Source organism: Thalassophryne amazonica, chromosome 3 (assembly GCF_902500255.1).
Source record: "Thalassophryne amazonica chromosome 3, fThaAma1.1, whole genome shotgun sequence".
Taxonomy (NCBI): domain Eukaryota; kingdom Metazoa; phylum Chordata; class Actinopteri; order Batrachoidiformes; family Batrachoididae; genus Thalassophryne; species Thalassophryne amazonica.
In genome coordinates this window covers 47,053,694-48,207,126 of record NC_047105.1, presented here as the reverse complement: position 1 = coordinate 48,207,126, position 1,153,433 = coordinate 47,053,694, and the positions used below count along the sequence as shown (strand labels likewise).

The following is a 1,153,433-nucleotide window of genomic DNA, read 5'->3' as shown; positions in this document are numbered from 1 at the left end:
CCAGTACCTGCACTGGCCACACAGCTACACAACATGATGGAACCACCTCCAAATTTTACATTAGGCAACAAGCGTTTTTCTTGGAATGCTGTTCTTTTTCAGCCATGCATATCGCTACTATGTCCAAATAACTCAATTTTAGTTTAATCAGTCCACAGCACCTTATTCTAAGATGAAGCTGGCTTGTCCAAATCTGCTTTAGCATACCTCAAGTGACTCTGTTTGTGGCGTGTACGCAGAAAAGGCTTCCTCTGCATTACAGCATCTCCTTGTGTAAAGTGCGCTGTATAGTTGAACAATGCACAGAGACACTGTCTGCAGCAAGATCATGTTGTAGGTCTTTGGAGCAGGTCTGTGGGTTGACTATGACTGTTCTCACCCTCCTTCGCTTCATCTTATCTGAGATTTTTCTTGGCCTGTCACTTCCGGCCTTACCTAGTACTGTGCATGCGGTCTTCCATTTCCTCACTATGTTCCTCACAGTGAAAATTGACAGCTGAAATCTCTGAGATAGCTTTTTGTATCATTCCCAACCATGATGTTGAACAATATTTGTTTTCAGGTCATTTGAGAGTTGTTTAGAGGCTCCCATGTTGCCACTCATTAGAAGAAGTGCAAAGAGGAGAAAAATTTGCAAATGGCCACTTTAAATACCCTTTCTCATGATTGGATTCACCTGTGTAAGGAGGTCAAGCTTACCAAACCAATTTTGTATTCCAATAATTAGTGCTAAATTTATTCAAATCAATAAAATGATTTATTTATACACCTGCCTAATTTTGTTTAAATAATTATTGCAGACTTTCTGTAAATACTAGAAACTTCATGTCACTTCTCAGATATCAGTGTGTCTGCTATATGATATATTTAACTGAAATTTCTGATCCAGACAACCAGTGATTTATAAATGAATATCATGGAAATTATCAGGGGTGCCCAAACTTTTACATACAAATGTAAGTTCAAACAACTTAATTCATTCAGGTTTTACCAATTGTAATGCTTTTTTTAGTTGGTTCAACTGTTCTCTTTTCCAGCATGGCTGTAAAAGTGATGATTTGTAATAATAATCCTTAAGTTTGCGTTGTCCAATTACATTGTATAAAAAATGTAATTCCTCAATGGTTATCATGATATTTTTGTTAAAAATCTTGAATTAAAGCTGAAAGTCTGCACTACAAGCACATCTTGATTGTTTCACTTTAGTGCCATTGTGGTGGTGTACAAAGGCAAAAATACAAAAACGGTCTCACTGTTGAAGTAATTATAGACTTATCTGTATATTCAAAGGTGTTTCTCTTTTACTGAAATAACCATAAACTCAGTGCAGTCAAGTAGCAGAACAGACTCCAGCTGAGTCAAAACCTCTGACTTCAGCTCCACATTACAGAGTTTATTGAAGTTTTTACTTATTGTTGTACCTGGGATGGATTGTATTAACAGATTTTCCATTTTTCCTTGTCCCAGTGTATTTCAGCGTGGACATTGTCTACATCATTACGGTTTAGTTACATCAGAACTGTTCCTGATGGAAGCGTATATGGAGTGCCTCTGGAAGAAATCATTATCAAGTTATTGTAAAACTAACATCGTTATGTCTGCCAACCAGAAGCGCTTAACAGCAGGAAGCCGTGCTCTCAATAACCACTCTCCCACTGTTCCTCATTGCAGATTAATGAACTCAGTGCCAAACAGCATTTCATTTCACTTTGCCTCCAGTAAATGGATATTCATCGTAAATTGATAAACAAATGAGCTGGTCTCACCTCATTGCTTACGATGACATGTTACATGGCAGAGGTAATTGTTTTACCGGAATGACACTATTTTCAGTGTTAGAAAATGGTAATAGTAAGTAAGGTTTTGCTATGCATGAAAATTCAGTAAGGTATATCTTCTATTATACATTCCAAATCTAAGGTGGAGCTCTAGTAGTGTATACTAAAGTATATCTAATATCTAAAAAAAAAAGAAGAGTAGAGCCATTTAGTAAACACTTGCCATGTTCGCTGATTATACGAGGTCTGTTAGAAAAGTAGCCGACCTTTTTATTTTTTCAAAAACCATATGGATTTGAATCACGTGTGATTGCATCAGCCAAGCTTGAACCTTCGTGCGCATGCGTGAGTTTTTTCATGCCTGTCAGTTGCGTCATTCGCCTGTGAGCAGGCTTTGTGTGAGCACTGGTCCGCCCCTCTCGTCGTTTTTTTATTGCGAATAAATGAACGATTTGGAGCTTTGCTGCATCAATTTTTTTCCAGAAACTGTGAGAGACCTCCAGGTGGACACTGTTCGGAAAATTAATATGGCTTTCAGGGATGATTTTATGGGGATTACACAGATTAAGGAGTGATCTAGACGGTTTAAAGACCGCCCACAACTGCTGAGAGCGCGCCGCGCTCCGAGCACCGATCGACAGGCTCAAACCCCGCAGCAACAACCAGATCATTTCCAACGTGAAGGCTTTGTTGATCCGGGACGTCATCTGACTTTCACAAAAAGGCAGATGGCGTGGACATCAGCACTTTTTCGGCACATTCCACTGTTACAGGAGTTTTTTTCATGGAAAGAAAAGCGGAGGGACGCGCCACGGAACCGTTCATGACGCGGCACAAAACCACCTCCGTGTTGGTCTCACAGGATGGCTTTCAGGTGGATTTCAGACGGCTGTCGGTTGCTTTTCAGTCGTGTGATTATCCGAGAAATTGAGCATGAGCTGGACATGCCCCAACATGTCCTGTGAGGCTTCATCATGGCGTTGCTTTGCGCCATGCAGCTCCACCATGACGCGCGGAACTCCTCCGCACGTCTGTCTCAGTGTGCCAAAAAAGTGCTGATGTCCACGTCTTTTCACAATTCCTGTGCTAGTCAGATGACATACCGGATCAAGACAGCGTCCAGTTTAGAAATGAACGGCACATTTCACTGTTACAGGAGTTTTTGTCATGGAAAGAGGAGCGGAATTCCGCGCATCGTGGTGGAGCCGCATGGCGCAAAGCAACGCCAGCTCCTCCTGGCATATCAATACATACCATTGCCAAAAGGATTGCTGTGGCTCTCAGCACAGTCTCAAGAGCATAGAGGAGATTCCAGGAGACAGACAGTTACTCTAGGAGAACTGGAAAGGGCCGTAGAAGGTTCTTAACCCATTAGCAGTACTGGTACTCCTTTGTGCAAGGAGGAACAGGATGCACAGTGTGTCCACATGCAAAGTTTGGTAATGATCAGGAGTCCTCAACAGAAGTTGTCAACATCACAAACAAGTTTACGATATAACAAGAGCAATCAGAGATTTATGATGTCCACCAAGGGTTGACGAGGACTCAAAAGATATGTGATTCACATCATGACACGGACTTTACCTGGATCCGGATTCCACAACACAATGCAATAATTGCATATTGATCCAGAATGGTCCGACTGATCAAGATGTTGAAATCTGATATTTAATCCACAAGCTGAAACAAAATATGTGTTCCTGATCAAGGTTTTACATTGTGATGTCATATCCGTAAAGAAATTTTGACATCATCCTTAAAAGTGTGCAAGGTAAAATCCTGATCCAGAATCCGGATCGGGATCCAGATCACCCCCAAAATTTAAAGAGTCTTCCAAGGCCTTCCAACACCAATGTGTGGAGAAAATTTGGTAAAAATTCTCAAAATCCGACAAAGTGAGGCGAACAAATTGAAATCCTGATCCAGAATCAAGATCTGGATCACCTCCAAAATTTAGTGGGGTCTTCCATGGCCTAATAACTATTTTTGGTACAAATTTGGTGAAAATCCGTGAAGTAGTTTTGACATAATCCATAAAAGCCTATATAAAGTGAAATCTTGATCCAGAATGCACATTTGGATCCAGATCACCTCCAAAATTCAGTGGAATCTTCCATGGCGTAATATCTATGTTTGGTACAAATTTGGTGAAAATCCGTGAAGTAGTTTTGACATAATCCTTAAAAGCCTATATAAAGTGAAATCCTGATCCAGAATCCAGATCTGGATCACCTCCAAAATTCAGTGAACTCTTCCTTGGCTGAATATCTATCTGTAGTGAAATTTCTTATCAAAATCTGTGCAGTAGTTTTGACATAATCTTTAAAAGCCTATATAAAGTGAAATCCTGATCCAGAATCCAGATCTGGATCACCTCCAAAATTCAGTGAACTCTTCCTTGGTCGAATATCTATCTGTAGTGAAATTTGTTTATCAAAATCTGTGCAGTAGTTTTGACATAATCTTTAAAAGCCTATATAAAGTGAAATCCTGATCCAGAATCCAGATCTGGATCACCTCCAAAATTCAGTAAACTCTTCCTTGGCCTATTATCTATCTGTAGTGAAAATATTTATCAAAATCTGTGCATGACATAATCTTTAAAAGCCTATATAAAGTGAAATCCTGATCCAGAATCCAGATCTGGATCACCTCCAAAATTCAGTGAACTCTTCCTTGGCCTATTATCTATCTGTAGTGAAAATATTTATCAAAATCTGTGCATGACATAATCTTTAAAAGCCTATATAAAGTGAAATCCTGATCCAGAATCCAGATCTGGATCACCTCCAAAATTCAGTGAACTCTTCCATGGCCTAATAACTATCTGTAGTGAAAGTTTTTGTCAAAATCTGTGCAGTAGTTTTGACATAATCCTGCTAACAGACAGACAGACAAATAAATAAATGCAGATGATTTTATTACATCCTTGGGGGAATTAAAAGTAAAAATACTTTGTAGCCTTGATATTTGACCTTTTGATCCCCAAACAAACAGGGTTCTTGGAGTCAGGTTAAATGATATACAAACAAAAGTTGTCATCCTCATAAACAATTTTTAGGATTAAAAAAATCAGTATGTTTTGAAGGTAAATAGACTTAAAAATGTTTTAGCAAACAAACCATTTTCCAAAAAAAAAAAAAAAAGAAAAAAAGAAATTGAGGGGCGGGCAGGGATGGATGGATGGATGATGATGGTTGGCCAAAGCATCGTTCTAACAAGACATTCCATCAGGAAAGTGTACTTTCCCTTCAGGCTTTGCATATTTTTGAGAGTGACAGCATGCACAGTGTGTGCAGAAGTTCAGTTCATCATCCAATCTAAGATCTGTCCTCATCAACAAAATGATGTATGTTACAGTATTTGAGAAATCCTTGATTTTTGTATATGTGGCTCATGATAAGTGTTCTGCACACAGGCACAAAGCAAAGTGCAGAATGAAAACAATAAGAGCTGTTAATTGCAGCACGAGATCAGCACCGATATCTCACTCGCTGTACCTCAGACTGTCAGCAGTCATATTATTTCTACACAGTGTATTTGGGGTGTTAATTGAAAAATCAAACAAAAATCCACTTTTTTAAAATCTGGTTTGTAGAACCAGATTTTATGCTGATAAATGTTTGCCAATGTGATGTAAACACAACATTCTTTATGCTTTTATACAAATACCCATTTTCAAATTTAACATTATTTCTACAGTATTGACGTTAACATATACTTTGCACATAATATGTGAACTTCTCTAAGTGGCTGGACTTTTTTTCAAAACCACGATTATTCATGCAGCTTCAGTGATATTTCTCCCCATTCTCACATTTAGGTCATTTGAGGATCCGGGGGCTTTGCAGTCTATAGAAACTCTTTGAAATGAAGGAAATGGCTTATGTCAGCTTGCAATTATCCCAAATTCGAATCATGTTTTGTAGATTAGGAAGGATGTGTTTCCTTTGTGAGTGAAGCGCTGTTGGCTGGTGAACATTTTAGTCACACAGAACTTAAGAAACCTCAAAATAAATCTCATCAAATTTGCCATCTTAATCTGTCAGCTGCACTTTTGGGCATAAACAGAAATTTTCATCTTTATGGAGATCCAGCCACGCTTGGTTTTCTTTAAAGCTACAGTGTGTAAGATTTGGTGTCATCTAGTGGTGAAGTTGCAGATTCACGACTTTGTTTCATTTCAAGTTTTTGCTTCTTTAGCCACAAGGATTCATGCTGCCTTTTCTTCTCTTGTGATAAGCAATAAGTATGATCTCCCATTTCAAATCAAATCAATTTTATTTATATAGCGCCAAATCACAACAAACAGTTGCCCCAAGGCGCTTTATATTGTAAGGCAAAGCCATACAATAATTACGTAAAAACCCCAACGGTCAAAACGACCCCCTGTGAGCAAGCACTTGGCGACAGTGGGAAGGAAAAACTCCCTTTTAACAGGAAGAAACCTCCAGCAGAACCAGGCTCAGGGAGGGGCAGTCTTCTGCTGGGACTGGTTGGGGCTGAGGGAGAGAACCAGGAAAAAGACATGCTGTGGAGGGGAGCAGAGATCAATCACTAATGATTAAATGCAGAGTGGTGCATACAGAGCAAAAAGAGAAAGAAACACTCAGTGCAGTCTACGTCTATAGCAGCATAACTAAGGGATGGTTCAGGGTCACCTGATCCAGCCCTAACTATAAGCTTTAGCAAAAAGGAAAGTTTTAAGCCTAATCTTAAAAGTAGAGAGGGTGTCTGTCTCCCTGATCCGAATTGGGAGCTCGTTCCAGAGGAGAGGAGCCTGAAAGCTGAAGGCTCTGCCTCCCATTCTACTCTTACAAACCCTAGGAACAACAAGTAAGCCTGCAGTCTGAGAGCGAAGCGCTCTATTGGGGTGATATGGTACTATGAGGTCCCTAAGATAAGATGGGACCTGATTATTCAAAACCTTATAAGTAAGAAGAAGAATTTTAAATTCTATTCTAGAATTAACAGGAAGCCAATGAAGAGAAGCCAATATGGGTGAAATATGCTCTCTCCTTCTAGTCCCTGTCAGTACTCTAGCTGCAGCATTTTGAATTAACTGAAGGCTTTTCAGGGAACTTTTAGGACAACCTGATAATAATGAATTACAATAGTCCAGCCTAGAGGAAATAAATGCATGAATTAGTTTTTCAGCATCACTCTGAGACAAGACCTTTCTAATTTTAGAGATATTGCGCAAATGCAAAAAAGCAGTCCTACATATTTGTTTAATATGCGCATTGAATGACATATCCTGATCAAAAATGACTCCAAGATTTCTCACAGTATTACTAGAGGTCAGGGTAATGCCATCCAGAGTAAGGATCTGGTTAGACACCATGTTCCTAAGATTTGTGGGGCCAAGTACAATAACTTCAGTTTTATCTGAGTTTAAAAGCAGGAAATTAGAGGTCATCCATGTCTTTATGTCTGTAAGACAATCCTGCAGTTTAGCTAATTGGTGTGTGTCCTCTGGCTTCATGCATAGATAAAGCTGGGTATCATCTGTGTAACAATGAAAATTTAAGCAATGCTGTCTAATAATACTGCCTAAGGGAAGCATGTATAAAGTGAATAAAATTGGTCCTAGCACAGAACCTTGTGGAACTCCATAATTAACCTTAGTCTGTGAAGAAGATTCCCCATTTACATGAACAAATTGTAATCTATTAGATAAATATGATTTAAACCACCGCAGCGCAGTGCCTGTAATACCTATGGCATGCTCTAATCTCTGTAATAAAATTTTATGGTCAACAGTATCAAAAGCAGCACTGAGGTCTAACAGAACAAGCACAGAGATGAGTCCACTGTCTGAGGCCATAAGAAGATCATTTGTAACCTTCACTAATGCTGTTTCTGTACTATGATGAATTCTAAACCCTGACTGAAACTCTTCAAATAGACCATTCCTATGCAGATGATCAGTTAGCTGTTTTACAACTACCCTTTCAAGAATTTTTGAGAGAAAAGGAAGGTTGGAGATTGGCCTATAATTAGCTAAGATAGCTGGGTCAAGTGATGGCTTTTTAAGTAATGGTTTAATTACTGCCACCTTAAAAGCCTGTGGTACATAGCCAACTAATAAAGATAGATTGATCATATTTAAGATCGAACAATTAATTAATGGTAGGGCTTCCTTGAGCAGCCTGGTAGGAATGGGGTCTAATAGACATGTTGATGGTTTGGAGGAAGTAACTAATGAAAATAACTCAGACAGAACAATCGGAGAGAAAGAGTTTAACCAAATACCGGCATCACTGAAAGCAGCCAAAGAGAACGATATGTCTTTGGGATGGTTATGAATAATTTTTTGTTTAATAGTTAAAATTTTATTAGCAAAGAAAGTCATGAAGTCATTACTAGTTAAAGTTAAAGGAATACTCGGCTCAATAGAGCTGTGATTCTTTGTCAGCCTTGCTACAGTGCTGAAAAGAAACCTGGGGTTGTTCCTATTTTCTTCAATTAGTGATGAGTAGTAAGATGTCCTAGCTTTACGGAGGGCTTTTTTTTTTATAGAGCAATAAACTCTTTTTCCAGGCTAAGTGAAGATCTTCTAAATTAGTGAGACGCCATTTCCTCTCCAACTTACGGGTTATCTGCTTTAAGCTGCGAGTTTGTGAGTTATACCACGGAGTCAGGCACTTGTGATTTAAGGCTCTCTTTTTCAGAGGAGCTACAGCATCCAAAGTTGTCCTCAATGAGGATATAAAACTATTGATGAGATAATCTATCTCACTCACAGAGTTTAGGTAGCTACTCTGCCCTGTGTTGGTATATGGCATTGGAGAACATAAAGAAGGAATCATATCCTTAAACCTAGTTACAGCGCTTTCTGAAAGACTTCTACTGTAATGGAACTTATTCCCCACTGCTGGGTAGTCCATCAGAGTAAATGTAAATGTTATTAAGAAATGATCAGACAGAAGGGGGTTTTCAGGGAATACTGTTAAGTCTTCAGTTTCCATACCATAAGTCAGAACAAGATCTAAGGTATGATTAAAGTGAACAGAACCATCGATTCTATGATGGTTCTGTGGTTGGGGTGTGGATGGAGTTTCATCAGTTGACTTCCTGTTCCGGAGCACAGCGGTGTTCTGCTGTATCTGTTAGCTGTTTGAACTGAGCTGTTTGAGTTCTTTGAATTAACAGTCTTTTTCAAGACTTTTTTACTTTTTTTTACTTTTTCACCGTGCTCCAACGCCTAAGGAAGACCTCTAACGGTCGAAGCATCGCGACGGAGCTCTTTTATCAGCTGGCCTTCATCAGCGTTGGCAGGCTAACTAGCTTGCTAACGCTTTCGTTTTTATTTTTGTTTTATTTTTTAGCACTGTTGTCGTGCTGCTCCACAGCTTGCCTAGTGGATTTTTATTTTATTTTAGCACTGTTGTCGTGTGTTACCTGTGCTGCTCCACAGCCTGTCCAGTGGATTTTATTTTATTTTTTAGCACTGTTGTCGTGCGTTACCTGTGCTGCTCCACAGCCTGTTCAGTGGATTTTTATTTTATTTTTTAGCACTGTTGTCGTGTGTTACCTGTGCTGCTCCACAGCCTGTTCAGTGGATTTTTATTTTATTTTAGCGCTGTTGTCGTGCGTTGCCTGTACTGCTCCACAGCCTGTCCAGTGGATTTTTATTTTATTTTTAGCACTGTTGTCGTGCGTTACCTGTGCTGCTCCACAGCCTGTTCAGTGGATTTTTATTTTATTTTTTACCACTGTTGTCGTGCGTTACCTGTGCTGTTCCACAGCCTATCCAGTGGATTTTTATTTTATTTTTTACCACTGTTGTGTGTTACCTGTGCTGCTCCACAGCCTGTCCAGTGGATTTTTATTTTATTTTTTGGCACTGTTGTTGTGTGTTACCTGCGCTGCTCCACAGCCTGTTCAGTGGATTTTTGTTTTGTTTTTTGGCACTGTTGTCGTGCGTTACCTGTGCTGCTCCACAGCCTGTCCAGTGGATTTTTATTTTATTTTTTGGCACTGTGTTCGTGCGTTACCTGTGCTGCTCCACAGCCTGTCCAGTGGATTTTGATTTGATTTTATTTTTTTTTTAGCACTGTTGTCGTGTGTTACCTGTGCTGCTCCACAGCCTGTCTAGTGGATTTTTATTTTATTTTTACCACTGTTGTCGTGTGTTACCTGTGCTGCTCCACAGCCTGTCCAGTGGATTTTTATTTAGCGCTGTTGTCGTGCGTTACCTGTGCTGCTCCACAGCCTGTCTAGTGGATTTTTATTTTGTTTTAGCACTGTTGTCGTGCGTTGCCTGTGCTGCTCCACAGCCTGTCCAGTGGATTTTTATTTTTATTTTATTTTTTAGCACTGTTGTCGTGCGTTACCTGTGCTGCTCCACAGCCTGTCTAGTGGATTTTTATTTTGTTTTAGCACTGTTGTCGTGCGTTGCCTGTGCTGCTCCACAGCCTGTCCTGTGGATTTTTATTTTTATTTTATTTTATTTTTTAGCACTGTTGTTGTGCGTTACCTGTGCTGCTCCACAGCCTGTCTAGTGGATTTTTATTTTATTTTAGCACTGTTGTCGTGCGTTACCTGTGCTGTGTCTAGTGTCGGATTCCCTGTTTTGGGAATCCGCTAGCTTAGCGTAGCTACTAGCTCTTAGCCGTTTTAGCATGGCGGCTTCTCCTGTCTCTCCCGTACTTTTCTGCTCTGGGTGTGAAATGTTTAGTTATTCCTCGGCCTCTTTTAGCAGTAACGGTACTTGTATAAGTGCAGCTTATTCGTAGCTTTGGAGGCCAGGCTGGGGCGAATTGGAGGCTCGGCTCCGCACCGTGGAAAATTCTACAGCTAGCCAGGCCCCTGTAGTCGGTGCGGACCAAGGTAGCTTAGCCGCCGTTAGTTCCCCCCTGGCAGACCCCGTGCAGGTCGGGAAGGCAGGCTGACTGGGTGACTGTGAGGAGGAAGCGTAGCCCTAAACAGAAGCCCCGTGTACAACCGTCAACCCGTTCACATCTCTAACCGTTTTTCCCCACTCGACGATACACTCGCCGAGGATCAAACTCTGGTTATTGGCGACTCTGTTTTGAGAAATGTGAAGTTAGCGACACCAGCAACCATTGTCAATTGTCTTCCGGGGGCCAGAGCAGGCGACATCGAAGGACATTGAAATTGCTGGCTAAGGCTAAGCGTAAATTTGGTAAGATTGTAATTCACGTCGGCAGTAATGACACTCGGTTACGCCAATCGGAGGTCACTAAAATTAACATTGAATCGGTGTGTAACTTTGCAAAAACAATGTCGGACTCTGTTGTTTTCCTCTGGGCCCCTCCCCAATCAGACCGGGAGTGACATGTTTAGGCCGCATGTTCTCCTTGAATTGCTGGCTGTCTGAGTGGTGTCCAAAAAATGAGGTGGGCTTCATTGATATTGGCAAAGCTTCTGGGGAAAACCTGGTCTTGTTAGGAGAGACGGCATCCATCCCACTTTAGAGGGAGCAGCTCTCATTTCTAGAAATCTGGCCAATTTTTTGGGATCCTCCAAACTGTGACTGTCTAGCGTTGGGACCAGGAGGCAGAGCTGTGGTCTTATACACCTCTCTGCAGCTTCTCTCCCCCTGCCCTCCCCCTATTACCCCATCCCCGTAGAGACGGTGCCTGCTCCCAGACCACCAATAACTAGCAAAAATCTATTTAAGCATAAAAATTCAAAAAGAAAAAATAATATAGCACTTTCAATTGCACCACAGACTAAAACAGTTAAATGTGGTCTATTAAACATTAGGTCTCTTTCTTCTAAGTCCCTGTTGGTAAATGATATAATAATTGATCAACGTATTGATTTATTCTGCCTAACAGAAACTTGGTTACAGCAGGATGAATATGTTAGTTTAAATGAGTCAACACCCCCGAGTCACACTAACTGTCAGAATGCTCGTAGCACGGGCCAGGGCGGAGGATTAGCAGCAATCTTCCATTCCAGCTTATTAATTAATCAAAAACCTAGACAGAGCTTTAATTAATTTGAAAGCTTGTCTCTTAGTCTTGTCCATCCAAATTGGAAGTCCCAAAAACCAGTTTTATTTGTTATTATCTATCGTCCACCTGGTCGTTACTGTGAGTTTCTCTGTGAATTTTCAGACCTTTTGTCTGACTTAGTGCTTAGCTCAGATAAGATAATTATAGTGGGCGATTTTAACATCCACACAGATGCTGAGAATGACAGCCTCAACACTGCATTTAATCTATTATTAGACTCTATCGGCTTTGCTCAAAAAGTAAATGAGTCCACCCACCACTTTAATCATATTTTAGATCTTGTTCTGACTTATGGTATGGAAATAGAAGACTTAACAGTATTCCCTGAAAACTCCCTTTTGTCTGATCATTTTTAATAACATTTACATTTACCCTGATGGACTACCCTGCAGTGGGGAATAAGTTTCGTTACACTAGAAGTCTTTCAGAAAGCGCTGTAACTAGGTTTAAGGATATGATTCCTTCTTTATGTTCTCTAATGTCATATACCAACACAGAGCAGAGTAGCTACCTAAACTCTGTAAGGGAGTTAGAGTATCTTGTCAATAGTTTTACATCCTCATTGAAGACAACTTTGGATGCTGTAGCTCCTCTGAAAAAGAGAGCTTTAAATCAGAAGTGTCTGACTCCGTGGTATAACTCACAAACTCGTAGCTTAAAGCTGATAACCCGTAAGTTGGAGAGGAAATGGCGTCTCACTAATTTAGAAGATCTTCACTTAGCCTGGAAAAAAGAGTTTGTTGCTCTATAAGAAAGCCCTTCGTGAAGCTAGGACATCTTTCTACTCATCACTAATTGAAGAAAATAAGAACAACCCCAGGTTTCTTTTCAGCACTGTAGCCAGGCTGACAAAGAGTCAGAGCTCTATTGAGCTGAGTATTCCATTAACTTTAACTAGTAATGACTTCATGACTTTCTTTGCTAACAAAATTTTGACTATTAGAGAAAAAATTACTCATAACCATCCCAAAGATGTATCGTTATCTTTGGCTGCTTTCATTGATGCCGGTATTTGGTTAGACTCTTTCTCTCCGATTGTTCTGTCTGAGTTATTTTCATTAGTTACTTCATCCAAACCATCAACATGCTTATTACACCCCATTCCTGCCAGGCTGCTCAAGGAAGTCCTACCATTATTTAATGCTTCAATCTTAAATATGATCAATCTATCTTTGTTAGTTGGTTATGTACCACAGGCCTTAAGGTGGCAGTAATTAAACCATTACTTAAAAAGCCATCACTTGACCCAGCTATCTTAGCTAATTATAGGCCAATCTCCAACCTTCCTTTTCTCTCAAAGATTCTTGAGAGGGTAGTTGTAAAACAGCTAACTGATCACCTGCAGAGGAATGGTCTATTTGAAGAGTTTCAGTCAGGTTTTAGAATTCATCATAGTACAGAAACAGCATTAGTGAAGGTTACAAATGATCTTCTTATGGCTTCGGACAGTGGACTTATCTCTGTGCTTGTTCTGTTGGACCTCAGTGCTGCTTTTGATACTGTTGACCATAAAATTTTATTACAGAGATTAGAGCATGTCATAGGTATTAAAGGCATTGCGCTGCGGTGGTTTGAATCATATTTGTCTAATAGATTACAGTTTGTTCATGTAAATGGGGAATCTTCTTCACAGACTAAAGTTAATTATGGAGTTCCACAAGGTTCTGTGCTAGGACCAATTTTATTCACTTTATACATGCTTCCCTTGGGCAGTATTATTAGACGGTATTGCTTAAATTTTCATTGTTACGCAGATGATACCCAGCTTTATCTATCCATGAAGCCAGAGGATACGCACCAATTAGCTAAACTGCAGGATTGTCTTACAGACATAAAGACATGGATGACCTCTAATTTCCTGCTTTTAAACTCAGATAAAACTGAAGTTATTGTACTTGGCCCCACAAATCTTAGAAGCATGGTGTCTAACCAGATCGTACTCTGGATGGCATTTCCCTGATCTCTAGTAATACTGTGAGAAATCTTGGAGTTATTTTTGATCAGGATATGTCATTCAAAGCGCATATTAAACAAATATGTAGGACTGCCTTTTTGCATTTACGCAATATCTCTAAAATCAGAAAGGTCTTGTCTCAGAGTGATGCTGAAAAACTAATTCATGCATTTATTTCCTCTAGGCTGGACTATTGTAATTCATTATATCAGGTTGTCCTAAAGTTCCCTAAAAAGCCTTCAGTTGGTTCAGAATGCTGCAGCTAGAGTACTGACGGGGACTAGCAGGAGAGAGCATATCTCACCCGTGTTGGCCTCCCTTCATTGGCTTCCTGTTAATGCTAGAATAGAATTTAAAATTCTTCTTCTTACTTATAAGGTTTTGAATAATCAGGTCCCATCTTATCTTAGGGACCTCGTAGTACCATATTACCCCATTAGAGCGCTTCGCTCTCAGACTGCGGGCTTACTTGTAGTTCCTAGGGTTTGTAAGAGTAGAATGGGAGGCAGAGCCTTCAGCTTTCAGGCTCCTCTCCTGTGGAACCAGCTCCCAATTCAGATCAGGGAGACAGATACCCTCTCTGCTTTTAAGAATAGGCTTAAAACTTTCCTTTTCGCTAAGGCTTATAGTTAGGGCTGGATCGGGTGACCCTGGACCATCCCTTGGTTATGTTGCTTTAGACATAGACTGTGTTTCATAATTATTGTATGGCCTTGCCTTGCAATGTGGAGCGCCTTGGGGCAACTGTTTGTGATTTGGCGCTATACAAGAAAAAAGTTGATTGATTGATTGATAAAGTGGTGGGTCGACTCATTTACATTTTGAGCAAAGCCAATCGAGTCTAACAATAGATTAAATGCAGTGTTGAGACTGTCATTCTCAGCATCTGTGTGGATGTTAAAATCGCCCACTATAATTATCTTATCTGAGCTAAGCACTAAGTCAGACAAAAGGTCCGAAAATTCACAGAGAAACTCACAGTAACGACAAGGTGGACGATAGATAACAACAAATAAAACTGGTTTTTGGGACTTCCAGTTTGGATGGACAAGACTAAGAGTCAAGCTTTCAAATGAATTAAAGCTCTGTCTGGGTTTTTGATTAATTAATAAGCTGGAGTGGAAGATTGCTGCTAATCCTCCGCCTCGGCCCGTGCTACGAGTGTTCTGGCAGTTAGTGTGACTCGGGGGTGTTGACTCATTTAAACTAACATATTCATCCTGCTGTAACCAGGTTTCTGTAAGGCAGAATAAATCAATATGTTGATCAATTATTATATAATTTACCAACAGGGACTTAGAAGAGAGAGACCTAATGTTTAATAGACCACATTTAACTGTTTTAGTCTGTGGTGCAGTTGAAGGTGCTATATTATTTTTTCTTTTTGAATTTTTATGCTTAAATATATTTTTGCTGGTTATTGGTGGTCTGGGAGCAGGCACCGTATCTACGGGGATGGGGTAATGAGGGGATGGCAGGGGGAGAGAAGCTGCAGAGAGGTGTGTAAGACTACAACTCTGCTTCACAAAAACATGTTATCCTGCACTCTTAACCAGTGGAGCAACCACTGTTCCCTCTTCTTTTTTCTTTCATCTTATTCCCTGTTAGAGGGACACATAATTCCTTGCATGCACTGCAAAATTCCGGTCTCAGATGACGTTAACGTAGCTAGGAACAGATGCCAGGTATCTCAGTGGGAAATTTTACAGTGACCAAATCCTTACAAGTGAGGGAGAGTTTTGAAATTTTGAATTTTTTTTTTCTTAAATTTCTAACTTGAAATGGTAACATCTGGTTCCCTTTCATATGAAAAATTAATTGAAGTGTAACATGGAATATAGTCAGTTTTCAGTGTCATGTTAAATTAATCCCAACATGCAGCCAAGGCAAATTATACAGTGAAAATGATAAAAGGGGTGGGTGTTTATAAGTTTTTGCTTCTGCCTATACCCTTTCGGCCGCACAAACTGGGAAATTGAGTTTTTTCGTTTTTTGATTCATTAGGTTTTTTTTTTTTGTTAAAAATGTGTGTGTGCCGAATAAATTAATTAATTAATTCAAAACAGACTTTGAATTTATACAAAATTTTGCAGCGGCACATTGTATTTTTCCAACACTGATACATGCACACTACTGTCTCAACAAACTGCTTCTTCACTATCTTTTCAAAACGGCCAATTTATACCATTCTGAGTGCAATGTGTGGACTTTTTGTCTTTCTCATGATGAAGTAAAAAAATACAAGTTATTTGTGTACGTATATTTAAAGTTCAGCTGACATGATTTTTTTTTTTTTTGTCACTGATTCACATTATTTTGTAGTAGTAGTGTTCTGTTGAGAAATAGTTATTTATATATTTAATGTACCAATCATCAGTTTGGAGACAGAATATTAACTTAGTTTTGTGTCCCAGAGCGTTTTCAGCCGCCATCACTAAGCCCAGAGCTTCCTGCACTGGGGTTACACTGGACTTAGGCACTGGAAGGATGCTGGTATTGTGTCAGATTCAGCACCCTGTTAATCCCCAAAACTTGAATCAGCTGAAAAGCGTGAATTGTAAAACGTGAATACTGCAAAAATTTCTTGTGAAATGTGAACACAGGTCGTGCAAAACATAAGTCGCAAAATGTGGATTTCTTCACGATTTGGTGAATGCGCTTCGCACCATTGGCTTCTCAGCTTTTATGGTGCGAAGCGCATTCACCATGTGTGGGATTATGACTAAATAGTGTGATTTGAAATGCCAGTCTCACAGATTTTTGTGATTCAGCAGCACGAAATATACATTAATCTACTGGTTCGTCATATTGTCACAAAAAGTGCACAATTTTTGTCATGGGAGCACGAATTCATTAAAATTCATTCCCGTGATGGCTGCACGTAATTAAAAGTGCAGCGGCGGGGGTGGAGCAGGGGCTGGTTATGGCAAGGAGTAGGGTTAGGTTATGGTTAGGGTTGGAAAAAAAAAACAAGGTCAAAAAGAAAAAAAAAAACGTGAGACTGGGCTGTTATATTCTCGTTGAACTTCATTAAATTCATTCAGAAAAGTTTGTTGACATCCAAGAATCAGCTTGCCATTTGTTTCTTTTTCATTTTGTTTTTTCCAGCAGCCCGTCTGCTCTGTCCAAGCCTGATCCTATCAGATTGCAGAAGCTGCGCAGAGTCTGTCGGAAGACCGGGGGGCGTGTTTGTTTCTCCAGCTAACACTGGAGTTGGGTCAGGAAGGGCATCCAGTGTAAAAACCTGTGCCAGCATCCAGTGCTGACCTGTACTGGATCTGCTGTGGATGACTCTGAACAAACAGGGACAACTGAAAGACAAACAGCATTGTTTTTTTTTCCCAAGTACTGCTCTTTTGACAATTAAATTTTATGTTAAAACATTAACATTCACAACAGTTAACACAGCCGTCAGTGAGATCAAAATTATTACAATCGCGCATTGAATTATGAGTCCTTGATAGACCAAATAGCCGCACTACAAATGTAAAGGGGAGTAAGTATGTCCTTTTCCGACTACTGTAGCAACATGGTAATTGCACCATGGCAGCCTCCTGAGGGTGTCCACTCACTTCCATGTGGATTTGAGGGATTGACTGTACGTTTATGAAAATACATGGATTCATTGTTGCAGGAATTATAGTATACTAATAAACATACGATTATGAATGCTATATTCTGTTTTTGCTATTAACTATCACTAAATCCTAACATAAATAAAGAGGATCTCCCCCCCCCCCCCTTTTTCTGTGAGTTTTGGCAATTTGACAAGACTTCCTGGCCTTATTGTATTTGTGTTTGCAGCAACAGTGGGGATAAAAGTGGTGGAATTTGGAGAATTGCCTCGATTGAGGCCTTGCTGTCAGTATGAACACCCTGCACTTTTGCAAGTTCTCCCACTTAGAAATCATGGAGGGGTCTGAAAATTTCATCTTAGGTGCATGTCCACTGTGAGAGACATAATCTAAAAAAAAAAAAATCCGGAAATCACAATGTATGAATTTTTAGTTTTCACCAGGTTTTCACACACTGCAGCAGGGATTTTGGTCCACTCCTCCATACAGATCTTCTCCAAATCTTTCAGGTTTGGAGTTTCAGCTCCCTCCAAAGATTTTCTATTGAGTTCAGGTCTGGAGACTGACCAGGCCACTCCAGGACCTTGAAATGCTTCTTACGGAGCCCCTCCTTAGTTGCTCTGGCTGTGTGTTTGGGGTCATTGTCATGCTGGAAGACCCAGCTATGACCCATCTTCAATGCTCTTACTGAGGGAAGGATGTTGTTTGCCAAAATCTCACAATACATGACCCCATCCATCCTCCCTTTAATACGGTGCAGTCGTCCTTTCCCCTTTGCAGAAGAGCACCCCCAGAGTATGATGTTTCCACCCCCATGCTTCACGGTTGGGATGGTTTTCTTGGGGTTGTTCTCATCCTCTAAACATGGTAAGTGGAGTTGGTTCCAAAAAGCTCTATTCTGGTCTCATCTGACGACATGACCTTCTCCCATGCCTCCTCTGGATCATCCAGATGGTCACTGGTGAACTTCAAATGGGCCTGGACATGTGCTGGCTTGAGCAGGGGGACCTTGCTGCCCTGCAGGATTTTAAACTATGACAGCATCATGTTTTACTAATGTAATCTTTGTGACTGTGCCAGCTCTCTTCAGGTCATTGAAAAATTGAAAAATTAACAGGTCTGTGTGAGCCAGAATTCTTGCTGGTTGGTAGGTGTTCAAATACTTATTTGCAGCAGTAACATACAAATAAATTATTATAAATCATACATTGTGATTTCCAGATTTCTTTTTTTTAGATTATGTCTCTCACAGTGGACATGCACCTAAGATGAAAATTTCAGACCCCTCCATGATTTCTAAGTGGGGGAACTTGCAACATTGCAGGGTGTTCAAATACTTATTTTCCTCACTGTATATATTAATAGCGAAGTGTACGTGTGTGTGTGTGTGTGTGTTTATTTATTTTTATTTATTTATTTATATTTATATAGCACCAAATCACAACAAACAGTTGCCCCAAGGTGCTTTATATTGCAAGGCAAGGCCATACAATAATTACGTAAAAACCCCAACGGTCAAAACGACCCCCTGTGAGCAAGCAGTTGGCGACAGTGGGAAGGAAAAACTCCCTTTTAACAGGAAGAAACCTCCAGCAGACCCAGGCTCAGGGAGGGGCAGTCTTCTGCTGGGACTGGTTGGGGCTGAGGGAGAGAACCAAGAAAAAGACATGCTGTGGAGGGGAGCAGAGATCAATCACTAATGATTAAATGCAGAGTGGTGCATACAGAGCAAAAAGAGAAAGAAACACTCAGTGCATCATGGGAACCCCCCAGCAGTCTAAGTCTATAGCAGCATAACTAAGGGATGGTTCAGGGTCACCTGATCCAGCCCTAACTATAAGCTTTAGTAAAAAGGAAAGTTTTAAGCCTAATCTTAAAAGTAGAGAGGGTGTCTGTCTCCCTGATCTGAATTGGGAGCTGGTTCCAGAGGAGAGGAGCCTGAAAGCTGAAGGCTCTGCCTCCCATTCTACTCTTACAAACCCTAGGAACTACAAGTAAGCCTGCAGTCTGAGAGCGAAGCGCTCTATTGGGGTGATATGGTACTATGAGGTCCGTAAGATAAGATGGGACCTGATTATTCAAAACCTTATAAGTAAGAAGAAGAATTTTAAATTCTATTCTAGAATTAACAGGAAGCCAATGAAGAGAGGCCAATATGGGTGAGATATGCTCTCTCCTTCTAGTCCCCGTTAGTACTCTAGCTGCAGCATTTTGAATTAACTGAAGGCTTTTCAGGGAACTTTTAGGACAACCTGATAATAATGAATTTCAATAGTCCAGCCTAGAGGAAATAAATGCATGAATTAGTTTTTCAGCATCACACTGAGACAAGACATTTATAATTTGTGTGTTTGTAACTTCGATCATGGAGAAAGTGGGGAGAGCTGACATTTGCCGTTTGGTATGCTTATATATTTTGGGTCAAGGATGAATGCCGCAAAAATGGAAAGTTGATAGTACTAATATTTTTGGAGAAATTAGGGATATTAAGTAACATCAATGGATGCTAATATCACCATGAATCAGTCCCTGGTAACCAGACAAACTCTGAACAAAAGAAATATCTCAACCTTGCCAGCTGTAAAACATGACTTCAACTAAATGTGCCAAATAATACAATTATTTATAAAACTTTCTCATTTTAATTTCCTGCACTTTCAGTTAAAATCATTATAGAAACTTTGCATAATTTATTACCACCCTTGAAAAATGTCAGCAACCTATTTTATAAACACAACCCAATCTCGCACCTGTGGATCCCCACGGGCAACATGGTAGCTGAGTTTAAAATAAGAAAGGTCCCTATTTTTGTTGAACTGGTGCCACATATCTTGAGAAAAGGAAGCAGATGAAGTAAACAGAGAGGAAAGTAGAGGGCTGATGTGCGTGAGGGTCAGCAGAATTACAGCTTTGTGAAATGGTAACATTTTTGTAGCTAATTTGCATTTGCGGTTCATATGTAGAATAGATGATGCAGCAGCTGTGAGGTCACAGGTCATTATAAGTGTTATAACAAACTGGATTTGTCTGTGAGAGTCCAGCACAGCCAGTTGTAGTGAATCTGAAGGTACGTTTTTGTAAATGTCTGTGCTCATAGTGCAGGGAAGGTGCTGGTGTAGGTGTTGTGGTGCCTTTGCAAACGGAATTTTTGGAAAGTGTGCTGCACCTCGTAAAGTCACTGTCTGGCTTGCAGTCTCAAAAGAGACACCATGTGGCATTATGGTAGGTTAAGTATTTATGTTAAAGGTTTAAGCTCTTTCACACATGCACTGCAACTCTAAATTCATCTCAACATTGTACAGAGGATGTGTATGCGAAAACACAAATATCTGAATCAGTTGGACTTATTAAGATGACTTTAACCTGCTGTCTCCCTAGTATGTGTAATGTCCAAGCGAGGCCATGTGTGCATCACACAGGTCATTGTCTGGAAGATTCACACCGAGTAAGAAGGTGTGTAGATGTTTTTTCTGTTGTGCAACTTTAACAAAACTGGAAGAATACACACATTTGAGTGTGAAATTGAAAGATCTGAAAGATTAGGGAATGTTTGCCAATGCCAAAATTGTCAGGTTTATTCAAAGAATGACAAGAATGATTTCTGCAGTGTTATTTTTGCATTGTGTTCTACCTAGTACATGCTGTGTAGAGGAACATGAAATGTCCAAACAAACAGACCAAATTGCAGTGCATCATGAACCCTAATAACCAACATGAAGTCCCCAACCATAACCCCAAAATCTAACTCAAACTCTCTAAACATAACCTCTAACCCTAACCCCAACCCCATAGCCCCAAGATTAACCCTATAATCCTGACACTAATCTAAACCCCCTTACGGTGGCGCAACTCAGGGTTGCTGCGTGACCTTGACCCACTTGCCTCAATTCGGATAACGGACTTCTTCAAATTTAGTGCACATAAACAATGTCAAATGTGTATGTGCTGTTCTTAATTCTGATGTGTGCCATTATTACGGTAAACATGTAATAACTGTGGACCAATTGCTGTCTGAGGTAACTGGAGTGTAAACATAATTTCTCCACTGTGAGATCAATAAAGTATATCTCATCTCATCTTACCCTCAGCTCACCCGGTCACACGGCACTTAACAAAGGGTAACGAAGCCCAAACGAAACAAGAAATCTGGACTTTTGATGACTTTAGTTGGCATCATTTCACCTTCATGCAGCTTTGTACCTGTAGCTGGCACCTCGTCAGGATTTTTAAACTGTTGAAAATTTTGAAGGAATGCCGCCGAAATCCTCAATTTGTCTGTATTTTATTTTGCTGTAGTTCTTGATGTTTTTTTTTTTTATCATTTGCTTAAGCCCCTTTCACACCGGGGGTGCTCCCAGTTGCGCCGTGCGTCATTATGACGATGCCACGTGGAAGCAACTCAGTGCCGACACGATGCAGTTCGGCGCCACAACAGCGCGAGGGGCGCTAAGGAGGAAGCAAGTCGGGCGCCGAAAAATTAAACCTGTTTAATTTTTTTGGCATCCTGTGCTCGACGCAGAAAGGAAGTGGTTCCAGCGCAAGTTGGGGCAAAGAGACGTTAGGCGTGACTTGGAAGTCAGTTTATGATTCCTGCTGTGTTCCATTGTTCCCGCAGTATAAATCACGCAGGATTGTTTTTTATACCGTGTACTCAATGCAGTAAAAACTACACGCTGAAAAAAAAAGACCACAGAAAAAAAAAATGCTGATTACAGCTCAGCTCCTTCTCCGTGTGGAGCTGTCTGGTGAAGCGAGGCACTGTGAGGCAGCAGCAGCTTCTTCTCTCACAAATGTGTTTAAATAAAATCCATAAAAGTCCTGCTCACAGACTGATATATCCAGTAAAAAGTCCGGACATCTCTAGTCCACTCATGGACGTTCGTTCACGCGCGCACATGTGAACAATTAAAAGAAAAAAAAAAGTCTGGCTGCAGGCATTAGTTCCTTGTTCTCTGCTCAAACTCTCACATCACAGTTAAAAAAGGACAAAAAAGGACATAAGTCCTGAGACAGGACATGTCAACATCAGTAGAACTCCAGACATCTCCACATTTGCTTGACTTCGTTCGAACAGCTGAATGTTATCACACAGTGCAGAAGCGGGTTTGTAGGGATGGGTATTGATAAGATTTTATCGATATCGATGCCATTATCGATTCTGCTTATCAATCTGATTCCTTATCGATTTCCTTATCGATACCTCTTGTGAATTTTCTGTGTACTAAAAGTCGGCTTTACAGGTTTTCTATGTCAACAACATTTTATTGAGTCTTAAAGTACGAGGTCTATTAGAAAAGTATCCGACATTATTTTTTTCAAAAACCATATGGATTTGAATCACGTGTGATTACATCAGACATGCTTGAACCCTCGTGGGCATGCGAGAGTTTTTTCACGCCTGTTGGTTACGTCATTTGCCTGTGGGCAGTCTTTGAGTGAGGAGTCGCCCACCCTCTCGTCGATTTTTTCATTGTTTAGGAATGGCTCAGAGACTGCTGCTTTGTCAACTGAGTGGACACCATTCGATAAATTCAGCTGGTTTTCGGTAAAAATTTTAACGGCTGATGAGAGATTTTGGTCTGGTAGTGTCGCCGTAAGGATGGCCCACGGCGCCTGATGGCGATCTGCGCTTCAAGGCGGCAGCGTCTCGCCGTTTCAAGTTGAAAACTTCCACATTTCAGGCTCTGTTGACCCAGTAAGTCGTCAGAGAACAGAGAACTTTCAGAAGAAGTCGGCATGAGGAGTTTATTCGGACATTCCATTGTTAGCGGACATTTTGTAATGAAAGAACGTGCGGGCAGAGTCGCATGTCGGGCCAGACCCGACCGCGGGGGGTCGCAACAGGAAAAACACCTCCGTTGGAAACCTTAAAGGGCAAGTTGGAACATCCCCAAGCTGTTAAACAATTTCTCAGTTACTCACTTGTTGAAAGCCATCAAAAGCCGCCTGAATTTTACAAATGGTTTTCAACACGGAGGTGTTTTTCCTGTCGCGGCACACACAGATTTGCCGACGTCTTTCATTAAAAAATGTCCTTAAACAGTGGAATGTCCGCATAAATTCCTCATGCCGGCCTCTTCTGAATCTTCTCTGTTCTCTCACGACGTCCTGGGTGAATTAAGCCTTAAATTAGGATGTTTTCAGGTCAAAACAGGCCGATGACGGCGCCTGGAAGTGCTGCATGACGTCCCGCTCCGTGGGAAGTCCTTACACCGACAGAAACACCCCATAATCTCTCATCAGCCGTTAAACTTTTCACCGAAAACCAGCTTAATTTCTTGAATAGTGTCCACTCAGATATTCCTCACAGGTCCAGAAAAAATTTTGATAAAGCAACGCACGCCGTCTCGAGCAGCGTGTGAAACAAAGGAATTCAGCCGAGAGGGCGGGACCACATCTCACTCAAGGCCTGCCCACAGGGAAATGACGTCACCGACACGCGTGAAAAAACTCACGCATGCGCACGAGGGTTCAAGCATGATTGGTGTAATCGCACGTCATTCAAATCCATATAGTTAAAAAAAATAAAAGGGTCGGTTTATTATCTAATAGACCTCGTAAATAAATATGAAATTGTTCACTGTATCCTTGATCTCTGGACATAAATAGAAATAAACAAAATCTGTAGTTTTTGTAAAAAGCATTTCCTTTCAGACATTTTTGTTGGGAGAGGGTCGTAACACGGACCCGCAACAGGGGGCGCAAATGAACGGACAATGGATAAGACAAAGAGTAACAATTTAATGTTGTGAAACGCACAACTGAATACAGACACAGATAATGCCAATTGTACACAAGGTGACGTGCGGGCAGGCTCGAAGATAGGAGACCTCTGGCGATCGGAGAGCCGGGACCCACACAGCTTCCACCACCAACGGCCTGAAGAACACCGGAGCCGCCAAGTCCTGAGTCCCCAGGTGGTCACCGTCTTCTGTTGCAGACCCTGGTACTGCTGGCAGAAGATGACAAAAACAGTTATGATGAGTGTGTATCCACACACCCAGTAATCCTTTTTCTACAGGTCTTCAAGGAGGGAAAACCTCCACCTCCAAACAACTACGTGCAGGTCCTGATACTACTTATCCGTGAGGAGAGAAGTACGTCGTCTCCTGTTGGATCTGCAATCCCAGCCTCCAGCTGAGGAAAGGTCCAGGAACGCCTGCAAGGCAATCAAAAACTCACTGTGCGATCGGCACCAAAACTGCAGAGAGGTTTACCTTCAACGGTAGGTGATTTCTCGGCGAGGAGGTGGAGTAATGATCCGGCTTTTGTAGAGCTGCAGGTGATTGGTGACAGCTGGTGTAAATGAGTGACAGCTGTCACTCTCTGTCTTGGCGCCCTCTCATGCTTGAAGCCCGCACTCCAAGCAGGGCGCCGACTGGTGGTGGTGGGCCAGCAGTACCTCCTCTTCAGCAGCCCACACAACAATTTTGGCATGAATGTCTCTCCATACCTCTGAGCTGAGCTCAGCCGGCTGCTGCACATTAGCGCAGGATGTCTCAATTTGGGAGGAAAAAAAAACGTTGTGATCGATTGCAGTTTGTTTATATTCCAACATTTGGAAAGAGGTGTCATTTGATTTAAACAGCGTTTCACTTTGAAGTTATTAATTCTGACTGGACTCTATCGTTCTAACTTGACTCGGCAGAGAGCCGCGCAGCGTTTGGAGCTGTGTGAACAGAACGGAGGACGATTCTCGTTTCTTTTGAGACAAGACAGGGGTCCCAGTTAATGACTTTTAATCCTCACAAAAGTGACTCAAGATTGACATATTCAGGGATGAAAGTGGTGAAAAGCAAAAAAAAAGCTGAATTACCCCCCAACACCACCCGCACGGAAATGTTTGAATTCTAGAAGCTCTGAATTGCAATCTGGGACTATTCCAGACAAACTGCAGTGAGTGCAGCATCCATTTTGGTGAGAAAACACAACTTTCCTTATTCAAATTCATTCCAGTAGTATTCTGCTCTTACTAGGATGCAGCAGTTTTCTAGCTTGGCAGATAGTTCTGGAGGAAATCACTGAAGAAATGAACACATTGAAAATATGGTTTGACTGAAACAGATTTTCATTAAACTTAAATAAAACAGGGATGAAGTGGAGGTGTAAGAGTCACTAGGTGTTCACAGGAAAGTTATTTATTTCTATATTCATTTATTTACGAGGGCTGTCCATAAAGTATAGGTCCTTTTTATTTTTTTCAAAAACTATATGGATTTCATTCATATGTTTTTACGTCAGACATGCATGAACCCTCGTGCGTATGCGTGAGTTTTTCCACGCCTGTCGGTGACGTCATTCACCTGTGAACACTCCTTGTGGGAGGAGTCGTCCAGCCCCTCGTCAGAATTCCTTTGTCTGAGAAGTTGCTGAGAGACTGGCGCTTTGTTTGATCAAAATTTTTTCTAAACCTGTGAGACACATCGAAGTGGACACGGTTCGGAAAAATTAAGCTGGTTTTCAGTGAAAATTTTAACAGCTGATGAGAGATTTTGAGGTGATACTGTCGCTTTAAGGACTTCCCACGGTGCGAGACGTCGCGCAGCGCTCTCAGGCGCCGTCATCAGCCTGTTTCAAGCTGAAATCCTCCACATTTCAGGCTCTATTGTTCCAGGACGTCGTGAGAGAACAGAGAAGTTTCAGAAGAAGTCGGTTTCAGCATTTTATCCGGATATTCCACTGTTAAAGGAGATTTTTTTAATGAAAGACATGCGGACGGGTCCGCGCGTCGGGACGCAGCCGGCGCGGTGCGGCGGCACAGGAAAAACACCTCCGTGTTGATAACCATTTGTAAAATCCAGGCGGCTTTTGATGGCTTTCAGTGGAGTGAGTATATGAGAAATTGTTTAACAGCTGGACCTGTTCCAACTTGTCCTTAAGGCTTCCAACAGATGTGTTTTTCCTGTGGCGGAGCGTCGCGGCGGCTGCGAGCTGACGCGCGGACCCGTCCGCACGTCTTTCATTAAAAAAAATCTCCTTTAACAGTGGAATATCCGGATAAAATGCTGAAACCGACTTCTTCTGAAACTTCTCTGTTCTCTCACGACGTCCTGGATCAATAGAGCCTGAAATGTGGAGGATTTCAGCTTGAAACAGGCTGACGATGGCGCCTGAGAGCGCTGCGCGACGTCTCGCACTGTGGGAAGTCCTTAAAGCGACAGTATCACCTCAAAATCTCTCATCAGCCGTTAAAATTTTCACTGAAAACCAGGTTAATTTTTCGAACCATGTCCACTTCGATGTGTCTCACAGGTTTAGAAAAAATTTTGATCAAACAAAGCGCCAGTCTCTCAGCAACTTCTCAGACAAAGGAATTCCGACGAGGGGCTGGACGACTCCTCCCACAAGGAGTGCTCACAGGCGAATGACGTCACCGACAGGTGTGGAAAAACTCACGCATGCGCACGAGGGTTCAAGCATGTCTGACGTAAAAACATATGAATGAAATCCATATAGCTTTTGAAAAAAATTAAAAGGACCTATACTTTATGGACAGACCTCGTATGTTCATTGTTAGTTGGTTCTATATTTTCTGTTGTGTTTTTAATCAGGTTCTTTTTGTCTCTTTCTCTAAAATTGTATTGTGTTGTAGCATTATTAGTTATTATTACTATTATTGTTGTTGCTATTCTTATTATTAATATATAAACAAAAATTAACCTATAAACAAATTAATATGAACAAAAATACATTTAAAAAAATATTATAATTTGTAATACATTTGACTCTTTTATGACAACAAATGCTGAACCATTAATTATTATACAGAAAACACAAATGTGCTGAGATGCGAAGAGCTTAATGCTAACATTGTTAGCATTAAGCATTGTAACATTCAATGTTAACATTGAAAATGCCATAGACATGCTAATGCATTAGCATCTGTCCTATTTTTAAGTTATAAAATACATCTATCAACTGTTTCAGAAAACCATAACAGGTTGGTTTAACATAAAAAAGGTAACTATTACTCACAAACATATGCTCTTTGGGGTTTTAGCGGGGAAAAATTAAGATAAAGTGAAATAATTTCAATTCAGTTTCAATTTATTTCCTTTATATAGCGCCAAATCACAACAGAGTTGCCTCAAGGCGCTTCACACAGGTAAGGTCTAACCATACCAACCCCCAGAGCAACAGTGGTAAGGAAAAACTCCTTCTGAGGAAGAAACCTCAAGCAGACCAGACTCAAAGGGGTGACCCTCTGGTTGGGCCATGCTACAAACATAAATTACAGAAATAATTCACAGAATAATTCACGGACAAATATACAAGAATTGCTGTTGGTGCACAGGACAGGAGGATCGCCAACACAAACACAACTCTCATCTCTGGATGGAGCTGCACCTTAAACAGAGAAAAAAAACAGAATCAGGCATCAGAAAGACAAGAAATACAGTATAATTTGCCAGCATTAATCAAGAAAAACAGAAGAAATACTAAGGTGATCGCCGGTCACTAGCCCTAAGCTTCACTATAAAAGACCCAGAATTTAGGTGAAGTTGAGGCCCACTTCAATTACTAATAACATGAATTAAAAGAGTAAAAAGCGTAAAACAAAACTGCACCAGTATGCTAGCCATATGAAAGGGAAAATAAGTGCGTCTTAAGTCTGGACTTGAAAGTCTCCACAGAATCTGATTGTTTTATTAATGCAGGGAGATCATTCCACAGAACAGGGGCACGATAAGAGAAAGCTCTGTGACCCGCAGACGTCTTATTCACCTTAGGGACACAAAGTAGTCCTGCGCCCTGAGAACGTAAAACCCAGGCCGGTACGTAAGGTTTAATTAGGTCAGCTAGGTAGGGAGGTGCCAGTCCATGAATAATTTTATAGGTTAGTAGCAGAACCTTAAAATCTGATCTCACTGGGACAGGAAGCCAGTGAAGAGACACCAGAATGGGTGTAATGTGGTCAAACTTTCTGCTTCGTGTCAAAAGTCTGGCTGCAGAAATAAAACAAAGAACCACGAAGCAGTGGGTCGGATCAATGCTTCATTGCTTCAAGCTTCAAAGAAGAGCCATGCTGCAGAAACGATTGATTACAGACCCTGCAGGGGTTCTGTAATCAACGTAGAGACATGCTCATTTTCCCGACAAACACCCCAAAAACAATGGCCGCTCTGAAAGACCGTTAAGGGAATCATTAAGCAAAAAGACTATTGATGTCGGTGGATCGATTAATTTCTTAACGATACCCGAAAAGAACCGGTTCTCGATACCCAACCCACCGGGTTGGGAGCACTTTTGTGGAGCAGCCGCAGCTCCTCCGCAGCGGAGCTGGAGTGTGGTGTGGGGCTTCTGCCGCTGCGTGTGATGTGGTGAGTGCTGCTGCGATCATGCTGTGGTGCTGGCCAGCCAGGAAGAATTTGTCGGCCTCCTCCGCCAGCGCATGGCAGTCCATGATTTCTCGCACATGAGGAGAGAGTTGCAGCACAAAAAGTCCGGCCGGAGCTGCAGCATTCTGTCCATGAACTCTGAAGGGCTTGCTGTCCTCCAGACTGTGCAGAGAGAAAAGCCTGCTGGCACTTTCAGCATCTCACAGTTCAAAGGTTTTGAGGAAGTGATCCTTGATCACTGTGTATTTGTTAGCAGTGGAAGGGCTTTGCAGGAATGCGATCAGCCTCGTTTGTTTCCATGGAGTTGCTGATGGCCAACACGATCATTGATGGCTGTGTATTTGTTAGCAGCAGGGGGCTTTGAAGGAGCGCAATCAGCCTCGTTTGTTTCCGTGGCGCTGAGAGCCGACATGATGTAATAATATTTCCTGTCATCTGGGGTGATCTGTCAGAGCGAACTGCGCCTCTGTTTTTGGAAACCAGGTGGGAGTTTACAGAAGCGGGACTTTGAGCATCAAGTGTGGAAAAAACTTCCAGCAGCAGCGGGCATTTGCATGTGAACAGCTTTGATCCACAGAGGTGTGACATATGAAAACAGAAAACCCAGTGTGATCAGCTGTGTGGTTAGTGTGGTGGTGTTTTGTTTTTTGTAAAAAACGAGGCATCTTATGAATGTTGAGCAAGCGTTTCAGTTTTTTTTTTAATTGGCGCAAGACGGGGTGCGCAGCGTCAGAGTCTGAACCAGAGAGTGAAGATTCTGATGATTGTTATAGACGAGGAACCAGAGCAGGTGGAACCACCGACGTGCGCACAGATCTCCACAGTGGGTTGGATCACGCTCTTCTGTTTGCATCTGAGCTCCATCCCAGCTCCAAGTCCTGGAACACAGAGATGCAGATACACACTGCTCCAGCAGTAGCTCCAGGCGTGTTTTTTTTTAAAGTGTGGAGAGCAGCGTTAGCTTCGGTTTTGTTTTGTTCCTCTTTCGTCCCTTTTGCACTCTTCATTCACAAGCTATTCGGTGATAAAGCTTGTTCGTCCACCTTTTCTCAACGATTTGTGACTTTTTTTACTTTTTCCCTTTGTTGAGGAAGAGTCGTATACCATGTGACCGAGCTATAACATAAGCTCCAAGTCCTAACTCTAACATCCTAAACCCCAACTCTGACCCTGTAACTAACCCCATAATCCTAACCCTTCTTGCTTACACTGAACAGTCTGACTTACCTGTTTCTCTTTCGTTGATGCAAAGTGACTTACTGGTCTTTCATTCATTTCACTTACCCTCAGATTCATAAGTAGATGGACAGTGACACACGTTTTCAAATTTTGCCTCCATAAATCATCACAATGAAGTAGAAATAACAGTCAAGATGAGCTTGAAATGTTGTTTAGTTTTCATTCAAGGAGTTGAACAAAATTTTGACTTAACCACAGAGGAATTATGACTATTTGTATACATAGTGCCTCTATTTTCAGAGACCAGAAGTAAATGAAAAGAGAAACAGTAAAAAATGGTAAGTGTTCACCTCTCTATTCATCATGTGAATGTTTTTTTTTCTGCAGATCTGCCAACATGAGAAGAAGAATGCATGCTGGTGCACACAGCTCTAACATAAAGTCATTATGGATCTACAGTTGCCTAAAGCGATCCAGCGCTGTGCTTTTCTCCTCCAACCACTCAGAACATTCAGTAACTTGATGAAAGGGGGCCATGGATTAATTTCCCCCCTTTACAGGTGCCTGCTGCACAAAGCTATGAAATGCACCAAATGCTAAAGACTGTATGATTTTTGGACACCCCTTGCCTTCAGGAAAAACAGCTCTTGCAGTGTGATAGTGACAGTTTGTAAAAACATAATGAAATCAATAGTCGGTTAAAGCTTCTGCTTTCTTAAATTTATCGGCTCATATTGTACACTTGATTGGCAGGCTGGCGTTGACCAAGTTTGTAGTGAATGATGGATGCTAAAGTAATCTCGCTGTCAGGTTTGTAAGACATGACTTATTTCTGGACCTGTCAATTTAAATGGAAAAGAGATGATGCTTGCCAAACACATTATCCGTTAGGAGATGCAAGAGCTCTCTGTCTCTCTCCTATGGACCCTGTGGACGTGTGTGAGCGAACTAGTTGATATGGAAGACACCCACAGTTCCCTGCCTGTCTCTGCTACTGGCATGTCACCATTCTGTTGAGTCTGTGGAAACCACTCTACTCCACTCTTTCTTGAGTTGGAGGATGAGGTGGTGGTCCTGTCAGCTTATGCATTAGCCTGTCAATGCCATCTCACCCACTGCAGGGTGCGGACATTACTGTTATGTTCCTGGCTTAGATATCAGCAAGCTGCCAACAAGCGTTGCTCCGTTGCTTTTCTTTATAAGGTTAGCAAGAATGATTGGTTATTGACACAGGACCTTCCTCTTCAGGTTCCATGTAGAAAATTGGCACCCCCTTTTTTTGGTCCCTTTCCTGTTTCCAAAGTACTTAGTTCCACTGTGATTCATCTGGCACTGCCACACACCTACTGTATACACTCCACCACTCACCTTTTATGTGTGAAACTGGTAAAGTCTAGCTCTGTGTCACCTCATGATGTTTCCATGCTCATGCCCAGATTATGGAGGAAGCCCCAACCTTCAAGGTCAAGTGTCTCCATAGGGCTTAGAGTCATCAATTCCTTGTTGAGTGGGAGGGATATTGGCATGAGGAATGCATTTGGGAATCTGCTTGTGACATTCTTGACCCTTCCTTGATTTGTGACTTTTAATGTTCACATTGGGGTGTTCTTGAAAGTTGAGTGAGGTTCCTTGGGGGATACTGTCATGGTTCACATTCTGATTGCACTTCTGGTGTTTTCATTTGATTTTCTTACACCCCTGTCCAAGGGCGTAGGTTTGGTCTCAGCTTTGGTAGGGACAATACCACCCCCCTGCCCACCACCACCACCCCCTAACCCACTCATACCATTAGACGCACAAGTACAGCATAATACATAACATATGACGACATAATGCTGAATAATTTAACACTTTATTTACATTATTAAGTGTGTAGGCAGACAAAGAAATAGCTTAAATAACAAACCCAAAATCACGAATCTATTCTATAGGCCTACACCTGAGAGAACAAGACAACAAAAAAAATACTTGTGGAGCTAACAAAAAAAAAAAAGTTTTTGCAACCAAGATGTATAATCTATTCTCTTCATCAATAATGCAGTTGTAGGTATCTGGCAACCTAGTTTGCCAACAAAAAAAAAAGGGCTTTACAATGATATATAGGGTGTATTACGGTAAACGTAAGCCTGTGATGTCATAACGCAGAGGAAAAACACGGAAGTTTCACACTAGTGCGCCGCTGATTCTCATTACCGTAAGTTCTCAAGTAAGCCCTCACGCTGAAAAATTTCAACACTGACAGCAAGCCAAGAACCCGTGCTTTCCAACAGTATGCTATATGTTGCATATATTACGGTAAAGTGCGTTCGGTGACTTTTGAAACGAGGGAAAAGTATGAAAAAGAGCGCAAAAGTGACAGAAAAGTACAGACAGCAAACATAAATGTAGTAATTTTTGAGGAAAAGGCAGGGTGTTAGTGTCATTTGTGAAGGTGTGCGTGCGTGTTTGTGTGGGTGTGCAGTTTATTTTAAGTGTGGCGCACAGCATTGTTCGCAAGCCCCCGCCCTTCTTGTTTTTCTGCACCGGAGCAGTGTTGCCAGATATGAAATATGAAACTATCGTACCAAAACCTCAAAATTATCGTATTTTGGGAGAAATTATCGTACACAAACAAAACGCATACAACGTAGCTATTTTAGCGTTTTTTTGTTTTTTAATTTACAAAGAATTTTATGTCACATTTTTAAACAGTAATTATAGTAATGGGGAAACTATGGCACAAAAAGAATGCAAATGCACAAGCAAATGCACTACCAGACTAGAAAGATTTTTTTTTTCTGTGAAGGGACACAAACGTGTTAATTACCAGACTAGAAAGAGTCGAATTCAACCTCGAGGTCGCTGTCGTCATCCGATGCCATGGCCACTTGTGCAGATTTTGTTGAACACAGAAAAAAATGTTGACACCTCCATAAGGAACTTTAACTTTTTTTTATTCTTCTTGTATATCTCTTTGCTGTTGTGTTTTGTTCGTTTGTTATTGCATTTGTTGAAATAAAGTTTCGAAAAAAAAAGAAGATGTTGGTTGGGGAATCTTCCTGTCACGGTAAAGATTGGATGGGAACTCATTACTTTGTATGGAGAGGGGGCGGGCTTTCAAATGACTGTCCCGGTCGCCCAAAGCCAGCATTTGATGCCGCCTGAGTGCAACACCTGCAAAATGATTCTTGGGTGTCAGAGAGAGATGCGTGTTTGGGCAACCAACTGAAATTATCGTACATATTGGATTTTTTCCCATTATTGATCGTACATTTATTGATCGTACATTTATTGATCGTACATCGTACAGAGGGCAAAACTATCGTACAAATACGATAATTATCATACATCTGGCAACACTGCACCGGAGCCACCCATCCTCTGCGCTCTGGGACCTCCCACTTTACAAATTAAGCACTGCCTGCCACGAGATGCGCTTTGTTTCCGTCCATGTGAGAAGAACGTGAGCTAATGAAATTGCAACATGGGTAACCCTGTCACTCTGGCACGTCAAAAACACAAAACGTGACGACTAAAATTATAGTATCGAGTTCGCAAAAAAATAGTGAATGATTTTGTTATATAAAAAAAATTCTAAATATTGGTAGGGACTATTTTGCCATCCCAAAATATTGGTTGTGACTTGTCTCTATGGTCCATATGCAAACCTACGCCCCTGCCCCTGTCACCCCTTGATGATTTAGCCATCGTATGCTGAGCGTATTAAAAATGCTGGCATACGCTGGCATATGTCTAATGAGTGATGGTAAGTTTCTTATAAGTTAAGAGCACGTTGAAGCACTCTGATATATGTCATAATATGATGAGTACGTCGAAAAACTTTGGGCATGCACAGTATTTTTGACGTATGTCAGCATATGTCTCATATGTCCTACATATGCGGACCATAAGTTGTAGGTACGTTGTGCGAATGTTGGCGTGTTTCTTGTAAGTTACTCATAAGTCAAAATACGTCCATTGATGCTGTTCATTAATTGGCTGAATAACTGAAAGCTGCAGTCCTTATGCAAACAGTTCAGACTGTTACAAATATTAAAACCATTCACACAATGAGCAAATATAAAGTCTTAATCTTAGCTGTTGCGTTGTTTCAGTCAGATTCATCATCACAGCCTGATGAAAACTTATCCATATAAAGCGTCCTCCTGCCTGTTTGATCGACCATGCCTTAGCCTGGTGTTTTTTGTACTACTGTGTTTTTTTGGACTGCCTACTCGTGTACAGACCACTGCTAACCTCCTCAGTAAAGCCTTTTAAAAACCAGAGCTGCTTGTTCGAGCCTTGCATTTGTGTCCAACCATTCCTGACCAACCTGCCTGATAGCATTTGTTATAGCATTCTTATAGCATTTGTTTCTTTTGTGTTTCTTTCACTTTAGTTCCTGATCATGGGCATGCAGGTTTATGCTTCACATATATGCTCATTTCCTGGCTTATTGAGTCACGCACTGTTTTACTACACTCAGCCCATCACTCCATTTTCCATATTTGACCTTTTCTTGTTTTCTCGTGTTTTCTGAATTTTGCCTGCCATCATCAGACACTCTTACATGGTATATTTGCTAACTGTGTTTTGACTCTGCTTCTTTGATTGCCTCTGCTCATTCCTACATGGACACTTTTACACAGTGGACTGCCCTTGTTGTGTGCCTATTTTACTGGATTAATCACTTGATGTCAGTCCTCAGGAACTGTGCTCCTGTGGAGTGATCTTTTGCAGTTAATTATTTTACCAGCAATATTAATAAAAACTTTTATCTACTGGTGTTGTTCTCTGCACTGGGGTCTCCAGTTGTGCAGTTTCCTTCACAGATCCAAATATGGCTTATAGCAGAAGCGTTTTAATGTACAGTAACAGAACTGTGGTACTTTCAGGATTTTTGATGTCTGATGAAGGGCGAGGCCCAAAACGTCACCTTTGGTGCTCATTAAAGCTCGTTTGGGAGCTAACTGGCTGTGCGGATCTCTTTTTCGTTTTTTGTACTTTCAGGATTTTTAACATAAAACCACATTTAACTACAAAAAGTAGATTAAAAACACATTTCACACAATATGCTTACTTTAAGGTCTGGAAAGGGTCTATTTGTGTTTGGGTTTTTACCCTTTGTAGCCACATTTGCAAAACTATAGAAACATATAGACAGAAACCTACACAAGAATGTTAACATAAAAAAGCACAGGAAAGCAGATGTTTCATTGAGGTCTTCATGTGATCACACTGCAGGAAAATTGATTTTGTGATGACTGCTCTTTTTCATAGCATTAAAAATCAAGTGGGAGAGAAGCAAAAATGTATTTTTTAGCTCTCTCAGTTTGTGACTTATTTTCTGAATTTGCTGTGTGAAGTCTGAGAGCAAAAGTGAAATTGTGAATGCCAGCTACTGATTTTGTCCAAATATAGGCGTTTAATAGAGGGTGCATGCTGTTAATAATAAATACACTGATGGTAAAGAAGAGGAAATGAGGGGAAAGAACATACAGAATGCTGGTCACATGCACAAACCCCCCTTATTTCAGAGGTAGTTATCAGCAATCACAGTGAGGACTCCTGCAGAGAGGGCTGAGGTGGAGTGCAGACGCTGCTGAACCTATTTCACTTTGCATTCATCAAGGCTCATCTCAATGCAAAGATGTACATAATGCCTGCCGGGTTTAAAAAAAATGCAATGAGAAGGAGCCTTTCAGTAAAATAAAAACAACAACAAAAAGACCAAACTAGAACAGCCCTTGGAGTCCACATACATGGTTCTCCCATCAGGGGGCCCAGGACTCTCCACATGAAATTCTGCCTGAAGAGGCGGTAGGCTGAACCACGAGCATAGCCAGTGCATGCATATCAGAATTCCAATTTCAATAAAATGTCTAATTTCATCACAAATAATATATATACAGTAGATCATAAATAACTCACATGATTGTGTCCATTTTTTCATCCTTTTCTCATTCATTAAATGTATTTCATGTAATTTAATTTAATTTCAGGTGGGCGTTTAACCACCTTTCCTCAAAAAGGGGGCTGATGCTTGGCCCTGGGCCTTCCGATGGACAAATACAGTAATTCCATCACTACTTGAAGTTCTCTAACAGGTACCCATTTATTTATTTATTTTTGCCTGATTGATTTATTTATTAAGCTTTTAATGTTGAAAAAATATGGATCCACTGAAATTCATCTTTGTATATCTGTAAATATTAGTGAATTATTCCCCACTTTTGTCATCATTGCGTTTTCCAACATTTTTGTGAACAGATGTTTTAAAACAAATCAGGCATACAGCGAGTAAAATAAGTGTTGAACACAGATTCTGGCCCATTGTTCCACACAAACAGTCTTCAAATCTTGAAGGTTCTGTGGACCTCTTCCATGAACTCTGATCTTTAGTTCTTTGCATAGATTTTCTATTGAATTCAAGTCAGGTGATTGGCTGGGCCATTCTGCCAGATTTGTTTTCATTCTCTGAAACCAGATGAGTTTCCTTTGCTGTGTGTTTGGGATCATTGTCTTGCTGAACTGTCCACCCTCATTTCATCATCATCACCATCATCATCCTGGTAGATGGTAGCAGATTTTTATCAAGAATGCCTCAGTACATTTTCCCATTCATCCTTCCTTCAATTGTATGAAGTTTGCCGGTGTGGTCTGCTGAAAAACAGCCCACTCCATGATGTTCCCACCTCCCAACTTCACTGTTGGTATGGTGTTTTGGGGCTGATGTGCAGTACCATTTGACCTCCAAACATGGTGTGTATGGCACATGTATGGCATCCAATGAGTTCAATTTTGACCTCATGTGACCAGACTATATCTCCCACATTATTCTTGTGTCACACCTTGTTAACGGCCCCTTCACAGATAGTGCAAAGTTTGGATGAAAACGGCAACACAGCACGAAACAATTCAAAATTAGTGCACCACAAAACATCACGCCAATGGGCAGGCGTGCACGAACCCAGTGCGAGAGTTCACGTCTTTCGGGCAGGAACACACAGTGCCAGCTGCGGCACATCGCACCGCTTATGTGGAGGAAATCTAAAAAACCTGTGGGATACACATTGCGCCGCTCATGTGAGAAAAAAAAAAAAAATCACACGACCCACTGCAGGTGAACTCGTGCCTTCCAAAATCTCTGGTTGCCAGTCAGAGACTTTACCACTGAGCTACGGAGCTGTTCTTTGAAAGCTGCAGGAATCTGCCTCATATCAGGAAGGACATGGAAGCATTACAAAAAAAATTAAAATCACACACCATATAAAAACACCGCATTTATCAAGTGAGTAAGATGAAAGATGAAAATTTCAGACCCCTCCATGATTTCTAAGTGGGAGAACTTGCAAAATCGCAGGGTGTTCAAATACTTATTTTCATCACTGTATGTCCACTTGATAACAGCAAACAGACACATGCACATCACAGTGGGGAGTTGTTTGTCCATGTCCATCCAAACACAGTACGTGGTGTCCACCAGGAATGCCCAGATCCACAGATTTCCACAGCCGCTTCAGTGGGAGGACACACCTTCAATCAATCAATCAATCAATTTTTTATATAGCGCCAAATCACAACAAACAGTTGCCCCAAGGCCATACCATAAGTCAGAACAAGATCTAAGATATGATTAAAGTGGTGGGTGGACTCATTTACATTTTGAGCAAAGCCAATAGAGTCTAACAGTAGATTAAATGCAGTGTTGAGGCTGTCATTCTCAGCATCTGTGTGGATGTTAAAATCGCCCACTATAATTATCTTATCTGAGCTAAGCACTAAGTCAGACAAAAGGTCTGAAAATTCACAGAGAAACTCACAGTAACGACCAGGTGGACGATAGATAATAACAAATAAAACTGGTTTTTGGGACTTCCAATTTGGATGGACAAGACTAAGAGTCAAGCTTTCAAATGAATTAAAGCTCTGTCTGGGTTTTTGATTAATTAATAAGCTGGAATGGAAGATTGCTGCTAATCCTCCGCCTCGGCCCATGCTACGAGCATTCTGGCAGTTAGTGTGACTCGGGGGTGTTGACTCATTTAAACTAACATATTCATCCTGCTGTAACCAGGTTTCTGTAAGGCAGAATAAATCAATATGTTGATCAATTATTATATCATTTACCAACAGGGACTTACCTGACACCTGCTGTCAGTTCAGTGCACAGACCAAAGCGACACTCGTGTGGGACTTAGACAAATTTCTCTGCAAGTAGGAAGGTGACTGTCTGCAGTCTGTTAACGTGTCAAGAGTGTGCCATGCGAGCGGTGTTAGATGTTTGTACGTGTCACCTGGAATTTGGCCGGCACCTGCTGTGAGAGGGTGCGATGGGTTCACACAGCGCACACTTTGTCTTTCAGGCGCTTGTGTGCACAAATAGTTGTAGCAACAGGTGTACGAGGTGTTGGCGGCAGGGATGACATTGCAGTTTGCACACGATTCCTGCATCATGCGCACTAAGTGTACACTTCGTCCGAATGAGACACCTTTTATTGGCCATCAGTTGGGATTGAACCTATTGATATTAATTTGCACTGAAAAGGGGCAGGATTGTTTTCTAATTACTGATAGATTTCAGCTGGTGTCTTGGCTTTCCATGCCTTTTTCCACCTCCCTTTCTTCATGTGTTCAGTACTTTGTCCCTGTGTCGTTTCACATAACTTAATTTCTGTACTTATTTGTTTTGATTTCTTTATATGTGTGCATTACTTGGGTTGCTACTGACATCTGCTGAAAATTTCATGTCAGTAGCACTTTTAGAAATATATTTACTGAGAAAAATGGTGACGTGTTAAATGCTTATTTTACCCATTGTATGTCGTGGGCTAATAGCTAAGAACAGGTTAGATTTGGTGCAGATCCAGCTAACAAAAGTCACCCAGAAATATATTGATTGATCGATCAGTCTGTCTGATGGTCGGTCGGTCGGGCCGTCCGTCTGTGTGTGTGTGTCAGGATGTATGTATAAATGTAATTGCATACGCTGAGATATTATTGCATATTGGCATCAAATGTCATTGGAGTTTTAACTTCATTCTTTAACTGTCTTTGCAGATCAGTATTAATTTGAATCAAAACCTTTTATATATTCAGTTTAAAGATCCCTTTTTTCCCTGTGTATTTGGAAGTGGTGATGTAATAATCATGAACCAAGAAATGAAACATTTTGTGACCTTTTTCATCCATGATACAAAAATTAGACTCAAGTTAATATATAATAAAATGTTTCCATAAATAATGCGGTTGGAATTTAGTTGAACTTGACACTGCAGGCCGTGCAGTTCATCTCTGTGTGAGAGATAAGCTATAGGTCATCATCTCAGTGTGCACTTCCTCACTTACTGTGACGTTCCTCTTAAAAACATGATTTAAAATCAAAATCCTCCTTCCTTGTCATGGAACATCTAACAGTATCTCCATTGCCTGCGGCTCAGTTCTTTCTGTGTCGCTCTCTCTCTCTCTCGACTTGCCTTCTCTTTCTGTTTTCCTCTCTTCTCTCCATCGCCATGTCTGAGATAAATGAGAGATATTTAACTGTATGATGTGAGAACATAATGTCTCCTGCTCAGTACAATTCAATTTTATTTATATTCAATTTTATTTATATAGCGCCAAATCACAACAAACAGTTGCCCCAAGGCACTTTATATTGTAAGGCAAGGCCATACAATAATTACGTAAAAACCCCAAAGGTCAAAACGACCCCCTGTGAGCAAGCACTTGGCGACAGTGGGAAGGAAAAACTCCCTTTTAACAGGAAGAAACCTCCAGCAGAACCAGGCTCAGGGAGGGGCAGTCTTCTGCTGGGACTGGTTGGGGCTGAGGGAGAGAACCAGGAAAAAGACATGCTGTGGAGGGGAGCAGAGATCAATCACTAATGATTAAATGCAGAGTGGTGCATACAGAGCAAAAAGAGAAAGAAACACTCAGTGCATTATGGGAACCCCCCAGCAGTCTAAGTCTATAGCAGCATAACTAAGGGATGGTTCAGGGTCACCTGATCCAGCCCTAACTATAAGCTTTAGCAAAAAGGAAAGTTTTAAGCCTAATCTTAAACGTAGAGAGAGTGTCTGTCTCCCTGATCCGAATTGGGAGCTGGTTCCACAGGAGAGGAGCCTGAAAGCTGAAGGCTCTGCCTCCCATTCTACTCTTACAAACCCTAGGAACTACAAGTAAGCCTGCAGTCTGAGAGCGAAGCGCTCTATTGGGGTGATATGGTACTATGAGGTCCCTAAGATAAGAAGGGACCTGATTATTCAAAACCTTATAAGTAAGAAGAAGAATTTTAAATTCTATTCTAGAATTAACAGGAAGCCAATGAAGAGAGGCCAATATGGGTGAGATATGCTCTCTCCTTCTCGTCCCCGTCAGTACTCTAGCTGCAGCATTTTGAATTAACTGAAGGCTTTTCAGGGAACTTTTAGGACAACCTGATAATAATGAATTACAATAGTCCAGCCTAGAGGAAATAAATGCATGAATTAGTTTTTTAGCATCACTCTGAGACAAGACCTTTCTAATTTTAGAGATATTGCGTAAATGCAAAAAAGCAGTCTTACATATTTGTTTAATATGCGCTTTGAATGACATATCCTGATCAAAAATGACTCCAAGATTTCTCACAGTATTACTAGAGGTCAGGGGTAATGCCATCCAGAGTAAGGATCTGGTTAGACACCATGTTTCTAAGATTTGTGGGGCCAAGTACAATAACTTCAGTTTTATCTGAGTTTAAAAGCAGGAAATTAGAGGTCATCCATGTCCTTATGTCTGTAAGACAATCCTGCAGTTTAGCTAATTGGTGTGTGTCCTCTGGCTTCACGGATAGATAAAGCTGGGTATCATCTGCGTAACAATGAAAATTTAAGCAATGCCGTCTAATAATACTGCCTAAGGGAAGCATGTATAAAGTGAATAAAATTGGTCCTAGCACAGAACCTTGTGGAACTCCATAATTAACCTTAGTCTGTGAAGAAGATTCCCCATTTACATGAACAAATTGTAATCTATTAGATAAATATGATTCAAACCACCACAGCGCAGTGCCTTTAATACCTATGGCATGCTCTAATCTCTGTAATAAAATTTTATGGTCAACAGTATCAAAAGCAGCACTGAGGTCTAACAGAACAAGCACAGAGATGAGTCCACTGTCTGAGGCCATAAGAAGATCATTTGTAACCTTCACTAATGCCGTTTCTGTACTATGATGAATTCTAAATCCTGACTGAATCTCTTCAAATAGACCATTCCTCTGCAGATGATCAGTTAGCTGTTTTACAACTACCCTTTCAAGAATTTTTGAGAGAAAAGGAAGGTTGGAGATTGGCCTATAATTAGCTAAGATAGCTGGGTCAAGTGATGGCTTTTTAAGTAATGGTTTAATTACTGCCACCTTAAAAGCCTGTGGTACATAGCCAAGATAGAATGAGCATATTTAAGATCGAAGCATTAAATAATGGTAGGGCTTCCTTGAGCAGCCTGGTAGGAATGGGGTCCAATAGACATGTTGATGGTTTGGATGAAGTAACTAATGAAAATAACTCAGACAGAACAATCTGAGAGAAAGAGTCTAACCAAATACCGGCATCACTGAAAGCAGCCAAAGATAACGATACGTCTTTGGGATGGTTATGAGTAATTTTTTCTCTAATAGTTAAAATTTTATTAGCAAAGAAAGTCATGAAGTCATTACTAGTTAAAGTTAAAGGAATACTCGGCTCAATAGAGCTCTGACTCTTTGTCAGCCTGGCTACAGTGCTGAAAAGAAACCTGAGGTTGTTCTTATTTTCTTCAATTAGTGATGAGTAGTAAGATGTCCTAGCTTTATGGAGGGCTTTTTTATAGAGCAACAGACTCTTTTTCCAGGCTAAGTGAAGATCTTCTAAATTAGGTGAGACGCCATTTCCTCTCCAACTTACGGGTTATCTGCTTTAAGCTGCGAGTTTGTGAGTTATACCACGGAGTCAGGCACTTCTGATTTAAAGCTCTCTTGTTCAGAGGAGCTACAGCATCCAAAGTTGTCTTCAGTGAGGATGTAAAACTATTGACGAGATACTCTATCTCACTTACAGAGTTTAGGTAGCTACTCTGCACTGTGTTGGTATATGGCATTAGGGAACATAAAGAAGGAAACATATCCTTAAACCTAGTTACAGCGCTTTCTGAAAGACTTCTAGTGTAATGAAACTTATTCCCCACTGCTGGGTAGTCCATCAGAGTAAATGTAAATGTTATTAAGAAATGATCAGACAGAAGGGAGTTTTCAGGGAATACTGTTAAGTCTTCAATTTCCATACCATAAGTCAGAACAAGATCTAAGATATGATTAAAGTGGTGGGTGGACTCATTTACATTTTGAGCAAAGCCAATTGAGTCTAATAATAGATTAAATGCAGTGTTGAGGCTGTCATTCTCAGCATCTGTGTGGATGTTAAAATCGCCCACTATAATTATCTTATCTGAGCTAAGCACTAAGTCAGACAAAAGTTCTGAAAATTCACAGAGAAACTCACAGTAACGACCAGAAGGACGATAGATAACAACAAATAAAACTGGTTTTTGGGACTTCCAATTTGGATGGACAAGACTAAGAGTCAAGCTTTCAAATGAATTAAAGCTCTGTTCTGGGTTTTTGATTAATTAATAAGCTGGAATGGAAGATTGCTGCTAATCCTCCGCCTCAGCCCGTGCTACGAGCGTTCTGGCAGTTAGTGTGACTCAGGGGTGTTGACCTCATTTAAACTAACATATTCATTCCTGCCTGTAACCAGGTTTCTGTAAGGCAGAATAAATCAATATGTTGATCAATTATTATATAATTTACTAACAGGGGACTTAGAAGAGAGAGACCTAATGTTTAATAGACCACATTTAACTGTTTTAGTCTGTGGTGCAGTTGAAGGTGCTATATTATTTTTTCTGTTTTGAATTTTTATGCTTAAATAGATTTTTTGATGGTTATTGGTGGTCTGGGAGCAGGCACCGTCTCTACAGGGATGGGGTAATGAGGGGATGGCAGGGGGGAGAGAAGCTGCAGGAGAGGTGTGTAAGACTACAACTCTGCTTCCTGGTCCCACCCTGGATAGTCACGGTTTGGAGGATTTAAGAAAATTGGCCAGATTTCTAGAAATGAGAGCTGCTCCATCCAAATGGGATGGATGCCGTCTCTCCTAACAAGACCAGGTTTTCCCCAGCAGAAGCTTTGCCAATTATTATGAAGCCCACCTCATTTTTTGGACACCACTCAGACAGCCAGCAATTCAAGGAGAACATGCGGCTAAACATGTCACTCCCGGTCCGATTGGGGAGGGGCCCAGAGAAAACTACAGAGTCCGACATTGTTTTTGCAAAGTTACACACCGATTCAATATTAATTTTAGTGACCTCCGATTGGCGTAACTGGGTGTCATTACTGCCGACATGAATTACAATCTTACCAAATTTACGCTTAGCCTTAGCCATCAGTTTCAAATTTCCTTCAATGTCGCCTGCTCTGGCCCCCAGAAGACAACTGACTATGGTTGCTGGTGTCGCTAACTTCACATTTCTCAAAACAGAGTCGCCAATAACCAGAGTTTGATCCTCGGTGGGTGTGTCGCCGAGTGGGGAAAAACGGTTAGAAATGTGAACAGGTTGGCGGTGTACACCCAGAGCAGAAAAGTGCGGGAGAGACAGGAGAAGCCGCCATGCTAAACCGGCTAAGAGCTAGTAGCTGCGCTAAGCTAGCGGATTCCTAAAACACGCAAAGTGAATAACGTGTAAATAATTTAGAGGTGATTCAGCAGAGGGAGTGCTTTAGTTAAGGCACGTGAAGATTACACTGTGAAACAAATCGTTATCTAGTTAACTAGATCAATCTAACTGCGCAGATTAAACAGCTAACAGATACACCAAAACAGCAAAACACCGCTGTGCTCCGGAACAGGAAGTGATACTATACCGCAGTGAGAGCCAACCACCAGTAGAGCACCAACACAAAGTACATTTGTCTGAACCACCTTGCTTTTGCTTGGGGTAATTGGGCTTTTATTGTCTTGCAGTGCTGCCTGGATATATTCCTGCTGATAAAAAGGAAAGGATGTCAGTGGGAGAGGAGAGGTGTGTGTCATGTGGAAATGAAAATAATTTGTTGCTTCATGTGTGTGATGCCCTGTGTGATTAATGGTGCCATTAGCAGATGCACATGTTCCACTTTGAATTATGATCCACACAAACCTTTAGTGTAATTTTTTTTTAATATAATGTACTGAAGATGTCTCAGGATGTCAAAAGTTATATTTCTTTATTCATTCAGTTCTAAGGTTGAGACCTGGGCATCAGGCATGAACATGGTCTACATAATGTAGGCCTTAAAGTACTGACAAAGATGGAAAAAAAGGTTGTAAATTGTCAAAATGAACAGTTCTATCACTGCCTGAATTAATGTTTCAACCCATTTAGATGATTGTGACCTCACGTTTGGTTTTCTGTTATCCCTACATCATAAAGCTACGGTCACATTAGCTACAAGTGTCATCTTTATAAATCTCATTGGAAAGGCACCAAACAAAAGTTGTAGCATCATCACCTTGCCCAATGCAGATTCGAGATTCATCACTGAATATGACTTTCATCCAGTCATCCACAGTCCACAATTGCTTTTCCTTAGCCCATTGTAACCTTGTTTTTTTTCTGTTTAGGTGTTAATGATGCCTTTCGTTTAGCTTTTCTGTATGTAAATCCCATTTCCTTTAGGCGGTTTCTTACAGTTCGGTCACAGACGTTGACTCCACTTTCCTCCCATTCGTTCCTCATTTGTTTTGTTGTACATTTTTCGATTTTTGAGACATATTGCTTTAAGTTTTCTTCTTGACGCTTTGATGTCTTCCTTGGTCTACCAGTATGTTTGCCTTTAACAACCTTCCCATGTTGTTTGTATTTGGTCCAGAGTTTAGACACAGCTTACTGTGAACAACCAACATCTTTTGCAACATTGCGTGATGATTTACTCTCTTTTAAGAGTTTGATAATCCTCTCCTTTGTTTCAATTGACATCTCTCGTGTTGGAGCCATGATTCATGTCAGTCCACTTGGTGCAATAGCTCTCCAAGGTGTGTTCACTCCTTTTTAGATGCAGACTAACAAGCAGATCTGATATGATGCAGGTGTTAGTTTTGGGGATGAAAATTTACAGGGTGATTCCATAATTTTTTCCTCAGAATTGAGTGAGTCCATATTTTTTTCCGTTACTGACTGCCACAATCTTTTTTTCTTGATTTCTTATAGTGTTTCTTAAAGCCAGAAAGTTGCCATTTGAAATGACTTTAGTTTTGTGTCATGTCTGTGATCTGCTTTTTTCTACAAAATTAAACAACTGAATGAACATCCTCCAAGGCCGGTGATTCCATAATTTTTTGCCAGGGGTTGTATAATCCCAATTCCAATGAAGTTGGGATGTTGTGTAAAATGTAAATAAAAACACAATACAATGATTTGCAAATCTTCTTCAACCTATATTAAATTGAATACACCACAAAGATAAGATATTTAATGTTCAAACTGATAAACTTTTTTGTTTTTGTGCAAATATTTGCTCATTTTGAAATGGATGCCTGCAACATGTTTCAAAAAAAGCTGCGACAGTGGTATGTTTACCACTGTGTTACATCACCTTTCCTTCTAACAACACTCAATAAGCGTTTGGTCACTGAGGACACTAATTGTTGAAGCTTTGTTGGTGGAATTCTTTCCCATTCTTGCTTGATGTATGACTTCAGTTGTTCAACAGTCTGGGGTCTCCATTGTATTTTGCGCTTCATAATGCACATTTTCAATGGGCGACAGGTCTGGACTGCAGGCAGGCCAGTCTAGTACCCGCACGCTGTTGTAACACGTGCAGAATGTGGCTTGGGATTGTATTGCTGAAATAAGCAGGGACTTCCCTGAAAAAGACGTTGCTTGGATGGCAGCATGTGTTGCTCCAAAACCTGGATGTACCTTTCAGCATTGATGGTGCCATCACAGACGTGTAAGTTGCCCATGCCATGGGCACTAACACACCCCCATACCATCACAGATGCTGGCTTTTGAACTTTGCGCTGGTAACAATCTGGATGGTCTTTTTCCTCTTTTGTCCGGAGGACATGACGTCCATGATTTCCAAAACAATTTGAAATGTGGACTCATCAGACCACAGCACACTTTTCCACTTTGCGTCTGTCCATTTCAAATGAGCTCGGGCCCAGAGAAGGCGGTGGCGTTTCTGGATGTTGTTGATGTATGGCTTTTGCTTTGCATGGTAGAGTTTTAACTTGCACTTGTAGATGCAGTGACAACCTGTGTTAACTGACAATGGTTTTCTGAAGTGTTCCTGAGCCCATGCGGTAAGATCGTGTACACAATGATGTCAGTTTTTAATGCAGTGCCGCGTGAGGGATCGAAGGTCACGGGCATTCAATGTTGGTTTTCAGCCTTGCTGCTTAGGGTAGAAAGTTCTCTGGATTCTCTGAAACTTCTGATTATACAGTATTATGGGCTGTACATGATGGAATCCCTAAATTCCTTGCAATTGAACATTGAGAAACATTGTTCTTAATCTGTTGGACTGTTTTTTTCATGCAGTTGTTCACAAAGTGGTGATCCTCGCCCCATCTTTGCTTGTGAACGGCTGAAATGTTTGGGGATGCTCCTTTTATACCCAATCACGGCACACAATTAGGGTCCTCAGTTCCCACATGCTTATTGAGTGTTGTTAGAAGGAAAGGTGATGTAACACAGCGGTAAACATACCACTGTCCCAGCTTTTGTGAAATGTGTTGCAGGCATCCATTTCAAAATAAGCAAATATTTGCACAAAAACAGTAAAGTTTATCAGTTTGAACATTAAATATCTTGTCTTTGTGGTGTATTCAATTGAATATAGGTTGAAGAGGATTTGCAAATCATTGTATTCTGTTTTTACTTACGTTTTACACAACGTGCCAACTTCATTGGAATTGGGGTTATATATATATATATATATATATATATATATACACACATACACACAAGGTCTGTTAGAAAAGTATCTGACCTTTTTATTTTTTTCAAAAACCTGATTAATTTGAATCACACGTGCTTGCATGAGCAAACCTTGAACCTTCGTGCGCATGCGTGATTTTTTTCACGCCTGTCGGTTGCGTCATTTGCTTGTAAGTAGCCTTTGTGTGAGGATTGGTGTAGTCTCTCATCGTTTTTTCTTTGCAAGGAAATGACGGAACAACTGGAGCAGCGCGACTGCATCAGATTTTGTCAGAAACTGGGCGACAGCCAGGTGGAAACCATTTGGATTATTCAGACGGCTTTTGGTGACGATGCTATGGGCATCACACAGATTAAGGAGCGGTACAACCGGTTTAAAGACGTCTGCACAACGGTGGAGAGCGAGCCACGCTCCGGTCGGCCATCAACATGCTGAAATGACTGGATCATTCCAAAGTGAATGCTGTGATGATGTGGGACCATCGTGTGACTATCCGAGAAATTGCAGAAGAGGTGGACATCAGCACTTTTTCGGCACATTCCACTGTGACAGAAGATTTTGCCATGAAAAGAGTTGCAGCGAAATTCATCGGCACGAAGCTGATGGCGGAACAAAAGCGCCTTCGTGTTGAAGCCTCACCGGACATGTTGTGACATGCTCACCTCTTCCGCAATTTCTCGGATAGTCACACGACTGAAAAGCCACCGAAAGCCGTCTGAATAATCTGAATGGTTTCCACCTGGCTGTTGCCCAGTTTCTGGCAAAATTTGATGCAGTCGCGCTGCTCCAGTTGTTCCGCCATTTCCTTGCAAAGAGAGACTACACCCATCTTCACACAAAGGCTGTTTACAAGCAAATGACGCAACTGACAGGCCTGAAAAAAATCACGCATGCGCACGAAGGTTCAAGCTTGGCTGATGCAATCACACGTGATTCAAATCCATATGGTTTTTGAAAAAAATAAAAAGGTCGGATACTTTTCTCACAGACCATATATATATATATATATATATATATATATATATATATATATATATATATATATATATATATTCAAAATTAAAACAAGACAGTATTTTCTGTGTCAGTATACAGTGTGAGACCCTCTGCTAATGTTCACTGTGATGCAGGAAGTAAATATTTAGACATGTAATGTAACCCAATGTGGATTTGAGCTGTAAAGCGTCTCTTTGTGTCTGGAGCTCGTCACCTTCCCAAGACTCCCGCTCATTCACATGGTAAACCGGCAGAACCATCTCTTAATTCATCAGGAGGCATTAAGAGTCCAGTCCAGCTCTCAGCACTCCAGCCTGACTAACTGTTTCCCACTACTTTCTACAAATGAAGAAAAAGAAAGCATTTACCATGAGAAAAGAGACAGAGGAGAGAGTTAGAGAGCTGGAAGTGGCACACTTAATCTGTAATCTGTCTTTGCCATTTTTCTTTGTTCCATATTCTTTTCAATTTTTTGGGTGAACGGAGTGGGGGGTGGGGGGTTAATTCCCAGTGTCTTTTCTATGTTCTGCTCCCGCCAGTATAGCTGCAGCTTAAAACCATAATTAAAAAGCATTGACAAAAATGTTTCAGCTTTTCTCAGTCACAATTGTGAACAAGTTTACTGACCATCTCTCTCTCTCTCTCTCTCTCTCTCTCTATATATATATAAATAAATTAATTGTTGGGGTGGTTTTTCCCGATTTTTCAAAAACTGATAGGAAATTGACTTCAATTTTAGATGCTGTATTGAAAAGATGCCTTCACTAAACACATAATTTCTACTTCAGCTTGCAGACTGACCACACAGCGCTCTGCCTGCCTTTTCCGCCTGCTCTCCAGCACCGCACCCAGATGGGCGGGCCGTTTCCCTCGCCGTGGATCATTAAAGTTATGTGATTAGTTGAAAGATGTTGTATGTGTAAAAAAAAAGTAAAACTGTGTTTTGTCTGTATAGCGTGGTAGCAACAGAACAATATGCATTATGACGCTCCAGAGGATATATGAAGTTATTATTATTATTATTATTATTATTATTCACCGGGCCCCGGGGGTCCTGGGGCCCAGCTATCAGGGGCCAACCAAAAATCCACGGTGCTTCGGTTTTGCTTCATCTAGGCAGGATTCTGACTTAGAGGCGTTCAGTCATAATCCCACAGATGGTAGCTTTGCACCATTGGCTCCTCAGCCAAGCACATACACCAAATGTCTGAATCTGCGGTTCCTCTTGTACTGAGCAGGATTATTATAGAAACAACACAAGAAAGGGTTAAATTAACCTGTCTCACAACATTCTTTCTCCTTTTAATGGAGACCTGGTTAAAACCAGGTGAAAATAATGTCTTTTCTGAGCTCCTCCCCCTCAGCTGTTCATTCTTCACTTCCCAGGTTGAGGCTGTGGTCTGGCCGCTGTTTTCAAGGAGAACTTTAAATGCTAATTATTATCTCCTAATGATTACCCCACTTTTGAACTACAGCTGTTTGTGATGGAGTATGTCTGCCCTGTGCTTTGTGCTGTTGTTTATCATCCAACGAAATTTAATAAGGATTTTATTCAGGAGTTTTCTGAGCTTTTGGCAGATTTTATCCCAAAATATGACAATATATGTATGGCATATTTGTTGTCCTTATAATCAGCTGGCTGATGATTTTAAAAGCCTTTTAAACTCTTTTGGTCTAACACAAGTTGTGGATGGACCAACACAATCTTGGACACGCTTTGGACCTTGTTATCTCTCATGGGCTCTCAGTTTTTTAAGGACATATCAGACATTGCTATTTCAGATCACTTTTCTGTTATTTTTTGTTCCTACATCGAGCCACCGTTTGGTCACCTCCTTGACAGTGGGGGAATTTTCTGCTGTCTTCATGGACTCAGTTTTATGCTATGAATGGACTGGTTTCTCTAATACTCCCAGAAAACATCCTCTCTTCTTTCCACTCTGCATACACAATAATTCTGTACTCTGTTGCACCATTGATGCACTGCAAATCCAGTAAATCAAGGTCCGACCCCTGGTTAAATGCCATGACCTGTGCCCTCAGGCAGTACTGCAGACAGGCGGAGAAAAGGTGGAAGAAGGACAAACTACAGGTGTCTCTGGGTATTCTGAGGGACAGTTTAACTGACTATCAGAAGGCTGTGAAGGACGCAAAAGCGCAATATCTGTCTCATAATATGCATATGTCGCGGACATGAACGAGCGAAGCTCGTCAGCATCTCACCATGTCATTTAGGTTCTTCAGACTTTATTTTGAGTAAATGCATCAGGGGAGCATTAGCATGGCAAAACCTTTCAGCTTCTGGGGGGTTGGCTCCGCCCAAGAGACCCCCTGCCTTTTTAAGCATTTTCCTTATTTTGCCTTTCAGCTTCTGGAGGGGCTCAGCCCCCCATACTCTCCACCTTTTAAAGCATTTTTCTTTTTTTGGTTTTCAGCTGACCCCCCCAATTACACCCCTCTTAAGCATTTTTTTTTTAAAGTAGATGTAAATTAATATTCAAAGTTTTCAGCTAGCTGACAGTAGGTCTGTACAATAAGGCCAAATTCTCGTATCTCAAAACTGTCATATAAATTGTCATGTAAATGTCACTTATATACATGCTGTCCATGTATATAAGTGACATCTTATAGAAGGGCATCTAAGTAGGGCGTCTGGCCAGTTTACTTGGATGTTCTGAGGTCAAAATATAAATTATGTGGTAATCATGCTTTTGTGGTAGCTGGCCCCAAACTGTGGAACAAGCTACAACCCCTGGCAATAATTATGGAATCACCGGCCTCGGAGGATGTTCATTCAGTTGTTTAATTTTGTAGAAAAAAAGCAGATCACAGACATGACACAAAACTAAAGTCATTTCAAATGGCAACTTTCTGGCTTTAAGAAACACTATAAGAAATCAAGAAAAAAGATTGTGGCAGTCAGTAACGGTTACTTTTTTAGAGCAAGCAGAGGAAAACAATATGGAATCACTCAATTCTGAGGAAAGAATTATGGAATCACCCTGTAAATTTTCATCCCCAAAACTAACACCTGCATCATATCAGATCTGCTCATTGACACTGACCCTATGCCATGACATTGACCCTATGTGTCTTTTTGCAAGGAATGTTTTTGCAGTTTTTGCTCTATGGCAAGATGCATTATCATCTTGAAAAATGATGTCATCATCCCCAAACATCCTTTCAATTGTCCAAAATATCAACATAAACTTGTGCATTTATTGATGATGTAATGACGGTTGTGCTCACATCAGGTTCCGTTACCTTCTTTTGATATTCACAGCGTCGATATCACGGCACAAAGGCCCCGCCATTTGAAGCTAGCTGCTACCTCATGGGTAGCTATGTGGTGGTTCTTTGTGAGGAATCCCAGTCGACGAGCGTCCAGTGTTAGTCTCCTCTTCTGCTCTCAGTGGTCTCTTAATCACAGTATAGAGACTGAACAAGCAAATTAACTTGTGGAACACAAACCTTTATTTGCTAAAACAGAACGGAGTTGAGTGCTGTAACTCAGCAAAGTCTTCTTCTTCTGCTCTGTTAAACAGCGGGTTTTAACCCAACTCGGTGCACTACTGCCACCAACTGGTGCGTGAGCAGCACTGCAAGCAACTGTGAAGCAGCAAGCATATTGTTAACAAAATAATTTAATAGTAAATAGATCTATGTACACAAACTACTTTAAATAAAATGAATTCATTTGAATTGTATCCTCTGATAATGTTGGTCAAACATGTTTTAAAATAAAGCACTATAGTGTTTCAGACGTTCCGACCCAATTATTACAGTAGTTTTGTGAGACAGCATTTCTCTGAGCTGATAAACCTGCTCTGGCTTTACCTTTAACCATGAAGGAACCAAACACTTATGCTAGAAATTTGTTAACTTAATTGGCAATACTTGAATGTATAATGTGATTACAGGAAATTATACACAGTGATCACTGATGCTTATTTATTTATTTATTTTTATTTATTTTTTTTTACCAGAATGAGTATGTTGCATTTTACATACAGAAATGATTGTATCCAGGTCTTACAATTATATTGTGTACAATGTACATGTTTTACCCTGGATAATTATATCATGCCTCACTGCAAACATGAATTAAGCAGCTGATATTAAAGGAATCAGAAAGCAAGAAATATGTTGTAACAATTATGTGGTAACAATTCCCACCAAACACTGTTCGACTGTGACATGAAGTCATCCTCAAATGAGGCCTGAGTGAAACACTAAACCCTGGACAAATGTTCATTCTGGAAATGTGAAATCGAGTTGATTTCTGCCACTGTAACGTGTGTGACTGCTATATTCATCTCATGTTCAGCATGTTTGTTTAAAAACATGTTTGAACTGCAAGTTGTGAAGTGACCAGTAAAAAATATTATTTGTCTGTGAGCTGTTTTATTTAAATGTCAATGCTTCCTGCTCACGCATATTGAAAACATTATTTTGTAAATCAATTTTTAATAACTTTAATGTATTTTTCCTTATTTACAAAAATGCTAAAGATAGCCTTTTTTTTAAATTTGGCAAAATGTATGTAACTCAGGTCTGTGGGACGTCTGGATAATAAGATGCAATTGCAATCTGTTTCCATAAAAAAACATATTTTGGTAGCTGACAATCACCGTCTGTAGTGATGTAAATTATTTTGCAAAAATTAATATTCCAATTAACAGAGTGCATGTTTATGCAAGCTGCACCAAGACATGTTTCGGAGTTTGCTCTCTCAGTTTATTACAGTAATCTTGAAATTATACAGTATATTCAGTAGGCCTGAATAAATCATAAATCGACAAATTCTTGGTTATGGTAGAGTGCTTAAATTATTCCCTATTGTTCATTCTACCTATGTTTGCATGCATAATTTAAATGGAGTCCAACATTAACTTTCTGTATGCCGTAAATGATAGTTAATGTTTTCCTATAATGTGACATTTTACATATATATATATATATATATATATATATACACACACATACACACTTTTATTTACACATACAACATGAACATTATGTAATGTTGAACATTAAGCATACATTCTATGAACATTTGATTGATTTTGCAAATGTTTCCTTACATGTTTGTTTGCTTCCATGCAAACATTAGACAAACATCACAAACATTATATGAACGTTTGCAAACTTGCTGAATGGTAAATGAACATTCTATGAACGTTCAGTTGATGTTCGCAAATTTTTGCCTCCATGCAAACATTAGACAAACATCACAAACATTACATGAACGTTCACAAACTTGCTGAACAGTAAACAAACATTCTATGAACATTTGTTTGATGTAAGCAAATGTTTGCTTCTGGGTGGGTTGTTAAAAGTGAAATCTGCCAGAAAATGGCTGATGTCCAGCTCTTGTGATAACCAGCGAAATTGCTCACGATGGTCCCAGCTCCACAGAGCCATCCGTTTAGAAATGATGTGGTGTTTTCTGCCTCTCGATGGCGACTCAGAGCGCGGCGCGCCGTGCGCCATTGTGGGGCGTCCTTAAAGCTGTAGTAACACTCCTTATTCTCTGTGAAGCCCGTAAAATTTTTACCGAAAGCCAGATAAATTTTTCGAATGGTTTCCAGCTGCTTGTCTCTAACAGTTTCTGAAAAAATTCTGATGGAAAAAAAGGCCAAATCATTCCGCCATTTAATGACAATGAAAATCCGACAAGGGGGCTGGACCACTCCTCCCACAAGGCGTGCTCACAGGCGAATGACGCAACCGACAGGCGTGGAAAAACTCACGCATGTGCACGAAGGTACAAGCTTGGCTGACGTAAAAACATATGAATCAAATCCATATAGTTTTCGAAAAAAATAAAAAGGTCGGATACTTTTCTCACAGACCTCGTATATATATGTGTGTGTGTGTGTGTGTGTGTGTGTGTGTGTGTGCGTGTGTGTGTGTGTGTGTGTGTGTGTGTGTGTGTGTGTGTGTGTGTGTGCGTGTAAGCCTACCTTGGCAGAAAATACTGTATATAAAGACAATGTAATCTGAAAAAAGAAATAAAATGGAGTAGAATGATGTAATCTTGTATTCTGTTTGGTAAGGTCACTCTCAAGTCATGAATCAGCAAGTCCAAAGTCAAGTCTCAAGTCATAATGACCACCAATTGTTTGCAAGCTGACTTGACACTTGGCTTGGGACTTGCATATTGATGACTTAAGAGTGACTTGACATTGACTTAGTCCCACCTCTGGTTGAGTTCATATGAAAATACAATGAAATGCAGAATCCTTTTTATCCTATTGATATATAGCCTAGTCAATGCTAAGGGTGTCAAAATTCAACCCCTCGCCCTCATCAGGGTAACGGATTAAATAGATAGATAGCCAGTTGGGGTGAAATATGGGGGGGCTTGTGTGCCCCATGGCTCCTACAGTAACCATGAAGGTCCAACAGAAATCCTGAACATGAGACTGCTAACGGGGCTCTGATCAAACACGATGCTATCAATGGCGGATCAGGTGGAGGGGGTGATGGATTATTAACCAGTGGCTGCAAGGCATATGCAGGCTGCAGCTCATCAGATTCCCGATTTTCTGGGATTTCCCAGCCATCTGACCAGGTGAAGGATCTGTCAATGACAATGTGTTTGTCTGTGTGAAACATCTTCCCACGTTAAACAAACCCATGCACAGGTGTCTTTGGCTTGACCCTAGACATACAGTGGCTTGCAAAAGTATTCAGCCCCTTGGTATTTCACACTTTTTAATTTGTTTATGGCATTTCAAATACAAAAAGTAAATCAGGCTTCTCAATATAAACATTTCTAAAATGATCTTCCTTAGACTCAAAGTCAAAGCAAATCTCTACAACTTGATATCAGTTAATTAAAAATATAAAAGGCAAGATCATGGGTTGCATAAGTAATCAGCCCATTTGGTATAATACCTGTAAATAATCAGTTTAATTGCCAGTTTTCTTCAGACAAGTCAGTGGATGGATACATGAACATTTCCAAGTCACTGAATATGTCCTGGACTTTATTTACCTCACTTATGAAGAAATACAAACGTTATGGCACTCTATGATAAATCTGTGTAAAGGAGACAGTTCTCAAAAACTGAGTGACTGTGCAAGAAGGAGAAGAGTGAGGAAAGCAACGAAGACACCCAGACAACCCCGAAGAAGTTACAGGCTTCTCTGCCTGTGATTGGACAAATTGTGCACAGTGCATATTTTACATTTTGTATCCCCAGTTATACAGCTTTGTGACGAAGTGGTATAGAGGAGGATTTTATTAAAATGAAGACCTGAAAAGTTCCACTACAATTTGCCAGAAGGTACATCTGAGATACAAGCCTGGTAAGACCAGGCACCTAAGTGGCTCTACTCTACTCTTCTACTCTCCTATTTTACTCTTCCTTTTTAGATATTTAGATGTACCTTTGTATACTGGCATAGTTCCACCTTAGAATTGGAATATAATATATAAGATATACCTTACTGAATTTTCATGTATCCATCCCCTGACTTGTCTGAAGAAAACTGGCAATTAAACTGATTATTTACAGGTATTACACCAAAGGGGCTGATTACTTATGCAGCTTATCACCTTGGCTTTTATATTTTGAATTAATTTATATCAAGTTGTAGAGATTTACTTTCAGTTTGAGTCTAATTTTAAAAAATGTTATATTGAGAATTTGAAATGGCATAAACAAATTAAAATGCGTAAAATACCAAGGGGCTGAATACTTTTGCAAGCCACTGTAGATTGTCTACAGTATCCACCATCCCATCCAGGAATCAGCCAAGAGACCAGACATGATTTTTTTTTCAGAACTCCACATATTAACATACTTTATACTAATTCAGTAAAAAATATATTAATATGGCAATATGATATACAGTTCATTATACACTGCTCAAACCAAAAGTGTAAAACTTTGCTTGACCTCCAGAAAGATCCAGCTTTGCAAGAGGACAAGACTTGACTCCAGCACAGTAAAGCAGCTATACAAAATGAAACTTACAAACTGACAAATCAGTGGTGGATCAACAAGGCTGCTGAACTCCAAGACATTTCTGGCAGAAATGACAGCAGAGGCATTTTCACTGCCACCAAATCAATCGATGGCCCCTCTGCCCAAGGACAAGCACCTCCTTGAAGCAAAGATGGCCTCAGCCTGCTGAAGACCAAAGATGACATCAGTGCACGATGGAAAGAACACTTTGAAGACCTCTGAACAGAAACCCAATTACTGAGGAGAGGAAATACTCAGCCATTTACGAAGACAAGACATCGTTGAAGAACTCAGCCAAACTCCAGCTTTTGAAGAAACTCCTGTTGCCCTTAAAGACATGGAAAACAACAAAGCACCCAGCAAACTCTACATTGCCGTTGAGGTCTTTAACGAAGGAGGTCTATTTCTCCAATGCCAATTGCACCAATTCATCATCAAAATCTGGACTCAAGAAGAAATACCCACAGACCTGAAAGACTCAATGATTGTCATCATCTACCAGAGGTGGGATTAAGTCACCATCAAGTCACTTTCAAGTCAAGAATCAGCGAGTCCCAAGTCAAGTCTCAAGTCATAATGACCACCAATTGTTTGCAAGCTGACTTGATACTTGATTTGGGACTTGCTGATGGATGACTTGAAGATGACTTGACAGTGACTTACTCCCACCTCTGCCATCTACAGGCAGAAATGAGACAAGCCTGACTGTGGAAACCATTGCAGAATCTCCTTGCTGTTTACGGCAGGAAAGCTTCACAACCGTCTGAACCCACTAGAAGAAAACATCCTACCTGAGGAAGAGGAAAAACAGACATAATCTTCACTGTCCCCCATTGCAAGAAAAGTGTCAAGAGCAACACCAACCATTGTACCTCTCCTTCACTAACTTGACAAAGGTGTTCAACAGCATGTCACTCCCACTTCTGTGTAAACTGAAGCCTTCAATGTTCAATCAGGAGTAAAGCAGGGCTGTGTCATTGCCCCTACGCTCTTCATCATCTTCGTGACAACAATCCTGCACCTGATCAAGGACAAGGTGCCTCCATTAATTGACATCATGTTCAGAATGGATGGAAAGCTCTCCAACCTGAGCCAACTGAGAGCTTAAAGGAAAATCACCACCACTTCGCTCCTGGACTTCCAGAATTCTGATGACAGCAGCTTATCATCCTTTATGGAAGTGGGGCTTCAGAAAGCCCTTAAAACCTTTGATGAAGCCAACAGCAAGCTTGGCCTTCACATCATCCTGAAGAAGACAGAGATCCTGTATCAGCCTCCAGTCACCATGGTCACTCCAATACTTCTTGTCGTGAAACTGCACAGACAGGTCCTGGAGAACATGACCTACTTTCCATATCCAAGCAGCCATGTGTCATCAGATGCTGACATCAATGACAAGAGCCAACACTGACTCAAATGTACAGGAACTGCCATCGGCCAGCTTCGCACCCATGTTTTCAACAACAGAGACCTTCGACATGAGATGAAAATACTCGTCTACAAAGTTGATGTCATGCCAAATCTGTTGTGCAGATCTGAGACCTGGCCTGCCTGCTGCCATCAGCTAAAGACCCTTGAGCAATTCCACCAACTCTGCCTGAGGAGCATCCTCCACATTTGGTGGGAAGACTACCATACAACATCAGCATCCTGGCTGAAGCCAAGGTCCAGAGCATCAAGTGTGTCATCATCAACAATCAGCTTCCATGGGTGGGTCACATCATTCCTGCAGCAAACACATGCAGCATCTGTCAGAAACAGTGTGCATTAAGACTGGGCTTGTTCAGTCATTGCCACATCTACCATCCTGTCCTGGAATCGATCAAAAGACAGTCTTCCTCGCTACCGAGGGATTGCCATGATGGTGACATGGTTCCCTCCGGATGTTCTCAAATAGTCTACCAGACAAATAATCACAATGACCTCTGCTCCAATTCTGGCTGCTTTTCCCTTCTCCTCCCATTCAAATAGATTCAAAGACACCTGATTTCCATCATAAATGCCCACAAAAAGTAAAATTATTGCTGACGTCACATTTTCCTGATGGTGACGATGGAGGGGAGCCTTGGAGAACACGTCTGCAAACACTAGGTGACTGCAGGAGACGTTCTCCTGACATTCAACACCACATTCAGTGATGACATCATGCTAATATTCAACTGCCTCTCAAAGCATCCACCTAATTACAGCTGATTTATCTCAGCACGCCCCTCTGCAATGTTAAATTGAAGCTTGAAGCACAGACAAGTGCTTGTTCTGCTCTGGTAGCTCAGGTTATGGGGAGAGATAAGAGGTGAGAGAACAAACAGCAGGATGGGGTTTGTGCCTGCACTCACTCAGCCATCTAGTTTGGATTTGCATAGTAACTATTCTTTCTAAGTGGGTGGAAAGAACCCTCAGCCACAATTTACTCCTGAATTCTGCCTGCTAATGGATATCAGGATAAAGTGTCCATTGGTAATGAAGTTTTCTCACTTTCGTTTTGTGTGAGAGACTTGTTTGAGACTTTTCATGAATTCCAGTATTTTTTTGGAATACATAGATTTTTTTTTTATAAACCTTGCATTTTAATGATTGAAGACAAACACACAATACATCTGGCTTTTCAGGGCATAGTATTTTTTAACATGCATGAAGACAGGTCCTAAAATGAACAAATTCACTGATTAATTTTATTTATTTATTTTTAGTTTGCTTTGAAAATGTGGTCAAATAAGATTCTAAGCTGTGCACTAGTTGTTATTTCAATATCCTCTAGATTTCAAGGGGCAGGTTCTTCTTCATATTCATATAATTGTGAGAGACCTCTAAGAGTTTTTTTGTTTAACCACCTCTGCATTATATGTAGGCTTCTGTTCACCTCAATACTTCAACATGTTTGCATCAGATTTATTATCAAAATAATTAAACTATGCCTAAAACTTTTGCATCTAAACTCTTGAACTCTGTACTAAAAATGCCCTTAGGTAACCTTAACCTAATGTGCTGGGCAGCTACAGTTGCATTAATAACTGCATTGTCTCTGCCTTACGATACTCCTTTCCTCCCTGGCAGAAACTGCGATAACATTCGTTCTTCAGCAAGAGTTTTCATGGGAAAAGCTGAAAACAGTTTAAATTGCTGGCAAATGTATTCATGTGTATGTGTGTGCTTGCTGTGCAACCCCACCCTGGATGGGTGAACAAAAGAACACTTTCAGAACTGCTTTTCGCACACACGTATTCAAAATCCTGCTGTATCGATTTTGATTTTGCTTGTGTCTTCGAGGCCTCGAATTAAAAGCCGATTATTTTGACAATCTGTCAATTCTCTGACTTTATTTCCACAAACAGCTTCAGACAGCTTGGTCTAAAAACCCTTTTCAACTCAACACACCACACATAGTTAATTGAGGAGCCCCCCCAGAAAAACCTCCCCAAAATTATATATGACTTCATATTTGACTTGTTTGTGATTTTATCATGAAGTCGCGCATACATATTGATCACAAATATTTGCTGATCAATATGAGCTTTGATCAAATGAGGTACATTGGCAGTCAAGACATTATGGAAAGCATGTGTGTGGTGTTTTTTTTGGCTATATTTTGTTTGACCTTGACTTTATATCTTTGACCATTCTCTTCCAAAAGTTAGACATCTGGAGACTACAGTCCCTAATATTCTCACCAAGTTTTGTGAAAATCTGTTCAGCCATTTTTGTCTTGTTATTTTGTACACACACACACGCACACACACACACACACACACACACACACACACACACACACACACACACACACACACACACACACACACACACACACACACACACACACACACACACACACACACATGAGCGATTACAATACCCTGCTGATGCAAAAAACATTAATACAAAAAATCCCATATGTATCAATTCCACATCATAACTTAAATTGAGAAAATTTGCAAACAGATAACATTAACACAGCCTACACCACATGCAACAGTTTAATTTGATAAGGAATCCATTGCATTTTCACACAACATATGCAAAAACACAGACATGTTCAAAATAGCCAGAGCACAATGGAAGCACACAAGAAAACTTGCCCGGAGGACTTCGACTGACATACGGTCTAGGCATAGCTCTTGGGCTGTGTTGCCACATCCACCAAACCATGGAACTACCCCGTGTACTGGATGGCAACCACAGAGGCAGACAACCTGTCCATCTTCACCTCTTGAAAGTAATCATCTTTCTGCCACATTCTCCTGCAAAAATACTGGCATCACCAAACACCTCAGTATGGTATATTCAATGCATTGTAAATAAAATGTCATAATTTTATTAATAATTTATAAAATTGAAATTTAATACAAAACTATTATTTGCCTGATCATAAAGATTCCAAAAAGGTATAGTTTGGACTATCTGTGACTGAATTCTATGGAGTTATGGGATAAAAGAGGCAAGAATGGTGACAAAGGTCAGTTTCAGTTTGTACAGGGATCAAAAGTTAAAGTTGCTCCAATTTTGGTAAAAAGTAATGCAAATTATTGGTTGAGCTAATAGGATTGATAGATGTGATAGTTTTGACAGTGTTGAATCCTTGGTCTCCAGAGTAAAAGTCAAACAAGGTTAATGTCCATTGGATTGTATGACAAGTGACCTATGTCACCCTGTAACATGATAACTAAGTATGATACATGGTCCAAATTATTTCTTTTAAAAACCCTGTTAACTCAACTAATACCAAAATGGCCACAATGGTTGTGTCTTTATTGTGTTTTTAAGTTTTTAATTCAGTTTTCTCTGTTTTTATTATGTTATGTTATGTTATTCACCCTCATTTAACTCGGGCGAATATCTGTCATTTTGGGCGACTGGGCGTGAACGTCGGGCCTCTGAAAGTGCATACTACCATCCAAAAGCATGTTATTGTATTAGTATTGTCTCCGGTACACTTGCAAATACTAACAAACTGATTTTGTTTTAACACCACAGTCGCTTTTGTTAGTATCAAAGGTGACTACAGACCCAAACAATAAGTCAGCAGTTCTGTTTTTGTGCACCCTACCCACTGCTGGAAGCTCCTGTTTATTATATAGCTTCCTACAACAAAGCAGTTAGAGCAGCAAAGCTCAACTCTTTACTCAATAACAGCATTGCTGTGAGGCAGAGGTCTTAGACAATAAAACAGTGCTGACTTATGGTTTGGTTTATAAATAAAATTAATACTAATAGAATAACTCCATTAATGTCAGTTCTCTCATTTGTACAAAGTTAAAATATAACTAATTTAATGGTGAATAATGCACTAATTCTGAAGGTTTGTAACAAACACCGACAGATGGCAAAGGATTATGGATAAAATGTACCTCCACTAACACTGATTGGTTGACTCATTCATTCTATGTAAACCAACACGTTAATGTGAGGTGTGTCGTGTGTTGGTGTTTACAGATAAATGTGCCTTTGTAAAATATGCCATTTTTTTTATTTGTAAAAAAAAGGCATTTTCAAAAAAAAAAATCCAAGTTGTAATTAGATAACCGTCTGATATAACCGGTGTCAAAATAAATAGAACACTGCCAACTACTGGATGCTCAGTACTAGGTCACTAACACTACTGGCCAATAGATGGCAGTAGAGACCGTGAAAACTTGCCAAAACAAAATTCCATATAATCCGTGTCTGCTACGTTTAAGATGCCTGGAATTTAATAAACGCAAACTGAATTTCAGACATCTTATATATATTACTCTTGAACAAAGATGACAGCCAGTGTTTGCATAAGCAGGACTCTAAGAGCAAATAGGAATCGACTGCAATGATTCCAATTGAAAATAATGGAGGAGCAATCGGAGCTTCTTCTGGCATTTTTACATAAAACAAACACAATAGCAACATCTATAAACCCAGAGAATATATTCAGAAGAATTTTAGGCACAATATACAAAGAGTTTAATGCTGTTGCCTGTGTGGAGCCTGATCAGAGTATCTCAAATGCATTTCTTCTGTCGTTAATGTACTGAAGTACCCATAATGCACCTGGGCACAGTATGTCCACACTAAAACCTTCAAAATTAGTGCATTACTTTAAAACTAAAACATATGTCTGATATTTTCACTTTATAAAACTTCAGACGTGATGTTAATTTAAATAATTTGTTCAAAATTAGTTTGGTTAAAATTTTAACCATAAGTTAAAACTGTATGCCTCTGGATGACTTGGGTGATATTGCCAGCACATCAGTATGGGGTCAAAACAAAATAAGTCTTTTTTGTGACAAGTTCTCCTTTGCCTGCAGAGGAGAGTGCAGTTTTTTCTAGAACCAGCCCTTCTGTGTTTACGGAGGATAGAACTGTGCATGTACTATATAACATTTAACAGGTAGGTACTTAACTGATTTTAGATTTTATAGATGTTTGTAACTATTTAGCTTTGTTTATCACGTCTGCAAAAATACGTTAGCAGTCTAAAAATTATCAGACCAAAGTTATCTGAAAAGATAATCTGATAATGAAAACATTGATTCATTCATTCATTCATCTCCTACCACTTAGTCCAATTAAGGGTTGCAAGGGGGCTGGAGCCTATCCCAGCAGCAATAGAGCGCGAGGCGGGGTACACCCAGGACAGGACGCCAGTCTGTCGCAGGGCCACAAACAGACAACCAAACACAGACACACCCACACACACCTACGGACAATTTAAAGACTCCAATCCACCTAACCCGCATGTCTTTGGATGTGGGAGGAAACCGGAGCACCCGGAGGAAACCCACGCAAACACGGGGAGAACATGCAAACTCCACGCCACGCCACGGGAATTGAACCCACGACCTTCTCGCTGTGAGGCAACAGTGCTAACCACTAAGCCACCGTGCCGCCCTAATGAAAACATTATCTTTGATAATTAACAGTTAGCGGATTAGCGGAACTGTGCCCATCACTGTATACACACACACACACACATACAGTGGCAGTCCTAGAGTGATTTACTCCCCGGGTGAACCCCCCCCCCCCCCGCGCACACTAACGTGGACACCACCTCCGCCCCACCACCCATGAAAACACTAACTTCGTCCAGAACACCCACAATCCCACAAATTAACTCACAACAGCTATTTTCAAGAACAAATTTCCAGTTTTAATGACTACTGCAATAACAAACACAAAGAAATTGGCACAGTTTAATGTGTCATCATCCATGGACTTATCTGCAATGATCATCTCAAAAGTTTGCAGGAGGGCATCATAATTGTTTGCCCCAGTGCTTACTATCCGTGATGTGAAATTCCATCGAGTAGGAGCATTTCTGGGCAACCTTGAGCAGCCTGCAGACTCAAGAAAAGACATCCTCTTTGTGGATTTTGAGAAAAAAGTCGCAAACCCAGAGAGTGATGCAAAATATATTCTGCACTCAGATAAGCATTTAGCCCCCTGAGACAGAACCAGATTCAGTCTGTGTGCATAGCAATGCACAAACATTGCACTGGGGGCTGTTGCTTTAACTTTGGCCTACAAACCATTGAGAGCTGAAGTCATGACAGCAGCCATGGCTTCTTCGTAAGGAAGACTATCAAATGGCTTCGCCAAAATCCGATCCACAACATTCAAATTGTCTGCCATTATGTGCAGCTTGCTACCTAGCTAGCTCACTAGCTGAGACTGGCGCGAGGCTAGTGTGAAGTTTGTCCACCTGTGAGTGCTTTGTGATGGTGAAGGAGCTCAGCAGCACCCGCTGCTCAGTAGGGACAGAAACTGCGATAGAAGTCAGAAAGAGTGATAGAAGTCAGTCTCCAAACACAAGCAGCTACAAAAAAAAAACACCAGAAATAGAAGCTCGATTTGTCGCTAGTCGTTTTTAACAAAGAAAATGCCGCTAAGAGGATTAGGAAAGTTTCCGGTTCAACTCAGAAAAGAATGAAAATGCTCCCACGGATGTTTACACCAAAAGATCGCTGATTCGCTCATTTTGCTGTCAATCAAAAAGGGATTCAGCCTCAGACAGATCATCCAATCATCATGCAGAAGCTGAGCGTCCGGGCCGGCCGAGGCCAGCCCACTGCCCCATAGACCCCCAGACACGCTGAGCGTCCGATGGGCGGGACAAAGCCCAGTATTTATCCAATGACTCGTCTCGTTTCGCTGCAGTCTTTGCTTCGCTATCGTTTATACCACTGTGAAGCTGCGGGAATGAGTGAGAGGAAAGCCGCCATGGGACGGGAAGGTGGGGGCGCCGCTCTGCCGTAACGTAATGTACCCACAACCCCCCCCCCCCCCGCCCCCGTCAGGACAACCCCCCCACCCCATTTTTTTTTTGACCGTTGTTTTTTCCGCACGGTCGTGCCACCCCCCTCGCAATGCCGCCCTGGGCGGCTGCCCGGTCAGCCCGCCTCCAGGACCGCCCCTGCACACATATATATATACAAGGTCTATTAGAAAAGAAACTGACCTTTTTATTTTTTATAAAAATATTTGGATTTGAATCACGTGCGATTACATCAGCCAACCTTGAACCCTTGTGCGCATGCGTGAGCTTTTACACGCCTGTCGGTTACGTCATTCGCCTGTGGGCAGGCTTTGAGTGAGGAGTGGTCCACCCCCCTCGTCAGAATTCCTTTGTCTGACTTCTTCCTGAGAGACTGGTGCTTTGCTTGATCAAAATTTTTTCAGAACCTGTGAGGCACATCGAAGTGGACACCATTCGAGAAATTCAGCTGGTTTTCGGTGAAAATTTTAACGGCTGATGAGAGATTATGGAGTGTTACTGTCGCCTTAAGGACTTCCCACGGAGTGGGACGTCGCGCCGCGCTCGGAGGCGCCGACGTCAGCCTGTTTCGAGCTGAAAACCTCCAAATTTAAGCCTCTGTTGACCCAGGACGTCGTGAGAGAACAGAGAGCTTTCAGAAGAGGTCGGGATCAGCAGTTTATCCGGACATTCCACTGTTAAAGGAGATTTTGTAATGAAAGACATGCGGACAGATTTGCGCGTTTGGCAGGCAGCCGGCGCGGCGCGCCGCCACAGGAAAAACACCTCCGTGTTGATAACCATTTGTAAAAACCAGGCGGCTTTTGATGGCTTTCAGTTGAGTGAGTATCTGAGAAACTGTTTAACAGTTGGACATGTTCCAACTTGTCCTTAAGGCTTCCAACGGAGGTGCTTTTCCTGTGGTGGCGCGACGTCCCGCACAAGGGTTCAAGGTTGGCTAATGTAATCGCTCGTGATTCAAATCCAAATATTTTTATTTATATTTTATTTTTTTTTTCTAATAGACCTCGTATATATATTTACAATGGCTTGCAAAAGTATTCAGCCCTTGGTATTTCACGCATTTTAATTTGTTTATGCCATTTCAAATACAAAGAGTAAATCAAGCTTCTCTCTCTCTCTCTCTCTCTCTCTCTCTCTCTCTCTCTCTCTCTCTCTCTCTCTCTCTATATATATATATATATATATATATACACTCAACAAAAATATAAACGCAACACTTTTGGTTTTGCTCCCATTTTGTATGAGATGAACTCAAAGATCTAAATCTTTTTCCACATACACAATATCACCATTTCCCTCAAATATTGTTCACAAACCAGTCTAAATCTGTGATAGTGAGCACTTCTCCTTTGCTGAGATAATCCATCCAATAAAAGGCCACTCTGAAAGGTGCAGTTTTGTTTTATTGGGGGGGGATACCAGTCAGTATCTGGTGTGACCACCATTTGCCTCATGCAGTGCAACACATCTTTGCATAGAGTTGATCAGGTTGTCAATTGTGGCCTGTGGAATGTTGGTCCACTCCTCTTCAATGGCTGTGCGAAGTTGCTGGATATTGGCAGGAACTGGTACACGCTGTCGTATACGCCGGTCCAGAGCATCCCAAACATGCTCAATGGGTGACATGTCCGGTGAGCATGCCGGCCATGCAAGAACTGGGACATTTTCAGCTTCCAAGAATTGTGTACAGATCCTTGCAACATGGGGCCGTGCATTATCCTGCTACAACATGAGGTGATGTTCTTGGATGTATGGCACAACAATGGGCCTCAGGATCTCGTCACGGTATCTCTGTGTATTCAAAATGCCATCAATAAAATGCACCTGTGTTCTTCGTCCATAACAGACGCCTGCCCATACCATAACCGCACCGCCACCATGGGCCACTCGATCCACAACATTGACATCAGAAAACCGCTCACCCACACGATGCCACACATGCTGTCTGCCATCTGCCCTGAACAGTGTGAACCGGGATTCATCCGTGAAGAGAACACCTCTCCAACGTGCCAAACGCCAGCAAATGTGAGCATTTGCCCACTCAAGTCGGTGACGACGACGAACTGGAGTCAGGTCGAGACCCCGATGAGGACGACGAGCATGCAGATGAGCTTCCCTGACACGGTTTCTGACAGTTTGTGCAGAAATTCTTTGGCTATGCAAACCGAATGTTTCAGCAGCTGTCCGAGTGGCTGGTCTCAGATGATCTTGGAGGTGAACATGCTGGATGTGGAGGTCCTGGGCTGGTGTGGTTACACGTGGTCTGCGGTTGTGAGGCTGGTTGGATGTACTGCCAAATTCTCTGAAACGCCTTTGGAGACGGCTTATGGTAGAGAAAACATTCAATACATGAGCAACAGCTCTGGTTGGCATTCCTGCTGTCAGCATGCCAATTGCACGCTCCCTCAAATCTTGCGACATCTGTGGCATTGTGCTGTGTGATAAAACTGCACCTTTCAGAGTGACCTTTTATTGTGGGCAGTCTAAGGCACACCTGTGCACTAATCATGGTGTCTAATCAGCATCTTAATATGGCACACCTGTGAGGTGGGATGGATTATCTCAGCAAAGGAGAAGTGCTCACTATCACAGATTTAGACTGGTTTGTGAACAATATTTGAGGGAAATGGTGATATTTTGTATATGGAAAAAGTTTTAGATCTTTGAATTCATCTCATACAAAATGGGAGCAAAACCAAAAGTGTTGCGTTTATATTTTTGCTGAGTGTATATATATATATATATATAATAAATCTAAAATTTTCTTCCTTAAACTGAAGGTACATCTGAGATGCAAGCCTAGATTTGATGTTTTGGTGAAAGAAAATCCTCCTCTATACCACTTCATCTTGAAGCTGCATAACTGGTCACGCACAATGCAAAACTTGCACAATTTCTTCAATGACAGTCATAGAAGCCTGTAGCTTCTTCTGGGTTGTCTGGGTGTCTTGGTGGCTTTCCTCACTCTTCTTGCACATTCACTCAGTTTTTAAGAACTGTCTGCTCCACACAGACCTACCATAGAGTGCCATACTGTTTGTATTTCTTCATAACTGATGTAAATAAAGTTCAAGACATATTCAGTGACTTGGAAATTTTCAGGTATCCATCCCCTGACTTGTCTGAAGAAAACTAACAGAAAGAAAATTATTGAATTTTTTTCATATTGAGAAGCTTGATTTACTCTTTGTATTTGAAATGGCATAAACAAATTAAAATGCGTGAAATGCCAAGGGGCTGAATACTTTTGCAAGCCACACCACTATATATATATATATATATATATATATATATACGAGGTCTATTAGAAAAGTATCCGACCTTATTATTTTTTTAAAAAACCATATGGATTTGAATCATGTGTGATTGCGTCAGACAAGCTTGAACCCTCGTGCGCATGCGTGAGTTTTTCATGCCTGTCGGTTGCGTCATTCGCCTGTGAGCAGGCTTTGAGTGAGGTGTGGTCCACCCCTCTCAGCGGATTTTTATTGCGAATAAATGTCTGAACGATTTGGAGCTTTGCTGCATCAATTTTTTTCCAGAAACTGTGAGAGACCTCCAGGTGGACACCGTTCGAAAAATTAATATGGCTTTCAGGGACGGTTTTATGGGGATTAAACAGATTACGGAGTGTTACTGCCGCTTTAAGGACTGCCCACAACTCCTGAGAACACGGCACGCTCCCAGCCCCCATCGACAGGCTCACACCCCGCTGAAACAACCAGATCATTTCCAACGTGAAGGCTTTGTTGATCCGGGACCTCCTCTGACTTTCACAAAAAGGCAGAAGATGTGGACATCAGCACTTTTTCGGCACATTCCACTGTTACAGGAGTTTTTTTCATGGAAAGAAAAGCGGAGGGACGTGCCACGGAGCCGTTCATTACGCGGGACAAAACCACCGCAGTGTTGGTCTCACAGGACGGCTTTCAGGTGGATTTCAGATGGATTCCGGTTGCTTTCCAGTCGTGTGAATATTCGATTGTGATTGTGCATGAGCTGGACATGCCCGAACATGTCCCGTGAGGCTTCATCACGGCGTTGCTTTGCGCCGAGCAGCTGCACCGCGACGCGCGGTGACCAACACCGAGGTGGTTTTGTCCCGCGTAATGAACGGAGCCGTGGCGCGTCCCTCCACTTTTCTTTCCATGAAAAAATCTTCTGTAAAGGTGGAATGTGCCGGAAAAAGTGCTGATGTCCACATCTTTCATCCCGCTACATATATATATATATATATATATATATATATATAGAGAGAGAGAGAGAGAGAGAGAGAGAGAGAGAGAGAGAGAGAGAGAGAGAGAGAGTAGACCAGGGGTGGCCAAGTTCAGTCCTCGAGAGCCACATTCCTGACACTCTTACTTGTCTCCCTGCTCCAACACACCTGAATCCAATGAAAGACTCATTAATGAGCCTTCGAGGACCGAACTTGGCCACCCCTGGAGTAGACTGTCCATAAGGGCAAGGGACACAACTGTAAGATGATTTTTCACTGTCAGCTCATCTCATTTTCACCAAAAGTTAAATTTCTCAAATGAATAAACAGTTAAGACCTTGCGTACATTTTGTGTCCATCTAGCGGGCGATGTGAGCATTTTTAGGGCTTCTGTTACATTTTGTACTTGAAATCCAAAATTCTGTAAAAAAAAAAGGCATTCAGAAATCTCAGAAATGCATGATTTTTTATTTTTTTTTGGCAGGCAGTGCTTTGACCAACACAGTATTAATGTAGAAAAATCCCAGTTTTGAGAATTTTACAGTTCTTGAGTGTTCGGGCGTGTAACGTTTTGGCGTACAGATGAATGGAAGGACAGCAGCTTCTCTTGACAAAGCTCAGCTTGCAGTTGTGAATATACTGGTTGATTTATTTGTTAAATTAATTGTTGAAATCCTAACATCGCAAATTTCTGGAGGGACTGAATTGTGTGTGTGATGCAATTGCATAATTATTTTTCTGCCTGTGTTATCTACCTTAGTATGTAGCTGCCTGTGAACTAAAACTGATTAGCTTCTATAGGAACACAATATATGTGTGGCTGCATACAGTATATTTTGCAGTGTTAAGTAAACAGTATGGCAAGCGCATATGGTCCCATATTTTAAAATTTCTCGTGAAAAACATCAGTTAAATTACCCTTCAGGGTCACTGCACACATATTTCAATCATCCATATGATGGTGTGTATTTTTCTGGGAGGCTGAGATGGAAACTTCCACAAATACACGTGACTTATTTGTTCCTACAAGGTGACGACTTCTGGCTGAATCTCACAGAGTAGTTTTTATGCTCATGGAACTGGACAATTTGTCCCTCTCATTGTGCTTTTTCCTTCCTTCCTGATTGCAGAACAGACACACTGTACTTCCAGTGTACTTCCAGCCTCGTTGCATGTCGTGCAGCTTCTACTATTCAGAAAATGGTGTCAAGTACACGTTTTCCTTGAGAGAGCTGAGCCCATCAGCTACACTGAGTTATGGAGTATCAGGGCTGATGAGGTGAGTGTTCTCAACAACATGTTGTGAAAGTGTTGGAACACGGACCCACAACAGGGGGCGCAATGAACGGACAATGGAGAAAGTAAATAACAAGTTTTACTGTCGTGAAAGTGCACAACCAATACAACAATTGACAATTTGGGTTTACACCGAATTCCACTGGTGTCGTGTGGGCAGGCTCGAAGGTAGGAGACGTCCGTCCAAGTCGAGCCGGAACCACCCAGATTTCCCCTGCCACCGAACCCTGGAAATACTGGAACCGCCAAGTCCCGAATTCCCAGGTGGCCACTGCCTCCGCTCGTCGGATCCGGTACTGCTGGCAAGAGAACAAACACACAGGTGTGGATGCGGCTGCACCCAGTACACAGAGAGGGAAGAAGCTGACTCCACCTCACGTCAATACTGCAGAAAGGTGAGTGCTTATCTTTTAGTAGTCAGCTGTTCTGCAAAACTCAGAGAGACAATATGATGTAGCAGAGAATCGTTACCTCTAACGTAAGGCGATATCTCGGCACTGAGGTGGAGACGCCGTCCTCCTGATATACCTCTGTGCTGAGTGGAACAGCTGTGTCTGGTGATGGGTGACAGCTGTCACCCAGGCTACTCCCATAAGGCGGCAGCGCCCTCTGGTGCCTGGAGCCCGCACTCCAGGCAGGGCGCCCTCTGGTGGTGGTGGGCCAGCAGTACCTCCTCTTCAGCGGCCCACACAACACAACAAAGGGAACACTAATTAAACCTGCTTCCATGATAAGGCTTCAGAATGAAGGAAGATTAGCTGTTTCTGTTCATCATCATATTTTATCACCAAATGTACTTTCGTGAAAAAAGTTAGTTCTCACACTGCGAGATGGGCACTAAAATGTACAGGGGTACATATGGAGAGCTGTGAAATAAAAACACAAGAGAAGAGATAGAAGGTTATTTTGGATAATTAATTAGGTTGGGTGCGTCCACCACAAAATGTAATGCTGTCCATCCTTGGCCAGGCCCGTCTTTTTCTACACATTTTAAACAATAGTGCTTCAGTTTTACTTGAAGGGTGATCTTGATTCACTCAGTCAGTGACAGATTAGTATAATTTGTGCTTGTCAGAAATTGGGTGATACAGCAACAACAACAGCAACAACCAAAACAACAGCACCAGCAACAATAGCAAGGCTTCAGCTGGTTCAGCTAGATGTAAAAGGTGGAATCGGTGGACTTTCAGAATCAGAATAGAATTTATTGCCACGTAAGTTTGCACATACAAGGAATTTGATCTGGTGTTATTGGTGCATAAACAAGAGCGAGAAAAAAAAACCCAGTTCTGTAAGAAATGAAAGCGTCAGATGTGCAATACTATATTCACTGTTAAATAAATATCAGCTTGGGACTCCGACGAGGGCGGTCGCATCTCCTCCACTCTCCCTTATCTCTCTGCTTTAACCTTCAAGTCCCTACTTTACCAGACTGTGAATTCCTCAAATGATATTGTATACTGGATCTATTGGACTACTATTGGATTAACCATGGAATTGATCAGCTGGTCTCTGAACGCTATTGACACCATTTTTTCTACAAGAAGGTCAGGACCGGGGGATCCTACCTGCCCAGATGGAGTGCATCCTGCGGGCTATGTTCTCAACTCCTGGAGTTCCTGGCGTGTGGTATGCTTGGCGCCTTTCTCCATTGAGGACGTCGAGGATTTATTCATTTTTGGTCTTATGGTAGCAGGGCTGGTACTTTTTGGCTTATGTGCTGCCCTGATCTACCGGAAAATTGGCAAGACGGTGGCATCAAGAATCACGGCCCCTCGCTTGTCTGTCATGATTAATGAAGTTGGCAAGGCAGTGTATTCTCAGACTGCGATGACTCTTGAACTCAGACGCAAATTAGATGACATCTTAGAGCAGATGCATGCCTTGCAGTTGAAGTTGAAAATTTCAGAGGCCGGTGAATATTCTTAATTCATAATTGGGAATATTCTTAATTCATAATTGGGATTTGGTTGTTCAAGTGGAACTGTTAAAAGTGTTTTTCACTGCTCAAACCATAACATTACAGGCTTATCAAGCCTGAAGGTCAAATTGCCCCACTGTTTTCCCTCCAGAGGAATTTCTTCAGCCTGGGGATCATTTGGCTGTTTCTTATCTCAACTCACAAAGACAATAAACTGCTTTTCACAGGACTGAAGCATGCTCCATTGCTCCACTGTGGTGAAACAACGCAAACAATGCTGTGATCTTTGAAAAATCAGTGAAAGGTAGCAGAGGGTTAACGCACACCCTGCATGCTCTTCACACCACACATAAATGCACAAGAAATTTGAAAGCTGTTTCGAATGGTGTTTTTGACAATGTACAGGCGTGCACATAACTGGTGTTTTATTGCTAGTGACTGCAGTAGGCCAAGGGGATGTAACACCTAGCTTTTTTGTTTTGTTTTATAGCATTACCTCCAGTAATAATAGATAATTTCACTTTATTACTCAGTCTGGAAATATCATACAGATGTTCATAGTTCTGTTTTATTTTTACGTTTTTACTCATCCACAGGCGACACACTAGTGTACTATTATAGCTTTATTAGACTGTATTTGCCCACTTTAGAAGTAAGAAATTGTCTGTTCACTTTTTCTCACAGTTGCAGCTTCAACTTTGAAACATGCACAGGCACTTTCTCCTTCATGCTGGTTGAAAAATTTCACACAGCAAACTCACTGTATTTGCTATCACATTCCACCCCCAAAATTACTTAACCAACAATAATTTTATGATATGATACAGATATGCAGGTATTTTACAATCATTCGATTTCAGCATAAAGTCAATTTATTCAGTTTTATGAAAAATTAAAAGGGACTGCACCTTTAAGAAGCAGACTCCAAAAAAAAAAAAAAAAAAAAAAAAAAATCAAACAAAAACAGTCTTATCAGTGGTAGTGTCAGTGTACCCATTATGCAAATTCACCAACAAAAACGACTTTTGTGATGACTTTTCTGCCTCGACTCAGTGGGAGGGAAAGATGACCTTTTCCAGTATGTGTGTGTATGTGTGTGTGTGTATGTGCATACATACATATGTATATATAGACATAAAAAATTACATTATTTAAAATATTTACTTATATTGTAATTTAGACACAAATTCTAAATGTGTGATTTAATGTACGAGGTCTGTCAATAAAGTATAGGTCCTTTTTATTTTTTCAAAAACTATATGGATTTCATTCATATGTTTTTATGTCAGACATGCTTGAACCCTCGTGCGCATGCGTGAGTTTTTCCACGCCTGTCGGTGACGTCATTCGCCTGTGAGCACTCCTTGTGGGAGGAGTCGTCCAGCCCCTCGTCGGAATTCCTTTGTCTGAGAAGTTGCTGACAGACTGGCGCTTTGTTTGATCAAATTTTTTCTAAACCTGTGAGACACATCAAAGTGGACACGGTTCGAAAAATTAAGCTGGTTTTCAGTGAAAATTTTAACGGCTGATGAGAGATTTTGAGGTGATACTGTCGCTTTAAGGACTTCTCACGGTGCGAGACGTCGCGCAGCGCTCCCAGGCGCCGTCGTCAGCCTGTTTCAAGCTGAAAACCTCCACATTTCAGGCTCTATTGATCCAGGACGTCGTGAGAGAACAGAGAAGTTTCAGAAGAAGTCGGTTTCAGCATTTTATCTGGATATTCCACTGTTAAAGGAGATTTTTTTAATGAAAGATGTGCGGATGGGTCCGCGCGTCGGACGCAGCCGGCGTGGTGTGGAGGCACAGGAAAAACACCTCCGTGTTGATAACCATTTGTAAAATCCAGGCGGCTTTTGATGGCTTTCAGTGGGGTGAGTATATGAGAAATTGTTTAACAGCTGGACATGTTCCAACTTGTCCTTAAGGCTTCCAGTGGAGGTGTTTTTCCAGTGGCGGAGCGTCACAGCGGCTGCGAGCGCCTCACAGGTTTAGAAAAAATTTTGATGAAACAAAGCGCCAGTCTCTCAGCAACTTCTCAGACAAAGGAATTCCGACGAGGGGCTGGACGACTCCTCCCACAAGGAGTGCTCACAGGCGAATGACGTCACCGACAGGCGTGGAAAAACTCACGCATGCGCACGAGGGTTCAAGCATGTCTGACGTAAAAACATATGAATGAAATCCATATAGTTTTTGAAAAAAATAAAAAGGACCTATACTTTATTGACAGCCCTCGTATACACTGCATATTTTGCATGCCATGTCTGAAACTACTTTCTGTTTCATTTCATTCTGAGATAGTTTGGTGGTAATTGGAATCCACCAATTGTAGGTTATGTGCTGTTGCAGCTGGGGAGGGTTCATTGGCAGTCAACCAGCGTGCATATCTGTGTGTTCCCAGGGTGAAGAAGAAGTCAGTAGGTCAAAGAGCCTTTTCGTATCGTGCAGTCACCCTGTGGAACAGTCTTCCTGCGACCATGAGGCAGTCAGAGTCCGTGGACATTTTTAAATCAAGACTGAAAACCTATTTTTATTCTCTTTCTTATGAATAGTTTTTATTTTTTATCTGTTTTGTTCTTTTACTTCTGTTTTTATTTATGTATTTGACATTTTTTCATTAATTTTAAATTATTTATTAAATTTTATGTTGAATTGTTTTATGTAAGGCACCTTGAGACAGGTTTTGCTGTGATTTGGTGCATTATAAGCTAATTAAATTAAATTCATTAAATTAAATCTGTATATGTGTGTGAGGTCACTGCTACACATGTGCAGGTGAAGTAGTGACCTCACTCTTTTTGTCAGAAGCTATCAGACGACGTTACACTGAACATTTCATATAGTGTTGAAATCTAATGCTTGAGCATTATAGAAAGGACAGCAAAAATTTCACTCAACAACACAGAGATCAATGTCTGAACAAAAGTGGCTAATAATAATTTTTGTCTTTTCCTTTTTTTATATCATTATGCACTATATGATACAGAAACTTGACTATATGTTGTGTGTGTGTGTGTGTGATACTTATAAATCTATTTATCTGATCTTAACACCAAATTTGGTGTGCTGATGGCTTGGGTCACTTAGTGCAGAAGATAACTGAAACAATCCTTCACTTGGTGATACAAGCATCAGATTTGGCATGAATGTTCTTCAGAAATCAGTGTTTGAGAAAAAAAGTGCTGGCCACTTGAAAATCCAATATGGCGGCCAGGTATGGGTCAATGAAGAACAGCACAGGGGTCAAAATTTAAAAATGGTCCAATCATATTGAAAGCTATACCACATTATGTGTCTGGTCAGAAAGATTCCAAAACGGTATAATTTGGACTATCTATGACTGCATGTTATGGAGTTATGGGGTAAAAACAGCAAGAATGGTAACAAAGGTCAATTTCAGTTTGTACAGGAGTCAAAAGTTAAAGCTGCCCCAATTTTGGTAAAAGGCAGTGCAAATTATTGGTTGAACTAATAGGATTAATAAATGGAATAGTTTTGACTGTGTTGAAAGCTTGATTTGGAAAGTACATGTCAAACAATGTCGATATCCATTGGATTCTATGGCATGTGACATATGTTACCCTGTAACGTGACAACTGAGCATGACACATGGTGCAAACTGTTCCTTTTTAAAACCCAATTAACTCAACCAATAATTTGCATCACATTTAACAAAAATTGGAGCAATTTTAACTTTTGACCCCTGTACAAACTGAAGCTGACCTTTGCCACCATTCTTGCTGTTTTTACCCCATAACTCCATAACATTCAGTCATAGATAGTCCAAACTATATCATTTCGGAATATTTATGATCAGACAAATAATGTGTTATACTTTTCAATATGACTGGAGCATTTTTAAATTTTGACACCTGTGTAATTCTTCAGGGGCAGCACGGTGTCTTAGTGGTTAGCACTGTTGCCTCACAGCGAGAAGGTCGTGGGTTCAATTCCCGTGGCCTTTCTGTGTGGAGTTTGCATGTTCTCCCTGTGTGTGCGTGGGTTTCCTCCGGGTGCTCCGGTTTCCTCCCACATCCAAAGACATGCGGGTTAGGTGGATTGGAATCTTTAAATTGTCCGTAGTGTGTGTGTTTGGGTGTGTCTGTGTTTGTTTGTCTGTTTGTGGCCCTGCGACGGACTGGCGTCCTGTCCTGGGTGTGCCCCGCCTCACGCTCTATAGCTGCTGGGATAGGCTCCAGCTTGATTGGACTGAGCGGTAGAAGATGAACGAAATTCTTCATTGACCCCTACATGGCCGCCACATTGGATTTTCAAGTGGCCAGCACTTTTTTCTCAAACACTGATTTATGAAGAACATTCATGCCAAATCTGATGCGTGTATCACCAAGTGAAAAATTCTGGCCAAAAATCATGCTTATCTGCTCCACTAATTGGACATATACAGTGCATCCAGAAAGTATTCACAGTCCTTCACTTTTTCCATATTTTATGTTACAGCTCCATCAGGTTGGATGGGGGGCGCCAGTGCATAGCCATTTTCAGATCTCTCCAGAGATGTTCAATCCAGTGCAGGTCTGGGCTCTGGCTGGACCACTCAAGGACATTCACAGAGTTGTCCTAAAGCCACTCCTTTGATATCTTGGCTGTGTGCTTAGGGTCATTGTCCTGCTGCAAGATGAACTGTCACCCCAGTCTGAGGTCAAGAGTGCTCTGGAGCAGGTTTTCATCCAGGATGTCTCTGTACTTTGCTGCATTCATCTTTCCCTCAATCCTGACTAGTCTCCCAGTTCCTGCAGCTGAAAAATATCCCCACAGCATGATTCTGCCACCACCATGCTTCACTGGTTTCCTGGTTTCCTCCACACGACACCTGGCATTCATGCTAAAAAGTTCAATCTTTGTCTCATCAGACCAGAGAATTTTGTTTGTCATGGTCTGAGAGTCCTTCAGGTGCCTTTTGTCAAACTCCAGGCAGGCTGCCATATGCCTTTTACTAAGTAGTGGCTTCTGTCTGACCACTCTACTATACAGGCCTGATTGGTGAATTATTGCAGAGATGGTTGTCCTTCTGGAAGGTTCTCCTCTCTCCACAGAGTAATGCTGGAGCTCTGACAGAGTGACCATCAGGTTCTTGGTCACATCCCTGACTAAGGGCCTTCTCCCCTGATTGATCAATTTAGACAGGCAGAGTCCTGGGAAGAGTCCTGGTGGGTCCAGTGATTGAGGTACTGTGCTCATTGGGACCTTCAAAGCAGCAGAAATGTTTCTGTACCCTTCCCCAGATTTATACCTCGAGACAATCCTGTCTTGGAGGTCTACAGACAATTCGTTTGACTTCATTCTTGGTTTGTGCTCTGACAAGCACTGTCAACTGTGGGACCTTATATGTAGACAGGTGTGTGCCTTTCCAAATCATGTCCAATCGACTGAATTTACCCCAAGTGAACTTCAATTACACTGTAGAAACATCTCAAGGATGATCAGTGGAAACAGGATGCACCTGAGCTCAATTTTGAGCTACATGGCAAAGGCTGTGAATAGACTGGGTGGTGGCTTTCATGACAGTTGGCTTGAGTGTGGCTATTAAAAATTATGACGAGCTTATTGCTTGTTATGACTAGCTTAATATCACTACCCATGGAGTGTTAGGGTTGGTCTTGATTAGAATGAACATCAGCTAAGCTGTATGACACTAACATAAATGAAATGGCACAAAAATTTCACTCAATGCAAATACTGGAGCACAGACATCTTAGATCGGTGGTGTCCAAACTATTCCAGAAAGGGCCGAGAGGGTGCAGGTTTTCTTTGCAGCCACTCACTCCAGCAGGTGATTTCACTGATGAACTCATCTCACCTGCTCAAAGGGATGTTAATCAGTGAAATCACCTGCTGGAGTGAGTGGCTGCAAAGAAAACCTGCACCCTCTCGGCCCTTTCTGGAATAGTTTGGACACCACTGTCTTAGATGAACTCTTAGAACAAGTAGCCACACAACAAGCTATATTTTTACAGATATTTTTCATAAAATGCTCAGAAGAGACAGACACAGTCAGTCCACAGTCACTTCCAGCAGTCCCTGTGACCGGTACAGCCTGCAGTTGGAGTTGGCACCTGTCACTCAAAGTAACCATACCCCTAATTATACATAACTTTATGGCTTAGAATCTCTTAAACTGTTATTTTAAACAATCACCCCCATACAGTTATCATGGAGGGGGAAAGTAATGATTGAGACCAAAACTGTTTTCTGTACCAGGCTGTAAACATGTTTATTTCTTCCCTAACGTTGTACTTTTTAACATGGGCTTCTATGGGAATGTGCTCATTTTTGGAGCCAGCATTGAGCCGCCAGTGAATGAAATGCATCTTTTTCCATTTCTGGGTAGGCTTGATTTTTGACAGATTGGGGCGTAGTTGATGTATATCACAAATGTCTACATATTCTCATGCCATGGTGTTTATGCCTGGGTACACTGCTTAATTATGATTCATTCTCAGTTGTTTATACATGCAGATGACCCAGTGGACAAATAAATTATTTTTGATCTGTGTTGAGGAGGGATTCACGACCTCCCTAACGCAAACTCAGTTTTGAGCTTTAACATTCTCAGCTTTTTATAAATGGCATTTCAAGACCACTGTCAGGAGTTCTATAATTTAAAACATCTAACAATTGCACCTTTCCAATGATCTGCAGTAGTGCTGTATTTTTGCCAACTTGTAAAAAATACTCTTTCATTTGTGGGTTTAAGATTCTGCCACAAAAAGGACCACATATTATAAAGACAGCTGACATAAGGCAGACATTATAATCTATAGATCTTTATTTTTCCAGATAACATTTGTTGCAACCATGCTTTTCATATAACATCTAAACACATTATATCTTTTTCTTTTTTACATAGAATATTTTACATTAGGCCCATGAAACAGCTAAAAATATACAAAACAATATTCTCTGACTAGACATTTCTAATACATTATTATTATCAACAATATAATCTTATTACTATATTCCTGTTATTGTAATTATAATTTTACAATGGATAAAGATATGTGCTTTAGTTTCTGAGATAATATTATTGCAGAAAACAGCAAATGATATCACTTTTTAACATTTAGACAAAAAAACTGACATTCACAGATATATTTATTCTGCGTGCGTGTGTGTGTGTGTGTCTGTGTGTGTCTGCTGCTACATTGTTCAAGAGAGAAATCTTCATTATAGTAACTTTGTTCAAAATTCACTGAAACTCTTGTCATTGCACATTTTAATTCAAAGTACGTATTAAAACGAGAACTGGTTCAACCTGAATCTTGCTCCTTCTTTTCACTAATACAGTTAAACTATCAAAATGTGCATTTTTATGTTGCCTAACAAAATTGACATGTAATGGTCAGTGTTCTTTTGCCATATGTAAAGGAATAGGTTTTTTTGTCCTGTTGCACTGAACGAGGAGTTAACAGCACATTTGAGGACTACCGCCAAATGAGCCAAACATCTTAAATCTACACCTGCAACAGAAATGCAGAACAGTTTTGATGAAAATGTCCAAGTGAAAGCCATTATTCTTTGATTGCAATGAACAAAATAGTTCCAGTGTACAAAAAAATCCAACAATTCAGCTTTAGAGTGTATTGTGTTGTAAGGGATGTATAATCTGTTTATGTGTTTACATGTTATTATTACATTGTACATTAAAACAAATTGACTAAAACAAAAAAAGATTGTTCCAGTCTATGGTGGGACTACCCGAGATAATTTGGTCCCTTACACTTTTGTGTCTAATAAGCGGGTTGCTAAATAGATGCTCATGTTAACAGTCCCAGTCGGATTCATGATTACTGTCAAAGAAATTTGTCACTCAGTCAGCATGCATTGTAGCTTTGCAGTACAAAACTCTTACTTTTCACTTAAAATACATCAGGAAATGTTTAAAAAAGTAAATTTGCAGTCATACTTAACTACTGGGAAAAATACACAGTGTAACGATTGTTAAAAGAACTCTATCTAAAAGGTGCCAGAGGTTTTCCAAATCCAAGTTGTGGTTTTAGGTGGGCAATATTTACTAGGGTTGGGACAACTAATGAAAATCAGTAGTCAAATAGTCAGGTACCATTAAATCGTCGACTAGTCAGAGACTAAATTTGACATTGAATGAATTAAGCCAATTTTTAATCTTCACGGTGAAACTCAAATATGACATTTATTTTAGCAAATATAAGCACAAAATCACAAATAGCAAAAACAGCATTAGCATGAAGACAATACCTGCATTCATTTACTATAGACATAGACTAATTCACCTGCCAAGGTTCACACACTTTCTTCACTGAGTGAAGGGAGCGGTGGCAGCTCCAGCAGGTCTGTTCTTTTAAAGGTTAAATGAACTTAACAAATGGCTTTCGACCAGTTGACTAATAAAAAAATAGTTGACTCATCGGATGTTAGCTAGCCGTAATCGACTATTATGGCTAGTGGTCCCATCCCTTATATTTACTACCCTGTGAAAGTGAGACAAGAGGACATAAGTATAAGTGCACCTTTCAAACATGAGTATGGTTTTGGTTGTTCTTACTCTCATAGAAAACATCCTAAAAATGACTACAAAAAAGATTTGGATGACATACAAATTGTTCTTTAGAGAGAAAAAACACATATTGTAACAGTCTCTTGCTATGTGTTCTGTGTAAGATATTTTTTTTCTATTGTCACAGGATTCAATCTTGTCTAATAAATTAAGACATGTTAAGTTCTGTACCATTTCTTGTGCTTTTCTAATGTAGCACCAGACGTGCGTGGTAAACATTTCAGGCTACAGCATTCTACACGAAGGTGATAGTCTCTAATTTTACTTCATAAATACAAGTTGAATTGGCCTTACCTGATGCACATTCCCATACTGGTCAAAAGTGAATTTTCTCATGAGGAACTTTTGACATTCTACACTGCATTCAGACTGTGAACGTTCTCAGTCATTACGTAGGAGATACCTAGAAATGTGCCATATAGCAACAGGACTTCTTGTTGGGCTTTTGAACCTTTCACCATTCGTGGCAGTATCTTCTTCAGTTTTACAAAGTAAGATTGTGTGTTATCTTCTGTGTATACCCTTGGGGGGGCAAATGCCCTGCTGTAGGAAAAACAAGGTTAGTCTATTGAACAAAAGTGATCATTCTAATCATTTGTCTTGAAAGATGTTTAAGTTAACTTGTCTCCAGTAGATCATTGGGTTTGCTCTCATCAATGGATATTTAAAGCATTGTTAATCTCCTTGAGAACTAATGGAAAGACCACACTGTAAATGACAGAAAAATGGTGTGTCAGACCTCCTCCCTGCTTGAGTGAAGGTTTCACACAGATGGATTTAAAAAAAAAAGATGGCTTTGGATATTGTTCAGTCCTGTCAAGCAAACGGTGCTGTGTGTTTCTTGTCCTTTAAAACAGAGATAAACTGCCCAGTCCTGATTTGAGGTGATGCCCCTTCTATGCTGGGTCATATATTTATGTATTCATGATTTAGTGAATTTTCTGAGGACTCCTCACAACAATATTCTTCTTCTTGTGATATAGAGTTTGTTAACTGGGGTGGGTGAGAATCTGTTTTAATGTGTTAATGGCTACATTGTACAAGAGTCAACTGAAAAATTCTGCCTTTAAAGTGATTATTTCACTAACAAGCAAGATATCAAAGTGAAACTGATATGACAATACCCCTTTGATTGACTATTGCTACACCAAATGTTTTCCCCTGTGACTTCACGTATGCGCAGAATGGCCTACGATACATGTGCACAATAATCAGTTAAAAAAAATGGTGATGTACACGGGCGTGCAATTGAAAGTGCTGTTGTTGAATTCTGCATGGTGGCAGAGGGTTGCGCATCCATTGATGTGCATCGACAAAGGAGTGTTGTCTATGGCAATGCCTGTGTGGATGCCAGTACAGTCAAGAGGTGGACAAAGAGTTTGAAGGGAGACAATCCAGTCATGAGATCCCGTAACAACCACGGATGCACAGATCAAGTGTAGGTGTGATTTCATAGTCCTCACAGGTTTTTTGGAATGCAGTAACACTGTCTACTACAACAGCCATGTGGACACTTGCGCACCCACTTTAAGATGGTTCGTCCTGGAAAAGATGCAGTTCTTTAGCACTGCAATGCCCCCCCCCCCACACACACACGAGTATACAAACACAGATGTACTGCAGCCTCATATCTCATATCTTACCACACTCTCCATATAATCCAGATCTTGCATCCTCCAACTTTTTCTTTTTCTGAAGCTGAAACAACACCCGAAGGGATGCATTACTGTAGTGATGCACATGTGCAAGCAGCTGTGCATCACTGGTGTCGAGAGAAGACACCGATCCCTTCACTGATGGGATGCAAAAACTTGTCTGTAAATAAAATAAATATAATACTGTATTTGTTGTCTTTCTGATGCCTGATTCTGTTTTTTTTCTCTCTGAGGTCCAGCTCCATCCAGAGATGGGTGTGGTGTCTGGTTCTGAAACCTTCTAATTTGTGTCGGTAGCATGGCCCAAGCAGAGGGTCACCACTTTGAGTCTGGTCTGCTTGAGGTTTCTTCCTCAGATGGAGTTTTTCCTTACCACTGTTGCCTGTGTGCTTGCTCTGGGGATTGGTAAGGTTAGACCTTACTTGTTTGAAGCGCCTTGAGGCAACTTTGTTGTGATTTGGCACTATATAAATTAAATAAATTGAATTGAATTAAATTGTCCGTCATTGGCATAAGTGTGTGGAAAGACTAGGTGACTACGTGGAAAAATAATGACACTACCTGATAGCATTGATTTTCAAAACTGTTGGGGGTGGGGTTCCAGAGTTCTTCAGGGGGGCGCGAGGGATGGGTATCATGAACTGGTTCTTTTCGAAAATCTTTAAGAAATGATTCGATCCACCGACAATAGCCTTTTTGCTTAATGAGTCCCTTATCGGTCCTTCAGAGCAGCCATTGTTTTTGAGGGTGTTATTTCTGGAAAATGATCATTTCTTTACATTGAATACAGACCATGCAGCGGGTCTGTAATCAACCGCTTCTGTAATGGCTCCACTTTGAAGCTTGAAACAATGAAGCAGTGCTCAGATCCTCTGCTTTGTTGGTTCATTGCTTCGCTGCTTTTCAGAAGCGACAATTCCGCTTCTTAACCCCTCTCAAAGTCATTAATCAATCAATCATCTGTCAATTGTGTGTCACTTTTGTGCGGATTAAAGTCACTACCCATCCCTTGTGTAACCCCCTGAAGAACTCTGGTGCTTCCCAGGGGGAGTGCGCCTCACAGTTTGAAAACCACTGTTCTAGAAGGTGTTAATGATTGGACAAACAGGGAAGCCCATTGCAGACATATATATATATATATATATATACACACACACACACACACACACACACACACACACACACACACACACACACACACACACACACACACACACACACACACACACACACACACACACACACACACACACACACACACACACAAGGCTTTTTTGTTTTCTAACCTCCTCTTGACTGTGGTTATGCCACCAGTGGTGACTATGCTGGTATGTAACATAAAAGGATAAGATGGTCTCATCCGTATTCAAATACAACTTCCTGACCTTTGCGTTTTGGGAAGTCCACATACACGCATAGGGTGGTACAGGCATTAAACATATGGTCCAACACAGAAAGGGGTTGCCCTTTCTCTGTTGACCAAGGATAACCCTTGGTCAACAGTCTGCAATTTACCTCCATCTAAAAGACAAACGACACTTTTGAAAATAATAAGGTGCACATTTTGGACAGAGAAGATAGATGGTTAGAAAAAGGTGTAAAAAAGTCATCTATGTCAAAAGACTGCATTTTAAATTGCAGAAAGTTGGCGTCTCCAACCTGCCCTCACTTGGGGCGAAGGTCGGAGACACCAACTTTCTGCAATCAAAAATGCAGTCTTTTGACATGGATGACTTCTTTTACAATCTATTCAAACCATCTGTCCTCAACTTAACCTCAGTTCACCCTCAACTGGGTTGAAGGTCTAAGACCCTTTCATCCCTCCCTCACATGATTAAGCATAATTCACACATCTGTCAAGGTGTAGACACCCAATGATCTTCTGGAGACAACCAAATGACTCTTAAAAGCAACTGTTATATTGATGTTTTTGTTGAGGTTTTTTTTTTTTTTACAGCACAGGCTGTAAAATGCAGGTTTGATGCACCTTGGCATCAAATGTTCACATGGTGAATTTAAAGAATTACTCCAAGATATCAAGTTCTTCCAGAGTTATATCAAGTTGCACTGGGCCTGCTCAGGCTGTCCTGAGCTGAGAGTTGGTGACTGTAAGCTGACTGTGTGTTCATTCAGCTCTGGAAAAAAAAAAGACTTTACCTAGGAGGAGAACTCTGTGCCAAGTGCTACCAAGCGAGAACTGCTTGGGCAAATCAGTCGAGATGCACCGAGCATGTAACTTTACCAGTTTCAGTGTGAAATGGTTCCAAAACTCAGCCAGGTGTGAGAGCTGCTTAAGGGTACTATATATTACGGATACCACACAGTCTTATTTTTTTTAACACTGAAGAACTGAACTCAGTGAGTGAGGAAAAGTGCTTAAGACCAACAAGAAATCCAGCTGCTGTAGAGTAAATTCATAGATATGCTGCATTCATTTAATATTTTACTGTACAAGTAAAGTGTACGTAAGCGGTATTTCTGTACAATAATGATAGTTTAGTTGATTAATTGCTATATTTAAAGTAGCACACAACTACTGAATCACTGCGGGCCTCCAATTTTAAATTATATATTCAATATACAGCAATTTTCTAAATCTCTTTTCCTCTTTCAAAAAGTCTAACTTTTTTGCATAATCAAAGTCATAAAATCACAACAACTTTGCTGGGTAGTTTGTTTTGTTCTCAAACATTTTATAACTCTATAATATACAAATAAACAGAAAAAAATAACTGTAATCAGGTTGGTCACGTGTGTCCCCAGGAGGTAGGTGAATAATAGCAGACATAGAAGTCTGGTGGTCGTTCCCAACCTCGATTACGATTCTGAAGGTGTAGAAAGCCAGCCTGGCAGTCAAGACAGACCAGTTGGCAGATGGTTCTAAATGTAAGCTTCCTCATTGGCAGGATTTGGATTCTGGTTTTCTTTCTGCTGCTCCGGGCCATTTTCCTGCGCCTTCACCAGTACCACAGGTTTGATCATCATCCTCAGACGCTGAGCAGGAGAGCAATAAAGAGACGCATTAACAACTCCGACAAACAGCACTTCACATTAAACAATTTCAATATCAGTGGTGGGCACTGTTCAGCTAATCCAATAACCGATCATTATCAAAGCTAATGTTTTGGCTAGCAGATTAGCTTTTCAGATAACTGTTAAAACCATCATTGGACCAATTACACTATGTAACAAATTTTTATTTTTGTTTTGTTCCTGGGTACACTGTGTGTTTTCCTAACCTGTTATGCCTTAAATAAATAGAAAATAGCTGTTATTCCACAGAAACTTTGCTTCTGTGATCAGGACAATGATATTTTGATATTTGATATTTGATATTAATGATAATGATATTTTCTGTTTTCAAGAATATTCTCGATTCGCCTTCACTACTACTGAGTAGTCTTCTAGAATATTCTTTAACTGCTAGAACTGTCCAGAATTTTCTAGAAGTTTCCAGAATTATCTAGAAATTTCAAGAAACTTTTAGAACTTTCTAGAACGTAAAAAAAAAAATAATAATAATCAAAGTTTGTGCTGAATGTAGTCATTTTTCCATAGACTTTAGACATAAGCAGTTGAAGTATAACACTTAGAAGCCAGGAACAAAAATTGTGTTACATAGTGTTATCTTCCGATAAATTTAGTTCTGATAACTTTCAGTCCAATAACATTTTTAATGGTCAAAAACGTTTGTGAACCCTAAAATCAAACATTTTAATCCCTATCATATGTAGATCAGTGGTTTTTGGCCATGGAAATATAGACCTGTAATGGACGTGCGCGCCTCAATCTATTAGTGTCGCTCAGGACAGGATGGCGCCATTACTAAGGGTGGAGATGTGCTTACCATCAATAATAAACTGACTGCTTTTTCTGCACTAGCGTCGGTATTTCTTAACGGATTTTAATAAATGTAGGCTTGTTTTAAAACCATTTGAAAGCTCTTTCCAATGAACCTATGTATGTGTGAGTGAACAAAAAAAAACTTTTATGTAAAATGCAGAAATTTGGGGAAATTATGACAAACTGTGCTGCTTTTCTCACTCTATTGTCACTATTTGTTAACAGATTTTAATAAAAGTTGGCTTGTTTTAAAGCCCTTTAATTGCTCTTTCTAATGAACCCATACATGCCTGGGTAGAAAAAAATATCTTATGTAAAGTATGGAAATTTGGGGAAAATACGCCATTCTGTTCATTTGCTGTGATGTTTTTTTTTTTTCCTGTCATCATAATTCTTGATGGATTTTTTATGAATGAGGCCTTGTAAGTTGTATTCAAGCTGATTAAAAGCTCTACATGCCTGGATAAAAAATCCTTATGTATTAAAATATAAATCTGAAGTATGCCTTGCCATTGTGATCATTTACTTTGTTGCTTTTTTCCACTGTAATATTAGTGCTAGTCTTTTAATGACAACATATATATGATTTTTACTAATATTTTATTACAAGTCGATATAAAGCCATTCAGAATTTATGACTTTTGACCCCCAGGATGACAGGAGAGCTTAGAACCGTGACAGAAGTCCAGGACCGCAGCCCTTGCTTCTGGTGGGACGTAGAGCCTATTCTTCGGCCCGGTTCCAGGGTCCGGGTTTCGTGCCAGGGCCTCCCGGACCGTCTTCTCCACGTCCCAGGTGAGGGTGGCCACGATAGTGGACTCCGGGATGATGGGATCCGGGGGATCCGACGACTCCGTTCTGACTTCGTCTTCATGTACCCGGGACAAAGCATCCGATCTTTGATTTTTGGTCCCGGGACGGTAGGTGATCCGGAAGTCAAAACGGCCGAAGAACAGTGACCAGCGGGCTTGCCTGGGATTCAGCCGCTTGGCGGTCCTGATATACTCCAGGTTCCGGTGGTCAGTGAAAACCGTGAATGGCACGGACGTTCCCTCCAACAGATGTCTCCACTCCACAAGAGCCAATTTCACCGCAAGGAGTTCTCGATTGCCGACGTCATAGTTCCGTTCGGCCGGGGTCAACCTGCAGGAAAAATAGGCACACGGGTGAAGGATCTTATCGGTCTTCCCGCTCTGGGACAGCACGGCTCCTATCCCTGAGTCCGAGGCGTCCACTTCAACCACTAACTGGCGACTAGGATCGGGCTGCACCAGAACGGGTGCAACTCCTTGAACGCGGCATCGCAACGATCCGACCAGGTGAAGGGAACTCTTGGCGAGGTCAGGGCTGTCAGGGGGCTAACTACCTGACTGTAGCCCTTAATGAACCTCCTATAGAAATTAGCAAAGCCTAGGAACTGTTGCAGCTTCCTACGGCTTGTGGGTTGGGGCCAGTCTCTCACCGCCGCAACCTTGGCCAGATCAGGAGCGACGGAGTTGGGGGAGATGATGAACCCCAGGAAGGACAATGAGGTGCGGTGAAACTCACACTTCTCGCCCTTAACAAACAGCCGGTTCTCCAATAACCGCTGCAGGACCTGACGTACATGTCGAACATGGGTCTCAGGATCCGGAGAAAAGATGAGTATGTCGTCAAGATATACGAAGACGAATCGGTGCAGGAAGTCCCGCAAGACATCATTAACCAATGCTTGGAACGTCGCGGGAGCGTTTGTAAGACCGAACGGCATGACCAGGTACTCAAAATGACCTAACGGGGTGTTAAATGCCGTCTTCCACTCGTCTCCCTTCCGGATCCGAACCAGGTGATACGCATTCCTAAGATCAAGCTTGGTGAATATCTTAGCTCCATGCAGGGGCGTGAACACCGAATCCAACAAGGGTAAGGGGTATCGGTTACGAACCGTGATTTCGTTCAGCCCCCTGTAATCGATGCATGGACGTAATCCGCCATCCTTTTTCCCCACAAAAAAGAAACCCGCACCCATCGGGGAGGTGGAATTCCGGATCAACCCGGCAGCCAAAGAGTCCCGGATGTAGGTCTCCATTGATTCGCGTTCAGGTCGTGAGAGGTTGTACAGCCTACTGGACGGGAACTCAACACCTGGAACCAAATCAATGGCACAATCATACGGGCGGTGCGGGGGAAGGGTGAGCGCCAGATCCTTGCTAAACACCTCCGCAAGGTCATGGTACTGCATCGGAACCGTCCCTAGATTGGGCGGGGCTCTGACCTCCTCCCTGGCCTGGGAACCGGGAGGAACCGAGGAACCTAAACATACCCGATGGCAGGTCTCGCTCCACTGAACCACTACCCCGGACGGCCAATCGATCCGGGGATTGTGTTTTAACATCCAAGGGAACCCTAAAATCACACGGGAGGTGGCCGGAGTCACAAAAAACTCGACCTCCTCCCGGTGATTCCCCGACACCACCAGAGTTACTGGTGGTGTCTTGTGAGTGATTGGAGGGAGTAGGGAGCCATCTAGCGCCCGTACCTGCACAGGCGAGGTAAGCGCCACCAGAGGGAACCCTATCTCCCTGGCCCATTTGCTGTCTAGCAAATTCCCTTCTGAGCCCGTGTCCACCAGTGCTGGGGCCTTCAGGGTTAAATCCTCATACAGGATGGTAACTGGGAGTCGTGTGGCGATGTGGGTGTGTCCCACGTGAATGTCTCGGCCCACCCCTAGCCCAGTTTCTAGGGGCGGGCGTTGGTGTTTAACCGCTCGGGGCAGTCTCTTAATTGATGCTCAATCGAGCCACAAACAAAACACGCCCCGTGGGCCAGCCTCCTTTGTGTAACCGGTGCCCTAAATGTTGCCCTACTCGTGTCCATCGCTTCGTCAGCAGGGGGGGCTGTAACCGCACGGAGCGCAGGGGCCGTGGAGCGTAGGGAGGGCGGAACGCGGTCAGAACCGGAAGGGAGAGGGACGACGCGTGCCCGGCCACGCCCTTCGTCTCGTTCCCGACGGCGCTCTTCTAACCGATTGTCTAATCGTATGACAAGATCGATGAGCCCATCTAAATCCCGCGGTTCGTCCTTAGCCACCAGGTGCTCCTTGAGGACCAACGACAGTCCGTTTACAAAGGCGGCGTGGAGGGCAGTGCTATTCCAGTTGGACCTCGCAGCCGCGATGCGGAAGTCGACTGCATAGGCAGCTGCGCTCTGGCGCCCCTGTCTCATTGACAGCAGCACGGCTGAAGCGATTTCTCCTCTATTAGGGTGATCGAACACTGTTCTGAACTCCCTCACAAACCCATCATATGTCTGAAGGAGCCGTGAATTTTGCTCCCAGAGCGCTGTAGCCCAAGCGCGTGCCTCACCACGAAGCAGATTTATCACATAAGCTACTTTGCTAGCGTCGGTCGCGTACATGACGGGACGCTGTGCGAAGACGAGCAAACACTGCATAAGGAAATCCGCGCACGTCTCCACACAGCCTCCGTACGGCTCTGGGGGGGCTTATGTATGCTTCAGGGGAAGGTGGGAGGGGTCGTTGAACGACCAGTGGAACGTCACTGTTACGCACAGGGTCGATGGGAGGGAGAGCCGCAGCGGCGCCCGGAGGGCGCGCTTCCACCTGCGCGGCGAGAGCCTCCACCCTGCGGTTCAGGAGGACGTTCTGCTCGGTCATCAAATCCAACCGAGTCGTGAAAGCGGTGAGGATCCGCTGCAACTCACCGATCACCCCTCCTGCGGACGCCTGTGCGCCCTGTTCTTCCATTGGCCGTTCAACAGCCAGTTGACGCCCCTCGGGATCCATGACGCTGGCCGAGATATCCTGTTGGGAAAGTGTAAGTACACGGACCCACAACAGGGGGCGCAAATGAACGGACAATGAAGAAAGTCAAATAACAAAGCTTTACTGTTGTGAACACGCACAACAAACACAACAAATTACAATTTCGGTCACAAGTCGAATTCCAACGGTGTCGTGTGGGCAGGCTCGACGATAGGAGACGTCTGTCCAAGTCGAACCGGAACCACCCGATTTCCTCCGCCACCGAACCCCGGGAATACTGGAGCCGCCAAGTCCCGAACTCCCAGGTGGTCACTGCCTCCGCTCGTCGGATCCGGTACTGCTGGCGAGGAACAGAAACAGTCAGATGTGGGTGCGGCTGCACCCAACAACACGTGGGGTGGAAAACACCACCTCCACCTCTAATCAGACACAACACTGTAATGTGGGAATAAGAGTACTTATCCAAATACATCCTTCTCAGTCTTCAGTTGTTTTATACACAAGCAACAAGGTATTACTCCGTATGGCTGGCTGAGTTCGTTACCTCCTTGGTAGAGCGATATCTCTGCAATGAGGTGGAGATGCCGTCCAGCTGATATACCCCTCCGCTGATGGATGTCAGCTGTCTCAGTTGATAGGTGACGGCTGTCATCTTGGCTGCTCCTGTGAGGCGGCAGCGCCCTCTGGTGCCTGGAGCCCGCACTCCAGGCAGGGCGCCCTCTGGTGGTGGTGGGCCAGCAGTACCTCCTCTTCAGCGGCCCACACAACACTCAGTCAGGGTAAAAAGTACCTCCTCCAACCACATTGTTAAAAATTAAATGCCGCCTGTGACCACCATGTAAATATCATATTAATCAACACAGCATTGTATATATATATATATACATAAATATATGTAAACATTTTTGTTTCCGTATTTGTATGCATGTGAACGCAGCTTAATGAAAAGAACTTATGGCGTTGAGTTATAGTCTCAGTATATCAATATTAAATTGTGACATAACGACTTTAAAATATACATTTGTTTTACATAATTACATTAAGGCTATTGTACAGTTCATTTTAGTATTTGAGAATTTGTTTTTGTAGTTGGTGCAGTTGATGGTGAAGCACTGGCTGCCTTTTTTCCCCTCATTTTGCATCTGTTTTGGCTCAAGGTGCTCTCTCCACCCTTAGTAATGGCCACCGTGCGGCATGCCGCTAGTCACGTGACGTCCATTCCAGTCTCTATTTCCATGTTTTTGGCAGTCTGGCTGTCACTTGCTGATGACATCATCATTAAGCACAAAACGTGATTAGTCGGCCGACGCAGGGAGCATTGTGGGTAATGTAGTTCAGCTTCACTTTGGACGTTACAGTGTTATCGCCTGCTCGACACAAAAACAAAACAGACTAATTTTAACATTATTTCATTTTATTTCTTTGTGGCACGGGATAATTTCATCACCAAGAGGAGCTCTCACTTTTCTTCACCGTTTAGATAAGCAGATCGCTTTATATGGATTATTTCTTCAGATAAATCCCACTGAAACTAACAGGTAAGAATTTATATTTACTGTGTGTGTCTTTTACTCTGCCAATCAATGCATTAATGGACGTATTTCAGTTGTTTAAGCTGTAGGGTTCAAAGTGTGTGAAAAAAGCAGCAGTTTTTTAGTTTGTAAATGTGTATCTAATACCGAGATAAACTGTGACTTCTAATCCTGTATTTTACTGCTTTTGAAAGATGATGACAGTGTTTAGGGGTTTTATTTATTTTTTATTTATTTATTATTTTTTCATGTGCTCTTTGTGATTGCGATCCTTGAATTTACCCAGCAGCCACTGCGGTGATTAAAGTGAAACTGGTTTATCAGAAGCCAACAGTGTAATCTGATGTGGCCACATCCAAATCAGATAGATAGATAATTTTTTTTAGCAGTTTATCGGTTTAGCATCATAAAAGATAACTTTTTAGTTATCGGATTAATGGTTTTCAAAGCTAAATTTTGGTTAGCTGTGCCCACCACTACACATAATTACATAGAAAAACTAATATGTAATTATTAGGTACCAAACAGCTGCAAATGCTGCAATCAAACCCAGACGTTCATAAAATACACCAGCTAAACAGCTACAAATACAGTCCTAAGGTATAAGCAATTATATAAACATTCATGCATTTGTGCAATATGATCTGTATATTTGTGACATAACTTTAGATACTTGTGATGGAAAATTAAAGCAAAAAAGTCACACCTTTGTGACATGAACAAATTTACTATATATATATATATATATATATATATATATATATATATATATATATATATATATATATATATATATATATATATATAAACAACAAAAATGCCACCAACAGCACCAGCAACAACAAAAACAGAATCTGACCAAATTTGAGAGGTTAAAAAAAGTCCTTCAAATGGCATCAAATAAAATAGTGGTTCATAATCTCTGTAAATCAACAGCATTCCTAACCGCTTGTTAAGTTGCGAGGTCACACAAGAACACACGCGATACATGATCATATAGATGATGATATAGAAGCAGCTTGATTTAATAATTTTCATGGAAATATTAAAAATGCAGTTTTTTGGGGGGTGGTTGTATGTATGTGTATTAAGTAGCGGGGCTTTGAGTTTTGTGCTTAAAAGCTCATTAACCCAAAACAATGGTTAAAAAAAACACAGCCAGAGATCTCTTAAGCATGTACAAATATATGCGTGAAAATGTTTGATTCATGTTAAGAGAGCGGGAGAGAGTAAGTGAGGCTGGACTGGAACACACACACACACACACACACACACACACACACACACACACACACACACACACACACACACACACACACACACACACACACACACACACACACACACACACACACACACACACACACACACGGGGCTGAACATGTTTTCTTCAGCATGGAAACAACAGAATAAAAGTTGTGCTGACATTGTAGATCTTCTCTTATAGTCAGAACATAATGCATTTTCACTCTTTGTATTCAAACAAACTATAGTGAACATATTAGCAAATCACTAACAAATCAATGGGAAACAAAGCATGCAAGTCTGTTTGTACCGCGAAGTGTTGCATTTTATCACACTTAACATGAATATTGCATTTTTCCATCTGATGCAGATGCTCAAAGTGCTTTTATAATGGTGCCTAACATTCTCTCTCACACACACACACACACACACACACACACACACACACACACACACACACACACACACACACACACACACACACACACACACACACACACACACACACACACACACACACACACACACACACAACAATGTTCTGCAAGGTGCTCAACTGCAAACTGAGAACGCTTTAGGGAGGTGCCTGTCTCACAAGGAATTGAGCCCATTGCTCTAATGTCCAAGGCCACCACGTTTACAGAATATACCACCCACAGTACTTAAATGAGGATCTATGAGTGAAAACTCACAGTCAGTTGGGCATGTACTACATGAATGACTTCTTTGTAGGTGGTCTCATTGGCCTCCCAGGTGGCTGACAAGTGGCATGCCTCACCCGTTCCTGTCTTTGAAGTGGTTGAAGAGTGGTACACCTCATCTTTTTCTGTGTTCAAGGTGGTTAAGGAGAAAGAGTGGTGCACCTCCTCCATTCCTGTTCCACGACGTGACCCAAAGATATTAGTGTCATCGGTTACTCCATCTCATAGCTCTGAGGCAGATGATCAACAGCACATCCCACCTTGAAGATAGGTAGATAGGTACTGCAGACTTGGATGAAGTGAACCACTTGTCTACCATCTTGGAGACCGACACAATGCACTGCTGTTTGGCCACCTCAAAGACAGATACAAGAGCAGGTGGGATGTGCTATTTGTTAGTCATCGTGGAGACAGGACCAAAGGCTACAGCATCCTCTCGAGTAGTCTCTGTGGCTGCAGCATCTTCAGTAGGAAACCCTGGAGTGGACTCTACAGGTGAAGCAGTGGACTCTGTGGTCGACTCTGGAGAACAGAAAACTCTGGAGAAGCAGCAGAGAACTTAGTGGTGAGCTCTGTAACTTCAGCAGCACCCTGGGGAACTGACTGGGAGTAGAGCAGCAAGCAGTGGGACACTGGAAAATGCAGGATGAGAACAGTGGTGTCCTGTGAGGACTGTATTGTCGGTGGCTGCAACTGAGCCTTGGTATGTAAAACTGAATGAGACCTGGAAAATTCTCCAACTGGAATTGGAGAACAGAAGAATGCTCTGACTGTGACTGGAGAATTGAAGCATGCAGTGGCTGTGGTAGAGAAGAGGTGCACTGCTTCTTATCCATCCTGGAATCAAGAACATCAGGAACCAGTGAGATGCACCCTGTGCCAGCACCCAAAAACACAGGAACAGATGAGATGCACTGCTTGTCAGTGATCTCAGAGATGGGAGCAGGTGGGAGATGGGAGCATCACTTTGAGCTGACTCTGGTGTAGTTGCACATGCTTGAGCAGACACTCTGGGAGGACAGTCTCCAGGTAAAGAACTGCAGCACACCACATGGACTGAGACTGTGGCCGCTGAAGTAAAGCAGGATGTTGTTCAGCTGATGGAGCCACTGATGGACTCAGTAGCAGAGATGGGGTCACTGCTGATTGCTGTGGCAGTGGTGATGATCAGAAAACTAAACGCATTAGTGAGAGGATGGGTGCTGATGGCAGCAGCGCTAATCAGAACGCTAACCACCTTAGCAATAAGTGAGCTGCTGGAAGGCACTGCACCTAGGACCAAAGATCAAAGAACTGTAGAGCACTGCTTGTGGCTGGACTTCAGCGGAGTGCTGCACTGTCAAACAAAGAACATTCTGTCACTCTGTGCTTCACTGAACCAAAGTCCAGATGATTTGTTCCAGTACCACGTTTCATTTTGAAGTTTCTGTATTACAAGTTATCATACTAACATCTCTGTAAGATGTCTTGTAAATCATCTCAGAGGTATTATCTGGTTACAAAATTTTTTAATTAAGCATTTATTTATCACTAACTTTTACAAAATAAAACACTTTGTGTGTTTGTGTATACTTTTAAGATGACAATCTCTCAGGTTTTCAGACAGGTGCCATGATGTCACTGCAGTGTTTTTCAGACAAACACAAGGAGAGGATTATTTCTACTGATTTGTCACTTAAAATCTATCACAATAGAGCCAAAAAACAAACAAACAAACAAAAACAAACAACAACAACAAAAACATCTGTGATAGCAGATTGGACAGACGCTTGGTTATGGTTGAATATGTTTTACTGAGGTACATTATAAGCTCGTCCTCATTAAGTGCTTATTACTGTCATAGAAGCAGGTCATGAGTAGTGCTCCCCCCTCCCCTCGACTGAAAACAACACCACTGGGAAGAAAGCATAGATGGGTGCTCAATCAGTCTCCATATGCACACAGGGAAAATTTTAAATAATAATAATGAAAAACATTCTAACTATAAAATAAATCCTGAGGCGGTTGGTCTGATGGGAGGTGTGGTGGATGCTGCTGCTGAATGGCGCTACAGCCATATTGTGCAACAGCACCACAGCATAAAAAAAATCTTGCACGATGGACCACTATTCCAGGATTGGCCCACGTTATATTAGCCCACCTTTGGTGAGCCAATATACAGTAGAGTATCAGCATTGATGTAAAATAATGATCTCCAGGGAATGCTCTAGTAAGGGATGACAATTAAGAATAAGTACAGTAAGATGACATCAGAGGGAGCCAGAACCCAGAGAGAGAGAGAGAGAGAGAGAGAGAGAGAGAGAGAGAGAGAGAGAGAGAGAGAGAGAGAGAGAGCTGCCCCCTCAGCCAGCTGGTTTGGGGAGTCTCTGCACAAACACGAGCAGAGCCACCAAACACAAACCCTATTAGAATAAACCAAATGATAAGAAAACAAAAAGAAAACTATGTGATGCTTTGCAAAAAAATCACCCAAAACCAGAGTAAATTGGAATGCTATTTGGCCCTTAATAGACAGCACTCTGTGGCAGAATACCTGAGCACTGTGACCAACCCAAATCTCAGGAAATCCTTGACCATGTACAGACTCAGGGAGCACAGCCACACTGTGGAGAAAGTCCACCACAGACAGACCTGGCTCCCCAGAAAAGACAGACTGAGCACCCACTGTTCACAACACGAGATGGAGACCGAGCTGCACTTCCTAACCACCTGCCAGCTGTACCAAGACATCAGAGACACATACTTCCCACAGATCACAAACACCCAGAAAGACTTTGAGAGCATGACCATCGAAAAACTTCTGTATCAGTTGTGTGAAGTACAATGTGCAAACACAGCAGCAAGGTTTGTGAGGTGCTGCAACATGAAAAGAAGGCACAATGGACATAAACCACTGTAAACCCAAAACAGGAGATTAAACTGCTATGTCACTTTGTCCATGTATAAAATAACACATTTTATAGGGTCGTATGCTATTACACTGAAAGTACAATTTCTACTATTATTTCAATCCCACATTTCCTGTTTACACATTTACTTACTGTCGAATATTGTTAACTGTATGTACATCTTCTTAATTTTTATTTTTATATTTTGCTCTATATAATACCTGCTTTGACAGTGTAAATGTATGTTTCATATGCCAATAAACTGCCATTGAAATTGAAATTTGAGAGGGAGAGAGAGAGAGAGAGAGAAAGAGAGAGAGGGGAGCCCGGAAGCCACAGAACAATAAAATACAGAAATAATCAGCGATAAGGGAGAGTAACGCCAAAGACAGAATAATGTGGAGAAGACCAGAAACAGAGTAATGTGGAGATTAGACCTAAACACCAACATCTGTTGTAAATTAAATGTTTGCCTCTCAGTGTTTTTGGTGAAGCCTTAAAATGGCTGTTAAATTAATTAAATTAATTTGAATACATACACATTATTCGTTGCGTATGATTATGTCATGACAACACTTCTGTTAGTTGTCTGCTTCCAGCTTCAGCTTCTCTTGCTCCATTTCTACTTTCTTCCACATCACTGATTTCATCACCGAAAGGAAAATACTGTGAGAAGATTAGGAGCTGGAACATTAATACAGCCGTCTAACCCTGTCCGCTCACTGTGAGAGGAGCAGCAATACAATATACTGTATAGCAGAACCACTGAAGTAAAACATAATTCAAAACTTCTCTGCTCCCCTCCACAGCATGTCTTTTTCCTGGTTCTCTCCCTCAGCCCCAACCAGTCCCAGCAGAAGACTGCCCCTCCCTGAGCCTGGTTCTGCTGGAGGTTTCTTCCTGTTAAAAGGGAGTTTTTCCTTCCCACTGTCGCCAAGTGCTTGCTCACAGGGGGTCATTTTGACCTTTGGGGTTTTTACGTAATTATTGTATGGCCTTGCCTTACAATATAAAGCGCCTTGGGGCAACTGTTTGTTGTGATTTGGCGCTATATAAATAAAATTGAATTGAATTGAATTGGTGAAACATCCAAATTTTCTAAACTTGAAACAGTCTTGAGCGCCTGTCTGCTGCCCAGTGAGCATCAATATGGAACATTTGTGAGAGTCAGCATCCGCCCTAGTTGCAGAGCACTAATCAGTCGGCTGATTGCTACAATTAGACAATCAGCCATCAGCTGGTACTGTAAGATCGGACACCTGTACATCGCCTCTGTTGCAATTACAGCCCAATTTTTTCTGTCAGATTTATTCCGTCACAGCTTGCTGCAACTCTAAAGTGTTTCTGTTTCTAATGTACCAGTGGGATTATTATGCACCTCATTGAGCATGACTGCAAAAAAAAAAGGCCTTTGTTGAAAGGGGATCTGGAAAAGGCCTTATCTCTCTTTGATTAAGATCAGTTAAAAACAAAAACCACCTTATTAATCTGCTGCATACAATTCCAAGTAATTTACTGAGAATTAAGTGTAAATTTAGAAGTCAGTGCCTGGGAAAGCACAACAGCTTTTAACATTGCTGTAAAGAGCTCATTCTAAACCTTATTTTACTAATGTAATCCTTTCATCACTGTTTATACGCCAGTTTTCAAATTCTTCATGCAGTCACTCTTTACAAAGCACAATCATAGCACAATCAATTTCTGTAGTACAGCAACCAACTCAGACTGAGCTAAACAGAGCTTTTTAACACCCATTCTACTAAATTATATTTAGCTTCAGTGCGGGTTGTGAATATAAATGAAAGTGAATCAAATCTCGCATCCTTTAGTGTGTTCTGACAAACTGAAATGGAACCACAAGATTTCCTACATAGTCATCATTCAGCAGTCAAAAGCTACATTTACGTAAACTCCATTTATGCACATATATCTATTTGTGAATGTCAAACGGTGGCACAGATATTAGGAAAAATATTCACAAAATGGCATTGCAGACCGTCTTGAAAATTAAAAAAAAAAAATTAATTACATAAATAAGCCTCAAACATGGCTGTTAGTTAAGGTTAGGTAAAGCAAATTAAGTTTTAGCTAGCATAAGATATTTAATCTATAACTTAAGGCAAAAGTTAGAACCTAGCTAACATCAGTATTCATCTGTAGACACAACATTTGAATTCAGAACCTCTGAAGTTAAGAAAGCAAAGTGTATTAAACAGGTCAGCTAGCAAGTTAGCCAGTGTTAACTTGCTAGCAAGTTAATACTTGCTAGCAAGTTAGCTAGCAAGTGTTCAGAAGCAGGACGGACTCCGCTGAAGGAACAGATCCAATGAGTCGCTCAATGACCCCCCTGCCCCCGGTGGTACAACCCATATTCCAATGAAGTTGGGACGTTGTGTAAAATGTAAATAAAAACAGAATACAGTGATTTGCAAATCCTCTTCAACCTATATTCAATTGAATACACCACAAAGACAAGATATTTAATGTTCAAACTGATAGACTTTTTTTGTTTTTGTGTCATTATTTGCTCATTTTGAAATGGATGCCTGCAACACATTTCAAAAAAGCTGGGACAGCAGCAAAAAAGACTGGGAAAGTTGATGAATGCCCAAAGAACACCTGTTTGGAACATTCTACAAGTGAACAGGTTAACTGGAAACAGGTGAGTGTCATGATCGGGTGTAAAAGGGGCATCTCCAAAAGGCTCAGCCATTCACAAGCAAAGATGGGGCAAGGATCACCACTTTGTGAACAACTGCGTGAAAAAATAGTTTAAGAACAATGTTTCTCAATGTTCAATTGCAAGGAATTTAGGGATTCCATCATCTACACTCCATAATATAATCAGAAGATTTAGAGAATCTGGAGAACTTTGTACACGCAAGCGGCAAGGCCGAAAACCAACATTGAATGCCTGTGACCTTCACCGCCTTCTCTGGGTCCGAGCTCATTTGAAATGGACAGATGCAAAGTGGAAAAGTGTGCTGTGGTCTGATGAGTCCACATTTCAAATTGTTTTTGGAAATCATAGACGTCATGTCCTCCAGACAAAAGAGGAAAAAGACCATCCAGGCTGTTAATAGCACAAAGTTCAAAAGCCAGCATCTGTGATGGCACCATCAATGCTGAAAGGTACATCCAGGTTTTGGAGCAACACATGCTGCCATCCAAGCAACGTCTTTTTCAGGGACGTCCCTGCTTATTTCAGCAAGACAATGTCAAGCCACATTCGATACATGTTACAACAGTGTGGCTTCGTAGTAAACAAGTGCGGGTACTAGATTGGCCTGCCTGCAGTCCAGACCTGTGGCCCATTGAAAATTTATGGCACATTATGAAGCGCAAAATACAACAGTGGAGACCCCGGACTGTTGAACAAGTGAAATCGTACATCAAAGCAAGAATGGAAAGAATTCCATCTACAAAGCTTCATCAATTAGTGTCCTCAGTTCCCAAATGCTTATTGAGTGTTGTTAGAACAAAAGGTGACGTAACACAGTGGTAAACATACCACTGTCCCAGCTTTTTTGAAACGTGCTGCTGGCATCCATTTCAAAATGAGCAAATATTTCAATTTCAATTCATTTTTAATTATATAGCGCCACATCACAATAGAGTTGCCTCAAGGCACTTCACACAAGTAAGGTCTAACCATACTAACCCCCAGAGCAACAGTGGTAAGGAAAAAACTCCCTCTGAGGAAGAAACCTCAAGCAGACCAGGCTCAAAGGGGTGACCCTCTGCTTGGGCCATGCTACAGACACAAATTACAGAACAATTTACAAAACAATTCACAAAATAAATATACAGGAAATGCTGTTGGTGTACAGGACAGGAGGGTCTCCAGCACAAATACCACACCCATCTCTGGATGGAGCTGCACTTTAAACAGAGTGAAAAAACAGAATCAGGCATCAGAAAAACAAGAAATACAGTATAATTTATCAGCATTAAACAACAAGAAAAACAGGAAATACTAAGGTGATCGCCGGCCACTAGCCCTAAGCTTCACTAAAAGACCCAGAATTTAGGTAAAGTTGAGGCCGTGGCCCGCTCCATTTCCTAATAAAATGAATGAAAAGAGTAAAAAGCGTAGAACTATACTATGCCAGTATGCTAACCATACGAAAGGGAAAATAAGTGTGTCTTAAGTCTGGACTTGAAAGTCTCCACAGAATCTGACTGTTTTATTGGCACAGGGAGATCATTCCACAGAACAGGGGCATGGTAAGAGAAAGCTCTATGACCTGCAGACTTCTTATTCACCCTAGGGACACAAAGTAGCCCTGCACCCTGAGAACGCAAAGCCCGGGCTGGTACGTAAGGGTTAATTAGGTCAGCTAGGTAGGGAGGTGACAGTCCGTGAACAATTTTATAGACGAGTAGCAGAACCTTCAAATCTGATCTCACTGGGACAAGAAGCCAGTGAAGGGATGCCAAAATGGGTGTAATGTGGTCAAACTTTCTGCTTCATGTCAGAAGTCTGGCAGCAGCATTTTGAACCAATTGGAGAGCCCTATTGCGGTAAACCAGAAATTAAAATACTGCAGTAGTCCAATCTAGAAGAGATAAACACATGGATCAGGGTCTCAGCATCAGCCATAGACAGGATGGAACGAATCTTTGCTATATTTCGCAGGTGGAAGAAAGCAGTCCTCGTAATATTTCTAATGTGGAGGTCAAAGGACAATGTAGGATCAAAAATTACCCCAAGGTTCCTCACTCTGTCCGTGTGATGTATGACACACGAGCCCAGGCTAAGAGTTAACTGGTCAAATTGATACCCTTGTCTCACTGGACCAAGAACCATCATTTCAGGCTTATCAGAGTTTAAAAGTAGAAGTTTCTAGACATCCAGCTTCTTACAGATGCAAGGCAATCTTCTAAGGATTTTATGTGTATGAGATTACCAGCAGTTACTGGCATGTACAGTATAACTGAGTATGAATGAATGAATGAATGAATGAATGAATGAATGAATGAAAACTGTTTATTTCGAACATTTGATACAACAACAATTACAAGCTAGATCAGTAAAGACAACAACAAAAAAGTTCCTACTGTGTACCCAACATGTCCGAAAAGGGGTAGGGTGAAGCATCAGCTTATTTATCCCTACCCCTTCTTCCCCACAACCAGTAATACCCTTTGCCACATATACACATAAATTCCTACACACCTAAACCGATATCAATATATATATATATACATATATATACACACACATACATATACACATCAACATACACATATATACACATATACATATATACACATATATATACACAAACATAAATATACACCTACACATACCTACTTACATACAAAATACTATATATTTACAAGCCGAAGCAAACAACAAAAACACCCTAACCCTCATTACCCTTCCTCCTCCCTATACCCAGAAAAAACCATATTTTTGTACCGCTGTTTGAACTGGTTCATGCTTGGACATTGCTTGAGCCCCACTCCCAATCTGTTCCACATCCTCACCCCACAGACAGAAATACAGAAACCTTTTAATGTTGTTCGTGCCCACTGATGCTTTAAATTAAATTTCCCCCTCAGACTGTAATCCCCTGATCTGTTAAAAACATATTTTTAATATTTGCTGGAAGTAAATTGTTTATTGCTTTATACACAATTTGTACTGTTTGAAAATGAACCAAGTCTGTGAATTTTAAGAATTTGGATTGTAAAATAGTGGATTTGTATGATCTCTATAGCCAGTATTATGAATAATTCTTATAGCTCTTTTCTGCATTACTGATAGTGATTGTGTTGTACCTTTATAAGTATTACCCCATACCTCTGCACAGTACTGTAAATATGGTAAAACCAGTGAGCAGTAAAGAATGCGGAGTGAGTTGTGGTCCAGAATATGTTTCGCTTTGTTTAGAACTGAAATGCTTCTTGACAGTTTACTTTGTATATGTTTTATATGAGTCTTCCAGTTTATCTTATCATCTATTATCACCCCAGAAACTTATTTTCATGTACCCTTTCAATATCTACCCCCTCGACTTGTAACTGAACCTGTATATCTGTATTACAATAGCCAAATAACATGTATTTTGTTTTACTTAAGTTTAATGATAATTTATTTCTGTCAAACCATATTTTCAATTTTCCCATTTCTATACTGATCCTCCTCAGTAACTCCTGCAAATCCCCCCCTGAACAAAAAATGCTTGTGTCATCTGCAAATAATACTAATTTTAATATTTTGGAAACATTGACAATATCATTTATATAAATTAGAAACAGTTTTGGACCCAATACTGACCCCTGTGGGACGCCACAAGCATTGTCCAAGCATGATGATGTATATTCCCCCAACTTCACAAACTGTTTTCTGTTACTTAAGTAGCTTCTCACCCAGTGCAACACCAACCCCCTAATCCCATACTGTTCAAGTTTATTGATTAATATGTCATGATTAATTGTATCAAAAGCCTTTTTAAGATCTATAAATATTCCAACTGAATGTAATTTGTGGTCTATGGCGTTTGTAATCTCCTCAACTGATTCTATTAATGCAAGTGATGTTGAACTATGTGCTCTGAATCCATATTGACTATCAGTAAGTAATTTATGTTTATTTATGAATTTGTCTAATCTATTATTGAATAACTTTTCTAATAATTTGGAAAATTGTGGAAGCAAAGAAACAGGTCTATAATTTGTGAAGTGGTGTCTATCCCCAGTCTTATACAGCGGCACAACCTTAGCTATTTTCATTTGATTGGGAAATTTACCGGTTTGAAATGATAAGTTACAGATGTATGTTAATGGTTCTACAATCCATTCAATGACCTGTTTTACCACCACCATATCAATTTCATTTAAATCGGTAGATGTTTTATATTTACAATTATTCACAATGTCTATAATTTCATTTCCATCCACTGCTGTGAGGAACATTGAACAGGGATTTCTTTCTATGAGATTATTATCCAAATCCTCAGGTTGGGAATCGGGAATTTTTTCTGCCAAGCTTGGTCCAATATTTACAAAAAAATTATTAAAACCGTTGACTACCTCATCCTTATTTTCCTTCTTGACATTATTATCAATGAAATACTGAGGGTAACTCTGTTTTTTATTACCATTTTTGATAATGCTATTTAATATATCCCATATTCCTTTAATATTGTTTTTGTTATTATATAATATGTTACTATAATATTCCTTCCTACATACCCGTATAATATTAGTTAATCTATTTTTGTATTTCTTATATCTATTTTCTGCCTCTTTAGTCTTTAGTTTTATGAATTCTCTATACAGTGTATTTTTCTTATTACATGCATTTCGTAACCCTTTCGTCATCCATGGTCGAGCTTGGATTTTTTGTTTTCTGTAGTCTTGTTTAATTGGACAATTTTTATCATATAATGATGTAAATATTTGTAAAAAAGTTTCATATGCACTATCAACATCACTTTCACTGTATACCTTTTCCCAGTTTTGCTCCTGTAAATCCTTCTTTAGTGTGTTCATGTTTTCCTCTGTCCGCACTCGCCTGTATTTTATTTTCTCCTCTGGCTGATTCCGCCGATGGTTTCTATTATAAACGATGAAAACTGGTAGATGATCACTAATGTCATTGATTAATAATCCACTCACAGTGTTATTCTCAATATCATTGCTGAATATATTATCAATTAAGGTGGCACTATGGGATGTAATTCTGCTTGGCCTGGTGATTTTTGGATATAACTCATACTGTACATTATACTGATAAATTCATCTGTTATTTTATGCTTATTTGGATTGAGCAGATCAATATTTAAGTCACCACAAATGAACACAGTTTTTTGATTAGTTTTTGAGAACATTTTTCCCATACGGTCAGTGAATGTTTCAATACTAGATCCTGGTGCTCTATATATACAGCTGACCAATATCGTCAATAAAGTATCGTCAGCACATCAGTGAAAGGTAATCCCAAAGTGCCGCAATATGTGCCCAAGGGATATTTGCACAAAAACAATAGTCTTTCAGTTTGAACATTAAATATCTTGTCTTTTGGTGTGTTCAAGTGAATATAGGTTGAAGAGGACTTGCAAATCATTGTATTTTGTTTTTATTTACATTTTACACAATGTCCCAACTTGCCTGCATGGACTCTCATTAATTGTTGTTGTGTTGTGTTCTGTATTGTAAACCTTTTTGGTAGCATGTCTAAGCAGTGGGTCACCCCTCTAAATCTGGCCTGCTTGAGGTTTCTTCCTCAAATCATCAGAGGGAGGTTTTCCTTGCCACTGTCGCCTGTGTGCTTGCTCCAGGTATTGGTAAGGTTAGACCAGTGGTGGGCACAGTTCCGCTAATCATTGAAGATAATGTTTTCATTGTCAGACTAGCTTTTCAGATAACTTTGAAAACCATCATCAAACCAATTATCAGTTTTGGTCTGATAATTTTTAGCCTGTTAACACTTTTGCAGACAGCTGTTTGTACTAGATGCACAGTTCCATCCTCTACAAACAGAGGAGAGCTGGTTCTAGAAGAAACTGCTCTATTCTCTGCAAGCAAAAGAGAACTGGCCATAGAAAAGAAAAAAAGCTCATTTCTTTTGACCCCATACTAATATGCTGGCAAAAGCACCCAAGTCATCCAGAGGCATACAGTTTTAACTTATGGTTAAAAATTTAACCAAAGTAATTTCAGACAAGTTATTTAAAATAAAGTCGAAAACGGCTCTAACTGCATCCTGAATCACAGAGGAGGCTGCAGCCAGAGCCATTTGCGTGTGCCTGACTACCTGCAGAAAGCATTTTGAGCCATCTAAAAATGTAATGATTTGTCATGTTTACATTGTAATGGCTTGATAAAACAGTTGCATGTTCTTTCCTTCTTGTCTGCAGCTGTTAAAGTATTTATTTTTCTGTTTATAACAGATTTAACTTCTTGTTACAATCCTCCAGACGAGCTGCGCTCTGATGCGATCCGCTGACGTCACCACTCGCTCTGTTCACTTTTTCTTTACTCCACTTGATGAGCTGCACATTGTGTTGGAGATTAGATCACGCCACATAGCACGACATTTGTGCGTGAAAGATTTTTTGAACATTTCGAAATTCTCTATGCACAACAGCATGCACTGGCGCCCCTCTCACGTCCTGTCTGCACCCGTTAAAGACGGGTTTACTCTCCAGCACGAGACAGTTCGTGCTAGTGCGTGATTCAAAGGCATGCTCGTGTCAGTGGGCCAAATCAGACACAACAGGGTTATTCCCTAATAAATTAAAATTGAATTAAACTGAATTGAAATTCTTTTGTTTGCATCACACACTGGATCACAGACTTAAATGAGCTATTGTAATGATGAGATTGAGGCGGTCCAAGTCTTAATTGTTGCGGTCAGATGGCCCCCAGTAACCCCTGTAAGTTGAACCTTGTGTTGCGACCTCATTATGATCTGACATTTCACACTCACACGTTCACAAAAAAAAGGCTTCAAATGTGTGTCTCAATCACTCAGCTGTGCAGGTGCTTTTAATCATATGTTAGCATTTACAAAGACTCATGGATGCAACACCGACCGCTGTTCAAACTCACTCCTCCTTCCTGTGCTTAGCTTTTGGTATTGTTAACTTTCCAATCACAGTATGTTTTAGTCACTCTGTGGGATTATGTCTCCCAGCAGAACCCTTTTTGATGCCTGGATTCATTCAGAATCCTCTCACAGAGCAGAGCTATTTTAACAAAACAAATATCATCATTTACTATAAATGGTCGATTGGGTAATGTGTCAGTGACTGAAGTTAAAGATCAAACATTTAATGTGCAGCCATCTTGCTAATTAACATCCAAGATAACACTGAGTGGATGAACTCAGAGCTAACAGTCTGCACTAGCAGATCATAAAAAAACCCACTCACACTCCACACAAAAAGAAACTGAGCTTTAGTCAAACCACAACCTTTACAGATTAAACACAGTATTAAACACATTTTTGATTATCATCCCCACCAAACCAAACAGAGAATATATAAATGCACTGTCTCTGCATCGTTGTGCCCATGATAACTTGAAGAAAATGTTTTGGATTTTTACCAAATTTGAACTGGGCATGTCAGACAAATGTATCTAGGATGAGTTTAAATTTGAGCATGATCTAATTTCAGCAAAGCCCTAAAATGGCAGTTGTATTTATGGGATATCAATAAAACAAAGTTGCTTTATTGATTGATCTGGCCAATTAAACCTAACTATCATCTAATGGCTTTATCCTCATTATGCACTGTTTTAATTTTCCAAGTTACAAGATCATAGTAGTTATTTTTTGGAGATAGTGGATACAAGTGTCTGCTGGAATGGACGCACCGTGTTGCTCCGTTACCTACCTACTCATCTACATTATTGGTGCTTTTTAACAGGTCTATATAGGAAGATGTGTGAATTCTAGTCTGTACACATTGTTGGTCAAAGGCATTTTTAACCTCTAAAAGTGATTTTTGGATGTATTTCTGGAAGGTCTATGACATTTCTGGGCTGAGTGAGTACTGTTATCTCTTTGTAAACATGGGGAGGGTCATCACTTTCACAGGGCATAGCCAGAATGAAACGGTAAACAAGGGACAGAAAAGATTAGTGCACAGAGGGAGTATTACTTCATTCTCTGCACAGGACTCCAGTAAGTCACCACAGAATATTTACATGGAAAAGAGTTGTTTGCTGCTGTACTAATGTTGAAAATGCCACTCCTGGTACATTTAATATTAAAAAAAGAAATACTGATGTGGCACCTTAGGTTTTCAATTTATGCTAAAAATAGCTTTGAGTACATTTGTCCCAAGCCCCTGGCATACCTGTACTAAATGCTGGAAACATACAGTGATCCTACTTTCTATATGTGCATTACATTGCACATATTACTTGCTTCATAACAAACACAGTAATAGAGGTGAAAACGTGTTCATATTTTTAACTAATAGAATGAATCCACTTTGATCCTACCTCTTTGTACGTGCCCTTCAGTGTGAGGAACATGTAGCCCATGTAGCCAGGGATGAGGGTCATGGAGGACAAGGCCATGAACCAGCCGACCCCCTGACCCCAGGCGGGGAACACGTAATCACCCATGGTGAGAGGAACCATTTGCACAGCACTAAACAAGAACACTCCCTGGAAGACACAAACAAGTGATCTTAGAATCATCATCATCGTGCTCTCCATCGCTGCCCCAACTCCATTTCTATCTTAGGGCCCCTTCACACATTGTACGAATGTGGCTGAATTGCACACGACGCAGGAATTGTATGTAATACGTGTAAAATCGGAGCTGCCTCCAGTACCTTGTACACCTGTTGCTACAACTATTTGCGCACACCTCCTGCGGTAGGTGTCGGCCAAATTCCAGCTGACACACACGAACATCTAACACCACTCGCTTGGCATTTTGAAAATGTGTGGTCATTCGCGCAGTTAGCATGAAAACAGTCAGCAGACAGTCACTTTCAAGTTGGCAGTGAAATTTATCTCAGTGACCCCGTGACTGTGAAGTTGTGTGCATGTGTTTCGCCTGTTCCCCCCCCAAAACATGGCGTGTGTGGTTCGCCCCCCCCCCCCCCCCCCGCAGATGAGGCACCTCTCATCTGATAACAGTGTGACACCTTGGTGTGGGCACTGAATGGACAGGGGGTGTGGTTGGCTGCCAACAGCAGCAGCTGTTGACAACTCTGGTGCTGGACTTCACAGCTGCAGAACACGTGCCATGTTGACGAACATACGCGTGTGTGTGCTTGCTGTCCTCATATGGAAATACATGGCTTTTGCGATGGGCTGGAGACAGTGCACATTGACAGGCTGTCCCAGCTGAAACAGACCGTCAGTTCATGTGCACACACAGCAGGCGATTTGAATGTCACTTCTGTCTGACAGGACACGCAGGTCAGGCCGGATATGCATGTCCTGTGAGCAGCACTCTGCAGGACTATATGACAAGCCAACAGTGCGACAAATACGCCACTTTCAGTCACGTATCAGCAGAAATACACTGTAACAAACGTCGTTTGGTCAATTATCACAGCGCTTTTTTCTCTTTTGAAAAAAAATACATTTATGTCCTTGTTGATTTTAGTCATTTCGTGCTCCTGTTATAAGACAGTGATTATAGTGCAGTGGTAAAGTTTCTGTCTGGTAATCAGAGCTTTTATAAATTGCAAGTTCGAATCCCATGAGTGACATTTATTTTTTATTTAACCAGCATTATTTAACAGCAGGGTTCTGTATTGTGTCCCCTTTTATTTATTAATTATATCAACCCAGTGATATGTACTAACTATACAGCTGGTTTTAATTTTCTTTTTCTCCACATCAGCGGCATGATGTGGTGCAACACGTCACAGCTGCTTGCACTGTGTTCCCACTGCGACAGTGTCGTGCACGTTCATGCACAACACCGTTGCGTGCACGAAACCGTTGCAGCGTGATCATTCACGGCTGCCTGTTGGCTCACTGTTTTCGTGGTGTGCTCATACGAGCTGTTCTGTCGTGATTCGCCCTGATTTGTACTTATTCATACTATGTGTGAAGGGGCCCTTAACTATGTCCCCATTGCTAGGTGTCCTGGATGTGTGTCTTTTCCTGGAGTTATTGTAGATCAGGGGTCTTCAACTCGAGTCCTAGAGGGCTAATGTCCTGCAACCTTTAGATGTGTCACTGTTTCAACACACCTGATTCAATTAATGAGGTAATTAGCGGCACTCTGGATAACTTGACTGCACACTGACGAGGTAATTCAGCCATTTGATTCAGGTGTGTTGGACCAGGGACACATCTAAAAGGTGCAGAACACTGGGCCTTGAGGACTCGAGTTGAAGACCCCTGTTGTTGATTCTCGATGTTCTCCCCTTAATGTAGCCTTCTATCCTGCTGAACAAGCATCTCGTTGATGGTGTTGCCCATGCTCATTATGTATTATTGCACTGACACACATAAAGGTAGCCGGTTTTGATTCCAATATGGCCACCATCTTAGCTTCTGACATTTCTAATACTCCCAACCTCTATTTGACTGTTGGAATTTCTCATGTCTTAATACTTTCAATTTATTTTTTCACCTTACTAGATCAATGATAAGTAAAAATAAGTGAAATGGCAGCCATTTTGGATGCCATGGACATTCAGTATGTGATTCTACACATCTGGAGCTATCCTGAAAATTTCAACTTGGACTGCAGATTTTGTGGAATTACTTATGGAAATTTTTCAATCCCACTGTCACTCACTGATTCAAATAATCCTGTTCTTGCCCCCTTAGTAACAGGGTATATATCATAAAATTCCAGAACAAACTGTTTCAAGACTAAATTGCTCTTACTACTTGTGTTCATACAGTGAGGAAAATAAGTATTTGAACACCCTGTAATTTTGCAAGTTCTCCCACTTAGAAATCATGGAGGGGTCTGAAATTTTCATCTTCGGTGCATGTCCACTGTGAGAGACATAATCTAAAAAAAAAAAAAAAATCCGGAAATCACAATGTATGATTTTTTAAAATAATTTATTTGTATGTTACTGCTGCAAATAAGTATTTGATCACCGACCAACCAGCAAGAATTCTGGCTCTCACAGACCTGTTAATTTTTCTTTAAGAAGCCCTCTTACTCTGCACTCTTTACCTGTATTAATTGCACCTGTTTAAACTTGCTACTTGTATAAAAGACACCTGTTCACTACCGCGTGCTGGGTAATCGGGAGAGTCGGGAGTTTTCCCGGTGGGCTGGTCCAACCTGGGGCTGTTGTGAGGGGGGGTTAATATATGCATACATATATGACCACCAATGTTAGGCTACACAGCAAGACACTTGGGCTGCTGTATCTTAAAGAGAAGACATTAAGTGTTATGAATGTTTTACAATCATGAAAATTCCTGAATTTTTACAATTCATGAAAATTTAGTTTCCAAAGCCTAAGGTAGGGACATACCATTACACGTTTAACACCCCTATGCATTCATTACAGTTAGTTCAGTCCAATCAAGCCCTGTGCACCCAGATGGGACTTGTGCTACCTGTGAATGAAAAGATGGACAGAAAAAAAAGCCAGGTGGAGCTGAAAAAGCTAGATTAAGAAAAAGAAAAGCTTTGGAGGAAGATGCTGCCAAGTGTGCAAAGCTCACAGATATTTTTTTCAAGAAGACAGAGCGAAGAGGGAAATGATAAATAGGGCATAACAGGCTACATGCCTGTTGATGCCAGGATGTCAGCCTCATCAACATTTGTAGTCCAGTACCACCTCTTCCAGCTACTTACAGCCTTCACTGACTTGGCTGGGCATACACTGTACGATATTTTCAATCGTTGTACTTGGCTCCAGCTCAAACTGTGCGACAAAACCGCAGGGTTTAAAAGTTCAGCGCGCACGATTCATGGTCTCACACTGTACGGCCCGATGCTCTGATGCGATCTGACTGCTCACATTGTACATTCAAAAACCACATGTCGGGGTCGCGTTTTTTTTAAATAAAAATTTATTTCATGCCTATCAGTGCGCACAGTGAGTGAAATCAGGTGGGGGAGACTGAACGTATATGCGCGCGCGCACACACAGCAGACAGCAACATGATTCACGAGAGGACGGTAAAAAAGAAAACATAAACATTCATAACAGGTGTTGCTACTTACACTGTTGTATAAATAAACTATATTTCATATGGAGTCGTACAGCTGCGCAAGGTGTAGCAACGTATTCCCTCATCCGTCGTAAATCCTGTTGTTGTCTACTGTGTGTGTGTGTGTGTGTGTGCGCGAGCACATATACGTTCAGTCTCCCACCACCTGATCCCACTCATTGTGTGCGCTGATAGGCATGAACTTTAATATGATATTAGGTTATTGCGAGGGAACGCAAAAAACAAAACAAAACAAAACACAAGACTTTACATGAGATCACTGTTTGCTCTCTCCGGTGTTTGCACATGCACAGTGCGCGAGGTATTCAGCGCGTAGACGCTTGTAGCGCTGCTTCAACAGCGTGGAACCCTCACAAGTCACGACGGCCGACCAAAATATCAAACAGGTTTGATTTTCATTCGACCATATGATTCCCCATCGGGAGGTGGCCGTGAGATGTTAAACGCAGCTCGTTACTCCATGTAGACTGCATGACGCAGGACGCACGATTAAGCTGAAACTCGACGCGATCCAAAAAATTCTCGCGAGTGAAAAATCGGCTGAAAAAGGGCCAAAAATCGCACAGTGTAAGCCCGCCTTAAGGTCGTGTACTGGTGAGTTAACAATACCGATCTTGTGTTAACTAACTAACTTTTACTTTCTATTATAAGACACCCAATTTTCACAGTCAGTCGGCACATAAATGCTGGATTTAAATGCCACAGCAGAACTCTTATTATCTCTGCGCTGGCGGTTTGTGGGCCGGTTGGATATGAAACTCCCGAGCTGAAAAATGTTCCCAGCATGCCCCTGCCTGTTCACACACTCAATCAATCAGACTCCAACCTGTCCACCATAGCAAGACCAAAGAGCTGTCTAAGGACACCAGGGACAAAACTGGAGACCTGCACAAGGCTGGGATGGACTACAGGACAACAGGCAAGCAGCTTGGTAGAAAACAACAACTGTTATGATTATTTATTAGAAAGTGGAAGAAACACAAGATGACTGTCAATCTTCCTAGGTCTGGGATTCCATGCAAGATCTCACTTTGTGGGGTAAGGATGATTCTGAGAAAGCTCAGAACTACACAGGAGGACCTGGTCAATGACCTGAAGAGAGCTGGGACCACAGTCACAAAGATTACATTAGTAACACATGATGCTGTCATGGTTTAAAATCCTGCAGGGCAGCAAGGGCCCCCTGCTCAAGCCAGCACATGTCCAGGCCTGTTTGAAGTTCACTAGTGACCATCTGGATGATCCAGAGGAGGCATGGGAGAAGGTCATGTGGTCAGATGAGACCAGAATAGAGCTTCTTGGAATCAACTCCACTTACCATGTTTGGAGGATGAGAACAACCCCAAGAAAACCATCCCAACCATGAAGCATGGGGGTGGAAACATCATACTCTGGGGGTGCTCTTCTGCAAAGGGGACAGGACGACTGCACCGTATTGAAGGGAGAATGGATGGGGTCATGTATTCAAATCAAATCAAATCAATTTTATTTATATAGCGCCAAATCACAACAAACAGTTGCCCCAAGGTGCTATATTGTAAGGCAAAAGCCATACAATAAACCAATACAATAATAATAGTATTGCGAGATTTTGGCAAACAACCTCCTTCCCTCAGAAAGAACATTGAAGATGGGTCATGGCTGGGTCTTCCAGCATGACAATGACCCCAAACACACAGCCAGGCCAACTAAGGAGGGGCTCCGTAAGAAGCATTTCAAGGTCCTGGAGTGGCCTGGCCAGTCTCCAGACCTGAACTCAATAGAAAATCTTTTGAGCGAGCTGAAACTCCAAACCTGAAAGATTTGGAGAAGATGTATGGAGGAGTGGACCAAAATCCCTGCTGCAGTGTGTGTAAACCTGGTGAAAAACTACAGGAAACGTTTGACCTCTGTAATTGCAAAGGCTACTGTACCAAATATTAACATTGATTTTCACAGGTGTTCCAATACTTATTTGCAGCAGTAACATACAAATAAATTATTAAAAAATCATACATTGTGATTTCTGTATTTTTTTTTTTTTTTTAGATTATGTCTCTCACAGTGGACATGCACCTAAGATGAAAATTTCAGACCCCTCCATGATTTCTAAGTGGGAGAACTTGCAAAACTGCAGGGTGTTCAAATACTTATTTTCCTCACTGTAGATGCACAGGCATAGACTTGTGGGACCTTGTTGTTTAAGTAAGCTTTTTATAAACAATTTTGTGCTTTATGGCTACTTTATCATATACATGGGATGACCAAAACTAAATAAATAAAGTACTTACGGCCACAACGAGTGGAGTGAAGATAACCCAGCAGGCTTTCCACCACAAGCAGGGTCGATAACCAACCATTTCTTCAATGTTGTCATAAAATTTGTTCACGCCTAAAATCCAAAACAGACAATGACACATGATGCAAAATGCATTCAAACCAGAGTACAGTTTCTATCCTTATAGTCTCAGATATATGTTGTGGCCAGCCTTTTGTCTGCCTTTCTCCCCCTCCCTTCTGTCTCCTTTTGTGTGATGGTTGTCTGTTTTCCCTCCAGGTGATGTGCTGCAGAGCCGAGGAACACCTGCCGCTCATCAGCTACTCACACTTGCTGCTCATCAGGAGCAGGTTACTTAAACCCTAGCTTTGAGCTCAGTCACTGCCAGATTCTACAGCATGATTCCACAGCCAGATTCTACGCTGACATTGATTCTCTATGATCATTACGTCATCATTCCTGTCGCTTCCAATCTCTCTGATGTCTGAGCTTCCCACAGCTCATCTCAAGGTAACCTGGCTACCTCTAATTTCTGTATTAGAACTCGTTGATCTTTTGGTGTTTCCAGATGCCTTCCTGCGTGGCTTCCATGCTACACTGCTCCTGGCTCCCATGCCACTACCAAGCACTACATCACTTTGGAACTCAGCTGCTCACAGCCTCAGAGCGCACTGCTCTGCCTCCTTCAGCCAAGTTCCTGCATGACTCTGAGTTTGTGAGCTCCTGCTCTCACCCTGCTCCTGTTTGTGACTGTGTATGACCAAGAACTGTTTCCAAGAACTATATTCAATACCTATTTCCAAGAACTGTTTCCAAGAACTATATGGACTCTGATGCTGAACTATTAAGAACTTTCCAAGTCATTTCTGAAGCCAAGTCCTGCTTAATTGGAACTGCATCGTAAGACATGCAGTTCTTCATCCTTGGCTCTGTGCATCCCACCTGGCTCCGGCTCCAGCCAGATATACTCCAGGATTTCTGTTCATTTCTCCAACTTACAAGACTGGCTCAGGACCCTGCACCTCCCTAATTTCCACCACTACCTGTGGACTGACTCGCAGGTATCCCCAGCACAGCAATATTGTTTATTTATTGTAAATAAATCTCTTTTCATTCACAACCAAGTTCTCTTCCTTGCTCCCAGCATTTGAGTCCATCAGCTGAAATGGTTCAGTCCTATCCGGCCCTCTAACCACAAGAATATATCCAATGTGATTTTAGAGAGCTACTTCTGTCCATATTTAGTAAGCAGTAATTTGATGAGATGCAGATAAAAACAGATCTGAAAAAAGTATTTCTTCAGAAATACTATAGTTCACATGTAATCATTTCTGCATTTCAGACAGACTGTGTCCTCCATTACAGTAGATCCCTACATGTGTTTAGACCTGAAGACTGAAAATAATTTCTTCTGGTTAGTCAAAGGATCCATAGAATGAACTATGAGAAGATTACTGAGACATCATTTGGCTCACCGTAGACCCATGAAATAGAGATGCACTCAAAGAAGACCAAGAAGAGCAGCGACATCCCACTTGCAGAGTAGTAGTCAAATAGTTTGAACACATAGAGTCCACCCTGTCCGAGGAGAGGAAGGAGAAGAACAGACAGATGAAACAGTGGGTGGCAGGACATTCTGAGATGTATTACAGCAGCCCAGCACAATCTGAATGTAGTGAATATTGCAAAAAGTACCTCATTCAACCTGATTTGTTCAAATATTTGTTGAAAGCTAATGTTTTTAAACTTCATTTAGATTGTACAATACTTCGTATTTTTTTTCTTGAAAGGGCTTACTCAATAATTTATTATTATCATTAATTCATTCATTCTGCTTATTCCAGTTGAGGGTCAAGCGGGAAGTGGACCCTATCCTAGTCGTCACTGGGCAAGAGACAGGCCACACTCTGGATGGGCCCCCAGTCTATTGTACTTCTGACACATACAGATGAGGACAAAATTACTGGCTCCACTATGAAATTTAATGTTTTCTTCAAAAATTTCCCCAAGTGTTTTTTATTTTTTTAAAGAGCAAGGAATTTTCAACACAGCATTTCTATACTTCCTAGTTTTATTTTTGCATGCTTACCTTATTAATATGGGGAGAACATGCAAATGGCATGGAAAATGACCAGAGGAAGCAAACCCAGGACATTAAGCCACCGTGCCACCTATTGTTATTATTATTATTATTATTATTATTATTATTATTATTATTATTATTATTATTATTATTATTATTATTATTATGGTGCATCTGGAACTTATTCTCAGCACTTTTTCCACATTTTATGTTACAGCTTTATTCCAAAATGGACCAAATTCATTTTCTCCCTCAAAATTCTACACACAACACCCCATAATGACAACATGATTTTTTTTTTTTTGCAAATTTATTAAAAATAAAAAAAACTAAGAAATCATATGTCCATAACTATTCACAGTCTTTGCTCAATACTTTGTTGATGCATCTTTGGCAGCAATTACAGCATCAAGTCTTCTTGAATATGATGCCTCAAGCTTGGTGCATCTATCTTTGGGCAGGTTTGTCCATTCCTCTTTGCAGCACCTCTCAAGTTCCATCAAGTTGGATGGGGAGCGTCAGTGCACAGCCACTTTCAGATCTCTCCAGATATGTTCAATCGGATTTAGGTCTGGGCTCTGGTTGGGCCACTCAAGGACATTCACAGAGTTGTCCTGAAGGTACTCCTTTGATATCTTGGTTGTGTGCTTAGGGTCGTTGTTCTGTTGACAGATGAAGGGTCATTGTCCTGCTGACAGATAAACCCTCACCCCAGTCTGAGGTCAAAAGCGCTCTGGAGCAGGTTTTCATCCAGGATGTCTCTGTACATCGCTGGATTAATCTTTCCCTCAATCCTGACTAGTCTTGTAATTCCTGTCACTGAAAAACATCCCCACAGCATGATGCTGCCACCACCATGCTTCACTGTAGGGATGGTGCCTGGTTTCCTCTAAACATGACACCTGGCATTCACACCAAAGAGTTCAATCTTTGTCTCATCAGACTAGAGAATTTTGTTTCTCATGGTCTGAGAGTCCTTAAGGTGCCTTTTGGCAAACTGCAGGTGCGTGAATACTTTAGGGCCCCTTCACATATAGTGCGAATTTGATCAATTTGCGCATAAAGTGCGCATGAAGCAGGAATTGTGTGCAAAAGATGTAAAATTGCAGCTGCCTCGTACACTTGCTACAACTATTTGAGGACACCAGCGGCTGAAAGACAGAGTGTGCACTGTGCGAACCCATTGATCCCTCCCGCGGCAGGTGTCAGCCAAATTCCAGGTGACACACATGAACATCTAACACTGCTCATTTGGCACTTGTGAAAGTGTGTGGCCATTCTCACTATTAACACGACAACAGTCAGCAGACAATCATTGTCGAGCTGGCAGTGAAATTTGGCTAAGTGCCCCACAACTGTGAAGTTGCACGTGGCATACCAAAGTGTCGGCTCCCCCCACAACAGATGTGTGTGTGTGTTTCACTGCCCCGTACCAAATGCCATTTGGTCATTTATCACAGCGCTTTTTAATTTATTTTTAGAAAATACGTTTAACTGGTTGTTGGTTTTAGCCATTTCACGCTCCTGTTACAACACAGTGATTGTAGTGCAGTTTCCATGTGGTAATCAGAGTGTGCAGGTTCAAATCCTGTGAGTGGCTATTTTTTTTTTATTTAACCAAGGTTATTTAGCCGCGGGGTTCTGTATTGCGTCGTTCTGTATTGCGTCCCCTTTTATGCATTATTTATATCAACCCAGTGATATTCACTAATTATATAGCTGATTTTTATTTTATTTTCCTTCACATCAGTGGTGCGATGTGGTGCACTTCGTCCCATGGAACACAGTGTGAGCAACTGCAGCAGCTTGCACTGTGTTCCTGCTCTAAAGACACAGTTGCATGCACGAACCTTCTCACTGGCATCATGCAAGCTTGCCCGTCGGCGCGATGTTTAGTGGTGCGCTCATACGAGCTCTACCGCTGTGAGTCGCCCTGAGTTGTACGTATTCACACTAGTATGTGTGAAGAGGCCCTTTTGGATGCACTGTAATTATGAAAAAGTGTTTCAACTCTCATTCAATAATCAGGACTTCTCATACCACAGACAGGAATGTGGAATGGCAGCGAGAGTGTTGTGTGGGCCGCTGAAGAGGAGGTACTGCTGGCCCACTACCACCAGAGGGCGCCCTGCTTGGAGTGCGGGCTCCAAGCACGAGAGGGCGCCAGACCCAGAGGAAGTGACAGCTGTCACTCATCACTCCAGCTGTCACTCATCTACACCACTATATAAGCCGGACTGCAACTCCACCTCCCCGCCGAGAAATCGACTACCAGTACCAAGGTAATTTCTCTGCTGACTAATACGTTGTGTCCTAATCTGAACTTCTGTTGCAGCCGTTTTCCTGAAGTGTTGCCTTGTCTGGAGGATTGGCGTTTGGTGTGACAGTGACGGCTTCACCTCACACCCCATCCCAGATAAGTGGTTGACCAGGAGCTGCACGAGTGTGTGTGATTTGGAGGTGGAGGTGCTCCCTGATCGATTTGGTTATACGCTTAGACAACCGTTTAAGCGAGCATCGTCGGGAGCAGGCCGGGAGGCGTGACCGGGCACGAGCCGTCCCTCCCCCTTCCGGTTCCGACAAGGTGACGTCGTCCCCACGCTTCACTGCCAGAGAGCTCCGTGTGGCTACAGCTCCCCCTGCTGAGGATGCTAGGGACATGAGCAGGGCCAAATTAAAATCAAAAATCAGACAAAGGAGGCTGGCCCGCGGGGAGTGTTTTGTCTGCGGCTCTTGCGAGCACATGCAGAAGGACTGCCCTAAAACGGTCAAACTACAACGCCTGTCCTTAGAAACTCGGCTAAGGGTGGGTCATAACACGCACGCGGGAAAACCCCGCAAATCTGCACGAATCCCAGTAACAATCCTTTGTGGGGATTTAACCCTTCATGCCCCAGCACTGATAGACACGGGGTCTGAAGGGAATCTGCTGGACAGCAGATGGGTAAAGGAAGTAGGGCTCCCTCTGGTGGCTCTGCCGGCACCATTGCAGGTGCGAGCACTAGATGGCACCCTGCTTCCATTAATCACACATCAGACACAACCAGTGACTTTGGTTGTGTCTGGGAATCACAGGGAGGAGATAGTGTTCCATGTAACACCTTCTACCTCCCGAGTGATTTTGGGCTTTCCATGGATGGTGAAGCACAATCCCCGGATTGATTGGCCGTCTGGGGTTGTGACGCAGTGGAGCGAAACCTGCCACCGGGAGTGCATAGGATCCTCAGTTCCTCCCGGCACTACGGCTAATGAGGAGGTCAAAGTCCCCCCCAATCTATCGGCGGTGCCAAAGGAGTACCACGATCTTGCTGACATTTTCAGCAAAGATCTGGCACTCACTCTTCCCCCGCACCGACCGTATGATTGTGCCATCGATTTGGTCCCGGGCGCTGAGTACCCGTCCAGTAGGTTGTACAACCTCTCACGTCCGGAACGCGAATCAATGGAGACCTACATCCGGGACTCCTTAGCTGCCGGGCTGATCCGAAACTCCACCTCCCCGATGGGTGCTGGTTTCTTTTTTGTGGGCAAGAAAGACGGCGGACTCCGTCCATGCATTGATTACAGAGGGCTGAACGAGATCACGGTTCGCAACCGATACCCGTTACCTCTGTTGGATTCAGTGTTCACGCCCCTGCATGGAGCCCAAATTTTCACTAAATTGGATCTTAGAAACGCGTACCACCTGGTTCGGATCCGGAAGGGAGACGAATGGAAGACGGCATTCAACACCCCGTTAGGTCATTTTGAGTACCTGGTCATGCCGTTCGGCCTCACTAACGCCCCCGCGACGTTCCAAGCTTTGGCAAATGACGTCTTGCGGGACTTCCTGCATCGGTTCGTCTTCGTATATCTGGACGATATACTCATCTTTTCCCCGGACCCTGAGACCCATGTCCAGCATGTACGTCAGGTCCTACAGCGGTTGTTGGAGAACCGGCTGTTTGTGAAGGGCGAGAAGTGCGAGTTCCACCGCACTTCTTTGTCCTTCCTGGGGTTCATCATCTCCTCCAACTCCGTCACCCCTGATCCGGCTAAGGTTGCGGCGGTGAGAGATTGGCCCCAACCAACAAGCCGCAGGAAACTACAGCAGTTCCTCGGCTTTGCAAATTTCTACAGGAGGTTCATTAAAGGTTACAGTCAGGTAGTTAGCCCCCTGACTGCCCTGACCTCCACCAAGGTCCCCTTCGCCTGGTCGGATCGGTGCGAAGCCGCGTTCCAGGAGTTGAAACGCCGGTTCTCGACTGCACCAGTTCTGGTGCAGCCTGATCCTGATCGCCAGTACATAGTAGAAGTGGACGCCTCTGACTCAGGGATAGGAGCCGTGCTGTCCCAGAGCGTGGAGGCTGATAAAGTCCTCCATCCTTGTGCCTTTTATTCCCGCAGGTTGACCCCAGCTGAACGGAACTATGACGTCGGCAATCGGGAACTTCTCGCGGTGAAGGAGGCTCTTGAACAGTGGAGACACCTGCTGGAGGGGGCATCGTTGCCCTTCACGGTTTTCACAGACCATCGGAACCTGGAGTACATCCGGACCGCCAAGCGGCTGAACCCCAGGCAAGCCCGCTGGTCTCTGTTCTTCGGACGCTTTGACTTCCAGATCACGTATCGCCCCGGGACCAAGAACCAAAAACCAGATGCATTGTCCCGGGTGCACGAAAGAAGAAGCCAAAGCGGGGCTGTCGAACCCCACCGAGACCATCATCCCCGAGTCCACTGTCGTGGCCACCCTCACCTGGGACGTGGAGGAGACCGTCCGGGAGGCCCTGACAAGGAGCCCGGACCCGGGGACTGGCCCCAAGAACAGACTGTACGTCCCACCAGAGGCAAGAGCTGCCGTATTGGACTTCTGTCACGGGTCCAAGCTCTCCTGTCATCCCGGAGTGCGTAGGACCATGGCAGTAGTCCAGCAGCGCTTCTGGTGGGCGTCCCTGGAAACCGACGTCCGGGACTACGTCCAGGCCTGTACAATCTGCGCCAGGGGCAAGGCAGACCATCGGAGGACGACGGGACTCCTCCAACCCCTGCCAGTGCCTCATCGCCCCTGGTCTCACATCGGCCTGGACTTCATCACGGGCCTCCCGCCGTCCCAGGGCAACACCGTTATTCTCACGATAGTGGACCGGTTCTCCAAGGTGGCCCACTTCGTGGCCCTCCCGAAGCTCCCGACAGCCCAGGAGACGGCAGACCTCCTGGTCCACCACGTCATGCGGCTGCATGGGATACCATCGGACATTGTATCAGATCGTGGTCCCCAGTTCTCTTCGCAGGTGTGAAAGAGTTTCTGTAAGGAGCTGGGGGCCACCGTGAGTCTCTCGTCCGGGTACCACCCCCAGACCAACGGCCAGGCAGAGTGGGCTAACCATGAGTTGGAACAGGCCCTTCGCTGCGTCACCTCCACACACCCGGCGGCCTGGAGTCACCATCTGGCCTGGATCGAGTATGCCCATAACAGCCAAGTCTCGTCTGCTACCGGCCTCTCCCCTTTTGAGGCATGTTTGGAGTTCCAGCCCCCATTGTTCCCGCTGGTGGAGGGAGAGGTCGGTGTGCCCTCGGTCCAGGCCCACCTCAGAAGGTGCCGCCGGGTGTGGCGGACCGCCCACTCTGCCCTGTTAAAGGCCCGGACGAGGGCCAAGACCCATGCGGACCACCGACGTTCCCCGGCCCCCACATACCAGCCCGGGCAGGAGGTGTGGCTGTCAACAAAGGACATCCCCCTCTGTGTGGACTCACCCAAATTAAAGGACAGATACATCGGACCATTCCCCATCCTCAAGATCATCAACCCGGCCGCAGTGAAGCTCCGACTCCCGGCTTCACTGCGGATCCACCCTGCCTTCCACGTGTCCCGTATCAAGCCACACCACACCTCGCCCCTCTGTGCACCTGGACCTACGCCGCCTCCTGCCCGGCTCATCGACGGGGAACCTGCTTGGACGGTCCGCAGGCTCCTGGACGTCCGTCGTAAGGCCCGGGGGTTCCAATATCTGGTGGACTGGGAGGGGTATGGACCTGAGGAATGCTCCTGGGTGAAGAGGAGCTTCATCCTGGACCCGGCCCTCCTGGCCGATTTCTACAGACGACACCCAGACAAGCCAGGTCGGGCGCCAGGAGGCGCCCGTTGAGGGGGGGGTCCTGTTGTGTGGGCCGCTGAAGAGGAGGTACTGCTGGCCCACTACCACCAGAGGGCGCCCTGCTTGGAGTGCGGGCTCCAAGCACGAGAGGGCGCCAGACCCAGAGGAAGTGACAGCTGTCACTCATCACTCCAGCTGTCACTCATCTACACCACTATATAAGCCGGACTGCAACTCCACCTCCCCGCCGAGAAATCGACTACCAGTACCAAGGTAATTTCTCTGCTGACTAATACGTTGTGTCCTAATCTGAACTTCTGTTGCAGCCGTTTTCCTGAAGTGTTGCCTTGTCTGGAGGATTGGCGTTTGGTGTGACAGTGACGGCTTCACCTCACACCCCATCCCAGATAAGTGGTTGACCAGGAGCTGCACGAGTGTGTGTGATTTGGAGGTGGAGGTGCTCCCTCCTAACGGTGTCTGGACTGTGAATTACTGAGTGTGCGGACTCACACTCACACATCTTATCTCTGCTTTCTGCCAGCAGTACCAGGGTCGACAGCCGAAGACAGAGGCCACCTGGGGACTCGGGACTTGGCGGCTCTGGTGTTCTTCAGACCGTTGGTGGTGGAAGCCGTGTGGGACGCGGCTTCTCTCTCGTCGGGCGTCTTCTATCTTCGAGCCTGCCCACACGTCACCTGGTGTTTATTGACTGTGAAAATTACGACACGTTTCGTTGTGTATTATCACAACATTAAATTGTTACCTTTTGGCTTACTCATTGTCCGTTCATTTGCGCCCCCTGTTGTGGGTCCGTGCTACGACACCTTCCCAACAGAGAGTCAATAATATGGGATCAAAAACAATGTAACCAGAGCACAAAATCAGCAGACAAAACAGAAATCACAAACATCAGCAAAAGTCAGCAACATGGAGTCAGTAAACACTTTAACAAGAAGCATTAGAAAGCAGGGTGGAGCCTCATACAATCTGGCCACTAGGAGACATTCTGATGCAATTTACAAAGGACATGGAGCAATTAAATCTGGATGTGTGTGGACCCACGATCACTGAGGTCAACAATTAACATCAGAAATGTCAGAATAACAGCACTACAGATCAGGGGTGTAGCACTAAATTCTGGGCCCTAGGTACTAGCCATATTGAAGACCAGGGGCATAGCACCAAATTCTGGGCCCGAGGTACTAGCCATATTGAAGACCCCCACCCCCACTGTTATGTTCTTTTTTATTAACGCAAACACCAAATTTCTAATGCGTAGTCAAACCAGGTCTAAATCATGTACACCTTAGATCACACCTGGGAGTCAGAACCCTTTTTAAAGTTGGGGGAGCAATATTGAGTTGGGGGGTCTGGGCGACCAAATTGCACCATTTTCTAGAAAAATGGTGCAATTTGGCAATTTTAGCTAGCTCTCAAGCTCACCTCTCTTTTCAAAGAATTTGATTAGCAGCTGCTTACCCTCATTTAGTTTTCTTTCCGTCCTTTTTCCCTCTTTTTTTGAAATCCGGACCTTGATTTTTTAGAAAAGACATATTTTATTTCAGCCTAAACACTAGGGCTGCAACTAATGATTATTTTACTAATCAGTTCATTGGTCGATTATTTTTTCGAGTAATCGTTTTGTTTTGTTTTTTTACTTACATGTGAGTTTTGCCATTATTTCTTTAAGTGAGTTATTATTAAAAGGCCTTTGTCACACAACATCAAAGTTTGACCTTGTAACAAAGTTATGTTATATTCTTGTCAAAAACATACCTGGAGTAGTGTTTTGTTTTATTTTGCACATATACAACACTGACACACCACAAAGAGATTTCCATCAGGTTTAGATGCTTACAGCAACTGACAACATATTACAGCAAGAGTCCACGAAAGTATTTTAAAGGCCTAATGAAAGTGTAATATGTTATATTTAATAAGATATTTTCATGAAAAAAGACACAAATGTGCACTTTACTGCATTTTATTTTTTTCTTGTGTGAAAACACAGCTTAGATGTGGTTTGACCAAAACAAACTGTCATTAAACTTAATAAAACAGAGATGAAGTGAAGGTTTAAGAGTCACTAGGTGTTCACAGGAAACAGTTATTTCTATATTTATTTATGTTCATTGTTAGGTGGTTTAATCTTTTCTGTTTTGTTTTATCAGATTCTTTTTGTCTGTTTCTCTAAAGCTGTATTGTGGCATTATTAGTTATTATTACTATTATTGTTGTTGTTTCTATTGTTATTAATGATATAAAAATAAATTAATAAAATATTACAATTTGTAATACATTTGACTCTTTTACGACAACAAACACTGAGCCATGAATTATTATACAGAAAACAAATGTGCTGACAGCTGCAACAGCTTAATGCTAACTTCAACATTGAAAACGCCATAGACATGCTAACGAGTTAGCATCGATCCCGTTTTTAAGTTATAAAATACATCTATCAACTGTTTCAGAAGACCATAACAAGTCAGATTAACATAAGAAGGTAAATGTTACTCACAGACATATGCTCTTTGGGGTTTTAGTGGGGAAAAATTAAGATTAAGCGAAATAAAACACTGAATCAACAAAGCACCCGATCGAAGCACTGCTTTGATCTGCGAATCACTGCTTTGATTGGTTCAAGGTTCAAAGCAAAGCCGCGCTGCAGAAACGGTTGATTTATATGGAGGAAAATAAACATTTGTGGTAAAACAAAGTTATTTAACAACTAATTGATGACTAAATTAGTTGACAACTATTTTAATAATCGATTAATTGTTTCAGCACTACTAAACACCTCCTCTTTCTGTGGAGGAGGGGTGGAGTGTCGCCTGTGCGCCCGGACTAAACCATTGTACAACTGTGCAGGGGTGGGAAGGGCCCTCAGAGATCTTTCAATATTATTGTTAGAGCAGAATTATGTTTTTCAACATTTATACATTCATTCTAATTACATTATTTTACAAAATGAATTGTATGGACATTAATAACATGCAACACAAAAATGTATTTAATGCCAGTTTTTTGTGAGCCCCCTCCATGCTCTGGGCCCTGGGTACATAGTATCCTTTACCCCCTCAGTCCGACGCCCCTGCTTAAGACCCCCCCCCCCCCCCGACACACACACACACACACACACACACACACTGTTATGTTCTTTTTTATTAATGCAAACACCAAATTTCTAATGCGTAGTCAAACCAGGTCTAAATCATGTATACCTTAGATCACACCTGGGAGTCAGAACCCTTTTTAAAGTTGGTGGAGCAATATTGAGTTGGTGGGTCTGGGGGACTAAATTGCACCATTTTCTAGAAAAATGGTGCAATTTGGTGCATTCCCGTCTGTTAAAATGCACAGGAATACACCAAATTGCACCATTTTTTGTAGAAAATGGTGCAATTTGGTCCCCCAGACCTCCCAACTCAATATAGCTAGCTTTCAAGCTCACCTCTCTTTTCAAAGAATTTGGTTAGCAGCTGCTTTCCCTCATTTAGTTTTCTTTCACTGTCCTTTTTTTTCTTCTTTTTTGAAATCCGGACTTTAATTTTTTTTAGGAAAGACATTTTATTTCAGCCTAAACACTAGGGCTGCAATTAACGATTATTTTAGTAATCAATTCATCGGTCGATTGTTTTTTCAATTAATTGTTTTGGGGTTTCTTTTTTATACTTACATGTGAGTTTTGCCATTATTTCTTTAAGTGAGTTAATATTAAAAGGCCTTTATCACACAACATCAACATTGGAGCTTGTAACAAAGTTATGATGTTATATTCTCGTCAAAAACATACCTGGAGTAGTGTTTTGTTTTATTTTGCACATATACATCGGTGACACACCACAAAGCGTTTTCCATCAGGTTTCACCCGATTATGAGCATTTTTAGATGCCTACAGCAACTCTCTCAACCACAGCCAACATACTATTACAGCAAGAGTCCACGAAAGTATTTTAAAGGCCTGACTAAAGTGTAATATGTGATCTTTAAAAACATTTTCATGAAAAAAGACACAAATGTGCAGTTTATTTTTTCTTGTGTAAAAACACAGCTTAGATATGTTTTGACCAAACCAAATTGTCATTCAACTTAAATAAAACAGGGATGAAGTGGAGGTTTAAGAGTCAACAGGTGTTCACAGGAAACATTTATTTATTTATGTTCATTGTTAGTTGGATTTATCTTTTCTGTTGTGTTTAATCAGGCTCTTTTGTTTCTTTCTCTAAAATTGTATTGTAGCATTAGTAAGTCCCTTCGGCTGCTCCCTTGTTTTGTACTCGGGTCGCCATAGCAAATCCAAGGTGGATCTGCATGTTGAATTGGCACAAATTTTACGCCAGATGCCCTTCCTGACACAACTCCACATTACATGGAGAAATGTGGTAGGGGTGGGATTTGAACCGGGAACCTTCCGCACTGAAACCAAGTGCATTATCCACTTGGCCACCACCCCTACTATTACTGGTTATTATTATTATTATTATTATTACTATTATTGTTGTTGCTATTATTACTAATATATATAAAAAAAATTACAATTTGTAATACATTTGACTCGTTTACGACAACAAATGCTGAGCCATGAATTATTATACAGAAAACAAAAGCACACAAATGTGCTGACAGCTGCAACAGCTTAATGCTAACTTTAACATTGAAAACGCCATAGACATGCTAACGCGTTAGCATTGGTCTCGTTTTTAAGTTATAAAATACATCTATCAACTGTTTCAGAAGACCATAACAGGTCAGATTAACATAAAAAGGTAAATATTACTCACAGACGTATGCTTTTTGGAGTTTTAGTGGGGAAAAATTAAGATAAAGCAAAATAAAACAATGAATCAACAAAGCACTGCTTCAATCTGCGAATTATTGGTTCAAGGTTCAAAGCAAAGCCGCGCTGCAGAAACAGTTGATTTATATGGAAGAAATGAAACATTTGCGGTCAAGCAAAGTTATTTGACAACTAATCGATGACTAAATTAGTTGACAACTATTTTAATAATCGATTAAATCGATTAGTTGTTTCAGCACTACTAAACACCTCCTGTTTCTGTGAGATCCCACGTTTGGGGTGTGTGTGTGGGGGGGGGGCAGAGTGCCGCCTGTGCACCTGGACTAAACCATTGTACAACTGTGCAGGGGTGGGGGCCCTAAAAGATCTTTCAATATTATTGTTAGAGCAGAATTATGTTTTGCAACATTTATACATTCATTCAAATTGTATTGTTTTACAACATGAATTGTATGGACATTAATAACATGCAACACAAAATTATATTTAATGCCAGTTTTTTTGTGCCCCCCCATGCTCTTGGCCCTGGGGATTTACCTCCTTTACCTCCCCCCAGTCCGATGCCCCTGCTACACGGTCACATCCACCACACTACAGAACCACCGTGAGTCCTGGGTGGTTGGCATCCACTCTTCCATCCCCACCTTTCTAAAATAACTATTTACCTGCTGCAACCAGGTGAAATGTGGACATCGTCTTGGCTTTCTCCAACTTTCTCTGGGGTTATCAACACTGAGGTACCTATGTGCCAGATCATGCTCAAAGACACGTATTCACATGACCACAATGTTGTAGCTGGCACTCCCTCACAATGCAAGTAATACTCCTCATCTGTGAGTCCCTAAGTAACTGCTCCTTTGGCACACAATCATTCCAGTGGCACTCAAGGATCATCCGAAGAGGTTTTGCTGAGTAAAATTTACTGTGCTGGGATAACATTTGATAACAGTCTAAAAAGAGTAAAAAAAAACTCTATTGTAGAGTGAAATCAGCTCTACCGGTGTCACTGACTGAATGCCCCCCCTCCACTGCTCATGCGTCATTTCGGAGCTCAGACCCTCTGTGGATGGACTGTCTTCACCCAAAGCAATCAAATGGATTAATAGAATTACTAACCATCAGATGACAAGGTAAAACCTCTTAAATCATTTTAAAGTCAGTTTTAAACAGAAACGAGGCCGTTTTAAGCAGGAACAAGGCGATAATCTGTGACGCTCTGAAATGACAGACGGTCAGTGAACGCAATAGCTAGCCGCCATGTAGCTGTGGTGCTGTGATTGCTTTCTCCACCTTTTCTGATTAAATAATGCTGAATTTATGCGGAAATGATTGTTGTACAAAAGCTTCCGATATCTGTCGCTGAGACAGATGATGATGGAGCGCAGTTTTAAGCAGAAATAAGGTGTTAATTGGTGAACCGCGGCTGATGACGCATGTGCAGTGAAGGTAGGGCTGATCGAGTTGTAGGGCGGACCATTCGGTCTGCGACACCGTCTAGTCAAAGCTAGTGGTTCTACTCCAATAAGAGTTAATTTTACTCTATGTTGAGTTGATTTAGCCCTGTAGTTGAGAATATTTAACTCTGTTTAGACTGGGCTCAAATGTTATCCCAGCAAAGTAAATTTTACTCAGCAAAATTTCCTGTGTAAGTCCCCACCTTAGGTCATTGGATAGCATCTAAATACCACAACCACACAGGCCCTCAAGACTTGGACTCTATTTTCCTGCAAGGATACTGGCATCAACATACACCTCTGTTCAGTGACCTCATGTTACCATAAGCTCTCCCCTGGCAACTCACAATCTCAAAGGCCAAGGACCCAGAATATTATTGTCACAACTGAGATAAGTCAGTGTCCCAACAAGTGAAACACTTTCACAGCATACAGATGGTCAAATGTCTGATGGCTGAGCCCAGAAAGTCATTGAAATTCTGCATCATATTCTTGATCCAGGAGAGTTGCAAACCCAGACACTCCAATTGCTCACTCAGGTTGTCGGGTGCTTCAAACAGGATATCCACTGATTTTGCAAAGATCACAGCATCACCCACAAAGTCAAGGCCAATAAACCTTTCCTCATCAACAAAGGCATTTAAACCACTGGTTTCCACAACCCTACCCAAGTCACAGTCCATGTAACCAATGAACAGTGTAGAAGCCAGAATAATATAGGTAGAAAAAAATTAAACCCTCATGATTTTACAGAATATTATGAGTAGAAAGGCTAGAAATTTAAATGTTTACAGCTTTGTCCTCTTCAAACACTTCCAGTAGGCCAAAGACACATTGGTAAGAAAAATTACTCCATCACGACCCCAACAAGATGAAATTTTGCATTTTAATGACCCCATAATTCTAATTTGATGGTAATGTTCCTGACAGATTTTCATTAATTTCTTGTGTTTAAATAGAAACACTGCCCTGGAGGTGCTACTGGAAGAAAGGTCAGGAGTTAGTGGACCCAGTAAGATGCATCCTTAGTAGAATGCCAAATGTAAATGTTGTAGAAATATGGCATTTAGAGAGAACTTGTCATAGAATTAAATTTTGCATGAAATATGATGATGTTGATTCTTTTGGCTGCCTGTGAGCAAGCTTTGAGTGAGGAGTGGTCCACCCCTCTCGTCGTTTTTTTTTCATTGTTTAGGAATTCTGAAAAAATTTTGATCAAGCAAAGCGGCAGTCTCTGAGCCATTCCTAAACAATGAAAAAAACGACGACAGGGGTGGACCACTCCTCACTCAAAGCCTGCTCACAGGCGAATGACACAACCGACAGGCGTGAAAAAACTCACGCATGCGCATGAAGTTTCAAGCTTGGCTGACGCAATCACACGTGATTCAAATCCATATGGTTTTTGAAAAAAATAATAAGGTTGGATACTTTTCTAATAAACCCCGTATAAGTGGTATATCACAAAATTACGGCTAATATAGATACAGGTTGGGGACTGGTAGTCTTGATCGTATGTTGACACTGTTCACGTTATGTTGATTTATTTGTTTTAATTGTTTATATTATGTTTGTGTTCTGTCAATTAGATATCCCATTCTATTTGCCATTAACAATGATCATTATGATCACGGAGACCTGCCTACTTAATTTTGTACTTTCCTGTTTTACGTGGTTGGATTGATAATAAAGAATCCTTGACGTTTTTATCCGGTAAGGATAAAATAAATTTACCTGTGTGATGTTGGACAATCCAATTATGTAGGAAACGAGGCAGACGACTGCAATGAAGATCTCTCGTCGCTTCTGGAGAACCCGAGGGAATTCGTCAACCAGTGCAGTGATGAAGCCTTCCACAGTACAGAACTGCAGAGATCAAAGTCGAATAGAAAATAAGCCACTGCAAAAATTATCTGGCGTTTATTTGGTTTAGGGTGTAGTCTATTTTGATTTTTCACCAAATTAACGGAATTTACTTTGTCTTAAAGTCTATCTATTATAAAGTACCTTTATTTCTGTGGTATATCACAAAATTCCAACTAATTTTATTCCGAAGTTTGCTCCATGACATCTTGCAAATGCTATGAAAGAGGAAGTGTTCATGCTGCATTCAGTAGAACTGTGATCTCTGAATTTCTGTCTTAGAATTACCAAAAATACACAGAGTCTAATAATACAATGATTTAAAAAAAAAAAAAAATTAACTCCTTACTTTCTCATTTTGGGAAACAAAAATGTTGGTACTGTTGCTAATATTATTAACTGGTAAAGTAGACTTGTGTGAGTATTGTACTATCTGTCCATCAGATATCCAGCAAAGCTATTGTGTGAAACATGTCCTGATTTATTTAAAGAAGATTTTTCTCAGCCTGATCTCTGGTGTCTTATATTGACCAGCTGTGTCAGTCACTTTCTTTCTACTTCAATTTATGATTACAGTTGAAGGGCTGGGACATTTCTGCTCCATTGGCAGCACTGTAATGCCATTCAACAGTTGAAAACCCCCGACGTCATTCATGACATCATCACAGGACATCTTGTTATGGTGTCTAGTTGTTGCATTTTGACCCACCTGGGTCAAAATCCTAAAATGATTCCAGGCCAATTGAATTTTGATCATATTGACAATACAACCCCTGGCAAAAATTATGGAATCACCGGCCTCAGAGGATGTTCATTCAGTTGTTTAATTTTGTAGGAAAAAAGCAGATCACAGACATGACACAAAACTAAAGTCATTTCAAATGGCAACTTTCTGGCTTTAAGAAACACTATAAGAAATCAAGAAAAAAAAGATTGTGGCAGTCAGTAACGGTTACTTTTTTAGACCAAGCAGAGGAAAAAAATATGGAATCACTCAATTCTGAGGAAAAAATTATGGAATCACCCTGTAAATTTTCATCCCCCAAATTAACAACAACCTTTGTTTATTCTGCAGAAAAGAGCTTTAAGGGTGATTAGCAACAGTGGTTTTAGAGATCCATCTAATCCATTGTTCATTAAGTACAGGGTACTTAAATTTCGTGATTTGGTCGATTTGAAAATATTACAATGTACCAAGCTAATAAAAATGCTTTACCAACAAACATTCAAAATATGTTTGAGAAAAGAGTAAGTAGTTATAAACTGAAAGGACTAGAAGTCTTTAGAAAACCAAGATACAGAACCAAAGTAAAAGAACGGAGTATTGCAGTAAATGGTGTAAAATTATGGAACAATCTCAACAAAGAAATTAAAGAATTAAGGTCGCTTAAATTATTTAAAAAACATATTAAACTAGATGTATTAAGTAAGTATGAAACTATAAAATAAGTTAGTGGGCTGTAAGGAAGTAAAAAAAAAAAAATGTAATTTGTTAATAATGTATGAAATGTTTTAAGTTTAAAAATGTAACCTGTCAGAGATGTAATCTATTTAATAATGGTCATAATTATGAAATAAGTCAGTGGTATGTGACAAGTTAAAGAAATACAATCTGTTAAATAATGTTGAAAAATGACGCTGGATATTGAAAGATTGTATTGTAAAAAGGGGCAGAAAATATAAGACTTGTTCTTCTCTCTGCTCCTTTTCATTCTGGTAATAGAGATGCTTTATTTCTGCTTTTCTGTTTTTTTTTTTCTTTTAAATGAATGAATGAATGAAACACCTGCATCAAATCAGATCTGCTCATTGACATTGACCCTATGCCATGACATTGACCCTATGTGTCTTTTTGCAAGGAATGTTTTTGCAGTTTTTGCTCTATGGCAAGATGCATTATCATCTTGAAAAATGATTTCATCCTCCCCAAACATCCTTTCAATTGTCCAAAATATCAACATAAACTTGTGCATTTATTGATGATGTAATGACAGCCATCTCCCCAGTGCCTTTACCTGACATGCAGCCCCATATCATCAATGACTGTGGAAATTTACATGTTCAGGCAGTCATCTTTATAAATCTCATTGGAAAGGCACCAAACAAAAGTTCCAGCATCATCACCTTGCCCAATGCAGATTCGAGATTCATCACTGAATATGACTTTCATCCAGTCATCCACAGTCCAAGATTGCGTTTCCTTAGCCCATTGTAACCTTGTTTTTTTCTGTTTAGGTGTTAATGATGCCTTTTGTTTAGCTTTTCTGTATGTAAATCCCATTTCCTTTAGGCGGTTTCTTACAGTTCGGTCACAGACGTTGACTCCAGTTTCCTCCCATTCGTTCCTCATTTGTTTTGTTGTACATTTTTCGATTTTTGAAACATATTGCTTTAAGTTTTCTGTCTTGACGCTTTGATGTCTTCCTTGGTCTACCAGTATGTTTGCCTTTAACAACCTTCCCATGTTGTTTGTATTTGGTCCAGAGTTTAGACACAGCTGACTGTGAACAACCAACATCTTTTGCAACATTGCGTGATGATTTACCCTCTTTTAAGAGTTTGATAATCCTCTCCTTTGTTTCAATTGACATCTCAATTGAGAGATGACTGATGAAATTGGGAGTTTCATCAGTTGACTTCCTGTTCCGGAGTACAGCGGTGTTCTGCTGTATCTGTTAGCTGTTTGAACTGAGCTGTTTGAGTTCTTTGAATTAACAGTCTTTTTCAAGACTTTTTTACTTTTTTACTTTTTTTTTACTTTTTCACCGTGCTCCAACGCCTAAGGAAGACCTCTAACGGTCAAAGCATCGCGACGGAGCTCTTTTATCAGCTGGCCTTCATCAGCGTTGGCAGGCTAACTAGCTTGCTAACGCTTTCGTTTTTATTTTTGTTTTATTTTTTAGCACTGTTGTCGTGCTGCTCCACAGCTTGCCTAGTGGATTTTTATTTTATTTTAGCACTGTTGTCGTGTGTTACCTGTGCTGCTCCACAGCCTGTCCAGTGGATTTTTATTTTATTTTTTAGCACTGTTGTCGTGCGTTACCTGTGCTGCTCCACAGCCTGTTCAGTGGATTTTTATTTTATTTTTTAGCAATGTTGTCGTGTGTTACCTGTGCTGCTCCACAGCCTGTTCAGTGGATTTTTATTTTATTTTTTAGCGCTGTTGTCGTGTGTTACCTGTGCTGCTCCACAGCCTGTTCAGTGGATTTTTATTTTATTTTTTAGCACTGTTGTCATGTGTTACCTGTGCTGCTCCACAGCCTGTTCAGTGGATTTTTATTTTATTTTTTAGCACTGTTGTCATGTGTTACCTGTGCTGCTCCACAGCCTGTTCAGTGGATTTTTATTTTATTTTAGCGCTGTTGTCGTGCGTTACCTGTGCTGCTCCACAGCCTGTTCAGTGGATTTTTATTTTATTTTAGCGCTGTTGTCGTGCGTTGCCTGTGCTGCTCCACAGCCTGTCCAGTGGATTTTTATTTTATTTTTAGCACTGTTGTCGTGCGTTACCTGTGCTGCTCCACAGCCTGTTCAGTGGATTTTTATTTTATTTTTTAGCACTGTTGTCGTGCGTTACCTGTGCTGTTCCACAGCCTGTCCAGTGGATTTTTATTTTATTTTTAGCACTGTTGTCGTGCGTTACCTGTGCTGCTCCACAGCCTGTTCAGTGGATTTTTATTTTATTTTTAGCACTGTTGTCGTGCGTTACCTGTGCTGCTCCACAGCCTGTCCAGTGGATTTTTATTTTATTTTTAGCACTGTTGTCGTGCGTTACCTGTGCTGCTCCACAGCCTGTTCAGTGGATTTTTATTTTATTTTTTAGCACTGTTGTCGTGCGTTACCTGTGCTGTTCCACAGCCTGTCCAGTGGATTTTTATTTTATTTTTTGGCACTGTTGTCGTGTGTTACCTGCGCTGCTCCACAGCCTGTTCAGTGGATTTTTGTTTTGTTTTTTGGCACTGTTGTCGTGCGTTACCTGTGCTGCTCCACAGCCTGTTCAGTGGATTTTTATTTTATTTTTTAGCACTGTTGTCGTGTGTTACCTGCGCTGCTCCACAGCCTGTTCAGTGGATTTTTATTTTATTTTTTGGCACTGTTGTCGTGCGTTACCTGTGCTGCTCCACAGCCTGTTCAGTGGATTTTTATTTTATTTTTTGGCACTGTTGTCGTGTGTTACCTGTGCTGCTCCACAGCCTGTCCAGTGGATTTTGATTTTTATTTTATTTTATTTATTTTTTTTAGCACTGTTGTCGTGTGTTACCTGTGCTGCTCCACAGCCTGTCTAGTGGATTTTTATTTTATTTTTTACCACTGTTGTCGTGTGTTACCTGTGCTGCTCCACAGCCTGTCCAGTGGATTTTTGTTTGACGCTGTTGTCGTGCGTTACCTGTGCTGCTCTACAGCCTGTCTAGTGGATTTTTATTTTGTTTTAGCACTGTTGTCGTGCGTTGCCTGTGCTGCTCCACAGCCTGTCCAGTGGATTTTTATTTTTATTTTATTTTTTAGCACTGTTGTCGTGCGTTACCTGTGCTGCTCCACAGCCTGTTCAGTGGATTTTTATTTTATTTTTTAGCACTGTTGTCGTGTGTTACCTGTGCTGCTCCACAGCCTGTCAGTGGATTTTATTTTATTTTTTAGCACTGTTGTCGTGTGTTACCTGTGCTGCTCCACAGCCTGTTCCAGTGGATTTTATTTTATTTTTTAGCACTGTTGTCGTGTGTTACCTGTGCTGCTCCACAGCCTGTTCAGTGGATTTTATTTTATTTTTTAGCACTGTTGTCGTGTGTTACCTGTGCTGCTCCACAGCCTGTTCAGTGGATTTTTATTTTATTTTTTAGCACTGTTGTCGTGTGTTACCTGTGCTGCTCCACAGCCTGTTCAGTGGATTTTTATTTTATTTTTTAGCACTGTTGTCGTGTGTTACCTGTGCTGCTCCACAGCCTGTTCAGTGGATTTTTTATTTTATTTTTTAGCACTGTTGTCGTGTGTTACCTGTGCTGCTCCACAGCCTGTTCAGTGGATTTTTATTTTATTTTTTAGCACTGTTGTCATGTGTTACCTGTGCTGCTCCACAGCCTGTTCAGTGGATTTTTATTTTATTTTTTAGCACTGTTGTCATGTGTTACCTGTGCTGCTCCACAGCCTGTCCAGTGGATTTTGATTTTTATTTTATTATTTTTTTTTTTTTAGCACTGTTGTCGTGTGTTACCTGTGCTGCTCCACAGCCTGTCTAGTGGATTTTTATTTTATTTTTTACCACTGTTGTCGTGTGTTACCTGTGCTGCTCCACAGCCTGTCTAGTGGATTTTTATTTTGTTTTAGCACTGTTGTCGTGCGTTACCTGTGCTGCTCCACAGCCTGTCTAGTGGATTTTTATTTTGTTTTAGCATTGTTGTCGTGCGTTACCTGTGCTGCTCCACAGCCTGTCCAGTGGATTTTTATTTTATTTTTAGCACTGTTGTCGTGTGTTACCTGTGCTGCTCCACAGCCTGTCTAGTGGATTTTTATTTTATTTTTAGCACTTGTTGTCGTGCGTTACCTGTGCTGCTCCACAGCCTGTTCAGTGGATTTTTATTTTATTTTTTAGCACTGTTGTCGTGTGTTACCTGTGCTGCTCCACAGCCTGTTCAGTGGATTTTTATTTTATTTTTTAGCACTGTTGTCATGTGTTACCTGTGCTGCTCCACAGCCTGTCCAGTGGATTTTTATTTTTATTTTATTTTTTAGCACTGTTGTCGTGCGTTACCTGTGCTGCTCCACAGCCTGTCTAGTGGATTTTTATTTTGTTTTAGCATTGTTGTCGTGCGTTACCTGTGCTGCTCCACAGCCTGTTCAGTGGATTTTTATTTTATTTTTTAGCACTGTTGTCATGTGTTACCTGTGCTGCTCCACAGCCTGTTCAGTGGATTTTTATTTTATTTTTTAGCACTGTTGTCATGTGTTACCTGTGCTGCTCCACAGCCTGTTCAGTGGATTTTTATTTTATTTTTTAGCACTGTTGTCATGTGTTACCTGTGCTGCTCCACAGCCTGTCCAGTGGATTTTGATTTTTATTTTATTATTTTTTTTTTTTTTTAGCACTGTTGTCGTGTGTTACCTGTGCTGCTCCACAGCCTGTCTAGTGGATTTTTATTTTATTTTTTACCACTGTTGTCGTGTGTTACCTGTGCTGCTCCACAGCCTGTCTAGTGGATTTTTATTTTATTTTTTACCACTGTTGTCGTGTGTTACCTGTGCTGCTCCACAGCCTGTCCAGTGGATTTTTATTTTATTTTATTTTTTAGCACTGTTGTTGTGCGTTACCTGTGCTGCTCCACAGCCTGTCTAGTGGATTTTTATTTGTTTTAGCATTGTTGTCGTGCGTTACCTGTGCTGCTCCACAGCCTGTTCAGTGGATTTTTATTTTATTTTTTAGCACTGTTGTCGTGTGTTACCTGTGCTGCTCCACAGCCTGTTCAGTGGATTTTTATTTTGTTTTAGCACTGTTGTCGTGCGTTACCTGTGCTGCTCCACAGCCTGTCTAGTGGATTTTTATTTTGTTTTAGCATTGTTGTCGTGCGTTACCTGTGCTGCTCCACAGCCTGTTCAGTGGATTTTTATTTTATTTTTTAGCACTGTTGTCGTGTGTTACCTGTGCTGCTCCACAGCCTGTTCAGTGGATTTTTATTTTATTTTTTAGCACTGTTGTCATGTGTTACCTGTGCTGCTCCACAGCCTGTCCAGTGGATTTTTATTTTTATTTTATTTTTTAGCACTGTTGTCGTGCGTTACCTGTGCTGCTCCACAGCCTGTCTAGTGGATTTTTATTTTGTTTTAGCATTGTTGTCGTGCGTTACCTGTGCTGCTCCACAGCCTGTTCAGTGGATTTTTATTTTATTTTTTAGCACTGTTGTCATGTGTTACCTGTGCTGCTCCACAGCCTGTTCAGTGGATTTTTATTTTATTTTTTAGCACTGTTGTCATGTGTTACCTGTGCTGCTCCACAGCCTGTTCAGTGGATTTTTATTTTATTTTTTAGCACTGTTGTCATGTGTTACCTGTGCTGCTCCACAGCCTGTCCAGTGGATTTTGATTTTTATTTATTATTTTTTTTTTTTTTAGCACTGTTGTCGTGTGTTACCTGTGCTGCTCCACAGCCTGTCTAGTGGATTTTTATTTTATTTTTTACCACTGTTGTCGTGTGTTACCTGTGCTGCTCCACAGCCTGTCTAGTGGATTTTTATTTATTTTTTACCACTGTTGTCGTGTGTTACCTGTGCTGCTCCACAGCCTGTCCAGTGGATTTTTATTTTTATTTTATTTTTAGCACTGTTGTTGTGCGTTACCTGTGCTGCTCCACAGCCTGTCTAGTGGATTTTTATTTTGTTTTAGCATTGTTGTCGTGCGTTACCTGTGCTGCTCCACAGCCTGTTCAGTGGATTTTTATTTTATTTTTAGCACTGTTGTCATGTGTTACCTGTGCTGCTCCACAGCCTGTTCAGTGGATTTTTATTTTATTTTTTAGCACTGTTGTCATGTGTTACCTGTGCTGCTCCACAGCCTGTTCAGTGGATTTTTATTTTTTTTTTAGCACTGTTGTCATGTGTTACCTGTGCTGCTCCACAGCCTGTCCAGTGGATTTTGATTTTTATTTTATTATTATTTTTTTTTTTTAGCACTGTTGTCGTGTGTTACCTGTGCTGCTCCACAGCCTGTTCAGTGGATTTTTATTTTATTTTTTGGCACTGTTGTCGTGTGTTACCTACGCTGCTCCACAGCCTGTTCAGTGGATTTTTATTTTATTTTTTGGCACTGTTGTCGTGTGTTACCTGTGCTGCTCCACAGCCTGTTCAGTGGATTTTTATTTTATTTTTTAGCACTGTTGTCATGTGTTACCTGTGCTGCTCCACAGCCTGTTCAGTGGATTTTTATTTTATTTTTTAGCACTGTTGTCATGTGTTACCTGTGCTGCTCCACAGCCTGTCCAGTGGATTTTGATTTTTATTTTATTATTTTTTTTTTTTTTAGCACTGTTGTCGTGTGTTACCTGTGCTGCTCCACAGCCTGTTCAGTGGATTTTTATTTTATTTTTTGGCACTGTTGTCGTGTGTTACCTACGCTGCTCCACAGCCTGTTCAGTGGATTTTTATTTTATTTTTTGGCACTGTTGTCGTGTGTTACCTGTGCTGCTCCACAGCCTGTCTAGTGGATTTTTATTTTATTTTTTACCACTGTTGTCGTGTGTTACCTGTGCTGCTCCACAGCCTGTCCAGTGGATTTTTGTTTGGCGCTGTTGTCGTGCGTTACCTGTGCTGCTCCACAGCCTGTCTAGTGGATTTTTATTTTGTTTTAGCACTGTTGTCGTGCGTTGCCTGTGCTGCTCCACAGCCTGTTCAGTGGATTTTTATTTTATTTTTTAGCACTGTTGTCGTGTGTTACCTGTGCTGCTCCACAGCCTGTTCAGTGGATTTTTATTTTATTTTTTAGCACTGTTGTCGTGTGTTACCTGTGCTGCTCCACAGCCTGTTCAGTGGATTTTTATTTTATTTTAGCGCTGTTGTCGTGCGTTGCCTGTGCTGCTCCACAGCCTGTCCAGTGGATTTTTATTTTATTTTTAGCACTGTTGTCGTGCGTTACCTGTGCTGCTCCACAGCCTGTTCAGTGGATTTTTATTTTATTTTTTAGCACTGTTGTCGTGTGTTACCTGTGCTGCTCCACAGCCTGTTCAGTGGATTTTTATTTTATTTTTTAGCACTGTTGTCGTGTGTTACCTGTGCTGCTCCACAGCCTGTCCAGTGGATTTTGATTTTGATTTTATTTTATTTTTTTTTTTTAGCACTGTTGTCGTGTGTTACCTGTGCTGCTCCACAGCCTGTTCAGTGGATTTTTATTTTATTTTTTGGCACTGTTGTCGTGTGTTACCTGCGCTGCTCCACAGCCTGTTCAGTGGATTTTTATTTTATTTTTTGGCACTGTTGTCGTGTGTTACCTGTGCTGCTCCACAGCCTGTCCAGTGGATTTTGATTTTTATTTTATTTATTTATTTTTTTTTAGCACTGTTGTCGTGTGTTACCTGTGCTGCTCCACAGCCTGTCTAGTGGATTTTTATTTTATTTTTTACCACTGTTGTCGTGTGTTACCTGTGCTGCTCCACAGCCTGTCCAGTGGATTTTTGTTTGGCGCTGTTGTCGTGCGTTACCTGTGCTGCTCCACAGCCTGTCTAGTGGATTTTTATTTTGTTTTAGCACTGTTGTCGTGCGTTGCCTGTGCTGCTCCACAGCCTGTCCAGTGGATTTTTATTTTTATTTTATTTTTTAGCACTGTTGTCGTGCGTTACCTGTGCTGCTCCACAGCCTGTTCAGTGGATTTTTATTTTATTTTTAGCACTGTTGTCGTGTGTTACCTGTGCTGCTCCACAGCCTGTTCAGTGGATTTTTATTTTATTTTTTAGCACTGTTGTCGTGTGTTACCTGTGCTGCTCCACAGCCTGTCCAGTGGATTTTGATTTTGATTTTATTTTATTTATTTTTTTTAGCACTGTTGTCGTGTGTTACCTGTGCTGCTCCACAGCCTGTTCAGTGGATTTTTATTTTATTTTTTGGCACTGTTGTCGTGTGTTACCTGCGCTGCTCCACAGCCTGTTCAGTGGATTTTTATTTTATTTTTTGGCACTGTTGTCGTGTGTTACCTGTGCTGCTCCACAGCCTGTCCAGTGGATTTTGATTTTTATTTTATTTATTTATTTTTTTTTAGCACTGTTGTCGTGTGTTACCTGTGCTGCTCCACAGCCTGTCTAGTGGATTTTTATTTTATTTTTTACCACTGTTGTCGTGTGTTACCTGTGCTGCTCCACAGCCTGTCCAGTGGATTTTTGTTTGGCGCTGTTGTCGTGCGTTACCTGTGCTGCTCCACAGCCTGTCTAGTGGATTTTTATTTTGTTTTAGCACTGTTGTCGTGCGTTGCCTGTGCTGCTCCACAGCCTGTCCAGTGGATTTTTATTTTTATTTTATTTTTTAGCACTGTTGTTGTGCGTTACCTGTGCTGCTCCACAGCCTGTCTAGTGGATTTTTATTTTGTTTTAGCACTGTTGTCGTGCGTTGCCTGTGCTGCTCCACAGCCTGTCCAGTGGATTTTTATTTTTATTTTATTTTTTAGCACTGTTGTTGTGCGTTACCTGTGCTGCTCCACAGCCTGTCTAGTGGATTTTTATTTTGTTTTAGCATTGTTGTCGTGCGTTACCTGTGCTGCTCCACAGCCTGTTCAGTGGATTTTTATTTTATTTTTTAGCACTGTTGTCGTGTGTTACCTGTGCTGCTCCACAGCCTGTTCAGTGGATTTTTATTTTATTTTTAGCACTGTTGTCATGTGTTACCTGTGCTGCTCCACAGCCTGTTCAGTGGATTTTTATTTTATTTTTTAGCACTGTTGTCGTGTGTTACCTGTGCTGCTCCACAGCCTGTTCAGTGGATTTTTATTTTATTTTTTAGCACTGTTGTCGTGTGTTACCTGTGCTGCTCCACAGCCTGTTCAGTGGATTTTTATTTTATTTTAGCGCTGTTGTCATGTCGTTACCTGTGCTGCTCCACAGCCTGTTCAGTGGATTTTTATTTATTTTTAGCACTGTTGTCGTGCTGTTACCTGTGCTGCTCCACAGCCTGTTCAGTGGATTTTATTTTATTTTTTAGCACTGTTGTTGTGCGTTACCTGTGCTGCTCCACAGCCTGTCCAGTGGATTTTTATTTTTATTTTAGCACTGTTGTCGTGCGTTGCCTGTGCTGCTCCACAGCCTGTCCAGTGGATTTTATTTTGTTTTAGCACTGTTGTTGGCGTTACCTGTGCTGCTCCACAGCCTGTCAGTGGATTTTTATTATAGCACTGTTGTCGTGCGTTACCTGTGCTGCTCCACAGCCTGTCCAGTGGATTTTTGATTTAGCACTGTTGTTGTGCGTTAGCCTGTGCTGCTCCACAGCCTGTCCAGTGGATTTTTATTTTGTTTTAGCACTGTTGTCGTGCGTTACCTGTGCTGCTCCACAGCCTGTCCAGTGGATTTTGATTTAGCACTGTTGTTGTGCGTTACCTGTGCTGCTCCACAGCCTGTCCAGTGGATTTTTATTTTGTTTTAGCACTGTTGTCGTGCGTTGCCTGTGCTGCTCCACAGCCTGTCTAGTGGATTTTTATTTTTATTTTTTAGCACTGTTGTCGTGCGTTACCTGTGCTGCTCCACAGCCTGTCTAGTGGATTTTTATTTTGTTTTAGCACTGTTGTCGTGCGTTGCCTGTGCTGCTCCACAGCCTGTCCTGTGGATTTTTATTTTTATTTTATTTTTTAGCACTGTTGTTGTGCGTTACCTGTGCTGCTCCACAGCCTGTCTAGTGGATTTTTATTTTTATTTTGGCGCTGTTGTCGTGCGTTACCTGTGCTGCTCCACAGCCTGTCTAGTGTCGGATTCCCTGTTTGGGAATCCGCTAGCTTAGCGTAGCTACTAGCTCTTAGCCGTTTTAGCATGGCGGCTTCTCCTGTCTCTCCCGTACTTTTCTGCTCTGGGTGTGAAATGTTTAGTTATTCCTCGGCCTCTTTTAGCAGTAACGGTACTTGTAATAAGTGCAGCTTATTCGTAGCTTTGGAGGCCAGGCTGGGCGAATTGGAGGCTCGGCTCCGCACCATGGAAAATTCTACAGCTAGCCAGGCCCCTGTAGTCGGTGCGGACCAAGGTAGCTTAGCCGCCGTTAGTTCCCCCCTGGCAGACCCCGTGCAGTCGGGAAGGCAGGCTGATTGGGTGACTGTGAGGAGGAAGCGTAGCCCTAAACAGAAGCCCCGTGTACACCGTCAACCCGTTCACATCTCTAACCGTTTTTCCCCACTCGACGATACACTCGCCGAGGATCCAACTCTGGTTATTGGCGACTCTGTTTTGAGAAATGTGAAGTTAGCGACACCAGCAACCATTGTCAATTGTCTTCCGGGGGCCAGAGCAGGCGACATCGAAGGACATTTGAAATTGCTGGCTAAGGCTAAGCGTAAATTTGGTAAGATTGTAATTCACGTCGGCAGTAATGACACTCGGTTACGCCAATCGGAGGTCACTAAAATTAACATTGAATCGATGTGTAACTTTGCAAAAACAATGTCGGACTCTGTTGTTTTCTCTGGGCCCCTCCCCAATCAGACCGGGAGTGACATGTTTAGCCGCATGTTCTCCTTGAATTGCTGGCTGTCTGAGTGGTGTCCAAAAAATGAGGTGGGCTTCATTGATAATTGGCAAAGCTTAAGGGGAAAACCTGGTCTTGTTAGGAGAGACGGCATCCATCCCACTTTAGAGGGAGCAGCTCTCATTTCTAGAAATCTGGCCAATTTTTTAGGATCCTCCAAACTGTGACTGTCTAGCGTTGGGACCAGGAGGCAGAGCTGTGGTCTTATACACCTCTCTGCAGCTTCTCTCCCCCTGCCATCCCCCTATTACCCCATCCCCGTAGAGATGGTGCCTGCTCCCAGACCACCAATAACCAGCAAAAATCTATTTAAGCATAAAAATTCAAAAAGAAAAAATAATATAGCACCTTCAATTGCACCACAGACTAAAACAGTTAAATGTGGTCTATTAAACATTAGGTCTCTTTCTTCTAAGTCCCTGTTGGTAAATGATATAATAATTGATCAACGTATTGATTTATTCTGCCTAACAGAAACTTGGTTACAGCAGGATGAATATGTTAGTTTAAATGAGTCAACACCCCCGAGTCACACTAACTGTCAGAATGCTCGTAGCATGGGCCGGGGCGGAGGATTAGCAGCAATCTTCCATTCCAGCTTATTAATTAATCAAAAACCTAGACAGAGCTTTAATTCATTTGAAAGCTTGTCTCTTAGTCTTGTCCATCCAAATTGGAAGTCCCAAAAACCAGTTTTATTTGTTATTATCTATCGTCCACCTGGTCGTTACTGTGAGTTTCTCTGTGAATTTTCAGACCTTTTGTCTGACTTAGTGCTTAGCTCAGATAAGATAATTATAGTGGGCGATTTTAACATCCACACAGATGCTGAGAATGACAGCCTCAACACTGCATTTAATCTATTATTAGACTCTATCGGCTTTGCTCAAAAAGTAAATGAGTCCACCCACCACTTTAATCATATTTTAGATCTTGTTCTGACTTATGGTATGGAAATAGAAGACTTAACAGTATTCCCTGAAAACTCCCTTTTGTCTGATCATTTTTTAATAACATTTACATTTACCCTGATGGACTACCCTGCAGTGGGGAATAAGTTTCATTACACTAGAAGTCTTTCAGAAAGCGCTGTAACTAGGTTTAAGGATATGATTCCTTCTTTATGTTCTCTAATGTCATATACCAACACAGAGCAGAGTAGCTACCTAAACTCTGTAAGGGAGTTAGAGTATCTTGTCAATAGTTTTACATCCTCATTGAAGACAACTTTGGATGCTGTAGCTCCTCTGAAAAAGAGAGCTTTAAATCAGAAGTGTCTGACTCCGTGGTATAACTCACAAACTCGTAGCTTAAAGCTGATAACCCGTAAGTTGGAGAGGAAATGGCGTCTCACTAATTTAGAAGATCTTCACTTAGCCTGGAAAAAGAGTTTGTTGCTCTATAAGAAAGCCCTTCGTGAAGCTAGGACATCTTTCTACTCATCACTAATTGAAGAAAATAAGAACAACCCCAGGTTTCTTTTCAGCACTGTAGCCAGGCTGACAAAGAGTCAGAGCTCTATTGAGCTGAGTATTCCATTAACTTTAACTAGTAATGACTTCATGACTTTCTTTGCTAACAAAATTTTGACTATTAGAGAAAAAATTACTCATAACCATCCCAAAGATGTATCGTTATCTTTGGCTGCTTTCAGTGATGCCGGTATTTGGTTAGACTCTTTCTCTCCGATTGTTCTGTCTGAGTTATTTTCATTAGTTACTTCATCCAAACCATCAACATGCTTATTAGACCCCATTCCTGCCAGGCTGCTCAAGGAAGTCCTACCATTATTTAATGCTTCAATCTTAAATATGATCAATCTATCTTTGTTAGTTGGTTATGTACCACAGGCCTTTAAGGTGGCAGTAATTAAACCATTACTTAAAAAGCCATCACTTGACCCAGCTATCTTAGCTAATTATAGGCCAATCTCCAACCTTCCTTTTCTCTCAAAGATTCTTGAGAGGGTAGTTGTAAAACAGCTAACTGATCACCTGCAGAGGAATGGTCTATTTGAAGAGTTTCAGTCAGGTTTTAGAATTCATCATAGTACAGAAACAGCATTAGTGAAGGTTACAAATGATCTTCTTATGGCTTCGGACAGTGGACTTATCTCTGTGCTTGTTCTGTTGGACCTCAGTGCTGCTTTTGATACTGTTGACCATAAAATTTTATTACAGAGATTAGAGCATGTCATAGGTATTAAAGGCATTGCGCTGCGGTGGTTTGAATCATATTTGTCTAATAGATTACAGTTTGTTCATGTAAATGGGGAATCTTCTTCACAGACTAAAGTTAATTATGGAGTTCCACAAGGTTCTGTGCTAGGACCAATTTTATTCACTTTATACATGCTTCCCTTGGGCAGTATTATTAGACGGTATTGCTTAAATTTTCATTGTTACGCAGATGATACCCAGCTTTATCTATCCATGAAGCCAGAGGATACGCACCAATTAGCTAAACTGCAGGATTGTCTTACAGACATAAAGACATGGATGACCTCTAATTTCCTGCTTTTAAACTCAGATAAAACTGAAGTTATTGTACTTGGCCCCAGAAATCTTAGAAGCATGGTGTCTAACCAGATCGTTACTCTGGATGGCATTTCCCTGATCTCTAGTAATACTGTGAGAAATCTTGGAGTTATTTTTGATCAGGATATGTCATTCAAAGCGCATATTAAACAAATATGTAGGACTGCCTTTTTGCATTTACGCAATATCTCTAAAATCAGAAAGGTCTTGTCTCAGAGTGATGCTGAAAAACTAATTCATGCATTTATTTCCTCTAGGCTGGACTATTGTAATTCATTATTATCAGGTTGTCCTAAAAGTTCCCTAAAAAGCCTTCAGTTGGTTCAGAATGCTGCAGCTAGAGTACTGACGGGGACTAGCAGGAGAGAGCATATCTCACCCGTGTTGGCCTCCCTTCATTGGCTTCCTGTTAATGCTAGAATAGAATTTAAAATTCTTCTTCTTACTTATAAGGTTTTGAATAATCAGGTCCCATCTTATCTTAGGGACCTCGTAGTACCATATTACCCCATTAGAGTGCTTCGCTCTCAGACTGCGGGCTTACTTGTAGTTCCTAGGGTTTGTAAGAGTAGAATGGGAGGCAGAGCCTTCAGCTTTCAGGCTCCTCTCCTGTGGAACCAGCTCCCAATTCAGATCAGGGAGACAGATACCCTCTCTACTTTTAAGATTAGGCTTAAAACTTTCCTTTTCGCTAAGGCTTATAGTTAGGGCTGGATCGGGTGACCCTGGACCATCCCTTGGTTATGTTGCTTTAGACGTAGACTGTGTTTCATAATTATTGTACGGCCTTGCCTTGCAATGTGGAGCGCCTTGGGGCAACTGTTTGTTGTGATTTGGCGCTATACAAGAAAAAAGTTGATTGATTGATTGATCTCTCGTGTTGGAGCCATGATTCATGTCAGTCCACTTGGTGCAACAGCTCTCCAAGGTGTGTTCACTCCTTTTTAGATGCAGACTAACGAGCAGATCTGATATGATGCAGGTGTTAGTTTTGGGGATGAAAATTTACAGGGTGATTCCATAATTTTTTCCTCAGAATTGAGTGATTCCATATGTTTTTCCTCTGCTTGGTCTAAAAAAGTAACCGTTACTGACTGCCACAATCTTTTTTTCTTGATTTCTTATAGTGTTTCTTAAAGCCAGAAAGTTGCCATTTGAAATGACTTTAGTTTTGTGTCATGTCTGTGATCTGCTTTTTTTCTACAAAATTAAACAACTGAATGAACATCCTCCGAGGCCGGTGATTCCATAATTTTTGTCAGGGGTTGTATAAGATTGTGAATCCTTTTTCCGAGGCCATCAAATATGGCCATCGGGTATTGCGAAGGCCTTTCGTCCACCCATCCGTCCGTCCGTCCCTCTGTCCATCTGTCTGTGCTCAGCATAAGTCCAGTCCTATTACTGCCAGACTCTTGAAATTCACAGGGAACATTCTAGGGGCACAGCTTGGACAAGTTCAAAGAAAGCTAACCTTGATATATTTTAAGAGTTTAAAAAGTCCTATTCTGTTTCAATCTCATCCGTTTCATGTTTGAGTGACGCGGGCGACAGCCAATCAGAGTAGAGCTGCACCATGACGTTGGCCGCTGGTCTCCTCACAACTGCTTTGTTTTGTGTGTTTATATACATGTTTCTCATATGTTATGTAAAGGCTAGCGAGAAATAAACACTTCTAAAACTGAAAACACTGTTTTTGGAACCTAACAACACCTTTGAACTTATTTATAAGACATTTTGCGGAGGTTAGCATGGTGATGTCACTTCCTGGTGTAGCTACTTGCTAACAACTACGTTTCTGGTATATTATGCAAATGTTACTGATAAATAAACACTTCTACGACTAAACGCTGTTTTTGTAACTTGATAACACTTCGACAGTCATTTACAAGACATTTTGCGGATGTTAGCTTGCACGCTAATTTTCGCTATCTCAAAGCTAACTTCTTATGGAATTCAATTTGTCTCATTAATACCTGCAAATGCACAGAGGGTGATCTACAAATATTCCTTGATTTGCACAACATAAACAAATGATGATTTGATTTCAACATGTACAAACTGTATGTAAGACAATAGGATCTGAATAATTAAATAAACAATTGCAAATTATAAAGAACACAGTGCTCATACAGCCGAGGGTATTTTAGCATTGTGTAATATTTTGAATTCCAAATAACAAAATTATGATCTGCAGGAGAAAATCCATGTTGTGATGTACAATCAAAAGGGACTATACCTTTAACTTCAGAATTATACAATGTAGAAAACATAAACTGAGGTTGACTATTTGTTTTTACAGGAATATCACACTGTATTAAAGTTTCATCCTGCTTTACAAATGTCAGAAATGTACTTTTTAAATTCTTAACTAACATGCTGTATTTCTTGGCAACAGTAATTATTGCCTGTCCACCTAATTTTGGTTTTGATGTGTTTTACCTGGCTGTCAATCCCCAGCATCAGCAACATGGAGAAGAAGAGTATAGCCCAGAGGGGAGAGATGGGTAGTTGGGTGACCGCCTCGGGATAAGCCAGAAATGCCAGGCCAGGTCCTGACACGAGACAGCACACAATAAAACATGCTTCTCATTAATGAAAATGAAAGGTACGGCCATGCTGAACACTGCAAACATCTGTATCTTTTCTGAGAATAATTTGGTGTTAGAAAAGTTTCTTGCAATGAAGCAATTTATAGTTTGAATCATGAATTACATTTGAAGCATTTACCTGAAATCGTTAAATGATTCCAATTTTTACAAATTACATAAGATGTTTTTGTGGTACTGTCTTCCCTTTATGACACACACAAACAAGTAAATGAATTTAAAAAAAATCTTGATTCCAGTGAGTCCTAATTTCTGCAGGTTTGCGAGACTCTCACAATACCTATTGCCGCTGTTGAGATTTTGGGATTGATTGCAATTACCTGAGGCTGCCACGTCGGCGATGGGCCTCTTTGTTACATGTGCCATGAATCCCACGATGGAGAAGATGACAAAACCAGCAAACATGCTGGTAAAGGAGTTGATGCAGCAGACAATGATAGAATCTCTGCGGGGGGAGATACAACAGAAGGCAGCCATTGTCATGCCTGTATCAGTCCCTTATCAACCCGTCACACATTTCACACATTGTCGAAACGGATTTGGGGGGGAGGGCACCGAAAGCCATTTTGTTTGCTCCAGCAGCTGAATACATTTATATTGACCTGCTCGTTGGAAAATGGCAGAAAGCAGTTTCACTGCAGAAGATTTGCAGTAGCTTCCCATAAATAACTGCTTTTTACCCTGAAGTGTTATTCGCTGGAGCAAAGGAAATGTTTGTGAGTCAAAGCGGCTCCTGATTTTTTTTTCTTTGTGCTGCTAGTTTGGGGCAGTATTTTCTGATGAATTTGTAGTAATTGTGCAAATATTAATTTAATTAATTTAAATTAATTAGTTTATATCGCACCAAATCACAGCACAGCTGCCTCAAGGCACGTCACACAAGTAAAGTTAACCTTACCAACCCCTAGCACAAGCACACAGGTGACAGTGGTGATATTGAGGAAGAAACCTCAAGCAGACCAGAATCAAAAGGGTGACCATCTGCTTATAAGCCATTCTACCAAAATGATTTACAATACAGAGCATAACACAACAACAATTGACGAGAGTCCATTCAGGCATCCAGTCCACTGTCGGGGGGTGGGGGGTAGGGTGGGGTGGTCCTCGAGCCACTTGTTGGATCTGTTCCTACAGCAGAGTCCTTCCCGCATCTGCCACAGAAATCATCCAATCCAGACATATGTATTTTAAAGTGAATTTGAAATCCCTGCTGCATTCATGCTGCTAATTAACATGTATAATATGTAATGGACAGAACCAACAACAGTAATTATTATTAGTAGTTATATGAAATCACATCAATTTCCCTTCTGACAGGACAGAAAGATAAATTTGGAAAATTATGGAAAACTTACAGGCACAACAGTAGAAACACAACACACAGTTCTCATTAAATGACAAATGGGATTGAGACAAAATTCTTTTTATCTGTTTTTAATCATGCTAGCACAGCAAACATGATAATAATAATAAATTAAACTTGGATTATATGAGTAATGTGAAGGCAATCCCAGTGCAGTGCATAAACAATAGCTTATGTGTCATATAGAAAATGGGTGCTATAGGACAATTAGCCTGAAAGTGGTGACAGTGGTGAGGAGGTGAGACTGAAATCAGGATTTTGAAGTATAACTGTGAATTTTCTGGTGGAGTTATGGTGGAGGTAGCAGTGGGAGCAAGAGTGGGGGGTGGGGTAGAGCCCCATCAAGCCTCACCTTAGTTCCGCCTATGTATGCGAGTGTCAAACAGAGGCCAAAAGCAAGATTTAGAATGTCACCCAGCTGGGGCCTCAAACAGTCCATAATTAGAAAGCATCTTATGCAAATACAACAACATAATAATAGGGAAGTGGAAAAAAAACACTTTCAATAAAAAAGCATAAATTAATGACTTCAGTGATACATAAACACATGTATTAGTCCAGTGGTTCTTAATCCTGGACCTAAAGTGCTGCACTTTTTTGATTTGTCCCTGCTCTAATTGCACATGATCAGGTAGATCAGGGATATATAGAAAATGTCACTACTGTAGGTTCCAAGGACCAAGATTGAGAACCCCTGGCTAAACAAAGGACTCATCTGAATTGTATCCAAATCCATAAATCCTCTCTACTAAGAAAGTCATCATTAACTGCGATTTATTGTTTATCACCTACCGGTACACATTGTTGTGGAAGGGATTGTAGCTGCCCAGAGCAATCAGAGAACCTAATCCCAGTCCGTAGGAAAAGAAGATCTGAGTGGCAGCGTCCAACCACACCTGACATATGCAGATCAGAAAGTTCATTTAAACATTTACAGCAGTGAAGCTGGTGCTGAACAAAACTGATTCTTGTTACAGTAAAAGGACAAGGATTTATAACCGTCATTGTTATGTTAATTTGTCAAGGCATTAGCACAATTACTAAAAAAAATAAAAAAAAAATACAATAATTTTCATGAGACTTTGTGAAAAAGGCTTTTATTGGAACCCATCATGCTTGTAGGCAGATCTCAATAAAGAGAAGAAAAAGTAAGTTCTACATATAGGCCCTGAGGCCCATTGAAAGTCAACACCTCTACTGGACAGGCTACTTCCCCAGTCAAGGTTGGAACCCATCTACAGCTGGGTGAACTGGGACAATGCAGATTAAATGTCTTGTCCAAGGACACAGACAGGCAGTTTAAACCAGGAATCAAACCCAGATCTACATATTTCTATCCCACTGAGCTATCTGCTTGATAAAGCTGCTGAGTTAAACAGTGTGTTAAGTAGGCATTAAAATAATTGATCTCCGTTATGTTACTTTTATTTTAAGTTGTTTTCTGGAGGTCCTGATCTTTGCACCTCTGGCTGTCTGCCAGAGCATGATCGTGGTCATGCTGTCAAGATCACCACTACGTCCCTATTTCCAATTATTACAGCTGCTTTGGTTGACTGTGAACTAAACTAATTTCCCTGCCCTTAAGTCATCTCCCAGTCTCTAATCTCCACCACCACACAGACTGTATACACACACACACACAGAAGAAAAACAAAGAGCACCAAGTGGCGATTGACTGTACCTCAGACTCCTTAAGTTTATTAAAGTCCGGTGTGATGTAGAAGAGGATCCCATCAAAGGCACCGGGAAGAGTGATGCCGCGGCAAAACAGGATGAAGAGCATAAAGTAAGGGTATGTGGCCGAGAAGTACACCACCTGTGGGATGTACAGATTGTGAGCCAAAGGAACCTTTCGAACCCCATATAGTCCACAGTCTTTAACAGGGTCCTCATGTGATTCTTGCACACTAACAGGCCTTATACAGAATGCAAAATGACTCCGTGATTCACCCAGTCATGAATAGTGTTATGGTGCAGCAGTGCCTTGCCCACAGCACAGTACTCTGACCTAGTCAGCTGCACTCCAGAGGCAGAATGACCTCAGCATGTTGGGTTCAGCACTCTCCCAGTGCACTATTTCCTTCCTTTATCAGAAGTTTTTTTTTCACTGCACGATCAGAGTCAGTTCAGATCACTTGAAAGCACAGCGCTAAGGGCTTGTTTTCTTGGGAGAGGGGGGGTGAAGGCGTGTTGCACCCATACTGTGTAAGACATACTGTAGATACAGTTATTCATTCAGCTTGAAACAAAGATGTGCAAAGTGAAAATAAAAGTTAAGAAATATGGAAACTGTGTCAAAAACAAGAAAGCTGACAATCATCATCGATCAAGTGACAAGTCTGGGCTTTTTCCTCAATATTTCTTATCTTTATTCTTACTTTGCCTGTCCAGCTGACCCCCTTCCAGATGCAGAAGTAGACGAGCACCCATGCAATTGCGAGTGTAATCGCCAGTGGGATTCGAACCTCCCCGGGCTTTTCCAGACCATCCGTCATCTGGTGCACGTTACGTCTACAGGCAAAGAAGAATTATGGTGTTAGTACTCCGCACAAATGGATCCTTAATCTCCTACATGCAGCAGGCATGCGCACACGTGTCTGGATATGAACAAAATCTTCTCTTTTTCATTTTAACCCCCCTCAACCTCCCAAAAGCCTTTTTATGGTTTAACAGTCAGGGGAAGTCCCGCCTGCATGCACACATGCAAGCGATCACATTGTGTCGGTGCTTTTGTGCTTTTCGGGATTAGTCTGATGCAATGTGCATGCAGGAATTTCCCTTCTGGTGGCGTATTCGGCTCATCAGCTCCAAAAACAGTCATATCCTGATTTTTATATTATGGGTGCTTTGATGACCTTTGTGTGCTGTTAAATCTTCTGAGACCATGAGAGCTGCAATCAACACGCTCTTATGTTCAGCTTACTCCCAAAACTCCACCACAGCGCTGGTGAGGTCGCTGGTGTGGGTGATGCTGTAGTTGGTGTAGCAGTTGGGCGTGTTCCAGGGGTTACCACATGTCTGCCATGGCAGCTCCTGAAAATGTAAAGAAAAAGAAAAATCACACAGACCGCTCTTTTTACTCAAACCATCGTCCCACTGCCGGATCCCACGGCTGTCGAGCAGCCAAGTCCGAGATACTCATTGGGGACAATAAGATTTCATGCTTTTCTCAGACGAGTGAATGCCTCACAGTCAACTGCATTTATCAATACCTTTTGTTAGACACTAATTATGTGGGAAAGGAAGTAATAAATGCCATACTCTGTTAATGGTTGCCTAACCTGGAAAAGGATCTACATATCTGCCACATAAAATAGAAGAACAACTAAAAATCAATTACTGGCAGGAATAAAAGCATTTTAAACTTTTTTTTTTAATCCTTGTTACTAAACTATGAAAATGAGTGCTGTTTGTGACTAACAAATTTTCAAAAGTTATTGAACATCCAGGACATATGGTTAACATTCTGGAGGGGCAGCGTGGATATTAATATGATTATACTCACAGTAGTGAAGGAGTTGTACAGATAGTAAAGAGCCCAGCAAATGATAACAATGTAATAGATATTGAGCCAGAAGGAAAGCATAGCTGCAGCCATGCCCACACCTGAAACAGCCAGATGTTAAAAAAAGACATTTAATTAATGACATGGCTGCAAAGGAAAAGAATATCATTTATGCTTGACATGGTCAGCAAAAAGTGAAGCATTAAAGTCTCAGTCTCAAACATTTCTGAGTTGATTTAATCTATTAAAGTGTTTTAACATTCCCATTGTTAAACCGTGCATGGTATTTTAAATATTCCTCAGTGTTAGTCATGTAAGTTTGGATTCAGTGTGATTTAACTCACTCTAGGACGGTGCTGTTGCCTCCTAACCAAAAGCCTTTGAGTTCAAACCCAACCTGGCACGTTTGTCTGTTGTGTTTCTTAAACTACACTCAAACAGTGTTAAAATATTCTCTATAATTTTAAAAATACAGTTTCAAATATCAGCAAGTGAAAACCATAGAGAGGTTAATATTGCCTCACTCGAAAAAGTGTAACTTGAACAACACATCAGGTGACAATTATATAAATTCAGGAATAATATTAATTTTCACAATATTAACAGTATTTTATAAATACCACTGAGAATAAAAATCATCATAAATCACATTTTACCTTTGAACATAGGGGCCAGTTTCCACACTCCAAGCCCACCGATAGATGTATACTGACCGAGCGCCGTCTCCAGAAAGAACAGGGGCATGCCGGCAAATATGAGCGTCAAAAAATAGGGAATCAAGAAGGCCCCTGAATAAGAAGTGAGAGGTAAACGAGTGTAAGTAAAGATAAACCATAAAGTATTCGCATAACATAATCCATTAAGATACTGGTGTTGGTTCACGGCAAGCTGCGCCACAGATCTCTGCGCGCAATTACGCACAGCTGTTGCTAATTATAATTAACATTTTTTAAGCCTCCGTAGGATAATTTGCAGTTTTTTTTTGTGCGTCGTGATCTTTGCATTCCTCTTAAGTGCTTTAATCAAAAAGAAAGTTGCCAAGAATTCCTGATTACCTCCTCCGTTTTTTCCACATAAATAAGGAAATCTCCAGACATTTCCAAGTCCGATTGCGTATCCAACACAAGAGAGAAGAAAGTCAAATTTCCCAACCCACGTTTCTCTCTCGGGAAGATCCTGTTTCGTTTTCTGCACTTTAACCACCAAGGTTTTGGGTTTGTCGTTTGGCGTGATGCTGATGGCGGCGGGCGCGTCATTGACGGTCTCCGTTAAGACGTGTCCGTCCGATGCTTTGGTGCCGTTGGTGGCCATGGTCACTGCGGGTGTCGGATTGTCCTGACCAGTGGAGAAGGGCGGATTTCAGCACCGGTTCAGGCAGAAAGCGCGGTTTCGCCGTCCTTTACGTACAGCTCCCAGGTGACAACCGAGAAAAGACGTGCGGTGGAGGTGATGGAGCAGAAACAGACGCAACTCACCGGCGGCGAGCGACACTAAAAACACAAATATGAAAAAACGTCAAATTAATTAACACCTTTAGCTTGAATTTTCTATATAAAATAAAAGTGAATCTGCAAATGTATCTATCCCTCTCTGCTAATTTGAAAGACTGCATTCATTTTAATTTTTTTTAATTAACTGGTAAAAAAAAATTAAAAATAAATTTGATGCACATGGTTTCATTTTGTATGAGATATGCTTGTAAGAACAAACGGAAAAAATACGCAAACTCAGACAAATCAAAGCTTTTCCTCCAGTTAGACGTTTTAAATGTCTCGAGTGAATAAATGTTTGTAGAAATTTACAGGCTTGATTTATTAAGCATTAAAGTCAACGACCCAGTTCTCACCGCTCAACAACAGAAGAGCAATTAAACGGCACTTAGGAGAGAGACGGGACCAAGTGTCCAAGGAATCACCTAAAAAAATAAATCACTGCACTTTAGAGCTGGAATAAACATTTCATCAAGTACTTTTATAACAGTCTGAGGCAGTTTTATAACAATTACAAATTATATATATATATATATATATATATATATATATATGTATATATATATATATATATATATATATATATAATGTATAATATATATATAATGTGTGTGTGTGTGTGTGTGTGTGTCTGTGTGTGTCTACAGCATAAAGAAAGTCTAATTTGTTTAAAACTAGATCCGAAGAGGTTATGATAAAAAAAAAATGTATCTTTATTTATTTCTTCTCACAAAATGAGCGTCATAGATGAACGCATGAAGTATGAAGCGCGCTCCGTGTGCGTAAATGTGATCGGACCTACCGACTGCATATATTTCTGAACAAATTCATTTATAATAATTCAGATATAAAGAAAATGAATTTAAATGAAAAGTGAGCCGTGCGCATTAATGAATGTAGCCAAAAACAGTAACACTGAAATTAGCACAAAACAACTCTATAATAATAAAGTAATCTACTTACACGATAGTCCTGATCCTGGCCAGATTTGAGTTCCTCAGGGGCACATCAGGCTTTTATTTTTACGTTCCTTCCTGTCACGTTTATGCTACAAAAAGAAAGTGGAAATTTTTGGACTCGATCTTTAGATCTTGAGGAGGGAAGACGGAGGACACGTGCGCGTGTGAGAGCGGGGCGCTGTCCTTAAAGGAGTGGTGCTGAAAGAAAGGAAGGGAGACAAGACGGGGAAAGGAATGGAACATGGAGCGCAGGATCCTCAATGTCAGCTCAAAGTCGACCCTCCCCAACTCCAACATTTCCACCAGCCAGACGGCACCAGCTTCCAGACAGGACCATCCTCTTGTCTCAAGGTTTTATATCCTATATACTCATCAAGGGCTCTTTTTAAAAACTTCAGCAACTACTCTCTCTCTCTCTCTCTCTCTCTCTCTCTCTCTCTCTCTCTCTCTCTCTCTCTCTCTCTCTCTCTCTCTCTCTCTCTCTTTCTCTCTCTCTGTGCCTGATGCATTGGGGCCATAGGCACTTAAAATGGGGCTTTTGATCAATTAAAAGAAAAACAAACTTGGAATGTCCAAAGTTCATCAAAAAAAATTGGCGTCCATAAATCTGGGTATTTTACAATCAATTTATAATACAGGTTTAGGTTTATGGGTAAAATACGCCAAGAAAACCACAATGGTGATCCTGTAGGATGTTTGAAAGGTGGAGAAATTTTTCCAGTTGAAGCTGAATCCTTGAGTGTGAGTAAAAAGTAAGCCCCTTCGGCTGCTCCCTTGTTTTCACTCAAGACACAGTGAATCCAACCAAGGTGGATCTGCATGTTGAATTGGCACAAGTTTTATGCTGGATGCCCTTCCTGACTCAACTCCACATTACATGGAGAAATGTGACAGGGATGGGGGTTGAACCAGGAATCTTGTGCTCTGAAACCAAGTGCACTAACCACTTGTCCACCACCCCTACTCCTTTGTTATATAAGACATAACATAAAAAAAAAAAAATCACGAATGACTGTTGGCATTCATATATGAGTATTTTACAAGTGATTTACAATGTAGGTGTTGTAGGTTAGGAAAATCACAATGGTGATCATGTAGGATGTTTGGAAGTTTGACTATTAAAAAAATGAAGACTAAATCCATTACACAATGAGATACACATAAGTCTCCTAAACAGATAAATCACTCCTGATAGTTCATTTACATTTGGAACACCAGTTAGACATGATTTGATTCAGTTCAGTTTATTTATATGACCCAAATTACAGCAGTATCGCCCCAGTGTGCTTCACACAGATAAGGTCTAACATTGCTAACCCCCCCTGAGCAGTACATAGGTGGCAGTGGTAAGGAACAACTGTTTCTGGTGTTTTTCAGGAAGAAACCTCAAGCAGACCAGACTCAGAGGGGTGACCCACTGTTTAGGCCATTCTAACAATAGCAAAGAGCATAAAACAAAGTAGTTGTACAAATTACCAAAATGCAGAACAGATGCAAATGCAAAACAGCATGCAAAACACTGTCCAGAACAGCTCTGATTCTAAAAAGTTCCTATTTTAAGTCAATGTGAAGTGTAGCTCAGCAGTATCATTCAAGCCAGCTGTCTTGGGCAGGTGAGTTGTTGTCTAGTGGTCCAACAGATGGTGATCAATCAAAATTCAGGTCACATGTCAGTTTTTAATGACAGCAGCTCAGACAGCGAGACAGAGAACAGAATCAGTTGCTTTGACCCAACAGTACCCAAAGCACTAGTTCTTGGCAGTAAACCAACAGAGAAGCACAGAGGGTACTAATGTGGTCACTGGCAGCTCACCCTTTGCTTTACTAATAGACCCAGAATTTAGCTATAATGAGGCTGAGACCTGCTCCATTGTTAATAACAGAGTTTTAAAGGAGAGGAAACATGTGAAACTTGGTTGAAGCCCAATGTACACTTGCCTTTGAATGAAATCTGTCTGCAACAGGAGTACAGCGATATTCATGTTGCTCACTATCAATAGCATGGAGAATGAGTTGATTTAATTTATTAATGTGTCTTCATCTTAATGATCAAAAATGGACACTAAATTTGACTTATATGAACATAAGTCTTCTACCCCTCCTGTGCTGTCTTGAGCAGTTATGGTAAATGGACTGCATATGTGTCACACTCTTCCCATCTGATGCATACGCTCAAGAGGTATAAAACAATGCCTCACATTTCTCCTATTCACACACAAACAGTACCTTTGTCAGGGTACTGCCATGTGGCATGTTTCTCTGCACATGATCCAGCATGTAGGTACCTCCATGTTGAGGACCCCAGCAGCTGGAGAAGGCCAAGAAGATGGCCATGATTTACCTCCTCGTGGCAGATGGATGGTTCCTTTTGAGACGTGGGGATGGAATGGATATTCTGCGGTGTCGTGGATGTGATAATGTGTAGCACCAGCTCATGCTCCCACACCTCACCTTATCTGGATAAGCTGTGTCCTGTGTCTCATGCATGAGTCCATCCAAACCTTTTAACCCATGTATTTTCCCATCCAGTGGATAACATTGTAGTAGTAATAATAATAATAATAATAATACGAAACAAATAAAAACCCAACAACCCATAAATCATCATCCAAAAGGATATTTGGACCCATCAGCTCATGAGTAGAAACAGACATCTTTAAAAAAAAATCCCTCTTAATTTTATGTAATTTATTTTAATAGAGGTCTAACAGATTGACACTGAAGACGTGAAGGTAATTTTTTGTACACACACCAACCCTTTAGGTCTGATAGAGACATTCTGGTGTCACATTCACCTGTCATGGTTTTCATATATGTTATAGACAAAAAAAAGAAAAAAGAAAAAAGAAGAAAGAACAGAAATTTTGTGCACATCTGGATTAGCATCTGGATTCCTACAGCAAAACATTCATTTGGACATGGGAAATGTTACAGAATTTGCTTTATTATGAAAAACAGGGCAACAAACATGCAATAGTGTTGTTGATTTAAAGGCACATTACTTATTACATTACTGCATTACTGAATGAATGAAACAATCATCACCTCATGGAGATGGAGGAGTGGGAGTTCAAGCCAGAATAAAGCATTTTTCAGATTGTTAGAATGATTTTCTATGTGTATTTTTTCTTAATATTGCTTATTCATGAAATACTTTCTGTAATATAAATATATGTTGAATGCAAACTACTGTGAAAGCCAAAGTTAAATTCATATAATAAAAGTTTGCGGTTTGTGGTAGCTTCAGTGAAGCTTTCTAGTGGTTTATTGGTTTATTATCATAGTTAACTTTACAGTTAGAAATTAGTTGTTGAAGCTAATTTTTAAGTGGGCTGTGCCCACCATGAATAGTAAACAGACTGTCAGTAAGTGTTGTAATGTACTATCTAATACAGCCACTACAAAGTAGCAGATAGTGACTGTGCAAACTCCCAAAATACGATAAATACGATAAGAGAGTCACAGCCAATAAAGAGAGTCCTGGTGTTTGAGATAAACTGAAAACTCTGCTCATAATCTTCTTAGTCCCCTGTCTTCCAAAATGACATACCCTTGAGGAACGTCTCAAATGAACAGTCTTCTTGAAGATGTGAACTCCCACATCGAAATAAATCACCCAGCGATGGTCCTGCTGGGTGATTAAACTAAACAATGTTTTAGTCATGAAAACAAGCAGAGATTAAATACCTTTATATATATATATATATATATATATATATATATATATATATATATATATATATATATATATATATATATATATACATATATATATACATATATATATATATATATATATATATACATATATATATATATATATATATATATATATATACATATATATATATATATACATATATATATATATATATATATATATATAGAGAGAGAGAGAGATATTTAATATCTATCTACCAACCATGGAAGAGCTTGGAAAAGCCATTGACTGCCTTGCTAGTGGGAAGGCCCCAGGGAGTGACAGGATCCCATCAGAAGTCTCAAAGAATGGAAAACCTGCGCTGCTAAAACACCTGCACAATCTTTTATGCCTCTGCTGGGAACAGGGATACATTCCCCAGGACATGCAAGATGTGAGCATTGTCACCTTGTATAAGAACAAAGGAGACAGAAGTGACTGCAATAATTATTGAGGCATCTCCCTTTTTAGCACTGTTGGGAAGGCCTTTGCCTGTGATGCCTTAGCGTGTCAACAGACCTTGCCCTCGCGTGTTTACCCAGAGTCCCAGTGTGGCTTTTGGCTGAGAGGTTGTTGGGTATTTTCGCCTCCAAACATTCTTAAAACCTTGATAAGACAAACAGAGTCAAGAAACACCAGTGAGACAGAATGTCAATTTTAGCTCGCGAGGAGTGCAGACAGTCCGTACACGTAGTACCACTGAGAGCACTGTGGACTGCTACACGCTCACTCTTTTTATTAGGAGAAGCTCTACCCACATTGAGAAACTTGTCCTAAGGGTGGGGGGAAACATCGCAAGACAAGTTTCTTCCCGTAAAACAAAACATCTTATGGCATGTATACTAATGATTGCAGCTGCGTGGAGAGACTTTTGTTTAATCTTATCATTGGAGGTCAGCACATCCTGTTCTTGCAGGCTCGTCTGTTGTACTTATCATCTGTTCTTCATCTGCTTGGAATGTTCCTGTACTGCACAGCACAAGGTCATAAATTTACAACAGTCAAAAACAACCTCCAACTCTTCACTCCCAGTTCAGACTGACCCCAGCATGCTAAAGCAAAGTTGAATAACAAGTACATTCTCAGGGCTACTTTAAGACAGGTGTAAAACAGCACAATAACATTTTATCAGAACAAAGACAAAGGTACAAATGTTTAACAGTGATAAACATATATACAAAATCTTTAACATTTCCCTCCTATTTATCGCCTGTTAAACATATAGTAGTTATCACCTAGCTTAGCACTTCTTTTGCGAGATTTTCACTAAGAGGTTCATCATGGTATGTTCTACAGGCTTACACCCCAGAGGTTATGTCATCGTCTTCATCATCATCGTTGTCTGGGTCATCATACTTAGTTTGGTCAGGGAAAAGATCATGAACTCCTTGCTCCCAGTCATCATTGTGGTCATCTTCATCCTCGTCATTGTCCTCGGCTTCAGATCCAAGGAGAGGGTATGTAGCTGAAGTGGGCATTCCTGGCCCTATTGCTGTTGTGATCATTCGATTAATAAGTCCACGTACACACGGAATACAACAACATCCACACAATGTCAGAATCGCAGCAAACACTGCTATAGACACTAATAGTGAAGAAATCAAAGACCTCCATTTTCCCATCCCTTCCAGCCACCAATCCCAGCCTTCAGTGTTTACTCCACTGTGCTCTTTCATCTTCCTGTTCAACGTCCTCAGACCGTCGATGGCTTGAGTGAGGCTGCCATCTGCAGCTGTATTGTTGGGAATGAATGTGCAGCATTGTTCTCCGAACATGGCACAAACACCTCCTTTTTCTGCCAACAACATATCCAGAGCAATACGGTTCTGGAAGGCCATAAGGGACGTGGCTTCTAACTGTGAATGGACAGCCTTAAATCCTTCCTCAGTCCAATTTCCTAATTTCTGTACATTGTAGTGGATGTAGTTTATTCTGTCCACGTTCTTATTAATTGAACACCACCAACAGATGGAGGATTCGAATCCAGCTGCTATCTGATCAGCCAGTTTATACTCGTCAGGCACTCCTCTGGGGACTCCTATCGCATCAATATATGTTGGATCTCCCACTCCTTTCCAATCTCTTTTTACTCTATGTCTGGTTATGCCTTTCTGCCAGTCTTCAGGAATGAGAGAGGCTGTATATGTCATAACTTCTTCAGGTGTCATGGGTATGGCTTTAACTGGTAACAATAATGATATAAATGCACAATAACCTGACACATTTCTTGGCAGTCTGTCAAAAATTCTGTTATCACCACACCACCACCATACATCACTCCTACTGACAGGTTTGAATGTGGAATTACTATGGACCACATCCTTACACCAGGCAGTGTGGTTTAAGCTACCCAAAGTCTTACTTGTCCCTGTCAAGTTTACACATGTATGGTTAGCATGCCCAACTTTGCTTGAAAATAAAGGTTTAATCTTAGTCAATTTGGTCAATGGATAGATCTTGTCCCACTTAGAACAATTGTTGTTTGCTGCAATGTATGTCTGTGTCATTACAGTCAACAGACAGTCTTTGGGTAATGCTGCCGGTATTACCTGTAATATAGGTCTGGGTCCCATACATACAACACAGTCCTTCTTTGTAGCTAGTCCTGCTTGTTCTGCCATTAAAAGCCAATTGTTATTTTGTCCACTAATTCCTGTAGTTACTAGGAACCAGTCATCTGTTTTCATGTATTTTGTACTTCTTATGGATGCACCCTTTGTCCTGCTGAGATCAGTCATAACTGGTTGCTTTAACGTCTTGTTAGCTGTAGCCGTGATATTATCTTCACACAATATCAGGGAGAAGTAGGGGTCAGACCCTGTTTTGTGGACCCACAACAAAAACAACCAACATTCTGAATCCGGTGTTCCTGGTGGGATTATGGATTTGTTTTTTGTATCCACTACAATCAGCAAGCTATCCTTTGTTTGATACATTTTAAGAAATCGGCTTTGGTACTTAGCCCACTCGGTTTGTGCCCAACTAGGCGTCCATCTGTCATACCTATCTGCCACCAAGGTCTCCCATCTCTTATCCTGTTGATCATTTGTCATATACCAATCATAGCCACTATACCATGATCCCTGTTGGTCATCCTGTGTCCGTGTCAAGGATGTAAAAGGGACTTTGATTACTACTGAAGCATTTCGGGGAAAGCAGGCCTGTACACCAAATTGATATGCTCTTTGTTTACTACATCAATGCCCTACAGGTATAAGTGGATTGGGGTCTTTGTCCTCTCTTTTTGGCCTATTTAGTTTGTTGATGTGTCCCTTATTATCGTGTCCTGTGCTTATGGCTTTTAATAATAAGCCCAATCCGAAAAAGAAAAGTAGCATGATAAGGACTGTCCATGGGGTCCAGGAACCCTCGTTCTTTTTGTTTTTTACTTTCGCCATTTCTACACACTACAGCACACCTATGTTCAGAACAGTGGTTTCTTAATGTCTTCTGCTAGCTTTCGTGTCTAACCTGGATCTTAACACCAAGCTCACACACTATTACTAGTCTTATCCTACTGTTCTTACTGTTTGTCTGTGTCTGCAGAAATGACTTTCTTACAGTGAGTTAAATGAATCCATGTACTTCTTTCCCCAATTTTCAAAGCTGTGGGTGTTGTGAGTAGTACTTGATGGGGCCCTTCCCACTTAGGTGAATGCCAGTGTTTTCTCTTGATGCTTCTTATCAACACCCAGTCTCCAGGTACCACTTTAGGGTCATCCTGTGGAGAAATGGGATCATCAGTGTTTGAAACTCTCCCTCGTTGTCTTTCTAACATCTTCCTCATGTAATCTGCCAAATTGGCTTCCTCAGGTACATCCCAAATTTGCCCATAATATGGTAGTCGATATTTTCTTCCAAACAATGTTTCATAAGGTGTCAAACCCGTGGTACAAGTTATGTTTATGTACATCTTCACCAAATCTATACAATGTGTCCATGGTCTACCTGTTTCTTCCATTGTCTTTCTAAGTCTGTTTTTTACTGTCCCATTCATCCTTTCCACTAATCCGGCACTTTGTGGATGATAAGCACAGTGATTTTTGAGATTAATCTGTAGCGCTTCTCCTACATATTGCACTATTGTATTAACAAAGTGCGCTCCATTATCTGAATAGACTGTTTCTGGTATTCCAAATCGTGGAATGATGTCTTTGCACAATGCTTTAGCCACTGTAAGTGCATCTGCATGTTTTGTGGGGAACAATTCTACCCATTTTGAGAAGGCATCAATTATGACTAAACAAAATTCCTTCCCTTCATGTTTACTCAACTGTATATAATCCATATGAATCACTTGAAAGGGATATTGTGGTGTTGGAAATTTGCCTCTTTGGGGTCTCAACTTGCCTTGTGAGTTGTGTTTTGCACATGTCATGCATGCTCTACAATGCTGTTTTGCATATGCATCAAACCCATAAAGACAAAAAATAGATTGTAATTGCGATAACATACCCCCTGATGAGACATGCGTCATGCCATGGCTCATGATAGCTGCCCATTTAAACATATTTTTTGGCAATATGGGTTTCTTTTGTGGTCATAAGTACAAATCATTTGCGAATGTAGCTCCTTTGTTTAACCACATTTGTTTTTCCTTTTCAGGTGCCTGTTGTTGCATGTCAGCAAGCAGTGTGTGACCTAAATGCAAATCTGGAGTGGTTTCCTGTACAACAAAAATAGAAGAAGCTGCTGCTGCCTTTGCGGTTTTGTCAGCGAAATCATTTCCTTGTGAGACTACATCAGCGCCTTTGGTGTGAGCCGCACATTTGCATATAGCAATGTTCTGTGGTAACTGCACAGCTTTCAGTAGTGCTGTTAAAAGAGTGGCATGAGTCACCGGTTTTCCAGATGACGTCACCATCCCACGCTCTTCCCACAATTTTGCAAACACATGCACTGTGCTGAAAGCGTACTGGCTGTCCGTATAGATTGTCACAGCTTTTCCTTTAAATAAATGACAAGCTGCAGTTAAAGCAACTAATTCAGCTGCTTGCGCTGAGAACGACGATGGCAATGAAGTAGAATCCAATACTTCTGAATTTGTGACAACAGCATATCCAGATTGTGTTTGTCCATAAGCATTTTTAGTGGAGGAACCATCCACATACACAATTGTACTGTGTGGGATGGGCGTATCCAGTAGATCAGCGCGAGCCTTCATACAAACTGTTGCTACATCGAGACAATTGTGCGGTTCACCATCCTCAGGTAAAGGTATCAATGTCGACGGATTCAATGTTGTACACCGTTCTACAGTAAGATGTGGTTGTGATAATAGTAACGACATACACGAAAGATGTCTTGCTGGAGATAAGAAGGTCATGCTTGTTTGCAACAGAAGTGCTGAAACTGCATGTGGAACTTTCAATGTCAGCTGATGGAATAGAACAACATTACTGCTACTTTGAACAGCCATGGAGGCTGCAATAACAGCTCGCACACATGGTGGTAGAGCACTTGCCACTGCATCCAGTTTAGATGAGTAGTAGGCGACTGGCCTTAATTTTGAACCATATGCTTGTACCAAAACACTAGTCATGAACTTATTCTTACAATCTACTGTTTGAATGAATGGTTTACTATAATCCGGTAGTGCCAAAACTGTGGATGACACTAATGTTTGTTTCACTTTCACAAAAGCTTCTTCAGCATCTTTGTTCCATTCCAACACGGTTGACATTGAAATATCATCTTTGTGTATCAAATCAGAAAGTGGACTAGTCAGTTCTGCATAGCAAGGGATCCATGCCCTGCAGTAATTAGTCAGTCCAAGAAATGACATCATCTGTTTTTTGGTTTGTGGTTTTGGAGCATGTAAAATCGCTTCCTTCCTGTCAGACAGGATAGTACGCCCTGTGGCTGATAATTCATGTCCTAAATATTTTACTTTATCCCTACACAACTGAACTTTGTTTTTACTCACTTTGTGGCCATTATCAAATAAGAAACACAATAATGCTACTGTGTCAGTTATGCAGTTTTCTCGTGTGTCAGAAGCAATCAAAATGTCATCAACATACACTAATAGTTGGCTATCTGCCGGTGGAACGAAATTGGCTAAACATGCTGACATGACTTGAGAATAAATAGTTGGACTCTCTGCATAACCCTGCGGTAATCTGGTAAATGTATATCGTTGTCCTTTAAAGGTAAAAGCAAACCAGAACTGACTATCTGGGTCCACTGGTACAGAGAAAAATGCATTACTGATATCTGTTACAGAGAAACAACTAGAATTTGGTCTTAATGAATTTAACAGTGTGTGCGGATCTGGAACACATGGAGCTCTTTTTACTACAGCAGCATTTACAGCTTGGAGATCCTGTATCATTCTCCATCCTACTGAGGGCGGAGCCTTTTTTACAGGAAATATGGGTGTGTTACATGGTGAATCTGGACATGGCACTATTACTCCTGCTGCTAACAAATCCTCTATTACTGGTCTGATTCCTTCAATTGCATCAGGTTTCAACGGATACTGTCTTACACATGGTCTGTATTCTGTTTTTGGTCTTATAACTACAGGTTGTGCATATTTAACCAGTCCTACGTCTGAAGGACCTGTTGTCCACAATCCTGATGGTACTGAAGAAAGAAGATCATCTTCTTCAGGACTCAACTGAAACACTCAGGACTGCGAAGTGGACACATCAATATGTGTTCCTGCCTTCAATAACAGAGACACATTAACTGGAATTTTGTACAATTTTGTTGAAGGGCTGTACTCAGTGTGTGGTCCCACTTTGCCCCAATCAGTTACTGATAGTGCTGTCATGGTCATTACACCTAAATCTTGCCACTCAGCCAAATATGGTTTACAAAGTGACACATGTAGTGACATGCCTGTGAGTCTTAATTTCAATATATCTTCAGTGGCACCTGTCACGGTTATGACAGCTGTTGAATTGCCATCATGAATCAAATCTGTCATTGTCAGCTTCACAGGTGAAATGTCTTTCAGTTTGTTTTCATAGTCACCATCAGGACCTGGAGTGTCTTTGTGCCACATTGTGACATGCAGGTCAGGTGGCGACATCTTTTGTTCAGGATGTTTCAGTAGGGCTGTCGCTTGCAAGACGACATCTTTACCCCATCCTGCAGCATCTTCTTCAGAAATGTCAAATGTATAGTAATAGTGGAATGTGGGGTCATCGCTTTCTTCTCTCACCATGTTAACACCTCCTGTGCGCTTAACAACTAATTTCCCTTGTTCCACAATTATGGACAAGCCCAATGCAGTCAATCCGTCTCGTCCCAGAAGACTTACGGGACACTGTGGCATGTTCAGCAATGGCATTGTACACGTCATTCCAAATGGATCTTCCAAGGTTATGGGTTTAGTAATAGGGACGTCTGATGTTTGTCCATTTGCAGAGCGAACCCTAAAGGTTTCGTTGCTTAATTTATGGGCAGGTATGTTGTCATTGCATGTGGTTCTACATGCTCCTGTGTCACAAAAAAATACCACTGGTCGTCCATTTACTAACAAAGTCACTTCCGGTTTTGGTACTGGATTTCCCAGTAAGGCACATAAATCCATGTCGCACTCAGACTCGCTGTCTGAAGCGGTGTCATGGATTATAGAATCTAGTCATTGTGGATACTGTGGTTGTGGAGGATTATTCCGTTGTGGAACTCTTCCTGCTGCTCCATCAGCAGGTGGATTCGGACAATTTCTAGACATATGTCCCTCTCTTCCACAGTTCCAACAAATCAGGGGACCACGTGGTGGCCCTCCCTGTCTGTGCTGCTGTCGTGGTTGCCATGGTCCTTGACGTTGTGGCTGTCCACCTTGTCTGTTTTGCCATGGCTTTTGGGGGCGTTTCCACTGCTTCTGCTGTCTTAAGTTACCCTGTTGGTAATATATTTCATCATCTCCTTGTGCTACATACACTCCTTTGTCACTGTTTCCTGTCTTCTTCTGCTTTAAGACTTCTTCTGCATGACAACAGTGGGTGTGTGTTTCTTCCAATGTGCCTGTTGGCAGTCCAATCCAATGTTTCTGTATCCAAGCTTTTATATCCTTGTTGGAGTGCTGGATCAGTGCGTTTTTCAATTGTTGTTCATACACTGGTGTTCCTGGCAATATGCCACTATGGACCCTAAATACACTCTAAAATCTGCATTTAAACTCTGTCCATGGCTCTCCTTCTTTCTGAGTTGTCCTGGTAATTTCAGTATAATTTATTTTTGGTCCTAACACACCTTTTGCCCGTGTAATCATAGCTTCCACTCGTGTTTGCAAGACTGGATCATCATGTGGCACCGGTACGCCATCCTGGTCTACAGGATTCCAATCTCCGCGTACCTGACTCCATTTAGGGCCACATGCTTTCATCCATACTTGTTGGACTTCAACGCCACTGAGGTGGTAAGAATTTCTTATATTTTCTATGTCTTGCATAAATCCTTCAATATCGACATGTGGTGATGGTATCATGTCGACTGCTGCTTTGATATCATCAGCATTCCATGTTCGATATACGAGCATGGTTGGTCGATGTCCTGCTGTTCCTGCACGAGGATTTGGTACTTCTATCAAAGGATAGGCACCTTCCCGGTCACTATGTTCCTCCATGGGAGGAGCTGTAGGCACTTTTGTTTGACTGCGTGTTTGTGGCTTTTCTTGTTTTTCGTTTTTTACTTTAGGTCGCACTGCCATATCATACTGCGGTGGCGGCACATCATCATCCTCCGGTAGAGGAGGGTACAAATGCGTTGTTGCCGACGGTCCAGCCGCCGGTGGTTTCTGAGGTTGTTCAGGTTCTTTATGTTGAATTATTACATCTTCCTCTGCCTTACCTACCCCTTTCTTTTTCCTAGCTTTCTCTAATCTTCGTTTCTCTGCTCCTTTCTGTCTGTTCTCTGCTTCTTCCTCCCAAAATGCCACTAAATCTGCCCCTATTTTCTGCTTCTTTTTCTCATCACCTTTATGTTCCTGTTCTAACTCCTTCTTCAGTTTCTGAATACTGGTCAGGTTCAGTCGTCCGTCAAAGTCATGTTTATTTATCCAGGTCTCCAATTTCTTTGTTGCTTTTGGATTTTTTGCTTCCATAAATTTCCAGTCGTCAGTTGATAAATTTTCTTTCTTTTTAGACGTCTTTCCCCCCATTTTTATTATTCCTTGTTATAATTTGGACTTCAGACGGGGGCACACCTAGGGTGTTCTAAATCTGAAGTTTTCACTGTCTTTGGACGTGACACTTAACAGTCCGTCGTGTGGTTGATTCCTTTCACCTCCCCGTAGGAAGCGGAATCACTTGCCTCTGCTTCCACACACGGTTGTCACTTACTTTGTCCAAAGAATTACACTTTCACACTTTTATTCCCTACCGGTACACGTATATAAACAGAGGAGTCCGCACCCTCCTTCGGAATTTAACTACGTGCGTTCCTCGCCATCGTAGAGGAGTCCGACCTCCTCGCAGACTTTAACTGTGTTTCATTAACAGACGATTCTACGCCATCGCTTGCGGAATTTAACTGTTTATGTGATCTGATCACCACTCACGCAGTACTGTTACAAAGAAATTCTACTCACTGACTCGACCTCCTGTCTGTCTTCTTCGGGAAAATCTCGTCAACCAGATGATGCCAACGGCAGTCGACAATTGCAGACACGATCAATCGATTGGACCTTGGCCAAGGATTTTCGTCTGGACTTGACGACCTCCGCCGGACACCTCCGGTGTTGTTGAGATCCCGGACGTAGCCCCCAGTCAATGTTGGGTATTTTCGCCTCCAAACATTCTTAAAACCTTGATAAGACAAACAGAGTCAAGAAACACCAGTGAGACAGAATGTCAATTTTAGCTCGCGAGGAGTGCAGACAGTCCGTACACGTAGTACCACTGAGAGCAGTGTGGACTGCTACACGCTCACTCTTTTTATTAGGAGAAGCTCTACCCACATTGAGAAACTTGTCCTAAGGGTGGGGGGAAACATCGCAAGACAAGTTTCTTCCCGTAAAACAAAACATCTTATGGCACGTATACTAATGATTGCAGCTGCGTGGAGAAACTTTTGTTTAATTTTATCATTGGAGGTCAGCACATCCTGTTCTTGCAGGCTCGTCTGTTGTACTTATCATCTGTTCTTCATCTGCTTGGAATGTTCCTGTACTGCACAGCACAAGGTCATAAATTTACAACAGTCAAAAACAACCTCCAACTCTTCACTCCCAGTTCAGACTGACCCCAGCATGCTAAAGCAAAGTTGAATAACAAGTACATTCTCAGGGCTACTTTAAGACAGGTGTAAAACAGCACAATAACATTTTATCAGAACAAAGACAAAGGTACAAATGTTTAACAGTGATAAACATATATACAAAATCTTTAACAGAGGTCAACCGTGGATATGAGCTTTTCAATATTCCAGCTGCAGGAGACATGTCAAGAGCAGCAAATGCCATGCTACATCGCCTTCATCGACCTTTGGTCAGTCGAAGCGGGCTCTTCGGGCTCCTGCAAAAGATCGGCTGTACCCCAAAACTGCGGAATTGTCTTCTCCATTCTCCTTCAGTATGCCTTGAAGGATTGCAGCCAGGGAGTGTACATTCACAGCAGGGCCAATGGCAAGCTCTTCAACATCACCAGACTTCACATCAAGACGAAGATTGTGGAGGTACTCATCCGTGAGATGCTCTTTGCCAATGATGCAGATTTGACATCACATTCCGAAGACGGTCTGCAGCAGCTTGTTAATCACTTCTTGCACGCTTACAAGGACTGTGGACTGACCATCAGCCTGAAGAAGACAAATGTCATGGCACAGGGCACAGTTGCTCCCCTAACATAGACATTGATGGGTACAGGCTGGAAGTCGTGGAGCACTTTACATACCTTGGGTCAACCATCTCTAACTCACTCTCCATTGAGGCAGAGATGAACAGTAGGATTGTGAAGGCAGCAGCAGTTATGGCAAGACTAAGCTACAAAGTCTGGAACAACTCCAGCCTCACTGAGAAGACAAAACTGCACGTCTACCAGACCTGCATGCTCAGCACACTCCTCTACGGTAGCGAGGCATGGACTGCCTATGCCAGACATGTGAAAAGATCAACAGCTACCATCTGAGGTGCCTTAGATGAATTCTACACATTGGATGGCAGGACAAGATGCCCAACACAGAGGTCTTGTAACGCGCCAACATGACCAGCATGTTCACCATTCTTGGCAAAAGGCACCTTTGTTGGCTTGGCCACATCAGGAGAATGGATCTGGGTTGCATTCCTAAAGATCTACTGTATGGTGAGCTGGCAGAGGCCACTCGTTTAGCTGGTTGACCATGCCTGTGCTTGAAGGATGACTGCAAGAAGGATATGAAAATGTTCATCATCAATGTCAACACGTGGGAACACCGTGCAGATGACCATGCAGACTCGTGCCTTACTGTCAGAACAGGTGCACAGAGGGCTGAGCAGAAGAGAAACCAAGGCCTTGCTGAGCAACGAGCTAGGAAGAAGGAGTGACAGTGGCAGCCTCAGCAGGCATGACAGTACACATGCAACAAATACAGCAGAGATTGCCTTTGTGCTTACTCTAGGGGTTGGTAAGGTTAGACCTTACTTGTGTGAAGTGCCTTGAGACAGCTTTGTTGTGATTTGGTGCAATAAAAATGAAAAAATGAAATAAATTGAAACTGAATTGAAAAAGTGTATAAAAAACAATATATCAGTACCCACTGATATATCAGTCTCCACTGTGAGATCAATAAAGTAAAGTATATTGTTATATTGTTATAAAGTAAGTAAAGTTATATTGGACTCGGCTACGCCTCGTCCAATATAACTTTTCTTCATCCAATATTTCTCTATGTTGGACTCCATCCATTATATATACACATACATATATATATATGACCTCTGATGATGTGCCTGGAATCTGGAGCAACTCTTCCAATTTGGGACCACTTTGACCTTTACCTTCCACATCTGCTCCAGTTGTTCCTTCAGCCCTTGGTACTTCTCTATTTTCTCTTACTCCTTTCTGATGTTGCTGTCAGCTGGGATTGCCACAACTGTGGTTTTCTATCTGTTGTCAGCCACCACATGTATGGTTGGCTGGCCAGCAGGTACTTGTCTGTCTGGAACTTGAAGGCCCACTGGTCCTTAGTCCTGTCATTCTCAACCACCTTTGGTGGCATCTTTGCTTGTCTGGGTATTTTGAAATTTCAAGATTTGGTTGATTATTTTATGATACAGATCATGTACAAAGTTAAAAATTATCTTTTGCCTCTACACGTTCAGGATTTCTTTAAAATTAGGGAGTCCAGTTATCATTTGCGAGGAACATTGAGATTTGAAAGAAGATTCGATCTACTGTTAAAAGTCATTGTATTTCTGTAAAAGGTGTGAGAATATGGAATAATTGTGCTGATAGTATTAAGGTTTAAGGTTTTGCTGGTAGATGTCCTGTATGCCCCCATACTACCTTCTGACAACTCCACCCCCTCAGCGCAGATCACCTTACCTCTCTTTGTCCCCATTCAGCCACACTTATCCAATCCGAATGTCATCCTGATATCCTCACTGTAGATCCTGGTGAGGTGGATCAGTGAGTCAATGTGTCGCTCAGTCTTGGCATAGAGCTTGACATCCTCCATGTACAGGAAGTGGCTGATGGTTACTCCATGTGATGAATAGGCTGAGGGGGTTGACGCCTATGCAGAACAACAGTGGGGACAGTGCATTGCCTTGGTGTATTCCGCACTTGATGGTGACTTGTGCGATTGATTTGTTGTTGACTTCCAGTGACGTCTTCCACAGTCCCATTGAGTTCCTAATGAATGTTATCAGTGCACTGTCAGCCTTGTTTAGTGCCAAGCACTTTAGTATCCATGTGTGAGATACTGAGTCATAGGCTTTCCTATAATCAATCCAGGTTGTGCTGAAGTTGGTCTGCCAGTCCTAGTGTACTGCTTGGTTAACCAGTAGCTAGTGCCTCTACGCTCTGCTATTTGTTTCCAATGCCCTTCTGAGCTGTACTCATGGGTTGGATCCTCTTGCTTGCCTCTACTGGTGGTTGGCTCTCACTGCGGTATTGTATCACTTCCTGTTCCGGAGCACAGCGGTGTTTTTCTGTATCTGTTAGCTGTTTAATCTGCGCAGTTAGATTGATCTAGTTATCTAGATTACGATTTGTTTCCCAGTGTAATCTTTACGTGCCTTAACTAAAGCACTCCTTCTGCTGAATCACCTCTAAATTATTTACACGTTATTCACTTTGCGTGTTTTTAGGAATCCGCTAGCTTAGCGTAGCTACTAGCTCTTAGCCAATTTAGCATGGCGGCTTCTCCTGTCTCTCCCGCACTTTTCTGCTCTGGGTGTGAAATGTTTAGTTATTCCTCGGCCTCCTTTAGCAGTAACGGTACTTGTAATAAGTGTAGCTTATTCGTAGCTTTGGAGGCCAGGCTGGGCGAATTGGAGACTCGGCTCTGCACCGTGGAAAATTCTACAGCTAGCCAGGCCCCTGTAGTCGGTGCGGACCAAGGTAGCTTAGCCGCCGTTAGTTCCCCCCTGGCAGATCCCGAGCAGCCGGGAAAGCAGGCTGACTGGGTGACTGTGAGGAGGAAGCGCAGCCCTAAACAGAAGCCCCGTGTACACCGCCAACCCGTTCACATCTCTAACCGTTTTTCCCCACTCGATGACACACCCGCCGAGGATCAAACTCTGGTTATTGGCGACTCTGTTTTGAGAAATGTGAAGTTAGCGACACCAGCAACCATAGTCAATTGTCTTCCGGGGGCCAGAGCAGGCGACATTGAAGGAAATTTGAAACTGCTGGCTAAGGCTAAGCGTAAATTTGGTAAGATTGTAATTCACGTCGGCAGTAATGACACCCGGTTACGCCAATCGGAGGTCACTAAAATTAACATTAAATCGGTGTGTAACTTTGCAAAAACAATGTCGGACTCTGTAGTTTTCTCTGGGCCCCTCCCCAATCGGACCGGGAGTGACATGTTTAGCCGCATGTTCTCCTTGAATTGCTGGCTGTCTGAGTGGTGTCCAAAAAATGAGGTGGGCTTCATAGATAATTGGCAAAGCTTCTGGGGAAAACCTGGTCTTGTTAGGAGAGACGGGATCCATCCCACTTTGGATGGAGCAGCTCTCATTTCTAGAAATCTGGCCAATTTTCTTAAATCCTCCAAACCGTGACTATCCAGGGTTGGGACCAGGAAGCAGAGTTGTAGTCTTACACACCTCTCTGCAGCTTCTCTCCCCCTGCCATCCCCTCATTACCCCATCCCCGTAGAGACGGTGCCTGCTCCCAGACTACCAATAACCAGCAAAAATCTATTTAAGCATAAAAATTCAAAAAGAAAAATAATATAGCACCTTCAACTGCACCACAGACTAAAACAGTTAAATGTGGTCTATTAAACATTAGGTCTCTCTCTTCTAAGTCCCTGTTGGTAAATGATATAATAATTGATCAACATATTGATTTATTCTGCCTAACAGAAACCTGGTTACAGCAGGATGAATATGTTAGTTTAAATGAGTCAACACCCCCGAGTCACACTAACTGTCAGAATGCTCATAGCACGGGCCGGGGCGGAGGATTAGCAGCAATCTTCCATTCCAGCTTATTAATTAATCAAAAACCCAGACAGAGCTTTAATTCATTTGAAAGCTTGTCTCTTAGTCTTGTCCATCCAAATTGGAAGTCCCAAAAACCAGTTTTATTTGTTATTATCTATCGTCCACCTGGTCGTTACTGTGAGTTTCTCTGTGAATTTTCAGACCTTTTGTCTGACTTAGTGCTTAGCTCAGATAAGATCATTATAGTGGGCGATTTTAACATCCACACAGATGCTGAGAATGACAGTCTCAACACTGCATTTAATCTATTATTAGACTCTATTGGCTTTGCTCAAAAAGTAAATGAGTCCACCCACCACTTTAATCATATCTTAGATCTTGTTCTGACTTATGGTATGGAAATAGAAGACTTAACAGTATTCCCTGAAAACTCCCTTCTGTCTGATCATTTCTTAATAACATTTACATTTACTCTGATGGACTACCCAGCAGTAGGGAATAAGTTTCATTACACTAGAAGTCTTTCAGAAAGCGCTGTAACTAGGTTTAAGGATATGATTCCTTCTTTATGTTCTCTAATGCCATATACCAACACAGTGCAGAGTAGCTACCTAAACTCTGTAAGGGAGATAGAGTATCTCGTCAATAGTTTTACATCCTCATTGAAGACAACTTTGGATGCTGTAGCTCCTCTGAAAAAGAGAGCTTTAAATCAGAAGTGTCTGACTCCGTGGTATAACTCGCAAACTCGTAGCTTAAAGCAGATAACCCGTAAGTTGGAGAGGAAATGACGTCTCACTAATTTAGAAGATCTTCACTTAGCCTGGAAAAAGAGTCTGTTGCTCTATAAAAAAAAGCCCTCCGTAAAGCTAGGACATCTTTCTACTCATCACTAATTGAAGAAAATAAGAACAACCCCAGGTTTCTTTTCAGCACTGTAGCCAGGCTGACAAAGAGTCAGAGCTCTATTGAGCTGAGTATTCCATTAACTTTAACTAGTAATGACTTCATGACTTTCTTTGCTAACAAAATTTTAACTATTAGAGAAAAAATTACTCATAACCATCCCAAAGACGTATCGTTATCTTTGGCTGCTTTCAGTGATGCCGGTATTTGGTTAGACTCTTTCTCTCCGATTGTTCTGTCTGAGTTATTTTCATTAGTTACTTCATCCAAACCATCAACATGTTTATTAGACCCCATTCCTACCAGGCTGCTCAAGGAAGCCCTACCATTATTTAATGCTTCGATCTTAAATATGATCAATCTATCTTTGTTAGTTGGCTATGTACCACAGGCTTTTAAGGTGGCAGTAATTAAACCATTACTTAAAAAGCCATCACTTGACCCAGCTATCTTAGCTACACTCAACAAAAATATAAACGCAACACTTTTGGTTTTGCTCCCATTTTGTATGAGATGAACTCAAAGATCTAAAACTTTTTCCACATACACAATATCACCATTTCCCTCAAATATTGTTCACAGACCAGTCTAAATCTGTGATACTGAGCACTTCTCCTTTGCTGAGATAATCCATCTCACCTCACAGGTGTGCCATACCAAGATGCTGATTAGACACCATGATTAGTGCACAGGTGTGCCTTAGATGCCCACAATAAAAGGCCACTCTGAAAGGTGCAGTTTTATCACACAGCACAATGCCAGAGATGTCGCAAGATTTGAGGGAGCGTGCAATTGGCATGCTGACAGCAGGAATGTCAACCAGAGCTGTTGCTCGTGTATTGAATGTTCATTTCTCTACCATAAGCCGTCTCCAAAGTCGTTTCAGAGAATTTGGCAGTACATCCAACCAGCCTCACAACTGCAGACCACGTGTAACCACACCAGCCCAGGACCTCCACATCCAGCATGTTCACCTCCAAGATCGTCTGAGACCAGCCACTCCGACAGCTGCTGGAACAATCGCTTTGCATAACCAAAGACTTTTTGCACAAACTGTCAGAAACCGTCTCAGGGAAGCTCATCTGCATGCTCGTCGTCCTCATTGGGGTCTCGACCTGACTCCAGTTCGGCGTCGTAACCGACTTGAGTGGGCAAATGCTCACATTCGCTGGCGTTCGGCACGTTGGAGAGGTGTTCTCTTCTCGGATGATGCGAAGGAGATGTGTCGCACTGCATGAGGCAAATGGTGGTCACACCAGATACTGACTGGTATCCCCCCCCCCCAATAAAACAAAACTACACCTTTCAGAGTGGCCTTTTATTGTGGGCAGTCTAAGGCACACCTGTGCACTAATCATGGTGTCTACTCAGCATCCTGATATGGCACACCTGTGAGGTGGGATGGATTATCTCAGCAAAGGAGAAGTGCTCACTATCACAGATTTCGACTGGTTTGTGAACAATATTTGAGGGAAATGGTGATATTGTGTATGTGGAAAAAGTTTTAGATGTTTGAGTTCATCTCATACAAAATGGGAGCAAAACCAAAAGTGTTGCGTTTATATTTTTGTTGAGTATAATTATAGGCCAATCTCCAACCTTCCTTTTCTCTCAAAAATTCTTGAAAGGGTAGTTGTAAAACAGCTAACTGATCATCTGCAGAGGAATGGTCTATTTGAAGAGTTTCAGTCAGGTTTTAGAATTCATCATAGTACAGAAACAGCATTAGTGAAGGTTACAAATGATCTTCTTATGGCCTCGGACAGTGGACTCATCTCTGTGCTTGTTCTGTTAGACCTCAGTGCTGCTTTTGATACTGTTGACCATAAAATTTTATTACAGAGATTAGAGCATGCCATAGGTATTAAAGGCACTGCGCTGCGGTGGTTTGAATCATATTTGTCTAATAGATTACAATTTGTTCATATAAATGGGGAATCTTCTTCACAGACTAAAGTTAATTATGGAGTTCCACAAGGTTCTGTGCTAGGACCAATTTTATTCACTTTATACATGCTTCCCTTAGGCAGTATTATTAGACGGTATTGCTTAAACTTTCATTGTTACGCAGATGATACCCAGCTTTATCTATCCATGAAGCCAGAGGACACACACCAATTAGCTAAACTGCAGGATTGTCTTACAGACATAAAGACATGGATGACCTCTAATTTCCTGCTTTTAAACTCAGATAAAACTGAAGTTATTGTACTTGGCCCCACAAATCTTAGAAACATGGTGTCTAACCAGATCCTTACTCTGGATGGCATTACCCTGACCTCTAGTAATACTGTGAGAAATCTTGGAGTCATTTTTGATCAGGATATGTCATTCAAAGCGCATATTAAACAAATATGTAGGACTGCTTTTTTGCATTTACGCAATATCTCTAAAATCAGAAAGGTCTTGTCTCAGAGTGATGCTGAAAAACTAATTCATGCATTTATTTCCTCTAGGCTGGACTATTGTAATTCATTATTATCAGGTTGTCCTAAAAGTTCCCTAAAAAGCCTTCAGTTAATTCAAAATGCTGCAGCTAGAGTACTGACGGGGACTAGAAGGAGAGAGCATATCTCACCCATATTGGCCTCTCTTCATTGGCTTCCTGTTAATTCTAGAATAGAATTTAAAATTCTTCTTCTTACTTATAAGGTTTTGAATAATCAGGTCCCATCTTATCTTAGGGACCTCATAGTACCATATCACCCCAATAGAGCGCTTCGCTCTCAGACTGCAGGCTTATTTGTAGTTCCTAGGGTTTGTAAGAGTAGAATGGGAGGCAGAGCCTTCAGCTTTCAGGCTCCTCTCCTGTGGAACCAGCTCCCAATTCAGATCAGGGAGACAGACACCCTCTCTACTTTTAAGATTAGGCTTAAAACTTTCCTTTTTGCTAAAGCTTATAGTTAGGGCTGGATCAGGTGACCCTGAACCATCCCTTAGTTATGCTGCTATAGACGTAGACTGCTGGGGGGTTCCCATGATGCACTGTTTCTTTCTCTTTTTGCTCTGTATGCACCACTCTGCATTTAATCATTAGTGATCGATCTCTGCTCCCCTCCACAGCATGTCTTTTTCCTGGTTCTCTCCCTCAGCCCCAACCAGTCCCAGCAGAAGACTGCCCCTCCCTGAGCCTGGTTCTGCTGGAGGTTTCTTCCTGTTAAAAGGGAGTTTTTCCTTCCCACTGTAGCCAAGTGCTTGCTCACAGGGGGTCATTTTGACCGTTGGGGTTTTACATAATTATTGTATGGCCTTGCCTTACAATATAAAGCGCCTTGGGGCAACTGTTTGTTGTGATTTGGCACTATATAAAAAAATTGATTGATTGAATTGATTGATTGACTCATGTGCCTACTCACCGTGGTTGCTATGATGCCTGATAGGAGCTTCCCTGTTGTGGAGAGGAAGGTAATTGGCTGGTCGTTTGAGTGTGTTGTACTATTATGGGGTCCTTCACGATCAGGACTGTCCTGCCTCGAGTTAGCCAGTCTGAGTGAGTACCTGCTGTTTGTAGCCCACCCATTTGTGCTGCCAGGTGCACATGGAGCACTGTTAGCTTCTTCAGCCAGTAGGTGTGGATCATATCAGGCCCTGGTGCTTTCCAGGTCTTCATCCCTGAGACTTGCTTTTGGATGTCTGCCTTTGTGATGTTGACTGGTTTTTGTTCTGGGAGGTGGCTGTGGTGTGCTCTTTGGTCCACCAGCCATTTGGCATTGGTGTTGTGTGATGCCTCTTTCTCCCAGATATTTTTCCAGTAATGCTCTGTCTCAGTTCTGGACGGGTCTGTTCTTGCATTACTGTTTTTCCCTTTCAGCTAGGGGTACACCCTGGATGGGCCATTAGAAAACAGGCCATTTACTTTCTTGGCCTCTGCTTCTCTGGTGTACCTTTTCAGCAGAGTAGCTAGAGTTGTGAGCCTTTGTTTGGCAGTTTCCAGGTATTTGGGCATTATCTACTTCCTTAACACTACTCTCTCCTGCAGGCTCTGCTCCTTATGTTAACAGTGCTCAGTACCATGCTGCTGTAGCCTCTGGATCTCCAGTATTGATAGTAGCTTCCTTATATTGATGCTAGAAAACTGAGCTACCAGGTGCTTCTTGGTCAGTGTGGAGGCTGGTCTTCTGTTCATTCAGTTCCCACAAGTGTTGCCAACCCAGTCTCACAATTTTTTTCATGCTCCCGTCACGAAATGATTCAAATTTTCATGACAGAGTTTACTTTAACTTACTATTACTAAAACTACCCCTCCCCCTAAAACAAATCTTAACCATAACCTAACCATACTCCTTTCCCTAACCCTAACCATAACCATAACCCCCCCCCCCCCCCCCCCCCCCCCACAGACTCCCCCATCACTTTTAATTTTGTGCAGCCACCATGGAATGTAGTAGAATAAATTTGTGGTCCTATTACGAAAAGTTTGCACTTTTCGTGACAATATCACAAACCAATAGATTAATGTATATTTTGTGATGCTGAATTACGATACGACATGCTGTGAGATATGGTAGTGCATTGCATGTAACCTCTCTCATTGGGTCTGCTGTCACAGTAGCATTACATCAGTTCCATGTTGTCGGTCCTTGTCCATGTACACCTTGTTCCAGTAGCCCATTTCCCATCAGTATTTCCTGGCTCTTCAACAACTCATGCGGGCCTTGTCAACTCGGGTGACGTCCGAGCCGGTGTCGCAGACCGAACGGCCCCCTCTAAAAATTGGTCCGCCCTGCCTTCACTGCGTATGCGTCATTTGGGACCACAGCAGTGCGTCTGAGACAGACTCTCTAGACCCAAAGCGATCAAAGGGATTAATGGGATTATTAACCATCAGATGACAAGGTAAAACCTCTTAAATCATTCTAAAGTCAGTTTTAAGCAGAAACAAGGCCGTTTTAAGAAGACGTGGCGATAATTGGTGAGTCATTACTGACGCTCTGAAATGACATAGGTGCCGCAGCAACTGCTGTGCACTCTAATCAGTCCGCTGTTGTTTATGATGAAATAATGCTGAATTTATGTGGAAATGATTGTTGTACAAAAGCTTCAGATAGCTGTCGCTGAGATAGTATCAGGCGTGGCACGAACTGCATGGACACAACTGCAAACTCACTCAACTGATGGAGTTCAAAAAGAGGTTTAATGAGCACAACAAGCAGGGGATTGGTACATGTGTGGTCCAGTAGGAAGGCAGAGGTAGCAGACTGATGTGAGGCTGAGGCGTAGTTCAATAAGCAGGTGCAGGTCAAAATACACAGTGTTAAGGCTATCAGAGGCAAGACAAACTCGAGGCCAAAAACAGGGAAAGTCAAAATACCGGCAGGCAAAACAGGACAAAATGAAGCACGGTGACATGAAAGTGACACAAAGTAACACGAAACCAACAATCTGGCAGTGAGCTGTAGGACCATGAGGGGTTACATAGGGAGCAGGTTAATCAAGGTGTAATGAGCTGCAGGTATGTGGAAGGCTCTGGAAGGGGGCATGTCCGGGGAAGACAAAGGTAAGGCCAAGAGAGTTTGGTGAGACAAAAGCAAAGCAAACTGGGGCAAGATAACTAAGTGACAGAAAAACCAACGGTGCAAAACGTGACGTGCTTGACGAACAATAATTAACATGAACAAAACAAAAGGCAAAAAACTAGGAAATAACATGACTAATCTAAAAAGTGGGATACGAAGATCAATGATTGTAATCAACACTAGAACAGAACTGATACTGATTAAAGTATAAAAGTAAATATAATAACCGATAATGAGATGGCAACATTAACTATAACTACACCAAAAATAAATAAACAGAACGACAAAACCCGAGACTACAGAATAACAAAATAACTGACAAACAGAGAATGCAATGAATAACAAACAGAACATAATCAGATAAGAAACACTGAAGATAAATAATAACCAAAGCCTGTGATTAAAGCATAATACAATAAATGTGATAAACAGAACTAAACTAAGACTAAAGTAACTTAAGGGACCAAGAGTGAAAGAATACAATAAACTGCAGAACTGCACCAATGGCAAAATGAGATACACAGAAGATAAATGAAACAAAACCAATAATAAACTGAGCATGACCAGGAAGACATGACTTGAATAAAACACTGAAGGATCAGAGCACGGAAGTGGAGAAGAGTCCAGAACTATAACAACTGGCCCTAAAGGGCTGGATCATGACATATAGATGATGACTGGAGTGCAGTTTTAAGCAGAAATGAGGTGATAATTGTCGAAATGCTGCTCAGATCTGAAAGGACCCATGTGCAGTGAAGCAAGGGTGGACCAATTTGTAGGGGGACCATTCGGTCTGCGACACTGGTATGGCTTTATGTATTTGTCTCTCGCTCATGATTTTGAGGTTGGCTGGGGAGTAGCAAGGGGGATCGAGCCTGAGTACCCTTATTGGATGCGTGTCCTCTCTCTCTCTCTCTCTCTCTCTCTCTCTCTCTCTCTCTCTCTATATATATATATATATATATATATGCAGTGACATGACAGCATGAAAATGATGAAAACCTGATAAATATTCATAAGCAAATGAAATGTGTGATACCTTTTAATACCTAGTGGTGTGGTGACATGTTTTGTTTTATGTGCCTTTTTAACTCTATTGTGTGCTTATTTTATTTTTGTGTACTTTTGATCTTTGATTTTGCTGTAAAGCATTTTGGACACCATCTAGGTGCTGTAAAGGTACTGTATATACAAATAAATGTTGATTGATTGAATTTCAATTTAAATAATAATTGGTATGAAAATTTGATTTTATTTTTGTGTAATTTTTTTGGTATATAAGTTGCACCAGAGTATACGAGGTCTGTTAGAAAAGTATCGGACCTTTTTATTTTTTTCAAAAACCATATGCATTTGAATCACGTGTGATTGCATCAGCCAAGCTTGAACCTTCGTGCGCATGCATGAGTTTTTTCACGCCTGTCGGTTGCGTCATTCGCCTGTGAGCAGGCTTTGTGTGAGCAGTGGTCCACCCCTCTCGTCGGATTTTTATTGCGAATAAATGTCTGAACGATTTGGAGCTTTGCTGCATCAATTTTTTCTAGAAACTGTGAGAGACCTCCAGGTGGACACCATTCGGAAAATTCAGATGGCTTTCAGGGACGATTTTATAGGGATTACACAGATTAAGGTGTGCTCCAGCCGGTTTAAAGACCGCCCACAGCTGCTGAGAGCGCGCCGCGCTCCGAGCGCTGATCGACGGGCTCAAACCCCGCTAAAACAACCAGATCATTTCCAACATGAAGGCTTTGTTGATCCGGGACGTCGTCTGACTTACACAAAAAAGGCAGAAGGCGTGGACATTAGCAGTTTTTTGGCACATTCCACTGTTACAGGAGTTTTTTTCATGGAAAGAGAAGCGGAGGGATGCGCCACCGTGCCGCTCATGGCGCGGCACAAAACCACCTCCATGTTGGTCTCACAGGACGGTTTTCAGATGGCTTTCAGACGGCTTCCGGTGGCTTTTCAGTCGTGTGACTATCCGAGAAACTGTGCATGAGCTGGACATGTCACAACATGTCCTGTGAGGCTTCATCATGGCGTTGCTTTGCACCATGCAGCTCCGTCGCGACGTGCGGAATTCCTCCACACGTCTGTCTCAATGTGCCGAAAAAGTGCTGATGTCCACGTCTTCCGCAATTCATGTGCTAGTCAGACGACGTCCCGGATCAAAACAGCATCCAGTTTAGAAATGAACGGCACATTCCACTGTTACAGGAGTTTTTTTCATGGAAAGAGGAGCAGAGGAATTCCGCGCATCACGGTGGACCCGCATGGCGCAAAGCAACGCCGTGATGAAGCCTCACAGGACATGTTGTGGCATGTCCAGCTCATGCACAATTTCTCGGATGGTCACACGACTGAAAAGCCACCGGAAGCCGTCTGAAAGCCATCTGAAAACCGTCCTGTGAGACCAACACGGAGGTGGTTTTGTGCCGCGCCATGAGCGGCACGGTGGCGCATCCCTCCGCTTCTCTTTCCATGAAAAAAACTCTTGTAACAGTGGAATGTGCCGAAAAAGTGCTGATGTCCACGCCTTCTGCCTTTTTTGTGTAAGTCAGATGACGTCCCGGATCAACAAAGCCTTCACGTTGGAAATGATCTGGTTGTTTTAGTGGGGTCTGAGCCTGTCGATCGGGGCTCAGAGTGCGGCGCGCTCTCAGCACCTGTGGGTGGTCTTTAAACCAGCTGCAGCACTCCTTAATCTATGTAATCCCCATAAAATCGTCCCTGAAAGCCATCTGAATTTTCCAAATGGTGTCCACCTGGAGGTCTCTCACAGTTTCTGGAAAAAATTGATTCAGCAAAGCTCCAAATCGTTCAGACATTTATTCGCAATAAAAATCTGACAAGAGGGGTGGACCAGTGCTCACACAAAGCCTGCTCACAGGCGAATGACGCAACCGACAGGCGTGAAAAAACTCACGCATGCGCATGAAGGTTCAAGCTTGGCTGATGCAATCACACGTGATTCAAATCCATATGGTTTTTGAAAAAAATAAAAAGGTCAGATACTTTTGTAACAGATGTAAGTTGCAGGACCTCAAAAAACTGTTTTAGGAAAATGCAACTTAAAGTAGTATTTGTATTTTACAATCATTTTAATATCGTATGACCATTTGCCAATGTGTTTGTGTGGTATTCATTTATAAATAAATTATTATTCTTTTTTTTTATGGAATAAATAAATATAGCTCACATATTCACATTTGTTGGAAGTGATTTTGTGCTGATATGCCACTAAAAAAGGGGGTGGGGGGGAGAGGCATCAAACGCGACTTTTATGATAACTCTGGGATGCCTAAAACCTTTGCACAGTATTGCATATAAACATCTGCATCAGGTTTTGACAGATGAATGACTAATGTGAGAGCTGTGGCTACTTTTTGAAGTTAGTATGTCTGTTTCTGTCTGATTGTGCCCTTCTAGAATTTCTGTCTCCTGTCCTATTTGGTTTTTCCTGTGCATTTTCCCTGTTTCTTCCTTCATCTGCACTAATCCTCCTTTTTTATGTAATTTATTTATTGGTCAGCTGTCTTGCAGGCTCTGTAACGTTGATACAGCGCTGCACACGACTGCAAGCAAACCAAAGAATGTCCAGATGGTGAGCCAATGAGGGGTCAGCAAACCTTCTAATGATACCAAACAAAAAAATTTGCATTTCAAATCCCAGCTGGCTGATTGGCCTGCAGGGTTGTGGTGCCTCAGATGTGCAAAAAGTCTCCAGTTGGCCTGCAGCTCTTTCACACGGGGTTGATTTCAAAATGCCACCATGACGAGGGCTGGCGGTGTGGTGCTCGTGGCCCCGGCTCCACCTGATGTGAGCATGTGTGCAGCGAAGCTTGTAATTACAGAGGGAGGTGGTAGTAACATGGAGCAGAGTACAGGTGGCCCGCTGTCAGCTCCACTGACACAGGCTACAAATGCGATGCTTCCAAACTACATGCTGTAACAGATCATGTCTCATGTGAGAAACATCAGCGGTGTGGCTGCTGGTGGTGACGGCCATAATGATGATGTGTATTTTGTTATTTTATTCTAGTATTCAATATGATTGTGACACTCAAAATTTGGAATAATTTACTTCTGAAATCTATGTAATTACCTGCACCAAGGAGGTTATGTGATCACGAGTGTTGGTTTGTTTGTTAGTAGGTTTACATATGTGCGCAAACTTTGGTGGACATCAGAGTGTAATATCAACATTTTGACCTTAGACCTCAATGACCAAACCCTTTAATGGTAATTTTAGAGCTGACCTTCATTTACATGCCACATTTGGTGGAAACTAGACAAAGGTAATAAAAGTAACCAAAAGGATCAAACAGACCAAAAACAGACAAACATTGCTCAAATTATAGTATGATTATTGTTATTTTTTCCCAGAAGAACTGTAATTGTCATGTTCTGGTAAGCACAGCCTTTTCAGTAAGATCATGGAAGAATGGAGAGACTTTTCTTTCTTCTTTAATTATAGAACAGCTGAGTGGATCCTTGTCATTTAATTGGTGCTTTCCTAGTATGTCACATGACATGGATTATTCGTCCCAGTGCAATTTGGTTCCATTTAGAGTGCAAATTTGGTTCCATATGTTTGGTACCATTGCACTCTGAAGACACACACGCACACACACACGCACACACACACACACACACACACACACACACACACACACACACACACACACACACACACACACACACACACACACACACACACACACACACACACACACCAACCCAGTCTCATGGCAAGTCGTGATTCAGCAGCACGAAATATACATTAATCTACTGGTTCGTGATACTGTGACGAAAAGTGCCTCATTTTTGTCATGGCAGCACGAATTCATTGTAATTCATTCCGTGATGGCTGCACAAAATTAAAAGTGATGCGGGGGGTCGGGGGGGTTATGGTTAGGGTGGGGGGGTAGGAGTAGGGTTAGGAATAGTGAGTTAAAAAAAGAACACCATCACGAAAATTTGACTCATTTCGTGATGGGCGCACAAAAAAAAAAAAAAAAAATGTGAGACTGGGCTACAGACACAACCACACACACAACATGCACACATGAAACAAATCCACTGCGCTGTTTGCAGGCTGTTAGCAGGAAGTTAGAATGAAAAGCTGGACTAATTTCTGACGTGATTTTTTTTTTTTTGCTGCACTGAGGATGTACACAGTCTTTTTTTTTCTGTAGTACACGCACGCACAATCGCCGACCCGATTGTGAGTGCGTGTGCACACATGTGGGACAACGACACAAGTGAGACAACAATTTCATTGAGCTAACTGACGGTGCTAATTCTTGTAACACACACACAGACACACACACAGACACACACACACACACACACACACACACACACACACACACACACACACACACACACACACACACACACACACACACACACACACAAAATCCACTCCACTGTAAGCTGTCTGGATGCATGAAGGGCTGGAACATACCATTCAATGAGGCAAAGCCGAGTTGAATGGTACGTTCCAGCGTTCACCTCATGAAATATTCGTGCCACTGAACTCATAAACATTCATTATTTGCATACAAGAAAAACAGAAAAGGTATATTTTAACCCTCTTTAGTGTCTTATACACCACAGTAATCAATCTTCAAAGGAAGAAGCAGTCAAATTTAGCCCATGATTGGAATCACATGCCTTTCCAACACAAAAGTGAGATGAAACTTGATCTGCAATCTTTTCAAAATCATGTACATGAAACAAACAAATAAACAAGCAAACAGGCAAATAATGTGGTGTAGTTTTCTATATGATTGGAGTATCTTTTAATTGAGACCAGGGGTGGACAACTTATTCCAGAAAGGGCCAAGCGGGTGCAGGTTTTCTTTGTAGCCACTGACTCCACCAGGTGATTACAAATAAACAAGCAAATAAAACCTCAACAACAACAAGACAACTTATAAATGCAGAGCAGAAGACATAAACCCATTAAAAATTGTATATCAAGAACCTCTCATAAAATCACTTAAGTGGGACACATTTAATTTGCCACAGATAAGGATCAGACCATAAAAAACTGAAGGACATTAACATCAAAGTAGTTTTTACGTGTAACAGAAATCATTAGAATTCTTCTAGAAATGCAATTGTTAGAACTAGGGATGGGTATTTGGAACTGGTTCTTTTCAGGTATGATTAAGAAATGATTTAATCCACCGACATCAATAGCCTTTTTGCTTAACATTTCCCTTATCGGTCCTTCAGAACAGCCGTTGTTTTAGGGGGTGTTTGTCAGGAAAATGATCATTTCTCTACGTTGATTACAGACCCTGCAGTGGGTCTGTAATCAACCGTTTCTGCAGCGCGCTCTTCTTTGAACCTTGAATCAATGAAGCAGTGCTTCAATCTGCTGCTTCGTTGGTTCTTTGTTTTATTTCGCTTTATCTTATTTTTTCCCCACTAAAACCCTAAAGAGCATATGTCTGTGAGTAATATTTACCTTTTTTATGTTAAACCGAGCTGTTATGGTCTTCTGAAACAGTTGATAGATGTATTTTATAACTTAAAACAGGACCGATGCTAATGTGTTAGGATGTCTATAGCATTTTCAATGTTAAAGTTAGCATTAAGCTTTCACATCTCAGCACATTTGTGTGCATTTGTTTTCTGTATAATAATTAATGGCTCAGCGTTTGTTATTGTAAAAGAGTCAAATGTATCACAAATTGTAATATTTAAAAAAAAAGTTTTATTTATATATTAATATGAGCGAAGCGTCAAGCAGCAGTGCAAAGCTCACTCATGGTACAGGGCATCCTAAACAGGAAGTGCTAATTTTCAAATCCACAGTAAAACAGGAAATGTTCAAATGTCAAACACTTCCTGGATAGACAGACGAGATCCCATGGAATCTGACGGGAACTCAGTGGCAAGCTCACACAAACAGGAAGTGCCAACTTATCAGTCACAGTGAAACAGGAAATGTTCAAATGTCAAACATTTCCTGGCATGGATGGAGCAAGAGCGGAGACCGGGGTTTCTCTGGAGTCTCCTGAAATCTGATTGGACACAGATGATTGACATGTCACGGCACCACACGTCTGGTTGAAAGAGCTGCATTTTCAAATCAGTGAGTCACATTGACTGCTAGGTTCCTCCTGTCCAGTAGTTTGTGCTGTGTACTACAAAAAGTTCAAATCCATCTTAGTAGAAGAAGAAAAATGTTTGCTCCAGATTTGAACTATGTACTTCTAATCACACCAAACTTATATTGGTGAGTAAACGACCGTATTTTATGTCAGAAATGAGGTCCAGGTTGTTAAAAGCAGCATTTCTCCTTTAATCTGGTTGGCTTATTGTTGTTGGCTTATTAGTGCAGCAGATAACTGAAACAATCCTTCAAATGGTGATACAAGCATCAAATTCAGCACAAATACAGCTGGAGCAAAATTAATGGCGCAGCTTTAACTTTTGACCCCTGTACAAACTGAAACTGACCTTTGTCACCATTCTTGCTGCTTTTACCTCATAACTCCATAACATTCAGTCACAAATTGTCCAAACTATACCTTTTTTTGGGCTCTTTCTGATCAGGCAAATAATGTGGTGTAGTTTTCTATATGACTGGAGCATCTTTTAATTTAGACCAGGGGTGGGTAACGTGTTCCAGAAAGGGCCAAGAGGGTGCAGGTTTTCTTTGCAGCCACTGATTCCACCAGGTGATTTCACTGATTAACTAATGTCATCTGCTCAAGATGACATATTAATCAGTGAAATCACCTGGTGGAATCAGTGGCTGCAAAGAAAACCTGCACCCTCTTGGCCCTTTCTGGAACAAGTTGCCTACCCCTGATTTTGACCCCTGTGTAATTCTTCAGTTGACCCCTACCTGGCTGCCTATTGAAAAGCAGCCAATTAGCTTTTTAAAAGAGTTGATGTCTATGGATTATTTGTGCCAAAATTGATCTTTGTATCACCATTTGCAGGATTCCACTCTAAATATTCTCTTATCTGCTGCACTATATATGAGATGTAAGATGCTGCTCCTCAGTGTTTCTCAATTGCCCTCAAAATTATTGGAACACTTGGTATTTCACACATTTTAATTTGTTTATTCCATTTCAAACACATTTTTTTTCTAAAATTATCTTCTGTAACTCAAACTGAAAGCAAATCTCTCCAACTTGATAATCCAGCTTCCTGATGAAGTGGTGTAGAGAAGGATTTTCTTAAAAAGAAGACCTGAAAGTTCAGCTACAGTTTGACAGAAAGTACATTTGAGATGAAAGCCTAGATTTGATGTTTTGGTGAGAGAAAATTTTGTATTTCTTCATAACTGATGTAAATAAAGTCCAAGACATATTCAGTGACTTGTAAATGTTCATGTTTCCATCCCCTGACTTGTTTAAAGAAAACTGGCAATAAAAGTGATTATTATGTACAGGTTTTATCAAGTTTTAAAGATTTGCTTTCAGTTTGAGTTTGGAAGATAATTTTAGAAATTTTAATTCTTTATTTTTTGTATTTCTTGTATTTAAAATGACAAACAAATCAAAATGTGTGAAATTCCAAGTGTTCCAATACTTTTATTGGGCACAGTATCCTAACCTTATGATGAGTGCAAAATGAGTGTGGTATTATTACTGTTTTGTTTAAGAATGTTTAATTTTCACTTTTGCTGCACTTTGTGTCAAATCATAGTCATATTGTATATTATATTGATATGAAAATTCAGTAAGGTATATCTTCTATTATACATTCCAAATCTAAGGAGGAACTCTACTAGTGTTTACTAAGGTACACATAAATATCTTTTAAAAAAGCATGTATATAAGTGACATTTACATGACAATATTGAGATACGATAATTGGCCATATTGTACAGCCCTACTGTCAACTAGCTGAAAACTTAATTTACATCTACATTAAAACAATGCTTAAAGTGGCAGGGGGTTAAGAGGGCTGTAATTGGGGGGTCAGCTGAAAAGCAAAAAGAAAAATGCTTAAAAAGGTGGAGAGTATGGAGGGCTGAGCCCCTCCAGAGACTGAAAGGCAAAATAAGGAAAATGCTTAAAAAGGTGGGGGGTCTGGGGGCGGAGCACCCCCCCGAAGCTGAAAGGTTTTTGCCATGCTAATGCTCCCCTGAAGCATTTACTTAAAATAAAGTCTGAAGAACCTAAATGACATGGTGAGATGCTGACGAGCTTCACTCGTTCATGTCTGCAACATATGCATATTAGTAATAATATCAACAACAATAATAATAATAACAACTAATAATGCTACAATACAATTTTAGAGAAAGAGACAAAAAGAACCTGATAAAACAAAACACAACAGAAAATATAAAACCAGCTAACAATGAACATAAAGAAACGAGAATCGTCCTCCGTTCTGTTCAAACAACTCCAAACGCTGCGCGGCTCTCTGACAAGTCAAGTTAGAACAATAGAGTTCAGTCAGAATTTATAACTTCAAAGCGAAACGCCGTTTAAATCAATTGACACCTCCTTCCAAATGTTGTAATACAAACAAACTGCAATCAATCAAAACATTTTTTTCCTCCCAAAATGAGTTGTCCTGTGCTGACATGCAGCAGCCAGCTGAGCTCAGCTCAGAGGTATGGAGAGACATTCATGCCAAAATGTCTGAAAGGAAATGCTTTTGACAAAAACTACAGATTTTGTTTATTTTTATTTATGTCCAGAGATCAAGGATACAGTGACCAATTTCATATTTATTTACTTTAAGACTCAATAAAATGTTGTTGACATAGAAAACCTGTAAAGCCTACTTTTAGTACACAGAAAATTCACAAGAGGTATCGATAAGGGAATCGATAATGGCATCGATATCGATGAAATCTTATCAATACCCATCCCTAGTTAGAACTCTCCACCAGTACCAAAAAATGCACTACCCTAACAACAACAACAACAACAACAACAACAATCAAAGCATTTCCTGGCACCGCCCCTTTTTCCAGATTAATCAGAAAGCTGAATATGAAATGAGCAAACAACAACTGAACTAACTGAACTAGCTAAATCTGAAACAAACAGTCAGACTTGTCAAATTCAAAACAAACTGCTTAGTGACTACAAAACTAAAATGTGGCTCACTATAATGTGTTGACCACTTTCATCAAACTGTAACCAGCCACATGAATCTGGCTGAGGTCAAAATGTGAAGAGCAGATACTGGTGTCAAAGTGACTTATGCCATTAAAACGATGAGGTAGAATATGATATTTTGTAATTTTGAGGTGATCAAAACATTCCTGTTATATGTACCAATCAATACAACATGTAATTTATTATTGCAAAAAATCCTATACATCTTTACTCCACTGTTGTAATATTGACTCTGGAATTAGAAACTTATGAAAACATGCATTTATGTAAGTGAATGACAAAAATAAAGCAGTATTAGAGAGACAAACAGTGTGGAAGGCCTCAAGCTTTTCCATGTCTCTTAATTCCGTAAAGCATCACTTGTGTTCGGGTGGTGCAGAGAGGGGAGGGATTGTTGTCAGGACCAGTTATGTGTAACACTACAGGCCCTCAGAATGTGTTCGGGCCTTCATTGGTAAGTCAGTCAGGTAGGACGCTGCGTTTCCATAAGAGCTTGGCCTAACATTTCCGCTTGCTGTGAAAAGACGGAGAAATAGTGATGTCTGTTGCCGGGTGATTCACAAAAAGGACCCAGGGTGCATTTCCAAAAGAAAGGAATGGTGGAAAACACAGCAACAAATTAAAACAAATAGTGGCTTTTCTCCCTGCATCCCTCGTCTTCTCACAGCAAGGAAGGAATGTAAAGTCAGTAAAGGAGAATATAGCGTGAGAGCAAAGTCACCATGTTCGTGCCAACAACAATTTTAGACTGCAGCATCTTTAAGAACAGCAATAGCAACAACATAAATGTAAAGATGCAAAGAAAACCAAATCTGTTTCCTCAGATTTCAGCTGTGTTGGGAAAAAATAATGGATGCCTAATCTGTTACTGCATTTTTGTGAAACTTGGATGCCATCCAGTAACTCAAGGTGGTGACTAGATGTCTTTGGTACTCAGGTTCTTTAGAGGATCCTTGGGTACTGTTGTAGTAACTTTGTGTTAAATGTTTCTTGGGGAGATTCAGATGCAAAGTATCACTTGCATGGTGATGAAACATCCATCACAATATTTTAGACATGTGGAGCATTTCTCTGGGAATCATCCAGCATGCATGTTCCTCAGTGTTGAGGAAACCAACAGCTGGAGAAGGTCATGGGGATGCCTGTGTTTCACCCAGTTGCAGCTGATTGATGGTAACTTTTGAATGGTGGGGGCGGACCAGTTTGTCATAGCAAGACTGGTTACTCCTGGGCACAGAACATCATTGGTGTCTGGTAAAAGCTGATTTTATTCTGCACAGTAACAACTGGAACAGTCAGAATAAGCAGCGGAGGATGTCCGTGCCACAGTGTTGTCTGGGTGGAAGTAGGCAATGAATGTAGTCGAGGACACAGCCAAGTATTTGGTACACAGAATGTCATGTGGGGTGGTTTTGTTTGATCATTATGTTCATGCTATGTCTGGTTATTATGTTCTGGTGGTGGTTTGCTTTGTGTTTTGTTAACTGCACTCTCTTGCCGGGTGGTTGGGATTTGGGTGTCTTGTTCCCCTTGTTTGCCACACCCTTTTCCTGGTTGTTCCTCCACACCTGTTCCTCATTTTCCCTTATCACTCTGGTTATTTAAGCCCTGTGTTCACATCCATGCCTCACCAGTTCGTTGTTCCATTGTGTCATTGTTCCATCCTTTTGTACCCAGCTCTTGATCTTGTCTGTTTTTGCTTAGCTGTGTTTTTGAACCCTTGCCTGTTTTTGACCTCGCTTTCGTCTCATGTTTTGGAAACTGTTGTTGATCTTGGCTTTCCTTCCTGTGTACCAACCTTGGCTTGAATTCCCAGTAAAATGTTTTTTATTTACAACACTCCAGAGAGAGTCTTATAGTTTTGTCCAACTTTTTTGGGTCCAGGTCCATGACACAGGAAGTCAGTCCATCCTGCAAACATGTCCATGGGGGAAGCAGCAAATGAGTAAGCCAGTGAAACAAGCAGAGGGTCAAAATACAACTAGCAATCATATCTTTTCCTGATACTGAGCAGGTGTGAGAAAATTAGTTTTTTTTTTTTTTTATCATTATGGGGCTACGAGAAACGTCAGAAAAGTGTACATCTTTTATTTTTTGTGTGGTTATAAGTGCTTCGAATATATCGTGTTTCATGTTTGTATTTTAACGAGACTGTTATTGCTAAAGCTTTGTGTGATAATGTAACACTGAGAGGAATTTAATTAGAGAATGTAAGTGAATTAATTAGAGAATGGGAATGACTTTCACTTAAGAGCATGAAGAATAAATAAATCAAATCAAATCAATTTTATTTATATAGCGCCAAATCACAACAAACAGTTGCCCCAAGGCGCTTTATATTGTAAGGCAAAGCCATACAATAATTACGGAAAAACCCCAATGGTCAAAACGACCCCCTGTGAGCAAGCAACAGTGGGAAGGAAAAACTCCCTTTTAACAGGAAGAAAACTCCAGCAGAACCAGGCTCAGGGAGGGGCAGTCTTCTGCTGGGACTGGTTGGGGCTGAGGGAGAGAACCAGGAAAAAGTCATGCTGTGGAGGGGAGCAGAGATCAATCACTAATGATTAAATGCAGAGTGGTGCATACAGAGTAAAAAGAGAAAGAAATACTCAGTGCATCATGGGAACCCCCCAGCAGTCTAAGTCTATAGCAGCATAACTAAGGGATGGTTCAGGGTTACCTGATCCAGCCCTAACTATAAGCTTTAGCAAAAAGGAAAGTTTTAAGCCTAATCTTAAAAGTAGAGAGGGTGTCTGTCTCCCTGATCGGAATTGGGAGCTGGTTCCAGAGGAGAGGAGCCTGAACGCTGAAGGCTCTGCCTCCCATTCTACTCTTACAAACCCTAGGAACTACAAGTAAGCCTGCAGTCTGAGAGCGAAGCGCTCTATTGGGGGGATATGGTACTATGAGGTCCCTAAGATAAGATGGGACCTGATTATTCAAAACCTTATAAGTAAGAAGAATAATTTTAAATTCTATTCTAGAATTAACAGGAAGCCAATGAAGAGAAGCCAATATGGGTGAGATATGCTCTCTCCTTCTAGTCCCTGTTAGCACTCTAGCTGCAGCATTTTGAAATAACTGAAGGCTTTTCAGGGAACTTTTAGGACAACCTGATAATAATGAATTACAATAGTCCAGCCTAGAGGAAGTAAATGCATGAATTAGTTTTTCAGCATCACTCTGAGACAAGACCTTTCTAATTTTAGAGATATTGCGCAAATACAAAAAAGCAGTCCTACATATTTGTTTAATATGCGCATTGAATGACATATCCTGATCAAAAATGACTCCAAGATTTCTCATGGTATTACTAGAGGTCAGGGTAATGCCAGGGTAATGTAGACACCATGTTTCTAAGATTTGTGGGGCCAAGTACAATAACTTCAGTTTTATCTGAGTTTAAAAGCAGGAAATTAGAGGTCATCCATGTCTTTATGCCTGTAAGACAATCCTGCAGTTTAGCTAATTGGTGTGTGTCCTCTGGCTTCATGGATAGATAAAGCTGGGTATCATCTGCGTAACAATGAAAATGTAAGCAATGCTGTCTAATAATACTGCCTAAGGGAAGCATGTGTAAAGTGAATAAAACTGGTCCTAGCACAGAACCTTGTGGAACTCCATAATTAACCTTAGTCTGTGAAGAAGATTCCCCATTTACATGAACAAATTGTAATCTATTAGATAAATATGATTCAAACCACCGCAGCGCAGTGCCTTTAATACCTATGGCATGCTCTAATCTCTGTAATAAAATTTTATGGTCAACAGTATCAAAAGCAGCACTGAGGTCTAACAGAACAAGCACAGAGATGAGTCCACCATCTGAGGCCATAAGAAGATCATTTGTAACCTTCACTAATGCTGTTTCTGTACTATGATGAATTCTAAACCCTGACTGAAACTCTTCAAATAGATCATTCCTCTGCAGATGATCAGTTAGCTGTTTTACAACTACCCTTTCAAGAATTTTTGAGAGAAAAGGAAGGTTGGAGATTGGCCTATAATTAGCTAAGATAGCTGGGTCAAGTGATGGCTTTTTAAGTAATGGTTTAATTACTGCCACCTTAAAAGCCTGTGGTACATAGCTAACTAATAAAGATAGATTGATCATATTTAAGATCGAAGCATTAATTAATGGTAGGGCTTCCTTGAGCAGCCTGGTAGGAATGGGGTCTAATAGACATGTTGATGGTTTGGAGGAAGTAACTAATGAAAATAACTCAGATAGACCAATCGCAGAGAAAGAGTCTAACCAAATACCGGCATCACTGAAAGCAGCCAAAGAGAACGATATGTCTTTGGGATGGTTATGAGTAATTTTTTCTCTAATAGATAAAATTTTATTAGCAAAGAAAGTCATGAAGTCATTACTAGTTAAAGTTAAAGGAATACTCGGCTCAATAGAGCTCTGACTCTTTGTCAGCCTGGCTACAGTGCTGAAAAGAAACCTGGGATTGTTCTTATTTTCCTCAATTAGTGATGAGTAGTAAGATGTCCTAGCTTTACGGAGGGCTTTTTTATAGAGCAACAGACTCTTTTTCCAGGCTAAGTGAAGATCTTCTAAATTAGTGAGACGCCATTTCCTCTCCAACTTACGGGTTATCTGCTTTAAGCTGCGAGGTTGTGAGTTATACCACGGAGTCAGGCACTTCTGATTTAAGGCTCTCTTTTTCAGAGGAGCTACAGCATCCAAAGTTGTCCTCAATGAGGATATAAAACTATTGATGAGATAATCTATCTCACTCACAGAGTTTAGGTAGCTACTCTGCCCTGTGTTGGTATATGGCATTGGAGAACATAAAGAAGGAATCATATCCTTAAACCTAGTTACAGCGCTTTCTGTAAGACTTCTACTGTAATGAAACTTATTCCCCACTGCTGGGTAGTCCATCAGAGTAAATGTAAATGTTATTAAGAAATGATCAGACAGAAGGGGGTTTTCAGGGAATACTGTTAAGTCTTCAATTTCCATACCATAAGTCAGAACAAGATCTAAGGTATGATTAAAGTGGTGGGTGGACTCATTTACATTTTGAGCAAAGCCAATCAAGTCTAACAATAGATTAAATGCAGTGTTGAGGCTGTCATTCTCAGCATCTGTGTGGATGTTAAAATCGCCCACTATAATTATCTTATCTGAGCTAAGCACTAAGTCAGACAAAAGGTCCGAAAATTCACAGAGAAACTCACAGTAACGACCAGGAGGACGATAGATAACAACAAATAAAACTGGTTTTTGGGACTTCCAATTTGGATGGACAAGACTAAGAGACAAGCTTTCAAATGAATTAAAGCTCTGTCTGGGTTTTTGATTAATTAATAAGCTGGAGTGGAAGATTGCTGCTAACCCTCCGCCTCAGCCCGTGCTATGAGCATTCTGGCAGTTAGTGTGACTCGGGGGTGTTGACTCATTTAAACTAACATATTCATCCTGCTGTAACCAGGTTTCTGTAAGGTAGAATAAATCAATATGTTGATCAATTATTATATCATTTACTAACAGGGACTTAGAAGAGAGAGATCTAATGTTTAATAGACCACATTTAACTGTTTTAGTCTGTGGTGCAGTTGAAGGTGCTATATTATTTTTTTTCTTTTTGAATTTTTATGCTTAAATAGATTTTTGCTGGTTATTGGTGGTCTGGGAGCAGGCACCGTCTCTACGGGGATGGGGTAATGAGGGGATGGCAGGGGGAGAGAAGCTGCAGAGAGGTATGTAAGACTACAACTCTGCTTCCTGGTCCCAACCCTGGATAGTCACGGTTTGGAGGATGTAAGAAAATTGGCCAGATTTCTAGAAATGAGAGCTGCTCCATCCAAAGTGGGATGGATGCCATCTCTCCTAACAAGACCAGGTTTTCCCCAGAAGCTTTGCCAATTATCTATGAAGCCCACCTCATTTTTTGGACACCACTCAGACAGCCAGCAATTCAAGGAGAACATGCGGCTAAACATGTCACTCCCGGTCCGATTGGGGAGGGGCCCAGAGAAAACTACAGAGTCCGACATTGTTTTTGCAAAGTTACACATCGATTCAATATTAATTTTAGTGACCTCCGATTGGCGTAACTGGGTGTCATTACTGCTGACATGAATTACAATCTTACCAAATTTACGCTTAGCCTTAGCCAGCAGTTTCAAATTTCCTTCAATGTTGCCTGCTCTGGCCCCCGGAAGACAACTGACTATGGTTGCTGGTGTCGCTAACTTCACATTTCTCAAAACAGAGTCGCCAATAACCAGAGTTTGTTCCTCGGCGGGTGTGTCGCCGAGTGGGGAAAATCGGTTAGAGATGTGAACGGGTTGGCGGTGTACACGGGGCTTCTGTTTAGGACTACGCTTTCTCCTCACAGTCACCTAGTCGGCCTGCTTTCCCGGCTGCTCGGGATCTGCTGGAGGGGAACTAACGGCGGCTAAGCTACCTTGGTCCGCACTGACTACAGGGGCCTGGCTAGCTGTAGGATTTTCCAAGGTGCGGAGCCAAGTCTCCAATTACCCCAGCCTGGCCTCCAAAGCTACGAATAAGCTACACTTACTACAAGTACCATTACTGCTAAAGGAGGCTGAGGAATAACTAAACATTTCACACCCAGAGCAGAAAAGTGCGGGAGAGACAGGAGAAGCTGCCATGCTAAACTGGCTAAGAGCTAGTAGCTGCGCTAAGCTAGCGGATTGCTAAAAACACACAAAGTGAATAATGTGTAAATAATTTAGAGGTGATTCAGCAGAGGGAGTGCTTTAGTTAAGGCACGTGAAGATTACACTGTGAAACAAATAGTTATCTAGTTAACTAGATCAATCTAATTGCGCAGATTAAACAGCTAACAGATACAGCAAAATACCGCTGTGCTCTGGAACAGGAAGTGATACAATACCGCAGTGAGAGCCAACCACCAGAATTTCTCCGCACGTCTGTCTCAATGTGCCGAAAATGTGCTGATGTCCACGTCTTTCTGTGGTAGTCAGACGATGTCCCGGATCAACACAGCGTTCAGTTTGGAAATGAACGGCACATTCCACTGTTACAGGAGTTTTTGTCATGGAAAGAGGAGCGGAGGAATTCGCGCGTCGGGATGAAGCCGCATGGCGCAAAGCAACGCTGTGATGAAGCCTCACAGGACATTTTCTGGCATGTCCAGCTCATCCACAATTTCTCGGATAGTCACACGACTGAAAAGCCACCAAAAGCCGTCTGAAAGCCATCTGAAAGCCGTCCTGTGAGACCAACACGGAGTTGCTTTTGTCCCGCGTCATGAGCGGCTCGGTGGCGCATCCCTCCACTTCTCTTTCCATGACAAAAACTCCTGTAACAGTGGAATGTGCCGAAAAAGTGCTGATGTCCACGTCTTCTGCCATTTCTGTGGAAGTCAGATGACGTCCCGGATCAACAAAGCCTTCACTTTGGAAATGATCTGGTTGTTTCAGCCTGTCAATCGGCGCTCGGAGTGCGCCGCGCTCTCAGCCGCTGTGAGCGGTCTTTAAACCGGCTGGATCACTCCTTAATCTGTGTAATCTCCATAAAATCGTCCCTGAAAGCCATCTGAATTTTCCGAATGGTGTCCACCTGGAGGTCTCTCACAGTTTCTGGAAAAATTTGATGCAGCAAAGCTCCAAATCGTTCAGACATTTTATTCGCAATAAAAATCCGACGAGAGGGGTGGACCACTGCTCACACAAAGCCTGCTCACAGGCAAATGACGCAACTGACAGGCGTGAAAAAACTCACGCATGCGCACGAAGGTTCAAGCTTGGCTGATGCAATCACACGTGATTCAAATCCATATGGTTTTTGCAAAAAATAAAAGGTCGGATGGTTTTCTAACAGACCTCGTAAGACAACTTTTGAGGAGATGATACACTTTTTTTATATGATTGGAGAAGAGCAGCGCTTCTGGAAGTGACTGAACACTCCGGCTGCCTCTAGCCATCCCGCTATGCAACCGGCCGGTACCCACCCAACATCCTGTCCATCCACAGATGAGCTATATGGACCAAATTCACTGTGTTTATTTATTTATGTATTTATTTTTCTGAGGAAAGAATCGGAAATTAATTTTAATGCTCCTGGTCAGCATACACGCCATGTAAATGCGTAGTCTGGACACATTCTGTCCGGTCATGAATGATCTGTACAAACCAGATTTATTGTTTGTTTATTTATTTATTATTCCAAGGACAGAAATGGATTTAAGTTTAATGCTCCTGGTTGGCGCACACCTGCTGGGCACACAGTGCATGCTGTGCTGGACGGATGATGTCAGCACTCTGGCGTCATTGCTTTATTTTATTTTTATTGAAGCACTTCCAAAAGATCACGTGCCTGTGCGTCCTGTTCTACCAGAGCAGAGTTGTGCCATCTAATGGAACTCAGTTTTATGCGTGGTTCAACTGTGAATGTCCAGTCCAGTTGTACAGGCAAGATTTAAGCATTGTGCCTGGCCACAAACTGGATTTTGTCTTTTTATTTATTTATTTTTCTGAGGACCACAGTCTAATGCTGCCAACCAGGGCTGGGACTGAGGATTTCACCTGTGTGGAGAATTGGACGAGGCAATCCAAATTTATTGTTTTATTTTCATTGTCTGTGAGGATGTTAATGGAACTTGAGAGATACAGCTCAGTGGACATCATTCTGCATGTCTGTCAGTGGTTGTTCCTGCTTAAAATATGGGGAATTTTCACAGCCTCTTTCACTTAATAGCTATGTAAAAGTTCACATTGGTCCTGAGAACTGTGTGCGCAAACGTGTGGTCGATTCATCTGCTGAAGTGGCAGCGAACATTCCTGAGAGTGCCGCGTGGTATTCACGTGCAAATCCTTGTGCCTTCAAAGACCGCGCCAGTGCTGCTCGACCTTTGCGTGTCTACTGTACGCCGTGTCAGTGGCTCTCATGCGGTATGTGTGTGGACTGCTCGAGTTTTTTACCGTATTGTCACTGCAACTCCAGACAGCATTCAGTGGACAGACGCCACACGCGCACGTGTCAGGAAGACCAACTCAGTGAGATTCTACATGAGAAAGTTATCATTTTTTGCATGTTTTCACACGATGTTGCATCTTCACTTCCTCTCCACAGGCGTGCGTCATGGAGATAGGTAGCCTGTGGACCGACGTGACCTCAGAATTAAAGAAGACATAGTAGGACTGAGAGGAAAGGCTGACATCAGAGTGAAAGACTGGCTAGAAGATTATACGAGACAGTCAGAGTCTGACTTCTGGGGCAGAGGAGTGCGCACAGTGCAGGAGACGGAAAGTGCTAAAACAGACAACCACAGGCTTAAGAGCTGGTGTGCTGCCCAGCACTGCTGCCATTCATATAAGCTTCACTAAGTTTTATTACATCCTGAAAACCAGTTCTCATACCAGGTTTCTTCTGGTTAATTTGGATTTGGTTGGCACCATAAAATGTATTGGGCTGTGTTGCTGTGAGCTCGTATTTGCAAGAAAAAAGTGGTATTATGACGAGTAACCCTATGTACAGTCAGGAAAATCTGATACTACAGAATTAGTCTGAGTAATACTCTGAAGTAAACTTAATTAGTTTTCCTTTTTCCACCTTCTGCACGAGATTAATACATAAATATTCTTACAGCTCGATGGCTTTCTGCACACTAATTGCTTCAAATTTTGTGTTGTTCTAAGGACTTTGAGCAATTTGGGTGCAGTGTCTTGCAAAAGAACACTTTTCAACACAGATCAGGAACAGTACGGAACAGAAGCACTGGATGACAGCTACAGTTATATCAAAAGTATTAAAGAAAAACTAATATAATAATAATAATGATATTGTAATAACAAGTACAACATATTTTTATTAACAGAAACTGAATTAATGACTGAATTAATGACATTAATGGTTTAAAAAAAGCAAGAATTGGATGCTCAAGTTTGAATTTATTTTGGATCTTTTCTCATCCACACAGGATCAAAATGATACATACACCCTCACTGATATTTGGTTAAATGCCCCTGAGTAAGCTGCAGCTTGACTAGATGCTTTTGGTAGCCATCAGCAAGCTTCTGGCCTAATTCTGGATGGATATTTCCTTCTTGGCAGAACTGGTAGAGTTCTTTTAAATTGGTTGGTTTACTGGCACGGACACATCTTTTAGGCATACTCCACAAATTTTCAATAGGGTTAAGGTTGAGGTTTTGGGAAGACCATTCCACAAGCTTAATGTTAGTCTGCTTTATCCAACCCTCAGCCAGTTTTGATGTGTAGATCATTGTCCTGTTGGAACACCCACTTGTGACCAAGTTTGACCTGTATAGCTCTTGATTTGAAGTGCCATTTATGCATTTGGAGGTAGTCCTCCATTATTCCATCTATCCAACAGTACCACTGACAACAAAACAGCCCCACAGCATGATGCTACCACTACCATGCTTGACAGTTTTTCATGTTCTTAAGCTTGAAAGCCTTACTTTTACTCCTCCAAACATTTCTCCTTTAGTTGTGACCAAATTGCTCAGTCTTTGTGCTGTCTGACCATAAAACTTTTCTCCAGAGGCATTTGGCTTGTTCATGTGGGCAGCTGCACATTCTAGTCTTGCTTGAACATGTCGATTTTGGAGCAGGGGCTTCTTTCTTGGTTGGCACCCTCTCAGTCCATGGTGATGTAAAACTCGCTTCACTGTGGAAAGTGTTGCTGGTGTTCCAGCTGTTTACAGTTCATGGAAGGTCTGAACCTTGGTGATTCCTGGGTTGTTGCTGAACACACTAACCAATTTCCTTACATTTGAGGGTGATAGTTTTTCCAGATTTAGGCAAAGTGGTGACACATTTTGTACAGTTGTTTGAACTGGTGATTTTGGAATCTGCAGATGCTTAGAAATGGCTCCTAAAGACTTTCCTAACTTGTGTAAATTCTCCTTCTTAGATCTTCACTGAGTTCCTTGGACTTTCCCATTGTTCTGAGTTTTGGTCAATTTTGTGAGTCAAACATGTCCTTAATTTTTATGCTGGCGAGGAGAAACTACCAAATGTAGCCAATTATGATCACTAACGCAGAGTTAATAGGCCTTGATGTTGTCATTAAAAGACACTGTCGTACCTTCAGCACCACTTATTAAAAGATTTAAGAGAAGGTAAATAGACACACACACACACACACACACACACACACACACACACACACACACACACACACACACACACACACACACACACACACACACACACACACACACATATATATATACACTCAACAAAAATATAAACGCAACACTTTTGGTTTTGCTCCCATTTTGTATGAGATGAACTCAAAGATCTAAAACTTTTTCCACATACACAATATCACCATTTCCCTCAAATATTGTTCACAAACCAGTCTAAATCTGTGATAGTGAGCACTTCTCCTTTGCTGAGATAATCCATCCCACCTCACAGGTGTGCCATATCAAGATGCTGATTAGACACCATGATTAGTGCACAGGTGTGCCTTAGACTGTCCACAATAAAAGGTCACTCTGAAAGGTGCAGTTTTATCACACAGCACAATGCCACAGATGTCGCAAGATTTGAGGGAGCGTGCAATTGGCATGCTGACAGCAGGAATGTCAACCAGAGCTGTTGCTCGTGTATTGAATGTTCATTTCTCTACCATAAGCCGTCTCCAAAGGCGTTTCAGAGAATTTGGCAGTACATCCAACCAGCCTCACAACCGCAGACCACGTGTAACCACACCAGCCCAGGACCTCCACATCCAGCATGTTCACCTCCAAGATTGTCTAAGACCAGCCACTCGGACAGCTGCTGAAACAATCGGTTTGCATTACCAAAGAATTTCTGCACAAACTGTCAGAAACCGTCTCAGGGAAGCTCATCTGCATGCTCGTCGTCCTCATCGGGGTCTCGACCTGACTCCAGTTCGTCGTCGTAACCGACTTGAGTGGGCAAATGCTCACATTCGCTGGCATTTGGCACATTGGAGAGGTGTTCTCTTCATGGATGAATTCCGGTTCACACTGTCCAGGGCAGATGGCAGACAGCGTGTGTGGCGTCGTGTGGGTGAGCGGTTTTCTGATGTCAATGTTGTGGATCGAGTGGCCCATGGTGGCGGTGGGTTTATGGTATGGGCAGGCGTCTGTTATGGATGAAGAACACAGGTGCATTTTATTGATGGCATTTTGAATGCACAGAGATACCGTGACGAGATCCTGAGGCCCATTGTTGTGCCATACATCCAAGAACATCACCTCATGTTGCAGCAGGATAATGCACGGGCCCATGTTGCAAGGATCTGTACACAATTCTTGGAAGCTGAAAATGTCCCAGTTCTTGCATGGCCGGCATACTCACCGGACATGTCACCCATTAAGCATGTTTGGGATGCTCTGTACCGGCGTATACGACAGCGTGTACCAGTTCCTGCCAATATCCAGCTGCTTCGCAAAGGCATTGAAGAGGAGTGGACCAACATTCCACAGGCCACAATTGACAACCTGATCAACTCTATGCAAAGGAGATGTGTTGCACTGCATGAGGCAAATGGTGGTCACACCAGATACTGACTGGTATCCCCCCCAATAAAACAAAACTGCACCTTTCAGAGTGGCCTTTTATTGTGGGCAGTCTAAGGCACACCTGTGCACTAATCATGGTGTCTAATCAGCATCTTGGTATGGCACACCTGTGAGATGGGATGGATTATCTCAGCAAAGGAGAAGTGCTCACTATCACAGATTTAGACTGGTTTGTGAACAATATTTGAGGGAAATGGTGATATTGTGTATGTGGAAAAAGTTTTAGATCCTTGAGTTCATCTCATACAAAATGGGAGCAAAACCAAAAGTGTTGCGTTTATATATATATATATATATATATATATATATATATATATATATATATATATACTGTATAGCTCTGGCACACCTGTCCACTCCCAAACAACAAGCAACAAGCAGAATACCATCAGTGGCCTCAAGCGGATCAACAGCACAGCTCTCCCAGGCAAGTTGAAACTCTTGTCCTTTCAGTTTGGGCTGCTGACCTGCCTCATGTGGCCATTTCAATCTATGAGGTCACCCTATCCCATGCCAGTTGGCTAAAGTGATTGGTGAATGCGCAGATAAGGAAATATCTAGGACTACCCAGGTGCATCAACAGCATAGGTCTGTCTGGCAACAGAGCCCTCTCCCTGCCAATCTCAAGCCTGGTGGAGGAGTACAAATGCTCTAAAGCAAGGCTTGAAATGACCCTCACAGAATCCTTCTTCTCAGAGCTGCTGCTCCCACTTTAGCCACAGGGAGAAAGTGGAATCCAGGTGCAGCAGTGGCACAGGCAAAGTCCGCTATAAGACATCGAGATATAGTGCTCCAACTCCAACATGGCAGAGGGGACCTAGGTTTGGGAGCAACAACAACCACATAGCAGAAGGCTGTTACAGCTGAACCCCGGCAACTGATGGTTGATGAGGTGCGACACCAGGAGGAAGCAGACAGGTGTGCCAGAACTATGTCCCAAGCCAAGGAAGACTGTTGGATGTGGTGGAATGGTGTTGAGAAGAGGAAGATCACTTGGAGTGAGCTGTGGAACATGGAGTCTAATATGCTGAGCTTTACCATCAGAGCCACATATGACGTCCTGCCCTCTCCAACCAATCTACATTAAGGATTTTTGTCTGTCTCCAGTGTCGTGCCCCAGCAACCCTGAAAGGCATCCTGGTGGGATGTGACACAAACCTTATCCAAGGCAGATACACCTGGTGCCACAACCAAGTGCTGAAGTGCTTGGCTGCTGCACTGGAGAGCAATGGGTAACCCGTCATTGCCATGCCCCTAGAAGCCCAGAGTATCTGCCGGCAACCAACATCTGTCATCCGAGAAGGGGAAAAAACTGCCAACCAACCAGTTGCCTCCAGACACATGTCCACTGAATGCAGCCCGGGATTGGGCTGCATTCAGTGGACCTACGCGTAAATCAGAGGTTCACATTTCCATCTGAAATTGCAGTGACCAACCTGCGTCCAGACCTAGTCCCTGGTCCAAATCCTTCGACGTGTCTTTGTGAAGCTGACAGTCCCGTGGGAGGCCATCGATGTGCGCAGCTGATGATGTGTCGTATTGGAGGCACCAGGCGGACATCCCTTGATCCAACCCAATTGAGAGGAAATCCCCATTAACAGCGTTGTAACAATTATCAAGGGATTCTAACATCTAGTCCTAGTAACAAAACAAGGCTAAAAGGTAGTGGTAAAATTGAGGGTAAATCACCATCAACAGCATTGTACTGATTCATCAAGTGATTTTAACATCTAGTCCTAGTAAGAATACTAATATATATGAACCTGTATGTATAAGTTTGACCGTGTCTGAGTGAGAGGAGATCCAGCATAAATTCAAACTTGTGCACCCAATTCTTGTTTTTTTTTAAGGTTTAATGACATGTGCCGTGCAATCATTACAACCTGGCAAAAGAACCACTCAAAGACATCATTAAAAGACCAAAATTACCATTACATTCATGCTAATGATGAGTGTATGGAAACGTCCGACCACAACTGTATGTGTGAGTGAGAATGTAAATGAGCTTTGCTCAGTTGTACCCCGCATCTCATGCAGTGACTGCTGGGATAGGCTCCAGGCCACCCCATTACCCTTAAGTGGAATATATATATATATATATATATATATATATATATACTTGCAGAATCCACTGTGTTCACTCTGAAAAGGCTTGTGCACCGTACCATATGTACTGATTATGATTGTGTTTGGTGTGTGTCGAATGTGTGTTTGTGAGGAACTTTACAGTTTTATTGCTGATGGGAAATGAAGGAGAGCAGGTGTCAGCAATCTCTCCATGCTTGCATACTTACCGTCTATTCACCCAGTCCGTTGCTATGGTAACCGGTGAATGGGTCGCCACATGGATGATTGGTGCCAATGGACGCCCACCCAGCAAAATAATACTAAATTAAGATCAAGCAAAGCCCTTTAAAGGAATAAATTGACACATCATTTAAAACTGCTCCAATCCTCCATCCTTCTCTTTGCTGAGACGTCAGGCCACCAGCTGAGACATCAGCATTAGAGCCTCATTTCAACACCAGAATGGCACAGTGGGCTTCCAGAAATGGTGGTCAGATTTGGGAGCACAAAATTAAAAAAGAAAAAAAAAATGATTTTGTCATGCATAAACAATCAAAAAATAACAATCATGTAGTTTTGGTTTACAATTTAAAGGGATTGTTATTATTATTTTTCATTTCTAAAAGAGAAAAGGGGGACTTAATTTAATGTTTTTGGGATATTTTAAAATAATTCTAAAAGTAAATGGAACTTTTATTTATTTTTCATTTATTCTAGTGTGGTTTGTGGTTAGTATTTTAGTGTAAGATACAGTGCATCCGGAAAGTATTCACAGTGCTTCACTTTTTTCCACGTTTTGTTATGTTGCAGTCTTATTCCAAAATTGAGTAAATTAATTTTTTCCCTCAAAAATTTCTCCGCACAACACCCTATAATGAAAAAAGTGTTATTGACATTTTTGCAAATTTATTAAAAATAAAAAACTAAGAAATTACATAAGTATTCACACCTTTTGCTGAATACTTTGTTGATACCATTTTCAGATCTCTCCAGAGATGTTCAATTGGATTCAGGTCTGGGCTCTGGCTGAGCCACTCAAGGACATTCACAGAGTTGTCTTGAAGCCACTCCTTTGATATCTTGGCTGTGTACTTAGGGTCATTGTCCTGCTGAAAGATGAACCATCACCCAGTTTGAGGTCAAGAGCGCTCTGGAACAGGTTTTCATCCAGGATGTCTCTGTACATTTCTGCATTCATCTTTCCCTCAATCCTGACTAGTCTCCCAGTTCCTGCCACTGAAAAACATCCCCAGAGCATGATGCTGCCACCATCATGCTTCACTGTAGGGATGGTGCCTAGTTTCCTCCAAATATGATGCCTGGCATTCACACCAAAGAGTTCAATCTTTGTCTCATAAGAACAGAGAATTTATTTTGCTTCTCATGATCTGAGAATCCTTCAGGTGTCTTTTGGTAAACTCCAGGTGGTCTGCCATGAGCCTTTTACTTAGGAGTGGCTTCTGTCTGACCATTCTACTATATAGGCCTGATTGGTGGATTGCTTCAGAGATGGTTGACCTGCTCGAAGGTTTTCCTCTCTCCACAGAGGAATACTGGAGCTCTGACAGAGTGACCATCAGGTTCTTGGTCACCTCCCTGACTAAGGCCCTTCTCCCCGATCACTCAGTTTCAATGGGTGGCCAGCTCTAGGAAGAGTCCTGGTGGATTTGAACTTCATCCATTTATGGATGATGGAGGCCACTGTGCTCATTGGGACCTTCAACACAGTATAAATGTTTCTGTAACCTTCCACAGATTTGTGCCTCAAGACAATCCTATCTCTGAGTTCTACAGCCAATTCCTTTGTCTTCATGCTTGGTTTGTGCTCTGACATGCAGTGTCAACTATAGACAGGTGTGTGCCTTTACAGTTCATGTCCAATCAATGGAATTTAACTCAGGTGGACTCCAGGGAAGCTGTGGAAACATCTCAAGGATGAGTGGAAACAGGATGCACCTGAGCTCAATTTTGAGCTTCATGGCAAAGGCTGTGAATACCTATGTATATGTAATTTCTTGGGTTTGTTTTATTTTTAATAAATTTGCAAAAATAAAAAAAAAATAAAAAAACTTTTTCACATTGTCATTATGGGGTATTGTGTAGAATTTTAAGGAAAAATGAATTTCATCCTTGTTGGAACAAGGATGTAACATAACAAAATGTGGAAAAAGTGAAGTGCTGTGAATACTTTCTGAATGCACAGTGACAGTTTATGAATTAAGTGGCACATACATTTCTTTAAAGGTGCATATTATGCAGAAAAATCATTGTTTTTCATAACTGATTAAATAATTGATCAACATTTTTCACAATTTTCTGCCATTTTATGGTACTAAGAAATAACTGATGAATCAGCCTGTGTTTTCCAGAGTCCACAATGACACCTTTCAATGTCTTGTTTTGTCCACATCTTAGCGATATTTAAATGAATGCCAGATAGGAGTAATAAAAAGTGATAAAATAAAGCATAAAGTATTTACTTTTAAGAAGCTGAAATCACAGACTTTGGATATTTAAAAAGACAATTAATGGATTATGAAATTAGTTGGAGTCTATTAATATTTGATTAGTCCATTAAGTGCTGCAGCTTATAGTATAATGCCTGAATAGATCCTTGTCATTTGATTGGTAGTTTTTATGTAATGTGATGTTGATCATTCGTCCCATTTGAATGAATGAATAAGTTTATTCAGCACGCACATGAACAAAATACCAACATAAAAAAACTTTTACTAACATAACAAATCAAAAAACAAAAGAAAATACAATAACTCAAACGATTTCCCAAATTGGGTGCATCCGAAATGGCAAGGGCTGAAGCAAAAGCTTATAAACACCCACCCTGTACACCAGTTACTATACACAGTTAAATACACTCAAAACGAGATAACAATCAGAAAATAATGTAACTGAACAGAACAGAACAATCAAATATATGATGTGCAAGTAAACAAAAAAGAAAAGAGAACCACAAAAACAATTAACCTAACATACTATAGTGAGAAATTGCAGTTTTTATAGAGCCTTTTAACACCTACCAATGACCCACATGATTTAATATTATCAGCACAATTATTCCATATTCTAACACCTTTTACAGAAATACAATGACTTTTAACAGTACGAGGTCTGTTAGAAAAGTATCGTACCTTTTTATTTTTTTCAAAAACTATATGGATTTGATTCATATGTTTTTACGTCAGCCAAGCTTGAACCTTCGTGCGCATGCGTGAGTTTTTCCACGCCTGTCGGTTGCGTCATTCGCCTGTGGGCAGGCTTTGAGTGAGCACTGCTCCACCCCTCTCGTCGTCGTTTCATTGCGAGGAAATGGCGGAATGATTTGGGCTTTTTTTCCATCAGAATTTTTTCAGAAACTGTTAGAGACAGGCAGCTGGAAACCATTCGAAAAATTTATCTGGCTTTCAGTGAAAATTTTACGGGCTTCACAGAGAATAAGGAGTGTTACTACCGCTTTAAGGATGACCCACAATGGCGCACGGCGCGCCACGCTCCGAGCTGCCATCGAGAGGCAGAAACCACCACATCATTTCTAAACGGATGGCTGTGTGGAGCCGGGACCGTTGTGTGCAATTTCTCTGGTTATCACAAGAGCTGGACATCAGCCATTTTCCGGCAGATTTCACGTTTAACAAGAGATTTTGTCATGGAAAGCCGCGTGGAGGCTTCGCGCGTCACGACCGATTCGCTGATGAAGCGAGACAAAGGAACACCTCCGTTTCGGAGTGTTAGAGGACAAGTTGGGACATGCCCAGCTCTCCACAATTTCTCTTATACTCACTCGACTAGTAAGCACTGAAAGCCGAGATAGGCATGTCCCAACTTGTCCTCTGACACTCCGAAACGACGTAACTATTTTCCTCTTGTTAATAATTTCATTTAATATCTTCCAGTTGCCAATAATGTTGGCTTTATTTTTAACCAATAAGTCGCAATAATATTGCTTCTTACATAATCGCATGATATTCGTTAATTTATTTTTATATATCTTATATTTACTTTCAGCCTCCTTAGTTCTAAATCTTATAAACTGCTTATACAAAATATTTTTCTTTTTGCATGCATTCTGGAGTCCCTTTGTAACCCAAGGCTTGTCAGTTTTTTGAGCATTTTTACTTAATGGCACCAAGGGACAATATCTATCGTACAAATTCGAAACAATGGTGACAAAAGATTCATATTTTTCAGATTTGTCTGTGTCATCACTGTAAATATCACACCAATCCTGCTGCATTAAGGCCCTTTTAAAATTTTCAAGGGTAACTTCAGTTAATTTTCGTTTGATATGTACAGAGTCTTTCTGGTCATATCCATCAACTAAGAGCTGAAAAGCTGCAAAAACTAGCATATGATTGCTGACATCATTAATGAGTATTCCACCTGTTATATTCCCTGCAGTAGTATTTGTCAGTATATTATCAATAAGTGTTGATGTGGTCGTAGTTATCCTGGTTGGGTGTGTGACTACTGGAAACAATCCCATACAAAAACAGAGTTTATAAATTCAGTTATTTGTACCTGACCACACGGATTTAAAAAATCCACATTAAAGTCTCCACAGACAAACAAAAACTTATTTTTCACTGTACTGTACATTTCTGTCAATTTATCCACAAAAGTATCTATATTAGATTCTGGAGCTCTGTAAACACAACTTATAATGATATTTTTTTTATTTTTTACATTTAATTTCCACAGTGACACATTCCATAATATTTTTCAAGGAAAACAACATATTTTGTATAATTTCACATTGATAATTTGAAGATATATAAAGCGCCACCCCTCCACCACGTTTATGCATCCTGTTTATAGCAAAAAATCATATCCCTCAAGCTGCACGGCATCAACTAACTCCTCTCTCAACCAAGTTTCAGTACTTGCAATAACTGAAAAATGTTTATTAGACATTCTTAAACAGTCCTGTATTTTTGAGAAATTTGCAAGAAGACTTCTACTGTTAAAATGTATGATGGAGAAAGTTCCATTTGTAATAGGATAATCCTTCAATTGTTCTTCAGTAAAGTAGCTACACTGATGACTAATATTTTCAAGAAAAAATCAATCAGGATCAATATTATTTTCAAAATCATGAAGTCCGTGTTCAGCATCTTCAAAAATTCTTAAATTATGCGCATGAGCAGGATTTTCATCATCAGATGAAGAAAAACAATCTGTAGGATAAGACATTGATTTTATATGAGGATGTCACCATATATATATATATATATATATATATATATATATATATATATATATATATATATATATATATATATATATATATATATAAAAGTTGTAATCCACAAACCAAACTTGCAGCTAAATGAAAACTGACTGTTTGATATAAACCAGTACCTAATACAGGTTTTCTCAAAAGCTGACTCATAACAGAGTGAAATCAGACAAAAACAAAAACCAAAGACCCTCCAAATAAGTGATAAACCAGTTAAGCCATTTTCCTCCTTGAGGAGGAGTCACTTAAGATTATCCAGATCTGAAAGCTCTCGTATCGTTAGGACGAATTCTGGCTTGTCTTGTAATTTCTTCATTTTTCTTCGTCAAATGTTCATTTACGTACACCTCTGTTCCTCTCAACTTTTTTGTCTGCCTTAATAAATCATTCTTAAAACCCGTATTTGCAAACTGGACAATAATAACCGGTTTTGACTTCCTGTCTTTTCTTGAGACAGAATGGCAGTCTGCAATGTCAGTATTATTAATGAGGATGTCCTTGGAGGAAAAAAACTGAATCACTTGTTGCTCCAGTGACTGAGTTTCTTCCTGTGTGTCCTCTATGTCACCGGCACTGCTGCCCACAGCCGCTGCCCTGGCATATGTCCGATGCTTAATGTTTAGTCCAGACACAATTACCTCATCCATCCTCGTGTGTTGCTCTAGTTCATCAACACGGTTTTCCAGTGCTCTAATTTTATTGTCTTTCTCCTTTACAATTCTTTTAAGATCTCGAACCTCCTTCAATAACCCAAGCAACTCAGTCTGTTTTTTCACCACACCACTGAGTTCTTCCGACATGAAATTTAATGAAAGCTTGATCTCATCCAAGTCTTCGCTGCTAAGGGCTTTTTTTTGGCATGTTTGGAGAAAAAGAAGTTTTACCTTGTAGACAACAAATACAACTTCCACCTGCGGGAGGCCCATATGTGATGTAAAGATCAGGCCTGGTGGTCACTGTCCCGCGCCTCCGGTGCTCATCAGCTCCGCTGCTGCCGCTGGAAAGCTCCGCCGTCAAGGCTCGTCAGCTCCGACGTCGAAACCCGTCAGCTCAAACGCTGCTGCCGGAAAAACTCAGCCGTCGGCACTCCAGCAGTTTGCAATTTTGGTTGTATTTATTGTGCAATTTGGGTCTATACATTGTGTACCATTGCACACGGTGCCCACCGCATGCTCACACTAGCAGCAACGGTGCTTAGCTTAAAAACAAACATGGTGGGGTGTGTTTTTGTGACATGACGAACAAGCTTATTGATGGTGCTCATTCTTATCATACAAAAAATCCATCTGGAGGCATTTGCAGTTTTTGCTGGGACATAACTAGCTGAAGTAGAAACACTTTTGGGTGAAGATAAAATTTCTGTTGTGATTTTTTTGTTGGACTGAGCACAGCAGATGGCAGTCTGTACACGAGTAAGTCAATGCATGGCATCAGGTATGATTACATTGTCAGGATTGTTTCTGAACTGTCTGTTTTTGCAAGCTGACTGAGAACAACTTTGTGTTGTATGGCTGGGGGGCCTGGCTGCCTTTTTGTTTCTGTCTTTTGTTTTTCCTTCCAGGTGGCTTGCATTTGGGACTGAGTGGCTGTGTTGCTGAGGTTATCAGGACCTCACCCTGATCACCTGCGGCTCGTCAGGACTCACAGCTGTGGTGCATCTATATGGATTGGAACATGGTGGCATTTAAGACTGGAGTGTACAGTGTGTATTTGCCAGAGACTCGACCTTGTGACCAGACGGGTGAGATCGTCATCTCGGGAGCCATCTCATCATCAGTGGATGCAGAGAACGTCCAAGGTTTGATGCACGGTCTGTGAAAGAGGAGGGGGTGAGGTCTCACGCTCGTCAGCACACTTCCTGAGGTACGTTAGATTTTGTGACTAACATTTATACAGTCAGTAAATGTGGTGTCCCTCACACCTTTTTATATTGAGCTGTATGTTAGTCATGTATCGGCTTCCACTGCAGTGGAGTTTTGTGAACTGGATGTTCCATGCCTGCAGGTTGGGAAGCTGATTAGTAATCAAGCCAGGAAGTGTTTGCTGTTTGTACACCTTTAAGTGTTCTCTCTGTGTGTAGAGTGTGGACTCACATAATGGTTCCTTCTTTCACAGACTCGGTTTGTTGCGGCCACCTGGGGGGTGTCGGCGGGGTCCTTGGGTCCGAACAGCTTCTGGCTCCGGACCGTTAGCGCTGCTGGGAGCGCACCACGCCAGACCGCACTTTCTTTTGTTATTTTTTGTATCACTGTTATGTATTAAATTCAGTTAGCCTTTGTACCGTGCTCTACTTATTTCATACTGGGTCCTTCAAACGCTGGTCGGTTCTCCGAGCTGCGTCCGACACATAACACTTTGGATTAGATTGGATTGCTATTTAAAGTTCATGTTGGACTGTTTGGAGCCTCTTGGCCTCAAACGACTAGTGACGCATATCAAAATGTAACTCCTTTTTCTCTTGTTTATAAATTAATAAAATATCAAATGACAAGGATCTATTTCAGGTGTTATATAAAACAAATAATGTTTTTTCAATCGTGCTTTATAAAGACTATTAGCTTTGTTGAATGGAACATTCCATCTTTCACCTCATGAAACATTCTTATCAATGCACTCATAAACAGTAATTAGATGTATATTTAGTGCACAGACAAAATTAACAGTACACCTGTAAAACAGAAACAATATGACCTTTAAAATTCTTTATTTTGTTGTGCTACCTTGGTGTGGGCTCCTGCTCTGCTTTGTTTGCTCCCCACCCCCCCCCCCCTTTTTCCCCAGGCACTGTACAATGTAGCCGATTACATCGCACCTGTCAGCAATCATCCTCACCTATATTTAAGCCTTCCACTTCACTCTCACACACCTTTGGTAACCTGACCTCACTATCTCCCATTATAGTTGTACCTTACTTGTTTATGACTCTGCGTTATCTATTATTTTTGACTTGCCTTGTGCTCCCTTTTTTCTGCATTCCTGACTCCCATCAGCTGAGTTGCGGCCGCCTGGTTCTGGTTTTCCGAAATACAATGCACTCTGGTCAAGTCTGTGTCTCCATGTGTAGAGGCTTGAAATAGTTAAGCATATGTTAATTTGTCTGAATAAAAACAGACACCCCTACAATTTTCATTTTACTTAAGAGTTTATTTTTGGATAATAAGTAATAACTGAATTGGTTCCATTGTAATCTCTTGTGAGTTAAGTGTAATCCCTACACTGTCCTGTAGATGGGGCATGGCTCGCACTGACAGAGAATAGCTGAGGCACCACAGAGGAAGAACAATCCTCACAGTGAAGCAGATGCAGCTAAACGAATGTTCTCTCTCTATTCTCATTTATCACAGGTTGGTAAACACTAATTCACGGAGTGAATGTATATTTTCTGAGACTTTAGGTGCTGAGGATAACACTGTCTAGTGTGAGTCCAAGAGAAACGTAGTTTGTGCAAGTTTTTTCGAGTTCTATTGTAAACATGTTTGAAGCTAACCTGCTAAGCTAATGGCAGTGTAAGGGAAATGCAACGTGGATAGAAATGTATCCAAACCAATTCTGGTACAAGGGACCACTTGAGTACAATATTTTACTATATTCATGAAACGTTTTTCATGCAACTTGCAAATTACTGGACCTTATTCACATTTGTGAATATTAAGGGTTTCTTACCACGTTCCAGGAGTGCAGTTGTAAACCTGTATTAGATACATGGGTTTTGAGGTGGAATACATATTAAACATAGTTAGTTCATAAGAATGTTCAAATAATTTTAGTTAAAAACATTAGCGTTAAATAGAGATAAGTTGTTGGGAAAGGGTCGTAACACGGACCCGCAACAGGGGGCGCAAATGAACGGACAATGGATAAGACAAAGAGTAACAATTTAATGTTGTGAAACGCACAACTAAATACAGACACAGATAATGCCAATTGTACACAAGGTGACGTGTGGGCAGGCTCGAAGATAGGAGACCTCTGGCGATCGGAGAGCCGGGACCCACACAGCTTCCACCACCAACGGCCTGAGGAACACCGGAGCCGCCAAGTCCTGAGTCCCCAGGTGGTCACCGTCTTCTGTTGCAGACCCTGGTACTGCTGGCAGAAGATGACAAAACAGTTATGGTGAGTGTGTATCCACACACCCAGTAATCCTTCTTCTACAGGTCTTCGCAGAGGGAAAACCTCCACCTCCGATACAGAATCACCCGTGCAGCTCCTGACAGTTGCTCCTTGGATGGAGTGAGAGGCGAAGACGTCGCAGACTCTCACTGCACGCCAATCCAATTACAGACTTCAGGAATACGGCTGCACACAGAACAATAATTAGTCTTCAGAAAGTATGAAATGCAGAGAATTACCTTCGACGGTAGTTCTTGGCGAGGAGGTGGAGTAATGATCCGGCTTTTGTAGAGATGGTGGTGATTGGTGACAGCTGGTGTAAACGAGTGACAGCTGTCACTCTCTGTCTCGGCGCCCTCTCATGCTTGAAGCCCGCACTCCAAGCAGGGCGCCGACTGGTGGTGGTGGGCCAGCAGTACCTCCTCTTCAGCGGCCCACACAACAGGACCCCCCCCTCAACGGGCGCCTCCTGGCGCCCGACCAGGCTTGTCCGGGTGTCGGCGGTAGAAATCGGCCAGGAGGGCCGGGTCCAGGATGAAGCTCCTCTTCACCCAGGAGCGTTCTTCGGGTCCGTACCCCTCCCAGTCCACCAGATATTGAAAACCCCGGCCCTTCCGACGGACGTCCAGGAGCCGACGAACAGTCCATGCCGGCTCCCCGTCGATGATATCGGCAGGAGGTGGTACGGGTCCAGGAGTGCAGAGTGGTGAGGCGTGGTATGGTTTTATCCTTGAGACATGAAACACTGGGTGAATCCGCAGTGAAGCTGGGAGTTTCAGCTTCACTGCGGCCGGACTGAGGATCTTGAGTATTGAGAATGGTCCAATGAACCGGTCTTTGAGCTTTTGCGATTCAACCTGCAGTGGGATGTCCTTGGTTGATAACCACACCTCCTGCCCAGGCTGGTATGCAGGGGTCGGGGAACGCCGGCGATCTGCATGGGCCTTAGCCCTCGTCCGGGCCTGCAACAGGGCAGAACGGGCAGTCCGCCACACCCGGCGGCACCTCCACAGGTGGGCCTGGACCGAGGGGACCCCGACCTCTCCCTCCACAAGTGGAAACAATGGGGGCTGATACCCCAAGCACGCCTCGAAAGGGGAGAGGCCGGTAGCAGATGAGACCTGGCTATTGTGGGTGTACTGGATCCAGGCCAGATGGTCACTCCAAGCCGCCGGATGCGCGGAGGTTACGCAGCGGAGAGCCTGTTCCAACTCCTGGTTCGCCCGCTCTGCCTGGCCGTTCGTCTGTGGGTGATACCCAGACGAGAGACTAACGGTGGCCCCCAGTTCCTTACAAAAACTCCTCCAGACCTGCGAGGAGAACTGGGGACCACGATCCGAAACAATGTCCGATGGTATCCCATGCAAACGCACAACGTGGTGGACCAGGAGGTCTGCTGTCTCCTGGGCCGTCAGGAGCTTCGGGAGGGCCACGAAGTGGGCCGCCTTGGAGAACCGGTCCACTATCGTGAGGATGACGGTGTTACCCTGGGACGGCGGGAGGCCCGTGACGAAGTCCAGGCCGATGTGAGACCAGGGGCGATGAGGCACAGGCAGGGGCTGGAGGAGGCCCCTGATCTTGTGATGATCCGCCTTGCCCCTAGCACAGGTGGTGCAGGCCTGGACATAGTCCCGGACGTCGGCTTCCAGTGACGCCCACCAGAAGCGCTGCTGGACTACTGCCACGGTCCTACGCACTCCGGGATGACAGGAGAGCTTGCATCCGTGGCAGAAGTCCAAGACGGCAGCTCTGGCCTCTGGTGGGACGTAAAGTCTGTTCTTAGGACCGTTCCCCGGGTCCGGGTTCCTGGTCAGGGCCTCCCGGACGGTCTTCTCCACGTCCCATGTGAGGGTGGCCACGACAGTGGACTCGGGAACGATGGTCTCGATGGGGTCTGACAACTCGGCCTTGGCTTCCTCTTCGTGCACCCGGGACAGTGCGTCGGATTGTTGGTTCCTAGTCCCGGGGTGGTAGGTGATCCGGAAGTCAAAGCGTCCGAAGAACAGGGACCAGCGGGCTTGCCTGGGGTTCAGCCGCTTGGCGGTCCGGATGTACTCCAGGTTCCGATGGTCCGTGAAAACCGTGAAAGTCACCGTAGCTCCCTCCAACAGGTGTCTCCACTCTTCAAGAGCCTCCTTAACCGCGAGGAGTTCCCGATTGCCCACGTCATAGTTGCGTTCAGCGGGGGTTAACCTGCGGGAAAAGTAGGCACATGGATGGAGAACCTTGTTGGACTCCCTGCTCTGTGACAGAACGGCTCCTATCCCTGAGTCAGAGGTGTCCACCTACACTATGAACTGGCGAGTAGGATCAGGCTGCACCAGAACTGCTGCAGACGAAAACCGGCGTTTCAACTCCCTAAACGCGGCTTCGCACCGATCCGACCAAGTGAAGGGGACTTAGTGGAGGTCAGGGCAGTCAGGGGGCTAACAACCTGACTGTAACCTTTAATGAACCTCCGGTAGAAATTTGCAAAGCCGAGGAACTGTTGCAGCTTCCTACGGCTTGTTGGTTGGGGCCAATCTCTCACCGCCGCAACCTTGGCCGGATCCGGGGCGACGGAGTTGGAGGAGAAGATGAACCCCAGGAAGGACAAAGAAGTGCGGTGGAACTCACACTTCTCGCCCTTCACAAACAACCGGTTTTCTAGTAACCGCTGCAGGACCTGACGTACATGCTGGACATGAGACTCAGGGTCCGGAGAAAAGATGAGTATATCATCCAGATATACGAAGACAAACTGGTGCAGGAAGTCCCACAAGACGTCATTAACCAATGCTTGGAACGTCGCGGGGGCATTAGTGAGGCCGAACGGCATGACCAGGTACTCAAAATGACCTAACGGGGTGTTAAATGCCGTCTTCCATTCGTCTCCCTTCCGGATCCGAACCAGGTGGTACGCATTCCTAAGATCAAGTTTGGTGAACATTTTGGCTCCATGCAGGGGCGTGAACACCGAATCTAACAGGGGCAACGGGTATCGATTGCGAACCGTAATCTCGTTCAGCCCTCTGTAGTCAATGCATGGACGGAGTCCGCCGTCTTTTTTACCCACAAAAAAGAAACCCGCACCCATCGGGGAGGTGGAGTTCCGAATCAACCCGGCGGCTAAGGAGTCCCGGATGTAGGTCTCCATCGATTCGCGTTCCGGACGTGAGAGGTTGTACAATCTACTGGACGGGTACTCAGTGCCCGGAATCAAATCGATGGCACAATCGTACGGTCGGTGCGGGGGAAGAGTGAGTGCCAGATCTTTGCTGAAGACGTCAGCAAGATCGTGGTACACCTCGGGCACCGCCATCAGATTGGGGGGGACTATGACCTCCTCTTTAGCTGTAATTCCGGGTGGAACCGAGGATCCAAGACACTCCCGGTGGCAGGTTTCGCTCCACTGCGTCACCACCCCAGACGGCCAATCAATCCGGGGATTGTGCTTCACCATCCATGGAAATCCCAGAATCACTCGGGAGGTAGAAGGTGTCACAAAAAACACAATCTCCTCCCTGTGATTCCCAGACACAACCAAGGTTACTGGCTGTGTCTGATGTGTAATTAATGGGAGTAGAGTGCCATCTAGTGCTCGTACCTTCAATGGTGAAGGCAGGGCCACCAGAGGAAGCCCTACTTCCCTGGCCCATCTGCTGTCCAGCAGATTCCCTTCTGACCCTGTGTCTACCAGTGCTGGGGCATGAAGGGTTAAATCCCCACTCAGGATTGTTACTGGGATTCGTGCTGATTTATGGGTTTTCCCTGTGTACATATTATGGCCCACCCTTAACCCAGTTCCTAAGGATGGGCGTTGGAGTTTGATCGTTTGGGGCAGTCTTTTAACATGTGCTCACAAGAGCCACAGAAAAAACACTCCCCGCGGGCCAGCCTCCTTTGTCTGATATTTAATTTTAATTTGGCCCTGCTCGTGTCCATAGCTTCGTCAGCAGGGGGAGCTGTTGCCACACGGAGCCCTCTGGCAGTGGAACGTGGGGAAGACGACACCCTTTCGGACCCGGAGGAGAGAGGGACGGCTTGTGCCTGACCACGCCCCCCGGCCTGCTCCTGACGGTGTTCATTCAACCGGTTGTCTAAACGTATAACCAAACTGACAAGCCCATCGAAGTCTTGCGGTTCGTCCTTAGCCAGTAAATGCTCCTTCAGAACTGGAGACAGTCTGTTTATGAAGGCGGCGCGGAGCGCAACATTATTCCAGCCGGACCTCGCAGCCGCGATGCGGAAGTCAACTGCATAATCAGCTGCGCTTCGGCGCCCCTGTCTCATTGACAGCAGCACGCTCGAGGCGGTCTCGCCTCTGTTGGGATGATCAAACACCTGTTTTAATTCCCGTACAAACCCAGCGTATGACGTCAGGAGCCACGAATTCTGTTCCCAAAGCGCCGTAGCCCAAGCGCGTGCCTCACCTCGAAGCAAATTAATCACATAAGCCATCCGGCTGGCATCTGATGCGTACATAACTGGACGGTGTGAAAAAACGAGCGAACACTGCATTAAGAAGTCTGCGCACGTTTCGACACAGCCTCCGTATGGTTCTGGAGGACTTATGTAAGCTTCAGGGAACGGTGGGGGGGTTTGTTGAACGGCCAGTGGAACGTCTATCTGTGGCCCAGAGCCAGCAGGAGGAGTCACTGCAGCAGCGCTCGAGTCGCGCGCTTCCACTCTGGCGGTGAGAGCCTCCACCCTCCGATTGAGGACTGCATTCTGCTCGGTTACCAGATTTAACTGAGCGGTGAAAGTGGTAAGGATTTGCTGCAGATCACTTACCACGCCTCCTGCTGACGCCTGCGCTCCTTGTTCTCCCATTGGATGTTCAAGCTGTGGTTGACGCCCCTCGGGATCCATGACGAATGGCCGAGAAATCCTGTTGGGAAAGGGTCGTAACACGGACGCGCAACAGGGGGCAGGGGGGGCAAATGAACGGACAATGGATAAGACAAAGAGTAACAATTTAATGTTGTGAAACGCACAACTAAATACAGACACAGATAATGCCAATTGTACACAAGGTGACGTGCGGGCAGGCTCGAAGATAGGAGACCTCTGGCGATCGGAGAGCCGGGACCCACACAGCTTCCACCACCAACGGCCTGAAGAACACCGGAGCCGCCAAGTCCTGAGTCCCCAGGTGGTCACCGTCTTCTGTTGCAGACCCTGGTACTGCTGGCAGAAGATGACAAAACAGTTATGGTGAGTGTGTATCCACACACCCAGTAATCCTTCTTCTACAGGTCTTCGCGGAGGGTAAACCTCCACCTCTGATACAGAATCACCCGTGCAGCTCCTGACAGTTGCTCCTTGGATGGAGTGAGAGGCGAAGACGTCTCAGACTCTCACTGCACGCCAATCCAATTACAGACTTCAGGAATACGGCTGCACACAGAACAATAATTAGTCTTCAGAAAGTATGAAATGCAGAGAATTACCTTCGACGGTAGTTGATTTCTCGGCGAGGAGGTGGAGTAATGATCCGGCTTTTGTAGAGATGGTGGTGATTGGTGACAGCTGGTGTAAACGAGTGACAGCTGTCACTCTCTGTCTCGGTGCCCTCTAATGCTTGAAGCCCGCACTCCAAGCAGGGCGCCGACTGGTGGTGGTGGGCCAGCAGTACCTCCTCTTCAGCGGCCCACACAACATAAGTAGTGTGATTCATTTGACTGAAGGTAATAATTAAAAAGGTTAAAAAGCAGAAATAGGTTTAATACATTTTTTTAATGTGTTTTAAAACCAATGTACATATTTCATTGTATTTTTGAAGAATTGTAAAATTTGTAAAAATCAGATAGTGAATTGTGACTAGCTTACTAAGCTATGGCCACGTGGACTTTCGTGACTTGTTAAGGCCATTTTGTTCTTATTTGGATTACTGTTGTTGAATGTAAAAAACAGGAAGAACAATCCTCACGGTGAAGTCAATGCAGCTAAACGAATGTTCTCTCTCTATTCTCATTTATCACAGTTAACATAGGCAAGCTGGTTACTTCATGCACATACACATGCCCTCTGAACCCCAGAGGAGCAACACATGCTCCAGGGTCTCCTCCAAGATCTCCTGCAGTATACATTCAGCAGTTGTTAAATAAATGTTTTCACCACACCTCCCTAAATTAACTACAAAAATGAACAAAGGGTGCTTTCCTGCTTTAAAATTTGATGAGTGGGCTACAATTGCTTAATTAGAGTTTGTGAAGTGTATTTTTTTCATCAAAGCACAGACTGTTAAACATTTTAATGGTGGTTTTTGAGTTTCTTTCCCAATCACATTGAAAATCTGAACCCGCTGTGAAAACTAAATCTGCCCATGTCCCCATTCACATCGGTTTGTTGGTAAATTCCACGTGAGAAGTTTTTAGTTTTATTTTTCCTATTAATCATTCACATTTAGTGTTCTGTGATGCACTAATGTGCATCCCTGTGCAAGCACGTGCCCTTTGAAATGTCACAAATGTATTGCACTGGAGTTTGTAGCAGGCTAACCTTGGGTCAGGTGTTTTATTGAAGCACATTTTTGGGGACTGGGTGGTGGTGGTCATGATGGATAGCTGGTGTTTGGGTATTAAAAATATGACCAGCTAAAAGTGTGCATGCCATAAACAAAAAAATTAAAGAACACAATTTTTTCACTTGACAGAAATACTGCAGCACAAACATCTTAGATGATTCCCTAGGACAACTAATTACACAGCAAGTCACATTATAACTTAACTAGCAGCTATAGGTAGCATTCTTGGTGCTACTTGAGGTCTGAGCTCCACTCAGTGGCAGTTGGTTTGGATATTTATCTAATAGATTACAATTTGTTCATGTAAATGGGGAATCTTCTTCACAGACTAAGGTTAATTATGGAGTTCCACAAGGTTCTGTGCTAGGACCAATTTTATTCACTTTATACATGCTTCCCTTAGGCAGTATTATTAGACGGCATTGCTTAAATTTTCATTGTTACGCAGATGATACCCAGCTTTATCTATCCATGAAGCCAGAGGACACACACCAATTAGCTAAACTGCAGGATTGTCTTACAGACATAAAGACATGGATGACCTCTAATTTCCTGCTTTTAAACTCAGATAAAACTGAAGTTATTGTACTTGGCCCCACAAATCTTAGAAACATGGTGACTAACCAGATCCTTACTCTGGATGGCATTACCCTGACCTCTAGTAATACTGTGAGAAATCTTGGAGTCATTTTTGATCAGGATATGTCATTCAAAGCGCATATTAAACAAATATGTAGGACTGCTTTTTTGCATTTACGCAATATCTCTAAAATTAGAAAGGTCTTGTCTCAGAGTGATGCTGAAAAACTAATTCATGCATTTATTTCCTCTAGGCTGGACTATTGTAATTCATTATTATCAGGTTGTCCTAAAAGTTCCCTGAAAAGCCTTCAGTTAATTCAAATGCTGCAGCTAGAGTACTAACGGGGACTAGAAGGAGAGAGCATATCCACCCATATTGGCCTCTCTTCATTGGCTTCCTGTTAATTCTAGAATAGAATTTAAAATTCTTCTTCTTACTTATAAGGTTTTGAATAATCAGGTCCCATCTTATCTTAGGGACCTCATAGTACCATATCACCCCAATAGAGCGCTTCGCTCTCAGACTGCAGGCTTACTTGTAGTTCCTAGGGTTTGTAAGAGTAGAATGGGAGGCAGAGCCTTCAGCTTTCAGGCTCCTCTCCTGTGGAACCAGCTCCCAATTCGGATCAGGGAGACAGACACCCTCTCTACTTTTAAGATTAGGCTTAAAACTTTCCTTTTTGCTAAAGCTTATAGTTAGGGCTGGATCAGGTGACCCTGAACCATCCCTTAGTTATGCTGCTATAGACTTAGACTGCTGGGGGGTTCCCATGCTGCACTGAGTGTTTCTTTCTCTTTTTGCTCTGTATGCACCACTCTGCATTTAATCATTAGTGACTGATCTCTGCTCCCCTCCACAGCATGTCTTTTTCCTGGTTCTTTCCCTCAGCCCCAACCAGTCCCAGCAGAAGACTGCCCCTCACTGAGCCTGGTTCTGCTGGAGGTTTCTTCCTGTAAAAAGGGAGTTTTTCCTTCCCACTGTCACCAAGTGCTTGCTCACAGGGGGTCGTTTTGACTGTTGGGGTTTTTACGTAATTATTGTATGGCCTTGCCTTACAATATAAAGCGCCTTGGGGCAACTGTTTGTTGTGATTTGGCGCTATATAAATTGATTGACTATTGACTATTGACAGACTACCTGTAGTTCAGTGATCACACCACTAATTATGGATACCTATATAGTTTAAAAAGTCTTAAACTAATGAGTCGTGAAAAAAAAAAAAGAAATTCACCTCACAACATTCAAATTATCTATAGAGAATAAAATTGTTATTAATTCATTTATTGATTTTGTACCAGGCTGTAAATGTGTGCATTACACCTCTATAGTTGAACATTTCAACATGGGCTTCTATGGGAACCTGCTCAGTTTTGGCCCCAGCTTCAAGCAGATGTACATGGAACTTTGTTGCCTTCTTCCGGGTAGCTTCATTTTTGATGGCCCGAGGTTGGGCCTTGGTGAAAGCCATTACTGCATTAGGTGGACACAATGAAGGTTGCATTGCACTGTGCACTTCTTTGCACCCAGTGGGAGATGGGGCCCATAGAATTTAAATCAATTCAAATATTTGATTCTGACATTTTGAAATTTTCAGTTTTCCTGTGTAAATCATTTTGTGAGCCTGACTTTATATTAAATATACTAAAAAAACTGACTGCAGGGGTGGTGGCCAAGTGGTTAATGCGCATGGTTTCAGTTCAGAAGGTTCCGGGTTCAAATCCCACCCCTGCCACATTTTCTCAATGTAATGTGGAGTTGCGTCAGGAAGGGCATCCAGCGTAAAACTTGTGCCAATTCAACAAGTAGATCCACCTTGAATTTGCTGTGGCGACCCCAAGTGCAAACAAGGGAGCAGCCGAAGGGACTTACGTACTTACTTACTAAAAAACTGACCCATTGGATTGGATTTCCATCTAATATTCGTAGTCCCTGTTGTGAAAGTGTAGTGACACGGACCCACAACAGGGGGCGCAAATGAACGGTCAATAGATGAGCCAAAAAGTAACAATTTAATGTTGTGAAATGTGCACAACGAATATACAGACAATCTCAGAATATGATTACAGTCAAATTACAAAGGTGACGTGTGGGCAGGCTCGAGGATAGAAGACGTCTGTCCTGAGAAGGGCCGGAACCACACGATTTCTGCCACCACCAAACCTGGTGAATACTGGAGCCGCCAAGTCCCGAATTCCCAGGTGATCACCGTCCCCGACTGTCGGATCTGGTACTGCTGGCGAGAACAAAGACAGTCAAGTGTGGGTGTGTGTACACCCAGTAACAACAACGGTGGGAATGCCACCTCCACCTCTCACTCAATATGTGATGAGTACCGCAGTGATTCCTCAGGGGAAAAGAGTGCCGTACCTGCACTCACTCAGCTTCCACAGATAGAGGAACCGGTACTCCTGCAAACACTCACAATATACAGATATATTGTAACACAAAACGGCTGAGGATATTACCTTCAATGAAGTACGATATCTCGGTGATGAAGTGGAGATGACGTCTGGGTTTTATGGAGTGAGGTGATGAAGAATGAGTGACAGCTGTCAGGAAGTAATGAGTAACAGCTGTCACTCCCGGCTGTGTCCATGGCGGCAGCGCCCTCTCGTGCCTGAAGCCCGCACTTCAGGCAGGGCGTCCTCTGGTGGTAGGCCAGCAGTACCTCCTCTTCTGGCGGCCCACACAACAGTCCCAACTAAATGAAGTTAAATGATCTTGCATGGATGCAGTTTGGGGCTACATATATTTATTAGATGGAAATCCTGCTCATAATTGAACTGAGTTCATCCAATGAGTCATTTTTTGAGTGTATAATTCAGAATATACTGAATGGTGTCAGAGATCCAGATATACACCAAAATGTAAGCAGGGCTTCCTGTTGATTATATTTATCATTTTCAGTATATTTTGTGAAGGACGGTTGAAAACCATTTTGACAATCATGCTAACAGATAGAAAAAGAGACATGATGTTAAAAATGTTGGTCAGTGTGGTGTATGACATCTGGTTGCTTTGTCCATCATCAAGAAATGTCTTTGAAGATCAAATGTAAAAATTGTTCTGAAAGAACATATAGTGGGGTAAAAAAGTATCTAGTCAGTCCCTGACTGTGCAAGGTCTCCTACTTAGAAAGATGAGAGAGGTCTGTAATTTTCATCATAGGTACACTTCAACTAAGAGAGACAAAATGAGAAATAAAAAATCCAGGAAATCACATTGTAGGATTTTTTTACAAATTTAATTTTAAATTATGGTGGAAAATAAGTATTTGATCAATAACAAAAGTTCAACTCAATACTTTGTAACATAATCTTTGTTGGCAATGACAGAGGTCAAACGTTTCCTGTAAGTCTTCACCAGGTTTGCACACAGCTGGTATTTTGGCCCATTCCTCCATGCAGATCTCCTCTAGAGCAGTGATGTTTTGGGGCTGTCGCTGGGCAACACGGACTTTCAACTCCCTCGACAAATGTTCTATGGGGTTGAGGTCTGTAGACTGGCTTGGCCACTCCAGGACCTTGAAATACATTTTTACAGAACCACTCCTTTGTTGCCTGAGCAGTGTGTTTGGTATCATTGTCATGCTGGAAAGCCCAGCCATGTTGCATCTTCAATGCTCTCACTGAAGGAAGGAGGTTTTGGCTTAAAATCTCATGATACGTGGCCCCGTTCATTCTTCCCTTAAAACAGATCAGTCGTCCTGTCCCCTTTGCAGAAAAACAGCCCCAAAGAATGATGTTTCCACCCCCATGCTTCACAGTAGGTATGGTGTTCCTGGGATGCAACTCAGCATTCTTCTTCCTCCAAACATGACAAATTGAGTTTTTACCAAAATGTTCTATTTTGGTTTCATCTGACCACATGATATTCTCCCAATCCTCTTCTGGATCATCCATATGCTCTCTGGCAAACTTCAGACGGGCCTGGACATGTATTGGCTTAAGCAGGGGGACACGCCTGGCACTGCAGGATTTGAGTCCCTCTCTGCATAGTGTGCAGCCTTTGTTACTTTGGCCCCAGCTCTCTGCAGGTCATTCATCAGGTCCCTCCGTGTAGTTCTGGGATTTTTGTTCACCGTTCTCATGATCATTTTGACCCCATGGGATGACATCTTGCGTGGAGCCCCAGATCAAGGGAGATTATCAATAGTCTTGTATTCATTTCAAGGGCATGTCCTCTTCAGCACAAGGCAATATGACCTTCAAGTATTTTGACATATCCAAATTGATCCATGATTAAGGATGGGTATTGATAAGATTTTATTGATATCGATGCCATTATCGATTCTGGTTATCGATCCGATTCCTTATCGATTCCCTTATCGATACCTCGTGAATTTTGGACTAAAAGTAGGCTTTACAGGTTTTCTATGTATTTCATTGAGTCTTAAAGTAAATAAATATGAAAATGGTCACTGTATCCTTGATCTCTGGACACAAATAAAAATAAACAAAACGGTCTTTTGCTTTGAAGTTATTAATTCCGACTGGATTCTATCGTTCTAACTTGACTCGTCAGAGAGCCGCGCAACGTTTGGAGCTGTGTGAACAAAACGGAGGACGATTCTCGTTTCTTTCTCGCAACAAGACAGGAGTCCCAGTTAGTAACTTTAGTCCGCACAAAAGTGACTCACGATTGACATATTCAGGGATGAAAGTGGTGAAAAACAAAATTACCCCCCAACACCTCCCACATGAAAATGTTTCAATTCTAGAAGCTCTGAAATGCAATCTGGGACTATTCCAGACGATAAACTGGAGTGAGTGCAGCATCCATTTAGGTGAGAAAAAAAAAAACTTTCCTTATTCAAATTCATTCCAGTAGTATTCTGCTCTTACTAGGATGCAGCAGTTTTCTAGTTTGGCAGATAGTTCTGGAGGAAATCACTGAAGAAATTAACACATTGAAAATATGGTTTGACCGAAACAAACTGTCATTAAACTTAAATAAGACAGGGATGAAATGGAGGTGTGAGAGTCACTAGGTGTTCACAGGAAACACTTATTTATTTCTGTATTTATTTATGTTCATTGTTAGTTGCTTTTATATCTTCTGTTGTTTCTATTCAGGTTCTTTTTGTCTCTTTCTCTAAAATTGTATCTAATAATCATTAGATTATTAATATATAAACAAAAATAAATTTAAGAAATTTACAATTTGAAAACAAATGCACCCGAACGTTATGACAGCTGCAACTGCTTAATGCTAACTTTTAACATTGAAAAAGTCCATAGACATGCTAACGCGTTAGCGTCGCTCCTGTTTTTAAGTTATAAAATACATCTATCAACTGTTTCAGAAGACCATAACAGGTCGGTTTAACATAGAAAAGGTAAATAATACTCACAGACGTATGCTCTTTAGGGTTTTAGCGGGGGAAAATTAAGCGAAAGAAAGAAAGAATAAACAAAGCAATAGATCGAAGCATTGCTTCAATCAGCGAACCACTGCTTCGATTGGTTCAAGGTTCAAAGCAAAGCCGTGCTGCAGAAAAGTTGAGTACGGACCAGCTGCAGGGTCTGTAGTCAATGTAGAGAAATTATCATTTTCCTGACAAACACACCAACAACGGCCACTCTGAAGGACCGATAACAGAATCGTTAAGCACAAAACTTATTGATGTCGGTGGATCGAATCATTTCTTAATGATACCCGAAAGGAACCGGTTCTCGATACCCATCCCTATCCATGATACCTGGTATGCGATATATAGGCCCAACACCATAGTAGGAGAAAAATGCCCATATCATGATGCTTGCACCACCATGCTTCACTGTCTTCACTGTGAACTGTGGCTTGAATTCAAAGTTTGGGGGTTGTCTCACAAACTCTCTGTGGCCCTTGGACCCAAAAAGAACAATTTTACTCTCATCAGTTCACAAAATATTCCTCCATTTCTCTTTAGGCCAGTTGATGTGTTCTTTGGCAAATTGTAACCTCTTCTGCACGTTTTATTTAACAGAGGGACTTTGCGGGGGATTCTTGCAAATAAATTAGCTTCACACAGGTGTCTTCTAACTGTCACAGCAGTTACAGGTAACTCCAGACTGTCTTTGATCATCCTGGAGCTGATCAATGGGTGAGCCTTTGCCATTCTGGTTATTCTTCTATCCATTTTGATGGTTGTTTTCCATTTTCTTCCACGCGTCTCTGTTTTTTTTTTGTCCATTTTAAAGCATTGGAGAGATGAACAGCCTATAATTTTTTGCACTTGCATATAGGTTTTCCCCTCTCCAATCAACTTTTTAATCAAACTACGCTGTTCTTCTGAACAATGTCTTGAACGTCCCATTTTCCTCAGGCTTTCAAAGAGAAAAGCATGTTCAACAGGTGCTGGCTTCATCCTTAAATAGGGGACACCTGATTCACACCAATTGACGAACTCACTGACTGAATGCCACACTACTATTATTGTGAACACCCCCTTTTCTACTTTTTTTACTAATAGCCCAATTTCATAGCCTTAAGAGTGTGCATATCATGAATGCTTGGTCTTGTTGGATTTGTGAGAATCTACTGAATCTACTGGTACCTTGTTTCCCATGTAACAATAAGAAATATACTCAAAACCTCGATTAATCTTTTTAGTCACATCGCACTACTATTATTCTGAACACTACTGGAGGTAGCCCTCTTGCATCATTTAGTGTCAGTTGGTGACACACGTTTTGTAATTTTTATTTTTAAATATAGCTGCCTGATAGCTCTCTGGCAGTGCATGGAACTATCTAGTTCAGTTCCGCGTCATCAGGTAATATTCATGTATGTTTTGGTTATGGTTTATGGGTATAGTTGGGGTTAGGGTTAGTATTTACCCAACTCATCACATATGGATGTTTTGTCAAACTGAGCCATTTGCATCAAAATATGACAGCTTGGGTGTGAGACTTTATTGGTGCAGAAGCTGTAGATTTGTTCCTTTCTGTGTTTAGGGAAATTAAATGGAAAATTGCCTCCATTATTAACATTTAAAACAGAACACATTGAAGGAATACACTTGGAAGAAGAGAACAATGAAGCTAAATGGAAATTAAGTTTTATGTTATCAGTGATTTAACATCTCTGTGATCAAAGACTGTGCCTGATGGTGAAGATAAAATTGATGCGAATAACTGGTGAGACATGCCTTTCTTTGAACATTGTCTTTCCGACCTATTTTAAGATACAAGAAGGATGTGAATAGTGAAAACCATTAACATTTTCAGAGCCATTGCCAGCCACAGAATATACTTGTAACTCTGTGTGAAACTTGAAATTCGAGAACCACTCACAAATGTAATCTAGTGTGCAGGTTGATGATGACATACACAACATGCAAGACTTGCACTATGTAACATGCAGAAACAACCGTAGCACGCACATAGCATAGCTTTAGCACAAATTTAGAGTTACTGGTAAATCTCCCATTGATGTACGACAATGTTACTGACTCCATAAAAATGCAAAACACCCCCAAAGTATGTTAAACCTCTTGATAGGAAAAAAAAATATTAAGTTTTTTTGATTTTTTTTTTTTTTTTTTGGAACATCTTGAAAATACTGCCACTTTTAAAACAAGACCAATATTTTGGTTCGTTATGGACACCATCAAAGAGCCTCTGTATGTATATATATATAAACGCAACACTTTTGGTTTTGCTCCCATTTTGTATGAGATGAACTCAAAGATCTAAAACTTTTTCCACATACACAATATCACCATTTCCCTCAAATATTGTTCACAAACCAGTCTAAATCTGTGATAGTGAGCACTTGTCCTTTGCTGAGATAATCCATCCCACCTCACAGGTGTGCCATATCAAGATGCTGATTAGACACCATGATTAGTGCACAGGTGTGCCTTAGACTGCCCACAATAAAAGGCCACTTTGAAAGGTGCAGTTTTGTTTTATTGGGGGGGGGGGGATACCAGTCAGTATCTGGTGTGACCACCATTTGCCTCATGCAGTGCAACACATCTCCTTCGCATCATCCGTGAAGAGAACACCTCTCCAACGTGCCAAACGCCAGTGAATGTGAGCATTTGCCCACTCAAGTCGGTTTCGATGACGAACTGGAGTCAGGTCGAGACCCCAATGAGGACGACGAGCATGCAGATGAGCTTCCCTGAGACGGTTTCTGACAGTTTGTGCAGAAATTCTTTGGTTATGCAAACCGATTGTTTCAGTAGCTGTCCGAGTGGCTGGTCTCAGACGATCTTGGAGGTGAACATGCTGGATGTGGAGGTCCTGGGCTGGTGTGGTTACACGTGGTCTGCGGTTGTGAGGCTGGTTGGATGTACTGCCAAATTCTCTGAAACGCCTTTGGAGACAGCTTATGGTAGAGAAATGAACATTCAAGACACGAGCAACAGCTCTGGTTGACATTCCTGCTGTCAGCATGCCAATTGCACGCTCCCTCAAATCTTGCGACATCTGTGGCATTGTGCTGTGTGATAAAACTGCACCTTTCAGAGTGGCCTTTTATTGTGGGCAGTCTAAGGCACACCTGTGCACTAATCATGGTGTCTAATCAGCATCTTGATATGGCACACCTGTGAGGTGAGATGGATTATCTCAGCAAAGGAGAAGTGCTCACTATCACAGATTTAGACTGGTTTGTGAACAATATTTGAGATAAATGGTGATATTGTATATGTGGAAAAAGTTTTAGATCTTTGAGCTCATCTCATACAAAATGGGAGCAAAATCAAAAGTGTTGCGTTTATATTTTTGTTGAGTATATAATCATAACTTTATTGATATGAATTATTAAGATCCTATTGTCTTGTTTACAGTTTCTACATGTTCAGTCAAGCCCCTCTAGTTTGTCATGTGATAATTTCACAAGGACCAGAATGGAAATAAGTGTTCATGTTTTATTGTGTCACCTGTCATCTGTGACCTCCATATCAGGGATGTTACTAGGACTGCTTTTTTCCATCTGCGAAATATAGCGAGGATCCACCCCATGCTGTCTATGGCTGATGCTGAGACCCTGATTCATGCTTTTGTTTTTTCTAGACTAGATTATTGTAATGTTCTATTTTTAGGGTTACCACAGTCCAGCATCAGGGATCTTCAGCTGGTTCAGAATGCTGCTGCCAGACTTCTGACACATAGCAGAAGGTCTGAACATATCACACCCATTTTGGCATCTTTGCACTGGCTCCTTATAAAGTTGTTCATGGACTGGCGCCATCTTATCTCGCTGATCTGGTGGAACTTTACATGCAGGATGCGGGACCTCTCTGTGTTCCCAGGGTGAAGAAGAAGTTAGCGGGTCAAAGAGCCTTTTCGTATCGTGCACCCACCCCGTAGAACAGTCTTCCTGTGACCGTGAGGCAGTCGGAGTCTGTGGACATTTTTAAGTCAAGATTGAAAACCTATTTTTATTCTCTTTCTTATGAATAGTTTTTATTTTTTTTATCTGTTTTATTCTTTTACTTCTGTTTTTAACTATGTATTTGAATTTTTTTATTCATTTTTAATTAATTTAAATTTTATGGTGAGTTGTTTCATGTAAGGTGCCTTGAGACGGCTTTGGAATTCAATTAAATTTTCAATTTATTTTCATTTATATAGCGCCAAATCACAACAGAGTTGCCTCAAAGCGCTTCACACAGGTAAGGTCTAACCTTACCAACCCCCAGAGCAACAGTGGTAAGGAAAAAACTCCCTCTGAGGAAGAAACCTCAAGTAGAGCAGACTCAAAGGGGTGACCCTCTGCTTGGGCCATGCTACAAACGTAAATTACAGAACAATTCACAGAACAGTTCACGGACGAATATACAAGAAATGCTATTGGCACACAGGACAGGAGGATCGCAAACACGAATACAACTCCCATCTCTGGATGGAGCTGCACCTTAAACAGAGAGAGAAAAACAAAAAAAACAGAATCAGGCATCAGAAAAACAAAAAAAATACTGTATAATTGGCCAGCATTAAACAACAAGAAAACAGAAGAAATACTAAGGTGATCGCCTGCCACTAGCCCTAAACTTCACTAAAAGACCCAGAATTTAGGTAAAGTTGAGGCCGCAGCCCGCTCCAATTACTAATAAATGAATTAAAAGAGTAAAAAGCGTAAAACAAAACTGTACCAGTATGCTAGCCATATGAAAGGGAAAATAAGTGCGTCTTAAGTCTGGACTTGAAAATCTCCACAGAATCTGACTGTTTTATTGACGCAGGGAGATCATTCCACAGAACAGGGGCATGATAAGAGAAAGCTCTGTGACCCGCAGACTTCTTATTCACCTTAGGGACACAAAGTAGTCCTGCACCCTGAGAACGTAAAGCCCGGGCTGGTACGTAAGGTTTAATTAGGTCAGCTAGGTAGGGAGGTGCCAGTCCATGAATAATTTTATAGGTTAGTAGCATACAGGAGATTTCCCATATCCTGGTCCTTCTGGGGGACAGATGCAGAGACAGAACGAGAGAGATGGACAAGCTGATTCCTATATACACTGACAAGCATTTACCTATACCCCTGTAAATGCTTGTCAGTGTATATAGGTACCCCTGTCCTCCAGAGGGACCAGGATATGGGAAATCTGCTGTATCTTAACATATTTTCATTGTTTCTGAGTTTTACTTTTCATGCATGTGTGAGGCACAATGAGGAGGTTCTGTCTACCAGCTGGGAAGAAGACCGGGCTGGTACGTAAGGTTTAATTAGGTCAGCTAGGTAGGGAGATGCCAGTCCATGAATAATTTTATAGGTTAGTAGCAGAACCTTAAAATCTGATCTCACTGGGACAGGAAGCCAGTGAAGGGATGCCAAAATGGGTGTAATGTGGTCGAACTTTCTGCTTCGTGTCAAAAGTCTGACTGCAGCATTTTGAACCAATTGGAGACCCCTAATGCTAGACTGCGGTAAACCAGAAAATAGAACATTGCAGTAGTCCAATCTAGAAGAGATAAATGCATGGATCAGGGTCTTGGCATCAGCCATAGACAGGATGGGACGAATCTTCACTATATTTCGCAGGTGGAAGAAAGCAGTCCTAGTAATATTTCTAATGTGGAGGCCAAAGGACAACGAAGGATCAAAAATTACCCCAAGGTTTCTCACTTTGTCAGTGTGATATATGACACACGAGCTGTGGCTGAGTGTTAACTGGTCAAATTGTTGCTGATGTCTCACTGGACCAAGAACCATCATTTCAGTCTTATCAGAGTTTAAAAGTAGGAAGTTTCTAGACATCCAACTTCTCACTGCTGCAAGGCAATCTTCTAAGGATTTTATGTGAACGAGATTACCAGCAGTTATCGGCATGTATAACTGAGTATCATCTGCACAGCAGTGAAAGGTAATCCCAAAATGCCGCAATATGTGCCCAAGAGGTGCTATATAAAGGGAGAAAAGCAGGGGGCCTAAGAAAGACCCCTGTGGAACCCCAAATTTCATGTCACTAAGGTTAGAGGTAGTGTTACTGTACAAAACACAGTGAGAACGACTGGTCAAGTATGACGTCAGCCATGCAAGGGCACTCCCAGTAATCCCAAAATGATTTTCCAGCCTATCGAGTAGAATATGATGATCCACTGTATCAAATGCAGCACTGAGATCTAACAGCAACAGAACTGATTGCTGTGATTTGGCGCATTATAAGCTATTTAAATTGAATTGAATTAAATTGTGTATCAATGATATATTCACCTCTGTATGTTTATATTGATGTTACAAAACAAACTCAGTCAATCTGTCGTAAAAAACATTTTATTTATGTTTTAACTGCATCTGCAGAAGGGCATGCTTGTGCGCATATATGAGCTTTTGAAAAGAGCAGACGTTACCTTTGACCGCATGCGATGTGCGTGCACGCTGACATCTGTGAGATGTCTTGTAAAACACTCCAGAGGTGTTATCAGGTTACAAATGAGCATTTTCAGTTTTAGAAGTATGTATTTCTCGCTAGCTTTTACATTCTACATGAGAAACATATTATATTTACACAGAAACGCAATGGTTTGGGAGCGGATTCCCCCATGCTGAATTAGAAGCCAGAGAGAGACCAGCCAGTGACATCACAGTGCTTCTCTACTCTGATTGGCTCTCACCCCCTACCCCCGCCCACCAAAAAGAGTTACATGATTCATACCATAAAAATAGGAAACAGAATGTGACTCAAGCTCATAGCTCAAGGTTAGTCAGCTTTGAACTTCTCCAAGGTCTGTGTCCCAAATTCCCTTTGAATTTAAAGACCCTGGCAATAAAAGGACTGGATGTATACTGAGCAGAGACAGGATCAACAGATGAACGAACAGACAGGTGGATGCAAAGTCTTTGCAATACCCGACGGCCATATTTTGATGGACTCGGGTAAAAATGGGTTTTAGGTCGAGTCCATCTTCCCACAAGACAAGAAACTGTATTGCACCAGTTTTATATAACTATCGTTTCCGTATTCTTACATTTCAAAGCAACTTATTTCAAAAGTATACTGCACTATCATCTACAGCCACAAGATGGAACTGTGTACACACATGACTACCTGCTCCTGTGCACTGATCTGATTGAGGTGCTGTCTGAGCCACATCCTGTAGCAGAAGGTGGCAGTAAAGTACCATTAAGCTGAATCCAGAAGAAGAAGAAGATTATGATGAAGATCTGAATGTGCTTCATGGGACACCTGCAGCAGTTACACTAAGATAAGGCTAAATGGGGAGGTGATGGTCTAGTGGTTAAAGCGTTGGGCTTGAGACCATAGGATCCTCGGTTCAAATTCCAGCCTGACCGGAAAATCACTAAGGGCCCTTGGGCAAGGTCCTTATCTCCTAGTTGCTCCCGGTGTGTAGTGAGCACCTTGTATGGCAGCACCCTCACATCAGAGTGAATGTGAGGCATTATTGCAGATGGAAAAGCACTATATAAATGCAATCCATTTAAATATATAAATAATCAGTCATTTTAAAAAGTTTATTTATATTTACTGAGGTAAACATGGACTAGTTTACCTTGACACTGAAACAGTCTGTGCATCCTAACACTTCAAATGATGTTTTCATCTTTTCAATGGCAGCAAGACGTAGTTTACGCTATTCTCTGTGCCTCATAGTGGCTTCACATTTATAAATATAATGACATCTTGAGTGCGCGATTTCGGTCTGAAATCCATGAGGGACAGTTTCTAGTTGCTGCACAATGGAGCAGCACAAAAACCACCTGTATGAACCAGTTTGCTTTTTTCCAGAGCAGTAATTTTGGGTGAATCACTCAAAAAACATGCACCTCCTGCGCCTTGCTGTCGTCTTTACCAGAAACTGTTGCGTGCCAAAACCTGTAATACACAATAAGAAAACTGTGGTGCATTCATGGAAATGGCAAGCCACTGGATTTTAACTGGGCATTCATAGGTGTGTTTGCTTCTGCTTGCTAACCCAGTGTTTGTCTTATAATTGTTCTGCTTGTTTCAGCTGCTCCCGTTAGGGATAACCACAGCAGGTCAATCATTTCCATCTCACCCTGTCCTTTGTAACTTCCTCTGTCACACCAACCACCTGCATGTCCTCCCTCACCACATCCATAAACCTCCTCTTTGGGGTTGTGATGGTGTAGTGGTTAAGCGTTGGGCTTGAGTTCAGAGGATCCTCTGTTCAAATCCCAGCCTGACCGGAAAATCACTAAGGCAACATCTTTAATCCCCAAGTTTCTGCCAGTGTGTAGTGAGCACCTTGCACAGCAGCACCCTGTCATCGGTGTGTGAGTGTGTTTGTGTGAATGGATGAATGTGAGGCATAATTGTAAAGCGCTTTGAGTGTCTGATGCAGATGGAAAAGCGCTATATAAATGCAGTCCATTTACCACTTGGTCGCCCTCTTCTCCTCCTGCCTGGTGGCTCCATCCTCATCATCCTTCACCCTCTATATCCTGGGTCCCTCCTCTGCATGGCCAAACCATCTCAGTCTTGTCTCGCTGACTTTGTCTCCAAACCGTCCCACCTGAGCTGTCCCTCTGATATGTTCATTCCTTGTCCTATCCACTCTCTTCACTCCCAAAGAGAGTCACAACATCTTTAGCTCTGACACCTCCAGCTCTGCCTCCTGTCTTTTTGTAAGTGCCGCCGTCTCTAAGCCGTACAATATAACTGGTCTCACTACTGTCTTGTGGACTTTCCCCTTCACTCTTGCAGATATTCTTCTGTCACAAATCACTCTTGCCACCTTACTCTGCCCTGCCTACACTCTCCACCTCCACCTTGAATAATGCTGTCATTCCTACTGTGCATCTCACCGCTGTCACACTATCCTTGTACATATCCTGCACTACCCTCACATACTTCTCTGGCACTCCAGACTTCCTCATACAATATCCCAACTCTTCTTTTGGCACCCTGTCATAAGCTTTCTTTAAATCCACAAACACACAATGTAACTCCTTCTGGCCTTCTCAATACCCTTGTTCTTAAAAATAGGAACCAGCACACTTTGTCTCCACTCCTCAGGCATCCTCTCACTTTCCAAGATTTTATTAAACAATGTGGTTAGAAACTCCACTACAATTTCTCCTAGACATTTCCATGGCTCCACTGGAATGTCATCTGGACCATCTGCCTTTCCACTCTTCATCCTCTTCATAGCTGCCCTCACTTCATCCTTACTAATCTCTTGCAATTCCTGATTTACTTTCTCTACATCATCCAGCCTTTTCTCTCTCTCATTTTCTTCATTCAGCTCCTCAAAATATCCCCTCCACCTTCTCAACACACTCTCCTCGCTTGTCAGCACATTACCATCTGCATCTTTTACCATCCTAACCTGTTGCACATACTTTCCAGCTCTGTCCATTTGTCTGGCCAATTGGTATGAGTCCTTTTCTCCTTCCTTACTGTTCAACTTCTTGAACAGCTAGCAATATGCCTTTTCCTTAGCTTTTGCCACTTCTCTTTTCACCTTACATCACATCTACTTGTACTCCTGTGTACTTTCTTCATCTCTCCGGCTCACACCATGTTTCAAAATTAAATGTGACTTACATACAGATTCAACTTAAACATTTTTTCCCTCTTTATTTTGCATTTTTTGACAGATATGACTAAACCTCCAGTGTGAAATATAGCCCTGAAAATGCAATAGAATGTAAAGTTGATTGCAAAGTTTGTTATTGTCATGAAATCCATTCCTTTCCTATGCAGCTCCTCTTGATGATAAGCCTGGATTTTTTTTTTTGTTTGTTTTGTTTTTTTTGTTTTTCATTTAAATACACTGTTATTGTGAACAGATATGTTGTGACATGACTCTCTGGATAGTTGTTTGTTTTGCTGACTTCTGATGCAAAGTGACACTGACAAGAGAAATGGTACCAAAGGGTCTTTTGTGGCAGAGGCCCCCACCAAAGCAGAACACACGTAGGGAGGCTAACCTTGCCTGAAGAGCCTAAAATTTTATAAAGGAGTTTTTAGATACAGTATAATTTGGTTTGACATGCTCTGAAGTTGAGCGTTGCTTTTTAACCTAGACTTAAACTACTGATACCTAATTTTACAAAACTTGTTATCTACACATACATTTACATACGATATAAACAAATGTTTTATATGGCTGCACATACAAGCTGCCACTGGCTTTGCAGATTTGCATTGATTTCACTTCCCAGTAAGGATTGAGACACTGACATAAATTGTAAATGTAAAGAGCTAATTGTGTTCAACTTTTTAAGGCAACACAGTCAAAAGTGTGGAACAGGTAGCTGAGTGGATAAGGAACTGGCATGGCAATATGAAAACCTGTGTTTAAATCCTGCTCATGTTACCTGTCTGTGTCCTTGGACAAGACATTTAGTTTACATTGTCTCAGTCAATCCAGCTGTAAATGGGTACCAGCCTTGGATGGGGAAGTAACCTCCATCTAACTGGCATCCTATCCAGGGAGGCCCAGACTCTCATACACTTGAAGCTATGGAATACAAAGATAAGCACCAATGGGTCTCAGGGCCTGTAGAGAACAGAATAGAATAGAACAGAATAGTTGTTTATTAATTGTTATTGTATAACTGGACATACAACAAAATTAGAGAAAGCATCTCCTATCCCATACAAAAATAAGACACTTCTAGAATAAAATAAGAAAAAATGAATAAAATTATATATATATATATATATATATATATATATATATATATATATATGGCCAGCACGGTGGCTTAGTGGTTAGCACTGTTGCCTCACAGCGAGAAGGTCGTGGGTTCAGTTCCCGTGGCCTTTCTGTATGGAGTTTGCATGTTCTCCCCGTGTTTGTGTGGGTTTCCTCCGGGTACTCCGGTTTCCTCCCACATCCAAAGACATGCGGGTTAGGTGGATTGGAATCTTTTTCAAAGAAATTGTCCTTGGGTGTGTGTGTGTTTGTTTGTCTGTTTGTGGCCCTGCGACAGACTGGCGTCCTGTCCTGGGTGTACCCCGCCTCGCGCCCTATGACTGCTGGGATAGGCTCTAGCCCCCTGCGACCGTTGATTGGACTAAGCGGTAGAAGATGAATGAAATGAATGAATATATATATCATTGAAACATGATTGTTTTTGGAACCCGTGGGGTCACATGCCTTATGTGTTTCATCTCTGTGCTTTGTGTGTGTGTGTTTCTGTGCCTTATGTGTGGATGTGTGTGTGTCTCTGCCCTATGCATGGGTGCGTGTGTTTGTATGTGTGTGTTTCTGTGGTTCTTCTCCTTGCATTATGTACGTGTGGGTTTGTACCCGTTGTTGTCACTCTTTCGTGTGTATGTGATCCGTCTGTGTCAGTATGGTCCTGACGTTCCCCAGTTCTCAAGTTCATCGTGTCTTGTATTCCTGCTTATATAGTGTCATCATGTGTTAGTTTTTTGTGTTTTGCACTCCATCCCCCATTTAGTTTTCATGTGTCTGATTTACGTGTTCTCAGATTGACTTTTTGATTACTGTTTAGTTTGTGTGGCAGTTTTGGTTTTTGATTATCTTCTTATTTATTTTTGAGTCTTCTTGTCAGATTTGCCATGGTGACACTTTCACTTTAGTACTACAGTTGTTTTTGTATTTTATTACTTGGTGTGTATTTTGGTTATATGTCTTTAGTTATGTTTTATGTTCCAGTTACCTGCAGATATCTTAGTCTTCTGCCCTCTTGTGTTACTTTAGTTTTCATGTGTTCCTGTCCACTCTGATTACTGCACCTGTTGTCCATTAGTCTGTTTATTTAAGCCTCACCGTCCTCACTATAAGTTGCTGGTTGTGTATTGCTGTTTCCTTGTCAGAGCTTTTGGAAGTCTTTTCTGCAGTTTGTCCTCCACTGTCTGATCTCATGCGGTTTGATTTTTCCTTTCGTACATCCAGTTTAATCACCACCCTGTATTTTTGGTTTGGACTATTTAGTATTTTCCTGTTGTGCTCATCACATGTTCAGATTGTTGTTTCACCTTTTTGATTGCTAAACACTGTGATTTTTGCTGCATTTCTTATGTTGTCCCTACCTGCATACTGGGGATTCATTTCTAATTCAGCTCAGATCTTAACAAACATGTGAACATCAGGATGTGTCGACCAATGTGATGTGCTTCAGGTGTGCGCACTGAACTAGATAATGTGATCTGGATACAGATGGTGACCTGGTTTTTCACTGTGGGACATGGCAGACAACCTTTACATCACCAGAGCATCTACTGCTGTGGTTGTCCTGTGTTCCATAAACTACTGCAAGATCCTACCTTGACTGTGGTAAAGTGTGGGTTCGACCATGGATTTCCTGACTTATGGATCACATCAGACATTTATAAATGACTTAGGGCCACATTGGAAAAGCTTCAAAAACTTCATAAAGTCATAATCTGCCTCCTTACTATTAATAAGATGAGTTTTGCACAAAATACACACACATGCACACTTGAGTTGTTTGGTGCATGCATTTGCACAAGTAATGATGAAATTATTATTTTTTTGTAAATGCCATAAATCATCAACAATATATTGCGTAGTTGTGATACTTACAACATAGGTGTCCCACAAAACTATAGGAGCTGATTACATGTTAAAGTTGTTTGGTATATATTTTATATTAATGATGATGAAGTGTTTTTTGTAACCATGACAAGTCAACAACAATACACTGTCGACACTTGTTACCCACTGAGGAGTTTGTACCCACTGGGGAGTAAAAAATGAGCTGGAGCCATTGGCGAAGTCTGTCTTCCCAGCAGGAGGACGTTTACAAATGTTCTTGACCCAACAGGACAATACAGCAAAGACATATGTCAGATTCGTGTCATCCTGCAGCATGACTACAGTGGGATGAGGTTTAGGTTTGGGGGAAAGATGTATCTTGATTCCTTTGTAAGCAAGCCAAGGGTCAGAAGATTACATATAGTGAGACACCAGATCACAGATTTCTCTAGCAAATGCTTCCCAGACCATGTGCTACAGATTGTTTTATTGTTATCGGTAGTCCACCTCGTTTCCCACAGAGCCAATGACTCTGAGGTTTGAGGTAAAGCAAGACTAAAATATTTTTTGACAATACAGAGAATAAGAGGAGGATTTTCAGGAGTAACAGCTAGTTGATAATTCACAACAGTCAGGCGCTGCTGCTGGCTGAACCACTGCACGTCTACATCACTGAAAGGTCACCATGAGCAGTACTGACAGCTCTGCCTACGAGGCTCTGACTGGCATGCTTTACTCATAACAAGGGGCGGTAGGAAATTTAAAAATTATAGCAAAGGCAGAAAGCAAGAGTAAGAAGATCTATAGGTGAATAAGTGGAACAAGAGAGGCTTGAAACGAAAGAAACAGACTGAAAAACATGTCTACGGCAGTGAAAGAATGGAAAAAGGAGAAAGCAGATGGAACAGAGGGGACATTAATATGGAGAACTTGCTTGAACACAGATGATTGCGTAATAATGAATCATCAGTCCTGAGGTAATGGCATTTAGACGCACAAAGAGTTGGTCTTTCTGATAGCTGCATTAGAACATTAAAATATACGAGGTCTATTAGAAAAGTATCCGACCTTATTATTTTTTTCAAAAACCATATGGATTTGAATCACGTGTGATTACATCAGACATGCTTGAACCCTCGTGGGCATGCGAGAGTTTTTTCACGCCTGTCGGTTACATCATTCGCCTGTGGGCAGTCTTTGAGTGAGGGTCGCCTACCCTCTCGTCGATTTTTTTTCATTGTTTAGGAATGGCTCAGAGACTGCTGCTTTGTTTGATCAAAATTTTTTCAAAACTGTAAGGCACAACTGAGTGGACACCATTCGATAAATTCAGCTGGTTTTCGGTAAAAATTTTAACGGCTGATGAGAGATTTTGGTCTGGTAGTGTCGCCGTAAGGACGGCCCACGGTGCCTGACAGCGATCTGCGCTCCGAGGTGGCAGCGTCTCGCCGTTTCAAGTTGAAAACTTCCACATTTCAGGCTCTGTTGACCCAGGAAGTCGTCAGAGAACAGAGAACTTTCAGAAGAAGTCGGCATGAGGAGTTTATTCGGACATTCCATTGTTAACGGACATTTTGTAATGAAAGAACGTGCGGGCAGAGTCGCATGTCGGGCCGGAGCCGACCGCGGGGGGTCGCGACAGGAAAAACACCTCCGTTGGAAACCTTAACGGGCAAGTTGGAACATGCCCAAGCTGTTAAACAATTTCTCAGTTACTCACTTGTTGAAAGCCATCAAAAGCCGCCTGAATTTTACATATGGTTTTCAACACGGAGGTGTTTTTCCTGTCGCGGCGCACACAGATTCGTCGAGTCATCACGGAAACGACTCGAATTTGCGCGCACGTCTTTCATTACAAAATGTCCTTAAACAGTGGAATGTCCGCATAAAGTCCTCATGCCGGCCTCTTCTGAATCTTCTGTTCTCTCACAACGTCCTGGGTGAATTAAGCCTTAAATTAGGATGTTTTCAGGTCAAAACAGGTCGACGACGGCGCCTGGAAGCGCTGCGCGACGTCCCGCTCCGTGGGAAGTCCTTACAGTGACAGAAACACCCCATAATCTCTCATCAGCCGTTAAACTTTTCACCGAAAACCATCTTAATTTCTCGAATAGTGTCCACTCGGATAATCCTCACAGGTCCAGAAAAAATTTTGATAAAGCAACGCGCGCCGTCTCGAGCAGCGTGTGAAACAAAGGAATTCAGCCGAGAGGGCAGGACCACATCTCACTCAAGGCCTGCCCACAGGGAAATGATGTCACAGACACGCGTGAAAAAACTCACGCATGCGCACAAGGGTTCAAGCATGATTGGTGTAATCGCACGTCATTCAAATCCATATAGTTTTTTTAAAAATAAAAAGGTAGGATACTTTGCTGATAGACCTCGTACACTGACACAAGTTTTGCTGACATTAATGCACTTCTGAATTTACCATCCTGTTTGATAGTCAAGTTAGTATGGAAACAGTAAGGCTACTTAAGTCATAATTTGCCATACTATGCTCCCCAAGCCATTTAACTTTTACCACTACCATCTGACAGGTGGAAATCACTACCCTGTTTCCTGAAATCTACATCGAAATGTTTCCTTTTGCCTCTTCATTCAATTCAATGATATAGCAATATCATTTTAGCCAGTTTGCGTTATGACATCTCAAACACCTAACTGAAATAAAATTCAGAATTCTGGCTTATCTCTGTTGGTTTGGTAGTAACGGTTGGATAAATTACTCCAGCAGAGTTACTGGATGCTCTGTTTGAGCTACTCTTGTAGTTAGGAGATACTTAAAGATTATTTCTTGACAATATAAAAAGTGCCTATTCATAAGGTACAACCCCAATTTCAGTGAAGTTGGAACGTTGTGTAAAATGTAAATTAAAAACAGAATACAATGATTTGCAAATCCTCTTCAACCTATATTCAATTGAATACACCACAAAGACAAGATATTTAATGTTCATGTTGGGAAAGTGTAATGACACGGACCCACAACAGGGGGCGTAAATGAACGGACAATAGATGAGCCAAAATACAACACTTTACTGTTGTGAAATGTGCACAACGAGAATACAGACACACATAGAATTTGGGTTACAGTCAAGATATACAAGGTGACGTGTGGGCAGGCTCGAGGATAGAAGACATCCGTCCAGAGAGGAGCCGGCACCCACATGATTTCCACCGCCACCGAACCCGGAGAATACTGGAGCCGCCAAGTCCCGAGTCCCCAGGTGATCACCGTCTCTGGCTGTCGGATCTGGTACTGCTGGCAGGAAGCAGAAACAATCAAGAGTGGGTGTGAGCACACACCCAGCAAACAGTCAGCAAAACAGCAGTCTTTCTCCAGGTGGAAAAAAACGCCTCCACCTCCAACACAGTAGTGCAGAGCCTGAGAGCTACTTATCCGTTTTGGCATGAGGGGTGAAGAACGTCACTCCTACACGGACCACAAAACTCAGCACCAGCTGAAAGCAGTCACGAGGATCTCCTGCAAACACTCAGAAAAAGATCACGTGCGTACGGCACAGTTAAACGGCTGAGAGTTTACCTTCTTGGCTAGAAGATATCTCAGCAGGGAGGTGGAGTTGCTGTCCGGCTTTTATGATGATGTGGTGATGAGTGACAGCTGTCAGGTGGTGATGAGAGACAGCTGTCACTCCCGGCTGCTCCCGTAAGGCGGCTGCGCCCTCTCATGCCTGAAGCCCGCACTTCAGGCAGGGCGCCCTCGGGCCAGCAGTACCTCCTCTGCAGCGGCCCACACAACAGTTCAAACTGATAAAGTTTATTGTTTTGTGCAAACATTTGCTCATTTTGAAATGGATGCCTGCAACACATTTCAAAAACGTTGGGACAGTGGCAACAAAAGACTGGGAAAGCTGATGAATGCTCAAAGAACACCTGTTTGGAAACAGGTGAGTGTCATGATTGGGTAGAAAAGGAGCACCCCCAAAAGGCTCAGCAGTTCACAAGCAAAGATGGGGTGAGGATCACCATTTGTGAACAACTGTGTGAAAAAAATAGTCCAACAGTTTAAGAACAATGTTTCTCAAAGTTCACAATTGCAAGGAATTTAGGGATTCCATCATCTACAGTCCATAATATAATCAGAAGATTCAGATAATCTGGAGAACTTTCTACATGTAAGCGGCAAAGCCGAAAACCAACATTGAATGCCCGTGACCGTCGATCCCTCAGGTGGCACTGTATTAAAAACTGACATCATTGTGTAAAAGAGCTTAACGTGTGGGCTCAGGAGCACTTCAGAAAACCATGGTCAGTTAACATAGTTCGTCGCTACATCTACAAGTGCAAGTTAAAACTCTACCTTGCAAAGTGAAAGCAATACATTAACAACATCCAGAAATGCCGCCACCTTCTCTGGGCCTGAGCTCATTTGAAATGGTCAGACATAAAGTGGAAAAGTGTGCTATGGCCTGATGAGTCCACATTTCAAATTGTTTTTGGAAATCATGGACGTCGTGTCCTCCGGAAAAAAGAGGAAAAAGACCATCCAGATTGTTACCAGCACAAACTTCAAAAGCCAGCATCTGTGATGGTATGGGGGTGTGTTAGTGCCCATGGCATGGGCAACTTACACATCTGTGATGGCACCATCAATGCTGAAAGGTACATCCAGGTTTTGGAGCAACACATGCTGCCATCCAAGCGACGTCTTTTTCAGGGACATCCCTGCTTATTTCAGCAAGACAATGCCAAGCCACATTCTGCACGTGTTACAACAGCGTGGCTTTATAGTTAAAGAGTGCGGGTACTAGACTGGCCTGCCTGCAGTCCAGACCTGTCACCCATTGAAAATGTGTGGTGCATTATGAAGCACAAAATACGACAACAGAGACCCCGGACTGTTGAACAACTGAAGTCGTACATCAAGCAAAAATAGGAAAGAATTCCACCTACAAAGCTTCAATTAGTGTCCTCAGTTCCCAAACGCTTATGGAGTGTTGTTAGAAGGAAAGGTGATGTAACACAGTGATAAACATACCACTGTCTCAGCTTTTTTGAAATGTGTTGCAGGCATTCATTTCAAAATGAGCAAATATTTGCACAAAAACAATAAAGTTTATCAGTTTGAACATTAAATATCTTGTCTTTGTGGTGTATTCAATTGAATATAGGTTGAAGAGGATTTGCAAATCGTTGTATTCTGTTTTTGTTTACATTTTACACAATGTCTCAACTCCATTGGAATTGGGGTTGTAAATCACGTTAATACTTAAAGAAGTTAAAAAAAAAAAGATTCTGACCGGCGGACATGACCAACATTTTAAAATGGTCAGAATACTTCTTTGAGCAAAAATTGAAAGTAATAATAGAATAGTCACATTCACTACATCAGTATGTCACATAATATATGAAGGGACCAACGTTTACAGAAAGTTTTTGTACTTCTGTATCTGAGGTGGACCATTATTTATGCCACACATTATATCGGCCTGGAAGCATTGACTGACACGTCTTCAAATGCTAACTGCTACTAATACATTTAAGAAAATACTGTGGTTAATGTTGTCACATACAGTAATACTACCTACTGTTTATGTCGCTGTAAATGCTTTTTGCAAAAAGACACTGGTGGTGGTGGGGGGGGCTTTTTATTTTTAGGTTAAAAGACATGTTCTTTATGAAAATCTTTATTGTTACACATGGCAGTTTGGACTTATTACAAATTAGGATCTATGTATTGCTATGTTCCTTTTTAATATTATCCTTTTCTTTGAGTTAATCTATTACCGTTAACACTTTTGGTACATTATAGACAAAATTGGTTGTGACTAATCACTCCCCCTGGATTTATTGGCACTGTGACATCATATGTATATGTTACTTACTATACAATCGTTCTGTCAACTCTGATTGTAATGTTACATATTGTGAACAATGTGTATAACCCAGTTGTGAAAATGAAAAATGGTACTAGTACTGCTTGTCATGCTGGCGTAAAGAAAATTACATTCATTCATTCATTCATTCATCTTCTACCACTTAGTCTATTTAAGGGTCGCGGGGGGCTGGAGCCTATCCCAGCAGCCATAGAGCACAAGGCGGGGTACACCCAGGACAGGACGCCAGTCTGTCACAGGGCCACAAGCAAACAAACTCACACACACACCTATGGACAATTTAAAGATTCCAATCCACCTAACCCGCATGTCTTTGGATGTGGGAGGAAACCCACGCAAACACGGGGACAACATGCAAACTCCACACAGAAAGGCCACGGGAATTGAACCCAGGACATTTTCGCTGTGAGGCAACAGTGCTAACCACTAAGCCACTGTGCTGCCAAGAAAATTACATTTCCATTAAGCAGAACCATTTTATCAGTTTTATTTTTAAGAAATGGAATGGCACAGCATCTAAAAACCCTGAACTAGTATCTTGCTGTGAGTTTAAATCAGCTGAGAAAAGCTTTTGGTGAAATGACATGTCCGCTGTTTGAATAAGCGCTGACATAAATACATTAATTTCTGTTCCATTAGTGAGCCAGTAATGGAGCGCGCTGCAGAGAAGCATATGGGAAAGTCAAGGCCCATAAAATCCTTTGAGAATTTTTTTTTTTTTCAACTTCATTCCCTGCTTTCTAGCAGTTGGCAATTCACCTGTTTGGTCCAATACCACCATCGTCTGAGATGGGAGTCTAGTTCAGTGCAGTGATACTTTTGATTTCTTGCTACACCTGAGTTATCGCTGACGGAGTGGATGTTCAGCAACGAGAGTGACAAAAGTGAAGCAGATAGAGAAAATTGCTTTATGCATTTCTTATCATGATGGAGTGAGAATAAAATAGAATTGAATAGAATAGAAATTTTATTGTCATTGCACACATATATACTCGTATATACATACAACGAAACTTGTCCTCTGCATTTAACCCATCCTAATTACCGTCAGACACAATCCAACCACTAGGAGCAGTGGGCAGCCACAATCCCGAGCCCGGTGACCAACTCCAGATGTAGACGCTGCCTTGGTCAGGGGCAGAGAAAGGAGCAGACCCTAAATAAGCATGTTTTTGAATGTGCATACTGCAGCATACTTGTACAGTTTTGTTTTACGCTTTTTACTCTTTTAATTCATGTTATTAGTAATTGTAGCGGGCCGCGGCCTCAACTTCACCTAAATTCTGGGTCTTTTAGTGAAGCTTAGGGTTAGCGGCCAGCGATCACCTTAGTATTTCTTCTGTTTTTCTTGTTGATTAATGCTGGCAAATTATACAGTATTTTTTGTCTTTCTGATGCCTGATTCTGTTTTTTCTCTGTTTAAGGTGCAGCTCCATCCAAAGATGGGAGTTGTGTTTGTGTTGGCGACCCTCCTGTGCACCAACAGCAATTCTTGTTTCCATAATTTATGTTTGTAGCATGGCCCAAGCAGAGGGTCACCCCTTTGAGTTTGGTCTGCTTGAGGTTTCTTCCTCAGAGGGAGTTTTTCCTTACCACTGTTGCTCTGAGGGTTGGTAAGGTTAGACCTTACCTGTGTGAAGCACCTTGAAGCAACTCTGTTGTGATTTGGCGCTATATAAAGGAAAATAAATTGAAAAAAAAAATGTGGGAGGAAACCGGAGTGCCCGGAGGAAACCCACACAGACACGGGGAGAACATGCAAACTCCACACAGAAAGGCCGTGAATCGATCCCATGACCTTCTTGCTGTGAGGCACCAGTGCTAACCACTAATCCACCGTGACACCCATCATCATCACCATGAGTCATCACTGACCTCTTAAAGTTAAGCTTTTAACTGACAAACCTTTCTAAAACTATTTTTGCATTAAATAAACATATTTAACTGTCATGACACTTGGACAGTGGAATGGCTAATCTTTAAACATTTGGTTTGGATCTCAAGGGACTGCACAGCAATTAACCTCAGAATATGAGTGGTCATGGGGATACATCTAAAGTAGCATAGGCAGTATTCAGTACTGTATATATAGTATAAGGAATAACTGGCAACAAAGTGAAGAATATCACAAATGATCTGACTGACCTGAATCATTCTTTGCTGTAAGCAAAATACAGTTGACTCAAGTCGACACATGCATAAAGATGCTTGAAAGCATATATTATTACCTGCCATCTGACTGGTTGAGTCAGACTTCAAACTACTGCCATCTGTTTCCCAAGCCTGGCTCAAATTGGACTGTTTATGACATCTTCACATGGTTCCCAAGGTTCTCAAGATGTTTGAGTCTGTATCAACCACACTTGCTCCGGCTGGACTGTTTGCGACATCCTCAGGTGGTTCTCAGCTTTCACTGGATATTTCGACCCCTACAACTACTCCACCCTTCAGTTGGTGGGTCCACAGTCGTGATCAGTCACTTTGTGTCACAGAATGATTAGATGGTTTCCAGTCTTTGTCCCCTCTATGATGCCAAAGCCAACAGCTGCTCGTCTCTAGTTTCCTGTTCTGGTGTGCAATGTGTACAGTTTCCACACTGACTGTGCAGGAAATTCACGACACCTTATGTCCGGAAACAAAAATGGTTCCGTCCCTTTGTTTACATGACTCTGTCAGTTCCAAATACTTGGTGCTTTTCCTCTGATGTGGTTCTTCACATGCTTCCTCCCATGGCACAGTCAACTCTATGACGACTATTGATATATGATATAATACAATAACTTCCATGCTCATGTTCCAAGATGTCTTAAATTAAACAAATACAAGGGTCAGCTGAAAAGTTTTGCCTCTAATTCGATTATTTCAATAGCCAGCAAGATATCGAAGTGAAACTGGTGAAGTATAGGTGTGTGTCAATGGTTCAGAGAAGACAGCCGATTTCTTCACCAATGGGATACAAAAACGTTGTTGGCATAATGTATGGAAAGAAACGGTGGCTAGGTTGAAAAATAATGGCACCTGCCTCATAGAGAACATGCCAAACTTTAACAAGATATAAGTATCTTGTTTGTTATTGAAATAATCCTGTAGGAGACAGAACTTTTCCACCACACATACAGAAACTCTGAATAGTAATGTGGTTTTGGAAGCCAAAGGTTATAAAATAACATTTTACTATATTGTATTGCAATGAATGGATTAGCACCTCATATATAAAAGCAGAATATGGATGTGATGGCCTTAGGACTGAATTAGGCTGCTCTGTTATTCCCTGTGTTATTTCCATGCAGTGGCTCATGACAGTAAAGCAAATAATCCACTCATTTTCACAAAGCACATCATTATATGTTAATAGTCTCTGTGTTGACACATCATTAAGAAAAGGGAATTTGGGTGATGTGCTATACAGCAGATTGCAGTTTGCAGATTGCGAGACTCAGAGTGAAAATGAGAAAGTTAGAGACCTTTACATCTTACATCATTCTGTTGGAGCATGTATATAAATGACTGTCTTTCATTAGTCTGATTTGATGATGATAGGTGAGTTGTGATACGGCAGATTTCATTGACTTACAAGAAGAAGAGTGAGAGAAATAGGAGACAAGCTGAGAAAGTCAGACAAAGAAAGAGGTCTGATGAAGAGATTGAAAGAGAAAATAAGAGGAAGCAACAGAAGCGCAGGGTAAGAGATTGAAAGACAGATTGAGAAAGATCAACAGATTTTGTCAAGTTAAAGTTGACATATTCCTCCAGCATTGATACCGTCAGTTAAGTCATCCAGACATTTCCACAGTCAACTGCATATAGACCTGAGGCATCTTTGGCCAACTGCCTTTGGAATTTATTATCTGAAGTCAAAATTATTAGTCTTACATTGGAGTCAGAAATGGTTCCAAGGCTTTGGCATGTACCCTGTAAAATGCAGTGAATGAGTCAATCCCCTCAAGTTTAATATGATGAGAGAGAAAAAAAACGCAATGTAATGCTCATCTTGTAAGTCCCCAAACTAAAATAAGATAATATTACGGAGCCCGCCAAAGGACATGGTGGTTATTTATTTATTTATTTATTTATTTGGCCCAGAATGCAATAATATTGCAAAGGAACGCAAAAGTATTGCGAGAGAACGCAATAATCTGGGCCAAAAAAATTATCCACCATGTCCCTAGGCAGGCTCCGTATAATATGAATAAACTGATTAAATATTTGTTCATTTTGATGAGATAGATAGAAAAAACAAATCTGCTTCACTTATTTATTGTTCCATATCTTGTCTGCCAACAGGTAGACAAGATATGTTATAGTGCTTTGAGCACAGTTGGAAACCCCAGAGCAGAGAAGTGAAAGCAGAGAGTGAAAGCTGAACAGGCTTTAGCTCCTGTTGTCACTAAGCACAGAATACATCAAAAGTCCATTCACAACAAATGCCTCCAGCAGGAAACACACAGATTAAAGCAGGTGTCAAGATATACCAGGAAGTCAGTCCACTGTACAGCAATGTCCTTGAGGGAAAAGGCAATCAGGATAACCGATAAAGCAGGCAGAGGGTCAGAATACAGGAAGCAATACCATACAGAGAATCCAGGAGACAGTAGGATAAACTCAAGGAACACAGGGTGCCAGTGTGGGTCGGCAGCAGTTCAACAAACAAAATGAATGAATAAAATAGCACACGCATAGACGCGAGATAATCTGGCATGGTAGTGTAGTGAAGGAATAGTGCAGGGGCGGCCAAGTTCGGTCCTCGAGAGCCACCTTCCTGACACTCTTAGTTGTCTCCCTGCTCCAACACACCTGAATCCAATGAAAGTCTCATTAAAAGTCTGCTAACAAGTCTTTCATTGGATTCAGGTGTGTTGGAGCAAGGAGACAACTAAGAGTGTCAGGAAGGTGGCTGTCGAGGACCGGACTTGGCCACCCCTGGAATAGTGTATCAAGCAATGAATGAGGATACAGTAAAATCACCAGTGTTAAATTAACACTGGCAGTGTTAATTTAATACTGTCAGTGTTAATTTTTAAAATCACCAGTGTTAAATTAATGGCAGTAGCAACACAATGAATTTTACCATCTTGTGGAACAGTTGTTTGTTAATTTACAGAAAACTGCATTCAAATTCATAAAGAGGAACTTAATCATGCAGCAAGACAATGAGCCATAACACATTCCCAGCTCAACACAGGACTTCATTGAGGAGGATAAAGTGGAAGATACTGGACTGCTGAAGCATGCCTTTCACCTGCTGAAGACTGAAGGGACAACCCCCAAAACTACCAGTAACTGAAAGAAGCTGCCATAAAAGCCTAGAAAAGCAGCAAAAAAAGAAACCAACAATTTGATGATGTCAATAGAGTCACTGCAAACTAGATATATGGAACCAAATGTTATTAAGTTTATCTGTTCCAACATTTGTGCTTTCCCAAAAATTGGGTGGTCTGTTGTACAAACAAATGGACATTCTTTTGTTTAACACATCTAGATACCAGGAATTACAATTCATATTTTGAGCTTAAGCATGAATGTATTCAATGTATAGCAAAAACAATTGGCTTTCTTATTCCAATACGTTTAGAGGGGACTGTATGTGTCAGTCAATACTTTCTGTGTTTTACTGATTTATCAACTGCCCTTGTGACTGTACTTCTGTCTGAGTATGGTATTACTCCAGTCAGTGGTTCTGTCCTGTAGGGAATCTCCAGTATAAAAACAATAAATGTTTAATATTGTGTAAGAATATTTGCATAAGTTGAATGGAACATTTAATCTTCCAATGAATGAAAATATTCTTTCTATTATGTGATTTGAAAACATTCATTATTTGTTTTATATGACACGCTAATCGATTTTAGTCAAGGAAAAGTCCATGAGCTATATACTTGTATAGCTTACTGGTATTATGGACTCATTTTTACGAAAAGGTAGTGAAGTTGTTCAGTGGAGCAAAACCTATGGAACCAAAATGAACAGTAAATGGAACAAACTGCATGAAAGATGTATACATTTTGCAACAGACGTTTTGCTTTATACAGTAGGATAAACAAGTAAGTTGCCCGTAAGGGTAAGGGACACAACTATAAGTTGATTTTAGGCTGTCAGCCCATCATATTCTCACCAAAAGTTATCTTTTCAAATTAATAAACAGTCAAGACCTTGAAACACATTTGAGCAGCATTTGTTGTCATCTAGCAGGCAATGTGTGCATTTCAGGGCTTGTGGAACATTTCCTACTTGAAACCCAAAATTCAGGGGAAAAAAACACATTCATAAACTGCAGAAGTGCATGATTTTTTTTCACTTCCCAGTTTTAATGCATAAAAATTTTGTTTTACTGTTCTTGAGTTTTAGGACGTGGAAGGTTTTGTCGTATGGACGGACGGAATGTCGGACAGAAAGACAACATCTTGTGACAATCACAACTTATACATTTGAGAATGCCATGTGACATACAATCCTCCAATCAAATGAGAAGGATCTATCTAGCTGTTACATAATAGTCTACATTGAGTATTGAGTCATACTGAGAATGAAATGGCAAAATAAAAAAAAAAGTCAGTTCTCCATGTAACGGTTTGAGTTAGAGTGAAAAACTAGTCTAATGGTCTACACTGACCATCAGTTTATGTGGGTGGAAGAGAGAGAGAGACTCCATTTCCCTGAAATACTTCATCTCCCCTCCTTGTGACGTTCACACACTGCCACGGATTTAACGTGTCGCTTTGCATTGCAATCCTTCTGGAAGTGGAGATAAGAATATTCAAACAGAAATATTTCTGCACAATGTTTCTGGCATAAACCACACAAAGGCCTTAAAGGTCAAATTCTGCCATTAATCTCAAACACCCTGTGATCTACAAGGAGGTTATAGGTCACAAACAGCAAGCAGAGGTTCCTACAGTTAAACATTTGAATAAAAAATTCAACGCACTTCAGTTTAAGTTATTTATATTGCACCATATCACAGCAAAGTCACCCCATGGTGAATTACATGGTCAAGGTCTAACCTTATACCAACCCCTCTGAGCGGCAAGGTCTAACCTTACCAACTCCCCTGAGCGGCAAGGTCTGACCTTACCAACCCCCCTGACCGGCAAGGTCTGACCTTACCAACCCCCCTGAGCGGCAAGGTCTGACCTGACCAACCCCCCTGAGCGGCAAGGTCTGACCTTACCAACACCCCATGAGCGGCAAGGTCTGACCTTACCAACCCCCCTGAGTGGCAAGGTCTGACCTTACCAACCCCCTTGAGTGGCAAGGTCTAACCTTACCAACCCCCGCGAGTGGCAAGGTCTAACCTTACCAACCCCCGCGAGTGGCAGGGGCTAACCTTATCAACCACCTTGAGCAAGCACACAATTGACAGTGGTAAGGAAAAACGTCCTCTGGTGTGTGTGTCTGTTTTTTTTTTTCTTCTTTTTTTGAGGTAGAAACCTCAAGCAGACCTGAGTCAGAGGGGTGACCCAATGCTAGTCCATTCTAATAAAAACAGAGTGCCTAAAACAAAGTTTAAAGTGAACAGAGTGCAGACAACATAGTCAGTTTTCATGCAAAATAAAGTCTATATCAGATCTGGTTTCAAAAGTCCCATTTTCTTGGCTCAATGTTGGGAGTTGTATTTCAGCATTTTCCCATTGGCACCAGCAGGGTGCAGGTCAGTCCCCGTTCAGTGGTTCAGAATGCAGCAACAGACTTCCCTGTCCCAGTTTCTGCAGTAGCACCTTGGACAGAGAGAAAGAGACCAGAATCACTTGGCCGGAACTAACAGCACCTTAGGCATTAGTTCACCAGCAGTGACTCAACAGAGAAATACAGAGTTTACTAAAGTGGTCACTGGCAACTAATCCTATGCTTCACTAACACACCCAGAATTTAGATATAGTAAGTCTGATGCAATTTAAAAGGAGGGGAGACATGGAGTCCGAGTGGACCATGTTCTCCACCTCCATTGTCGATGCGGCCACCTGCAGCTGTGGTCGCAAGGTCTCTGGTACCTGTCGCAGCGGCAATCCCCAAACTCAGTGGTGGACACTGGAAGTAAGGGATGCCGTCAAGCTGAAGAAGGAGTCCTACTTGTCTTTGTTGGTAGGTGGGACCCCGGAGGCAGCTGACAGGTACCGGCAGGTCAAGTGTGCTGCAGCCTGTGCGGTCGCAGAGGCAAGAACTGTGGTCTGGGAGGAGTTCGGAGAGGCCATGGAGGAGGATTATCAGTTGGCCTCGAAGAAATTCTGGCAAACCGTCCGATGCCTCAGGAGGCAGAAGCAGCTCTCCGCCAACACTGTCTATAGTGCGGGTGGGGAGCTGTTGACCCTGACTGGGGATGTTGTTGGGCGGTGGAAGGAATACTTTGAGGATCTCCTCAGTCCCATCGTCACATCTTCCGAAGAGGAAGCAGAGACTGGGGACTCAGAGGCGGACTCGTCCATCACCCAGGCCGAAGTCACCGAGGTGGTCAGAAACCTCCTTGGTGGCAAGGCTCCTGGGGTGGACGAAATCCGTCCTGAGTACCTTAAGTCTCTGGATGTTGTGGGACTGTCCTGGTTGACACGTCTCTGCAACATCGCGTGGCAGTCGGGGACAGTACCCCTGGATTGGCAGACCGGGGTGGTGGTCCCTCTGTTTAAGAAGGGGGACCGGCGGGTGTGTTCCAACTACAGGGGGATCACACTCCTCAGCCTCCCCGGTAAGGTCTATTCCAGGGTGCTGGAGAGGAGAATTCGACCGATAGTTGAACCTTGGATTCAGGAGGAGCAGTGTAGTTTTCGTCCTGGTTGCGGCACACTGGACCAGCTCTACACCCTCCATTGAGTGCTCGAAGGTTCATGGGAGTTCGCCCAACCAGTCCACATGTGCTTTGTGGATCTGGAGAAGGCGTTTGACCGTGTCCCTCGAGGCACCCTGTGGGGGGTGCTCAGGGAGTATGGGGTTTGGGGTCCTTTGCTAAGGGCTATCCATTCCCTGTATGACCACAGCAGGAGCTTGGTTTGCATTGCCGGTAGTAAGTCAAACCTGTTTCCAATGCACGGTGGCCTCTGCCAGGGCTGCCATTTGTCACCGGTTCTGTTCATTACCTTTATGGACAGAATTTCTAGGTGCAGCCAGGGTGTAGAGGGGGTCCGGTTTGGGAACCACAGAATCTCATCTCTGCTGTTTGCGGATGATGTGGTCCTGTTGGCTTCGTCAAAACCAGGGCCTTCAGCGTGCACTGGTGTGGTTTGCAGCCGAGTGTGAAGCGTGCGGGATGAAGATCAGCACCTCCAAATCCGAGGCCATGGTTCTCAACCGGAAAAAGGTGCCTTGCCTTCTTCAGGTCGGTGGGGTGTCCTTGCCTCAGGTGGAGGAGTTTAAGTATCTCGGGGCCTTTTTCACGAGCGAGGGACGGATGGAGCGTGAGATCGACAGACGGATCGGTGCAGCATCCGCAGTGATGCGGTTGCTGTATCGGACAATTGTGGTGAAGAGAGAGCTGAGTAGGGGGTCAAAGCTCTCGATTTACCGATCGATCTACGTTCCAACCCTCACCTATGGTCATGAGATTTGGCTCATGACCGAAAGAACGAGATCGCGAGTACAAACGGCCGAGATAAGTTTCCTCTGCAGGGTGGCTGGGCGCTCCCTTAGAGATAGGGTGAGGAGCTTGGTCACTCAGGAGGAGCTCGGAGTTGAGCCGCTGCTTCTCCATGTCGAAAGGAGCCAGCTGAGGTGGCTCAGGCATGTTTTCTGGATGCCCCCTGGACGCCTCACTGGAGAGGTGTTCCGGGAACGTCCCATCATGAGGAGGCCCCGGGGAAGACCCAGGACACGCTGGAGGGACTACATCTCGGCTGGCTTGGGAACACCTCGGGGTTCCCCTGAAGGAGCTGGGGGAGGTGTGTGTGGATCGGGAGGTCTGGGTGGCTTTGCTTGAGCTGCTGCCCCCGCGACCTGACTCCGGATGAAGCGGAAGTAATTGGATGGATGGATGGATGGAAAATTGTTCATTAATACACAAGTATGCTTGCCATATAATAGGAAAACAGATTACACTTTAAAAAATGAACCACTGTCTCAACAAGAAAAACTGATGAACAAAAAGTGGACAATTTGCATAGATTTTTAAAAGTTATTTCAACTTAACTAAAGTTAGTTCAGCTTAACTAGAGAAGTCTTGTGACATTAACTCAGTTGAAAGTTGAAATAACAACGTTGTACTAACTTTGAAAAATGTATGCCACATCAATTTTTCTCATTGAGACAACAGTTCCTTTTTTAGAGTGTCGTCTTTAGTCTAAACTTGAATTATTCCAGAGAATCAGACTGTTTTATCTCCACAGGCAAACTGTTCCAGAGAACAGGAGCATCGTCAGAGAAAGCTTTGTGGCCTGCTGACTTCTTTTTAACCAGAGGGAAACATAATAATCCTGCGTCCTGAGAATACAGAACACTGGCCGATAGGTATGACTTTATTTGGTCAGCCAGATAGGGAAGTGTTAGTCTATAAGAGACTTTGTAACTTAGTAACAAAACCTTAAGACCAGACTTTGCAGGGATGGGAAGCCAGTGAAGAGAAGTCAAAATTAGGGTGATGTGCACAAATGTTCTGTTCATAATCAAAGCTCTAGCAGCAGCATGAACCAGTTGGACACCTCTAATGCTAGACTGCAGTAAGCCAGAAAATAGGTTGTTGCAATAATCCAATCTAGAAGAGACAAAGACATGGATCAGAGTCTCTGCATCAGCCACAGACAGGATATGACAAACCCTCACTATATTACTGAGGTGGAAGAAAGCATTCCAACTGAGTATTCTAATGTATAGGTCAAAGGTCCGTGTTGTATCGAAGATCACCCCAAGGTTTTTCACACGAGTCTGATGTTAGCATTAGCTGGTCAAACTGCTGCCTGTGTTTTGTAGGACCAAGGACCATCATCTCAGTCTTGTCTGAATTTAAAAGCACAAAGTTGCCAAAACAGACCCTTGTGGAACCCCATATTTCATAGGAACACAATTTGAAGTGACGTTATTGGACACGACACACTGAAAACAACAAGTCGACCACGCAAGGACATTACCAGCAATCACAAAGTGGCTCTCAAGCCTATCCAGTACTATACAATGACCCACAGAATCAAACGCAGCACTGAGATCTCACAATAGTAGCACCGTAGTGAAGTCAAAGTCGATTGCAAGCAGAAGGTCATTCACCACTTGAGTAAGTGCTGCTTCTGCGGAATGGTGAAAATTGATGAAATACACATGTGGGTCTCCCATGTGTCACCTGGCACTGTAGCTGAAATTTCATAGTCTTTTTTCAGAAAATCCTTCTCTGTCCACTCCACAGTTTTGTTGTATAAATGTTGTTGCAATACAGAAATTGCAGTATGCACAAGTTCTCCCATCAAAGCAACAGCAACAAAAAGGGGTCATACAACGGGGGAGGGGGCATTTGCACAGACATGAGGGGGTGGCACGGTGGGGGGGTTCAGCCTTACACAATTGGTGGTCTCCAAGGAAAAAAGGTTGGGAAACACTGCTCCAGCAAGGCTTTGGCGCGCTACACAGTTTGTGTTCCATCTAAGCAATGTCCCATTGAACATCAATATCAACATTAGCTGTCAGTAAAATTGGTGTCATGCTGAATGGTAACTTGACTGCTAACACAAAGTGTACAAATGGGAAGAGAGTAACGCCTAATCTGTGAAGATGAGTTGGCAGGTGGGAAGGTGTTAGCAGATATAGTTTTGCACGTGTGCACGAATGACACCTGCGCTGCAGAAAATGTGCTTTCCCGAGGTCAGTGATGAATCAACAAAAATTACACAGCTGCCAAAACGTGTTTCTGCAGAGCCTCCCAACAGAGGCCGAGCCAGCGGGCAATTGCAATTACTGTCAATGACATAAACAGGGATATACACACAGAACAAACAATCAAAGGTTGTCACACACAAGCATAAGATGATGTGAAATGTGTATTTATCATAGATACAAGTCATTCCTGTTTCTACGGGTGATTTTGACACATCAAGCATTAGCCATTTGGCAACCATTATACTCACACAGCAAAAGGCGAAAGCAGAAACACAACAGCTGTTATAAAGCTTTAACTTGGAAATACTTTGAGACTAAAACACAAGTATCACATTTTAGCTTTGCTGTCATCTTAGCTGCTCTATCACATTAGGGTGTTAGCCTGTCAATTGCATTAGTGCCACTAACATGTTAGAAGCCAGAAAAATCCACTAACATATCGTACCAAAGGCTAAAAATGATCATATTTGGAGGAAAATTATTGTACATCAGTCAACTGCACAAAATACAGTTATTTTCTTACACAAGCGATTTTTGACAAGACCTGTAAATAACCACAATAACTGGGCCTACCTTAGTAAGAAAGTTCAAACTCCAAGTTGCTGTCATCCGCTGCAAAAGCCGCTGCTGCTGTGTTGCCAGATGATGATGAGGTAATCCTTTCACGGTACAGATTAGACACCGCCATGGAGCGCAATATAGTTTTCCTTGGTTTGAAAGCAAGACACTCACCCGCATGCTTCAGACACTCTGATGTATGCACGAGTCCATTTCTCTCAAAGTAACAGTCCCCAATAGAGCATTATTATTATTATTATTATTATTATTATTATTATTAGTAGTAGTAGTAGTAGTAGTAATTTCTTTGACTTCAAGCCTTTATACAACATTATAACTTGGCCAATTCCTTGGGCCTAGGGTTACAATGAGACAGACGTCTGTTTGATGGATAATGCCTTTCGGATATGAGATGTTCCAAGTGTGATCTTCTATAGTTTTTCTATTTGAATGTTACCTGCAATCTGTTGGGTATATTTCTCCATCTCGTTCTTTAAAAGTGCTAGGGCTCCTATCACTGCTAGTATTGTTGTGGCTTTCACATTTTTTTAATTTTGATTTTAAAGTGATTATATTTTGACAGTTTTCAGTTCCCTTTACTGAGGTGTTTCTTTCAGTCATGTCAGTAAGTTAGTTTTTTCTCTTTTTGATCTTGATCACATTGTAGCCTGCTGGCAGGGGCGTAGCACCAAATTCTGGGCCCTAGGTACTAGCTATATTGAAGACCCCCACCCCCGTTATGTTCTTTTTTTATTAACGCAAACACCAAATTTCTAATGCGTAGTCAAACCAGGTCTAAATCATGTATACCTCAGATCACACCTGGGAGTCAGAACCCTTTTTAAAGTTGGGGGAGCAATATTGAGTTGGCGGGTCTGGGGGACCAAAGTGCACCATTTTCTAGAAAAATGATGCAATTTGGTGCATTCCCGTCTGTTAAAATGCACAGGAATGCACCAAATCACACCATTCCCATCTGTTAAAATGCACAGGAATGCACCAAATCACACCATTCCCATCTGTTAAAATGCACAGGAATGCATTTCCCCCAGACCCCCCAACTCAGTATAGCTAGCTTTCACCTCTCTTTTCAAATAATTTGGTTAGCAGCTGCTTTCCCTCATTTAGTTTTCTTTCCCTGTCCTTTTTTCTCTTCTTTTTAGAAATCCAGACTTTGATTTTTTTTTTTTTTAGGAAAGACATATTTTATTTCAGCCTAAACACTAGGGCTGCATCTAATGATTATTTTACTAATCAGTTCATCGGTCGATTATTTTTTCGATTAATCTTTTTGTTTGGTTTTTTTTGTTTGTTTGTTTTTTACTTACATGTGAGTTTTGCCATTATTTCTTTAAGTGAGTTATTATTAAAAGGCCTTTGTCACACAACATCAACGTTTGACCTTGTAACAAAGTTATGTTATATTGTCGTCAAAAACATACCTGGAGTAGTGTTTTGTTTTATTTTGCACATACATACATCACCGACACACCACAAAGAGATTTCTATCAGGTTTAGATGCCTACAGCAACGATCTCAACCACTGACAACATATTACAGCAAGAGTCCACGAAAGTATTTTAAAGGCCTGACGAAAGTGTAATATGTTATATTTAATGATATTTTCATGAAAAAAGACACAAATGTGCAGTTTACTGCATTCTATTTTTTTTCTTGTGTGAAAACACAGCTTAGATGTGGTTTGACCGAAACAAATTGTCATTAAACTTAATAAAACAGGGATGAAGTGAAGGTTTAAGAGTCACTAGGTGTTCACAGGAAACAGTTATTTCTATATTTATTTATGTTCATTGTTAGTTGGTTTAATCTTTTCTGTTTTGTTTTATCAGATTCTTTTTGTCCATTTCTCTAAAACTTTATTGTGGCATTATTAGTTATTATTACTATTATTGTTGTTATTTCTGTTATTATTATTGATATATAAATAAAAATAAATGAATAAAATATTACAATTTGTAATACATTTGACTCTTTTACGACAACAAACGCTGAGCCATGAATTATTATACAGAAAACAAATGTGCTGACAGCTGCAACAGCTTAATGCTAACTTCAGCATTGAAAACGTCATAGACATGCTAACACGTTAGTATCGGTCCCATTTTTAAGTTATAAAATACATCTATGAACTGTTTTAGAAGACCATAACAGGTCAGATTAACATAAAAAGGTAAATGTTACTCACAGACATATGCACTTTGGGGTTTTAGTGGGAAAAAATTAAGATTAAGCGAAATAAAACAAAGCACCAGATCGAAGCACTGCTTCGATCTGCGAATCACTGCTTCGATTGGTTCAAGGTTCAAAGCAAAGCCGCGCTGCAGAAACGGTTGATTTATATGGAAGAAACAAAACATTTGCGGTAAAACAAAGTTATTTAACAACTAACTAATGACTAAATTAGTTGACAACTATTTTAATAATCGATTAAATCGATTAGTTGTTTCAGCACGAGTAAACACCTCTTTCTGTCAGATCCCGTTTGGGATGTGTGTGTGTGTGTGTGTGTGTGTGTGTGTGTGTGTGTGTGTGTGTGTGTGTGTGTGTGTGTGTGTGTGTGCCTGTGCTAAACCATTGTACAACTGTGCAGGGGTGGGAAGGGCCATCAGAGATCTTTCAGTATTATTGTTAGAGCAGAATTATGTTTTGCAACATTTATACATTCATCCTAATTATATTCTTATACAACATGAATTGTACGGACATTAATAACATGCAACACAAAAATGTATTTAATGCCAGTTTTTTGTGGGCCCCCCCATGCTCTGGGCCCTGGGTACATAGTACCCTTTACCCCCCCAGTCCGATGCCCCTGCCTGTTGGCCTTTATCTAATGATGTCTGTATCAGCATGTCCAACAGCATTGTGATGTCATCTTCTTCTGCTACTGTTTGGAGCTCATGCTCGTGCCATTTTTCTTTCTTCTTATTATTAGTGAATTCTTTGCAGATATTCTAGTGCAAGTATGTGGCAGCCTGTTTTTCTAAGCTATTGATGACATAATAGTTATTTCCCATTATCATTAAATATGTTGCCAGTTAGGACAATATGGTAAGTGTGACACAGAGAGAGACACTCACTCACTCACTCATCTTCAACTGCCTACTCCAGTTAAGGGTCGCGGGGGGCTGGAGCCTATCCCAGCAGTCATAGGACGTGAGGCAGTGTACACCCTGGACAGGATGCCAGTCTGTCACAGGGTCACATATAGACAAACAAACACACCCACACCTACAGAAAATTTAAAGTTTCCAATCCTCCTAACCTGCCTCTCTCTGGATGTGGGAGGAAGCCGGAGCACCCGGAGAGAACACACGCAAACACGGGAAGAACATGCAAACTCCACACAGACAGGCCACACATGGGAATCGAACCAGTGGTGTAGTCTACGTGGAACGCAGGTAGATGCCGTCTACTAGTGATGGGATGAACAACACTGGTGCGTCAACACTGTGCCAAGCACACAAGAGTGAAACCCTGTATCAGTGCGTGTATCGCTTTAAGAAAAAATCACGTGACCGATACAGGAACTGTGTCGTTCGACTGCGTTGTGCCAAATTGTGTTTATAAGGAAACAAACTGTATCGACGTTGCGGATTTGTTGGATGGAGTTTTGCTGGTGGATTTTTGCTTGCCCTCACCTTGCTCCACTGACTTCATGGATCGTTCAAAGACGTATCCCCAGTCTGGAATAATTTTGATCTTTTGACGCCAAATAAGATAAATCTTTTTCTCCTTTCAGCATTGTTTACTGTTATTTTTCCAATTAGATATGTTTGTACTCCTTTACAATACTGGAAGAATAACCAGAAAACATATCCACACCTTTATCAACTCGCACTGAAATGTTTATGCTCACCATCTCCATCTGTACCCTGTGAAAGAGTTTTTTCTAAGGCAGGGGAACTGGTGTGTAAGAGGAGAAATCGCCTTGGAGCAAAGACACTTCAGAAACATTTGTTCCTCAATAAAAATGCATAAATGAATCTACTTTCAGTCTTTTATTTCATATGCTTTAACACTTAAGTTATCAAATTTCCATACACAAGTTACAAATTTTAACTCTGAATTTTATTACAGACAAATTTGCTATACAACCCCTGGCAATAATTATGGAATCACCGGCCTCGGAGGATGTTTATTCCGTTGTTTAATTTTGTAGAAAAAAAGCAGATCACAGACATGACACAAAACTAAAGTCATTTCAAATGGGAACTTCCTGGCTTTAAGAAACACTATAAGAAATCAGGAAAAATAATTGTGGCAGTCAGTAACGGTTACTTTTTTAGACCAAGCAGAGGGGAAAAAAAATGGACTCACTCAATTCTGAGGAATAAATTATAAATCACCCTGTAAATTTTCATCCCCAAAACTAACACCTGCATCAAATCAGATCTGCTCGTTAGTCTGCATCTAAAAAGGAGTGATCACACCTTGGAGAGCTGTTGCACCAAGTGGACTGACATGAATCATGGCTTCAACACGAGAGATGTCAATTGAGACAAAGGAGAGGATTATCAAACTCTTAAAAGAGAGTAAATCATCACGCAATGTTGCAAAAGATGTTGGTTGTTCACAGTCAGCTGTGTCTAAGCTCTGGACCAAATACAAACAACATGGGAAGGTTGTTAAAGGCAAACATACTGGTAGACCAAGGAAGACATCAAAGCATCAAGACAGAAAACTTAAAGCAATATGTCTCAAAAATCGAAAATGCACAACAAAACAAATGAGGAACGAATGGGAGGAAACTGGAGTCAACATCTGTGACCGAACTGTAAGAAACCGCCTAAAGGAAATGGGATTTACATACAGAAAAGCTAAACGAAAGCCATCATTAACCCCTAAACAGAAAAAAACAAGGTTACAATGGGCTAAGGAAAAGTAATCGTGGACTGTGGATGACTGGATGAAAGTCATATTCAGTGATGAATCTCGAATCTGCATTGGGCAAGGTGATGATGCTGGAACTTTTGTTTGGTGCCGTTCCAATGAGATTTATAAAGATGACTGCCTGAAGAGAACATGTAAATTTCCACAGTCATTGATGATATGGGGCTGCATGTCAGGTAAAGGCACTGGGGAGATGGCTGTCATTACATCATCAATAAATGCACAAGTTTATGTTGATATTTTGGACACTTTTCTTATCCCATCAATTGCAAGGATGTTTGGGGATGATGAAATCATTTTTCAAGATGATAATGCATCTTGCCATAGAGCAAAAACTGTGAAAACATTCCTTGCAAAAAGACACATAGGGTCAATGTCATGGCCTGCAAATAGTCCGGATCTTAATTAATTGAAAATCTTTGGTGGAAGTTGAAGAAAATGGTCCATGACAAGGCTCCAACCTGCAAAGCTGATCTGGCAACAGCAATCAGAGAAAGTTGGAGCCAGATTGATGAAGAGTACTGTTTGTCACTCATTAAGTCCATGCCTCAGAGACTGCAAGCTGTTATAAAAGCCAGAGGTGGTGCAGCAAAATACTAGTGATGTGTTGGAGCGTTCTTTTGTTTTTCATGATTCCATAATTTTTTCCTCAGAATTGAGTGATTCCATATTTTTTTTCCCTCTGCTTGGTCTAAAAAAGTAACCGTTACTGACTGCCACAAGTTTTTTTTCCTGATTTCTTATAGTGTTTCTTAAAGCCAGAAAGTTGCCATTTGAAATGACTTTAGTTTTGTGTCATGTCTGTGATCTGCTTTTTTCTACAAAATTAAACAACTGAATGAACATCCTCCGAGGCCAGTGATTCCATAATTTTTGCCAGGGGTTGTATTTTACAAACCAACTCAGTTTAGCATTTACACAAACAAGGTTTTAAGCAAATTTTAAACTCTTCTCATGAACAGCTTAACTCGACACACAAATTGAGCACATGAAATTACGCAATGATGAGATCATATTTTAAATAGAGGACTGGCGATTAACTATTTCACAGGCTGACGTTGCATTTGCAGCACGTTAGCTTTTCCATCTTATTTTCATTTTATTTACGTGCAATGATTTTATAACTACTGCAGGGGTCACTAATGAGCGACCAACACAGTGTCAATACAGTGCCGCCACAGTTTGTGTAGTGGGTCAATACACTCCTTGAGGTATCATCATCCCATCACTACCGTCTACTCACCTAAAAAGACCTGGAATTGTTGTCTACCCACTTCAAATTGTCCCAGGGAACGTGACGGTGTAAATAAAATGAGCGCTTATTGACTGTAATTGTATTTTCTCCCTTTAAAAGGCAGCCATCAGGCGTCTATCACTGCAGAGTGCACCGTATGTCCCACCCCCTGTTCGCTCTGCTAGATAAGAGTTTTAATTGGCTCATAGATAGATGGGGGCGGGGCTACCAGCTAATCAGCGCGAAAGCCGCACACAAGAAGCAAGAATGCTGGAGAAAGTATCAATGGTGATTTTTACCCGAAAAAATGAACAGAAAACAGACCTCGGTTTTAGTTTTTTTTCGAAAACATCCACCTGCTGCTTCAGGGCCGATTGATGAAGTTTGCACCCTGAGTGGAGGAGATAAACCTGGCGCTGTCTGCATTGCTGGTAAGTGGGCTAGCCTACAACAGCTAGTTTTTTTATTTGTTCACTAAGCTAATGGGCCTTTCATGGGCCTTTTTCACACTGAATGCGTCAGATATTGGTCTAAAAAGCATTATTTTCAATGAGACGCGTTGCGTTTTAGATGCGTCAGATGCGTCGCGTCAAAAGCCGAGCTAAACCAACGCATCTGACGGGAGCGTGCATTGCCGCTTGTCAGCAGGCTGACGGAGTCAAAGTTCAATCCAATCCAACTTCCGACCTGCTGAGCTGTGACGTACCTTTGCGTTGTCCAATAGGAACGACGCGTCGGGCCAAAACATGGAAGACGGGTGGCAGAAACCACTGATCTGTACAAAATGGATCCGTGGAAACCACTGATCTGTGCAAAACATACGTGTCACAGGACTGCTCATTTGTGGAGCAGTTTTCTGAAGAAAAATCCTTCGAAATGTTTTTTTGTTGTTATTACCTCAGAATTTCTGATTACTGTTAAAAAAAAGTTTAGAACACTTGTAATTAAAATAGCTAAATAAATCAAATAGTTCTTTAGAAACCTTTCATCTGTAAATTAAAACCACCTGTTATTTCAGATTAATGTCTTGTTTAACATAAGGAACCTCAGACATTTATCTTTAGACAAAATAACATGGAAATTTGTACATTTTTTAAGTCTGGTAGATTATTTATATCTCATTTCAACCAGAAAACAGGCACTAAATAAATACAAATGTTTATTATAAATGCAACAGGAAATAATTTAACAATGACTGCAGTGTAATTGACTTTGAATGACTTTGATTTCATGGACATTTTTAATGATCCATTCATTTATTGTTAAAATATAAAATGAAACAGCTTTTTTAAAAATAATAAAATAGTTGCTGTTTAAATAGCCTTTTATTTAGAAGCAGGTGATGTTCTGCTGGATTCTCTGGACCAGATGAAGGTCTCTTCTGCAGCTTTGAACTCTGGTGGTTTTGCTGAAAAGCAGAGATGTTTTCTTTCAGCTGGACTTCGTGGTGTTCAGCTCATCAATGGAAGTTTGGTTGTCTGAACAGCAAATGTTCCTGATTGGGACAAATAAAAATATTTCTTTAAATATAAAGAAATACTAAACAGTTTATATATAAAAAAAAAAGGGGAAAAAAATGATGGAAAAAATGCCCGTAAAAATAAGTTATTTACAGTTGAGCTTTTGTGGTGTCTGAAAAAAGCTGTAGCTTTATTTGGTAAAAAATAAAAAGAGTGAAGTGTTCACTCAGATCAACTGTGCTAAAAGGCTATGCTAACGTTAGCTGATCATTAAACCTTCAAAGCAGTTCAGTAAATGTCACATTTTATTTTTACATTATTCTCACCTTGATAAAGCTGCAGAACTAAACTCCGTTGGGCAAACTGGGACTTCGCATATATCCAAAAAGTGGGAGATTTCGGACTGAGTGGGTCTGCTCCATCACCCCGGCTGCCTGCCTCGGTCTGCCCAGTGATGATGCCTGAAGGCCGTCTTCTCCGTGCTGGTTGGCCCGCTGTCGCAGTTCGATCGATATCCCACCAAGTCGTCGGCCCTCCCTCAGTCGGCGGTCACTCCGAGGGAGTGGAAAAAAAAAGCTTCTCCCAGCAGGGTGATGGGAGAATCGTTCTACTGTTGTTTTTTAAAGCTTTTTTTGTGGTTCAGGTGACGCAAATTCAAGATGGTGATCGCTGAACTTTTTCAGATTGTGGAAACAGCCAGAGTGTGATGTGGCAATCTCCGCCCCCCACTTTTTTTTTTTTTTGCTGCTTCCAAAGCGACGCGTCTGATCCGTCGGATGCGTTTTCCGACGGATCCGATGGATTCCCATGCGTTGACGGATTGGCCTGACGGATTCAGTGTGAAAGACCCATTACACTGAGTACGTCAGACGCGTCAAAAAACGGTCTAAAAAGCATTATTTTCAATGAGACACGTTGCTTTTTAGATGCGTCAGAAGCGTCGCGTCAAAAGCCGAGCTAAACTGATGCTTCTGACGGGAGCGCGCATTGTTGCTTGTCGGCAGGCTGATGCGTCAAAGTTCAATCCAATCCAACTTTCGATGCTCTGAGCCGTGACGTACCTTTGCGTTGTCCAATAGGAACGACACGTTGGGCCAAAACACGGAAGACTGGTGGTAGAAACATGGAAATATAGACTGGAATGGACGTCACGTGACTAGCGGCGTGCCGCACGGCGGCCATTACTAAGGGTGGAGAGAGCACTATGAGCCAGTTAAGAAATGAAGGAGAAAAAGGCAGCCTGTGCTTCACCATCAACTGCACCAACTACAAAAACAAATTCTCGAATACTAAAATGAACTTAATGTAAATGGCTTTATCTCTACTTGTAATAAAATGCTAGTAAAAATCATATATATATGTTGTTGTCATTAAAAGACTAACAGTAATATGAAAAAGCAGCAAGGTAAATGACCACAATGGCAAGGCATACATCAGATTTATATTTTAATACATAAGGATTTTTTATCCAAGCTTTTAATCAGCTTGAATACAGCTTACAAGGCTTCATTCATAAAAATCCATTAAGAATTATGACGATGGGAAAAAAACACAGTAAATCCCCCAAATTTCCACACTTTACATAAAACATTTTTTTGTACCCAGGCAGGTATGGGTTCATTAGAAAGAGCAATTAAATGGCTTTAAAACAAGCCTACTTTTATTCAAATCTGTTAACAAATAGCGAGAATAGAGAGAAAAGCAGCACAGTTTGTCATAATTTCCCCAAATTTCTGTATTTTACATGAGATTTTACAACAAGATTTTTTTTACTCACACATGCATAGGTTCATTGGAAAGAGCTTTCAAAGGGCTTTAAAGCAAGCCTACATTTATTCAAATCCGTTAAGAACTAGCGATGCTAGTGCAAAAAAGCGGTCAGTTTATTATTGATGATCGGCACATCTCCACGCTTAGTAATGGAGCCACCCTGTCCTGAGTGATGCTAATAGATTGAGGTGTGCATGTCCATTACAGGTCTATATTTACATGGGCAGAAACCACTGATCTGTACAAAACAAACGTGTCTCATTTATGAGCAGTTTTCTGCAGAAAAATCCTGGGAAATGTTTTTTTTGTTGTTGTTTGTTACCTCAGAATTTCTGATTACTGTTAAAAAAAAGTTTAGAACACTTGTAATTAAAATAGCTAAATAAATCAATAAATGGTTCTTTAGAAACCATCTGTAAATTAAAATCACCTGTTATTTCAGATTAGATAATTTCTTGTTTAACATAAGGAATCTCGGACATTTATGTCTAGACAAAATAACATGGAAATTTGTACATTTTTTTGTCTGGTAGGCAGGCTCGACGATAGGCGATAGGAGACGCCCGTCTGGAAACGAACCGGAACCACATGATTTCCACCGCCACCTGAACCCGAGGAATACTGGAGCCGCCAAGTCCCGGAGTCCCCAGGTGGCCACCTTCCCGGCGTGTCGGATCTGGTACTGCTGGCAGAAAGCAAAAGACAGTCAAAGGGTGGGTGTGTGAACACCCAGTAACACTGGTGGGAATGCCACCTCCACCTCTCACTCAGCGCGTTGCAGCGGTCTCAGCTGAAAAGGAGCGCCGTCTTGCACAGCCTCCTCAAAAACGACCGGTTCTCCTGCAAACACTCACAATAAACAGATTTACAAAAGGCTGAGGATATTACCTCCAGATGAAGATGATATCTCGGCAGTTTGGTGGAGGTGTCTTCCTGCTTTTATACCAGATGTGTTGATTAGTGACAGCTGTCACGGATGATGGGTGACAGCTGTCACCACGGCTTGTTCCTGAGGTGGCAGCGCCCTCTCGTGCCTGAAGCCCGCACTTCAGGCAGGGCGCCTTCTGGTGGTGGGCCAGCAGTACCTCCTCTTCTGGCAGCCCACACAACAGGACCCCCCCCTCAACGGGCGCCTCCTGGTGCCCGACCAGGCTTGTCCGGGTGGCGACGATAGAAATCGGCCAGGAGGGCCGGGTCCAGGATGAAGCTCCTCTTCACCCAGGAGCGTTCTTCGGGTCCATACCCCTCCCAGTCCACCAAATACTGGAAACCCCGGCCCATTCGACGGACGTCCAAAAGCCGGCGAACTGTCCAAGCCGGCTCCCCGTCGATAATACGGGCAGGAGGCGGCGCCGGACCGGGTGCACAGAGGGGTGAGGTGTGATGCGGTTTTACCCTGGAGACATGACAGACCGGATGGATCCGCAGTGAGGCCGGGAGTTGGAGCCTCACTGCGGTAGGACTGAGGACCTTGAGGATGGGGAAGGGTCCAATGAAGCGGTCCTTCAATTTGGGGGACTTGACCTGGAGAGGAATGTCCTTGGTGGAAAGCCACACCTCCTGCCCGGGCTGGTAAGTAGAGGCCGGGGACCGTCGACGGTCTGCATGGGCTTTAGCCCTCGTCCGGGCCCTCAACAAGGCCGAACGGGTGGTGCGCCACACCCGACGGCATCTCCGCAGGTGGGCCTGGACCGAGGGCACACCGACCTCTCCCTCCACCACAGGAAACAAAGGGGGCTGGTACCCCAGACACACCTCGAATGGGGAGAGGCCGGTGGCAGAGGACACCTGGCTGTTATGAGCGTACTCGATCCAGGCCAGATGTTCACTCCAAGCCGTCGGGTGTGCGGAGGTCGTGCACCTGAGGGCCTGCTCCAACTCCTGGTTGGCCCGTTCTACCTGTCCGTTAGTCTGCGGGTGATACCCAGACGAGAGGCTTACAGTGGCCCCCAGTTCCCGGCAGAAACTTCTCCACACCAGCGAGGAGAACTGGGGATCGCGATCCGAAACGATGTCTGTTGGTATCCCATGCAGCCGGACAACATGGTGGACGAGGAGATCCGCCGTCTCCTGGGCCGACGGGAGCTTCGGGAGGGCCACGAAGTGGGCCGCCTTGGAGAAACGGTCCACTATCGTGAGGATGGTGGTGTGCCCCCAGGACGGCGGGAGGCCCGTGACAAAATCCAGACCGATGTGGGACCAGGGGCGGTGAGGCACAGGAAGTGGCTGTAGAAGTCCCTGTGCCTTCTGGTGGTCAGCCTTGCCCCTGGTGCAGGTGGTGCAGGCCTGGATGTAAGCCCGGACATCAGTCTCCAGGGACGCCCACCAGAAGCGCTGCCGGACCACTGCCACGGTCCTACGCACCCCTGGGTGGCAGGAGAGTTTGGACCCGTGACAGAAGTCCAGGACGGCAGCCCTGGCCTCTGGTGGGATGTATAATCTGTTCGTCGGTCCTGTTCCAGGATCCGGGCTCCGTGCCAGGGCCTCCCGGACGGTCTTCTCCACGTCCCAGGTCAGAGCAGCCACGATAGTGGACTCCGGGAGAATGGGTTCCGGTGGATCCGACAGCTCGGTCTTGACTTCCTGTTCATGCACCCGGGACAGGGCATCCGATCTTTGGTTTTTGGTCCCGGGGCGGTAGGTGATCCGGAAGTCAAAATGGCCGAAAAACAGTGACCAGCGGGCTTGCCTGGGGTTCAGTCGCTTGGTGGTCCTGATATACTCCAGGTTCCGGTGGTCAGTGAAAACCGTGAAAGGCACTGACGCTCCCTCCAGCAGGTGTCTCCACTCCTCAAGGGCCTCTTTCACCGCAAGGAGCTCTCGATTGCCCACGTCATAGTTCCGCTCTGCTGGGGTCAACCTGCGGGAAAAATAGGCACACGGGTGAAGAACCTTATCGGTTTCTCCGCTCTGGGATAGCACGGCTCCTATCCCCGAGTCAGAGGCGTCCACTTCAACCACGAACTGGCGACCAGGATCGGGCTGCACCAAGACCGGTGCAGTCGAGAACCGGCGTTTCAACTCCCTAAACGCGGCTTCGCACCGATCCGACCAGGTGAAGGGAACTTTTGGTGAGGTCAGGGCCGTCAGGGGCTAACAACCTGACTATACCCCTTAATGAACCTCCTGTAGAAATTTGCGAAGCCGAGGAACTGTTGCAGCTTCCTACGGCTTGTCGGTTGGGGCCAGTCTCTCACCGCTGCGACCTTGGCCGGATCCGGGGCGACGGAGTTGGAGGAGATGATAAACCCCAGGAAGGACAAAGAAATGCGGTGAAACTCACACTTCTCGCCCTTCACAAACAACCGGTTCTCCAACAACCGCTGCAGGACCTGACGTACATGCCGCACATGGGTCTCAGGGTCCGGAGAAAAAATGAGTATATCATCCAGATATACGAAGACGAATCGGTGCAGGAAGTCCCGCAAGACGTCATTAACCAAAGCTTGGAACGTCGCGGGGGCGTTAGTGAGGCCGAACGGCATGACCAGGTACTCAAAATGACCTAACGGGGTGTTAAATGCCGTCTTGCATTCGTCTCCCTTCCGGATCCGAACTAGGTGGTATGCGTTCCTAAGATCCAACTTTGTGAAGATTTTGGCTCCATGCAGGGGGGTGAACACTGAATCCAACAAAGGCAACGGGTATCGGTTGCGAACCGTGATCTCGTTCAGCCCCCGATAATCAATGCATGGACGAAGACCGCCATCTTTTTTTCCCACGAAAAAGAAACCCGCTCCCATCGGAGAGGTGGAGTTACGGATCAGCCCGGCAGCTAAGGAGTCCCGGATGTAGGTCTCCATCGATTCACGCTCAGGTCTGGAGAGGTTGTACAGCCTGCTGGACGGGAACTCCACGCCTGGCAACAAATCGATGGCACAATCATATGGACGGTGCGGGGGAAGAGTGAGTGCCCGATCCTTGCTAAAAACGTCAGCAAGATCGTGGTACTCAACCGGCACCGCCGACAGATTGGGGGGTACTTGGACCTGCTCCTTCGCCTGGGAACCGGGAGGAACCGAGGATCCCAAACACCTCCGATGGCAGGTTTCGCTCCACTGTACCACCACCCCGGACGGCCAATCAATCCGGGGATTGTGTTTCAACATCCAGGGGAACCCCAGAATCACACGGGAGGTAGAAGGAGTCACAAAAAACTCAATCTCCTCCCTATGATTCCCTGACACTACCAGAGTTACTGGTGGTGTCTTGTGTGTGAGTAAAGGGAGTAGGGTGCCATCTAGTGCTCGCACCTGCAATGGTGTAGGTAGCGCCACCAGAGGGAGCCCTACCTCCCCGGCCCATCTGCTGTCCAACAGATTCCCTTCTGACCCTGTGTCTACCAGTGCTGGGGCCTGAAGGGTTAAATCCCCACTAAGGATTGTAACTGGGAGTCGTGCGGCAATATGTGTGTGTCCCACGTGAAGTTTTTGGCCCACCCTAAGCCCAGTCTCTAGGGGCGGGCGTTGGTGTTTAACCGTTCGGGGCAATCGCTCAATTGATGCTCCATTGAGCCACAAACAAAACACGCCCCGCGTGGAAACCTCCTCTGTCTATTAGGTGGTCTAAATGTGGCCCTGCTCGTGTCCATAGCTTCGTCAGCAGGGGGAGCTGTCGCCCCACGGGACGTAGAGGCCAAGGAGCGTGGGAAGGGCGGACCCTTCTCGGACCCGGAAGGAAGAGGGACGGCGCGCGCCCGGCCACGTCCTTCATCTCGTTCCCGACGGCGTTCCTCCAACCGATTGTTTAACCGTATAACGAGATCAATAAGCCCATCTAATTCCCGCGGTTCATCCTTGGCCACTAGGTGCTCCTTTAGGACTGACGACAGTCCGTTTACAAAGGCGGCGCGGAGCGCAGCGTTATTCCAGCCGGACCTCGCAGCCGCGATGCGGAAGTCGACTGCATAAGCGGCTGCGCTCCGGCGTCCCTGTCTCATCGACAGCAGCACAGTTGAAGCGGTCTCTCCCCTGTTAGGGTGATCAAACACAGTTCTGAACTCCCTCACAAACCCAGTGTACGTGTGAAGGAGCCGTGAATTTTGCTCCCAAAGCGCTGTAGCCCAAGCGCGTGCCTCTCCCCGAAGCAGAGTGATCACATAAGCTATTTTGCTTGCGTCTGACGCGTACATGACAGGACGTTGTGCGAAGACGAGCGAACACTGCATAAGAAAGTCCGCGCACGTCTCCACACAACCTCCGTACGGCTCAGGAGGGCTTATGTATGCTTCAAGGGATGGTGGGAGGGGTTGTTGGACCACCACTGGAACATTAATATCTAGCACAGGATCGACAGGAGGAGGAGCTGCAGCAGCGCCCTGAGCGCTCGCCGCCACTTGCGCGGAGAGAGCCTCCACCCTGCGGTTCAGGAGGATGTTTTGCTCGGCTATTTGATCCATTCGAGCCGTAAAGGCGGTGAGAATATGCTGTAGCTCACCAATCACGCCTCCTGCAGATGCCTGCGCTCCCTGCTCTCCCATTGGTTGTTCAACAACCTGGTGACGCCCCTCGGAGTCCATGACGCTGGCCGAGATATCCAGTTGGGAAAGTGTAGTGACACGGACCCACAACAGGGGGCGTAAATGAACGGACAATGGAAGGAGTCAAATTATAACACTTTACTGGTGTGAATGTCACAACCAAACACAGCAGAATCAGAATGTGCAACAGTCAATTAATAAAAGGTGTCGTGTGGGCAGGCTCAACGATAGGAGACGCCCGTCTGGAAACAAACCGGAACCACACGATTTCCACCGCCACCTGAACCCGAGGAATACTGGAGCCGCCAAGTCCCGGAGTCCCCAGGTGGCCACCTTCCCGGCGTGTCGGATCTGGTACTGCTGGCAGAAAGCAAAAGACAGTCAAAGGGTGGGTGTGTGAACACCCAGTAACACTGGTGGGAATGCCACCTCCACCTCTCACTCAGCGCGTTGCAGCGGTCTCAGCTGAAATGGAGCGCCGTCTTGCACAGCCTCCTCAAAAACGACCGGTTCTCCTGCAAACACTCACAATAAACAGATTTACAAAAGGCTGAGGATATTACCTCCAGATGAAGATGATATCTCGGCAGTTTGGTGGAGGTGTCTTCCTGCTTTTATACCAGATGTGTTGATTAGTGACAGCTGTCACGGATGATGGGTGACAGCTGTCACCACGGCTTGTTCCTGAGGCGGCAGCGCCCTCTCGTGCCTGAAGCCCGTACTTCAGGCAGGGCGCCTTCTGGTGGTGGGCCAGCAGTACCTCCTCTTCTGGCAGCCCACACAACACAGGAAATAATTTAACAATGACTGCAGTGATTGTAAAGTAGGATTTCTGTGACATAAACCTCATGATGAATTTTTTTAATGGTCATTTCAACTTGTAATTTCGCCAAAATATGTAATTGCCTTTAATGTTGTTATCAGGACAGAGTCATTTCTAAAATATGAATTTGAGCACAATAAGTGCAGAGCTTCTACTTGTGCAAATGTCTTTTGACTTTGATTCGAGGACATTTTTAATGATCCGTTCATTTATTGTTAAAATATAAAATGAAACAGCTTTTTAAAAAAAATAATAGTTTTGCCCGTAATCTACAGATGTCTCTTGAGCTTGAGTCCCGTTGGCTGTTGGATAGTGAAGTTTTAAAAATGACTGGAATTGGTAAGTGGCATACTCTCCAGTAGTTGCATGGTTGTCTTAGATAGTTGGTTGTCTTCATACTATACTTTTGTGCCACTGATTTGGCCTACAATGTTTTTGTCATGGGTTGAAAAGGTTTCTGCAAAGTAAAGCATCTACCATATTTTCATTGTATGTGAATTTTCTGGGAGCTAGCTTCTGTCCCGGCTTCTGTCCTTCAGTCTAGCTGCTGTTTTAATGGAACTTAACGTATACTAATACTAGCTTGTTTATACTGGGTAGGTTTCCTTATGGACCACAAAGCCTATAGGTTCCAGTCCCCCGTCTGGACCTGATGATGGACTGTCAACTTTAACAGAGATTGTGGTAGGAGGCGTAAGGCTCTGCAGCCAGTGCATGCTCATGTAGACCGGTGTGTTCTGTTTTGTTTTTGTTTATGCATCTAAACTGTACACAAACAACGTGGGGCCATGCGGATTATATGAAGGGTGAATCTTGCAGCTGCTGAATTTGACAGTACAGGCTCATATCTGATACTAAATAGAGGGAGGAAAAGTGAACTCTTACAATATATTTAGTTGGGAGGCAATAATCTGCTCCTTATTATTGTTAAGAGAACTTTTCTTTCTTAATAACAAGGAGTCACAGCCACTTTTTTTTTGAGTGACTGTGACTTAAAGTTGTCTTATTTACTGTTAAACAATACACAGTAGCTTGCATATGATACTTTTGGCTGGATTTAAACATTGTTTATTCCTGGTTTATGACCTGATTAAATTTCTTTGTTAAATTAGGTTTTCAGATGCCAAAAAAATAAATGTATTTGATCTTTGTATTTTTTTAATCACTCTTTTAGATTTGCTGTTGTATACTGTATTTTGCAATTGGTGCAAATTACTTACTCACATTCTGACACATTTCTCACATTTATAGTGGCAAATATAGCATATAAAGGATCAGATGGAAAGTATTTGTTGTTGTGGTGTTAAAAATGTTAATAACCGGAGGCGCATAGGCACGGGGTTGATGACGGGCAAAAAACACAGTCTACCCACTTCAAAAATGTAGACTACACCACTGAATCGAACCCATACCCTTCTTGATATGAGGCAGCAGTGCTAACCACTAAGCCACCATGCTGCCAGAGAGAGACAGTGGTTACTGATTTACATATAACATTTGACATCCTCTGTCCTTCAGTTTTCTCACTCGCTCTCACACACATACAGACACACACACACACACATTAATCCCGTGTCATACAAAATAAATATTGACAAGAAGGTCAAAGTTTGTCATGTGGTGTAATAGCTCTTCACTGACATTTTATGTCTGCGGAAATGAATGTCATTTAAATAGGACTTGGGAAAAAAAACTGTTCAAGGCATCCACCATGATGTCATTTTAATTGAAGGAAAACACTGGCTTCAAAACACAGTCCCTATAAAATGAAGACTTGCTCCTCAGTTCATCATGAGTTTCATCTCTTTATTAAACTGTAAACCAACACAACTCTCCTATATCAATAAATTCAATACTTTGTGTTTTCTAAAGTGACCAAAGACAACTGCCCCCCCTACACACCCTCTTTGGAGTCTATACCTTAACCCATTGCAGGTAATTGTTATGCGAAAGATCTTTTACCATGATCAGATTTGTCTCCTTATATTGTGCGTTGGTCTGGAGACTGAAGAACAAGGCAAAATCCATGATTTTGTCATCTGTAGATTGAAGAACATCATGGACACATGGTGTCTAATAAAGTCTTCAGATGAAGACTTATGGATTACTGTATTTTCAGGACTATAAATCACACTCATTCATCACTCATCTTCAACTACTTACCTGAGATCGGGTCGCTGGGGCAACAGCTCCAGCAAGGGACCCCAGACTTCCCTTTCCTGTGCCACATTGACCACCTCTGACTGTGGGATCCCAAGGTGTTGCCAGGCCAATGTGGAGATATAATCTCTCCACCTAGTCCTGGGTCTTTCCCGGGGTCTCCTCCCAGGTGGACGTGCCTGGAAGTATAAGTCATGTTTTAAAATTTATTTTACTGGTCTTGCACCTTTTAAAGTTCAAAGCAACTTATATATTAGAAAATATTGCATTGTCTACACATCTGACAGTCAGCTCCTGTACACTGATCAGAAAGAGGTACTGCAATTCACACTCCAAAGCAGAAGGTGGCATTAATGCACCATTAAAACTGATCACCAACTGAAGAAGAAGTAGAAGACAATAATGAAGAACAACAACAAGATGAACATGATGATCTGAATGAGAAGGATGTATTGGGAGTTACAGAATGAGTAAAATGAATAAATCATGCTCTCAGAATAAAATAAATAAAAATAAAAAGGAACATAACCTTCATACTATGTGGAATGAAAGGTTGTGGAACAGCCAGAACAGCAACGAAGAGGAAAGCTAGGTTAAGGTAAGGCTACCTATTTTGTTTTATAGAGAAATATAGATATATAGAGAAGTCTGAACATGTTTAATTACATTTTAAAGAGGTCAAAATTCAATTTAATTTATTTCTTTCATTTATATAGCGCCAAATCACAATAAAGCTGCCTCAAAGTGCTTTGTTGTGTTTTTTTGTCTACAATATATGTGGCCCTACGCCAGACAGGCATTCCGTCCAGGGTGTACCCTACCTCACACACTATGACTCCTGGGATAGGCTCCAGCCCCCTGCAACCTGATCTTGTATAAGCGGCTGAAGATGAGTTTGTGTGTCTGTGTGTGTTTTTATATTTATGTACAGAATGTTGCATGCATGATTGTACGCATAACCATGACGTTGTTATAACTCAGTAACAGCTTATACTGCGCACAGTGCTGAGCAGTGACACAGCAAGGGAGACTACACATTCAGGAAGATATTTCTAGGACCCTAGGTTTGACTTATAGGATGTTGCAGTTTCAGGACCAGATTTTCAAGACTACATTTCCAGAATCCTAGCTTTTACTTTTTTGTACCAGCAGCTGCAGTTTCCTGTCTGCTGTTTCATGACCTCATTTCGAGGATGCTGCAGTTTCTGTACCACATTTTATGGACCACAATTCTCAGACCCACAGATACTGAATATTTAACACAAACAGTGATTAACACGTACTGTTTACCTTAATCTTCTGTGTGAAAACAACACAAATTCTGATATTTCTGCCTGGTGATCTCATAGAAAGCACAGTGAACGATGCCCTTTTAACCTTGATGTTCCTCTTTCTCGCCACACACAGAAACCATTTTCTGTTGCCTACTTTCATTACACACCAGATTACTCTGTCTGTACATCATGCCTGCTCCCCTTCTCCATTTCCTTTTCCTATTCCACTCTTTCCTCTTACTGTTTCTTTTTTAATGAAGACGTGTGTGGGTCTGAGACGTCAGATGTTTTCTCAGTGGAGAGGCATGCAGTGTGCAAAAGCTGAGCTCAGAGTGCTGCAAACCTAGTTTCTTGAAGAAGGCTTGAGAGCAGATATGATGCTTTTCATGTGCAGAGAGCCTGAAAACTATTTATTTCATAACAATGGATACTCACGTCTGAATGTGTCAAACACAAAAGCATACATACATACATACATGCATTTTCAAACAAGGAATCATAGAAACATGCAGAACAATGCTGCCATCATGGTAGTTTGAAATTTGCTGCCCCCTGCTGAAAATGAACAACTAACTCCTGCAGAGAACCGAAAGTGAAAAAAAAAAAAAAACTGATTAAATTTAGTGTGAAAGCAGAACCCTGTGGTCATATCTGTGGCCAGATTTCGCCATGTAACTGAATGGAAAATTCTGCTGTAGTGAAACAAAAAATAAATAAATAAAGCCAGTTCAAAACAACAACATTTAAGACATAATGAGCAAAGTTTAATTGAGCAAAGGCATGTCTGAACAGGCCTTAATATATGATTTAAAATGCTCAACCTGTCCACTTGTGAGTAAATAAAATACTACTTAGAATTAATACAGACAGTATTATAATATTACCATGAAATTGTGAAATAATTAAAGTTATATTTTTGAATTTTATTGTTATTTTTATTACCTTCATGATTGTCAATTCACCTGTGTGCTGTGAATGCAATTAAATTATATAAATGTGTTCTTTTTGGTTGCTAAAGTGGTACGTATTTAAAGAGCAACTCAGGATATGTTACTAATGGTGCTTTTGTAAATGCATATATTTGCCCGTAGCTCAGACTGTTGTTGAGACTATTAGCTAACTTTAACAAAAAAATTTGGGGGAATTTGCATTTGACGGTTTGAATTTGACTTAATTTTTTCTGGTGGTTGATGTAATGAAAGGGATCTGGAGACAGACTCATAAGATCTTTAAAGTGACACCAAGACAAGTATATGTTGTCTTGGTGATGAATTATACCTTAAGTGTACTTTTTTGGCTGACTGATTCTGTTTTCTATTGCTGATATTTGTATGGTGGACGCGGGATGGACGCTGCTGTAGAAACAGATAAAACGAGTGGCTCGATGACCCCCCCGACGGTGGACTGGACGCCTGCATGGACTTTCATCAATTGCTGTTGTTGTGTTCTGCATTGTAAACCTTTTTCGTAGAATGGCCTAAGCAGAAGGTCACCCCTTTGAGTCTGGTCTGCTTGAGGTTTTTTCCTCAATATCATCAGAGGGAGTTTTTCCTTACCACTGTTGCCTGTGTGCTTGCTCTAGGGGTTATTAAGGTTAGACCTTACTTGTGTGAAGCATGCTGAGGTAGCCTTGTTGTGATTTGGTGCTATATAAACTAAATAAATTGAATTGAAATTGAAAATCTTTTGAGATATGGACATTTAAAATTATGAGGGTGCGCTAATTACCTAAAAATTTGTTAGCGTGTGTCTCACTAATTAAGAGGACATGAGCAAAAATCTGAGAGGTTTGGGAGTCATGAATCCTAATTATCCTGCAAAGATTGAAATATTCTTCATTGATTTGACACACTGGCTAACAAGAAGAAGAATAATAGCCTTTAAGTTCATGTTCTAATTCACTTATATTCTCTTTCATAGCTTTTAGATTTGAGGTGTAAATTTTGACTTCGCTGTACCTTCCAGGGTCCCTTATTCGGAAATGTTCGGTATACACATGCACTACCCAAGTCACGGTGAGTGACCCAACACCCGCCCTCCTGGGGTCCCAAAATTGGTGTCAAGACTGACACTTCAGCCACTGTAAATCCATTCATCAGTTTGAAATCACATGAGGGTGAAGAATGGTGTTGTGCTTCTGTGTTACTCCCACAAGGATGTGGCACGGTGCACCTCAGTGCACGCTCCTCAGTCTGATCTGATGAGAAGTGACAAGTCATTTCTTGCAGGTCTGCAGCCCTGTTTTGTCAGTATAAAGAATGTCTCACCTCATCCATTCACCTCCTCTGTTCTGTGAGACTGTCTGTCCTCTCCAAACACTGTTTCTATGGAGATAGATGTGCAGGCAAGTGTATTATCGACAGAGCATTTTTATGTGTCACATCTCTGACAGCAATGATCCGGCTGTGGCTTCATCAATCCAGATTCATGAAGTGAGAAGTAAATATCTTTGAAATAAGTAGGAACAATGAATATTAACTCTGAATATTAATGATAATGGGGGGTGAGTTTTTAGACTGCAGAAGTAATGTAGATGGCACAGATACACATTTCTGTACCATCCAGCAGGTGGCAGCACATCTTTTTCATGCGGACTCGAACAATAATCGAAATATAATTGCTTCATAGGTTTCAGAGTACTTCAGAGCAGTGTTTCAAGTGAGCCATCACTAATGTGCAATACCGAAAAAACATTTTGGTAACGTTCCCAGCCACATATTCTATCCATTCTTTATTACAGTTTTGCTTTCTTGTTCCATTTTGAGTAGTACATGTACAGATTGGACTGACAGGTTGTTCTTTGCACGATGGGGCTTTATTTGTTTACCAGGTATGTAGAGCTGGCAGAACTGAGTGAGCTGACTTTATTTATGGTTTAATGCTTAAGTTAGTAATATTTTTGAGTTTTATCATCTTATTTATAATACACTGAACGGTCTGTCAGTAAATGTCCCCCAGGCGGAAACCTCTTTTTGTGATGTTAGTGCTTGTGTCCTTGCTCTGATGCCCTTCAACATCTTCAGCATGATGCACCAGCGGGCCACAGTAGATCTAGATGAAGAAGATGGTATCTACAGTAGTGTTCAGAATAATAGTAGTGCTATGTGACTAAAAAGATTAATCCAGGTTTTGAGTATATTTCTTATTGTTTAACTTGGAAACAAGGTACCAGTAGATTCAGTAGATTCTCACAAATCCAACAAGACTAAGCATTCATGATATGCACACTCTTAAGGCTATGAAATTGGGCTATTAGTAAAAAAAAAGTAGAAAAGGGGGTGTTCACAATAATAGTAGCATCTGCTGTTGACGCTACAAACTCAAAACTATTATGTTCAAACTGCTTTTTTAGCAATCCTGTGAATCTAAACTAGTATTTAGGTGTATAACCACAGTTTTGCATGATTTCTTCACATCTGCGAGGCATTAATTTTGTTGGTTTGGAACCAAGAGTTTGCTCATTTACTAGTGTGCTTGGGGTCATTGTCTTGTTGAAACACCCATTTCAAGGGCATGTCCTCTTCAGCATAAGGCAACATGACCTCTTCAAGTATTTTGACATATCCAAACTGATCCATGATACCTGGTATGCGATATATAGGCCCAACACCATAGTAGAAGAAACATGCCCATATCATGATGCTTGCACCACCATGCTTCACTGTCTTCACTGTGAACTGTGGCTTGAATTCAGAGTTTGGGGGTCATCTCACAAACTGTCTGCGGCACTTGGACCCAAAAAGAACAATTTTACTCTCATCAGTCCACAAAATATTCCTCCATTTCTCTTTAGGCCAGTTGATGTGTTCTTTGGCAAATTGTAACCTCTTCTGCACATGTCTTTTATTTAACAGAGGGACTTTGGGGGGATTCTTGCAAATAAATTAGCTTCACACAGGTGTCTTCTAACTGTCACAACACTTACAGGTAACTCCAGACTGTCTTTGATCATCCTGGAGCTGATCAGTGGGTGAGCCTTTGCCATTCTGGTTATTCTTCTATCCATTTTGATGGTTGTTTTCTGTTTTCTTCCATGTCTCTGTTTTTTTTTTTTTTTTTTTTTGTCCATTTTAAAGCATTGGAGATCATTGTAGATGAACAGCCTATAATTTTTTGCACCTGCGTATAGGTTTTCCCCTCTCCAATCAACTTTTTAATCAAACTACGCTGTTCTTCTGAACAATGTCTTGAACGTCCCATTTTCCTCAGGCTTTCAAAGAGAAAAGCATGTTCATCAGGTGCTGGCTCCATCCTTACATATTTGACACCTGATTCACACCTGTTTGTTCCACGAAATTGACGAACTTACTGACTGAATGCCACACTACTATTATTGTGAACACCCCCTTTTCTACTTTTTTTTTAACTAATAACATAATTTCATAGCCTTAAGAGTGTGCATATCATGAATGCTTGGTCTTGTTGGATTTGTGAGAATCTACTGAATCTACTGGTACCTTATTTCCCATGTAACAATAAGAAATATACTCAAAACCTGGATTAATCTTTTTAGTCACATAGCACAATTATTCTGAACAGTACTGTACATATGCTGCCGCACTGTTTTTAGCCTTTTCAACATGAGGTGACTGCAGGCCCACATGAAGAGCTTGGAGCAACTTATTGCTGTTGATGCTGCCTTAGTGGTCCACACACAGACTGTCCTGCAGTGTGTAAGGGCCCCTTCACACATACACTCAACAAAAATATAAACGCAACACTTTTGGTTTTGCTCCCATTTTGTATGAGATGAACTCAAAGATCTAAAACTTTTTCCACATACACAATATCATCATTTCCCTCAAATATTGTTCACAAACCAGTCTAAATCTGTGATAGTGAGCACTTCTCCTTTGCTGAGATAATCCATCCCACCTCACAGGTGTGCCATATCAAGATGCTGATTAGACACCATGATTAGTGCACAGGTGTGCCTTAGACTGCCCACAATAAAAGGCCACTCTGAAAGGTGCAGTTTTATTACACAGCACAATGCCACAGATGTCGCAAGAATTGAGGGAGTGTGCAATTGGCATGCTGACAGCAGGAATGTCAACCAGAGCTGTTGCTTGTGTATTGAAGTTCATTTTCTCTACCATAAGCCGTCTCCAAAGGCATTTCAGAGAATTTGGCAGTACATCCAACCAGCCTCATAACCACAGACCACGTGTAACCACACCAGCCCAGGACCTCCACATCCAGCATGTTCACCTCCAAGATCGTCTGAGACCAGTCACTCGGACAGCTGCTGAAACAATCGGTTTGCATTACCAAAGAATTTCTGCACAAACTGTCAGAAACCGTCTCAGGGAAGCTCATCTGCATGCTCGTCATCCTCATCGGGGTCTCGACCTGACTCCAGTTCGTCGTCGTAACCGACTTGAGTGGGCAAATGCTCACATTTGTTGGCGATGGCACGTTGGAGAGGTGTTCTCTTCACAGATGAATCCCGGTTCACACTGTTCAGGGCAGATGGCAGACAGCGTGTGTGGTGTCGTGTGGGTGAGCGGTTTTCTGATGTCAATGTTGTGGATCGAGTGGCCCATGGTGGCGGTGGGGTTATGGTATGGGCAGGCGTCTGTTATGGACGAAGAACACAGGTGCATTTTACTGATGGCATTTTGAATGCACAGAGATACCGTGACGAGATCCTGAGGCTCATTGTTGTGCCATACATCCAAGAACATCACCTCTTGTTGCAGCAGGTTAATGCATGGCCCCATGTTGCAAGGATCTGTATCACAATTCTTGGAAGCTGAAAATGTCCCAGTTCTTGCATGGCCGGCATACTCACCGGACATGTCACCCATTGAGCATGTTTGGGATGCTCTGGACTGGCGTATACGACAGCGTGTACCAGTTCCTGCCAGTATCCAGCAACTTCGCACAGCCATTGAAGAGGAGTGGACCAACATTCCACAGGCCACAATTGACAACCTGATCAACTCAATGCGAAGGAGATGTGTGGCACTGCATGAGGCAAATGGTGGTCACACCAGATACTGACTGGTATCCCCCCCCAATAAAACAAAACTGCACCTTTCAGAGTGGCCTTTTATTGTGGACAGTCTAAGGCACACCTGTGCACTAATCATGGTGTCTAATCAGCATCTTGGTATGGCACACCTGTGAGGTGGGATGGGTTATCTCAGCAAAGGAGAAGTGCTCACTATCACAGATTTTAGACTGGTTTGTGAACAATATTTGAGGGAAATGGTGATATTGTGTATGTGGAAAAAGTTTTAGATCTTTGAGTTCATCTCATACAAAATGGGAGCAAAACCAAAAGTGTTGCGTTTATATTTTTGTTGAGTGTAGTACGATTAAGTACAAATCTGGGCAACTCACAGCGGAACAATTCGTATGAGTGAACCATGAAAACATCGAGCCGACGGGCAGGCGTGCATGATCCCGGTGCGATGGTGTCATGCATGCGACGATGTCGTGCGAGCAGCTGGGACGAGGTGCACCTCATTGAGCCACTTATGTGGAGGAAAATAAAATAAAAACAGCTGTATAATTAGTGAATATCACTGGGCTGATACAAATAATACATAAAAGGGTACACTATACGGAATCCTGCAGTTAAATTACCCTGGTTAAAAAAAATAAAAAAATACCACTCACATGATTCGAACCTGTAAGCTCTGATTACCAGACAGAAACTTTACTACTGCACTACCATCACTGGTCTGTAATTGGAGCATAAAAATGCCTGAAATCAACAAGGACATGAAGGAGGTGTGCTGTGTGCGGCCGCTGCAGCCTGGCGCAAAGGCGAAAGATGTTTTATGTATTTCCATGTGAGGACAGCAGGCAGAGACATGTGCCTCACAGAGGAATGTTGTAAGTTCATGTCCTTCCAAACATGGAACGTGTTCTCAAGCTTGGACATCCAGGAGCAGAGATCTTTACAGCCACAGCTGTGTGCGGGCATGGCCCTCCTTGTCTGTTCAGAGCCCAGACCAACGTGTCACTCTGTGTTATATGGTCATTCATTTTCGTTATTTGTTATGTAATTGCGTATGTAGGTATTGTCATCATTATTTCTATAACTGTCCTGGTGGTGGTTTCTGTGTTTGTAATGTGTGCACTGAGCCATCATCCAGTTGTCATGCATTCATGCATGACAACTGCATTCATACATTTATTCCTCTAGGCTGGACTATTGTAATTCATTATTATCAGGTTGTCCTAAAAGTTCCCTGAAAAGCCTTCAGTTAATTCAAAATGCTGCAGCTAGGAGTACTAACAGGGACTAGAAGGAGAGAGCGTATTTCACCCATATTGGCCTCTCTTCATTGGCTTCCTGTTAATTCTAGAATAGAATTTAAAATTCTTCTTCTTACTTATAAGGTTTTGAATAATCAGGTCCCATTTTATCTTAGGGACCTCATAGTACCATATCACCCCAATAGAGCGCTTCCCTCTCAGACTGCAGGCTTACTTGTAGTTCCTAGGGTTTGTAAGAGTAGAATGGGAGGCAGAGCCTTCAGCTTTCAGGCTCCTCTCCTGTGGAACCAGCTCCCAATTCAGATCAGGGAGACAGACACCCTCTCTACTTTTAAGATTAGGCTTAAAACTTTCCTTTTTGCTAAAGCTTATAGTTAGGGCTGGATCAGGTGACCCTGAACCATTCCTTAGTTATGCTGCTATAGACTTAGACTGCTGGGGGTTCCCATGATGCACTGAGTGTTTCTTTCTCTTTTTGCTCTGTATGCACACAATCTGCATTAACATTAGTGATTGATCTCTGCTCCCCTCCACAGCATGTCTTTTTTCCTGGTTCTCTCCCTCAGCCCCAACCAGTCCCAGCAGAGGACTGCCCCTCCCTGAGCCTGGTTCTGCTGGAGGTTTCTCTTCCGTTTAAAAGGGAGTTTTTCCTTCCCACTGTCGCCAAGTGCTTGCTCACAGGGGGTCGTTTTGACCGTTGGGGTTTTTACGTAATTATTGTATGGCCTTGCCTTACAATATAAAGCGCCTTGGGGCAACTGTTTGTTGTGATTTGGCGCTATATAAATAAAATTGATTTGATTTGATTTGTCAGTGTGCTGTGATCAACTGACAGGCCCCTCCCCGTGCTGTGTGTGATCAGACCTCGCTATCCATCCCCCATGTGATCAGATCTGTACATACATATCAGCATTTTATGCAGGTGTCCCCCCCGGCATGCCAGATGTGTTGGGGGAGCACGACATGCGCACACATGTGAGATGCATGCACCACATGTGTGTGGCTTTTTGCAATTCCACATTCGTGGTGGCACTTAGACAAATTTCCCATCCAGCTCCACAGTGATCATCTGCTGACTGTTTTCATGATGATAGTATGAATGGCCACACATTTTCTAAGTGCCAAATGGGCAGTCAGCTGGAATTTGGTCGACACCTGCCATGAGAGGAATCGAATGGGCTCTCACAGAGCACAATCTGTCTTTCAGCTGCTGGTGTGCGCAAATAGTTCTAGCAACAGGTGTACGAGACGTTGGAAGCACCTATGATTTTGCATGTGTCGCATATGATTCCTGCTTCATGCACACTGCATGTGCAATTCGACCAAATTTGCACTATGTATGAAGGGCCCTTAACATCAATCAATCAATCAATCAATTTTTTTTTATATAGCGCCAAATCACAACAAACAGTTGCCCCCAAGGCGCTTTATATTGTAAGGCAAGGCCATACAATAATGATGTAAACCCCAACGGTCAAAACGACACCCCCTGTGAGCAAGCACTTGGCTACAGTGGGAAGGAAAAACTCCCTTTTAACAGGAAGAAACCTCCAGCAGAACCAGGCTCAGGGAGGGGCAGTCCTCTGCTGGGACTGGTTGGGGCTGAGGGAGAGAACCAGGAAAAAGACATGCTGTGGAGGGGAGCAGAGATCGATCCCTACTGATTAAATGCAGAGTGGTGCATACAGAGCAAAAAGAGAAAGAAACAGTGCATCATGGGAACCCCCCAGCAGTCTACGTCTATAGCAGCATAACTAAGGGATGGTTCAGGGTCACCTGATCCAGCCCTAACTATAAGCTTTAGCAAAAAAGGAAAGTTTTAAGCCTATCTTAAAAGTAGAGAGGGTGTCTGTCTCCCTGATCTGAATTGGGAGCTGGTTCCACAGGAGAGGAGCCTGAAAGCTGAAGGCTCTGCCTCCCATTCTACTCTTACAAACCCTAGGAACTACAAGTAAGCCTGCAGTCTGAGAGCGAAGCGCTCTATTGGGGTGATATGGTACTACGAGGTCCCTAAGATAAGATGGGACCTGATTATTCCAAACCTTATAAGTAAGAAGAAGAATTTTAAATTCTATTCTAGAATTAACAGGAAGCCAATGAAGAGAGGCCAATATGGGTGAGATATGCTCTCCCTTCTAGTCCCCGTCAGCACTCTAGCTGCAGCATTTTGAATTAACTGAAGGCTTTTTTAGGGAACTTTTAGGACAACCCTGATAATAATGAATTACAATAGTCCAGCCTAGAGGAAATAAATGCATGAATTAGTTTTCAGCATCACTCTAAGACTAAGACCTTTCTGATTTTAGAGATATTGCGTAAATGCAAAAAAGCAGTCCTACATATTTGTTAATATGCGCTTTGAATGACATATCCTGATCAAAACTGACTCCAAGATTTCTCACAGTATTACTAGAGGGTCAGGGTACTGCCATCCACAGTAAGGATCTGGTTAGACACCATGTTTCTAAGATTTGTGGGGCCAAGTACAATAACTTCAGTTTTATCGAGTTTTAAAAGCAGGGAAATTAGAGGTCATCCATGTCTTTATGTCTGTAAGACAATCCTGCAGTTTAGCTAATTGGTGTGTGTCGTCTGGCTTCATGGATAGATAAAGCTGGGTATCATCTGCGTAACAATGAAATTTAAGCAATACCGTCTAATAATACTGCCTAAGGGAAGCATATATAAAGTGATACAATTGGTCCTAGCACAGAACCTTGTGGAACTCCATAATTAACTTTAGTCTGTGAAGAAGATTCCCCATTTACATGAACAAATTGTAATCTATTAGACAAATATGATTCAACCACCGCAGCGCAGTGCCTTTAATACCTATGGCATGCTCTAATCTCTGTAATAAAATTTATGGTCAACAGTATCAAAAGCAGCACTGAGGTCTAACAGAACAAGCACAGAGATGAGTCCACTGTCCGAGGCCATAAGAAGATCATTTGTAACCTTCACTAATGCTGTTTCTGTACTATGATGAATTCTAAAACCTGACTGCAACTCTTCAAATAGACCATTCCTCTGCAGATGATCAGTTAGCTGTTTTCCAACTACCCTTTCAAGAATTTTTGAGAGAAAAGGAAGGTTGGAGATTGGCCTATAATTAGCTAAGATAGCTGGGTCAAGTGATGGCTTTTTAAGTAATGGTTTAATTACTGCCACTTAAAAGCCTGTGGTACATAGCCAACTACAAAGATAGATTGATCATATTTAAGATCGAAGGCAATTAAATAATGGTAGGGCTTCCTTGAGCAGCCTGGTAGGAATGGGGTCTAATAAACATGTTGATGGTTTGGATGAAGTAACTAATGAAAATAACTCAGACAGAACAATCGGGAGAAAGAGTCTAACCAAATACCGGCCATCACTGAAAGCAGCCAAAGATAACGATACGTCTTTGGGGATGGTTATGAGTAATTTTTTCTCTAATAGTTAAAATTTGTTAGCAAAAGAAAGTCATGAACTCATTACTAGTTAAAGTAATGGAATACTCAGCTCATAGAGCTCTGACTCTTTGTCAGCCTGGCTACAGTGCTGAAAAGAAACCTGGGGTTGTTCTTATTTTCTTCAATTAGTGATGAGTAGAAAGATGTGCCCTAGATTTACGGAGGGCTTTTTTTATAGAGCAACAGACTCTTTTCCAGGCTAAGTGAAGATCTTCTAAATTAGTGAGACGCCATTTCCTCTCCAACTTACGGGTTATCTGCTTTAAGCTACGAGTTTGAGAGTTATACCATGGAGTCAGACACTTCTGATTTAAAGCTCTCTTTTTCAGAGGAGCTACAGCATCCAAAGCTGTATTCAATGAGGATGTAAAACTATTGACGAGATACTCTATCTCCCTTACAGAGTTTAGGTAGCTACTCTGCACTGTGTTGTTATATGGCATTAGAGAACATAAAGAAGGAATCATATCCTTAACCTAGTTACAGCGCTTTCTGAAAGACTTCTAGTGTAATGAACTTATTCCCTACTGCTGGGTAGTCCATCAGAGTAAATGTAAATGTTATTAAAAATGATCAGACAGAAGGGAGTTTCAGGGAATACTGTTAAGTCTTCTATTTCCATACCATAAGTCAGAACAAGATCTAAGATATGATTAAAGTGGTGGGTGGACTCATTTACTTTTTGAGCAAAGCCAATAGAGTCTAATAATAGATTAAATGCAGTGTTGAGGCTGTCATTCTCAGCATCTGTGTGGATGTTAAAATCGCCCACTATAATTATCTTATCTGAGCTAAGCACTAAGTCAGACAAAAGGTCTGAAAATTCACAGAGAAACTCACAGTAACGACCAGGTGGACGATAGATATAACAAATAAACTGGTTTTTGGGACTTCCAATTTGGATGGACAAGACTAAGAGACAAGCTTTCAAATGAATTAAAGCTCTGTCTGGGTTTTTGATTAATTATAAGCTGGAATGGAAGATTGCTGCTAATCCTCCGCCCCGGCCCGTGCTACGAGCATTCTGACAGTTAGTGTGACTCGGGGGTGTTGACTCATTTAAACTAACATATTCATCCTGCTGTAACCAGGTTTCTGTTAGGCAGAATAAATCAATATGTTGATCAATTATTATATCATTTACCAACAGGGACTTAGAAGAGAGAGACCTAATGTTTAATAGACCACATTTAACTGTTTTAGTCTGTGGTGCAGTTGAAGGTGCTATATATTTTTTCTTTTGAATTTTTATGCTTAAATAGATTTTTGCTGGTTATTGGTAGTCTGGGAGCAGGCACCGTCTCTACGGGGATGGGGTAATGAGGGGATGGCAGGGGGAGAGAAGCTGCAGAGAGGTGTGTAAGACTACAACTCTGCTTCCTGGTCCCAACCCTGGATAGTCACGGGTCAAAGCATCTTGCTTTGCAGATGTAGCTCAGCTCTTTGGTCTCAAAATCAGCCTGAAGAAGACAGATGGAGGTTCTCCACCAGCCTGCACCCAGGAACAGTACCTTCCTCACCACATCACAATTGCTGAGACAGAACTGAAACCAGTCCAGAAATTCACCTGCCTGGGATGCACAATCTGCTGTGATTATAAGACTTAGACTCTTAGAAGCGCTTCCACCAGTGCTGCCTTCACACAGTCCTCAAGATCCACTGGAGAGACTTCATCACTAACATTAAAGTTCTCAAACAGGCGGAGGTCACCAGAACTGAGGCCGTGCCCCTCACAGCCTGTCACATCACCAGTGGTCAGCCGTACCTGCTGACTGAGACGCCTGATGACCCACTGTTCATCACTCTGTCTCCTCCTTTTATACCTCCCACAGAGTTTCCCTTGAGGAGAAGCGAAGCAGGAGGAAGAACTGTACCACAGCACAAGCTGCTGTGACCGAGTCTACTTGTCCTGCATCAGCCTCAGCAGTCATATAAGCAAGCCTGCGTTAATTTTCAAATTTTCAAAATTCATGATATTTTCAGAGTAGTGTCTGTTGGGTGACAGTACAGTGGCACAAGCAGTATGTGTGCTTCTCTCCCAAGTAAAGCATCCCAGGTGTTGTGAAAGTGTAGTGACACAGACCCACAACAGGGGGCGCAAATGAACGGACAATAGAAGGAGTCAAATTTGAACTCTTTACTGTTGTGAATGCCACAACCACACACAGCAAATTATAGAATGATACTAAGTCAATGGATAAAGGTGTCGTGTGGGCAGGCTCCATGATAGGAGACGTCCATCTAAAGAAGAACCGGAACCACACAATTTCCTCCGCCACCGAACCCGAAGGATACTGGAGCCGCCAGGTCCCGGTCCCCAGGTGGCCACCGTCTCCGCGTGTCGGATCTGGTACTGCTGGCGAAGAGCAAAGACAGTCAAGTGTGGGTGTGTGTACACCCAGTAACAACAACGGTGGGAATCCCACCTCCACCTCAAATCACACACTCGTGCAGCTCCTGTTTCAGCACTTATCTGGAAAGAGTGAGAGGCGAAGACGTCGGCACTCTCACAAACCACCAATCAGCGGACAAGGCTCCACAGGAAAGCGGCTGCAAAAAGAGTTCAGACTAAGATACAGTTTAGTTTATGGCTGAGAATATTATCTCCTTAGAAGAACGATATCTCGGTGACGTGGTGGAGGTGTCATCCTGCTTTTATCTGGGGTGAAGTGCAGATGATCGGTGACAGCTGTCATAGCTGATGAGTGACAGCTGTCACCTCGGCTGTTCCTGTGAGGCGGCAGCGCCCTCTCGTGCCTGAAGCCCGCACTTCAGGCAGGGCGCCCTCTGGTGGTGGGCCAGCAGTACCTCCTCTTCTGGCGGCCCACACAACACCAGGTTTGAGGTCCATACACCTGGAGTTGTGTTACAGAAACCAGATCAACATGTGGATCCCATACCAATCTTCCTGCGGTGGCCCTCAGCAAAATAGGAGCAAGCACAACAAAATCTCATAAAATGGGATTCATCCATCCATCCATCATCCATTTTCTTCCACTTCATCTGAGGTCGGGTTGCGGGGGCAGCAGCTCAAGCAAAGCCGCCAGTGTACAATAAATACCTACTTTTAAATTCTACAGAAATAATTCATTTAAAAAACAGCATTATAATATTAATTTAGCAATAAATAATAAATAAATAAAAATAAAAAACACCAACAACAACCAAAAAAAAATGAAATTTATTGTAAATTACAACAGCTTATGCTGTAAAATTTCTATCTTGTTCTGTGAAGGTACTTACATAATTTTACTGTATTTTTTACCCATATATTCTGGCAACCACAACAGCTGTTGGTTTTTTAACCCTTAAAAACAATGTTTTTTGTGTTTTTACAGGGTACCTGTTGTTGAATTGATGCAAGTCTTTCCTGCATTTGCTTGTATTCTTTTAATTTGGATGTCTTTTGGGCTCTTTCAGCCATGATAGCTATGGAGTATTGCATAGGCAATTTTGTTTTGCATAGGTAAAACAAATCTTTTTGATTGAGATGGTTCACCATAAACTAATCAGATCATCCTCAAAATGTGTTCTTAATTGATGATGGTGACCTTGTTTCCATATAACTTTTTTCTGACTAGGAAAGCACTGAGCGAGAACCCAGAAATGCTGCAACCCAGCTGTTTCAGCGTGGGATTTGTTAATATGACTTCCTTATAATGTACGCCGATTAAAAACCATTCACCCTCAGCAGGAACAGAGAGTCTGTCTAGTTTTTTTTGTCTCTATTGTGATATATTTTGATTGACAAATCAACTGGCTGTAGACAGAAACAATAAAAATAAACCTCTTCTCCTGGTTGCCTGAAAAGGCACTGCAGTGACATCACAGCATCTTTTTGAAAAGTTAAGGGATTTTCAACTTAAAAGTGCTTGGAGCAGCTGCACAGAAAAAAAGGAAAAGAAAGAAAACTCACATTGTCTGAAAAAAGGTGGTGGTGCAAGAAAAAATTGGTATATGGACATGAGCCCTTACCAGATATCATTTCTGGTTTTTGACTTAGTGTTTGCACATTCTAGCTGGTACGGTTCTTTGAATGTGTTTCAGGCCTGAAAAGCAGGAATGAATGTATGTTAATAAATGAAATGATGTTGACCACAAAAAAATTAATATTTGAGTTCATATTGTCTGCACTGAAACAGAAGTTAAAGAAATGTGAGAATCAGTTTTGAATTTGTTTTTCTATAATATGCGCTTTTCATCCGATCTGATTTGGGGTTGTACTCTAAATCATGGCCTGAGTATGTTTCTTTTTATCTCTCTCTCTGTTTAAAGGTATTTGAAGGTAAACTGATGTGGAATGATCACTCACTGAAGACCCCAAACTATTTTGTTTGTGAACTCTTCGATGTAACTTTTCACATATTTGTATTTTTTTTAAATTGGCCCAGTCCAATGTGATCCAGCTGTGGGAGGAAAAACAAAAAACAAAAACAAATAGAAAAAAAAAGAAAAAATCACAAATCACATTTGAATAAATCTAATCTCTTCCAGATTTGACAAGTCTTGGTACAGAGAGTTTTGCTGTGGACCCAGTCTAACATGGTCCAGATATGAAGGGGAAAAAACAGCAGAGAAATTGGGGAATAACACCCTTGTGTCTGATGATTTACAGATGTTAATGCTGGATTTTACAATCGCAAATTGAGTTTTACGGCTGTTGCCCCCCCGCTGCCCCCAACACAGCTGGCGTGTGGGTGGAGGGGCACACTTGCATAAAATGCTTATATGTATGTACCGATCTGATCACATGGGGGCTGGACAGCGAGGTCTGATCACACACAGCACGGGGAGGGGCCTGTCAGCTGATCACAGCACACTGACAGTTGGATGATGGCTCAGTGCACACACTACAGACACCGAAACCACCGCCAGGACAGTTATACAAATAATTACAACAATACCTACATACACAATTATATAACAGACAACGAAAATTAATTACCACATAACACAGACTGAGATGTTGGTCTGGGATGGGGGTGGCGTGTCCACTCACAGCCGCAGCTGTAAAGATCTCTGCTGCTGGACGTCCCAGCTTGAGACCACTTTCTGTGTTTGGAAGGACATGAATTTACAACATTCCTCCGTGAAGCGCGCGTCTCTGTCTGCTGTCCTCATGTGAAAACATCTTTTGCCTTTACACCGGGCGGCAGCGGTCACACACAGCGCACCTCGCCCATGTCTTTGTTGATTTCAGGCATTTTTCTGCACTGATTACAGGCCAGTGATGGTAGTGCAGTGGTAAAGTTTCTATGTGGTAATCAGAGTTTACAGGTTTGAATACTGTGAGTGACTTTTTTTTTTTAAGCAGGGTTATTTGAGGTGGGCTTCATAGATAATTGGCAAAGCTTCTGGGGAAAACCTGGTCTTGTTAGGAGAGACGGCATCCATCCCAATTTGGATGGAGCAGCTCTCATTTCTAGAAATCTGGCCAGTTTTCTTAAATCCTCCAAACCGTGACTATCCAGGGTTGGGACCAGGAAGCAGAGTTGTAGTCTTACACACCTCTCTGCAGCTTCTCTCCCCCTGCCATCCCCTCATTACCCCATCCCCGTAGAGACGGTGCCTGCTCCAAGACCCCCAATAACCAGCAAAAATTTATTTAAGCATAAAAATTCAAAAAGAAAAAATAATATAGCACCTTCAACTGCACCACAGACTAAAACAGTTAAATGTGGTCTATTAAACATTAGGTCTCTCTCTTCTAAGTCCCTGTTAGTAAATGATATAATAATTGATCAACATATTGTTTATTCTGCCTTACAGAAACCTGGTTACAGCAGGATGAATATGTTAGTTTAAATGAGTCAACACCCCCGAGTCACACTAACTGCCAGAAACGCTCGTAGCACGGCCGAGGCGGAGATTAGCAGCAATCTTCCATTCCAGCTTATTAATTAATCAAAAACCCAGACAGAGCTATTAATTCATTTGAAAGCTTGACTCTTAGTCTAGTCCATCCAAATTGGAAGTCCCAAAAAACAGTTTTATTTGTTGTTATCTATCATCCTCCTGGTCGTTACTGTGAGTTTCTCTGTGAATTTTCAGACCTTTTGTCTGACTTAGTGCTTAGCGCAGATAAGATAATTATAGTGGGCGATTTTAACATCCACACAGATGCTGAGAATGACAGCCTCAACACTGCATTTAATCTATTATTAGACCAATTGGCTTTGCTCAAAATGTAAATGAGTCCACCCACCACTTTAATCATATCTTAGATCTTGTTCTGACTTATGGTATGGAAATGGAAGACTTAACAGTATTCCCTGAAAACTCCCTTCTGTCTGATCATTTCTTAATAACATTTACATTTACTCTGATGGACTACCCAGCAGTGGGGAATAAGTTTCATTACACTAGAAGTCTTTCAGAAAGCGCTGTAACTAGGTTTAAGGATATGATTCCTTCTTTATGTTCTCTAATGCCATATACCAACACAGTGCAGAGTAGCTACCTAAACTCTGTAAGTGAGATAGAGTATCTCATCAATAGTTTTACATCCTCATTGAAGACAACTTTGGATGCTGTAGCTCCTCTGAAAAAGAGAGCTTTAAATCAGAAGTGCCTGACTCCGTGGTATAACTCACAAACTCGCAGCTTAAAGCAGATAACCCGTAAGTTGGAGAGGAAATGGCGTCTCACTAATTTAGAAGATCTTCACTTAGCCTGCAAAAAGAGTCTGTTGCTCTATAAAAAAGCCCTCCGTAAAGCTAGGACATCTTACTACTCATCACTAATTGAAGAAAATAAGAACAACCCCAGGTTTCTTTTCAGCACTGTAGCCAGGCTGACAAAGAGTCAGATCTCTATTGAGCCGAGTATTCCTTTAACTTTAACTAGTAATGACTTCATGACTTTCTTTGCTAATAAAATTTTAACTATTAGAGAAAAAATTACTCATAACCATCCCAAAGACGTATCGTTATCTTTGGCTGCTTTCAGTGATGCCGGTATTTGGTTAGACTCTTTCTCTCAGATTGTTCGGTCTGAGTTATTTTCATTAGTTACTTCATCCAAACCATCAACATGTCTATTAGATCCCATTCCTACCAGGCTGCTCAAGGAAGCCCTACCATTATTTAATGCTTCGATCTTAAATATGATCAATCTATCTTTATTAGTTGGCTATGTACCACAGGCTTTTAAGGTGGCAGTAATTAAACCATTACTTAAAAAGCCATCACTTGACCCAGCTACCTTAGCTAATTATAGGCCAATCTCCAACCTTCCTTTTCTCTCAAAAATTCTTGAAAGGGTAGTTGTAAAACAGCTAACTGATCATCTGCAGAGGAATGGTCTATTTGAGGAGTTTCAGTCAGGTTTTAGAATTCATCATGGTACAGAAACAGCATTAGTGAAGGTTACAAATGATCTTCTTATTGCCTCAGACAGTGGACTCATCTCTGTGCTTGTTCTGTTAGACCTCAGTGCTGCTTTTGATACTGTTGACCATAAAATTTTATTACAGAGATTAGAGCATGCCATAGGTATTAAAGGCACTGCGCTGCGGTGGTTTGAATCATATTTATCTAATAGATTACAATTTGTTCATGTAAATGGGGAATCTTCTTCACAGACTAAGGTTAATTATGGAGTTCCACAAAGTTCTGTGCTAGGACCAATTTTATTCACTTTATACATGCTTCCCTTAGGCAGTATTATTAGATGGCATTGCTTAAATTTTCATCGTTACGCAGATGATACCCAGCTTTATCTATCCATGAAGCCAGAGGACACACACCAATTAGCTAAACTGCAGGATTGTCTTACAGACATAAAGACATGGATGACCTCTAATTTCCTGCTTTTAAACTCAGATAAAACTGAAGTTATTGTACTTGGCCCCACAAATCTTAGAAACATGGTGTCTAACCAGATCCTTACTCTGGATGGCATTACCCTGACCTCTAGTAATACTGTGAGAAATCTTGGAGTCATTTTTGATCAGGATATGGCATTCAAAGCGCATATTAAACAAATATGTAGGACTGCTTTTTTGCATTTACGCAATATCTCTAAAATTAGAAAGGTCTCGTCTCAGAGTGATGCTGAAAAACTAATTCATGCATTTATTTCCTCTAGGCTGGATTATTGTAATTCATTATTATCAGGTTGTCCTAAAAGTTCCCTGAAAAGCCTTCAGTTAATTCAAAATGCTGCAACTAGAGTACTAACGGGGACTAGAAGGAGAGAGCATATCTCACCCATATTGGCCTCTCTTCATTGGCTTCCTGTTAATTCTAGAATAGAATTTAAAATTCTTCTTCTTACTTATAAGGTTTTGAATAATCAGGTACCATCTTATCTTAGGGACCTCATAGTACCATATCACCCCAGTAGAGCGCTTCGCTCTCAGACTGCAGGCTACTTGTAGTTCCTAGGGTTTGTAAGAGTAGAATGGGAGGCAGAGCCTTCAGCTTTCAGGCTCCTCTCCTGTGGAACCAGCTCCCAATTCGGATCAGGGAGACAGACACCCTCTCTACTTTTAAGATTAGGCTTAAAACTTTCCTCTTGCTAAAGCTTATAGTTAGGGCTGGATCAGGTGACCCTGAACCATCCCTTAGTTATGCTGCTATAGACTTAGACTGCTGGGGGGTTCCCATGATGCACTGAGTGTTTCTTTCTCTTTTTGCTCTGTATGCACCACTCTGCATTTAATCATTAGTGATTGATCTCTGCTCCCCTCCACAGCATGTCTTTTTCCTGGTTCTCTCTCTCAGCCCCAACCAGTCCCAGCAGAAGACTGTCCCTCCCTGGGCCTGGTTCTGCTGGAGGTTTCTTCCTGTTAAAAGGGAGTTTTCCTTCCCACTGTCGCCAAGTGCTTGCTCACAGGGGTCGTTTGACCGGTGGGGTTTTTACGTGGTTGTTGTGTGGCCTTGCCTTACAATGTAAAGCGCCTTGGGGCAACTGTTTGTTGTGATTTGGCGCTATATAAATAAAATTGATTGATTGATTGATTGATTTAACCGCGGGGCTGTTTTTTATTTTATTGTTCTCCACATCAGCAGCGTGATGTGGTACAGCTGCTCACACTGTGTTCCTCCTCGAAAGACACTGTCACATGCATGACCCGTCGCACTGGGATCGTGCACGCCTGTCCGTCGGCGCGATGTTTTCGTGGTTCACTCATACGAGCTGTTTCGCAATGAGTCGCCCTGAGTTGTACTTATTCGTACTATGTGTGAAGGGGCCCTAAGGGAAAAATGTAGAATTAATGTCTCCACACTGGATTTTCCCTGAACTTTCCCCTTAAGTGCTGACTCAGAACCTAACTTCAGTTTCAGGTTTCACTGTGGAGTGGAACAGCAGATCGTCTTAAAAAGCCATGAAATTTCACCTACTGCTTGCTGAAAGGTACATGTCAGTTTCAAGCATAGAGTTGGTTCATATTTGTGTCTTAAAATCCCTTCCTTTGCCACCACCACCACCATCCCGGCCACAAAGATAGGTCCTTCGGTCACAAATAATAAATGAATCTTTGTGTTACAGTCACTTGACTCTCTTTTCATTGATTGTGAACTTTGTGACATGGGAGGTGTAAGTAACATTTGCTGCATTTATTCCTGATCAAGATGGCCGATAGTTTAAAATTCTGGTCAGGATTTTAAGGATGTTGTTTAAAATACGATGGCGCACACAAGCGCTCATGGCGCCACAGAAAAACACCTCCGTGTTGATAACCATTCGTAAGATTCAGGCGGTTTTCGATGGCTTTCAGTCGAGTGAGTATCCGAGAAAATTGTTTAACAGCTGGGCATGTTCAAACTTGTCCTGTGAGACTTCCAACGGAGGTGTTTTGCTGTGGCGCCGCGCCATGAGCGGCTGGGTGCCGACGCACGAATCCGTCCGCACGTCCTTCATTACAAAATCTCCTTTAACAGTGGAATGTCCGGATAAACTGCTGATCCCGACCTCTTCTGAAACTTCTCTGCTCTCTCACGACGTCCTGGGTCAACAGAGGCTTAAATTTGGAAGTTTTCAGCTCGAAACAGGCTGACGACAGCGTCTCGGGGCGCGGCGCGCAGTGGGCTGTCCTTAAAGTGATAGTAACACTCCTTAATCTCTCATCAGCCGTTAAAATTTTCACCGAAAACCGTCTGAATTTCTCGAATGGTGTCCACTTGGATGTGCCTTACAGTTTCTGAAAAAAATTTGATCAAGCAAAGTGCCAGTCTCTCAGGAAGTTCTCAGACAAAGGAATTCCGACGGGAGGGGTGGACCAGTGCTCACTCAAAGCCTGCCCACAGGCGAATGACGCAACCGACAGGCGTGAAAAAACTCACACATGCGCACAAGGGTTCAAGCTTGTCTGATGTAATCACACGTGATTCAAATCCATATAGTTTTTGAAAAAAATAATAAGGTCGGATACTTTTCTAATAGACCTCGTATGTTAAGAAATGAATGTGATGGAACCAATGTTGGAAAATAGTAATATATTTCTTAAACAATGAAAATGTTTTCAGATGCCAACATTAAAACAATACAGACATAAAATACATGTGTCTCACAGTGATTAAGAACCTTTTGAATGTACAGAAAATCAGCAAGATTCCTGAACATTCACTGACTGTGTCATGAAGAAAACAAACAGTTTGGTCCTGTGTGGTAAATCTGTCTGGAGGACAAGCCGATTTTAAAAAAGCCTTCTTTGGATGTGATTGGAGAAACTGGACATCATGCAGCTTTCATCCGTTGTGTCACCAGTGACGCTTCAGAGCGGCAAAGGGAGGGATTTTAATACATAAACATGAACCAAATCTATAGATACTTATGTACATGGGATTTCTTAGTTTTTTTTTTTAATTTTTAATAAATTAGCAAAAAATAAATAAAAAAAATTCATGTTGTCATTATGGGGTGTTGTGAGTAGAATTTTGAGGGAGAATTTTTTTTTCTCCATTTTGGATTTAGGCTGTAACACAACAAAATGTGGAAAACGTAAAGCGCTGTGAAGACTTTCCGGATGCACTGTGTGGCTATTTTGCCAATGTGTCATACGTTTAAGAACTACAGCTACCAGCACTCTTCTTTGATGCTACAGAGTTAGCCACACCCATCTTTGTCCATCCCCTGTTGATGATGATGACTTTGCTTCTCTTAATGCTGTCTGGCGTTTACTGAGACAAATTTACCAGATGTTCATACCACTCTTACCATCTCTTTTATGGTCTTACTCCAGTGGGTTATGTCTGTAGTTTCATACAGTTGAATATTATAGTCTTTGGTCACCTGATATCCAAGTTGTCCACTGATATTTCTTTGGAGGACTTCCACAACTTGCTATAGTTGTTTCGTTATGGTCCATAACTTATCATTACACAGAAAGACACAGTCTATGTGACTTCTAAAGAATTTCATCCATACATCTGTAGACACTTTCTTGAAGATCTGTTCTAGTCGTTTATATACGTGGCTGTGGCTCAGATCTTTACACTCATTGGCATCAATTTCTGTATCTGGCACGGTTCCTAGCCATTTCTTCTCCTCTTTTGACTAAATTGTTCTGACATTCTGAAGACTCTTTTCTATGCATGTGGCTGGTGCTTCTTAGTCCCTTCTTCGTTGTGTCATTTGTTATTGATGCTAATTGCCTGCATATAATCTACCCTGAGATAGAACAGCTGCTCCAAGGAATTGGTTCAAGATGACCCTAAGGTTACCATGAACCATCAACATGAAGTCATATATCAACTTTGACCTTGGGTGACCTTCAAAGTTCAAATGCAAGGTCAGAAATTATGGAAACACTGCAAGAAAATGAAATAATTTGCATAACTTGGTGTCAAACATAAGAGGTCATTCTTGCATCTCTTTCCAAGTGCCCCTTCTAGTTTTTTTTGTTTACACCATTAACCCAGGCTCAAATTTCTGCATACAGACTGCAAACGTACGTGAATCTATGAGCAGAATCACTGTGCACGCCTCAGGTCTGGTATCTAACACACGAGATACCAGATACTTGAAATATTCTGGTATTATAAATAATGCCAGAGACCCCCTTAAACCTGCCCCCCCCCCCCCCCCCACACACACACACACACACACTCCCACAAAGTACAGATTTATCATCACTGCACTGAAAGGTACTGTACATCTGCATGCCTTTGCCCCATTCCACTGTTATATTTATTTGAGAGTGAACATAGTTTTGCCTATTTGTCTCCTTTACTTCTTACAGAAGTTTTTTCCTTTTTTATTTATTGTTGTTTATGCACCAATGACACCAGATCAAATTCCTTGTATGTGAGAACTTACTTGGCAATAAATTTGATTCTTCTGATTCTGAGCACACGATGAACACAAACACAAAATAAAAAAAAGATATGTCTTTTATTTCTCAAAACATTAGAGCAACTGAATGCTGCACATTCTGAAATTGAAAATAATTCAGATTACAGTCAGAGGACTTTTCAAATACAACAATTTAGATAAAAAAGAAACATCAAATACAGTGCCTATAAAAAGTACTCAGCCACTTTCACTTATACAGATTTTTTATGTCAAATTTTTTTTATAAAAAATATTAATCTCCTTATACAAATGTGTCTGTGTGTGTACACAGTAAAACCACTTTTAAATTCATGCAGCTTTAGATGAGTCAGGGTATGACACAACATTTAAAAGTTGTTAAAAGTGATCATTAAGAAATCCCACAGAGTGATAAGTGTGAATACAGCAGGTCATCCTCATTTACAGAGTGGCCGTGGATCAAGGAGACAAGTGAGGGAAGCCACCAACTCTACAGGAGTTACATGCTGGGGGCTGATTACTTTTTTGGGCACTGTATGTTATGTACTCCATGTTTGATGTGTCAAAAGATTTATTTTATACAATTAAATGCGCTCTTATCACCTGGAATGTCTCTTCTACACATTTAGGTCCTGCCTTTAACAAAAATAATGAAAAAAAAAAAAAAACAGATGCCAATCATACACTCAACAAAAATATAAACGCAACACTTTTGGTTTTGCTCCCATTTTGTATGAGATTAACTCAACGATCTAAAACTTTTTCCACATACACAATATCACCATTTCCCTCAAATACTGTGCACAAACCAGTCTAAATCTGTGATAGTGAGCACTTCTCCTTTGCTGAGATAATCCATCCCACCTCACAGGTGTGCCATATCAAGATGCTGATTAGACACCATGATTAGTGCACAGGTGTGCCTTAGACTGCCCACAATAAAAGGCCACTCTGAAAGGTGCAGTTTTATCACACAGCACAATGCCACAGATGTCGCAAGATTTGAGGGAACGTGCAATTGGCATGCTGACAGCAGGAATGTCAACCGGAACTGTTGCGCGTGTATTGAATGTTCATTTCTCTACCATAAGCCGTCTCCAAAGGCGTTTCAGAGAATTTGGCAGTACATCCAACCAGCCTCACAACCGCAGACCATGTGTAACCACACCAGCCCAGGACCTCCACATCCAGCATGTTCACCTCCAAGATCGTCTGAGACCAGCCACTCGGACAGCTGCTGGAACAATCGGTTTGCATAACCAAAGAATTTCTGCACAAACTGTCAGAAACTGTCTCAGGGAAGCTCATCTGCATGCTCGTCGTCCTCATCGGGGTCTCGACCTGACTCCAGTTCGTCGTCGTAACCGATTTGAGTGGGCAAATGCTCACATTCGCTGCTGTTTGGCACTTTGGAGAGGTGTTCTCTTCACGGATGATGCGAAGGAGATGTGTTGCACTGCATGAGGCAAATGGTGGTCACACCAGATACTGACTGGTATCCCCCCCCAATAAAACAAAACTGCACCTTTCAGAGTGGCCTTTTATTGTGGGCAGTCTAAGGCACACCTGTGCACTAATCATGGTGTCTAATCAGCATCTTGATATGGCACACCTGTGAGGTGGGATGGATTATCTCAGCAAAGGAGAAGTGCTCACTATCACAGATTTAGACTGGTTTGTGCACAGTATTTGAGGGAAATGGTGATATTGTGTATGTGGAAAAAGTTTTAGATCGTTGAGTTAATCTCATACAAAATGGGAGCAAAACCAAAAGTGTTGCGTTTATATTTTTGTTGAGTATACATTTACCATACAATTTCATCAATTTACAGTGGCTTGCAAAAGCATTCAGCCCCTTGGTATTTCATCCATTTTAATTTGTTTATGCCATTTCAAACACAAAAAGCAAATGAGGCTTTTTAAGATAAAAATTTCTAAAATTATCATCCTTAAACTCAAAGCAAATCTCTACAATGTGATATAAATTAATTAAAAATCTAAAGGCCAAGATGATGGGTTGCCTAAGCAATGGCCCCCTTTGGTATAATACCTGTATATAACCAGTTTCATTGCTAGTTTTCTGTAAACAAGTCAGCGGATGGATACATGAACATTTCAAAGTCAGTGAATATGTCTTGAACCACCAAGACATCCAAAAGACGTTTTAGGCTTCTGTGGCTGTGATTGGAGAAATTGTGAATAGTGCATGTTTTTCATTTTGTATCCCTAGTTATACAACTTCATGATGAAGTGGCACAGAGGAGGATTGTATTAAAAAGAAGACCTGAAAAATTCAGCTACAATTTGTCAGAAGGTACATCTGACATGTTTTGGTGAAAGAAAATCCTCCTCTGTACCACTTCATCATGAAGCTGTGTAACTGGGGATACAAAATGCAAAACGTACAATGCACAATTTCTCCAGTCACAGCCACAGAAGCCTCTAACGTCTTCTCGGTTGTCTGGGTGTCTTGGTGGCTTCCCTCACTCTTCTTCTTGCACAGTCACTCAATTTTTGAGAACTGTCTGCTCCACACAGATTTACCATAGAGTGCCATACTGTTTGTATTTCTTCATAACTGATGTAAATAAAGTTCAAGACATAGTCAGTGACTTGGAAATGTTCATGTATCCATCCCCTGAATTGTCTGAAGAAAACTGCCAATAAAATTAATAATTTACAGGTATTATACCAAAGGGGCTGATTACTTATGCAACCCATCATCTTGGCTTTTATATTTTTAATTAATTTATATCAAATTGTATAGATTTGCTTTCAATTTGAGTCTAAGGAAGATAATTTTAGAATTTTTTTATACTGAGAAGCCCGATTTACTTTTTGTATTTGAAATGTCATAAACAAATTAAAATGCGTGAAATATCAAGGGGCTGAATACTTTTGCAAGCCACCGTACATTAAAAATGTCCCATTTTAAGATCATTCTTCTACACTTCATTAACATTTTCTTTTTTAAACACAGCCAGATTAAATTCTCAGTGTTTCAACAGTCCGTTACTTTCCAAAAGTATGAAAGCACTTAACATTCAAGTGTATTAAAATAGAAGCAGTTTAGGTAACAAGATGACAATAACTTTTTTTTCAGAGGTGAAAATCTAAAAACAAAACAAAAAAAAAAATAATGCCATCCATGTTACGCCCTGGATTAGGTGAAATGCAGAGAAAATAGTGAGATTGAAAAGGTTAAAACAAATCCACAATCAGTCAACGAAGTGGCTGTCCATATGTACCTGTAATGAGAACACAAAATTCTGTCTGTAAGTAGCGGTTAACTATCCCACAGTGTTTGGGTTATTATCACAAAGTCATTTGGAAGCTTGAGATACTGTGGCATAAGTGGTCGGGCATCAGACATCTGATCCAAAGGCCATGGGCTCAAGTACTAGTCATGTTTTGACACAACGCATGTTACACATTTTCTTCCACCCCCCCAATTTCAAGTCTAAAATGCATAAATGACAATCTTCATAACCATCAATAATTAAAAATATTTTGGAACCAGAGAGTGTTTGAGATCATCTGTTTAAAATTACAGTGCCCTCCAAACATACCAATGCACCCATTCGTCTACATTTTTGCCATCCAAGCCCAATGCTGTTGTCAGTGCAGGAAATATAATGTTAAAAGTAAGGGTCATGATATAAAGGTCACAGGCATTATCAAATCATGATCACAGCATATCTTTTTCCTGCAGCTTTATTATGCATTTTCAATTTTTTTGTAAATGTCACCAGTAGGGTTGTGCATTTCTGCTCAGTTTGTTCTCTGGCTTTCTGTTTGCTCTTTATCCATTTCAACACACACTCTATTTCTCACTGCCTGATTCAGTTTCCCTTCCTTCCTGCTTTTCTGTCCCTGTCATAATCATTTGGCAGCTCCTGCGTCCTGCCTCGGGTGCTTATCAGCAGTACAGGATATCATTTGCATCACATTAAAGCCAAAAACAACACACACAAACACACAAAGCTCTCATTCCGGTGTGTGTTGTTGCAGCTGTGTCAGCGCAGGACGTTTGACATGATGCGATTGAAACGACACCTTTAATTACGGTGGAACTACAAATAATCTGTCATATTTCAGGTAATATAGTGTCAGTTCCTGAGCGGATCAGTTTTCCATAAAGATGAATGAAACATGAATGTGTATGCTGGATGGTGCGAGATTGTGTATGAAAGTGTATTTGTCATGCAAACTCTATATCAAATGAACAGAATAAGGATCTAGGTTGCTGTGATCTTAAAGCAAACCTGACTTTTGGTGATGATGATGTGTATGTTGTTTCTTTGTTTGATCCTGAAGCATCACAGCAGAAGATGGTGCATGAGTCAGCTAATCTCTTATCCTGTCTTTCCCTTTCCCTGTCACTGCAGGCCAAACGCTTTCATCTTTTTTCATCTGTTTAACTCCATCTGCAGCTGTCTCTTCATCACTTAGAGTTTTTCTGTACTAGACTGTCTGAGACTCATGTAAATGGATTATTTTATATATTTATGAAGTACAAACTAACACACTGGCTGTTACTACGATCTATGCTTAACTGTGTATCTAATATATTATTAAAATATTAATCATAACAATAACACATAAAATAAAGCAATGACCATGTAGTTTAGAATCTCCAAAGTTTGCATCTCAAAAACACAATTTCACACAATCCATCGGTGGTGGGCACAGTTCCGATAATCAGATAATTATCGAAGATAAAGTTTTCATTATTGGATTCTCTTTTCAGATAACTTAGAAAACCATTATTGGACTAATTATCTTGCGATAAATTTTTGTCCAATAAGTTTTAGACTGTTACGTAGTAAACAAAGGTGAACAGGTGTGTAGTTCTGCCCTCTGCAAACAGAGGAAAGCTGCTTCTAGAAGAAACCACTCTATCCTCTGCAGATAAAGAAGAACTGTTCACAAAAAAACCCCTCATTTCTTTTAACCCCATACTGATACATGGCCAATATCACCCAGGTCATCCAGAGGCATACATTTTTAAGTTATGGTTCAAATTTTAACCAAACTTATTTCGGACAATTTATTTAAATTAACGTCACGTCTGAAGTTTTATAAAGTGAAAATATCAGATATATGTTTTAGTTTTAAAGTAATGCGCTAATTTTTTAAGGTTTTAGTGTGGACATGCTGTGTCCAGGTGCATTATGTGTGATAGGGTAATCTCAGTACGTTCATGACATGAGAAATGCATTTGATCAGGCTCCACGGACAACAGCATTAAACTCTAGTGCCTAAAACTCTTGTGAATATATTGTCTGGGTTTATAGATGTTGTTATTGTGTTTCTGTTTATTAAATTCCACGCATCTTAAATGTAGCAAGTAGCAACACAGATTATCTGGAATTTTGTTTTGGCAAGTTTTCAAGGTCTCTACTGCCATCTGGTGGTTGGCTCTCACTGCGGTATTGTATCACTTCCTGTTCCGGAGCACAGCGGTGTTTTTCTGTATCTGTTAGATGTTTAATCTGCGCAGTTAGATTGATCTAGTTATCTAGATTACGATTTGTTTCACAGTGTAATCGTCACGTGCCTTAACTAAAGCACTCCTTCTGCTGAATCACCTCTAAATTATTTACACATTATTCACTTTGCGTGTTTTTAGGAATCCGCTAGCTTAGCGCAGCTACTACCTCTTAGCCGATTTAGCATGGCGGCTTCTCCTGTCTCTCCCGCACTTTTCTGCTCTGGGTGTGAAATGTTTAGTTATTCCTCGGCCTCCTTTAGCAGTAACGGTACTTGTAATAAGTGTAGCTTATTCATAGCTTTGGAGGCCAGGCTGGGCGAATTGGAGACTCGGCTCCGCACCGTGGAAAATTCTACAGCTAACCAGGCCCCTGTAGTCGGTGCGGACCAAGGTAGCTTAGCCGCCGTTAGTTCCCCTCTGGCAGATCCCGAGCAGCCGGGAAAGCAGGCCGACTGGGTGACTGTGAGGAGGAAGCGTAGTCCTAAACAGAAGCCCCGTGTACACCGCCAACCCGTTCACATCTCTAACCGTTTTTCCCCACTCGGTAACTCCCCACACAGCAACCATAGTCAATTGTCTTCCGGGGCCAGAGCAGGCGACATTGAAGGAAATTTGAAACTGCTGGCTAAGGCTAAGCGTAAATTTGGTAAGATTGTAATTCACGTCGGCAGTAATGACACCCGGTTACGCCAATCGGAGGTCACTAAAATTAACATTAAATCGGTGTGTAACTTTGCAAAAACAATATCGGACTCTGTAGTTTTCTCTGGGCCCCTCCCCAATCAGACCGGGAGTGACATGTTTAGCCGCATGTTCTCCTTGAATTGCTGGCTGTCTGAGTGGTGTCCAAAAAATGAGGTGGGCTTCATAGATAATTGGCAAAGCTTCTGGGCAAAACCTGGTCTTGTTAGGAGAGACGGCATCCATCCCACTTTGGATGGAGCAGCTCTCATTTCTAGAAATCTGGCCAATTTTCTTAAATCCTCCAAACCGTGACTATCCAGGGTTGGGACCAGGAAGCAGAGTTGTAGTCTTACACACCTCTCTGCAGCTTCTCTCCCCCTGCCATCCCCTCATTACCCCATCCCCGTAGAGACGGTGCCTGCTCCCAGACTACCAATAACCAGCAAAAATCTATTTAAGCATAAAAATTCAAAAAGAAAAATAATATAGCACCTTCAACTGCACCACAGACTAAAACAGTTAAATGTGGTCTATTAAACATTAGGTCTCTCTCTTCTAAGTCCCTGTTGGTAAATGATATAATAATTGATCAACATATTGATTTATTCTGCCTTACAGAAACCTGGTTACAGCAGGATGAATATCAATCAATCAATCAATTTTTTTTTTATATAGCGCCAAATCACAACAAACAGTTGCCCCAAGGCGCTTTATATTGTAAGGCAAGGCCATACAATAATGATGTAAAACCCCAACGGTCAAAACGACCCCCTGTGAGCAAGCACTTGGCTACAGTGGGAAGGAAAAACTCCCTTTTAACAGGAAGAAACCTCCAGCAGAACCAGGCTCAGGGAGGGGCAGTCTTCTGCTGGGACTGGTTGGGGCTGAGGGAGAGAACCAGGAAAAAGACATGCTGTGGAGGGGAGCAGAGATCGATCACTAATGATTAAATGCAGAGTGGTGCATACAGAGCAAAAAGAGAAAGAAACAGTGCATCATGGGAACCCCCCAGCAGTCTACGTCTATAGCAGCATAACTAAGGGATGGTTCAGGGTCACCTGATCCAGCCCTAACTATAAGCTTTAGCAAAAAGGAAAGTTTTAAGCCTAATCTTAAAAGTAGAGAGGGTGTCTGTCTCCCTGATCTGAATTGGGAGCTGGTTCCACAGGAGAGGAGCCTGAAAGCTGAAGGCTCTGCCTCCCATTCTACTCTTCCAAACCCTAGGAACTACAAGTAAGCCTGCAGTCTGAGAGCGAAGCGCTCTATTGGGGTGATATGGTACTACGAGGTCCCTAAGATAAGATGGGACCTGATTATTCAAAACCTTATAAGTAAGAAGAAGAATTTTAAATTCTATTCTAGAATTAACAGGAAGCCAATGAAGAGAGGCCAATATGGGTGAGATATGCTCTCTCCTTCTAGTCCCCGTCAGCACTCTAGCTGCAGCATTTTGAATTAACTGAAGGCTTTTTAGGGAACTTTTAGGACAACCTGATAATAATGAATTACAATAGTCCAGCCTAGAGGAAATAAATGCATGAATTAGTTTTTCAGCATCACTCTGAGACAAGACCTTTCTGATTTTAGAGATATTGCGTAAATGCAAAAAAGCAGTCCTACATATTTGTTTAATATGCGCTTTGAATGACATATCCTGATCAAAAATGACTCCAAGATTTCTCACAGTATTACTAGAGGTCAGGGTAATGCCATCCAGAGTAAGGATCTGGTTAGACACCATGTTTCTAAGATTTGTGGGGCCAAGAACAATAACTTCAGTTTTATCTGAGTTTAAAAGCAGGAAATTAGAGGTCAACCATGTCTTTATGTCTGTAAGACAATCCTGCAGTTTAGCTAATTGGTGTGTGTCCTCTGGCTTCATGGATAGATAAAGCTGGGTATCATCTGCGTAACAATGAAAATTTAAGCAATACCGTCTAATAATACTGCCTAAGGGAAGCATATATAAAGTGAATAAAATTGGTCCTAGCACAGAACCTTGTGGAACTCCATAATTAACTTTAGTCTGTGAAGAAGATTCCCCATTTACATGAACAAATTGTAATCTATTAGACAAATATGATTCAAACCACCGCAGCGCAGTGCCTTTAATACCTATGGCATGCTCTAATCTCTGTAATAAAATTTTATGGTCAACAGTATCAAAAGCAGCACTGAGGTCTAACAGAACAAGCACAGAGATGAGTCCACTGTCCGAGGCCATAAGAAGATCATTTGTAACCTTCACTAATGCTGTTTCTGTACTATGATGAATTCTAAAACCTGACTGAAACTCTTCAAATAGACCATTCCTCTGCAGATGATCAGTTAGCTGTTTTACAACTACCCTTTCAAGAATTTTTGAGAGAAAAGGAAGGTTGGAGATTGGCCTATAATTAGCTAAGATAGCTGGGTCAAGTGATGGCTTTTTAAGTAATGGTTTAATTACTGCCACCTTAAAAGCCTGTGGTACATAGCCAACTAACAAAGATAGATTGATCATATTTAAGATCGAAGCATTAAATAATGGTAGGGCTTCCTTGAGCAGCCTGGTAGGAATGGGGTCTAATAAACATGTTGATGGTTTGGATGAAGTAACTAATGAAAATAACTCAGACAGAACAATCGGAGAGAAAGAGTCTAACCAAATACCGGCATCACTGAAAGCAGCCAAAGATAACGATACGTCTTTGGGATGGTTATGAGTAATTTTTTCTCTAATAGTTAAAATTTTGTTAGCAAAGAAAGTCATGAACTCATTACTAGTTAAAGATAATGGAATACTCAGCTCAATAGAGCTCTGACTCTTTGTCAGCCTGGCTACAGTGCTGAAAAGAAACCTGGGGTTGTTCTTATTTTCTTCAATTAGTGATGAGTAGAAAGATGTCCTAGCTTTACGGAGGGCTTTTTTATAGAGCAACAGACTCTTTTTCCAGGCTAAGTGAAGATCTTCTAAATTAGTGAGACGCCATTTCCTCTCCAACTTACGGGTTATCTGCTTTAAGCTACGAGTTTGAGAGTTATACCATGGAGTCAGACACTTCTGATTTAAAGCTCTCTTTTTCAGAGGAGCTACAGCATCCAAAGTTGTCTTCAATGAGGATGTAAAACTATTGACGAGATACTCTATCTCCCTTACAGAGTTTAGGTAGCTACTCTGCACTGTGTTGTTATATGGCATTAGAGAACATAAAGAAGGAATCATATCCTTAAACCTAGTTACAGCGCTTTCTGAAAGACTTCTAGTGTAATGAAACTTATTCCCTACTGCTGGGTAGTCCATCAGAGTAAATGTAAATGTTATTAAAAAATGATCAGACAGAAGGGAGTTTTCAGGGAATACTGTTAAGTCTTCTATTTCCATACCATAAGTCAGAACAAGATCTAAGATATGATTAAAGTGGTGGGTGGACTCATTTACTTTTTGAGCAAAGCCAATAGAGTCTAATAATAGATTAAATGCAGTGTTGAGGCTGTCATTCTCAGCATCTGTGTGGATGTTAAAATCGCCCACTATAATTATCTTATCTGAGCTAAGCACTAAGTCAGACAAAAGGACTGAAAATTCACAGAGAAACTCACAGTAACGACCAGGTGGACGATAGATAATAACAAATAAAACTGGTTTTTGGGACTTCCAATTTGGATGGACAAGACTAAGAGACAAGCTTTCAAATGAATTAAAGCTCTGTCTGGGTTTTTGATTAATTAATAAGCTGGAATGGAAGATTGCTGCTAATCCACCGCCCCGGCCCGTGCTACGAGCATTCTGACAGTTAGTGTGACTCGGGGTGTTGACTCATTTAAACTAACATATTCATCCTGCTGTAACCAGGTTTCTGTTAGGCAGAATAAATCAATATGTTGATCAATTATTATATCATTTACCAACAGGGACTTAGAAGAGAGAGACCTAATGTTTAATAGACCACATTTAACTGTTTTAGTCTGTGGTGCAGTAGAAGGTGCTATATTATTTTTTCTTTTAGAATTTTTATGCTTAAATAGATTTTTGCTGGTTATTGGTAGTCTGGGAGCAGGCACCGTCTCTACGGGGATGGGGTAATGAGGGGATGGCAGGGGGAGAGAAGCTGCAGAGAGGTGTGTAAGACTACAACTCTGCTTCCTGGTCCCAACCCTGGATAGTCACGGTTTGGAGGATTTAAGAAAATTAGCCAGATTTCTAGAAATGAGAGCTGCTCCATCCAAAGTGGGATGGATGCCGTCTCTCCTAACAAGACCAGGTTTTCCCCAGAAGCTTTGCCAATTATCTATGAAGCCCACCTCATTTTTTGGACACCACTCAGACAGCCAGCAATTCAAGGAGAACATGCGGCTAAACATGTCACTCCCGGTCTGATTGGGGAGGGGCCCAGAGAAAACTACAGAGTCCGACATTGTTTTTGCAAAGTTACACACCGATTTAATGTTAATTTTAGTGACCTCCGATTGGCGTAACCGGGTGTCATTACTGCCGACGTGAATTACAATCTTACCAAATTTACGCTTAGCCTTAACCAGCAGTTTCAAATTTCCTTCAATGTCGCCTGCTCTGGCCCCCGGAAGACAATTGACTATGGTTGCTGGTGTCGCTAACTTCACATTTCTCAAAACAGAGTCGCCAATAACCAGAGTTTGATCCTCGGCGGGTGTGTCGTCGAGTGGGGAAAAACGGTTAGAAATGTGAACGGGTTGGCGGTGTACACGGGGCTTCTGTTTAGGGCTACGCTTCCTCCTCACAGTCACCCAGTCAGCCTGCTTTCCCGGCTGCTCGGGATCTGCCAGAGGGGAACTAACGGCGGCTAAGCTACCTTGGTCCGCACCGACTACAGGGGCCTGGCTAGCTGTAGAATTTTCCACGGTGCGGAGCCGAGTCTCCAATTCGCCCAGCCTGGCCTCCAAAGCTACGAATAAGCTACACTTATTACAAGTACCATTACTGCTAAAGGAGGCCGAGGAATAACTAAACATTTCACACCCAGAGCAGAAAAGTGCGGGAGAGACAGGAGAAGCCGCCATGCTAAATCGGCTAAGAGCTAGTAGCTACGCTAAGCTAGCGGATTCCTAAAAACACGCAAAGTGAATAATGTGTAAATAATTTAGAGGTGATTCAGCAGAATGAGTGCTTTAGTTAAGGCACGTAAAGATTACACTGGGAAACAAATCGTAATCTAGATAACTAGATCAATCTAACTGCGCAGATTAAACAGCTAACAGATACAGAAAAACACCGCTGTGCTCCGGAACAGGAAGTGATACAATACCGCAGTGAGAGCCAACCACCAGTAGAGGCCAGTAGAGGAATATGTTAGTTTAAATGAGTCAACACCCCCGAGTCACACTAACTGTCAGAATGCTCGTAGCACGGGCCGTGGCGGAGGATTAGCAGCAATCTTCCATTCCAGCTTATTAATTAATCAAAAACCCAGACAGAGCTTTAATTCATTTGAAAGCTTGACTCTTAGTCTTGTCCATCCAAATTGGAAGTCCCAAAAACCAGTTTTATTTGTTATTATCTATCGTCCACCTGGTCGTTACTGTGAGTTTCTCTGTGAATTTTCAGACCTTTTGTCTGACTTAGTGCTTAGCTCAGATAAGATAATTATAGTGGGCGATTTTAACATCCACACAGATGCTGAGAATGACAGCCTCAACACTGCATTTAATCTATTATTAGACTCTATTGGCTTTGCTCAAAAAGTAAATGAGTCCACCCACCACTTTAATCATATCTTAGATCTTGTTCTGACTTATGGTATGGAAATAGAAGACTTAACAGTATTCCCTGAAAACTCCCTTCTGTCTGATCATTTCTTAATAACATTTACATTTACTCTGATGGACTACCCAGCAGTGGGGAATAAGTTTCATTACACTAGAAGTCTTTCAGAAAGCGCTGTAACTAGGTTTAAGGATATGATTCCTTCTTTATCTTCTCTAATGCCATATACCAACACAGTGCAGAGTAGCTACCTAAACTCTGTAAGTGAGATAGAGTATCTCGTCAATAGTTTTACATCCTCATTGAAGACAACTTTGGATGCTGTAGCTCCTCTAAAAAAGAGAGCTTTAAATCAGAAGTGCCTGACTCCGTGGTATAACTCACAAACTCGTAGCTTAAAGCAGATAACCCGTAAGTTGGAGAGGAAATGGCGTCTCACTAATTTAGAAGATCTTCACTTAGCCTGGAAAAAGAGTCTGTTGCTCTATAAAAAAGCCCTCCGTAAAGCTAGGACATCTTTCTACTCATCACTAATTGAAGAAAATAAGAACAACCCCGGTTTCTTTCAGTACTGTAGCCAGGCTGACAAAGAGTCAGAGCTCTATTGAGCTGAGTATTCCATTAACTTTAACTAGTAATGACTTCATGACTTTCTTTGCTAACAAAATTTTAACTATTAGAGAAAAAATTACTCATAACCATCCCAAAGACGTATCGTTATCTTTGGCTGCTTTCAGTGATGCCGGTATTTGGTTAGACTCTTTCTCTCCGATTGTTCTGTCTGAGTTATTTTCATTAGTTACTTCATCCAAACCATCAACATGTTTATTAGACCCCATTCCTACCAGGCTGCTCAAGGAAGCCCTACCATTATTTAATGCTTCGATCTTAAATATGATCAATCTATCTTTGTTAGTTGGCTATGTACCACAGGCTTTTAAGGTGGCAGTAATTAAACCATTACTTAAAAAGCCATCACTTGACCCAGCTATCTTAGCTAATTATAGGCCAATCTCCAACCTTCCTTTTCTCTCAAAAATTCTTGAAAGGGTAGTTGTAAAACAGCTAACTGATCATCTGCAGAGGAATGGTCTATTTGAAGAGTTTCAGTCAGGTTTTAGAATTCATCATAGTACAGAAACAGCATTAGTGAAGGTTACAAATGATCTTCTTATGGCCTCGGACAGTGGACTCATCTCTGTGCTTGTTCTGTTAGACCTCAGTGCTGCTTTTGATACTGTTGACCATAAAATTTTATTACAGAGATTAGAGCATGCCATAGGTATTAAAGGCACTGCGCTGCGGTGGTTTGAATCATATTTGTCTAATAGATTACAATTTGTTCATGTAAATGGGGAATCTTCTTCACAGACTAAAGTTAATTATGGAGTTCCACAAGGTTCTGTGCTAGGACCAATTTTATTCACTTTATACATGCTTCCCTTAGGCAGTATTATTAGACGGTATTGCTTAAATTTTCATTGTTACGCAGATGATACCCAGCTTTATCTATCCATGACGCCAGAGGACACACACCAATTAGCTAAACTGCAGGATTGTCTTACAGACATAAAGACATGGATGACCTCTAATTTCCTGCTTTTAAACTCAGATAAAACTGAAGTTATTGTACTTGGCCCCACAAATCTTAGAAACATGGTGTCTAACCAGATCCTTACTGTGGATGGCATTACCCTGACCTCTAGTAATACTGTGAGAAATCTTGGAGTCATTTTTGATCAGGATATGTCATTCAAAGCGCATATTAAACAAATATGTAGGACTGCTTTTTTGCATTTACGCAATATCTCTAAAATCAGAAAGGTCTTGTCTCAGAGTGATGCTGAAAAACTAATTCATGCATTTATTTCCTCTAGGCTGGACTATTGTAATTCATTATTATCAGGTTGTCCTAAAAGTTCCCTAAAAAGCCTTCAGTTAATTCAAAATGCTGCAGCTAGAGTACTAACGGGGACTAGAAGGAGAGAGCATATCTCACCCATATTGGCCTCTCTTCATTGGCTTCCTGTTAATTCTAGAATATAATTTAAAATTCTTCTTCTTACTTATAAGGTTTTGAATAATCAGGTCCCATCTTATCTTAGGGACCTCGTAGTACCATATCACCCCAATAGAGCGCTTCGCTCTCAGACTGCAGGCTTACTTGTAGTTCCTAGGGTTTGTAAGAGTAGAATGGGAGGCAGAGCCTTCAGCTTTCAGGCTCCTCTCCTGTGGAACCAGCTCCCAATTCAGATCAGGGAGACAGACACCCTCTCTACTTTTAAGATTAGGCTTAAAACTTTCCTTTTTGCTAAAGCTTATAGTTAGGGCTGGATCAGGTGACCCTGAACCATCCCTTAGTTATGCTGCTATAGACGTAGACTGCTGGGGGGTTCCCACGATGCACTGTTTCTTTCTCTTTTTGCTCTGTATGCACCACTCTGCATTTAATCATTAGTGATCAATCTCTGCTCCCCTCCACAGCATGTCTTTTTCCTGGTTCTCTCCCTCAGCCCCAACCAGTCCCAGCAGAAGACTGCCCCTCCCTGAGCCTGGTTCTGCTGGAGGTTTCTTCCTGTTAAAAGGGAGTTTTTCCTTCCCACTGTAGCCAAGTGCTTGCTCACAGGGGGTCGTTTTGACCGTTGGGGTTTTACATAATTATTGTATGGCCTTGCCTTACAATATAAAGCACCTTGGGGCAACTGTTTGTTGTGATTTGGCGCTATATAAAAAAATTGATTGATTGATTGATTGAGTTACTTCATCCAAACCATCAACATGTTTATTAGACCCCATTCCTACCAGGCTGCTCAAGGAAGCCCTATCATTATTTAATGCTTCGATCTTAAATATGATCAATCTATCTTTGTTAGTTGGCTATGTACCACAGGCTTTTAAGGTGGCAGTAATTAAACCATTACTTAAAAAGCTAACTGATCATCTGCAGAGGAATGGTCTATTTGAAGAGTTTCAGTCAGGTTTTAGAATTCATCATAGTACAGAAACAGCATTAGTGAAGGTTACAAATGATCCTCTTATGGCCTCAGACAGTGGACTCATCTCTGTGCTTGTTCTGTTAGACCTCAGTGCTGCTTTTGATACTGTTGACCATAAAATTTTATTACAGAGATTAGAGCATGCCATAGGTATTAAAGGCACTGCGCTGTGGTGGTTTGAATCATATTTATCTAATAGATTACAATTTGTTCATGTAAATGGGGAATCTTCTTCACAGACTAAGGTTAATTATGGAGTTCCACAAGGTTCTGTGCTAGGACCAATTTTATTCACTTTATACATGCTTCCCTTAGGCAGTATTATTAGACGGCATTGCTTAAATTTTCATTGTTACGCAGATGATACCCAGCTTTATCTATCCATGAAGCCAGAGGACACACACCAATTAGCTAAACTGCAGGATTGTCTTACAGACATAAAGACATGGATGACCTCTAATTTCCTGCTTTTAAACTCAGATAAAACTGAAGTTATTGTACTTGGCCCCACAAATCTTAGAAACATGGTGTCTAACCAGATCCTTACTCTGGATGGCATTACCCTGACCTCTAGTAATACTGTGAGAAATCTTGGAGTCATTTTTGATCAGGATATGTCATTCAATGTGCATATTAAATAAATATGTAGGACTACTTTTTTGCATTTATGCAATATCTCTAAAATTAGAAAGGTCTTGTCTCAGAGTGATGCTGAAAAACTAATTCATGCATTTATTTCCTCTAGGCTGGACTATTGTAATTCATCATTATCAGGTTGTCCTAAAAGTTCCCTGAAAAGCCTTCAGTTAATTCAAAATGCTGCAGCTAGAGTACTAACGGGGACTAGAAGGAGAGAGCATATCTCACCCATATTGGCCTCTCTTCATTGGCTTCCTGTTAATTCTAGAATAGAATTTAAAATTCTTCTTCTTACTTATAAGGTTTTGAATAATCAGGTCCCATCTTATCTTAGGGACCTCATAGTACCATATCACCCCAATAGAGCGCTTCGCTCTCAGACTGCAAGCTTACTTGTAGTTCCTAGGGTTTGTAAGAGTAGAATGGGAGGCAGAGCCTTCAGCTTTCAGGCTCCTCTCCTGTGGAACCAGCTCCCAATTTGGATCAGGGAGACATACACCCTCTCTACTTTTAAGATTAGGCTTAAAACTTTCCTTTTTGCTAAAGCTTATGGTTAGGGCTGGATCAGGTGACCCTGAACCATCCCTTAGTTATGCTGCTATAGACTTAGACTGCTGGGGGGTTCCCATGATGCACTGAGTGTTTCTTTCTCTTTTTGCTCTGTATGCACCACTCTGCATTTAATCATTAGTGATTGATCTCTGCTCCCCTCCACAGCATGTCTTTTTCCTGGTTCTCTCCCTCAGCCCCAACCAGTCCCAGCAGAAGACTGCCCCTCCCTGAGCCTGGTTCTGCTGGAGGTTTCTTCCTGTTAAAAGGGAGTTTTTCCTTCCCACTTTCGCCAAGTGCTTGCTCACAGGGGGTCGTTTTGACTGTTGGGGTTTTTACGTAATTATTGTATGGCCTTGCCTTACAATATAAAGCGCCTTGGGGCAACTGTTTGTTGTGATTTGGCGCTATATAAATAAAATTGATTGATTGATTGATTGATCTACAAGTTCAAGTTAAAACTCTACCATGCAACGTGAAAGCCATACATCAGCAACATCCAGAAACGCCGCCGCCTTCTCTGGGCCTGAGCTCATTTGAAATGGACAGACACACAGTAGAAAAGTATGCTGTGGTCTGATGAGTCTACATTTTAAATTGTTTTTGGAAATCATGGACATTGTGTCTTCCGGACAAAAGAGGTAAAAGACCATCCAGATTGCTACCAGCGGAAAATTCAAAAGCCAGCATCTGTGATGGTATGGGGGTGTGTTAGTGCCCATGACATGGGCAACTTACACATCTGTGATGGCATCATCATTGCTGAAAGGTACATCCAGGTTTTGGAGCAACGCATGCTGCCATCCAAGCAACGTCTTTTTCAGGGACGTCCCTGTTTATTTCAGCAAGACAGCGCCAAGCCACATTCTGCATGTGTTACAACAGCGTGGTTTCGTAGTAAAAGAGTGCGGGTAGTAGACTGGCCTGCCTGCAGTTTAGACCTGTCACCCATTGAAAATGGGCGCAAAATACGGCAACGGAGACCCCGGACTGTTGAACAACTGAAGTCGTACATCAAGCAAGAATGGGAAAGAATTCCACCTACAAATCTTCAGCAGTTAGTGTCCTCAGTTTCCAAACACTTATTGAGTGTTGTTTGAAGGAAAGGTGATATAACACAGTGGTAAACATACCACTGTCCCAGCTTATTGAAACATATTGCAGGCATCCATTTCAAAATGAGCAAATATTTGCACAAAAACAATAAAGTTTTGACAGTTTGAACATTAAATATCTTGTCTTTGTGGTTCATTCAATTGAATATAGGTTGAAGAGGATTTGCAAATTATTGTATTCTGTTATTAATCACATTTTACACAACGTCCCAACTTCATTGGAATTGTACTTATGTTTTAGAATCTGAAAGGCATTCAAGGCAAGAAATTGACAATGGGAGACTAGCTTTGTTTAAAGTCATCCATGCACCTGGAAGGTGTAACATATCATGATGCTGATTAAACAGCATGATTTTTGCACAGATGTGCCTTGGACTGGTCACAATAAAAGCTCATTCTAAAGTGTGCAGTTGATCTTGAAAAAAAGACCTTTATGAGGTGTAGAAGATGTGGCAGTCCTGGGCTGGTTGTGGTTCCATTGGAAACAACATCAGAAGCTTCTTAGGAAATGAACAATTATTTGACATCCACCAGCTCTGGTGCACATTCCAGAAGTCAGTGTTACAAAATGCACAATCCATCAAAAGTAGTGACATTTACATCATTATGCTGTGTGATAAAACTGCACATTTTACAGCAGGCAGTACACATGTGCAGTAATTATACTGTTTAATCTGTTATCATGGTATGCTACACCTGCCAGATGGATGGATGATGTTGGCAAAGGTGAACAGAAATGCCCGTTATCTTTTTCTTGCCACACGATTGATTGCACATAGCTGAGCAGTGAGGTTCAATAAAAGAAGACTGGACTCTCCAATTACTTTTTCTTCATATTTATTTTTAAAAATGAGTAAGCAGACAGTTTATGTGTCTTGTGAATACCAAAATGTGTGTCCAACAGTACAGAACAGTAAAACATCTTTCATTATATTTCTATAATAAGATATTTTTTCTTTTGAATGGTACGTATATCAAAAGTCAGAGAGTGTACTCTTTTTATGAGTGATTTTTTTTAACGATTTTAAAATTCATCTCAACAAACAGACCACAGATTTTAGAACAAGATGTAAAAATATACAACAGCGTCAGTGTTAAAACAGCAGGCTAGAATTTCCAATGCACACAATGACAACTTGCAAAAAGAATCGGCGAGGAGGCGTCACAAAGCAAGCACACCAGAGGACCCCAAACCCGCGACTGAGAGGACGCAGTGGATTGCAAAATAACTTCCTCGATTTCCCTCAGTGACTACTCAAATGCGCACTTCTTCAACTCATCAAACCTCATATCTTGTATGTCTCCTCCTCAAGAGGTGGAGGAAATTTTAATTTCGTAGCCTCAGATCTTTTCCACTGATTGCATTTTCATTAGCAAACAAGACCAAGGAATTATAGGAACGTGAGAAAGGAGGATACAGCAAGGAAGGAGCGGGTAGAATGAGCGAAGTGCTCGGACGAGGCTGTGATGAAGTGAGAGTGATCTGAGCAATGAGACCGGCTCATTGTCTTGTCTCATATTTTGGATGGACAGCAGAGACAGGATGTGGTGCTTTCACCCTTACAGACAGCAGGAAAGTAAAGTGTGTTACAGCAGGTCGACAGAAAGGTCTCACAATCAGTAATAAACGCTGCGATGAAGTGCACTGAGTGGAAACACACTTTCATATTTCATACACGCGAAAGAGCCATTTTTCAGGTCTAATGACTGGCAGGAGACGAGACACAGAAAGGAGAAGGAAGCACTGCAGGAGGAAACAGGAGGGTACGAGCAGAGAGAAATAAGGAGCCCGGGTTAACAGGGGAGATGGGTTTTGAAACGTTCATCTGATGGGCCTCCGTCTCGATCGTGGAAAATAAAACTGCAGTGGTGAAAGCGCGTCTGTCTGTCACTCTGCGTTAGGCTCAGCATAATTACTGTCAAAAGACAGACGTCCACGTCCTATAGGAGGGCAGCTAGAGCAGAGTGTGTTCGACTCAGCCTGCGAGTCACTCATAGCTATTTGTAGCCAAAATGTCACTGTTAAACCCAAAGACGTGTAATTAACAGGGCTTCAAACCGCTTCAACACTCGGAGGGGGAAAAGCGTTTGATTATATAATGAGGAATGAAACATGTAATTTAGTCTGGTTTCTATAAAATAAAATATAACACAATGCTAAAATACCATCTGCCGTATGAGCATAAAAATAGGAAACAGAATGTGACCTTTTGACCTCTTAAAATAGGTCAAGGTTAGCCATCTTTGAACTTGGCAGTAATAGGACTGGATTTAGCACAGACAGACGAACACAGAGCCTTTGCAATACCAGATGGCTATTTGGCCTCATTTACCAGCAGAAGGTAATCACAGTAAAATGTGGCGTTGTCTCCGTTACTGTGCTGTGTACCTTATAAATGTTGGTCCTTAGAAGAAAACAACTTCAGAAATGCTTCTTGGACAAGCTAACATGTAAAGAGAAATAATGTTGGAAATAGTTAGCTAGCTTCACTTAGGCTAAACAGTGTGCCAAGTATAGCCTAGCTTCTTAAGGGCAGCATCGGCGATAGACTTTTTGTCTTTAGGCTACATCTGGTTGCTTGGAATTCGGCCAACCGCATATAGGTAGTTATGTACCGCCATAGGGGGCGCACTACTAAATTGCCTGAATTTTACAAGGTTTGCAGGCAAACGCATTCAAGCTCCGCCTCCTTTGTAGCCCGCGGGGTAAAAAAAAGCTTGCAGTAACATATTGAAACACACTGTGTTTGCTTATTTTTTCATTTAAGACGACAGATTATGGTTATTTTAATTCAAGTTAGCATCATGGTTTATTTCTATGATGCTACCCTGATGCGAAGAAGAAAAACACCATATCCATGGATCATCAGTTGGATAAAGTTCCCAAAAGACAGCAAAAGTTGCTGTGCCATAAGGCTGACCAAGAACACGCCACCACACAAGCTTTCAATCAGCCTGGAGTAAACACCACCACACAGCTGGAGGCCGCTGCACACCTCTGGATCACACAGGAGACTCTGGGGTGCTCTTTGCTGGTTCAGAGCCCATGCCAGAGGCACACATACAGGCACAAACAGAGCTGGTCCCTGCCACACTCAAGGAGCCAGTTATTGCTCATAACGTTCTCATTTTACTATAACCATTGCTGAGCTTGTTTGCTTTTTGTGTTTGTATGTCAGAAATAAATAAGATTGTTTTGAATGATTCATTCATTCATTTTCAGCTGCTTATACGGGTCCGGGTCACTGTGGCAGCAGAGCAACCAGCTCACCCCACACTTCCCTATTTTCTGCTATATCCTGTAACTCTTCCGGGAGGATCTCAAGGCTGGCTTGGCTTCTCCCAAGCCAGCTGGAAAATTTAATCTCTCCAGCGTACCCTGGGTCTTCCCCAGGGCCTCCTCCCGGTTTTGACGTGCCTGGAAGACCTTCCTAGGGGGACGACCAGGAGGCATTCTCACCAGGTACCTGAACCACTTCAGCTCCCTTCTTTTGATGTGAAGAAGTAGAGGCTCTACCTCAAGCTTCTCACTCTGTCCACAAGTGTAAGCTCAGAAACCAGATGGAGGAATCTCATTTCCACTGATTTGATCCACGATCCTATTCTTTCAGTCATTACCCAAAGTCCAGGAAAAATACGTAAGGACAGGAGCATAAATCAACTGATAAATTGAGAGCCTTATTCCTCCTGCCTGCTGTAAAATGTGCAGTTTTATCACACAGCATAATGATGTAAATGTCACTACTTTTGATGGATTGTGCATTTTGGAACACTGACTTCTGGAATGTGCACCAGAGCTGGTGGATGTCAAATAATTGTTCATTTCCTCCTTATTCACCACGATGGGCTTCAGTAAATCATCAGACGCTGCCCCAACCCATCTATCAAGCTCATGCTCCACCTTACCTACAATCGTGAAAAAGACCCAAAGATACTTAAACTCCTCCAACTGGGGCAATAACTATTATTTATTTCAAGAATTTTTTGTCAGCATATTCCTGAAATTATCACACTCCTCCATGATGACAGATGTTGAGCTAACGCATGAGGAAGTAAATAAACACTAAAAATAATTTAGAAATAAAGCACATTAGCCAGGCGCAACTAAGCGAAAATTCTAATGCTACAGGAAGTGTTTGTGCCAGGATGTTGATGATGCAATGTATTTTTTCCAATATGCAGTTGACTGAATTAATACAGCAAATCTTAGACAAATCCTTATAGGGATTCATTACGTTTGAATATCATATACATGTCTGAATGGCAGCGGGAAATTTACCAGCAGCAGGTGATTAAAATAAAATGTGGTGTGGTCTCCCTGCTTCCAACCAGAAGAGGTAAATGTTGTGAAATGTACCTTATGAATGTTGCTGTTAGAAATAAACTTAATCAGTGTTTGATGGTCAGGTTAACATGTAAAAAGAAATAATGTTGCTAGCTCCCCTTAGTCTGTCCCAGCTTGCTGCCTGTGGCATTAGAAATGGCTTTTTTTCCAATGGGGTCAGAGCCACGTTGGAAATTGGCACAAGTTTTACTTCAGAAGCCCTTCCTGATGCAACTCCAGTCCTCTAAGCTGAACCGTGCTCAGAGCAACATGGCTGTGGTGACATTAGCAATACACTGTGAAGTAAAATATAGTATATATGAAAAGTTGTGTTTATTATGTCCTAAACATACGTATTATTGTGTCACACACCTTTACATGAAATATTAACTGATATTTCATTTGGTTCTAACTGCTTCAGAAATGATCACTTTAATGTGGAACCCAAAACCAGATGTGTTAAAACGCTGATTTTTGAGCACAAGTAGACTGGGGTGAAAATAAATTCTGATTTGAAGCCCTTGTAATTACGCATTTATGGGCTTTAATATTTACAGTGAGTAAACATCAGAACTGAGTTGATTTGCCAGTCAGTAATATCTGCAAACATCCAGTGCAGAGACTTCAGAATGAGAGGTACAAAGGACCCAATTAATTCAAACACAACTCCCCAGTATGTAAATGTTATCTAGATACATCAGATATGTAGATTCTGTTTATGCTGACTGACAGCAACATTAAATTCAAGAAAATACAATTCACAAGGTGTAAAAATCTTGCGATCACAGCTGTTTTGGAACACGTAGAATGCATGAATTCTGTTGCTTAGCTGTTTAGTTTTATTTGCTGGGAAATACTTTGCCCTCCTATAGTCTTAGTACTAATGCATACTGCATTATCAATGATTAACACAAGAAAAAAAAAGAAGTACAGTCCCCTAACTGTGAAATCACAGATAGTCACATTTGGTAGCTAGTACCAAATAGACAGGCACAGTACTTTGCCCATAAATGTACAGTGTGAGCCTTTTCCGTCACAACACAAAGGCACAAACACTCAGTGTGACCAGTACTGACAAAGTACCAGGACAAGTTGTTTTTTTTTTTTGCTTTTTTAAACACATACATCATCAACCAAATTTGGAAAAAAGTTAGAAAAAGAAAGAAATATCAGCTTTAGTTGCTAACAGAAAACAAGAAATGGGTTAAAATTTGTGCAAAACAGAAGCAGACTACATCAATATGTAATAGTTTCCCCCTTTTTCTTTTACATAAAAAAAAAACAAAAAGAAAAAAAAATAACACTCCAAGTCATTTCTTTCATTTCCTGTTCATGTAGTGGCGGAACAACGAGGCTGTTGTTCGCCATAGTTTCATTGTATTGTTGTACTGACTGTGAAGACGACGATCGGCTCGGCTGGTTAGAAATGCGTCTCCTTCTCTGAGATGGTGGAAATTTTCCCATCAATCGTAGGTTTAGCATCATTGGCAGCGTAAGGACTGAGCCCAGCATTTTTTCCTCTCATTTTCAGATCAGGGCTGGGAGTTGTCAACTTCTTCATTCTCTGCAGATGGAGGTGGGAGGTTGTTATTATTTCTTCTTTTACTATGATATTTCTCAAAACCAGTAGTTAAATCATGCACATATGGTTGTCAGAGAATAAGACTCTCACAAAGTGATAGATCGTTTGTGTATACAGTAGTGTTCAGAATAATAGTAGTGCGATGTGACTAAAAAGATTAATCGAGGTTTTGAGTATATTTCTTATTGTTACATGGGAAACAAGGTACCAGTAGATTCTCACAAATCCAACAAGACCAAGCATTCATGATATGCACACTCTTAAGGCTATGAAATTGGGCTATTAGTAAAAAAAAAAAAGTAGAACAGAGGGTGTTCACAGTAATAGTAGCATCTGCTGTTGACGCTGCAAACTCAAAACTATTATGTTCAAACTGCTTTTTTAGCAATCCTGTGAATCACTAAACTAGTATTTAGTTGTATAACCACAGTTTTTCATGATTTCTTCACATCTGAAGTCCAGAGTCCAGAAGATCATGGGTTCAAATCCCCACCTGACTGGAAAATCACTAAGGGCCCTTGGGCAAGGCCTTTAATCCCCTATTGCTCCCGGTGTGTAGTGAGCATCTTGTAAGCGCTATATAAATGCAGTCCATTTACCATCTGCGAGGCATTAATTTGGTTGGTTTGGAACCAAGATTTTGCTCGTTTATTAGTGTGCTTGGGGTCATGGTCTTGTTGAAACACCCATTTCAAGGGCATGTCCTCTTCAGCATAAGGCAACATGACCTCTTCAAGTATTTTGACATATCCAAACTAATCCATGATATCTGGTATGCGATATATAGGCCCAACACCATAGTAGGAGAAACATGCCCATATCATGATGCTTGCACCACCATGCTTCACTGTCTTCACTGTGAACTGTGGCTTGAATTCAGAGTTGGGGGTCGTCTCACAAACTGTCTGCGGCCCTTGGACCCAAAAAGAACAATTCACTCTCATCAGTCCACAGAATATTCCTCTATTTCTCTTTAGGCCAGTTGATGTGTTCTTTGGCAAATTGTAACCTCTTCTACACGTCTTTTATTTAACAGAGGGACTTTGCGGGGGATTCTTGCAAATAAATTAGCTTCACACAGGTGTCTTCTAACTGTCACAGCACTTACAGGTAACTCAAGACTGTCTTTGATCATCCTGGAGCTGATCAATGGGTGAGCCTTTGCCATTCTGGTTATTCTTCTATCCATTTTAATGGTTGTTTCCATTTTCTTCCATGCGTCTCTGGTTTTTTTGTCCATTTTAAAGCATTGGAGAGATGAACAACCTATAATTTTTTGCACTTGCATATACGTTTTCCCCTCTCCATTCAACTTTTTAATCAACTACGCTGTTCTGCTGAACAATGTCTTGAACGTCCCATTTCCTCAGGCTTTCAAAGAGAGAAGCATGTTCAACAGGTGCTGGCTTCATCCTTACGTAGGGGACACCTGATTCACACCTGTTTGTTCCACAAAATTGACAAACTCACTGACTGAATGCCACACTACTATTATTGTGAACACCCCCTTTTCTACTTTTTTTTTACTAATAGCCCAATTTCATAGCCTTAATAGTGTGCATATCATGAATGCTTGGTCTTGATGTGTTTGTGAGAATCTACTGAATCTACTGGTACCTTGTTTCCCATGTAACAATAAGAAATATACTTAAAACCTGGATTAATCTTTTTAGTCACATAGCACTACTATATTCTGACACTACTGTACATCGAGTATCAAATAAGAACAATTGAGAGGTTTTAGAAATACCAAACACAGATTGTAGAACTACGAACAATAGCTCAGTAGTACCACACCTAAAAAAACAAAACAAACAAACAACCCATGACATATACGCGTATACTTCAACATATCTACATAAATCAATTTACATCAATTCACACATATTGGTAGAAATTACTTTGGAAGTGTCCTTTAAAAAAACAACTTTATAGGACTTTAAGAAATAGAAGGCATACTTCTCAATGGTAACTATTGAAATTAATAAAGAAGAAAAATCTAATTACAATTGGTAAGAAGGAAGATTGTGAAATGATGATATTTGCTATTTGAATAAGTTGAACATGAGCATTTTTGCAATAAGCATACATTAATTGACAGTTAATGCATTAATAAACCTTTGCTTTCAGTTAACAGTTAACTAATGTGGTTAGAGATGATGTAGTAATGATGTATATCATCTCTTTCATTTGCCAACATTTTGCCCATAAATGTACAGCATAACCAGTGCGGATGGTTCCTGGTTCACATTTCTCCATGTAATGTGGAGTTGCGTCAGGAAGGGCATCCGGTGTAAACTTGTGCCAATTCAACATGCAGATCCATCTCGGATCATTATTGCTCATTACTGCATTAATTAATGTACCCTTATTAGATCATGGGCCGTGTAATCAATATGTCTTTGGATTTTTGAGACCATGACCTACATCTGTTGGCAAATGAAAACATGTGGTACCCCAAACAACATACTTTTCTCATAAATGTGAATTGGAGCATTAGTGAGAACCTACAACAGAATTTATATTGTTTTGTATCATGTATCACCATGACCAGCACGTTATATTAATTTGTGACATTGGTCATGTGACCTGCATAGCAACACAGTCTGGTCTCCATTTTTTCGTGAGTGAAAACACAGCAAACTTCTCTGCGTGTTTTGTAGCTGTTCAAGTGATATTGGAGCCATGTCGTTGGCTGCACAGCCAAAATATAAAATTAAGGCCTAAACAACTAACATTTTTCTGCTGAGCACAAAGTAACATTGCTCTTAATACAGTAACTCCAATCATATTTAACTGGTTAGACACTCACTATAAAACAAACGTAGTGTAGCGCAAATTTGATCAGTACAAGTCAGATTTCAAGCCTCATTCAGACTTGCCAAATCAATAGCCGGTTCTCTAATCAAAAGCAGCAGGTCCACAATTTATTCATCAACCTCCGTCAAAGACATTTAAAGATGTCAATCGTGACTCAGCTTTCTGCTGATTAAAGTCGCTAAACGGGACTTTTGCAAGAAATGAGAATTGTCTGCCGTTTCATACCGGACAGTTTTTATTCATTCCTCATTAACATGCCTTTTTCCACCAGGTTTCGCAGGCTTGTAGGCTGAAGTTACAGTCCCTCTTTGAATTCGTTTCTGAGTCGGTAAAGCGTGAGTGAGCATGTCTTGTGTTAGCCACCATCGTTGGGTATTGGAGGTTACCATTATTATTACTATTATTATTACTGAAATCTGCAGACGGCAACACAACTCCTTGCAATTTCGAAAGTCTTTCCTTTTTGGAACGTATGCTAAAATCATACACTTGCACTTTGCAGGGGAAGATACACAGAAAATACAGTTTTTCTTCATCCAAAGATGACTCATCCTGTTCAGAGTAGGCAGCATGTTATTGTTGTGAAAGTGTCGTGACACGGACCCACAACAGGGGGCGTTAATGAACGGACAATGGATAAGCCAAAAGTAACAATTTAATGTTGTGAATCGCACAACGACGTACAGACAATAACAATATGGTGGACTGTCAATTATACACAAAGTGACGTGTAGGCAGGCTCGCGATAGAAGACGCCTGGCGAGAGAAGAGCCGGATCCCACACAGCTTCCACCACCAACGGAGCTGAAGAACACCGGAGCCGCCAAGCCCTGCGCCCCAGGTGGCCGCTGTCTTCAGCAGTCAGACCCGGTACTGCTGGCAGAGACAGTCCTGATGAGTGTGAGTTCGCACACTCAGTAATCCCACAGTCTGTATACAGTTAGGAGGGGAAAACCTCCACCTCCAATCACACTCGTGCAGCTCCTGTCTAACCACTTATCTGGTTGGGGTGTGAAGCAAAGCCGTCGCTGATCACACCAAACGCCAATCCCACAGATAAGGCAACACCCACAGGAAAACGGCTGCAAAGAAAATCAGACTATTAGTCAGTGTTAAGTACAGCAGAGAATATCACCTGAATGGTAGCTGATGTTCTCGGTGAGGAGGTGGAGTTGCAGTCCGGCCTCCTATGGTGATGGTGATGAGATGAATGAGTGACAGCTGGTGCTGATGATGAGTGACAGCTGTCACTCCCAGTGGCTCCGGCGCCCTCTCGGGCTTGAAGCCCGCACTCCAAGCAGGGCGCCATCTGGTGGTGGTGGGCCAGCAGTACCTCCTCTTCAGGCGGCCCACACAACAGGACCCCCCCCTCAACGGGGCCTCCTGGCGCCCGACCAGGCTTGTCCAGGTGCCGGGCGTAGAAATTGGCCAGGAGGGCCGGGTCCAGGATGAAGCTCCTCTTCACCCAGGAGCGTTCTTCGGGTCCATATCCTTCCCAGTCCATCAAATACTGGAACCCCCGGCCCTTTCGACGAACGTCCAGGAGTCGGCGCACAGTCCAAGCCGGCTCCCCGTCGATGATCCGGGCAGGCGGCGGCGCCGGTCCAGGGGCACAGAGGGGAGAGGTGTGGCAGGGTTTGAGTCTGGAGACGTGGAATACTGGATGTATCCGCAGTGAAGCTGGCAGCTTCAGCATCACTGCGGCTGGACTGAGGACCTCCACGATGGTGAAGGGTCCTATAAATCTGTCCTTAAGCTTCTGGGATTCCGTTTGTAGAGGTATGTCCTTTGTGGATAACCAGACCGCCTGCCCGGGCTGGTATGCAGGGGCCGGGGAACGCCGGCGGTCTGCATGGGCCTTAGCCCTTGTCCGGGCTCTGAGCTGAGCAGGGCAGAGTGGGCGGTACGCCACACCCGACGGCACTTCCTCAGATGGGCCTGGACCGAGGGCACCCCGACCTCTCCCTCCACTAGCGGAAACAATGGGAGCTGGTACCCCAAACACACCTCAAACGGGGAGAGGCCGGTGGCAGATGAAACTTGGCTATTATGAGCGTACTCGATCCAGGCCAGATGGTTACTCCAGGCCGTCGGGTGCGCGGACGTCACGCAGCGGAGGGCCTGCTCCAATTCCTGGTTCTTCCGCTCTGCCTGCCCGTTCGTCTGGGGGGGTACCCAGACGAGAGACTTACGGTGGCCCCCAGTTCCCTGCAGAAACTCCTCCAGACCTGGGGAGGAGAACTGAGGACCACGATCCCAGACAATGTCCGATGGAATCCCATGCAGACGCATGACATGGTGGACCAGGAGGTCTGCAGTCTCCTGGGCCGTCGGGAGCTTCGGGAGGGCCACGAAGTGGGCCGCCTTGGAGAACCGGTCCACTATCGTGAGGATGGCAGTCATGCCCTGGGACGGCGGGAGGCCCGTGACAAAGTCCAGGCCGATGTGAGACCAGGGGCGATGAGGCACGGGCAGAGGCTGGAGGAGGCCTTGGGCCTTGTGGTGGTCGGCTTTGCCCCTGGCACAGGTGGTGCAGGCCTGGACATACTCCCGGACGTCGGCTTCCATAGACGCCCACCAGAAGCGCTGCCGGACCACTGCCACGGTCCTTCGCACCCCTGGATGACAGGAGAGCTTGGAACCGTGACAGAAGTCAAGGACCGCAGCCCTGGCCTCTGGTGGGACATACAATTTGTTCTTCGGACCTGTCCCCGGGTCCGGGCTCCGTGTCAGGGCCTCCCGGACGGTCTTCTCCACGTCCCAGGTAAGGGTGGCCACGACAGTGGACTCGGGGATGATGGTTTCAGGGGGGTCTGACAGCTCGGTCTTGACCTCCTCTTCATGCACCCGGGACAGGGCGTCAGATCGTTGGTTTTTTGTCCCGGGGCGGTAGGTGATCCGGAAGTCAAAACGCCCGAAGAACAGCGACCAGCGGGCTTGCCTGGGGTACAGACGCCTGGCGGTCCGAATGTACTCCAGGTTCCGATGGTCCATGAAAACCGTAAATGGTACCGATGCTCCCTCCAACAGATGTCTCTACTCCTCAAGAGCCTCCTTCACCGCAAGAAGTTCCCGATTGCCGACGTCATAGTTCCTTTCAGCCGGGGTCAACCTGCGGGAAAAGTAGGCACATGGATGGAGAACCTTGTCGGACTCCCCGCTCTGGGATAGCACGGCTCCTATCCCTGAGTCAGAGGCGTCCACTTCAACTACGAACTGGCGATTAGGATCGGGCTGCACCAGAACTGGTGCAGTCGAGAACCGGCGTTTCAACTCCCTAAACGCGGCTTCGCACCGATCCGACCAGGTGAAGGGGACTTTTGTGGAGGTCAGGGCTGTCAGGGGCTAACTACCTGACTGTAGCCCTGATGAACCTCCGGTAGAAATTTGCAAAACCGAGGAACTGTTGCAGTTTCCTACGGTTTGTTGGTTGGGGCCAATCTCTCACCGCCGCAACCTTGGCCGGATCAGGGGCGACGGAGTTGGAGGAGATTATGAACCCCAGGAAGGACAAAGAAGTGCGGTGGAACTCGCACTCTCGCCCTTCACAAACAGCCGGTTCTCCAAAACCGCTGTAGGATGACGTACATGCTTGACATGGGTCTCAGGATCCGGAGAAAAGATGAGTATATCGTCTAGATATACGAAGACAAACCGATGCAGGAAGTCCCGCAAGACGTCATTAACCAACGCTTGGAACGTCGCGGGCGCATTGGTGAGGCCGAACGGCATGACCAGGTACTCAAAGTGACCTAATGGGATGTTAAATGCCGTCTTCCACTCGTCTCCCTCCCGGATCTGAACCAGGTGATAAGCATTCCTAAGGTCCAATTTCGTGAATATTTGGGCTCCATGCAGGGGCGTGAACACTGAATCCAACAGGGGTAACGGGTATCGGTTGCGAACCGTGATCTCGTTCAGCCCTCTGTAATCAATGCATGGACGGAGTCCGCCGTCCTTCTTGCCCACAAAAAAGAAACCAGCACCCATCGGGGAGGTGGAGTTCTGGATCAACCCGGCAGTTAACGAGTCCCGGATGTAGGTCTCCATTGATTCGCGTTCCGGACATGAGAGGTTGTACAGCCTGCTGGACGGGTACTCAGCGCCCGGTATCAAATCAATGGCACAATCGTACGGACGGTGTGGGGGCAGCGTGAGTGCCAGATCCTTGCTGAAGACGTCAGCAAGGTCATGGTACTCGGCTGGCACCGCCGCCAGATTGGGGGGGACTAAAACCTCCTCCTTAGCTGTCACACTGGGTGGAACCGAGGATCCTAAACACTCCCGGTGGCAGGTTTCGCTCCACTGAACCAGAACCCCAGACGGCCAATCAATCCGGGGACTGTGCTTCAACACCCATGGAAAACCCAAAATCACTCGGGAGGTAGAAGGTGTTACATAAAACAATCTCCTCCCTGTGATTCCCAGACACCACCAATGTCACTGGCTGTGTCTGGTGTGTGATTAGTGGAAGAAGGGTGCCATCTAGTGCCCGCACCGACAATGGTGACGGTAAGGCCACTAGAGGGAGCCCAACCTCCTTTGCCCATCTGCTATCCAGCAGATTCCCCTCCAACCCCGTGTCCACCAGTGCTGGGTGTGTGAAGGGTTAGATCCCCGCTCAGGATCGTGACTGGGATTCGTGCAGATCTTCGGGGTTTCCCCGCGTGGGTGTTGTGACCCACCATTAGCCCAGTCTCTAAGGACGAGTGCTGCTGTTTTGACCGTTTGGGGCATTCTCTCTGTGTGTGCTCAGTTGAGCTGCAGAGAAAACACTCTCCACGGATCAGCCTCCTTTGTCTCTGATCTGATCGCTTTTTGGCCCTGCTCGTTTCCATAGCAACGTCAGCAGGGGAGCTGTTGTCACGTGGAGAGCCCTGGCAGTGGAGCATGGGGAAGTCGGCTCCCTTTCCGACCCGGGAGGAAGAGGGACGGCTTGTGCCTGACCACGCCCTTCGTCTCGCTCCCGTCGGTGTTCTGTTAATCGGTTGTCTAACCGTATAACCAGGTCGATAAGCCCATCTAAATCCCGCGGCTCGTCCTTCGTCACCAGGTGCTCCTTAAGGACCAGAGACAGTCCGTTTACAAAGGCGGCGCGGAGCGCAACAGCATTCCAGCCGGCTCGCGCTGCCGCAATGCGGAAGTCAACTGCATACTTCGCTGCGCTCCGACGCCCCTGCCGTATCGAGCAGCACGCTTGAAGCACGGTCTCGCCTCTATGAGGTGGTCGTGTTCTGTTAGACCTCAGTGCTGCTTTTGATACTGTTGACCATAAAATTTTATTACAGAGATTAGAGCATGCCATAGGTATTAAAGGCACTGCGCTGTGGTTTGAATCATATTTATCTAATAGATTACAATTTGTTCATGTAAATGGGGAATCTTCTTCACAGACTAAGGTTAATTATGGAGTTCCACAAGGTTCTGTGCTAGGACCAATTTTATTCACTTTATACATGCTTCCCTTAGGCAGTATTATTAGACGGCATTGCTTAAATTTTCATTGTTACGCAGATGATACCCAGCTTTATCTATCCATGAAGCCAGAGGACACACACCAATTAGCTAAACTGCAGGATTGTCTTACAGACATAAAGACATGGATGACCTCTAATTTCCTGCTTTTAAACTCAGATAAAACTGAAGTTATTGTACTTGGCCCCACAAATCTTAGAAACATGGTGTCTAACCAGATCCTTACTCTGGATGGCATTACCCTGACCTCTAGTAATACTGTGAGAAATCTTGGAGTCATTTTTGATCAGGATATGTCATTCAATGTGCATATTAAATAAATATGTAGGACTACTTTTTTGCATTTATGCAATATCTCTAAAATTAGAAAGGTCTTGTCTCAGAGTGATGCTGAAAAACTAATTCATGCATTTATTTCCTCTAGGCTGGACTATTGTAATTCATATTATCAGGTTGTCCTAAAAGTTCCCTGAAAAGCCTTCAGTTAATTCAAAATGCTGCAGCTAGAGTACTAACGGGGACTAGAAGGAGAGAGCATATCTCACCCATATTGGCCTCTCTTCATTGGCTTCCTGTTAATTCTAGAATAGAATTTAAAATTCTTCTTCTTACTTATAAGGTTTTGAATAATCAGGTCCCATCTTATCTTAGGGACCTCATAGTACCATATCACCCCAATAGAGCGCTTCGCTCTCAGACTGCAAGCTTACTTGTAGTTCCTAGGGTTTGTAAGAGTAGAATGGGAGGCAGAGCCTTCAGCTTTCAGGCTCCTCTCCTGTGGAACCAGCTCCCAATTGGATCAGGGAGACATACACCCTCTCTACTTTTAAGATTAGGCTTAAAACTTTTTGCTAAAGCTTATGGTTAGGGCTGGATCAGGTGACCCTGAACCATCCCTTAGTTATGCTGCTATAGACTTAGACTGCTGGGGGGTTCCCATGATGCACTGAGTGTTTCTTTCTCTTTTTGCTCTGTATGCACCACTCTGCATTTAATCATTAGTGATTGATCTCTGCTCCCCTCCACAGCATGTCTTTTTCCTGGTTCTCTCCCTCAGCCCCAACCAGTCCCAGCAGAAGACTGCCCCTCCCTGAGCCTGGTTCTGCTGGAGGTTTCTTCCTGTTAAAAGGGAGTTTTTCCTTCCCACTTTCGCCAAGTGCTTGCTCACAGGGGGTCGTTTTGACTGTTGGGGTTTTTACGTAATTATTGTATGGCCTTGCCTTACAATATAAAGCGCCTTGGGGCAACTGTTTGTTGTGATTTGGCGCTATATAAATAAAATTGATTGATTGATTGATTGATCTACAAGTTCAAGTTAAAACTCTACCATGCAACGTGAAAGCCATACATCAGCAACATCCAGAAACGCCGCCGCCTTCTCTGGGCCTGAGCTCATTTGAAATGGACAGACACACAGTAGAAAAGTATGCTGTGGTCTGATGAGTCTACATTTTAAATTGTTTTTGGAAATCATGGACATTGTGTCTTCCGGACAAAAGAGGTAAAAGACCATCCAGATTGCTACCAGCGGAAAATTCAAAAGCCAGCATCTGTGATGGTATGGGGGTGTGTTAGTGCCCATGACATGGGCAACTTACACATCTGTGATGGCATCATCATTGCTGAAAGGTACATCCAGGTTTTGGAGCAACGCATGCTGCCATCCAAGCAACGTCTTTTTCAGGGACGTCCCTGTTTATTTCAGCAAGACAGCGCCAAGCCACATTCTGCATGTGTTACAACAGCGTGGTTTCGTAGTAAAAGAGTGCGGGTAGTAGACTGGCCTGCCTGCAGTTTAGACCTGTCACCCATTGAAAATGGGCGCAAAATACGGCAACGGAGACCCCGGACTGTTGAACAACTGAAGTCGTACATCAAGCAAGAATGGGAAAGAATTCCACCTACAAATCTTCAGCAGTTAGTGTCCTCAGTTTCCAAACACTTATTGAGTGTTGTTTGAAGGAAAGGTGATATAACACAGTGGTAAACATACCACTGTCCCAGCTTATTGAAACATATTGCAGGCATCCATTTCAAAATGAGCAAATATTTGCACAAAAACAATAAAGTTTTGACAGTTTGAACATTAAATATCTTGTCTTTGTGGTTCATTCAATTGAATATAGGTTGAAGAGGATTTGCAAATTATTGTATTCTGTTATTAATCACATTTTACACAACGTCCCAACTTCATTGGAATTGTACTTATGTTTTAGAATCTGAAAGGCATTCAAGGCAAGAAATTGACAATGGGAGACTAGCTTTGTTTAAAGTCATCCATGCACCTGGAAGGTGTAACATATCATGATGCTGATTAAACAGCATGATTTTTGCACAGATGTGCCTTGGACTGGTCACATAAAAGCTCATTCTAAAGTGTGCAGTTGATCTTGAAAAAAGACCTTTATGAGGTGTAGAAGATGTGGCAGTCCTGGGCTGGTTGTGGTTCCATTGGAAACAACATCAGAAGCTTCTTAGGAAATGAACAATTATTTGACATCCACCAGCTCTGGTGCACATTCCAGAAGTCAGTGTTCCAAAATGCACAATCCATCAAAAGTAGTGACATTTACATCATTATGCTGTGTGATAAAACTGCACATTTTACAGCAGGCAGTACACATGTGCAGTAATTATACTGTTTAATCTGTTATCATGGTATGCTACACCTGCCAGATGGATGGGATGTTGGCAAAGGTGAACAGAAATGCCCGTTATCTTTTTCTTGCCACACGATTGATTGCACATAGCTGAGCAGTGAGGTTCAAAAAGAAGACTGGACTCTCCAATTACTTTTTCTTCATATTTATTTTTAAAAATGAGTAAGCAGACAGTTTATGTGTCTTGTGAATACCAAAATGTGTGTCCAACAGTACAGAACAGTAAAACATCTTTCATTATATTTCTATAATAAGATATTTTTTCTTTTGAATGGTACGTATATCAAAAGTCAGAGAGTGTACTCTTTTTATGAGTGATTTTTTTTAACGATTTTAAAATTCATCTCAACAAACAGACCACAGATTTTAGAACAAGATGTAAAAATATACAACAGCGTCAGTGTTAAAACAGCAGGCTAGAATTTCCAATGCACACAATGACAACTTGCAAAAAGAATCGGCGAGGAGGCGTCACAAAGCAAGCACACCAGAGGACCCCAAACCCGGACTGAGAGGACGCAGTGGATTGCAAAATAACTTCCTCGCCCTCAGTGACTACTCAAATGCGCACTTCTTCAACTCATCAAACCTCATATCTTGTATGTCTCCTCCTCAAGAGGTGGAGGAAATTTTAATTTCGTAGCCTCAGATCTTTTCCACTGATTGCATTTTCATTAGCAAACAAGACCAAGGAATTATAGGAACGTGAGAAAGGAGGATACAGCAAGGAAGGAGCGGGTAGAATGAGCGAAGTGCTCGGACGAGGCTGTGATGAAGTGAGAGTGATCTGAGCAATGAGACCGGCTCATTGTCTTGTCTCATATTTTGGATGGACAGCAGAGACAGGATGTGGTGCTTTCACCCTTACAGACAGCAGGAAAGTAAAGTGTGTTACAGCAGGTCGACAGAAAGGTCTCACAATCAGTAATAAACGCTGCGATGAAGTGCACTGAGTGGAAACACACTTTCATATTTCATACACGCGAAAGAGCCATTTTTCAGGTCTAATGACTGGCAGGAGACGAGACACAGAAAGGAGAAGGAAGCACTGCAGGAGGAAACAGGAGGGTACGAGCAGAGAGAAATAAGGAGCCCGGGTTAACAGGGGAGATGGGTTTTGAAACGTTCATCTGATGGGCCTCCGTCTCGATCGTGGAAAATAAAACTGCAGTGGTGAAAGCGCGTCTGTCTGTCACTCTGCGTTAGGCTCAGCATAATTACTGTCAAAAGACAGACGTCCACGTCCTATAGGAGGGCAGCTAGAGCAGAGTGTGTTCGACTCAGCCTGCGAGTCACTCATAGCTATTTGTAGCCAAAATGTCACTGTTAAACCCAAAGACGTGTAATTAACAGGGCTTCAACCGCTTCAACACTCGGAGGGGGAAAAGCGTTTGTTATATAATGAGGAATGAACATGTAATTTAGTCTGGTTTCTATAAAATAAAATATAACACAATGCTAAAAACCATCTGCCGTATGAGCATAAAAATAGGAAACAGAATGTGACCTTTTGACCTCTTAAAATAGGTCAAGGTTAGCCATCTTTGAACTTGGCAGTAATAGGACTGGATTTAGCACAGACAGACGAACACAGAGCCTTTGCAATACCAGATGGCTATTTGGCCTCATTTACCAGCAGAAGGTAATCACAGTAAAATGTGGCGTTGTCTCCGTTACTGTGCTGTGTACCTTATAAATGTTGGTCCTTAGAAGAAAACAACTTCAGAAATGCTTCTTGGACAAGCTAACATGTAAAGAGAAATAATGTTGGAAATAGTTAGCTAGCTTCACTTAGGCTAAACAGTGTGCCCAGTATAGCCTAGCTTCTTAAGGGCAGCATCGGCGATAGACTTTTTGTCTTTAGGCTACATCTGGTTGCTTGGAATTCGGCCAACCGCATATAGGTAGTTATGTACCGCCATAGGGGGCGCACTACTAAATTGCCTGAATTTTACAAGGTTTGCAGGCAAACGCATTCAAGCTCCGCCTCCTTTGTAGCCCGCGGGTAAAAAAAAGCTTGCAGTAACATATGAAACACACTGTGTTTGCTTATTTTTTCATTTAAGACGACAGATTATGGTTATTTTAAATTCAAGTTAGCATCATGGTTTATTTCTATGATGCTACCCTGATGCGAAGAAGAAAAACACCATATCCATGGATCATCAGTTGGATAAAGTTCCCAAAAGACAGCAAAAGTTGCTGTGCCATAAGGCTGACCAAGAACACGCCACCACAAGCTTTCAATCAGCCTGGAGTAAACACCACCACACAGCTGGAGGCCGCTGCACACCTCTGGATCACACAGGAGACTCTGGGGTGCTCTTTGCTGGTTCAGAGCCCATGCCAGAGGCACACATACAGGCACAAACAGAGCTGGTCCCTGCCACACTCAAGGAGCCAGTTATTGCTCATAACGTTCTCATTTTACTATAACCATTGCTGAGCTTGTTTGCTTTTTGTTTGTATGTCAGAAATAAATAAGATTGTTTTGAATGATTCATTCATTCATTTTCAGCTGCTTATACGGGTCCGGGTCACTGTGGCAGCAGAGCAACCAGCTCACCCCACACTTCCCTATTTTCTGCTATATCCTGTAACTCTTCCGGGAGGATCTCAAGGCTGGCTTGGCTTCTCCCAAGCCAGCTGGAAAATTTAATCTCTCCAGCGTACCCTGGGTCTTCCCCAGGGCCTCCTCCCGGTTTTGACGTGCCTGGAAGACCTTCCTAGGGGGACGACCAGGAGGCATTCTCACCAGGTACCTGAACCACTTCAGCTCCCTTCTTTTGATGTGAAGAAGTAGAGGCTCTACCTCAAGCTTCTCACTCTGTCCACAAGTGTAAGCTCAGAAACCAGATGGAGGAATCTCATTTCCACTGATTTGATCCACGATCCTATTCTTTCAGTCATTACCCAAAGTCCAGGAAAAATACGTAAGGACAGGAGCATAAATCAACTGATAAATTGAGAGCCTTATTCCTCCTGCCTGCTGTAAAATGTGCAGTTTTATCACACAGCATAATGATGTAAATGTCACTACTTTTGATGGATTGTGCATTTTGGAACACTGACTTCTGGAATGTGCACCAGAGCTGGTGGATGTCAAATAATTGTTCATTTCCTCCTTATTCACCACGATGGGCTTCAGTAAATCATCAGACGCTGCCCCAACCCATCTATCAAGCTCATGCTCCACCTTACCTACAATCGTGAAAAAGACCCAAAGATACGTAAACTCCTCCAACTGGGGCAATAACTATTATTATTTCAAGAATTTTTTGTCAGCATATTCCTGAAATTATCACACTCCTCCATGATGACAGATGTTGAGCTAACGCATGAGGAAGTAAATAAACACTAAAAATAATTTAGAAATAAAGCACATTAGCCAGGCGCAACTAAGCGAAAATTCTAATGCTACAGGAAGTGTTTGTGCCAGGATGTTGATGATGCAATGTATTTTTTTCCAATATGCAGTGACCTGAATTAATACAGCAAATCTTAGGACAAATCCTTATAGGGATTCATTACGTTTGAATATTCATATACATGTCTGAATGGCAGCGGGGAAATTACCAGCAGCAGGTGATTAAAATAAAATGTGGTGTGGTCTCCCTGCTTCCAACAAGAAGAGGTAAATGTGTGTGAAATGTGACCTTATGAATGTTGCTGTTAGAAAATAAACTTAATCCGTGTTTGATGGTCAGGTTAACATGTAAAAAGAAATAATTTTGCTAGCTCCCCTTAGTCTGTCCCAGCTTGCTGCCTGTGGCATTAGAAATGGCTTTTTTTTTCCAATGGGGTCAGAGCCACGTTGGAAATTGCACAAGTTTTTACTTCAGAAAGCCCTTCCTGATGCAACTCCAGTCCTCTAAGCTGAACCGTGCTCAGAGCAACATGGCTGTGGTGACATTAGCAATACACTGTGAAGTAAAATATAGTATATATGCGAAAAGTTGTGTTTATTATGTTCCTAAACATACGTATTATTGTGTCACACACCTTGACATGAAATCTTAACTGATATTCATTTGGGTTCTACTGCTTCAGAAATGATCACTTTAATGTGGAACCCAAAACCAGATGTGTTAAAACGCTGATTTTGAGCACAAGTAGACTGGGGTGAAAATAAATTCTGATTTGAAGCCCTTGTAATTACGCATTTATGGGCTTTAATATTACAGTGAGTAACATCAGAACTGAGTTGATTTGACCAGTCAGTAATATCTGCAAACATCCAGTGCAGAGACTTCAGAATGGAGAGTACAAGGACCCAATTATTCAAACACAACTCCCCATTATGTAAATGTTATCTAGATACATCAGATATGTAGATTCTGTTTATGCTGAACTGACAGCAACATTAAATTCAAGAAAATACATTCACAAGGTGTAAAATCTTGCGATCACAGCTAGTGTTTTGGAACACGTAGAATGCATGAATTCTGTTGCTTAGCTGTTTAGTTTTATTTGCTGGGAAATACTTTGCCCTCCTATAGTCTTAGTACTAATGCATACTGCATTATCAATGATTAACACAAGAAAAAAAAAGAAGTACAGTCCCCTAACTGTGAAATCACAGATAGTCACATTTGGTAGCTAGTACCAAATAGACAGGCACAGTACTTTGCCCATAAATGTACAGTGTGAGCCTTTTCCGTCACAACACAAAGGCACAAACACTCAGTGTGACCAGTACTGACAAAGTACCAGGACAAGTTGTTTTTTTTTTTTGCTTTTTAAACACATACATCATCAACCAAATTTGGAAAAAAGTTAGAAAAAAAGAAATATCAGCTTTAGTTGCTAACAGAAAACAAGAAATGGGTTAAAATTTGTGCAAAACAGAAGCAGACTACATCAATATGTAATAGTTTCCCCCTTTTTCTTTTACATAAAAAAAAAAAAAAGAAAAAAAATAACACTCCAAGTCATTTCTTTCATTTCCTGTTCATGTAGTGGCGGAACAACGAGGCTGTTGTTCGCCATAGTTTCATTGTATTGTTGTACTGACTGTGAAGACGACGATCGGCTCGGCTGGTTAGAAATGCGTCTCCTTCTCTGAGATGGTGGAAATTTTCCCATCAATCGTAGGTTTAGCATCATTGGCAGCGTAAGGACTGAGCCCAGCATTTTTTCCTCTCATTTTCAGATCAGGGCTGGGAGTTGTCAACTTCTTCATTCTCTGCAGATGGAGGTGGGAGGTTGTTATTATTTCTTCTTTTACTATGATATTTCTCAAAACCAGTAGTTAAATCATGCACATATGGTTGTCAGAGAATAAGACTCTCACAAAGTGATAGATCGTTTGTGTATACAGTAGTGTTCAGAATAATATAGTGCGATGTGACTAAAAAGATTAATCGAGGTTTTGAGTATATTTCTTATTGTTACATGGGAAACAAGGTACCAGTAGATTCTCACAAATCCAACAAGACCAAGCATTCATGATATGCACACTCTTAAGGCTATGAAATTGGGCTATTAGTAAAAAAAAAAAGTAGAACAGAGGGTGTTCACAGTAATAGTAGCATCTGCTGTTGACGCTGCAAACTCAAAACTATTATGTTCAAACTGCTTTTTTAGCAATCCTGTGAATCACTAAACTAGTATTTAGTTGTATAACCACAGTTTTTCATGATTTCTTCACATCTGAAGTCCAGAGTCCAGAAGATCATGGGTTCAAATCCCCACCTGACTGGAAAATCACTAAGGGCCCTTGGGCAAGGCCTTTAATCCCCTATTGCTCCCGGTGTGTAGTGAGCATCTTGTAAGCGCTATATAAATGCAGTCCATTTACCATCTGCGAGGCATTAATTTGGTTGGTTTGGAACCAAGATTTTGCTCGTTTATTAGTGTGCTTGGGGTCATGGTCTTGTTGAAACACCCATTTCAAGGGCATGTCCTCTTCAGCATAAGGCAACATGACCTCTTCAAGTATTTTGACATATCCAAACTAATCCATGATATCTGGTATGCGATATATAGGCCCAACACCATAGTAGGAGAAACATGCCCATATCATGATGCTTGCACCACCATGCTTCACTGTCTTCACTGTGAACTGTGGCTTGAATTCAGAGTTTGGGGGTCGTCTCACAAACTGTCTGCGGCCCTTGGACCCAAAAAGAACAATTTCACTCTCATCAGTCCACAGAATATTCCTCTATTTCTCTTTAGGCCAGTTGATGTGTTCTTTGGCAAATTGTAACCTCTTCTACACGTCTTTTATTTAACAGAGGGACTTTGCGGGGGATTCTTGCAAATAAATTAGCTTCACACAGGTGTCTTCTAACTGTCACAGCACTTACAGGTAACTCAAGACTGTCTTTGATCATCCTGGAGCTGATCAATGGGTGAGCCTTTGCCATTCTGGTTATTCTTCTATCCATTTTAATGGTTGTTTCCATTTTCTTCCATGCGTCTCTGGTTTTTTTGTCCATTTTAAAGCATTGGAGAGATGAACAACCTATAATTTTTTGCACTTGCATATACGTTTTCCCCTCTCCATTCAACTTTTTAATCAAACTACGCTGTTCTGCTGAACAATGTCTTGAACGTCCCATTTTCCTCAGGCTTTCAAAGAGAGAAGCATGTTCAACAGGTGCTGGCTTCATCCTTACGTAGGGGACACCTGATTCACACCTGTTTGTTCCACAAAATTGACAAACTCACTGACTGAATGCCACACTACTATTATTGTGAACACCCCCTTTTCTACTTTTTTTACTAATAGCCCAATTTCATAGCCTTAATAGTGTGCATATCATGAATGCTTGGTCTGTGTTTGTGAGAATCTACTGAATCTACTGGTACCTTGTTTCCCATGTAACAATAAGAAATATACTTAAAACCTGGATTAATCTTTTTAGTCACATAGCACTACTATTATTCTGAACACTACTGTACATCGAGTATCAAATAAGAACAATTGAGAGGTTTTAGAAATACCAAACACAGATTGTAGAACTACGAACAATAGCTCAAGTAGTACCACACCTAAAAAAACAAAACAAACAAACAAACCCATGACATATACGCGTATACTTCAACATATCTACATAAATCAATTTACATCAATTCACACATATTGGTAGAAATTACTTTGGAAGTGTCCTTTAAAAAAACAACTTTAATAGGACTTTAAGAAATAGAAGGCATACTTCTCAATGGTAAATATTGAAATTAATAAAGAAGAAAAATCTAATTACAATTTGGTAAGAAGGAAGATTGTGAAATGATGATATTTGCTATTTGAATAAGTTGAACATGAGCATTTTTGCAATAAGCATACATTAATTGACAGTTAATGCATTAATAAACCTTTGCTTTCAGTTAACAGTTAACTAATGTGGTTAGAGATGATGTAGTAATGATGTATATCATCTCTTTCATTTGCCAACATTTTGCCCATAAATGTACAGCATAAACCAGTGCGGATGGTTCCTGGTTCACATTTCTCCATGTAATGTGGAGTTGCGTCAGGAAGGGCATCCGGTGTAAAACTTGTGCCAATTCAACATGCAGATCCATCTCGGATCATTATTGCTCATTACTGCATTAATTAATGTACCCTTATTAGATCATGGGCCGTGTAATCAATATGTCTTTGGATTTTTGAGACCATGACCTACATCTGTTGGAAATGAAAACATGTGGTACCCCAAACAACATACTTTTCTCATAAATGTGAATTGGAGCATTAGTGAGAACCTACAACAGAATTTATATTGTTTTGTATCATGTATCACCATGACCAGCACGTTATATTAATTTGTGACATTGGTCATGTGACCTGCATAGCAACACAGTCTGGTCTCCATTTTTTCGTGAGTGAAAACACAGCAAACTTCTCTGCGTGTTTTGTAGCTGTTCAAGTGATATCGGAGCCATGTCGTTGGCTGCACAGCCAAAATATAAAATTAAGGCCTAAAACAACTAACATTTTTCTGCTGAGCACAAAGTAACATTGCTCTTAATACAGTAACTCCAATCATATTTAACTGGTTAGACACTCACTATAAAACAAACGTAGTGTAGCGCAAATTTGATCAGTACAAGTCAGATTTCAAGCCTTCATTCAGACTTGCCAAATCAATAGCCGGTTCTCTAATCAAAAGCAGCAGGTCCACAATTTATTCATCAACCTCCGTCAAAGACATTTAAAGATGTCAATCGTGACTCAGCTTTCTGCTGATTAAAGTCGCTAAACGGGACTTTTGCAAGAAATGAGAATTGTCTGCCGTTTCATACCGGACAGTTTTTATTCATTCCTCATTAACATGCCTTTTTCCACCAGGTTTCGCAGGCTTGTAGGCTGAAGTTACAGTCCCTCTTTGAATCTGTTCTGAGTCGGTAAAGCGTGAGTAGCATGTCTTGTGTTAGCCACCATCGTTGGGTATTGGAGGTTTACCATTATTATTACTATTATTATTACTGAAATCTGCAGACGGCAACACAACTCCTTGCAATTTCGAAAGTCTTCCTTTTTGGAACGTATGCTAAAAATCATACACTTGCACTTTTGCAGGGGAAGATACACAGAAAATACAGTTTTTCTTCATCCAAAGATGACTCATCCTGTTCAGAGTAGGCAGCATGTTATTGTTGTGAAAGTGTCGTGACACGGACCCACAACAGGGGGCGTTAATGAACGGACAATGGATAAGCCAAAAGTAACAATTTAATGTTGTGAATCGCACAACGACGTACAGACAATAACAATATGGTGGACTGTCAATTATACACAAAGTGACGTGTAGGCAGGCTCGACGATAGAAGACGCCTGGCGAGAGAAGAGCCGGATCCCACACAGCTTCCACCACCAACGGAGCTGAAGAACACCGGAGCCGCCAAGCCCTGCGCCCCAGGTGGCCGCTGTCTTCAGCAGTCAGACCCGGTACTGCTGGCAGAGACAGTCCTGATGAGTGTGAGTTCGCACACTCAGTAATCCCACAGTCTGTATACAGTTAGGAGGGAAAACCTCCACCTCCAATCACACACTCGTGCAGCTCCTGTCTAACCACTTATCTGGTGTGAAGCAAAGCCGTCGCTGATCACACCAAACGCCAATCCCACAGATAAGGCAACACCCACAGGAAAACGGCTGCAAAGAAAATCAGACTATTAGTCAGTGTTAAGTACAGCAGAGAATATCACCTGAATGGTAGCTGATTTCTCGGTGAGGAGGTGGAGTTGCAGTCCGGCCTCTATGGTGATGGTGATGAGATGAATGAGTGACAGCTGGTGCTGATGATGAGTGACAGCTGTCACTCCCAGTGGCTCCGGCGCCCTCTCGGGCTTGAAGCCCGCACTCCAAGCAGGGCGCCATCTGGTGGTGGTGGGCCAGCAGTACCTCCTCTTCAGCGGCCCACACAACAGGACCCCCCCCCCTCAACGGGGGCCTCCTGGCGCCCGACCAGGCTTGTCCAGGTGCCGGGCGTAGAAATTGGCCAGGAGGGCCGGGTCCAGGATGAGACGCGCCTCTTCACCCAGGAGCGTTCTTCGGTCGCATATCCTTCCCAGTCCAACCAAATACTGGAACCACCGTCCCTTTCCGCACGAACGTGCCAGGAGTCGGCGCACAAGTCCAAGCCTGCTCCCCGTCGATGATGCCGGGCAGAGGCGGCGGCCGCCGGTCAGGGGCACAGAGGGGAGAGGTGTGGCAGGGTTGTGAGTCTGGAGACGTGGAATACTGGATGTAATCCGCAGTGAAGCTGGCAGCTTCAGCATCACTGGCCGGTCTGGACTGACGGAACCGTCCACGATGGTGAAGGTCCTATAAATCTTGTCCTTAAGCTTCTGGGGATTCCGTTTGTAGAGAGGTATGTCCTTTGTGGATAACCAGACCGCCTGCCCGGCTGGTATGCAGGGGCCGGGGAACGCCGTCGTGTCCGGCATGGGCCTTAGCCCTGGTCCGGGCTTCGGAGCGAGGCAGGGCAGAGTGGCGGTACGCCACCCCGGACGGCACTCTCCTCAGATGGGCCTGGACCGAGGGCACCCCGACCTCTCCCTCCACTAGCGGAAAACAAGGGAGCTGGTACCCCAAACCACCTCAAACGGGGAGAGGCCGGTGGCAGATGAAACTTGGCTATTAGAGTACTCGATCCAGGCCAGATGGTTACTCCAGGCCGTCGGGTGGGCGCGGACGTCACGCAGCGGAGGGCCTGCTCCAATTCCTGGTTCTTCCGCTCTGCCTGCCCGTTCGTCTGGGGGTGGTACCAGACGAGAGGAGACTTACGGTGGCCCCCAGTTCCCTGCAGAAACTCCTCCAGACCTGGGAGGAGAACTGAGGACCACGATCCCAGACAATGTCCGATGGAATCCCATGCGACCATGACATGGTGGACCAGGAGGTCTGCAGTCTCCGGGCCGTCGGAGCTTCGGGAGGGCCACGAAGTGGGCCGCCTTGGAGAACCGGTCCACTATCGTGAGGATGGCAGTCATGCCCTGGGACGGCGGGAGGCCCGTGACAAAGTCCAGGCCGATGTGAGACCAGGGTCGAGTGAGGCACTGGGCGAAGAGGCATGTAGGGGAGGCCTTGGGCCTTGTGGTGGTCGGACTTGCCCCGGGCACAGGTGGTGGCAGGCCTGGAGCATACTCCCGACTTCCGGCTTCCATATACTCCCACCATGAACCGCGGCTCGGACCACTGGCCACGGTCCTTCGCACCCCTGGAATGACAGGAGAGCTTGGAACCGTGACAGAATCAAGGACCGCAGGCCCTGGCCTCCGGTGGGACAATACAATTTGTTCTTTCGGACCTGTCCCCGGTCCGGGCCTCCGTGTCAGGGCCTCCCGGACGGTCTTCGCCCACGTCCAGGTAAGGGTGAGCCACGACAGTGGACTCTGGATGATGGTTTCAGCAGGGGGTCTGACAGCTCGGTCTTGACCTCCTCTTCATGCACCCGGGACAGGGCGTCAGATCGTTGGTTTTTGTCCCAGGGCGGTAGGTGATCCGGAAGTCAAAACGCCCGAAGAACAGCGACCAGCGGGCTTGCCTGGGGGACAGACGCCTGGCGGTCCGAATGTACTCCAGGTTCCGATGGTCCATGAAAACCGTAAATGGTACCGATGCTCCCTCCAACAGATGTCTCTACTCCTCAAGAGCCTCCTTCACCGCAAGAAGTTCCCGATTGCCGACGTCATAGTTCCTTTCAGCCGGGGTCAACCTGCGGGAAAAGTAGGCACATGGATGGAGAACCTTGTCGGACTCCCCGCTCTGGGATAGCACGGCTCCTATCCCTGAGTCAGAGGCGTCCACTTCAACTACGAACTGGCGATTAGGATCGGGCTGCACCAGAACTGGTGCAGTCGAGAACCGGCGTTTCAACTCCCTAAACGCGGCTTCGCACCGATCCGACCAGGTGAAGGGGACTTTTGTGGAGGTCAGGGCTGTCAGGGGGCTAACTACCTGACTGTAGCCCTTGATGAACCTCCGGTAGAAATTTGCAAAAACCGAGGAACTGTTGCAGTTTCCTACGGTTTGTTGGTTGGGGCCAATCTCTCAACCGCCGCAACATTGGCCGGATACAGGGCGACGGAGTTGGAGGAGATTATGAACCCCAGGAAGGACAAAGAAGTGCGGTGGAACTCGCACTTCTCGCCCTTCACAAACAGCCGGTTCTCCAACAACCGCTGTAGGACCTGACGTACATGCTTGACATGGGTCTCAGGATCCGGAGAAAAGATGAGTATATCGTCTAGATATACGAAGACAAACCGATGCAGGAAGTCCCGCAAGACGTCATTAACCAACGCTTGGAAACGTCGCGGCGCATTGGTGAGGCCGAACGGCATGACCAGGTACTCAAAGTGACCTAATGGGATGTTAAATGCCGCTTCCCTCGTCTCCCTCCCGGATCTGAACCAGGTGATAAGCATTCCTAAGGTCCAATTTCGTGAATATTTGGGCTCCATGCAGGGGCGTGAACACTGAATCCAACAGGGGTAACGGGTATCGGTTGCGAACCGGGATCTCGTTCAGCCCTCTGTAATCAATGCATGGACGGAGTCCGCCGTCCTTCTTGCCCACAAAAAAGAAACCAGCACCCACCGGGGAGGTGGAGTTCTGGATCAACCCGGCAGTTAACGAGTCCCGGATGTAGGTCTCCATTGATTCGCGTTCCGGACGTGAGAGGTTGTACAGCCTGCTGGACGGGTACTCAGCGCCCGGTATCAAATCAATGGCACAATCGTACGGACGGTGTGGGGGCAGCGTGAGTGCCAGATCCTTGCTGAAGACGTCAGCAAGGTCATGGTACTCGGCTGGCACCGCCGCCAGATTGGGGGGGACTAAAACCTCCTCCTTAGCTGTCACACTGGGTGGAACCGAGGATCCTAAACACTCCCGGTGGCAGGTTTCGCTCCACTGAACCAGAACCCCAGACGGCCAATCAATCCGGGGACTGTGCTTCAACACCCATGGAAAACCCAAAATCACTCGGGAGGTAGAAGGTGTTACATAAAACACAATCTCCTCCCTGTGATTCCCAGACACCACCAATGTCACTGGCTGTGTCTGGTGTGTGATTAGTGGAAGAAGGGTGCCATCTAGTGCCCGCACCGACAATGGTGACGGTAAGGCCACTAGAGGGAGCCCAACCTCCTTTGCCCATCTGCTATCCAGCAGATTCCCCTCCAACCCCGTGTCCACCAGTGCTGGGGTGTGAAGGGTTAGATCCCCGCTCAGGATCGTGACTGGGATTCGTGCAGATCTTCGGGGTTTCCCCGCGTGGGTGTTGTGACCCACCATTAGCCCAGTCTCTAAGGACGAGTGCTGCTGTTTTGACCGTTTGGGGCATTCTCTCTGTGTGTGCTCAGTTGAGCTGCAGAGAAAACACTCTCCACGGATCAGCCTCCTTTGTCTCTGATCTGATCGCTTTTTGGCCCTGCTCGTTTCCATAGCAACGTCAGCAGGGGAGCTGTTGTCACGTGGAGAGCCCTGGCAGTGGAGCATGGGGAAGTCGGCTCCCTTTCCGACCCGGGAGGAAGAGGGACGGCTTGTGCCTGACCACGCCTTCGTCTCGCTCCCCGTCGGTGTTCTGTTAATCGTGTGTCTAACCGTATAACCAGGTCGATAAGCCCATCTAAATCCCGCGGCTCGTCCTTCGTCACCAGGTGCTCCTTAAGGACCAGAGACAGTCCGTTTACAAAGGCGGCGCGGAGCGCAACAGCATTCCAGCCGGCTCGCGCTGCCGCAATGCGGAAGTCAACTGCATACTTCGCTGCGCTCCGACGCCCCTGCCGTATCGACAGCAGCACGCTTGAAGCGGTCTCGCCTCTATGAGGGTGGTCGAACACCTGTCGGAACTCCCTCACAAACTCAGTGTAAACCGTTAGGAGCCGTGAATTCTGCTCCCAGAGCGCCGTAGCCCAGGCGCGTGCCTCTCCTCGAAGCAAATTTATAACGTAAGCCACCCGGCTAGCGTCTGACGCGTACATGACGGGACGCTGTGAAAAGACGAGCGAGCACTGCATCAAGAAGTCCGCGCACGTCTCCACACAGCCTCCGTACGGCTCCGGAGGGCTTATGTATGCTTCAGGGGAAGGTGGGGGGGTTCATTGAACGACCAGCGGAATGTCTGTCACTGGCACACGGTCAGCAGGAGGAGGTGCTGCAGCAGCGCCCTGAGCATGCGCTTCCACCTGGGCGGTGAGAGCCTCCATCCTACGATTGAGAACAATGCTCTGCTCGGTAACTAAGTCCAACCGAGCGGTAAAGGCGGTTAAGATGTGCTGCAGCTCACCTAGCACGCCTCCTGCTGGCACCTGTGCACCTCGCTCTTCCATTGGCTGTTCAGCTCCTGTCTAACCACTTATCTGGTTGGGGTGTGAAGCGAAGCCGTCGCTGATCACACCAAACGCCAATCCCACAGATAAGGCAACACCCACAGGAAAATGGCTGCAAAGAAGATCAGACTATTAGTCAGTGTTAAGTACAGCAGAGAATATCACCTGAATGGTAGCTGATTTCTCGGCGAGGAGGTGGAGTTGCAGTCCGGCCTTTATGGTGATGGTGATGAGATGAATGAGTGACAGCTGGTGCTGATGATGAGTGACAGCTGTCACTCCCAGTGGCTCCGGCGCCCTCTCGTGCTTGAAGCCCGCACTCCAAGCAGGGCGCCATCTGGTGGTGGTGGGCCAGCAGTACCTCCTCTTCAGTGGCCCACACAACAGTTATCATGTTGTCATGACATACCACCGACTCACTGTCATTGGCCAATTGCTTGTGTTCGAGGCTGAGGGGGTATATTTAAGATGTAAACAATGAATTAAAAATCAAAATTACTCATTAATGTACACAGATATTGCATGTGAAAAGTAACTGAACATTTCCTGTAATATTCTCTGCCAAATATGCAAAAATCATGCCCACCCTTTTTATACGTCACACAAAGTCACGAAGGGGTGGATGTCTATATTGTAAAGTGTTACCAAAGGCGGTAACCACAATTGTTTTGTTTTTTTTTTACTTTTATATTTTTTTAAACTTTCACTTTTTGTTTACTTCAATTTTGTATTCATAGACAACTTAATTAGGTTTGATTATCTATTCAGTGTGTTATTAGGATTTTATTTAACATGTGCCCTTCTGACATTGACAACCTCAGAGCAGACATGACCTAATACATCATTGGTGCCCCCTCAGACCCCACGTTGGGAAACAAGGCTGTAACTAACCTCCATTTGTCTTGTCATTTTGGACTTGCCTTGGTACTTGGACACTGTGTCATCTGACTTTAGTCTGTTTATTCGAGCTTTGTACACTGACCCAAGCAGATGGTCACCCCTTTGAGTCTGGTCTGCTTGAGGTTTCTTCCTCAGAGGGAGTTTTTCCTTACCACTGTTGCTCTGAGGGTTGGTAAGGTTAGACCTTACCTGTGTGAAGCGCTTTGAGGCAACTCTTGTGATTTGGTGCTATATAAATGAAAATAAATTGAAATTGAAATTGAAAATTGCTCCCAACCAGCTGTCTGTATTCTTCCGAACACCTGTACTCACAAAAGTGTGAGTTTTATGTCTGCCCGAGAGTCAGTTTTGGTTCTCCCCAGCTATCTGTTGTGACTCAAATTGGGATGTGGAGTGTTTCTACCTCAGAGAAGGTGCCAGGAGTCTTCCAGATCATCCAGATAACTCCCAAAGGAATGCAGACCATCGAGGACATAGCCATGAACCAGCCGATAGCATAACCCCAGTCAGGGTAGATGTAGACATTGTTGTACTTCAGTGGTTTATATTTAATAAGGAAAAACAAGAAAATTCCCTGTGGAGAAAAGGAAAAGAAAAGATTTTTTTTTTAAATTTATTCATTCATTTATTTGTAATTTTGTAGTTTTGAACTTTTTGCCAATTTTGTAATTTTGCCTGTGTACACACCACAGTGGCATTGAATTGGAATAAGATATGCTTTTAGTGGAGAATTTCAACTTTAATTATGGGAGTTTAAAAAATCACATTAACAATTTAAGAATTATAGCCATTTTTAACAACAGTCTCTCCATTTTCAAAGACCGTAAGTATTGTCTGATTTACAAAGAAGACTGGGGGGTCTGACTCCTGAATTAAGACTCTGAAGTCCTAACAAGAGGCAAAAATAAAAGTTTATGTATATCCCTTTATACCTGCATTAGTAAATATAACAACGTTAGCCACATTCATGCTTAGAAGAATCTTGTGAAATGAGTGGACTGTTCCATGTCTATACTGGTCTCTCTTGTGTGCAGTGATTCGTGACAACAGTTTGTGACACACCCCTAATGAAATCTATGTCACACTCATTTATACATAACGTATGTGTATGTAGCCATGATGACCATTTACCATTCATTTCTGTGGATGCCTCTGTGATGACTGACATCATGCAAAGTTCCTCCTTCCATTTTTTTTTCCGTTCCGGAATTTGTCTCAAATGCATAAAAAATAAAATAAAAAAATTCAACTTCTGCCGTAGATTTCACAGAGACTGGGTGCACTGTACGCCAGGAAGCTTGCTTTGAGAAACTGACAAAGCTTTGGAAAGCTAACAAGCTTACTCATCCAGTTTAACGGTCTCATTAACATATGATCACTGTCCTCAAAATCACTGTTGATTAATGATCTAATTATTGATCATCAATTAGATATGAGGTCTGTTAGAAAAGTATCCAACCTTTTTATTTTTTGCAAAAACTATATGGATTTGAATCATGTGCTCTTGCATCAGCCAAGCTTGAACCTTCGTGCGCATGCTTGAGTTTTTTCACGCCTGTTGGTTACATCATTCGCCTGTGGGCAGGCTTTCAGTGAGCACTGGTCCTCCCCCCTCGTTGGATTTTCATTGTCAGGAAAATGTCTGAACGATTGGAGCTTTGCTGCATCAAATGTTTTCAGAAACTGTGAGAGACAGCCAGGTGGAAACCATTCGGAAAATTCAGATGGCTTTCGGTGAAGATTCTATGGGCGTCAAACGGATTAAGGAGCATTACAACCGGATTAAAGACGGCCCACAGCAGCGGAGGGTGCGCCGCGCTCCGAGCGGCCATCGACAGGCTGAAATGACCAGATCATTTCCAAAGTGAAGGCTGTGTTGATCCGGGACGTCGTGTGACCCAGAGAAATTGCGGAAGAGGTGGGCATAGCCATTTTTAGGCACATTCCATTGTTAAAGGAGATTTTGTAATGAAAGACGTGCGGTGGAATTCGCGCATTGGGACGAAGCCTGTCGATGGCCGCTCGGAGCGCAGTGCGCCCTCCGCCGCTGTGGGCCGTCTTTAATCCGGTTGTAATACCCCTTAATCCTTGTGACGCCCATAGAATCTTCATCGAAGGCCATCTGAATTTTCCAAATAGTTTCCACCTGGCTGTCTCTCACAGTTTCTGAAAAAATTTGATGCAGCGCTGCTCCAATTATTCAGACATTTTCCTGACAATGAGAATCCGACGAAGGGGGAGGAGCAGTGCTCACTCAAAGCCTGTCCACAGGCGAATGACGCAACCGACAGGCGTGAAAAAACTCACGCATGCGCATGAAGGTTCAAGCTTGGCTGATGCAAGCGCACATGATTCAAATCCATATTGTTTTTTGCAAAAAATAAAAAGGTCCGTTACTTTTCAAACAGACCTCGTATGATTGGGTTATGTGAAACCTGGCTCTCCTCCCCTTAAATGAGGCCTGCCCACCAGCATATACATTTAGTCATGTCCCTCGTGGTGTGAAGCAAGGTGGGGGTGTTGCTCTTATTTTTAAATCTAGGTTTAGCTTATTAGCTTTTGGGGGTCACAAATATAACTCGTTTGAGCATCTGATTCTCCGCTCCGCTCAGGATATTATACATTGCCAAGGTCAGAAGTATAAAAATCAGCTGTATTACTTTGTCACTGTATATAGGCCTCCTGGTCCATATTCTGAATTCTTAGATGAATTTGGTGCGTTCATCTCTAACTTGTCAACTAGTGCAGATAACATTCTGATCATTGGTGACTTTAACGTTCATATAAACAAGCCTGGAACAACAAGCTTATGCAACAAGCGATGCATCAACTCCTCAACTAAGACTGAACTCGAAGCTAGACTGCCTGACGTCTTAGCTTCACGTTTGGCAAATACCCAATCAGTAGACAGTCTTGTGGATAGTTTAAACTCAGTGCTCAAAACTACACTCGACATGACTGCACCATTTGTGTTAAAACTGCGCTCCCCCAAATCACAGTCACCTTGGTTCAATGATTACCTGCGTGACCTCAAGCATAAGGCAAGAGGTCTAGAACAGAAATGACATTGTTCAAAATTAGAAGTATTCCACCTTGCATTGCATGATGCTATCTTAGAATATAAGCATGCATTACTGGCTACAAAGCGGACCTATTACTCTGATTTGATCAACAAAAACAAGTATAACTCAAAGTTCTTGTTCAACATGGTGGCAACACTTATTCATGGACAACCACCTTTAGTTCCCTCTCCTTTTACAGCACAAGATTTCCTGGATTACTTTGAGAAGGAAATAGAAGACATTAGGTTAAACATATCCCAGCATACCTTAACCCAGCCATTACACCCTGTTATAGATGTGGGCGCCATTACTGAGGTGTTACCTAGATTTACAGAATTTGATAGATTCCTTCCCACTGTCGCCAAGTGCTTGCTCATAGGGGGTCGTTTTGACTGTTGGGGTTTTTCTGTAATTATTGTATGGCTTTTGCCTTACAATATAAAGCACCTTGGGGCAACTGTTTATTGTGATTTGGTGCTATATAAATAAAATTGATTTGATTTGATTTGATAGTATCTCACTTGGCATGCTGACGAAACTCGTAACGTCAACAAAAAGCACAACCTGCTTATTTGATCCTATACCAAAAAAACTGTTTAAGGACCTGTGGCCCACTCTTGGGCTGACTGTGCTGGAAATGATTAATCTTTCTTTAACTTCTGGATCTGTTCCTAAATGTTTCAAATCTGCAGTGATTAAACCATTACCTAAGAAAACTAATCTTGACCCGAGTGTATTGAAAAACTATCGGCCGATATGAAATCTATCATTTGCTCAAAAAGCTGGAAAAAGTGGTGTCACGGCAGCTCGTGGACTGTCTTACTGAGAATAATCTCTTTGAGCCACTGCAGTCTGCTTTAAGAAAATATCATTCCACAGAGACGGCTCTCACTAAAGTGGTGAATGATCTTCTGCTTACAATGGATTCGGACACCACTACGGTTCTGGTGCTGTTCGATCTCAGTGCTGCATTTGATACCGTGGATCATCATATTCTACTTGATAGGCTGGAAAATCATTTTGGGAATGCCCTTGCATGGCTGACGTCATACTTGACCAGTCGTTTTCACTGTGTTTTGTACAGTAACACTAACTATAACCTTAGTAACATGAAATTTGGGGTTCCACAGGGGTCCATCTTAGGCCCCCTGCTTTTCTCCCTTTATATAGCACCTCTTGGGCACATATTACGCTGTTTTGGGATTACCTTTCACTGCTATACTGATGATACTCAGTTATACATGCTGATAACTGCTGGTAATCTCGTTCACACAAAATCTTTAGGAGATTGCCTTGCATCAGTGAGAAGTTGGATGTCTAGGAACTTCCTACTTTTAAACTCTGATAAGACTGAAATGATGGTTCTTGGTCCAGTGAGACATCAGCATCAATTTGCCTAGCTAGCGCTTAGTCTAGGTTTGTGTGTCATACATCATATGGACAATGTGAGGAACCTTGGGGTAATTTTTGATCCTACATTGTCCTTTGACTTCCACATTAGAAAATTACGAGGACTGCTTTCTTCCCCCTGTGAAATATAGGGAAGATTCATCCCATCCTGTCTATAGCTGATGCTGAAACTCTGATCCATGCGTTTATCTCTTCTAGATTGGACTACTGCAATGTTCTACTTTCTGGTTTAGCAGAACATTTGACCACATTACACCCATTTTGGCATCCCTTCACTGTCTTCCTGTCTCAGTGAGATCAGATTTTAAGGTTCTGCTACTAGTCTATAAAATTGTTCACGGACTGGCACCTCCCCGCTTACCTGACCTAATTAAACCTTATGCACCGGCCCGGGCTTTGCGTTCTCAGGCTGCAGGACTACTTTGTGTCCCTAGGGTCAATAAGAAGTCTGCAGGTCATAGAGCTTTCTCTTATACCCCTGTTCTGTGGAATGATCTCCCTGCATCAGTAAAAGTCAGATTCTTTGGAGACTTTCAAGTCCAGACTTAAGACGCACTTATTTTCCCTTTTGTATGGCTAGCATACTGGTATAGTTTTGTTTTATGCTTTTTACTCTTTTAATTCATTTTATTAGTAAACGGAGCGTGCTGCGGCCTCAACTTTACCTAAATTCTTGGTCTTTTAGTGAAACTTAGGGCTAGTGGCCGGCGATCACCTTAGTATTTCTTCTATTTTTCTTGTTGATTAATGCTGACAAATTATACTGTATTTCTTGTCTTTCTGATGCCTGATTCTGTTTTTTTTTTTCTCTCTTTTTAAGGTGCAGCTCCATCCAGAGATGGGAGTTGTATTTGTGCTGAATACCCTCCTGTCCTGTGCACCAACAGCATTTCCTGTATATTCGTTTTGTGAATTGTTCTGTAATTTATGTCTGCAGCATGGCCCAAGCAGAGGGTCACCCCTTTGAGTCTGGTCTGCTTGAGGTTTCTTCCCCAGAGGGAGTTTTTTCTTACCACTGTTGCTCTGGGGGTTAGTAACGTTAGACCTTACTAGTGTGAAGCGCCTTGAGGCAACTGTGTTGTCATTTGGCACTATATAAATGAAAATAAATTGAAATTGAAATTGAGTTTAGGGATGGATCATTATTCTGAAGCTCCATTGGTCTGAAGGTCCATTGATCCAAAGGTCCCTAAAGAAGGCCGGTCAGCTAATTAGCTAGCAGGTTAACAGCATGCAGCAACAGCAGTGCTATGGAAAATATGCTCAAAACAGCAGCAACATCTTTCCATTCTCTTATCTTCCTCAGGATTAGAAACTTTCTCCATGGCACAGTCTTGTTCAGCTTCTGGCTTGGCAATGTGGAAATCCTAAAGCTCCAAGCGGCTGCCTGCATGCTCCTCCGCTGCTGAGGGGCTTCTCAGTTGTGCATTACGCCATCTCCACATCCAGCCTGATGGGCCATCAGACCAATCAGCCTTCGGACCAATGCAGTAGTGGCTGGCCAATAGAGGGCGCTCGGGTGCTGCCCTCCCAGATGTGGAGGGGAAAAATAATAAAATATATATTTTTAAAAAGTATTATCATTGTCAGTTTTACTTAATAGTATATGTGCCTACATGTAATCTGAAATATTAAAACAACATTTCCACCAACTGACTCTCATTCAACAGTCCATTTCCACTGACAGAATGTATCATTTCTCTTCATGGGCGATCACTCAAAGTTCAGCGAAATGACCAATTGTGTATGGTTGCTAAGGAAAAATAATATTTGGCCAATCAGCATCACCAAATTTAATGGCTTAGATCACCCCTGGATTTATCAAAGTGCTGCTGTTTTTGGTGGAAACAAAAACCCCACCCACATTTGGGTTATTTATTTATTTAATTATGTATTTTTGTCTCCGTGTGTTTTGCTGGAGTAAGTTGAAGAACTTTGGGACAGTTTTTGGGAGGAGAGGAGGGAACCTGGGATAAAGGATCGACCACAAACTGCCACACACTGGTTGTGCTCACGTAGGTGGCTCGGAGTTTGGTAGGTGGAAAAGAAGCAGCACGATGCCAACTAAAACCAGCTCCCAGCCTCACTTCTTACAAATGGAGCCAAGTCTGTTTCTGACGCGGCTGCCTGAAGTGTTGCGGTTCTGTGGTTCGGTTACGATGCTGCTCCTCCTGACCGTTATGTCCTCTGTGGTTTCCAGCTCTGGATTCTCCTGTCCAATAGGAATGGTGCGCCGGGCCAAAACATGGAAGACTAGTGGCAGAAACCACTGACCTGTACAAAACAGGAGCAGTTTTCTGAAGAAAAATCCTTGGAAATGTTTTTTGTCGTTGTTGTTTGTTACCTCAAAATTTCTGATTACTGTTTAAAAAAGTTTAGAACACTTGTAATTAAAATAGCTAAATCAATAAATGGTTCTTTAGAAACCTTTCATCTGTAAATTAAAACCACCTGTTATTTCAGATTAGATAATTTCTTGTTTAACATAAGGAACCTTGGACATTTATTTTTAGACAAATAAAATAACATCGAAATTTGTAATTTTTTTTAAAGTCTGGGAGATTATTACTTGATTGTTCAAGCTACCTCAAGGAGAAGTGCACTGTTTAAGTGATTAATAATAAAATAAGGTGATTAAAATGAAAATATTAGATATATAGCATTTGTTCATTGTTCATTCAGTTTTTTAAAATATCGGATCGGGACTCGGTATCAGCAGATACTCAAAATCAGATGACTTGGAATCAGATTTGGGCCAAAAAAACCTGATCGGGACATCCCTAATTTACACCTAATGAGGATCAGTCCACAGAAGTGAAATATTCTTTGGAGTATTCCACAGTCTAAAACGAATAATTTGCTCAGTTAAAAAAACTAAACTAGCAATTTGCATGTTTTTTTTGGATGTGTGTACTCACTGAGTACACACAAGACGCTTATAGTCAGACTAACTCACGTTTAGCAAAGCATTTAATTAAGTGGTTTTGTATACTTAATTTGCTTTGACCTCTACACTGTTAATTAATTTTAACCCATTTAATCCAATCCCATTTTTAAACCTATTTCACTGAAGTCTGAATAAATTACACGTTGTAATTTGAGTTTACAGTCAAACTTTAAAACTATTGTCAACATATGTCCAACTGTTTTAATTTTGCCTCTCTCTCTCTCTCTCTCTCTCTCTCTCTCTCTCTCTCTCTCTCTCTCTCTCTCTCACACACACACACACACACACACACACCACCTCTTTTACTCCCTCTCTTTTTTGGAAGGTGGTGTGAACATTGTCATATGTACATAATGTTCTTTTGTTAATTGAGGGGTTTTTTTCCCATATTTTTGAAATAGTTTAAATTTGCTGATATTTTCTGTTCTGTTAAGGGAGGTGTTGTTGTGAACCCCAGGGTCTGTTTGGCTGACGATAATGGCAGTGCAGTACAGTTTGGTGTACTATGTGTGTAATTGGTGTCAAATGGTGAAATGTTCCTTGCTCAAGAACTTGAGTGTTGTATTGTATTTGATACTGTTCCTTTCCAAAGTATAAATGAGGCCTAATATAGCTGTAAATGGTTAACTTTATCTGTGAAACTGCTGATATCGAGAAGGACATGAAATGATTATTGTGGAATTGTAGGAATTTTCCGACTGTTCATTTGAATGCCTGTACTGGACTAGGCAGGGAAATCTATTGGCACAGCAGCCCCACCACAATTTTTTTTCACCAGCCGCCACTGGACCAATGAGCCTTCAAAATATTGAATAGTCACCATTTAGTTAGGTTTTTTGTAAGTTGATGTTCAAAGGGCAGTTGGAGAAATGAAAATAGTTTATCGACTTCAACAAATATTAGTTATTTTTGTGTAAGAGGTGATTTGCAGTTTCTTCTATTTTTTCTCTTCAGCATTCCATGTGTGTATATACCACACAACACAACTGGATGATGAAAAAGACAAAAAAAAAACAGCCTCTCCTGACTGATGTGGATTCTGCAAAGAAAAGCATTTCTTTGCGTTGACCACTAGATATTAGCTATTCAACTTGTTTAATAAGAATGACTGTGTCAGACTGTTACAAAGGCTCCAATATTTATATTTGCTGTATTAAGCCCTGGTCCCACCGAATAATGAAGGATGAATAATAAGCTATGTAGCATGTTTTTTTTTCGGTACAAGTCCAGTTATTCAACATCCATGGGAGAATACTGGCTTTTAGAGGCTCGTAGAGGCAGAATATTCAGCTAACAAGGCTCATCTCTGAGCGTGGCGCTAATTTCAAGAAGTTCGAAAAAGCATGGGGCAGTTTGTGTACAAGGTGCTACGAGGACACACGAGGAGTTTAGAGGCATGTTTGTCATGAGGACGAGGCTGTTAAAAGCCCATTATCACTATCCGAGCACCTGCAGCTACGAGGACAGGACAGTCTATTTTGGACAGGCTAGGTTGGCTTAATCCCACCTGCTTTGTGCGTCAGACGCTGTATATGAAATAATTATTTTGTGGCATATTAAGCATTTTCTGTCAGAGCTTGGCAGTTGAAAACACCTCTAATTGCTTCTGGAATCACAGAAGACATTTGGAGCTTTTTTCCTCTTTCTCTGTCTCGTGCGCTGAGGTGGAAACATATTTCGAACAGCCCACAAGGTAATTATTTGTAATGTTTTGTATTGTAATAGCTTGGTAAAACAGTTGCATGTTCATTCCTTCTTCATAAGCTGCTGTAAAAGTATGCTTATGATAGATTTAACGTCTTGCTGTAATGGATTAGATGAGGCGTGCTCTGTGCGCGCTGACGCAATAACTCGCACTCAAGACAAGCATCATGGTCCCACCGAATAATAAGCCATGAATAATGAGCTGACACACCCATTATTATACATGGGTGTGTCAGCCATTATTCAGAGAATGATCCACGTTTTAAGCAATCATGTATCTGCTACTAAGGCGCCTCTGTGTGCCTCTCTGTACCTCAAATGTGCCAGGTATCAGCCTCTAGTGAGCCACAACTGACCTGTCATTTGAGCCTTATCCAGCCTCGAATGGCTTGTGTCGCCGCATATGATCCAGGTCAAGCCACATATGATCCATGTAGCGCCATGTAACGCAACGTTGGTGCACGTTTAGGCATGGGTTTGGCCCAAACCTCCAGTCCTCCCACACTTGGTCCCTTTAAAGTGTGGGTTTTCAATTCAAATCAAAAATCAATTTTATGAATTTGTGTAGTGCCAATTCACGACAAAGTCACTTCAAGGTGCTTCACACAACACAATTCAGAAACAGAACAAAATGAATTAAAAGATTAAAAACATAATAACAGAGTAAAAACACAAAAGAGTAAAAAGTATTTAAAAACACATAATATGCTAACAATAAGACAAGGAAAACAGTTGCATCTTGAGTCTAGACTTTAAAGTCTCCACAGAATCTGGCTGTCTTATTTGCACAAGAAGATCATTCCACAGAGCAGGTGCACAATAAGAGAAAACTCTGTGACCTGCAGACTTTTATTTACCCTAGGAACACAAAGAAGTCCTACACCCTGCAAACTCAAGGTAGTCCAGTAAATAAAGCTGAAAAAAAAGGCCTAGGTTCAACAAAATTGTTACCAAAGGTTTTTCAACTGCTTAAGGTAGGAAATAGGCTCTACTAGCCAGGATAAAAAAAATCTGCCATGATCTGGGTGGTGCTAATACCTTAAATTCACGAAAATCCAAGATGGCCACCATGGTTGTGAAAAGTGCCATAATTTCCTTGTTATTAAAGCTAGAAAGGCAAATAAGGTGTCTAAACCTATGTTTTTGATGTCAAGGAAGTCATTTCTGTTAATAAATTGACACTGCTTCTTATATATCTGGAGATAATAGTACATAGTACTTTTCTTACCCAAAACATTAATTGAAATTGGGAAACAATTACAAATAAAATTACCTAGAATTTACTGAACTATAAAATTTGTCAACCCTAAATGTATAGCACAAGGTGAAGAGTCAACTGTGTATATTAGTTCTCTCAAAGTATGATCAATCAATCAATCAATTTTTTTTTTATATAGCGCCAAATCACAACAAACAGTTGCCCCAAGGCGCTTTATATTGTAAGGCAAGGCCATACAATAATGATGTAAAACCCCAACGGTCAAAACGACCCCCTGTGAGCAAGCACTTGGCTACAGTGGGAAGGAAAAACTCCCTTTTAACAGGAAGAAACCTCCAGCAGAACCAGGCTCAGGGAGGGGCAGTCTTCTGCTGGGACTGGTTGGGGCTGAGGGAGAGAACCAGGAAAAAGATATGCTGTGGAGGGGAGCAGAGATCGATCACTAATGATTAAATGCAGAGTGGTGCATACAGAGCAAAAAGAGAAAGAAACAGTGCATCATGGGAACCCCCCAGCAGTCTACGTCTATAGCAGCATAACTAAGGGATGGTTCAGGGTCACCTGATCCAGCCCTAACTATAAGCTTTAGCAAAAAGGAAAGTTTTAAGCCTAATCTTAAAAGTAGAGAGGGTGTCTGTCTCCCTGATCTGAATTGGGAGCTGGTTCCACAGGAGAGGAGCCTGAAAGCTGAAGGCTCTGCCTCCCATTCTACTCTTACAAACCCTAGGAACTACAAGTAAGCCTGCAGTCTGAGAGCGAAGCGCTCTATTGGGGTGATATGGTACTACGAGGTCCCTAAGATAAGATGGGACCTGATTATTCAAAACCTTATAAGTAAGAAGAAGAATTTTAAATTCTATTCTAGAATTAACAGGAAGCCAATGAAGAGAGGCCAATATGGGTGAGATATGCTCTCTCCTTCTAGTCCCCGTCAGCACTCTAGCTGCAGCATTTTGAATTAACTGAAGGCTTTTTAGGGAACTTTTAGGACAACCTGATAATAATGAATTACAATAGTCCAGCCTAGAGGAAATAAATGCATGAATTAGTTTTCAGCATCACTCTGAGACAAGACCTTTCTGATTTAGAGATATTGCGTAAATGCAAAAAAGCAGTCCTACATATTTGTTTAATATGCGCTTTGAATGACATATCCTGATCAAAAATGACTCCAAGATTTCTCACAGTATTACTAGAGGTCAGGGTAATGCCATCCAGAGTAAGGATCTGGTTAGACACCATGTTTCTAAGATTTGTGGGCCAAGTACAATAACTTCAGTTTTATCTGAGTTTAAAAGCAGGAAATTAGAGGTCATCCATGTCTTTATGTCTGTAAGACAATCCTGCAGTTTAGCTAATTGGTGTGTGTCCTCTGGCTTCATGGATAGATAAAGCTGGGTATCATCTGCGTAACAATGAAAATTTAAGCAATACCGTCTAATAATACTGCCTAAGGGAAGCATATATAAAGTGAATAAAATTGGTCCTAGCACAGAACCTTGTGGAACTCCATAATTAACTTTAGTCTGTGAAGAAGATTCCCCATTTACATGAACAAATTGTAATCTATTAGACAAATATGATTCAAACCACCGCAGCGCAGTGCCTTTAATACCTATGGCATGCTCTAATCTCTGTAATAAAATTTTATGGTCAACAGTATCAAAAGCAGCACTGAGGTCTAACAGAACAAGCACAGAGATGAGTCCACTGTCCGAGGCCATAAGAAGATCATTTGTAACCTTCACTAATGCTGTTTCTGTACTATGATGAATTCTAAAACCTGACTGAAACTCTTCAAATAGACCATTCCTCTGCAGATGATCAGTTAGCTGTTTTACAACTACCCTTTCAAGAATTTTTGAGAGAAAAGGAAGGTTGGAGATTGGCCTATAATTAGCTAAGATAGCTGGGTCAAGTGATGGCTTTTTAAGTAATGGTTTAATTACTGCCACCTTAAAAGCCTGTGGTACATAGCCAACTAACAAAGATAGATTGATCATATTTAAGATCGAAGCATTAAATAATGGTAGGGCTTCCTTGAGCAGCCTGGTAGGAATGGGGTCTAATAAACATGTTGATGGTTTGGATGAAGTAACTAATGAAATAACTCAGACAGAACAATCGGAGAGAAAGAGTCTAACCAAATACCGGCATCACTGAAAGCAGCCAAAGATAACGATACGTCTTTAGGATGGTTATGAGTAATTTTTTCTCTAATAGTTAAAATTTTGTTAGCAAAGAAAGTCATGAACTCATTACTAGTTAAAGATAATGGAATACTCAGCTCAATAGAGCTCTGACTCTTTGTCAGCCTGGCTACAGTGCTGAAAAGAAACCTGGGGTTGTTCTTATTTTCTTCAATTAGTGATGAGTAGAAAGATGTCCTAGCTTTACGGAGGGCTTTTTTATAGAGCAACAGACTCTTTTTCCAGGCTAAGTGAAGATCTTCTAAATTAGTGAGACGCCATTTCCTCTCCAACTTACGGGTTATCTGCTTTAAGCTACGAGTTGAGAGTTATACCATGGAGTCAGACACTTCTGATTTAAAGCTCTCTTTTTCAGAGGAGCTACAGCATCCAAAGTTGTCTTCAATGAGGATGTAAAACTATTGACGAAATACTCTATCTCCCTTACAGAGTTTAGGTAGCTACTCTGCACTGTGTTGGTATATGGCATTAGAGAACATAAAGAAGGAATCATATCCTTAAACCTAGTTACAGCGCTTTCTGAAGACTTCTAGTGTAATGAAACTTATTCCCTACTGCTGGGTAGTCCATCAGAGTAAATGTAAATGTTATTAAAAAATGATCAGACAGAAGGGAGTTTTCAGGGAATACTGTTAAGTCTTCTATTTCCATACCATAAGTCAGAACAAGATCTAAGATATGATTAAAGTGGTGGGTGGACTCATTTACTTTTTGAGCAAAGCCAATAGAGTCTAATAATAGATTAAATACAGTGTTGAGGCTGTCATTCTCAGCATCTGTGTGGATGTTAAAATCGCCCACTATAATTATCTTATCTGAGCTAAGCACTAAGTCAGACAAAAGGTCTGAAAATTCACAGAGAAACTCACAGTAACGACCAGGTGGACGATAGATAATAACAAATAAAACTGGTTTTTGGGACTTCCAATTTGGATGGACAAGACTAAGAGACAAGCTTTCAAATGAATTAAAGCTCTGTCTGGGTTTTTGATTAATTAATAAGCTGGAATGGAAGATTGCTGCTAATCCACCGCCCCGGCCCGTGCTACGAGCATTCTGACAGTTAGTGTGACTCGGGGGTGTTGACTCATTTAAACTAACATATTCATCCTGCTGTAACCAGGTTTCTGTTAGGCAGAATAAATCAATATGTTGATCAATTATTATATCATTTACCAACAGGGACTTAGAAGAGAGAGACCTAATGTTTAATAGACCACATTTAACTGTTTTAGTCTGTGGTGCAGTTGAAGGTGCTATATTATTTTTTCTTTTTGAATTTTTATGCTTAAATAGATTTTTGCTGGTTATTGGTAGTCTGGGAGCAGGCACCGTCTCTACGGGGATGGGGCTTGATAACACCAAGCTTTTGAGACACAATGGATCATGACTCAACTAGCCCTGATCCAGTGTCCAACTAGTATTGAAACCCAACACTCAACTGGAACCCAAAGCTGTAAGTTACCTTTCATAGTTGCTGTATTGTTAAAAGCACATGGTTACTGAGTCACAGTAAGTCTAATTCTGTTACAGAGTAACTGTAATTCTGTTTTACTTAATTTTTTCTGTGACAAATTAGCAGTCACTGTTAAAGTATCATATGTTTTAAGGGGACTTAAATGTTCTAGTACTTCTTTATCATATAGCCATTTAAGTCTCAATACATCCAAAGTCAGTAAGCAATATCTGTAATCGATTGCAGGTAACATCAGTGCGGAGGGGGGTCACTGAAGTAGGTGTTGCAAGCATGGCTTGTGTTATCTGTGAACAGCTGATAGATCTTTCTTCCAGCGACTATGTCAAGTTAACTGATAAAGGATGTGCTGGAATCAACAAGGCCAATCATGAGAGAAACTTGGACGTTCCTGATATTGTTTTCTCTGAACATCATGACCACCTGGTGCATAAGTTTTACAGAAAGATACACACAAACCCAAAAGCTATCAAAACTGCTGAAAAGTGCTGACATTCACAATCACCTGTTACAAGAGTGAATCTCAGATCTCAAGAAGGTGCCTTTGATTTCAAAACACATTGTCTGTTCTGTGGGGTCTTTGTCGAACAGTCTCTTGCCAAGAAAAAAACAAACAAGCCTAGTTACCAGTATAGTCATGTGATGACTCTTGGTTTTCAACAAAATATATTGACTCAATGTCAAAGTAGGCAAGATGACTGGGCTACCAAGGTACAATCCCGCCTGTCGGCTGTGAACGACCTGCCTGCAGAGGTAGCCATCTACAACCATGCATGCAAGGCCATGTTCATGACAGACAAAGACCTCCCTTGTTTGTCATCACAAGAGGAGGATGCATCTTCAAACAAAAGAAGAAAACTTCCAAGATCTTTGACTAAGGCCACTGCTCTGCAGTATGCATTTGATTATCTGGAGGAGAATGATGATGAGACAATAACACTTTATGAGCTACATAAACACGATTGCAAGTAGTGGTCTAGATTAAGAAGATGTGTATAGCCAGGCACAATTGAAATGAGAACTGAAGCAACATTACGGTTCAAGGGTAACAATAACAACAGTAAGGCATCTTGCAAATATTGTTACTCTCACATCAAATGTGAAAACAATTATTCAAGAGGCACATGACAGAGCTCGTGAGCTGGATGAACTCTCTAGCATGAATAGGCTAATCGAAAGTGTCGGCAAATACATCAGAACAGAGATCAAGTCCATGGAGCATCATGACAACAAGTACCCTACCACAGCGGAGATGGGCTCTGAAGATGGAAATCTGGCATACCTGCCCCATTCCTTGCGGTTGCTCCTTGGCAGTATAATCAAGAGCAAGAATGCCAAGTTACACATGGCTTCAATAGGCCAATCTATTATGCAGTCAACATGTCCTCGCTCATTTCTTCCACCACTCCAAGTTGGTCTGAGCATGACCCTGGAACACAAGTACAGGCACAGGGACCTGGTGGATATGATCAACAAGCTTGGCTTCTGTTCTTCATACTCAGAAGCCAACAAATATCGCACCAATGCTGCAGCAATCCAAGGAGTTGATTTGCCAGAAGAAGTGTCAAGGTCCTTCCTGCAGTACCAGGCCGACAATGTAGATATGCCTCTCGGACCTTGGATGGCCACGGGTCAGTTCATGTCTTGGGACAAATGGCGACATTCACTCCAGCTATCAAGACTATCAGACAGATCCCAAGACTCTAGGTGGACATGGAAGTCATCAGACGCCTGTCCAAAGTCAGCTTGGTGGAACAGAAGGATCCCAAGACAGTTCTGTCCAAAATTGTCTACCAAAGTATTCAGGTCTTCCAGCAGGATATGTGGAATACCAACCTGGATATTATGTGGGCAGTTGCCTTCCACCTCCCACAACCACCACCCATGTGGTCAGGCTACATGCAGATGCTTCATCACAATCTGCCACATCCTGGAAGAAGCTCAGACATATTTCTACCTATGATAGACCTGACACCATCAGACCCCACCTGTGTACGGTCCACACTGGAGTATGTAGCTGACCATGCCAGTCGCTACAACACTACTCCAGTGATCACCTTCAATCAGCAGTTGTTTTGGATAGCTAATATTCTCATAGAGGCCCAGCCAAGAGACAGTCCCTTGCATGACATCATACTCATCCTGGGTGGATTCCACACAGAGATGAGCTTCCTTGGATTCATAGGCATTCTGATGGCGGGTTCTGGCCTGAAGGAGGTGATGTCTCAAGTGTATGCTGAGGGCAGTGTGGAGCATATGCTGTCTGGGAAGGCAGTGTCATGTGCTGTGAGGGCTCATCTGCTGGTGGACTCTGCTCTGAACACCATTGCTACTGCACAGATGCTTAGTGTCCCAGTACCATGTGTCTTCAGAGAAGAGGAATCATGCTGTGATGATCCTGTACAAGGTAGTTTTTCCAGTTAAGTTCTTTGTACATGATTTTAGTACTCCCCATTGTTTCACTGTATTATGTGTTTTATGTTTTTATCTTCAGCAGATATTTTTGTGAACTGTGTTCCTGGTTATTTTTTTTAGAGAATCCTGTTGAGGCAGTTGAATCAGACATGGCTGTAGAGGTGCATGATGATGTGCCAGCCACAATGGATGAGCAAGAAGATGAAGATGATGATGATGAGTGTGCAGATAGTCTCTGTATGTACATATGTACTTTAATGAATATAAGTCATGGATAATCATGTACAAATTTAATTGACAGTGAGCCATTCTTATGTTAAGTATATATAGTGCTCCTGGTGGTGGCATAATATGTGGTGGTGGTGTTATCGTTCAGCCTCTGAAAACAGTGTAGACGTTTTGACAAAAGTAGCTCACCTTGTCAAACAAGTGTCAGAAAGCAGCGTCACTCTGGAAGAAGCTCTGACGTCTGATTCCATATCACAGCTCAAGGCAGCTTCTGCAGTGGACACCGCACAGCCAAGCTGTGGTTCATGTACATGACACTAGTTGCTATCCTCCGTTCATTCATCAGGGCAGGTCGCACAGGAAACTGGTCATTGTACCTGCAAGCGCTGCATCAAATGTTACCATACCTGGCTGCTTCAGGGCATCACAACTACACCAAGTCCCTAGTTCTGTACTTGTACAAGATGGAGAAGCTCCAGGAGACCCATCCCAAAGTATACAGCAAGTTCATCAATGGCTTTTTTGTCCTGAGAAAAACTGACAAGTATTGGGCAGGGATATACAGTGACCTATACATTGAGCAAGTCCTGATGAGGAACGTCAAAGCAGTTTGTGGTCTGACAAGAGGCCGAGGTTTTGAAGAGTCTACTAGTCTGATATGGTTGCTGCCTACCCCTGCATATGCAGAAGTCAACAAAGTCATGAATGAGATTACTGGTCTTCTTGACACCAAGGAAGCAGAGGTCCACAAGGACACGTCTGCATCTAGGATGGCTAGAGATACCAAGGATGTACAGACTATTCTTTACTACTTCTCAGAACGGAAGCCCTTCTCACACGATTCAAGGGAACTACGAAGTCTGTCATCTGGAGTTATCGCTGACAAGTCTGTGAATGTCGACAATGCAGTCAGTTGGTCAGGCTATATTGCAATCTATGCAGGGCAAATCTGTTGCAGAATATAAGTTTTGCAAGAGGGATCAAGTCACCACACTTGCCTCCTCTACTTACATCACTGTTGAAGGTGAACGATTGGAGATAGACCCCAAACAGTTGTTCCAACACCTTGTTGTGGCTGGTACGGGGACTGTTGACACCCAAACCTTATTCACATATGAGTTGTCATCTTATCCTGTAGCATTGTTTGACAAGAATCTACTGATGCATACGAGGTCTATCCATAAAGTATCGTACCTTTTTATTTTTTTCAAAAACTATATGGATGTCATTCATATGTTTTTACGTTAGACATGCTTGAACCCTCGTGCACATGCGTGAGTTTTTCCACGCCTGTCGGTGACGTCATTCGCCTGTGAGCACGCCTTGTGGAAGGAGTGGTCCCGCCCCCTCGTTGGATGTCCAGGTCTTGTGATAACCAGAGAAACAGCACACGACGGTCTCGTATCCACAGAGCCATCAGCTTAAAAATGATCCAGTGGTTTGTGCCGCATCGTCACAGCTCGCAGCGCGGCGCACCAACCGTGCTTAAAGGGGTCCTTAAAGCTGTAGTTAAAGTCCTTATTCTCTGTGAAGCCCATAAAATTTTCACTGAAAGCCACATAAATTTTTCAAATGGTTTCTAGGTGCCAGTCTCTAACAGCTTCTGAAAAAAGTCTGATGGAAAAAAAGTCCTTTTCATTCCGCCATTTCCAGACAATGAAAATCCGATGAGGGGGCGGGACCACTCCTTCCACAAGGCGTGCTCACAGGCGAATGACGTCACCGACAGGCGTGGAAAAACTCACGCATGCGCACAAGGGTTCAAGCATGTCTGACGTAAAAACATATGAATGAAATCCATATAGTTTTTAAAAAAAATAAAAAGGACCGTTAATTTATGGACAGACCACGTATGCCTGACAAGGCAAGTCTCCTGACAGGCCTCGTAAAGAAGATGCCATCTTGTGTAGTGAGTCGCTGTCCAGATGATTTGGTGTATGTCCTTGATGGTGGTGCACTCTTGCAACGGCTGCCGTGGCCCAGCCACACAACATATATCAATCTGTCGACTCTGTATGTGCAGTATGTACATCGTCACTACAACCATGCTGTTGTAGTATTTGATGGCTATGCAAGTGGGCCATCAACCAAAGATGAAGCCCATCAGAGAAGAAGTGCAAACCCCCAGCACATCGGGACAGAAGTGAACTTCAGGCCAGACATGCACCTCACAATGAAGAAGAAGGCCTTCCTTGCCAACACAAAGAACAAACAGAAGTTCCTGCACTTCATTGGCAGTGAGCTGGAGAAAGCTGGTGTTGAGATTCACCAGAGCCCTGGTGATGCAGACTATGACATCATAACAATAGCATGCACCATAGCCAGAAGGAGATCAGTGGCAGTTGTTGGGGATGATACAGACCTGCTGGTCCTGCTGCTGCACCATCTAACTTCAGAACATCATCCCATGTTCCTGCAGACAGCCAACAAGATCATCAACGTCTGCACGCTACAAGAACAACTAGATGCTGACTTTGTTGACTCAGTACTCTTCCTACATGCTGTGACAGGTTGTGACACTGTGTCAAGGCCACATGGAGTCGGTAAGGTGATGGCAATAAGCAAATGCCATCAACTGAAGAACCACGCTAGGGTCTTCCTGAAGGCAGATCAAAGCCATGAAGACATTAACAGGCATGGTCAGACTGCTCCAGAAGTGCTGTATGGCTGTAAGTCTGGCAATAATCTTGACTTTGAGAGGGCAGCCAGGTTCAGCAGCAAGGTGGCCTCAAGATCGGTGTATCTGCCCCCCAAATCTCTCCCACCGACCTGTGATGCAGCCAGGTACCACAGTTACCGAGTATATCACCAGGTTCAGACCTGGCTTGGCAAACATCTTGATCCAACCAAGTGAGGCTGGCTGCTGCACGAGGGCCAACATGCTGAGAGACTCAAACCAGTGAAGATACAAAAGGAAGCTGCACCAGCCTCATTGTTGAAACTTGTCAAATGCATTTGCCAAGGCAAGTGTGACAGAAACATCTGCTCCTGTCGCAAGAATGGACTGCCATGTACCCTGGCTTGTGGTTACTGCAAGGGAATAACCTGCTCCAATGCTGCAGGAACCACAGAAGCAGAGTCTCTGGAAGACTAGTATGACTGTCAATGCTTGATCCAAGTATACGGGTGTCAGAGCTAAACTTGATGGGAGAATTTTTAATTTCACTGTGACCACTTTGCATAAACATACTAGATTATTTGTTGTTAGATGATAGGTTTATACTATAATTTACAAGAGATTGTGCTTGCTTACAGATGTTTGTTTCACATCTTGTCTGTGTGAATGTATGTAGGATGATAATAGACTGTATTTTTTAAATTTAACTGCATAAATAAACTCAATTTGTACCACAATATTTTATGACTTTTTGTGAATTTTGAAATATCATAATACAGACCATAAATTAGGTAAAAATATCAATGAAAAAGACTTCCTTGACATCAAAAACATAGGTTTAGACACCTTATTTGCTTTTCTAGCTTTAATAGCAAGGAAATTATGGCACTTTTCACAACCACGGTGGCCATCTTGGATTTTCCTGAATTTAAGGTATTAGCACCACCCAGATCATGACAGATTTTTTATTCTGGCTAGTAGAGCCCATTTGCTACCTAAAATAGTTGAAAAACCTTTGGTAACAATTTTGTTGAACCTCAGTCATTTATTTACTGGACTAAGGCCCGAGCCAGTATGTAGGGCTTAACTAGATCACTTAGGTAGGGGGGGGTGCCAGTCCATGAACAATTTATAGGCTAGTAGCAGAACCTTAAAATTTGATCTCACTGGGACAGGAAGCCAGTGAAGGGATGCCAGAATGGGTGTAATGTGGTCAAACCTTTTGCTTCGTGTCAAACATCTGACAGCAGCATTTTGAACCAATTGAAGACCCCTAATTCTGGACTGCGGTAAACCAGAAATTAGCACATTGCAATAGTCCAATCTAGAAGAGATAAATGCATGTATCAGAGTCTCACCATCAGCCATAGTCAAGATGGGATGAATCTTTGCTATATTTCACAGATGTAAGAAAGCAGTCCTCGTAATGTTTCTAATGTGGAGGTCAAAGGACAACGTAGGATATAAAATTACCCCAAGGTTCCTCACTTTGTCCATATGATGTATGACACTCGAACCTAGATTAAACGCTAGCTAGTCAAATTGATGCTGATGTCTCACTGGACCAAGAACCATCATTTCAGTCTTATCAGAGCTTAAAAGTAGGAAGTTACTAGACATCCAACTTCTCACTGATGCAATGCAATCTTCTAAGGATTTTATGTGAATGAGATTACCAGCAGTTATCGACATGTACAATTGAGTGTCATCAGCATAGCAATGAAAGGCAATCACAAAATGCTGCAGTATATGCCCAAGGGGTGTTACATAAAGGGAGAAAAGCAGGGGACCTAAGACAGATCCCTGTGGAACCACGAATTTCATGTCACTAAGGGTAGAGGTAGTGTTATTGTACAAAACATGGTGAGAACGACTGGACAAGTATGATGTTAACCACGCAAGGGCACTTCCAGTAATCCCAAAATAATTCTCCAGCCTGTCAAGTAAAATATGATGATCCACAGTATCAAACACAGCACCAAGATCTAACAGCACCAAAACCGTAGTGGTGTCAGCGTCCATTGCTCGCAGAAGGTCATTCACTACTTTAGTAAATGCTGTCTCTGTGTAGTGTTCCACGAGCTGCCATGAAACCACTTTTCCCTGAAATTTAGAGCAAAATGATAGATTTGATATTGGCCTATAATTTTTCAATACACATGGGTCAAGATTAGATTTCTTAAGTAATGGTTTAATTCACAGAATCCATTCAAGATGTTGTCAATTTTTTAAATGCAGTCCAAAAATAGACGCTCCACTACAGTCCGGCCCATGTGCGCCATGCGCCAGGCTGCTGTTCACCTGAGTTCTAGAGTCATTAAATGCACCAGACCAGCTATAACCGAACCACGGGTTCCTGGACAGTTGCTTCTGCGCTTCCTCTCATTGGCTTTATTTCTTTTGACACCGTGATCCAACTTTTAACTTTGTGTTCATTTGTTAATGTCTGCAAAATCGCTCTTTTGCCCGTGCTGGCGTTCTGCGTTCTTGGACATTCACCTCTACTTCCTTCCCATCCGCGGCTTTAAACACACAGTCATTTTCACACTGTGATCCAACTTTTAACTTTGTGTAACTTGTGTATATAAGATGGCGGCGCACCTAGGTGGTGCGGCGGCTTTTCGGCTCTCCGTTGAGTGTTCGTTTCTTTTTATTTTTCTACAGTTTTAGTTATTTCTGGACACTATCTGCGCTGCAAGCTTGCAGTACACCCGCCAGTCGCTGTTGGATATCGGATATTTACATCAGATATCTGTTTCGAGCGACTTTCACACGCACAACATCCCAGATGACATAGCGAGACAGCCGGGCTCTCCGTGGATTATCGGATCTGGGAGGCGACGAAGACCGAGGAGGGAGAGGAAGCAGAAGCGAGGCCGCAGGTCTGGTGTTATGCTAAGGCTATGCAAACAACCACACAAACCACCCCTCCCGAGCCTGTTTCTCTCCAATGCCAGATCTCTGGTGCATAATACGGACAAACTGGATTTACAACTCGCTGGAAATCGCTATGTTCGTGACTGCTGTGTGCTTATTATCATCGAAACCTGGCTACACCCGGACATACCCAATGCTAGCGTGCAGCTAGCTGGCCGCACGCTGCTACGCGGAGACAGGACAAAGGACTCCGGGAAGAGGAGAGGTGGGGGGCTCTGTATTTATGTGCATGATAACTGGTGCAACAACGGGACAGTCATAGACAGTCACTGCTCCCCAGATGTCGGGTACATGTCTGTAAAGTGCCGGCCTTTTTTCCTTTAGAGAGAGCTAACTGTTGTTATCAACACTGCTGTGTATATTCCACCCGACGCCAGTGTTAACACAGCGCTCTCTCTCCTGCTGAGCACCATGAACGAACAGCAGCAGGCTCACCCAGACGGAGTACACATCTTAGCAGGGGATTTTAACAAGGCCAACTTAAAGACTGTACTGCCTAACTTCTACCAGCACATGATATGTGCTACAAGAGGGGAGAACACACTGGATCATGTTTACTCCAACATCAAACTTGCATACAGAGCCATACCCCTCCCCCACCTCGGACAGTCAGACCATCTTTCCCTCCTGCTCACGCCAGCCTACACCCCCCCGACGCAGACTTGAGCCCACAACAAAGACTGTTACAACCTGGCCTGACAACGCACTCCCCAAACTCCAAGACTGCTTCCAACAGACAGACTGGGACCTATTTGAACATCATGAGCTGGAGACACACACAAGAACGGTTCTGGACTACATTCAGTTCTGCATCGGGAATGTGACTGTGACAAAAACCATCCGGGCATTCCCAAATCAGAAACCCTGGATGACCAGCCAGGTCTGCTCACTCCTCAGTGCCCACGACGCTGCCTTCAGGTCAGGTGACAGAGCTCTGTATAGTGCTGCCAGAGCTGACCTGAAGAGAGGAGTAAAAAAAGCAAAGGCGGACCACAGGATGCAGATAGAGTCTCATCTGTCTAGCAACAACGCACGGAGGGTGTGGCAGGGAATACATGACATCACAAACGTCCGGGGTTGTGATGCTCCAACAGCGTACCTGAGTGCACCACTGGCAGAGGAGCTAAACAGCTTCTTTGCTCAGTTCGGATCTTCCCAGCTGCACTCACCTGCTCCTGAACTCGCCCCGCCCCCACCTGGTCCCCACACCACTCCACTCACTGTAAAAGAGCATGATATCAGGCGAGTGCTCCTTGCAGTGAACCCCAGGATAGCTTCTGGCCCAGACGGAGTACCTGGCAAGGTGCTCAGAGTGTGTGCCAACCAGCTCGCCCCCACCTTCACCAGGATCAAATCAAATCAATTTTATTTATATAGCGCCAAATCACAACAAACAGTTGCCCCAAGGCGCTTTATATTGTAAGGCAAAGCCATACAATAAGAGCAAAAAGAGAAAGAAACACTCAATGCATTATGGGAACCCCCCAGCAGTCTAAGTCTATAGCAGCATAACTAAGGGATGGTTCAGGGTCACCCGATCCAGCCCTAACTATAAGCTTTAGCAAAAAGGAAAGTTTTAAGCCTAATCTTAAAAGTAGACAGGGTGTCTGTCTCCCTGATCCGAATTGGGAGCTGGTTCCACAGGAGAGGAGCCTGAAAGCTGAAGGCTCTGCCTCCCATTCTACTCTTACAAACCCTAGGAACTACAAGTAAGCCTGCAGTCTGAGAGTGAAGCGCTCTATTGGGGTGATATGGTACTATGAGGTCCCTAAGATAAGAAGGGACCTGACTATTCAAAACCTTATAAGTAAGAAGAAGAATTTTAAATTCTATTCTAGAATTAACAGGAAGCCAATGAAGAGAGGCCAATATGGGTGAGATATGCTCTCTCCTTCTAGTCCCCGTCAGTACTCTAGCTGCAGCATTTTTAATTAACTGAAGGCTTTTCAGGGAACTTTTAGGATAACCTGATAATAATGAATTACAATAGTCCAGCCTAGAGGAAATAAATGCATGAATTAGTTTTTCAGCATCACTCTGAGACAAGACCTTTCTAATTTTAGAGATATTGCGTAAATGCAAAAAAGCAGTCTTACATATTTGTTTAATATGTGCTTTGAATGACATATCCTGATCAAAAATGACTCCAAGATTTCTCACAGTATTACTAGAGGTCAGGGTAATGCCATCCAGAGTAAGGATCTGGTTAGACACCATGTTTCTAAGATTTGTGGGGCCAAGTACAATAACTTCAGTTTTATCTGAGTTTAAAAGCAGGAAATTAGAGGTCATCCATGTCCTTATGTCTCTAAGACAATCCTGCAGTTTAGCTAATTGGTGTGTGTCCTCTGGCTTCATGGATAGATAAAGCTGGGTATCTCACCCGTGTTGGCCTCTCTTCATTGGCTTCCTGTTAATTCTAGAATAGAATTTAAAATTCTTCTTCTTACTTATAAGGTTTTGAATAATCAGGTCCCATCTTATCTTAGGGACCTCGTAGTACCATATTACCCCATTAGAGCGCTTCGCTCTCAGACTGCAGGCTTACTTGTAGTTCCTAGGGTTTGTAAGAGTAGAATGGGAGGCAGAGCCTTCAGCTTTCAGGCTCCTCTCCTGTGGAACCAGCTCCCAATTCAGATCAGGGAGACAGATACCCTCTCTACTTTTAATATTAGGCTTAAAACTTTCCTTTTCGCTAAGGCTTATAGTTAGGGCTGGATCAGGTGACCCTGGACTATCCCTTGGTTATGCTGCTTTAGACGTAGACTGTGGGGGGGTTCCCATGATGCACTGTTTCTTTCTCTTTTTGCTCTGTATGCATCACTCCGCATTTAATCATTAGTGATCGATCTCTGCTCCCCTCCACAGCATGTCTTTTTCCTGGTTCTTTCCCTCAGCCCCAACCAGTCTCAGCAGAAGACTGCCCCTCCCTGAGCCTGGTTCTGCTGGAGGTTTCTTCCTGTTAAAAGGGAGTTTTTCCTTCCCACTGTAGCCAAGTGCTTGCTCACAGGGGGTCGTTTTGACCGTTGGGGTTTTTCATAATTATTGTATGGCCTTGCCTTACAACATAAAGCGCCTTGGGGCAACTGTTTGTTGTGATTTGGCGCTATATAAAAAAAAGTTGATTGATTGATTGATTGATTGATCATCTGCATAACAATGAAAATTTAAGCAATGCCGTCTAATAACACTGCCTAAGGGAAGCATGTATAAAGTGAATAAAATTGGTCCTAGCACAGAACCTTGTGGAACTCCATAATTAACCTTAGTCTGTGAAGAAGATTCCCCATTTACATGAACAAATTGTAATCTATTAGATAAATATGATTCAAACCACCGCAGCGCAGTGCCTTTAATACCTATGGCATGCTCTAATCTCTGTAATAAAATTTTATGGTCAACAGTATCAAAAGCAGCACTGAGGTCTAACAGAACAAGCACAGAGATGAGTCCACTGTCTGAGGCCATAAGAAGATCATTTGTAACCTTCACTAATGCTGTTTCTGTACTATGATGAATTCTAAAACCTGACTGAAACTCTTCAAATAGACCATTCCTCTGCAGATGATCAGTTAGCTGTTTAACAACTACCCTTTCAAGAATTTTTGAGAGAAAAGGAAGGTTGGAGATTGGCCTATAATTAGCTAAGATAGCTGGGTCAAGTGATGGCTTTTTAAGTAATGGTTTAATTACTGCCACCTTAAAAGCCTGTGGTACATAGCCAACTAATAAAGATAGATTGATCATATTTAAGATCGAAGCATTAAATAATGGTAGGGCTTCCTTGAGCAGCCTGGTAGGAATGGGGTCTAATAGACATGTTGATGGTTTGGATGAAGTAACTAATGAAAATAACTCAGACAGAACAATCTGAGAGAAAGAGTCTAACCAAATACCGGCATCACTGAAAGCAGCCAAAGATAACGATACGTCTTTGGGATGGTATGAGTAATTTTTTCTCTAATAGTTAAAATTTTATTAGCAAAGAAAGTCATGAAGTCATTACTAGTTAAAGTTAAAGGAATACTCGGCTCAATAGAGCTCTGACTCTTTGTCAGCCTGGCTACAGTGCTGAAAAGAAACCTGGGGTTGTTCTTATTTTCTTCAATTAGTGATGAGTAGTAAGATGTTCTAGCTTTACGGAGGGCTTTTTTTATAGAGCAACAGACTCTTTTTCCAGGCTAAGTGAAGATCTTCTAAATTAGTGAGATGCCATTTCCTCTCCAACTTACGGGTTATCTGCTTTAAGCTGCGAGTTTGTGAGTTATACCATGGAGTCAGGCACTTCTGATTTAAAGCTCTCTTTTTCAGAGGAGCTACAGCATCCAAAGTTGTCTTCAATGAGGATGTAAAACTATTGACGAGATACTCTATCTCACTCACAGAGTTTAGGTAGCTACTCTGCCCTGTGTTGGTATATGGCATTAGGGAACATAAAGAAGGAAACATATCCTTAAACCTAGTTACAGCGCTTTCTGAAAGACTTCTAGTGTAATGAAACTTATTCCCCACTGCTGGGTAGTCCATCAGAGTAAATGTAAATGTTATTAAGAAATGATCAGACAGAAGGGAGTTTTCAGGGAATACTGTTAAGTCTTCAATTTCCATACCATAAGTCAGAACAAGATCTAAGATATGATTAAAGTAGTGGGTGGACTCATTTACATTTTGAGCAAAGCTAACTGAGTCTAATAATAGATTAAATGCAGTGTTGAGGCTGTCATTCTCAGCATCTGTGTGGATGTTAAAATCGCCCACTATAATTATCTTATCTGAGCTAAGCACTAAGTCAGACAAAAGTTCTGAAAATTCACAGAGAAACTCACAGTAACGACCAGGAGGTCGATAGATAACAACAAATAAAACTGGTTTTTGGGACTTCCAATTTGGATGGACAAGACTAAGAGTCAAGCTTTCAAATGAATTAAAGCTCTGTCTGGGTTTTTGATTAATTAATAAGCTGGAATGGAAGATTGCTGCTAATCCTCCGCCTCGGCCCGTGCTACGAGCGTTCTGGCAGTTAGTGTGACTCGGGGGTGTTGACTCATTTAAACTAACATAATCATCCTGCTGTAACCAGGTTTCTGTAAGGCAGAATAAATCAATATGTTGATCAATTATTATATCATTTACTAACAGGGACTTAGAAGAGAGAGACCTAATGTTTAATAGACCACATTTAACTGTTTTAGTCTGTGGTGCAGTTGAAGGTGCTATATTATTTTTTCTTTTTGAATTTTTATGCTTAAATAGATTTTTGCTGGTTATTGGTAGTCTGGGAGCAGGCACCGTCTCTACGGGGATGGGGTAATGAGGGGATGGCAGGGGGAGAGAAGCTGCAGAGAGGTGTGTAAGACTACAACTCTGCTTCTGTGGATCTTCAACCTCTCCCTGGACCAAGCAGTCATCCCGTCCTGCCTGAAAACCTCCACCATAATCCTGGTGCCGAAGAAGTCTCCCATCACCAGCCTGAATGATTACCGTCTGGTGGCCCTCACTTCGGTAATCATGAAGTGCTTTGAGAGACTGGTTCTTCAACACATCACGGACCACCTCCTCCCAGACCTCGAGCCTCACCAGTTTGCATACAGGGCAAACAGATCCACAGAGGACGCCATCGCCGTAGCTCTCCACTCTGCTGTAAACCACCTGGAGCAGCCGCAGAGCTACGTCCGAATGCTCTTTGTGGATTATAGTTCTGCCTTTAACACAACAATCTCGGAGAGACTCGCCACAAAACTGGACACTCTCGGCTTCCACCCTCTCACATGCACCTGGATTAAAGACTTTCTTTCCAACTGTCCCCAGACTGTGAGACTTGGCCCCCACCTCTCCTCCACCCACACGCTGAGCATCGGCTCTCCACAGGGCTGCGTGCTGAGCCCCCTCCTCTACTGCCTCTACACCTACGACTGCAGACCAGCCCACAAGAACAAACTTATCGTTAAGTTTGCAGACGATACCACAGTGGTCGATCTCATCTCCGGAGGTGATGAGGCTGCCTACAGAGAGGAGATCCGGCAGCTGGCAGCCTGGTGCTCAGAGAACAACCTCACTGTGAACACTAGGAAGACCAGAGAGATCATCACTGACTTCAGGAAACACTGCACCAACCCTGCCCCCTTCTCATCAACGGCGAGCGTGTGGAAAGGGTCCACACCTTCAGGTATCTCGGTGTTCTCATCTCAGACTGCATCTCCTGGTCCGACAACATCTCCTCTATCCTCAAGAAGGCTCAGCAGCAGCTACACTTCCTGAGAGTCTTCAGGAAGTACAACCTCAACACCGATCTGCTGCTGGCCTTCCACCGCTCATCCATTGAGAGCCTGCTGACATATTGCATCACAGTATGGTTTGGCATCTCCACCGCTGCTGACGGAGAGAATGCAGAGGGTTGTAAAGGCAGCACAGAAGATCTTCGGCCGCCCTCTCCCCTCCCTGTTGGACATTTACACCTCCCGCTGTCTCAGTAGAGCCAAAGCGATCTCCAAAGACTGCTTTCACCCTGGCTCTGCCCTGTTTGATCTGTTGCCCTCAGGGAGGCGCTACAGGCTCACAAGGACAAAATCAAACAGACTGAAAAACAGTTTCTTCCCCAAAGCCATAACCACATTAAACTCTAGCATGCACTGATCCTCCTCATGCAATCTTAACCATGTGCAATAACCCAATCACCCATGGACAATATATATTTCTGTGCAATATATTTATATCCTAAGCCTCACCTTGCATTAGTGTCAATTGTATATATATTTTTCCTTACATTGTTGAATTTTTCTCTATATCATGTTTTTGATATACTTCTTGCACTATTTTATCTTTTGTTGCACTATTTTATTTTTATTCTATTTTATTGCACTGCAACTGGATGGCCCTAAACTCAGTGTACAAATGTATAATGACAATAAAAAGCATTCTGATTCTGATTCTGGTGTTCTGCCGTTATCTCTCTGCCTCTGCCTTTAACCTTCAAGTCCCTACTCACCAGATGGTGAATTCCTCAAAACTATATTGGATTCTGGATCTATTGGACTACTATTGGATTAACCATGGAATTGATCAACTGGTCTCTGAATGCTATTGACACCATTTTTTCTGCAAGAAGGTCAGGACCGGGGGATCCTACCTGCCCAGATGGAACGTAACCTGCGGGCTATGTCCTCGACTCCTGGGGGTCTTGGCGTGTTGCATGCTTGGTGCCTTTCTCCATGGAGGACGTCAAGGATTTATTCATCTTTGGTCTCATGGTAGTGGGGCTGGCACTTTTTGGCTTATGTGCTGCCCTGATCTACCGGAAAATTGGCAAGATGGCGGCATCAAGAACCACGGGCCCTCGCTTGGCCGTCATGATTAACGAGGTTGGCAAGGCAGTGCATTCTCAGACTGTGATGACTATTGAACTCAGACGCAAAGTGATGACACCCTGGAGCTAATGCGTGCCTTGCAATTGAAGCTGAAGGTTTGGAGGCCGGCGAATATTCTTAATTCATAATTGGGAATATTCCTAATTCACAATTGGTTTTGGTTTTGAGTGAAGCTTCGAAAAATGTTTTTCACTGCTGTAAGCCATAATCAAGGTCAAATTGGCCACTGTTTTTTCTCCTGAGGAATGTGGCCTTGGTGAGATATTCGGCTCTTCATATCTCAACCCACATAGACAATATCCATGGTAACGGACAGACTTCTGAAGCATGGTTCCACTCCCTTCCCCCTACTCCCTCCCTTCCCTGATCAACACCTCCCCTCTCCGGCGCTGTCGTCACTTTCCCAAGCTGGCTGACTGGTGGCGCGACTCAAGGTTGCAGCGGCTGTAACACACCACATCGCCTCAATTGGGAAAACGGACTGTTCAAGTTTTAGTGCACATAACAATGTCAAATGTATATGTGTTGTCTTAATTTCTGATGTGTGCCATTATTACGGTGAACAAGTAATAATTGTGGATTAATTGCAGTTTGTCTGTGGTATGTGAGTGTGCATATCTCGTTGTTGTCATGACAATGATAAATAAAGCTATCTATCTATCTATCTATCTATCTATCTATCTTTCTAAATGCTCGTCTTGAGCATGAGTCATTGTGTCAGTGCGCACACACAGCGGAGCTCATCTGATCCATTAACAAGATATTAAATCTGTCATAGACATACTTTTATAGCTAATTATATAGAAGGAATGAACATGCAACTGTTTTACTAAGCTATTACAATAAAAACATCCTAGTAGCTGCCAGGCGCTCAGATAATGGGCTTTTAACAGCCTCGTCCTCACCACAAACATGGCTCTAAAATCCTTGTTTGTCCTCGTAGTAACCTGTACACAAACTGCCCCATGCTGTTGTTGCTAATCTTTGAACTTTTTGAAATTAGCGCCATGCTCAGAGATGAGCCCCGTTAGCCGAATATTCTGCCTCTAAGAGCCTCTCAGAGCCACTATTCTCCCACGATTGTTGAATAACTGGACTCGTACCCAAAAAAAAAAAAAATGCTACATGGCTTATTATTCATCCTTCATTATTCGGTGGGACCAGGGCTTAATACAGCAAACATAAACATTGGAGCCTTTGTAACAGTCTGACACAGTCATTCTTATTAAACAAGTTGAATAGCTAATATCTAATGGTTTGTTGAGTTTTGATTACATGTAATTAAGTAACACTAGCTAACCAAGAATGGGTTGTTTTTTAAAACAGAATAAAAAAAAACAAAAAACAAAAACTGAGTCCTGTCATATCCGTGATCTATTTTGGTATTGGAACCAGGACAGTATCCACAGTATGATTGTTGAATGAGATGTGGAATGCTAACTTGTTTTTTGAATTAAACTGTTATTAAAATAAGAAAGTGGCAGCTGCTTCATGTCATGTATTGTATTTAATTTATTGTAATGATTTGCAAGGTCATAGGGGAATTTTTTTTTTATTGTTTTAATCATTTTGTATTGATGTAGTTGTTGATGTGAACAGTGATATTTATCTGGCATTTCCAGTGTCTGATCACATTTTGTAAACAAGCAAGATACTGTAAGAACTGTAAGTACTGAGCTTCCTTCATGAGAATAACCCCCCCCATTATTATTATTATTATTATTATTATTATTATTTGCCCCTGTGGTCATAAGTAATTGATCAAACTACATAAAAACATTATTGTTCATACAAAGATCAGTTACACAACTTGCAGCTATTCAGGATGCGGGTGGTTTTTGTGATCAACCAGGATATTCAGTCATTGTGCAGGGATTTTGTTTTAACTGTATTGAGATTTTCAAAATATTTGAAACTTTATTTTTTCTGTGGCTCTGTGACATTGTAGTACATACTGTGACATTAGAAGGTTTTCTGGAAGCACCAAGGTTGTGTACATAGATACATACATCTTCAACCGCTTATCCGGTGTCTTGAACGAACAGCCCCCTCTAAAAACCAGTCCACCCTGCCTTCACTGCGCATGCGTCATTTCAGAGCTCAGCAGCATCATGTCAGCGTCAGCATCATTTCCTCGTTTCTGCTTAAAACTGCACTCCAGTCATCTATCTTAGCGACAGAAGCTTTTGCACAACAATCATTTCCACATAAATTCAGCATTATTTCATCATAAAAGATGTAGGAAGCGATCACAGTGCCACAGCAGCTGCTGCAGCACCAACGTAATTTCAGAGCGTCAATAACGACTCGTCAATTATCGCCTCGTTTTCTGCTTAAAACAGCCTTGTTTCTGATTAAAACTGACTTTAGAATGATTTAAGAGGTTTTACTTTGTCATCTGATGGTTAATAATCACATTAATCCATTTGATCGCTTTGGGTGAAGAGACTCTGTCTCATACGTGCTGATGTGGTCCAAAATGACACGTGCGTAGTGAAGGCAGGGCGGACCAACTTTTAGGGGGGACCATTTGGTCTGCGACACAGGGATCAGGTTGCGGGGGCAACAAGTCCAGCAGGGGACTCCAGACTTCCCTTTCCCGCATCACATTGAGCACCTCTAACTGAGAGATCCCGAGGAGTTCCCAGGCCAGTGTGGAGATATAATCTCTCCACCTAGACCTGGGTCTTCCATATGGTCTCCTTCCAGCTGGAAGTGCCTGGAACACCTCTCGAGGGAGGCGACCAGGAGGCATCCTTACAGTTTGCAGTTGTTACTGATTTATTTGCAGTGTATGCCGTGCACTCACAGAACAGATGCCTGGTGTGAAGATCATCCAGCACCACTTGATGAAGAAGACTGGTTTATAGCCGATCATGTCCTCAATGTTTAGGTAAAATCTGTCACTGCCTAAAATGAGAAGAAGCATCAGTCAAGGCTTCTGTGGATGAAAAATAATGAACTGAGTGAAGGTGTTTGACAGTATGATCAATATGAACATTTTCTCTCAAAAACAGCATCTAGATTATTGCTTTTAAAACATGTCGAGATAAGTATTGTAAATAAACCTGCGACTGCATCCTTATTTAAGCAAGCATATCTGTTCTTCTCTAGAAAAGCACAGATCGGTGCAGAACTGCTAAAACACCAGACTGTTATTGTTGAGCATCTCTGACTGAATGCTGCATGTGTTTTTAAGGCCCGTGTCCAGCAGAGGGCGCTGCAGAAGTATAAATGAAGGAATCAGGGTGATAGGCTGTTTTGTGCGGGGGTATGTTGCTCTGTGGAAATACTTGAACGAGGGGTGATTGAAAAGTGTTGAGCCCCACCAAGAAGAAACCACAACTGAATTAATGTAATGCCTTATTTTTCAAAATAATCCCCATGTAAGTCCAGACACTTTTTGCAGTGTGGCTGCAGTGTCTAAACATTGTTTTCATAGAAGGTCTTATCCTGGAGCTCAAGGAGTCACCCACTGCAGATATGCAGTATTTCAACAAGAGTTCCAACAAATTGCCTTTTCATGTTTGGAAACAGATAGAAGTCCAAAGGAGCTAAATCAGAGGAATAAAGTGGGTGCAGAACAAGTTTGAAGCCACATTCATGAATGGCAGCCATTGTGATGACTGACGTGTGGACCAGAGCATTGTCCTGGTGAAACAGAACGCCTCATCGCAGCATTTCACACTGCTTCTGCTTTATTTTGTCCTGCATAATAGGCCCTACTAATGGTCTGTCCCATCTGGAGATACAGTAATGCACCATTATGATGCCCTCAGCATCCCAGAAGACAGAGGACACGACCTTTCCAGCAGATGAGACAGCTATGGCTTTCTTCGGTGGGGATGAACCCATGTTTCCATTGTTTCAATTGTTGTTTGGTCTCCGGTTTAGAGTGATGGACCCAGGTCTCGTCCATGGTCATGAATCATTGCGTGAAGTTATCTGGATCTGCCTCAAAAAAACGAAGATTCTCCCTGGACTTCTGGAATCTCATGCGTTTCTGGTTGGCTATGAGAAGCCTTGGGACCCATCGTGCTGAAAGTTTCATCATTCCCAGTTCTTCTGTCAGAACCAAATGAACTCTTCTGGGGAAATACCTACATTACTGCCTATGTGATGCTCACTTACTCTTCTGTCAGCGAGGACCATATCATGGATCTTGTGGATTGTATTAGTCAAGGTGGCAGTTGTGGGTCTTCCTGATCTTGCTCCAACTTCGACCCTTGTTCTGCCCCTCTTGAATATCTCGCCAGCGTTTAAAAGTAGCGTAGCCGGGGCATCCTCCCCTCATGTCATTACCATGTCCTTTTTCATGACATACTGAATCCATCACCTTTTTTGTGACATACTGAATCACAGCCCGCCCACCAGCTTTGTCCATTTTGCCAATCTGACACACCCCTACTCACTTCACTGAAATATTGTGTCTGCAACATTGCACCCAGTGAGTCAAAATTTCATACATTCTCAAGAGAAATGTTGGTTTCTCAGAATGCAAAAGATGGAGAAGCACACCCTAATTTTTCTGAGTGATGCTCAAAACCTTTCAATCAACCCTCATATTTTGCACCAAACCAGCAACCTTTGTGGTTGTGACTCTAATCTTACCGTACACCCAGCCGATACATATGGATTCAAATATGGCCACAAACAGCAAACACATCCCGCTGGCAGCGTAGGCATCGAACAGCTGGAAGACGTACATCCCACCCTGATAGGACAAGACAGGTGTCAGTTTAGTGCTACAGCTTATTAAATAAAAAGCAAAACAAATCTCACTGTGATATTTACTGCGTGACAATAATGTCATGCTCGACATTGACTCAATAGTCAGATTGTTTCTTATATCTTAATTATGTTAATGCACTTTTGTTTGCCTGTTAAAGGAGTTTATTAAAAGCATTACAGCCAAATGCAGTAATAACAAATGATCATGGTGTGTTTTTAAAAATGTTAATTCTTATCCTGTTCAGAGGCATTTTTGATCCTGTACAGTATGTACTGTTTTATTAAGGCACTTGTACACTGAGAAAATGCTGAGCTAATGTACTGTCCAAATCACTTCACCCAGCAGTGCTTCCCTGTTTTGTAGGCTGCTGCTTTACAACCACAAATCAGAAAAACATGGGAATGTAAGGAAAATGCAAAAAAAAATAAAATAAAATAAAAAAAATAAAATAAAATAAATAAATGCGAAAAACGAACAAACAACAATGTAGTGATTTTTACTTCCGCCAATGGAGTTTTGTTTTTGCCCCTGTTTGTTTGTCTGTTTGTGAGCAGCTTGGAGCTCACAATTTTTATGAACCTGAGATATTTCATGTTTGTGTGGTCATCTTAATTTTATTTAACATACATCCATTCCTGCATTTCAGCCCTGCAACACATAAACCCCCCCAAAAATAAAGGATGCTAAAGCATTTGCAGTGTTGTATAAAGTACCGGAAAATCACACTTAAGTAAAAGTACAGATACCCATTAAAAAAATGACTTTGGTAGAAGTTCAAGTCACTGATTGAAATGCTACTCAAGTAAAAGTCTTAAAGTATCTAGTATTTATTGTACTTAAGTATGACAAGTAATGTACAACTAAATGTACTCAAGTATTGAAAGTAAAAGTACAAGTAAATGTTAATAATCAAAAACAGACTGATTTTTTTATATTAAAGTTTATCTAGGCTTGTAAATGACTGGTAGTATTAGTCAAAATACTGAAAATTGTGCACATCACACAAAAACACTTCAGAAACAAGGTTTCAAAACCTAAACGAGAGTAGGCTACTCACTAGGTGTTCACAGGAAACAGTTATTTATTTCTATATGTATTTATTTTCATTGTTACATGGTTTCATCTTTTCTGTTGTGTTTTGTTTCATTCAGTTCTTTTTGTCTCTTTCTCTAAAATTGTATTGTAACATTAGTCTATTATTACAGACTATTATTGTTGCTATTATTAATATAGGAATAAAAATAAATTTAAAAAATTACAATTTGACTCTTACGACAATGAACGCTGAGCCATTAATTATACAGAAAACAAATCAACACAAACGTGCTGATGCGAACAGCTTAATGCTAACTTTAACATTGAAAACGCCATAGATATGCTAACGAGTTAGCATCTGTCCTGTTTTTAAGTTATAAAATACATCTATCAACTGTTTCATAACATAACATAAAAATATTAAATGTATTAAATATTACTCACAGACATATATATGCTCTTCAGGGTTTTAGCGGGGAAAAATTAGGATAAAGTGAAATATAGCAATCAATCCACGAATCTACGATTCGTGGAAGCACTGCTTCGACCTGTGAATCACTGCTTCGATTGGTTCAAGGTTCAAAGCAAAGCCGCCCTGCAGAAAAGTTGATTACAGACCCACTGCAGGTCTGTAATCAATGCAGAGAAATTATCATTTTCCTGACAAACAGCTCCCAAGTGTGCGACTGCAAAAAAGCCTACCGGACATGCCTCATGACAAATCAGCCTGACTTCATTGCAGTCACAAGATGAACTGCAGACTGAGGTCCACTGGCGAGGTCCACTGGCGACCTCTCTGCGGTGCTGGTATAGCCTCTTGTTTAAAGGTTGCTTAGTCTCACCTATGTAGTGTTCATTACAGTTTTCCTGACATCTAATACACTACATTGCTCTGTTTGTAACTAGGGATCCTGTCCTTAGGGTGAACTAATTTCTGTCTCAAGGTGTTAACCGGTTTAAAGTAAACTGGGATTTTGTGCTGTCTGAAGATCCTTTGTAGTTTTTCCCCTACTCCTGCTAAATAAGGGAGAGACACTCTTCTTCTTGTCTCCGTCTCCTGGGACTTCTGCACTTTGTCCAGGGACCATCATGGGTACCCATATACTGTGAGGGCTTTCCGTACAAGTTGTTGTTCTTTAGCCCTTCCCTCTGCAGTTGTGGGCACCTGTAGGGCTTTGTGTTGAAGAGTCCTGATCACCCTGAGCTTGTGTTCAAGGGGGTGGTTTGAGCCAAAGAGCAGATATTGGTCAGTGTGAGTGGATTTTCTGTAAACCTCTGTCTGGAGCTGCCTGTTCTCTCCAATCGTAACATCACAGTCCAAGAAGGCTAAATGGTTGTTTCTGGCATCCTCACGTGTGAACTTGATATTGGAATCCACCGAATTGATGTGTTCTGTAAAGTCCTTGACCTCCTGTTGCTTGATTTTAACCCATGTGTCATCAACATATCTGAACCAGTGACTGGGAGAGATGCCCGTGAAAGACGTCAAGGCTGTCTTCTCCACTCGCTCCATGTACAGATTGGCCACAATGGGGGATACCGGAGACCCCATCGCACAACCATGGATCTGCCTGTAGTAATTCCCCCTAAACAGGAAATACGTGGTGTTAAGACAGATCTCCAAGAGTTGGCAGATGTGGTCTGGTGTGAGTTTGGTCCTTTCAGGTAGAGACACATCCTCCAGCAGTCTCTGCCTCACAGCTGAGATGGCCTCAGCGGTGGGGATGCAGGTGAACAACAAAGTCACATCAAAGCATTTGCTACTTGTAGCCATTCCTTTTCACAAATCTAAAAGACATGTTGGCATTGAGGGCACCAAGTGAGGGGCCCATTCTGCCTGGAAACATGTCTTAAGGTGTGTAAGAGTAGGCCTGTCCAGTATCCATACTGGACTTCCCTAAAATACAAGTATTCATTCTCTGATACAATTCTGTCATTATATTTTAAGTGCAGTAGTTCTGTAATACATGATGTATAATATCGTTTGGTTCAAGATCCCAACTTCATATTTTGTGAATATATTAATGGTTCAAATCTGAGACCATGATCCTCTGTCATAAATGGGGGGATTGTCCCGTCTAGGTCAGGGGAGAGATTCGTCCTGAGATGCTGAAGTTTCTGGATGGGCATTTTTTAAACATGTGGAGGGGCAATAGTTTCATGGAGTGGGTCTCATGCACTAAATATGCACATACATCTGGGCCAGCTTTGTCAATAAGGATCAGAAAATCTCAGATTACAACATACGCAGAGGGAGTGTTGCTTCATTCTCTGCCCAGGATGCCATTACGCCATTGAATCAGTACATAGAAAATACTTGCTGGCTGCTGTATTTATGTTTAACATGTCATTTACTGTATTGACCTTTAAGTTTTCCTCAAATCTGAATTGATCCAAAATCTTCAGCTTTAAGAGGCCATAGAAGGTTTACAGTGAGATTGTTCTTATTTTACGATCCACTTTACCTGCTCTACCTCCACTCTGTTCTGCTGTACTGGCACTAAAAGGGCCATCATTAATAAAACCTCACATGAATGTCAGAGTATGATTACATCACAGTTCTCAAACATCAGTGAACACAAATGATAAGACCACCTACATGGCCGTGTAACAGCCAGAAACCTAACTACCACAAGGTGAAATTTTATTCATGATGTCTCTTTGGAGGCAGAAAGGAATAAAGGACCATTTCTATGCTGTGTGCACTTAGTGATAGAGCATGAGCAAGTTTTGTGACATTTTAGTAGTGCTGAGTGCTTTGGCAATACTCACTTTATAGTCACCCTTTTTTTTAACTTCAATTAACATAAATACTTGCTTTATAAAACATAAAATAAAGACAGTCTTTCTTGACCTCACATTCAGCTGTTGACAGCACTGTAATGGTAAAACTTACAATCCCTAACCAACATTGTGTTATATGGCTGGGGGGGCCTGGCTGCCGGTTTGTTTCTGTCTTTTGGTTTTCCTCCCAGGTGGCGTGCGTTTGGGACTGAGTGGCTGTGTTGCTGAGGCTGTCAGGACCTCACCCTGATCACCTGCGACTCGTCAGGACTCACAGCTGTGGTGCATCTGGATGGATTGGAACATGTTGGCATTTAAGACTGGAGTGCACAGTGTGTATTTGCCAGAGACTCGACGTTGTGACCAGACGGGTGAGATCGTCGTCTTGGGAGCCATCTCATCAGCAGCGGATGCTGAGAACGTCCAGGTTTGATGCACAGTCTGTGAAAGAGGAGGGGGTGAGGTCTCACGCTCGTCAGCACACTTCCTGAGGTACGTTAGATTTTGTGACTAACAGTTATACAGTCAGTAAATGTGGTGTCCCTCACACCTTATTGTATTGAGCTGTTTGTTAGTCATGTATCAGCTTTCACTGCAGTGGAGTTTTGTGAACTGGATGTTCCATGCCTGCAGGTTGGGAAGCTGATCAGTAATCAAGCCAGGAACTGTTTGCTGTTTGTACACCTTTAAGTGTTCTGTGTGTAGAGTGTGGACTCACATAATGGTTCCTTCTTTCACAGACTCGGTTGTTGCAGCCACCTGGGGGGTGTCGGCGGGGTCCTTGGGTCCGAAACAGCTTCTGGCTCCGGACCGTTAGCGCTGCTGGGAGCGCACCACGCCAGGCCGCACCTTTTGTTATTATATTATCACTGTTATGTATTAAATTCAGTTAGCCTTTGAACCGTGCTCTGCTTATTTCATACTGGGTCCTTCAAACGCTGGTCGGTTCTCCGAGCTGCGTCCGACACATAACACATTGTTTTTAAATATAACTACTAAATTCCTTATAACATTTAAATTCTTTCTAAACATTTTAGTTGTTGAAATCATTGTTATTATCATGACTATTATTGTTGTTGTTATTGTAAGTAGTAGTATTAGTAATAGTATAAAAAATGTCTCCAAAAGTGAACCTTTAGTCTAGGGGTGTTGTGGGGAGCCGTAACCCCACCCCCCACCCATGCTCACTTCCCGCATGGATTCACCCCTGGCTTGCTGTCTGAGCAGAAGAATGGATAATGTTTATTTCTGCAGAAAACATGACCAGATTGACAGGTAAGAAAGTTTTATCAGCGTTTTTAACATCATGTCATCCTCAGAAAGAGACTTTAGGTGCTTTTGGGTGGAAAAAAGCATTAGAATTTGTAACGGTTGCAGATCAACAGTTTTTAGTGAGGACACACAGAGCGGCTCAGAGTTTTAAAGAAAAAAGTGTATAAATGTCTTTGCAAAATCATAGCTCTGAGCTTCACCACACTTTGAGAGACAACTGTTTTTCAACTGGGAGCTGCTGCACAGCGCATGAACAGCTCGCTGAAAGTGGGCGACGTGGGCAATAACCGAACCCCAAACTCCCCCTGCTCATGGGCCAGTTTTAATGCTGTGATTGACCCACAATACAAAAATAATAGTAATGCACAGTGACTTGGAGAATTAACTTAATCTGATTATTGATTTGGAAATATTAACGCCTTAGATTACTGAAAAAAGTGGTCAGATTAGAGTAACGCGTTACTAAGGACCCCTTCACACATAACATGATTGAAGCCGACTAGAGCACTAAGGAGGAATTGCATGCTATTCGTGATAAATAGGAGCTGTCTCTAATGCCTTGTACACCTGTTGCTACAACTATTCGCGTGCAGCAGCGGTTGAAAGATAGTGTCCTGTGCGAGCCCATTTGATTCCTCTTGTGGCAGGTGGCGGCCAGATTCCAGGTAACACACATGAACATCCAACACTGCTCGCTGGACACTTAGAAAATGTGTGGTCATTTGTGCTGTCAGCATGAAAGTAGTTAGCAAGTGATCACTTTAGAGCTGGAGGTGAAATTTGTCTAAGTGCTCCCAAAGTGTGGCGTTGCAAAAAGCAACACACGTGGTGTGCGTGTGTATCATACGTGTGCGTATGTCACGCTCTCCCCCCAACACGTACCATGCCAAATAACTAAAATGAATGACCACATAAGTATTTTATGCTCCTGTTATAAGACAGCGATTGTCATGCAGTGGTCAAGTTTCCGTCTGTTAATCAGCGCTTTTGTAAACTGCAGGTTCGAATCCCGCGAGTGGCATCTATTTTTTATTTAACCAGGGTTATTTAAGCATAGGGTTTTGTATTGGATTGCCTTTTATTTATTATTTATATCAACCCAGTGATTTTCACTAATTATACATCAATATCTAATCTGTCAGAGTCCGGTGATTGTATTGATTATTTATATACCCGGCTGGACATAATAAGAGCACACTGCTTCATTCATGTCATTTTATGACTGTACATCTGTGACCATGGATCATATACAAAGGCACAGAGGAATCGTACTTGTATTGTCCACTCGATAAGATTTGCCCTGATTCCTACTTATTTATGCTATATGTGAAGGGGCCCTAAGTAACGTGTTACTCGTGTCACTGTTAGTAAATCACCCGCAAAATGTTCTCCAACCCAGCATTTGGAAAGCCCATGCAATTTAATACTTGTTCTATGGGATCTTAGTTAATCAAGTCCTCAGTGAGATAAACATGCACAGGTTTACCGCCGTAGGGACCCTCTCCATGCCACCACATACTTCTAATAGCCTGTTTAGTGGAGTATTTTTAACTTGTCCTGTACAACATGATATAGTAGCGGTGATATAGTGGTTACCCGTGATTGTGTTTGCATTCCAGATCAATGTTGCACTGATTAATTATGTTTTGTTTTTTTTTTGAGTGAATTTTTTTATTTGTTTTTCACGGTATTTAAAAATTGCATTTTGTGTTTGAAGCAGCTGTGTATTACCTCCATACACATGATGAGTCCAATAAGGAAAGAGGCAACAGACATCCCAAGTATGAGCAGCTCTCTGCGGTAACCTCGCCTGAAGGTCTCTGGGTACATGTCCACTACAGCCGTCACTAAACTCTCGACACACACAAACTGACAAATAAAACAACATCATTCATGACGCTGGGTGAAAAACCTCCATTTAAAACAAACTGTTTAATTACTAATTAATGTGCCAAATCTCCATATAGAGGTGCACAACATTAAAATGACTGAAGTACTCAAACATGAACCATTTCATTTTTTTTCCTTGCTCAGTTGGGTCCAGGTGTTCAACAGTCAAGTTAATTATTAAGCCAACCGTTTTATTAATCTTATTATTCTGTCACCTGACTGTCCAGGCCAAGGAAGATGAGCATCATGAAGAAGAGGCAGGCCCAAAGAGGAGACAGAGGCATCATTGTCACAGCTTTAGGGTACGCAATAAATGCAAGACCAGGACCTGCACCATAGAACATACATCCAGAAAGAGGTGTTATCCAGACAAACAGTTAGTCAAGTGGTTTTCTGATACACTTAAGACAAATATGCAACAGTCACAACACACATTATAAAACTGGTATTTTCTGTAAAATATAATTAAGTTTAATTAGTGCTGTCAGGCGATTAAAAAATTCAGAACTACCCAAAGTAATATAGTTTGTATCCCAAGTTCTGGAAATCAGCTAATTAATTTTTGAGTAATGATTCTAACAAACCAAATCTACACAAAAGTATAAACATAACATAAGGGTTTGTAAGAGTAGAATGGGAGGCAGAGCCTTCAGCTTTCAGGCTCCTCTCCTGTGGAACCAGCTCCCAATTCAGATCAGGGAGACAGACACCCTCTCTACTTTTAAGATTAGGCTTAAAACTTTCCTTTTTGCTAAAGCTTATAGTTAGGGCTGGATCAGGTAACCCTGAACCATCCCTTAGTTATGCTGCTATAGACTTAGACTGCTGGGGGGTTCCCATGATGCACTGAGTGTTTCTTTCTCTTTTTGCTCTGTATGCACCACTCTGCATTTAATCATTAGTGATTGATCTCTGCTCCCCTCCACAGCATGTCTTTTTCCTGGTTCTCTCCCTCAGCCTCAACCAGTCCCAGCAGAAGACTGCCCCTCCCTGAGCCTGGTTCTGCTGGAGGTTTCTTCCTGTTAAAAAGGAGTTTTTCCTTCCCACTGTCGCCAAGTGCTTGCTCACAGGGGGTCGTTTTGACCGTTGGGGTTTTTACGTAATTATTGTATGGCCTTGCCTTACAATATAAAGCGCCTTGGGGCAACTGTTTGTTGTGATTTGGCGCTATATAAATAAAACTGATTGAAACTGATTGATAACCTCTCTGGTAAACCTGTTAGAACAAATCTGACACATCGCTGATGCTAAAATGCCACCATTAAAGAAGGTGGACTAGTGTTTAGTTCCATGGGATCATTTACATATGTATAATTTTAAAGAGAATTAAGACTCCTGCTTAAAAAAGAAACAAAAAATACAACAATAAAATCAACTTTAATGACTGCTGATAAACATAACAGCATGTGTGGTTCAAATGGACAGACATGAGATGAAAACAGATTTCAAACAGTTTCTAGTTTCCAGACAGAAATCTCCTTTATCTTGCTTGTACTTCTGTTATGTTGTGGCTTTTTGCAGTGTCTGTTTTTGTGTGTGTTGTGTGAATTTACAGCAGACACACTATCAAATTAAATTCTTTCACATGCTGTAGGTGAAATTTGTATTCTTTGTGTTTTGTCAATACATTTTTTTTAATACCAATATCTTTTGTAGAATTGATGTTGCTGTATTTGTATTGTATTGATGTGGGTGTTTTTTTATATGCACTTTCTGCATTTGATAGTGTTGTCTTTCTTAATTTGGACATGTTGTAGCTTCTCTAGACCACTGCAGTATCCAGAATGTAAAAACATGGACTGGGATCAAAATAAGACTTGGTGCCATCTCCTAGAAGATGGCACCAAGTGAGCATCTAAATGAATCTAAAACATTCATTTCAGTGCTCACTGTGTAACACTCCACATCTTCTGTTGCTCTGTCACATTCACTGAATATTTCGTATTGACTTGAATAAATCATAATGGTGAGGTCTAAGAGCCTTAGTGAGGAGGGTGCAGTTATATACTGATAGGTTCAGTTTATCCACTTTGACACAATATGAAGGCTCAAGGAAAAAAAACCTATGAAGGCTTTCTATTGTTTTTAGGGTGGGATGTATTTGCTTCACAGACACAGACTGGTTTTTTGGGACATTATTTAGGTGTTTTCCATGATCTTTGTTGGTGTAGTGACATACTCTAAGGGCTACATTATTGTCGTAAATGCTGGTTCTGGTTCAGATTTTGATTTAGACACAACGGTTAAGTAGGTTATCCCTTCCTGTCTCACCAGATTCTGCCACAGCCTCGATGGGAACATTCTGTTCGTAGGCCATGAAGCCCAGCACCGAAAAGATGGCAAATCCTGCCACAAAGCTGGTTCCGCTGTTCAAACAACACAACATGATGCAGTCCCTGAGGAGGACAAAAAAGAGGTCACACTGATTCCTGGGCCTTAGTTACACACACAGGCACAATTACTGAGTCTGATGCAAGACGTTAGGGGTTTCTCTGCAAAATATTTATATGGACTTTAGTAGTTGTTCCTTTTAAATTCATCACATGATGCTGAAAACCTACAACATATACACTGACAGAAAACACATTTTAACATATTATTCTGCAAGTGACATTTTCTCCATTCATTCAGCTGATTATTCTTAATCAATCACATCCACCTTTTTACCTGTAGCAGTTATTGTCGTAGGCATTATAACTTCCAAGAGCAGTCAGACAACCCAAACAGATGGCATAGGAGAAGAAAATTTGGGTTCCTGCATCCACCCACACCTGATGGGAAAGAATGAATAAATATACTAACAGATACAAGTTTATATATGACATGGCTAAAATCTTCCAAAGTCATTTTTCCTCAACTACAAATATTCCATTTAAATAATATGTGTATTAAGTCAACTAGGATAGCTACGAGGTACTTGCAAAACCTTGTTTAATCCCACAGAAACAAATGAAGCGTGCAAGTTGTCATTTGGTGGGGAGGTGTGGGGAGCCTTCTTGCACGTGTGAATTTTTTCCCCGCCCACAGAGCACATCATTTGCTAGCAATCAGCCTTAGAGTGAACATGTGTACTGAGCACCCGTCAGATTCTCATTTGCCGTAACATCACGAAACAACTAGAGCAAAGCTAGTGCATCAAATTTTGCCAAATGCTTGGTGATACCCAAGAGGAAACCATTCGCAAGATTCAGCAGGCTTTTGACAATGATGCCATGGGCATAACACCAATAAAAGAATGGCAATATAACTGCTTCAAAAATGGGCTTACATCAGTGGAGAGTAAAGCACATTCCAGTAGGCCATCCACAAGCCAAAATGCCCATGACTTTGGTCATGTATGGCCGCAGTGCCACTGCCCATTGTACTCAAATGATTCAGGCTTTCCTGGCCAAACACAGCACTCCTGTTTTGTCAGGCTCCCTATTCTCCTGACATGGCTCCCTGTGATTTTTGGCTGTTCCCCAAGATCAAAAGACACTAAAAAACGACTAAAAGACATCATGCAGAATGCAACGGCCCAGCTGGACACCATTTGAAAAGAGACCTTCCAGAAATGCTTCCAACAATCGCATAACCACTGGAGACTTGTGTGCAATCACAAGGAGACTACTTCAAATGGATTAGGATTTCAGACCTGCCAGCGAGTAAATTGTGTTTTTTTGTGGTCAAAATTTAGATACTTCTTGAATGTATCTCACATTTTTATCTAGGGGCTGAAACGATTAGTCGAGTAACTCAAATAATTCGATTACAAAAAATTATTCAAGGCAAATTCTGTGCCTCAAAGCTCTGTTTAATGTTGTAGTGCATACGCCAGGCGCTGTAACATCCCCAGAAAAAATAAGAAGACCAGAGCATGAATAGAATAGAAACTTGTCTCATATATATATATTTACAATTTGCATATAAGCAGGGACTTGGCACTACAGATGCCATTGTGTGTATGTCCACATGATTTATAAGCACTTAGAGAATGCTGATTGTTACGCACGTGTGTTATTTGCTGATTTCTCGTCAGCCTTTGACACAGTTCGCCCTCATCTTTTAGTCCAAAAACTGAGAGATCTTAATGTTAGCTCCTCCCTTGTTAGGTGGTTTTACTCTTTTTTAACTAATAGGTCACAGCAAGCTAGAGTAAACAACTCCTTGTCTAAAGCACAATCCTGCAGTACAGGAGTGCCTCAAGGGGCTGTAAGCTCTCCTATTCTTTTCACCCTATACACCAATGGCTGTAGGAGCATAAATCCAAGTAATAAAATCTTGAAATTCTCAGACGACACAACTATTGTGAGCTTACTTTCAGTTGGTGAAAGTCTGTCAGTTTATTTTAATGAAATCGACTCCTTTCAGTCTTGGTGTGAGGAGCACCACTTGACTCTAAATGGGGTTAAAACCAAAGAAATGGCATTTGATCCAAAAAGACTCCTGTCCCATGATCCAGTAATCATCGGAGACAGGGAGATAGAACAGGTGGAGTCAGTGAAATATCTGGGCGTCTATGTGGATAATCTTCTGAGGTGGAATGTGCATGTGGATTTCTTATGTAAGAAATTTTCCCAAAGACTCCACTTCCTCAGAAGACTGAGATTGTTTGGTGTGAGCACCCGAATCATGGTTTGTTTTTATAATGCGGTGCTGGAGAGCCTCATTAGGTATGGAATAGTGGCCTGGTTTGGCTCACTCACAGTGCAGGGTAAAACCAAAATAGGACAGCTTGTAAAAAATGCAATGAAAATCATAGGACAGAAGGAGTTTCCTTCTCTCCAGACAATTTTTGAAACCTCTGTCCTGGCACAAGCCAAAGCCATAACCAGAGAACCCTCCCATCCACTGCACAGTGAATACACTCTGCTACCTTCTGGGAGGCGCTATCGTGCGATCAAGCACCGCAGTAATAGGTTTAAACTCTCTTTTGTTCCCATGTCAGTGGTTTTGTTAAATAAGACAAGACAGTAGGAATGTGTTTTTTTTTTTTCTTTTAATTGTTGAATTGTAATTATGTTATTTATTGGGCACGTGCAATATACTGAAGTCACTTTATTTGCAAATGCACTTTACTTGGGATTGTGCAATATCATGACATGGTCATATTCCTTTTGTTGAAATTGTGCAGACCAGCTGACTGTTGTAATGTTGTCTGTGTGTTCGGATGTTAAATGTTGTGAATGTTGTTTATGTGTTAAACAACACTGTGAGCCCAAGACAAATTTCCCAATAAAGTTTAACCTAACCTAACCTAATATATATATATATATTATATATATACTCAACAAAATATAAACGCAACACTTTTGGTTTTGCTCCCATTTTGTATGAGATGAACTCAAAGATCTAAAACTTTTTCCACATACACAATATCACCATTTCCCTCAAATATTGTTCACAAACAGTCTAAATCTGTGATAGTGAGCACTTCTCCTTTGCTGAGATAATCCATCCCACCTCACAGGTGTGCCATACCAAGATGCTGATTAGACACCATGATTAGTGCACAGGTGTGCCTTAGACTGCCCACAATAAAAGGCCACTCTGAAAGGTGCAGTTTTGTTTTATTGGGGGGATACCAGTCAGTATCTGGTGTGACCACCATTTGCCTCATGGAGTGCAACACATCTCCTTCGCATCATCCATGAAGAGAACACCTCTCCAACGTGCCGAACGCCAGCGAATTGTGAGCATTTGCCCACTCAAGTCGGTTACGACGACGAACTGGAGTCAGGTCGAGACCCCGATGAGGACGACGAGCATGCAGATGAGCTTCCCTGAGACGGTTTCTGACAGTTTGTGCAGAAATTCTTTGGTTATGCAAACCGATTGTTTCAGCAGCTGTCCGAGTGGCTGGTGTCAGACGATCTTGGAGGTGAACATGCTGGATGTGGAGGTCCTGGGCTGGTGTGGTTACACGTGGTCTGCGGTTGTGAGGCTGATTGGATGTACTGCCAATTCTCTGAAACGCCTTTGGAGACAGCTTATGGTAGAGAAATGAACATTCAATACACGAGCAACAGCTCTGGTTGACATTCCTGCTGTCAGCATGCCAATTGCACGCTCCCTCAAATCTTGCGACATCTGTGGCATTGTGCTGTGTGATAAAACTGCACCTTTCAGAGTGGCCTTTTATTGTGGGCAGTCTAAGGCACACCTGTGCACTAATCATGGTGTCTAATCAGCATCTTGGTATGGCACACCTGTGAGGTGGGATGGATTATCTCAGCGAAGGAGAAGTGCTCACTATCACAGATTTAGACTGGTTTGTGAACAATATTTGAGGGAAATGGTGATATTGTGTATGTGGAAAAAGTTTTAGATCTTTGAGTTCATCTCATACAAAATGGGAGCAAAACCAAAAGTGTTGCGTTTATACACATTTAACCCATCCTAATTACAACATGAGGATAAGTCATGTAAGAGCTAATCAATGTAGCACCAAAAGCTACAGCTTTCCAACGCGACACACAGAGTAAAATAAAGCCTATTAAGAGAAAGAAGGTTCACGCTGATCATCTGAAATAGACTGACTGTGGTTCGCTTTAAATACGGAGTGCACATTTAAAGCGAACCACAGTCAGTTGTTTAAACGGCACTCGCCTTTGCAGACGTACAGTGGGACGCACTACTGCCTCGTCAGGGCTCATAACAGCAAGTCTTAAACTTCAGCGTCTACTGTATGCCCCCCTAAAAAAAAAAAATTGCCAGTACTCTTGCACTCATAAACGTACTTAAACATCCCATGTTTCTTGTTTCAGCATTCTAAAGAGACAGTGAGACAGAGAGAGGGAGGGAGAGAGACCGCTTCATGTACTGTTTTGAGAACAGAGCAACATTTCAGAAAATAAATAAAAGTAGTCTTCAATTAAAGGTTAAAAATAATTAAGCCAATGCTTTAGGTGCATAATATTGTATCTCCACAAGTACAGTTGCTTCCTATGAGCCACCTTGAGATTCAGTCCACGCACTCATCTTCAAACTGCTTACTCCAATTAAGGGTCACAGAGCCTATCCAGCAGTCATAGGGCATGCGGTGGGGTACACCATAGACAGGACACCAGTCTGTCGCAGGGCCACATATAGATAAAGACATTCATACCCGGACACACAACTACAGACATTTAAGACATTAGTTTCCAATTCACCTTATTGTGAGGCAACAGTGCTAACCACTAAGACACCATGCTGCCCAAGATTCAATACAAGTTATTGGCAGTATGCCCAAAGCAGATGGTCACCCCTCTGATTGTGGTCTGCTTTTTTTTTCCTTATCACTGTTGCCTATGTGCTTGCTCAGGGGGTCATTAATAAACCTTACTCTTGTGTAGCACCTTGGGGAAAGTTATGTTGTGAGTTGGCACTATACAAAGTTAGAAGCTTTGGACCACACAGACTTTGTAACAGGTGAGGAAGAAGGCCCAAATTATTCCCTATTACTCAACAAATGTTTATACTAAAGGGTCACCAGAACCTCAGGAACATAAATAAAGAACTGATGAAGGACTTATAGAAATCTGACATCATCTTCCTGTAGGAGAGCACTCCACCTCAAAGCCTTGTGGCCAAAGAGCAAGTCATTCATCAAAATGGCTTGGACTTTGTCGTGGTGATCAACAGTACATTTGTTGAGGTTTTTCATCTTACGTTTAGAGTAATTGCATTGTCCGTTGTTAACAGGCTTTTTTATCATGGTTATGAAGGGTTCTCAATTGATTCCTTAGCTATCATCTTCTCGTGATGAACCTACTTCCTCAATGATACCAATTCAATATGGCCACAAACTTGTTAAGGCTCCCCATGAAGGAGTAATGCATTAACTGCATTATAGTGAGCCTTAGAACTTTTCAGCCTACCCTCGTATATTGGAATGTCCAATTGCTTTATGGCATTCATTATTCCTTTCGTGGTGTCTTCTAAGGAGGAATCGGACTTGGGAGATCCAAGTTATGCTCTGGTTGCCTTGTTTTATTTCCTCAGGATTAATTTTCCTGCATTAAATACTAGAAAGCACTGGTTTCACATGTATGTAATTAAGTGTAACCACAGTTTCCCCAGTTACCACTGAATTGTTCCAATTAGTCATCCAGCAGCTTTTACAAGTAATTCCAGAAATTTCTGGAGTCATCTTGAATCTTCCCATGATGTTTAAAGAGGCAGCCATCTTGGTGTTAAGTGAATAAAACTTAAATAAATATATCCTGTAACAAGTATTTTTAAATACCTGTATAAAAAATAATACAGACATGAAATCAAATACGTCAGCACCTTTAGGTGCATCTGACTGACATCTTAATGCAATTTACAGTTTAAAATCTACTTCACACATAAAGACACTAGGTTTAACAATATCATTAAAAAAAAAAACAACCTTAGCAAATTCCAAATTACAAGCCAATGCCAATAAGGTAGCGTTTATGTGCTGTCATCAAGGTTTCTTTTGGTGCCTCTCATCTATCTGATTTTCAAAACATCTCAGTGGCTTCATAATAAAATTATGCTTCAGCTCAGCTGGTTTGTGCTTCCTCTGGGAGGCACACAGTGCGGCAGCATGAATAATAAATTAACATTTAAAAGTAGATGCAAAGAGTTTCAGTGCAGTGATATTCATACTACGTTCAGTAACTCCGTTCCATTCACTGTTTGGTGGAAGGAGAATAAACATTGATGGCTGCTGCACAGGAACGTTACATTCCTTAGGGCCACTTCACACATGAAGGGCCTAAGGATGTACACACATGTACGAATGTGGTCAAATTGCACCTGAATTGTGCATGAAGCAGGAATCGTATGCAATACGTGCAAACATCAAAGCTGTCTCCAAGGCCTCGTGCACCTGTGCTACACTATTTGTGCACACCAGCAGCTGAAAAGACAGAGAGTGCCCTGTGAGAGCCCATTCCAACCCTGTCGCAGCAGATGTCACCCAAATTTCAGATCACACGCACGGACATCTAACACCACTCACTTGTCACTTACAACATGTGTGGCCATTCGCACTATTAGCACAACAGTCAGCAGAGAATCACGTTTGAGCTGGATGTGAAATTTGTCTAAGTGCCCCCGTGAGTGTGGCTTTGCAAACAGACACAGTGACACGTTGGTGTGTGCGTTGAACTGACAGGGGGTGTGTCCTCCAACAGGAGCAGCTGTGGAAATCTGTGGTTCTGGACGTCCCAGTTGGAGAACACGTACTGTGTTTGGACGGACATGAACAAACAACTGTCCACTGTGATGCACGTGTCTGCTTGCTGTTCTCACGTGGACATACATAAAAATGTATATCGCTGTAGCAATGGGCTGCAGCAACGCAGCGCGCTGGAGTGCACACTGACAGGCTACCCCAGGTGAAACAGACCGTCAGATCAATAACACGCAGCGGGTGATCTGAATGTCCCGTCCACCCACGTGAGCTCTGTTCACCATGATGCGTATTGGGTAGGACATGTGCGCGGGGCTGGCTGGACATGCCGCCAGCAGATGTGGACATGATAAGAGTGCCCTGCTTTTCATTCATGCCGTTTCATGACCGTACATCTGTGACCATGGGTCAACTACAGAGGAACAGACGGATCATACTTGTATTGCCCGCTTGATAAGAGGGATTCAATAAAATGCTGTGTTTTTATATGGCGTGTGTTTTTTTTTTAAATACATCAATGTCCTTCTTGATATCAGGCATTTTCCCGCATGTTTTACAGGACAGCGATGGTTTCTGGCTGGCAGTCAGAGCTTTTGGAAATTGCAGGTTTGAATACTGTGGGTGTAAGGGCGCAACATGTATTTGTACTGAACTGTTTCGGTACGGGACATTCGGTTCAGTACAGGGGCTACTCACGGGTGAGTTCACGTTGCGTGTGTTTACATTCAGTGTTGCCAACTTAGCGACTTTCTCGCTAAATCTGGTGACTTTCCAAACCCTCTTGATGACTTATTTTCTCAAAGCACTATTGACAAATTTAACTAGTTTTCCGGGCATTACCAGAGACTTTCTGATGTTTGGCGACTCAAAGTGAAAGTCTCTGTTGTCACCCAGTGGCAGTGGGTCTCCACCTCCTCCGCTTGCAGCAGCCTGAAAGCGCTGAGTGGAAGGATATCTACAATCCTCCTCCACTCTGACTCGCTCAACTTACTCACCTAGTTTGCTGCACTGTGATTAAATAGTCCCCAGACTTTGAGAAGCCCTGGCCTTGAGAAGTTATTTTATTTTAGTAAGTGATGGCCAATTTTAATGGCAAAACAAATAAAAAAAGACAAGAATTTTAATTTGTGGTTCTAACTATTTTTAAGGTGGTTTTACTCACGTTTTTTTTGCCTCTCCCACAATGTTTTTGTTTTCAAAACTTTATTTAAAAAGATATATTAACAAACATTAAATGAACAGTTAATAGAAAGAGATAGAACATAAATAAATTGTACAAAAGTAAGGGATTCTTTAAATTAACTCTCTTTTAAAAATCTCTTATAGAGTGTGACAGTTTTGGACAAGTTAATTTTTCTGGAAAAAAATAGGAAGGTTGCGTAAAATTGAACAGGGCTTCATGCTGGAACCGTTGTGCTGCTCTTTACTTGTGGAAAGGTTTTGTTAAAAGCTGTTTACTAGGAATGTATTTTTTATAATAGTTCATACATTTGTTGTTTATTTGAGAACATTTTTTAAACCTATTACAGGCAGCACTTTGCAATTATTTTATGTCCTATTTGCATAATGTTACAGTAAATTGTTGGTTTAAACAACAAGCAAATTTTAGGTTTTGCATTTTGTTCCCATACTGTACCAAAAATGAACTGAACCTTGACCATGATTTTTGTGTATCGTTACACCCCTGTGTGGGTGGCAGGAATTATTATTATTATTTTTTTTTTACAGCAGCTGGCGATGTGGTTACACATGATGCGCTGCTCGCACTATGTTCCCGGTGCACAAAACCGTTACAGCATGTATTTTTATTTTTTATTTATTTATTTTTTTTACAGCAGCTGTGCGAAGGTGTTACACATCGCGCAGCTGCCTTTATTTACAGTTACAGAGGTCAAAACGTTTCCTGTAGTTTTTCACCAGGTTTGCACACACTGCAGCAGGGATTTTGGTCCCACTCCTCCATACAGATCTTCTCCAGATCGTTCAGGTTTTGAGTTTCAGCTCCCTCCAAAGATTTTGTATTCGTTCAGGTCTGGAGACTGGCCAGGCCACTCCAGGACCTTGAAATGCTTCTACAGAGGCACTCCTTAGTTGCCCTGGCTGTGTGTTTCGGGTTATTGTCATGTTGGAAGACCCAGCTACGATCCACCTTCATGCTCTTACTGAGAGAAGGAGTTTGTTTGTCAAAATCTCACAATACATGACCCCATTCATCCTCAACTCAGATAAAACTGAAGTTATTGTACTTGGCCCCACAAATCTTAGAAACATGGTGTCTAACCAGATCCTTACTCTGGATGGCATTACCCTGACCTCTAGTAATTACTGTGAGAAATCTTGGAGTCATTTTTGATCAGGATATGTCATTCAAAGCGCATATTAAACAATATGTAGGACTGCTTTTTTGCATTTACGCAATATCTCTAAAATCAGAAAAGGTCTTGTCTCAGAGTGATGCTGAAAAACCTAATTCATGCATTATTTCCTCTAGGCTGGACTATTGTAATTCATTATTATCAGGTTGTCCTAAAAGTTCCCTAAAAAGCCTTCAGTTAATTCAAAATGCTGCAGCTAGAGTGCTGACGGGGACTAGAAGGAGAGAGCATATCTCACCCATATTGGCCTCTCTTCATTGGCTTCCTGTTAATTCTAGAATAGAATTTAAAATTCTTCTTCTTACTTATAAGGTTTTGATAATCAGGTCCCGTCTTATCTTAGGGACCTCGTAGTACCATATCACCCCAATAGAGCGCTTCGCTCTCAGACTGCAGGCTTACCTTGTAGTTCCTAGGGTTTGTAAGCGTGAATGGGAGGCAGAGCCTTCAGCTTTCAGGCTCCTCTCCTGTGGAACCAGCTCCCAATTCAGATCAGGGAGACAGACACCCTCTCTACTTTTAAGATTAGGCTTTAAAACTTTCCTTTTTGCTAAAGCTTATAGTTAGGGCTGGATCAGGTGACCCTGAACCATCCCTTAGTTATGCTGCTATAGACGTAGACTGCTGGGGGGTTCCCATGATGCACTGTTTCTTTCTCTTTTGCTCTGTATGCACCACTCTGCATTTAATCATTAGTGATTGATCTCTGCTCCCCTCCACAGCATGTCTTTTTCTTGGTTCTCTCCCTCAGCCCCAACCAGTCCCAGCAGAAGACCTGCCCCTCCCTGAGCCTGGTTCTGCTGGAGGTTTCTTCCTGTTAAAGGGGAGTTTTTCCCTTCCCACTGTAGCCAAGTGCTTGCTCACAGGGGGTCGTTTGACCGTTGGGGTTTTACTAATTATGTATGGCCTTGCCTTACAATATAAAGCGCCTTGGGGCAACTGTTTGTTGTGATTTGGCGCTATATAAAAAATTGATTGATTGATTGATCCTCCCTTCAGTACAGTGCAGTTGTCCTGTCCCATTTGCAGAAAAGCACCCCCAAAAATTTTGTTTCCACCCCCCATGCGTCCGCGGTTGGGATGGTGTTCTTGGGGTTGTTCTCATTCTCCAAATACAGCGAATGGAGTTGACACGAAAAAAGCTCTATTTTGGTGTCATCTGACCACATGACCTTCTCCCATTCCTCCTCTGGATCATCCAGATGGTCACTGGTGAACTTCAAATGGGCTTGGACATGTGCTGGCTTGAGCAGGGGGTTCTTTGCGTGTCTTGCAGGATTTTAAACCATGATGGCGTGGTGTGTAACTAATGTAATCTTTGTGACTGTGGTCCCAGCTCTCTTCAGGTCATTGACCAGGTCCTCTCATGTCGTTCTGGGCTTTCTCAGAATCATCCTTACCCCATGAGGCAAGCTCTTGCATGGAGCCCAGACCAAGGAAGATTGACAGTCATCTTGTGTTTCTTCCATTTTGTAATAATAGCGCACCCCAATCTCGTTTGAACCCTGCGTGATATTGCAGGATTTGATCACTTTTGGGGACAGCTCCCGTTGCACAATATATACATACAATATAACATACAATATAACTTTGCACAGAAAAATGGTTGTGTACTGTTTTGTTTTCGGCTGCAATCACGATGCAGTCGCAAAAAGTGCCGTTTTTCTTCGGTTCTCAGTGGAGAAGGGAAGAATGAGATGAATGGGAGCAGTCGTGTCTAGCCAGAGTATCTGCATTCTCTCGCCTGTAAAACTGCCTCCACATGTTTGAGCTACGGGTCATAAACAAACCACAACACATGTTCACTTTCCACTTCATTTTCCATGTTCACTTTTTCTTTGTATTGTCACTTTGTTTGCATGCAATTTACCCAAAATCTCAGAGAACGTGCCGCGTTTCTGTCCCGGAAGTAGAGATATTACGTCATAGGCATCATATTTTACCCCTGTAGCCCCTGCCTTCAAACAAGACTGTGCTGCCCAATTATGGCAACAGTTGTTGTCTTTTCACCAAGCTGCTTGCCTGTTGTCCTGTAGTCCATCCCAGCCTTGTGCAGGTCTACGATTTTGTCCCTGGTGTCCTTGGACAGTTTCTTTGGTCTTGGCTATGGTGGACAGTTGGAGTGTGATTGATTGAGCGTGTAAACAGGTGTCTTTTATACAGGTAACGAATGCAGAATAAGAGGGCTTCTTAAAGAAAAACTAACTGGTCTGTGAGAGACAGAATTCTTGCTGGTTGGTAGGTGATCAAATACTTATTTCATGCAATAAAATGCAAATTAAGTATTTAAAAATCATACATTCTGATTTTCTGATTTTATTATTATTATTATTATTTAGATTGTGTCTCTCACAGCTGAAGTGTACCTATGATAAAATTGACAGACCTCTCCATTCTTTGTAGGTGGGAAATCTTGCAATATTGACAGTGGGTCAAATACTTATTTGCTTCACTGTACGAGGTCTGTTAGAAAAGTATCTGACCTTTTTATTTTTTTTCCAAAACCTGATGGATTTGAATCACGCGTGCTTGCATGAGCCAACCTTGAACCTTCGTGCGCATGCGTGAATTTTTTCACGCCTGTCGATTGCGTCATTTGCTTGTAAGCAGCCTTTGTGTGAGGATGGGTGTAGTCTCTCATCGGATTTTCTTTGCGAGGAAAATGGCGGAACTGGAGCAGCGTGACTGCATCAAATTTTGCCAGAAACTGGGCGACAGCCAGGTGGAAACCATTCGGATTATTCAGCTGGCTTTCGGTGACGATTAAGGGGCGGTACAACCGGTTTAAAGACGGCCGCACAATGGTGGAGAGCGAGCCACACTCCGGTCGGCCATCAACATGCTGAAATGACCAGATCATTTCCAAAGTGAACGCTGTGGTGATGCGGGACCGTCGTGTGACTATCCGAGAAATTGCGGAAGAGGTGGACATCAGCACTTTTTCGGCACATTCCACTGTGACAGAAGATTTGGCCATGAAAAGAGTTGCAGCAAAATTCATGCCGATGGTTTCGGCACGAAGCTGCTGACGGAGCAAAGCGCCACCGCGTTGAAGTCTTACAGGACATGCTGGACTCCGAAAAATGATGCCCACCTCTTCCACCATTCGGAATATTCAGATGTCTTTCGGTGACTTTTCAGTCGTGTGACTATCCGAGAAATTGTGGAAGAGGTGAGCATGTCACAACATGTCCTGTGAGACTTCAACACGGCGGCGCTTTTGTTCCGCCATCAGCTCATGCTGAAGCCATCGGCATGAATTTTGCTGCAACTCTTTTCATGGCCAAATCTTCTGTCACAGTGAAATGTGCCGAAAAAGTGCTGATATCCACCTCTTCCACAATTTCTCGGATAGTCACACAAAGTCCCACATCATCACAGCGTTCACTTTGGAAATGATCCGGTCATTTCAGCATGTTGATGGCCGACCGGAGTGTGGCTCAGTCTTCACCATTGTGCGGCCGTCTTTAAACCGGTTGTACCGCTCCTTAATCTGTGTGATGCCCATAGCATCATCACCGAAAGCCGTCTGAATAATCCGAATGGTTTCCACCTGGCTGTCGCCCAGTTTCTGGCAAAATTCGATGCAGTCGCGCTGCTCCAGTTGTTCCGTCTTTTCCTTGGAATGAAAAACGCCGAGCGCATGACACACACCTCACACAAAGGCTGCTTACCAGGAAATGACGCAATCAACAGGTGTGAAAAAATTCACGCATCCGCACGAAGGTTCAAGGTTGGCTCATGCAAGCAAACGTGATTCAAATCCATCAGGTTTTTGAAAAAAAATAAAAGGTCGGATACTTTTCTAGAGACCTCGTATATATTGGGCTTTTACAGGAATTAAAGGACAAAACAAATAAACTCTAATAAAAATGAATAATTTAAAAAGGAGACTACAACAATGCCCAAAAACAGTGTGACCAACTTGGCGACTTTCTTGCTAAATCTGGCAACTTTCCAAACCCTCTTGACAACTTGTTTTCTCAAAAGCAAGTAGTGACAAATCCAGCTGCTTTTCCTGGCGTCACTGGAGACTTTTCTGGTGTTTGGCGACTCAAAAGTGAAAGCACGTATTGATCTAGTATTTGTTCTCATCGAGCGGCAGCAGGTCCCCCGCCTCCTCTCAATCCGCTGTAGCTGCAAAGCCGCAAAGCGCTGAGCGGAAGGATATCTACAATTCTCCGCATTCAAACACGCACGCGGGATGCCTCCGCGGCTGTTCACGCATAGAATGTCAAACCTCACTCAGACTCGCTCAGCCTTTACCTCGGTTGCTGCGCTGTGACTAATTAGTCTCCAGACTTTGAGAAGCCCTGGCCTTGAGAAGTTATTTTATTTGAGGAGTGATAGCTAATTTTAATTGGAAAATAAATAAACAAACCAAAAAGGACTTTTTTTGTCTCTCCCACGTTTATTTTTTCAAAACTGTATTTCAACAAATACATTAACAGTAAACAAACAAAGGACAAGGCCACAATACCATTCACAGCATTATCATTATAAATAGAAAGAGACAGAAAAAAATAAATACATTGTACAATAACAAAAGTAAGGGTTTCTTTAACATGAATTTTCATTAAAAAAAATTCCTTTTAGAGCGTGACAGTTTTATGATATTTGGGAGAATCTATAAGCTTAATACTGCTTATATATTGTACACATTCAGCCAGAAGTCTGTGTAAATTCCTTTTCAGTACTCTGCATTTATGAAGATGGAACTTACCAAACAATATTAAAAGGTTGATAATGTACTCAATGATCTCTCCCACTATGTTTTTTTCCCCTACATCTGTTATGACATCATAATATACAAGTAATATGCAAATTAGCCAAAGACGCCATTTAGCGACTTCTGGCAACTTTTAGGACAACCAATACCTACTTTTCTGACTGAGGAGTTGGCAACACTGCCCAAAAATCCCAAATTAATCGCCCACAGACCCGACACATGCAAGGAAAAGGTAGAACTACAACTGGGTCCATAAGTAATTGGACTGGTTAAATTTGCCTCTTTGCACCAACACAAAGGAGTTGAAATGAAACCGTGAACGTTACTGCACTTCCCAGCCAACAGTGGCACCCATTTACAGCTGGGTGGACTGGGACAATGCAGACCCGAACTTGAACCCAAGGCTACACACTGGCAGTCCATCTCTTCTCCCATAGAGCCACCTCTCTGTTCAGTTCATCATATATTTTAATATAGGTTTTTAAAATATGTCACAATAGGACCACAAAGGCATTAACACATGTAAGATTCCTAAATTGGACAGCAGATAAATGTACATTATAATCCGTTTGTAGTCCAGCACAGGACCTGAGAGCATGCTGGATAACGTGGAGTGCTCTCAAATTCAAACTTAATGCAGCATGGCTCTTTGAAAACTCTCTCACATCACCATTCAGCCACTAATCTCATTTCCCCACCAGGAAACAATTAACAAACGCACGGTCTTCGCTCCCTCCTGGGAGTAACCAGGGTAACTTCTGTGACCCCACAAACACCGGACTGTTCCTGTGGAAGAACAGGCCTTTCTCTCCTAATGTTCATTAATGTTCCCTTTAGTTCACCCTCAGCTGATGGCCGCACAGCACAGGGAAACCTTCAAGGCCCAGGCTCGGAGAGAATCGCTTGTTGATGTTGTGCCTAGTTTGGTCAGCTTGTGTTTGGTTATGTTGAAACTGTGGCTTCAGGAAACATTTCTACTGTGAGAAACTGGTTGCTGCCCCCCACTCCCAAGATGCAAATCTACTTCTGGTGCACCTGACACCCATTCTGTTTTATGAGATCCATATTTAAATGAATCAGTGAGATTTCATCAAATGTTTTACTTCTGAATCTCACAGCAACTGGTTGACTGCATGTGACTGTCAAATGTTCATAACTTTTGCAATTTTTTCTGAAACTGATATAGCACGGGGTATTAGATCTAGGTAAAGATGAATCAAGGAAACATCAGATGTATGTTGTTTAGGGCTGTTCATGTTATATAGTGAAAAATAAAAGTACGGCTAGTGGTTCTTGTTGTTTAATGCTGACAAATTATACAGTATTTCTTGTCTTTCTGATGCCTGATTCTGTTTTTTCTTTCTCTTTAAGGTGCAGCTCCATCCAGAGATGGGTGTGGTATTTGTGCTGGAGACCCTCCTGTCCTGTGCACCAATAGCATTTCCTCTATATTCGTTTGGTGAATTTGTTCTGTAATTTATGTCTGTAGCATAGTCCAAGCAGAGGGTCCCCCCCTTGAGTCTGGTCTGCTTGAGGTTTCTTCCTCAGAGGGAGTTTTTCCTTACTACTGCTGCTCTGGGGGTTAGTAAGGTTAGACCGTACTTGTGTGAAGCACCTTCAGGCAACTCTGTTGTGATTTGGCGCTATATAAATGAAAATAAATTGAAATTGAAATTGGGTTTATATGTGCACACCAAATTTGAATTCAGTCGATATGATTTAGAGGTTCCCCAGAGTGACACATTTTCTTCTCCCTCTGCTTGCAAGGCAACGTCACCCTAACAGGAGAAGACTCGTTTAAAATGTGCATTTGTGTTTATTGTTTGAACATTTTGTTGTTCAGTCTTTCACACAAGACCTCAAATTACCTTTCTAAAGTGTCAAAACAGTTGTTTATTATAGTTTGCTGTGCGTTTTGAATAAATGTGTGTGGAAAATTATTTTTCGCTTTATTTTTTTTCCTTGCCTATTTTTGACTGTAAACCTTTATTACACTTATAAAACACAACAAAAACATATATATTCTGAAAGCACAGGTTGTCCTGAAAAAAAGAGACATAAAACTTGATTGTGGGATGCAGGGAGAGCTGTTAACAGCAATAATAAAACATTTATGCCAGGCGAGTGAACTGTCCAAAAAATGCCCTCGGACCCAAGAGGGTTAAAACTCTACCATGCAAAGTGAAAGCCATAAATCAACAACATCCAGAAATGCTGCCCTCTTCTCTGGGCCTGAGCTCATTTGAAATGGACAGAGGCAAAGTGGAAAAGCGTGCTGTGGTCTGATGAGTCCACATTTCAAATTGCTTTTGGAAATCATGGACGTTGTGTCCTCTGGACAAAAGAGGAAAAAGACCATCCAGATTGTTACCAGCACAAAGTTCAAAGCCAGCATCTGTGATGGTATGGGGGTGTATTAGTGCCCATGGCATGGTCAACTTACACATCTGTGATGGCACCATCAATGCTGAAAGGTACATCCAGGTTTTGGAGCAACACAATGCTGCCATCCAAGCAACGTCTTTTTCAGGGATGTTGCTGCTTATTTCAGCAAGACAATGCCAAGCCACATTCTGCATGTGTTAAAACAGCGTGGCTTTGTAGTAAAAGAGTGCGGGTACTAGACTGGCCTGCCTGCAGTCCAGACCTGTTGCCCATTGAAAATGTGTGGCGCATTATGAAGCACAAAATACAACAACGGAGACACCGGACTGTTGAACAACTGAAGAATTCCACCTCCAAAGCTTCAACAATTAGTGTCCTCAGTACCGAAATGCTTATTGAGTGTTGTTAGAAGGAAAGGTGATGTAACACGGTGGTAAACATACCACTGTCCTAACTTTTTTTGAAACGTGTTGCAGACATCCATTTCAAAATAAATAAATATTTGCACAAAAACAAAAAAGTCTATCAGGTTGAACATTAAATGTCTTTGTGGTGTATACAATTGAATATAGGTTGAAGAGGATTTGCAAATCATTGTATTCTGTTTTTATTTACATTTTACACAATGTCCCAACTTCATTGGAATTGGGGTTGTAATAAAAACAACAGCTGGCAGCCGCATCAAGTGAACAAGGAGTTACTGACATCATGAGAGGTGGAGATGTTCAGCTCAGCCATGATCAATTAAAGTGATCATGCCCCTAGTTAAACATAACTTTATGGCTTAAAATGTCTTAAATTAAGAAGTCAGAAAAATATTCACTCCCGCACAGTTGTTATGGAGGAGGAAACTATCTATACAGACCATTTCCGTTTCTTGTTTCAAGCTGTAAAAAAAATATTTATTTCTGCTCTAAAGTAGGACATTTTAACATGGAGGAGAGAGGGAACTTGTTTGCTTTTGTAGCCAGCCTCAAGAGGATGGTCAGGGAACTGCAACTTTTTCTTCTTCTGGTAGGGGCAATCGAAGCTTACTGCTTGGTCAGGGAATGGATACATGAACATTTCCAAGTCACTGAATATGCCTTGTGCTTCCTTTACATCGGTCATTAAGAATACAAACACTACAGTATGGTAAATCTGTCTCGAGTAGACAGTTCTAAAAAGCTTACAGCCTATTTCTCACTGATTCCATGCAAAACAAACAAACAAACAAAACCCATTTTTGCTCAAGCCAGCATCTACATTTTGAACTTTTTTTTAAATGTTCATTTATTATTTACAAATGTCTCAGGATGGGCATCCAGCATAAATCTCGTCAAATGAAACCTGCAATTACTGTCCAATGAGCAACATTAACAACATCAGCTCTAATTTGGGGGAGGTGATGGTCTAATGTTTAAAGCTTCAGACCAGAGGATCCTCGGTTCAAATCCCAGCCTGACCAGAAAATCAATAAGGGCCCTTGGGCAAAGTCCTTAATCCCCTAGTTGCTCCCAGTGTGTAGTAGGCGCCTTGCGTGGCAGCAGCCTGACATCGGGGGTGAATGTGAGGCATTATTGTAAAGCGTCTGAAAGATGGAAAGTGCTATATAAATGCAGTCCATTTAAAAATGTAAATAAGAGATCTGCAGCTGGCTTTATTGCATTCAGAAACATACTGTCTCAAGTGTAGATATTCTCAAAATAAAATGGAGATCATAAGACAATGTCTTACGATATCCCAAACTGTAGCTGGAAGTGCAAACAATAAAATGCATACCTTTAGTGAAATGAAATGGCAAATGAGCAAATTATTCAAAATGAATAAAGAATTGTCAAATCAAATCAATTTTATTTATATAGCGCCAAATCACAACAAACAGTTGCCCCAAGGCACTTTATATTGTAAGGGAAAAGCCATACAATAATTACAGAAAAACCCCAACGGTCAAAACGACCCCCTATGAGCAAGCACTTGGCGACAGTGGGAAGGGAAACTCCCTTTTAACAGGAAGAAACCTCCAGCAGAACCAGGCTCAGGGAGGGGCTCTTCTGTTGGGACTGGTTGGGGCTGAGGGGAGAGAATGAGGAAAAAGACATGCTGTGGAAGAGAGCAGAGATCAATCACTAATGATTAAATGCAGAGTGGTGCATACAGAGCAAAAAGAAGTGAATAAAAGAAACACTCAGTGCATCATGGGAACCCCCCAGCAGTCTATAGTCTATAGCAGCATAACTAAGGGATGGTTCAGGGTCACCTGATCCAGCCTAACTATAAACTTTAGCAAAAAGGAAAGTTTTAAGCTTAATCTTAAAAGTAGAGAGGGTGTCTGTCTCCCTGATCCAAATTGGGAGCTGGTTCCACAGGAGAGGAGCCTGAAAGCTGAAGGCTCTGCCTCCCATTCTACTCTTACAAACCCTAGGAACTACAAGTAAGCCTGCAGTATGTGAAATATTGTGAAAATATTGGTGTATGGGTAACCCAAGCAGAAGGGTTCCTCAAGACAACTCCTGCTCGTTCTGTAGATAATATGGAGTTCCATCACGAAGGGCATCTGGTGCAAAAACCTTGTGCCAAATCAACATGATCCATCTCAGATCTGCTGTGGCCACCTCGAGTGGGGATAAGGGGAGCCAAAGGAATGAATTTACTTCACTGAACTGCCTGGAAAGCTCAGGATTAGAATTTTGCTTGGAATCTTCATTTACGTGACATCACTTTAGGATACATCACTCGGAACAATTTTGGCAAGTAATTCAAAATGGATGGGAAGAAATGAATTTTTATATGTTTGGAATTGAGTGTTTGTGTATTGGATACTTTGAAATGGTGAACCAAGTGGTAAGCTTTGATGGCCTCAGATGAAGCCTGACCAGAAGAAAAAGGTTGTAGTTCCTTGACTGGCTGCTTGAGGCTGGCTCCAAAAGCAAGCACTTTCCCATTCAATCCATGTTAAAATGTCCAATGTTAGAGTTGAAATAAACATGTTTACAGCCTGATACAAAAAAAAAAAAGGTTTTGGTCTTTATTTTATTCCTAACTTCTTAGTTGAAGACATTTTAAGTCATAACGTTGTGTACGTATAATTGGGCCATGGTCACTTTGAGTGACAGCTGCTGAACCAAGCTCTGACTCATACTGTGGTGTTTGCTCAGTGTGGCCGTATCTGGGAGTGCTGTCATTTGGAGTATTTTATGACAAACACCTGGAATAATATGGCTTGTTGTGTGGTGAAATGTCCATATGGATCATCTAAAATGTCCCTGCTGCAAGATTTGTGATGAGGGAAACTCTGGTCGGCTTTAATGTTGTATGCTAATGGTGTTAGCACTTTTAGCAGGTGTCGGTCCACTTAATGCAGGATTACTGAGAAAATTAGCAGCTGATCACTTTTAATGTCCCCACCAAACAAAACCGCGAGGAAAACCACTGCACAGCCCCCAAAAATATGATTTAATAAACAACGGAACTGAGGTTAGCCTGTTAGCTTTGTTGGTTCGGACTCAAAGAAAAGAGCAAGCTCAGGTTTTTGTCATACACTGATCCACCCATGCTCTACCCCTTTGGTCATTAATGAGTTCACCATGTCGTAGTCAGAATCAGGGTTAGTAGTACTAAGATAAAAAAACACAACCTGTCACAAAAATTTGACTCATTTCGTGACGGAAGCACGAAAAAAACTCGTGAGACTGGGTTGGCTGGTCTTGATCTATAAGCTGTACATTCAAGTTGCGTGTTGTTAATGATCTCTGTGAATAAAATTGACTTGTTGCATATTTAAAGATGATCAAGTTGAAGTATTTTTCAAACTTGCACTGTGCGTGTGCTGGCTGTTTTTGCTGAGTCAGCACCACATTACGAAACAAAGTGAGACTGGCGTGCACTGCTGACCTGTGTGACTTGTATTTAAAGTAATGTTGTGTTTAGCTCTGTGGTGAACTCAGCAGCGGCGCTAACTGGCTGCTAGCTACACTTGCACTGTGCATGTGAAACGAAGTGACAGAAACTGTGCACTAATTTAGTAAGTTGGGTCAATTGATCAAACACAATCAGTCCAAAAAAACCAACAACAAAACCAACAACAAAGCGCCATTATTAGGTCAATTCCGTTTGGGACATTCCTCGATTTAGTCTCACCAGAATGATTTAGCGCTTGTCCGACAGACAACAGACACAACATTAACACAGTTATGTTGTAGGAGGGTACATTTTGTGATTCACTTCGAGAAGGATGGACTTTGAAAGCATGAAAATTCCACCGTGGGTTAGAACCAGCACAGAGAAGCTAACGGAACTAGCCTGTTTCGCTCCTCACCCATGTGGAAAAGAGCTAAGAGCTTGCTTTATTGTGTAGGATTTAAACCACTGAAGAGGCTTCTTATGCAGGATTGTGCTTTTTCTACCTGTGGAAGGGACTTTCTGTGATTCACACAGACAGGCACAGATTCTGAGCCTGAAATGTCCACTGTTTACAGCCAGTCGGGTGATCATATTTTGGTTTCCAAAAACCAGGACACTCGGCCCGGCAATGGGATACTCAAATGATTCAGTTGCCAGCAGGTACTAACTGGTAGAACCGGAATGGTTGGCAGAACTGGAATGACAATTCAGTTGACAGAATGATTGACAGAACAGCACCTTACTATGCCCCCTACTCTCAAGATATTGATAACCAATCTCAAGATAATGTAATAAAATGTTATCATGCAAAGCAGAAAATCCACACCCCCCGTCATGTTCAAAGCACAAACTTAACATTTTTCTTTTCCAACTTTATTATTGAACTTTTGACAAACAAAACCAGACGTGCAGTAAAGCAAAATAGCTGATAACTTTTACATTTAGTCCACATTCTTCATGTTCCAACTGCATGTCAACAATCACCCCAACCACCTCCCAAACCCAAAGGCCAAACAAACACACATACACACTCCCACAAACAAAATGTGGTATTACAGTAATAACAATATGGACATTCAAAGATGAGGGAAAAAGAGAGGGAAAAAAGGGGGAAAAAAAACAATAATAATATAATATAATCATCTTCTATATCATAAATAACATTCAAATAATCAATATATTGCAAAATGGGTCCCATGTGTCATGAAACGACTTTTCTGAACCATAAAGCAAAAACTTTATTATTATTATTATTATTTTAATCTTTAAATCAGACAGCACCTCTTAAACCCAGTGGACATGTGAAGGGGGATGGGGAAGCTTCCAATTTAACAAAATTAGCCTATGGGCCAGAAAGGTGGTGAACACCAGGGGCCATTTAAATGCTTTTGGCAAACCTGCAACAGGGGGAACACCAAACGTTGCAGATAAGGAATTAGGAATGATAGCACAGTGATAGGCTTTACACAAAACATTGAATATATATTCCCAGAAAGACCCTAGTTTCGGGCACAGCTAAAATATATGCACATGATTTACTGGTGACAAATTCCATCTTTCACAAGCATCACTCAAATGGAAAATTTTTGCCAATCTAGCCTTGGTATAGTCAGTGGTGGGCACAGTTCTGCTAATCCGCTAACCGCTAACTATCAAAGCTAGCTATTTTGTTAGTGAATTAGCTTTCAGCTAACGTCAAAAAGCATCAGCGGACCAATTAGCTTCTGCTAAATTTAGTTCCAATAACTTTTAGACAGCTAACGTTAGTAACGGTGAAAAATATTTATAAACCCTAGTGGCTCCTGTCTGTTATGTATTTTTGCAGCAGTGAGGCACCTAAGAGGAGCTGAGTTCAACTTTACCTCAGCAGAAGGGGCCTGACTACCAAGCTGCTACAGAAACAACAAAACAACAACAACAACACAAAATGATTTCCCTTTACAGCATACAGCAGTCCAGCCGTGAGGCCAAAGTCCTCAGAAGGCAAGCAGGTTTGATTTATGGTTTTGATTTATATAACCCAAATGAATCCAGATAGTTTAACAACATTAATGTCAACCTCTGTCATTTGTACAAAGTGAAAATATAACACATACCTTTTAACTTTAAAATAATGCACTAATTCTGAAATTTTGAACATAACACACACAGATGCCAAACTGCATTATGGGTAAACTGAGAGTGCGATCACGGATTGGTGTTTCATTTAACCAACACAAAACTTAACGTGTGTGTGGTTGTTACAAATAAATGTGTATTTGTAAATATGTAATTTTTTCATTTGTTAAAAAGTCATTTGCAAACTGGAATTCTGTTTAAGTGTGATTTCAGCCAAGCAGCAACAACCATGTGATAACCAGGCATCATTCACACTACCATCACTAGATGGCAGTTTTCTATGCATTTTGGCCCCATTGGCATATTACATACTGGCATATTATGTTACTTATGCTTTTTACTTTATTACTCTTTTACTATGCTTTGTAATCTTTTAATTCATTGTATTTGTTTTCTGAATTGCTTTGTGTGAAGTGACTCTATTGTGATTTGGCACTATATAAAGGAATACATTGAATGAAATTGAGGCTTCAGTTTACCCGTAATGCAGTTTGGCGTGTGTGTTAATATGTAAAACTTCAGAATTAGTGCATATTTAAAAATTAAAAGATATGTGTTATATTTCACTTGTACAAATGACAGACTTGACATTAATGTAGTTAAACTATCTGGATTAATTTGGTTTATAAATCAAAACCATAAGTCAAACCTGCTTTCCTTTTCAAGACATCTGCCTCACGGCTGGACCACTGTATGCTGTCATGGTAAATGACATTTACAGCAGTGGACAAGGCACAAAAAGAGAAGCGCCGATTCATTGGCTGTGTTTGGGTTTGTGAGCGCCTTTGATTCTATCAGAAGTATTGGTGGTGTTTAAACTCAAATTTGGCTTGTCAGTAACTGAGAGTGTACCGCAGACAATACGGAAAGTTAGCGGTTAGCTGTAGCTTCCAATAAATTTTTTGGTGGTTTATTGATTAAGCATTATAAAAGATAACTTTTCAGTTAGCTGTTATCGAAGCTAACTTTTGGTTAGCTGTGCCCACCACTGGGTATAGTGAACCCTAAAAAGAACGTTACATTAAATCAGTTTGTGACGAGCACAGATGGATGACGCATGAAGAAGAAACAAAGCAGAATTCCATTGTTGTTCAGTAAACGTAACATTTAGGCTTGATTACATACATTCTTGATTACAGTAAGTGATGTTGAAGATGACAACCAAATACGAGGGCTGTCAATAAAGTAAAGTAATTTTTTTCAAAAACTATATGGATTTCATTCATATGTTTTTACGTCAGACATGCTTGAACCCTCGTGCGCATGCGTGAGTTTTTCCACGCCTGTCGGTGACGTCATTCGCCTGTGAGCACTCCTTGTGGGAGGAGTCGTCCAGCCCCTCGTCGGAATTCCTTTGTCTGAGAAGTTGCTGAGAGACTGGCGTGTTGTTTGATCAAAATTTTTTCTAAACCTGTGAGACACATCGAAGTGGACACGGTTCGAAAAATTAAGCTGGTTTTCAGTGAAAATTTTAACGGCTGATGAGAGATTTTGAGGTGATTCTGTCGCTTTAAGGACTTCCCACGGTGCGAGACGTCGCTCAGCGCTCTCAGCCGCCGTCGTCAGCCTGTTCAAGCTGAAAACCTCCACATTTCAGGCTCTATTGATCCAGGACGCGGTGCGGCGGCACAGGAAAAACACCTCCGTGTTGATAACCATTTGTAAATCCAGGCGGCTTTTGATGGCTTTCAGTGGAGTGAGTATATGAGAAATTGTTTAACAGCAGGACATGTTCCAACTTGTCCTTAAGGCTTCCAACAGAGGTGTTTTCCTGTGGCGGAGCGTCGCGGCGGCTGCGTCCCGACGCGCGGACCCGTCCGCACGTCTTTCATTAAAAAAATCTCCTTTAACAGTGGAATATCCGGATAAAATGCTGAAACAGACTTCTTCTGAAACTTCTCTGTTCTCTCACGACGTCCTGGATCAATAGAACCTGAAATGTGGAGGTTTTCAGCTTGAACAGGCTGACGACGCCGCCTGAGAGCGCTGCGCGACGTCTCGCACCGTGGGAAGTCCTTAAAGCGACAGAATCACCTCAAAATCTCTCATCAGCCGTTAAAATTTTCACTGAAAACCAGCTTAATTTTTCGAACCGTGTCCACTTCGATGTGTCTCACAGGTTTAGAAAAAATTTTGATCAAACAAAGCGCCAGTCTCTCAGCAACTTCTCAGACAAAGGAATTCCGACGGGGGCTAGACGACCCTCCCACAAGGAGTGCTCACAATAAAAAAGTCTCCAAAAGTGAACCTTTAGTCTAGGGGTGTGTGGGGAGCCGTAACCCACACCCCCACCCATGCTCACTTCCCGCATGGATTCACCCCTGGCTTGCTGTCTGAGCAAAGAATGGATAATGTTTATTTCTGCAGAAAACATGACCAGATTGACAGGTAAGAAGTTTTATCAGCGTTTTTAACATCATGTCATCCTCAGAAAGAGACTTTAGGTGCTTTTGGGTGGAAAAAAGCATTAGAATTTGTAACGGTTGCAGATCAACAGTTTTTAGTGAGGACACACAGAGCGGCTCAGAGTTTTAAAGAAAAAAGTGTATAAATGTCTTTGCAAAATCATAGCTCTGAGCTTCACCACACTTTGAGAGACAACTGTTTTTCAACTGGGAGCTGCTGCACAGCGCATGAACAGCTCGCTGAAAGTGGGCGACGTGGGCAATAACCGAACCCCAAACTCCCCCTGCTCATGGGCCAGTTTTAATGCTGTGATTGACCCACAATACAAAATAATAGTAATGCACAGTGACTTGGAGAATTAACTTAATCTGATTATTGATTTGGAAATATTAACGCCTTAGATTACTGAAAAAAGTGGTCAGATTAGAGTAACGCGTTACTAAGGACCCCTTCACACATAACATGATTGAAGCCGACTAGAGCACTAAGGAGGAATTGCATGCTATTCGTGATAAATAGGAGCTGTCTCTAATGCCTTGTACACCTGTTGCTACAACTATTCGCGTGCAGCAGCGGTTGAAAGATAGTGTCCTGTGCGAGCCCATTTGATTCCTCTTGTGGCAGGTGGCGGCCAGATTCCAGGTAACACACATGAACATCCAACACTGCTCGCTGGACACTTAGAAAATGTGTGGTCATTTGTGCTGTCAGCATGAAAGTAGTTAGCAAGTGATCACTTTAGAGCTGGAGGTGAAATTTGTCTAAGTGCTCCCAAAGTGTGGCGTTGCAAAAAGCAACACACGTGGTGTGCGTGTGTATCATACGTGTGCGTATGTCACGCTCTCCCCCAACACGTACCATGCCAAATAACTAAAATGAATGACCACTAAGTATTTTATGCTCCTGTTATAAGACAGCGATTGTCATGCAGTGGTCAAGTTTCCGTCTGTTAATCAGCGCTTTTGTAAACTGCAGGTTCGAATCCCGCGAGTGGCATCTATTTTTTATTTAACCAGGGTTATTTAAGCATAGGGTTTTGTATTGGATTGCCTTTTATTTATTATTTATATCAACCCAGTGATTTTCACTAATTATACATCAATATCTAATCTGTCAGAGTCCGGTGATTGTATTGATTATTTATATACCCGGCTGGACATAATAAGAGCACACTGCTTCATTCATGTCATTTTATGACTGTACATCTGTGACCATGGATCATATACAAAGGCACAGAGGAATCGTACTTGTATTGTCCACTCGATAAGATTTGCCCTGATTCCTACTTATTTATGCTATATGTGAAGGGGCCCTAAGTAACGTGTTACTCGTGTCACTGTTAGTAAATCACCCGCAAAATGTTCTCCAACCCAGCATTTGGAAAGCCCATGCAATTTAATACTTGTTCTATGGGATCTTAGTTAATCAAGTCCTCAGTGAGATAAACATGCACAGGTTTACCGCCGTAGGGACCCTCTCCATGCCACCACATACTTCTAATAGCCTGTTTAGTGGAGTATTTTTAACTTGTCCTGTACAACATGATATAGTAGCGGTGATATAGTGGTTACCCGTGATTGTGTTTGCATTCCAGATCAATGTTGCACTGATTAATTATGTTTTTTTTTTTTTGAGTGAATTTTTTATTTGTTTTTCACGGTATTTAAAAATTGCATTTTGTGTTTGAAGCAGCTGTGTATTACCTCCATACACATGATGAGTCCAATAAGGAAAGAGGCAACAGACATCCCAAGTATGAGCAGCTCTCTGCGGTAACCTCGCCTGAAGGTCTCTGGGTACATGTCCACTACAGCCGTCACTAAACTCTCGACACACAAACTGACAAATAAAACAACATCATTCATGACGCTGGGTGAAAAACCTCCATTTAAAACAAACTGTTTAATTACTAATTAATGTGCCAAATCTCCATATAGAGGTGCACAACATTAAAATGACTGAAGTACTCAAACATGAACCATTTCATTTTTTTTCCTTGCTCAGTTGGGTCCAGGTGTTCAACAGTCAAGTTAATTATTAAGCCAACCGTTTTTAATCTTATTATTCTGTCACCTGACTGTCCAGGCCAAGGAAGATGAGCATCATGAAGAAGAGGCAGGCCCAAAGAGGAGACAGAGGCATCATTGTCACAGCTTTAGGGTACGCAATAAATGCAAGACCAGGACCTGCACCACAGAACATACATCCAGAAAGAGGTGTTATCCAGACAAACAGTTAGTCAAGTGGTTTTCTGATACACTTAAGACAAATATGCAACAGTCACAACACACATTATAAAACTGGTATTTTCTGTAAAATAATTAAGTTTAATTAGTGCTGTCAGGCGATTAAAAATTCAGAACTACCCAAAGTAATATAGTTTGTATCCCAAGTTCTGGAAATCAGCTAATTAATTTTTGAGTAATGATCTAACAAACCAAATCTACACAAAAGTATAAACATAACATAAGGGTTTGTAAGAGTAGAATGGGAGGCAGAGCCTTCAGCTTTCAGGCTCCTCTCCTGTGGAACCAGCTCCCAATTCAGATCAGGGAGACAGACACCCTCTCTACTTTTAAGATTAGGCTTAAAACTTTCCTTTTTGCTAAAGCTTATAGTTAGGGGGATCAGGACCCTGAACCATCCCTTAGTTATGCTGCTATAGACTTAGACTGCTGGGGGGTTCCCATGATGCACTGAGTGTTTCTTTCTCTTTTTGCTCTGTATGCACCACTCTGCATTTAATCATTAGTGATTGATCTCTGCTCCCCTCCACAGCATGTCTTTTTCCTGGTTCTCTCCCTCAGCCTCAACCAGTCCCAGCAGAAGACTGCCCCTCCCTGAGCCTGGTTCTGCTGGAGGTTTCTTCCTGTTAAAAGGAGTTTTTCCTTCCCACTGTCGCCAAGTGCTTGCTCACAGGGGTCATTTTGACCGTTGGGGTTTTTACGTAATTATGTATGGCCTTGCCTTACAATATAAAGCGCCTTGGGGCAACTGTTTGTTGTGATTTGGCGCTATATAAATAAAACTGATTGAAACTGATTGATAACCTCTCTGGTAAACCTGTTAGAACAAATCTGACACATCGCTGATGCTAAAATGCCACCATTAAAGAAGGTGGACTAGTGTTTAGTTCCATGGGATCATTTACATATGTATAATTTTAAAGAGAATTAAGACTCCTGCTTAAAAAAGAAACAAAAATACAACAATAAAATCAACTTTAATGACTGCTGATAAACATAACAGCATGTGTGGTTCAAATGGACAGACATGAGATGAAAACAGATTTCAAACAGTTTCTAGTTTCCAGACAGAAATCTCCTTTATCTTGCTTGTACTTCTGTTATGTTGTGGCTTTTTGCAGTGTCTGTTTTTGTGTGTGTGTGTGAATTTACAGCAGACACACTATCAAATTAAATTCTTTCACATGGTAGGTGAAATTTGTATTCTTTGTGTTTTGTCAATACATTTTTTTTAATACCAATATCTTTTGTAGAATTGATGTTGCTGTATTTGTATTGTATTGATGTGGGTGTTTTTTTATATGCACTTTCTGCATTTGATAGTGTTGTCTTTCTTAATTTGGACATGTTGTAGCTTCTCTAGACCACTGCAGTATCCAGAATGTAAAAACATGGACTGGGATCAAAATAAGACTTGGTGCCATCTCCTAGAAGATGGCACCAAGTGAGCATCTAAATGAATCTAAAACATTCATTTCAGTGCTCACTGTGTAACACTCCACATCTTCTGTTGCTCTGTCACATTCACTGAATATTTCGTATTGACTTGAATAAATCATAATGGTGAGGTCTAAGAGCCTTAGTGAGGAGGGTGCAGTTATATACTGATAGGTTCAGTTTATCCACTTTGACACAATATGAAGGCTCAAGGAAAAAAACCTATGAAGGCTTTCTATTGTTTTTAGGGTGGGATGTATTTGCTTCACAGACACAGACTGGTTTTTTGGGACATTATTTAGGTGTTTTCCATGATCTTTGTTGGTGTAGTGACATACTCTAAGGGCTACATTATTGTCGTAAATGCTGGTTCTGGTTCAGATTTTGATTTAGACACAACGGTTAAGTAGGTTATCCCTTCCTGTCTCACCAGATTCTGCCACAGCCTCGATGGGAACATTCTGTTCGTAGGCCATGAAGCCCAGCACCGAAAAGATGGCAAATCCTGCCACAAAGCTGGTTCCGCTGTTCAAACAACACAACATGATGCAGTCCCTGAGGAGGACAAAAAAAGAGGTCACACTGATTCCTGGGCCTTAGTTACACACACAGGCACAATTACTGAGTCTGATGCAAGACGTTAGGGGTTTCTCTGCAAAATATTTATATGTGACTTTAGTAGTTGTTCCTTTTAAATTCATCACATGATGCTGAAAACCTACAACATATACACTGACAGAAAACACATTTTAACATATTATTCTGCAAGTGACATTTTCTCCATTCATTCAGCTGATTATTCTTAATCAATCACATCCACCTTTTTACCTGTAGCAGTTATTGTCGTAGGCATTATAACTTCCAAGAGCAGTCAGACAACCCAAACAGATGGCATAGGAGAAGAAAATTTGGGTTCCTGCATCCACCCACACCTGATGGGAAAGAATGAATAAATATACTAACAGATACAAGTTTATATATGACATGGCTAAAATCTTCCAAAGTCATTTTTCCTCAAACAAATATTCCATTTAAATAATATGTGTATTAAGTCAACTAGGATAGCTACGAGGTACTTGCAAAACCTTGTTTAATCCCACAGAAACAAATGAAGCGTGCAAGTTGTCATTTGGGGGGAGGTGTGGGGAGCCTTCTTGCACGTGTGAATTTTTTCCCCGCCCACAGAGCACATCATTGCTAGCAATCAGCCTTAGAGTGAACATGTGTACTGAGCACCCGTCAGATTCTCATTTGCCGTAACATCACGAAACAACTAGAGCAAAGCTAGTGCATCAAATTTTGCCAAATGCTTGGTGATACCCAAGAGGAAACCATTCGCAAGATTCAGCAGGCTTTTGACAATGATGCCATGGGCATAACACCAATAAAAGAATGGCAATATAACTGCTTCAAAAATGGGCTTACATCAGTGGAGAGTAAAGCACATTCCAGTAGGCCATCCACAAGCCAAAATGCCCATGACTTTGGTCATGTATGGCCGCAGTGCCACTGCCCATTGTACTCAAATGATTCAGGCTTTCCTGGCCAAACACAGCACTCCTGTTTTGTCAGGCTCCCTATTCTCCTGACATGGCTCCCTGTGATTTTTGGCTGTTCCCCAAGATCAAAAGACACTAAAAACGACTAAAAGACATCATGCAGAATGCAACGGCCCAGCTGGACACCATTTGAAAAGAGACCTTCCAGAAATGCTTCCAACAATCGCATAACCACTGGAGACTTGTGTGCAATCACAAGGAGACTACTTCAAATGGGATTAGGATTTCAGACCTGCCAGCGAGTAATTGTGTTTTTTTGTGGTCAAAATTTAGATACTTCTTGAATGTATCTCACATTTTTATCTAGGGCTGAAACGATTAGTCGAGTAACTCAAATAATTCGATTACAAAAAATTATTCAAGGCAAATTCTGTGCCTCAAAGCTCTGTTTAATGTTGTAGTGCATACGCCAGGCGCTGTAACATCCCCAGAAAAAAATAAGAAGACCAGAGCATGAATAGAATAGAAACTTTGTCTCATATATATATATTTACAATTTGCATATAAGCAGGGACTTGGCACTACAGATGCCATTGTGTGTATGTCACACATGATTTATAAGCACTTAGAGAATGCTGATTGTTACGCACGTGTGTTATTTGCTGATTTCTCGTCAGCCTTTGACACAGTTCGCCCTCATCTTTTAGTCCAAAAACTGAGAGATCTTAATGTTAGCTCCTCCCTTGTTAGGTGGTTTTACTCTTTTTTAACTAATAGGTCACAGCAAGCTAGAGTAAACAACTCCTTGTCTAAAGCACAATCCTGCAGTACAGGAGTGCCTCAAGGGGCTGTAAGCTCTCCTATTCTTTTCACCCTATACACCAATGGCTGTAGGAGCATAAATCCAAGTAATAAAATCTTGAAATTCTCAGACGACACAACTATTGTGAGCTTACTTTCAGTTGGTGAAAGTCTGTCAGTTTATTTTAATGAAATCGACTCCTTTCAGTCTTGGTGTGAGGAGCACCACTTGACTCTAAATGGGGTTAAAACCAAAGAAATGGCATTTGATCCAAAAAGACTCCTGTCCCATGATCCAGTAATCATCGGAGACAGGGAGATAGAACAGGTGGAGTCAGTGAAATATCTGGGCGTCTATGTGGATAATCTTCTGAGGTGGAATGTGCATGGGGATTTCTTATGTAAGAAATTTTCCCAAAGACTCCACTTCCTCAGAAGACTGAGATTGTTTGGTGTGAGCACCCGAATCATGGTTTGTTTTATAATGCGGTGCTGGAGAGCCTCATTAGGTATGGAATGTGGCCTGGTTTGGCTCACTCACAGTGCAGGGTAAAACCAAAATAGGACAGCTTGTAAAAAATGCAATGAAAATCATAGGACAGAAGGAGTTTCCTTCTCTCCAGACAATTTTTGAAACCTCTGTCCTGGCACAAGCCAAAGCCATAACCAGAGAACCCTCCCATCCACTGCACAGTGAATACACTCTGCTACCTTCTGGGAGGCGCTATCGTGCGATCAAGCACCGCAGTAATAGGTTTAAACTCTCTTTTGTTCCCATGTCAGTGGTTTTGTTAAATAAGACAAGACAGTAGGAATGTGTTTTTTTTTTTTCTTTTTAATTGTTGAATTGTAATTATGTTATTTATTGGGCACGTGCAATATACTGAAGTCACTTTATTTGCAAATGCACTTTACTTGGGATTGTGCAATATCATGACATGGTCATATTCCTTTTGTTGAAATTGTGCAGACCAGCTGACTGTTGTAATGTTGTCTGTGTGTTCGGATGTTAAATGTTGTGAATGTTGTTTATGTGTTAAACAACACTGTGAGCCCAAGACAAATTTCCCAATAAAGTTTAACCTAACCTAACCTAATATATATATATATATATATATATATATACTCAACAAAAATATAAACGCAACACTTTTGGTTTTGCTCCCATTTTGTATGAGATGAACTCAAAGATCTAAAACTTTTTCCACATACACAATATCACCATTTCCTCAAATATTGTTCACAAACCAGTCTAAATCTGTGATAGTGAGCACTTCTCCTTTGCTGAGATAATCCATCCCACCTCACAGGTGTGCCATACCAAGATGCTGATTAGACACCATGATTAGTGCACAGGTGTGCCTTAGACTGCCCACAATAAAAGGCCACTCTGAAAGGTGCAGTTTTGTTTTATTGGGGGGATACCAGTCAGTATCTGGTGTGACCACCATTTGCCTCATGGAGTGCAACACATCTCCTTCGCATCATCCATGAAGAGAACACCTCTCCAACGTGCCGAACGCCAGCGAATGTGAGCATTTGCCCACTCAAGTCGGTTACGACGACGAACTGGAGTCAGGTCGAGACCCCGATGAGGACGACGAGCATGCAGATGAGCTTCCCTGAGACGGTTTCTGACAGTTTGTGCAGAAATTCTTTGGTTATGCAAACCGATTGTTTCAGCAGCTGTCCGAGTGGCTGGTGTCAGACGATCTTGGAGGTGAACATGCTGGATGTGGAGGTCCTGGGCTGGTGTGGTTACACGTGGTCTGCGGTTGTGAGGCTGATTGGATGTACTGCCAAATTCTCTGAAACGCCTTTGGAGACAGCTTATGGTAGAGAAATGAACATTCAATACACGAGCAACAGCTCTGGTTGACATTCCTGCTGTCAGCATGCCAATTGCACGCTCCCTCAAATCTTGCGACATCTGTGGCATTGTGCTGTGTGATAAAACTGCACCTTTCAGAGTGGCCTTTTATTGTGGGCAGTCTAAGGCACACCTGTGCACTAATCATGGTGTCTAATCAGCATCTTGGTATGGCACACCTGTGAGGTGGGATGGATTATCTCAGCGAAGGAGAAGTGCTCACTATCACAGATTTAGACTGGTTTGTGAACAATATTTGAGGGAAATGGTGATATTGTGTATGTGGAAAAAGTTTTAGATCTTTGAGTTCATCTCATACAAAATGGGAGCAAAACCAAAAGTGTTGCGTTTATACACATTTAACCCATCCTAATTACAACATGAGGATAAGTCATGTAAGAGCTAATCAATGTAGCACCAAAAGCTACAGCTTTCCAACGCGACACACAGAGTAAAATAAAGCCTATTAAGAGAAAGAAGGTTCACGCTGATCATCTGAAATAGACTGACTGTGGTTCGCTTTAAATACGGAGTGCACATTTAAAGCGAACCACAGTCAGTTGTTTAAACGGCACTCGCCTTTGCAGACGTACAGTGGGACGCACTACTGCCTCGTCAGGGCTCATAACAGCAAGTCTTAAACTTCAGCGTCTACTGTATGCCCCCCTAAAAAAAAAAAAATTGCCAGTACTCTTGCACTCATAAACGTACTTAAACATCCCATGTTTCTTGTTTCAGCATTCTAAAGAGACAGTGAGACAGAGAGAGGGAGGGAGAGAGACCGCTTCATGTACTGTTTTGAGAACAGAGCACATTTCAGAAAATAAATAAAAGTAGTCTTCAATATAAAGGTTAAAAATAATTAAGCCAATGCTTTAGGTGCATAATATTGTATCTCCACAAGTACAGTTGCTTCCTATGAGCCACCTTGAGATTCAGTCCACGCACTCATCTTCAACTGCTTACTCCAATTAAGGGTCACAGAGCCTATCCCAGCAGTCATAGGGCATGCGGTGGGGGTACACATAGACAGGACACCAGTCTGTCGCAGGGCCACATATAGATAAAGACATTCATACCCGGACACACAACTACAGACATTTAAGACATTAGTTTCCAATTCACCTTATTGTGAGGCAACAGTGCTAACCACTAAGACACCATGCTGCCCAAGATTCAATACAAGTTATTGGCAGTATGCCCAAAGCAGATGGTCACCCCTCTGATTGTGGTCTGCTTTTTTTTTCCTTATCACTGTTGCCTATGTGCTTGCCTCAGGGGTGTCATTAATAAACCTTACTCTTGTGTAGCACCTTTGGGGAAAGTTATGTGTGAGTTGGCACTATACAAAGTTAGAAGCTTTGGACCACACAGACTTGTAACAGGTGAGGAAGAAGGCCCAAATTATTCCCTATTACTCAACAAATGTTTATACTAAAGGGTCACCAGAACCTCAGGAACATAAATAAGAACTGAATGAAGGACTTATAGAAATCTGACATCATCTTCCTGTAGGAGAGCACTCCCACCTCAAAGCCTTGTGGCCAAAGAGCAAGTCATTCATCAAAATGGCTTGGACTTTGTCGTGGTGATCAACAGTACATTTGTTGAGGTTTTTCATCTTACGTTTAGAGTAATTGCATTGTCCGTTGTTAACAGGCTTTTTTATCATGGTTATGAAGGGTTCTCAATTGATTCCTTAGCTATCATCTTCTCGTGATGAAACCTACTTCCTCAATGATACCAATTCAATATGGCCAACAAACTTGTTAAGGCTCCCCATGAAGGAGTAATGCATTAACTGCATTATAGTGAGCCTTAGAACTTTTCAGCTACCCTCGTATATTGGAATGTCCAATTGCTTATGGCATCATTATTCCTTTCGTGGTGTCTTCTAAGGAGGAATCGGACTTTGTGGAGATCCAATGTTATGCTCTGGTTGCCTTGTTTTATTCTCAGATTAATTTTCCTGCCATTAAATACTAGAAAGCACTGGTTCACATGTATGTAATTAAGTGTAACCACAGTTTCCCCAGTTACCACTGAATTGTTCCAATTAGTCATCCAGCAGCTTTTACAAGTAATTCCAGAAATTTCTGGGAGTCATCTTGAATCTTCCATGATGTTTTAAAGAGGCAAGCCATCTTGGGTTAAGTGATAAAACTTAAATAAATATATCCTGTAACAAGTATTTTAAATACCTGTATAAAAAATAATACAGACATGAAATCAAATACGTCAGCACCTTTAGGTGCATCTGACTGACATCTTAATGCAATTTACAGTTTAAAAATCTACTTCCACATAAAGACACTAGGTTTAACAATATCATTAAAAAAAAAAAAACAACCTTAGCAAATTCCAAATTACAAGCCAATGCCAATAAGGTAGCGTTTATGTGCCTGTAATCAAGGTTTCTTTTGGTGCCTCTCATCTATCTGATTTTCAAACTCTCAGTGGCTTCATAATAAAATTATGCTTCAGCTCAGCTGTTTGTGCTTCCTCTGGGAGGCACACAGTGCGGCAGCATGAATAATAAATTAACATTTTAAAAGTAGATGCAAAGACGTTCAGTGCAGTGATATTCATACTACGTTTCAGTAACTCCGTTCCATTCACTGTTTGGTGGAAGGAGAATAAACATGGATGGCTGCTGCACAGGAACTTTACATTCCTTAGGGCCACTTCACACATGAAGTGGCCCCTAAGGGATGTACACACATGTACGAATGTGGTCAAATTGCACCTGAATTGTGCATGAAGCAGGAATCGTATGCAATACGTGCAAAATCAAAGCTGTCTCCAAGGCCTCGTGCACCTGTTGCTACAACTATTTGTGCACACCAGCAGCTGAAAGACAGAGAGTGCCCTGTGAGAGCCCATTCCAACCCTGTCGCAGCAGATGTCACCCAAATTTCAGATCACACGCACGGACATCTAACACCACTCACTTGTCACTTACAAAATGTGTGGCCATTCGCACTATTAGCACAACAGTCAGCAGAGAATCACGTTTGAGCTGGATGTGAAATTTGTCTAAGTGCCCCCGTGAGTGTGGCTTTGCAAACAGACACAGTGACACGTTGGTGTGTGCGTTGAACTGACAGGGGGTGTGTCCTCCAACAGGAGCAGCTGTGGAAATCTGTGGTTCTGGACGTCCCAGTTGGAGAACACGTACTGTGTTTGGACGGACATGAACAAACAACTGTCCACTGTGATGCACGTGTCTGCTTGCTGTTCTCACGTGGACATACATAAAAATGTATATCGCTGTAGCAATGGGCTGCAGCAAGCGCGCGCATGGAGTGCACACTGACAGGCTACCCCAGGTGAAACAGACCGTCAGATCATAACACGCAGCGGGTGATCTGAATGTCACGTCACCCACGTGAGCTCTGTTCCACATGATGCGTATTGGGTAGGACATGTGCGCGGGGCTGGCTGGACATGCCGCCAGCAGATGTGGACATGATAAGAGTGCCCTGCTTTTCATTCATGCCGTTTCATGACCGTACATCTGTGACCATGGGTCAACTACAGAGGAACAGACGGATCATACTTGTATTGCCCGCTTGATAAGAGGGATTCAATAAAATGCTGTGTTTTTATATGGCGTGTGTTTTTTTTTTAAATACATCAATGTCCTTCTTGATATCAGGCATTTTCCCGCATGTTTTACAGGACAGCGATGGTTTCTGGCTGGCAGTCAGAGCTTTTGGAAATTGCAGGTTTGAATACTGTGGGTGTAAGGGCGCAACATGTATTTGTACTGAACTGTTTCGGTACGGGACATTCGGTTCAGTACAGGGCTACATCACGGGTGAGTTTCACGTTGCGTGTGTTTACATTCAGTGTGCCAACTTAGCGACTGTTCTCGCTAAATCTGGTGACTTTCCAAACCCTCTTGATGACTTATTTTCTCAAAAGCGACTATTGACAAATTTAACTAGTTTTCCGGGCATTACCAGAGACTTTTCTGATGTTTGGCGACTCAAAGTGAAAGTCTCTGTTGTCACCCAGTGGCAGTGGGTCTCCACCTCCTCCGCTGCAGCAGCCTGAAAGCGCTGAGTGGAAGGATATCTACAATCCTCCTCACTCTGACTCGCTCAACTTACTCACCTAGTTTGCTGCACTGTGATTAAATAGTCCCCAGACTTTGAGAAGCCCTGGCCTTGAGAAGTTATTTTATTTTAGTAAGTGATGGCCAATTTTAATGGCAAAACAAATAAAAAAAGACAAGAATTTTATTTGTGGTTCTAACTATTTTTAAGGTGGTTTTACTCACTTTTTTTGCCTCTCCCACAATGTTTTTGTTTTCAAAACTTTATTTAAAAAGATATATTAACAAACATTAAATGAACAGTTAATAGAAAGAGATAGAACATAAAATAAATTGTACAAAAGTAAAGGGATTCTTTAAAATTAACTCTCTTTTAAAAATCTCTTATAGAGTGTGACAGTTTTGGACAAGTTAATTTTTCTGGAAAAAAAATAGGAAGGTTGCGTAAAATTGAACAGGGCTTCATGCTGGAACCGTTGTGCTGCTCTTTACTTGTGGAAAGGTTTTGTTAAAAGCTGTTTACTAGGAATGTATTTTTTATAATAGTTCATACATTTGTTGTTTATTTGAGAACATTTTTTAACCTATTACCAGGCAGCACTTTGCAATTATTTTTATTGTCCTATTTGCATAATGTTACAGTAAATTGTTGGTTTTAAACAACAAGCAAATTAGTGTTTTGCATTTTGTTCCCATACTGTACCAAAAATGAACTGAACCTTGACCATGATTTTTGTGTATCGTTACACCCCTGTGTGGGTGGCATGAATTATTATTATTATTTTTTTTTACAGCAGCTGTGCGATGTGGTTACACATGATGCAGCTGCTCGCACTATGTTCCCGTGTGCACAAAACCGTTACAGCATGTATTTTTATTTTTTATTTATTTATTTTTTTTACAGCAGCTGTGCGAAGGTGTTACACATCGCGCAGCTGCCTTTATTTACAGTTACAGAGGTCAAACGTTTCCTGTAGTTTTTCACCAGGTTTGCACACACTGCAGCAGGGATTTTGGTCCACTCCTCCATACAGATCTTCTCCAGATCGTTCAGGTTTTGAGTTTCAGCTCCCTCCAAAGATTTTGTATTCGTTCAGGTCTGGAGACTGGCCAGGCCACTCCAGGACCTTGAAATGCTTCTACAGAGGCACTCCTTAGTTGCCCTGGCTGTGTGTTTCGGGTTATTGTCATGTTGGAAGACCCAGCTACGATCCACCTTCAATGCTCTTACTGAGAGAAGGAGTTTGTTTGTCAAAATCTCACAATACATGACCCCATTCATCCTCAACTCAGATAAAACTGAAGTTATTGTACTTGGCCCCACAAATCTTAGAAACATGGTGTCTAACCAGATCCTTACTCTGGATGGCATTACCCTGACCTCTAGTAATACTGTGAGAAATCTTGGAGTCATTTTGATCAGGATATGTCATTCAAAGCGCATATTAAACAAATATGTAGGACTGCTTTTTTTGCATTTACGCAATATCTCTAAAATCAGAAAGGTCTTGTCTCAGAGTGATGCTGAAAAACTAATTCATGCATTTATTTCCTCTAGGCTGGACTATTGTAATTCATTATTATCAGGTTGTCCTAAAAGTTCCCTAAAAAGCCTTCAGTTAATTCAAAATGCTGCAGCTAGAGTGCTGACGGGGACTAGAAGGAGAGAGCATATCTCACCCATATTGGCCTCTCTTCATTGGCTTCCTGTTAATTCTAGAATAGAATTTAAAATTCTTCTTCTTACTTATAAGGTTTTGAATAATCAGGTCCCGTCTTATCTTAGGGACCTCGTAGTACCATATCACCCCAATAGAGCGCTTCGCTCTCAGACTGCAGGCTTACTTGTAGTTCCTAGGGTTTGTAAGAGTAGAATGGGAGGCAGAGCCTTCAGCTTTCAGGCTCCTCTCCTGTGGAACCAGCTCCCAATTCAGATCAGGGAGACAGACACCCTCTCTACTTTTAAGATTAGGCTTAAAACTTTCCTTTTTGCTAAAGCTTATAGTTAGGGCTGGATCAGGTGACCCTGAACCATCCCTTAGTTATGCTGCTATAGACGTAGACTGCTGGGGGGTTCCCATGATGCACTGTTTCTTTCTCTTTTTGCTCTGTATGCACCACTCTGCATTTAATCATTAGTGATTGATCTCTGCTCCCCTCCACAGCATGTCTTTTTCTTGGTTCTCTCCCTCAGCCCCAACCAGTCCCAGCAGAAGACTGCCCCTCCCTGAGCCTGGTTCTGCTGGAGGTTTCTTCCTGTTAAAAGGGAGTTTTTCCTTCCCACTGTAGCCAAGTGCTTGCTCACAGGGGGTCGTTTTGACCGTTGGGGTTTTACATAATTATTGTATGGCCTTGCCTTACAATATAAAGCGCCTTGGGGCAACTGTTTGTTGTGATTTGGCGCTATATAAAAAAATTGATTGATTGATTGATCCTCCCTTCAGTACAGTGCAGTTGTCCTGTCCCATTTGCAGAAAAGCACCCCCAAAAATTTTGTTTCCACCCCCATGCGTCGCGGTTGGGATGGTGTTCTTGGGGTTGTTCTCATTCTCCAAATACAGCGAATGGAGTTGACACGAAAAAAGCTCTATTTTGGTGTCATCTGACCACATGACCTTCTCCCATTCCTCCTCTGGATCATCCAGATGGTCACTGGTGAACTTCAAATGGGCTTGGACATGTGCTGGCTTGAGCAGGGGGTTCTTTGCGTGTCTTGCAGGATTTTAAACCATGATGGCGTGGTGTGTAACTAATGTAATCTTTGTGACTGTGGTCCCAGCTCTCTTCAGGTCATTGACCAGGTCCTCTCATGTCGTTCTGGGCTTTCTCAGAATCATCCTTACCCCATGAGGCAAGCTCTTGCATGGAGCCCCAGACCAAGGAAGATTGACAGTCATCTTGTGTTTCTTCCATTTTGTAATAATAGCGCACCCCAATCTCGTTTGAACCCTGCGTGATATTGCAGGATTTGATCACTTTTGGGGACAGCTCCCGTTGCACAATATATACATACAATATAACATACAATATAACTTTGCACAGAAAAATGGTGTACTGTTTTGTTTTCGGCTGCAATCACGATGCAGTCGCAAAAAGTGCCGTTTTCTTCGGTTCTCAGTGGAGAAGGGAAGATGAGATGAATGGGAGCAGTCGTGTCTAGCCAGAGTATCTGCATTCTCTCGCCTGTAAAACTGCCTCCACATGTTTGAGCTACGGGTCATAAACAAACCACAACACATGTTCACTTTCCACTTCATTTTCCATGTTCACTTTTTCTTTGTATTGTCACTTTGTTTGCATGCAATTTACCCAAAATCTCAGAGAACGTGCCGCGTTTCTGTCCCCGGAAGTAGAGATATTACGTCATAGGCATCATATTTTACCCCTGTAGCCCCTGCCTTCAAACAAGACTGTGCTGCCCAATTATGGCAACAGTTGTTGTCTTTTCACCAAGCTGCTTGCCTGTTGTCCTGTAGTCCATCCCAGCCTTGTGCAGGTCTACGATTTTGTCCCTGGTGTCCTTGGACAGTTCTTTGGTCTTGGCTATGGTGGACAGGTTGGAGTGTGATTGATTGAGCGTGTAAACAGGTGTCTTTTATACAGGTAACGAATGCAGAATAAGAGGGCTTCTTAAAGAAAAACTAACTGGTCTGTGAGAGACAGAATTCTTGCTGGTTGGTAGGTGATCAAATACTTATTTCATGCAATAAAATGCAAATTAAGTATTTAAAAATCATACATTCTGATTTTCTGATTTTATTATTATTATTATTATTTTAGATTGTGTCTCTCACAGCTGAAGTGTACCTATGATAAAATTGACAGACCTCTCCATTCTTTGTAGGTGGGAAATCTTGCAATATTGACAGTGGGTCAAATACTTATTTGCTTCACTGTACGAGGTCTGTTAGAAAAGTATCTGACCTTTTTATTTTTTTTCCAAAACCTGATGGATTTGAATCACGCGTGCTTGCATGAGCCAACCTTGAACCTTCGTGCGCATGCGTGAATTTTTTCACGCCTGTCGATTGCGTCATTTGCTTGTAAGCAGCCTTTGTGTGAGGATGGGTGTAGTCTCTCATCGGATTTTCTTTGCGAGGAAAATGGCGGAACTGGAGCAGCGTGACTGCATCAAATTTTGCCAGAAACTGGGCGACAGCCAGGTGGAAACCATTCGGATTATTCAGCTGGCTTTCGGTGACGATTAAGGGGCGGTACAACCGGTTTAAAGACGGCCGCACAATGGTGGAGAGCGAGCCACACTCCGGTCGGCCATCAACATGCTGAAATGACCAGATCATTTCCAAAGTGAACGCTGTGGTGATGCGGGACCGTCGTGTGACTATCCGAGAAATTGCGGAAGAGGTGGACATCAGCACTTTTTCGGCACATTCCACTGTGACAGAAGATTTGGCCATGAAAAGAGTTGCAGCAAAATTCATGCCGATGGTTTCGGCACGAAGCTGCTGACGGAGCAAAAGCGCCACCGCGTTGAAGTCTTACAGGACATGCTGGACTCCGAAAAATGATGCCCACCTCTTCCACCATTCGGAATATTCAGATGTCTTTCGGTGACTTTTCAGTCGTGTGACTATCCGAGAAATTGTGGAAGAGGTGAGCATGTCACAACATGTCCTGTGAGACTTCAACACGGCGGCGCTTTTGTTCCGCCATCAGCTTCATGCTGAAGCCATCGGCATGAATTTTGCTGCAACTCTTTTCATGGCCAAATCTTCTGTCACAGTGAAATGTGCCGAAAAAGTGCTGATATCCACCTCTTCCACAATTTCTCGGATAGTCACACAACGTCCCACATCATCACAGCGTTCACTTTGGAAATGATCCGGTCATTTCAGCATGTTGATGGCCGACCGGAGTGTGGCTCAGTCTTCACCATTGTGCGGCCGTCTTTAAACCGGTTGTACCGCTCCTTAATCTGTGTGATGCCCATAGCATCATCACCGAAAGCCGTCTGAATAATCCGAATGGTTTCCACCTGGCTGTCGCCCAGTTTCTGGCAAAATTCGATGCAGTCGCGCTGCTCCAGTTGTTCCGTCTTTTCCTTGGAATGAAAAAACGCCGAGCGCATGACACACACCTCACACAAAGGCTGCTTACCAGGAAATGACGCAATCAACAGGTGTGAAAAAATTCACGCATCCGCACGAAGGTTCAAGGTTGGCTCATGCAAGCAAACGTGATTCAAATCCATCAGGTTTTTGAAAAAAAATAAAAGGTCGGATACTTTTCTAAGAGACCTCGTATATATTGGGCTTTTACAGGAATTAAAGGACAAAACAAAATAAACTCTAATAAAAATGAATAATTTTAAAAAGGAGACTACAACAATGCCCAAAAACAGTGTGACCAACTTGGCGACTTTCTTGCTAAATCTGGCAACTTTCCAAACCCTCTTGACAACTTGTTTTCTCAAAAGCAAGTAGTGACAAATCCAGCTGCTTTTCCTGGCGTCACTGGAGACTTTTCTGGTGTTTGGCGACTCAAAAGTGAAAGCACGTATTGATCTAGTATTTGTTCTCATCGAGCGGCAGCAGGTCCCCCGCCTCCTCTCAATCCGCTGTAGCTGCAAAGCCGCAAAGCGCTGAGCGGAAGGATATCTACAATTCTCCGCATTCAAACACGCACGCGGGATGCCTCCGCGGCTGTTCACGCATAGAATGTCAAACCTCACTCAGACTCGCTCAGCCTTTACCTCGGTTGCTGCGCTGTGACTAATTAGTCTCCAGACTTTGAGAAGCCCTGGCCTTGAGAAGTTATTTTATTTTGAGGAGTGATAGCTAATTTTAATTGGAAAATAAATAAACAAACCAAAAAGGACTTTTTTTGTCTCTCCCACGTTTATTTTTTCAAAACTGTATTTCAACAAATACATTAACAGTAAACAAACAAAGGACAAGGCCACAATACCATTCACAGCATTATCATTATAAATAGAAAGAGACAGAAAAAAATAAATACATTGTACAATAACAAAAGTAAAGGGTTTCTTTAACATGAATTTTCATTAAAAAAAATTCCTTTTAGAGCGTGACAGTTTTATGATATTTGGGAGAATCTATAAGCTTAATACTGCTTATATATTGTACACATTCAGCCAGAAGTCTGTGTAAATTCCTTTTCAGTACTCTGCATTTATGAAGATGGAACTTACCAAACAATATTAAAAGGTTGATAATGTACTCAATGATCTCTCCCACTATGTTTTTTCCCCTACATCTGTTATGACATCATAATATACAAGTAATATGCAAATTAGCCAAAGACGCCATTTAGCGACTTCTGGCAACTTTTAGGACAACCAATACCTACTTTTCTGACTGAGGAGTTGGCAACACTGCCCAAAAATCCCAAATTAATCGCCCACAGACCCGACACATGCAAGGAAAAGGTAGAACTACAACTGGGTCCATAAGTAATTGGACTGGTTAAATTTGCCTCTTTGCACCAACACAAAGGAGTTGAAATGAAACCGTGAACGTTACTGCACTTCCCCAGCCAACAGTGGCACCCATTTACAGCTGGGTGGACTGGGACAATGCAGACCCGAACTTGAACCCAAGGCTACACACTGGCAGTCCATCTCTTCTCCCATAGAGCCACCTCTCTGTTCAGTTCATCATATATTTTAATATAGGTTTTTAAAATATGTCACAATAGGACCACAAAGGCATTAACACATGTAAGATTCCTAAATTGGACAGCAGATAAATGTACATTATAAATCCAGTTTGTAGTCCAGCACAGGACCTGAGAGCATGCTGGATAACGTGGAGTGCTCTCAAATTCAAACTTAATGCAGCATGGCTCTTTGAAAACTCTCTCACATCACCATTCAGCCACTAATCTCATTTCCCCACCAGGAAACAATTAACAAACGCACGGTCTTCGCTCCCTCCTGGGAGTAACCAGGGTAACTTCTGTGACCCCACAAACACCGGACTGTTCCTGTGGAAGAACAGGCCTTTCTCTCCTAATGTTCATTAATGTTCCCTTTAGTTCACCCTCAGCTGATGGCCGCACAGCACAGGGAAACCTTCAAGGCCCAGGCTCGGAGAGAATCGCTTGTTGATGTTGTGCCTAGTTTGGTCAGCTTGTGTTTGGTTATGTTGAAACTGTGGCTTCAGGAAACATTTCTACTGTGAGAAAACTGGTTGCTGCCCCCCACTCCCAAGATGCAAATCTACTTCTGGTGCACCTGACACCCATTCTGTTTTATGAGATCCATATTTAAATGAATCAGTGAGATTTCATCAAATGTTTTACTTCTGAATCTCACAGCAACTGGTTGACTGCATGTGACTGTCAAATGTTCATAACTTTTGCAATTTTTTCTGAAACTGATATAGCACGGGGTATTAGATCTAGGTAAAGATGAATCAAGGAAACATCAGATGTATGTTGTTTAGGGCTGTTCATGTTATATAGTGAAAAATAAAAGTACGGCTAGTGGTTCTTGTTGTTTAATGCTGACAAATTATACAGTATTTCTTGTCTTTCTGATGCCTGATTCTGTTTTTTCTTTCTCTTTAAGGTGCAGCTCCATCCAGAGATGGGTGTGGTATTTGTGCTGGAGACCCTCCTGTCCTGTGCACCAATAGCATTTCCTCTATATTCGTTTGGTGAATTTGTTCTGTAATTTATGTCTGTAGCATAGTCCAAGCAGAGGGTCCCCCCCTTGAGTCTGGTCTGCTTGAGGTTTCTTCCTCAGAGGGAGTTTTTCCTTACTACTGCTGCTCTGGGGGTTAGTAAGGTTAGACCGTACTTGTGTGAAGCACCTTCAGGCAACTCTGTTGTGATTTGGCGCTATATAAATGAAAATAAATTGAAATTGAAATTGGGTTTTATATGTGCACACCAAATTTGAATTCAGTCAGATATGATTTAGAGGTTCCCCAGAGTGACACATTTTCTTCTCCCTCTGCTTGCAAGGCAACGTCACCCTAACAGGAGAAGACTCGTTTAAAATGTGCATTTGTGTTTATTGTTTGAACATTTTGTTGTTCAGTCTTTCACACAAGACCTCAATTACCTTTCTAAAGTGTCAAAACAGTTGTTTATTATAGTTTGCTGTGCGTTTTGAATAAATGTGTGTGGAAAATTATTTTTCGCTTTATTTTTTTTTCCTTGCCTATTTTTGACTGTAAACCTTTATTACACTTATAAAACACAACAAAAACATATATATTCTGAAAGCACAGGTTGTCCTGAAAAAAAGAGACATAAAACTTGATTGTGGGATGCAGGGAGAGCTGTTAACAGCAATAATAAAACATTTATGCCAGGCGAGTGAACTGTCCAAAAAATGCCCTCGGACCCAAGAGGGTTAAAACTCTACCATGCAAAGTGAAAGCCATAAATCAACAACATCCAGAAATGCTGCCCTCTTCTCTGGGCCTGAGCTCATTTGAAATGGACAGAGGCAAAGTGGAAAAGCGTGCTGTGGTCTGATGAGTCCACATTTCAAATTGCTTTTGGAAATCATGGACGTTGTGTCCTCTGGACAAAAGAGGAAAAAGACCATCCAGATTGTTACCAGCACAAAGTTCAAAAGCCAGCATCTGTGATGGTATGGGGGTGTATTAGTGCCCATGGCATGGTCAACTTACACATCTGTGATGGCACCATCAATGCTGAAAGGTACATCCAGGTTTTGGAGCAACACATGCTGCCATCCAAGCAACGTCTTTTTCAGGGATGTTGCTGCTTATTTCAGCAAGACAATGCCAAGCCACATTCTGCATGTGTTAAAACAGCGTGGCTTTGTAGTAAAAGAGTGCGGGTACTAGACTGGCCTGCCTGCAGTCCAGACCTGTTGCCCATTGAAAATGTGTGGCGCATTATGAAGCACAAAATACAACAACGGAGACACCGGACTGTTGAACAACTGAAGAATTCCACCTCCAAAGCTTCAACAATTAGTGTCCTCAGTACCGAAATGCTTATTGAGTGTTGTTAGAAGGAAAGGTGATGTAACACGGTGGTAAACATACCACTGTCCTAACTTTTTTTGAAACGTGTTGCAGACATCCATTTCAAAATAAATAAATATTTGCACAAAAACAAAAAAGTCTATCAGGTTGAACATTAAATGTCTTTGTGGTGTATACAATTGAATATAGGTTGAAGAGGATTTGCAAATCATTGTATTCTGTTTTTATTTACATTTTACACAATGTCCCAACTTCATTGGAATTGGGGTTGTAATAAAACAACAGCTGGCAGCCGCATCAAGTGAACAAGGAGTTACTGACATCATGAGAGGTGGAGATGTTCAGCTCAGCCATGATCAATTAAAGTGATCATGCCCCTAGTTAAACATAACTTTATGGCTTAAAATGTCTTAAATTAAGAAGTCAGAAAAATATTCACTCCCGCACAGTTGTTATGGAGGAGGAAACTATCTATACAGACCATTTCCGTTTCTTGTTTCAAGCTGTAAAAAAAATATTTATTTCTGCTCTAAAGTAGGACATTTTAACATGGAGGAGAGAGGGAACTTGTTTGCTTTTGTAGCCAGCCTCAAGAGGATGGTCAGGGAACTGCAACTTTTCTTCTTCTGGTAGGGGCAATCGAAGCTTACTGCTTGGTCAGGGAATGGATACATGAACATTTCCAAGTCACTGAATATGCCTTGTGCTTCCTTTACATCGGTCATTAAGAAATACAAACACTACAGTATGGTAAATCTGTCTCGAGTAGACAGTTCTAAAAAGCTTACAGCCTATTTCTCACTGATTCCATGCAAAACAAACAAACAAACAAAACCCATTTTTGCTCAAGCCAGCATCTACATTTTGAACTTTTTTTTTAAATGTTCATTTATTATTTACAAATGTCTCAGGATGGGCATCCAGCATAAATCTCGTCAAATGAAACCTGCAATTACTGTCCAATGAGCAACATTAACAACATCAGCTCTAATTTGGGGGAGGTGATGGTCTAATGTTTAAAGCTTCAGACCAGAGGATCCTCGGTTCAAATCCCAGCCTGACCAGAAAATCAATAAGGGCCCTTGGGCAAAGTCCTTAATCCCCTAGTTGCTCCCAGTGTGTAGTAGGCGCCTTGCGTGGCAGCAGCCTGACATCGGGGGTGAATGTGAGGCATTATTGTAAAGCGTCTGAAAGATGGAAAAGTGCTATATAAATGCAGTCCATTTAAAAATGTAAATAAGAGATCTGCAGCTGGCTTTATTGCATTCAGAAACATACTGTCTCAAGTGTAGATATTCTCAAAATAAAATGGAGATCATAAGACAATGTCTTACGATATCCCAAACTGTAGCTGGAAGTGCAAACAATAAAATGCATACCTTTAGTGAAATGAAATGGCAAATGAGCAAATTATTCAAAATGAATAAAGAATTGTCAAATCAAATCAATTTTATTTATATAGCGCCAAATCACAACAAACAGTTGCCCCAAGGCACTTTATATTGTAAGGGAAAGCCATACAATAATTACAGAAAAACCCCAACGGTCAAAACGACCCCCTATGAGCAAGCACTTGGCGACAGTGGGAAGGGAAACTCCCTTTTAACAGGAAGAAACCTCCAGCAGAACCAGGCTCAGGGAGGGGCTCTTCTGTTGGGACTGGTTGGGGCTGAGGGGAGAGAATGAGGAAAAAGACATGCTGTGGAAGAGAGCAGAGATCAATCACTAATGATTAAATGCAGAGTGGTGCATACAGAGCAAAAAGAAGTGAATAAAAAGAAACACTCAGTGCATCATGGGAACCCCCCAGCAGTCTATAGTCTATAGCAGCATAACTAAGGGATGGTTCAGGGTCACCTGATCCAGCCTAACTATAAACTTTAGCAAAAAGGAAAGTTTTAAGCTTAATCTTAAAAGTAGAGAGGGTGTCTGTCTCCCTGATCCAAATTGGGAGCTGGTTCCACAGGAGAGGAGCCTGAAAGCTGAAGGCTCTGCCTCCCATTCTACTCTTACAAACCCTAGGAACTACAAGTAAGCCTGCAGTATGTGAAAATATTGTGAAAATATTGGTGTATTGGGTAACCCAAGCAGAAGGTTCCTCAAGACAACTCCTGCTCGTTCTGTAGATAATATGGAGTTCCATCACGAAGGGCATCTGGTGCAAAAACCTTGTGCCAAATCAACATGATCCATCTCAGATCTGCTGTGGCCACCTCGAGTGGGGATAAGGGGGAGCCAAAGGAATGAATTTACTTCACTGAACTGCCTGGAAAGCTCAGGATTAGAATTTTGCTTGGAATCTTCATTTACGTGACATCACTTTAGGATACATCACTCGGAACAATTTTGGCAAGTAATTCAAAATGGATGGGAAGAAATGAATTTTTATATGTTTGGAATTGAGTGTTTGTGTATTGGATTACTTTGAAATGGTGAACCAAGTGGTAAGCTTTGATGGCCTCAGATGAAGCCTGACCAGAAGAAAAAAGGTTGTAGTTCCTTGACTGGCTGCTTGAGGCTGGCTCCAAAAGCAAGCACTTTCCCATTCAATCCATGTTAAAATGTCCAATGTTAGAGTTGAAATAAACATGTTTACAGCCTGATACAAAAAAAAAAAAAGGTTTTGGTCTTTATTTTTATTCCTAACTTCTTAGTTGAAGACATTTTAAGTCATAACGTTGTGTACGTATAATTGGGCCATGGTCACTTTGAGTGACAGCTGCTGAACCAAGCTCTGACTCATACTGTGGTGTTTGCTCAGTGTGGCCGTATCTGGGAGTGCTGTCATTTGGAGTATTTTATGACAAACACCTGGAATAATATGGCTTGTTGTGTGGTGAAATGTCCATATGGATCATCTAAAATGTCCCTGCTGCAAGATTTGTGATGAGGGAAACTCTGGTCGGCTTTAATGTTGTATGCTAATGGTGTTAGCACTTTAGCAGGTGTCGGTCCACTTAATGCAGGATTACTGAGAAAATTAGCAGCTGATCACTTTTAATGTCCCCACCAAACAAAACCGCGAGGAAAACCACTGCACAGCCCCCAAAAATATGATTTAATAAACAACGGAACTGAGGTTAGCCTGTTAGCTTTGTTGGTTCGGACTCAAAGAAAAGAGCAAGCTCAGGTTTTTGTCATACACTGATCCACCCATGCTCTACCCCTTTGGTCATTAATGAGTTCACCATGTCGTAGTCAGAATCAGGGTTAGTAGTACTAAGATAAAAAAACACAACCTGTCACAAAAATTTGACTCATTTCGTGACGGAAGCACGAAAAAAAACTCGTGAGACTGGGTTGGCTGGTCTTGATCTATAAGCTGTACATTCAAGTTGCGTGTTGTTAATGATCTCTGTGAATAAAATTGACTTGTTGCATATTTAAAGATGATCAAGTTGAAGTATTTTTCAAACTTGCACTGTGCGTGTGCTGGCTGTTTTTGCTGAGTCAGCACCACATTACGAAACAAAGTGAGACTGGCGTGCACTGCTGACCTGTGTGACTTGTATTTAAAGTAATGTTGTGTTTAGCTCTGTGGTGAACTCAGCAGCGGCGCTAACTGGCTGCTAGCTACACTTGCACTGTGCATGTGAAACGAAGTGACAGAAACTGTGCACTAATTTAGTAAGTTGGGTCAATTGATCAAACACAATCAGTCCAAAAAAACCAACAACAAAACCAACAACAAAGCGCCATTATTAGGTCAATTCCGTTTGGGACATTCCTCGATTTAGTCTCACCAGAATGATTTAGCGCTTGTCCGACAGACAACAGACACAACATTAACACAGTTATGTTGTAGGAGGGTACATTTTGTGATTCACTTCGAGAAGGATGGACTTTGAAAGCATGAAAATTCCACCGTGGGTTAGAACCAGCACAGAGAAGCTAACGGAACTAGCCTGTTTCGCTCCTCACCCATGTGGAAAAGAGCTAAGAGCTTGCTTTATTGTGTAGGATTTAAACCACTGAAGAGGCTTCTTATGCAGGATTGTGCTTTTTCTACCTGTGGAAGGGACTTTCTGTGATTCACACAGACAGGCACAGATTCTGAGCCTGAAATGTCCACTGTTTACAGCCAGTCGGGTGATCATATTTTGGTTTCCAAAAACCAGGACACTCGGCCCGGCAATGGGATACTCAAATGATTCAGTTGCCAGCAGGTACTAACTGGTAGAACCGGAATGGTTGGCAGAACTGGAATGACAATTCAGTTGACAGAATGATTGACAGAACAGCACCTTACTATGCCCCCTACTCTCAAGATATTGATAACCAATCTCAAGATAATGTAATAAAATGTTATCATGCAAAGCAGAAAATCCACACCCCCCGTCATGTTCAAAGCACAAACTTAACATTTTTCTTTTTCCAACTTTATTTATTGAACTTTTGACAAACAAAACCAGACGTGCAGTAAAGCAAAATAGCTGATAACTTTTACATTTAGTCCACATTCTTCATGTTCCAACTGCATGTCAACAATCACCCCAACCACCTCCCAAACCCAAAGGCCAAACAAACACACATACACACTCCCACAAACAAAATGTGGTATTACAGTAATAACAATATGACATTCAAAGATGAGGGAAAAAGAGAGGGAAAAAGGGGGAAAAAAAACATAATATATAATATAATCATCTTCTATATCATAAATAACATTCAAATAATCAATATATGCAAAATGGGTCCCATGTGTCATGAAACGACTTTTCTGAACCATAAAGCAAAAACTTTATTATTATTATTATATTTTAATCTTAAATCAGACAGCACCTCTTAAACCCAGTGGACATGTGAAGGGGGATGGGGAAGCTTCCAATTTAACAAAATTAGCCTATGGGCCAGAAAGGTGGTGAACACCAGGGGCCATTTAAATGCTTTTGGCAAACCTGCAACAGGGGGAACACCAAACGTTGCAGATAAGGAATTAGGAATGATAGCACAGTGATAGGCTTTACACAAAACATTGAATATATATTCCCAGAAAGACCCTAGTTTCGGGCACAGCTAAAATATATGCACATGATTTACTGGTGACAAATTCCATCTTTCACAAGCATCACTCAAATGGAAAATTTTTGCCAATCTAGCCTTGGTATAGTCAGTGGTGGGCACAGTTCTGCTAATCCTCGATAACGCTAACTATCAAAGCTAGCTATTTGTTAGTGAATTAGCTTTCAGCTAACGTCAAAAAGCATCAGCGGACCAATTAGCTTCTGCTAAATTTAGTTCCAATAACTTTTAGACAGCTAACGTTAGTAACGGTGAAAAATTTTATAAACCCTAGTGGCTCCTGTCTGTTATGTATTTTTGCAGCAGTGAGGCACCTAAGAGGAGCTGAGTTCAACTTTACCTCAGCAGAAGGGGCCTGACTACCAAGCTGCTACAGAAAACAAACAAAAACAACAACAACAACAACAAAATGATTTCCCTTTACAGCATACAGCAGTCCAGCCGTGAGGCCAAAGTCCTCAGAAGGCAAGCAGGTTTGATTTATGGTTTTGATTTATAAACCAAATGAATCCAGATAGTTTAACAACATTAATGTCAACTCTGTCATTTGTACAAAGTGAAAATATAACACATACCTTTTAACTTTAAAATAATGCACTAATTCTGAAATTTTGAACATAACACACACAGATGCCAAACTGCATTATGGGTAAACTGAGAGTGCGATCACGTGATTGGTTTGTTCATTAACCAACACAAAACTTAACGTGTGTGTTGGTTGTTACAAATAAATGTGTTATTTGGTAAAATATGTAATTTTTTCATTTGTTAAAAAGTCATTTGCAAAACTGGAAAATTCTGTTTAAGTTGTGATTCAGCCAAGCAGCAACAACCATGTGATAACCAGGCATCATTCACACTACCATCACTAGATGGCAGTTTTCTATGCATTTTGGCCCATTGGCATATTACATACTGGCATATTATGTTACTATGCTTTTTACTTTATTACTCTTTTACTATGCTTTGTAATCTTTTAATTCATTGTATTTTGTTTTCTGAATTGCTTTGTGTGAAGTGACTCTATTGTGATTTGGCACTATATAAAAGGAATACATTGAATTGAAATTGAGGCTCAGTTTACCCGTAATGCAGTTTGGCGTGTGTGTTAATATGTAAAAACTTCAGAATTAGTGCATTATTTAAAAATTAAAAGATATGTGTTATATTTTCACTTTGTACAAATGACAGACTTGACATTAATGTAGTTAAACTATCTGGATTAATTTGGTTTATAAATCAAAACCATAAGTCAAACCTGCTTTCCTTTTCAAGACATCTGCCTCACGGCTGGACCACTGTATGCTGTCATGGTAAATGACATTTACAGCAGTGGACAAGGCACACAAAAAGAGAAGCGCCGATTCATTGGCTGTGTTTGGGTTTGTGAGCGCCTTTGATTCTATCAGAAGTATTGGTGGTGTTTAAACTCAAATTTGGCTTGTCAGTAACTGAGAGTGTACCGCAGACAATACGGAAAGTTAGCGGTTAGCTGTAGCTTCCAATAAATTTTTTGGTGGTTTATTGATTAAGCATTATAAAAGATAACTTTTCAGTTAGCTGTTATCGAAGCTAACTTTTGGTTAGCTGTGCCCACCACTGGGTATAGTGAACCCTAAAAAGAACGTTACATTAAATCAGTTTGTGACGAGCACAGATGGATGACGCATGAAGAAGAAACAAAGCAGAATTCCATTGTTGTTCAGTAAACGTAACATTTAGGCTTGATTACATACATTCTGATTACAGTAAGTGATGTTGAAGATGACAACCAAATACGAGGGCTGTCAATAAAGTAAAGTAATTTTTTTCAAAAACTATATGGATTTCATTCATATGTTTTTACGTCAGACATGCTTGAACCCTCGTGCGCATGCGTGAGTTTTTCCACGCCTGTCGGTGACGTCATTCGCCTGTGAGCACTCCTTGTGGGAGGAGTCGTCCAGCCCCTCGTCGGAATTCCTTTGTCTGAGAAGTTGCTGAGAGACTGGCGTGTTGTTTGATCAAAATTTTTTCTAAACCTGTGAGACACATCGAAGTGGACACGGTTCGAAAAATTAAGCTGGTTTTCAGTGAAAATTTTAACGGCTGATGAGAGATTTTGAGGTGATTCTGTCGCTTTAAGGACTTCCACGGTGCGAGACGTCGCTCAGCGCTCTCAGCCGCCGTCGTCAGCCTGTTCAAGCTGAAAACCTCCACATTTCAGGCTCTATTGATCCAGGACGCGGTGCGGCGGCACAGGAAAAACACCTCCGTGTTGATAACCATTTGTAAAATCCAGGCGGCTTTTGATGGCTTTCAGTGGAGTGAGTATATGAGAAATTGTTTAACAGCAGGACATGTTCCAACTTGTCCTTAAGGCTTCCAACAGAGGTGTTTTTCCTGTGGCGGAGCGTCGCGGCGGCTGCGTCCCGACGCGCGGACCCGTCCGCACGTCTTTCATTAAAAAAATCTCCTTTAACAGTGGAATATCCGGATAAAATGCTGAAACAGACTTCTTCTGAAACTTCTCTGTTCTCTCACGACGTCCTGGATCAATAGAACCTGAAATGTGGAGGTTTTCAGCTTGAACAGGCTGACGACGCCGCCTGAGAGCGCTGCGCGACGTCTCGCACCGTGGGAAGTCCTTAAAGCGACAGAATCACCTCAAAATCTCTCATCAGCCGTTAAAATTTTCACTGAAAACCAGCTTAATTTTTCGAACCGTGTCCACTTCGATGTGTCTCACAGGTTTAGAAAAAATTTTGATCAAACAAAGCGCCAGTCTCTCAGCAACTTCTCAGACAAAGGAATTCCGACGAGGGGCTGGACGACTCCTCCCACAAGGAGTGCTCACAGGCGAATGACGTCACCGACAGGCGTGGAACAACTCACGCATGCGCACGAGGGTTCAAGCATGTCTGACGTAAAAACATATGAATGAAATCCATATAGTTTTTGAAAAAATAAAAAGGACCGTTACTTTATTGACAGACCTCGTAGACCTATATATGACAGAAATACATCCCTTAACTACAGGGTCCACTGAAAGAAGAGTGTCTAATAAAGTTTCTGGAGGATGATTCAGAATATGAAGAAACAATTTTTTTAACAAAGTCCCTAACCTGAAGAAAAAAAAAAACAAAACAGAAAAGATGACGATTTGGGAGGTGATATGTGGAAGAAAGTTGTAGGGGTGGTGGCCAAGTGGTTAGTGCACTTGGTTTTGGTGCAGAGGGTTCCTGGTTCAAATCCTGCCCCTGTCACATTTCTCCATGTAATGTGGAGTTGCGTCAGGAAGGGCATCCGGTGTAAAACTTGTGCCAATTCAATATACAGATCCATCTTGGGTTTGCTGTGGCGACCGCAATGGCAGCCAAAAGAACTTATTTTATATGTGGAAGAGAGCTGCTCGAATGAAGAAAATACACCATATGTGTATAAATCATTAACAGAATTTATCCCCTTCTTTTGCCAGACCCGGAATGCTGGATCAGTTCTAGATGGTTCAAAAGCTCAAATTGCTTTCTAAACTGATTCCAAATCATTAAAGGAACTTGTACCACTGGACAACATGTCAAACACATGAGTGGAAGTGGAAGCTGAGACCACAAAACTGAACGCAGCGAATCTTATCTCTTAACTTATATCTTTTCTGGCCCAATTAGCACTAATCGCTGGAATAGCAGATTACCATTTTGGAAAATTTACCCTCACTAACACTAGATGGCACCACAGAAGCATTCTGCCATTCCTTCACTGTTCTGTCAAGAGTTTGGGCTTCTAATGCCAACCTATAGCTTTATATAGTGGCGAAATAACTTGATTATTTTAATGGTGAGACCTGATCATCTCATCAGTACTTGTTTGGGTGTAATATAAGCAAAAACGACCCATTCCGCCTATTACCAGTTGTTCCAGTTACATTCCGCCTATAGTTCGGCGATTAGCAGCTCCCCGAATGCTGGTCAATTTAATGGCCCAATGAAAAACAATGAAAAACAAGACAAAACAAAAAAAAAACAGGACATTTGGTCAATCTAACAGCCTGTGCCAAGCAACTAGCTGAACTAGCCTGATTAGCTCCTTGCCCATGTGGAAACATTAACAAAGAAGACATCAAACAACTGTCTGCCACAGACACTGGACACTTAAAAAAGGATTAACACATGGCAAGAAGAAGTGTGATTTTATAGGTACATTTTCAGTCATTTAATCTCATTGGCAGCATTACAGTTAGCAGCGTTGTAGCCCTCATTCTCATTAAATAATTCTGTTTTTTATGACCCACATGTAGAGCACTTTGTTTCAGTTGTGGCTGTTCTATAAATAAAGTTGTGTTGAGTTAAATACAACTTGTTGAATGGAGTTCAGTGAGACCCAGAGGAGTACTCTCAGTTTCATAAACAGCCAAGAAACCTTTTTTTGTTTATTGTGTTTAACCTGGTTTGATTTGAAATTGAAATAGGCATATGTCAGTGTCGGAGTCGTGACGTGCTTGGTCGGGATCAAAATGCCTATGAAATCTGCCTTGCATTTTTATTTTATCATCAGCTATATCAGGACTCCTACAATTATTTATCTTTATATAATAGCTGAGTGGATCCTTGTCATTTGATTGGTGATTTGTATGTCACATGACATGGATTATTCGTTCCATTTACTGTGCAAATTTTGTTCTATATGTTTTCATAGTAGAGAAGCTTGAATCTTCGACTGGACTGGTTTACTTGACGCGAGGACGTTTCACTTCAAATTGCAGAAGCTTCCTCAGCTAAAATTATTGTTCTGGTAGTCTGTCTTCTGTCTTGACTCTTGTAGAGAAGAATAACAGAAGCCACAAAAGCTGGAGTTTTAAACCTAACGAAACCCCTCCTACTGAGAGGCAGACTGCTATTGGCTAGTGACTAAACAATTGCTCTAATTAGCACCTATTGTGTTCTAGTTAGCACCCTTCTAATGACAGGTCAGCTGTCCCTCATAACGATGGGACTGATGCCTCTCCTGACGGCTCTCCTGACGACTCTCCTGATGACGTGAATGATTCATTCCATGAACAAAATGAAAGCAGTTTCAGTCTTTTGTTCATACGTTTTGTACCATTGTACGCTGTGAATCCTGCCCACGCACACACTAGTGGAGGTGGCATTTAGCGAAACAAGGCATAGTTTGTTTTGCTGATGAACGACGATTTGAATGAGTTAACTGACAGTGCTAATTCTTCTACACACACACGCACACACACAAAACAAATCCACTATGCCAAAAGCTGTCTTGAAAGAAAGAGCTGTTAGGCTGAAAAGCTGGACAAATTTATGACGCAATTTTTTACTGGACTGAGGAAGTACACAAAGTCTTTTTTTTTTTTTTTTGGAAGCATCATGGACTACATCGTCTGAATTATATTTGAACTATCTAACTGTGTTTCCAAGTTGACTGAGAACAATTCTGGACTCATATTTAAAAGGTTCGTGTTGGACTGTTGATGTCAAAGCACCACGCCAAAATGTAAGTCCCTTTACTGTTGTTTATAAATGAATAAAATATCAAATGACAAGGATCTATTTTAGCTGTTATATAAAACAAATAATGAATGTTTTTACATTCTTTCAATGGAACAAATATTTAATTTGTTGAAAGATGAAATGTTCCATCTTTCACCTCATGAAATATTTGTACCATTGAAGTCATAAACATTCATTATTTGTGTAAGAGTGAAGGGTGGGGAGTGTGAGAAGCAGAGCTGAGACAAGTGCAGGCAGAAGGGACAGAGTGCCAGAGGTACAGCAGAGGAGAGAAAGGGGGAGTGTTGATGAAGTTTAGGGCCATAAAACGACAGCACCACTCCACATAGCCTGGTGAAAAGAACAGAGCAGCAGATTGTCCTCGAGGAAGCCAGTTTACAGTGTCAGAAGTAATGTCTTCCTCTGCCAGACAGCAGCACTTCGTTATCGCCCTCCTTCACTCGTGTGTTTGTGTGGCTCCCTTTTGTTCCTCCTTCCTTGTCTTTCTGTATCACTGTCTCTTCTTTTGTGCATCAAAAATTCATTAACAGCCACCTCACTGCGCCACAGCTGGAGAACATACACTTAGGTCCATAAGTATTTGGACAGCAAACGTTTTAGTAATTTTGTCAAATCCAACACCACAATGAAGTTTAGACAAAACAATTCTGATTAGTTTCTCACGTAAACATTCAGCTTTAACTCAAGGAGTTGAACAAAAATATTCCATTAACCATTTAGGAATTATAGCCATTTGTATACATACAGAGCTCATATGTAATTGTAGAAACAAAATACAAGCATTATTCTTTGCCTTCTTTCAGCTGCTCTCGTTAGGGGTCGCCACAGCAGATCAATCGTTTCCATCTCACCCTGTCCTCTGTAACATCCTCTGTCACACCAACCACCTGCATGTCCTCCCTCAACACATCCATAAACCTCCTCTTTGGCCCCCCTCTTGTCCTCCTGCCTGGTGGCTCCATCCTCAGCATCCTTCTCCCTATATACCCTGGGTCCATCCTCTGCACATATCAAAACCATCTCAGTCTCGCCTCTCTGACTTTGTCTCCAAACCGTCCCACCTGAGCTGTCCCTCTGATATGTTCATTCTTAATCCTGTCCATTCTCGTCACTCCCAAAGATAATCTCAACATCTTCAGCTCTGCCACCTCCAGCTTTGCCTCCTGTCTTTTTGTTAGTGCCACCGTCTCTAAACCGTACAACATAGCTGGTCTCACTACTGTCTTGTAAACTTTCCCCTTCACTCTTGCAGCTACAACCCCTGGATGTATGGATATAATTAGGGTTTTATAGAAGACTAGCTGATTACCCACCCCAGGGCGAGTTTGATTCAGAGACTGAAAATGAAAACTTCATCTTCACCAACAAAGCTAACACCTCCCACTTATCCTGGATTCCAGAGAACCTTTTGGGGCAACTAAAGCTGCCTCAAGAAGGGACAGCATGTCAGGTAAAGGCACTGGGGAGATGGCTGTCATTACATCATCAATAAATGCACAAGTTTACGTTGATATTTTGGACACTTTTCTTATCCCATCAATTGAAAGGATGTTTGGGGATGATGAAATAATTTTTCAAGATGATAATGCATCTTGCCATAAAGCAAAAACTGTGAAAACATTCCTTGCAAAAAGACACATAGGGTCAATGTCATGGCCTGCAAATAGTCTGGATCTTAATCTAATTGAAAATCTTTGGTGGAAGTTGAAGAAACTGGTCCATGACAAGGCTCCAACCTGCAAAGCTGATCTGGCAACAGCAATCAGAGAAAGTTGGAGCCAGATTGATGAAGAGTACTGTTTGTCACTCATTAAGTCCATGCCTCAGAGACTGCAAACTGTTATAAAAGCCAGAGGTGGTGCAACAAAATACTAGTGATGTGTTGGAGCGTGCTTTTGTTTGATTTTGATTTGATGCAGGTGTTAGTTTTGGGGATGAAAATTTAGAGGGTGATTCCATAATTCATTCCTCAAAATTGAGTGATTCCATATTTTTTTCTCTCTGCTTGGTCTAAAAAAGTAACCGTTACTGACTGCCACAATTTTTTTTTCCTGATTTCTTATAGTGTTTCTTAAAGCCAGAAAGTTGCCATTTGAAATGACTTTAGTTTTGTGTCATGTCTGTGATCTGCTTTTTTTCTACAAAATTAAACAACTGGATGATCCGAGGCCAGTGATTCCATAATTTTTGCCAGGGGTTGTATTCTTCATTCACAAATCACTCCCGCCACCTTTCTCCACTCCACCCTACCTGCACTCTCTTCTTCCACTCTTCATTACTTTGGACAGTTAATTCCAAGTATTTAAACTACTTTCACCACTTCTGCTCCTTGTAATCACACTATTCCACTGGGCTCCCTCCCATTCACATACCTCTTTAACTCAGTCTTGCTCCTACTGACTTTTATTCCCCTGCTCTCCAGAGTATGTCACCGCCTTTCCAGGTTAGACTCAACCTTTTCTCTCCTCTCACTACAGATCACAATGTCATCTGCAAACATCATAGTCCATGGAGACTCCTGTCTCATTTCATCCTTCAACCTGTCCATCATCATTGCAAACAAAAAAGACTTAGATCTCATACTTGGTGTAATCCCACTTCCACTTTGAATGAGTCTGTCATTGCTACTGCGGATCTCACCGCTGTCACACTATCCATGTACGGGTGATTCTTAGACTACGGGCACTTATTATGTCCTTTGATAATATTGTATGAAAAACAGAAAAAAGGGGAAATTTCACACTTTTATAGTTATCTTTACAATGAAAGTGTGTTAAGAAATTTGTTCTAGTAGTCTATGATGACTTTTTCACCTTTTTTCAGCATCATTATATGCAAATATTGCCGTTTTGTGCTTGTCCCACACCCAGACTTTTGATCTTCAATGATAAAAATGAATGGTAAAGAAACATTTTTTCTAATGTTTTAAAATATCTCTGAATAAAATATCAGTAAAATAATCAAAACATAAATGGGGTATTCAATGTCATACAACTGTTGTGATTTTTTTAAACAAAATGTAGTTGTCCCACACTATTGCCGTAATTTCCACCACAACACTGTAATGTCCCTTTAAACAGTTTGTATGAAAGATTGTTTGGGTAGTTTCTATGGAGATAAACAGTGACATCAGAGCACATGTATATAGCGCCAAATCACAACAAACAGTTGCCCCAAGGCGCTTTATATTGTAAGGCAATGGTGTGGTGGAAATTACATTTACAAGGCCAATAGTGCCCGTAGTTAAAGAATCACCCGTACATGTCCTGCACTACCCTCACATGCTTCTGTAAATACAAGTGTTATTATGAATACAAATAATCAGCAAACTTTACAGTTTTCTTTAAACAAGTCAGGGCATGAATATAAGAATATTTTCAAGAATGCTGAATATCCCTTGAGTTTCATTTATATCTGTCATTTAAAAATACAAACAGTTTAGTCAATGTGTCTGGAGTTGATCGTTCTCAAAAACTCACTGCAAGAGGTGAGGGAAGCCACAAGATACTCAGACAAATGTTTAATGCTTATGTGATATTTTTGTTAAACATCTTGTACTTAAGCTGAAAGTTGACACGACAAGTCCATATTCAGTGCTTCATTTCAACTCCACTGTGGTGATGTACAGAAGCAAAATTAAGAAAAAAAAAAGTCACTGTCCAAACGTTTCTGGGTCTCACTGTAAAACCCAACATCATATTGTTGACTGAACTCAAAGGCAGTTTAAAACTAGAGGGCACAAGGAAAACCTCCATCAATCGACCATCAATCCACTATTTCTACACCATACCTATCTTTTCATTCATTGTTCTGCCATTTATCTGGGTAGACCAAGCAGTAGACCAAATAGTTTATCCCACAGTTCCCTATTCTCGGGCAAAGTCCCGGGGGATCCTGAGGCATCCCAAGCCATCTAGGAAATATAATCCCTCCAACATGTCCTGGGTCTTCCCCGGTGCCTCCTCTGATATAGACTTGCCTGGAACACCTTCCTTGGGAGATGACTTGGGGCATCCTCACCGATGCCCAAAGTGCCTCAGCTAACTCCTTTCGATGTGAAGAAGCAGCTGGTCTACGCTGAGTCCTTCCTGGATTTTTCACCTTGTGCCTGAGTGTAAGCCCAGATACCTGATGGAAGAACCTCATTTCTGCCATTTACATCCACGACCTTGTTCTCTTGGTTAGCATAAGAGCATAAACCGACTGGTAAGTTGAGTGTCTCGCCTTCTGACTTAGCTCATTCTTCATCATGATGGTCTAGCACAGTGTCCTGAGAACATCAGATGCAGTCCCAATCCATCTGTATCAATATTACTCTCTATCTTAACTCCACTCATGAACAAGACCCCAAGATAGTTAAACTCGTCCGCTTCGGGCAATAGATCTGACTCAAAAGGGACAATCCACCCTTTGTCGACAGAGGACCATGGTCTCAGATTTGGAGCTGTCAATTCTCATCCTAGATGCTTCACACTAGGCCTCAAACCTGCCCAGTGTGCATCAAAGATCACAGTCTGATGAAGCCAACAGAACCATATCATCTGCAAAAAGCAGAAATGTTATTCTGTTGTCAACAAACTGGACACCCTCCAGTCCCTGACTGGACCTTGAAATCGTGTCCAAGAAAATCATGAAAAAATAATTACTCATAAATTATTGAAAATGAAACCACAACCATATGTACAGTAAAAAGGAGATGAAAACAGATTTTATACAGTACAACCCTCTTCGTGGTTTTTATACAATACATCCCTCTTCTGAGGCTTAGCGTGCATTATTTTCACTTCAGTGCTGTCTCTTCTCATGGAGCAGCTGATGCCATGACGAGTGTATGACAGATGTCTATACACAGACTTTAATCTCCTGAACACATTCCAGTATGCTGGCAAGTGTTCCTAAAAACTGGATCCACATAAATGAAATCAGCACATTTTGCTGCCATGAACAATCTGGTCAATCAATCAATCATCTGAAAATCCTTTGTCGTATATGTATTCATTTCTCTGTGCCACTGAGCTAATCTCTTCCTCTCTCAAACTCATCTGCTTCAATTTGCCGTTGTCATGACACTCCATCCACTGACATTTCCTAGTGCACTGTTGCCTAGCGACCTAAGCTGTCTGCCTTTTCCAGACAAGGTCAAGGAATCTGCTGTGTGTGTAAACATCTGTGTTGATTTGTGTGACGGAGATGTGAATGTGTTACTTCCATCCTGGTCTGTAAGACCAGGGATCTCATGTACAAAGTGTGCAAATACAGTAGTGTTCAGAATAATAGTAGTGCTATGTGACTAAAAACATTAATCCAGGTTTTGAGTATACGAGGTCTATTACATAATAAACCGACCTTTTTATTTTATTTTTTTTAACTATATGGATTTGAATGACATGCGATTACACCAATCATGCTTGAACCCTCGTGCGCATGCGTGAGTTTTTTCACGCGTGTCGGTGACGTCATTTCCCTGTGGGCAGGCCTTGAGTGAGATGTGGTCCCGCCCTCTCGGCTGAATTCCTTTGTTTCACACGCTGCTCGAGCCGGCGCGCGTTGCTTTATCAATATTTTTTCTGGAACTGTGAGGAATATCCGAGTGGACACTATTCGAGAAATTAAGCTGGTTTTCGGTGAAAAGTTTAATGGCTGATGAGAGATTATGGGGTGTTTCTGTCGCTGTAAGGACTTCCCACAGAGCAGGACATCATGCAGCGCTTCCAGGCGCCGTCGTCGGCCTGTTTCGACCTGAAAACATCCTAATTTAAGGCTTAATTCACCCAGGATGTCATGAGAGAACAGAGAAGATTCAGAAGAGGCCGACATGAGGACTTTATGCGGACATTGCACTGTTTAAGGACATTTTTTAATGAAAGACGTGCACACAAATTCGCCCAGTCGTTTCCGTGATGACTCTGCAAATCTGTGTGCGCCGCGACAGGAAAAACACCTCCGTGTTGAAAACCATTTGTAAAATTCATGCGGCTTTTGATGGCTTTCAACAAGTGAGTAACTGAGAAATTGTTTAACAGCTTGGGCATGTTCCAACTTGCCGTTAAGGTTTCCAACGGAGGTGTTTTTCCTATCGCGACCCCCCGCGGTCGGGTCTGGCCCGACATGCGACTCTGCCCGCACGTTCTTTCATTACAAAATGTCCGTTAACAATGAATGTCCAATAAACTCATGCCGACTTCTTCTGAAAGTTCTCTGTTCTCTGACGACTTCCTGGGTCAACAGAGCCTGAAATGTGGAAGTTTTCAACTTGAAACGGTGAGACGCTGCCGCCTCGAAGCGCAGATCGCCATCAAGCGCCGTGGGCCGTCCTTACGGCAATACTACCAGACCAAAATCTCTCATCAGCCGTTAAAATTTTTACCGAAAACCAGCTGAGTTTATCGAATGGTGCCCACTGAGTTGTGCCTTACAGTTTTGAAAAAATTTTGATCAAACAAAGCAGCAGTCTCTGAGCCATTCCTAAACAATGAAAAAATCGACGAGAGGGTGGGCCACTCCTCACTCAAAGACTGCCCACAGGCGAATGACGTAACCGACAGGCGTGAAAAAAACTCTTGCATGCCCACGAGGGTTCAAGCATGTCTGATGTAATCACACGTGATTCAAATCCATATGGTTTTTGAAAAAAATAATAAGGTCGGATACTTTTCTAATAGACCTCGTATTTCTTATTGTTACATGGGAAACAAGGTACCAGTAGATTCAGTAGATTCTCACAAATCCAACAAACCAAGCATTCATGATATGCACACTCTTAAGGCTATGAAATTGGGCTATTAGTAAAAAAAAAAAGTAGAAAAGGGGGTGTTCACAATAATAGTAGCATCTGCTGTTGACGCTACAAACTCAAAACTGTTATGTTCAAACTGCTTTTTTAACAATCCTGTGAATCACTAAACTAGTATTTAGTTGTATAACCACAGTTTTTCATGATTTCTTCACATCTGCGAGGCGTTAATTTTGTTGGTTTGGAACCAAGATTTTGCTCGTTTACCAGTGTGCTTGGGGTCACTGTCTTGTTGAAACACCCATTTCAAGGGCATGTCCTCTTCAGCATAAGGCAACATGACCTCTTCAAGTATTTTGACATATCCAAACTGATCCATGATACCTGGTATGCGATATAGAGGCCCAACACCATAGTAGGAGAAACATGCCCATATCATGATGGTTGCACCACCATGCTTCACTGTCTTCACTGTGAACTGTGGCTTGAATTCAGAGTTTGGGGGTCATCTCACAAACTGTCCTTCTCTACACTCACGCTCAGATGTATCAAAAGTGAAATGACCGTGGAAATGTGCGGTGCGTCACGCAAAAATCCTGACTGGCGTACGCACATTTCTACAGCTATTGTTCCACTGCAGACATGTAGAGGTGATGCAGGGACACTGCTAAGAGAGTGAAAACAAGAAGTCATCAGAGTGATGTGCACATCAGAGACACACTAATGAACAATTAACACACCCATGTGTTTGCAATTACCTGGGTGGACATAAAAGCATGCGTTAACAATGGCTGTTGTTAGAGGACCTTACAAATGGTGCAATCCGACGTGAGCGTCTATTCAGGGAACGTGAGGATTTACTTGCAAATGATGATAATTGGCACATAAGCCAATTTCACTTACCAAGACTAGTGTTACTTGAGTTGCACATAGAACTGCAGCTGGCCCACAGTGCAATACAGCAAGAAAACAGGCGGTGTGTACCCACACAGGTGCTGACCACGCTGGGCTTCCTGCCAACAAGGGCATTCTAGCGTGAGCTGGCCGATCGGTCAGGAGTGTGCCAGTCAACCTTGATCCGAACCATGCCAGCTGTGTGGAATGCAACTATCTGAATGTCATCCAGGTACATCACATTCCAATATTAATGTGCAATTTGGAACGAGAGCCTGTTCAACTCTTGACTCATTCATCCTGACTAACAGTGTAGTTGGAGCAGCCCTGTTTCATGCTTTCTTTTCATGCTCCCATCACGAAATGAGTGACATTGCCGTGACAGTTTTTTTATTTTACTATTTTTAACCCTAACCCCTTCTCCTAACCATAATGATAACGTAACTGTCTCCCTTCCCCTAACCCTAACCCCCCTAGACCTCCCCCCGTGTGCCCCCATCTGACACATGCGTGATGAGTAAAAAGTTTATTCGCGCAATTGTTCTGAATGAAACCGCCGTGGGCACATTTGGCCATGTGCACATACAAACATGTATTTTGTTATTATTATTATTTTGTTTCTTGATGGTGAAACTAGGGCTTCTTAACGGGCCCCTGATTGTCTCCCTGTGTTCAGTGTTTGTCAGTAAATGCATGTGTATAGTTGTGATGTGACATACTGTCTGCCACGGCATATTCAGTGTGTGTGCGCGCTGCTTCTGCTTCATGTTTTTTCTGGTTAACAGGGTACCAAATAAAATATCCCTGCGTATCTCCACTTCAATTACTTCATTTGCTCCACTTCAGCTCACACTCGGTTAAATTCCTTTTCTTACTGTGATCATTCCGGACAGGGAGGGGAATCCCCAGGTCCCAGGGCCTATTTAAAAACATTTGCATATTTAAATATGGAGGCGTGAACAGGGAGGAATTTGGTGTATGTGTATGTGCACTCAATTCCACATTGATTGGAATGTACAAACAGAATGTTTTGATCCATGCGTATGCACCCTGTGATACATCTGAATTTTTTTTGTGCTTACGCCAGTTTTTGGGTTTTGGCATACGCCATGTTGCAGTAGGAATTTCACTTTCCAAGTCTTCATACATGAGGTCCCAGGTTGTTATCAGACTGCTACTGATCCCAGATCAGCTCATCACCCACATATGCATTGTCTGTACTGTGACAATCATGGCTCCATGTTACAACACAGGCTGTGTCTCAAGGCTGCATTCATTATCAATGGCACAACCAGGCTGTCTCATTTCTACAGCTCCTTGGAATGTGGCCAGTGAATGCAGCCTTCTAAAGATGCAACAGGTGTATACTTAAGTCATTGCGTGATTTTTCTTCTTCAAGGCAAAATGGCAAAAAAAGGTCTTCATGTTTACAATTATAAATAAGCAATGTTAATGTTAGGACTTGTCAGAGAGAGAGTGATTATGTTCCAGGTACTCTGGTATGTGCTTTTTTTTATTTTTTATTTAACCTGTGTGCTTTCACAGGTTGCATGTGCATTCACAGCATTGATAAATTTGGAGGCATTCCTTTACTTCCATGTTTTCACATGATTCTTTGCCTTTACACTGTCCTTTGGCACGACAATGACAGAATTTGAACTTACACTTAACATAGTCTGCAGTAATAAAACAGCAACCGTAATGCTTCTCTCATGTTCAGCCACAATGATGAGATAGATAGTTGAAGTATGATGGTATGTGGTTAAGTTGCTCAGTAGTCTGAGCATCTGCCTTCTGCATAGAAGGTTGCCTGTTCGGTACCAAACCAAGAATTGGGGACGTTATAAGACAACAAGAAAAGGAACCAGCTTCCCGAACATCATCGTGCTATGGTCCAGCACATGCTCTACTCTGACGAGCACATCCCTGACACCCAAGTAATGCGTATGTGACTCACCCTTTACCTCTGCCTAGTATATGTTATCTAACGCACAGGACTGCAGTATCATCACAATATTGTCACATAGTAATTATAGTAATGTTCAAAAGTAGGCAGGTTTCGGGTTACCTTCCAAACTGCTCAAACTGAAGTCGTGAATTGAAAATACACTTAATGGAAACATGTTTTATTGTTTAAAACTCCCAAATATTGCAAAAAAGTTTTTAATGTTCGCATGAGGTGGTTTTTGGAAACACTTTTTGTGTTATTACAGGTCACTGACTTACAGAAAGAGCCATATGACATTCTAAAATACACAAAGTGGAATGATGGATGGAGTAGGAGACAGAGAGCTCGTTAAATGCTGTAAAGATTTTACAGCAATACTGGGTTAAAGAATAACAACAAAATGATTATATTTGCTGAGGACTTACCATTCTGTCACCATGTCTATTGGATTGATAATTCTTGTAAGAGTCTTGCTACAATGTCAGTTGTTGGAGAACCCAGAACCCAGCAGACACAATCCATGACTTAATGGAAACACTTTTTTCATTTCACCATTCTGCTTCATAAGCATTCTGAAAATATTGCTAATCCTCAGTAGGGATGCAGGGAGCAGTAGGGATGAGGGCCCACGAGCAGCACTGCAGGTTGTCCCTTAGCAAAAATAAGTTTATTCAAGTGTACTATGAGTATACTTATTTTTTACTAAAATTGAGGAAGTATACTTGAAGGTGACTTTTTATAAACTATATAAAGTATATAAAATATATATTTTTTATATACTTAAGAATAGTATAGTGAACTATACTTGGCTTATACTGAAAAGTATAAACAAAAGCCTAAGTACATTAATACTAAGACTTACACTTATACTTTAATACTAAACTTATACTTATACTTCAGTATACTTTTTATGTCTTTCTGCCACAAAGTACTAACACTTAATATGCACTTGGAGCAAGATATACTAAGTCAAGCCACTGACTCAAGTAACTGAAAAGAAGTCATAAAAGTACAGATTTTTTTTTCTATGTAGTTATTTATTTTTGGTTCCAAAGGTTCACACTTTTCTTTACCTTTTTGACAATGAAGGAATGCAGTTCTCAGTTGAAGATGCTATGTTTACATTTTCACAAATAAGGACTTGATCTTGGAGAGACCATTATGTTTACATTTTACATGCACTTTTTCCTTTAATTTTCTCCACAAAGGAAGGACTTGATTTCATATGTCTTTGTTTTTGAAATGTTTGAAAATATATCAAACTTGTTTTCAACATTCTGTCTTGTGATTTTTTTTTTAAAAGCATCACACTCTTGTGTACATACAGTATGAGTAAACATTAAGAATACTTTAAGGAGTATATTTTCAGTATATAAATAGTAAGCTACAAGTAATATGCCAAGCAAAATTAAAGTATAAAAAGTAAAATAGTGAAATAACCAATGTGTATAACAGTATATTTTAAGTATACGAGGTCTATTAGAAAAGTATCCGACCTTTTTTTTTTTTTCAAAACCATATGGATTTGAATCACGTGTGATTGCATCAGCCAAGCTTGAACCTTTGTGCGCATGTGTGAGTTTTTTCATGCCTGTCGGTTGCGTCATTCGCCTGTGAGCAGGCTTTGAGTGGTCCACCCCTCTCGTCGTTTTTTTCATTGTTTAGGAATGGCTCAGAGACTGCCGCTTTGCTTGATCAAAATTTTTTCAGAAACTGTGAGGGACATCAAAGTGGACACCATTCGAGAAATTCAGATGGTTTTTGGTGAAAATGTTATGGGCTTCAAAGAGATTACGGAGTGTTACTGTCGCTTTAAGGACGGCCCAGAGTGACTGGTGGTGCGCCGCGCTCCGAAGCCACCATCGATAGGCTGAGCGACCATTTCATTTCTAAACGGATGGCTGTATGGATCCGTGACCATCGTGTGCAATTTCTCTGGTTATCACAAGAGCTGGACATCAACGATTTTCCAGCAGATTTCACTTTTAACAAGAGATTTTGTCATGGAAAGCCAAGCGGAGGCTTCACACGTCACGATGGATTCGCTACTGGAGCGAGACAAAACCACCTCTGTTTTGGTCTCACAGGACGGCTTTCAGATGGCGTTCAGACAGCTGTCAGTGGTTTTTCCATCAAGTGATTATCCGAGAAATTGTGGATGTGCCTGGAAATGCTAGAACATGTCCTGTGAGGCTTCATCACGGCGTTGCTTTGCGCCATGCGGCGCATGGAGATAACACATCGACACTGTTGATGTTTCAGACACAGGTTCGGCATTACATTGTGCTATTCCTGAAACCAATCTCCATCAGTTGCTTTGTCATAAAATAAATAAACAACAACAGCAGCAGTAATGCCAAGTTGAGTCATACAGTTCTATCCAGATGACATAACCCAGTAAATACTGCACATATAAAATGCACTCTTGTCATATATCGATGTACTGTGCGTTAGCAAAAGTATTTCCTGTGCAATATTCTACAGCTGTTGCTTCAGTAGTGGATGCAAACATTTCCACTCCCCCACTGTGCTGACTTGCAGTATAATATCTCCTCACCTCCACCTCAACATCCACCTATAAAGTCACAATTTTATTCTTCAGAACTAAGAAATTGTCACTCTCCAATCAGACGTACATGGGTGGATGCCAGCAGTTCCCTGAGGTGGTGGATGTTGCAATATGCATCACCCATGCATGCTCCCAAACGCAACCTGGCTCCTCAGTCTCCCACTGTGCAACCTTAAGTGCTGAGGGGAGTGACGAGGTCAGAGCCTTAACTACAAACATTATCTACAGCCCTTGCAAACAACAAAACAAATTTGTATGAGGTGGATAACTGAAGTTGTTCTTATTACGAGCAATACTGTTGAATAATAGGATTATCAATAAAACTTTCAAGTGTTAGGTGAGGCTGTGGAGCAATGCCTAATCAAAGTACACCATTTGAACAAAAAAGAGACAAAATACCAAAGACATCCAGTATTCGCCTATAGGCCACTGGTTAATGTCCAGTTCTCACAATATACAGTAAGACAAGAGGCATCAGAACCGTAAAGACTTGAACTTTCATTGTCCTGCAGAGATATTGGCATCACCAAACACTTCTGTCCAGTGACCTACTGAGCTCATCTCAGCAGTCTGTGAATACTGCTTTGAAAGAAATGCAGCCTGAATGTAAAATAGTAGGCTTTATTTACAGCCATGGCTGCAGTAAGAGGATTTGGGTTGGGGGTGCTGTGGCAAGGTGTCTAGCTAAGCCAACAAAAACACATCCAAAAAGGTTACACACAATATTTAAACTGCACAAAATATACTAAATATCAACCACCTACTCTGTGATAGAGGAATTTGAAATTCCTGATAAAGCTGGGGAAGAGCCCAACTGAGCATCTAAAAGTTCTCCTTGAGGCTTATGAAGAAGATGCATTGTTGCGACCACGAGTCTTCGAGTGGGACAAATGTTTCAAGAGTGGCTGCAAGGAGGTGCAGGATGACCCCAAGACAGGACAGCCTTCCACAACGAAGACGGCTGAGAACACTGTCAGAGTGAAGCAGCTGATACGGAGTGATTGCAGAGTGATCAGCCTGTACAAGGAGTCACTGTGGACCAGCACTTCCTCAATCACCTCCATGACCGGGTTTAGCACAGCAGGTGGATGCTGTAGAGATTCAGGTGGATGCTGTAGAGAGACAGGTTGGTGCTGTGGAGAGACAAATCGTGGCTGTTCCACCACAATGATACACCCACACATGGGCAAACAAGCAAACAACAACATGCCCTCCTCTTGGCCAACAAACAGATCACAGCTCTCAACCACTCTCCTCATTCCCCAGATCTAACACCATGTGACTTCTGTTTCTTCTCCAGGCTGAAGACTGTGCTCAAAGGAACTCATTTCGCTTCAGTGGAAGAGATCAAGACCACTGTGATGAAGGAGCTGAGGGACATTCCCAGTGCTTCAGTGGGTGGCAGAAGTGAACGCAGAAGTGGATTAACTATATATATATATATATATATCAGTATTTATCACATATACTTTGCTCTGACTTGTAACTTAATAAAAACCTGTCATACTTCTTTTGTTTGTAAGTACTTTAATATTCCAACATAAGAATTGCAGCTGAAATAGAAAAATGAATACATTTCAACATTTTCTGGGACTGAGATTCAGATTATATATTTATCACATCTACTTTGCTGTGACATATCACTTCATGACAAACTTAATACTGTCACTCTCCTGTGTGGGTGGTAAAATTCAATTTTGCATGCATAGCCTCCAGGCTTTTAATCCATTAACCAAGACAAAGCTCATAATGTTTCTCTCCTGCGATTGTTCATAATTGGTGAAAAAATTTAAATAATTGGTAAATGCCAATATGCATCTACTTCTCTCCTGTGTGTTTTCTGAATTCATCACTGTTCAATGTATGATCATTTGCCAGTATGTATTTTATAAAGCAAATCAAATTCTTTTATTTAAACATTTAAAAATGATTTACTGGTCTGCAGTTGAAGGAAAACCCCCACAGACATGGCAGTATATTGTGTTGTCCTCTTCCTTGTGCCCCAGCGACAGATAATCCTGTGTCCAGCTACTCACAAACTTCCTCTCTCTTCCTTTCTCTTCATACCTCTTCTTTGAAGCTTCTACACTTGCAGGGGTTGATGCTTTGCGTTTGACTGGTGTTTTCCCTGGTATCTGGCTCGGTTTTGGAGGTTTTCCCTCAGTCCTCCCTCCCTTGCACGTCTCCAGCTAGTTCAGAATGCTGCTGCCGGTCTGCTAACTGGTGCACATAAGAGGGAGCACATTACACCTGTCCTGGCTTCCCTCCACTGGCTGCCTGTGCATTTTAGAATTCATTTTAAGATTTTAAATCTTTAAATGGCCTTGCCCTGCCCTACCTTTCTGAGCTGCTTCATTGTTACGCCCCTGCTCGCCACCTTCGGTCAGCTGATCAGCTCCTCCTGGAGGTGCCGAGCTGCAAGCGTATGCTCAGAGGGGACCAAGCTTTTTCTGTTGTGGCTTCAAAGATGTGGAACGAGTTACCGCTCCACATCAGGCAGGCCTCTTCAATCAATTTCAATCAATCAATTTTATTTATATAGCGCCAAATCACAACAAACAGTTGCCCCAAGGCGCTTTATATTGTAAGGCAAGGCCATACAATAATTACATAAAAACCCCAACGGTCAAAACGACCCCCTGTGAGCAAGCACTTGGCGACAGTGGGAAGGAAAAACTCCCTTTTAACAAGAAGAAACCTCCAGCAGAGCCAGGCTCAGGGAGGGGCAGTCTTCTGCTGGGACTGGTTGGGCCTGAGGGAGAGAACCAGGAAAAAGACATGCTGTGGAGGGGAGCAGAGATCAATCACTAATGATTAAATGCAGAGTGGTGCATACAGAGCAAAAAGAGAAAGAAACACTCAGTGCATCATGGGAACCCCCCAGCAGTCTAAGTCTATAGCAGCATAACTAAGGGATGGTTCAGGGTCACCTGATCCAGCCCTAACTATAAGCTTTAGCAAAAAGGAAAGTTTTAAGCCTAATCTTAAAAGTAGAGAGGGTGTCTGTCTCCCTGATCTGAATTGGGAGCTAGTTCCACAGGAGAGGAGCCTGAAAGCTGAAGGCTCTGCCTCCCATTCTCTGAAGGCTCTGCCTCCCACAAGTAAGCCTGCAGTCTGAGAGCGAAGCGCTCTATTGGGGTGATATGGTACTATGAGGTCCCTAAGATAAGATGGGACCTGATTATTCAAAACCTTATAATAAGAAGAAGAATTTTAAATTCTATTCTAGAATTAACAGGAAGCCAATGAAGAGAGGCCAATATGGGTGAGATATGCTCTCTCCTTCTAGTCCCCGTTAGTACTCTAGCTGCAGCATTTTGAATTAACTGAAGGCTTTTCAGGGAACCTTTAGGACAACCTGATAATAATGAATTACAATAGTCCAGCCTAGAGTAAATAAATGCATGAATTAGTTTTTCAGCATCACTCTGAGACAAGACCTTTCTAATTTTAGAGATATTACGTAAATGCAAAAAAGCAGTCCTACATATTTGTTTAATATGCGCTTTGAATGACATATCCTGATCAAAAATGACTCCAAGATTTCTCACAGTATTACTAGAGGTCAGGGTAATGCCATCCAGAGTAAGGATCTGGTTAGACACCATGTTTCTAAGATTTGTGGGGCCAAGTACAATAACTTCAGTTTTATCTGAGTTTAAAAGCAGGAAATTAGAGGTCATCCATGTCTTTATGTCTGTAAGACAATCCTGCAGTTTAGCTAATTGGTGTGTGTCCTCTGGCTTCATGGATAGATAAAGCTGGGTATCATCTGCGTAACAATGAAAATGTAAGCAATGCCGTCTAATAATACTGCCTAAGGGAAGCATGTTTAAAGTGAATAAAATTGGTCCTAGCACAGAACCTTGTGGAACTCCATAATTAACCTTAGTCTGTGAAGAAGATTCCCCATTTACATGAACAAATTGTAATCTATTAGATAAATATGATTCAAACCACCGCAGCGCAGTGCCTTTAATACCTATGGCATGCTCTAATCTCTGTAATAAAATTTTATGGTCAACAGTATCAAAAGCAGCACTGAGGTCTAACAGAACAAGCACAGAGATGAGTCCACTGTCTGAGGCCATAAGAAGATCATTTGTAACCTTCACTAATGCTGTTTCTGTACTATGATGAATTCTAAAACCTGACTGAAACTCTTCAAATAGACCATTCCTCTGCAGATGATCAGTTAGCTGTTTTACAACTACCCTTTCAAGAATTTTTGAGAGAAAAGGAAGGTTGGAGATTGCCCTATAATTAGCTAAGATAGCTGGGTCAAGTGATGGCTTTTTAAGTAATGGTTTAATTACTGCCACCTTAAACGCCTGTGGTACATAGCCAACTAATAAAGATAGATTGATCATATTTAAGATCGAAGCATTAAATAATGGTAGGGCTTCCTTGAGCAGCCTGGTAGGAATGGGGTCTAATAGACATGTTGATGGTTTGGATGAAGTAACTAATGAAAATAACTCAGACAGAACAATCTGAGAGAAAGAGTCTAACCAAATACAGGCATCACTGAAAGCAGCCAAAGATAACGATACATCTTTGGGATGGTTATGAGTAATTTTTTCTCTAATAGTTAAAATTTTATTAGCAAAGAAAGTCATGAAGTCATTACTAGTTAAAGTTAAAGGAATACTCGGCTCAATAGAGCTCTGACTCTTTGTCAGCCTGGCTACAGTGCTGAAAAGAAACCTGGGGTTGTTCTTATTTTCTTCAATTAGTGTTGAGTAGTAAGATGTCCTAGCTTTACAGAGGGCTTTTTTATAGAGCAACAGACTCTTTTTCCAGGCTAAGTGAAGATCTTCTAAATTAGTGAGATGCCATTTCCTCTCCAACTTACGGGTTATCTGCTTTAAGCTGCGAGTTTGTGAGTTATACCATGGAGTCAGGCACTTCTGATTTAAAGCTCTCTTTTTCAGAGGAGCTACAGCATCCAAAGTTGTCTTCAATGAGGATGTAAAACTATTGACGAGATACTCTATCTCACTTACAGAGTTTAGGTAGCTACTCTGCACTGTGTTGGTATATGGCATTAGAGAACATAAAGAAGGAATCATATCCTTAAACCTAGTTACAGCGCTTTCTGAAAGACTTCTAGTGTAATGAAACTTATTCCCCACTGCTGGGTAGTCCATCAGAGTAAATGTAAATGTTATTAAGAAATGATCAGACAGAAGGGAGTTTTCAGGGAATACTGTTAAGTCTTCAATTTCCATACCATAAGTCAGAACAAGATCTAAGATATGATTAAAGTGGTGGGTGGACTCATTTACATTTTGAGCAAAGTCAATTGAGTCTAATAATAGATTAAATGCAGTGTTGAGGCTGTCATTCTCAGCATCTGTGTGGATGTTAAAATCGCCCACTATAATTATCTTATCTGAGCTAAGCACTAAGTCAGACAAAAGGTCTGAAAATTCACAGAGAAACTCACAGTAACGACCAGGTGGACGATAGATAATAACAAATAAAACTGGTTTTTGGGACTTCCAATTTGGATGGACAAGGCTAAGAGTCAAGCTTTCAAATGAATTAAAGCTCTGTCTGGGTTTTTGATTAATTAATAAGCTGGAATGGAAGATTGCTGCTAATCCTCCGCCTCGGCCCGTGCTACGAGCATTCTGGCAGTTAGTGTGACTCGGGGGTGTTGACTCATTTAAACTAACATATTCATCCTGCTGTAACCAGGTTTCTGTTAGGCAGAATAAATCAATATGTTGATCAATTATTATATCATTTACTAACAGGGACTTAGAAGAGAGAGACCTAATGTTTAATAGACCACATTAACTGTTTTAGTCTGTGGTGCAGTTGAAGGTGCTATATTATTTTTTCTTTTTGAATTTTTATGCTTAAATAGATTTTTGCTGGTTATGGTGGTCTGGGAGCAGGCACCGTCTCTACGGGGATGGGGTAATGAGGGGATGGCAGGGGAGAAAAGCTGCAGAGAGGTGTGTAAGACTACAACTCTGCTTCCTGGTCCCAACCCTGGATGGTCACGGTTTGGAGGATTTAAGAAAATTGGCCAGATTTCTAGAAATGAGAGCTGCTCCATCCAAAGTGGGATGGATGCCGTCTCTCCTAACAAGACCAGGTTTTCCCCAGAAGCTTTGCCAATTATCTATGAAGCCCACCTCATTTTTTGGACACCACTCAAACAGCCAGCAATTCAAGGAGAACATGCCAATCATGCCAAACCAATCTTAAAACTCACTTTTATGTACTGGCTTTTAACCCAGAATGAGATTCCCGATCTGTTTTGGCTGTTTTAACTGTTTTTATTTGTTTTAGGTTTTTATTTGTTCTTTGTGGTTTGTTACCTTTTATATGTCTCTTCGTGTACAGCACTTTGTTTCAGCTGCAGCTGATTTTAAAGTGCTTTATAAATAAAGTTGAGTTGAGTTTTAGAAAAGACATTCTGTTCAATATATTCTTCAAAAGGCGTGTTAATCAATGCGATGTTCGTTATCTAATGTTTCCCGCCACAGCATCTTGCAAGAAGATGCTACGAACTAGAGGGTGACACGGGAGTAGATTTTCACTCCTGTCCCGGATGTTAATGCATTTTCAATGGAGATTCGCGACTGAACACACTCAGAAAAATGCTCGCAAAATACATGTTAAAATGTCATTTTGACCTGGATATCGAGCCAGTAAAATTAAATAACATTAAATTATGTCAGGAAAGTATTAAACTTACTCTGACACACACACATTTCCAAATATTAGTGTTGAAAGTTACACAGATCTGCGCTGTTCAAGCTGCTGATCTGAGGCGTCCTGCTGCAGCTGCTGTTCAGTGCAGCGCGGCTACTAAAACCATTACAATACATTTATATACATATTATATTTTTACACAATATCCTTTATTGTCCGAGTTTCATTCATGAAGTCAGTGGTGTGTGTACACATCTCTATGTGTGGGTGTGACTGTGAGCGGCACAGCACGGGTCATTATAATCTCATTATTTTAAGGTGCAAATTAAAAAAATCCCCAGTCTTGTCAAACAATTTTAATCACTAACGACAAGTATTTTAACTAGGCATTGGTCTAGTGGAAAATATCAACTAGACATAAGTGAAGAGTTAATGGTCCGTGTCATCGGGCGACACAGGTACGGCAGGAAACATACAGCTGTTTATCATCCAAATATCACAGACAAAGTGACAAGAAGAACCAAATCCACTTACTTATGGAAGGAAATATTGTCTCCCTTCTTCCTCCGTTTGTGGCTTTAACATGCGCAGCTTTCCGGCATATTCCACCTGTTTCTTGAACTTCTATGCACGCAAATCACTAACTTGCCCGGAATTAAAATGGCGACCACGCCTCCTTACTGACAGTATTTACTTAATGGTTTTCATTATGCTGCTGTTCTTATTTTGAAAGTTCAATAAGTGGACTGATATGTTAAACATGGTGCAAATTTACTGAACAAGTAGTAGACTTTTTTTTTTTGTTTTGTATATTGTTCTGCAAGCCACTTTTAATTACAAATTCATCTGCACACGCCTGAGTTTTCATTATCCTTCATTTGTTTGGCATTTTTTGTTGAAAATTTAGCAGGCGAACACTGTGTGTGTTTAAAACAATATTGTGGGTGCTCTTAATTCATAATGTGAAGTAAAACAGAGCATGCCATGTAAAAGAAACAGTTTTATTTTTGCTTAATAAACTGTACTATGTAGTCAAGACTATTTCTATTTAGTTTCTTTTGTCTGTATTAGCATATTTGATATTGGAGTAGTCCAGAAGTAATTGAAAGTAATCAAATTACATTACTTTAATATTATGGTATTTGGATTACATTACTGACTACATTTTTCAACAGGTAACTAGTAACTGTATCGAAATACATTTTTAAAGTAACCCTCCCAACCCTGGTGGTAATACAGAGAGGCACTTATTGCCTTAATCCAAATAAAAAAACAAACAAACTTCACTAAAAGACACAAAGCATAAATAATACATGGCCTGTGGTCTTATAGTTTTTCAAAATGTGGTGGTGATGGACACGTAATGATCCTGACATTTACTTTGTCTTCTATTTCGGTAACTGCAGGCTGTATGAAACCAACATATTTCATGTTTTGTGAGGTCAGCTTTATTTTTTATTTTATTTTATTTTATTTTTTGTTAATATATATCCATTCCTACATTCGAGGCCTGCAGCATTTTCCAAGGAAAAAAGGTTGGGACAGGGAAGTTTATTGTTAATGGAAGAATTAGTTAATAATATTTACAGCCAGTTTTCTTAGGAAATGTCAGAAGATGAATACATGAACATTTCCAACTCACTGAATATTTCTTAGACTTTATTTACACCAATAATTCAGAAATACAAACAGTGTGGTACTTTATGGTAAATCTGTGTCAGGTAGGCAGTTCTCAAAAACTAAATGTCCATGCAGGAAGAAGACAAGTGAGGGAAGCCACCAAGATACAACTTTGGAAGAATGTTTGGCTTCTGTGGGTGTGAGTGGAGAAACTGGGAATATAACAACATTTTTATTTTATCTTCATTTTACATACAGCCCCTACTTTTCTATTTGTGGTTGTTTCTGTTCCATTTCTGAAATTAAAGAACTGTTATGAGGAAAAGTGTTGACATTTTTATTGTTTTTTTCAAACTTTGTAGTAGAACAAACACAAAAACCAAACTCCTTATAAAGAAGGAAAAAAATACACAAACGTGCAGGAAAAACTGAACAATGCAGACTGATTTGACTCGTGATTTTTGAAAATAATAAGCAGTAACTTACTTTGAAATAAATTAAACTGCAGCCTAATAATTTTGAAAAATAAAAATCAGCACCTTGTATTTTATGCTGACTATAGTTCATTTCCTCTTTAACTCTCCTCCTCAGTCACATTTTGTGCTTGAACATTAAACAGCTACATTAAGCCATCTAAAATAAATATGTTTGGAAAATAACAGCCTGTTAAAGTTCAGAGTTCTCAGCTGCTTTATGTGATTTCTGCTTCTGAACATCACTGCAGTTTCTCCACATCAGGTTTTTTTAATCACACGTGTGTGATTTTTATTCTGTTCATTCATATATTCTCATTTTAAGGAATTTTGCTCAATTTATTTCATATCATAATTTCAGTGTAACTGTCAGTGACACGTGCAGACGGTGTGAACAGGACGGACCGTTAGAACAATCCAGAGAAAAATAAAGCCAGCGCCACAGTTTAGTTTGTGTTGTTTTTCACTCTGTACTCAGCCCCCCCCCCCCCCCCTCGCAGCTGGCCGACTCACTCGTGCACAGCACACACACACACACACACACACACACACACACACACACACATAGACGGCTGCAATGATCGAACCCAGTCTTAATCTTAGACAGCTTTCGGCATCTTTTTCAAAAATTGACCACTCAAATGACGGCTCGCTGTCTAAAATGTTGGTTCTTGCTCCCGTTTGCTCCCGTGAATTTTTAATCCCGAGGTGCAAGACAAGACATGATGTGAATAAGAAAATAAAAAGTCAGATATTTTGGTTCCGAGTGATGAAAATAAAGAATGTGAATGTTTTAAACCAACAAAATGCCACTTGGCCGGTCGGACAACGATTTAGAGCTATTGCTTGTCCGATAAACAATAGTGTATTTCTCATTTCAGGAACCCTAAAGTTTGTTCTGCAAAACATTAAAGTCCAGGACAAATGCCGCAGTTGACCTTAATTCAGAGAACAAAAATCATTGAGTTCTGTGCAACTCATCCTAAGGGGTGACTTGCATTTCTTTCCATACAAAATTCAGTCTCAGAGTGAAATAACTCCCCAGCAAATGGCAAGGAGACTTGAATTTGCTAGGTGGTTTTACGGAAAACTGGAGGCGGATGATTTGTTACTTCAGAAACTTCAGAAGAGGAGGTTACAATTGATCATGTGGTGTAAAAGATAAAGGATTAAAATATCAAAAAGGAAAGACTGAAGTAAAAACTGTGCATTGGGGAGAAAAATTACATGCTTTGGCCACATGGTCATGCAGAAAATGTCTGATAACATTGATTGGTTTTTCTGTGCTGTCAAAATACCTTTGGGTATATTTTTTCAGACAGACACACACACACACACATACATACGTGTATATATATATATATATATATATATATATATTCCTCTGCATTACAGCATCTCCTTGTGCAAAGTGCACTATAGTTGAATGATGCACAGAGGCACTACCTGCAGCAAGATCATGTTGTAGGTCTTTGGAGCAGGTTTGTGGGTTGACTCTGACTGTTCTCAGCATCCTTCGCTTCAGCTTATCTGAGATTTTTCTGGCCTGCCACTTCTGGCCTTAACTAGTACTGTGCCTGTGGTCTTCCATTTCCTTACTATGTTCCTCACAGTGAAAACTGACAGCTGATATCTCTGAGATATATTTTTGTATCCTTCCCCTATACCATGATGTTGAACAATCTTTGTTTTCAGGTCATTTGAGTTGTTTAGAGGCTCCCATGTTGCCACTCATTAGAAGAGATGCAAAGAGGGGAAACATTTGGAAATGCCACCTTAAATACCCTTTCTCACGATTGGATTCACCTGTGTAAGGAGGTCAAGGGTCAATGAGCTTACCAAACCAATTTTGTGTTCCAATAATTAGTGCTAAATGTATTTGAATCAATAAACTGACAAGGGTGCCCAAATTTATGCACCTGCCGAATTTTGTTTAAATAATTATTGTACACTTTCTGTACATCCTAGAAACTTAATGTCACTTCTCAAAAATCAGTGTGTTCGTCTGCTATATGATATATTTAACTGAAATTTCTGATCCAGACAACCAATGATTTATAAAGGAAAATCATGGAAATCATCAGGGGTGCCCAAACCTTTCCATACAACTGTATACACACACATGTATGGTGAATGAGTTAAAGTCCTATGTCTATGTTAAAATTATGTGAGTGAATGATTTGAAGCCCACTTTCACTTCATTTTTTTATGTAACTGATAAAAATATTGTATATGCTTGCCCCTTGTCTCCAGTATCCACATCACTTCACTGGTTGATGACAGTATGACAAAATAATCCTACATTAGGTGAGTGATCGCTTGTTGGAAAAGTGAAGAAAATGATCTTCTAACCTTTTGCTAAACCTGTATGAGGACTTATATTGTGCAGAATGTATGAGAAAATATGTGTGACTGCAATTAAAGCACACAACAAAATTCACCGCCTCGGTTTGTGACATCCAGGATCATCTACAGTAAGAGTTACATCTGAAAATACCCAGATAATCCCCTCACCAGGTATTTACTAAGGTCAGTGTGAAAGGTGTTTACACTTTACTTGTTGAAAACACAATATGATTTCTTGATGAATGAAACACAGTCAGAAGAAGAAGAAGAAGAAAAAACTACAAACCTACCTGAGGGTCAGACAGACGTGTGATGTCTGGGTAGAGGTAGAACTTGATACCATCAAACGCTCCTGGCAGCGTCACTCCTCTGATCAGCAGAATCAACAGCATGAAATAAGGAAATGTAGCCGTTACATACACCACCTAGTGGAACAGGAATGGACAAAGTGGAAAAATTAACCTGGAACAAATTCCAAATCATTTAGTGGGGGATATGTTTTGAACTCCATACATGCAAGTCAATTTCAAAAGGAGATACTCACATACCCAAGAGATTGTGGGTTATGCAAAGTTGTGGGGTGTGCACTACATACCCCACAACTTTAACCTGCAGGGGGCAACTCTAGTACATATGAGGAACTCAAAAAAGGCAGGGCAATGTGCAAATAATCCTGTTCAAACACCAATTCTATTTTCTATGTGAGGAGACACAACTAAGTACAGAACCACCATGCTGGTCGGCTAATTCCGTCTATCAAGTGACTCTTGGTAGCCCTGCAGATGAGACACTTCAAGTGTTTTCATGAATTGTTACCCAGTGGTTACCAAATTTTCCTTTTGTAGATAAGGATATACATAAAAATCCTATAACAACAAACCATTTGTTTTTAACAAAACAAATTCATAGCACCCCCAATAACTTTGAGAAGCACTGCTTTAATCATTAATTTAATTGAGTCTTATCATGATATAGCGATCAGCATGTCCGTCCATCCGTTTTTGCTTGTTAGCACAATATTTCAAGAACCAGTTGACCAGTTTCATTCAAATTTAGCATAAGGGTGTATTTAGGTGATTCCCCCAACACCAGTCTATTACAGATTTGTGGGGACTGGGGAGATGTGTCATCTCCTGATGATTCTTGTTTAACACTAGACTTAAAATGACCACTAACCCGAATCACACCAACCTGAATCTATGTGGCTAAACTTAATCTGACCTGAAATTGAAGCACTGAAGCAGTTTTGAGCACTGAAAAATCAGTGCTCAAAACTACACTCGACATGATTGCACCACCTGTGTTAAAACCGCGCTCCCCCAATCACAGTCACCTTGGTTCAATGATTATCTGCGTGAGTTCAAGCATAAAGCAAGAGGTCTAGAAAGGAAATGGCGTCGTTCAAAATTAGAAGTATTTCACCTTGCGTGGCATGATGCTATCTTAGACTGTAAGCATGCATTAATGGCTACAAAGCAAACTTACTACTCTGACAAATACAAGCATAATTCAAAATTCTTGTTCGACACGGTGGCAACACTTATGCATGGACAACCACCTGTAGTTCGCTCTCCTTTTACAGCATAAGATTTCCTGGATTACTTTGGGAAGAAAATAGAAGACATCAGGTTAAACATATCCCATAACCCAGCCACTACACCCTGCTATTCAGGTGGGCGCCACTACTGAGGTATTACCTAGATTTACAGAATTTGATAGTATCTCACTAGGCATGCTGACAAAACTCCTAATGTCAACAAAAAGCACAACCTGTTTATTTGATCCTATACCAACAAAACTGTTTAAGGACCTGTGGCCCACTCTTGGGCCGACTGTGCTGGAAATTATTAATCTTTCTTTAACTTCTGGATCTGTTCCTAAATGTTTCAAATCTGCAGTGATTAAACCATTACTTAAGAAACCTAATCTTGACCCTAGTGTATTGAAAAACTATCGGCCGATATCAAATCTATCATTTTTCTCAAAAATTCTGAAAAAAGTGGTGTCACGGCAGATGTAGACTATCTTACTGAGAATAATCTCTTTGAGCCACTGCAGTCTGCTTTTAGAAAATATCATTCCACAGAGACGGCTCTCACTAAAGTGGTGAATGATGTTCTGCTTACAATGGATTCAGACACCACTACGGTTCTGTTGCTGTTAGTTGTCAGTGCTGCATTTGATAGAGTGGATCATCAATAAGAACAACCCCAGGTTTCTTTTCAGCACTGTAGCCAGGCTGACAAAGAGTCAGAGCTCTATTGAGCTGAGTATTCCATTAACTTTAACTAGTAATGACTTCATGACTTTCTTTGCTAACAAAATTTTAACTATTAGAGAAAAAATTACTCATAACCATCCCAAAGACGTATCGTTATCTTTGGCTGCTTTCAGTGATGCCGGTATTTGGTTAGACTCTTTCTCTCCGATTGTCCTGTCTGAGTTATTTTCATTAGTTACTTCATCCAAACCATCAACATGTTTATTAGACCCCATTCCTACCAGGTTGCTCAAGGAAGCCTTACCATTATTTAATGCTTTGATCTTAAATATGATCAATCTATCTTTGTTAGTTGGTTATGTACCACAGGCTTTTAAGGTGGCAGTAATTAAACCATCACTTGACCCAGCTATCTTAGCTAATTATAGGCCAATCTCCAACCTTCCTTTTCTCTCAAAAATTCTTGAAAGGGTAGTTGTAAAACAGCTAACTGATCATCTGCAGAGGAATGGTCTATTTGAAGAGTTTCAGTCAGGTTTTAGAATTCATCATAGTACAGAAACAGCATTAGTGAAGGTTGCAAATGATCTTCTTATGATCTTCTTACAATTTGTTCATGTAAATGGGGAATCTTCTTCACAGACTAAAGTTAATTATGGAGTTCCACAAGGTTCTGTGCTAGGACCAATTTTATTCACTTTATACATGCTTCCCTTAGGCAGTATTATTAGACGGTATTGCTTAAATTTTCATTGTTACGCAGATGATACCCAGCTTTATCTATCCATGAAGCCAGAGGACACACACCAATTAGCTAAACTGCAGGATTGTCTTACAGACATAAAGACATAGATGACCTCTAATTTCCTGCTTTTAAACTCAGATAAAACTGAAGTTATTGTACTTGGCCCCACAAATCTTAGAAACATGGTGTCTAACCAGATCCTTACTCTGGATGGCATTACCCTGACCTCTAGTAATACTGTGAGAAATCTTGGAGTCATTTTTGATCAGGATATGTCATTCAAAGCGCATATTAAACAATATGTAGGACTGCTTTTTTGCATTTACGCAATATCTCTAAAATTAGAAAGGTCTTGTCTCAGAGTGATGCTGAAAAACTAATTCATGCATTTATTTCCTCTAGGCTGGACTATTGTAATTCATTATTATCAGGTTGTCCTAAAAGTTCCCTAAAAAGCCTTCAGTTAATTCAAAATGCTGCAGCTAGAGTACTAACAGGGACTAGAAGGAGAGAGCATATCTCACCCATATTGGCCTCTCTTCATTGGCTTCCTGTTAATTCTAGAATAGAATTTAAAATTCTTCTTCTTACTTATAAGGTTTTGAATAATCAGGTCCCATCTTATCTTAGGACCCTCGTAGTACCATATCACCCCAATAGAGCGCTTCGCTCTCAGACTGCAGGCTTACTTGTAGTTCCTAGGGTTTGTAAGAGTAGAATGGGAGGCAGAACCTTCAGCTTTCAGGCTCCTCTCCTGTGGAACCAGCTCCCAATTCAGATCAGGGAGACAGACACCCTCTCTACTTTTAAGATTAGGCTTAAAACTTTCCTTTTTGCTAAAGCTTATAGTTAGGGCTGGATCAGGTGACCCTGAACCATCCCTTAGTTATGCTGCTATAGACTTAGACTGCTGGGGGGTTCCCATGATGCACTGTTTCTTTCTCTTTTTGCTCTGTATGTACCACTCTGCATTTAATCATTAGTGATCGATCTCTGCTCCCCTCCACAGCATGTCTTTTTCCTGGTTCTCTCCCTCAGCCCCAACCAGTCCCAGCAGAAGACTGCCCCTCCCTGAGCCTGGTTCTGCTGGAGGTTTCTTCCTGTTAAAAGGGAGTTTTTCCTTCCCACTGTAGCCAAGTGCTTGCTCACAGGGGGTCGTTTTGACCGTTGGGGTTTTACATAATTATTGTATGGCCTTGCCTTACAATATAAAGCGCCTTGGGGCAACTGTTTGTTGTGATTTGGCGCTATATAAAAAAAAAAATTGATTGAATTGAATTGATATTCTACTTGATAGGCTGGAAAATCATTTTGGGATTACTGGGAGTGCCCTTGCATGGCTGACGTCATACTTGACCAGTCGTTCTCACTGTGTTTTGTACAGTAACACTACCTCTAACCTTAGTGACATGAAATTTGGGGTTCCACAGGGGTCTGTCTTAAGCCCCCTGCTTTTCTCCCTTTATATAGCACCCCTTGGGCACATATTGCAGCGTTTTGGGATTACCTTTCACTGCTATGCAGATGATACTCAGTTATACATGCCGATAACTGCTGGTAATCTCGTTCACATAAAATCCTTACAAGATTGCCTTGCAGCAGTGAGAAGCTGGATGTCTAGAAAATTCCTACTTTTAAACTCTGATAAGACTGAAATGATGGTTCTTGGTCCAGTGAGACATCGGCATCAATTTGACCAGTTAATGCTCAGCCTTGGCTCGTGTGTCATACATCACACTGACAAAGTGAGGAACCTTGGGGTAATTTTTGATCCTTCATTGTCCTTTGGCCTCCACATTAGAAATATTACTAGGACTGCTTTCTTCCACCTGCGAAAAATAGCGAAGATTCGTCCCATCCTGTCTATGGCTGATGCTGAGACCCTGAGCCATGCATTTATCTCTTCTAGATTGGACTACTGCAATGTTCTATTTTCTGGTTTACCGCAGTCTAGCATTAGGGGTCTCCAATTGGTTCAAAATGCTGCAGCCAGACTTTTGACACGAAGCAGAAAGTACAACCACATTACACCCATTTTGGCATCCCTTCACTGGCTTCCTGTCCCAGTGAGATCAGATTTTAAGGTCCTGCTACTAACCTATAAAATTATTCATGGACTAGCACCTCCCTACCTAGCTGACCTAATTAAACCTTACGTACCAGCTCGGGCTTTACCTTCTCAGGGTGCAGGACTACTTTGTGTCCCTAAGGTGAATAAGAAGTCTGCGGGTCACAGAGCTTTCTCTTATTGTGCCCCTGTTCCGTGGAATGATCTCCTTGCGTCAATAAAAGAGTCAGATTCTGTGGAGATTTTCAAGTCCAGACTTAAGACGCACTTATTTTCCCTTTCATATGGCTAGCATACTGGTACAGTTTTGTTTTATGCTTTTTAGTCTTTTAATTCATTTCGTTTAGTAATTGGAGTGGGCTGCGGCCTCAACTTTACCTAAAGTCTGGGTCTTTTAGTGAAGTTTAGGGCTAGTGGCCAGTGATCACCTTAGTATTTCTCTGTTTTTCTTGTTGTTTAATGCTGGCAAATTATACAGTATTTTTTGTCTTTCTGATGCCTGATTCTGTTTTTTCTCTCTGTTTAAGGTGCAGCTCCATCCAGAGATGGGAGTTGTATTCGTGTTGGCGATCCTCCTGTCCTGTGCGCCAATAGCATTTCTTGTATATTTGTACATGAATTGTTCTGTGAATTGTTCTGTAATTTATGTTTGTAGCATGGCCCAAGCAGACGGTCACCCCTTTGAGTCTGGTCTGCTTGAGGTTTCTTCCTCAGAGGGACTTTTTCCTTACCACTGTTGCTCTGGGGGTTGGTAAGGTTAGACCTTACCTGTGTGAAGCGCGTTGAGGCAACTCTGTTGTGATTTGGCGCTATATAAATGAAAATAAATTGAAATTGAAACTGCCAACAGCCAGTTAACAGTCTTTTGATAGTGATCAACAAAATTTTGATAGTGGTTAACAATAAAATTTTGACAGTGATCAACAATAAAATGGCCATTTTTCAAGCCATTTTACTATGATGTCATGCTCTACCCACAATGCAACAGTCATCATCTTGACGGGCTAGCCAAAGTGTAAATACATCTGTCACAAAGGCCGACGCACTCATATCTATGTGCTCAATTATGGTGAATACTTGTGCAGTGTGGGGTAATACTAACTAATCAAATACCAAAAATATGAGCCAGTGCTATTATGTTATCCCGAAGGTCATCCCTCATCTGGGAAAGCAGACCAAATAATTGTCTAGGGAGCGAAGAAGAGTGTGGCTAGCTAGAATAAAAGTCTGTTCTGACCACTTTGTGATTGGTACGTGCATTTTAAAATAATACACTAGGATACAGTGGCGGGCACAGTTCCGATAATACGATAACCGATAATTATCGAAGATAATGTTTTCATTATCAGATTATCTTTTTAGATAACTTTAAAAACCATTTTCAGACTAATTATGTTGCGATAAATTTTTGTCCGATAACGTGGTAAATAAAGCTGAACAGCTACAAATATTTATGAAACTTAAAATCAGTTGAGCACCTACGTGTTAAATGTTATGTAGCTGATGTGTAGTTGATGTGTAGAGGTACTTTCAGAAGAAACCGCTCTATCCTCTGTAGACAAAGGGGAACTGGTCCCCCCCCAAAAAACAAAACAACTCATTTCTCTTAACCCCATAGTGATATACGGGCAATATCACCCAAGTCATCCAGAGGCATACATTTTAAACTTATGGTTCAAGTTTTAACCAAACTAATGTTGGACAAGTTATTTAAATTAATGTCATGTCTGAAGTTTATAAAGTGAAAATATCAGATATATGTTTTGTTTTAAAGTAATGCGCTAATTTTTAAGGTTTTAGTGTGGATATATGCTGTGCCGAGCAGTGCATTATGGGTAGAATAGGGTAATCTCAGTATGTTCACGACATGAGAAATGCATTTGAAACACTCTGATCAGGCTCTCCAGACAACAGCATTCAACTCTAGTGCCTAAAACTCTCGTGAATATATTCTCTGGGTTTATAGACGTTGTTATTGTGTCTGCGTTTATTAAATTCCACGCATCTTAAATGTAGCAGACACAGATTATCTGGAATTTTGTTTTGGCAAGTTTTCAAGGTCTCTACTGCCATCTACTGGCCAGTAGTGTTCATTCACCCTATTGATGTATCCCATAATCCCTTGCGTGCCAGAGAGTCGCTGCAGTCAACAACATATAGAGAATCAACACAATGACAGTTGTAAATTAATATTATACTACAAAAATGTATTTTTTATGCTTTTTGTCACGTTAATAAGAGACTGCATGCATGATACCCTGAAAACTTGCTAAAACAATTATAACAAATAATCCGTGTCTGTTACGTTTAATCTGCGTGGAATTTAATAAACGAAAACCGAATTACAGACATATTATATATATTAGTCTCGAACAAAGAGGACAAACAGTGTTGTAAAGAACAATAATCAAGACGTTAAAGAGCAAACTTCACTTTCCCCCAGAACGACATGAACAGGAAGCGAGCGTAGCTCACAGCAGCTCCCATTGAAAAATAACGGAGAGACAGCCTGTGATTCTCACGTTTACATAAAATAAACACAATAACAACGTCTATAAACCCAGAGAATATATTCACGAGAGTTTTAGGCACTATATAAACATAGTTTTATGTTGCGATGTTAATGGTGTTGTCTGTGTGCAGCGGACGGTTAAAGTGCAGCGTGATCAGAGCGTCTCAATGCAGTTCTCAATGTTACTGGGATCTTGCAGTGCGGCGACCTCTCCAAGGTTTTGTGGGATTTGAAATGTCAATAGGGCGAATAGCCATCACTTATGTGTCAAGACAATACTGAATGCATGTTTTACAATATAAAACATCCGTACAACATCGTAAAACGTGCGCACATCATAAGATGTGCGCACATTCTCTCCACATGCAAAACATTTTGCGATGACACTTCCAGGGCTCCGTAAAAATGCCTGTTTTTACAAATAAAAAAATGAAATATTTTACAAAAGCACATTTATCTGTAAACACCAACACATGACACACATCACAATAACGTGTTGGTTTACATAATGAATGACTGAACCAATCAGTGTTTAGCAGAGGCACATTTTACCCAGAATCCTTTGCGATCTGTCTGTGTTTGTTACTAAACCTCAGAATTAGTGCATTATTCAACATTAAAAGATATATGTTATATTTTACAAATGACAGAATTGACATTAATGGAGTTATTCTATCGGTATTAATGTTATTTATAAATCCAAACCATAAGTCAGCACTGCTTTATTTTCCAAGACCTCCACCTGACCGGAGCATTATGATTGGTAGAGACCTGGGCTTTATGGCTGCTCTCAGCTTGTGTCTGTGCTGGAAGCCATGTAGTAAACAAGAGCTTCCAGCAGGGGGCAAGATGTTCAAAGACAGAAGTGTGGGCTCATTGTTTGGGTCTATTGTCGCTTTTGATGCTACCAGAAGCGATTGTGGTGTTAAAACTCAAATTCAGTTTATTAGTATTTGCAAATGTACCAGAGACACTACTGGAATTTATCTGTTATCTGTAACTTGATACATTTTTACGTGGTTTATTGTTTTATCTTTATCAAAGATAACTTTTCAGTTATCTGATTATCTGTTATCGAAGTTAATTTTTTGGTTATCTGTGCCCACCACTGCTAGGATAGTTGACAAATTTCCCTCAATTTGTACACAGTGGACTTTTATATCGATATATATATGATATTGTGTAATCAGAAGTGGTATGAGTAAGTCAAAGGACGATGGGAGATAAAAACCAAGTCCGAAGGAGCATTTGCTCTGCTAAATCTGCAAAAGGAACAGACGGGTAATACTGAGATTGATTGAACATCTGATAGTGCTGATGCCTGTGTCGATGACTGGTTGCCCAGACCAGAAACTGCTGGTGCAGCTGCACACAGTTAGCCAGAGATTGCAGAAAGGATGCTGGTAGAGCTTCAACAACTCATAACAGAAAATATGGAGTTGAAAGAAAAGTTCAACTTGTTAAGATACAACCCCAATTCCAATGAAGTTGGGACATTGTGTAAAATGTAAATAAAACAGAATATAATGATTTGCAAATCCTCTTCAACCTATATTCAATTGAATACACCACAAAGACAAGATATTAAATGTTCAAACTGATAAACTTGATTGTTTTTGTGCGAATATTTGCTCATTTTGAAATGCATACCTGCAACACATTTCGCAAAAAGCTGGGACGGGGCAACAAAAGACTGGGAAAGTTGATGAATGCTCAAAGAACACCTGTTTGGAACATTCCACAGGTGAACAGATTAATTGGAAACAGGTGAGTGTCATGACTGGGTATAAAAGGAGCATCCCCAAAAGACTCAGCCGTTCACAAGCAAAAATGGGGTGAGGATCACCATTTTGTGAACAACTGTTTGAAAAAATAGTCCAACAGTTTAGAAACAATGTTTCTCAACGTCTAATTGCAAGGGATTTAGGGATTCCATCATCTACAGTCCTTAATATAATCAGAAGATTCAAAGAATTTTGAGAACTTTCTACACGTAAGCAGCAAGGCCAAAACCCAACATTGAATGCCCGTGACTGTCGATCCCTCAGACGGCACTGCATTAAAAACTGACATCATTGTGTAAAGGATCTTACCGTGTGGGCTCAGGAACACTTCAGACAACCAGTGTCAGTTCATCGCTACATCTACAAGTGCAAGTTAAAACTCTACCATGCAAAGTGAAAGCCATACATCAACAACATCCAGAAACGCCGCCACCTTCTCTGGGCCTGAGCTCATTTGAAATGGACAGACGCAAAGTGGAAAAATGTGCTGTGGTCTGATGAGTCCACGTTTCAGATTGTTTTTGGAAATCACAGACGTCGTGTCCTCCGGACAAAAGAGGAAAAAGACGATCCAGATTGTTAGCAGCACAAACTTCAAAAGCCAGCATCTGTGATGGTATGGGGGTGTGTTAGTGCCCATGGCATGGTCAGCATACACATTTGTAATGGCACCATCAATGCTGAAAAGTACATCCAGGTTTTGGAGCAACACATGCTGCCATCCAAGCAACGTCTTTTTTAGGGACGTCCCTGCTTATTTCAGCAAGACAATGCCAAGCCACATTCTGCACGTGTTGCAACAGTGTGGCTTCATAGTAAAAGAGTGCGGGTACTAGACTGGCCTGCCTGCAGTCCAGACCCGACGCCCATTGAAAATGTGTGGCGCATTATGAAGCGCAAAATACGAAAACGGAGACCCGGAACTGTTGAACAACTGAAGTCGTACATCAAGCAAGAATGGGAAAGAATTCCACCTACAAAGCTTCAGCAGTTGGTGTCCTCAGTTCCCAAACGCTTATTGGGTGATGTTAGAAGGAAAGGTGATGTAACACAGTGGTAAACATACCACTGTCCCAGCTTTTTTGAAATGTTTTGCAGGCATCCATTTCAAAATGAGCAAATATTTGCACAAAACCAATAAAGTTTATCAGTTTGAACATTAATTATCTTGTCTTTGTGGTGTATTCAGTTGAATATAGGTTGAAGCGGATTTGCAAATCATTGTAGTCTGTTTTTATTTACATTTTACACAACGTCCCAACTTCAATGGAATTGGGGTTGTAACTCTTTGAAAGCACTCCCTCCTACGGATTCTTGATACTTTGAGATTTTTCCACCATGTCGCTCTTACAATGCTTCAAATTCATGATGAACTGAGCTGCTTCTTTGACTTTGTTTCTTGCTTCACTGACAAATAACAATAACGGCTTGACCGTCAAGATGGCCAACTGTGGGGTCTGTGGGTAATTCAGGACCCGATGGGAAATGGTCTCTTCAATATACTGATTATTGTCAGTGGTAAAATTAAAAAATAAAATGACAAGATCTTCTAGCACTAAAGTTAGCATGCTAAAAACAATGGCTTTTCATGAATATCCAACTCAGTCTCACGACATGTCGTGATTCAGCAGCAGGAAATATACATTAATCTATTGGTTCATCATAATGCCATGAAAAGTGCAAAATTTTCATCATGGGCGCACGAATTCATTATAATTCATTCCGTGTCGGGTGGACATAATTAAAAGTGCGGTGGGGGGGTTGGGGGGGGTTAGGGTTAAGGTTAGGGTTGGGGGTAGGAATAGGGTTAGTAATAGTGAGTTTAAAAAAAACCCTGTCACAAAAATTTTAATTATTTCGTGACGGAAGGACGAAAAAATAACGTGAGACTGGGCTGGAATATCATGTAGATGTAATTATAACTCCATTGTTGTGTTATATTTATATATTTGCTTATTTTCTTTTACTGAAGCACCCTTGGGCAAGGTCCTTAATCCCCAGTTGCTCTCGGTGTATAGTGAGCGCCTTGCATGGCAGCAGTCTGACATCGGTATGTAAGTGTGTTTGTGTGAATTGGTGAATGTGAGGCATAATTGTAAAGCACTTTAAGCATCTGATGCAGATGGAAAAGAGCTAATATAAATGCAGTCCATTTACCATTCATCTGTTATTCCAGTTCTTCCCCTTCTGTTGTCTTTCTCATCACCCAGTCAACAACGAGGAAGAGGAAGCGAAACATAGAGCAAACTTGTTTTCCACCACATTGTTCTAACCCCATCTTTCATCTCATCTTCATCTACCACTCTGCCACACATTAGAAGTTGTCATAATTCTGATTTTATTACATTTGTGATTTTCTATGGTATACCATAAGGTAAAAACAAGAGGTAATAAACATTTCACACAACAGCAGGTGTTGTATGATGAGGAGGAGATCAAGTAGAGTTTAGGACTTGAGATAAATGTCTCATGGTGATAACTTCTAGACAGGAGCTCACACTTGCAAACTATCAACCCAATACCTCTGTTATTTTTTTTTTTAACAATTTGTGTTTTGTAGAATTGCGCTGGACATCTCAAGACTCTTTGAAACCTCTTGAACAAAGACCTTGGCCTCTTGGAAGGCAGAGGCAGGCAACATACATCCCCTTGCTCACTGGCACTCAGTCAAAGTCCAATTGAGGACAGAACAGAATGGAGCAGAACCGGGCCAGGGACTGAAAAGAAAAGAAAGCTCCTCTGGCCCCATCTCTTAAACAGGAGAAGCCGAGAGCAGTGATGCTGGCAGTGTGGGAAAATGTGCTTTTCCTTGAAGGGTGCACCAAAGCGCACAAGCACGCACATACGTCCACAACTCCATTGACAACATGGAGAAGCACGTGCACGTACTACAGACTCAGATTAAGTTGACCATTCATACAAATGAGCACAGTTGTGTATGGAAGTAAATCTGTGCCATCAGAGTTTGAATTTGAACATTTAAGGTTGAATTTTTTAGCATCAAAACCAGAGTTTGAAGTTAAATTTCTAAGGTTGAATTTGTTTGGCATCAAAATATTCAGCCTCCAAAACGTCAACCTAAAAAAAAAAAAAATTCAACCTCAAAAAAATCAATCTAAAACAATTTCCACTGCAATAATTCAACCTAGGAAAAAAAATTCAACCTAAAAAAATTCAACATCAAAAAACAGAGAAGCAGGGAGAAGCAAACGATCCCAGTCTCAATCAGCCAACCTTCAGCAATGTATCATGTCTTCTTCTTCTTCTTCTTGTTTAGATTTGGTCTTGGTGTTACATGACCAATAGAGGAAAACATAATTGACTGACTGTATTACATCTTCTTCTTTTAATTTTGTCTCTGTGTCACATGACCAATGGAGCAAAATGTGATTGGCTGAACATTGGACGACTAAGAACGGGATCGATTGCTTCTCCCTGCTTTTCTATTTTTTCAGGTTTAATTTTTTTTTAGGTTGAATTTTTTAGCTTGAAATTTGCTTTAGGCTGAATTTTTGAGCTTGAATTTTTTTAGGTTGATTTTTTTGAGGTTGAAGTTTCTTTTTAGATTCAATTTTTTGTTTAGGTTGATTTTTTTTTTTTTCTTTTTTTTAGGCTGAAGTTTTTGAGGCTGAATATTTTGATGCTAAACAAATTCATCCTTAGAAATTCAAATTCAAACTCTGATGGCACAGATTTACTTCCATAGCCGTGACTCTTGGGTAACATTACCACACAGGTCTAAATGCCCAGTTTTATGAATGGACTATAAACAAATATTTTGACGTATTGAGACAAAAAATATTGAAAATACACCTGTTGAAAGTTTGATTGCATTTAATTGCTCATTACATTAAAAAAAAGACTTTCTATCATGAATATCCAATATGGATGTCGATCAGTAGTTTACAAGAAATTAAACCTTCATGAGCCCAAAAAAGAAAAATGGAGATGCACGATACTTAACAAGCTTGTCAACTCTAAGCTCTTTTAATCCGTGTCTGGCCTACAGGGAAAGTGTGGGAAAACTTGTCTCCTGCCTCAATGATCCCTCCTTCAATTTGTCATCTAAAACTACTACACATCCTAAAACATCTCTCTTTCTCCCTTTCTCTCCATCTCTCCGGAGATGAGAGGACAATATCCAGTCTGTCCGTGACTCTCTGATGCTCGGCATGCTTCCTTCCAGCTCGCCGTGGGTAAACATTTGAGCCGCCGCAAATTTACTAGTCAAACTCGCCTCTGCCTCACCATAAATCTAGCGGGAGGGCTTAAATGTGAGAAGGGCCAGTGAACACGGCCAACAAAGCAAACAGCTTAGCAGAGTCTGATCTCAATGGGCCGCGGGGGCCGTGAAGAAGAAGAAAGCTCCTCTCTCTCGCTCTTGCAACAAGCAGGAAAGAGAGAAACACTGAGAGGTAGAGGCTGAGGGTATACTCTACATGCTCCTCATGAACACTCTCCTTTCCTCCTCTGAATACAGGAATCAATCTTGGAACGGCTGCTAAAGCTCGGCCATGAAGCAGTTTTCTCCTCTCTCACTTCACAGCCACAGAAAAGACACTTCAGTCAGATATAAGCTTTGCCACCTTGTTTATCCCCATCGTGTAGAATGTAAACCATTAATTTTTCCTCACACAATGTACTTCCTTTCTCCTTACTTTTTTGTTATTCCTCTCACTTTGTTCCCTGCATTTCTATCTTTATCTTCCTAAAACTCTATGCTCATTCTGCATGGCTGAACCTGTAAGTGTTCCAGAAGCACCTGTGGAGCACAGAGCGCAATGTGCAGAGTACTGCGAGAGTCAGGAAGAGGACATCGGAGTGTGAGGCCAATAGGAGACAAGGCAGAAGTCGGTGGTGCAGCCTTACCACTTGTTCTCCCCTTGCAGGGAAGCATGCACGTGGCATCTTTTGAAACATTTATTTTGAAGATGAGAAGGAAAGTGGTTTAGCTCCTGGTTGCTTGAGTATCAGTGCAAAAGATGAAAATGAAGAGCAGCACACACAGAGAGAGATTTGGGTACACACAGCCATAGAGAAATTCTTCCAGTTTTATTGCATCTAGGCTTTGGAAAAGCCCAGGCATGCACCCTGTAAAATGTAGTGAGTGAACAGATCGATAAATGCATGAGAGAACCTGACCGATATATTGGTTGGCTGATTTGATTTTTAAATGGACCACAATGGAAATAAGTGTTTTCATTTTCTTGTGTCATCCATGTATTTTTATTAACATAATTACAATATTATGTACTTACATTAAACTTACTAAATAAAATCATGCACACAATCATGCTTTTAATATAAAAATTATTTACCACACCCTGCTTGAATGGTGTGTTAGTCCAGAATGTAATGAGCAGCATTAGCTAATATCCGTAGTTTCTCCAAAAATATTAGTCCTATCAACATTCTGTTTTGTAGCTTTCATCCTTGACCCAAAATACAGAAGCATACCAAACGGAAAATGTCAGCTCTCCATGGTTTGTCTGTGATTGAAGCCATCCATACACATGCACACATGCGCGCGCACACACACACAGTTTTTTTTTTTTTTTTGTCTTTTCCACATTCTGCCGCAAGCAGGTGCTTCTGTTTTTACACACCCACAAACAGCCAGCGGTGGAAGACATCAAACACAATACATTTTTCACTCATGGTACCGGCAACATGACACTTAACTAAACTGACTAAAGCAATTGAACTACAAAAACACAATAAATCAATAACACTAACAAAACTATGAAACTAACATGACCATAATTGTGAGTGTCATGACTGGGTATAAAAGGAGCATCCCCAAAAGTCTCAGCCATTCACAAGCAAAGATCACCACTTTGTGAACAACTGCATGAACAAAAATAATGTTTCTCAGTGTTCAATTGCAAGGAATTTAGGGATTCCATCATCTACAGTCCATAATATAATCAGAAGATTCAGAAAATCTGTAGAACTTTCTACACGTAAGCGGCAAGGCCGAAAATCAACACTGAATGCCCATGACCACAATAACAATATTTAAAACCCAGAACACCCATGGTGCATTGCAGCACAGCATCCATTGTTTACCGGTAGGTTAAAATCACTCATTTCTCCAAAAATATTTGTCCTATCAGCTTTCCGTTTTTGGAGCGCTTATCCTTGTCCCAAAATACATAAGCATATCAAATGTCAAATGTCAGCTCGTCCTGGTTTTTTCTGCGATCAAAGCCATACATGCATGCACGTATGCATGTGCATGCACGCACACACACACACACACACACACACACACACACACACACACACACACACACACACACACACACACACACACACACACACACACACACACACACACAGAGGCCACTTGGCTATTATAATATAGATGGTCATATCTCTACCAGCCCCATGGAAAGGATTTGCATGAATTTGGCCAAGGAAGAAAAAGAGCAAAAGAGTGATGGTTGTGTGAGGTAAGAAGTGAATGTCGTCCTTGAGGGAGTCAGAGCATTTTCATTCAACAGCTGTGTACTAAATCATAGAAATAATAATACGATCACAAGTCCACACAACCCTACAGAAAAGATTTTGTATGTTGTAAAAGTGACATGTTGCTTGAAATGAGCTTGCCAATTTCTTTTGTTTCTCCATAGCCTCAGTCTGGCAGCCACCAAGGCAATTGTTGCTTGTTTAACATTCATTCATTCATTTTCAGCCACTTATCCAGGTACAGGTCACAGTTGCTTGTTTGCAATAGTACAAAATTTAATTTTCACATGTGATATCTCTTAATTTACTGTTTCACATTACTGTGCACAGGCTTTTTGGCACATAACCTTTGCCTTAACATAAAACAGGAATGCAGATTTCTAAAATTACAATTTTCATGAGCTATAACTAGGCGCAGCCAGGGTGTAGAGGGGGTCTGGTTTGGGAACCACAGAATCTCGTCTCTGCTGTTTGCGGACGATGTGGTTCTGTTGGCTTTGTCAAATCAGGACCTTCAGCGTGCACTGGGGCGGTTTGCAGCTGAGTGTGAGGCATCCGGGATGAAGATCAGCACCTCCAAATCCGAGGCCATGGTTCTCGACCGGAAAAAGGTGCTTTGCCCTGTTCAGGTCGGTGGAGTGTCCTTGCCTCAAGTGGAACAGTTTAAGTATCTCGGGGATCTTGTTCACGAGTGAGGGATGGATGGAGCGTGAGATCGATAGACGGATTGGTGCAGCGTCTGCAGTGATGCGGTCGCTGTATCGGACCGTCGTGGTGAAGAGAGAGCTGAGTAGGGAGGCAAAGCTCTCGATTTACCGATCGATCTACGTTCCGATCCTCACCTATGGTCATGAGATTTGGCTCATGACAGAAAGAACGAGATCGCGGGTACAAGCGGCCGAGATGAGTTTCCTCCACAGGGTGGCTGGGCGCTCCCTTAGAGATAGGGTGAGGAGCTCAGTCACTCGGGAGGAGCTCGGAGTCAAGCCGCTGCTCCTCCACGTCGAAAGGAGTCAGTTGAGGTGGCTCGGGCATCTTTTCTGGATGCCCCCTGGACGCCTCGCTGGAGAGGTGTTCCGGGCACGTCCCATTGGGAGGAGGCCCCGGGGAAGACCCAGGACACGCTGGAAGGATTACATCTCTCGGCTGGCTTGGGAACGCCTTGGGGTTCCCCCGGAGGAGCTGGGGGAGGTGTGTGTGGATCGGGAGGTCTGGGCGGCTTGCTTGAGCTGCTGCCCCCGCGACCTGACTCCGGATAAAGCGGAAGAAAATGGATGGATGGATGGATGGATGAGCTATAACTATACAACCCCAATTCCAATGAAGTTGGGACATTGTGTAAAATGTAAATAAAAACAGAAATCACAATTAGTGTCCTCAGTTCCCAAATGCTTACTGAGTGTTGTTAGAAGGAAAGGTGATGTAACGCAGTGATACCACTGTCCCAGCTTTTTTGAAACGTGTTGCAGGCATCCATTTCAAAATGAGCAAATATTTGCACAAAAACAAAGTTTATCAGTTTGAACATTAAATATCTTGCCTTTGTGGTGTATTCAATTGAATATAGGTTGAAGAGGATTTGCAAATCATTGTATTCTTTTTTATTTACATTTTACACAACGTCCCAACTTCATTGGAATTGGGGTTGTATTTTAGAGATCTGCAAAGTGAATCCTGCCTACCATACCTTGCATAGCCATGCTTTGTTCTCTCTTACCTTGCCAGTTGACTTGGGTCCCTTCCAGATACAGAAGTAGCAAATGAACCAGGCCAGGGCCAGACACATGGCCAGCTCCCAACGCATTCCCCCAATGTGATCAATACCATCTGATATCTTCAGTACTCTGCGTCTGTTCAGACACAAAGGACGACAAATGATAAATGGTTTATGCCAAATGTATGCTCCTGTGACATATTTACAAGCCACTGTAGAGCCCCAATATGCATACTGGTACTGTGCACAAGTAACAGTAACCTTACTGGGCACCAGTAACCTGCTATTAGCAGCAGGGCTTCATGAACAATTTGATAAACATCTGTCTTTATTTTAAGTTGTGCATGTTAAAAGATGCCAGCATTTCCAACAATGGGAGATTCACTGGTCCTCATCTGTATCTAATGGAACCTAAAATTTCAGAGCTGAATATTCGGTCATTTTTATGGAGTCACCGATCAACTCCTTTAAGCCTTATGGTTGCTTTGCTACTTGCAGGGAATATATTTTGTTCGGTGTCTTGGCAACAATTACTAACTACTGTTGTTTCTCTTATGCCCTTATTTCTTGTGAATATCAATTCAGTATCAATCACTGTGTAAAAAGTCCAGTCATTTCTATAGAGGACCATGTGGATTGACTGCTGGAGAAGGTAACTGACCTCATAAGGTCAAGTTGCTACTGAGCAGCAGAGTGGCTGTGGCATTAAGGCCATGGACAACCAGATGGACTTTCAAATTGTTCCTGCCAACATGATGCTGAATGACAAAGGTCTACCAGCCAGGTCACAACATCATGAGACAAGTAGATCTGTTTGCCTCACATTACAATACCCACTACCAATGCTTCTCTCAGAGAATCACCACAAGAACACACTCATGAAGATGAACATGCCCAGACTTCCTTTTGTAGACTTCCTTTACATAATCTGTATGTCAGTTTTGGGCAGCTCAGGAAAGCAGAGTAACACTATCCCAGCTGGGGACATCCTACAGTTAAAATCCTGGGGAAGCTACTCACGACTTTGGATCTTAAAACCTAAAATTTGATGAGTTTAATGAAGCAGACTATCCAATGTCCCAGTCACACAGGACACGGCGATAGCTGGACAAAGGATAAAAAGTCACTGCACTTTTCCCATTACAAAAACTAGAAGGAACAAAACAAAATCAAAACTAACAAAAGAAAAATGAAGCAAATATCGACCTTGATGCTTTAAACAAAATCAAAACAAAACATTCATGATGACAACAAGTTGTGTTTGCCTTCACATTCTGAGTTCTCGCGGCATGTCTGTACCTTGCTGTACACTTTATCTGTGATAGTCCTTGTCCTGACGAGTACCTTTGATGAGTCCATGGCATCAGCCAGGGGGAACTGTACGTTAGACGATGGCTACTACCAAAGACGTGCACACGCAGGCCAGCCACAAATAGTTGAACGTTGCATAAATAGTTAAAGTAGTTGATAAAACGTTCTTAACGCTATTGTTTCTGTATGAAAACGTTGCTTTTTTGTCCCAAAAATTAACAATTCATTAGCAATACAAGGATGTGCCATTCAGCTTGTTGAAGCTTTAGTTATTGATTTGTTCAGATATCGTTGCGTTCGTTGACCTTTGTTCAATATGTTGGACTTGGGAGGTTGAACGAAGTTGGCCGAAAGTCAAACAAAACACTAACATAAGGAAAACTATGCAGACAATAAGAAACCATCAAGAATGAAGGACAAATTGAGGTTGTCTGCAGCAAGGTTGGGTAGGATTACTTTGAAAGAATACATGTGGATTACATGTATGTATGTACATACATTTGGATTACTTGTAATCTGATTACTTTTAGATTACATTTCAAAGTAATCCTACCCAACCCTGGTCGGCAGTATTCTTTCAGATTTTTCTACAGTTTAAAAATTATGATGAAGCGCCATGATGTCTCAGAAAGTCAACGAAAGTACAGATTTCTTGTTTCATTTGGGCTTCGTTGTCCTTCGTTAGTGGCGCATGACCGGGACTCAAGGCAGCAAAGTTTCCGACCATTCAGCAGGGCTGGTTTACAATTTAGATGGTATGATAACCTCAGGCAAACATACCATAGTACTTGCTATGATATGGTATTTTGCACATCCTTGTATTTCAGTGCTGACATTCTCTAGCTTCTCCTTCTGTAACACTCCATGAATTCACTTTTTGTGCAACTAATGAAAACCATTGTTGGTGTTTATTTTGGACATTGATCATTACATTGTCTCACAGATGTACGCCTATATCTGTGATCATTTTAAACAAGTGTTTTACATCTTGATACTTTTAAGAAGCACTTGTTTAGTTTAAGATGCTTTGGGGGAACAATACCCCTGATCTGTTGCTTTCTGGAGAAGATATACTGTTACACTGGATCACCGCCGAAATTTAATGGGGTCTTCCATGGCCTAACATGTATCCGTGATGAAAATGTGGTGAGAATCCCTGAAGTAGTTTTGACGTAATCCTTCAAAGCCTATATAAAGTGAAACTTGATCCAGAATCTGCATCAGGATCTGGATCAACTCCAAAATGTAATGGGTTCTTCCTTGGCCTAATATCTATCTGTAGTGAAAACTTCTTCAAAATTCGTGCAGTAGTTTTGATGTAATCCTGCTAACAGACAGACAAGTAAACGCAGGTGATTTTATTATGTCCTTGGCGGACGTAATTAATCATTGTAATTGGAATTACATTTGGATATAATAAAAAAAAATCTAATGTGCAAAATATTAATTAGGCCTAATTTGTTTTACATCTTTGTTGTGCAGGAATGGCATATTTCTGAACAATGTGGGTCAACAGAAGCCACTGAGACAAATTTGATTGGTCTAAATTTTAAATTTGCACCTCCACATCTTGTCTGCTAAGCAACCTCAAGTCTCAGCAAGTCTTAACAAGTCTTGGTGCTGCCAATTGTGTGACTTTGTTGCTGGATTTGGTGGCTTTTGACCCTCCCTAGTAAATAAAAATCCGAGGTAACACTTTACTTGAAGGTATCGTCATAATAGTGACATGCCACTGTCATGCTGTTACATGACATAGTCATGAAGGTGTCATAAACATTATATCAATGTCATAAACATTTATGACTGGTGTCATTAAGTGTCATTCGGTTTTTGTAATGACAAGTTGACAAGTTGGCATTCAACCAAAGACCAAAAAGGCCAAAGACAACTTCTGGCTGTGTCTCTTTGATTAAAGTCAAGTTGCTATAATCAAGACAACCCAAAAAAAAGTAAACTTGTACAGTAATCATTGTTGTGAGGTCTACCACGCCAGGTAGAGACCCACTTGGGGTGTCATAGACACTCTCATATCTGAGCTGGCAGATATGAATATACTCGGAAACCAGTCTTTCCAGAGAGTGGACCTCTAACAATGCTGTATTTGGTGATGGGTGAGTGTGTCATAAATACATGCCGTTTTTGTCTGTTATATGAATGCATGCCTGTATATATTAAAAAAAACAACTTTTTGATAATGACAATATAATGAAATACAGCACAGAACATATCTTAAAATTTTTAAGCAAGCTCTCAATCAAGCTATGACCCCAAGTGACCAAAATGCAGGACTGTATTAGAGCTACAAAATACACACTGTGATGCAATCAGAAGGATGCACTGATCAGAATGATGTACTGTATATGGTCAAATTTAGAGATAAAAAAGTCTACACTACAAGAACTCTCCCGTTCAAAATAAGCCTGTTAACCTGAAATCTAGCCAAACTGTCTTGCATTAAGCAAAAAAAAAAAAAAAAATCTGCCAATGGGGTAAGAAAAATTTACTTGGTTAGAATTCTCAAAACTAGCTCAATGTCTAGGCACTGAATAATCAGAATGTGCCTTAAAACTAGACAGAATTCTTATTTTAAGATTAGCCTCTGTCTTAAAATAAGGAAAACAATCTTGTTCCTTTGCTTGGATGATTTGAAATCCATTGCCTTTCCTTGTTACTGGTTAAATACAGCTTGATATTAGCTGGAAAAAACTTAAGAAAAACTGAGATACATTTTCCCACAATAAGACACATTTTCTTTCATAAAAAATGCTTGACAATGGCATGTTCTGAACAATAATAGAGATTGTCAGTGGTGGGGAATCAGTCTGTCTCCTGTTTTCTGAAGCTAAGCCTGACAACAGCATTAACACAAAACGAAGCCAAGAGAGTCGTAGCCACACAGCAACAAGGTGCTGCCAAATCTTTGCCACAGAGTTCACCCCAGAAGTTCTGACCAGCCATTGATCATAGTGACATGTTCTTGCTGACTGGCCACAAGCGAGGTCCAACACAGACCCCCCCTGTACCTCTATAGCCAGCCCAAAGGGCAAGATGGGAACACTAATGTGTGCAAATATATTTGTGAATGTTCCAGTGTTTACATCAAATGATTTTGTACGTGTGAACACCCCAATTGATTTGTACGGAACTGACTTTATGTGTCTGTGTGATTTCTATATGATAATGTAGACTGATAAATACGTACATAGAGTTTTCTATGATTGTGTTGTAGCTGCCTTTTCTTTTCCTTTTTGTTTACTCAAGCATGTTAAAGATTCATTGATACGAAAATCAGTTTTTCAAAAAACACCTAGTAAAACCCGAAGAAAGAGAAGCTATAGACATCAAGTAAACCCAAGAACATTCAAATTTGTTTTTAGTAAAGAAACGTAGCTTTGTTCACTTATTTCAGTTTAGCTGTTTGTGAGTCTTTTCAACAATTTTTATTTTTTCAAAAGCATTTTATTTTAGTCTAACAGAAAGATCCATAAACAAAATGATAAATTCCATGTCTAGTGACTAAAAAGTGTTGGCATGCTTTATTAAACAGGATTAGGGCATTTGTTATTGTTGCCAGCAACATGGCAGCTGTCCATGTCCTTTGGCCGTTTCTCTGGGTCGAGTTCTTGTTGCAGGCTCTAATCTGACATATTAATTACTCACTCACATACCTTCAACTGTTTACTACATATTAGTTACTGCTCATCGAAATATATTATTGGATTTAAACACAAAATTAACAACAATAAACACGTAAGTGTAATAAGTGGGATTAAAAACAGATTTTAAATCCGTCCTGTAAGAATAGCTTTTGGCAGCAACATAGGAAACATGGTCGGTTACACACTGACAAGGCCTGATCTGCTGCCACACACATGGCTCTTGCTGGGAGACAGCTGGCCTACAAGGGCCTGCTGACAGACAAATATGAAAAGAGCTGACTAATTATTGGGGGAAAGGTTGGGGGCATCCTGGAGCTTTTAGCATTCCTGCTTTTACATCGCAGAGTACAAACATAATGGCATTAACTGTTCAGGAGGAAGACTTGAGCAGTTACTTGGATGCCAATCAGTGACCTAAGGTCAATCCATGCAATCTGATATTTAATTCACAAGCTGAAACAAAATAGTGTCTTCCTGATCTTGGTTTTACATCATGATGTCATATCCACAGTTTTGATGTAATTCTTGAAAGTCTACAAAGTGAAATCCTGATACAGAATCCGGATACGGATCCAGATTACCTCCAAAATGTAATGGTCTTCCAAGGTCTAACACCAATGTGTGGTGAAAATTTGGTGAAAATCCATTAAGTAGTTTTGACATAATCATCAAAATCCGACAGATTGAAGCGTACAAATTAAAATCCTGATCCAGGAATCCAGAGCCAGATCACCTCCAAAATTCAGTGAGAATCCATGAAGTAGTTTTGACGTATTCCTTCAAAGCCTATAAAGTGAAATCCTGAGCCAGAATTTGTATCCGGATCACCTACAAAATTCAGTGGAGTCTTCCATGCCCTGATATCCATCTGTGGTACAAATTTGGTAAGAATCCATGAAGTAGTTTTGACGTAATCCTCCAAAGCCTATAGGAAGTGAAATCTTGATCCAGAATCCGGATCCGGATCACCTCCCAAATTTAATGGAGTCTTCTATGGCTTAATATCTATCTGTGCAGTAGATGTGACATAATCCTGCTAACAGACAGACAGACAAATAAAGAAATAAATGCCAATGATTTTATTACGTTCTTGACAGACGTAATAAACACAGGCCACCTCAGATCCTGTTGATAAGAAATCTGGAAATATTTCACAATAGATTATGCTCGATATCTGCTAGACAGAGGTGCCACTCTCACACAGTTTTTTGTGTGAGTTGTCAATACTATATTTAGTTATGTGCAGGTTAGGTGAATTGGTGACTCCAAACAGCCCAGTTTCACAATTTTTTTTTTTTTTTGCTAATATCATCACAAAATGCGTTTCTTTCGTGACGTGGTCAGGTTTAGTTAACTATTTTTAACCCTAACCCTAATCATACCCCCCCCCCCCCCCCCCCCCCCCCCCGGTCATGGTAAGACCACAAATTTCATGGTACCATCATGAAAATGTACGAAAATGTAACACATTTTGTGATGGTATAATGAACTAATACATTAAATCCCTTTTTGTGATGTCATCATGAACTCACTTGAGATTGGGTTGCCCCACATTGACCGTGTGTGTGAGTGTGAATGTATTTGTCTGTCAATAAGCGCCATCCCTGCAATAGATTGGCGACCTATCCAGGGTGTACTCTGCCTCTCGCCCAATGATGTATGATGTTTGCCACAGAATGCCCCCAAAATAAATACTTTGTGAGCAGTAAACAAGCTACAATTTTGTGATATATTATAGAAATATAATAAGTCAATTATAATAAGTCCATTTCAACTAAATTTGAGTGAAAAATTAAATGGGTACACATCTGTAATGTAAAACACAGTTTCGAAGATTTGCTGAATCTTTGCTTCATGTTTAATTATTCATTTGCAAAGTACTGTATAAGTTCAGTTAACTAGATTTGTAGCCAAACTCAGACAGTGAGTGCTTCATTGAAGAGCACAAACCGCAAGGAAATGCAGAAATTAAAGAATTGTACTCACTCCCAAAACTCTATGACTGGAGATGTTGCATTAGCGCTTGTAACATTGGTAGCATTTTCTCCGTAGTAGTCAACGCAGTTCTCTGTAGACACAAAATGACATGTTTGGATTGTTCCTGTAGGACAACTATTACGCAGTCTATCAAAACTCAACAAATCATCTATTGTATATGAATTCTTTACATTAACTTTGCTATTTTCTTCTTGCTCGAGAAACAAAGTCTGTCAACTGTAGTGGAATAATTATATTCTCATTTTTACCTGTATTCCAGTAATGCCCACAGCCGGCCCACGGTAGCTCAGTGGTGAAAGAGTTAAAGAGGTAGAAAATGGCCCATGCTAGAATGACTATATAGTACACGTTTAGATGAGCTTCAATCACCTGGGTTGCGTAACCAATACCTGAAAAGTCAAATGGACAGATTTTAGGAACAGGAAGGCACTTGTTTTCATGGTAGATTGTGTACAAATAGGCATCACAGGAGCTAATATCAGTAAAACACAAAGCATACATAAAGAATATCACAGGTAAATAAACTATGTACTGTTTTTGGCCCACTGACAAAAGATAGGAAGCTTCACCAACCCTGCTACTTGATGTTCTGTCCATAAAAGTGAAATTCCTGATCATTTACAGTAGTTCACAGAAAAGTCATGCTCACCCTCAAACAGTGGGCAGACCTTCCTCCAGCAGGTGATCCCTCCTTCGGTGGTAAACTGACCCAGGGCAGTCTCCAGGAAAAACACCGGGATCCCACAGCACACAAAGAAGATGACATATGGGACGAAGAATGCACCTTTGAGCACACAGAAACATAATGAATGCCGCCTCCTTCATGCCGACAACAAACCTGTCAAAATTAACTTAAAGGACAAACTCCTACATTTCGTAGTTTTGCATTTTCTTTTTTATTAAATGATTCACTGATGAGATGTGACTGCAGTACAACCTGCTGACGTTATAAGGAGGAGACAAACTGTAGTCGGTGACACCTAATTTGACCCTGTCTGTTTTACTGACACAGCTGTACATAATTGATGAAATAATAAAGGACGTCCTACTGGGAACCTTCTTCTGCCTGCTCAGTTCTTAAAATATACAAACCGTTCTGAACGGAATATGCCCCATCTCATCCTTTGTAAGAAGATAAAAGTAAAAATGTGCAATATCTCATTGTACATCTCACTAACCAGTGACTGAAGGGTAGGGTGACCATATTTTGATTACCGAAAACCAGGACACTCGTCCCGGCAATGAGCTCCTCAAATGATACTTGAAGTTTATTCAAAGATGCTCAAAGATGAAAAACAATGAAAAAAAACAGGACATTTTCATCACTTTCTAAAAAAAAAAAAAAAAACAGGACAGCCAGGATACGTGAAAACAGGACATGTTCTGGGAAAATTGGACCATTTGGTCACCCTACTGAAGGGGGATCTCCTATTGCAGATTTTTGGTCCTAATTTGCATCACAATCCCAAAATTAAGGAGATCTGGCCTGGTTTATTAAAATAACAGAAAAATTTGCCTTAACTACGATTATATAACTGGTTGCAAACAGGTGTAACCAATTGCTGATTTTTGCTGAATATACCTGAATATGGAGAAGTCCCTTTACACAAATGCTTGGGAGACAGAAACACTTCTCCTGTGTTATTCCCACTCCTTTCCACTGTAGTGCTCATTCACCACGTTTTGACATAATTCACCATAACCTCGGTCTGCTCTCTGATTTAACATGTCCAGCTGTGCGGATCGCAGACTGTGTTCCATGTCCTGCATGTGTTAAGGTGCCCTGACATTTGCAGGACTTTGATCCGCACACTTGCACGCACATCGTCATGACGATCCTACCCGCTGTGTTCCCAGCTGGACGCCATGCTTTGTTCCACTGTCTGCCATGTGCTGTGCGGTTACGCTGCATCTGTAAAGTAATTATTTTGTAGCGGATTAATCGTTTTCTCTTCAAATTGACTGTTGAAAATGGCTCTAATCGCTTCCTGAGTCACAGAGGAGCGCTCCAGACGTAGCTTTTCTCATGCCCGTGCACTGTACGAGCTGGAGGATGCATTTGGAGCTGTCTAAAAAGGTAATTATTTGTAATGTTTATGTTGTCATGGCTTGGTCAAACAGTTGCATGTTCATTCCTTCTTATGTGCAGCTGTAAAACACAAGCCTGTACAAGTCTGATGCAGTGTGCTGACGCAATCATTCACACTGGTCACTTTTTTACTCAACTTGATGAGCTGCACGTAGTGTTGGCAAGTAGATCGCACATTGTTCACTACTACTTCACGTTTGTTGCACGACATTTATGTGTGAAAGATTTTTTGAACATTTCAAAATTCTCTTTCTTTGCGCAATTGCACACACCGGTGCCCCTCTCACATTCAGTCTACACCCGTTAACGACGACTTTACTCTCCTGCACAACACAGTGCGTGCAAGTGCATGCATCAAAGTTGTGGAAGTGTCAGGGGGCCTTTAGTATGGTGAGGCACGCAATGTGTATTCAACTCAGACAAAGGTCTTTGTTTTCAGCGATACAGATAAAGCCTTCTCTCTTGGCTCCCTGCCGTATATGTTCTGAAGAGCCGAGACGCGCACATTGAGCACTTCCTGTCAGTGTTCAAAATGGACGTTAGCGACTAGACAGACTCCTGTGGCGAGGGCAAGAAGTCCAAGAGCCACCACCCCTCCAAAGCTCCCCTGGCTCGCTTCCCTCCCCCGAGTGGAGCTTCAAAGCTCCACTTTACCATTTGTGTTCGAACACAAATGGTAAAGGCATTCATCGGCACAGCTGCTGTGCCATGTATCCCTGCCTGCACCAGCACTTACTGCCACAGCCCACGACTGTCACCCACATGCACCGGCCCCTGGAGGCAACACTCATGGCATCAGGCCCTGGATTGCCTGACTCGGTACTCCTCCTGTCCTCTATTCCGACATGGGCACACAGTTTATGTCCGATCTCTGCAACGTAATTGTAGACAGCCTGGGTGGGACGCTCCACTGGACCACGGCGTCTCATCCTCACGTTAATGGACTATGTAAGCGCTTTCACCACTCTATGACAACTCTCTACAATTGCTCAGCGGAATACATTTTAATCCACCACGTTGCTCACGGAGGGCCGCAGCCACCTAATCACGACGCCCCGTTTCATGTCTTGGAATGGAGGACAAATACTTTGTAGTTGACACAGGCAGTGAAGCAGGGCACACTTCAGCGGCTCGCCTTGCTCCACCCCTCCTCGAGCTGGACAGACTCACGGAGCATACCCTCCTCCACAGGGGCACCCCTGACTCAACATGGGCCCCCCACAACGGAGGTTCTATGGCTTCCTTTCAGCACAGTGCCGCGACACTCCGGTGCTGAGGATCCGTCGCAGCCAGATTATTCGCTCTCCCTCCATAACATTTATTCCTTACCTTATGGTGAATTCTGGGGGACTTATGTAGTGCTCATTCATCGTGTTTTGACATAATTCACCATAATCGAGGGCTCCTCACTCTGCTCTCTGATCTGTTATCACGCCCAGATGTGCAGAGCGCAGACAGTGTCCCATGTCCAGCATATGTTAGCACGCTGAGGTGCGCAATGTGTATGCTACGCAAACAAAGGTCTTCGTTTCTAGCTATACAAATAAAGCCTCCTGTCTTGGTTCCCTCCCGTATATGTGCTATCGAGCCGAGATGTGCACCCGTCAGTGCCCCTGTGGGTTATGCACATCAGTGTCTGCCAACAGGACCCCTGTGAGGGTCCAAGCAATCATCTGTTCATATAAAGCTGTTTCCTGTAATGGCCAATGTGTACTCTATGCATATGACATGCTGTGTCACATACTGATGTGTTCTGCCTACTTTGTGTGCCTGCTGTACATACAACAGAGCTGTATATAAGGTCTGTGACTTCTGTGACTAAAAGCTTCTACGACAACGATATTGAATGAGGAACATGTAGAATTAATGAGTGAAATATACGGTGTGCATTTGCATTGTCAAAATGAAGAAATTGTGTTTCCTTAGAAGTGGCTTTTCATAAGCTAAAATATAATAATAATAATATAATTTCAATGTTAAAGTCAACTATCCGCTAAATCCGCAATATGGATCGGATGCGAATCAAACTTAGTCTATTCATTGAGAAGCCAGTTTGCACCTCATTGTCACTAATGAGAGTAACTGAGGCCCTTTTGATTGAGATATAATCCAAAATGTACATCAAATAGGCTTTTCAATATTAAATTCAAATGTCCATAAAATCCACAATCCAGTTCAGATCTGGATCAAACTTTGTCAGGCGATAGTGAGTGCCAGCCTGTACCTCACTTTCAAATGATAATGATTGGGGCATGTTTGATTTAGATATACATTGCGGACAGGGTAAGGAATCTTCTTTACCTCCTCCATTCTTGTAGCAGAGGTAAGGAAACCTCCAGACGTTGCCCAACCCAATGATCTCTCCAGCCACAGACAAGACAAACTCGATCTTGTTGTTCCACTGACCCCTCTCATTGTACGCTCCATTGTCCAGGCTGGAGCTGGACCCTTCAGGGTCTTTGCCATCCTCTGGTTTACCGTTTATAACAGGCCCGCTTTTCTCAGCTGTCATGACGTTCTAACAACCCACTGAGAGAAATCAAAAACAAACATGGGAAATAACAGGGCACTGGATCCTGCAGCTTTGTTTTCATTCATTTTGCAACTTTCCTAAAACATTAGAATCAATGGGACGGTCACACTGTTGCAAATCCACACCCACCTGTCAGTGTACACCGAACAAGATGACATGCAGAAATTCGGATTTGTCATTTTTATAAGCCAGAAAGCACAAAAAAAGGAAAAAACAAAAAGAAGAAGTAATAATGCCTGAGCAATAATAAATATCCAACTACTCCATTAACTGGACAGGGGAAAGGCCATAGAATAGAATAGAATTTGCATTCATTTTATTTCAGTAACATGAAAAACTTGTGATATGCTGAAAGTTACAAACTATAAATATAACCAAACTGTGATCAAAACCGACACATTTCTTTACTTGATATTCAACTACATAACTTGTAAAACAGTAACATCAGTGTCAGACAATCTACACTTCCAATCATCAGTCTGCTGAAAATCAGAAACTGCATGTAAAAATATGAAAAACTGAATTGTCTTGCTCCTAAATAAGACAGATGGAAGTTGAGTACTCACAGTGTCCAGTGGAATAGTGGCAAAGCTCCTTCTGGCTCAGATGCACGCTAACAATTGTCTTTACAAAACACAGGACAGTGAAGTCTGGTCAGGGAGGGGTGAAAAAAGGACAGCTGGGTACAAAATACACCAATGTGGATCCGCTTGACTGAAGTGGTTTTGTTGAGCCTCCTGCCTCTGTAAAGGAAGATTCCAGACTGACGGTGTATCCTGCATCAGGCGATGGATAACCTGCGACTGCGCTCCCACTCTCCCAGCAGTCAGCTCTCAAACGCCTCAACTTGGATAAGAGCCATGTGGCAACAGTCTACTCTCACATCCGCGTTACCACGGTTATGCACCGGATGGTAGAGCTGCCATCAAAGAATGGATACAAACAAGATTCAAAATCAAAATTAATTTATCACAATGGAGGTTAGAAAAGTATGGATGTGCGTTTTATTTCTTCATTGTTAAAACAATTTCTGAAAAACTTTAATTTTTTTTGTGGAGAGGATGTTGAGACTGCCAGGCGAGAGTTCCGTCCATACAGAATATGTTAACATTTACGGATGCTCACATTCATTCGCCTCCTAAAAGGTGGCAGCAAGTCACCATCAAGTCACAAAACTGCAACTCCCACATCAGCGTGACTGTTACATGCTGACATGTGGCTTGGGACTTGCAATTCTATGACTTGAGAATTACTTGCTCCCACCTCAACTTCTTTACTCCTTATAGACCCAAAATATAAAATATAATGCAACACTAAAATACTCTTGGCCATGTGAGCATTGTCTTTTTTTATAATTTGCAGTTGTTTAATTGGTATCCCAGTGTGTGTGTGTGTGTGTGTGTGTGTGTGTGTGTAATGGCTGAGTGGATCCTTGTCATTTGATTGGTGCTTTGTCATGTGACATGGATGATATGGATTATTCGGTCCCATTTGTGTTGGGTTGAATTTAGCATGCAAATTGGTTCCATACATTTTGTACCATTGAACCGCACCCATGTACACTGGTGAGGGCAGCATTTAGCTAAACATGGCAGTTTGTTTTGCTGATGGACGATGATTTGAACGAGCTAACTGAGTGTGCTGATTCTTCTAACACACGCACACACACACAAAAAAAACAAATCCATGACCCTATAAGCTGTATGGAGGCACAAAGAGCTGTTAGGCAGTGGCGGCGCCAAGGGGGAGCTTGGGGGGGCTTAAGCTCCCCCAATAATGAGCCAAGCCCCCCCCCAATAATTCTGCCAATAATGTGAATAGCGACTGACATATTTGTGGATCTCAACTGCAGTTTTGTGCTGAGAATGTCTCAATATTGCGTAACTGAGCAAAGTGATGAATGTGTGTGTTCGGTGATCCACCAATGCTGAATCACTCTTCACAAACAGAATTTTCAGTTTTGCAAATAAACATTTATTTGTAAAAACTCACACACAAGTTACAAATCAGAAATTTGTGTTTGTGGATCACAAAGCATGTGTACAAATCAAAGGATATTTATAAATCACCCTCTGTGCATTTGCAAGTACTAATGAGACAAATTTAACTCCATACTCCAAAATTTAGGTTTCCTAAATATTTATTACAGCCACTCTTAAAACTTCACTTATCTTTATAATTTTATTACTGGTAAATTTTAGAATTGATTTAGATGAGATATACGAGGTCTGTTAGAAAAGTATCCGACCTTTTTATTTTTTTCAAAAACTATATGGATTTGAATCATGTGCGCTTGCATCAGCCAAGCTTGAACCTTCGTGCGCATGCGTGAGTTTTTTCACGCCTGTCGGTTGCGTCATTCGCCTGTGGGCAGGCTTTGAGTGAGCAGTGGTCCACCCCCCTCATCGGATTTTCATTGTCAGGGAAATGGCTGAGCGATTGGAGCAGCGCTGAATCAAATTTTTCCAGAAACTCTGAGAGACAGCCAGGTGGAAACCATTCGGAAGATTCAGATGGCTTTCGGTGAGGATACTCTGTGCGTCACACAGATTAAAGACGACCCACAGTGGCGGAGGGCGCGCCTCGCTCCGAGCGACCATCAACAGGCTGAAACGACCAGATCATTTCCAAAGTGAACGCTGTGTTGATCCGGGACGTCGTCTGACTACCAGAGAAATTGCAGAGCTGAACCTGAGTGGTGTTCAGTTGTTGGACTTCTGTGCTAGTCACAGTTTGTCCATCACGAACACCATGTTCGAGCACAAGGGTATCCATAGGTGCACGTGGCACCAGGACACCCTGAGCTGGAGGTCGATGATCGACTTTGTAGTCATATCATCTGACCTTCGGCCATGTGTCTCAGACACTTGAGTGAAGAGAGGGGCAGAGCTGTTGACTGATCACCACCTGGTGGTGAGTTGGATCCGCTGGGAGGGTAGGAAGCCGGTCAGACCTGGCAGGCCCAAACGTATCGTGAGGGTCTGCTGGGAACGACTGGCGGAACCCTCTGTCAGCGAGGTCTTCAACTCCCACCTCCGGGAGAGCTTCTCCCAGATCCCGGGGGAGGTTGGAGACATGGAGTCCGAGTGAACCATGTTCTCCACCTCCATTGTCAATGCGGCTGCTCGTAGCTGTGGTCGCAAGGTCTCTGGTGCCTGTCGCGGCTGCAATCCCCGAACCCGGTGGTGGACGCCAGAAGTAAGGGATGCCGTCAAGCTGAAGAAGGAGTCCTACTTATCTTTGTTGGTAGGTGGGACTCCAGAGGCAGCTGACAGGTACCGGCAGGCCAAGCGTGCCGCAGCCCGTGCGGTCGCAGAGGCAAAAACTCGGGTCTGGGAGGAGTTTGGGGAGGCTATGGAGGAGGACTATCGGTCGGCCTCGAAGAGATTCTGGCAAACCGTCTGACGCCTCAGGAGGCGGAAGCAGCTCTCCACCAGCACTGTTTACGGTGCGGGTGGGGAGCTGTTGACCCTGACTGGGGATGTTGTCGGGCGGTGGAAGGAGTACTTCGAGGATCTCCTCAATCCCATCGTCACGTCTTCCAAAGAGGAAGCAGAGACTGGGGACTCAGAGGCGGACTCATCCATTACCCAGGCCGAAGTCACCGAGGTGGTTAGAAAGCTCCTCGGTGGCAAGGCTCCTGGGGTGGATGAAATCCGTCCTGAGTACCTTAAGTCTCTGGATGTTGTGGGGCTGTCTTGGCTGACATGCCTCTGCAACATCGCGTGGCGATCGGGGACAGTGCCTCTGGATTGGCAGACCGGGGTGGTGGTCCCTCTGTTTATGAAGGGGGACCGGAGGGTGTGTTCCAACTATAGGGGGATCACACTCCTCAGCCTCCCCCGTAAGGTCTATTCCAGAGTACTGGAGAGGAGAATTCGACCGATGGTCGAACCTCAGATTCAGGAGGAGCAGTGCGGTTTTCGTCCTGGTCGCGGCACACTGGACCAGCTCTACACTCTCCATCGTGTGCACAAGGGTTCATGGGAGTTCGCCCAACCAGTCCACATGTGTCTTGTGGATCTGGAGAAGGCGTTCGACCGTGTCCCTCGGGGCACCCTGTGGGCAGTGCTCCGGGAGTACGGGGTCCAGGGTCCTTTGTTAAGGGCTATCCGGTCCCTGTACGACCGCAGCAGGAGCTTGGTTCGCATTGCCGGTAGTAAGTCAAACCTGTTTCCAGTGCACGTTGGCTTCCGCCAGGGCTGCCCTTTGTCACCGGTTCTGTTCATTATTTTTATGGACAGAATTTCTAGGCGCAGCCAGGGTGTAGAGGGGGTCTGGTTTGGGAACCACAGAATCTCATCTCTGCTGTTTGCGGACAATGTGGTTCTGTTGGCTTCATCAAATCAGGACCTTCAGCGTGCACTGGGCGGTTTGCAGCCAAGTGTGAAGCGTCCGGGATGAAAATCAGCACCTCCAAATCCGAGGCCATGGTTCTCGACCGGAAAAAGGTGCTTTGCCCTCTTCAGGTCGGTGGAGTGTCCTTGCCTCAAGTGGAGGAGTTTAAGTATCTCGGGGTCTTGTTCACGAGTGAGGGACGGATGGAGCGTGAGATCGATAGACGGATCGGTGCAGCATCTGCAGTGATGCGGTCGCTGTATCGGACCATCATGGTGGAGAGAGAGCTGAGTAGGGGGGCAAAGATCTTGATTTACCGATCGATCTACGTTCCGATCCTCACCTATGGTCATGAGATTTGGCTCTTGACCGAAAGAACGAGATCACGAGTACAAGCGGCCGAGATGAGTTTCCTCCGCAGGGTGGCTGGGCGCTCCCTTAGAGATAGGGTGAGGAGCTCGGTCACTCGGGAGGAGCTCGGAGTCGAGCCACTGCTCATCGAAAGGAGTCAGTTGAGGTGGCTCGGGCATCTTTTCCGGATGCCCCCTGGACGCCTCGCTGGAGAGGTGTTCCGGGCACGTCCCACTGGGAGGAGGCCCCGGGGAAGACCCAGGACACGCTGGAGGGACTACATCTCTTGGCTGGGTTGGCAACGCCTTGGGGTTCCCCCAGAGGAGCTGGGGGAGGTGTGTGTGGATTGGGAGGTCTGGGTGGCTTTGCTTGAGCTGCTGCCCCCGCGACCTGACTCTGGATAAAGCGGAAGAAAATGGATGGATGGATGTATTTGTATAAAAGTAAGCAGGGTATTCTTTAACAACTTTTTTTCTTATTTATGATTTCATTTAAAAACTTCCAAGTACTCTTAATATTTTTTTTAATTTTTCCAATAAATCACTATTGTACTGCCGTTTACAAGATTGCATAATGTTAGAAAATTTGTTTTTATGTGTCTTATATCTTCTCTCAGCTTCATTTGTTCTAAATTTTAAAAATTGCTTGTACAACAACAACAAAATAAATCTTTTTACATGCATTCTGAAATCCCTGTGTTCCAAGGTTTATCAATGTTTTGCTTATTTCCAACTTTTGACACAAAAGGGCAATGTTTATCATATAAATTGGAAATAATAGAAATGAATAATTCGTAAGATTGATATATATCCTTAATATAAATGTCACTCCAGTTTTGATGTATTAAATCCATTCTAAGATTTTCCATAGTTTCCATTGTTATTTTCCTTGTGAAGTTTGTAATGTTAATATAGTCAATTTTATAAACTAATGAATTGAAAGCAACAAAAACAGGCAAATACTCGTTGATATCACTAGTGAGTAGTCCACCCATTAAATTTCCCACAGTAATATTTGTCAGTATATTGTTATAAGTGTTTATGTATTCCTAGTTATCATAGTTGGATGAGTAATCACTGGATACAACCCCATACAAAACACAGAATTTATAAATTCATCTATATGTAATTGACTATGAGGATTTAGGAAATTTATATTAAAGCTTATATAAACAAAAGTTTATTATTTTTTAAAGTGTTCTACATATCTGTCAATTTTCAACAAAAATATTTATGTTTGATCCAAGTGCTCTATAAATGCAGCTTACAATTATATTTTGGATTTTTTACATTTAATTTCCACTGTAACACATTCCATGACATTTTCAAAAGAAAGGGACATATAATTAACAATAACTAGAACTAATGTAAAGTGCCACGCCACTCCCCTGTTTATTCATCCTATTTATAGCAAAAAAAAATCATAACCTTCAGGCTGGACAGCGTTAATATGCTAATCCCTGAACCATTTCTCAGTAACCACAATAACAGAAAAATATTTGACATTTTTTAAATAATCCTGAATTTTAGACAAGTTCATAGAAAGACTTCTACTATTAGAATGTATAATAATTTGACTTTTGTCTTTTCTTGAAACTGAATCACAGTCTGCAATATCACTACTATTAATGTGGATGTCCTGGTGGATGTGGAGGAAAAAAATGAATAACCTGTTGCTCCAGGGAGTGAGTTTCTTCCTGGGTGACCTCTACAACAACAGCGCCGCTGCCCACAGCTGTGGTCCTGGTTACCTCCTCCATCCTCATGTGTTGCTCCAGTTCATCCACACAGTTTTCTAGTGTTCTAATTTTATTCTCTTTTTCCTGCAAAATTCTCATGAGATTATGAACCTCCTTCAATAATCCAAGCAGTTCAGTTTGTTTTTTAACCACTCCACTGAGTTCCTCAGACATGAAATTCAAGGAGTGCTTGATCTCATGCAAATCTTCACTGATTGTGGCTTTTTTTTTTTTTTTTTTTTGGTATATTGAACAGTTTGGAAGAAAAAGAAGTTTTACCTTATGGGCAGCAAATACACCGTCCGACTGTTCACTGCTGAACCTAGTGGCTAAACAGGCCTAGCCAGAGCCCGGGCCAGCCCTGGAAAGCTCCATCATCTGCGCTCATCAGCTCCGCTGTCAAAGCCTGTCAGCTCCGCCGCTGCTGCTGAAAAGCTCCGCTGTCTAAGCCCGTCAACTCTGCAGCTGAATTTGAAGTCTCTGGCAGTGGACAGAAAAGTCCCTGATTTAACTATGAATTAAAAAGTGATTATAGAGAAAGCCAGTCCAGTATGCTGTCCAGCCACAGCCCAAGGTACTTGTAGGAATCCACAGCCTCTAGCTCAGCTCCCTTGATCAGAACTGGTTGCGGTCGTGGTCTGGACTTTCCAAAGTCAATGACCAGTTCCTTTGTCTTTGAGTTGTTGAGCTGTAGATGGTTTGTGTGGCACCAGGCAGCAAAGTCCCTCATTAGGCTCCTGTACTCCTCCTCTCTGTCATCCCTGATGCATCCAACAATCACTGTGTCATCTGCGAACTTCTGGACATGACACAGCTCAGAGTTGTAGCAAAAGTCCGAGGTGTACAGGGTGAAGAGAAGAGGGGCCAGCACCATGCCCTGGTGTGCTCTGGTGCTGCTATCCCAGTGTCAGACATGGTATCCCTCAGCCTGACATACTATGGCCTGTCGGCGAGGCAGCTGGAGATCCAAGTGACCAAGCAGGGGTCCTCTCACATCCTGTTCAGTTTGTCCTGGAGCACAACGGGCTGGATGGTGTTCAATCGAGAAGTCCAGGAAGAGAATCCTCACTGTGCCATTTCCCTTATCCAGATGCAAGTGCACTCGGTGTAACAGGTAGAGGATGGCATCCTTCACACCAACACCTGTCCGATATGCAAACTGCAGACAGTCCTGGGCGTGTTGCACCTGGGGTTTGAGGAAGCTGAAGAAAAGCCACTCCAACATCATCATCAGGTGTGAAGTGAGAGCCACTGGTCAGAGATCATTCAGCTCCTGGCAACTTCTTCTTAGGACCTGGAACGATGAATGATGTCTTCCAGAGGGTGGGCACTCTCCCTAGCTGAAAGCTAAGGTTGAAGATACGGTGTAATGTTTCTTCCAGTTCAGTTGCGGGGGTCTTCAGTAGATGGGGACACAACTTGTCTGGGCCTGCCGCTTTCCTAGGATGAAGCTTCCTCAGCTGTCCTCTGACCTGGTCCACAGTCATGCATGGATGAGGTTGTGTTGTGGTGGAGGAGGAGGAAGAGGAGGAGGGGTGCTGTAGTGATGTCTCAGGGGAGGTGTGTTGAGGGAAGAAGAAGCGATGAGCGATGGCTGCAGTGAGGGAGAGTGTGTGGGGGTTAAAAGGTTTATGCACAGTGATATTTTAAATTTCAGATAAATTCACAATCTGAAATTTAAGGTACAATGGAGGTCACCCTTTGAAAACACTGAACGTTGAATAAACGGTAAAGTTGTGTGCATCCACGGTCATTTCCATCAATGAGATCCCACCCAGGTAACACACAACGTAAATGCAACGTTGCTGGAAGGTTGCTGACAACGTTGTAGAAACGTGAATTTGTAGACTCCCCACAACATTGCAGCAATGTTGTGGGGAGTCTACAAATTCACGTTGCTACAAAGTTGCAACACAACGTTGCTGACAATGTTGCCGCAACGTTGTGGGGAGTCTACAAATTCACGTTGCTACAACGTCATTGCAAGTTCTGTGCAACGATCCGGCAACGTCAAATTGTTAGCTGGGCAGAGGTCCATTCATTCATTTTCTACACATGCTTCTTACAAACAAGAGTCATGGGGGTAGCTGGAGCCTCTGCCAGCGGTCAGTGGGCAAGAGGTGGGGTACGCACTGGACAAGATGCCAGTCTATCACAGGGTCACACACAAGACAGACAAATACATTCACACTCGCACCTCCGGCCAATTTTACAGTGTCTAATTCACCTAACCTGCATGTCTTTGGAAGTGGGAAGCAGCTGGAGAACCTAGCAGGAACTCACAAAAACACAGGTAACACACAAACTTCACACAGAAAGGACCAGGTGGGAAGAGACCACATGACCTTCTTGTTGTGAGGCAACAGAGCTAACTAGTAAGTCACTGAGCTGCTCCACCGCCGCCCCCCCCCCCCCCAAAAAAAAAACAAGTCCAAACCCTATTATTTTTCTGAGAAGTCATGAAGTATTTACCTAAAAACTCTGCTTTGGTGGTGCAAAGATATTTGATACATAACCGACTCATGTGATCATCTTCAGTTGTTTTACTGAAGGTGAAGTGAATGATCTTGATGTGACTCCATCACAGTGGTTCTTTGATTGTGTCAACAAACTGAACAGACATCTGAATCAACCAGATGCCCCCACTGTTTCCAAAGTAACCAGAGAATTTTAAGAACACACAGGTTGCACTATGTAATTCATCCTCAGAAGTCATGAATTACAAATAGTTTGTGTGTGTTTTGGAAACCAAAAAGGAAAGCCGTTTTTCCCCTCATCAATTGGATTTTATAAATATAACACAATGCTAAAATACTCTCGGCTGTATGAGCAAAAAATAGGAAGCAAGGATGTGACCTTTTGACCTCTTAAAATAGGTCAAGATTAGCCATCTTTGAACTTGTCCAAGGACTTTGTCCCAAAAATGCTCTCGGTGAATTTGAAGACCCTGACCGTAATAGGCATTGTTGCCACAGTTACTTTGAAAAAGTAATCCAATTACTGATTACTCCTTGAAAAAGTAACTTAGTTACTTTACTGATTACTCAATTGTAAAAGTAACTAAGTTAGATTACTAGTTACTTTTTTAGTTACTTTCCCCAGCTGCTGACAACAACCCATGTCAACATGACAATGATACCTGTTTTGCCAAAACTCACTTTATAGTCACCCTTTCTTGACTTCAATCTTGGCCTCATATTTAACTGTTGACAGCACTGTAACAGTAAAACTTGCAATTTCTAACCTACATTGTTTATAAATGTAACACTTAAATTCTTTCTAACATTTTTCTAACATTTAAATTCTCTCTAAACATTTTACTTGTCGAAATTATTATTATTCTAAGTAGTATTAGTAGTTGTAGTAAAAAAAAGGCTTCAAAACTGGACCTTTAATCTAGGGGTGTTGTGGGGGGCACATCCTTGCTCCACGCCCCCATTCCAACTGGATTCGCCCCTGCTTTGGCGTTTGAGCACAAAGAATGGATAACATTTATTTATGCAGAAAACATGACCAGATTTACAGGTAAGAAAGCTTTATTGTGTTTTCACATCATGTGGTCCTCAGAAAGAGAGTTTAGGTGCATTTGAGTGGAAAATAGCGTTAGTTGTTGACGCGTTGCGGAGGATCAGCTGTTTTTAGCGAGCAGATACGGAGCGGCTCAGCTCAGAATTCTAAATAAAGGAGAAAAAAGCATAAAAATGTCTGTGTAAAGCGCAGTGCAGGTGTGCTGTTGTCACCGCGCTTTAAGAGGTGAGGACGAGTCGTAGCTGCTGCAGAAAACCATGGACGAAAAGCTCACAGCTCGCTTAAAGTGGGCAGTTCAGTCGAATCCCGACCTCCTGCCCACGGACCAAGTTTAATGCTGCTGTCGACCCACAATGCAAAAATAATAGTAACGCACAGTGACTTGGAGAAGTCATTTTAATCTGATTACTGATTTGGAAAGATTAACGTGATAGATTACTTGTTACTAAAAAAAAGTGGTTAGAGTAATGTGTTACCAGCATCACTGGTAATAGGACTGAAATTATGCTGACGGAAGGACGGACAGACAGTTGGATGGATGCAAAGTCTTTGCAGCACCTGATGGCCATATTTTGGCCTCAGGTAAAAATGGTTCAGGCTTGAATCTAACCAGTACTTTCTGTGTGGAATTTGTACATTACTGTAGGAATGTACAGATCCAACATTCCAAATATATGTAGGTGAATGCAAATTGTCCATAGATGGTTGGTGGTTGATGGCATCTCTTGGCAGGGTTGGCTGATGAATGTGACATCATGAAGCAAACATTATTTTGGACAGTGTTCCTCCTCAAAGACCAGTAGATTCTTGGATCAACCCCCAGCCAGACCAGACATTCATTAAGAATATGCAAGGTCCTTTATCCTCAAGTTGCTCCCGGTATGTAGTGAGGCAAGCCCTTTGAACTTCTGATTCAGAACAAAAAGCACACGTTTGAAAAGGTAGCATGTGTATTTTAACTATCTAAGCTTTCATTATTATCCTGTCATGCCACGGAAAGGACACGGTAAGGTAAGGTGCGGCACCAGCACATGCTCACAGATTTGTACAAGTACAACAAAACATAAGGTGCAAGCTTTTTCAGTGAAAATATAAACCTGAGTATACCACACGCAGACTCGAAAGGTCTGGGGAAGAAAATAAAAATAAAATGTAAAAGAAATAAAAGACGTATCTCCAGAGCGCAAATTTAAAAAATGGTAAGAACGTAACAGCAAAAAAGAGATTTCATATAAAAACACAGAATAGAAAAGTATGCACAAAAGTGGATATTTCAGTGGCAGTAGATATTGCACATAAACAAAGATTACACTTATTTCCAGTGTGCCATGTGACATGGCTATTTGGTTCCAGTGGCATTCAAAATGCTAACAGCAGTTGGGTCAAAACTGTTTCTCAGTCTATTTGTTTTACCTGAGCTGTTGGTCAGCTGAGGCCTTTTTATAAGTCAGGTCCTCATCTTCAAAGTGGAGTCGACCCTGTTTGATTTATGAATTGATGTCAACAGTCTTGCTCCCTTTGTTCGAGTGATCCTGGAGTTTTGCTTGCAGCATACCAACTCACACCTCTTTGTCAGTTCGGGAAGTCAGCGTGAACTTCAGCTTTTATGAGTTTTCTCATTTAAAAAACACTGGATTGCTGCCGTCACCGGCTAATGATAAATGACCAGACATCATAACGTCTTGATAACTCAAGCTGTTTGACAAACAAATGTTTCCTTACAGGCTTATAAAGGAGTTTGTTCATACGCTTGCTCGCCTGGTTTCCAGGCGTGATAGACTCAGTACACTAGGAACTCCCCTGACTCTAAAAGCCTGACCTAGTCTCTAAGAATCCCTTCACGCAAGGGTCACTTGTCATTAGAAGCTTCAAGAAAGTGTCCTGCATAAAAAGTATGGCCACCCAAAGTGGTTGGCAATCCCTCACAGTGCTTTCAGGCAGAGTCAAGTCCCTCATTTATGTTGTCCTGTACAACATTATCAAACTATGAATTCTTGATGAGTGAATTCTTACAGGTGCAATGTTGTGTCATCAGCTGAACTGGGTGACATACTTTTTGGAAGTAGTATCAGAGGATTCCTTCTGATACATAAAAGTACAGAAAGGAGATGTTCCCATCTACAAAAAAAAAGTAAATTTTTTCACTTTTCTACCCCTGTGATAGATATAATTCTCAAATGAATCAGAGGAAAAGCTTTGCTTTTTGCATCACCACTCTGAGCGTCACAGTACAGCAGCCCAGTCTCATGTCTTTTTTTAATAAGTCAAATTTTCGTGACTTTTTTAAAACTCACTATTTGTTGGGAAAGTGAATGCACGGACCCACGTTAGGGGGCATAAATGAGTGGTCAATAGGAATTCCAATAAATAACAATTTATTATGCAAAAGTGCAAACAGAAGACGAATATGCTGAGTCCAATTAATAACAAAATGGTGACACATGGGCAGGCCCGAGGGTAGGAGACGCCTATCCAGAGAAGAGCCAAAACCCACAAAGTTCCACCGCCAGCCGGAGGCCTGCAATACACCAGAGCCGCCAAGTCCTGGTTCCCCAGGTGGCCACCGCTCGAGGCTGTCAGACCGGTACTGCTGGCAGGAGCAAAAACAGGTTAAGGTGGGTGTGTGTACACCCAGCAAACAGTCAGCAACTCACAGTTATCCTCTTGGAGGAATAAATCCAGATACTCCCAGAGTGCAGAGGAAAACTGGAGGACGTGCAGTGTCAAATGTTATACTCAGTAAGTCAGAAGTGAGGAGTGGAGACGCCAACTCCTCCAACTTCCACAAACTCGGCTACAACATGCAAGTATAAGTCACAACTGCAAAGACTTCAGTTCCAATGAATGTGCGTACGGCACTAAATGGCTTAGTAGGTTTACCTGTGTGGTAAGCTGATAACTCAGCAGAGTTATGGTGTCTCTCCCAGGCTTTTATGGACGAGGTGATGATTGATGACAGACAGCTGACAGCCTAACGGTGCGCACCTGGTGGTGCCAACAGGCCAAAGCGCCCTCTACCGGCAAAAAGGTGCCCACAAGGCAGGCGCCATCTGGTGGTGGGCCAGCAGTACCTCCTCTTCGGCGTCCCACACAACAGGACCCCCTCCCCCCCCCAACGGGCGCCTCCTGGTGCCCGACCCGGCTTGTCGGGGTGCTCCTTGTAGAAATCCGCCAGGAGGGCGGGATCCAGAATGAAGCTCCTCTTCACCCAGGAGTGCTCTTCTGGGCCATACCCCTCCCAGTCTACCAGATATCGGTACCCCCGACCCCTCCGACGTACGTCTAAGAGTTTTTTGACTGTCCAAGCCGGTTCTCCGTCGATGATGCGGGCTTTAGGTGGCACCAGTCTGGGGGTGCAGAGGTCCAATGTGTGGTGTGGCTTGATCCGGGACAATGAAATACTGGGTGAATCCGTAGTGAAGCGGGGAGTTGTAGTTTCACGGCAGCGGGGCTGATCACCTTGAGTATTTTGAACGGTCCAATGTAACGGTCGGTCAGTTTTGGAGAGTCTGTTTGTAGAGGGATGTTCTTGGTGGACAGCCAAACCTCCTGCCCGGGCTGATAAGCTGGGGCCGGGGCTCGTCGGCGGTCCGCATGGTCCTTAGCCCACGTCCGGGTCTTCAGGAGAGCAGAGTGGGCTTTCTTCCACACCCGACGGCATCTCCTGAGGTGGGCCTGGACCGAGGGCACCTCGGCCTCTCCCTTGACAGCCGGAAACAATGAGGGCTGGTACCCCAAACAGACCTCAAATGGGGAGAGGCCGGTAGATGATGAGATTTGACTGTTGTGAGCATACTTGATCCAGGCCAGATCTTGACTCCAAACCGTCGGGTGCGCAGATGTGACACACCGTAAAGCTTGTTCCAAATCCTGGTTGGCCCGCTCTGCCTGACCGTTTGTTTGTGGGTGGTACCCGGACGACAGGCTCACCGTGGCCCCCAGCTCCTTACAGAAGCTCCTCCAGAACTGTGAGGAGAACTGAGGACCACGGTCTGACTCTGGCACGAAGTGGTAGACCAGGAGGTCTGCAGTCTCCTGGGCAGTCGGGAGCTTCGGGAGGGCCACGAAGTGGGCCGTCTTGGAGAACCAGTCCATTGTTGTCATGATGACTGTCTTACCCTGGGACGCAGGGAGACCTGTGACGAAGTCCAAACCGATGTGGGACCAGGGGCGACGAGGCACAGGCAACGGCTGAAGGAGCCCCTTCTCCAGCTGATGGGAAGCCTTGCCCCTGGCACAGGCGGTGCATGCCCGGATGTAGTCCCTGGTGTCGGCTTCGACTGACGGCCACCAGAACCGCTGCCGGACCACCGCCACGGTCCTTCACACCCCCGGATGGCAGGAGAGCTTGGAACGGTGACAGAAGTCCAACACGGCAGTCTGAGCGTCTGGTGGCACGTACAGTCTGTTGGGTGGTCCACCTTCGGGATCCGGGTGTCACGTCAGGGCCTCCCTAACAACTTCCTTCACGTCCCACGTGAGGGTTGCGATGAAAGTGGATTCCGGTATGATGGTGTCCGGTGGGTCCAACAGCCTTGCTTTAACTTCCTCTTCATGCAGACCGGACGTTTTTGGTCCCGGGGCAGTAGGTGATCTTGAAGTTAAAGCGTCCAAAAAACAGTGACCACCGGGCTTGCCTGGGGTTGAGACGCTTAGCGGTCTGGATATATTCCAGGTTCCGGTGGTCAGTGAGAACCACAAATGGGACCACAGCTCCCTCCAACAGATGTCTCCACTCCTCAAGGGCCTCTTTCACAGCCAGGAGTTCCCGATTGCCAACGTCATAGTTCCGTTCGGCGGGGGTTAACCTGCGAAAGAAGTAAGCACAATGGTGGAGAACACTATTGGACTCCCTGCTCTGGGACAGCACGGCTCCTATCCCTGAGTCAGAGGCATCCACTTCAATAATGAACTGGCGGCTAGGATCGGACTGCACCAGAACTGGTGCAGTTTAAAACCGGTGTTTCATCTCCCTAAACACGGCTTCGCACCGATCCGACCAGGTGAAGGGGACTTTGGTGGAGGTCAGGGCTGTAAGGGGGCTAAATACCTGACTTCCCTTAATGAACCTCCTGTAAAAATTGGCGAACCCTAGGAACTGTTGCAGCTTCCTACGATTTACCTGTTGGGGCCAATCTCTCACCGCAGCTAACATATGGCCCAGTCACATGGCACTTAACAAAGGGTGACGAAGCCCTGACGAAACAAGTAATCTGGACTTTCGTTGACTGTCGACATCGTTTAACCAGCTGCTTCGTTCCTGCAGCGGGCACTTCGTCAGGATTTTTAAACTGTTGAAAAATTTGAACAAAGGGCAACAAAACCTCAGTTCATCTGTGTTTCGTTTTGCTGTCGTTCTTGACGTTTTTTAATTGTTTGCATAGTTTTTGTAACGTTATTGTTTAATTTGACTTCGTTGGAGCAGACGAACGTTTTCATACGGTTTGTGAGCGCTGAGGCTGCTGCTGCGTTCATGTACCGTCGGAAATTACAGGGCAAACTCAGCCTGCTTGCTTGGATTTTTTTTTTTTATCTGTGTGGGGGGGCAGCTTCAATGGGCTCAGGCACCTTACATAGGCCAGAATTAATCTTTTGTGTGGATATAATTAATTATTTTGCCACAAGCAACTGTTGAATTTGAAACAACGAAAAAGGCGTGTAATTTCCGACGGTACTTGAATGCAGCATCAGCGGCAGCAGGAGCTCCTGCGTGCGCTTATTATTTTGTATTAAATATAACAATATGAGTGTAGGAATGACAATCCAGTCCTTCTGTACATGTGGCAACAGGCAGATGAATCAAAATGATGATATAAAGAGCTGTTCTGGAAGGAAGAATTCACGTTGTGGATCAGTGATCAGCTGGTGGAAATAACGTGCACATGAGTCAATGCGCGCGTTCACACGCACTGATTAATTTACTGCTCTGATATATTCAATCATCTTTACACTTATATTTATATTTATTCTCCCTTTTGACAGTTTTCTGTTATAAATCAATATATATGTCTTAGAACATAATACTGTGATACAGTAGTGACTACGGAACACTTTTTTTTTTTTTTAAATTGGAGCACGAGGGAGCACGCATCGTGTGGACAGACAGTGTGGATTCTGATGATGATGGAGATGATCCCTCTTTTGTTCTGGACAAGGAACCAGAGCAGGTGGTCCATCGACATCTCCACAGTGTTGTGTGGGCCGCTGAAGAGGAGGTACTGCTGGCCCACCACCACCAGAGGGCGCCCTGCCTGGAGTGCGGGCTCCAGGCACCAGAGGGCGCCGCCGCCTCACGCGAGCAGCTACGGTGACAGCTGTCACCCATCACCTGAGACAGCTGACGGCAATCATCTGTGGGGTATATCAGCAGGACGGCATCTCCACCTCATTGCCGAGATATCGTTTCTACCTACGAGGTAACGTATCAAAGCTGACGGAGTGTATCCTTTTGGATTAGTGTATAGCTTGTGGATTACTGTTCCAACGAGAGGTGGAGGTAACTTCCCTGCTGTTCGGAGTCTTGGGTGCAAACGCGCCCCCATCTAACTGTTCTTTGTTCCTCGCCAGCAGTACCAGGTCCGACACGCGGAGGCAGTGGCCACCTGGGAGTTCGGGACTTGGCGGCTCCAGTATTTCCGGGGTCCTGTGGCGGAGGAAGCCGTGTGGTTCGGGTCTTACCTTGGAGAGGCGTCTCCTATCTTCGAGCCTGCCCACACGACACTTTTGTGAATTGACTGTTGTCCATTTCGTGATTGGTTGTATTCGTTGTGCACGTTCACAACAGTAAAGCCTTGTTATTTGACTTTCTCCATTGTCCGTTCATTTGCGCCCCCTGTTGTGGGTCCATGTACTGACACTTTCCCAACACACAGATTCTGTTTGCAGTTTCTCCAGGACTCAGGCACTATGAACTCCGTCCCAGCGCCGAGTGCTGGAGCAGACACACTCTACTCCAGCTGTGGCTCCAGGCGCGTTTCGTTGAGATTGTGAACTTCGGTTTTGTTAAGTTCCTCTTTCGTCCCTTTTGCGCTCTTGCTTCGCAGACTGTTTGGTGATAAAAGCTCTTTCGTCCACCTTTTCTCAACGAATTGTAATGTTTTTTACTTTTCCCTTCGTTCAGGAATCGTCGTGTGTCGTGTGACTGGGCCATTAGCCGGATCAGGTGCGACGGAGTTGGAGGAGATAATAAACCCCAGGAAGGACAAAGAAGTGCGATGGAACTCACATTTCTCGACCTTCACAAACAGCCGGTTCTCCAATAACCGCTGAAGGACCTGACGGACATGCTTAACATGAGTCTCAACGTCCTGGGAGAAGATGAGAATATCATCCAGGTATACGAAGACGAACCGGTGCAGGAAATCCCGCAGTACGTCATTAACCAATGCCTGGAATGTAGCGGGGGCGTTAGTGAGGCTGAACGGCACGACCAGGTACTCAAAGTGCCCTAAGGGGGTGTTAAATGCCGTCTTCCACTCGTCTCCCTTCCTTATCCAAACTAGGTGGTAAGCATTCCTAAGATCCAACTTCATGAATATTTTGGCTCCATGCAGGGGCGTGAACACTGAATCTAAGAGTGGTAATGGGTATCGGTTGCGAACCGTAATCTCATTCAGCCCTCTATAGTGCTTGAGCCCCACTCCCAATCTGTTCAACATCCTCACCCCACAGACAGAAATACAGAAACCTTTTAATGTTGTTCGTGCCCACTGATGCTTTAAATTAAATTTCCCCCTCAGACTGCAATCCCCTGATCTGTTAAAAAACATATTTTTAATATTTGCTGGAAGTAAATTGTTTATTGCTTTATACACGATTTGTACTGTTTGAAAATGAACCAAGTCTGTGAATTTTAAGAATTTGGATTGTAAAAATAGTGGATTTGTATGATCTCTATAGCCAGTATTATGAATAATTCTTATAGCTCTTTTCTGCATTACTGATAGTGATTGTGTTGTACCTTTATAAGTATTACCCCATACCTCTGCACAGTACTGTAAATATGGTAAAACCAGTGAGCAGTAAAGAATGCGGAGTGAGTTGTGGTCCAGAATATGTTTCGCTTTGTTTAGAACTGAAATGCTTCTTGACAGTTTACTTTGTATATGTTTTATATGAGTCTTCCAGTTTATCTTATCATCTATTATCACCCCCAGAAACTTATTTTCATGTACCCTTTCAATATCTAACCCCTCGACTTGTAACTGAACCTGTATGTCTGTATTACAATAGCCAAATAATATGTATTTTGTTTTACTTAAGTTTAATGATAATTTGTTTCTGTCAAACCATATTTTCAATTTTCCCATTTCTATACTGATCCTCCTCAGTAACTCCTGCAAATCCCCCCCTGAACAAAAAATGCTTGTGTCATCTGCAAATAATACTAATTTTAATATTTTGGAAACATTGACAATATCATTTATATAAATTAGAAACAGTTTTGGACCCAATACTGACCCCTGTGGGACGCCACAAGCATTGTCCAAGCATGATGATGTATATTCCCCCAACTTCACAAACTGTTTTCTGTTACTTAAGTAGCTTCTCACCCAGTGCAACACCAACCCCCTAATCCCATACTGTTCAAGTTTACTGATTAATATGTCATGATTGATTGTATCAAAAGCCTTTTTAAGGTCTATAAATATTCCAACTGAATGTAATTTGTGGTCTATGGCGTTTGTAATCTCCTCAACTGATTCTATTAATGCAAGTGATGTTGAACTATGTGCTCTGAATCCATATTGACTATCAGTAAGTAATTAATGTTTATTTATGAATTTGTCTAATCTATTATTGAATAACTTTTCTAATAATTTGGAAAATTGTGGAAGCAAAGAAACAGGTCTATAATTTGTGAAGTGGTGTCTATCCCCAGTCTTATACAGCGGCACAACCTTAGCTATTTTCATTTGATTGGGAAATTTACCAGTTTGAAATGATAAGTTACAGATGTATGTTAATGATTCTACAATCCATTCAATGACCTGTTTTACCACCACCATATCAATTTCATTTAAATCGGTAGATGTTTTATATTTACAATTATTCACAATGTCTATAATTTCTTTTCCATCCACTGCTGTGAGGAACATTGAACAGGGATTTCTTTCTATGAGATTATTATCCCAATCCTCAGGTTGGGAATTGGGAATTTTTTCTGCCAAGCTTGGTCCAATATTTACAAAAAAATTATTAAAACCGTTGACTACCTCATCCTTATTTTCCTTCTTGACATTATTATCAATGAAATACTGAGGGTAACTCTGTTTTTTATTACCATTTTTGATAATGCTATTTAATATATCCCATATTCCTTTAATATTGTTTTTGTTATTATATAATATGTTACTATAATATTCCTTCCTACATACCCGTATAATATTAGTTAATCTATTTTTGTATTTCTTATATCTATTTTCTGCCTCTTTAGTCTTTAGTTTTATGAATTCTCTATACAGTGTATTTTTCTTATTACATGCATTTCGTAACCCTTTCGTCATCCATGGTCGAGCTTGGATTTTTTGTTTTCTGTAGTCTTGTTTAATTGGACAATTTTTATCATATAATGATCTAAATATTTGTAAAAAGTTTCATATGCACTATCAACATCACTTTCACTGTATACCTTTTCCCAGTTTTGCTCCTGTAAATCCTTCGTTAGTGTGTTCATGTTTTCCTCTGTCCGCACTTGCCTGTATTTTATTTTCTCCTCTGGCTGATTCCGCCGATGGTTTCTATTATAAACGATGAAAACTGGTAGATGATCACTAATGTCATTGATTAATAATCCACTCACAGTGTTATTCTCAATATCATTGCTGAATATATTATCAATTAAGGTAGCACTATGGGATGTAATTCTGCTTGGCCTAGTGATTTTTGGATATAAACTCATACTGTACATTATACTGATAAATTCATCTGTTATTTTATGCTTATTTGGATTGAGCAGATCAATATTTAAGTCACCACAAATGAACACAGTTTTTTGATTAGTTTTTGAGAACATTTTTCCCATACAGTCAGTGAATGTTTCAATACTAGATCCTGGTGCTCTATATATACAGCTGACTAATACATTTTTGCTTTTTTCTTCACATATTTCAATAGTTATACATTCTAATAAGTTATCAATCACAGTTGTCATATTGTCTACTATTTTATAATCCATATTCTTATCCACATACACAGCCACTCCTCCTCCACTCTTATTCTTTCTGTTTACACAATTAAATTCATATCCATCCAGTTCAAAATCCATTCCTTTATCTTCATTGATCCATGTTTCTGATATAGCAATTATGTTAAATATTTTTTTTTAATTGACTTAAATATTCTTTAATGTTGTTAAAGTTTGCATACAGACTTCTGCTGTTGAAATGGATTATTGATAATTTGTTATCCGTTTTAATGATCCAATTAAACTGTTCATCTGTATAATAGCAACAACTGTCATTGATATTTGAGAAGAAATTATTGTCCGGGTCTATATCGTGCTCCAAGTCCAGTACATTGTGGTCTGTGTATTTAAATGTTCTCAGTTCTACTTTTCCATGATCAGCAATCCTTTGAGTTATATCCTTCTTGTCTCCAGATGTAGATGATGTAGTAGATGAATAGGTTCCTCTGGTCTGTGTCATGGTGTTGTGATGTGTTTGTGTCCTCATACCTTATTGGTCGTATTTGTCCAGATCCTCGATGTTCCTGATTACCATAACCTTCGCTTGTTCTGGTGTTCCATTCAATTTGATAAATGTTTTGCAGTTGGATGTCCATGTCTGTTGAATTTTTCCCTGCTTTTTTAAGAAACGAGCTTTCCTGGCGATGTCTGCGTTTCTTTTGGTCAGATGTTCATTGATGAATACGTTTGTTCCTTTAAGTTTCCGTCCCTGTTTTAACAATGCCATTTTATGTTTTCTGTTGACAAACCTCATTATAACTGCTCGCTTGTCTCCATCCTCTCTCCTGGGCAGGGGGTGGCACGCTTCAATGTTATTACAGTCCATTTGAATACCTTTAGATTGCAGGAAGTCAGCCACCTGTTGTTCCACTGAGCTGGCCTCCTGCTCGCTGGCCTCCCCTCCGCTGTATTCTGACACCGCCCGTGCGTAGCATCGAGGTTTAATATGAATTCCTGTAATAATAACGTCGTTCATCCTTGTGTACTGTTCCAACTCCGCAACACGGTTCTCCAGGTACACCAGACGCCGGTCTTTCTCGGCATTCTGGATCCGGAGAGCCTTCACTTCTTCCACCAGCTCCATAATGGATTTCTGCTGCATTTTAACAACAGAGATTTCCTCAGACAAAAAGTCCAGGGACTTTTTGATATCGTCCCCCTCCTCCGCCGTCAGTGCCTTCTTCGGACCCATGGTCAGATAACTCCGCGCTGGCGCCTCGGCAAAGCCGCGCCGGTGGAACTGCGCCGACGCCTCGGGCTTCAGGTGGAGCCACGCCGGTGGATGTGCGCTGACGCCTCGGGCCTCGGTAAAGCCGCGCCGGTGGAACTGCGCTGACACCTCGGGCCTCGGTGGAGCCGCGCTGGTGAAAAACAATCCTCAGTAGCTGTATTTAATTACAGCACTGCTGCCAAATGTTATGTTTAAAAGAATATAAATACAAATTCAACAGAGAAATGATTCCTCAAACACCGCCATGCGCACACAACGTAACACATCCGGGGTCAGCTAATGAGTCCCGGATGTAGGTCTCCATTGATTCGCGTTCAGGACGTGAGAGGTTGTACAGCCTGCTGGACGGATACTCAGCGCCTGGAACCAAATCAATGGCACAATCATACGGTCAGTGAGGGGGCAGGGTCAGTGCCAGATCCTTGCTGAAGACGTCAGCAAGGTCATGATACTCAGCTGGCACCTCCGTGAGATTGGGGGGGGACTCTGACCTCTTCTTTAACTTCATCGCCAGGTGGCACCAAGGATCTCAAACACTCCCGGTGGCAGGTTTCGCTCCATTGAGCCACAACCCCAGACGGCCAATCAATCCGGGGATTGTGTTTTATCATCCATGGGTAACCCAAAATAACTCTGGAGGTAGAGGGTGTTACATAAAACACAATCTCCTCCCTGTGATTACCAGAGACAAACAAGGTTAAAGGCTGTGTCTGGTGTGTTATTTCTGGTAGTAGGGTGCCATCTAGTGCCCGCACCTTCAATGCTGAACGAACGGCCACCAGAGGGAGCCCCACAGCCTTAGCACACCTACTATCCAGTAGGTTCCCTTCTGATCCTGTGTTGATCAGTGCTGGGGCGGTAAGGGTTAAATCCCCACAGAGGATTGTGACTGGGAGTCGTGCGCATTTGCATGGGGTACCCGTGTGGTTTGTATGGCTGACTCTTAGCCCAGTCTCTAAGGTTGAGCTTTGTTGTTTAACCGCCTGGGGCCCCTTATTCCACGCATGCTTATTCGAGACGCAGTAAACACACTCTCCATGTGCCAGTCTCCTTTGTTTTTCCTTTACTGTCACTTTCGCCCTGCTCGTTTCCATAGCAACGTCAGCAGGGGGAGCTGGTGTAACGCGGACAGCCCTGGCTTTGGAGCGGGGAAAGGATGGCACTAACTCGGATCTGGAGGGGAGAGGGACAGCACGCACCCGGCCACGCCCTTCGTCTCGCTCCCGCTGGAATTCCTCAAGCCGATTGTCTAAGCGTATAACCAGATCAATAAGCCCATCTAAATCCCGCGGCTGATCCTTAGCCACCAGATGCTCCTTTAGGGCCGGAGACAGCCCGTTTACAAAGGTGGCGCGGAGTGAGACTGCATTCCAACCGGACCTCGCTTCTGCGATGCGGAAGTTGATTGCGTAATCAGCTACACTCCGTCGTCCCTGTCTCATTGACAGCAGCATATTTGAAGCGGCCTCGCCTCTGTTGGGATGATCGAACACCAGTCGAAACTCCCTTATAAACTCAGTATAAGTAGAGAGGACCCGTGAATTTCGTTCCCAGACCGCTGTAGCCTAGGCGCGTGCTCTGCACCGAAGTAAATTAATTACGTAAGCCACCCGGCTGTGTTCAGACGCGTACATAATGGGTCGTTGTGAAAAAACGAGCGCGCACTGCATCAGGAAGTCCGCGCACGTTTCAACACAACCACCGTACGGTTCCAGGGGACTTATGTAAGCTTCGGGCGACGAGGGGGGGGGCCTCTGAACGACCACTGGATTAACTCTGTTTGGCGGCTGATCCACTGGAGGGGGAGCGGCTGCAGCCGCGCCTGGCATGCGCACGTCTACCTGCGCGGTGAGAGCCTCCATCCAACGGCTGAGGAGAGCATCCTGCTCAGTTAATAAATCCAACCGAGAAGTGAGGTTAGACAGAATATGCTGCAGCTCACCTCCTGGTGGATCCTGTGCACCTTGCACTTCCATTGATCAGTCAATAGGTGGTAAACGCCCTTCGGAGTCCATGACGTGGCCGAGTTATCCTGTTGGGAAAGTGAATGCACGGACCCACAAACTCAGCTACAAGCTGCAAGTATAAGTCACAACTGCAAAGACTTCAGTTACACAATGAATGTGCGTACGGCACAAAACGTCTGAGTAGGTTTACCTGTGTGGTAAGCTGATAACTCAGCAGAGCTATAGTGTCTCTCCCAGGCTTTTATGGACGAGGTGATGATTGATGACAGACAGCTGACAGCGTAACGGTGCGCACCTGGTGGTGCCAACAGGCCAAAGCGCTGTCTACCTGCAAAAAGGTGCCCACAAGGCAGGCGCCATCTGGTGGTGCGCCAGCAGTACCTCCTCTTCGGCGGCCCACACAACACTATTACTAACCCCCCCGCGCTTCACTTTTAATTTCGTGCAACCATCACGGAATGAATTAGAATGAATTCATGCTCCCGTGATGAAAATGAGACACTTTTCGTCACAATATCACAAACCAATAGATTAATATATATTTTGTGCTGCTGAATCACGACTTGTCAATCAAATCAAGGCTTGCATCTCAGATGTACCTTCTGGCAATTTGTAGCTGAACTTTCAGGTTTTCTTTTTAAGAAAATCCTCCTCTATACCACTTCATCAACTGGTGATACAAAATGCAAAGCTTGCACTTTGTACAATTTCTCCAATCACAGCCATGTAAGCCTATAACTTCTTCTGGGTTGTCTGGGTGTCTTGCTGGCTTTCCTCACTCTTCTCCTTCTTGCACAGTCACTCAGTTTTTGAAAACTGTCTACTCATTTCATTTATAAAGCGCCAAATCACAACAAAGTTGCCTCAAGGCGCTTCACACATGGAAAGTCTAACTTTACCAACCCCCAGAGCAAGCACACAGGTGACAGTGGTAAGGAAAAACTCGCTTTGATGATTTTAGGAAGAAACCTCAAACAGACCAGATTCAAAGGGGCGACCCTCTGCTTGGGCCATGCTACTGACACAAATTACAAAACAGTTCACAATACAATATCCAGGAAATGTTGCTGGTGCACAGGACATCAGGTTTTCCAAAGCAGACACCACACCCATCTCAGTCTGGTCTGCTTGAGGTGTCTTCCTCAGAGGGAGTTTTTCCTTACCACTGTCACCTGTGCTTGCTCTGGGGGTTGGTAAGGTTCCTTATTTGTGTAAAGCGCCATGAGGCAACTTTGTTGTGATTTGGTACGATATAAATAAATGAAATAAAATAAAACAGTATAATTTGTCAGCATCTACTCCATGCAAATTTACCATAGTGTACTGTTGTATTTCTTCATATTTGATGTAAATCAAGTCCAAGACATATTCAGTGGAAGCTTTGCCATCAGAGAGCCTCACCCACAACTACCACAAAAGACTCCAAGCTGTCATTGATGTTAATACACAGTATTAAGAACAGGGGTATGTAAACTTTTGTTCAGGGTCATTTGGGTAGTTTCTGTTATCATTATGATTTAAAAAGAGTAAATACAGTTATTTGACAATAAACAGCTTCACACAACCACTAACCATGAGTGAAAAAAGTTTATTATTCACATTCTCTGAAAAATTGCCAAAAAAAAACCCCCAAAATTCTACCAGAGTATGTAAACTTTTGAACACAACTCTACTGCAAGATTTCATACAAATCAGACAAGCAAATCCCATGTTTTTAACTTATTAAATAAGGCAACATAAGTAAATCTCTTTTAATTAGATGTGAAGTAGAAAACACAGCTTGGGACTCCGGCAAGGACAGTTGTATTCCTCCCCCTCTCCTCTCCTCCTTTTTCTGTTCTAAATCTCTGCTCCGACCTTCAAAGTCCCATTTTCACCAGACTGTGAATTCTTCAAATTAAGATTTGGATTAACCATGGAATTGATCACCTGGTCTCTCAGCGCTATTGACACCATTTTCTTTGACAAGGAAATCAGGGCTGGGGACCCTGCGTGCCCTGATGGAACCTACCCAGTGGGCTATGCTCTTGACGCCTGAGAGAGACGGGGTGTGACATGCTTGGCTCCACTCTCTGTGGAAGACGTTGAGGATTTATTTTCATTCGCTTTATGGTGGGAGGTTTGGCGCTGATTGGCTTGTGCGCTGCCCTGACCCACAGGAATATTAGCAAGACGGCTGCTTCCAGAATGTCATCCCCTCATCAGTCCGTCATGATTAATGAGTTAGGCAATGCTGTGTAATCTCAGACTGTGTGAACTCTTGAATTCAAACGCAAAATGAAGATCATCTTGGAGAATATATGTTGCATTGCAAAAGAATGTACTGCTGAGGACCGGAGAATATTTTTCATAAATTTGGAATCTAGATGGTCAGAGGTGCAGTAAATGGAATTCTGTATCTCTCTGCCTAACATCAACATGGCAGCCTTATGTGTTGCTGAAGGCCAAATACCCTGTTCTTCCCCCAGAAGGATCTATGGGCTTGGTGAAGGAATTTGGCTCCCCCTTCTCATCTATCTACTCCCCCCACCCCACCCCCCAGCCTGCTGTTGCCTAGCAACATCAGACTTTACACACACACGGACAGAAACTGACAGAAACTTAACTCATCTGCACACGACGTATGTCTCCCTCCCTCCATTCCTATTACCCCCCCCATGTCTCTTCACTCCCCTCACCCTGGCTTCCTCCCTGCCACCTCGAAGTCAGTGCTGTTTTTACTGCTGCAGCCTTCAACCCCCCAAGCTGGGTGGCGCGGGCCCCTCCTGCTGCAGCCTTCACCCACTTTGCCTCAATTCAGATGATGGGCTACCTAAAGTTTAGTGCACATAAACAATGTCAAATGTATATGGGTTGTCTTTAATTCTGATGTGTGCCATTATTACGGTAAACAAGTAATAATTGTGGATTAATTGCTGTATGTTGTCTGAGGTAATTGGAGTGTAAACGTAATTCCGTTGTTGTTGCACTCGTGTAATGACAATGACAATAAATCTCATATCATACAGTTTGGTCCATATGTATTTGGACATTACTGTTCTTTTAGTTCTTTATCACAGCATATTAGTGATCAGGTCAGGAGCAGGTGTCGCGATTCACTGCATCTACCACACCAGGCAAAACAGAGAAGGATTTTCTTCAAAAGAAGATATGAAATTCCAGCTAGAGTTTGCCAGAAGACACATGAGAGACTAGGCTAGACATGTACTGCTTTCTTACATGAAATTCTTTTTCTCTTCTCCTCCACCATCATGTTGTGACTTTTGATGTGACAAATGTTGTACTATGTCCAGTTTCTTGAATCACAGCCGCTAAAAACTATAACTCCTTTAGCATTGCCAAGGTTGTCTTGTTGGCTTCCCTCACTACAGTAGTCAATGTCTTTGATGTTTTTTGAGAACTCTCTACTGCAGACAGATCTACTATATGAAACCATCTCCAACTTCAACTTTATTACTATCCGAAAGGAAACTGATTTGCAACAGGCATCAAGACATCAGACAGAAAACATGAAGAATAAAATCAAATTAAAAAAAATATAGAAATTGTTAATAAATTACTTAGAAATACATATGTCATATAATATTTGTTATGTGTTGATGTGGGTTGAGGAGCAGACCTGCGTCTGACGGAACCCAGCGCCAAAACAACCAGAAAGCGGTTCCAAAAACAAAACAATTTTATTTTTCCCCCTTCTGTGCAATACAAAGTGTACAAACATAAACTGCGTCAGTCTGGCGGAGTGAAGGATGGCACGCTCTCCAGCGCCCAAAAGGATCGAAGCCCGGCGCTTCTGGACCCACGTTCACCGCCAAACACCCCCCAGGTGGACACGACAAACCGACTCTGCGAAGGATAGAAAAGGTGAGGTAAGTCAGCAGCTACAACTAATATCCTTCAAAGGCACACACTATCAGCAACACATTCAGGTCTGAATTAAAGCTTTATATAAATGAGCAGCTTCTCACAACAGGTGGAGGATCATCAGTCCGCATGCCACGGCCGTGAGAAGCGAGCTGCACAATTCTCATCAATGTTCACATATACTGCATAACAAAATACCAAGTTACTGTTAACAATTATTCAGACAATCAATCACCTCTGATGTGTACTGACAGCATGTGTCCCTCACCCGTCCTCCTTCACAGGCACGATGTGTCAAACCCAGGCGCGGTCCTCAGCGTCTCACAAACGAACATCACAAGGTCGAGTTCCCAGCAATTCTGCTTGAATCACACGACTTAAATGCAGAACGCCATCTCATTATCTGCTTCAGCTGAAAGTCTTTAAGGTTGCACGTGAGCACCATCCACAGGTGCTGCACATCACATTGATGAGGGTGAAGGACTCTTCTGCCAGCACCTTCTCCACAGACAATAAATCAGTTTGCATACCACCTGGAGAGCAAAGAAAAGAAAAGAACACCAAAATGCCCAGCCAAACCCCCCCCAACACACAATATTATTCATTCAGACTCTCTAAAACCCATGTTAATACATTGTTGCATTTCTGCTGGAGTTATGTGAGGTTAAGAGCGATGACTGTCAGCAAGTTTCAATCTCTTTGCCACATAATGCTTAACAAAGCATATGGTGCATAGCTGCAAGTGGCTGATTTAATTCCATTTTGCATTTATGGCCATTAACACATGCAAAATCCTCATTGACATACTGATCTCTGCATCATGTTCCACCCGCTATCAATTATGTTATTAATCTTCCTCAATCATGGGCAAAGTTGTCTCCACCCCACAACGCTCAAAAGTTTGGATTGTCTGTGCAGTTTAGCACTCTGGGATCTTGGTAAATCAGGCCAGTTAATGTGACTGGAATGGAGCTCACAAAAGAAAACAAACTAATCAAGTGAGCAAAGACACACAGTCATAAATTATGCTCGATCTATCATTCAATGCAATGCACCCCTAGTGCTTTGCCAAGTGTATAACCCCCCATCTAAACAGACACCAAGCCACATCTTCATATCAACAGCAATTTGTTTGAGTGATTCAACAAGACGCCCCCAGAACATTTAAGCACGGGTCATTTCACTGAGAAAGCTTTTGACCGCATTGATGCACAATCTTCACCAACAAAAAAACAGAAAGCACGAGGGAAAGTGAGGAAAAAAGAAGCTGGGGGAAATGCAAGACAAAGAACCCTGACAACAGATCCCAAACTCAGGTTCAACAAATTAGCTGCAGCCAATCCACTGCGTCTATTCAGCCTGAGTCCCTGTGAAACAACGAGTAGAGTGTGCGACAAACGGTAATATTTACATTCGCGACAAAAGTGTTGCTTTGCCAAGCTGCAGCAAGAAACAGTCGTGGGATGCACACACCGACCCCACCTTGCTGCTTTTCTTGGAGAACCTGACAACTTTTCTGCTTGCCAAGCGAGGAACATTGACTAGCTCCCAACCAGGCCACCCAGTAGTGAGTGCGAGCGCACAGCAATACCACGGGCACATGCCAGAGGAACGGAGGAGGCTGATTATTGAATGCTGAATATTAATTCTGTCAAAGACCAGTGCTGGTGTGACAGAAACTAGAAACAGTATTCAGTCGACTTCTCGATATCCATCATTCACACATCTTTTTACTAATTATATGACGTGCACCTTATATAGTTTATATTGATAAATACAAACTAGGAATAATTCTCATCAGCATCACTAAGGCTTAAATAATAACTAGATAGGGACATTTCAGCAAGTGCAAAGCTTGCCACCACATGGATACAGCTTCAGTGGGTGTCAGTACATTCTGCTTCGTTACACCAATTTTTGTCTGATCTTGAATATATTCAAGGTCAAACAAGGTCAAATTAGTTGCATATAATAAGCCCACATATAACTTCCTATCCATGTCTGATAGTACCTGTGGGCCTGTCTAGAACCACTTCTCCACCATCAATAATCAAAGCATGAGAAAACTTGATTGTCACCTTCAAGGTCAAATGAAAGACATCAGAGGGATTATGCATACCCTGCACGCTCCCCACACCATGATAGAAATGTGCAAGTAAATACACATATACCTCTAATGGTGGTGTTTTTGTTTTTTTTTTACTATACATGACTTCATCATATGACTTGATGTGACATCATATGACATATGAATACCAATCAATCACAAATATTTTACTTATCAATATATGCTTTAGGTCATCATCCAGGCTTCTTGGCTTTTGAAATTTACTAAACAATTTGGTTTTGGATCAAATTTTCCTTCAGCTTTGACCAAATGACTCCAAAATCTAATGAGTTATCTTGGTTCTTTGGGTGTTGAATGTGTTTTTTTTATATATACCATGTTTTCCTTGACTTTGACATTTGACCAAGTTACTCTAAAATCTAAACACCTCTAGACATCTGTTCAAATAATATTTTCACAAGTTTGATCCATCTAGGCATCTTGGATGTTGAGATATTAAAAAAGTGTTTTGAGACCATGTTTTCTTTGACTTTGGCCAAACTACTCCAAAATCTAATGATCCACCTATTGTTTATTTTGTTGCTGAAATGTACAAAAGGAAAAAAAAAAGGTGATTTTCAGACCTTGACTTTTATCTTTGGCCAAACTACTCCAAAATCTAATCACTTCTATATATCTGTCCAATTAATATCCCCACTAAATTGGACCCATTTAGGCTGCTTGGTTGTTGTGATATACAACAAAGATGCTTTGCAGACCATGTTTTCCTTGATCTCAACCATCTTTGACCAAACTACTCCAAAATCTATGCTGTGGATTACCTGTCTAGACTTATTGGTTGTTGAGATATGAAGGGAATAAAAAGATTTTCAGACCATGTTTTCCCTTGACATTTAACTTTTGACCAAACTAAAATCTTATCAGCGCCAAGTAATATTCCCACCAAGTTTGATCCATCTAGCCTTCTTGGTTTTTGAACTATACAAAAAAAGGTGAATTTGGACCATGTTTTCCTTGACCTTTGACCATACTATCCCAAACTGTAAGCACCTCTAGATATCTATACAAGTCATATTAATATTCCCACCAAGTATGAAGGAAACTGTCTAGTCTCTCTCTCTCTCTCTCTCTCACACACACACACACACACACGCATTTGCATTGTGGAAAAAGTTTGACCTTGTGCTGTGACCTTAACCTTTAACCTCTGAGCCTCAACAGTTAATGGGTTCATGCTTGGGGGGGGACTTAACTAATGTACCAAATTCAGTTCAAATTTCTCAGTTAGCTGTTGAGATATTTCAACAGGGACACACACACACACACACAAACAGATGAAGAAAATAATAATCTACTATCTATCTATATTAATCTGCATGTGATCACTGATGGCCATTTTTTGATGGATGGCCAAAATCAAAATTTCCATCTTTTCCACTGTTAACCAAACATAGATGAAGCACAACGTCATGAGCGCACAGAAATGCCATGCACTGTCAGGACTGATAGATATCAGACACATAGACAGTCGTTTGCTTCCAAGCTCTCACACTGAAGATGTTTCAGAGGAAACTGATCATATTAGAAGTGATGTGTAATTATACATTCAGCTATTCACAGTTCATCTGTCACCTGCCAAGCAGGTTTTTGACGCACGAGCTATTAGTGCCTCCTGAGTGAACTGTGGGAAATGAAGACGAACTGGCAATATCACACATGTAATGAGAAGTAGTCTCGCTGTTTATGTTTGTCTCCAGTCCACCTTCAGCTCGTCCTTACCTTCTGATGACACTCTGATCAATGCGATGTCCTCATATCTTCTGCTGTAGTTGTCATTTCTCTGATCATCTCAGCATTGACACGGTGAGCAGGAGGTCATGGCGATTATCCGTGTGAGGTTAGAGGAGTGATGGTAATCATAACGCTGTCTGTCAGCTGTCGTGCTGGAATAGAGTTTGTGTCTGTTGGTGACAGAGAGTGATGTGTGAGGACAGGGGTGACTGCAAGTGTTCCCAAGCTGCAGTGTGCACATCATTCCTCCTTGATCTTTATCACTGGAAGTCAACATTAACAAACAGCTAATGAAATATGTTTTGCACTGCTGCTGTTTAATTGTGTCATTAAAGCAAAATATTTCTGTCATTACAGCAGCTGATTTTTTCATCAGAGCAGGTTGGCTCAGTGGGATAAGGAGCTCATGTCAGGTCATGTCTACGAGCAGGCACTGGTGCATACGTCACCCCATTCGCTATAACATGGAACCAGCCCTTGTCCTAGATGGCAACCACCCAGGCAGACAACCAGTCCTTCAACAGATCTCAAAAGCAACCATCGAACTGCTGTGGCCAGGTGAAAAGTGGCTGCTCCCTCAGCCTGGGGTCTTCAGCACTGACAGCTCCGTGTTAGATCAGGCCCAGAGAAACATACTACATGGCAAAAACGTCACAACGCAAGTGATACTCGTCAGCTGAAACGGCTCATTTGACACATTCCAGCAGTACCCAAGGCTCCTCCAAAGAACCTTATACCGAAACGCCTTCAGTCACATCACAGCCATACAGCAAGACAGACTTGGAGGTCTGTTCATCTGCAAAGAGATCAGCTTAACCAATCATCTCTTATTATTTTGGCAAAGGGCAAAGTCATTGGGGTCTTAGGTCAAAATTTAGATTTTTCACTCCAATGTCTAAGAAATTTGGCAGTGTTGTTGTGTGGCCAAAGGAAGACTGAATTTACCAAAGTTCCATCATTACATTCAAGGTCATTGGGACAAAAGTCAAAACTGAAGTTTTAATTCTGATTTGTACTAAAGCTATAACACACATCATACACAAGGCCCTGACTACACTCCAGCTTCACCACCCACGCTCCATCCTCAACATCAAGTGGCAACATCGTATCTCGGATGTTGAGGTACTGCGTTGTGCACATACAGTCAGTGATGAAGCCCTAATAACCAGCTTCGCTGGGCACAGCAGGCTCCCAAAAGCTGAGTTCCACTCTGAACTGCACCAAGGACGAGCCATGGAGGACAAAAAAATTGCATTTCAAAGATGTCTTAAAGCAGCATATGTCGAGAAACGGCATTCAGCATGATATCTGGGGGGAAGAGGCACTCAAGAAAGTGAAATGTGGACTGGACGTGGACTGTTGAGGAAGGCCACATCAGCTGTAGAAAGCAAGAATATTAGCGTACACATGACCGACAACACTTGGCAGCTACTTCAAGCATTTTCCAATGCAACAATTGTCAGTGTTATTGCAGATCCTGAGCAGGTCTGACAGCCCACACTAGAGCCTGTTCGAGAGATAGGACTCAACTCAAACACAATGCAGTTATCTTCAGCAATGGAGGACAGCCGTCATAACACACATGGAGCAGAGGCGGTTTATCTTAGACTGCAAGGCCTAAAATGTCAAAAAATTAAGTCGTCAAATATGTACAGTTTGTTAGCATTTCACTGACTATAAATGCATTAGAACATGTTTATTTTGAAGACGGGTTTGTTCAAAATCAGCTACTTATCACAAACTGACTGACTCTATTTTGTTAACTTCTCTTAAATCTTTTTTCTCATTCGGTCTGTGGTCAAATTTTCCTGTAGAAGCCGAGCGTCTGTTCACTTCAATGGGACTGGCTGGAAAGGTTTTTTTCATTGCCTTGAAACTCAACGGTCATTGCCACGATTTTGCCCTGCCCCCAGATGCCAAGGGTCTCTGTAGGTGAATGGAGTTGTGGGCGGGTCTGGACGCTGGACTTCTGCACAATGATTGGACAATCAGTCAAAAGGCTGAATCCCATTTTGATTGACAGCTATTTTGAGATATAGGTATGTGAGAATAAGCCATCTCACAGTTACGACTGTGCATGCCTGGGACAGCCTATAACAGTTCCGGGTCAACGGTCATGGGACCCAAGCACCAGTTTGCTACAGGCTTAAACAATATGGCATATCTGCTTTCTTCTTCATTACTGTCACAATTACCCATGTTTTTGCTCATTCTCGTGTGGCTGAACGGCACTTGTCCCTCTAAGAAGTTGACGCCGACTGCACAGGGCCGCTTAACTAGTTAGCATGCTGGACTCTCATTCGTTATCGGAATTAACCAGACAAATCACTCCACCAACTAAGAACTGCGAGAATAAACACCGACAAGAGCCGGTGAGAGCGAAAGAGCGATCAGTCTGTTCACCCATTCTGTGTCCAGGCCTGGTGAGGTTTTCCGTGTTGAGTCAAGTTAATCCATAGGCTCCTGGCGGTGCCCTTCCGTCTCCATCCATCTTCCCACTGCACCGGATGCTGTCCAGCAAGTCATGGGAATAACGCCGCCGGATCGCTACTTGTCATCGCTTAAGGTCGGAACTACGACGGTATCTGATTGTCTTTGAACCTCTGACTTTCATTCCTGATTAATGAAAACATTCTTGGTCCAATAAATTCACCTCTAGCCCCTGGCCATACCTCTTAATCATGGCCCCAGTTAAGAGAAAAGCCACAAAATAGAACTGCAGTCAGATTCCATTATTCCTAGCTGGGATATCCAGGTGTCCTGCTTTAAACGGTGTCATTTTCAAATTAACCACTTCAGACAGCATTATAATGGATACAATCCACCTGACTCATTGAGGAAATGATGTAATGCAGATTGTATTTTCTTTGGAGGTTCATAATCGCTTTGTTGTTACCAGAGGTGTCAAGTAACGAAGTACAAATACTTCCTTACTGTACTTAAGTACACTTTTTAGGTATCTATACTTTACTCCTTTACTTATTTTTCTGCCTACTTCTATATATATATTTCACGTCATGTGCGCCTGTAATCAACTTTTCTGCAGCACGGCTTTGCTTTGAAGCGTGAACCAATCCATGCTGTGGTTCGCAGATTGAAGCAATGCTTCGACCTATTGCTTCGTTTATTCTTTCTTTCTTTCGCTTAATTTTCCCCCGCTAAAACCCTAAAGAGCATACGTCTGTGAGTATTATTTACCTTTTCTATGTTAAACCGACCTGTTATGGTCTTCTGAAACAGTTGATAAAACGGGAGCGACGCTAACGCGTTAGCATGTCTATGGCATTTTCAATGTTAAAAGTTAGCATTAAGCAGCTGTCATCACGTTCGGGTGCATTTGTTTTCAAATTGTAATATTTCTTAAATTTTTTTTTGTTTATATATTAATAATCTAATGATTATTATATACAATTTTAGAGAGACAAAAAGAACCTGAATAGAAACACAACAGAAAATATAAAAGCAACTAACAATGAACATAAATAAATCATACAGAAATAAATGTTTCCTGTGAACACCTAGTGACTCTCACACCTCCATTTCATCCCTGTCTTATTTAAGTTTAATGACAGTTTGTTTCGGTCAAACCATATTTTCAATGTGTTAATTTCTTCAGTGATTTCCTCCAGAACTATCTGCCAAACTAGAAAACTGCTGCATCCTAGTAAGAGCAGAATACTACTGGAATGAATCTGAATAAGGAAAGTTTTTTTTTTCTTCACTAAATGGATGCTGCACTCACTGCAGTTTATTGTCTGGAATAGTCCCAGATTACATTTCAGAGCTTCTAGAATTGAAACATTTTCATGCAGGTGGTGTTGGGGGGTAATTTTGGGTTTTGGGTCTTGGGCCACATGTAGAACAAATCAGTTTTTAAATTAAGCTTTCAATTCATATAGTGGCATCTTTATACTTTTATACTTTAAGTAGGTTTTTGAGCACATACTTTTTCACTTTTACTTGAGTAAAGAGGTCAAGTTGATACTTCAACTTTTACCAGAGTGTTTTTAAACCGCAGTATCTATACTTCTACTTAAGTAACAAATGTGTGTACTTTTGACACCACTGGAACTTGTTACATCTGATTCTTTGTTATAGATGCTGAGAGTTGTCACTGTATTCCTTTGTTCTGTTTTGCTCTAATAAAGTCCTAAACAAATGCTTCGGACCCCGCGGGACACTCAGAAGCACCAAGATCCAACTACAAACTTTTTAACTGCAGCAACTTTAAGATATGCTATTGGAGCTGGAACTGGAACACAAGTATAATAATATACTTGTGTTATAATGTATTTGTGCCATCATAAAATACTGTATGTAATAGAGATATAAATTGTGAAATGCTTGTACAACGGAACTGTTATGACCATTTTACATATTTGAATGTACATATAAATAAACTGACCAATTTTATCATGTAAGCCGACAATGAGCTTCCCTTCTTTGAAAGACCAACAGGTAGGGTCTGAAATTGACCAGCAAAATCAAATTGTCATTGTGGCTAAGGTCTGTTTGTTGACCTACTCCTTCCAAGTCCTTTTGCTGATTTCTACCAAACATGGAAAGTCAGTGAAGGTTTACTATTGAAACTGCTCTTGAAGAATTTATTTTGGCAAAGGTTAAGGTCAAGGAATCTGGGAGTCAGCCTGGTTTGGACCAAGTATGGCACACACTTAGGTGGAGGACAAGGTGACAAGGTGTTGGTCAAGGTCTTTGGGACCAACGTCAGATTGTCAAATTGCCGTAGCCCTTACAGTCTTCATGCTCACAAGTACCATTACCTAGTTCTTATAATGTCACTCCTCGTATTATGTTGCCATGAAAGAAGCCATTTTCTATGAAAGACAGCATAACCATAAAAAAGTCCCCCAAAACAATGTAAGGTCATCAAATATTTCTCAATGCATGGGGTGAAAAAAGCCAATAAGACATGGTTTGGCAAGATTGTTGGCATGAGAGCACCATGTAAACACTCCACAGATGACCCCTAGTGGTCACAATTCTTAATTGCACCTCCCTTCACCCCTATCCTACCAACTCACCAACCAGCAAGCCCCCTTTTTCAGTAATCTGCACGAGTACTCATCACCCTCTTGAAACGACTTTTAGTTTGCAGTATTAAATAAGCATTATTGTTGTGTTGGAATCAGTACATTTTAGTGATTATTCTATCTTTTTTTTTTTACAAAAACAAACCTTCAGCAGAGTGAGAACACTCCTACATCTATAGTGTTTTTCCTCATATAAAAAGTTCTCAAATATGACTTTTTCTCTGAATTAGCCGCAGGTGTACGACCTTGAACGGAGTGTGTGTAATTTCCCGTCGTTCCCACAGTTCCATCAACAGGAATCACAGTACATCATTATCCTATTAAGAAAAATGCCAAGACTGGCATTCAAATGTGTGTGTGTGTGTGTGTGTGTGTGTGTGTGTGTGTGTGTGTGTGTGTGTGTGTGTGTGTGTGTGTGTGTGTGTGTGTGTGTGTGTGTGTGTGTGTGCGTGTGCATGCAAAGAAATGCAAACTCACACATACAGACGAATGCACACACACTGGGCAGAGAGGGAGTAATTTCAAAATCAATCCTTTGGAAGAAAAAGAAAGGAAACAGAATGAGAGCCCCCAAACCTCCACCAGTGTTGGCAGATTGTAAGGGTCTGTCAGTTACTGCAGGCCTCTACTGGGCCAAAGGGAAGCAGCAGGATTCAGCTCAGGGCCCAGTAAAGGGACCATTCATTGTAGAAATCAGCCCTCACACATGGACCTGAATGCACCCAGTGCTAATCTTCTGAGCTGTGGGAGCCCACTCTATATTCACAGGCCGTGCCATCCCAACACACACACTGCCCTGCATGCTGATGCTAAAAGGCTAGTGCTACAGCTAACACAGGGCTAATGTTAGCAAACAGGCATCTTTAGATTTCACTGATTGTTGGTTTCCTCCGAGTTGTACACACTTTACACAAGATTTCTTTGATGTCATTCATGAGAGACCAGAAATGTTTGACACACATACTTTCATTTGAATGCCTGAATTTTCATTTTCAAATAAGGTTTATATTTGCAAGTTGGAAACCTTTGGTATCGCATAAAAAATAATGCCATCTTTGTCTGATTGAGCTCACTTTGCTCAAGGATGATTTCAAAATCCCACATCATGGGTTTGGTTACACACTGTGGGCCCTATCTTGGTGGTGGGCATAGACAGTTGCACAGATAGCATGACTGTAATTGGGATGTGGCTGAGCATATATTACTTTTTAAGCAGCAGGAAATATCAGCACACAGCTCAACGATTTACTTGTTCATTAGTCCTGGATGTGTTCATTGTATGAACATATCAAGCAATCAGAATGGTGGCTGTGCTAACATTTAAACTAGAGTGCACTAGGTGCACAGCGTTATGGTGTTGCAAAAGTGGAACCAAGTTAAAGACTTGATAAGTTAACAGCATGAGAGAGCTTTTTTTGTCAAATTTAAGTTTTCCCCCATACAGTGGCTATAATAAGCCATCATGTTCACCATGTGACTGATGATATGTGCAGGCAAACAGGGTGTGCTTGTGTTGTGTGAACCCGTTTAAGTAAGGCGTGTCTGAATGTTGCACACAGCACTACAATTTAGACCTGGTTTTTGGTAGTTTAAATGCTTTTTGATGACAGATGTGCACAAGCTCTGTACCAGACCATACTTCATTTTTAGACAAACACATGAGCGTGACTGTACATGCTATTTACAGAATGCAGGCAGTTTGCATGAAAATCTGCATCAGGTGAAAAATTGCAGTGTTCATAACGTTGTGCTGTGCAACACTAGAAAGAGCCCTGTATCGTAGCTGTATATATAAAAATTAAAACATGTAACAAACACATAAAATGGAAACGTTAAAAGTTAAATTAAATGGATTGCCTACGTTACCAAATGTAGTTAAAGCTATATACTTGAGTTAACAGTTACATATTTGGCTAGGATGTGACAGCCATGTTTTTCTCATACTGGGCTTAATGATAGATAACTAAATAATTTTTTTGTCTTTTCTTTTCCTTCACAGCTTTTCAAAGTTAAGTCAACTCAAAATCGATATGAGTGCAAAACAAAGTTGAAAATGTGCTTTTGGGCAGTGGAAGACTGGTGACTTCTGGATAGTATAATAAAAAATGCATGAAAGCTGTGATGCTGTCACTTTGAATAACACATCTAACAACTGTGACAAGTAAACCTTGTCATATCTGGCTTTCATTTTAAAATATTTATCATCTGTTTATTTTGTCTTCATCTCCATACATATGGCAAATCTGAATTCTGATTATTTCTGTTTATTTCTATTTCCCCCTGAGAACAGTGCTGGAGATGAAGCACTTGAACTTGGCTCCTTTGTTCTGTTGTCTTTAATGAAATGCTGCTTCCTAGTGGACGTGTTGATAAAAGTACTCTGGTTCTGCTGCATGTATTGAAATCATGATTATTCAATAAACTGAAATATGGTCAGCATACTACCCATTTCATGTCAGTTTTAATCTTGGATCATGAACAAACAAAACATCTGGGAAACATTTTAAAGTAAACATACAGTAGATTCTGTGCTGTGGCGTTGTTAATGTAAAATATCACTCCTGTTGTGCCTTGGTAAATGCTACAAATTTTGCACAGATATAGTTTGATTTTAAAATAGATATTATCCCAAGCTCTTTTTTTTTTTTTTTTTTTTTTTGGTTGTAATGTGGTCAGAACAGACTCTGTAGAAAATAACACTTCATGTATAATATATTATTTGTTACACACTGAATCCATTCCAGTCACAGGTTGGGCACTTGGATGATTCCATTGTCCATCACCAATGGTGATGCCCCTCCAGCCTGACACACCCATACACAGTACAACTATTGTCCTTCCTGTAACATAATGACAGTGCACACTGGCCTTATACATAATTATTTTCCATGCATTAGTCAGATTAATAAAGGATTTTTTCTTCCTTGATTTATTTACTTATTGTACTAAGAAACACATACGTATTTGTTTGCACTGGGAATTTCACCGGAGATTAAACTGAATGCTGATGATTGTGTGCAACTCCAAATCAGAAAAAGTTGGGATGATATGGAAAATACAAATAATCTATATATTAAAAACCAAGTGGCCTCTGTGTGTGTAATGTTGATGTCACCATTAATCAGTCCATGGTAACCAGACAAACTCTGAACAAAGGAAGTATCTCAACCTTGCCAGTTGTGAAACATGACATCAACTAAATGTGCCAAATAGTAAATACAATTATTCACAAAAATGTCTCATTTTAATTCCCTGCACTTTCAGTTGAAATCATTATAGAAACTTTGCATAATTTATTACCACCGTTCAATAATGTCAGCTACCAATTTTATAAAACTACCCAATCTAGAGTCCATGGATCCCCACCGCAACACGCTAGTAATAATTTAAAATTTATACATTAGCATTGCAGAGTAGGGGTGGTGGAAAAGTGGTTGATGCACTTGGTTTCAGTGCGGAAGGTTCCCGGTTCGAATCCCACCCCTACATTTCTCCATGTAATGAGGAGTTGCGTCAGGAAGGGCATCCGGCGTAAAATTTGTGCCAATTCAACATGCAGATCCACCTTGGATTTGCTGTGGCGACCCTGAGTACAAAACAAGGGAGCAGCCGAAGGAACTTAATTTACATTAGCATTGCAGACAGGATGAACTAAAGATACTTTGTTTATATACATCCAGGGAATGGTCCTTTGCTAAGGGCTATCCGGTCCCTGTACGGCCGCAGCAGCAGCTTGGTTCGCATTGCCGGTAGTAAGTCAAACCTGTTTCCAGTGCACGTTGGCCTCCGCCAGGGCTGCCCTTTGTCACTGGTTCTGTTCATTATCTTTATGGACAGATTTTCTAGGTGCAGCCAGGGTGTAGAGGGGGTCTGCTTTGGGAACCACAGAATCTCGTCTCTGCTGTTTGCGGACGATGTGGTTCTGTTGGCTTCGTCAAATCAGGACCTTCAGCGTGCACTGGGGTGGTTTGCAGCCAAGTGTGAAGCGTCCGGGATGAAAATCAGCACCTCCAAATCTGAGGCCATGGTTCTCGACCGGAAAAAGGTGCTTTGCCCTCTTCAGGTCGGTGGAGTGTCCTTGCCTTAAGTGGAGGAGTTTAAGTATCTCGGGGTCTTGTTCACGAGTGAGGGATGGATGGAGCGTGAGATCGACAGATGGATCGGTGCAGAATCTGCAGTGATGCGGTCGCTGTATCAGACCGTCGTGGTGAAGAGAGAGCTGAGTAGGGGGGCAAAGCTCTAGATTTACCGATCGATCTACGTTCCGATCCTCACCTATGGTCATGATATTTGGCTCATGACCGAAAGAACGAGATTGCGAGTACAAGCGGCCGAGATGAGTTTCCTCCGCAGGGTGGCTGGGCACTCCCTTAGAGATAGGGTGAGGAGCTCGGTCACTCGGGAGGAGCTCAAGTCAAGCTGCTGCTCCTCCATGTTGAAAGGAGCCAGTTGAGGTGGCTCGGGCATCTTTTCCGGATGCCCCCTGGACGCCTCGCTGGAGAGGTGTTCCGGGCATGTCCCATCGGGAGGAGGCCCCGGGGAAGACCCAGGACACGCTGGAGGGACGTGTCTCTGCTGGCTTGGGAACGCCTCGGGGTTCCCCTGGAGGAGCTGGGGGAGGTGTGTGTGGATCGGGAGGTCTGGGCGGCTTTGCTTTAACTGGTGCCCCCGCGACCCGACTCCGGATAAAGCGGAAGAAAATGGATGGATGGATACATCCATTCCCGCGTTTAAGGTCTGCAACATAGTCCAAAAAAAAAAAAAAAAAAAAAGTTGGGACGCCAAAGCATTTACCAATTTGTAATGTTGCCATTCATTTTTATAACACTTAAAAGACATTTGGCTTTGACAATACAAGCTATGAAGTGGGGACAGCACATTGACAGTGGTTAGCACTGTTGCCTCACAACAATAAAGTCATGGGATTGATTTCCAGCTGTGGCCTCTCTCTTTGGAGTTTGTATGTTATCTCTGCGTTGGCGTGAGCTCTCGCCGGGTGTTAAAACATCCTCCTACATCCAAAGACATGCAGGTTAGTTGAATTGGGAACTTAAGTGTCCGTAGGTGTGCGTGCAGATGTGAATGTGTGCGTTTGTCTATATGTAGCCCTGCAACAGACTGGTGCCCTCCTGTCCAGGGTGTACCCTGCCTCCAGGGGGGCTGAAGCCTGACTGCTGGGATAGGCTCCAGACCCTTAATTGGAGTAAACAGTTGAAGGTGAATGAATGAGTGAGCTATGAAGTGTTTCAGGTGTTTTGTCTTCTTCCCCCAAACATATCTTAACAGTACAGGGCCATCATCATTGCACGTTTCATTTCAAAACTCTCGACTGGGGACAGTTTAGGATTACAGGGAGGCCATTCCAGTATTGGTATCCACTTCTTCCACAGCCGTGCCTTTGTAATGTGTGCAGAATGTGGTTTTACTATGTCTTGTTGACAAATGTATGGACATCCCTGGAAAAGATGTCATCTTGAAGGCAGAATATGTTGCTGTAATAGCTCAGTGTACTTTTCCACATTAATGTTGTCATCGTGGAAGTGTAAATTACGTTTCCCAGGACACAGACAACCCCATACAATGAGAGACCCTGGCTTTTGGACATATTGCTGATAGTGGTCGCGATGGTCCTTTTTATTTGTGGTCTGGAGCACATGGTGTTCCTTTCTTCAAAGCTTGCTCCATCAGTGTGTTCTGCTCGGTTCATCATCAGCATGGCTTGGCGACATGCAATATGACAAATGCTATTTACATTGTTCAGCAAAAATACACCAGAGATACCAAGAAGAGTTCCCCTGCCTAAAGATGCTTTAGGCCACTACTAGTCATGTGCTGGCTGAACCAAGGTTGGCATTTCGTGAGTGGGAGGTTCAACGGCATGTTCTTGGGTGACACAACATCCAGTTTAATTGTTGCGTACATTAAAAAAAATCCAAGACATCAAGAAGAGTTTGCCTGCCTGGACATGTGCCAGCGGGCTCCAACTTCAAAAAAAGATTACTTGTTCCGACTTTTGCTGAATGGTGGGGAGGAATCATCAGTTGTGCCGTTACTTGGCCCATTACGGTAAATTTGTAAAAGTAAATAAATAACATTTATTTATAGTTTAATTTACGAGTACACATTTTAAAGAATCTCAAAGTATGCACAAAGTACAACACTGCACCCCCCCACACCACCCAATTTCATCATGCGTCACAATGTTTTACTTCAGATGTGATTTTCCAATTAAGAAGACATCGCTGAGCACCAATGTGAACACAATCTAGAGAACACCATCCAGACTGCAGTGATCACTGCAGTGTCAATGTAGCCCCTGTAGTGAAGGCACTCCCTGATTAGTGGAAGATTTATACTCAACAAAAATATAAACGCAACACTTTTGGTTTTACTCCCATTTTGTATGAGATGAACTCAAAGATCTAAATCTTTTTCCACATACACAATATCACCATTTCTCTCAAATATTGTTCACAAACCAGTCTAAATCTGTGATAGTGAGCACTTCTCCTTTGCTGAGATAATCCATCCCACCTCACAGGTGTGCCATATCAAGATGCTGATTAGACACCATGATTAGTGCACAGGTGTGCCTTAGACTGCCCACAATAAAAGGCCACTCTGAAAGGTGCAGTTTTGTTTTATTGGGGGGGGATACCAGTCAGTATCTGGTGTGACCACCATTTGCCTCATGCAGTGCAACACATCTCCTTCGCATCATCCGTGAAGAGAACACCTCTCCAACGTGCCAAACGCCAGCGAATGTGAGCATTTGCCCACTCAAGTCGGTTACGACGACGAACTGGAGTCAGGTCGAGACCCCAATGAGGACGACGAGCATGCAGATGAGCTTCCCTGAGACGGTTTCTGACAGTTTGCGCAGAAATTCTTTGGTTATGCAAACTGATTGTTTCAGCAGCTGTCCGAGTGGCTGGTCTCAGACGATCTTGGAGGTGAACATGCTGGATGTGGAGGTCCTGGGCTGGTGTGGTTACAGGTGGTCTGCGGTTGTGAGGCTGGTTGGATGTACTGCCAAATTCTCTGAAACGCCTTTGGAGACGGCTTATGGTAGAGACATGAACATTCAATACACGAGCAACAGCTCTGGTTGACATTCCTGCTGTCAGCATGCCAACTGCACGCTCCCTCAAATCTTGCGACATCTGTGGCATTGTGCTGTGTGATAAAACTGCATCTTTCAGAGTGGCCTTTTATTGTGGACAGTCTAAGGCACACCTGTGCACTAATCATGGTGTCTAATCAGCATCTTGATATGGCACACCTGTGAGGTGGGATGGATTATCTCAGCAAAGGAGAAGTGCTCACTGTCACAGATTTAGACTGGTTTGTGAACAATATTTGAGAGAAATGGTGATATTGTGTATGTGGAAAAAGATTTAGATCTTTGAGTTCATCTCATACAAAATGGGAGCAAAACCAAAAGTGTTGCGTTTATATTTTTGTTGAGTGTACTTTGACACTCAATCAATAAACCCAAACCTTTGATCTGACACATCAGAGAAAAAAAAGTCATACCAAATGAAACCAATGAAAACAGGACATGTTACATGGGGCCAGGACACACAATGCTGGGTCATGCTGCTCTGGGAGATTTATTTAGTGATTTTTTTTTTTTTTTTTTGGTTTTCATTGTTTTCACTTGCGCTTCTGTCAGGAGTTTGGTAAATGGGACAGTCAAGCAGCAAGAGTCACAGTTCATTAACATCATCAACATCATCATCTTCACAGCCGTCACCACTGTCATCATCCTCCGCATAAGGTTCAAATTTGCAATTATCATATTATGTTTTCTTCAAGCTAGAAAATAATTTACATCATATTGTTTTTACTTTAGAGACCACAAACATTCCAGCAACACTCTCTTGGATTAAGGGTGGGTAACAATCAGAAAAGCATGACTTTTTGCATAGTATTAAATGAACAAAGACTGAGTTCTTTATTTACAATTATTGTATAGATAAAAAAAATCATAAAAACAAGATGAACACTTAAATCACTTACCCATGAATGGCTAAGTATGCCAAAAAGATATCTGTTGGCATTTCTCTTTTTCTTTGTTCCACAAACTGCATGCTGCTAAATACAGTACATCGAGGCAGGTGAGAGTATATTGCAAGAAGTATCATTGATATTGTCATCATCATCGTCATTGTCGTCATCATCATCTTCATCAAAATAATTATTGGTTGTTACAACACGTGTTTAATGTCATCAAGATGTTTCTGACAGGAGCAGCGATTGATTTCATCATACAGCCAAGCAGAGCAGGTGCGTTGGCGGTATGACTTGTGGTGCATGATGGGAGACGTAGTCCAGTCCACATTGAAATCCTCAGCAGACACATTGGTGTATTTACAAAGATTATTTATCATTCTTCGTCTTTGCATCCCCTTAAAGCCGGTTTTCCTCCTGGATGTAAAAGTAGCTGGAGAATGTTGGCTTGAGTCTTATTTGTTGAAAATGTTTTTGTCACTATTATAGCATTTGTTGTTGGATTTTTTTATTTTACAGACAAACAAATTGTTATATTCCAAAGGATCAATTTATAAGCAGGATATCAGAATCCATACTGTATTTGGACAAACAAACAAACAAAAAATTAAATGGCCCATGCTGGGTTTTCTACACGCCTGAGGTGAGTGATAAAGCTTGTGTACTCTCACTGATGGATAGATTGAAATAACAGGAGGATATAAAAAGAACATATAGAACATCTTTGACAAATGACTATGTGTTGTTTGTAAAAGTAGAAAAACCATCGTTTTTTGTGATTGCAAAATGAATATCATTACATGCTTGCCAGTGACTTGGGATAGTAGTAGAAATATTACAGCCTCGTTAATGGGCCTTGTTCGTTTGAGTGCAATAAGACTGGGTTAATGTATCTTCTGAATGCAACTTCTCTCAGGTAATGTCTGATTGGTCAAAGCACAATAAATAGATTACAACTAGTGAGTACAGTTGAGATGCTCGAATACTGTATAATCTGTGACGGCAGGAAGACAAGCTTGATTAAGACACACAATAGCACATCTAGAATTACACCACAGAATTTTTCAGTCATAACCAGATAGTGCAGAAAAGGATAATCTTTTTTAAATATATATGTATATATATATATATATATATAAAAAGAGTCAAAGCAACATTCAACTTTTGTTGTAATCTGAGGTTGGTTTTTTCTTCTTTTTTGATGTTAAAAATGCCTTCAGCTTAGTGTGGTTGTGCATTTTTCGCTCTGCTACAAGAGCCAGAATTAATCAAAAATAAATAAGACATATATACGCAAATTTCAAACTAAACTAATTTTCATACACGAGCCTAATACAACTTTTTCAGATTTCTAATATGACTTGATTGCAGCCTTTTGATGGTCACATGTATTTGAAAACATCAAGCAGGTCTTGAAGTCAGTTCAATGTAAAGGTGCTGATACCAGCCTGTGACAGAAGTTCTGATCTGAGGTCAGAACTGAAGCGTGAGGATATAAAAAACACAACCCAATACTTAAAGTATTTCAACAAAAACAGTTACATACCAAAGGCAAGCTGCTCTGACTTGATCCCAACAATCATGGAATAATACTAAGATTCCACATTTACTACTTGTCCTCTTATATTTTGGTTTCTTTTCATTAGTCCTCTAAAAATATCTACAGTACTTGACAAGGTAGCAGACAAATCCCAGCACAATGTTTTTCAGTAATTACACACCAACACAGCTCCGGCCCATCAAGGTACCTCTCAGCTCGAGCTTCTCAGCTGGCCGCCTAAAATCCCACAGGTTTATCTCTACGACGTTGTAAACAAATTACATTCTCTTTAAGACATAAATAAGTCAAAGTATTTTGAGCCATTGAAGCAGGAACAAGGCAACATGCCGACAAACAAAGATAAACTCTTTCTAAATATATTTATGTATATTTATAGAATATTTCCCATAAAGGCTGTCATCATCTTTAGAATTTTGCAATCCTCTATTGCCACAGGTGCAAAAAAAATTGTTGTGCACGTTGAGCCCTACTGCCTCAGTATGTGTTTCCTTTTATGGATGAAAGTAAATTTTATAGTTAGGTACATGTTCATGCCACACAGAGGGAGTATACGGGCCCAGAATAAAAATAAAAATCATCTCTAAATAGTCCGCTGCAAGGCCAAGCCCATCAGAAATAAAGAAACCCTTTAAATAAAAATTGGATAATGTACATTCATGCAGGAGCAACAATAATAACAATCAGAATCTGAATAATAATATTTTTCAATTTAATTGAAACTATCAGTACTGATGTTGCCGAGGAGAAGGAGTGCGTGAGGAGTTTGAAGTCTATTCCGTTTTACGATTTACTCCTCATCCCGCTGTCCTCCTCCTCTTCATCATTCTGTTGCCAATAAAGTTCATACACTTGTACTCAGTGGTGCCATGCTAACACACTTACGCACACACAACCTCCACCGTATACATACAACCAGAAAAGCAAGGATGGCTATGTGGAATGTGTGGCTATGTTGCACTTTTTTGGATTGTATCCTTCATTTTGTTCACGTCGTCGTGTTATTTTTGACTTTTCTCCGTCAGAAGCAGCAAGCTTAGAAAAAGGTGAACGTCTTGCCACAGGACCCATCCCGTGGAGGAGAATGGAGGATGAACTGGGATAGATGTGATTCCCGGGTTGACAAAGTTTAAGGTTTGCAGTTCAAAGTCGCCCCCACAGACTGCGAGCTAGAGGGACAAAGATTACAGGTTAGAGCTGAGGTTCGGTTGGGCGGGTTAGAGGCTGGTCTCCAAGCTGTGCAAAGGGCTGGCAGGGCTGGAGGATGCGGCTGATTTACTGGTGTCGATGGTTAGATTGATACCGCTGTCAATGGCGTTGTTGTTCTTGTTGGGGGACGAGGGCTGGCTGGAGTACTTTCTCCTCCTCCGAGTGGAATCATCGTCCGTATCGTCGATGAGGGGGATGTTGGGCGTGGAGTCTTCTATCCTAAACTCGGGGTGCGTCATGAAATTGTGGATGGATGTTCTGGAATCGGGTTTTTCCAGGCCTTCATAGAGGGAGCTACGGAATGCATTCACAACGCGGATCTGTTGTGAGAAGAAAGAAGAGAAAGAATCAGTGAGAGGTGATGTCGCCGACAAAACGCGAGCTTTGGAAGGCCCCTTTGGATGAGAGAGAAGAGTGAAGAGGAAGTGCAAAGGGACTACGGGAAGGGCGAAACCCTCTCATTGGAGGAGAATGACTGATAAAGGTGTGGAGGAGGAGCAGGAGGAGCAGCAAGAGAGAAGGCAACTGCAGTCTGTGTTCTGCTTTCACAAGATGACTACAGTTCACAACTCACTCAACTGTGGCGTGCACTAAGAAAACCCGTGAGAAACACAATCAGAGAAAACACAACAAAAAACTGTCAAAAAATCTGACATTTCAAGAAAACAAAATACCAAAGCAACACAAACGCTCGTTGTAAGTATACGCTTTAGTCCAATGTGCTGTATACCTAGAAACAAGCCACGTTAATAAATGGAATGCTCACGGAAAAAAAAAACAGAATTAAGGAGACTATCACATGCAAGTTTGAAGAAATCTGGTGGACTTGGTCAGTAAAAAGGAAGGAGGTTAGATCTGAGAGATCCAATCAGGTGGTTTAAACTTCTGTCTGGGACATTATCCACACAGACTCTGAATGGGACACACACAAACACACAAATATAGCACAGGGTGACTAAAGCATGGTATCAAACAGGGCAATGAACAAGGTCTGCATGAGGCTGGTTCCACAGAAGCAATGCAGTGTAAAACTCACGTCCAAAAAAAAAAACACAATGGTATCTAGAGTGCAACTGTAGGCATCATGAATAGAAGTAAACACAAACTCCATGCAACGAGACAACACAACAGTGAGTTGGTGACGGCTGGCGAGGGAGGACACGTAACAGAGGTTGAGGATGAAAGCTGTTTTGCTGTCAGGGGTTTGACCGTCAACTCCATGCACATCTGAGTAAACACTCAAGTACAGGTCCCAAAATTCTACATGAACCTTCCCTGAGACTATTCATACACCTGGATGTCTGAGACTATTCATACACCTGGATGTCGGTTTCTTCAGTTCTTAGGCTAGACCAGTACATGTATTGCAAAAATATATGCTCAGCAAGAATTGTTTGATGGTTCTGATGCCAGTTAATCCTCACTTTAAACAAATAAAACATGTAAACAGCTTTTAAAATGTAAAATTGTGCCAAAACCAAGAGTTAACCTACGCACACTCACCGATCAGGACGTGGAAACGTCCCTAATAAAGTGTGACAGAGGATGTTTTTGGCTGTTGGTAAACTCATAAGTTGAGCTTATAAAGTGACATACAGGTTCGTTTCCACTGCGGGAACTTGACCTGCTTCCCACATGTTGCTAACTTTTACAGAAAAGGCCATAATCTGCTTTCTCCACTGTAGTGTCTCCATTACAGTGAACACTCATCATGCTCATGCAGCTATGTAAGCAGTGATGTAATAATTCTGCAGAGGTTTTGGCCGCAATATGAGTTTTCCTTGAGGACTTGAATTAGTACTGAACCTTGTCCATCAAGAAGAAAGCAAACATCACCTGTAACCCCTCGTCTGTCACTTCTGCTAGTCATATTTTTTTTATTCTTCTGCTGTTGGACTTGTTTTGCTAGTCTTGGTGAATCAACAGCCAATCAGCGTAGAGCAGCAGTTATTCAGGACTGCTAAGGAGTACCAACCCTGCAACATGAACTTATGTTGCCCCTGAAAATCACCCACAAAGATGTCAGACCCCCTTAAAATGACCTGTGAGTTCTGTTGCAGTAACGGCAACAGAATCTCACGTCTTTTTGGCAACATTCTTTGAAACCCTAGGGGCAATCTGTGCAAGTGACACTGCTGGTTTCCACCTGATGCCTTTTTCATTTGTACACCCAGTATCTGCGTTGTTTTAATAACCAATATATTTGAGCTCATCTATGTGCCCATGACCTTATTGGCCATATAATAAGATGTAGTCAGTGGGTTCCTATGTCAGGCAGCAGAAAGTGATTGGGCCTTAGGCAACTGATGCAACCTTTGTCTGTTGCATCATGAGCTATACAACTTCACACTGGAGCGGCACAGAGAAGGATTTCGTCAATAAAAAAAAGATGACATTTCAGCTACAGCTTGCCAGAAGGCACACAGGTAACACAAGCCTAGATTTGATTGTTTTATTGTATGAAAGTCCTTCTGTGTTGCACTCCATAAAGCTGTGAGTGGTGGACTGGTGGTTCAGTAACCTGGAAATGTTTATGTATCCATCCCCTGACTTGTCTGAAGAAAAAACTGGCATTTTTTTTAAATCCTTAGTTTGTCCAGGAACTTATGTATACAACTGGGTGTCATTCCTAAATGGCAAATGCAATATTTCTTTTGTTAAAGTCCTTGAATCAAAGCATAAAGCCGACATTTCATTCCAGCTCCACTGCCAAGCAATACTACAAAAAGTTTGTTACTGTCCAAATACGTATGGACCTGCTAGTAGAATTTCCAACTAGCGCCCACGAACCAGCCCACTGCCTGCAACCAGCAGTTATTCTGTTAAAGGGACACTCCTGTCATAATTTGTTTCATAATTGCCACCTTCAAAATCAGTATACAAACATTATCAGTTTTATGGCTGCAAACTGCAAATCATGCCCTTTTAACGTTCCTTAGGTAAATCTGACTTTTGAACTACTGAACCATTTGATGAAGCTTGCAAGCTTTTATACATTAAGTTGTTGATTATAAAGGCAACGTAAACCAGAATACTTTGTAATTATAACATTTCCAAAGTAATGCATACTGTTTCTGTGTCAGGCTGTACTTCTGTCATTGTATATAATTCATAAGTAATCAAAGGTTCTGCATCGTTCGCACAACTGTACAGTGCATTGTGTTGTTTAAAAATTTGCAGACTTCAGAAATGGGACAAAAAATATTTGATTACCAATAGTGTAATGTTGCTACAGCAACCATGCAGGGTACAATAATAGAAATGAAACATAAATACTACTAAATGAGCACCTGTCTGGATGAAAGCATGCGACAGGATGTTTGACGAGTAACAGAGATGGGATGCCAGAGAAGGAAAGGGTTGAGACGGGGTTTAAAATTGCATTGCTGCTGCTGCTACTGCTGCAGAAGGCCTACATCTGTAACTATGACAACGTGACAATTACACTGACAGCATGTAGCAACAAGACGAGATGGATTTTTGATGCTGCTCTACGGTGACTCAGTCCTCCTCATTCCTGTCCACGTACCCAAAGTACAGCACTGAATGCGATTTTCATAAAGTAGATCAGAGACAGAGAGCAAGAGTCAAAGAGAGAGTGTGAGAGATGGGCGTGGCCTAACACACCTGATACAGACAGCGCTGCCTTATATATGACTAAGTGCAAGATTTTTGTTTTCATTTCCATTTTTCACAAACTGATGTAAAATATTGGCTTCTTCTATGCACACAAAAGGTTTATTTTCCTCAAATTTTGTTCACGTGTTTGTTAAAATCTATGTCAGTGCATTTGTTTCTAGAACAGAAGGTCACCCCTGCCCATTCTCCATATAATATATGGAGCTGCATCAGGAAGGGCATCCAGTGTAAAACTTGTGCCAAATCAACATGCAGCTGGAGCTACATACTGAATACTGAGATACAGAATCTGCTGTGGTGACCCGAGCGGAAAAGGGAGAAGCCAAAAGAACTTACTTTAAACTACTGAACTGGTCACAATAAACATCCACTCTGTAATGCACTGTAAAAAATGCTTCAAGGGGTCAATTTCCATAAGGTAAATTGAATAGTATTTTCACCATGAAAAAAGGTTTTTGCATGTTGCATGTACATATATCACTCATATATCTTCAACCGCTTACTTCAATTAAGTGTCACGGGGGACTGGAGCCTATCCCAGCAGTCATAGGGCATGAGGCGGTGTACACCCTGGACAGGATGCCAGTCTGTCATAGGGCCACATATAGACAAACAAACACATTCACACCCATGGACAATTTTAAAGTTTCCAATCCACCTAATCTGCATGTTTTTGGGTGGAGAGAACATGCAAACTCCATACAGAAAGGCCACAGGTAGGAATCAATCCCATGACCTCCACAAAAATTAAAGTAACGATTTGCATGGACGACATACCCTCAAATATTTTCAGCATGAAAAAAATAACGTTTTGCATGTTCCTATTGTAGTAAGTTTATAACTTTAAAAAAAGCAGAAGTTGGGCATAGATTGTAAAAAAAGGCGATATGTAATTTCTTCTGCCTTATGTGAAATGAAGTGAAATTAATTCAAAAACTAAATTAATGCAACAGTTTGCATTGAGATTTCTGAGTAGAATGGAGGTCAAATTAAGAAGCAACTTCAATGAAATACTATGGCTGCCTAATAACACCAGAACCTTTTAACTAAGTTGGTTCCACTTAATTAACCTGGTAGAGGAAAAAGCAAATCAACTGTGCTAAATGACCAAATTTTGTAATACTTGAGTTAGTCCAATGATAAAGGTCTTATGAAGTGTACTCAGTAGTGGCTGACCTGGAATTATTTAAAAAAGAGCCATGCAAATTGTTGCCTTAAAAAAAAAAACAACAAAAAAAGATGAGTAGAGCCTTAAAAAAAAAAAAACTTGATATGGGGCTGGTGTGGTTACAAATGGTCGCAGTGGTGAGACTAGTTGGATGTTCTGCCATTTCCTTTTAAACAATGCTGGAGGCAGGTTATGGCAGTGAATTCATGAGTGACAGCTCCGGTGGATATTTCTACAGTCAGCATGCAATTGGCATGCAGTTTTGTGGAATGACTCAACATATGATCCTTCTGTGGTATTGTCTTGTGTGATAGAACAGCACATTTAAGAGTGTCCTTTTACTGGGACCAGTCCAAGGCACAGCTGTGTCATAATTATGCTGTTTAAACAGCATCTGGATATGCCACACCAGCTAGGTGGGTGCACAGTATATTACTGTAACAAAGGTGAAGTGCTCGCTAACAGATTTTAACAAATTTATCAAAATACTTTTTTGAGAAATAAGCTTTTTATGTGCATAGAAGAAGTCTTAGATCTTAATTCAATGTATGAATAATTACAGCGAAAACAGAATTGTTTCATTTATATGTTTGTTTCTATTCCGATATTTGGTTTCACCATTTGGGATCCTCACTTGAATTAAAATGAGTCTGAAACAGATGAATGCTATATTCAGAATGGGCACTTAAAAACTCGAACAGCACTCATTTGGAGTCCGTAGAGCCAACACGGTTCAAACTGCAATTGCCCAAAGTTAAAAGAATGATTTTAATAATGGTTTTACTGGATTTTGAGGATCTGCTCCAAAGCTGACCATTTGATGAGAAATGGTACACTTTTTTGAGTGATTTTTGAGTTTGAACAAAACCATGACGGCATGATTTTTAGTGCTAGAATATATGAAATCACTGTCAAAAATAACAATGGGAAAAATACCTTGTGACCTTTTGCAAAATTTTCCATTTTTCATGGATTCATTTTAAGAATCTGTTTGTACAATGTAACTCTTCACATGAACACTGTGAAAACCCATATTTTCCATCATAGGTCCTTCTAAAAGGTGTACATCATGGGTTTTTAGCCTCTTTCTTGTCACTGCTGCCCATAAACCCTGTAACACCTAAAAACCCATCTGTATCAGTGAAGATCAGAGTAAGGCTGCTCATGGGTGGCCTATACACTAATTTACTGTAGTTTAATTCAGTATGATTTGCCTCCACAGATAAAAATCAGACTATTGGAACTTATACTTGAATGTTTACCCAGTCCCTCGGTGAGTTGATAGTAATTAGTCACACAAATATCTGACATAAAAACAGATGGACTGTAGGATGGGATGGGAGGGGATGAGCAGAGGGAGACAAACTCACAACCTGAAATGTCACGCCGTGGGTATCACCCTTAGTCTTGCGCTCCTAGCACTCTGGGGAAACAAACACACATTCACCAATGAGAGGACAGTACACCCAAGCATGGAAGGAGATATCAAGATGAATTTGAAATCCAGTATGAACAAGCAAAAAGACAGAAGAAGAAAGAGAGGAAAGAAGAAGCAGATAGAGAGAGAGGGAGAGAGAGAGAGAGGATTCTTCAGGGATGTCAATCCAAAAATTCAGTCTCAGAATTCTTCTGTTTCAGTAACACCACAAAACCGAAGAATAAAGTCAAGAATTTGGGTCTTTGTTTTATCCGTTTGTGACGGGATGGCATCCCTGAAGCAAAGAGAGCAGAAAAGCAGACAGAGATCTGACTCACGGCCAGTAGTAGGAGGAGCAGTAGCAGCAGTAGTGCTTGTAGGAGAGGAAAGGGCATTGGACAAGGACACGTGACTAGGACTAGAAACATTGGTTACATCCTGGGTCTGGCTGGTGGTGGATGATTGGCGTCTCAGAGCCCCTGCCCCCTGAAAGGAGGTGCCACTCTTGAAGGTGTTGACTACTTCAATCTGTGGGAGCAGAGCGGGACAGGAGAGGACAAATGGCGGCTCAGAGTAACGGAGACCAAATGGCAACACACACTGACTGGCTGGATGACATTTGTGGTAAGGAAGTACAAGGTCTCAAACCTGAGACAATGGAAAACACTGTGTAGTACTGCGGCAGGATTTTAGTGTCACCTGTAAGCTAGCTGTACTGTGTCTTAAAATGATAACGTACTGGTATAGTGACCCCAAGGGTCATTGATGGTGACATCTGACAACCAAATCCAACACACAAGCAAAACTGTCTTAAATATCACAGTGATAATGGTCAACGCATTGAGTCCAATTCAGCAACCAATTCCAGTTGTATTGAACTCGGAGGCTCAACTGTTGATCTTCTACAGGTTCTTGCTCTTGGTCGACTGTGCCATCCACTGAGTCACTGCACCATCACTGTGTACCTAAATGAATCACCTTGACATAGAAGGACTTTTTAGACTAACAGTCGTGGACAATCCATCACATAAAACAGTGTCACATGTTCTTGGGAATGAGGTGCAAATGGATTTATTACAGACAGACACACAGTATAATGAGAAATCAGTTGGTTACACAAGTGGTCACAGATAAAATCTAAAATGTATCATTATCAGTATACTAGTGTATCAGTATAGTGCTTTTTTTTTATTTTTTTTTTATTAGTTATTTTTAAGACAAGTCTTTGGTCACAAGAAGAATTTTAATCTTCGCAAAAACAGAGGATTAATATTTTGGGTAGAATCATCAAAAATGCATTTACTTTACTTCATTTCAGACTCATAAATGGGTCCATAAAATACATTTAAAATGCAAAATGGACTGCATTAATAGAGGTATTTCATACTCAAAGTGCTTTACAATGATGGCTCATATTCACACACGCTGATGTCAGGGTGGCGCTCTTCAAGACACAAAACTGCACCCTGGGAGCAACTTGGGGTTTAAGGACCTTGCCCAAGAGCCCTTAGTGATTTTCTGGTCTGACAGATATGTGAACCGAAGATCCTCTGGTCACAAGTCCACCACTTTAGCCACAAAAACTATCATGACAGACTCATAAAGGACACAAGGTACAAGGAAGTATTACCACAGTAATAATTAGACTGCAATTTAGTATGGTTGTTATGGATTGGCCCCTGTCTGTGTCCACTTTCCATCTCATAGTTCTTCTGTCTGGCACCGTTCCTTGATTTTCAGTTTGTTAGACTTTAGCCATGTGTTGAGTTCCATTTTAGTTTCTGTCCCAGCCTTTGTTTTTCTTGTTTTCATGCTTTTTGTCATACCATGGTCTTCCTGGTTAATTCTTTGTTCGTTTCTGGTGGTGGTTCTTATTTGACCTTTGGTTTACTTTTCCGTGTTTTAGGTATGCTATTTTGATCACTGTTGGGTTTAGTCACTGTCATGGATTTTTTTCTTGCCTTTGCTCCTGTCTTCCCTCATTTTTGACTTGCACGACCACACCCCCTTCCCGAACGTTCTCCACACCTGTCCCTCATCACACCCTGATTCCCTGCTGTGTATTTAAGCCTCGTGTGTTTTATGTTCACTGCCAGTTCGTTGTGCTTTACGCCTTGTCCCACAGCCCTCATTCCAGCCTGTTTCATAGCCCTTGTTTAGTCTTTTTTTCTTGTGCCAACCTGTGTATGACCCTGTTTTGCCTTTTTGACCTTGCCTTAACTTCAGCTTTTGAACTTTTGAACCTTGCTTGTTTTTTGTATCACACCTCTGTCTAATCATATTCCGTTACCAATGTACCGCTGACTGCCATCCTGTGTACTGGATAGCAGTCAGCGGGATCCCCAGATAAAAGCTTTTTTAATTACTCCAATTCTTTTGCCTTTGATTCTGCATTTGTGTCCGCCACATTCATTGAATGTGTTCTTTGTAATTAAATTTAAACAAAGGGGGTTGGCTGATGCTCGGCCCTGGACCCTCCGACGGGCAAATACGGTATGATCAAAAAGAAGCAAAATTGAAGACAACTGTATTTGTGACAATTACAAAAAATTTCTGCTGAATATGTATAACTGTTCAGAAAATATATATAAAAAAAGAATCCTTCGGTCCGCCTGGACCACATGTGTTCTGATTAGTGTTAAAGTTGATCAGCTGGCTTGTGACAGAGTGATACTACAGGGTAGGGTGTCACTCAATATTATGGCCAAAAAAAAAAAAAAAAATCCACGTCCTAACTTTTTTCCTTTTATGAAGCATATTAACTGCTACAAGTTTCATCCAGATATATGGATGAAACTTATATTTAGTGGTAGCTCAGTTTCCTATATGAAGTAATATAATTGGGGCTCAGTTGACCAGTCTGGCTATGAAAGTGAACTAGATGTAGAGTTCAGCAACAACTAACAAAGTTTCATCCCAGAGATGATTACCGTGAGCTCCTGCACTTGTCACTGTTTTTTCTAGGAGCTGACTGCAAATAGTGATACACATTCAGGCTCCTGAAGCATTCCATCGAGATAGATGATGGCAAAGCTCATATGCAGTCTGAAGATATATACATTTCCTTCCCACTTCTGACTGACTGCACGTGAACTCTCGTCTCTTGACCATTTCAACACATTTGTGATAGCGGTCTACCTCAACGATCTGCAGGTATTGCATGAGCTGGACAGCTACAAGAGGACAAATGAAGCTGCAGTAAAGTCATTCTCTGGACAGTGCATTGTGACATTTTCAGTCAGTTTTTGTGTTAATCTGTTTTCATTCAAAATGTACTTATTAAGTTCTGAAGTAGCTGTTAGTCTTCATTTTAAGTATTGCTACAATATTCTTATGTTTATGTAAAAATAACTTATTTATCATATCCACATTTTTACAAAAATTACAAGACTTTGATGCTGTTGAGCTACACAGTAAAATCAGCGGTGTAAAACTAACACTGCCAGTGTACATATGGTCCTACTCTAGCCAGAGTGGGACCATATGTTCGCTGTGAGTGTTAATTTAACACTGGTGATTTTACTGTGTACCAGTAAATATTATTAGAATACATTTAATAATTTACATATAATTTTGTCAGCTTTTTTCTTTTCTCCTTATGAACAAATCTGGAGGGGGGGGGGGGCAATAAAAATTAGAAACTTTATTTTTGAGTGGCACCCTACTACACGACCACAACAGAATTAGCCGTGCAGTTACGCCACCAATAAAACAGAGGAACGTGTCATTTTGCCAAACAGTTTTCACTTTCAAATTATATTATCACGTCATTCAAATTCAAGTCATGTTGCAACAGATTTTTTTTTAACATATGGTAGGAATTTTTGCTCAGTTCAGCTCCTTTGTTGTCACACTCAGTTATTCTTCAAGGGGAGCATTTTGCACAGAGGTCTACCCAGACTGCTGCCGCACATCCACCTTCTGCCATTTTGTTATTGATGCAACATTCAGAAATACCACTGTTGTGCCTTCAGGGTGCATCGCTTCTCACAGGGTCTGATGAGATTGCCACAGTTGATGTGACAAAACTCAACCTCGATGTGGAATATTGCACAACTTGATATAGAATTATTCAAGAAAATATTTTGCTTGGTTAAGATATTCCATATGACTCATCACGGTGAATTAAATTTCATTGAAAAACCTTGTGCTAAAATACTAGTGTGAAGGGCCGCTAATGCTCGATTATCAAAAAGGCATACTTTGTTAAACATAGAATCTAAATGGTTATGTGTAAAAAGAAGAGGAAAGGTTAAAAAAGGGTGAATTGGACGCGTTTCCTTTGTACGTTCTCACCTGAGTCTGAATACGGTTAAGTCCTCTGAACCAGAGGATTTGTCCTCTCCTCAGCTCCCTTTCTGCATGGTCGATCTCTTCATTTTCCTCATTGACATCTTCTTCTGGTAACTCATCTTTCTGAGTTAACTGGCCTGCCCGCCGCAGGAAGCGCAACCTGCTATTGGGTATGGTGGCTATCACCTAAACCACAGAGAAGACATCACATCTACTCAACAGGTCTGATGGAAAACATCTAGTCCAGAACAGAAAAAAAAACAAAAGACAAACACATGGTCAGGTATGTTACCTGCCCCCAGACAAGCTCCCCGAGTCCCAGAAAAACACACCACATCCACTTTTCCAGGTCCAGCGGCTGACAGCTGAAAGGTTTCCCTCCAAACTGTACAATCACAATCTCAAAACACCAAAGTACAAGTCCGATTAAAACAACAAACATGTAGATATAGAAAATGTTGTATCTGTTGGATTCAGATCCTTACCTGGACAGCAAAAGTGCCGAAAACGATGGAGCAGAAGATGGGGTTCCTGAAAATACCGTCAAAGACATTCCTCTCGCCGTGGATTTTCCGAGCATTTATTTCGTTAAAGAGCTGCATCATGACAAAGGTGTTGAAGATGATGGTGTAGTGCTCAGATGGAGGAGAGTGGAGAGGGGCGTTACGACCACTGTCAATGTCAAAGATCTGCTCACCTGTAAGTACAAAAACAACTACTTGTACTTCTGCTATCATGATCTACGACAGCTGGTCTCATGTGGTTTCACAGTTTTAATTCTTTAGCAAAATATGTCACATTTTATGGTCAGTACCAACAAAAAGAAGAGTAAAAATGATGATGAGCTGATACACTCCATGTCCGAAGATGTTCTTTGTCATGGTGCTGGAAATGAGAGGCTTGTTGCGACCGTATGGTTTCCTTTTCAGCAAAGATTCTGTCGGAGGCTCTGTGGCTAGAGCCAGAGATGCAAAGGTATCCATGATCAGGTTCACCCACAACATCTGCACTGCCTTCAGCGGAGAGTCCTGGAGAGAAACAGCATGCTTTTAAAAGCAAGTAACATTAACACAGCCAGGTGATGAATTCAATACCATTGCTAACAAACAGTCTGTCACATCAGGTCTGGGTCCAGTCCAGTTTTCCTGTGTCGAGTCTTGAGACTGTATGTTTATATGGTTACTGATACCTGAGAATCCTAACCAGTATTCTAAAAGCACTTTTCCATGACATGGTACCAGCTTGACTACACTTTTACGGTTTTACGGCAGCTGTGCCCAACCCTGTTCTTGTAGGGCCCCTGCCGTCCATGTTTTCTAACTCTCCCTTGTTCCACTTCCAGGCAATTAACTCTATCAGATGTGCTCAGCCAATCAAGAACTGGAAGACACCACTTTAAAAAAAACATCAGGTGTGACTTGGGTAGGTAGATGTGAACTTGCAGGCTCTCCCGGAACAGGGTTGGTGACGCCTGCTGTATTTTAAATATATATATATAATCAATCAATTAAATCAAAAACCCCAACGGTCAAAACGACCCCCTGTGAGCAAGCACTTGGCGACAGTGGGAAGGAAAAACTCCCTTTTAACAGGAAGAAACCTCCAGCAGAACCAGGCTCAGGGAGGGGCAGTCCTCTGCTGGGACTGGTTGGGGCTGAGGGAGAGAACCAGGAAAAAGACATGCTGTGGAGGGGAGCAGAGATCAATCACTAATGATTAAATGCAGAGTGGTGCATACAGAGCAAAAAGAGAAAGAAACACTCAGTGCATCATGGGAACCCCCCAGCAGTCTAAGTCTATAGCAGCATAACTAAGGGATGGTTCAGGGTCGCCTGATCCAGCCCTAACTATAAGCTTTAGCAAAAAGGAAAGTTTTAAGCCTAATCTTAAAAGTAGAGAGGGTGTCTGTCTCCCTGATCTGAATTGGGAGCTGGTTCCACAGGAGAGGAGCCTGAAAGCTGTATTAAAGCTGTATATATTTCATATTCATATTCTCCTAGCCCGGAAAATCTGTAATTCTACTGTTACTAAATGAATATTTGTTTAAACAATGCGTACAACATATCGGCAGGCCTGAAAAATAACCCTGATGCTGACAATCATACATCATTCTGACCTGCGTGATGCAGGCACCAGTAAAAGCCACAATGACGGCCACAATGTTGACAGTGAGCTGGAACTGGAGGAACTTGGAAATACTGTCGTACACGTTCCGGCCCCACATCACCGCCTTAACAATGCTGCTGAAGTTGTCATCAGTCAGAATGATATCTGACGCCTCCTTGGCCACATCTGTACCAGCAATACCCTGGAAAAACATGCACAGTGTGCCGTCAGATAGCAATTAATGTTATCTGCAGCACAGCAACTGTTGTTAGGTGTTTGCTGATCTCTGTGCACTGTGAGAATTATGTCTTGAAGCTAACATGTGAGTGTGCTGGACTAGTTAGTGAGGATTTCTTATTCATCTAACAGGGGACTGTCATATTGTGAAGTCCATTGTTGTGCATCACTGTGCATTATTGTGCAACATCATGAATTGCCATGCAACACCATGCACCACTGTAACACCATGCAAGTCTGTACATTGCTGTGCATTTTGCAGCATTTTGCAATGTTTTCCTTGCAGTGTTAACTGTGTTAACCTACAAATCTGATTCTAATTTTAGCAAAGAATCTTCAAACACTCACTTGAAGAGGGTAAAAATAAGTCTAAAAACCAGTGAGCAGCAAAATATTAAGTTAGAATTCATATATTCATCATACATTTGAATAAACAAAACCATGTCAGTTAAAACAAAATAATAATAAAAAAAACTGTTTTGCTGATGCATAATGTTATTTTAACTGCTGCTTGGAAATTGCATGACCACCGGTAGCCACTAGGAGGAGCTCCTAATCTACACATGGGTGCCAGAGAAGTTGCTCTCTTGTTGCAGAGGAAAAGAGGACATCTGCAGACACTATAATTAAGAATAAATAAACACAGAAAAAAGAAAAGGCGTCGATGCTTACCATTGCAAATCCAACATCAGCCTTCTTTAGGGCTGGCCCATCATTGGTTCCGTCTCCCGTCACAGCCACCACCTGCCTCTGGTCTGCCATGGTACTGTCAATAATGCCTGTTACACATGCACACAGACGCCTGGTTCATTCCAGTACTGTATCCATGATCGGCTCCATCATGACAGCAAGTATTTACCGCTTGTGCAGGTGTAATACACAGAAGTCTGGGAGCTAATTCACTTTAATTTCGCCAAGTCTTTTTCACAGCAGACTTTTTGATGTATCATAGCAGCAGAAGCGCAGGTATGACTATTAACAGTAACAGCGCTATTCCATTTGAGTGTCTCAGTGAACCAGTGTGCACATGAGCAAAGGGCAAATGTAAAAGAATGCAGCCATCATTAAAGCCCTGATCACACCTATGCTTATCCTACGGCGACATGTCTGCTGTGGAAAAACCCCATTCAGCAGTAATAAGTACTACAGCCACTCCACCTTTTACAAGAGTGTGCTTGTCGGTTGGTGAAGACCGGGCAAGAACTCGGAGTTTGGGCCAGACCTTGTCAATGCGCTCCTGCTCCACCTGAATATAAACATGTACACATGGAGAGAAGGGGACAAGCTGTCATGGTTCAGATCATCACTCTGAGCTTTCACTCTGTGCAGTTTCCTGTCAGTCTGCAGCCTCTCTCTCTCTCTCTTTCTCTGTCTCACTTACCTCGCCTTTCTCGTTGCGAATCCTCCTGTTGAACTCCTTGCCGTCGATGCAGAGGAAGTCCTCTCCAGGATGGATGATGCCACACTTGATGGCGATGGCCCTGGCTGTGTTGATGTTGTCTCCTGTCACCATGCGTACTGTGATGCCTGCACGCTGGCACTTCTGGATGGCATCTGGCACCTGAAGAAGAATGTGCAAAATACCTCAGTACCTTAGAGATATGTGTACTAGAGGTGTAATAGTGTGCCTCCATCATGAATCAGTACAAATTCCAATTTCAAGTTCATGGTACATGTCTCAAATCATGTTGCCACTTGAAATGTGGAAGCTTTGGCTGTAGGATCACCAGTGTCCATATCTGGAATATTCTGCCTGAGGTTTTTACATGGAATTCTGCATAATCAAATTTTAAAACAATATGTGAATATGACAGTATAATACATATGTTATGAGTTATGAGCTGCGGTGGTTTGAATCATATTTATCTAATAGATTACAATTTGTTCATGTAAATGGGGAATCTTCTTCACAGACTAAGGTTAATTATGGAGTTCCACAAGGTTCTGTGCTAGGACCAATTTTATTAACTTTATACATGCTTCCCTTAGGCAGTATTATTAGACGGCATTGCTTAAATTTTCATTGTTACGCAGATGATACCCAGCTTTATCTATCCATGAAGCCAGAGGACACACACCAATTAGCTAAACTGCAGGATTGTCTTACAGACATAAAGACATGGATGACCTCTAATTTCCTGCTTTTAAACTCAGATAAAACTGAAGTTATTGTACTTGGCCGCACAAATCTTTGAAACATGGTGTCTAACCAGATCCTTACTCTGGATGGCATTACCCTGACCTCTAGTAATACTGTGAGAAATCTTGGAGTCATTTTTGATCAGGATATGTCATTCAAAGCGCATATTAAACAAATATGTAGGACTGCTTTTTTGCATTTACGCAATATCTCTAAAATTAGAAAGGTCTTGTCTCAGAGTGATGCTGAAAAACTAATTCATGCATTTATTTACTCTAGGCTGGACTATTGTAATTCATTATTATCAGGTTGTCCTAAAAGTTCCCTGAAAAGCCTTCGGTTAATTTAAAATGCTGCAGCTAGAGTACTAACGGGGACTAGAAGGAGAGAGCATATCTCACCCATATTGGCCTCTCTTCATTGGCTTCCTGTTAATTCTAGAATAGAATTTAAAATTCTTCTTCTTACTTATAAGGTTTTGAATAATCAGGTCCCATCTTATCTTAGGGACCTCATAGTACCATATCACCCCAATAGAGCGCTTCGCTCTCAGACTGCAGGCTTACTTATAGTTCCTAGGGTTTGTAAGAGTAGAATGGGAGGCAGAGCCTTCAGCTTTCAGGCTCCTCTCCTGTGGAACCAGCTCCCAATTCAGATCAGGGAGACAGACACCCTCTCTACTTTTAAGATTAGGCTTAAAACTTTCCTTTTTGCTAAAGCTTATAGTTAGGGCTGGATCAGGTGACCCTGAACCATCCCTTAGTTATGCTGCTATAGACTTAGACTGCTGGGGGGTTCCCATGATGCACTGAGTGTTTCTTTCTCTTTTTGCTGTGTATGTACCACTCTGCATTTAATCATTAGTGATTGATCTCTGCTCCCCTCCACAGCATGTCTTTTTCCTGGTTCTCTCCCTCAGCCCCAACCAGTCCCAGCAGAGGACTGCCCCTCCCTGGGCCTGGTTCTGCTGGAGGTTTCTTCCTGTTAAAGGGGAGTTTTTTCCTTCCCACTATCGCCAAGTGCTTGCTCACAGGGGGTCGTTTTGACCATTGGGGTTTTTACGTAATTATTGTATGGCCTTGCCTTACAATATAAAGCGCCTTGGGGCAACTGTTTGTTGTGATTTGGCGCTATATAAATAAAATTGATTGATTGAAATTAATTGATTGACACGGGGAGGAGCGGGGGGACTGTCACAGCAGTCATAGGATGAAAGGTGGGGTACTTCCAGAACAGGACGCCACTCTATCACAAGGCCACATTTTGTTGGACAAACTCAGCCATACTTGCACGCACACCTACGGTCAATTTAAAGTTTCCAGTACACCTATAACCTCCATTATCTGTGGAAGCGGGAGGAAGCCGGAGCACATGGAGGGAAACCACACAAACATGGGGAGGACATGCAAACTCTACACAGAAAGGACCAGGTGGGAAGCGATCCCAGAACCTTCTTCCCGTGAGTGCTAACCATTAAGCCACCTGTGTTTAAAATTAAAATTGTGTATGAAAAATGATGTGAAGAAAGTCAGTGTTTAACTTCCCAGATTGCCTTAGAATGCACGAAAAGGGCTATAGATTGCTCAAATTTTCCAGGAACTGGTAGTTCTCATCGGAGTCTCTCTAAGTAACATCTCTTGACACAAAGTAATTCCAGCGGTACCTAAAGATCTTGGATGTTCATTTCCCTACAAAGATATTGATATTGACAAACCCCTCTGTACAGTTGATATGTTTGTATAAATAGTTATTTAAAAAAATGCTTGCACAAATAATTGTTAATTTCTCCAGTGAACAAAATGGTATGTGCAGGGTTATAGTGTCTTTTGGTATCTTTTAGTTGCACTGAACTTTACTGATCCTTTGGGAAGACTCCCTCACAAACCTACATAGAAAATTTTTCACCATTCACACCTAATCTGGATGCTCATCTGAATCTGAATTAGATTTGAACTGATACCCAGTCAGATAAACCACTTGCCAACTTTGCATTCATCCTGGAATTATCTGTCATCTGGATGCCATCGGACTTGTCGAGTCACATTTACAGGAAAATGTCAGCATGTCATGTCCATAACCTATTTTGTTGTCAGGCACAAAAATGTGGAGGTGGTAATGTGTGGAGCAACACACAAACCTGAACCCACACATATAAACAGTGTGCAGGTGCAAATATGTATATATGCCATGTGGAGTCCTCCAACTCAACCTGACCCTGACCTCAGCATACGGATAATAACGTAAAATAAGTGCTACTCAAGGCTCTGAGCTCATTGTTTCCCACAGCACCCACTTCAACATCCAGGAGGAGAGATCAGGCACTGACATAACAGTTTTTTCCTCCTGAAGAATTCAGGCAGCCTCCACGTCGATGCGGGTAGCAACAGCAAGCAGGCGGAGATGTTTTGAGTATCAAGAGGCGCAGCAGTTTTACAGTTCGATCGATCAATAGATAGATAGAGAAGTGCAGTGGATCTGATGTCAGAGTTTAAGAGTGTGCGTTAATTAAGGAGCAATGGTGTTAAGAGACATGTATTGTTACATGGAGTGCAACAGATAAAGAGTACACAGTATAGGCTTTTTAGTCTAGGTCAAAGACCAGAGGTCTAGCTGAGGCAGATATATTAAAGAGTGTGATGGTATAATTGATTGTTCCCTTAAGCAGCATAGTTGTATGAGTCTGTTGCTGAAGCTGCTCTGAAGATTGTCCAGTGTCTTATGGACAGGGTTGAAGGCACTGCCCTTAATTGCCAGCAGTTTAGCCAGTATTCTGTCCTCAACCACCTCCTCCAGGTTAGCAAGCTTGGAGCCCACAACAGACCCTGCCTTTTTGACCAGTTCATTTAGCTTCCTTTACTTTGATGCCTGCACCCCAGCAGACCACAGAAAAGTGATCATATTCTCAATAACAGACTGACAGAACATCTGGAGCATCCTGTTACATACATTAAAGGATCTGAGCCTCCTCAAGAGTAAAGCTGGCTCAAGCCCTCCTTGTAGATGGCCTCTGTGTTCATAGACCACTCCAGTTTATTGTCCAGGTAGATGCCCAGATACTTATATGACAAGACTATGTCCACATCAGTCCCACTGATGCAGACCGTTGGAAGGCGGGGGTTTGTTCTTCCTGAAATCCACCATCTCCTTCATCTTTGCCACAGTCAGATGCAGGTGATTCTCCCCACACCACCTCACAAACTGGTCAACCAGGTCCCTATACTCATCCTCTCAACCATTTTCCACACACCCAACTATGGCTGTGTCATCAGAAAATTTCTGTAGATACCTCGACTCAGTGCAGCACTTAAAGTCTGCTGTATAGGTGGTGAAAAGGAAGGGGGATAGCACATATCTATAAAACTGTGTGGAACAAAGCATTAACATGGTAGCTATGGCTCAGCTAGAAGGTCAGGTGATTTCTAACCACCAGTTTGGGTGTTCAAGCGTGGACTGTCTTTGGTGTTAAAATGTACAGATCAGGACAAGGACATCTCAAACTTGGGATACATTATGCTCACACATTTAACCCATGTGGATGAGGGGGGAAGGAAACTGCATTATATTGTAAGGTATTTGAAATTAAACAATATGAATAAAGCTTTTTCAGTGTATGCCCAAATAATTGTAACCCTATCCTAATTACAAGTGGATCTATGGGATCATATTTGGACTACTAATATATACATATATATACACACACACACACACACACACACACACACACACACACACACACACACACACACACACACACACACCACACACACACACACACACACACACACACACACACAGTGGTGGGCACAGTTCCGCTACTTATCAAACATTTTCATTAGCGTATTAGTTTTCCAGATAACTTTGAAAACCATCAGCAGACCAATTAGCCTCCGATAAATTTAGTTCTGATAACTTTTAGACTGTTAACATATTTTTGCAGGCATAGTGAATAAAGCTTAACAGTTAAAAACATTTGTAAAGTCTGAAATTAAAGATTTTAGTGCCTATCTGTTACATGTTTTGTAGCAGACAGACAGCCATGAATGGTAGAGCTCCATCCTCTGCAGGCAGAAGAGAGCAGACTACCACACAGAAAGGAAGGAAGGAAGGAAGGAAGGAAGGAAGGAAGGAAGGAAAAGGATCATTTCTCTTCACACCATGCAGACCTGCTGGTCATTTCACTGGAGTCTTGCACAGGCAGAAAGTTTTGACTTAAGGTTATAATTTTAAACAAACTAATTCCGGACAAGTTATTGAAATTAACATCGTGTCTGTCTTTTTACAAAGTGAAAATATCAGCTACATGTTTTAGTTTTAAAGTAATGCACTAATTTTGAAGGTTTTAGCATTTAGACACACATGCCACATTGCATTATGGGTACAATAGTTTCCTGATGTCATGGTTGGCTGGTCGGTATAACACACAGTTACTGAAACGTGAGGTGGGTTTTACAAATAAATATTGTAATGTATTTGTAAATATGTCATTTTTTCCATTTGTAAAAAAAAGGCACTTTGAAAACTGAAAATTCTGTTTAAGTCCTTCATCACTTTTAGCAAATGTATGGCACACTGCAATGAACACTGCCATCTACTGCCAGTAGATACTAATGGTAGAAACTAAAGAAACGGCCTGGCATACCTTTGCAGCATACTGCAAATTTTATGGTATAAAACTGTTGAAATTGAAGGAGAATGAAGTAAAAGTAGTGCTAGTCTGTTTGGGGAAAAAAGCACACTAACTGCTTGCAACACCATTTGGCCAGATAGTGGGCGCTAGTTTGAAAATGTAATGAACTGCAGAATCCATTTTATCCTATTGATATATAGCCTACTCAATTCTAAACAAATATGATTTTTTTCAGAACTCCTCATATTAACATACCTTGTACAAATACATTAAAAAATACATTAATATGGCAGTATGACATACAAGTCATAATAATTTCAGAGTAGTTCCTGCTGTGCTACAGCATAGTGGCATAAGCAGTCAGCATGCTTGTTACCCAAATGAAACAACCCAAGTTCAAGTCTTCCCAAAGGTCCATCCACCTTAGACAGCTGGAGTTGTGTTGGAAAAGCCTTATTATCAACATGTGGATCCTACATGTATCAAACATCCTATGGTGGCCCTGAGAAAAATAGGAGCAGCACAACAAAAATTTTATTGAATGGGATTCAATGTACTATAACTAACAACTGCATTTAAATTCTATAGACGTAATAATTAGTTTTTAAAAATATCATGACAATGTTAATCTAGCAACAATAACAAAAATGTTGTTACTGGTTTAAAATGTAATTTATTTTTTTATTATTACAACAGCTTTATACCATAAAATTACAGCTTGTGCTGTATTTTTACTGTATTTTTTACAGAATTATTCTGGGAACTACAGCTGCCAGTTTTTGAACTGCAAAAACAGGTTGTTGGTTTTTTTTTTTTTTTTGGCTTGTTGTTTTTTTGTTTTTAAGAGTGTATCATCCCAGTTCACCCAGCTGTGAATGGGTGCCAACTTTGCTTGGGGATCAAACCTGCAATTATCTGGTGTCAGTCATACACTCTCATCCACTTCATCACACTAACCACTGGAAGAGGTCCTCAGCCACAGTCCAGGGACCAGCTCCAAGTATTAAAGACACAGCCTTGGTCCAGGTCAGTGGAAGGAGCATGAATCTACCGTACATAGGATCCAAAAAAGTACTTTTAGTTCAGTCTACCAATGTCCCACCTGACATATTTTGGCATCAATGTCCCATTTAACATTTACAACACTACACTGTGGTTAAAACTGTTGGTGTATTGTTGAACCTACAAGTACATGGTAAAATATTGTTTGTATGTCTTAATAACAGATGTAAATGAAGTCCAAGGCATATTCAGTAGCATTTTTTTTTCCTGATTCTTCAGCTTTGCAAATTTTGTAAAAAACCTTCTAACGGTTAGAATGGCCTAAGAAGTGGGTCACCCTTCTGAGTCTGGTCTGCTTGAGGTTTCTTCCTCAGTATCGTTGAAGGAAGTTTTTCCTTACCACTGACACCTGTGTGCTTGCTCAGGGGGGTTGATAAGGTTAGACTTTACTTGTATAAAGCGTCTTGAGTCAGTTTTTTGTGATTTGGAGCTATATAAACAAAATAAATTGAACTTGGAAATGTTCATGTATCCATCGCCTGACTAAACTGGCTGCAAAAGCGATGATTTGGTTGTGTTATACTTGATGGTGTATATACTTATGCATGCCATAGTTTTGGCATTTATATTTCTATTTATGCCATGTTGTAGAGATTAATTTCCAATGTGAGTTGAAAAGACATCATTATCCAAGGCAAAATATGATCATCGGGTATTGCAAAGACTTTGCATCTGTCCGCCTGTCTGTGCTCAGCATAGGTCCAGACCTATTACTGCCAGGGTCTTCAAATTCATAGGCATCATTCTTGAGACGCAGACCTTGGACAAGTTCAACCTGACCTATTTTAAGAGTTCAAAAGGTCACATTCTGTTTCCGAATTTAATGCTCATATGGCCGAGCGTATTTTAGCATTGTGTTATATTTTTAGATACTTTAATATAAAAAAAGCCTGAATTAAAAAAGCTCAAAGGTTCACAAACCTTCAAACACCACTGCATGCAAGAGTGCCAAATCATAACATAAGTCACCTCTAAGCACTCTCAAGTAAGTTCTAGACTTTACCCACGCCACGAGCAAGCCTCAGCTTTTTCAGATTTTACAGGAAGAAACCTCAAGCAGACCAGACTCATTGGGGTTACTACCTACTGTGAGCATTCTAACAAAACACAAGATTGACAAAACATGTAATTACACCAATATTGCAACTAAATATCTACATATAAATAATTGATTGCAATGTTGAGATAATTCAACAGACAACAAAGAGGAACGGATCAGAATCCCAGAGAAACAGACAGCAGCAATGTGTCATTCATTTTACTGACTCTAGACGAGTCACCAATGAAGACCTCCAAGAACTCCCCACAAAATTCAGTTTTAAAAAGGTCAGCAGGTATTTTGGTGCAGGATCACCATCATCCACATAAGACTTTGTGGTTATTTGTATTTTAATTTGAGTTGGTCCTTTTCTATACCACTGGTCATCCAGGAGAGGACATTTATTAAAAATAAAATCTAGTCACCAAAACCAAAACCCCCCTGTCTCTAATACATTTGTTAGACATTTGTCCTTTTCTCGCTCCCCTCACAGCCCATCATCCCTCTCACATGAATCTGTTCCTGCTTGCAGTCGGCTTTTGTCTGTGTCTTACATCTTTAGTCTCTGTGGGACTCCGCCACAGGATGAAATTAGAGTCGGATAAACAAACCCAAAGCATCTTTACTACTCTCTGTCTGTCTCTGACCTTTTTAGCAAAGGGAATGCAGTCTCAATTTCAGTATCATCCACTATTAATTATTGTCACACTGAAAGGCCTGGAAGGCCGTTAGTGCGTTGCAGCATGAGCACAGAGGGGTTCGGAAAATGTCACACATTAAATGACTACAGAAACAGAGGAAAAAGCATCTTTTAGAGTTTGCCAGCTTACTTGTTATATTAATACAGCAACAAAAATGACTTATTTTTTGCCTTTCCCTGGAGGCAGACATCTTTTACATAACTCAAGTCTTTCTCAGTGCAACATCTGGTCATTAAATTTACGTATGAAATGTGCTGAGAGTAAAGCAATAACAGTTTAAGATTGAACTACATCCTTTTTGCAGCTTGGGCAGTTCTTGCTGGCATGTCCAAGTACAACCTTTGGTGTTGCACTTTTGATTCTTTGTTCTGGATGAGTTTTTGTAGCTTGTTCTGAAATGCAGTTTTAAATAATGATGTGATACAACAATCTTTAGTCATTTGTTTGCTTGTCCATGTTACAGAGACTGGCCTCAGTTTCCCCTATATTTCATTATTTCAGTTTTTTCTATTTCAGTTTCATTTCATTTATATAGCGCTAAATCAGAACAGAGTTGCCTCAAGGCACGTCACACAAGTAAGGTCTAACCTTACCAACCCCCAGAGTAACAGTGGTAAGGAAAAACCCCCTCTGAGGAAGAAACCTCAAGCAGACCAGACTCAAAGGGGTGACCCTCTGCTTGGGCCATGCTACAGATATAAATTACAGAACAATTCACAAAATTAATATACAGGAAATGCTGTTGGCACACAGGACAGGAGGGTCGCCAGCACAAATACAACTCCCATCTCTGGATGGAGCTGCAGCTTAAACAGAGAGAAAAAAAACAGAATCAGGCATCAGAAAGACAAGAAATACTGTATAATTTGCCAGCATTAAACAACAAGAAAAACAGAAGAAATACTAAGGTGATCACCGGCCACTAGCCCTAAGCTTCACTAAAAGACCCAGAATTTAGGTAAAGTTGAGGCCACGGCCCGCTCCATTTCCTAATAAAATTAATTAAAAGTGTAAAAAGCGTAAAACAAAACTGTACCAGTATGCTAACCATATGAAAGGGAAAATAAGTGCGTCTTAAGTCTGGACTTGAAAGTCTCCACAGAATCTGACTGTTTAATTGACGCAGGGAGATCATTCCACAGAACAGGGGCACGATAAGAGAAAGCTCTGTGACCCACAGATTTCGTACTCACCTTAGGGACACAAAGTAGTCTTGCACCCTGAGAAGGCAAAGCCTAGGCCAGTACATAAGGTTTAATTAGGTCAGCTAGGTAGGGAGGTGCCAGTCCGTGAACAATTTTATAGACTAGTAGCAGAACCTTAAAATCTGATCTCACTGGGACAGGAAGCCAGTGAAGGGATGCCAAAATGGGCGTAATGTGGTCAAACTTTCTGCTTTGTGTCAAAAGTCTGGCTGCAGCATTTTGAACCAATTAGAGAGCCCTAATGCTAGACTGCGGTAAAGCAGAAAATTCAACATTGCAGTCGTCCAATCTAGAAGAGATAAACGCATGGATCAGGGTCTCAGCATCAGCCACAGACAGGATGGGACGAATCTTCACTATATTTTGCAGGTGGAAGAAAGCAGTACTTATATTATTATTTCTAATGTGGAGGTCAAAGGACAATCTAGGATCAAAAATTACCCCAAGGTTCCTCACTTTGTCAGCGTGATGTATGACACACGAGCCTAGGCTAAGCGTTAGCTGGTCAAATTGATGCCAATGTCTCACTGGACCAAGAACCATCATTCTTATCAGAGTTTAAAAGCAGGAAGTTTCTAGACATCCATCTTCGCACTGATGCAAGGCAATCTTCTAAGGGTTTTATATGAATGAGATTACCAGCAGTTATCAGCAAGTATGACTGAGTATCATCAGCATAGCAGTGAAAGGTAATCCCAAAACGCCACAATATGTGCCCAAGGGGTGCTATATAAAGGGAGAAAAGCAGGGGGCCTAAGATGGATCCCTGTGGAACCCCAGATTTCATGTCAATGTTAGAGGTAGTGTTACTGTACAAAACACAGTGAGAACGACTGGTCAAGTATGACGTCAGCCATGCAAGGGCACTCCCAGTTATCCCAAAATGATTTTCCAGTCTATAAAGAATATGATGATCCACTGTATCAAATGCAGCACTGAGATCTAACAGAACCAGAACCGTAGTGGTGTCCAAATCCATTGTAAGCAGAAGATCATTCACCACTTTAGTGAGAGCCGTCTCTGTGGAATGATATTTTCTAAAAGCAGACTGCAATGGCTCAAAGAGATTATTCTCAGTAAAATAGTCCACAAGCTGCAGTGACACCACTTTTTCCAGAATTTTAGAGCAAAATGATAGATTTGATATCGGCCGATAGCTTTCAATACACGAGGGTCAAGATTAGGGTTCTTAAGTAATGGTTTAATCACTGCAGATTTTAAACATTTAGGAACAGATCCAGAAGTTAAAGAAAGATTAATAATTTCCAGCACAGTCGGCCCAAGAGTGGGCCACAGTTCCTTAAACAGTTTTGTTGGTATAGGATCAAATAAACAGGTTGTGCTTTTTGTTGACGCTACGAGTTTCGTCAGCATGCAGAGTGAGATACTATCAAATTCTGTAACTCTAGGTAATACCTCAGTAATGGGGCCCACCTCAATATCAGGGTGTAGTGGATGGGTTAAGGCATGCTGGGATATGTTTAACCTATTATTATTATTATGTAACAGTAGCTTTGGGTATGAAGATGCTAAGGGCTATATACAATACATAGGGTATGTACAGAAGAAGTGAGAAGGGCCTGTATTGTCATTGTACATATATACAACAAAATCTGTCCTCTACATTTAACCCATCCTAATTACAGTTCGACACAGTCCAACCACTAGGAGAAGTGGGCAGCCACAGTCTGGTGGCCGGGAACCAACTCCAGGGCCCGGTTTCATAAAGCAGTCTAATCTTTAAGTATGTCAAACTTAGTTGACTACGGTTAGTTGCCCAACATTATCCGTCTATCACCATTTCACATCGACGGCTAAACTTGAACATTAGCCATCATATGTTAGTTGACGATTCTCATGGGCATAACGACCTCATGAGCACCGTTGCCAAGAAACACCTCTAATGAGCGACAGTGTTGTTTACTTTCAGGTTGGTCGCTGTCATGAACTATCCAACCTTTGTTTCATTAACTGGCTTTATTAACATTTACAGACACATACGAACTGCAGAACGACGTGCTTAGCTCTTAGCCTAGTAGTTCTTCTACACTTCTGTCAAGCCTTTTTGTGCACACAACGCTGCTCAGCGTAACAGCGATGCCTGGAGGCTAATATAAGAACTGTCACAAACACATCATGACAGTCGTCTCCTATGACCATGCCCAAAAGCGAGGGAAGCTCTCCTTACGGGGGAATACCAACGATGTACAGGTGCTCTTGAGTGTTCCATCATGTGTTGGCACATGATAGCCACCATTTTTGAGGTAAGACACTGAAAGTTTGTTGACTAAAATAAGATTAGCCTCCTCTGTACCAGGCTAAGTGCTTTGTCCAATGACTAACATCAAAAAATTCATCAACTAAGAGAGTTTATTTGACTAAACAAGAATAGGCTGTTTTATGAAACCGGCTCTGATATACAGACGCTGCCTTGGTCAAGGGCAGAGAAAGGAGCAGACCCTAAATAAGCATGTTTTTGATTGTGGGAGGAAACCCTTGCAGACATGGGGAGAACAAGCAAACCCAATACAGAAAGGGCGGGAAGTGATCCTACAACCTTCCTGCTGTGAGGCACCAGTGCTAACCACTCATTCACCGTGCCGGAGGATGTGGTCATGTTGTTTAGGAGAGAATGTCCAGGTACTGTATATGAAAGTGACTTGTTTCTTTGGAGATGGTCTATTTATGGTTAAAATCTTAATGCAGGTCCTGTTAGGAACATATAGTTGTCCATAGGAAAAGCAGTCCTGACACAGGCAGATGTTTATACTTGATGGTGTCTGGTGTTGTGATTTGTTCCCAGACATTCCAAAACACATTTTGACAAGGTGGAAATCTGATCTTTGATCCAAATAACCTTGACTGTCAACTGAATAACCGAATACTGGCTGACCTCACCTAGGCAATTCAGAAATCCCACTACATTAATGAATCATGTGTGATACAAAGTTAAAAAAAAACACACACACACACACAAAAAGAAATCAACAAACTAAAATTTGACCTTTGACCCAACTAACCTTGACATTCATCTGAATAACTGACCTTTAGCTAACATTGCTTGAGCAATTCCACAATTCTAGTATCCATATGTGTACGTTTACAGCATAATTTCAATTTATTTTCATTTATATAGAGCCAACTCACAACAAAGTTGCATCAAGGCGCTTCACGCAAGTAAGGTCTGACCTTACCAACCCCCAGAGCACCCACACAGGCGACAGTGGTAAGGAAAAACTCCAATTGATGATTTGAGGAAGAAACCTCAAGCAGACCAGACTTAAAGTGGTGACCCTCTTGGGCCATACTACCGACAATTTACAAAACGAATATACAGGAAATTTTGCCGGTGCACAGGACGGGAGGGTTGCAGAAGTAGACAGCACTCCCATTTCTGGATGGAGCCGCACCTCACACAGAGAGAAAAAATAGAATTAGGCATTGGAAAGACAACAAATACAGTATAATGTGTCAGCATTAAGCAACAAGAAAAACAAAAATACTAAGCATAGTGAGTGGCGGGGGGTCATCAACATTTTGACTTTAGACTGAGACCAAAAACAATCCCTTTAAGGGTCACACCGGGGTCAGTTTTCAGAAACATAGTACGTTTGGCTGAAATTGCTCAAATTATAATGTAATGATTCTGCCAATTATACATTTTCTATACCTACTTATGCCAATTAAGTTTCACAGGGGAGGTGGAGCCTATCCCAGTGGTCAATGAGAGGCTGTGCACACCCCGGACAGGGCGCCAGTCTAATTGCAGGGCTCATATGATGATGATGACTATTGTTGTTTTTGTTAATCTGCATGATACAAGTGGAAAGTAGAGGAGCTACATGAAGGTTAGAGTAAGGTCTAGTGTAACACGGAGCATTTGAGCATGAAGAAAAAAAAAGATAACAGCAGGAGCAGGCTGAATAATGCAGTAGCCTGTTTTTTTTTTTTTACTTCCTTCTATCAGCACAGCAGATGATCAGAGATGTCAGGTTCTCGCTGTACTCACACTTCTTTTATCTAGATGCAATCTGTTTTTTCAAACTTTGAAAACCTTGAAAAAATGTGTACACTTCATTAAGTATTTCTTGAAAAATTTAATTTCGGTGTTTCCCCTGTGATTGTGCTGCTGGCTCATTTGTTTGGTCTACAAATAATAAATAAATGAAAAAGTGCTCTGTTAGCTGGGAGACAAACTGAGCAGCCAGCTAAGTTAATATCGAACGAGAAGTGAATGGTTGTGTTCTGGGGACACTGAGATGGAGCATGTGTGATCTAAAAGCAGGATCAAAAGCAGCAGACCTCCAGCCTAGATAAAATGCTCCAACTGAGTCTTTTCCCTTTGTAGAAATGGACCCCTCCCTTAAATCCTCCAATATTCATGCTGAATGATACTTTGGTGGTCCAAGGTTGCTGGTATTTATGAACTAGAAGCTTTGTCCATAATTCTTTTTGGTTTAAACAAGTTCAAAGATCAGTGTAATAATAGTAGTCCAAACCACAGTTCAACATCTCATCAAGGAAGTGGAATGTCTAAGTCAGCCCACCCAAACCTCCAATCACAGTTTTGATCAACACAAGACTAAGGTCAAGTATTTCAATGTGCAGCATATTAATATGTCAACTTAGGTCTTATAAGGGCAGCACGGTGGCTTAGTGGTTGGCACTGTTGCCTCACAGCAAGAAGGTCATGGTTTCAATTCCTACCAACTTTCTGTGTGGAGATTGCATGTTCTCCCCATGTTTGTGTGGGTTCCTTCCGGGTGCTCCGGCTTCCTCACACATCCATAGACATGCAGGTTAGGTGAATTCGGAACTTAAATTGTCCATAGGTGTGCGTGCGGGTGTGCATTGGCACACGTTTTACACCGGATGCCCTTCCAGACCGGTGACAATGATGAAATGTGGCAGGAGTGGGGTAAACAAATACTAAAAATAATTTCAAAATAAAACACATTAGCCAGGCGCTGCTAAGCGAAAAGCCTCACAGTATTAATGCTACTGGAAGTGTGTTTATTGGCTTAAAAAAAAAGAAAAAAAAAAAAGTCGATGACAATGCATTCTGGGTCAGTTTTTTCTTTTTGTGAAACTTTTTTTTTTTCTTTTTACAAATTTGGCCCTCCTGCAGTACCTTCATAGACTATCAGATGGCGGAACCCCATGCAACGATGTCACAGCCCTCTTGTGGGCTACAGGTCTCACATTGGGAATCTCTGGTCTATGTAATTAAAAAACAATAACTAATATAGAGTATATGTTACACCACAAGATTCTTATCGCACCTGAATGTTAAAATATTATTGAAACTGTAGGTAAACAAGTGATACAAATTCTATCAGGAAACTTCATAGTATGTCCCTTTGACTGCCCACTTCTTTTAACTTGGGGGTCACCACTGCAGATCCAAGGTGGATCTGCATGCTGATTTGGTACAAGTTTTATGCTGGATGTCCTTCCTGATGCAGTTCCATACTACATGGAGAATGGGCAGGAGTGGGATTTGAACTGGGAAACTACGGTGCATCCAAAAGTATTTACAGCGCTCCACTTTTCCACATTTTTTAATGATACAACCTCATTCCAAAATGGATGAAATTCCTTTTTTTTTCTTTTTTTTTTAAACTCAAAATTCTATACACACTACCTCATAATGGCAATAATGGTGAAAATGGGGTTTTTTTTTTAGATTTTTGAAAATTTCTTTTAAAAATTAAACAAAGAAATCACATGTATATAAGTATTCACAGTCTTCGCAGTGAAGCTCAAAATCGAGCCCAGATGCATCCTGTTTCCCACAGTAAATTCAGTTGATTGGACGTGATTTGGAAAGGCACACACCTGTCTACATATAAGGTCCCACAGTTAACAGAGCATGTCAGAGCTCAAACCAAACATGAAGTCAAAGGAATTGTCTGTAGACCTCTGAGACAGGATTGTCTTGAGACACAAATCTGGAGAAGAGCACAGAAACATTTCTGTTGCTTTTAAGGTCCAAATGAGCACAGTGGCCTCCATCATCTATAAATGGAAGAAGTTCAGATCCACCAAGACTCTTCCTAGAGCTGACTCCTGAGCAATCGGGGGAGGAGGCCCTTAGTCGGGGAGGTGACCAAGAACCTGATGGTCACTCTGTCAGAGCTCCAGCATTCTTCTGTGGATAGAGGAGAACCTTCCACAGGACAACCATCTCTGCAGCAATCCACCAATCAGGCCTGTATGGTTCAGTGACCAGACAGAAGCCACTCCTTAAGAAAGGCACATGGCAGCCCACCTGGAATTTGCCAAAAGGCACCTGGAGGACTCTCAGACCATGAGAAACAAAATTTTCTGGTCTGATGAGACATAGATTGAACTCTTTGTTGTGAATGCCAGGCGTCATGTTATTAAACCAGGCATCATCCCTACAGTGAAGCATGGTGGTGGCAGCAACATGCTGTGGGGATGTTTTTCAGTGGCAGAAAATGGGAGACTAGTCAGGATTGTGGGAAAGATGAATGCAGCAATGTACAGAGACATCTTGGATGAAAACCTGCTCCAGCGCGCTCTTGACCTCAGACTGGGGCGACGGTTCTTCTTTCAGCAGGACAATGACCCTAAGCACACAGCCAAGATAACAAAGTAGTGGCTTCAGGACAACTCTGTGAATGTCCTTGAGTGGCCCAGCCAGAGCCCAGACCTGAATCCAAGTGAACATCTCTGGAGAGATCTGAAAATGTCTGTGCACCAATGCTCTCCATCCAACCTGATGGAGCTTAAGAGGTGATGAAAAGACGAATGGGCAAAACTGCCCAAAGATAGGTGCACCAAGCTTGTGGCATCATATTCAAGAAGACTTGATGCTGTAATTGCTTCCAAAGGTGCACGTTGTGTACATGTGATTTCTTACGTTTTTTTAATTATTATTATTTTTAATAAAAATGCAGAAATCACAAACTTTTTCATGTTGTCATTATAGGGTGTTGTGAGTAGAATTTTGAGGGGAAAAGTGAATTTACTCCATTTTAGAATAAGGTTGTAATGTGAAAAAATGTGGAAACGTGAAGCACTGTGAATACTTTCTGGATGCACTGTATAATTGGCAAATCTATGGCACATGTCTCAAATGTAATTTTTATGAGTAACCAGAGCTTTTTAAGTTAGACTGTTTGACCTACATCACATGCAGAGTTCTTTGATGGTTTGTTCTCATCCAATCCTTTACTTTTTATTTTTTATATAAATTATATATGCTTCCATTTTATTTATTTATTTATTTATTTATTTTCCATTTTCAGCTGCCAGGTTGTCTGGAACGTGCACTAAAGTTTAAATTGAAGTCCAACGTCATTAATAAGTCCATTCAAGTCTGAGAGCATGCGCTGGTGCTGTGTTTTGCCACATTCACAACACCACAGAACTGCCCTGCCTTATGGCAACCACCCAGGCAGACAACAGGTGGTTGAGTGGTCATTAACAGCAAAGATAAAATGGAACACCATTTCAAAGTTTCTAGAAGAATCAGAGATCAAGCTGATGGTTGCATGCAACTGTTTGCTTAACATCTCTATTATTACTAAACTGTAGTTTTCACAAGTACCGTGTCTGCTCAGACATCCTACCTCTGGCCGGACAGGATCTTCTATCCCAACAACACAGATGGCTGTCAAATCACTAAGGATGTTGTTTTCATCATCCCAGTTGGGCTCAGGATTGTTGGTGAAGTCACGGTAAGCCACACAAATGGTCCTCAAGCCATCACAGGCCATGGGTTCTATCACCTTCTTCACCATCTCATCCTTGTCCCGTGGACGGAAAACCCTTGACTCTCCAACCTCATTCAGGATGTGGTTGCATCTGGAGTTGAGGGTAATGGGGAAAAGAGTGGATGCCAGTGACACATTAAATGTTGTTGTATACTGTTTGATTTGTCTCGTGTTGCAGAAAATAGCCATTGTAATTTTAAAAACTAAAATGCATTACATGCTAAATGTTTAACATGAATTACTACCATTAAATTAAGAAGTGTACCCTTGCCCACTCGTTGTCATAAATTTACTAAATCAAGAGCTCTGTCCTGAAAGGCAAGTAGCTCCCACTGAATTGACAGTAGTAGTAGTTGAATCCTCCCTTATTAAACCCAGAAAAAGCAGGCCAAGGACAGTGCCCTCTAGTGGTGTGCAATACTGTAAGATTTTGTATTGATCCAATACCAAGTACAAAATACAGGGCCATTATTGCTGAATGCTCATACCGATACAGATACTTTTTAATAATTAAGGTGGACACATCATCAAATTGCTAAATCTGAATGAATTTCCATGACCTTAAAATGTTTCTGGGATTTTTCCTTTGGATTACTAATTAGTTAAAACCCAGTGAAAAACTTGGGAAAAGTTTTAAGTAAATACAAAATACTTCATTATTATAAGAAACATTTATGTTCAGAAACAATAGAACAGTAACAAAATTTTTCACCATACATTGTGATGTCTGGATTTTTTCTTAAATAAACAAAGTGTGCAAAATAATCACTCAAGAACAAAGTAAAACAATTTTTTTTTCCAGATAGAGTGTTCAGACACTACAATACAAAATTTTATGAAATTTTTTACCTTCATTGCACTTCTTTTCTGGATATTTTCTTAAATAAAGTGTCCAAAATTATCACTCCGCAACAAATTTTATCCAACAAGTAGAATTTCAAGCAGAATGTGTATTCAGGAAATACAATACAAAAATAAAACAACATTTCTAACTTTTAGTGTACTTCTTCCTACCACTTCTACTTCCTACCTCTAGTGCTGTCTGACTAAGAAACATAGTTGCTGATGGCTTTATATCCAAAAGACCTTGGTTCTAGACTTATTTAGTGTCTAGTAATCAGACAAAGGTTTAATTTTAGGCATTTACAAGGATTTGACCAGAAAAGCGTAGGACAAGTCTGGGAGCCTCTAAACGTATGTGAGAGGGTTGCGAAATATGTAAATTAAGTGTATGCAGCTATAATATGCCTCATTTTAATCCCACAATCAATCTGTTTACATCCCAACTCACTTCTTGAGGACTATCTCAGAAGCTCCTTTGCTGTACATGCGGAAACTCCCGTCAGGCAATTTGATGACTGTGCTCATGGATTTCCTGACAGAGTTGAAGGTGTACACTTTGTAAAGCTTCTCTTCTGGGATCTGGTTTCTTATTGGCTGATAATCTCGCTTTAGCTCCAAGACCAGTCCCAGCAGGCCGCACTCTGTCTTGTTGCCCACTTGCTTTGGCAGACCGCCTTCTTTGTCTGGAGGCTGGAAACAGACACACAGAGATCTTCAGATATTAATGGGTGTATATTTACAATACAATACTCCAGGAATGAGATGCTGTATTGAACAAGTTGTAGCCTAAGGGTACAAGCAGACTGGACTTCTGACTAGAGCGTTTTAGGGTCAGCAATTTTGAAATTAAACAGGAAAGTAACTATGGTGTCCTTTAGCAGAAGCCACTAAAGCTAAAAAATGATTTGCACAACATCACCCCTCTAATGGTGTTAGACTTTGGTGGTGTTAAAGTTATTTTTATTATTTTGCAAGTTTGTGCCTTATTTTACTGCCCACTTATAAATGTGTTAACTTGTGTAAAAGACAAAACAGCCCAGACTAATTTTTGATCGCAGCCATTTAGTTTCGTTGTTACAGGCTGCGAGATCATGATCTGTACCACTCGGCTCTGTTAACGACATTCTCCTTTTTCAGCACTGTACAGCTCATGTAAGCTTCTGAACAGCAGTGTGTGATAATTAACTAACAGGTGAAAGTGTTGCAGTGTGTGGGAGGGAGGGAAGGAGATGAAATGAAGAGAATCAAATTTGGATCTTATTTCAGGCACGCAGCTCAGCACTTTGCAGGCTCTAATTGCACTTTTTTTTTTCCTTTTTTTTTTTTTTTTTGAGGTTCAGTAAATATTTTTCTTCATATGGTCCTGTTCCTTCCCAAGTGCAGGACCAACGGACTGAAAAACTCATTTGTCCCTCAGGCCATCAGAGTGTGCAACGCCTCACCCGGGGGGAGGAGGAGTAACAGGAAGACAGAGGACAGGAAGGAGAGGAACAGTAAATCAAATCAAATCAATTTTATTTATATAGCGCCAAATCACAACAAACAGTTGCCCCAAGGCGCAGTAGTAGCCAGTAAACCAGTAGTGAACAGCATTTTTAGCATTTTTATTTGTGTATTTACATTTATATTTGCAAATTGTTTATACTCTCATTTTGGATGCTCTGTGTGCTTCTTACCCTGTGTGCTGCCATACAATGCTGCTGGAACCTTAATTTCCCTGAGGGAGTCTTCCCAAGGGATTAATCAAGTTCTATGTAATCTAATCTAATATCTGCAGCATCATACTATAACCTAGGCTAGTCTGTGTTCCATTACTTGCTGCGTGACCCCAAAATTGCCCTTAAAGGGTTTGTTTTGTCCAAGGTAAAAATTATATTTTTTAATTTCTATGCCAAGCTTGGCATACTTTACTACTTTACATATGTAGGTAGGTTCTGCAGTTATGCTGGCAACATCTAGTTAACCAATGGTCAAGAATTGGGGTGAAGATCACTGGTGTCAAATGTTAAAACTGAAGTTTTTCACTCCAATTTTCACATATGTGGGTGGGAAGTCAAAGTTGCCAAACGTCAACCATTGGGGTCAAGCTCATACATGCTAGTCTTTTTATATGCCTACTCCTCTTCAGATCCATTTGTTGATTTCTACCACTCTTGGTACATCATCAAAAACAAGGCAACACAGGTTAACACTGTTGTCTCACAACAAGAAGGCCCTGGGATTGTGTCCCACCTGATCATACAGACTTCACTTCTGTGTGGAGTCTGTATGAGCTTTCTGTGTCTACATGGATTTCCTCCCACAATCAAAAAACATGATCTAAAGAAACAAATTCATTTTGGCAAAGGCCAAGGAATCTAATTTTCAAGCTGATTCTGATCAAATCTGCCACAGACTTCCAGAATTCCCTTTCAAGATCAGCAAAAGGTCAATCATTTGGGTGAAAGTGAAGGTCATTGAAGACAAATGTCAGATTGCTATAGGTGTTATTGTCTTTCTGGCTGTGGGTACTGTTAGCTTACATTGCATGAAGCAGTTCTCAAAGGATCTGAAAAGGTGAATGATAGTGATAATCCATCCAGGATGCAATTTTGAATTTAATATCTAATGCTGTTGAGATTTGTTTTCAAATGCACCCTTTTTAGTGCAGGAGAATGTAAAGACTCCCACCCCTGGATACTGCAAAGGGGCAAGTGAGCTGCAGTCCGAACATGGCACTTATTTTTCCCCATTCTCTGATTTTGACGGGTCCCTTGTATAAACTATGTACAATGTCACTATAAACAATTACAGACTGATTTCTGTAACTTTGAGAGCAGCATGTCCATTGCCAAATTGGACACTTATATGGGTAGGACCACATATTGGAACGCTTTCCCCCTTTCACTCAGGGCAGATTTAACAAGTTTTATGCCGGATGCCCTTCCTGATACAAGTCCGCATCACGTGGTGAAATGTGGCAGAGGTGGAACCTTCCACACTGAAACCAATCTCACTAACCACTTGTCCACTGGGTAGGGCCATGTATTTTGGGGTGTTATTCATTATCCTTGTGAACTCACTTGGAAAGTACACAGGTGACATTCAGCACATTTATATATATGTAGAATTTATTTTCAGAATATACCAGCATATCTTTATTATGGCATGGCATAAGATACGTTTTTGAGAATCTTCTTGCAGTAAGCCCAGTTTGTTTTTAATAACCCCAAGTCTAGATGTCAGTCACGGCACAAAAACTGCCTTTGTTTAAATTTCAAATCACATCTGTTCTTGATGTTCCATTTAAACACTACTGACCAAGATGTGTTGGACATCCTAAAGAAGTTGTTTGGAATTTCTGTCAGTCTCTAAATTCCATGATGACAGGGAATATTTTATGCTTATCTAGTGTCTACTCATAATTATACCTGCATGCAAAGATGCCACATGGAGTTACACAGGGTTCAATACTTGGGCCTCTTTTGGTCACCCATTTTCAATGCTATTAGCCAACACATTTTTGTTATTATTATGCAGATGACACACTGATATAGACACAAATGGTATAACACTCACTAACCAGCTGCAGATCTGTGTAAAATGTACAAGAATCTTTTCACTTTAAAACCATACCTAAAATTTGTGCATTCATGTCCAGGCATTACTTAGTGAAACTGTTGGTTTTATTCTGATCATGCATTTTTCACAGGTCTCATTAAAAAATATGTTGCACAACTCTGAATTATCTTAAACACAGATTTTACCAAAGGGGAAAAATACAGTTTGGCCCAATCAGTACAGTTTATTGATTTCTGCACTGGTTTTCTGTTGTACACAGAATAAAAATTCTACTGTTTGTTGACAAAGCAGTAAAATGGCTTGGGGCCAAAATACATTTCAGATTTGCTTTAATGTTATAAACCCTGTAGATCTCTTAGATCATCTGGTAATGGTCTGCTGACTGCTCCCTGGGTCAGAACTGAACATGGGAAGAGGCGTTTCTGCGTACCATTTACTTGGAACAAACTTGCAGAATGCCTAAGGCTGTTCTCATCACTTCAACTCAGGGCTGAACATTGTTCTGTTCAGCTATGCCTTTAAAAAAATCTGAAAGGATCTCCTTTTGTACTGTAGCACTTTTACTTTGAAAAACTTTTCTGCTTTACCTTTTTTTTTAAATGTATTACTTCTATGAGCTTTTTAATAGTTTTTTTTTTTCATTTACCTTTTACACTTACCAGATTAATTGTTTTTGATTACATTTAGTGGTATTCATGTCATTTTTTATGCCTTTAAAGGGAATCCAAAAAGTTTGATCAAATGTTATGTATAATCCTGGTTATGCAGTTATCTGTGGAGAAAGGGTTGCATTCACCATTCATTACCTCTGCCAACAAAGTTGAAGAAGGTTATGTTTTCACCCCAGTTTGTTTATCTGCTTGTTTGTTTTTTGTTTGTTTGTTTGTTTGTGAACAGGCTGGAGCCCACAATGTTTCATAATTTTCACTAATTCAATTCTCAAAATTTTTAGGGGAGGTGATATTCTAGTGGCTAAGCTGTTGGGCTTGAGACCAGAGGATCCTTGGTTCAAATCCCAGCCTGACTGGAAAATCACTAAGGGTCCTTGACCAAGGTCCTTAATCCCCTATTGCTCCCGGTGTGTAGTGCGTGCCTTGTGTTGCAGCACCCTCACATCAGGGTGAATGTGAGGCATTACTGTCAAAGGTCAAAGTCAGGAAGAATCTTGGAAAAAATCCCTGTCTTTAACATTGAGCAAATTTACAAAAATTTGTAAGTCTGTCAAAAAGATCAAATTTCTTTCATATTTGCGAGCGTTAACTGGGATGGTATTTATTGACTTATCTGGCTCTGATCCAGATTACAAATTTTGTGGCCATTTAAATTTAACATTGAAAACCCCATATAATGTATATTTTACATTATATTTTCATCAAACGTGCCCCAATCACTCTCATATGTTAAAGTGAGGTGCAGACTGGCACTCACTATCACCTGACAAAGTTTGATCGGGATCTGATCCAGACTGTGGATTTTGTGGATGCAGGTTCCAATTTTATGCCTGTTTGTCTGTCTTCTAGTTATCAGTCAGAAACCATGTGCCAAAAAACATTGACAAATTGTGTATAGCAAAGATGACCAATGTTCTGTGAAAATCAACTGAAAAATAATTCAGAAACTGGAAAAAGTTGGAAAAAATAACCTGACAACGCCACAAAAACCTTGATTCAAATGTATGAACTAAATGCATACTCCGGACGTTTGATCAAATCTAATTTAGCTTATGAAAATCTGCGAACCAAACACGAAAGGGGGAAGCACGAACCATTGTGCGCGTGCGAACCACATGCACACCACGTGTTGGGGGAAGCAGACACTCCGGCATGACACATGTGTACTTGGCAACGCCACAATCGTGGGGTCAAATTTCACAGCCAACTTGACAGTGATCATCTGCTCACTATTTTCGTGCCGACAGCGCGAATGGCCACACATTTCCTAAGTGCTCCGCAAGCAGTATTAGATGTTCATGTGTCACCTGGAATTTGGCCAACACCTGCCGTGACAGGGATCAAATGGACTCTCATAGGGCACTGTCTTTCTGCCACTTGTGTGTGCGAATAATTGTAGCGACAGGTGTACGAGGCATTGGAGGCGGCTCAGATTTTTCACGACTGGCATGCAATTTCTTTCAAGTGCGAGTCAACTTTAATCGTGTTATGTGTGAAGGGGCCCAAAAGGACAACGACTACCACAAACATGACATCTTACAACATCAGTGAAGTGGAACGCACCAGATCCTTCCATAAAGCATGAATAGAAGAAAAACTTTCCCCACAAATCAAATATTAGCAAATCAGGTGTGGTGATTTTTAAATTAGTGAAATATGTGTGTAACTTTGCACGTAGTTATGTTTTCATTACTGCAGAATGAGCATGCACATGTGGTCAGCCCGTGGAAGATTCCCTGTTGCCATGGCAACAAGGGGCAAAGCATGAGACTTTGGAAAGAGTTTTCTCGCCACCACTTGGGGATTTATTGTCTTTGGCTGTGATTCTTCTGAAGAATTTTTCACTCATGTTGCTTCACTCGTCTCATGCACACTGTACTTTCTTTTTCAGCCTTCACATTTCTTATGAAGTCTCAAAGCTTTTATCATTTCCCCTGGAAGTTTTCATTATCACAAACACTTTTTGGCAGGGAAATACCTTCAGTAATTATTCATCTATTCATAAAGCTGCAAAATTTCCATTTTAGCTACTGTGACAGAAAGAAAACACTACATTCAATATTGTGCACACACAAGAACGACTGAGGAGTGACATATTACTGTCTTATGAACAGACAACATTTATATAATCACAATTTCTCAAGTTGATTTTTACTTTAGTTTAACCCGCACATCCTCCTGTACTAAGTAAGGGTAACTCAGGGGTTTTTCTAAACTGAGAAATGGGGTGCCACGCTCCCTTGTTTTGGCTGCACACCCCTTGCCGAAATTCAGATTTTTTAAGCGCTATTCCTAGCATACAGTCTTCCCCTCAGCGACTGATTCTTCCGTAAATACATTACATTGATGCCAGGAAATTACAAGTCCACTGGAAATAAACAGCATTTTTTTTTCCAAAATACTAAGAACGTGGCAAAATACAGTAACAATGAATAAACGTCCTATTTCATACTGTTCCTACACTCTGTTGTTGTTTCAACACGTCGCTATTTCACGCCACCATTTTGATTGTGAAACATGTAGTCTCGCAAGATAGAGTTCTGCAATGTTCTGTGTCTGTGACAACTTGCCCATTTGAATTAAGCCCTGTTCCCACCAAATAATGAAGTATGAATAACGTTTTCTTTGCTACGAGAGTCTTTATTCAACTATCATGGGAGAATGGTAGCTCTGAGTGGCTCTTAGAGACAGTATCTGCGGTTAACGAGGCTCATCTCTGAGCGTGGCGCTAATTTCAAGGTGTTCAAAATTTAGCAACAATAACGTGGGGCAGTTTGTGTACGAGTTACAACAACAACTAATGAGGGTTTTAGAGGGATGTGTGTGGTGCTTACAAGGCTGCTAAAAGTCCATTATCCCAGCGCCTGGAAGCTACGCAGGACCTGAGAGGCTATTTTTGGAGCGGCTGCCATCTTGTGCACACAATTCCATCTGCTCTGTGCTCCGGACACTGTATATAAAATAATTATTTTGTAGTGGATTGTAATCATTTTCTGCCTAACCTTGGATGCTGAAAACACCTCTAATTGCCTCTGGAAACAGAGAAGACTGTTTCATCTGGAGGCTTTTTTTCCCTCTCTTTCCTGCTCCATGAGGAAACAAGTGGGGGGTAGGACCAAACATGCGTTTGCAATGTCGTGCTACACGGCACTGCATGGCTCATATGTGGCTGATACGAGCCATTCGAGGCTATAATGACCTCTGGGTACAGAGATGCACATAGAGGCGCCTTAGTAGTGGATACATGACAGATGAAAACGTGGGTCATTCTTTGAATAATCACTACACACCCATGCGTGGCTCATTATTCATGGCGTATTATTCAGTGGGACCAAGGCTTTACTTGCCCTTATTTACTGAGTCACTATACTGGTCCTGCAAGAGGCCTCAGAAAGCCCCATCCCCCGTGTACAGTTGCTCCACGCTCTCGCATCTGGTGTCGCTCCCCCTTTTTCCTAGAAAAACCTCTGTAACTGGTATTTGTCCTTTGGAATCATAAATGCTGAAGGAATTTGGAGAAATAAGAGAGATGTAAGGCCCCCTTCACACATAGCAAGAATGTGCAGGAACCAGGCCGACACGGCAAAAATGGTCATAATCCAGATGCAGTCAGGAGGGAAAGAGGCGTATTCAGCAAACTTTTTCTTCTCTCTTTTTTAAAATCTTTTTTTAACCCATTAACAGTCCTTAAATAATTAATTTTGGCAAAAGGAAAAGTGGTATACACACACACACACACACACTTAAATGAACTCCAGAACTACCCTGGCAAGGTCAGCCAGAGGTTAATCATTTGAGTGAAATCAAAAGCTATTGGGGTTAAATGTCAGTTTTCTGTAGCCTTTAAGGTCTTTGTGCCCACTTATACCTTTACCTCAGCATTGTAAAGTGCTTTCAGCATCTGCACCAGATGAAAGAACAAAAGAAATAAATGACATCGCATTAATTAGGGATGCACCAACACCACTTTTGTCCAGACCAAGTACAAGTACGTACATTTTGGTACTCGTCAATACCGAGTACCGATACAAATACTTAATGATACCATTACAGTTTTATGATGATTTTGAAAACATGTTTTATTCATCAGTTGTTCCTTACTTTTTGACTAACTACTACCAATATCATTAGCTTTGCTTTTATTTAAAAACTGTTCACTTAAATGATGTAACTTCATTTTTTGATTACAACAAATTGTCCTTTAACATTAATTGTGTGTTTCTTATGGGCCCCTTCACAAATAGTGTGAATATGTACAACTCAGGGAAACTCCCGTCAGAACAGCTCGTATGAGCACACCACGAAACATCATGGTGACGGGCAGGCGTGCACAATGCCCATGCAATGGTTCGTGCACACGGGAACACAGTGCCAGCAGCTGCACAATGTGTAACCACTTCGCGTAGCTGCTGTGAAGAAAAAAAGAATAAATAAAAAATACTTGTTGCAATGGTTTCGCGCACGTGGAAACACAGTGCGAGCAGCAGTGCGATGTGTAACCACATCATGCAGCTGCTGTGAAGAAAAAATAAAGAAATAAAGAAATATAAAAATACATGTTGGAATGGTTTCATGCACGTGGGAACACATGTCACCCACGGGATATGAACCTGCACTTTCCAAAAGCTCTGGTTGCCAGTCAGAAACTTTACCACTGAGCTACCATCACTGGCCTGTGAAAGGTGCAGGAAACTGCCTGATATCAGGAAGGACATGGACTTATTAAAAACACACACACACACACACACACACACACACACACACACACACACACACACACACACACCATATGAAAACATCGCATTATATTGAATCCCTCTTATCAAGCGGGCAATAGAAATATGATCCGCCTGTTCCTCTGTTGATGACCCATGGTCACAGATGTACAGTCATGACATATCGACATTTGCTGGCACATGTCCAGCCTGACACGCATCTTGTGGACGCCGCGCCGCACGACTGATGCCGCATCATGAGGACCAGAGCTCACGTGAGTGACATGACAGTCAGATCACCCGCATAAGTGCTATGATCTGACAGGCCATTTCAACCTGGCGGCAGCCTGTCAATGGGCTACAGCCCATTGCCACAGCGATATATGTTTTTATTTATGTCCATGTGATGACAGCAAGCAGACACACGTGTGTCACAGTGGGCAGTTGTTAGTCTATGTCCAAACACAGTACGTGTTATCCAGCTGGAATGTCCAAACTGATAGATCTCCACAGCACACAGACCAAAGCCACACTCGTGTGGCACTTAGACAAATTTCACTGCCAGTATGACAGTGAATGTTTGCTAACTGTTGTTGTCTTAATAGTGTGAATGGCCACACATTTTCTAAGTCCCGTGCGAGCAGTGTTAGATGTGCATGTGCGTCACATGGAATTTGTCCGACACCTGCCGCGAGAGGGATCGATGGGCTCGCAAAGCACACACTCTGTCTTTCAGCTGCTGGTATGCACAAATAGTTGTAGCAACAGGTGTACGAGGCGCTAGAAGCAGCTACAAAACTACATGTTTTGCATACGATTCCTACTTCATGCGTACTTAATGCGTAAATCGGCCAAATTTGCACTATGTGTGAAAGGGCCCTAACAAACATTACACTGCCAGACATCTCACTGAAATGTAACCTGTGGACTTCAGCACTACAACATATACAACACCAATAACTGAACTGAAACTGTCCATAACTAACTGTTATTGTCTGTGAGGACTAAAAGTCTTTTGCGAAAATGTGAGGGGCAGATTCATTTTGATGAAAAGAAGCTTCTCTGTGTTATCAGCTGTGAGCCTGTTTCTGTTTTTATCTACAATGTGTGACACTGAGATAAACAGCCTTTCACTCACCACACTATTTTTTAACTTTTAATTAAATACGTACCGGTAATATGCACAAATACAAACCGTAAAAGTTTTTTTTTCCCCCAAAGGTGGAACATGTAAATATTGGAGGAGCACAGCTTGCACGCACATGCACACGCGCGCACGCACGCACACACACACGGTGTTGCTCGGATTTTCTGCAACACACGGTGGCAAAACGGAGTAATTTTAACATAATTTCCTCGCATTCAGACAGAATAGCCCATTCCCTGTGGTAACTGAGCCATTAATGAATGAGGTGCGCAGTGACTCAACTTCTGGCGCAAAGTGCAGCTCGTGGAGGCAAGCGGAGGGTCTGAACGCAGCGCCAAGGACATGTCGCAAGCGGATTACACATGTAGTGGACCGAGATGTTCTCCCATTGGCCTGAACACCCACACAAGGGCTGAAACTCACCAACCTGAAGGACAATCTCCGCTGCTAAAACCCTGATCTGAGTTCTGACGGAGGAAAGGTGGCGTAAAGTGCCAACTCACAGATGAACTTTTTTTTCAGCCATATGAGGAATTAAAGTATTTTCAGATGTTGTTTTCCAAACTCGGGAGGGTTTGTGCGGATTATTTTTCTTCAGGATCGTATGATGATGAATTTCACTGAAACAAACAGGTAAGACTTTTTATTCACTGTATGTGTGAATTTACGCCGCATGAGGACAGCGGCTTTCAGCCAATTAATGGACAGCATTGACAGATGTATTTCAACTTATGAACACATTACATGAAAGCCTGTAAAAATCCATTAATTAGCCACATCATTGTTTAAGCCGCAGTGTTCAAACGTATGAAAAAAGTAGCGGCTTATAGTCTGGAAAGTTTGGAGTTTGTATGTGAAAATCCCACACTGAGAGGTAAAGGGGCATCGGTTCATGGAGTTTTGGAGAAATTTTATGATTACAAGTACGAGTAAATGAATATGGGATTGGGCTAATACTCGATACTGGTATCGGGATCGGTGCATCCCTAACATTAATATTCTGCAGGTTTCATGACTTCACTTACAGCCATATAAGTGAAGTCACTTGTAGCCCTGTTGGTTGCAGAGATATCCTGGAAAATATGCTTCAGAAAATTTTGATGTTATCATGTCTTTCTGATGCAATAATATATATATATATATATATATATATATATATATATATATATATATATATATATTTTATACCATTTGGTTTAAAATGATTTACTGGATGCTCTAAGCTTTACATCATCTCTCTACCCCTCTTCATTGTTAATCAGACAAACAGTGTTTGATTGTATAATAAGTAACATTGGTGCATTCTGTTCCCATTAGCTGGCAACAAGGTGACAGCTATTCTCCCATAGGGGTTTGATATATATATGTACTCCTACAGTACACTTAACCACCCACACTTGCAGCTAAAGAACAGCTTGTCAGGTACTGCATGTCAAAAGCGCGCTCAACACAATGCTTCTGACTCTGCTTCCGTTTGCATTTTGCCCCAAAATAGACTGAGTGAGGTTTCCTGTTCTGCATCTAAACAATCCTCAAACCAATATTAGATTTAAAAAGGACAGTCTGACATTTAGGAGTATTGAATTTTGCTTTCTTGGGTTCTTCACTCGGTGAGTGCTGCAATGCGATGAGAAAGATCATGCACTGGCAGTGTTGTTATAGCGAACGTCTTCATAGAATTGATGCACTCACAGTCTCCATCTATGATTCCTCTTGTCCACTCGCTAATTAGGCTTTGACGAAGAATGTCAATGAAATGTGTCAATTCTCTTTTTTCCTCACAGATAAGCAGAAAAATAGTTTTCCCTGCACTCAGCAAGCTTCATTTATCTGCCTTTTGGGTAATGGATCAAACAGGGGATTGCCTGTTGAGGTGACATATGGTGGTCATCTTGTGTGCCCTGTGGCCATTGGACCAGGTTAAGGACGGTGTCAAGGACGGTGTGTTTGTTGGCGTGCAATGACATTCCCCCGTCAAACGAACCCACACACAGGTGTCTCCAGATCAACCCATCCGGGAATCAATCAAAACACTGTCTTCCTTGTCACCAACGGATTGCCACAACAATATCTGCCTTTTATCATTTCACCTCAGTATTTTTAAAACATATTTTCAAAAGGGAATGAAGTCAAAATAAATTCATTTATATTTAGAAAATACCACTGACAGTCCTGGTTCTTTTTTGTTGTCATTGTTGCAGCCATCATCAGTTCTGTGTAAGAAGGTTTGAGAAAGTCACACAAAACAATCATTAAAGCCCAATTATAGTTCTGGTCCATGTTCACCTGCTAATTGCACATATCTGGTTAATGTTTAGCTATGTCTCACTGATGCAGACAACAGTATAAATGCTTTATGCTGAGTTTTTATAAAATAACAGAATTAATGCTTTTTCCTAATGGCCACTGATTACATCAGGAAGACACTGCCTGCCACTGACTAATGAGGGAATTTAACAAATGGTCTCATCCACACTGCCTGCAAAGGAAGAAAAGCCGCCCAGCAATGGAAAAACATCACATGAATCCACTAAAAGCGAGGGACCCTGGGAAAAAAATGTTTGGTTAAAACAGAACTTTTTTGCACAAAAAATATCAATTAACTACAGTGTTTCATTTAAATTATCATGTTTTATTCTTATTGTTTTGGCCTAGTACATGTTGGCATCCAGTGGTGGGCACAGATAACCAAAAAATTAACTTCGATAACAGATAATAAGATAACTGAAAAGTTATCTTTGATAAAGATAAACCGATAAACCACCCAAAAATGTATCGGAAGTTACAGATAATCGATAAATTCCGGTGTTGTCTATGGGACATGTGCAGTTACTAAAGAGCTGAAATTGATTTTTAACACGGTCGCTTTTGAAAGCATCAAAAGCGGTAAAAGACCTAAAGAATAAGCAAGAATGTTTGACCATGCTGCCCCCTGCAGGAAGCAGCACAGACAAATCCTGAGAGCACCCACAAAAATCAACTCTTTACTAATCATAATCATTTTTCTTTTAACATTCTGCCCCTGCTGGAAGCTCTTGTTTACAACAGCGCTCCCACCAGAGGCACACCAAGAGCAGCCATAAGGCCAGCTCCCTATCAATTTGAACACTCCAGTCAGGCGGAGGTCTTGAAAAATAAAGTCATACTAACTTATGGTTTTTTGAAAATACTGATAGAATAACTCCATTAATGTCAATTCTGTCATTTGTACAAAGTTAAAATATAACATATATCTTTTAATGTTGAATAAGGCACTAATTCTGAGGTTTTGTAACAAACACAGACTGCAAAGCATTCTGGGTAAAAGTGCTAAACAGTGATTGGTTCAGTAATCCATTATGTAAAGCAACACGTTAATGTGACGTGTGTCGTGTGTTGGTTTAAAGATAAATGTGCTTTTGTAAAATATTCCATTTTTATTTGTAAAAACAGGCATTTTTACGGAGCCCTGGAAGTGTCATCGCAATTGCATGTTTTAAAACTTTTATGATGTTGTAAAACGTGCACTCAATATTAGTAAGTAAGTAAGTAAATTTATTTATATAGTGCCTTTCACAGACATAAGGCCATGTACACACGTTGTCGGGTATTTGTAAAACCAAATAGCTTACCCTTTCAGTTTGGGGAAAAAACTTCATCCACACTACGTCATTTAAAAAAAAAATCCATCCACATCGAACCGTATAAATGTGTTGCAATTAGTCTGCCAAACCTTTGGGTGGCGGTACTGATTAAAATTCTAACCAATCAGGAGCCTTATTCGCTTGTCGTCACATCCACAAAAACTAAAAACATGGCGCCAACCTCGTTCGTGTGGACCGATTAGGAGTCGGAATTACTTCTAACCGTAGTTTTAGAATACAAAGTTAACATATATGCACACACATCGGATTATCGGAGGTGTGCCCACCACTGTTGGCATCTTTCCATTAATTACAATGCATACAGAAATTTATAAAAAATAAAAAAAAGTTTAAGTTTCTAAATATGTGGCAATTCCACACTGTACATAGGTCATTTGACCTAATGTTTTCTAGCGGTTTTCTCTGAAAATATCAAAATTAGACATTTAACACTCTTTTATGACCCTTCTAAACATGTACTGGTCATTCTCAACATATTAACTACCTTGGAAAATCTGTAGCTGCTGGAGTTTAGAAAATATAGCTGTATTTGAAGTAACACTCCAGACAAAAAAGGGTGTGGTCATTTTCACACTGTTCATCCTGGTTGGACATTTTGGCACATATATACCAAGTTGGGGTCACTGGGGCCACTCAAGGACATTCACAGAGTTGTCCTGAAGCCACTCCTTTGATATCTTGGCTGTGTGTTTAGGGTCATTGTCCTGCTGAAAGATGAACTCTTGCCCCAGTCTGAGGTCAAGAGCGCTCTGGAGCAGGTTTTCATCCAAGATGTCTCTGTACATTGCTGCATTCATTTTTCCCTCAATCCTGACTAGTCTCCCAGTTCCTGCCACTGGATAACATTCAAACAGCAAGATGCTGCCACCACCATGCTTCACTGTAGGGATGGTGCCTGTTTTCCTCCAAACATGACACCTGGCATTCACACCAAAGAGTTCAATCTTTGTCTCATCAGAGTAGAGAACTTTGTTTCTCATGGTCTGACAGTCCTTCAGGTGCCTTTTAGCAAACTCCAGGCAGGCTGCCATGTGCCTTTTCCTAAGGAGTGACTTCTGCCTGGTCACTCTACCATACAGGCCTGATTGGTGGATTGCTGCAGAGATGGTTGCCCTTCTGGAAGGTTCTCCTCTCTCCACAGAGGAATGCTGCAGCTCTGACAGAGTGACCATCAGGTTCTTGGTCACCTCCCTGACTAAGACCTTTCTCCCCTATTGCTCAGTTTAGATGGGCAGCCAGCTCTAGGAAGAGTCCTTGTGGATCCGACCTTCTTCCATTTACAGATGATGGAAGCCACTGTGCTCATTGGGAGCTTCAAAACAGTAGCCTACCCTAGATTTGTGCCTCAAGACAATCCTGTCTCAGAGGTCTACAGACAATTCCTTTGACTTCATGCTTGGTTTGTGCTCTGACATGCTCTGTCAATGCTGGGACCTTATATGTAGACAGGTGGTGTGCTTTTCCAAATCATGTCCAATCGACTGAATTTACCCCAGGTGAACTTCAATTACGCTGTAGAAACATCTCAAAGATGATCAGTGGAAACAGGATGCACCTGAGCTCAGTTTTGAGCTTCATGGCAAAGGCTGTGAATACTTATGTACATGTGATTTCTCAGTCTTTTTTATTTTTAATAAATTAGCAAAAATCTCAAAAAGCCTTTTTCACATCATCATTATGGGCTATTGTGTGTAGAATTTTAAGTGAAAAAATTAGTTCCATCCATTTTGGGATACGGCTGTAACATATACTTTCCGGATCCACTGTAAGCAGCACGTCACTGGTTTCAGGCACTACAATCCAAATCAAGTCAATTCTGGGAGCATGCTCTGGTGCGGCACTGTCCTGCATCAATGACACCAAGGAACCACCTTGGGCCCTGGGTGGCACAAAAACCACCTGCTCCACACCATTTGGTCCTGATGAACTTCATGTCCACTCATACCCTCTTCCTCCAATTTTTTCCTTTCTTTTGTCCATCCACCTTCCTTAAGGTGTGTCCTCTTCCATTTCCATCCTCATCATTATTTTACTGACTTCAGCCAGGCTGTACACTACACCAGGGCTGGACTGGCATCTGAAAAGGGCCCGGGCACTTTTTGATCACCTGAGGGCCCAGCGCCATTTTATTTATATATATATATATATATATATATATATATATATATATATATATTTATATATATATATATATATATATATATATATATAGGCCTATATATGATGTCTGGAAGCATATGCTAAAGAAGAATGTATGTAGAGGAGGATAAGGTCAGTAACTTTTTTTTCCTGATTATGAGCCCTGGTATGAGCCCTGATATGAGCCCTGGCCAGTGAATCTCAATGTGGGAAAAAAAAAATAAATAAATATATATATATATATATATATATATATATATATATATATATATATATATATATATATATATATATATATATATATTCATACCATTTTCCTTAAGCAAAAACTGAAAACAGGTCCCACAGACCCAAACACCTTACGAGGGTTAAGCAAAGTAATATTTCACTAACACACACAACACTAAGTTGGACACCAAATCTAGTCAAAGCATTATTTGACACCAAAGCTAAGGCACCCCCCCCCCCCACCACACAAACACTGGTGCTCCAACTCCTAATTCCCTAATGTATTATGTCCTTAAATATAGATGGTCATATGAATAACATGGAAACAGTAGGGAAATGGTGCTGCATAGGCCATGAGGTAAATATGATTTCTGTTCATATACAGTAAGAAAAGGGCTGTGTTGTGCACAACTCCATCTGGGCCACTATTGTATGTTCTAAGTCTTACTGAATAAAATTAATCCCTTAGTAATAATTTCCTAGGTTAAACATTTTCATACTTTCAGCTTACAATTGCTCCAGTTGAGAGATACTGTCAGTGAGCTTACTGAATGGAATGTTAATAACAACCAAAAATATTTTAGGCCAATTCCACAGCGTATCACACGTCTTTCTGCCCCTTCTCACCAGGCTGGCAGTAGCTACTCCACCTTGGAACGGCTACCAGCGATTGCTAAACAGTAGCACAGCTAGTCGGCTTCTTGCCTATCCATCTACCACGCCACGAGGCAGCCAATACTTAATACGAGATGTCTTGATAATGACATGGCATGCCATTACAGAAGGAAAAGATTACAAAAATACATTTTGTATAAAATCATAGTTGCACAACACACGACAAGCAGTAGAGTAGAAATAAGATATTAGTTGGATTTGTGAAAGTGAAAGGGGGGGATGCCATAACTAACACGCACTAGCAGTTACTTTAGACACACAGCACAGGTCGTCCTTGTGACAGTTCAAGACAAATGGAAGAGTTCTATATGCTGGTGCAACAATACAAGAGAAGTCAAAGTGTATGAAAATAAATCAAATGGGTACATGTTTGTGACTGATTTGAGAAAGTCAGGATGACGACTTAGTCTTGGTTTCAGGCAATAAATGGGAAACGAAACGCCGAAGCGGTGAATAGCTACACTGCATTGGCTAGCTACTAGCAAGTGTTGAGATGAATTCTAACCTCAATCTCTCCCTGCTGGGTCACGTCTCTCTCAGTCTCCGTCTCCTCCTCCTCCTGCTCTCTCTCTACCACCTGTGCTCTCGACACCGGTCCCGGGCTAGTTTGAAATGACGGACCGGCGGCCCCACTACCCGAACCCGAGGTCGAGCTTGTGGTTTTAAACATATCTGTGATTTTGGCACATTTTGCTGTGTCATATTTTAATTACTGTTTTCTTTTTTCCTTTCGCTTCTCAGCTCCACTCTTTTGCTTCTCCATTTTGCGCACAACTCTCCGTTCTCCACTCGAGCTCGGACCGAATATCCAAAACTTTGAGTGACGACTTGGGTCAGGTGGGGGCCTGTAGGGAGGGGCGGGCCTTCGAGAACCAAGGAATTTCATTGGACTAGCCCAATGTGCCTCAGGAGAAGCATCCAATGGGCCTCTATGTGTCATTTTTTACCGTTGCAGTCAATAAAAAATATAATTATATACATATATTTTTTAATGACAGAGCTGAGGGGGCCCAAAATGTGCGAGGGCCCGGCGGGATTTGCCCGGTACGCCAGATAACCAGTCCAGCCGTGCACTACACTAATAATGTCATAGGAATCCATGTTATGCCAAAATTGCAGAGAAACACATGTATTGCAGCATGTATAGAGTAACTCCAATGTGTTACAGATGTGACCACATCTATGTAGTCAGAGCATGTTCAAAACATCTGAGATTCAAACGGTGCCATATTTCCTGCATAATATCATAATATGTATTGCAAGTTATGATAGTTAAAATAAGGACCTGGGTGGACAATAGGTTGACCTGGGTTCAATTCCTGGTCACACTACTTGGATAAAACACTGGATCTGCATTGTCTCAGTCCACCCAGCTCTAAATTGGTAAAGACATTGCCTGGGGAAGTCACTGCAGTCAGAACGGAGTCCCGTCCAGGGGGAGTCGGAAACTTTTCTCTGCTTCATGCTACAGAATCCGGGATCAGCATCAATGGGTCTCAGGGCCTATATAAGACTTACTTCTGAAACACAAAGGAGGGGTAGGGGTGGAGGCATGCGTCATCTGTGCAGCTGAGTTTATATCAGTCTCTGTCCATGTGTGAGTGGTCTTGATGACAGCCGCAGAAGGATGTAAGGGAGGGGCAGATGAAGAGGGAGCTGAATGTCTTCACCAAGACCGTTGAATCCTTCAGGGGAAAACAGCGGGGCATTTTAACCTTCAGTAGCTGATAAGGCTGCCATGTTTTGGTTTAAGCAGAGAGCCACAAAATTCCAATACCGTCTCTCTTTAGCCATCCAGATCAAATTGTGAATATTGAACTGATCTTCAACATCAATTCCTTTGCAGGGCAGACAATTGCTCCAAGATGGTTTCCAATTTGAAAAAGTTAATGCAGTCTGAGATTGTCCACCTTGCCCACCTCGTTACTCATGAAGGACAGATGTGGAGTTGTGGTAGTGTGGCAGCTGTCTTGCCAATTTTCCGGTAGGTCAGGGCAGCGCCTACCATAACGACAAATAAGAATAAATAAATCTAACCAAGCTTTCCATGAAAAGTGGCGCAAAGCATTTGCGCCATTTCTACCAGGCATCGAGAACATAGCCCACTTGAGAGACCAGCTGATCAATTCCATGGTTATTCCAAATATAGTTCAAAGAATTCACAGTCTGGTGAAGTTGGGACTTTGAAGGTTGAGGCAGAGATAGAGAAACAACACAGATGGAGGGGAGATGCGACCGCCCTCGCCAGAGTCCCAAGCAGTCTGTTTGTTCTGGATTATGGTGGTCTATTATATACATGAATGCATCAATTCAGTGTCTTCATATGTTGAATACTGTGTTTCATGAACCTTTAAGGTGCATAACAAATTGAAAATCCCTCACTCATCATTGTATACTGTACTTTAAAGCAAACTAGCGTTCTTTTCTGGTATATTCTTATTTCTAAGGCCATGCTTTGTTGAGTTTTCTGTTATTTAACCATCATTCCATTTTAAAATCATTTTACATGTTGGTTAAGGTCTCGACACACCTTCCTTGTGATTGTTACGTATGAATGGATTGATATGGGCAAAAAGGTTTTCAGCATAATCTCCTAATATTCTCCAGAATAAGGTCAAACTCCAGGACCTGGTCACACTTACTGAATCTAAAGGAACTTGAAAATCCATGGAGTCTGAATCTATTGAAATTTGTAAATGTTTGATTGATAATACTGCATTTTCCTCAGCATTTTGGTTGGATGTTATATTGAAGTGTGATGTGATATTTATGATTTGATTTGAATCCCAATGAGACTAAGCTTGTTACATACAGGGGCTTGCAAAAGTATTCAGCCCCTTGGTATTTCATGCATTTTAATTTGTTTATGGCATTTCAAATACAAAAAGTGAATCAGGCTTCTCAATATAAAAATTTCTAAAATTATCTTCCTTAGACTCAAACTGAAAGCAAATCTCTACAACGTGATAGAAATTAATTAAAAATATAAAAGCCAAGATGATAATAAGCCCCTTTGGTATAATACCTGTAAATAATCAGTTTAATTGTCAGTTTTCTTCAGACAAGTCAGGGGATGGATACATGAACATTTCCAAGTCACCGAATGTCTTGAACTTTATTTACATCAGTTATGAAGAAATTCTAACAGTACGGCACTCTGTGGTAAATCTGTGTAGAGTAGACAGTTCTCAAAAATTGAGTGACTGTGCAAGAAGGAGAAGAGTGAGGAAAGCCACCAAGACACCCGGACAATCCAGAAGTTACAGGCTTCTGTGGCTCTAATTGGAGAAATTGTGCATAGTGCATGTTTTGCATTTTGTATCACCAGTTATACAGCTTCATGATGAAGTGGTATAGAGGAGGGTTTTCTTTCACCAAAACATTAAATCTAGGCTAGCATCTCAAATGTACCTTCTGGCAAATTGAAGCTGAACTTTCAGGTCTTTTTTAATATTAAAAAAACCCTCTTCTATAGGAGACTAAGAATTCACAATGAAAGACTGTCTTTCTCCAGAGTTTCTGCATGCCAAATTTACAACCATGAAATCAATGTCATGTAACAGAATGTCCCAATGAAATATCACAAAAAAAAACAAACTAACAAAAAATTCTGAACCCATTTTGTGAGCAAGATAAGACATCATATTCAGAAAATTACATCTCTGATGGCTGGGCCTCAAATCTTAAGGGAACAAGATGATAGGACAACAAGTTAAAGGAATCCAAGACAGATGGGTGCTGGGGAAAAAAATCAAAGCAAGATAAGGCAGAAGTAAGAGTAATGTATTGAGAGAAAACAAACAACAGGGAAATAGCAACGCTGCTGTTTTTTTTATCATCAGAGATTCCTCAGAGGTTCAACTTCACGTGGGTTTCTAGGCACAGAATGCCCAATGTTGGCTTGTTTGTGTTCAGACTGGCACGACTTGGTCCGGATGTGGCTGAGGACCAGCTGCCCTCTCCCTTGTCCTTGGGTGTTCCCACAGGCAAGGACATATGCCAGAAGGAGAGCTGGCAACCTTACTTCCTATTCCACCTGGGGCTCTCCTTAATCTACCCCTCCTGTTCCTTCAGTCTTTTTTATCCTTCTGTTTTCTTGTTCTTTTTTATCTTTAGCCATTCCTTTGCCGCCACTCTGTTAGGTTTAACTTCATTGGAACAAACTGGAGTTGCTGAATGATGTGGATGTGTGGATGACATTGATTCATTTTTTTTTACAGGATCCATCTGGATAGCATGATGGAAGATTACTGTGAGCCACTTTTTACTGAGACAAATCAATCAAGGGTTCCTTCAAGCAGTCAAGCATAAGGAAAAGCTCACAGTGTCAACTTCCCCGTCCTTTATAATCTATATGAATGTATTGATGAACACTGGGCACAATGACACCAAGTAACCATGAGGTGGTCATGCCCCGGACACACCCATCAAGTGACAAACAACAACTACATGTCTCCCTCATTTGTAGCTTATCTCACTGTCGTGTTAGACCAGTGAGTCTAGCTGCAGAAAGCTGAATAGCTCATTCGGTTGCACTCAGCCAATAAGGAGTAAAGAGACACCCGGTCGCGCCAATCAGTTGTCAGTAGAACAGGCAGAGATAGAAAACATGCAGGTTCGCGGCCCCTGAGGATCATGATGGGGAACCACTGCCTTAGTCTATCTCTTTGTCTTCACTATATGTTTCTCCAGTGGCGGCTGGCCCACAGGGGGTGCAAGAGTGCCACCCTTCCAGATGTGGAGGGGAAAAATTATAAAATATATATATATTAAAAAGTATTATCAATGTCAGTTTTACTTAATAGTATGTGCCTACATGTAATCTGAATTATTAAAACAACATTTCCACCAACTGACTCTCATTCAACAGTGCATTCCCACCAATAGAAGCACAGAATGTATCATTTCTCTTCTTGGGCGCTCACTCATCTGCCCCTTGAAGTCAGAGAAATGTGTATTGTGTACGAGGTCTATTAGAAAAGTATCCGACCTTATTATTTTTTTCAAAAACCATATGGATTTGATCACATGTGATTGCGTCAGCCAAGCTTGAACCTTTGTGCGCATGTGTGAGTTTTTTCACGCCTGTCGGTTGCGTCATTCGCCTGTGAGCAGGCTTTGAGTGAGGAGTGGTCCACCCCTCTCGTTGTTTTTTTCATTGTTTAGGAATGGCTCAGAGACTGCCGCTTTGCTTGATCAAATTTTTTTCAGAAACTGTGAGGGACATCAAAGTGGACACCATTCGAGAAATTCAGATGGTTTTTGGTGAAAATTTTATGGGCTTCAAAAGATTACGGAGTGTTACTGTCGCTTTAAGGACGGCCCAGAGCGACTGGTGGTGCGCCGCGCTCCGAAGCTGCCATCGACATGCTGAGCGACCATTTCATTTCTAAACGGATGGCTGTATGGATCCGTGACCATCGTGTGCAATTTCTCTGGCTATCACAAGAGCTGGACATCAACCATTTTCCGGCAGATTTCACTTTTAACAAGAGATTTTGTCATGGAAAGCTGAGCGGAGGCTTCGCGCGTCACGATGGATTTGCTACTGGAACGAGACAAAACCACCTCCATTTTGGTCTCACAGGATGGCTTTGAGATGGTGTTCAGACAGCTGTCGGTGGTTTTTCCATTGAGTGATTATCCGAGAAATTGTGGATGTGCCTGGACATGCCAGAACATGTCCTGTGAGGCTTCATCACGGCGTTGCTTTGCGCCATGCGGCACCGCTGCGACGCGTGAAGCCTCCGCTCCTCTTTCCGTGACAAAAACTCCTGTAACAGTGGAATGTGCCATTCATTTCCAAACTGGATGCTGTGTTTTATCCGAGATGTCATCTGGCTAGCACAGGAATCGTGAAAAGACGTGGACATCAGCACTTTTTCGGCACATTGAGACAGACGTGCGGAGGAATTCCGGGCGTCGCGGCGGTGCCGCATGGCGCAAAGCAACGCCGTGATGAAGCCTCACAGGACATGTTCTGGCATGTCCAGGCACATCCACAATTTCTCGGATAATCACTCGATGGAAAAACCACCGACAGCTGTCTGAACGCCATCTCAAAGCCGTCCTGTGAGACCAAAACGGAGGTGGTTTTGTCTCATTCCAGTAGCGAATCCATCGTGACGTGCGAAGCCTCCGCTCGGCTTTCCATGACAAAATCTCTTGTTAAAAGTGAAATCTGCCAGAAAATGGTTGATGTCCAGCTCTTGTGATAACCAGAGAAATTGCACACGATGGTCATGGATCCATACAGCCATCCATTTAGAAATGAAATGGTTGCTCAGCCTGTCGATGGCGGCTTCGGAGTGCGGCGCACCACCAGTCGCCGTCCTTAAAGCGATAGTAACACTCCGTAATCTCTTTGAAGCCCATAAAATTTTCACCAAAAACCATCTGAATTTCTTGAATGGTGTCCACTTTGATGTCCCTCACAGTTTCTGAAAAAAATTTGATCAAGCAAAGCAGCAGTCTCTGAGCCATTCCTAAACAATGAAAAAAAAAACGACGAGAGGGGTGGACCACTCCTCACTCAAAGCCTGCTCACAGGCGAATAACGCAACCGACAGGTGTGAAAATCTCACGCATGCGCACGAAGGTTCAAGCTTGTCTGACGCAATCACACGTGATTCAAATCCATATGGTTTTTGAAAAAAATAATAAGGTCGGATACTTTTCTAATATACCTCGTATGTTGCTAAGCAGTGTAATAAATATTTGGCCAACCAAATTTAATGGCTTGTGGATGAGAGAATTGGCACCCATGGACCAGCTGTGTGTGGTTGCTAAGGAAATATAATAAATATTTGGCCAATCAGCATCGCCAAATTTAATGGCTTGGGTTACCCATAGTTTTATCAAAGTGCTGCTGTTTTTGGCAGAAACAGAAACCCCACCAACGTTTGGGTTATATTTATTTATTTTTTTTGTCTCCGTGTGTTTTGCTGGAGTAAGCTGAAGAACTTTGAGACTTTACGATTGCTGCTCCTCCTGGCCGTTATGTCCTCGGTGGTTTTCAGTTGTGGATTTGCCTTTGAATCCACTTCAGCTCAGCTTCAACTTCAGCTGTTAGGATTTACTCCTGAATGTTGCTAATGGTGTGGAAATGAGGATGAAAATTTAAGATAAAATGAATGACTGATGTTTGTTTGTTTGTTTTAGGGGTTCAATGCTGTGATCTTTATTGGTACAGTGGACCAGTTATAACGGTTAGGGGAGACCGGGGCTGTTTGTAACAGTGTTCAAAGCTGCAGCCATGCTGGCATTTTGGTCATGAAATATTGGAGTAGTTTCAACTTGATTTCAGTTTACATCTAATGAGGATCAGCCCACAGAAGTGAAATATTCTTTGGAGTATTCCACAGTCTAAAACGAATGGTTTGCTCAGTTAAAAAACAAAACAAAACAAAAACAAACACACACACAAAAAAACTAAAATAGCAATTTGAATGTTTTTTTTTTTAAAGGAGACCTGCATTGAAAAAATGCAGTCAGATTTTTTTGAACAAAAAATGACTTACATTTACACATAAGATCCTTCCGAATGTAGTAAAGTAAATCTGCAAGCCCAGATCTGTCATTCAACGGAGAAATCTTCATTTGAAAATGACAAATTTACAGCTAACATTTAGCCCTCCGCAAATTGTCCCTCTCATCATGGACGCTGCCGAGACGTCATGGACAAGACCCTCTCCCAGCATGCATTGCGCCAATTGTAATTTGTGGATTTACGTCAGTTTGCATCTGCACCTTTTTCTTGTCTTATACCGAAGGATCTACTTTTTTTTAAAACTTCATATTGTCTTGCAGCACGTTTGGTGAGTACACATTTCTTTTATTTGTGCTTGAAAATTATTTTGGGGGACTTTTTCATACACCCGTTTGATTGTGTGGTGTCGCAATGAAAATCTACTGTCTTTCGCCTCCGGTACCATCGCGGTATATGGAGGCGAGACCCGCAAAGAATCCCAGTCATTAAAAATATATAAACCTCTCTCAGCGTCCATGGAGCTCTGGGGCTCCGATTGCCGAAACGTGCGGTGCTGTGGATTTTGCCGCAAGAAGTCTGTCCTTGCAGCAACAGGTGTACCGGCCGCTTCGCATTAAAACAGCGAGCGTAGCGGAGGCAGAGAGCGGGAGAGGAAGAACGGCACCCGCTGTCAATGTCGTTGCTGATCTGAGCACACAGATCTGTATCTCACATTCATTGCAGCTTACTTTTGGATGTTGAAACCAGGCGTGTATAAGTAACATTACTAACAGATAAAATCAATTTCAATGCAGGATCGGACTGAAGACGGGAGCGCGTCGTCTTGTCCCTGACGTCATGGAAATGATACAGCTGTACCAGTGGTGTAGTCTACGTGGAACGCAGGTAGACGCCGCCTACTCACCTAAAATGACCGAGAATTTCCGTCTACCCACTTCAAATTGCCCCGGGGAACATGACGGTGTAAATAAAATAAGCGTTTATTGACTGTAATTTTATTTTCTCCCTTTAAAAGACAGCCATCAGGCGTCCATCACTGCAGAGTGCACCGTATGTCCCACCCCCGCTCGCTCTGCTAGATAAGAGTTTTAATTGGCTCATAGAGAGATGGGGCGGGGCTACCAGCTAATCAGCGTGAAAGCCGCACACAAACAAGAAGAATGCTGGAAGTATCGATGGTGATTATTACCCGAAAAAATGAAAAGAAAACAGGCCTCGGTTTTAGATTTTTTTTTTTCCAAAACGTCCACCTGCTGCTTCAGGGCCGATTGATTTGCACCCTGATAGTTTGCACCCTGAGTGGAGGAGATAAACCTGGCGCTGTCTGCATTTCTGGTAAGTGGGCTAGCCTACGACAGCTAGTTTTTTATTTGTTCACTAAGCTAATGGGCCTTTCACACTGAATACGCCAGACGCGTCAAAAAATGGTCTAAAAAGCATTATTTTCAATGAGACGTGTTGCTTTTTAGATGCTGACGGAGCGCGCATTGCCGCTTGTTGGCAGGCTGACGTAGACAGAGTTCAAGCCAATCCAACTTTCTGAGCCGTGACGTACCTTTGCGTTGTCCAATAGGAATGACGCGTCGGGCCAAAACACGGAAGACTAGTGGCAGAAACAGAAACCACTGATCTGTACAAAATGGATCGGTGTAGAAATAAACCACTGATCTGTACAAAACAAACGTGTCACAGGACTGCTCATTTATGGAGCAGTTTTCTGAAGAAAAATTTTTGGAAATGTTTTTTTGTTGTTGTTTGTTACCTCAGAATTTCTGATTACTGTTAAAAAAAAGTTTAGAACACTTGTAATTAAAATAGCTAAATAAATCAATAAATGGTTCTTTAGAAACCATCTGTAAATTAAAATCACCTGTTATTTCAGATTAGATAATTTCTCGTTTAACATAAGGAACCTCGGACATTTATGTTTAGACAAAATAACATGGAAATTTGTACATTTTTTTGTCTGGTAGATTATTTATATCTCATTTCAACCAGAAAAACAGACACTGTAAATAAATACAAATGGTTATTGTAAATGCAACAGGAAATAATTTAACAATGACTGCAGTGATTGTAAAGTAGGATTTCTGTGACATAAACCTCATGATTTTTTTTAATGGTCATTTCAACTTGTAATTTCGCCAAAATATGTAATTGCCTTTAATGTTGTTATCAGGACAGAGTCATTTCTAAAATATGAATTTGAGCGCAATAAGTGGAGAGCTTCTACTTGTGCAAATGTCTTTTGACTTTGATTCGTGGATATTTTTAATGATCCGTTCATTTATTGTTAAAATATAAAATGAAACAGCTTTTTAAAAAATAACAGAGTTTTGCCGGTAATCTACAGATGTCTCTTGAGCTTGAGTCCCGTTGGCTGTTGGATAGTGTAGTTTTAAAATGACTGGAATTGGTAAGTGGCATACTCTCCAGTAGTTGCATGGTTGTCTTAGATAGTTGGTTGTCTTCATACTATACTTTTGTGCCACTGATTTGGCCTACAATGTTTTTGTCATGGGTTGAAAAGGTTTCTGCAAAGTAAAGCATCTACCATATTTTCATTGTATGTGAATTTTCTGGGAGCTAGCTTCTGTCCCGGCTTCTGTCCTTCAGTCTAGCTGCTGTTTTAATGGAACTTAACGTATACTAATACTAGCTTGTTTATACTGGGTAGGTTTCCTTATGGACCACAAAGCCTATAGGTTCCAGTCCCCCGTCTGGACCTGATGATGGACTGTCAACTTCAACAGAGATTGTGGTAGGAGGCGTAAGGCTCTGCAGCCAGTGCATGCTCATGTAGACCGGTGTGTTCTGTTTTGTTTTTGTTTATGCATCTAAACTGTACACAAACAACGTGGGGCCATGCGGATTATATGAAGGGTGAATCTTGCAGCTGCTGAATTTGACAGTACAGGCTCATATCTGATACTAAATAGAGGGAGGAAAAGTGAACTCTTACAATATATTTAGTTGGGAGGCAATAATCTGCTCCTTATTATTAAGAGAACTTTTCTTTCTTAATAACAAGGAGTCACAGCCACTTTTTTTTTTGAGTGACTGTGACTTAAAGTTGTCTTATTTACTGTTAAACAATACACAGTAGCTTGCATATGATACTTTTGGCTGGATTTAAACATTGTTTATTCCTGGTTTATGACCTGATTAAATTTCTTTGTTAAATTAGGTTTTCAGATGCCAAAAAATAAATGTATTTGATCTTTGTATTTTTAATCACTCTTTTAGATTTACTGTTGTATACTGTATTTTGCAATTGGTGCAAATTACTTACTTACATTCTGACACATTTCTCACATTCACTGATTAACATCACTTGGAGCAGGTGGGATTAGTTCATCAGTGACATCACCTGCTGGAGTCAGTGGCTGCAAAGAAAACCTGCACCCTCTCGGCCCTTTCTGGAACAGTTTGGACACCACTGCTGTACACTGTTAATTTTAACCAATTTAAAGGTTTTGGTGTTATTAGTGGTGTTATTATTCTTGCTTCTTTATTTTGCATCCATTCCATGCAGTAATGTTCATGCAAATTATTACTTTAATTTCTCTCTCTCTCACACAAACACACCACCTCTTTCACTCACTCTCTTTTTTAGAAGGTGGTGTGAGCATTGTATTATGTACATAATGTTTTTTTGTCAATTGAGGAATTTTTCCATATTTTGAAAGAGTCTAAATTTGGTGATATTTTCTGTTCTGTTAAGGAGGGTGTCATTGTGAACCCAGTTTGGTGTACTATGTGTGTAATTGGTGTCAAATGGTGAAATGTTCTTGCTCAAGAATGTTGAGTGTTTATTGTATTTGATACTGGTCCTTTCCGAAGTATAAATGAGGCCTAATATAACTGTAAATGGTTAACTTTATCTGTGAAACTGCTGATTTTGAGAAAGACATTAAATGATTATTGTGGAATTGCAGGAATTTTCCTACTGTTCATTTGAATGCCTGTACTGGACTAGGCAGGGAAATCTATTGGCACATCAGCCCCACCACGTTTTTTTTTCACCAGCCCCCACTGTGTTTCTCTCTGCCTAATAAAAGGCTTTTCCAACCCTGAACTCTGCCATCCTTCTCATTCCCTCTTCACATGCAGGAGTGGGTGAAATTCTTGCACTTCACACCAACTGGGCTAGGGACTGGAGGCATGGAGGAGGCCAGGGCTGCAGTCGTCCAAATTGTGATGCGGACAGTTGCAGCAGAAGTGTGCTTTCTCTATCCATGTGGTTGTCTGTAATCTTTCAGTCATCATCCTTACTTTTTTTTGCAATCATCACTGCTGCATATTCATCATCGCTTGAGTGACACTCCAATCTTATTTTAAGCCATTTCCATTTGCTTTATCTCACCCTTTTTGTTATTTTATTTTCTCTTTTAAAGTGGATGTTGATTGGAAAATTATTTGCGGCATTGGCTAATAAGCAACAGTGGCCTTATTGGACCCTGTGATTATCAACAAAGCTTCACAAGCCACTTGATAGGCCTGCCTGTCTTTATTTTATGTTATGGTCATTGTCCATATTAAAAGATGCCAACATGGCCAAAAACAGGAAGTTCCTGTGTCTACCAGAATCCAAAATTTCAATGCAGAATATAAATAGTTTTTATAGAATTACATAAGGAACTTTTATGGATCCAGTGACTCACCAACTGACCAACTCCATTAATTCTGTGCTTGCCCTGCTAATCATGGCGAATGCACAGTGAGCTATCAACGGCATGAAATGACATCATGTGGTTATAAAGTGTAATCATACTTAAAATCCCAAAGCCTCAACCTGTCTTCCTTTTTTGATGCACATGCATTATGTTTATGACAAGGGGTATTATTTATTTTGCACTATTTATGAAGAATGTCTCAACTGAGTGACAGAATGGTGATGGCAATAATCACTCCTCTACAGCAGCATCAAACCACTGTCACTATAACATGATGACTCCTCTCTTACTGCCATCTCAGCATCACCGTTAATCCTGTAAGTACGTGCTGAGTACAGACAACAGCTGAAGAGGCTTCTGTTTCCTTCAATGATTCTCAATCTTTCAATCTTTCCTTCAATGAGTCTCAATCTTTGTGTCTGACTGTGTCGGCACATAAATGCAACGCCGGTGCTTCAAGCTCCAGACATCCAAGACACCCATTTCCTCTTGGAACAAGCAAACAATAGTGTGTTGCCTTGATGACAAGACAACAATGATCCCAGGCCTATTAGATCAGGTCCAAACTCCAGAAGAGCTAAAACAATGGAGTCCATAAGTACACAGGTACACAAATAGTTTGTAATAGTTGTAATTTTGGTTCTGCACACTACCACAAAGGAGTTGAAATGAAACATTCAAGGTATGCTTGTAGTGTTGACTGCTTGCTTAAATTCAAGGGGTTTAGTAAAAACGTTGCAATAACTATTTATGAATTATATAGCCATTTTATACATGTCTGAATAGAACTGTTTTATTATTACTTTTACAGCTGGTTTAGTTAGCAAAGTCAGCAGATGGACACATGAACAATTCTGAATTACAGAGGATGTCTTGCACTTAATTTCTGTCAATCATTAGGGCCCCTTCACACATAGTACGAATGTGGTCGAACTGCGCATGAAGTCCACATGAAGCAGGAATCGTATGCAATATGTGTAAATTCGTAGCTGCCTCCAATGCATTGTACATCTGTTGCTACAACTATTTGTGCACACCAGCAGCTGAAAGAGAGTGCCCTATGAGAGCCCATTTGATCCCTCTCACGGCAGGTGTGGGCCAAATTCCAGGTGACACGCATGCACATCTAATACAGCTTGTTTGGCACTTAGAAAATGTATGGCCATTTACACTGTTAGCATGAAAACAGTCAGCAGATGATGACTTTCAAGCTGGCAGTGAAATTTGTTTAAGTGTCCCCACAAGTGTGGCGTGACAGCAACACACGTGTGGTGCATGTGTCTCACACATGTGGGCATGTCGCATCCCCCCCTCCGCTCCCCCCAACACATGTGGCGTGGTGGGGGGGCACACTTGCATAAAATGCTGATAGGTATGGACAGATCTGATCACATGGAGCCAGACAGCGAGGTCTGATTGCACACAGCACGGGGAGGAGCCTGTCAGTTGATCACAGCACACTGACAGCTGGATGACGGCTCAGTGCACACATTAAAAACACAAACCACCGGCAGGACAGTTATATAAATAATTCCGACAATATCTATATACGCAATTACATAAATAATGAACATGTATGACCACATAACACAGAGACACGTTGGTCTGGGCGCTGAACAGACAAGGAGGCGTGTCTGCTCACAGCGGCTGCTGTTGTGATCTGTTCTCCTGTGGAGAACACCTACCATGGTTTGAAGGACATGGACTTACAACATTCCTCCATGTGGCGTGTGTCTCTGCCTGCTGTCCTCACGTGGAAATACATAGCAACATATATCGCTTTAGCAATGGGCTGGAGAGTGCGCACAGCGTGCACAGGCTGTTTCAGGTGGAACGGACCATCAGTTCATGTGGACACGCAGGGGTGACATTTGTGCCTTACCTAAATTCATTCATTGGTTTAAGATTCAAAATGGTGTCCAAAATGGCAACCAATAGACCCTTATCATTAAAATACATAGTAGCAACAAAGAACAGACTTAATAATGACAGAAATCATTGGTGTTTAAGTGAAAAAACCTTATTTTGGTGGCTATCTTGGACGCCATCTTGGATAACTGGCTTGAGGCCAGTTTTTATTTTTGGGAAGATCCTCATTGTGTTTTGGGGTCATCTAAGGAACCTAAAAAAGTTGGTTTGGTTTAGTCCTGGGGGGGGGGGGGGGGGTGCAAAGGTAGTGGTTGTAGCTCCCCTACTACTTCCAAAGATAGCTGGCTGTAAAAGTGATGATTTGTATGAAAAAGTATTATGTTCAGTTTATCCGTTTACTTACTTTGAAAATTCAGGGACTGTGTATACAAATGGCTATAATTCCTAAATAGGTAATGCAATATTTTTGTTAAACACCATGAATTTAAAGCAAAAGTCTACACTACAAACACATATTTATTTTTTCCAAAAAAAAATGTTTGTCCACATACTTATGGTCCGTGACATATATAATTTACGTAAGAAAAACATCACAAATTCCTTACTATATAGCCACAAATGGAAGGTCAAATAAAACAGAAATGCAGTATTCTATGTTTTGACATATTTGACACTGAAGAGACTCTACTGAGTGCCTTTTATTTAAATACCACTCAGAGTGCTCACTGAACATTTTATTGTCCTTCCCTCATGCAGGATAGCTAATATGAGAGACGTGTACATGAGGGACTATTTGTGTGCTCATATGTGACGGATTGTTATTTCTTTAGTTTTGCATTCAACAAACACACAATGTACTTGCAGGCAAGTGCAGTGTGTGTGCATTACAAAATGTTAACAGTTGCACTTACAACATAAAGTGAAAGCTGAAATTACAACACTTCTTAAGAATAAATGCTATAGTGGTCTGACATGTTTTATCGTCACTGAATAGCTGTCACACACTGCTCCATGCACTATGTGACCTGAATGTATAATCACCCATCCTCAGGAAACTGCAGTGCATGTGTCAGGGTATGTGAATAAGCGTGCATGCACAGGTAGGTATGCACGTACAGTTTGGCTAAGTGTCAAACGTGTAAATGTGTGTGTGTGACTCCCTTGAGGATGAAGCTTCTCCACTCTGGAGTCTTTATATGCAGACAGAAGAAGCAGAGCCGTGGCAGTGGTTGTATTTTTGAAGCCAGAAACACGGCTAGGAGACTGATACGGTTATCAAAGGCTGCCTCTTTGCCTTTGTGTGGTGGCCATCAAAGGCTTCCACAGCCGTCCTGGCATCCCGCAGGATTGGCCTCTTATATAAGAACACACCAGCCCGGCAGCATACTGCAATCACAGTGGTGCTGTGGGAGTGGGGGTAGCCAGAGGGAGCGAGTGATGCATGAAATGTTCTTCAGAAATTCTGCTGTTGTACCCTGCATTGTTCCTTACGTCATTACTTAATTACGTCTATCCTCCTCAGTCCATATTTTCCAGATTAATCACCTCCATCCGAATAACAGTCTGCAATAGTTCTATGCATTCCTATATGATGTGTAATATTTAGATATGCACAATTGTCTTCATCTGTATGTTAGTGTGGATGTAAAGTGACAATAGTTCCATTTCACTGTAAGGTTAACTTGTACTATATAAGGATGTCTTATTTGTAGCATGAGGTCATCACTTATAAATGGAGTGATTTTTTTTAATGCAATAAAGGTGCTATTTATTCAGATAAATATAAGACAGATGGGCCACGAGAGGTAATTAAAAACCATAATAATAAAAAAGTCTTTGATTTTTAATTTTGTAATGAAGTTTAAAATTACACGAAACATTTGATTATTTTAAAAATGTAATCAGAAGTATTAAAATAAAGCCATGCAATTTTAATTATGTGTTATTATTAATTTATCTAACCTAGTTTAATATTTTATATATTGACGGACATTACATTAGCAACCCAAGGGTTAACCATTGCTAACGGTGCATCCGGAAAGTATTCAACGCGGTTCAGTTTTTCCACAATCAACTGACTTGGACTCCAATTATGTTGCAGAAACGTCTCAAGGAAGATCAGTGGAAACAGGATCAATCAATCAATCAATCAATTTTTTTATATAGCGCCAAATCACAACAAACAGTTGCCCCAAGGCACTTTATATTGTAAGGCAAGGCCATACAATAATTATGTAAAACCCCAACGGTCAAAAACGACCCCCTGTGAGCAAGCACTTGGCTACAGTGGGAAGGAAAAACTCCCTTTTAACAGGAAGAAACCTCCAGCAGAACCAGGCTCAGGGAGGGGCAGTCTTCTGCTGGGACTGGTTGGGGCTGAGGGAGAGAACCAGGAAAAAGACATGCTGTGGAGGGGAGCAGAGATCGATCACTAATGATTAAATGCAGAGTGGTGCATAAAGAGCAAAAAGAGAAAGAAACAGTGCATCATGGGAACCCCCCAGCAGGGGATGGTTCAGGGTCACCTGATCCAGCCCTAACTATAAGCTTTAGCAAAAAGGAAAGTTTTAAGCCTAATCTTAAAAGTAGAGAGGGTGTCTGTCTCCCTGATCTGAATTGGGAGCTGGTTCCACAAGAGAGGAGCCTGAAAGCTGAAGGCTCTGCCTCCCATTCTACTCTTACAAACCCTAGGAACTACAAGTAAGCCTGCAGTCTGAGAGCGAAGCGCTCTATTGGGGTGATATGGTACTACGAGGTCCCTAAGATAAGATGGGACCTGATTATTCAAAACCTTATAAGTAAGAAGAATAATTTTAAATTCTATTCTAGAATTAACAGGAAGCCAATGAAGAGAGGCCAATATGGGTGAGATATGCTCTCTCCTTCTAGTCCCCGTCAGTACTCTAGCTGCAGCATTTTGAATTAACTGAAGGCTTTTTAGGGAACTTTTAGGACAACCTGATAATAATGAATTACAATAGTCCAGCCTAGAGGAAATAAATGCATGAATTAGTTTTTCAGCATCACTCTGAGACAAGACTTTTCTGATTTTAGAGATATTGCGTAAATGCAAAAAAGCAGTCCTACATATTTGTTTAATATGCGCTTTGAATGACATATCCTGATCAAAAATGACTCCAAGATTTCTCACAGTATTACTAGAGGTCAGGGTAATGCCATCCACAGTAAGGATCTGGTTAGACACCATGTTTCTAAGATTTGTGGGGCCAAGTACAATAACTTCAGTTTTATCTGAGTTTAAAAGCAGGAAATTAGAGGTCATCCATGTCTTTATGTCTGTAAGACAATCCTGCAGTTTAGCTAATTGGTGTGTGTCCTCTGGCTTCATGGATAGATAAAGCTGGGTATCATCTGCGTAACAATAAAAATTTAAGCAATACCGTCTAATAATACTGCCTAAGGGAAGCATGTATAAAGTGAATAAAATTGGTCCTAGCACAGAACCTTGTGGAACTCCATAATTAACTTTAGTCTGTGAAGAAGATTCCCCATTTACATGAACAAATTGTAATCTATTAGACAAATATGATTCAAACCACCGCAGCGCAGTGCCTTTAATACCTATGGCATGCTCTAATCTCTGTAATAAAATTTTATGGTCAACAGTATCAAAAGCAGCACTGAGGTCTAACAGAACAAGCACAGAGATGAGTCCACTGTCCGAGGCCATAAGAAGATCATTTGTAACCTTCACTAATGCTGTTTCTGTACTATGATGAATTCTAAAACCTGACTGAAACTCTTCAAATAGACCATTCCTCTGCAGATGATCAGTTAGCTGTTTTACAACTACCCTTTCAAGAATTTTTGAGAGAAAAGGAAGGTTGGAGATTGGCCTATAATTAGCTAAGATAGCTGGGTCAAGTGATGGCTTTTTAAGTAATGGTTTAATTACTGCCACCTTAAAAGCCTGTGGTACATAGCCAACTAACAAAGATAGATTGATCATATTTAAGATCGAAGCATTAAATAATGGTAGGGCTTCCTTGAGCAGCCTGGTAGGAATGGGGTCTAATAAACATGTTGATGGTTTGGATGAAGTAACTAATGAAAATAACTCAGACAGAACAATCGGAGAGAAAGAGTCTAACCAAATACCGGCATCACTGAAAGCAGCCAAAGATAACGATACGTCTTTGGGATGGTTATGAGTAATTTTTTCTCTAATAGTTAAAATTTTGTTAGCAAAGAAAGTCATGAAGTCATTACTAGTTAAAGTTAATGGAATACTCAGCTCAATAGAGCTCTGACTCTTTGTCAGCCTGGCTACAGTGCTGAAAAGAAACCTGGGGTTGTTCTTATTTTCTTCAATTAGTGATGAGTAGAAAGATGTCCTAGCTTTACGGAGGGCTTTTTTATAGAGCAACAGACTCTTTTTCCAGGCTAAGTGAAGATCTTCTAAGTTAGTGAGACGCCATTTCCTCTCCAACTTACGGGTTATCTGCTTTAAGCTACAAGTTTGTGAGTTATACCACGGAGTCAGGCACTTCTGATTTAAAGCTCTCTTTTTTAGAGGAGCTACAGCATCCAAAGTTGTCTTCAATGAGGATGTAAAACTATTGACGAGATACTCTATCTCACTTACAGAGTTTAGGTAGCTACTCTGCACTGTGTTGGTACATGGCATTAGAGAACATAAAGAAGGAATCATATCCTTAAACCTAGTTACAGCGCTTTCTGAAAGACTTCTAGTGTAATGAAACTTATTCCCCACTGCTGGGTAGTCCATCAGAGTAAATGTAAATGTTATTAAGAAATGATCAGACAGAAGGGAGTTTTCAGGGAATACTGTTAAGTCTTCTATTTCCATACCATAAGTCAGAACAAGATCTAAGATATGATTAAAGTGGTGGGTGGAATCATTTACTATTTGAGCAAAGCCAATAGAGTCTAATAATAGATTAAATGCAGTGTTGAGGCTGTCATTCTCAGCATCTGTGTGGATGTTAAAATCGCCCACTATAATTATCTTATCTGAGCTAAGCACTAAGTCAGACAAAAGGTCTGAAAATTCACAGAGAAACTCACAGTAACGACCAGGTGGACGATAGATAATAACAAATAAAACTGGTTTTTGGGACTTCCAATTTGGATGGACAAGACTAAGAGTCAAGCTTTCAAATGAATTAAAGCTCTGTCTGGGTTGTTGATTAATTAATAAGCTGGAATGGAAGATTGCTGCTAATCCTCCGCCCCGGCCCGTGCTACGAGCATTCTGACAGTTAGTGTGACTCGGGGGTGTTGACTCATTTAAACTAACATATTCATCCTGCTGTAACCAGGTTTCTGTAAGGCAGAATAAATCAATATGTTGATCAATTATTATATCATTTACCAACAGGGACTTAGAAGAGAGAGACCTAATGTTTAATAGACCACATTTAACTGTTTTAGTCTGTGGTGCAGTTGAAGGTGCTATATTATTTTTTCTTTTTGAATTTTTATGCTTAAATAGATTTTTGCTGGTTATTGGTGGTCTGGGAGCAGGCACCGTCTCTACGAGGATGGGGTAATGAGGGGATGGCAGGGGGAGAGAAGCTGCAGAGAGGTGTGTAAGACTACAACTCTGCTTCCTGGTCCCAACCCTGGATAGTCACGGTTTGGAGGATTTAAGAAAATTGGCCAGATTTCTAGAAATGAGAGCTGCTCCATCCAAAGTGGGATGGATGCCGTCTCTCCTAACAAGACCAGGTTTTCCCCAGAAGCTTTGCCAATTATCTATGAAGCCCACCTCACTTTTTGGACACCACTCAGACAGCCAGCAATTCAAGGAGAACATGCGGCTAAACATGTCACTCCCGGTCCGATTGGGGAGGGGCCCAGAGAAAACAACAGAGTCCGACATTGTTTTTGCAAAGTTACACACCGATTTAATGTTAATTTTAGTGACCTCCGATTGGCGTAACCGGGTGTCATTACTGCCGACGTGAATTACAATCTTACCAAATTTACGCTTAGCCTTAGCCAGCAGTTTCAAATTTCCTTCAATGTCGCCTGCTCTGGCCCCCGGAAGACAATTGACTATGGTTGCTGGTGTCGCTAACGTCACATTTCTCAAAACAGAGTCGCCAATAACCAGAGTTTGATCCTCGGCGGGTGTGTCGTCGAGTGGGGAAAAACGGTTAGAGATGTGAACGGGTTGGCGGTGTACATGGGGCTTCTGTTTAGAACTACGCTTCCTCCTCACAGTCACCCAGTCAGCCTGCTTTCCCGGCTGCTCGGGATCTGCCAGGGGGTAACTAATGGCGGCTAAGCTACCTTGGTCCGCACCGACTACAGGGGCCTGGCTAGCTGTAGAATTTTCCACGGTGCGGAGCCGAGTCTCCAATTCGCCCAGCCTGGCCTCCAAAGCTTCGAATAAGCTACACTTATTACAAGTACCGTTACTGCTAAAGGAGGCCGAGGAATAACTAAACATTTCACACCCAGAGCAGAAAAGTGCGGGAGAGACAGGAGAAGCCGCCATGCTAAATCGGCTAAGAGCTAGTAGCTACGCTAAGCTAGCGGATTCCTAAAAACACGCAAAGTGAATAATGTGTAAATAATTTAGAGGTGATTCAGCAGAAGGAGTGCTTTAGTTAAGGCACGTAAAGATTACACTGGGAAACAAATCGTAATCTAGATAACTAGATCAATCTAACTGCGCAGATTAAACAGCTAACAGATACAGCAAAACACCACTGTGCTCCGGAACAGGAAGTGATACAATACCGCAGTGAGAGCCAACCACCAGTAATTGAGTTCAGTAGTACACCTGAACTCAATTTTGAGCTTCATGGCAAAGGGTGTGAATACTTACGTACATAAGTATTCACAGCCTATAGGGGAGATGATGGTCTAGTGGTTAAGGTGTTGGGCTTGAGTCCAGAAGATCATGTGTTCAAATTCCCGCCTGACTGGAAAATCACTAAGGGCCCTTGGGCAAGGCCTTTAATCCCCTATTGCTCCCGGTGTGTAGTGAGCGCCTTGTGAAAGTGAGCCATAATTGTAAAGCGCTTTGAGTGTCTGATGCAGATGGAAAAGCGCTATATAAATGCAGTCCATTTACCATTTACATGTGAATTCTTTGTTGGTTTTTGTTTTGTAATAAATTTGTAAAAATCTAACAAAAAAAAACCTTTTTACATTGTCAGTATGGGGCATTGTGTGTAGAATTTTGAGGAAAAAATTAATTTAATCCATTTTGGAATAAGGCTGTAACATAACGTGGAAAAAGTGAAGCACTATGAATACTTTCATAGTACCAAAACACACTTCTCGCCTTTTCATCTTTTCCTCTGCAGACAGTTCTTTTTTTTCCCCTCTGTGGACAGTTTTTTTTTTTTTTTCCTCTGTGGACAGTTCTTGGACTGCGGGCGCTATGACATCATTTGTTTACGCACAGCGGGCGGGTATAGCCAGATACCACTGACGTAAATCTACGATACCGGCCCACCAACGCCCCGGTAAAGTGATAATAATAATGTATATCAACTGCCTGTCCAAGTAACACTTTGACAGATACACAAAAGATGTTTCTGAGGCTGTACCGAAGTCCTAAACTTGGAGCTAAACTGCAAAAAAGAGGTGTCTAGAAACAAGATAAAAACACTAACATCTGAGGGAAATTGTCTTCCTTCATGGTCAGATAAATACACTTGACAAGATATCTTGATTTAAGATGGTTAAATCTAGATATAACCACATGGAACATTTAAAATAAGAAATTAACTCTTAAAACAAGATATGTAAGTGTTTTTATCTTGGTAAGAACCAAATAATTAGCAGTGTATTCTTTGTGTGTGACATGCTACAGATGAAGGCTTTTCTGATAGTAGATCAAGGACCAGGCCATGCTTTCCAACAGTAGTAAGATGTTATTTATGTTATGGGACCAGGAAGCAGAGTTGTAGTCTTACACACCTCTCTGCAGCTTCTCTCCCCCTGCCATCCCCTCATTACCCCATCCCCGTAGAGATGGTGTCTGCTCCCAGACCACCAATAACCAGCAAAAATCTATTTAAGCATAAAAATTCAAAAAGAAAAAATAATATAGCAACTTCAACTGCACCACAGACTAAAACAGTTAAATGTGGTCTATTAAACATTAGGTCTCTCTCTTCTAAGTCCCTGTTGGTAAATGATATAATAATTGATCAACATATTGATTTATTCTGCCTTACAGAAACCTGGTTACAGCAGGATGAATATGTTAGTTTAAATGAGTCAACACCCCCGAGTCACACTAACTGTCAGAATGCTCGTAGCACGGGCCGGGGCGGAGGATTAGCAGCAATCTTCCATTCCAGCTTATTAATTAATCAAAAACCTAGACAGAGCTTTAATTCATTTGAAAGCTTGACTCTTAGTCTTGTCCATCCAAATTGGAAGTCCCAAAAAACAGTTTTATTTGTTATTATCTATCGTCCACCTGGTTGTTACTGTGAGTTTCTCTGTGAATTTTCAGACCTTTTGTCTGACTTAGTGCTTAGCTCAGATAATTATAGTGGGCGATTTTAACATCCACACAGATGCTGAGAATGACAGCCTCAACACTGCATTTAATCTATTATTAGACTCTATTGGCTTTGCTCAAAAATTAAATGAGTCCACCCACCACTTTAATCATATCTTAGATCTTGTTCTGACTTATGGTATGGAAATAGAAGACTTAACAGTATTCCCTGAAAACTCCCTTCTGTCTGATCATTTCTTAATAACATTTACATTTACTCTGATGGACTACCCAGCAGTGGGGAATAAGTTTCATTACACTAGAAGTCTTTCAGAAAGCGCTGTAACTAGGTTTAAGGATATGATTCCTTCTTTATGTTCTCTAATGCCATATACCAACACAGTGCAGAGTAGCTACCTAAACTCTGTAAGTGAGATAGAGTATCTCGTCAATAGTTTTACATCCTCATTGAAGACAACTTTGGATGCTGTAGCTCCTCTGAAAGAGAGAGCTTTAAATCAGAAGTGCCTGACTCCGTGGTATAACTCACAAACTCGTAGCTTAAAGCAGATAACCCGTAAGTTGGAGAGGAAATGGCGTCTCACTAATTTAGAAGATCTTCACTTAGCCTGGAAAAATAGTCTGTTGCTCTATAAAAAAGCCCTCCGTAAAGCTAGGACATCTTTCTACTCATCACTAATTGAAGAAAATAAGAACAACCCCAGGTTTCTTTTCAGCACTGTAGCCAGGCTGACAAAAAGTCAGAGCTCTATTGAGCTGAGTATTCCATTAACTTTAACTAGTAATGACTTCATGACTTTCTTTGCTAATAAAATTTTAACTATTAGAGAAAAAAATTACTCATAACCATCCCAAAGATGTATCGTTATCTTTGGCTGCTTTCAGTGATGCCGGTATTTGGTTAGACTCATTCTCTCCGATTGTTCTGAGTTATTTTCATTAGTTACTTCATCCAAACCATCAACATGTTTATTAGACCCCATTCCTACCAGGCTGCTCAAGGAAGCCCTACCATTATTTAATGCTTCGATCTTAAATATGATCAATCTATCTTTGTTAGTTGGCTATGTACCACAGGCTTTTAAGGTGGCAGTAATTAAACCATTACTTAAAAAGCCATCACTTGACCCAGCTATCTTAGCTAATTATAGGCCAATCTCCAACCTTCCTTTTCTCTCAAAAATTCTTGAAAGGGTAGTTGTAAAACAGCTAACTGATCATCTGCAGAGGAATGGTCTATTTGAAGAGTTTCAGTCAGGTTTTAGAATTCATCATAGCACAGAAACAGCATTAGTGAAGGTTACAAATGATCTTCTTATGGCCTCGGACAGTGGACTCATCTCTGTGCTTGTTCTGTTAGACCTCAGTGCTGCTTTTGATACTGTTGACCATAAAATTTTATTACAGAGATTAGAGCATGCCATAGGTATTAAAGGCACTGCGCTGCGGTGGTTTGAATCATATTTGTCTAATAGATTACAATTTGTTCATGTAAATGGGGAATCTTCTTCACAGACTAAAGTGAATTATGGAGTTCCACAAGGTTCTGTGCTAGGACCAATTTTATTCACTTTATACATGCTTCCCTTAGGCAGTATTATTAGACGGTATTGCTTAAATTTTCATTGTTACGCAGATGATACCCAGCTTTATCTATCCATGAAGCCAGAGGACACACACCAATTAGCTAAACTGCAGGATTGTCTTACAGACATAAAGACATGGATGACCTCTAATTTCCTGCTTTTAAACTCAGATAAAACTGAAGTTATTGTACTTGGTCCCACAAATCTTAGAAACATGGTGTCTAACCAGATCCTTACTCTGGATGGCATTACCCTGACCTCTAGTAATACTGTGAGAAATCTTGGAGTCATTTTTGATCAGGATATGTCATTCAAAGCGCATATTAAACAAATATGTAGGACTGCTTTTTTGCATTTACGCAATATCTCTAAAATTAGAAAGGTCTTGTCTCAGAGTGATGCTGAAAAACTAATTCATGCATTTATTTCCTCTAGGCTGGACTATTGTAATTCATTATTATCAGGTTGTCCTAAAAGTTCCCTAAAAAGCCTTCCGTTAATTCAAAATGCTGCAGCTAGAGTACTAACGGGGACTAGAAGGAGAGAGCATATCTCACCCATATTGGCCTCTCTTCATTGGCTTCCTGTTAATTCTAGAATAGAATTTAAAATTCTTCTTCTTACTTATAAGGTTTTGAATAATCAGGTCCCATCTTATCTTAGGGACCTCGTAGTACCATATCACCCCAATAGAGCGCTTCGCTCTCAGACCGCAGGCTTACTTGTAGTTCCTAGGGTTTGTAAGAGTAGAATGGGAGGCAGAGCCTTCAGCTTTCAGGCTCCTCTCCTGTGGAACCAGCTCCCAATTCAGATCAGGGAGACAGACACCCTCTCTACTTTTAAGATTAGGCTTAAAACTTTCCTTTTTGCTAAAGCTTATAGTTAGGGCTGGATCAGGTGACCCTGAACCATCCCTTAGTTATGCTGCTATAGACGTAGACTGCTGGGGGTTCCCATGATGCACTGTTTCTTTCTCTTTTTGCTCTGTATGCACCACTCTGCATTTAATCATTAGTGATCGATCTCTGCTCCCCTCCACAGCATGTCTTTTTCCTGGTTCTCTCCCTCAGCCCCAACCAGTCCCAGCGTAAGACTGCCCCTCCCTGAGCCTGGTTCTGCTGGAGGTTTCTTCCTGTTAAAAGGGAGTTTTTCCTTCCCACTGTAGCCAAGTGCTTGCTCACAGGGGGTCGTTTTGACCGTTGGGGTTTTACATAATTATTGTATGGCCTTGCCTTACAATATAAAGCGCCTTGGGGCAACTGTTTGTTGTGATTTGGCGCTATATAAAAAAAAAAATCGATTGATTGATTATTTTTACCCTTAAGTTTAATAAATGTACCTTGTAAATATCCACCTAGCTTATCCACTTGTCACTTCATGAAGGTTCTGTTGACTTTGAGGAAATCCTGCTTAGTTGCACTCTCTGTAAACACGCTTACAGTCTACAGTATTTAGATCAATTGGATTCAATTACAGTCTGCTATGTTCAGTATCGTCTCAGACAAAAATAATACACCTGATCTCAAGGTGATAAAATAAGTGAATGCCTGATGGATCAAAAGCTAGCAGCCAAAGACACAACTGCCTGTTTCACATCTATGTAGGCAGTGCAAAACAACAATCTCACAGTTTCAAGGCTGGCTTAATCACTCACACAGAGCGAGACAAAAGTGGCATGGCCCAACCCACTTCATAGACCATTTTAAATATTGTAGAGTGTTAAGATTGGAGATTCATTTATCAAAGAACATTTGTGTCTCTCAGTCTTTGGGCTTGGAGATAGAGAGATATCTGGGAAGAGCCTATGGAGCTCACACGTTCACCAGGCAGAGGCTTTTGGTGATGCCGATAGCTTTGCAGGAGAATGAAGGTCCACGTTTTTAGGGTCCTGATGCTTTCTGCATGGTTGTGAGACTTGGCCACTAACCAATGACCTAAGGTGACAAATGGAAGTCTTTGGTACCAGGTCTCTTTGGCAAATCCTTGAGTACCATTAGAAAGACCTTATGTCAAATGAGCAGAAACTTATGGAGGTTCAGATGAGGAGCATCACTTGCATCATGATGGAACACCAGGTATGCCATTTCGACATGTGGCATGTTTCTCTGAGCAACAGCCCGCATTCACATGTCTCAAAGTTGAGGACTCCAGTAATTAGAGAAGGTCAAAGGGACACCCACATTTCACCTGGCCGTGGCAGAGAGATGGCTACTTCTGAGAGATGGTGACAGACCAGTTATCTGCCTGGGTGGTTGCCATCCATGACCGAAGGTGGTTCCATAACGTGGTGGATGAGGCTATGAAGAACACCAGCACATGCTCCCAGATCTGACCTGATAAGCCTTTGGACAGACTCTCATGTATGAATATACAAATTCTGCATATGAACCTTTATGTAAAACTTTACATTTTATGTAATAAACAAATGACTATATTGTTGCAACATCAGAATATGACATTGATACAATGTTGAACTATAGTTAGGCTCCTGGCCTGCATTTTGATTTATTCTTAATTTCTGTCAGAAACCTGCGGGACATCTAATTATTAATTTAACAAAGCAGCATGGTACTTGTTGACTTTAACATTTTTAATAATAATTTAAATATTACACTGAATGCCTACAGAGAACCAATGTCAACTATCTACATTGATCCAATTTTCAAATCCAATGTATTTTCTACGCTGATTCAACATCAAACTTCAACGCTGGATCAACACCATTTGCATGCAGGGCTGGTGTTAGAAAACCAGGTCCAACACTCTTCAGGGGGAGAAAAAGTCTCTATTGTAAAATAGTCAAGGTTGTTCAAGTCATAAATAAGAAACATTTCAGTCACTGCCCATTTATTGACATTTATGTTGCTGGAGAAGTTAGAGGGGGTCTACAATGGCTACCACTGCAGGTATCTTACCAGTATCTTAGTGGTGTAGGCGCTGTTGATAGCAATGGCATTAACCAGTAAGTCCAGTGACTTGGGTGGCAGAACTCCAGGATCTGGGATTTCTTTGTAGTGCACATCTCCAATGTAACACTGCACGGCTGTCATACGGTTGGTAGTTAGCGTGCCTGTCTTGTCGGAGCAGATGGCTGTGGCATTGCCCATCGTTTCGCATGCATCCAAGTGACGCACCAGGTTATTGTCTTTCATCATTTTCTGTTGGTAGAAAGAAAAACAAATCCAGTATTGACACATTAAAACATGTGAAGTACTTGGTGTGCATGTGTGTAACTGTGTGTGTGTAAAAGCGTTCATCAGTTATTTGGCACTAGCATATTGTCAATATCTATATAATGGTGTGTGACTACAAAGACAAGGAGGGTTGCACTCGTGTAGCGTGTCACACAATTGGTTGTCAAGAAACAAACATTTTAGCACTTCTCTTTGCTCGTTTGCTGGCATGAATACACAAAGCATCTTTAACACAATACAGGCACTCAATACACACATGCTTTATGTATGCAAATCCCCAGTATTTCCTCTGAGTGAGAATCGAGCGCTTGCAGAGGACTATGTAATGCATACTCTAGTAAAGGTTACAGAATGGAGTTGAAATGCGTGGGCAGCCCTTACAGGAGAAGTACAGCAGTGCTATAATGTGGTGTGTGCGTGCACCCCTCCTCACCTTGACAGAGTAAGCGAGAGAGATGGTGACAGCCAACGGCAATCCCTCCGGCACGGCCACCACCAGCACAGTCACACCGATGATGAAGAACTTGACAAAGTACTGGATGTAGATAGGAGTGCACTCTGGCATCCAAGGACGCTTATTCAACACAAAGTTTTCAATGGCAAAGTACAGGACAAGGATGATGACGGTAATGGCCGACATGAGCAAACCTGAAGAGGAAGCAGAATGTCTTGGTTCAAAAATGGAATGATAAATAATTAATCAGAATCAGAATTGCTTTTATTGTCATTGTAATTTAAATTGCAACAAGATTTGAGTGCAACTCCAAAAGGTGCTTTTCCGAGGTGTGAGTAATTGTTAGCCAAATAAAAGATAATGAAATTTAACAAAATAAATTATTTACATATATGTACAACTAAAATAAAATGTGAACAAAATGTAAAATGTAAAACAAGAATTATGTACAACTGTAGAATGATAATGCACGGGAAAGTGTTGCACATGGGTACAGATAGTGCACAAGAAACTTGAAAAGTGCAGATTAATGTGGTTTGTTATTGTTCAGAGCAGTGATCGCTCTGGGAAAAAGCTGTCCCTGAGTCTGTTGTCCTAGTTTTGATTGACCTATATCTTCGGCCCGAGGGTAGCAGGTCAAACAGGTGGTTGCTGGGGTGGGATGTGTCTTTGATGATGCTGGCAGCTCTGCTGAGGTAGCGAGAGCTGGCATTGTCTTCCAGGCTGGGCAGAGAGCAGCTAGTGATCCTCTGGGCCGTGTTAATCACTCTCTGCAGTGCTCTCCTGTCTGCTGCTGAGCATCCCCCATACCACAATGTACTACAGTACGTCAGGATGGTGTCGATGGTGGCTCTGTAGAACAACACCAGCAGCTTCTCCTCCAGATTGTTCCTCTTGAGCACCCTCAGGAAGTGGAGTCGCTGCTGGGCTTTCTTCACCACCACTGTGGTGTTGGCAGTCCAGGAGAGGCTGTCAGAGAGCTGCATTCCCAGGAACCTGATGGAGCTGACCCTTTCCACACAGTCCCCATGGATGTAGAGCTGGGCTGGGTTAGTCCTGCCCTTCCTGAAGTCCAGGATTATTTCTTTTGTTTTTGGTATTTTCAGTGGGAGGTTGTTAGCTGAACACCACGCTGTCAGTCGGTTGACTTCGTCTCTGTAATTACACACATTCCCCCCCGAGATGAGCCCAACCCCGGTGGTATCATCCACAAACTTTATGGTGGCTTATGATGAATTAAAAGGGAAGTAGAGTAAGTCCTATATGGGTATTGAGGCCCGGCTCTGGTATGGATTATCATGTTGATCAGATGCAAATTTTACACCAGTTGGACAGCATGGCTGCTTCCTGGTTCACACTGTTGCCTTGTAGTGAGAAGGTCCGAGGTTTGCTTCCAACCTAGTCCTGACTATGTGGAGTTTGCATGTTTTCCCCATCTTTGGTTGGATCCCTCCAAGTGCTCTGATTTCATTTCACTGCCAGAGACATGCAGGTGAGGTGAACTGCTGATTCTAAATTGACTGTAGGTGTGAGTGTGTTTGTGAAGGTGTTTGTTTGTTAATATGTGCATGCCCTGTGACAGAATGACTGCCTGTCCAGGGTGTACCCCACCGTTTGTTTAATGACTGCTGGTACAGGTTCCAGCTCCCCCATCATAAACATGTTTAGAAAATGCATGGATGTTCGTCCTGATGTAAGTCAAGATACACAAGGGAAATTAAATTTAATATAAAGATTGACTACACAGACTATAACCGAAGTAACTTGACATTTGACTTCAACTAGACATTGAAGATAAAGTGGTACTGCACTTGTCAAAAAACTCTGAGATCTGTCCCTTAAGCAGTGGCAAAGCAAACATCACCATGTCCACCACAGCATCAATGTGTTTTGGTTCAAGAGTGGAACAGAAGGAAACTCCACAAAGAAAGACAATGCACACTGATCAGCCATAATACTGTGACCACATGCCTAATACTGTGGGGATCCCGCTTTTACCATCAAAATAGCACTGACCTGTCAAGGGATGGACTCCACTAGACATCTAGAGATGTGCTATGGTATCCAACACCAAGACATTAGCAGTAGATCCTTCTGTTGGATCGGACTACATGAGTCAACTGTCACTCCCCATGCACATCAGTGAGCCTTGACCACCAATGTCCTTATCACACTTCATTGGTTTTCCTTCTTTGGACCTTTTTTAGTAGACAACTATAGACTGGGAACATCATACAAGAGCTGCAGTTTTAGAGATGCTCTGGCTCAGTTGTTGAGCCAGAGCATCTCTCTATATATCTACAGTTGTGCTCAAAAGTTTACATACCCTGTCAGAATTGTTGCTTTTTTGGCCACTTTTCAGAGAATATGAATGATAGCACAAAAACTTTTTTTCACTCATGGCTAATGGTTGGGTGAAGGCATTTATTGTCAAACAACTGTGTTTACTCTTTTTAAAATCATAATGACAACAGAAACTACCCAAATGACCCTGATCAAAAGTGTACATACCCCTGTTCTTATGGCCCCTTCAAACATAACACGAAGTTGCGTGAAAGAAGCAGGAACCAGCCAAAAACTGTGAAAAACAAATGAAATGGGGAACTGCGAAATATTCCACATGCTGTCTGGAGGGCCACATGGTTGGACAAGCATGGAGAATACCATGGCGACTGTTTTGTGCAAGATCGTGAGTGTGCAAGAACACAGTGTGAGCCTCTGGAAAGTGTGACACCACATCGCCCCGCTGCTGTGAGGAAAACAAATACTCAGCAAACAAAAAAAAAAAACACACTGCAATTTATAATATTTAATCCCTCTTATCGAGCAGACAATACAAGTATGATCCTTCTGTTCCTCCGTATATGAACCGATACCCATGATCATAGCGCCACATGTCCAGCCAGCACAGCGTATGTTTCATGGTACGGTATGTGTTCTCCAGTTGTGACTTGCGAGTCCACAGATCTTGACAGCAGAAGCTGGCACGGACACACCCACCTGTCGACCAACTCAGCTCACAGAAAAAAGTATCACTCTCTGTTCCTTTCTTATGTGATGTATTTTATATATTTGTTATGTAATTATGTATGTAGTTACTGTTGTATGTATTTATTTAATTGTCCTGGCTGTGTTCTCAATTTAACATGTCATGTGCACTGAGTCACTCTCAGTTCCAGCTGACAGATGAGTTGCTGGCCGGCGCCGTGTGTCCACAGTGCTGTGAGCAAAGGAATCACACATAAATGAGTTCACGTCTTTCCCCATGCTGCATTTATCTTCCACTCTGTCGGTCATGTGGAGTACAATGTACATGTTGGAAGGTTCATTACTCTGACTGGCCAGTGGATAACAATGTTCAAAACCATGCCATGCATGCTCAGACATGGCTGGCCCATCCCCATGTGTGATTTTCTGTACATAATTATCAGCATGTCATGAGAGCCTGCCTACACATGTGCATTGCGTTGAGTTTTGTTCATCTTGTTGATGGCACGACATATGTTCTCCAGCTGAGTTGTGAGTACACAGTGGTTAGCTGTCCCAGCTGGACGTTACAGCCATCCAGACGTGGGTTCATGGCGTGGGGGGGGGTTTGCATGGCACGTGTGTTGCTTGGTAATGGTGCAGTCATGGTGCACTTAGGAAATATGGGGCCATTGGCACAGCAAGGTCAAAAGTGGTCACCTGCACTCTACTCTCGTGCAAGCTGCACGAATAGCCCTGCCCTTTCTAGGTACCCCGCAAGTGGTGTTGAATGTTCATGGGGGGCACCTGGACTTTGGCTGACTCCGGTCGAGAGTGGATTGAATGGCCATTCATCCGGGATTTGCTGACATTTGACTGCAGGTGTGAAGGCTGCCTCGATCGCGCCATTCGGCCACAATGCAACATGGCCGATGATTTTGTTCAGCTCCTCAGCTGCGGCATGATATGTCCAACCTGCGTTGGACATGCCGTGCGAATGCTGCAAACATGATCAGATGGCAGTGCAACCTCATCTTGCATGCCATTCGAATGGATTCCACCACAAGTGGCACGTGTAGAGTGCATGTACCGTGACTGCTGTACGAGGTGTTTGAGGCGGCTCCGATTTTTCACGAGTGGCATATGATTCCTCCTTCATATGCCAGTCGGCTTCAATTGTTTTATGTGTGAAGGGGCCCTTAATACCATGTACTGCCCCCTTTAACATCAATGACATTTTGGAGTCTTTTGTGGTAGTCCTGGACGAGGCTCTCTGATGGTAAAGCTGCCACTGAATATGTCTTCGATTTTATTTATATCAATTATGATACTCTGCATGGAGTAGACAGTTTTCAAAAAGTGAGTGACTGTGCAAGAAGAAGAGTGACGAAAGCACAGTGCAAGATGACAATTGTGCCTATAATAAGTATCTAGACATATCGTCATTTGATCATGTGATCATTTGTAAAAAGTATAGTTTGCATAATTTGTAAACAATTACATGAAAATTATTGACATTTATTTTCATGTGAAAATGAGTGAACCTCTCCTTTTCTGTCTCTCTTCCTTCTCCTTCTCCCCCCTCTCCCCCACTTAGCTTCAAAGAAACAGACTCTGCTGTTTTCTTCTCCTCTGAAGAAACAGAGCTTTTTGGAAACACAAAGCCATTAATCTGTAAAGTGAGTCACTACATCCAGCACTGCAAATATAAACTGTCATATCGCCTGTTATAAATACCTGATACCAATATCCGCAAAAATGCTGAGTATTGGCGCAGATCCCTAGAAATGTGGCATTTAGGAGGATTCCAGAGTTGTCATGGCAAGGTCAACCAGAGATCAATCATATGGATGAATAGGACAGGACATAAATCTATTACAGGAACACATACAGAAAGACAAACAGATTTACACTCTCACTCACACAGTCACCAGTTCACCTAACCCGCATGTGTTTGGAAGTGGGAGGAAGCTGGAGCACCCAGAAGGAACACATGTAACAGAGTCGATTATACATTTACTAGCGTGTTGCCTGTGGGGATCCATGGGCTCTAGATTGGGTAGTGTTTATAAAATAGGTAGCTGACATTTTCAAGGGTGGTAATAAATTATATGATGTCTGATGAAGGGTGAGGCCCGAAACGTCACCTTTGGTGTTATTTAAGCTTGTTTGGGAGCTAACTGGCTGTGCGGATCTCTTTTTCGTTTTTTGTGCTATTTCTTTACTTGATCCTGCACGCCAATACAAACTCGGATGTGCGTGTCATTTCATTATTATTTTTTGGTAATAAATTATACAAAATTTCTATAATGAGTTGGAATGGTGTGTGACTCCAGAATGTTTTTAGAACCTTAGACCTCAACAATTTTTAGAAGAAGAACTCAACGCTTTTATGTACTGTTAATTACGTAATTTTTAATGTCAATTTATAAATTGTTTAGTTTTTTGTTATCATATTCACACTATTATTATTATTATTATTATTATTATTATTATTATATGAGCGAAGCATCGTGCAGCAGCACAAAGCTCACTCATGGTACAGGGCGTCCTAAACAGGAAGTGCCAATATTCTAATCCACAGTAAAACAGGAAATGTTCAAATGTCAAACACTTACTGGATTGACAGACGAGATCCCATGGAATCTCACAGGAACTCAGTGGCAAGCTCACACTCAAACAGGAAGTGCCAATTTATCAGTCACAGTGAAACAGGAAATGATCAAATGTCAAATACTTCCTGGCATGGGTGGAGCTAGAGCGGAGGCCGGTGTTTCACTGGACTCTCCTGAAATCTGATTGGACAGAGATGATTGACATGTCACGGCACCACACGTCTGGTTGAAAGACCTGCATTTTCAAATCAGTGAGTCACATTGACTGCTAGGTTCCTCCTGTCCAGTAGGTTGTGCTGTGTACCACAAAAAGTTCTAATCCACCTTCAATCAATCAATCAATCAATTTTTTTTTATATAGCGCCAAATCACAACAAACAGTTGCCCCAAGGCGCTTTATATTGTAAGGCAAGGCCATACAATAATTATGTAAAACCCCAACGGTCAAAACGACCCCCTGTGAGCAAGCACTTGGCTACAGTGGAAGGAAAAACTCCCTTTTAACAGGAAGAAACCTCCAGCAGAACCAGGCTCAGGGAGGGGCAGTCTTCTGCTGGGACTGGTTGGGGCTGAGGGAGAGAACCAGGAAAAAGACATGCTGTGGAGGGGAGCAGAGATCGATCACTAATGATTAAATGCAGAGTGGTGCATACAGAGCAAAAAGAGAAAGAAACAGTGCATCATGGGAACCCCCCAGCAGTCTACGTCTATAGCAGCATAACTAAGGATGGTTCAGGGTCACCTGATCCAGCCCTAACTATAAGCTTTAGCAAAAAGGAAAGTTTTAAGCCTAATCTTAAAAGTAGAGAGGGTGTCTGTCTCCCTGATCTGAATTGGGAGCTGGTTCCACAGGAGAGGAGCCTGAGCCTTAGCAGCAGAAGAAAAATCTTTGCCTCAGATTTGAACTGAACACATTGTTTGAACTATGGACTTCTCATCACACCAAACTTACATTTGTGAGTAAAGCAGGGAGCAGGTTTTTGCCATGCTAATGCTCCCCTGAATCATTTACTCAAAATAAAGTCTGAAGAACCTAAATGACATGGTGAGATGCCGACGAGCTTCACTCATTCATGTCCGCGACATATGCATATTATTACTTCTATTTTGTCATTTGATTTTTAAATGGACCACAATGGAAATAAGTGTTTTCACTTTCTTGTGTCATCCATGCATTTTTAACATATTTACAATTATTGTCAGGTTTTGCTCCGCCTGGGTCTGCTTTACGAATTCGCCTCCTGATTTTATCTGACTCCTCTTCTATGCTTCTCTTTAGTCTCATAGTCTCATTGGTTTTGATGGTTGTTTTGTGTTATTCTCTAGTTTTGTTTAGCTTGAATGTTTTATTATCTGATTGTTTCTGTTACCATTTGTGTTATCGTTAATCTTGTGTTTTGTCAATTTTGCCTATAATAATAAGTATCTAGACATATCGTTTTCACTGTAGGCTCTGGTTTTGTTTCTGTTCATTATTTTGTGGTCACTCCATAGATTGTGTTGCTATCTTATTTTCTGCATTGGTTTCACATTTATACTTCAGCCATGTTCAGTTCGATTCTGGTTTTGATTATTGTCTTTTACTGTTCTTGTTCTCTTTTTTAGGTCTGTCTCTCTAGTTCCTAGTTTTCCCCTTTATTTTGTTTACGTTTCCTTTTATTGGTCTTTGGGCACAATGTTTTCACCAATGTTTTTTTCAGTCACTGATTCCTCTTGCTGTTGATCTGTTTTGTTTTTCACTTACTCACGCTCTTGCCTCTCTTCCTGTTTCTTTGCTTCACCTGACCACACCTCCCTTCTGGAACATTCTTTCACACATGCACCTGGTTACCCTAATTACTTCTTCTTTGTCTTTCGGCTGTTCCTGTTAGGGGTCGCCACAGCAGATCAATCGTTTCCATCTCACCCTGTCCTCTGTATCTTCCTTGTGTCACACCAACCACCTGCATGTCCTCTCTCAGCACATCCATGAACCTCCTCTTTGGTCTCCCTCTTCTCCTCCTGCCTGGTGGATCCATCCTCAGCATCCTTCTCCCTATATATCCTGGGTCCCTCCTCTGCACATGTCCAAACCATCACAATCTCGCCTCTCTGACTTTGTCTCCAAACTGTCCCACCTGAGCTGTCCCTCTGATATGTTCATTCCTAATCTTGTCCATTCTTGTCACTCCCAAAGAGAATCTCAACATCTTCAGCTCTGCCTCCTGTCTTTTTGTTAGTGCCACTGTCTCTAAACCATACAACATAGCTGGTCTCACTACTGTTTTGTAAACTTTCCGCTTCACTCTTGCTGATATTCTTCGGTCACAAATCACTCCTGCCACCTTTCTCCATCCACTCCACCCTGCCTGCACTCTCTTCTTCACCTCTCTACCACACTTTCCATTACTTTGAACAGTTGACCCCAAATATTTAAACTCATCTACTTTCACCACTTCTACTCCTTATAACTGCACTATTCCACTGGGCTCCCTCTCATTCACATACATGTACTCAGTCTTGCTTCTACTGACTTTCATTCCCCTTCTCTCCAAAGCATATCTCCACTTCTCCAGACTAGACTCAACTTGCTCTCTACTCTCACTACAGATCACAATGTCATCTGCAAACATCATAGTCCATGGGGACTCCTGTCTGATCTCATCCGTCAACCTGTCCATCACCACTGCAAACAAAAAAGGACTCAGAGCTGATCCTTGGTGTAATCCCACCTCCATCTTGAATCAATCAATCAATCAATCAATTTTTTTTTTATATAGCGCCAAATCACAACAAACAGTTGCCCCAAGGCGCTTTATATTGTAAGGCAAGGCCATACAATAATGATGTAAAACCCCAACGGTCAAAACGACCCCCTGTGAGCAAGCACTTGGCTACAGTGGGAAGGAAAAACTCCCTTTTAACAGGAAGAAACCTCCAGCAGAACCAGGCTCAGGGAGGGGCAGTCTTCTGCTGGGACTGGTTGGGGCTGAGGGAGAGAACCAGGAAAAAGACATGCTGTGGAGGGGAGCAGAGATCGATCACTAATGATTAAATGCAGAGTGGTGCATACAGAGCAAAAAGAGAAAGAAACAGTGCATCATGGGAACCCTCCAGCAGTCTACGTCTATAGCAGCATAACTAAGGGATGGTTCAGGGTCACCTGATCCAGCCCTAACTATAAGCTTAGCAAAAAGGAAGTTTTAAGCCTAATCTTAAAAGTAGAGAGGGTGTCTGTCTCCCTGATCTGAATTGGGAGCTGGTTCCACAGGAGAGGAGCCTGAAAGCTGAAGGCTCTGCCTCCCATTCTACTCTTACAAACCCTAGGAACTACAAGTCAGCCTGCAGTCTGAGAGCGAAGCGCTCTATTGGGGTGATATGGTACTACGAGGTCCCTAAGATAAGATGGGACCTGATTATTCAAAACCTTATAAGTAAGAAGAAGAATTTTAAATTCTATTCTAGAATTAACAGGAAGCCAATGAAGAGAGGCCAATATGGGTGAGATATGCTCTCTCCTTCTAGTCCCCGTCAGCACTCTAGCTGCAGCATTTTGAATTAACTGAAGGCTTTTTAGGGAACTTTTAGGACAACCTGATAATAATGAATTACAATAGTCCAGCCTAGAGGAAATAAATGCATGAATTAGTTTTTCAGCATCACTCTGAGACAAGACCTTTCTGATTTTAGAGATATTGCGTAAATGCAAAAAAGCAGTCCTACATATTTGTTTAATATGCGCTTTGAATGACATATCCTGATCAAAAATGACTCCAAGATTTCTCGCAGTATTACTAGAGGTTAGGGTAATGCCATCCAGAGTAAGGATCTGGTTAGACACCATGTTTCTAAGATTTGTGGGGCCAAGAACAATAACTTCAGTTTTATCTGAGTTTAAAAGCAGGAAATTAGAGGTCATCCATTGTCTTTATGTCTGTAAGACAATCCTGCAGGTTTAGCTAATTGGTGTGTGTCCTCTGGCTTCATGGATAGATAAAGCTGGGTATCATCTGCGTAACAATGAAAATTTAAGCAATACCGTCTAATAATACTGCCTAAGGGAAGCATATATAAAGTGAATAAAATTGGTCCTAGCACAGAACCTTGTGAAACTCCATAATTAACTTTAGTCTGTGAAGAAGATTCCCCATTTACATGAACAAATTGTAATCTATTAGACAAATATGATTCAAACCACCGCAGCGCAGTGCCTTTAATACCTATGGCATGCTCTAATCTCTGTAATAAAATTTATGGTCAACAGTATCAAAGCAGCACTGAGGTCTAACAGAACAAGCACAGAGATGAGTCCACTGTCCGAGGCCATAAGAAGATCATTTGTAACCTTCACTAATGCTGTTTCTGTACTATGATGAATTCTAAAACCTGACTGAAACTCTTCAAATAGACCATTCCTCTGCAGATGATCAGTTAGCTGTTTTACAACTACCCTTTCAAGAATTTTTGAGAGAAAAGGAAGGTTGGAGATTGGCCTATAATTAGCTAAGATAGCTGGGTCAAGTGATGGCTTTTTAAGTAATGGTTTAATTACTGCCACCTTAAAAGCCTGTGGTACATAGCCAACTAACAAAGATAGATTGATCATATTTAAGATCGAAGCATTAAATAATGGTAGGGCTTCCTTGAGCAGCCTGGTAGGAATGGGGTCTTGAATGAGTCTGTCATTCCGACTGCGCATCTCACCACTGTCACACTATTCTTGTACATGTCCTGCACTACCCTAACATACTTCTCTGCTACTCCAGACTTCCTCATACAATACCACAACTCTTCTCTTGGCACCCTATCATAAGCTTTTTCTAAGTCCACAAACACACAATGTAACTCTTTCTGTCCTTCTCTGTACTTCTCCAACAGTATTCTCAGAGCAAACATTGCATCTGTAGTGCTCTTTCCTCGGCATGAACCATATTGCTGCTCACAAGATCTTCACCTGTTTCTAAGCCTAGCTTCTACTACTCTTTCCCATACTTCATGCTGTGGCTGATCAGCTTTATGCCTCTGTAGTTACTGCAGCTCTGCACATCACCCTTGTTCTTGAAATAAGAACCAGCACACTTCGTCTCCACTCCTCAGGCATCCTCTCACTTTCCAAGATTTTATTAAACAATCTGGTTAGAAACTCTACTGCCATCTCTCCTAGACATTTCCATGCCTCCACTGGAATGTCATCTGGACCACCTGCCTTCCACTCTTCATCCTCTTCATAGCAGCCCTCACTTCTTCCTTGCTAATCTCTTGTACTTCCTGATTTACTCTAACCACATCATCCAGCCTTTTTCCTCACTCATTTTCTTTATTCATCAGCTCTTCAAAATATTCCCCTCCACCTTCTCAGCACACACTCCTCACTTGTCAGCACATTACCATGTGCATCTTTTACCACCCTAACCTGCTGCACATCCTTTCCAGCTCTGTCCCTTTGTCTGGCCAATCGGTACAAGTCCTTTTCCTCCTTCCTTACTATTCAACTTCTTGTACAGCTCGCAATATGCCTTTTCCTTTGCTTTTGCCACTTCTCTTTTTTCGCCTTACACTGCATCTCCTTGTACTCCTGTCTACTTTCTTCATCTCACCGACTATCCCAAAACTTTTTTGGCAACCTCTTTCCTCCTTATGCTTTCCGGACTTCACTTTCCTCACTGTGGTGCCAGCTCACTGATCTTTCATATCTTCATTCCAGCCTTGCTTTTTTTGTTTTGCCTCACAGTGTTTTTGACCTCGTTCTGTTACCCGGATTTAGACTTTGCCGCAGCCTCTGATATTGTGTCTCCCTGTGCCTTTTGACCCCCAGCCTGTTTCTGACCATGTATTTTGCCTTGCCCTTATCTGTACCTTTGCCTGCCTCACTGTGTACCAGACCCTGGACTGTTTTTTGAGCTAAAGCTTATTATTATATCATACACTTTGAGAGTTTGCACTTGTGTCCACCCACCTTCTGTGACACATGACCACGTATCATGACAATTATACTGTGTACTTACATTGAACTTACTAAATAAAATCACGCACTCACGCTTGATTTACCGCCACCTGCTGGAATGGCGTGTGAGTTCAGTATGTAGTTAGCAATGTTAGATAATATCCATAGCTTCTCCAAAAATATTAGTCCTATCAACGTTCCGTTTGGCGGTATTCAACCTCGATTCTGTAAGGATACCAAATGGCAAATCTCAGCTATCCTCAGTTTTCTCCTTGATCAATGTTACACACACACGCATGCACACAAGCATGCGCACACACACACGCAGAGCATTTTGTCTTTTCCGCATTCTGCCAGAAGCAGATGCTTCTAATTTTAGACACAACACAGACGGTGGCAGAAGACATACTAAACTAACTAAACAAACTAACTAAACTGACTAAACCAATTGAACTACAAAACCCAATAAATCAATAACACTAACAACACTGTTAAACTAACATGAACCACAATAACAACATTAAAACCCCAAAACCCTGGACTCTCACGATGCATTGCGACACAAGGTCCATTGTTTACTGGTTAGCTAAAATTGATCATTTTCTGCAAAAATATTTGTCTCATCAACTTTCTGTTTTTTGCAGCATTCATCCTTTACCCAAAATGCATAAGCATACCCAAACGGGAAATGTCAGCTCTCCCTGGTTTTGCGTGATCTAAGTCACAGACACACACGCACATACGCATGCACACAGAGGCCACTTGGCTATTATAATATTAGATATTATAGTATCTATTTTGTTTTGTGTCATGAATATTGTTATAATTACACAAAATGTCTGAAACAGTTTAATTATGACAGTTAAATCCTCCGTCCATCATATGGAACTTTTGTGTTCTTACGTGCACTTTTGAGAGTGACTTCCGTCGTGTATATAATACGCTGTTTTCACCTGTCTCTTCCTTGCTGCTATTGCCACACCAGGGGAGAGGTACGTGATATTGTCTCACAACATCTTTAACGAATAAGTTATTATGAACTGTTAATAACACCATGTCATATTGTGTTTACATAGCGCACACCGCGGGCAGTAACAGGGGTTTTTTTGCCCTGTTATTTCCTTGTCAGATGCTGTAGGAAATAAATGGTGTCTCCAAGCTGTGCATGGTGCACGGGTCTTCCTACCTTCAGAACACAACGCAGAGTTAATTCCACTGGTTACACCCACATGAACACGTGGAAAACATGCAAATTCCACACAGGGACTGCGGTGGGAAGTGATCCCTGGACTTTCTTACTGCGAGGTAACAGAGCTAAACACTAACCCACTGTGCAGACATATATTTTTCAGATAAATTAATTAGTTTACAATGACAGATTTGTCAGTACTGTTTGTAGCAAAAAAATGGTTCCAGTTATTTCTGTAAAGGGATTTTATATGACTTCACACTTAAATATGATTTTGGCACACTCCCTACTAACAAACATGCTCCAGTAATTTAATTATTTCCCTCAAATGTCACTACACAAAGCTATACATGAGGTAATGTAGCAGCAGGTATGGACATGAAGACAGTGCTAAAGACAAAAGAGCTGAGAGAATGCAGCGGTGTAAAGTATACAGATTGTTATCTTCAGCTTCTGGCAAGAAGTCAGACTGGTGGCTCCATTCAGAAAGAGCATCTGCTACTGTATAAACCCAACTAGGACTTCTAACCTCCCCCAACAACGGAACCCTAACAGGAAATCTTATTTTTCCATGCTGAATATGGAATGCTATCTGAAGCCAGTCTGCTGTGTGTAAGCCGGACCATGTTAGATCTCAGAAGCCTCTTCAGAAGACCAGGTAAAACTACAAGGGCGGCCTGTGTAAACTTGCAGTTCTGTACTGGATCTGCTGTGACAATCCCTGAAGAATGTACATAGGTACATGTCTGATGATTGAGTCCATCTGGCTCTTGATCCTCGGCAAACACGTAGACACCCTGAATCCTCACTCAGTTTCTTATTGATTCCATAAAGATCCACGCATTGTCCACAAAGTCAAGGCAGTTAATCTTTCCTCACTGTCAAATGTCCCCAGTTGTTGGACCTCTACAACCCGACCAAACACCCAGTTCATGCAACCACTGAACCTGTGTGCAGGCCAGCTGTGATATCCAGCAACTTATAGAGGATCCCACTCCATCATAGCTGATGTTTCCTCCCTCACTGCCAGCAGTACATGTCACTGAAAATGCTGAGGAACTTGTTTTCTTTGATTTAATTGACAGTCGGACAGAGGTGTTGTTTGCTGTACCTGCTTTTTCCAATCTGGACGGCAAGTTTGGTCAACTTTCCCTGCAGCACAGACTTTTCTTTCTTGGGTACAAGACACCTTCTTCCTCTCTTTCTCTTCAGCTTCTCCACATTCTGCACTCTTCAGTGGCTGCATCTCCATGGCAGCTGCTCCATCCTGCTTCTTCCACTGTAGACACCACAACAACCACACAACAGCTGCATTAGACTCATACATTAGACTCAGATGCAAAGAGGAACATGGAGCTGACCATTACCCCGTATTTCAGGACTAAAGTTCATTTGTTAGAAAGGCAGTAAAAGAAACATGGTTTATTCTTAGGAGCTCAGTTTTGCTGAGATCACGCTTAGTAACACCTATGTACCTGTAATAAAACCTCTACACGAGGCAACTCACATTCATGGTCAGTGGGAAGCAACAACCGGAAACATACGTTTGTGACAAATCACAAGCAAAGCCAATCTCTGGTGTCAAAGAATACTGAAATTCAAATCCTACAGTTCCTTGACAGGCCTGTTGTGGCTGGTTCAATGTTACTCTCTCAGTGTTGCCAGATCCACAGTTTTCCCACAGGTTAGGCAGATTTATTTTGTAAGGATTCACTGTTAGCTGTATTTTACAGATGATAAACTGGAGATAACATTGCTTTCAAAGAAGTACAACATAAAATGCTACACCCCTGCCCAAGATTGCTCCCCCCCCACATTTGGCAAAGGTAAACCAGACCTACAGAAACCACTGATCTGAAATTCAGTCATGGTATTTTGCTAACTTCGGTGCAACCTAGACACTCGACAGGAGAGCCAAATCAAACTAGGCCAAAAATAAATAAATAAATAATAAAATAAAACATATTTTCAGATATTTGTCTTTCTCACTCTGTGTGCGCTGGATGCACAGCCCATCTTGTTTATGAAATGTTACTCAAGGAAAACAAGCAGATGTTTCCTAAAATTTGCCGATGGCAGTATGACATACGTGAATAATTTATGAACATGATGGGATGTAAAGTTACTAGTCAGTAAATGATAACATTATTGCACCACATCTTCAGGTGGAAAAAAAAAAATCAATCAAAAGGTTTGTTTTACACAAACCGAATTTCCAAACTGCACCGTAAAAGTTGGCAAACTCAGATAATGCTGACTCTGGAACAGTAGTGCAGGAGTGGATTTCTTTGTTTGTTTGTTTGTTTAATAGTGTGTGGTGTGTGAGATTGTTACAGTTGGCAGTTTGTCTGTTTCATTTGAATATTACTACACGGACAGTGAAGAGCAACATTTATTTATTCTCCTGCTCTGGCAAGATCCTTTGGCACACATATGTAGGTGGGTTCTGAAATTGCTCAGACGATGTCAAATTTACTAAAGGTCATTCATTGGGGTCAGGGTCAATGGTCAAGATTGGATTGCCTAGTAAGGTTTCAAATTTGCCAAAGGCCATTGGGAGAAAAGTCAGGTCTGCCTTGCTGTTTGTTGGCCTTCCACTCGCCCTCCTATTTTTGCTTATTTCTAACCAAACTTGGCATGTCAGTGAAGGTTGACCCTGAAACTGAGCTGAAGAATTTATTTGGGTAAAGGTTAAGGTTTGCAGAGGATTCCAATATTGCTCTGTCAAGGTCAGCCAGAGGTCAATCAATTTGGGTGAGGTCAAAGTTACTTCATTCAAAAAATGCCTGACTGTGCAGGATTTTCATCTAATAAATATATGTATCCACCACTCAAAGACACCCATGCAAGATAATGAATTTAATTTAGCTGGGACTACATTAGATGGAATCCAATCCAATTAATCAGTTTTTTGAGTGTATCACACAAACAAATGACTCATTTGATGAACTCAATTCAATTATGGGGCAGGATTTCCATCTAATAAATACAACCCCTGGCAAAAACTATGGAATCACCGGCCTGGGAGGATGTTCATTCAGTTGTTTAATTTTGTAGAAAAAAAGCAGATCACAGACATGACACAAAACTAAAGTCATTACAAATGGCAACTTTCTGGCTTTAAGAACACTATAAAGAAATCAAGAAAAAAAAATTGTGTCAGTCAGTAACGGTTACTTTTTTAGACCAAGGCAGAGGGAAAAAAAATATGGAATCACTCAATTCTGAGGAAGAAATTATGGAATCACCCTGTAAATTTTCATCCCCAAAACTAACACCTGCATCAAATCAGATCTGCTCGTTAGTCTCATCTAAAAAGGAGTGATCACACCTTGGAGAGCTGTTGCACCAAGTGGACTGGACATGAATCATGGCTCCAACACGAGAGATGTCAATTGAAACAAAGGAGAGGATTATCAAACTCTTAAAAGAGGGTAAATCATCACGCAATGTTGCAAAAGATGTTGGTTGTTCACAGTCAGCTGTGTCTAAACTCTGGACCAAATACAAACAACATGGGAAGGTTGTTAAAGGCAAACATACTGGTAGACCAAGGAAGACATCAACGCGTCAAGACAGAAAACTTAAAGCAATATGTCTCAAAATCGAAAATGCACAACAAAACAAATGAGGAACGAATGGGAGGAAACTGGAGTCAACGTCTGTGACCGAACTGTAAGAAACCGCCCTAAAGGAAATGGGATTTACATACAGAAAAGCTAAACGAAAGCCATCATTAACACCTAAACAGAAAAAAAACAAGGTTACAATGGGCTAAGGAAAAGCAATTGTGGACTGTGGATGACTGGATGAAAGTCATATTCAGTGATGAATCTCGAATCTGCATTGGGCAAGGTGATGATGCTGGAACTTTTGTTGGTGCCGTTCAATGAGATTTATAAAGATGACTGCCTGAAGAGAACATGTAAATTTCCACAGTCATTGATGATATGGGGCTGCATGTCAGGTAAAGGCACTGGGGAGATGGCTGTCATTACATCATCAATAAATGCACAGTTTACGTTGATACTTGGACACTTTCTTATCCATCAATTGAAGGATGGGATGATATCATTTTTCAAGATGATAATGCATCAGAACCAGTCTATCATCCTGTCTAACATCTGTCAGCAACCAGGCATCTTCAGTGACAGACTCACCACTCACTGTATGTTTCTTCATTTTTATATGATTGTACGCATGTATATTGTGATTACTAAGCTAAGTCTACTGGCACTCATGAACACTGTACAAAAAACAAATATGTGCACCTATTTTATTCAGCACATTTAATGCACACCCACAAAATCCTGAAAGTGCTTGAAAAACAGGAGGAACAAAAAGAATAAAAAGCTGTTATCTTTGATCGTCTATGGTTCATATTCTACAACAAGACAGAAATGCATTTCAGGCTTGATTCTTTGCAGTGATCTGAAGCCTTGTAGCCTGAATGCATCCCCAATTTGTATGTTACATACAATCCACTATGTGCATGTTTAAAAATTAGCTCTGTGTAGATACATTTGTTGTATTTACAGTACTTTTGCTTTTTTAATTTACAAGGTTCAAATAAAAATTCAATCTATAATTTCATTGCACACTTTGTCTGCTACCTCTCGCATTATCCAGCATCACTGAGGCAAACAACACAAATGATAATTTTTTAAGCATCCTTCCAATTTTGCTATTTTTATCATCCTCACCAGGTGAGCGTGACATCGTCTGCATCCATGAAGAACAAAAGCAAATGTGGATTCACCACCTGAAGTTGCACTCAGTTCTGTGGCTTGGTCCTTCTGATCCAGACTACAGCCACATGATCAGCTGTCAAACAGCAGGACTGTTTTCATATACAGTGTCTATTAATAAAATAAATAAAAGTAAAACATTTTCTGAGCAGACCCTCTAAGAAGGAGGATTATTAGTATTTTTATTTATTTATTTATTGGTTACTTTTCAGTTTATTTTCTTCTGTTTTGATTTAAATGGAATGCATTTGTGAGCTCAGACACAAAAAAATGTAAGACAATTCTAGTAACTTGTGTTGGAGATTTGTCTTTTTTTTTTTTTTTTTTTTTACATTCCATAGATTAAATAGTTGATTTATAAGCAAACTGATGGAGCGGTTATAATGAATGTAATTATACCCTCTCTAACTTCTCTTTGGGCTTATTCAAGAGCTCAGGGGGTATTTCTATTGGTATAAAAGTTGCCTTTCGGCCAGCACCCTCTCTAACACCCTCTCTACTGTTAAGATTAGGCTTAAAACTTTCCTTTTTGCTAAAGCTTATAGTTAGGGCTGGATCAGGTGACCACTCTGCATTTAATCATTAGTGATTGATCTCTGCTCCTCTCCACAGCATGTCTTTTTCCTGGTTCTCTCACTCAGCCCCAACCAGTCCCAGCAGAAGACTGCCCCTCCCTGAGCCTGGTTCTGCTGGAGGTTTCTTCCTGTTAAAAGGGAGTTTTTTCCTTCCCACTGTCGCCAAGTGCTTGCTCACAGGGGGTCGTTTTGACCGTTGGGGTTTTTACGTAATTATTGTATGGCCTTGCCTTACAATATAAAGCGCCTTGGGGCAACTGTTTGTGTGATTTGGCGGCTATATAAATAAAATTGATTGAATTGACTGATTGATTAATTATTTATTTTACTTAGAGCGGTTATAATGAATGTAATTATTTGTTTACTTATATGTTAATTCCAGGCCAACCTGTGCGCCAGTCTGCTTGTTGGTGTAATCCAGAGGTCTCAAACTGATTCCATAAAGGCCAAAAGGGTGCAGGTTTTCTTTGCACCCACCCACTGGTGCAAGAGGTGATGGTCTAGTGGTTAAGGTGTTGGGCTTGAGACCAGAAGATCCTGGGTTCAAATCCCCGCCTGACTGGAAAAATCACTAAGGGCAAGGTCATTAATCCCCTATTGCTCCCTGGTGTAGTGAGCCGCCTTGTATGGCAGCTACCCTGACATCGGGGTGAATGTGAGGCATATTGTAAAGCGCTTTGAGGGTCTCATGCAGATGGAAAAGCGCTATATAATGCAGTCCATTTACCATTTACCCACTCCATCAGTACTCAGTTCCGCTCAAACTGTACGACAGAACCGCATGGTGTAAAAGTTCAGAGCGCACGATTATGTTCTCACACACATTGTACGTTCAAAAACCACACGTCGAAACTCGTGTTTTCAGAAGCAAAAATAAACAGAAGCTTTTTTTTCAAACTTAATTTACAAAAACTCTCGATGGGAGACTTCAAAGTTAAAAAAAAAACATTACAAGACAGGTCTGCAGTGTTTGCACAGGCACAGTGCGAGAGGATGCTTGTAGCGCTTCAGCGGGGTGATACCCTCACGACGGCCGACCAGAATATCAAACAGGTTTGATTTTCATCTGACCATACGATCGCCAATCAGGAGGTGGTCGTGAGATGTTAAACGCAGCTCGTTACTCCATGTATACTAAACGATGCAGGATGCACGATTAACCTGAAACTCGGTACGATCCAAAAAATTGTCGCACGAATGAAAAATCAGCTGAAAAAATTCACACAGTGTAAACCCAGCTTACGTACTGAACGTCTGGCACCAGTAGATCATGGCAGTGTTCTATTTATTTTGACACCGGTTATATCATATCTAATTACAACTTGGCTTTTTTTTGTTTTTGAAAATGCCTATTTTTTTTTTACAAATTAAAAAATGGCATATTTTACAAAAGCAGATTTATCTGTAAACACGACACACCTCACATTAATGTGTTGGTTTACATAATGAATGAGTCAACCAACCAGTGTTAGCTGAGGCACATTTTACCCAGAATCCTTTGCGATCTGTCTGTGTTTGTTACAAAACTTCAGAATTAGTGCATTATTCAACATTAAAATATATATGTTATAGTTTAACTTTGTACAAATGACAGAATTGACATTAATGGAGTTATTCTATCAGTATTCATTTTATTTATACACCAAACCATAACTCAGCACCGCTTTATTTTCCAAGACCTCCGCCTGATGGCAGTGTTGTGATTGAGTAGAGAGTTGAGCTTTGTGGCTCCTCTCAGCTTGCTTCTGTGCTGGAAGCCATGTAGTAAACTGGAGCTTCCAGCAGGGAGCAGGATGCTCAAAGACAGAAGTGCTGACACATTGTTTGGGTCTGTCGTCACTTTGATGTTACCAGAAGCGATCATAGTGTTAAAACTAAAAATCAACTTGTTAGTAGTTGCAAGTGTACCGGAGACAATACTGGAATTTATCAGTTATCTGTAACTTCCGATACATTTTTGGGTGGTTTATCGTTTTAACTTTATCAAAGATAACTTTTCAGTTATCTGATTATCTGTTATCAAAGTTAATTTTTTGGTTATCTGTTGCCCACCACGGCTAATTACCATGTATCGACATGCCAAGTTGCGAACTCCACAAATCGTGGGTGATTCGTGACATTTGTGGAAGATTTTTTTGGGCAGTCAAAAACATGCTCCACGAATATCACGAATGTCACGAACTGACACGCACTGTTAAGAACCCTATTCAGATGTTTAAGCCACGTTATGAATGTCAGGAATGTGCCATGAATGACAGAAATTCATTCATAACGCATCATGCCTATGTGTAAATGCATCATTAATAAGCATTATGTAAGGATTCATAAAGGCCTTATTACCAGTTAATTAATGCTTATCGCAAGGGCCTTAATATAAAGCATTGCCCATAATTTAGACCTGAAATGCAGCAAATAGGTTGACACTTTGGAATAAAAGTGCAGGCTGAGTGAGGTGAACACGATCACTGAGCAGCTTACTGTTCTTTGAAAGGAGAAAGGACAATTCAACAACACAGGAACAACAAAACACAACAAGGACAACACACACGTGACAGACAGCTGATCAGTGTGGAGGGGAGGGTTTCTCTAACCTAACATGACTGCAGGAACACCTGGGTCAAATCAAAAATTTCCTTCAATCACTACAGTAATTAACTGCACATTCTGCTAAAAACTGCGAAACGATGCATTTAACCCAGCGTTTACACTGCACACCAAAGAAGGGAAACGATGAGGAGGCGGGGGAGGAGGTGATGAGAGATATGTTTGGTTACCTTTAATCTGGTTGCTCTCCATATTGCCATCTTGCATTTTACCTATGATGGAGACATACAAACAATAACAACAAAAATAACCAATGGAGACAAGTCAACAAATAATCACCACAGAGACCAAACACAAACACACAGAGAGAACCAAAATCACAAAGAAGGAGACAGGAAAATGACCTTTAATACACCTCCATGACAGTCACACAGAAAGGCCAGCGATATGTCAGTGATGTAATGTAACTATTACCTCCACCTACTGGTGAGGGCTTAATATAGTAAAAGGATCCTGCAACACCAACCAGAGAGGTGACCAGTGTGCAGATTGTCTTTGCATTGCGCAACAAAACATGTTTTTGCAGAATTTATCTTAAATATGCCAGTTGAGCTTTTATGAAATAATAATACTTCTGCTTATCCTCAGTGAGAAGTTAAGAAAAGAAAAAAAATCACTGTCTCCACCTCTAAATACTGTTTCAAATGACATCACAATATGAGCACAACTAATTTCACACAGATTATTTAAAATACGAGTAAAACCGTCAGGATATAAAGTGAGAAATCTCAATACACCAAACACTGACAGCGAGGGAAAGATTTCAGAAAATACCACAAACACACGTACAGAACACACAAACAAGCAGGAACATGCAAAGGCTGAAAAAGAAATCAGAAAGCACATGCAACATCACACAGTTAGGTGGAAGCAGATCGGAGATGTGATCGTAGAGAAAGAGAGAGAAAGCCTGAAGGAAAAGCCTCCCACGTGGGGACGTTACATAACAACAGCTGGAAGAAAATCTCAATCTAAGTTCAGCGACAGTGTTATTACGCTGTTGCATATGGTTACATGAGGATTTATTGTCTTCTGAAATCTACGGCGGCCACTAAAGGACTGCAACACTACAAGTTAATACTACTCTTACAAATTCAGAAAATGAATAAAAATACAAAAACTGCCTACAATAGTTCAACAAGAAGCTACATCCAAAAAATGTCTTCCTGGGCTTGGTTTCATAAAGCAGTCTAATCTTTCAGTCTACTAAACATTCTTAGTCAACTACAGTTAGTCGCCCAAGATTATCCTAATCCCCGTTTCACATCGCCGGTTAAATTTGCAGCTTGAAAATCTTACCTTTGCAGTTTTCACAGGCATACTGACCTTGCGTGTTCTGTTGCCAAGAGATGGCTCCAATGCGTGACAGTTTTGTTTACGTCCAGGTTGGTCTTTGTCATGAACTAACCAACCTTTGTTTCGTTTACTGACTATTAACATTTACAGACCCATACGAACTGCAGAATGAAATGCTTAGCACTTAGCCTAGCAGTTTCATTCATCAGTTTCTTCTTCTACACTTCCATCAACACAACACAACGCTGCTCAGTGTAACAGCTACACCCAGTGGCTAATGTGAGAACTGTCAGAAATGCATCATGACAATCGTCTGCTGCAGAGGAAGCTCTCCTTTTGAAGGAATACAAGTGACATAGGGGTGCTCTTGAGTGCTCCATCAAGTGTTGGTACATGATAGCCACCATTTGTTGAGGTAAGACACTGAAGTTTTGTTGACTAAAATAAGATTAGACTTCTCTGTACCAGGCTAAAAACTTAATGGTAATGTGAAACTTTAGCCAACTAAGTGCTTTGTGAAACGACTAACGTCAAAAAAATTAGTCAACTAAGTGAGTTTATTCAACTAAACTAGATTAGACTGCTTTATGAATCCGGGTCCAGATTGAGAAAATGCTTGCAAACACAGAGGACAAATTTAACTTAATCCATATGCAACCATTTATTTTGACAACGTGCCTACTGGAAATTCACAAACACACGCAATAACATATACGCCGCAAATAGCCACAGCACAGCTTAAGTACCCAAAGAAACAAAAAAAGATGTTTGCACCCAGCGGACTTTTACTGACAGATCAAATGTGTCGTGGCGCTCTATTAGCTTCGTCTCTACCTGGCTGGCAGAGCTGTGTAAATTTACTGACTGCATTTACTTTATTGATGATTTCACTCTTGAGAGAGCTATATTTTCACATTTTATTATTTTATTTGCAATGCACTTAACCGCAGAAGTCAGTAAAAGTCCTTTGGGCAGAAACCTATATTTGTGTTGTTACTACTTTTGTTGTGTTTTGGCTATTTGCAATGCATTTGTTTGTTGTTGTTTTTGTGTACATTGTGTGAATTTGCAGCAGACATAAATTAACAAGACTGTCAAGTAATTAAAAATTCAACTAATTACAAGCTTTGTGGTTAATTATTCTAATTTAATTGCATGTATAGTTTTTTGTAGACACCTGAACTCAATTTTGGCTCATGGCAAAGGGTGTGCATACTTACGTACATAAGTATCACAGCCTATAGGGAGATGTGGTCTAGTGGTTAAGGTGTTGGGCTTGAGTCCAGAAGATCATGTGTTCAAATTCCGCCTGACTGGAAAATCACTAAGGGCCCTTGGGCAAGGCCTTTAATCCCCTATTGCTCCGGTGTGTAGTGAGCGCCTTGTGAAAGTGAGCATAATTGTAAAGCGCTTTGAGTGTCTGATGCAGATGGAAAAGCGCTATATAAATGCAGTCCATTTACCATTACATGTGAATTCTTTGTTGGTTTTGTTTTGTAATAATTTGTAAAAATCTAACAAAAAAAAACCTTTTACATTGTCAGTATGGGGCATTGTGTGTAGAATTTGAGGAAAAAATTAATTTAATCCATTTTGGAATAAGGCTGTAACATAACTGGAAAAAGTGAAGCACTATGATATTTCATAGTACCAAAACACACTTCTCGCCTTTTCATCTTTTCCTCTGCAGACAGTTCTTTTTTTCCCCTCTGTGGACAGTTTTTTTTTTTTTTTTCCTCTGTGGACAGTTCTTGGCTGCGGGCGCTATGACATCATTTGTTTACGCACAGCGGGGGGTATAGCCAGATACCACTGACGTAAATCTACGATACCGGCCCACCAACGCCCCGGTAAAGTGATAATAATAATGTATATCAACTGCCTGTCCAAGTAACACTTTGACAGATACACAAAAGATGTTTCTGAGGCTGTACCGAAGTCCTAAACTTGGAGCTAAACTGCAAAAAAGAGGTGTCTAGAAACAAGATAAAACACTAACATCTGAGGGAAATTGTCTTCCTTCATGGTCAGATAATACACTTGACAAGATATATTGATTTAAGATGGTTAAATCTAGATATAACCACATGGAACATTTAAAATAAGAAATTAACTCTTAAAACAAGATATGTAAGTGTTTTTATCTTGGTAAGAACCAAATAATTAGCAGTGTATTCTTTGTGTGTGACATGCTACAGATGAAGGCTTTTCTGATAGTAGATCAAGGACCAGGCCATGCTTTCCAACAGTAGTAAGATGTTATTTATGTTATGGGACCAGGAAGCGAGTTGTAGTCTTACACACCTCTCTGCAGCTTCTCTCCCCCTGCCATCCCCTCATTACCCCATCCCCGTAGAGATGGTGTCTGCTCCCAGACCACCAATAACCAGCAAAAATCTATTTAAGCATAAAAATTCAAAAGAAAAAATAATATAGCAACTTCAACTGCACCACAGACTAAAACAGTTAAATGTGGTCTATTAAACATTAGGTCTCTCTCTTCTAAGTCCCTGTTGGTAAATGATATAATAATTGATCAACATATTGATTTATTCTGCCTTACAGAAACCTGGTTACAGCAGGATGAATATTTAGTTTAAATGAGTCAACACCCCCGAGTCACACTAACTGTCAGAATGCTCGTAGCACGGGCCGGGGCGGAGGATTAGCAGCAATCTTCCATTCCAGCTTATTAATTAATCAAAACCTAGACAGAGCTTTAATTCATTTGAAAGCTTGACTCTTAGTCTTGTCCATCCAAATTGGAAGTCCCAAAAAACAGTTTTATTTGTTATTATCTATCGTCCACCTGGTTGTTACTGTGAGTTTCTCTGTGAATTTTCAGACCTTTTGTCTGACTTAGTGCTAGCTCAGAAATAGATACTAGTGGCCGATTTTAACATCCACACAGATGCTGAGAATGACAGCCTCACACTGCATTTAATCTATTATTAGACTCTATTGGCTTTGCTCAAAATGTAAATGAGTCCACCCACCACTTTAATCATATCTTAGATCTTGTTCCTGACTTTATGGTATGGAAATAGAAGACTTAACAGTATTCCCTGAAAACTCCCTATCTGTCTGATCATTTCTTACATAACATTTACATTTACTCTGATGGACTACCCAGCAGTGGGGAATAAGTTCATTACACTAGAAGTCTTTCAGAAAGCGCTGTAACTAGGTTTAAGGATATGATTCCTTCTTTATGTTCTCTAATGCATATACCAACACAGTGCAGAGTAGCTACCTAAACTCTGTAAGTGAGATAGAGTATCTCGTCATAGTTTTACATCCTCATTGAAGACAACTTTGGATTGCTGTAGCTCCTCTGAAAAAGAGAGCTTTAAATCAGAAGTGCCTGACTCCGTGGTAATAACTCACAAACTCGTAGCTTAAAGCAGATAACCCGTAAGTGGAGAGGAAATGGCGTCTCACTAATTTAGAAGATCTTCACTTAGCCTGGAAAAAGAGTCTGTTGCTCTATAAAAAAAGCCCTCCGTAAAGCTAGGACATCTTTCTACTCATCACTAATTGAAGAAAATAAGAACAACCCCAGGTTTCTTTTCAGCACTGTAGCCAGGCTGACAAAGAGTCAGAGCTCTATTGAGCTGAGTATTTCCATTAACTTTAACTAGTAATGACTTCATGACTTTCTTTGCTAACAAAATTTTAACTATTAGAGAAAAAATTACTCATAACCATCCCAAAGACGTATCGTTATCTTTGGCTGCTTTCAGTGATGCCGGTATTTGGTTAGACTCTTTCTCTCCGATTGTCCTGTCTGAGTTATTTTCCATTAGTTACTTCATCCAAACCATCAACATGTTTATTAGACCCCATTCCTACCAGGCTGCTCAAGGAAGCCCTACCATTATTTAATGCTTCGATCTTAAATATGATCAATCTATCTTTGTTAGTTGGCTATGTACCACGGCTTTTAAGGTGGCAGTAATTAAACCATTACTTAAAAAGCCATCACTTGACCCAGCTATCTTAGCTAATTATAGGCCAATCTCCAACCTTCCTTTTCTCCTCAAAAATTCTTGAAAGGGTAGTTGTAAAACAGCTAACTGATCATCTGCAGAGGAATGGTCTATTTGAAGAGTTTCAGGTCAGGTTTTAGAATTCATCATAGTACAGAAACAGCATTAGTGAAGGTTACAAATGATCTTCTTATGGCCTCGACAGTGGACTCATCTCTGTGCTTGTTCTGTTAGACCTCAGTGCTGCTTTTGATACTGTTGACCATAAAATTTTATTACAGAGATTAGAGCATGCCATAGGTATTAAAGGCACTGCGCTGCGGTGGTTTGAATCATATTTGTCTAATAGATTACAATTTGTTCATGTAAATGGGGAATCTTCTTCACAGACTAAAGTTAATTATGAGTTCCACAAGGTTCTGTGCTAGGACCAATTTTATTCACTTTATACATGCTTCCCTTAGGCAGTATTATTAGACGGTATTGCTTAAATTTTCATTGTTACGCAGATGATACCCAGCTTTATCTATCCATGAAGCCAGAGGACACACACCAATTAGCTAAACTGCAGGATTGTCTTACAGACATAAAGACATGGATGACCTCTAATTCCTGCTTTTAACTCAGATAAAACTGAAGTTATTGTACTTGGCCCCACAAATCTTAGAAACATGGTGTCTAACCAGATCCTTACTCTGGATGGCATTACCCTGACCTCTAGTAATACTGTGAGAAATCTTGGAGTCATTTTTGATCAGGATATGTCATTCAAAGCGCATATTAAACAATATGTAGGACTGCTTTTTTGCATTTACGCAATATCTCTAAATCAGAAAGGTCTTGTCTCAGAGTGATGCTGAAAAACTAATTCATGCATTTATTTTCCTCTAGGCTGGACTATTGTAATTCATTATTATCAGGTTGTCCTAAAAGTTCCCTAAAAAGCCTTCAGTTAATTCAAAATGCTGCAGCTAGGTACTGACGGGGACTAGAAGGAGAGAGCATATCTCACCCATATTGGCCTCTCTTCATTGGCTTCCTGTTAATTCTAGAATAGAATTTAAAATTCTTCTTCTACTTATAAGGTTTTGAATAATCAGGTCCCATCTTATCTTAGGGACCTCGTAGTACCATATCACCCCAATAGAGCGCTTCGCTCTCAGACTGCAGGCTTACTTGTAGTTCCTAGGGTTTGTAAGAGTAGAATGGGAGGCAGAGCCTTCAGCTTTCAGGCTCCTCCTGTGGAACCAGCTCCCAATTCAGATCAGGGAGACAGACACCCTCTCTACTTTTAAGATTAGGCTTAAAACTTCCTTTTTGCTAAAGCTTATAGTTAGGGCTGGATCAGGTGACCCTGAACCATCCCTTAGTTATGCTGCTATAGACGTAGACTGCTGGGGGGTTCCCATGATGCACTGTTTCTTTCTCTTTTTGCTCTGTATGCACCACTCTGCATTTAATCATTAGTGATCGATCTCTGCTCCCCTCCACAGCATGTCTTTTTCCTGGTTCTCTCCCTCAGCCCCAACCAGTCCCAGCAGAAGACTGCCCCTCCCTGAGCCTGGTTCTGCTGGAGGTTCTTCCTGTTAAAAGGGAGTTTTTCCTTCCACTGTAGCCAAGTGCTTGCTCACAGGGGGTCGTTTTGACCGTTGGGGTTTTACATAATTATTGTATGGCCTTGCCTTACAATATAAAGCGCCTTGGGCAACTGTTTGTTGTGATTTGGCGCTATATAAAAAAAATATTGATTGATTGATTATTTTTACCCTTAAGTTTAATAATGTACCTTGTAAATATCCACCTAGCTTATCCACTTGTCACTTCATGAAGGTTCTGTTGACTTTGAGGAAATCCTGCTTAGTTGCACTCTCTGTAAAACACGCTTACAGTCTACAGTATTAGATCAATTGGATTTCAATTACAGTCTGCTATGTTCAGATCGTCTCAGACAAAATAATACACCTGATCTCAAGGTGATAAAATAAGTGAATGCCTGATGGATCAAAAGCTAGCAGCCAAAGACACAACCGCCTGTTTCACATCTATGTAGGCAGTGCAAAACAACAATCTCACAGTTTCAAGGCTGGCTTAATCACTCACACAGAGCGAGACAAAGTGGCAGGGCCCAACCCACTTCATAGACCATTTTAAATATTGTAGAGTGTTAAGATTGGAGATTCTTTATCAAGAACATTTGTGTCTCTCAGTCTTTGGCTTGGAGTAGAGAGATATCTGGGAAGAGCCTATGGAGCTCACACGTTCACCAGGCAGAGGCTTTTTGGTGAGCCGATAGCTTTGCAGGAGAATGAAGGTCCACGTTTTTAGGGTCCTGATGCTTTCTGCATGGTTGTGAGACTTGGCCACTAACCAATGACCTAAGGTGACAAATGGAGTCTTTGGTACCAGGTCTCTTTGGCAATCCTTGAGTACCATTAGAAAGACCTTATGTCAAATGAGCAGAAACTTATGGAGGTTCAGATGAGGAGCATCACTTGCATCATGATGGAAACCAGTATGTCATTTCGACATGTGGCATGTTTCTCTGAGCAACAGCCCGCATTCACTGTCTCAAAGTGAGGACTCCAGTAATTAGAGAAGGTCAAAGGGACACCCACATTTCACCTGGCCGTGGCAGAGAGATGGCTACTTCGAGAGATGGTGACAGACCAGTATCTGCCTGGGGGTTGCCATCCATGACCGAAGGTGGTTCCATAACGTGGTGGATGAGGCTATGAAGAACACCAGCACATGCTCCCAGATCTGACCTGATAAGCCTTTGGACAGACTCTCATGTATGAATATACAAATTTGCATATGACCTTTATGTCAAACTTTACATTTTATGTAATAAAAATGACTATATTGTTGCAACATCAGAATATGATTGATACAATGTTGAATATAGTTAGGCTCCTGGCCTGCATTTTGATTTATTCTTAATTTCTGTCAAACCTGCGGGACATCTAATTTAATTTAACAAGCAGCATGGTACTTGTTGACTTTAACATTTTAATAATAATTTAAATATTACACTGAATGCCTACAGAGAACCAATGTCAACTATCTACATTGATCCAATTTTCAAATCCAATGTATTTTCTACGCTGATTCAACATCAACTTCAACGCTGGATCAACACCATTTGCATGCAGGGGCTGGTGTTAGAAAACCAGGTCAACACTCTTCAGGGGAGAAAAAGTCTCTATTGTAAAATAGTCAAGGTTGTTCAAGTCATAAATAAGAAACATTTCAGTTCACTGCCAATTTATTGACATTTATGTTGCTGGAGAGTTAGAGGGGGTCTACAATGGCTACCCTGCAGGTATCTTACCAGTATCTTGTGGTGTGGCACTGTTGATAGCAATGGCATAACCAGTAAGTCCAGTGACTTGGGTGGCAGAATCCAGGATCTGGGATTTCTTTGTAGGCACTCTCCAATGTAACACTGCACGGCTGTCATACGGTTGGTAGTTAGCGTGCCTGTCTTGTCGGAGCAGATGGCTGTGGCATTGCCCATCGTTTCGCATGCATCCAAGTGACGCACCAGGTTATTGTTTTCATCATTTCTGTTGGTAGAAAGAAAAACAAATCCAGTATTGACACATTAAAACATGGAAGTACTGGTGTGCATGTGTGTAACTGTGTGTGTAAAGCGTTCATCAGTTATTGGCACTAGCAGATTGTCAATATCTATAATGGTGTGTGACTACAAAGACAAGGGGTTGCACTCGTGTAGCGTGTCACACAATTGGTTGTCAAGAAACAAACATTTTAGCACTTCTCTTTGCTCGTTTGCTGGCATGAATACACAAAGCATCTTTAACACAATACAGGCACTCAATACACACATGCTTTATGTATGCAAATCCCCAGTATTTCCTCTGAGTGAGAATCGAGCGCTTGCAGAGGACTATGTAATGCATACTCTAGTAAAGGTTACAGAATGGAGTTGAAATGCGGGCAGCCCTTACAGGGAAGTACAGCAGTGCTATAATGTGGTGTGTGCGTGCACCCCTCCTCACCTTGACAGAGTAAGCGAGAGAGATGGTGACAGCCAACGGCAATCCCTCCGGCACGGCCACCACCAGCACAGTCACACCGATGATGAAGAACTTGACAAAGTACTGGATGTAGATAGGAGTGCACTCTGGCATCCAAGGACGCTTATTCACACAAAGTTTCAATGGCAAAGTACAGGACAAGGATGATGACGGTAATGGCCGACAGAGCAAACCTGAGAGGAAGCAGAATGTCTTGGTCAAAAATGGAATGATAAATAATTAATCAGAATCAGAATTGTTTTATTGTCATGTAATTTAAATTGCAACAAGATTTGAGTGCAACTCCAAAAGGTGCTTTCCGAGGTGTGAGTAATTGTTAGCCAAATAAAAGATAATGAAATTTAACAAAATAAAATATTTACATATAGTACAACTAAATAAAATGTGAACAAAATGTAAAATGTAAAACAAGAATTATGTACAACTGTAGAATGATAATGCACGGAAAGTGTTGCACATGGGTACAGATAGTGCACAAGAAACTTGAAAAGTGCAGATTAATGTGGTTTGTTATTGTTCAGAGCAGTGATCGCTCTGGGAAAAAGCTGTCCCTGAGTCTGTTGTCCTAGTTTTGATTGACCTATATCTTCGGCCGAGGGTAGCAGGTCAAAAGGTGGTTGCTGGGGTGGGATGTGTCTTTGATGATGCTGGCAGCTCTGCTGGGTAGCGAGAGCTGGCATTGTCTTCCAGGCTGGGCAGAGCAGCTAGTGATCCTCTGGGCCGGTTAATCACTCTCTGCAGTGCTCTCCTGTCTGCTGCTGAGCATCCCCATCCACAATGTACTACAGTACGTCAGGATGGTGTCGATGGTGGCTCTGTAGAACAACACCAGCAGCTTCTCCTCCAGATGTTGTTCCTCTTGAGCACCTCAGGAAGTGGAGTCGCTGCTGGGCTTTCTTCACACCACTGTGGTGTTGGCAGTCCAGAGAGGCTGTCGGAGAGCTGATTCCGAACCTGATGGAGCTGACCCTTTCCACACAGTCCCCATGGATGTAGAGCTGGGCTGGGTTAGTCCTGCCCTTCCTGAAGTCCAGGATTATTTCTTTGTTTTTGGTATTCAGTGGAGGTTGTTAGCTGAACACCACGCTGTCAGTCGGTTGACTTCGTCTCTGTAATTACACACATTCCCCCCGAGATGAGCCCAACCCGGTGGTATCATCCACAAACTTTATGGTGGCTTATGATGAATTAAAAGGGAAGTAGAGTAAGTCCTATATGGGTATTGAGGCCCGGCTATGGTATGGATTATCATGTTGATCAGATGCAAATTTTACACCAGTTGGACAGCATGGCTGCTTCCTGGTTCACCTGTGCCTTGTAGTGAGAAGGTCCGAGGTTTGCTTCCAACCTAGTCCTGACTATGTGGAGTTTGCATGTTTTCCCCATCTTTGGTTGGATCCCTCCAAGTGCTCTGATTTCATTTCACTGCCAGAGACATGCAGGTGAGGTGAACTGCTGATTCTAAATTGACTGTAGGTGTGAGTGTGTTTGTGAAGGTGTTTGTTTGTTAATATGTGCATGCCCTGTGACAGAATGACTGCCTGTCCAGGGTGTACCCCACCGTTTGTTTAATGACTGCGGTACAGGTCCAGCTCCCCCTCATAAACATGTTTAGAAAATGCATGGATGTTCGTCCTGATGTAAGTCAAGATACACAAGGGAAATTAAATTTAATATAAGATTGACTACACAGACTATAACCGAAGTAACTTGACTTGACATTTGACTTCAACTAGACATTGAAGATAAAGTGGTACTGCACTTGTCAAAAAACTCTGAGATCTGTCCCTTAAGCAGTGGCAAAGCAAACATCACCATGTCCACCACAGCATCAATGTGTTTTGGTTCAAGAGTGGAACAGAAGGAAACTCCACAAAGAAAGACAATGCACACTGATCAGCCATAATACTGTGACCACATGCCTAATACTGTGGGGATCCCGCTTTTACCATCAAAATAGCACTGACCTGTCAAGGGATGGACTCCACTAGACATCTAGAGATGTGCTATGGTATCCAACACCAAGACATTAGCAGTAGATCCTTCTGTTGGATCGGACTACATGAGTCAACTGTCACTCCCCATGCACATCAGTGAGCCTTGACCACCAATGTCCTTATCACACTTCATTGGTTTTCCTTCTTTGGACCTTTTTTAGTAGACAACTATAGACTGGGAACATCATACAAGAGCTGCAGTTTTAGAGATGCTCTGGCTCAGTTGTTGAGCCAGAGCATCTCTCTATATATCTACAGTTGTGCTCAAAAGTTTACATACCCTGTCAGAATTGTTGCTTTTTTGGCCACTTTTCAGAGAATATGAATGATAGCACAAAAACTTTTTTTCACTCATGGCTAATGGTTGGGTGAAGGCATTTATTGTCAAACAACTGTGTTTACTCTTTTTAAAATCATAATGACAACAGAAACTACCCAAATGACCCTGATCAAAAGTGTACATACCCCTGTTCTTATGGCCCCTTCAAACATAACACGAAGTTGCGTGAAAGAAGCAGGAACCAGCCAAAAAACTGTGAAAAACAAATGAAATGGGGAACTGCGAAATATTCCACATGCTGTCTGGAGGGCCACATGGTTGGACAAGCATGGAGAATACCATGGCGACTGTTTTGTGCAAGATCGTGAGTGTGCAAGAACACAGTGTGAGCCTCTGGAAAGTGTGACACCACATCGCCCCGCTGCTGTGAGGAAAACAAATACTCAGCAAACAAAAAAAAAAAACACACTGCAATTTATAATATTTAATCCCTCTTATCGAGCAGACAATACAAGTATGATCCTTCTGTTCCTCCGTATATGAACCGATACCCATGATCATAGCGCCACATGTCCAGCCAGCACAGCATATGTTTCATGGTACGGTATGTGTTCTCCAGTTGTGACTTGCGAGTCCACAGATCTTGACAGCAGAAGCTGGCACGGACACACCCACCTGTCGACCAACTCAGCTCACAGAAAAAAGTATCACTCTCTGTTCCTTTCTTATGTGATGTATTTTATATATTTGTTATGTAATTATGTATGTAGTTACTGTTGTATGTATTTATTTAATTGTCCTGGCTGTGTTCTCAATTTAACATGTCATGTGCACTGAGTCACTCTCAGTTCCAGCTGACAGATGAGTTGCTGGCCGGCGCCGTGTGTCCACAGTGCTGTGAGCAAAGGAATCACACATAAATGAGTTCACGTCTTTCCCCATGCTGCATTTATCTTCCACTCTGTCGGTCATGTGGAGTACAATGTACATGTTGGAAGGTTCATTACTCTGACTGGCCAGTGGATAACAATGTTCAAACCATGCCATGCATGCTCAGACATGGCTGGCCCATCCCCATGTGTGATTTTCTGTACATAATTATCAGCATGTCATGAGAGCCTGCCTACACATGTGCATTGCGTTGAGTTTTGTTCATCTTGTTGATGGCACGACATATGTTCTCCAGCTGAGTTGTGAGTACACAGTGGTTAGCTGTCCCAGCTGGACGTTACAGCCATCCAGACGTGGGTTCATGGCGTGGGGGGGGGTTTGCATGGCACGTGTGTTGCTTGGTAATGGTGCAGTCATGGTGCACTTAGGAAATATGGGGCCATTGGCACAGCAAGGTCAAAAGTGGTCACCTGCACTCTACTCTCGTGCAAGCTGCACGAATAGCCCTGCCCTTTCTAGGTACCCCGCAAGTGGTGTTGAATGTTCATGGGGGGCACCTGGACTTTGGCTGACTCCGGTCGAGAGTGGATTGAATGGCCATTCATCCGGGATTTGCTGACATTTGCTGCAGCTGCCTCGATCGCGCCATTCGGCCACAATGCAACATGGCCGATGATTTGTTCAGCTCCTCAGCTGCGGCATGATATGTCCAACCTGCGTTGGACATGCCGTGCGAATGCTGCAAACATGATCAGATGGCAGTGCAACCTCATCTTGCATGCCATTCGAATGGATTCCACCACAAGTGGCACGTGTAGAGTGCATGTACCGTGACTGCTGTACGAGGTGTTTGAGGCGGCTCCGATTTTTCACGAGTGGCATATGATTCCTCCTTCATATGCCAGTCGGCTTCAATTGTTTTATGTGTGAAGGGGCCCTTAATACCATGTACTGCCCCCTTTAACATCAATGACATTTTGGAGTCTTTTGTGGTAGTCCTGGACGAGGCTCTCTGATGGTAAAGCTGCCACTGAATATGTCTTCGATTTTATTTATCAATTATGATACTCTGCATGGAGTAGACAGTTTTCAAAAAGTGAGTGACTGTGCAAGAAGAAGTGACGAAAGCACAGTGCAAGATGACAATTGTGCCTATAAGTATCTAGACATATCGTCATTTGATCATGTGATCATTTGTAAAAATAGTTTGCATAATTTGTAAACAATTACATGAAAATTATTGACATTTATTTTCATGTGAAAATGAGTGAACCTCTCCTTTTCTGTCTCTCTTCCTTCTCTTCTCCCCCCTCTCCCCCACTTAGCTTCAAAGAAACAGACTCTGCTGTTTTCTTCTCCTCTGAAGAAACAGAGCTTTTTGGAAACACAAAGCCATTAATCTGTAAAGTGAGTCACTACATCCAGCACTGCAAATATAAACTGTCATATCGCCTGTTATAAATACCTGATACCAATATCCGCAAAAATGCTGAGTATTGGCGCAGATCCCTAGAAATGTGGCATTTAGGAGGATTCCAGAGTTGTCATGGCAAGGTCAACCAGAGATCAATCATATGGATGAATAGGACAGGACATAAATCTATTACAGGAACACATACAGAAAGACAAACAGATTTACACTCTCACTCACACAGTCACCAGTTCACCTAACCCGCATGTGTTTGGAAGTGGGAGGAAGCTGGAGCACCCAGAAGGAACACATGTAACAGAGTCGATTATACATTTACTAGCGTGTTGCCTGTGGGGATCCATGGGCTCTAGATTGGGTAGTGTTTATAAAATAGGTAGCTGACATTTTCAAGGGTGGTAATAAATTATAGATGTCTGATGAAGGGTGAGGCCCGAAACGTCACCTTTGGTGTTATTTAAGCTTGTTTGGGAGCTAACTGGCTGTGCGGATCTCTTTTTCGTTTTTTGTGCTATTTCTTTACTTGATCCTGCACGCCAATACAACTCGGATGTGCGTGTCATTTCATTATTATTTTTTGGTAATAAATTATACAAAATTTCTATAATGAGTTGGAATGGTGTGTGACTCCAGAATGTTTTTAGAACCTTAGACCTCAACAATTTTTAGAAGAAGAACTCAACGCTTTTATGTACTGTTAATTACGTAATTTTTAATGTCAATTTATAAATTGTTTAGTTTTTTGTTATCATATTCACACTATTATTTATTATTATTATTATATTATTATTATATGAGCGAAGCATCGTGCAGCAGCACAAAGCTCACTCATGGTACAGGGCGTCCTAAACAGGAAGTGCCAATATTCTAATCCACAGTAAAACAGGAAATGTTCAAATGTCAAACACTTACTGGATTGACAGACGAGATCCCATGGAATCTCACAGGAACTCAGTGGCAAGCTCACACTCAAACAGGAAGTGCCAATTTATCAGTCACAGTGAAACAGGAAATGATCAAATGTCAAATACTTCCTGGCATGGGTGGAGCTAGAGCGGAGGCCGGTGTTTCACTGGACTCTCCTGAAATCTGATTGGACAGAGATGATTGACATGTCACGGCACCACACGTCTGGTTGAAAGACCTGCATTTTCAAATCAGTGAGTCACATTGACTGCTAGGTTCCTCCTGTCCAGTAGGTTGTGCTGTGTACCACAAAAAGTTCTAATCCACCTTCAATCAATCAATCAATCAATTTTTTTTTATATAGCGCCAAATCACAACAAACAGTTGCCCCAAGGCGCTTTATATTGTAAGGCAAGGCCATACAATAATTATGTAAAACCCCAACGGTCAAAACGACCCCCTGTGAGCAAGCACTTGGCTACAGTGGGAAGGAAAAACTCCCTTTTAACAGGAAGAAACCTCCAGCAGAACCAGGCTCAGGGAGGGGCAGTCTTCTGCTGGGACTGGTTGGGGCTGAGGGAGAGAACCAGGAAAAACATGCTGTGGAGGGGAGCAGAGATCGATCACTAATGATTAAATGCAGAGTGGTGCATACAGAGCAAAAAGAGAAAGAAACAGTGCATCATGGGAACCCCCCAGCAGTCTACGTCTATAGCAGCATAACTAAGGGATGGTTCAGGGTCACCTGATCCAGCCCTAACTATAAGCTTTAGCAAAAAGGAAAGTTTTAAGCCTAATCTTAAAAGTAGAGAGGGTGTCTGTCTCCCTGATCTGAATTGGGAGCTGGTTCCACAGGAGAGAGCCTGAGCCTTAGCAGCAGAAGAAAAATCTTTGCCTCAGATTTGAACTGAACACATTGTTTGAACTATGGACTTCTCATCACACCAAACTTACATTTGTGAGTAAAGCAGGGAGCAGGTTTTTGCCATGCTAATGCTCCCCTGAATCATTTACTCAAATAAAGTCTGAAGAACCTAAATGACATGGTGAGATGCCGACGAGCTTCACTCATTCATGTCCGCGACATATGCATATTATTACTTCTATTTTGTCATTTGATTTTTAAATGGACCACAATGGAAATAAGTGTTTTCACTTTCTTGTGTCATCCATGCATTTTTAACATATTTACAATTATTGTCAGGTTTTGCTCCGCCTGGGTCTGCTTTACGAATTCGCCTCCTGATTTTATCTGACTCCTCTTCTATGCTTCTCTTTAGTCTCATAGTCTCATTGGTTTTGATGGTTTGTTTTGTGTTATTCTCTAGTTTTGTTTTAGCTTGAATGTTTTTATCTGATTGTTTCTGTTACCATTTGTGTATCGTTAATCTTGTGTTTTGTCAATTTTGCCTATAATAATAAGTATCTAGACATATCGTTTTCACTGTAGGCTCTGGTTTTGTTTCTGTTCATTATTTTGTGGTCACTCCATAGATTGTGTTGCTATCTTATTTTCTGCATTGGTTTCACATTTATACTTCAGCCATGTTCAGTTCGATTCTGGTTTTGATTATTGTCTTTTACTGTTCTTGTTCTCTTTTTAGGTCTGTCTCTCTAGTTCCTAGTTTTCCCCTTTATTTGTTACGTTTCCTTTTATTGGTCTTTGGGCACAATGTTTTCACCAATGTTTTTTTCAGTCACTGATTCCTCTTGCTGTTGATCTGTTTTGTTTTTCACTTACTCACGCTCTTGCCTCTCTTCCTGTTTCTTTGCTTCACCTGACCACACCTCCCTTCTGGAACATTCTTTCACACATGCACCTGGTTACCCTAATTACTTCTTCTTTGTCTTTCGGCTGTTCCTGTTAGGGGTCGCCACAGCAGATCAATCGTTTCCATCTCACCCTGTCCTCTGTATCTTCCTTGTGTCACACCAACCACCTGCATGTCCTCTCTCAGCACATCCATGAACCTCCTCTTTGGTCTCCCTCTTCTCCTCCTGCCTGGTGGATCCATCCTCAGCATCCTTCTCCCTATAATCCTGGGTCCCTCCTCTGCACATGTCCAAACCATCTCAATCTCGCCTCTCTGACTTTGTCTCCAAACTGTCCCACCTGAGCTGTCCCTCTGATATGTTCATTCCTAATCTTGTCCATTCTTGTCACTCCCAAAGAGAATCTCAACATCTTCAGCTCTGCCTCCTGTCTTTTTGTTAGTGCCACTGTCTCTAAACCATACAACATAGCTGGTCTCACTACTGTTTTGTAAACTTTCCGCTTCACTCTTGCTGATATTCTTCGGTCACAAATCACTCCTGCCACCTTTCTCCACCACTCCACCCTGCCTGCACTCTCTTCTTCACCTCTCTACCACACTCTCCTTTACTTTGAACAGTTGACCCCAAATATTTAAACTCATCTACTTTCACCACTTCTACTCCTTGTAACTGCACTATTCCACTGGGCTCCCTCTCATTCACATACATGTACTCACTCTTGCTTCTACTGACTTTCATTCCCCTTCTCTCCAAAGCATATCTCCACTTCTCCAGACTAGACTCAACTTGCTCTCTACTCTCACTACAGATCACAATGTCATCTGCAAACATCATAGTCCATGGGGACTCCTGTCTGATCTCATCCGTCAACCTGTCCATCACCACTGCAAACAAAAAGGACTCAGAGCTGATCCTTGGTGTAATCCCACCTCCACTTGAATCAATCAATCAATCAATCAATTTTTTTTTATATAGCGCCAAATCACAACAAACAGTTGCCCAAGGCGCTTTATATTGTAAGGCAAGGCCATACAATAATGATGTAAAACCCCAACGGTCAAAAACGACCCCCTGTGAGCAAGCACTTGGCTACAGTGGGAAGGAAAAACTCCCTTTTAACAGGAAGAAACCTCCAGCAGAACCCGGCTCAGCGAGGGGCCGTCTTCTGCTGGGACTGGTTGGGGCTGAGGGAGAGAACCAGGAAAAAGACATGCTGTGGAGGGGAGCAGAGATCGATCACTAATGATTAAATGCAGAGTGGTGCATACAGAGCAAAAAGAGAAAGAAACAGTGCATCATGGGAACCCTCCAGCAGTCTACGTCTATAGCAGCATAACTAAGGATGGTTCAGGGTCACCTGATCCAGCCCTAACTATAAGCTTTAGCAAAAGGAAAGTTTTAAGCCTAATCTTAAAAAGTAGAGAGGGTTGTCTGTCTCCCTGATCTGAATTGGGAGCTGGTTCCACAGGAAGAGGAGCCTGAAAGCTGAAGGCTCTGCCTCCATTCTACTCTTACAAACCCTAGGAACTACAAGTCAGCCTGCAGTCTGAGAGCGAAGCGCTCTATTGGGGTGATATGGTACTACGAGGTCCTAAGATAGATGGGACTGATTATTCAAAACCTTATAAGTAAGAAGAGAATTTTAAATTCTATTCTAGAATTACAGGAAGCCAATGAAGAGAGGCCAATATGGGTGAGATATGCTCTCTCCTTCTAGTCCCGTCAGCACTCTAGCTGCAGCATTTTGAATTAACTGAAGGCGTTTTAGGGGACTTTAGGACAACCTGATAATAATGAATTACAATAGTCCAGCCTAGAGGAAATAAATGCATGAATTAGTTTTCAGCATTCACTCTGAGACAAGACCTTTCTGATTTTAGAGATATTGCGTAAATGCAAAAAGCAGTCCTACATATTTGTTTAATATGCGCTTTGAATGACATATCCTGATCAAAAATGACTCCAAGATTTTCGCAGTATTACTAGAGGTTAGGGTAATGCCATCCAGAGTAGGATCTGGTTAGACACCATGTTTCTAAGATTTGTGGGGCCAAGAACAATAACTCAGTTTTATCTGAGTTTAAAAGCAGGAAATTAGAGGTCACCATGTCTTTATGCTGTAAGACAATCCTGCAGTTTTAGCTATTGGTGTGTGTCCTCTGGCTTCATGGATAGATAAGCTGGGTATCATCTGCGTAACATGAAAATTTAAGCAATACCCGTCTAATAATCTGCCTAAGGGGAAGCAGATATAAAGTGAATAAAATTGGTCCTAGCACAGACCTTGTGAAACTCCATAATTAACTTTAGTCTGTGAAGAAGATTCCCCATTTACATGAACAAATTGTAATCTATTAGACAATATGATTCAAACCACCGCAGCGCAGTGCCTTTAATACCTATGGCATGCTCTAATCTCTGTAATAAAATTTTATGGTCAACAGTATCAAAAGCAGCACTGAGGTCTAACAGAACAAGCACAGCGATGAGTCCACTGTCCGAGGCCATAAGAGATCATTTGTAACCTTCACTAATGGCTGTTTCTGTACTATGATGAATTCTAAACCTGACTGAAACTCTTCAAATAGACCATTCCTCTGCAGATGATCAGTTAGCTGTTTTACAACTACCCTTTCAAGAATTTTTGAGAGAAAAGGAAGGTTTGGAGATTGGCCTATAATTAGCTAAGATAGCTGGGTCAAGTGATGGCTTTTTTAAGTAATGGTTTAATTACTGCCACCTTAAAAGCCTGTGGTACATAGCCAACTAACCAAAGATAGATTGATCATATTTAAGATCGAAGCATTAAATAATGGTAGGGCTTCCTTGAGCAGCCTGGTAGGGAATGGGGGTCTTGAATGAGTCTGTCATTCCGACTGCGCATCTCACCACTGTCACACTATTCTTGTACATGTCCTGCACTACCCTAACATACTTCTCTGCTACTCCAGACTTCCTCATACAATACCACAACTCTTCTCTTGGCACCCTATCATAAGCTTTTCTAAGTCCACAAACACACAATGTAACTCTTTCTGTCCTTCTCTGTACTTCTCCAACAGTATTCTCAGAGCAAACATTGCATCTGTAGTGCTCTTTCTCGGCATGAAACCATATTGCTGCTCACAGATCTTCACCTGTTTTCTAAGCCTAGCTTCTACTACTCTTTCCCATAACTTCATGCTGTGGCTGATCAGCTTTATGCCTCTGTAGTTACTGCAGCTCTGCACATCACCCTTGTTCTTGAAAATAAGAACCAGCACACTTCGTCTCCACTCCTCAGGCATCCTCTCACTTTCCAAGATTTTATTAAACAATCTGGTTAGAAACTCTACTGCCATCCCTCTAGACATTTCCATGCCTCCACTGGAATGTCATCTGGACCACCTGCCTTCCACTCTTCATCCTCTTCATAGCAGCCCTCACTTCTTCCTTGCTAATCTCTTGTACTTCCTGATTTACTCTAACCACATCATCCAGCCTTTTCTCTCACTCATTTTCTTTATTCATCAGCTCTTCAAAATATTCCCTCCACCTTCTCAGCACACACTCCTCACTTGTCAGCACATTACCATGTGCATCTTTTACCACCCTAAACCTGCTGCACATCCTTTCCAGCTCTGTCCCTTTGTCTGGCCAATCGGTACAAGTCCTTTTTTCTCCTTCCTTACTATTCAACTTCTTGTACAGCTCGCAATATGCCTTTTCCTTTGCTTTTGCCACTTCTCTTTTCGCCTTACACTGCATCTCCTTGTACTCCTGTCTACTTTCTTCATCTCACCGACTATCCCAAAACTTTTTTGGCAACCTCTTTCTCCTTATGCTTTCCTGGACTTCACTTTCCTCACTGTGGTGCCAGCTCACTGATCTTTCATATCTTCATTCCAGCCTTGCTTTTTTTGTTTTGCCTCACAGTGTTTTTGACCTCGTTCTGTTACCCGGATTTAGACTTTTGCCGCAGCCTCTGATATTGTGTCTCCCTGTGCCTTTTGACCCCAGCCTGTTTCTGACCATGTATTTTTGCCTTGCCCTTATCTGTACCTTTGCCTGCCTCACTGTGTACCAGACCCTGGACTGTTTTTTGAGCTAAAGCTTATTATTATATCATACACTTTGAGAGTTTGCACTTGTGTCCACCCACCTTCTGTGACACATGACCACGTATCATGACAATTATACTGTGTACTTACATTGAACTTACTAAATAAAATCACGCACTCACGCTTGATTTACCGCCACCTGCTGGAATGGCGTGTGAGTTCAGTATGTAGTTAGCAATGTTAGATAATATCCATAGCTTCTCCAAAAATATTAGTCCTATCAACGTTCCGTTTTGGCGGTATTCAACCTCGATTCTGTAAGGATACCAAATGGCAAATCTCAGCTATCCTCAGTTTCTCCTTGATCAATGTTACACACACACGCATGCACACAAGCATGCGCACACACACACGCAGAGCATTTTGTCTTTTCCGCATTCTGCCAGAAGCAGATGCTTCTAATTTTAGACACAAACACAGACGGTGGCAGAAGACATACTAAACTAACTAAACAAACTAACTAAACTGACTAAACCAATTGAACTACAAAACCACAATAAATCAATAACACTAACAACACTGTTAAACTAACATGAACCACAATAACAACATTTAAAACCCCAAAACCCTGGACTCTCACGATGCATTGCGACACAAGGTCCATTGTTTACTGGTTAGCTAAAATTGATCATTTCTGCAAAAATATTTGTCTCATCAACTTTCTGTTTTTGCAGCATTCATCCTTTACCCAAAATGCATAAGCATACCAAACGGGAAATGTCAGCTCTCCCTGGTTTTTGCGTGATCTAAGTCACAGACACACACGCACATACGCATGCACACAGAGGCCACTTGGCTATTATAATATAGATATTATAGTATCTATTTTGTTTTGTGTCATGAATATTGTTATAATTACACAAAATGTCTGAACAGTTTAATTATGACAGTTAAATCCTCCGTCATCATATGGAACTTTTGTGTTCTTACGTGCACTTTTGAGAGTGACTTCCGTCGTGTATATAATACGCTGTTTTCACCTGTCTCTTCCTTGCTGCTATTGCCACACCAGGGGAGAGGTACGTGATATTGTCTCAGCAACATCTTTAACGAATAAGTTTATTATGAAACTGTTAATAACACCATGTCATATTGTGTTTACATAGCGCACACCGCGGGCAGTAACAGGGGTTTTTTTGCCCTGTTATTTCCTTGTCAGATGCTGTAGGAAATAAATGGTGTCTCCAAGCTGTGCATGGTGCACGGGTCTTCCTACCTTCAGAACACAACGCAGAGTTAATTCCACTGGTTACACCCACATGAACACGTGGAAAACATGCAAATTCCACACAGGACTGCGTGGGAAGTGATCCCTGGACTTTCTTACTGCGAGGTAACAGAGCTAAACACTAACCCACTGTGCAGACATATATTTTTCAGATAAATTAAATTATGTTTACAATGACAGATTTGTCAGTACTGTTTGTAGCAAAAAATGGTTCCAGTTATTTCTGTAAAGGGATTTTATATGAACTTCACACTTAAATATGATTTTGGCACACTCCCTACTAACAACATGCTCCAGTAATTTAATTATTTCCTCAAATGTCACTACACAAAGCTATACATGAGGTAATGTAGCAGCAGGTATGGACATGAAGACAGTGCTAAAGACAAAAGAGCTGAGAGAATGCAGCGGTGTAAAGTATACAGATTGTTATCTTCAGCTTCTGGCAAGAAGTCAGACTGTGGCTCCATTCAGAAAGAGCATCTGCTACTGTATAAACCCAACTAGGACTTCTAACCTCCCCCAAACAACGGAACCCTAACAGGAAATCTTATTTTTCCATGCTGAATATGGAATGCTATCTGAAGCCAGTCTGCTGTGTGTAAGCCGGACCATGTTAGATCTCAGAAGCCTCTTCAGAAGACCAGGTAAAACTACAAGGGCGGCCTGTGTAAAACTTGCAGTTCTGTACTGGATCTGCTGTGACATCCCTGAAGAAATGTACATAGTGTACATGTCTGATGATTGAGTCCATCTGGCTCTTGATCCTCGGCAAACACGTAGACACCCTGAATCCTCACTCAGTTTCTTATTGATTCCATAAAGATCACAGCATTGTCCACAAAGTCAAGGCAGTTAATCTTTCCTCACTGTCAAATGTCCCCAAGTTGTTGGACTCTACAACCCGACCAAACACCCAGTTCATGCAACCACTGAACCTGTGTGCAGGCCAGCTGTGATATCCAGCAACTTATAGAGGATCCACTCCATCATAGCTGATGTTTCCTCCCTCACTGCCAGCAGTACATGTCACTGAAAATGCTGAGGAACTTGTTTTCTTTGATTTAATTGACAGTCGGACAGAGGTGTTGTTTGCTGTACCTGCTTTTCCAATCTGGACGGCAAGTTTGGTCAACTTTCCCTGCAGCACAGACTTTTCTTTCTTGGGTACAGACACCTTCTTCCTCTCTTTCTCTTCAGCTTCTCCACCTTCTGCACTCTTCAGTGGCTGCATCTCCATGGCAGCTGCTCCATCCTGCTTCTTCACTGTAGACACCACAAACACACACAACAGCTGCATTAGACTCATACATTAGACTCAAGATGCAAAGAGGAACATGGAGCTGACCATTACCCCGTATTTCAGGACTAAAGTTCATTTGTTAGAAAGGCAGTAAAAGAAACATGGTTTATTCTTAGGAGCTCAGTTTGCTGAGATCACGCTTAAGTAACACCTATGTACCTGTAATAAAACCTCTACACGAGGCAACTCACATTTCATGGTCAGTGGGAAGCAACAACCGGAAACATACGTTTGTGACAAATCACAAGCAAGAGCCAATCTCTGGTGTCAAAGAATACTGAAATTCAAAATCCTACAGTTCCTTGACAGGCCTGTTGTGGCTGGTTTCAATGTTACTCTCAGTGTTGCCAGATCCACAGTTTTCCCACAGGTTAGGCAGATTTATTTTGTAAGGATTCACTTGTTAGCTGTATTTTACAGATGATAAACTGGAGATAACATTGCTTTCAAAGAAGTACAACATAAAATTGCTACACCCCTGCCCAAGATTGCTCCCCCCCCACATTTGGCAAAGGTAAACCAGACCTACAGAAACCACTGATCTGAAATTCAGTCATGGTATTTTGCTAACTTCGGTGCAACCTAGACACTCGACAGGAGAGCCAAATCAAACTAGGCAAAAATAAATAAATAAATAATAAAATAAAAACATATTTTCAGATATTTGTCTTTCTCACTCTGTGTGCGCTGGATGCACAGCCCATCTTGTTTATGAAAATGTTACTCAAGGAAACAAGCAGATGTTTCCTAAAATTTGCCGATGGCAGTATGACATACGTGAATAATTTATGAACATGATGTGGATGTAAAGTTACTAGTCAGTAAATGATAACATTATTGCACCAACATCTTCAGGTGGAAAAAAAAAATCAATCAAAAGTTTTGTTTTACACAAACAGAATTTCCAAACTGCACCGTAAAAGTTGGCAAACTCAGATAATGCTGACTCTGGAACAGTAGTGCAGGAGTGGATTTCTTTGTTTGTTTGTTTGTTTAATAGTGTGTGGTGTGTGAGATTGTTACAGTTGGCAGTTTGTCTGTTTCATTTGAATATTACTACCCGACAGTGAAGAGCAACATTTATTTATTCTCCTGCTCTGGCAAGATCCTTTGGCACACATATGTAGGTGGGTTCTGAAATTGCTCAGACGATGTCAAATTTACTAAAGGTCATTCATTGGGGTCAGGGTCAATGGTCAAGATTTGGAATTGCCTAGTAAGGTTTCAAATTTGCCAAAGGCCATTGGGAGAAAAGTCAGGTCTGCCTTGCTGTTTGTTGGCCTTCCACTCGCCCTCCTATTTTGCTTATTTCTACCAAACTTGGCATGTCAGTGAAGGTTGACCCTGAAACTGAGCTGAAGAATTTATTTGGGTAAAGGTTAAGGTTTGCAGAGGATTCCAATATTGCTCTGTCAAGGTCAGCCAGAGGTCAATCATTTGGGTGAAGGTCAAAGTTACTTCATTCAAAAAATGCCTGACTGTGCAGGATTTTCATCTAATAAATATATGTATCCCCAACTCAAAGACACCCATGCAAGATAATGTAATTTAATTTAGCTGGGACTACATTAGATGGAATCCAATCCAATTAATCAGTTTTTTGAGTGTATCACACAAACAAATGACTCATTTGATGAACTCAATTCAATTATGGGCAGGATTTCCATCTAATAAATACAACCCCTGGCAAAAACTATGGAATCACCGGCCTGGGAGGATGTTCATTCAGTTGTTTAATTTTGTAGAAAAAAAGCAGATCACAGACATGACACAAAACTAAAGTCATTACAAATGGCAACTTTCTGGCTTTAAGAAACACTATAAGAAATCAAGAAAAAAAATTGTGTCAGTCAGTAACGGTTACTTTTTTAGACCAAGCAGAGGGAAAAAAATATGGAATCACTCAATTCTGAGGAAGAAATTATGGAATCACCCTGTAAATTTTCATCCCCAAAACTAACACCTGCATCAAATCAGATCTGCTCGTTAGTCTGCATCTAAAAAGGAGTGATCACACCTTGGAGAGCTGTTGCACCAAGTGGACTGACATGAATCATGGCTCCAACACGAGAGATGTCAATTGAAACAAAGGAGAGGATTATCAAACTCTTAAAAGAGGGTAAATCATCACGCAATGTTGCAAAAGATGTTGGTTGTTCACAGTCAGCTGTGTCTAAACTCTGGACCAAATACAAACAACATGGGAAGGTTGTTAAAGGCAAACATACTGGTAGACCAAGGAAGACATCAACGCGTCAAGACAGAAAACTTAAAGCAATATGTCTCAAAAATCGAAAATGCACAACAAAACAAATGAGGAACGAATGGGAGGAAACTGGAGTCAACGTCTGTGACCCGAACTGTAAGAAACCCGCCTAAAGGAAATGGGATTTACATACAGAAAAGCTAAACGAAAGCCATCATTAACACCTAAACAGAAAAAAACAAGGTTACAATGGGCTAAGGAAAAGCAATTGTGGACTGTGGATGACTGGATGAAAGTCATATTCAGTGATGAATCTCGAATCTGCATTGGGCAAGGTGATGATGCTGGAACTTTGTGTTGGTGCCGTTCCAATGAGATTTATAAAGATGACTGCCTGAAGAGAACATGGTAAATTTCCACAGTCATTGATGATATGGGGCTGCATGTCAGGTAAAGGCACTGGGGAGATGGCTGTCATTACATCATCAATAAATGCACAAGTTTACGTTGATACTTTGGACACTTTTCTTATCCCATCAATTGAAAGGATGGGATGATATCATTTTTCAAGATGATAATGCATCAGAACCAGTCTAATCATTCCTGTCTAACATCTGTCAGCAACCAGGCATCTTCAGTGACAGACTCACCACTCACTGTATGTTTCTTCATTTTTATATGATTGTACGCATGTATATTGTGATTACTAAGCTAAGTCTACTGGCACTCATGAACACTGTACAAAAAACAAATATGTGCACCTATTTTTATTCAGCACATTTAATGCACACCCACAAAATCCTGAAAGTGCTTGAAAAACAGGAGGAACAAAAAAGAATAAAAAAGCTGTTTATCTTTGATCGTCTATGGTTCATATTCTACAAACAAGACAGAAATGCATTTCAGCTTGATTCTTTGCAGTGATCTGAAGCCTTGTAGCCTGAATGCATCCCCAAATTTGTATGTTACATACAATCCACTATGTGCATGTTTAAAAATTAGCTCTGTGTAGATACATTTGTTGTATTTACAGTACTTTTGCTTTTTTAATTTACAAGGTCAAATAATAAATTCAATCTATAATTTCATTGCACACTTTGTCTGCTACCTCTCGCATTATCCAGCATCACTGAGGCAAACAACACAAATGATAATTTTTTTAAGCATCCTTCCATTTTGCTATTTTTATCATCCTCACAAGGTGAGCGTGACATCGTCTGCATCCATGAAGAACAAAAGCAAATGTGATTCACCACCTGAAAGTTGCACTCAGTTCTGTGGCTTGGTCCTTCTGATCCAGACTACAGCCACATGATCAGCTGTCAAACAGCAGGACTGTTTTCATATATCAGTGTCTATTAATAAAAATAAATAAAAAGTAAAACATTTTCTGAGCAGACCCTCTAAGAAGGAGGATTATTAGTATTTTTATTTATTTATTTATTGGTTACTTTTCAGTTTATTTTCTTCTGTTTTGATTTAAATGGAATGCATTTGTGAGCTCAGACACAAAAAAATGTAAGACAATTCTAGTAACTTGTGTTGGAGATTTGTCTTTTTTTTTTTTTTTTTTTACATTCCATAGATTAAATAGTTGATTTATTAAAGCAAACTGATGGAGCGGTTATAATGAATGTAATTATACCCTCTCTAACTTCTCTTTGGGCTTATTCAAGAGCTCAGGGGGTATTTCTATTGGTATAAAAGTTGCCTTTCGGCCAGCACCCTCTCTAACACCCTCTCTACTGTTAAGATTAGGCTTAAAACTTTCCTTTTTGCTAAAGCTTATAGTTAGGGCTGGATCAGGTGACCACTCTGCATTTAATCATTAGTGATTGATCTCTGCTCCTCTCCACAGCATGTCTTTTTCCTGGTTCTCTCACTCAGCCCCAACCAGTCCCAGCAGAAGACTGCCCCTCCCTGAGCCTGGTTCTGCTGGAGGTTTCTTCCTGTTAAAAGGGGTAGTTTTTCCTTCCCACTGTCGCCAAGTGCTTGCTCACAGGGGGTCGTTTTGACCGTTGGGGTTTTTACGTAATTATTGTATGGCCTTGCCTTACAATATAAAGCGCCTTGGGGCAACTGTTTGTTGTGATTTGGCGCTATATAAATAAAATTGATTGAATTGACTGATTGATTAATTATTTATTTTACTTAGAGCGGTTATAATGAATGTAATTATTTGTTTTACTTATATGTTTAATTCCAGGCCAACTGTGCGCCAGTCTGCTTGTTGGTGTAATCCAGAGGTCTCAAACTGATTCCATAAAGGGCCAAAAGGGTGCAGGTTTTCTTTGCAACCACCCACTGGTGCAAAGAGGTGATGGTCTAGTGGTTAAGGTGTTGGGCTTGAGACCAGAAGATCCTGGGTTCAAATCCCCGCCTGACTGGAAAATCACTAAGGGCAAGGTCATTAATCCCCTATTGCTCCCTGTGTGTAGTGAGCGCCTTGTATGGCAGCACCCTGACAATCGGGTGAATGTGAGGCATAATTGTAAGCGCTTGAGGGTCTCATGCAGATGGAAAAGCGCTATATAAATGCAGTCCATTTACCATTTACCCACTCCATCAGTACTCAGTTCCAGCTCAAACTGTACGACAGAACCGCATGGTGTAAAAGTTCAGAGCGCACGATTTATGTTCTCACACACATTGTACGTTCAAAAACCACACGTCGAACTCGTGTTTTCAGAAGCAAAACATAAACAGAAGCTTTTTTTTCAAACTTAATTTACAAAAACTCTCGATGGGAGACTTCAAAGTTAAAAAAAAAAACATTACAAGACAGGTCTGCAGTGTTTGCACAGGCACAGTGCGAGAGGATGCTTGTAGCGCTTCAGCGGGGTGATACCCTCACGACGGCCGACCAGAATATCAAACAGGTTTGATTTTCATCTGACCATACGATCGCCAATCAGGAGGTGGTCGTGAGATGTTAAACGCAGCTCGTTACTCCATGTATACTAAACGATGCAGGATGCACGATTAACCTGAAACTCGGTACGATCCAAAAAATTGTCGCACGAATGAAAAATCAGCTGAAAAATTCACACAGTGTAAACCCAGCTTACGTACTGAACGTCTGGCACCAGTAGATCATGGCAGTGTTCTATTTATTTTGACACCGGTTATATCATATCTAATTTACAACTTGGCTTTTTTTTTGTTTTTGAAAATGCCTATTTTTTTTTTACAAATTAAAAATGGCATATTTTACAAAAGCAGATTTATCTGTAAACACGACACACCTCACATTAATGTGTTGTTTACATAATGAATGAGTCAAACCAACCAGTGTTAGCTGCAGGCACATTTTACCCAGAATCCTTTGCGATCTGTCTGTGTTGTTACAAAACTTCAGAATTAGTGCATTATTCAACATTAAAAATTATATGTTATAGTTTAACTTTGTACAAATGACAGAATTGACATTAATGGAGTTATTCTATCAGTATTCATTTATTTATACACCAAACCATACTCAGCACCGCTTTATTTTCCAAGACCTCCGCCTGATGGCAGTGTTGTGATTGAGTAGAGAGTTGAGCTTTGTGGCTCCTCTCAGCTTGCTTCTGTGCTGGAAGCCATGTAGTAAACTGGAGCTTCCAGCAGGGAGCAGGATGCTCAAAGACAGAAGTGCTGACACATTGTTTTGGTCTGTCGTCACTTTGATGTTACCAGAAGCGATCATAGTGTTAAAACTAAAAATCAACTTGTTAGTAGTTGCAAGTGTACCGGAGACAATACTGGAATTTATCAGTTATCTGTAACTTCCGATACATTTTTGGGTGGTTTATCGTTTTAACTTTATCAAAGATAACTTTTCAGTTATCTGATTATCTGTTATCAAAGTTAATTTTTTGGTTATCTGTTGCCCACCACGGCTAATTACCATGTATCGACATGCCAAGTTGCGAACTCCACAAATCGTGGGTGATTCGTGACATTTGTGGAAGATTTTTTTGGGCTAGTCAAAAACATGCTCCACGAATATCACAATGTCACGAACTGACACGCACTGTTAAGAACCCTATTCAGATGTTTAAGCCACGTTATGAATGTCAGGAATGTGCCATGAATGACAGAAATTCATTCATAACGCATCATGCCTATGTGTAAATGCATCATTAATAAGCATTATGTAAGGATTCATAAAGGCCTTATTACCAGTTAATTAATGCTTATCGCAAGGGCCTTAATATAAAGCATTGCCCATAATTTAGACCTGAAATGCAGCAAATAGGTTGACACTTTGGAATAAAAGTGCAGGCTGAGTGAGGTGAACACGATCACTGAGCAGCTTACTGTTCTTTGAAAGGAGAAAGGACAATCAACAACACAGGAACAACAAAACACAACAAGGACAACACACACGTGACAGACAGCTAATCAGTGTGGAGGGGAGGGTTTCTCTAACCTAACATGACTGCAGGAACACCTGGGTCAAATTCAAAAATTTCCTTCAATCACTACAGTAATTAACTGCACATTCTGCTAAAAACTGCGAAACGATGCATTTAACCCAGCGTTTACACTGCACACCAAAGAAGGGAAACGTGAGGAGGCGGGGGAGGAGGTGATGAGAGATATGTTTGGTTACCTTTAATCTGGTTGCTCTCCATATTGCCATCTTGCATTTTACCTATGATGGAGACATACAAACAATAACAACAAAAATAACCAATGGAGACAAGTCAACAAATAATCACCACAGAGACCAAACACAAACACACAGAGAGAACCAAAATCACAAGAAGGAGACAGGAAAATGACCTTTAATACACCTCCATGACAGTCACACAGAAAGGCCAGCGATATGTCAGTGATGTAATGTACTATTACCTCCACCTACTGGTGAGGGCTTAATATAGTAAAAGGATCCTGCAACACCAACCAGAGAGGTGACCAGTGTGCAGATTGTCTTTGCATTGCGCAACAAAACATGTTTTTGCAGAATTTATCTTAAATATGCCAGTTGAGCTTTTATGAAATAATAATACTTCTGCTTATCCTCAGTGAGAAGTTAAGAAAAGAAAAAAAATCACTGTCTCCACCTCTAAATACTGTTTCAAATGACATCACAATATGAGCACAACTAATTTCACACAGATTATTTAAAATACGAGTAAAACCGTCAGGATATAAAGTGAGAAATCTCAATACACCAAACACTGACAGCGAGGGAAAGATTTCAGAAAATACCACAAACACACGTACAGAACACACAAACAAGCAGGAACATGCAAAGGCTGAAAAAGAAATCAGAAAGCACATGCAACATCACACAGTTAGGTGGAAGCAGATCGGAGATGTGATCGTAGAGAAAGAGAGAGAAAGCCTGAAGGAAAAGCCTCCCACGTGGGGACGTTACATAACAACAGCTGGAAGAAAATCTCAATCTAAGTTCAGCGACAGTGTATTATTACGCTGTTGCATATTGGTTACATGAGGATTTATTGTCTTCTGAAATCTACGGCGGCCACTAAAGGACTGCAACACTACAAGTTAATACTACTCTTACAAATTCAGAAAATGAATAAAAATACAAAAACTGCCTACAATAGTTCAACAAGAAGCTACATCCAAAAAATGTCTTCCTGGGCTTGGTTTCATAAAGCAGTCTAATCTTTCAGTCTACTAAACATTCTTAGTCAACTACAGTTAGTCGCCCAAGATTATCCTAATCCCCGTTTCACATCGCCGGTTAAATTTGCAGCTTGAAAATCTTACCTTTGCAGTTTTCACAGGCATACTGACCTTGCGTGTTCTGTTGCCAAGAGATGGCTCCAATGCGTGACAGTTTTGTTTACGTCCAGGTTGGTCTTTGTCATGAACTAACCAACCTTTGTTTCGTTTACTGACTATTAACATTTACAGACCCATACGAACTGCAGAATGAAATGCTTAGCACTTAGCCTAGCAGTTTCATTCATCAGTTTCTTCTTCTACACTTCCATCAACACAACACAACGCTGCTCAGTGTAACAGCTACACCCAGTGGCTAATGTGAGAACTGTCAGAAATGCATCATGACAATCGTCTGCTGCAGAGGAAGCTCTCCTTTTGAAGGAATACAAGTGACATAGGGGTGCTCTTGAGTGCTCCATCAAGTGTTGGTACATGATAGCCACCATTTGTTGAGGTAAGACACTGAAGTTTTGTTGACTAAAATAAGATTAGACTTCTCTGTACCAGGCTAAAAACTTAATGGTAATGTGAAACTTTAGCCAACTAAGTGCTTTGTGAAACGACTAACGTCAAAAAAATTAGTCAACTAAGTGAGTTTATTCAACTAAACTAGATTAGACTGCTTTATGAATCCGGGTCCAGATTGAGAAAATGCTTGCAAACACAGAGGACAAATTTAACTTAATCCATATGCAACCATTTATTTTGACAACGTGCCTACTGGAAATTCACACAACACACGCAATAACATATACGCCGCAAATAGCCACAGCACAGCTTAAGTACCCAAAGAAACAAAAAAAGATGTTTGCACCCAGCGGACTTTTACTGACAGATCAAATGTGTCGTGGCGCTCTATTAGCTTCGTCTCTACCTGGCTGGCAGAGCTGTGTAAATTTACTGACTGCATTTACTTTATTGATGATTTCACTCTTGAGAGAGCTATATTTTCACATTTTATTATTTTATTTGCAATGCACTTAACCGCAGAAGTCAGTAAAAGTCCTTTGGGCAGAAACCTATATTTGTGTTGTTACTACTTTTGTTGTGTTTTGGCTATTTGCAATGCATTTGTTTGTTGTTGTTTTTGTGTACATTGTGTGAATTTGCAGCAGACATAAATTAACAAGACTGTCAAGTAATTAAAAATTCAACTAATTACAAGCTTTGTGGTTAATTATTCTAATTTAATTGCATGTATAGTTTTTTTGTGGGGAAGGTACTCAAATGATGAGGCACAGATTGGAAAAATGCAAGGTCCTCAGAAACGCCAAAGCAGTGAGTAAAAACTCCTCATATATGTGTAAAAATTAAAGCACCATGTAACCTAAGAATTTTGCAGAAATATGGCACTTCAAACACATTCAGCATGACTCAATGCTGCAATACAAAGTGTAATTTTCTTACATTTTGTAGCACCTCAATTAAGGTGGTGTCATGTGTGATGCATCATAATCTGAATAATAATAATCTGAAATAAAATTAAAGCATTTGGGGGAATTTGTGTTATAAATTTCACAGACATCTCAAACAAGATGTATCAGGACAAATTTACTTTAATAGCAGGAGAATGGCTGTGAAAACAGTCATTGAATTGTGGGACTTTGGCGATGTTGAACATTAAACATCAAATACATTAAAATGTAAAAGCTAGACAAAAAGGGATTTTGCCCAATATTATCCCTTTAATGATGACCTGATCAAGACCATTTTCATTTTGAAATCTGTTTCTTGAATGTTACAATTTGTTTGAAAAACATCATGAATCAAACATTTTTGTACAGTTTTACACATTTAACAGCTCTGTGGCTGTTTACTTAATGATCGTTAAGGCTTAAATATAGAACAAAAGTCCACTACCTCACTCTCTCACACACACACACACACACACACACTCTCTCTCTCTCTCACTCACTCTCTCTCTCTCTCACACACACACACACACACTAGATATGCCTCTGACCGTGGAGCAAGTTACTTCTGTTAAATAAAGTATGTAACGGGCATTTAAATTATGTGTGCTGCACAGCAACAGGAGAAATAAATGGATCTCTTTAAACCATACATTTTTGAACAACTGCAAGACCTGATTCTGAATGCTGGGGAAGCACTGAAATCCTTCCTAACAAATGAACAGATATTCAACAGTATTTTTTATTGGCACTATTAAAAAAAAATCCTTGCCTGACACTCATGTTTTCAAAACTACTGTGGACAGAATAATGACCATGGTTCTTAGGGGTTTTTGTTTTGGCCAATTTCCACCAGAACTGCCCAGGTCAAGACTATTTTATGTCTGTGTACTCATTCCAGGTCCTTTTGCTGACATCTGCCAGACTTGTTATGTCAGTAAATAAATGTTGACCTTGAAATTACTATTTAAAATAGAAACAAAAACAATTTATTTTGGAGAAGGTCAAGGAATTGATTTTCAATTTGGACCAAATAAGGCACACACACAGACACTTTGATGGATTTCAGAATTGCCCAGGCAAGGTCATACAAAGGTCAATCATTTGGGTCAAGGTCACTGGGACAAAAGGTCAGATTACCATAGTCATTACAGTCTTTATTCCCATGGTTACTATTGCTTAATTGTCTTATTTTGGAGGTGTTACAACCGCTTGGTCACTGCAGAAATGGGCCTTTCTATCACCAATAATGGTTTGAACATAAGCAGTCCATCCATCCATCCATCTTCTACCGCTTAGTCCAATTAAGGGTCGCGGGGGGCTGGAGCCTATCACAGCAGCCATATAGCGCGAGGCGGGGTACACCCAGGACAGGACGCCAGTCTGTCGCAGGGTCATAAACAGACACACCCACACACAACACCTACGGACAATTTAAAGATTCCAATCCACCTAAGCCGCATGTCTTTGGATGTGGGAGGAAACCGGAGCACCCGGAGGAAACCCACGCAAACAAGAACATGCAAACTCCACACAGAAAGGCCACGGGAATTGAACCCAAGACCCTCTCGCTGTGAGGCAACAGTGCTAGCCACTAAGCCACCGTGCCGCCCATCTAATAATAATAACCTTTATTATTTAACCAGGTAAAGAGCCCATTGAGATCAAAATCTCTTTTACAAGGGCAATCCTGGCCAAGAAAGGCAGCATTCTCAGAAATGTTCACTATTTAGCAACAAATAAAAGTCATTATTTTCATCCAAATCAAATATATGCACAATGTTTTGAGGATAAAATATTATAATTAAGACAGCATTTATTACAGAGTGTAATGTTGATCGCATTATCCAGCCAGGCTACAATTACACAGATATGCACTGCTTCTCTCAGCAGTGAGCATGTTTGAAATTGAGCAACATCTGTTTTCGAGTGCTTTGCACTCAGAAGTTACAGAGGGAAAAAGTTCCCAGAATTTAATTTTTCATACTGTGTTTGACCTATAACCACAAAATAAGCATAAGCCTCCGTTTTCACGTTAGCGAGTTCCCTGGAGTTGCAGTGAAGCTGAAGATGACAAATCACTGCCCAGGACGGCAGAAGGTCACCGCTACCGCACAAATCACCTCCCTGCTGCCTCAAGTACAGACTGTACACACTGCTCTCCTGAGTGCTCCAAAGAATATGGGGCTTTTTTTCCACATTTTGTCCAAATATGATCAAATTAAAGTAGAACATCTGCACCGTGTGATCTGACCCGGCTAAGAGAAGTCGCTCTGCAGCAGAGGGGGTCAAACTCATTCACGCTGGGAGTCACACAGGCACTTACCAGATCTATATATATGTTTATATGTTTAATTACCTGAATTAAACTGTTATCTGACAACATTATTTTTGCCAAATCATACGTCATGAGCTACTTATAAGGGACCTTCAGAAGGCTCATGTCCTCACCAAGAAAACATCTCGGCACAAAATTTGTTCTTGTACTATTTTTTTGGCTGCTATGCATGTGATACACAGATGTTCAAGCTCTGTTATTCTGTTATTCTAGCATCTTTTGCATCATACATACATACACAAGCTTAATATCATCAATCCCAAAATCACACCACCCAGGTGTGATTTCAGGGTGGTGGGAAACTGGTAGAAAGAAGACTGATCGAGCTGAAACAAAATATGAAGGTGCATGAGCTACTTAAAGCGACACTAGACCTCTTCATCCAGTCCTACCTGTACTGTGTGGACACAAATTGTTGTAATTTGCAAAAACAAGTAACATTTTGCATCACTACATCCAACAGCTTCATCTTACGAATAAACATTGTCATGCTGTTTTCAAATGAATTATTTCACCATTCAATGAGATTTTGTTATGCTGCTCCCATTTTGCTCAGGACCACCATAGGAGGTTTGGCATCGGAATCCAAATGTTGATCTGATTTTTCCCTAAAACAGCTCCAACTCTATAAGTAGAATGAACATCAGGCAGCCTTGAATCTAAAATATTTTGCTTGGCAGACAAGCACACTTCTTTGTGCTACTATGCTACCACTGTCATGGTCTGCCCTGGTCCTTTGCCCTTTTTTAACCTTGTGTGTAGTTTGTCTGTTTTCCCACCAGAAGGTGCACTGCAGAGCCGAGGAACACCTGAAGCTCATCACAGCTCATCTTCCCCTCGTACCCGAAGCTTATGAGCGGCTCATCAGAAGCGGGCGACTTAAACCCTGGTTTTAAGCTCAGTGTTTGCCGGATTCTTCATTTTCCGTGCCATGAAGCCAGTTCATTTTTCTTGAGACCAGATTCTTCCAGGAGCTTCCCAGAGATTCCATGACCATGATCTTGTCTTTCCTACTGCTTCCATGCGCTCTGACATCGGAGCTTTCCGCAGCTCATTTCAGGGTAACTTGGTCAACTCTAATTCCTGTATTAGAGCTTGTTTTCTCTGGTGTTTCCAGACACTCTCCTGTGTGCCTTCCATGTCGCAAATGCTCCTGGCTCCACAACTATCTGCACCACCGCTCTCAGCTACAGAGCGCGCAGCTCTGCCAAGCTTCAGTTAAGTTCCTTCATGTCCTGCAAGATTCCACTCTCACGCAGCTCCTGTCCATGAATCAATCAATCAATCAATCAATTTTTTTTTATATAGCGCCAAATCACAACAAACAGTTGCCCCAAGGCGCTTTATATTGTAAGGCAAGGCCATACAATAATTATGTAAAACCCCAACGGTCAAAACGACCCCCTGTGAGCAAGCACTTGGCTACAGTGGGAAGGAAAAACTCCCTTTTAACAGGAAGAAACCTCCAGCAGAACAAGGCTCAGGGAGGTGCAGTCTTCTGCTGGGACTGGTTGGGGCTGAGGGAGAGAACCAGGAAAAAGACATGCTGTGGAGGGGAGCAGAGATCGATCACTAATGATTAAATGCAGAGTGGTGCATACAGAGCAAAAAGAGAAAGAAACAGTGCATCATGGGAACCCCCAGGCAGTCTACATCTATAGCAGCATAACTAAGGGATGGTTCAGGGTCACCTGATCCAGCCCTAGCTATAAGCTTTAGCAAAAAGGGAAGTTTTAAGCCTAATCTTAAAAGTAGAGAGGGTGTCTGTCTCCCTCCATGAATGTGCATGACTAAGAACTGTTCCAAGAACTAGTAACAAGAACTATTTCCAAGAACTGTTTTCCTAGAACTGTATGAACTCTGATATTGGACCACCAAGAACTTTCCAAGTCGGTTCTAAAGTCAAGTGCTGCTTAATTGGAACTGCGTAACAAGATGCACCTGACCTCTGAAGATTACTCATGAACTGTGAGCGATTCCTAAACAGCAAACCTTATTTCTTAGACTGTGAACATTGTTTTCAGAACTGTAAACATTCCTGTTTTGAGCCTTCTGTGAACTGTGTGCTGTTAAAGGCTTCAGTGTTACAAGTGCAATCACTCACCTCCGTTCTCCTAGTTCCTGTTCTCGGCTCTTTGCGTCCCACCTGGCCCCGGCTCCAGAACCTTACACTCCAGGATTCCTGCTTGTTCTCAAACTCCCAAGTCTGTCCGTGTGTGCTCTGCAGCTCCCAGATGTTCCACCGCTACAATGGGCCCCATCTTGTCTTACCAGGTCATCTCACCAGCACTGAATTGTTCACTTGTTTATTGTAAATAAATCCCTTTTCATTCACAACAGTTCTGTTCCTTGCTCCCAGCATTTAAGTCCATCACCTGTAACAGTCCAGTCCCGTCCGGACCCCTAACCATAACAGCCACAGAATATGGACTACTCTGAAAATATGATGAATTGTACATCATATTACCATATTAACATATTTTTACTATATTTCTACAAAGTATGTTAAAATGAGGAGTTCAGGGGAAAAAAAATCGAGTCTGTTTGGAATTGAGGAGGTAATATGTTTGAAAAAATGTGTGAAAAAATTATGGTGCAAGCGATTAGTTAAAACAATTTTGTAGCTCAAATTATTGTTTTGTTTTGTATTATTGTACTGTTTTATTTTGTTTAATAGTTTGCATTTCACCTTACTTTTCTATTTTGCATGCCTTAGTCTCTCATGGATCTTTACATTTCTATTATCTTTTTTATTATTATTATCGCTTGCAACGTGGGCCTCAGACAGTACTGCAATTTCAATCCTGTGCATGTTCGGTACATGTGGCATTGACAATAAAGCTAACTTTGACTTTTGTGTGCTTGCTTCCCAAACAGAATATCACTGCTTCAAGACTGCCTGCACCTCATTCTCATTTATTTATTTATTTATTGCAAATTACAATAGTTTTATCCTGTAAAATGTGACTTTTTTAATGCACTTTATTTTACAGAATTATTCTGGCATCCACAGCTACCTTTTGTTCATTATTCAAATTGCTTTAGATGCCTAAATTGCATTTAAAAGTAGCAAAATTTCATATGCTTTGAAAATGCCTTATATGATGTTGAGATGACAAAGGCTTTGAACCCTCAAGATCAAGGCCTTGAAAATGAATGGGCCTTAAAACATCGTAAGGCCAAGGCTGAGTAACAAGGCACTGCAACACTGATGACCCCCAGGGCTGGTGTTTGTCATAAGGAGGTGGTCAAATGGACAATTGACCAAAACTCTTCAGACAGCAACCTGACCACAAAGTTGAAAAACAAGCAGAAAATGTCCTGGCAACACCACTAAAGAAACCCAATCCCATCTGACATCCTTCAGAAAACCAGATCAGAAAAGAAATACAAAAACATTCAAAATCTTTCATTACTTTTAAAGCATCTTGAATGACATAATACATACATCTGAGGTTGTTTTGTTTTTAATTATGCACGACAGAATCCAAATTTTTATCATTCCAAATGGCTCGCCTCTGAAGTCATTACAGGACAAAGAGAGCATATGAAGAGAAGAAAATGGAAAAACACTAATTCTACAACAGAAGTGGCCATGCACTGAGGTTGTGGATATGCATGACGACAGCAAAACAGAAGGCAGATCAGAGTAGAAAGTCAGCACCGATGGATGGTAGGAGCAGGTTGGAGAAATCAGATGACATCACACAAGGAAAGATGTCAGAGTTTTTGTCAACCTACATTAATTAGGCTGCACTGCCAGGGGCATTAATGCCTGCTGCCCATCCGTGGCTATAGTGGCGATGGGGTGGATAGGGGGATGGGAGCAGTCTAACCAGTAACAATAGGGGCCAAACATGAATACACACAGACACACGTGTGCACACACAACAGTGAACAGAAATAACATGGTTATAGCACATCCATAAGATTCAGTACAGGTAGACTGCATGTCAACACAACAGATGTTATGCTCAGTGGAAACTGTTCATTTTTATTTAGAATTTGTGTATTTATGTGTATGGTATGTACTCCTGCAGTATAAACTGAGGAGTTTTTCTTGTTTTTTTTTTTCTTTTTTAAGAAAGTTACAAAACAAATAAGTGTAACACTGTATGAACATGAGACACAAAATATGAACAAAGAACAGTACAACAAAATATGATGACAACTTGGAGAAGAGTCTAATGTAGGATAAATTACTTTCCTGTATTGTATCGATATAATATTACATGTATAATAAAAATGTATCTGATTTTTACCTCTGCCAATAACTTTCTAATGAACCATGTTATTCATGTTTAATCATCAAGCCTCACAAAATCATAAATCAAGCAGAAATACAATCAAATAAATTTAAAGGTATAGTCCCTTTTTGATTTTTGAAAACTTGTGTTGAAATGTCATCATAAAGGGTCTTTTTTTCTGTTGTACATCACAAGATTACAGCTAATTTTATTGTTGCTGGTTATTTTGGAGGGATCCCATGGTAAATACAGTGAGCTCACTACACGCACATCCTGAAGGTTCAAAGTTCATGCTGCATTTGAAGGAAACTGGGAACTCTGAATTTCTGACTTACAACTCTGAAAAATATATTAAAACTATATTAATAAAGCTGGAAAACCAAGAAAAATGGTGTGAAAGTCACCTTAACTCTCCAGCAGATATCCAGCAAAATTTTCATGTGAAATTTGGCCAGTTTTTGTCCCAATGGAATTATTTTTTGTGTACTTCACTGTCTTTCTCCTTCAATTTTATAAAATCTTTTTGCACTTTCAGTTGCAATAAAAGGTCCATTGCTTTACTTCGGCTCCATGATGCCAAGACTAGCATGCATAAGTTGAGCACCAAATGACATTCTGGTAAACAATGCTGTTTGGGGGTTGTAACCCCCCGGTCATCTATGACATAGTCACAGAAAACGTGTCATGGAATTTTGTGGCTGTGTTTTAGCCCACATGGGTCAAAATTCTAAAACATCTCCAGACAAATCAAATTTTAATCAAAGTTGTGATATAAGAATCCTTTATTTGAACACTAGGGAACAAAATTAAAGTGGCACACAAGAAAATCCCTTTCATAACTTAAAAGGTAAAACAAAAAATGAAAAGGGACTGCACGTTTAAAGGTGCTGCACAGCCAATTTAAAAGTAAATTTTAATGCAAAGTAAAGAAAACTTGGTGTCGCAGACCGAACGGTCCCCCCCCCCCTAAAAATTGGCCCGCCTGCCTTCACTGCGCATGTGTCATTTGGACCACAGCAGTTGGTCTGAGTCTGACTCTCTTCACCTAAAATGATCAAATGGATTAATGGGCCTATTAACCATCAGATGACAAGGTAAATCATCTTAAATCATTCTAAAGCCAGTTTTAAGCAGAAACAAGGCCATTTTAAGCAAAAATGAGGCAAAACCTGATGACGCTTTGAAATGACCGACGCACAGTGAACGCATCAGCTAGCAGCCGTGTAGCCATGGCGCTCTGATCACTTCAGTTGTCTTTTATGATGAAATAATGCTGAATTTATGTGGAAATGATTGTTGTACAAAAGCTTCAGATATGTGTTGCTGAGATAGATGATGACTGGAGTGCAGCTTTAAGCAGAATCAAGGTGTTAATCCGTGAACCGCGGCTAATGACGCATGATGTTGGAAAAAAAGGGAAAAATATTTGCTGTCACTGGGACTGACTGAGTTAAACTCTGCACTGCAACTTTTGTATTGTATTTTATATTATATTGCACTGATTTGTATTGTTTGACCATAGCACCTTTTTTATTATTCATGTTGTGGTTGCTGTCAGGACTTTCTAAAATATTTGCACAAAATCTGAACAGGAACTCTGGTTTATTTATGATATTTCATTTAATTTTTAATTGTTATTTATGCTATTGTAGTGTGTTTTTTGTGTGCTGGTGTGTTTGATCAACAGTTAAACTTAACGGTCTGTCATCTATTAATGCATGGGGTGGTGTGTGTGCATAGAGGGGTGAGGGAACACCAAACCATAATCTCACCTAGGCCACTAAAATGGCTAGAGTCGGCTCTGGTACCATTGCATTTAACTAGTTTTAGCAACAGTTGTAAGTACCGTGACAACTGACACATAAAAAAATGCAGCTTTCATTTGTGTCTGTTGTGTGTCTCGATGCCTTTCTTAACACAAAAAAAGACATTGTGGCCAGACTAAGGCACACCTGTGCAATAATCATGCTGTCTAATCAGCATCTTTATATGCCACACTTGTGAGGTGGGATGGATTATCTCGGCAAAAGAGAAGTGCTCTGTAACACAGATTTAGACAGATTTGTGAACAATATTTAAGAGGAAAAGGTCTTTTGTGTATATAGAAAATGTTTTCAATCTTTGAATTCGGCTCATGAAAAATGGGAGCAAAAACAAAAGTGCTCTGTAACACAGATTTAGACAGATTTGTGAACAATATTTAAGAGGAAAAGGTCTTTTGTGTATATAGAAAATGTTTTCAATCTTTGAATTCAGCTCATGAAAAATGGGAGCAAAAACAAAAGTGTTGCATTTATATTTTTGTTCAGTGCATGTTGCATTTTGGTGGTGTCAGTTCTAAGATCACGAACAAAAGAAAATCCTTAGAGACAATCAATGTACCTACCCCCCCACCCCACCCCTACATACACACACAATCACTTATTGCATAAATAAATAAGAGAGCAGATAAAATTTAATTCACACTCAGTTATTTACAGTGCAGGTTGTGAATGGTAACTTACACGCAATGTTAATAATGTAGGTGCATGAACGGAAATTCTATGTTAATGTTAAGAAACAAGCTCTGTGACACTGGCTGCTTTGTTTTATGTTAAATCACATCTCACTTTGTCTGTTCCTCTGCAACATTGATTTGATGTCCTCTGAAAAAATGAGTATCCATGGTCTGCAGTATATGTGAAGTATGCACATTCTCACCACACATTTTTCATGCTTAAAGTCACCATTAATGTGTGGGAAAAGATGTACACATGGTCTTTGTGAGTACATCACATTTATAAATGAGACCCCTGCTGTGTGCAGATACAAAGGCACTCTGAAAAGTGACAATATATGACACATCAGAATGAGAACATTAATGGAATGAATCTGAAAGTATTTATATTATTTGCAGAATTCTCCACTTTGCCAAAAAAGAAAGAAAAACTGATCCTGAATACTAACTAGCTACTTACTCTGAAAGCTGTATGACATGCCAGAGCTTTAAGGATTCGTTGATTATTAATTGACTGTTAATTAATGTAGAAATATTTTGATAATTGATTAACAGTCTTTAGTCTTTTATTTAAATCAAAATTCTCTGATTTCAGCAACTTAAATGGGACTGCTTAATGGTTTATTTTAGTAGTTTCTGAACAATTTCACTGATTATTCAACTACTAATTAATCTATAACTATTTTGAAAATCAAATAATTGTTTTGAGTCTTTTTTTTAATGAAAATGCTCTGATTTCAGCATCTTAAACAGGAATACTTTCTGGTTTATTTTACTAGTTTATTTTGATCAGGCAGTAACCTGAATACCTGAGGGTTGTGGACAAAACAAGACATTTGAAGGCTTCATCTTGGGTTCTGGAAAACACTTTCATTCAACATTTTATGGACATAACTAATCAATTCATTGAGCAAATAATTAATTGATTAATCAGTTATGCAAATAAGCATTTGTTGATGCCCTAATAGGCATCATCTGTAAAAAAGAAAAATACATATATATATTTGTGAGGTCTTTAAGTGAGGACTTTGGTAGTGTAGCGGTGAAGAGTTCCGGGGGTTTACTGGGGCTATTACGGGTTAGAGGTCAAAAGAAGCAAGTAGCACTCCCAGGGTCAGAGAAAAGTGTTATTGTACCTGTAGTCTGGTGTCCATCTTCCACTGCATCTCCTTCAAGGCGAATTTGGAAAGATAAGAGAGTAAGGATAACAATGCACCTGAACCCACAGCACCTGGACACTGCAGCTCACAACTGTGCACCAGTACTCAATTCATAAAGTGTTTTTAGGCATTCAAAGGCAAACGCCCAGGAGAGGCTTATGGTCAGGAACTAGAAATACAAAGAAGTTCACATAACTTAAACGGGATCATTTGTTAGTTTATTGATTATAAGCCATCTCGTAATAACCAACACAACAATTACAGATAACAGAATTACAAACGTTTGCGGCGCATTAGGTAAGGCAGTGACCAAAGCACAGTAACCTTCACCGGGCAACAATGACAAAGAATCACCTCAGTGTAATCAAAATAAATAAATAAAATACAAATGACAGAAAACATGTTAATTGGACATGTTTTCATATGACGACTATTTAATCATGCAAGGATCATACCTTTCTTTTCTTTCTTCTCTTCTTCCTCTGCTCCAGCACCCAGCAGAGTGAAGATGATTCCAGTTTGAGAGTTAACTCCGACAGCAGTCACCACCATGCGTCCCGACCCCTCCATCACATGGGTCCCTGGGAAAGCCAAGCATTACAAAGTGGGACTGCAGTGAGGTGGAATGACAATCTAATGTGGAATAATACAAAACAAATAGTGAGATAGTTTATTTATTTATTTATTTTTATTTTATTGAATTTATTTTGGCACACATGGATCCAAGCAATTAACAAAACATACAAAGAAAGAAAAAGAGAAATCAGTCCAACAAAGAAAAAGAGAAAATAGTCCAACAGCGCACCCATGCAGCCAAAAAGAGTTAGGCAAAGGAAAGCTTGTAGATGCCTACCCCATTAACCAAAGAAATAAAAATTGTACGTGTATATAAAAAATTATACATCCATCCAGTTAAATCCAGTCCAAAAAAGAGTGGGGGAAGCAAAATACCCATTTATTCCCACTCCCTATTTCAACCGCTCAATCACTGCAACTCATAGGACACAATCCCAATGTTACCGAACAAACTACATTCATAATACAGCAACTCATAGGGCACAAACTCATTTTTCTTCATCAGTGACATATCTAGAGAACATCATTTCTTTATATTGATATTCAAACTGAATAATATTTGGACATCGCTTGAGTTCCTCCATTAGTTTATTCCATATTTTAGGGCCACAAATGGAGACACAGAAACCTTTCCTGGTCGTCCGAGCCCCTGCAATTTTAAAATAATACAAGCCCCTTAGATTACATTTTCCCTCTCCGTGAAAAATTCTTGAATTCTAAAGGGCAGTTGCTTATTTTTCACTTTATACATTAACTGAACAGTCTTAAACGCAATCATATGGTGGAGTTAATATTTTAGATTTAATGAACAATGGGTTGGAGTGGTCTCGATAACCTGCTTTGTGAATTGTTCTTAATGCTCATTTTTGAAGAATGAATAATGCATGCAATGTAGTTTTATAATTGTTGCCCCAAGCTTCAGCACAGTAAGTCAGGTTGGGTGCAACCAATGAACAATACAAAGTATGTAGTGCTCTGCAATCAAGAACATGCTTTGCTTTATTTAACACTGCAATACTTTTGATACTTTCTTTTGAATATGTTGAATATGAGCTTTCCAATTAATTATTTCATCAGTAATGACACCTAAAAACTTATTTTCTTTGACCCGTTCTATGTTTACCCCTTAGTGATGTCAATGTCACAGTTTCACATTTCTTATACAAATTCTTTGACACATCGGACAACCAGTCAAACCAGAAACTTAAATGGAGCCTTTTAGTGGATGTTTTTTTAAGAGTGGTTCAAAACCAGTTGAAAGCCAGAGGGCCTCATATGCACACCTACCACAACCAAGACACACCCTGTCCTTCAACCACATTAACCCTAGGCCATATTTAAAACCTTTAACCAAAAGTTAAATGCATTATTTCATGACAAATAAAAGAAAAGAAGAAGCCTTGTTTCACATGTTGACTCACACAGCGGATCATACGTCTCCATCTCCTGCATGCCTTCCCTCGCCACAACCATAAGCCTCCTCTTTGGCCTTCCTCTTCAAATAACACTGAGCAAAGACTGACATTTGACATTTAAGATACAATGTGCTGCCCATGAATGTGAGTATATTGCTAATGGGGCTGTATAAACAGGTGCATTTTTAGTATCCAGCCTAAAAAAAAAAAAACATGGTGAGGGTTGCATGAGAAAGGGCATCTGTACCCAAAGAAATGTGGTTAATCTCTCAGTGCTGATTACAGTGTGTGTGTGTGTGGGGGGGGGGGGGGGGGGGGGGGCAGCTGGGATTTGAGTAATCCTGGCTACAATCCAAAGATCCAACCAACCAATGGACATGGATGAAAACATCACCTTCTTGGCAGATGAATGATTTACTGTAAAAAGCTTTGAAACATGTTGGAAGCAGCAGTTTAAACAGGCCTGTCCTTTGTGTACACAGTTTAAATCTGGGCTTCCCAATTTGGGGCTTGTTCATTTTGGCATGCCTTCTTGGCTAAGCTAATTGTGAAGCTTTCTGCAAATTAATAAATTACTGTTAAGAAAATTAAAGAGTAGTGGCTTTATTAATTTGAAATTTTCTTTTAGATTTAGACTGTTAATTTTGATGAAATTGCATAGATTTCATTATACATTGATTCTTTCAGCTGCTTCCATTTTGCTCGGGGTCAGTACATTGGTTCTTAGGTCGATCTACAACCCCTGGCAAAAATTATGGAATCACCGGCCTCAGAGGATGTTCATTCAGTTGTTTAATTTTGTAGGAAAAAAAGCAGATCACAGACATGACACAAAACTAAAGTCATTTCAAATGGCAACTTTCTGGCTTTAAGAAGCACTATAAGAAATCAGGAAAAATAATTGTGGCAGTCAGTAACGGTTACTTTTTTAGACCAAGCAGAGGGAAAAAATATGGAATCACTCAATTCTGAGGAAAAATTATGGAATCACCCTGTAAATTTTCATCCCCCAAATTAACACCTGCATCAAATCAGATCTGCTCGTTGACACTGACCCTATGCCATGACCTTGACCCTATGTGTCTTTTTGCAAGAAATGTTTTTGCAGTTTTTGCTCTATGGCAAGATGCATTATCATCTTGAAAAATGATTTCATCATCCCCAAACATCCTTTCAATTGTCCAAAATATCAACATAAACTTGTGCATTTATTGATGATGTAATGACAGCCATCTCCCCAGTGCCTTTACCTGACATGCAGCCCCATATCATCAATGACTGTGGAAACTTACATGTTCTCTTCAGGCAGTCATCTTTATAAATCTCATTGGAACGGCACCAAACAAAAGTTCCAGCATCATCACCTTGCCCAATGCAGATTTGAGATTCATCACTGAATATGACTTTCATCCAGTCATCCACAGTCCACGATTGCTTTTCCTTAGCCCATTGTAACCTTGTTTTTTTCTGTTTAGGTGTTAATGATGCCTTTTGTTTAGCTTTTCTGTATGTAAATCCCATTTCCTTTAGGTGGTTTCTTACAGTTCGGTCACAGACGTTGACTCCAGTTTCCTCCCATTCGTTCCTCATTTGTTTTGTTGTACATTTTTCGATTTTTGAGACATATTACTTTAAGTTTTCTGTCTTGACGCTTTGATGTCTTCCTTGGTCTACCAGTATGTTTGTCTTTAACAACCTTCCCATGTTGTTTGTATTTGGTCCAGAGTTTAGACACAGCTGACTGTAAACAACCAACATCTTTTGCAACATTGCGTGATGATTTACCCTCTTTTAAGAGTTTGATAATCCTCTCCTTTGTTTCAATTGACATCTCTCGTGTTGGAGCCATGATTCATGTCAGTCCACTTGGTGCAACAGCTCTCCAAGGTGTGTTCACTCCTTTTTAGATGCAGACTAACAAGGAGATCTGATATGATGCAGGTGTTAGTTTTGGGGATGAAAATTTACAGGGTGATTCCATAATTTATTTCTCAGAATTGAGTGATTCCATATTTTTTCCCTCTGCTTGGTCTAAAAAAGTAACCGTTACTGACTGCCACAATCTTTTTTTCTTGATTTCTTATAGTGTTTCTTAAAGCCAGAAAGTTGCCATTTGAAATGACTTTAGTTTTGTGTCATGTCTGTGATCTGCTTTTTTCTACAAAGTTAAACAACTGAATGAACATCCTCCGAGGCCGGTGATTCCATAATTTTTGCCAGGGGTTGTACATGCTGATTTGGCACAAATTTTATGCTGTTGTATTTCCTGATGCAACTTCATATGTGCAAGGAGAATGGATAGCCTTTGAACCTTGGCCTTTCTTGCTGTGAGGCACACGTGCCACCACTGTACCACCATGATACATGTTATTGTTGAGTTTACACTCTCTTGTTCACCTCTCTGCTACACTCTCCATGTCTGAACAACTGACCCCAGGTATTTAAACTCATCTTTCTTCACCACCTCTATGCCTTGCAACCTCACTGTTTTGCTGTGCTCCCCGTCATTCACACACACTTACTCCTACTGATTTTCATTCCCCTTCTTTCCAGAGCACATCAGCACCTCTCCAGGCTTGTCTCAACCTGCTCCCTACTCTCTCTACAGATCACAATGTCATTTACAAATGTATGTAATTCACATAACATCAACATTTAATTTGGGCCCATTGTCCTACAAACAGACTAATTCATTGTGCTTCAAAGAAAACAATTTGGGCATCTCTGGTTAAAAGTCCAAACTGATTAGTCTCAAATAAAACAGACAAGGAGCAAATACTGACATCTGAGTCACATCACAACACAACACACTAAAGTGTGACTTTATTTTGAACAACAAATTTTGGCACCGTTGTAAATACGCAAAAGGAATTTTACAGGTGGATGTTGTGATGCTGAGAGAACCTATCCTTAATCGAACCCTAACCCATTACAGGTGTCACCTCATATTTTCTATCTCCAACTCATACATTTAAGGATGATTGTTGTGGGAATGTGTATAGAAATTGCTACAGTTCTATGGATGAGCTGGGACTTTAAACTCAGTCACTTAAGTTCAATATGCTGCACAGAGCCAAAATACAAAAATATGCCAGCGTCCAAATACTAGTGGACTGCACTACATATACATGCAGACAGAATGTATTTAACCTGTGGGAGAATAAGTCGCTGTGGTTGAAAGTGTGACTAATTAAAGAAGGCTGCTAAAAGGCACACAGCTAATTATCCATTCTATCAAAGTGAGATGTGAGAGATGTGATTAACCCACATTCGTGTGATTGGTGATATTCTGCATTTCTAAGAACCTTTCAGCTGAAAATCATAGTGTCTCTGCAACAGTTAGTACACTGGTGAAACGGCAGACTGTACATTAAAAGAGCAGTGTTTTTTAGGATTGCTCAGCTTTGAGATTCAAATTATAATTAACAGGAATTTCGACTGTCTGAATTAAAGCAGCTTGTAATAAATTCTGAATTATGGAATGGATATCAGGAAAAGCTTAAACCACAATGAAACATCTCTGAGATTAATTCATGATTTGCCATAGTTATCATTGTCATAGTTATCACATGCACAAAACCATAAATGTGCTTTCTTTTCCTATTTTGGAGATACACCAAGCAAAAATACATCTTTCTCCAACAGTGCAGGTCAGTTCATCCCTGCTACTCACACTGAATATTGGCAGGCCAAAGGGCATAAGGGCTTTGATCTGAAAGCCTTTTTATTTTTGCCGAAAGGAAAGCTACAGGAAACACGAACATGCATATACATCCATACCGCCGTCCAATGTGATGAAATGAGCAGCACAGAGAGCATCAGCTGGCAACATACCAGACAACAACATGGGGTCCTTGTCTGCAGACTTCTTGACGTGGTCGGACTCGCCCGTCAACGATGACTCATCGATCTTCAGATCATTGCCCTGAATCAACACTCCATCAGCAGGCAGCAGGTCGCCTGCATAAACACAGATGGCAGAATTATTATCTGCAGTGATCACTTGCATTTCTTGGATAAACCGACAGAAATGTTCATATACTATTACAGGCAAAAGTGTACATGCGCCTTGGTTAAAATATCCGTTATTCACCCAAGGTAGATTAATCACCAGTGTTAAATTAACACTAGGAAGTGTCCATATGTGTCTGCTCTTTAGAGTCTTAACATTTTTCTAGTGTTAACTAATACTATCAGTGTGCATCCACTCTTTTCAGTGGTTATGTTTCCACCCCTGTTTGTTTGTCTGTTTGCGAACATCCTGTAACCCACAATTCATAACCTGATAGGCAAGAACTGATTCAATTTTCAAGGTCATAAGTCAAAGTCAGAATGTAACAAAAAATCTTGGAAAACTGGAACAATCCCGATCCTTCAAAGTCACGTTTATTTTAAATGGGACAATGCATATTAATGAACATAGTTACATGTAAATATACCGGATTGTAGCAGGATGCTAATTTTTATCCGTAGTCAAAAATCCATAACTGTCAAAAAAAAAAAAAATCTTTCATATTTGACAGCCTTATGTAGGATGGTATCGACTGACAAAGTTGGATCTGGACAAGATCCAGATTACAGATTTTGTGGCCATTTAAATGTAACATTGAAAATCCTTTTTAATGTATTTTACATTATGCCCCAATCATTCTCATATTTGAAAGTGAGGTGCAACGAGGGCTGCATCTGTCAAATGCTCAGAATAGTGTGAATAGGGTTTGTCCACCGGAATGCACAAAATTGTCGGAGGAAACGTAAAATGGTGATGTTTGCACACGACACAAATGATCAAAGTTAAAAGGAAATTTATCAGGTGATGACGGCATGTGTATTTTACAACCTAGTCTCAAGTTTTTTTCATGATTCCGTCACGAAATGAGTCACATTTTCATGACAGGGTTTTTTTATTCTTAATATTACTACCCCTACCCCCTTCCCCTAACCCTAACTATAACTCCCCCACCCCCCAGACCCCCCTGCATCACTTTTCATTTTGTGCTCCTGTCACGGAATGTATTCAAATGAATTTGTGCTCCTGCTATGAAAATGTGGCACTTTTTTCATAACAATATAATGAATCAATAGATTAATGTATATTTTGTGATGCTGAATCACAACATGCTGTGAGATATGGCAGGTATTTTACTAGTTTGAAACCTTGGCATTAACTGACTGTGCTTGAGTGTCTGCTGTTTCAGCACAGAGGTTGCACAGAATTAATTTTTTTAAATTAACAATTCAATGTAAACGTCAGGCATATCTAACTTTATTTCAGGCTTGTTTCTTTAAGAATAAATGGCTCCATGTGTAACAGGTTGACCAACAGTTTAGACCTCTGTATGGGACATCGTGGCTGTGCACAAAGGCCACACAGTGCTTGAACGTGCTTGTGCACTGGCTATTACAACCAACATCAAACACATAAAAACAATCTCCAACTGCAGGAATTGAATTCTTGTTGTCTGTGTATTTTACAGACAGAACACATCATAATTACTCACCAGTTTGCTGAATGAATCAAACAAGAATTATATGTCTGAAATGGGAAACTTTTATGTGGATTTTAAGAAATTCTCATTTATAATGAGTGCTGTGGATATATGGAACACCCTGCCAGAGGAAGTAGTAACAGCACAAAGGGAAACCATTTCTAAAAAAATAAAATAGACAAACACTGGAGAAATGATGGCTAGTAAATATAATATCAACAGATAGATTCCATGTATATCAGATCTGGATAAAGCGATGCTTTTCACCTGGTCCAGTGATTTCAGTGACTGGCGTAATTTTATTTTATGCTCACATCCATTAACACCCTCAAAATCCTCATTTACATACTGCTGTCTGTGTCACATTGCCACCCGCTATCAATTGTGCATTTACTTTTAGTAAATCACTCACAAAACTGTCTCCGCCCCAACGTACAAAAGGTTGAACACCCACACAATCAGTACACGTTATCTGGGAACTTAGCATATTAGGCCCTTACTGTTAATTCAACACTGTCCTGTAAGTTAACACCGACAGTGTTAATGTAATACTTCAAAGTGTTAATTTAACACTGAAAAAAAGTGGAAACATATAGACACTTTCTAGTGTCAACACAGTTAACACTGGCAATTTTGTTCTGTTGTTTGCTACCATTTGGGTGGATGAAGGTCTTGAGACCAGTGTTGCCACAGTTACTTTGAAAAGCTACTTTATTAGTTACTTTTTACAGTCACATTTTACACTTACTTTATACAGTTACTTCATTAGCAGCTGTGGACAACTTGTTGGCAACTGCTGAATGTAACTAATAAAGCAACTAGTAATCTAACTTGGTTATTTTTAAGACTGAGCACTCAGAAAAATAACTATTAGTTATTTTGCTGATTACTCAATCTTAAGAGTAACCAAGTTAGATTACTAGTTACCTTATTAGTTACATTACTTATTAGTTACAAGTTGTCAGCAGCTGCTAATAAAGTAACTGTATAAAGCTGCTAATGAAGTAACTGTATAAACTAACTAAAGAAATAACAAATAAAGTAAGTTTTCAAAGTAACTTGTGGCAACACTGCTTGAGACTCAGTGTGGGGGGTCTGTCTCAGTGTACATTTTCCCGCTGCCTTCTGTTGGCTAGACAATACTTTTAATGTTGGAACAGAAGATGAGCTATCAGTGAGAAAAATTTAAACAAATGGATGTCAGTGTGTGCATGTGATTATATAACTAATTATTGTGCTGGCAATGGAGAATTGCATCTGAACATACTTAGACCACCCCTGGTTCAAGGCCACCTGTGCCCCATTCTCCAAGTTCATATGTTATTATTCTGTTTGGAAGGTAAGCGTGCGGCCCACGTGCACCCCTGCTTGCGTCCCATTCTGAATGACTAATTGCTGTAATTAAGGATTAATTGGGGAACCTTTCTCTGTATTTAAAGCCTACCTTTAAACCCAGGGCTTTTAAGAGCAGGAATAAAAATTTAAGCCAAGGGTTCTGGAGCAGAATGTATTACCTCTATAAGTCATGCTCCTTCCTACGAGTCACCTCGAAAAGATCCATAGTATCACAAGCAACTGCACAATCTAGTCTACAAGAATACAAGAATTTACAGATGTTACATCATTGCAAAGAATATAAATGTGACATAAATGTATGAATACTTTGCCTTGTTTAGTTTTTTTTTTTGTTGTTGTTTGTTTTGGGGGTTTTCTTTTTTTGTTTGTTTTTTGTTGTTTTTTCCCTGAGAATCACAATGGAAATAAGTTTTATGCTTTATTGCATTAATGTGGGCAGTTTTATATATTGTACTGTTTTTATGTATGTGTATTTTATTGCCAAATAGAAAAAAATCTAATATTTGCAGCAGATGCTGTGAAAACCTTCCTGCGAGGTTTTAAAGGAAAAAACCTTAAACAGAGCACACTGCGTGGGCCGGTTGTGTGTTACAGCCATACCTACCATATTTAACCTGTGCGATGTCCCCTACCACGATGTCAGCCACAGGCAGCTGTATGACCTGGCTCCCACGGACCACCTGGAACTTTTGCTCCTGTTCAATGCGGTTCTGCAGCCCACGGAACTGCTTCTCCTTCGACCAATCATTGAAGGCCGTCACCAGCACCACACACACCACAGACAACAGGATGGCAGCACCCTCAATCCAGCCGGCCTCGCCCTCTTCCTCTGCTCCGCCTCCTGCCGTGCCGCAAGCTGCAGTTCCAGAACAGTGACAAGAGGAAGATAAGGACCATTATGGAAATGCAGTGAATCTGCAAACACACTACAATGCACTGTGCGGTGTGCATCGTGGTTGATGTATGCTGCACACAGCCTGTCTGAGAAACAAAAATTAATTCCACATATGCAAACATATCTGCACTACTTTTAGGAGTATGTAGTGTTGTTAGTGGAAACCTTTTGCACAGTGAATGTACGCACAATGTGCGAAATATAAAAGAGCAATGAAATAAAGTGAACTTTGACTGAGATGGCCCTCAGAGATTGGACTTCTGCCTTCTGTCTGCTTCTCTGTTCATTTGCTTGACTGCAAATAAAAGGCCTGCAGCCTGCTCGCTGTGAAGTGAATGACTATACTGCAGTTAGGAATGAAACCAGGCCTATCCCCAGTCTTCTTCATGCTGCTTCATCTATCACTCTGGAAACAATTGTGAGCTACTTAAAAAGCCCTCGGTGGAATGATTGGCTTTGGACTATAAAACACTTTTAGTTTCCAAAGAAACTCATGTAGACCTCATACATAGGGTCTAATTTATTTTACAAAAAATCCTCAGCTCTAAATTTCAGCTCATGAGCACACATATGTGAATATGTTAAACTGTTAATTTTATTCAATGCCTATACTCTACCTCTGTACTCAGTAACAGAGCAAATAAATGAAATAAATATAAAAAATAAAAATATAGAATTTCTATTTTGCACGGATTAAATTACACTGAAATGTATATTTACAGTGTAGTGTATCTTCGTATTTATAGATTCAGAAAAATAATATGAAAACAACGGTTTAAAAAGTTATTTCAAATAAATCATCAGTGTTTCTCTCATTTACTGAAAAAATAATAAACTTACACAAATGTATCACTCATGAAAGTGCTATGAAACACTTGCTGAACGAGTTTAGTTGGATGTACAGTCTGTGAGTGCAGTAGCTGTCCGTGGTCCTGATACTACAACATGAATTCACAGATCTGACTGCAGTGTGCTCATCTCAGACACATTACGGTAAGCGACACGTGCAACTGTGTGGCAAATTGTAGCTGTCCACAGTGCTGGAGCATGAGCTCTGAACGCACTATCAAGCTGAACGCTGTGAAACACTGAAACCAAACATGGCCAAACTAAAATGTTTCAGATTGTACTGTAATCTTTCATTTCTTTATTATCTACAGGCTTTTCCCTTTTTCTTTGTGTTTTTACTGTTGCATTGCCAAAGCAAAGATTTAAGAGCTTCCACATCCAATGGCTAACAGGCTGTTTCATACACAAATAATAAACACAATCATCCCTTGACTTAACTTTCTGGGGTTGACGTTTAAAAGTTTTATAGAAGTGCCTTTTGCTGTATTTCCATTTAATTTTTCTGGACCCTGAAATCAAAAGAGGAGAACATTATATAGTTGTTGTGGTTTGTCTGTCTGTGATTGTGGTGATCTGCAAAGCTTTTGGCATTGGGAACACGTTGTTACGTTGTGGGGACGATTCAGAAGTGGTTTGGGAATTTTATAAATTGGTTGCAATGACAGAGTCAGAATGCTGACAACAGACTGAGAACATAAAAGCTGGTACAACTAAAGTAGGTGTAGTACTTGTAGGTGGTACATCTACAGTAGCTGTAGTACTGTACATCTGCTTGGTACTACATAGGTGATGTAATTCCTTCATCAGTGTACATACACAAGATGATGTTGAGAGCTGGGACAATGATACCAAACCAAGGCTTTCCAGTAGGGGCCCATCTTGAATGATTTGGATGGGGGAGGGAGGATTTATTGCTTAATTGGGGTCACCAGGTGAGTACCATCCCTCTCTGGTGTTTGACGATAGGCTCATGACACCTCCAGAGGGCTTATTGGCAACATCTGGTGTCTCAGGTGTGCCCCTTCTTTCACCCCTTCTACCCATAATGATGTTAATTTGGAACCCAGGTGTTGTCTCTCCTCTTTAACCAGAGCCACTGACTTGTCCACTCAGCACCAGTGGAGAGAGATTTGATGGCTTGATGTCGAGTTGCTGTCAGACACCCATGTCCTTAAGCAGCTGGATAGCTGAATTGCCAAATTCAGCAATTTTGCCCAGTGCCAGCTGCCAGCTCAGAGTATCTAAGGTGTGTTCATGGGTCTCCTCCACAGCATCCTCCCAGGGTATTGTAAGCTCTGTGATGCACGGTGTGAAGTAGGAGTCCAAAACATAAGGTCTGGTCTGACAATGATTGTGATGATCTCCAAAGGTAAGCAGAGCCTCTTTTCCAAGTCTGCCAGTATCCAACCCTGTCGCACGGCAAGTCATGATTCAGGAGCACGAAATATACATTAATCTATTGGTTCATGATATTGTGACGAAAAGTTCCTCATTTTCGTCACGGCAGTACAAATTCATTCTCATTCATTCCATGATGGCTGCACGAAATTAAAAGTGAAGCGGGGGGACCGGGTGGTTATGATTAGGGTGGGGGGAAGGAAAGTTCAATGTACAGTGGTCCTGCCCATAGGGTCTAGATGGCTCCTGTAAATGGTCTGCATGTATATAGCGCATTTCCATCTGCATCAGATGCTCAAAGCACTTTACACAAATACCTCACATTCACCCCGATGTTAGGCTGCTGCCATGCAAGGTGCCCACTACACACTGGGAACAAGGACCTTGCCCAAGGGCCCTTAGTAATTTTTCAGTTAGGCTGGGATTTGAAACAAGGATCCTCTAGTGGTTAAGCCCAACGCTTAACCACTACACCATCACCTCCTCCACATAGTGAGGGGGAAGTGATGTACATCATTTAAGAACAAATCTGGGGGACTCACAGCGAAACAGCTTGTATGAGCAAACCACGAAAACATCGAGCCAACGGGCAGGTGTGCACGATCCCGGTGCGACATTGTCGTGCGAGCAGGAACACAGTGCGAGCAGCTGAGACAAGGTGCACCACATCATGTCGCTGATGTGGAGGAAAATAGAATAAAAACTTTACTACTGCGCTACCATTGCTAGCCTGTAATCGGAGTGGAAAAATGCCTGAAATCAATAAGAACATGAAGGAGGTGTTCTGTGTGTGGCCGCTGCAGCCCAGCGCAAAGACAAAAGATGTGTTATGTATTTCCACATGAGGACAGCAGGCAGAGACATGTGACTCATGGAGGAATGGTGCAAGTTCATGTCCTTCCAAACACGGAATGTGTTCTCAAGCTGGGACGTCCAGGAGCAGAAATCTTTAGTGCCGCAGCTGTGGGCAGACACCCCCACCCCTTGGTCAGTTCAGCGCCCGGACCAGCGTGTCACTCTGTTATATGGTCATTCATTTTCGTTATGTGGTTATTCATTTTCGTTATTTTGTTATGTAATTGCGTATGTAGGTATTGTCATATGTAACTCTCCTGGCGGTGGTTTCTGTGTTTGTAATGTGTGCACTGAGCCATCATCCATCTGTCAGTGTGCTGTGATCAGCTGACAGGCCCCTCCCCGTGCTGTGTGTGATCAGACCACGCTGTCCGGCCCCCATGTGATCAGATCTGTACATACATACATCCATCCATCCATTTTCTTCCACTTTATCCGGAGTCGGGTCGCGGGGGCAGCAGCTCAAGCAAAGCCGCCCAGACCTCCCGATCCACACACACTCCTGCAGCTCCTCCGGGGGAACCCCAAAGCGTTCCCAAGCCAGCTGAGAGATGTAGTCCCTCCAGCGTGTCCTGGGTCTTCCCCGGGGCCTCCTCCCAATGGGATGTGCCCGGAACAACTCTCCAGCAAGGCGTCCAGGGGACATCCGGAAAAGATGTCCGAGCCACCTTAACTGACTCATTTCGATGTGGAGGAGCAGCGGCTAAGGGAGCGCCCAGCCACCCTGCGGAGGAAACTCATCTCGGCCGCTTGTACTCGCGATCTCGTTCTTTCGGTCATGAGCCAAATCTCATGACCATAGGTGAGGATCGGAACGTAGATCGATCGGTAAATCGAGAGCTGTGCCCACCTACTCAGCTCCCTCTTCACCACGACGGTCTGATACAGTGACCGCATCACTGCAGATGCTGCACCGATCCGTCTATCGATCTCACGCTCCATCCGTCCCTCACTCGTGAACAAGACTCCGAGATACTTAAACTCCTCCACTTGAGGCAAGGACACTCCACCGACCTGAAGAGGGCAAAGCACCTTTTTCCGGTCGAGAACCATGGCCTCGGATTTGGAGGTGCTGATTTTCATCCCGGACGCTTCACACTCAGCTGCAAACCGCCCCAGTGCACGCTGAAGGTCCTGATTTGATGACGATTTGACCCCCACAGGGTGCCCCGAGGGACACGGTCGAACGCCTTCTCCAGATCCACAAAACACATGTGGACTGGTTGGGCGAACTCCCATGAACCCTCGAGCACCCGATGGAGCGTGTAGAGCTGGTCCAGTGTGCCACAACCAGGACGAAAACCACACTGCTCTTCCTGAATCCGAGGTTTGACCATCGGTCGAATTCTTCTCTCCAGTACTCTGGAACAGATCTTACCGGGGAGGCTGAGGAGTGTGATCCCCCTATAGTTGGAACACACCCTCCGGTCCCCCTTCTTAAACAGAGGGACCACCACCCCGATCTGCCAATCCAGAGGCACTGTCCCCGATCGCCATGTGATGCTGCAGAGGCGTGTCAGCCAAGACAGTCCCACAACATCCAGAGACCCAAGGTACTCAGGACGGACCCCATCCACCCCAGGAGCTTTGCCACCGAGGAGCTCTCCAACCACCACAGTGACTTCGGCCTGGTCAATGGATGAGTCCGCCTCCGAGTCCCCAGTCTCTGCTTCCTCCTCGGAAGACGTGATGATGGGATTGAGGAGATCCTCAAAGTATTCCTTCCACCGCCCAACATCATCCCCAGTCAGGGTCAACAGATCCCCACCCACACCATAAACAGTGCCAGTGGAGAGCTGCTTCCGCCTCCTGAAGCGCCGAACGGTTTGCCAGAATCTCTTCGAGGCCGACCGATAGTCCTCGTCCATGGCCTCCCCGAACTCCTCCCAGACCCGAGTTTTTGCCTCTGCGACCGCACAGGCTGTGGCACGCTTGGCCTGCCGGTACCTGTCAGCTGCCTCTGGGGTCCCACCTACCAACAAAGATAAGTAGGACTCCTTCTTCAGCTTGATGGCATCCCTTACTTCCAGCGTCCACCACCGGGTTCGGGGATTGCCACCGCGACAGGCACCAGAGACCTTGTGACCACAGCTACGAGCGGCCGCATCAACAATGGAGGTGGAGAACATGGTCCACTCGGACTCCAACCTCCCCCGGGATCTGGGAGAAGCTCTCCCAGAGGTGAGAGTTAAAGACCTCGCTGACAGAGGGTTCCGCCAGTCGTTCCCAGCAGACCCTCACGATACGTTTGGGCCTGCCAGGTCTGACCAGCTTCCTCCACTCCCAGCGGATCCAACTCAACACCAGGTGGTGATCGTTCGACAGCTCTGCCCCTGCCGTGCTTCTCGATCACCCCCCTCCAGGTCTCACTATCGCCGCCCACGTGGGCACTGAAATCCCCCAGGAGAACAATGGAGTCCCCAGTCGGAGCACTATCTAGTACCCCTCCCAGGGACTCCAAGAAGGTCGGGTACTCTGCACTGCCGCTCGGCCCGTAGGCCAAGACAACGGTGAGAGACCTGTCCCCGACCCGAAGGCGTAGGGACGCAACCCTCTCGTTCACTGGAGTAAACTCCAACACATGGCGACTGAGCTGGGGAGCAATAAGCAATGCGACCCCAGCTCTCCGCCTCTCCCCGTGGGCAACGCCAGAAAAATGAAGCATCCAGCCCCTCTCCGGGAGTTGGGTACCAGAGCCCAAGCTGTGAGTGGAGGTGAGCCTGACTATCTCTAGTCGGTATCTCTCAACCTCCCGCACAAGCTCAGGCTCCTTCCCCCCCAGCGAGGTGACATTCCACGTCCCAACAGACCCGCTGGTTCTGATTTAGAAACAGCGCATCCACAATTTATTCATCAGCCTCTGTCAAAGTTGTTTAAAGATGTCAATCACGACTACGGGGACGCTGTTGTTGAGGGTAAGAAAAGAGTCATCCGCCAATTAATTTACACAGTGTAATTTTTTCCCGTTCCTCATAACATTCCATTTCGGTGGGACAGGGTATTAAGGTTCTGTGGTGTGTCGGAAAACGTACATAGCCGCGTTCTACTGCAGCAGGGGAACTTGGGAGAACTTTCCCCCACTGCTCCTGCAGCTTGCTGCAGGCTCGAGTTTTGTAGGGGAGACCGGGGCCATTTTACCCAAGAAAAATTTTTAATTTAGAACTTTCTTAAACACTATTGCCTGCATTTTGAGAGCCAAATTTTGTGAAGTAGTATTAATATGTTGCATAACTACACAATCAGGTAACAGCTAAAAAAATAGATTTAAAATGGTTTTTCAAAAAACACAAATCGACATTGGATTGGATCTAACTGAAATAAACGATTCTGAATCTTAAGAATCGATACCCAACCCTACTTTTCAGTGGTTGGTGGTGGTGATGCTTGATTTTTTTTTTTTTTTACTTTTCCTTGAATTTGGCACAACTGTGTAGCTATAAATGGTTGTTCTGTTTCATAAGAGCCTGGCTGTTATGTTTAACAGAAAAGTGTGTGTGGGTCTTCCAGGAAAAAGAACAAACACAAAGAAATTGGCACAGTCTAATGTGTCATCATCCATGGACTTATCTGCAATGATCATCTCAAAAGTTAGCAGGAGGGCATCATAATTGTTTGCCACAGTGCTCACTATCCGTGATGTGAAATTCCATCGAGTAGGAGCATTTCTGGGCAACCTTGAGCAGCCTGCAGACTCAAGAAAAGACATCCTTTTTGTGGATTTTGAGAAAAATGTGGCAAACCCAGAGAGTGATGCAAAAATATTCTGCACTCAGATAAGCATTTAGCCCCCTGAGACAGAACCAGATTCAGTCTGTGTGCATAGCAATGCACAAACATTGCACTGAGGGCTATTTCTTTAACTTTGGCCTGCAAACCATTGAGAGCTGAAGCCATGACAGCAGCCATGGCTTCTTTGTAAGGAAGACTATCAAATGGCTTCGCCAAAATCCGGTCCACAACATTCAAATTGTCTGCCATTATGTGCAGCTTGCTACCTAGCTAGCTTGCTAGCTGGGACTGGCGCGAGGCTAGCGTGAAGTGTGTCCGCCTGTGAGTGCTTTGTGACGGTGGAGGAGCTCAGCAGCACCCACTGCTCAGTTGGGACAGAAACTGCGACAGAAGTCAGAAAGAGTGATTTGTCGCTAGTCTTTTTTAACAAAGAAAATGCCGCTAAGAGGATTAGGAAAGTCTCTGGTTCAACTCAGAACAGAATGAAAATTAAAAAATGCTCCCACGGATGTTTACACCAAAAAAAATCGCTGATTCGCTCATTTCGCTGTCAATCAAAAAGGGATTCAGCCTCAGACAGATCAACCAACCATCATGCAGAAGCTGAGTGTCCAGGCCAGCCGAGGCCAGCCCACTGCCCCATAGACCCCCAGAGACGTTGAGCGTCCGATGGGCGGGACAAAGCCCAGCATTTATCCAATGACTCGTCTCGTTTCGCTGCACTCTTTGTGTCGCTATTGAAGTCTGTGGACGCTCAGCGTCCACACTGTTTAAAGCACTGTGAAGCTGCTGAATGAGTGAGAGGAAAGCCGCGTCGTTACCAGTGATAAGAAGATGATTCTGAACAAAAGTTGAGCGCGTTGTAACCACGAAACCCCCCGTCAGGACACCCCCCCCCCCCATCCCCACCCCGTTTTTTTTTTTTGTTTTTTTTTTTTCCCGCATGGTCGTGCACCTAGGATCCTGCACACTCATGCTTCTGATTCACAGCCTGCTGTAAATATCTGACTGTCCTCCTGAGCAGAAAGATGTTGCATTATCACCCCTCAGCCTTCCCCTATACAAGCTTCAGTTTGTTCCTGGGAGTGACAGGGTCAAAAGGTTTCTCCACCTCAGAGTAGATTAGAACTGAATCACGACTGTCTGACAGAAGAATATCCCCCCTTGTCTTGTTGGGTTAGGGTTGTCTTTATTGGATCTTGCTCAAGCTCTTCAGATGGATCTGTCACCAAAGAACCAAATGACAACATGATGATGTGGACAAACTCGCTGAGTTTCACCACACAACTTTCTGAGAGTTTCTTTTTGTTATTATTTCAGTTTAAGATCTTGACTGTCATTCTTGGCCATACAATGAAACTATATTAGTAATATGTTCCCACAGTTATAACGCCTCTGTCACAAACTGCCATGGTGGCTGGTGCATATTAGTGGCTGTGGTGCACTGAAGGACCAGTGTTTGGCACAGCTAACCAAAATGTTAGCTTCAATAACCATTAACCTGCTAACAGAAAAGTTAACTTTAATAACGCTAAACCGATAAACCGCTAAAGGAATTAGCGGAAGTTACAGCTAACTTTTAGTACTGACTCGGTCACGCCCACATCGGATTACACTGTCGGCTACTAATAAGACAGTTTTGAGTTTAAGAACCGCAGGGGCTGCTGGGTAAATTCAAAGTTCAAATCATATAACCTGCACATTCCCAGGATCACAAACAAAAAATGCACAAAAAATAAAAAATAAATAAAAAAGCAGTGTCATCATCTTGATCAAAACCAGTGAATCGCAGTATTAGAAGTCACAGTTTATCTCTATATTATATATTTATAAACTGTTAACGCCGCTATGGCGTTAACAGTTTGTGTTCACAAACATTTTGTGTTCACAAACACAAAACAAATGCACGAAAAATAAAAAATAAATAAAAAAGCAGTGTCATCATCTTGATCAAAACCAGTGAATCCGATATTAGAAGTCACAGTTTATCTCTATATTATATATTTATAAACTGTTAATGCCGCTATGGCGTTAACAGTTTGTGTTCACAAACATTTTGTGTTCACAAACACAAAACAAATGCACGAAAAATAAAAAATAAATAAAAAAGCAGTGTCATCATCTTGATCAAAACCAGTGAATCGCAGTATTAGAAGTCACAGTTTATCTCTATATTATATATTTATAAACTGTTAATGCCGCTATGGCGTTAACAGTTTGTGTTCACAAACATTTTGTGTTCACAAACACAAAACAAATGCACGAAAAATAAATAAATAAAAAATAAAATCCCAAACACTGTCGTCATCTTTATAAAAAGCAGTAATTTGCAGTATTAATAGTCACAGTTCATCTCTGTATTATATTTATAAACTGTTACAGGAATGGCTCACCCGTGTTGCATTTGTAAACATGACAAAACAAATGCACGAAAAATAAAAAAATAAAAAAATACAGCCCCAAACACTTATCTTTATCAAAAGCAGTAAATCGCAGTATTAATAGTCACAGGGGAGGTCATCTTGACAGAACATGGGCCTGACTGTTGCAGACACACAACAGATAGGAACTAACGTATGATTTTAGGGTTTACAAACATTTTTGGCCGTTAATCTTTACTCACTTTACCAGCTAAAAAATGTTAGTGGAAGCTAAGTGGTCCACTGATGGTTTTCAAAGTTATCTGAAAAGCTGATCTGTTAATGAAAGATTTAGCTTTGCTGGTTAGCGGATTAGTGAAGCTGTGGCCACCACTGTGAAGGACATATGCATGATACTGTTTGGAATAGTTACAATCCAGTCCATGAAGTAATTGGACAGTGATACAGTGGTACACCACCACAACAGAGATGAGACGAAACAATCATGATTGTAGAGTCAACTTTCAGTTTTAGTGCAAGGAGATTAACAAAAAATACGGCATCAACCATTGTGGAATTATAGCCATTTTTTTTCCACACTCCCTCCATTTTTTTATGTCATAATTGTGCAAACTAAGGATTATTTTCAATGCAAATCATCAGGTTTATATCCACTTAATTCCCATCAATCATTAAGAAATAAAAGCTGTATGGTACTCTATGGTATATCTGAGTGGAGTAGGCAGTTCTCAAAAAGAAGTTCACTCAAGAAGGACACAAGTTGTTATGTGGGCCACCAGAAGAGGAGGTACTGCTGGCCCAACACCAGAGGGCGCCCTGCCTGAAAGCGGGCTTCAGGCACCAGAGGGCGCAGCCGCCTACCTGGAACCCCTACGGACAGCTGTCATTCATCACACCTCATCAGCTGTCAATCATCAACAATCATTCATCACCTTCTCCATAAAAGCCTGGCAGTGACACCACATCCCTGCCGAGAAATTGTCTTACCTGACAGGTAAACTTCTCAGCCGTTACTGTGCCATTCGCACACATTCTCTGGTTACTAAGTTGGCAGTGTTAACTCTGTATACTCACAGCTTGGAGCTGGGTGGTGGAAGTTGGAAGGAGTTGGCGTTTCCTACTCCTCACTCATCACTTAAGTATACTATTGGTGCTGCACGTACTTAGCGTTCCTGTTTCCTGGGTGTAGTGGATTATTCCCTCAGGAAGGGACTGTGACTGTCTGTGCTGAACTGTTTGCTGGGTGTGCACACACCCACTTGATCTGTTTGTGCTTCCTGCCAGCAGTACCCGATCCGACAGCTGGAGGCGGTGGCCACCTGGGGACTCAGGACTTGGCGGCTCCAGTGTATTGCAGGTCTCCGCTGGCAGTGGAAATCGTGTGGGGCCCAACTCTTCTCTGGACAGGTGTCTCCTATCCTCGAGCCTGCCCACACGTCACCAACTGTTTAATTGACTGTTGTCTAAAGTCGTATCTGTATACTGTTGTGCACATTTCACAACATTAAATTGTTATCTTTTGCATTTCCATTGTCCGTTCATTTATGCCCCCTGTTGTGGGTCCGTGTCACTACACTTTCCCAACAGGATTTCTCGGCCAATCGTCATGGATCCCGAGGGCCGTCAACCATCGAGTGAACCACCAATGGAAACGCAAGGTGCACAGGCATCAGCTGGAGGCGTGTTGGGTGAGCTGCAGCAAATCTTAACCACCTTCACTGCTCAGTTGGACTTGGTAACCGAGCAGAACGTTATACTCAATCGGAGGATGGAGGCTTTCACCGCTCAGGTGGAAGCGCACGTGCAGGGCGCTGCTGCAGCACCTCCTCCTGCTGACCGAGTGCCACATACAGATATTCCAGTGGTCGTTCAACGAAACCCCCCCCCCCCAACCCCCAACCCCTGAAGCATACATAAGCCCTCCGGAGCCGTACGGAGGTTGTGTCAAGACGTGCGCAGACTTCCTGATGCAGTGTTCACTCGTCTTTGCACAGCGTCCCGTCATGTATGCGTCTGATGCCAGCCGGGTGGCTTATGTAATAAATCTGCTTCGAGGAGAGGCACGCACCTGGGCTACGGTGCTCTGGGAGCAGAATTCACGGCTCCTAACAACATATGCTGGGTTTGTGCGGGAGTTCAAACAACTGTTTGATCACCCCAACAGAGGCGAGACTGCTTCGAATGTGCTGCTGTCAATGAGACAGGGGCGTCGGAGTGCAGCCGAGTATGCAGTCGACTTCCGCATCGCGGCAGCGAGGTCCGGCTGGAATACTGTTGCACTCCGCGCCGCCTTCGTAAACGGACTGTCTCCAGTCCTGAAGGAGCATCTGCTGGCTAAGGACGAGCCGCAGGATTTTGACGGGCTTATCGACCTGGTTATACGGTTAGACAACTGACTAGAAGAACATGGTCGGGAGCGGGGCGAAGGGCGTGGCCGGGCACGAGCCGTCCCTCTTCCTTCCGGGTCCGAAAGGGTGACACCGTCCCCACGCTCCACAGCCAGAGAGCTCCGTGTGGCAACAGCTCCCCTGCTGACGAAGCTATGGACACGAGCAGGGCCACAGTGAAATCAAATAACAGACAACGGAGGCTGGCCTGCGGGGAATGTTTTTTTCTGTGGCTCGAGTGAGCACATACAGAAGAACTGCCCCAAGAGGTTAAACTACAACGCCCGCCCTTAGAGACTGGGCTGAAGGTGGGCCATAATACTCACGCGGGGAAACCCCGTAAATCCGCACACATCCCAGTTACGATCCTGAGTGGGGATCTAACCCTTCACGCCCCAGCACTGGTGGACATGGGGTCGGAGGGGAATCTGCTGGACAGCAGATGGGCAAAGGAAGTTGGGCTCCCTCTAGTGGCCTTACCATCACCATTGTCGGTACGGGCACTAGATGGCACCCTCCCATTAATCACACACCAGACACAGCCAGTGACATTGGTTGTGTCTGGGAATCACAGGGAGGAGATTGTGTTTTATGTAACACCTTCTACCTCCTGAGTGATTTTGGGTTTTCCATGGATGTTAAAGCACAATCCCCGGATTGATTGGCCGTCTGGGGTTGTGATGCAGTGGATAGAATCCTGCCACCGGGAGTGTTTAGGATCCTCGGTTCCACCCGGTGTGACAGCTAAGCAGGAGGTTCTAGTCTCCCCCAATCTGGCGGCGGTGCCAGCTGAGTACCCTGGATCTGGCTCACACTGCCCCCGCACCGTCCGTACGATTGTGCCATTGATTTGATGCCGGGCGCTGAGTACCCGTCCAGCAGGCTGTACAACCTCTCACATTCGGAACGCGAATTAATGGAGACCTACATCCGGGACTCGTTAGCTGCCGAGTTGATCCAGAACTCCACCTCCCTGATGGGTGCTGGTTTCTTTTTTGTGGGCAAGAAAGACGGCGGACTCCGTCCATGCATTGATTACAGAGGGCTGAACGAGATCACAGTTCGCAACCGATACCCGTTACCTCTGTTACATTCAGTGTTCAAGCCCTTGCATGGAGCCCAAATTTTCACAAAACTGGATCTTAGGAATGCTTATCACCTGGTTCGGATCTTTTGCATTTCCATTGTCCGTTCATTTACGCCCCCTGTTGTAGGTCCGTGTCACTACACTTTCCCAACACAAGTGAGGAAAACCACCAACACACCCATGACAACTCTGAAGGAGATATAGGCTTTTGTTACTCTGACTAGAGATACTTCGGATAATGCAACCTTTGTCTGATGCACCATCAGTTACACAGCATAACAGTGGAGGTGAACAGAAAAGGATATTAAAACAAGAAAACAGATCAAATATAGGGTCAAATCTCTCTTGTGCCTTCTGGCAACTGTATCTGAAATTTTACCTCTTCTTTTTCAGAAAATCTTTCGCTGTTTTATTCCACCATGAAGTTGTCACTGGTGATGGAACTGACAAACGTTGTACTATGGACCATTTATCACAGAAGTCTAAAAGGTCTTCAGAATTGTCTAGACATCTTGGTGGTTGTCTTGGTTTTTGAGAGCTACCTAGTACCATACTGCTTTTACTTCTTAAGACAGATTAAGTGACTTGGACTGTTCATGTATCCATCCCCTGACTTGTTTAAAGACAGCTTAAAGAAAACCGGGTGTAAAACTGAAGCTTTACCTTTAAATTAATTCTCATTTTGTTTCAAATTACTTATTGCCTCTAAAAATGAAGGGACCACAGTAAATGTGTGATTAAAAGTGTACAAAATGGCTGTAATTCCAAAATGACTAATGTGATATTTTTGTTAAAACCCCATTGATTAAAGCTAAATGTATACACATAGAATATCTTGATTGTTTCATTTCAACTGCACTGTGGTAGCGTAGAGAGTCAACAATGTAAAAATTGTGTCTCTGTCCAAATACTTATGGCCCTCACTTATGGACCTGATGATGTGTCCACTGCTTCATGGTCTACTTTGAACACAATAAAGATTTGGATTGGAAACTGCTGCTCATTATACCTGACAAATCACTAACCAGCTAAATACAAAACATATACAGTAGTGTTCAGAATAATAGTAGTGCTATGTGACTAAAAAGATTAGTCCAGGTTTTGAGTATATTTCTTATTGTTACATGGGAAACAAGGTACCAGTAGATTCAGTAGATTCTCACAAATCCAACAAGACCAAGCATTCATGATATGTACACTCTTAAGGCTATGAAATTGGTCTATTAGTAAAAAAAGTAGAAAAGGGGGTGTTCACAATAATAGTAGTGTGGCATGCAGTCAGTGAATTTGTCAATTTTGTGGAACAAACAGGTGTGAATCAGGTGTCCCCTATTTAAGGATGAAGCCAGCACCTCTTGAACATGCTTTTCTCTTTGAAAGCCTGAGGAAAATGGGACGTTTAAGACATTGTTCAGAAGAACAGCGTAGTTTGATTAAAAAGTTGATTAGAGAGGGGAAACTTATAGGCTGTTCATCTACAATGATCTCCAATGCTTTAAAATGGACAAAAAAAACAGAGACGCATGGAAGAAAACAGAAAACAACCATCAAAATGGATAGAAGAATAACCAGAATGGCAAAGGCTCACCCATTGATCAGCTCCAGGATGATCAAAGACAGTCTGGAGTTACCTGTAAGTGCTGTGACAGTTAGAAGACACCTGTGTGAAGCTAATTTATTTGCAAGAATCCCCCGCAAAGTCCCTCTGTTAAATAAAAGACATGTGCAGAAGAGGTTACAATTTGCCAAAGAACACATCAACTGGCCTAAAGAGAAATGGAGGAATATTTTGTGGACTGATGAGAGTAAAATTGTTCTTTTTGGGTCCAAGGGCCGCAGACAGTTTGTGAGACGACCCCCAAACTCTGAATTCAAGCCACAGTTCAAAGTGAAGACAGTGAAGCATGGTGGTGCAAGCATCATGATATGGGCATGTTTCTCCTACTATGGTGTTGGGCCTATATATCGCATACCAGGTATCATGGATCAGTTTGGATATGTCAGAATACTTGAAGAGGTCATGTTGCCTTATGCTGAAGAGGGCATGCCCTTAAAATGGGTGTTTCAACAAGACAATGACCCCAAGCACACTAGTAAACGAGCAAAATCTTGGTTCCAAACCAACAAAATTAATGCCTCGCAGATTTGAAGAAATCATGAAAAACTGTGGTTATACAACTTAATACTAGTTTAGTGATTCACAGGATTGCTAAAAAAGCAGTTTGAACATAATAGTTTTGAGTTTGTAGTGTCAACAGCAGATGCTACTATTATTGTGAACACCCCCTTTTCTACTTTTTTTTTTTTACTAACAGCCCAATGTCATAGCCTTAAGAGTGTGCATATCATGAATGCTTGGTCTTGTTGAATTTGTGAGAATCTACTGAATCTACTGGTACCGTGTTTCCCATGTAACAATAAGAAATATACTCAAAACCTGGATTAATCTTTTTAGTCACATAGCACTACTATTATTCTGAACACTACTGTACTTATCAATCCCTTCATTCATTTTCTATACCCGCTTACCCAAGTTAAGGGTAACGGGGGTATGGGGATGCCTGTCCCAGCAGTCATGGGGCATGAGGCAGGGTACAACCTAGACAGGACAAATGTATACTTATGAATATGTTAATTAACGGACTATGTGAGGGAGCTGGTGGCAGATCTGTGCTGCTCTGGCTATTTAAACCAGGTAAAAACAAAAACTACCCTCCATAGCAGGGTAACTGAATTCCACTGCTGTGAGAATGCTGCGAGCAGTGACTGATGCCGCTGACTCAGTACCTCATTATGGTTTCTGTCTTCATTTCTGTCGCCAAGTGCTTGCTCACAGGGGGTCATTTTGACCATTGCGGTTTTTCCGTAATTATTGTATGGCTTTGCCTTACAATATAAAGTGCCTTGGGGCAACTGTTTGTTGTGATTTGGCGCTATACAAAATAAAATTGATTTGATTTGATTTCCTCTTCCACCACTCACAGGGCTGATGTATGGGTACAGAGTCCTTAAGGTTATTTCTACACTCAACACTTCATTAACCTCTCAAATAGCTTTCATACACGCATTCAACTGTGCACACAAACACACAAATGATGGTCAGTGCATTACCTGCAAAGTGCAACCTCCTTTACCAATTAACAGCGTGCATGCACGCGTGGGAGGACACGTCAACGAGTGTCAGTAAAACATGATGTCAACGTAATTACAGCTACTTGCTGACTTCAGCAATACCAGGTACAGCAGCGATAACTGTAGGCGCTGCTAGACTTGTGCTTGTACATGTCTGTCTGTGAATTCTGCATCCACGTGTGTAAACAAATGACAAAGAACGGCACTCACACTCGCCACCGCTCTCTCCGGGAGGATGGTAGAAGGAGAGGCCCAGGGAGATCAGAGCTGCGATCTCCAGGATGATGAGGGTGACATCCTGCAGAGCTTCCCATACCAGCTGCAGGAAGGTTTTTGGCTTCTTTGGAGGTATCAGGTTTTTCCCATATATTTCTCTTCTCTTGTCTAAATCAGCTTGGGCTCCTGCAAGTCCTGAGAGGAGAAAGAAAAAATAGTAAGGAAGAAATGGGATTTTAGATTCATTGGCAGTACAAATATCTCATAAGAGAGTAATGATCATCCATTTTCTGAATTTATTGCAGAGGGTTTATATTACTTATGTACCTTAAGATCAAAAATTATAATTAAAAACTAAAAGGCAGACACCCTTTGATCAACTCACTGCTTTCAAATGTCACAGCAATCAATTCATATAACACCTGTGGGACCTTTCATTTGTGCTCACCATATGAAATAAATATTCTTTTGTCATACAAACCCAAATCAGAAAGTGGAATGTGATCTGTGTTTGTCTAAAACATCAGTGTACTTGCCTGCATAAATAGTGCCATCACAGAAGTGTAAAGTTAACTTTATAAAAGGCACTGACACAAACATACCGTGGCAGACCCTGGCTTTTGGACTTGTTACTGATAATAGTCTGGATCAGGGGTGGGCAACTTGTTCCAGAAAGGGCTGAGAGAGTGCAGGTTTTCTTTGCAGCCATGGACTCAACCAGGTGATTTCACTGATTAACTGATTCTATCTGCTCAAAGCGATATTAATCAGTGAAATCACCTGGTGGAGTCAATGGCCGCAAAGAAAACCTGCACCCCCTTGGCCCTTTCTGGAACAAGTTGCCCACCCCTGGTCTGGATGGTCCTTTTCATCATTGGTATGAAGCACACAGCATCAATGTCTTTCAAGAATTTAAAAAAAAAATCTGGAATACTGATTTTGACCACAATGTGTGGAGGTCCAGCCCAGAAGCCTCCAATCCCAGAGAAGGTGACACCATTTCTGGACAAGATTAACATAAGGCTTATTTTTTTGCACAGTAAAGTCTTAAGTGGCATTTGTGTATGTAACTCCATAATATAGTGTTTCCCAAAGTAATCCCTCATCCATATGGTTATATCAGCTATTGAGTGAAGAATCCCGGTGCAGTGCATTCTGAGACTGAACATCATGGATATTCAGCTTATGCTTGTGCCCCTGCCCTTTATGATCTGAAATTCTTCAAGATCCCTTGACTCATTTAATGATATTATAATTATATAATTATATAATGATATTATATGCCAGGCCTTCCCATCTTTCCTTGGGAAATGTTTTTAAACATTTTGACAATGTTCTCACACATTTCTTGACAAACTGGAGATTCTCTGTCATTGCCACTTGAAGACTCAGCCTTTTGTGGATATTACATTCGTACCAAACCATGATTGCAACTGCCTGTTGGAAATAAAATCATTATTTAATTTGTGGTGAAGTTAATTAATAATCCTTCAATAGAAAGTGGTAATGAACCTTTTTTTAATGAATGCTGCTCTTCAGCCATGTAGACTATTGTTCTCTCTCTCATGCAACATTCCAACACAAAACATTTCTAATTACTAGTTTGAGTCATGGTGGGCCATGACTGTGTTCCTTATATAATTCTGCTTCAGAGATGAGGGCTTGAGGCTTTCACTTAATCCAGCTCTGCATACACCACAGAATGTCATATATAAATATCACCCTTTCCTTTATCTTATTAAAAATAATAAAAAAAAAATCTCATTAAGACTTGGGTACTAGTTTTAATAGAGTGGAGAAAATTATATTCAAGAAAGCACTGCAAAAAAGTAATTAAATACAGCAAGCAAAACAGGAATTTCATGATTGAAATTACTAACATGACTCCTAATTAGGAAAAAGTCCCCAAAAAACATTGACTGAATGTGGCTGCAATAGAGCCACTGAGTTCATTTTTATTAGATACACTAAAAATGGACCATTACAGTAGTGTTGCAGATCTTGCCAATTTAATAATAGCACTGCCCAAAGGAGGGCAGACACAATTCTGACTTTCAAGCCCCCTTTAAAAAATGATGCTAATAAGAAAACTATTTCACAGTGTTTAAGAACTCGAAGAACCTGTTCATTTGTATTTCATTACCTGCAGCAGTGAGATTACACTACAATCCTGCACACTGTAGCTATAACTACACAAGTTCAAACAGACTAACACAAACAATATAACTTAATCAATGCACTAAAATTTCAAAACACAACCAAACAAACAGTGCACAATTCCAGGCACAATAAATTGGTAAACCTAATTCTTCAAACTATAACAAGTAATTTTATTATTTTTGCTTTTTAAGTCACTCGGGAGGAGCTCGGAGTCGAGCCGCTGCTCCTCCATGTCGAAAGGAGCCAGCTGAGGTGGCTCGGGCATCTTTTCCGGATGCCCCCTGGATGCCTTGTTGGAGAGGTGTTCCGGGCACGTCCCATCGGGAGGAGGCCCCGGGGAAGACCCAGGACACGCTGGAGGGACTATGTCTCTCAGCTGGCTTGGGAACGCCTCGGGGTTCCCCCGGAGGAGCTGGGGGAGGTGTGTGTGGATCGGGAGGTCTGGGCGGCTTTGCTTGAGCTGCTGCCCCCGCGACCCGACTCCGGATAAGCAGAAGAAAATGGATGGATGGATAGATGCTTTTTAAAGCCAACTAAGGTACCAAGTAATTTAATATTATCAGGACAATTATTCCAAATGTCAACACCTTTAACAGAAACACAATGACTTTTTACAGTAGTTCAGATCTTTAAGTTCTCAAATAACAATGTTCCTCTCAAACTGTAACTGGAGTCCCTCATTTTAAACAGATCCTGGACATGTTGAGGCAAAAGTTTATTTTTTAACTTTATACATAATTTGTGTAGTGATGCAATCAACCAAGTCCCAGAATTTTAAAATTTGTAATCAGGCAACTAATGGATTCATTGGCTCACGATATGGTTTGTTACTGGTAATTCTTATAGCTTTCTTTTGCAGCAAAAATACTGGATTAGTATTAGTTTCATAAGTGTTTCCCCAAACCTCAACACAGTATGTCATATACACAGGAAATTTTGATGAGTAAAATTTACTCTGCTGGGATAGCATTTGATCCCAGTCCAAATAAAGTGAATTATACTCTATCACAGAGCTAAATACACTCAAAACAGTGTAAAATCAACTCTTATTGGAGTAAAACCACGTGCATTGACCAGATGGTGTGGCAGACCGAACGGTCCTCCGTCAGCCCCGCCTTCACTGCACTTACGTCATCAGCCACGGTTCACTGATAATCACCTCATTTCTGCTTAAAACTGCACTCCAGTCATCATCTATCTCAGCGACATATCTGAAGCTTTTGTACAACAACCAACAACCCTGTCTGCATAAATTCAGCATTATTTCATAATAACAGACAGAGGAAGCGATCAGAGCGGCACGGCTGCGCAAGCTGTTAGCTGATGCGTTCACTGCGCGTCTGACATTTCAACACATTACTCGTTTCTGCTTAAAACTGAGTTTAGAATGATTCAAGAGGTTTTTCCTTGTCATCTGATGGTTAATAATCCCATTAATCCATTTGATAGCTTTGGGTGGAGAGACTCTGTGTCACATTGGCAGCTGAGCTCCAACATGACACATGCACAGTGGAGGCAGGGCACACCAATGTTTAGGGTAGAGGTGGGCGGATCGATCCTAATATCGATAATATTGAACGATCCTCGTGTAAAAAGATTGATACTCAAGCTTTTTTTTTCTCTCCCGCACGCACTGACTGCTGCGCACGCAGATTCATCAAAGTCTCTGTCTGTAAGAGCAGCGCTGTCCTGTGTCATACAACACAGAGCAGCGCACCCTTGTATTGTGGTTTGTCAGCCCTCTACCTCAGGAGATTTTGTTTTAAGTTATGTTGAGTGATATTTTTTAAACAAAAATGCTGATTGTGATAATAAAGTATTTTGTTGTCAGGTACAATGTTTTGTGAAATTCTATCCTAGGTCTTTTAGATCCTTTGGACCTATGAAGCTTAAATATGAAAAAGTATCGTTATTGGTATCGGTGATACTGAGCCTGTATTTACTTGGTATCGGATCAATACCAAAATTCCCGGTATCGCCCACCTCTAGTTTAGGAGGTGGACCATTCAGTCTGCAACAACTGTCAAGCTGATTCACTCTATCCGGTTGTTAAGTGTGATGTAACGCATCGTGATTTTCAACTTCTGGCTCCAAACAAAAAAGGCGCGCTGTCATTAACATTGAGAACTGTACTGATACGCTCTGATCAGGCTGCACTGAAACCACTGCACATGGACAACAGCACTAACATCACAACATAAAACTCTTTGTATATTGTGCCTAAAACTCTCCTGGATATATTAACTGGGTTTTTAGATGTTATGCAGGAGTGGTGGCCAAGTGGTTAATGCGCTTGGTTTCAGTTCAGAAGGCTCCGGGTTCAAATGCCACCCCTGCCACATTTCTCCATGTAACGTGGAGTTGCGTCAGGAAGGGCATCCAGCGTAAAAAACCTGTGCCAATTCAACATGTAGATCCACCTTGGATTTGCTGTGGCGACGCCGAGTGCAAACAAGGGAGCAGCCGAAGGAACTTACTATTGCGTTTGTTTTATGTAAAAATGCCAGAAGCTCAGGTCGTTTCTCTGTTATTTTCGATGGGAGTTGCTGTGAGCCGCGATCGCTTCCTGTTCATGTCATTTGGGGGGAAACTGGAGTTTGCACTTTAATGTCCTGTTTAATGTTCTTTACAACACTGTTTGTCCTCTTTGTTCCAGAGTAATGTACATGAGATGTCTGAAATTCGGTTTGTGTTTATTAAATTCCACGCAGGTTAAACGCAGCAGACACGGATCATTGGTAATATTTGTTTTAGCAAGTTTTCATGGTCTCATGGATGCAGTCTCTTATTAACATGACGAAAAGCATAAAAAAATACATTTTAGTAGTACAGTGGAACCCTGATTTACGAGTTTAATTTGTTCCGTGACCAAGCTCGTACGCCAGTCTGCTCATATTTCAAACGAATTTACCCCATTGAAAATAACTAAAATAATTTTAATCCATTCCAGCCTTGCAAAAGATCCCAAAATCACTCTACATTATGAAAAAAAAAAAATTATTAACAGACATGTATATTTTACCTGTGCATAATAACATATATAAAGTAAAAGAAAAAAGGTTTATTAAGTGTTCTTACCTTAGAAACAGACAAGTGCGGTTAACGGAGGCGGAGAAGGGAGGCACGGAGATTTGCACACACTGTAAACACAAACTAAACTTAAACTGTAGATCCTTAAAAGGATCATACAGATGTAATTTTAATTGCAAACTTGCAGGTCTTTGGACCCGGAAACAGATTTATCACGTGATGCGTTACGTCAGAGCTTAACAACCAGATGATAGAGTGTAATTTACTGTATTTAGACTGGGATCAAATGCTATCCCAGCAGAGTAAATTTACTCAGCAAAATTTCCTGTGTGTGGAACAATTTTTTGATTTAACATAATTAATATGTTATGTATGTTTTATGGACCTACTTTTCTGTTACCTGTCTGTTTACCACACAGTGAAGCAGTCTCTCTTTCCCTCTGCCTCACAACTGCAGACATTACCATGGCATTATGTCATGCATAGTGCGTCACTGGGTCTCCCAGGAGTAGCCCTGGATTACAACTGATTGCAACATCACTGGATGGCACAAGCTCACAAGAGATGCACATGCCATAATCATAAATATCTGCAGAAAATAATGCACAATCCGCATCAGAATGTCAGTCCGGAGCAAGTAGAACAAAGAAAGAGGCTGACTGAGCTGCTGTGTGGAAGCAAAAATAGACAGAGAAAAAAATATACAGTAGAGACAAAAGAATTGAAAAGCAACAGAGGACAGATAGAGGGCAGGCTGAAAGAGAACAATTCCCAGATCCTGCGTAGGAGAATGCCCTGGTTATAAATAGATCAGTCTATAAATAGTCTCATTATCCAGTCTGTTTTAATTGTCTCTGTGAGAGGACATAGCATGCACTCTCATTGATCTCCACAGCACAACAGTGTGTCCCTGTGTGTCTACGCGTGCATGTTGAGCATGGCTCCGTGAGTCGTGACTGTCTGCTGCACATACTTTGTTGTTTGGTGTGTGCCTGGAATAACACCGGCCGAGGGTGCCTGCGGTTGCTTGCACTACCTACCATAAAACCGGAGCTCATACTGTATAATCAGGCCTCAGCCAGTTCCAGTTGGTTAGACACTCACAGGCATGCTGCACGTGCACACACAAACATGGTTTTGATGCAAGTGTAATGCAATTCTCTTTTTTTTTTTTGTGCAAGTCTGCATGAAATCTAGCATTTGCTTAAATTGTGACCCAAAACTGCATTTGCAGCCCCCCCCACACACACACACACACTGTGCATATGTCAATCATCAGCAGTCAAAATGCAGGAGAGCTAGTTATAGAGTGCAATTTCAGCACTCTGCATAAAGTTAGCAATCAGTCCATGTTTAATACAGCTGGTTTCTACTATGTAATTGGTGCAGCTGTAGCAGACTGCGCTTTGCTTCAGGATGAAATTCAGCCTTGCTAAATGTTTTATCTCTACTCTCCCAGCAGCAAGAAGGGAGCTGAGCTGGAATCAGTCTGCTTAATCAGTCAATACTTATTGGTTCCTGGAAAATCCTGTGTCGACATTATCATCGCTACCGCTATCACTGAATGCTGATTACAGCGAAACAAAGCAGATTTATTTTTATCAAGAGGTTTCACCTCTAGGCAGCACAGTGGCTTAGTGGTTAGCACTGTTGCCTTACAGCAAGAAGGTCATGGGATCGATTCCCATGGCCATTCTGTGTGGAGTTTGCGTGTGTTCCCTCCCGATGGTCCGGCTTCCTCCCACATCCAAAGACATACAAGTTAGGTGGAGTGGAAACTTTAAATTGCCTGTAGGTGTGGGTGTGAATGTGTTGGTGTGTCTACATGTGGCCCTGTGATAGACTGCCGTCCTGCCCCATGACTGCTGGGATAGGTTCCAGCCCCCCGTGACCCTTAATTGGAATAAGCGGATGTAGAAATTGGATGGTTTCACTTCTGACTGTGTGTGTGAGCAGGAATACTTTCAAACTTTGTTTATTGCCACAAACCTAGTGGAATATTCAGAATAAATTGTTAAATATGGTCTGAATTCAGGATTTTAAAGCACAGTTTTGTACAAATTAACATACTGATCTGACAGATTCCAACCTGTCAGTCATACACATCCAATGACTGGCTATGGAAATATATATATGTATATATATATATATATATATATATACAGAAGAAGAAGAAGAATGGAATGGAATGAAAATCTTTAGAAAATTGAAGTCTTTTAGAAAACTAAAGAAAATTGCAATTACTCAGGTGTCTTAATGTCATGCATTCATAGACATTATTATTAGACAAGTACTGCTGTTCCATCTCCCTGCGACCTCATCCTGGATAAGCGATTGAAGATGTACAGTATGTATGTTTTTCCATCTAACAGATTCTAAAAGTGCGTTACAATGATGCCTCACATTTACTTGCCCAACCAAGACTGGTACCCACTGGGACAATGCTGATTAAGTGTATTGTTCAAGGACATGGACAGGAAGCAAGAGTGAGATTCAATCCCAGGTCTACATATTGTGAGGCCACTTTCTTATCCAGTAAAGTAGCTGCTCTACATTACTGATATAATTACTGTTACAGAGGTCTCAAACTGATCCCAGAAAGGGCCAAGAGGGTGCAGGTTTTCTTTGCAACCACCCACTCCACCAGATGATTTCACTGATTAACATCACTTTGAGCAGATGGAATCAGTTAATCAGTGAAATCACCTGCCCCAGTGTACTAAACCATCATCTCCCCCAGTGTACTAGAACTCTAAAACATTGCAGCTGTGTTTAGTTATGCCCACTTGCTACCTCTTTTTATCATAAAGAGCTCAATGTTTTAGAGTGTAAATGATCTGCCAACTGGACAGTTTCAGAGAAAGCTGCTTTACCATCAGCATCATTGCTCCGAAGCAGTACACGTGCCCGCAAACAAATAAGGTATATAACCCATATAATTTTCATTTTGCTGTATAATTCCAGCACATATATCTACCGAGTCTGAGTCAGTCCTTTTGGCATTTTGACGTTAAGGGAAACAAGGATAGCTGAAATATGTTACTTGAGCTATATCAGTATCTGTAGCTCAGTTGGCACCAAAGCTGTTCACACAGCAGAAAACCTCTGGCTCAGTACCAGCCTGCTTCCTTATATTTCAGTGCAATATGCTTACACTATTTTAGGATGCTGCAATATTGTATTAATTTATATTTAACAAAAATTAACAAAGTTCACTTGGCAAAGAAAAAGGTTTTGATTTAACCAATTTAATTTACCTGCAATCAAAAATCCATCACATTAACTTCTAATATTTAAGTTCTGATTTGTTTTTTTGTTATTTTTTTAGTACATAAACTTAAAAAAGAGATAATCTGTTATGTTGATTATTTTGAGTGCTGCCCATTTGTTTGGTTCCAGTGTAATTCAGCAAACTGAGAAATGGAGCAAAATATGATTTAAAAATCAACGTTGACAAATGACACCAATGTAAAAACATCCTGTTTCCAGACAGACAAGGCGGAGACATAGAGAGAGATGCTTTGCTTTCTCTGTATCAAGAGGAAAATGGTATTGATTTTTTTTAATCCCCCATCACACAAAACATGATGGCATATTTGAGCAGTTTGGCTTTTTTATTATTGTTGTTGTTAGTGGCTAAAAATAGATCACCATGGAAACACTCTGAACCTTAGAGAACATATGACTGTATATATACGGTTGAGTGTGAGTGTGTGTGTGTGTGTGTGTGTGTGTGTGTGTGTGTGTGTGTGTGTGTGTGTGTGTGTGTGTGTGTGTGTGTGTGTGTGTGTGTGTGTGTGTGTGTGTGTGTGTGTGTGAGGATCATCGTGGGTAGAGGACCTGTTTAGTGAGGACCATTTTGGAAAGTGAGGACGTTTAGGCTGGTCCTCTCCTCTGAAAGTGATTCTACAAAATCTGAGGTGACAGCTTGACTTAGAGAGACATCTAGAGATTAAATGCAGTATCAGTTTATTTCTAAGCACATTGAAAAAAGAGATTAGTTGAACCAACTTAAATTGTTTCAATTGGTAACATCTAAATAAATTAAGTTTGAACTTAAGTCTGTAAGTTAGTTGATCCAACTTACTAACTTAAGCTCAAACAACACAATTCATTCAGGTGTTACCAACTGAAAAAACTTTTTAAATTGGTTCTTTTTTCAGTGTATAGCAAAAAGGGTGATCCTCGTTCCCAATGGACATTTTCCCAGACCTCACTTTGGTGCCCGTACAGGAAGGGGTGTGTGTGTGTGTGTGTGTGTGTGTAAAAACAATATCCAAAGAGGCCATGATCTCTAAATGTTCTTGTAAAATGAGCATGCCATAAGAACAGAAAAATATTTTTTATGATTAGTTAAAGAAAAAGATTAATTAAAATGTGGAAGGATTAAAAAAAGGGGTTTTTTTTGGGGGGGGGGGGGGGGGGTGATATATTTGTTGTCTGAACATGTTTTCTCCCTATAAAAATACCTTGTGCCAAAGTGTCCAAAACAAGTAACCATGAAAATCATCATAACGATGACACAAACTAGTAATGCCCACCGCAAGTAGCAAATCCACACCTATGATGTGAATACTCCGTTTGCATCAGTTTAACGGAGTGGAAAATGACATGGGGAAAAAAGAGACAGTGTTGAAGCGTGACTCACAGAGCACAGGAGAGTGACAAAGCGAATGGGAGACTGCAATCGAGAAACAGAGTAGGCTGGATGTAGAGTAATTCTATGAATAATAACCCATCAGTGGCTAAAAGATGAGTAATTATCATGCTCCTATTAGAAGATGGTGTGATGGAGAAATGTGTCAGAGCATCCTTCAGCGTGACCTTCATGATAATGACACCATTTTATACCATTAAAAAGATGCTTGCAACTGCATGTACCAAAGACGAAGATAGTACAAAATGTTCAATGCAATGATGTTGCATAAGATTATTTAAAAAGAAAAGATGCTTGGAGGGAAATTATGCAGAAATGCAGTGAGAGTGTGCTGGCTGGGGTATGAAAAGCTTCAGAGAAAATGTGAAGATGCCCATCAACACATGAAACCAGACGCCTCTTCAAAAAATAAATAATAGAAATCTTGACTCATCCTAAAAAGGAAAAGAGGCGACACATCCTGTGCTGTAAATAAAACAGCTTATCTTTACTCTACTGTGTTACAATGCTTTGATATTTTGATAACACACAATTTCCCTGTAATTTGATGATATTATATATTTTATTTGATATATAGTTAGAAAAATAGCTTTTATGCCAACCTAATTTTTTACTCTTTTTAATCAATGTAATTGTGGTGAGAATGAATTCAGCATGTAAGGAAATGTATAAACAACACTTCTTTGTGTCTGGATGTCATCGTCTATCTATAAAGCAAGAAATGTCTGTGTGTGGGTATTTGGCTGGCATATCAGCGTCAGATCAACCTTAGCTTTCAGATATGGTTTGCGCATGGCACGATGATGTGCATCTTTTATTATGTAAGATTTTGGGATTCATGTTTAAAACCTTTAATTCCACATTAAACATTTATTTTGACATTGTACCATTAGTAATTCCAAGATGGTGTCCTCCGTGGCATCTTTGTCCTGCACAACCTCCGTTTGTAAACCGATTTCCGTCAGAATTTGTTTCTATGTTCCGTTTATTTTGTCAAATAAAATCACTTACATATATATACGAGGTCTGTTAGAAAACTATCCGACCTTTTTATTTTTTTAAAAAACTATATGGATTTGAATCATGTGCGCTTGCATCAGCCAAGCTTGAACCTTCGTGCACATGCGTGAGTTTTTTCATGCCTGTCGGTTGTGTCATTCGCCTGTGAGCACGCTTTGAGTGAGCAGTGGTCCACCCTCCTCGTCGGATTTTTATTGTGAGGAAAATGTCTGAGGGATTTGGAGCTTTGCTGCATCAAATTTTTCCAGAAACTGAGAGACAGCCAGGTGGAAACCATTCGGAAGATTCAGACGGCTTTCAGGGACAATTCTATGGGGATCACACAGATTATGAAAAGACGTGCAGAGGAATTCGCGCGTCAGGATGGAGCCGCTCATGGTGTGGGACAAAAAGCAACGCCGTGATGAAGCCTCACAGGACATGTTGTGGCATGTCCAGCTCGTCCACAATTTCTCGGATAGTCACACGACTGAAAAGCCACCTGAATCTTCCGAATGGTGCAAGAGCTGGGCATGTTACAACATGTCCTGTGAGACAAACACGGAGGTGCTTTTGTCTCGCGCCATTAGCGGCTCGTGGCAAATTCCTCCACACGTCTTTTCATGACAAAAACTCCTGTAACAGTGGAATGTGCCGAAAAAGTGGTATCTCCACATCTTGTGTCATTTCTGTAGTAGTCAGACGACGTCCCGGATCAACACAGCATTCAGTTTGGAAATGGTCTGGTCATTTCAGCCTGTCGATCGCCGCTTGGAGTGCGGCGCGCCCTCCGCCATTGTGCGCCGTCTTTAAACCGGTTGTAACACTCCTTAATCTGTGTGATCCCCATAGAATCGTCCCTGAAAGCCGTCTGAATCTTCCAAATGGTTTCCAACTGGCTGTCTCTCACAGTTTCTCCAAATCGTTCAGACATTTTCCTCACAATAAAAATCCGACGAGGAGGGTGGACCACTGCTCACTCAAAGTGTGCTCACAGGCGAATGACGCAACCGACAGGCGGGAAAAAAACTCACGCATGCGCACGAAGGTTCAAGCTTGGCTGATGCAAGTGCACATGATTCAAATCCATATAGTTTTTTTAAAAAATAAAAAGGTCGGATAGTTTTCTAACAAACCTCGTATATAGCTGCAATACTACGCGCGTTCTGATTGGCTGATTATTTTTCATTTAAATTTTCATTTATTAATTTATTTGAACGGGACAATGCATATTAATAAACAGAAAACAAGTACTGTAAATATGCTGGATTTAGCTCAAGGCTATTTTCCATCCACAGTCCCATGTGGTAAAAATACCACTAACACAAAACATACATGACCCATACAAAGGAATACAATATAATACAATACAACATAACACATTACAAGACAAACACTACAATAAACAAATTAACATGACAATACAAACGAGATAACACAAAATCAACACTACTGCTAAAGTGCCTAAATGATAAAGTGCTGATCATAATCAAAAAAAGAAAATATTTTACACACTCCTCTGTACCCTCTTCTTCATCTAAGATCTCAACTAATGTTGACAGTTTTGCTGACCAAGGAGCCATTTTTTAAGTCCCCTCTTAAGGGCCCTGTCCCACTGGCGTTTAGGAGGATTTGCAGATGGAATGCGCACAAAAGTGGCCCACATCCGCCAAACAACCGCAATAACCGTGTAACATTCCTGTATGAGTCGGCCGCCATCCGAACACGTCCGTGATCATCCGCAGAGGCACACATGTCCGCAGCCAGGATTTTTGAGCAGCTCAAAAATCCTGATGCGGATGAGATCCGCATCACTGCCTGAACACATACTGAAGACATACGCAGGACATACACAACCAACGCGCCACATATCCCCTGTCATCCGCTGATATCCGCAACCGACGGGTTGGCGCGGCTTGGCAGCGAACTTGGACAGCGTGCAAAACAGATATGACGCGTGCCCAGCACGGCCACATCACGGTCGCAAATGGTATGTTGCGCATGCAGACAGAGTGGGCACGGATGAAGCGAGTGCATCACGGCCGCTGTGCCATGATGCGGTCGCCTTCGCTTCTGTTCCCTGTTATATCCTCTATATCTTCCTCATGTATTCGCTGATCCACCCCGGGACATTTGTCATTTCCGCCCACCTTTGTTGCGGACGCTCAGCTTTTGTCTCCTCATTTCATGTGCAAATCCTCCTAAACGCCAATGAGACAGGGCCCTAAAAAACATACGTGTTGCTTTCTCTAACTATAATTTGTAGAGTGTTCCAACTGGAACAACCCTTGATAGAAAGCACATTTTGTGCAAATGTGGACTGTCGAAACTGTACCAAACAATCCCCCCGCACTGTGGACCGAGTACTAGTCTCACTATTCATTTTTTAAATAAATTCATTAAGAGGTGGTGGGGCAAGCCCATTCAGTACCCGATACACCAGACAATTATTTTTAAAATTTTTTTTAATTTTCAAAATTAAAAAATTGGCTGTTCGATTGGCTTTAGTGCAGTGACACTTGCAAAGGACCATGTAGTGAAACAGTATTCAATATGAGAAAATATCATACAGTGGAGGTAGGACTTTGCTACCGCAATTGTGATGAATCGTCTAATTTGTTAATAATTTTGTAAATTAAATTTTATTGTGTTTGAGACCTTTTTAATGTGTTTCTTGAAAGTGAGGTTGGCAACTCAGCCACATGGGGTGTGCAACTCAGCCACATGGGGTGTGCAGCCAGTACATTCTGAGTGCCGGCCCCAAGCCTGGATAAATGAGGAGGGTTGCGTCAGGAAGTTTTGGTTTCACAGATCTGACAACTTGCTTCTGATGGATTGTTTGTTGCTATGACGCAACTCTGAACTTCACATGGTTGTATACATTTCTTTTATTTCTGTTTAGCACTCTTCTGGTTATTAATTGTATCTACTCTGAACGTTATTTAACAACAGTCCTGTTGTGAATCGCTAGTAGTTAGCATTCGCTAGTGGTTAGCATTCACTAGGTTGACCTCTCCCCTCTCCGTTGTTACTTTTTATAGCTGTTTCTTTTTTACCTGTTTAATACTTCTGTTTGTTTTCAGTTGAACTGCTGTGAATTTTAAGTAATTATTTTACTCCTGTGTAAAATCTTAGGAGCGGCTAGCATTTTTGCTAGCGGTTAGCTTGCGTTAGCTATTTCGGACCCCCGTCATCATTTTTTCATTTTTTTACACTCCTGTTAGTTAATTAACTGTTTAGTGTATTTTATAGCTGCTGCTTTTTTTTTTACCTGTTTAATACTTCTGTTAGTTTTTCAGTGTAACTGCTGTGAATTTTAATAAATTTATTTGCGTCTGTGTGAGCCTTAGGAGTGGTTAGCTTATCCATTATTGGTTAGCTCGTGTTTGCTTGGCTACATTCTTGAATTTCTTAGTGCACAAAGTACACTACTAATTCTACTTTACACCCTCCATAAATCCTGCGTGATGTTGGAAGATAGGGTGGCTCTCTTAGACAGCCATGTCCGTAAGTTAGAGCAGCTTCTTAGCGCAGTGGAGTTAGATGTTACGGGCACTCCAGATGAGGTTAGTGTTGGGCCGGCTGGCGAGCCCATTAGCCCATTAGAAATGCCGGCTGTGGAAGACGGCTTTCAGACTGTGGCTAGGCGGAGGAAGCCCCATAGGGCTTGGTGCCCGTTGTGGCACCCCGATCACACTCGCCAGTGCGAACTGTGAATCGGTTCTCCCCCTTGGATTTGCCAGATGTGAATTCTCTGAGCCCACAAGTGACTTCCACTCCTGTCTCCAGGACGAAACACCAGACTTTAGTGATAGGGGATTCTATCACCCGCAAAGTCAGGTTACAGACGCTGGCTGACGTTAAATGTATTCCTGGTGCCAGAGCTCCCGACATTGCATCTCATCTTAGGGTGCTGACGCTGCAGAAGGGAAGACAGATGAAGGAACATGACATGAGATATAGTCACATAGTTATTCACGTTGGCACCAATGATGTTGGCATCAGGATGAAGCACTCAGAGGTCACAAAAATGGACATAGAGAGGACTTGTGACCTTGCCAGAAAGATGTGTCGGCATTGATTAATAGTCTCTGGTCCCCTCCCCTCCCGGGGTACTGATGAGGCAGGCTGACGTCGTTAAATAGGTGGCTGGCGCAGTTTGGTAGACAGCAAGGCTTTAGCTTTATTGACAACTGGCCTTCGTTCTGGGGCCGCCGTGGTTTGCTGATGCCGGACGGCCTCCACACTACTGGGGACGGTGCCGCCATCTTGTCTGCGAACATAGATAGAGCTCTACAGTGAGGGTAACATTAGGAATGTACAGCAGGCCATGGAGCAGGTGATTAGAGACCCTGCAAGGCTTATGACAAATGTGGGTGTGGAATCCATTAGCTTAGCGGGGAATTTAGTGCAGAAAATCCACTATGGTGATAGTGCAGTTTATTTGCCAGGGAGGGAATTTCAACAAGTTGAGACTGTGGCCTGCTTCCGTAGTCGTGTCCATAAAAATCATAGAGGGATATGCTTTCCAAACATAGTACCCATTACTATATTGGATGATGTTGAAATTGAGGATGGCCCAGTGGTTGTTCCAGCAATAGCAAAGATTTCGTGTCTGCTACCTGCAACGCGCATGGAATGTCTTAAACCTAAACCTACTTCTAGGCATCTTATATATGCTACTCTGGAACCACCCCTAAACCCAAACAGTTCAACTGTCAACCCCACTGAGGTCCTTAGACTGGGTCTCATTACATAAGATCACTGTCCTCAAAATCATTGTTGATCAATGATCTAATTATTGATCATCACTTAGATATGATTGGGCTATGTGAAACCTGGCTTAAACCTACAGCTATCGTCCCCTTAAATGAGGCCTGCCCACCAGCATATACATTTAGTCACGTCCCTCGTGATGCGAAGCAAGGCAGGGGTGTTGCTCTTATTTATAAATCTAGGTTTAGCTTATTAGCTGTTGGGGGTTACAAATATCACTCGTTTGAGCATCTGATTGTCCGCTCTGCTCAGGATATTACACATTGCCAAGGTCAGAAGAATAAAAATCAGTCATATTACTTTGTCATTGTATATAGGCCTCCTGGCCCATATTCTGAATTCTTAGATGAATTTGGTGCATTCATCACTAACTTGTCAACTAGTGTAGATAACATTCTGATCATTGGTGACTTTAACATTCATATAAATAAGCCTTCTGATCCCCTCTGCAAATCATTTATGGAAATTGTGGATGCATAAGGATTCCATAGTAGAGAAGCTTGAATCTTCGACTGGACTGGGTTGCTTGACGCGAGGATGTTTCGCTTCAAATCACAGAAGCTTCCTCAGCTAAAATTCTTGCTCTAAAAGTCTGACTTCTGTCTGACTCTTGTAGAGAAGAATAAAACAGAAGCCAACAAAAGCTGGAGTTTTAAACCTAACCAGACCCCTCCTACTGAGAGGCAGACTGCTATAGGCTAGTGACTAAACAATAGCTCTAATTAGCAACTATTGTGCTCTAGTTAGCACACCTAATGACAGGACAGCTGTCCCTCTAATGATGGGATGGATGCCTTTCTGATGGCTCCCTTGATGACGTGACTGACTCATTACCATGAACAAAAGACGGAAACTCCTTTGACCTGAGTACCCCATTGTAAACAGGGGATAAATTGTGTCTCAGACCCCCTCCCCGGTTAAGGCTGGGTTTCAAACGTTTCACAAAGAATGCCTCCTTGACCCCTCTCTCAAACCATTTCTTCTTCCCGGCTAATATTTTAACTTCCTTGTCCTCAAACGTGTGGTTAGTGTCTTTAAGGTGGAGATGAACCGCAGACTGAGGTCCACTGGCGCCCTCTCTGCGGTGCTGGTATAGCCTTTTGTGTAAAGGTTGCTTCGTTTCACCTATGTAGTGTTCGTTACAGTTTTCCTGACATCTGATAGAATACACTACATTGCTCTGTTTGTAACTAGGGATCATGTCCTTAGGGTGAACTAATTTCTGTCTCAAGGTGTTAACCAGTTTAAAGTAAACTGGGATTTTGTGCTGTCTGAAGATCCTCTGTAGTTTTTCCCCTACTCCTGCTAAATAAGGGAGAGACACTCCTCTTCTTCTTGTCTCTGTCTCCTGTCTATTGGGTCTCTTTGTTCTCTGGGACTTCTGCACTTTGTCCAGGGACCATTGTGGGTACCCACATACTGTGAGGGCTTTCCGGACACGTTGTTGTTCTTTAGCCCTTCCCTCTGCAGTTGTGGGCACCTGTAGGGCTCTGTGTTGAAGCGTCCTGATCACCCCGAGCTTGTGTTCAAGGGGGTGGTTTGAGCCAAAGAGCAGATATTGGTCAGTGTGAGTTGGTTTTCTGTAAACCCCTGTCTGGAGCTGCCTGTTCTCTCCAATCGTAACATCACAGTCCAAGAAGGCTAAATGGTTGTTTCTGGCATCCTCACGTGTGAACCTGATATTGGCGTCCACCAAGTTGATGTGTTCTGTAAAGTCCTCAACTTGCTGTTGCTTGATTTTAACCCATGTGTCATCTACATATCTGAACCAGTGACTGGGAGAGATGCCCGTGAAAGACGTCAAGGCTGTCTTCTCCACTCGCTCCATGTACAGATTGGCCACAATGGGGGATACCGGAGACCCCATTACACAACCATAAATCTGTCTGTAGTCACTGAGCAAAAGGACCAGGGGGAATTACTACAGACAGATTCATGGAAAAACCAACTCACACTGACCAATATCTGCTCTTTGGCTCAAACCACCCCCTTGGACACAAGCTCGGGGTGATCAGGACGCTTCAACACAGAGCCCTACAGGTGCCCACAACTGCAGAGGGAAGGGCTAAAGAACAACAACGTGTCCGGAAAGCCCTCACAGTATGTGGGTACCCACAATGGTCCCTGGACAAAGTGCAGAAGTCCCAGAGAACAAAGAGACCAGATAGACAGGAGACGGAGACAAGAAGAAGAGGAGCGTCTCTCCCTTATTTAGCAGGAGTAGGGGAAAAACTACAGAGGATCTTCAGACAGCACAAAATCCCAGTTTACTTTAAACCGGTTAACACCTTGAGACAGAAATTAGTTCACCCTAAGGACATGATCCCTAGTTACAAACAGAGCAATGTAGTGTATTCTACCAGATGTCAGGAAAACTGTAACGAACACCACATAGGTGAAACGAAGCAACCTTTACACAAAAGGCTATACCAACACCGCAGAGAGGGCGCCAGTGGACCTCAGTCTGCGGTTCATCTCCACCTTAAAGACACTAACCACACATTTGAAGACAAGGAAGTTAAAATATTAGCCAGAGAGAAGAAATGGTTTGAGAGAGGGGTCAAGGAGGCATTCTTTGTGAAATGTTTGAAACACAGCCTTAACTGAGGAGGGGGTCTGAGACACAATTTATCCCCTGTTTACAATGGGGTACTCGGGTAAAAGGAGTTTCAGTCTTTTGTTCATGGTAATGAGTCATTCATGTCATCAAGGCAGCCATCAGAAAGGCATCCATCCCATCATTAGAGGGACAGCTGTCCTGTCATTAGGTGTGCTAACTAGAGCACAATAGTTGCTAATTAGAGCTATTGTTTAGTCACTAGCCTATAGCAGTCTGCCTCTCAGTAGGAGGGGTCTGGTTAGGTTTAAAACTCCAGCTTTTGTTGGCTTCTGTTTTATTCTTCTCTACAAGAGTCAGACAGAAGTCAGACTTCCAGAGCAAGAATTTTAGCTGAGGAAGCTTCTGTGATTTGAAGCGAAACGTCCTCGTGTCAAGCAACCCAGTCCAGTCGAAGATTCAAGCTTCTCTACTATGGAAACCACCTGGACAACTGAAAGCCTACACAGAAACATGCATTAGGATTTCGGCAATGCATTCAGGATTTGATGCACATTAGTGGAAATACCCTGGATCTGGTTCTCGCACGTGGTATTGCTGTCATGAATATTACATCAGTGGTGTCTGATCACTCACTTATTAAGTTTACAGTTTCGCTGCCGTGTTTAGTGGAACAACAACCTTAGATATCATTACGGCGATGCATCAACTCCTCAACTAAGACTGAACTCGAAGCTAGGCTGCCTGATGTCTTAGCTTCACATTTGACAAATACCCAGTCAGTAGACAGACTTGTGGATAGTTTAAACTCAGTGCTCAAAACTACACTCGACATGATTGCACCACCTGTGTTAAAACCGCGCTCCCCCAAATCACAGTCACCTTGGTTCACTGATTATCTGCGTGACCTCAAGCATAAAGCAAGAAGTCTAGAAAGGAAATGGTGTTGTTCAAAATTAGAAGTATTTCACCTTGCGTGGCGTGATGCTATCTTAGACTAGAAGCATGCATTATTGGCCTACAAAGCGGACTTACTACTCTGCTTTGATCAACAAAAACAAGCATAACTCAAAGTTCTTGTTCGACATGGTGGCAACACTTTTGCATGGACAACCACCTGTAGTTCGCTCTCCTTTTACAGCACAAGATTTCCTGGATTACTTTGGGAAGAAAATAGAAGACATCAGGTTAAACATATCCCGGCATGCCTTAATCCAGCCACTACACCCTGCTATTGATGTGGGCGCAACTACTGAGGTATTATCTAGATTTACAGAATTCGGCAGTATCTCACTAGGCATGCTGACAAAACTCGGAATGTCAACAAAAAGCACAACCTGTTTATTTGATCCTATACCAACAAAACCGTTTAAGGACCTGTGGCCCACTCTTGGGCCGACTGTGCTGGAAATTATTAATCTTTCTTTAACTTCTGGATTTGTTCCTAAACGTTTCAGATCTGCAGTGATTAAACCATTATTTAAGAAACCTAATCTTGACCCTAGTGTATTGACAAACTATCGGCCGATAGAAAATCTATCATTTTTCTCTAAAATTATGGAAAAAGTGGTGTCACGGCAGCTCGTAGACTATCTTACTGAGAATAATCTCTTTGAGCTACTGCAGTCTGCTTTTAGAAAATATCATTCCACAGAGACGGCTCTCACTAAAGTGGTGAATGATCTTCTGCTTACAATGGATTCGGACACCACTACGGTTCTGTTGCTATTAGACCTCAGTGCTGCATTTGATACAGTGGATCATCATATTCTACTTGATAGGCTGGAAAATCATTTTGGGATTACTGGGAGTGCCCTTGCATGGCGGATGTCATACTTGACCAGTTGTTCTCACTGTGTTTTGTACAGTAACACTACCTCTAACCTTAGTGACATGAAATTTGGGGTTCCACAGGGGTCTGTCTTAGGCCCCCTGCTTTTCTCCCTTTATATAGCACCCCTTGGGCACATATTGCTGCGTTTTGGGATTATCTTTCACTGCTATGCAGATGATACTCAGTTATACATGCCGATAAATGCTGGTAATCTCGTTCACATAAAATCCTTAGAAGACTGCCTTGCAGCAGTGAGAAGTTGAATGTCTAGAAACTTCCTACTTTTAAACTCTGATAAGACTGAAATTATGGTTCTTGGTCCAGTGAGACATCGGCATAAATTTGACCAGTTAACCCTCAGCCTCGGCTCGTGTGTCATACATCACACTGACAAAGTGACGAACCTTGGAGTAGTTTTTGATCCTTCATTGTCCTTTGGCCTCCACATTTGAAATATTACTAGGACTGCTTTCTTCCACCTGCGAAATATAGTGAAGATTCGTCCCATCCTGTCTATGGCTGATGCTGAGACCCTGATCCATGCATTTATCTCTTCTAGATTGGACTACTGCAATGTTCTATTTTCTGGTTTAACGCAGTCTAGCATTAGGGATCTCCAACTGGTTCAAAATGCTGTAGCCAGACTTTTGACACGAAGCAGAAAGTTCGATCACATTACACTCATTTTGGCATCCCTTCACTGGCTTCCTGTCCCAATGAGATCAGATTTTAAGGTTCTGCGACTAACCTATAAAATTATTCATGGACTGGCACCTCCCTACCTAGCTGACCTAATTAAACCTTACGTACCGGCCTGGGCTTTACGTTCTCAGGGTGCAGGACTACTTTGTGTCCCTAAGGTGAATAAGAAGTCTGCGGGTCACAGAGCTTTCTCTTATCGTGCCCGTTCTGTGGAATGATCTCCCTGCGTCAATAAAACAGTCAGATTCTGTGGAGACACACTTATTTTCCCTTTCATATGGCTAGCATACTGGTACAGTTTTGTTTTACGCTTTTTACTCTTTTAATTCATTTATTAGTAATTGGAGAAGGCCGCAGCCTCAACTTTACCTAAATTCTGGGTCTTTTAGTGAAGTTTAGAGCTAGTGGCTGGCGATCACCTTAGTATTTCTCTGTTTTTCTTGTTGTTTAATGCTGGCAAATTATACAGTTTTTTTTTTTTGTCTTTCTGATGCCTGATTCTGTTTTTTCTCTGTGTTTAAGGTGCAGCTCCATCCAGAGATGGGAGGTGTTGTTTCGTGTTGGCAATCCTCCTGTCCTGTGCGCCAATAGCATTTCTTGTATATTTGGCTGTGAATTGTTCTGTAATTTATGTTTGTAGCATGGCCCAAGCAGAGGGTCACCCCTTTGAGTCTGGTCTGCTTGAGGTTTCTTCCTCAGAGGGAGTTTTTCCTTACCACTGTTGCTCTGGGCGTTGGTAAGGTAAGACCTTACCTGTGTGAAGCGCTTTGAGGCAACTCTGTTGTGATTTGGCGCTATATAAATGAAAATAAATTGAAATTGAAATCCAACTATGCAGACTAAATCAAATTTCCATACCGGATCGGTCATGGCCCAGGTTAACAACGTCCGCCACCAATGCTGTTGCCCAACAGGGTGCCAGTGGAAATTGGGCTGCTGCTGGGCAAACATGACGAAGAAGAGGAGGAGAACGTTTCCACAAACAGAAGGAGAAGAAGAAAACTAGAAGGGTGGAAATGAGAGTGGGGACTTTGAATGTTGGTAGCATGACTGGTAAAGGGAGAGAGCTGGCTGATATGATGGAGAGTAGAAAGGTAGACATATTGTGTGTGCAAGAGACCAAGTGGAAGGGAAGTAAGAGCAGGAGCGTCGGCAGTGGGTACAAGTTGTTGTACTATGGTGAAGACAGGAAGAGAAATGGTGTTGGGGTCATTTTAAAGGAAGAGTCTGTTAAAAGTGTGTTAGAGGTTAAGCGAGTGTCTGACAGGGTGATGAGTGTGAAGTTGGAAATTGAAGCGGTGATGATGAATATCATCAGTGCATATGCCCCACAGGTAGGTTGTGAGATGAAGGAAAAAGAAGATTTCTGGAGTGTGTTAGATGAGGTGGTGGAGAGTGTGCCCAAGCATGAAAGAGTGGTGATAGGAGCGGACTTCAATGGGCATGTTGATGAAGGGAACAGAGGTAATGAGGAAGTAATGGGTAGATATGGTATCAAGGATAGGAATGGGGAAGGACAGATGGTAGTTGATTTTGCAAAAAGGATGGAAATGGCTCTGGTGAATACCTACTTTAAAAAAGGGAGGAGCACAGGTTAAGATATAAGAGTGGAGGAAGGTGCACACAGGTGGAATACATTATTTATAGGAGATGCAAGCTAAAAGAAATCAGAGACTGTGAGGTGGTGGCAGGAGAGAGTGTCATTAGACAGCAGAGGATGGTTGTTTGTAGGATGACTTTAGAGGTAAAGAAGAAGAAGTGAGTGAGAGCTCAACAAAGGATCAGATGGTGGAAGCTGAAGGAGGAAGACTGTTGTGTGAAATTTAGCGAGCAGGTGAGAAAAGCACTGGTTGGAGGGGAAGCAATTTTGGACAACTGGAAAAGTACTGCAGATGTGGTGAGGGAGACAGCTAGGACAGTACTGGGTATGACATCTGGACAGTGGAAGGAAGACAAGGAGCCTTGGTGGTGGAATGAAGAGGTCAAGGAAAGCATAAGGAGAAAGAGGTTGGCAAAAACGTTTTGGGATAGTCGGAGAGATGAAGAAAGTAGACAGGAGTACAAGGAGATGCGGCGTAAGGTGAACAAAAAAGTGGCAAAAGCGAAGGAAAAGGCATATTGCAAGCTGTACAAGACGTTGAATAGTAAGGAAGGAGAAAAGGACTTGGACCAATTGGCCAGACAAAGGGACAGAGCTGGAAAGGATGTGCAGCAGGTTAGGGTGGTAAAAGATGCACATGGTAATGTACTGACAAGTGAGGAGTGTGTGCTGAGAAGGTGGAGGGAATATTTTGAAGAGCTGATTAATAAAGAAAATGAGTGAGAGAAAAGCCTGGATGATGTGGTGAGAGTAAATTGGGACGTACAAGAGATTAGTAAGGAAGAAGTGAGGGCTGCTATGAAGAGGATGAAGAGTGGAAAGGTAGTTGGTCCAGATGACATTCCAGTGGAGGCATGGAAATGTCTAGGAGAGATGGCAGTAGAGTTGCTAACCAGATTGTTTAATAAAATCTTGGAAAGTGAGAGGATGCCAGAGGAGTGGAGAGGAAGTGTGCTGGTTCCTATTTTCAAGAACGAGGGTGATGTGCAGAGCTGCAGTATCTACAGGGGCATAAAGTTGATCAGCCACAGCATGAGGTTATGGGAAAGAGTCGTAGAAGCTACGCTACAGATGCAATGTTTGCTCTGAGAATACTGTTGGAGAAGTACAGAGAAGACCAGAAAGAGTTACATTGTGTGTTTGTGGACTTAGAAAAAACTTATGACAGGGTGCCAAGAGAAGAGCTGTGGTATTGTATGAGGAAGTCTGGAGTGGCAGAGAAGTATGTTAGGGTAGTGCAGGACATGTATAAGAATAGTGCGACAGCAGTGAGATGCACAATCGGAATGACAGACTCATTCAAGGTGGAGGTGGGATTACACCAAGGATCAGCCCTGAGTCCTTTCTTGTTTGTAGTGGTGATGGACAAGTTGACGGATGAGATCAGACAGGAGTCCCCATGGACTATGATGTTTGCAGATGACATTGTGATCTGTAGTGAGAGTAGAGAGCAAGTTGAGTCTTGTCTGGAGAGGTAGAGATATGCTTTGGAGAGAAGGGGAATGAAAGTCAGTAGAAACAAGACTGAGTACATGTGTGTGAATGGGAAGGAACCCAGTGGAACAGTGCAGTTACAAGGAGTAGAAGTGGTGAAAGTAGATGACTTTAAATATTTGGGGTCAACTGTTCAATGTAATGGAGAGTGTGGTAAAGAGGTGAAGAAGAGAGTGCAGGCAGGGTGAAGTGGGTGGAGAAAGGTGGCAGGAGTGATTTGTGACTGAAGAATATCAGCAAGAGTGAAGGGGAAAGTTTACAAGACAATAGTGAGACCAGCTATGTTGTACGGTTTAGAGACAGTGGCACTAACAAAAAGACAGGAGGCAGAGCTGGAGGTGGCAGAGTTGAAGATGTTGAGATTCTCTTTGGGAGTGACAAGAATGGACAAGATTAGGAATGAACGTATAAGAGGGACAGCTCTAATCAGCTAATGACCAGACCATCTGTTAGCAAGTTCTTCATGGAGGTGAAGAAAGCGAACAAGCCCAACACCGTCAGCAGCTACCGCGTGCTGGGTAATCGGGATAGTCAGGAGTTTTCCTGGTGGGCTGGTCCAACTTGGGGCCGTTGTGAGGGGGTGTTAATATATGCATATACATATATGACCACCACTAACTTGCTACACAGCAAGACACTTGGGCTACTGTATCTTAAAGAGGAGACATTAAGTGTTATAAATGTTTTACAATCACGAAAATTCACAAGAAAATAACTTAAGACTGCTTCTTTTGCAACGCTGTTATCTTTTCCAAAGCCTAAGGTAGAGAAATACCCAGGCTCGGACTGGTAATCTGTGATTCTGGGCATTTGCTCGGTGGGCCGCTGCACGTTTAGACGTGCATGGGTTGGCCCACCCATATTTATAGAGATTATGGAAATACAGTGTTCTCGAACCGCACACTGCTGTCAACACGAGGAAAGTCCGTGATCGGTGAAGCTACAGCATTTAATCTGTGCAGCTGCAGAACCACGTCCTGAATTTGTGTCAAAATAAAAGTTTTGTAGTGTTTCATACACGGCGCAGTCTTATTCTAGGTTTCAGTTTTGTTTCCGTTTGATCACACAACAGTGACTTACATTGAGCACAATGACTGACATGACCAACAGCCAATGACAATTGGAGAAGCATACAGGGTGGCCAATCAGATTGTAGGAAGAGCAGGCGGCCGCTCCCGCCCCTGTGAATGAACTGACTCCTCGGCGCCTGGACTTCTCTCCGCTCTTCTACTGACTCAGGGGCGGATCTACTGGGGTGGCATGGGGTGGCAACTGCCACCCTAAAAATAGCTCTTGCCACCCCAGTTGCCACCCCAGTCAGAAGTGGGTGACATTTTTTTCAAAAAAGGGACCTCGCGAATGACTTTAACCGGCGAAAAGTGTCCTCTCTGAGCGCCCCTGAATGCAGCACAAGCTGCGCTTCGCACTCCCCCCCCCACCTGTTGTGACGCCGAACTTTCCCTATAAGACACGACGACACGCCAGCACACACGGCTGCCAGGAAAATTTTGTGGAGAAAGAAATATGAAATTGATACATTCACCAAGTACTGTATAAATTAATAAAACAAAACAAAAAAATACAAAAAATGAGGTGGGCTTCATAGATAATTGGCAAAGCTTCTGGGGAAAACCTGGTCTTGTTAGGAGAGACGGCATCCATCCCACTTTGGATGGAGCAGCTCTCATTTCTAGAAATCTGGCCAATTTTCTTAAATCCTCCAAACCGTGACTATCCAGGGTTGGGACCAGGAAGCAGAGTTGTAGTCTTACACACCTCTCTGCAGCTTCTCTCCCCCTGCCATCCCCTCATTACCCCATCCTCGTAGAGACGGTGCCTGCTCCCAGACTACCAATAACCAGCAAAAATCTATTTAAGCATAAAAATTCAAAAAGAAAAAATAATATAGCACCTTCAACTGCACCACAGACTAAAACAGTTAAATGTGGTCTATTAAACATTAGGTCTCTCTTTTCTAAGTCCCTGTTAGTAAATGATATAATAATTGATCAACATATTGATTTATTCTGCCTAACAGAAACCTGGTTACAGCAGGATGAATATGTTAGTTTAAATGAGTCAACACCCCCGAGTCACACTAACTGCCAGAACGCTCGTAGCACGGGCCGAGGCGGAGGATTAGCAGTAATCTTCCACTCCAGCTTATTAATTAATCCAAAACCCAGACAGAGCTTTAATTCATTTGAAAGCATGACTCTTAGTCTTGTCCATCCAAATTGGAAGTCCCAAAAACCAGTTTTATTTGTTATTATCTATCGTCCACCTGGTCGTTACTGTGAGTTTCTCTGTGAATTTTCAGACCTTTTGTCTGACTTAGTGCTTAGCTCAGATAAGATAATTATAGTGGGCGATTTTAACATCCACACAGACACACAGATGCTGAGAATGACAGCCTCAACACTGCATTTAATCTATTATTAGACTCAATTGGCTTTGCTCAAAATGTAAATGAGTCCACCCACCACTTTAATCATATCTTAGATCTTGTTCTGACTTATGGTATGGAAATTGAAGACTTAACAGTATTCCCTGAAAACTCCCTTCTGTCTGATCATTTCTTAATAACATTTACATTTACTCTGATGGACTACCCAGCAGGGGGGAATAAGTTTCATTACACTAGAAGTCTTTCAGAAAGCGCTGTAACTAGGTTTAAGGATATGATTCCTTCTTTGTTCTCTAATGCCATATACCAACACGGTGCAGAGTAGCTACCTAAACTCTGTGAGTGAGATAGAGTATCTCGTCAATAGTTTTACATCCTCATTGAAGACAGCTTTGGATGCTGTAGCTCCTCTGAAAAAGAGAGCCTTAAATCAGAAGTGCCTGACTCCGTGGTATAACTCACAAACTCACAGTTTAAAGCAGATAACCCGTAAGTTGGAGAGGAAATGGCGTGTCACTAATTTAGAAGATCTTCACTTAGCCTGGAAAAAGAGTCTGTTGCTCTATGAAAAAGCCCTCCGTAAAGGACATCTTACTACTCATCACTAATTGAAGAAAATAAGAACAACCCCAGGTTTCTTTTCAGCACTGTAGCCAGGCTGACAAAGAGTCAGAGCTCTACTGAGCCGAGTATTCCTTTAACTTTAACTAGTAATGACTTCATGACTTTCTTTGCTAATAAAATTTTAACTATTAGAGAAAAAATTACTCATAACCATCCCAAAGACATATCGTTATCTTTGGCTGCTTTCAGTGATGCCGGTATTTGGTTAGACTCTTTCTCTCCGATTGTTCTGTCTGAGTTATTTTCATTAGTTACTTCCTCCAAACCATCAACATGTCTATTAGTCCCCATTCCTACCAGGCTGCTCAAGGAAGCCCTACCATTAATTAATGCTTCTAATGCTACGTTTCTCATAGATATTAGGGACATTTCGTCCAACCTTAAAGTCGTGTTATGTTAACAAAAGTCCGTGCACGCGTGCGGCAATGTACGCTTTTTAGGTTTCACTTTCATTTCATAACGTGACAGTGGAGCACTTTTTTATTGCTGAGGGGAGAAAACACTGTTGTGGATTTAGAGGAACACTGGAAACAAGAGAAGAGGGTGTGAGGAGAGGACAGAAGGATGGACAGAAGCCAGAGGGATGGACAGAGGACAGAAGGATGAGCAGAGGACAAGCGCTGATACACACACCCTTGAGGTGTGTTTCTGTGAGTCTTCAGCTCAGGTAAGACTCATACAGCTTCTCTGCTGTCATTTGATTAAATATGTTGTTTTCTACTATAGTGGTGCAGCTTAGGTAAAATTTCTATAACAATCATTCAGTTTGTGATAGAAGCATGAAATTTGGCACAAATATTCTAAATTAACTAGTATTTATTTTCAGATATGGAGGCATCCTGGAGCTGACCTCTAATGAGCTACAGGGGTCAATAAAGAATTACACAGGGGTCAAACTTTAACAATGCTCCAATCATATTGAAAAGTATACCACATTATTTATCTGATTACACAGCTTCCAAAAAGGTATAGTTTGGACTACCTATGACTGAATGTTCTGGAGTTATGGGGTAAAAACAGCAAATATGGTGACAAAAGTCAGTTTCAGTTTGTACAGGGGTCAAACGTTAAACTTGCTCCAATTCTGGTAAAAAAAATTATGCAAATTATTGGTTTAGTTAATAGTATTTTAAAAAGGAATAGTTTGCACTATCTATCACGCTAAGTTATCATGTTACGAGGTAACATATGTCACATGTCATAGAATCCAATGGACGTCAACCTTGTTTGACCTTTACTTTGGAGACCAAGCATTCGACATAGTCAAAACTATTCCATTTATTAATCCTATTCACTCAACCAATAATTTGCATCACTTTTTACCAAAACTGAAGTAACTTTAACTTTTCACCCTTGTACAAACTGAAACTGACCTTTGTCACCATTTTTGCTGTTTTTACCCCATAACTCCATAACATTCAGTCATCGATAGCCCAAACTATACATTTTTGGAATCCTTATGATCACACAAATAGTGTGGTATAGTTTTCAACATGATTGGAGAATTTTTATATTTTGACCCCTGTGTAATTCTTTATTGACCCCGTAGCTCATTAGAGGTCACCTCCAGGATGTCTCCATATCTGAAAATACACATTAGTTAATTTAGAATATGTGTGCCACATTTCATGTTTTTATCACAAACTGAACAGTTGTTTTGGTTATCTGCTGCACTACTACAAGCAATGTTCATTTTGTGATCATGAAAACACAATTTACAGATCTATGACGCCCATTGGAGCGCTTGAAATTACCATTCCACTCACGCATTTTTTACACACATTTTTCTATATTGGTCTGCAAAAATGTTTTAACGTTACATGAAAATTGGTCCGTGGCGCAAAAAGCTTGCGGGCCGCTGCTCTAGGCTATATGAAACTTGGACTCGTGACGTTATAATCCAGATTCCTGACCTATAATAGCATAATGCATAAACATTACATTGCCACCCCACATAATAGTGCTTGTCCCTGCTTGCCACACCATGAATTTATCTCTAGATCCGCCCCTGTACTGACTACAAGGTTGGAATCGTTTCTTTTATCTTAATTAACTGTGCTTTGCTTTTGTTAGTCTTTAAATGCAATAGCTACGGACTTCAGCTCCTTAATTTGCTGCTGTGTGAATCCTAGCAGTGGTTAGCTTCTCGTTAGCATTATATAGCATAATCATTATAGAACTCTCTCTCTCTCTCTCTCTCTCTCTCTCTCTCTCTCTCACACACTTTGGAGACACAAAAGCTTTTTTCTGCTTGTGTGCTTTTGCTTCCATTTTGTACTATGATCAAGGTGAAATGACTGTGTGTTTAGGTGTGTGTTCATGGTGTTTAGGAGTATAGTATTTGTTCATTGGGGGTTCGGTATGGACGGGTGGGTGTGCGTGTTTGGGGGTGGATTTGTCGGGCCAATAGTGGGCTGGTCCAGAGGAAAAATGCCAGGGCCGAAATTTGTTCCCAGTCCGACCCTGGACATACCATTACACGTTTAACACCCCTATGCATTCATTACAGTTAGTTCAGTCCAATCAAAGCCCTGTGCGCCCAGAAGGGACTTGTGCTACTAGCAAGTATAGGAGGAGTGAGTGAATGAAAAGATGGACAGAAAAAAAGCCAGGTGGAGCTGAAAAAGATAGATTAAGAAAAAGAAAAGCTTTGGAGGAAGATGCTGCCAAGTGTGCAAAGCTCACAGATATTTTTTTCAAGAAGGCAGAGTCAAGAAGGAAATGGTAAATAGCTACATGCCTGTTATGCCCGGATGTCAGCCGTATCAACATTTGTAGTACAGTACCACCTCTTCCAGCTACCTACAGCCTTCACTGACTTGGCTGGGCATACACTGTACGATATTTTCAATCGCTGTACTTGGCTCCAGCTCAAACTGTGCGACAAAACCGCAGGGTTTAAAAGTTCAGAGCGCACGATTCATGGTCTCACACTGTACACCAGCCTTAGGTGGTGTACTGGTGAGTTAACAATACTGTTCTTGTTTTAACTAAGGTGGGCTTACACTGTGCGATTTTTGGCCCTTTTTCAGCCGATTTTTCGTGCAAGAATTTTTTGGATCGCGCCGAGTTTCAGCTTAATCGTGCGTTCTGCGTCGTGCAGTCTACATGGAGTAACGAGCTGCGTTTAACATCTCATGACCACCTCCCGATGGGGAATCATGTGGTCAGATAAAAATCAAACCTGTTTGATATTTTGGTCGGCCGTCGTGACTCGTGAGGGTTCCGTGCTGTTGAAGCAGTGCTACAAGCGTCTACGCGCTGATTACCTCGCGCACTGTGCATGTGCAAACACCGGAGAGAGCAAACAGTGATCTCATGTAAAGTCTTGTGGGGTTTTTTTTTATTGCTTTCCCTCGTAATAACCTAATATATTAAAGTTCATACCTATACGCACGCACAGTGAGTGGAATCAGGTGGTGGGAGAATGAAAGTATATGCGTGCGCGTGCGCACACACACAGCAGACAACAGGATTTCCGACAGGTGAGCACAGCTGTAAGACTCCGTATGAAATATAGTTTATTTATACAACAGTGTAAGTAGCAACACCTGTTATGAATGTTTGTTTTCTTTTTTTACCGTCCTCTCGTGAATCATGTTGCTGTCTGCTGTGTGTGCGCGTGCATATGCGCTCAGTCTCCCCACCTGATTTCACTCACTGTGCACGCTTATAGACATGAAATAATTTTTTTAAAAAAGAAAAAAAAGCTTCTGTTACGTTTTGCTTCCCGATGTGTGGTTTTTGAACGTAAAATGTGAATAGTCAGATCGCATCAGAGCATCGGGCCGCACAGTGTGAGAACATGAATCGTGCGCTCTGAACTTTTAAACCCTGCAGTTTTGTCACACAGTTTGAGCGGGAGCCAAGTACAACGATTGAAAATATCGTACAGTGTATGCCCAGCTTAACTAACTTTTACTTTCTATTATAAGCCACCCAATTTTCACAGTCAGTCAGCACATAAATGCCACAGCAGAACTCTTATTATCCCTGTGCGCTAGCGGTTTGTGGGCCGGTTGGATATTAAACTCCAGGGCTGAAAAATGTTCCCAGCATGCCCCTGGTCAGCAGCATATTCAGGTGATACTGTAAGTTTGCGTGTTTATAAATATAATATCCTACGGGCACTCCACTAGTGTAATAAAGACAACATCTTGAAAATATTGCAGAATGGCTTGACAGCCATCGTGGAATTTATTGTTTAGTATCGACAACTGAACATGGCATGATATCTAATTATCCATGACAAACCATGTTTGTGCAAAGTAGGTGTGTTTACCATAAAACATGTCATTTCACACATCTGCCCTGCTAATAGTTTGAGCACAAAGTTGTGCACAGGGTGAGAAGGGGTTGGGTGTAGTCAATTAGTCATGAGCGTGTTTGGGGCCTAACACATAATAAATATCACGTCATTGCCTTTAAGAGACAATGCTCCTCATGCGTTGTTAGTTATATGGAAAACTCAGAAGTGACAGGGTTGTTTGGACAGTAAAGGTTTCTGCATGCAAAGCGTCAAAAGTGCACAAGCAAAAGCAGCAGTCATCCATCTCACCTCCTTGAGGATGCCATTACAGTGCCTCCTGCAAGGTCTCTTCCTCCTTCTCTTCCTCAGTCAGCTTGATATCTTTTATCCTTCCATTTCTGCTAATAAATACCCCAAAATCATGCACACTGCAGCATTAAGCTGGCAATTTCTATCACTATGGTTTATACATAATACTTCTAATAAGATACATGAATGCACTGCTAACTCCACTTGTACACTGCCACTTCATCAAGTTGGCACTGAGTGCTCGTCACTGTGTAAACAAACGAGCAGAAAGATTCATAGTCTCATGAGTGGTCAGGGCACCACGGCAACGTGAACACTTGCAGACATAGATGTATCATTCATTCCCCTAGAGACAGACACATCATAAAGCAAATGGAGTGGAAAGTGAGACTGAACAATTTGTGACACATCTGTCCCACCATGGCTGCACTGTTTCAGTGCACTGAGACCTATTACATGAAGCTTCTGACTCTGTGGACAAAAGGACAGATCAGCCTAATGCAGCAGATGTTCTGCAAGGTGCCTTAAGGCCTCCACACACTGTTTTTGATTTGTGCTTGTGTGTAATACTGTGCGATAGGTCATTTGATGGTCACGTACTGGTGCCACACATTGCCGCATTCATCACACTATGGAACAGCCTTGGGTCCTGGCTGGCAACCACACAGACAGACAACCAGTCTATGATCACCTCTCAAAACTAGGGGTTGCTATTCCCTAGAGGGTGCCGGGGCTTTGCCCCACCAAAATAATAAGAAAAGAAAATTGACTCGAGTGTAATTAATGAATAAAAAATACAGTAAATGTGTCACAGCATGCAAGTAGCTGTCAGTATCCATTTAAATGCTTTCCAACATTTCATTGCATTTTGGTTCGTCAGAGTAAAGCCCACTTACTAGTTTTTGTCAGTCACCGGCCATATGAGAGTCTATGGAAGCCCAAACTTTTCACAATCATGTGACCTGGGGCCGCGTTTCAATCGGCGCATCAAACTTTTCCAACAGGACACACCTCATAGCACCTGGACCAATTGGCATCATTTTTCATGTTTTATGGTCTAATTTGATTGGACAAAAGACAAATCCCTCATGCCCAAAACAAAGGTTGGTTTAGCAAACAACAGATGTTTTGTGATAATGGCGACCACAAACTCTTTTGTGTCTTTACAACATCATCCATTTCTGAGGTGGTCAGCAGATGGATAAAAAGACCTTGAACCCGAGCAACCAGGATTGCATATTCAGCAGCAAGCCATAGATCATGGAAGAGCTTATACCAGGAGCTTTTACACCAGCAGAGTAGAGTCATTTCAAATTCCTGGCACCAAAACATTGTTAGCAACTATGGGGGTAGGGGACTTAAAACCATAAGACACTGCTCTCAGTCCAGCGGACTATGAACGGATTGCTGCAGAGATGAGATTATGTTGTAGAAATTAGTCAGTCAGTGTCCATGTTAGACTGCAGTGTCATATTTAATTTTTGTCTCCTAATAGGGATATTCCTAACAGTGTGTGAAAATTAAAAACAAAAAAAAAAGTTCTAACTTTTTTAAAAAAAAATAGACATTGCCACCATTCCTCTCTTACTTTAACTAAAATTTTATACATTCAAACATTAAGCACTAACTTTGGGTTCCATGAACTCATGTCCCCTAAACCCAGAGCGTGCTGTTTTTACTATGCATTCATTCATTTTCTATACCCCCTTAATCCAATCAAGTGTCACCAGGGGTGCTGGAGCCTATGCCAGCAGTCATTGGGCATTAGGCAGTGTTCACCCTGGACAGGATGCCAGTCTATCACGGAGTAACACATAGACAAACTCATTCACACTCACCTACGGTCAATTTAAAGCTTCCAATCCACATAACCTGCATGTCTTTGGAAGTGGGAAGAAAATGGAACACCTGGGGGATCCCAGGCAAACAACAACATGCTAACTCCACACAGAAAGGCCCTAGGTGGGAAGTAATCCCACAACTTTCCTGTTGTGAGGCAACAGTGCTAACCACTAAGCCACTGTACTGCCCTCTATTATCACAGTAATAGTGGTAGTAGCAGCTGTAGTAGTGGGGTTGTAATAGTAAGTTTACATGTTGATTTGCATGCTGGATCATGCCCAGAGAAACTTACCACATGCCATAGCCACCATTCCTTCACAATGCAAATGATACTCATCTGACTCTCCCTAAGTACCCATTCATTTGACACAAAGTCACTCCAGTGGTACCCAAGGATCCACCACCAAAGTCACCTCTTCATCACCTTCAGTCACTGCTTAGCATCCACAACCATAGTTTAATACAGGAAGCACAAGGACACTTCTCCTGTAAAGATATGCATTGCCAAAAATCACAAGATCTCACAACTTTGGAAGGTCGTCCCAGCTGTCTAGTGATCTCAAAGGCAGAGGACGTAGAGGCATGAAAGTCGTTGCCAAGATAAGTGAGGTCTCAGCAGTGTGTGATGGAAATCTTGTTAAATTCTAATTGTCATTCTGCCCCATTGTGCAAGTTAAAGTGACTCTAGTGAGCAATTCTTTAGGTGAGGCAGCAGCTTGCACCACACCGTCCATCTGCAGTTTGTCTCTGAAACAAATCTATACATTAAAAGCTAAGTGGCCTCTGTGTACCTCTGTGAGAGCTGGCATTTGTTGTTTTGTATGTTAATGTATTTTGGTTCAAGGTTGAATGCTGCAAAAGCAGAAAGTTGATAGGACTAATATTTTTGGAGAAATTACGGATATTATGTAACAGTAAACAATGGACGTTGATAATTACATTTTATATAAGGCTGAGTGGATCCTTGTCATTTGATTGGTGCTTTGTATGTCACATGACATGGATTATTCGTCCCATTTGTGTTGCATTGCATTTAGAGTGCAGTTTGGTTCCATTTAGAGTGCAAATTTGGTTCCATACATTTGATACCATTGCACTCTACCATTGCGCGCACACACACACACACAACAAATCCACTGCGCTGTCTGGAGGCTGTTAGCAGGAAGAAAGAATGAAAAGTTCATTGAATGGTATGTTCCAGCTTTCACCTCATGAAATATTCGTGCCATTGAACTCGTAAACATTCATTATTTGTATTCTGGACTCACACGCCATTCCTAATCATTATAGAAACCCTGCATAATTTATTACCGTCCTTGAAAAATATCAGCTACCTATTTTATAAATACTATGCAATCTAGAGCCCGTGGATCCCCATGGGCAACACGCTTGTACATTTTTATCTGATTGCTGTTGTACTGATGCTGTGATTTGAATGACTGTTGTTGATGATGGATGTTAGAATGACTACAAATTTAAATGAAATATGTGCCAGTGTACTTTCTAAGCCTCTGCATTAGATGCACTCATAAATAACTGAGTGCATCCATGCAATTTATTAACTCAATAACTCAGCAACAATAATCATTGTGCACTGTACATCTCCAAATTAAAGGGGCACATAATGAGGATAAACTGATTAAAATTCAGTTAAATTGATGCACCAGATCAATGCAAATAAGTAAGTTTGTTTTGCTTATGTAATATACCATATACCTGTGTGCAACCTGCTGGACACGTTTGGTCTTGTTGCAGAGAATAATTTTTACATACCCGATAGAAATTAGGAGCAGGTGTCGTATTGTGTTGTTTGAAATGAACTTGTTTTTCAGTTTCCTTCATTTAAACAGACATGGTTTGATGGTCACCAAGGCCACCGCTGTTTGTGTTAAAGATTTTATATATATATATATATATTTTTATCACTGTTAAACATTTGTACCTTTGTCTTTGTTCTGTTATTGTGCTGTTATGCACCTGTCTTAAAAGTAACCCTGAGAATGTACTTGTTATTCAACTTTGTTTTAGCATGCTGGGGTCAGTCTGAACTGGGAGTAAAGAACTGGAGGTTATTTTGACCGTTGTGAATTTATGGCCTTGTGATATGTGATGCTTAGTGTGAAGAACAGGACACTCTAGGCAGATGCAGAACAGATGATAAGTGCAACAAACGAACGGGATGTGCTGACCTTCGACGATAAGATTAAAGGAAAGAAACTGTTTTTCCTTACAGCTGCACTTATTGACGTATGTGTTTATGTCACGGGAAGAAACTTGTCTTGCGTTGTCCCCCCCACCCTTAGGACAAGTTTTATGATGTGGTTAGGGCTTCTCCAATAAAAGAGCAGGAGCGCAGGCCAGACTTTAGTGTAGCTTTGGTGTACAGCCTGACTGCACTCCTCGCGAGATAAATTTGACTTTCTGTCTCACTGGTGGTTCTTGACTCTGTTTGTCTTGTTAAAGGTTTTAAGAATGTTTGGAGGAGAAAATACCCAACAGTTTGTAACATGTACCACCGTACAGCATCTTTTTAAATGTCTCTTTTTATTATTCTCAATCACATAAGAAAATTAAATGATTCCAAATGGAAAACTGCATGACAGAGAGAAACAGAGTGATTGAAAGAGCAGGTGAGGGGCTGCTAAAAGAAGCTGAACGAAATACAAAATGCTGCTGCTGAAGAAGATTCTTTTTGAAGACATACGGCTTTTGAACTGTTTCCCGTTGGCATTACAAGAGCTGCTGAGGTGGACCAAAATATGTCATAAACATAAGAAGTAATGAGGGATATATAAATAGAAGTTACATAACCCTGGTTCTATGTCACATGTGTCAACATCTAACAGACTTTTCTCTGTGATGCCAAAGATTTTTGTGACAAACACCACTTTGAGAATGCTTCAGATTCATATGTGAAAAATGCCCCTTTCTCAAATGGAGCTGGTTATATTTCTGGCAAGCAACTTACCTGCCATTTGACATGACTTTTCTGCTTGTCTGTGTTCCCATATGAGGTCTGTTAGAAAAGTATCCGACCTTATTATTTTTTTCAAAAACCATATGGATTTGAATCACATGTGATTACATCAGCCATGCTTGAACACTTGTGGGCATGCAAGAGTTTTTTCACGCCTGTCGGTTACGTCATTCGCCTGTGGGCAGTCTTTGAGTGAGGAGTGGCCCACCCTCTCGTCGTTTTTTTCATTGTTTAGGAATGGCTCAGAGACTGCTGCTTTGTTTGATAAAAAAATTTTTCAAAAACTGTAAGGCACAACTGAGTGGACACCATTCGATAAATTCAGCTGGTTTTCGGTGAAAATTTTAACGGCTGATGAGAGATTTTGGTCTGTTAGTGTCGCTTTAAGGATGGCCCACGGTGCCCGACGGCGATCTGCGCTCTGAGGCGGCGTCCGTCTGGCTGTTTCGAGCTGAAAACTTCCACATTTCAGGCTCTGTTCACCCAGGTCGTCATCAGAGAACAGAGAACTTTCAGAAGAGGTCGGCATGAGGAGTTTATGCGGACATTCCACTGTTAAAGGAGATTTTGTAATGAAAGAACGTGCGGGCAGAGTCGCATGTTGGGCCGGACCCGACCGCGGGGGGTCGCAACAGGAAAAACACCTCAGTTGGAAACCTTAACGGACAAGTTGGAACATGCCCAGCTGTTAAACAATTTCTCAGATACTCACTTGCTGAAAGCTATCAAAAGCCGCCTGAATTTTACAAATGGTTTTCAACACGGAGGTGTTTTTCCTGTCGCGGTGCAGATGTTTTTGCCACGTCGTCACGGAACCGACTCGGCAAATTCGTCCGCACGTTCTTTCATTACAAAATCTCCTTTAACAGTGGAATGTCCGGGTAAACTCCTGATGCCGGCCTCTTCTGAAACTTCTCTGTTCTCTGACGATGACCTGGGTAAACAGAGCCTTAAATTAGGATGTTTTCAGCTCGAAACAGCCAGACGGACGCCAGCTCCGACCGCGCCGCGCCGATCCGCTTTGTGAGCTGTCCTTAAAGCAAAAGAAACTCCACAATCTCTCATCAGCTGTTAAACTTTTCACCAAAAACCAGCTGAATTTCTCGAATAGTGTCCACTCGGATATCCCCCACAGGTCCTGAAAAAATGTTGATAAAGGAACGCGCGCCGTCTCCAGCGCCTTCTCAGACAAAGAGATTCCGACGGGCGGGGTGGAGCACTCCTCACTCAAGGCCTGGCCACAGGCGAATGACGTCAACGACACGCGTGAAAAAACTCACGCATGCGCACGAGGGTTCAAGCATGTCTGGTGTAATCGCACGTGATTCAAATCCATATAGTTTTTTTTTTTTTTTAAATAAAACTGCCGGTTAGTTTTATCACAGACCTTGTATGTTTGGATATAGTCTGTTCAACTATGTGAGGGGCATAAAGCAGTGTGAAACTGGGAACAAGAGCTCTTCTAATTGGAAGAAATTTTATGTGAATCTCAGTTATACTGGAAAGAAAAGGGGCAAAAGAAAAAAAACTGAGCCAAAATATAGTAGGACAGAATGGGACAGGAGGGAAGATTTTCGTGTTTTCATCATGGTGATGAACTTCCATGTCCATGAACCAGGCATCTTAAGAATTGATCTCACTTTGACATGTGTATTCTGGAAGGTCATGCTCTATAAATGTGATGAATTGGCATGAGAAGAGCATGGGTGCCGATGGGGAGGTGATGGTCTAGTGGTTAAGCAGTGGGCTTGAGACCAAAGGATCCTTAGTTCAAACTTTCATCTGGCCGGAAAGCCAATAACGGCCCTTAATACTCGATGTGCAGTGAGCGTCTTGCGTGGCAGCACCCTGAAGTCTGTCTGTGTGTTTGAATGGGAAGCATTACTGTAAAGTGCTTTGAGCTTCTGATATACAGTAGATGGAAAAGCACTACATAAATACAGTCCATTTACCATCGTGCATGTCATGTGCAAAACTAACCATAGCACACATAGTATAACTTTATTTTTGCACAACCTTGGTGCTTATGGAAAACCTCCTGGTGATATCTCAGCAGGTATGACAACTTTACGGGCTCCACTGAAATGCAAAATGTGACCAAACATTTCCAAGGTCACAAAAGAAATAAATTTTCCAGCATCTTGAAAAGATCATCACAGGTACATTAAATACACAGCACAATGACAGAATATACCTGTTCACGCTCCTAGCCTCTTTAATGTTTTCCGAGGTATGGCAAGCTTTCAAACCGTGACCTTCCAACATGCCAAACAGCCTAGCAAAAATTGTAATGTAACGTATAAAAACAAATATAATTCAAAATTCTTTTTTGACATGGTGACAACACTTATTCAAAGACAACCACCTGTAAATTGCTCTCCATTTATTGCTCAAGCTTTCTTACATTGCTTCAAAAATAGATGACATTAGGTCTAATATATCCCAGCATGCTTTAGTCCCGCTACTGCACCTGTTACTGATGTGTGTGCCATAGCTGACACCTCACCTAGATTGACTGAATTTGATTTTATCTCACTGGGTGAGCTGGCAAATCTTGTAATTTCTGTTAAATGCACAACATGTCTTTTGATCCAATACCAACAAAACTGTTTAAGGACCTGTGGCCTACACTTGGGCCGAATGTAAATGCTTTCACAAATCCACAGTGATTAAACCAACACTTAAGAAATCAAACCTTGACCCTGGTCTCCTGACCTATCATTTTGTTCTAAAATACTTGAAAAATTAGTTTCACAGCAGCTTGTGGACCACCTTACTCAGAATAACTTGTTTCAGCCACTGCAGTTTGCATTTAGAACACACTATTCCATGGAGACAGCTCTTACTAAAGTGGTAAATGATCTCCTACTCGCTATGGATTTGGACACCACCACGGTTCTTTTACTGTAGGATCTTAGCGCTGCATTCAATATGGTGGATCATCGTATCCTACTCGATACGATGAAGAGGATACAATATCAGTCACACTTTCCCAATGAGAAAGTGTGTCCAAACCTTGACTGGTACCATATATGGCTTAGCGTTGTTTGTCTTTCAGCTGTCCCAGCCACACTGGGATTTCCAACAAATTTTACGCTGGATGCACTTCCTGACACAGCTCCAGTTTTACCAAGTGAAACACACATACAGCCTCTGGTTTTCATAACGGGTCTCTATTTATCCTCTCAAGTACTAGTCAGGACCTACCCTGCTTTGCTTCTGAGATCTGAAGAGATCAGGCATCATTCATTAATTTTGCCCATCACTCCTCTCAGAGCATAGGCTGCTGACAACAGTCCACCAGATTCCTTGGTTCTGGGCTGCCCTCTCCAGTTGTTTCCAGGTGTATCCCATCTTCCTCTTCCCAGGTGTTTCGTAGCTGTCCTCTTTTTCATTTCCCCTGGGGTTCCATGCCAATGCCTGTCTGGTGATGTTACTAGCTGGTTTCCTCAGGGTGTGCCCAAGCTGTCCCCATCTTCTGTGCTGGATCTCATCTTCAGTTGGCAGTTGGTTGGTACGCTGCCACAGGTCTGAGTTGCTGATGGTGTTGGGCAAGTGATTCTGCAGGATTCTTCTCAGGCAGCTGTTGATGAAAGTCTGTACTTTCCTGGTGGTAGTCTTTGTTGTCCTCCATGTCTCAGCTCTGTACAGCAGCACTGACTTGATGTTGGAGTTGAACAGCCTGATCTTCGTGCAAGTCGATACCACCTTGGAGCTCTATATATTGTTCAGTATGCTGCCCTCACTTTGCCGATTGTTGCTCTGACGTCTGTGTCTGTTCCACCCTGCTTGTCAATGATGCTGCCCAGATATATAAAGGCCTCCACTTCCTCCAGCTCTTTTCCTGGGTCCTCACTTTGTGTTGAACTTAAGGATCTTGGTCTTGCCCTCATGGATCTTAGGGCCAACTTGTGAAGAGGTAGCTTCCAGCTCTGTTGTCTTATCCTGCATCTGTTGGTGGCTGTGGGAAAGCAGGGCTAGGTCATCAGCAAAGTCCAAGTCTTCAAGCTGATCCATAGTGTCCATTGGATCAGGCATACATGAAGCAAAATGGCTGTAGGATATATGGCTTAGAGTGCAGGTACAAAAAGGCCAAAGGTGGCTGAAGAAATTTTGTCCAGTGGTTGTTGGGAAATAGCAGAAATTAAAATTACTGATGGTCGTTTATACGCTGGTGTTATCTGATAGTTGCCAAGGCCTCAATTCAGTCAGTCAGTTAGTGGTGAGAGCCTGGATAGCACCTGAAAGAGGTGTCACTGTGACCTAAATAGCTATTCACAGGGCAACAAAGCCAGATACCTTCTGGGTAGCTGGCGAAATAAGTACAACTCTTTCAGATCAGTAATTCAGTGCCTTCTTATCGACACATACCCCGCTGAGATATTCATGCGCTACTTGGTCATTGGCAAGATGGTGTCATAGCAACAGCTACAAAACAAGCATATAAGTCAACATTTTTTACCTTGCTTGACCTTCACTGGATCCTATGATGAAACCTCATGTACATAGCCCACGTAATACACATTGTGAAGCATTATGTCAATATGTCATTACAGAAGGGGCCATGTCTCTACTAAGATTAAGGATTAAATGTCAGTGCACAGAGACGCACAGAAATGTTTTTCCTGTAAAGAGAAGTAAACATCTTTCTTTCACTATTACTGTGCTGATCATGATGGTTAGTTTGAGGATTATGGCTGTGGTTAGTTCATTCATTCATTTTCTATATCAGCTTATTACAATTACAAGTCATAGGGGGCTGGAGCCTATCCCAATGGTCATTGAGTACAAGGTGGAGTACACCCTGGACAGGCTGCCAGTCTATCACACATACAGTACAGACAGACAAGCTCATTCACATTCTGACTCACACCAGGTCAATTTAGAGTCACCAATTCACATGTCTTTGGAAGTGGGAGGAAGTTGGAGCACCTAGAGGGAACCCACGTGACCACAGGGAAAACCTGCAAACTCCTAACCACTAATCTACCATGGCCACTGTTGTTGGTGACTATATTACCATGGATAAGTATGGCATATGATGGATGTAAGCAATCTTCTGTACCTTTTAATCAGGCAAAGACATGCTTAGAGAACTGTCACTCGCAAAATTTTACACATATCACTGAACTTGTAAAATACAACCTTGTAGAGATATTTACTTATCTTGGGCTTGACATTTATGTCTCTAGGTCCTTGGTAATTCGGACTTTACAATGCTTGGGAAAGACCTTATGTTGTCATGAGGTTGCAGGATAGACATGTTTGATGATGTCACAGAAAAATGAAGGTCCAAGTCTGTAGGGTACTGGCACTTCCTGTCTTACTGTTTGATTGAGAAACTTAGATGTTACCAGTGACCAAAGCTAATGACTGGATGTCTTTAGTATTGGGTATCTTTGATCTTTGGGTACAAAAGGAATGACTTTGTATCAAAGGAACAGTTGGTTAGGGAGGCTCAGATGATTGTTACCATTTGCATTGCAAAGGAACATTAACTACAACATTTTGGCCATGTGGCACATTTCGCTGGGCATGATCCAGCAGTGTTGAGGACCCCCATGGCTGGAGAAGGCCAAGGGACCATTCACATTTCAAATGGTTTTGGCAAATACATTATTGAAAGGTGGGGATGGACCAGTTGTCTACCTGGGTGGATGCCTTCCAGCACCCAGGGCGGTTCCATAGTGTGGTGGATGTGACAACTGGACTACAAAGGCCTTGAATGGTACCTTCCACATGCACATAATGGTAAAATCCCTGAAGTGTTTCCCTCAATATCAGCAAACCATTATTTAGTACAAAAGATTGTTGCCATGTCATGATTTTTTTCATTTCATTATGGGACAACTAAAAGTCTCAAAAATCAGACAAAGTGTGTGGTGCCTTTAAGACAACCACCCTGTGGCAAGAGGATCAGTGTCAGATTCCCCCCTTTAGGAGGTAATGGTCAGGTTTGAACATTTTACAGGAAACAACTGACCTATCCAACATGTGATGGTCACGGGTCAAAGTTTAATACCATCAAGGTTCAGAACATGCCAGCTTGTGCAATAAAAATAAAAATACCATTGCAGTAAAAATACCTTTTCACCCTTGCATCCATCCATCCTCTTTCTCTCCGATTGTTCTGTCTGAGTTATTTTCATTAGTTACTTCATCCAAACCATCAACATGTTTATTAGACCCCATTCCTGCCAGGCTGCTCAAGGAAGTCCTACCATTATTTAATGCTTCAATCTTAAATATGATCAATCTATCTTTGTTAGTTGGTTATGTACCACAGGCCTTTAAGGTGGCAGTAATTAAACCATTACTTAAAAAGCCATCACTTGACCCAGCTATCTTAGCTAATTATAGGCCAATCTCCAACCTTCCTTTTCTCTCAAAGATTCTTGAGAGGGTAGTTGTAAAACAGCTAACTGATCACCTGCAGAGGAATGGTCTATTTGAAGAGTTTCAGTCAGGTTTTAGAATTCATCATAGTACAGAAACAGCATTAGTGAAGGTTACAAATGATCTTCTTATGGCTTCGGACAGTGGACTTATCTCTGTGCTTGTTCTGTTGGACCTCAGTGCTGCTTTTGATACTGTTGACCATAAAATTTTATTACAGAGATTAGAGCATGTCATAGGTATTAAAGGCACTGCGCTGCGGTGGTTTGAATCATATTTGTCTAATAGATTACAGTTTGTTCATGTAAATGGGGAATCTTCTTCACAGACTAAAGTTAATTATGGAGTTCCACAAGGTTCTGTGCTAGGACCAATTTTATTCACTTTATACATGCTTCCCTTAGGCAGTATTATTAGACGGTATTGCTTAAATTTTCATTGTTACGCAGATGATACCCAGCTTTATCTATCCATGAAGCCAGAGGATACACACCAATTAGCTAAACTGCAGGATTGTCTTACAGACATAAAGACATGGATGACCTCTAATTTCCTGCTTTTAAACTCAGATAAAACTGAAGTTATTGTACTTGGCCCCACAAATCTTAGACGCATGGTGTCTAACCAGATCGTTACTCTGGATGGCATTTCCCTGATCTCTAGTAATACTGTGAGAAATCTTGGAGTCATTTTTGATCAGGATATGTCATTCAAAGCGCATATTAAACAAATATGTAGGACTGCCTTTTTGCATTTACGCAAAATCTCTAAAATCAGAAAGGTCTTGTCTCAGAGTGATGCTGAAAAACTAATTCATGCATTTATTTCCTCTAGGCTGGACTATTGTAATTCATTATTATCAGGTTGTCCTAAAAGTTCCCTAAAAAGCCTTCAGTTGGTTCAGAATGCTGCAGCTAGAGTACTGACGGGGACTAGCAGGAGAGAGCATATCTCACCCGTGTTGGCCTCTCTTCATTGGCTTCCTGTTAATTCTAGAATAGAATTTAAAATTCTTCTTCTTACTTATAAGGTTTTGAATAATCAGGTCCCATCTTATCTTAGGGACCTCGTAGTACCATATTACCCCATTAGAGCGCTTTGCTCTCAGACTGCGGGCTTACTTGTAGTTCCTAGGGTTTGTAAGAGTAGAATGGGAGGCAGAGCCTTCAGCTTTCAGGCTCCTCTCCTGTGGAACCAGCTCCCAATTCAGATCAGGGAGACAGATACCCTCTCTACTTTTAAGATTAGGCTTAAAACTTTCCTTTTCGCTAAGGCTTATAGTTAGGGCTGGATCGGGTGACCCTGGACCATCCCTTGGTTATGCTGCTTTAGACGTAGATTGTGGGGGGGTTCCCATGATGCACTGTTTCTTTCTCTTTTTGCTCCGTATGCATCACTCTGCATTTAATCATTAGTGATCGATCTCTGCCCCCCTTCACGGCATGTCTTTTTCCTGGTTTTTTCCCTCAGCCACAACCAGTCTCAGTAGAAGACTGCCCCTCCCTGAGCCTGGTTCTGCTGGAGGTTTCTTCCTGTTAAAAGGGAGTTTTTCCTTCCCACTGTGGCCAAGTGCTTGCTCATAGGGGGTCGTTTTGACCGTTGGGGTTTTTCATAATTATTGTATGGCCTTGCCTTACAATATGGAGCGCCTTGGGGCAACTGTTTGTTGTGATTTGGCGCTATATAAAAAAAAAGTTGATTGATTGATTGATTGATATATTCCATACGTTTGTCAATGAACATTTTAACAATCCATCAGCAAACCAACACAAACAGTCAAATGTAAATCTACATTGCAGTTCCAAAAAAAAAAAAAAATAAATAATTAAATATGCAAGTGTGCTCTGGTGTCTGTGGGGGCAGATGTACAAGTGGGTGAGGTCTGCTGTCAGGCACCGTGCTCTGTGAGTCTGACTCATGCCAGAGATGGCAAAGAGAAGTGAGAAAACAGTCACAGCTCTCTCACACACACACTGATTGCTGCAGATACTCACAAATTATTACTTAGTAATCCTAATTTACAGTAAATTAAATTCTATTTTGCCCTCTGCCTTTTTGCTCAGGGTCGCCACAGCACATCAGATATAGATCTGCATCTTGATTTGGCACGTTTTACACCAGATGCCCTTCCTGAGGCCACTCCACATTACATGCAGAATGGCCACGGGTGGTCTTGAACTGGGAACCTTCTGTTATGAAGCAAGTACAGTACACTGACGACTTGGACAGCACGCTACCCCTGATTTACAGCATGTATGAGCAAAAATGAGCAAAAACCTTCAGTGGACCCATCATATGAAGAGTTCTTCAAAAGACTGAATAATACATCTTGCCTTACTGTTATAAGCTATGACCCCAAGCATAGATCCTCTTTAGTTTCTATGCCGATATGCCTTGCAGATTATTTTTTATTTATTATATTCTGAAAAATAGCTGTAAATATATATTTGGATGCGAAACAGTCACAATAAATGATCTCTTAGTCATCTATTTTGAAGGACTGACAAGCTGCACTTCATGAGAAGCATGGAAAAGAAAATTCCTGAAGGCCAGAGTACATCTTACACTTATAAATATGATTTTGAATCACATGAATACATTGTATCTGGAAAGTATTCACAGCATTTCACTTTTTCCACATTTTAAGTTATACAGTAAACTCATTTTTTCCCCTCAACATTCTACTCACAACACCCCATAATGATAACATGAAAAAAGTTTCTCTGAAATTTTTGCACATTTATTAAAAATAAAAAAAAAGCTAAGAATTCATATGTACATAAGTATTCACACCCTTTGCTTCTTCCTCTCTGCAGAACCTCTAAAGCTCCATCAGGTTGGATGGGAGCATCAGTGCACAGCCATTTTTGGATCTCTCCAGAGATGTTCAATCACATTCAAGTCTGGGCCACTCAAGGACATTCACAGAGTTGTCCTGAAGCCGTTCCTTTGATATCTTGGCTTAGGGTCATTGTCCTGCTGAAAGGTGAGCTGTGGCCACAGTCTGAAGTCAAGAGCGCTCTGGAGCAGGTTTTCATCCAGGATGTCTCTGTACATTTCTGCATTAATCTTTCCCTCAACCCTGACTAGTCTCCCAGTTCCTGCCACTGAAAAACGTCCCCACAGCATGATGCTGCCACCACCATGCATCACTGTAGGGATGGTGTCTGGTTTCCTCCAAATATGACATCTGGCATTCACACCAAAGAGTTCAATCTTTGTTTCATCAGACCAGAGAATTTTGTTTCTCATGGTCTCAGAGTCCTTCAGGTGCGTTTGGGCAAATTCCAAATATGCTGTCATGTGCCTTTTACTCAGAGTGGCTTCCGTCTGGCTACTCTACCATACAGTCTTGATTGGGGGATTGCTACAGAGATGGTTGTCCTTCTGGAAGATTCTCCTCTCTCCACAGAGGAATGCTGGAGCACTGACAGAGTGACCATCAGGTTCTTGGTCACCTCCTTAACTAAGGCCCTTTTCTCCTGATCACTCAGTTTAGACAGATGGCCAGCTCTAGGAACCCTTCCCCAGATTTGTGCCTTGAGACAATCCTGTCTTGGAGGTTGACAGCCAATTCTTTTGAATTCATTCTTGGCTTGTGCTCTGACATGCACTGTCAACTGTGGGACCTTATATGTAGACAGCTGTGTGCCTTTCCATATCATGTCCAATCAATTGAATTTACCCCTTGTGGATTCCAGTTAAGCTGTAGAAACATCTCAAGGATGATCAGTGGAAACAGGATGTACCTGAGCTTAATTCTGAGCTTCATGGCAAAGGCTGTGAATACTTATGTATATGTGATTTCTGAGTTTTTTTATTTTTAATACATTTGCAAAATTCTCAAAAAAAAAACCTTTTTCACCTCGTCATTATGTAGTATTGTGTGTAGATTTTTGAGAGAACAAAATTAATTTCATTACTTTTTGAAATAAGGTTGTAGCATAAAAAATGTGGAAAAAGTGAATCGCCGTGAATACTTTCTGGGTGCACTGTATATAATATTTATTTTACATATTATATTATAATAAACCAAATATTATATATATATATATATATATATATATATAATATTATATTTGGTTTTATTGTAGGAGAGCTGGTACTTATTGGTTTATGTGCTGCCCTGACCGACCAGAGAATTGGCAAGACGGCTGCTACCAGAACCACGATCCCTCACCTGTCCATCATGATTAATGAGTTGGGCAAGGCGATACATTCTCAGACATAAGTTGGATAACATCTCAGAGCAAATGTATGCCTTGCAAAGGAAGATGTCAGAGACCAGGGAATCCTCATAAATTGGATTTGGCTGGTCAGAGGAGCTGGAAATGTGTTTTCTGTGCTCAACCCTAAACATGGCAGGCTTATCAGCCTCCAAAGGTCAATACGCTCCGGTGTTTTCCTCCAGAAGAATTTCTACAGCCTTGGTGAACCATTCAGCTGCCCTCTTATCTTCTGCCCTCCCCGACAGTCAGTTTGATGCTGTCAAGACAACTCCAGACATTATGTACACACTGACAGAAACTGATACAAACTCATCTGACTGATACGAACTCATCTCAGCTGCACTCATGACGCATGCCCTATCTCCCCTCCCCCCACCTCTACCACCCCCCCTTGCCCCTGCCCTGACGCTCCACCCCCGAGTTTGTGACTGTGCAGATCACTACTTCAGCCCCCCTCCCCACATTCACATTGCCTCAATTTGGATGACGGACTGTCTTAAAGTTTAGCCCACATAAACAATCAAATGTGTATGCATGGGTGTTCTAATTCTGATGTGTGCTATTATTATGTTCAGCTTGTAATAATTGTGGATTAATTGTATTTTTGTCTGAAGTGATTGTGTGGGAATAAATTTCGTTGCACTTATTGTAATGACAATAAATTTATCTATCTATAAGCACAATGAAGCGTGTCAACAGATCTGCCTTTTGAGCACAGGAAATGTCACGCAGGTTCAACCAGGAAGACTCAGATTTCAAGCATTCATTCACATTTGACTAATCAGTAACAGCCCTATCCCTAATAGGAACCAGCTGGTCCACATTTTAGTCATCAACCCATGACAATAGGAACACACACACACACACACACACACACACACACACACACACACACACACACACACACACACACACACACACACACACACACACACACACACACACACACACTTTCCACTTATGGGCTACAAAAGTGGCCTTCTCTGCCCCATTGCCATCAGTTGTTCCCCGTCTGACACCAGGGGTAGGCTCTGCCCCTTCTTCCAACGGCAAGGATTAGAATTCAGCATAAGCCTTCGCAGTCAAGATCAGGACCTGCCTAAAAGTCTGTCCGAACATTTTGTATAATATCTCTATGGATTACATGTTTTAACACTTTCCAGTCTTTTGAGCTTTAATAGTACAACAAAATGTGCACATATTGAAAATGCACACTGAAGCCATCTCTTCTTAAAATGCAGAACAAAGGCCCTTATTTAAATGTTAACAATGTCAAAGTCTTTATCAGTGTCTTTCAGTGTGGCTGTCCCATCATTTGAGCCTCAAACACAGTAACTTTAGCTGCCCTTATTGCCCTGGATGTGGACAAAACATTAATGAGACATCTGTTTACACCATTCTCTCTCTTGGTGTGTGTGTGTGTGTGTGTGTGTGTGTGTGTGTGTGTGTGTGTGTGTGTGTGTGTGTGTGTGTGTGTGTGTGTGTGTGTGTGTGTGTGTGTGTGTGTGTGTGTGTTTACACTCAATGACTGAGTGATAAAGGCAAAGTGGACTTCATCTTGTAATTCCAGACTGTTCACCCATTCATTCAATGAACTGACCTACTCATGCACACATCTAATCATCCATCCATCAGTTTTTCCATTCATCTGTACTTTTTTGTTTATAATTTGTTTTTTTTGCCAGGTCAGAGCTGCGTGTCGTCAGAGCGAGCTGCAAAAAGTTTGTACCTGAGTTTTCAGAGGTGGTGTTTGTGGTTGCCATCTGCCACGCCGGTGTTTGCCAACCCGGACAGTGGGAATACCACCTCAACCGGCAACTTAGCCCCGCGAATGGACAGTAACAACTTCCGAGGCCCAACGTGGTGAATTCACTGAGGCCGCGCGCTGCGTCATTAGAGCCGCACGTCACGAGTGCCGCTTCCCCGAGGCCTCGTGCAGCCACCGCGGATCCATCAGCGCGGAAACACCGAGGCTGCGCGGCACCAGCGCAGTGCAGATCCATCCCGGTGACAAACAACGCAGGCTGTTAACATCAGCGATCGACAAGCTGCTCATAAGCCGACCATGGGGCCTAAGAAGGTTCTGACAGCGGAGGAAGGTGACGATATTAAAAAATCTCTGGACTTTCTATCAGAGGAGTTTTCTGTTGTGAAGCAGCAACAGAAATCAATCATGGATCTGGTGGAGGAGGTGAAGGCATTACGGCTCCAGAACGCCGAGAAAGACCGGCATCTGGTGCAGCTGGAAAATAGAGTGGCTGAATTGGAGCAGTACACCAGAATTAACGACGTCATCATCACAGGTCTTCATATCAAACCACGGTCCTACGCACGGGCGGTAACAGATGAGAGCGGAGGGGAGCCCAGTGAACAGGAGGTCAGCTCTGTGGAAAACAGGTTGCTGATTTCCTCCTATCTAAAGGTATAGAAATGGATTTAAATAACATTGAAGCGTGCCACCCTCTGCCCTGGAGAAATGACGGTGATAAAACGAACCGTCATCATGAGATTCATCAACAGAAAATACAAAACAGCACTGTTAAAACAAGGAAGAAACTGAAAGGGACAAACGTATTCATCAATGAACATCTCACCAAACGGAATGCCGACATCGCCAGGAAAGCACGCTTCTTGAAGAAACAGGGAAAAATCCAGCACACATGGACTTCAAACTGTAAAATATTCATCAAACTGAACGGATCACCAGAACAAGCAAAAGTCATGGCAATAAGGAACATCGAGGAGCTGGACAAATATGAACAATAGTGTTCTTAAAGTGAGGATCTGGACAAATATGACCAATAAGGTATGAGGACACAAACACATCACAACACATGACACAGACCAGAGGAACCTATTCATCTACTACCTATTCATCTACATCTGGAGACAAGAAGGATATAACTCAAGGATTGCTGATCATGGAAAAGTAGAACTGAGAACATTTAAATACACAGACCACAATGTACTGGACTTGGAGCACGATATAGACCCGGACAATAATTTTTTCTCAAATATCAATGACAGTCGTTGCTATTATACAGATGAACAGTTTAATCGGATCATTAGAACGGATAACAAATTATCAATAATCCATTTCAATAGCAGAAGTCTATATGCAAACTTTAACAACATTAAAGAATATTTAAGTCAGTTTAAAAAAATATTTAACATAATTGCTATATCAGAAACATGGATCAATGAAGATAAAGGAATGGATTTTGAACTGGATGGATATGAATTTAATTGTGTAAACAGAAAGAATAAGAGTGGAGGAGGAGTGGCTGTGTATGTGGATAAGAACATGGATTATAAAATAGTAGACAATATGACAACTGTGATTGATAACTTATTAGAATGTATAACTATTGAAATATGTGAAGAAAAAAGCAAAAATGTATTAGTCAGCTGTATATATAGAGCACCAGGATCTTGTATTGAAACATTCACTGACTGTATGGGAAAAATGTTCTCAAAAACTAATCAAAAAACTGTGTTCATTTGTGGTGACTTAAATATTGATCGCTCAATCCAAATAAGCATAAAATAACAGATGAATTTATCAGTATAATGTACAGTATGAGTTTATATCCAAAAATCACCAGGCCAAGCAGAATTACATCCCATAGTGCCACCTTAATTGATAATATATTCAGCAATGATATTGAGAATAACACTGTGAGTGGATTATTAATCAATGACATTAGTGATCATCTACCAGTTTTCATCGTTTATAATAGAAACCATCGGCGGAATCAGCCAGAGGAGAAAATAAAATACAGGCGAGTGCGGACAGAGGAAAACATGACACACTAAAGAAGGATTTACAGGAGCAAAACTGGGAAAAGGTATACAGTGAAAGTGATGTTGATAGTGCATATGAAACTTTTTACAATATTTACATCATTAATGATGAAAATTGTCCAATTAAACAAGACTACAGAAAACAAAAAAATCCAAGCTCGACCATGGATGACGAAAGGGTTACGAAATGCATGTAATAAGAAAAATACACTGTATAGAGAATTCATAAAACTAAAGACTAAAGAGGCAGAAAATAGATATAAGAAATACAAAAATAGATTAACTAATATTATACGGGTATGTAGGAAGGAATATTATAGTAACATATTATATAATAACAAAACAATATTAAAGGAATATGGGATATATTAAATAGCATTATCAAAAATGGTCATTAAAAAACAGAGTTACCCTCAGTATTTCATTGATAATAATGTCAAGACAGGAAAATAAGGATGAGGTAGTCAACGGTTTTAATAATTTTTTTGTAAATATGGACCAAGCTTGGCAGAAAAAATTCCCGATTCCCAACCTGAGGATTGGGATAATAATCTCATAGAAAGAAATCCCTGTTCAATGTTCCTCACAGCAGTGAATGGAAAGAAATTATAGACATTGTGAATAATTGTAAATATAAAACATCTACCGATTTAAATGAAATTGATATGGTGGTGGTAAAACAGGTCATTGAATGGATTGTAGAACCATTAACATACATCTGTAACTTATCATTTCAAACCGGGTAAATTTCCCAATCAAATGAAAATAGCTAAGGTTGTGCCGCTGTATAAGACTGGGGATAGACACCACTTCACAAATTATAGACCTGTTTCTTTGCTTCCACAATTTTCCAAATTATTAGAAAAGTTATTCAATAATAGATTAGACAAATTCATAAATAAACATAAATTACTTACTGATAGTCAATATGGATTCAGAGCACATAGTTCAACATCACTTGCATTAATAGAATCAGTTGAGGAGATTACAAACGCCATAGACCACAGATTACATTCAGTTGGAATATTTATAGACCTTAAAAGGCTTTTGATACATCAATCATGACTATTAATGCAATAAACTTGAACAGTATGGGATTAGGGGGTTGGTGTTGCACTGGGTGAGAAGCTACTTAAGTAACAGAAAACAGTTTGTGAAGTTGGGGGAATATACATCATCATGCTTGGATAATGCTTGTGGCGTCCCACAGGGGTCAGTATTGGGTCCAAAACTGTTTCTAATTTATATAAATGATATTGTCAATGTTTCCAAATATTAAAATTAGTATTATTTGCAGATGACACAAGCATTTTTTGTTCAGGGGGGGATTTGCAGGAGTTACTGAGGAGGATCAGTATAGAAATGGGAAAATTGAAAATATGGTTTGACAGAAACAATTATCATTAAACTTAAGTAAAACAAAATACATGTTATTTGGCTATTGTAATACAGACATACAGGTTCAGTTACAAGTCGAGGGGGTAGATATTGAAAGGGTACATGAAAATAAGTTTCTGGGGTGATAATAGATGATAAGATAACTGGAAGACTCATATAAAACATATACAAAGTAAACTGTCAAGAAGCATTCAGTTCTAAACAAAGCGAAACATATTCTGGACCACAACTCACTCCGCATTCTTTACTGCTCACTGGTTTACCATATTTACAGTACTGTGCAGAGGTATGGGGTAATACTTATAAAGGTACAACACAATCACTATCAGTAATGCAGAAAAGAGCTATAAGAATTATTCATAATACTGGCTATAGAGATCATACAAATCCACTATTTTTACAATCCAAATTCTTAAAATTCACAGACTTGGTTCATTTTCAAACAGTACAAATTGTGTATAAAGCACTAAACAATTTACTTCCAGCAAATATTAAAAATATGTTTTTTAACAGATCAGGGGATTACAGTCTGAGGGGAAAATTTAATTTAAAGCATCAGTGGGCACGAACAACATTAAAAGGTTTCTGTATTTCTGTCTGTGGGGTGAGGATGTGGAACAGATTGGGAGTGGGGCTCAAGCAATGTCCAAGCATGAACCAGTTCAAACAGCGGTACAAAAATATGGTTTTTTCTAGGTATAGGGAGGAGGAAGGGTAATGAGGGTTAGGGTGTTTTTGTTTTTTTGCTTCGGCTTGTAAATATATAGTATTTTGTATGTAAGTAGGTATGTGTAGGTGTATATTTATGTTTGTGTATATATATGTATATGTGTGTATGTATATATATACATATATACATATATATATATATATATATATATATATATATATATATATATATATATATATATATATATATATTGATATCGGTTTTAGGTGTGTAGGAATCTATGTGTATATGTGGCAAAGGGTATTACTGGTTGTGGGGAAGAAGGGGTAGGGATAAATAAGCTGATGCTTCACCCTACCCCTTTTCGGACATGTTGGGTACACAGTAGGAACTTTTTTGTTGGTTGTCTTTACTGATCTATCTTGTAACTGTTGTTGTATCAAATGTTCGAAAATAAACAGTTTTCATTCATTCATTCATTCATTCATTCATAATATCATGTTTTTCTGAAAACTTAAAATTACATAGTGCACTTATTATTGTTCTCTTGTATTACAATTACTTACAACTAGATATGCAATCAGAATTTTTTAACCCCTGATCCAGATCTGAGTAGCTGTAAATCCTAATCCTTGTGCATCCCAATCCTGATATTTGTATATTCCAAGGTATTGCACTTGCACATATTGGAATATAAGTAAATAATATCAATCCACTTTACATACATCCACTTACATACAAATTAACAGCTACCCATGCACTGAGATGGGAAAAATACAGTGCATCCAGAAAGTATTCACAGCTCTTCACTTTTTCCACATTTTATGTTACAGCCTTATTCCAAAATGGATCAAATTCATTTTTTCTCATGAAGATTTGACTCACAACACCCCATAATCACAATGTGTAATTTTTTAAGATGTTTCCAAATTTGTAAAAAAAAAAAAAAAAAAAAAAAGAAATCATGTGCATACTGTATATATTTACAGTCTTTGCCATGAGCTCAAAATTGAGCTCAGCTGCATCCTGTTACACTGATCACCCTTGAGATGTTTCTACAGCTTAAATGGAGTCCACCTGAGGGTAAATTCAGTTGATTGGACATGATTGGAAAGGCACATACCTGTCTACATATAAGGTCCCACAGTTGACAGTGCATGTCAGAGCACAAACCAAGCATGAAGTCAAAGGAATTATCTCTAGACCTCTGGGACAGGATTGTTTTGAGACACAAATCTAGGGAAGGGTACAGAAACATTTCTGCTGCTTTGAAGGTCCCAATGAGCACAGTGGCCTCCCATCATCTGTAAATGGGAAGAAGTTCAGATCAACCAGGACTCTTCCTAGAGCTGGCCACTTGTCTAAATTGAACAATTGGGGGGAGAAAGGCCTTAGTCAGGGAGGTGACCAAGAACCCGATGGTCACTCTGTGAGAGCTTCAGCATTTCTCCGTGGAGAGAGGAGAACCTTCCAGAAGGACAACATCTCTGCAGCAATCCACCAATCAAGTAAAAGGCACATGACAGCCCACCCAGAGTTTGCCAAAAGGAACCTGAAGGACTCTCAGACCATGAGAAACAAAATTCTCTGGTCTGATGACAGAAAGATTGAACTCTTTGGTGTAAATGCCAGGCATCATTTTTGGAGGAAGCCAGGGACCACTTATTACCTAGCCTCACTCCCCCGACACTCCCCATCCAACCTGATGGAGTTTGAGAGGTGCTGCAAAGAGGAATGGGCAAAACTGCCCAACAATAGGTGTGCCACACTTGTGGCATCATATTAAAGTAGACTTATTGAGGCTGTAATTGTTGCCAAGGTACATCAACAAAGTATTTAGCAAAGGCTTGAATACTTACACACATGCGATTTATGAGTTTTTTTTATTTTTAATCAATTTACAGGAATTTCAAAAAACACTTTTTTCATTTTGTCATTATGGGGTGTTGTGAGTAGAATTTTGAGGGAAAAAAAATGAATGTACTCCATTTTGTAATAAGGCTGTAACATAACAAAATGTAGAAATAGTGAAGTACTGTGATTATTTTTTGGATGCACTGTATGCCAGCCTGAACAGCCCAGGCATGTTCCACTGTGCCAACATTTCTACGAGGTCTGTCCATAAAGTATCGTACCTTTTTATTTTTTTTTTTTAAACTATATGGATTTGATTCATATGTTTTCACGTCAGACAAGCTTGAACCCTCGTGCGCATGCATGCGGGAGTTTTTCCACACCTGTCGGTGACGTCATTCGCCTGTGAGCACGCCTGTGGAAGGAGTGGTCCCGCCCCGTCGTCGGATTTCATGTCTGGAATGGCGGAATGATTTGGGGGTTTTTTACATCAGAATTTTTCAGAAGCTGTTAGAGACTGGCACCTGGAAACATTCGAAAACATTTATCTGGCTTTCGGTGAAATTTTACGGGCTTCACAGAGAATACGGTCTGTTAGTACAGCTTTAAGGACCCCTTTAAGGACCGCTCGGCGCACCGCGCTCCGAGCTGCGACGACGCGGCCAAGCCACCGGACCATTTCTAAACGGATGGCTCTGTGGATACGAGACCGTCGTGTGCTCTTTCTCTGGTTATCACAAGAGCTGGACATCAGCCATTTTCCAGCAGATTTCACTTTTAACAAGAGATTTTGTCATGGAAAGCCGCGCGGAGGCTTCGCGTGTCACAACCGATTCGCTTTGGAAGCGAGACAAAGGAACACCTCCATTTCGGCGTGCCAGAGGACAAGTTTGGACATGTCTATCTCGGCTTTCAATGCTTACCAGTCCAGTAAGTATCAGTGAAACTGTGGAGAGCTGGACATGTCCAAACTTGTCCTCTGACACGCAGAAACGGAGGCGTTCTTTGTCTCGCTCGAACAGCAAATCGGTCGTGACGCACAAAGCCTCCGCGCGGCTTTACACAACAAAATCTCTTGTTAAAAGTGAAATCTGCCAGAAAATGGTTGATGTCCAGCTCTTGTGATAACCAGAGAAAGTGCACATGACGGTCCCAGCTCCACACAGCCATCCATTTAGAATTGATCCGGTGGTTCGTGCCTGTCCTCGCGGCTCGGAGCGCGACGCGCCGAGCGCCATTGTGGGCCATCCTTAAAGCTGTAGTAATAGTCCTTATTCTCTGTGAAGCCCGTAAAATTTTCACCAAAAGCCAGATAAATTTTTCGAATGGTTTCCAGGTGCCAGTCTCTAACAGCTTCTGAAAAAATTCTGATGGAAAAACCCCAAATCATTCCGCCATTTCCAGACAATGAAAATCCGACGACGGGGCGGGACCACTCCTTCCACAAGGCGTGCTCACAGGCGAATGACGTCACCGACAGGTGTGGAAAAACTCACGCATGCGCACAAGTGTTCAAGCTTGTCTGACGTGAAAACATATGAATCAAATCCATATAGTTTAAAAAAAAATAAAAAGGTATGATACTTTATGGACAGACCTCGTATTAAAGTAATCTATTAATGCATAGCTGCAAATTATTATGCTAAAAGATGCCCACATGGCCCAAAATAGGAAGTCAACTGGTCCTCACATTTATCGATCACATTCAAAAATTTCAAAGCTAAATTTGCAGCAGTTTTGCAAAGCTTGGGTCCACTTGGGTCTGGAAGTGTGTGCTGCTGCTACATGTTACTGCATCATCACTTCACAGAACTTCCTTGATGGAAACCACATAGGCAAAACACTGGTCTATCCCTACAACTCAACAGCATTCACCTATCTATTGCAGGCAGGTTAAACTTGAGCATCCCCTCGGTCTTTTCCAGTTGTTGGGGTCCTCAATACAGAGGTACCTACATGCTGGTTCATGCCCAGACAAATGTGCCACAAGATGTTAATGCCTCTAGCATTCCCTCATAGTGCATAAATTTGGTGCAGTCATTTCAGTGGTACCCAAGGAGCCTCTGAAAAGACCTACTAGCCTTAGGTCACTGATTAGTATTAAAGTCTCTCAAGTATACAGTAAGACAGTAAACACGAGGACCTCACAGATGTAGACCTTTATTCTCCTGCAAAGGTATCACCTCACCAAACACCTCTGTCCAGGCAACTCATGACACCAGTCTTTTCTCGATCTCAAAGGCAATATATATGAGAACTAATTAACCACTGGTGGCCAAAAAAAGAAAAAAAAAAGAAAAATCAGTGTTAGCTGGTTTGGAAATAGCAAACAAGTGTTACTTGAGCTCACTAGAGAGGCTTGCAATATATTTTATGTTTTAGCTGTTCTACCTATATTGACTGACTGTTTAATTCTGTTTTTTTTTTTTTTTTGCAATACATAGTGTTTAATATGTTGTTAATAATATGCAATACACCCTTTTCGCGCACGGGTAATATTTTTCATACCACCCGAGTAATCAGCCAATACATGCATATGTTGTGACGTCACGGCATTTGTTACTATTGCCTTTAGTGTACATGTACAGTGGTCCCTTGCTGTAACGCGGTTCACCTTTCACGGCCTCACAGTTTTGTGGATTTTTTTAGTCCAGTTTTGCATGCTTTTTTTTTTTTTTTTTTTTACAGCGCATTGTGTTCTGTGTCCTCATCAAGTAGGCCGGTCGCTGGCACCGGTCGGCATCACCGCGAAGAGCATGCGCATTGTGTTCTGCGTGTCTGTTTACAAGAATCTTCTCGCCCAGAAGAAAAAAAGAGCACCAACAACTACCCATAACAGGAAAAAGACAACAAAATTAAATTTTTGGAAAAACGGGTGGACGAGCTGGAACAGTACTCTAGAATGGATGACGTTATTGTAACAGGATTGAACACTAAACATCAATCATATGCCAGGGTAGTTGCTAACAGCGCTGGAACTTTGGAAGAAACACAGGAAGAAACACATTCCCTGGAGCAACAGATCATTAATTTTTTTTCATCAAAGGACATCCACATTAATAACAGTGACATTGCAGACTGTCACTCATTACCCAAGAAGGATAACAAGGCCAAACCAACCACTATCATCAAGTTTGCAAACAGGAAAATTAAGAATGATTTGTTGAGGCAGGGCAGGAAATGAAGGAACAAATGTTTACATTAATGAACACTTGACAAAGAAAAATGCTGATATAGCAAGAGAAGCTAGAATCCTCCGGAAGCATCAGAAAATTCAGGCAACGTGGACAAGAAATTGCAAAGTGATGATTAAGTTAAATGGAGCACCAGAAGAAGCTAAAGTTATAGTGATAAGAGAACTTTCGGATCTGGAAAGGTTTAAATGATGGGTATTTGGTTTAATAGTGATTATGTCTGTGTGTTAAAGGAACATGGGTAGGATTAATTGGGCAATGAATTCCATGGTATGCTTACGTTATGTTTACACTATGCTGGAGTCTGATTGTTAATTGTGTTTGTATTTTATGATGACAGCTGATCCTTTTGAATTTACGTTGGTACAAGAATTACAACCTTTTCTGTATACGGAACATCATATTCAAGATTGGGAATATGAGATAGACCGATAATCATTTTTATTCCTCTGTAAATAATAATTGCCAGTACTATACTGAGGAACAGTACAATAAGTGCACTATATGGGAAGGGAAGTTCTCAATAATCCACTTTAGTAGGAGTTTGTACAAGAATTTTGGGAACATTAAAGACTATTTAAAACAATTCTGCCAACCTTTTTATAATTGCTATAACGGAAACTTGGCTTGCTGATGATGATGTTTCAAATTATGAATTGGAGGGTTATGAATTTAATCATTTGAATAGAGATAATAGGGGGCGGAGTAGCATTGTATGTTGATAAAAGGCTTAATTATAAAATCAATGATCAAGTGACAATGGCCGTAGAAAATCTTTTGGAATGTATCACAATTGAAATATGTTTGGGAATAAGTAAAAATATAATTATTAGTAGTATTTATAGAGCTCCTGGCTCAAAAATTGAAGAATTTCAAAATTGGGTTGATAAATTTTTCACAGATGGGTAATAAGCGAGTATTTGTCTGTGGAGATATAAATATTGATCTTTTAAATCCGCATCAAAATAAAGGGACAGATGATTTCATTAATACCTTGTACACCTTAAATTTATATCCAAAAATTACTAGGCCTTCAAGAATAACTTCTCAGTCAGCTACCCTTATTGATAATATTTTTACAAACGATATTAATACAAAAACAATAAGTGGTTTATTGATCAATGAATCAGTGACCACTTACCAATTTTTATAGTAACAGAGCTGAATTTGAATACTAAATGGAAGGAGAAAATACAATATCGAAAGCGCTTGCAATCTGAAGAAGCTATTACCGCCCTAAAAAATGATTTACTCTGCAGGATTGGAATTCCATTTATGGAGAATGATGCTAATTTAGCATATCAAATCAAATCAATTTTATTTATATAGCGCCAAATCACAACAAACAGTTGCCCCAAGGTGCTTTATATTGTAAGGCAAAGCCATACAATAATTACGGAAAAATCCCATCGGTCAAAACGACCCCGTGAGCAAGCACTTGGGGACAGCGGGAAGGAAAAACTCCTTTTTTACAGGAAGAAACCTCCAGCAGAACCAGGCTCAGGGAGGGGCAGTCTTCTGCTGGGACTGGTTGGGGCTGAGGGGAGAACCAGGAAAAAGACATGCTGTGGAGGGGAGCAGAAATCAATCACTAATGATTAAATGCAGAGTGGTGCATACAGAGCAAAAAGAGAAAGAAACACTCAGTGCATCATGGGAACCCCCCAGCAGTCTAAGTCTACAGCAGCATAACTAAGGGATGGTTCAGGGTCACCTGATCCAGCCCTAACTATAAGCTTTAGCAAAAAGGAAAGTTTTAAGCCTAATCTTAAAAGTAGAGAGGGTGTCTGTCTCCCTGATCCGAATTGGGAGCTGGTTCCACAGGAGAGGAGCCTGAAAGCTGAAGGCTCTGCCTCCCATTCTACTCTTAAAAACCCTAGGAACTACAAGTAAGCCTGCAGTCTGAGAGGGAAGCGCTCTATTGGGGTGATATGGTACTATGAGGTCCCTAAGATAAGATGGAACCTGATTATTCAAAACCTTATAAGTAAGAAGAAGAATTTTAAATTCTATTCTAGAATTAACAGGAAGCCAATGAGAGGCCAATATGGGTGAAATATGCTCTCTCCTTCTAGTCCCCGTCAGTACTCTAGCTGCAGCATTTTGAATTAACTGAAGGCTTTTCAGGGAACTTTTAGGACAACCTGATAATAATGAATTACAATAGTCCAGCCTAGAGGAAATAAATGCATGAATTAGTTTTTCAGCATCACTCTGAGACAAGACCTTTCTAATTTTAGAGATATTGCGCAAATGCAAAAAAGCAGTCCTACATATTTGCTTAATATGCGCACTGAATGACATATCCTGATCAAAATGACTCCAAGATTTCTCACAGTATTACTAGAGGTCAGGGTAATGCCATCCAGAGTAAGGATCTGGTTAGACACCATGTTTCTAAGATTTGTGGGGCCAAGTATAATAACTTCAGTTTTATGTGAGTTTAAAAGCAGGAAATTAGAGGTCATCCATGTCTTTATGTCTGTAAGACAATCCTGCAGTTTAGCTAATTGGTGTGTGTCCTCTGGCTTCATGGATAGATAAAGCTGGGTATCATCTGCGTAACAATGAAAATTTAAGCAATGCTGTCTAATAATACTGCCTAAGGGAAGCATGTATAAAGTGAATAAAATTGGTCCTAGCACAGAACCTTGTGGAACTCCATAATTAACCTTAGTCTGTGAAGAAGATTCCCCATTTACATGAACAAATTGTAATCTATTAGATAAATATGATTCAAACCACCGCAGCGCAGTGCCTTTAATACCTATGGCATGCTCTAATCTCTGTAATAACATTTTATGGTCAACAGTATCAAAAGCAGCACTGAGGTCTAACAGGACAAGCACAGAGATGAGTCCACTGTCTGAGGCCAAAAGAAGATCATTTGTAACCTTCACTAGTGCTGTTTCTGTACTATGATGAATTCTAAAACCTGACAAACTCTTCAAATAGACCATTCCTCTGCAGATGATCAGTTAGCTGTTTTACAACTACCCTTTCAAGAATTTTTAGAGAAAGAAGGCTCCTCGCGAGATAAATTTGACTTTCTGTCTCACTGGTGGTTCTTGACTCTGTTTGTCTTGTTAAAGGTTTTAAGAATGTTTGGAGGAGAAAATACCCAACAGTTTGTAACATGTACCACCGTACAGCATCTTTTTAAATGTCTCTTTTTATTATTCTCAATCACATAAGAAAATTAAATGATTCCAAATGGAAAACTGCATGACAGAGAGAAACAGAGTGATTGAAAGAGCAGGTGAGGGGCTGCTAAAAGAAGCTGAACGAAATACAAAATGCTGCTGCTGAAGAAGATTCTTTTTGAAGACATACGGCTTTTGAACTGTTTCCCGTTGGCATTACAAGAGCTGCTGAGGTGGACCAAAATATGTCATAAACATAAGAAGTAATGAGGGATATATAAATAGAAGTTACATAACCCTGGTTCTATGTCACATGTGTCAACATCTAACAGACTTTTCTCTGTGATGCCAAAGATTTTTGTGACAAACACCACTTTGAGAATGCTTCAGATTCATATGTGAAAAATGCCCCTTTCTCAAATGGAGCTGGTTATATTTCTGGCAAGCAACTTACCTGCCATTTGACATGACTTTTCTGCTTGTCTGTGTTCCCATATGAGGTCTGTTAGAAAAGTATCCGACCTTATTATTTTTTTCAAAAACCATATGGATTTGAATCACATGTGATTACATCAGCCATGCTTGAACACTTGTGGGCATGCAGAGTTTTTTCACGCCTGTCGGTTACGTCATTCGCCTGTGGGCAGTCTTTGAGTGAGGAGTGGCCCACCCTCTCGTCGTTTTTTTCATTGTTTAGGAATGGCTCAGAGACTGCTGCTTTGTTTGATAAAAAAATTTTTCAAAAACTGTAAGGCACAACTGAGTGGACACCATTCGATAAATTCAGCTGGTTTTCGGTGAAAATTTTAACGGCTGATGAGAGATTTTGGTCTGTTAGTGTCGCTTTAAGGATGGCCCACGGTGCCCGACGGCGATCTGCGCTCTGAGGCGGCGTCGTCGGCTGTTTCGAGCTGAAAACTTCCACATTTCAGGCTCTGTTCACCCAGGTCGTCATCAGAGAACAGAGAACTTTCAGAAGAGGTCGGCATGAGGAGTTTATGCGGACATTCCACTGTTAAAGGAGATTTTGTAATGAAAGAACGTGCGGGCAGAGTCGCATGTTGGGCCGGACCCGACCGCGGGGGTCGCAACAGGAAAAACACCTCAGTTGGAAACCTTAACGGACAAGTTGGAACATGCCCAGCTGTTAAACAATTTCTCAGATACTCACTTGCTGAAAGCTATCAAAAGCCGCCTGAATTTTACAAATGGTTTTCAACACGGAGGTGTTTTTCCTGTCGCGGTGCAGATGTTTTTGCCACGTCGTCACGGAACCGACTCAGCAAATTCGTCCGCACGTTCTTTCATTACAAAATCTCCTTTAACAGTGGAATGTCCGGGTAAACTCCTGATGCCGGCCTCTTCTGAAACTTCTCTGTTCTCTGACGATGACCTGGGTAAACAGAGCCTTAAATTAGGATGTTTTCAGCTCGAAACAGCCAGACGGACGCCAGCTCCGACCGCGCCGCGCCGATCCGCTTTGTGAGCTGTCCTTAAAGCAAAAGAAACTCCACAATCTCTCATCAGCTGTTAAACTTTTCACCAAAAACCAGCTGAATTTCTCGAATAGTGTCCACTCGGATATCCCCCACAGGTCCTGAAAAAATGTTGATAAAGGAACGCGCGCCGTCTCCAGCGCCTTCTCAGACAAAGAGATTCCGACGGGCGGGGTGGAGCACTCCTCACTCAAGGCCTGGCCACAGGCGAATGACGTCAACGACACGCGTGAAAAAACTCACGCATGCGCACGAGGGTTCAAGCATGTCTGGTGTAATCGCACGTGATTCAAATCCATATAGTTTTTTTTTTTTTTTTAAATAAAACTGCCGGTTAGTTTTATCACAGACCTTGTATGTTTGGATATAGTCTGTTCAACTATGTGAGGGGCATAAAGCAGTGTGAAACTGGGAACAAGAGCTCTTCTAATTGGAAGAAATTTTATGTGAATCTCAGTTATACTGGAAAGAAAAGGGGCAAAAGAAAAAAAACTGAGCCAAAATATAGTAGGACAGAATGGGACAGGAGGGAAGATTTTCGTGTTTTCATCATGGTGATGAACTTCCATGTCCATGAACCAGGCATCTTAAGAATTGATCTCACTTTGACATGTGTATTCTGGAAGGTCATGCTCTATAAATGTGATGAATTGGCATGAGAAGAGCATGGGTGCCGATGGGGAGGTGATGGTCTAGTGGTTAAGCAGTGGGCTTGAGACCAAAGGATCCTTAGTTCAAACTTTCATCTGGCCGGAAAGCCAATAACGGCCCTTAATACTCGATGTGCAGTGAGCGTCTTGCGTGGCAGCACCCTGAAGTCTGTCTGTGTGTTTGAATGGGAAGCATTACTGTAAAGTGCTTTGAGCTTCTGATATACAGTAGATGGAAAAGCACTACATAAATACAGTCCATTTACCATCGTGCATGTCATGTGCAAAACTAACCATAGCACACATAGTATAACTTTATTTTTGCACAACCTTGCTTATGGAAAACCTCCTGGTGATATCTCAGCAGGTATGACAACTTTACGGGCTCCACTGAAATGCAAAATGTGACCAAACATTTCCAAGGTCACAAAAGAAATAATTTTCCAGCATCTTGAAAAGATCATCACAGGTACATTAAATACACAGCACAATGACAGAATATACCTGTTCACGCTCCTAGCCTCTTTAATGTTTTCCGAGGTATGGCAAGCTTTCAAACCGTGACCTTCCAACATGCCAAACAGCCTAGCAAAAATTGTAATGTAACGTATAAAAACAAATATAATTCAAAATTCTTTTTTGACATGGTGACACTTATTCAAACAACCACCTGTAAATTGCTCTCCATTTATTGCTCAAGCTTTCTTACATTGCTTCAAAAATAGATGACATTAGGTCTAATATATCCCAGCATGCTTTAGTCCCGCTACTGCACCTGTTACTGATGTGTGTGCCATAGCTGACACCTCACCTAGATTGACTGAATTTGATTTTATCTCACTGGGTGAGCTGGCAAATCTTGTAATTTCTGTTAAATGCACAACATGTCTTTTTGATCCAATACCAACAAAACTGTTTAAGGACCTGTGGCCTACACTTGGGCCGAATGTAAATGCTTTCACAAATCCACAGTGATTAAACCAACACTTAAGAAATCAAACCTTGACCCTGGTCTCCTGACCTATCATTTTGTTCTAAAATACTTGAAAAATTAGTTTCACAGCAGCTTGTGGACCACCTTACTCAGAATAACTTGTTTCAGCCACTGCAGTTTGCATTTAGAACACACTATTCCATGGAGACAGCTCTTACTAAAGTGGTAAATGATCTCCTACTCGCTATGGATTTGGACACCACCACGGTTCTTTTACTGTAGGATCTTAGCGCTGCATTCAATATGGTGGATCATCGTATCCTACTCGATACGATGAAGAGGATACAATATCAGTCACACTTTCCCAATGAGAAAGTGTGTCCAAACCTTGACTGGTACCATATATGGCTTAGCGTTGTTTGTCTTTCAGCTGTCCCAGCCACACTGGGATTTCCAACAAATTTTACGCTGGATGCACTTCCTGACACAGCTCCAGTTTTACCAAGTGAAACACATACAGCCTCTGGTTTTCATAACGGGTCTCTATTTATCCTCTCAAGTACTAGTCAGGACCTACCCTGCTTTGCTTCTGAGATCTGAAGAGATCAGGCATCATTCATTAATTTTGCCCATCACTCCTCTCAGAGCATAGGCTGCTGACAACAGTCCACCAGATTCCTTGGTTCTGGGCTGCCCTCTCCAGTTGTTTCCAGGTGTATCCCATCTTCCTCTTCCCAGGTGTTTCGTAGCTGTCCTCTTTTTCATTTCCCCTGGGGTTCCATGCCAATGCCTGTCTGGTGATGTTACTAGCTGGTTTCCTCAGGGTGTGCCCAAGCTGTCCCCATCTTCTGTGCTGGATCTCATCTTCAGTTGGCAGTTGGTTGGTACGCTGCCACAGGTCTGAGTTGCTGATGGTGTTGGGCAAGTGATTCTGCAGGATTCTTCTCAGGCAGCTGTTGATGAAAGTCTGTACTTTCCTGGTGGTAGTCTTTGTTGTCCTCCATGTCTCAGCTCTGTACAGCAGCACTGACTTGATGTTGGAGTTGAACAGCCTGATCTTCGTGCAAGTCGATACCACCTTGGAGCTCTATATATTGTTCAGTATGCTGCCCTCACTTTGCCGATTGTTGCTCTGACGTCTGTGTCTGTTCCACCCTGCTTGTCAATGATGCTGCCCAGATATATAAAGGCCTCCACTTCCTCCAGCTCTTTTCCTGGGTCCTCACTTTGTGTTGAACTTAAGGATCTTGGTCTTGCCCTCATGGATCTTAGGGCCAACTTGTGAAGAGGTAGCTTCCAGCTCTGTTGTCTTATCCTGCATCTGTTGGTGGCTGTGGGAAAGCAGGGCTAGGTCATCAGCAAAGTCCAAGTCTTCAAGCTGATCCCATAGTGTCCATTGGATCAGGCATACATGAAGCAAAATGGCTGTAGGATATATGGCTTAGAGTGCAGGTACAAAAAGGCCAAAGGTGGCTGAAGAAATTTTGTCCAGTGGTTGTTGGGAAATAGCAGAAATTAAAATTACTGATGGTCGTTTATACGCTGGTGTTATCTGATAGTTGCCAAGGCCTCAATTCAGTCAGTCAGTTAGTGGTGAGAGCCTGGATAGCACCTGAAAGAGGTGTCACTGTGACCTAAATAGCTATTCACAGGGCAACAAAGCCAGATACCTTCTGGGTAGCTGGCGAAATAAGTACAACTCTTTCAGATCAGTAATTCAGTGCCTTCTTATCGACACATACCCCGCTGAGATATTCATGCGCTACTTGGTCATTGGCAAGATGGTGTCATAGCAACAGCTACAAAACAAGCATATAAGTCAACATTTTTTACCTTGCTTGACCTTCACTGGATCCTATGATGAAACCTCATGTACATAGCCCACGTAATACACATTGTGAAGCATTATGTCAATATGTCATTACAGAAGGGGCCATGTCTCTACTAAGATTAAGGATTAAATGTCAGTGCACAGAGACGCACAGAAATGTTTTTCCTGTAAAGAGAAGTAAACATCTTTCTTTCACTATTACTGTGCTGATCATGATGGTTAGTTTGAGGATTATGGCTGTGGTTAGTTCATTCATTCATTTTCTATATCAGCTTATTACAATTACAAGTCATAGGGGGCTGGAGCCTATCCCAATGGTCATTGAGTACAAGGTGGAGTACACCCTGGACAGGCTGCCAGTCTATCACACATACAGTACAGACAGACAAGCTCATTCACATTCTGACTCACACCAGGTCAATTTAGAGTCACCCAATTCACATGTCTTTGGAAGTGGGAGGAAGTTGGAGCACCTAGAGGGAACCCACGTGACCACAGGGAAAACCTGCAAACTCCTAACCACTAATCTACCATGGCCACTGTTGTTGGTGACTATATTACCATGGATAAGTATGGCATATGATGGATGTAAGCAATCTTCTGTACCTTTTAATCAGGCAAAGACATGCTTAGAGAACTGTCACTCGCAAAATTTTACACATATCACTGAACTTGTAAAATACAACCTTGTAGAGATATTTACTTATCTTGGGCTTGACATTTATGTCTCTAGGTCCTTGGTAATTCGGACTTTACAATGCTTGGGAAAGACCTTATGTTGTCATGAGGTTGCAGGATAGACATGTTTGATGATGTCACAGAAAAATGAAGGTCCAAGTCTGTAGGGTACTGGCACTTCCTGTCTTACTGTTTGATTGAGAAACTTAGATGTTACCAGTGACCAAAGCTAATGACTGGATGTCTTTAGTATTGGGTATCTTTGATCTTTGGGTACAAAAGGAATGACTTTGTATCAAAGGAACAGTTGGTTAGGGAGGCTCAGATGATTGTTACCATTTGCATTGCAAAGGAACATTAACTACAACATTTTGGCCATGTGGCACATTTCGCTGGGCATGATCCAGCAGTGTTGAGGACCCCCATGGCTGGAGAAGGCCAAGGGACCATTCACATTTCAAATGGTTTTGGCAAATACATTATTTGAAAGGTGGGGATGGACCAGTTGTCTACCTGGGTGGATGCCTTCCAGCACCCAGGGCGGTTCCATAGTGTGGTGGATGTGACAACTGGACTACAAAGGCCTTGAATGGTACCTTCCACATGCACATAATGGTAAAATCCCTGAAGTGTTTCCCTCAATATCAGCAAACCATTATTTAGTACAAAAGATTGTTGCCATGTCATGATTTTTTTCATTTCATTATGGGACAACTAAAAGTCTCAAAAATCAGACAAAGTGTGTGGTGCCTTTAAGACAACCACCCTGTGGCAAGAGGATCAGTGTCAGATTCCCCCCTTTAGGAGGTAATGGTCAGGTTTGAACATTTTACAGGAAACAACTGACCTATCCAACATGTGATGGTCACGGGTCAAAGTTTAATACCATCAAGGTTCAGAACATGCCAGCTTGTGCAATAAAATAAAAATACCATTGCAGTAAAAATACCTTTTCACCCTTGCATCCATCCATCCTCTTTCTCTCCGATTGTTCTGTCTGAGTTTTTTCATTAGTTACTTCATCCAAACCATCAACATGTTTATTAGACCCCATTCCTGCCAGGCTGCTCAAGGAAGTCCTACCATTATTTAATGCTTCAATCTTAAATATGATCAATCTATCTTTGTTAGTTGGTTATGTACCACAGGCCTTTAAGGTGGCAGTAATTAAACCATTACTTAAAAAGCATCACTTGACCCAGCTATCTTAGCTAATTATAGGCCAATCTCCAACCTTCCTTTTCTCTCAAAGATTCTTGAGAGGGTAGTTGTAAAACAGCTAACTGATCACCTGCAGAGGAATGGTCTATTTGAAGAGTTTCAGTCAGGTTTTAGAATTCATCATAGTACAGAAACAGCATTAGTGAAGGTTACAAATGATCTTCTTATGGCTTCGGACAGTGGACTTATCTCTGTGCTTGTTCTGTTGGACCTCAGTGCTGCTTTTGATACTGTTGACCATAAAATTTTATTACAGAGATTAGAGCATGTCATAGGTATTAAAGGCACTGCGCTGCGGTGGTTTGAATCATATTTGTCTAATAGATTACAGTTTGTTCATGTAAATGGGGAATCTTCTTCACAGACTAAAGTTAATTATGGAGTTCCACAAGGTTCTGTGCTAGGACCAATTTATTCACTTTATACATGCTTCCCTTAGGCAGTATTATTAGACGGTATTGCTTAAATTTTCATTGTTACGCAGATGATACCCAGCTTTATCTATCCATGAAGCCAGAGGATACACCAATTAGCTAAACTGCAGGATTGTCTTACAGACATAAAGACATGGATGACCTCTAATTTCCTGCTTTTAAACTCAGATAAAACTGAAGTTATTGTACTTGGCCCCATCTTAAATCTTAGACGCATGGTGTCTAACCAGATCGTTACTCTGGATGGCATTTCCCTGATCTCTAGTAATACTGTGAGAAATCTTGGAGTCATTTTTGATCAGGATATGTCATTCAAAGCATATTAAACAAATATGTAGGACTGCCTTTTTGCATTTACGCAAATCTCTAAAATCAGAAAGGTCTTGTCTCAGAGTGATGCTGAAAAACTAATTCATGCATTTATTTCCTCTAGGCTGGACTATTGTAATTCATTATTATCAGGTTGTCCTAAAAGTTCCCTAAAAAGCCTTCAGTTGGTTCAGAATGCTGCAGCTAGAGTACTGACGGGGACTAGCAGGAGAGAGCATATCTCACCCGTGTTGGCCTCTCTTCATTGGCTTCCTGTTAATTCTAGAATAGAATTTAAAATTCTTCTTACTTATAAGGTTTTGAATAATCAGGTCCCATTATCTTAGGGACCTCGTAGTACCATATTACCCCATTAGAGCGCTTTGCTCTCAGACTGCGGGCTTACTTGTAGTTCCTAGGGTTTGTAAGAGTAGAATGGGAGGCAGAGCCTTCAGCTTTCAGGCTCCTCTCCTGTGGAACCAGCTCCCAATTCAGATCAGGGAGACAGATACCCTCTCTACTTTTAAGATTAGGCTTAAAACTTTCCTTTTCGCTAAGGCTTATAGTTAGGGCTGGATCGGGTGACCCTGGACCATCCCTTGGTTATGCTGCTTTAGACGTAGATTGTGGGGGGGTTCCCATGATGCACTGTTTCTTTCTCTTTTTGCTCCGTATGCATCACTCTGCATTTAATCATTAGTGATCGATCTCTGCCCCCCTTCACGGCATGTCTTTTTCCTGGTTTTTTCCCTCAGCCACAACCAGTCTCAGTAGAAGACTGCCCCTCCCTGAGCCTGGTTCTGCTGGAGGTTTCTTCCTGTTAAAAGGGAGTTTTTCCTTCCCACTGTGGCCAAGTGCTTGCTCATAGGGGGTCGTTTTGACCGTTGGGGTTTTCATAATTATTGTATGGCCTTGCCTTACAATATGGAGCGCCTTGGGGCAACTGTTTGTTGTGATTTGGCGCTATAAAAAAAAAGTTGATTGATTGATTGATATATCCATACGTTTGTCAATGAACATTTTAACAATCCATCAGCAAACCAACACAAACAGTCAAATGTAAATCTACATTGCAGTTCCAAAAAAAATAAAAAATAAATAATTAAATATGCAAGTGTGCTCTGGTGTCTGTGGGGGCAGATGTACAAGTGGGTGAGGTCTGCTGTCAGGCACCGTGCTCTGTGAGTCTGACTCATGCCAGAGATGGCAAAGAGAAGTGAGAAAACAGTCACAGCTCTCTCACACACACTGATTGCTGCAGATACTCACAAATTATTACTTAGTAATCCTAATTTACAGTAAATTAAATTCTATTTTGCCCTCTGCCTTTTTGCTCAGGGTCGCCACAGCACATCAGATATAGATCTGCATCTTGATTTGGCACGTTTTACACCAGATGCCCTTCCTGAGGCCACTCCACATTACATGCAGAATGGCCACGGGTGGTCTTGAACTGGGAACCTTCTGTTATGAAGCAAGTACAGTACACTGACGACTTGGACAGCACGCTACCCCTGATTTACAGCATGTATGAGCAAAAATGAGCAAAAACCTTCAGTGGACCCATCATATGAAGAGTTCTTCAAAAGACTGAATAATACATCTTGCCTTACTGTTATAAGCTATGACCCCAAGCATAGATCCTCTTTAGTTTCTATGCGATATGCCTTGCAGATTATTTTTTTTTATTATATTCTGAAAAATAGCTGTAAATATATATTTGGATGCGAAACAGTCACATAAATGATCTAGTCATCTATTTTGAAGGACTGACAAGCTGCACTTCATGAGAAGCATGGAAAAGAAAATTCCTGAAGGCCAGAGTACATCTTACACTTATAAATATGATTTTGAATCACATGAATACATTGTATCTGGAAAGTATTCACAGCATTTCACTTTTTCCACATTTTAAGTTATACAGTAAACTCATTTTTTCCCCTCAACATTCTACTCACAACACCCCATAATGATAACATGAAAAAAGTTTCTCTGAAATTTTGCACATTTATTAAAAATAAAAAAAAGCTAAGAATTCATATGTACATAAGTATTCACACCCTTTGCTTCTTCCTCTCTGCAGAACCTCTAAAGCTCCATCAGGTTGGATGGGAGCATCAGTGCACAGCCATTTTTGGATCTCTCCAGAGATGTTCAATCACATTCAAGTCTGGGCCACTCAAGGACATTCACAGAGTTGTCCTGAAGCCGTTCCTTTGATATCTTGGCTTAGGGTCATTGTCCTGCTGAAAGGTGAGCTGTGGCCACAGTCTGAAGTCAAGAGCGCTCTGGAGCAGGTTTTCATCCAGGATGTCTCTGTACATTTCTGCATTAATCTTTCCCTCAACCCTGACTAGTCTCCCAGTTCCTGCCACTGAAAAACGTCCCCACAGCATGATGCTGCCACCACCATGCATCACTGTAGGGATGGTGTCTGGTTTCCTCCAAATATGACATCTGGCATTCACACCAAAGAGTTCAATCTTTGTTTCATCAGACCAGAGAATTTTGTTTCTCATGGTCTCAGAGTCCTTCAGGTGCGTTTGGGCAAATTCCAAATATGCTGTCATGTGCCTTTTACTCAGGAGTGGCTTCCGTCTGGCTACTCTACCATACAGTCTTGATTGGGGGATTGCTACAGAGATGGTTGTCCTTCTGGAAGATTCTCCTCTCTCCACAGAGGAATGCTGGAGCACTGACAGAGTGACCATCAGGTTCTTGGTCACCTCCTTAACTAAGGCCCTTTTCTCCTGATCACTCAGTTTAGACAGATGGCCAGCTCTAGGAACCCTTCCCCAGATTTGTGCCTTGAGACAATCCTGTCTTGGAGGTGACAGCCAATTCTTTTGAATTCATTCTTGGCTTGTGCTCTGACATGCACTGTCAACTGTGGGACCTTATATGTAGACAGCTGTGTGCCTTTCCATATCATGTCCAATCAATTGAATTTACCCCTTGTGGATTCCAGTTAAGCTGTAGAAACATCTCAAGGATGATCAGTGGAAACAGGATGTACCTGAGCTTAATTCTGAGCTTCATGGCAAAGGCTGTGAATACTTATGTATATGTGATTTCTGAGTTTTTTTATTTTTAATACATTTGCAAAATTCTCAAAAAAAAAACCTTTTTCACCTCGTCATTATGTAGTATTGTGTGTAGATTTTTGAGAGAACAAAATTAATTTCATTACTTTTTGAAATAAGGTTGTAGCATAAAAAATGTGGAAAAAGTGAATCGCCGTGAATACTTTCTGGGTGCACTGTATATAATATTTATTTTACATATTATATTATAATAAACCAAACTATATAATATATATATATATATATATATATAATATTATATTGGTTTTACTTGTAGGAGAGCTGGTACTTATTGGGTTATTGTGCTGCCCCTGACCGACCGAGAATTGGCAAGACGGCTGCTACCAGAACCCACGATCCCCACCTGTCCACATGATTATGAGTGTGGCAAGGCGATACATTCTCAGACACTACGTGGATAAATCTCAGAGCAATGTATGCCTTGCAAAGTAGCAGACTGTCAGAGACCAGGGAACTCCTCATAAATTGATTTGGATGGTCAGCTCAGGAGCTGGAAATGTGTTTTTCGTGCTCAACCCTAACATGGCTAGGCTCTATCACAGCCTCCAAAGGTCAATACGCTCCGGTGTTTTCCCTCCAGAAGAATTTCTACAGCCTTGGTGAACCATCAGCTGCCCTCTTATCTTCTGCCCTCCCCGACAGTCAGTTTGATGCTGTCAAGACAACCTCCAGCCATTATGTACACACTGACAGAAAACTGATACAAACTCATGACTGATACGAACTCATCTCAGCTGCACTCATGACGCATGCCCATCTCCCCTCCCCCCACCTCTACCCACCCCCCCTTGCCCCTGCCCTGACGCTCCACCCCCGAGTTTGTGACTGTGCAGATCACTACTTAGCCCCCCTCCCCACATTCACATTGCCTCAATTGGATGACGGACTGTCTTAAGTTTAGCCCACATAAACAATCAATGTGTATGCATGGGTGTTCTAATTCTGATGTGTGCTATTATTATGTCAGCTTGTAATAATGTGGATTAATTGTATTTTTGTCTGAAGTGATTGTGTGGGAAATAAATTTCGTTGCACTTATTGTAATGACAATAAATTATCTATCTATAAGCACAATGAAGCGTGTCAACAGATCTGCCTTTTTGAGCACAGGAAATGTCACGCAGGTTCAACCAGGAAGACTCAGATTTCAGCATTCAATTCCCATTTGACTAATCAGTAACAGCCCTATCCCTAATAGGAACCAGCTGGTCCCCATTTTAGTCATCAACCCATGACAATAGGAAACACAACACACACAACACACACACCACACACACACACACACACACACACACACACACACACACACACACCACACACACACCACACACACCACACACACACTTTCCACTTATGGGCTACAAAAGTGGCCTTCTCTGCCCCATTGCCATCAGTTGTTCCCCGTCTGACACCAGGGGTAGGCTCTGCCCCTTCTTCCAACGGCAAGGATTAGAATTCAGCATAGCCTTCGCAGTCAAGATCAGGACCTGCCCTAAAGTCTGTCCGAACATTTTGTATAATATCTCTATGGATTACATGTTTTAACACTTTCCAGTCTTTTGAGCTTTAATAGTACAACAAAATGTGCACATATTGAAAATGCACCATGAAGCCATCTCTTCTTAAAATGCAGAACAAAGGCCCTTATTTAAATGTAACAATGTCAAAGTCTTTATCAGTGTCTTTCAGTGTGGCTGTCCCATCATTTGAGCCTCAAACACAGTAACTTTAGCTGCCCTTATTGCCCTGGATGTGGACAAAACATTAATGAGACATCTGTTTACACCATTCTCCTCTCTTGGTGTGTGTGTGTGTGGTGTGTGTGTGTGTGTGTGTGTGGTGTGTGTGTGTGTGTGTGTGTGTGTGTGTGTGTGTGTGTGTGTGTGTGTGTGTGTGTGTGTGTGTGTTTACACTCAATGACTGAGTGATAAAGGCAAAGTGGACTTCATCTTGTAATTCCAGACTGTTCACCCATTCATTCAATGAACTGACCTACTCATGCACACATCTAATCATCCATCCATCAGTTTTTCCATTCATCTGTACTTTTTTGTTTATAATTTTGTTTTTTTGCCAGGTCAGAGCTGCGTGTCGTCAGAGCGAGCTGCAAAAAGTTTGTACCTGAGTTTTCAGAGGTGGTGTTTGTGGTTGCCATCTGCCACGCCGGTGTTTGCCAACCCGGACAGTGGGAATACCACCTCAACCGCAACTTAGCCCCGCGAAGGGACAGTAACAACTTCCGAGGCCCAACGTGGTGAATTCACTGAGGCCGCGCGCTGCGTCATTAGAGCCGCACCGTCACGAGTGCCGCTTCCCGAGGCCTCGTGGCAGCCACGCGGATCCATCAGCGCGGGAAACACCGAGGCTGCGCGGCACCAGCGCAGTGCAGATCCATCCCGGTGACAAACAACGCAGGCTGTAACATCAGCGATCGACAAGCTGCTCATAAGCCGACCATGGGGCCTAGAAGGTTATGACAGCGGAGGAAGGTGACGATATTAAAAATCTCTGGACTTTCTATCAGAGGAGTTTTCTGTTGTGAAGCAGCAACAGAAATCAATCATGGATCTGGTGGAGGAGGTGAAGGCATTACGGCTCCAGAAACGCCGAGAAAGACCGGCATCTGGTGCAGCTGGAAAATAGAGTGGCTTGAATTGGAAGCAGTACACCAGAATTAACGACGTCATCATCACAGGTCTTCATATCAAACCACGGTCCTACGCACGGGCGGTAACAAGATGAGAGCGGAGGGGAGCCCAGTGAACAGGAGGTCAGCTCTGTGGAAAAACAGGTTGCTGATTTCCTCCTATCTAAAGGTATAGAAATGGATTTAAATAACATTGAAGCGTGCCACCCTCTGCCCTGGAGAAATGACGGTGATAAACGAACCGTCATCATGAGATTCATCAACAGAAAATACAAAACAGCACTGTTAAAACAAGGAAGAAAACTGAAAGGGACAAACGTATTCATCAATGAACATCTCACCAAACGGAATGCCGACATCGCCAGGAAAGCACGCTTCTTGAAGAAACAGGGAAAAATCCAGCACACATGGACTTCAAACTGTAAAATATTCATCAAACTGAACGGATCACCAGAACAAGCAAAAGTCATGGCAATAAGGAACATCGAGGAGCTGGACAAATATGAACAATAGTGTTTCTTAAAGTGAGGATCTGGACAAATATGACCAATAAGGTATGAGGACACAAACACATCACAACACCATGACACAGACCAGAGGAACCTATTCATCTACTACCTATTCATCTACATCTGGAGACAAGAAGGATATAACTCAAAGGATTGCTGATCATGGAAAAGTAGAACTGAGAACATTTAAATACACAGACCACAATGTACTGGACTTGGAGCACGATATAGACCCGGACAATAATTTTTTCTCAAATTCAATGACAGTCGTTGCTATTATACAGAGAACAGTTTAATCGGATCATTAGAACGGATAAACAAATTATCAATAATCCATTTCAATAGCAGAAGTCTATATGCAAACTTTAACAACATAAAGAATATTTAAGTCAGTTTTAAAAAAATATTTAACATAATTGCTATATCAGAAACATGGATCAATGAAGATAAAGAATGGATTTTGAACTGGATGGATATGAATTTAATTGTGTAAACAGAAAGAATAAGAGTGGAGGAGGAGTGGCTGTGTATGTGGATAAGAACATGGATTATAAAATAGTAGACAATATGACAAACTGTGATTGATAACTTATTAGAATGTATAACTATTGAAATATGTGAAGAAAAAAAGCAAAATGTATTAGTCAGCTGTATATATAGAGCACAGGATCTTGTATTGAAACATTCACTGACTGTATGGGAAAATGTTCTCAAAAACTAATCAAAAAACTGTGTTCATTGTGGTGACTTAAATATTGATCTGCTCAATCCAAATAAGCATAAAATAACAGATGAATTTATCAGTATAATGTACAGTATGAGTTTATATCCAAAAATCACCAGGCCAAGCAGAATTACATCCCATAGTGCCACCTTAATTGATAATATTCAGCAATGATATTGAGAATAACACTGTGAGTGGATTATTAATCAATGACATTAGTGATCATCTACCAGTTTTCATCGTTTATAATAGAAACCATCGGCGGAATCAGCCAGAGGAGAAAATAAAATACAGGCGAGTGCGGACAGAGGAAAACATGAACACACTAACGAAGGATTTACAGGAGCAAAACTGGGAAAAGGTATACAGTGAAAGTGATGTTGATAGTGCATATGAAACTTTTTACAAATATTTACATCATTATATGATAAAAATTGTCCAATTAAACAAGACTACAGAAAACAAAAAATCCAAGCTCGACCATGGATGACGAAAGGGTTACGAAATGCATGTAATAAGAAAAATACACTGTATAGAGAATTCATAAAACTAAAGACTAAAGAGGCAGAAAATAGATATAAGAACTACAAAAAATAGATTAACTAATATTATACGGGTATGTAGGAAGGAATATTATAGTAACATATTATATAATAACAAAACAATATTAAAGGAATATGGGATATATAAATAGCATTATCAAAAATGGTAATAAAAACAGAGTTACCCTCAGTATTTCATTGATAATAATGTCAAGAAGGAAAATAAGGATGAGGTAGTCAACGGTTTTAATAAATTTTTTGTAAATATTGGACCAAGCTTGGCAGAAAAAATTCCCGATTCCCAACCTGAGGATTGGGATAATAATCTCATAGAAAGAAATCCCTGTTCAATGTTCCTCACAGCAGTGAATGGAAAAGAAATTATAGACATTGTGAATAATTGTAAATATAAAACATCTACCGATTTAAATGAAATTGATATGGTGGTGGTAAAACAGGTCATTGAATGGATTGTAGAACCATTAACATACATCTGTAACTTATCATTTCAAAACGGTAAATTTCCCAATTCAAATGAAAATAGCTAAGGTTGTGCCGCTGTATAAGACTGGGGGATAGACACCACTTCACAAATTATAGACCTGTTTCTTTGCTTCCACAATTTTCCAAATTATTAGAAAAGTTATTCAATAATAGATTAGACAAATTCATAAATAAACATAAATTACTTACTGATAGTCAATATGGATTCAGAGCACATAGTTCAACATCACTTGCATTAATAGAATCAGTTGAGGAGATTACAAACGCCATAGACCACAGATTACATTCAGTTGGAATATTATAGACCTTAAAAAGGGCTTTTGATACAATCAATCATGAACATATTAATCAATAAACTTGAACAGTATGGGATTAGGGGGTTGGTGTGCACTGGGTGAGAAGCTACTTAAGTAACAGAAAACAGTTTGTGAAGTTGGGGGAATACATCATCATGCTTGGATAATGCTTGTGGCGTCCACAGGGTCAGTATTGGGTCCAAAAATGTTTCTAATTTATATAAATGATATTGTCAATGTTTCCAAAATATTAAAATTAGATTATTTGCAGATGACACAAGCATTTTTTGTTCAGGGGGGGATTTGCAGGAGTACTGAGGAGGATCAGTATAGAAATGGGAAAATTGAAAATATGGTTTGACAGAAACAAATTATCATTAAACTTACAGTAAAACAAAATACATGTTATTTGGCTATTGTAATACAGACATACAGGTTCAGTTACAAGTCGAGGGGGTAGATATTGAAAGGGTACATGAAAATAAGTTTCTGGGGGTGATAATAGATGATAAGATAAACTGGAAGACTCATATAAAACATATACAAAGTAAACTGTCAAGAAGCATTTCAGTTCTAAACAAAGCGAAACATATTCTGGACCACAACTCACTCCGCATTCTTTACTGCTCACTGGTTTTTACCATATTTACAGTACTGTGCAGAGGTATGGGGTAATACTTATAAAGGTACAACACAATCACTATCAGTAATGCAGAAAGAGCTATAAGAATTATTCATAATACTGGCTATAGAGATCATACAAATCCACTATTTTTAACAATCCAAATTCTTAAAATTCACAGACTTGGTTCATTTTCAAACAGTACAAATTGTGTATAAAGCAATAAACAATTACTTCCAGCAAATATTAAAAATATGTTTTTTTAACAGATCAGGGGATTACAGTCTGAGGGGAAAATTTAATTTAAAGCATCAGTGGGCACGAACAACATTAAAAGGTTTCTGTATTTCTGTCTGTGGGGTGAGGATGTGGAACAGATTGGGAGTGGGGCTCAAGCAATGTCCAAGCATGAACAGTTCAAACAGCGGTACAAAAATATGGTTTTTTTCTAGGTATAGGGAGGAGGAAGGGTAATGAGGGTTAGGGTGTTTTTGTTTTTTTGCTTCGGCTTGTAAATATATAGTATTTTGTATGTAAGTAGGTATGTGTAGGTGTATATTTATGTTTGTGTATATATATGTACTATGTGTGTATGTATATATATTACATATATACATATATATATATATATATATATATATATATATATATATATATATATATATATATATATATATTGATATCGGTTTAGGTGTGTAGGAATCTATGTGTATATGTGGCGCCAAAAGGTTATACTGGTTGTGGGGAAGAAGGGGTAGGGATTAATAAGCTGATGCTTCAACCTACCCCTTTTCGGACATGTTGGGTACACAGTAGCGAACTTTTTTGTTGTTGTCTTTACTGATCTAATTGTACCTGTTGTTTGTATAAATGTTCGCAATAACAGTTTTTCATTCATTCATTCATTCATCATAATATCATGTTTTTCTGAAAACTTACAATTACATAGTGCACTTATATTGTTCTCTTGTATTACAATTACTTACAACTAGATATGCAATCAGAATTTTTTAACCCCCTGATCCAGATCTGAGTAGCTGTAAAATCCTAATCCTTGTGCATCCCAATCCTGATATTTGTATATTCCAAGGTATGCACTTGCACATCTTGGAATATAAGTAAATTAATATCAATCCACTGTACATACATCCACTTACATACAAATTAACCGCTACCCATGCACTGAGATGGGAAAAATACAGTGCATCCAGAAAGTATTCACAGCTCTTCACTTTTTTCCACATTTTATGTTACGCCTTATCCAAAATGGATCAAATTCATTTTTTCTCATGAAGATTTGACTCACAACACCCCATAATCACAATGTGTAATTTTTTAAGATGTTTCCAAATTTGTAAAAAAAAAAAAAAAAAAAAAAAAAAGAAATCATGTGCATACTGTATATATTTACAGTCTTTGCCATGAAGCTCAAAATTGAGCTCAGCTGCATCCTGTTTACACTGATCACCCTTGAGATGTTTCTACAGCTTAAATGGAGTCCACCTGAGGTAAATTCAGTTGATTGGACATGATTTGGAAAGGCACATACCTGTCTACATATAAGGTCCCACAGTTGACAGTGCATGTCAGAGCACAAACCAAGCATGAAGTCAAAGGAATTATCTCTAGACCTCTGGGACAGGATTGTTTTGAGACACAAATCTAGGGAAGGGTACAGAAACATTTCTGCTGCTTTGAAGGTCCCAATGAGCACAGTGGCCTCCCATCATCTGTAAATGGAAGAAGTTCAGATCAACCAGGACTCTTCCTAGAGCTGGCCACTTGTCTAAATTGAACAATTGGGGGAGAAAGGCCTTAGTCAGGGAGGTGACCAAGAACCCGATGGTCACTCTGTGAGAGCTTCAGCATTTCTCCGTGGAGAGAGGAGAACCTTCCAGAAGGACAACATCTCTGCAGCAATCCACCAATCAAGTAAAAGGCACATGACAGCCCACCCAGAGTTTGCCAAAAGGAACCTGAAGGACTCTCAGACCATGAGAAACAAAATTCTCTGGTCTGATGACAGAAAGATTGAACTCTTTGGTGTAAATGCCAGGCATCATTTTTGGAGGAAGCCAGGGACCACTTATTACCTAGCCTCACTCCCCCGACACTCCCCATCCAACCTGATGGAGTTTGAGAGGTGCTGCAAAGAGGAATGGGCAAAACTGCCCAACAATAGGTGTGCCACACTTGTGGCATCATATTAAAGTAGACTTATTGAGGCTGTAATTGTTGCCAAGGTACATCAACAAAGTATTTAGCAAAGGCTTGAATACTTACACACATGCGATTTATGAGTTTTTTTATTTTTAATCAATTTACAGGAATTTCAAAAAACACTTTTTTCATTTTGTCATTATGGGGTGTTGTGAGTAGAATTTGAGGGAAAAAAAATGAATGTACTCCATTTTGTAATAAGGCTGTAACATAACAAAATGTAGAAATAGTGAAGTACTGTGATTATTTTTTGGATGCACTGTATGCCAGCCTGAACAGCCCAGGCATGTTCCACTGTGCCAACATTTCTACGAGGTCTGTCCATAAAGTATCGTACCTTTTTATTTTTTTTTTTAAACTATATGGATTTGATTCATATGTTTTCACGTCAGACAAGCTTGAACCCTCGTGCGCATGCATGCGGGAGTTTTTCCACACCTGTCGGTGACGTCATTCGCCTGTGAGCACGCCTTGTGGAAGGAGTGGTCCCGCCCCGTCGTCGGATTTTCATTGTCTGGAAATGGCGGAATGATTTGGGGGTTTTTTTACATCAGAATTTTTTCAGAAGCTGTTAGAGACTGGCACCTGGAAACATTCGAAAAATTTATCTGGCTTTCGGTGAAAATTTTACGGGCTTCACAGAGAATAAGGTCTGTTAGTACAGCTTTAAGGACCCCTTTAAGGACGCTCGGCGCACCGCGCTCCGAGCTGCGACGACGCGGCACAAGCCACCGGACCATTTCTAAACGGATGGCTCTGTGGATACGAGACCGTCGTGTGCTCTTTCTCTGGTTATCACAAGAGCTGGACATCAGCCATTTTCCAGCAGATTTCACTTTTAACAAGAGATTTTGTCATGGAAAGCCGCGCGGAGGCTTCGCGTGTCACAACCGATTCGCTTTGGAAGCGAGACAAAGGAACACCTCCATTTCGGCGTGCCAGAGGACAAGTTTGGACATGTCTATCTCGGCTTTCAATGCTTACCAGTCCAGTAAGTATCAGTGAAACTGTGGAGAGCTGGACATGTCCAAACTTGTCCTCTGACACGCAGAAACGGAGGCGTTCTTTGTCTCGCTCGAACAGCAAATCGGTCGTGACGCACAAAGCCTCCGCGCGGCTTTACACAACAAAATCTCTTGTTAAAAGTGAAATCTGCCAGAAAATGGTTGATGTCCAGCTCTTGTGATAACCAGAGAAAGTGCACATGACGGTCCCAGCTCCACACAGCCATCCATTTAGAATGATCCGGTGGTTCGTGCCTGTCCTCGCGGCTCGGAGCGCGACGCGCCGAGCGCCATTGTGGCCATCCTTAAAGCTGTAGTAATAGTCCTTATTCTCTGTGAAGCCCGTAAAATTTTCACCAAAAGCCAGATAAATTTTTCGAATGGTTTCCAGGTGCCAGTCTCTAACAGCTTCTGAAAAAATTCTGATGGAAAAACCCCAAATCATTCCGCCATTTCCAGACAATGAAAATCCGACGACGGGGCGGGGACCACTCCTTCCACAAGGCGTGCTCACAGGCGAATGACGTCACCGACAGGTGTGGAAAAACTCACGCATGCGCACAAGTGTTCAAGCTTGTCTGACGTGAAAACATATGAATCAAATCCATATAGTTTAAAAAAAAATAAAAAGGTATGATACTTTATGGACAGACCTCGTATTAAAGTAATCTATTAATGCATAGCTGCAAATTATTATGCTAAAAGATGCCCACATGGCCCAAAATAGGAAGTCAACTGGTCCTCACATTTATCGATCACATTCAAAAATTTCAAAGCTAAATTTGCAGCAGTTTTTGCAAAGCTTGGGTCCACTTGGGTCTGGAAGTGTGTGCTGCTGCTACATGTTACTGCATCATCACTTCACAGAACTTCCTTGATGGAAACCACATAGGCAAAACACTGGTCTATCCCTACAACTCAACAGCATTCACCTATCTATTGCAGGCAGGTTAAACTTGAGCATCCCCTCGGTCTTTTCCAGTTGTTGGGGTCCTCAATACAGAGGTACCTACATGCTGGTTCATGCCCAGACAAATGTGCCACAAGATGTTAATGCCTCTAGCATTCCCTCATAGTGCATAAATTTGGTGCAGTCATTTCAGTGGTACCCAAGGAGCCTCTGAAAAGACCTACTAGCCTTAGGTCACTGATTAGTATTAAAGTCTCTCAAGTATACAGTAAGACAGTAAACACGAGGACCTCACAGATGTAGACCTTTATTCTCCTGCAAAGGTATCACCTCACCAAACACCTCTGTCCAGGCAACTCATGACACCAGTCTTTTCTCGATCTCAAAGGCAATATATATGAGAACTAATTAACCACTGGTGGCCAAAAAAAGAAAAAAAAAAGAAAAATCAGTGTTAGCTGGTTTGGAAATAGCAAACAAGTGTTACTTGAGCTCACTAGAGAGGCTTGCAATATATTTTATGTTTTAGCTGTTCTACCTATATTGACTGACTGTTTAATTCTGTTTTTGTTTTTTTTTTGCAATACATAGTGTTTAATATGTTGTTAATAATATGCAATACACCCTTTTCGCGCACGGGTAATATTTTTTCATACCACACCGAGTAATCAGCCAATACATGCATATGTTGTGACGTCACGGCATTTGTTACTATTGCCTTTAGTGTACATGTACAGTGGTCCCTTGCTGTAACGCGGTTCACCTTTCACGGCCTCACAGTTTTGTGGATTTTTTTAGTCCAGTTTTGCATGCTTTTTTTTTTTTTTTTTTTTTTTACAGCGCATTGTGTTCTGTGTCCTCATCAAGTAGGCCGGTCGCTGGCACCGGTCGGCATCACCGCGAAGAGCATGCGCATTGTGTTCTGCGTGTCTGTTTACAAGAATCTTCTCGCCCAGAAGAAAAAAGAGCACCAACAACTACCCATAACAGGAAAAAGACAACAAATTAAATTTTTGGAAAAACGGGTGGACGAGCTGGAACAGTACTCTAGAATGGATGACGTATTGTAACAGGATTGAACACTAAACATCAATCATATGCCAGGGTAGTTGCTAACAGCGCTGGAACTTTGGAAGAAACACAGGAAGAAACACATTCCCTGGAGCAACAGATCATTAATTTTTTTTCATCAAAGGACATCCACATTAATAACAGTGACATTGCAGACTGTCACTCATTACCCAAGAAGGATAACAAGGCCAAACCAACCACTATCATCAAGTTTGCAAACAGGAAAATTAAGAATGATTTGTTGAGGCAGGGCAGGAAATTGAAAGGAACAAATGTTTACATTAATGAACACTTGACAAAGAAAAATGCTGATATAGCAAGAGAAGCTAGAATCCTCCGGAAGCATCAGAAAATTCAGGCAACGTGGACAAGAAATTGCAAAGTGATGATTAAGTTAAATGGAGCACCAGAAGAAGCTAAAGTTATAGTGATAAGAGAACTTTCGGATCTGGAAAGGTTTAAATGATGGGTATTTGGTTTAATAGTGATTATGTCTGTGTGGTTAAAGGAACATAGGTAGGATTAATTGGGCCAATGAATTCCATGGTATGCTTACGTTATGTTTACACTATGCTGGAGTCTGATTGTTAATTGTGTTTGTATTTTATGATGACAGCTGATCCTTTTGAATTTACGTTGGTACAAGAATTACAACCTTTTCTGTATACGGAACATCATAGTCAAGATTGGGAATATGAGATAGACCTGGATAATCATTTTTATTCCTCTGTAAATAATAATTGCCAGTACTATACTGAGGAACAGTACAATAAGTGCACTATATGGGAAGGGAAGTTCTCAATAATCCACTTTAATAGTAGGAGTTTGTACAAGAATTTTGGGAACATTAAAGACTATTTAAAACAATTCTGCCAACCTTTTAGTATAATTGCTATAACGGAAACTTGGCTTGCTGATGATGATGTTTCAAATTATGAATTGGAGGGTTATGAATTTAATCATTTGAATAGAGATAACAGAGGTGGCGGAGTAGCACTGTATGTTGATAAAAGGCTTAATTATAAAATCAATGATCAAGTGACAATGGCCGTAGAAAATCTTTTGTAATGTATCACAATTGAAATATGTTTGGGAATAAGTAAAAATATAATTATTATTAGTATTTATAGAGCTCCTGGCTCAAAAATTGAAGAATTTCAAAATTGGGTTGATAAATATTTTTCACAGATGGGCAATAAGCGAGTATTTGTCTGTGGAGATATAAATATTGATCTTTTAAATCCGCATCAAAATAAAGGGACAGATGATTTCATTAATACCTTGTACACCTTAAATTTATATCCAAAAATTACTAGGCCTTCAAGAATAACTTCTCAGTCAGCTACCCTTATTGATAATATTTTTACAAACGATATTAATACAAAAACAATAAGTGGTTTATTGATCAATGACATCAGTGACCACTTACCAATTTTTATAGTAACAGAGCTGAATTTGAATACTAAATGGAAGGAGAAAATACAATATCGAAAGCGCTTGCAATCTGAAGAAGCTATTACCGCCCTAAAAAATGATTTACATCTGCAGGATTGGAATTCCATTTATATGGAGAATGATGCTAATTTAGCATATCAAATCAAATCAATTTTATTTATATAGCGCCAAATCACAACAAACAGTTGCCCCAAGGTGCTTTATATTGTAAGGCAAAGCCATACAATAATTACGGAAAAATCCCATCGGTCAAAACGACCCCGTGAGCAAGCACTTGGGGACAGCGGGAAGGAAAAACTCCTTTTTTACAGGAAGAAACCTCCAGCAGAACCAGGCTCAGGGAGGGGCAGTCTTCTGCTGGGACTGGTTGGGGCTGAGGGAGAGAACCAGGAAAAAGACATGCTGTGGAGGGGAGCAGAAATCAATCACTAATGATTAAATGCAGAGTGGTGCATACAGAGCAAAAAGAGAAAGAAACACTCAGTGCATCATGGGAACCCCCCAGCAGTCTAAGTCTACAGCAGCATAACTAAGGGATGGTTCAGGGTCACCTGATCCAGCCCTAACTATAAGCTTTAGCAAAAAGGAAAGTTTTAAGCCTAATCTTAAAGTAGAGAGGGTGTCTGTCTCCCTGATCCGAATTGGGAGCTGGTTCCACAGGAGAGGAGCCTGAAAGCTGAAGGCTCTGCCTCCCATTCTACTCTTAAAAACCCTAGGAACTACAAGTAAGCCTGCAGTCTGAGAGGGAAGCGCTCTATTGGGGTGATATGGTACTATGAGGTCCCTAAGATAAGATGGAACCTGATTATTCAAAACCTTATAAGTAAGAAGAAGAATTTTAAATTCTATTCTAGAATTAACAGGAAGCCAATGAAGAGAGGCCAATATGGGTGAAATATGCTCTCTCCTTCTAGTCCCCGTCAGTACTCTAGCTGCAGCATTTTGAATTAACTGAAGGCTTTTCAGGGAACTTTTAGGACAACCTGATAATAATGAATTACAATAGTCCAGCCTAGAGGAAATAAATGCATGAATTAGTTTTTCAGCATCACTCTGAGACAAGACCTTTCTAATTTTAGAGATATTGCGCAAATGCAAAAAAGCAGTCCTACATATTTGCTTAATATGCGCACTGAATGACATATCCTGATCAAAAATGACTCCAAGATTTCTCACAGTATTACTAGAGGTCAGGGTAATGCCATCCAGAGTAAGGATCTGGTTAGACACCATGTTTCTAAGATTTGTGGGGCCAAGTATAATAACTTCAGTTTTATGTGAGTTTAAAAGCAGGAAATTAGAGGTCATCCATGTCTTTATGTCTGTAAGACAATCCTGCAGTTTAGCTAATTGGTGTGTGTCCTCTGGCTTCATGGATAGATAAAGCTGGGTATCATCTGCGTAACAATGAAAATTTAAGCAATGCTGTCTAATAATACTGCCTAAGGGAAGCATGTATAAAGTGAATAAAATTGGTCCTAGCACAGAACCTTGTGGAACTCCATAATTAACCTTAGTCTGTGAAGAAGATTCCCCATTTACATGAACAAATTGTAATCTATTAGATAAATATGATTCAAACCACCGCAGCGCAGTGCCTTTAATACCTATGGCATGCTCTAATCTCTGTAATAACATTTTATGGTCAACAGTATCAAAAGCAGCACTGAGGTCTAACAGGACAAGCACAGAGATGAGTCCACTGTCTGAGGCCAAAAGAAGATCATTTGTAACCTTCACTAGTGCTGTTTCTGTACTATGATGAATTCTAAAACCTGACAAACTCTTCAAATAGACCATTCCTCTGCAGATGATCAGTTAGCTGTTTTACAACTACCCTTTCAAGAATTTTTAAGAGAAAAGGAAGGTTGGAGATTGGCCTATAATTAGCTAAGATAGCTGGGTCAAGTGATGGCTTTTTAAGTAATGGTTTAATTACTGCCACCTTAAAAGCCTGTGGTACATAGCCAACTAATAAAGATAGACTGATCATATTTAAGATCGAAGCATTAAATAATGGTAGGGCTTCCTTGAGCAGCATGGTAGGAATGGGGTCTAATAGACATGTTGATGGTTTGGAGGAAGTAACTAATGAAAATAACTCAGACAGAACAATCGGAGAGAAAGAGTCTAACCAAATACCGGCATCACTGAAAGCAGCCAAAGATGACGATATGTCTTTGGGATGGTTATGAGTAATTTTTTCTCTAATAGTTAAAATTTTATTAACAAAGAAAGTCATGAAGTCATTACTAGTTAAAGTTAAAGGAATACTCGGCTCAATAGAGCTCTGACTCTTTGTCAGCCTGGCTACAGTGCTGAAAAGAAACCTGGGGTTGTTCTTATTTTCTTCAATAAGTGATGAGTAGTAAGATGTCCTAGCTTTACGGAGGGCTTTTTCATAGAGCAACAGACTCTTTTTCCAGGCTAAGTGAAGATCTTCTAAATTAGTGAGACGCCATTTCCTCTCCAACTTACGGGTTATCTGCTTTAAGCTGCGAGTTTGTGAGTTATACCACGGAGTCAGGCACTTCTGATTTAAGGCTCTCTTTTTCAGAGGAGCTACAGCATCCAAAGTTGTCCTCAATGAGGATGTAAAACTATTGACGAGATACTCTCTCACTCACAGAGTTTAGGTAGCTACTGGTATATGGCATTGGAGAACATAAAGAAGGAATCATATCCTTAAACCTAGTTACAGCGCTTTCTGAAAGACTTCTACTGTAATGAAACTATGTTACATATGTTAAATTTGAAAAGATATTTCTTGATGTATATAACAAAAATTGTCCAGTTCTACATTGCAGCTTAAATAGTAAGTATAATGTCCATCCATGGATAACAAAGGGACTGCAAAGGGCATGTAAGAAGAAAAATATGTTATATAGAGAGTTCATCAGAAGTAAATCAAGAGAGGCTGAGATTAAATATAAGTGCTATAAAAATAAATTAACAACCATTATGCGGAATTGTAAAAAAATCATACTATGGCAAAATTCTAAATGATAATCAAAATAATATAAAGGAAACATGGAAAATACTGAATAGTATTTTAAGAAATAAACCCAAATCAAAGAATTACCCATCTTACTTGTAACAATAAAGATGAATATGACATGAACCAAGTAGTGAATAGTTTTAATAAATTTTATGTTAATGTTGGGCCAGATTTAGCAGCTGACATTCCACATACTACATGGGAAAGCCAGCAATTAATTGAGAGAAATCCATATACTATGTTTCTTGGCCCAGTTGATGAAAGAGAAATTATTATGATAGTCAGCACATGTAAAAGTAAAAAGTCAACTGATCATAATGATGTACATATGGCTTTAGTAAAGCAGATAATTCCAGAAATTGTTAAAGCATTAGCATATATATTTAATAAATCATTTCAAACGGGAATTGTTCCAAATGGTATGAAAGTGGCAAAGGTGATACCTCTATTTAAATCTGGTGACAAACATTTTTTTAATAGCTACAGGCCTGTGTCTATATTGTCACAATTCTCTAAGATACTGGAAAAACTTTACAATAACAGACTGGATAGATTTATTGAACTTCACAACTTGCTTGATGACAGTCAATATGGGTTCAGAGCGAAAAGGTCCACGGATTTGGCTTTGTGCAATGCAATCGAAGAGATTAATAAACGTGGACCAAAGGGAATTAGTAATAGGTCTATTTGTTGACTTAAAAAAGGCTTTTGATACAATCAATCATAACATATTATTTAAAAAGTTGGAACTTTATGGGATTAGAGGAGTGGCTCTGAACTGGATTAAAAGTTATTTGCAAAACCGGAAGCAGTTTGTTAAAATCGGGGACTGCAGTTCTACATATCTGGTCATTGTTTGTGGGGTTCCCCAGGGCTCTGTGCTGGGACCAAAATTATTTATTTTATATATTAATGATTTATGTAAAGTTTTCAATGTGTTTAAAGTAGTTCTCTTTGCTGATGACACAAACTTGTTTTGTTCTGGAGAGAATTTGCAGCGATTATTGTTTGATTTGAGTGTCGAAATGATAAAGCTGAAGAGTTGGTTTGACATGAACAAATTGTCATTAAATTGGTCAAAAACCAAAATGATGTTATTTGGAAATTATAAATTGGATGTACAAATACAGTTAAATATACTTGGGGTAAATCTAGATTGTGTCAAGGAAAATAAGTTTTTAGGTGTGATTATTAATGATAAAATTAACGGGAGAGCTCATATTCATCATATTCAAAGGAAAGTCTCTAAAAGTATTGCAATATTGAATAAGGCAAAGTACATTTTAGATGGTAAATCACTACATACTTTGTATTGTACATTGATTGCACCTTATTTGACATATTGTGCGGAAGTTTGGGGTAATAACTATAAAACTACTTTACAATCATTATTCATCCTTCAAATAAGAGCATTAAGAATAATTCATAATTCAGGGTTTCGGGATCATACCAATCCGTTATTTATTAAATCAAAGATTAAAACTTTATGATATGGTTACATTTAAGACTGTTCAACTGATGCATAAAGCAAGAAATAAACAATTACCTCTCAGAATTCAAGAATATTTTACGTTGAGAGAGGGCAGGTATAATTTAAGGGGTACATTTTATTTTAAAATTGCGGACGCTAGGACGACTAGGAGGTGCTTTTGTGTTTCCATTTGTGGCCCAAAAAAATGGAATAATTTACCAGAGAAACTTAAGCAATGTCCAGATATTAACCGGTTCAAACATTTATACAAACAAATGGTATTTGGTAGATATGTATTAGATTATTAGGGTTGAGTTGTGTTGTATGTAGAGGCTGTTGTACTGGAACCTTCATTTTTTTTTCTTTTTTTTTCTTTTTTTATGAGTTGTCTGGAGAAATATTTGACTTCTTTTATCTGTAACTAGGTGCTGCTGTGTTCAGATTGTTTTGGGTATAAATGTCTATGAACAGTCATATATGCCTGATGATTTTATAAAGGAGGGTAGGCGTGGATAAGCGTTGCTTCTGCCTACACCTTTAGGCACCATGTATTTGATTTATTTTCTTATATTTCTTTTTGTTATATTTCTTTGTTTTTGACTTTTCTGTTATGAGTTTGGTCATATGAGTGAATTTCTGTTATGCTTGAGTGTCTAATAAATTATTATTATTATAACTGTGTTCTTCACTGGGAAGAAGACACCTGCACCGAGGTGTCACTCAGTGGAAAAAGACGCAACAGCGGAGCGGCACCAGGATGAAGAGGCGCGTTCAGAGGAACGGTGAAATACTGCTGAGTCACTATTAATAATTTTTTATGTGTTCAACCTCGTAGGTTTGATGATTTCTTCATTTACAGCAGCTTCATTAAACAAATGTACTCGAATGATTATCAGCACGACGGCGAGCTTACAGGCTAACCTCCGCTAACACTAGAAGACAGTTTCCAGTTATGGCTTCTGAAACAAGGGAGAAAAAAAAAAGACAGCACAGTTCAGCTGAAGCATTAGTGGACGTACGTGACACCGGTGGGAAATACACACGTGGAACAAGAGGTGAAGCTCTTAATAGACAGAATATTTTACGTCCACTAATGCTTCAGCTGAACGGTGCTGTTTCTTTTTTTCTCCCTTGTTTCAGAAGCCATAACTGGCAACTGTCTTCTAGTGTTAGCGGAGGTTAGCCTGTAAGCTCGCCGTCATGCTGATAATCATTCGAGTACATTTGTTTAATGAAGCTGCTGTAAATGAAGAAATTCATCAAAATATCGACATAAATTGCGAAGGTGTTTTGCTTCTTTCATCGTCCATCCGCCTCAAGTTCCAAGCGCTGTTTTCTAAGCGAAGCGGTAAGAATTGTACGTGACACCTGATTGGCTGATTACTCGGGTGGTATGAAAAATATTACCCGTCCACGAAAAGGGTGTATTGCTATTTATTCTTTAGTGTTTTATCCAATCATATTGGCGTATCATTTATAGGTATATGATAAGGCTTTTTACACCCTTCAGAAAACCTTCAGGGTGTATAAAGCCATATTCATTGGTGAACAACTTGACAATTGATAATATTATATTAGCCATAAAAAATATCACCTAAGATGACCTCTAAGGTTGTTGTAAGATTAATATAATCTGGCATACTAGAAACAATACACTTAACTGGCCATATTTCTTCACATATTGTGGTACCACTAATGTATCAATGAGTACCAACTTTGTTGCTAGTGTTATTTATTTGGCCTTTTCACCCTGTGGTTGGTTTTTGCGACAGCTGATGCATTTATTATTATTCATTCAAAATATTCAAAATAAAAAAAATAAGTTATTGCAGATGACTCTGTTGTCAGATGTGAACACAGCACTCAGAGGACTGACTTCTAACAATGTGTTCATGTGACTGTGGTTGGATAAAAAAGTGGATTTGTCCTTTTAATCTAGTCATTTACTGAAACATTTATATCTCACCATGTATTGATAAAGTCTTAGCATAATATTCTTTATATTCTTTGTCAATACAGTAGTTATATTTATCTTACAGTAGAGAAACTGAAAATGATAAAGCACTGCTGCTACAGAGTTGCTATAGCAACCTGTCACTTTTACTTGTTGCCTGTCTCTCTTTCAGTCTTTTATTCCTGGGAAGAAACACATCTGTTCTCTGCTCCTCTCATGTGTGACCCAAACTGTCAGATCAGTTTTATAGCAACTGCACGGCTTCTGGCCACAATACCACATCAGTTTGACAGCTTTTATGCCGTAGATGCAGGCATTCAGTTGTAATCATGATAATGTGCTATCAATTAATTAAACATTTCATTTTAAATACATGGACAATTAATTGTTTTCTACTGTGTGTGGAAAAAATTGCATTCAGTGAATGCTCTTAACAATTTCCCTGATACTGTAATTTTAGTCATTATGGCTTTTTCTCGCAAATTAGGTGCTGGATTCCCCTCCCAACATGAAATACACATTTGCATGCACACAAAATATCAACCTCCTCAGAGTGAAAAGTGAGAGCATCCAGGTCCGAGAGGCTGAAAGGGAGAGTGACACTGCTCCGTCTCCTGTCTCCCATCTGGGTGTCAGTCTCTGGTTTCGCCTGAGGGCTCAGATAAGCTCTGGACACAATAGGGACACCCATTAAAATTCAGAGTACCACAGAGAGCCATGAAATAGTCATGACAGGTAAAGGAAATCTACACACTCTAATGCGCCCCTTATTGTCTGTCTGCCTGGAACTGCAGGCAAAATGTAATGTTTGCAGTCCAGCAGCAGAACGTTGCATGCTAAGGAGATAAATCATGAACTTAATTGTCTACAAATATCATAACGTTGCTTGTAAATGTAATCGTGGTAACTCGACAGGGACGAGTTGGATGAATGTTAGTGTCTCTGGGTCCTCCACCTTTGAGATCAGGAGACTTCTGAGAAGAGCTTGTGGAGTCATAAGGTCACTTGACAGAGGTGTTTGGTGATGCCAGTATCTTTACAGGAGAAAGAAGGTCCTGGTACTTCCCGTCTTACTGTATGGTTTTGAGACTTGGACATGAACCAGTGACCTAAGGTGACGACTAAATGTCTTTGGTACTAAGTCTCCTTGAAGGATCCTTGGATATCACTGAAAGGCTTTGTGTCAAACAGGCAATTAGGAAGACTCAGATGAGCAGTATTACTTGCATTTTGAGAGAACGTCAGCTCAGATATTTTGCCCATGAGATGTGTATCTCTGGGCAAGTGGTACCTTGGTGCCAAGGACACCAGTGACTGAAGAAGACCAAAGAGAGGCCTATGTTTCTCCTGGCTGTAGCAGACAGATGGTTACATTTACAAGATGGGGATAGAGTCTTGCCCCTGACTGGTATCTAGAAAAAAGAAAGACCATGGTATGGTGGACGTGGCATGCTCATAGACCCGACATAAACTGGATCAGGCAATTTCTTTTCATTTTAATAGTTGTTATTCATTTATTTACATTATGAGAGAGGCTTTCCTTTTCTGACCTTTCATAATGGTCTTACATCATGATCTTTCTACTGTCTTATCAGTACAAAGAATTACAACAACAGTGTTGAAGTTGAACCAAGGACCAGTTCTTCAAAATTCAAAATAAAATAAAAATCCACTTACGTTTGGACACATCTTACAAAGACAAAACAGACAGGGTGGGATAAAATCACCTCCTTGTAACTAACTATAGTTGGGCAATTCTACGGTAACGGAATTAAAATCTGAGCTAATCTGTCGTGGTTAGATGCCATACGTCCAGATTTTGCTGCTGTTGTAATTCCGTTACCATAGACTTGCCCAGTTGCTGAAGCTGATAAACAGTTTTTAAAACTTGAGCGCTGTGCTTGTAGAGCACAAACCTCCACCAACACTAGGTTCCAGTTCCACAAATTTTTACCTTGCAAAAAAATTTCAAGGTCAAAACCCTGTTAGAAGTGGCTTTTCATAAGCTAAAACAGATGTGATCAAAAGTCAGGAGTATGTATTTAGTTCATGCACTTGAAGTTTTTTGTGGTGTTGTCTGTTTTTTTCCACAACTTTTTCAGTTTCTGAATTCTTTTTTAGATAATTTTCACAGAACATTGGTTATCTCTGCTATGCACAATTTGTTTGCTTTTTTGGCACAGAGACAAACAGGCATGAAATTGGAACCTCTATCCAAGTTTGGTGGTGTAGGTAAATCCATAATAGAAAATGAGAGTGACTGAGGCACTTTTGATTGACATATAATGCAAAATGTGCACCAAATGGGCTTTTCAATATTAAATTCAAATGTCCACAAAATCCATGATCCAGATCAGCTCTGGATCAAACTTTTTGTCAGGCGATAGTGAGTGCCAGTCTGCACCTCACTTTCAAATATGAGAGTGATTGGGGCACATTTGATTAAGATATAATGTAAAACATACATTAAATGGGGTTTTCAATTTTAAATTTAAATTGTCACAAAATCTGTAATCCAGATCCAGTTCAAACTTTGTCACTCGATAAAGGATACCATCCCATGTAATGCTGTCAAATATGAAAGAAATTTGATCTCTTTTCACAGTTATGAATTTTTGAAAATTTGTTCAATGTTAAAGATAGTGATTTTTTCCAATTTTCCAAGATTTTTCCAGACTTCGACTTATAACCTTGAAAATTCAATCAGTTATTGCCTATCAGGATATGAATCCTCTTTAAAAATTTCAAAATGAAAAATTGTGGGTTACAGGTTGTTCACAAACAGACAAACAACAACAACAAAAAAACAAACAAACAGGGGTGAAAGCATAACCTCTGCCCAACTTTGTAGGCGGAGGTAAAATTACCTGGATGTATTTCATTTGAAGTTTGATGTAACCCATCAACATCCCCAAAAGGTGTAAACTTGTCTATAACTACATATTAAAATGATGTGCACTAACCACTTGTGGTCATTATGGAGCTTTCATTCCATTTCCAAATCTGTTTAATGTCAACTAGGACTGATTCAGACATTTGCATTCTCACGTACATTTCTTGTATGTTTTATCCAGACAACTTCAACTTCAGGTTGAAGTTTGGATTAAACAGCACTCATATGAAGCCTCCGCAGATTCTTATCATCCTGGATTATTCTCAACAATCTGTAGTACTGATGAGTTGCATCACAGCTGCTCTGTGCCAGTGAACAAGGCATGGTTACACGTGGTCCAAAGATGGGATTATTTGTATATGTCCTCAGAAAAGAACTGCTGTCTATGGTTCGGCAGCAGTGGCACCACAAATGTTCTGGCCAGCACCAGGAGAGGCGGGGGTCAACTCGGGAAAAGAGCTGACAATGAAACAAGCCGGTTATAGCCTGGGACTCTGCATATCCAGCTAAAAGCATCACCACACCTGTCAGATTGACACCCATACTCGTGGCTTTCAGCAAGTAGTTCAGATTCAGGACATTTCACAGAAAAAGGAAGAGATGTAGCTGTATATGACAGGAACCTGGGACAGAATATTGGAGATGTCACTTTCTGGAAATCACTGACTTGGACAGACTTTCCGGGAATGGTAGAATAAAAGTAATGAGATGGAGTGGTGGTGGCCTGGAATTTGTTTTCAAAGGGAGAGGTCACAAGTTCCGCAACTATGTGCTTTGTTCCACAATTGCCCTTTAGAAAGAAAAGCCACACCTCTACGCTCAAATATTGTTGTGCGTAACAGTAGCAGTTAAAATGCATTACTTAGAATTTTTAAGTGCTCAAAACTCAGAATGACATGGAGGTATTGCCAAACTTATAATAGACCTTATCAACCACCTGGTAACGGCTCAGCTCACTTTTGGTACCACGGTTAGTTTTCCACTGCTGAAATAATACCCCCTCAGTGAGGATGGGTGTCATAAAAGTGTCATCCCAAATGGATGCGTCACTGTTAGACACATCCAGAAGTGTAGTTCAGTTAACTTCCTTTGCCTGTGGCAAAAAATGTGCACTATGCAGTTCTCTAATCACAGCCAGAGAAGCCTATAAATTGTTGGCTGGGTGTCTTGGTGGCTTTCTTCACTCTTCTCCTTCTTGCACACTCACACTGTTTTTGAGAACTATTCCATACAGATTTACCATAGAGCGCTGTACTGTCTGTATTTCTTCATAATTGATGCAAATAAAGTCCAAGACATATTCAGTGACTTGGAAATGTTCATGTATCCATCCCCTGACTTGTCTGAAAAAAACTGGCTATAAAAGTGATTATTTACAGGTATTATACCAAAGGGCCCCATTACTTATGCACCCCATCATCTTGGCTTTTATATTTTTAATTAATTTATATCAACATGTAGAGATGTGCTTTCAGTTTGAGTTTAAAGATGATCATTTTAGAAATTTTTATTTTTTGTATTTGAAATGACAAAAACTAAAATGTGTGAAATATGTGCAAAATCGCAAGTGTTTCAGTACATTTGGAGGGCAGTGTCCCCATCTATCACAAATCACTCCTACCACCTTTCTTCACCCTGCTTGCATTCTCTTCTTTACCTCTCTATCACACTGTCCATAACTTTGAACAGGTGACACCAAGTATTTAAACTTGTGTACATTCATCACCTCCATTCCTTGCAAATCTCACTATTCCACTGAGCTCCTTCTCATTCACAAATGCGTACTCCATCCAGCTTGTTCCAGCTGGCTTTCATTCCTTTTCTCTCCAGAGTGTATCATCACCTCTCTAGGCTCATGTCAACCTCCTCCCTTCACTACCTACAGATCCCAGTGTCATCTACAAACATCGCAGGACCCATTAATGTAAACATAAATTTGTATTTTTGACTAAAAGGAGTAATTGTCAGGGTTTAGACTTTGTATATTAGTTTACAGTATTTGGAGGATGATCTGACAAGTCTGTCAGAATATTTGGCGAAAACATAACATGCAATCTCTATAAACTTTTTATTGGGCAAAATTGCTTGGAAGAAGATCAAAATTAATGGTTGGAACATATGAAACATTGTCAAAAAAAACAAGTCAGATTGGATCCATTTTTTCGCTGCTGGCCAGTATAATTTCCAATTCTTTCTTTAAAGCCTAGTTTACACATAGACGGTTTTGTCGGCGGGCAGTACGTAGACCGAAGTTCGCGGTAGTTCTGGCTGTTTTTGCGGTGGAAAGAGGCGGAGCATTTCGCCGGCGTTTTGGCCGCCGTACTATCAGCAAATACGCGGATAAAACGCCACTAAATCCGCCAAATAAAGCGGCGTTTTGACGCCGTAGCATCGGCACACATCAGGCAACAGGGGTTAATACCCAGTTCTATCCTTTACAATCACAGGCTAAGACGCGCGTGAGAACAGCGGTGTTCTGCTGCCGCCGATAATGCCCTGTGTACCGCTGGATTTATCCAGGCAAATCCTGCGTTACTCCAGGAACTTTTGCATATAGGCACCGCCCCCAGAGTATAATAGGCTGAAGCAGCAGGAATACATGCCTCTGTCACTGCAGGGGGAGGGAGATCATACTCAGCCTTTTATTCTCCTTCCTTTTACCCTCCTCAGCATGTTGCTTCATCTCCACCACAGCGCTACCCTCTGCTTCCGAACCAGACCTCTTGGTAAGTCCTTGCCGCTACCAATTTTCTTTTAGGAGGCATACTGGAGCTTCTCTGTAAAAATATCTGGAGCTGGCCGCGAGTGAGAGGCCTGCATGCAGCGTGCTAGCGTTTTTATATTGACCGCCGCCTATTGGCCGTTTGGAACGCCGTTAACCGGGAGGTGGCGTTTAGAACGGCGTACTGTCTGCTAGCGCCGCCGTTTTGTCTGCCTCTGTCACCGGTTAAAACGCCCTTGAGGATGCCGATGTGGGCTCTATCGCCATTTTACACGCCGTTGATTAGGGATACAACGCCGGCCGCCAATTATGGCGATGTAAACTGTGGCACTACAGGAAGGGGCAGGATGAAACGGTGATTAAAAAGTATCAAACGCCATTGTTCGCGTTGTCTCCGTCGTCACGTGAATTCTCTGGGAGCGCTCCCGGAATTATTTGACATGTTGAATAATTTTTTCGACGATTCCCGGTAAAGCTGGAACTAAGCCACGCCCCCTAGTGCCGGCATTAACAACGGCGTGTGATCCTTAAGACGGCCAAAAACTCTTCCGGGACGCTTCCGGGAGCTCTTACCGTCTATGTGTAAACGGGGCTTAAGTTCCTGTGTCCAATAGACCTGTTCAAAATGTCAAATGTTACAAAATCTTTTGGGCCACATGTTGTACTTGTTCTACTAATAAAATAAAAGATATGTGCCAAATTTTGTTGTAATCGGACATTGTCCCCCATAAAGCAACAATTTTCCCCAAACAAGCAATGTAGTAATCCAGTAATTTCAGTAATGTTCTCCTCTGGGTGACCAACCAACCACCACTTTTTGTGATTAGAAGCCATCACATGTACCTGTAAAGAAAAATAATGGCATCAGAGTCTTCTCCCATTAGGGTGACGTTGCCTTGCCAGCAGAGGAAGAGGAAAATGTGTCACTCTGGGAGACCTCTAAATCTTATCTGATTGAGTTCAAATTTGGTCTGCACCTATAAAACCGCAAGTGAAACAAAAACAAGTGGCCGAAGTCTCTCACAACTTCTATTTTTCACTATACAACATGAACAGCCCTATTGTCCAAGTCTCCCTTGTAAAAGAGATCTCTATCTCAGTGGGACTAACCTGGTTAAATAAAGGTTAAATTAATTAATTACACTCAACAAAAATATAAATGCAACACTTTTGGTTTTGCTCCCATTTTGCATGAGATGAACTCAAAGATCTAAAACTTTTTCCACATACACAATATCACCATTTCCCTCAAATATTGTTCACAAACCAGTCTAAATCTGTGATAGTGAGCACTTCTCCTTTGCTGAGATAATCCATCCCACCTCACAGGTGTGCCATACCAAGATGTTGATTAGACACCATGATTAGTGCACAGGTGTGCCTTAGACTGCCCACAATAAAAGGCCACTCTGAAAGGTGCAGTTTTGTTTTATTGGGGGGGGATACCAGTCAGTATCTGGTGTGACCACCATTTGCCTCATGCAGTGCAACACATCTCCTTCGCATAGAGTTGATCAGGTTGTCAATTGTGGCCTGTGGAATGTTGGTCCACTCCTCTTCAATGGCTGTGCGAAGTTGCTGGATATTGGCAGGAACTGATACACGCTGTCATATACGCCGGTCCAGAGCATCCCAAACATGCTCAATGGGTGACATGTCCGGTGAGTATGTCAGCACATGGGACATTTTCAGCTTCCAAGAATTGTGTACAGATCCTTGCAACATGGGGCCGTGCATTATCCTGCTGCAACATGAGGTGATGTTCTTGGATGTATGGCACAACAATGGGCCTCAGGATCTCGTCACGGTATCTCTGTGCATTCAAAATGCCATCAATAAATGCACCTGCGTTCTTCGTCCATAACAGACGCCTGCCCGTACCATAACCCCACCGCCACCATGGGCCACTCGATCCACAACATTGACATCAGAAAACCGCTCACCCACACGATGCCACACACGCTGGCTGCCATCTGCCTTGGACAGTGTGAACCGGGATTCATCCGTGAAGAGAACACCTCTCCAACGTGCCAAACGCCAGCGAATGTGAGCATTTGCCCACTCAAGTCGGTTACGACGACGAACTTGAGTCAGGTCGAGACCCCGATGAGGACGACGAACATGCAGATGAGCTTCCCTGAGACGGTTTCTGACAGTTTGTGCAGAAATTCTTTGGTTATGCAAACCGATTGTTTCAGCAGCTGTCCGAGTGGCTGGTCTCAGACAATCTTGGAGGTGAACATGCTGGATGTGGAGGTCCTGGGCTGGTGTGGTTACACGTGGTCTGCGGTTGTGAGGCTGGTTGGATGTACTGCCAAATTCTCTGAAACGCCTTTGGAGACGGCTTATGGTAGAGAAATAAACATTCAATACACGAGCAACAGCTCTGGTTGGCATTCCTGCTGTCAGCATGCCAATTGCACGCTCCCTCAAATCTTGCGACATCTGTGGCACTGTGCTGTGTAATAAAACTGCACCTTTCAGAGTGGCCTTTTATTGTGGGCAGTCTAAGGCACACCTGTGCACTAATCATGGTGTCTCATCAGCATCTTGATATGGCACACCTGGGAGGTGGGATGGATTATCTCAGCAAAGGAGAAGTGCTCACTATCACAGATTTAGACTGGTTTGTGAACAATATTTGAGGGAAATGGTGATATTGGGTATGTGGAAAAAGTTTTAGATCTTTGAGTTCATCTCATACAAAATGGGAGCAAAACCATAACGGCCAAATATGAGAAAATCTGTACATTACAAGCAAAATATGCACATTAATATGCACATTAATACATCAAATACCTGTAATCTGAGACATACCCAACTAGGACGTGTTACAAGAATATTTATAAAAGCAGCAGCCATCTGCAAGTATATATACACGAGGTCTGTCCATAAAGTATCGTACCTATCCACAAGTTCTTTTATATTCACTCGACTGGTAAGCACTGAAAGCCGAGATAGACATGTCCCAACTTGTCCTCCAACACTCCGAAACGGAGGTGTTCCTTTGTCTCGCTTCATCAGCAAATCGGTCGTGACGCGCGAAGCCTCTGCGCGGCTTTCCATGACAAAATCTCTTGTTAAAAGTGAAATCTGCCAGAAAATGGCTGATGTCCAGGTCTTGTGATAACCAGAGAAAGAGCACACGATGGTCTCGTATCCAAAGAGCCATCAGCTTAGAAATGATCCAGTGGTTTGTGCCACATCATCGCAGCTCGCAGCACAGTGCACCGACCGTCCTTAAAGGGGTCCTTAAAACTGTAGTTAAAGTCCTTATTCTCTGTGAAGCCCGTAAAATTTTCACTGAAAGCCAGATAAATTTTTCGAATGGTTTCTAGGTGCCAGTCTAACAGCTTCTGAAAAAATTCTGATGGGAAAAAAGTCCTTTTCATTCCGCCATTTCCAGACAATGAAAATCCGACGAGGGGGCGGGACCACTCCTTCCACAAGGCATGCTCACAGGCGAATGACGTCACCGACAGGCGTGGAAAAACTCACGCATGCGCACGAGGATTCAAGCATGTCTGACGTAAAAACATATGAATGAAATCCATATAGTTTTTGAAAAAAATAAAAAGGGCCGTTAATTTATGGACAGACCACGTATACATACATATACATACATATACATACATATACATACATACATATACATACATATACATATATATACATACATACATATATATACATACATACATATATATACACACATATATATATACACACATATATATATATATATATATATATATATACACAACAAAAATATAAACGCAACACTTTTGGTTTTGCTCCCATTTTGTATGAGATGAACTCAAAGATCTAAAACTTTTTCCACATACACAATATCACCATTTCCCTCAAATATTGTTCACAAACCAGTCAAAATCTGTGATAGTGAGCACTTCTCCTTTGCTGAGATAATCCATCCCACCTCACAGGTGTGCCATATCAAGATGCTGATTAGACACCACGATTGGTGCACAGGTGTGCCTTAGACTGCCCACAATAAAAGGCCACTCTGAAAGGTGCAGTTTTATCACACAGCACAATGCCACAGATGTCGCAAGATTTGAGGGAGCGTGCAATTGGCATGCTGACAGCAGGAATGTCAACCAGAGCTGTTGCTCATGTATTAAATGTTCATTTCTCTACCAAGCCGTCTCCAAAGGCGTTTCAGAGAATTTGGCAGTACATCCAACCAGCCTCACAACCGCAGACCACGTGTAACCACACCAGCCCAGGACCTCCACATCCAGCATGTTCACCTCCAAGATCGTCTGAGACCAGCCACTTGGACAGCTGCTGAAACAATCAGTTTGCATAACGAAAGAATTTCTGCACAAACTGTCAGAAACCATCTCAGGGAAGCTCATCTGTATGCTCGTCGTCCTCATCAGGGTCTCGACCTGACTCCAGTTCGTCGTCGTAACCGACTTGAGTGGGCAAATGCTCACATTCGCTGGCGTTTGGCACGTTGGAGAGGTGTTCTCTTCATGGATGAATCCCGGTTCACACTGTGCAGGGCAGATGGCAGACAGCGTGTGTGGCGTCATGTGGGTGAGCGGTTTTCTGATGTCAATGTTGTGGATCAAGTGGTCCATGGTGGCGGTGGGGTTATGGTATGGGCAGGCGCCTGTTATGGATGAAGAACACAGGTGCATTTTATTGATGGCATTTTGAATGCACAGAGATACCGTGACGAGATCCTGAGGCCCATTGTTGTGCCATACATCCAAGAACATCACCTCATGTACAGCAGCATAATGCACGGCCCCATGTTGCAAGGATCTGTACACAATTCTTGGAAGCTGAAAATGTCCCAGTTCTTGCATGGCCGGCATACTCACCAGACATGTCACCCATTGAGCATGTTTGGGATGCTCTGGACCAGCGTATACGACAGCGTGTACCAGTTAGTGCCAATGTCCAGCAACATCGCACAGCCATTGAAGAGGAGTGGACCAACATTCCACAGGCCACAATTGACAGCCTAATCAACTCTATGCGAAGGAGATGTGTTGCACTGCATGAGGCAAATGGTGGTCACACCAGATACTGACTGGTATCCCCCCCAATAAAACAAAGCTGCACCTTTCGGAGTGGCCTTTTATTGTGGGAAGTCTAAGGCACACCTGTGCACTAATCATGGTGTCTAATCAGCATCTGGGTATGGCACACCTGTGAGGTGGGATGGATTATCTCAGCAAAGGAGAAGTGCTCACTATCACAGATTTAGACTGGTTTGTGAACAGTATTTGAGGGAAATGGTGATATTGTGTATGTGGAAAAAGTTTTAGATCTTTGAGTTCATCTCATATAAAATGGGAGCAAAACCAAAAGTGTTGCGTTTATATTTTTGTTGAGTGTATATATATATATATATATATATATATATATATATATATATATATATATACACATATATATATACATATATATATACATATATACATACATATATACATACATATATACATATATATATATATATATATATATACATATATATATATATATATTACAAAAGCGTTTTCTTGTATACCACCTGTCCTGGATATGTATATACTTTTTCAAATGTAATGTGCCAAAAGAAAACAGGAACAAGCACATATGGCGTTTCTTTAAAGATTAGTTTTACACCATTATACCTACTGAAATAACCCCATTCTTTAATTCTTCTTATATATTATCACTCCTCCACACACAGTACTGACACAAGCACACAAACTGTGTACAGTTTGTGACTCAGCACCAGGTTCCATGGGAACAGGCCAACAGAGTCTGGTTTTTAACATTTGTCCCTGTAATTCATTCAGGCATCTTATTTACTGCCAGCCATGTCCAGCTTCTGTGCGAGTGTTTGCCTTTGCCATATTGAATCTCATTCTGTCTGCCGGACCCTCTCATTAGCTGGGAATTCACTTAATAAAATAATCTCAATATGAGGCATTACCTGCAATGTACACATATTTCTGAATAGTCTACAACTGCTCCATAGGTTCATTTGTCTATATATTTGCATGTTGTGTATATTAAACACAAACTTTTCCTTTGCCGTGTGATAGCATTAGCTGCAGGTGTGTTACCATGATTAAACTCAGGAGACATCTTGCAGTCACTGACCTCGAGAAACCTACTGACTATTGAGGCAATCTGACTCGTGGTGTAACAGACCACGGTCCGTCATGGCTGGGCACACACATATTAGTTATAAAGTGTAATAATAGATTAATAATAGTGTGAAGTCCAGATTGACTGTCATGTCACTTGTTTTTCAAGTAATAACTGTAAATCTCAATGCTGATGTCAACAAAAGTGTGAGTGCAGAAAAAAGGTGAGCATTCAACACATCAGTCTATGCATGACAATAATTACCAATATCAAGAAAATGAGGATGAAATATGCATGCAGATTTCGCTGTGAACATTCAGATGAGGGACTGTGTGTCATGCTGTCCAGGGTGTACCCCGCCTCACACCCCATAACTGCTGGGATAGGCTCCATGCTGTCCAGGGTGTACCCCGCCTCACGCCCCATAACTGCTGGGATAGGCTCCATGCTGTCCAGGGTGTACCCCGCCTCACGCCCCATAACTGCTGGGATAGGCTCCATGCTGTCCAGGGTGTACCCCGCCTCATGCCCCATAACTGCTGGGTTAGGCTCCATGTTGTCCAGGTTGTACCCCGCCTCACGCCCCTTAACTGCTGGGATAGGCTCCATCCTGTCCAGGGTTTACCCCGCCTCACGCCCCGTGACTGATGGAATAGGCTCCATCCTGTCCAGGGTTTACCCCGCCTCACGCCCCGTGACTGATGGAATAGGCTCCATGCTGTCCAGGGTGTACCCCGCCTCACGCCCCATAACTGCTGGGATAGGCTCCATGCTGTCCAGGGTGTACCCCGCCTCATGCCCCATAACTGCTGGGATAGGCTCCATGCTGTTCAGAGTGTACCCAGCCTCATGCCCCGTGACTGCTGGAATAGGCTCCATGCTGTCCAGGGTGTACCCAGCCTCATGCCCCGTGACTGTGGAAATAAGCTCCATGCTGTCCAGGGTGTACCCAGCCTCACGCTCCATGACTGCTGGGATAGGCTCCATGCTGTTCAGGGTGTTCCCCGCCACGTGACTGCTGGAATAGGCTCCATGCTGTCCAGAGTATACCCCGCCTCACGCCCCGTGACTGCTGGAATAGGCTCCAGCCCTCACATCACCCTTAATTGGAGTACATGGGTATAAAAAATGGATGGATGGATCAATTTAAACAGTGGACACCCCGTCTTCACTGTTCTTTAAGTTCTTCTTTTTTTTGAATGGTAAGCAATTTGACTGTTCTGGTCCGAACTGTGGGTTTTGTGATCCGTGACACACTGGGTGATTACTGGTGCTGTACTGGCCAGAACTTCAAATCTTCAGCATAGAATCCTATTGTGGTGATACGTGATATACCATGTGATTTTTCAGCTCGACCTTTTCAGGGTCAAAAAGATTCGAAATTCGAAAAACATTCGAAATTCGAAGTTCAGCTGCCCAACACATCTTGTGGTTAGCCACTAGGGTGCAGTTTTGAAAATACAAAAAGTGTGATTATTCCTGCCGCACTGGCCAGAGTTGAAATTTGATCACAGGTTCCTCATTTGGTTTTGCCCATTTGTTTTGATTGATTAATGTTATTTTATTTTATACTCTGGTTTTGTAGTTGTAAAACAGCTAACTGATCATCTGCAGAGGAATGGTCTATTTGAAGAGTTTCAGTCAGGTTTTAGAATTCATCATAGTACAGAAACAGCATTAGTGAAGGTTACAAATGATCTTATGGCCTCAGACAGTGGACTCATCTCTGTGCTTGTTCTGTTAGACCTCAGTGCTGCTTTTGATACTGTTGACCATAAAATTTTATTACAGAGATTAGAGCATGCCATAGATATTAAAGGCACTGCGCTGCGGTGGTTTGAATCATATTTGTCTAATAGATTACAATTTGTTCATGTAAATGGGGAATCTTCTTCACAGACTAAAGTTAATTATGGAGTTCCACAAGGTTCTGTGCTAGGACCAATTTTATTCACTTTATACATGCTTCCCTTAGGCAGTATTATTAGACGGTATTGCTTAAATTTTCATTGTTACGCAGATGATACCCAGCTTTATCTATCCATGAAGCCAGAGGACACACACCAATTAGCTAAACTGCAGGATTGTGTTACAGACATAAAGACATGGATGACCTCTAATTTCCTGCTTTTAAACTCATAAAACTGAAGTTATTGTACTTGGCCCCACAAATCTTAGAAACATGGTGTCTAACCAGATCCTTACTGTGGATGGCATTACCCTGACCTCTAGTAATACTGTGAGAAATCTTGGAGTCATTTTTGATCAGGATATGTCATTCAAAGCGCATATTAAACAAATATGTAGGACTGCTTTTTTGCATTTACGCAATATCTCTAAAATCAGAAAGGTCTTGTCTCAGAGTGATGCTGAAAAACTAATTCATGCATTTATTTCCTCTAGGCTGGACTATTGTAATTCATTATTATCAGGTTGTCCTAAAAGTTCCCTAAAAAGCCTTCAGTTAATTCAAAATGCTGCAGCTAGAGTACTGACGGGGACTAGAAGGAGAGAGCATATTTCACCCATATTGGCCTCTCTTCATTGGCTTCCTGTTAATTCTAGAATAGAATTTAAAATTCTTCTTCTTACTTATAAGGTTTTGAATAATCAGGTCCCATCTTATCTTAGGGACCTCGTAGTACCATATCACCCCAATAGAGCGCTTCGCTCTCAGACTGCAGGCTTACTTGTAGTTCCTAGGGTTTGTAAGAGTAGAATGTGAGGCAGAGCCTTCAGCTTTCAGGCTCCTCTCCTGTGGAACCAGCTCCCAATTCAGATCAGGGAGACAGACACCCTCTCTACTTTTAAGATTAGGCTTAAAACTTTCCTTTTGCTAAAGCTTATAGTTAGGGCTGGATCAGGTGACCCTGAACCATCCCTTAGTTATGCTGCTATAGACGTAGACTGCTGGGGGGTTCCCATGATGCACTGTTTCTTTCTCTTTTTGCTCTGTATGCACCACTCTGCATTTAATCATTAGTGATCGATCTCTGCTCCCCTCCACAGCATGTCTTTTTCCTGGTTCTCTCCCTCAGCCCCAACCAGTCCCAGCAGAAGACTGCCCCTCCCTGAGCCTGGTTCTGCTGGAGGTTTCTTCCTGTTAAAAGGGAGTTTTTCCTTCCCACTGTAGCCAAGTGCTTGCTCACAGGGGGGTCGTTTTGACCGTTGGGGTTTTACATAATTATTGTATGGCCTTGCCTTACAATATAAAGCGCCTTGGGGCAACTGTTTGTTGTGATTTGGCGCTATATAAAAAATTGATTGATTGATTGTGTGTTATTTATCCTCTGTGTCTTATTATCTGGTTGTATTCTGGTAATCATGCATTTTACTTTCTGTTATAATTCATTTTGTGTTCAGTCTTAGTTTAGTTTATTTTTCACATGTATGGCATTATGCTTTAGTCACAGGTTTTGGTTATTGATTGTCAGTGTTTCTTATTATATTCTATTTGTTATTTATTACATTTTTCTGTAGTCTCTGGTTTTGTTGTTTGGTTCATTAATTTTGGTGTATTTATGTTGTCATCTTATCGGTTATTGCTTGTACTTTTATACTTTATTCTGTACCAGATCTGTTCTAGTTCCAGTTATCATTGATGTTCTTGTTTCCCACTTTTTAGATTCGCTATGTTATTTCCTAGTTTTTCCCCTTTTGTTTTGTTCATGTTAATTATTGTTTGTTGAACATGTCACATTTTACACCGTTGGTTTCTCTGTTTCTTAGTTATCTTGCCCCAGTTCGCTTTGCTTTTGTCTCACTGCACTCTCTTGACTCTCTTCTCCCTTCTTTGCTTCACTGGACCACATCTCCTTCCAGAACCTTCAACAACACCTGCATCTTGTTCCAGTAATTACATCACCTGTTATTTAAGCCCTCACAGTCCCTCACTTCCCAGCCAGTTTGTTAGTATCTCGTATCTACATTCCAGCCTCTTGTTTTTGTGTAGGCTCTCAGTTGTCCAGGTGGTTTCCATAGTAGAGAAGCTTGACCATTCGACTGGACTGGGTTGCTTGACGCGAGGATGTTTCGCTTCAAATCGCAGAAGCTTCCTCAGCTAAAATTCTTGCTCTGGTGGTCTGACTTCTGTCTTGACTCTTGTAGAGAAGAATAATCAAGAAGTCACAAAAGCTGGATTTTTAAACCTAACCAGACCCCTCCTACTGAGAGGCAGACTGCTATAGGCTAGTGACTAAACAATAGCTTTAATTGCACCTATTATGCTTTAGTTAGCACCCTCCTAATGACAGGGCAGCTGTCCCTCCTAATGATGGGACGGACCCTCTCATGATGGCTCCCTTGATGACTCTGCTGATGACGTGAATGACTCATTACCATGAACAAAAGACTGAAACTGCTTTGACCTGAGTACCCCATTGTAAACAGGGGACACGCTTTATCCCCTGTTTACAATGGGGTACAAAAGCGTCAGATATCTGTCGCTGAGAAAGATGATGACTGCAGTTTGAAGCAGAAACAAGGTGATAAGGCACATGTGCAGTGAAGGCAGGGCGGACCTTATTTAGAGGGGACCGTTCAGTCTGCGACACTGGCTCTGAACCAGATTACAGATTTTGTGGACATTTAAATTTAACACTGAAAACCCTATTTAATGTATATTTTACATTATATCTTAATCAAACGTGCCCCAATCACGCTCATATTTGAAAGTGAGGTGCAGACTGGCACTCACTATCACCTGACAAAGACTGATCCGGATTTTGTGGACATTTGAATTTAATATTGAAAACCCAATTTAATGTATATTTTTCAGAATCAGAATCACCTTTATTGTCATTGCACAATAAAACAGCACAACAAAATTTACTTGTGCATCCTCAGGAACAATGCTCGCACTCACACATAACTTACACACACCCTCATATGCACACACATCCACACCCACATATGCACACATATCAGAAAATATTAAGAGCATCAGGAGATTGGGGGGGGGAAATGATTGGTAAGAGCTGCCCAGATCACAAACATGTATGTTGAGCGCTGCCTAGATCGCTGCTATGATCTATCTGGGCTATTTTTATTATAGCTTAATCAAACTCACACCCACTATCGCATGACAAAGTTTGATCTGGATCTAGTCTGGATTGTGTATTTTGTGGCCATTTGAGTTTAATATTGAAAAGCCAATTTGGTGTACATTTTGCATTATATTTCAAACAAAAGTGTTTCAATCACTCTTATTTTTCTGTTATGGATTTACCTACACCACCAAAATTGGATGGAGGTTCCAGTTTTATGCCAGTTTGTCTATCTTCCAGTGATCACTGCTTTTTTGCATTTACGCAATATCTCTAAAATTAGAAAGGTCTTGTCTCAGAGTGATGCTGAAAAACTAATTCATGCATTTATTTCCTCTAGGCTGGACTATTGTAATTCATTATTATCAGGTTGTCCTAAAAGTTCCCTGAAAAGCCTTCAGTTAATTCAAAGTGCTGCAGCTAGAGTACTAATGGGGACTAGAAGGAGAGAGCATATCTCACCCATATTGGCCTCTCTTCATTGGCTTCCTGTTAATTCTAGAATAGAATTTAAAATTCTTCTTCTTACTTATAAGGTTTTGAATAATCAGGTCCCATCTTATCTTAGGGACCTCATAGTACCATATCACCCCAATAGAGCGCTTCGCTCTCAGACTGCAGGCTTACTTGTAGTTCCTAGGGTTTGTAAGAGTAGAATGTGAGGCAGAGCCTTCAGCTTTCAGGCTCCTCTCCTGTGGAACCAGCTCCCAATTCGGATCTGGGAGACAGACACCCTCTCTACTTTTAAGATTAGGCTTAAAACTTTCCTTTTTGCTAAAGCTTATAGTTAGGGCTGGATCAGGTGACCCTGAACCATCCCTTAGTTATGCTGCTATAGACTTAGACTGCTGGGGGGTTCCCATGATGCACTGAGTGTTTCTTTCTCTTTTTGCTCTGTATGCACCACTCTGCATTTAATCATTAGTGATTGATCTCTGCTCACCTCCACAGCATGTCTTTTCTTGGTTCTCTCCCTCAGCCCCAACCAGTCCCAGCAGAAGACTGCCCCTCCCTGACCCTGGTTCTGCTGGAGGTTTCTTCCTGTTAAAAGGGAGTTTTTCCTTCCCACTGTCGCCAAGTGCTTGCTCACAGGGGGTCGTTTTGACTGTTGGGGTTTTTACGTAATTATTGTATGGCCTTACATTACAATATAAAGCGCCTTGGGGCAACTATTTGTTGTGATTTGGCGCTATATAAATATAAATAAATAAATAAATAAAATAAATAAATCATTCGGAAGCCAAGTGCCAAAAAGCAATGACAAATTGTGCATAGCAGAGATAACCAATGATCTGTGAAAATTATCTAGAAAATAATTCAGAAACTGAAAAAGTTGAAAAAACCCTGACAACACCACAAAAAACTTGACTCAAGTGTATAAACTAAATAGATGCTTCTGACATTTGATCAGATCTAATTTAGCTTATGAAAAGCCACTTCTAACAGGACTTTGACCTTGAAAATTTGTTTCCAAGGTAAGAATTTGTAGAAATCGAAAAATAGTGTTAGTGGAGTTTTGAGCTCTACGAGTGTGGTGCTCTAGTTATTTATACAATCCCTAACTGTGGACTCAACATGTGACATGCATCCCCAAAGACAGCATTTGAGTATTTGAGAAGTGGCTGTTCCGCACAGCATGTCTCAGTGGAAACATTTAAAAGCCTTTGTTTGTTTCTCTGGCACCAGCTTATTTTTTCATGTAATGCAGGGCTGTGCAAATGGCTTCAGCACACTAGAATTTTCATAAAAATATAATGTTTTTTAGTTGTTCCTGTGGTTGCATCATTTATAAAACTCATTTTAGAATTATCACTAAAACTGTGTGTACACACAAAGGCAGAAATATGCACACATATTATTGTGACCAGAATTATCAAGCCAGATGTACAATGAATGAATAAATAAATAAATAAATAAAATCCATGAGTAGGCATTGTTCTCTTTTATAAATCTTAGTCTGAAATTGTACATATGCGCAAGCCTGCTTTCTACTCCCATCTTTAGCCACGAAGGGATGTACTACACCCTGCAGTAATCATTTGCATGTCGTAAAAACCTGAGTATGTCTGGCGCCGTAAAGCTAGACCCATTTAGACCCAGGGCACAGAGAACAACACAGCATTGGAAAAAATAGACAAGTGCAATTTTACTGAATGTTGGAAAGGTGGAGAAAAATAAATATGCTTGATAACTTTAATATCTTAAAAAAAATAAACATCATCTTGTAACTCACTGAATTAACCTTCACACACACACACACAAACAAATACACCCCCCCCCCCCCCCAAAATAAATAAATAAATAAATAAAAACACAGGGTTGACCAATGTCATCCCCTTGGACCACATTTGGTCTGCACTTTGTTTTGGCCCATCATAGAAACTGACAAATTCTGTGCAAATTAATGGCAATTAAATACACTACATAACTGTTTAAATCAGTGGTTTTCAAACTGTGAGGCACGGGGGGGGAGACGAGGGGTGGGTATCATGAACCGGTTCTTTTCGAGAATTGTTAAGAAATGATTCGATCCACTGACATCAATAGCCTTTTTGCTTAACGATTCCCTTATCAGTCCTTCAGAGCGGCCACTGTTTTTGAGGAAGTTTTATCGAGAAAATGATCATTTATTTACGTTGATTACAGACCCTACAGCGGGTCTGTAATCAACCGCTTCTGTAAGGGCGCCGTTTTGAAGCTTGAAACAACAAAGCAATGCTCCGATCCGCTGCTTCGTTGGTTCATTGCTTCGTTGCTTTTCAGAAGCAACAAGTCCACTTCTTAAGCCCTCTCACAGCCATTTAAAATGTCAATCTTAAGTCACTTTTGTGCAGATTAAAGTCACTAACTGGGACTCCTGTTTTGTTGCAGGTAAGAAATGAGAATCATCCTCCATTCTGCTCACACAGCTCCAAACACTGCGCCGCTCTCTGCTGAGACAGAGTCCAGTCCGAATTAATAACTTCAAAGCGAATCACTGTTTAAATCAAATGACACCTCTTTTGAAATGTTGTAACACAGACAACGGTTTTTACCTTTTTCATTCTGTTAAATTTTATGTTTATTTTCTTTTCTCCACAGACCTTTCAAGTCTGCCCGTGGAAAAGTAAAGTGCTTTTATTGTCATTGTACATACAACGAAATTTGTCCTCTGCATTGAACCCATCCTAATTATAGTCAGACACAATCCAACCACTAGGAGCAGTGGGCAGCCACAGTCCGGCGTCCGGGGACCAACTCCAGATTGACACACTGAACTGATCATGGGGCAGAAAAAGCAGCCAACCCTAAATAAGTATGTTTTTAAACTCTGGGAAGAAACCAAAGTGCAAACATGGAAACTGCACACAGAAAAGCGGGAAGCGATCCCACGACCTTTTTGCTGTAAGGCACCAGTACTAACCACCAAAACCACTGTGCCGCTGCCTGGTGGTCACCACTACCTGACAAATACTGATTAGATTTGTTTGTCAGCAACTATTTGTGTGCATCGTGCCAAGTCAAAATAACTTCAGTAAATACTTTATTATTGCATATGTAACCTGAATAATAAGATATTGTCAAATGAAGCACCTTAAGCACCAAACAGCACCACAAAGTCATAAAGAACGTTAAGTGTATGTTTACTGTACCAAAGTTTAAAAAAAAAAAGCAGTGAGTCTAAGTATTAGAAATTGACGGTGTCATTTAGCATTTTATTGATTATTGATGAAGGATCATCTTGTTGCATTAAGCAGAAATATAAATGGCTAAAAGAAGATACATTAGCTGTTCTAACAGCATGAATTATTTTATTTTTTAGCAATTACAGTCATGAAAGACATCCTCTAAAACTTTACTTTTTAATGTCTTTGAGAACATACCGACAAAACATAATAGCTGTTAAGAATTCAGCACTTTCCGTTTCCCAGCACATCTTAATGTTGCAGTGAGAGTGCAATTACTGAGTGACTGACTGCTGTGCCACAAAAAACATCTCAGCCTTCCTCAAGGTCTGTGCTACTCCTCTGTACAACACCTGTGTGAGTACTGCTGCATGTTTGGGCTCCATCCTGCACGTCTGCTCTCTCACTGAACAAAATAACTGTGTATCATTTATAATCTGTCCTCTGAGAGCCGTTTGATTCGCCCTTCATGCTCCCTTTTCCCTCTCTCTCTCCATTTCTCTACCTCTTCTGTCTGGATGAAGGGAGGGCAGAGTGGAAGAGGAGAAGGGGAGTTGCAGAACAAGGAAAATTGTCCTTATTAAAGAGGCGACGGCTCCATGTGAGATGTCCCTTGTGAGATGGAGATTAAATAGGCTGCATCAGAAGGGAACGGGCTTGTGGCGCTGCGACTGGAGGACGCGATTAGTGTGATCATCAGGGAAGGGCAAATGATAACAGTAAAGAGAGAAAGAGAGCAAGAGGTGGGATTAGGTGGAAAGTAGGAAGAATGAGCCTGGAGTTGATGGCAACAAGGGGAGAAGTGGAAATGAGGATGTGCAAGAAGTATAGAAGCAAGTGCACAGGCTGAAATGTCCTCCACTCCCAAAGCATTGAACCTTTTGACATGTTTTTTTGGAATAAAATGAGAAATCTGTGATGTCCATTTCCCAAAAGGTATCAGTGCAGTTCCTGGTTCTTTTCTTTGGTTCCTGTTCAATAACTGGCAATTACAGGAGGGGAGGTGATGGTCTAGTGGTTAAGCGTTGGGCTTGTGACCAGAGGATCCTCGGTTCAAATTCCAGCCTGACCAGAAAATCACTAAGGGCCCTTGTGCAAGGTCCCAAGGTGCTCCCGGTGTGTGGTGTGTGCCTTGCATGGCAGCAGCCTCACATCGGGGTGAATGTGAGATATTGATGTGTGAAGTGCTTTGAGCGTCTGATGCAGATGGAAATGTGCTATATAAATGCAGTCCATTTATAGGAGCCATCTAGACCCTACGGGCAGGACCACTGTACATTGAACTTTCCATTACAACCACTTTAGACAAAAGTAATACATAGAATAGTATCCTGCATCACTTCTTAGTCTGGTCTTGAGCCCCTTTTCCACTAAAACTTGGTATCCTCTAGAAAACTCCATACTGGGGTTGTTGGAATACTGGAATGTTGTCTCCATCATTCATACAGACATATCTTCTTTCACAGCTTATGTGGGTCATCAACTGGATGAGTAGTGTCTGATCGTACAACATGCAGAGGTGGGATGAAGTCACCATCAAATCACTCTCAAGTCATGAATCAGCAAGTCACAAGTCAAGTCTCAAGTCATAATGACCACCAATTGTTTGCAAGCTGCCTTGAGACATCAGACTGATGACTTGAAAAGGACTTGACAGTGACTTCATCCCACCTCTGACAACATGGAGCATTCCATCCTGCCAGCAGCCCAACCTCTATGATCACATATAAGTCATTTGCTCATATCTTCAAATATGACCCACAGGAGCATTTCCTAAATTTGTGCTCTCCTGTGGAGAAGGGAGATATTATGGAAGATGTCAACTGATGCTGCGTGTCTGATTCAACCTCACTGGTTGTAAAACATCCTTTTGGACAGGGGTTAGCTTCATTCTGTTCACGCACACAGTGAAGTGGCGCGTTGCTGCACAGAGAAGTATTTGTTCCAGCTTGTCAGTGGTCTCCACCTTCTTTAGAGAAATGGGGATCTCAGCACTTAATTAACTGTACTGCAGCAAACTGTATCAATTGTTATTCAGAGCTGCTATTTTTACAGGCAGTTTGCCAATTTGTATGTTAATAAAGCTTACATTATTGCAGTAGGTTTGCTCGAGACTTGCACACCATTTTGGCTTCCAGTTTCCACAGTAGGAGTGAAAGAAGCTTATTGTCTATCTTTCTTTGTGCTCCTAGTTCTGGTTTCTTCTTGTTCTTTTTCCAAAGGAAAATGGCTTTTGGCCTTTATTTAAAAAAAGACAAAAACAAGAGGCGATATGGGAGTGGCAAAGAATAAAGAAGGTAAAGACAGAAACAGAGGTTCAGTGAGTAAAACACCTCACCACATTAGGTATAGAACTCTTAAATGCCAAATCAGCAAGTTGGCATGCCAGTCTACTTCACCTTCCAACAAAAGAAGGTTCCCAGGGAAGCAGAGACGTATTGGATGAGAATGAAAAGGAAGAAGCTGAAAGAACTTTGGAAAATAACATGCTAATTCACATGTTATCATAGTTTATTAATAGTATTTGTGGAAGAAATAAAGGTTACCACAAGTTGTTTATGAGTGAGAGTTTCTTCATAGATGTGACCTTCGCCATTGTTGCGTGGGAATGGAGAACTGATCTCGAAAAATAGTTTCTTGATCTCCATTCCTCTACCATACCGTCTTCTTTCTTTATCTTCTTTCTTTCACATCATCCCATATTTTATTCTTATATTGTCCCCCATCTACATGATCAGTAAAACCCACAAATTATTACTGACTGTGTGTCCATGACGTACATACATGACGTACGTACATATATCAATTAGTGTAAGCACACAAAAAAAAATCATTAGAAGTACTGTAGATTTATACTGCATGTGTGCAAAAAAAGTTCATTAAAACATCATCAAACTACATTGCTGTGTATGACAGTCACCACAGGTACAACTGACACTCATGTACACATTAAGGTCTTTGTGAAATTACAAGAAACTTCCCATCAGTCATTTTTTCCCATTTATTAAAAGCTGTCTGTGCAAAACTGTGCATCACCCCAAGAATCCTGAAGACCACTAACTGACTATTTGATGGACCCGCTCACTCACTCATCTTCAACCGCGTACTCCAATTAAGGGTCGCTGGGGCTGCAGCCTATCCCAGCAGTCATAGGGTGTGAGGCAGGGTACACCCTGGACAGGATGCCAGTCTGTCACAGGGCTATTTGGTGGGCCAACTGAATTAATAGACTTTTCATTTCAAAATATTTTACAAAATCTCAATATTATCTAAACTGTAAGGCATTAACTTTAAAGCAGCTAAACAACAACAAAAAATAGAACAGAGAATAGAATAGTCTTTACTGTCATTGTACGGGGGGTACAACAAAAATGGGGGTGCTCCTGCAGAGCTACTGTACACCACTAAGAAGCAAAACAAGACATCCTATACACCACAAAAAAATTTATATGAAAATATGTACTGTATACTGATATATACGAGGGCTGTCAATAAAGTATAGGTCCTTTTTATTTTTTTCAACAACTATATGGATTTCATTCATATGTTTTTACGTCAGACATGCTTGAACCCTCGTGCGCATGCATGAGTTTTTCCACGCCTGTCGGTGACGTCACTTGCCTGTGAGCACTCCTTGTGGGAGGAGTCTCCAGCCCCTCATCGGAATTCCTTTGTCTGAGAAGTTGCTGAGAGACTGGCGCTTTGTTTCATCAAAATTTTTTCTAAACCTGTGAGGCACATCGAAGTGGACACGGTTCGAAAAATTAAGCTGGTTTTCGGTGAAGATTTTAACGGCTGATGAGAGATTTTGAGGTGATACTGTCGCTTTAAGGACTTCCCACGGAGCGGGACGTCGCGCAGCGCTCCCAGGCGCCGTCGTCAGCCTGTTTCAAGCTGAAAACCTCCACATTTCAGGCTCTATTGATCCAGGACGTCGTGAGAGAACAGAGAAGTTTCAGAAGAAGTCGGTTTCAGCATTTTATCCGGATATTCCACTGTTAAAGGAGATTTTTTTAATGAAAGACGTGCGGACAGGTCCGCGAGTCGAGACGCAGCTGGCGCGGTGCGGCGGCACAGGAAAAACACCTCCGTGTTGATAACCATTTGTAAAATCCAGGCGGCTTTTGATGGCTTTCAGTGGAGTGAGTATATGAGACACTGTTTAACAGCTGGGCATGTTCCAACTTGTCTTTAAGGCTTCCAACAGAGGTGTTTTTCCTGTGGCGGAAAGTCGCGGCGGCTGCGAGCCGACGCTACAATCCGTCAAGTAGGGGCTTAGATGATTGGCATCCCAGAGAAGGTTTCACTGGTTTCTTCAATCAGGGCCCACAGCTACTACATGGTTTGCATGGACTTGCACATGGTTTGCATGGAAAAGATGATGTGCTCAAAAGTGCATTCAGATTTTCATCTTCTTTCATCATGTCAATGTGTTAAAAAAGCAACTCAACTCACCGCCTGTGCAGTTTCTGTGCAAACCTTTAGCTGCTTGCAGGATAATCCTGTCATTCATTATCATAAACAAAGCAGCTCAATGCTACAGGAATTGGACTGATGTCTTTATCTTATCAGGAGGAATATCCCCTTAAATTCTTGTGATAATAAAGATCTGGATGTGGATTTTGGGGTTTATTTATTTTTATCCGTTCTTTTTTTCTTGCATCTTCAACATTTGCCAGTTATGCACTCCCAGAGTCACTGTCAACTACAATAATGTCTCTGTCACAATACACTGAAATTACAATTTGGAGTGTCTGTATGTTGTTAATCAAAATATCCCCTAGCGAGAATGAGAAGTTTGAATATATGAAGCTTTGCAAATGGTGTGCTACTTTTACTATTACACTGGTATTAGGTCAGTAAAGACGTACAGAGACGAAGAGGCTGATGAAGGTTATAGATGTAGAGCGGGTCTATTTCGGCTACGCTGCATACCGGCCCACTGGGAGACCAATGACCGAACAACACATAGAAATAGAAACGGGAGCAGAGAAGAGCGGGAGAGAACGAGCAGGACAGAACGAGCGGGAGAGAACAAGCGGGTGCTACGGTGTGAGAGAAAGGGCAGGTGGGCTGACGAGGATCAAGTTTAAAATAGATACCAGTGTTACGCAGGGAGGGGGAAAGGTACAGTAGGGTGGCGAGAGGTGCGAGGCAACTGGATGAAAGTGAGGAAGAACTGTATCAGAAGGGACAAGGACGGGAGAATCAAAATGGAAGTGGAAATACTAATAACCTCAGTAATCACAACTAGTACCCACAACAATTAGAATGGCATTAAATGTGTGTTTGATGTGCTTATGTTTGGTGTAAGCATGTGGTGTTGACTCATGTGCTTATGTTTGGTGTAAGCATGTGGTGTTGACTCAGCCAAACACTCAGCGCCTATGGTTGGATGATATCAAGGCATGAAGAAAAGCAGACGCTGGGTAGAGGTGATGGTGCAGTTGAAGTAGATTTGCAAGTAATAGGGGAAGGATGCACCGGCACAGGAGGAGTCAAATCATCCATTTAAATTGATAGAAGGATGGGGGGGGGGGGGGGGGGCGCAGATGGAGAGACTGAAGTGAGGCATGGTGACATTATTGTGATTACATTTTAAAAAGGAAAAATGTAGAGTGAGATGAGGGGAATGAGGATATGAAATTTAAGTATTTTCAATGGATGGAGATAAAATGTCACAGACCAAAAGAAAAACTGTTGAATTTCAGTCTGAACAGATTCTGAACCTATTGAATGAATTATTATCGAGTTCTATTTTCCCATAGCCCTTCAGAATCTATATTGCAGCACTTCATCCTGGCACGCTGTCCAGACATAGTGGACATGGGACATGATAGAAAAGGTGACTTGTATTGTGAGGTTTGATGGGTGATTTGTATTAGACTCTAAAAGCAGTGTTCGGGCATATTGTGTGTGTGTGTGTGTGTGTGTGTGTGTGTGTGTGTGTGTGTGTGTGTGTGTGTGTGTGTGTGTGTGTGTGTGTGTGTGTGTGTGTGTGTGTGTGTGTGTGTGTGTGTGTGTGTGTGTGTGTGTGTGTGTGTGTCTTTAGGAGTTTGTATTACATGATAACTTGCTGAATGATTTTGTCATTGACTGTAAAAGTCAAGTAAATTCAATAATATTTTTCAGAACTGGCTAATATTCCAATGGATAGATGACAGAAGTACTATGTACATCCTAAGGCCCATTAACAGTAGTGTGTCTCCCCAGATTTTGTAGGGTGAAGTGAACACCAAGCCGACACAGATTTCCTAACCAAGGCTGGTACCCAGTTACAGCCAGTTGGACTGGGACAATGCAGATGAAGAGTCTTGTCCAAGAACATCGACCAGTACCTTGAGCAGGAATCCAACCCAAGTCCACATATTGGTTGCCCAATCCCTTATCCCTCTGAATTACTTCCTCTACACTGATATTCCTGTGCAAAATCAATCCATCTTGTATTTTTTAAAATGACTGTCAGTTCCATTTTATATCCATGTTGTCCCATTATCTAAATTGTCTAAAAACTTTAGCACTGTATTTCTTCGAGCACACCGACACTTTGCATGTTTACCTTTCACAAGTACCACATTCTTACATTTGCTTTTGTTTTCCTGCAAGGTTGAACATCCACCTCCCACTTACCATTTCTCACTACATTAAGCAATATATAAACACATTATAAGTGAACTCAAAGCACTTTATATAAAAAATAACTATCCAGCTGTAGAATAACATCAACACAATCTCAGAAAATGCAAAAACAAACCGCCCACCTAACCATCAAGTCACAATAACAAACTCCTCAACAACTTTTATAGCCACATAAGCACCTATTCATACTCAAAAACTTAAGGGCCCCTTCATACATAGTACGAATACGTACGCATCAGGGCGAGTCATGGCGGAACAGCTCGTATGAGCGAACCACAAAAACATCAAGCCAATGGACAGACGTGCACGACGCAATGGTATCGCATGAGCAGCTGAGACGTGGTGCACCACATCGCCCCACTGTTGTGCAGAAAAATAAAATAAAAACCAGCTGTATAATTAGTGAATATCACTGCGTCAATATAAATAATACATAAAAGGGGACGCAATACAGAACCCCGTGGTTAAATAACCCTGGTTGAAAAAAAATGCCACTCATGGGATTTGAACCTGTAAGCTCTGATTACCAGACGGAAACTTTACCACTGTGATACCATCTCTGGCCTGGTGTGCTGTGTGTGGCCATTGCAGCCCAGCGCAGAGGTGAAGGTTTTTTATATTTTTCTACGTGAGGACAGCAGGAAGAGACACGAGCCTCACAGAGGAATGTTCTAAGTTCATGTCCTTCCAAACACGGAACGTGTTCTCCAGTTGGGACGTCCAGGAGCAGAGATCTTTACAGCCATGGCTGTGGGTGGACACGGCTCCCCTTGTCCGTTCAGAGCCCAGACCAACATGTCACTCTGTATTATGTGGTCATTCATTCGTTATTTGTTATGTGATTACGTATGTAGGTATGGTCGTAATTATTTATATAACTGTCCTGGTTGTCGTTTCTGTGTTTTTAATGTGTGCACTGAGCTGTCATCCAGCTGTCACTGTGCTGTGATCAGCTGACAGGCCCCTCCCTGTGCTGTGTGTGATCAGAAACAGCTGTCCCGCCCCTTTGTGATCAAATCTGTACATACATGTAAGCATTTTATACAAGTGTGCCCCCTCCCCTCCGGCATGCCAAATGTGTTGGGGGAGTGGGGGGGAGGGCATGACACATGCGCATGGGTGAGAGACGCATGCACCACGTGTGTTGCTGTTTGCAACTACACACTCATGTAGGCACTTTGACAAATTTCACATCCAGCTCGACGGTGTTTGTCTGGTGACTGTTTTCATGATGAATGGCCAAACATTTTCTAAGTGCCAAATGAGCAGTGTTAGATGTGCGTGTGTGTCACCTGGAATTTGGCCGGCACCTGCCGCGGGAGGGACTGAATGGACTCTCACAGCAAACTCTCTCTTTCAGCCGCTGGTGTGCGCAGATAGTTGTAGCAATAGGTGTGCGAGGCGTTGGAAGCAGTTACGATTTTATACGCATTAAATACGATTCCTGCTTCATGTGCACTTCATCCACATTTGTACTATGTGTGAAGGGGTTCTAAAGGATTCTTACAGTCGGGTCCTTAAGAAACCACCGTTTTTTGGAGAAACTGGCACAATGTTTGTGTGATGCACCACTAATCACAACTTCATGGTGGACTGGAACAGAGAAGGATTTTCACACAAGAAAACAAATCAAATCTTGGCTCGAGTCTCCCATGTGCCATCTGGTCAACTGCAACTGAAATGTCACAAAATCCTCCGCTGTGCCACTCAATCAGACATGGAAGCTTAAATCTCCTTCAGTTTTCTGGATGTCTTGGTGGCTTCCCTCACTCACCTCGTTTCTGAGAACTGCCTACTCCAGACAGATTTACCACACAGTATCATGCTGTTTCTGAATGATTGAAGTAAATGAAGTTCAAGACATATTCAGTGACTTGGAAATGTTCATGTGTCTTGCCTCAAGAAAACTGGCTGTAAAAGTGATTAAACATAATCTTTATTTTACAAAAATTCTCACTGCCCAGTTACATTTAAACTTGACTGTATGCTTTGATCTGTCTTGCGCTGTACGAGGATCGAGCAAAGTGCTGATTTTCATTCATCTCAAAACAATCGCACCACAAGAATCTGCCATCTCTCGAGTCTTCAGTCTCCTGAGAGACAGGTCACACCCCGAGCAACGTCCTGCTGCCTGTTCATGGAAACTAAGCTGTGGCCTGACATCCCATCTGGCCTGCAGAATGACTCACACTACTTACCCGCTTGCTGCCTGGGGGAAATGCTAGCTGCTTCACCTAACATTCACCTACAAGCCAACACTGAGGTAACTACATCCTGAGTGCCAACATTCAGTACGAGGAACAAGGGTTCTGAGAAATCTGAAGCACAGAGGCTGAAAGCTAAAGAACAAATCCATTTCATAAGCCTAGATGTGCGTCTGTATTTCAGGCACAAGAAATACTGAACCAGCAGCACCAGACAGCAGCAACACAACACACTCTTAGAGTTAGTGTGGTTTGGGTGCTTGCTTCGAGGTCAGAAGGACCCCTGTTGAAGACCAACCATTCTCCATGTATTGTGGAGTTGTATCAATAAGGGCATCTGGTGTAAAACCTTTGCCAAATCAATATACAGACTCATGCTGGATCTGCTGTGGTGATCCTGAGTGAAAGAGAGAAGCTGAATTTTTTGTTTCATTACCTAAATAAATAAATAAATAAACAAACAGTGACACGAGGAAAGACATTTTTACAAAGCCACCACATGAAAACAGGGCTTGAGATTGCCAGCCAGTAGGCACATGACACACAGCTAGACTTATGTTTTTGTTGTTGTTGTTGTTTTTACACTACTTTTAGACTACAACTCTGCTCTGCTTCCTGGTCCCAACCCTGGATAGTTACGGTTTGGAGGGTTTAATAAAATTGGCCAGATTTCTAGAAATGAGAGATGCTCCATCCAAAGTGGGATGGATGCCGTCTCTCCTAACAAGACCAGGTTTTCCCCAGAAGCTTTGCCAATTATCTATGAAGCCCACCTCATTTTTTTTGCTTTGCTACTCCACAACTTTATTACACACCTCTCTGCAGCTTCTCTCCCCCTGCCATCCCCCCAATACCCCATCCCCGTAGAGACGGTGCCTGCTCCCAGACCACCAACAACCAGTAAAAATCTATTTAAGCATAAAAATTCAAAAAGAAAAAATAATATAGCACCTTCAACTGCACCACAGACTAAAACAGTTAAATGTGGTTTATTAAACATTAGGTATCTCTCTTCTAAGTACCTGTTAGTAAATCATATAATAATTGATCAATATATTGATTTATTCTGCCTTACAGAAACCTGGTTACAGCAGGATGAATATGTTAGTTTAAATGAGTCAACACCCCCGAGTCACACTAACTGTCAGAATGCTCGTAGCACGGGCCGAGGAGGAGGATTAGCAGCAATCTTCCACTCCAGCTTATTAATTAATCAAAAACCCAGACAGAGCTTTAATTCATTTGAAAGCTTGACTCTTAGTCTTGTCCATCCAAATTGGAAGTCCCAAAAACCAGTTTTATTTGTTGTTATCTATCGTCCACCTGGTCGTTACTGTGAGTTTCTCTGTGAATTTTCAGACCTTTTGTCTGACTTAGTGCTTAGCTAGATAAGATAATTATAGTGGGCGATTTTAACATCCACATAGATGCTGAGAATGACAGCCTCAACACTGCATTTAATCTATTATTAGACTCAATTGGCTTCGCTCAAAATGTAAATGAGTCCACTCACCACTTTAACCATACTTTAGATCTTGTTCTGACTTATGGTATGGAAATTGAAGACTTAACAGTATTCCCTGAAAACCCCCTTCTGTCTGATCATTTTTTAATAACATTTACATTTACTTTAATGGACTACTCAGCAGTGGGGAATAAGTTTCATTACAGTAGAAGTCTTTCAGAAAGCACTGTAACTAAGTTTAAGGATATGATTCCTTCTTTGTTATGTTCTCCAATGCCATATACCAATACAGTGCAGAGTAGCTACCTAAACTCTGTGAGTGAGATAGATTATCTCGTCAGTAGTTTTACATCCTCATTGAGCACAACTTTGGATGCTGTAGCTCCTCTGAAAAAGACAGCCTTAAATCAGAAGTGCCTGACTCTGTGGTATAACTCACAAACTTGCAGCTTAAAGCAGATAACCCGTACGTTGGAGAGGAAATGGCGTCTCACTAATTTAGAAGATCTTCACTTAGCCTGGAAAGAGTCTGTTGCTCTATAAATAAGCCCTCCGTAAAGCTAGGACATCTTACTACTCATCACTAATTGAAGAAAATAAGAACAACCCCAGGTTTCTTTTCAGCACTGTAGCCAGGCTGACAAAGAGTCAGAGCTCTATTGAGCCGAGTATTCCTTTAAAGTGGAGATGATGCTTCAAAAATTAGGGAAAAACTGATATAAATAGCAAAATATACATACAGTATAGTAAGTTGAAAGTGTTTTTATTTATTATTACTGAAAAATAAAGTTTGTACAGCTTCTCAAAAGTGTGTTTATTGGAAAGCGCGCTTGCAGCGCTCCTTCAGCGGTCACGTGATGCCGTGACATCACAGAATGGAGAGTCCCGTCTTTGTCTGTTTGATCGACAACAGGAACAGATGGACCTCAGCATGAACAGTGACGAGATCAAGAACTTTTCTGACTCCTCTTCAAATGTGGATTATTTCTGACTCGGATCCTGAGATTGTCGCAGCAGTGATTAGACCCTACAGATTGGAGCCATATTTTTCGGATGAACATTCAAACCAGGAGCATTCTGGCAGCGAAAATAATGCAAACGTGTTTATGGTGGAGCCGAAGCAGAGGCAAGAGACGTGCCAATTCCGATGGATTTTGAAAGGCTGCAGAATATGGAATGGTAAGGGAGGCTTTGATTTTTGTTGCTGCTGTTTATAACACTAATTACTGTATAGCATTTTTGATTCGAGCGTCTGTTTACCGCCTTTGTTATTGTTCCAGAGCCGTGATAGTGTAGCTATTACTTGCGGACCACTGTCATTACCTTCGGGTTTTTGCCGTTTTCGAGTGCCTGGCATTACATTCATCCGTGTTTAGTTACGTTATTTTCATGAAAGAATAGGAAATAAATGGCGAAAGTTTCGAAAAAGATCGCTGAAAACAACAGTGAACGTGCCGGCGCTGTGTTTACGTGCCGGCGCCGTGTTTACTACGTAAGTTCCTTGACCATTTCAAGATTATTGTGAACATATTATTTGGGGTTGATATTTTATGTGTTCCTGTGAGCGGTGAGAACATGGAGACGGTAGAGGAAAGTGTCTGCTGTCGGGAGCAAATGCGTGTGTGCGAGCGGAGTGAGCAGCAGCCGGACATTTCGTGCATCATACAACACCGCGGCTTTCGATCAATCAGCCTGGACTTGAAAAGGCTAAAACCTTTCACCCTTGTGTTTGTGCAATATGCTGCGACACACTGGTAAGGCATATTGATAAACAAGTCCCTGAGAGCTGTGTTTAATCAAAGTTTCTGCCGCTAAACAAAGTGTAAACAATGGCCGCCAGGTGTGCAAGCCGATACGGTCTACACGTAGTGACGTATTTTAGGCTTGGTGCTCAGCGGGAAGCTGATCACGGGGCGTGCACATTTTTCAGTAGCGGGACGTTCAAATGTTATATATAACGGGAGAACTGCGTACACGTTCCTAAAACGTTTAGGTTGACCGAATTATATAACCTTTGTTACATGTAATAAGACTATGTTGTCTTTAAGTGTCATATCCACTTTAACTTTAACTAGTAATGACTTCATGACTTTCTTTGCTAATAAAATTTTAACTATTACAGAAAAAATTACTCATAACCAGCCCAAAGACATATCGTTATCTTTGGCTGCTTTCAGTAATGCTGGTATTTGGTTAGACTCTTTCTCTCCGATTGTTCTGTCTGAGTTATTTTCATTAGTTACTTCCTCCAAACCATCAACATGTCTATTAGACCCCATTCCTACCAGGCTGCTCAAGGAAGCCCTACCATTAATTAATGCTTCGATCTTAAATATGATCAATCTATCTTTATTAGTTGGCTATGTACCACAGGCTTTTAAGGTGGCAGTAATTAAACCATTACTTAAAAAGCCATCACTTGACCCAGCTATCTTAGCTAATTATACTAATTATAGGCCAATCTCCAACCTTCCTTTTCTCTCAAAATTCTTGAAAGGGTAGTTGTAAAACAGCTAACTGATCATCTGCAGAGGAATGGTCTATTTGAAGAGTTTCAGTCAGGTTTTAGAATTCATCATAGTACAGAAACAGCATTAGTGAAGGTTACAAATGATCTTATGGCCTCAGATAGTGGACTCATCTCTGCCCTTGTCCTGTTAGACCTCAGTGCTGCTTTTGATACTGTTGACCATAAAATTTTATTACAGAGATTAGAGCATGCCATAGGTATTAAAGGCACTGCGCTGCGGTGGTTTGAATCATATTTATCTAATAGATTACAATTTGTTCATGTAAATGGGGAATCGTCTTCACAGACTAAGGTTAATTATGGAGTTCCACAAGGTTCTGTGCTAGGCATTGCTTAAATTTTCATTGTTACGATAAAACTGAAGTTATTGTACTTGGCCCCACAAATCTTAGAAACATGGTGTCTAACCAGATCCTTACTCTGGATGGCATTACCCTGACCTCTAGTAATACTGTGAGAAATCTTGGAGTCATTTTTGATCAGGATATGTCATTCAAAGCGCATATTAAACAAATATGTAGGACTGGTTTTTTGCATTTACGCAATATCTCTAAAATTAGAAAGGTCTTGTCTCAGAGTGATGCTGAAAATCTAATTCATGCATTTATTTCCTCTAGGCTGGACTATTGTAATTCATTATTATCAGGTTGTCCTAAAAGTTCCCTGAAAAACCTTCAGTTAATTCAAAATGCTGCAGCTAAAGTACTGATGGGGACTAGAAGGAGAGCATATTTCACCCATATTGGCCTCTCCTCATTGGCTTCCTGTTAATTCTAGAATAGAATTTAAAATTCTTCTACTTATAAGGTTTTGAATAATCAGGTCCCATCTTATCTTAGGGACCTCATAGTACCATATCACCCCAATAGAGCGCTTCGTTCTCAGACTGCAGGCTTACTTGTAGTTCCTAGGGTTTTTAAGAGTAGAATGGGAGGCAGAGCCTTCAGCTTTCAGGCTCCTCTCCTCTGGAACCAGCTCCCAATTCAGATCAGGGAGACAGACACCCTCTCTACTTTTAAGATTAGGCTTAAAACTTTCCTTTTTGCTAAAGCTTATAGTTAGGGCTGGATCAGGTGACCCTGAACCATTCCTTAGTTATGCTGCTATAGACTTAGACTGCTGGGGGGTTCCCATGATGCACTGAGTGTTTCTTTCTCTTTTTGCTCTGTATGCACCACTCTGCATTTAATCATTAGTGATTGATCTCTGCTCTCTTCCACAGCATGTCTTTTTCCTGATTCTCTCCCCTCAGCCCCAACCAGTCCCAACAGAAGACTGCCCCTCCCTGAGCCTGGTTCTGCTGGAGGTTTCTTCCTGTTAAAAGGGAGTTTTTCCTTCCCACTGTCGCCAAGTAAGCCTGCAGTCTGAGAGCGAAGCGCTCTATTGGGGTGATATGGTACTATGAGGTCCCTAAGATAATTATCTTAGATAATAAGATAAGATAATTATATAAGACATTTATATAGCGCTTTTCCATCTGCATCAGGAACTCAAAGCGCTTTACAAATATGCCTCACATTCACACATTCACGCGGACACACTGATGTCAGGGTGCTGCCATGCAAGGTGCTCACGACACACAGGGAGCAACTAGGGAATTAAGGACCTTGCCCAAGGACCCTTAGTGATTTTCTGGTCTGGCTGGGTTTTGAACTGAGGATCCTCTGGTCATCCTCTTTTCTGTGTGGAGTTTACATGTTCTCTCCATGTTTGTGGGGGGCCTCTCCGGGTGCTACGACTTCCTCCCACATCCAAACACATGCAGGTTAGGTGAACTGGTGACTCTAAATTGACTGGAGGTGTATGTGTGTGTCTGAATGGGTTTGTCTTTCTATGTGTGGCCCTGCGACAGGATGGCATTCGTTCCAGTGTGTACCCCGCCTCACACCCTGTGACCACTTGGAAAGCCCCCTTCCACCCTGTGACCCTTGACTGGAGTTAGCCTGTATAGAAAATGAATGAATCAGATTTCTGTGTGTGTGTGTGTGTGTGTGTGTGTGTGTGTTAAACTTGGTCACATGAACAAAGAATATCACATAATATAAATGCTATGGCTTTTTTTTCTTCTTTTTTTTTTAGGTAATTTTAAATTTATTACAAGATTGAAAACCAAATACTTTTTAAATTTATTTTTAACTATATCTCATGGATGACCTGCAGTACCTTCAGGGCATATGAGGGGACCACAGACCACACTTTTGGAATCATTGTTATAGACAATTATAAGTTTGATTTGTGTGTTAGATGTGCACATAGGCCATGCAACAGTAGATGGAAGATTTTCTTTTTCAACTTTTTCAGTTTCCTTATTCTTTTTCAGATACTTTTCACAGAACATTGGTTATCTCTGCTATGCACAGTTTGTTTGCTTTTTGACACTTGGTTTCCGACTGATACCTGGAAGATAGACAAACAGGCATAAAACTGGAACATCCATCCACTTCTGGTGGTGTAGGTGAATCCATAACAGAAAAATCAAAGTGATTGAGGCACTTTTGACTGAGATATAAAAAATATACTAAATAGCCTTTTCAATATCAAATTCAAATGTCCACAAAATCCACAATCCGGATCAAACTTTTCAGTGAGTGCCAGTCTGTACCTCACTTTCAAATTAGAGAGTGATTGGGGCATGTTTGATTAAGATATAATGTAAAATATACATTAAATGGGGTTTTCCATGTTAAATTTAAATGGCCACAAAATCTGTAATCTGGATCAATAAGTGTCAGTCAATAAAGAATACCATCCTACATAATGCCCACACATATGAAAGAAGTTTGATGTTTTTTGACAGTTATGAATTTTTGAAAATTTGTTCAGTGTTGACCAACTTTGACCAATGACCTTGAAAATTTAATCAGTTGTTGCCTATCAGAATATGAATCCTCTGTAAAAATTTCATTATGATATATGAAAAATTGTGGTTCCAGACTGTTCATAAACAATCAAACAAACAGGGGCGAAAACGCAACTTCGTTGGTGGATGTAATAAAGATATGCTTTGAAACCAGGATCCATCAACTCAAAGTCGAGGAGCACTGAGCCATTTTCACCATAATTATCAGATCCATGAGGACTAATGATGTCTTTGCGGCCCTGTGACTGCCTCTGGTCACAGTGAAATCACCCATAACCAGTGGGGTGTCACTTCTACCAGAGAAAGACATCTACATCACTGGCTCTCCAACCTGGTCCTCACGGACCCCATACCCTGCTCTGCATAATGCCAATTAGCTCACTGAGGCTTGCTCAGCCAATTAAGAGCTTATAAACACCTGAAGGAGCCAATGGATTTTTGGCAGAGCAGGGAGAGATGAAAAAATGCAACAGTCAGGGGGTCTATGGGGAACAGCATCGGGGAACCAGTTATCTACAAGTCAATTTGAGGCTGTAACAGGTGTAAGATGGAGCTCCTGGAGCTTTACTGTCTTGAACTCATTGTAGTCTCTCCTTTGTTTGTTTTTCTTTTTTTCTGTTATCATTTTGACACCCAGCACTCGCGTCCTCTACAAACATGATACCATTTGCACTCGTGGGTATGTTGGTCTTAAAATGAGGTGTGAGACCTGGTGCATTCATATCATCGGTCACCAGAAGGATTTGCACAGATTTGTATTTGCTTCACACCAGTAGAGCAGGCAGGACCTTAAATGTCAAAAAGATAATGACTCACCAGGGTTCTAGCTAGGACCATTTTAGTACCCGGTAAATTATGTGATCGTGGCTCATAGCTTTGGGGGCCCGCGGGCCCCTGGATCAGTTGTCCCCCAAAGCTATATGGTTTTATACCACTAAAACATTCTTGGCAAGCCTTATTTTAACTCATTTTGGGTGGTTTTAGATGCACTGAAAGCAAGAATAATAAACAAAAAATTATATTTATGCTGTAATATTTATAAGATCAAAGTTCTTTTTTGTATGTTTCTGTCAAGGTCTAAGTTAATAAATAAAATAATTTTTAAAATGTTAAAAACATTATTTAATGGGAATAGCATTTACTCTGTTCTTCAAAAATGCCACACAGATTTTAATCCAGTGAAGCAAGCAGTTTTTCTGTCATCCTGTTTTGTTTTGGGGTTTTTTTTTGGGGGGGGGGGGGGGGGGGGGGGGGAGTTCAACAATTTGAGTGGGATTGCATTACGTTTTCTTTTTAAACAATATATAACACCTAATTGCCTTGTTTGAGAAAGAGCTGAACCTGGACTAATTTGTCAAACCTGCTCTTTTAAATGAAAAACTTTGTGAATCAGTTTTTCACCTCTCTCTCTCTCTCTCTCTCTCTCTCTCAAATGCAGAGCTTTTTGGAAATACAAAGCCTTTCAACTGTAAAATAAACAGAAAATTTCTGAATGTATCATCAGATACAGAAGCGGCCCTGGATTATTTAATGTGCAATTTTCATGGCAGAGATTTTTTTCCTTCAGTTCAGAGCACAGCAGAGATGCTGTTTACAGCTGCTGCTGTTCACTGTGGCCACAGAACATGCTGACCCTCTGACCTGTGCTGTTTGCGATTTGATACAACGAAAATGAGAAATATATTTCTCATTACTTTAATTATTGGTTTAAAATGGCAAAACTATGACAATTAGCTTGAAATATGATCAAATTGGTACATTTTCAGCAACATTTCACTTCATTCTTCAGAAATTCTGTGCTGGGTGGCACAGCCAATTTGAACCCGAGAGCCGGGTGGAAATTTGTAGTACCAGCCGCAGCCGCCTGGTGCCTGCCCACCATGGCTAGGACCCTGATAATCACTCATGTCCACCACAAATAGATTTACATTTCAGCCGCTGTAGTGCACTAATGAATTATTAAATGTGTGGTTTAGATTTGCATCAACTGACATATTTAACAACTGAAGTCACTCTGGAAGAACGATATCTAACGATCATAACTAACAATGTCAGATTAATGACTTGAGAATGACTTGACGGTGAGTCCATCCCAACTCTGGACTACAACAACAACAACAAAAACGGTATAAAACTGAGTGTAGAAGTAAAAGGTATGTATTCCTGTTGTGTTGCACTGAGCCCCTACTTTGGAGTCTATTTTCAAGATAGTCTTTTTAAAGTATTTGTTTTTTGATTGTTCAAAAACTAAACGCTATGATTGTGTGTGCAATTACTGAGAGGTGATACAATTTTGAATCATTTGATATTTAAGTGGTATATTAAAGGGGGTGTACCTGCCCGCTGTATAGTGTACTCCCACCTACTATGCACGCTATGGCTATTATACACTAAAGTGCTCTCCTGTATTAGCTTTTTAATAGCTGCTCTGTGTATGCTTATTGAACATGGCAGCTGCTGCAGTATTTTATAAATCTTGGCTTTGGAGAAGATGTTGCTACATACACAAATAAATGATTCATTATTGCATAAATAAGAATGAAGAAGAACAAATTAGTAATTTAATAGTCATCTGAATCTGAAATGTCTGGCTGTGTGTCCACTATTTGAGCATTTTGACAATGACCTTTTTAAAAATCTTGCAGCAGTTGTCCTGTGTGTCAAAATGGAACAATTTCTGTACTCTTTCCCGCAGAGCCTATGCAGTTCTGCTGACAGTAACGTCTATTGGCTATAGTCACTTATGTGCTGATAGCAGCATGTGATCTGGCTGGTAGAGGCAACGGTATATCGGGCTAATAGGTCAACCATGCAGAGGGCCACTTACCATTAAGCCAAGGCCCTTGGGACATACACACATTAGACGCAGTACAGTAAGCAATAGCGAATACCTTAGAGGATTGTTAAAAATATCATTTTCTGAGGTACGCTGTGGAGACACCACACAGCGCTCTTGGAGGACCAAAACAACATAAATACTTGTGTACAGTAAACACCTGGGATTAGTCTGGGATGCAAATAGCACCAGATAACATTATTCACTTTCCACTTACTTTGTGCTCAAAGTCAGAGAGGAAATAATTCATTAGCAGAATTAATGTTTGTAACATGGATGCCAGAGGAAACTTGCCGGCTGTTTAGCAGTAGGCCAAGATCTTCATCAAAACACGGCAATTTGTTAAATGAATGTGAACCCCCAATGATAATTTTCACTGTGTATAAAATAGGATCATCTCATTTATCTGTAATAAATTGTTCTATAGGTATTAAATGCCACATTCATTATAACAGAAATGAATGGTGTGAGCATTTGAGGCTGGAGCAATTGCAGTAATTCAGTCGATGGAGCAGATATTTACATACGAACATTTAATGGCTTTTTTAAAAACATACGAGGTCTGTCAAAGCAACGGTCCTTTTTATTTTTTTCAAAAACTATATGGATTTCATTCATATGTTTTTACGTCAGACATGCTTGAACCCTCGTGCGCATGCGTGAGTTTTTCCACGCCTGTCGGTGACGTCATTCGCCTGTGAGCACTCCTTGTGGGAGGAGTCGTCCAGCCCCTCGTCGGAATTCCTTTGTCTGAGAAGTTGCTGAGAGACTGGCGCGTTGTTTGATCAAAATTTTTTCTAAACCTGTGAGACACATCGAAGTGGACACGGTTCGAAAAATTAAGCTGGTTTTCAGTGAAAATTTTAATGGCTGATGAGAGATTTTGAGGTGATACTGTCGCTTTAAGGACTTCCCACGGTGCGAGACGTCGCTCAGCGCTCTCAGCCGCCGTCGTCAGCCTGTTCAAGCTGAAAACCTCCACATTTCAGGCTCTATTGATCCAGGACGTCGTGAGAGAACAGAGAAGTTTCAGAAGAAGTCGGTTTTCAGCATTTTATCCGGATATTCCACTGTTAAAGGAGATTTTTTTAATGAAAGACGTGCGGACGGGTCCGTGCGTCGGGACGCAGCCGACGCGGTGCGGCGGCACAGGAAAAACACCTCCGTGTTGATAACCATTTGTAAAATCCAGGCGGCTTTTGACGGCTTTCAGTGGAGTGAGTATATGAGAAATTGTTTAACAGCAGGACATGTTCCAACTTGTCCTTAAGGCTTTCAACAGAGGTGTTTTTCCTGTGGCGGAGCGTCGCGCGGACCCGTCCACACGTCTTTCATTAAAAAAATCTCCTTTAACAGTGGAATATACAGATAAAATGCTGAAACCGACTTCTTCTGAAACTTCTCTGTTCTCTCACGACATCCTGGATCAATAGAACCTGAAATGTGGAGGTTTTCAGCTTGAACAGGCTGACGACGGCGGCTGAGAGCGCTGAGCGACGTCTCGCACCGTGGGAAGTCCTTAAAGCGACAGAATCATCTCAAAATCTCTCATCAGCCGTTAAAATTTTCACTGAAAACCAGCTTAATTTTTCGAACCGTGTCCACTTCGATGTGTCTCACAGGCTTAGAAAAAATTTTGATCAAACAAAGCGCCAGTCTCTCAGCAACTTCTTAGACAAAGGAATTCCGACGAGGGGCTGGACGACTCCTCCCACAAGGAGTGCTCACAGGCGAATGACGTCACCGACAGGCGTGGAAAAACTCACGCATGCGCACGAGGGTTCAAGCATGTCTGACGTAAAAACATATGAATGAAATCCATATAGTTTTTGAAAAAAATAAAAAGGACCGTTACTTTATTGACAGCCCTCGTATGTTCACTTTTGTTGCACTCACGTGTTGCATTAGGACATGTTGGGTGTTGATGTTTAACCAGTACGTCAATATATGTGTGTGTGTGTGAGAGAGAGAGAGAGAGAGCGCACTAACAGTATAACTTAGTTTTAATCCAATTTGGACCAAATAAAGATCAAAAACAATTTGATTTTGGAGGAAAAAATAAGTTGAAAGTCAAGGTTACAGGCCAAAGTGAAAATTGTGGGCCCACTGCTTTGGACTTCAGTGAAGCATGCTTCTGACCAAAGCACCCTCACTTCAATTTCTCCAAAAGACAGGAAAATTAAGGCGGCCTTGAGCGAGACCCTTAATACCCAAATTGCTCCCAATGTCCAGTTGGGCTACCTTGCATGACAGCACCTTGACAGTGTTAATGTGAGGCATCACTGTAAAATGCATTGAGCATCTTCATCAGGCTTGTTTAAGGAACTGGACCAATATACACACACTGAAAAAAGTGAAACACAGTGCACTTCATTCAAAGTACTTATTTACATTGGTCTAATGGAAAATTGTGGTTTCCAGTTTAAATCTGCTGGAATCACTTTACAAAATCATAAATATACACTGTGAGAAACTAAAACATTAGCTGTAACAAATTACATCAATTTTTTTAAGTTGATCCAAAGTAGCATTTTTTTTCAGTGCATACTGTGAGTATTATTAGGGCCTATCCACATGGAGATGAGTCTAGGAGTATCCACAAATGTTTTGTATCATATCAGGATTCTGTCTACATGAAGCCGGTGTTTTCAGAGCCTGAAAATATTGCTTTTTGAAAATGGATCAGAGAATGAATAAATCTCAAAATGCCAACTTTACATTTTCATGTGTACAACCAAGACAACTTTTGTGAAACAATGATGCCATAATCCCACTTTTCTATCCTCAGCCGCAAGACATCATGTTTTTCTCTGTCAGGTGTCTCGGATACTGTGCCTGAAATGCATCCATTATATCAGCATATTTGGATTGACATGATTCCTAGTCAACATTCTCTTGTACTTTAGTTCACTTATAATCCAGTGTAACTCCAAGCAGAAGTTCGCATGCTCCACATCATCATCTACATTTTTTTGTGGGAGTGTTACGGTGCCACATACAGGTCTGGCATATATACTACAGTGTTTTCAGTCATTTTCAGTAGTTTTGTGTGTATGCAGCTATTTTTTTAAAACTGTGTCACATTTACAAAACACTTTTTGAAAATGACAGAAAAGTTCAGTTTCTGTGTGGACAAGACAGCAAATTGAGACTGACCGATATATCAATGTGTCATTATGTATTTTATCCAGCAGAGTGCGCATGAACAACATTGTTTACAATGCTGTCAAGCATGGTTAGGACCATCATCACCCCTTGGTCACATTAGCTGTCAGAAACAAAGGCAGAGGGACCAGCTGTCATTCATTTTCAGTCAGAGTGGCTGTTTTGCAGCAACAAGAGGTCGCTATGCCAACAACTAGGTGGGGCTAAAATTGATTAGTTTATTTTATGAAAATCGGAGTGAAAGCAGCATGATGCGTGTTGGTTAGTTGGTTATATTTATAGTTATTTATAATAAAGTTTATGTTTAAAATGTAAAACATCAAGTCTCAATTACATTTCTTTGTCATAAGGGTTTGATAAAGAAATTATATATAAGAATCATTTCTCTTCGTTATGTATATATCGGCAGACGTATTGGTATCGGTATCATAAATGTTTTACTCCCCAGTACTGGAAACATAGCCCCCCATATATATATACTCAACAAAAATATAAACGCAACACTTTTGGTTTTGCTCCCATTTTGTATGAGATGAACTCAAAGATCTAAAACTTTTTCCACATACACAATATCACCATTTCTCTCAATATTGTTCACAAACCAGTCTAAATCTGTGATAGTGAGCACTTCTCCTTTGCTGAGATAATCCATCCCACCTCACAGGTGTGCCATATCAAGATGCTGATTAGACACCATAATTAGTGCACAGATGTGCCTTAGACTGCCCACAATAAAAGGCCACTCTGAAAGGTGCAGTTTTATCACACAGCACAATGCCACAGATGTCGCAAGATTTGAAGGAGCGTGCAATTGGCATGCTGACAGCAGGAATGTCAACCAGAACTGTTGCTCGTGTATTGAATGTTCATTTCTCTACCATAAGCCGTCTCCAAAGGCGTTTCAGAGAATTTGGCAGTACATCCAACCAGCCTCACAACCGCAGACCACGTGTAACCACACCAGCCCAGGACCTCCACATCCAGCATGTTCACCTCCAAGATCGTCTGAGACCAGCCACTCGGACAGCTGCTGGAACAATCGGTTTGCATAACCAAAGAATTTCTGCACAAACTGTCAGAAACTGTCTCAGGGAAGCTCATCTGCATGCTCGTCGTCCTCATCGGGGTCTTGACCTGACTCCAGTTCGTCGTCGTAACCGATTTGAGTGGGCAAATGCTCGCATTCGCTGCCGTTTGGCACGTTGGAGAGGTGTTCTCTTCACGGATGATGCGAAGGAGATGTGTTGCACTGCATGAGGCAAATGGTGGTCACACCAGATACTGACTGGTATCCCCCCCCCAATAAACCAAAACTGCACCTTTCAGAGTGGCCTTTTATTGTGGGCAGTCTAAGGCACACCTGTGCACTAATCATGGTGTCTAATCAGCATCTTGATATGGCACACCTGTGAGGTGGGATGGATTATCTCAGCAAAGGAGAAGTGCTCACTATCACAGATTTAAACTGGTTTGTGCACAGTATTTGAGGGAAATGGTGATATTGTGTATGTGGAAAAAGTTTTAGATCGTTGAGTTAATCTCATACAAAATGGGAGCAAAACCAAAAGTGTTGCGTTTATATTTTTGTTGAGTATATATATATATATATATACTATGAAGTCTGATCACTTTACTATTAGTCACATGACCATGGATGACTGACAATTTAAAGTCAAGGTTATCACTGTTAAACGGTCTGCAGGGACTTTTTCTTTAACCACTGCTCAGGGGGTTGGTAAGATTTGCTCAAACCCTTGTGAAGCACTTTGGGGTGACTTATATTGGGATTTGGCCCTATAAAAATGAATTGAACTGGATTGGAGCCAATATAGATTAAACATGGTGGAAGGGTTGTGTGTTAGTTTAGGATAAACTGGTTCAGTTTTGGACAAACTTGATCAAATGCTAAATTTACACAGAACCATATATTATTACATCATCAACAATTCACAAAGAGTTCATTTGCATACCCGTTTTATTCATTTGTTTAGCTAGCATCGTGCTTCTGACGCTGTGCTTTCTTTCATGACTGTTGGATTAACTCTGTTTTTGTAATATTGAAAATCCAACTGAACAAAACTTTCATGAAATCTCTTGGAGAGGTGGGACCTGGGCCAGGAACGAACACTTGAAATTGGACAGGACTGGATAACGAAATGAAGGTAGTTACGGTGGGGGGAATCACCTTCTTTAACTTCACAAGAATTTCATCGGGCATCCTCAGTAAAACTTGACCCAAATCCCACTGTGGTTCTGCTACTGCCAAAAGAAGAAATTGTACTTGATACAAAGTATTTGAACTTTTAACATAGTATTTTCTAGATATGCTGGTGGAACTTGGCAGAGGTGCACACTCTACTGAATTCCCTTCTAATTGTTACTCTTTTACCCTTTGAACACAGCAACAATAAGAAGGAACTCTAATTTTGTTCTATTCAGTATTCCAAATTGGAATTTTTATGTTTTCATTCACTTACCTCATTTAATTGTGGCTCAACCCCTTGAAAGTCCAATCTAATGTAGATGTTAATGTAATATACATTTTTCCATTACATAATACTGTTAAACTCATTAGGCACAGAATGTACTGACTGCTGGATGATAATGAATATTACCACTGGTGAAATATTAGGTTAAAGAAATGTAAGTATGCACATTACATGAAGAAATAATATTATTACTTGTGCTTTTTTTGAGTGTATTTAATGAGCTTAATTTTACTTTGAGTACGATTTGTGCAAGCTGTACATCAGCGTTTGTGGTTTGAACACTAATAAAATGAAACGTTCATGTATCTAATCAGGAAGCTCATGAGAATGACAAATTGACAACATAATTTTGTATGAATTATGAAAATTGTACTTCTGGTACAAATTCAATTTCATTTCACTCCCGCTGCAGACATTGCTCCACTCCTGTAATATGACCAGTGTGACTTCTACCTATTATCTCAGTGTACATCAGCATGATTAAGGAACTATTCTGAATATATTAAATGTTTTTTTTGCACTGCTTTGTGGCAGGTATTACTCCAACGTTGACCTAGAAGTGCCGCTATTGGATGAAACGACCAGAAATCACAATCCTGGGCGACTCTTAGCCTATACGTGGACAGGTTACCAGTGATGTCACGGTAACCTGCTGCATTATTACTGATTAATCATTCCAACGTCACAGGAGGGGGGACGATTTTAACACTGTTTTAAATATTCAATACTTAGATGTAAGTGACAGAATGCCTATTTTTATACTCCTTCACATTTTTATATGTGCAGCAGAAAAATTCTACACTAATGCAAACATAATGTTGAGTATGCGTTGAGTGATTCTGGGTAATATTACAGCAAAGCCATGAGATACTGCAGTACTTGTCCGGGCACCACCAAATGCTGTGCCGTTATGCAATCCTCTATATTCTATTTTAATCAATTAAATGTAACCCATTTCAATAAAACAAGAAACAGTGCAACCAGATTATTTGCATATCAGCAGCAAATATAATATTTAAAATGCTTAAAATGGGATTTTTGGTGTCCTGGGCTGTCTGCCACAGCAAACCCATGTGGCTTAACCATCTACTGTGTTGCCGCAGAGTCCTGCATCTTCAAAACGCTACCTTTGATTGGATGACAGAGTGGGAAAATGACAAAGGAAGGTGGGGGCTTCGGGGGGGAGGGAGTGTGTCTGTGTGTGTTTCTTGGGGTGGGGGAGGACTCTAGGGAGATTTCAATGCATACCAAACAGGTCTGGCACAGGCTGGCTGTGAGAATTTTCATTAGTGCCTTCAAACGGGACTCCCTCCCCTCCGTCTGCTATTCTGACGCTGCGCTTACGCATTTCTCCAGGTGCCTGACTCACCCATAAATCAGCTATCGGGAGTAATCGTCAAATTCAAATGCACTTGCTTGGACATTACTGGAAACATTCCACGAGATGAGTTTCTGTGCTCTCGCACCTGTGCAAGCGTGCAGACGAATACAGCCAAGGAGAGACTTACCTTCTGTGGGTGAGGTTTTCAGTCGTTTGCACAGTCCCTCTGTGCCCCCGTAGTCCTCCTGGATCTTGACCACCGCCTCCGTGCCACGCAGCTCCATCAACAAGCGCAGATCCATGACCGAGCAGCCAAAGCCAGCTGCATGGTTCCCCTCGTTTCTTTGGTTCTTGGCGTAAAAATCGCTGTTGGAAAGGTCCCCCATGATGTCAACTAGTCGACTCAGTCAGATAAGTGTTCGTTATTGCTTAGAGATCAGTCAAAAAAATAAAAAGCTTCTACAACAGAGAGATGAGCTCAATCTCATCCCAAGGGGGAGGAAAAAAAATCCAAGACAGGACTCAAGAAGGCAACCGCAGAGGAGGGGAAAAGGAGAAAAAAAATTTGCCACTTATAGAGGGGATTAATAAGGGGGGAAAAAATCCAAGGGCTCAATAAAAAAATGAGAAGCAGCTTCTCTGATTCAGGAGAGACTGTCAGATATCAGCACACCAAAAAAGAAAAAAAAAATCAAACAGAAGAAACATAAGAAGAGAGGAAAGAGCAGGAGAGAACAAGGAGAGGAGAGACGGTGGAAAACCAGTGGCGAGCATCCAGGTGAGCGTCGGACAGCCCCAGTGGTCAGGTCCTGAGGAGGGTGGAGGATGGTGCCTTCAAGTCCCGTTGGTCTCAGGCTCACCACGGCTGCAGTCCAGACACGCTCCATGTGTGGCTTCCCATTGCTGCTGTTTTGGTTTAGCCTCTGCTGCCTCTCTGTCTCTACATGGTGGTCTTCTCCATCACTGCTACAGAGACAGAAGGGGGGGGCAGATGAATAAAGAGGTGAGGGAGCAGATGAGAGAGGCAGAGACAGAACACAAGGATGAGCACTGCGTTCTCAGGGCAGGGGTGAATGCAGCGGTAGAGGGTGCATGGATGAAGGACAGCCTGTCCTGACTGCCGCAGTGAATGTGGCTCGATCTCCTCCTGCTGCTGCTACCCTCATTCTGAGGACACACCAACTGACAGAGAGAAAGAGAGGGAGAGCAAGAATTCGAGAGAGACGGAGGGCGGAGAGCAACGGATGCTCCTTTCTGGTGCAGAGCAGAGAGGAGTTGTGTGCGGGTGGGAGGCTGGGGGTGCTCTGACGACAAAGCGGAGAGCCAGCACGTAACGTGGAGCTATCACAGGGAGGATGGGCTAAGATGTGGAGCTGCCGCTATCGGGTTCTGCCAGGTCCCCTCTCTTACTGTTATCGGACCGCTCATATCTAAGGACAACTTCAGTGTTTTTCCTGATTTTGAGTCGAGAAACTTGTGTGTGTGTGTGTGTGTGTGTGTGTGTGTGTGTGTGTGTGTGTGTGTGTATATCAGTGGGATTGCTTAAATACAGAATTTCAGTGAAATGTACTTTTAAACTGAAATCAGATCTGTTTACCTCCATCCTCCTTGTAATTAGTATTTCAGTTTTCACAGGTACGGGCAGTGATAAAATATGTGTGTGTGGGTGTGTGTCTGTCTGTCCATCCATCTGATATATAACAGCCACAGCAGATCAATTGTTTCCACCTCACCCTGTTCTCTGTATCTTCCTCTGTCACACCAACCACCTCCATGTCCTCCCTCAGCACATCCATAAACCTCTTTGACCTCCCTCTTCTCCTCCTGCCTCCTCATTCCTAATCTTGTCCATTCTCATCACTCTCAAAGACAATCGCAACATCTTCAGCTCTGCCACCTCCAGCTCTGCTTCCTGTCTTTTTGTTAATGCCACTGTTTCTAAGCTGTACAAATGGCTGATCTCACTACTATCTTGTAGACTTTCCTCTTCACTCTTCATTCTTCAGTCACAAATCACTCCTGCCACCTTTCTCCGCCCACTCCACCCTGCCCGCACTCTCTTCTTCACCTCTCTACCACACACTGCATTACTTTGGACAGTTGACCCCAAGTAAGTATTCAAACTCATCTACTTTCACCTTTTCTACTCCTTGTAACTGCACTATTCCACTGGGCTCCCTCCTATTCACATACATGTACTCAGTCTTACTCCTACAGACTTTCATTCCCCTGCTCTCCAGAGCATATCTCCACCTCTCCAGACTAGACTCAACCTGGCTCTCTACTCTCATGACAGATCGCAACATCATCTGCAAACTTCATAGTCCATGGAGACTCCTGTCTGATCTCATCTGTCAACCTGTCCATCACCATTGTGAACAAGAAGGGACTCAGAGGTGATCCTTGGTGTAATCCCACCTCCACCTTGAATGAATCTGTCATTCCCACTACACATCTCACCGCTGTCACACTGTCCTTGTACATGTCCTGCACTGCCCTAACACACTTCTCTGCCACTCCAAATGCCCTCATGCAATACCACAACTCTTCTCTTGGCACCCCACCATAAGCTTTCTCTAAATCCACAAACACACAATGTAACTCCTTCTGGCCTTCTCTATACGTCAACAGTACTTTCAGACTAAACATTGTATCTGTAGTGCTCTTTCTCGGCATGAAATCATATTGATACTCACAGATTTTCAACTGTTTTCTAAGCCTAGCTTCTACTACTCTTTCCCATAACTACATGCTGCAGCTCACCAATTGGTACAAGTCCATTTCTCGTTACTTGCTATTCAGCTTCTAGTACAGTGTGCTATACGTCTTTTCCTTAGCTCTTGCCACTTATCTTTTCACCTTATGCAGCATCTCCTTGTACTCCTGTCTACTTTCTTCATCTCTCCAACTATCCCAATTTTGTTTTGCCAACCTCTTTATCGTTATGCTTTCCTGGACAACTTCATTCCAACCACCAAGTCTTAGTCTTTCTTCAGATGTCCAAATGTCACACCCAGTACCGTCCTAGCTGTCTCTTTCACCACATCTACAGTACTTTTCCAGTTGTCCACCATTGCTTCCCCTCCATCCAGTGTCTCTCTCACCTACACACTAAATTTCACACAACAGTCTTCCTACTTCAGCTTCCACCATCTGATCCTTTGTTGAGGTTTCACTCTCTTCTTCACCTCTAAAGTCATCCTACAAACCACCATCCCATGCTGTCTAGCTACACTCTCCCCTGCCACTACTTTACAGTCTCCAATTTGTTTTAGCTTGGATCTCCTACAAAGAATGTAGTCCACCTGTGTATACCTTCCTCCACTCTTATGTCACTCTGTGCTCCTCTCCTTTTCTTAAAGTAGGTATTCACCACAGCCATTTCCATCCTTTTTGCAAAATTAACTACGATCTGCCCTTCCACATTCCTGTCCTTGATGCCACATCTACCCATTACCTCCTCATCATCTCTATTCCTTCGCCATCATGCCCACTGAAGTCTGCTGCTATATACTGTATAAAACCTGCTAAGTCCACAATGGGTGCTTAGTTGACTATCAGAGTGTAAAATATTAAAGAATTTGAACTTCCCATTTTCATTTGGCTGATGGGAATCTGGAATGTGTTTTCTTTTAAATGCACATTTTAAAATACATTATTCAGAATTTTAAAAAATGTACTTATAGTTTTGCATCTGAATTCCTCTCGCTCTCTCTCATATATATATATATATATATATATATATATATATATATATATATATATATATATACACTCAACAAAAATATAAACGCAACACTTTTGGTTTTGCTCCCATTTTGTATGAGATGAACTCAAAGATCTAAAACTTTTTCCACATACACAATATCACCATTTCCCTCAAATATTGTTCACAAACCAGTCTAAATCTGTGATAGTGAGCACTTCTCCTTTGCTGAGATAATCCATCCCACCTCACAGGTGTGCCATACCAAGATGCTGATTAGACACCATGATTAGTGCACAGGTGTGCCTTAGACTGCCCACAATAAAAGGCCACTCTGAAAGGTGCAGTTTTATCACACAGCACAATGCCACAGATGTCGCAAGATTTGAGGGAGCGTGCAGTTGGCATGCTGACAGCAGGAATGTCAACCAGAGCTGTTGCTCGTGTATTGAATGTTCATGTCTCTACCATAAGCCGTCTCCAAAGTCGTTTCAGAGAATTTGGCAGTACATCCAACCAGCCTCACAACCGCATACCACGTGTAACCACACCAGCCCAGGACCTCCACATCCAGCATGTTCACCTCCAAGATCGTCTGAGACCAGCCACTCGGACAGCTGCTGAAACAATCGGTTTGCATAACCAAAGAATTTCTGCACAAACTGTCAGAAACCGTCTCAAAGAAGCTCATCTGCATGCTCGTCGTCCTCATCGGGGTCTCGACCTGACTCCAGTTTGTCGTCGTAACCGACTTGAGTGGGCAATGCTCACATTCGCTGGCGTTTGGCACGTTGGAGAGGTGTTCTCTTCACGGATGATGCGAAGGAGATGTGTTGCACTGCATGAGGCAAATGGTGGTCACACCAGATACTGACTGGTATCCCCCCCCAATAAAACAAAACTGCACCTTTCAGAGTGGCCTTTTATTGTGGGCAGTCTAAGGCACACCTGTGCACTAATCATGGTGTCTAATCAGCCATCTTGGTATGGCACACCTGTGAGGTGGGATGGATTATCTCAGCAAAGGAGAAGTGCTCACTATCACAGATTTCGACTGGTTTGTGAACAATATTTGAGGGAAATGGTGATATTGTGTATGTGGAAAAAGTTTTAGATCTTTGAGTTCATCTCATACAAAATGGGAGCAAAACCAAAAGTGTTGCGTTTATATTTTTGTTGAGTATATATACACACACACACACACACACACACACACACACACACACACACACACACACACACACACACGTATATGGTGTAAGCACTCATAGTTGGTCCGTGATCCATACAGAATTTCCTGTATGCGCCTTGGGGCAACTCTTTGTTGTGATTTGGCGCTATATAAGAAAAAAGTTGATTGATTGATTGTATATTCGTTTTGTAAATTGTTTTGTCGATTTTGTCTATAGCATGGCCCAAGCAGAGGGTCACCCTTTTGAGTCTGGTCTGCTTGAGGTTTCTTCCTCAAATCATCACAAGGGAGTTTTTCCTTACCACTGTCACCTGTGTACTTGCTTTGAGGGATGGTAAGGTTAGATCTTACTTGTGTAAAGCGCCTTGAAGCAACTTTGTTGTGATTTGGGGCTATATAAATGAAAATGACCTGAAATTGAAAATTACAGAATGCTCCCCGTGGCCATGGCTTGGCACACATGTGAACTGAACATTAAATGCAACATGCAAAATGTAACATAAGTATGATTTCGTGCCATGGTGATTTGTTTTAAAGTGATAGCTGCATAAATTTAGATGGAGCCAAGGTAAACTCACAATCTGAATGGAGGTTAAAATATAATGCAATTCTAAAATGCTCTCGGTCATATGAGTATTGTGTTCCTTATAATTTTCAGTAGTTTAATTCATTATTAAGATCCTACTGTCTTACAATTGTACATGTTCAATAAAGCCCCGTATCAATCAATCACGCACGCTAACGTCCACGAATTGTTTTATAAATCAGTTCAGAGGTGTTATTAGGTTAAAAAAAAACAGCGTTTCAGTTTTAGACATGTTTATTTCTCGCTAGCTTTACATATATGGCAAAGAGGTTATAGTTACACACAAACAAAACAGATTTTCCACCTAGCTAGCAGCATGTGACGTGACCACGCTAACGTGCGCTAAATGGTTCATAAATCCTTCCAGAGGTGTTGTCAGGTTACAAAAACAGCATTTTCAGTTTTAGAAGTGTTTATTTCTCACTAGCTTTTACATAATATATAAGAAAAGTGTTATTTCTAGCCAAAAAAATGAAGCATAGTTACCAGCTAGTGACACCAGGAAGTGACATCACCACGCTAACGTCCGTGAGATCGTGGCATCAAGTTAGGTACAGAATGTGAGTTTTTAACCTCAAAATACTGTACCTCTTAAATATGTCAAGGCTAGTCATCTTCAAACTTGTCTAAGGTCTGTGTCCCAAGAATGTTCCCTGTGAATTTGAAGACTGTGGCAGTAATAGAACTGGACTTATGCTGTACACAGACAAATGGACGGATGGATAGACGGACAGATGGACGCCCAGTCTTCGCAATACCTGATGGCCATATATTGGCCTTGGGCGTGAGTACACATCATGCAATCATGAAAGCAGTCTGTTAAAAACAGCTTTGTGCTCTGCTTGCTGCATACTCAGCACACTTCTGGACCCAAAACTAAAGAAGCTGAGGATAAAGTTTCCGTTGTCTCTTCCCTGTGCAATCATGAGCTCACTGAACAGAGCACTGCACTCAAAGCATGTACAGAGCTGAGCTGGCAGACAGTCCACAGCTCCAGAAAATAACAAGGATTTCAGATTTTTTTTTATCCGAAAACATTTTTATTTTTTAGCATATCTTCTTGGCAAGATCACTGATCTGAATGAATTCAAAACTTTGGGTAGGACTAATGTATTTATCCCAAAAAGGTTAGGAAAAAAACTATTCTTGTTCCCCTCTCACCAGACAAAGTAGACATCCTCATCATTTTGAAAAAGAATTTGAAGTTATTAACTTAGATCATTTTTGTTCTATTTCTTTTATTTTTTACTTTTCATTATTGCCAAAGGCAATTTTTTATTCAAGGATACCGTTCATATTGCAGTTTAATACAACAATTAAGTATTTTATTTAAAAAAATTATGTAAAATATTGTTTGGTTTCATTTTTCATTCAGGGCCACAGGCAAAGGTTCCTATTTTTCATTGCTCATTAAGTTATTTTTTAAAATGGAAAGCAAAGTAGTATTTGTATTTTATTTAGTATTTCTAGCAGCAGTTTTTGTTTTTAATAGCAGTTTTATTCTTTTTTTTTTTCTTTTTGCTGATCCCAAAAAGATCCATTCTGTGGCTTAAAACCCATGTTCAGTCTGTGAGTTCTGTGATCAGTGATGCCCATAATTTTTCCTACAATAAGCAACAGGTTTGTTGTGTCACAAGGTTCTTGAACTGGAGCAGTATCTCCACCTCGTGGACAATTAATGCAGGTACACACACACATATATATCCATGTCATATTCCTACCAAGTCTAATCCAGCTAGGCTTGTTGGTTACTAAGATATATAAAAAAGGTGTTTTTGGACCAGTTTTTTTTTTTTTTCTTTGACCTTTAACCAAACTAATCCAAAATCTATTCAACTTGACATCTACTCCAAGCAATATTCTCACCAAGTTTGAATGTAATCTGTCAGTTGTTTGATTTATCTTTTCCACAGATATACAGATGCCAGTGAAAACAGTCTGCTCACTTCTTCGCCCACATGCTGGGTAGTGATTGTTTCAGCTGTAAAACTTAAATTCATCACCGCTTAAACGAAACTGGATCTACAGTGGTCTTAAAATAAAACCATGTCCCAGTGGGTGCTGATGACAACATCACTTCTTAAGTTTCCAAATGTTCAAACTATAGCAAACATTTTTTTCCCCTATACCTTGTTACTGTACACTAAAAATAAGTTGTCTTTCAACATAAAAGCAAATTATTTATGACTGTGAATCGCTTAAAGATGTTTTATTCCATTTCCAGACTCAAAACGACAGCTTGCTGTTGAACATTTGGCTCACTGAAAGATGAGTAAATGACCCAGTATCACATTACAAGATGCAGCGTGTTTTCTGCAGATTAAATTATCCAAATAAAATGCTCAGCAGTATTCTAACACTAAGAAAAAACACATGTTGATTCACTGTCAAAGACTGATGTCAAAGGGAAATTGTCCTGCTGCAAACATGCAACATGCAAAGACATGCTCAAAGCATGGGATGAGAAATTTACCAACATGTGAATGAAACGTCTTACTCAAGTGGAACTGGTCTTGTATGCATCCTTAGCAAAACAACAGACACCTGCAAAATATCTCTGAATCACAGATAAAGCTGCACATTTCCATTCAGCATTCTTGCACTTTTAGGGTTCATTTAGCTGCAGGTGGTCAGAAGGACATTACATGAAATCATACAGCAGATATTCAGTTAAAATATACAGTGTATCCTGATGTTATGTTACAGCCTTACTCCAAAATGGAGTAAATAAATATTTTCCCCGAAAATGTACTCACAGCATCCCATAATGACAATATGAAATATGTTTGAATTTTCTGCAAATTTATTAAAAAAAAAAAAAAAAAAAAAAAAAAACCTAAGAAATCACATGTACAGTGTTGTGAAAAAGTGTTTGCCCCCTCGACCCTTTACATGTTAGATTTTTATTAGGACGTCAAAAAACAAAACAAAATTCAGGACTTGTGTATTAGAATTCCTAAAATCATGCTCTTTAAACTCACAGTGAAAGGGAATCACTACATCATGAATTAAAAGAAACAAAAAATCTAAAAGCCAAAATGATGGTGTGAATAATAAGTAAGTGCCCCCTTTAGTATAGCATATGTAAAAGATCATTTTTATATACAGTTTTCTTTGGACAAGTCAGGGGATGGATACGTGAACATTCCCAAGACACTGACTATGTCTTGGACATTATTTACATGAATTATGAAGAAATACAAACAGTATAGCACTTTATGGTAAGTCTGTGTGGAGTAGGCAGTTCTCAAAAACTGAGTGACTGTATAAGGTGAAGAGTGAGGAAAGCCACCAAGCCACCAGGACAACCCTGAAGACGTTATAGAGCTCTGTGGCTGTGAATGAAGAAATTGTGCAGTTTTGAGTGTTGCATCACCAGTTATACGTACAGCATCATGATGAAGTGGTATAGAGAAGGTTTCTATAAAAAAAAAGAAAGGAAAAAAACAACACTTGAAAGTTCAGCTACAATTTGCCAGAAGGCACATTGGAGATTCAAGGATAGATTTGATTTTTTTTTTTTTAAGAAAATTATTCTCTGTACAACTCCACTATGAAGGCAGGAGTGGTGATACAAAATGCAAAATTGCACTATGCACAATCTCTTCAATCACAGCCACAGAAGTCTATAACTTCTTCAGGGTTGTCCTGGTGTCTTGGTGGCTTTCCTCACTCTTCACCTTCTTATACAGTCACTCAGTTTTTGAGAACTGTCTACTCCACACAGATTTACCATAGAGTGCCATACTGTTTGTATTTCTTCATAATTCATGTAAATAATGTCCAAGACATAGTCAATGTCTTGGGATTGTTCACGTATCCATTCCCTGACTTGTCCGACGAAAACTGTATATAAAAGTGATGGTTTACATGTGCTATACTAAAGGGGGCACTTACTTATTCACACCATCATTTGGGCCTTTAGATTTTTGTTTCTTTTAATTCATGATGTAGTGATTCCCTTTCACTGTGAGTTTGAAGAGCATGATTTTAGGAATTCTAATATACAAGGCCTGAAATTTTGTTTTGTTTTTGATGTCCTAATAAAAATCTAACATGTAAAGGGTCAAGGGGGCAAACTAGGGGTGTCGGAAAAAATAGATTCACGTCCGAATCGCAATTCTTATTTATTATGATTCTGAATCGATCCAAAATGTCCAAGAATCAATTTTTAAAAATCATTTTTTAAACATTTTCTTGTTTACTCGCTGCGTGTACTGTTTGTCAGGCAACGGCTTCCGTACTACAGCGTCCCTGCAAGGGGAGGGTTCGGCGTGCTTCAAACATTGCAGCTTAGCATGGCAGACGAAGAGTTAATTCAGCCAGCACCGTCTTTGCTGAAGGCAAATGTTTGGGCGCATTTTGGATTTTATTATTTGCTGCGTAAGAAGGAGCTTGACATGACTTATGTAGTGTGCAGAATCTGTAAAATGAAAGTCAAGTACTTCGGAAACACTTCAAATCTGCAAGCCCACATGCTACGTCATCACCTGGAGCTAAAAGAGGGGAGCAGCGTTCTCTGCCGACTACTGACCAGCGCTTCGCTAAACTGCCCGCCAACTCCAAACGAGCAAAGCAGATAAGTAAATTTACATCTAGAATCACTTGATTAACCTTGTAAAGCTGCATTTTCTTAAACATAAATATTTTTAAAATAATATAACTATTTCTCAGAGCTCTTTGAATCGAAAATCGATTCTGAATCAAATCGTCACCCCAAGAATCGGAATCGAATTGAATCGTGAGTCGTTGTACGATTCACATCCCTAGGGCAAACACTTTTTCAGAGCACTGTACATACGTATTCACACTCTTTGCTCAATACTTTGTTGATGCACCTTTTGCAGCAATTACACCTCAGATCTACTTGAATATGATTCCACAATCATGGCGCACCTATCTTTGGGCAGTTTTGCCCATTCGTCTTTGCAGCACCTCTCAAGCTCCATCAGGTTGGATGGGGAGCGTTGGTGCACAGCCATTTTCAGATCTCTCCAGAGATGTTCAATCAGATTCAGGTCTGGGCTCTGGCTGGGCCACTCAAGGACATTCACAGAGTTGTGCTGAAGTCACTCCTTTGATATCTTCACTTAGGGTCATTGTCCTGGTGAAAGATGAACTGTCGCCCCAGTCTGAGGTCAGGAGCGCTCTGGAGCAGGTTTTCATCCAGGATGTCTCTGTACATTGCTGCATTCATCTTTCCTTCAATCCTGACTAGTCTCCCAGATCCTGTAGCTGATAAACATCCCCACAGCATGATGCTGACACCACCATGTTTACTGTAGGGACGGTGCCTGGTTTTCTCCAAACATGATGCCTGGCATTCACATCAAAGAGTTTTATCTTTGTCTCATCAGACCAGAGAATTTTGTTTCTCATGGTCTGAGAGCCCTTCGGGTGCCTTTTGGCAAACTCCAGCTGTGCTGCCATGTGCCTTTTACTAAAGAGTTCCTTCCGTCTGGTCACTCTACCACGCAGGCCTCATTGGTGTGTCGCTGCAGAGATGGTTGTCCTACTGGAAGGTTCTCCTCTCTCCACAAAGGAATGCTGGAGCTCTGCCAGAGTGACCATCAAGTTCTTGGTCACCTCCCTGACTAAAGCCTTTCTCCCCTTATCGCTCAGTTTGGACGGGCAGCCAGCTCTAGGAAGAGTCCTGGTGAATCTGAACTTTTCCATTTATGAATGATGGAGACCACTGTGCTCAATGGGACCTTCAAAGCAGCAAAAAATATTTCTGTACCTTTCCTAGATTTGTGCCTTGAGAGAATAGTGTCTCGGCAGTCTACAGACAATTCCTTTGACTTCATGCTTGGTTTGTGTTCTGACATGCACGGTCATCTGTGGGACCTTTTACATAGACAGGTATGTGTCTTTCCAAATCATCTCCAATTAACTGAATTTAAACCAGGTGGACTCCAATTAAGCTGAAGAAACATCTCAAGGATGATCAGTGGAAACAGGATGCACTTACACTCAATTTTGAACTTCATGGCAAAAGCTGTGAATATGTACATGTGATTTCTTAGGGGTTTTTTTTAATGATTATTTTTAATAAATTTGCAAAAATCTAAAAATATATATACTTTTTTCACATTGTCATTATGAGGTATTGTGGGTAGAATTTTGAGAGGAAAAAGTGAATTTCATCCAATTTGGAATAAGGCTGTAACATAAAATGCAGAAAAAGTACAGAGCTGTGAATACTTTCCGGACCGCACCGTATTATTTTTATTATTATTGTTTTTCCTTCAACCTTTTCTGTTGCTGTGTTCCTCCTGCTAATCAGGTCCAATAAATGTTGGCACTATTTCTTCATGCCAAGACAGACACACGTGCTGATTAGATCTTCCGTAACAGTCAAATAAATGCAAACAAACTCTCTCCCAAGAAATGACATGCATGTCTCAGCATGTGTTTGCCTGATTGGCTCACCAAGTGGCTGTCTGAAGAGAACATCCCTGCACACATGTAAGTCTTTGTGGCACTGGATGGTATATACCTCCACTTATACTACATACCTTCTGCTTTAGCTCAAAGAGGACTGCTTAGTTTAAATACTACTGGCTGAGACTGTGCAGTAGATTAACAATGAGCCAACAAAATTAGTGATTAAGAACTAGAAGGGTGCTCAGCAGAACACATCTATTTGCCAAGGTGCAGCAGACCCTTCAATGACATCATCCTCACTCCACAAATCCAACACTGTGACCATTTTAATGTTTTTTTTTTAGCCTGCAAGCCGGCAAAGCAGAAAAGCAGGGTATTGTTTTCGCTGGTGTGTGCGTGCCTGCGTGCACAAGATAACCCAAAAACAGCTGGAAAGATTTCTGTCAAACATGGTGGGAATATTACTTGAATAGATATCTAAAGGTGATTAGATTTTGGAATAATTTGATGAAAGGCTGCAAGTCAAACTCAAGGAAAACATGGTCCGAAAAACTACTTTTTTTTGTATATGTCTTAACACACAAAAAGCCTGACTGGATCAAACCTGGTGTGACGATTACCTGGATAAGTATGTAGAGGCAATGACATTGAGTAGTTTGGTCAAAGGTCAAGGAAAACATGGTCTGAACAATATCTTTTAGTACAACTCAACAACCAAGAAGCTGCTGCAAGGCATGAATCAAATACTTTTTCTCAAACAATTTTTAGAATAAAAATGAGCCCACATTATTTTCACTGCTTAAATTTCTTCAGGAGAGATTTTATCTTAATAAAGACAACAGCGCTGTGATGTCACAGAAACACAAAGGATTCTGAGACAACTGTAATAATAAATGATTGACTAATTCTTAATTACAATGTTTAATGCAAGTTGTTGTGGTGAGCTTCTTAAAGCTTCTTAAAGTGTTGACCACAAGTGACTGCGATGTCTACATTAAGAAACAATGACAAAATGAGTGAATAGCGGTTACAAATGGTTGGGGTCAAAACTACTGGTGGATGGGTTACCACCACTTTGTGGCACATTTATTTTCTCTGTGTTTTTATATTTTTGTTCAACTGCTCTAACAACAGACAAGCACCTCAATGTTCATTTCACAAAAGTTGATTTTCTTTGCTCTCTCAGTTGTTATTCCGGTGAGGAACACAAGCAACAAGCAGATGTTAGAAGGCTAATTGAGTGTGCAAATGACAACAAACCTGCATGTACTTTAGAAAATGTTGAATTTATCAATAATGATATTTACTGATGTGCATACAACTGGTGTGTACCTGTGTGCAAAATACAGACTTTTTTGTTTGTTTGTTTAAACAACAGCATTTACAACCTTTTCTCCACAGTTTGATAAATGAAGGCCCAGAATTTTAGCATGTCTGTCTCAGGCCTGCTCACAACAGGCTGTTTCTGGGTCTGTAGCTTTAAATGCAAATGAGCCGTGTCTGACCACGCCCCTCCATGGAAGGAGATGTGCCTTGGGAGTGTGTATGTGCACAAACATGTTTTTGTCCATGCTGGATCAACTCTACAGGACAGGATGGGAATAAAAATGTGCATGCACATATGCGCACGCACAAACACACACACACAAAAAGCAGAAGCTGATTGCACCTTGTAAAAATCACCTCAAAACAAAGCAGTCACAGATACAGCATGTGGGAGAGAGAAAGCCATTAGCAAAGACAAATAATACAGTATGGACAGACTGAGCAGTGGTGCAACACAAAAGCAGCTGAAATGCAACTCAATGTAAACATACATATGTGTGGCAGTGGCAACACGTGCGCAAAGCATACCGTGTGTTTCAGGTATAACGTTTCCCACATTAGCTGCCATGCTAACAACATTAAACAGGCTGTCACGCTACACAGAGTAAAGCATATGGTAAAACGTATGGCTCCCAAGTTTGAATTTAGGTCAATGGCAGTCTGTACTGATCCACGATTTATCTTCTGAATTTTAGTAGTTGCTGTGGGTACAATAGGGAACCGCAGTCTCATTTGAACCCCTACGTGATATCGCAGGACTTGACCACTTCCGGGGACAGCCTGCACAAACACAGCATCACTTCTAAAGAATAAATGGTGTACTGTTTTTTTTTTTTCGGCTGCAATCACCGGAGCAGTCGCGAAAAGTGCAGTTTTTTTTGGTTCCCGGTGGAGAAGGGAAGACGGGCAAATGGGAGAGGTTGTGTCGGTAAGTTTTAGCCTACACACCTAGCCAGAGTAGCTGTGGTCTCTCGCCTCCACAACCGCCTCGACATGTTTGAGCTCTGGGTTATAAAACAAACCACAACAAATGTCTGCTTTTCACCGCATCATCACTTTTTCTTTGCATTTTCACTTTGCTTTGACTTGTAATATGCCTGAAAACTCAGAAAGTGCCATGTTCCTGATGGGGACAGCCGAGGGCTGTGCCCGGAAGTAGAATTATGCTCTTTCATTTAACCCCTTTAGCACCCACCCTCAAGCAAGACTACAATACCCACTTCAATCAATAATTAAATTTACTGACTTGGTCTGTAGATTTTCAAAAGCAAGTGGTTAAAAAAAAGAAAGTTTTATGTTCCTTTGTGCAGCCGACAACAACTCAGTCACATGTGGTGTACAACCATTACATTCTGAGTGCTGGTCCCAAGCAAGGATAAATGAGTAAGTTGTGTTAGTAAGGGGCATTTTAAAGGAAGAGTATGTTAAGAGTGTGTTGGAGGTTAAGCAAGTGCCTGACAGGGTAAAGTTGGATATTGAAGGGGTGATGATGAATATCATCAGTCAGAGGTGGGACAAAGTCACTGTGAAGTCATTCTCAAGTCATCAATCTGCAAGTCCCACGTCGAGTCTCAAGTCAGCTTGCAAACAATTGGTGGTCATTATGACTTGAGACTTGACTTGGGACTTGCTGATTCATGACTTGCGTGACTTGATAGTGACTTTGTCCACCTGTCATCAGTACATATGTCCCACTGGGTGGTTGTGAGATGAAGGAGAAAGATGATTTCTGGAGTGTGTGCCCAAGCATGAAAGAGTAGTGATTGGACATTGGACTTCATTTGGCATGGTGGTGAAGGGAACAGAGATGATGAGGAAGTAAAGGATAGATATGGTATCACGGACAGGAATGTGGAAGGGTAGATGGTTGTACATTTTGCAAAAAGAATGGAAATCGCTGTGGTGAATACTTTAAGAAAAAGGAGACGCATAGGGTGACATATAAGAGTGGAGGAAGGTTGACACAGGTGGACATTAGGTCTCTCTCTTCTAAGTCCCTGTTAGTAAATGATATAATAATTGATCAACATATTGATTTATTCTGCCTTACAGAAACCTGGTTACAGCAGGATGAATATGTTAGTTTAAATGAGTCAACACCCCCGAGTCACATTAACTGCCAGAACGCTCGTAGCACGGGCCGAGGCGGAGGATTAGCAGCAATCTTCCATTCCAGCTTATTAATTAATCAAAAACCCAGACAGAGCTTTAATTCATTTGAAAGCTTGACTCTTAGTCTTGTCCATCCAAATTGGAAGTCCCAAAAACCAGTTTTATTTGTTGTTATCTATCGTCCTCCTGGTCGTTACTGTGAGTTTCTCTGTGAATTTTCAGAACTTTTGTCTGACTTAGTGCTTAGCTCAGATAAGATAATTATAGTGGGCGATTTTAACATCCACACAGATGCTGAGAATGACAGCCTCAACACTGCATTTAATCTATTATTAGACTCAATTGGCTTTGCTCAAAATGTAAATGAGTCCACCCACCACTTTAATCATATCTTAGATCTTGTTCTGACTTATGGTATGGAAATTGAAGACTTAACAGTATTCCCTGAAAACTCCCTTCTGTCTGATCATTTCTTAATAACATTTACATTTACTCTGATGGACTACCCAGCAGTGGGGAATAAGTTTCATTACACTAGAAGTCTTTCAGAAAGCGCTGTAACTAGGTTTAAGGATATGTTTCCTTCTTTATGTTCTCTAATGCCATATACCAACACAGTGCAGAGTAGCTACCTAAACTCTGTAAGTGAGATAGAGTATCTCATCAATAGTTTTACATCCTCATTGAAGACAACTTTGGATGCTGTAGCTCCTCTGAAAAAGAGAGCTTTAAATCAGAAGTGCCTGACTCCGTGGTATAACTCACAAACTCGCAGCTTAAAGCAGATAACCCGTAAGTTGGAGAGGAAATGGCGTCTCACTAATTTAGAAGATCTTCACTTAGCCTGGAAAAAGAGTCTGTTGCTCTATAAAAAGCCCTCCGTAAAGCTAGGACATCTTACTACTCATCACTAATTGAAGAAAATAAGAACAACCCCAGGTTTCTTTTCAGCACTGTAGCCAGGCTGACAAAGAGTCAGAGCTCTATTGAGCCGAGTATTCCTTAACTTTAACTAGTAATGACTTCATGACTTTCTTTGCTAATAAAATTTTAACTATTAGAGAAAAAATTACTCATAACCATCCCAAAGACGTATCGTTATCTTTGGCTGCTTTCAGTGATGCCGGTATTTGGTTAGACTCTTTCTCTCAGATTGTTCTGTCTGAGTTATTTTCATTAGTTACTTCATCCAAACCATCAACATGTCTATTGGACCCCATTCCTACCAGGCTGCTCAAGGAAGCCCTACCATTATTTAATGCTTCGATCTTAAATATGATCAATCTATCTTTATTAGTTGGCTATGTACCACAGGCTTTTAAGGTGGCAGTAATTAAACCATTACTTAAAAAGCCATCACTTGACCCAGCTATCTTAGCTAATTATAGGCCAATCTCCAACCTTCCTTTTCTCTCAAAAATTCTTGAAAGGGTAGTTGTAAAACAGCTAACTGATCATCTGCAGAGGAATGGTCTATTTGAAGAGTTTCAGTCAGGTTTTAGAATTCATCATAGTACAGAAACAGCATTACTGAAGGTTACAAATGATCTTCTTATGGCCTCAGACAGTGGACTCATCTCTGTGCTTGTTCTGTTAGACCTCAGTGCTGCTTTTGATACTGTTGACCATAACATTTTATTACAGAGATTAGAGCATGCCATAGGTATTAAAGGCACTGCGCTGCAGTGATTGAATCATATTTATCTAATAGATTACAATTTGTTCATGTAAATTGGGAATCTTCTTCACAGACTAAGGTTAATTATGGAGTTCCACAAGGTTCTGTGCTAGGACCAATTTTATTCACTTTATACATGCTTCCCTTAGGCAGTATTATTAGACAGCATTGCTTAAATTTTCATTGTTACGCAGATGATACCCAGCTTTATCTATCCATGAAGCCAGAGGACACACACCAATTAGCTAAACTGCAGGATTGTCTTACAGACATAAAGACATGGATGACCTCTAATTTCCTGCTTTTAAACTCAGATAAAACTGAAGTTATTGTACTTGGCCCCACAAGTCTTAGAAACATGGTGTCTAACCAGATCCTTACTCTGCATGGCATTACCCTGACCTCTAGTAATACTGTGAGAAATCCTGGAGTCATTTTTGATCAGGATATGTCATTCAAAGCGCATATTAAACAAATATGTAAGACTGCTTTTTTGCATTTACGCAATATCTCTAAAATTAGAAAGGTCTTGTCTCAGAGTGATGCTGAAAAACTAATTCATGCATTTATTTCCTCTAGGCTGGACTATTGTAATTCATTATTATCAGGTTGTCCTAAAAGTTCCCTGAAAAGCCTTCAGTTAATTCAAAATGCTGCAGCTAGAGTACTGACGGGGACTAGAAGGAGAGAGCATATCTCACCCATATTGGCCTCTCTTCATTGGCTTCCTGTTAATTCTAGAATAGAATTTAAAATTCTTCTTCTTACTTCTAAGGTTTTGAATAATCAGGTCCCTTCTTATCTTAGGGACCTCATAGTACCATATCACCCCAATAGAGCGCTTCGCTCTCAGACTGCAGGCTTACTTGTAGTTCCTAGGGTTTGTAAGAGTAGAATGGAAGGCAGAGCCTTCAGCTTTCAGGCTCCTCTCCTGTGGAACCAGCTCCCAATTCGGATCAGGGAGACAGACACCCTCTCTACTTTTAAGATTAGGCTTAAAACTTTCCTTTTTGCTAAAGCTTATAGTTAGGGCTGGATCAGGTGACCCTGAACCATCCCTTAGTTATGCTGCTATAGACTTAGACTGCTGGGGGGTTCCCATAATGCACTGAGTGTTTCTTTCTCTTTTTGCTCTGTATGCACCACTCTGCATTTAATCATTAGTGATTGATCTCTGCCCCCCTCCACAGCATGTCTTTTTCCTGGTTCTCTCCCTCAGCCCCAACCAGTCCCAGCAGAAGACTGCCCCTCCCTGAGCCTGGTTCTGCTGGAGGTTTCTTCCTGTTAAAAGGGAGTTTTTCCTTCCCACTGTCGCCAAGTGCTTGCTCACAGGGGGTCGTTTTGACCTTTGGGTTTTTACGTAATTATTGTATGGCCTTGCCTTACAATATAAAGCGCCTTGGGGCAGCTGTTTGTTGTGATTTGGTGCTATATAAATAAAATTGAATTGAATTGAATTTGTAGGAGATGCAACCTAAAAGAAATTGGAGGCTGTAAGATGGTGGCAGGAGAGAGTGTAGCTAACAGCACAGGATGGTGGTTTCCAGGATGACTTTAGAGGTGAAGAAGAGGAAAGGAGTCAGGGCTCAACAAAGGATCAGATGGTGGAAGCTGAAGGAGGAAGACTGTTGTGTGGAATTCACAGAGGAGGTGAGACAGGCACTGGATGAGGGGAAGCCAGTTTGGAGAATTGGAAAGGGACTATGGGTGAGGATGTGGAAAAAGATGTGATGGAAAAGGATGCGGTGAGGGAGACAGCTAGGAAGGTACTGGGTGTGATATCTGAACAGTGGAAGGAAGACAAGGAGACTTGGTGGTGGAACGAAGATGTTCAGGAAAGCAAAAAGCAACGGGACAGCTGTAGAGATGAGGAAAGTAGACAAGATTATAAGGAGATCTGACATAAGGTGAAAGGAGAAGTGACAGAGACTAATGAAAGGACATATACATAAAGCTGTACATGAAGGTGAACACTAAGGAAGGAGAAAAGGACTTCTACCAACTGGCCAGACAAAGGGATTGAGCTGGAAAGGATGAGCAGCAGATAAGAGTGATAAAGGATGCCGATGGCAATGTGCTGACAAGAGAAGAGAGTGTGTTGTGAAGGTGGAGGGAATATTTTGAGGAGCTGATGAATGAGGAAAATTGAATCAATTAATTGGAATAAGCAGGTATAATGAATTAATTAATATTTTCTGGTTTCTTTCCTCCTCTCTGACAGGGAACTGAGTATCTTTGGATTGTGAGCAAAAGAAGGCATGAGGACATCATCTTGAGTTTTTTGAAACTGATATTTTTCATTGACATTTTGCACCATTGACCAACTTTGACATTTTATGAACTAAACTGCTCATGGCTTAATCCAAAAAATAATCAATAAATTAACTGATAGTGAGAAGATTGTTCTTGCAGTCATATGAAATATGTTAGGATTTTATTTTCTGTCTTTTTGTGTCTCGAGAAGAAGCAAAGCTTTGTACAAGATTTTCTTCCACTTTCTTCTCAAAATGATGGCACATTATACCTTGCATATATTTTTTAATTAAAAAAAATAATTCCTAGATTAATCAATTACAAATATCAGAGTTGCAGCCCTACAGTGTATTTCCCACTGCTACTTGCTCTAATGCCACAAAATGAGCCAAATCAGGTGTGTTCAGCAAATCATCAGCTGGCTGACTAAGCTGATGTGGTCTGAGTAGATCACCAAATGGAAAATGTGTTATACTTAGGGTCCCAAGGACCAGGATTGGGGGGTATATCGTTATACTTCTCGTATACCTGTTTTATTGCAGTTCCCTCAAAAACATCTGTATGCATTTCCCGCTGTGCATTAGAACAGCGGTGATGTGAGCGACTGTTGGTGGCACCACATTCTGCAGGTGGCTATATCTAAATGAGGACGACGTGCACGGGTGGGAGTGAGTGAAGGAAAAAATGAGAAAAGAGGGCAACTGCAGATAAGAAAAGGTTGAAGGTTGAAGGAAGGAAGAAATGAAGCAAAGTGTTAGAAAGAGAAAAAGATTTAATAAAGGGGGCGAGGAAGCATAGAAATAGAAAGAATGAGAGAGGAAGATGGAAATGAGGTGCAACGTCGGGCTGAGCAACCTCAGAGCAAATGATGTTCTGCTTTGTTAGGACGTAAACACACACATGCATATGGACACGCAAAATTGATTTTCCACTTTCGCTGGGAAATGAGGGCAGCTGTAAGTAGAGCTATTGTTGGTGCTTTGTATGAACTCACAGATAAAACTTTGATGAAGGCATTATGTCAAAATGCGTCTCCCTCTCTGTTAAATATTGCGAATATCAAAGAAGGAGAATTTTTTCTCAAGTGTTGGGGGTTATGCAGCATTTTATTCATTTTGTCAGCATTTCCTAAAAGCCTTGTATCTCAAATGTCTCCATTAACATCACTCAGGTCAGCTGGTTCGTGTTTCTACACCTGTCTGTCATCCAAATTTATATCTGTGCCATCTGCCTCCTGACTTCATTAGTCTGCGTGTCTCATTACTCAAATGCTCTGTTGCTTCACTGTTGGTACATACGATCTAACACTTTCAAGGCAACTGCAGATTTTGCAGTATTTCACAATTTTATATTACGTGAGAGCACCTAATTGGACTTTATGATGCTCAGCACCATATGGGATCTGGATTAAAACATGTGCTCTAACATCAGATGCAAAGACCATCTGACTGCTGTACTGTGCTATTTGTCTCATCACGTATGACTGAAAATTAGCAGTGAGATATCATTTGTTTAGGATGCAAACAGGGCAAGATCAAGAATGTGGATCTCTGTCCTCCATTGAGTAGATTAAAGTTATTTGGAATCATATACCACATTGGCCCAAATATAAGATGGTCCTGATTATAAGATGGCACCCCTTTTTCCAAGATGTATTTTTTGAAAAATACTCTCTAAAGACCAAGTCTTGTTTTTTGTGAAGAAAATACTTTTATTTGAAAATGGCTCCTGGGATCAATCATTTCAGCCAATCAGGCATTTCCCCACAAGTGGAAGCTTTGCAGGATTTTTCAGATGGGTAAATCCTAAAAAGTTCCCATGAAGGATTGAGGAAAGCAACAACGGAGATTTTAAAACATTAATAAAAATCTTTAATGGTTTAATGCACTTGAACGCCTCGTACAGCAGTCGCCACATTCATTCGGCACTGCACATGCAGTCTATATTCGTGTGCCACTCATGCCGGGAACCCATTCAGATGGCGGGCAAGATGAGGTTGCATGGCCATCTGATTGTGTTCAGAGCATTTGAACGGCATGTCACACACAGGTCGGAGATATTGTGCCGCGGCCAAGCAGCTGCACAAAATCATCAGCCATGTTGAACTGTGGCTGAATGATGCCATCAAGGCAGCCTTCACACCAGTGGCCGAAAGTCGTTGAATACCATGCGAGTGGCCATTCGACCCACTCTTAGCCGGAGTCGGCTGGAGGCCAGCTGCCACCCACAGCTTGATGTGCAAATGGCCCCACATTTCTTAAGTGCCCCATGAGCGAGCCATGCTCCATCAGCAGGGTCATGAGAGCCCGGCCACACATGTGCATTGCTGTGGCATGATATGAGTTGATGGCAGATATGTGTTCTGCAACTGTGACTTGCACTGAACAGGTGGGTGTGTCCACACCAGGTACTGCTGTTGATGTCTGTGGGCCCACAAGTCACAGCTGGAGAACATGCCGCGCGATGAAGGATTTGACCTGGCAACACTCCACCATGCAGTGCGTGCATGGGCATGCTGTCCTCACGTGGAAATACATAAAAACGCATATCGCCTTTGCAACGGGCAGGTGTGACCTTGTCAGCACGCACATCACCAGGCTGTCCCATGTGAAAAGAACCATCTGATGATGTGTACACTCAGCTGCTGATCCGAATGCCACATCCATCACGTGAGCTATGGTCTACATGACACGGTGTCCTTCGGCACGCCATTCGCTGGACATGGGAGGCCAGCTGGACACGCAGCGCTGGCAGATGTGGACATGAAAAAGGCCAGGTTACACATAGACGGTTTTGTCGGCGGGTAGTACGTAGACCGAAGTTCGCGGTAGTTCCAGCTGTTTTCGCGGTGGAAAGGGGCGGAGCATTTCGCCGGCGTTTTGAGAGCCATACTAGCCGCAAATACGCGGATAAAACACCGCTAAATCTGCCGAATAAAGCGGAGTTTTGACGCCATAGCATCCGGCACACGTCAGGCAACGGGGGTTAATACCCAGTTCTATCCTTTACAATCGCAGGTTAAGACGCGCGTGAGAACGGCGGTGTTCTGCTGCTGCCGATAATGCCCTGTGTACCGCTGGATTTATCCAGGCAAATCCTGCATTACTCCAGGAACTTTTGCATATAGGCACCGCCCCCAGAGTATAATAGGCTGAAGCAGCTGTCAGTGCAGGGGGAGGGAGCTCATCTCTCAGCTCATCTCTCAGCCTTTTCTTTTCCCTTCTTTTTCCCCTCCTCAACGTGTTGCTTCGTCTCCACCACAGGGCTCTCCTCTGCTTCTGAACCAGACCTCTTGGTAAGTCCTTGCCGCTGCCAATTTTATTTTAGGAGGCATACTGGAGCTTCTCTGCAAAAATATCTGGAGCTGGCCGCGAGTGAGAGACCTGCATGGAACGCCGTTAACCAGGAGGTGGCGTTTAGAACAGCGTACTGTACGCTAGCGCCGCCGTTTTGTCTGCCTCTGTCGCCGGTTAAAACGCCTTTGAGGATGCCGATGTGGGCTCTATCGCTGTTTTACACGCCTCTGGTTAGGGATACAACGCCGGCCGCCAATTGCGGTGGTGTAAACTGCGGCACTACAGGAAGGGGCGGGATGACACGGCGATTAAAAAGTATCAAACGCCGTTGTTCATGCTGTGTCCGTCGTCAGGCCACTTCTCCGGGAGCGCTCCCAGAATTATTCGACATGTTGAATAATTTTTTCGACGATTCCCGGTGAAGCCGGAACCAAACCACGCCCCCCGTGCGCCGGCGTTAACTACAAAATCTCTGCCGGGACGCTTCCGGGAGAGTTTACCGTCTATGTGTAAAACAGGGCTTAAGAGAGCATGGCTTCATTCATCTCAGGTCATGACTTTACATCTATGACCATTGGTCATATACAGAGGAACATAAGGATCATGTTTGTATTGTCCACTCAATAAGAGGGATTAAATATTAGAAATTCTGGTGTTTTTTCTTTGGTGTGTATGTTCCCCCCATAGCAGCGAAGCAATTTGGTGTCACACTTTCCAGGTGGTCGCACTGTGTTTGTGCACTCACACAAGCGTGCATGAAACCATCACCACGGTTCATGCCTGTACAACTGTGTGTCCCTACCAACAGCAGGTGGAATATTTTGCTGCTCCCCATTTCAGTGTTTTTTTTTTTTTGTTTTTTTTTTGTTTGTGGTTTTTGGCTGGCTCCTACTTCTTTTGCCCAACGTTCGATTATGTTCACTCAGAAAACCCACCCGAAAAGGAAAGCAAGGAACTGTGCCTGGCTGCGCCATCTTCCAAAACTGCAACAAACGCTGCTTCTGCTTCAAATTTTTACACGGATGGAGCACAATCAAATACGTTTGAAGTTGTACTCACTAGGAAGTGACAATTTTGCGAGCTGGGATGAAATTTTTAAGAAGTTCAAAAATTGGATGCCGACTTCAAATGGTAAATGGACTGCATTTATGTAGCCCTTTTCCATTTACTCAAAGCGCTTTACAATACAATAATGTATCATAATAATCATACAATAATGCCTCACATTCACCCCGATGTGAGGGCGCTGCCATACAAGCTACTTACTACACACCGGGAGCAACTGGTGATTAAGGACCTTGCCTAAGGGCCCTAAGTGATTTTCCAGTCTGGCTGGGTTTTGAACTGAGGATCCTCTGGTCTCAAGCCCAACACTTTAACCACTAGACCATCACCTCCCCAAACTCGGTGCCGATGATAGCTGTAATTATTACATATACCAAGATTGTTCAAGATTGACAAAGATGGATCAAGAAGATACTATGATGCTTCAGAATGTGTCCTGATTTGCTATTTGGGATTTAACAGGAAGGAATGGCACTCTCTATTGACACGCACGTGAGATCAGTAGTGCTGGGAAGTGGAGGACGAGCGGAGGTGTGATTGCATGACTGAGTGAGTGACCGCACCATGGGCGGTTACTCACTTTGACACATATGGTGTGAGTCCAGTCGGTATGTTGGTTGTACTCCGATGTTCGGTACCAGTAGGGACACAGCGCTCCCTTCCACTCCGTAATGTGTTTGCCATCCAGATGTTTGGACATTGGGCAGTCTGCAGCGCCTTTTATGGCTGTCTGACAGCAGTTTGTGTCATCTACCTGTTGTCTACATACGCTTTGGATGTCATCATGCAGATGTGGACAAGGTAGTCTGACACTGCTGACCACGCCTCTTTCCCTCCCGACTTCAACTGATGATGGAAATATTTGCCGTGTCAGGCATTGTTCCTGCACATTCTTGCTATGTTTGACGGGGGCGTTAGGTGCACAGGTAGAAACAACATATAGGAAGGTTTTTACTTTCTGAAGCCGTAGTTTTACACCTCTGCTCATATCTGTTGGTTTGATAAATCATCCATCCATCCATCCATCCATTTTCTTCCGCTTTATCCGGAGTCGGGTCGTGGGGGCAGCAGCTCAAGCAAAGCCGCCCAGACCTCCCGATCCACACACACCTCCCCCAGTTCCTCCGGGGGAACCCCAAGGCGTACTTTCAATAAACATGGAGTTTCATATGAATCTTGTCATCAGCACATTATTAGATGCCACTGCATATGCTGCTAATAATAAACACTTAAATTTCAGGCAGCACCGGCTGGCCACTGCAGAATAAGGCCGTTCCTTCAATTTGGAATTTGGATACATAACAGAGTTGCAGGAAGTGAACCACAGTGTGCACCTGGCATATGTAAGATGGGAAGTCAGGCACGGTGGCTCTAAAAACAAAACAAAAAAAAAAAAACAAAAAAAAGAAATGAATGGGACTCTGTCTCACTGCAGTTGGAAGCTATTTTCATGATTTAATAATATATGCAGTGCACCGCAGCTACAAGAATCACTGTTGCTATAGAAAGTGCAACTCTTTCATGATCATCCTCTCTGTTGCTAAGCAGCACAAACACTCCTCGTGAACGCCATACATGTGAAAGACATACGATTAAGGATTTTTTCCATCAACAGCAAACTTTGCACACATGCGCAACAGCAAACACCACAATGCATTATGGGTAATATAGTAAAACACCAAATGTGTTCTCTACACTTGGTATTCACTTACTTTTATATTAATGTCAGGTAGCTTTACAGTCTTAGCTTCATATTCACTTCATTTTAGAGCCAATTAACTTCATATATTACACATTTTAGATAGCTGATAATTGCACACTGTTGGATGCAACATTCAGTTGCACCAGTTTTGTGGTAAAACTGAAAATAACTAACAGCCAGACTGGAAAAAAGCAGCAACTGATTCCACACAGACTTCTTTGCATAACACTGATCAAAGCTCCCATGCCTTCACAAGTCACAAGTTAAAACTAAACTGTACTTTAAAATCGAAATGTGCATTCCACTTTTCCATCAATGCATTTAAAAAAAATCCCCTCTGGACTATGGCTGATATTCTGTCTGCTTGTCTCTCTGTTCTGCTCTGATTTATAATCTAGAAATGCTTTAATAATGGAATGGTCCTGTGCAATCACAGCTGCTCTGTCTTTGATTAAAAGTTCTTTGGCTGACGAGCAGTGGGCAGGGTGACGTCCTCCGCAATGAAATCATTTGCATTTTCTCTAGGCTTGAAAAAAAATGTCCTTCAGCACATTAAAGACAGATACTGGATGAGTTGAACCCACTGCACCAATACCAACGCTCATAAACAGCCCCCTCTGCCTGCAAGATAAAAATACTGCAGGACACGTCACTGTAATAAAACTTCTCCGCCTCTGCATACCTCTATGCAGATCTATTATGCATTCAAAAGCGATGGGTCTACTTTATGCATGTCATAACCAGAGTGTAGTGAGCCGGTGATTCTTCAGCCTAAACTTAAAGTGGCCTTTAAAATAAAAGTGCTGTTACTGCATAAACATGTCTAACCTGAAGCTGCATCACTCCACTTGCTCCTGCATCGAATAACGGGTCGAATGCAATTAAAACCCCAAATCAGGAAAAGTTGGGACAGTATGGAAAATATAAATAAAAAAAACATGCACATGCAGTGATTCTTACATTTTGACTTCTGTTTCATTGTAGACAGTATGAAACCAAGATATGTTTTCATGTTTTGTGTGGTCAACTTCACTTTATTAGTTAATATACATCCCTTCCTGCAATTCAGGCCAACACCACAGTCCAAAAATGGGGGGAAGAATTGGGTTGGGGCACTTTTGGGCTAATAATGAGGTTAATAAAATTATATGACGTTATGTCAAACAAGTGACGGTAATCACAGTTTGGTACAAAAATGGTATCCATGAAAGTCTTTTTATGAGCAAATATCTCCAGTTTGTCAATGAATATGTAAGAAAATTACTGAAATGAAATCAAAGAAAGATTGCAAGGGTTTTGCATATTTCCCCCTCTACAGTGCATTTCATCATTAAACAAATCAAGGAACTGGAAGAATGTCAGTCCGTGAAGGCAAGAATGTAAGCCTAAGCTGAATACCCGTGACCACTGATCCCTCAGACAGCACTGCATCAAGAACCCTCATTCATCAATAGCTGATATAACCATATGGGCAAGAAACTACTTTGGGAAACCTTTGGCAATTACTACAATATGTTATTATATTCACAAATTCCACTTACAGCTTTACTGTGACATAAAAGAGTATTACATTAACCTACCCTAAAAACAAGCCTGGACTTCCCTGGGCTTGGAGGCATCTGAGATAAAGCCCTGAACTGTCTGCAGTAGAGAATATGTGGAAAATATTGAAAAGAAAAAGCAATAACGATGACCCTATACTGTTACACAACTTAAGGCACATGTTTGTAAGAAGAATGGGATAAAATACCACTTGAAATGCTTAATTGTTTGCAGTTCTCAATGCCAAAAGGTCTTTTAAGTGTGAGAAGGAATGGCAACATTAAAAAGAGGTAAGTGTTTTAATATCCCAACTTTTTCTTTTTTTCTTTTTTTTTTGGAATGTGTCACAGGCTTGAAATGCAGGGATGGATGCATATGAATAAATTAAATGAAGTTGTCTATAGCTGTCATGCAGCAGATGGAAACTGATGAAGAAAAAAAATGTAGGAGCTTGAAAAGGACTGCAGCTCCTAACAGATATCAGCGATAAGGCTTAAAGAACATGAAAGCAGAGCAGGGGGATGAATCAGCAAGAGAGAGAGAGACGCTGCACGTGTGTGCTTATGAATAGGAGTGTTTAGCCTATGGTTTCTTTAAAATTGTGAGTGATTTTTGAAAAAAAAGAAGGGGTTAAAATAAAACCACAGTTGGCCAGGCAACCAGGATTGCTGCAGGGTCTGTGTGTGTCAGTGCAGAGCGAGATTGTGGAGCATGAAAGTGAGACGTGATAATGATATGGTGCAGCTCCGAGATGGCCAGGCTGCAGGACAAAGGACGAGGCAATAACTGATACCGTTTGAGCTGTTGGTCCACACGGAGAAGCTTGAATAGAAACCATCTTTTCATGTTAGAATCCTGTCCTGAAAGAGCAAGCGGCACCTGCTGCAGTACACGTTCAGGTTTTTGCTCCATTTTTGACACGTCACTGTCCTCCGGTTCCTCCCTGCTTCCTTTGCTTTTCTGCTGATGTGCGTAAATGTCACCTTTCCTGCTGCTTTAGTCACTGCGTTCATGCTTGTGCGCTTTCGAAAGAGCAACTGCCTGCAGCGTTAGTTTTAGATGCACATTAACAACTGAAACAATGCTGTTTTTTTTTTTTTTTATTACCAAGACTAGTTAAAATGTAACAAATACATGTGGCTTGGATAAAAAAAAAATGCTTATAGCCATTGTTATTGGAAAAACAGACGCTTATGAAATGAATGGTGTTGAGGATGTCGTGGTGTTTTTAACAGGCTGGTGCCTCTGTGACAGATCACCCTGTACATGAGGAGCAGTTCTGCTGTCTGCTGATGAATTCTCCAATCAAACTAGACCCCGAGCACAGCATAGAGCTCTCACTCACTTTCTCCAGAAACTCAGGGGAGTGGAACTCTGATATATTATGAGATAGGAGGAGCTGAGTGAAATACTTTTAATGATTTTCTTGCTTATACCAATTTTAGTGTAGCAGATAGAGTATTTACAGAGGAATGCTTCAAATGGTGATACAAGCACCAAATTCGCCAAAAGTACACTTTAGATATTACTCTTTTGAAAAAACCGACAGGCCACTTGAATTTTTAATAGGTGGCCACGTAGGGGTCAATTGAAGAATTACATAGGGGTCAAAATATAAAAATGCTCCAGTCATATTGAAAATTATACCACATTATTTGTCTGACTGCAAAGATTCTAAAAAGGTACAGTGAGGAAAAAAGTATTTGAACACCCTGCAATTTTGCAAGTTCTCCCACTTAGAAATCATGGAGGGGTCTGAAATTTTCATCTTAGGTGCATGTTCACTGTGAGAGACATGATCTAAAAAAAAAATCCGGAAATCACAATGTATGATTTTTTAATAATTTATTTGTATGTTACTGCTGCAAATAAATATTTGAACACCTGCCAACCAGCAAGAATTCTGGCTCACACAGACCTGTTAATTTTACTTTAAGAAGCCCTCTTATTCTGTACTCTTTACCTGTATTGCACCTGTTTAAACTTGTTACCTGTATAAAAGACACCTGTTCACACAATCAATTACACTCCAACCTGTCCACCATAGCCAAGACCAAAGAGCTGTCTAAGGACACCAGGGACAAAACTGTAGACCTGCACAAGGCTGGGATGGACTACAGGACAACAGGCAAGCAGCTTGGTAGAAGACAACAACTGTTATGATTATTTATTAGAAAGTGGAAGAAACACAAGATGACTGTCAATCTCCCTTGGTCTGGGATTCCATGCAAGATCTCACTTTGTGGGGTAAGGATGATTCTGAGAAAGCTCAGAACTACACAGGAGGACCTGGTCAATGACCTGAAGAGAGCTGGGACCACAGTCACAAAGATTACATTAGTAACACATGATGCTGTCATGGTTTAAAATCCTGCAGGGCAGCAAGGTCCCCCTGCTCAAGCCAGCACATGTCCAGTCCCGTTTGAAGTTCACCAGTGACCATCTGGATGATCCCGAGGAGGCATGGGAGAAGGTCATATGGTCAGATGAGACCAGAATAGAGCTTTTTGGAATCAACTCCACTTACCATGTTTAGATGATGAGAACAACCCCAAGAAAACCATCCCAACCGTGAAGCATGGGGGTGGAAACATCATACTCTGGGGGTGCTCTTCTGCAAAGGGTACAGGACGACTGCACCATTGAAGGGAGGATGAATGGGGTCATGTATTGGGAGATTTTGGCAATCAACCTCCTTCCCTCAGTAAGAGCATTGAAGATGGGTCATGGCTGGGTCTTCCAGCATGACAATGACCCCAAACACACAGCCAGGGCAACTAAGGAGGGACTCCGTAAGAAGCATTTCAAGGTCCTGGAGTGGCCTGGCCAGTCTCCAGACCTGAACTCAATAGAAAATCTTTGGAGGGAGCTGAAACTCCAAACCTGAAAGATTTGGAGAAGATCTGTATGGAGGAGTGGACCAAAATCCCTGCTGCAGTGTGTGAAAACCTGGTGAAAAACTACAGGAAACGTTTGACCTCTGTAATTGCAAACAAAGGCTACTGTACCAAATATTAACATTATTTTCACAGGTGTTCAAATACTTATTTGCAGCAGTAACATACAAATAAATTATAAAAAAAAATAATAAAAAAATCATACATTGTGATTTCCGGATTTTTTTTTTTTTTTTAGATTATGTCTCTCACAGTGGACATGCACCTAAGATGAAAATTTCAGAACCCTCCATGATTTCTAAGTGGGAGAACGTGCAAAATCGCAGGGTGTTCAAATACTTATTTTCCTCACTGTATAGTTTGGACTGTCTATGACTGAAAACAACAAGAATGGTGATAAAGTTCAGTTTCAGTTTGTGCAGGGGTCAAACGTTAGAGTTGCTCAAATTTTGTTCAAAGGTGATGCAAATAGTTAATAGGGTTAATAGAGTTTCAAAAAGGAATAGTTTGCACCATGTATCATGCTTAGTTATCACATTACGGGGTAACACATGTCACATGTCATAGCATTGAATGGACGTCAACATTATTTGACCGTTACTTTAGAGACCAAGCATTCAACACAGTCAAAACTATTCTATTTATTAATCCAAGTAGCTCAATCAACAATTTGCACCATTTTTTTATTAAAATTGGAGCAACTTTAACTTCTGACCCCTGTACAAACTGAAATTGACCTTTGTCACCATTCTTAAGGTTTTTACTCCATAACATTCAGTCATAGATAGTCCAAACTATACCTTTTTGGAATCTTTATGATCAGACAAATAATGTGGTATAGTTTTCAATATGATTGGAGCATTTTTTTTTATATTTTAACCCTTGTGTAATTGTTCAATTGACCCATTGGCGTACACAAGTGCGATTCTAGTCAGTATCAAGAGGACATTGAGCAGTTGTGCTTATCTATTTTTTTTCTATCACGTATCTGTTGAATGTATTTTATGGGGTACATCAATCTGACAGCTCGCATAGGATTTTTGTGCTGAAATGGATTTTTTTTTGTTGTTTTGGCTTTATTAGGGTACAGTCTGTCCCAAAATGATGGGGTTCAAATTTTCTGAGCCCTCCTTCCCTTTCTGGGGTGGGTGGGGCCACTTCCGTTTTGAACCCCTCAGAGCTATAAATACATCTTTTATCACTATACATTAATCAATCTTGGGAAAAAAAGTTGTTTTGTAGGTTTTTATGTGTACTGAGTTGACAAAAAGTTGAAACGTTTGAGACCCTTAACCATAGGGGAGGGGGTCACAACTGTTTTAGCCCCCTCAGAACTAAATATACACCTATTTCCAACATATTATGACAACTTATCATAAAATTAGAGTTGTTTTTTAAGTTTTTATGTTTACTCTCTTTAATGAATGTACCTTCAGAGAAAATCTTGAGACCCCCAACCAAGGGAGGTCACAACTGTTTTAGCCCCCTCAGAACTAAAAATACACCATTTTCCAACATATTATAATAAATTGTTATAAAATTAGAGTTGTTTTGTAGGTTTTAATGTATACCGAGTTGAACTAGCATACTTTAAGAGAAAATTTCAGACACCCTCTTCTTTCTTCAGTTGGTAGGGGGTCACATCAACCCCCCCTCCCCATCAAAACGCCCTGCCATTTCTTGACCAATTTTACATTAGATTACAGTGACTTTGCAAAGCTAAATGTATAAAGTTATAAAGTTCATTGTTATCTATTCATTATAAGAGTCATCATCTTGAACATTACACTGTTTTCACAGTCTCCACCATTTACAGAGAGGAGTACAAGGCAGAACATTCTTCGAGCAGATGCATCGTCCAGAGTAACCTTCTTTGCAGCCACACTTGTCGAGCTGAGTTACCACTCGTGGGTCAGGGAGAGCAAGAAATCTTCGTGGAACATATACTCTGTCCTCTAAAATTCCACCCATTCTCTTCAAATTAGAGGAAGCTTGGGGCAATTAGTTTGGTATGATTTATGCTGCATCCCTTGCAGAGGACATGAGGGAGCAAGGGAGCACAGATTGGAGGGAGCATCTCAAATTTTTTGAAAGTTCAAGCCTATAAAATGGCTCTACGTTTATGAACATTGGTCAATATATAGTGACACTAAATGTATTGTTAGTTGTGAGGGTGTAAATGCTAGTTACTGTTACCTACAATTTTGCATCCAATTACATGATTGTAACTGATAATTTGCCAATTACACTGGATTACATGTGATTCCCATTATACGGCTGTTTTTGTACTTGTTTGCATTTTGTTTTGCGCTATGTTTCCCCCACATTTTTCCAAAAAACTAAAATGTCTGTTAGCATCTCAAAACTGTCTTTTGTTGAAGAGCAGAACATGCTTTGCATAGATTTAATGTTGCAGAGGAGGAGCCAAAGGAAAGCTGACAAAGTTGACAATCAGGTATTAAAAATCAGTAATGGGAGACGTTTAAGACAACATGCGTTTTGTTTTTTCCCCCTTACAGATTATACCTCCCCCATACCTCCTGTACAACATGACAATATTACTCATCCTTTATAAACATCCCTTTAAATATTGTGTCAATGCTATATCTGAGTGCCTTAAAGCATTGTGCAAACCAGCAGATGTTTCCATTCCCACCCTTCAAACTCCACATTTACATACACCTATCATAACCTCACACATTTAAAACTCAGTGTCAGAAGTCATTGTTTCTGTCATCAGTCTCCATCAGATTCAGTACCATCAGACAAGTCAAGTCAAGTCAGACAAATCAAACAAGTGAGTGACAAATGTGTTTGTGGGATTTTTTTTTTTTTTTTTTTTTGCTCATCCGCATATGGTATGACACATGGTGGATTCAGCACGTTACATGGCTCACAGAATGACACTTTCCTTTGCTGGAGAGAAATTGTGACAAAGACATTACGAACCTTCATCACTCTGGCGTGAGAATGCTTGAAGGCCTTACTTGAAATATTACATAATACAGAGACTTCCATTTTAAACCTTTAAATTCAGAACGTCATGCAAAAATAAGTTGATTCAGACTTCAAACTTTTGTCAGGTTAAGATGTGTTGTAGCCACAGCAGGTATTTTACAGAATGTTTGGATGTTTATCGCGTGAATCTCAGCATTAAGGCCCGATCACATGGCGATCGTTGAACAAAGGGAAAAAAAGTCCCAAAGTCACAAACTGTCGAGAAAAAGTGGACGAATGAGCCAGCACTTTTCCTATCACTGAAAAGCCTGCGAGTCCAGAGCACATAAAAAAACGAAACAAAACCAAAACTAACAAAAGAAAAACGAAGCAAACGGCGACCTTGACGCTTTAAACAAAATCAAAACAAAACATTCATGATGGTGTGACTTGACAGCGGATATGATGACCAAGCGCCAGCCTGTGAGCATTTCTGCAGCCAACGTGCGCTCTCCACAGCACATGCATGTGTGAGAGTTGTCTTGATAACAGGTCTGTCTTCACAAAAAAACGTGCGCGCACACATACGTTCGCATGCCATCTGTGGCTGAAACAGACGGCATAAGAATGTGCACACAGCCATCTGTGGTGCACAGCCGTTTGTGTGCACAGTCTCTCCAGCCAGAGACGGCATGCAAACAGTTACATGCGTAAATAGTTAAAGTAGTTGATAAAATGTTCTTGCCACTACTGTTTCTGTATGACAACGTTGCTTTTTGTCCCGCACATGGACGAGTCACGTTCAGCTCGTCAATGTTCGTGCAAGACTTCGGACTTGGGAGATTGGACAAAGCTGGACGACAATCAAATGAAATGCTGACGGTACGGGAACTACGCAAACAATGAGGAACTGTCAAGACAGAAAGCAAAACAGAATACGGACGAATTGAAGATGCTGTCAGGATTCAACAGTTTGAAAATTCTGACGAAGCGCCAACTACAGGAACGAAGCTGGATGACGGTTAAACGATGTCTCCAAAAGTCAGTGTAAGTCCAGATTTCTTGTTTTGTTTTGGCTTCAGTGTCCGTTAGTGCTGTGTGACCGGGGCTTTATTCTCCTCGCTGCAACATCACAGAAATCTGCAGTCAAACATGAGCATCAGCATATATTCCACATATGAAGGACACGGCACTGATAATCTGACATTTGTATTTTTTCCCTTAAACAGATATCTGATTATGTTTTAGCAATGATAAAGTAGTCATTTGAGCAGCTTATGACATGTGCACGTGCTGGTCATATAATTAGAATGTCATGAAAAAGTTGATTTATTTCAGTAATTCCATTCAAAAAGTGAAACTTGTATATTATATTCATTCATTATCATATTCAATTGCCCTATACTGTCTCCTCTAGAGGGATTTGTTTCGGCGTGGGGAACATTGGCTGTTTCTTATCTCATCTCACAAAGACAATAAACTGCTTTTCACAGGACTGAAGCATGTTCCATTCCCTTCCCCCACCCCCTCCCTCCCCATCAACACCTCCCCTTTCCGGCACCCGCCAACGTCATTCCTTCCCCCTTCGGCGGGGGCAGTGCAGTTTTTGCTGCAGCCCATGTCTCCCCCCAAGGTGTAGGCAGCGCATCTCAGGGTTGCTGCGTGGCCTTCACCCATTTGCCTCAATTCGGATAACAGACTTCTTCAAACTTAGTGCACATAAACAATGTCAAATGTGTATGTGTTGCCTTTAATTCTGATGTGTGCCATTATTACAGTAAACAAGTAATAATTGTGGACTAATTGCTGTCTGAGGTAACTGGAGTGTAAACATAATTTCTCCATTGTGAGATCAATAAAGTATATCTAATCTAATCTAAGTCAGCAGTCTTCCCCATGATTGTGTAGCCTACAGAACTAGACAGAGACCAGTTAAAGGCCTTTGCGGGTGTTTTGAGTTAATTAACTGATTAGAGTGTGCCACCAGGTGTCTTCAATATTGAACCTTTTTACAATATTCTAATTTTCTGAGATACTGAATTTGGGGTTTTCATTAGTTGTCAGTTATAATCATCAAATTAAAAGAAATAAACACTTGAAATATATCAGTCTGTGTGTAACAAATGTATACATTATACAACATTCACTTTTTGAAAGGGATTACTGAAATAAATCAACCTTTTCATGATATTCTAATTATATGACTAGCACCTGTATGTATGAATTTGTATAAGTGTCAACAAAAACAAAATCCGTCAACTCATCAGGTTAGAATCTTGACCACAGATGGCCATAAACATTTGGAACGTCAGACTGGATGATCAAAAAGACAAATGCATCAAACTAAAATGCAAAACTAAAATGCATACATTCAATTACAATACGTACATGATGTTAATGCTTTAATATCTGTGTGTGGAATAGGGATAGGTAATGATAAGATTTTATCGATAGATGCCATTATTGTTTCTGCTTATCAATTTGATTCCTTATTGATACCTCTTGTGAATTTTCTGTGTTCTAAAAGTAGGCTTTACAGGTTTTCTATGTCAACAACATTTTAAATTGGTCACTGGATCCTTGATCTCTGGACATAAATAAAAATAAAATCTGTAAAAAGCATTTCCTTTCAGACATTTTGGCATGAATGTCTCTCTGCATCTCTGAGCCGAGTTCAGCTGGCTGCTGCACGTCAGCACAGGATGTTTCATTTTGTTTCATTTTTCATTTTGATTGATTGCAGTTTGTATTATGTTTGGAAAGAGGTGTCAGTGGATTTAAACACAGTTTTGCTTTGAATTTATTAATTACGACTGGACTCTATCGTTCTAACGTGACTCGGCAGAGAGCCGTGCAGTGTTTAGAGCTGTGTCAACAGAACGGAAGACGATTCTCATTTCTTTCTCACAACAAGACAGGAGTCTCAGTTAGCGACTTTATTCTGCACAAAAGTGACTCACAATTGACATATTCAGGGATGAAAGTGGTGAAAAACAATAAAAGCTGTAACCCAAAATTAATCCTCAACACCACCCGCACAAAAATTTTTGAATTCTGGAAGCTCTGAAATGCAATCTGGGACTATTCCAGACAAACTGCAGCGAGTGCAGCATCCATTTTGGTGAGAAAAAAAAACAACTTTCCTTATTCAAATTCATTCCAGTAGTATTCTGCTCTTACTAGGATGCAGCAGTTTTCTCGCTTGGCAGATAGTTCTGGAGGAAATCACTGAAGAAATTAACAAACTGAAAATATGGTTTGACCAAAATAAACTGTCATTAAACTTATATAAAACAGGGCTGAAGTGGAGGTGTAAAAGTCACTAGGTGTTCACAGGAAACAGTTATTTATTTCTATATTTATTTATTTTTGTTCATTGTTAGTTGGTTTTATATTTTCTGTTGTGTTTTTAATCAGGTTCTTTTTGTCTCTTTCTCTAAAATTGTATTGTAGCATTAGTCATTATTACTATTATTGTTGTTGTTGCTATTATTATTATTAATATATAAACAAAAATAAATCTAAAAAATATTACAATTTGTAATAGATTTGACTCTTTTACAACAACAAATGCTGAGCCATTATACAGAAAACAAGTTCACACAAACGTTCTGAGATGCTAACAGCTTAATGCTAACTGTAACATTAAAAACGCCATAGGCATGCTAACACATTAGCATCTGTCCCGTTTTTAAGTTGTAAAATACATCCATCAACTGTTTCAGAAGACCATAACAGGTTGGTGTATCATAAAAAGGTAAATATTACTCACAAGGTTTTAGCGGGAAAAAATTAAGATGAAGCGAAATAAAACAAAGAACCAACGAAGCAGTGAGTCAGATTAATGCTTCATTGCTTCAAGCTTCAAAGAAGAGCCGTGCTGCAGAAATGGTTGATTACAGACCCTGCAGGCGTTCTGTAATCAACGTAGCGACATGATCATTTTCACGACAAACACCCCCAAAACAACGGCCACTCTGAAGGTTCCGATAAGGGAATCATTAAGCAAAAAGGCTATTGATGTCGGTGGATCGAATCATTTCTTAACAATACCCGAAAAGAACCGGTTCTTGATACCCAACCCTAGTGGGGAAACTGTGCGTACACAGTTTATCCCTATTTGCCTGCAAATATGAGTTTCAGTGTTTTGTGTCTAGATTTTTAGGTTTCTTCTTCCCGTTTCCCTCTGACCATTTCACCCCCCAAACTACCCTGCGTCGACTTCTTTTCTAACATCTGCTTTAACTTTCCGTCTCTTGGTGCTTCGTCAAACACTGTCAGACTTTTGTAATCAGTTATGACATCGAGGCGTTAAGGGACTGCAGTGTCTGTCAGGAACTGGGAACTGCGAGCAGTTTGTCTGATGTTGCCACCAAGCAGGCGGGTCTGACATCGACAAAAATAACAAGCAAAACATCTGATCCCAGTAATGCATTCATGTCACTGATCTGACAGCGAGACCGCCGGTTCAGAAACGGGGAAAAAAAGGATCAAGAAAAAAATAGGACAACAGCCATCAGACGTAGAAAGACAGACTAGAAATAGAAAGAGACAGGGATGGTATTCGAGCTTTGATTTTAGCTATCTACAGGGAGACTTGAAATAGAGGAATATTTGTCTGCAGCATGCACTGGAGCATGTTTATCTAACTGTTATAGAACAAAAAAAGAGAACAATGCACCGAGAAGGCTGCATCAACAGAAAGATGCACCACTCATTACAAAGCACAAGGCACATAGGTGCAACTACAGTGTGCACATTCCCATACACCTAAAACCACATCCACGTAACCTCATCAGGGGAGAACTCGCACAGAGCGGGAAAAATGACTGCACCGCCTGTCTTTTCGGCAATCCAGCAGCCCAGATGTAAATTTCTGCCTTCAGTAGGTTCTGCTCTCTACTTTCACTCAAGGTGCTAATTACAACAAATTAGTTCCAGCACAGTAACTACATAAAAGCAACTAATCACTGACACTGCATGTTAGCAATACTCATGAAGGCCAGCACGCCAGAATGTCACATGACTAGTGGGGAAAAACCCCTGAACAAACCATGTCATTACCAGAAGAGCAGACACATGTCACACCTCACATTTCCTCCCACTAGAACACAGGTGGTTCTCGACAGGGCTTTAAAATGCTCGTAGGCCCAGAGAGCAGACTTTAAGCCCCTTTCACACCGAGGATGCTTCGAGTTGCTTCATGTGGCGTCATCACGACGCAGGAATGTCTGCGTCAGGTGCATGCAGCAGGGGAGAGAGAGGAGGTGACAGCGCAGAGTCTGCCGGCGGGTCCTCTGCACAGAGAAATAAAAGTGCATAGTTTGGCTGCACTCTAATTTCTCTTCTAGTTTATATTTCTTCTTGTGCAGGGGTGCAGGTCTGAGTTCTGTTATAGTTTATCTTTCTTCCTTTGACCACGAGCTGCGTGCGCGAACGAACCATCTGTGTGTAAATGTGGAGATGTCTGGAGTTATACTTGATGTGGACGTGTCCTGTCTCTGGCAATCAGTCTGTGAGCAGGACTCATGTCCTTTTTTGTCCTTTATTTATCACAATTATGAGCGTGTTTGAGGGGAGAGTGAGGAACTGCCTGCAGCCAGACTTTTTTTTTCTTTTAACTATTCACATGTGCGCGCGTGAACGAATCGTTTGCTGTGGCGACCAAGTGCAAAAACGAGGGAGCAGCCGAAGGGACTTACTTTTACATGAAGATGTTGAAATTGTGTGTATGTGTGTCGTGGGGAGGGGAGCAGCTATTCATTTGTTTTCTGAGGGGGGCTCACTTGCCCACACTTTGAAAACCCCTGCTTTGGATGACATGAAATTACATGCTTGGTAGTCAGTGATCAGCAATAATGCATCAATAACTCACAACTGAGTATGTCTAGGTGCACCAAACCATATTCAGATCATCTTCATAAGAACATCCACTACCATGCAAAATTGGAAGTTCCTGTGTACGTTCATTTGTGAGTTGATACATGAACAATCTCAGCAGATAAACGTTAGTCATATTTGGTGCAGGCAATTTTCAAGTGGACACCCCCCCCATCTGTTCAGCACCCAGACCAATGTACAATGCCAGTCTGTTATGTGGTCATTTATTTTCCTTGTTTGTTATGTAATTGCGTATGTAGGTATTGTAATTATTTATCTAACTGTCCTGATGGTTGTTTCTCTGTAATGTGTGCACTGAGCTGTCATCCAGCTGTCAATATGCTGTGATCAGCTGACAGGCCCCTCCCCATGCTGTGTGCGATCAGACCTCACTGCCCGGCCCCCATGTGTTCAGATCTGGATTTACATATAAGCATTTTATGCAAGTGTGCCCCCCGGCATGCCAGATGTGTTGGGGGAGCAGGGTGTGCGATACACACGAACGAGACACATGCACCACATGTATGTGGCTTTTTGCAACTTCAGTCATAGGTACTTAGACAAATTTCACATCCAGCTCGACAGTGATTGTCTGCTGACTGTTTTCGTGCCAACAGCGCGAATGGCCACATATTTTCTACGTGTCATGCAAGCGGTGTTAGATATTCGTGTGCATCCCCTGGAATTTTGCCGGCACCTGCTGCGAGAGGGTTTGATGGGCTCTCATAACGCGCACTCTGTCTTTCAGCCACTGGTGTGAACAAATAATTGTAGCAACAGGTGTACAAGACGCTGGAAGCAATTAGACCAAATTCTCACTATGTATGAAGGGGCCTTTAAGCATCAATCACACAATCATGGATCCATATCCCAGACGTTTATAGTTTGAAGCCTTGCTCTTACCATGGAAAACCTCAGAAGGTTCCAGGACCATGTCTGTGATGAACCACGGTGGTCTGTCATTGTGGTTAGGTTTTCTTTCAACCATAAGTGAATGAACAGTTGAAAAAAAATGTAATCATGACTTTTGTCATATTTTGGTAATCTCTTGCATTTCCATGGACCTGTGTTGATTTTGAAAGCACATTTTTGCTTAGTTTTAGACATAGTCAAGTAAAATGTAATTTTAGTCAGAATTTAGTCATCTGAATTGTTTTAGTCTACTTCTAGTCAACTAAATATCATAGGATTTTTGTCAGCTAAATCTGTTGGAGATTTAGTTGATGAAAATATTTTTAGTCTAATAAAATGAGACTAAAACTAAAACAATCCAAATGTTTTCTTTTCTGTATTGTTTTTATAGTTTAACAAATTCTCCATTATTGTTAGAATTGACTAAGCAGTGGGTTGGTCGCCCCTCTGTGTCTGATCTGCTTAAGGTTTCTTCCTCAAATGCCAATGTTGTTATCTGGTGCTACAAAAATAAACTGAATTGAAAATACATTTTATTTAACTATGACTAAAAGTAAACAAAAATATGCCATCAAAATTAACCTGTGTACCCTGTAATGTTGTCCTAACATCACCAAAAAGTTTTCTGTAAGCGGCAAGTATGGGTTAAAGTTATATTATAGCATGCTACGGTGTCTATGGTTATGTTACAATTATTTAGGCACACTGCATTGTACATGGCCAACAAGTTTCATCATCAAACAGCACACTAGATCAGGTTGGTGAGCAACGTGATCTTCATATGCAAGTTTGTTATGGCTATAGAGCGTGACCTTCCAGGATGCGTATCTGTCAAAGTCAGAATCAGGCTTGGTGTGATGTTTGTTTTGAGACACAACACACTATTAACATTTTACAGGTTATGGTTCCAGTTTGTGTAGTTACTCCCATTAATAACACACACACTTCAGAGTACATATTTGGGTAGCGAGTTAGTGACTGTTATGTGATCTGCTCAGCTACCTCTGTGGTCACATGAAAGCCTTTGGAAAGCCATCACATTCCGGTGAGGTGACATTGATGAATCTCCCATGCATGTTATGCAGGGTAGTTGTGGGGACGTACCCATCAGTGATGGCAAACTAAACATCAGCACCTTCACTGCAGTGATGGTTCATCATATTGGTTTCAAGTGAAATGACTCAGAACAAAATAAAGACAAGAAGTCCTTCACATTGATTTTTCCTGCTGCCAAGGACAAGTGTCCCAAATTTTTGGGGAGAAGCAGCAGATTGCAAGATTGCTTGAGGCAGCTTATGAAAGATAATTGAAGATCAGTTGTTGGAAAGTATCAAAACCAGACCCCACATACTGGTCAGACTTCAAACCTGTTTTTCTATGATAAAAAATGACCAGGTGGCTGAAGAAAGCAACAAGATAAATATTCCTGAATTTGATGAAAAAAAAAAAAAAGACACCAACTGTTGATTTTATTTTTCCTATTTTTTATTTCAGGAAAGCATAAGAGGCCCTCAAAGTGTTTACTGTAGGTTCATGTGTAACTTCATATTTTAGTACAACAATGCCATTCTGACACTGCAACATGTATTTATGCACTTACAGTTGTACGAGGGCTGTCAATAAAGTAAGGGTCCTTTTTATTTTTTTCAAAAACTATATGGATTTCATTCATATGTTTTTACGTCAGACATGCTTGAACCCTCGTGCGCATGCGTGAGTTTTTCCACGCCTGTCGGTGACGTCATTCGCCTGTGAGCACTCCTTGTGGGAGGAGTCGTCCAGCCCCTCGTCGGAATTCCTTTGTCTGAGAAGTTGCTGAGAGACTGGCGCGTTTGATCAAAATTTTTTCTAAACCTGTGAGACACATCGAAGTGGACACGGTTCGGAAAATTAAGCTGGTTTTCAGTGAAAATTTTAACGGCTGAGAGATTTTGAGGTGATTCTGTCGCTTTAAGGACTTCCCACGGTGCGAGACGTCGCTCAGCGCTCTCAGCCGCCGTCGTCAGCCTGTTCAAGCTGAAAACCTCCACATTTCAGGCTCTATTGATCCAGGACGTCGTGAGAGAACAGAGAAGTTTCAGAAGAAGTCAGTTTCAGCATTTTATCCGGATATTCCACTGTTAAAGGAGATTTTTTTAATGAAAGACGTGCGGACGGATCCGCGCGTCAGGACGCAGCCGACGCGCTGCGGCGGCACAGGAAAAACACCTCCGTGTTGATAACCATTTGTAAAATCCAGGCGGCTTTTGATGGCTTTCAGTGGAGTGAGTATATGAGAAATTGTTTAACAGGCAGGACATGTTCCAACTTGTCCTTAAGGCTTTCAACAGAGGTGTTTTTCCTGTGCCGCCGCACCGCGTCGGCTGCGTCCCGACGCGCGGACCCGTCCGCACGTCTTTCATTAAAAAAATCTCCTTTAACAGTGGAATATCCGGATAAAATGCTGAAACCGACTTCTTCTGAAACTTCTCTGTTCTCTCACGACGTCCTGGATCAATAGAACCTGAAATGTGGAGGTTTTCAGCTTGAACAGGCTGATGACGGCGGCTGAGAGCGCTGAGCGACGTCTCGCACCGTGGGAAGTCCTTAAAGCGACAGAATCACCTCAAAATCTCTCATCAGCCGTTAAAATTTTCACTGAAAACCAGCTTAATTTTTCGAACCGTGTCCACTTCGATGTGTCTCACAGGTTTAGAAAAAATTTTGATCAAACAACGCGCCAGTCTCTCAGCAACTTCTCAGACAAAGGAATTCCGACGAGGGGCTGGACGACTCCTCCCAGAAGGAGTGCTCACAGGCGAATGACGTCACCGACAGGTGTGGAAAAACTCACGCATGCGCACGAGGGTTCAAGCATGTCTGACGTAAAAACATATGAATGAAATCCATATAGTTTTTGAAAAAAATAAAAAGGACCCTTACTTTATTGACAGCCCTCGTATGCAAAAGATTAGTCACCTCTGATAATTTTCATGATTTTTCTTTATAAATCATTGGTTGTCTGAATCAGAGATTTCAGTTAATCCGAGGGCATTTTTGGACAGTTCACTCGCCTGGCATAAGGGTGATTCTTAGACTACGGGCACTTATTATGTCCTTTGATCATATTGTATGAAAAACAGAAAAAAGGGGAAATTTCACACTTTTATATAGTTATCTTTACAATGAAAGTGTGTTAAGAAATTTGTTCTAGTAGTCTATGATGACTTTTTCACCTTTTTTCAGCATTATTATATGCAAATATTGCCGTTTTGTGCTTGTCCCACACCCAGACTTTTGATCTTCAATGATAAAAATGAATGGTAAAGAAACGTTTTAAAATATCTCTGAATAAAATATCAGTAAAATAATCAAAACATAAGTGGGGTATTCAATGTCATACAACTGTTGTGATTTTTTTTTAAACAAAATGTAGTTGTCCCACACTACTGCCGTAATTTCCACCACAACACTGTAATGTCCTTAAACAGTTTGTATGAAAGATTGTTTGGGTAGTTTCTATGGAGATAAACAGTGACATCAAAGCACATGTATATAGCGCCAAATCACAACAAACAGCTGCCCCAAGGCGCTTTATATTGTAAGGCAATGGTGTGGTGGAAATTACATTTACAAGGCCAGTAGTGCCCGTAGTTAAAGAATCACCCATAAATGTTTTGTTATTGCTGTTAACAGCTCTCCCTGCATCCCACAATCAAGTTTTATGTCTCTTTTTTCAGGACAACCTGTGCTTTCATAATATATATGCTTTTGTTGTGTTTTTTGTTGTGCCATAGGTATTAAAGGCACTGCGCTGCGGTGGTTTGAATCATATTTATCTAATAGATTACAATTTGTTCATGTAAATGGGGAATCTTCTTCACAGACTAAGGTTAATTATGGAGTTCCACAAGGTTCTGTGCTAGGACCAATTTTATTCACTTTATACATGCTTCCCTTAGGCAGTATTATTAGACAGCATTGCTTAAATTTTCATTGTTACGCAGATGATACCCAGCTTTATCTATCCATGAAGCCAGAGGACACACACCAATTAGCTAAACTGCAGGATTGTCTTACAGACATAAAGACATGGATGACCTCTAATTTCCTGCTTTTAAACTCAGATAAAACTGAAGTTATTGTACTTGGCCCCACAAATCTTAGAAGCATGGTGTCTAACCAGATCGTTACTCTGGATGGCATTTCCCTGATCTCTAGTAATACTGTGAGAAATCTTGGAGTCATTTTTGATCAGGATATGTCATTCAAAGCGCATATTAAACAAATATGTAGGACTGCCTTTTTGCATTTACGCAATATCTCTAAAATCAGAAAGGTCTTGTCTCAGAGTGATGCTGAAAAACTAATTCATGCATTTATTTCCTCTAGGCTGGACTATTGTAATTCATTATTATCAGGTTGTCCTAAAAGTTCCCTAAAAAGCCTTCAGTTGGTTCAGAATGCTGCAGCTAGAGTACTGACGGGGACTAGCAGGAGAGAGCATATCTCACCCGTGTTGGCCTCTCTTCATTGGCTTCCTGTTAATTCTAGAATAGAATTTAAAATTCTTCTTCTTACTTATAAGGTTTTGAATAATCAGGTCCCATCTTATCTTAGGGACCTCATAGTACCATATTACCCCATTAGAGCGCTTCGCTCTCAGACTGCGGGCTTACTTGTAGTTCCTAGGGTTTGTAAGAGTAGAATGGGAGGCAGAGCCTTCAGCTTTCAGGCTCCTCTCCTGTGGAACCAGCTCCCAATTCAGATCAGGGAGACAGATACCCTCTCTACTTTTAAGATTAGGCTTAAAACTTTCCTTTTCGCTAAGGCTTATAGTTAGGGCTGGATCGGGTGACCCTGGACCATCCCTTGGTTATGCTGCTTTAGACGTAGATTGTGGGGGGGTTCCCATGATGCACTGTTTCTTTCTCTTTTTGCTCCGTATGCATCACTCTGCATTTAATCATTAGTGATCGATCTCTGCCCCCCTTCACGGCATGTCTTTTTCCTGTTTTTTTCCCTCAGCCCCAACCAGTCTCAGCAGAAGACTGCCCCTCCCTGAGCCTGGTTCTGCTGGAGGTTTCTTCCTGTTAAAAGGGAGTTTTTCCTTCCCACTGTTGCCAAGTGCTTGCTCATAGGGGGTCGTTTTGACCGTTGGGGTTTTTTATAATTATTGTATGGCCTTGCCTTACAATATGGAGCGCCTTGGGGCAACTGTTTGTTGTGATTTGGCGCTATATAAGAAAAAAGTTGATGGTTGATTGATTGAAATCTTAGAAACATGGTTTCTAACCAGATCCTTACTCTGGATGGCATTACCCTGACCTCTAGTAATACTGTGAGAAATCTTGGAGTCATTTTTGATCAGGATATGTCATTCAATGCGCATATTAAACAAATATGTAGGACTGCTTTTTTGCATTTGCGCAATATCTCTAAAATTAGAAAGGTCTTGTCTCAGAGTGATGCTGAAAAACTAAGTCATGCATTTATTTCCTCTAGGGTGGACTATTGTAATTCATTATTATCAGGTTGTCCTAAACGTTCCCTGAAAAGCCTTCAGTTAATTCAAAATGCTGCAGCTAGAGTGCTGACAGGGACTAGAAGGAGAGAGCATATCTCACCCATATTGGCCTCTCTTCATTGGCTTCCTGTTAATTCTAGAATAGAATTTAAAATTCTTCTTCTTACTTATAAGGTTTTGAATAATCAGGTCCCATCTTATCTTAGGGACCTCATAGTACCATATCACCCCAATAGAGCGCTTCGCTCTCAGACTGCAGGCTTACTTGTAGTTCCTAGGGTTTGTAAGAGTAGAATGGGAGGCAGAGCCTTCAGCTTTCAGGTTCCTCTCCTCTGGAACCAGCTCATGATGCACTGAGTGTTTCTTTCTCTTTTTGCTCTGTATGCACCACTCTGCATTTAATCATTAGTGATTGATCTCTGCTTCCCTCCACAGCATGTCTTTTTCCTGGTTCTCTCCCTCAGCCCTAACCAGTCCCAGCAAGAGACTGCCCCTCCCTGAGCCTGGTTCTGCTGGAGGTTTCTTCCTTTTAAAAGTGAGTTTTTCCTTCCCACTGTCGCCAAGTGCTTGCTCACAGGGGGTCGTTTTGACCGTTGGGGTTTTTCCGTAATTATTGTATGGCTTTGCCTTACAATATAAAGCGCCTTGGGGCAACTGTTTGTTGTGATTTGGCGCTATATAAATAAAATTGATTTGATTTGACTTGATTTGATTTTCTAAGTGTAATAAAGGTTTACAATCAAAAATAAGGAAGGAAGAAGTAAAGTGGAAATAATTTTCCACACACATTTATTCACAACACACAGCAAACTATAATAAACAACTGTTTTGACAATTTATAAAGGTAATTTGAGGTCTTGTGTGAAAGACTGTACAACAAAAGGTTCAAACAATAAACAGAAATGCACATTTTAAACAATATATACAAAATGGTCTATGCGTTTTTTTGTTTTGTTTTGTTTTTTTTGTCTTCATGTTAAAAGCAACAGAGTTATCCAGTAACATTCACATACAACCTACTGGAGTAATCCTGATAGTTACATACTCTTTGTCTGAGCATGTGAGATTGTCATCAGAGGATCTCCGTCTGCTCTGTCTGCTTTCTCTTTTGCTGTGCGTAATGGTGCAGGGCGCATTTGGAGCCCAACAGTATTTACTCATTGAAGCACCCAGGGGGCTATTCAAATGGGCCAACTAGTAACATATCACTCCTGAAAACGATCTTTGGCTTTTCACATGAGGTGAATCTGCCCTACGATTGGATTTTGGAAAACCATCTGACGGTGAACCAATTCCGATTGGACACTCACATTGTGCATGTCATCACACAGCTTCTATGAGGAATACAAAGATGGCCGATGGCTGGCTCGAAAGTCCGCAGAGTTAACTTTTCGGCAAAAAAAGTAAGTTTCTATCTCATGTCATTAAAAAGTTATTTATAATTTAAAATTTATAATGTAAAGCTTGGTGTTAGCCATCATATACAACAGCATAGGCCCCAGAGGGTTAAATATATCATATAGCAGATGACACACTGATATTTGAGAAGTGATATAAAGTTTATAGTATTTACAGAAAAATTTTCATGATTTTCCTTTATAAATCATTGGTTGTCTGGATCAGAAATTTCAGTTAAATATATCATATAGCAAACAAACACTGATATTTGTTGTGTGTTGGGGGGTTTGGCTGGTTGTTTTTGTGTTGTTTTCTTTTCTTTGCTCTCCAGGTGGTATGCAAACTGGTTTTTTGTCTGTGGAGAAGGTGCTGGCAGAAGAGTCCTTCACCCTCATCAGCATCATTGGCTGCACTTGTGGAGGATGTTCACGTGCAGGCCTAATGACTTGCAGCACCTGTGGATGATGCTCACATGCAAACTTAAAGACTTTCAGCTGAAGCAGATAATGAGATGGCGTTCTGCATTTAAGCCATGAGTGGTTCAAGCAGAATTGCCGGGAACTCGACCTTGTGACCTTCGTTTGTGAGACGCTGAGGACCGCGCCTGGGTTTGACACATCGTGCCTGTGAAGGAGGATGGGTGAGGGACACATGCTGTCAGCACACATCAGAGGTGATTGATTGTCTGAATAAGTGTTAATAGTACTTTGGTATTTTGTTACGCAGTATATTTGAACATTGATGAGAATTGTGCAGCTAACCCTAACCCTCGCGGTGAATGTGAGTCCAGAAGCGCCGGGCTTCAGTCCCTTTGGGCGCTGGAGAGCGCGCCGTCCTTCACTCCGCCAGACAAACCCTATTTTATGATGTACACCAAGTACTGCACAAGAGGGGAAAATAAAATTGTTTTGTTTTTGGAACCGCTTTCTGGTTATTTAGCGCTGGGTTCAGTCAGACGCAGGTCCGCTCCTCAACCCGCGTCGGCACATAACAATATTTGAGAAGTGAAATGAAGTTTCTAGTATTTACAGAAAGTGTGCAATAATTATTTAAACAAAATTAGGCAGGTGCATAAATTTGGGCACCCTTGTCATTTTATTGATTTGAATAAATTTAGCACTAATTATTGGAACACAAAATTGGTTTGGTAAGCTCATTGACCCTTAACCTCCTTACACAGGTGAATCCAATCATGAGAAAGGGTATTTAAGGTGAAATGTTTCCCTCTTTGCATCTCTTCTAATGAGTGGCAACATGGGAGCCTCTAAACAACTCTCAAATGACCTGAAAACAAAGACTGTTCAACATCATGATTTAGGGGAAGGATATAAAAAGCTATCTCAGAGATTTCAGCTGTCAGTTTCCACTGTGAGGAACATAATGAGGAAATGGAAGACCGCAGGCACAGTATGAGTTAAGGCCTGAAGTGGCAGGCCAGGATGGTGAGAACAGTCATAGTGAACCCACAGACCTGCTCCAAAGACCTACAACATGATCTTGCTGCAGACAGTGTCTCTGTGCATTGTTCAACTGTACAGCACACTTTGTACAAAGAGATGCTGTATGATACTATAATGCAGAGGACGCCTTTTCTGCATATACACCACAAACAGAGTCACTTGAGGTATTCTAAAGCACACCTGGACAAGCCAGCTTCATTTTGGAATAAGGTGCTGTGGACTGATGAAACTAAAATTAAGTTATTTGGACATAAGGGGCGGTATGCATGGCTGAAAAAGAACAGCATTCCATGAAAATCACTTGCTACCTACAGTAAAATTTGGAAGTGGTTCCATCATGCTGTGCGGATGTGTGGCCAGTGCAGGTACTGGGAATCTTGTTAAAGTTGAGGGTCACATGGATTCCAGTCAATATCAGCAGATTCTTGAGAACAGCATTCATGTGACAAAGTTCAAGTTGTACCGGGGCTGGATCTTTCAACAAGACAACGACCCTAAACACTGCTCAAAATCTACTAAGGCATTCATCTCAGTCCCCACATCTGGATATTATTGAAAATCTGTGGTGTGATTTTAAGCGGGCTGTCCATGCTCGGAAACCAACAAACCTGAGATGTTTTGTAAAGAAGAATGGTCCAAAATACCTTCAACCAGAAACCAGACTCTTATTGGAAGGTATAGGAAGCATTTGAAGACTTATTTCTGCAAAAGAAGGATCTACTAAATATTGATGTATTTTATTCTGTTGGGGTGCCCAAATTTATGCACTTGTCTAATTTTGTTTAAAGAATTATTGCACACTTTCTGTAAATCCCATAAACTTCATTTCACTTCTCAAATATCACTGTGTTTGTCTGCTATATGACATATTTAATTGAAATTGCTGATCCAAACAACCAATGATTTATAAAGGAAAATCATGGAAATCATCAGGGGTGCCCAAACTTTTACATACAACTGAATGTGCACACTCACAGTCATACAGAGTACCAGCGTCTATAGGTGTGCACAGCCATGCGCACACACACACACACACCTCCTGCTACAAGGTCATCGGAAGATGCTCAGAACACTGCTGTGTTCCTCTCTGCACCAGCCGAATGGAAATCTGGGAAAATCATGAGGGAGTTTTTGGTCTAATTAAATCCAGCACATGCAGGCTAAGTGTGCTAGACACGGGCAATACAAAGAAGAGATCCCACACGCCTTCTGATAAAGTCAGACAGGGGTGTGACACCGAACAATCACAGAAGCGTGATTTCATCCCCCACATTACTATTATTTTTATAATATGTATTCATGATCATTTCATCATATACAATGAGTAAAACTTTCTATAATTACCTGTATTATTCCATAAATCATACCTATTAAAAAATAAAATCACAGATCTCCTTTCCTTATAGCTTCTTCGAAAAGGCACACTAATCATGTTGAATAAATATGCCAGGTCTGAACTTCTATGGTATTTTGCTACTTTTTATGTGTTTATTGGCTGAATAAGTACTATCATTTATTTTATTTTATTTATTTAGATTTTTTATTGGTTTCTTGGGTGTAAAAGCAAGGTTGTTGGACCTTAACCCTCAGAGCCCTAATGACACTCTCCTGCATCCTGGTCAACTTCTCATGATAACTCTACTAATCGATTATATCTTAATACAGAGTGCTAGGCAAGTATGTTTCTCACATTCAGAAAGCTGAGATTGTTCTGAACATTTTTATATGCAACACATGGACATTATACTGAAAGAAAGCACCTTAAATGGGGGAATGTTTTAAAAGTATGATAAAATGGAGACATATCCAGAAGACTAAGGGTTAAGAGGGATGTGATGTCTAGTGATCAAGAGGTGGGCTTGAGACCAGAGGATCCTCAGTTCAAATCCTCAGCCAGAATGGAAAATCATTAAGGTCCCTTGGGCAAGGTCATTAATCCCCCAGTTGCTCCCGGTGTGCAGTTGAGTGCCCTGCATAGCAGCACCCTGACATTGGTGTGTGTGTGTGTGTGTGTGTGTGTGTGTGTGTGTGTGTGTGTGTGTGTGTGTGTGTGTGTGTGTGTGTGTGTGTGTGTGTGTGTGTGTGTGTGTGTGTGTGTGTGTGTGTGTGTGTATGCAGGGCATCATTGTAAAGTGTTTTCAGCTTCTGATTCAGATGTAAAAGCGCTATATAAATGTATTCCATTTAAAAGCAGTGTCAATGGTTTTCCAGAATTACTTTTTTAATTCGAGCATTGGCCCAGATTTGATTGGCCATTGTGCTGCTTTTGATTGGTCAGTGGGCTGGTTTTGTTATAGATCTGGCAACCGTGGTGCTGTGGAGGGGCATGCTAAAGTTTATCAGTGTGTAATGTGCTTTCAAGAACATAAATCCCATTATCATATGTGTGAAAACAAATTACAATTAAGTGATCAGTTTCACAATCCAACATGCCCCCTACAGGTTGACAGAGATAGGCCAAAATATGCCGAGTATTATAGGGAATTGTCAGTATTTAAAATGCAAAAGTAGATGCTGTTTACTATTCATGGAAAAAGTAAACAACACAGCTGTGATTCTAGCAAATTGCTTAAATAATTTCCATGCCGTTTAGATAAATTAGACAATGTTTTTAATTTGTATGTTATTCCCATACATCTGTTTTTGAAGGTGTCTTGGGTTACGTTATCTTAAACTACATCCATGTGGATGTAAACATGGGAAGTGCCTTTCACAAATTATCACTCAACAAGATAAAGGTGCAGATGCTGGATGAAGGGCTGCATACAAGATAAAGGGATGAATCCAGGATAAAGGGTTAATACATACAGATATTTTCAGTGAGTTTGGTAGAGCACTGGGGCACAGGCCAAGAAAGAGCCTGTTTGAGGTTTACACTGATCTAAACATGCAGGATCCTTTTATCAAAACTGAAAGACGGGACATTTTTAGCTTTTTAACATCAGGCTTTCGTGAACAAATCACAATAAGAGTCATACGTGTGGTTTCAGGGTCTGACCAATTGCACTTTGGTGGAAGATTGCACTCTGCTGAGCTCCCCACTTGTCAAAGATTTTTGTTTTTGTTTTTATACATTGTGAGATAGAGCATTTAGGCTTTGTAAGAGACATGTACTCTATTTTAAAGTCACTGAAATGTATTTTATTTAATGTTTTACAGCTGCAAGCAACTTTTTTGTATTTGCTCTTTCATAGATCTTCATTGTTCAATGAAAATTTAATGTTTTTTGTTGTTGTCATTGTTGTTTTTTACAATTTATAAATACTTTCCAGAATGTAATAAAGCTCCTAAATCTTATTTATTTGCCAGCAGTCATTAAACCTTAGATATTTGATATACAATAATACAGAGAAAAGCATCAAATTTGAACAAATTTTTATCACTTTGATTGGAAGTGCTAAAAACAATAAAATGGAAACAATCAATCAATCAATTTTTTTATATAGCGCCAAATCACAACAAACAGTTGCCCCAAGGCGCTTTATATTGTAAGGCAAGGCCATACAATAATTATGTAAAACCCCAACGGTCAAAACGACCCCCTGTGAGCAAGCACTTGGCTACAGTGGGAAGGAAAAACTCCCTTTTAACAGGAAGAAACCTCCAGCAGAACCAGGCTCAGGGAGGGGCAGTCTTCTGCTGGGACTGGTTGGGGCTGAGGGAGAGAACCAGGAAAAAGACATGCTATGGAGGGGAGCAGAGATCGATCACTAATGATTAAATGCAGAGTGGTGCATACAGAGCAAAAAGAGAAAGAAACAGTGCATCATGGGAACCCCCCAGCAGTCTACGTCTATAGCAGCATAACTAAGGGATGGTTCAGGGTCACCTGATCCAGCCCTAACTATAAGCTTTAGCAAAAAGGAAAGTTTTAAGCCTAATCTTAAAAGTAGAGAGGGTGTCTGTCTCCCTGATCTGAATTGGGAGCTGGTTCCACAGGAGAGGAGCCTGAAAGCTGAAGGCTCTGCCTCCCATTCTACTCTTACAAACCCTAGGAACTACAAGTAAGCCTGCAGTCTGAGAGCGAAGCGCTCTATTGGGGTGATATGGTACTACGAGGTCCCTAAGATAAGATGGGACCTGATTATTCAAAACCTTATAAGTAAGAAGAAGAATTTTAAATTCTATTCTAGAATTAACAGGAAGCCAATGAAGAGAGGCCAATATGGGTGAGATATGCTCTCTCCTTCTAGTCCCCGTCAGTACTCTAGCTGCAGCATTTTGAATTAACTGAAGGCTTTTTAGGGAACTTTTAGGACAACCTGATAATAATGAATTACAATAGTCCAGCCTAGAGGAAATAAATGCATGAATTACTTTTTCAGCATCACTCTGAGACAAGACCTTTCTGATTTTTGAGATATTGCGTAAATGCAAAAAAGCAGTCCTACATATTTGTCCAATATGCGCTTTGAATGACATATCCTGATCAAAAATGACTCCAAGATTTCTCACAGTATTACTAGAGGTCAGGGTAATGCCATCCACAGTAAGGATCTGGTTAGACACCATGTTTCTAAGATTTGTGGGGCCAAGTACAATAACTTCAGTTTTATCTGAGTTTAAAAGCAGGAAATTAGAGGTCATCCATGTCTTTATGTCTGTAAGACAATTCTGCAGTTTAGCTAATTGGTGTATGTCCTCTGGCTTCATGGATAGATAAAGCTGGGTATCATCTGCGTAACAATGAAAATTTAAGCAATACCGTCTAATAATACTGCCTAAGGGAAGCATGTATAAAGTGAATAAAATTGGTCCTAGCACAGAACCTTGTGGAACTCCATAATTAACTTTAGTCTGTGAAGAAGATTCCCCATTTACATGAACAAATTGTAATCTATTAGACAAATATGATTCAAACCACCGCAGCGCAGTGTCTTTAATACCTATGGCATGCTCTAATCTCTGTAATAAAATTTTATGGTCAACAGTATCAAAAGCAGCACTGAGGTCTAACAGAACAAGCACAGAGATGAGTCCACTGTCCGAGGCCATAAGAAGATCATTTGTAACCTTCACTAATGCTGTTTCTGTACTATGATGAATTCTAAAACCTGACTGAAACTCTTCAAATAGACCATTCCTCTGCAGATGATCAGTTAGCTGTTTTACAACTACCCTTTCAAGAATTTTTGAGAGAAAAGGAAGGTTGGAGATTGGCCTATAATTAGCTAAGATAGCTGGGTCAAGTGATGACTTTTTAAGTAATGGTTTAATTACTGCCACCTTAAAAGCCTGTGGTACATAGCCAACTAACAAAGATAGATTGATCATATTTAAGATCGAAGCATTAAATAATGGTAGGGCTTCCTTCAGCAGCCTGGTAGGAATGGGGTCTAATAAACATGTTGATGGTTTGGATGAAGTAACTAACGAAAATAACTCAGACAGAACAATCGGAGAGAAAGAGTCTAACCAAATACCGGCATCACTGAAAGCAGCCAAAGATAACGATACGTCTTTGGGATGGTTATGAGTAATTTTTTCTCTAATAGTTAAAATTTTGTTAGCAAAGAAAGTCATGAAGTCATTACTAGTTAAAGTTAATGGAATACTCAGCTCAATAGAGCTCTGACTCTTTGTCAGCCTGGCTACAGTGCTGAAAAGAAACCTGGGGTTGTTCTTATTTTCTTCAATTAGTGATGAGTAGAAAGATGTCCTAGCTTTACGGAGGGCTTTTTTATAGAGCAACAGACTCTTTTTCCAGGCTAAGTGAAGATCTTCTAAATTAGTGAGACGCCATTTCCTCTCCAACTTACGGGTTATCTGCTTTAAGCTACGAGTTTGTGAGTTATACCACGGAGTCAGGCACTTCTGATTTAAAGCTCTCTTTTTTAGAGGAGCTACAGCATCCAAAGTTGTCTTGAATGAGGATGTAAAACTATTGACGAGATACTCTATCTCACTTACAGAGTTTAGGTAGCTACTCAGCACTGTGTTGGTATATGGCATTAGAGAACATAAAGAAGGAATCATATCCTTAAACCTAGTTACAGCGCTTTCTGAAAGACTTCTAGTGTAATGAAACTTATTCCCCACTGCTGGGTAGTCCATCAGAGTAAATGTAAATGTTAAGAAATGATCAGACAGAAGGGAGTTTTCAGGGAATACTGTTAAGTCTTCAATTTCCATACCATAAGTCAGAACAAGATCTAAGATATGATTAAAGTGGTGGGTGGACTCATTTACTTTTTGAGCAAAGCCAATAGAGTCTAATAATAGATTAAATGCAGTGTTGAGGCTGTCATTCTCAGCATCTGTGTGGATGTTAAAATCGCCCACTATAATTATCTTATCTGAGCTAAGCACTAAGTCAGACAAAAGGTCTGAAAATTCACAGAGAAACTCACAGTAACGACCAGGTGGACGATAGATAATAACAAATAAAACTGGTTTTTGGGACTTCCAATTTGGATGGACAAGACTAAGAGTCAAGCTTTCAAATGAATTAAAGCTCTGTCTGGGTTTTTGATTAATTAATAAGATGGAATGGAAGATTGCTGCTAATCCTCTGCCCCGGCCCGTGCTACGAGCATTCTGACAGTTAGTGTGACTCGGGGGTGTTGACTCATTTAAACTAACATATTCATCCTGCTGTAACCAGGTTTCTGTAAGGCAGAATAAATCAATATGTTGATCAATTATTATATCATTAACCAACAGGGACTTAGAAGAGAGAGACCTAATGTTTAATAGACCACATTTAACTGTTTTAGTCTGTGGTGCAGTTGAAGGTGCTATATTATTTTTTCTTTTTGAATTTTTATGCTTAAATAGATTTTTGCTGGTTATTGGTAGTCTGGGAGCAGGCACCGTCTCTACGGGGATGGGGTAATGAGGGGATGGCAGGGGGAGAGAAGCTGCAGAGAGGTGTGTAAGACTACAACTCTGCTTCCTGGTCCCAACCCTGGATAGTCACGGTTTGGAGGATTTAAGAAAATTGGCCAGATTTCTAGAAATGAGAGCTGCTCCATCCAAAGTGGGATGGATGCCGTCTCTCCTAACAAGACCAGGTTTTCCCCAGAAGCTTTGCCAATTATCTATGAAGCCCACCTCATTTTTTGGACACCACTCAGACAGCCAGCAATTCAAGGAGAACATGCGGCTAAACATGTCACTCCCGGTCTGACTGGGGAGGGGCCCAGAGAAAATTACAGAGTCCGACATTGTTTTTGCAAAGTTACACACCGATTTAATGTTAATTTTAGTGACCTCCGATTGGCGTAACCGGGTGTCATTACTGCCGACGTGAATTACAATCTTACCAAATTTACGCTTAGCCTTAGCCAGCAGTTTCAAATTTCCTTCAATGTCGCCTGCTCTGGCCCCCGGAAGACAATTGACTATGGTTGCTGGTGTCGCTAACTTCACATTTCGCAAAACAGAGTCGCCAATAACCAGAGTTTGATCCTCGGCAGGTGTGTCGTCGAGTGGGGAAAAACGGTTAGAGATGTGAACGGGTTGGCGGTGTACACGGGGCTTCTGTTTAGGGCTACGCTTCCTCCTCACAGTCACCCAGTCGGCCTGCTTTCCCGGCTGCTCGGGATCTGCCAGGGGGTAACTAACGAAAGCAATTAATAACCACAGACCATCAGAGATCCCGTAGGGAAGAACTACAAATAAAACCTGGACATACGTGGTGTGTCCATAAAGTAACAGTCCTTTTTTTTTTTTTTTAAAAACTATATGGATTTCATTCATATGTTTTTACGTCAGACATGCTTGAACCCTCGTGCGCATGCGTGAGTTTTTCCACGCCTGTTGGTGATGTCATTCACCTGTGAGCAAGCCTTGTGGAAGGAGTGGTCCCGCCCTCTCGTCGGATTTTCATTGTCTGGAACTGGCGGAATGAAAAGGACTTTTTTCCCATCAGAATTTTTTCAGAAGCTGTTAGAGACTGGCACCTGGAAACCATTCGAAAAAGTTATCTGGCTTTTGGTGAAAATTTTACGGGCTTCACAGAGAATAAGGACTTTAACTACAGCTTTAAGGACCCCTTTAAGGACGGTCGGTGCGCCGCACTCCGAGCTGCGATGTCGCGGCCCAAACCACTGGATCATTTCTAAGCTGATGGCTCTGTGGATACGAGACCATCGTTGCCCTTTCTCTGGTTATCACAAGAGCTGGACATCAGCCATTTTCCGGCAGATTTCACTTTTAACAAGAGATTTTGTCATGGAAAGCCGCGCGGAGGCTTCGCGCGTCACAACCGATTCGCTGATGAAGCGAGACAAAGGAACACCTCCGTTTCGGAGTGTTAGAGGACAAGTTGGGACATGTCTATCTCGGCTTTCAGTGCTCACAAATGTTGGCCCGTAGCCAGGGCAGGTTGTACAAACCACCCACTTCGTCCACTTTTACCACAGTTTTTGTACTGGTGTTTCCGACGGAACAGTCTGCCCTAAGCCCCACCCCCAGAACCCCCTAATTACAGCCCTCTTAACCCCTTGCCAATTTAAACATTTTTTAATGTAGATGTAAATTAATTAGAGCTGGGCAATGATTAAAAATTTGAATTCAAAAATGAATTCAAAAGTAGTGTATAGCACAATATTTTTTTAAATGTTCTGCCATATGAATGAAAGCATGGGTGCGCTAGGGGGCGCTAGAGCTCTCCCTGGATTTGTCATAGCACCCCACAGCACCCCCAAGAAAATAATTCCTCATTTATTATTTTAATATAATTTCATCACGTTTTTAAGGCCTTGTCTACACTGAAACTGAACTTCTCCTATGCAATCTTTATCTTTGACATTTTCAAAAAGTGTTCCATTCAAGAAATATCTCCATTCTCACAGATCCAGTCAAACTGCGTGAAAATGCTGTAGTACATATGCCAGGCCTGTATGTAGCCCTGTAATGCTTTTACAAAAAAAAGGAGAAGATGTGGACAACAAAAGCTAAAACTTTAGAAGCAGGCTCACGGATTAAATAAAGTCTTTTAATCTGACCTGTTCCCAGGATTCATCATCACACATGAGAACTGTTCTCCACATGACACCCTTGTTTTGGAAGGTGACGTCTGGAAATGTGTTAATTCCTTATGATGGAAGTTACTTGTTGTGGGTTTTTTAAAGGGGTTTTTAAGAAGTCCCTCAGTGTCTGTCTGTTCTGGGTGAGTTTCTCAACCTGCTTTGTCGCACCACCAAGAAAAAAAATATGCTAAATTACACTGTAAAATTACCCAGTGATGTCCAGTAGTCCCCAGTGAGAGCAACAGCTGGTGCACATTGTAAACTTGTGGCTGTCCTCTCCTTTATGGTGCATCGTGAAGGAATCTCATATGTGCTGTCATTTGTTGCGATTCTCAGAATGTTATTGCAGTAAATGGTGTCAAATTATGGAACAATCTTAAGAAATTAAAGAATTAAGGTTGCTTAAATTATTTAAAAAACATATTAAATTAGATGCATTAAGTAAGTATGAAACTATGAAATAAGTCAGTAGGCTGCAAGAAAGTAAAAAAAAAAAAGGTAATCTGTTAATAATGTTTGGAGTGTCTTAAATTTAAAATGTAACCTGTCAGAGATGTAATCTATTAATTAATGGTCATAATTATGAAATGGGTCAGTGGTATGTGACAAGTTAAAGAAATGCAATCTGTTAAATAATGTTGACTATGATGCTGGATATTGAAAGATTGTATTGTTAAAAGGGGCAGAAATCATTAGACTTGTTCTTCTTTCTGCTCCTTTTCGTTCTGGTGTTGTGGTGCTTTGTTTCTGCTTTTCTTTTAAATGAATGAAATAAATATTAAAGAAGAAGAAGAAGAATGTCTCTCAGACCGACGTCTTCCACAACGCTAATCGGCCTGCAGTCTGTGGCAATCCTTTTCACTGTCGCATTTGCAAGCTTCTCTTGCCTTTGTTTATCAATAGTTCTCCCACACTCTGCATCTAATGTAGTCTGCCAAAGCCTCAGGCCGCAGTGTGTTTTGTTGAATGATTTGCTGGTATCAGCTGTGTACATTCAAAGTGTTCAGCTAGTTGACAGTAGGACTGTACAATATGGCTAAATTATCACATCTCAATATTGTCATATCAACATGATATACGATATGACTATGATTGCAGCAACAGTGAAAATTAAACATTCTTAAACAAAGCAGTACTAATACCACACTCATTTTGCACTCATCATAAGGTTTGGAAACAGTGCCCTCCAAACGTACTGGAACACTTTGTATTTCTTATTTTTGTTTATGCCATTTCAAAGACAAGAAATACAAAAATATAAAGAATAGACATTTCTAAAATTATCTTCGTCAAACTGAAAACAAATCTCTAAAACTTGATAAAACCTGTAAATAATAATCAGTTTTATTGCCAGTTTTCTTCAGACAGGTCAGACAAGTCACAAACATTTCCAAGTCACTGAATATGTATTGGACTTTATTTACATCAATCCTAAAGAAATACAAAAGTTTCTTTCATCAAAACATCAAATCTAGGCTTGCATCTCAGATGTACTTTCTGGCAAATTGTAGCTGAAAGTTCAGGTCTTTTTAAGAAAATCCTCCTCTACACCACTTCATCAGGAAGCTGGATTTTAGATTTCTAATTAATTTATATCAAGTTGTAGAGATCTGTTTTCAGTTTGAGTTCAAGGAAGATAACTTTAGATTTAATTATCTAAAAATCTGTGTCACTGGTGTGTCACTCAGACAGCAAAATTAAGGTTATTTAATCAACAGCTGCCTGCTCGTTTAAAAATCACTGGAAAAACACACAATCTATCCATCTATATCTATATATATATATATATATAGATATATATATATATCTATATATATATATGTGTGTGTGTGTATAGCAACCCAAATTAAAGGAGAAATGCCACTTTTAACAACCTGGACCTCATTTCTGGCATAAAATACGGTCGTTTACTCACCAATATAACTTTGGTGTCATTATTAGTCCATGGTTCAAACGACGTGTTCAGTTCAAATCTGAGGCAAAGATTAGAACTTCATATGGACAGGTGGAACTGAGCAGTCAATATGACTCACCGATTTCAAAATGCAGCTCTTTTCAACCAGACGTGCAGTGTCATGACATGTCAATCATTTGTTTCCAATCAGATTTCAGGGGAGTACAGTGCAACTTGCTTCTAACAGCCAGCTGACAGCTATCATTGCCTGCAACTGTGAGATTTATACACCAAGCTGACCTGAAGTGAACTATTGTACATTTAATTGACTTTATTGAGGAGTCTGACCCCTTTGAAACGTGATCAAATTACATGTATTTGTGTTGAGTTTGGTGACAAAACCCACCCCTCGAGGTTAAATTCCCGGATGACCAACCTTGAGAATAGGACTGGATCTATGCTGAGCACAAACAGATGGGCGGGCGGATGGACGGAGGGTCACAGTCTTCATAATACCCAATGGCCATATTTGAAGACCTTGGGTAAAAAGCAGGAGAAACTGTATGATATTGTCTTTCTCCTTCATTTGTGTGCACTTGTGGATGGCAGCATGTGTTACTCCAAAACCTGGATGTACCTTTCAGCACTGATGGTGCCATCACAGATATGTTAGTGCCCATGCCATGGGCAATAACACACCCCCATACCATCACAGATGCTGACTTTTGAACTTTGCGCTGGCAACAATCTGGATCCCTTTTTCCTCTTTTGTCTGGAGGACAAAACGTCCATGATTTCCAAAAACAATTTGAAACATGGACTCAGACCACAGCACACTTTTCCACTTTGCATCTGTCCATTTCAAATGAGCTCAGGCCCAGAGAAGGCGGTGGCGTTTCTGGATGTTGTTGATGTATGGCTTTCGCTTTGCATGGTAGAGTTTTAACTTGCATTTGTCGATGTAGTAACGAACTGTATTAACTGACAATGGTTTTCTGAAGTGTTCCTGAGCCCACGCGGTAAAATCCTTTACACAATGATGTTGGTTTTTAATGCAGTGCCGCCTGAGGGATCGAAGGTCACGGGCATTCAATGTTGGTTTTCGGCCTTGCCGCTTACATGTAGAAAATTCTCCAGATTTTCTGAATCTTGTGATTATATTATGGACTGTAGATGATGGAATCCCTAAATTCCTTGCAATTGAATGTTGAGAAACATTGTTCTTAAACTGCTGGACTGTTTTTTCATGCAGCTGTTCACAAAGTGGTGATCCTCACCCCATCTTTGCTTGTGAACGGCTGAGTCATTTGAGGATGCTCCTTTTATACCCAATCATGACACTCACCTGTTTCCAATTAGGTGTTTGTCTTTTGTTGCCCCATCCCAACTTTTTTTGAAATGTGTTGCAAGCATCCATTTCAAAATGAACAAATATCTGCACAAAACAACAAAGTCTATCAGTTTGAACATAAAAATCTTGTCTTTGTGGTGTATTCAATTGAATATAGTAGGTTGAAGAGGATTTGTAAATCATTGTATTCTGTTTTATTTACATTTTACACAACATCCCAAATTCATTGGAATTGGGGTTCTATTTATAAATATGTTAATAACTTAAAGTGCAAAGAAAGACAAATAGATGAAGAAATGCAATGGAGCCAATGTTAAAGGTCACATGTGTTCCCCGGATCAGAAGAGTGGTAAAGTTCTGATGACTGCATAACAAACGGCGTGGCCATATCACTGGATGAATAACTGAATCAAAGTTGAATGAGCCCAAAGTCCTATGGATCAGCTGCACTGCAGACTTAAAAGGTGAGCACAAAAAAAAAAAAAAAAAAAAAACACCATCATGTGGAAAAAATGATGTGAGAATTTAATTTTTCCGACATCAACAGAGCTCGGACCTGCAAGCCATCATGCAAAAGCAGAATCAAACACATCCACAATCATTAAAAAAAAAAAAAAAAAAAAATCATGTTTCCTCTTGATGACATCATGCACAACCAGAAACCCCACACATCAAACAGCCGCACGTTGATACCTCACAGACCCGCCCCCTCCTCCTCAGGTGACAAAAGCCGCTCTCTCTTGTTCATGTTGCATACTTACACAGCAGCACCATTGCCGTGACATCAAGATCCTCCCAGCCGGCAAGTCAATGGCAACGGCACATGCAGCAGACAGACCAACACAGCGGCTGGCGTGCAGGGATGTATGTGCGTGTGTGTGTGTGTGTAGACTCGCCGAGCTGCACTCTCAGTGATACTGCCTCAGCTGGAGCCATCTCAACGCACAGCCTGTATCATGTCAGCGGGCAGCAGGGGTGCGTGTGCGTGCGTGTGCGTGCATGTGCGCATGCATGCGAATACGCAATGCTGCAGAGCAGAGGAGCTGCACTGGAATGAGGGATCGGGAGATGTATGGAGAAAAAGGACAGATGAGAGTGATAGCAGGAGCATGAACAAAAAAGAAGGGGAAGAGGCGAAAGAGAAAGTCTGTTTAGTTGCTCTGTCTTTACCTTACCTCTGACATTTTGCCCCCAGAGCAGAACAGTCAGACCAGCACTTTTGTCTTCATTGCAAAGACAGGACATGGGGGGGGTGGGGGGGGGGGGGGGGGGTGGGCAAGAAAGAGCGGAACAGAGGGCAAATTTTACATTAAGAGGAGGGCCGGGAAAAAGGAGCAAGACGACGGAGTAGAAAGAACAGATACTACGACGAGGACTGGAGGTCGCATAGAGAGTGCACACCTGGAAAGTCCAGCTGGGGGTGCTGCTACGCCAAAGTACAAAGAACATAAATTTCAAGAGCAGAGATTTAAAAAAAATTAAGAATTGCTCAACTGGAAAAACATCAGCATGCGAACTGTAAAATGTAGTGAGTGAATGGATTACTGAGATATAATCAACTGCATACTAGAGCCCGACCGATATATAAGTTGGCTTGGGGCAACTGTTTGTTGTGATTTGGCGCTATATAAGAAAAAAGTTGATTGATTGATTGATTAGCCGATATGAGCGTTTCACAAACGTAATAGCAGTGGTGGGCACACTTCCAATAATCCGATAACAGATAATTATCAAAGAATGTTTTCATTATCGGATTATCTTTTTAGATGAATTTAAAAACCATCATCGGACTAATTATCTTCCGATGAATTACTGTCCGATAACTTTTAGACCGATAACGTACTAAACTAAGCTGAACAGTGAAAAACATTTTAAAACTGTGAAAGCTGTTGAGACCTACCTGTTAAAAATTCCTAATAGGCATGTTGTTCTACCCTCTGCAATCAAAAACCACTCTATCGTCTGTAAGCAAAGTAGAACTGGTAATAAAAAAAAAAGTAATTTCCTTTAACACCATACTAATATAATCGCAATGTCACCAAGTCATCCAGAGGCATACATGTTTAACTTATGGTTCAAATTTTAACCACTCATTTTAGACAAGTTAGTTAAAATTATTGTCATGTCTGAAGTTTATAATGTGAAAATATCAGATATATGTTTTCGTTTTAAAGTAATGTGCTCATTTTTAAGGTTTTGTGAGCACATGCTGTGCCAGGCAGCAATGCATTATGGGTAGCATAAGGTAATCTCAGACGTTCACGACAGGACAAATGCATTTCAGACACTCAGTTCAGGGTCCACAGATAACAGCATTAAACTAGTGCCTAAAACTCTCATGAATATATTCTCTGGGTTTATAGACGTTAGTGTATTTGCGTTTGTTAAATTCCACACATCTTAAATGTAGCAGACACGGATCATCTGGAATTTTGTTTGACATTTTTTTCAAGGCCGCTACTGCCATCTACTGGCCAGGAGTGTTCATGGCAGTATTAAACTTCTCGGTACATGGCTGCTCTCAAAGTGTTGGTATTGTCCATTGTCCAGGCGCTTTTTGTGTGCATATATGTTAACTTTGTATTCTAAAACTACGGTTAGAAGTAATTCCGACTCCTTATCGGTCCACACGAACGAGGTTGGCGCCATGTTTTTAGTTTTTGTGGAAGTGACGACAAGAGAATAAGGCTCCTGATTGGATAGAATTTTAATCAGTACCGCCACCCAAAGGTTTGGCAGACTAATTACAACACATTTATACGGTTCGATGTGGATGGATTTTTTTTTTAAACGACATAGTGTGGATGAAGTTTTTTCCCCAAACTGAAAGGGTAAGATATTCGGTTTTACAAATACCCGACAACGTGTGTACATGGCCTTATGTCTGTGAAAGGCACTATATAAATAAATTTACTTACTTACTTACTAATATTGAGTGCACGTTTTACAACATCATAAAAGTTTTAAAGCATGCAATTGCGATGACACTTCCAGGGCTCCGTAAATGCCTGTTTTTACAAATAAAAATGGAATATTTTACAAAAGCACATTTATCTTTAAACCAACACACGACACATGTCACATTAACGTGTTGGTTTACATAATGGATTACTGAACCAATCACTGTTTAGCACTTTTACCCAGAATGCTTTGCGGTCTGTGTTTGTTACAAAACCTCAGAATTAGTGCCTTATTCAACATTAAAAGATATATGTTATATTTTAACTCTGTACAAATGACAGAATTGACATTAATGGAGTTATTCTATCAGTATTTTCAAAAAACCATAAGTTAGTATGACTTTATTTTTCAAGACCTCCGCCTGACCGGAGTGTTGAAACTGATAGAGAGCTGGCCTCATGGCTGCTCTTGGTGTGTCTCTGTGGTGGGAGTGTTGTTGTAAAAAAGAGCTTCCAGCAGAGGCAGAATGTTGAAAGAAAAATGATTATGATTAGTAAAGAGTTGATTTCGTGGGTGCTCTCAGAATTTGTCTGTGCTGCTTCCTGCAGAGGGCAGCATGGTCAAACATTCTTACTTACTCTTTAGGTCTTTTACCGCTTTTGATGCTTTCAAAAGCGATCGTGTTAAAAAAAACATTTCAGCTCTTTAGTAACTGCATGGGACGGTGTTGTCCCATAGACAACACGGGAATTTATCGGTTATTGATTATCTAACTTCCGATACATTTTTGGGTGGTTTATCGGTTTATCTTTATCAAAGATAACTTTTCAGTTATCTTATTATCTCTTATCGAAGTTAATTTTTTGGTTATCTGTGCCCACCACTGTGTAATAGTACCTCCATTCTTTGTTCATTTGTTCACTGTTGATTTATTTTTGATACCTGCTTACTCAAATCAAGGGTCCCAGGGGGGGCTGGAGCCAATCCCAGCAGTCACAGAGCGAGATGTGGGGTAAACCCTGGACAGGACACCTGTCTATCACAGGGCCATGTACAGTGCATCTGGAAAGTATTCACAACGATTCACATTTTCCACACTTTATGTTACAGCCTTATTCCAAAACAAATTATTTTTTCCCTTCAAAGCTCTCCTCACAAAACCCCATAATGACAACATGGAAAGGGTTTTTTGGAAATTTTTGCAGCCTGTTTGCAAATTATATATATATATATATATATATATATATATATATATATATATATATATATATATATATATATATATATATATATATATATATATATATATATATATTTCACTCCCCTGCTCTCCAGAGCATATTTTCACCTCTCCAGACTAGACTCAACTTGCTCTCTACTCTCTAGTCCATGGAGACTCCTATCTAATCTCGTCCATCAACCTGTCCATTACTATTGCAAACAAGAAATCCCACCTCCACCTTGAATGAGTCTGGCATTCCAACTGTGCATCTCATTGCTGTCATACTATTCTTGTACATGTCCTGCACTACCCTAACATACTCCTCAGGCATTTACATTAAGCTTTTTAGTGTACTTGTCCATAGGACAAGTAACCCTGGCAGTTTACTTGTCCTATAGGAAAAGCTGGTTGTCCGGACAACCCGTGAGTGAGATTCAAATTAAATATTTATCACATCTACTTTGCTCTGACTTGTCACTTAATAAAAACCTGTCATACTTCTTTGTTTGTAAGTACTTTAACTTTAATATTCCAACATAAGAATTGCAGCTGAAATAGAAAAAAGAATTGCAGCTGAAATAGAAAAATCATTACATTTCAACATTTTCTGGGACTGAGATTCAGATTAAATATTTATCACATCTACTTTCCTTCTTTTAGTTTTTAGGCTTTAGTGTTCTGCAGTTTTATTTCAGAAGATGTGGCAACAGAAACAGTTCATCTGTGGTAATACAGGGAGACACTTATTGCCTTAATCCAAATTTTCAAAAAAACTTCACTAAAAGACACAAAACATAAATAATACATGGCCTGTGGTCTTACAATTTTTCAAAATGTGGTGGTGATGGACACGTAATGATCCTGACATTTACTTTGTCTTCTATTTCTGTAACTGCAGACTGTATTAAACCAACATATTTCATGTTTTGTGAGGTCAGCTTTATTTGTATTTATTTTATTTTTTGTTACTATATATCCATTCCTACATTTGAGGCCTGCAGCATTTTCCAAGAAAAAAAGGTTGGGACAGGGCAGTTTATTGTTAATGGAAGAATTGGTTAATAATATTTACAGCCAGTTTTCTTGGGAAATTGGCTGGGAACATTTCCAACTCACTGAATATTTCTTAGACTTCATTTATATCAATCATTCAGAAATACAAAGTGTGGTACTTTATTTTCAGTCCCAGAAAATGTTGAAATGTAATGATTTTTCTATTTCAGCTGCAATTCTTTTTTCTATTTCAGCTGCAATTCTTATGTTGGAATATTAAAGTTAAAGTACTTACAAACAAAGAAGTATGACAGGTTTTTATTAAGTGACAAGTCAGAGCAAAGTAGATGTGATAAATATTTAATTTGAATCTCACTCACGGGTTGTCCGGACAACCAGCTTTTCCTATAGGACAAGTAAACTGCCAGGGTTACTTGTCCTATGGACAAGTACACTAAAAAGCTTAATGTAAATGCCTGAGGAGTATGTTAGGGTAGTGCAGGACATGTACAAGAATAGTATGACAGCAATGAGATGCACAGTAGGAATGCCAGACTCATTCAAGGTGGAGGTGGGATTTCTTGTTTGCAATAGTAATGGACAGGTTGATGGACGAGATTAGATAGGAGTCTCCATGGACTAGAGAGTAGAGAGCAAGTTGAGTCTAGTCTGGAGAGGTGAAAATATGCTCTGGAGAGCAGGGGAGTGAAATATATATATATATATATATATATATATATATATATATATATATATATATATATATATATATATACACTCAACAAAAATATAAACGCAACACTTTTGGTTTTGCTCCCATTTTGTATGAGATGAACTCAAAGATCTAAAACTTTTTCCACATACACAATATCACCATTTCCCTCAAATATTGTTCACAAACCAGTCTAAATCTGTGATAGTGAGCACTTCTCCTTTGCTGAGATAATCCATCCCACCTCACAGGTGTGCCATACCAAGATGCTGATTAGACACCATGATTAGTGTACAGGTGTGCCTTAGACTGTCCACAATAAAAGGCCACTCTGAAAGGTGCAGTTTTGTTTTATTGGGGGGGGATACCAGTCAGTATCTGGTGTGACCACCATTTGCCTCATGCAGTGCAACACATCTCCTTCGCATAGAGTTGATCAGGTTGTCAATTGTGGCCTGTGGAATGTTGGTCCACTCCTCTTCAATGGCTGTGTGAAGTTGCTGGATATTGGCAGGAACTGGTACACGCTGTTGTATACGCCGGTCCAGAGCATCCCAAACATGCTCAATAGGTGACATGTCCGGTGAGTATGCCGGTCATGCAAGAACTGGGACATTTTCAGCTTCCAAGAATTGTGTACAGATCCTTGCAACATGGGGCCGTGCATTATCCTGCTGCAACATGAGGTGATGTTCTTGGATGTATGGCACAACAATGGGCCTCAGGATCTCGTCACGGTGTCTCTGTGCATTCAAAATGCCATCAATAAAATGCACCTGTGTTCTTCGACCATAACAGATGCCTGCCCATACCATAACCCCACCGCCACCATGGGCCACTCGATCCACAACACTGACATCAGAAAACCGCTCACCCACACGACGCCACACACGCTGTCTGCCATCTAATTATAGGCCAATCTCCAACCTTCCTTTTCTCTCAAAAATTCTTGAAAGGGTAGTTGTAAAACAGCTAACTGATCATCTGCAGAGGAATGGTCTATTTGAAGAGTTTCAGTCAGGTTTTAGAATTCATCATAGTACAGAAACAGCATTAGTGAAGGTTACAAATGATCTTCTTATGGCCTCGGACAGTGGACTCATCTCTGTGCTTGTTCTGTTAGACCTCAGTGCTGCTTTTGATACTGTTGACCATAAAATTTTATTACAGAGATTAGAGCATGCCATAGGTATTAAAGGCACTGCGCTGTGGTGGTTTGAATCATATTTGTCTAATAGATTACAATTTGTTCATGTAAATGGGGAATCTTCTTCACAGACTAAAGTTAATTATGGAGTTCCACAAGGTTCTGTGCTAGGACCAATTTTATTCACTTTATACATCTGATACTTTGTTGAGCTCTCACATTCTTCTTCTTCACCTCTAAAGTCATCCTACAAACCACCATCTTATGCTGTCTAAGTAGACTCTCTCCTGCCACCACCTTACAGTCTCTGACTTCTTTTAGCTTGCATCTCCTATAAAGAATGTAATCCACCTGTGTTCACCTTCATCCACTCTTATACGTTACCCTGTGCTCCTCCCTTTTCCTAAAGTAGGTATTCACCACAGCCATTTCTTTTTGTACCAGGTTCTAAAGATGTTTATTTCTTCTTTAAAGTTGGACATTTTAACATGGAGTTCTGTGAGGATTGTCTCACCTTTGGAGCCAACCTCATGTGGCCATTCAAGGAACTGCAGATTTTGGCACTTCTGTGGTGGCTTAATTGTGCAGGTTCCTGGTAAGATATTGGGGCAACCCAACAGATGAGCTCAAAACATTTAGGGCCTTCTTTTGGTGTTCTGTAGGTCACAGTCTTATGCAAGTGCACTTGTGGCATCTCCAACTCTGCTTTATGATTTACATGTGTAATCTGTATATATAACAGGCATCTGTACTTGACTTTAGACCAGGTATTTTGTTGGTATATGGCACAATCACTTTCTTCTGCCTCATAATGACAGTGCATCAACACTGTACCTGTGTAAGATCAACACACCCACAAGTGCACAGATAAGTGCAAGTGCTTAAAAAAAAAGAAAAGTCAGTCCTGAGTGTGAAAATGACAAGTGCAATAGTTGCAAACTTGCAATGACTAACTATGTTTTGTTTCCACTTCATGTTTTCACTTCTTTGGCAATGGGGATTCATGCTCCCTTGACTTCGTAGCAACCATTAAACCGTGTATAAGTGAGCAACCACTGGTTTCTTCTTTTCTTTTTCTTTTTTTCCTTCAGTGTTCTTACTGTGCTGCAAAATATGAACTGTGGAGTAAGTATGTCCCTTTTAGGCTACTGTAGCAATATGATGGTTTAACATGGTGGCCTCCATGAGAGATGCCCACTCCTGTGAAAAAAATTGAAGGGCTCACCCTGAGATAATGAAAACGCATCATTTCATTGTTGTGGGTAATTATACATGAATGAACAGATGGTTATGAGTTCTACTTTCCATTTATGTGAATAAACACTCCAAAATCCTGCACATGAAGGAAACCTAAGTGTGAATAACTGAAGCAGGAAGAGTGTGACATGTGGGGTCATGCACTGTTGTCAGGTTCATGGTTGTCTTCAGCAATTAGCATTTATCTTACAACACACGACCCTGCAGCCAGGTGACCCTGGTGAAAGCGCGGGTCTGGATCAGACATGCACAAATACACCTGAGTCACAGGCAGTCATCCGGCTGTCCTGTGAGCCAGCCATAACAGGAGAGGGCAACAGCTTCAAGGCGCAGTGTCGTCACATCACTATCTGTCGTATCATCCTGTCACGGCTTTCAGAAAGATGAGATGAGGTGCAGCACTGGATGCACTGCTGGCGTCTCATTTGTTAGCCTCACCAAAGAGAATAAAGTGTGTTCTAAGTGAGTGTGTGTGTGTGTGTGTGTGTGTGTGTGTGTGTGTGTGTGTGTGTGTGTGTGTCCACCTACATTTGATTGATGCTGCATGTACAACCTCTGCTACAGTCCATCTACAAAACAGCACACTCCCTTGGAAAAAAACACCACAAATAAACCACAAATATTTAACAGAGGAAAGTATGATTCTAATGACAGAGTATCTCTGCCTGTTTAGTCCTGTAGCAAAATCCAACAAGTCCTCCAAACCATAGGACCATATTGGTCACTGCATATTTTCCATGCATCCCTACTCATGGAAATATAGACCTGGAATGGACGTGCGCGCCTCAATCTATTAGCGTCACTCAGAACAGGATGGCGCCATTACTAAGGGTGGAGATGTGCTGATCATAAATAATAAACTGACCGCTTTTTTTGCACTAACATCACTATTTCTTAACGGATTTTAATAAATGTAGGCTTGTTCCAAAGCAATTTGAAAGCTCTTTCCAATGAACCTATGCATGTGTGGGTGAAAAAAAAAAACTTATGTAAAATGCAGAAATTTGGGGAAATTATGACAAACTGTGCTGCTTTTCTCACTCTATTGTTGCTATTTGATAATAGATTTTAATAAACGTAGGCTTGTTTTAAAGCCATTTAATTGCTCTTTCTAATGAACCCATACATGCCTGGGTAGAAAAAAAATGTTTTATGTAAGGTGTGGAAATTTGGGGATTTTACTGTGCTTATGGAATTTACTGTGGGGTTTTTTTTTCCTGTCATAATTCTCAATGGATTTTTTATTAATGAAGCCATGTAAGTTGTATTCAAGCTGATTAAAAGCACTAATGAACCCATACATGCCTGGATAAAAAAATCCTTATTAAAATATAAATCTGAAGTCTTGCCATTGTGGTCATTTACCTTGCTGCTTTTTCCACTGTAATATTACTGCTAGTCTTTTAATGACAACAACATATACATATATGATTTTTACAAACATTTTATCACAAGCAGATATAAAGCCATTCAGAATTTATGACTTTTGACCCTCAGTCAGGGTAAAAAATACCTCCTCCAACCACATTGTTAAAATTTTAAACCACCTGTGACCACCATGTACATATCATATTAAACAACAACTGCAAGTATATACGAGGGCTGTCAATAAAGCAACGGTCCTTTTTATTTTTTTCAAAAACTATATGGATTTCATTCATATGTTTTTACGTCAGACATGCTTGAACCCTCGTGCGCATGCGTGAGTTTTTCCACGCCTGTCGGTGACGTCATTCGCCTGTGAGCACTCCTTGTGGGAGGAGTCGTCCAGCCCCTCGTCGGAATTCCTTTGTCTGAGAAGTTGCTGAGAGACTGGCGCGTTGTTTGATCAAAATTTTTCTAAACCTGTGAGACACATCGAAGTGGACACGGTTCGAAAAATTAAGCTGGTTTTCAGTGAAATTTTTAACGGCTGATGAGAGATTTTGAGGTGATTCTGTTGCTTTAAGGACTTCCCACGGAGCGAGACGTCGCTCAGTGCTCTCAGCCGCCGTCGTCAGCCTGTTCAAGCTGAAAACCTCCACATTTCAGGCTCTATTGATCCAGGACGTCGTGAGAGAACAGAGAAGTTTCAGAAGAAGTCGGTTTCAGCATTTTATCCGGATATTCCACTGTTAAAGGAGATTTTTTTAATGAAAGACGTGCGGACGGGTCCGCGCGTCGGGACGCAGCCGACGCGGTGCGGCGGCACAGGAAAAACACCTCCGTGTTGATAACCATTTGTAAAATCCAGGCGGCTTTTGATGGCTTTCAGTGGAGTGAGTATATGAGAAATTGTTTAACAGGCAGGACATGTTCCAACTTGTCCTTAAGGCTTCCAACAGAGGTGTTTTTCCTGTGGCGGAGCATCGCGTCGGCTGCGAGCCGATGCGCGGACCCGTCCGCATGTCTTTCATTAAAAAAATCTCCTTTAACAGTGGAATATCCGGATAAAATGCTGAAACCGACTTCTTCTGAAACTTCTCTGTTCTCTCACGACGTCCTGGATCAATAGAGCCTGAAATGTGGAGGTTTTCAGCTTGAACAGGCTGACGACGGCGGCTGAGAGCGCTGAGCGACGTCTCGCTCCGTGGGAAGTCCTTAAAGCGACAGAATCACCTCAAAATCTCTCATCAGCCGTTAAAATTTTCACTGAAAACCAGCTTAATTTTTCGAACCGTGTCCACTTCGATGTGTCTCACAGGTTTAGAAAAAATTTTGATCAAACAACGCGCCAGTCTCTCAGCAACTTCTCAGACAAAGGAATTCCGACGAGGGGCTGGACGACTCCTCCCACAAGGAGTGCTCACAGGCGAATGACGTCACCGACAGGCGTGGAAAAACTAACGCATGCGCACGAGGGTTCAAGCATGTCTGACGTAAAAACATATGAATGAAATCCATATAGTTTTTGAAAAAAATAAAAAGGACCGTTACTTTATTGACAGCCCTCGTATATATATATATATATATATATAAACATTTTTGTTTCTGTATTTGTATGCATGTGAACGCAACTTAATGAAAAGAACTTATGGCGCTGAGTTATAGTCTCAGTATATCGATATTAAATTGTGACATAATGACTTTAAAATATACATTTGTTTTACATAATTACATTAAAGCTATTGTACAGTTCATTCTAGTATTCGAGAATTTGTTTTTGTGGTTGGTGCAGTTGATGGTGAAGCACTGGCTGCCTTTTTCCCCTCATTTCGCTTCTGTTTAACAGGCGCCTTAACTGGCTCATAGCGCTCTCTCCACCCTTAGTAATGGCCGCGAGTCACGTGACGTTCATTCCAGGTCTCTATTTCCATGTCCCTACTTCCACCACAGTCAAGTCTGGTGCTTCCTAGTTCTTGATTGGCTGAGCACAGCTGACTGTAGTGCATGGGCAGTTCATCTCCAGGAACAGGGTTGGTAACGCCTGATATAGGTTGTTTTGTTCATAAAATGAAATATATTCCAAAGGAACACTATTTTTTGGCCCGTAACCTCGTGACAGGAGTTATGTAACTGATACTCTTTGCCTCTATGCAAAGATGGTGGCATGTTTGCCTAGAAGAAGAAGTAAATCCTATACAGGCCCCTAGGCCCATCAGGCGGGTGATTATCTGAGCATATCATAATGTAATTTTTCCCAGTTCTTTATGTAACTTACTGCCCCTTCCAAAGAACCACATCCTCATTTTGAATTTATTGAAGGTCATGTTGAAAATCAGGTCTGGGTCTTTACAGACAGACTCCATCTTGTAAAAGACTATGACTGTAGCTTGCACAACACTTTTATATGATGTGGGCATTACAGTGGGTATGGTTTAGTCTATATGTTACTGGCTCTCACAGATAGGGGGAAACTTGCACATGCATGATGGAAGTGAAACTTAACTCGTGTTTAAACTTTAAACCAGATCTCAGAGACTTCCAATCAAATAACAAAGGCAAATACTTGATCACTAACATAAAATAAGGAATTAGCACAGATATTATCAGAGCCCACAAATCCCTCTGGACAGAAGAAGAAGATGGAGAAGAGGAAGAAGAACTTCTATCATCATTTTACAGACATGAAAACATACAGCAAAATTTGTCTTCTGCTTTTAGTCCTTCCTAATTACAGTTAGGGTAGCACGATGGCTTAGTGGCAGAGGTGGGTAATCCCAGTTTCAGTGAGTAAAAGTGACAGCAAGAGTGTTTCTATCTGTGTACCTAAGACAGGTGATTTCAATGATCATCTCATCTACTTGCCTGAAGACTAATTACAATCAGCTGGTTTAGTGGATGAATAGAACAAATACACAGAACAAGTGTGCACCTAAGTGCTTTCAAAACAAAAAAGCTTGGGTTCTCTCTGGGTGCCCTGTCTTCCTTTCACTTCAAAAAACATACAGGTTAGGTGAACTGGAAACTGATATGTGGCCCTGTGATAGACTGCCAGCCTGTCCAGGGTGTACCCTTCTTCTTGCCCAATGACTGCTGGGATAGGCTCCAGCTCCCCCTCTGACCCTTAATTGGAATAAGTGATGCCCACGTATTAGTTAAAAAGTCTCTTCGGTTGCTCTCTTGCTTGCACTCAGGGTCCCCACAGAAAATCAGAGGTGGATCTGCATGTTGAATTAGCACAGGTTTTATGCTGGATGTCCTATACTGGCCCTAAGGCCCACTGGTGACGATTATTCCCGGATGGAGCTAGTGGAGAAGAGAGCCTTGGCATCGTTCACAGGCATCTCTCCCAGTCACTGGTTCAGATATGTCGATGACACATGGGTTAAAATCAAGCAACAGGAAGTGGAGGTCTTTACAAAGCACATCAACTCGGTGGACTCCAATATCAAGTTCACACATCAGGATGCCAGAAACAACCATTTAGCCTTCTTGGACTGTGATGTTACAATTGGAGAGAACAGGCAGCTCCAGACAGAGGTTTACAGAAAACCCACTCACACTGACCAATATCTGCTCTTTGGCTCAAACCACCCCCTTGAACACAAGCTCGGGGTGATCAGGACTCTTCAACACAGAGCCCTACAGGTGCCCACAACTACAGAGGGAAGGTCTAAAGAACAACAACATGTACAGAAAGCCCTTAGAGTATGTGGGTACCCACGATGGTCCCTGGATAAAGTGCAGAAATCCCAAAGAACAAAGAGACCAGACAGACAGGAGACGGAGCCAAGAAGAAGAGGAGTGTGTGTCCCATATTTAGCAGGAGAAAAACTACAGAGGATCTTCAGACAGCACAAAATCCCAGTTTACTTTAAACCTGTTAACACCTTGAGACAGAAATTAGTTCACCATAAGGACAGGATCCCTAGTTACAAACAGAGCAATGTAGCGTATTCTATCAGATGTCAGGAAAACTGTAACAAACATGACATAGCTGAGACTAAGCAGCCGTTGCACAAAAGGCTATACCAGCACCGCAGAGAGGGCACCAGTGGACCTCAGTCTGCAATTCATCTCCACCTTAAAGACACTAACCACAAGTTTGAGGACACAGAAGTTAAAATCTTAGCCAGAGAAAAGAAATGGTTTGAGAGGGAAATGAAAGAAGTATTGTATGTGAAACAGTTGAAACCCAGCCTTAACCAGGGAGGGAGTCAGAGATGCTTTGTCTACTGTTTACTATGGGGTACTCAGGTCAAAGCAGTTTCAGTCTTTTGTTCAAGGCAATGAGTCATTCACATCATCAGGAGAGTTGTCAGGAGAGTCATCAAGAGAGGTGTCAGTCCCATCATCAAGAGGGACAGCTGCCCTGTCATTAGGAGGGTGCTAACTAGAGCACAATACGTGCTAATTAGAGCATTTGTTAGTCACTAGCCTATAGCACTCTGCCTCTCCGTAGGAGGGGTCTGGTTAGGTTTAAAACTCCAGCTTTTGCTGGCTTCTGTTATTCTTCTCTACAAGAGTCAAGACAGAAGTCAGACTACAAGAGTAAGAATTTTAGCTGAGGAAGCTTCTGCGATTAGAAGCGAAACATCCTCGCATCAAGCAACCCAGTCCAGTCGAAGAGTCAAGCTTCTCTACAATCCAAGAGATATGAAAATATTAGCACCTAATAACCACGCAAATGCTTAGACACCCCCACCCCATCACACATAGTAAGAATACACAGGAACCAGGCCGACACAGCAAAAATGGCCATAATCCGCACGCAGTCGGGAGGGAAAGCAACGTGTAGACCATGGGTGGATCCTGTCCAGACTATCTCATCCACACCTGCACAATCGCATCCAAAGCGTATTTAGCCAACAGTTAGATGACACAGACTGCTGTCAGACGGCCATAAAAAATGCTGAAGACTGCCCAATGTCCAGATGTCTGGAGGGCAAACAAGGGACCAAAGTGGGGGCCAGCGCTGTGTCCTCCCTTTGCAAAGGCCCTGCTGGTGTCACCCACCGAATGGTCCCCTCTAAAAATTGGTCCGCCTTGCGTTCTCACTGAGCATGCGTCTGAAACTGACTCTCAGTCTGACGCTCTACACCCAAAGTGATCATAGGGAATAATGTGATTATTAACCATCAGACGACAAAGTAAAACCTCTTAAAATCATTCTAAACTCAGTTTTAAGCAGTAATGAGGCTGTTTTAAGCAGAAATGAGGTGATCATCGGTGAATCGCTACTAGCGCTCCAAAATGACGTAGGTGCAGCAGCAGCACATCAGACTCAGACGTGCTGTTGTGGCGCTGTGATCGCTCCTCCATCTTTTATTATGAAATAATTCTGAATTTATGTGGAAATGATGTACAAAAGTTTTAGACATCTGTCGCTGAGATAGATGATGTGGTGGGGCGCACCTGCTCGTAGTGTCACAGATATGATGGGCACAGTATTTCACATTATTTATGTCGCCCATGGGAAGGAATGGAAATGAATCTGTATTGTATGGTCTATTATGGATATAACAGCCTGTTCAGATCTGCGGCGGCGTATGTTTTGCGACGCATTGACCTGCAGTGGTACATGGTGCTTTTGGTTTGATTGCGCGCTGTTCACATCCACTGAACATGATGAATGTGTGCCACATACATGTTATTACATATCAACCCTTCCTTTGCCCTCCCTTGCCGGGGTTCAGTGGAGGTGGACATCCGTGGAACAAGCAAGACATGCTGGCAGGCTTTGCTGTGACTGATCCACGTCAGAGCTCAATCAATCAGAGCTCAATCAATCTCGATAAGATTGTTTCAAATGCTGTTATAACGCCATCAGAATATGTAGATTGCGATCAGATGGTGCACAAACTGCAAATAGACCACCGTCAGATGTGCGTCCCATCTTGACAGCACCAAGAGTGTTTTGAACACTCGGGACAGCCGAGTGAATGGGACCAACTACGTAGACTGCTGTCTGTCCATCTTCAGACCGCACCTCAACACTTCCCGGGTGTGCCATTCTGATGCCATTCGGCCTATGTGTGATGGGGGTCTTACTTTTTTGCATGCTCATCATTTGTGCACTGCTGTAACACTGGTACTGTACTCCAAGTTGAGAGGTTTTTTCTCACACTTTTATTAATGTGGCTTTCATGTTGTAGCACAATGTTTTTGTTGTGTAACACATGTTTTAAGTAACTATCACATGGAGCAAGATGATGCATAGTGCTAGCAGCATTGGTAGCATCCCCACCCCCTTTCAGGTTGAGCTGTGTACATTCATGCCGAGCTAGAACAGCAGAAAAGTAGAGCTTCTGTTTTTACTGCATACTGCGGCATCACCGCTTTCAGACCTGTTCCACTTTAGACAGTTCTCAAAATGAAATACCTAACAAAGAAGAGCATGCACACACGCCTTCTGCAGAATGAGTGACTGCAGGAACTCTGTATTTTGTCACAGCTGACACTGTCAGGCTTAACAAAGCTCACTGTCAACATCACAGCGCAGCTGGCACTGATCAGACAACCAGTCTCACATCACTCTTTGATGGCAGAGAAACATTTCAAATAAAACCACACTTCAACTGGCGTTCCTCCTGCAATCTGTAGTTTACCTGTTAATGTTCTGTTTAATTAAAAAAAAAAAAAAAAACTGAACAGAAAGCTGATTATTCATCACGACAAAAATATGATTCAATTTCAAATTATTTCATTTATATAGCACCAAATCACAGCAAAGTTGCCTCAAGGCACTTCACACAAGTAAGGTCTAACCTTACCAACCCCCAGAGCAAGCACACAGGTGGCAATGGTAAGGACAAACTTCCTCTGAAACCTCAAGCAGACCAGATTCAAAGGGGTGGCTCTCTGCTTGGGCCATGCTACCGATACAATTAACAAAACAATTTACAAAACAAATATACAGGAAATTTTGCCGGTGCACAGGATGGCAGGGTTACAGAAGTAGACACCACTCCCATCTCTGGATGGAGCTGCACCTCAAACAGAGCGAAAAACAAACAGAAAGACAACAACAAATACAGTATAATTTGTCAGCATTAATCAACTTGAAAAACAGAAGAAATAATCAGGTGATTGCCGGCCACTAGCCCTCGGCCCGCTCCTTTTCCTAATAAAATAAATTTAAAAGGGTAAAAAGCATAGTAGCATACTATGCCAGTATGCTAGCTATACAAAAGGGAAAATAAGTGCGTCATGAGTCTGGACTTGAAAGTCTCCACAGAACTGACTGCTTTATTGAAGCAGGGAGATCATTCCACTGAACAGGGGCACGATAAGGGAAAGCTCTGGGACCCACAGACTTTTTAGTCACCCTAGTGACACAAAGTAGCTCTGCACCCTGAGGACGCAGAGCCCGGGCCGGTACGTAGGGTTTGATTAGGCTAGCTAAGTAGGGAGGTGCCAGTCCGTGAACAATTTTATAGGTTAATAGCAGAACCTTAAAATCTGATCTCACTGTGACAGTGAAGAGATGCCAAAATGGGTGTAATGTGGTCAAACTTTCTGCTTCCTGTCAGAACACTGGCAGCAGCATTTTGAACCATTTGGAGACCCCTAATGCTGGACTGCAGTAAACCAGAAAATAGAACATTAGTAGTTCAACATCAGTAGTTCAATCGAGAAGAGTCAAACGCATGAATTAGGGTCTCAGCATCAGCCATAGACAAGATGGAACAAATCTTCGCTGTATTTTGCAGGTGGAAGAAAGCAGTCCTCGTAATATTTCTAATGTGGAGGTCAAAAGACAACGTAGGATCAAAAAATACCCCAAGGTTCCTCACTTTGTCATTGTGATGTATGACACATGAGCCTAGGCGAAGCGTTAGCTGGTCAAATTGATACTGATGTCTCACTGGACAAAGAACCTTCATTTCAGTCTTATCATAGTTTAAATGTAGGAAATTGCTATGCTATGATATGACACTGTTGTGGTTGTCACGGCAGCGATACAGGTGAAGCAGACAGCCAGAAGCTCAATAGATAATTGCATTTAGGTATTCACTTGCGTGTCAATATGAGGTGGAGTGTCTGCAGTAGAAGTGATCACGATCAACTGTTAAGACCATTTATCTTGGACAAGCCAGAAAGACAGTGAGAGAGAGTTTCTGGATGGGTGGCTGGTGGGGAGGGGCGGGAAGAAGCAATGATGGGGATCAGAAACAGTCCCTGAATATCAATGCAGCACGGAGTGAATTCAGGGCTGCAGTGCACCAAAGCCAGTTAGAAAGAATATGAGAGGACAGTATCATCACAGAGGTTCAGCAGTGCAAGAGGACCAGTGAGGACGTTTGCTTACTGCGCATGTCATCCGTCAACAGACGGACCTTCTGCTACTCTTCTCTTGATGCAACTTATGAAGTGATTCATTCTGAGATGACTCTGACAAGTTGTACAACCCCAAATCAGAAAAATATAGAAAATTAAAAATAATCATAATAAATGACTACTATTTTATTGCAAACAGTATGAACCAAAGATATTTAATGTTTTGTGTGGTCAGCGTCATGTCATTTGTTCATATATACAGCTATTCCTGAATTAAAGGCCTGCAGCACATTCCAAAAAAGTTGAAATCAGAGAAATTTATTCTAAATATAGGGATTAAATGATCACTTTTACTGCCAGTTTTCTCCAGATAAGACAGAGGATGGATACATGAACATTTCAAAGTCACTTAATATATGCCTTGGGCTTCATTTACATCAATTATTAAGAAATAGAAAAAGTATGGTACTGTATCATAAATTTGTGTCAAAATTTGAGTGACCCTGCTGAAAGGAGTCCAGTGAGGGAAGCCACCAAGACACCCAGACAACTCTGAACTAGTTATTGGCTTCTGTGGTTGGAAAAACGGTGCATAACTTTAGCTGCAAATTTGCCAGAAGGCACATGGGAAACCTGACCCTAGATTTCATGTTTTCCTGTTTTACCATCTTTCTTTGCGCCGCTCCAATATGAGGTTGTGAATGGGGGTGCAACAGACAAATGTTGCACCATTCCCAGTTTCTCCACTCACATCCACAGAAGCCTGTAATTCTTTCAGAGCTGTCATGGGTGTTATGGTGGCTTCCCTCAACTATTTTTCTTCCAACATGGTGACTCAGTTGTTTTAGAATTGCTGACTTAACACATATTTACCATGCAGTACCATAGTGTTTGTATTTCTCAATGATTGATATAAATGAAGTCCAAGACATATAAGGGTGATTCTTAGACTACGGGCACTTATTATGTCCTTTGATCATATTGTATGAAAAACAGAAAAAAGGGGAAATTTCACACTTTTAGTTATCTTTACAATGAAAGTGTTTTAAGAAATTTGTTCTAGTAGTCTATGATGACTTTTTCACCTTTTTTCAGCATCATTATATGCAAATATTGCCATTTTGTGCTTGTCCCACACCCAGACTTTTGATCTTCAGTGATAAAAATGAATGGTAAAAAAACATTATTTCTAATGTTTTAAAATATCTCTGAATAAAATATCAGTAAAATAATCAAAACATAATTGAGGTATTCAATGTCATACAACTGTTGTGATTTTTTTTTTAAACAAAATGTAGTTGTCCCACACTATTGCCGTAATTTCCACCACAACACTGTAATGTCCCTTTAAATAGTTTGTATGAAAGATTGTTTGGGTAGTTTCTATGGAGATAAACAGTGACATCAGAGCACATGTATATAGTGCCAAATCACAACAAACAGTTGCCCCAAGGCGCTTTATATTGTAAGGCAATGGTGTGGTGGAAATTACATTTACAAGGCCAATAGTGCCCGTAGTTAAAGAATCACCCATAAAGTGACTTGGATTTGTTGATGTCTCTATGCTCTGACTTCTCAAGAAAACAGCCTGCAAAAGTGATGATTTAATCCTTATATTTAGAATAATTTGCCACTGTCCCAACTTGTTTTGGAATGTGCTGCAGGCCTTAAATGCAGGATGTATGTTGAAATGAAGTTGACCACACAAAATGCGAAATACTGGCTAAAATGAAACAGAAGACGACATTAATGGAAGGATCACTGCGGGTTTTTGTTTTGTTTTTATTAGCATTTTCCATATTGTCCCAACTTTTTCTGATTTGGCATCGGATTTAGAACATTAAACATTATTATTATTATTCAGAAAATTTCAGCCCATCACATCCAAAAGTGTCTTGGGGGAGAATCAAGTCAAGGTGACGCCCCCAGTGTTTATTCCACTTCCTTAGTGTTAAAATCAACAGTGTTTATAAAATTGTCACCAGATCTGAGTAAAACATGCTTTCAACAGTGTTGTCATCAGGTTAGGTCTGGGAGCATGTGCTGGTGCCGCAAACTGCCCTAGCTTCTGATTGGCATGGTTGCCAATCAGAAGCTAGGGCAGTTTGCAAACAGCATGAGGCTAGTTTTAGGTTTGGCTAGTCAACTAGGCAAGCCTAAAACTAGCCATCTAACTGCGGCAGCCAAGAGATACGTACAGTATGTGGGTGTTGTCTTGGTTGCTGGTTGCTGGGATCAGCAACACTAAGGCCCCTGTACACTGGATCATTCTCAGGGAGATGCACCACATTGCTGCAGAGCTCCAGTTGATGTCCCGTCACAATGCCACAGCATTATAATATGGTTTATTTATTTATATATATAATAGGGTTTATTTATATGTGTAAATCTCTCTGTGCATTTCTAAAGGTGTAAAGCCTCGGTCCCACCGAGTGAAGGAGTGAAGAAGGAGCCACGCACCCTGTTTTTTTTTTTTGTTTTGTTTCGTGAGCTGTTGTGGCATTATAGTGGCTCAGAGTGGCTCTTAGAGGCATTATCTTCAGTTAACGAGGCTCCTCTCTGAGCGTGGCGCTAATTTCAAGATGTTCAAAATTTAGCAACAACAGCGTGGCGCAGTATGTGTTCGAGTTACTGCGACGGCTTAGAGGCATTTGCGTGGTGCTTACGAGTCTGCAAAAAGTCCATTATCTGTGCGCCTGGCACCTTCGCAGGACCTGAGAGGCTATTTTTGGAGGGGCTCCTCCTCTTGCCCACACAATTGCACCTGCTCTGTGCACTGGACTCTATATATTTTGTAGTGGATTAATCATTTCTGCCAAACCTTGGATGTTGAAAACACTTCTAATCACTTCTGGCATCACAGAGGACTGTTTCATCTGGACACTTTTTTTTTCCTCTCTTTCCTGCTCCATGTGGGATGTATTTTGAACAGCTTAAGGTAATTATTTTTAATGTTTTTTATAGCTTGATAAAACAGTTCCTAGCTGTAAAAGTATGTCTGTATGTTGATGTCTGTTGTATGTAAAAGTATGTTAATTTAATATCTTGTTAATGGATAACATGAGCTCACTGTGTGCACACTGAGGCAGGACCTGAGAGGCTCTCCTCCTCTGCGCACACAATTCCACCTGCTCTGTGCGCTGGACGCTATATAAAATAATTATTTTGTAGCGGAATAATCATTTTCTGTCAAACCTTGGATGCCGAAAATACCTATTATCACTTCTGGAATTAATGGATCACATGAGCTCCGCTGTGTGTGCGCACTGAGGCAGTGACTCATCATCACGCTTCAAACGAGCATTTAGGCAGAACGCCAGCTCACAAAAGAGTGATATTTCAGTCAATATTGGACGAACACAAAGTTAAAATTTGGGTGACTGTGTGAAAGTGGATGTGTGTTTAAAGCCATGGAAGATAATAACTCCAGTGGAGCAGCTAAGAGCAGGAGCTGTGCGGCAACACAGGTGGAGAGCGTGCAAAAGACCGATTTTGAAGACATAACACACTTAACATAACACTTTTGTGAGAATCTAATGAATCTACTGGTACCTTGTTTCCCACGTAACAATAAGAAATATACTCAAAACCTGGATTCATCTTTTTAGTCACATAGCACTACTATTATTCTGAACACTACTGTATGTTGTGCCTCCATTTTAAGAGCCCATGAACAACTGGCCCCTCCCTGGATCACCACCTTATTACGGTGGATGGATTTGTGTGTTCCAGTGATTCTGGGAGCTGTACTGTCTGGAACATTAGCTCCTAGTAGGGCCATCCTTGGCAAATTGGCAAAAAGGGTGATTCAAAAAGACCTGCTATGATGGAAAAATGTAGGGATGGAGCCACCTCACCTGGATTTGTGAGACTGGGGCCTTCTGCTGGAGCCAGACCTGGGGGGAGCTCATAGGCAAGCACCTGGTGGCAGAATCTAAAGTTTGGGACTCGGAAGGGCTCAGCCCGAAGAACCAACACAGTGTCACCTTCGTGTGGGCTCACCCCCTTCAATGAGAGTGTAACAGGTCTGGTGCGCTTTTTTTTGTTCTTTGGGCATTGTACGGGGCAAAATAAAACACACACCGACACTCAATTATGGTACTTGGCTCTTGCAACGTGGAACGTCACCTCTCTGGTGGGGAAAGAGACTGAGCTTGTGTGGGAGGCTGAGTGATGCCAACTACAAATAGTTGGGCTAACTCCATGCACAGCATGGACTCTGGAAGCAAACTCCTGCAGAGGGGCCGGGCTCTTTGTTTCTCCAGAGTTGTCAAAGGTGAGAGGCACTAGGTGTGTGTGGTCTCACAATTAACGGCTGAGTGCTGTTATTTTGGAGTTTTCCCTGGTGAACAAGAGGGCTGCCTTAATGTGAATTATACCCCCGTCACACATAGCCACAATCACGCAGAATGGCATCAGAATGATGAATCGGCACACATCCGAGTGTGATGCACATGTTCAAAACCCTCTGGGTGCCGTTGAGATGGGACACCTATCCGACGGTGGTCCATGTGCAGTCTGAGGATGATCTGACCGCAATTTACATATTCTGATGCTGCCCCCCCCCCCCGGAGCGCAACGAAATGGTTGAAATGTATGTGGCACGCTTCATCACGATAGTAATTATGAATTATTATCGTACAGTGAATGTGAACAGCAGGTATCAAACTGAAAGCACCGTGCGCATACCGCTGCAAATCTGAACAGGCCGTTATATCCACAATAGACCTTACAATACAGATATTTGTCCAGATATTTGTCCATTCCCTCCCATGGGCAATGTAAATATTGTGAACTATTGTCTCCATCATAGCTGTATATAAGATGGGCAGCTGTGCCTCTCCGTGGTGCACAGTAACGCGTCACTGCATGTGTCAGGCTCGGAGCTAAACGGATCTCACTCTGTAATAACGGATCACCTTCTAACTCTGTAGGAGATATGACATGGAACTGTTGTGCCAGGCCGTGGCAGCATTAATAAACATGAATCTCACCTCCGACAGCGGTCCAGGAGTGTTTCACAGTACGGACGTGGAACCAAAACCGCAGCCTGTGGTTAAAATCCTCTCACCCAAAATAAATCCCATGTGATAATCCAACCATCGCGGTGTCCAGAGTTGCTTGTGCTCCTGAAGTGAGCAAAAAAGAAAAAAGAAATTAAAGTTCGCTGGAAAGGCGCTTGGTCTGACGCATGGGACAGCATGGCTCACTGCCAGCAAACTTTCAGCGAAGCTGTCCAGTGGCACTAAGCGCGCACGCACGTACACACACACACACACACACAGCTGAGTGATAACTGCAGCCCCACACACGTGCTGTGCACTCGCACACACATGCACGTGAGAAACACGGCATTCCAGTCCCATGTTTGCCATCCAGACGTTTGGACATCGGGCAGTCTGCAGTGCCTTTTATGTTCATCTGACAGCAGTCTGTGTCATCTACCTGTTGTCTACTTGCGCTTTGGATGCTATTGTGCAGGTGTGGACGAGGTACTCTGGATGCATTCTGACACGGCTGACCACTCTACTGGGGATTCCTTAGTTCTACTGGGGAACTTCAATGGTCACGTGGGCAATGATGGAGAAACTTGGAGGGGAGTGATTGAGAGGAACGACCCACCTGAGCTGAATCAGAGTGGTCCTTTTTTGTTGGACTTCTGTGCTGGTCATGGATTGTCCATAACGAGCACTTTGTACAAGCAAGGGTGTTCAAAAGTACACTTGGTACCAGAGCACCCTAGGTCAAAGGTCAATGATCGATTATGTAATCATGTCATCAAACTTGTGACTGCATGTCTTGGACACCCGATGAAGAGAGAGGTGGAGATGTCAACTGATCACGACCTGGTAAAAAAAAAAAAAAAAAAAAAAAAAAAAAGGTTAAATGGACTGCATTTATATAGCCCTTTTCCATCTATATCAGAAGCTCAAAGTGCTTTCCAGTAAAGCCTCGCATTCACCCATTCACACACACCGATGTCAAGTGTGAGTGAGTGTATGAGTCGGGTCAGATTGCGGGGTAAGCCACCGAACTGACCTGGAAGGCTTAAATGTGTGTTGAGGATTTTCTGGGAACATTTGGTGGAAGAGCCTGTCCAGACGGCCTTCAACTCACATCTGCAAAGAAACTTCTCTCAAATCCTGAGGGAGGCCAGAGAGATGTAAGAAGAGTAGTCCATGTTCAAGACCTCCATTGCTGAGGGAGCTGCTTTGAGCTGTGGCCAGACAGCTGTCGACACTTGTTCGTGATGTTCATGGACCAGATTTCAAGACGTAGTCTGGGACCAGAGGGTGTCCAGTTTGATGAGATCAGAGTTCAATCTCTGGTTTTTGCAGGTGATGTGGTTCTGTTGGTTTCACCAGGCAGTGACCTCTGATGCACAGTGAGCAGGTGTGAGGCTGAGTGTGAAGTGACTGGGATGAGACTCAGCACCTCCAAATCTGAAACCACGGTCCTTTGTCAGAAAAGGGTGGATTGTTATTGCCCCAGGTGGAGGAGTTTACGTATCTCAGGGTCTTGTTCACAAATGGGGAGAATGTTGGACCGTGAGAGTGACAGATGAATTGGGGCACCATCTGATTTTTTTACCGACACTGTACCAGACTGTTGTGGTGAAGAAGGAACTGAGCCAGAAGGCAAGAATCAATTTACCAATCACTTTCCGCTCCTTTCCTCACCTACGGTCATGAGCTTTCGGTAATGACCAAAAGAATAAGGTTGTGGATACAAGTGGTGGAAATAAATTTCTTCCATTGGGCAGAGCCTGCTCTTGGCATAGGCCATATGGATGACTAGTGTGCCACCTGCTGGAGGGGCACTGCTGCAGGCCTGCGAAAAAAAAAATTAAAGCTTGGACAGTACAGATCCTTTAGAACCTTGCCTGAATCAGACAAGTCCATTTTTTCTTTCTAAAGTGGTGAAATTATTTATATTTTTGTGTCATTATGAGTTTTGGCACTTTCCCGACAGCGCATGGACGTTGTGACCACCACAGCCTGTGAAAAGCAGCTTCGTGTAGGGCTGTGGAGCGCAAAGGCCACACTGATCGATCCATTCTGTTCATTAACATTTGAAAGCTCTGATCAAATCTGATAGGAATCCGTCCAATAAAGGTGTTTTTTGATGAGTCAGTTGATTCACTTAAAAAATGTGAGTCCTTTCGCTCCAGGGGGTCGACACACAGCGCCACCTTTTTATTATTAATATTGTGGTTGCTGTCAAGACTTTCTAAAATATTTCCACAAAATCTGAACAGGAAATCTGGTTTTTATTTATGTCATTTCATTGAATTATTTTAGTGTGTTTCATTGTGTGTTTGATCAGCAATTAAACCTTTAATGTCTGTCATACAGCTGTTGTCCATTAATGTCTGGGATGGTGTGTGTGTGCGCGGAGGGGTGGGGCGTGCTAAACCATAATCTCGCCTAGGGCACCAAAATGGCTAGAGCCAGCTCTACCGTTGAGTATCTGGTCTTACACTTCTGACAGTAGAGGTGGGCGATACCGGGAATTTTGGTATTGATCTGATACCAAGTAAATACAGGCCCAGTATCACCGATAGATACTTTTTCATATTTAAGCTTCATAGAGCCAAAGGATCCAAAAGACCAAGGACAGAATTTCACCATACATTGTACGTGACAACAAAATACTTTATTATCACAATCAACATTTTTGTTTAAAAAAATATCACTCAACACAACTTAAAACAAAATCTCCTGAGGTAGAGGGCTGACAAATCACAATACAAGGGTGCGCTGCTCCGTGCTGTGTGACACAGCGCAGCGCTGCTCTTACAGAGAGTAGACTTTGATGAATCTGCGTGCGCAGGAGTCAGTGCGTGCGGGAGAGAAAAAAAACTTGAGTATCGACCTTTTTACACGAGGATCGTTCAATATCAATACCAGCGTTGGTATGGATATTAGGATCGATCCGCCCACCTCTACTGGACAGAGTAAGAAGCTCAAATATCCGGTAGAGACTCAGAGTAGAGCTGCTGCTTTTTCCTACCAAAAGGAGCCAGCTGAGGTAGTTTGGGCATCTGGTGAGGATGCCACCTGGTCATCTCTATAGGGAGGACTTCCAGGCACGTCTAACTGGGAGGAGGCCCCAGGGAAAACCCAGGACATGCTGGAGGGGATGAGGGAAGGGTGGGATGAGCTGCTTGGTCTGCTGCCACCACAACCCCTACATGAATAAGCAGCAGAAAATTAATGAACAAATAAATGTTTGGACAAACTAAAAATAAGGATTATTTTTAATCCAAATCATCACTTTTCCTGCCAACTTTCTTTTGACAATAAATAATTGAACATTTTCAAATCAGTTCATTATGTTATTGGATAAACTGAACAGTGCACACATTCACTAATGAAAATCCAGACACACAGTATTCAACTTCTACCATCTCTCTCAATGAAATTACATCGATTCAAGAAACCTACTACATACATCAACACATTTTTTTTCCATCTTATTTTGTCCTTACTCTGTGCATGGTTATTTCTTTCTTAAAGAGATCAGTTAACCCATGCAGTGCCATGCTCATCTCAGGTCATAAGATATTTCATATCATGCTCATTAGCCACCTGCCAACACCCATTAACCTTCTCAATTTTAGAAGACCATTTCCTGAGTGCTTCAGTAAAACAGGATAATGTATTGCATCTGTGAAAACACACAAGAGTGTTTGGTTAATGGGATGACTCAGGTTTCTAGCCTCATCTACTAGAGGTCACCAAACCTGGCCTTCTTTCCCCCTGTAATTACCTCAGTAAGCACAGGAATAACAGAGTCTTAGCTGATCAATGAAAAATTTACATACGCAACGGCATTAAAAAGCCATGTATATTCAGCTCTGAAATTTTGGGCTCTTACAGATACAGGTGAGCACCAGCGAGCCTCCAATTTTGGGCCAAATTGACATCTTTTAAAAAGGAACCACAACATTTTTCAACCTAGTTTCTATTTTAAAATGTTTTAGAGTTCAGCTTTTCACTCAGGACAAAAATAAAATATAATCGCAATATTGATTAAAAATGCAAAAACCATCAACGATTAACCAGCTACATAATGTAAAGGTAAACAACTAACTGTGTAATTGGTTATCTTAAAAACTTTGTTTACATACTGTAAACATCTGGGATAGACCAAAAATCAGCCGATTATCAGCCATGCACACATTTACCTCCATAGGGTCCCTCCCCATGCTACCAAACACTTCGAGTGACAATTCTGCTTGTTCAGTTGCAACAACAAGCGGTTTATTCCTCTTGCTTTTGGCTTGTCCCGTATAATATGATTATGTAGCCAGTAAACCCATGACAGTGCTTCTAATTTAATACTGCACCAATTTATATTGTTTTTGTCACGACTGAAAAGATGAATCCCAAAACACCTAAAAATAGAGCCTAAGTTGAAAACTATTCCCCTTTAACGTGGACAATGTTCATAATATAAAATAGGAGGGCAAGTCTATGAAGTTACTTGTGAAGTCTTGTTGGAAATAGAGCTAGATTTTAGAGACCTTTAGAGCTCCCTCACACATAACACGATTGAGGCATAATGGCGCATTAAGGAGGAGTCAAATGCCACTCGTGAAAAATCGGAGCCGCCTCAAACGCCTCATACAGCTGCCACGACAATCATTCATGCACACCAGCAGCCAAAAGATAGCAAGTACCCTGCGAATGCCCATTCGACCCCTCTCTCGGCAGGGTCGGCCAAATTCCAGCTGCCACACACGAACATCCAACACTGCTCGCTGGATACAGAAAAGGCAGGGCTATTCGCGCTCCTGGCATGAGAGTAGAGAGCAGCTGACCACATTCGAGCTGTTTGTGAAAATTGTCTAAGTGCTCCACAAGCGTGGCATCACCAAGCAACACACATGGGTGTGGCTCTGCCGATCTACGCCCCCCCCCCCCCCCAACACGTGGTGTGCAAGTGTGTCAGCTCCCCACTCAACACATGTGGCATGTGGGGGGGGGGCACACTTGCATGATATGCTGATATTTATGTACAGACAAGATCACGAGGACCAGCCAGCCACATCTGAGTGCACACAGACAAGCAAGGCACCTCTCAGCTGATCGTCGGCCAGAGACTCACTGACAGCTGGAAATGACGGCTCAGTGCACATGACCTGTTAAATTAAAAACATAGAGAACACAGCCAAGACAAATATCTAAATAATTACGACAATAACTACATGCACAATATGACATTACAAATAACTTAAAAAAAAAAATCACAGAACACAAACAGAGAATGACACTCTGTTCTGTGGGCTGAACAAACAGGTGGGCGTGGCCGCAAACAGCAGCAGCTGTTGAGATCTCTGGACCTGTGAGTCATAGCTGGATAACACATACTGTGTTTTGAAGGACATGACATTACAACTCTACAATGTGTGGCACATGCGTGTGCTTGCTGTCCTCACGTGATAATACACAGTGGTGGGCACAGCTAATCAAAACGTTAGCTTCGATAACAGGTAATCAGCTAAATGAAAAGTTATCTTTTCTAAAGCTAAACCGATAAACCACCCAAAAATTTATCAGAAGCTACAGCTAACTGATAACTTTCAAAATTTAGTTTTAACACCACGATCACAAACCCAAACAATGAATCACCACTTCTGTCTTTGTGCGCTATGCCCCCTACTGGAAGCTCTTGTTTACTACGTATTTTGCAGCAGAGAAGCAGTTGAGAGGCATTAAGCTCAACTCTACCGCAGCAAAAGGAGCCTGACCACCAGGTTGTCACACACAAACAAAAGTCATTATTCCTTAACTGCATACAGCAGTTCTGCCATGAGGCAGAGGTCTTGGAAAATAAATCAGTTTTGACTTGTGGTTTTGATTTATAAATCAAATTAATCTGGATAGAATAACTACATTAATGACAATTCTGTCATTTGTACAAAGTTAAAATATAACAAATATCTTTTCATTTTAAATAATGCACTAATTCTGACGTTTTGTAACAAACACACAGATGCCAAAGGGATTATGGGTAAATGAGCCTCCACTAACACTGATTGGTTGACTCATTCATTCTATGTAAAAACCAACACATTAATGTGAGATATGTGTTGGTGTTTACATATAAATGTGTTTTTGTAAGATATGCCATATTTTTTTATTTGTAAAAAAAAAATGAAAAGCCAGATTAGACAACCGTCTGATATAACCGGGGACAAAATAAATAGAACACTGCCATCTACTGGCGCCCAGGTGCTCAGACCCTAACCCATAATTGTTTACACCAGAGAGTTGCTGCGGTTTAAACAGCACAGAGAGAAAACACATGACGACAATTGTAAATGAACATTATACAACAAAAATGTACATTTTTTATTTCTTTTCATCAGCTGCAGCAAGAGGCCGCAGCAACTCTCTGACACAAAGTATTATGGAATATCTCAATACTTAGGGCAAATACTGCCATGAACACTACTGGCCAGGAGATGGCAGGACATACCGTGAAAACCTGCCAAAACAAATATTCCAAATAAATAATCTGTGTCTGCTACGTATAATTTGCGTGGAATTTAATAAACACAAACCGAATTTCAGACGACATCTTATATATTAATCTGGAACAAAGACAAGAAACAGTATTGTAAAGGACAATAAGCAGGACATTATAGAGCAAACAGAGAGTGATTGCAGCTCACAGTGATTCCAATTGAAAATAATGGAGAAGCAACCTTAGCTTCTTCTGGAGATTCCTCTTCATTTTTACATAAAACAAACAATAACAACCTCTATAAACCCAGAGAGTATATTCACGAGAGTTTTAGGCACAATATACAAAGGGTTTCATGCTGTTGTCCATGTGGAGACTGGTCAGAGCGTCTCAAATGCCTTTCTCCTGTCGTGAACTTTTACGGTACCCAAAATGCACTGCGGAGTACAGACACACCATGTCCACACTAAAACCTTTAGAATTAGTGCAATAATTTAAAACTAAAAAATATATATATATAGCTGATATTTTCACTTTACAAAACTTCAGACATGACGTTAATTTAAATAACTTGTCCAACATTAGTTTGGTTAAAATTTTAACCATAAGTTAAAACTGTACGCCTCTGGATGACTTGGGTGATATGGCCAGGCTAGTTAGTAGGGTGTCAAGAGAAATTCTCTTATTTATTTATTTATTTATTTATTTTGGGGGGGGGCACTCATTTTGGTTCTCTTCTGTGACCAGTTCTCCTCTGACTGCAGAGGATAGCACGGTTTCTCCTGAAACCAGCTCTCCTCTATCTGTAGAGGATAGAAATGTAATTCTACTACAAAACATTTAACAGGTAGGCTCTAAAATCTTTGATATCAGACTTTAAAATAGTTTATTAACTGTTAAAGCTTTATTAATTAAGCTAGCAATAATATGTTAGCGGTCTAAAAATTATCTGACCAAAATTTATCTGGAAATTGATCCGATGATGGTTCTCAAAGTTATCTGAAAAGCTAATCTGATAATGAAAACATTAGCTTTGATAATTAGCAGTTAGCGGAACTGTGCCCACCACTGGTGATACATAAGATATATCAGGCCCGGATCCAGACCGGTTTGGACTGATGCAGTTGCATCGGTCAGTTTTTTACACATTGTTCATCATCGGTAAAAAAAAAATCTTGAATAATCCCGAATAGTACCGAACGTGTCCCCGTGGTCAACACAGCTTTTCGGTGGTTTTCATGTCAACCTATAGTCCATAAATTATACGGATTTTTCCAAGTTTCAGAGTCATACGGATGTACAAATAAAGTCGGATATTCAGGGATGGTCTGCAGCGGCTCTGTAATCAACTGTTTCTGCAGCGCAGCTCCACTGAAGCAATGCTTCGATCCACTAGCTCGTTGGTTGTTTGATTCGCTGCTCTTCAGAAACGGCAAGTCCGCTTCTTAACCCTTCTCAAAGCCATTAAAATACAGTGAGTCACTTTTGTGTGGATTAAAGTCACTAACTGGGACTCTTGTCTTGTTGCTGTCAAGAAACGAGAATCGTCCCCCGTTCCGTTCACACAGCTCGAAATGCTGCGCGGCTCTTTGCTGAGACAAAGTCCGGTCGGAATAACTTCAAAACAAATCACCGCTTTAAATAAAGTGACACCTCTTTCCAAACATTGTAATACAGACAAAGAAACTACAATCAACTAAAACGTTTTTTCCTCCCAAAATGAGACGTGCTGTATTTTCTTTACAAATTACATCCTAAAGTGAAGCACAGCAGCTGTAAGAGCTCAGCTCAGATATATGGAAAGAAATTCATGCCAATAATGTCTGAAAGGAAATGCTTTTGACAAAAACTACAGATTTTGTTTATTCCTATTTATGTCCAGAGATCAAGGATCCACCATGTAGAGTTTATTATGTCCAAAGTTTAAGGATCCAGTGACCAATTTCATATTTATTTACTTTAAGACCCAATAAAATGTTCAATTTCAATTCAATTTAATTGGCCTATAAAGTGCCAAATCACAACAAAATTCTAAATATACTAAAACAAATACATCACAATTGTACACATATCACAACTGTGATATGTGTACAATTGTGATGTATTTGTTTTAGTATATTTAGTCATGGACATGATGAATATTGTTACCTGCTGGACTGTTTCTAATTTTGTTTGGTATCAATGGAAAATGTCTTCTGTGAACTGTCTGTATCTCAATATATTATTAAGAATATATGCAGTCATATTTTATTGATTTTATCAATTGAAAAAAAATCATATATAGATTCAAGTATAATTGAAAGATTTTGGCAATAAATTTGATCCTGTTTACAGTCAATTTTTGTTATAGTGTTGTTTATTTAGGACATCATATTTATACAAATAAGAAGTGTTCACTATGGTCCATGAAGTATAATAAATATATTAAAAGAAGTGTGACAGTGTATGTTGCACACGAATGAAAGAATGAGGATTATTGAATAACAAGACGTGTACGATTTTTATTTCATCATTGGGCAAAAATGCATGTCAGATTTTCACTCTGGATCCAGCCCTGTATATCGCCTTTGCCATGGGTAAAGCTGGTGATCTGAATGTCACATCATTCACATGAGCTATGGTCCACATGACGCGGTGTCTTATCTTTCAGCGTGTCACTCACTGGATTGGTCCAGCTGGACACGCCAGGCCAGCAGATGTGGACATAATAAACAAGCACTGCTTCATTCATGTTATGTCACGACTGTACATCTATGACTATGGGTCATATACAGAGGAACAGGATCATACTTGTATTGTCTGTTTGATAAGAGGGATTAAATATTAGAAATTGCGGTGTTTTTTAATGGTGTGTGTTTTTTTTTCTCCACAGCAGCGGCACGATGTGGTGTCACACGCTTCAGCTGCCCGCACTGTGTTCGTGCATGGTCGTTGCTGCGAACCGTTACCGTTGTATCGTGCATGCCTGTCCGACCGTGCGTCCCTCCCAACAGCAGGTGGAATGTTTTGCAGTTTCCCATTTTCTTGTTCGCAGACAGATGTCGTGTTATGTGTGAAGGGGCCCTTGATCTTCCCCAGCAAATAAAAATACCATCTAGTGGCAAGCAATAAAAGTGACTTATTTCACAAAAACATGATGTCACTCATACAATGGGAGCAAAAAACCCCACAAAAGCAGAAAAATGGGAGAATAAAAGGATAAAAGTGAGCCCAAAGCATGTGTTTTCTATTGCGGGAGCGACTGTTTCTTTTCCCCAGAAGTGCTGTGAGTCATCCATATGAGTGGACTATATGTGGACTCGAGGTCAATTGTGATGATGCCTTTTATCTTTCAAAGTAATTTATTCTGGTTTTCCTTCAGTTTGCCTGTGTATTGTCTCTAGAAAACAATTTTAAAAAGCAAAAGATAAACGTACAGTGCCCATTTAAAAAGACATTCAATAATATTCACCATTTACCTTCATAACAATGTTGCCACTTGTGTGTTAATTTACACAGATACAGATTCTTTATTGTCATTGTAAGAAGTACAGTGAACAGTAAGGTGTAAGCCTTGCAGTGCAAATATAAACCTGAGTAAACCACATGCAGACGTGAAAGGTCTGGGGAAGAAAATAAAATAAACATGGCTGTTTGGTTCCAGTAGCATTCATAGCTCTACCCAATCCAGTCTCACGGCAGTTCGTGGGACTGGGTTACAAAAAGTACATTAACCCATGGGTTCATAATGGAGGTATGAAAATGGGGCATTTTTCGTCACGCAAGCACAAAATGTGGGGTGAAGGGGAGGGTCTGGGGGGGGCCATGTTTAAAGTCTCACTCAAATCATAACAATTTAGATTTAGGCTGTTCATGGCCATCTGATGATCCACTGGGATTAATTTGTGCACTGCCATTCACAGCAAACGGAGACATCCGAAAACAAAGTACTCATGAGTACTTGAGTGGTTCCGACAGGTGATGTACTTACTAGAAGCGCCCCAGCGTCCGCTTCAATGAACTGAGGCACAGATTAATTCCAAAGTTTACACAAGTGTGATGATGTGTTATGACGACTCATTTTTAAGTGATAACTGTTCATGTTGATGCAGTTACAGTAAAGAGCAGCTGTGAGGTTTTGTGCACCTGTGGCAATTAGTCATGAATGCAACCTGTTAAGTGTTGTATATAACTGAAAAATCTAATAAATATATATACAGTATCTGTGTCATCACGGAAACATTCCACATCCATTAAACAGCTGAAATGCAGGTTAAAACAGCGCAACAGCCGGTTTAACCCGCCTGTCAGCTGTTTTTTTTTTTTAATTAATGTTGAATATTTATTTATTCAACATTAATTCTCTATTTAAAAGTTCCTTATAGAGATGGACAGTTTTATTTGAGAAAGTCTACAAGCTTAATACTGATCAGGCTCGGACTGGTAATCTGTGATTTTGGGCATTTGCCCGGTGGGCCGCTGCACGTTTAGATGTGCGTGGGCCGGCTCTCCCATATTTATACAGATTATGGAAATATACAGTGTTCTCGAACCGCGCACTGCTGTCAACACGAGGAAAGTCCGTGATCGGTGAAGCTACAGCATTTAATCGGCGCAGCTGCAGAGCCACTTCCTGAATTTGTGTCAAAATAAAAGTTCTGTAGTGTTTCATACACAGCGCAGTCTTATTCTAGGTTTCAGTTTTGTTTCCGTTTGATCACACAATGGAGACTTACATCGAGCTCAATGATTGACATGACCAACAGCAAATGACAATGGAGAAGCATACAGGGTGGCCAATCAGATTGCAGAAAGAGCAGGTGGCCGCTCCCGCCCCTGTGAATGGATTGAGTCCTCGGCGCCTGGACTTCTCTCCGCTCCGCTACTGATACAAGGTTGGAATCGTTTCTTTTATCTTAATTAACTGTGCTTTACTTTTGTTAATCTTTAAATGCAACAGCTACGGACTTCAGCTCCTTAATTTGCTGCTGTGTGAATCCTAGCAGTGGTTACACATTACCTCTCTTTCACTCACTCACTCACTCACTCACTCACACACACTTTGGAGACACAAAAACTTTTTCCGCTTGTGTGCTTTTGCTTCCGTTTTGTCAGACCCGGCGCCAGAAAAAAAGAAAAAAAAAAATCACAGGGGATGGGGGCGCCCCCCCCCCAAAAAAAGTGCGCACCGGAGGAGACGTGCGCTCCTGGAAAGCTCGTGTATTTACGCTGCACCGTTGTAAGAGACTGACTAAGAGTGAAGAGTGATGACAGTATTTTTTTTAATTATTATTTGAACGTATAGACGCTCGGTCAAGTGATCTCCTGCATTCCACACAGAGCCGGTGTTCTGTCGAGATGAAGTGCGCCAACTTTCGACACTCTGAGCTGTGATGTACCTTCGCATTGTCCAATAGGAACGACGCTTCGGGCCAAAACACGGAATACTCGTGGCAGAAACCACTGATCTATACAAAATGGATTGGACCAATCCGATTGGTGCAGAAACCACTGATCTGTACAAAACATTAACGTGTGACAGGACTGCTCATTTAGACAGCAGTTTTCTGAAGAAAAATCATTGGAAATGTTTTTTTGTTGTTGTTACCTCAAAATTTCTGATTACTGTTAAAAAAAAGTTTAGAACACTTGTAATTAAAACAGGTAAATAAATCAATAAATGGTTCTTTAGAAAACTTTCATCTGAATTAAAACTTTTAGACAAATAAAATAACATGGAAACTTGTATATTTTTTGAAGTCTGGTAGATTATTTATATCTTATTTCAACCAGAAAAACAAACACTAAATAAATACAAATGTTTATTATAAATGCAAAAAGAAATAATTTAACACTGACTGCAGTGTGATTGTAAAGTAGGATTTCTGTGACATAAACCTCATGATGTTTTATATATATATATATATATATATATATATATATATATATATATATATATATATAGTCATTTAAACTTGTAATTTCGTCAAAATATGTAATTGCCTTTAAAGTTATCAGGACGCCTCCTCGTGGCGCCGGGTCCGCGTTTTGTACTATGATCAAGGTGAAATGACAGTGAAAGTGTGTGTTTAGGTGTATAGTATTTGTTCATTGGGGGTTCGGTATGGACGGGTGGGTGTGCGTGTTTGGGGGTGGATTCGTCGGGCCAATAGTGGGCTGGTCCAGAGGAAAAATGCCAGGGCCGAAATTTGTTCCCAGTCCGACCCTGATACTGATTATATATTGTTCAACTTCAGCCAGATGTCCGTCTTAATTGGGGGTTAAAACAGCTGTTATGTGCGCGCGTGCACACACACACACACACACACACACACACTCTCTCAAAGTAAAAAAGTACTTCCATTGAATGCTCTATTAAAAAGAACACAAAGCAAAAGATGAAAAAAATAACATTCCACTCACCCCAGTGTAAAGATTTCCAAATTAGTCCACAACAAAAACAAGCCCCTACACACGCGTCAAGCGCTACAATTGAGATCGACAGCCGTGGAGCGCTATCACCAGTTTTGCAGGCGGAGTTTCTCTCCTTCAGTGGCTGCTTCACCTCCCTTTTAACGACAAGATGGCGGCGCACATAGACGCAGAGGCTCTGTGCTCTCACTTTCAGTACAGTACCAAACTACCTTTCCACACATCACACCACACATCATGTCAGTGGAGACGAAGTATTCTTTCAACTGTTCCACTAAGTCCCTTCAGCTACTCCCTTGTTTAGACTCAGGGTTGCCACAGGATCTGCATGTTGAATTGGCACAAATTCTATGCCAGAGAAACGTGACAGGGGTGGGGTTTGAACTGGGAACCTTCCGTACTGAAACCAAGTGTGCTAACCACTTGTCAAGCACCCTTGCCTGCCCAAATTACATGAAATTGCATAATACCATGACACTTGCATGACTAACGTTTGTTCCAAAACCCGCTCCTGTTTCCTCATCTTCATGTCTCCCCGGCTGTGTCCCCCTTTTCTCTCCTCTGACTCCTTGTACAAAGAGCAGCGCAGAGTTTGATCAACCTCATTAAGGACAGCTATAAGCCATAAGTCTTACAGACACCACATACAAACACAGAGGCAGCAGGAGGAGAGACATCACCAGACAGCAATGATGAACTACGATACGATACGATACACTTTATTATCCCCTTAGGGAAATTTGTCTTGGACTCATGCTAAGTGCCTTTACAAAAGGAAAACAAACAAATACAAATAGAAACACAGCCACATCTATAACAAATTAACATGACAGGAAATCAAGAGAAACACCATAAGTGTTGCACAATTCCAGTTTTAGACACCATTGATTAGCAATTTAATAGACATGGGGACGAATGAGTTTTTGAGTCTATTCAGTCTGCTCCGAGGGACTCTATACCTTCTCCCAGAGGGAAAGAGAGTGTACTCTGTATGGAGGACATGAGCTGAATCCGTCAGTATCCTCTGAGCTGCTTTCAGAACAGACTCTTCGTAGAGTGAACTGAGGGACTGATATTGTTTCTTTCCAGTTATCTTCATTGCATTGTCAATTTGTCTGTTAAGTTTTGTTTTAAGTTGTACAGAGAGGTTGCCGTACCAGGCAACAACATTATTTTTTGATTGACTCCATACAAATGAAGTCTGCAGAGGAAGTAGAGTCTCTAGGGCTGCCAACCGTCCCTTGAAAAACGGAATCGTCCCTTATTTGGAAATAAAAGTGTGCGTTCCGTATTGACCTGAAACGGGACGCAGTTTGTCCCGTATTTCTGTGAGAATCAAAAAGTCTGTAAAATGTCAATGGAATTGACTGGCGCTTTATATGGAAACTTACGGTAAATTTGATCCCAGCCTCTGTCCTGCTTTTCACCAATGAGCTGACAGACACGAGTTGACGATACAGAATCACTCTTATCTCATTGGTCGAGGGACATCTGCTCGCAAAAAGATACCTACGTCATAAGCCGACGACGGTCGCTGGACGACAATAACAAATCAGCATGGCTTATATCGATACAGACACCGACACTGGCACTGCAGATATGCCTACGGACAGCAATGTCTGTAACGTCGTTATTCCTCCTCCTAAAAAAAAAAAAAAAAAGAATGCAAAAATACAGGGGAGAATGAGAAAAGGAAAATGGCTGGGTGGAAAAGGTGCGCGACAACAGTATTGTTTACTTTTCAGACTTTATTTTTTGCACTTTTTATTACACTAAATGTGTAAATGTGCACTGTTACATTGTTTTGCACTGTTACATTGTTTTGGATGATGCAAATTTTCTATTGTTTTTTTTTGTTAATTTATACAATTTAAGTTAAGCAATAGCACTACAGAGATTTATTTTTAAAGAAGACAGAATGCTCATATTGAAATTGTGAGTGAAAATGTATTTTGCACTAAAAATAAATTGCTAAATAATAATTTGTTTTCCACATGTTCATATCAGAACAAATGCATGTATGCATCTACCTAATTTCAGGGTCAAGTCAACAGTCAAATGGTTAAAAATCGTTTCACACAGACGCTGGGAAGGGTGAAGGCAATGGTCAGTCGGCCGGTCGGCCCTGGCGGTGAGGTGTCCCTTATTTATTTTTCAGAGAGTTGGCAAGAGTCTCTGATGGAGTCGAGAACACAGACTATCCACATGTACAGTCCAGCTGAGAGTGTTGTCTATGTGCAGCCCCAAGTACTTGTATGAGCTGACCTGGTCAATAGGAATACCATGTATGACCACAGGAGTATGGTCCCCAACAATCCTTGGGTCCAGAACCATTTCCTTGGTTTTGTTAGCATTTAAAACCAAGTGGTTGTCATCACACCACTGCACAAAGTGTTTCACTTCAGAGAAATACTTTGTTGGACTTGAATCTTTGTGCAGTAGGCTCAAAATGGCTGTGTCATCAGAAAATTTAAAAACAAAGTTATTACAGTAGTTATTTGTACAGTTATTGGTATAGAGAGTGAAGAGGACAGGAGAACAGGTACACCTGTGCTTGATGGTTTGAGTACCGAAAGAGCTCGGTTAACTCTGACTTGTAGTAGTCTATTAGTTAAAAAGAATGGTACCATCTAATTAAAAATGGGTTGACATTCATTTCTTTTAGCTTAGACAGCAACAGGTATGGTTGTAATGTACGAGGTCTATTAGAAAAGTATCCGACCTTATTATTTTTTTTCAAAAACCATATGGATTTGAATCACTGTTTCAAGTTGAAAACTTCCACATTTCAGGCTCTGTTGATCCAGGAAGTCGTCAGAGAACAGAGAACTTTCAGAAGAAGTCGGCATGAGGAGTTTATTCGGACATTCCATTGTTAACGGACATTTTGTAATGAAAGAACGTGCGGGCAGAGTCGCATGTCGGGCCGGACCCGACCGCGGGGGGTCGCGACAGGAAAAACACCTCCGTGTTGGAAACCTTAACGGGCAAGTTGGAACATGCCCAAGCTGTTAAACAATTTCTCAGTTACTCACTTGTTGAAAGCCATTAAAAGCCGCCTGAATTTTACAAATGGTTTTCAACACGGAGGTGTTTTTCCTGTCGCGGCGCAAACAGATTTGCCGAGTCGTCACGGAAACGACTCGGCGAATTTGCGTGCACGTCTTTCATTAAAAAATGTCCTTAAACAGTGGAATGTCCGCATAAAGTCCTCATGCCGGCCTCTTCTGAATCTTGTCTGTTCTCTCACGACGTCCTGGGTGAATTAAGCCTTAAATTAGAATGTTTTCAGGTCGAAACAGGCCGACGACAGCGCCTGGAAGCGCTGCACGACGTCCTGCTCTGTGGGAAGTCCTTACACCGACAGAAACACCCCATAATCTCTCATCAGCCATTAAACTTTTCACCAAAAACCAGCTTAATTTCTCGAATAGTGTCCACTCGGATATTCCTCACAGGTCCAGAAAAAATGTTGATAAAGCAACGCGCGCCGTCTCGAACAGCGTGTGAAACAAAGGAATTCAGCCGAGAGGGCGGGACCACATCTCACTCAAGGCCTGCCCACAGGGAAATGACGTCACCAACACACGTGAAAAAACTCACGCATGCGCACGAGGGTTCAAGCATGATTGGTGTAATCGCATGTCATTCAAATCCATATAGTTAAAAAAAAAAATAAAAGGGTCGGTTTATTATCTAATAGACCTCGTATTAAAGGCTGAACTGAAATCAACAAGTAAAATCCGTGCAAACTCAAATTCTCTTCAGCCAACCTTCTTACCAACCTAGAGGTAAGAGGCAAGAGGCAAGGACAGGCAGGGGAGAAGAGGACGCTTGCCAGCGGAAGGCAGTGTATAGAAAATGCAGCAAAATCTACTGTACATTTTTCAGCCATATCGCTGCTGTCAAAATGAATTTTATTTCAGGAGGGTAACTTCATAAAATGCTCGCTCATGCTGTGCAGCCCTGCTGTTTCTTGTTCAAATCTAGACTCAAACCATTTCTTTCACTGAGAAAATGAAAAACAAATACAGCCATTTATTACCTCAAAACAACAATCATACAATAGACCAAAACTTACTTGTATAAGGAGCATTCAGGAATGCAATAATTAGTAGTAGGTCATTCAATTTCAACATACCTGCAGGTACGACAAATAGTTGTTATTAATACAGTGACAGAATCTTAAAATATGAGAGACTCTGTTTGCACATAGCAGCAGAAGTGTACAGTGAAGAATAATGACAGTCCATCCAAATAAATCCCACAGCATGAAGCTGCTATACTCAACTCAACACTACTTTTGCACACTCAAAAACTATTGCAAACCCATCTCAGTTCAAGTACTTTGCAGATCCCATTAAGTTGTACATTATCACTGCCTGCACTACCAGGAAACATTCAAACCTTTTAGCCCATGTGATACACGTAGATATTGGCTTCTCCACCACATAAGAGCTTTGTGCATGTTATGGCTCTCTCACGTGCAACAAAAAGGTTGCAGCTATATGGAGCAAATAAATTTTACATACAGTAGTGTTCACAATAATAGTAGTGCTATGTGACTAAAAAGATTAAGATTAAGTGTGACTAACAGATTTTGAGTATATTTCTTATTGTTACATGGGAAACAAGGTACCAGTAGATTCAGTAGATTCTCACAAATCCAACAAGACCAAGCATTCATGATATGCACACTCTTAAGGCTATGAAATTAGGCTATTAGTAAAAATAAGTAGAAAAGGGGGTGTTCACAATAATATTAGTGCGGCATTCAGTCAGTGAGTTTGTCAATTTTGTGGAACAAGCAGGTGTGAATCAGGTGTCCCCTATGTAAGGATGAAGCCAGCACTTGTTGAACATGCTTTTCTCTTTGAAAGCCTGAGGAAAATGGGACGTTCAAGACACTGTTCAGAAGAACAGCGTAGTTTGATTAAAAAGTTGATTGGAGAGGGGAAAACTTATACGCAGGTGCAAAAAATTATAGGCTGTTCATCTACAATGATCTCCAACGCTTTAAAATGGACAAAAAAAAAAAAAAAACAGACACGTGGAAGAAAATGGAAAACAACCATCAAAATTGATAGAAGAATAACCAGAATGGCAAAGGCCATTCTGGTTGCCAAAGAACACTGGCCTAAAGAGAAATGGAGGAATATTTTGTGGACTGATGAGAGTAAAATTGCTCGTTTTGGGTCTAAGGACCGCAAACAGTTTGTGAGACGACCCCCAAACTCTGAATTCAAGCCACAGTTCACAGTGAAGACAATGAAGCATGGTGGTGCAAGCATCATTATATGGGCATGTTTCTCCTACTATGGTGTTGGGCCTATATATCGCATACCAGGTATCATGGATCAGTTTGGATATGTCAAAATACTTGAAGAGGTCATGTTGCCTTATGCTGAAGAGGACATGCCCTTGAAATGGGTGTTTCAACAAGACAATGACCCCAAGCACACTAGTAAACGAGCAAAATCTTGGTTCCAAACCAACAAAATGGATGCCTTGCAGATGTGAAGAAATCATGAAAAACTGGTTATACAACTAAATACTAGTTTAGTGATTCACAGGATTGCTAAAAAAGCAGTTTGAACATAATAGTTTTGAGTTTGTACCGTCAACAGCAGATGCTACTATTATTGTGAACACACCCTTTTCTACTTTTTTTTACTAACAGCCCAATTTCATAGCCTTAAGAGTGTGCATATCATGAATGCTTGGTCTTGTTGGATTTGTGAGAATCTACTGAATCTACTGGTACCTTGTTTTCCATGTAACAATAAGAAATATACTCAAAACCTGGATTAATCTTTTTAGTCACATAGCACTACTATTATTCTGAACACTACTGTAACTAAGTAACAGGTCATAATCAATATCACAATGACAGCACAACAGGTGCAGGGTTAAAGGGTCAACAACTGCACTTCTACAGTGCTGATGCAGACGCTCAAACTGCATTACATTGATGCCTCACATTCACACACACACACACGCATGCATGCACCAACCAAAGTCAGAGTGACAAATTGTTGACAAATTCTGAAAATGGCCACAAAATATTGATAAACCGCAAACTACTGGCCTGTTAACGGCAAAGCTGCTGCAGCCAGTGTGTGTGTCAGTAGTAAAAGCAGATATGCGGCAGGCAAAAGCATGACATCACATTCTTAATTACAAGTACTGTCACACCATCAGCGATTACTACCTGTGGCTACATTGTGAGGACACTGTAATCACATGCATTTCATGTAAACACCTCAGACTTTCAGCTCTTGTAACCCGGATCAATTCCAGATAGTCTCTGATTATACAGGAGTGACCAGTGTGAGCTTGCATGACTTAGTCATCTCTGCATGATCAGGCAAAAGCTTATCACCAGCCAATGTGAACGTCCAAAAGACCATAAAGGAGGAGCTTGTGGACTCTTGATGTCAGTGAACAAAAGTGTATGGCAATAATTCAGCAGGAGTCTTGGGACCTCAATTTTTAACCATTGCACAACCACAACTTGGGACCTAAAAGATGCACACAAGAATTAACACATACACTGTGATTTCTAAAAAACAAACTAGATGGCAAAATCTTCGCAAACTATGCCTATAAACGTTTTAGAGAGGGTTCAAATGTGAGTGGCAACATTACATATACAATGATGCCATGCAAGTCATAACTCGTACATTTGATTCCACTTAACATTCATCATGGGCAGCATGGTGGCTTAGTTATTAGCACTGTTGCCTCACAAGAAGGTTGTGGTATCGCTTCCCACCTGTACCCTTCTGTGTGGAGTTTACGTGTTGTCTCCATGTTTGTGGGGGTTCCCTCCGGGTGTTCTGGCTTCCTCCCTCTTCCTAAGACATGCAGGTTTGGGGAACTGGTGACCCTGATTTGTAAGTATGACTGAGTAAGTAAGTATGACTATGTTTGTCTGTCTGTCTATATGTGGTGTTGCCATAGGCTGGCGTCCTGTCCAGGGTGTACCCTGCTTCATGCCCTATGACTGGGAAAGGCTCCAGCTCCTGTGACCCTTGATTGGCGTAAGCAGGTATAGAAAATGAATGAATATTGGTACAAATAATGCAAGTACCATTATGTTTGTGAGAGGCTAATAGTATCAGCCAACCAATATATTGATCAAGCTCTAGTATACAGTTGATAATATCTCAGCAATCCATTCACTCACTGCATTTTACAGTTCACATGTCTGATGTTGTGCTACTGACCGTTCAATTGTAAAACATATAAGCAGATTTAGATCTTGTCTTAAACCATATATTTAATATTTCTTCAGTGCACTACACTGCTGAAAAAAGTAAGACCCTTCGGCTATTCCCTTGTTTTTCACTCAGGGCTTAAGATGGATTTGCATGTTGAATTGACAAGTTTTCAAAATTCAAATTCAAATTTATTAATTCATATAGCGCCAATTCATGATGAGATCACCTCAAGGTGCTTCACACAACATATACTCAACAAAAATATAAACGCAACACTTTTGGTTTTGCTCCCATTTTGTATGAGATGAACTCAAAGATCTAAAACTTTTTCCACATACACAATGTCACCATTTCCCTCAAATATTGTTCACAAACCAGTCTAAATCTGTGATAGTGAGCACTTCTCCTTTGCTGAGATAATCCATCCCACCTCACAGGTATGCCATATCAGGATGCTGATTAGACACCATGATTAGTGCACAGGTGTGCCTTAGACTGCCCACAATAAAAGGCCACTCTGAAAGGTGCAGTTTTATCACACAGCACAATGCCACAGATGTCGCAAGATTTGAGGGAGCGTGCAGTTGGCATGCTGACAGCAGGAATGTCAACCAGAGCTGTTGCTCGTGTATTGAATGTTCATGTCTCTACCATAAGCCGTCACCAAAGTCGTTTCAGAGAATTTGGCAGTACATCCAACCAGCCTCACAACCGCAGACCACGTGTAACCACACCAGCCCACGACCTCCACATCCAGCATGTTCACCTCCAAGATCGTCTGAGACCAGCCACTCGGACAGCTGCTGGAACAATCGGTTTGCATAACCAAAGAATTTTTGCACAAACTGTCAGAAACCGTCTCAGGGAAGCTCATCTGCATGCTCGTCGTCCTCATCGGGGTCTCGACCTGACTCCAGTTCGTCGTCGTAACCGACTTGAGTGGGCACATGCTCACATTCGCTGGCGGTGGCACGTTGGAGAGGAGTTCTCTTCACGGATGATGCGAAGGAGATGTGTTGCACTGCATGAGGCAAATGGTGGTCACACCAGATACTGACTGGTATCCCCCCCCCAATAAAACAAAACTGCACCTTTCAGAGTGGCCTTTTATTGTGGGCAGTCTAAGGCACACCTGTGCACTAATCATGGTGTCTAATCAGCATCCTGATATGGCATACCTGTGAGGTGGGATGGATTATCTCAGCAAAGGAGAAGTGCTCACTATCACAGATTTAGACTGGTTTGTGAACAATATTTGAGGGAAATGGTGACATTGTGTATGTGGAAAAAGTTTTAGATCTTTGAGTTCATCTCATACAAAATGGGAGCAAAACCAAAAGTGTTGCGTTTATATTTTTGTTGAGTATAATAAAAACAGAGAAAACTGAATTAAAAACTTAAAAACACAATAAAAAACAAAACCATAAAAGAACATAAGAATAAAAACATCATAATAAAACTAATGATAAAACAAGGAAAACAAATAAGTCTTTAAACGTGAGTTCCACAGTTTTACGCCAGATGCCCATCCTGATGGAGAAATGTGGGAGGGTTTGAACCAGGAACCTTCCACACTGAAACCAAGCTCACTAACCACTTGGTCACCACCCCTGCTGCTGAAATGTAACTATACAAGAAGAAATATTTAGCACCATGAGTGAATGGTAGGTATGATTAGCTAGATTCAGAACTATTTGTGCCAGCCACTTGCTGTATTGATGTTTTTGTCATACCACTACTGTAATCACACACAAGCACTTTGGTTTCTGTTTCAGAAATGTTTATTTTTCCTGCTCTTAACTCTCAGTTGCCATGATAAGTACACCCGAGGGGCCTATCCAGACCGTTTAAAGCATCTATAAGTGGTGGCTTTGAGGGCATGTCAAATTCCTACCTGCTTTTAAAGCAGTGAAAAATGGGTAGCGGGGTGGCCAAGTGGTCAGTGTACCTGCTTCCAAGAAAACAAGGTTCCCAGCTCGAGACCACCCTTTTTCATTCTCCATGTAATGTGGAGTCATGTCAGGAAGGGCATCCGGTGTAAAACGTGCCAAATGCGGTGACCCTGAAAGAATAAAGGAGAAGCCGAAACAAGTCACTATTTAAAAAGAGAGTGCTGGTTTATGTATCTTGTGCAGTTTGGTTAGTCCAGGAAATCTGCCTGCATCTGCATCCACAGACAGGAAATTCAGTGAGGTAGAGATGAGAAAAGCCAGCTGCCCAAAGTCAATCTACCCAGTTTTGCTCTTTTTATCTCCAATCTTGCTTGCTTTCTTCTCTGCCTGCCACTCTCTCTCTCGTCAAACACACTCTTCTTCAATAGCCATGTATTCAGGCCTTATTACCACATTTCTATGGGGAATTATTGTCTGGTGAAGATGAAGTATAATGCTGCAGTGGATTAATCAGTCTTGCCTGGGTGTCTGCTGGACATTGTCTGTCCATACGCCATCGACTAAATGGAAGCTGCATTCACACGCGGGAACTGTGAACATACTGCATTCTGAGGAACACAATAGTTTAAAGCACAAAAGCACATAGATTGGACCAAAAAAAGGCAAGTACGGATATTTTTGTCACAATGGATTTTAGGAATAGGACAGTTTATCTTACAAGGCGTAATAATTGTGAAATAGTTAAATTAATAATAAAGTCAGATAAGGATCTGAATGCAAGCAAAACAATTTAAAACTATTTGCTCAGCCTCCAGAATTGAAGACAATACCAGAAGGCCTTTTGAAAAGCTCCTATTCTTGAGAGAAATCAAACATCCATCCCCTCTTTGAATTAGTTATATTGTGCAAAACGGATTTTCTCATTTTTGCAACTCAATATGGCTGTTTCATAAGTATATGTCTACAAATCTGATATGAGAAATAAAAATAAATAAATAAAAGAAGACAGTCATAGCTCATTACTTGCATGATATAAGTGTTAACCTAGACAGGCTTGCTGAGAAGCCAATATAGATCCCCCTTTAAGACAAGTACAGTCGTAATCAGATAGTTATATGCTCTCATTATGGTCCTGAATGTTCTGCCAATATTAGGCAATCAGTGACATCTTTGAACAGCCTCCCCCCTGGGTCAAAATCAATGTACAGCATACACCTTTAAAGCTACAGTGTATAGCATTTCATGTCATCCCTTGGTGATGTCGAGACTGAATCACGGGTCACAATTTTCCTTTAACATTTTCAATATTTCTTTGGCAACAAGGATTCATGGTCCCTTAACCTTCTCTTGTGTTAAGCAATATGTATCATCCTCCATTTCACAAGAATAAGGGTTCTCAAACTTTTTAGTCTGTAAAAGCAATCAACAATGGGCAATTCTATGGTAACAGAATTACAATCAGAGTACATTTTTAACTGTAAGCTAAGATATGGCCAGATTTGATTGTTAATTCTGCTACCATAGAATCGCCCTGATTCCTCTTCCTTTGTCTTCAGTCTTCCAGCTGTGCTGCAAAATGGTAAAGACTGAGTAAGTATGTTCCTTTTGGGCTACTGTATTAATATGTCAGTGCAACATGGTGACCTCCCTTGTACATATGAATTCCTCATTCTGACCTTATTTGGTGGGAGATTTTTAATTTGTTTGGGATTTTAAATTTAAATTTAAAAATGGTTTGATTTAAATAAATGATCGCTCCATTTTGGTAAAACTAAGTGTATCATATTTGGGAATAAGTCCAGGAATTGAAGCAAGAAACTATTACTACATGATATTGAAATTGTAACAGATACAAAATTTCTTGGTGTTCATATTGATGATAGTTAATGTGTTTTCCAGCTTAACCTATGTTAAAACTAAAATGTCAAAAGCCATTGCAATTCTGCACAAAGCCCAGGACTTCCTCACCCAATATGCATTGACCACTTTATTTCATGCATTACTTGTTCCATATATGACATATTGTGTCGAGGTTTGGGGAAATACATACAGAACTAATACTAAACCAGTTTTTCTGTTGCAAAAGAAAGCTATAAGAATTATCAGTAATAAACCATATCGAGAGCCAACAAATTTGTTATTTGCTTGTCTGCAAATTTTAAAATTCTGGGACTTGGTTGATTATGAGGTCTGTTAGAAAACTATCTGACCTTTTTATTTTTTGCAAAAACCATATGGATTTGAATCACGTGTGATTGCATCAGCCAAGCTTGAACCTTCGTGCGCATGCGTGAGTTTTTTCACGCCTGTCGGTTGCGTCTTTCACCTGTGAGACCCCCCTCGTCGGATTTTTATTGCGAGTAAAATGTCTGAATGATTTGGAGCTTTGCTGCATCAAATTTTTCCAGAAACTGTGAGAGACAGCCAGGTGGACACCATTCGGAAAATTCAGATGGCTTTCAGGGACAATTTTATGGGGATTACACAGATTAAGGAGTGTTACAGCCAGTTTAAAGACCGCCCACAGCGGCTGAGAGCGCGCCGCACTCCGAGCGGCGATCGACAGGCTGAAACGACCAGATCATTTCCAACGTGAGGGTTTTGTTGATCGGGGACATCGTCTGACTACCACACAAATGGCAGAAGACGTGGACATCAGCACTTTTTCGGCACATTCCACTGTTACAGGAGTTTTTGTCATGGAAAGAGGAGCGGAGGAATGCGCCACAGAGCATGGCGAATGGCGCGGGACAAAAGCACCTCCATGTTAGTCTCACAGGACGGCTTTCAGATGGCTTTCAGAAATTGTGGATGAGCTGGACATGCCAGAACATGTCCTGTGAGGCTTCATCACGGCGTTGCTTTGCGCCATACGGCTCCGTCCCGACGCACGAATTCCTCTGCACGTGTGTCTCAATGTGCCGAAAAAGTGCTGATGTCCACGTCTTCTGCAATTTCTCTGGTAGTCAGACGACGTCCCGGATCAACACAGCGTTTAGTTTGGAAATGAACAGCACATTCCACTGTTACAGGAGTTTTTGTCATGGAAAGAGGAGCGGAGGAATTCCGCGCGTCGGGATGGAGCCACATGGCGCAAAGCAACGCCGTGATGAAGCCTCACAGGACATGTTCTGGCATGTCCAGCTCATCCACAATTTCTCGGATAGTCACACAACTGAAAAGCCACAGAAAGCCGTCCTGTGAGACCAACACGGAGGTGCTTTTGTCCCGCACCATTCGCGACTCTGTGGCGCATTCCTCCGCTCCGCTTACCATGACAAAAACTCCTGTAACAGTGGAATGTGCTGAAAAAGTGCTGATGTCCACATCTTCTGCCATTTCTGTGGTAGTCAGACGACGTCCCGAATCAACACAGCCTTCACTTTGGAAATGATCTGGTCGTTTCAGCCTGTCGATCGCCGCTCAGAGTGCGGCGCGCTCTCAGCCGCTGTGGGCGGTCTTTAAACCGGCTGTAACACTCCTTAATCTGTGTGATCCCCATAAAATCATCCCTGAAAGCCATCTGAATTTTCCGAATGGTTTCCACCTGGCTGTCTCTCACAGTTTCTGGAAAATTTGATGCAGCAAAGCTCCAAATCGTTCAGACATTTTACTCCCAATAAAAATCCGACGAGGGGGGTGGACCAGTGCTCACAGGCGAATGACGCAACCGACGGGTGTGAAAAAACTCATGCATGCACACAAAGGTTCAAGCTTGGCTGATGCAATCACACGTGATTCAAATCCATATGGTTTTTGCAAAAAATAAAAAGGTCGGATACTTTTCTAACAGACCTCGTATATTACAATACAGATTATGTATAAAGTAAAAAATAAGCTTTTGCCTCTACGTGTCCAGAATCTGTTTAAAATGAGAGACTCCAGCTACAGTTTGAGAGGAACATTATTATTTGAGAAATTGAAGATCTGTACTACTGTTAAAAGTCATTGTGTTTCCATCAGGGGTGTTAATATTTGGAATAATTGTCCTGATAATATTAAAATACTTGGTACACTGGTTGGTTTTAAAAGGCTTTACAAAAAGAATATATTTACCGTTATAGGTTGAAGGATTAGGTTTACATTTTGTCACTGTTCACTCTTACTTGTTTGGTTGTGTTTTGAAATTTTGTATTTAAGTTAAACTGTTTATGCACCTTTTTTTTTCTTTTCTCTCTTTTCTTGTACAGCTGTTATGACCATATGTGTAGGTGTGTATATATATATATATATATATATATATATATATATTCTTTATTTTTTTAATGGTATAAGGAGAGGGTGCTTATAAGCTTTGCTTCTGCCTTCACCCTTTCGGCCACATGGGTTTTCATATGTTGTTTCTTTTATGTTTTGTTATTGCCATTGTTGTTGCTCAGCTGTGTGCCGGATAAATAAAATTCAATTCAATTTTCCAAAATCAACACAGGGTCAAAATTATGCACAAAACCATTTACATTATTGATTCCTTGGTGCTGAAAGTAACAAAATGTCTTTCATCTTGCCAAAGCCTCTTAACTCTCCATTTGTAATCATGCATCACTGCAACTTATAGCTTCGCTGTGCTAAAATAAAATGGCTTGTTTGACCAGCATCCCAGCAAGTGTAGCTGGCAGAGTGGGACAACACAATAATCACCCGTCACAACCATCACATCATTTCCTCTGATTGCAGTGGGATGAGGTGTGGCTTACGATGAATGCAGTGCTTTGATTCTTCTGTATTTCAGGTTGTGGGTCACTGCACCACAGATGGTGTGTCACCCGCTCACAGATTCCTATAACAAATGCTTCCTTGCCTCCCTTCAGTCTCATGACAGTCCATTTTCTTGGTTTCTTACATAGCTCAAAGCTGTGCTCTCAGGCTCCTCTGGGTGGTACTCAGACTCCTCAGAGCTGAAACACAACCTCCTCTCAACACTGCTGACTCCAAAGTAATCCCTGGCAACCTCCAGAGTCTTATCGAGAAAGAACGCCCACCCCCCACCCCCCCACACACACACACACACACACTCCACTGAAGGAAGACTTCATCAAAATACTTCAGCAAAACATCAAAACTTCAACCAGATAGTTGAAACTTGAACACAACTGAGTGTTCCAACAATGGCCCACTGAACACAAACATATGTCAAAGCTGGTTGTGGAATGGCTGTTGCAGGCTAACATTAAACTTTTGGTATTGGACTTCCCAAAGTCCTGATCTCCACCTTATCAGTAAAACCTAGACTGTGCTTAAAAGTCATGTTTTTTAATTCAATTTCAATTTTCAGTTTATTTTCATTTATATAGCACCAAATCACAACAAAGTTGCCTCAAGGCACTTCACACAAGTAAGGTCTAACCTTACCAACCCCCAGAGCAAGTACACAGGCGACAGTGATGAGGAAAAACTCCCTCTGATGATTTGAGGAAGAAACCTCAAGCAGACCAGGCTTGGGCCATGCTACCGACACAATAGACAATACAGGAAATTTTGGGAGTCCATGCTGGTGCACAGGTTGGGAGGCCTGCAGAAGAAAACACCCACTCCCATCTCTGGATGAAGCCGCACTTCAAACAGAGAAAAATATAGAATCAGGCAGCAGAAAGACAACAAATACAAAAAACTTCACTTTCCCCCAGAACAACATGATCAGGAAATGATTGTAGCTCACAGCAGCTCCCATTGGAAAATAACGGAGAGACAGCCTGTGATTCTCGCATGTTTACAGGGTTTGCCTTTTAGAATAAATAGTTGTGTGCCTTAAGGGCACCAAAATCTGAAAAGTTTGGTGCCCCTCAGAAAAGTTCGGTACCAAACCTACCGCTACGCAGCATAGCGGCAAAGCAACTAGGGGGGTCTGGGGGCATGCCCCCCACAAAATTTTGATATAAAAGGATGCAAAGTGCATTCTGGTGATATCTGGGGCAGATTTGGGGTGAAATTATGGAGGAACAAAAAACGAAAAAGATCCACACAGCCAGTTAGCTCCCAAACAAGCCTTTAATAACACACCAAAGGTGACGTTTCAGGCCTCGCCCTTCATCAGACAGGGTGAAATTATGGAAGGGAATTTTTGTGTTTTTGGAGTAATATTTTCTGAAATTTTGAAATTTTCTAACCTTGTCAGAAGCTGAGATGACCCCGTGCCAATATGCACAGGCAGATTGGCATGGGGTCATCTTAGCTGCCAATGTTTTATTAAACATCCAGCCCATTAACAATCATGGCTGCCATGAGTGTTGATTACACTTGTTGTGATTACAGAAAATCTATTAGCAGTCATCATGGTCATCTGCCATTCTCTGCAGCACTTCAAGGTGTTCTTCCTCAGAATCAGAATTAAGCTCAGAATCTAAGGCAGCTCTTCCCTCAAAACCTCTGTCATAACTGTGTTTATAAACCAGTCACCATTTGCTTTTATTATACATCTGTGTAGTTAATAAATAAAATAATCTCCACAGATGATTTGCTTGCGCGCGCACGTAGAGAAAAAAAAAAAAAACTCTCCGCTGGCTGCTGTTTGCTCTTCCCTCAAAAACGCTCCATTTGATCTGTGTATAATAAAACGCGGCATTACAAACAGAGGAGAAGAACATTTTTTGATGATGTTTTGTGTATGTGCCGGTCTCAGCAAGTCAAATTCTGCGCAAATTTTGTCCAAATTTGATAGATTTCTGTACAGTTATGAAATAAAAAAGGTCGATTCCAGTCGGGAATGCAAGTCTAAAGAGTTGTGTGCCCGCCCCCAAAGTAGGGTGCCACGGGTTCCCGGGTAACCGCTAAAATCGAATCCTGCATGTTTACATAAAATAAACACAATAACAATGTCTATAAACCCAGAAAATATATTCATGAGAGTTTTAGGCACAATATAAAAATAGTTTTATGTTGCGATGTTCATGGTGTTGTCTGTGTGCAGCGGACAGTTAAAGTGCAGCATGATCAGAGCATCTCAATGCAGTTCTCAATCTTACTGAGATTTCCCAGGGCGGCGACCTCTTCGAGGTTTTGTGGGATTTGAAATGTCAATAGGGCGAATACCCAACATTTATGTGTCAAGACAATATTGAGTGCACGTTTTACAATATAATAAAACGTGCGCACATCTCACTTCTATCCATATGCAAAACAATAATAATCAGTAATCGGATTACTTTTTCAAAGTAACTGTGGCAACATTGGCTGCCATTCACCAGTAGTGTTACACGCCATTCATCGTCTGACCCAGGCTGGTCTATAACTGTGGCCTCCTCATCTACTATGGTGCCCAGGAAGAACGAATCATCCCCACCCGTGGCTTCTGGTGCCGCCGTTGCCACAAGTTCATTCACCATCTTGGTTTTACATGCAACTTGGAAGTTTTCAATTTTGTTGCATTTACGACATCTTTTATTTTGCGCTGGGCATGTTTTATTCCTCCTGTGCTGCCTGTTACATCGAGTGCACGTTTCCTGTACATCATATTTGTTTTATTTTTGTTTTGCGCCAGCCATCCACTTTTGTTCTTTTTTGCATTATGTTGCTGCTCCCCTCGCCTCACTGCATCCACTGAGCATTCAGCCCTCATAGCTGTATTTTGTTGTTTGATTTGTTCATTCTGTCTTGCAATCTGAATGGCTTTTTCAAGCGTCAGGTCCGGTTCCAACTGTAACTTTTGAGATACAGTCCAGTATGCCTATGACAATTCTGTGCTGAATGTTCTCATCTTTAGCTTGGCCGAACTCACAATATTGGGCCAGCTCATACAGGCTTCTTACAAACGCCTCTACAGTCTCCCCAGGGCGCTGTGGGGGTCTGCGGAAGCACGCACGGTCATGAATCACGTTATGTTTCGGCACAAAATGTTCATCAAATTTGCCCAATACCACGTCAAAGTCATTCTCCTCTTCCTCACTTTCGTACGTGAAGGACTCGTAAATGGGCTCCTCTTCCTTCCCCATTGCATAAAGAAGGGAATTTATTTGTACCACATCAGGCTCTGTATCAAGTTTGGTTGTCACACGGAACCTGCTGTAACGCTGCTTCCACGTCCACCACTCCACGGGCTTCGCAAAGTCAAACTGCTCGGGTGGTTAATGAAATGCGTAAATGAACTGCTCAATAACTGTTTAGTTGTAAACTGCACGGAGCATTCACACAGCACCAACCACCAGCATATCCTCCCTCAGCACATCCATAAACCTCCTCTTTGGCCTCCTTCGCCTCCTGCCTGGTAGCTCTATCCTCAGCATCCTTCTCTATATACAACCCCTGGCAAAAATTATGGAATCACCGGCCTCGGAGGATGTTCAGTTGTTTAATTTTGCAGAAAAAAAGCAGATCACAGACATGACACAAAACTAAAGTCATTTCAAATGGCAACTTTCTGGCTTTAAGAAACACTATAAGAAATCAGGAAAAAAAAAAATGTGGCAGTCAGTAACGGTTACTTTTTTAGACCAAGCAGAGGGAAAAAATATGGAATCACACAATTCTGAGGAAAAAATTATGGAATCATGAAAAACTAAAGAACGCTCCAACACATTACTAGTATTTTGTTGCACCACCTCTGGCTTTTATAACAGCTTGCAGTCTTTGAGGCATGGACTTAATGAGTGACAAACAGTACTCTTCATCCATCTGGCTCCAACTTTCTCTGATTGCTGTTGCCAGATCAGCTTTGCAGGTTGGAGCCTTGTCATGGACCATTTTCTTCAACTTCCACCAAAGATTTTCAATTGGATTAAGATCCAGACTATTTGCAGGCCATGACATTGACCCTATGTGTCTTTTTGCAAGGAATGTTTTCACAGTTTTTGCGCTATGGCAAGATGCATTATCATCTTGAAAAATGATTTCATCATCCCCAAACATCCTTTCAATTGATGGGATAAGAAAAGTGTCCAAAATATCAACGTAAACTTGTGCATTTATTGATGATGTAATGACAGCCATCTCCAGTGCCTTTACCTGACATGCAGCCCCATATCATCAATGACTGTGGAAATTTACATGTGCTCTTCAGGCAATCATCTTTATAAATATCATTGGAACGGCACCAAACAAAAGTTCCAGCATCATCACCTTGCCCAATGCAGATTCGAGATTCATCACTGAATATGACTTTCATCCAGTCATCCACAGTCCACGATTGCTTTTCCTTAGCCCATTGTAACCTTGTTTTTTTCTGTTTAGGTGTTAATGTTGGCTTTCGTTTAGCTTTTCTGTATGTAAATCCCATTTCCTTTAGGCAGTTTCTTACAGTTCGGTCACAGACGTTGACTCCAGTTTCCTCCCATTCGTTCCTCATTTGTTTTATTGTGCATTTTTGATTTTTGAGACATATTGCTTTAAGTTTTCTGTCTTGACGCTTTGATGTCTTCCTTGGTCTACCAGTATGTTTGCCCTTAACAACCTTCCCATGTTGTTTGTATTTGGTCCAGAGTTTAGACACAGCTGACTGTGAACAACCAACATCTTCTGCAACATTACGTGATGATTTACCCTCTTTTAAGAGTTTGATAATTGTCTCCTTTGTTTCAATTGACATCTCTCGTGTTGGAGCCATGATTCATGTCAGTCCACTTGGTGCAACAGCTCTCCAAGATGTGATCACTCCTTTTTAGATGCAGACTAATGAGCAGATCTGATTTGATGCAGGTTTTAGTTTTGGGGATGAAAATTTACAGGGTGATTCCATAATTTATTCCTCAGAATTGAGTGAGTCCATATTTTTTTCCCTCTGCTTGGTCTAAAAAAGTAACCGTTACTGACTGACACAATTATTTTTCCTGATTTCTTATAGTGTTTCTTAAAGCCAGGAAGTTGGCATTTGAAATGACTTTAGTTTTGTGTCATGTCAGTGATCTGCTTTTTTTCTACAAAATTAAACAACTGAATGAACATCCTCCGAGGCCGGTGATTCCATAATTATTGCCAGGGTTGTATACCCTGGGTCCCTCCTCTACACATGTCCAAACCATCTCAATCTCGCCTCTGACTGTCTCCAAACCATCCTACCTGTGTTGTCCTCTTGATATGTTCATTCCTAAGCCTGTCCATCCTCATCACAACCAAAGAAAATGGCAGCATCTTCAGCTGTGTCACCTCGAGCTCCAGCTGTGCCTCTTGTCTTTTTATTAGTGCCACCTTCTTTAAGCTGTACTACATAGCTGGTTTCATTGTGGTCTTGTAAACTCTCTTTTCACTCTGCTGTCACAAATCCAAATCACTCCTGCTACCTTTCTCCACCCACACCACCCTGCCTGCACTTTCTTCTTCACCTCTCTACCACACTCTCCATTACTTTGAATAGCTGACCCCAAGTATTTAAACTCATCTACTTTCACCACTTTTACACCATGTAACTGCACTATTTCACCGGGCTCCCACGCATTCACACACATATGTATTCAGTCTTGTGCCGACTGATTTTCATTCCCCTTCTTTCCAGAGCTCATCTTCACACCTCCAGGCTCAGCTCAACCTGTTCTTTACTCTCACTTCAGATCACAGTGTCATCTGCAAACATGGAGACTTCTGTCTAACCTCATCCATCAACCTGTCCATCACTATTGCAAACAAGAAAGGGCTCAGAGTTTATCCTTGATGCGTTCTCACCTCTACCTTGAATGCATCTGTCATTCATACTGTGCATCTGACCACTGTCCTTGGACATATCCTGCACCATCGTCACATACATCCTCATACAATACCACAACTCTTCTCTTGGCACCCCACCATAAGCTTTCTCTAAATCCACAAACACACAATGTAACTTTCTGATTTTCTCTATAGGTTTCCATTAACACTGTGAAATCATTACATCTGTGATACTCTGTCTCAGCATGAAACCAAACTGCTGCTCGTGGAGCAACCGTTTTCTAAACCTAGCTTCCACTACTCTTTCCCATAACTTCATGCTGTGGCTGATCAACTTTTTGCTTAGTTACTGCAATTCTGAACATTATCCTTATTAAAAAAAAACAAAAAAAACAGAACCAATGACAGCAATGTAAAAATAAATTAACTGCAACAAAAAGTTCAGAAATTAGTTGCCTAACCACAAATTTGAATTTTAACAAAACTGTTTTTAAAGTCTTCCTCATCACACTCTCCAGACACAATGTAGAAATGATGCACCTTGTGTTGTTGTTTGAGCAAAAATTAAAATAAAATAAAAAAAACTGAAACAAAAAAATTTATTTTATATGTTTAGTTTTCATGACAATGAAAAAAAGGGAGGGGGGGAGCGACATTCAAAATCAGTAAGGAGCTTTATTACAAAATAGCAACATCAGCAATCAGACCAATATAAACATTGTAATGTGGATAATCAATCAATCAATCAACTTTTTTCTTATATAGCGCCAAATCACAACAAGCAGTTGCCCCAAGGCGCTCCATATTGCAAGGTAAGGCCATACAATAATTATGAAAAACCCCAATGGTCAAAACGACCCCCTATGAGAAAGCACTTGGCAACACTGGGAAGGAAAAACTCCCATTTAACAGGAAGAAACCTCCAGCAGAACCAGGCTCAGGGAGGGGCAGTCTTCTCCTGAGACTGGTTGGGGCTGAGGGAAAAAACCAGGAAAAAAGACATGCCGTGAAGGGGGGCAGAGATCGATCACTAATGATTAAATGCAGAGTGATGCATACGGAGCAAAAAGAGAAAGAAACAGTGCATCATGGGAACCCCCCACAATCTACATCTAAAGCAGCATAACCAAGGGATGGTCCAGGGTCACCCGATCCAGCCCTAACTATAAGCCTTAGCGAAAAGGAAAGTTTTAAGCCTAATCTTAAAAGTAGAGAGGGTATCTGTCTCCCTGATCTGAATTGGGAGCTGGTTCCACAGGAGAGGAGCCTGAAAGCTGAAGGCTCTGCCTCCCATTCTACTCTTACAAAGCCTAGGAACTACAAGTAAGCCCGCAGTCTGAGAGCAAAGCGCTCTAATGGGGTAATATGGTACTACGAGGTCCCTAAGATAAGATGGGACCTGATTATTCAAAACCTTATAAGTAAGAAGAAGAATTTTAAATTCTATTCTAGAATTAACAGGAAGCCAATGAAGAGAGGCCAACACGGGTGAGATATGCTCTCTCCTGCTAGTCCCCGTCAGTACTCTAGCTGCAGCATTCTGAACCAACTGAAGGCTTTTTAGGGAACTTTTAGGACAACCTGATAATAATGAATTACAATAGTCCAGCCTAGAGGAAATAAATGCATGAATTAGTTTTTCAGCATCACTCTGAGACAAGACCTTTCTGATTTTAGAGATATTGCGTAAATGCAAAAAGGCAGTCCTACATATTTGTTTAATATGCGCTTTGAATGACATATCCTGATCAAAATGACTCCAAGATTTCTCACAGTATTACTAGAGATCAGGGAAATGCCATCCAGAGTAACGATCTGGTTAGACACCATGCTTCTAAGATTTGTGGGGCCAAGTACAATAACTTCAGTTTTATCTGAGTTTAAAAGCAGGAAATTAGAGGTCATCCATGTCTTTATGTCTGTAAGACAATCCTGCAGTTTAGCTAATTGGTGTGTATCCTCTGGCTTCATGGATAGATAAAGCTGGGTATCATCTGCGTAACAATGAAAATTTAAGCAATACCGTCTAATAATACTGCCTAAGGGAAGCATGTATAAAGTGAATAAAATTGGTCCTAGCACAGAACCTTGTGGAACTCCATAATTAACTTTAGTCTGTGAAGAAGATTCCCCATTTACATGAACAAACTGTAATCTATTAGACAAATATGATTCAAACCACCGCAGCGCAGTGCCTTTAATACCTATGACATGCTCTAATCTCTGTAATAAAATTTTATGGTCAACAGTATCAAAAGCAGCACTGAGGTCCAACAGAACAAGCACAGAGATAAGTCCACTGTCCGAAGCCATAAGAAGATCATTTGTAACCTTCACTAATGCTGTTTCTGTACTATGATGAATTCTAAAACCTGACTGAAACTCTTCAAATAGACCATTCCTCTGCAGGTGATCAGTAGCTGTTTTACAACTACCCTCTCAAGAATCTTTGAGAGAAAAGGAAGGTTGGAAATTGGCCTATAATTAGCTAAGATAGCTGGGTCAAGTGATGGCTTTTTAAGTAATGGTTTAATTACTGCCACCTTAAAGGCCTGTGGTACATAACCAACTAACAAAGATAGATTGATCATATTTAAGATTGAAGCATTAAATAATGGTAGGACTTCCTTGAGCAGCCTGGCAGGAATGGGGTCCAATAAACATGCCGATGGTTTGGACGAAGCAACCAATGAAAATAACTCAGACAGAACAACCGGAGAGAAAGAGTCTAACCAAATACCGGCATCACTGAAAGCAGCCAAAGATAACGATACATCTTTGGGATGGTTATGAGTAATTTTTTCTCTAATAGTCAAAATTTTGTTAGCAAAGAAAGTCATGAAGTCATTACTAGTTAAAGTTAATGGAATACTCAGCTCAATAGAGCTCTGACTCTTTGTCAGCCTAGCTACAGTGCTGAAAAGAAACCTGAGGTTATACTTATTTTCTTCAATTAGTGATGAGTAGAAAGATGTCTTAGCTTTACGGAGGGCTTTTTTTATAGAGCAACAAACTCTTTTTCCAGGCTAAGTGAAGATCTTCTAAATTAGTGAGACGCCATTTCCTCTCCAACTTACGGGTTATCTGCTTTAAGCTACGAGTTTGTGAGTTATACCACGGAGTCAGACACTTCTGATTTAAAGCTCTCTTTTCAGAGGAGCTACAGCATCCAAAGTTGTCTTCAAAGAGGATGTAAAACTATTGACGAGATACTCTATCTCCCTTACAGAGTTTAGGTAGCTACTCTGCTCTGTGTTGGTATATGACATTAGAGAACATAACGAAGGAATCATATCCTTAAACCTAGTTACAGCGCTTTCTGAAAGACTTCTAGTGTAATGAAACTTATTCCCCACTGCAGGGTAGTCCATCAGGGTAAATGTAAATGTTATTAAAAAATGATCAGACAGCAGGGAGTTTTCAGGGAATACTGTTAAGTCTTCTATTTCATACCATAAGTCAGAACAAGATCTAAGATATGATTAAAGTGGTGGGTGGACTCATTTACTTTTTGAGCAAAGCCGATAGAGTCTAATAATAGATTAAATGCAGTGTTGAGGCCGTCATTCTCAGCATCTGTGTGGATATTAAAATCGCCCACTATAATTATCTTATCTGAGCTAAGCACTAAGTCAGACAAAAGGTCTGAAAATTCACAGAGAAACTCACAGTAACGACCAGGTGGACGATAGATAATAACAAATAAAACTGGTTTTTGGGACTTCCAATTTGGATGGACAAGACTAAGAGTCAAGCTTTCAAATGAATTAAAGCTCTGTCTAGGTTTTTGATTAATTAATAAGCTGGAATGGAAGATTGCTGCTAATCCTCCGCCACGGCCCGTGCTACGAGCATTCTGACAGTTAGTGTGACTCGGGGGTGTTGACTCATTTAAACTAACATATTCATCCTGCTGTAACCAGGTTTCTGTTAGGCAGAATAAATCAATACGTTGATCAATTATTATATCATTTACCAACAGGGACTTAGAAGAGAGAGACCTAATGTTTAATAGACCACATTTAACTGTTTTAGTCTGTGGTGCAATTGAAGGTGCTATATTATTTTTTCTTTTTGAATTTTTATGCTTAAATAGATTTTTGCTGGTTATTGGTGGTCTGGGAGCAGGCACCGTCTCTACGGGGATGGGGTAATGAGGGGATGGCAGGGGGAGAGAAGCTGCAGAGAGGTGTATAAGACCACAGCTCTGCCTCCTGGTCCCAACGCTGGACAGTCACAGTTTGGAGGATCCAAGAAAATTGGCCAGATTTCTAGAAATGAGAGCTGCTCCATCTAAAGTGGGATGGATGCCGTCTCTCCTAACAAGACCAGGTTTTCCCCAGAAGCTTTGCCAATTATCAATGAAGCCCACCTCATTTTTTGGACACCACTCAGACAGCCAGCAATTCAAGGAGAACATGCGGCTAAACATGTCACTCCCGGTCTGATTGGGGAGGGGCCCAGAGAAAACAACAGAGTCCGACATTGTTTTTGCAATGTTACACACCGATTTAATGTTAATTTTAGTGACCTCCGATTGGCGTAACCGAGTGTCATTACTGCCGACGTGAATTACAATCTTACCAAATTTACGCTTAGCCTTAGCCAGCAATTTCAAATGTCCTTCGATGTCGCCTGCTCTGGCCCCCGGAAGACAACTGACTATGGTTGCTGGTGTCGCTAACTTCACATTTCTCAAAACAGAGTCGCCAATAACCAGAGTTTGATCCTCGGCGAGTGTATCGTCGAGTGGGGAAAAACGGTTAGAGATGTGAACGGGTTGGCGGTGTACACGGGGCTTCTGTTTAGGGCTACGCTTCCTCCTCACAATCACCCAGTCAGCCTGCTTTCCCGACTGCCCGGGATCTGCCAGGGGGGGAACTAACGGCGGCTAAGCTACCTTGGTCCGCACCGACTACAGGGGCCTGGCTAGCTGTAGAATTTTCCACGGTGCGGAGCCGAGTCTCCAATTCGCCCAGCCTGGCCTCCAAAGCTACGAATAAGCTGCACTTATTACAAGTACCGTTACTGCTAAAGGAGGCCGAGGAATAACTAACATTTCACACCCAGAGCAGAAAAGTGCGGGAGAGACAGGAGAAGCCGCCATGCTAAATCGGCTAAGAGCTAGTAGCTACGCAACCTAGCGGATTCCTAAAAACACACAAAGTGAATAATGTGTAAATAATTTAAAGGTGATTCAGCAGCGAACGCACGACAACGGTGCTAAAATAAAATAAAAATCAACTAAACACGCTGTGGAGCAGCACAGATAACGCACGACAACAGTGCTAAAAGAGAAAAAAAAAAAAAATAAAATAAAAAAAATAAAAACGAAAGCGTTAGCAAGCTAGTTAGCTTGCCAACGCTGATGAAAGTTAGCTGATAAAAGTGCTCCGTCGCGATGTTTTGACCGTTAGAGGTCTTCCTTAGGCGTTGGAGCACAGTAAAAAAGTAAAAAAAAAAAAAAAAAAAAGTAAAAAGTAAAAAAGTCTTGAAAAAGACTGTTAAGTCCAAAGCAGCAGGTAGCAGTCTCTGTGTAAACAGTCCCAACAGAGAGCCAAAATTCTGATGCCAACACGTAAACCAACACGTCAACAGGTCAAGCAAGGTCAGATAAGCAAACATTAAAGTCAACTCATTCAGAATTTACATTAGGATGTCTTTTAAAAACATAAAATGTCCAAAATATATTGTCGCAGATGTTGGTTTTGTGCTAAAATAAATAAATAAATAAAAATCAATTCTAAAACAAGGTGCCAAATAACCAATGTTTCTTTTTTCTTTTTTTCATTTGTGCAACATTTACAAATCTTTCTGCAGTTAGAGTTTACATATGCAGCTACATCACGTTATTAATATGTATATGCCGCAGACATGAACGAGTGAAGCTCTTCAACATCTCACCATGTCATTTAGGTCCTTCAGACTTTTTTTTTTTTTTTTTTTGAGCAAATGCAAATGGAAAATGCAAATGGCTAAAACCTTTCAGCGTCTGTCTCTCCAGTTTCATGGAAATATTCCATTTCAATTCACAGAGTCGCCCCAAAGCGCGTCACACAAAACAATTCAAAAAACAAAATAAAAAAATTAAAAGATTAAAAAGCACAATAAAAGAGTAAAAAAAAGTTTTAAAAAAATAATAAAAAGCATAGTAACATAATATGCCAATATGCTAACCATATGAAAGAGATAAGTACAAATCCTCCTCTGTACCACTTCATCAGGAAGCTTGATTTTACATTTTTAATTAATTTATATCAAGTTGTAGATATTTGCTTTCAGTTTGAGATTAAAGATAATTTTAGGGGAAAAAAAAATTGGATTTGAAATGGCAAATTCAAATGATTGAAATACCAAGCGTTCCAATACTTTTGAGGGCAATTGGGAAATACTGAGGAGCATCTTATATCTCATACTGTATATAGTGCAGCAGATAAGAGAATATTTAGAGTGGAATCCTGCAAATAGTGATACAAGCATCGAATTCAGCACAAATACTCCATAGACATTAACTCTAGACATAGACATTCACACCCAGTCGCCTGCAATGACAGATATTCGCCCTCGTCTAACTTGGGCGAATATCTGTCATTGCAGGCGACTGGGTGTGAACGGAGGGACTCAGAAAATGCATACCGCACGACAACAGCATGTTATCTGCATTATCATCACTTTTTACTGAGATACACAACACGTAACGCGTACATAAAAAGATGGCTCACTTGTCGTCTGGCGCGTGCGCTGCTGTTCAAATTCAGCAGTGCGTCCTCATCAAGCTGGCTGCTTTAGCTGCTGTTCATTGTCGTACTATCCATGAGAAAACTCATCCGGAATATCCATATTGGGACCAAAAGACTCTGCGGACAGTTTTTTTTTTTTCCCCTCTGCGGACAGTTCTTGGGCTGCGCGCGCTATGACATAATTTGTTTACGCACAGCAAGTGGGTATAGCCAGGTAGCGTCGACATAAATCTACAATACCGGCTCAGCAATGCCCGGTAAAGTGATAATAATGTGGTATAGTTTTCAATTTGATTGGAGCATTTTTAAATTTCGACCCCTGTGTAATTCTTCAATTGACCCCGACCTGGCTGCCTATTGAAAATTCAAGTGGCCAGTCTGTTTTTTCAAAAGTGTAATGTCTAAGATCCATTTGTGCTGAATTTGATGCTTGCATCACCATTTGAAGTATTGTTTCAGTTATTTGATGCACTAATAAGCCAACAGTGCATGAATCGGCTGCTGTCAGTTTCACCGGAAAAACGTGTATATATAAGGCAACCTGAATTAAAGGAGAAATACTGATTTTAACAACCTGGACCACATTTCTGGCATAAAATATGGTAATTTACTCACCAATATAAGTTTGGTGTGATTAGGAGTCCACGGTTCAGACAATGTGTTCAGATTCAAATATGGCTCCAAGATTTTTCTTCTAAGCTGGATTAGAACTTTTTGTGGTACACAGTGCCAACCTCTGTACAGGAGAGACCTAGCAGTCAATATGTGTCACAAAATTAAAACGGCTCTTTTCAACCAGACCTGCGGTGCCGTGACATGTCAATCATCTGGGGTGGTACCTGGCGTGTCCAATCAGATTTCAAGGTGGTCCCATGCCAGGGAGTGTTCAAAATTTGGCACTTCCTGTTTCACTGTGGCCTCAAAATTTGACACTTCCTGTTTCTGTGTGAACTTGCCACTGAATTCCCGTGGTGAGATTCCAAGAGATTTCATCTGTGTCGATCCAGGAAGTGTTTCATATTTGACATTTCCTGTTTCACTATGGCCTCAAAAATTGGCACTTCGTGTTTGGGACACAGTGTGCCATGAGTGAGCTTTGCATCGCTTTGCTCGTATTAATTAGTTGCATTTCTGAAATAACCACAATGAAAAGTTTAGAACTTAAAATAAAATGTTCTGTCACCTAAATATTTTCACTTCTCTAAATTTGTGTGTTCAGATTTTTTTTTTATAAAGCTCGGCATGTGTAGACTTGATGCCAGCTCATTTTCCTGAAATTGTAAAATGTTTTCTGTCACTTTGTGCAAACCAAATAACTCCTTTATTGGCTGGTCAGGAGTAATAAGCTTTTATTTTGGGTGTCATTGAGATGGGAATTACCCAGAAACACACAATTTCTAAAGGTTCAAACTAACACAATATGCTGGGTTCAACACCTTGGTCCCAAAAAATGTAGTAACCCAAAATGGAGTCAAAATTCTACTCGCAGCACCCCATAATGACAACATGAAAAGGTTTTTTCAATTTTTGTAAATTTATATATAACAAAACCAAGACACCACATGTACGTAAGTATTCACAGCCTTTGTTCAATACTCTGTTGATGCACCTTTGGCAGCAATTACAGCCTCAAGTCTTCTTGAATATTATGCCACAAGCATGGCGCACCTATGTTTGGGCAGGTTTGTTCATTCCAGTTTGCAGCACCTCTCAAGCTCCATCAGACTGGATGGGGAGCGTCGGTGCACAGCCACTTTCAGATATCTCCAGAGGTGTTCAACTGGATTCTAGTCTGGGCTCTGGCTGGACCACTCAAGGACATTCACAGAATTGTCCTGAAGCCACTCCTTAGGGTCATGAACCGTCGCCCCAGTCTGAGGTTAAGAGCACTTTGGAGCAGGTTTTCATCCAGGATGTCTCTGTACATTACTGCATCTTTCCCTCAATCCTGACTAGTCTCCCAGTTCCTGCAGCTGAAAAACATCCCCACACCAAAATCATGTCCAATCAACTGAATTTACCTCAGGTGGTCTCCAATTATGCCGTAGAAACATTTCAAGGATGATCAGTGGAAACAGGATGCACCTGAGCTCCATTTTGAGTTCTATGGCAAAGGCTGTGAATACTTATGTACATGTGATTTCTTACTTTTTTAAAATAAAAAAGTTAAATTTAAATTAAAAAAGTTTTTTCACATTGTCATTATGCACTGTATGTTCACTGCAGACAGTGAGACACTTTGGAATTGCTTAAACTCCAATGTCCAATACAATTAACAGCAGAACTCACTGTACTCATGGTCCGTGAATAAACACTAATGCACTTTCACACTTCAGCTCCATCTACAATTTCTTGCTTTCAAGTGAAAGGAATTAATCAGAGCTGAACAGTAACACTGAACACCTGCCAGCTCCTTTCACTGGAGAGGAGAGGACTGTTCTCTCTCCTCTGCAGATCTCTGACCTTGAATGGTGAGACACAGACAGACAGATGTTTTTAGTGCCTGGAGAATAAAGGACTCACCTCTGATGCCTGTGTGGTTACTATAACTTTTGCTTGTGCTTGAGTAAGTGCACATTAATGTCAAACTCTTCCCCCAGTATTAACTTGTGTGGGAAATACAAATGAACCATACACATACATTTACAGATAAATGGCTTTCCAAAAATAAGCAAAATAAATGACTCATATAATGAATTATCTCACTGAGTGTACCAGCATCTCCCGCTAAGGACCCCTTCACACACAGTGCAAATCTGGTCGAGGTGCGCATGAAGCAGGAATCGTATGCAAAATGTGTAAATTTGTAGCTGCCTCGAACACCTGTTGCTACAACTATTTGCACACACCAGTGGCTGAAAGACAGTTTGCGCTGTGCAAGCCCATCAAACCCTCTTGCGGAAGGTGTCGGCCAAATTCCAGGTGACACACACGAACATCTAACACCGCTCGTTTGGCGCTTAAAAAATGTGTGGCCATTCGTACTATTAACATGAAAACAGTCAGCAGACAGTCACTGTCAAGCTGGATGTGAAATTTGTCTAAGTGCTCCCATGACTGTGGAGTTGCTGAGTGCACGTGATGTGCCAGAGTGTCGGCTCCCCCAACACGTGTGCATGTGTTGCACGCTCCCCCCTGCTCCTCCCCAACACATGCATGCGTGTGTTTCCCGCGCTCCCCCAGCAGGCGAGGCGCCATGTCATCTGATCACAGAGTGACACTTTGGTCTGTGCCCTGAACGGACAGGGCGTGGCAGCTGTTGGCAACTCTGGTCCTGGACATCAGAGCTGCAGAACACGCATTGTGTTTTGACAGACACGCGTCTGTGTGTATGCTTTCTGTCCTCACATCAAAATACATTAAAAACATATAAAGTAGCTCCTGCGACAGGCTGACGAGCGTGCACAATTGACAGGCTGTTCCAGTTCAGTGGTGACACGCAGCAGGCGATCTGAACGTCACGTTTGTCTGACAGGACAGTGAGCGGCGCACTGGAGGGACCATATGACAGGCCAACAGTGCGACAAATACGCCACTTTCAGTCTACATATCAGCAGAAATACACCGTACCAAATGCTGTTTGGTCAGTTATCACACGCTTTTATCTTTTAGAATATATGTTATAGGAACCCCCATTCTGCCAGGCTGCTCAAGGAAGCCCATACCATTATTTAATGCTTCAATCTTAAATATGATCAATCTATCTTTGTTAGTTGGCTATGTACCACAGGCTTTTAAGGTGGCAGTAATTAAACCAATTACTTAAAAAAGCCATCACTTGACCCACGCTATCTTAGCTAATTATAGGCCAATCGCCACCTTCCGTTTCTCTCAAAGATTCTTGAGAGGGTAGTTGTAAAACCGCTAACTGATCATCTCCAGAGGAATGGTCTATTTGAAGAGTTCAGTCAGGTTTTAGACTTCATCATAGTACAGACACAGCATTAGTGAAGGTTACAAATGATCTTCTTATGGCTTCGGACCAGTGGACTCATCTCTGTGCTTGTTCTGTGGACCTCAGTGCTGCTTTTGATACTGTTGACCATAAAATTTATTACAGAGATTAGAGCTAGTCATAGGTATTAAAGGCACTGTGCTGCGGTGGTTTGAATCATATTTGTCTAATAGATTACAGTTTGTTCATGTAAATGGGGAATCTTCTTCACAGACTAAAGTTAATTATGGAGTTCCACAAGGTTCTGTGCTAGGACCAATTTTATTCACTTTATACATGCTTCCCTTAGGCAGTATTATTAGACGGTATTGCTTAAGTTTTCATTGTTACGCAGATGATACCCAGCTTTATCTATCCATGAAGCCAGAGGACACACACCAATTAGCTAAACTGCAGGATGTCTTACAGACATAAAGACATGGATGACCCTCTAATTTCCTGCTTTTAAACTCAGATAACACTGAAGTTATTGTACTTGGCCCCACAAATCTTAGAAACATGGTGTCTAAACCAGATCCTTACTCTGGATGGCATTACCCTGACCTCTAGTAATACTGTGAGAAATCTTGGAGTCATTTTTGATCAGGATATGTCATTCTAGGCGCATATTAAAACAAATATGTAGGACTGCCTTTTTGCATTTACGCAATATCTCTAAAATCAGAAAGGTCTTGTCTCAGAGTGATGCTGAAAAACTAATTCATGCATTATTTCCTCTAGGCTGGACTATTGTAATTCATTATTATCAGGTTGTCCTAAAAGTTCCCTAAAAAGCCTTCAGTTAATTCAAAATGCTGCAGCTAGAGTACTGACGGGGACTAGCAGGAGAGAGCATATCTCACCCGTGTTGGCCTCTCTTCATTGGCTTCCTGTTAATTCTAGAATAGAATTTAAATTCTTCTTCTTACTTATAAGGTTTGAATAATCAGGTCTGACTGCAGGCTTACTTGTAGTTCCTAGGTTTGCAAGAGTAGAATGGGAGGCAGAGCCTTCAGCTTTCAGGCTCCTCTCCTGTGGAACCAGCTCCCAATTCAGATCAGGGAGACAGATACCCTCCTCTACTTTTAAGATTAGGCTTAAAACTTTCCTTTTGCTAAGGCTTATAGTTAGGGCTGGATCAGGTGACCCTGGACCATCCCTTGGTTATGCTGCTTTAGACGTAGACTGTTGGGGGGGGTTCCCATGATGCACTGTTTCTTTCTCTTTTTGCTTTGTATGCATCACTCTGCATTTAATCATTAGTGATCGATCTCTGCCCCCCTCCACAGCATGTCTTTTTCCTGGTTCTCTCCCTCAGCCCCAACCAGTCTCAGCAGAAGACTGCCCCTCCCTGAGCCTGGTTCTGCTGGAGGTTTCTTCCTGTTAAAGGGGAGTTTTTCCTTCCCACTGTAGCCAAGTGCTTGCTCACAGGGGGTCGTTTTGACCGTTGGGGTTTTTCATAATTATTGTATGGCCTTGCCTTACAATATAGAGTGCCTTGGGGCAACTGTCTGTTGTGATCTGGCGCTATATAAAAAAAAGTTGATGATGATGATGATATGTTATCTGCTTGTTGATTTTAACCATTTCACGCTCCTGTTATGAGACAGTGATTGTGGTAAAGTTTCCATCTGGTACTCAGAGTGTGTGGATTCAGTTCCTGTTCATTTTATTTTATTTTCCTCCACATCTGCAGCGCGATGTGGTGCAGCTCTTCCCACAGTGTGAGCTGTTCCTGCTCGAAAGACACCATCGTGTGCAGGAACCGTCACACCGGGATTGTGCAAGCCTGCGCGTTGGCGTGATGTTTCATGGTGCGCTAATTCTAACTGTTCCGTGCTTTTACCGTAATTCAACCAAATTTGCATTATGTGTGAAGTAGACATGGGCCGTTAACCGGTTTCACGGTATACGGAGGTATGAAAAAGCCACGGTATCAAAACCACTAAAATTTTCCGTTATACCATCCCTACGGTATGAATAGGTTATGAGAATTCTTGACAGGCAGAGCAGAGGCAGCCACTGCCGCCCTTCCCCCTGGTGCACACCTCTGTCTCTGTTTACAAACAGGCAGGTAACATTATGCTAGCTCTGCATCATGGTGAAGGAGGCGAAGCCTGCGCTAAACTTTTCCCTATAATAGGACCAAGTGGCTTTTTTTTCGTTTTATTTTCTGCGGAATAGCCCTTCCAACCAAAAACTCAGTGGCAACAAAGCACCGTAGCTATGCCTGTGTCAGTATGAGGTAGCGATTCAAGATACCGCAAAGGCTTACATGGAAGGCGTAAACTTTATCCCATCTTTGAAACCACTGAGAAGTACAAGCAGTGGGTTTCAAATCGTGCTTGTGGTCGACCAAATTTCTCTCACAAACATGTCAGAATGACAAACATCTATTCATGCACTTGTTGGTAAGCTGGGCCAAGTATTGAGCATCCAGAGTTCCGGACCTTATTCCAGCCACGTTTCTCCCAAAACAAGTAAGTCATGTTCCCACGGGGCAGATGCTACTGTCTATACGAGTGACTATTATTTTGGTATTTCTCTAAGTTATCAGTGGTGTAGTGCTCGTAGCGGTAGACATCGCATCAATTAGTGTACCTGAATCATGTGCGCTTCATATGCAAATAGCCATAATGTTGTTAAAGCACATTTAAAGCAATACATAATACCGTGATGAACCATGGTATTTTTGCCCATATCATATCATACGGTCCAAATCTCATACTGGCCCATGCCTAGTGTGAAGGGGCCCTAACAATGGACGATAGCAGAATGCTGAAGAGACGACAGGCTGTGGCAAACACTGATGTTAATAAAGGGACCGTTGTGACACTTTCACCTTTTAAAATAAGTTAAATGGTAAATGGCCTGCATTTATATAGCGCTTTTCCATCTGTATCAGACGCTCAAAGCGATATTACAATTATGCCTCACATTCACTCCGATGTCAGGGTGCTGCCATACAAGGCACTCACTACACACTGGGAGCAATAGGGGATTAAAGACCTTGCCAAGGGCCCATAGTGATTTTCCAGTCAGGCGGGGATTTGAAACCCATGATCTTCTGGACTCAAGCCCAACACCTTAAGACTAGACCATCACACCGGGAGCAATAGGGGATTAAAGACCTTGCCCAAGGGCCCTTAGTGATTTTCCAGTCAGGCGGGGATTTGAACCCATGATCTTCTGGACTCAAGCCCAACACCTTAACCACTAGATTATCACCTCCCCTGAGGTTGTTGGTTTTGTTTTGTTTTTCTTATTCATGGTGGCAGGACAAGTGGTGGCGGGCTGAGAAACACACCCGGCAGCAGACAAACACTGAGGGCTGCTTCTTAAAAAAAAAGAAAACATCCACTCTGTTTCTTCACAAGCAGTTTCCATGAGAAGGAATTAAAGCATTTCCAGGCATTATCTTCAAAAACAAGGGTGTCTTATGTGGCTAACATTTTTCAGCTGTGATGATAAATCTGGCTGCAAGGATGCAACAAGTAACATTAAAAGGCTCCATTTTACTCAGTGTGCTGCTTTGTAAAGTTATCACTTCTACTGCTACATTGATTAGCTCCTTACACCGATTACGCGCATTTTCCACATCTGTTTTTTTGTTGGAGCATAACAGTGCCACATACACGCCTGGCATATACTACACCATTTTCAGTGGATATTTCTTGAAACAGTGTCCTGTTTATGGAACACTTTTTGAAAACTACAAATAAAAAGATTGTATCCATTTCTGAGATAACCTCCAGCGCTATTAAGCTCTAAATCTCTGTGGAGAGCCCTGAAAAATAAACATATCATATCATTATATCATCATATCATTCACAGGTAAATTTGTATGTACATAAAGTTGTGGTTTTACTTTTGAATGGATTAATTCAGCTGAGGAGGGCTCTCCTGTATTTTGCTTGGTTCATTCTTCAGCCAGCTACACTTTTCCCCCATTTTGCCATGTTACAGCCTTATTCCAAATGGAATAAAATTATTATTTTTTTTTTGCCCCTCAAAATTCTACACACAATGTCCATAATGACAATGTGATTTTTTTTTTTTTTTTTTTTTTTTTAGATATTTGCAAGTCTTAAAAAAAACTAAGAAAACACATTAATGGGAGTCCAACCAGTGGTATAAATTCAGTTGATTGGACATGATTTGGAAAGCACACTCCTGTTCACAAATAAGGTCCCACAGTTGACAGTACATGTCCGAGCAATAACCAAGCATGAAGTCAAAGGAATGGGCTGTAGACCACAGACAGGATTGTCTCAAGGCACAAATCTGGGGAAAAGTACAGAAATATTTCTGCTGCTTTGAAGGTCCCCATGAGCACTGTGGCCTCCATCATCAATAAATGGAAGAAGTTTGGATCTACCAGGACTCTTCCTAGAGCTGGCCGCTGGTCTGAACTGAGTGATCGTGGGAGAAGGGCCTTGGTCAGGGAGGTGACCAAGATCCAATGGTCACTCTGTCATGAGCTCCAGCCATTAGTCTGTGGAGAGCGGAGAAACCTTCCAGAAGGACAACCATCTCTGCAACAATCCACCGATCAGGCCTGTATGGTAGAGTGGCACATGGCAGCCCACCTGGAGTTTGTCAAAAGGCACCTGAAGGACTCTCAGACCATGATAAATGAAATTTTCTCATCTGATGAGACAAAGACTGAACTCTTTGGCATGAATGCCAGGCATCATGTTTGGAGGAAACCAGGCACCATCCCTACAGTGAAGCATGGTGGTGGCAGCATCATGCTCTGGGGATATTTTTCAGCAGCGGCAACTGGGAGACTAGTCAGGATTGAGGGAAAGATGAATGCAGCAATATACAGAGACATCCTGGATGAAAACCTGCTCTAGAGCACTCTTGACCTCAGACTGGGGTGACGGTTCATCTTTCAGCAAGACAACAACCCTAAGCACACAGCCAAGAAATCAAAGGAGTGGCTTCAGGACAACTCTGTGAATGCCCTTGAGTGGCCCAGCCAGAGCCCAGACCTGAATCCGATTGGACATCTCTGGAGAAATCTGAAAATGGCTGTGCACCAATACTCCCCATCTAAGCTGATGGAACTTGAGAGGCGCTGCAGAGAAGAACGGGCAAAACTAGCTTGTGCATCATATTCAAGAAGACGTGAGGCTTTTAATTACCACCAAAGGTGCATCCACAAAGTATTGAGCAAAGGCTGTGAAGACTTATGTACATGTGATTCTTAGATTTTTTTTTTTACTATTAGTATTATACTCAACAAAATATAAACGCAACACTTTTGGTTTTGCTCCCATTTTGTATGAGATGAACTCAAAGATCTAAAACTTTTTCCACATACACAATATCACCATTTCCCTCAACTATTGTTCATAAACCATTCTAATCTGTGATAGTGAGCATTCTCCTTTGCTGAGATAATCCATCCCACCTCACAGGTGTGCCATACCAAGATGCTGATTAGACACCATGATTAGTGCACAGGTGTGCCTTAGACTGTCCACAATAAAAGGCCACTCTGAAAGGTGCAGTTTTGTTTTATTGGGGGGGGATACCAGTCAGTATCTGGCGTGACCACCATGTTGCCTCATGCAGTGCAACACATCTCCTTCGCATCATCCGTGAACGAGAACACCTCTCCAACGTGCCAACACCAGCGAATGTGAGCATTTGCCCACTCAAGTCGGTTACAACGACGAACTGGAGTCAGGTCGAAACCCCATGACGACGACGAGCATGCAGATGAGCTTCCCTGAGATGGTTTCTGACAGTTTGTGCAGAAATTCTTTGGTTATGCAAACCGATTGTTTCAGCAGCTGTCCGAGTGGCTGGTCTCAGACGATCTTGGAGGTGAACATGCTGGATGTGGAGGTCCTGGGCTGGTGGTGGTTACACGTGGTCTGCGGTTGTGAGGCTGGTTGGATGTACTGCCAAATTCTCTGAAACGCCTTTGGAGACGGCTTATGGTAGAGAAATGAACATTCAATACACGAGCAACAGCTCTGGTTGACATTCCTGCTGTCAGCATGCCAATTGCACGCTCCCTCAAATCTTGCGACATCTGTGGCATTGTGCTGTGTGATAAAACTGCACCTTTCAGAGTGGCCTTTTATTGTGGGCAGTCTAAGGCACACCTGTGCACTAATCATGGTGTCTAATCAGCATCTTGATATGGCACACTGTGAGGTGGGATGGATTATCTCAGCAAAGGAGCAAGTGCTCACTATCACAGATTTAGACTGGTTTGTGAACAATATTCGAGGAGAAATGGTGATATTGTATATGTGGAAAGTTTTAGATCTTGAGTTCATCTATACAAAATGGGAGCAAACCAAAAGTGTTGCGTTTATATTTTTGTTGAGTATATATATATATATATATATGTGAAAAAAAATTCAAAAACTTTTTTCATGTCATTATGGGGTGTTGTGAGTAGAATTTTGATGGGAAAAAATTAATTTACGCCATTTGGAATGAGGCTGTAACATAAAATGTGGAAAAAGTGAAGCACTGTGAATACTTTCCAGATGCACTGTATGACAAGATTTGTTTTGTGAAGTTGTGTCCACACAGCTGCACCACACAGGCTGAATCGGTATTAAGTGAGCTTAATGCGATAAGTGCTACCTTGATACTGTTCAGGTGTGTTGGTATCAGCAAAATGGTAAATGCATTTCTGTTGATAACTTTCCATCCATCAGATACTCAAAACTCTGTAGAATGCTTCTCACACACACACACACACACACACACACACACACACACACACACACGTTAGAGGGCTGCTCAAATGCAGACTGGGAGCAACTTGGGTAAATAGGACCTTTTACATTCCTCACTTACATTTTTCTGTCTGTTCTGGAATTGATTGTTGAGGATGACTTAATCCTGAGTCTTATTTTCACATATATACATCCCCAAAGGACACAATCTATGACTGGTGTGTGAAGAACATGGTTGCACACAAGTCTGACATTGTGCACGTTTTGATGATGTAGCATGCTAGCCTAGCGTGCACTATGATAATGTGCGGCCTTACAATGTGGCCAAAAACAACTCTAGTATACCTTTTCACACTGTAGCATGCCAGTTCTATAACTTTAATACAACCTCCGGTGATATTACGGCATGCACAATAACAGTATCAGCTCAATGGAAATGCAAGGCGTGACCAAAGCATGTCAAAAGTCGCAATACCTGAGTTCACCACAAACACCCTCCAAGGCCCTCTAAGATTTTCCAAGATAAGGATAAGGTTTCAAATGTTACCTTCCAGGATGTGTATCTGTGAGAAGGCTTTACTCTGAAACACATAAGAGACATGTCTGACTGTGTGCTGCTAAATTTAATCCGAACTGCTATGGAATCGAACCTCAGACCCTCTGGTGACAACGCTGCTCTTGCAAACACTTCTTGCCAGACCAGTGTGAGTGAGCCATAAAACACTATTTTTTTAGTCCTCATAAAGCATTTAAGATGTTGACTTATTTTTCAATTTCACAGCAGTGCACTCTAGAAAACATTTATCACCTTCCTGTATATAACTATTTGATGTATTGCTTTACTTACACTTAAAATAAGAAATATCCTTTGTTACTTTCCACAAGCAGAGAAAACCAATTCCATTCAGTTCTACATATTGAGGTGTTCACATTTTAAACCAACTTTTGTAAAGACTTGAAAGGTAAGCATATCAAATCAGGATTTTATACAGGCCAAGACGGGCATCTTTTTTTTTTTTTTTTTTTTTATAAAAGTACTCCTAGTGGGTTATTTTCCAAAGGCAAACAAGACATCCAGGTAAATCCTTCTCGGGCACCAAAGAAAGATTTGCCTCTACCAGCCACCCCCCCAAAAGAATCTTATGAGCACAGTTGGCATCCCTAGTGAGTACATCCTAGATTTCCTATGTTTCTCACTGGCCTGAGGAGGTGGGAGCAGGTCAGGCCAAGTGCAAGTAATCCAAATAAAAGTACGGTGCATCCAGAAAGTATTCACAGCACTTCACTTTTTCTATATTCTGTTATGTTACAGCCTTATTCCAAATGAAATAAATTATTTTTTCCCTGAAAAATTCTACTCACAACACCCCATAATGACAACATGAGAAAAGGTGTTTTGAAATGTTTGCAAATGTATTAAAAATAAACTAAGAAATTACATATACATAAGTATCCACACCCTTTGCTCAATACTTTGTTGGTGCACCTCTGGCACCAATTACAGCCTTGTGTCTTCTAGGGATGGTGCCTGGTTTCCTCCAAACATGACACGTGGCATTCACACCAAAGTGTTCAATATTTGTCTCATCAGACCAGCATTTTTTTTTTCTCATGGTGTGAGAGTCCTTCAGGTGCATTTTAGGCAAAACTCCAGGCAGGCTGCCATGTCCCTTTTACTAAGGAGTGGCTTCTGTCTGGACAGAGTGACCATCGGGTTCATGGTCACCTCCCTCACTAAGGCCCTTCTCCGCTGATGGCTCAGTTTCAATGGGCGGCCAACTCTAGGAAAAATCCTGGGCCATCAGAACTTCTTCTATTTACAGATTATGGAGGCCACTGTGTTCCTTAGGACCTTCAAAGCAGCAGAAATGACAGCAGCAGGCAATTCCTTTGACTTCATGCTTGGTTTGTGCTCTGACATGCTTTGTCAACTGTGGGACCTTATATGTAGACAGATGTGTGCCTTTCCAAATCATGTCCAATTAACTGAATTTTCCCCAGGTGAACTCCAGTTAAGCTGTAGAAACATCTCAAGGATGATCAGTGGAAACACAATGCATCTGAGCTCAATTTTGAGCTTCATAGCTAAAGCTGTGAATATTATGTAGATGTGATTTTTTTTTTCAATAAATTTGTAAAAATCTTAAAAAACATTTTTACATTGTCATTATGGGGTATTGTGTGTAGAATTTGGAGGGAAAAAATAAATTTACTCCATTTTGGAATGAGCCTGTAACATAACAAAATGTGGAAGGGGTGAAATGCTGTGAATACTTTCCAGATGCACTGTATAGGCACAGTTTCCTTCAACAGACCATGAGGTTGATCACAGGAAGGCAATTCTATGGCAATGGAATAATCACAGGAAATTTTTAAATGCCAAGCTAAATTCAAGCCGAATTTTGTTGTCATTGTAATTCCATTACCATAGAATTACACAGGTTTATGTATAGTACATACAATCTGGAGTGCCAAGGATATATCAACTGGAGCTAAATATATGGTTTATAAAACATTGGGATTGCCGGTACTGATATATGGTTCTGAAGGCTGGGTATTGAAGAAAGAAGGCTACAAACCATGGAAATGAACTGCTTCCAAAGAATGCTGAAGGTAACCAGAAAAGATAGAATTAGAAATGAAGTCGTGAGACAAAGAGTAGGCTCAACCGAAACAGTGGTTGACATTATATGTAAAAAGAGGCTAAAATGGTTTGGTCATGTTAAAAGAATGAAGCAGGAAAGACTACAGACAAGAGTCCTGCACTGCTATATCCCTAGACGGAGAAGCAAAAGACAGCAGGTAAGACATGGATGAATAATATACAGGAAAACCTTAAGATACATGGCATTAGCATGGAGGAAGCTGTGTAACCAACTCGGGACAGGGCGACTTGGAAAAATCTCGTGTTAACGCAATCGTCATTTGGGGATTGACGGAATGGAAGAAGAAGACGATGCATACTGTATTCAAGAAGACGCATGCAGTGAACTTCTCCCTAATGGTGAGTGTTGGTCTGGTTTCTGTTGTCCAGACAACCCAAATACCGGTCTGGTCACTCACTCACTCACACACACAAACACACACACTCACACACCAAAATTACATTGTTGTCAAAGTACATCAGACTACATGAAACCGACGGAGCACTTGAGTCAGACCACCCCAGAGTAAACCCTTAAATATTTCATACAATATTTATATAATTATTATATATATATTATATAATATTATTATTATTATTATTATTATATATAATATAATTCAAACCAAACCAAGGTTTTATGGAACAAAAACTAATAGGGAGTATTTCCTCCATGCATTACACATGGTAAAGTTCTCTGCAGCAAAGTGAAAAAGTCATGCTCAAGCTTGAGTCCAAATTTAGGTCCAAGCTTACATATCAAATGTAATGCTATATATCTGCACCTTTCCATCTGCCACTTGACAAGTTTCCTTCTTGATGCTGGAAACTCAATCTTAATAATGCAAATTGGCAGTGACAAATCCATTTTAACATACCCAAAATGTGCATGCAAATGAGGCTCTTCTTTCTTTTTTCCACACCTGGTAAAGACCCCGAGCAATGCAGTACTAATGAAACGCGGGTCAGTGAGCTAGAAACACTGCAGTGTCATTTAGATCATCAGTGCTTACAGCTGCTCACACTCACTAATGATCAGGAATGAGGAGAGAATGCAGAAAGGGAGACGCTATCCTGGCAGGAGCACGGTTGTGTAACTGGATTGTCCCCAAACCTCTGGTTTTAGTCAAAAGGTACACACAAGCCCTCCCTACTGAGTCAGCACTCCACACAGTCATTAATACCACTTATCCCCTCAGCCACTTCTGCAGGGTACAGAACGTCTCACACACACACACACACACACACTACCTGCAATAATATAAATTACCATCTCTGACACATTATTTCCATGACTACATCACCTCCAGTGTTGCGTACATGACCATATTATACGAGGTCTATTAGAAAAGTATCCGACCTTATTATTTTTTTCAAAAATAATATGGATTTGAATCACGTGTGATTATATCAGACATGCTTGAACCCTCGTGGGCATGCGAGAGTTTTTTCATGCCTGTCGGTTACGTCATTCGCCTGTGGGCAGTCTTTGAGTGAGGAGTCACCCACCCTCTCATCGATTTTTTCATTGTTTAGGAATGGCCTCAGACTGCTGCTTTGTTTGATCAAAATTTTTTCAAAACTGTAAGGCACAACTGAGTGGACACCATTCAATAAATTCAGCTGGTTTTCAGTAAAAATTTTAACGGCTGATGAGAGATTTTGATCTGGTAGTGTTGCCGTAAGGACGGCCCACAGTGCCTGATGGCGATCTGCGCTTCAAGGCGGCAGCGTCTCGCCGTTTCAAGTTGAAAACTTCCACATTTCAGGCTCTGTTGACCCAGGAAGTCGTCAGAGAACAGAAACCTTTCAGAAGTCGTCGGCATGAGGAGTTTATTCGGACATTCCATTGTTAATGGACATTTGGTAATGAAAGAACGTGCGGGCAGAGTCGCATGTCAGGCCGGACCCGACCGCGGAGGGTTGCGACAGGAAAAACACCTCCGTTGGAAACCTTAACGGGCAAGTTGGAGCATGCCCAAGCTGTTAAACAATTTCTCAGTTACTCACTTGTTGAAAGCCATCAAAAGCCGCCTGAATTTTACAAATGGTTTTCAACACGGAGGTGTTTTTCCTGTCGCGGCGCACACAGATTTGCCGAGTCATCACGGAAACGACTCGGTGAATTTGCGCGCACGTCTTTCATTAAAAAATGTCCTTAAACAGTGGAATGTCTGCATAAAGTCCTCATGCCGGCCTCTTCTGAATCTTCTCTGTTCTCTCACGACGTCCTGGGTGAATTACGCCTTAAATTAGGATGTTTTCAGGCCGACGACGGCACCTGGAAGCGCTGCGTGACGTCCCGCTCCGTGGGAAGTCCTTACAGCGACAGAAACACCCCATAATCTCTCATCAGCCGTTAAACTTCTCACCGAAAACCATCTTAATTTCTCGAATAGGGTCCACTCGGATATTCCTCACAGGTCCAGAAAAAATTTTGATAAAGCAACGCGCACTGTCTCGAGCAGCGTGTGAAACAAAGGAATTCAGCCGAGAGGGCTGGACCACATCTCACTCAAGGCCTGCACACAGGGAAATGATGTCACCGACATGCGTGAAAAAACTCACGCATGAGCACGAGGGTTCAAGCATGATTGGTGTAATCGCACGTCATTCAAATCCATATAGTTATAAAAAAAAATAAAAGTGTCAGTTTCTTATCTAATAGACCTCGTGTATATATATATATATATATATATATATATATATATATATATATACTCAACAAAAATATAAACGCAACACTTTTGGTTTTGCTCCCATTTTGTATGAGATGAACTCAAAGATCTAAAACTTTTTCCACATACACAATATCACCATTTCCCTCAAATATTGTTCACAAACCAGTCGAAATCTGTGATAGTGAGCACTTCTCCTTTGCTGAGATAATCCATCCCACCTCACAGGTGTGCCATATCAAGATGCTGATTAGACACCATGATTAGTGCACAGGTGTGCCTTAGACTGCCCACAATAAAACAATATTTGAGGGAAATGGTGATATTGTGTATGTGGAAAAAGTTTTAGATCTTTGAGTTCATCTCATACAAAATGGGAGCAAAACCAAAAGTGTTGCGTTTATATATATATATATATATATATATATATATATATATATATATATATATATATATACACACACACACACACACAGTGTTCAGAATAATAGTAGTGATATGTGACTAAAAAGATTAATCCAGGTTTTGAGTATATTTCTTATTGTTACATGAGAAACAAGGTACCAGTAGATTTAGTCAATTCTCACAAATCCAACAAGACCAAGCATTCATGATATGCACACTCTTAAGGCTATGAAATAGGGCTATTAGCAAAAAAAAATAAAAAGTAGTAAAGGGGGTGTTCACAATAACAGTAGCATTTGCTGTTGACGCTACAAACTCAAAACTATTATGTTCAAACTGCTTTTTTAGCAATCCTGTGAATCACTAAATTAGTATTTAGTTGTATAACCACAGTTTTTCATGATTTCTTCACATCTGCGAGGCATTAATTTTGTTGGTTTGGATCCAAGATTTTGCTCGTTTACTAGTGTGCTTGGGGTCACTGTCTTGTTGAAACACCCATTTCAAGGGCATGTCCTCTTCAGCATAAGGCAACATGACCTCTTCAAGTATTCTGACATATCCAAACTGATCCATGATACCTGGTATGTGATATATAGGCCCAACACCATAGTAGGAGAAACATGCCCATATCATGATGCTTACACCACCAAAAAAGTAGAAACGAGGGTGTTCACAATAATAGTAGTGTGGCATTCAGTCAGTGAGTTCGTCAATTTTGTGGAACAAACACGTGTGAATCAGGTGTCCAGTATTTAAGGATGAAGCCAGCACCTGTTGAACACGCTTTTCTCTTTGAAAGCCTGAGGAAAATGGGACGTTCAAGACGTTCAGAAGAACAGAGAAGTTTGATTAAAAAGTTGATTGGAGAGGGGAAAACTTATACGCAGGTGCAAAAAATTATAGGCTGTTAATCTACAATGATCTCCAATGCTTTAAAATGGACAAAAAAACAAGAGACGGATGGAAAAAAATGGATAACAGCCATCAAAATGGATAGAAGAATAACCAAAATGGCAAAGGCTCACCCATTGATCAGCTCCAGGATGATCAAAGACAGTCTGGAGGTACCTGTAAGTGCTGTGACAGTTAGAAGACCCCTGTGTGAAGCTAATTTATTTGCAAGAATCCCCCGCAAAGTCCCTCTGTTAAATAAAAGACGTGCAGAAGAGGTTACAATTTGCCAAAGAACACATCAACTGGCCTAAAGAGAAATGGAGGAATATTTTGTGGACTGATGAGAGTAAAATTGTTCTTTTTGGGTCCAAGGGCCGCAGACAGTTTGTGAGACGACCCCCAAACTCTGAATTCAAGCCACAGTTCACAGTGAAGACAGTGAAGCATGTCAGTGCAAGCATCATGATATGGGCATGTTTCTCCTACTATGGTGTTGGGTCTTTATATCGCATACCAGGTATCATGGATCAGTTTGGATATGTCAAAATACTTGAAGAGGTCATGTTGCCTTATGCTGAAGAGGACATGCCCTTGAAATGGGTGTTTCAACAAGACAATGACCCCAAGCACACTAGTACACGAGCAAAATCTTGGTTCCAAACCAACAAAATTAATGTTTTGGAGTGGCCTCCCCAATCCCGGGACCTAAATCCAATTGAGAACTTGTGGGGTGACAACAAAAAGCTGTTTCTGAAGCAAAACCAAGAAATGTGAATGAATTGTGGAATGTCGTTAAAGAATCTTGGAGTGGAATAACAGCTGAAAGGTGCCACAAGTTGGTTGACTATGCCTCGCAGATGTGAAGAAATCATGGAAAACTGTGGTTATACAACTAAATACTAGTTTAGTGATTCACAGGATTGCTAAAAAAGCAGTTTGAACATAATAGTTCTGAGTTTGTGCCATCAACAGCAGATGCTACTATTATTGTGAACACCCCCTTTTTTTTTTTTACTAATATCCCAATTTCATAGCCTTAAAGAGTGTGCATATCACGAATGCTTGGTCTTGTTGGATTTGTGAGAATCTACTGGTACCTTGTTTCCCATGTAACAATAAGAAATATACTCACAACCTGGATTAATCTTTTTAGTCACATAGCACTACTATTATTCTGAAGACTACTATACACACACACACAAAACAAATCCACTGCGCTGTCTGGAGGCTGTTAGCAGGAAGTTGGAATGAAAAGCTGGACTAATTTTTCCACTGCGCTGAGCACGTACACAGGCTTTTTTTTTGGTAGTACACGCTCGCACAAGCACCGACCCCTTTGTGCGTGTACGCGCGCACGGGGGACAACGACATGATTTGATTGAGCTAACTGACGCTGCTAAGTCTTGTAACACACACACACAAAATCCACTCTGCTGTAAGCCGTCTGGATGCATGAAGACCTGTTCACATGACTGGACTGAGCTGGACTGAGGAACTAAACAGTCTTTTTTTTTAATGGAAGTCTGAAGTCAGTGCACAGCATCACTGGACTACATGTCACAATTTGGGCTTTAGCAGCAGTGAAACACCAAAATGTAAGTCCCTTTTCTGTTGTTTATAAATTAATAAAATATCAAATGACAAGGATCTATTTTAGCCGTTATATAAAACAAATAATGAAGGTTTTTACATTATTTTGCCTTGTTGAATGGTATGTTCCAGCTTTCACCTCATGAAATATTTGTACCATTGAACTCAAACATTCATAATTTGCATGATATATATATATATATATATATATATATATATATATATATATATATATACATATACACACACACACATATACATATACAGACGTGTGTTTAATTTCTTCTGCTATTTAATATTTTAAAGTGAAATATTTTTGTAGAAATTCCCTTTGTGCCTTATAAATAAAATGTTGACTTCTCGTTTATGTTTTCTTACAAATGCATCCTTTTTATTTCAGTATATTAATATTGGCAGGGCCAGAGGGGATGGGGGCAGAGTATTTATCTTTCTCCCCATTTTTAATGTTCCTGTGCACGACACATTCCACTGGTGAAAGATTTCCTGCCCTCAAAAAGTTCTTGTTGCTATGCAACTGATCTGCCTGGCACTGAGACTAATGCTAGCTCACACAGACTCCAGAAAGTACAACCCCACACACACGCCGAGCAGTTCTTAGCCTACATCCTGTGCTTGTTAACAAAGATCAGGATGTTAAGACAGTAAAACATCTTGATAGTAATCTCTGTTGTTTTTAATGACATAAGCTTTTTACATTAGCGTATTCTCTCTCATTAAAATTCTCAAGCCTTTTATCAATGTAGAAACTAATTGTTACAGACATATGACAAAACATATTTGTTTCTTAAATCATGCTGAATAAACACGCTTGCACACAAACACAAAATCATAAACTTGTCTCGGCGTGTAAAGTACAATTTATAATAGCTTTGATGTAGGGGACATACTCTTCGGCAATGCAAATAGCAACTTTCTCACTCATTCTACAATTTGTTTTTCACACAGAGCTGAATATCAATTCAACAGCAATTCAGTGGATAACATCTCATATTTTGTTCACAGTCCTATTTAATGTGAATAGATCACTTTTTAAACTTGTAAATATATACACCTGTATGTAGCCGGTCTGCTCTGTGTCAGCCTGATCCCGTCAGATCTCAGAAGCTAAGCAGAGCAGGATCTGGTTAGTACTTGGATGGGCGACCTCTTCGGAACACCAGCGGCTATGTGCGTTTCTACAGGTAAAACTGTAGTTGCAACAGGAAGGGCATCCGCAGGCCCGGCGCCAGAAAAAAAATATTAAGGGAGTGATGAGTTTATCACAGGGGGCGGGAGTCGTGCCCCCCCCTCAAAAAAGTGCGCACCGGAGGGGACGTGCCTCTGAGCGTGCGTAATGAATTGGGTGCGCTCCTGGAAAGCTCATGTATTTAGGCTACACCGTTGTAAGAGACTGAGTAATGGGCCTGAATACGCCAGATGCGTCAAAAATCGGTCTAAAAAGCATTATTTTCAATGAGACGCGTTGCTTTTTAGATGCGTCAGATGCGTCGCGTCAAAACCCGAGCTAAACCGACGCTTCTGACGGGAGTGCGCATTTCCGCTTGTCGGCAAGCTGACAAAGTCAAAGTTCAATCCAGTCCAACTTTCGATGCTCTGAGCTGTGACGTACCTTTGCGTTGTCCAATAGGAATGACGCGTCGGGCCAAAACACGGAAGACTAGTGGCAGAAACCACTGATCTCTACAAATGGATCGGTGTAGAAACAAACCACTGATCTCTACAAAATAAATGTGTCACAGGACGTCTCATTTATGGAGCAGTTTTCTGAAGAAAAATCCTTGGAAATGTTTTTTGTTGTTGTTTGTTGCCTCAGAATTTCTGATTACTGTTAAAAAAAAATTAGAACACGTAATTAAAATAGCTAAATAAATCAATAAATGGTTCTTTAGAAACCTTTCATCTGTAAATTAAAACCACCTGTGATTTCTGATTAGATAATTTATTGTTTAACATAAGGAACCTCAGACATTTATTTTTAGACAAAATAACATGGAAATTTGTACTTTTTTTTTTTTTAAGTCTGGTAGATTATATCTCATTTCAACCATAAAAACAGACACTGTAAATAAATACAAATGTTTATTATAAATGCAACAGGAAATAATTTAACAATGACTGCAGTGTGATTGTAAAGTAAGATTTCTGTGACATAAACCTCATGATGAATTTTTTTAATGGTCATTTCAACTTGTAATTTCGCCAAATATGTAATTGCCTTTAATGTTGTTATCAGGACAGAGTCATTTCTAAAATATGAATTTGAGCGCAATAAGTGGAGAGCTTCTACCTGTGTAAATGTCTTTTGACTTTGATTTCGTGGACATTTTTAATGATCCGTTCATTTATTGTTAAAATATAAAATGAAACAACTTTTTTAAAAATAATAAAATAGTTGCTGTTGAAAGAGCCTTTTATTTAGAAGCAGGTGATGTTATGCTGGATTCTCTGGACCAGATGAAGGTCTCTTCTGTAGCTTTGAACTCTGGTGGTGTTGCTGAAGACACTTTTGTCATATTTTGAAGAGCAGAGATGTTTTCTTTCGACTGGACTTCGTGGTGTTCAGCTCATCAATGGAAGTTTGGTTGTCTGCACAGCAAATGTTCCTGATTGGGACAAATAAAAATATTTCTTTAAATATAAAAGAAACACTAAACAGTTTATATATATAAAAAAAAGGAAAAAACGGGGAAAAAAACAATGGAAAAAAAACGCCAGAAAAAATAAGTTATTTAAAGTTGAGCTGTTTTTTGGTGTCTGAATAAAGTTGTAGCTTTATTTGGTAAAAATAAAAAAAGACTGAACCATTTAGAAATTAAAGCGTTCACTCAGATCAACTGTGCTAAAAGGCTATGCTAATGTTAGCGATCATTAAACCTTCACAGCAGTTCAGCAAACGTCACGTTTTATTTTTACATTATTCTCACCTCAATAAAGCTGCAGAACTAAACTCTGTTGGGCAAACTGGGACTTCGCATATATCCAAAAAGTGGGAGATTTCGGACTGAGTGGGTCTGCTCCATCACCCCGGCTGCCTGCCTCGGTCTGCCCAGTGATGATGCCCGAAGGCCGGCTTGTCCATGTGGGTCGGCCCGCTGACGCGGTTCGATCGATATCCCACCAAGTCGTCAGTCCTCCCTCGGTCGGTGTCACTCCGAAAAGTAGCTGGAAAAAAAAAGCTTCTCCCAGCAGGGTGATGGAAGAATCGTTCTACTGGTTCAGGCGACCCAAATTCAAGATGGCGATAGCTGAATTTTTTTTTCAGGTTGTGGAAATGGCCAGAGTGTGACGTGGCAATCTCCGCCCCCTTGCCGCTTCCGAAGCGACGCATGTGATGTCATGCGTCGACGGATTGGGACACGTTGATGGATTGGCCTAAAATATTCAGTGTGAAAGGCCCTTCAACCTATCAAATTGCTTGAACACAGACACACGCCATATCAGTTTGTTTTAAAATTACTTACTTAATTTGGTTTATTTGTTAAATACGTGATAATTATTGATTAACTAATATTTTGCTATATTTCCCAGTATTTCTTTTTCTTTTTTTCTTTTTTGATAACTCTCACATCTGAGGGGGCGGGGTTAATGACGTGAGGGGGCGTCACCCCCAAACACCCCCTCAATGAACACAATATTTTAGCATTGCATTATATTGTAATGTTATAGACAAGTAATATTTTTACAGAACTGTATTTCCCTTAAAATGTGGCCAAAATAGGCGACATGAAAAAGTGGGAAATTATTAATAATGTTCACAGAATGTTGTTAAAAGTTAAAACGAATTTTATACCCTAAATTAAAAAAAAAAAATTACATTACTGGGATCAGTATTTTTTTTAGAAAGAATTTATGAATCATGCCTGTTAGTTTTGCACACGACTGCATGTTTTAATAAAAAGCACACAAAATTTGATCTTTTCAATGCATAGCAATGAGCAAAGCTCTTGCAGACTTAGAGAAAATGAAAGTGTTCATTTAAGTGTAAGGGAAGGAAAACAACAGCAGCACTGCAGCAAGACGAGACTCCCTTCAAGAGAAGATTAGGTGACCAGGAAGCGTGTGATAAAGAGTGATTGAGGAAAGAGGAAAGAAGGCCGGCTTAGTAAAGGTGGGCTTCACGCGCAATAAACGCCAACTGTTGCCGCCTGGGAACCACATATACAAGGGTCTCATTCACTTCACTCATATGATCCAAACACACAGATACAGTGAGAATGAGCTGCTCCCTCAATGGCTTTCTGCTGCAGAGCGTGAGCATGTCTCCTCACGGTCACACCAAGGGCATCGGCTCCCCCGAAACAGTGCAGCTTGTCATCGAGTGGGAGAGATCAGATGCACAAGGGAAATGGCAAAAAGAGAACACTAAATGTAGGCGGGTTAAAAAAAAAGGCTACCATGTAAAAATTACACAAGTAACATAAGGATAAGAATCATAAAATCAAAAAAGATGGGACATATTGGGAAAACAGGGGGAAAGGAAATGCAGAGGCGACATTACTGGGTAATGGAGATGAGATGTTAATGTGTCTGCAGGTGAAGCAATGCAGCAAAGTGAGGCAAAAAAAAAAAAAAAACAGGCGGCGGGAGAGGACATGAAAAGCAACGGGCAGATTAGACGAAGAGGGAAGTTAAAAAGAAAAGAGGAAAGACAGCAGAACTACAGCAAGGTGAAAGACTGAGGAGGAAGACGGCCACACATGAACTTTGATCAGATGACAGTGCGGGATGATGCTTGAATATCCTGACCAGCTGTCACTGACGGCTCTACAATGATGTTCTTAGGAGGGGATTATTCCTAAAATAAGGCAATACACTGAATTAATAAGCATCTTCTGGTCGCAAACCTTTTAAAAGCTGTTTACAAATGCCGTGTTCCCGCGATGCATCATTTGCTGCTTCAACATTTGTCGTCTTTGATCATATATGTAATGAACGCGCGCAGAATCAAATGGCACAACTTCGATCCACGTCATGTACTTTCTAAACTGTCAGCGTGATTCAAACCCCTAAACGCTGTTCTTCCACCCATCACTGCTGTTTGCTGACTAATAATGAAAAATGTTTACCCAACCTTCAAAAATAAAAAAATAAGAAACTTGACATAGAAGTTTCAACATGAAGGGATCTTTGATGCTGCAATGTAACTACTGAAACTGTAGAGCAGCAAATTATGCATGTGGCTGCTTTTTGAAAGACTGAGGGGGCATTGGAAAGCAATTATATGAGAAGCTAGAAGGAAGTAAAAAAGTCGAAATGAGGCATTGCAGTGCAAGCACATCATCATTAGCTCAAATACTGGTGCATTAAAAGTCATTTTTAAGTTTAAAAATTACATCCAGTGTCCTTGACCTTTGACCTTAAAATTAATATTTTTCTTGGAGACGGGTTATGTAGCACATAGAAAATTTGCTAGTTATCAGCTTACTCACAAGCAGTTTTCAAAAGGGTGTGTGCATGTGGATCTGGACGTCAAAGTTCGGGTGTGTGCGCATGTGTAGGAGACTTTTCTGTCCAGTTCGGCCACTGTTAAAGTTTTTATGAGTATTGCAGACCATTTGATCTGCATGTGAATGTCAATGCCCAGTCAGATTCCACCCATTCTGGTGCAATTTCAGTCAAGTTGAAAATCGCTCCACCTCTCAGAGACTCTCGTGTAAAAATCAACTTTTTTCACAAAACAGGGCTTTCAATGCAATCTCTATGGGTTCAGGGTGTGCACACACACACACGTTATGCGTTCACATCATATGCACCTGTGAAAAGCGCAGGTGTGGCGTCTATCAATGCTGTGTTCAAAACCCTGAGAAGCTCATGAGATTCAAACCTCCAGCTTGAGGAAAACTGACTTTTGTACTCATTTCTATGTACAATTAGTTAAGGGTCCTATCTCACTTGACTGCAACATGGAACGGCATTCGAATGATTTCATGCACCGTTCGCTGTGTGATGCAATTCCCTCACTGGAGTCGCACGTTGGAGAGAATTGCTCTCAGCCCGGGAAGAGGATTCAAGCCAGGGAAGGTCCTCAGCCCACGCATGGAGAGGAGCACTGATCATCCCCGAGAAACACTGAAGGATGGATTTTCTGACGGGGGGGTCACTCTGCTGGACATTTCTATGAGTGTTTTCACAGATGTTCTCCTGATTAAGATAAATTTATGTCCCAGTTTGTTTAACATCTCTGTGACATAACAAATAACCCAGATCCTATAATTTTATGTGAGGATATCTTGGGCAAGGTCCTTAAGTCCCAGTTGCTCCTAGCATGAATAAGTGGGTTCATTTATTGTGGGGCCACTTCATTTTGATTAACATTTTGCCTGTAAATGTTCCTGGATGCAACTTTCTTCCACAGTTTTTCACCTGTAATTTATGTAGCTGGAAGGGAAAGCTTTCTGTTGTATGCTGCCATCTAATCGAGGTATTGCTATATGAGTTAATCAGCTAACAACAATTATGTACTGAATGGGTCGCTATCATCATTATCAGAAAAACTGCCCCTTCTGAGAAATTTTGCAGGAGCCACAAATGCGTGTGCAGATCTGGACTTGAGAGCACACCCGGTGGATTCTCTTGGCGAAAAGGCGCTGCAGAGAAAGAAGGTCGTTTGCTGTCCTCGCTGCTACAGCCAGAGTGAAAGCCGCCACAACGGAGAGGATGCTTTTGCTTGAAACTTCGGCGAGGGCGGTCGCATCTCCTCCTCTCTCCTCTATCTCTGCTCCAACCTTTAAAGTCCCTACTTCACCAGGCTGCAAATTCTTCAAACTATATTTGATTAACCATGGAATTGATCAGCTGGTCTCTGAATGCTATTGACACCATTTTTTCTACAAGAAGATCAGGGCCGGGGAACCCTGTGTGCCCAGATGGAACCTACCCTGCGGGCTATATTCTCAACGCCTGGGAGACATGGCGAGCCGCAGGCTTTGCGCCATTCTCTGTGGAGGACGTCGAGGATTAATTCATATTTGGTTTCATAGTAGGAGGGCTGGTACTTATTGGCTTATGTGCTGCCCTGACCTACCGGAAAATTGGCAAGACAGCTGCCACCAAAACCATGACCCCTCACTTGTCTGTCATGATTAATGATTGGGTAAGGAGATGCATTCTCAGACTGCGTTAACCCTTGAACTCAAATTGGATGGCATCTCGGAGCAAATGCACACCTTGCAGATGGAGATGAAGATTTCAGAGACCGGGGAATACGAGGTCTGTTAGAAAAGTATTCGACCTTATTATTTTTTTCAAAAGCCATATGGATTTGAATCACGTGTGATTGCGTCAGCCAAGCTTGAACCCTCGTGCGCATGCGTGAGTTTGTTCATGCCTGTCGGTTGCTTCATTCGCTTGTGAGCAGCCTTTGAGTGAGGTGTGGTCTACCCCTCTCGTCTATTTTTTATTGCGAATAAATGTCTGAACGATTTGGATCTTTGCTGCATCAATTTTTTTCCAGAAACTGTAAGAGACCTCCAGGTGGACACCGTTCGAAAAATTAATATGGCTTTCGGGAACGATTTTATGGGGATTAAACAGATTACGGGGTGTTACTACCCCTTTAAGGATGGCCCACAACTGCTGAGAGCGCAGCGCGCTCCCAGCGCCGATGGACAGGCTGACACCCCGCACAAACAACCAGATCATTTCCAAAGTGAAAGCTTTGTTGATCCGGGACCTCGTCTGACTTTCACAAAAAGGCAGAAGATGTGGACATCAGCACTTTTTCTGGCACATTCCACCGTTACAGGAGTTTTTTTTCATGGAAAAAGAAGCCGAGGGACGTGCCACGGAGTCGTTTATTACGCGGGACAAAACCACCTCGGTGTTGGTCTCACAGGACGGCTTAAAGGTGGATTTCAGACGGATTCCGGTTGCTTTCCAGTCGTGTGAATATCCGACTGTGATTGTGCATGAGCTGAACATGCCAGAACATGTCCTGTGAGGCTTCATCACGGCGTTTCTTTTGGCCATGCAGCTCCGCTGCGACGCGCGGAATTCCTCTGCCTTTGTTCCTCTTTCCATGGCAAAAACTCCTGTAACAGTGAAATGTGCCGTTCATTTCTAAACTGGACGCTGTCTTGATCTGGTATGTCCTCTGACTAGCACAGGAATTGTGAAAAGACGTGGACATCAGCACTTTTTCCGGCACATTCCACCATTACAGGAGTTTTTTTTTTAATGGAAAAAGAAGCTGAGGGACACGCCACCGTGCTGCTCTTGGCGCGGCACAAAACCACCTCGGTGTTGGTCTCTCAGGACGGCTTTCAGACGGATTCCGGTTGCTTTTCTGTCGTGTGAATATCCGAGAAATTGAGCTTGAGCTGGACAAGCCCCAACATGTCCTGTGAGGCTTCATCACGGCGTTTCTTTGCGCCGAGCGGCTGCACCACGACGTGCCGAACTCCTCCGCACGTCTGTCTTAATGTGCCGGAAAAAGTGCTGATGTCCATGTCTTTTCACAATTCCTGTGCTAGTCAGAGGACATACCGGATCAAGACAGCATCCAGTTTAGAAATGAACGGCACATTTCACTGTTACAGGAGTTTTTGTCATGGAAAGAGGAACAAAGGCGGATGAACTCCGCACGTCGCGGCGGAGCTGCATGGCGAAAAGAAACGCCGTGATGAAGTCTTCCAGGACATGTTGGGGCATGTCCAGCTCATGAACAATCACAATCGGATAATCACACAACTGGAAAGCAACCGGAATCCGTCTGAAATCCACCTTTAAGCCGTCCTGTGAGACCAACACCGAGGTGGTTTTGTCCCGCGTAATGAACGGCTCCGTGGCGCGTCCCTCAGCTTCTTTTACCATGAAAAAAAAAAAACTCCTGTAACGGTGGAATGTGCCGGAAAAAGTGCTGATGTCCACATCTTCTGCCTTTTTGTGAAAGTCAGACGAGGTCCCGGATCAACAAAGCTTTCACGTTGGAAATGATCTGGTTGTTTGTGCGGGGTGTCAGCCTGTCCATTGGTGCTGGGAGCACGCTGTGCTCTCAGCAGTTGTGGGCCGTCCTTAAAGGGGCAGTAACACCCCATAATCTGTTTAATCACCATAAAATCGTCCCTGAAAGCCATATTAATTTTTCAAACGGTGTCCACCTGGAGGTCTCTCACAGTTTCTGGAAAAAAAATTGATGCAGCAAAGATCCAAATCGTTCAGACATTTATTTGCAATAAAAAAACAGACGAGAGGGGTAGACCACACCTCACTCAAAGCCTGCTCACGCATGCGCACAAGGGTTCAAGCTTGGCTGACGCAATCACACGTGATTCAAATCCATATGGTTTTTGAAAAAATAAGGTCGGATACTTTTCTAACAGACCTCGTATTCATAATTTGGGATCTGGTTGGTTCATGTAAGACTGTAAAAGTGTTTTTCACTGCTCAACCGCAAACACGGCAGGCTTATCAGCCTCTGAAGATAAAATGCCCCATTGTTTTCCACCAGAAGAATCTCTATGGCCTTGGGGAACATTGGCTGCCTCCTTCTCTCTCTAACTCCAGTACACAGGGACAGAAATTGATTCCCACATGGACAAAGAGTGAAGCATGCTCCATCTCCCCCCCACCCCCATCACACACCCCATCGCGGCCACCGCTCACGCCACCCCTTTTCCCCTCCGGGGGCTGCACAGTTTTAGCTGCGGCAGGTCCCCGTTCCCCCCAAGCTGGCGGCGGCGCGACTCCTGTTGCTGCGACTACCACACACTCGCATTGCCTGAATTCGGAAAATGGACTGTTTCAAGTTTAGTGCACATAAACAATGTCAAATGTATATGTGTTGTCTTAATTCTGATGTGTGCCATTATTACGGTAAACAAGTAATAATTGTAGATTAATTGCTGTATCTTGTCTGTGGCAATTTGAGTGTGGACGTAATCTCGTTGTTGCACTTATGACAATGACAATAAATCTCATCAATCCATGCTGTCAGCCTACGGACGTAGTGAGTAAATCTGATGTCATCAGACCTGAGCTTGCCAGATTATAGCCACATTTGCATTCAGACCATGGCAGACAGAAAATAACTCACCTTAAATCTGAATAGAGCCAGTCAGACTCAGAACAACAACAAAAAAACCTATCCGGCTTTAGCTAGATTCGGCCCAAATCTGGCTCAGCATCCCCCGTCTGAAGAAGGGTCTTAAGAGATTCCAATTCCCCTAACTTACAAGTTTTTGAAACAGAGGAAGCTGGAGCACCCAGAGGGAACCCACACAAACTCCACACAGAAACGACCAGGTCGCATTTAAACCCAGGATCTTCTCGCTGTGAGGCAACAGTGCTGACCACTAATCCACTTTTTTATTTAAAAAAAAAATTATATAAAAATAATAAAACTTTGTTTTTGATTTTTTTTTTTTTTTTTTTTTAATTCAACTAGTGCAGTGCCTGTAGGAAGTTTGTATTCCTATAGAAAATTGGGAACTTAAGTAACTTAAGTAGATTTGTCACAGATGGCTATATGTGGCTGTGTTTGAAGATGGGATGTAGAAATGTGAAATGAAAAGGATTTTTATTTTTAATACTTACAAAGGTCATGGTTTTCTGCAAAATGAATAAGGAATACTGTTTTTGAATGAATGAGTGAATTTATTCGGCACACAGTTCGACGACAACAACAAAAAACTCATAACAAAACAACTTTACAAAGATCCCGTGTGGCCCAAAGGGTGAGGGCAGAAGCAAAGCTTATAAATGCCTACCTCTTATACTAAAAATAAAAATTATATACACACATTTATACAAGCATGCATTCATAAACAAAATTTTCAGAATACTACCAGACAAACACTGTCACATAACCCACAATCCCAGAAGCAATAACAAAAACAATACACCCAAGTCTTCAATTATAATAACACATTTTATAATTCTTGTAATGCCTCCTAAAGTCCACCAAAGTACCAACTACTTTAATGTTGTCAGGGCAGTTGTACCAGGTGTTAACCCCTTTAACAGAGACACAGTGACTCTTTGCAGTAGTTCGGATCTTCAATTTCTCAAAAAATAAAATTCCTCTAAAATTATAACTGAAGTCCTTCAGTTTAAACAGATCCTGGACATGTTGCGGCAGCAGTTTATTTTTAACTTTATACGTAATTTGTATTGTAATGTAGTCAACCAAGTGCCAGAATTTTAGAATATGTAAACAAGCAAACAATGGATACATTGGCTCGCAATATTTGTTACAAATAATTCTTATAGCTTTCTTTTGCAACAAAAATATTGAATTAGTGTTCGTTTTATATGTATTTCCCCAAACTTCAATGCAATAGGTCATATATGGAATGAGCAATGAATGATATAAAATACTTAATGAGCGTTGGGAAATTAAATCTCGCGCTTTATGCAAAATTGCAATGGCTTTTGACATTTTAGATTTAACAAAATGAACCCCTTAACGCCCATTGTCGCATATATGCTACAATATTTGACTCATACCAAACTGACCAGTATGCCTGTTGTCGCAAATTTGCAACATACCATTATTATTATTATTATAACATTAAGTCATTACCAAATGCAAAAATGACTATATTTTTTGTGCAAAAGTGAAATTAATCTCAACATTATTTACCATCTACTTAAAGGCAAAAACACACACAAAACATTTTTTTTATATACAGCTATATAAATTCAGGCGTTAAGGGGTTAATATGTGTTTTCCAGCACAGTTTATCATCAATAACGACACCAAGAAATTTTGTATCAGTTACAGTTTCAATATCAATATCATTTAATAATAAATTTCTGCAGGAATTCCTGGACTCGTTTCCAAATATAATACACTTTGTCTTACCAAAGTGGAGCGATAATTTGTTTGAATCAAACCATTGTTTAAACTTCTGTAGCTCCTTCTCCATCATGTCCAAGGTCTGTCCCAAGTGATCCCCACTACAAAATGTTGTATCATCTGCAAACAAAATATAACTGATGGACTTGGAAACCGAACATATGTCATTAATGTACAGAAGAAACAACAACGGCCCCAGAACTGAACCCTGGGGCACCCCACAAGTGATTTTCATGAGCTCAGAATCTGTCCCACCAACATGTACACACTGATACCTGTTGCTTAAATAACTAACGAGCCAATCATGTGCCAATCCCCTAATACCATACCTCTAATTTACCCAATAGTACAGTATGGTCTATAGTGTCAAATGCTTGCTGTAAATCAAAAAAGACCCCTACAGTATATTGCTTATTTTCAATTGCATTTGTAATCTGTTCAACAAAAGCAATCACAGCCAGTGAAGTAGTGCGATTTTTTTCTGAAACCATATTGATGTTTGCTAAGTATGTGATATTTATTTATGAAATCATCTAACTGCTTTAAAAATACCTTTTCCAGAATTTTGGAAAATTGTGAGAGGAGTGAGATTGGCCTGTAATTTGAAAAGACATGTTTGTCACCAGTTTTAAACAGTGGTATCACTTTAGCTAATTTCATTCTGGAAGTAAATTTCCCAGTCATTAGTGACAAGTTACAAATATGTGAAAGGTTTAACAATACAATCAATAATGTTTTAATCAAAAACAAAGTTATTGCTGTCAGTTGATTTTTTTTCCCTTGAGTTTACGAACAATGTCAATTATTTCGTATTCATCAGTTTCTTTAATGAACATTGAATGCTGAATTTTATTGTCTTACTGTAACCCAAAGAGCACACTCCAGAAGATACAATTGAATCAGTTAAATTTTTACCCACATTTACAAAATAATCATTAAAGTGATCTGCTATAGCTTTATTTTCCTTAACAACCTACCAGTACTTGTGTAGAAAAGGGCAGGGCAGGATATTCTTTAACGCCTCTTCTCTTATTTAAAAAGGTGAAAGAAAGAGGTGTACTTACTCTTACATAGTTTTGACAAAGTGTATGCTTGTTAAGACATGGTTGACATTGAGATACAAAGAGACATGCAAATACAGTTACAGTTGTATGCAAAAAGTTTAGGCACCCCTGATAATTTTCACGATTTTCCTTTATAAATCATTGGTTTTCTGGATCAGAAATTTCAGTTAAATATATCACATAGCAGATGAACACACTGATATTTGAGAAGTGAAATGAAATTAATAGTATTTATAGAAAGTGTGCAATAATTATTTAAAGGGTGCATAAATTTGGGCACCCTTGTCATTTTATTGATTTGAATACATTTAGCACTAATTATGGAACACCGGCACAGTACTAGTTAAGGCCCGAAGTGGCAGGCCAAGAAAAATCTCATAAGCTGAAGCAAAGGATGGGGAGAACAGTCAGTCAATCCACAGACCTACAACATGATCTTGCTGCAGATAGTGTCTCTGTGCATCGTTTAACTATACAGCACACTTTGCACAAAGAGATGCTGTATGATGCTGTAATGCAGAGGAAACCGTTTCTGCGTACACACCACAAAGAGTTGCTTGAGGTATGTTAAAGCACATTTGGACAAACCAGCTTCATTTTGGAATAAGGTGCTGTAGACTGATGAAAGTAAAATTGAGTTATTTGGACATAACAAGGGGTGGTATACATGGCTGAAAAAGAACACAGCATTCCACGAAAAACACTTGCGACTTACAGTAAAATTTGGAGGTGGTTCCATCTTGCTGTGGGGCTTTATGGCCAGTGCAGGTACTGGGAATCTTGTTATAAGTTGAGGGTCACATGGATTCCAGTCAATATCAGCAGATTCTTGAGAACAATGTTCATGAATCAGTGACAAAGTTGAAGTTGCACCTGGGCTGGATCTTTCAACAAGACAACAACCCTAAACACTGCTTAAAATCTACTAAGGCATTCATGCAGAGGAACAAGTACAGCATACTGGAATGGCCATCTCAGTCCCCAGACCTGAATATTATTGAAAATATGTGGTGGGATTTTAAGCGGGCTGTCCATGCTCAGAAACCAACCAAACCTGAGATGTTTTGTAAAGAAGAATGGATTCTGGTTGAAGGTATTTTGGACAAGACTCTCATTGGAAGCTATAGGAAGTGATTAAAGATTGTTAGAGGAGGATCTACTAAATACATATACAAATAAATGTTTTGGTTTTTTTGTTGGTGTGCCCAAATTTATGCACCTGCCTAATTTTGTTGAAAGAATTATTGCTCACTTTCTGTAAATCATATAACCTTAATTTCACTTGTCAAATATCACTGTGTTTTTCTGCTTTATGACATATTTAACTGAATTTGCTGATCCAAACAACTAATGATTAATAAAGGAAAATCATGGAAATCACTAGGGGTGCCCAAACTTTTACATACTTTAAGAAGTATTTTAAGAAAAACACTGACATTGATACAACATGGTCAGACATATATACACACAGAGTCATAGGAAGGACTAAACAGTTTGTGTACATGAAGCACAAACATATGGATGTGAATACAGTAGTTATTTTAATGTGAGTCAGGGACATTTAGGTTTGTTGTGAAATATGTGGATGATTGATAACTATTGTGTTTTCATATATTTTGCCTTTTAGCAAGGACACTGTAGGTAGTTGAACCCCATTCCACTAATAACACCTTTTGGGGTTTTTTTGGCAATTTGGAAAAGCAAAAACAGTAATGCAACAGCATGATTTCTGAAAGTGTTTTGAAGGCTCAATCTGGTTAGATATCTTTTCTGAGGTAAAATAAATGGCATGTATGGTGGAATATGTCCACAGTCACAGACAGTGCAGCATGTCCTTGTGCACTGCAATAAAAATTCCAGAGAAAGGCAAGAGCTTCTCTCAGAATTTAGAAAATTGGCCTGAAAGAAGTATTTTAGATAATCAAGTGGGATGGGGAAGTGTTGTCTTTTTAAATACTTGAAAGTCACTGGACTCACCGAGAGGCTTTAGTACTGCTATAAGGGACTGATGCAGAAGGTGTCTGCAAATGCAAGGATGCCAGCTGCCATTAAACACCATAGAAGAAGAAAGATGTGCTTGATTTGTTTGCAGGGGTATGTTTTGATGACTGAGCTCATTTCCGCATTTGCAAAATGGCACAAAATCCCACCAAAAACAGATAAAAGTACGTACATCATTTACTCATATTTGCAGTCAGTCTGGGTCAGTCTGAATAAATCGTGGGATCCACTGATTGTTCAGCTAAGGCTAAGATAATGTTAACTGATTAAACTGGTGCTCCAAACACCATAGAAGAAGAGAAGATGCACTTGATTTTATTCACAGGCACATTTCGAGAAGCAATGCATTTCCCGAGAGGCCCAACCCTGTAATGAAAATAAAGGTTTTGAAAATTATTACCCAAAATTTTCATAATAAAGGATGCACATCATGGTGCCATGTGCAAGACATATCCGCAAGCTAAAGACGATCTGGCAAACAGTCAGAGAGATATGAGAGTCAAATACTCACACAGACTTATTTATAGATAAAGAGCAATAATAGCACTAATGTCTGTACCACATGATCTAAATTAAATAAAAATTAAGTGAAGACTATGCATACCATTAATTTTAGTATTTTTATTGTTATTATTAAATAAGCAGACAGTTTTCAAAATGCCTTTTTTTTTTACAAACGAAAAAAAAAATGACATTTACAAATACAAATTTATTTGTAAAACCCACCACACGTTTCAGTAACTGTCAGTGCTGCTATATTCAGTACAATCAGACAAATGGCTCTCCAAGAACTAGAGATAGATCATATCTGAGTTATCCCATAGAAGCTGTCGCTTCAAGTTCAAGATAGGGTTTTTTTGGGGGGTGGGAGGGGTCACACTACTTTGGTTTAGAAGATGACTGGAATGCAGCATTACCCCTGCAACCAAGGGTATTTGCTATGCTTATTATTTTAGAGCGATATCCACAAATACCTGTGCAGCAGGACGAGGTGACAGAACTCACAATCAGTGGAGTGTATTTCTGAGAACTGAAGACACACACTGCAAAGCACAGACATCACATCACTGTGCACACTGAATGTTGACTGATTCTTGGTTATTTTATGGTCACGGATGTGCAGCACAATTGGAAGTAAGATTATGTAAGGAGGAACATATCATCTGTAAGTGTGACTGGACGGGTTGCAGCCATAAAAAATAAAATAAAATCTATTTTCCATCCCTTCAAAAGCTGAATGACTTCCACTGTAATACTCTGAAAATGTGCTCTTGAGAAAGAACAGTAAACAACAAAAACTTCCCCCCAGGAGGTAACTGACATCCTTGTGCCAGAGGTCCAGAATTACCATAAGACGATATACAAATATAATGCTGAGGGCAAATAACATTTAACTGCTTGTAAGCACAGATGATATTTGGCCAAGTGCCACCAAATTATTCCTGGATATTAAAGTCCAAATTTTATTATAATTCTATGCATGAATACACAAACTGCAAAAAAGGTGGAAATAGATGGCCAGCTATTAATACATTTTACAACATTGACTTCATGTTTTACTGGCTCCCGAGTCATCCGAGATGTAGACTAATATATTCACGTTCAAAATGCAAATTGAATCGGTGCTCTTTTTGTGTGTGGGAGTTATGTACACTTGCTATCTAAAAGATAAAACAATATCCATAAACACTGGAAAAACTACATAAATATAATAAAAACTCATCAATTAATAATCTTAGAAATTACTGCAAACTATCTTGTGTTTTCTACAAACCCAAAAATAGAAAAATTTGGGATGGTATGGAAAATGCAAATTTATAAAAAACAAACAAAATAACAGTGATCCTTAAACTGACTTTGACTTCTGTTGCATTGTAGACAATATGGAACCAAGATATTTCATGCTTTGTGTGGTCAAACTAATTTAATTTCTTAATATGCATCAATTCCAGAATTTTAGGCCTGCAACACATTCCAAAAAAGTTGGGATGCCAGAACATTTACCACTCTGCAATGTTGCCATTCTTTCCCAAAACAGTAAGACATTTTAGTATTGAGGATACCAAGCAATGAAAAGTGCCTTTTGTTTTTGGTGGTTGTTGTTTGTTTTGGGCCACCACCCCCCCCTTCCCCATTCCGTCTTCAAACGCATCTTAAGGTATGCAATAGTCTAGACCAGGGGTAGGCAACCTGTTCCAGAAAGAGCCATGAGGGTGCAGGTTTTCTTTGCAGCCACTGACTCCACCAGGTGATTTCAATGATTAACTGATTCCATCTGCTCAAAGTGATATTAATCAGTAAAATCACCTGGTGGAGTCAGTGGCTGCAAAGAAAACCTGCACCCTCATGGCTCTTTTTGGAACAGGGTGCCTACCCCTGGTCTAGACTCTTCATTGTTGCAATTCTCCACACATCCAGGACTGCATGCAGGTCAGTCCAGTATATGTACCCCCTTCTTCCACAGCCATGCCTTTTTTACGTGTGTAGAATGTGGTTTTGCATTGTCTTGGTGAATGAAAAATATATGGACATCTCTAGAAAGATGTCCTCTGGAAGGCAACATGTTGCCATCACAGAAGTGCAAATTACCTTTGCCAAAGGCACTGACAACACCAAACCATGACAAACCCTTGCTTGCTGGTGCTGCTTGACATACACAAAACATGACCTACAGCAACCTAGACATTGAGAAAGGCTGGAATTGTTTGTTACAGAATACAATCTTTGAACTAAGATGTTACGCGAGTAGTAAATAGTAGTGCCTTGCTCAATGTGGCAGATTTTCCAGAATGTTCTTCAACAGATGGAATGCTACACAGTATGTACACAAAACATGAGGTACAGGTCTGCTTTGATTTAAACACAGTGAATTAAATGCGTTAATAAAATGGAAAATGCATCATAATTACACCTTAAATAGTGGCATTCCAAAATCTGCTGCCCTGCGTCACTGGTGTATCATCTCTTGAGTGCAGTTTTGTGATGTACAAAAAAATGTGACAACATAATAATCTGGTCCACTGCAATCAATCTTTGTACTGCAGGATGACCCTATTGAGCTATCATTTCCATCTTTTTACACTCTGTACTATTTTGAAGAAAAAAACTTACACTAAACAGCTCTGTTTGCAAAATTGATAGTTATAAACAGAAATATTGTATGTTTTCACACCTGATCACTGCAGAGAGAGGCTGCAGTGAATGGAGTATCTGTAACACAAATAGCCCAGCTAACAATGCTACTCTGCTATATGGGCATTATAAAAGAAGGAGAAGCATGAGTGGCTTCCGACCATCAAGTAGGACACAGAGCTGATCTTCAGTGTCCACCAATTGTAAGAAAATTGTTGTGAGTAACATCAACGGCTGTACCTCTCCTTCACTGTCTTGACAAAGGTGGTTCAACGGCGGTCAGGCCCTCTTCTGTGGAAGATCCTGAGCAAAACAAGCTGTCCAGAGAAATTTATCAAGATCCTGAGGCTTTTCCATGATGAAATGTCTGCCACAGTGCTGGTAAATGGCATAAAAACTGAAGCCTTCAGTGTTCAATAAGGATTAAACCAGGGATGCATCATCACTCCCACACTCCATCATCTTCATAGTAACAATCCTCAAGGTGCCATCATTAATTAACATCACGTACAGAACGGACGGAAAGCGCTTCAATCTGAGCTGACAGAAAGCCAAGGATGGGCATTGACTGAGAGAAACCAAGATGGCGGTATGGCAGTAGATGGCGTCACTGCGCGTAGAACATTTCAGTGTCACAGAATTTCGCTGAGTTTTCTGATTAAAACAGTAACAGTAAGTAAGAAATCAGTAAGAAAGAAAGAAAGAAAGTAAAGTAAAGTAAAGATTGGCCGCGAAGCTAACAGCGACCTACCCAGGCTGGCGGCGTACCATCCAGGCCGCGGCGTTGGCGGAGACGTACCATCCAGGCCGCGGCCTCAGCGGAGGTGAACCACCCAGGCTCGCGGTGTCAGCGGAGGGAACCACCCAGGTCCGCGGCGTCGGCGCGAGCGAACCATCCAGACCACTGTGTCGGCGGAGGTGAACCATCCAGGCTCGCGGCGTCGGCGGAGGTGAACCATCCAGGCCCGCGAGATCGGCGGAGGGAACCATCCAGGCCCGCGAGATCGGCGGAGGGAACCATCCAGGCCCGTGGTGTTGGCGCAGAAGGTGACCCATCCAGGCCAGCGGCATCGGTGGAGAAGGCGAACCATCTAGGCCAGCGGCGTCTGCGGAGGAGGTAATCCATCCAGGCCCACGGCGTCGGTTGCATCCGGGGTGGCGACGGCTGCACCAGAGGCTGGAGACGGCTGCATCCGAGACTAGCGACGGCTACATCCAAAGCTAGCGGAGGCTACATCCAGGGCTAGTGCAGCGACATCCGAGGCTGGTGGCGGCTGCAACCGAGGCTGACGGCGTCTACGACCGAGGCTGGTGGCGGCTATATCTGGGATCAACATCGGGGAAGGTTGGTGTGTGGTGACCGGATTTGTGGTGGTGGAGGTGGTGGAGACCACGAGCGGGAATTGCTTTACAATTAATAGTGGTCTGTACTAAGCTACAGGAGTTAACATGGCACCAACCAGGAAGACAGAGAAATTGGAGGAAGACTTGGAGGAGATAAAGACCTCATTGAATCGCATTTCAAAAGACATGTCCAATTTAGACAAGTTGATGAAGGAGATTAAGGAGCTCCAAAATCTTGTTAAAGAAAAGGACAAGATTATTAAGAAACTTGAGCAACGGGTGGATGAACTTGAACAATATACTAGAAAAGATGATGTTATAATAAGTGGTTTGGAAACAAAACATTGGTCGTACGCAAGGGTGGTGGATTCTGGTGGAGCCAGTGGGGAGGATGCACCATCTGAAGAATTACAAACATTAGAACACCAAGTTACAAATTTTTTAAATCAAAAAGGTGTTGTCATACATCAAGACTATTTCAGACTGTCACACAATTCCATCCAAAGACAGTAAAAATAAACTACCAAATATAATAATACAATTTATAAGCAGAAAATACAAAAATGAATTATTAAGACAGGCAAAGAATCTGAAAGGAATAAATGTATATATAAATGAGCATCTAACGAAAACAAAATGCAGATATTGCCAGGGAAGCAAGACTATTAAAAAAACAGAAACATATTGTTGCTACATGGGTCTGGAACTGTAGGGTTTGGATTAGAGTGAAAGAAGGAACAAAGAGTATACAAATCAGAGACATGGAGGACCTTACAAAGTACAGACCTGAGTAGACAAATGAATATGATGTCAGTTGGTAGTATGACCAACAAAAAACTCAGATTAAACATGGAAACAGATGATAAAATATATGACATAGACACCAATATTGATGAAAGTATATCTGACTTGACTACAATTGGTTGTGAGTATTATACGGAAAAACAGTTAAATAGTGAAAAAATTACGGCACGTATTATATTCCAAGATGAAAACAAGCTGAAAGCAAGCTTAAAGTCATCTTTCTTGACAATACCCTGTCACTCATACTATAAATATTCGAAGCTTGTACTATAAAATGTCAAAAATAAAAGATTATTTAAACCAGTTTAAAAATAGATTCAGCATTGTTGCAATCACAGAATCTTGGCTTAAAAATGACCTCATGGCTGATGTTCAAATGGAGGGATATGAGTTATATTTTGTAAATAGAAGAGAAAAAAAGATGGAGGTATTGCTTTGTACATAAAAACAGATCTGACAAGTTAAATTTGTAGAAGAAATGACAATTATAGATGATGTCATAGAAATTGTGACAGTGGAAATTGTACATGAAACATCTAAAAATATTCTAATCAGTTGTGTATACAGAGCACCAGACTCGTGTTGTGAAATTTACAGATAAAATAATAGAATTATTCCATCAAATCAAAAACAAAACACGCTTTACGTGTGGATACTTTAATGTTAATGTGGAAAGCTCCAGTTGCCAAAGAGTAAGTGATTTTGTGAATTCAATGAATAGCTTGGGTTTATTCCCTTTGATAACAAAACCAACCAGAATTACATCGCAAAGTGCAACTGTAACTGACAATATATTCACAAACAGAACAGATGAAATTATTAAGAATGGGATATTGATGACAGATCTCAGTGATCATTTACCAGTTTTTTCAATATTTAAATATAAAAATAGGTACAAAAAAAACTGTTATAAACTTTAAAAGAGATAAGTCATTAAAAGCCTTAGAGGCATTAAATTATGATCTTAAAAATCAAAATTGGGAAGAGGTTTATGTCGGTGACGTTAATGTAGCATATAGTTCATTCATGAAAATACTGATGAAATCATATAATAAAAATTGTAAATTAATAAAAACTAGTAAGAAAAGAGTAAATAAACCATGGCTGACCAAGGGAATAAAAAACACTTGTGTAAAGAAAAACTATTTATATAAGTGCTTTTTAAAAATGCAAACAAAGGAAACAGAACACTGATACAAAAAATATAAAAATAAACTATTGACAATAATTAGGAAATAAAAAAAAGATTATTATAGTGAACAAATAAGCGTAAAGATAATATAAGGGCAACATGGGGAATTATAAAAAGTGTGATGGAAAGTGACGGAGTGAAATCAACTTTTCCGAATTACCTTGTCAAGGAAAATAAAGAGATAAATGATATAAAAGAAGTTGTAAATGAGTTTAATGATTATTTCTCAAAGGTGGGATCAAATCTGGTGGGAAATAAACCAATAGTAGAAGTACAAGTGTAAATACGGTCAATAGTATTTTCCTTGACAATGTGGAAAAAGATGAAATAATGAATATTGTAAAAAAAAACTGTGTAAGCAAAAGATCAACTGACTATGAACATTTAGACATGATGACTGTAAAAAGTATAATAGAAACTGTTATTGAACCATTCACTTACATTTGTAATCTGTCTCTGTCAACAGGAATTTTCCCAGACAAAATGAAAATTGCCAAGATAGTCCCATTATATAAAAATGGAGACAAACATAACGTTTCAAATTACAGGCCAGTGTCATTGCTTCCACAGTTTTCTAAAATTATGGAAAAGGTTTTGTGACAAGGTTGGATAAAGTCAATGAGAAACATCATATTTTAAATAATGCTCAGTATGGATTTAGAACAAACCATTCGACAGCTATGGCAATTATGGAATTAATAATAAGGATTATATGGTAAGTGTTTTTATTGACTTGAAAAAAGCTTTTGATGTTATCGATCATTCAAGATTGCTTCACAAGTTACAACAATATGGAATAAGAGGGATTGCACATCAGTGGGTAAAAAGCTACTTAGAAAATAGAAAACAGTTTGTTCAAATAAATAATACTAAATCAGAATTGTGTAATATTATGTGTGGAGTACCACAAGGGTCGGTACTTGGACCCAAACTGTTTATTTTGTATATCAATGATTTTGTGAATATATCTAATGTACTTGGTAGCATTTTATTTGCTGACGATACAACATTATTTTACTCTGGATCAGATATACAGGAAGTAGCACAAGTGATAAATACAGAGTTGGAAAAAGTGAAATATTGGTTTGATATAAACAGATTGTCAATTAATCTTAATAAAACAAATTTCATATTGTTTAATGACAGAGTTAAAAAAAAATGATGTGTCATTAAAATAGATGGAATGGACATTCAAAGGGTAAAAGAAATGAAATTTTTAGGAGTTATGATTGATGAAGATTTTACATGGAAGTCACACATAAATTACATAAAAGGAAAGATAGCGAAAGCCATTGCTGTTTTGCATAAAGTTAAATATTCATTAAATAGTTATGGATTATTAACATTGTACAATTCATTGATTGGTCCATATTTGACTTATTGTGTAGAAATCTGGGGATCAACATGTACAACTTATACACAACCTTTATTTATTTTGCAGAAAAGAGCTTTAAAAGTGATTGGCAACAGTTGATTTAGAGATCCATCTAATCCATTGTTCATTAAGTATAGGGTACTTAAATTTCATGATTTAGTTGATTTGAAATTACTAAAAATAATGTACCAAGCGAATAACAATACCTTACCAATAAACATTCAAAATATGTTTGAAAAAAGAGTAAGTAGTTATAATTTGAAGGGCATAGAAGTCTTTAAAAAACCAAGATTCAGAACCAAGATAAAGGAACGGAGTATTGCAGTGAATGGTGTAAAATTATGGAACAACCTCAACAAAGAAATCAAAGAATCAAGGTTGCTTAAATTATTTAAAAAACGTATTAAACTTGATGTATTTCGTAAGTATGAAACGATGAAATAAGTCAGTGGGCTGTGACAAAGCCAAAAATGTAATCTGTTAATAATGTTTGGAATGTTTGAAGTTTAAAATGTAATCTATTAGGGATGTAGTCTTTTAAATAATGGTTAAAATTAGGAAAGAAGTCGGTGGCATGTGACAGTCATAGAAATGCAATGATGTCGATTGATGATGCTTTGCAAGATTGTATTGTAAAAAAGGGGCAGAATATATAAGACTTGTTCTTCCAAACTGCTCCTTTTCGTTCAATGGTTTGTAATGTTTTGTTAATTTTGCTTTTCTGTTTTTCTTTTAAATGAATGAAATAAATCCTCAATAAAAAAAAAACAGTCACCACCACTTCGCTCCTGGACTTACAATATGCTGGTGGCAACAGTATCATCCTTTACGGAAGAAGGTCTTTAGAAAATCCTTGAAACCTTTGAAGCCTACACCAAGCTTGGTCTTCACATTAACCTGAAGAAGACAAATCCTGTATCAGCCTCCAGCCAACATGGTCAATACAGACCTACCTGCAGTGACACTGCACACACAGGTCGTGGAGAATGTGACCCACTTTATACCTGAATAGCCATGTGTCATCAAACGCAAACACCGATGACAAGATCCAATACTGATGTAAGTGTGCAGGAACTGTCTTCGACCAGCTTCACATCTGTGCTTTCAACAACAGAGACTTTCAACACGAGATGAAAATACTTGGCTACAAAGCTGTTCTCATGCCAACCCTGCTGTACAAATCTGAAGCCAGGACCACCTACCCACCTACAACCCTCGAGCGATTCCACCAACAATATCTTAGAAGTATCCTCCATATCAGGTGGGAAGACAACCAGACCAACATCAGCATCCTGGCTAAAAGCTCCAGAGCATCAAGAACCTGCTTTGGTGCATGGATCACATCAGCAGGATGGATGACAGCAGAGCAAAGGGAAATGGTCCAGAGGAGAGCAGAAGAAATGCAAGTACCTCCTGAAGCACAACCTCAAGAGCTGCTCCATCAACTGGAAGACCTGGGAAGAACAAGCGAGGGACCAAGTCAGCTAGTGACCACTGATCCAGTGCTCGGTGAAGGCATTACGGCTCCAGAATGCCGAGAAAGACCGGCATCTGGTGCAGCTGGAAAATAGAGTGGCTGAATTGGAGCAGTACACCAGAATTAACGACGTCATCATCACAGGTCTTCATATCAAACCACGGTCCTACGCACGGGCGGTAACAGATGAGAGCGGAGGGGAGCCCAGTGAACAGGAGGTCAGCTCTGTGGAAAAACAGGTTGCTGATTTCCTCCTATCTAAAGGTATAGAAATGGATTTAAATAACATTGAAGCGTGCCACCCTCTGCCCTGGAGAAATGACGGTGATAAACGAACCGTTATCATGAGATTCATCAACAGAAAACACAAAACAGCACTGTTAAAACAAGGAAGAAAACTGAAAGGGACAAACGTATTCATCAATGAACATCTCACCAAACGGAATGCCGACATCGCCAGGAAAGCACGCTTCTTGAAGAAACAGGGAAAAATCCAGCACACATGGACTTCAAACTGTAAAATATTCATCAAACTGAACGGATCACCAGAACAAGCAAAAGTCATGGCAATAAGGAACATCGAGGATCTGGACAAATATGACCAATAAGGTATGAGGACACAAACACATCACAACACCATGACACAGACCAGAGGAACCTATTCATCTACTACCTATTCATCTACATCTGGAGACAAGAAGGATATAACTCAAAGGATTGCTGATCATGGAAAAGTAGAACTGAGAACATTTAAATACACAGACCACAATGTACTGGACTTGGAGCACGATATAGACCCGGACAATAATTTCTTCTCAAATATCAATGACAGTTGTTGCTATTATACAGATGAACAGTTTAATCGGATCATTAGAACGGATAACAAATTATCAATAATCCATTTCAACAGCAGAAGTCTATATGCAAACTTTAACAACATTAAAGAAAATTTAAGTCAGTTTAAAAAAATATTTAACATAATTGCTATATCAGAAACATGGATCAATGAAGATAAAGGAATGGATTTTGAACTGGATGGATATGAATTTAATTGTGTAAACAGAAAAAATAAGAGTGGAGGAGGAGTGGCTGTGTATGTGGATAAGAACATGGATTATAAAATAGTAGACAATATGACAACTGTGATTGATAACTTATTAGAATGTATAACTATTGAAATATGTGAAGAAAAAAGCAAAAATGTATTAGTCAGCTGTATATATAGAGCACGAGGATCTAGTATTGAAAGATTCACTGACTGTATGGGAAAAATGTTCTCAAAAACTAATCATTTGTGTTCATTTGTGGTGACTTAAATATTGATCTGCTCAATCCAAATAAGCATAAAATAACAGATGAATTTATCAGTATAATGTACAGTATGAGTTTATATCCAAAAATCACCAGGCCAAGCAGAATTACATCCCATAGTGCCACCTTAATTGATAATATATTCAGCAATGATATTGAGAATAACACTGTGAGTGGATTATTAATCAATGACATTAGTGATCATCTACCAGTTTTCATCGTTTATAATAGAAACCATCGGCGGAATCAGCCAGAGGAGAAAATAAAATACAGGCGAGTGCGGACAGAGGAAAACATGAACACACTAAAGAAGGATTTACAGGAGCAAAACTGGGAAAAGGTATACAGTGAAAGTGATGTTGATAGTGCATATGAAACTTTTTTACAAATATTTACATCATTATATGATAAAAATTGTCCAATTAAACAAGACTACAGAAAACAAAAAATCCAAGCTCGACCATGGATGACGAAAGGGTTACGAAATGCATGTAATAAGAAAAATACACTGTATAGAGAATTCATAAAACTAAAGACTAAAGAGGCAGAAAATCGATATAAGAAATACAAAAATAGATGAACTAATATTATACGGGTATGTAGGAAGGAATATTATAGTAACATATTATATAATAACAAAAACAATATTAAAGGAATATGGGATATTAAATAGCATTATCAAAAATGGTAATAAAAAACAGAGTTACCCTCAGTATTTCATTGATAATAATGTCAAGAAGGAAAATAAGGATGAGGTAGTCAACGGTTTTAATAATTTTTTTGTAAATATTGGACCAAGCTTGGCAGAAAAAATTCCAGATTCCCAACCTGAGGATTGGGATAATAATCTTATAGAAAGAAATCCCTGTTCAATGTTCCTCACAGCAGTGGATGGAAATGAAATTATAGACATTGTGAATAATTGTAAATATAAAACATCTACCGATTTAAATGAAATTGATATGGTGGTGGTAAAACAGGTCATTGAATGGATTGTAGAACCATTAACATACATCTGTAACTTGTCATTTCAAACCGGTAAATTTCCCAATCAAATGAAAATAGCTAAGGTTGTGCCGCTGTATAAGATTGGGGATAGACACCACTTCACAAATTATAGATCTGTTTCTTTGCTTCCACAATTTTCCAAATTATTAGAAAAGTTATTCAATAATAGATTAGACAAATTCATAAATAAACATAAATTACTTACTGATAGTCAATATGGATTCAGAGCACATAGTTCAACATCACTTGCATTAATAGAATCAGTTGAGGAGATTACAAACGCCATAGACCACAAATTACATTCAGTTGGAATATTTATAGACCTTAAAAAGGCTTTTGATACAATTAATCGTGACATATTAATCAATAAACTTGAACAGTATGGGATTAGGGGGTTGGTGTTGCACTGGGTGAGAAGCTACTTAAGTAACAGAAAACAGTTTGTGAAGTTGAGGGAATATACATCATCATGCTTGGACAATGCTTGTGGCGTCCCACAGGGGTCAGTATTGGGTCCAAAACTGTTTCTAATTTATATAAATGATATTGTCAATGTTTCCAAAATATTAAAATTAGTATTATTTGCAGATGACAAGCATTTTTGTTCAGGGGGGGATTTGCAGGAGTTACTGAGGAGGATCAGTATAGAAATGGGAAAATTGAAAATATGGTTTGACAGAAACAAATTATCATTAAACTTAAGTAAAACAAAATACATGTTATTTGGCTATTGTAATACAGACATACAGGTTCAGTTACAAGTCGAGGGGGTAGATATTGAAAGGGTACATGAAAATAAGTTTCTGGGGGTGATAATAGATGATAAGATAAACTGGAAGACTCATATAAAACATATACAAAGTAAACTGTCAAGAAGCATTTCAGTTATAAACAAAGCGAAACATATTCTGGACCACAACTCACTCTGCATTCTTTACTGCTCACTGGTTTTACCATATTTACAGTACTGTGCAGAGGTATGGGGTAATACTTATAAAGGTACAACACAATCACTATCAGTAATGCAGAAAAGAGCTATAAGAATTATTCATAATACTGGCTATAGAGATCATACAAATCCACTATTTTTACAATCCAAATTCTTAAAATTCACAGACTTGGTTCATTTTCAAACAGTACAAATTGTGTATAAAGCAATAAACAATTTACTTCCAGCAAATATTAAAAATATGTTTTTTAACAAATCAGGGGATTACAGTCTGAGGGGGAAATTTAATTTAAAGCATCAGTGGGCACGAACAACATTAAAAGGTTTCTGTATTTCTGTCTGTGGGGTGAGGATGTGGAACAGATTGGGAGTGGGGCTCAAGCAATGTCCAAGCATGAACCAGTTCAAACAGCGGTACAAAAATGTTTTTTTCTGGGTATAGGGAGGAGGAAGGGTAATGAGGGTTAGGGTGTTTTTGTTTTTTGCTTCGGCTTGTAAATATATAGTATTTTGTATGTAAGTAGGTATGTGTAGGTGTATATTTGTTTGTGTATATATATGTGTATATATGTATATGTGTATGTGTATGTATATGTATATATATTAATATCGGTTTAGGTGTGTAGGAATCTATGTGTATATGTGGCAAAGGGTATTACTGGTTGTGGGGAAGAAGGGGTAGGGATAAATAAGCTGATGCTTCACCCTACCCCTTTTCGGACATGTTGGGTACACAGTAGGAACTTTTTTGTTGTTGTCTTTACTGATCTATCTTGTAATTGTTGTTGTATCAAATGTTCGAAATAAACAGTTTTCATTCATTCATTCATTCATTCATTCATTCAAATGTGGATGAACAACACACAGGAGAAAAGGAGAAAGAGGAAGAATCTGACCAGCAGAAGCTTCCCGCAGTGACCACATGCAGCTTCTGTCAGAAACAGTGCACACCAAGATTGGACCTGTTCAGTCATCTCCGCGGTCGTCCACCATCCCATCCAGGAATCGATCAAGAGATGATCTTCCTACCCCCTGAGCAACTGCCACAACAATTATAAAAGAAACAGAGAAACCTTCCACTAAGTTTACCCACTTTGTTATACCTACATATATGTCTCCCTTGATAAAATATTTTCCTTTAGGCCATAATGATAAACAAGTGATAAGAAGGTTCTGCACTAAACATATGACTATACTTTATTATTTTTCCTGGTAGACTGACATGTATTTCTATGTTACTAGGACCCCCCACCACCAAGTCTTTAATAGCACATCAGAATTTCTTGTAATCACTTTTCTAGAGCCCTTTTCAGAAATGTCCCTCTAAATTGTGCATATTTTTTCATACATATTACTATTTAAAAGGTATTAAGTCTGACAAGAATAAAAGCAGAGAGTGTACATGTTCCCATGCAACACGGGTCATAACCTTAGTCCTTAAGTGCTGCCTGATAAAGCATGCAAAAATAATGCTACCATTTTATAGTTACAAGAGTCATGATGAGCCACTACACCAACCCACTGGAAAAACAGTGTTTCAGTCAGGACCACTTTCACCAAATAAATACATTCTTATTTTTACTACAGGAAGTTATATTTGGATGGGTCTGTTCTGGGATCTCCCTGTCCCTCCATACACATCCATGGAAAGCCTACGACAGGGACACTAGTTCCCCCCAAAACAGAGGGGAAAAAAAACCACAGGGAACAGAATAGAGCAGGCATCAATGACAAACATGACATTCATGACGTGAGACCCAACAATAAGGAGGAGTTGTGTGGGCAGTTTAAAGCGGTTTATATAGGGTGTCCCAAAAAAAAAAAAAAAAAAAAAATCAACTAGGCAATGAACAAACAGCAGGCAATCAGCTGACATGTGTTAACATCTTTAGATGATGGCCGAGGCGGAACTTCATGGCCGGTCTGAACTAACCCTGTACTCAATTTTTGCAGCAAAGTAGAAAACTAATCACACTTGGTACATGACCTTATTTTAAGAACTCAAGTTTAAGTGGATACAGATAAACTGGTACAAGAATTGTGACCTTCAAGAGCAAAAAAGCTAAATTGTTGTTGAAATAAACTTGGTGTGTTTAAGCAGCATTTTCCCCTCATATGGGAAAAGTTTTTTTTTTCTGAAAAGTAAAAAGTCAGTGTTTCACTGAGCATACTCAATGTCCAGCCATCCATTTCCACGCAGAAAGCCACAAGGTGGGAACTGAACCCACGACCTTCTTGTTGTGAGGCAACAGTGCTAACCACTAATCCACTGTGCTGGTTAATGTGCATTGTTTTACTTTTGTGTTGGGATTACAGACACAGACCTCAGACTAAAGCAGCTTTGCACAATTCGGAGCCGCTTACTTAAACTTGTACCAGTTGTGAACATAAAAAGTTTGGCTGCGAGCCCACTGAGCTCCAGGAAAGAAAAAAAAAAAAAAAAAAAAAGACTTTTCCTAATTTCTGTTAAGTGGTGTGTATTCCAGGGCATCAAACTGGGAAATTAGAGTAGGTGTCCCAAATTGAGGCTCTGTCCAAAATAGTGCAAAACATCACTAAATTTGACCATGTTTAACAGTAGCTTTAAATAATGTAGAAAAAGAATTCAAAATAAGAAAAAAAAAAAAATCAGTTTCACCTAAATAGTGTACTTTATCAGCAACGTTGCATTTTATAATAATAAAAAAATGCAATTATTTTTGCTTCATGGACTCATTTATTTTATATCTTCTCAAACTCAACCCAGGAAAGTTGGGATGGTTTAGGGGAAAAAATGCAGTGATTCTCAAATTTATTTTGACTTCTGTTTCATTGTAGGCAGTATGCACTCACGATATTTCATGTTTTGTGTGGTCAACTTCTTTTTCATTTGTTAATATACGTACAAAACAATGGCCCTCAAAGAACAATTAGAAGACATTTGTGCATTTCTCTCTCTACAGTGCACAATATCATTAAGATCCCTGTCACACATAGTAAGACTCTGCAGGAACTAAGCTGACACGGCAAAAATGGCCATAATCCAGATGCAGTGGGGGGGGGGGGGGGCAGACTGCCTCGTCCACACCTGCACAATGGCATCCAATGCGTGTTTAGACAACACGGACTGCTGTCAGAAGACCATAAAAAGTGTTGAAGACTGCCCGATGTCCAAACGTCTGGATGGCAAACATGGGACTGGAGTGGGAGCCAGCGCTGTGTCATCCCTTTGCACAGGACATTGGAGCACAACATATGGACCGGACTCACACCATATGCGTCAAAGCCATTGGTGCCGTCACTCACTCACTCACTCCAATGCAATCACATCTTCACTCATCCTCTCTTTCCTAGAGGTCAATGACCTCACAGTGAACTTTAATTTCTTTTTGCTCACTTCAGTATAGACAGCACAACGCAGCTCTGTACACCACGATGTCCGGTTGGATTATCAGTGTGCAGCATGTCACATGGGATTCATTTATGCTGCGGTTGTTCCAGCACATACATAGCAGCTGGGTGAGAGGGTTTTCACCACAGGCTGTGGTCCCTGGCTCCTGTCCGCCCTGCGCTGCACTGTGAAATGCTCCTGGGGCCATGGTGGAGGTGAGATTCATGCTTAATAATGTTGTTATACAGTTCCTTGTCATACCTCCTACAAAGTTAGATAGTGATCAAGTAATAATATGTATATTACACAGGTGAGATCTGTTCAGCTCCAAGCCTCTGACGCGTGTAATGAGGCATTAATGTGCATGAGACAGCGGTGGGGCGCACGTGCCCGTGGTGTCAAAAATATGATTGGCACAATATTTCACATTATTTATGTCGCCCATGGGAAAGAATGGAAATGTATCTATACTGTAAGGTTTATTATGGATATAACAGCCTGTTCAGATCTGCGGCAGCGTGTGCTGTGCGTTGCATTGACCTGCAGTGGCACACAGTGCTTTCAGTTTGATTGCATGCTGTTCACACCCACTGAACATGAATGCATGCCACATACATATTATTACATAACATTTCCTTGGCCGGGGTCCAGTGGAGGTGGACATACATGGCACAAGCAGGACATGCCAGCAGACTTTGCCATGACCGATCCATCTCAGAGCTCAATCAATTAGTGATTAGATCTTTTCAAATGCTGTTATGACACTGTCAGAATATGTAGATTGCAATCAGATGACGCACAAACTGCACATAGATTGCCAAGAGTGTTTTGAACTGTGCAACACACTTGGGGCAGCCGAGCAAATGGGACCAACTATGTAGACTGCTCTGAGACCACTGTCAGTCTGTCTTCAGACCGCACCTCACTTCTCGACTGTGGGTGGATGTGTCATTCTGATGCCATTCGGCCTATGTGTGACAGGGTTTAAGCAATTCAAGGAATCTGGAGTAATTTCATTATAGAAAAGACAAGAGCAAAAGCCTAAGATGACCAGCTGTGATGTCCAAGCCCTCACATGGCACTGCATCAAGAACCATCATTCATTAATAGCTGATAACCACATTGGCCAAGGATTACTTTGGGAACCTTTGTCAAGCACAACATTATTGATAACATTCACCAGTGCAACTTACTCTGCAAAAAAAGCAGCCTGATGTTAACCTTTTCAACAATTGGTGTCAACATCTCTGTCCTCAAAGGTATCCGATTTGGACCATCACATGGTGTAAATGTGTATTGTGGTCCAATGAATCAGTATTCCAGGAAGAAAAAGATGTTATGTGCTCCTGACCAAAGAAGAAAAGAACTATCCAGACTGCTATCAGCAACATGTCCAAAAGCCAGGGTGTGTCATAGTATGGGGTTGAGTTAGTGCCCTTAGCAATGGTAATTTACAGCTTTGTGATGGTGACATTAATGCAGAAAAGTCTATTGAGATTTTAGAGCAACACATCCTGCCTTCAAGATGGCATCTTTTCCAGGGACATCCATGCAGTTTTTAACACAATGCAAAACCATATTCTGCACACATAAACACATGGTTGCAAAGAAGAAGGTACGGATACTGGAGTGGCCTGCTTGTAGTCCTGACCTGTCTCCAAAAGAGAACTTGTGGAGAAGTTTGAAATGAAAAATGCAACAACCACAAACCCGTACTGTTGCACATTAAGATGTGTTTGAGTAAAATGTGGAAAAAAAAAATAACACCTAGAACGCATCATCGGTAGCTATCCTTAATGCCAAAACATACTTTAAGTGTCGTGCGAAGGAAAGGAAACACTGCAAAGTGGTAAGGGCTTTAGCATCCCCTTTTTTTGTGTGTGTGGGGGGGGGGTGGGGGTGCGTTCTTTCGGTCATGAGCCAAATCTCATGACCATAGGTGAGGATCGGAACGTAGATCGATCGGTAAATCGAGAGCTTTGCCCCCCTACTCAGCTCTCTCTTCACCACGATGGCTCGATACAGCGACCGCATCACTGCAGAAGCTGCACAGATCCGTCTATCGATCTCACGCTCCATCCGTCCCTCACTCGTGAACAAGACCCTGAGATACTTAAACTCCTCCACTTGAGGCAAGGACAATCCACCGACCTGAAGAGGGCAAAGCACCTTTTTCCGGTCGAGAACCATGGCCTCAGATTTGGAGGTACTGATTTTCATCCCGGACGCTTCACACTCGGCTGCAAACCGCCCCAGTGCACGCTGAAGGTCCTGATTTGACGAAGCCAACAGAACCACATCGTCTGCAAACAGCAGAGACGAGATTCCGTGGTTCCCAAACCAGACCCCTCTACACCATGGCTGCGCCTAGAAATTCTGTCCATAAAAATAATGAACAGAACCAGTGACAAAGGGCAGCCCTGACGGAGGCCAACGTGCACTGGAAACAGGTTTGACTTACTACTGGCAATGCGAACCAAATTCCTGCTGCGGTCGTACAGGGACCGGATAGTCCTTAACAAAGGACCCCGGACCCCGTACTCCCGGAGCACTCCCCACAGGGTGCCCTGAGGGACACGGTCGAACGCCTTCTCCAGATCCACAAAACACATGTGGACTGGTTGGGTGAACTCCCATGAATCCTCGAGCACCCGATGGAGCATGTAGAGCTGGTCCAGTGTGCCGTGACCAGGATGAAAACCACACTGCTCCTCCTGAATCCGAGGTTCGACCATCGGCCGAATTCTCCTCTCCAGTACTCCGGAATAGACCTTACCGGGGAGGCTGAGGAGTGTGATCCCCCTATAGTTGGAATACACCCTCCAGTCCCCCTTCTTAAACAGAGGGACCACCACCCCGGTCTACCAATCCAGAGGCACTGCACCCGATGGCCACGTGATGTTGCAGAGGCATGTCAGCCAAGACAGTCCCACAACATCCAGAGACTTAAGGTACTCAGGACGGATTTCATCCACCCCAGGAGCCTTGCCACCGAGGAGCTTTCTAACCACCTTGGTGACTTCGGCCTGGGTAATGGATGAGTCTGCCTCTCAGTCCCCAGTCTCTGCTTCCTCTTCGGAAGACGTGACGATGGGATTGAGGAGATCATCAAAGTACTCCTTCCACCGCCCGACAACATCCCCAGTCAGGGTCAACAGCTCCCCACCCGCACCGTAAACAGTGCTGGTGGGGAGCTGCTTCCGCTTCCTGAGGCGTCGGACAGTTTGCCAGAATCTCTTCGAGGCCGACGGATAGTCCTCCTACATAGCCCCCCCGAACTCCTCCCAGACCCAAGTTTTTGCCTCTGCGACCATACGGGCTGCGGCAGGTTTGGCCTGCCGGTACCTGTCAGCTGCCTCTGGGGTCCCACCTACCAACAAAGATAAGTAAGACTCCTTCAGCTGCTTCTTCAGCTATAGCGAATACAAGGTCTGTTAGAAAAGTATCCGACCTTATTTTTTTTTTTCAAAAACCATATAGATTTGAATCACGTGTGATTGCGTCAGACAAGCTTGAACCCTCGTGCGCATGCATGAGTTTTTTCATGCCTGTCGGTTGCGTCATTCGCCTGTGAGCAGGCTTAGAGTGAAGTGTGGTCCACCCCTCTCGTCTATTTTTTATTGCGAATAAATGTCTGAATGATTTGGAGCTTTGCTGCATCAATTTTTTTCCAGAAACTGTGAGAGACCTCCAGGTGGACACCGTTCGAAAAATTTATATGGCTTTCAGGGACGATTTTATGGGGATTAAACAGATTACGGGGTGTTACTGCCCCTTTAAGGACGGCCCACAACTGCTGAGAGCGCGGCGCGCTCCCAGCCCCCATCGACAGGCTGACACCTCGCTGGAACAACCAGATCATTTCCAACTTGAAAGCTTTGTTGATCCGGGACCTCGTCTGACTTTCACAAAAAGGCAGAAGATGTGGACATCAGCACTTTATCGGCACATTCCACCGTTACAGGAGTTTTTTTCATGGAAAAAGAAGTGGAAGGACGCGCCACCGTGCCGCGGCACAAAACCACCTCGGTGTTGGTCTCAAGGAAAACAAAATCTAAGGAAAACAAAATCTTGATTTTGGGCACAGATATGACTGAATTTTACATAAAGTGTATATATGCAACATGAGCACAACATATGTTGTGATGATTCATTAAGAGGGAAATTTGGTAGAAAGGACAGCATCAAAAAGTGGTCCATTATTCACTTTGTTGTTCTTGCTAATTAAAGACCCCTGAATGAACTGTATAACCCCACAGGCAGAATTTTCCCCCACCCTCAATCTCCTAAATTAGGCTGGGATGGAGTCATTCTGATTTGAACAGACAATTCCTCAGCTGATGATGACTCCTGCAGTAAGTAGTAAGTAATATCAAAGGTGTCCATTATTTTCGAGTAAGGACTCGCTGATTTAGGTTGGTCCTCTCTATGCTCAGTCCTGCGCCGTGCCGTTGTGCTCCGAGTGTGTGGGTTCATTGATTGTATCTCTCTCTTGGCACGTTAATGGTCGTGGTACATTCGTCTCTGAACACAGCATTAGCATGGTCAAGTTATTTCCTCTCAGGGGCTATTTCCACTGACCGGACAAGATTTTTCCGTTGGTTGTTTCAGACGTGTGTAAGAGCAAGGCCAGCTGTGTTTTTCCATTATTTCCTATAGACTGCCTGGTGACATCGCCAGTAGTCAAGTCGAGCTGTCGATGTGGTAGATTTGGGGATTTAGTAACTCAGGGGAAACACTTGGTCCACACATGCCCAGAAGCTATACTCAAAACTTGTATACTTCTGTAAATAACCACTTTCATATTCATTTTAAAAATATATATACCATAAAAAGAAAGAAATAAGGACTTGCCAAGTAATTATTCAACACACTGTATATCTGAAGAGATGAGGAATGTAAATTGTTTGACACTTCTGTTCTCTGCAAGTGAGATGAACAAGGACACTCACAGCATGGGAATTTTGTGTACATGCCGGGTGCTCAAATTGAAGTGTGTATTCAATTTTCTAGAAGAGGGCAGTACAGATAATCTTCCCAAGCTGGGTTTCCATTTCAGATTGGTGCAAAAGTTCGTCAATATTTTCAGAATGTCAACAAAACACAACAGCAAAAGACAGTGTTTCCACTGACTGATGGAATGTGTCTGCTGGGTTTTGTCTTCTCAAAATAACAGTCATTCCAGTGTAATTCCAGTAGTCATGGCAATGGAAGGTTAAGGCCCACTAAATATTGCCATTTCATTTTTTTTTTTTTGAATTCAATATTGCCATAACATAATCTCTTCCAAGGTTAAACAACTTTTCCGACTCGTCCTCTGTCCACAACTACCACTTTGTGTATTTTACAATGTCATATGACTCTATTGTCATGTGACCTGTAATTGTGGAAAAAAGTGCTTTCATTGGACTTTTGTGAAATATAGCTGATTTTAAATTGTAAAAAATGTAAAAGCTCATCTATGATATTGCAAATTTTCAGTTCGCTGCTGCAAATTGTGCAATTAGGAGGGTAATAGAAACTCACCTACTAGTACTAAAAGTAAGTCTCTTCGGCTGCTCCCTTGTTTTCACTTGGGGTCGCCACAGCAGATCCGAGCTGGATGTGCAAGTTGATCTGACAAGTTTTACGCCAGATGCCCTTACTGATGCAACTCCATATTACATTTGTTCTGACGTTTCAAATGCTGCAAAACTTCGAAGAGGTCGCCGCGCTGTGAGACATTGAGAACTGCACTGAGACGCTCTGATCGGGCTGCACTTTAACATCGCAACATAAAACTCTTTTTATATTGTGCCTAAAACTCTCATGAATATATTCTCTGGGTTTATAGATGTTGTTATTGCATTTTATGTAAACACGTGAGACTCACAGGCTGTCTCTCCGTTACTTTCAATGGGAGCTGCTGTGAGCTACGCTCGCTTCTTATCATGTCGTTCTGGAGGAAAGTGAAGTTTGCACTTTAACATCTTGATTATTGTTCTTTACAGCACTGTCTGTCCTCTTTGTTCCAGACTAATATACAGTTAAACTAAAAAGTTTACATACCCTGGCGGGATTTTTGTTTTGTGGCCATTTTTCAAAGAATATGAATGATAACACAAAAACTTTTTTTCCCACTCATGGTTAATGGTTGGGTGAAGCCATTTATTGTCAAACAACCAGGTTTACTCTTTTTAAATCATAATGACAACACAAACTACCCAAATGACCCTGATCAAAAGTTTACATACCCCTGTTTCGGACTTTATTTACATTAATTACAAATAAATACAAACAATATGGGACTCTATGGTAAATCTGCATGGAGTAGACAGTTCTGTGCAAGAAGGAGAAGAGTGAGGAAAGCCACCCAGACAACCCAGAAGAAGTTACAGGCTTATGTGACTGTGACTGGAGAAATTATGGACAGTGCAAGCTTTGCATTTTGTATCACCAGTTATCCAGCTTCATGATGAAGTGGTATAGAGGAGGATTTTCTTAAAAGAAGACCTGAAAGTTTAGCTACAAATTGCCAGAAGGTACATCTGAGATGCAAGCCTGGATTTGATCTGTTTTGGTGAAAGTAAATCCTTCTCTGCTCTACTCCACTATGAAGCTAAGAGTACTGATGCAAAACACAAAGTTTGCACTGTGCACAATTTCTCCAATCACAGCCACATAAGCCCATAACTTCTTCTGGGTTGTCTGGGTGTCTTTCCTCAACTCTTCTTCTTACACAGTCACTCAGTTTTTGAGAACTGTCTACTCCATGCAGATTTACCATAAAGTGTCATACTGTTTGTATTTCTTTGTAACTGATGCAAATAAAGTCCGAAACATATTCAGTAGCAGCTTTACTATCAGAGAGCCTCATTCATAACTACCACAAAAGACTCCAAGCTGTCATTGATGTTAAAGGGGGCAATACACAGTATTAAGAACGGGGGTATGTAAACTTTTGATCAGGGTCATTTGGGTAGTTTGTGTTGTCATTATGATTTATAAAGAGTAAACCTGGTTGACAATAAATGGCTTCACCCAACCACTAACCATGAGTGAAAAAAAGTTTGCGTTATCATTCATATTCTCTGAAAAATGGCCAAAAAAACAAAAATTCTGCCAGGGTATGTAAACATTTGAGCTCAACTATATATAATGTCTGAAATTCGGTTTGCGTTTATTAAATTCCACGCAGATTAAACGTAGCAGACATGGATTATTTGTTGTAATTGTTTTAGCAAGTTTTCAGGGTATCATGCAGCAGTCTCTTATTAATGTGACGTAAATCATAAAAACATTACATTTTTGTAGTATAATATTCATTTACAATTGTCATCATGTGGATTCTCTATATGTTGTTTGACTGCAGCGACTCTCTGGCGAGCAAGGGATTATTCGATATGTCAATAGGGCGAATGGAGAAGGGGTAGGTGTAGGTTTGAACCAAAAACTTTCCACACTGGAAACAAGCACACTTAACCACTTGGCCACCAATCCTGCATATGGAAACCAATCTACTGATGGCTGCAAATGTGTTTTTAAGAAGCATCATCTCTGTTGAGCTTTGTCTTTGCACATGCCTATCTTTCATTTACTCATCAGCAGTGGTGGGCACAGTTCCACTAATCCGCTAACCGCTAATTATCGAAGCTAACGTTTTCAATAGCGGATTAGCTTTCCAAATAACTCTGAAAACCATCAGCGGACCAATTAGCTTCAAATCCCCGCCTGACTGGAAAATCACGAAGGGCCCTTGGGCAAGGCCTTTAATCCCCTGTTGCTCCCGGTGTGTAGTGAGCGCCTTGTATGGCAGCACCCTGACATCGGGGTGAATGTGAGGCATAATTGTAAAACGCTTTGAGCTGCTGATGCAGATGGAAAAGCGCTATATAAGGGTGAGTCTTTAACTACGGGCACTATTGGTCTTGTAAATGTAATTTCCACCACACCATTACCTTACAATATAAAGCGCCTTGGGGCAACTGTTTGTTGTGATTTGGCACTATATACATGTGCTCTGATGTCACTGTTTATCTCCATAGAAACTACCCAAACAATCTTTCATACAAACTGTTTAACGTGACATTACAGTGTTGTGGTGGAAATTACGGCAACAGTGTGGGACAACTACATTTTGTTTAAAAAAAATCACAACAGTTGTATGACATTGAATACCCCAATTATGTTTTGATTATTTTACTGATATTTTATTCAGAGATATTTTAAAATATTAGAAAAAATGTTTACCATTCATTTTTGTCATTGAAGATCAAAAGTCTGGGTGTGGGACAAGCACAAAACGGCAATATTTGCATATAATGATGCTGAAAAAAGGTGAAAAAGTCATCATAGACTACTAGAACAAATTTCTTAACACACTTTCATTGTAAAGATAACTATAAAAGTGTGAAATTTCCCTTTTTTTCCTGTTTTTCATGCAATATGATCAAAGGACATAAGTGCCCGTAGTCTAAGAATCACCCATAAATGCAGTCCATTTACCATTTAGCTTCTGATAAATTTAGTTCTGATAACTTTTAGACCGCTAACATTTTTTGCAGGCATAGTGAATAAAGCTTAACAGTTAAAAACATTTGTAAAAATCAATTTGACCAGTTAACGCTTAGCCTAGGCTCGTGTGTCATACATCACACTGACAAAGTGAGGAACCTTGGGGTAATTTTTGATCTTACATTGTCCTTTGACCTCCACATTAGAAATATTACAAGGACTGCTTTCTTTCACTTGCAAAATATAGCAAAGATTCGTCCCATCCTGTCTATAGCTGATGCTGAGACCCTGATTCATGCGTTTATCTCTTCTAGATTGGAGTACTGCAAGTTCTACTTTCTGGTTTACCACAGTCCATCATTAGGGGTCTCCAATTGGTTCAAAATGCTGCAGCCAGACTTTTGACACAAAGCAGAAAGTTCGACCACATTACACCCATTTTGGCATCCCTTCACTGGCTTCCTGTCCCAGTGAGATCATATTTTAAGGTTCTACTACTAGTCTATAAAACTGTTCACGGACTGGCACCTCCCTACTTAGCTGACCTAATTAAACCCGGCCCAGGCTTTGCATTCTCAGGATGCAGGACTACTTTGTGTCCCTAGGGTGAATAGGAAGTCTGCGGGTCATAGAGCTTTCTCTTATGCCCCTGTTCTGTGGAATGATCTCCCTGTGTCAATAAAACAGTCAGATTCTGTACAGACTTTCAAGTCCAGACTTAAGAAGCACTTATTTTCCCTTTCGTATGGCTAGCATACTGGCATAGTATAGTTTTTACACTTTTTACTCTTAATTCATTTTATTAGGAAATGGAGCGGGCCGCTGCCTCAATGTTACCTAAATTCTGGGTCTTTTAGTGAAGTTTAGGGCTAGTGGCCGGCGATCACCTTAGTATTTCTTCTGTTTTTCTTGTTGTTTAATGCTGGAAAATTATACTGTATTTCTTGTCTTTCTGATGCCCGATTCTGTTTTTTTCACCCTGTTTAAGGTGCAGCTCCATCCAGAGATGGGTGGGGTATTTGTGCTGGAGACCCTCCTGTCCTGTGCACCAACAGCATTTCCTGTATATTCGTTTTGTGAATTGTTCTGTAATTTGTGTCTGTAGCATGACCCAAGCACAGTGTTACCCCTTTAAGTCTGGTCTGCTTGAGGGAGTTTTTCCTTATCACTGCTGCTCTGGGGGTTGGTAAGGTTAGACCTTACTTGTGTGAAGCACCTTGAGGCAACTCTGTTGTGATTTGGCGCAATATAAATGAAAAATTGAAAATTGAATGTCTGAACTCAAATATTTTAGAGGCTGTTTGTTTTGTAGCAGACAGACGGCCATTAATGGTAGAGCTCTATCAGAGCACTATCTAGTAGCTGACTACCAGAGAGAAAGGAGTTACATAGTTAAATAAAATGTTCTCAAATAAACAACAAATGTCAACTGATCCTGTCAATTGATTTCCTGAAAGCTGCGCTCCTCATGTGGTGTGAATTCACACACAGAGAGTGTACAACCCCAATTCCAATGAAGTTGGGACATTGTGTAAAATGTTAATAAAAACAGAATACAATGATTTTCAAATCCTCTTCAACCAATATTCAATTGAATACACCACAGACAAGATATTTAATGTTCAAACTGATAAACGTTATTGTTTTGTGCAAATATTTGCTTATTTTGAAATGGATGCCTGCAACATGTTTCAAAAAAGCTGGGACAGTGGTATGTTTACCACTGTGTTACATCACCTTTCCTTGTAACACCACTCAATAGCGTTTATTGGAATAGGGGTTGTAGAAAATGTGTGGCCATTCGCACTAACATCATGAAAACAGTCAGCGGACCCCCCCCCAAAACACATCTGGCATGCTGGGGGGGGGGGGGGCATCACACTTGCATAAAATGCTTATATGTACGTACAGATCTGATCACATGGGAGCCGGAGACAGCGCAGTCTGATCGCACACACAGCATGGGGAGGTGCCTGTCAGCTGATCACAGCACACTGACAGCTGGATGACGGCTGAGTGCACACATTAAAAACACAGAAACCACCGCCAGGACAGTTATATACATAATGCCGACAATCCCTTTCATACGCAGTTACCTATCAAGTAACGAAAATGAATGACCATATAACACAGAGTGACACGTTGATCTGGGTGCTGAACGGACGGGGGGGGCTTGTCTGCTCACAGCCGTGGCTGTAAAGATCTCTGCTCCTGGACGTCCCAGCTTGAGAACATGCTTCATGTTTGGAAGGACATGAACTTACAACATTCCTCTGTGAGGTGCGTGTCTCTGCCTGCTCATGTGGAAATATATAAAACGTCTTTCGCCGTTGCTCTGGGCTGCAGCAGCCACACACAGCGCACCTCATCCATGTCTTTCTTGATTTCAGGCATTTTTCCGCACTGATTACAGGCCAGCGATGGTAGCGCAGTGGTAAAGTTTCCGTCCGGTAATCAGAGATTAGGGGTTTGAATCCTGTGAGTGGCATTTTTTTTTTTTATTAACCAGGGTTATTTAGCCATGGGATTCTGAATTGCGTCCCATTTTATGTATTATTTATATCAACCCAGTGATATTCACTAGTTATACAGCTGGTTTTTATTTTATCATTCTCCATATCAGCAGCGTGATGTGGTGCAGCTGCTCGCACTGCGTTCCTGCTCGAAAGACACCGTCGCATGTACGAACCATTGCACCGGGATCGTGGACACCTGCCCGTCGGCTCGATGTTTGCATGGATCGCTCGTACAAGCTGTTCCGCCATGAGTCTCCCAGATTTGTACTTATTCGTAACAATGTGTGAAGGGGCCTTTAACTGGGAAAAGCACCAAGTTGGGGCTTGTTACAAATGATAATGTCACCATAGGGGCAAATATATCTAATGCTAATGCTGTCTTTAGGGTGCTCACAATAGCAGTTAATCAAGGATGGTGCAAACAGCAACAGTGAGCAGAACCGTGTTCTTTTGTCTTTTATTTAAAAATAAATTAAAAAGTAATCCTAAATGCCCAATGAAGAAAAAAATAAACCAAAAAGTTTCATAAAGCAGTGCAGATAAAACAAACTTCACATTCTATTGTGGAATACACCTGGAGGGATCACAAACAACAAATTTTGTATGATTGCCAAATCCACCATATATAGGGAGAGGAAAAACAAAAAAGGCTGAGAGGTGAAACAGTGGGAGTGTATAAAACTGAAAGAAAGACAGGAGGGGGCTGCATCAAACAGACAGTAACAGATGAGGGGTTGACTTTCTGAAGGTAATACCCCCCAACACACACACACACACACACACACACACTACTGCAGCTAACTGGTGTTATGCAAACCAGCCAATTGGTGCTCAAGCAGACATGCCATTATATTCCAGCCCCCCACGTCTCCCGAGCACATTACTACCACCTCTGCCCTGCACCACTGGTTCTTCATAGCAAGCAATAAGATGTAAAAAAAAAAATCTAAAAATGAAAGAAAACGCTGATAAATGAGGAAAATTAAAAGAAGCCAAATAACAGTCCAGTCAAAACTTGAAACATGATACAATCTCATAAAAACAGTAACAACAAATTGCTATTTCTAGTGTTTCCAAGGAGTTACAGCAAAAAAACGCTACTGGATTCCAAAACCTTGAAACAGAACCTAAACCCACATGGCGCCAGTAAAAATCCACAGTGGAGCGCTGCAGGTGAGCATTGTGCAGACGTGATCTAAAGCTGCATGTTTCCAGCTCTGCTGCAATTAAACTATTTTATTGAGGATTTAAATCTGAACAAGACTGTAGCACAAAATTTAGTCTGTTCCCAGCAATGGGTGCATGCATCCGTTTTCCAAGTGCACCTCTGCACGTGTACGTCTGTCTTCGAAGAGCGTCTCAAGAGACTTTCCAGTCCCTTCATGCTGTCATAGTGTTTGGCACTGGTCTTATTTCTCCAGATGTTCCCACCATTCTCTTCTATTCTGTCTCGCCCACGCTCTTAACTCTGCCTTCTCTCTGACTTTCCATTTTCAGGGATGAGAAAGTCATTTTTAAACTTTCCATGTCTTGCTGAGTTCTTTGTCAAATCTAAGTCCCGCCTGTTTCCGTTGTCCTCTGTAACTGATGAGTAACTGAAATATTTTCCCTCGCAGATAAACATTTACCGGGCCTTCAGCTAGTTCAACACACTGCACAAGTGGTCACATTCTGCAATTAGATTTTAAATAAAGAGAGATGCTGAAACTAGAAAAGGAAATTTGCTGAATTTACATGATTTAAATATGTACATCAGTTACACATGATCAGAATGTGTCCAAATAACATACTCAAACATAAAACATAAAATTGTGTTATGCCATGGTCAGTGAGAATTCCATGTCTAACTGGCGTGCATTATTTTTGTGTATACGCACACGTAGTTTGAGTTAAGTTACTGTTATAATCACTCCGCTCTGGTCATCACAACAGCAACGTGCAAATCAGCTGGTGCAGATCAGCTGTGTTTTCACAGGTGAATGACAGAAATGCAATAAAACATGGCTTTCCAAGTGAATTTTAATATTTTTGGCCAAAATAAAACATTTGAGGAATGGGAAGAGTAGGAGAACAAACGAGAAAAACAGCAAAAGCAAAGGCATAAAGATTTAACATCGGACGAACTGGACAAGATTGAAGACGGGAAAGAAGAAGAGAACATGAAAAAAGTGAACTTAAATATTTGTGTGTTAGCTCACTGTGTGGGACCATGGTATAAGTGGATTAAACAACTCGAAGCCGTGCATTATAGAGTTTGAATGCACTTCGTAGAGTAACACCACTCCGCTTCACGTCGTGGTGTTTTAGACTCCGCGTCGTACATTCAAACCGTATAATGCACGGCTTCGAGTTATTTAATCCTTACTCATTTGGTATACATTGATGCGCACAGCTAACCTATAAATAACTGCTAACCTGCAAACTGAAAAGTTAGCCACTAAAACATTTAGCTAAAGTTACTGCTGCAGGCTCTTTTTTTTCCTTTTTGGTTCTAAAAACAAATGACCTAACAGCTGAAATATTAAGGTTTCCAACAAAAGGTTTAGCATGCTAAGATCAAGATGTAAATAATTAAATGAACAAAATAAATTAAAGAGTAGTTTACATTCAATATAGAGTTTATTCACAGCAAGGTATATATTAATTGGATAAGAAATATTAAGTCGTAAAAAAAAAAGTGGGGGGGAAACAATTTTAATAATATGCATTTACTCTGGCTTGTCCTCCAGGTGATGCTGGCTGCCGTCATGCGTTGTGTAAATTTTGGGTATTGGACGAGTGTACAAGTTCCAACAAGAATGATTTTAGGGACTACAAATGCTTTTGACCATTAAATTTTATTTTTAGAAAGTTAGCTGACTTAAAGTTTAGTTGTAAATTTATTTGAGGCTAACTGGGTTTTCAAAATTAGCCACAAAACTAAATTTGCCAACAAATAAGAGTTAGCTTTGCTAATTAGCTCTTAGCTAATTAGCTGAACTGTCCACGTCACTGCTGTATATATGTACAAAGTCACAGTCTTCTCATTTGTGATGAACTATATCTTACAATCTCTACAGCACTGCATTCACCACTGATTAATATTCTCCTAATACGAAAAAATACACGGGGAAGTTGACTGTTTTCAAGCAACTTCAGCAATTATGAGTGAAACCGCGATGGGGATTACAGCGACTGGAGTACAATAACGTGTCGAGTACCACAATCCATGTCGACTCTCCACAGTGGCAAAAGTGAGTGTATCCCAACATTAGCATTGTGTAAAAAATAAATTACTCACGTTGAGAGAGCAGAGAGAGACAGAGACAATGCCGCAGCTTTTTGGAGGTACAGTTTCCACAGATTTGCCTTTTGGTGCTGATGAGAATTCTTGGCAGTGTGTCAGCCGGTCCAAAACTAAATATAACCAAGAGAGCTTGCAGCAGAGGCAGATGACAGGCCAAGTCGGGCTTTTCCAAAAGTACTGGTCCTAAGCAAGCTCATTGTGAAGCAACGGAGAGCGGTGCAGCAGTGGAAAGTACACACCAAGAAGCTTCACACTGGGGCTCTTGCCTGAGAACAGATGAAGGGAGGGAGGGAGATGGAGGAGAGAGTGGGAGGCAGCAAGAGGGAGAGCCAGGGTGGCATATGTGCAAGAGCTAGCTAGGTGACTTCATGTAATGGCACGCAGACAGTCATAAAGACCTTCAAGTCAAGGAACAGCAAACATTTGCAGATGACCATCCTGCTCTAATGGAGTCATCTTGCACAGCAGAAGAAGAGTTTGTGTTGGGTTGCATCCTCTGGAAGTAAGATCAGGAAGATGTCTTTAGTGTCCTGTTGCTTCTTGTTTCTTACCGTCCTCAATTTATTGCTGTTGAGAGACCTGGACACAAACCAGTGTCCGAAGGTGATGACCAGATGTCTTTGGTGGTAGGCCGCTTTGGCGGCTCACTGGGCACTACTGGTGTGACTTTGCATGAAACAAATGGTTACTTTGGGAGACTTTGATGAGGCATATCACTTACAGTGATGGAACGTCAGCTTTGACATTTTGGCCATGCATGGAGTGTGGTTCTCTGGGCATGATGCAGCACGGATAGGTTTCATTCTTGTTGACCCCAGCAACTGGGGAAGGCCACGAGGACGCCAAAGCTACTGCAGATAGATGGTTACTTTTCAGAGGTGGGGATGGATCGGTTGTCTGCCTGGGTGGTCGCCATCCAGGACCCAGGGCTGTTCTGTGGTCTGATGGAAGTGGGAACATGCACCCAGACCCGAACACACTAACATAATGTGGGTTCTCAGCCCATCATAGTTTGATTCTCATAGTCAAAGTCTGAATGAAAACATTACAAGACAGTAACTCAACATGCTATGTTTAGAATAAGAAACTTCCAAACTAAAATGAAAAAGCACATGCATAAAAATGCACCTGCCCTGAGATAGACTGGCAACCTGTCCAGGGTGTAACCCGCCTTGCACCCTATAGGCTCAGCCCCCATGACCCTACATTAGAATAAGCATGTATAAAAAATGAATTAATGAATGAATGAACAAATACACCTCAGATAAATGAAGCACATTGAAAAATGCAAACCGAATTAATCCTGGCAATAAAAATAATGGCTTTCATGTGTGTTTTTCAGCTACATAAACCCTCACGATCCCTTTTGTATTTTTATATTTTTTTTCTCAATTGTTGTGTAGTTATTAAAAAATAACTAAAACTGACCTTTGCAAAAATGAACTCTTTAAGGCTGATGTGCCCAACCAGATGATTGTGGTCTACCAGTCAGTCGGTCATGAGATGAGATAACCCTAATGGAAAAAAACAAAACAAAAGACACATGCACTTCTTTCTATCAGCATGCGCTCAGGGTATGGTTGCAAGGCTGTAACTAAGGCCTCAAAAGGGCTCAAGAAGCTAGACTAGAGCGAGCAGATACTACAATGGTGGAAGCTAAAAAATATTTTCATTCAGCGCGGGAGGAGGATTATTTTTTCATGTATTCGAATGCCAAGTCCATCTGTCTTATCTGTAATGCAAATTTGACTTTACCAAGAAAGGCATTTGGAGCGGCATGTCAAGACGATACACAAGAGCTACGATGCGAACTTCTCAGCTAAATCACCTCTGCACGCCTGAAAAGTCCAGGAATTGAAAAGCAGGCTATCAGCATAACAGTCCGTAAATATGGAAGATGTGACGGATATAGCTAACAAGATTGCATATTCTGTTTGGGCCAGGAGTCTGCAGAGGTGATCATTCCAGGAGATAGATGCAGAACATACGAGTGATTCTTAGACTACGGGCACTTATTATGTCCTTTGATCATATTGTATGAAAAACAGAAAAAAGGGGAAATTTCACACTTTTATAGTTATCTTTACAATGAAAGTGTGTTAAGAAACTTGTTCTAGTAGTCTATGATGACTTTTTCACCTTTTTTCAGCATCATTATATGCAAATATTGCCGTTTTGTGCTTGTCCCACACCCAGACTTTTGATCTTCAATGATAAAAATGAATAGTAAAGAAACATTTTTTCTAATGTTTTAAAATATCTCTGAATAAAATATCAGTAAAATAATCAAAACATAATTGGGGTATTCAATGTCATACAACTGTTGTGATTTTTTTTTTTTTTTAAACACAGACATGTCCCTTTTTTAAAACCTCCATAGAATCCAAAAGAAACAAGATAGAGCTGCCGCCAAGACCATTATTCTTTTCTCAACACTGGCTACAAAATATATCAAAACCAGGCAATTCTAAAACCATAAAACTGGGACCTTTGGTGATTTCATATGGAATGACCCATGAAGGCATATGGCTGCAATGTGCTGTGGTGCACATAAGGGTGCAGTAAGAAGCTAAGACACAGCAGCCATCCACTGCATCCTGTCCCAACCCCAGCCGTCTTGACTGTGTCTTGCCACTGGACAAGGATGGGACAAGACAAGAGAGTGAGGCTGACGATTTGCGCAAGTCTCCCTCAGTTTAATCCAACGAATGCGCTCGTCACTTCTCCATTCTCCATCTTACATCATATATTATACATTACTCTTAAAAGTCCTGCAGCGACCAACGACTGGTGAAGCAACAGGCGAGGACACACCGGAGGTTGTAGTCAGGACTCGGCATGTAGGCGGCCCACGCCATATGGTCATTTTGTGATGAGGATCCGGCAGCCACCTGGGTGTGAGAGCAGTCCTCTTTAGGAATGCACTGCTCTCCCCCGTAGTCTGGGGAAGGGGCTAGAAAAGGTGCCTCAAACACTGACTGTTCCACCACATCCCTGGCTACCTTACCGTGATTGGCAGGGGTCCCCTTTTTTGCAGTAGGAAAGTTCACAGAAAAAAAAACAAAAAAAACAAACTCGAGTGACCCCACTCATCATTGGCGCATGGAATGTGCGCAGCCTCCTAGATATATCCGGTGCTCAACAACCAGAGAGGCGGACAGCATTAGTAGGCAAGAAACTCCCCCGGTACAATGTGCACATTGCTGCCCTTCACAAGAAGAGACTAGCCGAGGAAGGCCAGCTGAGAGAAGAAGGTGCTGGCTACAAATTCTTCTGGAGTGGCCCCAGTGAAGTCGAGAGATATGAGGTTGGAGTTGGGTTTGCCATCCAAAATTTAGTTGTGAGCAAGCTGACCTCCACACCCAAAGGAAAACATGACCGACTTACAGTGGTGTCAAAAGTACACACATTTGTTACTCAAGTAGAAGTATAGATACTGCAGTTTAAAAACACTCTGGTAAAAGCTGAAGTATCAACTTGACCTCTTTACTTAAGTAAAAGTGAAAAAGTATGTGCTCCAAAACCTACTTAAAGTATAAAAGTATAAAGTAACCTTTAAAAAAAAGAAAGAAAAAAGGTAGATGCCACTATATGAATTGAAAGCTTAATTTAAAAACTGATTTGTTCTACATGTGGCCCAAGACCCAAAACCCAAAATTACCCCCCAACACCACCTGCACGAAACTGTTTCAATTCTAGAAGCTCTGAAATGTAATCTGGGACTATTCCAGACAATAAACTGCAGTGAGTGCAGCATCCATTTAGTGAAGAAAAAAAAAAACAGCTTTCCTTATTCAAATTCTTCCAGTAGTATTCTGCTCTTACTAGGATGCAGCAGTTTTCTAGTTTGGCAGATAGTTCTGGAGGAAATCACTGAAGAAATTAACACATTGAAAATATGGTTTGACTGAAACAAATTGCCATTAAATAAGACAGGGATGAAGTGGAGGTGTAAGAGTCACTAGGTGTTCACAGGAAACATTTATGTATGTATGTATGTATGTATTTATATATGTATGTTCATTGTTAGTTGCTTTTATATTTTCTGTTGTGTTTCTATTGAGGTTCTTTTTGCCACTTTCTCTAAAATTGTAATAATCACTAGATTATTAATATATAAACAAAAACAAATTTAAGAAATATTACAATTTGAAAACAAATGCACCCGAACGTGATGAGAGCTGCTTAATGCTAACTTTTAACATTGAAAATGCCATAGACATGCTAACGCGTTAGCGTCGCTCCCGTTTTTAAGTTATAAAATACATCTATCAACTGTTTCAGAAGACCATAACAGGTCGGTTTAACATAGAAAAGGTAAATAATAATCACAGACGTATGCTCTTTAGGGTTTTAGCGGGGGAAAATTAAGCGAAAGAAAGAAAGAATAAACGAAGCAATAGGTCGAAGCATTGCTTCAATCTGCGAACCACTGCTTCGATTGGTTCACGGTTCAAAGCAAAGCCGTGCTGCAGAAAAGTTTATTACAGGCGCACATGACGTGAAATATATATATATATATATATATATATATATATATATATATATAAACATTAAACTGAAGGCAAGAGTAACGAGGCTGTTTGTTTTAAAAATGTAAGGAATAGAAAGTACAGATACTTGTGTGAAAATGTAATGAGTAGAAGTCAGAAGTAGGCAGAAAAATAAGTAAAGGAGTAAAGTATAGATACCTAAAAAGTGTACTTAAGTACAGTAAGGAAGTATTTGTACTTTGTTACTTGACACCTCTGCTGACTTATGACCTTTCGGTTGCCTTTGCATGACAAGAAGCATACTACTATACTCAGTGCGTACACACCTACCATGAGCAGCCCTGATGACATGAAAGAACAGATGTTTGAACAAAATCATCAGTAGTACACATCAAGCTGACAACTGGTCATCCTCAGTGACTTCAACGCCAGGGTCGGTTGTGACTCTGCTGCATGGGAAGGTATCCTTGATAGAAATGGAGTCGGAAAATGTAATAGTGCAGCAGATTACAGAATATTTACAGAGGAATCCTTCAAATGGTGATACAAGCACCAAATCTGGCAGAAGTACACCTTAGATATTACTCCTGAAAAAACTGACGGGCCACTTGAATTTTCAGTAGGCGGCCACGTAGGGGTCAAATGAAGAATTACATAGGGGTCAAAATATAAAAATGCTCCAGTCATATTGAAAATTATACCACATTTGTCTGATTGTAAAGATTCCAAAAAGGTATAGTTTGGACTATCTGTGACTGAATTCTATAGAGTTATGGGGTAAAAACAACAACAATGATGCCAGAGTTCAGTTTCAGTTTGTACAGGGGTCAAAAGTTAGAGTTGCTCCAATTTTATTCAAAGGTGATGCAAATTATTGGTTGAGTTAATAGGGTTTCAAAAAGGAATAGTTTGCACCATGTATCATGCTTAGTTATCACGTTACGGGGTAACATATGTCACATGTCATAGAATTCAATGGACAACATTATTTGACCTTTAGTTTAGAGACCAAGCATTCAACACAGTCAAAACTATTCCATTTAATAATCCAAGTAGCTCAATCAACAATTTGCACCATTTTTTTTTCCTAAAATTGGAGCAACTTTAACTTCTGACCCCTGTACAAACTGAAATTGACCTTTGTCACCATTCTTGCTGTTTTTACCCCATAACATTCAGTCATAGATAGTCCAAACTATATCTTTTTGGAATCTTTATGATCAGACAAATAATGTGGTATAGTTTTCAATATGATATATATATATATTTTTTTTTTTTTTTTTTTTAACCCCTGTGTAATTCTTCAATTGACCCCTACGTGGCCGCCTATTGAAAATTCAAGTGGCCCGTCGGTTTTTCAAAAGAGCAATGTCTAAAGAGAATTTGTGCTGATTTGGTGCTTGTATCATGTCAAGTATTGTTTCAGTTGTTTGCTGCACTATAACAGCAATAGGGAACTTCTGCTACAAGCATGCGCAGCCCAAAAACGTCTGGTCACTAGCACATTTTTTTCCCCATCTGCCTCACCAAAACTAAACCACTTAGATGTACTCACGGTCCAGACACTGGCACCTTATTATGTCCGCCAAGGACATAATAAAATAACATGCGTTTATTTGTCTGTCTGTATGTCTGTCTGTTAGCAGGATTACGACAAAAGGGTTTTGACGAAATTTTCACCACAGATGGATATTAGACCAAGGAAGAACCCATTACATTTCGGAGTTGATCCAGATACTGGATCAAGAAAGAATTATGTCAAAACTACTTCACAGATTCTCACCACATTTTCACCACAGATAGATGGGCATGGAAGACTTTACTGAATTGTGGAGGTGATCCAGATCTAGATTCACATTATACTATAGGCTTTGAAGGATTATTTCAAACCTACTTCACGGATTCTCACCAATTTTTTTTTTTTTTTTTACACAGATACATATTAGACCATGAAAGACTCCATAAAATTTTGGAGGTGATCTGGATCAAGTTTCACTTTATATAGTCTTTGAAGGATTCCGTCAAAACTACTTCACAGATTCACACCACGGATACATATTAGGCCATGAAAGACTCCATAAAATTTTGGAGGTGATCCGGATCCAAATCAGGATTCTGGATCAAGATTTCCCTTTATATATGCTTTGAAGGATTACATCAAAACTACTTCACGGATTCTCACCAAATTTGCACCACATGTAGATATTAGGGCATGGAAGAAGCCACAGAATTTTGGAGGTTATCTGGATCCAGATTCTTGATGAATATTTCACTTTATATAGGGTTTGAAGGATTATGTCAAAACTACTTCATGGATTCTCACCAAATTTGCAACATAGATAGATATTAGGGGATGGAAGACTCTACTGAATTTTGGAGGTGATTTGAATCTGGATTCTGGATCAAGATTTCACTTTTATAGTTTTTGAGGGATTTCTTCAAAACTACTTCACAGATTCTAACCAGATTTGCACCACAGACAGATATTAGGGCATGTAAGACTCCATTAAATTTTGGAGGTGATTCAGATCTGGATTGGGGACATCAGAAATCTCTGATTGCTCTTGTTGACTTTGTAATTATCAGGCATTTATTTAAAGAAACATCTTAATAACCTGGACTTGTCATAATCAATTAATAATGCCCTCACCCACTTATTAATGTTGAGCCAACTTGATACAAAGCAAAACAGATTCTCAATTTCTGTGTGAAAATACAGTCCTCATTCAATCAAACAGTTATGAGTAGAGCCACAAGGAGGAGACAAAAGTCAAGTCACGGCAATCAATTCTTAATCACAAGTGTGCTACAGTGGTGTCGTATTCTGTTATACTTCACCCACAACCATAACACCTTAAAATGTAAGTTAACTTTTTACAACTTATGACACATGGTACTAAATTATTGAGTGGTTTACTCACCTTTGATGATTGCATCTTGTGAGTTCTCAAAAAAAAAAGAAAAAAGAAAAGAAGAAAAGTTTTGGAAGGAAGGACAGAGAGTGAACAAGGCAGCTTGTCGTCTGAGCTTTAAACAAACTCAAACTGCATTTTTTTCTGACCCTTCCACATGCAGAGTGCACAGTCACTATGAGAATATTTGCTTTTCCATTTCATATTTGTTTTCAACAAATACTACTCATGATGTTATTAGTTTGAGTTTGTATGTTCTCCCTGAGTTTGCGTGAGTTCCAGGTTCCTCCCACATGCACGTTAGATGAAATGGAAACTTTAAATTGTCCGTAGGTGTGCGTGCGGGTGTGATTGTGTTTGTTTTTCTATATGTGGCCCTGTGACAGACTGGGTATCCCCTGCCTCACACCCTATGACTGCTGGGAGAGGACCTGAGCTTGAAGAACACACACACACACACACACACACACACAGTGCTAATTTAGAATAATTAATTACACAAGTGAGGTTGTTCATCGTCACCTGCCTTGGTTTTTTCAGGGTCACCACAGTGGATCCAATACAGATCTGGGATTTGGCACTACTTTTACACTGGATGACCTTCCTGACACAACTCCAGTTTTACCTGCAGAAACATACACAGTCCCTGCTTTTCTAAATACTCTCCCTTCCAAATACTTATCAGGACCTACTCTACTCTTCAGGTGTGCGGTTTAAGACCTCAGTTCCTTTTTCCTGCTGTTCAGTTCCACACTTACTTTAATAACTGTCACAGAAATAAATGAAATGACATTTTTGTGTGTTTGCAGTTGCAGACTTTTGGCAGATGACTGAAATGAAACACTCATTTAAGCTTTAACAATCGTTAAACACAGCCAATATGGAAAAATGTTTCATTAACCATCACTGTCAAACAGGTTTTAATGTTAATTAGCAGATTTAAAAATTTTTTTTTTTTTTTTTTTTGGTGGTGGTGGGGGTGCAAAAATCACTTTTCCTCCATCTACCTTTTACATTTTAATATGTTTGATATTTCATGTTTAACATCTCCAAAGTCCCACAATTCTGTGTTTTCACAGATATTCCCCTGATTTAAGCCTTGCAGCATGTTTGAGAGATATGTGATAGAAATGGTAAAAGGGCTGCATTTATCAAGTGCTCATCAATCTATATCAGAAGCTCAAAGCGCTTTACAGTAATGGGTCACATTCACACACAGACATCAGGGAGCTGCCATGCAAGGTGCTCACTACACACCGGGGGAAACTAGGGGATTAAGGACCTTGCCCAAGGGCCCTTAGTGATTTTCCAGCCAGGCGGGCTTTGAACCGAAGATCCTCTGGTCTCAAGCCCACTGCTTAACCACTAGACCATCACCTCCTCAGAAGAATTTGAAAATGCACCCCAAACACTAATTTACCCCCCCAATGATTTAGGATTACCACTGTATTCAAAAATCATACAAAAACTACTTTGATTTGCAAACTGGAAGTTGCTACATCACACAGAAACAAATCCTTAGTGTTGGACCACAAACATACTGATGATTACAAAGCAGGATGCTGATGTCATATTGAAGAAGATGAAGAAAAAAAAAAAAAAAACAGGATTACATGACAAAGGTTGTTAAAAAAAATAAGGGTGCTCATCCTTTAAAATGAAGAATGAATTTATTCGGCACAGAATTCAACAATAACTAAACAACTCTACAATGAACCTGTGTGACTGAAAGGGTGACGGCAGAAGCAAAGCTTATAAATACCCACCCCTTATACTATAATATGTATATGTCGAGGACATGAACGAGCTCATCAGCATCTCACCATGTCATTTTGTCCTTCACACTTTATTTTGAGTAATTGCTTCAGGGGAGCATTAGCATGGCAAAAAACCTTTCAGCTTCTGGAGGGGCTTTCAGCTGACCCTCCTAATTACAGCCCTCTTAACTCCCTGCCACTTTAAGCATTTTTTTTTAACATAGATGTAAAGTAATATTCAAAGTTTTCAGCTAGTTGACAGTAGGGCTGCACAATATGGCCAAATTATCATATCTCAGTATTTTCATATCGATATACGATATGACTATGATTGACACAAAGTGCAGCAACAGTGAAAATTAAACATTCTTAAACAAAACAGTAATAATACCACACTCATTTTGCACTCATCATAAGGTTAGGATACTGTGCCCTCCAAAAGTATTGGAACACTTGGAATTTCACACATTTTAATTTGATTATGCCATTTTAAATACAAGAAATACCAAAATAAATAAATAAATAAATAAAGAACACAAATGTACACTCAACAAAAATATAAACGCAACACTTTTGGTTTTGCTCCTATTTTGTATGAGATGAACTCAAAGATCGAAAACTTTTTCCACATACACAATATCACCATTTCCCTCAAATATTTTTCACAAACCAGTCTAAATCTGTGATAGTGAGCACTTCTTTGCTGAGATAATCCATCCCACCTCACAGGTGTGCCATATCAAGATGCTGATTAGACACCATGATTAGTGCACAGGTGTGCCTTAGACTGCCCACAATAAAAGGCCACTCTGAAAGGTGCAGTTTTGTTTCATTGGGGGGGATACCAGTCAGTATCTGGTGTGACCACCATTTGCCTCATGCAGTGCAACACATCTCCTTCGCATAGAGTTGATCAGGTTGTCAATTGTGGCCTGTGGAATGTTGGTCCACTCCTCTTCAATGGCTGTGCGAAGTTGCTGGATATTGGCAGGAACTGGTACACGCTGTCATATATGCCGGTCCAGAGCATCCCAAACATGCTCAATGGGTGACATGTCCGGTGAGTATGCCGGCCATGCAAGAACTGGGACATTTTCAGCTTCCAAGAATTGTGTACAGATCCTTGCAACATGGGGCCGTGCATTATCCTGCTGCAACATGAGGTGATGTTCTTGGATGTATGGCACAACAATGGGCCTCAGGATCTCGTCACGGTATCTCTGTGCATTCAAAATGCCATCAATAAAATGCACCTGTGTTCTTTGTCCATAACAGACGCCTGCCCATACCATAACCCCACCGCCACCATGGACCACTTGATCCACAGCATTGACATCAGAAAACCGCTCACACACGCTGTCTGCCATCTGCCCTGGACAGTGTGAACCAGGATTCATCCATGAAGAGAACACCTCTCCAACGTGCCAAACGCAAGCGAATGTGAGCATTTGCCCACTCAAGTCGGTTACGACGACGAACTGGAGTCAGGTCGAGACCCCGATGAGGACGACGAGCATGCAGATGAGCTTCCCTAAGACGGTTTCTGACAGTTTGTGCAGAAATTCTTTGGTTATGCAAACCGATTGTTTCAGCAGCTGTCCGAGTGGCTGGTCTCAGACGATCTTGGAGGTGAACATGCTGGATGTGGAGGTCCTGGGCTGGTGTGGTTACACGTGGTCTGCGGTTGTGAGGCTGGTTGGATGTACTGCCAAATTCTCTGAAACGCCTTTGGAGACGGCTTATGGTAGAGAAATGAACATTCAATACACGAGCAACAGCTCTGGTTGACATTCCTGCTGTCAGCATGCCAATTGCATGCTCCCTCAAATCTTGCGACATCTGTGGCATTGTGCTGCGTGATAAAACTGCACCTTTCAGAGTGGCCTTTTATTGTGGACAGTCTAAGGCACACCTGTGCACTAATCATGGTGTCTAATCAGCATCTTGATATGGCACACCTGTGAGGTGGGATGGATTATCTCAGCAAAGGAGAAGTGCTCACTATCACAGATTTAGACTGGTTTGTGAACAATATTTGAGGGAAATGGTGATATTGTGTATGTGGAAAAAGTTTTAGATCTTTGAGTTCATCTCATACAAAATGGAAGCAAAACCAAAAGTGTTGCGTTTATATTTTTGTTGAGTGTACATTTTTGTTCTTTATTCATTTATTTATTTAGGTTTTTCTTGTATTTAAAATGGCATAATCAAATTAAAATGTGTGAAATTCCAAGTGTTCCAATACTTTTGGAGGGCACAGTATCCTAAACCAAAAGTGTTGCGTTTATATTTTTGTTGAGTGTACATTTTTGTTCTTTATTTATTTAGGTTTTTCTTGTATTTAAAATGGCATAATCAAATTAAAATGTGTGAAATTCCAAGTGTTCCAATACTTTTGGAGGGCACAGTATCCTAAACCAAAAGTGTTGCATTTATATTTTTGTTGAGTGTATAAAATTATCTTCTGCAAACTCAAACTGAAAGCAAATCTCTAAAACGTGATAAAAACCTGTAAATAATAATCAGTTTTATTGCCAGTTTTCTTCAGACAAGTCAGGGGATGAAAACATGAACATTTCCAAGTCACTGAATATGTTTTGGACTTTATTTACATCAATTATGAAGAAATACAAAAGTTTCTTTCACCAAAAAACATCAAATCTAGGCTTTCATCTCAAATGTACTTTCTGGCAACTTTCAGGTCTTCTTTTTAAGGAAATCCTCCTCTACATCACTTCATCAGGAAGCTGGATTTTATATTTTTTAATTAATTTATATCAAGTTATAGAGATTTACTTTTAGTTTGCATTAAGGAAGATAAAAAAAATGTATACAAAATGATTTTAAAAAATGTATATGAAATGGAATAAAACTAAAATGTGTGAAATACCAAGTGTTCCAATACTTTTGAGGGCAATTGAGAAACACTGAGGAGCAGCATCTTACATCTCATATATAGTGCAGCAGATAAGAGAATATTCAGAGTGGAATCCTGCAAATGGTGATACAAGAATCAAATTTGGCACAAATAATCCATAGACATGAACTCTTAAAAAAAAAACTGATTGGCCACAAAAAAAAAAAAAGACTAGCCACTTGAATTTTAAATAGGCAGCCAGGTAGGGTCCAATTGAAGAATTACACAGGGGTCAAAATTAAAAGATGCTCCATATAGAAAACTACACCACATTATTTGCATGATCATAAAGATTCCAAAAAGGTATAGTTTGGACAATCTGTGACTGAATGTTATGGAGTTATGAGGTAAAAGCAGCAGGAATGGTGGCAAAGGTCATTTTCAGTTTGTACAGGGGTCAAAAGTTAAAGTTGCTCCAATTTTGGTAAAAAATGATGCAATTTATTGGTTAATTGGGTTTTAAAAAGTAACAGTTTACATCATGTGTCATGCTTAGTTCATGTTACAGGGTAGCATATGTCACATCATAGAATCCAGTGGACATTGACCTTGTTTGACCTTTACTTTGGAGAGCAAGCATTAACACTGTCAAAACTATTCCATTTATTAATCCTATTAATTCAACCAATAATTTGCACCACTTTTTACCAAAATTAGAGCAACTCTTTACCTTTGACCCCTGTACAAACTGAAATTGACCTTTGTCACCATTCTTGCCGTTTTTACCCCAAAACTCCATAACATTCAGTCATAGATAGCCAATACTATACCATTTTGGAATCTTTATAATCATACAAGTAATGTGACATAGTTTTACATTTGATTGGAGCATTTTTTTTTATATATTTTAAAATATTTTAATTTTGATCCATGAGTAATTCTTCAATTGACCCCTACCTGGCTGCCTATTTAAAATTCAAGTGGCTAGTTTTTTTTTGTTGTTGTTTTGTTTTTAAGTGTAATGTCTAAGCTGTATTTGTGCTGAATTTGATGCTTGTATCACCATTTTAAGGATTGTTTCAGTTATCCACTGCACTAATAAGCCAACAGAGCATGAACCAGCTGCTGTCTTAGCTTAAACATGTGGATATAAGTCAACCAGAATTAAAGGAGAAATGCTGCTTTTAACAACCTGGACCTCATTTGTGACATAAAAGATGGTCATTTACTCACCAATAATAGTTTGGTGTGATTAGAAGTACATAGTTCAAACGACGTGTTCAGTTCACATCTGAAGCAAACATTTTTCTTCTTCTACTAAGGTGGATTAGAACTTTTTGTGGTACACAGCACTAAGTACTGGACAGGCGGAACCTCACAGTCAATGTGACTCACTGATTTTTGAAAATGCAGCTCTTTCAAACAGACGTGTGGTGCTGTGACATGCCAATCATCTGTGTTCAAACAGATTTCAGGGGAGTCCAGCAAAACCCCGGCCTCCAGTCTAGCTCCACCCATGCCAGGAAGTGTTCAACATTTGTCATTTCCTATTTCACTGTGACTGAAAATTTGGCACTTCCTGTTTGAGTGTGAGCTTGCCACTGAGTTCCCACGCGATTCCATGGGATCTCGTCTGTCAATCCAGGAAGTATTTGACATTTGAACATTTCCTGTTTTACTGCGGATTCAAAATTTGGCACTTCCTGTTTAGGACGCCTTGTACCATGGGCAAGCTTCGCGCTGCTTCGCTTGTAAAATACCCACCCCTTATACTATAAAAATAAGAAATATATACACACATATATACATGCATGCATACATACACATACATGCATACATACCTACATATACACACCCTTGATGACAAACACCAAAAAAGCGCCTGCAAAATTAGTCAGTGAACTCAAATTTACAAACCCAACCAGACAAACACTGGCGCACAACACACAAGCCCGAAAGCAATAACAAAAACGATAAACCTAAGTCTTCAAACTATAACAAGCAATTTTATTACTCTTGTAATGCCTTTTTAAAGCCTACTAAAGTACCAATTATTCCAGATATTAACACTTAACAGAAACACAATGACTTTTTGCAGTAGTTCGGCTCTTTAATTTCTCAAAAAATAAATTTCCTCTGAAATTATAACTGGAGTTCCTCAGTTTAAACAGATCCTGGACATGTTGTGGCTTATTTAGATTTATTTTTTAACTTTATGCATAATTTATATTGTGATGTACTCAACCAAATCCCAGAATTTTAGAATATGTAAACAAGCAAACGAGGGATTCATTGGCTCACAATGGGCCTCATGTATCAACGTTGCGTACGGCGATATTTGAGCGTATATGGGGTGTACGCCAAAACGGCTGCGCTACTTGGCATTTATCAGTGTGGTCGTTGGCGTACGCTGCGCTGAAAATATACACCAGGTTGAGAGGTGGCATAAATTATACACCAAAATGAACCAACGCTGGAATCCACATAAAAATGAAGATGATCAACATGATAAACAGTGCCATTATACAAATCAATGCATATGTTACATAACACTTTCCTGATTATACTACATAATAATCAATACAAATCCCCTTTTGCGGGATTGTTATGGAGCACCATCTGTGGCCACAGCACTGACTTTTCTCCAGTTGTCGAGCCTGGAGCCAGAGCAGCGCTGAGCTTAACTTCATGTGGTGTGATCATTTTAGACTATGAAATTGATAATAACTGTAGTTTCGTCATTCCCTTAATTCGCCCGTGCTGCAATCAGGTTTTGTCGTCTCCATTCGGTTGTCACAATAAAATAAATACAGAAATACATTTAAAAAATAAAGAAATCTGACAGATTAGGCATGTCTTATTAAGTGAGCGAGCAAATATCCACATGTCAAGAATTGACATGTGAAAAGAGAATACAGTGGTCCCTCGCTATAACGCCGTTCACCTGTCGTGGCCTCGGAGTCTCTAATCCAATTTTGCATGCCTTTTTTTTTTTTTTTTTTTTTTTTTTTTTTTTTTTTTTTTTTTTAATACAGTGTTCTGTGTTCTGCGTATCTGTTTATAAGAATCTTGTCGCCCAGAAGAAAAAATAGCGGCAACAACTACTCATAACTGTTTGTCACTCGGAAACAAACACCTGCAGCCAGGTGTGAGTGGAAAAAGGCGCGGCGTCAGGACGCAGAGGCCCGATCTGTGAAATACTGGTCAGTCACTATTAATAATTTCTTATGTGTCCGACCTCGTTCGTTGATCGTTAAAATTGTTAGTTCTAAATGCCATCATAATTATTTATAGGAAAACTTTCTATTTTTATTTCTCAAACAAATTTTTGGGCCTGAAACAGTTTGGTATTATTTTCCTACTAAGGTTTGAACTTTGAGAGTGTTTACACACGAGAGAAAAGTGAGAAAATGTTCATGCCTGATTGAGAAAGTGTATAAACTGTGTAGTGAGGGGTTTTACAGCTTTGAAACGTCTATAATAATTGTAAAAAATAACGCTGCCTAACCTCGCGGTTTCGCGTATTTCGAGCTATTTATTAGAACGTAACTCCAGTGATTAATGAGGGAACACTAACACTTTATTGATTATATACTACAAAACAATTGATACGACGGCCGCTTTTGACGCTCTATTGGCATGCGTCGTGATTGGTGAAGTTCTTTTTCATTGCTGTCTTCCTGGCTTCCATGTCGTAAAATGAGGGTGTGTCTGAGGCGGAGTCTGAATATTTATGGGCGTGTTTATTATAATTACGGTCATTTCCACCCGCCGCATTTATCAAGATCACGTCAGGCATACGCCAGAAATGGGCAGGTGCGCACTGCTTGATACATGTCACGGCGACTTTGGTGTATTTCAAGTTTACGCCGTAAATTTACGCCACAAGTGCGCAACATTGATACATGAGGCCCAGTATGATTTGTTACAGTTAATTCTTAAAGATTTCTTTTGCAACAAAAATACTGGATTAGTATTAGTTTATTATGTATTTCACCATATCTCAATACAATAGATCATATATGGAGTGAATAATGAATGATATAAAATAGAGTGTTAGAAAATGAAATCTTGTGCTTTATGCAAAATTGCAATGGCTTTTGAGATTTTAGATTTAACAAAATTAGTTTGTTTTCCAGCTCAGTTTATCATCAATAACATCACCAAGACATTTAGTAACAGTTACAATTTCAATATCAATGGAAGGATAACAATAGGAAGAGTGGCAGTCTTCCCATGATCCTCTGCCCTTTCTGTTGGACATCTCCCCACAAGTTGAGCTGTAAATAGATGACAGCACCCCTGCCTCCACACACACACACACACACACAGCTATACTTAGATGTGTACTCGCTGCTCGGTCACAATGGAAAAAAACAAACACCATATAATCACAATCGTCACAAACTCGGAAACCTTGTGCACGTGTTTGCTGGATTTTACATGTCTGCGTGTCTCACTGATTATAAATTATCAATAGTTCAAAGTCAACATGTATGTTAAATGCTTGATACATAGTTTATTTATTGAAAAGCTTATGTTGTGCACATTCCCCTCGCCAGACTGTGCCTTCATGCTCACAATAATTACATGTGTAAGAATAGAACTTGTTAATGTGGTGTTTAAAATAACACAAACCTGTCCATAATATCTAGCTGGATCAATGAACTAAAGCTCTAATTAGTATAACTACAAAAAATGATGTTTTTAATCACATAGTGAGACATTAAATGGTTTATGATTACAGATTTCATGTGGATCTTCACTGGCTTCACTGTGGTGACCCTGAACAAAAAAATGGGGGCAGCCAGAACACAAACATTTACCCATCAGCCAGAGCGGCTACAACTTATTATAAGAGCTGATACATTAAGATTCATGTTTGTAGCTTGAAATTCAACTACACGACACTAAAACTGAGAGCCCATGTTGCATGTGCTGCACAGAAACCAAATAAATTAACAAAAAACCCTAAATAAACAAACAACACACTACACAGTATTCTGCCCATTTATCTGCCAGTGCATTTTGGTTGACGTTAAGGCTTTTCGCAGGAACTGCTGTTTGTAAAGACTTAATTTTGTGCTTCATAATGCGCCACACATTTTCAATGGGTGACAGGTCTGGACTGCAGCCAGGCCAGTCTAGTACCCGCACTCTTTTACTACAAAGCCACGCTGTTTTACCACGTGCAGAATGTGGCTTGGCATTATCTTGCTGAAATAAGCAGGGACGTCCCTGAAAAAGACGTTGCTTGGATGGCAGCATGTGTTGCTCCAAAACCTGGATGTACCTTTCAGCATTCATGGTGCCATCACAGATGTGTAAGTTGCCCATGCCATAGGCACTAACACACCCCCATACCATCACAGATGCTGGCTTTTGAACTTTGCGCTAGTAACAATCTGGACGGTCTTTTTCCTCTTTTGTCTGGAGGACACGATGACCACAATTTCCAAAAACAATTTGAAATGTGGACTCAGACCACAGCACACTTTTCCACTTTGTGTCTGTCCATTTCAAATGAGCTCAGGCCCAGAGAAGGTGGAAGTGTTTCTGGATGTTGTTGATGTATGGCTTTCGCTTTGCATGGTCGAGTTTTAACTTGCAGTTGTAGATGTAGCGACAAACTGTGTTAACTGATGAAGGTTTTCTGAAGTGAATCTAGGTCCACACGATGAGATCCTTTACACAATGTCAGTTTTTAACCCTCTGGGGTCCGAGGGCATTTTTAGAACAGTTCACTTGCCTGGCATAAATGTTTTATTATTGCTGTTCAAGGCTCATCCTGCATCCCACGATCAAGTGGCATGTCTCTTTTTTTCTGGACAACCTGTACTTTCAGAATATATATGCTATAGTGGTGTTTTATAAGTGTAATAAAGATTTACAATCAGAAAAAAAGAAAGGAAAAAATAAAGCAGAAAATAATTTTCACACACATTTATTCAAAACACAGCAAACTATAATAAACTATTTTGACACTTTATAAAGGTAGTTTGGGCTCTTCTACTAAAGAATGTACAAAATAAAGGTTCTAACAATGAACACAAATGCACATTTTGAACAATATATACAAAATGGTCCAGGCGTTTTGTTTGTCTTTATTAGCCACATCTCAAAGCAATTTGTCTGCTATTACACAAAGGCTTACAACACAGACTTTCATTCCATGAGGTTTGACTCCCTCTTAGAATATGTTCCTGCACTGTAAACAACCTATTTTCACAGACTGAGGTCCTGTTAACACATCCCCCCTTCATTCATATGCGCAAACAGCACTTTACGAGTGAGAGCGAGAGATGCTTATTCAACAATATTCACTGGCCAAGTAGTGAATCATTTGTTCCACTGACACTCTTTGATCGACCACGTGAGGTTGTATGAGGCCCTCTTACGCTGATCACCTCCATTCATAATGCGCAATGCTGCACTTTTACGCATGGAGCCAGCAGCCAGAGGGCTATTCAAACAGCATTCACATTCACAAGAGTAACACATCACTGTTCCTAACAATCTTTGGCATACCATGTGAGACTGCTCTGCCCTACGATTGGATATTGGAAAACCATGTGACGGTGAACCAATTCCGATTGGACACTCACATTTTGCATGTCATCATACAGCTTCTATGAGGAGTACAAACATGGTGGACAGCTGGCTCGAAGGTCTGCTCAGTTAGGTTTTCAGCAAAAAAGTAAGTTTCTATCTCATATCATTAAAAAGGTATTTATAATTTAGTAAAACTTGTACTCAACCGTCATATACGACGGCGTCAGCCCCAGAGGGTTAATGCAGTGCCGCCTGAGGGATCAAAGGTCACGGGCATTCAATGTTGGTTTTCAGCCTTGCCGCCTACGTGTAGAAAGTTATCTACATTCTCTGAATCTTCTGAATATATTATGGACTGTAGATGATGGAATCCCTAAATTCCTTGCAATTGAACATTGAGAAACACTGTTCTTAAACTGTTGGACTATTTTTCCATGCAGTTGTTCACAAAATGGTGATCCTCACGCTATCTTTGCTTGTGAATGACAGACTTTTGGGGATGCTCCTTTTATACCCAATCATGACACTCACAGTTAGTGTCCTCAGTTCCCAAACGTTTGAGTGTTGTTAGAAGGAAAGGTGATGTAACACAGTGGTAAACATACCACTGTCCCAGCTTTTTTGAAACGTGTTGCAGGCATCCATTTCAAAATGAGCAAATATTTGCACAAAAACAATAAAGTTTATCAGTTTGAACATTAATATCTTGTCTTTGTGGTGTATTTAATTGAATATAGGTTGAAGAGGATTTGCAAATCATTGTATTCTGTTTTTTATTTACATTTCACACAACGTCCCAACTTCATTGGAACTGGGGTTGTAATTTTAAATTTCATTATCATAATTATTATTATTTTGTCAGTGTACATGACAACAATGAGCTGCCAGCTGCTGTGAAATTATTAGAAAAACACACTCTTGCAGGCAGAAAAACATGGTCAGATTCAGTCACTTCAGATAGTAATGTGAACACAGCATACGTTCTAAGCCGTCTTTACAAACAGGCAGGCTGTCCTTTCTGCAAACTTTTTTTTCCATAAATGGGCAGATTCAAACCCGCTCTTGCACCCTGTCTGTCTGCTTCCAAATGCCTTTTATTTCATAAACTGGCCGCCTGCCTCGTTTGCTGCGTGACCTGCACAGAAATGTGGCGCAGAGTTCTGGTTCTGTGCTGCGTCCTAAGTGGACAGAGCCAAAGTGGAGCAGAGCACATGGGAGGACAGCGCCTGTCCACAGTTTCCTGCCACACACGGCGAGAATTCAGCTGCGCCAAGCTCAAGATAAAGCTGAATCCTCTCCCCGTGCAGCAGGACATTTCACACACTTCAGAAAAACGTGGTGGAAATCTAGGCCTGTATTTCTAATGTTATGAATGAGATGTGCGTTATTTGGAAGAAAGTCGAGGTGTAACTGACTTTACACCTTGACTGACTCAGAACACACACACTAAGCAAATAAAGCAAAAAGGGTAAATGAGTTTTGTGACTTTTGAGTTCTGAATGAATTCTCAAAACTCATTTTTCTCTAGCTTTGGGAAAAATGGCAGGCAGTGCTTCTGGAATTAACACGCAATGTTTTTCCCCCCATTTCAGAGGAATCCATGGGCCCTTCCACAAAGCAATCTTAAGAAACATTCACCGTCCAAATACAGAGCCGATTTCTAGCTATCCCACATTCAGTGCAATGTTCACATTCTGTCTTTTGCCTCTCTCATTTAAGCACTCGGTCACAAGACACCGGCGGCATGCTGACAGGCAAAATTATGCCTTTTCCCATCAATATCAGAAGTCCAGCATCTGTGCTTTCAAACTGGACTGAAGCAAAGACATCCTGGAATGATGTCACATGTGCCTCAATGCTTCAAGGGAAACACGGAAAGAAATTTGTGCCAGAAATTCCAAATCTTCTGAAATCATCAAATTGTCCATTAATAGCAGATTTTGCGTATTATTTGGAACTTGGCATATTATGTACAGTCGTGTTTTGTAAAGCATAACAAACCATGCCAGCTGCTCTTTAAATTACTCAGAGACCTCCCTCTTTCTGTTTGATCCTATTAAATAATCGTAAAAACTAAAGTTTATGAAACTAAAACGAAAGGCATTAATGATGCACAATCAGTCTGCAAATATATATTTTTTGGACTATAGTGACACCATTTCATGAAGTTTTGGTGACATCACTTATGGCTAATTCTACTGTAACGGAATTACAACTACAATTCTTAACAGCAAGCTAAAATATGGACAGATTTTGCTGTTATTGTAATTCTGCTACCATGGAATTGTGCCTATGATGCATAAAGACAAATGACGGAAGGATCAATATCAGCTTTGGATCACCTCTATTGGTTATGGAGACAACAAGGAAAATGGGTTTTCCAGACTACTTTTTGATGACTTTGACCAATCTGTTCCAAAGGTTAATCATCAGGAAATAATCACCAAAGGAATAATCACATTTGGCCAAAAGTTGCCTGCCCATTTCGGCGTTATTTTGCCCACACACAGAAGATTATAATATGCACAGGGTAACAATGGAGGTGTATGTGACTCAAGCATCATTAGTTTAAGTGCCCACCGACAAACTTGTGTCTCTCCCTTGTTATTATTATTATTTTGAAGGTCCTTTTGTCAAAGTTCCTCATTCCCCATGTTGCTGCAGATGCTGACGAGGGCCGGACCGGTGTCGCTGACCGAATGGTCCCCCCTAAAAATTGGTCCACCCTACCTTCAACTGTGGTTCACCGATTACCACCTCCTTTTTGCTTCGAACTACATTCCAGTCATCCTCTATCTCAGCGACAGATATCTGAAGCTTTTGTACAACAATCACTTCCACATAAATTCAGCAGAGCACAGTTGCAGCTACTGCTGCGTTCACTGCACCTCCGTTATTTCAAAGTGTCAGTAGTAAATCACCGATTATCACCTCGTTTCTGCCTAAAACTGACTTTATAATGATTTAAGAGGTTTGACTTTGTCATCTGATGGTTAATAATCACATTATTCCCTTTGATCGCTTTGGGTGAAGAGACTGTCTCAGAGCTCTGAAATGACACATGCGCAGTGAAGGCAGGGCAGAACAATTTTTAGAGGGGGACCATTCGGTCTGCGACACCGGTCCTGATGATACATGAATGGATGAATGTGAGACATCAGTCTAAAGCACTGTGAGCATCTGCCCTCAGAGGGAAAACCGATCTAGAAATGCAGCCAATTTATAGTTCACCCGTTTAAAAACATTCATTCATTCCATTTATTATACAGGAAAAGGTTAAAAGCACAATTGCACATTACCCCAGGCCTGACTCAGTTAAAACTGTTTTACAGCAGGTTCCTGTTTTACACATAAACCTACACACAAACAATCATTTCATTCAATCATGTGGACAATAAACCTAACATGTACAGCACACATTCAGAAAATCATAAATAAAAAGATAAAAAGATCAGACAAGTGAGAAAGGTAGATCAGTGGTTACACGAATAACTATTCAATAAATCAAAAAGGGTTGATTTAGTGCACAAACAGACACATCTGTCTCCTTCCATGCCTCGGTGACTAATACTTCGATTACTTTTTACTAAAATTCCTACTTGCAGAGCGACATTTTCGGAAATTAAATTTGTGAGATTATATGACTCAAATCAGTGCTTTGAAATTAATGTTGAATTCAATCACAGACAAGCCTCCTCAATTATCTGCTGAGGAAATTTCTAAGAATACACAGTATGCTGTGAGCAGGCGTCTTTCTTTTTTTTTTTCCCCTTTCCCTGCTACTTCCAAAGACATGCACAAGCTTGTTTCTGGCACGAGTGTACGGCTGCATTATTCATAAGAACCAGCAGTGTTGGCTAATTGACGAAGAGCGTTGAAAACAGAGACAGGAAAAGAAAGAAATTAGACATGAAGAACACGCTGACCACAGAGTATTCTGTGCACAGATGGCTTTTACCAATCCCTGATGCATTTACAGCATCATCAGGACAGAAGCAGAATATTCATGCAATATCAACATTAGCTGTTTAAAATATCGTGCGGATGCTGAGACTGTAAAAATAATAATAATAATGCTTATAAACTGTGTGCACGGCTCAGAAGCCAGTATCACGGTGTGAAAAGGGGAGTTGGAATGACGGCTACATTGTGCCGTCAGAACAGGTTGTCCCGGAGAAACATTTGCAAACAGTCCAAGGATGGCTTCAGTGCAACAACTTCTTTGTTTCCATCTCACCCTGTCCTCTGTATCTTCCTCTGTCACACCAACCACCTGCATGTCCTCTCTCAGCACATCCATGAACCTCCTCTTTGGTCTCCCTCTTCTCCTCCTGCCTGGTGGCTCCATCCTCAGCATCGTTCTCCCTATATACCCTGGGTCCCTCCTCTGCACATGTCCAAACCATCTCAATCTCGCCTCTCTGACTTTGTCTCCAAACCGTCCCACCTGAGCTGTCCCTCTGATATGTTCATTCCTAATCTTGTCCATTCTTGTCACTCCCAAAGAGAATCTCAACATCTTCAGCTCTACTACCTCCAGCTCTGCCTCCGGTCTTTTTGTTAGTGCCACCGTCTCTAAACCATACAACATAGCTGGTCTCACTACTGTTTTGTAAACCTTCCCCTTCACTCTTGCTGATATTCTTCGGTCACAAATCACTCCTGCCACCTTTCTCCACCCACTCCACCCTGCCTGCACTCTCTTCTTCACCTCTCTACCACACTCTCCATTACTTTGAACAGATGACCCCAAATATTTAAACTCATCTACTTTCACCACTTCTACTCCTTGTAACTGCACTGTTCCACTGGGCTCCCTCTCATTCACACACATGTACTCAGTCTTGCTTCTACTGACTTTCACTCCCCTTCTCTCCAAAGCATATCTCCACTTCTCCAGACTAGACTCAACTTGCTCTCTACTCTCACTACAGATCACAATGTCATCTGCAAACATCATAGTCCATGGGGACTCCTGTCTGATCTCATCTGTCAACCTGTCCATCACCACTGCAAACAAGAAAGGACTCAGAGCTGATCCTTGGTGTAATCCCACCTCGACCTTGAATGAGTCTGTCATTCCGACTGCGCATCTCACCGCTGTCACACTATTCTTGTACATGTCCTGTACTACCCTAACATACTTCTCTGCCACTCCAGACTTCCTCATACAATGCCACAACTCTTCTCTTGGCACCCTATCATAAGCTTTTTCTAAGTCCACAAACACACAATGTAACTCTTTCTGTCCTTCTCTGTACTTTTCCAACAGTATTCTCAGAGCAAACATTGCATCTGTAGTGCTCTTTCTCGGCATGAAACCATATTGCTGCTCACAGATCTTCACCTGTTTTCTAAGCCTAGCTTCTACCACTCTTTCCCATAACTTCATGCTGTGGCTGATCAGCTTTATGCCTCTGTAGTTACTGCAGCTCTGCACATCACCCTTGTTCTTGAAAATAGGAACCAGCACACTTCGTCTCCACTCCTCAGGCATCCTCTCACTTTCCAAGATTTTATTAATCTGGTTAGAAACTCTACTGCCATCTCTCCTAGACATTTCCATGCCTCCATTGGAATGTCATCTGGACCAACTGCCTTTCCACTCTTCATCCTCTTCATAGCAGCCCTCACGTCTTCCTTGCTAATCTCTTTTACTTCCTGATTTACTCTCACCACATCATCCAGCCTTTTCTCTCGCTCATTTTCTTTATTCATCAACTCTTCGAAATATTCCCTCCACCTTCTCAGCACACACTCCTCACTTGTCAGCACATTACCATGTGCATCTTTTACCACCCTAACCTGCTGCACATCCTTTCCAGCTCTGTCCCTTTGTCTGGCCAATCGGTACAAGTCCTTTTCTCCTTCCTTACTATTCAACTTCTTGTACAGCTTGCAATATGCCTTTTCCTTTGCTTTTGCCACTTCTCTTCTCGCCTTACGCCGCATCTCCTTGTACTCCTGTCTTTCTTCATCTCTCCGACTATCCCAAAACTTTTTCGCCAACCTCTTTCTCCTTATGCTTTCCTGGACCTCTTCATTCCACCACCAAGTCTCCTTGTCTTCCTTCCACTGTCCAGATGTCATACCCAGTACTGCCCTAGCTGTCTCCCTCACCACATCTGCAGTACTCTTCCAGTTGTCCAAAATTGCTTCCCCTCCAACTAGTGCTTCTCTCACCTGCTCACTAAATTTCACACAACACACATCACACAACAGTCTTCCTCCTTCAGCTTCCACCATCTGATCCTTTGTTGAGCTCTCACTCTCTTCTTCTTCTTTACCTCTAAAGTCATCCTACAAACAACCATCCTATGCTGTCTAGTGACACTCTCTCCTGCTACCACCTTACAGTTTGTGATTTCTTTTAGCTTGCATCTCCTATAAAGAATGTAGTACACCTGTGTGCACCTTCCTCCACTTTTATATGTTACCCTGTGCTCCTCCCTTTTCTTAAAGTAGGTATTCACCACAGCCATTTCCATCCTTTTTTGCAAAATCAACTACCATCTGTCTTTCCCCATTCCTATCCTTGATACCATATCTACCCATTACTTCCTCATCACCTCTGTTCCCTTCACCAACATGCCCACTGAAGTCTGCTCCTATTACCACTCTTTCATGCTTGGGCACACTCTCCACCACCTCATCTAACACACTCCAGAAATCTTCTTTCTCCTTCATCTCACAACCTACCTGTGGGGCATATGCACTGATGATATTCATCATCACCCCTTCAATTTCCAACTTCACACTCATCACCCTGTCAGACACTCGCTTAACCTCCAACACACTTTTAACATACTCTTCCTTTAAAATCACCCCAACACCATTTCTCTTCCTGTCCTCACCATGGTACAACAACTTATACCCACCACCGATGCTCCTGCTCTTACTTCCCTTCCACTTGGTCTCTTGCACACACAGTATGTGTACCTTTCTCCTCTCCATCATATCAGCCAGCTCTCTCCCTTTACCAGTCATACTACCAACATTCAAAGTCCCCACTCTCATTTCCACCCTTCTAGTTTTCCTCCTCTTCTTCGTCGTCGTCTTCGCCCAGCAGTAGCCCAATTTCCACCGGCACCCTGTTGGGCAATAGCACTGGTGGCGGACGTTGTTAACCCGGGCCGCGACCGATCCGGTATGGGAATTCGATTCTGAGTCTGCATAGTTGGGTTGGCTTGTTTTACGCCGGATGCCCCTTCCTGACGCAACCCTCATTTATCTGGGCTTGGGACCGGCACTCAGAATGTACTGGCTGCACACCTCATGTGGCTGAGTTGGCTTCAGTGCAACAACAATCTCGAAAATGACAAATGAGTGAGTCCTGCATGATCTCTGCCTTGTGTAACAGTCAGTACAGTGTACGGCTTATTTTACCGTGCACTCCTGCTGCAAAAGATCAAGGTTGATCACTGCACCCGTCTTACTCAAAGACCTTTAATATGACAACTGACTGACCCGCACAGCGAAGCTAACTTAAGCACACACATTTTTCTTACTAACGCGACAGTATGTACCTGTCACCGCAGTATAAAGGCAACAATCCTGATCCCAGAGAGTTTATGGCCTCTGCATGTGGTGGCCAATAACATAATCCATCCAGAACATCATGGTCTTTTTTTCTGGCTGCTCCTGTTAGGGGTCAACACAGCAGGTCGTCCGTCTCCATCTCACCCTGTCCTCTTTTTTTTTTTCTTTTCTTTCCCCCCTGTCTGCATATATAGTAATGGTAAATCCCACACTGGCAGAACCATTTATGAACATTAATACACATATATGCAATTTATTATTGCAGGACAGAAGGTATGTAGTGCGTGAGTGAATGTGGTGTGCGTGTGTGACCCCCATCCGCCCTTCCCGATCACCTTACAAGAGCCTACTCAAAGCTGACTGACAACTTCTATCAGGAGGGACCGACCACCAAAACAACATGAAGACAGACAAAAATGAAAGACAAGTGGTGAAGACAATAACTGTGAAGTGAGACACCGAGGAGACGGGGCCCCAACATAAAACATTCCGGAACAAACCAACACACATGAACAAGCAGTGACTCTCACCCTGTCCTCTGATTCTTCCTCTGTTACACCAACCATCTGCATGTCCTCCCTCTGCACATCCATAAACCTCCTCTTTGGCCTCCCTCTTCTCCTCCTGCCTGGAGACAACATCCTCAGCATCCTTCTCCCTATATACCCTAGGTACCTCCTCTGCACATGTCAAAACCATCTCTGTCTCACATCTCTGACTTTGTCTCCAAACCATCCAGCCTGCACTGTCCCTCTGATAAGCCCATTAGTGTGTCCACCTTTATCACCATGAATATCACTCCTGTCCTGGCTGCCAGTTCATTTGAGGATTCATTTTAAAATTGTGTTCATTTTTAAGTCCCTTCATGGTTTAGCGCCGTCGTACCTCTCTGGGCTTCTTCAGCCTTATATACCTAGTCGGTCTGTTAGGTCGGCTGACCAGCTGCTCCTGCAAGTGCCAAGGTCGAAAAGAAAGCTTTTGGGGGGGAGCAAGGCTTTATCTGTTGTTGCTCCCAAACTGTGGAACAGTTCGCCTCAGGGAGTTAGGGAGGCACCCTCATTGGTAATTTTTAGAGTTAGTTTAAAAACTTATCTTTTTCCTTGGCTTTTGACACCAACAAGGCTTATTTGATCATTTTTTAAATTGCATTTTAATGGCTCTTTTTTATTTTATTGTGTTTTAATTCGTATTATGTTTGTAGTGTATAGCACCTTGTGTCCACGCTGGCTGCTTTATGGTGCTTCATAAATAAATTTGGAATGGTATGAAGGAAACTTACAGCATCTTCAGTTCTGGCACCTCCTGTTTGTGGTTTGTGCCGCCGCCTCACATATGGCTTTTTGCTTGCATGTTTTCATTCTTTTAGAAATGGTGCCAAGTGAAGGCAAACTGAACCAAGTGAAATGAGTAGTGCTATAATATGTTGATCTACAATTAGAACCAAACAAAAGTTATTATTTGTAAAAGTGACAACTTGATTACTCACCTTTTGAACCTGAACGCTGATGTTTTATTCTGACTGCTGACCTTTGATCATTATTGTTGCCATCTGAATCGCTGCATGTTCTGGATCTGCACCAAAATTTAATAAGTTAGTCTTTTGCTCATGTCCTACTTCTCCACCCAGTTTCATTGAAATCAGTTGTTGATTTTATGCATAATCAGACATAATCGCCTTGCTGGAGCTCGTCAGCATGAACACTTCATTACATTCTGCTGTTGATGGGGTGTTTACAAACTAAGTTGGGATAAAAAAAATTTAATTTAAATGAATTTCTCAAAAAGATTTTGATAAATGTCCAAAAACATGGCAGCATAAACAATCTGATAATGCTCATATTGCATATTTTTCAGGTAGAATATTAAATGATGTGCAGCATGTAAATTAATTTCTGTGAGTTCAGGTAATGGTTAAATTCAAGAATATGCATAAAGAGCTCTGTACCTGCCACTCACAGCTCTAAAACAGCGTTTTACTCTGTAATATGTTTAACCAAACATTAATCCTTTTAGAGGTCACCACAATAGATTTATGGAAATGGAAAGCCAACTTCTACTACTACTACTACTACTACTACTACTGCATGACAAAAAGTAAAAATCATAAAGAATTTACATCAAGAAGCAATAAATCCAGTCACCAAATGTGCTCCTGGAGATCATCCGCCGTGCACACTTTCCAGGAACTTCCTGTTGCAGCTGCGGCTAATTACTCAAGTCTGGAGGCTCCTATAGCTCTTGATTGGCTGAACACACTGACTTAGTTAACTAGCAGAGGGTGGAGCAGGAACAATGGGGGGGAACCATACACAACAGGTGATCACCACAAGTATGTTTGGTGACCCGTGCTGTCACGAAAATGTAACACACAGTGGAGCGCTTGGGGGGGATGGGGTAGCACCACACCTCAGCTTTCATAAAGAAGGAACCTTTACAGGGTATGTGGCTTGACTTTTCCAAAGCCTAGAAATACCACTGACATTGATTTTTCAACAAGCTATTTTCAGTCCGTTAAACTTTTGATTCTGAGTTCTAACAGCATTTTGAAGTTGGTTAAACTTATTACTTTAAGTAAGCTGAACAAAGACTGACCCAGCTTAGTTCTTTGGGGAAATACTTTTTTTTTTTTTTTTGAAACAGTGTGCGACCAACATGCCGTGAATGGCATAATGAATATTTTTGTTTCGATACCACACAAGTGCAGTGAATTCAGCGGAGAGTGTAATTGAGAACAAGCAGTCACCAGGAAGGAACTTCCAGCAAGATCCTGCTGTGCTTCATGCATGGCAGGAATTTTAAGTCTAGTAGGCAGGAGAGAAAAAAAATCCCACCAATACATAAATAATAGAAAATCTTTGAGACAAAGATTAAAAAAAGATTTAAAACAAAAAATAAATAAACTATGATATATTTACATTTACTGGATCAAATCTAAATCGTTGCATGTCACCACGTTTTGGACACAGAGGCAACACTGAGCTGTGTTATGTTCATTAAAAGCTTTGCTTGAGAAACCGTACAACCAGCCTAGGGTGAAGTGTTTATAATGTAGGTCATTTAACTTGAAAATGCTGAACGTATGCATATTTCCCAACACAGAAATCAGGCAAACTGATACAGCATGACTAAGGTTACATTTTCGTGACTGGCATGACCTGGGTGGGACAAATGAAGTCCTAACACATCCACCTATTTTGTAGTTAACAAGCAAGCTAAGGCTAACTGGCTATGTGATATTCAGATGTTGGCAGACTCAGAAGGGCAGTGATTCTAATAATACTTGGCTTGGAAGTGGGTGTTAATTACTCTAACCAGCATACGGTTACTGTAACTGTGACACCATCATTGTGGCTAATGTCACTGAGCTATCAATACCTGCTCATTAGTACTAACAATGCTAGCATAGACATTAAATAATACCAAAATTTCACTCAACAGAAAAAACTGGAGCCCAGACTACTAAAATGGTAATTTTACAATTAACTGCAGAGCAAGCCATATTATCATAGATATTAGTAATAAAATCCCAGAAAAGAGAAACATTGTCACATCCACAGTAGGTAACAGTTGGACCTGGATCACTAGCTGTTACTAAAAGTGACCACACCCATAATTATTCATAACTTTACGGCTTAAAATAGTTTAAACTGACAATGCATTCATTCATTTTCTGTAGTTTATTTGGGTCTGGGTTGTGGTGGAAGCAGACTAAGCAGCTCATCCTACACTTCCCTATCCTTGACCAAGTCCTCTAACTCTTCCTGGGGGATCCCAAGGCTTTCCCAAGCCAAATGGAAAATGAAATTCCTCCAGCATGTCCTGTGTCTTTCCCTGGGCCTCCTCCCAGTTGGACGTGCTTGGAAGACCTCCAAAGGGAGACATCCAAAGGGAGAAGATCTCATCTGGCTCCTTTTGATGTGAAGAAGAGGCTGTACTCCAAGTCCCTCACAGATATTCAAGCCTCTTTTCCACTGGTTGTATCCACACTCTTGTTCTGTCAGTTATTACTTAAACTTCAGGACCATAGGTAAGGACAGGAGTGTAACTTGACTGGTAAATCAAAAGTCCCAGCTTCTGGCTCAGCTCTTTCTTCACCATGATTGTCCGGCACAGACGCAGCCCCAATTGGTCTGTTGATGTTGTGCTCCATCTTACCCCCACTCATGAAGAAGACCCTGAGATACTTGAAGGCCAAAACCATTTTTTGTACCAGGTTGTAAACATGTTTATTTCTATTGTGAATTTTGACATTTTAACATGGGCTTCTATGGGGATCGACTTACTTTTGGAGCCAGCCTCAAGTGGCAATTAGAGGAACTACATGCTCAGCACTTCTACACTGGATGAATTTTTCATAACCAGAGGTTGCTGCTTGGTAAACAACTGGCATGATACTAAGGTATCATCCAAAGTGGCACTGTACAACTGGAAATGCATCCTAAATAAGCTGTCAACACAAAGCAAGCAGAAAACATCAAAACAATTTGACAAATTCAACAAATAAGGCATAAAGACAGAAGCTTTGTTTGGATAAAACATGCCGCTCCAAAATCTATTCAGTTGATTCTCTTGGAGAAACCAGACGTGTGCTCTCACTAGACTGAAAAAAGGTGAGAAAACTAAAAGTACTACAGATGTGAACCAGCTCCACTTTCATTTTTTAAATTGGCACATCTGGACAGCCCAAACAATCATCTCATTTATCACTGTGATATTACATGGGACCAAATGTATCCAATCAAGCTCACAGAGAGGAGGAAGAAAGCAAAACTGAACCGAAGAGAAACACAAAAAGCATAATCAGAGATAGAATTTGCCTCCATCTGCCCAGCAATTCTGGAAAGACCATAATGCATGTTATAGTGCCTTTGATTGTCGTGAGAATTCGTTGTAGTGGAATTAATTCTGAGGCTGTGCCATGATATGCAAATGACAGAAGAAACAATGAATGAGCAGCAGTAGTTAAAGTGCTCATTAAAATTCATGATTTCATTATCTAATCAAATAGTTTATTTTAGGATGTTTGGCCAAATTATATAAACATATATAATATTGTTGAATTTTTTCAAACTTTACTTTTTTGAATCTTGAAGTGGTTATTCATTTCGGTAAAATATTTTGTACTCTTGTAGAGGGTCTTTTGTTGCGTAAACTGTTCTAGGTGCTACTATAACCCCGCCCTCAAGCAGTGCATGTATCATCCAATGCTATCCTCAGAATAGCAGTACTAAAAGGAAGGGGGATTAATGGAGATGGCAAACTGCGTTTTAGATTGTGGTCTATAAGATGTCTTGTTTCTTTTGTGGTGTACAGTAGCTCTACGGAAGAACCCCCACTTTTGTTGTACTCCCCCCAACAATGAAAATAAAAACTATTCTATTCTGATTACGTTTAACATAATGTTTTAGTTCATCGCTTGGTTCTAGACTCCAACTAGGCAAGAAAACCAGAAGGCTGTGAACTAGCAAATGCCCCTCTCAAATCTGGGTAAAACTCAGACTGTATAAATACAGTAGTGTTTAGAATAATAGTAGTGCTATGCGACTAAAAAGATTAATCCAGGTTTTGAGTATATTTCTTATTGTTACATGGGAAACAAGGTACCAGTAGATTCAGTAGATTCTCACAAATCCAACAAGACCAAGCATTCATGATATGCACACTCTTAAGGCTATGAAATTGGGCTGTTAGTAAAAAAAAAAGTAGAAAAGGGGGTGTTCACAATAATAGTAGCATCTGCTGTTGACGCTACAAACTCAAAACTATTATGTTCAAACTGATTTTTTAGCAATCCTGTGAATCACTAAACTAGTATTTAGTTGTATAACCACAGTTTTTCATGATTTCTTCACATCTGCAAGGCATTAATTTTGTTGGTTTGGAACGAAGATTTTGCTTGTTTACTAGTGTGCTTGGGGTCATTGTCTTGTTGAAACACCCACTTTAAGGGCATGTCCTCTTCAGCATAAAGCAACATGACCTCTTCAAGTATTTTGACATATCCAAACTGATCCATGATACCTGGTATGTGATATATAGGCCCAACACCATAGTAGGAGAAACATGCCCACCATGCTTCACTGTCTTCACTGTGAACTGTGGCTTGAATTCATAGTTTGGGGGTCGTCTCACAAACTGTCTGTGGCCCTTGGACCCAAAAAGAACAATTTTACTCTCATCAGTCCACAAAATATTCCTCCATTTCTCTTTAGGCCAGTTAATGTGCTCTTTGGCAAATTGTAACCTCTTCTGCACATGTCTTTTGTTTAACAGAGGGACTTTGTGGGGGATTCTTGCAAATAAATTAGCTTCACACAGGCGTCTTCTAACTGTCACAGCACTTACAGGTAACTCCAGACTGTCTTTGATCATCCTGGAGCTGATCAATGGGTGATCCTTTGCCGTTCTGGTTATTCTTCTATCCATTTTGATGGTTGTTTTCCATTTTCTTCCACGCGTCTCTGTTTTTTTTTTTTTTTTTTTGGCTATTTTAAAGCATTGGAGATGAACAGCCTATAATTTTTTGCACCTGCGTATACGTTTTCCCCTCTCCAATCAACTTTTTAATCAAACTACGCTGCTCATCTGAACAATGTCTTGAACGTCCCATTTTCCTCAGGCTTTCAAAGAGAAAAGCATGTTCAACAGGTGCTGGCTTCATCCTTAAATAGGGGACACCTGATTCACACCTGTTTGTTCCACAAAATTGATGAACTCACTGACTGAATGCCACACTACTATTATTGTGAACCTGGATTAATCTTTTTAGTCACATAGCACTACTATTATTCTGAACACTACTGTACTGAACAAAGGCCACGTCACAGGTTTTCTAAAGAGACCTGGAACAGCTGATATGAAGCCCATATCTGGGCATTGCCATGTTGGCAGCTGTGGCAGTGCTGACTTTGGCTAAATGTGTAATGAGGTGAAGTGTGGGTGGCTCAGTGAGTGATGAAATAAACCTGAACACACCCCATCATCGAACCAGCTAAGCTAGCAGGCTAGCCTTGGTTCAAGAGTTCATTAAATCATATTTTTGGGAACTGCATGCCAGTTCTCATAATGGTTTGCTTTGGTGTGAGCATAAAAAAGTTCTGCGCCACTTATTTTCTCAGTAGCTGTACATTAAATGGACCTAAGGGATGATGCTACCAACAGCTGCTAAAAGTGCTAATGCCATTAGCATATAACATTAACTCTCTGGGGTCCGAGGGCATTTTTTGGACAGTTCACTCGCCTGGCATAAATGTTTTATTATTGCTGTTAACAGCTCTGCCTGCATCCCAAAATCAAGTTTTATGTCTCTTTTTTTTTCAGGACAACCTGTACTTTCATAATATATGCTTTTGTTGGGTTTTATAAGTGTAATAAAGGTTTACAATCAGAAATAAGAAAGGAAAAGTAAAGCAGAAAATAATTTTCCACACACATTTATTCAAAACACACAGCAAACTATAATAAACAACTGTTTTGACACTTTATAAAGGTAATTTGAGGTCTTGTGTGAAAGACTGTACAACAAAAAGGTTCAAACAAGAAACACAAATGCACATTTTGAACAATATATACAAAATGGTCTATTTTTTTTTTGTTTGTCTTCATCTCAAAGCAATTTCAGTCTGCTATTACACAAAGGTCACATCACAAATTTCTACTTCTATGGTGTTTTGGAGTGTTCTGTGCTGCTCCTAAGCAGCTTTCATTCACACTTTGGCCCACTTTGGCTCCTTATAGTCTGAGGAGCGGCCCCTCCGTCTCGCTCCATTGATATGGTAAACAAGTGCTTTACACCAAGAAAGCAACAGAGTTATCCAGTAACATTTACATGTAAACTAGTGGAGCAATTCTAATAGTTACAAACTTTTTGTTTGAGCGCGTGAGATTGTCATCAGAGGCTCTCCGTCTGCTCTGTCTGCTTTCAGTGATCACTGTGTGTAATGGTGCAGGGCGCATTGGAGCACCCAGGGGGCTATTCAAATGGGCCAACTAGTAACATATCACTCCTGAAAGTGATCTTTGGCTTTTCACGTGAGGTAAATCTGCCCTACGATTGGATTTTGGAAACCATGTGACGGTGAACCAATTCTGATTGGACACTCAAATTGCACACGTTATCACACAGCTTCTATGAGGACTACAAAGATGGCCGATGGCTGGCTCGAAAGTCCGCGGAGTTAACGTTTCAGCAAAAAAGAGAGTAAGTTTCTAGCTCATATCATTAAAAAGTTATTTATAATTTAGTAAAGCTTGGTCTCAGCCATCCTATACGACGGCGTCGGCCCCAGAGGGTGAAATACAAGACAAGAATTTCACTCAGGAACAGTATTGAAGCAGGGACATCTTAGATGATCCATTAGGACTTTCACCACACAACAAGCCATAATATTCCAAGTGTTTGTAATAAAATGCTCAGTATGAGACACAGTGCCTACAACGGCTAGCAACCACTGCCAGCACACACTAGGCTTCGGATGTTATGAGAGGCAGACATGCTGGGCTCAGCCACTGTCAATCAAATTGACCACACCCCTCATCATGCATGGCTTTGGCTTTCGTTTTAAACTAAGAAGTGAGAAAAAAATCGTCATGGAGGGGGAATCTATCTATAGAGACCAAAACAGTTTTTGTACCAGGCTATCAATGTTTATTTCTGTTCGAAAGTTAGATATTTTAACGTGGACTTGAATGGAAATCTGCTCTCTTTTGGAACTTGCCTCAAGTGGACGGTCAAGGAACTCCCACTTTTTCTTCTTCAACGTGAGCTTCATGTGAGGCCATCAAAGCTTCTCACTTGATAAAACTCTGCATGGAATAATCTTATAACTAAACACTAAGGTGGTAGTGGGTGTCCTGGAAATGGTTGTGTCAAAATATTTGTCTGCCTTGCTCAAGTATTAGAATTACCTTAAAGGTGCTCAATCACTTCCAATGTGTATTTTCTCTATCATTACATTTTGGATTAATAAAAACGTCTCTTCATGAAACTGACCTGACATACAGACTCACTATCTTTTGTTATCCTGTTCTGGTTTGGTTTTGTGTGTTAGAAACACAGTCTTTATTGTTGCTGTTATTGTCTTTTCACAATAAGAGCAGAAGTACAATTTTGCTCATGCGCAAAAGCGTTCAACCAGGAAGGGTATCATCAGCTGAAAAACACAAACTAGAAGTAGCACTTATGGGTGATTCTTAGACTACGGGCACTTATTATGTCCTTTGATCATATTGTATGAAAAACAGAAAAAAGGGGAAATTTCACACTTTTATAGTTATCTTTAAAATGAAAGTGTGTTAAGAAATTTGTTCTAGTAGTCTATGATGACTTTTTCACCTTTTTTCAGCATCATTATATGCAAATATTGCCGTTTTGTGCTTGTCCCACACCCAGACTTTTGATCTTCAATGATAAAAATGAATGGTAAAGAAACGTTTTTTTCTAATGTGTTAAAATATCTCTGAATAAAAATCAGTAAAATAATCAAAACATAATTGGGGTATTCAATGTCATACAACTGTTGTGATTTTTTAAACAAAATGTAGTTGTCCCACACTATTGCTGTAATTTCCACCACAACACTGTAATGTCCCTTTAAACAGTTTGTATGAAAGATTGTTTGGGTAGTTTCTATGGAGATAAACAGTGACATCAGAGCACATGTATATAGCACCAAATCACAACAAACAGTTGCCCCAAGGTGCTTTATATTGTAAGGCAATGGTGTGGTGGAAATTACATTTACAAGGCCAATAGTGCCCGTAGTTAAAGAATCACCCATCAATTGCATGATAAATTATTTAACACCCCCCCCCCCCCCCCCCCCAAAAAAAAAAAAAAAAACCAGTGCCTCTAAAAACGGATCTGCCAGTTGTACTAATGACCATAAATTTGCTGTGCTGTAATTTTAACTAATCATAACATTCCTTTTTTGGTTATCTCTTTGACATAAGCTTGAAATATAATGCATGTTGGATTTACATTTTCTTTTTATTGCTTATCATATCAAATTGCAAGGCATGAATCACAAATAAATATTTAAATTTGACCAGACTGACTTTTTTTCCCCCCACTCCCCATTTTATCTCCGTGTATTACTACAGTGCTCCACCAGATGGCAGGCATGCTATGTTTACGTTACATATGTTGAAAATTTATGTATGCTGGGATGCAAGACTAAATAAATGGTTTCCAAATGAAATCTTGGCAGGTATAATTTATATTCTAATCCAATTACATTTTTTCCACAAATCTGATTGTTTAATTGTGTGAGAATTCAGACCATAAAATATCGCGTAGATAGTGGCAAAATATTAAAACAGTTTCACATTTGAAGTATAACTCCGCCCCTGACCACGTTGCTGCAGAGGTGTCAACATTGACGCTGTCACCTGAGACAGACAGAAACTAGAGCAGCGACGACAATCCCAAAATATGTGGATTTAACGGATTGATTGATGGATTTACCGCGGATTTAACTCAATGCAGCTGATGAGATGGAGAAATCTGTGGGTGTGCTCACACAATTTCCAGTTTGGCATGAAGACGCTGTTGCGACAGTGAGCTTTGACGAGCCGACCACACCCTTTCGCAACAATTTGCCGACCGAATTACTTACAGAAAAATAAAACGTGCAAATGGAATTGAATTACAATAGGAATAACCCTGTTGTGTCTGATGATTTGTGGATGTTCATGCTGGATTACGGTCGCAAATATACGTTTTAAAACTCCTTTTTTAACGCATCGCCGGTAAAACTCAATTTGTGACAGTAAAATCCAGCATGAATGTCCGCAAATCATCAGACACCACAGGATTATTCCCTAATTTCCAGGAGAAAATGCTATATAATATACCTAGAAACTAACTGGGCCACTTTAAATAGTTTGTTTTTCATCTTTGTGACATACATCATGCAACCCATATCTGGATGCCGCTTGCTCTTTAAGACACACCCATATGATCCGCGATAGAGATGGTCAGTTCCATTCACAAAGGGGGCGTGACGAGCATGCATCTCCATTCTAATTAAAGCAACAGGTGCTATTTAAGATAGGGTTCTTAATCACCTCCAACTAGTTAAGTTTGGCATCAACTTCGCCCAAGTGGCGACTCTGCAAGACTCATGAATTTGAGGCGGCAGCGCGGTCAGACTCCTGGCTGCCATGGTTCAACTTCTGCTTGGTTTGGGTGACTCAACGCAACTCAACAGCCCATTTTCATGACAAGCTCACAGTAACCTTGAAATATCCACAGAGGAGTAGAGAATAAACTTTGCCCCGGGTTGGCCGAGGAGATTGGGAGTTTTGATCAATTTCAGTTTTGTGCCGAGTGATGGACTCAGCATTGAACTCACCAGGTGAGAGCTGCTTGGGGAAATCACCTTCAGCACATAACACTCAACCAGTTGTTTGAGCAGCTTTCGGATTATTTATTCCCTGGGCGTATTTCTATGAAGTGAGTGTTTTTCAGCCACCTGCTGACTGACATATGGTTGCTGAAAATATGCAATATGTCCCCTTTAACAGACTCTTAGGTCGGGTTTCTAAATAATCACATCTGCCCCACAAAGTCTACATGTTAAGAAAGACTGATCAAGCAGAAAGCTCCTCTGTGGAGTAAGTAAATCACTAAAATTCATGTCAGCCTTAAATTTTAACAGCTGTAATCCAGAATTCCTTTTCCAGAGAAATGGACTTGGAATAAAAATCGATCTGATCTCAGCACAATCGGAAAAAAGAATAGCAGCATATTGCGGGTGCAGCATGCAGAAGATAAAGTGTCTCCACTTTATTATACCCAGCAGTGGGGAATAAGTTTCATTACACTAGAAGTCTTTCAGAAAGCGCTGTAACTAGGTTTAAGGATATGATTCCTTCTTTATGTTCTCTAATGCCATATACCAACACAGTGCAGAGTAGCTACCTAAACTCTGTAAGTGAGATAGAGTATCTCGTCAATAGTTTTACATCCTCATTGAAGACAACTTTGGATGCTGTAGCTCCTCTAAAAAAGAGAGCTTTAAATCAGAAGTGCCTGACTCCATGGTATAACTCACAAACTCGTAGCTTAAAGCAGATAACCCGTAAGTTGGAGAGGAAATGGCGTCTCACTAATTTAGAAGATCTTCACTTAGCCTGGAAAAAGAGTCTGTTGCTCTATAAAAAAAAGCCCTCCGTAAAGCTAGGACATCTTTCTACTCATCACTAATTGAAGAAAATAAGAACAACCCCAGGTTTCTTTTCAGCACTGTAGCCAGGCTGACAAAGAGTCAGAGCTCTATTGAGCTGAGTATTCCATTAACTTTAACTAGTAATGACTTCATGACTTTCTTTGCTAACAAAATTTTAACTATTAGAGAAAAAATTACTCATAACCATCCCAAAGACGTATCGTTATCTTTGGCTGCTTTCAGTGATGCCGGTATTTGGTTAGACTCTTTCTCTCCGATTGTTCTGTCTGAGTTATTTTCATTAGTTACTTCATCCAAACCATCAACATGTTTATTAGACCCCATTCCTACCAGGCTGCTCAAGGAAGCCCTACCATTATTTAATGCTTCGATCTTAAATATGATCAATCTATCTTTGTTAGTTGGCTATGTACCACAGGCTTTTAAGGTGGCAGTAATTAAACCATTACTTAAAAAGCCATCACTTGACCCAGCTATCTTAGCTAATTATAGGCCAATCTCCAACCTTCCTTTTCTCTCAAAAATTCTTGAAAGGGTAGTTGTAAAACAGCTAACTGATCATCTGCAGAGGAATGGTCTATTTGAAGAGTTTCAGTCAGGTTTTAGAATTCATCATAGTACAGAAACAGCATTAGTGAAGGTTACAAATGATCTTCTTATGGCCTCGGACAGTGGACTCATCTCTGTGCTTGTTCTGTTAGACCTCAGTGCTGCTTTTGATACTGTTGACCATAAAATTTTATTACAGAGATTAGAGCATGCCATAGGTATTAAAGGCACTGCGCTGCGGTGGTTTGAATCATATTTGTCTAATAGATTACAATTTGTTCATGTAAATGGGGAATCTTCTTCACAGACTAAAGTTAATTATGGAGTTCCACAAGGTTCTGTGCTAGGACCAATTTTATTCACTTTATACATGCTTCCCTTAGGCAGTATTATTAGACGGTATTGCTTAAATTTTCATTGTTACACAGATGATACCCAGCTTTATCTATCCGTGAAGCCAGAGGACACACACCAATTAGCTAAACTGCAGGATTGTCTTACAGACATAAAGACATGGATGACCTCTAATTTCCTGCTTTTAAACTCAGATAAAACTGAAGTTATTGTACTTGGCCCCACAAATCTTAGAAACATGGTGTCTAACCAGATCCTTACTCTGGATGGCATTACCCTGACCTCTAGTAATACTGAGAAATCTTGGAGTCATTTTTGATCAGGATATGTCATTCAAAGCGCATATTAAACAAATATGTAGGACTGCTTTTTTGCATTTACGCAATATCTCTAAAATCAGAAAGGTCTTGTCTCAGAGTGATGCTGAAAAAGTAATTCATGCATTTATTTCCTCTAGGCTGGACTATTGTAATTCATTATTATCAGGTTGTCCTAAAAGTTCCCTAAAAAGCCTTCAGTTAATTCAAAATGCTGCAGCTAGAGTACTGACAGGGACTAGAAGGAGAGAGCATATCTCACCCATATTGGCCTCTCTTCATTGGCTTCCTGTTAATTCTAGAATAGAATTTAAAATTCTTCTTCTTACTTATAAGGTTTTGAATAATCAGGTCCCATCTTATCTTAGGGACCTCGTAGTACCATATCACCCCAATAGAGCGCTTCGCTCTCAGACTGCAGGCTTACTTGTAGTTCCTAGGGTTTGTAAGAGTAGAATGGGAGGCAGAGCCTTCAGCTTTCAGGCTCCTCTCCTGTGGAACCAGCTCCCAATTCAGATCAGGGAGACAGACACCCTCTCTACTTTTAAGATTAGGCTTAAAACTTTCCTTTTTGCTAAAGCTTATAGTTAGGGCTGGATCAGGTGACCCTGAACCATCCCTTAGTTATGCTGCTATAGACGTAGACTGCTGGGGGGTTCCCATGATGCACTGAGTGTTTCTTTCTCTTTTTGCTCTGTATGCACCACTCTGTATTTAATCATTAGTGATTGATCTCTGCTCCCCTCCACAGCATGTCTTTTTCCTGGTTCTCTCCCTCAGCCCCAACCAGTCCCAGCAGAAGACTGCCCCTCCCTGAGCCTGGTTCTGCTGGAGGTTTCTTCCTGTTAAAAGGGACTTTTTCCTTCCCACTGTAGCCAAGTGCTTGCTCACAGGGGGTCGTTTTGACCGTTGGGGTTTTACATAATTATTGTATGGCCTTGCCTTACAATATAAAGCGCCTTGGGGCAACTGTCTGTTGTGATTTGGCGCTATATAAATAAAATTGATTGATTGATTGATTGATCCTGCGCTGCATACTTGCGGCAAGACCGCACGCCTGTGCGACAGCAGGTAGCAACGCCGCGTCACTCTGACGCACGCCAGTCAGAGCGCGTCTCGTTTCATCAAGGATTCCTCATGTGGCCGCGATTGGAAGAGGAGAAGACAAATGCACACATTTCTGCCCTCACCGCAGGGACATGTGATTGATTAAAGTGTCCAAATGTGTCCTACCTGCGTCTGCTGCGCTGATGATGGAGAACACACGGAGATGTCACTGCTACTGCAGCACTGAGAAAACCCACAGCGCCTGAACACAACACGGCTTCTTCAGCGCAGAACATCGTTTCCACCAGCGGCAGGAAAATGACGCTTATTTTATGTGACAGGCTTTCAGAGAACGGGGTAATGTTTCCTCCCCAAATTAATATAAATTACTTTCAGCGAGTTGTTAAAAAAAACTTGCTCAACCAATTCATGATTTTACGAATTTTCGTACAACCACACTGAGGTACCAACAATTTGAGGAATGGACATATTTCATATCGCAGTGCCTGAGATGACAGGTTGGACATATTATTTTCCCAATTTTTTAGAGTGTATATTTATTAAAACAATTATTCTAATCAACTATGCAAAATAAGTGTTTACACACGTGTGTGTAGGCACTGGTTTCTAAGCCAAAACTATAAAAACACACACACACACACACACACATATATATATATATATATATATATATATATATATATATATATATACGGCACTTCACTTTTTTCCACATTTTGTTATGTTACAGTCTTATTCCAAAAGAGTAAATAATTTTTCCCCTCAAAATTCTACTCACAACACCCCATAATAACATGTAAAAAGTTTTTGATTTTAAGTTAAAAAAAAAAACAACTAAGAAATCACTTCGTACATAAGCATTCACAGCCTTTGCTCAATACTTTGTTGATGCACCTTTGGCAGCAATTACAGCCTGAAGTCTTCTTGAATATGATGCCACAAGCTTGGTACACCTATCTTTGGGAAGTTTTGCCCATTCCACTTTGCAGCTCCTCTCCAGCTCCATCAGACTGGATGGTGAACGTCGGTGCACATTCTCAGATATCTTCAGAGATGTTCAATCAGATTCAGGTTTGGGCTCTGAATGGACCACTCAAGGACATTCACAGAGTTGTCCTGAAGCCACTCCTTTGACATCTTGGCTGTGTGCTTAGGGTCATTGTCCTGCTGAAAGATGAACCGTCGCCCCAGTCTGAGGTCAAGAGCGCTCTGGAGCAGGTTTTCATCCAGGATGTCTCTGTACATTGCTGCATTCATTTTTCCCTCAATCCAGACTAGTCTTCCAGTTCGTGCCACTGAGAAACATCTCCACAGCATGATTCAGTTCAATTCAATTCAATTTTATTTATATAGCGCCAAATCACAACAAACAGTTGCCCCAAGGCGCTTTATATTGTAAGGCAAGGCCATACAATAATTACGTAAAAACCCCAAAGGTCAAAATGACCCCCTGTAAGCAAGCACTTGGCGACAGTGGGAAGGAAAAACTCCCTTTAACAGGAAGAAACCTCCAGCAGAACCAGGCTCAGGGAGGGGCAGTCTTCTGCTGGGACTGGTTGGGGCTGAGGGAGAGAACCAGGAAAAAGTCATGCTGTGGAGGGGAGCAGAGATCAATCACTAATGATTAAATGCAGAGTGGTGCATACAGAGCAAAAAGAGAAAGAAACACTCAGTGCATCATGGGAACCCCCCAGCAGTCTAAGTCTATAGCAGCATAACTAAGGGATGGTTCAGGGTCACCTGATCCAGCCCTAACTATAAGCTTTAGCAAAAAGGAAAGTTTTAAGCCTAATCTTAAAAGTAGAGAGGGTGTCTGTCTCCCTGATCCGAATTGGGAGCTGGTTCCACAGGAGAGGAGCCTGAAAGCTGAAGGCTCTGCCTCCCATTCTACTCTTACAAACCCTAGGAACTACAAGTAAGCCTGCAGTCTGAGAGCGAAGCGCTCTATTGGGGTGATATGGTACTATGAGGTCCCTAAGATAAGACGGGACCTGATTATTCAAAACCTTATAAGAAGAAGAATTTTAAATTCTATTCTAGAATTAACAGGAAGCCAATGAAGAGAGGCCAATATGGGTGAGATATGCTCTCTCCTTCTAGTCCCCGTCAGTACTCTAGCTGCAGCATTTTGAATTAACTGAAGGCTTTTCAGGGAACTGATGCTGCCACCACCATGCTTCAATGTAGGGATGGTGCCTGGTTTCCCCCAAACATGACGCCTGACATTCACACCAAAGAGTTCAATCTTTGTGTCTTCAGACCAGAGAATTTTGCTTCTCGTGGTCTGAGAGTCCTTCAGGTGCCTTTTGGCAAACACCAGGTGGGCTGCCACATGCCTTTTAATAAGGAGTGGCTTCTGTCTGGCCACTGAACCATACAGGCCTGATTGGTGGATTGCTGCAGAAATGGTTGTCCTTCTGGAAGGTTCTCCTCTCTCCACAGAGGAATGCTGGAGCTCTGAGAGTGTGACCTTCAGGTTCTTGGTCACCTCGCTCAGTTTAGATGGGCAGCCTGCTCTAGAAAGAGTCCTGGGGGATCCAAATATCTTCCAACTATGGATGATGGAGGCCACTGTGTTCTTTGGGACCTTCAAAGCAGCAGAAATGTTTCTGTACCCTTCCCCAGATTTGTCCCTCGAGACAATCCTGTCTCTGAGGTCTACAGACAATTCCTTTGACTTCATGCTTGGTTTATGCTCTGAATTTTATCCATTTTGCAAATAGGCTGTAACATAAAATGTGAAAAAAGTGGAGCGCTGTGAATACTTTGCCAGGGTGGAATGATTGCACAGCACACAGTAAATCAGTAAAGACTTTAAAAAAACAGATACTGGATGCAGAAGTTTGAATTTAATTGGGGGTCTTCTTTTATCCACAGCGGGTCTAAATTAAACATACAGGCTCAAATATATACACAGATTCATTTAAATCTTTTAGTGTTGTTGACGGTTCTACGTCGTCTTTTAACAGGATAAGGCCTGTTAACTCCTACTTAGTAATCATGATTGTCTACAATGGGTCGTTGGTTGAGTCACCACTTTGCAAAGGTCTGGGGTGGATTTTGACAACTGCATAATTTCTGAAATGGGCATAGAATGGACTCTGCCCATGGGAACAGGCCCACTGAATGGCATGATGGATGACCCCTGTCTGTGACTGGATGCCTGTATGAACTTCTCATCAGATTCATCTTTTATGTTGTTTTGTAAAACTTTGCAAAATCTTGTAACTGTTAGAATGGCCTAAGCAGTGGGTCACCTCTCTGAGTCTGGTCTGCTTGAGATTTCTTCCTCATTATCATCAGAGGGAGTTTTTCCTTACCACCCATCTGTGTGCTTGCTCTGGGGGTTGGTAAGATTAGACCTTACTTGTGTAAAGTGTCTTGAGGCAGCTTTGTTTTGGCGCTATATAAACTAAATAAACTGAACTGAAATTGAAGGTGTAAAGGTGAGACTTTCAAATCTTAGCACACTGTATGAACTGTCAAGCATGGTAGCATCACGCTCTGGGGCTGTTTTACTGCCAATGGTACTGGTGCATTGCACAAAGTGGATGGAATTATGGAGGAGGGCGGCAATGCCTCACATTCACCCGTTCATGTACACTCACATTTCAGTGTGCTGCCATGCAAGGTGCTCATCTGCAGACTGGGCGCAACTGTGGGATTAAAGACCTCTCCAGTTGATTTTGTCAGAGTAATAAATAGATCAGGTGCACTGTCATATTGGCATTGTTGGTTCAGTAAAGTGCGCCAAGAATCATATTTTCAAAATGTATTATAGATGTACAAAGTATGGGTAAATTTGGATGGCGTTTCCTTATTTAAATAGTCTCCAAACAGATGCACTTGCACATTTTTTATTTTTTTTGCATTTAGGGTATAATCAGACAAGCCGATTATAATCACTTTTATTTAAGGTTGTACTCATCATTCTGCAGTGAGGAACATGTTGGGTGCTGAAACATTCTTTAGTCATGAGGTTTTTCCTCTCCACATTGGTGCCTGGTAGAAAACACCTTTCTCTAGCCTGTATCCTCCTGCAGCACCTGGCTTGTGAAGATGCTTTCGTGCGCTCGCTCTCACTGCAGCAGCCTGTAATGAGTTTTACTGTCCGTCATTCGGGTTCGATGGCAGGGATTCCTGTTCACGTCATGCATGCTGCCAACTGTGCTTCTGTGATATCCATCAGCAGATGGGTCGCTTATCAGGGCTGGGAGGTGGAGGAGCACAAATGGAGCAGCAGGAGCAGATGGGAGAGAGACAGAGGAAAGGTCTTAATATTTAACAAGTGAAGCAGCATGCTACTCCACCCACGAGAAGCGAGGACAAAAATCATCATATACGAGTGCCACTGATCACCTGGAGTTCACAGGTGGCCTGCCACTGAAAATCAGGTTTGAAGACGAAGGATGCACTGTAGATTTTTATTTATTTTACAATGTGTTAAATAATTTATAATGTAGGCTGTGCTTAGTGGAAAATATGTAAAGAAAAAGGAAACGATGCCATCTATTTAATATCGATCAAATGTTTTCAGTCTTTTTCCATATATACTATGTTTTACAATCACTAAACCCAACAGTAAAACTGAAATGCTACTAATCCAATAAGTTAGCACATTTTTCATGTTTTATTCTTACTTGTAATGAGGCCAAATCTTAAATTTCCTATTATTTGTTTGTTCTTTTACTTCTTCCAGGTCTTTTGGCCAGTTTCCACCAAACTTGATCTGAGGATGAAGATCAACCCCAGAACTACCCTTAAGAGAGTCTGTTTTAGCATAGGTTATTGTTGAAAGGCAAAGGGCAATTAACAAAGGTCAACATTTTGATTTATTGCTCCAATTTCCAAACACAGATTCCAAAATTAAGCAGACACAGGTAAAAATATTGCTTTTTCACTTTAATTTGCACCAAACCTGGCACACAGAAAGGTGGGTTGCAATTGCCCAGATAAGATCCAATCAATCATGAGGTCAAAGTCCTTTCTGTTTGTTGACCTACTCCTTCCAGGCACTTTGTCCAATTTTTTGGAAAAGTTGGTCAAGATAGTCTTCGGAACTGCCCGTAGTCAAGGTCAAGGTCACTAGGACCAAGCCATTTGATTTTCAACCTGATTCGGACAAAACAAGGAACACATATTGATGGATTGTGTGCAAGGTCATCCAGAAGTCAAGCATTCATGTGAAGGAAATCAAAAGGTCTGATTAAAACCAGGCAATAAGCTGTGTTTAGTAGGAAATTCTGTCTTACTAAAGCTCTCCACAGCTTGACTGGTGTTATATGCTTATCCAACCTATCTGCCACAGCTGCGAGTCTTCATGCGAATGGGTACTACTCTCTCATAACAGAAATGAAACCACAGTTGGCTTGTGGTTCATTATTGTGTCTTCCCCCTATTTGAGATACTACAGCATACAAGTCAGGTCCATAAGTCAACCCTTTTTAATTCAAGCCAAACCTAACATCCTTTTAATTAAAGCCAAACCTACCCTACGGGAGCATCTTGACTGTTTCATTCCCACTCCATTGTAGTGGAGTACAAAGGCAAAATTACAAAGATACAAAGTCACAATCCAAGTGATGAGATGCTTTATGAACATGGTACAATTTTGTTTCATTTGGATGCAATTTTGTGAAAAAATTATGCTTACAAGCATAAAACTGTCTCCATAAAAAGAAACGATCACAGCTTGTCAGTATACAGGCTGCACAGGCAAGCTGTGATCAAATACTTTACAAACATGGTACAGTTTTGCTTCATTTGCAGATGCACTTTCATGAAAATTTTATGCTATAAGCATTAAGACGGCAAATAAGAAGATAAATTGATGTTGAGATCCAACAGAGAACAACATTAAAAGCCGAACAACCGAGTGCCTCACAACCAGCGGGAGCTGGAATGAATTTTATGTCATAAAAGCTGCAGAAGGCAGCAACTGTTGGTTCAGGTGTAATTTCCCCAAGCTACCATATGGTGACACTATACATAAATGACAATCATATAAGGCCATTACAGGAAGCTGGAAATTGTATATTAAAAGATGTGGAAAACAGGAATAGGTGTCAGGTGAAATTCCATCACACTCTTGGATGGTGGAGTGCAACCTAATAGTAATAATCAATCAGGTAATTACGCCCCATGATGTTCTTTCACCCAAAAAGAGGCAGCAAATGTCCACATCAAAAAATGCAGTTTGGAATTTGGATGTCTTTGGAAATAGGTCAGCAGGCAGTGTTCCTACTTTCAAAATGGACACAATGTACTTCACAACTTGAATAAGTGACTAACATCACATCAAGTCCCTTACCAAAAAATAGTACTTATAAGTATATAAAAAGTAAACTAGAAGTATACTTGAAACATACTTGCATATACTACTTTTTGGTAAGGGGTACAAAGGAAACCCAACAAACAGTTGTTGAAGAGTCAGTTTGATGTCAATAAAAAATAGTGCCACAGGCATCGTAGCTGTGGGCATGCAGTGGTGGGCACAGTTCCGCTAATCTGCTAACTGCTAATTAGCGAAGCTAACTTTGTTAGCAGATTAGCTTTTCAGCTAATTCTGAAAACCATCAGCGGACCAATTAGCTTCCGCTAAATTCAGTTCCGCTAACATTTTTTTGTTGCTGGCATACTGAGTAAAACTTAACTATCAAAAACATTTGTATAACCTAAAATCATACATATTTGTTCATGACTGTTGTGTGTTTTACAGTCAGACGGCTGTGAGCCCAGTCCTCCCCCAGCAGAATGAGGCAGGCCAGGCCAGTAGAGTATGACACAGGAGTGGATTTTCACTCCCGTCCCATCCTGCTCCCAGAAAAAAAATCCCATCCTGTCCCGATCCTGGACTGGAGTAAAAAAAAAAAATTGTCTGGAGTTTGACTGAAGATGTGAACATGTCCTATCTCTGGTAGCAGCCTGTGAGCAGGACTTATGTCTCTTTTGTCCTTTATTTCACAATTATGACAGTTTTTGGAGCGAGCAGCAGCCCCACAGCAGCAGGAGCGGAGTTTATTTTTCTGTTACGTGCGCGCGCAAGCGAATCGTTCATGGAGATTATTTTACTTAATAACTACACAGATGTATAATAAAACAAATGGTGAATGGTTTCTAAACACAAGTATAACAGAGTTTTTTGGTGGAAGAGCGAGCTGCAGCAAGCAGCAGAGTTTCTTTTTTTATTTTTTTTATTGTTTACATGTGCGCGCGTGAACGGGACAGTTGGTCCTCAAGTTGGGTCCTGCAGAGGCGGAAGGACCACAAAGCAGCCGTCATCCAGACTCAGCTCCTGCAGCAAATAATGATACTCCCTGTATTGGGAGGTTTTCACAACAACTTGCTCCGTGTGATCAAGGTCCGTCATGATGACTTGACTGACCGGAGCCGGCGAGCGGAATGGAAGCTCCTCCTATTTGATGACGCACCGGGGTGAATTTTCGCAGCAAAAGCAGAGCAACACACCGGGCGGAGGCGCATCCGTCGCCACGTGACCCCCGCGAATTTGTAGCGTCTGATCGCGCCCGGTGTGAATGCAGCATTAACTAGATGAAAATCATCATCTATTTTTGGCATTCCAGCTCCTGCCCGCTCCTGTTCAATTTTATTCCCGTCCCATCCCAATCACGGGATTGATAAAATTTTGACTCCCATCCCGCGGGAATCCCGCAGGAATCACGTGACCCACGGGGATTCCCGAAAAATGTCATCCTCTACAGGCCAGGCCAAAAAAAAAAAAAAAAAAAAAGCATTTACTTTCCACATGCAACAACACAGACAGTGGGCAGGACACATGAAACGCAAAGCACTTTTCACTCATGGTTTCACTTATACACAACTAATTGCAGACAGTTTATTGATATTAACGGTAACTGTTATTTTTACAAAGTGACAATATGGCACATACAGTAGTGTTCAGAATAATAGTAGTGCTATGTGACTAAAAAGATTAATCCAGGTTTTGAGTATATTTCTTATTGTTACATGGGAAACAAGGTACCAGTAGATTCTCAAATCCAACAAGACCAAGCATTCATGATATGCACACTTAAGGCTATGAAACTGGGCTATTAGTAAAAAAGTAGAAAAGGGGTTCACAATAATAGTAGCATCTGCTGTTGACGCTACAAACTCAAAAATATTATGTTCAAACTGCTTTTTTAGCAATCACTAAACTAGTATTTAGTTGTATAACCACAGTTTTTCATGATTTCTTCACATCTGCGAGGCATTCATTTTGTTGTTTTGGATTTTGCTCGTTTACTAGTGTGCTTGGGGTCACTGTCTTCTTGAAACACCCATTTTAAGGGCATGTCCTCTTCAGCATAAGGCAACATGACCTCTTCAAGTATTCTGACATATCCAAACTGATCCATGATACCTGGTATGCGATATATAGGTACAACACCATAGTAGGAGAAACATGCCCATATCATGATGCTTGCACCACCATGCTTCACTGTCTTCATTGTGAACTGTGGCTTGAATTCAGAGTTGAATTCAGAATTCAGAGTCTCACAAACTGTGTGCGGGCCTTGGACCCAAAAAGAACAATTTTACTCTCATCAGTCCAGACTGTCTTTGATCATGCTGGAGCTGATCAAGGATCAAGGAAATTTTATTGTCATATGCACAGAACAGAATAACTTTCCTGCACAATGAAATGTGGCTACTGCATTTAACCCATCCTATTTGCCAGTAGGAGCAGAGGTCGCCATTAGGCGCCCGGGGACCAGCTCCAGATGTACATCCCTGCCTTGGTCAACAGCAGGGCTGAGCAAACCAACACCGACCCATAACAAACAACACACATAACACACAACACATAGGCCGGCCCGGTACATAAAACATATATATGAAGCAAAACACGAGGGAAAAGGAGAAGAAAAAAAAAAAACCCTCATAGCCGCTGCATTACACAGCGGCAATGAGGAAAAAAAAAATCCCATCAGCACAAAAAAACAATAATCACAGAGACAAAACAAGGACACAGGACGACAACCGAGATTTGAAAGGACCAGTTTATCAGAACACTCCGGAAGGCAGCCAGTTTCGGTGCCGTCGACGGCCTTGTTCGACAGTCTGGGGGGGGGGGGAACAGCCCTGCGCAGGCTGAGAAAGTCCTGGACAGTCCACAGTTCACGTCAGGGCTGGAGAAGCTGAGGGGAGGGGGGAAGACCAGGGAGCGAGGCATAAGAGTGTTGTTCTTCTGAGGAGGTATCTTATCACAGCGACCTTGAAGTGCAGCTGTATTTGGGGAAGCCAAATGAATAGCCAGATTAACAGACGCCTGAAAGATTCCACAGTTCTGAGAACAGAGTGGCTCCCAATGCATCTGAAATGTAGAATGTGGTCTTCACAGACGGTCAAAGCGGGTTTCCAGGGCTGCAATCTTCCCAGAGATGTCATCCAATGTGCGGTTAACCCCCGCCGACTGCGCAGCCACTGCCTTCCAAATCGAATCAATCATATAGGGCAGCTTGGAACGACCAATCAAAGCTGCTTCCACTTTCTTGATTTTCCGGTAAACCAGCAAGTGCCCCGCTCCACACATCAGAAAGCCGGTCACCACCAAGCCGAATATGTACACATCTTCAACGTCCTCCACAGAAAGCATGTAAAGGCACATGACCTGCCATCTCCTCCACGAGTCCATCACGTAACCCATCACATGCGTCCCAGCAGGACAGGTCGGGTCCTCCGCTCCCGAAGATCTTGTAGAAAAAATAGTGTCAATTGCGTTCAGAGACCACTTTAACAGATCCATTTTTGTCGTTTCCAGAAGAGCAACGCTGCAGCCTCACAGACAACACGCCACAAAAGCAGGAAAGATAAGGAGGGAGGGAGAAGAGAAAAGTGCGTCCATCTCGGTCGAGTGCAAGCTGGCAATCAATGGGTGAGCCTTTGCCATTCTGGTTATTCTTCTATCCATTTTGATGGTTGTTTTCCATTTTCTTCCACGCATCTCTGTTTTTTGTCCATTTTAAAGCATTGGAGATCATTGTAGATGAACAGCCTATAATTTTTTGCACCTGCGTGTAAGTTTTCCCCTCTGCAATCAACTTTTTAATCAAACTACACTGTTCTTCTGAACAATGTCTTGAACATCCCATTTTCCTCAGGCTTTCAAAGAGAAAAGTATGTTCAACAGGTGCTGGCTTCATCCTTAAATAGGGGACACCTGATTCACACCTGTTTGTTCCACAAAATTGACAAACTCACTGACTGAATGCCACACTACTATTATTGTGAACATCGCCTTTTCTACTTTTTTTTTTTACTAATAGCCCAATTTCATAGCCTTAAGAGTGTGAATATGATGAATGCTTGGTCTTGTTGAATTTGTGAGAATCTACGGGCACCTTGTTTCCCATGTAACAATAAGAAATATACTCAAAACCTGGATTAATCTTTTTAGTCACATAGCACTAGTATTATTCTGAACACTACTGTATCTTTTAAAGTAATGCACCAATTCTGAACATTTGAGCATTAACAGACGCAGATGCCAAAAGGCATTATGGGAAATTCAAACAAATGCATATAACACTGCCATCTACTGGAAGGAAGTGTGAATAGTGACCAACACGGTTCACTATTCGTTGTGAATTACACTTCACAAACAGAATGTTCAGTGTTGCAAATGTCTTTTTTTTTTTTAATGAAAAAAAAAAAAGAAAAAAAAAAGACATTTACCAATAAATCAATCAACCAGTGAAGGAGATTAATTCCCCCATAATGCCTTTTGGCACATGTCTCTTAACACTCAAACCAGAATTAGCACATTACTTTAAAAGGTAAGTGCGATATTTTCACTTTGTAAAAATGACAGTTAACAATGTCGATAAACTGTCCGGAATTAGTTGTTTATAAGTGAAACCACGAGTGAAAGTGCTTTGTGCTTCATGTCTCCTGCCCGCTATCTGTGTCGTTGGATGTGGAAAATATATAACACGTTTTTGGGGGGCAGCAGCAGCAGGCAGTGTGCATAAAGATAGAAGCTCTGTCTCGTTGTTTGTGATTGCCTTTGATTTTACTCAAAAGCCTCGACGGTAGTTAAACTTGAAACTGGCTTATCAAGTAGCCAACAGTGTACTGAGTCGGTACTAAAAATAGCAGTTAGCTGTATCTTCTGCTAAATTTTTTAGCAGTTTATCGGCTTAGCGTTATAAAAGTTAACTGTTCAGTTAGCGGACTAGCGATTATCAAAGCTAACTTTTTGGTTAACTGTGCCACCACTGCCTGCATGATACAAGACATCACATTTTCAGATAGAAATATGGGCATGGCCAGAAGTTGTATGAAGGACCAAAAAAAAAAACCCTTAAAACCGATCATATGTTTTGGAGCTACCTACTGGCTACCCTTGTACCAAATTTCAGCTAAATATCTTTACAAATTGCTGACCATATGACCAATATGCCAGCCATATTTGAAATCAGATCGGAATGCTTCAAACAAACTTTAGTGTCATCGCGGGTCAGAAAATGCACACCAAATTTCAGCTTCATTGGTCCAGTGGTTTCAGAGAAGATGCTTACACTCGCACATGACACCAACGGACAGACGACCCATTGCATAAGCCCAGTGGACCTTTGGTCCAGATGAGTTAATAAGTAATGCCATAAATCAATATTTTGTTCTGAAGGGCACAAGGCCAGGTTTTGGAAACAACATGAATCAAAAGATGAAGGACATCCACTGTGGTTTCCGAGACCTTGCTCCAGATGGACAAGCATGAACAGTTTGATTATCCCTCATAGTAAGTCCCTTCGGCTGCTCCCTTGTTTGCACTCGTGGTCGCCACAGCAAATCCAAGGCGGATCTGCATGTTGAATTGGCACAGGTTTTACGCTGGATGCCCTTCCTGACGCAACTCCACATTACATGGAGAAATGTGGCAGGGGTGGGATTTGAACCCGGAACCTTCTGCACTGAAACCAAGCGCACATGGACAAAATGTAATTTGGCCACAATGCTTTTAGACTGTCTCTTTCTACAAATGATTGGAAATCAAAATATCAAATGTTAGCTATCAGTGCTTTCATATTTCTGCTTGGATGATAAATAGAAACTGTTCTTATTTCAATGTGTCAGACCCCTTTCAACCAATATTAAGAATTGCCTCCCCCAAACTAACCAACAAATATTTGAACATACACCCTGTTGCTATACTGGTGGTAGAGGCAAGCTATCCGTCAGAGGGTGCTACATTTCACAGAGACAGATTAATACCACACCTGTGGGTGTCATAAACGCTATACGAGGTCTGTCCATAGAGTAACGGTCCTTTTTATTTTTTTTAAAAAACTATATGGATTTCATTCATATGTTTTTACATCAGACATGCTTGAACCCTCGTGCGCATGCGTGAGTTTTTCCACGCCTGTCGGTGACGTCATTCGCCTGTGAGCACGCCTTGTGGAAGGAGTGGTCCCGTCCCCTCGTCGGATTTTCATTGTCTGGAAATGGCGGAATGAAAAGGACTTTTTTTCCATCAGAATTTTTTCAGAAGCTGTTAAGAGACTGGCACCTGGAAACCATTTGAAAAAGTTATCTGGCTTTTGGTGAAAATTTTACGGGCTTCACAGAGAATAAGGATGTTGGGTATTTTCTCCTCCAAACATTTTTAAAACCTTTAACAAGACAAACAGAGTCAAGAAACACCAGTGAGACAGAAAGTCAAATTTTACGCGCGGAGTGCAGTCAGGCTGTACACCAAGGCTACACTAAAGTCTGGCCTGCTTTTCCGCTCTTTTTATTAAGAGACGCCCTCATCACATAAACAAAAAACTTGTCCTAAGGGTGGGGGTGATGACGCAAGACAAGTTTCTTCCCGTAACATAAACGCATACGTCAAGTGCAGCTGTAAGGAAGAACACTTTCTTTTACACAGGTCAGCACATCTCGTTCGTCTGTTGCAGTTATCAGCTGTTCTGCATCTGCCTGAAGTGTCCTGTCCTTCACACTCCTTCACACTAAGCACCACATCACAACAGTCAAAACGTTCTCTTACTCCCAGTCGTTAGAGGCTGCGAAAACAAAGTTATATTATAATAATAAGTACATCCAGCCCTTCATTCCCAGCTCAGATTGACCCCAGAGTGCTAAAACAAAATTGAATTCTCAGGCTTGGTTAAGACAGGTGCAAAACGGCACAACACCGTTCTCATGAGAAAGAAGACAAAGCTAAAACAAGGTTGAATAACACGTACATTCTCAGGGTGAAGTGCAAAACAGCACAACACCGTTCTCATGAGAAAGAAGACAAATGTACAAATGTTTAACAGTGATAACATATATACAAAATCTTTAACATTCCCCTCCTGTTTATCGCCTGTTAAACATACAGTAGGCATCACTCAGCTTAGCACTTCTTTTTGAGATTTTCACTAAGAGGTTCATCATGGTATGTTTTCTCTATAGGCTTACACCCCAGAGGTGATGTCATCATTGTCACCATCATCGGTGTCTGGGTCATCATACTTCCATTGGTCTGGGTACAGGTCAGGAGAGCCATTGTCGTCCTCGTCGTCGTCTGTCCCCAGAAGTGGATATGATGCCGGATCCCCTCCTGGTCCTGGACTTATTGCTGTGGTTATCATTCTATTTACAAGGCCTCGGAGACATGGAATACAACAACATCCACACAATGTTAGAATTGCAGCAAATACTGCTATAGACACTAATAGTGAAGAAATCAAAGACCTCCATTTTCCCATCCCTTCCAGCCACCAATCCCAGCCTTCGGTGTTTACTCCACTGTGCTCTTTCATCTTCCTGTTCAACGTCCTCAGCCCGTCAATGGCTTGAGTGAGACTGCCGTCTGCAGCCGTGTTGTTGGGAATGAATGTGCAGCATTGTTCTCCGAACATGGCACAAACACCTCCTTTCTCTGCCAACAACATATCCAGAGCAATACGATTCTGGAAGGCCATAAGGGACGTGGCTTCTAACTGTGAATGGACAGCCTTAAATCCTTCCTCAGTCCAATTTCCTAATTTCTGTACATTGTAGTGGATGTAGTTTATTCTGTCCACGTTTTTATTAATTGAACACCACCAACAGATGGAAGATTCGAATCCAGCTGCTATTTGATCAACCAGTTTATACTCGTCAGGCACTCCCCTGGGGACTCCTATTGCGTCAATATATGTTGGATTTCCCACTCCTTTCCAATCTCTTTTCACTCTATGTCTGGCTATGCCTTTCTGCCAATCTTCAGGAATAAGAGAGGCTGCATATGTCGTAACGTCTTCAGGGGTCATGGGTATGGCTTCAACTGGTAACAATAATGATATTAATGCACAATAACCTGACACATTCCGTGGCAGTCTGTCAAAGATTCTGTTATCCCCACACCACCACCATACGTCACTCCTCCCGACAGGTTTGAATGTGGGAGTACTATGGACCACATTCTTACACCAGGCGGTGTGGTTTAAGCTACCCAAAGTCTTACTTGTCCCTGTCAAGTGTACACATGTATGGTTAGCATGCCCAACTTTGCTTGAGAATAAAGGTTTAATCTTAGTCAATTTGGTCACTGGATAGATCTTGTCCCACTTAGAACAATTGTTGTTTGCCGCAATGTATGTCTGTGTCATAGCAGTCAGTAGAGTCTTTGGGTAATGCTGCCGGTATTACCTGTAATATAGGTCTGGGTCCCATACACACAACACAGTCCTTCTTTGCTGCTAGTCCTGCTTGTTCTGCCATTAAAAGCCAATTGTTATTTTGTCCACTAATTCCTGTAGTTACTAGGAACCAGTCATCTGCCTTCATGTCTTTTGTGCCTTGTACAGACACCCCCTTTGCTTGTATGGGCACCCCCTTTGCTTGTATGGACACCCCCTTTGACGTACTTAATTCTGTCAATATTGGTTGCTGTACTCTATCTGTTTCACAGAGGAAGAAATGGAAATACGGATCTTTTCCTTGTTTGTATACCCAAAGGAGGAACAACCAACAGTCTCCCTCTATATCAGGTGGGAATATGGTTCCTTTTTCTGTGGTATTCACCACTATAGACAGCTTATCATCTGTTTGATACATTTTGAGAATTTGACTCTGGTACTTAGCCCACTCGGTTTGTGCCCATCTTGGTGTCCATCTACTCCATTCATCGGCTACCAACGTTTCCCATCTCCTATCTTGTTGATCGTTGGTCATATACCAGGAGAAACTATTTCCGTAATTAGTCCCTCTGTCACCATCCGGCATTCCATGGGTAAGACCACTATATGGTACAGAGATGATCACAGAAGTATTTCTAGGAATGCAGGCTTGTACACCAAATCGGTACGCATTATTCCTATTACAGCTATGTACTGTGGCATTTATTATCGGACTGGGGTCTTCGTTACTTCTTTTTGGTCTCTGCAATCTGCGGATGTGATCCTTATTATCATGTCCCGTGCTCATGGCTTTTAATAATAATCCCAATTCAAAAAAGAAAAGTAGCATAACAAGGACTGTCCGTGGGGTCCGGAAACCCTCGTTCTTTTTATTTTTTCCTTTTGCCATTTCTGCACACTACAGCACACCTATGTTCAGAACAGTGGCTTCTTAATGTCTTCTGCTAGCTTTCGTGTCTAACCTGGATCTTAACACCAAGCTCACACACTATTACTAGTCTTGTCCTACTGTTCTGTTTGTCTGTGTCTGCAGAAATGACTTTCTTACAGTGAGTTAAATGAATCCATGTACTTCTTTCCCCAATTTTCAAAGCTGTGGGTGTTGTGAGTAGTACTTGATAGGGCCCTTCCCATTTAGGTGAATGCCAGTGTTTTCTCTTGATGCTTCTTATCAACACCCAGTCTCCAGGTACCACTTTAGGGTCCTCCTGTGGAGAAATGGGATCATCAGTGTTTGGAACTCTCCCTCATTGTCCTTCTAACATTTTTCTCATGTAATCCGCCAAATTGGCTTCCTCAGGTACATCCCAAATTTGTCCATAATATGGCAATCGATATTTTCTGCCAAACAATGTTTCATACGGTGTCAACCCCATGGTACTAGTTATGTTTATATACATTTTTACCAAATCTACACAATGCGTCCATGGTCTGCCTGTTTCCTCCATTGTCTAAGTCTGTTTTTTACTGTTCCATTCATCCTTTCCACTAATCCGGCGCTTTGTGGATGATAAGCACAATGATTTTTGAGATTAACCTGTAGTGCTTCTCCTACGTATTGCACTATTGTATTAACAAAATGCGCTCCATTATCTGAATAGACTGTTTCTGGTATTCCAAATCGTGGGATGATGTCTTTGCATAATGCTTTAGCCACTGTAAGTGAATCTGCATGTTTTGTAGGGAACAATTCTACCCATTTTGAGAAGGCATCAATTATGACTAAACAAAATTCCTTCCCTTCATGTTTACTCAGCTGTATATAATCCATATGAATCACTTGAAAGGGATATTGTGGTGTTGGAAATTTACCTCTTTGGGGTCTCAAATTGCCTTGTGAGTTGTTTTGCACATATCATGCATGCTCTACAATGCTGTTTTGCATATGCATCGAACCCATAAAGACAAAAAATAGATTGCAATTGCGATATCATACCCCCTGATGAGACATGCGTCACGCCATGGCTCATAATAGCTGCCCATTTAAACATATTTTTTGGCAATATGGGTTTCTTTTGTGGTCATACGTACAAGTCATTTGCATACGTAGCTCCTTTAGCTATCCACATTTGTTTTTCTCTGTCTGTTGCCTGCTGTTGCATGTCAGCAAGCAGTGTATGACCTAAATGCAAATCTGGAGTAGTTTCCTGTACAACAAAAATAGAAGAAGCTGCTGCTGCCTCTTTTGCTGCTCTGTCAGCAAAATCATTTCCTTTTGAAACACTGTCAGAGCCATTGGTGTGAGCCGCACATTTGCATATAGCAATTTGTTGAGGCAACTTCACAGCTTGCAGTAGGGCAGTTAGGAGAGTGGCATGAGTCACTGGCTTTCCAGATGATGTCACCATTCCACGCTCCTCCCACAGTTTTGCAAACACATGCACTGTGCTGAAAGCGTACTGGCTGTCTGTATAAATTGATACGGCCGTACCTTGAAACAGATAGCAAGCTGCAGTTAAAGCAACTAATTCAGCTGCTTGTGCTGAAAATGACGATGGCAATGAAGCAGAATCTAATACTTCTGAATTTGTGACGACAGCATATCCAGATTGCGTTTGTCCATAAGCATTTTTAGTGGAAGAACCATCCACATACACGATTGTACTGTTTGGGATGGGTGTGTCCCGGAGGTCTGGGCGTGCTTTCGTACAGACTGTTGCTACATCAAGACAATTGTGCGGCTCACCATCCTCAGGTAAAGGTATCAATGTGGAGGGATTCAATGTTGTACATCGCTCTATCGTAAGGTGTGGCTGTGATAATAGCAAGGACATGCACGAAAGATGTCTTGCTGGGGACAAAAGGCTCATGTTTGTCTGCAACAGAAGTGCAGAGACTGCATGTGGAACTTTCAATGTCAGCTGATGGAATAGAACAACATTACTGCTACTTTGAACAGCCATAGAGGCTGCAACAACAGCCTGTACGCATGGTGGTAAAGCACTTGCTACTGCATCCAATTTAGATGAGTAGTAGGCAACTGGCCTCAATTTTGAGCCATACACTTGAACCAAAACACTAGTCATGAACTTATTCTTACAATCAACTGTTTGAATGAATGGTTTACTATAATCTGGTAGTGCCAAAACTGTGGATGACACTAATGTTTGTTTTACTTTTATAAAGGCTTCCTCAGCATCTTTGTTCCATTCCAACACGGTTGACATTGAAATATCATCTTTGTACATCAAATCAGAAAGTGGACTAGTCAACTCTGCATAGCAAGGAATCCATGCCCTGCAATAATTTGTCAATCCAAGAAATGACATCATGCTTTTTGGTTTGTGGTTTTGGAGCGTGCAAAATTGCTTCCTTCCTGTCAGACAGGATCGTGCGCCCTGTGGCTGATAACTCATGTCCTAAATATTTTACTTTATCCCTACACAACTGAACTTTGTTTCTACTCACTCTGTGGCCATTGTCAAATAAGAAACATAATAATGCTACTGTGTCAGTTATGCAGTTTTCTCGTGTGTCAGAGGCAATCAAAATGTCATCAACATACACTAATAGTTGGCTATCTGCCGGTGGAACGAAATTGGCTAAACATGCTGACATGACTTGAGAATAAATAGTTGGGCTCTCTGCGTAACCCTGCGGTAATCTGGTGAATGTATATCGTTGTCCTTTAAAGGTAAAAGCAAACCAGAATTGACTATCTGGATGTACTGGCACAGAGAAAAATGCATTACTTATGTCAATTACTGAGAAACTATTAGAATTTGGTCTCAGCGAATTTAACAAGGTGTGTGGATCTGGGACGCATGGTGCTCTTTTAATCACAGCAGCATTTACTGCCTGCAGATCTTGAATCATTCTCCACCCCACTGAGGGCGGAGCCTTTTTTACAGGAAATATGGGTGTGTTACATGGTGAATCTGGACATGGCACTATTACTCCTGCTGTTAATAAATCCTCTATTACTGGCCTGATTCCGTCAATTGCATCAGGTTTCAATGGATACTGTCTTACACATGGTCTATATTCTGTTTTTGGCCTTATAACTACAGGTTGTGCATTTTTAATCAGTCCTACGTCTGAAGGACCTGTTGTCCACAATCCTGACGGTACTGAAGAGAGAAGAGCATCTTCTTCAGGACTCAATTGAAACACTCAGGATTGTGAAGTGGACACATCAATGTGTGTTCCAGCTGCCAGCACCAATGAGACATTAACTGGCACTTTATACAACTTGGTTGATGGACTGAACTCCGTTCGTGGTCCAACTCTGCTCCAATCAGAGGCTGACAAAGCTGTTATGACTGTCAGTCCCAATTCTTGCCATTCTGTCAAATATGGCTTACAAAGTGACATGTAATGGCATACCTGTGAATCTCAATTTTGATACATCTTCAGTGGCGCCTGTTACTGTTATGACAGCTGTTGAGTTGCCATCATGAATCAAATTGGTCATTGTCAGCTTCACAGGTGAAACATTTTTCAATTTAGTTTCATAGTCACCATCCGGACCTGGAGGATCTTTATGCCACATTGTGACATGCAGGTCAGGTGGTGACATCTGTTGTTCAGGATTTTTTAGTAGGGCTGTCGCTTGCAAGACGACATCTTTACCCCATCCTGCAGCATCTTCTTCTGAAATGTCAAATGTATAGTAATAGTGGAATGTGGGGTCATCGCTTTCTTCTCTTACCATGTTAACGCCTCCTGTGCGTTCAACATGGTAAGAGAAGAAAGTGAGACAGAAAGTCAAATTTTACGCGCGGAGTGCAGTCAGGCTGTACACCAAGGCTACACTAAAGTCTGGCCTGCTTTTCCGCTCTTTTTATTAAGAGACGCCCTCATCACATAAACAAAAAACTTGTCCTAAGGGTGGGGGTGATGACGCAAGACAAGTTTCTTCCCGTAACATAAACGCATACGTCAATAAGTGCAGCTGTAAGGAAGAACACTTTCTTTTACACAGGTCAGCACATCTCGTTCGTCTGTTGCAGTTATCAGCTGTTCTGCATCTGCCTGAAGTGTCCTGTCCTTCACACTCCTTCACACTAAGCACCACATCACAACAGTCAAAACGTTCTCTTACTCCCAGTCGTTAGAGGCTGCGAAAACAAAGTTATATTATAATAATAAGTACATCCAGCCCTTCATTCCCAGCTCAGATTGACCCCAGAGTGCTAAAACAAAATTGAATTCTCAGGCTTGGTTAAGACAGGTGCAAAACAGCACAACACCGTTCTCATGAGAAAGAAGACAAAGCTAAAACAAGGTTGAATAACACGTACATTCTCAGGGTGAAGTGCAAAACAGCACAACACCGTTCTCATGAGAAAGAAGACAAATGTACAAATGTTTAACAGTGATAACATATATACAAAATCTTTAACAAAGGACTTGAACTACAGCTTTAAGGACCCCTTTAAGGACGGCCATGACAAAATCTCGTTAAAAGTGAAATCTGCCGGAAAATTGCTGACGTCCAGCTCTTGTGATAACCAGAGAAAGAGCACACGACGGTCTCGTATCCACAAAGCCATCAGCTTAGAAATGATCCAGTGGTTTGTGCTGCGACGTCGCAGCTCGGAGTGCAGCGCACCGACCGTCCTTAAAGGGGTCCTTAAAGCTGTAGTTAAAGTCCTTATTCTCTGTGAAGCCCGTAAAATTTTCACCAAAAGCCAGATAACTTTTTCGAATGGTTTCCAGGTGCCAGTCTCTAACAGCTTCTGAAAAAATTCTGATGGAAAAAAGTCCTTTTCATTCCGCCATTTCCAGACAATGAAAATCCAAAGAGGGGGCGGGACCACTCCTTCCACAAGGCGTGCTCACAGGCGAATGACGTCACCGACAGGCGTGGAAAAACTCACGCATGCGCACGAGGGTTCAAGCATGTCTGACGTAAAAACATATGAATGAAATCCATATAGTTTAAAAAAAATAATAAAAAGGACCGTTACTTTATGGACACACCACGTAGACATCTGCCTGACTGTCAAGCCAAACCTTAAGGTCATCCTTATTTTAGCAGTCCTGCAACAGCAAACAAACATTTTCCTCCAATACAGTGACTCATTTTTGACTGCATTCAAACATTTTGACTTTCATGCACTTTAATTCTTACAGGAAACCACATGTAGAGCACAACCCTCATTGGACTAGTTAATGAATTGTAAAGAACTAGGCCTGAAGTGTACAAAGAGAAGAAGCACATTTTCATCATTCAAACTTGCATGGAGCACCAAGGTGCCAGAGGTGACAACATTATTGCACTCTGAAGAACCTTGTAGTCAAAGTGTTAACAGCAACTCTAAGAAGTTTCTCAAAATATGCTACTTTTGAGGGAAAGGTCATATTTGTAAGCAGAGCATGAGGCAAACATTCCATAATGACCAAGCATCTTTCATTCAGGGAGTTGTACATAAGCACTGGACTTGAAATTACCCACTTTTTGGGGTCTCAGAAACAGATTCTGCTGCATAATGAAGATTTAATAGAAAGCAGGGCAGCATTTCAAAAGTGCCATAATAACAGCATCAAGAAGCCTCAAGTAGATAACTACAACTCAATTTTCTCTCAGTAGCCTCTTTTCCAGCATTAATGATCACAAACAGACTCTATTCTGTTGTAAAGAAAAACAGGTTGTGGAATGGCCCACAATCTTCAGCGGCGCTGTACATTTTCATAAATTCATTTGTTGCTGTTGAACACAATTTTCATTATTTTTGTACCATCTCTGCCCAGACCATGCTGTGAAGTTACACACAAGCAAAAGCTGAACTGCATCAACCAAGCAAGGAAAGAAAACTATGGTTTTTCTCATATTTGCAGTCATATCCCACTTGCAAAATTCGACAGACATGCTTTTGTTTTGTACCCAAAAGAAGCTTTATTTGAAATGTTTTGGGGTTAATCTTTTCCCACAAGGTGAAAACCAAATGAACTGGTGCAATATTGATTTAAAACACAAACATCATCATAGGCTAAGGGGCAGCATAAAGCAATGGCATGGGGCAAGCTAGAAACACCCATAGTGTAAATAAACCTTTTAACATAAATGATTAAACAGCCAACTGCTTACCTTAGCCTCCAGTGCTTTCGGTTGAACTGCTCTCTCCTAAGGTATTACCAGCCGACTGCCGATGAGTAGCTCTGTCTTACTGACTCTTTGAATGCTTTGAAGCGGTGACAGAAAGCTGTTTACCGAGTGTTTTTAGCTTGCCTCAGAGTAACATCATGGAACTGGTTAGCTTGTTGACTGCGTTTGGTTTTAAATCAATATTACAACAATTAATTTCATTTTTGTCCCGAGTGAAAAGATCAATCCGAAAATAGCCATAAAAAATAAAATAAAAATAGAACCTCACAACTCTCCTTTGAGTTTCTTCATGTCATACAGATGTTTGAGTGAACTAAAATAAAAAAGCATGTTAAACTGTAGTTATCTTTATTAAATTTGTTCCTTAAAACAGTACAGTACATTACCTCTTTATCCCACATTTTTCCTTTAAGGTACAGCAGCTTGAAAACCCCAGTTATTGCAGATAAAGGGTTCCCAATGCATTGAACACAAGCGGTTTATCTGTTAAATTCAAAATTATCTGTAAGCGCAAAGGGTCCAACCGGTTTCTCAACTATGAGCCATAGTAGCAGTAATTAGTCTGGACTAAGCGAACCTCAAATGTATGTCTTGATAAAAATAGCCTACATGCTCACACACTCACAGACAGACTGGCATTTTTATTAAAGCATAGCAAAATATGAATGTGAGAACTCAAAGACAGATGAGCTGTGGATGGATTGTTTTGTTTTGCATTCCCACTGAAGACTGTCACTTATACAAAGTGACAACCTGAAGGTAATCGGGGGAGGGGTTCCATCAGGGTACAAACAGCAAGTCTTGGTTAAACAACTACATTTTGGAATGTATTAAAACATCAACATTTAAAGTCTTCTTGGATAATTTGTGGCTCCAGTAGGCTGAAAAAAAATTGCGGCATTGGTGATAGCGACTTGTTTAATCAACAGTTTTGAACTTGACAGATAAGCCGGCTTTGCATCAGGATTTGAAACAAGAAAAGAAGCTTTGAAGTGTGGGCTGAGTTGCTCGGTTTGTTGCCACTGCAACCGCGGCCCGGATAAACAGTAAAAAAAAAAAAAAAAAAAAAAAAAAATGAATGAATGAGCTTAGAAGATCACACATTAGGGTTGTCATCAAACTACAGTACATGAATGGGGCTGTTCCAACTTTAGTGGCAGGAAAAGAGCCTGGGAGGCTTCAGAGACAATAGCTCACATCTTAAGTTGCCGTTTTGGGTTTATGCTTCAGCAGTGGTGGGAAGAACTCTCACATATAGAGTTTTGGTGTCGAGAGATTTCACTGACGAGTCAGCTGGCAACTCTGGAAAAACACGAGAGGACATTAACAATGCTAACATATCCACGTCCAAAACCAAGTGTGGCCACAATAAAAGGCCACTCTGAAATGTGCAGTCTGGCTTTACTGGGGGAGCATTGCAGGGTTCAAAAAAATAGTATCTGGTGTGACCACCATTTGCCTCACGCAGTGCAACACATCTCCTTCGCGTAGAGCTGATCAGCAGCCAGTCACCATGAAATGTGAGCATTTGCTCATTCAAGTCAGTTACGACGATGAACTGCAGTCATCTTGAGACCCCAATGAGGACGAAGAGCATGTAGATGAGCTTCCCTGAGACGGTTTCTGACAGTTCGTGCAGAAATTCTTTGGTTCTGCAAACCGATTGTTGCAGCAGCTGTCCGGGTTGTTGGTCTCAGATAATCTCAGGTGAACATGCTGGATGTGGAGGTCCTGGGCTGTTGTGGTTACACATGGTCTGTGGTTGTGAGGCCGATTTGGAGATGGCTTATGGTAGAGAAATGAACATTCAATTCACGGGCAACAGCTCGTGCAGTCAGCATGCCAATTACACGCTCCCTCTGTGTGATAAAACTGCACATTTCAGAGTGGCCTTTTATTGTGGCCAGCCTAAGGCACACCTGTGCAATAATCAAGCTGTCTAGTCAGCATATTGATATGCCACACCTGTGAGGTGGGATGGATTATCTCGGGAAAGGAGAAGTGCTCACTAACAGATTTAGACAGATTTATGAACAATATTTGAGAAAAATAGGTCTTTTATGTATGCAGAAAATTTTTTTAGATCTTTGAATCCAGCTCATGGAAAATTGGAGGAAAAACAAAAGTGTGTTTATATTTTTGTTCAGTGTTATATACACACACATAAAATCTCCCTTGAACAGTTGTCATGAACTAGCAAGCTAGCTAGATACCAACGCAGTTTATTGAACCAGGCTGTAAACATGCTTATTTCTGCTGTAATGTTAGAATTTTAACTTGGGGCCTGCTTATGGAGTCAGCCTCAAGTAATTTCAGAATTTAGCTTCATTTTCCAGCACTGGAGGTTGTTGTTTGATTATTATGCATCACCTCAGTGTCTGTCGAGTAATTTTAGCTGCTACATTAATACCTGTTGTAACACACCTCTATTAGACGGAGTTATACTATGACACCTTTAAGTAATTTTAAGAGTCTTTGACATCAATTCTTACCCTGGCTAAGGTCCCGATCCACGTAAAGTCTGAGTCGTCTGCTGCGGAGACCGAAGACCTTGGCAGCCTCTGAGAGCAGACCTGGATAGTCCAGCCCATTCTGACCCACTGGGTTCACCAGCAGGAGGGTTCCCACCTCTCCTGTCTGGCACTCTAGAGGAGTGTTGAAGAGAAGTGAAACAGACAGACTTTATTTCCTCTCCAAATTAAGCAATGATCGTCTTGTTTAGTTATGCATGCTCACGTCCCAGCCTAAGCACAAGAAAAGGGAAAATGCTGAGAAAAACAAAAAGAGTAGAAAAGAAAACCCGACAATGATTAATAAACATACAGCAGCAGTCTCGAGGAGAGAGGAACACTTTAAAGAATTAGACAGAGGGCAAATTTAGCTTATTATGAATTAACCTGATAAACAACTCATAACAGAAAATGCTTTGTTGTTGCTCTCTGTAAAATAACAGCAGCACACTCATAACTAAACAACACGAAACGGTCAGAGAAGCTGTTGTTTCTTAACATTGCTTTGCTATTTTGAGGTACAGTTTGGGGTTCCTGTAAATTTACTGGTATCATGTTCTGGACAGATTCTCATCAGTATGAAGAGCCTGAGTGGACAGCAAAAGAGGTCAGAGGTGAGTTAAGAATATTCCATTTTACAGAATCACAGTAAAGTGAATATGTTTGGGTTCTGGACTGTTACTTTGCCAAAAAAACAAAACAAACAAACAAAAAACAAACAAACAAAAAAAAACTTGAAGATGTATCCTTGGACTTGGGAACTGTGATACACATCATCTTCTTTTTTATATCTTATGAATGATATGATCAATAATAACATTTGCAGCCAATTAGCAAATATTGGGAAAAGTGCTGGAGCGCCATCTGATAGCCTGAAGCAATTCTTATCAGCTCAGATCACATGGCTTTCTTTTTGTTTTCTTTTTTAATTGTGGGAAGCAATAATAAACTGCCCAAGTGTAGGGAATTAAAGATAGTGCAGAAGGAAAAAGAAAAAGTTGTTGTGGTTTCAAGTTGTATTCAAACTTTGTCATCCTTTCTATTTTTCAAGATTTTGAGGGATTTGGGTCTACTTGGCATGATCACAATTTCATCCATGTGCCATTTTCTTGGGATCTATTTTAAAACCATGAATCCTAAAACAGGGTTACTACCTTTACAATCTCAACTGCAAAAAAAAAAAAATTAACTCATAAGCAAGGTTTTTTAAGTCCCATAGGTGATGGGGCTTATCCCCAGATACCACAGCATCAAAAGCATAAGACAATCTATGACCCCTCTAGACGGGATGCCAGTCCATCACAGGTTAAATCTCCAACACAAGCTTGCAGCACTTAAAGCTGGATGGACTGAGACAATGTGGGACTCATTGTCCAAGGACACAAACAGGTAATGTGGGCAGGAATCAAACAAGTTTACATGGTGGTAGCCCAACTCTTTATCCCATTTATCTACCTCGAGTTCTGCAAAATAATATTTTAAGGGCTCAGACTGGTTTTATTTCTGCACACAAGTAAATATTTAACTGCACGAGTGAATTAAATCAAATCCACTGAAATCCTAAAGTACTTAACCAACATTAAATTTCAGCCCCACACACGATTTGTGTGACAATGCCTTTGTATTTCTTACCAGATGGCTGTGCGTTGCAAAGTAGCAGGTTGACATAAGGACACAAAAGGTTGTTGTCAGTCTGGGCGAGGCTGGGAGAGGAGGAGGAGCCTACCGATGTTACTGTCAACGTTTCACCACTTAGAGCCTGAAGGTCTGTTTTGTTGGTCAACTCTGCAATGAACACACCCAGAGCTGAGGCAGTGTGATAACATTTATTATCTGTTTATGATCGATAATTTAAACCGTAAATCAATAATAGCTAGACATGTCCAAAAATATTTGGACCATTTTGTAATTTTTGCCGTTGTACACCCTCACAATGGAATTGAATTGAACTTTTTGAATTATTTATGGCCACTGAAAATGGAGAGACTGTGTAAAAAAAAAAGTCTAATTCTTAAATAGCTGATGTGATATTTTTGTTAAACCCCTTGAATTAAAGGTTAAAAAAAGTGCCCAGTATATACCCATATTAGTAGTTCACTTTCTATTCCATTGTACTTTAGTACAGAAGCAAAATTGTAAAAGTTGCATCACTGTTCAAATACTTATGGGTCTGACTAAGTAGTTAACTTGAGGTAGAAGTCATAAGTTGGCAGGAGTAAAGATGGGCCAACATTTGATGATATACAGTGCACCCAGAAAATGTTCCCAGGGCTTCACTTTTTCCACATTTTGTTACAGCCTTATTCTAAAACAGATAAAATTCATTTTTCCTCAAATGTGAAAAAAGGTTTGAGATTTTTGCAAAATTATTTTAAAACATTTTGTTAAAACATACACACACACACACAAAAAACAAAAACAACAAAAAAAAAAAACTAAGAAATCACATGTACATAAGTATTCACAGCCTTTGCCATGAAGTTCAAACTTGAGCTCAGGTGCATCCTGTTTCCACTGATCATCCTTGAGATGTTTCTACAGCTTAATTAGAGTCCACCTGGGGTAAATTCAGTTGATTGGACATGATTTGGAAAGACACACACCTGTCTACATATAAGGTCCCACAGTTGACAGTGCATGTCAGAGCACAAACCAAGCATGAAGTCAAAGGAATTGTCTGTAGACCTCTGAGACAGGATTGTCTTGAGGCACAAATGTGGCAAACTCCACACAGAAAGGCCACAGGTGGGAATCAAACCCATGACCTTCTTGCTGTGAGGCAACAGTGCTAACCACTAATCCACTGTGCTGCCCATGAATGCAGTTTGAATCCACCAGGGCTTTTCTTATAGCTGGCTGCCTGTCTGAACTGAGTGATCAGGGAAGAATGGACATGAGTTGGAAAGGCACATTAGAATCCTACATTAGAGTCAGCGAGGTGATTAAGAACCTGATGGTCACTCTGTCAGAGCTCCAGCATTCCTCTGTGGACAGAGGAGAACCTACCAGAAGGACAACCATTTCTGCAGCAATCCACCAATCAGACCTGTATGGTACAGTGGCCAGATGGAAGTCACTCCTTAGGAAAAGACACATGGCAGCCCACCTGGAGTTTGACAAAAGGCAAAAGGCACCTGAAGGACTCTCAGACCATGACGAGACAAAGACTGAACTCTTTGTTGTGAATGCCAGGTGTCACGTTTGGAGGAAACCAGGCACCATCCCTACAGTGAAGCATGGTGGTGGCAGCATCATGCTGTGGGGATGTTTTACAGTGGCAGGAACTGGGAGACTAGTCAGGATTGAGGGAAAGATGAATGCAGCAATGTACAGAGACAAACTGGATGAAAACCTGCTCCAGAGCACTCAGGACAATGCTGTGAATGTCCTTGAGTGTCCCAGCCAGAGCCCAGACCTGTATTCGATTGAACATCTCTGGAGAATTCTGAAAATGGCTGTGCACCGACGCTCCCCATCCAACGTGATGGAGCTGGAGAGGTGCTGCAAAGAGGAATGGGCAAAACCTCCCAAAAATAGGTACACCAAGGTTGTGGCATCATATTCAAGAAGACTTGAGGCTGTAATTGTTGCCAAAGGTGCATCGACAAAGTATTGAGCAAAGAGTGTTAATATTTATGTAAAAGTGATTTTAGTTTTTTTATTTTTAATAAATTTGAACCCCCCCCCCACCACACACACACACACACAAAAACAACTTTTTTCATGTTGTCATTGTGAGGTGTTGTGAGTAGAATTTTGAGGGGAAAAAAATGAATTTACTCCATCTTGGAATAAGGCTGTAATACAACGAAATGTGGAAAAAGTGCTATGAATACTTTCCAGATGCACTGTAATAACATGATTGATATTATATGACTGATCCCCCCCCCACCCCCGTCTTAAAAAGAAATTACTGCATTTATGTCTGTCTGAAGACAAACCAGGTCTCACCGATCTCACTGATAAAAAATCGAAGCTCTTTGTTATTTAATCCAAAGATGCTGCTGCACACATTCTTCAGCTTGTCCACATCCAGTCTGTTATCCCCTTTGGGGTTCTCCAACAGCACTACTCCTTCTGAACAAGAAACCAGTCAGGTAGGACAACTCACGCTGCCAAATAATTCATTTATGAATGAAATTCAAGTCTGAAAGGGAGAGAACTGATCTTTTATATGGGAAAAGCAAGTGGAAGCACAAACCATTTATTTCAGATTAAAGATTGGCACTTTCTAATATTGCAGATAACGGTGTAATCCAAATCCCAGAATCTGAGTGGAGAGGAAATTTGCTTTTCCAAGAACCAATGCTCTGCTTTTACAAAAATGCTAATTAAACAAAGCAAATGCTAATATTCCTGACTGTTTAACATAGCCACAATTCATTTCTGGCTACAAAAGCCTGAATGCATTGGCCTCTGCTTGTTACTACCTTGTTCATTGTTGTCAACCTTGACTTTGACATTCACAAAGATGCAAGCAGGTCCATTCAGAGCAGGCAGAGGGGCTGAAGTTCCCTTAACTATAGTCAGTTCCAAGTCAGAGCCTTTCAACTACAAAGAAAAAAAAAAACTGCATTTAAGAGTCAGTGAGGCGACTCACCAACTTTTCTTAAGTGTCCTTCAAACAAAAAGAAGAAAAAAAACATTAATTCCAACATTTACACACAGTCAGAAATGTAAGTAATATGAAAAATAATTTGAAAACTGCATTATAATAAAGACATAAAATATAAATGATAAACTGTGATAAAATGCTACATCTTTCATGTACAGTAAACATTCCCCCGTCTTTTCTACTACTTCTGAGGGGATCCGATTCTTAAAAATGGAAAGAAAATTGCAGTATATAAGCTGTCAGGTATGTTTAACTGTGATACAGAAAACAGCTTGGAATCATGCATTTGAGATGGCTACCTGAGTCGTTTCTTCTATGATGACAGTGGCAGTCTTGGGGACAGGGTACTGCGAAAGAGGAGCTTTGATGGTTGCCAGGATGAAGTCAGTGTGTGCCTGAATCACAGAGTCAAGGTATGCCCCTTCTGGCAAGCACCGGTAATACACAGTGATTTCATCTGAAGGCACCAAACGTCCCTAAAAGAAAAGTGAATAGCTTCAGGACACAAAAGAAGAACCCAGTGAAACATTAGTTTTCAAGGCAGTATACGTACTTTAGATGATATTATTATTAGTATTATTATATTTTAATAGTTGAAGTTCTAAGTGCCTTCATTTTCTACACCCTCTTATTTTATTTAAGGGTCATGGGGGGCTGGAGCCTATCCCAGCAGTGCTGGGGTGAGAGGTGAGGTACACCCCGGACAAGATGCCACTCAACTGCAGGGCCACATATAGACAAACAAACACAACCATACTCTCACTCCCACCTCAGATCAATTTAAAAGTTTCCAATTCAGCCAACCTGCCTGTCTTTGGAAGTGGGAGGCAGCCGAAGCACCCGGATGGAACCCACGTGAACACAGGGAGAACGTGCAAATAGCACACAGAAAAGACCAGGTGGGAAGAGATCCTACAACTTTCTTGCTGCGAGGAAACAGTGCTAACCACTAATCCACTGTGCTTGCCCTAGTTCTGCAATATGTGTAATAAACTTGGAGGCCACAAAGTGTATCAATAGTATTTATTAGAAGTAACTCCTCCTCCTGGGTGTGATACTACTTCAATGCAGGCTACATCACCAGTCATGACCGGTAACATTTAGGGCTGAGTGGACTGAAGCAAAGCAGATGAAGTGTCTTTGTCCGAGGGCAAAGACAGTTAGCATGGCTGGAAACTGAGCTCAAGTGTACATATTGGTGGCCCAATGCCAATACCACTGAGCTACTTGGTCTTCAACTGTACACAATTAATATTATTCAATCATTAACAAAGATTATATATTTTGGGTACAGAGCTACAACTAAAAAAAATATTTATGCAGTTATCCTCCAATGATGCTTAAAGCAGAATTTTAATACCTCTTCGACCACTGATGTATCTGCCAGATAACTGAAAAATTGTTGTCTGATTCAAACAGCTCAGGATGCAAGTTAGTGGACAATATGAGCTTTTAATCAAAGCCAAATTGGTACTGGAGATATTATGGTAAATGTGTTTTTTTTTTAAATACTATGTTTTGTTTGACCATGAGATCAGACAGGAGTCCCCATGGACTATGATGTTTACAGATGACATTGTGATCTGTAGTGAGAGTAGAGAGCAAGTTGAGTCTAGTCTGGAGAAGTGGAGATATGCTTTGGAGAGAAGTGGAATGAAAGTCAGTAGAAGCAAGACTGAGTACATGTGTGTGAATGAGAGGGAGCCCAGTGGAATAGTACAGTTACAAGGAGTAGAAGTGGTGAAAGTAGATGAGTTTAAATATTTGGGGTCAACTGTTCAAAGTAATGGAGAGTGTGGTAGAGAGGTGAAGAAGAGAGTGCAGGCAGGGTGGAGTGGGTGGAGAAAGGTGGCGGGAGTGATTTGTGACCGAAGAATATCAGCAAGAGTAAAGGGGAAAGTTTACAAAACAGTAGTGAGACCAGCTATGTTGTATGGTTTAGAGACAGTGGCACTAACAAAAAGACAGGAGGCAGAGCTGGAGGTGGCAGAGCTGAAGATGTTGAGATTCTCTTTGGGAGTGACAAGAATGGACAAGATTAGGAATGAACATATCAGAGGGACAGCTCAGGTGGGACGGTTTGGAGACAAAGTCAGAGAGGCGAGATTGAGATGGTTTGGACATGTGCAGAGGAGGGACCCAGGGCATATAGGGAGAAGGATGCTGAGGATGGAGCCACCAGGCAGGAGGAGAAGAGGGAGACCAAAGAGGAGGCTCATGGATGTGCTGAGAGAGGACATGCAGGTGGTTGGTGTGACAGAGGAAGATACAGAGGACAGGGTGAGATGCAAACGACTGATCTGCTGTGGCGACCCCTAACGGGAACACCCGAAAGACAAAGAAGAAGTTTTGTTTGACCATGACCAACATGCTCCAAAAATGTATCATCTGGCAACACCAGCCAAAGTAATATTGCCACGCATACATACGTAGCACAGGAGCGAGTCAAATACCCTGCTTGCATGGTGGACACAGGGTAATAAAGGTAGGAAAAAAAAAAAAGACAAAGGAAGAGATAGGTTTGTTTTTTTTAATCTGGATGAAAGGCAGTTAATTTTGACCATGTACACCATCACTCTCAACCTCACATTATTCAAAAACACTGAGTTCATTCTAATCTACAGTGTGCAGCCATGCATGTGTGCATAACCACACACACAGATCTTTTTAATGAGTGTGTCGTACATGCACACCATCCAATTGCACTGCGTGTCTCAAGGGCAGAGGATGAACATTAGCGAGAAACGGAAGAGCAGCGAATCAAGGAGGAAGATTTATAGGCTTTTTCAAGGTACTGACCCTCCCCTGAGGGGGTCACACAACGTGCCGTGCATGCATCTAAAAGAACAAAAGCAAAAACACATTTGTGAGCAGTCCAGTAAACAAGACAATGCTCATCTCTGTTAATCAGTGCCACATAAGGTAGCACACAAACCGACCACCCAAACAATGAGTGTATATGCACCAATACCATCTCCATCATACCCACTGCGTAAAAATAAATAAATAAAATAAAAAAGTAATTCCCATATCTGGGTGGAAAATTCCAAACAGATCTCAGTTTGAAATAACTGGAGGAATTTAGCCTGGCTGGGTGCCAGTGTACACCACTGCTGTTGGGGGGTGGAAAAAACAGTTTGTTGCTTGTGAAAACAAGGGACTGTTGGCTAATCCATCTTTACTCTCCAGACCACTTCAAAGCTCCTACATTACAATCTGAAGGGGGCCAGACTGTAATTAAGCTTCCATTAAGCCTGCCTTATTATGGAGAAACTTCTAACTGTGACGCTGCAGTGGAAAGATTTCAAAACTGCCCTGACAAAATTAGACTTGCACATAAAGACAAGAGGAGGGGGTGTTCAAAGAAACATTAAAAGATAAAACCCAGAGCCAATTTACTGTATTGGGTCTAGGACTGAAATTATTATTCAAGAACTTGAGTAATAACAATTTTTGAGACAAATTAAATGGCACTGATGGAAGTCAGGTATCGACAACAGGTTTAGTTATGTGGAGGAGTAGATGACTAGTGACAGCCTGCACTGATCCGTTAGCATATCATACAACCACCATTCACTGTTAAACATAACTTTTACAGTTTGTGTTTAACAGTGAGAATTTTGACAACACTATCTAGCAGAGGTAGTTAGACGACTGGGGTTCTCATGGATTAATGTCTCACCCGGACGGAGGTACTGCTGGCCCACCACCAGAGGGCACCCTGCCTGAAGTGCGGGCTTCAGGCACGAGAGGGCGCTGCCGCCACGGACACAGCCGGGGGTGACAGCTGTCACTCATCAACTCATGACAGCTGTCACCCATCTCCACTTCATCAATCCACTCCATAAAAGCCGGACGTCATCTCCACCTCACTGCCGAGATATCATCTACCTGTGAAGGTACTTTTCTCTGCTGACTTAAATCATTGAGTAATAACCTGAACTTCTTTGCAGCCGTATTCCTGTGGCGTTTCATTATCTGTGGACTGGCGTAAAGTGTGATCAGCGACGGCTTCGCTTCACACTCCAACCAGATAAGTGATTTAACAGGAGCTGCACGAGTGTGTGATTAGAGGTGGAGGTGACTTTCCACCTTCTGACTGTTTTTGTTACTGGGTGTGCACACACCCACATCTCACTGTTTGTGCTCCTTGCCAGCAGTACCAAATCCGACAGTCGGGGATGGTGATCACCTGGGAATTCGGGACTTGGTGGCTCCAGTATTCACCAGGTTCAGTGGCGGTGGAAATCGTGTGGTTCCGGCTTTTCTCGGAACAGACGTCTTCTATCCTCGAGCCTGCCCACACGTCACCTTTGTGTATTGACTGCTATCAGATTCTGTGATTGTCTGTATAATCGTTGTGCACATTCACAACATTAAATTGTTACCTTTTGGCTCATCTATTGACCGTTCATTTGCGCCCCCTGTTGTGGGTCCGTGTCACTACACTTTCCCCAACAAACAGTTTAGGATGACAGCAAGCAAAGAAAGGGCTGCTAATGCTGGCTAATGCTAAAAATAATAATCAAGGTTCAAGGAACTTTATAGTCATACCAACTCACATTTCCATGTTAGCAGTACGAAATTTGTACTCAGGTCCCAGTTATTTAAAAACATAAATAATAATTACATATAACCTATTAACTCATTGAGTGCGAGCCATTTTCAAAGTTCAGAACATCCCAGTGACAGGATTTCTTCAGCAGTTGAGTGTTTTTTCAAGACCCATAGAAAATTGAGTTCTATGTCTACGTCAACAACAAACATACAAGAAAAGAAAAGAAGTAAAGAAATTGGCTCAATGACGCGTCTTTGGCGCGGGGCGTTACTATCAGAAAAGGCGCGTTTTAGAGTCAATGGCATCGACTGAGTTAAAATGAATCAAAATAGTAACCAATATTATGACATTTAATACCAAATACAGATGCATAACTATGATATTGCACTGGGAATTAATAAAACCAATATTGCACATATATTGCACACAGGAAGTTTTTGCATATGGTCAATTAAAGTGGTTTAGTGCAGTTTATATATGACGATGTAAATTCTTATGGAGCACAGCTTGAGTTCAACAGCCTTACAGCCTCAGGGAAGAAGCTGTTTCTGAGCCTAGTAGTTCTGCTCTGAATGCTCCTGAACCGCCTGCCTGAGGGAAGGAGCAGAAAGACTGTGTGCAGGATGGGAGGAGTCCCTCAGAATGCGGAGAGCCCTTCTCCTGCACCGTAATAAGTAGAGATCCGAGGTGGTGGGAAGGCTGCCCCCTAAAATCCTCTGTGCAGCCCTGAGGTGAGCCAGTGCTGAGGGTGATGGAAGAGGAGATGGTATTGTGGATCCTTATAGTCTGTGGACGGTTGGTCAGGAAGTCCAAAACCCAGTTCCCCAGTGTGGAGCTCAGACCAAGGGAGCAGAGCTTCTGCACCAGAGTCTGTGGGATGATGGTGTTAAAAGTGGAGGAAAAGTCCAAAAAGAGCAGGCGGACATATGAATTCCTGCTCTCCAAATGGGTGAGGGCTGAATGAATCAACGATGAAATGGCATCATCAGTGGAGCGGTTCCTCTTGTAGGCATACTGGTGAGGATCTACAGTGACATCAATGGAGTCTTTGATATGGGTCATGACCAACCTCTTGAAGCACTTCATAACTACCAGAGTTAATGGCAGTCTTTAAGCAGATGGGGACGGCTGCCAAAGTCAGTGATGTGTTAAAAATGTCTGTCAGAACCTCAGACAGCTGGTATGCACAGTCCCTCAATACCTGCCCTGGAATATTGTCAGGACCTGCAGCTTTCTGGGGGTTAATCCTCTGGAGGGTCTTCCTTACATCTGCTGTGGTCACACTTATTATAATAATAATAATAATAATAATAAAAACAGCTATAACTTCACATGACAATCAAAGGAGTATCCTTCAAAAAGTTGAAGACACTCTAGAAATAGTGTATTTTTCTGTGTTTCTAACAAGCAGCAGTGGCCTTGGTGCCCCACCAGACCTGAAACTGACAAATCAGCTCATTTCAAGCTGCATATTATTTCAAAATCATACTTGTGTTGAGACAAAGAGAGAAGGAAGAAGTGACTGCTTCAGCTACATTTCATACAAAATCCTTTCAGTAGGTTTAAATCATAACATAATAGATCATAACCACTTCTGAACAATCACAAAATAATGGTTTACTTCTATGATTTAATACACTTCTGTGCAGAAACTGTCTGTTTGCCTCACTGGCAGCCACTACTTCTAATCAATCACACATCCAGCACTCACAAACCATCCAGCAGACAGCACACGTCTATAGGATAATACACAGGGAAAACAAAGTTGCTTATTTTTGATTGAAAGGGTTTGTCCTCATTATATAACCATTTATAACCGTCAATCTCCCTCTCACCACAATTTTCTAAAATTTTGGAAAAGGTATAGCGAGCAGCAATACGGTTTTAGAAAGAACTGCACCACTTCATTGGCTGTAATGGATTTCGATGAACAAATTTCCAACGCGATTGAAAATAAGCAATATACTGTAGGTTTTTTTTTATTTACATAAAGCATTTGATATTACAGATCATACTTTGCTATCGGACAAATTATAGAAGTATGGTATCAGGGGATTGGCACATGTTTGGATAAGGAGCTACTTACACAATAGGCATCAATGTGTCCACATGGATAAATTCTGAATTCTTGAAGATTACATACGGAGTGCCCCAGGGTTCAGTCCTTGGGCCATTGCTGTTTCTTTTGTATATTAATGACACATGTTTGGCTTCCAACTCTGTAAGTTGTATTTTATTTGCTAACGATACAACTGTGTTTTGTAGTAAGGATAATTTGGGACAGCTCCTGAACATGATGGAGAATGAATTAGAGAAATTTAAACAATGGTTCGATTCAAACAAATTATCGCTCCATTTTGGTAAAACTAAGTATATCATATTTGGCAATAAGTCCAGGAACTTAAGCAGAAATTTATTATTACATGCTATCGAAATTGAAATTGTAACAGATACAAAATTTATGGTGTTTTTAGTGATGATAAATTAAGCTGGAAAACACATTTATGTCAAACCTAAAATGTCAAAAGCCATTGCAATTCTGCATAAAGCACAAGACTTCCTCTCCCGACATTCATTAACCATTTTATATTATACATTACTTGTTCCATATATGACATATTGTGTTGAGATTTGGGGAAATACATACAGAACTAAAACTAAACCAATATTTCTGCTGCAAAAGAAAGCTATAAGAATTATCAGTAATAAACCATATCGTGAGTCAATGAATCCATTATTTGCTTGTTTACAAATTTTAAAATTCTGGGACCTGGATGATTACATCACAATACAAATTATGTATAAAGTTAAAAATAAACTTTTGCCTCAACATGTTCAGGACCTGTTTAAAATGAGGGACTCCAGCTACAATTTGAGAGGAACATTAGTATTTGAGAAATTAAAGATCCAAGCTACTGTAAAAAGTCATTGTGTTTCCGTTAAAGGTGTTGACATTTGGAATAACTGACCTGATAGTAAGTCCCTTCGGCTGCTCCCTTGTTTGCACTCGGGGTCGCCACAGCAAATCCAAGGTGGATCTGCATGTTGAATTTGCACAGGTTTTACGCTGGATGCCCTTCCTGAAGCAACTCCACATTACATGGAGAAATGTGGCAGGGGTGGGATTTGAACCCGGAACCTTCTGCACTGAAACCAAGCGTATTAACCACTTGGCCACCACCCCTGTATTACATTACTTGGTACCTTAGTTGGCTTTAAAAGGCTTTACAAAAATAATATATTTACCCATTATAGTTTGAAGAATTAGGTTTACCAATTTTGTTATTGTGCACTATCGATTGTTTGATGTGGTAAGAAAAAACTCCCTCTGAGGAAGAAAGCTCAAGCAGACCAGACTCAAAAGGGTGACCCTCTGTTTGGGCCATGCTACAGACATAAATTACAGAACAATTCACAAAACGAATATACAGGAAATGCTGTTGATGCACAGGACAGGAGGGTCGCCAGCACAAATACAACTCCCATCTCTGGATGGAGCTGCACCTTTAAAAGCGAGAAAAAAAACAGAATCAGGCATCAGAAAGACAAGAAATACTGTATAATTTGCCAGCATTAAACCACAACAGAAGAAATACTATGGTGATCGACAGCCACTAGCCCTAAACTTCACTAAAAGACCCAGAATTTAGGTAAAGTTGAGGCTGTGGCACGCTCCGTTTCCTAATAAAATTAATTAAAAGAGTAAAAAGCATAAAACAAAACTATGCCAGTATGCTAGCCATATGAAAGGGAAAATAGGTGCGTCTTAAGTCTGGACTGGAAAGTCTCCACAGAATCTGACTGTTTAATGCAAAAATGGGTGTAATGTGGTCGAAGTTTCTGCTTCGTGTCAAAAGTTAGACTGTGGTAAACCAGAAAATAGAACATTGCAGTAGTCCAATCTTGAAGAGATAAACGCATGGATCAGGGTCTCAGCATCAGCCATAGACAGGATGGGATGAATCTTCGCTATATTTTGCAGGTGGAAGAAAGCAGTCCTCGTAATATTTGTAATGTGGAGGTCAAAGGACAATGTAGGATCAAAAATTACCCCAAGGTTCCTCACTTTGTCAGTGTGATGTATGACACGAGCCTAGGCTAAGCGTTAACTGATCAAATTGATGCCGATGTCTCACTGGACCAAGAACCATCATTTCAGTCTTATCAGAGTTTAAAAGTAGGAAGTTTCTAGACATCCAACTTCTCACTGATGCAAGGCAATCTTCTAAGGATTTTATATGAACGAGATTACCAGCAGTTATCGGCAAGTATAACTGAGTATCATCAGCATAGCAGTGAAAGGTAATCCCAAAATGCCGCAATATGTGCCCAAAGGGTGCTATATAAAGGGAGAAAAGCATGGGGCCTAAGATGGAACCCTGTGGAACCCCAAATTTCATGTCACTAAGGTTAGACGTAGTGTTACTATACAAAACACAATGATAACGACTGGTCAAGTATGACGTCAACCATCCAAGGGCACTCCCAGTAATCCCTAAGTGAATTTCCAGCCTATCAAGTAGAATATGATGATCCATGGTATCAAATGCAGCACTGAGATCTAAGAGCACCAGAACCGTAGTGGTGTCCGAATTCATTGTAAGCAGAAGATCATTCACCACTTTAGTGAGAGCCGTCTCTGTGGAATGATATTTTCTAAAAGCAGACAGCAGTGGCTCAAAGAGATTATTCTCAGTAAGATAGTCCACAAGCTGCCGTGACACCACTTTTCCCAGAATTTTAGAGTAAAATTATAGATTTGATATCGGCCGATAGTTTTTCAATACACTAGGGTCAAGATTAGGTTTCTAAATCCGCTCTGGCGACCCCGAACAAAAAGGGAGCAGCTGAATGGACAACAACATTCATTATTTTTTATGGTATAAGGGGAGGGTATTTATAAGCTTTGCTTCTGCCCTCACCCTTTTGGCCACACGGGTTCACTGTATGTTGTTCTTTTTATGAGTTTGTTATTGTCTTTGTTGTGATTCATCTGTGTGCCAAATAAATAAATTCATTCAATTCATTCAAAATATTTTGCTGCGTTACAAGATGATATCAATTATTATTTTTGAGTTATTGTGTTAAACTGGAAGGGATGGACGCATATATCTGTCTACTCCCTGCATTATAGAAAATACATGTTTTAGCTTTCCAAAGCCAAGGAATTCTATGGAATGAAGTCTTGCATACATTTGCAAGGGACTGGCATGAAAGTTGAAGTTAACATAAAGTCATCTATTTTTTGTCTTTTCATTTTTGGCCAGAGTTTTTTTTTTTTTTTTAGCCCTCCCAATTTCAGGTTCCAAAGCTGCACTATCACAGACAATGCAAGCCATAAAAGCAACAAGCAATGCAAGTACAAATGATATTTTTAATTTAAGAATGAGATGTGGAACTGTCTCAGCACTATGCTGGACCCACCCTGCCACAATTCTTAATATGTGCGTTGGCAAACTGTTTCAAATTTGTCATTATATTCATTAACCACTGGATTGCAAAATTCATTTGTGGTGTGTGAGGTGACGTGCTGCATTCACAGCTGACAGAGCTCCTGAAATAACTGTCCCACCTTCTTGCGTAGTTTCTGAATGCGGTTGATGACCTCTCTGGCAACGCCTTCATCCACCATGGACTGGTCGGGGCTGACATCCAACAACATCAGGACCTTGATGGAAACAGACCAAAATGTCAAATAAAGAGTTTAAGCAAGACACTGGTCAAAAAGAAGATGGCTTATCTTTAAATCTTGAAGAACAAAGCTGCCTTCATCAACAGACCTCAGCCCATTTCCAAATTTCAAACTGAGATTCAGGTAAAGAGTGCAGTCTGGTTGTTTCAAACTTGTACATTTTGTTCTGCTTTCCAAAACAAAGAATAAAGGGAAAGAAAAAGAGACTTCCATTTTTTTCCTGACACAGTTCAGTTTCAAGTGGTCTTACAAGTGACTAAAAGGCTGGAAACACAAAGTCAGTTATTTGAAAGTTTTTATGACATCATGCTACATCATCGAGGTATGTTAACCCACACTGGAAACAACATAATCAGGTTTATTCCAGTGACTCAATGCTGCAGCAGCTGTTGAGTGTCATTTTTAAAATAGCTGGTTAGCACCATTACATGTGTCTACAAATGGACACCATTACATGTTGTAAATAATCACAGACGGAAAGAAAATAGCACTAAGCTGTGAACGGTGCTGCTACTGCTCTCTACTTCTGAATGACTTTCAATTGAGGAACTGTTAAAATACAAGAGGATACAAAAGCAAATGTCTGTTTTAAGTGTGTTTCACCCTCCAGTGTATGAGAGAAAAATTTCCATACTGATGTGCAGACACACGTGTTACCATTCAAGGAGATACTTTGTTATGTCTCATAGTCACCAGACGGAATGCACGCTTGGTCAAATTTTATCTATGTAAGGTCACTTTGTCCATTTGTATGTGCACCCAAACATAAGATGAAAATAAGAAAGTGATGCTGATGGACCCAAAAGCATAAGACAGTGAACTTCAAATGGAAAAACTATTGATTTTCATTTCATATTCGTTAGTGTTTCATATGTTACAATATTAACTTGATATATTCCTAATAATCAATGTACTCATTCTAAAAAAAAAATGCAAAAAAGTTACATTTTCAAAATCACTTATTTTAATTAACTGAAATTCTTTGATAACTAGAAGAAGGAAAAAGTGTGCCAGAAAAAAAGAAAAGTGTGAAAGCTGATCCCAGTCTCCTCTATTCGCTCTCGAGAGGTGTGCAACAGGCGGGTGCACATAGTACACACTCACAAACAAGGAATGGGCCACTCAATGTCCCTTCTTCACTGCAGATAAAAAAAAAAAAAAGGAATTTTGAGGAGAAATTTCTGACCAGTTGCCGATGGTGCACATTTTTTCTGATGGTGTACCCAAAAGTACATTTGTTAGAAATGACCTTATGAGGTACAGAAATTAATCTTATGGTGATAATTCTGGACCTTTGTTAATTTTTTAAGGTACAAAATCATTGGTAGTCATGTTAAAAAGTACACTGTTCATACTTTGCTGGTGTAGAGCTGAAGCAACACTGCACTGTTTCTTTTTAGGCTGATTCCTGCAAATTGATTTCTTAGTGTATAATGCTGAGATATACTGTAGTGAGGAAGAAGGTAGTTTAATCATTATACTTGTATGTTTTGTCTTTTATTTCCCCCATTCAACATACTGTAACCAGGATACAAGTTATTAGGGGGGTAAAATGAGTATCTCTTTATTTTTTCATTCAGCTTCAGTGAAAAAGTTCAGAAATGTATGAAATAGTTTACAACAGCTGTAACAATATATTCCCATAGTGCTGAAGTATTAACAGGTACCGCAGTTTTACACAGAATAGATACAGAGAGAAAGAATATCATGTCATGATGTTTCAAAATTACTTTCTGCCACCAGGTCAGTGCTAGAAACTGACAAACAACATGAACACCTTAAGATGGCAAAAGTGCATTTTGAGAACAGGATGTCTTACGCTGGTGTCCAAACACTTGAACAATTGAACTGTACTGCGTAAAATGGAAAAATGTTAAAATTTCACAGAGTTGCGTACAATAACATTTTTGATAGGAAAAAATGAACAGTGTGTGAATAACAGAGGTGCATGTTAAACTGGAGATCACCACCTCCTAAAAGATTAAAATGACTGTCATGTTCTGGCTGAACAATGCCAGCACTGAAGTCTTTACCAATGGGAGACGGGGAAGGAAAGAGGTGACATGCTGACAGAGAAAACACACAAATCCAGTCAAGAGAAGAAAAAAAAAATCTATTTGAGAAAGGAACAGGAAGACATGACAGATGGGGAATGAAAACTGTAAAATCAGTGGCAGAGAAGAAGAGTAACAGGGAGAATTAAAAAGCAAACACAATAAACTGGAATTAATGCGCTGCTGGGTGATGTGTGCAGTTGGAGGAGCACTGATTGGAGAGGACCCGTGGAAGACACACACACACACGTGCTAGTTTTCATTGAGCTGTGAAATTGCTTCATATATCACACTCACGGCAAAGAAACAAAGGTATTTACAATATACACCTTTACAGCAGCTACGCAGTATTTTTAAGATCTTGCTACGTAACTACGTAACAGATTTGGCAGTTGTGACCATTGGTGACCTTGGAAAGTAGGTCAAGGCCACCAGCCTTCAAACCCATGCGAAGTACTCCTCCAAAGCATGTACCCACCAAATATGAAGTTTCTGCAAGCAATGGGTGCCAAGCAATGTTGTGGCGAAGGATTTGACAGTTGTGACCATTGGTGACCTTGAAAAATAGGTCAACGTCCCCGGCCTTTGAACCCATGCGAAGTACTCCTCCAAGGCAAATACCCACCAAATATTAAGTTTCTGTGAGCAAAAGGCGCCAAGCTACGTTGCGGCAAAGGATATGACAGTTGTGACCATTGGTAACCTTCAAAAGTAGGTCAAGGTCACTGGCCTTCGAACCCATGTGAAGTACTCCAAGGCATGTACCCACCAAATATGAGGTTTTTGTGAGCAATAGGTGCCGAGCTACGTTGTGGCAAACAAACTGCAGCCGGACAGACGGATGGACAGAGAGACAGACAGACGAACAGACGGAGGGCCAGACAACCTGGATGCTATGTGCCCAACCCGTGCTTCGTAACTTTGTTTAACACTGTAGCATTGTAGTAGATATGCCAAGCCTGCCTGGCGCTGCAACGTCTCAAGAAAAAAAAAAAAAAAAAAAAAAAACAGAAGTAGACTAGAGCATAACAGCTAATCAAATAAGCAACAATAGCTACACCTTTCCAACGCGACACACAGAGTAAAAAAAAAAATAGCATTTTAAGAGAAAGACAGTCCACGTTGATCATCTGAAATAGACTGACTACGCATTTAAAGTGAAGCAGTGTGTTTATTTTTAAAAAACACACTGTCAGCTCTACATTGGGAGTGACTATTCGCCCGGGGCCCGGCTACTGTCTCTCTCTGCCCGGTGTGAGGGGAGGCCCTCACACAGCTAAGCTCCGTCCCCGGCCACACTGACAAACAGTTTCTGAAAGAAGATCCTCTCAGCAAAAGTCCACTCTTTCAAGTGTGTTTTGCTGAGACTCACACTGAGCGTTTCGCTTTTTAATTTTTGCTTTTTTGGGCAACACACAACGCTTCACAAACACTGTAACTTAAATAAAATAAAAAACTGACTGCAAGGCTTGCATGTTCAACCACCAGCTGAAATGCATCTGCTGAATCATAGAGAAAGAGGGATTAAAAAAAAAAAAAAAAAAAAAAAAATCACGCAGGGACCCAGTTCACAAACATTAAAAACCAAAAACAAAAACCCTTAAAAATAGTTAATAAAACAAAACAGAAAGCCACATCACATCGCCATTTCAGCAAAATGTCAAGATTTTGGCACAGCGACATTGTGCCATTGCTTAAGGAGAGCCCTGGACTATTGATGATGTTTAAAAACGCAAAAGTACTTTTTATCCGATTACTCGATTAATTGCCAGAATTGATAGAATACTCGATTACTAAAATAATTGATAGCTGCAGCCCTAATATAGGACAATACCCAACTTTAAATAGCCATGACTGATTTTTCTAGTGGAACTGACGTCAACAATGAACATATTTCGATGTTTGACACCCTATGTGCAGAAGCTGTGATCAGTGCCTTAGTATAGAATATGACCTCAGTTTGATGGGTGTCTCCTGTTGTGTCTGTAAAGACAAAATACATAAAATCGCAGCAAACTTGTTATACTGTCAGTTTAAAACAATTTTCTCAATGTTTAAGATAAGAAAAGCCTTTATTCATCCCTCAATGGGGAAATTTCAGTGTCACATCGCAGCATAGAACAGTAGGAATAGACAGAAGGGCATGCAAAACAAACAAGTATCTCTTAAAAACAAGAACTAAAAAAAGCACTGAGTGCCGGGTAACGCTAAGGCTACCATTGTTCAGTTCAATGCTGCACTGCCGGAATGATATACGAGGTCTGTTAGAAAAGTATCCGACCTTTTTATTTTTTTGCAAAAACCATATGGATTTGAATCACGTGTGATTGCATCAACCAAGCTTGAACCTTTGTGCGCATGTGTGAGTTTTTTCACACCTGTCAGTTGCGTCATTCTCCTGTGAGCAGGCGTTGTGTGAGCAGTGGTCCACCCCTCTCGTCGGATTTTTATTGCGAATAAAATGTCTGAACGATTTGGAGCTTTGCTGCATCAATTTTTTCCAGAAACTGTGAGAGACCTCCAGGTGGACACCATTCGGAAAATTCAGATGGCTTTCAGGGATGATTTTATGGGGATTACACAGATTAAGGAGTGCTCCAACCGGTTTAAAGACCAGCCACAGCTGATGAGAGTGCGCGGCGCTCCGAGCGCCGACTGACAGGCTCAAACCCCGTTGAAACAACCAGATCATTTCCAACGTGAAAGCTTTGTTGATCCGGGACGTCGTCTGACTTACACAAAAATGGCAGAAGACGTGGACATCAAGACTTTTTCGGCACATTCCACTGTTACCGGAGTTTTTTTGACTATCCGAGAAATTGTGCATGAGCTGGACATGCCGGAACATGTCCTGTGAGGCTTCGTCACGGCGTTGCTTTGCGCCACGCAGCTCTGCCGCGACGCGCGGAATTCCTCCGCTCCTCTTTCCATGACAAAAACTCCTGTAACAGTGGAATGTGCTGTTCATTTCCAAACTGGACGCTGTTTTGACCCGGGACGTCATCTGACTAGCACAGGAATTGCGGAAGACGTGGACATCAGCACTTTTTCGGCACACTGAGACAGACGTGCGGAGGAATTCCGTGCGTCGGGACGGAGCCGCATGGTGCAAAGCAACGCCGTGATGAAGCCTCACAGGACATGTTCCGGCATGTCCAGCTCATGCACAATTTCTCGGATAGTCACATGACTGAAAAGCCACCGAAAGCCGTCTGAAAGCCATCCTGTGAGACCAACACGGAGGTGGTTTTGTGCCGCACCATGAGTAGCACGGTGGCGCATTCCTCCACTCCTCTTTCCATGAAAAAATCTCCTGTAACAGTGGAATGTGCCGAAAAAGTCTTGATGTCCACGTCTTCTGCCATTTTTGTGTAAGTCAGACGACGTCCCGGATCAACAAAGCCTTCACGTTGGAAATGATCTGGTTGTTTCAGCGGGGTTTGAGCCTGTCGATCGGCGCTCGGAGCACGGCGCGCTCTCAGCAGCTGTGGGCGGTCTTTAAACCAGCTGGAGCACTCCTTAATCTGTGTAATCCCCATAAAATCGTCCCTGAAAGCCATCTGAATTTTCCGAATGGTGTCCACCTGGAAGTCTCTCACAGTTTCTGGAAAAAATTGATGCAGCAAAGCTCCAAATCGTTCAGACATTTTATTCGCAATAAAAATCCGACGAGAGGGGTGGACCACTGCACACACAAAGCCTGCTCACAGACGAATGACGCAACCGACAGGCGTGAAAAAACTCACACATACGCACGAAGGTTCAAGTTTGACTGATGCAATCACACGTGATTCAAATCCATATGGTTTTTGCAAAAAATAAAAAGGTCCGATACTTTTCTAACAGACCTCGTACACTGTCGGGATGTAAAAGTGATCAGATAAAGTGACTTCAGCGTGAAATGTTACTCTGATATTTACAATATGGACAGGTTAAAATATAGAAGTTAATATAGAAGTTAAAGTGACTTGAGTTTGCACCACAAGTTAAATTATTGCACCTAATAAATACAGCAGGTAATGACATGATTATTGTCCTGGTTGCTATGGTTACCACAGTACTAGCATTGTTCATTGTACAATCTGACAGCAGCCGGGAGAAACGATCTTTTTTTTTTTTTAATCTTTTTTTATCCTTGAGATTGTATGCAAAGTCCTCAACAGAAACACAAGTGGGTTTAAAATTCCATACCTGGGCATCAGAATGGGCTTCATACTGAGCAGCTGAGTCAGAGCTCTGGTTAAATGTGTACATCAGCCTTAGATCATCTTCATGGAGCTCATGGCCATCCACCACTATGGATCCTTAAAATGAAGGAAAACAATAACTGCAAATTTACAAACATAACCCTTCAAAAATGTCTTAACTGATAGTACATTGTAAATACAGTGTGGTGCAAGACCTCAACACTGTAAAAGTAGTTTATTTAATGAAAAGCAAATACAAACTTTCATATGTATCAGAATGTGAGGAGTCAAACTTTTGCATGCAGAAATGCACAACAGCACATGGTGCATCATCCATATACATTTATTGTATCTCAGCTAAAATAAGACTACATTATGAACTGAAAGAAATTTGAAAGTCAGACATCCAATTTGCTTCCTTTAAAACAACAGTTCACTGTTTGAACCAAAATATATTATTATTAAAGTTACCTACAATAAAGAAAAAGATGTTATAATATGACAAATGTTTTAAATGGTTTGGAAGTGATGCATTTCTTTCTGCTGATGTGCATGACTAAAGCCCAGGTTACACATAGACGGTTTTGTTTGCGGGTAGTACGTAGACCGAAGTTCGCGGTAGTTCCGGCTGTTTTCACGGTGGAAAGGGGCAGAGCATTTCCCCGGCGTTTTGAGCGCCGTACTAGCTGCAAATACGCGGATAAAACGCCGTTAAATCCGCCGAATAAAGCGGAGTTTTGACGCCGTAGCATCCGGCACACATCAGGCAACAGGGGTTAATACCCAGTTCTATCCTTTACAATCGCAGGTTAAGACGCGCGTGAGAACGGCGGTGTTCTGCTGCCACCGATAATGCCCTGTGTACCGCTGGATTTATCCAGGCAAATCCTGCATTACTCCAGCAACTTTTGCTTATAAGCACCGCCCCCAGAGTATAATAGGCTGAAGCAGCTGTCAGTGCAGGGGGATGGAGTGACAGGGAGCTCACCTCTCAGCCTTTTCTTTTCTCTCTTTTTCCCCTCCTCAATGTGTTGCTCGTTCCCACCACAGGGCTACCCCTGAACCAGACCTCTTGGTAAGTCCTTGCCGCTGCCAATTTTATTTTAGGAGGTATACTGGAGCTTCTCTGCAAAAATATCTGGAGCTGGCCACGAGTGAGAGACCTGCATGCAGCGCGCTAGCGTTTTTATACTGACCGCCGCCTATCGGCCGTTTGGAACGCCGTTAACCAGGAGGAGGCGTTTAGAACAGCGTACTGTCCGCTAGTGCCGCCGTTTTGTCTGCCTCTGTCACCGGTTAAAATGCCTTTGAGGACGCTGATGTGGGCTCTATTGCCGTTTTACACGCCGTTGGTTAGGGATACAATGCCGGCTGCCAATTACGGCGATGTAAACTGCGGCACTACAGGAAGGGGCGGGATGACACGGCGATTAAAAAGTATCAAACGCCGTTGTTTGCGTGGTCTCCGTCGTCAGGCCACTTCTCCGGGAGCGCTCCCGGAATTATTCGACATGTTGAATAATTTTTTCGACGATTCCCGGTGAAGCTGGAACCAAATCACACCACCGTGCGCCAGCGTTAACTACGGCGTTCGATCCCTAAAACGGCCCGGAGGGGGCGAAATCTCTGCCGGGACACTTCCGGGAGAATTTACCGTCTATGTGTAAACGGGGCTTAAATCAAACATTACAATCACACTTTCAACTTTATAAATGTAGAAAAATTCTTATTAAACAATTAAAGGGGAACAGAAACACTTTATGAGAATTTGTTTGTGCATTCCTTGGTAAAAATTAAGTGTTACTCATACACTTGTAGAATGAGTGCAGTGGAGTGTAGATAATATTATTTGAATCAAATCTGCTGCTAAATTGACATGTAAATCATCATTGGCCCCCGCGACCCGAACCCGGAAAAGCAGTTGAAGATGAGAAGAGATGAGATCTCCATTGGCTGAAGTCAGTGGAGGGCACTTCGGTTGACGTCACTGGTTGGGGTCTCCTCTGCTGGGGACGAATGCAGTTTACTGAGCTCGCTCAATGAAGTTCGATTAGCCCCTCAAGAAACAGGTGGAATATGCCGGAAAGCTGCACATGTTGGCAAAGCCACAAATGGAGGAACAAGGGAGACAATATTTCCTTCCATAAGTAAGTGGTTTTGGTTATTCTTCTCATTTTGTCTGTGACATTTGGTTGATAAACAGGTGCATGTTTCCTACCCGTGTCTATGTCATCTGAGGACACACACACACACACACACACACACACACACACACACACACACACACACACACACACACACACACTTCATGAATGAAACTCAGTCGCGAATCCTAATTGAAAATGCAATAACATCTGGGAACTTCGCCACTATTTTGCCCGGTTAGGAGGCGTCATGTCGCTGTCCATGAAGGAACGTTCGCGTTTAGTGGGCAGCATTGGGAGTGCGGACTCTAGTAGTCATATATAACCTCTTTGTTGGTGCCTATGGCACGGAATCTCAGAACGAGGCTCATCTTCTCCCCAACCAGTGAGGTCACCCGCCTGACCTGCATAAATGGCGGCAGCCGGTCGATGTCAAAGCCTCTCAGACCACGACTAAAACAAGGTTTTCTGTAGATGTTTTATGGTCTTAAGTGTTTCTTGAACTATCAAAAGAACGCATTTTTTGTTTATTCATGTAATAAATAATCTGTGGCCGTTTCTGTTCCCCTTTAAATTTAAACAGCATCTGTGTATTTGATTATAGACAACCTGTTCGAGAAACTCAGCAATAGTCCCCTCTGAACTCACATTCTGAATAATCTGGAGCAGTATACCTTCATATTTAGCATTTCCTTACATTGCAGTCTTGATAAACACGCCCATACCAGATCATACATTCCAAATAATAACACAAACCAAATCTCAGAAGCTTTTGATCTCCATTTTGCTAATGGCAGCAATTACTCACTTCTGTATTGACTAAAAGCCGTGACCATGCTCTTTTCACTTCCACACCCAGAGGCAAGCAGAATCAATCACTCACTTTCCTTGCTGTGATTCCCCTTCTTCCTCCCTACCCATCTGTTCTTTCTCACCTTTGGTCTTCAGGTGTTCTCTTGTAACAAAACTGAAGACAGACTAAAAGTTAGCGTTAAAGAATAATACAACTGCGATCAACCCACATCAGTCTACACGTATGCAATGACCCCACTAAAGTGTTTCAACTCCTTTTGAGACATCAAAATAATAGCTCGGATACCATTTTAGAATGTGTAGTGTACCTTCCAATATGCACCTGAATGTTACAAGATCTGCTGGTTTTTAACACCCTCTGCAACTCTGCCCCAAATTCCTCTAACCTGTTGTGGTGCATAGAACAGTTTCACTCAAAAATCAAGTGCTGTTTTCACAAATACTCTGAGAGGCAAGTCACCTCTGGGACCTACACTGGTGCCGCACTTCACCACATGCATGGCACCATGGAACTGAGAACTGAATCAGAGAGCCAACTTTGCCTAAAATTTTCTAGAAAGGAATAATTGCCTTTGAGCGATTAAGCAAAGTGCTCAGAGCAACTCCAAACAAGGAAGGGGTACAAATCTTTATTTATTGATGAGGTGTGGTTGACCCCATTGGTAGATATGAAATATTCTTCAAAGAAGTACTATCTCATTCAGACTCCAATCTTCACTGTTAGATTATCTTCTAAACCATCGCCTCATTGTGGTTGTTTTACTGTAACATCACTATCAATGCATGTTCTGACAATTCTGTGCTGTGCACTTTGTTTTGTTTGTCTTATTATGGAACAGATGATCAGCCCACTGTGGCTGTTTTAGTTTATTGATTGATTGATCGATTAATTTCTCCCTCTGTAATCAAACAATAATTGAATGGTTTTTCCTTACCACTGTGCTTACTGAAGGGATGTGTAAGGTTGAGACCTTGATCATGTGTAGCATTTCTTGATGACATATGTCGTCATTTGATGCCATCAATGGAAAGTGAATTGTGACTGGTTGAAGAAAAGAAAGATGCAGTGCATCCAAAAACTATTCACAGCGCTTCTCTTTTCCAACCATTTATGTTACTTTTTTTTTTTTTATGTTTTGCAAATTTATTAAAATAAAAAACTAAGAAATCACACTTACATAAGTATTCCCACCCTTTGCTCAATACTTTGTTGATGCACCTTTGGGAGCAATTACAGCCTCAGGTATTCTTGAATATGATGCTACAAAGCTTGGCGCACCTATCTTTGGGCAGTTTTTCCATTCCTCTTTGCAGCACCTCTAAAGCTCCATCAGGTTGGATGGGGAGCGTCAGTGCACATTTTCAAATCTCTCCAGAGATGTTCAATCAGATTCAGGTCTGGGCTCTGGCTGGGCCACTCAAGGACATTCACAGAGTCTTTGTCTCATCAGACCAGAGAATTCTGTTTGTCTTCAGGTACCTTTTGGCAAACTCCAAGTGGGATGTCATGTGACTTTAACCAAGGAGTGGCTTCCATCTGGCCACTCTACCATACAGGCCTGATTGGTGCAGAGATGGTTGTCCTTCTGGGAGGTTCTCCTCTCTCCATAGAGGAATGCTGAAGCTCTGAGAAAGTGACCATAGAGTTCTTGGTCACCTTCCTGCACAACAATACTGCACAACAATATAGGGACATCTGGAGTGAATTGAAGAAATTGAAATTGACCAAATCAAGGCATTTTTTGATTGATTGGTATTTGTCAGGATTTGGACTTTATGTGGTTGGTATATGTTCTGTTTTATTTTTATTTTTTGCTTGCATTTGTGTTCTGTCTGTTCTCTTGCGCTGTCTTTCTCCTTGGGTTTTCTCTGTCCTACTCTTTCTTTTCTCTTAGTGCTTGGTGGTGGGCGTTCCCCTCTGTCTGGCCACACTTGGTTTCTGGAAGTTTCTCTGCACGCCTGTTCTTGATTTGCAGCTCATCACCTGGGTGTTTTATAAGCCTCACAGTTTGCTCTTGTCCCTTGCCAGATCGATGTGCCTTGTGCCTTCCTTCCAGCTCTGTTCGTGTGTTTTTTGCCTTGCTATCATTGTCTCGTGTTTTTTGACCACCTGCCTGTGTACCTCGACCACGCCCAAGCCTGATGTTTTTTGTACTGTTGCTCATCTTGGACTGCCTTTCTGTGTACCGACTCCAGCTAACATCTCAAGTAAACACTTTAAAACTACAGAGCTGTGTTTCTGTGTCCTGTATTTGTGTCCAGCCTGCTTTGCCAGTCAAGCCTGATAGTATTGGATAAATGAAACTGGAGTCATTAAAATAATTGTGTTTCCTCTTACTTTGTTTGATGTATACGCGGTGCCAGCAGAGCGACAATCCAGTCAGCACTGCTGCTACACAATAGGGCCATGGTGCAGACTTTGAGAGCACATTAATGCACTCCTTTGCTTTACACATGCAATATGTCTGCGTTATTCACACAGAACATCCACAGGTGGAAGGTTGCGATGGACTGCGTCACTGCATATCTCCAACTGGCAAACACTGTCATGCTGTGATCATTTTCATTTCTGGAGTTATTGAGTTGGGAGGAAGATGTGAGCGCATCTCTAATGGGATCAACTACAAACATCACCTCTGTACAATCTAATCTGTAACGTTTCATTAACTCACTGTCAATCCCATTTCAGAGAATATTTCCTCTGCCTCTAACTTTTTGCCGTTTTCACATCTGCTTAAGAAACTTCTGAGGGTTATATATATATACATATATATATATATACATACATACACACACACACACACACCTGTTTCTACTCCTAACAGTTTTTCACCTTATAAGCTATCTGAAGGGCTAACATGTGAATATCTTATCTTTCAAAAGAGTATAGTCTTAACCTCAAGGGGAAACTGTAAAAAAAAACATCATAATTCTAAGAATATTGTTAGAATTTCATCACTAGGAGCAGCTCTTTTTACTAGGAAGATTTAATATAATGCGAGATCTGACTCCAGATCTGCATACAAAACACCTAAACTAAGGTCATCCTAATTCACAGAAATGCTGACTGGTCCTATTTCACACACTTTAATATTTATACAGTCTTTCTCTAAATTTGAGCCACTTATTCATGATCCCCAAAGCCATCTATCTTTTTTTTACTTTCTGTCCTTCTCCCTTCCAAGTGACTCAACTTCAAACCTCCAAATGATTGGAAATGTTAGGTTCCCACAGCCCAGATGACCTCCACTGCTACTTTCCCCTGGGAATCTGGGTCTCTCCTGATCTTTCTGTAATTGGAGAGACAAGCCACCTTATATTGCTTTGATCCATCCTACAGTTCATATTATAGTTTCAGAGGGGTTAGTGTTAGTATTCTGAGAATAACTGTGGGTGCCTGCAGGCTTTCCCTGCATGGTTATGATCATAATTGGCAATTTTCTAATAACTTTCCTTCTCAGATTTAAGAGGAAAAAAAATATCCAGCTACGAAATTATACTTACTGCTTCTCACAAGCTTAGCATCTGTTCATTCCCCACACAACTAAGTGGTAAAAAAAATAGAGGTACTATTTGCATATTTGAAGATAAGCTCCAGGTAGTGATTGCCACAAAGTAAAGACACATCTTCATTTGATACTGAAGTGTGAATACAAGTGCTTGTTTGTGTTTAAAATCAGTTGTACCCGTCTTCTGGAAGGTTTCTAGCTGTTCGTTGGTGAGCTCCTTGATAGAAGCAGTGATGGCTTTGAAAGCTCCCTTTAGTCTCTTTCCCAGCACCATGTGATCTGGCTCTGCTCTCAGACGGATGCCGTACTTGTCCTTGTCACTTGACAACGTCAACTGGCGCACGTTGAGCTCCTGAAAGATGCAACAAGCACATACCATTTCTGATTAAATTTGTGTCACTATTTTGCTATTTTGAAACTACTTCTGCAGAACATTTATACTTGACAGACCTAATGCCTCACAGACAAAAATAAAAATTCGCAGTGAATATGTACTACTCTCGATAAAAAGTGAACCCAATCAATAATTACAGTGTCAACAAAGAACATTGTTTATGGGGGGGGGGGGGGGGGGGGAGATCAATCTCAGTGATGTCTCACCATCTCTTGAATGGGGTTTGGTCACGGACGCCACGAGAAGCATCTCTTTCATCTTGACAGAATGTATAGATTGTGGGATTTAATGACAAAGATATGCAAGCATTCAAACAAAATGATGCATTAAAAATACAAACTACTCCCATCTAAAGGAGGCAGCCGATCTGCTCTGTGTAAGCCTGATCCCATCAGATCGCAGAAGCTAAGCAGTGCGGGACCTGGTTAGTACTTGCATGGGAGACCTCTTGGAACACCAGCGGCTGTGTGTGTTTCTCCAGGTAACATTGGAGTTGCGTCAGGAAGGGCATCCGGCGTAAAACTTGTGCCAAATATCAATCCAGATTTGGTTGTATCCGCTGTCGCGACCTTGAACACAAAACGGGAGCAGCCGAATGGACAACAACAACAACTCTCATCTAAAGGAGAAATTCGGCAGGAACTTTACTTAAGCCCCTTTCACACCAGGCACACTTCGAGTTGCGTTGTGCGGTGTCATGACGACACCACGTGGATGCAACTGAGTGCTGAGATGATGTAGCTCAACGCCACAACGGACACAAAGGACAAAGCGAATCGGACGCCAAAAATTAAACATGTTTAAATATGTCGAGCACAGGACGCAGAAAGGAAGTGGTTTCAACGCAAGTCAGGGCAACGCAACGGTACTCAACGTGACTGGAAGCCACCCTCTCACAATACAACATTACCTGACGCCAATTTATGATTCCTGCTGTGTTCCATTGTTCCCAAAGTATAAATCAGGCAGGATTGTTTTTATACCGTGTACATAATGCAGTGAAACTACACACTCCAAAAAAAAGAAAAAGAAAAAAAAAGAATGCTGCACAGAAAAAAAAGAAAGCTGACTGCAGCCTGACTGCTGCTGCAGCTACTTGCTCTTAAATTCTCTCACAACTGTGTTTAAATAAAGTCCATAAAAGTCCTGCTCACAGACTGACTGCCAGAGACAGGACATGTCCACATCCAGTAAAAAGTCCCGACATCTCCAGTCCACTCACAGATGATTCGTTCACGTGCACACGTGAACAATCAAAAGAAAAAAAACAAACAAACTGGCTAGCCGCAGACAGTTCCTCGCTCTCCACTCCAACTCTCTCATCACTGTGTTAAATAAAGGACAATAAAGGACATAAGTCCTGCTCACTGACTGATTGCCAGAGACAGGACATGTCTACATCAAGTAGAACTCCAGACATCCCCACATCTTCACACTTCAGTTATCAACAAATTTAAAGACATTTTAAAGCAACATTTTACACGACAGAACTATGACTCATTAAGGTCACTAAGATTTACTTCACGAGCCAAAATGTATTTGGTTATTTGTAATTAACAGCTAGTAAGACTGTGCCTACTAATTCCATTTACAATCCAGTGACAACTTGCTAATAATATTTTTTTTTCTGAAAATGAACAATATAAATTTATCACCACAGTTTGGGTAGTGTGATGGTGTTTACTCTTTAAATGAACCAACTCATTTCAGACTATGCATTAAGCTACACATGATGAAAGTTAAAAGGTTCTCCCCTGGGCAGAAGAACTTTGGCTGCAGCCTTCACCATCAACTAACACTTTCTTACCAGAAGACAGTTGGTGGCCAGCAAGGTTAAATTGCTATTATGTGTTAATTTGTTTACAGTATCCAAGAAAATACAAGGAAATACTTGTACTCAAAATTTACAAAAACAAAGTTCTTTTAATGAAGTGTTTACATGACAAGTGTGGCAACTGGTGTAGAACAAACGTAGTATAATTAACACCAAGGTTTCTGAGCAACACGTGATGGCACACATCCCCTGCAAATATTTTATAATCAACAACTCGGTGTCTTTAGAGTGTCAGCGGATTCCAGTTGATGTTTCTTTCCAACACATGAAATTAAATACTGATGACTAAATGTCATGAAGAAATACAAAGGCAAAACACAAGAAAAGAAATAACAATTCATTATATCAGATTTGGAATAATCTGTTAAAAAGATTATACAACCCCTGGCAAAAATTATGGAATCACCGGCCTCAGAGGATGTTCATTCAGTTGTTTAATTTTGTAGAAAAAAGCAGATCACAGACATGACACAAAACTAAAGTCATTTCAAATGGCAACTTTCTGGCTTTAAGAAACACTATAAGAAATCAAGAAAAAAGATCGTGGCAGTCAGTAACGGTTACTTTTTTAGACCAAGCAGAGGAAAAAAATATGGAATCACTCAATTCTGAGGAAAAAATTATAGAATCACCCTGTAAATTTTCATCCCCCAAATTAACACCTGCATCAAATCAGATCTGCTCATTGACATTGACCCTATGCCATGACATTGACCCTATGTGTCTTTTTGTAAGGAATGTTTTTGCAGTTTTTGCTCTATGGCAAGATGCATTATCATCTTGAAAAATGATTTCATCATCCCCAAACATCCTTCCAATTGTCCAAAATATCAACATAAACTTGTGCATTTATTGATAATGTAATGACAGCCATCTCCCCAGTGCCTTTACCTGACATGCAGCCCCATATCATCAATGACTGTGGAAATTTACATGTTCTCTTCAGGCAGTCATCTTTATAAATCTCATTGGAAAGGCACCAAACAAAAGTTCCAGCATCATCATCTTGCCCAATGCAGATTCGAGATTCATCACTGAATATGACTTTCATCCAGTCATCCACAGTCCACAATTGCTTTTCCTTAGCCCATTGTAACCTTGTTTTTTTCTCTTTAGGTGTTAATGATGGCTTTCGTTTAACTTTTCTGTATGTAAATCCCATTTCCTTTAGGCGGTTTCTTACAGTTCGATCACAGACGTTGACTCCAGTTTCCTCCCATTCATTCCTCATTTGTTTTGTTGTACATTTTTCAATTTTTGAGACATATTGCTTTAAGTTTTCTGTCTTGACGCTTTGATGTCTTCCTTGGTCTTCCTTGGTATGTTTGCCTTTAACAACCTTCCCATGTTGTTTGTATTTGGTCCAGAGTTTAGACACAGCTGACTGTGAACAACCAACATCTTTTGCAACATTGCGTGATAATTTACTCTCTTTTAAGAGTTTGATAATCCTCTCCTTTGTTTCAATTGACATCTCTCGTGTTGGAGCCATGATTCATGTCAGTCCACTTGGTGCAACAGCTCTCCAAGGTGTGTTCACTCCTTTTTAGATGCAGACTAACGAGCAGATCTGATATGATGCAGGTGTTAGTTTTGGGGATGAAAATTTACAGGGTGATTCCATAATTTTTTCCTCAGAATTGAGTGATTCCATATTTTTTTCCTCTGCTTGGTCTAAAAAAGTAACCGTTACTGACTGCCACAATCTGTTTTTCTTGATTTCTTATAGTGTTTCTTAAAGCCAGAAAGTTGCCATTTGAAATGACTTTAGTTTTGTGTCATGTCTGTGATCTGCTTTTTTTCTACAAAATTAAACAACTGAATGAACATCCTCCGAGGCCGGTGATTCCATAATTTTTGCCATATATATATATATATATATATATATATATATATATATATATATATATATATATATATATATATATATATATATATATAAACACAAGTAAATTCACTATTATCCCAAGGGAGAACAATTTTAATTGTTCATAACACTAAAATTATTACAGAAGGCAGTTGACTTACTTCCAGGATGTATTTCTGCAGGGTCTGGATGTCTCTGAGAGCCTCGGGATCTTGGTGAATAACTACCACCTCCTTTAATGGGTACTGAAAGACAAAAACATTACAGCAGATCAACACAATGAAAAGAAAATGGAGCCTTCATCATTCAGATAAGCTACAACATTTGACACCAAGTATATGTGGACATCACACAACCAAATACACACGAATATCTTGAAAATTCAAACTGCTAAATACGACATACTGCAAGCGTTAACTTCACAGGAGGCAAACTTCAACTCCAACAAATGCCATCAACTCCTCAACATTGTCCTGCTGATCGTTTGAATTCTTTTTTCTATCTAGGATTCAAATGAGTGTTTCTGAGAGATGAGCATCACCTTTCACACATCAAACAGCAAATCCACACAAACCATCTACTGCTCACAAACGCTCTTCCCTCTGCAACACCTTTGATGTGTGTGTGTGTGTGCGCGCGCGCCAGACAAGCCACTGTAGTTTCCCTCATTAGCAGTGACTGGAATATTTTTGGCTTGCCAGAACAGATGTACATCCACAAATAGAAAGTGGAATACTCACCATAAAACAAGGACTTTAAATAATAGGATCAGAAACAAACAAGGCCATTACATGTTGGAGTGAGCGGCATGTTTTCAATCTGACATAGGGTCTTGTCTGTGTTGGCCACATTCTTTTCTTGTATTATAGATTAAAACCATGCAGACCATTAGGCCATGAGAAAAGAATGTTTGTGTTAGCACTTAAAACAACAAAAACAAAACAACAGTTACAACATAGCACTAGTGTACACAACAAACAATAATGGACGATGGCCATCCCAGGGAGGCAGCTGTACCTACGTAGGGGTCAACATCTAAAAATGCTCGAATCCTATTAAAGTATATACCACATTATTTATCTGATCAAAACAATTCCTACAAGCTGTAGTTTGGATTATCTATGAACGAATGAGTTATGGGGTATCAACAGAAAAAACAGTGACAAAGGTCATCTTTGAAGTTGACCTTTGTCACTGTTTTTTCTGTTGATATCTTATCCTTATACAGGGGTCAAAATATAAGTTTCTCTAATTTTGATAAAAGACTATGCAAATTATTGGTTGAGCTAATAAGGTTTTAAAAATGAATAGTTTATGGTTTTATGTTGAGAAAGAGCACTACAGATGCAATGTTTGCTCAGAGTACTGATGGAGACATACAGAGAAGGCCAGAAAAAGTTACATTGTGTGTTTGGAGAAAGCTTATGACAGTGTGCCAAAAGAAAAGTTGTGATACTGTATGAGGAAGTCTGAAGTGGGAACAGTGTGACAGCGGTGAGATGTGCCGTAGAAATGACATTCATTCAAGGTGGAGGCGAGATTACACCAAGGATCAATCAATCAATCATCAATTTTTTTATATAGCGCCAAATCACAACAAACAGTTGCCCCAAGGCGCTTTATATTGTAAGGCAAGGCCATACAATAATTATGTAAAACCCCAACGGTCAAAACGACCCCCTGTGAGCAAGCACTTGGCTACAGTGGGAAGGAAAAACTCCCTTTTAACAGGAAGAAACCTTCAGCAGAACCAGGCTCAGGGAGGGGCAGTCTTCTGCTGGGACTGGATCAGCTCTGAGTCCTTTCTTGTTCAAAACGGTGATGGACAGGTTGACAAATGACATTAGACAGGAGTCTCCATGGACTATGATGTTTGCAGATGACACTGCAGTGAGAGCAGGTTGAGTCAAGCCTGGAAATGTGGGAATAGCTCTGGAGAGAAGGGGAATGTTTTATCATCGTGTTTTAGGCTGGAAAATTATTTTGGGATTACTGGGAGTGTTCTTGCTTGGTTGACGTCATACTTGTCCAGTCATTTTTATTGTGTTGTGTATAATAACACTACTTCTGGCCTTGGTGAAGTGAAATCTGGGGTTCTACAGAGGTCTGTGTTAGGCCGCTTGCTTTTCTCACTTTATATAGCGCCCCTTGGGCATATTCTGCGGCATTACGGGATTGCCTTTCATTGTTATGTTGATGATACTCAATTGTACATGCTGGTAACTGCTGGTAATCTTGTCCATATAAAAGCCTTAGAAGATTGCCTTATATCTGTGAGAAGTTGGTTGTCTAGTAATTTCCTACTCTTGAATTCTGATAAGACTGAAATGATGGTTCTTGGTCCAGGCAGACATCAACATCAATTTGACCATCTGGCGCTTAATTTGGGTTCATGTGTTGTGCATCATATGGACAAAGTGAGGAATCTTGGAGTACTTTTCGATCCTACGTTGTCTTTTGACCACATTAGAGACATTACGAGGACTGCGTTCTTCCATATGCGAAATGTGGCGAGGATTCATCCCATCATGTCTATGGCTGATGCTGAGACTTTGATACATGCGTTTATTTCTTCCAGACTGGATTATTGTAATGCTTTATTTTCTGGCCTGCCGTAGTCTAGCATTTGGGGACTTCAATTGGTATAGAATGCTGCTGCCAGACTTTTGACACAAAGTAGAAGGTTTGACCACATTACACCCATTCTGGCATCCCTTCATTGGTTACCGGTTTCTGCCAGATCAGATTTTAAAGTCTTATTGTTGGTTTAGAAAATTGTTCACGGACTGGTACCTTCCTACCTGGTGGACTTGGTTAAGCCCTACGTACCTGCACGGCCCTTGCGTTCACAGGGCTTCTGTGTGTTCCGAGGGTGAACAAGAAGTCTGTGGGGTATAGAGCCTTCTCCTACCGTGGTCAAACTCTTTGGAATGATCTACCTGCAGTTATTATGCAGTCTGACATGGTGGAGACTTTTAAATCAAGACTGAAAACCCACTTTTTTGGACTGTCTTATCATTAATCTAATTTGTTTTTATGTTTGCTTTGTAATTTCTTTTTATTCTACTGTGTTTTATCTTTTTATTGTGCTTTTCTTGATTTTAATCTTGATTTTAAATTACTTTGTGTTGTTATGAATTGTGTGAAGCCCCTTGGGACGACTGTCGTGAGTTGGCGCTATATAAATTAATAAATTGAAATTCAATTAAAGTCACTAGGAGCAGGACTGAGTATGTGTGTGAACGAGAGGGAGCCCAGTGGAACAGAGCGGTTACAAGGAGCAGAAGTGATGAAAGTAGATGAGTTTGAATACTTGGGGTCAACTGTCCAAAGTAATGGAGAGTGTGGTAGAGAGGTGAAGAGAGTGGAGTGGGTGGAGAAAGGTGGCAGGAGTGATTTGTGATCAAAGAATATCTGCAAGAGTGAAGAAAAAAGTCTATAAGATAGTTGTGAGACCAGCTTTGTTGTACAGTTTAGAGAGGGTGGTATTAACAAAAAGACAGGAAACAGAGCTGGAGGTTGCAGAGCTGAAGATGTTGCAATTCTCTTTGAGAGTGACAAGGATGGACAGGATTAGGAATGAACACAGAGGGACAGCTCAGGTGGGACGGTTTGGAGACAAAGTCATAGAGGCCAGACTGAGATGGTTTGGACATGTGCAGAGGAGGGACCCAGAGTATATAGGAAGGATGGAGCCACCCGGCGGGAGTAAAGGAGGAAGGCCAAAGAGGAAGTTTATAGATGTGCTGAGGAAGGACATGCAGGTGATAATTGGTAATTCATGGAAATGACTGATGTGCTGTGGCGACCCTTAACGGAAGCAGCCAAAAGATGATTTGTTGTGGTGATCATATTCTGTGGTTCAAAGTCAACTCGGTACCTCTGCAGCTTGTAATGTTGCTGAGCAACAACGTGCATTTGTTTTAGGTTGTCCTGCTTGCATTTATTTTCATTATGCTTTTGTAACTAGTGTGTAACAGCCTCTGCAATCCTCGCATTTAGTTTTCATTCACAAGACTGAAAACATGTTGATTTTAAACATTACAATTTTTTTTAACTTCAAACTCTTAGTAGACACTAGGATTTATACTTATGCATAGATATTGGGTGGCTTGCAAAAGTATTCAGCCCCTTGGTATTTCATGCATTTTAATTTGTTTATGGCATTTCAAATACAAAAAGTAAATCAGGCTTCTCAATATAAACATTTCTAAAATTATCTTCCTTAGAATCAAACTGAAAGTAAATCTCTACAACTTGACATAAATTGATTAAAAATATAAAAGCCAAGATGATGTGCTGCATAAGTAATCAGCCCCTGTGGTATATTACCTGTAAATAATCAGTTTATTGCCAGTTTCCTTCAGACAAGTCAGGGGATGGAAACATGTACATTTCCAAGTCACTGAATATGTCTTGAACTTTATTTACATCAGTTGTGAAGAAATACAAACAGTATGGCACTTTGTGGTAAATCTGTGTGGAGTAGACAGTTCTCAAAAACTGAGTGACAGTGCAAGAAGAAGAGTGAGGAAAGCCACCAAGACATCCAGACAACCCAGAAGAACTTACAGACTTCTGTGGCTGTGACTGGAGACATTGTGCATAGTGCATGTTTTGCATTTTCTATCCCCAGTTACACAGCTTCATGATGAAGTTCTATAGAGGAGGATTTTCTTTTACCAAAACATTAACTCTAGGCTTGCATCTCAGATGTACCTTCTGGCAAATTGTAGCTGAACTTCCAGTTCTTCTTTTTAATAAAACCCTCCTCTACACCACTAGACTATTAAACTCTATTAACCATTACTGCAAAAAGTGGAGGAAAAAAAATCCATCTTTCAAAGAGAACATTCTTTTTTTTTTTAAATAGTTTACTTGAAAACTTTGCATATCCAATAATAGGCTATATGACCAGGATTGCATAGAGGTAATGATTTACCTTGACAGGTAGAGTTTTCCGGTCTCTGATCACTCTGCCCAGTTCAATCACCGACTGCATTTGTGAGACAGCCATCTCAATGTGCTTGTCAATCAAATTCTCTCTGTAACAAAGAAATGAGAGCAAATTATACATTAGCATGAGCTTCTTTTTTATTTTGCAAGTGCTTGAATAACACAGACACTTTTGTCAAACGTTACTTTTTACCAGCTTTAATCTAAACACAATAGCAGGAGTGAAAAATGACATACCTATTGAACACAGCTTACAAGTTTTAAAAACAAGTCCACCCCCACCTCCCACACACACGTAGAACTCTCTACACAATGAAATGGAAAGTTGTCATTTGTGTTAACAGGGTGGATCTGATTTTGTTGCTTTCTTCTAAGATGATGATGATGCAGCTTGATGGGAGGAATATCACTGAAAACAACAGTCTACAAGAGGAGGTCTGTAGAAATCTGCACATTTTATACCATAGCTAGGAAAAATTATTCCTGTACTATTATATTAGATTATAACATTATTTGTGAACCTCACTGACAGCAACCTTCATTATCTGCTCACTGCTGATACAAATCTAAACAAAACAAAAAAAAAAAGTGTTTAGAGACATTTGCCCCAAAATTTAACTCACAAATCTACTCCAATAAGATACAATCAGAGGTGCTAGTCCCACAGAATAACAATAAGCCACAAGAGTCTGGATCAGCATATGCTCGTGTGTGCATGTGCATGGTGCTTGTGTATGTCTGTCTCCATGTATGCAAACAACAGAACAAAAAAGAGAAAAATGGTCACCAGGGAGAGCCAATCATTAAATGAGCTGGCTGAGGAGCAGCTGTTCCTTCTGCCTGATTGATGCCTGACCTTTGGGAGAGCCCCATTTGACAGCAGGAAGGACAAGCAGCTAATAAAGCAACAGTGCCGAGTGCTGACTGACAAGAGAGATTACATGATTGCTCTTACATGAGCCCTTTTCATATTTCATCACATGAATGGGCTATTCCGGACATGACCAGCACATAATCATAAACAGAGAACTATATTTGGATTCCCTGTTTTTCATTCTTCTAAAGTGGACACAATCCTATAAATTACTTAAAGTTTCAGCACTGGACCATAAAGTCAAATTTCAGGTGCTGAACCTGAATTAAAATGCGTGGTTTTCAGGTATTAGATTTATAGCACATTTGGTAAGTATTTACAGAACTTCACTTTTTCTACATTTTGTTATTACAGCCTACTTCCAAAATAAAATAAATACATTTTCCCCCCTACTCACAACACCCCATAATGACAAAATGAAAAAAGCTTTAAAAAAAAAAAAAAAAAAAAAAAAAAATATATATATATATATATATATATATATATATATATATATATATATATATATATAAACTAACAACAACTAAGAAATAACATGTACCTAAGTATTCACAGCCTTTGATTAATACTTTGTTGATGCACCTTTGGTAGCAATTACAGGCCCAAGTCTTCTTGAATATGATGTCACAACCTTGGTGCACCTATCTTTAGGCAGTTTTGCCCATTCCTCTTTGCAGCGCCTCTCCAGCTCCATGAGGTTGGATGGGGAGCGTCAGTGCACAGCCATTTTCAGATCTCTCCAGAGATGTTCAAAAAGATTCAGTCTGGGCTCTGGCTGGGCCACTCAAGGACATTCATAGAGTAGTCCTGAAGCCACCCCCTTGACATCTTGGCTGTGTGTGCTTACGGTCATTGTCCTGCTGAAAGATAAACCTTTGCCCCATTCTGTTTCTCATGGTCTGAGAGTCCTTCAGGTACCTTTTGACAAACTCCAGGGAGGCCACCACATGCCTTTTAGTAATGAGTGGCTTCTATCTGGCCACTCTAACATACAGGCCTGACTGGTGGATTGCAGAAATGATTGTCCTTCTGAAAAGTTCTCCTCACTCCACAGAGGAATGCTGGTGCTCTGACAGAGTAACCATTGGGTTCTTTGTTATCTCCCTGACTAAAGTCCTTCTCCCCCGATCACTCAGTTTATATGGGCGGTCAGCTCTAGGAAGAGTCCTAGTGGAGCTGAGCTTCTTCCATTTTCATGGCTGATGGAGGCCACTGTGCACACTGAAACCTTCAAAGTAGCAGAAATGTTTCTCTACCCTTGCCCAGATCTGTGCCTCAAGACAATCCTGTCTCAGAGGTCTACAGACAATTCCTTTGACTTCATGCTTGGTTTGTGTTCTGACATGCACTGTCAACTGTGGGACCTTATATCTAGACAGGTGTGTGCCTTTCCAAATCATGTCCAATCAACTGAATTTATCCCAGGTAGAAATATCTCAAGGATGATCAGTGGAAACACAATGCACTGAGCTTCGTGGCTGTGAATACTTATGTACGACCATAAATCCATTGAAGTTGGGATGTTGTGTAAAATGTAAATAAAAACAGAATACAATGATTTGCAAATCCTCTTCAACCTATATTCAACTGAATACACCACAAAGACAAGATATTTAATGTTCAAACTGATAAACCTTATTGTTTTTGTGCAAATATTTGCTTATTTTGAAATGGATGCCTGCAACATGTTTCAAAAAAGCTGGGACAACAGTACGTATACCAATGTGTTACATCATCTTTCCTTCTAACAACACTCAACAAGCATTTTGGAACTGAGGACACTAATTGTTGAAGCTTTGTAGGTGGAATTCTTGACCATTCTTGCTTGATGTATGACTTCAGTTGTTCAACAGTTCGGGGTCTCCGTTGTTGTATTTTGTGCTTCATAATGCGCCACACATTTTCAATGGCCGACAGGTCTGGACTGCAGTACCCGCACTCTTTTACTATGAAGCCACACTGTTGTAACATGCAGAATGTGGCTTGGCATTGTCTTGCTGAAATAAGCAGGGACGCCCCTGAACAAACCTGGATGTACCTTTCAGCATTGATGGTGCCAACACAGATGTGTAAGATGCCCACGCCATGGGCACTAACACATCCCCATACCATCACAGATGCTGGCTTTTGAACGTTTTGTTGGTAACAATCTGGATGGTCTTTTTCCTCTTTTGTCCAGAGGACACGACGTGCATGATTTCCAAAAACAATTTAAAATGTGGACTCATCAGACCACAGCACATAGCACACAGGCGGCGGCGTTTCTGGATGTTGTTGATGTATGGCGTTCGCTTCGCATGGTAGAGTTTTAACTTGCACTTGTAGATGTAGCGACGAACTGTGTTAACTGACAATGGTTGTCTGAAGTGTTCCTGAGCCCACGCAGTAAGATGCTTTACAGATGTTTTTAATGCAGTGCCGCCTGAGGGATCGAAGGTCACAGGTATTCAATGTTGGTTTTTCGGCCTTGCCGCTTGTGTGTAGAAAGTTCTCCAGATTCTCTGAATCTTCTGATTATATTATGGACTGTAGATGATGGAATCCCTAAATTCCTTGCAATTAAATGTTGAGAAAAATTGTTCTTAAACTGTTGGACTATTTTTTTCATGCAGCTGTTCACAAAGTGGTGATCCTCGCCCCATCTTTGTTTGTGAACGGCTGAGCCTTTGGGGAATGCTCCTTTTATACCCAATCATGACACTCAATTGTTTCCAATTAGGTGTTTTTTGAGCATTCATCAACTTTCCAAGTCTTTTGTTGCCCCGTCGCAACTTTTTTTTTTTTTTTTTTTTAAATGTATTGCAGGCATCCATTTCAAAATGAGCAAATATTTACACAAAAATAAAAAAGTCTGTTTGAACATTAAATATCTTGTCTTTGTGGTGTATTCAATTGAATATAGGTTGCAGAGGATTTGCAAATCATTGTATTCTGTTTTTCTTTACATTTTACACAATGTCCTAACTTCATTGGAATTGGGGCTTTACATGTGACTTCTTAGTTTTTTTAATAAATTTGTAAAAAATCTAAAAACTGATCATTGACATTATGGGTATTGTGTGTACAATTTTGAGGAAAAAATGAATTTCATTCCTTTTGGAATAAGGCTGTAACACAAAATGTGGAAAAAGTGAAGCGCTGTGAACACTTTCCAGATGCACCGTATGATGCCATTTTAACATTATAAAATGCATGTGACAAGTAAATGGAGTTAAAAAAAACAAATAAAAAAACCCCCAAACAACCAAGAAACAACTCAAAACATTAACAAGAGGCCTGACACAGGGAAAGAAAAGAATCAAAGCATATCTGAAAATGAAACTGCAGCTTAAACCTGTAGTCCTTTTGAATAATTTTTATTTTTACAACTTAAAATCATAAAAATAACTTTCTCCCACTATAATTCTGTTCCTAGTATTAAAATAAAGGATTCACAATCTTATGTCACCAATAGGATCAAAATTTGTCTTTGCTGGAATTTTTTTTTTTTTTGAGAACCATGTGGGTAAAAATTGACACCATAACACACTTTCCCTGCATGTTGTTCAAGAGTCAAAGGCTACTGATACAGCAGGTAAAATAAGTATTGAACATGTCACCATTTTTCTCAGTAAATATTTCTAAAAGGTGGTACTGATATGAAATATTCACCAGATGTTAGTAACAAACCAAGTAATCCATATATACAAAGAAATCAAACCATAGATGTCCAGAAATTAAGTCATGTGTATTAATGTGAAATGACACAGGAAAAACAGTATTGAACGCATGAAGAAAGGGAGGTGCAAAAAGGCATGGAAAGCCAAGATACCACCTAAAATCTGTCAGTAATTAGAAAGCAATCCTGCCCCTTGTCAGTGCAAAATAGTATCAGTTGGTTCAGTCCCCAGAGATGGCCTATACAAAAGGTGTCTCATTAACAAAGTGTCACAAAAAAATCTCATGATTGGTAAAAGCAAAGAACTCTCTTAAGATCTTCACAACCTTATTATTGCAAAACATTCTAATGACATAGGTTCCAGAAGGATTTGTAAACTTCTGAATGTTCTAGTGAGCATGGTTGTGAATGTTCTAATGAGCACTGTTTCACCATAAACCGGCCATGACCTGGAATTAAAGGTACAATTGTTTAAAAGAAAACAATAAGTAATGCACTCAACCACCATGGCCTATCAGCATGCTCCCCATGCAAGACTCTACTGCTGAAGAAAAAGCATGCTGAAGCTTGTTTAAAGGTTGCTGCACAACATTTAAACAAGCCTGTGAAATACTGAAGGAATATAGTCTGGTCAGACCGAGATTAAACGCTTTGAATGTCATAATACACACCATAAATGGCACTGTACATCATCCCCAAAAACACCATACAACACTGAAGTTGGGAGGTGGGAACATCACAGAGTGGGGCTGCTTGTCAGCATCCGGCACTGGCAAACTTCATATAATTGAAGGAAGGATGAACGGAAAAATGTACCAGGACATTCTTGATAAAAATCTGCTGCCATCTACCACAGTGACGAAGATGAAACGAGGGTGAACATTTCAGCAAAACAATGACACCAAACACACAGCCAAGGTAACTCTCAACTGCCTACAGAGAATGAAAGTAAAGCTGGCAGAATGGCCCAGCCAATCACCTGACTTGAACCCAATAGAAAATCTATGGAAAAAAAAATTAACATTAGAGTTCATAGAAGGGATGCATGGAACCTTCAAGATTTGAAGACTGTTTGTGTGGAAGAATGGGCCAAAATTACACCTGAGCAATGGATGCAACTAGTTTCTCTAAACAGGAGGCATCTTGAAGCTGTCACTACCAACAAAAGCTTTAGTACAAGTATTAATTAAGTTTCCATAATCGTGTTCAATTCTTTTTCCCTGTGTCATTCCATTTTAATACACATACATTAATTTCTGTACTTATTTGTTTTGGTTTTTTGTATGTGTGTATTACTTGGGACATTTGGTGAAAATTTCATGTCATAACAGCAATTTTAGAAATATATTTACTGAGAAAAATGGTGACATATTTAATACTTATTTTATCCACTGTAGCTACATATGCTGGTGTTAGCTTCATATAGCCCAAGAAATGTAATAGAACTTCAATTTTGATGTAAAGTGTCATAAAAAAGATGTGAAATGGAAATGGAGTCAGCTAACAAACAGAGACACAAATGCTGTTGGGAAGAACTGTTATTAAAATATGGATATATGTTTCACACAAATGTTTTGCTGGATATCTACTCGACACAAATAAGATCATTCTTATCCACACCTGTTGTGACAGCTGTGAATACTAGCGTTACCTACAGTTGTTTTACTTGGTTTGCCAAAATTATTCAGTGGAGAGACTAACATTTTGTCATAGCTTTATTAAAAGTATTTTTCATAGATAAAAGTTGGAAAATACAAGAATTTTCCAGTTTCCTAAAAATACAGCATGAATGTTGACCCTTGCACATGCGCTTACTTCTTCGTGTAGTCTGCAAGATATCACAGAGCAAATGTGTCACATCTGCAGTGGATTATTACCAGCAATAAAATAAGATGTAAAAAGTACCAAGAAAATACAGTTACTACATAAGAACTATATTTTAACCTGAAGTAAATGTGGTCAATTAAAAAAAAAAAACCCAGAAAAATGCTTGGACTCTAAAGGTGAAAGAGACTAATGGAAGGGCTTTTACCTATCTGACATGCAGGGGAAGCAAGTGAAGAAGGTAATCTCTCAACCAGGCAATCTTAGAAGATATTCACTGTTGGTAAGCCTCATTCTATCTGAAGAATCCTTCAATAAAGACACCAAGGGCTCTACTCAGTAGCTGATGCCATATTCTAGGAAGGCAAGTACATATGAGAATTTCTCCAAGGAATAACAAACCACATAATAAGGAGCACTGCTTTAATAAGGCCCTTTGGAGAACCCCTCTAGTGGGTTCAAAGAGGTGTAAATAAATAAAAAAAAAGCAAACAAACAAACACACAAACATGCTGCAGAGAGCTGGCACATGATTTCCACTTGGGGAAACCTATTTTCCAGCTTTACACCATTGGAACAGCTTGCCGAATGATCAGGACAACCAAATACTCATATACTTCTATTCTCGACACATATGACAGACACTCCCAAAAAAGTACTTCTCATGAGTAAATATTCTTCAGTATAACAGTATATTACTGCTGCATGGCAACTTGCAAGCCTAACTCAAGATTTGTGATCAAGCCACCCGTTGTGCCATATTAGCTGCAGTAAATCTTATGATAAAATACCTGAATTAATAAAACAGATTTAAAAAACAAATTGCCTCCCCTTAAACTTGACAGACCAGAATTATTTTCCTTGAAGGAAAATAACTGCATGAAGGAAATTCCATCAGACCAGAATTATTTTTCGCTTCAGCTGCTTCTTCATAAGGTCTGAAGATTCTTTGAAATCGAGCAATGGAATTGGAAGAGTTGCACTTACAAGTCTCACAGACAGACGGAAATGGTGACTCTGATTTTTGCAGGGGTATAGTCAAAAACATCAGTTGGAAAACACCCTTTACTGCAGGGGTTAGCTTCCATCCTTTCCCAATTGCAGTGAGGAAGGAGTGGTGCACTGCTGTATTGAAAAACTGACTGCCCCAAGGTCCAATATGAAATCACTCAATTTCTAATCTCCTGCATTGGATAAATGGGGATCTCAGCACAGGCGAATTATATTGGCAGGAAGCGAAGAATCTAAGAGTTATTGAAAGGATTTTTCCCACCTGACTTGGGGCAGCATGAGATAGTGGATGCTACTGGTGTCTTTCTCTTCAATGGAGGCAGGGTCATTAAGGTAGCGCAGATTTTGGTACATCATCTCTGTAATAAAAGGTGTAAAAGGAGCCTGAAATAAAGGAGGGAAGAAGAAAAAAAACAATCAGATACTATGTATGTGCTGCTGCTTATTTACATTTCGATAATGAGTCTAGCCTTCATAGAGAAAAACATTTGTTGTTACAGCTTTTATTCAAAGGTGCAAAGGTTCACTCTGACATTTTGCCAATGATGGTTGCATCTAATGGGATGCTCTATTCCATTTGAACCACTGCTAATTAAGTGGTATGGCTCAGAGCTGATCTGGGATCAGCTAAGTGGATCTCATCGTGCTTCTTATTTCACATGCAAACATCTTTGGTGTGATATAAATAAGAACTCCTTGTGCTCATCTATTATTCAAAGCAATAAAAACACACAGAGCCGGACACAGTTGTTGCATTTCAGGATTTTTTTATTACATTTTGTATACACAACAAAATTCAGTGAAAAAGAAATCTGTGGTGTGATTTTTTTTTTCCATCCCAGTTTCACACACATGCACATACTTATATACAGAAACATTATGACTCACCATCAGCCTGCACATGGAGAACAGAACACTGAAGAGCGTTTCCAGCGCCCACAGGCAGTCCTCAGTGCCGCTCTCTCCCTGCAAAGTTCACACACATCAATACATTCAGACCCTTCAACACTCCACAAACATGAGTTTTCTCCAGCATTTAACACATGCATTCCCAGTGCATCTCACCCAAACGCTGATGAGCAAGAACATAAATTTATTACCAAGAGGTAAAGTGCTGCTCAGTTATTTGCATCCATAATTTTTAAATGCAGCATTTAAAATTATGTTAAGAAATACATACAAATACAATGTTGTATGATCAGAATATATATATATATATATATATATATATATATATATATATATATATATATATATAAAAAAGTGTGTATATATATATATATACACACTTTTAAAATATCCTAAGTTTAAAAATGTACATGTGACACTGCTGGACACACTGAAAAATTTTTTTTCACAGCCAGTTTTATTTAGAGAAGACAGGAAATGCACACATGGATATTTACAAACCATTTAATATGTGCTGAACTATTCTACTGTATCCTACAGTAGTGTTCAGAATAATAGTAGTGCTATGTGACTAAAAAGATTAATCCAGGTTTTGAGTATATTTCTTATTGTTACATGGGAAACAAGGTACCAGTAGATTCAGAAGATTCTCACAAATTCAACAAGACCAAACATTCATAATATGCACACTCTTAAGGCTATGAAATTGAGCTATTAGTAAAAAAAAAAAAAAAGTAGAAAAGGGGTGTTCACAATAATAGTAGCATCTGCTGTTGACGCTACAAAGTCAAAACTATTATGTTCAAACTGCGTTTTTAGCAATTCTGTAAATCACTAAACTAGTATTTTGTAGTATACCCACAGTTTTTCATGATTTCTTCACATCTGCGAGACATTAATTTTGTTGGTTTGGAACCAAGATTTTGCCCATTTACTAGTGTGCTTGGGGTCATTGTTTTGTTGAAACACCCATTTCAAGGGCATGTCCTCTTCGGCATAAGGCAACATGACCTCTTCAAGTATTTTGACATATACAAACTGATCCATGATACCTGGTATGCGATATATAGGTCCAACACCACAGTAGGAGAAACATGCCCATATCATGATGCTTGCACCACCATGCTTCACTGTCTTCACTGTGAACTGTGGCTTGAATTCAGAGTTTGGGGGTCATCTCACAAACTGTCTGTGGCCCTTGGACCCAAAATTTTACTCTCATTAGTCCACAAAATATTCCTCCATTTCTCTTTAGGCCAGTTGATGTGTTCTTTGGCAAATTGTAACCTCTTCTGCACATGTCTTTTATTTAACAGAGGGACTCTGCGGGGGATTCTTGCAAATAAATTAGCTTCACAGAGGGGTCTTCTAACTGTCACAGCACTTACAGGTAACTCCAGACTGTCTTTGATCATCCTGTATGGGTGAGCCTTTGCCATTCTGGTTATTCTTCTATCCATTTTGATGGTTGTTTTCCGTTTTCTTCCATGTGTCTCTGTTTTTTTTGTGTCCATTTTAAAGCATTGGAGGTCATTGTAGATGAACAGCCTATAATTTTTTGCACCTGCGTATAAGTTTTCCCCTCTCCAATCAACTTTTTAATCAAACTACACCGTTCTTCTGAACAATGTCTTGAACGTCCCATTTTCCTCAGGCTTTCAAAGAGAAAAGCATGTTCAACAGGTGCTGGCTTCATCCTTAAATAGGGGACACCTGATTCACACCTGTTTGTTCCACAAAATTGACGAACTCACTGACTGAATGCCACAATACTATTATTGTGAACAACCCCTTTTCTACTTTTTTTTTTTACTAATAGCCGAATTTCATAGCCTTAAGAGTGTGCATATCATGAATGCTTGGTCTTGTTGGATTTGTGAGAATCTACTGAATCTACTGGTACCTTGTTTCCCATGTAACAATAAGAAATATACTCAAAACCTGGATTAATCTTTTTAGTCACATAGCACTACTATTATTCTGAACACTACTGTATGTGTCTGGAGTAGGCAGTTCTCAAGAACAAAGTGAAATGATCAGCGAGGGAAGCCACCAAGACACCCATAAAAACTCTGAAGGAAACTAACTGGTCATAGTTTTGTCTGCTGTTTCAGCAGTTATACAGCTGCTTCATGGTGGAGTAGGGAAAGGTTTTCTAAAAATATGTGACATGTCAGCAGCGATATGTCAAAATGCACATGGAAGACTAAAGCCTTGAGATGTTTTCTTGTATTAAAGCCTCTCTTCCATGACACTGTGCCTGCTGTTCCAAAAGACAAATTTGCACAATGCCTAATTTCTCCAATCGCATCCATAAAAGCTTGTTAACTACTTCAGAGCTACCACTGGTGTCTTGGTGGCTTCCTTCACGAGTCTTGGCCACTTTGTTAATGAGCTACTGAATTTTTGAGAACTGCATCATCAAGACAGATTTACCGAACAGTGGCACACTGTTTGTATTTCTTAATGACTGAGGTAAATAAAATTCAAGACATATTCAGTGGCGTGGAAATGTTCGTGTATCCATCCGCTGACTTATCGAAAGAAAGCTGACTGTAGAAATCATAATTTACCTTTACGTTTTTGAAGTGTGACAATAACTGTGTTGTGCATGTATTTTATGTCTGAATTTTTTTATTTCAATATATGAAAGCATTTTTGTGTTATTATTCAACAGCTTTTGAACATTTTCTTAAATATTCTGATGATGTAAAATTGCATTTATTTCTCAACATATTCTAAATTTTGCACTTAAAAATCAGAGGTGCCAAATAATTCTGACCATAACTGTATTCACAGATGGTTATGATGACTGCTACAAGAGTTACTGGTACTGTATTGGCTAAATGAAAAAAATGAGCAATGCCCTGAACAAAACTAAAAAATGTGCAATCCAGAAAGCACCTTAGTTTTTATGTACAATGCTTCCTACCTAAAACATACATCATAGCTCTTCCTTGTATAGACACAAAATTAGGAGTAAAGCATTAGTTCAGAATTATCATCTGACCTTCAGACGGCGCCTGTTGGTCCTGACATACCAGTTGGTGAGCATGTCTACGAACTTGACGAGGCGAGGCACTACCGTATACAGGTGGTATGCTGAGGAACACAGAAACAAAATGAAAAGGTCACACTTCAAAAGTGCTTGTTAGATATGAAATGTCTTCTCAGACATTGTCCACATAAACTTGGTATTTTGGCAAAAAAATATTCCTGGGAAGCCTCTGCTGTTAATGTCCATCTCACCAGCCATCTCAGCCTTGAAGAACTGGATGAGAGACTGTGTGAAGGACTGTATCCACTTGTCCATGATGTTGTCACTCTGCTTCATTTTGCTCTCGTTGTACAAGAATTGAATCTCTTCCTCCTGACACATTAATATACAAACACAAAACAAACAGGAGTGACTTCGACAAGCCGACTTGATTACTACTTCAATGAGTAAAGACAACATCATGAATACAACATAGCCAAAAACTGGCACACTAAATGACAAAATGCAGAGCTATGATACAAACAACTTCATGTCATGGCTGCTGTTTCGCTGCTACGTGGCAAGTCTTGGAGAGTAAAACTACACCAAGAAAAGACAACAGCAGCTCTTCAGAACAGCAAATATAGATATGCCAATGAGCACCATCTACAGGTATGGAAAGAAACTGCTGGTGAACAACTGAGAACTGTACCCTACAAAAGAAACTTGATACTATTCTTTTTAATAAGTACATTTGTTCATGCCCCAAATTGGTTTAAAGGGGAACAGAGACACTTTTTGAGAATTTGTGCATTCCTTGGTAAAAATGACATGTTATTTATGCACTTGCATAATGTTTGAGCACAGTGTAGATTATATTATTTCAATCAAATTTGCTGCTAAATTGACAAGTAAATCGCTATTGGCTGAAGTCAGTGGAGGGCACTTCCGGTTGATGTCACTGATTGGGGTGTTCCGGGCAGTTTACTGAACTCACTCATTGAAGTTCTATTAGTCTCGTCAAGAAACAGGTGGAATATGCCGGAAAGCTGCACGTTGGCAAAGCTGCAAACGGAGGAAGAAGGGAGAAAATATTTCCTTCCATAAGTAAGTGGTTTTGGTTACTCTTGCCACTTTGTCAGTGACATTTGGTTGATAAACAGGTGTATGTTTCCTGCACATGCCCTGTGTTGTCCGAGGACACGGACAACACTTACACACACCACTCACACACAGAGATGTGCACACACACCACTGACTTCATGAATGAAACCTATGGCACGGAATCTCAGAACGAGGCTCATCTTCTCCCCAACCATTGAGGTCACCCGCCTGACCTGCATAAATGGCGCCAGCCAGTCGATGTCAAAGCCTCTCAGACCACGACTAAAACAAGGTTTTCTGTAGATGTTTTATGGTCTTTAGAGTTTCTTGAACTATCAAAAGAAGGCATTTTTGTGTTTATTCATGCTAAACATAATCCGTGGGCATTTCTGTTCCCCTTTAACGTCTGTATTTTAGACTGTGCACCACAGAAATGAAAGATAAGGCCCTTAGAGTGGAATTATGTGACCTGTATTACACAGCGTTACGTACATGTGGACCAACATTATGGCATCATTATGCAAATTAAGCTATCACTGAAATGAGCAGATATCAATGAAAACACTAGCAAATAACATCTACAAGTTTCATGTGTACCTTTTGTAGCCTTTGCACATTCTGCACCAAGAAGCGATAAGCATTGTACCACGGCAGAAAGACATCCTTCAACACATCACGAACACCCTCTTCTTTGAAACGCAGGTTCTCTGCACGGACTACTGGAGAGTTGATAAGATACAACCTACAGTGGGACATGCCACATTTAAATAAATCTTGAGAACAATGAAGGTTTCATTCACACATGGATAAGTGATTAAATGAATGTGTTGGCTGTATTTGTTAGTACTTTTACAAACATGAAGCAGCCCATAAAAATACACAGTCATCCAAGTTCCTACACTCACAATATGGAATTATCCAGGCATATATCTCATCCTGGTCATTAACTGCAAACCCACTGAGCTCTGTTAAAAACTGCATTTCCTTACGGCTCTCATGAGTGAACAAGTATGGCATGAACAAGTAAGCAGCATCCAATATTTTCCAATTAATAATATCCATAATGATTGTGTGCATCAGTAAGAAAAGCAGACTCTGGAGTAAAAAATAACATTTTTCCTCTTTCACCTTTTGTATGCAAAGCAGGAGGCTCTGTGAGATGAGAACTGGATACATTGGCTTGCTAAAGTATTTGGCCCCTTGGTATTTCACACATTTTAATTTATTTACACCATTTCAAATACAAAAAGTAAATCAGGTTTCTCAATATAAAAATTTGGAAAATTATGTTCCTTAAACTCAAACTGAAAACAAATCTCTAAAACTTGATATAAATTAAGAAAAAATATAAAAGCCAAGATGATGGTTGCAGAAGTAATCAGCCCCTTTGGTAGAATACCTGTAAATAATCAGCTTTATTGTCAGTTCTATTTCATTCCTCCTGACCGCCAGAGGGCGGTGCTTTAGCACCTGGATAACTACATGTGCGCAGCACAGAGGTCGAGAATATATACCAACAAAGTCACGCCATTGAATGTGACCTGGGTGACGTCACTGGTTGTCTTTATATACCAGACGCACCCAGCGCTCGCTTCTTTTCTACATTCTCGCATTCTTAGAGGTTGAGAACGCATTTAGCTGCGATTGCCGCTCTTGCTTGTAGCCTCGCAACCCACCTTCGGTTGGAGCTACGTGCACTGCACATGTCCTCCAGAGGCTGCGAGACACGGCTTCACCGTTTTTTATATTCTTTGACGTCTGTCGTGAGTACACCTTCCTAAACGCCGGGTGCGCGCCTTCGTCGCTGCCCTGCTGGGTATTAGCTGTGTTGTTTCGATGAAAGCTGGCTATTTGTTTAGTTGTGTCACTAACCCGGTTAACTACGTGGTAGTGTGTGTATCAGAACCAGTATAGTGTACTGTGTTGGGCTTGCAGTGAGTGTTTTCCACTCCTTGAAGTACTTCGTCTGCACTGCCGCCATTTGCTAAGTTTAACAGCTCCGCTAGCAGCTAGTGTTGTCGTCGTTGCTCTAAGTGACTTAGCACTTGGGCTGTGAGTTTTTCGGCTGTGTGCATCGTGTTATTACTGTGGCTGTGAGTGCTTCACGCTCCGTGCCTCGTGTTACTATTTACACTGCGTGTGATTCACGCTTTATCTTTCCATTTGTAACCATCAGGGCTTGCGTTAGCCATCTGCACGCAGTCCACAATGTTGACAGGGCCTTTGTTGCATGGCTGTAGTACCTGTTTGACTCCCTTGAGCCCAGATGATGGACATATGTTTTGTCCCTCGTGTCTTGGGATCGGACACCTGAGGGAAGCCCTGACTGGCGATGCCTGCCTTAATTGTGCCAGCATGCCACTGGCAGAGAGATCTGCTAGACTTGCGGCATTGGAAAGTGAAATATCTAGTGCGACTTTGGCCTCCAGCCCCAGGAAGGAACCAAAGCGCCGTAAACGCCCACATGCAGGAGCCCCTTCTGCTAAGAAGGTTACTCATGACCATGCTTTGGCTGAAAAGGTCGAAACGTTGACTTCTGAGTTTGCTCAGATTAAGTCCTTGCTTCTGAATCTACAGCCTGGGGATGCAGTGACAGTTCCTGTTGTCCCTAATGAGGCTGATCAGACCAATGTAGTTACTCAGCAGGAGGAAGATGTCGTGTCTATTGCTGCAACTGATTCCTTGTACATGACAAGTGATATAAACTGTGTGGAGGATGAGGATGAGAGGGGTCTTTCTCCAAGCCATTCATTAGTGGGCTCTCATACCTCTGAGGCAGAGTCCATGCCGCAAACCGGACCTGGACTATCCTTTGTCAAGCAAGCTGTTCAGTTGGCTTTATCCAGGCTTGGGGTCGACAATCCCCCTGCGGAAACCACCGCTTCAAGTGCCTTTTTCAAAGTCACTCAGAAGCCTGAGTTCAACATTCCAGTTTCACAAACATATATCGAGGAGCTCCACTGATGTTGGGCGGACGCCAAATCATTGACCCATCTATCACAGGACTGCAGAGCCCTTAGCTCTATGTGTGATTCGGCGCAGTATGGTCTGAACCGTATGCCCGCCGTTGACAGCATTATTGCGAACCTGGTTGTGGCTCCAGCTGATGCTGCTCGGCCGGATGCCCGCTGCCCACGTCCTCAGTGTAGGGTCACTGATGACCTCCTCACCAAAAGCTATGACATAGCTGCTCGCATCAGTCGCCTAGGCAACTCACTGTCCCATTTAGCCCTTGCCCTCTCAAAGTCTTTGAGGGAGGCAGAGGTTGATGATGCCTCACTCCAAACCTTTGCTTATATGTCCAGAGAGCTTGGCAGACTGATGTCAACCCTTACCATCACTAGACGTCAGGTGTGGCTTGCGCAGTCCCCTCTGTCCGAATCCTGCAGAGGCACACTCCGTTCGCTGCCGGTTCTTCCAGGCCAAGTATTTGGACCTGCGGCCCAACAAACTTTGGAGCGTGCTGTTGAGGCTAGTAAATCTCGGCAACAGTTTGTTGACCTACACCGGTCTTCCAGACCTCAGCCAGTCAGACGTGCTACAGCTTTTCACTCTACATCCAGGCTTCCGCCGACTCCCAGAGCTGCACGTGCTTTTGCAGTTGAGGGCCAGCTCTCCCAGCAGCCTGCCTTTCGTGAGCCTACGGGCAAACCCCCGAGAACTGAACGGTTTCACAGAGCTTCCAGTAATCGCGCCCAGAGGTCCTCAGGGATGCGAGGCAGAGGTGGCCGGGTCTGACTGCCAATGTTTGGCCCCCAGCCGTTTTTCACAAAATCAATTCAGCCACTGGGAGGCTCAAGTTCAAGACCCATGGGTCATTTCAACCTTGTTCGAAGGTTACAGAATTCAGTTCAGATGTCGTCCTCCAAAGTTCAATGGGGTGAGGATGACTGTTGTTTCCGACTCGGTGCAGTCTGCTGCCCTACAACGGGAGATTTTGGAACTCCTGGAGAAGGGGGCCAAAGAACAAGTTCACAGTTCAGACCAGCTCAGGGGGTTCTATTCAATTTACTTCCTTGTTCCAAAGAAGGATGGCGGCTTTCGTCCTATCCTCGATCTCCGACGTCTGAATCGTTATATCAAACTGCTGCAGTTTCACATGCTCCGCACAGTAGACGTCCTTCAAACTATCACACCAGGAGACTGGTTCACAAGTGTCGACTTAAAAAATGCCTATTTCCATGTGCCAGTGGCGCCTCATCACAGGCAGTTTCTCTGCTTTGCTTTCGAAGGTCAGGCATACCAGTTCAGGGTGCTTCCTTTCGGCCTCTCTCTCGCCACTCATATATTTACCAGATGTATGGCTGCAGCACTAGCCCCACTGCAAGCTCTTGGATTAAGAATCCTACCCTACTTAGACGATTGGCTTGTCTGCGCTCCGACTCAGGAGCAGGCGCACAACGACACAGCTCTTCTACTGAACCATGTCTCTCATTTAGGATTCACAGTGAACGTTCGTTTGTTGACTGGGAACAAGAGACCTTCATCGGCATTGCCATCAACTCCCTGACTATGACTGCATCGCCATCCCCGCAGAGAGTGGACAATGTAATTCGTCTCGTCTCACACATTCAACGGGCTGTGACGCAGCCTTTTGGTTTGCTGCTCCAGTTGATGGGCAAATTGACTGCAATGTCGCTAGTGGTACATTTGGGACTTCTGTTCTTACGTCCCCTACAGATTTGGATCAACAACCTAGGCCTCAACTCAAAGTTGCATCAGCACAGGCTTGTACGACTCTCCAACCAGTGCCTTCTACACCTCAAACCCTGGGGAAACGTGGACTTCATCTGCAAGGGTGTCCCTCTAGGCTCTGTTCCTTCTCGCCGAGAGGTGGTTGTTACAGATGCATCACTCAAAGGTTGGCGGGCCGTGTGGAATCACAGGATGGTGAGGGGTGTCTGGAGTCCTCAGGAGAGACTCCAACACATAAAACATGCTGGAGCTTCACGCTGTGCGACTGGCTCTCAAGCATTTCCTCCCGGCCCTGAGAGGAAGACATGTTCTTGTCTGGTCGGACAACACGTCAACAGTCTATCACATAAACCATCAGGGGGCACCAGGTCCAATCACTCATTGGCAGAAACTCGGAAGCTTCTCTTATGGGCGTTGCCTTGCCTTCAGAGTGTCAGAGCAGTTCATCTGCCCGGTGTACGGAACAGCACAGCGGATTTACTCTCCAGACAGAAACCACCACCGGGAGAGTGGAGACTGAACCCGATTGTGGTCCAAATGATCTGGCAGAAATATGGTGCAGCGGAAGTGGACCTTTTCGCTTCAAGCACCTCGACACATTGCCCACGATGGTACTCCCTCTTGGAACGAGACAGCCTGCTGGGGCAGTATGCATTGGATCACCCGTGGCCGGATTGCCTCCTTTATGCCTTCCCTCCTCTCCTGCTGCTGATGTTGACACTGCACAGGATAGATCAGAGCAGCCACAGGGTGCTGCTGGTTGCTCCATTCTGGCCTGGGAGGATTTGGTTTCCCATGATTTACAAACTCCTCGAGGGAGAATCTTGGGCTCTCCCGGAGAGGAAGGATTTGTCGTCATAGCTACAGGGGAAGATTTGGCACCCTCACCCAGAACGCCTTCAACTGTATGTGTGGCCATTGAGGGGCCAGACTCCTTGTTAAGTTCTTGTGACCAGGCTGTTGTTCAGACTATCCTTAATTCACGTGCTGCTTCTACCAGGGCTTTGTATGACAACAGATGGAAGCTGTTTGCGCGGTGGTGTGAGAAACAAAAGTTAGACCCGGAGTACTGCCCTGTGCCTATTCTCCTCAAATATTTACAAGAACTGCTGGAGAAAGGACTTTCTGTCGCTACCTTGAAGGTTTATGTTGCTGCAATCTCTGCCCGGCACGTCTACGTTGATGGCCGGTCAGTG

At 41.4% G+C, this 1,153,433-nt stretch overlaps 4 protein-coding genes and 2 long non-coding RNA genes across 15 annotated transcripts in view; 2 read left to right on the top strand and 4 right to left on the bottom strand.

Moving 5' to 3' along the window:
* The first annotated feature begins 38,415 nt into the window (after nucleotides 1–38,415).
* LOC117507902 lies at nucleotides 38,416–53,163 on the top strand. The gene is made up of 3 exons (XR_004559874.1): nucleotides 38,416–38,582; nucleotides 41,476–41,478; nucleotides 53,150–53,163. It is a non-coding gene; the product is annotated as an uncharacterized LOC117507902 (long non-coding RNA).
* A 30,912-nt stretch (nucleotides 53,164–84,075) lies between these two features.
* Nucleotides 84,076–153,850, bottom strand: slc6a1b (solute carrier family 6 member 1b). The gene is made up of 15 exons (XM_034166194.1): nucleotides 153,460–153,850; nucleotides 152,062–152,496; nucleotides 151,663–151,794; nucleotides 151,007–151,107; nucleotides 150,425–150,534; nucleotides 149,880–150,012; nucleotides 149,183–149,317; nucleotides 148,294–148,397; nucleotides 146,459–146,583; nucleotides 145,972–146,084; nucleotides 128,682–128,813; nucleotides 114,011–114,113; nucleotides 112,549–112,649; nucleotides 106,601–106,768; nucleotides 84,076–84,657 (listed from the first exon to the last, which is right to left on the bottom strand). The coding sequence occupies exons 2-15, from the start codon at nucleotides 152,315–152,317 to the stop codon at nucleotides 84,544–84,546; spliced, it is 1,827 nt and encodes a 608-aa protein (XP_034022085.1). The 5' UTR covers nucleotides 152,318–152,496; nucleotides 153,460–153,850; the 3' UTR covers nucleotides 84,076–84,543.
* A 56,801-nt stretch (nucleotides 153,851–210,651) lies between these two features.
* LOC117507901 lies at nucleotides 210,652–228,158 on the top strand. Its single transcript, XR_004559873.1, has 3 exons — nucleotides 210,652–210,731; nucleotides 211,763–211,769; nucleotides 228,147–228,158. It is a non-coding gene; the product is annotated as an uncharacterized LOC117507901 (long non-coding RNA).
* Nucleotides 228,159–335,956: 107,798 nt separating this feature from the next.
* Nucleotides 335,957–499,124, bottom strand: slc6a11b (solute carrier family 6 member 11b). Its single transcript, XM_034166193.1, has 15 exons — nucleotides 498,843–499,124; nucleotides 498,045–498,272; nucleotides 494,304–494,438; nucleotides 493,903–494,043; nucleotides 493,643–493,724; nucleotides 486,690–486,822; nucleotides 469,462–469,596; nucleotides 419,038–419,141; nucleotides 418,640–418,764; nucleotides 416,600–416,712; nucleotides 387,346–387,483; nucleotides 380,403–380,505; nucleotides 378,601–378,701; nucleotides 346,608–346,778; nucleotides 335,957–336,698 (listed from the first exon to the last, which is right to left on the bottom strand). The coding sequence occupies exons 2-15, from the start codon at nucleotides 498,253–498,255 to the stop codon at nucleotides 336,555–336,557; spliced, it is 1,836 nt and encodes a 611-aa protein (XP_034022084.1). The 5' UTR covers nucleotides 498,256–498,272; nucleotides 498,843–499,124; the 3' UTR covers nucleotides 335,957–336,554.
* Nucleotides 499,125–544,928: 45,804 nt separating this feature from the next.
* Nucleotides 544,929–1,033,786, bottom strand: atp2b2 (ATPase plasma membrane Ca2+ transporting 2). Of its 9 annotated transcripts, none has more exons than XM_034166190.1 (23): nucleotides 847,727–848,832; nucleotides 711,094–711,294; nucleotides 694,775–695,026; nucleotides 691,160–691,285; nucleotides 685,790–685,915; nucleotides 685,311–685,343; nucleotides 672,593–672,634; nucleotides 665,588–665,752; nucleotides 621,892–622,106; nucleotides 621,180–621,422; nucleotides 577,837–578,078; nucleotides 576,402–576,636; nucleotides 559,411–559,590; nucleotides 559,188–559,275; nucleotides 558,702–558,808; nucleotides 557,803–557,994; nucleotides 556,501–556,714; nucleotides 556,172–556,383; nucleotides 555,979–556,086; nucleotides 555,690–555,872; nucleotides 551,829–551,921; nucleotides 551,350–551,399; nucleotides 545,349–545,489 (listed from the first exon to the last, which is right to left on the bottom strand). In XM_034166190.1, the coding sequence occupies exons 1-22, from the start codon at nucleotides 847,923–847,925 to the stop codon at nucleotides 551,358–551,360; spliced, it is 3,498 nt and encodes a 1,165-aa protein (XP_034022081.1). In that variant the 5' UTR covers nucleotides 847,926–848,832; the 3' UTR covers nucleotides 545,349–545,489; nucleotides 551,350–551,357. The 9 variants fall into 9 exon arrangements, with proteins under 9 accessions (XP_034022074.1, XP_034022083.1, XP_034022075.1 ...); XM_034166191.1 differs by having other exon boundaries at nucleotides 545,352–545,489; nucleotides 551,347–551,399; XM_034166183.1 differs by lacking the exons at nucleotides 551,350–551,399; nucleotides 551,829–551,921 and adding an exon at nucleotides 1,033,768–1,033,786 and having other exon boundaries at nucleotides 544,929–545,489; nucleotides 847,727–848,505.
* Nucleotides 1,033,787–1,096,383: 62,597 nt separating this feature from the next.
* Nucleotides 1,096,384–1,153,433, bottom strand: part of iars1 (isoleucyl-tRNA synthetase 1) — a 147,308-nt gene continuing 90,258 nt past the window's right edge. For both annotated transcript variants that reach the window (XM_034166180.1, XM_034166181.1), the window contains exons 19-34: nucleotides 1,148,140–1,148,284; nucleotides 1,146,711–1,146,831; nucleotides 1,146,472–1,146,563; nucleotides 1,143,441–1,143,518; nucleotides 1,142,815–1,142,936; nucleotides 1,135,172–1,135,274; nucleotides 1,130,391–1,130,474; nucleotides 1,126,312–1,126,486; nucleotides 1,119,673–1,119,785; nucleotides 1,113,308–1,113,403; nucleotides 1,103,477–1,103,653; nucleotides 1,102,993–1,103,113; nucleotides 1,102,514–1,102,639; nucleotides 1,100,195–1,100,347; nucleotides 1,098,545–1,098,697; nucleotides 1,096,384–1,097,354 (exon numbers count right to left, since the gene is read on the bottom strand). In XM_034166180.1, coding sequence (XP_034022071.1) covers nucleotides 1,097,272–1,097,354; nucleotides 1,098,545–1,098,697; nucleotides 1,100,195–1,100,347; nucleotides 1,102,514–1,102,639; nucleotides 1,102,993–1,103,113; nucleotides 1,103,477–1,103,653; nucleotides 1,113,308–1,113,403; nucleotides 1,119,673–1,119,785; nucleotides 1,126,312–1,126,486; nucleotides 1,130,391–1,130,474; nucleotides 1,135,172–1,135,274; nucleotides 1,142,815–1,142,936; nucleotides 1,143,441–1,143,518; nucleotides 1,146,472–1,146,563; nucleotides 1,146,711–1,146,831; nucleotides 1,148,140–1,148,284 — 1,942 coding nt within the window. In that variant the 3' untranslated portion in view covers nucleotides 1,096,384–1,097,271. The remainder of the gene's footprint in view (nucleotides 1,097,355–1,098,544; nucleotides 1,098,698–1,100,194; nucleotides 1,100,348–1,102,513; nucleotides 1,102,640–1,102,992; nucleotides 1,103,114–1,103,476; nucleotides 1,103,654–1,113,307; nucleotides 1,113,404–1,119,672; nucleotides 1,119,786–1,126,311; nucleotides 1,126,487–1,130,390; nucleotides 1,130,475–1,135,171; nucleotides 1,135,275–1,142,814; nucleotides 1,142,937–1,143,440; nucleotides 1,143,519–1,146,471; nucleotides 1,146,564–1,146,710; nucleotides 1,146,832–1,148,139; nucleotides 1,148,285–1,153,433) is intronic.

What these genes read in the sequence shown, in the direction of transcription:
- slc6a1b (XM_034166194.1), bottom strand. Translation starts at nt 152,317, where the DNA reads ATGGCCACCAACGGCACCAAAGCATCGGACGGACACGTCTTAACGGAG. An exon ending in TTCCACAACAATGTGTACCG is followed by an intron (nt 146,584 to 148,293) that starts GTAGGTGATAAA and finishes CTCCCCCCGCAG; the next exon opens with AGATTCTATCATTGTCTGCT. An exon ending in CTCTATTTCATGGGTCTACG is followed by an intron (nt 112,650 to 114,010) that starts GTGAGCCAAATG and finishes TTTGGATTTTAG; the next exon opens with GCGTGAACAAATTTTATGAC.
- slc6a11b (XM_034166193.1), bottom strand. Translation starts at nt 498,255, where the DNA reads ATGACAGCTGAGAAAAGCGGGCCTGTTATAAACGGTAAACCAGAGGAT. An exon ending in CACGTCTGTCTGACCCTCAG is followed by an intron (nt 419,142 to 469,461) that starts GTAGGTTTGTAG and finishes CTTTCCCATCAG; the next exon opens with GTGTGGGTGGATGCAGGAAC. An exon ending in TACGACAATAACTGCTACAG is followed by an intron (nt 418,765 to 419,037) that starts GTAAAAAGGTGG and finishes TGTCCTCCTCAG; the next exon opens with GGACTGCATCATGTTGTGTT.
- atp2b2 (XM_034166192.1), bottom strand. Translation starts at nt 847,925, where the DNA reads ATGGGGGACCTTTCCAACAGCGATTTTTACGCCAAGAACCAAAGAAAC. An exon ending in TTCGCAACGAGAAAGGCGAG is followed by an intron (nt 559,276 to 559,410) that starts GTAAGTGAGACA and finishes GTTTATATTCAG; the next exon opens with GTGGAGCAGGAGCGCATTGA. An exon ending in CCACCAGCCAGACCCAGGAT is followed by an intron (nt 545,490 to 551,828) that starts GTAACCAATGTT and finishes TTCTCACAACAG; the next exon opens with ATCCGCGTTGTGAATGCATT.